Raw genomic sequence first — 1,064,116 nt, 5'->3', positions numbered from 1 at the left:
GAGGTCCTGGGACGCATCCCCAGGACCAAAAAGAGGAAAAAGCTATGTGTTTAAGGTACATTGGAAACAAAAATGTACTTTGTTTTCAGACTTGGATCACAGCCCCAAGATATCTCATTATGTAGATGAAAATATTCCAAAACATGAAAAAATTCAAAACAGTTCTGGTCCCAGGCATTTTAGTAAGGGATTTTCAGCATGTATATTGCTGTCTCTCAGTTTCCTTTTCTGTCAGTCTCTTGTGGAGATTCTCAGCAGAGACATTTGGACACTTGGCAGTATCTGGAGACATTGCTGATTATATAACCAGGACATAGGGCACTATGGGCATTTAGTATGTAGAGACCAGGGAGGCTGATAAACATCCCAAAATGTGCAGCAAAGAATTTTCCTGCCCAAGATGTCCATGCTGCTCAGATTGTGCAACCCTGGCTTAAGCTAGTCAGAGCCTTCCCTGAATATCTGGATGAAACCATTTACCAAAGAAGCGGGCAGGAGTACTACACAGTCAGCAGACAGAGACCTCCACAGGCTGTCTCCACAGGATGGCAGGTGATACCCTATGTGTGTACTTGGGGCACCATTATTGGTGGGGAGCCAGGGAGAGGACCTTTCTGGCAGTGGGGACCACCATCACCCTTTCTGCCATTCCTTACCCTTAGAAGTCACTGCAGATGGGTGCAGAGAAGGGAATTCTGGATTTTATGAGCTTACATGACACATAAAGTATTGTAGAGCAGGTGATGGTCACCTTTGGATCTGCAATTGGCAGGGAAATTAAGAACAGGATACTGGAGTTTGGATGTTGAATGCCCCCAAAGGTCCATGTGTCACAGCTGAGCTTCCAAGGTGGACACTGGGAGGTGGGGCCTCGTAGGAGGTGCTCAGATCACTGGGGTGTGCCTGTGAAGCTCAGGCTACAGCTTCTTCCCCTTCCTCTCTTCCTTTCTGGCCATAAAGTGAGCAATTTTGTCCACCACACACTCCCCACCACGGCCATTCAGCACCCCCACCAGAGACCTAAAAGTAATGACTCCATGTGGTCATAAACTAGAAACTCTAAAAGTGAGCCCTTTTTAAATAAGTTAATTATCTCAGGTATTTTGTTTCAGTGATGGAAAGCTGACTAACACAGAGGATTAATTAAAAAAAAAATGTTTCTACATTCTGAACATTTACCCTCCATCTAGACCCTGGGTGAAGAAGCAGGAAAAGTCTACCAGGTTATTAAATCAAGATGTGAAGGCTGAGGAATTGTCTGCAGTCTGTCAGAGGGGAGTAGAGGAATATCGGTTCAAAGACAAAAGCAACCCAAACTCAAGATGCACTGCAATGTCCTCACTAGGGACATTGACTTGATTCTCAGTCACTGACAGCAAGATTAACCTTGATTACACAGATAACCTTGTAAAGCACTTCAGGGACAGATGCTCTTAGCTCCCTACCAAGACTCTATAAATAGACTTTGTACAGGTCCCTATTTTGCCATCCACTGCAGGTGGAGGGGTTGAAGCAAGTCTTGGGGCTTAAGAGCAACATTGCAGGAGAGTCTAAGTGAGCAGGCTACAACCCCTCCAAACCCACCTGCCCTCAAGACCACATCCTCTTCCCCATCCTGCCGCTTGACTTTGGCGGTACCATGATCTTTTGTGTCCCATCTTAGAAAACATGAATGGGAAGACTTAGCAGCAATACTCGGAAGACTACAAGTGACAAAAATCATCTTGAACCACTGTAAGCCAAAAACTAAGGCCAGTTCTTTTTGCAGCAAGAATGGATGTTTGAATTTGAGAGTTCACACAGCATAATGAGGGCTCAGATCTCTCACACATGCTTGGCTTTCCCCATCTTGGTTTCTCAGGAAGGACCTCCAGAACAGATGGCAAAGTGACTCCAAGTAGCTGCAGATCTAAAGCTGGACATATTGCAAATTTTAAATCCAGAAGTAAAGAAAGCTTCTCTTGCCAATACTTCCAAGAGAAGTCCCAGAACTGAGCGTCACTAGCTGATTGACCTGACTTGAAGCAAATGCCTATCACAAAACCAAACATTATGGTCAAAGCAACAAGTACATTGATAGGTCAGGCCTAAACGGGAGAGAGGGAACAGGATCATTCACCATGATTCACCCCAGGATGTGAAAATGGTGCAACACATGCAAATCAATAAACATGATACCTCACACTTATAGACTGAAGGGTAAAAAAAAAATCATCATTGTAACAGTTGAAGAAAAAACATTTTATAAAATCCAACATCCCTCCATTATAAAAACTCTCAACAAATTACAGATAGAACCAAAGCAACATATAACCAACCCAGAGCCAGCATCATGCTGAATGGGGAAAATGTAAGAGCTTTCTCCTTAAGACCTGGAACAAAACAAGGATGCCAACTTTCACCACTTCCATTCAACATGGTACTGGACATCCTAGCCAGAGCAATTAAGTAAGGAGAAGAAAGAACGGCCTCCAAATGGGAAAGGAAGAAGTTAGAGAGTCCCCGTCTGCTGAGGACATAAGCTCATACACAGAAAACCCCAGAATCCACCAAAATTACTGTTGCAACCAAGAAACAAATCCAGTCATATTGGAGGACACTAAAGTGAGCATATAAAAATTGGTAGTATTTCTACACAATAATAGTGAACTAAAATAAAAATCAAGAAAACAATTCCATTATAATCACTACAAAAAAGAAAACTTAGGAATAAATTTAACCAGGAAGGAGAAAAATCTCAATACTAAAAACTAGAAAAACACTGATAAAAGAAATGAAAGCTAGGTACAGTGGCCCATGCCTCCAATCCCAACCACCCAGGGGGCTCAAGCAGGAGGATCACAAATTCAAGGTCAGCCCCTGCAACCTAGTGAGATCCTCTCTCAAAAATTTTTTTGAAAATGTAAAGGCAGTGTGCCTGGGTGAGTAGCTCAGTAGTAGAGGACTTGTCTAGCATGCATGAGACCTGGGTTCAATCCCCAGGAGGAAGGAAAGAAGGGAGGGAGGGAGGAAGGAAGGAAGGAAGGAAGGAAGGAAGGAAGGAAGGAAGGAAGGAAGGAAGGAAGGAAGGATCAATCTAAGATGACACAAATGGAAAGTGATTCCATGCTCATGAACTGGAAGAATTAACAGTCAAAATCCATTATCACTGGTAATGCAATCACTGATTATCACTGATTCAATGAAATCCCTATCAAAATACCAAGGACTTTCTTCATAGAAATAGGAAAAAACATTCTAAAATTCGTATGGAACCAAAAAAGACTAGCCAACTCCGTGTCAAGCAAAACTGAAAGCATCCAACTGACCACACCAAAAATACTACAAAGTTATAGTAATGAAATAGTAACAGCATAGTGCTGGTATTAAAACAGACCAAGAGACCAACAGAGCAGAAGGTGTCCAGAAATAAATCCATACATCTAGAGCTAACTGAATTTCAACAAAGGTGCCAAGACCACACCTTGAGAAAAGGCCAGTCTCTCCAAGGTATAGTTTTGGGAGAACTGGATACCCACATGTAGAAAAATGAAATGAGACTGAGGCAGGAGGATCACGAGTTCAAAGCCAGCCTCAGCAATGGTGAGGCACTAAGCAACTCGGTTAGACCCTGTCTCAAAATAAAATACAAAATAGTGGTCCAATGCCCCTGAATTCAATCCCCAGTAGCAAAAAAGAAAAATGAAATTAGATACTTATTTCATACCATATACAAAAGGCAACTCAAAAGGATTAAACACTTAATGTAAGGCCTGAAACTATTAAAACATAGGGGTAAATCTGGATGGCCTTGATCTGAGTGAGGATTTTGAGTAAGACAACAAAAGCAAACACAGAAAAGTGGGATTATGTCAAACTAGAGTGTTTCCTCACAGCCGAGGAAACAACCAACAGACTGAAGGGACAACCACAACGTGGGAAAGTACTTGAAAACCGTGTATCAGCTAAGGGGTTGATACTCAGAGCATGTAAGGAACTCAACAGCAAAACAAACAAAAACTCCAAAAAGTACAACTTTAAAATGGGCAAAACAACTTTAAAATGGACCTTCCTGAAAAGGAGACGTATAAATGGCCAATAGGCCCCTGAGGAAGGGGTCAACATCACTGGTCATCAGGGCAATGCAAATCAAGACCGAAATGGGCAGGTGCTTGCCCCAGGAAGAATGGCTAGACAGGAAGAAGACAGACAGAAGGTAATAAGTGTGGACAGGAAGTGTGGCAATGAGAAACCTTTCACCAGGGTGGGAACGTAGAGCAGCACAGCTGTCATGGAAAAGGCTGCGGAGGGTCCTCAAGAAACTACGAAGGGAAGAACCAAAGCATCACCAAGACAGCTCAGTAGAGGTGCCTGGCGTGCTTCCCTCCACCGTGAAGGACCAGAGCAAGTTCAGAACAGCAGCTGTCTTCCTGGCGCGCTTGAGGGCAGCATCAGAGTGCTCGGGAGGTGGCAGAGAATGGCAGAGAAGTAGCAGAGTGCTGAGATGCTCCGTGCCTGAACAAGGGCATGACCACGTCATCCCTTAAGACCAACCCCAGGCCAAGGACTTCAAAGGGAGGGGAGGAGGACACAGGAGAGCCTGGGAGTCTCTACTCACACCAAAGACCCCTGGGGCCCTCACAGACCCTGAGACCAGTTTAGGGAACTACCAATCTGCCAAACCACTGCATTGCCCTGGACGAAGGGCCCACCCCACAGGAGGCCATGCACGGGCTCTTGCTACACAGGTCTCATAGGTCCAGGCCATGAGCTTCCTGTGAAGCATCTGACTTCCAAGCAGCTCCACCCACGCAGCCCTGTGAACCAGCCCCAAGTACCACCTACACTTTCAAAGCCCCAGGAGGCACCTGGGTAGTCCACCCTCACAGCCCCGCCTGCAGGGGCTCCCAGAAAACTGACCAGCTCCACTCACCCTCCCACTACCACAAAAGCAGCTAGGTCATCCTGTCACCTGCCCTCAAACCCAGGAAATAGCCAGGACACCACCCCCATCCTTCCACTGCCCTACTAGGAGCTGGGTGACCCAGCCTATGGACCCTGGCCTCAGGAAGTGGCCAGGTAACCAGCCCTGAGTACTCAGCCCACCAACGTTCCCTGGATGCAGCCGGGTGGCCCCACCTACCCACCACTCTGGAACATAAGCCCATTCTGAGCAGCTCGGGCCACAGAGGCCCAGTAAAGCAGACAAATGGCCTTACCTCCCCCACCCATGACCCCAGGAAGTAGACAAGCAGCCTTTTCTGAGTGACTCAGCCTGCTGAGACCTTCAAGAAGCAACCCACGTGGCCCACCCACCCTCCTATGGCCACAAGAAGGAGTTGAGATGTCTGTTCTCAGAAATTCAACCCAATAGGACCCCGAGCTCTTTCCACCCCCTCTCAGCTGCAAAAAGTAGGTGGGCAGACAAGCCTGTGCAGGTCAGCCCTGGGACACCTGTGAAGTCACCTTTACAGCCCTTGTACGCTACCAAGTGCCCCATTTGCCACCAACTGGTGGGGCCCAGCCTTCGTGGCCTTGGAAACTGATAGCCACACCACACCACTACCAGCACATTATGCTACATTCACCTGGGCCCACCAGTGTGGCCCCAACCTCACAGGACCCACAAACACTGAGGGACACCTGAGCTCAGCATATCGTACTCAGAGCTGCCAGCAAACCTGCCCTGTGTGAGTGAGGGAGCTGTAGCTCACCTGGAGATCCAACCCTCAACCCCTGCAGCCTAGGCCACGGAGGCCCCTCTGGGCACCAACCACATTGGCTAGGTCCAAAGAAGCTGCCCAAAAAGTACACTGCAGAGCCCACCTGGAACCGAAGCAAATGTAACCCAGCCAAGCAACACACACGGTCAGCAGAAAGTCTTCTCCGACAAAAGCCATCCCCTAAAATTGGTAGAGGCAGCTGACCTACCAGATGCACAAATACCAACATAGAGACATAAGAAGAACAGGGAGGGCAAAGTACCAGGACACATTCAAACAAACACAAGAACTCCAAAAAAAAAAAAAACAAGCAACAATAAATGTTGGTGAGGATGTGGGGAAAAAGGTACATTGCTGGTAAGAATGCAAATTTGTGCAACCATTATGGAAAGCAGTATGGAAATTCCTAAAAAACTTGGAATGGAACCACCATTTGACCCAGCTATCCCACTCCTCAGTCTGTACTGACAGGACTTAAAATCAGTATTTTGCAGTGACGCAGCCACATCAATGTTTATAGCAGCTCAATTCACAATAGCGAAACTATAGAACCAATCTAGGGGCCCTTCAACAGATGAATGGATTTAAAAATGTGATACATATATATACATATATATGATGGAATATTCCTCAGCCTTAAAGAAGAATGAAATTATGGCATTTGCCAGTAAATGAATGGCGCTAAATGAAATAAGCCAGTCCCAAAAAACCAAAAGTCAAATGTTTTCTCTGATATGTGAATGCTAATTCACAATTGTAGCGGGGGCGGTGGGGGTTGGGGCGGTTGGCAGCTAGGGAAGAATAGTTACTTTAGGTAGAGGCGAGTGAAGGGAGAGGGGTTATGGGGGTAGGAAGGAGAGTAGAATGAATCAGACTTTATTACCCTATGTACGTATGTAACTGTACCACTGGTGGGATTCCACATCATGTAACCAAAGAATGAGAAATAACCAAAAGAATGAGAAATTATACTCCATTATATATGGTGTAACAAAGTGCATTATACTGTTATGTATAACTAATTAAAACAAATTAAAAAATTAATTGAAAAAAAAAAACAAAGAGTGGGAGTCAATGGATTGCCTGACCAGGAATTTTTAAATGAAAGTAGTTAAGGAAACTAAATGAGATACAAGAGAATATAGATGGTCCAATGAAATTAGGAAAACAATTCACAATATGAATTTCAGCAAAGAGAGATCATTAAAATAAACCTATCAGAAATCTTATAGCTGAAGACTTCAATAGGTGAAATAAAAAACACTATTAAGAGCCTCAACAGCAAAAGAATTTCTGAGCTTAAAGACAAGCCTTTTGAAATAAGAATTAAAATTCAATCAGAATTTTCTTAAAAAGAAAAGAGAGGAATAAGAAAGCCTTTGATACGTTATGGGACACTATTAAGAAAGAAGCATCCACATTATGGGAGGTTCCAGAAGAAAAGGGAAAAGGCACAGAAAACCTATTCATTAAAGTAATTCCTAAAAACTTTCCAAGTCTTGGGAGAGATAAGGACATTCGGGTCCAGGAAGCTAGAAAGAACCCCTGATAGATTTGACCAAACAAAATTCTCAGAGGCATTTTCTATGCACACCGTCAAAAGTTAAGAGTCAGAAAAAGAATTCCAAAATCAGCAAGAGAAAAAGAATTAAGTCACTTATAAGGGAATCTCATTAGACTGACGGCAGAATTCTCAGCAGAAACCCTTCTGGCCAAGAGAGAATGGGATGATGCAAAGTTCAGGAAGAAAAGCATTGTCAAAAAGACTACTAAACTTGGAGGAGCAATCCCTCAAAAATGAAGGAGAAATAGGACCTTCCAAGACAAGCAAAAACGGCATTCACCACCACTAGGCAGACCTTATATGAAGTGCCTCAGAGAGTTCTAGACTAGCTGCAAAAGGATGATAACTACATCATGGAAGCACATGGGAAGTACCAATCTCAAGCACGGGGCAGACACAGAATAAATTTAAACAAGGAAGAGAAAGGGCTTTAATGATGAAAGTATGAAACACTGATGACAGAAATTCAAGATGACACAAAAGATTGAAAGATGCTTCACGTTTTGGAAGAATTGTTAGAATGTCGATACTACCCAAAGTGACCTACAGATTCCATGCAACCCCTATCAAAATGCCAAGGATACTCTTCATAGAAATAGAAAAATGCTCCAGAAGTTGTCTGGAACCACAAAAGATGCCAAATAGCCAAGAAGGAGGTGTTACAATACGCAGCTTCAAAACATACTACAAAGCAATAGTAACCAAACAATGACAGGTAGGTACTGGCTAAAAAAACGGACACATAGACCAATGGAACAGAATAGAAGACCCACCAATAAATCTGTGTATCAAGGCCAACTAATTTTCAACGAAGGCAGCAAGAACATACACTGGAGAGAAGAAACTCTCTTCAACAAATGGTATTGGGAAAGCTGGATACCCACAGGCATAAGCAGAAGAGAAAAGCTAGACCCCGACTCTCAGCAATGACAAAACTCACCTCCAAATGAACCAATGACCTAAACGTAAGGTCTACATCTATTAAACTGTGAGAAGAATTATAGGGGAAGCACTTTAGGGCATTGGTCTGGGCAAAGGTTTTTTTTTTTTTTTTTTTTTTTTTTTTTTTATAAGCGCAACAGTACAGGTGAGAAAAGCAAAAACACATGAACGGGGTCATAGTAAACCAAAAGCTTCTGGTCAGCAAAGGAAACAATCAACAGAGTGAAGAGATCACCCACAGAAAGTGAGAAAACATCTACAACCTACACACATGAGAAGAGGTTTTTAACCAGAATAAGAGGAGAAAAAAAAAACAGCAAAACAAACACAACAACAAAATCTGATTTTAAAATGGGCAAAAACTCTGAATGGACACTTTTCAAAAGACATACAAATAACCAATAGGTATATAAAAAAGCTCATAACCAGGCGTGAGGGTGCACACCTGTAATCCCAGTAGCTTGGGAGGCTGAGGCAGGAGGATCCTGAGTTCGAAGCCAACCTTAGCAACTTAGTGAGGCCCTAAGCAACTCAGTGAGACCCTATCTCTAAATAAAAAATATAAAAAAGTCTGCGGATGTGGTTCAGTGGTTAAATGCTCAATCCCTAGTACCTAAATTAAATAAATAAATAATTAAAAAGCTCAATATCATTCATCATTAGGGGAATGCAAATAAAGACAGCAATAAAATATCACCTTACTCTGATAAGAATGTCTATTACCAAAAAGAAAAAAGATAACAAGCGCTGGAGAGGATGAGCTACAGGGAATCCTTGCGCACGGCTGGTGGGATGTGAATTAGCTCAGCTGTTGAGGACTGTGGTCTCCACACTGTATGGAGAGTCCTCGAAAAACTAAAAACAGAAGTGCTATACGATTCGGCAGTCCCAGCACTGGGCACATCCAAAGGAAATCAATCAGTGTGTTGGAAAGAAAACTGCACTTCCATGTTTACGGCAGCACTATTCACAACAACCAGAAATGGAAACAACTTCAAAGTCTGTCAGTGGAGGCATGATAAAGAAAACACAGCGATGTCCACAGCAAATCCTATTCAGCCATACAAAGAATGGCTTTCTGATGTTTGGGATAACGTCATAAGGACCCTAGACGGCATTGTGCTAGTAAAACACGACAGGCACAGAAAGAAAATACAGCATGATCTCACTTGTGTGGAATCCAAAATCTCTTAGAAATAATAGGCAAATGACCTCTTAGAAAGGAAAATAGTGGTCCTTGGAGGCTGGAGAGGGGAAGAAAAAAAAGAGGGCTGGGAAGGAGTGAATCAATGGGTCCAAAAGGATAGTTAGGAGAAGTAAGACCTAGTGCTCCATCGCAGGTGACTGAAGCCAACAGAGACGTATTGTGTATCTCAAGATTGCGAGTAGAGAGGACCTGGACCATTTGTATCACAAAGAACTGAGAAGTGTTTGAGGCAAAAGATGCTCATTTACCCTGATTTGATCATTGCACAATCTATGCGTGTATGAAATATCATCATCCCCTGTACACAGGCACAATTATGTGTCAGTTGCGATTACATTTTAAAACCAAAAATGTAGCCCAAAATAAATCATCAACAAAATTGGTGGTGGGGGTTTGGAGGGAGAGAGTGACAGTCAAGGGGAGAGAGAATCGCTGCTCAATGTGCCCCGAGTCCTGGGAAGACTGGAATCAGCTGAAGGGGCTACTCTCACCTTTCAGGGTGTCTCAGGGTGACCCTGCTCCAGTGACCTTGTTTTGAAATGATTTCATCTTCCTTCTCCCTGTGAGGGTGGCTGGAGGGAGTTGAAGCGTCGTGTGGAGAAGTGGAAGGGCGCCTGGCTCTAGGGCAGGAGGTGAGTGCACTCTAGAGAGCCGGACACTGAGGCCCCGGACGCTGGTCCTCCTGATCACATGGAGCACATGCTGTCTGAGGCCAGAGCAAAGCTGCCAGTCGGCTCTCTTCTCCCCCGGGAGCCAGGAGAGCTGGATCACACAGGAGAGATGGCAGAGGGACCACTTCAACCAGGAGGATCAAGACCCACGTCCACCTCCCTCCCACGAGGACCCTGGAGACTTTCCCACACAGTGCAGGACACAGGAGCTCCTGGGATGAAGGAAAGCTCATGAGCTCATTTGTGGGGAGACTGAAACCAGGCCCGGTATAAGTTTGGGGTGGTCAGAGCAGCTGCTGTCTCGGACAGACTGACTGCTGCGACCCTGACGTCCTGCAGGTTTGCCCCCGACCCTTGCAAAACCTCTGCAAGGTTGTAAGAGCGTGGCCCGGGCTCCCACAGCCAGCAGACTGTCCAGTTGGGATTCAGACCTGGTCTGAGTTTGGAAGAGCACTTGACTGCATCACCAGCCCACCTCTGCGTGCAAGAGTGATGAGATCTAGTCCAGTCTACGTTTCCCACAGGCTGGGAGGGCCTGCGAGGCCTCCCCTCTACACACAGGAGGAGGCTGTGAGTCCACGGGAGCCGAGTCCCACAGGCAGGTCCCAGCCCACCATCACGCAGGCACAGCAGCCCCCGGCCTCCCTCAGCGCACGCCCACGGGACTCACAGTCCACACGCAGCCTCCAGAAGTGACCTCAGTACCCTCTACCCGCCCCTGCAGGACAAAAGGCACATGGACCCCAGTGCTAGGGCTGCCACCAGCCTGCAGTCCTGGGGAAGACGTGGCCTCTGTGAAAAAGGGGCAGAATGGGTTGATAAAATCTACTTGCACCCAGAAGAGTCACCAGGCAAGAATCTACCACGAGGAACAAATTTAATCTAAAACTGGAAGCACCATGAAGACAAGGATTAATCCTAGGAGCGGATCTAAGCGGTTTTTGTTTCCGTGGATGCTGTAACAAAGGATCACGCACAGTCCTAAAATAACTGAAATGCATCACCGTGGGGGGGACCAGAAGTCTGAAATCAAGGTGCCGATGAGGTCAGTTCCTTGGGTTCCTTCAGGAGGCTGAGAGGAACTGCCAGGCCACTTCGCTCACTTCAGAGCTGAAGGCCTTAGCATTCCCTGGTATGTGGCCGCATCACCCCACCCTTGCCTGGGCCCACATGGCTTGCTTCTCAGCATGGCCCGGTGTCCTTTTCTGTCTCTTTTAAGTACATTCTCCTTGGATTTAGGGCCCCCCCTCATCCAATATGATTGATTTTTTTTTCATTATTGGGGGTGGAACCCAGGGCCTCACACATTCTAAACAAGCCTCTACCACTGAGCTACATCCCCAGCCCTCCTCCAGTAGGATTGATATCCATCTTGGAGACCAGGAACTGGTTCTTATTCCCCAGTGTCGAAGATTAAGCACCCAAGAAATGTGAAGGCAAGTGTAGAAAGCAAGTTTTATTTAACGAAGTGATAGAAACAGACTTCTCCAAAGAGAAGGGACTTTCACAGCCAAAAGCCCATGGGAGGGGTGTGACTTGCTTTTTTACAGACCCCAGAACAGCCCTTTTTAAATTATTGTCTTCTCTTTCTTCCCTGCATACTTGACCAAGAGCAGGGGTACAGAGAGGTTAATTGTCAGCCACCCAGAGTGCCCAGGAGCAAGGTCACAGAGGCGACCCTTAGCAAACGGTTGTTCTCTCTTTAATAACCAGTCGACAACCTCTCTACCCGTCACTCAACACCTACACTGCTGCCTGACCTTTGCCTCTGCCTGAGTTTGCTGAGGAATGTGACATATCCTGTCCACTCAGGCAGGCAGGGCTGCCGGAGAATTGCTTTCTGGCAAAGAGAGCACGTGGGGGAGGGGGGTCAGCACAGTGGGCCTATTTTACAGAATTATTCTCTCGACCTCATGTACCCACCATCCTCATCTATCTGTCCATAACACGATCTCGTTATGATCTTTACCTTAATTACACCTGCAAAGACCCCATTTCCAAATAAAATCATGTGGAAAAGTAGACTGTGCTTCCCCACAATATGAAGCATGTGCTTAAGACAATTTTCCAAAAAGCAAGCAGAAAAGCTCTCTGTCCTCCCCCTGTACGTCCCAAAGCAGGACAGCAGTTTGTAAAGGGTTCCCCTCACCCTGTCTGTCAGAAAGCACAGAAGTGCACTGCTGGAGACAGCTGGAGACCCTTGGCCCGGGGCAGCAGCAGCAGCAGGACCTATACAATAAACGTACTGATGAGCCTCTTCTACCTTCAGTTTCTGCTTATGTTACCTCCCCGCTCTCCCTGCCTCAGGGAGCCTAGAACTAACTGTCAATTCCCTAAAAGCTATCGAAGACCCTGTGCGAGGCAGAGTTCCCAGGCCCTGTTCTGAGAGGCCTGTCGCTGGGTTTCTCCCACATGCTGTGCACAGCTCGGCTGGGCTAGTGCTAGTAAGCCTGCTTTGTGTTTTCCTCCTGTTTTCCTGTCACTGTCAGTTAATTTCAGAGTCAAATATCAAAACTTGAAAGGGTGGAAAGTCTCCCCTGCCTTCTGAGATTCTGGGCAAACATACATTTTCAGAGACTCTATTCAAACTGCTACAAAATACAATGTCTTCATTTTCAGCCAAGGAAGCTCGGACCTTGAAAAGGAAACTGACCTGCCCACGGTCATGAACTATCAGACAGGAGCAGCAGGGGCACAGTGTGAGTTTCAGAGACCCGTGTGTCTGTGTCGGAACCTCATAGACTAAGGTAAATAGGCCCTCCCGCCTGAACCAAGTCCAGAGACCGCCTGCCTGAAATGATGTTCTCTCACTCCATCCCACATTGCTCCTTCCCAGGAAACAAGGGCCAGGCATGTGGCTTCACAGAAAAGTTATTAAACACACAGAGAAAAACCAAAAAAGGCATTCGTGTATCACTAACGCAGAGCTGGAGTTGGAGAACCTCTACTTTTCTCCCCTACAATTTCCTCCACTTAGAGTTTCCAAACCCTGCCAGGATATCAATCAGCAAAGCACCCGACCCGGCCCAGGGTTCATATGTGTGTCCTTATGATTTATTCATTTTTGTGGTGCTGGGGCTTGAATCCAGGGCCTCAAACACACTGGGCAATTGTTTTACCCCTGAGCTGCCTCTCCAGCCCTGAGCATGTATCTTAAAAGAGCGCCCGAGCTCCCGCCAGGTGTAGCCACTTATGTAAGGGGCGCTTGATCCCTTTGCTGTTTTGCCACGCTTTTCTGCCTGATTGAAATACCACGCAGTGAATACCAGCCCCACCACAGTCTCAGGGGGCTACATTTTATCCTTTGAGGGCACAGAGCACCTGGTTCCAGTCAAGAGCCGGGAGAGCCCATCTTCACGTGGCCTGGCACACAGGGCCCAACCATGGTACGTGAAACCTCGTGGCCACGGATCATTGGCCCCCCCAACCAAATTTAGCTACTGGGACCTGATCAGAAACTGCTGTCTTTCACTTTTCCTTGTGGAATTTATTCCCCCTACCAAAGCCTTCTGACCTTGTTTCCTCTCTGTCTCTGGCCTAAATTCCTGGAAAATGGAGTGTGAGTCCTGAGGACAGCTGGGGTGGGCCCCAAAACCTCAGGGAGAAGGAACCTGACTGCAGGGTACAAAAGGATTGAGGGAAGGCGCAAAGGCCACATTCACAGGAAACAACATTCCTACGACTTCACTGGGCGAAACCTACCCAAGAGGTAAAGCCACAGAGTCCAAAGCACATGGGTAGTTGCCAGGGGCTGGGGGGAGGGCCAGTGAGGAGCCATCCGCAACAGGTGCCCAGCCTCCTAGGAAGGTGATGGAATGCCCTGGAACTGCAGCACCTTGTGGATGCACAAATGACGCTCAGTGGTATGCTTTAAAATGGCTGATGTCATGTTTGTGAACTTTACCTCAATTGAGAAAGAAAAAGAAGAGCAAGGAGGAAGGAGGCCCTGCAGCTGCCCTGCAGCCCAACGTAGGCAGCGCTGGGCGGTTCCACCTTAGCCCCTCCCTTCCTGCCGGGGCTCCAGGCAGAACTTGCCTGGAGCTTTCTAGAGATTTCAGCTCCAGCCAGTGGCTAGCCACCTAGAGCTAAGAACATTCTGCTTCTCCAGTGCATAGCTCAATCCTGGTGTGTGTGTGTGTGTGTGTCTCTCTCTCTCTCTCTGTCTCATAGATCATGTTTTCAAAGAGGCAACAGAAAACAAACTAATATTTAATGAAACACAGTAAGAAAAATATCTTTTTTAATTTGGGATTCTCAGCCTACTTATTCAGAAGTGCTTAAAAGGAGCATCGCCTCCCTAAATGGATCTGAGATTCTGGTTGGGAGACCCCATCCTGCTGCAGAGCAAACACTCTTGGTTCTTTCTTCGCCCTATTGCACCCTTCGGTCCTGTCTCTTCTCCCTTTGAGGCCCACCCAGGCAGGCCCCAGGCATTTCCAGACTCCATTTTCCAGGAATTAAGCCAGAGAAAGAGAGGAAACAAGGTCAGAGGGCTGGAATTGGGGGCCATTAAATCAGCCTAGGAAAAATGAAAGCCAGTACTTTCCAATCAGGCCCTGGCAGCTGCACGTGGCTGGGAGGCCAATCCCCTCCTGCAGATTGCAGGTTCTGTAGACGACTCTGCTTGCCCTGTGTGTCTGGGAACACTGCACAGCACAGCACTGTCCAGCACTCACCTGCTACTCCTACACACGTCCCCACGGCGACACTAGGCCCCCGGAACTCCTCAAAGCGAGGCCGGGCTGCCCCAGTGATTTCTTCTCCTTTCATGCCCCGTTGTAGCACAGGAAGAGGTCCAGGTAGGTGCCCATGTCCTGTGTTCCACCTACAAAGTGGATGGAGGTCTTCGCTCTTGGATTCCAGGAACATATATGCAGTCTCTGAAATGGGATTCAAACCACATTCGACTTTCAAGCCCGGGTACTTCCTCCCACATAAACAACCTTACCTCGACAGAGTCAGTGGGCATAGGGCTTCTTTGGGGGATGATGCAGCTGGCCTGTCACAGGGGTGACAGCTGTACCACACCGTGAATGTCTTGGAAGTCACTGAATCACACACCTTACAGTTGTTACAATACGAAGTTGGTGTTAAGGTGAATCTTACCTCAAAAAAGTCTGCATGTGCTTGGGTTTGGTACCTAGGGCTGTTTTACCTGTGGTTGGAGAGCCAGAGGAGGAGCTGCTTGGAGTGTGGTCTCCTGGGCTTTGCCCTGGGAGGTGCAGTTCAGGAAGGTCTCTTGCCTAACTCCATCATCCCAGCCCTTTCCTTAGAATGTCCTGGTGAATCTGGTTCAGACCCTCCAGCTCCTGATACGTCTTAACTAACATACAGAACTTCTGAGGTCTGGGATTCTGTCGTTTTCCAAACCTAGAGCTGGAGACAGACTTCTAGTCCCAGTAGAAGGCACCCACCTACTATCTGGGAGAGCTGTCTGCCAGCTGTTTCCCTCTCCTTCAAGCCCCCCAGTGAAAGAAGACATCATTCTCTAAAACAGCCCTATGATGTGCCAGGACAGACGCTAAGAATGTCATTTAACCCTCACACGCTCTCAAACACACACACCTGTGAAAATGGGATCATCATTCCTAGAAGAGAACACAGTCCCTGTGGGTCAGGCACTGTGATTACCATCAGGTGGTACACGAAGGGTAGGGATTCAGCCCAGAGCTGCCCCCAAAGCCCCTGTCCTCAGCAGGACATCATTCTGCCTCCTTCCTATCAGCTCTGGTTTCTCAGGGATCTTGGTCAACACTTCTTTAGCTTCTCAGTCTTCCCACATCCACTGGTGTTGAGATCCTAGGGAGAAATGATGGAGAGCTTCCAGGTCTGGTAATAGCAGAATAGATGGTACTAGCACCCCCATGTATCCATTATATGATCTGGACAGAAACCAAAGGCAGGGAGAAGCAAGGGGATCCAAGCCTCAAAAGAAAGCCAACATGCTGGGCGAGAACCACATTAACCATCTCTGGCACGGTCCTGTTTATACTGTGTATGGGGGACAGACAGAGTGACTGGAAATCAAGGAGGAAAATCCTGCAAATAAGGGAACTACTGGAGGGGTGCGCTAAAACCTGCAAGCCAAGCTCTTCAAATCGTGGCTGCCTACTCAAGAGTTCATGCACAGGGTGTAGGGAATCCCACGAAAACCACTCTGGACCTGGGAAATCACATAAGGGAGTTTATTAAGCAAACAGAGTGTCTCCCTGCAGGGTAAGAGAGAAAATCAGAGGAGAAGAGAAAAGAAAGAGAAAGGGCGCGAGAGTGGAAAAGTGAGGAGGAGAAAGAAAGTGAGTAGGGGGAGAGAAAGTAAGAGAGAGGATGGCAGTGAAGCTATCTTTAAGAATCCCGCCAGGCTAACAGGGGACCAATAATGGAGAAGGATACTTGCAAGCTGACTGATGAACCAATAGCTAGCTAGGACGTTCATAGACTGACAGTAGTTGGGAGGCGGGCAAATGGCTGCACCGGAAAAGAGGGGGAGAGCAGCTTAGTACATTACACAGGGGAGCCTCTTGTCCTGTCAAGTTAGAGAAAGCTTCATAGACATGGGCCAAGCACAGGAGGAATCCACATCCTAGATCTGACTGCATTCTCAGAATAAGGTCAAAACTGAAAGATGCTTGCCCTAATAAGGGTTAAAACTAAACTTCCACTGGACGAAGGTGATCTGTCAGAGATTTACCCATCTGGCAGGACAAAATGATATTTTTCATAGAAAGATAATAGAACCTAGAGACTCTACTGTGTAGTACATAAAATAAACATAATTTTTAAGACTGATTTGGCATACAAAGGACATACAAAAGAACATATGACAACTGAAAGAATAAATAGTCAATAGAAGCAGACCCAAAGATGAATCAGATGTTGAAATTTGCAAACACAGACCATGAAATAACCGTAATAAATATGCTTTTTAAATTTTACAGGAAAAGATAAACATAACAGGAGAATACCTGATGAATTTCAAAAGACATAAGCAAACTCTAAAAAGTAAGCCAGATATAAACCCCAAAATTCAAAGATAGTGTGATTGAAATAAAAACCTCACCAAATAGGGTAATAATAAATTGATTACTTCGAAATACAAAATGAAAGTGATAACAGGTCAATGGAAATTATCCAAACTGAACCACAAATGTAAAAATATTTTAAAACATGCATAAGCATGCATGAGGCCTTGGGTTCACAAAGGAAGGAAGGAAGGAAGGAAGGAAGGAAGGAAGGAAGGAAGGAAGGAAGGAAGGAAGGAAGGGAGGGAGATGAATGAGTGGGTATATCCCCAAAAAGACACATACAAGAATATTCATTAGGAGCTTCATTCAAAACATGGAAACAACCCAAAAGTCAATCAACAGAATTGGATAATGAATCTGTAGGGCATTCATACAATGGAAAAAAGCAATACGAATAGACAATAGCAGCTTCAAACAGGAAGCTGCATACCATCCTAAATGATGTGTCAAATATGTTGTCTCAAATTTCTACGTAGAATACATACTTAGCTTCTTTAAAAATTGAAATAAATATCTCACAGAGCAATACCTCTATGTGAATCAGACTGACATTCAGTCTATTAAAAAAATGTTGATGCTGATTACAGCTCACTAAACTGATTTCACAGCCCACTAATAGGCCAGAAACCATTAGGTGAAAAGCACAATTCGAAACAGCAGGGAGTCACCTGAACACACTAGTGGTTTTGCTGTTGTAGTGGTGGTGGTTGTGGCTGTTGTTTGGTTGGTTTTGTTTTGGTTTTTGGGGTACTGGGGATTGAACTCAAGGGCACTTGACCACTGAGCTACATCCCCAATCCATCTTTTTTTGTTTTTGTTTTTTATCTTGAAATAGTATCTCAGTAAGTTGCTGAGGCTGGTCTTGACCTTGCAATCCTCCTGCCTCAGCTCCTGAGTCACTGGGATTACAGGCATGTGCCACTACACAAGGCTCAGACTAGTATTTTAGAAGAATTTCTCTAGGGCAAAAGATTCAAGGTATAAGACGAGAGCAGGGGGATAGGCTGGGGAAGGGTCCTAGAGGAGAGGACCTGAGTCAGATCTCCCAGGTTGTGTGATTTTGTGTGCTCTTTGGGCCTCTGAATTGACCTCTGGATCCCCACGTGGAGTTGAAAGTTGAAAGGGAAAGGAAGCAACTTTTTGAATTCCTGTTCTTTTCAGGTACTGGGAAAAGTCACTGTTTACATGTGCTATCTCATTCATTCCTGCAACCATTCTTTCAAATAGACAGGATGTCCTCCAGGCATTGAAGAAAGTGAGACTCAGAGAAGGAAGGGACACCACACTCAAAGTCCTGTGGCTGGTGAGTGACAAAGGCTTAGAATCCGGGTCTGCCAATGAAAGGTCCAAGCCCTTCTCAGTAAGAGGCCTGCATCCTGTACTGGTTCAAGATGCTGGCTAGAGAGGCAGGGCCTGGTTCATGCATGTCCTTGTGGGCTCTCTCAAATCCTCCGGGAGAGTGGAGAAATCTCAACTGCTGAGGTGGTACAGGGCTTTCACAAACACTGTTGATGTGTGGCAATGTACGACTTTTCCCCCACAACTTCAATCCTTTCCTAACTAGGCCAGGAGCCCTGAGTGCCACAGGCCTCCTGGCCCCAGGACGGACACTGGGCAACTTGGGCTGTGGCTCTGTTGCTCCATCTCTGGCCAGGGTCAGGGGCTGGTGAAGGAGTTACGAAGGATGGAGGGGAGGAGAGGCCTGGAAGGACCCTTATCTGGAGACCTGGCCCTGGCTGGCCCAACAGCACCCCCTGCATCTCCACCAAGTGCCATAAGGTGAGGAGGAGCAACTGAGCCGAGCTGAGCACCATGTCTCTCTAGGCAACCCCAGATAATTCCGGAAGAGAAGAGGACACTAGTTGGGAATCCTGAGGCCATTCTGGGCTCTCTGAAGGAGGAGGCTGAGAATGATGAGCATCCCAGCAGCCTCCAGCACTGCATCCACTGAGGATGACCTTACCTTCCAGTCTCTCCCCCCTTCTCTCTCTCTCTCTCTCTCTCTCTCTCTCTCTCTCTCTCTCTCTCTCTCTCACACACACACACACACACACACACACACACCAGTCAACCCCATCTCCACAACCCCTGAGCTGTGACCGAGCTCTTGCCTTCAGACAGTTTAAGAAGCAGCAGGCCCAGGTTCCAGGTGGCCCCCGAACTCCAGGAGACACTTGCCACGTTCTCAAGAAGCCCCCTCACTTCTCTTAAGGTACATCTGGGAGGGGGTGAAACACACACCACTCAAGGAAGTCCCTGCCCTGGATCTCTCCCCTTTCCACCCTCGGGTGGTCCCAGGCCAGGCTCCTGACCTCCATTTAGCATGTTCTGCTGGCCTGTCTGGCGCCTCCCTTGAGAAGCCGAGGGCTCTCAGCCAGGTGGTCCTGATGCGCGAGACCAGCAGAGCAGCAGCAGGTCCCCAGCTCCCAGCCTCCAGCCTGCCTCCTTTCTTCCTTCTTCTGCACAGCCAAGTAGAGTGGATGAATTCCACCCCATCACACACTCACACACACACACACACATTTACACATACACACACGCTCACACACTCACACACACGCTCACATGCGCACACTCTCACACACTTGTACACTCACACACACGCTCACTCACACACACATTCACACACACATTCACATTCTTGAAGCCAGAATTAAGGACAGGTAGTTAGTGTAGAAATAGGGGATCAGGTCAATTCGAGGAAATGAATCCATGAAGCCATCTGCCTCTGGAAGTTGGAGACTGCCCCTGGAAGAATGGAATGTCAAAGATCTCCGGAGTCCATTGATTACCAAATTTACCTGCCTTTATCAAGGACTGCAAGCATGGAGCTGCTAATTAATGCCCCCTGGGCCCTTGCCTGCCTGAATCACCTTGGCCCTCCCCCTGCCCATGGCTTCTCACTTAATGCAAAACCAGGCCTAGTCATGGAGGCAGGAAGGAGAGATAAGGGGGAGAGAACTGGAGAGCAGAAGAGACTTTAACCTATAAAAGATGTAGGGTGCACTCACTTCTTGGGACTTTAGAACATCAGCCATGGCCCCCTTCTTCCTCCCAGAAGTCTGTATTATTACCTTTAAATAAAACCTGCTTACTATGCTTGCCTTGGCTGCTTCTCTAGTGTTCAAACTTCAACGTTAGAGGGAGCAGAACTCGTCACCGGTAAATGGCGGTATCATTCTCACACACTCATACACACACACACGCTCATACACTCTCACACATACTCACACTCACATACACTCACACACAAGCTCACACACGTTCTCACCCCCACACACTCACATGCACACAATCACTCTCACACACACACACACTCACACACACTCTCATATACATTCTCACACACATATACACACGCTCACACTCACACTCTCACACACTCTCACATGCACGCGCTCACATACACACTCACACACATTCTCACGCTCACTCACACACACTCACACTCACACACACATGCACACACACATTCTCACACTCACACTCACACTCACACACCACCTCCATGTTGCCTCCACAACTGTCATCTGGACCCAGAATGCCCCGGTGGCCGCAGACCGGGTAGGGTGAGATGGGCGCGCCCCTGGGCTGGGCTGCTGCGGGCACTCGGTAGCGGGCTTTCCGCCTCCCTCATTCCGACCTCCCGGCCTCCTGACTTCAGACCCCCAGTACTTAGAGCAGGATCGCTCCCAGATCCGACCCCTCTGGGCCTGGCTTTCCCGGCGATGTCCTGGTCGCCAGTCTGGGTCGTGGGTCCTGGCATCGTGGGGGCCGCAACCAGGCCGAAGTGCCTGACTCCACCGACTGCCCACCCGCGCCGGCTGCCCGGCTCCGTGCACGGAGCCCTTCCCTCGCCTCGGGCCCCTCGGGCACAGCTCTGGAAGAGGAGCGCTCCCAGGAAAGCCGAGCCTGCAGTGTCAGCTCTACCGGGTTCTCCATCACCCCGACCGCCCGCCGTGGAAGGAGCCCTGGCCTTCCTCCCGCCCCCTCACTCCCCTCTGCAGGTCTGCCTGGCTGACCTCGTTCTCCTCCTCCCCTCCTGCGTCCTGGGGAAAGGCTGGACCCGCCCCACTCACCCCCGTTGCCTCCCTCCTCGGGCCTCCCAGCCTCAACCCCTCTTTCCTCCCTGCCCTCCTCTCCGCAGCCTCCCTGGATCTTCCTGGTCAACTAAGATGTGTTTTCAGATGCAAAATTAAACATGTAGATGTGAAGGGAAAGGAGGGAAGGGGAAGAGGGAAGGAGAAAAGAGGAGGAAGGAAGGGGAGAAAGGATGGGAGAGAGAAAGTCAGCTCTGTCCCCTCGAGAAGACAACTGACCGTGTTCTGTGACCTGACCTCAGGGCCAGTGTTGCCTGAATCTCCCTTCACAGCCACGCCTTTGGGGGAAAGGTCTATATTTGTCTCTACTCCTCGCCTCCCATTTATTTCTCAACTTGGAGCAATCTGGCTTCTCTCCCACCTTCCCTACGAAAACTGATCTACATCGGCAAGGAGCATCTACTGCAAAATCCAATAGACTAAAACAGCAAAAATAGAAACACGGGGCTTCTCGTGAGCGTGGGTCCTCAGGAGAGTCCCCACCGCACCTTCCCTGAGACTCTCCTTCCCCTGGCCACCGCAGCCTTGCCTATTGCTGGGACACACCCTCTGCTATGGTGGAACATGATTTGTGTCCACTGAGATCAAAGGTTTGGTCCCCAGGTGCTGCTGCTGGGAGGTGGCAGAATCTTTGGGAGGTGGGGCCCACAGGAGGCTTTGTGGTCTCTGTGAGGTATTTCTCATGCAAGCCATTTGTCAGTTCCTGTAAGAGACTTATTAGGAAAGAAGCAGCCTGGTCCTGTCCATTTTCCTTCTCTCCCCTCCTGTGTGAGACAGGATAACTCAGTCCTATGTGTACTCACATCATACAGTGTATGGTGTGCCATCATACACTGCTGTCAATACAGGACAAATTGACATCCCCTCCAAATAAGCCACCAAAACTGTGAGTTAAATAAACCTTTTCTCTTTATAAGCTAGCTGCCTCCAGTATTATGTTATAGTAACACAACACTGACTGATACACACTCAATCTCCCTCTTCTCATTCTTCCTCTATTAAACCTTAAATGCCAAGGCTATTTCCTGTCTCCTCCATTCCTTACTCTTTTCATTCTGCCAGAGATTAAAGAGTGATGGAATGTGGAAGAGAAGTTAAGAGGTTGGGAGAAGAATTTCCAGCATTTAGATTTAAAAAAAAAAGTCCTAGAAGGGTAATAAAATAAACATAGGTAACAAACTATTTGAAGAAACAATAACTAAAAATTTCCTCAAGATTAGAAAAAAATGAAAAACTTTAGATCAAAGGACTTTATAGAGTGATAAACAGGTAAGAATCCATTTTCACTCATGTTATCATTATATTTCAAACTATCAAAATCAGAAGGAAAATGCAAATGCTTCCAGTGAGAAAGAGCAGGTCACCTATTAAAATCAGACAATGGAGATTAGAAAAACATCTATTCAAAGTGTTTTGTATACATGATGGACATTTCTATAGCTTCCAACTCATTGCTATTACAAAGAGAAACAGTATTTTCATGTTATAAAGGAAAATAACATCAAACCCAGAATTTTAATCTATACTAAAAACTTTACTCTTATCACATGAAGATCTCGTTAAAAAATACTTTTGTGGGTAAAATTCTAGCCGAAAGAGAAATAATTTCAAAGGAATACAGAAAGCCATATGGGAAACAAAAATTAGTAAGTAGCACAGCAAAGTATACTGTTATCTAAAATAATCTGGGCAAGGAACTTCCTCTGGGTAGGATGTAGGAGGTTGGAACAGGTCCGCATCGACCCTGACGGCAACCATAAAGACCTATTACAAAAATTGCATTTAAAAGATGTCAGAGTTGCTGTGGAAGCATCAGGACTGGATGGAGGAAAAATCCCAGGCAGGAGGGAAGAGAGCACAGAACTCTCAGATTGGCAGCTGGTAGTTTCCCCTGGAGCATTCGGCACATCTGGGCATCGCCTAAGGATTACAACTTGACCTGGGCAGACAGGCACCAATAGGGAAAAGAGAAACCTGCAGGGCTTTCTGCTATTGCATAGTGCTGGAGTGAAACTCAGGAGATTGAGAAGTCTTAAGCATGCCGATTTTTCTCAGTAGACATTTGCCGAGAATGCAGGATGCCAAAGAGCTGAGCAGAGAGATTTTCAGAGTCAAAGTCTAATGCAGCTGTTAGGCCACAAAGCAATTTCTTTCTGGTTTGCAGAAATTTATTAAAATGAGTAGGATGTTGAATCTTCCAGTTTATGAACATCCATCCAGCTGTCTTTCAAAAATTAATCTTGATAAATGTAGAAGGACTGAAATCATAGAAAGAATGCTCTCCAACCACAGAAGAATTAAATTAGAAGCCAATAACATAGTGTGGGAATTCCTCAAATAGCTGGAAATTAAACAACATGCTTTAAAATAATCTAGGGATCAAAGAAATCACAAGAGAAATCAGACAACATTTTGTACTGAAAAAAAAAACCCTCAAGTGGGCTGGGGTTGTGGCTCAGTGGTAGAGTACTTGCCTGGCACGTGAGAGGCACTGGGTTCAATTCTCAGCACCGCATATAAATAAATGAATAAAATAAAAGGTCTATCAACATTTAAAAAAAAAAAACACAAAGACAAAAAAAAACCAAAAAGATGTTTGTGGAATGCAGTTAAAGTGGGAAGAGGGAAATGTATACCTTAAAATTACTGTATCAACAAGAAGAAAGGCCTAAAATAATAACCTAAGCTTCCACCTTAATAAACTAGAAAGAAACAAAAAATGCAATAGAAAAAGATATTTTTTAAAAAAATATCTCTGTAATAGAGGATGCCCAAATGCCTAATACACATACAAAATGAAACAAGCTTTGCTAGTCCTCGGGAAAATACAAACAAAAAACACACTATACAAACCCCCCTGAACCAGAAGGGGTGGACAGATACCACATGATCTCACCTATGCGGGAATCAACTCAAGCCAAATTCACAGAAGCAGAGGGTAGGATGGTGGTGGCCAGGGACTGGGAGAGGGGCAGGGAGTGATGTTGGTCCAAGGGCACAAAATTTCCATTACAGGTGAATAAGTTCTGGAGACCTAACAGTGTATATCCTGAATATATAAATTTTTATTTGTCTATTATATCTCAATAAGGCTGGGAAAAAAAAGAATGAGTGGACAGTAAAATATCCCAACCCACATAGTTTTAGAGTTGGTTATTCAGAGAAACCGCAGACTGCTGCACACACACAGGACTCTGAAGTCTCGCTACGTTAATAACTAGCAGATGCAGATACTGATACCCCACCTTCTGCTTGGGAAAGATCGCTCCATGGGAAGAAGAGACTGGGAGACGGGCCCTGGGTCACAGGAAGCTGTTACCCAGGAGAATGCACCACCAGACAGCCCTTGCTCACTGTGAATGTCCTCCCACAAGCTGCCCCAGCCTGCACCACCCGCTGTCACCCTCCCCAGAAGCCCAAGCCACCGTCCCTTTGTGAAGCTCCATCTGAAGTTCCGCTCTCTTGCCCCTCCTTGAGTCTCAGGTTCCCATGACGATTGGGCATGTAATAAATGTTCTTCTTCCTGCTGTCTCCTATTAGTTTATTTCATAGACTTGCATGATCAGAACTTCAGAGGGAAAGCAAATTTAAAATTCCCCTGCAAACAAAAGCAGCTAAATTGGAAAAAAAAAAAAAAAAAAAAGTCCTACATGGGTAAGAATGTGGAACAACCACAAGGCTCCCATATTGGAGAGGGGGTGTCCATGAGTATAATTACTTTGGAAACCGTTTATCAATACTAACTGAAGCTGAAAGTTGGAACTTGCAATTCTGTCCCTAGCATACTCAACAGTCGTATGCCGGCCTGAGCTCACCGGGAGCCATGCACTAGACGGTACTGAGGCAGAAAGGACACACTGAGTGATTTCTTGCATATAAAGCATAAAAGTTGGTGAGACGGATCTATTCTTTTAGCAGTTGGAAATGTAGCTTTCCGTGTTTTGAAATGTATCAAGCTGTACCATTAACATATATTCGCATTTACATAGGTATATTACACTTCAACTGAAAGTAATTTTTAACCTCTTTTATGTTTTTATTGGTGCATTATAGTTGTATGTGATGTTGGGGTTCATTTTGACATAATTACATGAGCTTGGAATGGAATTTGCTCCTCTTTCCCTTCCCTCCTCCCTCCCCCTGTCCCCTTTCCTCTACTCTACTGGTCTTCCTTCTGTTTAATTGTAGTTTTTTTAAATTACTGCTTCATAGGTATAAATAACGGTAAAAGGCACTGTGATATATTCATATATGTACACAGCATAATTTCAACAATTTCATTCCACAGTTCCTCTCCTTTCCTGTCCTCCCTCCCTCTCCGATCCCTTCCTTTGCTTCACTGATCACCCTTCTATTTCATAGGGTCCTCCACCCCATTTTTCTCCTGATTTTTGTCTGGTTTCCACATATGAGAGAGAGATCTACCCTTGACTTTCTGAATCTGGTTTATTTCACTTCACACGATGTTCTCCAATTCCGTTCATTTACCAGCAAATGTCATAATTTCATTCCTCCTTATGGCTGAGTAAAACTCCATTACATCACATTTTCTTTACCCGTTCGTTTGTTGATGGGCACCTGGGTTGGTTCCATAATCTGGTTATTGTGAATTTTGCTGCTATAAACATTTGGGTCCCTGTATCTCTATAGGATGCTGATTTTAGTTCTTTTGGATAAATATCAAGGAGTAGGATATCTGGGTCATCTGATGGTTCTAGTCCTAGTTTTTTGAGGAAACTCCATATTTCTTTCCATAGTGGTTGTACTAATTTGCAGGCCCACCAAAGATGTTTGAGTGTAACTCCTTCCTCATATCCTCACCAGCATTTATTATTATTTGTATTCTTTTTTTGACCCAATGCCTTTATTTTATTTATTTATTTATATGTGATGCTGAGAATCGAACCCAGTGCCTCACACATCCTAGGCAAGTGCTCTACCACTGAGCCACAACCCTAGCCCCTATTATTTGTATTCTTGATAATTGCCATTCTGACTGGTGTAAGATAAAAATTCAATGTAGTTTTGATTTTCATTTCCCTGATTGCTAGGAATGTTGAACATTTTTTCATGTATTTGTTGGCCATTTTTATTTATTCTTTCCAGAAGTGTCTGTTTAGTTCTTTTTCCCATTAATCAATTGGGATATTTGGTTTATTGGTGTCAAGTTTTTGAGTTCTTTATATATTCTGGATACTAATCCCCTGTCAGAGGATTAAAATGGGGCAAAGATCTCCCATTTGTAGGCTCTGTCTTCATGCTCTTGTTTCCTTTGCTGTGCAGAAGTTTTCTAATTAGATGTGGTCACACTTATTTTTTTTTTACTTTTAAATTTTATTTGTTGGTTTTATTTATTGGACTCTAGGAATCTTATTAAGGAAGTTGGTACCTATGCCAATATGTTGGAGTGTTGAACCTATGTTTTCTTCTAGCAGTAACAAAGATTCTGTTCTAATTTCTGGGTCTTTGATCCACTTTGCATTGACTTTTGTGTAGGGTGAAAACCAGACAACTAGTTTCATTCTTACATGCAGATATTCAATTTTCCCAGCACCATTTGTTAAAAACGTTTTTCTCCAACATGTTTTTTGGTGCCTTTGTTGAGTATCCAATAAGTACATCCATGTGATTTGTCTCCATGTCTTCTTTTCTATTCCACTGGTCTTTATTCCTATTTTGATGCCAATACCATGCTGTTTTTGTTACTATAGCTCCACAGTATAATTTGAGATCCAGTCTCATGATGCCTCCAGCATTGCTCTTCTTCTTCAGGATTGCTTTGGCTATTCTGGGTCTCTTTTTCTTCCAAGTGAATTTTAGGACTTTTTTTTAGTCCTGTGAAGAACGTCATTGGTATTTTCATGGGAATTACACTGAATCTGTATAATATTTTTGGTAGTATGGCTATTTGACAGTATTAATTCTGTTTGGCCAAGAACATCTTTCCATCTTCTAAGGTCTTCTTCAATTTTGTTATTAAGTGTGTTATAGTTTTCTTATAGCTCTTTTTTACCACCTTGGTTAGCTTTATCCCACATATTATTTTTAGGTTATTGTGAATGGAATAGTTTTCCTTATTTCTTTTGTCAGAAGATTTGTTATTGGAGTATAGGAGCAATTGATGTGTGTACACTTATCTTGTATCCTGTTGTTTTGCTGAATTTGTTTATCAGCTCTAGAAGTCTTCTGGTGGAGTTTTTTGTATCTTCTTTTTATATATATTTTCATTTTTTTTAAATATTTGTTCTAAATACAGGATCATGTCATCAGCAGACAGAGATAATTTGATGACTTCTTTTCCTACTTTTATTCCCCTTTAATTTCTTTTTCTTGCCTGATTGCTCTGGCTAGAGTTTCAAGAACTATGTTGAATAGGAATGGTAAGAATAGACATCCTTGTCTTATTCCTGATTTTAGAGGAAGTGCTTTCGTTTTTTTCTCCATTCAGTATGCTGTTGGCATTGAGTTTTTTATATATAAACTCTAAAATTTTGAGGTAAATTCCTTCTACCCCTAGTTTCTCCAGTATTTTTAACATGAATGCTGCTGGATTTTGTCAAATGCTTGCTCTGCATCTTTGGAGATGATTGTGTGATTCTTGTTCTTAGCTCTATCACATTTATTGGTTTGTGTGTTGAACCAGCCTTGCATTTCTGGAATGAAACCCACTTGTTCACAATGTACTATCTCCTTAATGTGTTTTTAAATGTGGTTTGCCAATACTATTAAGTATTTTAGTGTTCATCAGGGATATTGGTCTGAGTTTTCTTCGTGTGTCTTTGTCTGCTTGTGTTATCATGGTGATTCTGGCTTCATAGAATGAATTGACAGTGTTCACGCCCTTTCTATTACATGGAATAATTTGAGGAGGTTTGGCATTTGTTTTTTAAAGGTGTGATAGAACCTGGGTGAGACTCCATTGAGTCCTAGGATTTTCTTCATTAGAAGGATTTTAATTAATCCTTCAATTTCATTGCTTGATATTGGTCTCTTTAAGTTTTCTATATTCTCATGGTTCCTTTTGGGTAGTTCATATGTGTTTATAAATCTGTCAATATTGTTTGTATTGTCCAGCTTATGAAATATAAATTTTCAAAACAGTTTCTAATGATCCTCTGGATTCAGAAATATTTATGGTGATCCTTCCTTTTTCATCTCTAATTTTGTTGATTTAGCTCTCTCTCTCTCTCTCTCTTAGTTTAACTAGGGGTTTATAAATCTTGTTTATATTTTCAAAGAACCAACTCTTTGTTGCATTGATCCTTTTTATTATTTTTATTCTCAATTTCACTAATTTCTACTCTGATCTTAATTATTTTCTTCCTTCTACTGATTTTGGAATTAATTTGTTCTTCTTCTAGGGCCTTGAGTTATAACAGTAGATAACTTACTTGGGATCTTTCTATTTTTTTTTAATGTAGAAGCTCAATGCTATAAACTTTCCTCTTAGAACTACCTCCTTACTGTCCTAGAATTTTTTATATATCTCTGTGGGAAACCATATATACATAGCAGAATCAGACATGGTTGAGCCATGGGACACTGAGGCCTGACCCCCAGGAACTGGCAACCATTCAGGACTGTTCCGGATCACTGGGGAGTAGGTGGCCCTGTGAGGGAGTGGTTCACCATCAGGTTATATGATAGTTTTCCTGAGCAAATGGCTCCCCTAACTCCACCCCATCCTGTTCATCACAGAAGCAGCCCCTCCCCATCTTGGCCCCCTTTACCTGTGTGACTATAATAAAAAGAACTGGTGGGCTACTCCATGTTGTTAGAGGCCAGATCTGGTATGGTTCAATCCATCACACTCCCTCTCATTTGAAAAGAGTATTGCTCTTGTGTGTTTATCAATTAGATAAGTTTATGGATAATTAATTGATTTATAGCCAGCATCATCCTCTGGTAGATAACCCTTTTCTCATCCATGCTGGGTGTGGCTGAAACCCCAGCATATCTCTACTCTTATTTGTTTCTAAGAGTATTTTTTATTTACCCCCTAATTTCATCTATGATCCATTCCTCATTCAAAAGTGTATTATTTTATCTCCAGGTGTTAAAAATGGTTTCTATCTTTATATTGTTGTTGATTTATAATTTTATTCCATTATGATATGATAATAGGCAAGGAAATATCTCTATTTTTTTTATTTGCTAAGACTTTGTACCTGAAAATATGATCTATTTTAGGGAAAATTCCATGTGCTATTGAAAAGAAAGTGAATTAAGTTGTCAATGGGTAAAATATTCTATAGATGTCTGTTGAGTCCTTTTGATTAATAGTATTTTTTAGTTCTGAAGAGTCTTTACTTAGTTTATGTCTGGATAACCTATCTAATGCTGGAAGAGTTGTGTGGAACTCACCCACTAAAATTGTATTGTGGTCTATTTGATTCTTTATATTGAGAAGGTTTTGTTTTGTGTGTGTAAGTACAACAATATTTAGGGTATAAGTATTTACAATCATTATATCTTCCTGTTGGATAACTCCGTTAACCAGTAAGATGTTTTTTCTGTTTAATTTTGACTTGAACTCTACTTTATCTGATACAAGAGTAGGTACCCCTGCTAGCTTTTGGTTTCCATTTGCATGGTATATCTTTTTCTATACTTTCACTTCAGCCTGTGGGTATCTTTGCCTATAAATGTATGGTTGGCTCTTATTTTTTAACCCATTCTTCCAATCAATGTCCTTTGACTGAAGAATCTAGACCATTCACATTTAATGTTATTACCGAGAGATGATTTTTATTTCCTGCCATTTTTACTTATTTCTAATTCTTAATTCAGTCCTGATTCTCCACTGAGTATTCTTCTAGGTATATTCATTCCTATTCTGACTCTTGTTTTTATTTTTTGTTTCTTCTGCATGAAATAGTTCACTGAATTTTTTTTGTTGCAGGCTTAGTGGTTATGAATTCTTTTAGTTTCTGTCTATCATGGAAGGTTTTTATTTCACTTCAATCTTGAAAGATAATTTTTCTGGATATAGTAAACTTGATTGGCATCTGTTTTCTTTCAGGACTTGGTATAATTTATTACAATCCTACTAACATTTAAGATCTGTGCTAAGAAATCAGTTGAAATCCTTGCTGGCTCACCTTTAAATGTGACCTGCCATTTTTCTCTTGCAGCTTTTAAAATTCTATACTTACTGTACTTTAGGCATTTTAATTATAACATGTCTTGGAGAGAATTTTTTTGATCTTTCCTATTTGAGGTTCTAAATACCACTTTTATTTGAATTTTCATCTCTCTCCTAAGGTTTGGAAATTTTCCTGATATTATTTATTGAAAAGGTGTGCATTACTTTAGCTTATATTTTAGTACTCTGTCTGTGCTAAAGTTTCTTACATTTGGGCTCTTAATGTTATCCCAGACATCTTAAATATTCTGATCATGGTCTCTTAACATCTTTATTGTCAACTTTACTTTCAAGATTATATACTTCATCTTCAAAACCTGAGGATCTGTCATCAAAGTTATCTAATCTATTGTGAGGCTTTTAATTGAATTTTTAACTTGACTTATTGAGTCTTTCATTTCCAAGATTTCTGTATGTTCCTTTTCCAGAATCTCTCTTTATTGAAATGATCTTTCACTTCCTGTATTTTCTAGGTTTATTCTTTACATCTTCTTTTGGTTCATTGAACATTTTAACTTTCTAAATTCTTTCTCCAAAATTTCCTACATTGTTGTGTCAATGGGACCAGTTGTTGAGGTGTTTTGAGCTCTTTAGGATGTTTTGTTCCCTTGCTTTTTCATACTGTTTGTGTGTCTGATGATCTGCTGAGATGAATATCACTTCTACTTGTATGTAAGATGCTATTTAGTGATACTCTTTCTTTTAAGAGCCCCTGGCTGGGCAAATATCCAGGTATAGATACTTTCACTCAATATGTGTCCTCTACTTTCCCAGTATCAGCACCACTCAAGAGAAGACACTAAACACTATTAACTAAAAGCACTTCAGAGTGAAGTCATCATACGCTAATTAATCTTAGGAAAAACAAAAACTTATTGAAAATGTTCACAGTTCTTCTAATCCAAGTACAAAATTGAAGTAATGTTCTGACAAATGGAGATATATTCTTCCTTGAAACAGGACCCAGCTGAGAAGTCAAAGACCAGAACGTTGAAAATGATATAAAATCATGCAATAAATGACTCAGGAAGGATTTAAATCCAGTCAGATAAATCTAAGAATCTGAACCCTAAGTCTTAAATATAGAATCAGTGTGTGATGCTAATGCTCTCTGAAGAAGTCACATCTATATTAAAGACCCTGCAGACTGACCCTGGCTGAGCAGAACCTTGTGATTGTGGAGAGATGGAATGTTGCACATTGAGAGAGTCCAAATTATCTTGGACTGGCTTAGACCCCTTTAAAAAATAAGCTATTGCTGGATGTGGTAGAGCATGCCTGTAGACCAAGTAACTCAGGAGGCTGAGGCAAGCGGATTGCAATTTCAAAGCCACACTCAGAAACTTAGCAAGACCCTGTCTCAAAACAAAAAATAAAAAGGACTGGGAATGTAACTCAGAGGTAAAGTACTCCTGGGTTCAATCCCCAATACCAAAAATAAATAAATGGAAATAAAAATATTTGTTTATTTATTTTCACTCTGACATCTAATCTAATGTTCTTATGACTATAACGTAACTCTCTCAGAATGTAATATTCAGTTAGCAGAACTCTCGGTCTCCACCAACCTTTAGCTTGGAATGCTATAAGATCACAACATGCTTTGCTGAGATCCACTTACCTAATGCACCACCAAAGTATTCATTGGCTATATTGACTTATGTCTTTCTTTGTTCTTAGACTATAAAAGTTCACACAGCCTCTCTCACAGCAGAACACATCATTCAAGGTAACTTGAACACATTCATAGGCCATGGGCACTCATATTTCACTCAGAATACAGTATTTCTTAGTTTCTTTAAAACAGAGTTATTGTTTTATATTGACAAAGGTTACACTGCTCTATAGAATGATTCAAAAAAATTTCTCTCCAGAGAAACAGAATCAATAGTGTGTTTGTGTGTGTGTGTGTGTGTGTGTGTGTATGCGCGCGCGTGTGTGTAGAAAAACAGAGAAACTTTAAGGCATTGATTTATGCAATTGTGGGAGCTACCAAAAGTAAACTCTGAAGGCTAAGTCAACAAGCAGGAGACTCTGGAAAGAGTGGATGCTGCTGTTCAACTCCCAAGGTCTTCTGGAGGCAAAATTCCCTCTTCCCCTAGGGGCCAACCATCTTTTTTCTCCAAAAGCTTTCAACTGATTGGATAAAGCCCACCCACATTGTGGAAAGTAATTGGCTTTACTCAAGTCTACTTGTGATACTGTGATATTAAATATATATATTTATTTAGATAGATAAAGAGACAGACAGACCAAGGGTACATCTCAGTGATAGAGCACTTTCCTAGCATGTGTAAGTCCTGAGTTGTATCCCAAGTACTACAAAAAAATATGTGAGCGTGTGAGTTGTGTGTGTGTGTGTGTGTGTGTGTGTGTGTGTGTTGGTCTTCGTCCCTGACACAGAGCTCCTAAACCTCTGATAGGTGAAGAGTGTCTCTGTTATTCACAACAAGCCAATTTCAACCACACCAGATCTGACCTTAATGAAGCAACTTTTGGAAAGCCCCCAAGGATGGATGGGAAGGCTGGTTGCCAAAGTAACCAACAAATGGTCAGAGGCAGAAAGTTTCAGCTCCATCTGCAGAACTCCAGGGGGAGGAGAGGGCCTGGAGCTTGGGTGTAGCCACCAATGGCTAATGATTTGAGCAACCACACCTCTGTAAAACCCTAACTGGAAGGGTTCATAGGGCTCTGAGTTGGCACAGCCCAACCCAATGGGGACAAGCCACTGCACTGGGAACCCCTTGGGGCCTTGTCCCCTGCATACTTTATAATATGGCTGCTCCTCTGCATACTTTATAATAGACCAGTAAATGTAAGTATTGCCCTGTGTTCTATGAGCTGTTGCAGCAAATTGTGGAATCTAAGAAAGGGTTTGTGAGAATCCCAAATTGTAACCAAGTGAGATAAAAATGTGGGTAACCTCAGGACCCACGACTTGCAACTGACGTCCAAAAGGGGGGCAGTCTTGTGGGGTTGAGCCCTTTACCTGTGGGTCTGCACTAACTCACCTATGGGTCTGCACTAACTCACCTGTGGGTCTGCACTAACTCACCTGTGAGTCTGCACTAACCTGGATAATTAGGAGTATAATTGAACGGTAGGACACTTGTGTCTGAAGAGCTGGAGAACTGATCGGTGTTGGGGGGTGTACTGGGCATTGAACCCAGGGGCACTTTACAATTGAGTCATCCCCCAGTTCTTTTTTTATTTTTGGCTTTTGAGACTGGGTCTCACTAAGTTGCCCAGGCTGTCCTCAAACATGCCATCGTCCTGCCTCTGGCTCCTGAGTCACCGGGATTACAGGTGTGCCCCACTGTACCGGCATGAAGGTGCGTTTTTAAATCACAATTGTCAATTCAGTGTGGTGATGTTTAAGATCAGGTAAACCAATGGAACAGAACTGAAAGCTCAAAAATAGACCATGTACTCCTGGGAACTTGTTGTGTAATAACAAATGGAAATGAAAAGATTATCTTGGAGATGATATTGGAAAGATGATTTACCATGTAATAAAATGAGGTTAGATAGGGAGAGTCCCTCTACCATCCTATATGAAATGATGAATTACAGAAAAGTCAAAGACATAAATAGGAAAGGTAAAATTATTAGAGAATAATATCTGTGACCTGTGAGAAAGGGCCTGTTAAAACTCTAAAAACATACATCATACCCCATTTGATTAAAATATCACATTTTCATTACATCAGCATTAGAGATCATATAGGCAAAAGACACCAATGACATACTGGAAAATACTTGCAGTATTCAAAGTTGATAGGAGATCAACACCTGAGACCCTCAGAAAGTTCTTCAAAAACACCAAGAAGAGCACTGGAAACTCAGTTGTTATTTTTGTTTGTTTGTTTGTTTGTCACCAGGGATTGAATCCAGAGGTACTTGACCACTGAGCCACACCCCCAGTCTTTTTTCTTTTTCTTTTGAGACAGGTTTTTCCTAAGTGCTCACAACCTCCCTAAGTTGCTGAGACTGGCCTAGAACTTGCAATCCTCCTGCCTCAGCCTTCCGAGTCGTTGGGATTACAGGTGTGTGCCACCACACCAGACTGGAAACTCAGTTTTAAAAATGATCAAGTGATGTGTCAGAGCTATGCAATTTACAGAAGAGGAAACTTGAGTGACTAATGAGCAAAAACAGAAAATGTCTACACTTGTAAGAAATAATTAAATACCAACTCTCATTATCGATATCTCCATCTAATTATCAAAAGTCAAAAAATCCCAGTGTTGGCAAGGAGGTGAGGAAACACCAGCCACCCCTCTTACACTGCTGATAGGAAAGTCCGTCCAGCTAGGCTGGGAAGCAACAGGGCAGAATCTCAATTCTAAGACACATGTCTCCAGATGCCATAAGCTGAGGAGGTGACCTTGCAGACCACCCCACTTCCGTTCTTCTGGACATCTGCTGATGTTCAGTTGCTGTTTTTTAGGTTGAACTCATCAACCTGCCCTAAATGCCCACCCTGTGGCCCACTGTTCCTCCTCCTGAAGTCCCTGAGATGTACCTGGTATCATCACGTACCTTGTCACCTAAGGTGGTAACTTAGAAGTCAGCATGCACAGCCCCCCTTCCTCTCAGTCACTCCTAAGTTGCTTACTATTACGTTTGGATATAGGTGTCCCCCAAGAGCTCTGAGATAATGTTCAGAGGTGGGACCTAATCTGTGGATTAATTCCTTTGATGGATTAATCATCTGAATGGGCTACCTGGGTGCTAAGTAAGCAGGTGAGGCATGCCTGGGGAAGGTAGGTCACTAGGGACACGCCTTGAGGATTAGACCTTGTCTCCCTGGCTCCTTCTTCTTCCTCCTCTTCCTCTTCCTCTTCCTCTTCTTCTTCTTCTTCATCTTCTTCTTCTTCTCCTCTTCCCCCGACTAGGTTTTCTGGCTACCCTGAGGTAAGCAACTTTCCTCCTTCACCACACCTTTCTGCCATGATGCTCCACTTCACTGAGGCCTAAAGCAATGGAACCAGTCAACCATGGACTGAACCTCTGAAAGCATGGCATCAAAATAAATTTTCCGGACGGATCCAAGATGGTGAACTGGAGGGAGGCTGCATTCCATGTTGCTCAGTAACTTGGAATTCAAGCAGAGGAAATTCCATTTCTCTCTGCTGCTCATCAATTCCCTGCTGTTTACCCCATTCGTCCACTGCAATCACCCGCCATCTGCCAGCATATCGCCTACTTTTTGAACACAGATCATTCACTGATTGTCGCCTATCATCCACCATTTGCCCATTTGCCAGCCTCTTTCCTGCCTATCGCCTGCCTTTTGCCTACCCATCACCCACTGCCCAACATCCACCAGCTGACGGTCCTCCATTAGCCTACAGACCACCTGCTGACTGCCAGTGGATCACCTGCTGCTTGCTGTGCCTGGAAGTCCATTGTCACAGTACCTGCAGGATTGGTTACATGTGGCTGCTGCCATTTTGGGACAACAGCCAGGACCTGCTGTGCAGTCGCTGTCATTTTGGGGCATGGCCCCCTTGATCTGGGGACTCAGGCCAGGGCCTGGAGATACTTTGGGGTACCTGCAGGTCTGGTTGCACCTGAGGTCTTTCTGCCCAGTGTGGTAGTGGCTGCCACTGGTTGTCTCTTTGCAGGGTCACTCCTTTGTGTGAACGCATGCCTGGTGGTCTGTCTGCAAGTTGAAAGGGCACTGAGATCTTGAGACTGCAGCAAGACAGGGCCTTGAGAAGCTGAAGCTGAGGACCATCAGATTGCAGCTGGGTTTGTGTGGGCCAGTCTAGGTCTGGCAGGTCTGAGGAAAGCCAGAGACTAGGGGCAGTTACCCAGAGGAGAGCACAGGTTGAAGAAACTGGAGAAAACTGGTTTGTCTCCAGCTCAGTGGGTCCTGAGTTGTGCAGGGATGGAAGGGGCCAGCTACAATGGGTGAGAAAACTGGAAAAGGGTGTGAAGGCATCTTGCCATCGGCTTACCCACCCAACTGGTCCAGCACCCACTGGGCTGGAGCTAACATCAAACTTCAGACAACCCCACCTATCCGTGAAGAAGGGAAGCTGAGAATCTTTTTGAAAGCCAACGGAAGCAATCATTCAATTTTCCATTGAGACTTTCCCCTTTTTTCTTTCTTTTTTTGCCCTCTGTCTCACACCTCTACCATCTTTGAATCCAAATATTTCATGCATCAATTTATTGAGGAATGGGATGCCTGAATAGTGTATGACAGTTTTGTTGTGTATTCCTATATTTTTACTTTAAAAAACAATCTGTACATATTTTTTCTCTCACCTCCCTGTCTCCCTGGATTCTCTTTCTCACTTCTCTCATTCTAGCAGCCAACCTCTATTAATTCCTCCCTCACTCTTACTATAAATTTTTACCTCTACCTTCTCTCCCTCTCCCTCATAAACATCACATCTTACAATACTTCTGTTACCTCTTTGTCCATCATTTGAAATGGTAAACCCTTTTAGCAAACTTACTGTTTATATCATAGACAATAACTGATCACTTCATTTATGTCTTTGTGACAAAACTGTAGATGCCTTAATAGGAGCCATTTGGTTTTAAGGCTGCATATCATTTGCATTGGGTGCTGTTTATATTGGTCTCCCCCTTAAAGGTGAGGTGCTGGAAGCCTTCAGGGACACTAGGAGACTACAGGGTAGAATCTGTACTGTCTCAGCTCCATACCACTAGATGAGAAGACACATGAACAACATGAAAAAGCAAGGGAACAAAGTGCCTCAAACAAACCAAGATGTTCCAACAATAGAGTCCATAGACAACACAGGAGAAGAAATGTCAGAGAAGGGGTTTAGAAAGTACATAGGTAGATTGATCTTAAAATAAAGGAGAGAAAATGCAGGAAGTGAAAGATCACTTCAATAAAGAGGCAGAGATTATAAAAAGGAATCAAGCAGAAATGCTCAAAATGAAGAAAACAACAAGCCAAATTAAAAATTCAATGGAAAGTATCACCAACAGACTAGACCATGTGAGAGACAGAACCTCAGACAATGAAGACAAAATATATACTCTTGAAAATAAAGTTGACCTCACAGAAAGAATGGTTAGAAATGATGAGCAGAACTTCCAAGAATTATGGGACAACATGAAAGACCAAATTTAAGTTATTGGAATAGACGAAGGTGTGGAGCTACAAACCAAAGGGATGCACAATCTTTTCAATGACATATCAGAAAACTTCCCGAATCTCAAGAATGAAATGGAAAATCAAGTACAAGAGGCTTACAGGACCCCAAATGTACAAAATTACAGCAGACCCACATCAAGGCATGAAGTTTTGGGGGTCTTCTAAATATAGAATCATGTTGTCAGCAAGGGATAGTTTGAGTTCTTCTTTTCCTATTCACATCCCTTTAATTTTTTTTCTTCTGTACAATTGCTCTGGCTAGAGTTTTAAGGATAATGCTGAATACAATGGTGAAAGAGGGCACCCTTGTCTAGTTCCAGTTCTTGGAATGTTTTCAGTTTTTCTTAATTTAGAATAATGTTGGGCTGGGGAGATAGCTCAGCCGGTAGAGTGCTTGCCTTGCAAGCATAAGGCCCTGAGTTCAATCCCCAGTACCGCAAAAAAAAAAAAAAAAAAAGAATAACTTTGGCCTTGGGTTTAGCATAGATAGCTTGTACAATGTTGAGGTATGTTCCTAGTATCCCTAGTTTTTCTAGTGTTTTGAGCATGAAGTGTGCTGTATTTTGTCAAATGCTTTTTCTGTATCTATTGAGATAGTCATATGATTCTTATCTTTAAATGTATTGATGTGATGAATTACATTTTTTGATTTCCATATGTTCAACCAACCCTGCAGCCCTGTGACAAACCCCACTTAATAATGTGCAGTATCTTTTTAATTTGTTTTTATGTGCAATTTGCCAGAATTTTATTGAGAATTTTTGCATCTATGTTCATCAGGGCTAATGGTCTGAAGTTTTTTTTTTCCCTTGATGTGTCTGTCTGCTTTTGGTATTAGGGTGATACTAGCTTCATAGAATGAGTTTGGAAGGGTTCCCTCCTTTCATATTTGATGGAATAATTTGAGGAGTATTGGTGTTAGTTCTTCTTTGAAGATCTTGTTGAACTCGACTGAGAATCCGTCTAGTCCTGGGCTCTTCTTTGTTGGTAGGTTTTTGATGGCATCTTCTATTTCATTGCTTGAAATTAATCTCTTTAAATTGTGTATGTCCTCCTAATTCAGCTTGGGTAGGTCGTATGTCTCTACAAATTTTTCAATGTCTTCAAGATTTTCTATTTTATTAGAGTATAAGTTTTCAAAATAGTTTCCAACTATCATCTGTCTGTATTTCAGTAGTGTCTATCATGATAGAAACTGAAGAAGACCTTAGAAGAAGACCTTAGTAAGATCTCCCATGCTCTTGGATAGGCAGAATTAACATTGTGAAAATGGCCATACTACTAAAATTACTATGCAGATTTAATGCAATTTCTATTAAAACCCCAATGACATTCTTCATAGAAGTAGAAAAAACAGTCATGAAATTCATTTGGAAAAATAAGAGACCCAGAATAGCCAAAGCAATCCTTAACAAGAAAAGTGAAGCAAGAGGCATCACAATATCAGACCTTAAATTATACTACAGAGCTATAGTTAAAAAAAAAAAAAAAAAAAAAAAAAAAAAAAAAAAACAGCATGGTCTTGGCACCAAAACAGACACACAGACCAATGGTACAGAATAGAAGACACAGAGAAAAAACCACATAAATACAGTTATCTCTTTCTAGACAAAGGTGCCAAAACATTCACAGGAGAAAAGATATCTTATTCAACAAATAGTGCTGGGAAAACTGGAAATCCGTATGTAACAAAATGAAATTAAACCCCTATCTCTCACACTGCACAAAAATCAACTCAAAGTGGATCAAAGACTTGGGCACTAAAACAGAGACCCTGTGCTGAATAGAAGAAAAAGTAGGCCCAAGTCTTCATCAGGTGGGCTTAGGACCTGACTTCCATAACAAGACTCCTAAAGTGGAAGAAGTAAAATCAAGAATCAATAAATGGAATGGTAGCGAACTAAGAAACTTCTTCACAGCAAAGGAAACAATCAAGAATATAAGACAGAGCCTACAGAATGGGAGAAAATCCTTGCCACCTCCACCTCAGATACTAATCTCCAGGATATATAAAGAACTCAAAACCTTAATACCAAAAAAAATAAATAACCCAATCAATAAATGGGCAAAGGAACTGAATAGGCACTTCACAGAAGAAAATATACCATCAGTTAACGAATGCATGAAAAATCTTCAACATCTTTAGCAATTAGAGAAATGCAAGTTAAAACTACACTGATTCCATCTCACTCCAGTCAGAATGACAATTATCAAGAATACAAGTAACAATAAATGTTGGTGAGAATGTGGGTCTAAAGTACACTCATACATTACTGGTGGAAATGCAAATTGGTGCAAACACTCTGGAAAAGCAGTATGGAGATTCCTCAGAAAACCTGGAATGGAACTACCATTTGACCCAGTTATCCACTCCTCTGTTTATACCCAAAGGACTTAAAATCAACATACTACAGTGACACAGTCATATCAGTGTTTCTAGCAGCTCAGAACCCCAACTAGGTGTCCTTCGACAGATGAATGAACAAAGAAAATGTGGTATACATACACGATGGAATATTACTCAGTCTTAAAGAAGAATGAAATTATGGCATTTGCCAGTAAATGAATGGAATTGGAGAAGATCATGCTAAGTGAAATAAGTCAATCCCCCCAAAAAAGCCAATGACTGAATGTTTTCTTTGGTAGACAGATGCTAATTCACAATAACACACACACACACACACACACACACAAACACACACACACACATACATATATATATAAATATGTCAAAACACATTCTATTATTATATATAACGAAGAAAAACAAATAAAAATGTCCAGGGTTACATATTACATTTAGTTGCTATGTCTCTTTAGTCTCCCTTAATCAATTTTTCACTGTCTCTGTGCAGACCAGTTATTTTGTAGAATGTCTCTTGACCTGTTTATCTCATGTGTCCTTGTGGCAGGATTGAAGTCTTGCCTTTTGGGCAAGAGTGACCTGACATGCTTCCCCACAGGGAGACTTGCAATGTCATTTGACCAGTACTGATCACTTGGCTCAGGTGGTGTCTGCCAGATCCTTCCACTTAAGTTAGTATTAGTACTTTATTTTCACTGTAAACCACATAAACATATATTCATTCGCCAATCTTTCAATTCAGGGTCAAGGCCCACTCTTTGAGTACAGGTCTAACTGGGTCTCTAAGACATTTCCAAGGCATTTCCTGTGGTGCATTAAGGTTGTTTTGGTGTCCGTTTGTTGTTGTTGTTGTTGTTGTTTTTGGTGCTGGGGATTGAACCCAGGGTTGCTCTATCACTGAGCTACCTCCCCAATCTTTAGTTTTTATTTTGAGACAGGGTCTCACTAAGTTGCCCAAACTGGCCTTACACTTGCCATACTCCTGCCTCAGACTCCTGAGTCACTGGATTACAGGCATGTGCCACACGTCCAATGTTTAACAGTTTCAGTTTCCGCTTATTTAAAGAGAAACAAGAATTTAAAGTCACTTTCGAAATAATTATTTTAGAATTATTTTAGAATTTTTATTTTCTCAGTGTTCTACACAAGCAATTTGCTTTTTCTCAATTTTTTCCCTAAGTCTCCAACTTTGTTTTCATGGCAATAACTTGCTTTTCATACTCATATTCATTGGCAGATATGACATTTAACTGATTTAGGTACCAGATGCAACCGACTGCTGTTAGTGGACATAGAACTCAGTTGATAAGAACAAAGGTGTGGGAGCTCCCACTGGGCACGAGTGCTTGGGATGCTGTGGGCACTCGTCACTATATTTTTTCAGAGAGAATAGAAGGGGTCGGTTAATCTAGCAAAGCCTTTACACCGAGGTCACTCGACAGAGCTTTTGCTGTACATCAAATTTCCCAGAATTGAAGGAAATGAGTTTTCAGATTAAAAAAAAATCCCACCAAGACAGATGGCAAAGACTCATCTTTGTGAAATATCACTTTGTTAGGTAAAGAAAAAAATCCTGAAAGAACCCAAAGGGTGGGGGGGGGGGAAATCCACGTGCAAAGCAGAGAGAGTCATAATTGCATCCCATTTTTCAACTGGCTTCAAAATCCGATGGAAAATTCTTTTCAATCAAGATGTTTATACCAAGCCAAGCTACCAATCAAGTGTGAGGGAAGCTGAGCCACAAGCTCAGCCAGGCAGGCTCCTGACCAGTCTTGTTTATGCAGGCGTAAAGAACGCACAGGAAATACAAAAACACAGCGGGAAGACTCCAGACCCAAGAACACAGGGCAAACCCGGCTGTGGCAAAGCATCCGCTGTCCTGAGCGGGAAGGGAGACGCAGGGAAGAAAGAGAGGTCTCCAGGGGTGCCGGGGGATAAAAGATGGAATCGATTATCTGATGTCTTTGAACATTTAGAAATCTTTTTGATAGGCATTTGACAGATCTGTAGAAACACCAGGTATAAAGAGCAATATATCCCTCAAAAACTAAGTAAATGATAAAATTGGAGCACCTCATTAACTAGGAAAGAGCACCTCTATTTAAAAAGAGAGAGAAAAGTATCACAGTGCACTCTGGTCTGAACAAAGGACAATAGATAATTAAGATCATGCAATCTCTAGTCACCACTGAACAAAAACTGATGTGGATTAGCACGTAAGCTTTATGAGAGCTGAGACCTGACCCTATTCCTGCCCAATCCCAGGATCGCTTTTCTTTTAATTTGAGCCCAACGCTTCCCACAGCACAGGTGTGTTTCAGATCTCTAACATGAGAAGTCCGGGTCATAGGGAGAGCCAGCTGGTGGGAGCAGCCTGCCGTTCTCCTGCATCTCATCTGTATGGGAACCTGTCACTCCAGTAGACTGTCCCTGACATCAATCTCTCCCGTGGCAACCAGCCTGGTCACTTTGCACTCAGACTATAAATAAATATTTCTCCGCCCATTAAAGAGTAACACAGTTTGATCTCAATAGATGCAGAAAAAGCATTTGACAAAATACAGCACCCCTTCATGTTCAAAACGCTAGCAAAACTAGGGGTAGTGGGAACATACCTCCACATCATAAGCTATCTGTGCTAAACCCAAGGCCAACATAACTCTAAATGGAGAAAAATTGAAAGCATTCCCTCTAGAATCAATAAATTGGATGGAATCAAACTGAAAAGCTTCTTCTCAGCAAAGGAACAATCAAGAATGTGAAGAGTGAGCCTACAGAATGGGAGAAAATCTCTACTACCTGCATCTCAGGCAGAGCATTCATCTCCAGAATATATAAAAAACTCAAAAACTTAACACCAAAAACACAAATAAACCAATCAATAAATGGACTAAGGAACTGAACAGACACTTCACAGAAGCATAAATACAATTGATCAGTAAATATATGAAAAAAATGTTCAACATCTCTAGCAATTAGAGAAATGCAAATTAAAACTACATGGAGATTCCATCTCACTCCAGTCAGAATGCCAATTATCAAAAATACAAGTAACAATAAGTGTTAGCAAGGATGTAGAGGGAAAGGTACACTCAAACATTGCTGGTGGACATGCAAATTGGTGCAACCACTCTGGAGATTCCTCAGAAAACCTGGAACGGAGCCACCATTTGACCCAGCTATCCCATTCCTCAGTTTATACCCAAAGGACTTAAAATCAACATATCACAGTGATGCAGCCACATCAATGTTTCTAGCAGCTCAATGCACAATAGCTAAACTATAGAATCAACCTAGGTGCCCTTCAACAGATGAATGGATAAAGAAACTGTGGTGTATATATATGCAATGGAATATTACTCAGACTTAAAGAAGAATGAAATTATGGCATTTGCCAGTAAATGGATGGAACTGGAGAATATTATGCTAAGCGAAATAAGTCAATCCCAAAAAAAACCAAAAGCAAAATGTTTTCTCTGATATGTGAATACTAATTCACAATAAGGAGAAGGGGCCTAGGGAAGAAGAGAGTTAGTTAGATTAGGCACAGGAGAGTGAAGGGAGGGGAGGGGTTTGGGGTAGGAAGGAGAGTAGAGTAAAATAGACATTATCATCCTATGTACATATATGACCACACAACCGTGGATTCTACATCATGTACAGCCAGAAGAATGAGAAATTGAACTTCATCTATATACAATGTATCAAAGTGCATTCTACTGTCATGTACAACTAACTAGAACAAATAAAATATATATTTTTTAAAAAGTGGGCTGGGGAGATAGCTCAGTCAGTAGAGTGCTTGCCTTGCAAGCACAAGGCCCTGGGTTCGATCCCCAGCACAAAAAAAAAAAAAAAAAAAAAAAAGAATTACTTAAAAAGTAACTCAGGGGCTAGAGGGCAGCTCGTAGTTAAACAAACACATGCTTAGTGTGTGCAAGGCACTGGATTCAAGCCCCAGCCCCAAAAGTAAATAATAAAATGAGAAATGAGAGTTCTCAGGAACATTATGAAAGACAGTTTCCAATTATTCCTCTAGGAGAACTGCATGTAGCTCCTGGGTAAACCCCTCTTCATGCAGGTGGCAGGGGCCTCCCTATTTCTCTGGGAAGCCAGCCCCGGGTGCTTCCTGGAGCCAGGTGCTCGGGAGTCATGGGATCGAGCAGGGTTCTGTGGTGACCTAGGGCTTTGCTCTCTGCCGATTTCTATTCTAAGGCCTCCTGCTCTGTGACTCACTTTCTTCACGTGTAAAATGGGGATAAGAACATCTCCCTCATGGGGTTACTAAGATCCCAAGATTACAGCAAGCCGGTGCTCAGCCCGGTGTGGAGGAGGCTGTGAGCTGCATCCTCCTCCCTCTGCCGACGTGAAGCTAAGGGTTAGGAAAGCTGCCTGGTGGGTGCAGGCGGGTGGGAGGGCACCTGCCCCGCATGCCTGAGGTCCCAGGTCTGATCTCCAGCACCACATAAAAGAAAAAGAAAAGCAGTCACTCCTGAGGGTTGAAGTGTCCCCTCTGTTGGACAGCAGCTCTGGCCTCCCCTCTGGGCTCTTCTGTCCCACTCAACACTGAGCTCTGCCTTCCAAAGTGAGTGCGTAATTACTGCTTCCGCCCTTCTGGGTCCTACCTTCTTATCATTGAGAAACTTTCAAAGGCTAATATTATGCCAGCTTGGCCCTCCAGACACCTGTGAGACAACAAAGGCGTGGGCTAAATATTGTGTTGTAAAAGGAGAAGAAAGAGCACTGGCGTTCCTGAGTGCCAACTGCGAGCCAGGATGTGGGCTGGGTGCTTTTTAATTAAAGTTCTGCAGTGCAGGTCTCTGACTCCTTCTTGGCAGAGGAGGACAGCTGGGCTCAGAGAGGTGAAGTAAGTTGCCTACGGTCACAGAGTTAGGCAACGGCAGAGGTGGAAATTATGCCAACTCTCTCAGACCTCAAAGTCCTGGCTTCTTCTACACTCCTCTGCCTCCTCCAGAATATCAACTGCCCCCCAATTCATGTAGCCCTGTACTAGCAAGAATAATTTGTGTTTACTCAATGGTTCTTAGATGCTCGGAATGTCACGAAGTCTATTCCATGTGTTATCTCATTTAATTCTCACATTGACCCTCGGATGTAGATTCAGATGTATCCCCATTTAACAGACCACAGCTCAGAGAAGTTGTCACTTCTCAAAGTCCTGCTGCCATGAAGAGCCGTTGCTGGGATTCCAGCCCGGGACTGCCTGATTCCAAAGGACAGGCTCTGAACAAGCACCTGCTCCTCCCGGTCAAGCCCGCCTCCCAGACACAGCCAGAGCAGGACGGCGCTTCCCACGCCTGGGGTTCTGCAGGCTTTGCGGTGATTCTTTAACTAGGTCAATAACTGCTGAATGCTTGGTGAACATTCCAGAATCCAGCGAGACAAACACAGTCCCCTGGTGTCCATGTCCTCCAACAATAGGACCCCACAGGTGAGATCTGTCTCCACGGTCACATGTGCCCAAGCCTTGTCATCCCCATGCCAACAGCCATCCCGGCAGACGTGGCAGCAGTGACATGGCATCCCAATGAATTAAAATGTCTTCAAGCCTGAAATCGCCTTTTGGTTGTTGGTTTTTTTCCAGAGAAATTGGGCCCGAGGCCAGGCCTCTTCTGGGAGCCTCTCTCCCAAGAGGCTGCAACCTCCTTTCCTGTGAAGCAGGCTTCTCAGAAGGAGGGAACCACCCAGTGCTACCCAAGCTGGGAAAGGAGACCAACGGCTGGAGGTGGGCGTGGCAGGAGCCCAGGCCTTGGTGGGGCCCTTCTCTGCGGTTCCATTAGTGTTCCAGAGCATCCCCATAAGATCAGGCTCCAACTGGACTCGCGGAGAGCACTTTCCCACTTAGATTTCTGCAGCCTTGTCTTGCTCTCTCTGTTCCCTTTCTTTCTTGTTCCCTCAAAAAAAGTAAACAATTCAGTGGAACAACAATCCCCACCTCAGGCTCCACCTGTTGGGCAACTAACACAGACGGTGGGTACCAGGAGGGGCCTTGGGAATGAGCGGAATTTTATCAACCAATTTCTTCTAGAGAGACTGGTTCTATAACGATCTCCTACAGAAGACAGTCACCAACCGGGCGACCACTCCTGACAAGACGGCAGAAGCGCCATGGCAAGGGGAGGAACAGCCTCCAGTGGGCAGTGGCAGTGACGGCTGAGACTTCATCTCTGGTGAACAGGATCGGGGAGGCTGGAAGGGTGTGCGGGCACTCTCACAGTGTCACTGGAGTTGGAGAAGTGGGGAGACCCACGCAGACAGCAGAGCTGGGTGGCTCTTGGCCGGCGCCACTGATTCACTGAAGAGAGAAAAAGGCAGGCTCGTTGATCAACCTTCAGCCAAGGTGAGACAGTCGGCCTGCTCAGCAGCCTCTGGAGACCCTCACCTCCCACAGCTGAAGAGCCACGGGCTGAAGAAAGCAGAACTTACTGAGGAAGACAGTAGGGGTGGCAGAACTTCAAAGAACGTCAAATCTCTGCGAACACACATCTCTTTACACCAAACACAAGGCTCTGACCGGGATGAGGAACCCCTGTGTCTGGGGAAAAGTTATCTGGCGAGATAAATTTGAGAATCTTGAATCCCCAGACACTCCTGAACTCTGCAGGACTGCAGAAGTGTCCCTGTCCCACCATGAGAAACCCCCACTCCACCATCTAGCTGGATGCTACGCAGAGGCTTCAAGCAGGGTAGGCACCTCACAAAGCGACACTTGCCCACCCTAGAGGATGCCCCTGCGGAAATGAAAGGACTGCATGCCGGACGCGGCCAGCATGCACAAGCCCAGGCTGAGGAACGCTGTGGAGGCTTCTGGTGTGACAGATCACGAGGCATTTATAAACAGATAAGGCAGACTTTGTGGATGTGGAGGGACTCTCCCCAGAGTCCAGGATTTAACACCGTGGCAAGGGCCCAGGGGCAGTCCCAGTATGCTGGTGGAAAGCCTCTTGAAAGACTGGAAAAAGGACCAGAAATGAGTAATGCAGAAATGCCAGGGCTACCATGGCCAGCTGGAGGGAAGGACTGAAGGCTCAGAGCAGGGGCCATGCCAGCATAGACAACTGTGCAAGTTGGAAGCCCAGCAGCTGGCCACGTCCCTGGAGGGGTCCAGAGGGCCCTCCATTTACCAAGTAGACAAGAAATGGGTTGGGGAGGACAGGTCAATAGCACAAGAAGTTGGTGGCTGTTTTCCGTAGGGGATAGTTATAGAACCGGACTCTCTAGAAGAAATTGGATAATAAAATTCCAAACTAGCCAAGACCAGTATAAAAGCACTTAACCATAGCACTGAGGATGTAGCTCAGTAGTGGAGCGTTTGCCTTCTATGCACAGGTCCTGGGCTCAATGCCCCATCTAAAAACAAAAACAAACCATAGGAAACAAGATGGGCGAGGACTGGGGATGTAGCTCCCCGGTCAAGCACATACCTAGCACATGTGAGACCCTGGGTTCCGTCCCAGCACTTCAAGAAAGAAAGAAGGTACATTCAATTGCCATAAAGAACAGCAAGGTGGGGGCTGGGGAGATAGCTCAGTCGGTAGAGTGCTTGCCTTGTAAGCACAAAGCCCTGGGTTTGATCCCCAGCACCCCCCCCCCAAAAAAAAAAAAGAAAAAAAAAAAAAAAGAACAGCAAGGTTGGAATGTGGCCTGCGGCATCTAGGCCAATGGCTCACAGAACACAGTCAACTTAGCAGCAAATTAGAACTACAAGCAACAAGAACACCGCTTACTATACAGAATCAATCAAAAGAGATCAAGAACGGATGAGCAAAAGAACAAGGCCAGCTTTTCAAAGGAAAATCCAAGTCCTGGGGGTTCAGTTTCCAGATCTGAGTCCATTCTTAAAGCTACAGCTTATCAATTTAAGGAGAGACCGGGTCTCTATGAGGAAGAATTCTGCAAAGCCACCATAGGATTGTGATTTTCCCATCTTTTCCAAAGAACCAAGGCCAGTAACCTGGAGAGCCAACTGGAGGGGACTGGGAAATACAGGTGCACATGTAGGTGCAGGGTCCAAGCTGAGGCCAGACCAGACGGACACAGGTGCCACCAGGATCCTCTCACCATGGGACCAGAGGTCATGTGATAATTGAGGTCCTCTGGTCACCAATGTCCAACTGTGGCTCTCCCAGGCCTGGAGCTTCCTCCCGACAGGGGAGCCAGCAGAGGGGCAGCTGTCCTAGCCGGAGGAGGACAGAGGAGGAAGAGGATGGGCACCACTGATGCCTGGCGCAAGGACCGTGGTGTGTCCCTCTCACTCTTCTCTTCATGGTTCCCGGAACTGTGACCAACCAGGGGTCCTGGAGAAGCCCGCAGGGAGGACAGGTAGTGTGAGAAGCAAGCGGATGTGACCTGATGTGGCCTGCAGCAGAGTCTCCTGGTGCCCCACCCAGACACCTTTCCTGGGACTGAGTTCTTATTCTGCATCAGCTGACGCCTGGCCACTGCCCCCTCTCCTGAGGAATTGCTCTCAGCCACGAAAGCAGCCGCCCACACGTGCCACCTGCAGAGCACACAGTGGGGCTGGGGTGGGAGAGCCCAGACCCTCTCCTGGAGGAGAGACCAGCTCCGTGGTGGACCTCAGGCCCACTTCCCTGTGGGTCCAGAGGGAAGCTTGCACTTGTCTCCGGGCAAGACAGTGCTCTGCCTTAGCTTTCGCTCCCTGCTGTGCCCACTCATTTACCCCCAGAGCAGGATTTAGGAGCACAGGCAATAAGGTCAGGTACTCAGACGGGTTTCAGGCTCTCCACTTGATTTCTTAAAATGATTTTGTCTTTGTTGTTTGGTTTTGGTTTTGGTTTTTTAGATGGGTTCTCACTAACATTGCCCAGGCTGGTCTCAAACTCTTGGGCTCCGGTGGACCTCCTACCTCGCTCTCCCTGGTAGCTGGGACTACATACCCCTGTTCCCAGTTACGCTTTTTTTTTTTTAATCGGAGATTGAACCCAGGGGCTTATCCACTGAGCCACCTCCTCGGTCCTTTTTATATTTTATTTAGAGACAGGATCTCACTGAGGTGCTTAGGGCCTCGCTAAGTTGCTGAGACCGGTTTTGAACTCCCCATCCTCCTGCTTCGGTCTCCTGAGTCATTGGGATTATAGGCCTGCACCATGGTGCCCAGCCCCACCTACATCCTGAAGTTCGTAATACTTTTATCTTTGAATCTGTGTAGTGACGTCAGACGTAAGTGATGGTAAGACGGTAGAGATGCACAGAAGCCCGGCCTCAGCTCACAGGAGATGCCACCTCCTACCACCTCCCCACTTCCTCTGTCCCCTGACACCCCACATTCTGCCCAGCCTCTCCCTCCCTGCCCTGTTCAGTGACCGCTGCATCCTCCACCCCTGGCAGAGGCCTGTACAAGGGCAAGTACAAGGGCATTTGAGACTAGGCAGGTATGCTTAGCGCAGGACAGGATGGTGGCTGGCCTTTCCCTGGCAGGCAGCACAAGGACACATTTGGCAGGCACCATGGGACAGGCCTTTCCCCTACCCGCAATCTAGATGCCCAATCTGCAGGCACAGAGGATGCAATCACCTCAGGGCTGCTTTCCTCCATGGGCTGAAGCAGCTGGTCCGAGGGAAGGGGAGTCGCCTGCTCCATGTCCTCAGCCAGGACACTTGGCATGCTGGGTGTTCAGCATAACCTCGTGCCCAGGGGACCCTCCCTTCCAACCATCTGCTGCCTGGCTTGTGTTCATCTCTTTTGGCTAGCTTTAGTCACCCTTCTGGGGACAAGATACGAAAATACAAATTCTATCATTTTGGTGAATTCACTGTGAGTTAAATGCTTTAATATTCGCATTTAAAACTGGTGTGGCACAAGATCAAGATGAACAGTGAAATTCACACTAATAATTTAAAATTTAAATTTCCTTTTATTTAAAACTACATTAAATAGCAAATAAACACCATGGCAACTTGAGAGAGAGGTTGTGAAAGAAAGAAAAAGGTTTTATATCTTAGTACTTTAACAGTTCCTTTTTCCTCCTTTTTTCTTTTCTTTTTTTAAGAGTTCAGCTTTCTTTAAACACATTACCAAAGAGGTTTAGTCCAAAAACACCCCAGAACCCATGCCACCACCAAACTCTCCAGATGCTTCCTTCTTTGCCTCTACGGTCTCCCCAGCTGGGCAGCAGTGGGCCGGGGCAGGACCTCGTGCAGGAGCAGCAGCTGCTGGGGCGGGTCCACTGGGCTCCCCACCTGGACACGGGCCAGAACATTTTTTTTTTTTTTTTTTTTTTTTTTTTTTTTTTTTTTTTGCAAATAAGCCAAATTAGAAAGGGTCAGCATTCACACCAGCGCTCCAAGGAGGGATTGATCCTGTTCTCCATGATGGTCACCTTGTCGTCCAACGGGATGAGGGGCTTTCCTCTTTGCTTTAACAAAGAGCCTCTCGTTTTCCTTTTGCTCTGGACCCCACAAATTCTGTAGCTAGTCCTGTACCTTCATTCCCCTTCTTCTGAGAACACCGCCCCAATAAATCCCTCGAACATGAGGCCCCATCTCTGACTGCATTTAGGGATCCCTAACTGGGTCCAACTTAGCAAGGAAAGGAAACACTACAATTTCCAAAGAAAACGTCACTGAAGCAGCAAGGAATGGGCCACTGGGTCCTCCCATCCCGAGCGGATCCGCTCTTCTTACCTCCGGTCCCTCCTCCTCCCCGCTCACCCGGGCCCCTCCTGAAGTTGGTGGGCAGGAGTGAGTTCTCAGGCTTGCTCTTCCCTTCCCTGCTGTCCGTTCAGGGCCTGTGTGGGTGCTGAGCGCCTCGTACATCAGCCATTACTGAGCATGACCTGCATGTCAGGCAAGGGCCTCCCGGGCCTCCTTTTCTGTGGATTAAGGAAAGAGGTTTATTTCATCCGCGGCTCAGGAGACTGGGAAGACAAGAACATGGGGCCCACATCTTGGGAGGGCCTGGTGCTGCTCCACTTAATGGTGGGAAAGGGAAGGGCAAGGGAGAGCATGCGGGAGGGAGGAAGCACCAGGGGCTGCCTTGCTTTGTAAGGAGGGGTCTCAAGCTAACCAAACCCATCCCATGAGAAAAGCATTTATCCCTCCTAAAGAAGTAAGTGCCTCTTAAAGGCCACACATCCCATCACCACCACGTTGGCACTCAGATTTCAGCAGGAGATTTGGAGGGGACAAACAAGATGCAAGCCATTGATGCTTCACGTCTTATGGCCAAACCACAGGTCAACACTATGCACAAGTAAGAGGATCCCATGTCACAGACAGTACACAGCCTCACTGGGGGGAAGTCACTTGCTTGCAGTCACTCATCTAGCAAGTGACCGTTCAGGATCAGGCTCTATAGTCTTTGCTTTTAATCACTAGACCACTCGGCTTCTACTTACCCTATACAAGCACCAGAACTAGAGGGCTGAGCAAGACACCCTCCTCCCCAAGGCGTGTCCTGTTAGTGAGATGTGGGCTTATTGGCACGTAGCGCGGCCTCAATGAGTTTTTCAAATATCTCACATTCAACCCGAAACTTCCAAAATAGAAAGAGAGCTCGAAGTCAGTCCAGACCTGCCTCCTCCCCAGTGCTGTGACATTTCTGGCTGGGTGCGTCCAGCTTCCCCCAGACAGCTCTGGAGATGGGCTCTCTTTCCAAGACTGGGAATTCTCACCTCTTCTCTCCAGCAATTACTATTGGAAATCACCTCCTTAGCATCTGTTCCCCACCACCCCCTCTCTGGACTATTTTGCATCTGGGAGCTCACCTAGCCAGACAAGACAGGAGATCTCCTCCAGAGGGAGATCCCTTCCGCAGACCAACACCGCGAGACCCTGGGAGTTTCTGAAAGAGTGCAGCCTGAAACCCCCTCCCAGCCTGGCTGCCTGTTCCACTTTAGTTTTAAAGGTCAGGTCTGTGACTGTATTGTTTTGATTCCCAAACTGAAATCGAAGTGACTTAAGGACAAAAAAAAAAAAAAATGCCTGGGAACAGGTTAAATTGGACCAAGTAACTTTAAGCAAGATGGAATTACTCAGATGTTATGAGTGTGGGTCTCTCATTTCTTTGGTGTTGACTTGGTCTTGCTGGTGCCTCTTCAAAGTCAGTTCCTTCTAAAGGCATAAAGCAAAAGAAGACCATTTATATCCTCTGAACTTAGCATCCCTGGGGAAAAAAGAAGCCACTATAAACATCAAAATTGAGCCCTCTTGACCCACCTTTAGCTCACATCACAATCCCTGAATGAATCTCCATGATCAGAGAACAGGAAGATGCCGATGGTCAGGACTGGTTCCATGCTCACCATGGGAAAAGAGATTGTGAGCAGAAGGTTTCATATTAGTCCATTTTTCACTATTACCATAAAATACCTGAGGCAAGCTACTTCATAAAGAAAAGAAGTTCTTGGGCTGTGGATGTAGCTTAGTTGGTAGAGTGCTTACATTGCATGCATAAGGCCCTGGGTTCAATCCCCAGCACTACAAAAATAAAATAAAATAAATAAAAGTTTTTTTGGCCCTTGATTATGGAGGTGCCAGGGACTCAAGGGATGACAGGCTTCTAATTGGAGAGTTTAGAGGTGGTGCAGAACATCACACAGAAAGAGATAGACAATGTATGTCCATGTGTGTGCACCTGTGTGTACTGGTTTCAATCCCATTTCTTATAAAGTCCTCAGGATCCAACCACAGGACTCCACCCTAATGACCTTATGAAATTCTAATCACTTCCCAAATGCCCCATGCTAAACTACATAATCAGATTAGATTTCTACCCTCTTAACACCATTAACATATGACTCTGAGGATTAAACTCCTGCATGAGTTTGGGGGACAAATCACATTTAAAACATAACAGTTGGTTTCACAAAGAAAAAAAAAAAAAGTTACTTTTCCAAGAAGCGAGAATGGATATTGGGCCAGCAAAACCCACAGACGCCCTCCAACTCCCATAGCCAAGAGCACCAAGCCATGTCGTCTGCCAAGCCTAGAGATTCTGGGACTAATTCTTTTTGTTCTGCCCAGAGGAGGAGGTTTGGCGGGCTCCACTGGTAACTGGGAATGACTTGGAGTTAAATCCAAATTTTTCTTTTTTCACTCTTTCTGTACCTGACCCACTAACACTGACCTAGAATAACTCCTGTTAAAGCCAGAGGCAAAGAGAAAAGGAGACACAGGTGTGGACAGCAGCCCAAGAAGACAAAGACAGGGCGTGTTCTAGGAAAAGGGAACCCAGCGCGAGGCCTGGGGGAGCTCAGCCTGGGAGGAGTAGCAAGAAGCTAGCAAGTGACGCTGGGCCAGAGAGCCCACCCCACGGGGCTGGACGGGGAATGGCCCCGTGAAATCATGAGCACCACCAGCAACTGAATGCGTTCAAGACCCTCTGCCTGTAGTCCCAGCGACTCAGGAGGCTGAGGCAAGAGGACAGTTGGAGACCAGGAGTTCAAGGCCAGTGTGGACAACACAGCAAGACCCCATCTCAAACACTGAGCAATCGACTTTTTCTCAGTCTTAGATAAAGTGAAAATAGAAGTCTTTTTAAAGAAGTAAGATATTTTCACATTTCTGTAACACAATCCAAGGACAAATCATGTTCTCGCTATGCAAACTCAGCTTCTGTCCAGGGAGATTGCAACCCTCTTTGTGCCTCACACTGCTAAATTCTGGAGCAGCCTCTGGAAACTGGACTCCCGCCTCCCCCTCAGGTAATGGCTAGCACCGTGCAGTTAAGTGCTCTCAAAACCGACCTTTGGCCCACAGTCAGGCCTGAGCGGAAGGTGCTGGGGAAAGGCGTTCTGCGCTATCAGATCTGGTCAAGTCTGCTGGTTTTAAGCCAGGGTGGATCAGTCAACTTGGTCTGCAAAAATCACTGGAGGTAATTAAAGGGCAGGGCTGAACTTTGCCTCCAGGAGGGAAGGAGCTGTGCAGATTTTCCGGTCTGCAATGCCAGTATTAAAAAGTTGGCATTAGAATCTCCTCTCTTCATGGCATCTAGTTTGGGTGGTAAAAACCTAGTGGGAGTCAGATGAACTGGAAGTCAAATGGAGCGGTGGGTGTTGGATCTGCTGCTTTAGGCATAAATTCCAAGCAGGGTTCTGAAACCGGGGACAACCATGCCACCACCCCAGGGCCCACTTCACAATAGGTAGAGACTTTTTTTTTTTTTTTTTGGTCAAAACTTGGGGTGGGGGAGAGCAGTGCTGCTGCCTCAAGTGTGGGAGTCAGGGAAGCTGCTAAACATCCCCTGTGCATCAGAGGGCCCCTCCCAACACAGCAGCAATCCAGCCCTAAATGCCAGTCCTGACTTAAGAAAACAGGAAGAAGGAAAACTCAAACGTATAAGGCATTCCTCGTGCCACATGATCTACACACACACACACACACACACACACACACACGTATGCCACGTAACACTTCATTGTCACACCAACTCCATAAAGTGATGCCCATTGCCCAGATGAGAAAATGGAGTCCCTGACTGAGTGGGGACTTCAACAAGCTAGTGACGGAGAGGAGGATTTTGAATTTGGCTCTGGGTGACTCTCACTAGAGAGGGACCTTGGGGATCCTGTTGAACTCTACATGTCCACTGCCTAGCATTTGTCAGTACCTAACGGAAGCTCAAGAGACTTACTTGAATTAACAGTGATAAGCACATGAGTCAATGGCCCTGAAGCCCATGCTTGTTTCTTCCCAATGCTTCCAAAAATAACAAAGTTCCTCAAAACATCCTTCCAGGAGGAGGGAGAGAAACTTCCCCAGGTCCACTCGAGTTGAAATGGGAGTTTGTGTCAAGAATGCAGAGGTATGATAGGGACCAAACATATCTGGGACTTACAGCTATAGGACACCAGGAACCAGAGTGACCTGTGGTCTTTGTCATCTTTATATCTGAATTTTCTCTCCCAACATATGATTCCCTTTGTTGAGTCATCTTGCACCCAGTCCAGTATGACAGTCTCAGGTTTAATCCTGAAAGTCCCTGAGGTCTCCCAGTGTGGCTCCCCTTAGGGAATAGGTTAGTCTACCTCTCAATCCATGTTCTACTACTATAACAGCAACCAAGACAGGGTGATGTAGAGAGAACAGACTTGTTTAACTCACAGTTTTAGAGGCTTGAAGTTCAGGATGGAGTGACCACACTTTAAAAAGCATCAAGATGTGATGGGAACGAGGGCAAAGGGGGGTCTTATGGGAAAGGCAAAACCTGAGGAGTGGCCTTGCTTTATGAAAACTAGCTCTCAGCTCTCACATAACTCATCCAGTCCTGGGAGAATCAATCCGGTACCATGAGAAAGGCATTAATCCCTCTTAAGGACCTATCACCTCTTGAAAGCCCTGCCGTCTCTCAACAGTTACTCTGGGGACTGAATGTCAACATAAGTCTCAGAGGAAACAAATCACATTCAAAGCATCGCAATGGGTCAAGCTCCCAGATGTAAATCCCCTTGGACTAAAGAAGGAAGGAACATCTAAAAAGAGAGCTTTAGACCCCAAAACTTATGTGTATGGAAAAGAGGCTGAGGAAAGTGGCCAAACAGTTTCCATTTCAGGGAAAAGGAGAGTGAGATTCATGAAGTGGGACTGGGAGCACAGAGGACCAAGCTGCAGTCATTGAGTAGATGTGGGCCCCAATCGAAGCACCAGAAACTTGTGCTTGACTGGATTTCAGATTCGCAACAAACCAGAGGCTGCGATAGACCTCCTACTTTTTCCTTTCTAAATGGAAATGTTTACTGCAATTTTCTGAAGTCTAACCCCCCGTTATACATACATTGGATATGAAGATCAGATAACTCGCATTAGTCAGATTTTCATAATTGTAACAAAGTACCTGAGATAATTAATTTAAAAAGAGGAAAGGTTTGTTTTGGCTCCCCATTTTGGAGTTTTCAATCCATGGCTGGTTGACTCTGCTGCTCGGAGGTCTGTGGCGAAGTTCGGCAGCCGGGAAGCAAAGAGGAATTAGGAAGCACCTGGTCTCAATGTCCCCTTCAAGGACACACCCCCAACGACCTAACTTCCTCCCACTAGGCTACACATTTTTTTTGATGGTGCTGGGGATTGAACCCAGAACCTTGTGCATGCAAGGTGAGCACTCTACCAACTGAGCTATCTCCCCAGCCCTAGGCTACCCTTTTCAAAGGTCCCACCACCTCCCAAGAATGGTAAAGGCTGATGACCAAGCCTTGAATACATGAGCCTTTGAAGGACACTTAGCCAAACCATAGCACTTGTCTACTCAGTTCACAGGTCTTCAGATCAAAAGACTCACACTTAAGATCTGGAACAAGGAACACACTCACCATACCTCTTTCATAGCTGGAAGTGATGTAGGGGACAAGTTCCTGAACTGCAGACATGAACCTAATGGCATGAGATGTTTGGGAAAGTCTTCCATTGAGAATTTGCATTTTGTGCAAATAACCTCCAAATTCTCAGACATCCACACTGTTGAAAAGTAGAGTCTGTGCTTCTTTCCCTAAAGGACTGGCTCTGTAGCTGCTTTGTCAATAAAAATAGCAGAAGTGCAGCTTCCAGGGACAGGCCTTAAGAAATGGGCAGCCTCTCCATCTTCCTTTCGGGCATGCAGGCTTTGGGTACTCATCTGTCAATCTGCAGCGAAGTCCAGAACACAGGGAGCGCCAGTGTGTGAGCGCCATTAACAACCCACTGAGATCCCAGCCTGTAGTCACACCAGGTGCTGGACACCGGAGTGATTCTGCCCCAGCCAATACCCAACTGCATCCACAGGAGAGGCAGAGTCGGATGTGACTTGCAGGGCCCAAGGGCCACCAATGATAATCATGATTTTGGCTGTTTTGTTTCAGCCACTAAGCTTTGCAGTGATTTTGCTACAGTAATAGATAACCAGAGCAGATATTTTCAGAAGTTGCTTTACATTCTCTTAAATTGTTGGGATACATGACAGTAAATAAATATAATAGTTGCTACAATAGAAAAAATACGAAAATTTACTATCAAAATGACAGCAACTTGGGAATCAAAAAGAACTAGATTCTAATCCTGGTTGGAGTCCTGCAAGTTGAATGATATTAGGTAAGTTACTTAGCGCCTCTAATTCCTGGTTTCTTTCTCTTAGAGTTATTTAAGAACAACTATTGCAAAAAGCTATTGTGAGGGTTAAAATCAGAGAATGGTCATATAGTATATGCTCAATTAACAACTCATCATTGTTAGTGGATCCCTGATATTGGTCAACTAAGACCTCTATTAATAGGCTGGTAGAATGCCATCTTGCTTGTGCAACGGGTTCTGTGGCTGGATAACTTTGAGAACAGAAATTCCAGAAAGGGCTTAGCCATTTGCTTGGTTCCAGATAGAAATCACTCCCATTGCTGTTGGAAGTTGGCTCATTCTTTCTGCTTCAGCTTTAGCAGAGGTAAAGGAAACAGATACAAAGCAAACATGGAAAGGAGACAGACTTCTCCACCAGGGGAAAGGTCGGCATTGTGCTCAGGACTCAGCTCCTTAGAATGATTGAAAGATCTGGTTAGATTCTCAGCTAGTTAAATATTAATTTTAAATGAACTTGCACAGACAATGTTTGTGCTGAAGAACCTCCAAAGCAAGAGGTAATGAAGTCCCTGCCCTGAGGAGGTTGGTGATCTGGTTAACGAGGTCATTCAATCATTCCCACAATTTTTCCACCACCAGGATGTCTTCCCCTAGCTCGTCTCTCTGTCTCTGGTCCTACCTAAGCTGCTATCTTTATATAGCTAGACTTAACTCTCTAAAATATGGCTCTAAGCATGGTATCACCCTGCTTTGAAATCTTTGCTGGGTTGCTAATGCTCTTTGGACAAAGTCTGAACTATTTAAACAAGTTTAGAGTCTGGTTTAAAACCCTCCAATGGCTTTGAATTGCTTTGAAATGGAATCCAAACTCTGCCCTGTGTCTTACTACACCCGAAAACAGCTGGATCCTGCCAGTCTTCCTGACTTACCTTCCTTTGCATGTGCTAGTTCAGACACACTGGTCAGCTGCTTATTTTCACAACATGCCTTAGGGCCTTTGCACTTGCTCTTCCTTCTGCTTAAAGGGCTGACCCTTGAATGCTTTGCACACCTGTCTCCTTGACTGTGCAAATCAACCTTCTTAAGAACAGCCTTCCTTGATGGTCCAATCTGCTTCACACACATCAAAGAGTCCCTCTCCCTCTCTCTGACTTCACCCTCATCAACTTTCTTAGTATTTCAGCATTTATCATAAGCTAGCATTCACTTCTTTAACTGCAGGTCCCTGACAGCAGGAATCCTATCTGCCAAGGTTACTGCAGCATCCTAAGCTCTTAGAACACAGCCTAGCATATGGAAGGTGCTCAAAGTTTTTGTTGAGTTTAGGAATCCCCATTTTCCAGATTTGGGATCCGAGGCTCGGAGAGTTCAGAGGACTTGCTAAGCAATGTAACTAAGTCTGATTGATTTCAAAACCCCTGCTCTAGACTAGTTCTGCTCAAAGGAGTTTTTCAGTGTGCCATTTGTTACTGTACAGTCCCAGGCAGTGACATCTGAGGCCAAAATAGAAACCAAAGCAATGTTAGTTCATCAGAAAGTCTTGCCATAAACAAAATATCAGCTGGACTAAAACCAGAGAGGTGTGATGCTGAATATCCTACTTCACAGCCTGCCTGGGGCCAATACTGCTTGGGTACCCGCACCTGCCTGTGCACCTCACTCTGAAGAGCCCTGGAGTCTGACCACCTGACTGCACCTCTTCCTCCTCTTATTCCTGATGACTTCATGCAAATCACCAGGTTATTTCTGGCTCCTTCCTTTCTGCCATCCTTGGGCTTCTGCACAGGAAGCATCAGATGATTGGTATCATAGATGAAGAGAATATTGAGAAGGTGTTTGTTTAAAAAATATCCTGCTTTTCAAAGCCAGAAATAAAATCTTTTATTGGATTATCACCAGTTCGGGAATTTTCACAAGGCTCTCAGCTGCAGAAAGCTATTCTTGCTGGCTAGTTGGCTAAGCTTTTGATTTCCAAAGCTCTGCTCTTCAAAGTAGAACTGTGTGAGTCTTATTATACACCCTGGCCTCCAAGCCTGTGGCAGTGACAGGCTTAAAAATCCTGCAAGGCCTGTCCTCATGTGCTCTCAGTCCCTTGTTCTACCAGCCCAGAGCTCCCTAGCGGCCGCTGGCTCCGTCACCATGGGCTTTCTGCCATCTTTTCACTTCTGGCCTCACGGAACAACCCCCCACATGCACAGGCATGTGCCCACCCCCACAAAGCCATGCACACCCTAGTACACCATGCCAGCATCTTCAATGCAGCAGGTGGGAGGAGAGCTGCGCTCGTTCCTTCCTTAATTCATTCAGTCCGAGCTGTCTATGTGCCAGGAAGTGGATGGCGAGTTGAGGATACGAGTGAATAGAGCAGAGGCCCTGCCCTCTGGCAGCTCTCTGAGCTAAGGGAGGAAGTCAGACTGAACAATATCTAATGAACGCTCTGAACGGAAGGACTCCTGTTCCACGCAAGGTCAGGAGGCACGTAATCTGAGCTGCTCATGTGCGGTGGTGGGGGCAAAAGTGGTGTGCACACAAGACGGGCGTGCTCAGCGTGGTGTGGTCCGAGACTAGACATGACACTAAATGAAGACGAATGTCAGCGCGCGTGCTTGGTCTCTCTCCGAGTACTACCCTCTCTTCCCAGTGCCAGGTACTAAGGGAAGCACTATAGGCACAAGGAATCATTTCATTTTCACAACACTCAGTAGTAGTTGAGAACCATTTATAGCTCCATTTTTTAGATAAGAAAACTGAGACACAGAGAAGCAATACTACCACTCCAAAGTTGTCCAACCAACCAGGATTGGGGTCTAAGTCCCCCCAGTTCTTAACCACTCCACTCCAGTCCACACTAACCTGATCAAAGTCTTGATAAATACACAAGCAGGCACTGCGGGCCTAGGAAGACGAGCGACTGTAATTAGAGTCACCCCCATGAGGAAGAACACGATGGCCCCCAGACAAACTCCCTTCGGTACCAGCTTGTAAAGGACAGTGATTCACTCCTAAACTGCTTCCATTCTTGCTAATTAGTGGTTGCTAGAAGTTTCTACAAGGATGAGAGTTTCCAGGTTGTGCCTGAGGGACCAAAGCCTAAAGCCATCCAATTTAATTGTTTACCAGCCCCCATTGTGAATCTGACCCCATGCTAGGCTTGGGACATCAAGCATAAAAAGTATGATTCCAACCTTTAAAGAGCCCACCAGGTAGCAAAGGAGACAGGAAAGAAAATGGATGGCTACATTATTATGCAGTGAGTGGTAAGGTGGGATCACGTACAGGGGCAAAAATAGCATGGACGAGAGAAGCTTTGCTAGAAGAGGCAGATTTCTAGGTTGTGCTTTCAGTTCTGGTGTGTGTTTGGTTAGGTGTTCAACGCGGACTCAGAAAGAGCCCTCTACAGCACACGGGGTGTGGGCATTGTAAAGTCACCAAGTCTGCTGTGCGTGCCTTCTCTTATTGGGGCACACAGCGAAGGGGAAGTAGAAGCAAGAGAGGCAGCCAGAGATATCCGCAGACACCAAGCACAACTGCTCTGACATCCCAGGGACCTGGGATTTTAGGTTTAAGACAACGTGACCGGGAAAGACACGGTCCTCAGCCCCAGGAATGATCGCCTGGTTTGCTTTGGGGAAAACTCGAGCCTTGTATGGAGGGTGTATGCGATGATCCCGTCAAGAGGCAGGAAGGGCCGGGAGGAGCAGAAATGAGGAATCCGGAGGCTGGTGCTCAGGCGAGAGCAATGAGGTTGGACAGGAAAGAACAGAGAGGCGGGCGAAGCAAGAGGACTTGCGGCTGCTGGGTGTGCTGAGGGGGTAGGAGGAGTCAGGATGAGTGGGTGGTGGCTGGTCCCACCAGCTGAGACGGGACCTTTAGGAAGGCAAGAGCAGGTGGGAGGATGATAGGCTGGACCTGCCAAAGTGCCAGGAGAAGGGAGTCAGCAGGCAGAGGAAAGCTCCAGAGAGAGGCTCTTCCCTGCCTTCCAAGGAAATGTCCATAAGGACTCGATCCTGGACAGAAGTCTGTGTCACCCAAGACAGGGGCCTGGCCCTGCAAATCATTAACTGCTGGGGCCAGTTGGCTTCTACGACCGAACACCAGGAAAGGAGTGGCCCTGGAGGATCGACGAGGCCAAGCAGAACCCTGGACGTCCCTCTCACGTATTCCCCAGGCTTCTCTTCTTAGGCTGAAACTCAAGCCCACACCCTAAAACCTATGGCCATTGTTCCCCCACCTCAGCTAAGTCAACCGCAGCAGCCGCTCCGTCTCAACGTGACCACCACCGCTCTCCGCCGCCTCATTCTGCTCTCATATCATCACAGCATGCTCACGCTTCTAAACACTACTACACACCCGAAGCTTGTTTGCTGTCTGTGCCCCGCTGGAGTGAAGGCTCCGGGAGGGCAGGGGCTGTGTCCCTAATCCCTAGAACACTGGCTGGGGCACTGTGGGAACCATAAGCATTTGCGAGGTCAAGTACTCCATCTGTACCCCGTCCCTGTCTCTGCGGCTGCCACACTGATTCAAGCCCCTGTGGTTTCAGGTATGCTCCTGGTGTCCCCCCCACTTGGTGACTGACTGTACGTGGGCTGGGAAGGCGAGGGCGGAGTCTGAGGTGACTCGTCTTCCCATTCCCAAGTCAAGGCTCCTCTCCAGATGTTCTGCACAAAACAGCCAGAGAGTCACTCCCAGGCTCAAAGTCTTCAGAGGCCCTCAGGCCTCTGCACGTTCACCTCTCCAACTAAATCTCCTATGATTTCACCCCTTGCCCTTGACTCCACACACATAGTGGCTTCTATTCCTCAAACCAAACCTATCTTCACGTTTCCCCAGCAATCTGCATGGGTTCCAACTCAAACACCACCTCAGAGGTGGCTGATCATCTGATCTAAAGTGAAGTCTGCCCCTTGCCCACAGCCCCAAGCCCTCTTTAGCACATCAGCCTGATTCCCCCACGCAACATTTATCACAGCCTATTCTTGCTTATCGATTTGTTAACTTGATTACTGTTCCTGTTTTTCACCTCTCTGCTCCAGCACACACTCTAGAGCTGGAACATAGTTAAAGCTTAATTTTTGTTGAATAAAACTCCACTTTCATTACCATGATGGGGATGATGATGATGGGTGGTACTGATATTGATGATGTGTTCCCACAGGGGGACACTGATTTGAGTTTGTGACTCCAAAGACTGGAGTACATTCTTAAGGACAGGCTTCATTGGGTCTTGAAGGGTGTGTGTGTACGTGTGTGTGTAAGTGTGTATTTATCTCATACCACAAGTTCTCATAGTCATTAAGTACAATCCATCACCTGCCTCTGTGGATCAACAAAAGCAAAATGAAGACATGATGTTCAGGCTTCTTCTCACTTTGCAAGATGGGCTGAATTCATTATGGTTCATAGACAATAAATATTGAGACCAGAAAATGATCTCCTGGCCCCTTTAGAGGCTCTTTCCAGCCCCCCACTCCCTTTGCCAGGAATGGTTTTAAGAACATAGAAAAGAGAGAAAATGCATTTAATCTGACTGCTGGTGGGAGGTTTGGGGCTGAGAGTCACCAGGGGCTGAAGAAAGACTGGCCAGAGGAAGTTTTGCCAAAGAGCCTTACTGTCCAGTGTTTTCCTCACATGATGAAACTTAGGGAAAAACCCAGCTGAACACATCTCACATTGCTTTTGATAAAAGGAAACTCAAAGAGCAGACATGAACACAATCTCCATCATTTCATTTTGCATATGGGTGATTTGAAGGCCAGAGGAGAGAAATTCCATGACTGATCTAAGACTAGAATTCTCACTATTTGAAGTTCAGTGTTTTTGTGTCACAGAATAGACCAAATGATAATCCTGTATCTGAGTAAACAGTGAACAGGTTATTAACTCCAGTAACACTGCAGGTGTCACTTAGCTTAAACCTAAGTTTAAAGTTGTTTCTATGACCAAAAAAACTAGTGACAGCCTATGTCCAAAATTTACCCAAATTCCTATGGTTTTTTTGATTTCTAGCTCCCCTTCCTCTCAGACCACGGCCTTTGACTTCCAAGCTGATACCATTAAAAAGAGTTAGAAAACAACCAAAAGATGTATGTTGTAGAGAACTAGATATGCACGTGAGACTTCGAGAATGAATAGGTAAATCACTAGATGTTGGACTTTTTTTTTTTTTTTTTTTTCTTTTTTCTTTTGATTGTACTGGGGAATCAAACCCAGGGTTTAGGCATGCTAGGCAAGTACTCTACCACTGAGCTACATCTCCAGCCCTGTTTATTTTTTTATTTTGAGGAAGGGTCTCACTAAGTTGCCCAAGTTGGCCTTGAACTTGCAAACCTCCTGCTTCAGTGTCCTAAGTAGCTGATGTTACAGATGTGCGCCACAGCAACCAGCTGATAGAGAGTACTTTTTGAAGCCATGTCAGATCAGAAATCATTAAAATTATGGAATATGAGATCATTCTAGAATAGTGTTCTGTTTGGGCTGGAGTGACAATAGAAAATAAAAGAAGAAGAGAAGGTTAAGTCCACCATGGTTATGGTCTGGATGTGAAGTGTCCCCCAAAAGCTCACATGGAGACAATGCAAGAAGGTTCAGAGAAATGACTGGGTTGTGAGAACCTTACTTAACTCAATCAGTGAATTAATCCCCTGATGAGATTAATTGAGTGGTAACTGAAGGCTGGGAGGGTATGGCTGGAGGAGGTGGGTCATTGCGGGTGGCTTTGGGGTATTGTTTTGTTTTTTTTTTTTTTTTTAATATATTTGGGGCATATTTTCTATCTGGAAAGTGGAATCTCTCTGGTTTTTTTTTTTTTTTTTTTTTTGCAGTGCTGGGGATTGAACCCAGGGCCTTGTGCTTGCAAGGCAAGCACTCTACCAACTGAGCTATCTCCCCAGCCCTCTCTTTGCTTTCTGATCACCATGTGAGCTGCTTCTCTCTGCTACAATCCTGTGCCATGATGTTCTGCCTCACCTCGAGCCCAAGGAATGGAGCCAGCCTTCCATGAACTAAGACCTCTGAAACTGTGATCCCTCAAATAAACATTTCATCCTCTACAATCGTTCTGGGTGTGTCTTTTAATCCCAACAGCAAAAAGCTGACTAAAATGATCACTTAGGGTTCTCAGTTGCCAGGTCACATATCTGAGAGCTTTGAAAGATGTTTCCTTAAAAAAACAAATAAATAATGTTTGTCACATTCCACCATCTTATTTATTATTATTTGGTGGAATGTGACAAACATGTTACCCTATGTACACGTAAAATTACATGAATGCTGTGACTCTACATCGTGTACATCCAGAGAAACGAAAAGTTGGACCCCATTCATGTACAATGAATCAAAATATATTCTGCAATCATGTATAACTAAATAGAACAGACAATAAAAATATATATTCTAAACAACTAATGTGAGATCAAAATAATAAAAGATATGGAACCCCAGAACTAACAGAACTGGGGTCCAATCCCAAATGGGCAAAGGGTCTAGATTTTTAACCTTTCTTCTTAGTGCTATAATAATAATAGAAAGAATAAACAGAATAATCATTACTTATATGGTAACAGTGGTCCACTTCATGCTTTGAATATAACTCTTGCTGCCCTGCCACTGCAACTTATTTTTTAAAAGGACATGTTTCTTTCTCTTCATCTCTTCCTGCACCTCCTTAATCTCTCTCCACCTAATCTCAGGGGAAACAGGATTACCTTTCTAGGCAGAGTTATCTGTCCCTGAGTACACACCCACCACAGGAAGGAAGTAATCCAGACCAAATTAACAAGCGAATTACAACTCCAACAGAGAACACATGGAATGTAGCCTTTGAGTCACCTCTTTAAAAGCCCCCTGTTCCTGCTGATGGGCAGAATCACAGACTTTGGTCTGTCCCCTGTGTTTCTCCTTTGCTAGCAAAGCAATAAACCTTCATTTTCCTTTTTCTCAAAACTGTGTCCTCATCATTGGATTGGCATGGGGACAAGGACCGAGCTTTTGACAGTATGACAAGCAGGTGTTAAGCACTTTATCTGCATTCTTAATTCCCACCTCAATCCCACGAAATGTATGCATCATTATTCCCACTGAGAATCAAATGATAGGAATGTGATTTGAATTCAAGTGTGAGGGGTTTTTAGGTTTTTTTGTTTTGTTTTGTTTTTGTTTTGCAGTACTGCAGATTGAACTCAGGGCCTTGCACATGCTAGGCAACTGCTCTATTACCAAGCTACATCCCCAACCCTCAAGTTTTGAGTTCTTAACCATTATGTTTCAAAAGGTAGTTGTGAATATTAAATTTAAATTTAAAAAATAAAGCACCTTGCAAAGTGCCAGCATTTTATAGTTGATCCATAAATAGTACATCCCTTGCTTTATTACTCTGTCTTACTCTGTTTTGTGTAGTTATGACAAAATGCCTGAGGCTGGGTTATTAAGAAAAGAGGTTCATTTAGCCCTTAGTTCTGGAAACATAAGTTCTGGTTGTCACAGGGGTTCACTTGATGCTCTACCTATATCTCTTGTGGCTTTCAAACTTAGGTGGTCTTTTTCTTTTTCCCAACCTTTTCCCTGACTTCTCCCTGATCATTTCCTTAAACTTCTTTTTCTGATCTTCTTTTCCCTAACCTTCTCCTCCCTGATCTTTTCCCTGATCTTTTCTTTCCTGATCTCTCCTCCCTAATCTCATTGTCTCTGAATCACCTATTTAAAACCCACCTGTTTCCCACGATGGGCAGAATCAACTTCTTTGGGACAGGAGTCCCCTGTATTTCTCCTTTAGCAGCAAAGCAATAAACTGTCTTTTTCCTTTTTCTCAAAACCATGTCCTTGTTATTGGATTGGCATTGGGGACAAGGACCGAGCTTTCTGCAATAGGGTGAAGACCTCATGATGCTTCAGAACATGATGAATGGCACCACCCAGTAGAAGCTGTGGGGGAGTGGCAAGTGAGTGAGTGTGGAAGAGACCAGAACACCAAGGTAATCTTGGTAACCAATCCAGTCCTACCAGACCCAACACACTTCAATACCATCTCATCCAGTCCCTGGAGAAAAACATTAATCCACTCATGAGGGCATGACCCATAGCCTATCATCTCCCCAAAGCCCCACCTTCTAATGCCTCTGTGTTGAGAAATTAAGGCTCAGGGAGAGTTTTGGTTGGGACACACCACTTCCAAGCCATGATCCACAAGGAAGGGACAGTAAGGCTCTTTGACAAAAGGGTTTCTTTGCCCTGAAATGGGCACTCTTCTGCTGTCAACTCTCAAGCCATCTATTGTCAAAGTCGCTGAATTCCTGGCTTCTGAAAAACTAAAGTAGAAAGGAGGCTAGAAGATTCCCAATACTACCTCTTCCCTTTCCAAGTGGGTGGCTCAGACTCTAGGAGGCATAGGGCAAGGGTGTCCTGATTTTGCTGTAAGCACCTAATTTTTTCTCTGGGAGTCAGTTTCCCCTTTGCAACAAGGAGCTGGGCTGGAGACCCCGAGGGGAACATGAGACAATGGTAAAAAGCCTGTGTTCCGCAAGTGCTTTAACTTTCCATCTCCTGACCCATCTTCAAAATGGATAATAAAACGAATAATTATGATACTTGGTTCAAAAGGCTGCTGAAATGCACAGTAAATAATTTACAAAAAGTGCTCAGCAGAGTGTCTTAGCCATGGTAAGCATGCAATAAATGTCAGCATTCTTACTGCCATTATTCCAATTCCAAAATTCAAGATCTCCATTAAGCAAGAGGATTTCTTTGTGAATGACTTTAACTCACGAACGTACGCAAGTGCACGGAGCCCTGAATTTAGCGATTTTCAGGGTCCCAGAGCCAGCTTTCCTGCCTCAAGAGGAAACCTGCGACCAGCAGAACAGCCATCAGGCCGCGGCAAGTTCCCTTTCCGTACGGTGCTCACAGCAGCTGCCCAGCGAGGTCGGAGCCGGGGCTTCCCCGCCGGCCCATCTCGAGCCCCATTGGTGGCCGCCTCGCTGGCGTGACCAAAGCTCCGCCCCCTTCTGGCTGGGACCACTCTGAGGCGATCTCCGGAAGCGGCGGGGGCCGGGGGAGGAGGGGCCGCGATGCATCCTGGACCTTGTAGTCCGCCCGCGCCGCTGTGGCCGGGAAGCGGTGCCTCCCGACGCGGAGAACTACAACTCCCAGCAGCCCCGTGGACACTGGGGCGAGGGGGGCTCGCGTCACGTGGGCGCTCAGCCTGGGCGGGCTATTTCTCAGTGCAGCGGCGGCGGCTCGGGGGACCGGGGCCTTTTGTTCGGAGCGGCTGCGGGGGGGCCCCGGAGCGGCGAGGCCGGCGGCCTTCCCCAGCGCGCTCGGTCCCGGTCGCCCCTCGCAGGGGTGGGGGGCCGCCTCCTGGGCCGGGCGTCGCCCCAGGCGCCGCCGCCCCGCCCTAAGCCCGCCCCGCCCGGCCTGAGGGGAGGAACCGGCCGGGCCTCTCGGCGCGGCCCTGCCAGCTCCGGAGTCGCCGCCGCGCTTCCCCGTGCTCCGGACCCGAGGCTTCCCCTCGCCCCTCAGGCCGACGCCATGAAGATCAAGGATGCCAAGAAACCCTGTAAGAGGGACTCTGGGACCCGCCTGGTGGGGAGGGCGCCCCTGGGCCGCATCCGGAGCCTCTCGGCGGAGCGGCCTGCTCGCGAGCCCGGCGCTGCTCGCCCGCGCCCAGGCGGGAGCGCGGCGGAGGCACCTCTGCAGCCCCGGCTGGGAGGCGGCGGCCCCCAGCATCCCCTGTGCATGCTTGGCGAGCGCCTGCCGCCCAGCCTTCGCTGCCACTTCCTCCTCGAGGTCTGGGGGCGTGCAAGAGGGAATTTTCGATTCGGGTTTTGTCATACAAGACTAGAACTGCCGTCCCCTCTGGCAGCTTGAAGTCCGGTTGGAATGAGGTGGCCTTGGCTGTCAGCGAGGGGCAATTACCAACATTTTTTTTTTTAAACTCCCCTCTGGCTTCCGGGCTTCTTGTGTCCTTGAAATCCCGGTGGGTTCCTGTGAGTTGTTACTGTTGTTGCAGTTGGAGCTTTTAACCATTCGAGCCTGTAACCTGCCAGTGGGTAAATTGTCTTTGCTCCTTTTTATTTAGAATTTTAAAGAGTTCACTTTTTTTTTTTTAAAGAAAACACAGATAAGCAAAAAAGATTAAAAAACACCCATATTTCCACCACCTGGAGCAACCACTGTTAATGTTATGGTGAATGACCGTGGGGATATTTCTTTGATCGTGTATGCATGCACTTTTAAAAAAACAATTCTTACTGTGCTGTAAAAAAGCCGGTCAACTTTTAGTTGCTTTCTGTTATTTGTAGCCATTTTAAAGCCTTTTATTTCTGTAATGGCTATTTAATCGTTCAGCCATTACGATTCTCATATTTTCATTCTCCCAGAACAAGTAGGAATGTTGGAATTCATGCTCATACCTTTGAGTTATATTGTTATTTTGTAGTTTTTACAGTTTCATGTGATCCTGCCAAATGTTCTAAGAAATCTCCAGCTATAAAAAAGGGGCACTACTATCTTCCTTGCCTGCCTGGTCTCCAGGGTTCTTGTAAACCTCACAGGAGAAGCATCCTGCCAAAGCACCCTGAAAACTAATTGTTATTCAAATGAGAGATGATTTGGTTTTAATGTTAAGGATGCAGTTGAACTTACTTCAGTACTTTTTCAAGGCGCCCCCCCAGCCAACCTTGTGCTAATGAAGTTCAGAATCCCTTGCTGGCTCAAAGTTCAGTTATTTCTAAAGCACCCATAGGGCATAGTCTGAATATTTGAAACAACACAAATCTTTCTTATCTAATAGCTTTTGTGCTAATTATTTTTTTTTTTTCATGATGATTTCTGGTGATAGTCGAATTCTTGTGTATTCATTTAAGGGGTCTATGGTGATTTGAAGGCTTAAAGGACAATGTAGAAACACTGGTAGTTTACAGTTGCTGAATTAATTAATACATCTCCAACAGATCCAATAACACTTGGACATCTTCCCTCAACACACACTTTTTCTCTGCTTCTCTTAGAATTTCCACTTAGTGAAGAGTATGACATATTACAAGTGTTGGTCTTTGCCATTGTTATGATAGTGATTTGATTATTTAGTCAAACTAATCAGGTATGAATACTATCTCCTTCAGAGTTGTTTCAAAACAGATTATAGTGATTATCGTTAAGTATTTTAAATTTCAGGTTGAGAAATTATATCTATTTTTTAAACTAGGTCCATTATTACTACATGGTGGAACACTGAGATCATTAATGTTTAAAAATAGTGAAAAAAAACTAATCAGCAGTTTTTATGCGGATAAGAAGGTGCCTACTAAGTTCTTCATAGTAAAAAAATAAAAAGCATCTGATTTTTGGATGTGTGGGAAATACCTCAAACCTCCACTGTCCTGAAAATATTTATAACTGAAAAGGTGTTATTCTGATTTTTTAAACCACTTAGGTTAACTAAACATTTTTTTATTATTTTAAATGGTTTTTTTTTTTTTTTGTAATGATAAGATTTACTGACAGACAGTACATGGAAGACACTGTATTTCTTTGTATGCATTAACACCGTTTAACTCTTCCAGCTATACCAGAGAAACCTTGATATCATACTGGTTAAACAAATGACTTTGGTTACACACATTTTCTTATATTAATCACCTAAGTAATAGAAAACATTACTTTTAGAAATGTCACAAGGTTATAAACCAGATGCATATATTAACCAGACATTTTTTTAAGGGAATTGGTTTCATTTGAATTGTATAATGAGTATCATTTGAAATTATGCATTAATTCAGCCCCAGGGGAAGGAGAAAGTAAGTCCATTTGTGTTCTTTTGTACCTTGACTGATATGATTTCTTAAGGTATAGGTTTTTCAGTGTGTTTGACTTACCTGTATGCCTGGATTAACAAGATAATAGTAAAAGGTGATGAATATATTTCATTGTAGGTTTCAAGTTGGTGCTCTGCTAACCCAAGTGGTAAAGGCCTTGAAATTTTCGTTAAGCACCAAGAATTGTATAGCATATATGTGTAGTATGCTTCTGTATGATTTCACTTGTAAGTTTAGTTATTAAGAATTATTTCCAGTAGAATAAAGTCATTTGGCATTAATAGTTTCTGATATAGCTCCCTTAGAAATAAATAATCTACTAAAGAAGAAAAATTTACTTAAAGCTTTACTAAGGAATCTTAATACTGAAGGTATGTGAAGTTGCATGTTTTCTTAGTCTCAGAAAACGCCACAATTTTCATCAGGAGTGATTGTTAAGAGTGAAACATCTTTTAATCTTAAGAACTCAAAGCATATCTAGAATATACCAGTTATGTCCATTTTAGAATTTTGTTCCTTAAAACATCCTATTATGATTTGAATATTTTCAGTATTTAGTTTCTCTGTATGTCCAAATTATGTTTAATTCTGTTTTGATATAGGATCCCTTTGGGATGGAATCAGTAGTATTTATATAGCTTTTCAGTGTTTCTCCCCCACTTCCCTAGTCAGATATCAAACTTGACACATCTTGTTAGAAATTAACAGTCTGTCCTCTGGCTAGATATCTTTTTAGTCATTTGAAAAGGTAATTGGGCATGCAGGTTTTACCATTTGTGTACATGATCTGCCTGATAGGGAAGATGATAATTCTTGGTAGCACTCTGTCCTTGGGGTAGAGGGCTATTTTTGTTGTGTATAAGGATCTAAAGACAGCTCTCTGTTAAGACCAGTTGAGACAGAATAAAAAGCCAAATAAACAGATTATGGGTGACTCTAGGAAATTCTCATAGTATGGAGAAGGTACTATATATTTGCCATAATCACAATGCTTATTTGTATTTATGGAACGTGTTTTGTTTTGCTTCGTAGATACATTTTTTTTTTCACTTGTTTTATTCTGGAAAGAAGAAATGTTTAGGTTATATGCAGTAAGTAGGCTACTTATGCACTGATCACCTACTTCAAACTGTCCTTTCTGTCCATTAGTCTGAAGCAGCAAAGCTATATATGGACTTACTTGATTTCTTTGCAAAGTGGTATTTAATTCTATTAGGTGGGCCTATGGTTGTATTTAATGTCCTGTGTATACATCATTGTTGTTGCAAATAAGTGACCTTTGAGTTTCATTCCCCTCTTTTTTTTTTTTTTTATTTTTCTTCCAAGATAAAAGTGGCAAGCGTAAGGATTTTCATAATACATTAGAAAGGTGTAGTGATACACAAAACTGAGGCAGGAGGATCACAAGTTTAAGGTCAGCCTGGACTTTATGAGACCCTGTCTCAAAATAAAAAGGGCTGGGAATGTAGCTCTGTGGTAAAGCACCGCTTTAATCCCCTGTTCAATCCCCAGTACAAGGAACAAAACAACAAAAGTGGATCATGATTGAGAATTTGTCTTCTATGTTCTTGTTACTTCCCTCATGAGTCTATTTTTTTTTTTTCTTTTCTTTTCTTTTCTTTTTTTTTTTTTTTTTGTTGTGGATCAGTACCAGGGATTGAACTCAAGGGCACGCAACCACTGAGTTGCTTAACACCTTGCTGTTGCTGAAGCTGGCTTTGAACTTGTGGTCCTTCTGCCTCGACCTCCTGAGTCTCTGGGGTGACAGGCTTGCACCACAGTGCCCTGCGCCCTCATAAGACTTTTTTGAGTAGTGATTATTTCTCTGGCATAGGAAATGAATTCCAGAACTCTGCTGAGTTGAAAGGATCTCTATGCAAAAGGTGGCCCTTACCAACTTTTTTTTTTTTTTTTTAATTGAAGGGATGAGTTTTGTTTTCAGCCCCTACCTTCTTGATTTTAAGAAGGAAGTTATCATAAATCTGAACAACAGAGTTAATATGCTGTAGTAACATATAACTTTATTTAGGTCTTTCTACTTTTTTTGTGAGGTTTTCTTTTTTAAACGTTTTTTTCCCTCTGATACTGGAGGCCAAACCCAGGACGTGTGTATACTAGGCAAGTACTCTATCCCTGAACAACACTCTCAACCCCTTTTTCTAGATTTTGAGACTGGGTCATACCATTTAATGATAATTATACCTAATTATACCTAAGCAGTCGTTTTCTTTCTCTGAAAAATTAAGCAAATTAACACCTTCATGTAAGTTCAGACTTTAAAAAACAGGATTGCAGTCAGTAGGGGGGCGTGAGTAATCACATTTACAAATGAGACTTTTTGCTGCCTGCTCCAGAGAGTGTTTTTAATCACCTTCTCTACCACTTTCTAACACTACATGAACTAGAGTGGTCACCATGATGCTATGAAAATGACCATCTCCTGAACAGTTTTCAAGTAGCACTCTAGAGCCATCTTCTGTAAACACTTCACCAAATGCGTGATGGAATAGTTAGTATGTATTTTGAAACTAACTGCTGCTATACCTTACAATTCAGAAACCTAGCTGCCTTAGAAAAGTAGATTATTTCTTGTTCCCCAATATATGTGAATAAACTTGAAATATTTGCCTAGACAGTAAGTTTCCTTTGAACTTTAATTCATGGTTTTGTATAAGAATTAAAAGTTCTTCATGTAACTGTATCTGGGGGTTTGCTTTTAAGAATGGTAGTATTGGGATATTTATAAACCTGGGACCAAAGTCTTCTGACTGAGAAATAAAATGGCGTGAACTTTGAACTTGCTAAGTCTTTGTAGTTGATGCCCTCAGTAACATTTTTATGTGTATATGTTATATATTCAGAGTATATCTGACACCTGGCTTGACATGAAGCACAGAAAGTAAATCAGTAATTATTGCTTTTTAATGTATTTTGAATTTTAAATAACAGGTTTTTAGCTTATGCTAGCTCATCAGGTAGAAAATATCTTGTTTCAAAGTGTACTTTTTGTGGCAATAGTGATTTCCACCCCTCCCATGAAATTTTACAGAATCGAGTGTCAATCAGAATTCATTTTGGTTGATAGTGTCAGAAGGATTCTGTTGTTTTACCCAATGAATTTCTGGTTTATTGGATCAGAACTGCTCCTGTTGTTTTCTTTGAGTGTGTATTTCACAGCAAATTAGTGTAGATTTCCCCTTCTGTTAGTTTTACTGTTTCCCAGTACTGTTTATTGGAACAAAGGGTGGGCGGTAGGGTCAGGAAAGTGATCTGTAACTTTTTAAATGAATTTTTTTTTTCTACCTCTGAACTACATCTCCAGCTCTTTTAACATTTTTTTATATTGAGACAGTTGCCGGGGTGGGCCTCCAGCACACAATTCTCCTGTCTCAGCCTCCTAAATCATTGGGAGGCTAGTTGTGACCACTGCCATAGCACCCAACATACATGAATTTCTCAAAGCAGAAGTTCTAGATTTCATGAATAAACTGAAAACAAAACTTGGTCATACTACCTTTCTTTATACCTATGAATGTTTTACGGTGTGGTTTCTGTAAACGCCTGCTGTTTTTTTCCAGAGTGTGTTATTCATTTAAGATGGCCTCCATTGCTAGCAACTTTGCAAAATTGAGACAATTCAGTGGTTTCTTCTGTGTCTGTTGCTTATCTACACCAGTATATCCAGGTGACATAGAAGCATAATGCTTGTTTGGAATTTTGCTGCCCCATGCTTCCCAAATGACAAAGTCATTTTATTTTTAAAAGATTGATTGTTTTTAACATAGCTCTTAATTTTCAATTTGGATTTCAAACATAAAAACAATTAAGCTTTTTCTCCAGAAGGTAATGGGAATTATTCCTCACATTCAAAATCACTTACTAATTTTAATAAATGTGTGAATTCTAGAATACAGAAATGTGTAGAATCCTCTCATTGACTCGTGTTTCTAGTTTTTACATGTATCAAGTAAAATATATTTTAGAAACAAAATAGAATTTTAGAATTGTCCTTGACAACTTTCACATAAAAACTAATATATTTTGTTGTCGAGCATTTTATAATCCATGTATTTTAGTTATTAAAATTATTTTTGATCCTCTATCTTAGTGGTTAAGATACTAGAGAAAGCAGAAATAGACTTTTCTAGGGTGAAATTCTGTCACTTTTTAAGTTTGACTTTAAGCAAGATTGTAATCTGTCTCCTATAAAATGCACACAGTAGGACAGCTTTATAGTAGGGATGTTAAGGGTTGGATGAACCATACATATTTATAAATATTAGCATATTTATGACAGATAATGAGTACTCAGTAAAGTCAACTCTAGTTTTCTGGAAACAATCAATTGTTCTTTAAACACATTCTAAGAATTAAGTTTTGTATTTCTTAATAATGCAGTGTTGATATCTCCCCCACCCTACCCCTGCCCAGTCTGGGAACAATGCTAAAATATCCTTGTATCTGTTATAAGGACCATGACTGATAAATGTAAGAAAATCATATTGTAGAACTGAATGTCATAGCATGAAGGATGAAGTGACCAAAGCCAGTGATTCTCAAATGCCATGTAGATCCATCTATAGCATTTATGAAATATTACCTAGGAGATTTTGTTCTACTAGATGTAGGATAACTCAGCCTTGCTTTACAAGAAGGAACACTTTAAGTACCTCTTGTCTTTGCTATTCCCTGCCACTAAATAAGTTTTCTAATTTGCTGTTAGTACCATTTTCCTGCTGAGAATATCTGTAGTGCCCTGAATTGTCTTAAGATTCTGATTTAAGTCTTAAGTTCCTTTGCCTAACCTGCAATGCTGTTTGTGATTGATCTTTGTCTATTGAACTTTAGCGTTCTTGATTACCTAACCATAGTGATTTATTCATATTTGCCTTTGTATAGACTGGCTTTTTTTTTTTAAATTCCTTTCATTCAAACAGAGTCATAGAATTTAGCATTCCTTCTGTTGGCCTGTACTGTATATGTAATTTTATTTTGCCTGTCTTATTCTTGTGTGTTTGTGTTTATATTTCCCTGCTAGATTAAACTCCTGGAGGACGGGAAATTTTTCTTACTCTTTTTACTTTTTTGCTACCAGATGTAGAGGATCTACTTAATAATTATTTACTAAGGGAATTGAGGAAAGTAATATTCAGAAATGTTAATTAATGGCTTTCCAGAGTTACATAACCCAGTTAGTAAGCGAGACCAGTTCCAAACCTGAATGATACTGTCCTAATGTACTTGTCCCTGAGTAGACTTGCCTTCAGCATTATTAACCAGATGTACCAGGGAAACTTAATAACGCTCAATGAGCAAAGAAAAAGATTTCTTTTTAAGAAAGCATATTTCCCATGAGCTACCTGACGTGCTTATAGGCCAATTTGTTTTATACTAAAGTCTTTTAGAAACAAAAAGCTGCTTCAGCCCTAGGTGAGATGACCTATTTTTTGAAACAAAATTGGTTCAGCTTCTTCCTGTTTCTTGGAACATGTGGTAAGTATTTCATAAATCAAAAGAAATGCCTATCTGAACAGGAATTAAAAGGCCCTGGGCCATCTCTTAAGTGTTCTGTAAAAATAAGTCTTTAGAAAATATACAAATGAAACAGGGAAAAGTGAGTTTTTTGTGGTAGTGTCATTATTGACTGAATGCATGGTTCCGGATAAATGACTGTTACATAATTACTCTTTCCTAATTTGCATTTCTGGAATCAAGGTTTTTTGTTTTGTTTTGTGTTTTTAATTTCACAGCTTTCCCATGGTTTGGCATGGATATTGGGGGAACTCTAGTAAAGCTCTCGTATTTTGAACCTATTGATATCACAGCAGAGGAAGAGCAAGAGGAAGTTGAGAGCTTAAAAAGTATTCGGAAATATTTGACTTCTAATGTAGCATATGGATCCACTGGCATTCGGGATGTACACCTTGAACTTAAGGATTTAACACTTTTTGGCCGAAGAGGGAACTTGCACTTTATCAGATTTCCAACTCATGACCTGCCTACTTTTATCCAAATGGGAAGAGACAAAAACTTCTCAACATTACAAACGGTGCTGTGTGCTACAGGAGGTGGTGCTTACAAGTTTGAAAAAGATTTTCGCACAGTAGGTATCTTACTCAAGAATGTGATAGTCTAGACCATACAGATAAGTAAATTCTAAGTAAAAGTTCAATACACGATAGTACATTCTTTCTTAACCTGAAATGAATTTAATAATTTCAAAGAGGTATCCAAACTATAATATTAAGACATAAAATTAAAGTGTTTCTATATCAGTATGAGATTAGCTGATATGATCATACCAGAGGAAAAAATGAAGTGGTTAAGTATTTGCACCTACATAGAGATTCATCATGAACAATACCAGAGGTACAAATGCCAGATTCTTTATGGTGTGTTTTGTTGGAGAATCAACTCCATGAGTGGCATTGATTTTGGTGACATGACATTCCAACATGCTGAATGACACTAAAATTCCAAACAGTGGAACCTGATGAATAAGGTGGTTAAATTCCTGTGTGAAGAATTCTTTGGGTTTATGCACCTAGGTAGTTAAATGGATAAAATGCTTTGTGCTTAATTACATAGACCCAGGTAATTGTAAACAGATTTTTTCCTACTGCCACTACAAAAATGTCTGACAAAAAAGTTGAAGAGAGAGCAGTGATGGGATAATTCTTTGTTGTGCAGAACTGTTTTACCCATTGCAATGTCTGGTGTCCCAGGTCCTTGCCCACTAAATACAAGTTTGGTCCCTGCCTCTTCCCCGTCTTTGGAAAACTAAAATGTCCCTGGAGGTAATATTGCTCTCAACTGAGAGCCAATGGATAAGATAAAATCCCTGAGAAATTTTGACACTAAACTAACAAAAGCAAGTGAAAATATGGGAATAATGGTAGTGAAATTTTGTAGAGTATGCGAAAATTATGCAATGTAGTCAAGTCAGGTATTTTGAATGCTGTTTATTTTTTCACTCAAATGTTTATTAATTTTTTTTACAGATTGGAAACCTCCACCTGCACAAACTGGATGAACTTGACTGCCTTGTAAAGGGCTTGCTGTATATAGATTCTGTCAGTTTCAATGGACAAGCAGAGTGCTATTATTTTGCTAATGCCTCAGAACCTGAGCGATGCCAAAAGATGCCTTTTAACCTAGATGACCCCTATCCACTACTGGTGGTGAACATTGGTTCAGGAGTCAGTATCTTAGCAGTCCACTCCAAAGATAACTATAAACGAGTGACCGGGACAAGGTAGTAATGTTTTTAGTCTTAATAAAAAGCAGCATTCACATTGTTTTATTTCTGTGTGTGTGTGTGTGTGTGTGTGTTGAGTATCAAACTAGGTCCTTGCACATGCTAATAAGGAAGTTCTGTACCACTGAACTGTACTTTGATCAATTTTATATTGATACTTTTATATTTATATTGATACTAGTTTCACTGGGGAAATTTTGTGTATTTGTGTAATACCAAATATGATACATAAGTTAAAATGTTGCAGATAATATATTTTTATAAATCTCGTTTAAAATTAAAATTCTTAAATGTTTATAGTATTAGTCAGCATCAGTTGGCTTCAAATTTTCCACAATGGTGAATTTTTTTTTCCTGGAATGATTCCAACAATGTTTTTTCCAGAGTTTAACAGATTAACAGAAAAGCATTTGCTGGAAGTGACAATATTTTGATTTCAAAACTGTAGTATATATTTATATTTTGTTCTTTTATTTTCCAGAGCATTTTTCTTTTCCCTGTTTTTCAGTTTTTTGTGGATATATTTTAAGTCTAAACCCTGCCATATGCTGAACAGATCGGCATTTAAACTACAGCATTGAGTAACCTTGTAATTCTTATAGGATAAATTTAATGTGAGCTTCTTTTGGGATAAAATTAATATTCCCAAATATTCTTCAGAGGTTTCTTTAACATCTGAAATGTGAATGTAGGAGATTTAAATTTTTTTTCCTTAGGATTCTCTTATGTACTTTATTAACTTTTAAGTCAAGGTGGAAACTTCTGTTTATTCAATGAGAGAAGAAAGATTTGGGGGTACTTCAGGTTGGTTTGTGGAAAAAACACACATTTTAAAAGTGGTACTTGTGTTTAAATGATATAAATGTAATTAGTACTTTATTTTTTATGGTGGTTGAGATCCATCTCCATTATAATTCTGCCAAAGAATTACAAGTATTTCTTATTTTGGTTCACTGAAAAATAAATTCAGTCTTTAGGTAACTTCAGTAGGATTCAAGGGTAGAACTTGCTAGAAATTTAGGTGAAATTAGGGAGCAAAGATTTTGAGTTTAAAGAATAGACATGATTTCAGGCATACTGTATATACTCTTAAGTAGCCGTATATCTCAGAAATCTTCCTATATTGTGGTAGATTCTTATTTTATACATTTGTAGACTTATCTATAGGATAAATTCCCCAAAATAGGATTGCAAATGCTTTTTTGCAATATGCAGTGTATCCTGGTACTGTTTTTTACCCTTACCATCAGTAGATCAAAGTGCATTTTAATTGATTTCAGCCTTGTCAGGCAAGTAAAATATGCCTTCCACAAGATCATTTCTTGGAAACTATTTAAAACCAGCTTTTCTCTTTTAATTTATATAGTACTTTTTTTTAACATTCTTTTTCAGTGCACACACACAAATATATTTTAGCAACTACAAAGTATTGAATGCCAAGAGATTTTTCCCCATTTGGTTTGTTTTTTGATCTGACAGGTTTGGTTTTACTAATCAGTTTTTCTTGCTTTTATTCATTATGTTGATACTTCAGCACTTCAGTAAATGAATACTATACCCTTTCACTTAGGAGAAAGGAACAGTATGTAAATGCAACTTAGCAAATTTTCCTTATTCTCTTTAGCCTTGGAGGGGGTACCTTTCTGGGTTTATGCAGTTTACTGACTGGCTGTGAAAGTTTTGAAGAGGCTCTTGAAATGGCATCGAAAGGTGACAGCACCCAAGCTGACAAATTGGTCCGTGATATTTATGGAGGCGATTATGAAAGATTTGGTCTGCCAGGTTGGACTGTAGCATCTAGGTGAGTTTCATGTTTATGTTATTCAAGTTGCTTACTTAGCTTTTGGAAAACAGTACATTAGGGAGTTGTAAGGGTGTTTTATCCTGTTCAGGTTCCAAGTTTTGAACATGGATATAGTTTAAAAATTAAGTATATATTAAGAACTTTACCCTGAGTGTACCCAGTAAGAAATCACTTTTATTTATTCTGAAGAATCCTTCCAGTATTGCTCTGTGCAAATACAAATGCATGTCCTCATTGTCTACCTTATTCAGAAGGTCGTGCCATTGTGCGGCATGCTGCACATACTCTAATGTAGCCATCAGCCCTAGAAGTCTCCCTGAATGGTCATACTCTTACATTGTGTCCATGTGGGTTTATCTGTAAGATAGTGCCAAAAGTAGGATTGCAGATGCTGCTTTCTTTGCCCTCCAAAGAAGCAGTACTGTTTCACCCTTGCCCACAATAGATCAAAGTGCCTGTTTTCCCTGTAGATTCACCAGTAGTTTGTTGTCAAACTTCTGAATTTTTGCTAATCTAATGAGAGAATTGGCACCTTAGAATAATTTTAGTTTACATTTCTCTTACAGTAAGTGAAGTGTAGAATCTTATATGTTCTTTTCTGTGAGTGATTGTTCATGTTCTGTTTTTCTGTTGGATTGTTACACAGTTGAATTTATCAGTCTTTTCTTTTATGGCTTCTGGATATTGATTCATAGTAAGTAAGTCTTAACATTCCAAATATATAAAGGAATAAATCCTTGTTTTCTTCTGGTACCTTAGTGGTATTATTTTTATATTTTGATTTTTGAATTAATATAAATTAATTATTTATAATTTATCTTACAGTTTTACATGCAGTACAGATCCCATTTTAGTTTTTTTTTTTTTTTTTTTTTTTTAAGAAGGCCCTGACACTTAATAGTCCTTTATTTAATCTGCTAATGTCAGATGATTTCTTTATCATACACTGGCTTTTTTTCCCATTACTCTGTTGATAAACCAGCACTATACTCTTAGATTTATAGAAACATAAAAATGGCTTTAATATCCAGAATGGCTGGTCCATCATTCTCTTAAGTAAGAATAAGTAAGTTTATCTTTTTTGTTGTTGTTTGTTTTGTTTGGAATTTCATTACAGCTTACATATTGACTTTGGGAAAAATGACATCTTTATGATGATGTCTTACTATTGAAGAACTTGTCTATTTGCTTAAGGCTACATCTGTACCTTTCAGATATTTAAAAAGTCTTATTTATGTATATATGTTGTTTTTAAAATTTATTTCTAAATATTTTTTTGTTTTCTCATATTCTCATTTCCATTATACTTTTTAACTGGTTGTTGCTTATACACTCCAAGTTCTTTGTCAAGACATCCCATGCCCTTTGGTAGTAGGGCCTTTGCCTGACTCCTCAGTGGCTTCTGTTGGTTCCCACAAATACCCTTCACTTTGACCATTTGTTGTCACTTTTGTTTTCATAAATGTTTTCAGATCTCATTTCTGTGTGCCTTTAACTTTTAATTGCCTCTGCCTAGAATTTCCTTCTCCTTTTTTTCTGTTTCTTGTTCCTTTTACAATGGAAAATCTTCCCTCATGCCTTATCAATTTTTTCTTCTTACCACAATGATAGAGGGTCTGTTTTCCTTTGTGTTCCCAAGGTAGCCTATGGTTTGGTTTTGTGTATTTGTATTTTTCCTGCTATAGTTAGCGCTTCTAATGCTTTCTCCTCCTCTGTCTAGGCCTGCATTGTCCATATGATAACCTCTAACTTCATGTATATCAAACCTTGGAATGCGGTTAGTGAGTGCCACATGGTGAAATGACTATATTTTGAGTATATTGCTTAAATATCTCATCAAAATTAATTCCTGTTTATTTTTACCTTTTTAAATATGGCTAATAGAAAATATGAAGTTACATGTGGCTTATTTTATTTCTATTGGACATTGCTGCACTAGACTCAAAACTGCTTGAGGGACTTCCTTTTTGTCCCTAGCACAGTTCTTGGTATGTCAAATGTTTGTTGTGATTGAATGAAATAGAATTTGACATTAAAACTGAGATACCTTTGAAAACACTTTGACTTTTTAAAAGTAAGTCAAAATGTACTTTCCTGTTTTTTCTTGGCTTTCTAAAACAATAGCCTTTTAATTTCACTGTTATGCATTAAATTTAAATGTAGTGGATGGTTTGGTAATCTTTGTAACAACTAAGTGGTTTTTTTCTTTTTTTAGACTTAATTTTAACTTTAATTCTTTAAAAGATGCTACTTTAGTCCTTCTGTAGGTTGGGTGGTTTTTTGTGTTTTTGGATATTTTTACTGGGTGGGGGGCTGGTACTGGGAATTGAATTTAGGGTCTCACGCATGTTAGGCTTGTACTCTACCACTGAGCTACACCCCCAGCCTCCTTGTGTAGATTTTTGTTAGTTCATTTTTATCGTATCCCTATGTAGTTTTACTCATTTGGTCCTAGTGTTACAAATATATGGAGATTAAAGATACATATGCTAATGTATGAAATGTTGCTTGTTGCCAGTGAATTTAACCTTGGTTTTCATTTCTCTGCAGTTTTGGAAATATGATTTATAAAGAGAAGCGAGAATCTGTTAGTAAAGAAGATCTGGCAAGAGCTACTTTAGTTACTATCACCAATAATATTGGTTCTGTGGCACGAATGTGCGCTGTTAATGAGGTAAAAAAGAAGAAATTTTAAGTTTATGAAAAACATGCATTTGAGTTTTTTGTGCATCTGACAGATCTTCTTTTGTTTTCCTTAACCAAGACCTCTAGAATTGAGATCTATTAAATCCCATAACTAAATTAAATGTTATTTGCCCAATTGTTTTATTAACTTTAAAGAAAGTGACAGATAATTCAAATAGAAATAGAATGAGTAAATAAGTTACATTTTATATATACCCAAAAACCTTTTCAGAAATATACAGCCTAAATCTCCTGAGAATGAAAAAATATCTTAATAATCATAGGGCCTTTTGAGGTAGCTAATTGTTGATAGCCTTTTCCTACTGTTAATGTAGCATCTACCTAGTGAAGTCCTTGGACGTGTTCTTGCTGCCCTCGGCTTCTTTACAGTGCTGCCTTGTTGCATATGGATCAAGCAGCATTGTACAGGGCTATGAAGGCACCGAGACTTGTTCTTCACATGGGAGTGAGTGATGTGAAATGCTCACTCTGTGACAAGGATACGCTGAGGGTTGGCTACAAGGCTGGGGTGTTTTCATTAGGAGGAGAAAAAGTATAATACCATTTTCGTATAATATATATTTGCCCATTTAATTTTTATGGCTGTCAGATACTTCAAGTGGATTGAGAACTTTTCTTCTTAAAGGAACCTTTCGTTTGTTCATTCACCTGTTTATTAATTGAGTAAATACTTATAAAACACCATGTTCTAGGGCATTGTTCTAGGTACTCGGAATATGCTATGTTTGTGAAGAAAAAAAAGATCACTGACTTTGGAACTTAAATTCAGTGGTACATTTAGTAAATTGTTAAATATGTATTGAGTAATAAGTGGTATTTTTTTTAAAAAGAAAAAGAATAAAGAGAATTGAGAGTAGAGCAGAGAGTGACTGAGAACAAGTTGCTGAGTAATTGAGTGAAGGCTTTCTAGAAACTGTGATCCTTGCATGTTGAAGGTCCTTGTCTGCATGAATTACACACTAAAGTGTTTTGAGGGTAATGGGTCATCATGCCAACAACTTATTCTTAACTCTTTCATAAAAATAAAATCTTTTATGTAAAGTTTGCAAAGTGCAGAAGAAAAAATCTTTTCTAACCCTTGGGCAAAGATTTGAAGGAAGTAAGGGGGGCACTGGGGAGATAGCTCAGTCGGTAGAGTGCTTGCCTTGTAAGCACAAGGCCCTGGGTTCGATCCCCAGCACCAAAAAAAAAAAAAGAAGGAGGAAGTAAAGGGAACATGCATACTGATATTTGGGTAGAGAGGCTCTAGCAGAGAAAACAAGTATGTCAAATATCTGAATTATTTAAATCTAGACTCTTGACCAGATGCAGTGGTGCACACCTATGATCTCAGCAGCCCAGGAGACTGAGGCAAAAGGATCACAGTTTAAGACCAACCTTACCCACTTAACAAGACTCTGTCTTAAAATAAAAAGACCTGGGCATGTGGCTCAGAGGTAGAGCACCCCTGGATTAAATCCCAGTACCATCGGGGGAAAAAAATCCAGACTCTTAAATTTGCAAATTACAGTGTAGTGAGTTGATGTGTTGGGGAATACTTTGAGGGATAACAATAGTCTAGGACCTTTATTCTTAACCATGTAGGTCTAGATTTTCCACTGGCCAATTTACTTAACAGTAATTAAGGTCATTGTTTATTCTGTACAAACTCATGTGCAAAGATATGTACCAAAAATCAGTATATCATTGTGAGAGTAAAAACAGGTTTTCTGGACATTCCCACATAGGTTTCCTCATCTGACACTTTCTATTCATAGAGGCACCTAAGAAACTAAATTAATGACTGAGGAATCTTAGCAAGAGAAAAGGACTTGATGGCTCTGTCTGGGGACAGAGAATGGGTTGATGGCATGCATGCCATCGTTACTTTCCAACTCTACCTGGAGTCCAGGTTGCTTGTCATGGTTGCACATGCTTTGTAGCACACTGACCATGTTTAGAGTTTATCTTAAATACTTTAAAAAATACTTTTCCTTAGGGCTGGGGCATAACTCAACAAAGATCCTATGCTTGGCACATACCAGGGTCTGGGTTCAATACCTAGCACCAGTTTAAAAAAAAAAAAAAATAGCCACTTTGCCTTGGTTTGATTCCTTTCATCTCATTACTAAGAGGTCTCTTACTAATGAATTAATTAGTAGTTAATTAACTATAATGAATTATTTGTTGGCAATTTTTAGTAATAAGTCTCACCTGTAATCTTTTTTTTTTTTATTTTTATTTTTATTTGAGTAGACTTAGAACAGCTTTACAGCAAAACTGGGTGGAAAATAAAGTTCCCACACTTACTCTCTCACATCTCCCCCACTATCAGCATCCCCCAACAGAGTGGTGCATTTGTTTACAGTCCATGAATTTGCATTGACATATCATCACTTGAGTCCATTGTTTACATTAGGTGTTGTATGTTCTCTGGGTTTTGACAAATGTTAGCCCTGTCCAGCACTAACTAAATATTCAGGATTATAGAGATGTATGCAGGATATAGTAGGCACTAATCCGAGGTAGTTTAGAGTTTTTAAATAATGATTTTGTTAACACTTTGTGCTATAAAATCTGTTTAATATTCTTTTACAAGTCACTGTCTTTTTTTTTTTTTTTTTCTTTTCTTTTTTCTTTTAGAAAATAAACAGAGTTGTCTTTGTTGGGAACTTTTTACGTGTCAATACTCTATCAATGAAACTTCTGGCATATGCACTGGATTATTGGTCCAAAGGTCAACTGAAAGCATTGTTTCTAGAACATGAGGTATGACAAAAGTGTTTTGTGCAATATTTAATAGTCTGCTTTGAGATGTAAATTTGGTATGTTGCTTCTTACCTTGTTATTTATAATTATAAAACAAGAAGTTACTGAAATAGAAGACCAGTTCCTTTACTTCAGTTTCAGCTGAGGAATGGGAGTTACTATAACCTAGTAGGCACCCATTATGATTAGAATTTCATAGCTCTGACCTAGAGAGCAGTATGAGGTCTCTTGAGCTCCAGATACCCAGGCTGCTTGGAGAATTAGTGGGTGTTTTGTTTTGTTTTCTTAAATTGTTTATTTTTTTTCTTTATCTCCCATTAACCAATGTTGGCTATGAATAATACAAAAATAAACAGTTTCTGGGCTAGGAGATAGCTCAGTGGAGAGCACTTTCCTATCATTCTAGAGACCCTGGGTTTGATCCCCAGCACTGCAATATATATATAATTTTGCAATGAAAATTCTCTTTAGTCCTCTTACCACAGTCTCACTCCCACCTTCAAAAGTACTGTTAGCATTTGGAATTGATGGTTTAAGATTTTTTTTCTATATTATTACATCCAGTAGAAATCTAATCTGAGCAGTTAGCAGACCACATCATAGTTTGAGGTCAGTAAACTTGAATCTTTTTTGTAATAATATAAGACAAATGTTATATTATTACAAATTAACAGCACAGGTTCAAAATATTCTGTGCTGCTTATAAGCATCCATGTCTCATTGTCAGTGCTCTCAGTACAGATCAGAATGACAGCATATTCTCTAGTGCAGTTCCGTGTGTCATGTAGTGAGAATATCAGATCCACAGGAACTTTGTTCATTGAGTGGAGAGGGCACAGAATTGCGTTATGGTCTTAGAAACTTCAGGGTCTAAAAGCCACACTTTAATAATACTTAATTTCAAAAGTGTGTGTGTGTGTGTGTGTGTGTGTGTGTGTGTGTGTATTGAGAATGCAATCTAAGAAACTTTTACAGCTAACAGTATGGCAATTGGAGAATTTCCAAATGCATGTTATATAACAGATAGATGATATAAATATGTGTTTTTCATAAGTGGTCAGCATTATATGGTAATTTAAAAGCTGCACTGTGTGTTTAAACAGTTGTTTAAAAATCACACAGGGATACTTTGGAGCAGTTGGTGCACTTCTTGGGCTGCCAAACTTCAGCTGAAGCATCAGAGGTTACTCTGCTAATGAATGTCATCCTAGAGGAACTAAAACCAGAGGCGTTTTAACTGCATTGTTTGTCCTTGGAAACCAAAGGATAAAAGAATTTCACTATTCCTGTTAATTTTGAATGTCAGAATGGAAAACTCATGAATGCCATATTAAAAGAGAGAACTCTGTAACATGAAGTATTGTTGAAGTGTTTTCCCTTCTGTATATAGCCAGTGTTCAATCTTTAAATGCAGTATAGCCTCTGATTATTGAGCTTCCTCTCAGAAAGATTTTCTATTTATTTTATGTAGCCAGCATTGTAGTACTGTATGCTTAAGACACAAATCTTAAAAAGTCTCAGAAATATTTCACTTATGAAAAATAATTGATTTTAAATATTCATTTTGAGTCCATTTTATGTGTTATGATTACTAGTGAGCCGACAGTAATATACCCAGTATGAAAATTTATTGTAATGGCAGTCAGAGATGATGGTTTTATGTGATTTTAGAAATGTTAAGGCAATATTATTGTAGTTTTTCTAACACATCCTCCTCAAAAAAAGCATGTACTATGTGATCTTTGCCCAAAAGTATAATTTTCCTCAAATGCCATAATTTAAATGAAATATTATTATATGTTACCCTGAATTTTGGAATGAATCCTGAAAAATGCACGTTTGGCGACATTACACTTTCTGTATTTTTGATTTAATCAACACATTGAAATGTTTGTATTTTTAAATTGAAAGTTTACTTACTTATTTTTGAATCTGTCTGATGAAGTCCTTAGACTATTCAAATGGGATATGATTTGAGTAAATCAATAGTTCCATGCCCTTTTTACTACTAATTTATCATGCCCAAATTTAATATATTTCTTATTCAATATGAACCATGAAAGCTAAAGATTTTTATTCTATTATGAACAGCAACAGAATCATTTATTTTAAATGGGTGTTTTAAAACTGAGGGAGTCTGAGGCAGTATTACAGAATTATGAGAGAATCAGTGTTTTCCTACATTTGGTAATAAAAGCAATTATAGTTTAAAATTTTTAAATCATTTTGCCTGGAATTTATTCTCCATTTTGAATTCATATTTTAAATGTTATGAAAATTACCAGCTTTTACATTGACAGTAACTAACATTTTGGTGGCTCAGTAGTTAAATGAAGTTGTTCAGGTCTGTTGCTTCTTCCATTTTAGGAAGCAGAAAGACCTGGGGGATGATTCACATTGCCAGTAAACCTGGGTGTACTTAGAAGAGGTTAGATGATGTTAAATTTCAGAGGGTTACCTTGTGTTTTTACAGATCCCAGAGTTGCTCAGTAAAGATCAGTTTCAGTAGAATGTCAGAGATACTTCATGAGGATGTTTCTCCATGTCTTTTCACATTTTTTGGTCTAACACTTAAAATTCAGTTTACCTAAAGAAATGAACATATGAATAATAGTATAGTATTTATGGAACAGGCATGTAAGAGGTGTTGTTATGATTTTGATTTTTCAGAACTTTGAATTCAGGTTGCTCAGTAGCCGTTCTAAAAATGTTCTGACCACATTTCTTGCTTTAATGTTTCCATTGGTGTGACTGGCTATTTCAGCTGAAATGCCATTGGTTCTGTTTATTTTGAATGTTTCTAATTTGGGTGTTTGTACAGTAAGAATATCCGTGAATAACAGTAACTGCGTTTTATACCTGTGGCAAACTGTGCATTATATGCTGTAGGTTTAGGGCAGTCTTTAAGAAAAATTGGAATGGTCAAAGTGTTTTAAGTTAATTTGATCACTGTACTTTGGTTAGTATAAGACCATGATATTCTTTGAAACTAAAATTACCTGCTAAAAGGTATGTAAAGTGAACTACCATCTTACCCCTATTGATCATTAGCTTTTTCCATATGTAATACAGAATTACTGAATTGATAATGGGAAGTGCACAATTGTGATAATAGAATTATTTACTTTTTTCTTTTCTTTCTCTTTTGTTGGGGAGCGGGGACAGTACTCAGGATTGGACCTATGGGCTATGTACCACTGAGCCACATCCCCAGCCATTTTTATCTTTATTTTTGAGACAAGGTCTCACTAAGTTGCTGAAGCTGGCCCCAAACTTGTAATCCTCCTGCCTCAGCCTCCAGCCACTGGGATTATAGGCATACACCACCATGCCTGGCTTAAACCAGTAATAATACACTTTCTGGTAATTTTAAAAGGTCACAAGAAGCAAATGAAAACAATTTTAATTATGTGTGTTTATTTAACATAGTATATCCAGTATGTTATTTCAACATGTAATCAATTCAAAATATATTTGGGAGTTTTTCTTTTTTAATTTTTGTAGTGTTCAAAACCTGTGTATATTTTACACTTAAACAAAGCTCAGTCCAGACTGACTACATTCCAGATGCTTAGTAGCCACACATGGGTAGTGGCCACTTTAGTGGATAGTGCACTTCTAGAACTACCTCTTAAAACTGAACACTATCATATGTCCATGTATGTGGGCTTTTTATAGAATGTTTGAGAAGAGGAAAATTGGAAACCTTAGTTTTTACATAGAAAGGGATAAAAAAATAGCTTGTTTGGACTAGTTATTTTATACAGATAAGCTATTTATGACCATTCAAAAAATATCTTAGATTGGTATCCTGTCATCTCAGTGTAGTATGATTTTTCTAATGATAAAGCAAAATTGATTATTTAGTGACTTAATTTCTAAAATTCTAACTGAACATTGAGTGGCCGATTTTTTTTAACTAAACTTCATTTCATGGTTGACCTTGGTACATACAGAGATTAACTTTCAAGTTTAAATTTCATCTTTAAAATGTCTGGATCCAGGGGCTGGGGCTGTAGCTCAGGGGCAGAGTGCTTGCATCACATGTGTGAGGCACTGGGTTTGATCCTTAGCACCGCATAAAAATAAACATAAAGGCATGCTGTCCATCTACAACTACAAAAAAAAAAAAAATATTTTAAAAGAAAATTCTGGATCCAGGTACAGTTGCTTGTGCCTATAATCCCAGCTCCTCTGAAAACTGATGGAGAAGATCATGAGTTAAGTCAGCCTGGGCAATTCAGGCTATCTCCTATCTCCAAAAAATAAAAAATCCGATGACTTTTTCAAATGCAGAGCATGCTATCAGTTTGTTTTGGGGCTTGGTAAAGAATACCAGATCTAGGTCTAGAACTTCTCACCACTCCCACTCCCCCAGAAGAGATTTCCTTTTCTCTACAAACTCTTTAGTTAGAACTAATGACTTTCAGTTCTGTACCCAGACGTCTCCAAAGACAAAGTATTAGTAGACTTGCCTCAGGTAAGTTAAGTTGGCAGTTCTTTGCTTGGCTGCTTTAATTTAAATGTTTAGGAAAATGGGTCAATTCTTGGTTTGGGTAAAGTCAGTGCTATTGCCAATAATACACATGATCATTGAAAACCTGTCCAGACAGAGGTTCCAGTTATTTGCCAAATAGTCCCTGAAAAATCCTGAGTTATTTTTGTCTTTGGAAAAGTGTATATGTGATTGCCATATTTTAATTGCCGGTTCCTGAAAGACCAGTCCTGTAGCTGGAAGGCTGGCAGCTCAGTGGAAGGCTTTTCCTCTTTTTCCAGTAGTCCATTACTTGCCTTGATTTTAAGGTTGCATTCTTGGATGGAAAGCTCAGCAAGGCTGTAGTTTCTAAATGCCCTTTATAACCATTCTGCTTGTTAGAAACAAATGTTTTCATATTTGGTGTTTTTGTATCTTCATTCTGTTGAGCACTTTATGCTTTTAGTGTATTGCTTTTGAGAACTTAATGTAGAAATTCTTTCTTTAAGCCATTGTAAAAACTGATAAAAGGATAATGAAAATGTGTTTATACTTTTGCATTTAACTTACTGTCTTGTGGTGTATGTAAACAAAATATTAGAAATATATTGCCTTTTTGTAATAATACTTTTTTTTTTTTTGCGGTGCTGGGGATTTGAACCCAAGGCCTTGTGCTTGTGAGGCAAGCACTTTACCAACTGAGCTACATTCCCAGCCCATAATAATACTTTTTGACCTTATTTAAATAATATGATTGCCTGAAATGTCAATGGTGTCTTATTTCCAGTTAAGTTTGTTTATTCTAGTATGTTTTACTCTTACCACTGAAGGAATGAAGCCAACTTTTCTGTCATCAGATAATCTTAGTCTGTATTACTGCCAGTTTTCAATATTTAAGAGAATAATTGTATTAAATTCTCTACTGAGTCTAGCAATAATCAGTAAAGACAAAAAAAGTGAATAATTTTTTTCTTTTAAGTGTTTTAATAACCCATTCAAAATAGCGGTGGGGTGAAAAGTGAATCATCCTAACTTTTCTGCTAGAATGATTTCTACTTCTAAAAAGTTCAGGCATCTTCTTAAAGCAGTCCTGTTGTTTTGCATATTTGTCTTAAGTATTTAGTGGATATGGGATCATTATTTGTTATTGTTTTAGAAGTTGTGCCAGTCACTGGTCTGGCCTTTTTGAATTTGTCAGATGGGAAAATTGGGTTGCTGACAATGGAAAATGCCTCATTATCATCACGACCCTGAGAAGACAGTTGCTTCCTTCATAGCAGTATTGGGGATGGGGATAACTAAAACAATATTTTCAAATATTTGGTATCATGTTTTAGAGTTAATTTTTAGTGCTTACATAATATTTTTGTAATTGCTACCTAAATTTTATTGGTATGTGTTAACAGGTAATAGGTTTTGGATTCTCACCAAACCAGTGAAATGATATTCTCGTAATATGTAACTGCCTGTGGTGGCTAAGTAGATATACCTTAACGTATACGAAGGGTATTATATTAAAGTATGTGTATACACCTTAATCTGCAAAGGCATTATAATTTATTATATGAAAAGAAAGACATACCATTAATATTCATAGGTGGGGAGTGTAGCCCCATGGTAGAGCACTTGCCTAGCACGTGAGACCCTGGGTTCATTTCCCAGTACCAAACGGTGGGGAGGCTTCTGTGCAGTTAAACTCGGATGTTAAAATATTAGGTATAATTGGGAATTGTCTTAATGATCATTTTGAGCTTTTTGTAGTTGTTGTTTGGTTGATTTTGGTTTTCTTCAGTGGGAACACATGTGAATGAACATGAACCCTTCTGGATTCATTACTTTTATCCAGCACAATTCACAGCAAAAATTATAAAACAGGTTTTGATTGCCTGTAATTAGATTGAAAAGGATTACAGTCTTATCTCTAGCAAATATTGAAGACCTAAAATACTTTGTCCATAGAATTGTCTGAGAATGACCAGATAGACATGCACATGACATTCCTACTTTACTCTTTTAGAATAAAGGTGGTAGTGAGCTGATACTGGAGTTTCAGGTACTTCTGTTAGTTTTGAGTGATATGTTTGAGTAAAAATTGATTTTTTTTTTCCCCATAAGAAAATCTAAAATATCTTGATTTACTTCCTAGCTCCTTTTGTAGTCAAAGGTTATTTTTCTTTAGATCTCGCTGCAACTACCATTAATTTTAAAAGAAGTAATGAGGAATGTATTTTTCAACAAAAGTTAAAAAGTAAAATTTTTGAATTGCTTAAATATGTAAATAATTCAATTCTAGGATATTGCAGTAAAGTACAAGAAGTTCCAGTAGCTTTCAAAGGAAACATTTTATCTTTTACATGATTTGTAAAGTATATCCAAATAATGTAAAATAGTTTGAGATTATTTTGGCTTTACATCATGTTAGAATTTCATCTAGATAGCCTAGCAGCTCAGTAGTTACCACAGATAATAAACCATTTTGAAGTTTGCTACCTTTTTTCCTGAGCGGCCCCTTTTAGTTTACAACATTTAGAAGGAAAAGGTAACTTCATAGACCTAACACCAATATCCATGCTTTCTTGTCCCAAATACGGTTAACGGTATTAGGATATAAGTAATGTTAAGAGGGTTTTATCATTTTTATACATTGTGTGCATTTACTTTTGAACTACAGTGAATTCTGACATTTTTAACTGAAGCTGAATGAACGGCATTTGTCGTAATTCTGCCCAGTTAATTACCACATCGTAGCTAGAGGGTGTTTTGGGGACTAGGGATGTAGCTCAGTGGTAGAGCACTTGCCTAGCATGCACGAGGACCCAGATTCAATCCCTGGTACCAAAAAAATAAAATAGGGGATGCTTTTATACTCCAGTGTAGGAAACCTTTAATTTGGGGGTTAATTTTACTTACACATGCCATTTCAACTTCAGTTGCCTTATTCTGTCTCTTCCATTATTCTTGTCAGATCTAAGCTTTTTCATATCTAAATTCTTTTAACATTGAATCTGTGATGTAAAAAATGTATGATGTGCTACAAATTTTATGCATAATAAACTAAGTTATAATCTACTGTAACCTGTAAAACATTTGTTGTAAATTACGTAATTTATTTTTCCATTTATGTACAGTTTCTTATGTAAATTTTAAAAATAATTTGTTGTGGCTTGTTCTGTAAACATTCCCATATTCTTCATGCTTCTTCGCGTGAAATATTCAGTTTTGCTTATTTATATTAAACTAACTTAAGTGTATCTGCCCTCTTTTCTGTAGTTTTTTTCTAATTTTGTTAATATTCTAAGTAAATGTTAAAATTGTATCTTTTATGTCCTACTTCCAAATAAATTCTCTTCAGTTTTTACCATATGTATCTCTTTTATTACTTATCTTACTGTACGTACTTCCACATTTTCTCTGTGATTAAACGTAAGGTTGTGATTTTCACTAAAATTAACCATAGTAGAATGTAAACTGTGAGAGCAAGGACTTTGTAAAGACTTGTTCACCTCTGTATGTCCAACACCTGGTGCACAGAAGCATTCAATAAACACACACCTGTTGAACAAATTCATTATAGTATCTGTATCTTTCTGGTCTGCCCACATGAGATAGAAGCATTATCGTTTCCCACACCTTTCTCTGGCATTAGAAAGCACAGACCTTAGTCCCTTAGTGATTCATACTTTTGTGAAATTTTAAGACATTTCTTAAATGTAAAAAGCTTTTCTTTTTCTTGAAATGAGACCCTATTGTCCTACACCAAAAATGAACACCTACAGAGTGCTTCTTGGAGTTGTGGATGGGCTCTTGCAGAGGGGTGCCACAAGACCGTGGGAGTTTGGCATCAGAGTTTGGGAAAGGCATTTCCTTTAAGCCAAAACATTATTATTTTTAACAGTCACTGCCTGTCAACTGAGAGAGAAAAGACTTTGATTTTTCTTAATATGTGAAGTTGGGAAGTTCGTCCACTGTACTTTGAAACTGAAGGGTTTTCTCGACCCCGGGCATGCAGGAATGGTTGAGGACAAGAACATGACCCATGTGGCACGCGAAGCACGCGTCCTTTTTGTTAAAACCCAGTAAGAGGAATTGGGGAGCAAAAAAAAAGGTTTGGGGGTGGGTTTTAGGTTTTTTTGTGTTTGTTTTGGCCTTTTTCTGGCTGGGGATCAAACCCAGGTAAAGTGCTTAGCAAGGCAAGTGCTTTGCCACTAAGCTGCATTCCATCCCAGGAGATCTTGACTAAGGGAGACAATGGTGTGATGTGGAAATACTAGATCTGAGGTGTCTAACTCTTCGAGTATTGAAGTACTGCAAGTAGTTGAAGATAAGCTACTGAAGAGCAAAAGTGAGACTGCATGCCTAAGTGTGTTTCAAAACAAGCAAACTTCAAGTGGGAAGAAAAGTTTATATTGGATTCTATCACCACCATATACTTGGAAAGCGAGCTGTTGTGATTTACATTCCTCAACTGAGTTACTGTGTAAACAAATGCTAATGTTTCTGCATCTAAAATCTATTGATCACTTACTATGCTAGGAAATTTATAAGTTTTTTGTGAGCTCTTGCTATGTTTCTGGTTTGGGGAGGATTTAAGAGTTGTGATTTTCCTTAAACTTGAAAAATTTGACATCCCTGAGGCTTTCTGTTAAAAATATACTTTTCAATGTTTCCTTTCCAGAGGTCAAGGTCAACAGTACACCCTAAAAATGCAGGTGACTACATTCAGATAAATTACTCATTCCCACTCAGGGTTTTAAATATAATCTTTACAGTTTCTGGAAACTATAACAAAGATTAGTCAAAACTATGAAGACACATTCCTTAGGAAAAAAATATTGAATCCAGCTATCCCAGATCTCCAGAGAAATAACACATTTAAATGATACCATTGAGAACAGGCATGGTAGTGCACACCTGTAATCCCAGCAACTCACGAGCCTGAGGCAGGAGGATTGCAAGTTTGAGGCCAGCCTCAGCAACTTAGTAAGACCCTGTCTCAAAATGAGAAGGACTGCGGATATAGCTCAGTCGTAGCGTGCTTGCCTAGCATGCACAAGGCCCTGGGCTCTGTCCCCATTGCCTCAATAAGAAATTAATGTTAACCATTGAAAGAATTCAAGCATCTGGACTTGGAAAATGTGAGTACATGTTATATAGTTATTTTTTAGGTGTCATATTTTTAACAGTTTGAAATATTCTGATGCTTTGTGTTTCCAGCTTTCCTAAAACACCTTTTCAGGTATTCAAGACAACTGTTCAGCACTTTAAAAAATGATTTCTGTGAATTTGTAAAAGCTCTGTTTTTTTTCTTATTGGCTTGAATGTGTTGGTCAATAACCATAGAGCCTTGTGCCATGTGCGCACCTGTAATCCCAGCTGCTTGAGAGACAGGCAGAAGGATCATGAGTTCAAGGCCAGCCTCAGCAATATAGCAAGACTTGTTGCAGAAAAGAAAAATCAAAATTTAGGCATGGCTTTTATACAGTATTTTGATTGCACATTTTTAAAATTTGTTCCAATTAGTTATACATGACAGCAGAATGCATTTTGACACATTGTACACAAATGGAGCATAACTTCTCATTCCTTTGGCTGTACATGATGCTGAGTCACCAGTGGTGCAATCACGCATGCATTTACGGTAATAATGTCTGTCTCCTACCGTCCTTCCCATCCCACTGCCCATCACTCCCCTCTGCATAATCCAAAACTGATTGCACATTTTTTTAAGTTTAATAAATATCCATGTAACCACCACTCCAAAATAAAGGTCCCTTGACTTCTGTCCTACTCAGTTTTCTTTCATTTCCTTTCTTTGAAATGAGATCGTGTTGTCCTACATCAGAAATGAATATACACGAGGGTTTTGTTTTTGTTTGTAGTACTGGGGATCAAACCCAGGTCCTTGTACATACTAGGCAAGCACTCTACTACTGAGCTACATTCCCAGGCCTTTTTTGAGACAGGTTCTTGCTAAATTGCTGAGGCTGGCCTCTGCCTTCCAAATAGCCAGAATTACAGATGAGTGCCACAACACCCAGACTCTGCAGAATTCTGCCTCCAGCAACAAAAGAATGCACATTCTGGACACACGTGGAACAATTAGAAAAACTAATAGCGTGCGGGGTCATAAGATCTTAATAAGATCACATTCTCTGAGCACTTCACAGGTTACGTGACAATAACATTTAACTCTACATGTTCTTGAGAAGTGGTTGAAAGCAAATACCCTGGAGAATGGGCACAGACCTTCTGGCTTACTGTGCATACAGTCAGGCAGATTTCCTAATCTGCGCCCTACCACATGAGAAGGACCACTTCTTACCAGTGGTCACTAATGTGCAGCAGACAGTTCCAGCATTCTGCTTTTTCAAATACTTAGAATTGTCCCTGGCTCCCTGTGGTTGGACAGGTTCACATGGTTAGTGCTGGCCAGCTAGTGACTAGGAGTTGTGATTTCAAATGGTGTGGGGGACTTTTTGGCTGGAGCACTTAATACTTAAGTTTAAGGCCTTCCCCAGATCCCCCTCGCCCTTCTGGTAGGATAGCCAGCAGCATTCAAGATAGTGGCCGCCATCACTCTGGATCCCTAAGTGACTAAAATCAGCAAAGTCCCTTCCTCCTCGCTACCTGACCACGAAACGAAGACAACAGTGTGAGGAAGAAAACTTCGGTGAAGCCACTGATATCAGGGGTAGTAACACAGCACATGTTGGCCTTTCCCAATTCAGTTGGAACCAGAGATGGACGCCATCATATAACAGGCTATTAAAACATGGCATTGGACCAGGGACTGGCAGCAGGTGGCAACGAAACTTACAGGCTGGCAGGGTGACGACTGGTATAATGAGAGGGAACCATAAGGTAACCTGGAAGGTAGGTAACCTACCAAGAAATTGTGGCCTTTGGAGAAGGTGGAAGTGGTTGCTGGCGGCAGGCATTGGTACCTTTGTTTACATTCAACGCTGAACTCTGTTTCAGCCAGGTGAGGACAGAAGTGACGTGGAGAGGGGAGTTGCGGGGATGGTGAAAAGATGGTGGATTGGTGGGTTAAACTCCTCCTGGAGCTCAGTAATTATTGGATTTGGGGTTCCTAGAGGCAGAGAGGAGGAAGGAAGTGTGAGGCTGGAGAAGATTGAAATCACCTGAGATAATGTGGAGATAATGTTCTCTTCTTGTCCGAAATTTCTGTAGTCTTCCTGGTGGCAGACATAGAAGACTACCAAGCACTGTGGCTACTGCAAGCAGCCAAGAAACTTGCAAGATGTGCTCCGTTACTTGAGTCCCCCAGGCTGGAAGCAGAGACTCAGCTAGAGGCAGTGGCTCAGCAGGTAGTTCATGAACAGTAGACCTAGAGCCATAGGTGACCACCAGGAGCTGGAAATGGCAAGCGTGAGAGGTAAAACTGAAAGGGAAACTTTTGGAGAAAAGTATAAATGTTTTGGTTCAAGAGCTCAAAGTTCGGCTCAAGCCAACATAAGAATTGGGAACACCTAGGTAGAGGCTGGAGAGGGAGGACAACACTGCTGAGTCTGGCTCCTGGTTAAAGTCCCAAGTGTGACTTTTGTCAGGCCCAAACACAGGCGATTCGAAGGCTTTCCCCAACAGCCGTGGTGAGAACTGCCATCTCTCCAGCGGCCTTAGCTCTCAGCGGGTGCACTGCAGTGTCAGGGTGGGGGAACGGGCATTGCTGTTCGGGACTTGGGCCCTTGGGCAGTTGGTTTTTTCCTAAATGTCCTTCCTAGCCTGGTACCCTCATTCCTAGATCCGTTTATCTGAGGCCTTGAGCACAGGCCATCAAAAGTGGGAAAGCTTGAAGACGCTGTTCTCCGCTAACTCAGTACCTTCCCAAGCCTGTTCCCCTCTCCTCCCCCTCCCACCTCGGGGTCCAAGGAACTGCTGGAGCCTTTGGGGGGGCTTTTTCAGCACAGAGGACCCCAACTGCAGCCCTGATCCAATGGCCCCTCAATAAGTACACCATACCATCAGGGAAGGGGAGCTGGGGCCATTGTCACTCACTCTGGTTTGAGCATCTTATGCCACGAGAGTGATTAGAGATGTCCTCTTTGGTCTGGGGCCTGTTCGGTCGGCTACTGCAGCGCCTATCCGTCCGCTCAGTGCTCTTTCGCTGGGGAACGTGAACAGCATGCCACGCTCAGTCAGGCCTCCAAGGAGCAGGAGGATCGAGAGCCTTGCATTCCGGCACCAACTTCAGCTCCACTCTTACTGGACTCCTGGGAGCATCCTGTGTTGTCCCGCGGGCCCCACGCACTGCAAAAATGCCCAACTGTTATCTCCCAGTTACTCAAAATACTCTCCTAAATTTGTCTTTCCCAGTCAATAACAAAAATGATAGTGTTTCAAAAATGAGCTTCCGCTCTGCTGCGCATTCGAGTCCCTGGGGGACTCATAGAAATGCAGATGCGAGTCCTTCTGAGAGAGTCTGATTTCGATTTCACTGACTTAAAGAAGGGTATGATTTTGGTCCAGAAATCCCAGATCTCCTGCTTTCTGGCTCTATTACCTTGATTGAGTCACAGTTTCCCTGAGCCTCAGTTTCCTCATCTGCATATGGGGAGGTAGCACACCTCACAGGGGTGCTGTGAACCATCAGGGGCAAGAGGCACCTGATATGAGCACAGTTTCAATGGGGCTGTCATCAGAATGCGAGCCAGAGCTTCCTGCAGCCAATGGGCCTAGGAGGACTGGTTGGAGGAGTTAGACTTTCCTCTTTAATGAAGAAACGCTGAGATTCGGGTGGAGAGGCAAAGGACCAAGTGCCAAGCCTGCCAGGACATGCGTAGGTCAGGCACCAGGCACCAGGCTCCACGCCCTGACGTTCTGGGCACCCCTCCAGGCCTCCCTTCCAGGCAGGGCCTCAGGAGAGGAGACCATGCCCCCAGTCCACAGCCCAGGTCAGAAGGGTGGCTCCAAGACTGCTGTGGGATGGGCATGGGGACAGGTCCTGGGCGTGAGGACTGGTGTCTACAGACAGGTGTGAAGCCCCAGCCAGGGGCCATGGGCCAGAAGCCCTTTTTAATAGTCTCTTGCTTCTGACCACACAAACATGGTCCGCCCGTGTTCATTCAGCAGCAAGTCATAAACTGAATGTGAAGGTGTCCACAGTTTCTGGAATGTTTGCTCTTGTTATTCATTTTTAAATTATACTTTTTAAAAATGTTATTGTATTTGTATAGCTTTATTTTATGTATTTATTTTTATGTGGTGCTCAGGAAGGAACCCAGTGCCTTACACATGCTAGGCAAGTCCTCTACCAACTGAGCTACAACACCAACCCCCAAAATTATACTTCTAAAAGCAAATGAATGCTTAGTTTTATGCCTGGGAACTAGCAAGGCTTGATAAACATTCAAATGTCTTTGCTGCAGTTCAGATATGCTCCAAGGTACAGCAGTCAGGAGGGGAAACTGCTGATTTGCTGGAACTTGGTTTCTTCCCATTTAAAACAGTCTCTTTTCAAACAGGTCTTCCTCTCCGGCCTGATTCTTTTCTTCTCTTCATCCCAGGGGACATTTGAGCAAGGGGCAGCTGAAGGACATCATGGTGGTGGGGAGCACTGGGTTCGGCTGGCCTCTGTTGTCTCCCTGGCTGCTGCCAACTTCTTTCCTGTATGCTGCATCTTACCTGGCCTTTGAGCACCAGCCTCTGGCCTCGCTGCCTCCAACCCCACCACCTGTGCCACCGAGGTGACCGCAGCTGGACAATCACTGGTACCTGGATGGGGTTCTCCACTGTGGCTTCTGATGGACCTTCCTTCCGATTCTCTGAGACTTAGCAGCAAGCTCGGCCCGGCTCCCAGCGTGGACCAGCAGACTCAGAAACCACACCCGGTTTGGCCGCACTCCAAGGGAACCCTCAGCACTGTGAGGACCCCGATTCTGAGCCACCTTGTTCTCTTCTGTTGACAGTAAGAGGAAGACAGGAAGAGGGTGACCTGCAGGACGCTTACTCGGCACCCAGCCCCATGCTGGTATTTCCACGTCGCACAGGTCTCCTCGATTCAGTGAGGCAGACATTTCAGATGAAGGCTGTCATCCAGCCCTCATGTTATGAACTGAACTCTGTTCTCCAAAACTCACAAGTTGAAGCCCTCACCCTCAGTGTGACTCTGTGTGGCAACAGGGCCGTAAGGAGGCAATAACAGAAGAGGTCACCAGGGTAGGGCCTCATCCAATCGGGTCAGTGTCCTCTTAAGAGGAAGAGGAGGCACCAGAGTGCCCATTCCCCCACCTCTCTCTCTTACACACACACACACACACACACACACACACGCACACACACCAAAAGAAAAAAAAATAAAAAGCCATTACAGTGGCCCCTTCTAAGCCAGGAAAAGATCCCTCACTAGAAACCAAATTTATCACATGGTAACCTTGACCTTCTGACCTCTACAATTGTGAGAAAATACAAGTCTGTTATTTAAGCCACCCAGTCGGTGGTACTTTATTTCAAGAGCCTGAGCAAATACACCCAGAGGCCCCAGTATCAGGTTCAGGTGGTCACTGAAGCAATCCTGCTTCTGAACAGATTCGACACCCAGTGTCCCCACAAACTCTAGGATCCCCAGGGCTCGCTGCCCATAGAATTACAACCTCATCTCTTCCCCAGCTGCTGTGGTCTGGATCTGGAAGGTCCCCCAAAAGCTTGTGTGTTGAAGGCTTGGCCCTCGATGCCACGCTCTTCAGGAATGGCCTTTGGGAAGCCAAGCTCCTGAGGGCTCTGACCTCACAGTGGATGAGTCTCATCATGGCAGCATGGATGGCTGGAGAAACAAGAGAAAACAGCGCACAGCAGAACAGTGTCTTCAGACTACAGGCAGCAGGGCATGGGACGTGCCTAGGGTCTCTGTCTTGCCCTGGCTCCGCTCTCCGCTTTCCTCCCCTCTCCCTCTCTCCCCGTGGCTGCCATGGCTGCCAGCTTTCCTCTGCACGCCTTTCCATCATGGCGTTCTGTCCTACCTCAGGCCCAGAGCAATGGGATCAGTCGACCATGGGCTAAAATCCCTGAAATCTTGAGCCAAAAAACCTTTCCTCCTCTAAGTTGTTCTTGTCAGGTATTTCAGTCCCCATAAACTAAAAGTGGACTTGAACAAGACCACTTCCATCCTGAGTTCCCGTCCCCATTTCTGTATTTCTCTTTGAACTTACCTTGCCATTCTGCTGTCCCAGGAACCCTTTGCAATGCAATGCAGAGGGACTCCTGGGCTCAAACCATCCTCCTGCCTCAGACTCCCAAGTTGTTGGGACTGCAGGTATGTGCCACCACAACCAGCTTCAGAGGGATTCTGTCAGAGGTTGTTTTCATGCCATTTCTTCCTTGAGCAGCTTTAGAAACACTGAAAACTGTATATGTGGGGGAGGGCACCACAGCAGGAAAGAGGTCACATGTCCCTTCTTGCATGTCCCACCCTGGGGAACAAGCACCGTGTAAAGCTCCTTCTCAAGGCTGAGCTGGCTCTGAGGAAGGCTGAATCCTGCGCCTCAGGTATAGCAAAGGCCTTCCCTCGTGGGAGCCTGGCTCCTGTCACCTTCCCCTTGTGAGAAGGGGATTCCATCCCAGCCACTATTTAAGCAGACTGGGTCTGGAGAGAGGGCTTTTCAAAGCAATGCAACCAGTATAGACTTTAGTGAAAAAGGACATAGATTTTGGATTCAGTTGGACAGGGTTTTGATTTCTGGCTGTGAGTCTTGCTGGGACCTTAAGCAAGTCATCTCATCTTGAATTGTGTTTCTTGCATTTCTTCAATAGGACTAGTGGTCCTCACTTTGCAAGACTGTAACGAAAATTTCCACTGTTTATGGGAAAGCCTCACTTGAAGCTTTGTAAGCATCTACCCCATTTTCTCACTTCTCCAAGAGTCCATGTTGCCAGCAAATCTGACTGTAACTTTCTCCCTGAAGTTTGGTCTGAAGGGCAGGGGATGGAGAGGTAGCTGCTTTTTTAAATGTCTGGGTTATCCTCTTTTGTTGTTGTTGTTTCAAAAAGTATGCCCTGGGGAAAAAATATCTCCATAACCTTTGCCCCAGCACATCTTTGGGAAGGCAAACCCAGCCCCAAGTGTTACCCTGGTGAGCCATCCTACCTAGACTAAATGCAGATGGCCTTGGCTACTGGCCATGGGGACTCTGGGGTGAATGTGTGGGGAATGAGCCAGGCTTTGGGGCACAGTTGGCTCTCCTGGCTCCTTTGGGCTAGTTTTGAGAGCCAAAATTCAATCACAGAATCCTTATCATTTGGAGATGGATATTCTCTGGACATCATTTTCCTGACTGCTTTGCAGCCCCTTGACAATGTCACTTTGGATCTGTCCCACATCCTGCCTTCTGCCTTGTGTGGCTACTGTGGAACCTTAGAAAGGAGTTGCCCAGTGAGATAGGGAGGAGGGGACACAGTGAGGCCCAGTGCCCTGCTGTGTGCATGTCCTGGTGTGCACCATGTTGTGGAGGAAAGAACCTGCTGGTGTTGAGGAGAGAGCAGTGGACTTGAAGCCCCATGGGACAGCCCTCAAATTCTACCTCCTTCCTGGCTGTGCAGATCTGGGCAACTGGTTTACCTCCAGAAGCCTGTTGTTCTCTATGTACTATGGAAAAGGTAGCAAAATCGTCTCAGAGCCCTTGTCAAATATAACAGTGAATGAAAAAGGGCTCAGTTGAAGAATAGAATACTAAGAAGCAAGTGTGCCTGGGATTCTGGCTTTGAGTCAGGCAGAATGTGTCAATATCCAACATCCTTCCCCGGAGTCAGGCTTAGTAATGGGACTTGGCCAACAGGAAACGGAGCACCCCCATCATTTCCAAGGGGAACTTTAAAAGCTTATTAATTGCCAGGTTCCCTTTCCCCTGCCCCTGTGGTTGGAGGAAACGTGTGGAAATGGGGCCCTAGGGAGTCACAGGGTGATGAGAATAAGCGTGGTTCCCAAGTGGCTACTTAAGGGGCCCGAAACCCAGCTGTTTTAAGCCTCTGGGACTGGGAGATAGATTGCTACCTCAGCGAACTGTCTGGCCTCACTAATAGTGTACTGTGTACGTTTCTTTATCCTGTTTAATAGAAAAACAACAAAAACACACACACACAACATATACGTAAGAATGCCCCACGCAAGTCTTGGGGAGACCGTAGGCGAAGCTTGCTCCGGCTGCTACTTGCTGCTGCTCTTGGGAAGGGGCCGGTAGACCCCGACGACCACAGCATGGTCCCTCTCATAGGGCTCCAGGGTCAGCTGCTCTTGAGGCTTCAGGTTCTCCTGCTGCAACTTCCTCACCTCAGAAGCAAACACAGCCTCGGCGGACGCAGTGGAGTCTATGCAGTTGGCTTTGATGGAAATGAGAAAGTGGCCCCCGTTGCGCAGGAAGGTGTGGGCGTTCAGAGCCACGATGCGCGACTGGTCTGGCTGGGCCACGTCTGCGAAGATCACGTCCACCATGCCGATGAGCATGCGGTACTTGAGCGGATGCCGCGCGTCCTCCAGGACCGGGATGATGTTGGTTCGCTTCTTGGCCACATTGACCAGGTCGCGGCCAGCGCGGTGGGAGAACTCCACGGCGTAGACCAGGCCATCCGGGCCGATGATGTCGGAGACGTGGGACACGGTGGTCCCGGAGGCGGCGCCCAGGTACAGCACCTTGGACTTGGGCTTGATGTGGATCTGGTCCACCCCGCCCAGGATGGCCGCGGCCAGCTTGGAGCGGAAGGGGTTCCACGTGCGGTACTCCTGCTTCACGCCGTTCTCAGTCACCGTGACGCGCCTCTCGCCGTACACCGAGAGGCCGGGCACCATGTTCAGCGTGACCAGCGCGTCCTCCGCCCCGCGGTAGATGAACACGCCCTCGTGCCGGTGCGGCTCCACCGACACGGCGATGACGCCCTTCCTGCGGCGGCTCCTGCTCTTGGCCACGCCGCCGCGCCGCTGCCCGCTGCCGCCGCGGTCCCTGCTGTCCCCGCCGCCGCGCCCCCGACCCCGGCCGCCGAAGCCGCGCGTCCGCGCCCCGAAGCCGCCCTTCCCCCCCGAGCCGCCGCCGTCGCCTCCCTTCCCCGAGCCCCCGCCGCGGCCCCCGCCCCAGCCCCCGCCCCAGCCCCCGCGGCCACCAGACCCGCCCCCGCGAGAGCTGGACGCCGACTTCATGGCGCGCCCTGGGCGCCCGGTGGCTGGCGACGGTGGTCGCGGGTCGCCGGTAGCGCGGGCGGTTGTTGGGGTCTCCGGTGGCTCGAGGTGGTTGTCCTGGCGGGGGACAAAGGTGGGTGGCAGCGGTTTTCGGGGCGATCGGCAGCAGCGGGGACCGGTGGGCGGCGGTCCCGACCCGCTCTACCGCAGTCCCCGCAGCCCCGGAGCCGCCCTTTGACGCGGCGACTGGCGTGATTGCATCACACCCGTTGTGTCGACCCTGCAGCCCCGGAAGCCCCCCTTCTCCACCTGCGCGCAGACGCAGCCTACTCATGTGTAACCCTTCGCCTTCTCGCTTCCTCGTCCCCTGCTTTCCCAGGGACCCCCGGCACTTCCCCTGGCCGCCGGGTCGCAGGCATCTCTGCGACAGGGAGGGGGAGACCAGCATGAGCCTCCGTCCATGTTCTGCCACTTGCCTGCTGGTCTCTGAGGATCTTGTTTGAATTGGGACAAGTTTCTTGAACTCTCTGAGTCTTTGATCCCGTTTGTGAAACAGACCTCACCTCGCTGGTTGGTTCTGTAGCTCGCTGTCATTTAACCCCCACCAGGACACGTGCTCCGTGCTCTATGGGCGGTAGCTTTTTCGTTCGAGTTTTTAAGCATGTCTTCTGGTCAATCTTTTCATTGAGGTATAGCCTACAAACAGTAGAATGCACCAATTTTTTTGTTTTGTTTTGAATAAATGTATTGGTTTTAACGCTTCTGCCACGGGAGAGTGGCATGTCTCTCTTATACACCTTTGCATATTGGTACAGATACTCTGACAAGACATTTATACAAGGTACCTATGTTTTGTCCTAGTTATTCCACTTTGAAAGTTTTATCCTAATGAGATGATCCTTGCAAGAAATGAAGACAGAGCTACAGGGTGAAGATAGGGGTGGCTAGCGGTGGGGATGATGAGCCTCTGGAGATGGAGCAGGAGGTGAGAAGGAGGGGACTGATCCAAGACACACTTAGAAGAAAGAATTCAGAGGACTTCTGACACCTTTGTTGTGGGTGATCCAAAAGGAAAATTTTAAGTCAGAGAGTGCCAAGGCGTTATGACTTCTGTGCTGCAGTTAACAGCCTGCAAGCTGCAGGTCTTCTTGCTCTCTATTTCATTCTGCTCTGCTCTATCCACTGTGCCAAGTCCCAAAACAGGTCCTGGGAATACTGCTCAGTGTTTTCTAGTGACGATTCTTCAATGTCAATGGGGATATACGGGCTGGTACCCAAAATCCTGTAAGATGCTTCAGTAGAAGCTAAAATGTCATGATTATCACTGAACTTTAGTTTATGCTTCAAAAACTGGCTCTTTCAATACACACTTCTTCTTGCACATTAAGAAAACAAAAAGCATTAATCAGTACCAAGGACAGCAACAGGGCAGGGGCCATATTGGTCAGCACCAGGGACAGCGACTGCAGTTGGAACTTTTTGACAACTGGTGTGTGAGGTGGGGTAAGCAATATTAGTGGAACTGAGTGCCTGGTTCAGAGAGAAGTGTACCTGAAGACCAGGGCAGGTGTAGGGCAGGAGGTCCTGAATGCTTCAGGTGTGCACGCAGTCAAGCTTTTCTTCCATCCTGGTCCTCAACTCTTCCTGTCTCTCTCACGCCAGTGGACAGCGATACAGGGTCTACTTTTCCCCGAGGACTATATAGCCTCATTTAATGGTGGCCCAAGTCTACATATTGGAATGAGGGCCAGGTGGCAGAGGATGAAATGTATGGTTCCGGGGTGGATGACTCACATAAAATACTCTTTACAGGTTTCCACTCTCACTACAAATTGAGAAGTATCTTCCAAAATGATGAGCTATAATTGGTGTTTTGGTTTGGGTTCCTCCCAAACTTGATCCTGTTGATGGTTAATTTTAGATATCAACTCAACTGGGCCATATGGTGCCCAGATATTTGGTCAAATATTATTCTGGGTGCAATGAGGGTGGTTTGGGATGAGGTTAACATTTAATTGAATAAAGCAGATGGACTCTCTCTGCTTTCTGATCATCATGTGAGCTGCTTCCCTCTACTACACTCTTTCACCATGATGTTCTGCCTCACCTTGAGCCCCAAGCAATGGAGCCTGCTAACTGTGGATTGAGACCTCTGAAAGTGTGAGCCCCCAAATTAACTTTTCCTTCTCTAAAGTTGTTCTGGTCAGGTTCTTTGGTCACAGCAGTGATAAAGTTGACTAAATCAGAAACTGGTACCAAGAAGTGGGATCATTGCTGTGACTAATCTGACTATATGGTTCAGAAGCTTTTGGAGCATTTTGGAATTGGGAGGAATTTTGAGATGTGTAGCAGTGCAAGCTGGAAATGTGCTAGACTGTTATAAGTGGAGCTCAATGGTCAATCCTGGTGGGAGCTCAGAAGACCAGAATGCCAATAGGACCATGGACAATGAAGACAGGGCTCAAGAGGGTGCAGAAAAGGAGGGCTCTATTGGAATTTGGAGTAGAGGCCGTTGTATTAGGTTCTGACTGAGAAGTCATCTGCCCATGTCCTGAGACTTTCTGTGAAGCTGCATAGCATTCAGGCAGTGGCATGGATATTACTGGTGACTTAGCCAGATATATTCTAATAATCAGGTGCAGAAAGCAGAGCTGAAAGATTTTTTGTGGGGGCCTGAACCAGGGCTTGAACTCTGGGGCACTTGACCGCTGAGCCGAATCCCCAACCCAACTTTGTATTTTATTTAGAGACAGGGCTTCACTGAGTTGCTTAGCACCTTGCTTTTGCTGAGGCTGGCTTCGAACTTGGCATCCTCCTGCCTCAGCCTCCTGAGCCGCTGGGATTGGAGACATGTGCCACCACACCCTGCTGAGAGGAAAGATTTGAAAAACTTGGACTTGAAAGGTGGGAGTAAAACTGGGACTAAGGAAGTTGCGGTTGTTAAAGACATTACCACCACTAAAGAAACGTTAAAGACCTTGCTCAGAGGCCATGAGGAAGCTGACTTGAGGGCATCTCAGGAGCTGGCAAGACCACACCTATCTCAGGTTCAAGGGAGTAAAAGTAAAATTTCCCTTGAGAAGAGACCAGCGGGCAACCTTCTTACAAAAGGGGCCTAGGAAGTCTTTTCCACATGCTCAGCCTCCCAGGCACATGGAGGCTGCTGCAGCCAGGGTTGCTGGAGCCTTGGCTACTGCTTAAGATGGCGGCAGAGCATCACCCACGTGGTGCTGGTTCTGCAGGATGCTGGAGTTAGGGGGTCATGGAGGCTTCCATCAAGATTTGAAAGGAAGGCTTGGGAGGTCAAAGTATAGCAGGGTGAGTCCCTGCGGGCAGCCTATTACGAGGGGCCTGCTTTGTTTTGCCTCTGCTGTGTGGATCTTTACTATCTTACCTTGCTTTGTTGTATTTCACTATTTGGAACTTTACTATAGGGAATATGATATGAAAATTGCAGTGTGATGTGTGACTGTGCAAAACCCCGATGATGTAAACCTAAAAAAAGGTGTAACCAGTGAGAGACCCCCAAAATGGGGTGTCACCAATCAGAAATAGCTTAGAGCAACCACACCCAACCACCCCCAAGTGCATCAGTCTTATCAAACCTGGACAGACACAAGAAGAACTATAAGAAGACAGGCCGAGAGCAGGTAACAGGACAGGACGGCGGCGGAGAGCTGAGACCAGGTCGGACGTCAGAGAACATCAGAGGTCACCAGATATCACCAGAGAGCTGAGACCCCGGGTAAGCTGAGCCGAGGAGATACTGCCACCCTCCGCTTCCCCGTGCGGTGAATTCTCCCCGGTCCCTCAGGGTCGGATGGAATCCGAGGGAAGCAGGCCTTAAGACACGTCACGTGGTGAGCACTGGAATGGCGGGTGTGAGACTAGAGTTATGATAGGACTAGAGTTAGATCAAGTGAAGTGTGTGATTGTGTGCCGTGAATACACCAGCACTTGAGAAACTACCTAACTCTCACGTCGCAGACTTGACCGGCTCATGACAATGATACACTCAGTAACTGCAGGTACATTTGAATGGTACACTCTGTGATTAACTCATACCTTAAGACCAACCTTAAGTCTCTTTGTTGGCCTCTTAGAAGCCAGGAAAATCTGATGCCTGAGAGAGATTTCTATTTGGCCGGATTTTCTTTCCCCATAGCCAACAATAGCTGGATTCATCTCTACCTTCTGGGAAAGCTCCTCTGACCTCCAGAAGATTCTCTTCTGTGCTGTGGTTGGGGTGGACCTTCTGGTAGAGGGCAAGGGAACTTGGTACCAGGGTAGAAAGTCAGTTATGATGGTCCTTTTTAGCCTTGAGCAGACAGGATGAGAGCCTGCTGAATCATTCTGGGAATTTTCCTTGTAGGATATCTGAAAAGACTCCTGGTTCAAAGTTGGGTTAAAATTTTGCTATCGATCTGTTGTTGACAGGCATGTTGAACCCTCAAAAAGTTGCTCTAAGGTAGACTAGAAAAAAATCTGTAGCCTTGAAAGAGAATCAAACCTCAAACTTCAACAAATGGTAAAATGAGTCAACGTATTTAATTTCTTGCTATAGAAACTGATGCTTAGGAGAAAGATTTCAGTTGAAATAATTAATAATAAGTATTAGTTAATAATGATTAATATTAATTCATTATATCAGTCTGTTGGTATTAAAGCAACTGAAGAAATGTAGAGTGTTTGTAAATTTTATTGAGAAATGTCAAAATAATTGTTAAATTCAGTGATTACTGAGTGCCTCCAACTTTAGAATAGTTTGTTCATGAGGCTTTATCAGATTTCTTCAGAGAAATCACTGATATAATCTCTATTTCCATCTACCATGTATCTTTCCATGTGTGAGATTTATTTCAAGGCCTTGGTTCACATTGTTAGAGAATGGAAAGTTTGAAATGCTTTTAAAAAAATTTAGGCTCCCAGGTTGGAAAATCAGGAAAGACTTGAGTCTGTAGTCTTGAGGCAGATTTCTGCTACTTAGGGACACCTCCATGTTTGCCCTTATGGCCTTTAGAATGGTGAGATGAGGTTCACCCTAGTTGTTGGGAGTTGGCTCCATACTTACTATTAACTCTGTTGTGCACAGTAACCACATTTGCATTCACAGAAACAGATAGATTAGTGCCAGATTAAATAACTGAGCATTATAACATCAATTTAACACATGAACTATCACCATGAGCTATGTTTGTTTGAATTATAACACCAGATAGGATTTTAATATACAAATTTTCTTTGTTCTCCTGTGACTTCTAATAGAAAGTGGTTTTTAGTGTATGGCAGTATTTTTGATGACATCACTTCTCTTCTAGTTGCATCTTAAAAATGTGAGATGACTTTTTAAAAAATTGGAATCTAATAAAGTTAAGCATTTTTATTAAAAAAAATAGATTGCCTTCCATTGTGTGGGTGGGCTTCATTTAATCAGGCAAAGGCCTGAATAAAATAAAAGGCTGCTGTTCCTCAAGAAAAGAGAATTCTACCCAAGGGCCTTTGAACTTGTACATGAGTCTTCCCACCTGCAAACCTTTGACAGGACATTGGCTTTGTAGATGTTGCACTTGCCAGCCTCCATAATTGTGTGTGTGTAAACAAGACAGGGTATACAGGAAGGGTGCATTAAGGAGGAGATTACCACAGTGGACAGTTGGGGCTCAGCTGTTCTGGGTCCCCTCTCAGGAACTGTGTGGAAGGCACTCAGAACTGTTCTGCGGCATGCAGGAGGACTGGGGCATAATCCCACTCTCCCTTCCCCTAGCGTCAGGAGCCGTGTCCAGGGCACAGGCTCTGATGCTCCCAGGTGCTCCCGTGTGTGATTCAGTTCCCACAATGATGCAGCGGGTCCTTAGCTGCGTTGCAGGCACTTGGGATGAGAAGCTGCCATTATTCTGGGAACCGGAATTCCACTCCCAATCTGGAATGTGTTTGGAAGTGTTCCGTTGCAGGGGAACTGCGAGGTGGGCCCAGAGAATACAGGAAGAGGCCTCCCAGTGCCTGCTGGAACTTGGCAGCCTAACTACTCACATACAACTCAGGTTTCATGCCAGAGGAAATGCGTGTGAGCTCATGAAGCTTATTATGTCAAAAAAGCAATATTATGAACGTGTTACTACTACATGTATTAACACTGTACGGAACTGCCATGCATTGTCAGTGATCCATTAGGTGGAATCCATTCGGAGGGGTGGCTCGTGATTACAAGCTCTAAATCTAATGAGGGACATCTTCAAGAATTTAGAGTTTTTCTTTGAGAATAATTGCTGTGAAGTAGCAATTGCTGTGGGCCACCTTGCTGGACCCTTGGGTGACAGTTCTTCCAGGTATCTTCCCTGTACTCCTCCCGGGCATCCATCAGTTTTGTCCTGTTACTACTATCATTTGCAGCAATCAGCTGTAGGTCCCAGAACCACTCTCCCTCAAGGTATGCCAGCCCGAGTTGGTTTGCTCAGGCTTCTTCCCGCTGCCTCATTGCTGGTGACAATCTCCGAACTGACACAAACAAATTTTGCAGTCTTGCTTCTGCCCAGAGGCCTCCCTCCCCACGGTAGTGTTTGAGGACTCCCACGGAGACAGCTCCCGTCTCCTGACGTTAGTTCTGGGTGCACTGTGGTGGGGCTGTTTGTTACACTCTGTCTATTGGAATGCTACAGTCAGGAACATCCGTCAGTCAGCAAGAATTTCAATCCAGTTGGACGGGTTCCACCTATCTTGTGGATTCTTCTAGAATGATACCAGGCAGGGATTCACGTCAAGTGTTGACCTCAGAAGTGGTTTGAGGTATTCAAAAAATTCTTCCACCACAGTTTTCTTCTGGGGCCTGATAACAGGAAATGTGTCTCATTCACAAAGGTGTTTTTGCAGTAGATCCTAATGGGATAAGCTGGCATTATGATCCCTATATTTCCCCCTGATAGTCGATAAAAACAGTTATAGTTGGTGATACTTTAAAAATTTTTTTGCCTTGTTATTCCATATGCTATTCCTACAGTGATGGTCATAATTACATCCATGATGAGCCCTCAGCAATTAGCATGGGGTTCACAAATCCCACTCATACTTAAAAAGATGCATGAAGAACTTTGCTCTGTTTTTCTTGTATACTATTCCAGCAAATGTCCAGAAGAGACTGAGGTAAAACCCACTGGAAGGCTGTGTCACCCACCCCCAATCTCATTAGTACTTAGCACAGAGTTTTCCCCACCTGTGCCCTGTGAAGCCATGGTCCATGTTCAAAGGCGACCTGAGGGATCTGATCACTGCTCCTAGAGACAGGCCTAGCTGTGTTTGCTGGCTTATAGGCTGGGCGGTGGACGCAGCGACAGCCAATACCCAAACTCAGCAGTTCACCGCATCTGTGTGTGTTTCTTGCTTAATTTCAGGTCTACTGCAGCGCATGGGAGATTTGCTACACTCAGTCACTGAAGGACTCACCCTCCAACCTCTGAGTTCGCAGCACAAGAAGCAAGAGGGCTTCTGGGAGAAGCGTGCATAGGGAATCCGCCTCCCTTCTCTGTGTTCTCACCTGCACTTTGACAGTTCTGCTCATGACCCATTGGCCAGAACGAGATTCAAGCCCTGCCTAACCGAAAGGCAGCAGAGAAGTGGGGTGGGGTCTTGCTGAATGGCAGATATTTCTACTTCATAAAGCCAGGCTGAACCCCTGCAGCCAATAGAGGCATCCCGGGAGAAGTTCGCTGGGTGCTGTGGTGTGAATGTCATTGGTCCCCTGTTGAAGCTTAACCCCAAGGCGAGGTGGTGAAAGGGTGGAAGCTCAATCTGACTATGATGTTCAGAGGTGTGTCTTTTGAGAATTGATTAGGATTAGATAAAGCCATTAGGGTGGAGTCCCTCAATTGGGTCCTGGTGGCTTTATAAGAAAGAACAGAAGACATATACACAGCTGCTGGTAACTTGCCATGTGGCGCCTTGTGGCCTCAGGACTCTGTCAGTGAGGCCATCATCAGATGTGGACCTTCAACCTTGGACAGAACCATGAGCTAGAACAAACCTCTTTTCTTCATAATTTACCTAATCTGTAGCATTGTGATTAGTAACAGAAAACAGACTAGGAATTCGTAACAGAAAACAGACTAGAATAAAACAGACTAGGAAAACACACTTTTTATGTGTATATACCTATAAATACATATACTATATTTACCTATATTCATCAAGACAAAATATAGCACCTCCTTACTAACACATTCTAGGTTAAAACCTAGAATCATAATCAACCCCCAATCATATCTCATATAGTTTTTTAAATAAAGTACAAAAGAGAACAGAACTCTTTCCCCCTTTCTTGTCCCTGGGCTTTGGAGAACAACTAAAGCCCCTTCTTTGGGACCTCATTAGCATCTGGCCATTACCTCTGCTGGGGCCTCTGTTTCTGGGTGGCTCAGATCTCACTCCATTCCTCCTTGTGGAATTGTCATCTGGCACCTGGTAAATGCTCAAAAAGCTTTTATGAGCTACCTTTATGAGGGTCTTCTTTCTGGAGTGAACCTTAGAAATTATCTGTAATTCTTCATTTTGCAGCATGAGACATTGAGACGCAGAAGCTAGTTGACCCGTCCATGTAACGAATCCTATGAACAATCTACAAACAAAACATCCAGAATTCCCATGAAAATACAGTGAGTCTAACGGAGCTTCCCTTCAGTCCACTGTCCTTTACCTTTACCAGTACTGTCTGGACTTTGGTCACGAAACTCTTGGCTAGTATGGAAATGCAAAGAAAGCCAAAGAGCAAGACAAAGCCAACTTGATGTTACCTTACATGACCCTGAATTCTCCCATGAACCTCTGTGAAATTTCCATGACCCAAATGGATATCAATGAACAGTTAATAATTGCCCTTTTCTGCTGGCATTGACCACAAAGGGAAGTCAAGAAATAACAGGAAAAATTAACAAACAAAATTATATTGTTGATGCAAACCAGTGTTGAGGGATCCTTCTCTGATACATTTTAATCCCTAGATTAAATCTTTTTTAAGAATTTATGGTTAGATGAGAAAGAAGAGGAAAGAAGAGTCCCCTAGATGATGCTAAATGGTCCCTCGTTTACTCTGACATATTCAGAATAATTTTCTGTGACCCTATATGTATCATTAGTTCATACCCTGCTGCTTTCTATGAGTTTGATAGCCAGGAAGGAAACCCAAAATATAACCGTAAAACTTGTCACAACACGTTTGGACTTCAGTTGCACTAAGCAATCTCCACACAACCTGCTTGTGACCTGCTTCTTGCCCTTTGGAGTCCCTTGTCTCTCTAAGAATTTTTTGTTTTGTCAAATCCCAGTCTAACAGAAAGTTGCTTCTTCTTAGCTCCGTGGCTCTGTGCTCACGCACAGAACTCCGACTGCAGGGTAGCTCATTTTGGTGCCAGTCCTCTTTAGGAATTTCTAGGAAGATGGGAAAATCAAAGGCTTCCAGAAAGAAGTAATTAGAGCGAACATGACCCCTATCTTGTCCCTCCTAACCACTGATCATTCCAGTTGCTTCTGAAAATTCTCCCAGATATTGGATGATCAGAAGTGTTATTAATTAAAACAAAAATCTTAACTGTTAAAACGTAAGTCTATTTAAATGCAATCATTCAGACTTTACCCAGTACCTTAATTGAACTATATTAAATTCCCTTGGTCCCAATATAAAGTCGTTTTGGCTAAAAAAAAAAAAAAAAAGAAATGTGCAGTGTAATTCTACATCATGTTCAACCAGAAGAATGAGAAGTTATACTTCTAATATGTATAATGTGTCAAAATACATTCTACTATCATGTGTAACTAATATGAATAAATAAATAATTTTTTTAGATGTGCAAATTCCCCAATATGTGATTGCTTCTTAAACAGCGCCTGTCACATCTTCTTGATGTTCCTGGCTGGAGTGAGCCCCTTTCCCTGAAATATCTGCTTTGTCTTAAGTGACTCTGAGACTCAGTTCCTCAGGAACCCTCAACTCCCAGGTGCCTGCAGGTCTTGGTGTGCTACTCAGGACTGTGTCCCACAAAGAAAGAGCATAGGTCAATCCTCCCTGCCCACAAGGGACAGGTTATAGAACCAGTGACCTTGAAGCCATGGGGATAGGCAACACCCTGGTGTGGGTGCAAGGGCTGGCCTGAAATCTGAGTGAGAAGGAAAGGAAGGAACCTTCACAGTAGTAGAGGAGAGAGAGGAGAGGAAGAAGCTGGGGAAGGAAAGGCACCTTGAGGGAAGCAGATACTGGTCCCTGCTCCGGCTGCATGGATTCTCATTGTCCTCATTGGAACAATGATACATACAGATGCTCCTCAGCTTGCGATGGGGCTGTGTTCAGAAAAACCCATTATAGGCTGGAAATACTCTAAATTGATGCAAATTACACCTGACCGGCTGAACCCAGAGCTGGGCAAGGCAGCCTCCGGGGAGCGCGGGTTGCTCACCCTCCTGGTTGTGCAGATGCCTGGGAGCTGGGCACCATGGCAGAGTGTCTACTGTGAACTGCTGACCTGGGAGAAGGTCAAAATGCAAAATCTGAACTACGTTTTTCATTGCTCTTGCTCCGTTGTAAAATCAAAAACTTATAAGATGAACCAGTGTAAGTCGGAGACCATCTGCATTGGCAAGGTTGTTGGAAGGATTAGAACTCCAAGAGGTGCTCAAAAATGAGTGTTCTTATCAAGGTTAGCATGCCAGAGCAGGTGCAGGGGCTCAAGACGTTGACACAGTGCCCTTGCTGCTGGGGCTCGCCATGTGTTTCCTTAAGTATGCTCACAACCTCTTGAGAAGCAGGGGGTGGGACGAAGCTAGGAGGGACCATGCTTACCTCCTGCGTAGGCCATGCACTGGGTTCCAACCACTGCAAAACAAACAGGCAAGCAGGGAAAAATAAATAAACAAACAAGCTAGGCCTGGTGACGCACACCTGTAATCCCAGCAATTTGGTAGAGGATTAAAGTTTGAGGTCAGCCTGGGAAATTTAGCAAGACCAGTCTCAAAATAAAATAAAAAGGGCTGGGCATGTAGCTCAGTGGTCCAGCATTCCTAGACTCAACCCCCAGTACCACACCCACCCATACATGAACAGCCCCTCCCACCCCACACACACACAGGAGGTTTCCTGCTTCCCTGCGTAACCCCTTTGCCATTTTGGACTCCTCCTAGATTGGTGCCTGGGCCTTCTGATATGTACAGCCAGGCAGATGCACTGACAGGCAACTGGACTTCAAGGGGAAGGTAGAGACTTCCAAGGAGAAAGGGAAAGTCTCTTGGCAAAGGTAAGGACTTCACCTGGCAGGTCTTGCTGATTGAGCCCTTGATCCCAGAGTGCTTCACAAAAGAAATGCCCCAGGCCGCTTCTTTGCCAGGTGTTATGCATTGTTTCTCTGAGGCTGGTGTAAAATGTTCCTGGGGCAGGAAAAGTTCCTTCTCTGTTCTAGGTACTTAGCCGTGTGTTTCATTTCCTATAATCTTCACAGTAGTCCTGGGAAGTGGGTCTTCTGCTCTCGTTGAAAGATAGGGAAGCTAATAACTGGAAGAGAAGGAAGTGACTCTTCTAAGCCAAGTTATACAGCTCCTGAGTGGCAACTAAAATTTCTTGAGAGTCTGCTCATAGCCTTCTCAATTGTCATATTAATAACAGTAATAGTGAGACTACCATTTGCAGGGGTACTAGGGATTGAACCCAGGGTCACTTGACCAATGAGCCACATCCCCAGCCCTATTTTGCATTTTATTTAGAGACAGGGTCTCGCTGAATTGCTTAGTGCCTTGCTTTTACTGAGGCTGCCTTTGAACTCGCCATCCTCCTGCCTCAGCCTCCCTAGCTGCTGGGATTACAGGTGTGTATGACCGGGCCTGACTAAGACTACCATTTTTAACACTGTGCATAAATTTACCAAATATAAATGTATTATTTATATTGCCAGTTACCCTCCCTAACTAGATGCTAAGAAATTAGCATGTTCAAGGTCACAGAGTTAATGGAGGTGAAATTAGGATTAAATCCACATTCAGACTCAACCTGCACCCAGTGCTGCATAGTCCACCTATTGTCTGCTCAGGCTGCCGTAATGAAGTACCGCAGACTGGGTGGTTTCATCAGTAGAAGTGTTTTCTCATAGTTATGGAGGCTAGACGTCCAAGATCAAGGCTCCCGTAGAGTCGGTTTCTGGTCAGGCCTCTCTCCTTGGCTTGTAGACATGCCACCTTCTTGCTCTGTCCCCTCCTGGTGTTTCCTGTGTGTGTGGTTAATTCTGGGTGCCATCTTGACTGTGCTGGGCATGCCTAGGTGAACATGGCTTCTGACTGTGTCTGTGAGGTGCTTCCAGAGAAGCGTGGCAGAGTCACCTTCCAGAAGGTGGCCACCCAGAGAAGGTGGGTCTGAGCGGGGAAGACTCGGCTCACTATAGGTGGACGCCATCCGACTGGAGGAACACCACCCTGGACCGAGTCCTGAGGATAAGACAGAACCTATCTTTCTTGATTGAAAAAGCACAAATTAAGATGTAAGCTCAGAGCTGGGCGTGGGTGGCCCGCACCTGCATTCAGGAGGCTGAGGTGCAAGAACCACATGAGCCCAGGAATTAGAGACCAATCTGGGCAACGCAGCAAGACCCTGTCTCAAAAAAAGTAAGAACAAGCAAAGATGCATGTGGAAAGAGGCTGTGATGTACTAACCAGAAACTGTGTGAAACGTGATCCATTTCACCAGGTGCAGGGGCACATGCCTATAATTCCAGTGACTCAGGTGGTGGAGGTAGGAGGATCGAAAGTTCAAAGCCAGGCTCAGCAACTTGGTGAGGCCCCAAACAACTTATCAAGATCCTGTCTCCAAATAAAAAATAAAAAGGGCTGGGGATGTGGCTCAGTGGTTAAGCAACCCTGGATTCAATTCCCAGTGCCCAAAAAAGAAGAAAACAACATACTCTTTTTCCATTAAAAGCACATTTGTGTGCATATGTTTGCACACAGAAGGAACAGACTCTACAGCATTAATAAATAGGCATTCGATTATTAACTTTGTTTTCATGTTCATCCGTGGTTTTGAAGTTTTGTTGCAAGAAAAAAATACAACTATAAAATTAGATCTGAACCTAATTTTGATGACTACAACATGCATATTCATAGAAGTGAAGTGAATGTAAAACAAGGAAGACAAGAAAAAATTTATATTGCAGTGCCAGAAAAACAGGTTCCAAGACTGGGAGGTAGCTCAGTGGGAGTGTGCTCACTTAGCATTATGCAAGACACTGGATTTGAATCCCCCAAACAAAAGAAAAAGAAAAAAAGAGAAAAGAAGCAAGAAAAATATGTTCTGTTTTATCTCTAGGGTAGGGTTTTATCAACCCAGGGTAGTGGTGTTTCCCTTGGCTAGAGAGCGGGAGAGAGGAGAGAGAGAGCGGGAGAGAGGAGAGAGAGAGAGGGAGAGAGAGAGAGAGAGAGAGAGAGAGAGAGAGAGAGAGAGAGAGAAACACTTTTAAAAGTTGGGAGTTTCTTGAATAATTGACTTAAACTCTTTATTGAGTTTTCTTTGCCCCTGGTATCTGGCAAATTCTTCATACCAAAAAAAAAAAAAAAAAAAAGAAAAAAAACCCAAAAAACCAAGAGGAGTGTGCTGGTCTAGAGTCTCAGGGATCAGGGGTCAAATTAGCACAGAGCCCTCATCCACTTCCTTTCTTTTCTTTTTAATAGACTTTATTATGTTTTTTAAAGCAGTTTTAGATTTGCGGACAAGTTAAGCAACAAGTAACCAGTTCCCACATCTCCCTGCCTCTGCCCATCACCGCCCCACCAACATCCAGCCCAGCCTGGGACCTTGGTCACAAAGGATGAGCCGGCGCCCGCACCTGGCTGTTGTCCCCACTGAGTCCCCAGCTGAGCTGTGCCGGGACAGTGCCCTTCCGCTCAGCCTCCTAACCGCGGTGCTCACTGGGAAGGTGGGGACAATGTCGAAATACCTAATGGCAGGGAAGGGAAGGGGTATGGCTTCTCCAGGTCCGTCTTAGCCCAGGGGGTGGCAAAGCGGGGAGGTCTGAACAAAGCAGGGTCTCCCAGCAGGCAGCTGCCATCTGCTGGGGGCGCACAGGACCTCCTAACGTCTGCCTTGGTCAGACCCCAGCACTCCCATGGTGTGGTGGCCTCTCAGGCCACTGAAGTCCCTGGGGCCTGTCTAACTCCATGTCCAGTGGCGAATTCTCTCGGGCGGCGCCCAGCAGCATGCTTTCCCGGTGCGCCCAACCTCCCTCCCTTAGCAAAATGGAGGTGCCTCAGATTTTCTGATAATCGTGGAAAGGTTTGCTATGGCTAGCTTATGCTTCCTTATGTTTCTAATTTGTCTAATTTTAAAATTCTAATCTACTTATTAATATCTGGTTCTTGAAAGCATTTAAGGCAGTTTTAAAATATCTTTTATAAAGTCCTGAGTGTATCTGGGCATTGAGTTATAATGGAGGCCTGGTGCCGCGGGGCTTCCTGACCCTTTACTCTAGTTCACCTGCCTCCATCTCAGCTGGGTGCCGCTGGCCAGCTGAGGACAGTGTTATCCTTGGACTCTGTAGGAAGCCTGCCATGGGGGAGATGTCCATGGCATCCATGGGTTACCCCATATGGACAGAATCAGCTAAAGCTGCAAAATAAGGAAATCAATTGCCTTAGTGAATCCCTACTGAATTTCACGTTGAAATGGGTTCCCCATTGTGAAGTATTGAGACATGGGACCAGGTGAAGATTTGGGGAGGGAATTGGGACTAGAGGAGGCCAGAGGGTGGGGCCTCATGAGTGGGAGTCTGCCTTTATTAGAGCAGAGAGGCCCAACAGACCAAGCTTGCTCTGTCTCTCCCAGGGCTGCCTTGAGGCTCAGAATCCCCACCAGCCTGAGGCCTTGCACAGATCTTGAACTTTTCTGCTTCCAAAACCGTGAGCAAAGTAAACCTCTTTTCCTTATAAAGTGCCCAACCCTGGGTGTTTGGAGGGACTTGGGCTCCCTCAGCATTTTGCTAAGGAACAGGTTCCAGTTACAGAGAGCGTTGGTAGAAGCTCCTGGGTCTCCTGCCGAGGAATGGCTACCATCCTTGAATCTACTTCAGAAATAAGGAATCCTGGGGTCTTGGGCCTGTGCCCCAGGGACACAGTAGAGCTGGTGATGGAGCCCAGTCTCTTGGCCTGAGTTCTACTTCACTGAGGGACATTTCCTGCTGAGACCGTGAACTCTGATGGAGCCAACTGGGAAGTCTAGTGGGACTCTGAGTAAGGGCTTCTTGTCCACAGAACAGGAGGACTCACAAAACCAGGTGATGTTGGTTGCAAAATGTCCCTCAGGGATAGCAATCACGTCCTGATTCCTGCAACCTGTTACCTCGCAGGGGAGAAAGTTGTCTGAAGTGTGATTAGTGAAGAAGGCTGAGATGCCCGAGGTCTGCATTACCCAGGTGGGCCCCAGGGTGCCACCTGCCCTCTATAAGGGGGAGGCAGCGGTGCCCATGAATACCCAAGAGAAGGTGACGTGACCACGGAGCAACCAGAGAGGCAGAGAGTGGGAGACTGGAGCTGTGGAGATACTGAAGACTGGCAGCCACTAGCAGCAGAACCAGAAAGGGAGGGAGTGTGACGCTGACAGTAGCTTCCTGGTGGAAGTCTGGCCTCCAGAATGGTAAGAGAACACACTTCTCTTGTTTTAAGCCATGATGTTGGTGATAATTCGTTACAGCAGCAGGAAGAATGCACGGGGGAATGTGGGCACAGCCTTCATCGGAAACAAGAGTTTGCTCCTTAGGACAGAAACTGTGGGCTAGCCACATGGTAGCTTTTATAAGTGGGGTGTGTGCAGGAATCTTGGAGGCTGTACAGGCTCACTGGAGATAAGTCCGGAGGGACCTTCCGGGAGAACAGAAATGAAGCTACCAGCAAGGTATACTTTGTCCTCATTGGTGGAAGACCTGTTTGTAAATTGGCTACTCACTGAAATTTATTTGTAACCCCCAAATTAATAGTCCCGGTGTGTGTGGTCACTCACAGATGTGCACAGAGCAGCAGAAACTCGGGGTGCACGAGCGGGCCCTGCCCCCGGGCCCAGGAGGGTCCTGCCTTCCTCTTCCGGCTCCACGCAGGCAGTAGATCTTCGCAGCCCACTTGGTGTCTCCTCTTCCATTTGTTTCCTGTGGTGATTTTGCTGTTTAAATTGGCCCCTGAGATGAAGAGTTCCCAGGTGCCAGACCCCGGGCAGGGGAGGCGAGCTTCCTCAGGTGTGAGTTGTGCCGTTGGCTGAGTGAGATGTTAATGAATCAACAATCTATATTAATAAGGTGCCTTTAAGTCAAACAAGGTTATAGACTGGGCAGTTAATGAACCTGAGGCTTACAGGAGGGACCTGACCTTGCATCTCCTTCATGAATGGTTAAGTACTCACAATGAGCGTACAGAACCTAAGTACCATGAATAGCAAGGACTTCATCCCTATTCTAAATGTCTGTGTCTCTTTACCATCATCTCAGACAAAGCTGGCAAAGTTAAAAGGAGAAATAAGTAAGTCTAAAAAGTATGGTGGGAAACGAATAAGCTACTTCTAGCAAGTGACAGAAAGTCAGACAAAAAAGAATGAGTGTTGATAAATTTCTCATAAATTTCACCATTTTTAAGCGCACAGCTACCTGGTTTTTAATATATTCACAAGGTTATGCAGCCATTGCTGTTACCTAATTACAGACCACCTCATCACCTTCAAAAGAAGCCCTACGTTGGGCTGAGGTGGTGGCTCAGTAGAACGCTCACCTAGCACTTGTGAGGCACTGGGTTCGGTTCTTGGCAGCACATATAAATAAAGGTATTGTGTACAGCTACAACTAAAAACAAAACAAAAAGTGTCCGTACATCAAGCAGCCCCTCCCCACTCCATTCCTGGAAGCCACTCATTTACCAGCTCCCTGCTTACCAGCTATTTCTTTGAACTTCCCTATTTGGGACATTTCATGTAAGTGGAATCATGGTTTCTATCTGGCTTCTACTTAGTGCATTGTCTTCAAGGTTTCCTGATGTTGGTTGTAGTGTACATGAGTACTTCATTTGTTTTTTGGGGGGTTAATGTTTCATTGTGTGGTTTACTGCATTTTGTATATCCATTCTTCAGCTGAGGGAGAGTTGGGTGGTTTCTAATCTGGTCTCTGCCTATAACAGTGCTATGAACATTTGTGCCTAAGCTCTTGAGTGAACCTGTTTTCAGTTCTCTGGGATATGTGCTTATCCTACACTCAGAAACTTTCTGCCCTCTCTCCCAACTCCATATTGAAACTCAATCCCCAGGGTGATGATATTAAGAGGTGGAGCCTTTGGGGTATATTGGGTCTTAGGGGCTCTGCTCTCATGAATGGGATGAGTGCCTTTATAGAAGACCCCTCAGCTGAGCATGGTGGGTGCGTACCTGTAATTCCAGGCATTTGGGAAGTTGAGGCAGGAGAGTCACAAGTTCAAGGCCAGCCCAGGCAACTTAGAGTCTCAAAATAAAAAGGGCTGGGGAGGTAGCTCAATGGTAGAGTGCCCTGGGTTCAATCCCTAGCAGTCACACAAACAACAGGTATGTGTTACTGTGACTCGCTGGCTGATTTGATTCTGTTAGGTATCATCATCATTACCATATGCATAATAGCAAGTTGTCATATCCTTATGAAAAGGACATTTCCCAAGGTTTGAAAACCTTTAGAAAAGGGGTCTATGTTTTTAATTTTTAAAAGAGCACAAGTTTGAATTTTCAGTTAAATTGTATATTCTATTTAAGGGAAATATTTGGTACTGTTGCTTCTTCCTGATATATCCAGGATTACATTGTGTATTTAAAGACTATTGGAAAGTGAGAAACTAAAAGTTAACCAATTAATGGCACCAGGCATGGTGGTATATATTTGTAATCTCGGCTACTGTGTGTGACAGGTTGACATATTTGACTACATGGAAATGTTATAGGCCAGGCTATCTGGGCAATGAGTAAACGGACTCCATTTTACCTTGAGATGCCATGTTATAGAAAATGCTTCTCCCGTGGCAACGCCCCACCTCTGTACCCGTCAACAATTGCTTAGCATGACCTGTTGGCAATACAAGATGATGAAATGGCAATTCTTGTATAATGAAAAATTGTTCTTTTGATTCCTAGTTTCCTAAACAATGTACCATGTTAACAGTGATGTCAACAGTGATTGTTTAGATTCTTTAGTTTGCACCTAAGTAAGGTCATTTTGACCCACTTCCTCCTGTGCTAATGATTTCAGATCCTATGATGTTAGTTTGTAATTTTGAATCATAGCAACAGACACTTATGACTGATGTAATATTAGATTTATGGTATAAAAACCCCTGGAAAAAACAAAAATGAAAACAAAGAACCCCCACAACCCTATGTTCAGGGCTGTTCTCCCCATAGCCATTTTTGGGGCCTTGTGTGAGACAGCCGGCCAGCCAGCTTAATAAAGACTCTCAAATTTGGACTTCTCAGTGGTGATCCATCTGTTCTTAAGTTGCGCCCCATAACACTCTGGAGACTGAGAGGGTCACAAGTTCAAGGCCAGCCTTGACATCTTAGTGAGATCATGTCTCAAAATAAAAAGGACTGAGGATGTAACTTTATTGCATTCATGTTATCTGTAAACAGGGACAACTGACTTCCTTGTTTCCAATTTAGATTTCTTTCCTTTCTTTCTCTTGCCTGACTGCCCTGGCCAGGGTATTCAGTTCTGTGTTGAATAGGCTATCCTCGTCTTGTTCCAGATATTGTGGGACACCCATGCCACTTATCCCCATTCAGTCTGACATTAGCTGTGGTTTGTCAATGGGATATTTATTGTGTTGTTGATACACGTTCCTTCTATACCTAACTTTTTGAAAGTTTTTTTTTTTTTTAATCATGAAGGGATATTGAATTTTGTTAAAGTTCTTTCTGGCTCTATCAAAATGATTATACGCTTTTTGTCCCTCATTCTGTGGATGTGAAGTATCACATTGATTATTTTCTGAAGTTTGAACCATTCTTGCATCACTGGGATAAATCCCACTTGATCATGGTAAATGATCTTTTTGATTTGCTGTGGGATTTGGTTTGCCAGTAATTTGTTGGAAGATTCTTGCATCTATATTCACCAAGGTTATTGGCCTGTAGTTTTCATTTTTTGTTGTATCTTCATCTGGTTCTGGTAACAGAAATCCTGGTGTGGTAGAATGAGTTTAGAAGGAATTCAGATTGGTCATTGTTGTGGTCATTGGCAAGAATAAGTCATGTTAGTTCTTTAAAAGTTGGTTCAAACTTTGCAGTGCAGTCATTTGGTCCAGGGCTTCTCTTTGTTGGGAAACATTGTATTACTGATAAAATCTCATTGTGATATTGTTCCATTCAGATTTTGTTTTTTCAAGGTTCAGTATTGGTAGGTTATATGTCCAGAAATGTATCCCTTTCTTCCTGGTTTTCCACCTTGTTGGCATATAGTTGTTTACGATGGTCTCCAGTGATCCTTTGTGCCCTGTGGTGTTTGTTGTAATAGCTCCTTTTTCACATCTGAGTTTATCTCTCTCTCTCTCTCTTTTTTTTTTTTTTTCCCTTATGCTAGCTACAGATCTATTTTGCACTTTTCAGAAAGCTAAGTTTGGATCTTTTTTTGTTTTTTGTACTGGTTATTGAACACAGGGGTGCTTGACCACTGAGCCACATCCCCAGTCCTGTTTTATTATTTTGAGAGAGGATCTCATTAAGTTACTGAGGGTTTTGCTAAGATGCTGAGGCTGGCTTTGAACTTGTGATCTTTCTGTTTCAGTCTCCTGAGCTGCTGGAATTATAGGTATGCACCACCATGCCTGGTTTGTAGATTTTTTTTTTTTTTTTTGGTACTAGGGATTGAACCCAGGGCCGCTTAACCACTGAGCCACATCCACAGCCCTTTTTATTGAGACAGGGTTTCGCTGAGTTGTTTAGTGCCTCACTAAATCATTGAGGCTAGCTTTGAACACTCGATCCTTCTGCCTCGCCTCCTGAGCTGCTGGAATTACAAGTATATTCCCTGAGCCAGGATAAAATTTTGTATTTTTTTAATTCTGCATTTTATTTCTATCTGAACCTTTCCTTTCTCCAGTGCTAGAAATTGAACTTGGGGGCCTTGCCTATGTTAGGCAAGCATTCAGCCACTTTTCTCTTCACTGAGCCTCTGCTCTGATCTTCATTATTTCTCCCTTTACTGATTTGGTTTGTTTTTTCTGGTTCACTGAGGTACATTGCAGTATTGGGCAATTTATTTGAAATCTTATTTTAAATGTTAAATTTTAATTGACACACAGTTGTTCGTGTTTATGGAGGACAGTGTGATATTGCAATACATGCATACCCTAACTTGATCATTGCACATTATAATCAACATAGGCACCACCTCAATCCTTTATCATTTCTGTGTTGAGAACATTGAAAATACTCTCCACCAGCTATTTTGAAATACACATTTGTCGTCCATCATAGTTAATGTTAGAAACTATTCCTTCTACATGACTGCCACCATATCCCTGTTAACCGTCTTCTCTGTCCCTAATCCCTCAACTCTTCCTTATACTCACTATTTCCCTCCACACCTGTGAGATGGATGCCTTTGGCTTCCATATATGTGACACATGACACAATTGTCTTTGTGTTTGACTTATTTCACTTATGATGTCTTCCAGGCTGATCTATGTAGCCATAAATGCCAGGATTGCATTGTTTTATGGGTAATGTTCACATAGGTGTGCCTCCTCTTGGTTACCCATTCCTCCATTCATGGACATTTAGGCTGGTTCCACATCTTGGCAACTGTGAATAGACCTGCAAGAAAAATGGGGTGCAGATGTCTCTGTAATGTGCTGATTCCATTTTCACTGGGTATCTACCCAGGAGTGGACTTGCTGGATCCTGTGGTGGTTCCACCCTCAGTTTTTGAGAATGCTGTTTTGCGTAACATGTGTCCCAGTTGACATTTGCAGTAGTGATGTGTGGAGATTGTCTTTCCCCACACCCTTGCCAGAACTTGCTCTGTCGCTTTGGTGAAAGCCATCCTACCTGGGTGGCATGACATGTCATTATGGTTTTGACTTGCAAATCCCTGGTGATTGGTGGCATTGTGCTTTTTTTTTTTTTAACACTTTTTGTGCATCTGTGGGACTTCTTTGTAGACACATCTATTCGGATCATCTGCCCACTATTTAATAAAGTCAGGTTTTTTCCCACTGTTGCATTATCTGTGGTCCTGATATATTCTGGGTGCTCCTTATTGGACAAGTAGTTTATGAATATTTTTCCCGTTGTGCAGATTCTCTTTACTGTTTCCTTAGTTACTGCTTAACTTTGCTTTGCTGTAATTCCATTTGTCTATTTTTGCTTTTGTTTCTTCTGCTTTTGAGGTTACATCCAGAAAGTCTTTGCTTAGACCAATGTCCTGAAGCATTTCCTTTGCTTTCCTCTAGTTGTTCCATTGTTTTGAATCTTGCATTTAAGCCTTTAACCCCTTTTGAATTGATTTTTTTTTTTTTTCTCTGTGGTGAGAGATAGGGGACTGGATTCATTCTTCTGTATATGGATATTCAGTTTTCCAAGCACCTTTTATTCCTTCTTATTTTGTGATGCTGGGAATGGAACTTAGAGGTGCTGTCCCACTGAGTGACAGCCCCAGTCCTTTGTTTATGAATTTTTAAAATTTTCTGGTACATCATGCTTATATATCATGTTGGGATTCATTGTGATATATTCATACATGCACATGATGCAATCTGGTTGATTTCATTCCCCAGTAGCCCCTTTTCCTCCCTCCTCCCTCCCCCACCTCCATCCTCCTCTATGGGTCTCCATTCTATTTTCATGAACCCCTCCCTGTTTTTTCTTTAGCCTCCACACATGAGAGAGAACATAGAATAATTGACTTTTTAAAAATTTCACTCAACATGATGCTCTCCAGTTCTTTCCATTTTCCTGCAAACAACAATTTTGTTCTTTATGGTTGTTTAAGACTCCCTCTTGTACATATAATACATTTTCTTTATCCATTCACCTGTTAACACACACCCAGGCTGGTTTCATAACTTGGCTATTGTGAGTGGTGTCACTGTAAACATGGATATCATGAATTGCTATAGTACGCTGACTTTAATTCTTTTGAATTAATACCTAGGAGTGGGATAGCTGGGTCAAGGTGGTTCCAGTTCTTGTCTTTTGAAGGACTTCCATGCTGATATTCACAGTGGATGTATTAGTTTACAATACACAGTGTATAAGTGTTCTCTTCCCCACATCCTAGCCAGCATTTATTATTTGTATTTTTGATGGCTGCCATTCTGACGGGAGTAAGATAAAATCTAAGTGTAGTTTTGATTTGCATTTCCCCAATTACCAAAGATGTCAAATACTCTTTCTTGTAATTGTTGCCTATTTTTATTTTGTCTTTTAAGAAATACCTGTTCATTGGGTTGCAGTTGTGGCTCAGTGAGCATTTGCCTAGCATGTGTGAGACACTGGGTTCAACTCTTAGCACTGCATATAAATAAAAAAAAATCCATTGACAACTAAACAATATTTTAAAAAAAATGTTCACTTTTCCATTTATTGATTGGGTTATTTGGTCTTTTTTCCCCCAGTAATAAGTTTTTGGAGCTCTTTCCATATTCTGGATATTAGTCCTCTGTCAGAAGAGTAGCTGACAAAGATTTTTTCCCATACTCTAGGCTCTTTCTGTGTAGAAACTTTTTCTCTCTCTCTTTTTTTTGGACTTACTGGGAATGATCTCAGGGGTTCTGAACCACTGAGCCACATCCCTGGACCTTTTTCCTTTTTATTTTGAGACAGGGTCTCACTAAAGTGCTTAGGGCCTCACTAAATTGCTGAGACTGACTTTGAACTTGCAAACCTCCCGTCTCAGACTCCTGAATGGCTGGGATTATGGAGTGTGCCAACACATCCAACTATGCAGAAGCTTTTAAGTTTGATATCATTCTGTGTATTCTTGGTTTTATTTCCTGAGTTTTAGGAGTCTACTTGAGGAAATTGATGTCTGCACCTCTGTCTGAGTGTTGACTGTTTTCTTCTAGCAGTTGGGGAGCTTCTGGTCTAACTCCTAGACCTTTGTTCCACTTTCAGTTGACTTTTGTGCAAGGTGACAGATAGGGACTTAGTTTCATTCCCTTACGTATGGACCTAGCTCTTCTTGATTTTTTTTTTTTTAGATTTTGAGACAGGTCTTGCTAAGTTGCTGAGGCTGAACTTGAACTTGTGATGCCCCTGCCTTAGTCTCCCAAATCACTGGGATTATAGATGTGTACCACTGCGCCTGACCCTCCAGCACAATTTATTGCAGAGACCATCCATTCTGCATTGTGTGTTTGCACGTGAATACTTACATTAGATTCCAGGCTCTCTGCCTGTTCCATTGGTCTGTGCCTGTTCCTGTGGCACTACTATTATGCTGTTTTGGTTACTATAACTTTGTAGTATATTTGAAATTGGGTAGTGTGGTACCTCTAGCTTGGTTCTTTTTGCTCAGAATGTCATTGACGATAAAGGTTCTTTTGTGGGTCTATGGTTCTATATAACTTTTAGAATACTTAGCTATCAGTACTGGGGATTGAACTTGGGGCTTGGTGCCTGCTAGGCAAGCTCTCCACCACTGAGCTACATTCTCCGCTCTCTTATTTTGATACATTCTTAGGGCCTCATTCATTTTCCCAGGCTTGCCTTGACCTTGAGATCTTCCTGCCTCAGCCTCCTGAATAGCAGAGTTTTTAAATTTTTGTGAAGAATGCCATTGGTATTTTGATAGATTGCATTGAATCAGTAGCACTTTGGATAGTATGGACATTTTTGTAAATTTTAGTTTTCTTTGTCACATAAAAACTGTACATAAGTTACCAAGGGTTTTGATACATAGATTGTGAAACACTCAAATCAGGGTAAGCACATCCATGACCTCAAACATTGATCATTCCATTGTGGTGAAAACATTCAAAATCCTTTTGTTGTTATTTTTTAAAAATATATACAATACGTTATCATTATACATAGTAACCCTGGTATGCAATGGAACATCAGAGCTTATTTCTTCTTGCCAACTGCAACACAGTGCATTTTGACCAATCATTCCCCAGGTCTCCCTCTCTCCTGCCCTCTGCTGCCTCTGGTAACCATTATTCTATTCTCAATAGAGATCAACAGGTTCAGACTCCACACAGGAGTGACATCATGCAGTATCCGTCTTACTGTGCCTGGCTTATTTCACTTAACCCTGTCTTCAGTTCCATCTATGTTGTCACACAACAGGACTCATCCTTTGGGGCCAAACAGTATTCCATTTGTGTGTCCATGCCACACACTCATGGTCCATGCTTCAGGTGATGGACACTTGGGTTGCTTCCATATCTTGGCTCTTGGGAGCAGTGCTGCAGAAAGAATGGAAGGACAGATTTCTCTTCGACATATTGATTTTGTTCTGGGTGTTTGTGCCCATGCCTCCGTCAAGAGATAATAGGGGACTCTCCAGGAGACCATGGGTACAGGACGCAAGGAGCAGTGTGCAGGAATGGAGCTCTAGACATTTGGGCCGTTTCATGTAACTTGTGTCTTCAGAAATTTCTTGGGCCTGATCGTGCATAAGCCAGTTTCATTTCATGATGGAGTGCAGCTGTGAACATCCAAGTCGTGTGCACACCCCATTCATGATGGGCATCTTGGGTCACGGGGTAACTAAGTGGCCCTGGGTCAAGGTGTCCATGAAGGCCCAGTAGCAGTCCAAGAGCTGTCTCTCAGAAGAAGAGTGGTTGTCTTCTGATAACAGTGGAGCCTTGCTCCAAGATCCCAAGAGCTACCTCTTCAATTCACCAAGAGCCTGCCAAAGGCTCCAGACAGCATCACTATCTGCCACTGGTACCTCAAATATGACTGGGTCTGCTGGATCTAGTGTCCCAAATGGCAGAGCAACCTGCACAGTAGCCTAGACTTGCTGCAGAGTCTTCTATTCTGGACCTCACTCAGAAGCCACCTCCCCACCCCTTGGGGATTAAAACCAGCTCTATCATTGAGCTCCATTCCCCAGTCCCTTTTATTTTATTTTTAAATTTGTTTTGTAGTTGTAGATGGACAAGAATGCCTTTATTTTTACTTTTTTGTGGTGGTAAGGATTGAACCCAGTGCCTCACACATGCTAGGCAAGTGCTCTGCCACTGAGCCACAGCTCCAGCCCTTATTTTTTTAATTCTGCAATGGAGTCTTGATAAGTTGCTGCTGTTGGTCTCAAGTGTTCAATCCTCCACCTTAGCCTCCTGAGTCACTGGGATTACAAGCGTGTGCCAACTGTGCCTGACTAGTAGTAGCTTGTTGGGCCACTCAGTAAATGAGTTTGAGTAACACACCCAAGTGAGAAATGTGTTGCCTCCAAAATTCAAATAGGGATGGGCACAGTAGTACGTGCCTCTAATTCCAGCTACTCAGGAGGTTGGGGCAGGAGAATTGCAAGTTCAAAGTCTTGCCTGGGACGGTTAGCAAGTCTGTCTCAAAATAAAACCAAAAATGGGCTGGGGATGTAGCCCAGTGGTAAGTGTTCCTGTGTTTAATCCCCAGTACTGCAAATAATAGTAATAATGATAATAAGTAATAGGAATAGGAATTGTATTTCTTTTTTTAATGTAGAGGAGGTGATACAACAATTTCTCCATCTTAGAAGGGGTGTCTCGGGGGTTTTCAAGATGGTGGACTAGAGGGTGACTGCATTTCATGTCACTCCAGGACTTAGGATTCAAGAAGGGGAGGTATTGAGAGACTCAGGACCAACTCAGAGCTGCTGGGTGAGTCTCTCCCACTGGGCGAGGCTCCCCAGACAGGGCGGTAGTCCTGGAACGCAGGGAACTTTGTGGAGTAGAGTTGCCCAGTGAGACTCCCCAACTGGAGCAGTGAACCCAGACAACCAGGAACATTGCAGAGGAGGGCCGCCCAGCGAGAGGCTTTGGCACAGGGTGAGGCTCCCTGGCCCAGGGGGTAGGTCCGGACCCCAGGGAATGTCGCAGAGGAGGGAGGGTGGCCTAGCGAGAGACTCACTCTCAGGACGAGGCTCCCTGGCCCAGGGGGTAGGTCCAGACCCCTGGGAACATTGCAGAGGAGGGCTGCCCAGCACAGGCGGTAGTTCTGGACTGAAGGGAACTTCTCGGAGGAGAGCTGCCCAGCGAGACTTCCCCACCGGCTGAGTCTTCCCCGCTGGACAAGGTTTTCCCACCAGGGCAGTAGAACCAGAGACACAGGCCCAAACCGGCCATGACCCAGCTCACAGTCTAGTCCCCCTTTGGCTTACCATTGGTCAACAAGTGGAGAGGCCTCTGCCCACTAGCAGGGAATATACCCCACCTGAAGGCCACCAACCATAGAGGGGCAGCTTCCTTGTGGAGCACTGCATCATCAAGTTCCTCTAAGACTTCAGGCTACCAAAGGCTAGGAGGTGAGTTATTGGAAATCTACAGGGACACTATAAGTCAACAGAGGAAATCTGCAATCTCAAAGTTTCACTACTGGAGGGGTAGATACCTGAGCAATATGAGAAAACAAGGGAAGAAAATGTCCCAAACAAACCTAGATGCTATACCAATAAAATCCAATGACAGTATGGCAGAAGAAATGTCAGAAAGGGAGTTCAAAATGTACATAATTAAAATGATCAGAGAAGCAAATGACGAGATGAAAGAGCAAATGCAGACTTTGAATGATTGCACCAACCAACAGTTAAAAAGCAAATGTGGGAAGCAGAAGACATTTCAATAAAGAGTTAGAGATACTGGAAAAAAAAATCAAACAGAAATCCTTGAAATGAAGGAAACAATGAACCAAATTAAAAACTCCATAAAAAGCATAACCAATAGGATAGAACACCTGGATGACAGAACCTCAGACATTGAAGACAAAATATTTAATCTTGAAAACAAAGTTGACCAAACAGAGAAGATGGTAAGAAATCAAGAACAGAATCTACAAGAATTATGGGATATCATGAAAAGGCCAAATTTAAGAATTATTGGGATTGAGGAAGGAACAGAGAATTGAACCAAAGGAATGAACAATATATTCAATGAAATAATATCAGAAAATTTCCTAAATCTGAAGAATGAAATGGAAAAATCAAGTACAAGAGGCTTATAGGACTCCAAATGTACAAAATTACAACAGACCCACACCAAGGAACATTATAATGAAAACACCTAACATACAAAATAAAGACAGAATTTTAAAGGCCACGAGAGAAATGAATCAAATGAATCAAATCAAACCAATACAGATATCAGCAAATTTTTCAACCCAGACCCTAAAAGCTAGAAGGGCCTGGAACAACATTTTTCAAGCTCTTAAAGAAAACTAATGCCAACCAAGAATCTTATACCCAGCAAACCTTATCTTCAGATTTGATGATGAAATAAAATCTTTCTATGATAAACAAAAGCTAAAAGAATTTACCAAAAGAAAGCCTGCACTACAGAACGTTCTCAGCAAAATATTCCATGAGGAAGAGATGAAAAACGATGATGTAAATCAGCAAAGGGAGGAACTAGCCTAAAGGAATAGCCAAATAAAGGAGAAACCAAGTCGTGTCAAAAAACAAAAATGACCGGGAATACAAATCATATCTCAATAATAACCCTGAATGTTAATGGCCTGAACTCATCAATCAAAAGACATAGACTGGCATATTGGATTAAAAAGAAAGATCCAACAATATGCTGCCTGCAAGAGACTTGTCTCATAGAAAGAGATACCCACTGACTAAAGGTGAAAGGATGGGGAAAAACATACCATGCACATGGACACAGCAAAAAAGCCGGAGTATTCATCCTCATATCAGATAATGTGGGCTTCAAGTCAAAGTTAGTCAGAAAGGATAAAGAAGGACATTTCATACTGCTTAAGGGAAGCATAAATCAGCAAGACATAACAATCATAAATATCTATGCCCCAAACAGTGGCTCATCCATGTACATCAAACAAATTCTTCTCAATTCCAGGAATCAAATAGACCACAACACAATAATACTAGGTGACTTTAACACACCTCTCACCACTGGACAGCTCTTCCAAACAAAAATTGAACGAAGAAACCATAGATCTCAATAACACAGTCAATAATTTAGACTTAACGGACATATATAGAACATACCATCCAAGAAAGAGCAAATACACTTTCTTCTCAACAGCACATGGATCCTTCTCTAAAATAGACCATATATTGTGGTCTGTTAGCAAATACATATACATATGTTTGCTACTGTTAGCAAATACAAGAAGATATACTACTTTGTATTCTATCAGATCATAATGGATTGAAATTAGAAATAAATGACAGAATAAAAAACAAACTACTACTCCAACACGTGGAGATTAAATAATACATGAATGATGATAACAGAAGACATCAGGGAGGAAGCAAAAAAATTCTTAGAGGTAAATGAGAACAAAGATACATCATATCAAAATCTCTGGGATACTATGAAAGCAGTTCTTAGAGGGAAATTTATTTCATGGAGTGCATTCAATAAAAGAAGAAAAAAATCAACAAATAAATGACCTAACACTACAGCTCAAAGCCCTAGAAAAAGAACAGAGCAACACCCAAAGTAGAAGAAGACAGGAAATAGTTAAAATCAGAGCTGAAATCAATGAAATTGAAACAAAAGAAACAATCAAAAATTGACAAAATAAAAAGTTGGTTCTTTGAAAAAATAAACAATTGATAAACCCTTAGCCACACTAACAAAGAGAAGGAGAGAGAAAACTCAAATTACTAAAATTCGGAATGAACAAGGAAATATTGCAACAGACATGATGGAAATACAAAACATAATTAGAAGGTATTTTGAAAATCTATACTCCAACAAAATAGAAAATCTCAAAGACATTTTCTCAAAGACAGGTTTCTAGAGACATAATGAATTACCTAAACTGAACCAGAAGGATATATGCAATTTAAATAGATTTCAAGTAATGAAACAGAAGAAGTCATCAAAAGCCTACCAACAAAGAAAAGTCCAGGACCAGATGGGTTCTCAGCTGAGTTCTATAAAACCTTTAAAGAAGAGCTCATTCCAATACTCCTCAAAGTATTCCATGAAATAGAAGAGGAGGGAACCCTCCCAAACTCATTCTATGAAGCCAATATCACCCTGATACCTAAACCAGACAGACACATAGAGGAAAGAAAATTTCAGACCAATATCCTTAATGAACATCGATGTAAATATTCTCAACAAAATTTTAGCAAATCACATACAAAAATATATTAAAAAGACAGCACACCACGATCAAGCAGGTTTTATCCCAGGGATGCAAGGTTGGTTCAACATCCGGAAATCAATAAATGTAATTCACCATATCAACAGACTTAAAGTCAAGAATCACATGATTATTTTGATAGATGCAGAAAAAGCATTTGATAAAATACAGCAGCCCTTCATGCTCAAAACACTAGAAAAAAATAGGGATAGTGGGAACATTCCTTAACATTGTAAAAGCCATCTATGCTAATGGTCAATTTCATTCTAAATGGTAAAAAACTGTAAGTATTCCCCCTGAAAACTGGAACAAGGCAGGGATGCCCTCTTTCACCACTTCTATTCAACATTGTCCTTGAAACTCTAGCCAGAGCAATTGGACAGACCAAAGAAATTAAAGGAATACGAATAGGAAAAGAAGATCTCAAACTATCCCTATTTGCTGATGGCATGATTATATATTTAGAGGAACCGGGAAATTCCACCAGAAAACTTTAGAACTCATAAGTGAATTCAGTAAAGTAGCAGGTTATAAGATCAATGCTCATAAATCTAATGCATTTTTATACATAAGTGATGAATCTTCAGAAAGAGAAGGTAGGAAACCTACCCCATTCACGATAGTCTCGAAAAAAAAATAAAATACTTGGGAATCAACTTAACAAAAGAGGTGAAAGACCTCTACAATGAGAAGTACAGAACACTAAAGTAAGAAATTAAAGAAAACCTTAGAAGATGGAAAGATCTCCCATGTTCTTGGATAGGCAGAATTAATATTGTCAAAATGGTCATACTACCAAAAGTGTTATACAAGGGACTGGGGATGTAGCTCAGTTGGTAGAGTACCTGCCTCACAAGCACGGGACCCTGGGTTCAATCCCCAGCACCAAACAAACAAACAAAAAAACAAAACAAAAAACAAACATGCTACACAGATTCAATGAAATTCCAATTAAAATCCCAATGACATACTCACAGAAATAGAGCAAGCAATCATGAAATTCATCTGGAACACAATGGATCAAGGACCTTGAAATCACACCAGAAACCCTGCATCTTATAGAAGAAAAAGTAGGTCCAAATCTTCACCTTGTTGCCTTAGGATCAGACTTCCTTAACAGGACTCCCATAGCACAAGAAATAAAAGCAAGAATCAATAACTGGGATAGATTCAAACTAAAAAACTTTCTCTCAGCAAAGGAAACTATCAGCAATGTGAAGAGAGAGCCTACAGAGTGGGAGAATATCTTTGCCACTCATACTTCAGATAGAGCAACTAATTTCCAGAATATATAAAGAACTCAAAAAACTCTACACCAAGAATACAAATAACCCAATCAACAAATGGGCTAAGGATATGAACAGACACTTCACAGAAGAAGATCTACAAGCAATCAACAGATATATGAAAAAAAAGTTCACCATCTTTAGTAATAAGAGAAATGCAAATCAAAACTATACTAAGATTCCATCTCACCCCAATTAGAATGGTGATTATCAAGAATACAAGCAACAATAGGTGTTGGAGAAGATGTAGGGAAAAAGGTACAGTCATACATTGCTGGTGGGGCTGCAAATTAGTGCAGCCACTCTGGAAAGCAGTGTGGAGATTCCTTAGAAAACTTGGAATGGACCTACCATTTGACCCAGCTATCCCACTTCTCAGCCTATACCCAAAGGACTTAAAATCAGCATACTACAGTGATGCAGCCACATCAATGTTCGTAGCTGCTCAATTCACAATAGCCAGATTGTGGAACCAACCTAGAAACCTTTCAATTTATGAATGAATCAAGAAACTGTGGGGTGTGTGTGTGTGTGTGTGTGTGTGTATTTATGTATATACAATGGAATATTACTCAGCCATAAAGAATAATAAAATTATGGCATTTGCAGGCAAATGAATGAAGTTGGAAAATACCATGCTAAGTGAGATAAGCCAATCTCAAAAAACCAAAGGATGAATGATCTCGCTGATAAGCAGATGATGATACATTATCAGGGGTGGGAGGGAGGCAAGATTGGAGGAAGGAGGGACTGTATAGAGAGAAAAGAGGGGTGGGAAGGGTGGAGGGGAAGGAAAAAAATAACAATGAATCAAACACCATTACCCTATGTAAATGTATGATTACACAAATGGTATGCCTCTACTTCATGTACAAACAGAGAAACAAGTTGTACCCCATTTGTTTACAATTAAAAAAATAAATAAATTAAAAAAAATGGGAAGTGTTTAAAAAAAAAAAAAAAAAAAAAAAAGCGTGTCTTAGCATACCCCGCATCACTACCCAACTATACCACTAGAAGTTGACCAAGGCAGGGGTCCTTGAATTTGAGTTGGATTTACTTCCCGTCCTCTGACACACAAAGATCTTACCTGTAAGTTCGTAGTGGTTGACAGCTCTTTCACTCAGTCCAAGCAGCAAAATGACACCGACATTACGTAGTGGAACAGTGTGCGATTTTATGCAAGAGAAAGGTAATCCAGTTTCCTGTAGACCAAGTTATGGCAGAGTGGAGAGCTGATCCAGCCCTGAGGTAGGACCCCAAAGGGATGCTGTTGGCCTTGAGAGATGAAGGGAGCTGCTTCTGGGGAGCCTTAGTGCCACATGGAGAAAAGGACATTCAGCACACCAATTGCTGCATGGCAGGTACAGGAGGTGTGTTGATGTCAAGGAAACCTCTGGCTCGGCAGCTGCAATTGGAACCGCCACTTGGCTAGGCCGATGATAAATCCACTTCCATTCTCCAACATCCAGCCAGCTCCTGCACTAGCGGAGTGGAGATGGAGTGGTGCTCTCCACCCTGAACCTCTCCAGCTCCTGATGGTGGCACCAATCTCTGCCATCCGGAGATGCACTATTGTCCCCTGGTTCTGGGGATGGAACCAGGGCCTTGTGCATGCTACTCAAGCACTCTGCCACAGAGCCACATCCCCAGCCCTTTTTATTTTTCATGTTGACACTGGGTCTCACCAACTTGCTCAGACTGGCTTTGAACTTGTGATCCTCCTGAGTGGCTGGGGTTATAGGCATGCACTACAGTGCCCGGCTTTGATATTGCTTTTGATTTACTATTTTCCCATGAAGAGGCAGCTCTAATTGCTTTTATTTGGCCTTTCTCACTGTAATAGCCCTCAGTGTATGGTCCATAAGCCTCTCTAACCCGAGAGCCACGTGTGAAGACTTCCAATTCCATGATCAGAGTGCTGGACTTTGTTTTCTTTTTAGAAGCTTTTGCTTCGTGATAATCATGAGGCTTACTTAAAACATAATAGGTTAATTTAGGATGATAAAAGCTAAATTTTGATTGTAGTCACAAACTTTCCACTTTTCTCCTTTCCCACTTATGTTTAAATTTTTATTAAGGTATCATACTTTATATTATGTACTTATACATAATGGGATCTGTTGTTACATATTCATATGTGCACACAGCATACTTTAGTCAATTCCACCTTTATGCTTTTGATGTCATATTATATATCTTTTTATGATATGTTCCTTTGCAAATTATTGCAGCTTCAGTTGCTCCAAATAGTTTGCTTTCACATTTTATACTGGATGACTTACCCACTGTTGAGTCTCGGTGCTTTGGAATCGAGAATGTTCTTCTGCCTACACGTGTTGCTTCCGTGTTTTCATGTTACTAACTGGTGTCGTCTTCAGCTTGAGGGTTTCCTTTAATATTTTTTCATAATGCTGGTCCAGTGGTGATCAATTCTCCCAGTCTTTGACAGATTCTGTCACCCCTTTGTTGTTTAATGACAGGATTTCTGGGTATAAAAATGGTTGGTAGTCTTTTCCTTTCAGGATTTTGTAGTTACATTTTATATTATATTCCTTCCAGGAATATATCATCCCCTCATTTCCAGCCTGCAAAGCTTCTTCCAAGAAGTTGGGTGGTAATCTTCCAGGGGCTGGGGCTGTGGGCTCCCCTGTGTGTAATGATTCAATTTTTTTTCCCTTGCTGCTTTCAATACTCTCTACGTTTTGATAATGTGACTGTGACCTGTTCTGATGTGGCTCTCTTTGGATTTGTCTTCCCTGGTGTCCTCCGGCTGTCTAGATCTGGCTTTCCATCTCTAAGTTTTCTGCTGATGTTTCTTTGCATTGTTTTCTGCCCCTCTTTTTGGTTTGCTGATAACAGGAGGCTGTTCTCCATGGTGCACTGTCCGTTTCTTAAGCTGCGTTCACTCTTGTTCTTTTACTTTTTGCTTCTCAAATTAGATAATTCAGTGATCTGCCCTCAGGTTCACTGATTCTTCTGCTTAACCTGATCTGTGGCTGAACATCTTTATTGAATGTTTCATGTCAGTTACGATTTCTTCAGAAATGTGATTTCTTTGCTTTTCTATGCTTTAATCTTTATGTGGAAGTCCTCAACTTGTTTTAGCATTGCCGTCCTGACTTCTGTGAGCTGTGTGTGTGTGTGTGTGTGTGTGTGTGTGTGTGTGTGTGTGTGTGTCTTTCCTCCAGTACTGGGGCTTGAACCAGGGGTGCTCTACCGCTGAGGCCCATCCCCAACACTTTATTTTGAGACAGGGTCTCATTAAATTGCTCTGGCTGGCCTTACACTTGTATCCTCCTGCCTCAGCCTCCTGAGTAGTTAGGATTACAGGTTTGTACCCCCATACCTGGCTCCCTGTGAGCATCTTTACAACTATGATTTTTGGATCCCTTCTGAGGGAAATTACAAAACTCTGCTTCATTTGGGTCAGTTTCTGATGTTTATTTTGTTTGGAATGTATTTCCTTCTTCCCACATTTTCTTTCTTTGTCTTGGTTTCTGGGCATTAAACAAGAAGACTAACTCTCCACATGTAAGACTGGTCTCATGTGGAAGGTTTTTAGCAATTCATCCAGTTCTTCAGTTGGCTTTTTTTTGGGGGGGGTGGGATTTGTTTCCATCCTATTTTTCGTGTGTGCTGGGGAATGAACCAAGGTCCTCTGCATGCTAAGCAAGCATCCTGCCACTTACACACCCACAGCCATTCAAAGATCTTAAGATGCCTCTCAGTTCATTGTGTTTGTGCAGACTGCTATCCATTTTTAGTGACTCCTGGACCTTAGGATGTGCTACATTCTCTCAGTATCCCAAGATGAGTAGAATGGGAGCCAGACTCTTTAGATATAGCTGGGAAGCTTGGGGTGTTAGTTATGTGTTCTTGTTCCATCTTCATGGTGATGCTGAGTGTAGGCATTTATCTCCCACTCTCTTTTTTTTGGGGGGAGGGTACCAGGGGTTGAACTCAGGGCACTACACAACTGATCCACATCTCAGCCCTATTTTGTGTGTTATTTAGACAGTCTCACTGAATTGCTTAGTGCCTCCCTTTTGCTGAGGCTGGCTTTGAACTCGCGATTCTTCACCCGAGGCACTGGGATTGCAGGCGTGGGCCACCATGTCTGGTTTTCATCTCCTACTCTCCATGCCAGCTCAGGAAGAGGGTGTGCAGCAAACGCCTGAACTTGTTCAGGCCATACTTTCTGATCTTAGAGAGCTGCCGGAATCGGGCACATTGTGTATCTAAATGTGTGTGTGTGTGTGTGTGTGTGTGTGCGCGCGCGCGGTCTTAAGTCATTCAGGATTGCTAAGGCCCCTCCACATTCAGAGCTGGGCATTAAGGATACAGTCTCTTGGGGAGTGATATGGAAGTCTTGGTCCTTGGGGCCTGCCCAGAGTCCCCTTTCCCCATATTGTTTTAGTGGTGCATTATAACGACTAGACTCCTTCTAAAGGGAATGTGTAGGTCTAGATGTATCTCTAGGGTGAGTTGGGGGACCCCTCTTGTAACGGAAAGCTCTGGCTCTGTCTGCGAGGGCCATTGCCCTGTTAGTTCCTGAATGCAAGTTGGTAGAAACCAGACTTTCAAGTAGCCACTAGGGGTCCATGCTGTAGTCCTTTCTAGAAACGAAGTAAGAGCTGCATATTCCTGCCTTTTTTCTGCGCTGCAGAAAAAAGGAAAGTGTTTGGACATCCATTTAAAGCCACTTCTTTGTGTTCAAGGGAGGTTCCTGTGTGACAGGTTCTTTTGTTCCCAGGACTACTAGTTTTAGCAGGGCCATGTTCCACCAGGTAATTTTAAAAATTAGGGCTCTATCCTAAACCCCTTCTGAGGAGAAACAGGGAGCTACATTTTTTCAAGGCCCTGGAGGCATCTGTGCCACGTTCCCCCTGCATTCTGGAGATGCACTGCTAGAGCTGAGCCTCAGATTACTCTTCCCCTGGCGAGTTTTGTACAAGCCAGGGTACTCTGGGTAGGGGCAAATTTCTCCCAGATTGATGACTGACAGTTCTTTGTAAGTCAGGCTGCCAATTAACCAATGTAGGAGTGTTCTGTAAACGCCTTTGAGGGGACAATGGGGAGTCGTATTTTTTTAAAGGCCCTTCACTGCCCCTAGATGAATGAATTGCTTGCAATCCTCTATTAAGCAGTTGTTGATGTCTTTTGGTTTTGGTGGTGCTGGGGTTTAATCCAGGGCCTCACATATGCTAGGCACACACACTATCACTGAGTGACGACATTGTGGTTTCTCCCCTGATGGGATCTAGACAGTGTGTGCCTAATTCCCACATAGTTGGTGAGCTGAAAGTCGAATCATGAAGGCTGGCAGGTTAGGGTCCTAGATGTGACAGACCCTCCTCTCCACAGGGAGAAAGGGCTGAGGATTCCTTTACCAAGTTGATGGTGCAGTGCAAGGGGGGCTTGTGCCAGAGTGGCCTTGACTTTTTCTGCCCCTTGATGTGGATGTTTTCTCTGTTTCCTGGTGGGTAGCAGCCTCTCAATTTGTCTCCAGCTTTCTCTTCGAGGGAACTGGTCTACAGATAGATGTTTATCTGGTGCATGCTCGGGTGGGGATAGGCAATTCCTATTCTGCTGTGCTGAGGATCTCACTAGCTCTAAGAGTAAGTTTTTTTTTTTAATTATATTTATTTTTTAAATTAACACATTTTACTTGTATCCATCAATGGGGTTCAGTGTGACATTTCAATACATGCTTCCAGGATGTGCTGATCATTCAGGTTAAAAAGCATTTCCCTCTATCATTTTTTTTAATGCTTGGAGTCAACTTCTGTCTCGCAGATCTGCCTAAAATGTGTTATTGTGAATTAGTCACCCCTCCGTGCTAAAAACTCGTGTCTTCTGACTCTGTTTGGGTAGCCACTATCCAGCCTCCCTTTACGTACACCCTCTTCCCAACCTCTAGGAATCGCTACTCCACATTCAGCTCAACTTTTTCTTGGCCTCCACAGAGGAGAGAATATGTGGCACTTCCTTCTGTGTCTGGCTTACTGACCTTAACAATGTCCTCCAGTCCCATCCACTTTGCTGTGAATGGCAGGATCTGTTCTTCTCTTTGGCTGAATAGTACTTCATTGTGTATATGCACATCAATTCATTTGTCGATGGGTACCTAGGTTAATCCCATATCTTAAACTATTGTGACCAGCACTGTAATGACCACAGGAGTGCAGGTATCCCTTTGGTATTGACTTCATTTCCTTTGGATATGTTCCCCAGGAGAGGGATAGTGGGATCATGTGGTAGATCTATTTTCGTTTCTTAAGGAACCTCCACGTTCTTTGAAATGGCTCTACTAATTTACATCTCACAACGGGTGTAATGATTCTTTCCCCACATCCTTCAGCATTTGTTATAACTTCTTTGTAATTTTGATTTCCACTCCCTGAAGGCTAATGATACTGAGAATTTTTTCATACACTGGGCCATTTGTATCTCTTCTTTTGAGAAGCATCTATTCAGATGATCATTTACCCTTTTTAAAATTGGGTAACTCTTTTTAGTTCCTTATATACTCTAGATATTCTTTGTAGATGAATAGTTGGCAAATATTTTCTACATTATGTAGGTTCTCTTCACTTTGGTTGTCTCATTTGTTGTGCAAAAATTTCTTGACTGTAATCTTTGTGTCTATTTTTTGCTTTTGTTTCCTGTGCTTTGGGAATGCTCCCGTCCCCCAATCATTGCCTATACTGATGCTAGAGTTTCCCCTGTTTACTTCCTTTAGTTTAATAGTTTCAGGTCTCCCATTTAGTCTTTGATCCATTTTGACTTTTGTACAGGGTGAGGGAGGTCAGGTTTCAGTCTTTTGCATACTGATGTCCAGCTTCTCCAGCACCATTTATTGAAGAGGCGTCCTTTCTCCAATGTAGTTTTTGACACCTTTGCCAGGAATAAGTTGGGTGCTGATACGTGAAATTATTTCTGGGCCTCTCTTCTGTTCTACTTCTCTGTTTTTATGCCAGTACCTTGCTGTTCTGAATGTTCTGACTGTGCAGTATACTTGAAATCAGGTATTGTGATGCTTCCAGCTTTGTTCTTAAGATTGCTTTGGCTATTTTGGGTCTTCTGTATATCTTAGGGATTTTGGAATATGAATTTTTCTAAATTTGTGAAGAATGTCATTGGTAGAATCTATAAGCTGCTTTGAGTGAAATGTATATTCTCACTATATTCTTCTAATCCATGGACATGGGTGGTCCTTCCATTTTTGTCTGTCTTCAGTTTATTTCAGTGCTATTTTCATTGTAGAGTTTTCTACTCCCTTGGTTAAATTTCTTCCTTGGTATTTTGGTAGCTATTGTGAATAATTCTATTATTGTGTGTGTGTGTGTATTTGTGTTTGTGTTGCTGGAGATGGAATCCAAGGCCTAATATATGTAAGCACTGGGCTACATCCCCGCTCGCTTTCACGATTTCCTTCTCAGCAAGTTTATTTGTGTATAAAATGCTATTAATGCTTTGTACATGATTTTTGTATCCTGTACCTTAACTGAGTTTGTCAGTTCTAACAGCCTTATTAAAACCCTTTTCTATACATATACTCAAGTCTGCAGACACAGATAGTTTAGTTTAACTTCTTTCCTTTGTTTTTATTTCCTTGTCTTACCTCATAGCTCTGGCTGAAAAATTCAGCTCTACATTGAACAAGAGTGGCCAGAGTAGCCACCTTGGTCTTGTCCCTGATCTTAGAGAAAATGCTTTCAGCTTTTCTTCATCTAATTAAATGTTGGCTGTGGATTTGACACATATAGTCTTTGTTACATTGAGGTATAATCCTACTCCTAATTCATTAAATGCTTTGTCATGAAGAAATACTGGATTTTATTATTTTATCTGCTTCTATTGAGACATAATTTTTATCCCTTATTCTGTTGACGGGCTGTATTATATTGACTGACTTGGGTATATTGTATCCTAGGGTAAATCCAGCTTGATAATGGTGAATGATCTTTCTGATATGCTGTTGGACTTGATTTGTTAGTGTCTTTAAGTTTCTTATTGCTGTGACCAAACACCTGATAACAACTTAGAGGGGAAAAAGTTTATTGTGGCTCCTGGTTTGAGAGGTTCAGTCCATGGATGATTGACTCCATTGCTCTGGGCCCCAGGTGAGGTAGAACATCAAGATGGAAGGGTGTGGCACAGGAAAGCAGCTCGGACATGACAACCAGGAGGCAAGAGAGCCAGCGAGTTCTGCTCACCAGGGACAAAACATGAATCCTGAAGGCTTTAGTGGCTCATTATCTTTTCGTTGGTTCCTAATTAGGTTGTGGTTGCTGAAGACTGAAGTGGCCTTGGTTTCTTAAAATGAGTGACATTCGCTACACTGCCTCTTCCTCTCATAAACAATTTCTCTGTAGCATGATATTTAGTAGCATTTTGCCCACAGAACTGTCTTCAAAACTCTAGTCAGTCCCCTCACACCCTGCAGCTGTTCTGCCAACTAAGTTCACCTAACATTCTGTCCTTGACCATTTGAACAACATTCACAGGTTTTTCATTAAGTGTAGATTTTATCTCAAGAAACCACTTTCTTTGCAACTTCCCACCCATTAAAGTTGTCATGAGATTGCTGCAGTTCAGTCACATTTTAAGGCATCACGTCTAATTCTAGTTCTCTTGCTATTTCTGTTGCACGTCTCCAACCAAGTGCACTGTCAATAAGTAGTAAGATTTTGAAAGCAATATATTTTTCTGAGCAGTAGTCTCAACAGTGGCTAAAAATATTCAGCAAATCACACTAACATGTTGACTTCTGGACTCTGGGTTCCTATACTGCAAAGACAAGCTGATTTCGTCAAATTATTCAGGGTCTAGGATTTTTGTAGTAGTAAATGAGCATTGGGTTCAACTTGGTCACCAGCTATTTCTCCTAACGAGCTGGCCTGTCCTCTGAAGCCAGGCATTGACCCTCTCCAGCTATGACACTCCGTTTCTTCTAAATTAGGGCTCTTTCCTCTACATTGAGAATCTGTTCTTTAGTGTAGCCCTTCCATCAATTACCTCGGCTAGATCTTCTGCATAATTCGATACAGGGTCTAAGCAGCACGCTGCTTCCCACTATGCAGACAGACAGCTTTTTTCATTAAACCTCATGAAACCTCATCAAACTTTTCTTTTGCAGCTTCTCCACCTCCTTAGCCTTTATGGGATCGGTGGTTAGGGCCTTGCTCTGGATTAGGTTTTGGTTTAAGGGAACCTTGTGACTAGTTTGATCTTCTATCCAGACTGCAATTTTAGTAATTTGAGGGCTGGGGCAGGAAGATTGCAAGTTCAAGGCCAGCCTTAGCAACTTATTAAGATCCCCTCTCGAAATAATAAAGACTAGGGTTATGGCTCCATGGTAAAGCAGCTGCTTTATGACTGAACCTGGATTCAATCCTCAGTATCAAAAACCAAAAAGAAACACAATAATTTTGTAGTTGCAACTTGGCTGTTTGATGCAGAAGGCCTAGTTTTAGGTCTGCCTCAGCTTTCGATAGGCCTCTGTCACCAGCTTAATCATGTTCTGGGTTTCGATTCGAAGTGGGAGACATGTGACTTCCTTTTGATTGAACAGGGAGAGGCCATTGTAGGGTTACCTGGCCTAAACTCACTATTGTTTATTTCGGGAAACAGGGAGGCCCAAGGAGAGAGTGTGGAACGGCTGGTCAGGTGGTGGGGCAGTCGGAACACACCCAATATAAGTCGCTTAAATTTGTTATCTCATGGGCTTGGCTCATGGTGCCACCACCACTTACAACAGTAGCATCACAGATCATCAGAATGAAAATAAAGCCAGATGCAATGGCAAATGCCTGTAATCCCAGCAACTTTGGAGTCCGAATCAGGAGGATTCCAAGTTCAAGGCCAGTCCAGGCAACTTAGCAAGACCCTGCCTCAAAATGAAAAAGTATAAAGGGCTGGGATGTAGCACAATGGTAGAGTGCACTGGGTTCAATCCCCACTGCAAAAACAAAATGAGGAATGAGAATGTTTTAAATATGAGAACTAACAAAATGTGACAGACACATTAAGCACATGCTACTGAAAAATCTGTGTACCATACCCCCTTAATGCAGGGGCGCAACATTCAATTTTTTGTTTTGTTTTTAAAATAAATCCCCTATCTATGAAATGTAACAAAGCAAGTTATGCCTGTATTGTAACTTAGGAAAAAACAAGGTTTTCAGATAGGATTAATGAAAACATGGACTAACAAAATCATCTGTTTCTGCACACATCCTATTAACCAATAAAAAGAAATTCTTAGAGGTCAGAAGGTGAGGGTCACATAAGGGCCTTTCCAAATCGATGTGCTAGTGAACATTAAAAACAAGCTCTCTTTCCTAAGGAAAAGTTCCTGGTATTATCTAATGTTTACATTTCTGTAAATTGTGGTACAACGTTTTTAAAAGATAGTTTTGGTCTTGGGCACATCAGACCGACTTGCTTTTGAGCTTTCTAGTATGTGCATTGATGGTGACCGTTGCTTAATTTAACACTCCTGCTTCTTTCATCCTGTCCCCTTACTCCACAGGATCTTCTTTAAAGATGTTAAGGTTCAGGGATTCCAGGTTGAGGTGAAGTCTCTGCAGCTGGCAGGCTGAGAAACTGCTCAGCACCACCACGTCCATCAGGGCGAGCTGGCGTGGACGCGTCAGTCTGGCACACCCCCGTCTGCACACGGCAGCTCTTCCTGTAGCTTGCTAATATCCCCAAGGTTCTTCTGAGTTTGAAGCCCATGGAACAGTTCACATTCTTAAGCACCTGTCATTCTACTGTGCGTTTTCCCATGAATTCTCACTGTTGGTATGTGTCAGTTCCCATTAACTACTGACTAAAAGTCGCTGCTGAGGCCTCCCCCAACTCTCTCCCTTACTGCCACCAGCAATCTCCTCCTGTTTTGCTAAAACAACTCCAACTGCATGAATTGAGACAATGCGCTAAGCCCAGGGATGATCCCTGACTGCTCTAGGCAAATCATGGCAATCGTCTTAGCTTAGACATTAATGCTTTTCTAGTTTCTCTTGGAACTGAGTTAATCTAGGGCTTCAGGAAATTTCCAGTCTGTTTGCTTGCCCCCCTCCCTCTGAAACAAGGTCTGTTACACTGCAAATGTCATTTGCTAAAATAGAGCTTGAATTTGGGAGTCAGACATGCATGATTATGAATCTTCATTTTGTTCCAGAACAATCCCCAGGGCAAGTAATTTAGCTCTGTGAAGCCTCTGCTTTGTCACATCTTTCAACAAACAGGACCAGGAAAACAGAGGTATATGAAGGTCTTGGGGCACCCAGTAAGGTTTGATAAATGAGATTTGTATCTAATTAAAGTAAGTGAAAACACATCCCTGCCACTAAACTCCAGGACTACGGTACTTAAGTCTATATTAATCCATGGCCTCATTGGCATTTTGGTTTAATGCTAGGCAACAAAGTATGTTTGTGAATTTTTTTTTTTTTTTTTATAATGCTAGTTGTTAAAGAATCACATTTTACATATACAGTTGAGAATTTTTTTTCTTTTTTACTAGTTTTTGGATCCACATGATTTTTTTTTTTAAAAAAAAAAAAAAAAAAAAAAAGCAAACAGTGCTAATAGCCACTTTGGTAAAAACAGTGTTCAAAAAGTATTACATCCTTTGGACAGGTTTTATTCCCAAGATATCGAACCCCTTGGCCATGACGGCAGCTACTGCTTCACACAGCAGCATGCGCCACATGTTCACCTTCAAGACTTCTCCTGAGAAGAGAAAAAAAGACTGATAAACTTTTTATACAGAAGTGAATACCTCGACCTATAGCTGTGTAGGCTCTATCTACAACCACCTGCAACTTGACGATCCAAGAAGAAAAAAACTGTTTATATAAGGTTTGCAATGATTAGAAATGTAGCTTTTACATTCCTTTGTAAAATTCGGAGTTCTCTTCTAAGATTGATAATCTGAAATAACTATGAACCTAAATACTATATTAGTGAAATTTCTTCTACAAAAGTTTGTTCTCAGGCATGACCCTCACAAATGGCTACTTGCCTTGTAACACATACTTCACTAACTACAGTGTCAGAGCAGCTAAGGAAGGAAAGGATCATCAGTTGTTTTCCAAAGGCAGCTTCCTTGGCCTGGGAATGTAGTTCAGTGGTAGACAGCTTGCCTCGCAAGTGCAAGGCCCTGGGAGTGATTCCCAGGCCCCTCTACTGCATGCCCCACAAACAAGGCAAAAAAACCAAACCAAACCAAAAAATCCAGTTAAAGCTAGGCTCAAATGCACCTGCTAGGCACCTCAGACACTCTTGTTGAACAGTGCCCTATTCCAAGAGTTCTGCCAGCTGTTTTCCTTGAAGTTGTAAGGTTCCACCCCTGAGCCCGAGTGGAGAAACAGTTTCTGCTAGCGTTTGTTCTAATTTTGTCCATTTTATGTATGGTATGGATTACTATGCCATTCTTTGGGGAAAAGGGAGGATTTCTATGAATAAACAACTGGGAGTGTACTCCCACCCAACTCAAGTTCGTTCATGGCACCCATTCCCCAATGTGGACAGGGGACGAGACTCACCAGTCTGTCGATCTTTCTCCACACAGTAGCAGCTGTCGTAGAACTCTGTGAAAGTGGTTGCCAGCTCGTAAATATAGTCGCAGAGTGTGTGGAGAAATAAGTCATCTAAGATCTTCTGTAAAATCTCAGGGAAGCGTAAAATGCACCGGCCTAGTTTCCATTCCTTCTCGTGGTCCAAAATGATCTTGGTCTCCCGAGCAGCCTTTTGGAGCATCTCTTCATCAATGCTGGCCAGCCGGGCAATAGACCTGAAACATCAGAGAAGCACGACTGTTCCACTCTATCAGGCGCACACATCCTTCCCCGCAAGAAAACATGTAATAAGATGTGACTGAATAAATCAGAAATTATCAGCAATTAAAGAGATTCTTATAAAATAGACACTGCATTTTACTCTGGGGTACATTATTAGGCAAGGTTAATAACCTGGTTTGAAGTGTTTTATAATATTAAAAGGCAATATTCTTTTAGGGGGTCAGATGGTGCCTGTTTGGTATTTAAATCAAGAGTGCACAGGGGGCTGCCTGCCAGAGTAAATGGGGACAGTCTATGGGATTCAAGTATAACTTGCGATTCTAAAAGGAAACACATTTCCAAAGACACTTGTATATACAAAATACATTTTGGAGCAACTAAGAATACTTTCATTTGATTCGAAATAAAGTTACCTGATTCTAGTGAAGGCATACAGCAAGTAAGCAGCCGTGTTCCCTCTGTCATCAAGCATTTTGTCAAAGGAGAAGATGTAGTCATTCAACCGGTTATGGGAAAGGTCAGCATATTTGATACAGCCATAAGCGACAGATGTCTGAGCAGCTTTTAATTCCTCTGCAGTTAAGACCTTAGGAAAAACAAAACTTCACAGCTTACTAACCACTGCTTTTGCTCTGATAACCACAGGAAGAATAATGGGGTAGGGAGCATCTAAGGACACAATTATCAATTAAAAATGACACCGAGATAGAATAACCTGGGTTAACAAAAATAATGAAGTAAAATCATCAGCTGTGCATTATGAGGAATGTTTGTGAGAAACCTGATTTGTGAAGTATTTTCCATTCAGTAGAAATGAAACACAAAGCACAAATTTATATCTACTTCGTATCATAAATACTGTTACAGAAAACTATAGTAAAATAAAAACAAAATTAATAAAATTCAAGGGTGGAAGAAGTCATATTTTCAAAAATATTTTAGTCATATATTAAGTATTTCTGTTCTGGCTATGATAGATGAGGTTGTAGTAGACCAACCATTCACTGAAAGCAACTATGTAAAGTCTGGGTAAAATATTCTGTGAAGGATGTCAAGGTAAAAACAGGGTTGCTGGTGTCAATCCTAACAAGAAACAAAGTGTGGCTGGGAAGTCATGAAGGAAGGGTTCTCTCAAGATTGCTGGAGAGCAGCTAGCACAGAAGAATCTGCTGCAACTGCAACATCATATGAACAATTTCAAGAATGTCTGCCCAGCAACTGCTGGTCCAACCTTGGATTGGCACCAACTTTGTTATTAATCCTGTGGTTAGGAATTGCTAATTTCAAATATCTCGAGCAATCCTCATTTTTGCCTTGAAACACTTCCCTTTGCCTCAACCAGAAGTTAAAGAAAACCGTTTACTATGGCACATGTGTCCTGTCATTGCCATGCTCTTTCAGACCCAAAGAATATTTTTTTAAGAGTTTGTTACTTAGGCTGGCATGGCTAGGGTTAGGAAAGGCACCTAAAGTGAGACCACTTGTGGAGGGAACTGGGGACTCTGAGAACCTGGTGAGGTAAGGCACTGGGCCTTCACACTCCTCATTTCCATGGTTTTCCTCTTTCTTCAGATCAAAGCCACTGTGTGGTAGAGGATCCTTGCAGACTTTACTTAGGATCTGGTTTGATATGGAGAGTATCTAAGTAAAAGACCCTGCATCCATTTGTTGGACTATCAAAGACTATTTTATTTTCTGGAAAGTCCTTTCTAGCACAAGGGCACACTGTCCTGATGAGTACTCAAATTTCCACAGAATTTACATTCTGAGAGCACTTCTTATCTCCTTTGGCGAGTTCTTTTTAAGGTTTTGTACACCTAGTTTAACAATGATTTATAGTTTGTGAGCACCTTAATTTTGGTTTGGTTACACCTGTCTATACATGGTTTGTCTTTTACTCCATGTTTCTGAAAATCTTCTAAGCCAAAATTAACATTTTAAATGGTAAGCTCAGGATGGCTAATGAAAAGTTACTGGGTTAACTACCATCATCCACAGGATATTCTCTGGAACTCAACTGCTCTTGGAGAGGCAGGACCTGCCAGGAACAAGACCATTTCTGTACAACTCGGGAAACCTTGGTCACTCTCAAGCAAGGTCATCCACAAAGTAAAAAAAGAATCTTGTGCACAGTACACGTACCAAAGCAAAACACTGTCCAAACCCTTAACATTCCCAACGGAGGCTTTTAGAGGATTTTTCCCCTAAAGGTAAAAAACAAAATGGAACAACCAAGTTCAAAAGTATGCAAAAATTCCCCCTCTGGTACTCTAGTTGGCTAAGTTGTAGAATGGTTATTTTAAACTACAATTACGTGTTAACATTTAAAGGCTTTTTAAGTTGTCTGTCTTCTGTTGACCTGTTTATACTAAGAGACAGACAAAAAAAACGGAGCAAAGCCTGAGAGTTTTTCTTTTGACACTTTAGTCAAGACAAGAAATGAAACAACTTTCGAATTAACGGTTTTGCAATTCACAGCAACTCTGTGGTAACTTAAGACACACCTTCTGGAAATGAGAAAATTTAGATTTTCTCACTTAACAACAGCTAGGCTGATGAAACAGTTAACTGAGGATTCCTAATCTAAAAGGAAAGAGCTAGAGCAGTATGTATACAGAGTCCCTCAAATTATGCCTTTTAAACCAACCTATGCCTTGGTCAAAATCCTGAGCAATAATAAAAGATCTGTCCTGTATATAAATTGCTCCAATTTCCATGAGCCAGGAAAAGCTTGAGGGGGAAAGTAGAAAAAATCCTGCAAACAGTCTTTTAAAAACGTGTCTAAAAATGTTTCCTGACACTGTTGAGTAGGTCAAGCAAACTAGACTAGCAAACAAAATGAACATAATTGTTATTAAATTCAAGGTCACTTGGAGGTTTATTATTCCAGCCAGTAAACCTCTAACAATTAACCCTTAAACTCATTTCGGACTGGAAAAAGCAGGGCTGGGGAGTCAGTTCAGTGGCAGAGTGCGTGCCTAGCATGCAGGATGCCCGGGCTCCATTCCCAGCATGTGAGAGATTAAAACCAAACTTCCACGAAACTACTTTAACTTCCTGTGATTAACCACTAGTGCAGATGCAAAGTCTTTAAGCTTACCCATATAAATAGGTGACTTTAACTTGTCCCATTTTTGTCAAATAATAATTTGGATCCAAATGTCTTTTTATAAACTGGTGAACTCATATTACTCTATTTTTGTCTGTGACAAAGTCTAAAATGAACTATCTATATGTAAAATCCCCTAAGAAAACCTATTTGAATTGGCTAACAGATTAAACTACAGTAATTAACTCAAATGCCTTTTAGTTCACATGGTTTTAGTAAATCTTCAATAAATCTGATGGTAAAATAAAAACTGTTTTCAGAACTGACCATCCAGGTTTGCCTGTCCATAGGCAAGGTTACTTGCTAGACGGCTAAAGGTATTTTACCTAACATGCAGACAACAGGGCAATGCTGTGCCTGTTGCTTCCTGTGTATATGGAGTAAATACAGCCATTTAACTTCTAGAGTGTGTTTTTCTTGGAAAAACTTTAAAATACTTAAAAAAACAACTTTAAGTGACTATGCCTAATGTCTATCATAAATAATCTAGGTCTAATTGTTAAAAATACTTGGACATCACTTTAGTAAAGCTATGTTAAATACTTAGAAATAACTCAGTGTTTATCAGGTAAAATACTGAAACACCAATTGCTAAATATAAATTCAATAGAAAAGATACTGTATCTTATTCCACATTAATTTTTTTTGTTGTTGTCCAAAGAAAAGATACATGTTTGAAGTTATATCCTCAATTTTTGGTACATGGTAAACAATTTACAACCATTTCTTCCCTGCTCTTCACAAGATATCAGGGTTTAAATAACCTTAAGAGTTAAAAATTTTAAAGAATACAAAAGAAAAATATATGACCATACCAAACCAAAAAATTTTCTTTATAAGGGTATTTTTTTTTATAATTTGGAAGTGTGTATGTTTATTAAAGGATGGTTTCAAATTATAAATCTAAGGAAGGAAACCTAATCCACAAGTAGGAGAGAGGCAGAGGAAGTTAAAAATATAAGAATTGTATGTAGTAGAAAAAAAAATTTGTCCAAAGAAAAATAACTGGATTGCTCGACAATGGGAATAAAAAAATATAGTACAAAAACCAAAGGTTTAAGTAGATTGTAAAGGATCTGAAGGAGTCATGCAAAGTTTGTGAATGATAACTTTTAAAGAAAATCTGATCAAGTTGGTTATAATTAAAGTTCATAGATTTTTCTAAAAATTTAACACTAACACACTGATATGAAACCAGAATCTTACTGTTTAAAGAGACAAGGTTTTCTTGAAATATTTATCTGTACTTAGTAAATCTGTAGGAGATTTTGACCTTTTAATTCTGAAATGTTCTTTTAAAAATGTTCAAACATAGTCTGAACAAAAGTTTTTCCCAGTTTAGTTTTCATTTTTAGTTGGCTCCTGAAGTCTTTTATCCCCTTCCCCAGTTCTGACTGCTAAAATGTCTGTCTTAAAGGCCAAGGATAACTTGGTTCTGATGTATCACGTGTTTTCACCACGTCCAAGGTCACACACCCTGCCAGTCTTAGGGTGCACATCACATTAGAGAGGGATGTAAACACTAACACTGGACGCACCTTCTCCCACTGCCTACATTCAAGTCCCTTTTTATTAGGGTTGCTTCCAGATGACCTACACGGGCTTCTCATAAGGAGCAGCAATTACAATGCAGGAAGTTTTACTTCTCCCTTTCTGCAACTGGCCTAGGGCATAAAGACTTCCCATTTGGCTAACTTCTCATGTCCCAGAGATTTTTATTTGGGTTTGATTACTTAAGTCAGAAAACGGCCCTCAAAGAGCTAAGTGTTTAAATTTAAGTCTTTAAATTACTTATAACTTTGGCTAAGTGACCATTATTTCACAAGGGTCTGTGATCCTACTTTTAGTATCTTTTAAAAATTTTTTTATTTTCTGGGTTATTTTTAATTATACATGACAGTAGAATCCATTTTGATAAAATTTTACACTAGGATATATCTTATTCTAATTAGGACCTCATTCTTATGGGTGGGTACAATGGTGGGGTTCACTCGGGTATATTCATGTGTTCATAAAATTATCTTGGATTTATTGTTTTCCCTGTTCCTATCTCTCTCCCTTCTTTTTGTTCCCCTTTATCTAATCTACTGAACTTTTCTTATTCCACTTCCCCCCCTTTATTGTGGCTTATCTTCTACATATCGGTGAAAACACTCAACCTTTGGTTTTTGGGATTGGCTTATTTCACTTAGGATGATATTCTCTAGTTCCATTCATTTATCGGCAAATGTCATAATTTCATTCTTTATGGCTGAGTAATATTCCACTGTGTGTATGTATGTGTGTGTGTATATATATATATATATATATATATATATACACATACATTTTCTTTATCCATTCATCTGGTGATGGGCATGTAGGTTGGTTCCGTAGCTTAGCTACTGTGAATTGTACTGCTATAAACATTGATGTGGCTGTGTCACTGTAGTATGCTGATTTTAAGCCCTTTGGATAAATGCAGAAGAGTGGAATAACTGGGTCAAATGGGGTTCCAGTCTCGTTTCTTGAAGAGTGTCCACTTTCCAGAGTGGTTGCAATCCCACCAGCAGTGTATGAGCATTCCATTTTCCTCACATCCTCAAACATTTGTTGTTACTTGTATTCTCGAGAGTTGCCATTCTGACTGGAGTGAGATGGAATCTCAGTATAGCTTTTAATTTGCATTTCTCTAATTGCTAAAGATGTTGAACATGTTTTCATATCTTCACCACCCAACCAGAGCTATGCCCAGAGCACTGTTTGTAGACGGTCTCTAAAGCTGCACCTCAGTGGGATAAACTCTCATTTCTGACCTGCACTGCTGCTGACTGCTGCGTGAGCCCGAGCACACACTGAGGCCAGGCAGGTCCTCGTAGCCATGAGCCTCGGGTACGCCAGGCCTACTGCCATTCCTGAAGGCCAAAGGACGGTCTACTGTCTTTGCCACTACTACCCTTATTGTAGACAGCACAAATGTAGAGCAAGACTCCATTCAATGGGAGCAGGCCAGTAAACACAGGACCGTCTTGGAACTGAGTGCCAGCCTAGAGAAAACTAATGGCCTCCAAACCCAGGGCAAAGCCTCTGAAATAGGCCTGGTGCCTGGCATCCCTGAGATGCACAGCCCCAGTCCACCAGAGCACTATTCTGGTCAGCAACACCCACACCTGGTTGCAGCAGTCACAGGTCACAAGTCCACCTCATCGGTAGGCAGCCCACAGCAGCACTGGCCTTAGTCCTACACTGCTGCTATGCTGAGCTCAACAGGCCATGGGCTCAGGCTGTGACACGCTGTGGCACTGGTGGTCACAGATATGGTAAAGGACAATGGGGCCGCTCCCTCCACAATGATGTGGCCTGAGCTGGGCAGAATCCCTCAGTGCCTGACCACAGGTTGTTGACTGTGGACCAGGAGTCTCCAGAGTATCCTTCTTAGATATTTCCACGGACAACGCTCACTGAGAGACTGACTGTGTGGGGTTGGGACAACCTGGCTTAGATCACACTCCAGTGCTGAAATAATGACAACACAGCACAGTGGACTTGTGGCACAACTGGGCCTATGGTGCCACCTAGTGCTGATACAGCAGAATGGTTCTTTAAGCTCAATTTAAGCAGCCTGCTCAGAATTTCTGGGAAGATAGGCACTACAAAGTAAATAATGAAGACTGGAAGAACAACCTTGTTCTGTAAACCCCAGATGATGTCTCACACGGATGAGCATCAGGGACTTTCAGGGGACCACGGCCTCATCTAATGGACTAGATAAGGTACCAGAAATGGATCAGATAGCAACCATACTGGAGGGAACTCTTGAATGGAGAATTTAATACAGCTGTGTGTGGTGTTACATGTCTATAATCCCAGCTACTTGAAAGGCCGAGGCAGGAGCATCAGTTTGAAGCTAGCCTGGGCAACTAAGTGAAACCCTATCTCAAAATACAATACAAAAGGGGTAGGGATATGCCTCAGTGGTAGAGTGATGACAGAGGCTAAAAGAATATACCAAATCGACAAAATGAAGAGAGGGTTTTCTGAAAAGAAACTGCCACTCCTGACCAAGAAAAAAACAAGAAAAGGGAGACACTGTAACTTGATGCCACAGAAACACAAAGGATCGTTAGAGCCTGTTATAAACAAGTACATGCCAACTAACTCCTGAATACACCTTTCCAAAAATGAATCATGAAGAATAAAAAATCTGAGTAGAATGAGAAATGAGATGGAATCAGTAATTAACTCTACCACTAAAGGAAAACCCAGGAGCAGATGGCTGGCTGCACACCGAGTTCTAGCCAACACTTAAGGAACTCATACCAATTCTTCTTAAATCATTCCAGAAAACTAAGAGGGGCTTCTTCCAAACTTATTCTACATGACCAACATTACCCTGAAACCCAAACCAGATGAGAACACAACAAAAAAGGCTACAAGCCAGTGTTCCTGACAAACATACATACAAAATGAATTCAAAAAGCACAGTAAAAAATCGTCAACCATGAGCAGGTGAGATTTATCCCAGGGATGCAAGGATGATTCCACACATGCAAATCAACAAGTGATAAACCACATGAACTGAATGAAGGACAAAAACTACCTAGCACAAATCCAATAGCCTTCAGGATAAAATCCTTCAGGATAAAAATGCTGAACAAATTAGCTATTGAAGGAACATATCTTAAAGGCCACGTGTAATAAGCCAACAGCCAATATCATACCGAATTGGGGACAAGCTGAAAGCTTTCTCTAAGGTCTGAAATGAGGTAAGAATGCCATTTTTGCCACTGTTACTCAGCATAGTACTGGAAGTCCTGGCCAATCAAGCAAGTGAAAAAAATAAAGGGCATTCAAACTGACAAGAAGTCAGTCACTGTAAATGCCATGATCTGATATTTAGAAGGCCCCAAATATTTCACTAAAACACCACCAGAAATGATTTAATTCAGCACAGTTACAGGATACAAAAATCAGCAGTGTTGCTATATACTAAGTCAATTATTTAAAATAGAAAATAAAAAAGTGAATCCATTTGTAATAGCTACAAACATTAAAATGCCTAAGAATAAATTTAATCAAATAGGTATAAGATCTTTACAATGAAAACTATGAAATAGTGACAGAAGAAATTTAAGAGAACATAGAAAAATGGAAAGATATACATATATATTAGAAGAACCAATATTGTTAAAATGTTCCTATTACCCAAAGCAGCTTATCAATGACAATGATATTTTTTACAGAATTAGAAAAAAATGACACCAAAATTGTCTGGATCTACCAAAATTAAAAAAAATCCCAAAGTCATCCTGAATGAGCCAAAGCACTCTTGATCACAAAGAACAAAGCAGTAGGCATTACACTACATGATTTCAAAATATACTATAAAGAAGCAATAAACAAAACCAGATACCTGGCGTAAAACCATAGAGGACCAGAGCCTAGAACCAACTGATTCCCCCCCTCCTTGTGTTGAGGACTGAACATAGCCCCTGTGTCATGTTAGGCAAGTGCTCTGTCACAGAATGAGAACACCAAGCCCTTACAGCTAACTGATTCTTGGTGAAGGTGCTAAGAACATGCAGTGAAGAAAGGGCAGTCTTTTCAATAAATTGTAATAAAAAAATTGGTTATCTGCAGAAGACTGCAAATACATCCCTAACTCCCATCGGTTAAAAAAAAAAAAAGAACAAACAAAAAACAAAAAAACAAACTCAAAATGGATTAAAGACTAACCTGAAACTACTAGAAGAAAACACTGGAGAAATACATTATTGGAATGGGTAAAGACTTTGTGGACAGAACCCTAAAGCACAGGAAACAAAAGCAAAAATAAGCAACATCAAACTAAAAAGCTTCTGTACAGGAAAGGAATAATAGTAAAAACAATTTACAAAACAGCAAAATATATTTACAAAACATATCTGAAAGGGGGTTAATACCCAGAATAAAGAATTAAAACAACTTAACAGCAAAACCCCAAATATTCCAATTTAAAAACAGGCAAAAAGATCTGAATGAACATTTCTCAAAAGAAGACATATGAATGGCTAATGGGTATATGGAAAAAAAGTTAAACACCTCTAACCAGCACAGAAATATAAACCTAAGCCATTAGGTTATCAACTCACTCCAGTCAGAATGGCTATTATCAAAAAGACAAAAAGCAACCAATGACTGCTGGGCTGTGGAAAAAAGGGAAACCTAGTACACTAGTGGTAGGCAGGTAAATTAGTACAGCCAGTATGAAAGAACAGTATTGCCATGATGCAATAATCCCTCTACTGGGTGTGTACCCAAGAAAATAAATGAGTATGTGGAACAGATACCTGACTCTCATGCTCATTTCAACACTGTTTACAAAGCCAAACAACCTAAGTGTCCATCAGCTGACAAATGGGTAAGGAAAATGTACCTACACACAATGGAATACTACACATTAAAAAAGAATGAAATCCTGTCATTTGCAACAAAGTAGATGAAACTGGAGATCATTCTGTTCTGTGAAATAACCAAGGCATAGAAAGACAAGTACTGCATGTGCTCACATGGGATCTAAAAGAGTTCAGCTCGTAGAAGCTGAGAGTGGAATGGGGCTACCAGAGCTGGGAAGAGGAATGGTGGCTGGTTTATAGTAAGAGTAAGTCCAAGCTCTGGTGTGCTAGTGCAGAGTAGGGCAAGTAAATAACAATATACTGTATATGTCAAAAATTAGAAAAAGGATTTTGAATGTTTTTACCATAAAGAAATAAGTGTCTGAGGAGATAAATGTTTAACCTGATTTAAACATCAATTAATATACACACTGAAACATCACATGGTATCCCAGAGAGAATAATTTAGGCTTTTATGTAGCATTTAAAAAAGCAGCAGATACTACGTCACAATAAAAAAGGAGGAAAAAGCCATGACCTTTGGTAATAGCCAAGAACAATATTTTCACAATAAATGCTCAGCACAATTCATGAACCAAACATCATGCAATAAAATCTAAGCAATATAATCCTGCCCTAGGTAGACTGACTCCTTATAATTTTTCTGTTTACTCAATAATCCCAGCAACTCAGGAGGCTGAGGCAGGAGGATGGCAAGTTCAAGACCAGTCTTGGCAATTTAGCAAGATCCTATCTCAAAATAAAAAATTAAAAGGACTAGGGATGTAGATTACTGGTAAAGCACACCAGAGTTCAATCCCCAGTATCAAAGGGGGGGAGGGGGGAATCACAATATAATGCACAGTAAACATCATGCAAATAAGGTCTTGGATTACCTTATCTCTCTCTTTTTCTTTCAATTTGTCCATGGATCGTTTGAGTCCTTCTTCCAAAAGGTCTATGAGGCGCACTGTTTCCCCTGAACGTGTTTTAAACTTCTTCCTAAAAAATTTAAAAGTCCCAATTGAATGGATTTGAAACTGACCTTTAAACTTAGAAATATTCAAACTGAAAGCTTTAGGGGCCTGAACACAAACTGTAATATGTGCCTATTTGGAATCACAGGCTTGATGCTAAGGTAATGGTACCTCATTCCAGCTGGCAATCAGGGAGGGGTGCAAAACAAGGTGTTTGCAGCATGTCATCTCCAGCCCTCAGCTCAAAATACCCTGTGGTTTGGCCCTAATAGTGGTCTACTTTGGCTTTCTATCAGGAAAAGATTTAATTTATGCATTTTCCTGGAATACAACATTTTGCTTGGTAGTTCTGCCCTTTCAGAAAAATTAGTAAAATACATGTTTGCTTCTAGAATTGTTTGGTAGGTCAGAAAATCCTATACTGGAATCTTATTTGCATTTCTCTATATAGTAATTGCTCTTATTTAGTGGTTATCAAACCCAAAGGCATATATGAGACAATTTTATGACAAAAGAATTCCAGGGCCTCATTTAGATGTACTGAAATTAGAATCTCGCTGGATGGGGCAAAAGTACTGATAAGCAACGTTAAGGGTGGCTGAGAAAATTGGATTTTGTCTATTAAGCAGAAGTTTGCATAACATCAAGTATATTATTTTTTAGGTTCAAATATAAGATACAATAAAGCACATTTTTCTATGAACATTAAGCTTACCAAATGTGACAGTTCCCTTTTTAGAGCTTGACTTAGAAAGGCTCTATTTGCCTTAATCACAGAATTAAAATTTCTCTATTATCTTCATTTTGATAGTTTTCTTTATGCCATACCTTTCTCTCCCCACGCCCCCCCAGAACTGGTGATTGAACCCAGGGCCTCACGCATGCTAGGTAAGTGCTCTACCACTGAGCTACACCCCGAATCTGCCATGGCTCCTTTCTAAGTATTCAACAACTTTCAAATATCTTATGAAATGAAACTCATCAGCCTAGTCAAAATGTGGAGGAAAATTTCCTAATGTGTCTACTTTGCAACAATCGGTCCTTTCCATGATTCCCTCCCCTTCCGTCTTCCATTTGATTTTTCACAAGGAGGGATGCATATTTGAATACCAACAGTTCTTAAAAACAGAGATGACCAATATTCACTTTAGACTTAATAAGTCAGTAACCCCCACAGTGGGCCCTGGCATGTGTATTTTCACAGGCTCCACTAGAGATCATGTTCTGTGTATCTTTGTGTACATAATGCAAAATACCCAGCCAATGCTATGCACAGCAGGTGCTCAATAAAAAGGTGTCCAAGGAATAGCAAAGATAAAAGAAAAGGATAAATTATGTACTAAATATTAAAATATCACTGAAAGAACAGAATCAAGCATTTTCATGTACATACTTAAAATATGGTGAGCTTCCATTAGCTATAATCTAATTATTAAAAAAAGCTAGGATACTATAATTTTTTTTTAAATATAGTTTTTAGTTGTAGATGGACACAATACCTTTATTTTTATGTGGTGCTGAGGACTGGACCCAGTGACTCACATGTGTTAAGCAAACACTCTACCACTGAGCCACAACCCCAGTCCAAGGATATTATTATGATGCTGAACACAAACATTAAAAGAACTGATCTAGGATACCTCTGCTGTTACATGATAACTGAAACAAATGCTAAGACAAACACTGCTGGTAAATGTATGAACAAAAATAAGAGAATTTCTGAAGGAACACCACCTAAATATCTGTCAGGAAACAGTTCAGGAACTAAGATGCAATAAGAAATATTCAATTCCTTGGTTTAAGCACTCTCTTAGGACCATAAGGACCTAGAGTCTTGATTCTAGAAAAGCTCCACAGAAAGTCACAGAATTAATAAACGTCTCCAACAAATTCACTGCTATAAAATCCCTATCTAAAATAATATCTTGTGGACAAACCTAACTTGTCTTTTATATGTTCCCATCAGGGTTTTTGAGCATTGTCTAGACAAATCTCTTGAGTCACCTCATGTGGTTTTCAGAAGCATTACCATCTGTGATATGATATCTGGGTGTTATAAGATGCCAGTTTTTAAGAGAAGTGCTGATTAAATGGCAAGTGATCCTAAAATACTAGTGAAGGTTAAGATTTTAAAATGTGAAAAATTTTGCGCCTTTGAAATGATGACTACTGCATATAAATACCTAAATGTATTACCTTTTTATTTCATAAACATTGAGCCAAATGTTAAGAACTGAAAAATGGAAAATGTGATAAAACAGACATTAATATGTAGGCTTTGATAATATTTTTGAGTCATAAGAATGAAAGCAGTAAACCAAAGCTCAACTGAATCAAGCTTATAGCTTTTGACCAAGTATGCAACTGTTAGGCTAGTCATTTCATAAATGTCTTATTTTTTTTCCTGAAAAAGTACCACTATAGATTTTAGAGCTTAAATCTGTGGGAAAAGAAACTTCTAATCTTTTAAAGTCTCGAGTTTCCTTTTCATTGGACTTCGTGAGCATGTCTCTGGGAGACTACATCCTCTGGCAGTAAGGAGAAATCAGAGAACAGCTCAGCAGAGTTCACTGTAACAAGTGGACTGAAAAATGGAACCGCCTAATATGCTATAAAAAAATATCAACAACAACCAGGGCCTTTTCCAGAGAAATGTGGGGATCAGGTATGTTATTACCATCTTCGGTTTTCCAGACTTACTTGTCTTCCCCAAGTACCACACCAAATCCAGCATGGGACACTCTAGTTACTTTAGGGTCATACCAACCAATCATCTGAGCAGCAGCAAATACCGTCTGGAAGTGCACAGACTATAAAGAGCAGAAAAAGAGAGTTACTTGCCAGTTTTCTAATAGTTTTAAAAAAGGCTTAAGACCCTTAGGCTTAAGGGATGTTTGTAAAATACAAACCACTCAAGTTTTGTGCCAAGAGTTTTATACTAAAAGCTTTTCTTTTACTCTTCATTATGTGAGAAACAGTTAAGAGCAAGACTGTTACCATACTTTCCATGTTCAAAGTTCTAAAAGCAAATGAATTATAGGCAAGTTTGCACACAATAACTTCATTAAATTTTAGTTCTTACCACATCCTTACTGATAAGAACAACTGCTGAGGTTTAGAGAAGTCTCCTTTTCTATTTTCTAGAGAACACCTGGAAAAGTATTATTTTCCCCATGATAAACTGATGTTCCCAATCTTAGTATCTGGGGAAAATTTACAGCCGTCCAGTGCCACCAACCTCGCCATACTATCTACCTCCAAACAAACAATGTTAGAACACAGACAAATCTACAAACTTACTTGTCCACTGTCTACCACATAGATAACCATATCTGCCTTTTCCTCAAGTAGTCTTTGTTTAAGAGCAGCCAGGTCAGATGTATCATAGGTATAACCTCCATCTGATTTCACTATGGTTAATGGTATGGAACACCCTGGGACAAACACAATCTTCCTGCCATCATCCACTTGCACGAATCCTAGGGGGAAAAAAACACATAGTCTTCACTAATGCTAAAAGAACTCTGAAGGTACTGGAATGGTTGGTCATTCTAGGACGACCTAACTAGTCTATGAATATTCTAGAAAATATTTCTTAGCTGAAAAAACCACAATTTTTGTCTCATGCATGACCTACTAGAAGCCTTGGAAAATCACTAAGGTCAAGGTTGTCTGGGAGTACAAGGTGCTGTCACAGTATAGGTCAGATATAGCAGTTTTCTGGACTCATACTACACTTGGCTCCCAAGCTCTTTATAGAACGCTTGACTGGAACCCACCTGCTATGCAGGCCAAATGCATGAAAGTCTCTTTTGATTTAAAGCTAGAGCCATAACCATTCTCTGAGAGAAAGGTGCTATTCTTATAAAGACCTTTTATAGTGTGATCAAACACAGATGGTTTTAGCTTTTGGAATGAGAGGTAGAAAAAAATTATATTCAGGATGAAAAGGGCAAGATTCTTGGATGCAGAAAGAGGAAAGAACATGATAACATCACCTAGATTTGAGTGCTGCTGTGTCAAATATACAAGTATTAAATTTTCACAATAATTGTGCTGTAAATAACTATGCTTTCTTAAGAAACTAAGGCTGGGTAAAAGCAGTGGTTTAAAACATAAGATCTGAAGACAAATTGCCTAGGAAATTACTTCTTTGTGCCCATTTTCTCCTCAATAAAAATCATTAAGGCTAGTGGTAGAGCTCTTGCCTAGCATGTGCAAGGCCCTGGGTTCAATCCCCAGCAGTTGCAAAAACAAACCAAAACACACTGATTCTTGTAATTTTAGAAGTAATGATTCCAGGCTATGATTAATAATTACCATTTCCCCATCTAAGGAATCAGCTTTCCTTGGAGATGTGGTTGACTGCAGATCTAGGACAGGAAATCTATAAAATGAGCCTGGAATATTGCATGAGAGCAAGTAAACTATCAGACTACAAGGGTTGAGAAAAATCAAACATGAGGGGCTTACCATTAACTAAAAATTGGGCAAACTGAACATTACAAAAAATAAGGGTAACTGACTAAAATGTATCTTTTATATATTGTAAAAGCCCCATTTACAATAATACTAAGTCAAACAACTCATATTTAGAAAAAGCTATGAAATGAACCTCTTTTGACTATTGATTAAAAAATAAAATGACTGCCTTAAAAAGGCATACAAAGAGAATCCCATGTAACAAATGAAAAAGGTATCACTCCACACTAATATACTCCAATCTCTCATGAAGTAATGCATCAGTCATGAACATTCAAACAGGGAAAAATCTGATAGGAAACTTATTGATTAGGTTGATAACTGAATGCACTAAGTTAGTATCACAAAAACAGCAAACCAGAAATTATTTTCATTCATGCAAATAAATGAAAATTGGGAAACAAAAAACAAAGCAAATGCAAAACTGAATCTAATGAAGACTTTTGGGAAATATGGAAAGCTGGCCTTGGTGGTGCATGTCTATAACCTCCTATACTTGGAGGATAAAGCAGGAAGACTGCAAGCTGGAGACCAGACTGGGCATATTAGCAAGACCCTGTCTCAAAATAAAAATGGGCTGGGAATACTGCTCAATGGTAGATCATTTGCCTTAAAAATATATAAAGAAAACAGACACAGGAATTGCGCAACATTAAGATCATATGGAAAAATCTATAGGACATATAGCCCCAGTTTTTTCAACAGTAAAAGAAATAAAAATGGATGAGGGGGAATCTATGAATTTCTAGAATATAGAATACATATCAAACAAATGCAACGTGCAGACTCTAAATTATTTACCTTGGGAAATGCAAACTCTAATGCTGTTAAGAAATTAAACTACTCTAATGGTGTACAACTATACTTCCTAATTCCAGCTTCCCTGGAGGCTGGGGGGGTGGGGGACTTGGGATGGGAGGAATTATTCACTTTCTTGCTGTGATAATGGTACTTTTGTTTTAGCGCTAGAGGATGTAAGCAGTATGTATGGGAAGTCACAGAAACAATAAGGATGATCAGTATTCGTAATTGGTTGACAAGTGCTAGGTCTTGGGGATTAAAAAATTTTTTTCCACTTTTGCCTATGTTTGCAAATTTAAAATAAATTTTTAAAATGAGTGTAGTGCTGCTTCTCTGGGAAAACGTCAAATGGCGGATGATGCCGGTGCAGGAGTGCCCAGAGCCCCAGAATGGGTGGCTACTGTGGCTTTGGCAGAGGTCTCTGAGGCTGTGGTCGGGGTTGCGGCGCTCTCGGAGGCAAAGCCAAAGACAAGGAGTGGGTCCCGGTCACCAAGCTGGGCCTCCTGGTCAAGGACATGAAGATCAAGTCCTTGGAGGAGAGCTACCTCTTCTCTTTGCCTATCAAGGAGTCTGAGATCATCGACTTTCTCCTGGGGGCGTGACTCAAGGATGGGGTTTTGAAGAACACGCCTGTACAGAAGCAGACTCGTGCTGGCCAGTGGACCAGGTTCAAGGCATTTGTAGCTGTCGGGGACTCCGATGGTCACGTTGGACTGGGAGTAAAGTGCTCCAAGGAGGTAACCACTGCTATCCGAGGGGCCGTTATACTGGCCAAGCTCTCCATTGTTCCTGTGCAGAGAGGCTAGTGGGGGAACGAGACTGGCAAGCCCCACACTGTCCCTTCTGTGGTGACTCTGGACGTTGTGGTTCTGTGCTGGTGCAGCTCATCCCTGCCCCCAAAGGTACTGGCATTGTCTCAGCCCCTGTGCCCAAGAACCTGCTGCTGATGGCTGGTACTGATGACAGCTACACTTCTGCCAGGGGCTGCACTGCCCCCTTGGGCAATTTCACTAAGGCCCCCTTTGATGCCACCTCCAAGACATATAGCTACTTGACTCCCGATCTCTGGTCTCCCTATCAGGCATTCACTGACCATCTTTTTTTTTTTTTTTTTTTTGTGGTGCTGGGGTCACTGACCATCTTGAGAGAAGCCATACCAGAGTCTTTGTACAGAGGACCCAGGCTCCAGCTGTGGCTACAACATAGGGTTTTTATACAAAATAAAGTAAATGAAACCTGTTTAAAAAAAAAAAAAGTGCAGTGCCTACCTTTATCTTCAAATTCCTTTACAATATCATTCATCCTATCTTGATAGAAGGATTCCCCTCTCTCTATCAAGGAGATGTCCAATGCATCATAGATTTTATTAAATTCTAGGGTAAAAATGCCACAAAAGATTAATAAAAACAGGAACCATGCACCTTAGAGAAAGATAAAATCATTCAACACATATGTAAGAAAATAAAATGCATGACACACACTGGGGTAAGACAATTGTCAAAATGTTGGGACTGGGGATGCAGCTCACTGGCAAAACAAAACAAACATTCAGCAATGTGAGGCACAATCTGCAGCACCATCCTATAACTCCCCCCGAGGTCCTCCCACCAACAGATCATCGACATCGATTAACAATGATTGGGACTACATATAATTTTTTTCTGTGTACATTTACACACTCCCCTCCCCCCAACCAAATAAGAAACATATATCATTTCGGAAGTTCATTCTTTTTCTGTGGTACTGGGGACTGAACCAGGGACACTTTACCACTGAGCTATGTTCCCAATTCTTTTAATTTTAAAATTTGGTATGGTCTTGCCAAGTTGCTCAGGCTGGCCTTGAACTTGTGATTTCTCCAGCCTCAGCATCCACACCAGCTGTGATTAAAGGAATGGGCCACCACACCTGACCCTAAAGATTTATTCTTAAAAAAAATGTAAATGAGACCAAGGAAAATCTTTTTCCACTCAGCAAGCAAACATTCATGTAATTTTCTTATAATTCTTTTTAATCTGTTATCACTTACATGTCTGCTACCCATGTGTCACTGACACAGTATCACCTACTGTAGCACTGTTAAGCATTTTACTACCCAGTGACAATAAGCAGTCATTAGCCTTCTTTCCCAGAGACTATGGACTATTTTATCCATTTACTATTCCAGCAGTCTTTAAAATTACTGTCAAGTATGAAAACTTGAAATTGTCTTACAACTATAAATGAATGGAGACTGTAGAACTTCGTGTGACACTCCGTACCCACAGTCTACTATACCCCCTTGTATACTTCTCTACATTTTGGTCCTACACATTTCTGGATAAATTCAGAAATCTTACATAACTTTGATTGCTACTCTAAATATGATCCCTTTCACTATCTTTTTTTTTTTTTTTTTTGGTGGTTCTGGGATCAAAATAGGGCACTGTGCATGCTAAGCAAATGCTCTCCTACTGAATTACATCCCCAGTTCAGTTTTACAGTCTAATGTTCGCTGACTTTTAAAAAAGTTAAATTTTGCATCTGCCTGTCTTCTTAGTTGTTTCAGAAACATTTAAACAAACAAACAACTTGCCCATTCTCAAAAGTTTGAATCATCATTAAAGATCCACAGGGAAGCCAGGCATGATGGTAGTATACACCTGAATCCCAGCAACTTAGGAGGCTGACAAGAAGGATCTCAAGTTCATGGCCAGTTTCAGCAACTGAGACACTGTCTCAAAATAAAAAGGACTGGGGATGTAGTTCAGTGGTATAGTTCAATGCCTAGAACAGCAATAACAAAAGAGAAAAAGGAGCTACCCTGAAAAAAGACTAAAGGAAACTATGATGAAGGAATGAACCCCAGAAACTCACCTTCACGGGACACATCACATATAAGTTTCCAAGCTTTTATAATATCTGGGTTTTTACTCTGGAGAAGAACAACACATTGGTATGCTCGCTTCTTAAATTCCTCCTCGGTATCGAACCTCTTTTTAGATTCCTGTTTTTAAATAAAAACATGGTACGTAAGAATCCAATTCTATATTTCTAGATTAAAAAGTTTTTCTAAACACACACAAACACACTATGAGAAAGTGAAGATGTATAACATTGGAACAAATGTCCTACCTCAAGTCAATTACGTTATCATAGGGGCTGAGGCAAGAGCTCTGTGGTAAAGCACTGGCCTAGCAGGCACGAGGCCCTGTGTTGGGTGCTCGGCTCTGCCCAAAGGTAAAAGAATGTTGTTACAGATGAAAATGCCAAACAGCTATAGTCTTTTGAGGTTTTCTTGAAAACAGAAAACTATCACCAGTTGTTATTCTACTTTCCCAATTCACAAAAGACTATTTTACACCAATACTTTTGTGTTCAAGTTAGTAAAGGATAGTGAACAAGTAGGACTAAATTTTCTGTGCCTTAAACTCCATTTTGGTAATTTTTTTTTTTTTTAAAACTAAAAAGAATATTGCTTTCATTATTTCATTTTGGAAGCTAATACATGCTTACTGGAGGGGGGAAAAATCAATCCTAAACTGTGAGTGGTAACAATCTGGTGTATAATTTCAGATTTTTTTTTTTTTTTGCAAATATATACCCAATTTTTAAGAAAAGTTAGAAATTACTTATTTTTTTTAATACAGTTTATAAATTTTAACAATGGATTGCAAACATTTTCTTGGATTAATAGGTTTACTTCATTACATTAAAAAGATAGAATTCCAACAGATAATTATTATTTTAGCAGTTTCATATCAATAAACATTTTCCTTATTTTCAAATTTTCATTAAAAAACACCAAAAGAAATAAACCCCACAAACTCTTACTTTTCAACACAGCAATCTTACTTTTGGGATGTTTGTTGTTTTTCTTAAGTTAATAATACTAAAAAAGGAAAAACTCTAAACATACAACATTTTTTTACTGGATAACAGGTCCCACTATTAAATGGCAAATTCAATAGGGCAATACTGTAAACTTTGGTACACACACCAAACCAACAAAGTAATGTGTAGTTATGACAAAGTAATATGTAAAAATATGCAATGTTAAATAAGCACTAAACTATGATAAATGATAAAATAAATGTGTATGCATCAGTCAAAGAATCAAAGGAAGGTGACCACTGTGGGTGATTTAAAATTATGGATGTATAAATGTCTTCTAAAAGCTTTTTTATATATACTTACTATTTTTAAAATACTCAAAATGTCTTAAACACTTAAAATGTATTTTCTTAATAAGCCCCTGCATGGCTTGGTGGCTTCTGCCTATAATCCCATATATTTGGGAGGCTGAAGCAAGAGGATCCCAAGTTTGAGGCCAAATTCAACAACTCAGAGAAAACCTGTCTTAAAAAAGTTAGGTGGGTGGTTGGTTGGAGGCTGGGGACATAGCTTAGTGGTAGAGTGACCCTGGGTTCAATCCCCAGTACTGCAAAGAACAAATGAACGTATTCACTCGACAACAGATAATAGATACAATTTAAATTTTAACCTAACACCAACAACAAAAAAATATGTATAAAGGGGTGAGTAGCCTTTTTCCAAATGTGAGGGATCCTGCTGCATTATACAACTTTTACAAAACCAAGTGCAATGGCTAGCATGAGGGTGGATGTCTATGATCCTGGCTATTCAAGGGGTTGAGGTTGCAGGATTTCAAGTTTCCCGTCAGACTGGGCAACTGAACAAGACTCAAAATTAAAAAGAAAAAAATTATAAAAGGGATAGGGCTATAGCTCAGTAGTCTAGTGCCCCTGGGTTAAGTCCCCAGAACTACAAAAACAAAACAGAATAAACCCGAGTGCAATGGATCTAGGAATCAAAGAATTTAGTTTTTCAAGTAGGTAAACTCAGTGAAATAGCTTTCATTTTCATGTGGTATGATATTGTCATGGTGAGGCCAAAGTACATAAACAAGTTTACATGTTCAGTAATTCAAGTTCAAGAGTGTCACTTCTGTATGGGTGAAACCATGACTTCCAGTTTACCAACTTTATCTACCCCATTTAGCTCTACAGTAGTTTCAAATATTCTGAACTTCCCAAGGAAGATGGATAATTATGACAAGTGACAGACACAAATAATATGATAAATGGTATCAAACCTTATAAAAAGCCTGAAGATCCCCAATAGGAGGTGAGACTGTCAGATAATCTGGAAATTTATCCTGCAGGTGAGCAATGAGCATGCCAAACTGGGTCCCCCAATCTCCTACATGATTTAACCTAATGCCAATCAGAGAACATAAAATAATTTGCAAAATGACAAAGATGTTTAAATTAAATAAAAGGAAGCACATTCCATTAGAAATTACTAACATTTAAGAGGTAGTGTATGACATGTAGTAACTGTTGACTTGGTTACTTCCTCAAGTGGGCTGCAAACATCGTAAGAAGCAAAGCCTTTGTCGGTTACTTTTAACTCTGTAAACCTAGTAACAGAGGCTACAAACAGCAGGTCACTAAGATTTACTGAATAAATTCTTAACAGTGGACTGCAATCTGTTTAGAGTGTAATGAATTAGGACAATCACAGTTGAATCAATTTTAGTCATTCTCACAATTTTATGTAAACTTAACTTTCAATCAATTGATTTAGTGTAAGTTAGACCAATGATTCCTAAATAACAATGGAAAAAATTCTTCACTCTATCTAATTCCAAACCATCAGATTCACTCAAGTAGATGACAATGATATGATGCTCATTTATCACTGTTTCCCTTATTTGCTTCATGGTAACCAGAGTAATCTTTAATTAGACTCCCACTGTTTTCCAATGGCTTCCCACTAGACTTGAAATAAAACCCCAATTTTCTACCATGGCTCTAAAGGCCCAACAATGTTTCTTGCCTGTCCCTTCCATTACTGGGGAAAATAAAATCTTGGCATACAGGAGGTACTCAAGAAGAGAAATATCTGCAGAATGAGTGAAGGAGGTTTGTTCTTGGTTCAAGAGTAACAAAGTAAAAACAGTTCAAAGGAGATGTCCAGGACATATTAAAAAGCTTAACTGGCGATTGTAAAGAAAAATTAAGATTATGAACCACTGACTTAACCAAAGGATTGCTTTCTCAAGTAAGATGTTTCATTTTCTAGAAATTTCCAGAGTTGGGGATATAGCTCAGTGGTAGAACACTTGCCCAGCAAGTGTGTGGACTTGGATTCAATCCCCAACACTTGGCGGGGGGAGGGGGAGAAGAAAGCAATTTGAAAATACATGCACGAACACATACCTTAGCACATCATAGCCTGCAAATTCAAAGAGGCGGCACATACTCTCTCCTATGATAGTTGACCTGAGGTGGCCTACGTGCATTTCTTTAGCTATATTGGGAGAGGAAAAGTCAACTACAACCTGAGATAGACAAGAAAAAGAAAAAAGGAGCATAAACATTTTATTCTGTTAATATACTACCATTTAATAATAAACTCATACCTAAATATCAGTCTGGGTTATAATTAAACTATACTAGACTTCCTGATGGATCTACGTGTACATATGTAACTGAAAAAGAATCAAATTCATTTATACAAATTACTGTCTATTTTCGTAATGCCTGATTTGTATTAGGTAGCTACCTTAAGGGGCTGGGGTTGTAGCTCAGTGGTAGAGCACTTGCCTAGCACATGTGAGACACTGGGTTCAATCCTCAGCACCACATAAAAATAAGTAAATAAAAGAAAGGTGTTTTAAAAAAAAAAAAAAACTTATGAAATGGTCAGGCATCATAGTGCATGCCTGTAATCCCAGCAGCTTAGGAGGTTGAGACAAAGAATTTTGAGTTCAAAGGCAGCCTCAGCAACAACGAGGCACTAAGCAACTCAGTGAGACTCTGTTTCTAAATTAAATACAAACAGGGCTGGGGATGTAGCTCAGTGGTTCAAAGTCCCCAGGTTCAATCCCCAGTACCCCACCTCCCCCCAAAAAAAAAATCATGAAATGAAGTTTAAAAAACTCCTAAGACTGCTTAGAAATACTATTTCACAATTACATTCACCTCAAATATTAATGATTGTGTCAATAAAAAAGTGAAAGTCATTCCTAGTTACAGCACTCTTCACAAACTTCTAAGGAACTACTCTATCAACAGAAGACTTTATATATACCTTTTTTCTCTCTCCAATGGCAGGTAGTTGAACTCCATTCACCAGAAGATTGGTCAACTGTTCTGATACAAAATCCTTTCTTAGATGGACGTTAATAAAACCTAATGAACAATGGAAGAGAAAATTTCAGATAGTCTCCCATCTTGAATGACTGCTTACTCCCAAGGATTTTCTCAATTTCACTTATGTTGGCTTCAGAAAGTTCATCTGGCTTTGATAAAACACTTTGGGATTTCAACATTACCCAACATCCTCACTTAGGCCCTCTTATAATTTCCTGTCTCAGTATCTATTTCAAACCTTCACTGCTCTGAGAGCTTCCTACTTAATTCAGGGCCTTTTCAACTGGGGCAGATGATTTGTTCATCTCTTGACAGAAAAGAGGATCTTTTGCCACAGATCTTTTAGCCATTATCTCTCCCCTTATTGCTGATGGAAACCAAACCACAGGGAGTCAAAGTAACTTGCCCAAGATCAGGCAGCTAAATAGTGAAGTCTAGACGAAAAACTCAATATTCTAACTTGCAGTCAAGGTGCTCTCCCATCTTGTTCAGTGTAGAAGTGTTCTTTTGCTTGTTCTTTTTTTCTTCTTTTTTTGTGGTGGTGCTGGGTATTGAACTTAGGGCCTCACAAATGCTAAGTAAGTGCTCTATGGACCAAAGAGCTACATGCCCAGCCTCAGCATGTGAGTTTTAATAGTGTTTCTTATTTTCTTTCTTTTTTTAAATTTCAAAAAGAATTTATCATCAATACAACTATTAAGAAGGATCACATTTTATCATACCAGGACCAGCAATTTCAACTTTTTCAATACATTCATTGTTTGGCAGGTGTCTGGTGATGTTTTCAGCAATTTCTCTTGGATTAACTTTCTGTTCCTTGGTTTTGAGCATCTGTAACACAATATAAAAGTTACACAACAGATTTCAGCAAATTACTTGGAAATGCATGAGATGAAATATTTGCTTTTTGCAAGAAACTCATCAAAATGCAGAAAGTATCAATAGTGCCACGAGAATAGAAAACTGGCAAAACTACATGATCTACACTTCAAAATGAGTCATACACACATACCTGTACCTTTTTAAGAAAGAAAAAGTCTATAGTTATGAAGCCAGAGTCTAGCATATTTATATTTCTGATTGTCAAGTCATTAAAGTATGCAATATTCAGAACCGAGTAATAAACAGGACCCACAGAAAGAGGTCTGGACTTGTTATAGTGAACCCTTCATATTCAACAACAACAAAAAAAAGGAAAGCAAAAAGACATAACAAGCCTGGTGTAATCAACCAGAGACACATTAGATAATGTAGCTATTCAAAATGGGAAACTAGGTCAGGCTGGTGGCATAAGCTTACAATCCCAGTTCCTTGGGAGACTGAGGCAGGAGGATTCCCAAGTTCAAATCAGTTGGGGCAACTTAGACCTTGTCTCAAAATTTTGAAAGGGGTGGGGATGCAGTGCAGAGGTATAATACTACAAAACAAAACAAAACAGAAGGTGTTGGGTGGGGAGACAACTCCTCTTTTTAAAAACGAAACACGCAAGCCTAAGTCAAAGATGCACCACTGTGCCAAATATTTGATGGAATGCTAGTTAGTAATTGGCTTTTTTGTTTTGGATCAAACTCTGGGGCAATTTACCATTGAGTTACATTCCCAGTCCTTTTTATTTTGAGACAGGGCCTCACTAAGTTGTTGAAGGTCTTGCTATGATGCTGAGGCTGGCCTTGAACTTGCAATTCCTCCTGCCTCAGTCTGCCAAGTCACTGAGATTACAGGCATGCACTAGCATGCCAGGCACCAGTAACTGGCTAACTCTTAATTTCTCACTTTCCAACAGTCATTAAAACACTCAGCAATCCCAGACATACCAGGAAAAACCATAGCAAAACAGTACCAAACACTGCCCTTATATAATGAGAATTAAAAAACAAAACAAAACAAAACAAAAAAAACAATTTATTTTTAAATAAAGAACATTAGGAACATATAACTCTTTCCTCAAGTTTTGTTCCCGCCCCTGGTACCAGGGGTTGAACCCAGGGGTTGAACCCAGGGGTGCGTATCCACTGAGCCACATCCCCACACCCCAGTTCTTTTTATGTTAAATTTTGAGACAAGGTCGCATTAAGTTTTTGAGGTTTGCCTTGCACTTGTGATCCTCCTGCCTTAGCCTCTGTAGCTGCTGGGATTATAGGTGTGCTACCACACCTGGCTTAGTTTTTCAAACTGGGAAATGTCCTTTTCATTAAGGATACAACAACCTGCTATCATTTATGTAAATGGTAATGATGATGACCATACCTAAGAGAATCAAATCACCCAGAGTGAGTCATAACAACACATCACCTGAGAAATGCCCATGGCACTATTACACTGATAGTCCCCAAACTTGGGCTGCTGACTTGGTGTGACTATCAGAGGAGGATTTTCCAGGTCTGGATATGCAGCCTTAATGGCACAGCCAAAGACTTCTTGTAGGCGGCTGTTGATGTTAATCATATTTTTAGTTGGTCTGTTCCTCTCTGCCTGAAGACTCTGCAAAAAAGAATGGAAATGTGTTAACAAAGTACCATCGTAAAATAATGTCCCCAAATGTGTCAGAAACTTTCAAATGTCTTGAGAAAAATCAGAACAGAAAATTTACTCATGGTGTGATCGTCTCTTACCTCTGACAGGGAGTAGGACAAGCCCATCCCAGGGCATCTAAAGCATGCTTGGAAATGAGATCTTACTTTTCACATTTGTTTTATCAGAATAGAATCTGGGAAGGAGCTGGGGACTGGGGCACAGCTCAGTGGCAGAACAACTGCCTAGCAGGTGCAAGGCTTTGGTTTTATCTTTAGCATGACCCTCCCTCCCCTGAAAAAAGGAACTGGAGGAAGTAAAAAGGACTGAATCTTTTCCTCAGCATCTCCAAAGCTCTGAGTTAACAAGTATAAAACCAGTCCTGAATCACTTCATATCAAATACTGGAAGTGAAACGCATTGGACAAAAACTAAACAAAACAAGCACTCTCTCCATCAAAATGCTGACTTCTAAAAAGTAGGTCCAAATCTTCAACTTGTTGGCTTAGAATCAGACTTCCTTAACAGGACTCCCATAGCTCAAGAAATAAAAGCAAGAATCAATAACTGGGATAGATTCAAAGTAAATAGCTTTCTCTCAGCAAAGGAAACTATCAGTAATGCGAAGAGAGAGTCTACAGAGTGGGAGAATATCTTTGCCACTCATACTTCAGATAGAGCACTAATTTCCAGAATATATAAAGAACTCAAAAAACTCTACACCAAGAATACAAATAACCCAATCAACAAATGGGCTAAGGATATTAACAGACATGTCACAGAAGAAGATCTACAAGCAAGCAACAAACATATGAAAAAATGTTCACCATCTTTACTAATAAGAGAAATGCAAATCAAAACTACACTAAGATTCCATCTCACCCCAATTAGAATGGCGATTATCAAGAATACAAGCAACAATAGGTGTTGGCGTGGATGTGGGGAAAAAGGTACACTCATCCATTGCTGGTGGGGCTGCAAATTAGTGCAGCCACTCTGAAAAGCAGTGTGGAGATTCCTTAGAAAACTTGGAATGGACCCACCATTTGACCCAGCTATCCCCCTCCTCGGCCTATACCCAAAGGACTTAAAATCAGCATACTACAGTGATGCAGCCACATCAATGTTCACAGCTGCTCAATTCACAATAACCAGACTGTGAAACCAACCTAGATGTTCTTCAATTGATGAATGGATAAAGAAACTGTGGTATATATATATACAATGGAATATTACTCAGCTATAAGGAATAATAAAATTATGGCATTTTCAGGCAAATGGATGAAATTGGAGAATATCATGCTAAGTGAGATAAGCCAATCTCAAAAAATCCAAAAGACGAATGATCTCAGTGATAAGCGGATGATGACACATAATGGGGGGTGGGAGGGGGGCAAGAATGGAGGAAGGAGGGACTGTATAGAGGGAAGGGAGGGGTGGGGGGGAAGGAAAAATAACAGAATGAATCAAACACCATTGCCCTATGTAAATGTATGATTACACAAATGGTATGCTGTTACTCCATGTACAAACAGAAACAACATGTATCCCATTTGTTTACAATAAAAATTAAAAAAAAAATGCTGACTTCTTCAGGGCATGAAATAAATGGGAATATCAATATTCCAGAAAAACAGGTAGTTTTGTCTTACTATAAATAATACCGATGTTGGCTCTACCTCTATCTCCTATTCATTTAAGATAGTACACAATTACCTCTATTACTGCACTTACACTTTCATAAAATTATCCATCTCCACTGTTATACTGCTGGATGCAGATGTCTAATTCATGCCTCTAACCCTGGCACCTAGCATTGGACCTCACATATAGCAGGTTATCAAAAAAAAAATGCAAGCTGGCAGTGGTGGTACACATCTGTAAACCCAGCTCCTTGGGATGCTGAGGCAGGAGGATCACAAGTTTGAGGCCAGCCTGGGCAATTTAATGAGACCCTGTCTCAAAAAAAAAAAAAAAAAAAAAAAAAAAGAGCATGGTGATGGGGACGGCCCTCACAAACACAAACCTTGTGTTTGTCCAGCATGTTTGGGCCCTGTGTTCAATCACAGCACCCCCTGCCCGACACACATGAACGAACACATATGCTTTTAATGAAAACACTTATGTTAATCAAAATATCAACAGAGGTCAGGGCAAGACTGTAGTCCTGGCTACTCAGGAAGCAAAGGCAAGAGGATCACAAGTTCAAGTTCAAGGCCAGCCTACACAATTTGGCAAGATCTTTCTCAATCAAAATAAAAGGGTTGGGGATGTAGAACACTTGCCTAACGTAAGAGAAGTCGTGTATTCAATCCCCAGCATCACACATAGCATCTCTCTCTCTCTCTCTCTCTCTCACACACACACACACACACACAAGGTGTGAAAGTAATGGTAACAACAGTCAGATATAAACTTTTATATAAAAATCTGAGCTAAGTGCTGTATTTATGTTATTTAACTCCATCTACACAACAAAATTCGAGTTTACTATCATCATTACATGTGAACTAGAGATTAGGTAATTTGCCAAACATAAGAATAAATTGGGGGCTGGCGTTGTGGCTCAGTGTTAGAGTGCTTGCCTAGTATGTGTGAGGCCCTGGATTTGATCCTCAGCACCACATAAAAATAAAATAAAGGTACTGTGTTTACCTACAACTAAAAAAAATTAAAAAAAAATAAAAAATTTCAAAGCCAAGATTCAAACGGAGTATTGGAATAGAGTGTAAGTTCTACATATTCTCATCTCTATCTACCCTATGAAGAAATAATATTTTAAACTCACCAAAAACCTGATTTTAAAATTTTAGTTGATCAATAATTCCCCAACGTGAGAGTGCTTTAAAAGATGAAAGACATGCTTTTCACAATCTAAAGATTTCTAATAGCAAACACTAAAATTATTTAGATATGCTCTTAAGACCCAAAATCTACTATAATAAATTTAAATATTTTAAATGATAGGGGTATTGGTATATATGCATGTTCTAAATGTGTGTGCATATATATTAAACATACATACATAGCAACCACTCTGATTTATGCACCAAATTTATATCTGATTAAAATAAATGTAACACTTTGTTTCATATATGCGAGTTTTTTTCTCCCCCCAGATGGTAAGCTCCAAGAGGGTAACAGATATTACATATGCTAGGAGCATCTCTTATAACTTGAAATAAGCATTCTGAAAAACTTCATATTATGCAAAAAATTACATCCTAAAATAATAACTTTTAAGGAAATTAAGATTAGAAGATTACTCAAAATCTATGTGATTCTGTATCAGCAGTACTATCATAACAGCAATCTTAAAATCATCAGTGGGAAAGTACCTGTAATACTTAGTAAATACTACATTTAAGATTTTACCTTAAAAAGATACTGACAGCTCAATGGAAGTGGGCATGAGGAAAACTGAGGCTAGTGCCAAGATAATGACAGAACAAGGGTAAAGTGCTTCCCCACCATCCAGTAATGCTTCTAGTTACAGCATGTGCCCAAAATGAGTCAGGCAGGGTGAATGGTCATCACACAGAGTACTTTATTCCTGTGGCTTGCTCTTTTCAGTTGGTTGTGTACCTTGTTCAGCTGATGTGAACCAAAGCAGCTTCCTCATTGCATGGACAGCATTCTCCTATCTACACGTGAGAGCTAATTTGTTACAGAGATGAGCATTAGAATACACAGAACCGTCTTTAGTATATATTTCCCTTATTGTGTTAGCACATAGTTTTTAATTAAAAATATAAGAGAATTCACTATAAATAAATGAATGCAGAACAAACGATAAAACCAGAAAGATTTTTTTTTGTAGGAGGAGATTCCATGAAAAAGTAATATGTTATTTTAGAAGATTCAAAGACAAAGCTCTTTCAAGCACAGCAGATCACGAATAGGCAATAAAAGGTCACAGGAATGGGGTAGGCAGAGTACAAAGTGAGTAGACACGAGTCACCTTTGGAGGGAAAAGGTAAAGACCACGAAACTGGCCTGAAACTAATACCCACACATAGGAGAACAATTATGGGAATGAGATCATACTCTGGGATGTGTCATCAGGAAACTGGAAAAGCAGGCCAAAAACTTCAAGCTATTTTATTTTTGACCAAACTGATAACCACTGTTGGATTGTGAAGCCATTAAATAAACAGAGAACAAGATTCATTAAAAAAAAAAAAAAAAAAAAAAAAAAAAAAAAAAATCTGGAAATATTAAGTGGAAAAAAACCCCAAATGATGCTGAAAACATAATATAAAAATTAAACTATAAAATAACCCACTCAGGTAGAGAAGGTATGCGGGTGTATTTAAAAATATCTCCTTTATGACAGTGGCAGAGATTTCAAAACTGAAAATGTTTTCTAAAAAAAAAAAACACAGGCATAAGCTGTTGAAAGAAATATCTCAACCCTACTTACTCAAGTAAGTAAGGTTTAGCTACTTTAAGCTAGCTAAACGTTTGTAAGATGAAACATTCTGAGGGGTCCTAGAAGGATACGACAATACCGACTTCTTCATCATAAGCATCAACTACAAGTTCTAGCTTGTTTAATGCAGGAAAAGCACAGGGTTTCTCTCTTCCTTTGTCTAATTTCCACAGGGTACACTTACAGACTCTTCAGTTACAAAGATTTTAAAAAACACCCGGAGTACCCACCTTTCGAAGAATATTCAGTCGATACTTCAACTTTAAATTTTCTTCTCTCAATTGCTCCAAATTTGGAGAAGCTTCTAAATAGCCACAGTTTTTCAACCGGTCAATTTCAGCAGTTAGAGACTTAATCTCTTTTTCCTATAAAAGGAAAGGTAATTATTCAGTCCAGTGTGACAGATGGCTTCTACAATCTAGTAACTTTACTTCATTTCCCTTCTCCATAAGACAAGGCAGAGATGATGAGAATGGATTTTCTCTTTGACAAGTTGTGATTTTTCCTTCTCTGAAACTCTTGCATTTTATCCTTGATAAGATAAAACTAAGTGTGTGTCTTAGGGAACCAGGAATGATCAAGAATGGTATAAGAGGGGCATAATGGCCCACTCCTGTCATCCTAGCAATTCAGGACACTAAGGCAGGAAGAACACAAGTTCAAGGCCAGTCTGAGAAATTTAGCAAGACAAGAACCTGTCTCAAAATGAAAAATAAAAAGGGCTGTGGCTGCAGCTCAGTAGTAGAGCACTTGCCTAACATGCATGAGACCCTTGGTTCAATCCCCAGTACCTCAAAAGGAAAGAATGGAATAAGCTTTGTGCCTAGTTTCTTTCTTCAGCTCAACAAACGACCCTGTCAGAGTATTAGTTAAGTTTCCGCTGACTAACCTACCTCTATTTCTAAATTTTATGACTTGATACTCTAAAAACCAAACACCTGGACTGGGGGTGTGGCGCACTTTCCTAGTATCATGGGACCTTGGGTTTGATTTCAAGTACTGCAAAACACCTTCTGTCACATTCAATATAGCTCGAGAATCTATCTACCTTTTACCCTTTCCGGGGCTAAGCAATTTTCCCATTTCTGCCTCTCTATTTCCAGTGACTTAGGCCCTAGGCCAGGTTTTGTACATTAACTTCAAAAATGAATGCCATGAAAATCCAGAAAGAAAGCTTCTAACTTAACTGCAAAATCCAGGGGAGAGTTTTCACCTGAAATTTCAGAATATTTATCAAGTACTACAACCAAATTAAAAAAAAAAAAAAATTGCCATGAAGGAGCACACACTGTTCCAGGCGCTGGGCACCTCTAAGAAATCATCTTTATGAATCTCATCACAACCCAGTGAAGCAGTACTACGTCCCCCACAGCCATAAACACGTGGCTCAGAAGAGCAAGGAGCTTGTCCATGTATCTGACCCACCTGTACTTTGTGACTGCTGATCTAGCACAAAGCAGTTCCTGTAATAGGAGAGAGTACGAGAAACGGTTCTCCTACCACCTCTTCCCACCTGGACATAGAAGGAAATGAAGCAGGACCCACTTTCGCTTTCACAAGTTGGGGCCCTTTTTCCCCACGGACGCCGAAGGCAGAGAGCAACCCCCGCCCCATTATCCGACAATGAGCCAGGCGTGCAGCCCCTTAGGATTTCCCCTGCTCAGGGTCGCAGGACGCAGCTCGGCTGCTCTTTCTCGCCCACACCGCCGTCGCGCCGCGAGTCCTAAGGCAGCACAGATGTGTGCGGGGAGGAGGGGACCGTGGCTCCAGTCCACCGGAGAAGCCACCTCGGCGCGGCCCGGGAGGGCGGGGCCGGCCACATCTCTGACCAGCACGGTCACACGAGCCTTGCAATGGTCGATCTTTCCCTCTCCCACCCCTTCCCTCTCCCACCTAAGAGGAAACAGCCCCCGGGGGAAGTATGTGTCTCGGCATCGCAGGCCAGGGGCTCGGGACTTGGGCGCCCGCGTCTGGGACCCGAGATCCTGCCTCGCTGCCGCTGCACCCAGCGCCGCTCGGGCAGGAGCCGGGGCCAGGTCCCTCCGCTCCGAGCCTTTCCGCCGGTCCCAGGCGACACACCTGCTGCAGCAGCCGCGCGGAGCACTGAGCCACTAGAGCGTCCATCCTCCCGTCAGCGCCTTTCACGCCAAGTGGCCGGAAGCGGAAATAGCTAGCGATGTCCGGAAGCGGAAACCCCTCCCCGGGCCCCCAAGGGCTCGAGTAGTTCTAGGGCTACCGTCTCTGCTGCCCCCTGGCGGGATCCAGGCGACACTGCGAGCAGAAGGCGGGGGGAGGTCCGCCAGGAGCCGGACTGCAGGCCTGGAATGTAGAGCGGAGGGCAGAAGATTCCAGGGGAATCCCACCAGGGCTACTCTGTGCTTGGGCTGTCTCGGTTATAGGGACTTATGGAGAACCTCTGTCCCTCAAGAGCCTCAGTTTGCTCCTCCGTGAAATGGGCACAGAACTAATAACTCCATCCATTCATTCAACAAACATTTATTGTGCATGGTAATATGTCAGATGCTTTTCCTGGCTTTGGGGATATAGAGAAAACAGACCAGGACCTCGCTCCCATGAGGACTACAGTTTAGAGTGGAGAGAGAGTAAAGTAAGTGACAATCCCAGTTTTTTTTCTTCTTAAAAAATTTTAAAAATTTGTTCTAATTTGTTCTAGTTTTTTTTCTTCTTAAAAAATTTTAAAAATTTGTTCTAATTTGTTGTATATGACAGTAAAATGGATTTATACATTTTGATAGATCATACATAAATGGAGTTTTAATTGCCAGGAAAGTAATGTGATGGAGAGATTTGAGTCAGAGAAAGCCTCTCTGAGCAGGTGCTTTTGAGTTAAAATCTTTTAAATATATTTTAATATATTTCTCAGCTTTATTGAGATATAATTGACAACTAAAATTGTGTACATTAATGGTATGCGACCAGTTTTGAACCATGTGTGCACCGTGAAATGATTACCACAGTCAAGCTAACTAACATACCCATCACATCACATGGTTATCATTTTGTGTTGAGAACATTTGAGATCTACTCTCTTAGGATGTTTCCAGTATACCATACAGTATTATTTAGAGTTATCATGCTAGATCCTCAGGGGTGGAGGTAGGAGGATCACTTGAGAACAGGAATTTGATCCAGCCTGGGCAACCTAGTGAGATCTCATCTCAATCAATCAACTAAATCACCATGTTAAACATTAGATCTCCAGAATTTATTCATCCTGCTAAACTGCAAGTCCGTACCCTTTGCATCTCTGTTTTCCCCGCCTTAGTCCCTGATAACCACCATGCTACCTTCTGCTTCTGTGAGTTTGACTTTTGAGTCCACATAAAGTGAGGTCAATCAGCCTTTGTCCTTCTTGCCTGGCTTATTTCACTTTGCATAATGGCCTCTGGGTTTATCCCTATTGTTTCAAATTATAAGGTTTTGTTGTTGTTGTTTGGTAATGGGTATTGAGCCCAGGAGTGCTCTACCATTGAGTTACATCCCAAGTCCTTTTTACTTTTTTTTTTTTTTTTTTTAATTTTGAGATAGGGTCTTGCTACATTTCTGAGGCTGGCCTTGAACTTGCAATCCTCCTGCTTCAGCCTCCCCACCAAGTTAAGGAAGAGGCTTTAAATTTCGGTTCTATTCACAATGGGGAATGAGAGGGTTTGATGGGTAGGTGTTATAGGATAAGTTGTATTTCCTGCAAATTCCTGTGTTAAAATTCCAACCCCCAGGGACCTCAGAATGTTGACTCTATTTAAAGTTAGGGTCTTTAAAGAGGTAAGTAAGGTAAAATAAGTTCATGAGACTGGGTCCTAATCCAATATGGCTGTTGTCCTCGCAAGAGGTTGGAATACAGACACAGAATACACAGGCAAGACCACGGAAGTTGGGGGAAGATAGCCATCTCCAGGCCAAGGAGAGGGGACCAGGAAGAAACCGTTCTTGCCGACTGACATTTTAAAAAAAATTTTTAAATTTGTTCTAATTAGTTGAACATGACAGTAGAATGCATTTATACATTTTGATAGATCATACATAAATGGAGTATAATCTCATTTTTCTGATTATACATATTGTAGGATCATATCGATCATGCAGTCATACGTGTACATGAGGTAATAATGTCTGTTTCACTTCATTATCATTCCTTCCCCCATACCCCTTCCCCTCCCTTCATACCTAATATAAAGTAACTCTATTCTTCCCTAGCTCCCCCTCCCACTTACTGTGAATCAGCATCCTCATATTGGAGAAAACATTCGGTCTTTGGTTTTTTGGGTTTGGCTTATTTCACTTAGCATGATATTCTCTAACTCCATCCATTTACCAGCAAATGCCAGAATTTCATTCTTCTTTAAAGCTGAGTAATATTCCATTGTGTATATATATATCCCACATTTTCTTTATGTACTCATAGGTTGAAGGGCAGCCAGGTTGGTTCCATAGTTTGGCCTACTGACATTTTGACCTCAGACGTCCAGCCTCCAGGACTGTGAGAAAATACATGGGTATAGTTTAAGCCACCCTCTCTGTGCTACTTTGTTACAGCAGCTCAAACAAACTAGAAGAGACCTTGGAAGCGTCCGTCCGGGTGGGGGGAATGGATGCCTTCATTCTATATTTTGGAGGTCGAATTGACAACTTGCTGTGGGACTAACTGAGCATCCAAAGAGGAAGACATGGGGCGTGAGAAGCAGTCTGGGCCAGGGGGAGCGATGGCCTCCTTCAGCGGGGGAGAACTTGCCCTGGGAAAGCCTGCGTGGGTTGGTGGCGCGTGGGGGCCTGGCGGGGGTGGCGGGGAGGAAGCGTTTCTAGAGGTGACGTCCGGACGCCTGTGGGAGGGGGACGGCAGGCCAGGTGAGAGAGGCCTCGTGGCCCAGCAGAAGGACCGGGCTCCGGCGAGTGCATGGCCTCGGGCCTTCTGCGCCTGCGCTTGCAGGGCGGCGCCCTGGGTCCAGGTGCTGGCCGCGGCACCGCCGCCCCTGGAGTTCTGTAACAGGGTTAGAATGCACGCTGATCTCTCTCGAATCTGTCCTGTCAGTAGTAGAGATGGCCGAGGCCTGGGGACGGGCCGCCCAGAGGCTGGGCTCTGAACGAGGCGGAGGGGCTGCTGCCACAGGTGCCTTGGGGCCTCTTGCATTTCCTACTGGACCAGCAGTTCTTGAGAGCATGCAGGGAAAGGGAAGGACCGTCAGGGCTCCTAGCTAAGCGGGAGGGAGGCCTTGAAAAAGGTGCAGCCTGACCCTGGGGGATCCCACTGTGTTAGCAAGGCACACAAGTGCGGGTCCCTCTTGTGTAAGTGGGCAGGGGGATTACACAGAAGACACGACTAACCAAGGGCCGGTGGGTCTGGGGGGACAGAGTGGGTGGGGCGGGCAGGCGGGAATACGAAACACTGCCTCAGATGCGCCAAGCCAGCCTCCTGGGTGGGCCGCCAGGCCGAGGAGCAGGGAGACAATCGAACCCCGCATCTCAGCCCTGCCCCTTTTTCCTGGGTCACCAAGAGCTCATGCTATTTCCAGCACCCACAGCTCCTGGGCCTCGGTTTTCTTCATCCGTAAAATGGGGAGGTTGTGCTAGGTGGCCACCTGCAATCCTACTCCTGTATGAACTCAAGTCTTTTCCAGATGTTTCCATTATCACCATTCCCTCCCGCCATCATATTAAGTGCAATTTTCTTTAAATTGATTTACTTTAAAATTTTACTTCTCCTCCTCCTAAGTAGTAGTATCTATGAATTCACAGGTGTGCTAATTAGTGTATTTAAATAAATACATGGTTATAAATATAGAAACCTTTACCCACAACCTACCAGTGGCATCTTGCCCCACGTTGGGGAGACGCTGCATCAAGCCGTTGGTCATCACCGCAGCCAGCTGCGCCGGCCAGAGCAGCAGCGCTGGAGGGAGAACTTCCGTCTTCTCTCTTCACGGAGTAGTAATGGAGGATCTGCACCGTCAGGGACTGCTGGGGCCCTGGGGCTCCAAGAGTGAGAAGAATCCGCGGGGGGCTGCCTTGCCGCTCCAGCATCCCAGCCAGCAGATAAAACCAGTCAAATGTACAGCGGGGTGGGTAGCGAATGCTAGGGTGCCAACTGCGTCCTTGTTCTTTCTGATCAGCTTCGCCTTTCGGCGTCATAGGCAGGGTTGGCTGTGAACTTGCTACTGTACTTACCATACGCTCCTTACTGCAGTTATTCAGTCCCAAGTGCCCTGGGAGAAGCCTTCACATGTTGGAGGCCACGCATGAAGATTTGCTATTCCTACAAGTGTCTAGAACATAACTTCCCCACCACGCCCTAACAACCTAGCTCTGTTCAGTCCCTACAATGTGTTATCTCATCGAGTCTTCACACCACTTAATGAAGACAGATGTGACATCTTGCTCAAAATCCTGCAGCTAGAAATAGGGTCAGTCTGCATACAGAATTCAGGACTTCTGGGTTCCAAAGTCCCATCTTTTTCTGCCCTTCAAGCAGTGAAGACAGCAAGTAGCTGAGAGCACTTTATAATTTCTTTATAATAATGGAGCTCTGAGGATGCATTTTAAAAATGCATGCAAGTCAGGCGTGGTGGCACACGCCTGTAATCCCAGCTGCTTGGGAGGCTGAGGCAGCATGATCACAAGTTCAAGACCAGCCTCAGCAACTTAGTGAGATCCTGTCTCATAATGGACTTTTTAAAAGCCTGGGAATGTAGTTTGGTGGCAGAGCACTTGCCTAGCAGGTATGAGGCCTTGGGCTCATTCAACACCCACTACGGGCGGAAAAGAAAAGGACGCAGTAATTTATCCACAGATACACTCATACATGTGTGCGAGGATGTATGGGCAAAGGGAGACAAAGGACATTGTTAGAAAAAGCAAGTGCTTATCTACAACCTAAGTGCCCTCTGATTGATTTACAGATCATCTATTCAGCAGACTCTGTGGTTATTAAAAAGAATGAGGAGGCTTCCAGATGAGAAGTGTTTATTATAGTTTTGGGGTGAAAAAGTACACATCTGAAATTAGATGAGCATTGCCTCTCTGGAAGGACGTGGAAGAATCTGGCAGTGTAGCACGGCTTCAGAGGGTGAAGTTGACTTACCCCTATCCTGATGTGTCTTAAAAACATATACTGGGTTTAATCCTATTTCTGTCACTTACCAGCCGTGTGATGTTGGGCAGGTGATTTAACCCTTTGAGCCAGTTTCCTCGACTGTAAAACAGGCGTAATTGTAATAGCACCTACCTATTGTAAGTATAAATGAATTAAAATAAGTAAACTTGTTCTCAAAGTACAGTGCCTAGGTCAGTAGCGAGTGGAAGGATTTGCTACTATGGCTTTTGTGAATCCTTGGGATCTGCTATATAGTATGCATTAGCACTTAAAGTAATAAAACTAACCAGATCCCAGAGACTTGGGAGGTTGAGGCAGGAGGACAGCAAGTTCGAGGCCAGCCTCAGCAACTTAGCAAGATCCTGTCTCAAGATCAAAAAATAGAAAAGGGGCTGGGGGTGTGTCTTGGTGATTAAGCACCCCTGGCTTCAATCCCTAGTACCTAATAATAATAATAATAATAATAATAATAATAATAATAAAACTGTTACAAGAATTGATTTCGGGGCAATCTAACTTCCTTCAAAGGATCTAAACGTTGTGTAATTGTCCAGTCACCACTTAAGGTTTATGCCATAGGGTTACACATGTTTGGGGGCAGGTACGATGTGCAAAGCTGGATATGAAAGAGGCTGGCACCTGCCGAAACAGCCTTGGGTACTCCGGTTGCGCTTAGAACCTTCACTGCTTCCTGACTGCGAACGACAGAGGGCTAGAGAGCAAATCTGGGCAGACTCTTCATCTCATTCGTGGGATTCCTTCTGCCGTGTTTACCAAGGCCCCTCCGAAAGCACTGCACACAGGTGATGTGGTAAGAGCTTACATTCTGGAGACGGACGGACAAGGAAGGATGTTCCCATCCCTGCAGACAGTGCCCGGAGTATGCACACCAGCTTCACACCGGAGGCTGACGGTGACCTGGGTGCCTGGGTGGAGAGGGCTCCCCCTAGGGGTGAGGCCTGAGCTGCGCTGAGAGGTGGAGAAGGAACTGGAGCTGCAGAGCCTCCAGGTGGAAAGGAGGCAAAGGCAGGCCAGCATGGTTGCAGCCTGGTTGACAAGGGGACAGTGGGTTGGAATATTTTGGGGTGGGGGGATGGCGTCTTGCTGTGTTGCGCAGGCTGGTCTTGAACTCGTGGGCCCAAGCAATCGTTCAGCCTCATCCTCCTGAGTAGGTGGGACAACAGGCACCTAGAAGAATCCGGTAGCCTTCTTGGGAGGCAGGATGCAGAGACTGTCAGTGTGAATGTCATGAAAGATCCGGAGTCCAAAAGGTAACCCTCGGCAGCCAGAGCCAGTGAGGTCTGCAGAGCGTCCTTTGGCAGACTGGGGTCCTGGCGCCCTGCCTTCTCCCTGCTCATACAGAGGGCGCAGGACTCCATAGCTCTGTCCTTCAAGATCAAAAGTTCTAGTTCCTACGATGCAGGCTTCATGTGATGTGGTAATACCACCGTGGAGCAGAAGCTGCAGCTGGAAAAGACCGAGATTTTGCTGGAAGATAGGATTTGCATCCTGGCTCTGGCTCTGTAGTATCTGTGTAACCTTGAGCAGCTGATTTGACATTTCTGGACGGGTTTCCTGAAGGTTCCAGAGAAGCTTCATGCGTAATTCCAAGTGAATGTTTCTTTCTTTCTTCTTTAATTTCTTCCTATGCAAACAACCTAAAGTGTTGGTGATTTGTCAGTGAACCGTTTATAGGTTTCAACCCCACGGCTGGAAGGGGCCCTTCTGATTTCCACAGAGGTGGTCTGGTTCTTCCCACAAAGGCTCCATTTGCTGATACGACACCCAGACACACTTCTTGTGGCAGAAGTTGCTCCCCATAGCTTTTCCCACACAGCAGGAAGGCGTTTAGAGCTCTGCTTCGCTAATGTCATGGGGGTCTGAGGGGCTGACCCTGATCGGGAGGGCTCAACATGGAAGGTGTAACTGAGAAGCGATTTTATCTCATGACCTTGAATGTTTTGATCAGGTCCTCTTGACTCAGCTCACCAAAAGGACTACAAATAGTAAGGAGCTGCTATCAGTGGACTCAGGCTCTGTCCCCCAGGATGCCTCCACTTCCCCCCACCAGTGCCCCTGCTTCTGTCTGCAGGTTGGCTTCACTTTCTAATCCTGTTTGCCCCATGAGGCTGGAACCATGGCCAGATGTAGCCTAATGGGTCACAGAAACAGCATGAGACACAATCCTTGTGCTCCAGGACTTACTATAATTGAGTTAGGGATGATGTTGATATTCATAGGTGGAAACTATGATGTTCACCTTTAATGTGGGGTGGAATTCCACGGAAGGAGAGTGAACACATCCAAGACTAAAGTGTTTGGAGATATCAGAGGAAGCCCAGGTTGTGGTGAGAAACTGGATATGAGCTACCCAGGGAGACCTTGTTTCTTAGTTCATTTTCTGTTGCTCTAACAAAATACTGGAGGCTGGATACATGATAGAGAAAAGAGGTTTAATTAGCTTGTAGTCTTGGAGGTTCAAGAGCAGATGGCACCATGATGGTGGAAGCAGGTGTGGGAGCTTGTATGAGGGACAAGTGGTACGTGCAGAAGAGTGTTCAGAGAAGGTGCCAGGCTCCCCTGAGAGCAACCCATTCTCAGGAATGAATTCAGTCCATGAGATGAGCATTCATCCCCTCTGAGGCCATAGACCCCTGGCCTCGTTACCTTCGCAAGGCAAAATCATGTCTTAAAGGTTCCGCCATCTCATCACTGCACACTGGGAGCTGAGCACCTCCCAGAGGACATTCAAACCACATGCAAACCATATGGTTCCTGGCTTCTGAAAGCCCTTGAAGCCATATGGGTAAGAACATGATTCTATGCCAGTGGAAGTTCAGAATACATGAGAAGAAACAGCCAGGCAAGGAACCAGGGGGAGGAGGGGCAGAGCCTCAGCAGCAAGTGGAGGGGGCTGCTCACCCCCAGCACCCCCAGCAACCCCACTGTCCTGGAGAGCATTCCGGTGGGACGCACCCGCAGAATGCCAGCCTCCCCTTTCTGCCTGGGCTTCATTCACTTGATATCAGTGGGTCCCTCACACTGCACTGGAAGGTTGGGGGTGTAGCTCAGCGATACAGCATCTGCCCAGCATGTGCGAGGCCCTGAATTTAATCTCACCAAAAAACCCAACCAACCAACCAACAAAACCAAAAACGAAACCCTGCGTTCTATGTAGGACTCGCAGTGGGGGCCGGGGATGTACAGCGCTTGCCCAACATGTATGAGGCCTTGGGTTCAATCACATGCTCACAAGAAAACATGTAAAATGCTGGTGTTGGGCCCATGTCAAGGTGGGTGGCGGTGGGGCCAGGGTCTAGGGAGGGATCCAAGAGTCTTCATTTTGAGACAAGGTCTTGCAACGATGCCCACACTGGCTGCAAACTTCTGGTCTCAAGCCATCCTCCTGTCTCAGGCGCCTGAGGAGCTGCGAGTGTAGGCAGGTACCACAGTGCCTGCCAAAAGGCTGCTCCATTTCTTCTTTTACAGTGTTGGAAGTCGAACCTAGGGCCTTGCATAGGCTGGACAAGGGCGCTGTCACTGGGCTACAGTCCCAGCACTGAGTCTCCATTTTTACCCGGCTGCCCCCGAGCTTCTGATCTAGCTTGGTGCACCATACTTTGAGAGAAGCTGCACAGGGTAACATCAGCGAGAGGAAGGGGGACGAGAGTCTACAGTGGCTGCTGTTGGTTTGTACATGGCTGATTTCTGAGTCCCCGCGGTGGCCTCTGCAAAGCGGAGCCATGTGAGCATCAGGGCGCATGAGGGCATTGCCAGGTGGCTCACCCACAGCATGCTGGCTTGGCTTTCTGCAAAAGACGACTCTCGCGCTCCAGGACCATTGCACTTGGGTTGGGGGTGACGTGGATTCACACTCATAGGACGAAACTGCAAAGTCCCAGCTCATGATGGGGGTGGAATTCCATGGCAGAGAGAGCACAGAGAACATTCCTGGTCTCAACTGGGAATTTAGGTTCCCAAAGAGCTGAGCAGTCATTCTATTCTAACGAGCACATAAGCAGGGTGGGCAAAAGAAGATGAAGGTTTTTTTTTTTTTCCCCTAAGATGGGATGAGAGAGGAGGAAATGACTGGAAAGAGTCAAACATTAGGGAAACACCGACATGAGGGATGGCAGAGAAAAAGCAAGAGGGAGGACTCTTTTCAAAAGGCCACTTTATTGATGGAGACACAGCTGGGTGGCGTTCTCCACAGCCCTCCCTCACTCCCTCGGTGGCTTCACGGGGCATCTGAGGGCGGTGTGGCCCATCACCAGCCAGGGCTGGACACTCGGCCGGCTCTGTGCTGCCCACCGCAAGTCAGGTGACCACATAAAACACGTCACAGCTCATGAAGATTTGGGGATGTACCTCTCAACCCCCAAAATGGTTTCTTTGCATTTTTTTTAATATTATACAAAATATGTTAACTAGGAAAGGTTAGCTGTGCTGTGCCATCTGTAGGACGTCCTTTCAGGATTATCGTCCCTCAAACATGACTTCTTATTGCAGGAAAACCTCTAAAAGGTGTGACTGTACAAAAAAAAGAAAAAAAAATCTAGATTTTTAGGAAGAGCAGCAACTTAACACTGCTTTAGTTCATTTAAATTTTCTTTCCCAAAAATACATTCCTAAATATACAAACTATACAATCTTGTCATTTTTAATGCTGGTTTTTTTTTTTTGTATTTTTTTTTTTTTTAATAATAACAATAGAACCCAAACTAAAAAATTGGTTCATCTTCAAACCAACAAGAGCTAGAGGACTTGTGACTCAGTACCTTCATATAACACCACATAAATAACTTTAGCCACAGTCGACATTCACAGCGTGGTCAGAGGGACAAAGGGAATACTTTTCTGGCGATTAGACGTCATCTGCAGAGAGTGCTGGGATATTCATCCGGGGCCGGGTGAAAAACGCCATCTTCTCCCTGTAAAGAGGCCATCCCTTAGGGTGGGGGTTTCAGTCTCTCCTGACAGGTATCTGGTCCAGGATCATTCTTCCTTTTTGGTGCCCTGTGCATGTTAGCACACACTCTACCCGGGGGGCTACACCTGCATCCCTGGCAGGGCAATGCTGTGGGGCTGTCCAAGATATTGCAGGATGTTCAGCAACATCCCTGGCCTCTAGCCATTAGTTATCAGTAGCATCCCAGGGTCCCTGCTGGGAAAATCAAAAACGTGTAGACAATGGGCATGGTGATACACACCCATAGTTCCACCTACTCTGGAGGCTGAGGTGGGAGGACCATTTGAGACCAGAGTTTGAGACCAGTCTGCATAACATAGTGATATCTTGTCTCAAAAAAAGAAAGAAAAAAAAGACATTGCCAAATGTCCCCTGTAGGGAGAGGGGCTACAACATCATCCCTGGATGCCAAGCACAGGGAACTGAGGCAGGAGGCAAGTTCAAAGCCAGCCTCGGCAACTTAGCAAGGCCCTCAGCAAAACCCTGTCTCTAAATAAAATACAAAAAAGGGCTGGGGATGTGGCTCAGTGGTTAAATGCCCCTGGGTTCAATCCCTGGTTGAAAAAAAAAAAAAATCCTTGGTCAAAAGCCACTGCTTTAGGGGATGCTTCTGCATGACCGACCAACTGTAGTTCAAATCAGGGGCATCTCTGAGTTTGAAAGGGCACCTGGACCTGGGTACAGTGGCACACACCTGTGATCCCAGCTACTTGACAGGCTGAGGAGCACAAATCAGAGCCCAGCCTGGGTAACTCCGGGAGACCCTGTCTCAGCATGAAGTAAGGAAAAGGGCAGGGATGAGGTCAGAGGTAGACACCCGCCCAGCCCAGCGCGAGGCCCCAGGTCTAATCCCCAGTCCCCCAAAAGAAAGAACAGGTCTTAGGGCCACGTCCAGCATTTCTTTCAGATTCTTAATTTGTTAAAAAATTCAGAGACACCCTAACAGTTTATCAAATTGTAGACTATTTTAAATATTTGTATTCCACAAAGGCATCTCTTTAGCACATACAAATACATGTGCTTTGTCTGAGAAGGCATCAGCAGTCTAGGCCCAAGGTCCTTTGTGGGTGGGAGGCCCAAGCCAAAAGGCATTTGGAGACTTCCGAAATGCCTGAGTCCTGTATGGCCAGAAAGGGGATCCCAGCAGGCAGCAGGCAGCAGGCAGCAGGCAGGGAAGCCCTCAGGGTGGGCGGCTAGGCCCCCAGGCTGATTCATCAGGCAGCCAATCCTCCGCAATTACGGTGATGGAACCGCTGAGAGAGGAGGCCGAGCAGGTGGCTCATTCATTAAACAAAAGGATCTAACAAATTAGCTGGAGTTGTGTGGAGACGGATAAAGACAGGCGGGGAAGAGCCCAGGAGCCCACAGGCTGCCAGGGACGCTTGACAGGATGAACATCTGTCACAGCACGCACTGCAGCTCTGCTAGAGACCCGCGCAGGGTCCAGCGCGGTGAGGGGGCACTGGCGAGGGCCCCTGGCTTACCTGAACGACTGCACTTCTGGAGGCTCCTTACAGCTCTGGCCGCGCAGCCTTTGCACGTCCTTGGCGGCCGCCCTCATCATCTTGTCTGTCTGTAGCTCACCCTTGTGCTCTGCTCGGTCCATCTGTGGGGCAAAGCAAGGGAGGCCTGGAGATAGTGCAAGCCTCCTGGCCTCTAGAAATGTGTGTGGCCTCATCTAATCCTCAGGCCACCTAGAGGGTAAATTTTGTAATTACTTCTATTTACCAACCAGGAAACTGAGGCTTAGGCGTGTCAAGAAATTTCTTTGATGTCAAATAAGTGCAACAAGGTGGAAACCCAATTCCAAGTCATGCTATTGTGTTTAAGAGCTTTAGGTACTTGATGCTCCTTTTTCTGATATAAACCTATGTGAGTGTAGTTGAGAAGAAGCCACAGGGAGCAATACAACACCCATGTGCCATAGGCTTGGAAACACTGTACAAAGAATTTTGGTCAAGGAAGCCACTATTTAAATGGGTTGTTAGTAGAAGCAATGGATGTACTGTTTTTACTATTTGAAAGCACAAGTTTTCTTAGCTTGTGTTTTCTTAAGACAGGGTGTATATGTGCTTGTTTTCTCACCTCTTTTTGCCATGGCTACCAGGAAGCTCAAAGATAAACATAACAACTAACTACAATTAGGTTACATTGGGTTTGGATATTTTTATTTACTTCTCCTCCTTAAAGCTTTCTAACTTTCTATTTTCCCTTGGTGCTCTTATTATCACCCCATTTATAAATGCAGGGTATTACTAATAGAGAAGAAACAAACATTTCTGAATTGCCACTCACTTTGAAGCTCTTGGACTAATCCAGATCTAAGAAGTGCAGCATCATCTTACTCTCCTAAGATATCACTGCTTGTACTGAGAGCTAGGGTTTCAGCTGATGGCCCATGAGATGATCCAGGTAGACAGCCTCTGTGTGTTCTGAACTGTCTGGCTGTGTGCAGAGGAACTAGCAAAGCCTTTCCAGCCATGGTGGCAATCAGAGAGTAGTAAGTTATTATTTATTATAAGCAAGTCAATATGGCATCTGTGTATTGGTCCTATAATGTTTACTTCTTCATGCTAGTCTGGAACCTGCTGGCTCAGAAGTCTGGTGGTGCCCCACTCAAGTTTTAACCTAATTGTTTAAAATATGGCTCAAGTAAGCAAGCCCTTTTAGCCACTTAGAACTTTCCTGCTTTGCAAGTCCTGCGAAATGGAATGGAACACCTGCTAAACATGGATAAGGCAAATCCTGAGGCTCTGAGGACCCAAGAGGCTGCTGCACTTTGGAATTCTCTGACTCCAAGACCACTCAGCGTGTTGCTGAGGGACATCATCTAGATGTGTCAGCCCCCTTCCCACTGGGGGTTCTCTTGCACTGTCCCACTGGGTAGCAGTCCCCAGCACCTTTGGAAGTTCTCACGCTGGGAGGGACTTTCCCTGCCTGTGAGCCTGCCAAATGCACAGCCTAAATAAAACTCGCTAGGTGCTGCTGCCGCCCCTGAATTCCATGATCAGCTGGCGATCCCTTTCCCTCACTCAGCAGGTAAACATCCCCCACCCCAGCAGGTGTCCAGGGCAACCTGTCAGCACAGAGCCCTGGCAGATCAGCTCCTGTCTCCTTCGTGTGTGGCGGGGGTTGGCGGGGACTGCTCCCTGCGACTGCCTCCTGGGCAGCCATGGGTCAGTGTCCTAGCATTGCTCTGTTAAAGCGCATGCCCGGCTTCCCTTAGGTTCCCGATGTGCATGAGGAAGGATGGAAGGTGAGTCAAGTGTCCCTCCTGAGGGCTCACACAAACAAGTCAACCCCCAAAGGCCTTGTGGCCACCTCCATAGTGGGCAAAAGGATGCCAGGGTCCCTCTGCTGATGGGAAGGAGGGGCCCTTGGACATAGTAGGACCTTCGGTGGGCTCCTGGGACCCCTGGGAGGCCGCGGCTTCTCTTCCCGGCAGCCCCCAGGCGCTCACCCTCTTCTCCAGCATCCTCAGCAGCAGGCGGAAGCGCTCGTCCTCCCGCAACCACTGCGGCAGCTCCTTCTCCCCGTGGCTCTTGGCTTGCTCCAGCTGCTCCTTGAGCTCCCGCAGCACCGAAATCTCCTGAGTCAGCTGGCTGTGCCAGGTCCGCGTGGCCTGCAGGTCCAGCTCAAGGTCCAGCGAGGTGCGGATCAGACGCTCCGTGCGCAGGGATTTCACCGAGGAAGGCTGGGGGGTGGGGTGGGGGTGGCTCGTTACTGGCTGGCTCCACCCAGAGGGCCACACAACCCTCCCCCTGATCCCCAAATGTCCTCCCTCGCTTATCCGCAGGCACCCGCTCCTTTTAAATGCACCCGACAGGTGCTCCAGCTCTGCGCCTGCTGATTACTGAGCATCTGCTGTGTCTCAGGTACCACGTGTGGCGATTTACGGCGGGTTGGCCCATCTCATCTTTACAACCCGGCTTCCGACGGGCACTACAGATGAGACTCGCTGTGGTTAAGCCACAGAGCTGGAGTCAAGCTGAGCCTGCCCCCACTCCCTTGCAGGCCCCACCCACGCGCTGTACAGTGAGCCACTTCAAGCCTCAGCCTTTACACCCAGGCAGAGGGATGCTGGCCACCATCCTGTCCTGGAGTGGTTTCCTCAGTCAGACCTGATCCCCTGGGAGAGGAAGTGTGCCTAGGGCCATCTAGGGTTTCTGCCGGCCTGGTGTTCATTCCCAGGCCCTCCTCTTCCCTTGGGGCTCTCCTCTTCGGCCAGACCCGGTCTACCAGGTTTGTGGGCTCAACAGGGACAGGAATGTGACCTGACCTGGTCAACCAGAATCTCAGTGACGGGTACAGGGGTGAGTATGCTAAGTCCAGCCAATAATAATAATAATAATAATAATAATAATAATAATAATAAAAATCAATAATAATAATCACTTCTGGCACTTTGCTCAACTACTTGGAACAAAGGCAACTTCATTACACAGGTTGCTAAGGCAGCAAGACATACCTGGAACTGATATAAAATGGCCACCATAGGGGGTGATCCTGTTTAAGAATTAAGCTATCTGGTAGGAGCCGTGATAATGCAGGGAAATGAAGGCTGATGACATTGTTTGGACTGGGATTCACCCAAGCCCGCAGCTGGATTCTAGCATGGATTTCCCTCCCTCCTTCCCTCCCTCCCTTCCTCTCTCCCTCTCTCTCTTTCTTTACCTTTTTCCTTTTTTGTGTGACCCTGGGATGGAGCCCAGAGCCCTGCGTGTTCTAGGGAAGCCTCACCACTGACCCACTTCCCCAGTGCTATTGTGTGGATCCTCAATGTCCCCTAAAGTCCCATATGCTAAAGGCTTGGTCACCAGCCCATGCTGCTACTGGAAGATGACAACCTTTGAGAAGTGGGCCTGAGTAGCAGGACGCAAGCTTGCTGGAGGTGTCTAAGACTAGACACTGGGGACAGCAAAGCCCAGCAGTTGCTCTGAGAACTTGAGCCTTACACATCGCCTAGCACAGCTCCTTTGGCCCTTGAGGGGACACTGACACCCTGGCCCTTTCCCGTCTCTCTCTTGCTTCTGGGCTGCCACCAGGTGATCAGTCTCCTCTGCCACATGTTCCTCCATGATGTACTGTGCTGTCACAGGTCCAGAAGCAACAGGGCCAAGTGAGCAATGGTTCAAGCCTCTGAAAGTGTAACCCCCAAATAAACCTTTCCTACTTTCAAGTTAAGAATCCCAGCTATTTTGTCCCAGCAGTAGAAGAAACCCAACTAATATACCCAGCCTGAACTTTTTCATTAAATGAGGCAATAAATTCCCTCTTTCATTTTAAAGGTGTATTAGAGTTGGGTTCTTTTGTTATCTGTATGCAAAGGATCTTGATTAATATAGTCATCAACTCTCCTTCCATCAAAACCCATTAATGATTACTGAAGAATAACTGAAGGGCTATAAGAATTCTCAGATGGCTCCCAATACGCCCAACCTTTATACCCTATATAATTTCCTTCCCTTCAGCATGGATGGGATCTGTCAATGTGATGGGATATGTAACTGGGTGACTAATTAGTTGGTTTTGAGTCAATCAAAAGGAAGATTATCCTGGGTGGGCCTGACCTCATTAGGTGAGCCCTTAAAAATTGAACTAAGTTCTTTCTGGCTGGGTTACTCTGCTGGCCTGGAAGAAATGATGCATATTATAGAGAGGGTCACCTGGCAAAGACCTGAGAGTGATTTCTAGGAGCTGAGAGTGGCCTGGGGGCTGCAGCTAGTAGGGAAACAGGGAATGATTCTGGCAACAACTTAAAGAGCTTGAAAGCAGCTCTTTCCCTGGTTGAACCTCCAGATCAGGACGCAGTCAGTCAAAACCTACACCTCAGCCTGCTGGGACCCTGAGCAGAGGACTCAGGTAACCTGTGGTCCAACTCCTGACCCGCAGAAACAGGTCGTGAATTTGCATTATTTTAAGCTGCTAAGTTTGTGGTAATTTGTTCTGAAGCCATACAAAACAGACATGATGACCAGTAAAGGGTTTTGAGATACGGTATAAGAAACACGACTAGGAGGCCTATCCTCACCTTGCAAGGCTGACAAGCAGTTTTAGGAACATAAACTAGCTCCATGCAGACGTTCTAGAATGCTTCTCTGGTCTGTGCTTGTAAGTGAGCAGGGCCAAAGGAGCCCGGCTGAGTGATCTATGCGGCTCCAGTTCTCAGAGCAACTGTTGTGCTTTGCTGTCACCAATGTCTAGTCTTAGACACTTGCCTGGGTGGGCTGCCACAGAGGCACAGTTCAGGCAGCGAGGAGAAGCACGGACCCAGGAGCCTGGCCAGCCAGGACTCTGCTGTTTCATGGGCTCGGCTCCACCATCGAGGGTCCTGAGTGGGCCACCCCCTGGCTAAGGGCAAGGTCTGTAGGGCCTGCCTGGAGGGAGTGGTAGGAACACAGGAGGGGGGTCAAGCAGGAGTTGTGCAGCCGTGTTTCTGCAGGAATGGGTCTTGGGACACTGACTCCGGTATCCCCCGTGGAGCTGAAAATGCAGTTCCCAGTGGAATGATTTAGACTGATGGTGAGTGTGGGCTTGGAATCGTCATCAGCAGCAGGATCTGCGACAGCAGATGGAGCAGAGGACCCAGAATGGAAAGTTGGCCATTCCTGTCACCCGAGGCCACGTCCACACTGCCACCCGGCCCGCCATCCTTTCCCTGCGTGCCCTCTCCGCACTGTTTTCTCTCTCTGCCTCTGCAGCCTTGCTGGGGGCAGCGAGAAAGGTGGTACTAGGCCATGAAAAGACCCTATTTCAAGTGTGTGCAGTGCTGGGGATGGAGCCTAGGGCCTCGTGTGTGCTAGGCAAGCGCTGTCCAGAGTCACAGCCCAGCCCTGGACCCCTCCTGCCTCTGGCTGTCCACCACAGGCCTGTAGGAGGGCGAGGGCCTTCCCTGCCTCAGGTGGGCTTCGTTCACTGCTTTCCTCTCCTGCTCTCTCTCTATTCTTTCTCTGGTATTCGGGCTCCTGGGTTTCTTCTGCAAACGCACCCAAGGAGAAGCAAGCACCTCCTGCATCTCCTGCAGTCAAAGTCCTAAGAAGGGGTGACTCCTTTTCTGAAGGCCACCCCCCAATCTTTCAGCCCTGCTGCATTAGGAAAGACCAGACCTCTTTGGGGGGGACAGTCTGTGGCCTCTTCCCTGTACCCACCTGATTCCCAGAGGTGCTGAGCATGATTCCATCAGACCAGGTGACCGTGACATCTTGGGTTGGTTCCTACCGACATGGATTTCCACCCAGATGGCCAAGCGCACCCCGCACCCCCATCTCATCTATCTGTCCCAGTCATAAGGCTGCGGTCACCCTTTGGCTCTTTCTCAGTGCTACACAGGCCTTGTTGTTCCCAAAGTTCCATTTGCAAATGTCATCACTCTTGCGAAAGCAGTGCTCTGCAAGCCGTGGCCCAGGAGACAAGGCCACTCATCTGAGCACATGTGGGCAGGATGCAGGCCTTCGGGAAACGAGGGAGGAGGGGCACACACATAGCTTCCGGTGGCTCTTACCCGCTTCATCCTGACACTGCGCCGCTCCAGGGAGTTTCGAACAAAAGGTGGCTTTTTGGAGAGAGTGGAGCTGTCACTGTCACTCCGATTCAGCTGCCAGAGAAAAGCCAAAGGGAAGTCAAGCATGGTCAGAATGCATTCCGCCAGGAGCACTGGGCCCGGAGGGGGTTCGGTCCCCACTCTGCCCCTCCTCCCTCTCTTGGTGCAAGCACCCAGTTGCCTGTTCTGAGCTCGCTGGGGCCTCCCTCTTCTTTATGTGAACCCTCATTGAGCGCGTCTGTGCACGTGCAGGCTGCTCTCTCTGCACACTGGTCTCTGCAGCCCCCTGAGATGGGAGCACCGCCGCTTAATCAACAAGGCCAAGAATTGGTGAGCCGCTGAGCCACCCAGCAGGGCTTGACAATATCAGCGTCACCACAGGACATCCTGTCCCCTTCTTGACTTACTACGCAAAGGTCTGTTTGCATCAGTCTTCCCTGTCACCCACAGCCCATCTTAGTTGACTCAAATAGAGTCACCGTCAATGCTGATATCCGAAGGGCTGGGGTGAAGCTCAGTCAAGAGCTTGCCTAGCATGCATCAGGTCCTGGGTGGCACCCCAGCCCTGCAAAGCAAGAAAAACAACACCCCACAACACACACACACACACATGCACACACACAGCCAGCTCCAAGGCAGAACCTGGGGTCCTATCCTTGGAGTGGGTAGGCAGGGGTGGAAGGCTTGAGATGGTCAGAATTCTTCCCCTGCAAGATCCGTCAGTCACTTAGTCACCTATGTGTCCACACAGGGCCTTGGATTCTCATTCATGGTCAGAAATCAGATATCTGGTCAAAAAGGGAAGCTTTTCTACTGAGGGTGTCATCTCCCCTCCCCAAGGACCAGAGAGGATGTGGACAGGAGGGGAGAGCGCGGGGGGGGCTCCTTTCTCAAGCTGCTTCTGGAGTCGGCAGGGCTGACCCAGGCCAGGCTATTGCACCTGTCAGTCTGGCAGTCAGTTCTGGGCTGCAGGCCTCTCCAGAGAAGCTACTGGTATAGTCACATTTGTGGTTGGAAATCATTACTAATGATAAAGGCACTGATGATGAACACGGCAACTTCAAGGATGAAACAGGTATTGTGCCAGACAGTGCTTCAACCACAACCAGAAACAGGAGGACAGATACTAATACTGATGACAGCCACTTGGATGAGTACCTACTATGCGCCAGGTACTTTATCTATAGGTTCATGTAATCCTTAAACAATGCCAACAATGGTCCAGAAGGAGAAAGAGGCTTTTACAGGTCACAAACCATGAGCTCAAGGCCCAGTGCAAACTCCAGGGCCACGCTCCTGCTGGCCCCTGCTGCATGTGGGGCTCAGAAATAAAACCAACGTGCAGGGGTGGGGGGCACGATGGGGAGAGTCACATGGTTAGAATGACTGCATGTGGTACCAGAAGGGGGCGCTATTCCGCACTGTGCAAATTGAACACTGCATTTGTAGAATGTGTGTCACCTGAAATAGGTTTCAGGACAACTGACCCTTCAGTTGTAATTGTTGATGTTTCAAGGATCATGTCATAAAAGAGAGAGGAAAGCTACGTTAAATTCTTGAACTTTGCTTCCTGTTATTTCTAGATTTTTTTTTTTTTTCCTGGCATTGGGGATTGAACCCAGGGACACTCGACTATTGAGCTACATCCTCAGTCCTTTTCATTTTGAGAAAGGGCCTTGCTAAGTTGCTTAGGACCACACTAAGTTGCTGAGGCTGGCTTTGAACTTTCGATCCCCTTGCCTAGGCCTGAGTCCCTAGGATTACAGGCATGCACCACCATGCCCAGCTGTTCTCAGATATTTTAATGCACTTCATGTCATATGTGGCTGACAATATCACTACCTCGTCATTTCTTTCATTTAATGACTAGGGAAACTGAAATAGAGAGAGGAACAGTAATTTGAAGTCACAGGGAGCTTGTTCAGGGATGAGAATTTTGGAAGGACAGGATCCACTGGTCAAAGTGGGTCAAGCAGCAAATGGGAGAGCATTGCTGATAAACACCTGGGCGTGGAGGAGACCTGTAATCCACCATCCCTATCCTAGTGGACTTCGAATTAGGTGTGACCCCAAGCCAGGGAACCCAACCATGGGACATAAGACATGCTGAGGAGCCAAGAAGGAAGCCACCCAGCAGGCAACACTTATTGTGCAAAGGTGTGACGAGGGCCAGGAGAAGGGGCACTCACAATGGGAAGCTCCTTGGGTGGTGGCTCTGGATGACAGAAAGCCCGCAGGTGCTGGAGTCAGGCTCTGGGCTTTGCACCCACACCTGTGTGCCCTGGACCAAAGTGCTTTGACAGCCATTAAATGAGGCGGACCCAACAGGCCTGGCAGGGAGGTTTGTAAGATTAGATGACAAGAAAACATTCTCCCTTTTTTTGCAGGGGAGGGAGAGGTGTTGCTGATTAGCATTTGAAATCCCATTCTCAGGGTGGGTAAATCCCACCTCATGGTTCTTAGTGGGAAACAGTGCATCCCCCCAAGCCCACTCCCTGGGAAGCCCCAGGTCTTGCTTTCATGGCTTCCCTTACAGTAAGAAGCAGGACAGGACTGAGCTGCCAACTGGATGCACCCTGCCCTAAGTTTTGAATCACAACCTGGGTCACTGAACCTAATTCTCTGTTATTGTACCATTTGAATTTAAACAAGGTACTCTTGTTCTACACACTGTGGCATGCTGGTCACTGTCTCAGGGAGAGGCCATTGGTGAGCAGCAGTGGCAGCAGCAATAGCAGCAACCAGAGCTTCTGTGGCCAGTGGGGACCAGAAACTGGAGGAGGCTTCAGCACGGCTGTCCCCCCTCATCCGTGGGGCTCTGTTCCAAGACCCCCCCATGGCCTGAAAGCCATGGATAGTACTGAGCCCTACAAAGACAACATTTTTCTTATACCTACATACCTATGAGAAGAGTTAATTTATAAATTAAGCACAATAAGACACTGACAATAATTTACTGTAAAATTTAGCAAACTCAGAATGCAGTGGTTTTCCTTTTCTTATGAAGTAGAGAATGTTCAGCTTTTCATTCAAGGAAGCAGTTCACAACTTTCTTTGTCTGATCTCAACGGCCAGCACTACTGCCCTTGCACGTTAGGGCCATTATGAAGTCGAACAAGGGTTTCTTCAACATAAACACTGCAGCAGCGGCTGTTGAACTGTAACAGAGACGGGCTACCGAGAGACTCATGGGAGGGAGTAGTGTATACAGCATGGACATGCTGGAAAGGGCTGATTCTTGTCCCAACCGGAACGGAGTAGGGTGGCTTGAGATTTCATCATGCTGCTCTGAAGAGTATGCAAGTTAAAGCTTATAAATTATAACTTATAAGTGATCTCCAGAGCTTTGTATTTAAAGTTTCCAGATTGAGGCTGATTGTGAATAAGTGAAACCACAGAAAGCAAAACTGCAGATAAGGGAGGACTAATGCATCAAATTCCAGAGACTGCGGTGGGACCGGCTGGGCCACATGCTGCAGCACATGTGCTGTCCTCACCTGGTTGGCTTTGTGGCATACTTTTACCTGTGGTCGGGTCTGCCTTGTTCCTACCTGACTTCTCAGGCTGGTTCTACAACCTCACAATAAAAATGTGAGCTACCTAACTACCTTCGCTCCCAAATTTCCCTGCATATATTGCTCAGTCTGTTGCTTTGGGTAGGAGGTGATGTGCTGTCAGTCATGGACTAAGCATGGAGCAGGCTGTGGAGTGGAGGTAGATGGGGGTACCTCCCTCACACTCTGTTGGGAATTTGGCAATGCTCATTTTGTGCAAGCAAAACAGAGGGTGAGCTTGCTCCCTGTTGTTGCTTGGGAGACGTACCCCATGCCTACAGAGTTTGAGGAGAAAGGATAGGTGAACATGAAGGATGTTGTAGTTAGCGATTTCTTGGACCCTTCATAAAGATTCAGCTGCAAAGCAAAGAAGGAAAAATGCACGGCTTTGCTAAAAAAAGCCCTTCTCTTATGGCGTGTGGTCCCTGTTGACGGGGAATCTCTGAACTTGCAGGTTTGCATGCAAGGGCTCAGCAAAGTACCAGACAGCGAGAGAGGCATAAAAAATGGAACTAGAGGTTCTCGTCCTTCAAGGATGCCAATATGGGAAAAGGGACACTTAAACCCATCTAAACAAGAAACCAGAATTTGACAGTACAAATTTGGGGCAGGGAGTGAGAAATGGAAAGTCCAGTGGTCCATTTTCAGGATACAGTATTTTTTCTTATATGTAAAATTACTGAGGATATAAGAAAACCAGCCAAAAAGGAAATAGAACAAATGGTTACCAGCAGTTAACACCTGAGTGTGACACATTCACAGTCCCTGAACAGACACAGGGGAAGGGGAAGGGGCCTGCTTGATCAACAAAGGTCAACTTGGCATGTGCCGAAATGTACTTGGTCCAGAAAGGTCTTCCTGCCACCAGAGAACAAAGGGAGGTGGGGATAACTCAAGGTATGTTTCTTTAAATAACCCAGTAATAGACAGTACAACCTAGGTGACATTAGGGAAGACTGTGGGCCTCAGCACTCGGCCGAGGAGGAGCTGGGGAGGGCCCATGTACTCTGGGGCTAAAGTGCCAGGGGTTGTGCAGTTCCCCGCAGACACCTGATCTTACAGGACCCTTACCTTGCCTCTCAGTTCACTCCTGGGGTTTGGACAGGTGAGTGAGTTTCTCACAGAAAGTAAGGTTTTGGTTAGAAAAGATAAACACGTTGCAAAAGTTATTCCACTCTCTCTCTCCCATTCAATAAACGACAACTGCATTCTAATCCTGGTGAAAAAGATGGGTTCCAACAGCAATCTCTCCAGGTGTGACTTCTCTGACGGGTGGCATTCTTCTCTTTCCCACTTGGTTTCCACTGCACCTTTATAATGGTGGTATTTTTGCAAAAAGCTGAGGGTCTTATCTGATCTCAGCAAATGGTCCCTCGGGAGGGAGGGGCAGGGTGCGGAGGAGGAGGAAGTAAGTTGTTGGGAATTATAATAAGAATGTGGATCAAGTGCAGACTACTGAGCCTTGCCCATTCTTTATCTAAATGATCCTGTGAGGAGGGAGACCCCCTCCATTACCAATCACTAACAGCAAGTTTTTGTTATAGGAGCTCCTGATTTCTGGTGTGTGTTGTGTGGTATCCAACTAAACAACAGTTACATTTTGTAGCAATTCAAAACCAAAGTCCCCCGCATGCTTTTTCTAGCAAACGTCCCTTTCAGTATATTTATACGGAGAGCACCAAATAGACAGGAAGCAATCAGATAAATGCCACTCCAGTAGGAGATGACAAGAACGCTGTCCCACCTCCAGGCTAGACTGCTGTCCCTGGGCTGGATCCCTTTTGAATTTCAGATCTTGGCTGCAGGGTGCCTGGCTTGGCTTCTTGGATTCCTACTCCTGGCATTTAATAACTATTCCTCTCTCCAGTACCTTTTGTTTGAAAAATATTCATGTTTCGAAAACACACAGAAAGGGGAAAGAATATTTCATCACTGAATGTGAGCAAATACTATTGATATTTTGGTATGCATCTTCTAGTTTTTTCTCTATTCATACTATTTATTTTTTAGTTTTTTGGTAGTACTGGGGATGCATCCAGGAGTGCTCTACCACCATATCACATCCCTTGCTCCTTTTATTTTGAGACAGGGTCTTGCTAAGTTGTGGAGGCTGGCCTCCAACTTGCGATCCTCCTGCCTCAGTCTCCTATACTTTTAATTAAAAGTGAAATCATCTTCTACCTACTGCTTATCACCAGCTTGTTTCATGATGTCATTTTCCTGCACCATTCAATAATTCCATCAATCCATCAATTGAAAGACCAACCCTATGAAGTGGGTCTGTGAACTCCATTTGAAGAAACCGAGGCTTCTAGGAGCTCCCCAGCTGGCGGTTACCCGATCATGTGAGGACCCGGATTTGCATCCAGAGCTGGGTGAGGCTCTTAGCTACCTGAGTGGAGGAGGAAGGTGCCCGATGCTTGCTTACCCGGCACACGTACTGGCTCTGGGGCCCCGGGGAGAAGGTCTTGGAGCGGATGATGGTACTCCCCCGAAGAAATGGCCCTGGGGATGGGGTGCCCACACGCCGGTCCTTGGGCCGCACCACTGTGGGGGACGGGGCCACCGTGTCCGTGTTGGTCTCTTTGTCCACCTGAGGAAGAAGTCCCAGCCTTGAGAACACCGTTGTCAGCCACTCACCCACCTCTACTCAGCCACTCCCACCCCTGCCCCGTGGCCGTTGGCCCACAGCTGGGTCAATCAGCCCGTCCTGCCCGAGCCGTGCCCAGGCTGGGGCTGCAGATTCTCATTCTTCCACCTATGGCTGGTGGCCAGTGGGAGCCCCCAAACAAACTCACATGAATAGTGAGGGCACCTCGGGCCCCAGCATCCTGGGCCTAGCATCTCTACCATCCAGGTACCAACCACATTTGACGAAGACACCCCCTAGCTCTCACTGCCCTGGTCCAGAACCACTGACTTTTTTCTTGGAATTATGAAGGCCACCAGAAGTCTCCTTTTTAAAACAAAGCCATTGGGTTTTCTACACCCTGACATAGCAGTCCTAGGTCAAAGATAAGCAAACAGAAGCAATTAAGTACAGGAACTTCATTAGCCTAAAGAGTGCCTTGGGTCAGGCGCGGTGGTGCATGCCTGTGCACCAGAGGCTTGGGAGGCTGAGACAGGAGGATCTCGAGTTCAAAGCCAGCCTCAGCAACGGCGAGGTGCTGAGCAACTCAGTGAGATCCTGTCTCTAAATAAAATATAAAATAGGGCTGGAGATGTGGAGATGTGGTCGAGTGTCCTTGAGTTCAAGTTTGATCCCCAGTACACCACCCCCCCCAAGCCCCTGCCAAAAAAAGAGCACCTGGCTAAAAAAAGTACAAAGAGATGCCTCCTGGGTGTGGAGGAGCTGGAAGGAGGACTCAGGTTCTGCTCTAGTCCCCTGGTCAGGCCCCTGTGGAGCATGTCCCACCTGTAACTCCACCCTGGGGGTCCTGTTCAAAATCACTGGGTGCTTGGGCTGCGGGCTGGAGCTCTCTGTGGGAAGAGAATCCTGCTACAACACTCCAGTGCAGCCAGGAAGCAGGAGGCAAGGGAATGTGGCTGGACTCCCTCTTCCTGTTGCCCTTTGGACACACCCACATGAAGACATCCATTCTTTTGAAGCCTCCGAAACTATCTGCCAAGTTGGCATTACTGTGTCCCTCTCAAGATGAGGAAACAGGGAGGAAGTCACCGGGCTAAGACTACACAGCCAGGGAGCGACAGAGCCAGGATCCGCACTGAGATGTGACTTGCAAAGCTTGAGGGGTGTCCAAAGAAACAGGGAAGCCACAGAGGGCAGAAGAGAATAAAGGGGAGGTCAGCCCGGCCCGGTTTACTGTCACCAAAATGACCCGCAGATGGGGTCCTAAAGAATCTGCTCCCATTCTGGGAGGCTGAGACCTTGCCCCAACCTTTTCTGACAGCCGGGCTCAAGGGCTCTCTCTCCCAGACGGTTGTTCCTACCTTTAATGCCGGGTGCCCATCTGGGGAGGCTTTCTCAGAGAAGACATCCTCTTCTGCCTCCTCTTCCTCCCCCTCCTGATCCTCCTCCTCCTCAGCCACTGCCTCGTTCTCGAAGGTCTCCTCCTCGTACCTCCTGCAATGACGGGACGCTGCGGTCATGGCCCCAGAAGCCACTCCACTCACCTGCCATCAGGGCAGGGCTCCCCAGCCTTTTCATCACTGGGAACATTTGTTTTCAAAATCCCCAGTTTAGGGCTGGGGTGGAGCTCAGTCGTGAACGCCGGTTTCGCGACAGGTGGTCTGGGTGCAATGCCCGGCGCTGCAGCCAGGTGTAATTTATATGCAGAAAAATGTGTTTTCAGTGTACAGCTATCAAATTTTGATCAGTGTACTCACATGTGTAACCACCACCATGCTCAAGATCTAGAACATTCCATCGCCTTGAAAGTTTCCCTCGTAACCCTTTCACAATCTTCCCCACCCCTAGGCAACTTCTTGTCATTATAGATCAGATCGTTCTTGAGTTTTGTGTGAGCAGAATTTTTGCACGTCTCTGGCCTTTTCTGTCAATATGGTGTTTTGGAAGTTCACCAGTTCCTACAGGCATCAGTAGTTATTTTTGTCACTGCATAATATTCCCTTGGGTGGATATGTTGCACTTTGTTTAGTTTTTCATCAGCTGACCCACACTTGGATTCCTTCTATTTCTTAGCCATATGAATAAAGCTTTAAAGACCATTCACATATATGAATTATGGACAGATACAAGTTTCAATTTCTCTTGGATATTATATTAACTGGCTGGAGCTGCTGAAGTGAATTGCCACAGGCTGGGCGGCTTTGACAATAGAACTTTGTTTCTCGCGGTTCTGGAAGCTGGAGTCCAAGATCAAGGTGTCCACAGTTCTGGTTTGCAGATGGCCACCTTCTCGCTGTGTCCTCTCTGGGTCTTTCTTCTGTGCTCACACATCCCTGGTGTCTGTGTGTCCAAATTTCCTCTTATAAAGACACCAGCCAGACTGGATTAGGCCCTACCCTAACTTTAACAGCATCATGTTGCCAAAGGCTTCTTCAAAGGCCCTGTCTGCAAATACGGCCACATTCTGACATACTGGAGGTTAAGGTTTCAATGTGTAAATTTGGGGGACACGTACAGCCCAGGACAGATACATAATTAAGAGCAGAATGAAGTGGATCCTTTTACAAAACTGAAAGTAATCCTTCAAAGTAATTTTCTCATTTTATATTCCCACTAGCAATAGAATGAGCGTTCCAGTTCCTCATTAACACTTTGTATTTCCTTCCTTCCTCCTGGTGCTGGGGATCGAACCTAAGGTCTCTAGTGTAGTAGGCAAGAACTCTACCACTGAGCTACATGCCTTGCCCTTGCCGTCCTTGAATTTAGTCACTAAGCAAATACTTGTATCTTATTGTGGCTTTAACTTGCATTTTGTTGAGAAACTTTTCACGCATTTATTGACCACTTGTGTATTTCGCTTTGCCAAAACATCTTTAGAACTTTCAGTCCCTTAAAAAAGAGGGCTTTTCATCATTGGGTTTTACGAGATCACTATACATTCTGCATACGAATCCTTTGTCAAGTATGTGTAATGGAAATATTTTCTCTAGGCCGGTGGTTTGCCTTTTCATTTTTTAGATGAAAAGGTATCTTCCAAAGAGCAGAAGTTTCTAATTTGGATAAAGTCCAATTTATTCACTTTCCTTTTATAGTGCTTTTTAGGTCCAAAGAAATCTCTGTCTTCTCTGACACGGGGAAGAATTTCCTAGACTTTTCTTTTAGAAGTTTTACAGTCTGAGTTTTCATGTTTTCACTCTAGGACACACTCGTATTAATTTCTGAACGTGAGGTCAAAGAGGTATCCAGGTTAATTTCTTCTCCATGGGGCTTCCTGTTGAGCGCGACTGGCTGAGGAGACTCTGCTTTGGTGACATCCTCTGGAGCTATCCTCTGCCCTTGGACTCCTGGGTGGAAAAGATTTGCTGTAACAAATGGACTTCCAGTGTTACGCAGTCATTTATCTCGAGTCCCATCTTGACTTCTCAAAGACGTACAAGCCCGCCAGGCTTTGCTGCCACGCTGAGCCAGAGTTCCAGCTGGAAGCAGAGACTTGGTCCAAGAGCGGGCTGGCCCAGTGAGGCTGGGGTAAGCGTGACCTCTCCCTGAGGATTTTCCAACAGGGAGAAGGGATCCTGGATCTCCACTACCAACTCTGCAATCCGAACACCCCGGACCTCAGATGGGGATTCTGGCTATGGAGGAAGCTGTGCTCTCCTCCTCCTTGACCGCAGCAGCCTCTCCATCTTCTCAAGAGGGAGGACGCAAATCCGTGGGACGTACCTCTAGAAAGATTTCTCCAAGGGGCCCCGTTCAGCAGCCGAGGGTGGCGCTTTCAGTGCTACGACGCAGCCTTCATTCAACAGAGCTGGAAGAGATCAGTGCCATTTCACAGACTCAAAAAGTGGTGGGCAGAGGACCCTGGGTCTCGGGTGCCAACACGGGCGCTAAGTGGTGGCACTGAGTTCCCAGCTGGGTTTGTCCAACCCCATTCAGGGCTCAACCACAACGGCAGACTCTTCCATTTAACTGACTCTGATCAAAATATCCCAGGACGGGGGGAAAGCCCACTCAATCTCAACTGCAAAGAGAAAAATGATTAAAATAGACAACATCTTCTCACACAGTGCCATGGCAAAAAAATAATCTGATGATATCAAGTGCTGGTGAAGGTAAAGGAGAGAGCCAGACTGAGAGGACAGCATAAAGGACAGAAGGAAATTTACATTAGGAATGAGGGCTAGCGGTGTCTTTTAAAATAAAAAATATACATATTCTTCATATTCTTTTTTTTTTCCCCAGTACTGGGGACTGATCCCAAAGGTGCTTTACCACTGAGCTACATTCCCAGACCATTTTTCTTTTTTATTTTGAGATAGAGTCTCACTAAGTTACTGAGGCTGGCCTAGAACTTGTGGTCCTCCTGCCTCAGCCTCCAGAGACACTGAGATTACAAGTGTGTGCGACTGCACCCAGCAAAAGCGTACATAATGTCGGCAGGGCAGGGTGGTGCATGCCTGCAATCCCAGAGGCTCCAGAGGCGGAGGCAGGAGGGTCGCAAGTTCAAGGTCTGCCACAGCAACTTAGTGAGGGCCTAAGCAACTTGGTGAATCCCTGTCTCAAAGTAAAAAATAAAAAAAGGGCTGGGGATGTGGCTCAGTGGGTAAGCACCCCTGGGTTCAATTCCTTGTACCAAAAACAAACAAACAAAAATAGGGATATATAATGTTAAGTATAGTAGTTCAATTAAATCAAACATCTGAAAGGGAGCAGGTTCAGAGAACTCCCTCCCACTCACTGCTGTGGGAACAATCATTTGAGAACCACTTTACCACGGGGACTATTGAAATGTAAAACATGCACGCTCTGGGGCCCAGAAACGCCACTTCATATCTGCCCTACACAGGAACACGCAAGTTCCCGAGTGGGTAAACAGGATGCTTTCTCACTCTAGCATGGTTGTGATTACATTCTATGCTTTCTAAAAATCATAGTTTTGTTTTGCTTATGGCTTTTTAAAAAATTATGATCATATGCACTAAACAAACCCAAGCAAGGCCAGGTGTGGTGTGGCACCCGCCTGACATGCCAAGGACTTGGGAGGCTGAGGCAGGAGGATAGCAAGCTTGAGGCCAGCCTCAGTAACGCAGCAAAAATAAAAAGGGGTTATAGCTCCTTGGCAGAAGGCCCCTGGGTTCACTCCCAAGTCCTGTAAAACAAAACAAAACAAAAAAAAACAACAACAATAAAAGAAACCTAAACAAATAAAAAGAGGGACTGATAATGACGTGCTGGGCCTCCAGGCTGAACTGAAGAGTGTAAATTAGAAGGCAGAGCTGGCTTTTGGCAGAACTCCACCGGTGACTCCAGAGCTAGGCAGACACCCTGGGACCAGAAGAAGCCTCCAGCTTTGGGGGAGAAGGCTGCAGATGGCAGACCCGCTAGGCAGCTCGGGATCCCCCGGCCTCTTTGTAAGTAAGAGGCTGGGAAGTTTGAATGGCAGGGGGTGGGGAGACAGGGGGCCACAAAGGGAGAAGCACAGAAGGCGGTTGCTAGGAGACGGCTTGAAAAGTCTCAGCACAAGCTTGGAATTCAGGGGAAGCCACTGATCTCCTGCCAGGGTTTTGGGAGACAGGTCCTGGGCCTATTTCTGGCATCAGATCTTCCCCTGTGTGAACTACAGTGCAGGGTGACAGAGTCGTGCCAGAGAGAGGGAGAGGCAGAGAGGTTGAGAGCATGTGGAGGACCCTAAAATAAACAAAAGAGCCCACAAAAATTCCAGGAACCTTGCTGTACTCTTTCTCACAGGGAGAAACAGTGAAAGAGGACTAATAAAGAGGTCAGCGAGCTACAGCCTGTGGGACAAATCCAGCCTGCTGATTTTTTTTCTGGATAGTCCAAGATAGGAATGGTTTTTATGTTTTTAAATGGCCGAAAAAAATCAATAGGAGAGGGATAATTCATGGCAGGTGCAACTGATATGAAATGCAAATTTCAGGGTCCATAAATGACATGTCGGCAGAGCACAAACAGGGTTGCTGGTCTTCAGACTGTCCAAGGGCTCTCATGCGACGGAAGCGGTCTTGAGGCACTGCGGCAGGATCCATATGGCCCACAAAGCAGACAATATTTGCCATCTGGTCTTTTCCAGAAAAACATTTGGTGATCGCTGGAGTCAAAGATTCTAAGGGAAGGCTCCTTCTGAGACCAAAGATATGAAGTGGGGCTTGACAGGAAACTAATATGGGTCAACTTATAGCTTCCTCTGGGTCGGGGTCTGTGCATAATTTTATGGACTCTGCAAAATCCCCATGATATAATGGCTGTTTTTGAAATCTATGCTTCACAGATGAGGAAGCGGGGGCTTAGAGTGTTGGTCCTAACCAGGCGCGAGGTACACACCTGTAATTCTAATCACTCAGGAGGTTGAGGGAGGATCACAAGTGCAAGGCCAGCCTCAGCAACTTAGCAAGATCCTATCTCACAATAAAAAATAAAAAGGGGGCTGGGGAGATAGCTCAGTTGGTAGAGTGCTTGCCTTGCAAGCACAAGGTCCTGGGTTCAATCCCCAGCACCGCAAAAAAAAAAAAAAAAAAAAAAAGGGCTGGGGATGTAGCTCAGTGGGTTTAATTTCCAGTACCAAAGAAACAAACAAAACCAAAGACACATACAAACAAAAAAACAACAATAAAAAGAGAGTGGTGGTCCTCAGCCCAGGCTGCACCCGAGAATCACCCAGGGAGCCCAGACCACACCCCAGACCCAGCATGCCACAGGAAGTTGGCTGAGCTAACCTCTGAATCCTTATCTGTAGAATTCCAAGCACAAGAGCTGAAGACCAAACTCTGCTTCCTCCCAGGTACAAGACCCATAGGTGGTGGGCAATCCCTGTGGAAGCCAAGCTTCCTTTCCTGCTAGTACTTCTCTTTTCCCTAATAATAATTTCCATCCCCTACGGAGTGTCTACTATGCGCTGAGCTTTGTCTTCATGGTGGCTTCTCTTCCATCTTTTCCAGTAACCCCGGTCTTAGGTATTTTCCCCGTTTTCAGGTGAGTCTCAGTCAAGGTTAGAGCTGAGGGCAGAGATGGGGAGGAGGCCAGGTGTGGCTCCCAGGTGCTGGTGCTGCTCTGCTTCTTCATCTGGGTACTGGTTACACAGGTGGTTTGGTTTCTGAAGATTGGCTGAGCTCTATTCACGTACACCAACTTTCTGTATGTGTGTTAAGGTGAATGGATGATGAAAATGTGGCACATATACAGGAAGGAGGACCTCGGGGCCACAAATCTTGTCATCTGCGAAGCGTGGGCGGGCCTGGAGGGCATTATGTTTAGTGGAAAAAGGCAGGTGCACAATCTCGCTCAAGCGTCTCTTCTAAAAGAGCTGATTCTGCACAAGAAGAGAGTGCAGGGGGTGGGGGTGCGCTGGGGTTGTGGCTCAGCGCCGTGGTTACCAGAGCCTGGAGAGGGAGGCAGAGGAGAGGTGAGTCCCACTTAGGCCGGAGGAGCAGTTTAGGCCTGTGCCGTGCCTGTGGGAAGAGCTAGGAGAGAGGACTCCGAGTACGTCAGCACCAAGGAACTTGAGTGCGTGAGGGGATGGAGATTCTAATTAGCCGGACATCATCACCACACAAAGCGAGTCTGTATCAAAACAACACCGTGCCCGCCCATTTGTACAATTATTATGTGCCAATTTAAAAAATTATTAGAAAGTGCTAAGGTGACACCAAAAATGAAGAGGGCAGGATTCCAACCCTGGTCAAGGTCAAGTGTGTGATCAGACCTTTCTGTCTGTAAGAAGGAATCACAGAGCATCAGATCAGAGAGAGAATGCTGACCCCTCTTCACTTCCGGTTCCCACATTCTGTGTGTCAAGGAGACAAGTCCCCGTGGCAGAAGCACGTCTCTGGTGTTCCTGAGGCACTGGCTCCCGGTCCTTTTTAACGTGGAGTGAGAAGATGTCAGGCCCAGCAAGCGGTGCCTCCAGCAAGACTTCAACAGCATTGCTTCAATCTCATCATGCTGCATTTTCCACAGCTACCTTCAGAGGTGGACGTGGCTTCTGGCCTATCCCCAACCTGGCCCCTCTTTTTTCCTTAGTGACAGAAATTTGATTTTTGTACTTGTAACCAACAGTCCTAAGTTTCCAGTCTCCCTTACAGTTGGAGAGGACGAGTGGCCAAGACTGGACAAAAAGAAGCAACCAGAAGTTGTTTGACTCTCCTATCTGCTTCTAGTTAAAAGGTGCACCTGTGCAGCTTTTATATTTTTAAAATGAACTTGGGTTGAGCTAGTTAAGTCTACAGCCACACTGAAATCGCAGGCAGGGCTGGGGATACAGGGTAGTGGTAGAGCACTTACCTAGCATGTGCAAGGCCCTCCATCCAAGCCCCAGTTCCACAAAAAAATAAAAATAAATCATATGCAGCTTAATTTTTTTTGTGGGGCTGGAGATAAGCCAGGGCCTTGCACAGGCCAGGGAACTGCTCTACCCCTGAACTAAACCTTCATTTCCCAGAGGCACATTCTCTGGTCTTTCCTCGTTCCTGACTGACGTCTGCCCAACGGCAGGGAGTCCTGGGCAGTCAAGGAGCCTCGATGATGAAGCTCTCACAGTAAAGAGCAAAGCCTAGAGGAGGAGCCCGGGTTCCCAGGAACATGACGGCGCCGACAGAATTGGATTACTTTCTTATATTCTCTTCAAGTAAAAAACAAAGAAACTTCTTGTTTACATTATTTTTGCTCCCTGTTCCTAAATGCAATCCTTACGGAAGAATTTTCAATTGATGGCATATGATACAAATTTTTCATTTATAGCAATAAAAATTTTAGTTAAAAATCATTTACCTGCCTAGTATGTGTGAGGCACTGGTTTTGATCCTCAGCACCACATAAAACTAAGCAATAAAATAAAGGCATTCTGTTCATATACAACTATAGTTTTTTTTTTTTTTAACTTTAGCCGAAATAAATGTCAGTGTAAGACAATGAATAACATCAGGTGTGACCTTGCACAGTGATCCATGGAACACAAAATGCCAAATTGGGAAGGAATTATTTTTGAGGGTGGTAGTGGCCTTGGGTCTGAACCCAGAGCTATGCATGCTAGGTAAGTGCTCTACCATTGAGCCACATGCCTGGCCCTTCTCTTAAATTTCATTCTGAGACAGGGACTCACTAAGTTGCCCAGGCTGGCCTTGAACTTGTGATCCTCCTGCCTCAGCCTCTAGAGTAGCTGGGATTCCAGGTGAACACCACCACACCCAGAGAGACAGGGATATTAGGAACCCCTGTACCAGGTATGGTGTCTTGTCACCTGTAGAGATTCCATGAAGGGGAAATTCTCAGTGCTCCCATGAGAACCCATCTGTTGGTTGCCCTGGTGTTTGGGGAGCTCACCCCTCCCTGGACCTAGGTCCAAGCCAAGTCAGCCCTGAAGACACTCACCAGCTGTCTTCCAGTGCCTGTGAGCTGCTCCTTCCCTCCTGCCTCTTCTCTAGCTCCACCGCTGTCTGTTCCAGCAGGGCAGACACAGCGTCCTGCAAAGACCAAGGCCGCCGGGTCAGTGGATGGACCATGGATGCTGCCCGACCTGCCAGGAGTCTGGGCATCTGAGAACCCTGACCCTCCTGGTGAACCGAGGGTGGAAATCGAAGTCCAGGGTGGCCGGGTGTCTTGCCAATGTCACTTGCATATTGGAACTACAGTCCCTGGTTCCTTTCCCTCCAGAATAACCGCTGTGTGTGTGTGGACCTGCTCTGTAGAGTTTGGAAGATTAAGTGAGAGAATTATAGGTCTGGCGGTAAGGAGAACATAGAGGTGTCAGGGAGACCAACACGTGGACCACTGGTAACCCAACAACAGGGTGAGGACTAGAAGGGAAGTAAGGACCACAGGTTTGGGAACAGAAACAGCAGCAGGTATGAGAGACGGCATTCAGGGAGGGCTTCCTGGAGGAAGACCATCTCTACTGATGGGTGTCTGCAGTGAAGAAGGCTGTGTGACGTGAGAGAGTGATCTAACCTCTCTGAGACTCAGTCTCCCCTAAGGGTCACCACGAAGATTGATGGATACTATTTATATACAGTACCCAGAAGAGCACCTCATACGTAATTGGTACTCAGCAAATGGGAACTGAGAGCAAAGCAAAAAACTAGGAGGTGCAGTTTTCTAGGCACATGGTGAGTTTGTAACCACCCTTGGTAGCGTGGGTCAGAGTCTGGATAATTCCTGACATTATCTTTTAGGGAAGGAAAGAAAGAATAAAAATCAACTGAAGGCCTGATATAATGCAAGTAGACGGCTTCTGCACAGCAACCTACTTAGTCATATCGTGAGCACGGTAGGCAGGCAATGGGAGGACGTGGCTTGCCCAGGTCAAGTGCTAGAAAGGGGAGGAGCTTGTTTCAGGACCTCGGCCAGCTCCCCATCTCCTTGGAGTGAGGGCCGCCAGGGTGTGCCACCCAGCTTTGCTGCTCATTGATGTGTATTTGAATGTAATTTTGGTTAATCTTTCTGAGCCATGGGACACCCGGGCAGGACTCAGAGGAGCTGTGATGCCGCCCTGGCTAGGCACTAAAACAGAGACTTTTTTTTTTTTATAAAAAACCCAAAGAGGCAAATGTAAAATTTTTAAGCAACTCAAAATAATAGTGGAACAGTCACCCCCTCTCCCGCCCCACACCCAGCCCTCTTTACGTGGGTTTCTTGAAACCTTCCAAGGCTCACGTCAGATAGGAACGGCGGCTCAGAGAGCTGCGTGCCTGAGCCCCGTGGCCCAGCTGGGGACACGGGTCTTCTGACAGTCTCTCCCGTGACTCCCGCTGCCTCTTCTCTAGTTTCTGGGATGGACCTTGCGCAGCAGGGTCTCAGGAGGGGTTTACTTTCTACCTTCCATCCTTCCTTTTCCACTTTATTTTTTTTTCCTGGTGCTGGAAACAGAAGCCAGGGCTTAGCACATGCAAGGCAAGTGCTCCACCACTGAGCTACACACCTCAGTCCTCCATCTTTAAAAAGTCGTGAATCGAGGTGTTTATCATGCAAGTAATATTAGATAATGCAAATCCAGAAGGAGGGAGCAGACAGGTAGAGCGGAGCAAGCTCCCGGCTGGGAGCTCCTCGCCTCTTGGCGACGGCCCCGCCGTCCCCGTCCTCTTTCCCACTCCATTTCCAGCAATGCCAGTCTGCCCGTCTCTGGTCCGGGGAGAGGCTCCCCCGCCACCCTGCAGCTACCGCCCATGGAGAGGTCAGGGCGCCCGGGGTTGATCCAGCTCACCGTGCATTCAGGCCCTGGGCTGGGGCCCGCGGCTCCGGCTGGCTTGGGCCCACTGCTCTGTTGCTTCAAGTATTTGTAGCTCAAGAGGTTGTACCAGCGCGTCGACCTTTCCCCGGAGCGGCAGACCTCAGCCAGGCTGATCTGGGCGCCTCCCTGTTGGGGTGGAAGGAAGGAGAATATAAACGGGGAGTGACCAGCTGTCCTCAGAATTTGGCTCTTGGGAACAATATGGAGAACACCCCTCAACCAGGTGAGATGAAGGCTAAGAATGGACGAGGCATTATTTCCAGTAACTCATTATTCACTGGCAAGGCTCATTTGCCAAATCTTTTCTTTTTCTTTTCAGAAGGGGTCTCACAATGCTACCCAGACGGCCCTCAAATTCCTGGGTTCCAGCAATCCTCTTGCCTCGGCCTCCCTAGAAGCTGGGGCCACAGGCGTGCATCACCATCTCTACACCTTTTTTTTTTTTTTTTTTTTTTGGTGCTGAGGACTGAACCCAGCACCTTGGTAACACTCCACCACTGAGCCCGAGCCTTCATTCAACACATACTTTCCTGGGCATCGATCCTCTTTTCTTTTTATTGTGTTAAAAATAGGGTTTATTATCCTTATCATTTTAAGGGTATGATTCCTGGGTATTAAGCATATTCACATTATTGAGAAACAGAGCTTCAGAATTGTTCAATCTTGCAAATCTGAAACCCTACACTTTAGTGCAGTGTCCCCTTCTTTTCCCTTGCCCTCTGTAAACTCATGCTTCTATTTCTACGAGTTTTACTACTTTAGATGCTTCATGTAAGTGGAATCAAGTATGGCTTTTAGTGACTGGCTTATTTCACTTAACAATATTCTCAAGGTCCATCCACATTGTAGATTGTATCAGAAGCTCATTCATTTTCATGGCTGAGTAATAGTCCTTTGCAAGTACAAACTACAACGTCCACCCACTCAATCATCTGTGTTACCTCCAACCTTCTCTACTATTGTGAAAAGTGAAGTTGTGCACATGAGTGTGCACGCATCACTTTCAGACCCGTCTTTCATTCTTTTGGATGGATACACGGAAGTGAGGCTGCTGGGTCCCCCATAACTCTATTTTGAATATCCTGAGAAAGCTCCGTAGTGTTTCCCGCAGCAGCTGCACTGTGTTGAAATGGCACTAGCACTGCACAGCAGTTCCACTGTCGCCACGTGGACACCCCCACTGGGTATCTTCTGTGTGGTATTCTGGTAGGCACCATCCTGATGGGCGTGAGGTGCTCTCTCACTGTGGTGGTGACCTGCATTTCTCTGATGATATGCTAAACATCTGCTGTGCATATTGGCCATCCATATGGCATCCATGGAAAAATGTCTATGCAAGTTCTTTGCCAGTTTTTAAATTGGGTTATTTGATGTTTGGGGTTGGGTAGCTCTCCTATGTTAATCCTTCTGAGCATTAGGGTGTGTGGTCGTTTCTAAAGATAACGATGTCCCCAGACAGTCTCACCTTTTGGGAGCTCGCTGTCTCTAAGGAACAGGACACTGAACCAGTAATTACAGGTCAGGAAGAACCACCTATCACTTCTCCCCTACAAAACACGCAATCATCAAAGAAGTTGACAATACACGTTGTCAGGGAGGCTGTGGGAAAATGGGCACCCTCTCACTTAGCTGGTAGGAATGGAAAAGGGTTGAAACCCTATGAAAGGAATTTGGCAGTATCTAGCAAAAGTATGGATATGTTTTACCCTTTGACCCGACACTTCTCCCTGTAGGTGTCTGTGCTACAAATACCCCTGCACAGCAGGATAAATGGTAAATTGACCTGGGAAAGGAACCCTCATTGACTCCTTTTGTAATAGCAGAAGATTTTAAACAAGTTGAAAGTCCAGTAGAGGGGACTGTCTGAATAAAGTACAACCTAGCTATAAAATGGAAGATTAGGTGGTGGTTAAAAAATGGCGATCTCTTCGTACCAATGCAGAGATCTCCAGGATATACCCTGAAGGGGAAAAAGAGCATGGAGCACAACAGGACACAGGGTATACTATTTTTGGTACAAAAAAATAATGGAGAGAGGGATATAACATACATCTCTTTTATCTATGCATTTTCTTCTTCTTCTTCTTCTTCTTCCTCTTTTTTTTTTTTTTTGGTGCTGGGGACCAGCACCCAGGACCGTGTGCATGCTAGGCACGGCTCTACCACTGAGCTACAAGCCCCAGTCCTTTTTATTTTGAGGCGGGGTCTTGCTAAGTTGCCCAGGCTGGCCTTCTCTCAGTCTCTCGAGTCAAGGGGCATTTGAGGCGTGCACCACTGCACCTAGCTGCCTTTTACATGAACCTTCATTGTACCACGTTTGGGGCTCAGGGGAGTGAGCCATGCTCCCATGATCATACGTGAAACAAGAACTAACTGGAGGCAAAGAGGAAACCAGTCAAAATGGTCACCTGTGTAAGGTAGATGGTAGAATGGGGTTGGGGGGGGAGAGTGGGATTTCTTGCTAGTAAGCCTTTCCATACAGTTTTCCTTTGAATCATATAAATGCACTCTTGATGAAGAAATGAACTGCACCCAATGGACAAACCGATATAATGTCATACAGAAAGGCTTCACTTTAAGTGGCTTAATATTTCTCCTGTACCTCCTTGGTGGGAGGAACCACAGACTAACTTCCCTCATTCCTCAGGGGTTGATGGCTTCTGCCACTCCTCTTTTGAAAAGCCCAGGTTAGAGCTGGGTTTTAGCTCACCTACTTTCCCCTTCTCTTTACTCCACCAAAGGCTGGTAAAAATACCAACAGCCAGTTTGCAAAGAGGGCCTGTAGCCAGGCAATGACCGGGGATGGCATTTAGGATGAGGAAGGGGCTCTTCAGTTCACCTGTCTGCTTTCTTCCCTTCTGGGATGATATCTAATCCAAAAATCCAAAATCTGAAATGTTCCCAAACCCCAACACTTTTTGAGCACCAGTAGGACACCACAAGTGGAAAGTATTCTTTGTTTCACACACAAAGTTATTATGAATATTCTATAAAATTGCCTTCGGGTTATGTGTGTAAGGTGTACATGAAACATAAATGAATTCTGTCTTTAAACGTGCATCCCATCCTCAAGATACGCTTATGCAAATATTCCAAAGTCACATTCCCGCTCTCAAACAGCTTGGATAGGACGGAGCCAGGGGCAGCACAGACTGCGCTAAGTCTGGGTGCATAAAGGTAATTTCTGGGAGAACAGTGCCAAGCAGGGAGCGGAAGCCAACACCAGGCTGACACTTTGCTTACCCGGCACTTGCTTCGTCATCTGGAAAACAGAACGGGCTCCTGCCTGTAGGCTAGTGGGGGGTGGGGGTGACAGTCAGTTAGGTAACAAATGCTTAGAACATGTTAGGCACTAGAATAAAAGTAAATATACACAAATATATATATATGACTCATTTATTCATTCAACAAACATTCCCTGAGCCCTGCGTAGACTCTGCAACCAGAGAGTCATGTAGGTATGGTCCTTCCACAGGGGGCTCGTTGGACACCCGGACAAACACATGGGCTGTTATAGTGTGGACCAGACAGGCTGTGATTGAGGAGCAGGGGAGCACAGCTGTGAGGACTGATGCCTCCATCAGATCAGTGGTCATTCCAACAACATGTGCTGTTTGTTTGAGGGTGGTGCATAGGTGTGACCTCGTTTACCTCTGTAAACTGCATGCACACTTTTGCGGCAGTACTAGGGATTGGATCTAGGGCCTTGCACATGCCAGGCAAGTGCTCTACCACTGAGCTACATCCCCAGTCCTTCTCTAAAATTTTGAGACAGGGTCTCACTAAGTTGTCCAGGCTGTCCCTGAACTTGCGATCCCCCTGTCTCAGCTTCCCAAGGAGCTGGTATTACAGGCGTGCACCACTGCACAAGCAAAGGGATGAACTTTAAGGACATTTGTGTCTTTTCATTTACCCATTCATTCATTCGTTCATTCATTCATCTATTCAATATACACACATTTGCTGAGTAGCCTCCAAGGGCCAGGTGCCATTCTGGATATTGTGGATATAGCAGGATTTAAGGCAGATGAAAATCCCCGCCCTCATGTGCTGACTTTTGCCCCTAGGGGGATCAGATAAACAAATCAATATGTAAACTCCATCCTGTGTTTCACCAAATTATGATACCATCAATTATAAAGTACACCATTATTTTATGCACTGCAAAGAAAAAGAGTTGCCAATTAAATTATCACCTGCCACCAGAAATGACAAAAAAATGAAAATAGTGCATACCCCAAAATCTATGAAATAGAGCAAAATGTGAGGCAGTAATGCAAAAGAGAGAGAGCGAGCAAAATAACCCAGGGAAAGGGGATCGGAGGGGAGAGCGGAATGGAATTTTTCAGCGTGGCAAGAAGACCACTTTGAGAAGATGAAGTGAAACCCAGATGAGGAGGGAGGGAGCGAGTCTGGGCCAGGAGCTTCTAGAAGCAGACAGGGCCCAGCAAGTGCCGGGGCCGCAAGGAGGAGCACAGGCAGGCTGCAGGGAGAGTTGCAGGCATGGAATGGAGGGAGAAGAGACCGAATCCTGTGGAATCCTGGAGAGCCCGAGAACACTCAGGGGCTGGTCAGTGCAGACAGGTCTTGACAGAGGCCCGCGTGCGCTGGGTTACATTTAAAGAAAAAAGAAGGGAAAAAAGGACGAAAGTGGGGAGACCCGGGGGACTCTCGGGGGAGCCATGACAGTGGCGTAGGTTGGGAACGTGGTGAGAAGTGGTCGGACTCTAGGGATCTTTAGGAGGTGGGATTCACAGGTGGGGTGAGGCAAGAAGGGGCCGGATGACTCACTGTGTCTGACCTGAGCAGTGCACGAGGGGGTTGATGTCACCCAGGTGGTGACACTGGGGAGTGCTCTTGTGGCCACGCTGGCTTGAGACACTTCTGAGGCGTGCAAGAGAAGATGCGGACAGGTGTTGCAAACCTGAGGACTGAGATGAGCGGACACCCAGCCACACACTTGGCGTCGTGTCTGAAGACAGGAGGAGTTCACCGAGGAAGGGACCAGCACAGGGGACATGCGAGACTGAGCACCAGGGCCCTGTCAGGAACTGAGGGAGAGTCGGCAGAGAAGCCGAGAGAGAAGCCAGGGATGCGGGAAGAACACGGTGGAAGTGAGGCGTCAGGGAAGCCAGTCAAGGCAGGAGCGTGAGGAAGGTGGGGCCGGCAGCGTGCCCTGCCCAGCCAGCAGGCCGCAGGGAGGAGGACGGGGAAGTGGCTGCTGGGTGGAGAAACTGGGAGGTCACTGGTGACCCAAGGAGCAGAGCAATGAGGCCAGAAACCCACTGAGACTGGGTTCCAGAAGGAATGCCTTCTCTTTCACCCTCTGCCACAAGAAATGAGGTAGCACTTGGAAGTGGAAATGGGTTGGAAGGTTTTGCCTGTTGGTTGTGAGCAGAAGAGAAGAGCAGCTGCTGGTGTGTGGAGAGGCGGACTTCAGTAGAGGAGGGGAAGCTGGAGGCAGGAGAGAGCCGGAGAACGAGGGAGGTGACATCCTCAAGGGGACAGCCCCCGGCAGAAGCAGCCACGTGTGGGTGGGGCTGGGCACTACTCTCTGGCTCCTCTACTCTGCACGGGTGGGAATGTGGGTTGGGGGCCGCAGCCTCCAGCTGGGCAGCATCAGGGCGTGCGAGGTCAGCCACCTCAAAGGGCACTGCGCAGCCAGGTCCTGCGCACGTTCTGTTCAGCTGCACACGGTGGGGAGGTCGCTTTGGCAGAGCTGGGGTTTTGTCAAGTGCAGGAGGGCGAGGGGAGCCGTTGGGATGGTTCCCTGCTGCCTCCGCAGGACCTGAGCTGCCAGGCACAGGGCTCAGCAGCTGAACAGCAGGGAGCTAGGACCCCGTGATGCTGTGCTAGACCATCGGTGGAACTGCCTCCTGCCTTGCTGGGGAAGGCAGCCACATGTCCCCCCAAACCCAAGGCCTATCTGGGGACAGGAGAGCCCTTACAATAACCCCGAGAGGCAGGGAGCTGAATTCATATTCAAATCCATGTTGTGTCTCCATGTGCAGGATGACCTGGGCAGGTGACTTAGCCTTTCTGGGCCTTGATCCCATGTCTGCAAAATGGAGATCACAGGTTCCTCATTCCCAGGACTGTGTGGAGAACTGTACGAGACTCTGCACACGAAGTTCTTGGCTCAACAGTGGACACGTAGACAGTGGTGCTGCCTGGCCCGCTAAATGCTTAAAAGGGTCTGGGGATTCCTCAGGCCCAGCAGTGCAGGGGGACTCCGCGTGGGGGCAGGCAAGCCCTTTCTCCCTCCCCTCTCACTTCCTCTCCTCCTCCAGCCACCAAAACACGACAGCCTGACACTCCACGTCCGAGCTGCCTGCGGGAAAGGGGGTTTCCCATTGGCCACAGGCAGAGACAAGCCACGGTGAGATGAGCGCTTTGGCTGCTGCCATGGCAACCAGCGATGGCCAGACTTCAATTAGGAAGGAGGAATAAAAGGCATCCACTTAGGAGAAGAAAATAGGGCTGAGTCTCTTCTCATGTAGGAATGCCCAGGCTGAGGAAAGGCTTCCCTGCAGGAGCTGGGTCTGGAGAAGCCGTCTGTTCTTTCATTCCACATCCGCTATGCTTGCCAAACCCTTCAAGCCACCATCCCCACCTGTAGCCTCTGGGGAGCCCTGTGCTGGCAGAGACAACACAGCGGGACTGAGGTGTGTGGGCTTCAAAGGAGGACATTCAAATACGGCTCCTGCAGCTTTCCAGTTGTGTGACCTCAGGGCAGGTCTTTCGCTTCATTGCGCCTCAATTTCCCCACAGTGCCTATCTTATTAGATTGGAGTGAGGATCAATAGAGAGAATGCACGTCCAGGACTTAGCTGAATGCCTACCACACACACATCCTTCTATGCACGTCTGCAATTGCATTATTGTTAGCATGAGTATCACCATAAATGGCAGTGGCCCTGTTATGAACCCCAGCTGAGCAGGAAAGATGTGGGAAGTTAGTGGGTGCACACACACCATACAAGCTTGCTACACAAAGCGTGACCCAGGGCCTAGGAGCGTTGTCAACCCCAGGAGCATCTCAGGCCCCACTTCAGTTACCGTATCTGAATGTGTATTTTAAGCAGAGCACCAGGTAATTCATGCACATGTGCATCAAAATTGGAGAAGTATTGCTTTAGTGCTTCATTGAATCCTGGAGAAGAGCCTGCTAGGTAAACAGCACAAGCCAGATTTTACAGATAAAGAAACAGACCAAGACATGGAGATTCTTAGGTGACGGTGGGAAGTGCAGGCCTGATGAGCAGGCTGAGGACTGACATTCTCAGCATGGGGCTCCACAGTGCCACCACAGAAAGGGTGTCCCAGCAGAGGCAGATCCAGAGAGGGCTGGACAGCTAAGATGCTTCCTGCTCCAGGCCAAGGCCCGGGATTCATGCCAGATGACCGGCCTGGCCAGGAGGCAGTGAAGAGAGAAGCAAATAGTCTGTATGGTTCCTCTGCCCGGCCCCTCACTTGCTTCTGTCACTTGAACCACATGTTCCCAACATGTCCCTGCCAGTTGGTTTGTGTGTTAGCAGTCAGAGCTGGCTCCTCATCTAAGGAGTTCCCTCACTGATCTCCAGCACCCAGCATGGGGCGGGTGGGCACTTATTGGACTCTTGGTTAAGATCTGAGTGCTTCAGAAAGGGGACCAGCAATGGCCTCATTTAACGAGAACAGACCATGTAGCAGGCACTTAGGTGTGTTTTATGCATAGTGAGTCCTCATGTAACCCTTACAAAGGGCGTGAAGGAGGAATTATTTGCATTGTATTAGCAAGAAAAATGAAAATCAGAGATGCTTTAAGTAACTTGCCTTATGTCACCCAGCTATGCAGCAAGTGGTAAGATGGGATTTGAACTGATCTGTTTGACTATGTGTTTCCTGTCTGTGAGGCTGGGAAGGAAAGTTGAGGCCCAGGACTAGTGTTATTCAGGTCCTCTCAGGTCCAGAGGAGCTCCCCAGCTTCCCCACAGAAGCACCTCTGCCTGGAATCACCACAGCCTGCGTCTCCTTCCAGCCTTCTCAAAGCTCAGGGTGGACAGTCCCCAGAAGGACTGAAGGCCAGATGGACCTATGGACAGACAGGTAGACGCAGCCCTTACCAGGCACTCTTCCACGTGGGTCCTGTCGGTGGTGCAGACATCGACTCGTAAGGTCTTCTGGTGAAGGGCTTGGTAGGATGCGGACACCCAGAACACCTCATTGAACAAGAGGGAGTCCGAGGCGTCCAGGGGCCGGGTCCTGAACAGGCAGGTGGTGCTTTCGGAGCAAGGGAGGATAGCCACACGGATGTTCCTAGAGGGACACAGAACCACCAGGGAGCTCGGGTCAGCTAGGGACTGGGGCTGGTGTGCTGGGTTCACAGCTGCTAAAATCTGTAAAGAAACCTCAGTGGAGAGGGCGCGCGGCAAGCTGGAGGCGTTACGCAGGGATTTGTGAGGATGCAGAGAAGGGCCCTGAGGACAGTACATTTTTCCTCCTGCCCGGAATCCTCCAATCCTTAGGATCTCTGAGCATCTGGAACCTGGGGTCAGCCACTTGTGAAGGATGTGTGCGGAAGGATTAGCAAGGGCTGCCTATGAACACTGCGCAGGGGGACAGTCAAGTCCCCTCATACACAGAGGGTAAAGTGCCACGAGCCCTTCAGAGGAGAACTTGAGGATTAGCCAAACCACAGACGTGTGATCCTCGACCCAGACCCCCACCCTGTAGACACTGTCCCACAGACCCCCCTGCACAGGTACCAGCGAGGTGGGGAGAAGGTTATTCATCCTGCCACTGTTTGTACAGGCAAAGCCTGGACGTGACCCAAGGGTCTCATTTTGCCTTCCTTCTGCTCTGTCAGCTTTCCCACCCTCCATCCTTCTTTCCACACGTCCTACCCCTGATGGGGCTGGAAGTTGCTCCGACTGCGGTCCCCTGGGCCTTACAGTCTAGTTACAGGAGAAAACAGTTGTCAGGTGAGTGAAACAAACTAAACCAGGGCTGCAGGGGGAAGAACAAAGGGCGGCAGCACAGGCTTTGGCCATCCCGTCGGCCTCCAGCTAACACCCAGTCGCATCCTCGCCAACACACTGGCATGGACTCTTAGGAGCTGGAAGCTCCTTTCTGGGTGGAACACTTGAGCTCAGAGAAGATAAACTGGGCTGTGCCCCTTCTTCATGATGCTGAAGTCCGGAGGGCAGGGTCCATGAAGGACTGGCTCGCCACTCCATTCCTAGAGCTGGCATGTGGTAGGTACCCAGGATGCACTGGGAAAGGCATGGAAGCTGCCTACAATGCTTCCCTTGCAGCTGGCAGCTTGCCATGGTGTCTGTAAGGGCTTGAACAGGACTGACATTCAGCATTATGGTCACGTGCATTGATACCTGCAGGACAGAGAGGAGCGTCCTCAGGAATGACCAGAGAAGGTGAGGGGAGAACACAACACTGCCCAGCCACATACTCACACTTTCTGGTCTTGCAGCAAGGACAGAGCAGAAAGGTTACTCAGCTGGATGATTAATATTGCAAATTGTTTATTCTTCTCATCGTACCTGAAATGGAAAGGGCAAGAGCAACACCTATTAGGACCACATCTCTCTCCCTTTCTCTCTTAATAATCACAAGACATGGCTGTTGGCTGGCTGGGAATTGTGGGGAACCTGGCAACACACACCGAGAGCTACGGTGCCAGGTAAGGAAGCAGGTCCAGAGCTGTCAGTCATCTGAACTTCTCAAGAGTTTAGGTGAAGTTTTCTGATACTGAAATGCTAGCAATTAATTCCTATTTAAAAAATATGTAAGTCATTTCCATTAAGAGGAAACAACAATATATATATGGGCTATAGGCCCCCACCGTGTTCAACGATTCGGGTCCAAATTGTTGGGATCCCAATGGGTGTGGACAAATGCCACAGCGACAATGAAGAGACACTGTGGGTGGGCAGGAGGTCTCTGGCCTGGTTCTGGCTCTGCCACTGTCCAGTCCAGGTGCTGGGGTGAGCCACAGGTCTTTAGAAACCTGTGTTTCTCATCTGCAGATGGGGAGCGGGGAGGTGGGGAGGCAGCAAGTACGCTTTTACTTCAGAGCCTCTCATGGGGAACAGGTCCTGCTGATTCTGCCCTCCCCGCCAGACAGCCGTAAAGGTAAATGCTGGTAAAAGGTTGTGACTGGAGAAGGAGTCCCACGCCGACCCCTCCCTCTGCCCTCGTCTTCCCTGTCTCCCACTTACTTCAGGGCAATCTGAACTCTAGTGGCACCTGCTGCTTCTGATTCATCACTGTCAAATGCAGCCGTGGCTTCTGAAGCACCCAGTCTGAAAGGCAAGGGGAAGAGGGAGTCAGCTGCCCTGCAGGGGCGCTGGGACAGTGAATTTCTGGAAACAGAGTTCTCTCTGGGAGGCTGTCACTGGATCCTCCGGGAGGAAAATGGGGGTGTGCCCAGCATCCCTCCAGACCCCACCTCCACCCCATTTGCTCTGGGCACCTCTTTTTAAAGGGCTTCCCTTTTCCAGCACTTGGTCCCTAGCAGGCGCTTCGCGATAGCTGCCCCTGGACTGGCTCTTACAAATATTCCAAGCAGCTCCAGCCCCCCGAAAAGCCATGCTTGCGTGTTCCTGCTGTCTGCACCTTGGGCACAGCCCCAAGCAGGGCTGCCAGGGGCGTGGGAGCTGCACACATGACCTCCTGTGCACCTGGGGGTGGAAGGCCAGGTGCTCCCGCGGGCCCCGCCATGGACACCATGGAGGCTTTGGGTCTCCATGGACACAGAACCAGCATTCACGGACCCACCTCTGCACAGAAGCTTCGTACACACCACTGTCCCCGGCCACTGACTCGTCCGACACTGCGGCCGAGACACAGGCCACTTTCAGGCCGCACCCTTGGGTTGCATTCACAGCTGGAGGAGGAAAGGGGGGAAGGAAAGACAGCAGGGCAGGATCAGAAGCCAGAACAGGGGTTGACCTCACAGTTTTGACCCACCCTCTGTCCCACCAAACTCCAACCACCTCTGAGCCCTAAAGCAAGGCCCTGCTTTGCTTTGGGGCAAGGAAAGGATGGCAAATGATTTTGCATTTAACATCCCAGACTCTGGATTCAAACTGCCTGGGTTCAAACAGCTCTACCACCGACAGCTTTAGGGCCTGAGGCCACAGCTATCCCCTTTAACCCCAGATTCCTTGTCTGTGAAATGGGGATGGTGACATCTACTCTAGGGGGCTGCGGGAGGCAGCACAGGGGAAGACCTTAGTGCAGAGACTGATGCGGGCCAAGGGCTCCACCAAGTTCATTACCACCCTCCTATGGCCATTATTGCTTCTATCACTATGGCGATGTCCTCACTATGGCCATGTCCTCTAGATCCACCCTGATACACTTGGAACAGAATTTCAGCCCCGGATCCTCAGCAGGGTGAGGGAGGGATGAAGTCCCCGCTCTCCCAGTGGGCCTAGCCACGATGCTCCACGCTCTCCTCCTCTTGCTTCCCCTCAGCACAGTCCTCGAGTCTGACCCGGGGCTCACATCTGGGTGTGCTGCCATGACGAGCATTCGTTCCTGGCCCAAATACCGGGCACCTCTGGTAAGCAGGTCCATGGTGAATAAGACAGGCCCAAGGTGAATAAGACAGTTTCTGGCCTCTGTGGGGTGGGCAAGCCTAGATCCAGGCTTTGCAACTTTATAGACGACACTCTGAAGCACCAGGCACCAGGGACAGTCGGGAGAGAGGGGCTGACAGCATGGCATGCTGGAGAAAGGACCGGTGAGCCGGAGAACACGGGAGAATGCCGGCACTGGCGACGGGAAGCGGCTCTCCCAGCCTGCGCCCCCCGCCTGCTGGGCCCTGAGACCTCCCGCCTCCGCCCCACGCATCTCCGCCCTCCACTAACCCACTTAAGGAGATTAATTTGTCTGCTGACTGAGCAGCGGCACTAATCGCATAACCTGCTTAGCGTCTGAGCTCTGCCTGGCATCGCTCTCTGCGGGGGAGGCTTCCAGAGATGGCACGAAGGAAATGTGTCCACACCGTGTGCAGTCTCTGGCCCAGGAGCCCCAAGAATATGGTCTGGGAGGGGAGGGCAGCCATTCCCCAGGGCCTGGCAGGGGTCCGAGTGTCCCCATGTGGCTCAAACGCCCCATCAACCCATCAGAGCCGCTCTTCAGTCTGGTGAGAGGCACCACCTGTCCCCCCACCCCCAGGGAATAATTTGCCACCTGCTGTAGTAGGAGGCTTGTTTTTATTTTTGTTTGAGAGCACCCAGCAAGACTCCCTTCTTGATGAGGGAACCCCAGGGATCTCTCAGCTCCTTTTCTAAAGAAACACTGCCACTCAGAGTCCATGGTTAACAAGGAGACCTTATTTCCCTGCTGGCTCCTACTGGCTCTTGAAAGGGAATAGATAATTTTGTCAGCCCTGCCCCTTCCTGGAGCCATAAGGCTGACATGGGTCCAGCTTCTCCTGGTTGACCTCCTGAGGACCAGAAGATGAGCGCTTTGCAGACTGAGCTGGGCATATGCTACAGAGGGGTCCTGGGCAGGTGCCAATCCGCATTCTGCCACTGCCACTTGACTGCTGTGCAACTAATCTTAGACAAGTCTTTTAACCTCTCTGCGCCTTGCCTCTGCCATCTGTAAGACGAGGATAATATCACCCTACTTCAGAATCATGAGGTAACATGGGTGAGTATGCACAATAGTCCCTGACCCCTGTACCCCTGTGTCAATGCATCCTGGCTATTATTGTGCTCTGGGTGTGTGTGGAAGGGGGTGTCAGGAAAACTGAGGAACTCCAGGTGAGCTTACTGGGCACCTGCTTGGTAATGACTATCATGTCCTGAGCTGGATGAAACTGTGGGGCTGGCAAGCACCAGGAGTGTCACGCAAATAAACACTGAGCTGCCTCCCATCGTAAGTGGGAAGGGGCACGGCTAGAAAGCACTTGGGTTCTGGGATAGGTAAAACCTGGGTTCCAGGCCCTGCTTTCTTATTTGTTCCCTGGGTAACTGGGGACAAGCGATATTGCCTCTCTTAACATCAGTTTCCTCATCTGTGAAATGGGCAAAAGAGAAGCAATCTATTTCAACAGTGCATAGTACATCTCCAATAAATGCCAACTACGGTGCTTTGTTATGCAGTTGCTGCTAAAGATAAACTTTTCCTCCTAACGAACCTTAGCGTCATTCTCTAGCCCAAAGGTCCCCTATGGCTCAGGCATGGCTTCCCAGGCCCTCTTTGGACCTTGCTGCTCCAGCTGCAGTGATTGTGTTCTTGTTTTTTTCCAGGGCTGGCTCCTTTTCGTCATCTAAGCCTCTACTCACAGGTCACCTTCCTTTGCAACCCAGTATGAGCTGGCAGTACCACCCCAGCCTGAGGGCACTATCACATGCCCTGCTTGATTGACTTCTTAGTACTTTCATCTGGGTGCATGTTCTTGCCTGTGTCTCCACGGAACCTCAGCTTTCTGAGAACAGGGACCTTGTGTGTCTTACACACTGACCCTAGGGACTCGCCCAGCGTTGGACATGGCCTATCTGCTGAATGCATGGAAGAATGGATCTGGGTACATCCATTAGTGCAGGATCTGGCCTTCAGTTTTAGTAGGTACTAAATATCTGTTGAATGAGTAAGTTCACTAAGAAAAACCCTCAGTGCAGGACCTAGTGTGATGGAGCTGATAAATATCTACTGAGTGTCTAAATCATTTACCACACGAAGCCCTGGTACTTAGAAAGCTGTCAGGAAGTGCTGGCCACGATTACCACAGGGGACCCTGAGCGGGAAGCATCCCTCCTACTCCTGGTTCCGCCCTGTGCACATGGAGCTCCCCACCTTGGCCCAGAGGCTTGCCGTCCGCTCCTGGTTCTTCCAGCCGGTATCTTTCCCGGGTGCTGCTCCCGAGGCTCAGCTCACAGAGAGTGGCACTTAGCTCTGGGTCTTCAAACTCCAGGGGGCTCAGAAAGGCATCTCCAGTCAGTAGGGGGTCGGCAATGAGAGGGGAGCAGGGCGGGGACGGGGAGGAGAGCGAGGAGCGTGGGGACAGCGAGGTCATTGACTTCGGGGTGCCAGACAGGGAGCGCAGGGCCTGCAGGCGGCCACCTCCCTCCGCCTTCTGGGTCTTGGCCACCTCGTCCTCGTGGATAGTGGTGATGCAACCTGAGGGCCGGAAGCCCGTGGCGCCTTCCAGGAGCAGAAGCTCCACCTTGCTCTGCAGCTCGGAGTCTAGCTGCTCGAAGGGGTCATAGTAGAGGTCGGTGAAGCTGGCCGAGGTGGAGGAGTCCAGGCTGCAGGCGGCCAGCGAGCCCCGGCTGGACGTGAGGGACCCAGGGCTGCTGCCCGAGGACAGGGACTGCATGCTGCTTGAGAGGCTGGGGATGAGGAGGAAAGGGACAATGACTACTCAGAATATTAATGAGGCAGGCCGCTGGGGACCATCCGTAAACTTTGGAGGGCAGCAGGGCTCTTGGAGCGTGTGATCTCACCGGCCCACCTGGCAGCCACCTTGCACACCCACTTCACCACTGAGAAAACAGACACCCAAGAAGGCCACATAACCAGAGGGGCAGAGCTGTGCTCTGAATCCACCTCTTCCTTCTACCCTGTTCTCATTCCTCCACCGACTACATCACATTTTCAAGATGCCGGAGTTTTTTGTTGTTGTTGTTTATTTGTTTGTTTTTGGTTTTTTCCGCACTGGGGAGAGAACCCAGGCACATTTTACCGCAGCCCTTTCTACTTATACTGAGACAGGGTCTCGCTAAATTGCTGAGACTGGCCTCGAACTCAAGATCCTCCTGCCTCCATCTTCCCAGGCACTGAGATTACAGGCATGCGATGCCACGCCTGGCCATGATACGGTACTGTATGTGAATCCAGTTGGAAATATTTCTCAATACTTTTCTTAAAACCCGCTCACTTTTTTATACTTTGAAGTATTTATTTTAAAAGGGAACTTGACATTCCTAAGTGCTATTTGAAAAGCAGTAGCACTTGCTATACAAAGAAGGCAAGAAACGACATCTAATGAAAACAAAATGCTGGTATCAGTTCCAGGATGCACTCTTGCTGGCCAGAGCCCAGCTGGAAGCCCCTTGCTCCAGGGAGGGAGGCGTCAGAGGCCTCTTCAGACATGAGAGCGTTGACTGAGGCCTTCTCAATGGGAGCAGCTCAGAGAGGTGAAAGACCCCGTCCTGGCCACACGGGACCAAGCCCAAGTCTGCCACACCGACCTCCCTTTCTGAGCTTCTGAACATCTACACTTGAGCCAGAGAAGATGAGTCAAGGGCAGAGCTCAGCGGCGCCATCTGCACCTGACCAGGGAGCCAGTCACCCAGTGCCACCACTCACCTCTTCAGCTGCGAGTGCAGGGCTGCTACCTGCCTGGTGGCCTCCTCCAGTTCTCTGACCAGCTGGTTCCTCTTGCTGTTTAACTTTAACCTGAAGGGAGAGAAAGCATGATGGGAATGCGCCAAAGGGATTGGCTCCTCATGTACCCCCAGCTCCCAGAAATGAAGCACCAGCATGTGCTCTTAGGAATGTATGCTCAGTCCAAAGATGCATCTTCAAGAACTTTCTGGAAGCAGTTTCCCATGGTGTTTGGGGGAAGTAACCTCTACCTATATTATAATCTGGCCGCAATTGCTATATTACTTACCTACTCCGTCAGGCACTGTGCTAGGAACCTTGAGACGCTGTCTTAACTTAGTCACACAATGATACTTGCATAGTAAGAATGATTTTTACCACCTAACATATGAGGACATGGAGACTCATGGAATTAAATAATTTACATAGAACTACAGAATTAGTGGCAGAGTTACAATTCCACCCTCACTTTCTTTTCTTCCTTCCCTCAATTATTATTTTCTCCTTTCCTTCCTTCCTTCCTCTTTCCCTCCCTCCTCCCCCCTTCTCCAACTAACATTACCAAGTGCCTACATCACACTAGATGCTGATCTTGCCACTGGGAAGATGGAGAACAGATAGAAAGAAATACTTAAACACCTAATTAATGCCATGTGTGACAAGGTCCATAATGGAAAAGTACAAAACAGTAGAACAGGATGTAAGAGGAGACACCCAAATTAGGCTTTAAGCAAGTGACATGGTGGCTCTGACTACTGGTGCTCACCCTTGTCTGTGTCCCCATCAGTGCCCAGGCTCATAGCTGGGCCATTTCCCAGCCTCCCTTGCAGCTGGGTGGGTGGGGCACACGATGGAGTTCCACCCTGTGGGATGTGAGGTGAAGTCACCTGTGTCAGGCTGAAGTGGTTGAGGAAGGTGAGTATGTCTCCTTGTCACTGACTCCTGTGGCCTCAGAGGGGAGGTAGTCTGTTCTGAATGACCACATGAATGGCTGCTGTTACTGGGGATGCCCACCAATGAGATATTATTACATGAGCAAAAAATATGTTTCTATTATGTTAATCCCCAGGGATTTGGGGGCCATTTCTCACAGCAGGTGGAGACCCTAGCAGAAAAACCTCAGTCAATAATGATAGACAGACAGGAGCTGGTTGGGGAAAGGTACTTCCCCGCTCCAGATAAGGTGGAAAAACTTCATTTGCTATGCCGAAAGATCTGGATGCTAAAACTGCCGTGGGTGGAGGTGTTCCACTCTTGGTCCCTCATCCTCTCCTGCCATCCTGCTGGAGAGGGAACTACTGGCCTGCTGTTCCCTGGTCTGGGAAGCACACCAACAACACAGTTCACCCAGCCTGGCGCCTGGGAGAAGGGCGTCATTTCCACAGAAAAGCAAGCCACACCATCTCTCCACCATGTGCTCAGGCCTCCAACACGTGCTCTGCAGCAGAGGCCAGAGATTCCTCCAGACCCAACAGAAAAGTAGAGAGAGGTGGGTGGGACTTGTAAATGGGCAAGCAGACCTTTGAAATGACAAAAAAGCCAACCAGAGCAGTGGGTGGAGCAAGCTTGGCATGGTCCCTGGCCAACTCAACCCCTGGTACTGTTCTTCCAGAGTCCTGCTGGGGGCTGGCAGAGGTGGGTAGCAGATGGGCAGATGGAGGCCACACCAGCTGAAATTCGGAATGCTCAATGGTGTGGAGAAGGCTAGGGAATCTCTTGTCTCACCATATGATCAAAGTCCAGAAAGGGTGTGAGGTCTGGGGTTCAGAAGTGGGGCTCACAAGCCACAGAGGCACGTTCCAGGAGCACATGCAGGTTCCCCCGGGAGCCTGGACAGGGTGCTGAGGGAACTAGGAGTTGGCCTGTTTGACTTCCTGAGCAGGTGGGGGCAGCCACTGGCAGTGCCCAGGCCTCCCTCCAGCAGCCATGGGTTTAACAGGCCAGATGGCATGTGTGTGAGGCCCGGCACGTGCTGGAAGACAAGAACGCACCCAGTGTGGAAGCAGGCAGAAGACCAGAAGGTGGGGCTGGAACCCCACGTGCTGCAGCTCAGTCCCTGGGGTGTTGGTTAAAATCGCAAGAACCCAGGCCACATCTCAGGTCTGGAGAAGTGGTCCCTGGGGCAGGGCCAGGGAGCCCCCACTCTAAAGAGCAACTTGCATGACCCTCCGCCAGTTCTGATTGGCGGGGAGGGGGAATGCGAGGAAGGAGGGGAGGAGGGGCGGGCACCAGAGAGTGAGAAAGCCTGGGGTTTGGGTGGATTTTGGGAGACAAAAGGCACCTGGGTATGTTCACTCCTGTGCTCAGAGGCTCCTTGAATGGGAAAGGCCATTGTATGAAGCTGAGGTTCCTATTAAATCCACTGGGGGAGGGTGTGACAGGGGAGAGAGAAACACACTAAAAGGTAGATCACTCACACACACACACACACACGCACACACACGCAGAAGAGAAACAGGACAGGAGAGGCTGAGGACACACCAGATGAACAAGGAGCTGGAAGCAAACAGCCCCAGATACATCAGCATTCCTGTGGGACCCTTCTCAGACTGCTCTCGGGCACATCTGACGCCCTGCCCTTGTGCTCGCTGGCTTCCCTACCATCGCATTTCCCGGGAGGATCCTGCCCTCCAGGACTGCCGTGTTGCCTGCTGAGCAGATGGAGAGGAGTGGAGACTGAGGCCTCCCTGGACTGGCGTGTGAACCCCCTACTCCAGAGCAGCCATGGGACTGTGGGCAGATGGGGGTGAAGGCACAATCTGGGCCTCTGAGGGAGCCGCAGCCTAAAGCTGGCATGGGCTCCGCAACCAGCAACCCGCTTCTAAACCCAGTTCTGCTGCTCGGTGATGTCGGGCGAACCTCTGATTCCTTGTCTGTAAAAGGGGGATTACTCTCAGGGTGGCAGGGAGCTTTGACATAGAGCACAGGGGCTGGCCACCATGGCTCTTTTTACATACAGTCTATCTTAGGGGTTTTAAAGAGAAACTCTAGTTCTAATTTCAGGAAATGGAAATTTCAGTATCAGGGAAGAGCCTCAGTTAACAATCTGGTCCAGCCACTTGCCTTCACACTATATTGGGAATTATCCCACTTTTTCATGAGGCACCTGAAGCCCATACTGGTCAATAACTTGCTCAAGGTCAACAGGTGGGAATGTATCTTTCCCTCTGTTTTTGGTTCTGAGGATTGAACCCAGGGTCACTTAGCCACTGAGCCACATCCCCAGCCCTTTTTATTTTTTATTTTGAGACAGGGTCTCACTAAGTTGCTGAAGCTGACCTCGAACTTGCAATCCTCCTGCCTCAGCCTCCTAAACCACTGGGATTACAGGTGCACCACTACACCCAGGTGGGAAGGCATCTCTTTACTCCACAAGAAGCAAGACGGCTGTGAGTATTCTCTCTAGCTGCTATGGTGAGAATGGTGCACAGCCATAGGGTCTGGGAACAAATAAGGGACACAGGGTGCTGGCCTAGAGGCCAGGCTACACCACTAAAGGTCTGCACAGGTCACCTATTTATTTATATTTTCAAATACCACTAAAGGCACAGAGACACAGCTCCGTCACCGAAGTGCATGGTTCCAGGAAAATCTGGACAGAGTCTTGATGCTAAAGGAAAATTCTGGTAGCTGCTTCCAAGGGCTGCATCACACCGATTATTTGAGCTCTGTCTTTCTCCTGTTTTTCAGTTACCCAGTGACAGTTGAGGGCTAATCAGCCATTCTTATCAGGAGTGGACACACTTTGGACATCTCTTTGGGTAGTTCTGATAATGTTCTTGGTGGAAGAGATCGCCACCAGTGACCGCTCAGGGATCCTTCGGAGCCACGGGGGCATGCAGGGGCTGAGCAACTCTATCCAGCGGGCACTGCTTGAGCTACTGGAGATTACTCAATTGCCAGGATGCTGCTGCACGCTGCATCCTTGGAGGGCCCCTCACCTGATGACACAGACAGAGCCAAGGTAGACACCTAGGGCTCCCACGCTGCTTCTGTGGGGGCACAAGCTGGGCTTCTTCCTCTGACAATCACTGGGAAAAGGGATTCACGTGCTCATCTCCCCAAACACACACACACACACACACACACACACACAGTGTAGGGAATCACTGGTTTAGAAGAAAACACAGAGGAACGATCTTAAGACACAGGTACAGGCAATGACATTGTGGATAAGACCCTGTGAGCACAGGCAGAAGAAGTAGAATTGTACAAATGGGATGCGATCAAAACAAGAAGCTTCTGCACGGCAAAGAAAACGACATGGTGAAGACACTCTGCAAACCACCCAACCCACAAGGGACTGGTACCCAGAACATAGGCGAGTCGCTTTGGCTTTTAGTTTCCAAAGTCTGTGAGTGGAAACCCCTCGGAGGAGAGAGAACCCAGCTCTCAAGACTCCTCAAGACGGGAAGAGCTTGCAAAACTGTTGCTACGAACACAGGACGTGATACTATCAGACCAAAATGGAGAAGAGTGCCAGAGCCAGAACGGAAAGTAGATACCACTCGTCTGCGGAGGTGCAGGTGTCGGAAAAGGTGAAACTCAACATTCATAAGGAGGAATCTATGACAAAGGTTGACAGAGAAACTTTGCAGAAGTCAGGTCCTGGATAAGCAAGCGAAGAACTCTCAGATGGAAGGGCGGTAAAGAACGGGCTTCAGAATGAAGGGGGACAGACCTTGGTCGCACCCCTGACATTCGATTATCATTTGGAACTTGAAGGGGTTAGTGCTACATCCACATCTGAGGCAGTATCAGAGACCACAGATGAGTCACATGACATTCAAAGCCCAAAAACGGGGGCTGGGGTTGTGGCTCAGTGGCAGAATGCTTGTCTAGCACTGTGAGACACTGGGTTCAATTCTTAGCACCACATAAAAAAAATAAATAAAGATATCATGTGCATCTACAACTAAATCACAAACAAACAAACAAAACCCAAAACGTGATGATGACAGCCTCAAACCTTCAATTTAAGGTTTAAAGCATTGCTTCGTATTTGTCTTAGGTTATACAGTGTATATTAAATAAAAACCTTGTCATATGGTATATTTTATAATAATTGTGAGATAAACCATACTAGTTTAGTATTCTGACTAGTCTCATCTTATAAAATACCTATTATTATATTTCACTTGTCTAAATGATAATTGCAATTCTGAGTTTTTAAAGAAAGGCTCTTCTTGAAGTCAATTATATTGCTCCAAATTAATCTGAGGATTTATTTTAAACGTTGACTAACATACTGCAAGAAAAAGTCTGCCAAGAAGCTGGATGTGGTGGAGCACGCCTGTAATTCCAGCAGCTCGGGAGGCTGAGGTGGGAGGATCATGAGTTCAAAGCCAGCCTTAGCAACTTAGTGAGGCCCTAACCAACTTGGAGAAACCCTGTCTTAAAATAGAAAATAAAAAGGGCTGAGGCTGTGCTTCAGTGGTTAAGTGGCCCTAGAAAACTAGTTTGTTCATGTGCTTACAATGGGCAGCCCAAACCTGCCAGTGGGTCTTTCCCTGGCACTGGTGCTGGGGATATGGAGAGTCCACAAGCAGCATGGAGGCAGAATCACACTTCACATCAGCTGGGCACTGGGAGCAGCGTGGGTCCCATTCTTACCTCATTCCTTCTGTGTGACGATCGATGTGTCAAGTGCAGTTGTGCTTAGGTACAGAACACGTGAGGAGAAGCAGGCGAGGGAGGACAGCAGGTTAGGTGGGAAGAGCTGGGGCATTTGTTTGGGATCTGCTACGTTTTCCATGCCTGCAGGGCACGCAGGGGGAGGTGCTGGAAGAGAGCTGGGCATATAACTCCCAATCTAAAGTGAAACGTGAGTTGGAGAATTGTAACTAACACCTGCTGCTGTGCTTGTGAGCATTCTGAAGGTCCACAAAATATAGCTGCTCTTTTTTTTATATTTTAATTTATTTTTATTTAAACAAATGGGATACATGTTGTTTCTGTTTGTACATGGAGTAACAGCATACCATTTGTGTAATCATACATTTACACAGGGTAATGATGTTTGATTCATTCTGTTATTTTTTCCTCCCCCCCCACCCCTCCCACCCCTCTTTTCCCTCTATACAGTCCCTCCTTCCTCCATTCTTGCCCACCTCCCACCCCCCCATTATGTGTCATCATCCGCTTATCAGTGAGATCATAGGTCCTTTGGATTTTTGAGATTGGCTTATCTCACTTAGCATGATATTCTCCAATTTCATCCATTTGCCTGAAAATGCCATAATTTTATTATTCCTTATAGCTGAGTAATATTCCATTGTGTATATATATATATATATATATATATATATAAATATATATATATATATACCACAGTTTCTTTATCCATTCATCAATTGAAGGACATCTAGGTTGGTTCCACAGTCTGGCTATTGTGAATTGAGCAGCTATGAACATTGATGTGGCTGTATCTCTGAAGTATGCTGATTTTAAGTCCTTTGGGTAGAGGCCAAGGAGTGGGATAGCTGGGTCAAATGGTGGTTCCATTCCAAGTTTTCTAGGGAGTCTCCACACTGCTTTCCAGAGTGGCTGCACTAATTTGCAGCCCCACCAGCAATGGATGAGTATACCTTTTTCCCACATCCTCGCCAACACCTATTGTTGCTTGTATTCTTGATAATCGCCATTCTAATTGGGGTGAGATGGACTCTTAGTGTAGTTTTGATTTGCATTTCTCTTATTAGTAAAGATGGTGAACATTTTTTCATATGTTTGTTGATTGCTTGTAGATCTTCTTCTGTGAAGTGTCTGTTCAAATCCTTAGTCCATTTGTTGATTGGGTTATTTGTATTCTGCGTGTAGAGTTTTTTGAGTTCTTTATATATTCTGGAAATTAGTGCTCTATCTGAAGTATGAGTGGCAAAGATATTCTCCCACTCTGTAGGCTCTCTCTTTGCATTGCTGATAATTTCCTTTGCTGAGAGAAAGCTATTTACTTTGAATCTATCTCAGTTATTGATTCTTGCTTTTATTTCTTGTGCTATGGGAGTCCTATTAAGGAAGTCTGATCCTAAGCCAAAGTTGAAGATTTGGACCTACTTTTTCTTCTATGAGATGCAGGGTCTCTGGTCTGATTTCAAGGTCCTTGATCCATTGTGAGTTGATTTTTGTGCAGGGTGAGAGATAGGGGTTTAGTTTCATTCTCTTGCATATGGATTTCCAGTTTTCCCAGCACCATTTGTTGAAGAGGCTATCTTTTCTCCATTGCATATTTTTGGCATCTTTGTTTAGTATGAGAAAATCCTATTTATTTGGATTTGTGTCCGTGTCCTCTATTCTGTACCATTGATCTTCCTGTCTATTTTGGTGCCAATACCATGCCATTATTGTTACTATTGCTTTGTAGTATAGTTGAAGTTCTGGTATTGCAATAACCCCTGTTTCATTCTTCCTGCTAAGGATTGCTTTAGCTATTCTGGGTTTCTTATTCTTCCAGATGAATTTCATGATTGCGTGCTCTATTTCTGTAAGGTACATCATTGGGATTTTAGTTGGAATTGCATTGAATCTGTATAGCACTTTTGGTAGTATGGCCATTTTGACAATATTAATTCTGCCTATCCAAGAACATGGGAGATCTTTCCATCTTCTAAGGTCTTCCTCAATTTCTTTCTTCAATGTTTTGAAGTTTTCATTGTAGAGATCTTTTACCTCTTTGGTTAGATTGGTTCCCAAGTATTTTATTTTTTTTTGAGGTTATTGCAAATGGAGTTGTTTTCCTCATTTCCCTTTCAGCTGTTTCGTCGCTTGCGTATAAAAATGCTTTAGATTTATGCATGTTGATTTTATAGCCTTCTATTTTGCTGAATTCATTGATGAGGTCTAGAAGTTTTCTGGAGGAGTTTTTTGGATCCTCTAAATATAGAATCATGTCATCAGCAAATAGTGACAGCTTAAGTTCCTCTTTTCCTATTTGTATCCCTTTAATTTCTTTAGTCTGCCTAATTGCTCTGGCTAGAGTTTCGAGGACAATGTTGAAAAGAAGTGGTGAAAGAGGATATCCCTGTCTTGTTCCCATTTTTAAAGGGAATGGTTTCGGTTGTTCTTCATTAAGAATGATGTTGGCCATGGGCTTAGCATAAATAGCCTTTACAATGTTGAGGTATGTTCCTACTATCCCTATTTTTTCTAGTGTTTTGAGCATGAAGGGTGTTGTATTTTGTTGAACGCTTTTTGTGTGTCAATTGAAATAACCATATGATTCTTATCCTTAAGTCTATTGACTGATGGATTACGTTTATTGATTTACAGATATTAAACCATCCTTGCATTCCAGGGATGAACCCCACTTGATCGTGGTGCACGATTTTCTTAATATGTTTTTGGATATGGTTTGCCAATTTTTGGTAAGGATCTTTGTATCTATATTCATCAAGGATATTGGTCTAAAATTTTCTTTCCTTGATGTGTCTTTTCCTGGTTTGGGTATGAGGGTGATATTAGCTTCATAGAATGAGTTTGGTAGGGTACCCTCCTTTTCTATTTCCTGGAATACTTTGAGAAGTATTGGAATGAGTTCTTCTTTGAAGGTCTTGTGGACCTTGGCTGAGAATCTGTCTGGTCCTGGGCTTTTCTTGGATGGTAGGTTTTTAATGGCTTCTTCTATTTCATTGCTTGATATTGATCTGTTTAAATCGTGTATGTCCTCCTGGTTCAGTTTGGGAGGAGCATATGTCTCTAGAAATTTGTCAATGTCTTTGGTAGTTTCTATTTTGTTGGAATATAGATTTTCAGAGTAGCTTCTCATTATGTTCTGTATCTCAGTGGTGTCTGTAGTGATATTTCCTTTTTCATCACGAATTTTAGTAATTTGAGTTTTCTCTCTCCTTCTTTCTCTTTGTTAGTGTGGCTAAGGGTTTGTCTATTTTGTTTACTTTCTCAAAGAACCAACTTTTTGTTTTGTCAATCTTTTGAATTGTTTCTTTTGTTTTGATTTCATTGATTTCAGCTCTGATTTTAATTATTTCCTGTTTTCTACTATTTTTGCTGTTATTCTGGAATGTGCTCCATGCAATAAACTTTTCTCTTAGTACCACTTTCATAGTGTCCCAGAGATTTTGATACGCTGTATCGTCGTTCTCATTGACCTCTAAGAATTTTTTTTTATCTCCTCCCTGATGTTTTTTGTTATCATGTTTCATTCAGTAGCATATTATTTAGTCTCCAGGTGTTGGAGTAATTTCTGTTTTTTATTTTGTCATTGATTTCTACTCTCAGTCCATTATGATCTGATAGAACACAAGGCAGTATCTCAATTTTTTTGCATTTCCTAAGGGCTGCTTTGTGGCATAACCTATGGTCTATTTTCGAGAAGGTTCCATGTGCTGCGGAGAAGAAAGTGAATCCGCTTGTTGATGGATGGAATATTCTATGTATGTCTATTAAGTATAGGTTATTGATTGTGTTATTGAGTTCTATGGTTTCTTTGGTTGGTTTTTGTTTGGAAGATCTATCTAATGGTGACAGTGGTGCATTAAAGTCACCCAGAATTATTGTGTTGTGGTCTATGTGATTCCTGAAATTGAGAAGGATTTGTTTGATATACAGGGATGCACCATTGTTTGGGGCATAAATATTTACTATTGTTATGTCCTCCTGATTTATGGTTCCCTTAAGCAGTATAAAATGTCCTTCTTTATTCCTTCTGACTAACTTTGGCTTGAAGTCCACTTTATCTGATATAAGGATGGAAACCCCCGCTTTTTTACTGAGTCCATTTGCATGGTAGGTTTTTTCCCATCCTTTCACCTATAGGCTGTGGATGTCTTTTTCTGTGAGATGAGTCTCTTGCAGGCAGCATATTGTTGGGTCTTTCTTTTTAATCCATTCTGCCAGTCTATGTCTTTTGATTGATGAGTTTAGTCCATTAACGTTCAGGGTTATTATTGAGATATGATTTGTATTCCCAGTCAGTTGGCTTATTTTTGGTTTCTAAGTTGGCTTGGTTTCTCCTTTGAGTGGTTTTTCTCTAAGGTAGTTCCTCCCTTTGCTGACCTACATTGTTGTTTTTCATTTCCTCCTCATGGAATATTTTGTTGAGAACATTCTGTAGCGCAGGCTTTCTATTTGTAAATTCTTTTAAATTTTGTTTTTCATGGAAGGATTTTATTTCATCTTCAAATCTGAAGGTTAGTTTTGTGGGGTATAGGATTCTTGGTTGGCAACCATGTTCTTTCAGAGCTTGAAATATGTTGTTCCAGGCCCCTCTAGCTTTTAGAGTCTGGGTTGAGAAGTCGGCTGCTATCCGTATTGGTCTCTCCCTATATGTAATCTGATGATTTTCTCTCCCGGCCTTCGAAATCCTATCTTTATTTTGAAAGTTAGGCATTTTCATTGTAATGTGCCTTGGTGTGGATCTGTTGTGATTTTGTGCATCTGGTGTTCTGTAAACCTCTTGTATTTGATTTTCCATTTCATTCTTCAGGTTTGGGAAATTTTCTGATATTATTTCATTGAATAGGTTGTTCATTCCTTTGGTTTGTATCTCTGTGCCTTCCTCAATCCCAATAATTCTTAAATTTGGTCTTTTCATGATGTCCCATAGTTCTTGGAGATTCTTTTTATGATTTCTTACCATCTTCTCTGTTTGGGCAACTTTATTTTCAAGATTAAATATTTTGTCTTCATTATCTGAGGTTCTGTCTTCCAAGTGGTCTAGTCTTTTGGTGATGCTTTCCATTGAGTTTTTATTTGGTTTATTGTTTCCTTCATTTCAAGGATTTCCATTTGGTTTTTTTTTTGAGAATCTCTATCTCTTTGTTGAAATGATCTTTTGCTTCCTGCAGTTGCTCTGTCAGCTTATTGGTATTATCATTCATTGCCTGCATTTGCTCTCTTATCTCATCCTTTGCTTCGCAAATCATCTTAATCATGTATAATCTGAAGTCCTTTTCTGACATTTCTTCTAACATACTGTCATTGGATTCTATTAATATACAATCTAGATTTGTTTGGATCATTTTCTTCCCTTGGCTTTTCATGTTGCTCACGTATCTTCCCCTCTAGCAGTGCAGATCTGGGTTATTGCAGATTTCCCCCTATAGGCTTATAGTGGTCCTATAGGTTTCCAAAACCTTTTCTTTAAGGGGAGATCAATATTAGCAGTGCCCAATTCAGACAGTATGCAATCTTATACCAAATAGCCCCTATGAGGACAATAACAAAATTGTCATAATAGACAGAATGAGTTCAAATATTATCTTTAGTAAAACAAACAGATTTGCAATAAGGTCTGCAGTTTCTAATGGAGGACAAAGAGGATGCAAAGGGATGTAGAATGTGACTGTTAATGGGATAAGAAAAGAATATACAGAAGTTCTAGATAATAGAAAGGGTGATAAGGTATTCAAAAGAAATTGGATGTTAGCATGCAAAAGAGGGAGAAAGAGACTCTGAGGGAACAGGTAAACAAAAGGAAAAGAGAGCAAGAAAAGTAAAGAAATAAAAACTTAAAATTTTTCAATAAGGAGAAAAAAGAAAATCTACAGTATAACAGTCATATAGTAATGAAACCTCCCAGCGTTCAGTAGCCTGATGCATGAGAGGTAGCTGATATTGAGCTTCAAGTCTCCAGCAGGCGTCTTAGGATGGGTTTTGCCCCACCTAAAGATCGGAGTTCTGGCTTCCAGGATTATCCAAGATGGCCGCTCTGGCTTCCAAATGTGTTGGCAAATGGGGAGCTGCAGCTCAGGGTGTGGACGTGGTCATTTGGAGGTCCTGCAGGAGGGGTGCGGTTGGTCAGGCAGGGGTCCTGGAGGTCAGGTGTGTTTGGTGTGGTTGTGGAATCCTGGAGGCCGGGTGCAATCAGTCGGTCTGGGGTCCTGGTGATAGGGCGCAGTCAGTTGGTCTGGGGGTCCTGACGGCAGGGAGTAGTCAGTCCATGTGAGGGCCCCAGAGGCAGGGAGTGATGGGTTGGGCTGAGGGATCCTGGAGACGGGGCTCAGTCAGTCTGGCCAGGGGTCCTACAGGGCCTGGCTGTTGTCTCAAAATGGCGGCAGCCACGTGTAATCAAACCTGCAGGTACTGTGACAGTGAACTTTCAGGCAATAGCAGGCAGCTGGCGCTCCACTGGTGGGTGGCGATCAGTTTGCTGACTGTTGTCGGACGATTGGGAGGTGAACCTCATGCGTTGGGTGATGGATAGGTGTAAGGCAGGTGATGGACAGGCGAGAGGCAGGCAAATGGCAGATGATAGGCCTCTTTTTTTTTTTTTTTTTTAATTTATGATTTACCAGGACATTAAACAAGTCTCAATTGTGGAACGTAATTTAAGAAAAAGGAGTTGGTTTCTAGCCCAAGTAAATATTAATGGCTTACCTAATTGAGCTTTATCATAAACTTTTTATTGGCCTATAAACAAGTATAAAAAGAATTAAAAAAATATTTATCACTGTCAAAAAAAGTTAATAAAAATAAATAAAAGTTTTTAAAAAATAAACTTCTTACATTACTACTTTGTTTTATGTAGATAAGCCAGTAACATTACTTTAAAATCATTGATAGACCTATCCATATTTAAGATGTAATATTTCAAAATACAGAGGAAAAAATGTATGAAATGGAAGCTGGGAAAGTAAGGAAAGGCAGAAATTGTGTGTGTGTGTGTGTGTGTGTATAAATACAGAACACACACACATATATGGTTATATTATATGGACTCATTCTTTGCTAAAAGGATAAGCTTACATACAGAAAAGTAAACATGGATAGAGAATATGAAAAGCAATAGAAACAAAACAAAACCAACAAAAACCCAAACAACAAATAATAAAACAATGTGATAAAAAAAAGGGTCAAATGACCTAAACAGAAATTTCTCCAACCATACACAAATGGCCAACAAGTCCAAAAACCACTCGACATCTCTAATCAGGCAAATGCAAATCAAAACTACAATGAGATATTATCTTACCCCAGATAGAATGGTTATAATGAAAAAGACAAAAAGTATCCAACGCTGATGAGGTTGCAGAGAAACGAACTGCCATTGACAAGAATGCCCATCGGAAGGAGCATTAGGGAAGACAGTACGGAGGTGCCGCCAGGATGCGACCCAGCCAAAGGATATCACACTTGCACTCCCATGTTTAATGCAGCACTACTCACAAGAGCAAGAGTAATCAACCAACTGTCTACCCGATGAGCGGATAAAGAAAATGACACACACACAGACACACACACACACACACACACACAATGAAATTATTCAGCCATAGAAAAGAACGAAATCCTGTCATTTGTGGCAAGATGGACAGATCCAGAGGACACGGTAAGCGAAATAAGCCAGACACAGGAAGCAAGCATTGCAGGTTCTCACTCATCGGTAGAGGCCCAAAAGGTGACCTTGTGCAAGCCAGGAGAGAAATGACAGGCACGGGAAGAGCGTCAGTGGTGGACAGAGGGAGGTCAGGCAATGGGTCCCCAGGTTACATAGGAAGAATAAGTTCCAGCATCACACACCACACTAGGGCACCTACTGTCTGCAACAGTTTGCTACATATTTCAAAATAATAAGAGTTTGAAGTTTCCCAGTGCAGAAAAGATAAATGTTTGGGGAGATGGAAATGCCAATTTTCCTGACTGGATCATTATACAATATATCCATATACTGAATTACCATACTGTACCCCATAAATATGTATGAATATTAAATGTATTCTACTATCATGTACAACTAATTAGAACAAATAAAATTAAAAAAATAAATTTTAAATTTTTTTAAAAAAGGAAAAGAAAAATCACAAGCTTTGACTCTGAGCTTGTAAGGGCAGGAAGCTTACTCAGTAAAGTCTGCTACCAAAAAGTGAAAAGAACTAGAATAGATTTGAAGGTCAACAGGCAAGGGCCACACCTTAATTTCTGAATCCTCCAAACTGCCCTGCACATAGATCATGTGTAACTAAATGTATTTTTAACAAAGTGAATAAGCCCCTGGTTGAGCGGCAGGTGAGTGGATGAGCGGGAAGCCAGGGGTGCAGGGCCTCCTGTGAACAGAGTCACACTCTGCAGTGTGGGACCAGTGGGGACACTAGTGGAAATACATAAAGACAAAGTCTGGTATGGGGTTTAAAGAGAGAACACAGTGGTTTTCAGGTTACATCAAGCCCACAGATGAGGCTGATTCCCACTATTTTTCAGAACTTTGGATTAGTTGCCAATATTTAAATATTAAAAATTCAAATAATTTTGTTTTTTTTTGAAATCGGGTGTAGCTCAGTAGTGGAGCACTTGCCTAGCATGTGTAAAGCCCTGGGTTCCACCCCAGGCACCACAAAAAGTGTACGTGTGCATACACACACACATATATAAAACACAGGCACTCAGGCGGCCGAGGGCCCACACTCACCTGCTGGAGCAGAGACGGCACATGCTATAGACAGCAGGCTCTGCACTACGGTCTGACGTGGTCTGCACCAGGTAGGCCCCAGGCACTTCTATAACCTGCTTGGGTCCCTATAAACTTAACAGTTTACAACCCCGTACACACCAATGGGCTTCAAACTGCAAACACTTAGGATGAGGTGAAATCAATTTAGTGGGTCATAAACAGCATGAAGCAGGAAAAGAAATACATAAATACATTCAAAAGAAATACATAAATACATTCATCCCGTGGTATTCTGGGAGACGCGCACACACACACACGGATACTAAAGTCCACGGATGCTTACCTTTCTTATGCGTATGGTATAGTATTTGCAATCTCTGGTATACTATTTTTGGGGGACTGGGTACTGTGGATTGAACTCAGGGGCACTCAATTACTGAGTCACATCCCCAGTTCTATTTTATATTTTATTTGGAGACAGGGTCTCACTGAGTTGCTTAGGGCCTCACCGATGCCAAGGCTGGCTTTGAACTTCCAATCTCCAACCCCAGTCTCCCAAGCTACTGGGATTAAAGGATGCACCATTGAGCCCGGCTTTCCTGTCTACTTTAAATCATCTACAGATTATTATAATACCTAATGCAATGCAAATGCCATCTCAAATAGTTGCACTGTGAATTTGTATTTTTTGTTATATTATTTAAATAAATATTTTTTCTCCACTCTTTCAATCTTCAGTTTCAATCCGTGGATCTAGACTCCCTGGGTACTGAGGGCTGATTGTCCAACAGGAGAGAAGACACTGGAGGACAGAGAAAGCATGTGCTCTACTGTGTCATACTGTGTGTATTTTAGGTCATGATACAGAATGTGAATCATTGTCACAAAGATGGAAAACAAGTGCCCTCCATGACACAGAGTGAAGGGGCTCACTTTGATCAGAAGATCCGATTCCTGTACCCAAGGAGAAAATTTTTGGCACTGTGACTCCCGTGCAGAGCTCCAGGTGACAGGTGCACGGGACGGCATACCCCTCCCCCGATAAGCTACCGTGGAGGCTGCAGGACATCTGAACTGGCGCAGCTCACGGCAGAGCTCGGGTGCCCCAGGGCGTGCCCCTCACACGGGCTGGCACATTCCCCTTACCAGAGCCCACGGGACACACCTGGTTCCTACATCCTGGCCCAGACCCACCTCTCTGTCAGTGCCTTGCTCTGTGTGTCCCGGGCTGCCTGCAGGTCCTTCTCCAGACGCTTCCGAGCCATCTCCAACTGTTCCACCTCCCCCTGGCTCCACTTCCGGGGGCTGATGAAGCGCATCTCCTTCAGAAGCTCCTCCTTCTCATTGATGAGGATCAGCCGGTCCCTCTCTGAGTCTAGCACCCCTGGCCAGGCCTCACTGTCGAGCTTGGCCAGCTGGATCTTCAGGTTGGCGATCCTGGGGGTGGAGAAGATGAGACCCACTGGTATGAACAATGGCATTGTGGGGACAGGGAAGGAGACTGTGTTTCTTTGGATATAAGGGACCAGGAGCCAGGAGGCCCTCAGAGAAATCCTCGACAGTGACTGTCTTCCTTTTGATCAGTTTCTAGAAAACATATTTTTATCTAACAAACACATTTGGGTGCCTATCACGTTCCAACAATGAAGTTGTTGTCCCTGGAGTAGAGACATGAGCTAGGCAATGCCGTAAGCCTGCTACATGAGAGACTTGGTTCCAATACCAGGCAATAACCTCTTTCCGTGAGCTGTGTGACCTTGGGTCAATTGCTCACCTCTCTGAAGGGAGTAATAAAAGCGCCTTCCTCACTGGGTTGTGATTGAAGATTTTACAACAACCCTTAAACCCTCAAAGCACGGTATTTGGCACATAGTAAGCCCTCAGTAAATGTTTCTTTTGCTACTGTTGTTATTACCGGGTTGGACCACTTATTAATTACGTAACGCTAGGTAAACTCCCCAAGACCTGAAGATAAGAGAAACAATCACTCATCCTTCAGATTGGGAGGAAGAGCAGTAACGTACGCAGAGTGTCTGACATGGTATGCGCTCTGTCAAGGGCAGCTGTGGATCACTGGGCTCATAATGACTAACCGTGCATTCTCAGTCGAGAGAGAGGAGGTGGTGCTATTGAAAAGCCTTGGATTTGGGTTCTGATGGCTTGAGTTGGAATCCTGGCTCTGGCCTTTGTGATGGAAGGGGAGCCTAGGGGTGCAGCTCAGTGGCAGAGCACGTGCTTTGAATGTGCAAAGCCCTGGGTTCAATTCTCAGCACCACCACCAACAAAAAAATCATTTTAGTGTCATTTTTGGTGCCTGGTATACTGCAGGCACTTAATAAATGCTAAGGGAAGAAATCCGTAGACTTGCATCTTATCTCTAAGACTCAGGATCCTCATTTCTAAGGTAGGGATAATGACAGTACCAAAGAGGTGGGTTAGGAAAAGGGAACTATATGAGCTCTTCAGATATTGCCGACTAAACTGAGATTCCCAGGGAAATGAAGAGTAGTGCTAGAACTATCTAGAAGTAATTATGCCATGATTCTTTAGACCTGATCCATTGGAAGGGTTTCTGGGCCTCACAACTAGGCCTCATGTCTTGGCCTCACCCCATCCTGTCAGAGCACACACGGAAGCAATTGTTAAGCTCACTGGACATGTGCCCGATGGCTAACCTGAGATTGCAAATCGCAAACATAGCCAATACTTGTTGAGAGCCAAGATCTATATGGGCCTGCAGCTCAGTCTTATCTGTGGTCAGTGTGGTTGGACTCTCATTTTATCAAAACATTGCTGGAGACAAGACCCCTTGTGATGAGCAGCAAAAACTCTGTACAGAAAAACACATCTAGGTTTGCTTCTTCCCCAGTCAAGTGTCCCAGCAGGAATTTTTATGGTGAGCCATGCAGTTTCACATTGATGTATACAGCAACCCATTAAGGTTCGTTTTGGGGCCACTTCATAGCTGCTATCTCCAGCGCTCTGAGCAGCTCTGAGAATGGAATCGAAAGGTCTGGCAGCTAGGCCACTAGGAGTGATGGATGCTTTCCTGGGTGTACTGTCCAGGGTGCTATCCCTATGCCATCGCTGCTTAAGTTAGGGTAACATCCTCTGGAAAATCTGACGAAAACTGTCAGTCTCTCAACTTCCAAACACACATGGCAAAACCTGACATGCGACGATCAGACATTCCAGGCACTATAGCTATGTCCCTTCCCTCCAAATCCAGCAGCCCCTGCTTTTCTACTCCTCTTCTGTCCTTTACACAAAATCTAGCTTTGGGTAGAGGAGGAGGCAAGAAGCTGGGTCAAGTCAGATGAACCAGGAAGCTCTGTGGTAAGTTTCATGGCTCGACCCAGAGGGAACAACACTTCAGGGCTTTAGTGTCTCCAGGACTGGTCACATAGGACAGGTATTACTGCAAGCTGGAATAGATCCCAGGTCCAGAGTGGTCCCCTTCAGAGCGGACAAGGGACTGTCCATACACAAGTTCTGCTGAACCCCTAGGGGAAGCTGAAACAGTGAGGCATCTGTGTCCCTCCACCTGCCCGTTATCCCTCTCTTCCTTCTTTTGCTGACACCACCCCATGGTGCATCCATGGAAAACCTCACCTCCCATACTTTTAAGTCGCTTGGTTCCCCCAAAGCTGACCTCAGTCTCCTTCCAGCATGAGCATGTGACCCATGCACGGACCTTCAGAGAATTGTAATCCTCCCGCCACCACCATCCCTACCAGCCCTGCATCGATGATTGGTTCATCCAAAACCACCAATGAGTCTCAGACCCAGAACTTGCTATTTTGTGATTCTGGGGATGGAACCCGGGGCCCTGCACACGCGAGCCAAGCACTGCCACTGAGCTACATCCCAGCCTCTGAGACTCGTTAAAACTTCTGGGAAAGACAGGTCCCCTTTCTACTGGGTTGTTAACCTGCTTGTACATAGGCTTAGGATTGCTGGGGGGTCATCTTGCCACCTCGAGAGAAAAACTTACTTGATATGAAGGAGCAGGGTGGAGAAAAAAGAGATGGAATCTATGCAACATTAATTGAGCGCCTGGATCAAAGTCTGAACCTCTATTTCCCCAGGATTTTGGAGTTAGATAAACCAATAAATTCCCTTTTTGCTTCTTCCTCTGGTTTCTATCAGATTTCTGTCATTGCTGCTGAGAATTTGGTGCTAACAGAGGGTGGGCAGAGCAGCAGGACTGGGCATTGCCACACTCTACTTAGCCTGGCTGAGAGAGTTCATGGATTAGGCAACTTAGTCTAGGGATGTATGTATGTAAATGTGCTCCAGGATACTCAGTGGGTTCTTTCCTAGTAAGGCTGGTTCAGTGTAGAGGAAGATCATGAACTTGAAATCAGAATGTCTAGAGTTCCAATTCCGACTCTACAGCCTGGAAAAGCCATGAAACATCTTGGTACACTCTCTCCTTTCTAATACAGAAATAATAAAATAAAATCTACGGCATGAGGTTGCTTTTAAAATTAAATAAGATGATAGATGCACAAACGTTTCAGTACTGCTGAGTGCAGTGGCACATGCCTATCATCCCAGTGACTTGGGAAACTGAGGCAGGAGAACCAAGTTCAAGGCCAGTCTCTGCAACTTAATGAAGCTCTGTCTCAAAAGCAAAAAATGGAAATGGCTTGGGGACATGGCTCAGTGGTAGAAGGTCCCTGGGTTCAATCTCCAGAACCATAATAAATAATAAACAAACAAATAGTACAACAAGCTATCTGTTTATGCCTATTAACAGGTGCTCTAAAAATGCCAGGTTTGATTATTACTTTAATTTTATTTCTGGAAGTGGAACTATGAAGTCACGGAGCATCTTAATTCCTGGAGTTTACGCATTTGAGGAGCACAGTTGGCGCGTGTACAGTCAGGCAGGAGATATTGAAAAGCGTGGTGTCTACAGCCTTCTTAGCCTATTGCCAAAATGACCAAACAAACCTGTTGATCCTCCAAACCAAACTGCTTCCAGAATCATCAGAAAACTCTGATTACAGAAACCAACTCAGGAAGGAGAAAGATAAGTCGGCAAGGAGGTTAAGCCGATTTGGGTTCAAAGCATGGTTCCACACTCTGCAGGGCAGTGTCCTGGGCAAGACATTTCCTCTCTAAATTCCAGAGGATTAACATAGAAGGACTATACTACCTACCTTTGTAATCTTTATGAGGGTCAAACAGGGTGTGAGTGTAAAAAGCTGGGCTCGGAGCAGACTCCCACCATATGACTGCAGGAACCGCCACAGCCCCAGAGCCGGCCTTGACTTACCTTCTCTTAGCCTCTTCATATCGAAGACGCAGTCTGACCTTCTCTGCCAATTGATTGTTGCCGCTGGTGCCGAACTAGAGGGCGAGAGCAGAGTCAGGAATCACACAGCTGTTGTGGCTGCTGCTGAGCTGTTTCAAAAGGCCACCAAGGACTTGAGAGCTTGTGTGAGCAGAGCTAAGAACTGCCCCTGATTATTGGGCTGGCTTGTGGATGGTAGGGAAGCTAGTGAAGCAAAAACACTTCTTTTCTTTCAGGTCGTGGGAACACCCTTGAACTGACATCCATCACTTGAAGAAAAGAAGCCGATGGTTCAGAATATCACCTTGCAGCCCCAAATGGCTCAGAGCCAATGGAGGTGGGGAGGATAGTAGGTGAGAAAAACGGGGGACAGGTCACACATAAGAAAGCCATCCTGGGGAGGGGGTCAACTGAAAACTCAGGCTGCAGTCAGGACTCAACCCTAGGTGAGCATAGAGAACGTCCTAGGATTTAGGAGGCACAGAGTGCCTTCAGAGATACCTGGCTTACACGTGGCTTGTAGCTGGACAGGTGGGAGATGTGGGGAACGAGGGAACAGCTCTATGCCCTGTGCTAGTCTGTCAAGAGCCACAAGAAGCGACAAGGTTCCCCAGACAACACAGCTACAGCTTCTCTTCCCAAGCCGGAGGATGCCTCTGATATCTGATGGGAATAACCATTGGCACGGAGGCTGGGAGGCAGACTGGCTGTGTCGTCTGCTCTAGGAAAACTATCCAAAAGTCACAGCTCACCGTGGCTCGGTGCTGCTCATGACCCACCTCTGGACAGCACTTTTGCCACCCACAGCCAGGCTGGCGCTTTGGCACCAGGAGCCACGCAGCTGTGTGAAAGCTGCACACAGAGCTTTAGGACTAACAGGAGGGAAATATCCTCTGCCTTCCAGCTGATGAGAGAAGCAGAATGGAGCTGCACACAGTGTGACAGAAACCAGAGGGAGACACTTTGTCCTTTCCAAGTGTTTTCCAGGCAGGTCTAGAGGCACGAGCACTCGGCCAGGGAACGCCAGAGTGGAGGGGCCTGGTGCTGGCTCTCCCCTGCTCCACCCTCCACAGCTCTGGGGCCAGGAGCTATGAGAAAGGCACTCCGCAGGGTGCAGTGAGCAGCCAGTCCCCAAAAGTGAGCAGAAGGTGGCTGCCTGGAAGCCCCCTGTGGGAGCTGCGGACTCACGCTTCCTGAGATGTCCGTCTGGGAGCTCACGTCCAGGTACTGCTTCGGCAGCGGGAAACCTGAGCTCTCCAGAGAGCTGCTGCTGGACCACAGGTCGGAGTGAGACCCTCTGTCAGTGCAAAAGCCGTCCTTGAGCATGGTGAGGCTCTGCGACCAGAGGGGGACAGCGCGTAGGTTAGTGGTGCTCCTTCCAGGTCCGCGGAGCACTGTGGGCTTTCCTCTGCATCTTCCCTAATTTAGGAATCTGTGCTCCCCCTCCTGATGCCATGCAGAGGGTTCCTAGTGAGTGGGTACTTGCAGTGCCAGGCACTGTGCTGGCTCCTTTATATGGAGACACCAGAGTGCACGTGAGCCCTGCCCAGAGTGAGGTCCCTTGCTCTGCGTCTCCCTAGCTGTGCCATCTAAGCTGGATGATTAACTTCTCTGGACCCCAACTTCCTTTGCTATGAGATGGGAATGACTCTAGGTCCTACTTCACAGGGCTGTCGCACTGATTAAATTGATGATAGTGTGAAGTCTGCTACAGCCAACACTGAGCAACTGTCAGTTGTACTAACACCTCACTGAATCCTGACAACAGCTCTTTGAGGAATGACCTGTGATCATCCCCATTATATCAAGAAGCTGGCAATGGTCAGAGCCAGGATTTAGACCTGACTTTGCCATGCTGTGCTCTTAACTGCTAATCACAACAGGAGTGCTCTTTGCTGTTCAGGAGCACTGTGTCTGAATGTGTTCACTGGGCTGCTGTCCTGGGCAGGAGCTGTGGAAATAGTCTGTCTTGGAGAATAAAGCTTCTTTACTTAGCAACTTGCAGCAGCTCTGAGTCTTGGACTCCTAATCTGCAGATGGGAACCATGACAGAGATCTCAGAGCTCAGGGTGTTTCCCATGTGCAGACATGGTACGCCCAGGGGTTAAGTAAACAGGCTTGAGTCAGGTGTTCAGGGGTTTGAATCCTGGCTCTATCAGTTATACTGAGTCATACAGTCCTTATCTTTAGAATCGAGATAAAGCAGAGTTGATATAAGAGATAAGTCCTATGCAATGCATCAATGCATGCAAAGTCTTGGCATAGCTGCTTGGCATGGTGAAGAATAGCTCTTCACATTTGTTCAGTTCCCAGCACAGAATGAGAATACACATACACAAAATGATTACAGAGATACTATATCCTGATTTTCAGGTTAAGGATGCTGAAACCATTTCCTTCCATTTGGTTCTTGGAAAGATAAGCCCAGTGGCCAGAGCTGGCAAGGACATGGCCTTTGGGTGTGCCAGACGGCTTCCATCCCAGCTTTGCCACTGACGCTGCTATGAGGCCTCAGGTCAGTCATCCAGTGCACTGAAGCCTCCAATCTCTCCTCTGTAAAATGGAACCAGACCCCATGAAGACTAGTGAAGGTCAAGTCATCCTTGTCTGAAATGCCTGGGACCAAAAGTGTTTCAGACTTGGATCTTTAAGATTTTGGAATGTCTGCATATACATAATGAGCTATCTCAGGAAGGGACTCAAGTCTAAACAGGAAATTGGTCTGTTGCACACATGGCTCGGTGCACAGCCAGGAGGTAACCTTGGAGGAGAGCTTTGATGACCTGTGTTTTGACTGTGTTCCACCACAGGAGGTCAGGTGTGGAGTTTCCCACTAGGGGCATCATGTTGGTGCTCAAGAGATTAGAGGGCATTCTGGAGTCTGGACCTTTGGCAAGGGGTAACGGGAAGCCACGGTCTGCAGGGAATGTGGGTAGAGTGCACTGAGCACCGGCATACAGAGGCGCGAGGACTAGCCATGTGACCAGATAGGCACGAACCTTAAGGAGATCTTGCTTTTCCTTTTCCCCACAGGTGATGGCCTTCTTGATGGCTTTGGTTTCTCTCAAGACAGCCTGAGCTTCATCCAGTTTGTAGCTGCCCTGAGCATCAGACATTTTCTTATCGATTCTAGGAGACAGGTGATGGGAAAGGTCACACCCAGGAGGGACAGGGTTTCCCCAGGGGATGTGCAGGCCAGTACTTCAGTTCCCCAAGCAGTCTCCTCCCTGTCCAGCATACCCTTCCTCTTCAGGTTCCACCTGCGAGGTGTGGCACAGAAGGTCCCTGCTAAATCACAAATGTCCCACAGCAGGTGGCTGCAGAAGTAATGCTGCTTTGGAAACCAAGGGTCCCAAGCATCGGGTCTCACAGGGAGTCTCTAATTCCCTCCCTGATCCTCCAGGCCGGGAAGCTGGAGCCCCCACGTACAAGGCACTGAGCAGTGACATGCACTCCTTCTGTCTTTGATGGCCAGTTGATGCAGGATCGTCCCTGTCTTGACTGCTGGGTTTGGAACAGAGCTGGGCATGTTTGAATAGTTTCAGCATCTGGCACAGGATAGGTTCAATCTGGCATCTCAATCACTACATACTCGATGAACTTGACCACCAAACCCGCCCTCCTTCATTGCCTCCCTGCGCTTCCACGTACATGTCTCCACATGTTGTCTAAAGTCTCCTGGGGGCGAGAACCAAAATCACCCCTGTTCAAGAAGCACCATCCTTGATAAGCATGTGTTGAATGAAAGGATCAAAACTGCCAGTCCCACTGCTGCCTGTTAGTGGAATGACCTTGGACATGGCTCCCAACCACACAACACGGGGCCTCTGTGTCCTTCTTTGAAAACGCCTAGATCACATCATCTGCCTGGACCACACCCGTGGAGTTGTTAAGGGTGTCAAGTGGGATGAAGGAGGGAAAACCTCGTGGTGAGCTAGGAAGTGCTGTACAAACAAAAGGGGTTAAAACACCTGGAGCCCAAGAGCTCACAGCCTTATCCAGGACCTGCATGCAAGCTGGTTTTGATGGGGGCAAGGGGTGTTTAAGGGAAGAGAGGGAAAGAAAAAATAAATAAATAAAGCTGAAGCCAAGCTGTCGTGTGTGCGTGTGTTTTGCGGTACTGAGATGGATCGCCGGGCTTGGCACGGGCCAGGCAGGTGCTCTACCACCACACTGCAGTCGGAAGGACCTGACACAGTTTCCTGAAGGTCGGACCAAACCACAGATGGTTGGTGGTGGTGGTTGGGGGAGTCCTGGGCTCCTGGACGGAGAAGGCTGGGGGCTGGAGAAGGAGCTGAGAGCAGAGGTGGTTTCAACTGCTTCACACTCTCATCAAAGGCTGGGCCTGCAGTTTCAGCGGAGGGTGGAGAAGAGGAAGTTTCACAGTCTGAGGGACACCACAAACCCATTATTTCAGGATGAGAAAACCTCCCAGGTACTCCTCTCTGCTTTCCTGCTAGAGGCCAAATTGTCCTGGACTAAAAATAGCCTGAGAGTGGGGAATCACTGCTCCCAGCGAGCAGGTTGGTTTTTACCCCAGTCCCATGGCCTCATCGTCTGGGCCCGGGGGTGGAGGAGGAGAGCGGGAGGCAGGGAACGTGGTCTCTGCACAGCCTCCCCTGCGGTTACTTCAGCCTCCGTGAAGAGAATACAAAGCCTGGTTTATGTCTCCCCACTAAAAATAGCCTGTCGATTCCTTTCGAGGACTTGGGCCTGGGCAGTCCTGCCAGGTCCACTAAAATCCATCTTGGATTCAGTCTAAAAAATTCGTGTAGGAAAGATTTCCACAGCACAGTCCTGCTGAAGATGCACTGTGGAAAAGTCCCCAGAACAAGGGGGATGGGATGGGAGGTGGTCCTGCTCAGACTGGCCAGGGAGGCGGGAGGTGGGTGCCAGGACAGCTATTTGCTGAAGCATGTCCAAGCGCTGGGGTCCGGAGGGGCTGTGCCCAGCTGTCCTCTGCCAACAGGGTAAGAACGACTCGGACTCCCAGCAGGACCGGACAGAAGTGGTTTGCCTGCTGAGTTGCAAAGAGCCTCTACCTGATTTCTTCAAGGGCCTTAGCAACCAGACTCTGGAATTTGGCTCCTGAAAGTAGCTCTGAGAGGGAACACTCTTGGGATGGGGCTGGGGTGGGAGGGGGTGGGGGAGAACAAAGGGTCACCATTATGTACTCAGTGAATGAATCTTTTTTTTTCCCCATAAAGGGAAAGAAAAGTTGTGTGTGTGTGTTTGGGGTGGGGGGTGCGCATGGGTTTGAGGATTTCCAAAGTGCAGCTGTCCTTCCTCTCAGCCCTCTGGGATTCACACCCCAGCAGCCACAGAGGAGCTGGGCACCGGCTCTGAGGCAGTGGACTACTCCCAGCCTGTCCAGACAACTCTTACCTGGGCACAGGCGGCTTCTGTGACATGTAGGAAGACCCTGCTCCACCCCCTCCCACAGCAAACCACCGAATCCCAACTCCTTCCTATTGGCAGGGGCTCACGGGAGCAAGGGAGCCCAACTCCCAAGCTTGTGTTCAGATTTTTCCTTTTCAATCTCCTCTAAGAGGTTTCCTTCAATCCTCGTCAACTTTCTCCACCATTCTTTTTGAAGATGGTGTCACCAACTAGGAGTCAAACAAATGGCTTCTTGGCAGATGTTACTGCTGAACAAATCTTAGCTGGTACCATCGCCATCATGGCAGCAAACACAACCTCGCTTAGGAAATGAAAGAGCTGTGTCCTATTGGGCTGCGCTTCAGCCTCTAAAAAAGAAAATGACTCTGGTCAAAGTGGCCGGGTGGAAACTCCTTAAGACACTCCTGAGGGACGAGTTCCGCCTTCCCCCACTGCTGAGAAGTGGGCACAATCCAGTGCAGTAGTCCCCACTAGACCCCGAAAGATTCCAAGGGAGACGGAAGGGGGCCTTCCATTTCTGGGCATGGGAAGGCGGCTCTCGGGGATAATGCCAGCAAGGGGGGCGTTGAGACACGAGCTTTAAAACACAACAGCCCCCCTCAGCGTCACCAGACACACGAACAAAGAGTGATGATTGAAGGGTTGTAGAAAATAATACAGCTCCCCAAGAAGAACGGAGGGACAGTGTGGTCAAACATTAAGCCTCTTCCAGTGCACCCTTTCCCAATAACAATGGGCCCTAAACCATGACCTTCCCCCCAAAACAATGGACCCTAAACCATGACCTTCCCCCATGGCTAATTAGTCCTAAACAGAAGCACAGCAAATACCAATGGGCAAGATTTGAGTACTCATCTCTGGGATCTGGACTCTTATCTCTCCAGACAGCAATGAGTTTCAACCTTTTTTACAACTACTCTCCTAAATTAAAGTTTTAACCTGTTCAACTAGTCCCTGACAGTCAAAACTGCACGTATGCAGCTCCCAATGATTACATCATTGTACCCTATAAAACCGAAACCCCCTCTGTAACTGAGGGTCATTTTCCCATCCGGAAAGTGGACCTGAATGGCACCCAAGTCCGTGAAGGAATAAAGGCTTCTCTGAGTTCCCCGAGGTCTGGCGCTTACAATGATAATCCAATAGCCCTGGACCAGGGGTGTGGCTCAGAGGCAGAGTGGATGCTTAGCATTTCCCCAGCACAAAATGGAAAAAAAAAAAAAAAAAAAATCCAGTAGTCCTGGGTTCTGCTCCCAGCTCTGATGCTTGCTAGCTGGGTGGCCCTGGGCATATTTCCAACCCTGTCAGTACCTATAAAATGGAGCAGTACAAAAAATGCTCTTAATAGGTAAAAAGAATAAGGCCAGATGCCAGAGTGAAAGGGCCAGCAGACGGTCCAGCTCAGGGCAGGGGCAGAGTCTCCCTGATTCTCTTTCCAAGTCCAAGAGGACTAGCCTGAGGTGGCACCTAGCACCCTCCCACCAAAATCTTCCTAAGTGCCAGGTTCTCTAATGCACTGCGTAGGGATTTTCCAATTCAATCTCTATAACCTTGAATCTTTCTGATAGACATAAAAGAGCAGAAGGGTTAGGTCGCTTTTCCCTAGGACTTGAACCCAGGCCATCTGTTTCCTGAGGCTGCATTCCCAGCCTCTGCCAGGATGCACAAGAAAGAAGAGCTGAGGAGCGTGGGCAGCCTGAGCTGCAATGGAGTCTTATCTGGGCCAGATATCAGACGCAGGGCAGCGGGAGGGGCAGGAGGAAGCTTGCCTCTGGGCTCTCAGTGTCAACTTAGCAAACAACAAGAATTTTCAATGCTGCTTCAGGCGACAAAGTGGTAAAACAGGTTTTCCGGAGGCTGGGAGAATATTGGGAGGTGCTCCAGCCAGAAGCTCTTGAGGACTGGAGAAGCGGGAGGGGCGGGCACGCTCTGTCAGATGATGTGGGAAGGAGTGGCCCTTAAACTATGTGCCCAGAAGCTGCTCGGCTGGAAAGTGGAGGACAGAGGCGACCGCTCATTAGGCCAAAAATAGCAATTTCCGAAGCTCATGCTATTGCTCCAAATCTTCCCTGGTGCTATTGATGATTACCAAGAAGCATAAACCAGAGGCTTTGGACTTAGTGGGTTTAGAGTCTGGTTTGAGAGGTACGATTGGCAGATGTATGCATATAGATGAATATATACATAAATGACACACATGTAAACTGAAAGCTCAAATGCGTAATAATTTGTAAAACAAAAACATACCCAATGTATCTTACAAGGTATATTTTAAAGTCACACTTTTTACTGCATGTGTTGGACTAGATTTGAGGCGGCCTTCCAGGTGGTAGGGGCTTGGGGAGTGGGAGGATGTGGATGTGAACTAACCAAACCCTCCCCTGGGGGCCACAGTTTACTGAGCTAATAGGACTTGCAGATGACATCCAAAGGCTGGTGGGGGTGGTGGCAAAAGAATCTTGAGTATGGATTTGAGACTCAGGAGATGAGGAAAAGGTACAGTCTGGGAGAGACCAAAACCAAGGGACTACAGGAAGAGCGGCCCAAATACCTGTGGCCTTCCTGGGACTCTGAGTGAGATGTCTCTTAGAGGGTAGAGATGTGGTGTTGTGCCAAGTGCCTCAGTGAGGACGATCTCAGTGAGGTGACCTTTGTAGTGAGTCCACCTGATATGCTGATGGGGTTAACAATAGCAAACTGGCATTTATTGAGCACTTGCTATGTGACTCAGTTTCCTCATGTATAGGGGGTTAACTGAAAGAAAATTCCTCATAGAGTTGCTTCAAGGATCGAAGGAGTACATACATGCGGGAACACTGAGGCGTCTCTGGCACAGAGTAATTGCTTGACAAAGCTTAGCTGGTATAATCACCATGATGACGGTTAACATACTGCTCTTAAAAACCAAACAGCTCCATCTTACTTTGCTGCATGGCAGCTTCTAAAAGCAAATACGAAATCTGATCAAGTGACCCTGGAAACTCTGTGAGTCTCCTAGGAAGGATCGTGCACATGGCAATGTGCAACTTCTCTAGTAATTTGTCTATTGCTGGAGGATGTCCATTCCTTTGGTGGGGCACTAGGTGACATCATGACTCCCTTTATGAGGGCCATGGAAGTAAAGGGGTTGTGTGATGGTGTGCATGTGAGACTCTAGTGATCAGCCAGAGGAGCTGAGGCGTGTGCACAGGAATACTCAGCAACACTGGCCTCTGAACCTGTAAGACCCAGCTGAAGGGAACAGGCTTCCGAGGCTTCAGGAGTTCAGAGGATGATGAGAACCCCGTGATCTGAGTGGATTCTCCTTTCCTACCTGGGGCCCACATTTCCAGTCAATGCCATTGGAGAAGAACTTGAACAGAATAGTCAAGGAGCTCATTTTGAAGGTGAGAAAGGGATCTAAAGGAGAGAGACAGCTGGGGTAGGGGCCGCCCATGCTCTGCACGGCTGGTTGGACTTACTTCTTCAGAGTCTGAAAGCCACGCTCTTTAAACTGTAGCTCGTGCTGCAGGTGAACCATCTCTCTCTTCAGCTTGTTGACCTGGATGACAGAAGACCACACAAGGGCTGGATCAGAGGCTGACAGGGAGCTGCAGGTCTAGGAGGGGAACCCACAGCGCCCCGCTGCTCCTGGGCCATGACTTGGGCCACATCCCTTGGGCCACACGGGTTACAACACCCTCCCTCAGCCACGTGGGTCTTGTCTCTGCAGCTGCCCATTCAGTCAAGCATCCCAGGCAGTTTTCCTTAGGTCCTGCCCAGCCAGTCTTTGCTCCAGAGATAAGAAGTAGACAGGAGCTGGCCACCTGGCCTGGGAGAGAGCAGGGTCTCCCCAGTTGCTAGCAGTGAGATCTCTCTCAAGTCCCAGTGCCATTCTGAGCCTCCCTTTCTTGCTCTGATGCACGGGGATGGCACTTCCTGGGGTCATGCTTGACAATGGAGGTGAGAGACAACAGAGTGACATCAGAGGCAAGACATGCCCTAGAGGCAGGCCCAGCCAATAGGAGGGCTGACCTGCTGCATAGGAATTAAACTTTCAAAACAAGTTGCTAATAATCAAATATTGAGATATTTCATATAATAACCCTGGATACACAGTATCTTTCCGGAATTACCTGCAGGTCTGGCAACACTGAGATTGCATGCCAGCATGGGTGTGAAAGACTAGAGCTGAAACCCCAGTACCCGCTAAGAGAGGCCACACCTCTCTAGACTGACAGTCCCCCAACTTCCTACTGCCCTACCCCGCGAGGCCACCTCTTCCACTTATGTTTTCTGGTAGACATCAGAGCTTGTGGAAGGTACTTTGACTATAACTAAACTCGTGTTCAAACTACTGACTGAAGAGCAAGACATTTAACCACTGTGACTTAGTTTCCAAATCAGTAAAATGGGAATAAGGACATTCATCCCTGAGGTAGTCATCAATAAGACAAGACAGAACATGCAATAGCCAGGAAGAGAGTGCAGTGTAATAAGAACTCTGGTGTAAGACCTGAGTCCCTTGTGACCCAGGGCCAGTCTCTCAGCTCCCATCAGCCTCTGTTGTTCATCTTTAAGATGCACATGGGGTTGCTGCAAGGACCTGTGATACTGCTGACAGAGCGGCCTGCAGGTGGCCTGGCGTATGGCGACTGCTGTGAAGGGGCAGCTGTGCTGACCATCGACTGTACTACCACTCCTGCTTCTGCTGTTATTAGCTGGGGCCTGGCTGGTCGGCACTGCTGCCCTGGCCTGGGTGAAGCATCTACTCTGGTCTGGGGCCCAAGGCTTCAGGGACCTGCAGCACCGGTGGAGAGGCCCTACCCGGGATTTTGCAGTGGCAATCTCTGCTTTCAGGATCTCAGGGTCATACTTAGAGCTGGATGATGAGCCGGAGACCACTGTAATGGAAAACGAAGAGAAAAGAATTTCAGAAAAAGAAACACATTTTAGCAAAGTGGGCTTTTTGCCCTTCTAAACAAACTCAGAAAGGAAGCACTAAAAGCAAAAAACCTAAACCTTCAACAAAAGGGGATTTCTTCCATATGGTACCTGCGTATTTATTTGTTAAATAAATATACAACTCATGCAATTTAAAATGTTGGTGTAGGGCTGGGGATCAGCGATTGTAAAGCACTTGCCTAGCATGCACAAGGCTCTGGGTTTGATCCCCAGTACCTCAAAAAAAGAAAAGGAAATATGCAAAAAACTGGATAAGAGGAAATGTCTGAAACATTGTTACATGAAAATTAATTTACAAAGAAATATAAATAATTTAAACCTGGAAAACATATATAGTTTACAAATATACACACATATATCTTTAGAAAGAGCAGAAAAAATAGAGCACACTGATTTCTAGAGAGTTGGATGATAAACGATATTAATTTTCACCTTCCTATTTTTCTATCTTTCCTACATTTTCTAATATGAACATCTATTGTTTTAATCAGAAAAATTACTAGGAATGATTCTTCTACCTTTCTAATATTAATGTACATATGAAAAGGAAAATAAATTATCTATATCCTACCACCCTACTATAATTATGCTTTTCTCAACTTGCCTTCTGCTGTTTATCTACGGTTCTATCATGTTGTAATTTTATTCCATTTTTAAAATACTATTTAACTTTAAAAAGGATTTTATGGCTTATAATGAACACAACAGAGTAACAAGACACTTAAAGTCAGAAAATGAGACAAAAGGTAAGAATAAGGTAAGGAAGTAGATTGTCAGTAAGTATGAGGTTAGAGTTTGCTTCCTAACCAGAGGCACCATAAACCTGGCTCTGAGCTTCCTGAATGGTGACGGGGAGAGGGAAACATGGCCAGGTATGAGGCTCATGGTGTCCTTAACCTACCCACAGCTCTGCTGTTCAGAACAGGATGGCTTTTCTGGGTAGGGAGGCTGGAGATGCAGGTTTCTCTCCGGTGAGCCCTTAATCACATTGGATGATCAATGCCACTATCTCCCCTTTCCACTTAGCAGCATCTGAACAATGCCTATTCACTTGCAGTGAGATCAACTGCTGAGACCTGGATTTTTCTGAGGACAGAGAAGCTTATTTGGAGATGGCTGACAATTTTCAGCATCTGGAAGCAAAAGGGACAGTCATGAGGGGTTTCTGCTCTTTGGATTTCATTAATATCAGAAAAATGAGATTACACTCCATTTATGTGTGATCTATCAAAACATATAAATGCATTCTACTGTCAAGTACAATAAATTAGAACAAATTAAAACATTTAAAAAAAAAAAGTCTAGTGGGCTTTGGATTATGCATGTGAAAAGTAAAAATGTAACATTGGGAAGTTTGGAAAAGGAGAAACCGTTCTTCATAATAACAAAAGATGCCTCATACCCACCCCCCAAAAAAGATGCACCCCTGGGCAGCCTTTCCTTTCTTGAACTCGAGGAAGGCCATGATGATGGTGGAAACTGGGGTTTGCCAGAAGAAACAGGAGGGGTGGGGAAGGTCTTGCAGCCCTTGTCTTGAGTGTGGCATAGGGACTCTAGGTACCTAGGTGTTTCGTTTATGATGGAAGTTTTTACTTTGGGCCTTCTAATTCTTCTCACTGGACTTGGGAGATTCAGAGAAAGACCTGGGTGGATACAGAGCTAGAGGCACTTCCCTAAGCATATTCCCCAAATAGGCACTTTTCAAGAACAGTCTGAGGTGGTTCAGGCTACATGTTACCCGCTGATTGACAGTAAGATGTGGTAAAAAGACAAGCCAAGTGTCCAGGGGAAGTAAGAGGGGGGATTGGTGCAGGAAGGTCAGGGGCAGGGCCTGTTCTATGAACGCTGTCTTGCCAGCCCCTGTCATTGGGTAGTAAGTACTAACAGAGGCGATCTACACTGGGGGAAATGGTAAGGAGACTGTGACAGCAGCCTGGAAGAATCCATTCAGAATGACAAGACCCGATCCAGACAGGCAGAGGCTGGCCGTGGGAACCAGTGGCTCTGAGGCTGACGTGTGGAATGAGTTAGCCTCCTCTGGCCGGGCTCAGACAACCTAGGAGGAAGGGAAGCCCAAAAAGAACAGATGCCCACCAACTGGCTTGCCAGCGGATTCAATTCTTATGTTGCAGAGTATTACAGGGAAGTGCACGATTTGTACTCAAAGCAGCTGAAATGGAATATATTTGAAGTACACTTTTTGTGGAAATAAAAAATACATTCATAAAAGTGCACAAACTGTATGTGTACAGCTTGAAGAAATTTTACAAGAGAAACCCACTCACGTGATCAGCCTCCCTTCGCTGCCCTCCAGGAAAAGAAGTTCATATTCAAATAAGACCCTAAAGACGGCCTTGTCCCATTTTTAAAACAGCTTTTAATATTTAGTTTTTATTATTTATATATGAACACAGTTTAATAACATAATATAGTCCGAGGTTTGCTATAAAAAAGAGCATTTAACAACCCTATTCCTCAAGGATGTGGGGAAAAAGGTACACTCATATATTGCTGGTGGGGCTGCAAATTAGTGCAGCCACTCTGGAAAGCAGTGTGGAGATTCCTTAGAAAACTGGGAATGGAACCACCATTTGACCCAGCTATCCCACTCCTTGGCCTATACCCAAAGGACTTAAAATCAGCATACTTCAGAGATACAGCCACATCAATGTTTATAGCTGCTCAGTTCACAATAGCCAGACTGTGGAACCAACCTAGGTGTCCTTCAATTGATGAATGGATAAAGAAACTGTGGTATATATATACAATGGAATATTACTCAGCCATAACGAATGATAAAATTATGACATTTGTAGGCAAATGGATGAAATTGGAGACTATCATGCTAAGTGAGATAAGCCAATCTCAAAAAACCAAAGGACGAATGATCTTGCTGATAAGCGGATGATGACACATAATGGGGGGTGGGAGGGGGGCAAGAATGGAGGAAGGAAGGACTGTATAGAGGGAAAAGAGGGGTGGGAGGGTGGGGGGGGAGGAAAAAATAACAATGAATCAAACATCATTACCCTATGTAAATGTATGGTTACGCAAATGGTATGCTGTCACTCCATGTACAAACAGAAACAACATGTATCCCATTTGTTTACAATAAAAAAAAACAAAAACAAAACCCTATTCCTCTAACTCATACCCACGAAGGGAACCATTTTCAATGTATTCAGACACTTTCTTTCTTTTCTCTCTTTTCCCCCAGTGCTGGGAACTGAACCTAGGGCCTCGTGCATGCTGGATGAGTTGTCCTACCGCTGAGCTTCCTCCTCAGCCCTTGGCCAATCCCTTGGGTATCTACCTCTATGTCTAATAAGATGCATAAATTGCTCCTTCTTGATCTTTCCAGTTTTAGGCATTATTTATTCACTTCTCCCCCTGGGGGTGGGGATTCTCTCTGCCCCTTCCCCAGCCCCTACAACGCACTCATGCCCCTCTCCTACCTTCCCATCCTCTTCAATGACGCAGCGTATCTGGGGGAGAAACCATCTTCAGCATTTGCATCACTGTCACTCAGCAGACAGCTGCTTGGGACACAGCCACTTTTCCTTTCCGGCACATCTTTTTAATTGCCCCCGAGTTAATAACTGTCATTTTCATGTTTGCTTTGTTCCTACAAACTGACCACTAATTCAACCCCTCATCCTGCCAGTTATCTAAACTCCCGCTCGAGACGTGGAACAGCCGCACCCCACCAGCTTCTGCTCCTGCCCGGGTGCCCACTGGCCGCTCAGCAGCACCTGAGACCCCTCCCGTTACTCTGGGCGTCTTCCTGGCTCCCCCATCTTCCCTGCATCCCAGGTCTCCCTCTTCTGGTTGACTCCTTATTTTGGAAGACTACCCCTTCTACTAGCTTCCTGAGAAAGGAAACATGAAGGGAATACATTTTTTTGAACTCTTGCCTGTCTCAAAATACCTTGATTCTATCCCACACTTAGTTGTACTGGATACAGAATTCTAGGTCAAAACTGATTTTCCTCACAAATGTAAAGGCCCGAGCCTTGCCTTTGTAGGTCCCAGCATCAGGGGTGAGAAGTCAGGAGCTATTCTGAGGCCTGGTCATTACTTCAGGACCTGCTTTTTCTCTCTGGGAGCCCTCAGGGCCTTGCCAAATTCCCAGGGTTTGACGTTTCCTAATGATGTGTCCAGGTGTGTGCCGACTTTCATCCACTGTGCTGGGCACTCAGTGAAGCCCTTCAGTCTAAAAATCCTCCCCTTCAGTTCTGAGAAAATGTTCTCAGTTATTTCATGGATGCTTCTTCCTCTGATTCCTCTTGTTATGTCTGTTATGTTTTTCTCTTTACTTCCTGGATCTATATTTTCCTCTCATTTCCAATCTCACTGTATTTTTGTTCTACTTCTTACAAGGTTTCCTCAGTTTTATTATCCAGTCTTCATATGGTGTTTTCACTTTTGGGATCATATTTTAATTTCCAAAGCCTGGTACTGGTCTCCGCAGGTTCACTGGTGTAGAATGTAGCACCCTGTTCTTGTTTCAAGGCTGTGAGCTTCTCCTGAGGTTTTCTTCTCATGTGCACCCCTGCTTCCTCTAAGGTCACCCCTTTGCCATGTGGCCAGTCTCCATTTTCCCTGTTACAGAACATTTGGAGTCCCCGTGTTTGCAGAGGCTTAGGAAAGAGGGCTTGCGAGGCTGTCTGGAGGGACCCTTGGTCACTATGAGTTGCCTGGTATGTGATCTGGTTGGTTGTTTTCCTTCAGGAATCCTCTACGTCAGAATCTTTCCGTCTTTTTTCTTCACATCTCTTTTCTGGTCATAATTCCCTTCTTCTAGAAGACCAGAGCCTGCCACCATTAGAAACATCGAGGGCAATATGAGGGCTGAGGTCTCTGAACCCCGCATGCCCACGTTCATGTGTTTTCAGGGTGGCGCACTGTGACTTTGAACTTGCCTGGTGTTGTAGTCAGCTGTTACACTGCTGTGACTAAACCATCTGACCAGCATAATTATAGAGGAGGAAAAGTTTATTTGAGGGCTCATGGTTTCAGAGGTCTTAGTCCATAGAAGGCCAGCTCCATTCCTCAGGGCTTAAGGGGAGGCACAACATCATGGTGGGAGAGTGTGGCAGAGGTAAGCAGCTCACGTCATCAGGAAGCAGAGAGAGAAAGTCCACTCGCCAGATACAAAATATGTAGCCCAAAGCCACACCTCAACCCCACCACCTCCAGCCACACCTACCACTTCAGTCACCACCCAGTTAATTCTATCAGCAGATTAAGTCACTGATTGGGTTAAGACTCTTACAACCCAATCATTTCTCCTCTGAACCTTCTTGCACCGTCTCACACGTGAACTTCTGGGGGACAGCTCACATCCAAACCATAACACCTGGTATCCTCCAGTCCAGACTCTGTTCTGCCCTCTCCAAAAAATAAACCTGTAGTCTTTTGCCAGGTAGTTCCCTGCATACCCTTTTGGGCAGGTATCTGATGGCCTATCTCAGAAACAACTTTCATCCAATCTTCGCAGAGACCCTCCTCAGCTCGCGCCCCTCCAGGGACAGCCGCTGCCAAGGTGCAAGGCTTTGCCCGCGGTCTGTGTAGGCTGTCACAGCCAGTCTTCCTCACTGTGGGACCATTTTCTCTTCTCTCAGTCTCCCCAGCAGGTTGGCATCTGTCCATCTGCTTTGCAGCTTCCAAATCTTATTGCTGCTCTCCTGCAATTCTCTCTGTCCTTACGACATCCTTTCAATGTCTGACCTGATATTTTCTTAGTTCAGGAGTGAGTGGTTCAGGTGGGTCATCCAACTGACATTTTTTTTTTTAAAGTGTCACATTTATTTATTTATTTTATTGTAAACAAATGGGATACATGTTGTTTCTCTGTCTGTACATGGCGTAAAGGCATACCATTTGTGTAATCATAAATTTACATAGGGTAATGTTGTTTGATTCATTGTTATTTTTTCCCTTCCCCCCACCCTTCCCACCCCTCTTTTCCCTCTATACAGTCCTTCCTTCCTCCATTCTTGCCCCCCTCCCTAACCCTAACTCTAACCCTAACACTAACCCCTCCCACCCCCCATTATGTGTCATCATCCACTTATTAGCGATATCATTCGTCCTTTGGTTTTTTGAGATTGGCTTATCTCACTTAGCATGATAGTCTCCAATTTCATCCATTTGCCTGCAAATGTCATAATTTTATCATTCTTTATGGCTGAGTAATATTCCATTGTATATATATATACCACAGTTTCTTTATCCATTCATCAATTGAAGGACATCTAGGTTGGTTCCACAATCTGGCTATTGTGAACTGAGCAGCTATGAACATTGATGTGGCTGTATCTCTGTAGTATGCTGATTTTAAGTCCTTTGGGTATAGGCCAAGGAGTGGGATAGCTGGGTCAAATGTTGGTTCCATTCCAAGTTTTCTAAGGAGTCTCCACACTGCTTTCCAGAGTGGCTGCACTAATTTGCAGCCCCACCAGCAATGTATGAGTGTACCTTTCTCCCCACATCCTCGCCAACACCTGTTGTTGCTTGTATTCTTGATAATCGCCATTCTAATTGGGGTGAGATGGAATCTTAGGGTGGTTTTGATTTGCATTTCTCTTAGTACTAGAGATGTTTTCCATATGTTTGTCCAACTGACATTTTTAAGTCAAAGCCTTAAATTTATTTTTCACATCAGAAACAAAAGCCTAGAGGTGGGGAGGAGCATGGTGAGGTCCCAAAGAACCCCATTTTCCTGAGCCCTTGTCTTTTTAAGGCTGGGAGGAACCGAGTGTAGGCCCAAAACTTTAGGGCTACACTGGTGGGGCTGGACCAATTACAGAGAATCAAGGTTTCTCTTACACCTGGTATATAGGCTAGCTCTACCACTTTTTACCAATGTGACCTTGAGGAGGCCACTTGCCCTTTCTGGGCCTCAGTTTCCTTGCATGTAGAATGGGACTAACACTCTTGCAGGATTGTATGTTTGAGTGGCGAGGGAGAGGACTAGCCTGTTGCTCTCTAAGGTATGATGCACATTAAATGTCAGTTCCCCCTTCCTTCCCCAGAGAGCTAGACAGTTCACCAGAGTTCAAACAAAGTCTCCATGCAAGGGCGGGGCCCCATGCCGCTAGAGCCAGGTGGTAAAATCCTCACAAGCCCCAGCAGGTCATGGGAGTCAGAGGAGAGGCAGGTGACCTCACCAGTCCGTCACCCCAAGAACTTGACTTGGAAGACAAACCTGACTTGCAAAACCTGAAAGGAGTCATGATGAGCTTCAGTTACACCTCATTTAACTGGGATGCTTGGGCTGGAGGACTCCCCAGTACTTGTCTGGTGTAAGTCTCAGTTCCAGTTGCCTGAAATGACCTCACCTCAGTCCTGGCACATAAATGCAAGATCCTCAGCACTGAAGGTGGTGGTGGCTTTGAAGGCTGGGGCAGCTCTTGGGGGTGGGTGTCTGGAAGTCACACACAGGCAGAACTACTTCATCACTAATTCCTACCATTGGCCAGGTATAGACAGGCTGAAGCCCCTTATCTGAAGTGCATGGGACACAAGTGTTCTAGATGTTGGATTTTAGAACACTGAATTAACTTAATGGGACATCTTGAGGATGGGATCCAGGTCAAAAGAGAAAATTCATTTATGTTTCACATACACTTTATACACACAGCCTGAAAGTCATTTAATTCAATATTTTTAATAAGTGTGTGCATTAAAATCACTTATGGCATCATGTTGGTACTCAAAAAGTTTCAGATTTTGGAGCATTAGGATTTTGGATTATTGGATTAAGGATACTCAGCCTGTATTCTTACTGGTGCCAGGAATCTGTTAGTATTCTTTGTCACGGACAATACCAATGAATTAATTATAACAATGGTACTTAATATTATTATTTACTGAGAGCTTAAGAATGTGACACACACTATTCCAAGTATTTTATTAACTAATTTAAACCCCATAACATCTCTATGAAGGTGATGCTATTATGAGATCAATTTTATACATGAAGAAAACTGAGGCACAGAAGTAGCATCATTAATGGGAGGTTGCAGGGCTAGTAATTTGCATATCCTCAGTTGGAACCCAGGCATCTGCCTCCAACGTCTACACTCTCAAAATATTGTGTAATGTGCTTCCTGTTAATATTTTTTGAGCCATTAATAATTTCTAAGGAAATTGTTCTGTGTTTTCACTAGGTCAGAGCTTTTCAACTGGGGCTACCTTTTCCTCCCAGGGCACATCTGGAGATGTCTGGAAACAATTTTGTTTGTCACAAGTTGGGGGTGAGGGGTGCTACTGGCATCCAGTGGGTACTGATCAGGGATGCTGCCAAACATCCTACACCATGCAGGGCAGCCTCTGCAGGATTCACCAAGCCCTGAATGTCAACCGTGCTGCAGTCGGGAAACCTTGAAACAGACCTGCCAGCGGAAGGTACTATGAACATTTCAACAGCTAAATGTAAGGAATCTGAGACTGCAGGAGGTGACAGATGCTTCCTAAGAGGACATGGTCAGTAATTCTGGAGCAGACTCTGGGGCCCAGGCCTTCTGAGGCAAAGTCCAATGGCCATCACCTCCTGCCAAAGCATTTGTCATGGGAATGCTTCATTTTTGCAGTATCTGACTCTTCCCCAACCTCAGTTTTAATTTTAGAAACTTTGTATCTACATAAAACTTAACACAATAACAGAATGACTATTGATGCATCCTTGCCCTAGACTCACCCACTTTCAACATATTTCTCCATTTGTCCTACAGATCCCTCCTCCCACCCCATTCTTCTCTCAGTAGGGTGCCTGGTTTATAGCCCAAAACAAATGACCATCAGACACAAGGACAAGAGGCAAACCCCTACCACACAAAAAGCCATCAACGTGTCATTAACATCACTGATCTGCTCAATTGGCTTACGTTTTCCCCTTTTTCCTCTTTCCTTTTTCTCCCAGAGCCCCGACCTTTCTTGGAATAAGTTGCAGACAGGATGCACATGCATCTCTCAAAAACACATTCTCCACATGCCCATAAAGCTATTATCACACCTAAGAAACTTCTGTGGTCGTCTGAGAATGTCTTTTATGGCCATTTCTCCCCCAGTGCCTGGTCTGATTTAGGCGCCAACATTTCATCTGGTTGGTAGGTTGCTTTAGGCTTTTCAAGATCTGGGTCAACGCCCTTTCAGACTATTGCACACCGTGCATTTGTCTGGCTGCATTCCTGATGCACATGAAATATTTTTGTGAAGGAGTCTTGGTGACGTTTTCACTACATCATATCAGAGGGCACATGATGTCAACTGACTTCGTCATTGTTGGTGCTAATCTCACCACCTATGTTAAATGGCAGCTGCAAATCTCCAATGGAAAAGTGCATTTCACCCTCTGAAGTTAGGAAGTGACTTGTGGGGTAATACTTTGGGCCCATGTAAACATCCTGCCCAACAGGAAGGTTTGTTTTATGTACGTTAGCCACCTTTCCAACAGTAGTGGAACAGAGAGAAAGAAAGAGAGAGAGAGAATATGAATCTCTTTACCTCTTTAAACTCAAGTTTCACTAGGGACAACGAAATCTCCTTTCCAGGGTGGTGGTAATGATAACTAGGCACTGAATTGTGCCCCCAAGTTCATGTGTGAAAGCCCAGATATTTGGAGGTGAGGCTCAGGACGATAATTCGGTTTTGATGAGGTCATGAGGTAAGGTTGCCATAATAGGATAGTGACCTTACAAGAAGAAACAGAGAGTGAGCTGTCATCGTCTCTGTCTGCCACGTGTAGGCACAGTGAGGAGGCTGCTGTCCGCAAGCTCGCAGAGCTGGCACCAGCCCTGACCACACTAGCCCCTTGGTAGCAGACTCCAGGCTCCAGAGCCACGAGGAAACGAATGTTTGCAGTGTATGGCCCTGGTTCATGGTATTTTGTTACGGCAACTTGAGCTAAGACAGATTCAGGGTTAAAACCCTCATGGCAGTCTCGAGAAAACTACCTGACCCAGAAATGGCTAGTGAATACAACACAGTTCTTCTCTGTAGTCTCTGACATTCTAGAAGTTTTCCGAGTTGCCAAGGAAAAGGGGCAGGGCTGGGGCAGAGAGTAACAGGGCACACTCTGCCCTACCCTGCCAGAGAATGAACTTTCCAGAGCGAGGGCTTCACACCGGAGGAGTGTCCAGGGGCCCAACAAAGCCAGGGCCACCCTGACACTAGGGATTCAGGCTGGACCTCAAGGCCACACTGAAAGTGTTGGGGAGATGACAAAATGGTGATGGAACTTATTGCTGTCACTTACCACTAAGACCCTGGGAACGGCATCGATCCTAACCCTAGTTTCCTTATCTGCTAATTAATGCTTGAATTGTATAGAACTGTCATGAAGATGGACTTTAACAGCATATTCAGACTGTAGCAGAGTGCTGGTATATAACGAGCACTCAGTAAGCACAGAAAGATTTGCTTATTAAAGAACAGTGGTAAAGGGCCGTGGTTGTGGCTCAGTGGTAGAGCACTTGCCTAGTACATGTGAGGCAACAGGTTCGATCCTCAGCACCACATAAAAATAAAATAAAGGTATTGTGCTCATCTAAAAAAGAAAAATAGTGGTAGAAGACAAAAAGGTCTTTGTGCAACTTGACAGCTACTGATCCGCACCTCCCAGCACTGGGAAAGAAGGACAAGGGGACACCGGCCTGCCTGCTCCCCTCTTGTGGATACCGGGGTGAATAGGGAAGGTGCAGCCCTGCCCTGCCCTTGTGAAGTCTCCGTACAGTGGGAGCAGATGTGTTGGCAACCTGCGATGAGAAAGATCAACAGAGCCATGGCGAGGCTGTGGTAGGGAAGGGCCTTTCTTTTTGTGAGTACTGGGGTTGAACCCATGCCTTTGATTCATACAAGCACTCTACCAATAAATTGCATCCCCAGCCCTTTTTGTTTTATTTTGAGACAAGGTTTTTCTTGGTTGCCCAGTCTGGCTTTGAACTTGCAATCTTCCTTCCTCAGCCTCCTGAGCAGCTGGGATTACAGGCTCGTGCCATTGAGGCTGCCCGTTGGGAAGGGAGTTTTTGACAGAGTTGTCAGAGCAAGCCTCTCGGAGGCAAGGACCTGAAGGGTGAGGCTTCAAGGACAAGGAGTTGCCTTGCAAATCCATCAAGAGAAAAGCCTTCTAGGAAGGGAAACTGCAATGCAAAGGCCCTGATGTGGGAAAGTACAGGACAGAACAGGCTGCAGAAGGGGGACACAGAACGGGGTGGGAGCGATTCCGTGTATCTGCACCAAGTGAATGAATAGGTGGGGTAAGGCTTGAGTTCCACTGGGACCCGATCACCGAGAGCTCCGTGGACCATGGAAGACTGATGGGAAGCCGATGGAGGTTGTTTTCCATTGCAATAAAATAGACATAACATAAGCTTCCCACTTTAAGGATTGTTCAATGTACCGCTGATGGCATTAAGTACATTCCCATTGTCGTGAAGATACTACCATCCACCATGACTATCTCAAGAACTTAGTCATCTTCGCAAACCAAAACTATGTACCCACTGAGCAAACCTCTCCACTCCCAGCCACTTCAGTACCTCTCCCAGCCACTTCAGGGTTTACACAAGGAGATACAGAATCCAAGTGGCATTCTAAGATGGTTATGAGGAAATCGAATGCAAACGGCCAATGAATCACAGCGAGCACAGGTTAGGAGCAGAAGGAGCAGTGGAGAGGAGTGATGAGGAGTGAAGATGGAGAAAAATGGGCAGACTTCAGAAGAACTGGGAAGCAACACTGGCAGCACTCAGCATGACCATTCTGGGCAGGTGCTGGTGGAGCAGGGGTGGTGGGAGGTACTCACAGCTGACCTGGGAGCCCAGCTTGTGCTCCCAGACGGCATGCAGCTGCTGATACTCCTGCTGCGCGAGCTCCAGGCGCTGCTGCTTCACCTGGTAGATCTCCTTCTGTGCACTCAGAGCCTCCTGGGCCACCACCAGGTAATCCTTCAGCATGTGCTCCTGCTCCCGCCGCCATTGCACCCGGGGATCCTCAATCTGAGTGGTTTCTGAAACAAAACCCAGAGATCCTAAGTCAGCATCCTAGAAATAAATGTTGGGTTAGTAGCCTATGGAATCTCCATGGTCAGAAAATAAAAGCAAAATACATAGAAACTCACAATAAATGTAAATGGGTTAAAATCTCTAAATGACAGAGCCTCGTTTGGATTAGTCACACAAACAGAAAACAAACGAGGACCAGTTTCCATACTGAATGCCAATCTCTGTCTGAGAAGAAGGACCAAGTTTGAGTTCTAAGCAAGACGGAGGCTTAGGGGTATTACAGATGGTCAAGATCATCTGTTTCAGTGAAGAGTAAAGAAAATGAAAATAACTATATTGGAGAATATGGAGAAATAGATACCCTATAGCCTGCTAGAAATAAAAATTAGAACAGTCTTACTAGAGAGCTTCTTGACCATGCAAATTAGGAGTCTTAAAATGTTGATGAACTTGACCAATCATTCCTTCTATAATAATTTAATATAAAAATTATTTTTAAAATCCAGGCAAAGATGCATTTATACAAAACCATAATAATAAGTATCAGGTACATTCTCCATGTTTAGTTTCTACAAAGTATTGTTCTAAGAACTTCATACGTATTTACTTCTTCAGTCCTTACAATAACCCTTTAAAGTAGGTTCTGTTCCTATCTCATTACACAAAAGAGAAAAATGAGGCACAGAGAGGCTAATTAACTTGCTCAAGGTTATACAGGAAATAACTGCTTGGATAAAGATGCTCTATTTACATTGTATACTATAATGCAGCCACTAATAATAATGTCTTTGAAAGGAAATTAACAAAATGCCAAGGTGCTTATAATATAAAAGTAGATGAAAATACAGTTTGCAAGCTGAACAAATAATTTTGTAATTATTAAAATGAACAAATGTATACATTCTCAAAATTATTAGAAGGAAACAGCAAAATCTCAACAATCGATTGGGAAGTAGGTTATTTTTCTTTTGACTTTTTTTACTTTTTAAAATAGGTGATAACAAACATGTACAATGATAATCCAAAACATTAAAAAGATAAATATTCTTCTTTAAATGCAGCTTAACTGGGCACAAAGGCTCACATCTGCACTCAGGAGGCTGAGGAAGGAGGATGACAAGTTTGAGGCCAGCCTCAGCAACCTAGTGAGACACTGTCTCAAAATACAATTTAAAAAATGGCTAGAGATGTAGGTTAGTGGTAGAGTGCTTGCCTGGCCTGCACCAGGCCCTGGGTTCTATGTCCAGCTCTGCAGAACAAAACAAACAAAGAAAACCCAGTTGCCCAGCAGACAGGGAAGGGGGTGAAGCAAAATCAAAGAATCCTCAGTTACCTCCTGGCTGTCAGATGGGATTGTGCTGATTGACAAGCCGAGACTGTACATTCATGGCACCTGGGGATCAAGCCTGTAGGTAGGGTTTTGCTTAGGCCAGAGTGTTACTAGTTTTTAATTTTGATATGATTATGAATAAGTAAAGATAGGGAGATACACTCATTAAAATCCTAATTTGAAACTTTCCTGGGTCATTCAGAAAACCACTGACCCCAGCCCTCTGTTCACCTAGACTAGGTCTGCGGTATTCATTTATGTCATGTGCCCTTGGGGACACATGAGCCTCGGAATCCAGGCCCTCCAGCTCTTGTTCCTCCTGATGGTGTGCTAGCATCTTAAGGAAGGGGGCGGGTCAAAGAAGCAGAGGGCCAGACTCTCACTCCTCCTTCCCAGGGCGGGCGGGTGGCACACCCTCTCGGGAAGCTACTTCCGCATCTGTTAAGGACAGTAACGGGCTCTCATCACTGATCCCCAAACGTGAAGCACTGTGCCCAGGTAGAGCAAGCGACTGCTGGTGAAAGGAGAAGCCAAACTACTACTTCAGGCCAGCCTTCCAGTTGTCTGTCACTGGCTACTCTGCAAGCTCTTCCTCCTCCCTTCCGAGAAAAAACAGGTGTGAAGACGGAGGACAGGGAGGTAGAGCTGTTTCTCATGAGGACAACTTTAAATCCCTTCAACCAAGCAAGAGGGAGGAGCAAGCCAGAGAGGAGGAGGGGGATGAGGGGGGGAGGAGGAGGAGGGGGAGGGGGAGGAGGGGGAGGAAGAGGAGGAGGAGAAGGAAAAAGAAGGAAAAAGAGAGGAGGAGGAAGGGGAGGGGGAGGAGGAAGAGGAGACGGAGGAGGAGGAGGGGGAGGAGGAGGAAAAAGAAGGAAGAAAAGGAGGAGGAATAAGGAGGAGGAGGAGGGAAAAGAAGAAGTAAAAGAAAGAAGATGAAAATGGAAGAAAGAAGAAGAAAAAGCAGAGGAGGAGAGGGAGGAGAAGCAAGGAGAGGGGGGGTGTACAAGGCTAGGCTGCGGATGGCTGGGGTGGGGGCTCCACCTCTTCCCGGCAGGGCAGAGGACTTGTGGCTTTCCTGCAGGGACTAACCAACTGGTACAGGCCACAAAAAAGAAGCTCGGTCTGTCTTGGCCAGGCTAAAGATGTCTTCAAACGTTTGTAAACTGCGTTTCCCAGTGCGGGGGAGGGGACCCAGGGCCTCGTGCACACTGGTAAGTGCTCTACCACGGAGCTACACCCAGCTCTGAGAATCAAATCTTTAAAGTTACAAGCTTCAGAGCCAGGGGTTTCCTCAGTGGTAGAGTGCTGGCCTACTCTGTGCAGGGTCCTAGACTCAATGTGCAAAAAGAAATATGTGCATAATTTTCATTGAAAAAATGATAAAAAAATATGAAAAAGAAAAATCCTCTAATTTCTACCATTATGAAGTTACAAAACAAGAAATGGGATTTTCCTCTGCTCCAAACTACTCCTTAGAGGTAACTGTGCTTAGGCGTCACACTAACAGATGTTAGTGTAGATGTTAATGTTTGTGTAACCCCCTTGTTACACAAAATCCTTGTTTATGACAAGGAAAGTTATTCGTGCACAAATGAGTAAATAATATAAAGTTCTATTTGCTGCAACGTGGACCACGTCATGCATGATGATCTGCCTCTTGCTCTCATCTCTAAGTGATATATCATGTCATCTTTCCTTGTAGGTGTAGAATCTTTTAAAGGGCTGCATTCCACAGTATGGTATGAGGGTTTATCAAACCAGACCTCTGTTGGGAAACATCTGAATTCTTTTCAGTTCTTTTACAATTAATTGTGTAGCGATGAGTCTTAAAAACATACTTTTATAAATCCATGCTAATTCTGTAGGGCAGATTTCTTAAAAGAGGATACTGTGCATTTATTAAATTGGAACAGATACTACCAAATCACCTTTTAAAAGGTTCTGCTAATTTCTATGCTCAAAAATCTGCCTTTCTCCCCAATTTCCAGAAAATCACTTGAGCCTCCTGCAGTGATTTTAGGTCTTTGTTGCCCAGTATAATCAGCTAACAAGTTTCCAAAAACAAAATCAGGCCCATACCCTGCACCAGAACTCTTCAATCAGAAGAGGGCACAGAGAGCTTCCGGTTGGCTAGGGAGTAGAGCACTTGCCAAGCACGGCGCACGAGGCCCTGGGTTCCATCCCCAGCATCAAAGAACGAGCTTCTTTGCCCAGGGAATTCTTACATGCTGAAGCCAGGCCCCACCCCTGGACCCACACACGCCAACCTCTGGTGCGGGAACAAGGCAAGGTGGTTTACAAAGCTCCCCAAATAATTCTGCTGTGGCCAAAGGTGAGAACCAGTGTTCTCGAGGTGACAACACCCAGGGGCCCTGCAGTCACTGAGGCTGGCAGGTGGAAGTGGAGCTCCAGGCAGGCTACCTGCTAGATGTGGGTTGGAACCCTGGGCCCTGGACAAGTGCCCTCCATTACAGCTGGATGGATCTGCCTTGTGATGCTGCGGATAGAGTCTGGGAGTCCATGTTTCTTTTGGCCTCAGACCTCAGTTCTGCTCCTTGGAATACAAAGGTACTTGGGGCCCTTCACTGACAGCCTAGCCAAGTGAGCTGGCTATGGCCACTGGTTATGGCCCATCCTCTCCTTTGTAGTACTTGGGTACACTTGGGTGCACTAACAGACACATGCAACACACACTCACATGGGAACAGCGGTCTTCAGCCTGGCTATAAAGTGGAATTACCCTGAGAGTTCCATAAAAGTGGTGTGCAGTGGGGAGCAGAAATCAATTTGGTGTTTAAATGAACTCCACTGAGGCCTGGTTTCCACACCACGAAGTGGTGGAAGGTGTGCAGTTTGACAGACACATACATCCTAACCGCCACGTCAATCACTGGAGAGCTCCTCTAGCTCAAGACTCCGCTGTGCGCTCGCCCAGTCAATCCCTCCACACCCCCTGCCTTCCAGTCTCAAAACTCCACAATGGACAGACTGGTTCGGCAGATGTTCTCGGGGTCTTGCTTTGGGCCAGCACAAGGATTTCGAGACTCACTCCAGTCAGTGCTTCCGTTGTCCATTTCTTGTTATTGCTGAGCACTATGCTTTTGTATGAATAAAACACAATTCACTCTTTAATAAGCCTTGGGTTGTTTCCTGCTTTGAAGGGTCATGGTAATGGAATGAGCATGCATGTGTGAGTCTTTGTAAGAGCCTGTGTTTTCACTTCTCTTGGATAAAAACACCCAGGGGAGGATTTGCTGGTTTATGGGGTTAATATATGTTGAGAATTTTACACGAAACTACCAAACTGTGTTCAAAACCGCTGGACCCTCCGTGTTCTCACTTGCAGCCCATTAGAGTTCCAGATCCTCCACGTGCTTGCTAAAGACTGCAATCATCAATTTTTTTTTTTTTAAATTCATTCAATGCCATGAGCGTGCAGTGGCACCTCATGGTAGCTTCCATTGCTGTTTCCCCAACACCCACAATGCAAAGCACATTTTTATGTGTTTACTGGTCTATGTGCATTTCCTCATTAGGAAGTTCCCAGTTAAATATTTAGCCCATTTTTTGGTTTTCTACTGGTTCACTGGGCTTAGTATGGAGTTATAGGAGTTCTGTATTAAAGTCAGATACATGTAATGTAAATATTTCCTCCTCATCTTGGCTTCCCTTTTTAGTTTCTTAATGGTATCTCTTGAAAAACAGAGGTTTTAAGCTGATGAAACTCAATTTACTAATTGTTCTTTTATGGTTGGTGCTTCCTGTCACTTGCCCTCACCAAACAAAAACAAAAACACTTTGCCTACCATAAAATCTTGCACACTCTCTCCTATGCTTTCTTCTAGATGTTTTAGCAATTCTGTAGTCCATTTTGAGTTTATTTTCCTAGACATGGTATGAGGCAGGGAGAGAAGTGGAGGTGTTCTCTGTTGGGATTTTTTTTTTCCATATTGATATTGATATCAGATGTATCAGCAAGAGCTGGAAAGACCATCCTTTAGATGGTCTTTAAAAAGCCGCCTAAGTGATCTAAAGAGTCAAGTCAAATGCTGTTAGTGTGAGCTGGTCACTCTGTAGGGGGTCCCTCCCCCAGCCTAGCCCTTCCGCTGCCACTGTTCTTCCTCAAGTCTGCCTCACCAAAAGAGGTGACTTTATACCTGGAGAGACTTTCGGAGATCACCTTGGCCAACGATTCTTCATTTGCTTTTACTTAAGTTATACACGGACAACTTAACAGTTCAGCATACTGAAAACGTTTCTTTCTAAACTGTCATGTCCCCATACCTTTCTCCCTCATAGCTCTCTGCTCAGGAGAGAGCCACTCCCAATGGGAGCCGAGCTGATGGGGTGCACTCGTGACTGAGAAGCACCCCGGCCCCGCCCTCACACCACAGCTGTGCAGCGGCTCCTGGCCCGCAGTCCCTGCAGCATGGAGGGCGTGCCACACTCCTGAGCTGCACCCCACGCCGCCTCCTGCCCACGCCACACACCTGCCTTCCACACACCCCGCAAACACCCACAAGGCAGCAGCACTCTATTTTCCAAAAGCTGCAACAATGACAGCCAAAGCAACTTCCTGAAAAACAGCAGAACATCTGGAAAGCGTTCAGTACTGGTACCATAAGGCTGAACCTATGGTCAACTTATCAAAAGAAGGCAAACAGCCCCGTTCTGAGGAAGGCAGCGGGAAAGCAGCACCCCGATGGCGTGCAGCACAGCTGACCCGTGCAAGCTTTTGGGAATATTCATCAACTGAGGGAGATATCCCAAAGTTCCCAAAGTGTCATAACCTTTGACTTAAAATCCTATTTGGTCATCCCTTGGTTTCCACAGGGCATTGGTTCCAGGACCCCCAGGGATACCAAAATATGTGTGGCTCAAGTCCTTTATATAAAATGGGGTGAGGTGGTGTGGTGGGGCATGCCTGTAACCCCAGTGACTCGGGAGCCTGAGGCAGGGGGATCGCAAGTTCAAAGCCAGCCTCAGCAACTTAGCAAGATCCTTAGCAACTCAGTGAGATCTTGGCTATAAATAAAAGATTTTTAAAAATTTGCTAGGATTGTACCTCAGTGGTAAACTGCCTCCCCAACCAAAAATTGAATTAAAATAAACTGGGGGAGTATTTGTAGGCGATCTATGCACATCACTTCTAGATTACAATACCTAGCAAATGTAAGGGAGGGTCACGTAAAGAACGGTCACACTATTGTTTAGGGAACAGTGACAAGGAAACAAGAAAGCGTATGTTTAGTACAGTGGCAACGTGTCTTCAAATATTTTCAATCCAAGGTTGATTGAGCCCACAAATGCAGAACCTGTGGACACAGAGGGCTGACTGTACTCAGAAACACCATTAGAAAATTATAGAGAGAAAAACAAGTATAAAGATACCCTATTCCCAGCAACTAAAAGGGGGCAAAGCCCAATCCAAAAAGGACATTGTAGCACTTTAGTTTTATGTGTTAAAAATGTGCAGAGATAGCTGACATAAACACAAAGATCCTACTACCTACATAAAATATTTGGGGGTATTGAAAATGGCAGATCTGGAGACGATGTGATAGCCCTCAAATACTCATGACATGGTATGATAAGAAAACAGCCGGACATGTCACCTGGTCACGGGCTGAGACCGTGCTGGGGACAGGAAGGCTGACGCGTGAGGTGGGGAGATTGGCTCCGCTTTGGAAAGGGATGGCTGCACTTCCTGCTTCCGATTCCTCCACTCTGGTTTCTTTCTAACTCACTCCATTCAGGCTTTTGCCCCAGACCTTGTTTAAAGCCAAGGTCACTGGCATCACCCAGTGGCTGGAGCTACTGGCCGCATCTTGCTCCCCTTTGTACCTGACCTACCAGGAGCCTGGCACATGGATGGCCCTCTCCCGGGTTTGCTTCCTTCACGTGGGTCCTCTTGGGTCTCCGGCTGCCCCTGCTCATTGCCATTTCTGGGGTTCCTTTCCTTCCTCCCCTCCGGGGGCCCCAGGGCTCACTCTAGGTCCCCTCCTCTGCCTTCCTTCCTTTGGTGATCTCATCCAGGTTCGTATCTTCGAAATACTATCTACGTGCCAAGAACTTCTGAATACATGTCTTCAGCCCAGATCTCTTTTCCAAACTCCAGATTCCTACCCAAACTCGCCAGCACCATCAGCAGCATCAGTCAGATGTGTAATGGGTATCTAAGGCCCAACATGTCCAAAAAACCCTGTCCTTCCCCCTGAGACACACTCCTCCTGGGCCTTCCTCCACCCCAAGGGTGGCAGGGCCCTCCTTTCCTTTTGCTTTCCCACCCTGCATGTGACCTGGCAGGAGATCCTGTGGACTCTACCTGAAGTACCCCCAGCACCTGGCCACTTTCCATCACATCTGTGTCTGCAGCCCCAGCCCGGGGCCCTGCACTGTCACAGTGGTCTCTTACAGACCTTCCTGCTTCAGCCCTCGCCTTGGTGAGCTCCGTTCCCAGTACAGCGCCGCATCAGGCTGGCCCTTTTAGAATCTAAGTCACCCCACATCACTCATCTGCTTAAAGCTTGGCACTGGCTCCTGTAAATGCCTCAGGCCTGAGGCAGACCACCACCTGCCCTACATCCTGTGACCCTCCGCCCATGTCCTGGTCCCTGTTTTCATTTACTGTGTGGACACTTCCCTGCTCACTGACCCTTGAAGGCACTAAATGTGATCACACCTTGTGGCTTTTGCTCTGTCCTCTCTTCTCTGAATGGCCACCTTACCTCTTTCAAGTCCTAGCTCAGACCTCCTGGTCTCAACAAGCTCTTCAATCCTAAAGACCAGATTTCTTACTGTCACTGGCCACCATCACCACTGTCCCTGCCTCGCCACCCCACCCACGCCCAAGTGCACCTTGACCCCATACTCTTTCCCCATAGTGGAGAATATTTTTTAACATACTACGTCATCTGTTCATTCAGTTTATTTTCTCTGTTGCCAAAAATGAAATCTCTGTAAGAAAAAAGATCTTTGCCCCTTTACACTCCCATCTATTCCCAGCTCCCAGAAAAGTAGTCAATAAATATTTGCTAAATGAAAGAAAGTTAGATGGTAAATTTATGAGTAAACTGTTGTTTGGTTATGCTGACCTACAACTCTTTTAAAAAATTTATTTGGTACTGGGGATTGAACCAAGGGTGCTTACACTGTGCCATATCCCTGGGCCCTTTTTGTATTGTATTTAGAGACAGAGTCTCACTGAGTTGCTTAGGGCCTTGCTTTTGCTGAGGCTGGCTTTGAACTTGTGATCCTCCTGCCTTAGCCTCCCCAGTCACTGGGATTACAGGTGTGTGCCACTGTGCCCGGCTGATCTATAACTCTTAAGAGAGGGTTTTCAGTCCATGAACAGCACATACACAAAAGACTGGTCAGAGTCTGTGGCTCCAGATGCTCGGGCCTCAAAGGTCATATCACACTAAATTCCTATCAATGGACCCAGTCGCAGAAGTGGTCTCCTCCACTCAGGGACCTCACCTTCACACCAAAAGAGAATCAATAGCCTGGCAGCTGGTAAAACTACCAGACAGAATGATTGCTGCTGTGGTCCCTTTAATCACCCCTCCCTGCACACACCCCTCTTCTGCCTTCAGCCCCTCTAGGTACATTCCGACATGACCCACTACTCCTTGCTTCCTTCCATCTCTCTAGCAACTCCCAGAAGCACCTTGAAGTCCCACTCCTGCCATGAGATTTTAATGAGGGGGATGCTCTCAGCAATTAGAAGCAGGAAAGGGCTGATTAGGGCTCCCGTACAGCAGCGTTTAACCCGGCATCCCATGCAGCCCGCCAAGCGTTAACCTCATTCCCCACACACACTCAATTAGGCATATTTACTTCTCATTATCCAGGACGCAATCGTGAGTGCTAATAAAGACCTTCGCTACCCCCAACAATGCAATTAATGCTATTAGCTGTCTCTCAGAAACTCTGGTACACGTCGGTGCCCACCCCAGTCTGCTCATTCATCCATCTCAGGCATTCAGGCACAATGCCCTTTTCTATTTAGCAGAAGTCAAGGGCACACCTACTATGTGTCTTACCAGGCAAAGGGTTGGGGCTCAGGAAATGAATGGGACAGTCACGGTTCTAGGAGAACTTGCAATGACAGGTAAATGAAACTCAGGATTAAGACCCCACTCTCCAGCCCCAGTGCAAGTCCCAGCTCAGCCACCGCTTGGCTCTGTCTTGAGCAGTTGATTACCACCTCTAGGTCCTATTTATAAGATGAGGACAGTCATCCTAACATCCCCTGGGGTAGCTGGGGGTATTCAAGGAGATAACAACGCCACCGTACAGAGCACACCCCACCCATTTCATTCCAGGCTCCTCTTGCCTGAAAGGATAAAGGGAATCCTATAGTTCAGATGGTCAAGAGCAAAACAGGAAAATCCTTTCCCTCTGAACACATGGGCAAATGGGCCAGCAAACTGTAGAGGACAGGAATGGACTTGGTTTTAGAGCATGCCTGGGGGATGCAGCCCAGACACAGGTGGGCTCTCCCGGCTGGGGAATGTTCCCCAGGTTCAGACGAGCTTTCCCCTTTATCCAGCGATTTCTCCGTCGTCATCCCAGCAACAGAGATTTGAGGAATCTGCACTGGAACCAGATCAGGGCACCGGGATCACAGACACGAAGTGAGGGCGGGCTGCCTGGCACAGTGGGCCAGACACACAGGAAGACCCACCTACTATGGTCGTACGTGTGTACGAGCTGTCAGAGGGCTCTGGCTTCTCTAAAACTGTCTGGCAATGATGTTGACACATCTACTTTTTTAAAGGGGGACAAGATGCACATAAATCTATATATGTGACAAAAGAATACATGCATATATACACACATACAATCACATAGGATTAGGAAATACCTGAAATGATACCCAAGAAACTGTTAGCAGTGCTGCCTCTATAAAATCGAGGAAGTGGACTGTAGAAGTCTTACACTCGATGCAAAATTCTTCTAAATTGTTGTTTTACAGGCGCATACATTATCTATCTATAGCCACATTGACATCTCTATCCACGTCTTCATAACAAAACACAATCTGGCGTGGAGAATCTCCGCTGGTGGCTCTTCTAGACTTGGAGCGGGTGGGCATGGGGAGGGAGCCGGATGTGCAGGGGCTGGGGCAGGCAGGACCGCCGGGAACTTACTGGTGTTGTGGTCTATGAAGTAATCTCCAACCTGGGGGTCATACGCCTCTTCCCATCCTAGTGGCAGCTCATCACTAATGCAGTCGGCAAAGGTGAGCGGTTTGGTGTACCTGGCAAGGGAGAGGAGAAACAGACTCCGTCAGCCTACAGTCCCCCAAGCTCCTGTACCACGCTGCTCCCGGGGCTGGCCCAATAGATCCAGAAGTTCTGCGAAGGTGGCCGTATTCTGCAGCAGCATCAGACAAGGTCACCCTAGGAAGGTGGTGATCTTGGGCCCTGGTTTTGCCACTAACTTGGCAGGGGCCTGAGTAAGTCACCTTCCTGCTCTGGGCCTCTGTTTGCACATCTCTAACTGAGGGTTTGCAGGACAGGGCTCTAAGGCCAAGTCTTGGCTTTCTGGTTTGAACTCAGGCCATCTCTGGCCTTCCCACCTGCAACTTGCTGGCCACCCGTCTCCAGTTTTACCCTGGCTCTCTCCTGTGTTTGTCGTGCCCACCTGCCCTGCGGAAAGCTGGCTTACCACAGTATCTAGAACAGCAGATGTTCCATCCCTGTGAGTTCTGCCAGGGGAAAGTATTTATTTGCTGATTGTGATGGTTCCCAACTGTCTGCACCCACTGCTGTTCCTCCCTAGACAATCCCAGCCACACTTATCTTTTGGCAATCACCACACTCTAAGGCCCATCTCATGGGGAGTGGATTGGTGGCGATCTTAGTGGTTACATCAAACAGGCAAATCACCCAACTAAACCAACAAAGGCTTGTCAAGCCTGAAAAACGATCACAGAGCATTTGTGGAGTACTTTAGCCAGAACATGGGGAGCCAGGAACCCAGACACACGGGACTCAGCACAAGTGGCCACTCCAGATAGCCACTGTGGCTCTTTTCCATTGTTGCCTCTGCCTAAGACACTTATTCCCCAACTCCTGTCTGCTTCCTTCCCTCTCTTCTGGAGGCCCAGAGGGTTCTGCTTTGTACCCTTTCTATGGATTGACAAACTGAGGTACAGTGGTGCAGAATCAGAATGAATTTAAGGAAACTGAAAAGATACACATTAAAGTATTATCTGAAATATCATCTGGGTTATAAGGATTTCAACGTAATTGAAATATTTTTCTCTTCTCTTTTTTTTAAAAACTAAATCCCCTGTAACGTTCGTACATTGATTATAATTACGATTTTTAACAATAACTAAGTCTAGGACTAAAAAGCATGTTATGCATATTATGACTCCTGTCTCATAGGTGCTTTTGCCTGATTTTTCAAACCAGAGAATGATGTCATGTACTTACTAAAGGCCAGGCCTTCTGAAGCTCCACTGCTAGATTCTAAGAGCTAAACTCTGCTAATAAACATTAATGAGATGGACTGAGCCTCAGAACAATCTGAAATGCAAAGCCAGCTACGCTAGGGGTACAGAGGATGAAACTGAAACAGAGAGACATCTGAAGCAGGTGGGCACACAGATAACCTTTGGATTTCTATGTCTCGGTGCAAAGATCCTCACTGAGCTTAGAGTACCCATGGCTCTTCAATGAGAAGCAATTAGATGTTTCAAAGTCATCCACACACATTATCTGCTGAGCTCCTGCCATGCAGAATGGCAGTGAGGGTGGGGGACAGGGTGGGAACACCAAAAATAAATCACTTTTCCAGAAAACCATTAACTCCCATGGACTGTTCCAGATTTGCATGTTGAGAAGTCAGAGCTCGGACACGTGTGAGCTACACGCATCAGCTAATGTGACGGAAGTGGATGCCCAGGGCCGGCGTGCTTTTTCATGCTAGCAGACATGGTACCCACTGGGAATAAAGGAAGTGAGGCAAGAGGACCCAACGTTAGGAGAGGGTGAGAGGAGCGAGGCTTTGGGTTTGATATTCAAGTTCCCTGGGATGCAGTCATGGCGGAAGGCAGAGAACTGATACCCGGCCTCTACCGGCTCCTCTCTGGGGAAGGGAAAAGCTGCTTTGGGAAGGACTGTGCAGCTGAACAAGAAATCTGGACAGCAAGATTCTCTCTGGAACAAATGCCAAGAGGGACATGAATTATTCAGTGTGCAGACGTGCCATTCAGAGAGTCGGATGGAGGGAAGTGCTTCAGTTGCATGGGGATTTCAACGCACACACATACGCTCGCTCCCCTGCCAGCGAGTGAGTTGTGGACGACAGTTCCTCCTGGTGAACTCTGGGTGCCCCTGGGCCTGCAGCACTTTCCCTGCGCAGGTGCCAAGAACGTGCACTGGGAAGAGCTGTCCGCTTTGAGATGTGGCCAGGGTGTGGGGGCCTGCTGGGAACTCCCAGCCAGGTCAGGTCTGCTTGGTCCCTGCCTCCAGCCTCCACGTCCTGGGCTGCCTTAAACCCTAGTCATGACATCAAACGACCCAGAGGCTGGAGGGGCAAGAGGAAGAGGATGGGAGGGAAGGGCACCAGGCAAGGGCCGGCGCTGCCTCTTCTGAATGACAAGCTCTGAAGGGCTACAAACATGCCCGCGAGTTTCACAACTGGCCCTCCTGGAACAACAGCCTGGACGCGTTGCCCTGGAGACAGGGGGGTTCTTGCAGGTGCATGCTCAAGGGGCACACGGTGGCCAGTGGGAGAGCAGAAAGCAGCTCAGGGGCTGGGGGCTTCTGGGGGGGAGCTGCTTGCTGTCTGCCAACAGGTTGAGGGGCAAAGCTCCAGGGACGCCTGGCCACAGTGGGCACCTAGCGTGGTCTTCTCAGGAGGCAGCGGTGGGGAGTGGAAAGGCTTCTGCCAAGCCGTCATGGGTGGCAATTCTTCGGGTCCGAGGACAGCTAACCTGTCTTGCATGTTCCTACTGCTCCTGAGCAAGTCCAAGTTTCCCAGTCACCTCCTATTGCCACCAGCAGGACGCTGGTCCCCAACTCGCTCTTGCCCTCCGACTCCAAGCCAAAAACTGGCCAGACTCTGGCCGAGCCTCTCCCAGCCCGGGCACAGTGGGCAGGCTGGTTCTTCCTGCCCTGGGCTGCTTCACACATTTCCCACAGCTTCAGTTTCACAAGACCCAATGACGCCCTTCACCTGCGGCAACAGCCAGGCACCAGGGCTAAGCCAACCCTGCCCTCCTGTGTCTGAAGGCCGGGGCCAGCAGGAAGCAGCTGCCCACGTTTGAAGGTTCCCGGCCTTCCCTCGGGTTCCAGCTCCTATATCCATTCATCTAACAAACCATCTCACCAGCACGTGAGGAGGACAAAGCTCACGGTGTAGCTTCAATGATCCAACTACAGAAGCCGACGGGCCAGACGGGCCCTGCCTGTGGTCTAAGGGGAAGACACAGCCCCACCAGGCGCAACTCGGCGCCATCACTGCAGAGGGTCACAAGGTCAGAAAGAACAGGTGTGGAGATCAAGTGCAGAGGGGGAGCAGGTGGTCCTGGGAAGCCTCTCTGAGGGGGGCCTTTCAAGGGAGATGGGGGGGAGCTGCCAGTCAAGGGAAGATCAGAGACAGGCATCAGGAAGAGTGAGTACAAAGGCCCTGAGGCAGGACGATGTGGGTGAGTCTGAGGAGCAAAGAAGAAAGTCAGTGTGGCTGGAGTGAAGTCGGCCGAGGGGCAGGGGGTGACGGGGAGGTCCCGAGGCCTGGGTTTGGGGGCTCTGGAGCCCTTGCAAGGACTTCAGATCTCACACCCCTGAGCGTCACCCATGTGCTGAGCCACAGAAGGTAACCCAACGGAGCTCCCTCCCCGCCCTCTGCTCGCCTCCTTTCTCTCTCTTCCCAGTTAAGGGGACCTGATCGCAGACGCAGCAGCACAGGACCGTGCAAGGCACCAGGAGACGTGTGAAGGAGGCTGGTGTCTGCCCTTCCCAGCAGAGGAGGCTTACGCTTCCCCAGGCAGGGAGCGATCCCCAGGACCTTCCGTGACAGTGCCGGTGGCCGTGATGTTCCCCAAGGCTGTGAACCCGGGGACTCAAGGGAGGCGGGCATTCTCAATGGGAGGCTCCTCTAGAGGTGGAAGGCCGAGGGGCGGGAGAGGGGACAGACCAGCAACAGAGTGTGGTCGGAGGGCAGCGGGAGGAAGGGGTCCAGGCAGGGGGGAGGACCGCAGTGGTCCGCTCGCGGCTCAGGGCAGGCAGCGCGGCCGTCACCCACAATGGCTCGGGAATGGGAGGCAGGGGTGCCTCCTTCTCTGTGAAATGGATGAGAAGTCCCGGCTCGGAAGGGTGTGGGGGGGATTAAAGGAGGTAACGCAGATCGAGTGCTGAGCACAGGGCCTCAGAAACGTGGCCTGTGAACCGATCGGCTGAGAGACATCTGCACACCAAGAACGGCGTCACACTTCAGCTCACGCCTGCGGGCGCCACCCGCCTCCTTCCTCACCCCCAGAGACACACGGCGGAGGTGACAAGGCACAGGCTCTGGAGCCGCCACCCGGGTGCAGGCGCCGTCTTCACCAGCCCCTCCCTGGGCACCATCTTCAGCTCCCTCTGATTTGGCCTCCTCGTGTCCAAGGTGAGGATGCTCCGAGGGTCCTCCTTGCTAAGCGGGGCTGGGCCGAGCGCGCGGCACACGGGTTCACAGCCCTGCTTCCTGGACGGGGAAGCTGAGGGGAGTGAGGGGTCCAGGCCCGCATGGCCCACAGACCTGGCCGGTGCCCAGCGCCCCGCTTCCCGGAGGAGCCGGGACTGTCCTGGAGAGCTGTGTTCGGAGAGAAACCAGACCAGCGCGGACAGGCGGCGGTTCTGGGTTTGTCTGGAGCTTGCTCCCTGAAGGAGAAGGCGTGCGCTGGGAACCCCCAGGTCCGCCTCTCCAAGGCCAGCGTCCTCCCTGCCAACACCTGTCTCCGCACTCCGACCCTTGACCTGCGGGCTTCCCAGCCTCCCCATTTCGGCTGGGCTGGTTCATCCAGAGGCTCTCCTGGCTGGGCACTCCACTTCTGGAATTCTTTAATGGGGAAAGGAGGAGGGGGCAGAGCTGGAGGGAAGATTCCAGACTGTCCTGCCTCTTCCCCACCTTCGGGCTGGGCCCCCACAAGCCAGTGCTGGCCGGCCTCTGCCAAGTCTCCCCTTGGCTCCCCGCCAGGGTGCCCCAGGATCACACGCCTGCTCTCTCCCTTGGCCTCCATCTCCCTATCTCCTGGACTGGGCTCACCCCACCTCCTGCAGCCCAGGGAGAAGTGGGCAACAGCGCTGCTGTTCCTGCCTATGTGCTGCCAGCCGCCATCTAAGGTCACAGCTCTGACCACCAGACTGTGGATCCGGCAGGTGTGGCGCTCAGTCGACTCCTGCAGGCCAGATTCCGCCTGCAGACAGGACAGGGGTCTTCTCCAGGGCTGCATGTTAAGCGAGGGGTTCGCATGCCTTTGGGGACAGATACTGCACTCGGTCCCCCTGCACTCTCTAGAGTCCCTCCTGGGTCTTGCCTTACCAAGAGGTGGCAGAGTAGCCAGGAAGAGCTTGAGGCTCTGGAGCCAGACTCTCTGGGTTTGAATCCACGTGCTGCCATTCTCTAGCCGTGTGACCTTGGGCAAGGTACTCAACTCTCTATGGTTCATTTTACACATTTGTGAAACAGGGAAAATAACACAAGAGTGAGTAGTCACCGTGCACCAGCAACTGTTCTAAGCATTGTATGAACATTTACTCATTTCCATCAGGTATCACTATAATGCGCCACCATTAAAAAAAAAGAGGGGTGAGAGGGGGGCAAGAATGGAGGAAGGAGGGACTGTATAGAGGGAAAAGAGGGGTGGGGGGTGGGGGGAGGGAAAAAATAACGGAATGAATCAAACATCATTACTCTATGTAAATGTATGAATATGCAAATGGTGTGCTGTTACTCCATGTACAAACAGAAACAACATGTATCCCATTTGTTTACAATAAAAATAAATTAAAAAATAAATAAATTTTTAAAAAATGGGAAAAATTTTAAAATAAAGTTTACTTATTTCACCTTCATAACAACCCCTCGGGATAGGACCCCTTCAGACCTTCAGCGTTCTCTGTGGGTTAAATGAGATAATATAAGAAACAGCATTTGAGTACACAGCGAGTGGCCGATGACCGCCAGTGAGTCATCACTTACACTGAGGTCAAGTGAGGCCCCTCAAGTAGCAGTACGAAGGGGACCTGACAATTATCGTCCTGCTTGACCAATGAGAAAACTAAGGTGCAGAGGGAACAGACCCGGCCAGGGCCACCCAAGGGCCCAGCTGCAGAGCTGACTAAGCCTTGGGGATCAAGCCCAGGGCTGCATCACACTCATGCCACCAGGAGATCAAGCCAGCCCGGCGCTGGGGTCAGCTCCCTGGGAAACGTGACAGGTGTCGGCACAGCCTCCAGGAAGAGCTGCTGCACCTGTTCCTGGCCCCTGGTGGGAACCAGGCTGAAACCAGGAAGCTCCCACCTGTGGAGAGAAGAGGCTGCGCTTCATGGTGACCACACTTTCTTGTGGGGCAGCCTGAGTGCCCGACACCCTGGCAGAGCAGAGGCCCTGGGATGCCTGGTACCCCCCACCCAGCTCCAGCCAGCTTCGTTCTCTTCTCAGATTGGCTGGTAGGTTTCAGAAGCTCTGTGCCCTAAAGAAAGGGCCAGTTCCACCGCCCTGCGTCATCTCAGCCCACTCCTTTCCTGCTCTGATCCTCAGTTTCCCCAGAGGTAGCAATCAGGAAAACCCGCCTTCCCGGGTCCCTGCAGGGACTCGATGAACCAGCCGCACAGAGCCTGGCACACAACCCCAGTCCTTTCCCCTTCTCTGTTTTGGACTCAACCAAAGCTTTATTCCTTCCGGTCCCGTGAGCCCCAGGTACCGGCTTCCCAGAGTCTCCTCAGCAACAAGAACAGGGCTGCTGCTCAGCCTTCCGTGAAATGTGGCCATTCTAGAACCTTCTGCTCCTCGAGTTCTGCCACTCCCACAGCCAGGTAGGTAGCCTACGAGTCTGTCCTTCTAGAAACGGAGTTGTCTGTGCAGCCATGGCTGGGATCCTGCCCGACCGCGGGCGGCTCGGACGGCGCTGGAAGCGGGTGCGAGCTGGGGGTGCGTCCCGAGGGAGCTGGAAGCTGACCCCTCCGAGGCCCTCTTCGCAGGCACCGGCCGTTTTAAGTCTAACAACTGGCCTGCCTTCCCAAAGGCAGAGGGCCTTGTGAGGCCAGCACAGAGTGACGATCGTTGGAACACTTTTGCTCGATGCCAATTAGGAACGAGGCTCTGGACCACAGGAAAATGAATCGCCTCCTTTATCTTCACGACGCTTCTGTGAGGCCAGCACCTCCACCCGCCTTTGGCCCACAGGGAAGCGATCTTAATAGTCAAAGCAGTAAGAATAAAATCCGAATTTCACCGAGAATTTATCAAGTGCTGGGCGCCGTCCCAGCTCCCGGACACGCTCAGCACATGTCCGTGTGCACTTGGAGACGTGTCTGAACTGGGGTGTGTGTGACGGAGGCTGATGACAGCTGTCAGCGGGCCGCGTCCCGAGGGAGCTGTCGGGACCGTGTGTGCATTGACATCTGAGGCACCAGCATTGCCACCGGTGGAATGGACGTCGCTGGCTTGGGATGAACCCCAGAGGTCTGAGTGGAGCGCTGTTAATCCCTAGGAACCAGGTGGTTACCAAGCGGGTGGAGGAGGCAGTGAACAGACCCGTTGAGCAGCATTCCCAAGGCAGGAGTCCAAAGTAGGCTAGCTCTGCATAGGTGCCTGGTGGCCTCAGAGCCCAGTGGCAAGAGCTCCGAGTCCTTTGTGAGTCCTCCTAACAAGGAGCATCACCAACGCTCTTAAGGGCACAAAGCACAGACACTAATAACTCAGTTAAAAAGTGATTCCAAAGAATTGGATTCTGACTGGGGAGATGGTTTAGGAACACAGCTGCTATATTTTGCTTACATATTCCTTTGTGTTCCTGCACACATAAAACAGACACATGAATTAAAAAAAAAATCCAAGTTTGAAATTTTTGTTTCAACAAGTATGAAATCAAGTTAAAAAGTGCATCACAGTTTACAGATTTTTCCCCTTTCTTAGGACACTAAAACAATGGTGCACCTTAAAATCAACGTTAGGCTTATTTGTTAACGACTCTAAGCTGGAAACGACCCAATGGTCAGGGACATGTGGTACAGCCATAAAATGGAATGCTACTCAACACTGTAAAAGCACAACCTGTGGATACAGACGAACCTCAGAAACACTTTAACAGATAAGAGCAGCAAGGAGAAAGAGAGACGATGCTGTTTGACTCCTTTTACACAAAATTCTGAAAGATGCAAACTAATTAACCTAGGACAAAAAACAGAACAGTGTGGTAGAATTGTAAATTAGCACAACCACTAAGGAAAACAGCATGGAGGTTCCTCAAAAGATCAGGCATGGAACCACATAGGACCCAGTATACCACTCCTCAGTATTTATTCTAAAAAATCAGAGTTAGCATGTTAAGTGATACATGCATACCCATGTTTATAGCAGCACAATTTACGGTAGCCAAACTATGGAACCAGCCTGGGTGTTCAGCCTGGATGAATAGATAAAGAAAATGTGTTATATATACAAAATGGTGTTTTACTCAGCCATAAAGAATGAAATTATGTCATTTGCAGGAAAATGAATGAAACCTGAGAACGTTATGTTAAATGAAATAAGACAAACTTGGAAAATCAAGAGCTGTATTTTTTCTCTTGTATGTGGAAGCTAGAGAGGAAAAAGGAAAAGGCGGAGGGAGATATCATGAAAATCAAAAGGAGATCAGCAGAGCAGAGGAAAGGACCAGAGGGAGGGAGGAGGAGAGGGAAAGGGGAAATGCTGAGGAGTGATATCAGCCAAATTTCATCGTTAAACTGTGCACACGTATGCATATGTCACAACAAATCCCATCATTACCTACAACCACAATGCACCATTAAAAAAATATGGACAAAAATTTTAAATTTTTTTAAAAAAAGAAAACACTATCTGGGCTTCTCAACCTTCAGAAATGTGAGAAATAAAATTTCTATTGTTTATAAATTTAAAAAGCAAGCAAATAGAGCCAGGTGTGATGGTACATGCCTATAATCCCAGTGGCTCTGGAGGCTGAGGCAGGAGGATCGCAAGTTCAAAGCCAGCCTCAGCCAAAGCGAGGCCCTAAGCCACCCAGTGAGAACCTGTCTCTAAATAAAATACAAAATAGGGCTGAGATGTGGCTCATTGGTTGAATATCCCTGAGTTCAATCCCTGCTACCAAAAAGAAAAGCACGCAAATAGAACAGTGGTTGCCTGGAAGCGGGTAGAGGGAGAGCACTCCTAAGGAGCACAAAGTTTGGGATGACGGGAATGTTCTGGTATTGACTATGATGATGAGTCCATAGATGTATATAAGTATGCAAAACTCACCAAATTGCACCCTTTAAATACATAACATTTAGTGGCCTTCATTAATTTCTCAATAAAGTCATAAGAAAAGAAAAACTCCATACTCTATATGCAATATTTTAACTAACTTAAAACAATCTTAGAAGTATTATTATTAGTTGCATTTCACAGATGGGGAGGCTGAGGCACAGAGAGGTTGACTGAGCTATTCAAGGCCACCTAGATAGTTCAGAGGTAAATCCAGCTGACTTTCTCAACTCTGCCATCGAGTGACTGTGGCCAAGTCCCTTCCCTTTCCTGGGCTGCCTTGTGCCCAGCATGAGAAGACAACACAGTGATTGCTAAGGGGCCTTTCAGGACTGAGCTTCCATGACTGTATCCCACAGACCTGCCCAAAGACGCAGAGCCAGGAGGGGTGGACCCTCTTGGGCAATTCCACCAGCTCCCCTGGCCTGGCTCCTTCACTGTTGAGCACGCCCCCGACGTCTCCTTATTGTAGGGAGCAGCTCCTTTCTCTGGGACCACTGGGCTGTGCATCACACACTAGAGGCATCCTGCCCGAGTCCAGAAGAGAGGTGACGCTGGTCCCTCCAGGTCACCCACTCAGTTAGACAGGCTCTCCTGACAACTGCCCGAGGTGCCGCAGCTCACGTGTGCTGGAAAGCACAAACCGCCCGGGTGAGCATCTGCGTCTGCAGACTCCATCACAGCGCCAAGACGGCTGCGGCCCGGAAGTTGGCCTTACCTGTCCGCCTGACTGCTCTTCCTTGAGCTCACCTTTGTAACCGATTACAAAAGAGCTCCGTACAAGAGTTCAAAAGAAAATGGACCTCGAGGGTCTTTCCCCCGTCATTTTTTTTGAAAGAAGAAAATGAACAGAAGGCTGTCTGGCCCTGAAGGGAAGCCCTGCCCGCGAGTCAGCAGCAAACGCCCAAGTGCGCTGGGCTGAAGCCGCTGCGTCCAACTCAGCGCACAGCACGAGCGATTCAAACAGCTATTTTGGGAAGCCCTGGAAAAAGGCAGATACAACGTGAATTATTCATTCATACTGCACGGGCCCTCTGGCCACTGTCCTCGCTGGTGCTCTTGCGCTTGTTCATTCAGTCGCTCAGGCACAGAAAGGGAGCCCAATACCCTGGCCTGCACGTGCGTGCACACCCCAGGAAGCCAGGGTGCCCCTCCAGATGGTGAGCCACACAGAGGAAACCCGCACACAGGTTGGCAGATTGTTCAGCTCCAGTGCCAGGGGAAGGTGTGAACCTCCAACTGGCCCACGAAGAGTGGGTGAGAGAGCCAGAGACACACAGGGCGGTCACAAGGGACTGCGCGCAGTGCAACAGAGGGTGTGCGGCGTGCCTAGTATTCCTCACGATTCCTGGTTGCTCTGGGATGGATCTGGCAGCTAGGCAGACAGCGGGAAGGCTCTGGAGCCTGAGCTGATTCCAATGTGCTCCCTGGGGTACCTTGAGGAGGAAGGAAAGCCCCCCCAGAGCTCCACAAGAGCCTGCCTAGTGTCCAAATGTCGAAGGGTGTGCCCAACGGGCTTGGGGGAGGTACGTCACCTGGGCTCCGAAGCCGTCAGTCTCCTCACTGCCTGAGGAGGGAGCAGCTCTGAGACAGCACATCTTATATCCTCCGGGTGACCTTGGTCAAGTCCTTTGCCTTCTGTGGGCCTTAGACTCCCCGTGAGTGAAACGGGGTTGGAAAGCGTCTCAGCCGACACGTCCAGGCCTGGCATTCACGGTGCCTTTCGTCATAACAATGTTGTATCTGAGAGGTGACCTGCACGCTTTTCTACAAGGATCTGGGTCAAAAACCTTCAGAGACCAACACAGGTGTTGCTCGGACCTCACACGTATGGTTCTAGTGAGCTCTTGTGGGGTTCCTACCACTATCCCAGGGCACAGATGGATCAATGGAGCCTTACAGAAGTGGCACGGAGTTACTCAGGGTCACCTGGCTGTTAAGAGGTGGACTGCAGATTTCAGTTAACTCTTAACTACCACTGGGACAACGCATGGTGATCCTGTCTTTGCATAGCTATGTGAGGGACTGTTAGAACACCAGGGAACTTCAAACTGTCCCATCAAGGAACGAAGGGGCAATTTTTGCCACTGGCTACCAACTGGTTACTAGGAATGTTTATAAGGAATACCGTGGGTGAGGAGGTGTCTGGCTGTGGAAGAAGAAAAGAAAAGAATCATGTAGTAGAAAAACTGAAGAAGGTGCCCATCCTTGGGGCCCAATCCTGAAGTAGAAGTCACTGCTGAGAAACCACAGAACAAGGGCAGCGGGTGTAGCTCTGTGGAGGCTCAGCATGCCCTGCCTGCCGGAGACCCTGGGTTCCGTCCCCAGCATAGCAGACAAACAGGAAAACCAGAAGACAGAGTTAAAAATAAATTTAAAAATGAACAGCACAGTACAGGTCAGAGAGCATCCGTCCCTGAAAGGAGTGGGTACTCAAGAACTTCCCCACAGTCTTGAGGACAACTCACCAGCCGCCACTGTGCTCCACCTGCCCAGGGGGAAGACTTACACAGGCGTGTTCAACACCGCGCTACCTATCACAGGAAGAAAAGCGCGCCCGGCTTCCACACCTGTAGGGAATGTGCGGTTGGTGAACTACGGTCACGACTGCTGGATGAACCGTTTGGGATGAAGCATCCTGAACGACAGCGGAGACGCTTGCATCTCATAATTTTTAAAAAAATGCAAAAGCAGAAGGCAAAACTGTGCATGCAGCATAATCATACCTGCCTGCAAGACAAAGGGGAAATGCCCGTAAGAAAAGAGGCCGAAATACCGGTCGCGTCCGCCTGTCAGAGGCGGGATAAGGTTCGAGGTTTGCATTTTGGTTTTGCTGCTTTTATAACCAGAAATAAGAAAAAATAAGGCTGTGTCTCCTCGGTCGTATATGATTTAATGGCCAGCACAGCAGACCCCCATTATTATTTCTCCATGTGACAGTGACCATGCTGGCACTCAGGGCCCTTCCTAAGTGACAGACCTCCTGGCTTCCTGGTTTGTGCCAGAAGTGGACATGAGCCCCACCCGAGCCTGGCCCCTGCTCAGTCCCCTCCCTCATGAACTGTCAGTGGGCCTCTGACCTTCTCCGCTGTAACTGGAGAGGGGCGGTGACAGCCCAGTCTCCTCCCTGGGAGCGGAGAGCCCACTGGGGAGCTGGCGGGGGCTCTGTCTCTCCTCCCGTTCCATTTTCATTAGCGTAAGCATCACCGAGCAGAAACAGACGCCTCCTGGCACATGTGTTCTGCAGCCTTTGGAGAGCTCCCACCGAAGTCCTGGGCGGGAGGTGATGCCCCGGGAAGGGAGGATCCCTGTGACTCTCCAGGCTTCAGTTACCAGGGGAGCCGAGGCTGACTTACAACCTGCCCCGCACAGCAGGGTGGGGCGGGGGACTCTCGCAGCCCAGCCGGCCTGGACGACCCTTGCCGGACACTGGACAGCCATACACAGGAGCCCGGAGCTCTGGGCAGTGGGCAAGGACTTGACACCCCAGGGGCCGCGAGACCAAGGCAGACTCTGCCTCAGGGGCCTCACACACACGCTCCTCAGCAGAGAATAGGCTCCAGAAGGGCCTGCGCCTTCTCTCCAGAATGAGGCCCGCCAGCCAACGCCCACGGGTCTGAGCCCCAGGGGAAGCACACGCCTGGGCCCAGCACCAGACAGGAATCCAGGTCCTTCCCCTGCTGCCCACTGCACATGCCGACTCGGATGGGAGCTGAGCCCCTGCTTTCCCAGGCCACGGGCTTGACCGTCACTGGGTGGATTGCCCAGTGCCCCCTGCTGGCCCCACTGGTCCTCATCACAGACCCCAAGGCCCTGTGACACCTCTCTCTCCCCAGCTCTTTTTCTCTTCCCCCTTCATCGCCTCTCCCCTAACTTGAAGCACCCTTTCTCCACATCTCTGGCACTGACCTTCCTGGTTCTGGAAGGAACCCCCTTCTTCCTGTCCACTGTCCTTCCCTCCCCCGTAGTAAAGGAAGGATACTGTATAAACCCCATCTTGCCGCTCTTGCTTCAACCCCTTCAAAATCTTCCCACCAAACCCAGATGAGGCACGAGTTCCCACTGGGCCTGTGCAGGCCTCCCTCCTGAGCCCCCCGTCTTCAGCCTCGCTTCCCTCAGTTCTCAGAGGTGCAGCAACTCATTCCCACCCCACCGCCTGTCTCACATGGGTCCCCTGCCCTGGATGCTGTCGCCGCCCTGTCCGCGCATCCGCCCACCTTCTGCATGGCTGGTTCGAGTCCTTCAGCACAGACTGGACATGCCATTTTTAGGAGGCCTTCCTGGGCAACCCTGGCTGAGTGGGCTCCCTCCTGCTGCTCTGGCGTCTGTCTGTCTTGTTTGGTGACATGTTAACTGTCTTTTCCACTCAAATGGAGCCACACTGATACATTTCACCCTAGTCTCCCTGTGACCCAGCACGAGGCCTGGCCTGGAGCTGATGCTCCCCAGTATCTGCTGAATGAATGAAAGAGCAGAGGACTGGGGTCATCCCTGCCTCTGCAAGGGGAAAAGTCTTAGGGAGCTTTTTGGTCTTCTTTCCTTTTCCTTCCAGAAGTACAGTTCCTGAGCCTAACAGTTAGCCATTGGCAGACTCCCACAAAGACTTCCAGGGACCCAGGGCACACAGCTCCACTCCAGGGCCTGCTACTATCCCACAGCAAACCAGAAATCACCAAAGAATGAGCCTGCGTACCTTCCCTGGAAGACTGCCCTGGCAGGATGGAAGGGGTCCGCAGAGCAGGAATGCTGAGGGAGCAGACCACGTGTGCATCTGTCTTTTTCTGCAGGCTGTTAAAAGTCAGAACTCTAAAATTGAGTACGTGGGTCTTGTCAACTTCAGGAATAATTATTTATTTTTGCACTCGGACCGTGTAGTGATAGGCATATCACAGGTTCCCCCAAAATGCAGAAGGCAGGAACCATAGACTTAGTTGTTTTTTTTTTTTCCCTAAAGTAAGTGAAAATATATTTGAGAAATTTACTAATAGTATAGATGTTGCTTGTTCTTAGAGAAATCGAAAGTCAGTGAGAAGGGATTCAACAGTGAAGGCCACTTATGTTTGCTCTAGTGCATCACTATTGAATAATAACCGATGAAAAAGCATGGCTATTTGGAGGAGCCTAAGCCAACTGCAGAGTCTCTTCTGCAGTCTAGTCTATGTTCAGCACCAATACTGCATACGAGCTCCAAAGCAGCGGGAAATCAACACACGAGCATATTTCCTCGTTCATGGTCATACACATGGAGGGGTAAAAACAATGAAGATGTCGTTCTAAATGAAACTTTCATGAAAGATGCTGCAGGAGTCCAAGAAAGACAAGATCCTCCCATGCTGGGCTGGGCTGGTCCAGGAGGCTCCACCAAGGAGGCAGGGAAGCAGCCTGGGTCCTGAAGGGCAGTGATTGTTCAACCAAGTCAACAACCCCATACGTCTTCCGCCTTTGCAACCGTGTGCAGTGCGGTGGAGGGAACCGAACAGAGACTTCCACAGCTGTCGTGACGGGCCTGCTATGTCGTGGTGGACACACAGCTATGGAGGAACAGCTCTCAGGCCCCAGGTCCAAGTGCAGGGACAGGACAGCAGGCTCCCTGGCTTTAGCAGTGGAGGGGCCGCAACACTGACTTTGGGGGCTGGAGGCCCGGGGGGGCGGGGGGCGGGGGCTGGCTCTGCAGTGGGAGGCCTTGCCAGGCCACAGCAGGCTGCCAGGAGCAGGGCTGTGGCATGTTGGCACATTTGTAGCATTTAGTCTCTTTACTTAAGGACTTCACAGGCAAAGGGCAAGAACTGCCTCAGGGTCTGGAAGGACAGCATGAGACTGGAAGAAAAGTCGGGAAAGAAGAGCCAGGCTGGTCATGGGAGGAGGGGGAAGGTCAGTCAGACCTCTCCTCAGGGAAGGCAGAAGAGGGAGGTGGGCAAACCTGGCCAGGCGAGTCTGGGAAGGCCGCGGTGAGAAGCAGTGAGCCCGGGGGACCCAGGCCCTTGGACGGGTTTCAGAGCCAGAGGGAAGGTTCCGGGCAGAGGAAAGGAGATGGGCTTCTGAACACCAAGATCTGGGTTCAAGTAACTTCACCTCAATAATAATAACAGTGACAATAAACGTTCTCGTTCACAGAGCATCACGACATGCCAGGCACCAGACCAGGTTACACCGCTAACCCAGTGAATCCTCAAAGCCACCCTGTCGGAGACACTGCTTTGTTATGCTGATTATTCTCTGCATTGGAGATGGAAACTGAGGCACGGAGAGCTACTGTGTAGGGCCTCCCGCTGGAACGTGGGCAAGTGGGGCCAATCCAGGCAGATCAGTTTGGGCTCGGGGCTCTGGCCCCATGCACCATGCCGTTAGTAAGGCAGGGAACAACAGCAACAGCACCTGTAGGGTTACAGGGGTGCCCCCTTATCTGTGGGGAAAACGGGCTGCTCCACGCTACCAGCAGTACAGAACTCTATAAAGGGATGTGGTTTCCTATACCTACAGGATAAAGCTCATTGTACAAGTCAGGACCAGTAAGAGATTAACAGTCCTAACTGATAACAAAATAGAACGATTAAAACAATACACTGGGATTAAAGTTATGTGAATGTGGTCTTTCTCTCTAAAGAATCAAGAATCGAGACAAATACCAATATTTTGACCCGCATTGACCTCAGGCCACTGAAACCTTGGATAACTGGACAATCGGGGAGGGGAGTACAGGAGGCTCCAGAGCTGAGCACAGAGAGTGATATGTCAATAACCCCGACGCACAGCTGAGGCCGCCCAGCAAAGGAAGCGTCCGCCAAGGACCTACCACGTGGTGCCTGCCTGTAAAGGTTATTTGATCACCTGAAGTGGGTGGCCCATTACTCAGATTATGAAACTGAAGCTCAGGGGGTGACCCGCTTCAAGTCACGTGGCTGGGAAGACGAGTGGCCTCCGTAAGCGTGTGCGGAGCACTATTTTAAAAAAAATTGTGCTTGTTCATGTCTGTTGGGCTCTTCTGTCTCCAGCCACCCTCTGGGGTCGGGACTTGGATTAGCTCCCCAGACAGGAAACAGGGTCCTACCGCTGGGAAAGAGCAGCGCTAAGACCTGGACCCGGATTGGCAGACTCCAGAGCCCGGCTCCCTCTACCCCTTCTGCCACGGCAGTGCCACTGCACAGCAATCGTGGAGCGTCCCAGGCTGTCCCAGGGTTGGCGGCAAGTCACCTGTGTGTACTAGACCTGAGTACACACAGGACACCCCACTGAGCCGGTGGCACTTGGCCTAGAAGGCGTTTACCTGCCTCCAAGCCCCTGCCAGCTACCTGCCTTTCCCGATTCCCCTCTGCCTGGCACTCCCAACCCCACTCCTCTGGGGCTCAAGATCCCCCCAGCTGTCATAGCCCCTCCCTGAAGCCCTCACAGGCCCCAGAGGAGACCCCTGCTGCCTCCCGCAGCTCCTCACCCACCCGTGGCGCTTCCCTTTGAGTCCCGCTCTGAGCTCTCCTCCTGGGGGGGAAGGCACCCCAGCAAGGGCTACCTCAGAGCCTCCTGTGAGTCCTGCTGGGGTTTCACGTCACGTGTGGACATGGCATCCTTGGGTGGCACCCGGGGCGACTTAGGGGGCAGACATACCTGTTTTGCAGTGGACTGGGAGCTGAGGATGGCAGGAGAGTGAGCGGATGACACTTGGTTTTTGCCACCAAGCACCAGTTTCTGCAAGGTTCCAGGGAAAGTGACTTCTCAGGGTCCTCAGTCCGCGTGCTTTGATGGGGAGTGACTTTACACCAGCCCTTGGGATGGGCACGTGAGATCAGCCTGATAAATCCCACACCAGGCCCCTGACTGGTAGGGTAGGCAACTGACTCCATACGGGCTACAGAGAACCAAGCTCAGGACCACCGCTGAACCATGTGTTTCCCCTCTGCCTAGGACACAGAAACCTCTTTCTAGGAGCCCTCCATGTGCAAGCTGAGCCAAAACACAGCAGGTGGACTCTGCAGATGGAGAAAAACTAAGTCCTGATGAAATCTCAGAACCCTGGGCCTCACAGCGACTTCCAGGCTTCGCCAGCATGTAAACCAATATGTCCTTCTAGCACTCAACGTCTAACTGTGCCGAGGGCCTTACCGTGAACCCAGGAGGACTGACCTGGGGCTGGGAGGGACAGCAAGTGCGTCAGGCACCGAGGTGGAGGGAGCTCTCGATTGGAGGGCTCAGGAAGTGGGCCCACCACCCTTTGTCCTGGACGAAATGTTGGGTACTACCTGGAGGAAACAAAGGGCTACACAGGAAGCTGCTGTCGGTCACAGCAAGGCCTAGACCAAGCTTCTGAAAGCGGGAAGACCCCAGCCCAGGGGACCAGAGGCAGCCCCTCTCCGCCTCTGCAAGCAGAAACAAAAAGGAGATAAGCCAGTCTAACAAAGCAGAAAGAAAACAGCACTCTTGAGGACCTACTACGTGCTGAATGGCAGACGTGGAAGAAGATCCAGCTTGTGTGGCCACTCATGGGCTGTGTGACCTTGGGCAAGGCCTGTGACAGGTGATCAGTAAATCCTAGAAGGCTGGTAAAGCCTGCCTGCAGGGTTGAGCTGAAGGTGAGGGCGAGGTTGCTTGGCCAGAGCTAGGCCCCGCAGGGGGGAACGGAAGGCAGAACGCTTCTATGGGGAAGAAAAGGGAATTTTCTTTCCATGTTTAGAACATTGAAAACAAATGAAAAACCGCCGGATGTGGTGGCACACATCAGTAACCCCAGTGGCTCAGGAGGCTGAGGCAGGAGGATCAAAAGTTTAAAGCCAGCCTTAGCAACTTAATGAGGCTTCAAGCAACTTAGTGAGACCCCATCTCAAAAAATAAAAAAAGGGCTGGGGATGTGGCTCAGTGGTTCAGCACCCCTGGGTCCAATCCATAGTATCAAAAAAGCCAAAACAACAACAACAACAACAACAACAACAACAAAACTGAAAAAACCCTCCCTACAGCTCTCAGGTACAAGATGTTGTATACAGAAGGCAATTTCAGCAGGATTGCTCAGGAACAGGTATGTGGCAGGAAGGGAACACTGAGAAGGGGTGCCAGAAACCCAAGTGCCCAAGAAGACCCACCCCTCTGCAGCTGAATGACTCCGAGTCCCTAGGACATCATCCTGGGAACTCAGGACTGAAAGGACTTTTAGAGAACACTCTCTAGTCATCTCAGTGTGGAGATGGGGAAACTGAGGCCAGAGAAAGGAAGGGGCTGGGCCACAATAACTGAGTAGCAGAGCAGACAGGAGGGACCAATTCACCTACGTGGCACCAGTGCTAGGGTCTGGGGCCTGTCAGTCAATCTTGCTGTGTCAGCATCTTCCTTTGCAAACCAGGGGGGGTGACAGCTTCCACCTCACAGGGCCGGGGGGGGGGGTTGTCAGGACATGTATGTGTGCCACGGGGCAAGGGCAGGTCTCAAATACTGAAGACAGAAAGTTGCTGGGCATTTTGGCTCGGGAAGCTGCAGATCACTCATCAGCATTACCACCGCTGGGAGAGGAACCTCTTTTCTCCCATAATCCCGGAGCAAGGAACCGGGTTTGCAATTTGGAGGCTGGGCACTCCTAGCCCCATCCCAAGCAAATTCCTGGGAGGCCACATTCAGGAAGGGCTTTCCTAGGTTGATGGTTTCTCTCTTTGTGTCTCTCCAGTGGACCCTGACCAGACAACCACTCTTGGGTCCGCCCATCCCCAACTCTCCGGATGGAACCTTTGTCCTTCCTCCTTGGAGAAGCCCTTGTTTGTGATGGCCCTCGCCCCCAGCAGGCAAGATGTGTGGCTTTCCGCGGGCCCGTCAAGTGGGATAAAGGCAGGCCTGTGCTCACAGCCAAGCTCCCGCCCCACCCCGGAACCTCTTGAGAGGTGTGCTTCAGTGAAAGGGACAATGATGTGTGGCCCTTCCCTCTGCCAGCAGCTCTTCCCATCCGGCTGTGGGTTAAAGGAGGCTGGGCAACCGCCCAGGCGGAATCGGCCTGCAAACATCCTGGGGATGTGCCCCTTGTTGGCAGGAGGACAGGCAGGGCAAGGTCAATGGCCTGGGTTTCCCTGAGCTTCTCCCTACCTGAGCTCGGGCGCCTGTGCGCACATACACAGCAGTCATGTCCCCTGAGCGAGCAGGTACTGGCTCTGCCACTTGCCAGCTACCTGCCCTGAGCACCTCACTGTACCTCGGTGCCACATCCCCCACCTGTCAGATGGGGCTGGGGAGGAGTATCGGAGTTCGTCTTCTGGTGTTTGCACAGGGCTCGGATACAGAGGGTGCTCAGTGCTCGGTTATTCTGAGACGGGCTGAACGCTTAGGTGGCATGACATCTCTTACCTTCCAGACTGAGTTATGTCCCAGCTGAAGAAGTCCTTCTCCCCCGCCTCTCTTCCCAACTCACAAGCTCTCCCTGGAGACAGTGACCTCCACAAGGCAGGGTCAGGACTGTTGGGGTCACTGTATTGTCCCTACTGGGCGGTGGACAAAATAATTCCCAGCACATAATGAAGACCATGAAGACAAAGGGATTTATTTTTTTTGAAAGGGAATTACTTTACTTGATGATGACACCATGAAAATAAAGTCATCAGATGTCACCCCGGCTGGTCAATGACACAGATCCTGACGCGGACTCCCCCTCACCCGGCTCAGGACTATGCCGTGACACAGGGCGAAGGAGGTAGGAGTGGGGTGCCCACTCAGGCCGTGAGCTGGCAGAGTGGCAGGACCAGGGTTTGGTTCTACTGGCGTGGGTGACCCCCCACAGGTCCTCACCAAGTGAGCAAGGACTTCATGCCACACCAGCTTGTCACCGACAGGCCAAGGGGCTGCGGGCCTGCTGCGGGACGTGGGAGCAGTGCTGGACCCCTCTCCGGGGGGCAGGTTGACCACTCGGGGAGGAGAATGGGAAACCCGGACCCGCTCCCAGCATGGCGGGCTGAAGCAGCAGCACCCCAGTTAGTAGCCAGTTACTTGGGGAACTCACAGCGACGGGGGGCTGGAGGACCCGTCAGGAAAGGGAGCCCAGGTTTCGCACAAGTCCAGAGTCACTCTGATTTCCTGTGACAAGAGAAACAACGGCGGCAGAGCGTCTGCTCTGCTCAGCTCGTCATGTCCTGCCTGGCACCCCGAGATTCACGGGAGATCCTCAGAATCTCTGCCCAGTGCCCCAACACCCAGGAGAGGCGGAGGAGAGGCTGAGGGAGGCGCGGGGCCTGGCACCAGCCTAAGTGCCTCCCGAGGAACCAAACGCGCGTCGTCACATTAGAAGATCAGGCATGTCGGGCCATCGCTACTAACCAGCCACCGGTTTACGGGACAGTCTCACTCAGAGAGCACACCAAACGCAGGTGGCCTCCAGCCTTTACTCTTTAACTAATGCCAACTAGTCGCACAGGTTTCCCAACAATGGCTTACTGGAATTCTGCTGCTGCCTGCCAAACAGGAGGTGTTCAGGCAGAGCAAGGGCCCTGCTTGGGGTTCCTCTCTGAATAGGCCTACTAAGTGCAAGGCGTCTCATTACGTGTCTTTGTACCTGCAGAAGACACATTCCTAGAGGATTCCTAGCATAACCCCAGACCTGCTAACGGGGTCTCAAGCACCTGCCCAGCCCAGGCTTCTCTTCTTTCCTTTCACATCAGACACAAGGCCACTAACCCCAGCAGCAGCGAGCTGGGGGGCAGGAGAGTGGGGCTGTGGCACCCCAAGCCCTCTGGTAGGTGCCTCCGGGGCTGGTCCTTCCTCCCTCCGCCACAAAGTCCTGGCGAGCCGGCCACACTCATCTATCCGGTTCCTGCTGCAGACCTTGGGTTTGGAGGCTCAGCATTACCGAAGTTACAAAATGCAGCGCTATAGAAAAACTGGGCCACTAACGAGTCAAAAAAAAGAAATTCTGGTGAAAAGCATGAACAGTAGTTGGAAATAGTGATGAGCGTTTGCTCAGGATATTGCCATATTCCAGGAAGGAAGCTCGGTTCTTCACCTCCTCATGACAACTCCAGGAGTGAACAAATATATTAGCCCCTTATTTTAATAAATCTAATAACATTAATTAATAAAATAATGAATTATCCCCTTATTTTAATCCCACTCATTTTAAAAAGTGGGGAAAATTGAGACATCAGTGATTGAACTCTCATGTCAAGGGTCACACAGATTATGTAAATAGAAGCTCAGATTCAAAGTGGGGCTCTTAATTGTGGAAACTCAATAACTGGATACCGAGTACCTTGACCCTCATGCTCCCAAGATGAGTTAGCAAAGCAAGTCATCCAAACACGAAAATCCGACCCGTGAACTGAGCACCGATGGGGTAAGTAGCGCTCAGACATCCTGCCTGTGTGACGAGCCCACCAGCCCACCCACAGCCCCGGCCAACGCCCTCATGGGTCGCTGGAGGTCTTGCATCTGACGACACCATGCAAGTACCACGTCCACTCACTGAACGGGAAACAGGTAGCACGGAGAAGGGGCAGAATTCCCTGGAGCTGGTGAAAGCAACCTGGAAACGGACCACTTGAATCGCAGCCAAGGAATGGTAGAGGCGCTCCGTTAACAACTGAGTAACAGAACTTCTACCAAGTGAAGAAGAGGCAACCTGATAAACCCTCCCTAATGTTTTGAAATAATAAGCTTTCCAATGAGTTTGCTGGAAAAGTCAAATGAGAAGAGAAATCTGTCCCTTTGTGCTCTTGTGTCAAAATAATTATGCAATAGATAAATATAGATTTTATTCATACTAAGACTTGTGGCGTTAGTGGCAACTGCCACTCCAATTTTTTGAAATGTGGTCCTGGGCGTTTCAGTCAACGAAGCGTTGCATGTATGAAGTACCGTGAGATCCTAACAGTTGAAAATTCCTATTGCTTAGTGACTCTGCAGCCACCATGACCCCTTGGCATGATTCATTCCTTCGTGTCTGTCATGATGTTCACGCAAACAAACCTACTGCACTGCCATCTGTGTACAAGTATAGAACTTGGGTCCTGGTGGTACATGCCCATCATTCCAGCTGCTTGGGAGGCTGAGGCAGGAGGATCACAAGTTGGAGGCCAGCCTCAATGACTTAGCGCTATACATAATTGCATGTATCCTCCTTTTCTTTCATTTTGGTACTAGAATTGAACCCAGGGGCCCTTTACTACTGAACCACATCCCCAGTCCTTTTTAATTTTTTATTCTGAGATGGGGTCTCACTAAGTTGCTGAGGCTGGCCTCAAATTTGTGATTCTCTTCTCTCAATTTTCCCAAGCTGCTGGGATAAAAGGCACGTGCACCTGAATACATTACATGTTTATCGTTGGAGTGGCCTCTTTCTATTATTAAACATCAACAACAAAATGTTTAAAATAGACTGCCACGTCACACTGGCAGTAGTCTCGTACGTCTAGTTCACAGTGTGTCTTGATTTCATGAAGAGCCACGTGGTGGGAGCGACCTGGACCTCATCTAGGTTGGTGTCAGTGCACGCTATGATGTCACCGCGAAGTCCAAATCAGCTGGGCGTGGCTTGTGTGTGCACGTATCCCGGCCACGGAAGGGGCTGAGGCAGGAGAGACACCACTGCAAGGCCAGCTCAGCAACTCAGTCAGGCCTTGTCTTTTAATAGAAAATAAATAAAAAGGTCTGGGGGTGCAGCTCAGTGGTAGAGACCCCCTGGGTTCAATCCCCGGTGTTGCAAAAACAAACAGAAAAAGAAATCAACAAGGATTATTTTTCATAAAGCACCCTTGGCTAAATGACACATAGATGTATAATAAAAAGACCTATCTTGTCATGTATTTTAGTTTTTTTTCTCAAAACAACGGCCTCATCAAATCTTTCCCCATCGTGGACGATGGCTGTTTCAGAGTACTTTCATCACCTATCGTCACCGCCTCCCTTCTAAAGGAAGCCCCCCCACTGCTGCACATGCCTCCCGCCTCCTGCTATGGAGGGCACGCTGCCGGGCCAGCACTCCACACCTGGGAGACGCGGGCGCTTCCCCTGGGTGGACTTCCCATTGACCGTCGGCAGATGAGGGCAGGGCGATGGTCCCCGCGTACGTCTCACCTGGGTCACAGAGCTCCCACACACCCGGCGTCTTACCCTGACAGGAGGATAAAAGCCACGCTCCCGTTGTACAGATGAGAAGACTGAGACTGAGAAGCAAAGGCCAGGCCGGGGCCTCCCGCTCCGTGCTGGAAGGGTTAAGACCAGGTGGTTCTTCTGTCCCTGTAGACTCCCCTCTTCCTTCTCCCTTCTCCCATTCTCTCTCTCTGTTCTACTTGACAAACATTGATGGAGCACAATGTGACATTACAACACATTTACACGAAGCCCCATGACCAGATCGAGGTAACTGTCACATCTATCGCCTCAGACTTTTACCCTTTCTTTGCTGGAACTCAGATGTCAGCTGCCTGCTCTTCCCCACAGGACACCCCCCTCTCTCAAGCTGGGGAAGACCACTCAGAGTTTTGCAGGTTAGTAGACATTTTTTTCAAGCCAATGAGTTTTTCCGTTTCTTTAATTGTTCTTTTTCTTTTTAGTTTAGAAGCTATCTGCAAAGCTGCCTTAAATATCCAAAAGTATCTCTTTGCTGTCACAGAAAAGGTTCATGATTGCTTTGGTTATTCTGGGTCTCTTATTCTTCCAGATGAATTTACACCAAAAGTACAAAGAACCCAATCAATAAATGGGCTAAGGAATTGGGCAGACACTTCACAGAAGAAGATATATAGGAGATTAACAAATATATGAAAAAATGGTCAACATCTCTAGTAATTGGAGAAATCAAGTTAAAACCACCCTAAGATTTCCAATTAGAATGGCTATTATCAAGAACACAAGCAATAATAGGTGTTGGTGTGGATGTGGAGAAAAAGGCACACTCATACATTGCTGGTGGATTGGAAATTGGTGCAGTCACTCTGGAAAGCAGTGTGAAGATTCCTCAGAAAACTTGGAATGGACCCACCATTTGATCCAGTTATCCCACTCCTCAGTTTATACCCAAGGGACTTCAAATCAGCATACTACAGTAACATAGCCACATCAATGTTTATAGCAGCTCAATTCACAATAGCTAGATTGTGGAACCAACCTAGAAGTTCTTCTATAGATGAATGGATAAAGAAACTGTGGTATATACACACAGTGGAATATTATTCAGCCATAAAGAAGAATAAAATCATGGCATTTGCAGGTAAATGGATGGAACTGGAGAATATCATGCTAAGTGAAATAAGTTAATCCCAACAAACCAAAGACCGAATGTTTTCTCTGTTAAGTGGATGATGATACATAACAAGGGTGTGGGGGGTGAGAGAAGAATGGAGGAACTTTAGATAACATAGAGGGAAATGAGAGGGAGGTGGGTAAGGAAAATGGTGGAATGAGACAGACATCATGACCCTATCTACATGTATGATTACACGAAAGGTGTGATTCTACATCGTGCACCACCATAGAAACGGAAAGGTGTGCCCCATTTGTGTACAATGACTCAAAATGCAGTCTATAAAAATAAAAATTAAAAGAAATAAAGAAAAGGTTCAAGATCCCTAAATGAAAGAGTGACAGTCAACACCACTGCCTATCGGGTCGGTTCTGGTGAAAAACACGTGAGAAGAGCTCTAGTTGGAACGCTCAGAACTCACGGGCCTCACGGGCCACGGTGCGGGCACACCACGCCAAAGCCCCACCCAGTGTAGACAGAGCAGTGTCCCCGACGCTGAACCCAGCAACACAGCACCTGGTTTATTAAGAAATGCCATCAGTGAAAGACGGCGTGCGGGAGCCTCCGAGATGCCCGAACCCCTGAGGTCCAGGGAGGAAGGGCCTGGAAGCAACAGTTCCACACAGGAACCCCAAGGCGGCATCTCCATGGCAACGAGACACGTGTGCTGGGGACAAGCGGTCGGGGTGGAGGTGGGGCTGTTCCAGAGCCAGGCCCCGAACTCTGTGACCCTGGGCAAGCCATCCGCCTCCTTGAGGCCGTGTCCTCATCTGTGAAAGGCGGTCAAGGCCTCCACCGGCTGTGAGGAGTCTGTGGGGAGGAGGCAGGGTCCACAGGAAACCCTCAGGACACGGAGGCTTCAGGAGCAGGGTCAAGTGCAGGGTGGGGAGGGCACTCAACAAACCCGAGGTCCCTCCCCAGAAGGCGTCTCTATGCCCAGGCACAGGGGACCTGTGATCTAAAAGCCATGACTGCAGGTTTGTGTCCGTGGGCAGGGAAGCGGGGACGCTGGAGGGTAGGCCCCGTCTGTGTGAGGAAGTGCACGCGGACCCCGGGTCCCCAGGGCGCGGCAGGGGTCCTAGGTGAGCTCCAAGCTTCCGGGGCCCAGTGTTCCTCGGGGTCTGAACAGAAAGGAATCCCTAACACTGGAATGGGAAGTCCCCTCTGCTGCCTGCCTGGTGCCCAGACTGCTGTGTGGCAGGGGACACCTGGACAGTGGCTCTGGTCCAGAGGGTGGGAGTGCGGGTGAGCACCCTCCCCCTCAGCACCCTCCCCCTCAGCACCCTCCCCCTAAGCCCCCTGCTGCCCTCAGCACCCTCCCCCTCAGCACCCTCCCCCTCAGCACCCTCCCCCTCGGCACCCTCCCCCTCAGCACCCTGACGCCCTCAGCACCCTCCCCATCAGCACCCTCCCCCTCGGCACCCTCCCCCTCAGCACCCTCCCCCTCAGCCCCCTGCTGCCCTCAGCACCCTCCCCCTCAGTACCCTCCCCCTCAGCACCCTCCCCCTCGGCACCCTCCCCCTCAGAACCCTCCCCCTCAGCACCCTGCGCCTCTCCAGTTAGGAACCTCGAGCTGCTGCACAGGTTTCCCAGCAGACCTTCAGGTCTCCCTTCCTTCGCCCTCCGGGGACTTCTCTCTTCTTCCATGAGCACTTCCTCCTGCAGGGGGCCCTTTCTCGTCACCTCGTCCCTTCCCGCTCACCCTCCTGGCCTGCCCAGCGGGGCCCAAGCACCTCAGCGTCGGCCTTTGTCAGCCACACAGCCCTGCAGCCTCTGCACCCCCAGGACTCCCTCTGCCTGAACCCGTCAGCGGGCCTCCAGCTGCGTAGCCAATGTCACTGCTCACAGCCTCCACAATGCTGCACTGCCCAGCTAGAGGCCCCGGGAGGCAGGGCCCGACCTCCCTCTGTGACTCACCCACAGCACCAGTCACCTGCCCGCGGCTCCGCTCACCTGCCACCTCCCGCCTGTCAGCTCGGCCAGCCTGCAGGATCTGTGGGCTCCCCTTCCTCGGCTGGGGCAAGCTTCCCCTGCACCTGAAAGATGTGCGGCCAGGCCCCCATGGCTAGGACTCCTCCAGGGGACCAGGTGCCCATTTGAGTGTCTGCGAAGCACTCGGAACCAGCAGCCCAGACACAGGAAGCTGCTTCCTTCCCGACACTGTCGGGGTCTGATGCAGTAGTGCCCTGGGCACTGACGCTGGCGTGGGGCTGGGCGCGGCCTGGCACTAGGTGAACAGTGATGGTAATCCGCTAGTGACGTGCTGCAGGCCCCCCAGGGGACCAAGGCGGGCCCAGAAGCAGGCAGCGAGCGATAACGGGGCTCTCTTCTGCTGCCTTGGTCCTTTCCACGGCTGGCTTGAGAGGAGGCCAGGGCAGCAGCTGGCCACCCAACACCTGCAGGCGTGCACATGGCAGCCGAGACCTCTCTTCCTCCCCAATCCATCTTCATCAGCAATGGCAGCCGCACCCCTTTGAAGAGGAACGGCTCTTCCCCCGCATTTGAAAGGCCAGTTACTGAAGGGAAGATGAAACATTGGCCGCCCCAGGTCAGATCTGAGGCACACCAGCCCTTTGATGTCTAGGATGACAGGAGGGAATCAAAAGCTGGGCCTTTCAGATGGAGGCGTCAGGAGAATCTGACAGCAAGACGTGGCCCTGCCTGGGCCTGAGCGGGGCAGGTTTTCCTGAGTCAGTCCTGGCCTAGGACCCGTTATCCACAGAGCCCCGTCTGCTGTGGGCGCTGAAGTGAACGCTGACCACCTGGCCTCAGGGTGCGTGGGCGCTGCACGAGCCTGCCGATTGCCTTCCCTCCATCTCCACCTCCTGCAGACCTCAGAGCAAGACCCCTTCTCCAGGGAAGGCTGTCCCCGTCCTCCTGGGTGACGATGGGTGCCAGGGCCCACCTGCCAGGACCCCGGCCTCTCTGATGACTCCACGTGGTCTTCCCGTCAGTCACCCTCCCCAGGGCAGGGCCTGTCTGCGTTGCTCCTCTGGTTTCGGTGGCCCCCGGCACAGTTGCTCCTGGGGACGAAGTACTCAGGAAAGGTCCTGAGGAAGAGCAGAGCCTCTGGAGCCAGGCTGCCTGAGTCCTAAGTACAACCGTCACGCCCTAGCTGTGTGAGCCAGGCCAGCAGCTGGATCGTTCTGTGCCGCCATGTCTTTCGTTGCAGAAAGAGGCACCTACCAGACACTTGACGGAAATAAAAATGCGCGGACCCACAGGTGCTGCCATGGGAATGTGCGTCACAGTGCTGAATCACAAGAGCCCAAACACGAGTAAAAGGAACCCAGATACTCACAAGCTGATGGACGGGAAACAGCGTGGCAGAGCCGCACGCGGGCGAGTTACCCCCAGTCAAGAACGGAGCTCTGACAAACCTGGAAACCGTCGCGCCAAGTGAAAGAAGCTGCACACAAGAAGACACCTACGTGGTGACTGCGTTTACGTGAAGTGCCCAGAACTGGAGAAGCTACAGCAACAGCAGGGGGATCCTGGGCTGCCTAGGGCTGGGGAGAAGGGAGACTGGGGAGAAGGGAGACTGGGGAGGCCGGATAAGGGAGGCCGGGGTTTTTTGGGGGGTAAACATAGTCTAAAAGTGACGGTGCAGAGGCTGCGCAGTTCCATGAATATGCCAAAATCCCCTTAACTGTAATTTTTAAGTGGGTGAATTGCATGACACGTGAGTTTTGTTTAGAACAAAAAGGATAGGGGCAGGGTGTGGCTCCCGGCAGAGCGCTTGCGTGCATGCCTCAGGCCCAGGGCGTGCCCCAGTCTCCCAAAAGAAAGAGTAAGTCCTTACGTGTTGCCATAAGGAGGGTTAAATGCACCGTCATTTGTAAAATGCTTCTTCCCTGAACAACCACGTGGCCACTAGCACTCACTATGCCCAACGGTACCGAGCTGAGCCTCACAGCCCAGTGAGGTGGGGACCTATGTTTCCCACTTTGCAGATGAGGAAACTGAGGCATCCAGAGGTGAAGCGACTGGCCTAAGGCTGTGTGGCTGGTAATGGCAGAAGCAGACGGAGGTCCTAGTGCCCTGAACCTTCATGGATCGACAGAACATGGCCCTCAAACCCAGAGGCCCCTGACTCGATGATGGAACGGCCAGTCGGAGAAACAAGACGATATCCCCGAGTCATATGGGAGCTCCAAGGGCCTGACTGCCCAAGGTCTGGTCTCCTTCAGGGGCAGTGCCCTTGCTCCCCAAGCTCCAGGCCCCCCTCTCGCCCCTTCGGGAGAATCTGGTTTCTAGAGGCACTCAGCTGGAAAAAGCTTCCTGTCACGTAGCTCCCTGTGATCTCATGCCTGTCAAGGGGTCAGCACTCTCCTTGGTTCCTGCATGGCCAGGACCGGCTTCTCAGCACCTCCCAGCTGTTTGAATACAGGAAAAAATCCTTGTAGTTTTCTTTTAAAATCTTTGAAAAATGTAAATGAAAAAAATTTTAAAAGCCCTGAATTAGAAGGTGGACTGTAGGTGAGAGGCAGGGCGGGTGGTGGGAGGGAGCGGGATACAGAGCACAGACAGGCACGGCTGTGGTCTGGACGCAAGGTGTCCCAGCTCATGGCATGACAATGCAAGAAGCTTAGAGGAGAAAGGACTGGGCTGGGAGGGTTTTAACACAATCAGTGAATCAGTCCCCCTGATGGGACTGAGTGGTGACTGAAGGCAGGCAGGGTGTGGCTGGAGGAGGTGGGTCACTGGGGCCCTGGCTTTGGGGTATATATTTGTGTCTGGCAAGTGGAGACCTCTCTCTGCTTCCTGATCATCGCGTGCGCTGTTTCCCTCCAGCACATTCTTCTGCCATGATGTTCTGCCTCACCTCGAACCCCGAGGAATGGAGCCTGCTGACTGTGGACTGAGACCTCTGAAACCGTGAGTCCCCCAAAAACTTTTCCTCCTCCACGATTGTTCTTGTTGGGTCCTTTAGTCACAGCAGCAGAAAAAGCTGACCCAAACTGGCATGCATGGAAACGTTAGAGTCAAGCCTGTTTATCTGTGCAACGAATATGTTAATAATAACGAGGAGAAGAAGCAAGTAAAGATTCTGCCGCTTGCTGGGTAAAGGCTTTGCAGTGGCTTCGAACAAACTCCACATACTTGCCCAGGCCTGAAGACCCGGGCCGGCTCCCATCTCCAAAGTTCCTGCCCTTTGCTCCAAGGCTCACTCTAACTCCAGCACGGCCCACCTTCTGTCCTGGTGTGTTGTGACCCACGCGGGCACTGCCCTCCTCCTTCCCCTGCATGGTGAGCTCCTGGCTTCAGGCCCAGTCTAACCTCACTTTCTGAACTGAACCCACTGAGGCTAGGCCCCTGGTTTATTCCCCACAGTGGTATCGGCATTTCCTTCATGGAATTTTAAACAATTAGCAATGATGTGCTTCTTTGCTTTGCTGTGGGGTTTCCTCCCCTCACCCTCTTCAGCACTCACTTGGCTGTAAGAGCCACACAGAGAGGGACCAAGTCTGCCCTATCCATCACCAGGTCTGCACAGAGGCTGTGTAACATCTATCCCAGGGCTTCTCAGCTTTGGTGTTCACCATGAGGCCTTGGTGACATTTGGGGCTGCATCACTCTTTGTTGAGGGGGGCTGTCCTATGCCTTGAAGGATGTTTAGCACCATCCCTGGCCTGTAACCATTAGGGGTGCCCTCCCAGTTGTGATAACCAAAAATGTCTCCAGATGTTATCAAATGTGCCCAGGGGCGGAAGGCAAGAGAGGAAGTGTTTTCTCCAGTTCAAATCCACTGGGTGGAATATTACTCAGCCATAAAGAAGCATGAAATTATGGCATTTGCCAGTAAATGGATGAAACTGGAGACTATCATGCTAAGTGAAATAAGTCGATCCCAAAAAACCAAAGGCCAAATGTTCTCTCTGATACGCAGATGCTAACACACAATAAGGTGCACAGGGGGAGGGAAGAACAGATGTTCATTGGATTAGACAAAGGGAATGAAGGGGGACAGGGATAGGACAGAGAGTAGAATGAGTCAGACATCACTTTCCTATGTATGTGCATGTATGAATACACTACCCGTGAACTCCACGTCATGTAATCCCCCAAGAATGGCAAGTTGTACTCCATGTATGTGTGATATGTCAAAATACGTTCTACTGTCACGTATAACCAAAAAGAACAAATAAAATAAAATAAAAATAAAATCTACTGGGACTGGGCGTCTGACTCAGTGGTAGAGCACGTGCCTAACATGGGCCAGGCCCTGGGTTCCAGCCCCTGCCCTGAAGAAAGCAATAACAACAGAACAACCCTGACAAAGGTTTAAAATATCTAGTAAGCCAAAAGTTATGGGGAAAGGATTCATTCAGAAGCACCTTGCAGTCTGAGGGCGAGGTTACATGAACCCTAAGGGCGGTTCCCACCACACATGGTGTGGAGGAAAGAGGCCACCAGCCCTGAACACCCACCACTTTACCTGCAGCAGTTGGTGTAGATGCTGATGGTGCGGCTCAAGGCCACCCTCCTGTTCCTTAGGATGCCACTCTCATCCTTAGGTGTGACCCAGGGGTGCTTGGCTCGGCACCCACTTCTAACTGTGGCCATGGTACATGAGAAATAATGGGTGCTTTTCAATCAAGGTCAGCAAGACTGAAGCGTGAGTGTCCTTTACGATGCTTGGAACCAAGGGTGTTTTGGATTTCAGATTGAGAATATCTCCTGGGGATAGGACTCGAGTCTACAGACGAGACTCACTTAGAGTTCACGTGCATCCAACACACATAGCCCGGAGGCCATTTTCTACAATAGTTTCAGGGCCTCTGTGCCTGGACGGTGGCGCCTGATGTGACTCAGGTGTGGAATTTTCCACTTTGGGCGTCATGTCAGCACTCAAAAAGTGTTGGTTTCTGGAGCATTTTGAAGCTGGGATGCTCAACCTGCAATGGCTAATATTGGCTGAGCACATATATAATAATCCAGTTTGAAACCCGAATCTAAGGAAGGCATTGGAACCTTCTGCACATGCAGGAGAAACCAGGGCAGGGCAGGCGAGGCCCCCGGCCCACAGTCACAAGTTGGAAACAAAACATGGGGACTTGAACCAGCTTGGTTTGACTCTGGCTGTCCCCACACTGACTGAGAGACGCCCTGGTGAGACAGAACACTAACCAGTAAGTGCCAGGCCTTTCTTCTTTCTTCTCCGTAGTTAGGTCAGCACCTAAACATAAAGGGCATTCTGCAGCATACCCCCGAGTGCTTCTGGATGGGGGTCCTGGGCAGGCTGGAGATCACTGGGTATCGTTTTTGAAAATGAGGCCCAAAATCACTGAAAAAAGATGATGATTACACCAGACAGGTCTTTGGAAATCACCTGCCACTGAGGTTCTCAAAGGGGGCTCTGTGGGAAGTGCATACCCAGGTGATGGCCTGGGAGGAGATGAGAGAGAGAGAGAGAAAGGGAGGAAGAGAGAGAGGGGGGGGGGTAGGTGTGTGTGTTGGGGGTAGGCCTGGAGATGGGTCCACTGCCAACAAACCTCTGAGAATATCTGAGAGTCCGATGTCCTCATTCCATGGATGAGGAAGAAGACCAGGGAGGAAAAGTGATCTGTTCTGTGCAGCAGACTCCCATGTTCCCATGGAGGAAGGAAAGCAAGGGCCAGTGGGTGGATGGGGCTGGGTTTGCATCCCTCGACTGCTCCTCAGTGAGCTTCTCCAAGCTTCAGGGCAGTAATCTGAGAAATGAGAGTAATCCTATCTTCCTTATCAAGTTTTATACACAATGAAACGAGCTGATGAATGCGAAGCCCTAGGAAGACTGGAGAGGATCAGGGCTGTGTGGAGGGGGCGCAGTGGCCAGATCGAGGCCTGGGAGCTGCGAAATGGATCTGGGTTCAAATTCCAGCACCTCTACCCCCTGCAGTGTGACCGTGCAATTCTTTGAGCCCTCTTCCCGCATCTGGTTTACTGACTGGCATGACAACCCTTGCACACAGCACGCTGAGGTCCAGACCCTCCAAGGCTAACAAGCGCTCAGCACCCTGCCGGGAACACACTGCGTGGACAAGAGCACTCACCACTGCCAAACCAGTTTTTCACTTCCCTGACACCTGACACACTTCTCTGGGGGTATTCCTGCACGTGCCCCAGGAACCCAGACTTCTGGCTTCATAGGCTCAGCAACCATGGAAGATGCACCTGCCCCAGCAAGAAGCAGGTCTGAGTGTGGAACAGAGGGTGGTTTAGGAGCTCCTGGCTCACAGTTCCCTCAAAAGAATGTGTTGCATGATTGTGCCTTTTATCTTGATTTTTTTTTTTTTTTAAGAGAGGGAAAGAAAGGCAAGAACTTCAAGGTCTGGTTCACTTCCCTGCAGGCTCCTCCTAGGCTGCAGTGAAATTTCAAGAATGCAGCCTCTGGGCCTAGTTTACATTCCCACCCTCTTGGTATCCAGGATACCAGAGGGACCTGCAGCATTCCATCCCACCAATCAGCCTGGGGCTGCTCTCAGGAGCACTGCATCCTGGGCTGCTCCCTGCTGGGGCAGGGCCTGCGCTGGTTCTCAGGGGAACCATCACTGCTGGGTGGAGGGGCCCCTCATTCATCCACCCAGCATGTATGTTGCGAGCTCACTGGAGCCAGACAGAGCGCCCACCCTTGGGAGCCTGCAGTGCAACAGAAGAGACACAGAAAGAACTGTGCTGAGCCGCAGCACCCAGGGGTGTGCACGTGGCTGCATTGGGAGCAGGGGAGAGGGCTGGGATGGGGCGTCTGACCTGCTTGAGGTTGGGGAAGGCTTCTCAGGAAAGCGATGATTGAACTCAAACTCAGGGCCCAAGGAGGAGTATGTATAAATGGATGAAAAGAGGAGGAAAGAAAATTCCAGAAAGAGACCAGCATTTGCAAGGCTCTGTATTGCACTGGGTTGCCGATGCCTTTTAAGCCTTGTGGCTAGAAAGTAGTGAGAGGGGTGGGGACTGGGGCTGGGAGATGAGACTGGGCAGGGGGACAGGATGGGGCTGGGGCGACACCATCAGCCTCGGACCCCACGAGTGTCCTATGGGCCAGGTTAGGAAGGGCGCTAAGAGCCATGGTGGAACATTAAGTGCCTCAGGTAAGGGAGGGTCAGATCAGACTGGATTTCTGTAAGAATCTTATAATAAGACCAGCAAGGGGACTGGAGAGGGAACAGTAGCCATGTTCCCCACAGAGGGCTCTCGCACCCGGGATGCATTCTCAGGCACAGAAGCGATGGATACAGAGACGGTCTAGAGTTGTAATGACACACGTTTCTGAGGCACCGCTCGTGCCAGCCAGACACCCATCGGGCTGCAGAAGGAGAGGAGGTGTGTGGATGCTTGGTTGATACGCACATGGGGGGTGGGGGGGTGCTCAAAAGACAAAGCAAGAGAGAAGAGGAGGGAGGAGGCGAGAGGATCAATAACGGGTTGGTTCTCCGAAACCCCACGCGCCTCAAAGTTCTTGGTCCTCTGAACCTGAAGATGCTAGCTTGCTTTCACTGGTCGGATGGAGAACCAAACCCAGTCTCCCAGCACCTGGCTCCCATCCAGAGACGCTGAGACCTGGAAGCCTGGGTGGGACTGGAGACGTGGTGCTGTGACCCCCATGTTACCTTATTATACAAACAAGCAACAAATAGCTTTCCCGTCTCGCCCACTGACGCACGCCCCTAAAGGGGAAAGTTGTGATTCCCTGCGTCCCTTCAGAAATACGTCCATGCACGTAGCAGCACAACTGTGTATGATCCTCGCACACAGATACACGCACATGTATGTTCTACTTCATTACAAGAGAGCACTGCTTAACGACAGGACTGTACTGTACACAACTGAGAAAGAAAAGCATTGCTAGTAAGCCAGGACCTAATGTCTGCTCTACCCAAAAGTCATCTATTGATAGGTATTGAAAAAGCTTCTTTAGACTTACTTGACATGGATTTTCTTTTATGCTCTTTTCCAAATATGAAAAGCAATATATAAGCAAATTAAATTGGCTAAGGTATTGGTGAGACTGAACCCTTTCTCAGCTGAGCCACAGTGGCAAAGCATTTGCGTAAGACGCACAAGGTTCGGGTTCCATCCCCAGCACAGCAAACACCTGTGTGGTTCTCACGGTACCATTCTTCATGCCAAGTCTTCCCTCCAGCTCTGGCTTCCTAAACTGCACAGCCCCATCGCCTCCAAATCCAACTGGTCCCTCCAACAGTCCCAGAAAATCTCTCTGTGCTCTTCTCTTTGTCCTGTGACCCACATCCTTCCTGGTATCCCCAATGCCTTCCAGATGAACAGAGGAGAGAGTAAGGCCAGAGGGGCCTCCGTGAATCAGGACCCCCTCCCACCATCCCGTCCCCTCTACCATATTCCATACACCTATGCTGGGTGCCATGGGGTGGGGGTAACAACAGGGACCTCCTGAGTCACCACCAAGTCTGCAATTCTGAAGGTATCTGTTGTTGGCTCCATTTTACTGATGAGAAGCCTGAGTCTTGGAGAAGGTTACTGACAATCCACCAGCAGCCTCCCTCCCACCCAAAGCCCCACTTTCTCAAGGACACCTTCAGACCTTCCTGAAAGTCAGGATTCTCTTTCCTAGAGAGCAGGGGCCCCGCTCCAATCCCAAAGACGCTGTTGTTCAGTGTGGTGAGGGAGGTGGAAATTTTTCTCGAAGTCGTCTCTTTTAAAATTTACATTATGAAGTCACAGTTTTTAAACACTACCGTGTGGCATCATTTCACTTCCCCTTCGTTCAGCGTCCATGGCTTTTAACAACTGTTTTGTTCTGTTCCTCTGGTTTTCAGGCCCTGACCTCCCCACCAAAGGAGGAAGCAAAGCAAGTCCCCAAACTCTCCAAGAGACCCGGGAATTTGCAGAAAAGTTTCTAATTCCAGGTTCATACTGTGGCTCCTTAGTTATAAATGCTTCCCTCCTCCCAACCCTCTGCCCCAAACACCCAAAACAGCAGATTAAGTTTTAACTTTTTCTGGCAGGACACCTGCTCCTGCAATTCCTCCTCCCCGCCCCCACCTCCTAGGATTTACAACAGGCAAGTAAATATTGACGCTGGTTAAGATTTACCAAAAGCAAGTGTGGCCTGGAATGTTACCTGAAGTCCTGCCTCAGAAGAAGAGGGAGCCTTCTGGAAATACGTAAAATAAGGAAATAAGTTCACGTGGGAGTGGGACCTCAAAGCTGTCTAAGTGATGTCCAACCCGGGCTCAGCAGAACCCAGGCTGTGAGGACAGCATATGTGAAATCCCAAATATAACTCAAAACTGTGGGTCTCTGCTCCAGGTAAACAGGGTCATCAGTCACAATGCAGTCAAGTGACCTCCAAGAAGGTCTTGGATAGATCTTTCTTCCCTGTTGAGATCTTATGAAGAGGAAAGAAGAGTCCCCCGCAGTGGGGAAGTCAAAGTCCCATGGCCACCTCCTTGCACCAGGCCAAGGGGAGCTTCTCAATGAGATGTGAGTGTTTCACTGGAGCCGGTAAATGCAGATGGGTAAAGCTGACAGCATGGCAGACAGGGTCACCAGGCACTGAGGTCATGGGAGTGCTCTGGAGGAAAGGAAGGTGAACATATTCCCTACACCCACCCAAGACTGCTGGTGCACATGGGTGGAGATGCTGTATTAAGAAAGGAGGATGAATGCAGTTGTTTGGCATTGGCATCCAATTGACCCCTTAGTGACAGCGCTTCTATCAGCAAATACTTCCTTGCAAGACTAGCCACATCTTGACCATGTGGGGCAAGCGAAGAAAGAGTTGGTGAAGCAAAGACTGGTTCGTAACCAACTTGTTCCCAGTCTCCCACTGACTGCTTTGCTGGTTGTGCCACCCAGAGTGGCAGGTGCTAGTGTCTACACCTGGAGGATGAGGTCACTGGAGCTAGCCAACCTGGCAGAGGTAGCAATGCTGCCAAAGCCCATGCTCTGTCCACTGCATCACCTGGCTTCCAGATGAAAGGTGCATGTTAAGAACAGGCTGCATGATAGGTGACAAGATGCACTCGCCCTGGAAAGGCCACCTCTGTGGGTGTTTCTGTTCCCACTGTCTCCAGAAGCAGCACTGTGAGTGGGATGCCCATCAGGGGAAGGAGTCCACCTCCACCCACTCGCTCTGACTCCCTGACTGATCCAGCTGAGTTCTCAGAATTGACCAATATGAATGCAATATATTTTGGTAAGGGTTTTTCCTCCTTCCTGGGTTCCTACAAAGCAGGAAGCATGTTCCTTCTGTCATGATCTTATAGTAATTATATATCCTTCCAGAGTTGGAGGTGGTCAACCTAATGCTGCACCAGACCACTTTACACTCAGGTTTTCACTAAGCAACATCCACCCGCACTGACTGTTTGTAGTTCTCCAACCAAGTCTGGCCCCAGCAAGCCCTTACCTTTACTTACAGAGAGAACGCAGATCCAGAATCCCTAGGCATTTATCCTTTCTGCCTCCAGTGTCCTACTATCTCATAAACTGTAGTCTCACTCAGAGGAACAGCTTGGTTCTGCTTTTGAATTTGACTGAAGAACCATAATTACAAATCCTTTTCTCTAAACTTCTGAAGTCCCATTTCCCAACTTGTCAATTGGGGATGATTTACTTTGCTAGGTTTCAATGAAGAGCTAAAGAGATCCTAGATGGTAAAGCTCCTTTAATAACAAACATTCCTGCTCTTACTGTGCTGAGCCCTTGAACACATTAGGTCAGTATCAAACACATGTCACAAGCAAACACAAAAGTACTGGGCACGGGGTAAACAAATGAACCAATCACTGCGTGAAAGTTATGACTTGAAGAAGAAGGGAAGGGGTCCTGAGTCATACCAGGAAGCTTCAGGGTTTTCTGAAAATCACGAGAAATCAGAAAATCATGAGAAATTTCTGAGAAGGGAGCAATTTGCTCCGGACAGCCCCATGGAAGAAACCTCTGAAAGAAGTTGCCAAGGAGAGATTACTGACCTTGGAGTCTGCTCACCTGTCGGCTGATTGTTGCAATAGTCAAAGCAAGAAAACACCTTACTCTAGTCAGTGGCTCTGGCCAGGATAGGAAAAAGGGCCAAAAGACCTCAACCACCAAAAGTTATTGGCAGCAGTGACTCTTCAAAACTGCAATGTGCAAGAATAATTCCCAGGTAATTAATTATCTTTTTTTCTACAAATGTGAAATAAGACTGTCATGCCAATGTCCTGATCTCCTAATTCCTATCCCCACATTCACCTTGTCACCTTAAAACAAAAGAATACCATTGTTACACATTCACATTATGGAGGCATTATTCACACTAGCCAAAAGGTGGAAGCAGCCCAAGTGTCCATCAATGGACAAATGGAAAAACAAAATGTGATATAAATACACGTAAAATATTCAGCCTTAAAAGAGAGGGAAATTCCATAACAGGCTACAACATAGATGGACTCAGAGGACCTTGTTAAGTGAAATCAGTCAGTCACAAAAGGACAATTGCTGTGTAATTCTACTTACATGAGGTCCCTAGAGCTGTCAAACTCCTAGAGCCAAAAAGTTGAACTGGGGGGATGGAGAAAAGGGGAGTAGTTGTACTCAGTAGATAGAGTTTGAGTTTTGCAACATGAAAAGAGGGGATAATAGTTGCATATTGAAAATGTACTTAATACCACTGAACACTTAACAATGGTTAAAACAGCGAGTTTTGTATTATGTGTATTTTTCACAATTTTTCAAAAAGAAAAGGATAAGGGAGGAAGGGAGGAAGGGAGACATGGAGAGGAGGGGAGAAGAGGGAAGAAAAGGAAGAAATGGAGGAAGGAAGCAAGCAAACAAGCATTGCTTACAAGGATCATTGTGCAAACAGGACTGCCTGAAAACAATGAATTCTCTGCCACCCAGGTATACCCTACCTGGAAGCTACCTCCTTCTCTCTTCTGGGTAACTTTTCATTATTACTGAAAAATCCCCCTTGCTCATTCCCATGTTTCATCTGCTCATGACTCAGCTTCTTTAGCTGAATGGCAGGAACCCACCTGAGGATGGACACTGCCACCTTCCCCAGTGTCCTAGGCCACCTGGAGTTTCTGCTGACCAACACTGACCCTATCCATCATTCCAGGACCCCAGCTTCCTCCAACATGAGCAAACATGGCCCCAAGTCCTGGCTGGCTTTCCACATGAGCTTGGAAGTTTCCAGAAAACTCTTCCTGGAAAGAGCTAGGGGTGGAGTACCTTCTGGTTACTTTTAGTAAGGGCTCGGGGGGTCCCAGGGTCTGCCATCTCAGGCACAAGGAGGATAGATGGTCCCAATGCTGGGCATGGAATGAAGCCCTGGAGTTCAGCTTGTCCACCCACTTCTGTGCTTGTCAGTGACTCACAGAAGACTGGGACTGGAATGAGGAAGTGGATTCACCAATCAATCCCCCTACAAAGAGTTGGAAAGCTTGCTCTACCAGCTCCCGTCGTTGACTCATGTATTTAAACTCAGCTTTAGGTGTCTGCACATTAAGATTGTCATGTCTTTTTGATGAATCAGTCTATCCTTTAGCTCTTAAATTTAGAGTACCTTTCACTTATATTTGGAGTGAATCTCTTGTAGGCAGTCTACCCATTTGAATCTTGCTCTTTTTTTTATCCAATCTGACAATATTTAACTTTTAATTGAAGCAGTTAGTCTATCGTTTTAATGAATTATTGATATGGATTTAAGTCTACCAACTGGCCATTTATTTTCTATTTGTTTCATCTGTTCCTTGAGGCTTTTTTGTTATTTTTTAAAAAGTTCATCGACAATACACCATTACCTTTGATTTAAACAGTCAACTGTCCTTTAAAGAAATGAATCATTTTTGAAAGTCTTTTGTATTTCTGGTGCTCTTAATTAATCCCAGTTTCTATCTGGTGTTACTTTCTCCCAGTCTGAAGAATTTCTCTTAACATTTCCTGATATACAAATGTGCAGGTGATAATTTCTCTCCATTTTTATTTTATCTGCAAATATCTGACTTTGGACTTCATTTCTGAAGGATTAGTTTTGTTGAACATAGAATTTTAAATCTCCTCCCTTTCAGCATCTTCATCATTCAATTACTTTTTGGCTTGCATTGTTTCTGATAAGAAGTCATCAGTATTTCTTATATTCTCCGGTATGTAATCCTCTTGTTCTCCTGTATATTATTCTCTGGCTGACTTTAAGATTTTCATCTTTTGTTCCCAGCAATGTGACTATGTGTCTACATGTGGTTTTCCACATGATTATCCTGCTTGGGGGTTACTAAGCCTTTTAGATCTGTGGGTTGGTATTTTCATCAACTTTGGAATTTTTCAGCCATCATATCTTCAAATATATTTTCTTCCCTAATCTCTCTTTTGCTTTCCCTTTTGAAACTCCAAATACACATTTTTTGGTATAACTTAATAATGTCCCACAGAACCAGGGGTGGTGGTGCACACCTGTAATCCCAGTGACTTGGGCGGCTGAGGCACGAGGATCACAAGTTCAAGGTTGCCACTGCAACTTAGTGAGATCCTAAGAAATTTATTGAGACCCTGTCTCAAAATTAAAAAAAAAAAAGACTAGTGATATGGCACCCTTAAGTTCAATACCCAGTACAACCTCAATAATAATATCCCACAGATCACTGAGGTTCTGGCCATGTTTTTACAGCTTTTTTTTCTTTCTGTGCTTCAATTTAATACTCTATTGTCCTGACTTCATGTCCCCTGATGTTTTCTCCCACAGCACCTGACCAACCGGTATGTAAAATTCATCTAGCAAATTTTTCACTTCAGATATTGCAGTTTTCATCTGGAATTTTCATTTAGTTCCATTTTTCTTGATCTTTTCTTTAGATTCTTACACATATCAACAGTAGTTGTTTCAAAGTCACCTTTGGTTGGGTGCAACCTCTCTGCAATCTTTGGGTCTGTCTTTCTTCATTAGCCTAGTACCTCATCTGTTGTATTCTGGACACCGTGAATGCAAAGTTGTTGAGAATCTGAATTTTGTGCTCTCTCTCCAAAGAATGTGAAGTTTTGTTCTGATGGACAGTTAACTGGTTAACGAACGAACTTAATTCTCTTGAGGTTTTCAAACTTTATTAGATCATGAGGGGAGTTTAGGGATGAAAATTACATCTAAGAATAATAGAGCAGAATGGCATATGGAACCTGGGTCCCTGGTGACAAGTGAAAGCAGGGACACGAACAGATTATATGTGCACTCAAGTTCTCAGCAGCATTATTCACGATAACCAAAGGTAAAGCACCCAAGCACCCACTGACAAAAGAATGGGTAAACAAAATGTGGTGTGTAGATACAATGAAACACTATTTAGTCTTAAAAACGAAGGAAATTCTGACACGAGCTATAACACATATAAACTTTGAGGACATTATGCTAAATGAAGTAGCCAGCCACAAAGAGACCAAAGCTTTAAGATTCCATTTACATAATTTCCCTAGGAGTCAAATCATAGTCCAGAAAGTAGAATGGTGGCTGCCAAGGGTTAGGGGGTAGGAAGATATAGGAGGTGTTGTTTAATGGGTGCAGAGTTTCAGAGTTGTTTTTGCAGTGCTGGGGTTTGAACCCAGAACCTCACACATGCTAGGCATGAGCCCTACCACAGAGCTACGTCCCCAATCCCCCTGCTGGAGTTTTGCAAGATGAAAAGAGTTTTGAAGATGGACAGTGGCAATGTTATCACAGCAGTGTGAAAATGCACTTATAACTACCAAACTGTACAATTAAAAATGGTTAATATGGGCAGACATTGGTAATGCACTCCTGTGATTCCAGCAGCTCAGGAGGCTGAAACAAGAGGATCACAAGTTCAAGGCCAGCCTCAGCAACTTAGCAAGGCCCTAAAGCAATCTGGTGAGACCCCGACTCAAAAAAAAAAAAAAAAAGATACCAAAAGGACTAGGATGTGGTTTGGTGGTAAATTGTTCCTGGGTTAAATCTCCAGAACCAAAAAAAAAAGTTATGTCTACTTTACCACGACTAATATTTTTTTTTTAAAAAAAAGCAAATTAAAATAAAAAGCATCTATGTAATATCAGAAAGTTGGTTATTCTTTATTATTGTAATTATAGTGGGAATTCATCTACATACAACCTAATAAAAATACTGGGAGCTGATTATATTTCTGAACTTCTGAAACTGAGAGGACATCTGTAAACAGATTAAGTGCCCTGGCCTTTCCTTGGTCCTCAGGCCAAGTAAAGTGCTGATCAGTGAGTGTAAACGACTGATTTCTAACCAGAAAGTTAAAAAAAAAAAAAATCATCCTTTGTCAAAGAGCAGGAACAAAGGGCCAATCAACTCAGGGGTTGGCCCATAAAAGCTGGATTGCACAGCGTACCAAACCCTTTGATCCTCCCAGCATGCATTCCTGACTGCAAACGTGTGGTGTTCTCAGGGAGTGAAGATATTCATGATGTCACCAGGTGATCGCACTGCGCTGGTATCACATCACCCAGGCTGGAAGGTCCCTCACAAAGGCAGGCAGTGTCTCTGAATGCAAACGGGGACATCTGGAGGACCTCTTGCAGAAGTCATTAGCAATTACATCCAAACTGGCACCGGACACTTGACTCTCCTTTCCGTGCATCCCGCCTCTTTCTCCGGTGAGCTAAGACTCCGGGGACACTGGAGGGCAGAACTCTTTCTCTGAGAAAAGGCCTCCGGGCTCACATTTCCAAGAGCTAGAGTCTAAGAGGACAGGAGACAAACGGAATCGGGAGAGAGGCTTTGCAGGGGAGCCGGAGTTCAGGACCTGGGAAGTGACAGGGTCTCCTCATTCCTGCCTGCTCAGTGCGCTCCTGGCTGTGCTGCCCACCACTGGACACAGCAAGGTCTGTGGGATCCAGGAAGGAGGCAGGAACTTCCTCTGGCATCTGAATTCCAGCCACTGTGTCCTGGAGAGTGCGAGAGCTTAGCTAATTCTCAACTTGGGACACACGGAGGACCAATCTGACGACGGTGGGGCACACCACGAAGTTTAGTGATACTACTCCACATGCCCCAACCACCTTGAGGAGACGATGCTCGTGGGCAGGCCCTTGGGCTGTGGAGTCAGACAGTCCTGGGCTGAAACCCCAACCTTCTTGTCAACTTACTGTGTGACCTTAGTAAGTTCTAGAACCTTACTGGGCCTCAGCTGGAAGGTGAGGACAAGCAAAAAAGTAAACATATGTAAAATCCCTCCCTAAGTGACAGCCAGCCATCACTACTCCAGATGAGGGTTCCCATAGCATCTAACAAGATTTGTGTGTGTGTGTGTGTATGTATGTGTGTGTGTTGCTGGCGACTGACTCCAGGGCTCCACGCGTGCTAGGCAAGCATGCTACCACCGAGTTACACACCCAGACCTAATCAAGATTTTTGAACTTGATCATCACTTTATTATTTTTTAAATATAAAATCTTGACCAAAGGATAACGTTGTACCGTCTTCCTCCTGGAGGCAAATCAAGTGTAATTTGGGAAGAAGAGCCGAGAAAGGGAGTGGATTCAGAAATAATGCCCTCGTGAAAAAAAACCCGAAAGGAACTCGGCAATTGCCTAAAACCTCACAGAACCCGACTCCCTTGTGGAATCCAGCTTCTGATTCAGCCCACATATAGCTCAAGTCGAAGAGTCCCCTTTCTCCAACTCCAGCACGGAAGCATTTGCCTGGGCCTGCGACCACTGTGCTGCTGCCTATAAGTCAGCCAATCCTTTCTTTTTTGCACTGAGGATTGAAACTGGGGCCCTTTACCACTAAGCGACATCTCCAGCCCTTTTTTTTTTTTTTTCCAATTTTTCACTTGGAGACAGGGCCTCGCTAAGTTGCTCAGGATACCCTCGAATTCACTATCCTCCTGCCTCAGCCTCCTGAGTGGCGCTGGGATGACAGGTGTGCACCACTGCTCTCAGCCCTTTCCCCCTTTCCGAGGGCCCAGGGAGGGTTCTGAGCCTATTGCAGACTGAGTAGGCAGTCTGGGCTGAGTTTCCCTGCCCCCAGCCAGTCCCCAAAAGTCTTCCTGCACACGATCACAGGTACACACAGATAGGCAGGTGGGCAAGCTCAGAGGCAGTCTGGACTGGAAAGGCAGGTTTCTGGTGCCCAGGCAGTTAAGAATGAGGAAATGCATTTCGTTTTCAGAATGAGGAGACAGGCAGCACTCTTCCGGATCGCAGGCACCTGGTCTCTGTCCGCCAACACGATTAAGACAGCCTGTCCAGGGCTTCTGGTATCTTTGTTTGATTTCTGTTGGGTCAACAGTTACCGGTTTGGCAAATAGCAGTTGCGAGCCTCACACAGAGAATCATGGTAGCAGATTCTGTGACACGCTGGGGAAAAGGACTCTTGGGAGTTTCATGGTCCAATGGCTCTATTCTTTCACTCCTCCTGCCTGAAAAGCAGGGAGAGAGGCCTGAGTATTCTAGCTGCCCTGGGTTTGCGGTCAGGCCTGGGGCTGCAAAAGCGTCCTTTAGGGTTTTTTTTTTTTTCTACAGCAGGCGGAATCTCAAGCTATGGAATCTTTCTGAGACACAGAGTGGGAGCTGGGCTTCCCCAGGAACACCTCAGCTCCTGGGTCGAATGCTCGCTCCAGCTGCATTAGCCTGAAGATGTCAGACTAAGCAGCAGGAGTCAGAAGGTGGCAGCCTGCTCATGAGAAGCATCCATTTCTCCCTCCCACTGGGCAGCCCTGCCATTCCCTGTCGGTTCCTTTCACTTGTATTTATTCATTTAATGCCCACTCAGGAGGCTGAGACAGGAGGATCAGGATCGTAAGTTTGAGGCCAGCCTTGGCAACTTATTGAGAGAAGAAAAAAGAGAAGCTTTTTGCAGCTTTGATGAAATACTGGTTTATTTCCCTGGAATGTCCCCAAAGGGACTTTGAACAGCTCCCTAATGACTCGTTCTTCAGTTATTTTACACAGACATATGCATAAACATCCAACAAACTGGACACGGAACCAGGGAGGCTGCCAGCAGCCTTGCTCACACCGACAGGCTGCCAGAGCGGTCCAGGAGGACGGGAACCAGGAGGATGGTGGCTGGGCAAGGGTGCGTTATCTCAGGAATGTGTGGGGGCAAGGTCCACTCTGATGCTGACAAGTTCACAGGTGAACTGAGCTGGCCAGGGCTGTGTCCCAATCCCCAGCGGAAAAGCCCTTGGAGTCAGGCCACAACTCCTTGCCACCTTCATGCGGGAAAGGCAAGGGCTCCACAGACTCCACATCTGCAGCTGGCTACCTACCCTTCTGGTCCCCAGTCCCCCACCAGAATCCACCAGTGGCCCTGGCTCACCAGCCCCAGCCTTGGCCTACCTGAGATATGTGTCAGCTGGTTGCTTGCAGCCAGATTTCTGCCTGTCCTGGAGCTAATCCAGGCGACCTAGCACTGGTCTCACTGGCTCAAGTCCCTTTGGGGAGCGTACTGGGGACCTCAGGGCTGGCTTGTCTTGCTCTTGCCCCCGATCTCTCAAGACAGGAGCTTTACCAGTGGCCTCCTCTTTACCTTAAGAGCCAACAAGCACGACCCTTCCATGGGCTCCCACCTATGACTGGCCCTTGTTCCCCAGATGCCATGTGCTGCAGCCTGGGTCTACTCTGACCTTTGGCAGCCGACCCTGCTTGTCACCGTGCCACGGCCCTATGACCTCGCATTTTCTCAGCAGGTGTGAACCCCTATCTACTGAGCTCCATCGCCCCACCCGGCTCCAGTCCCGTATCCCATGTGGGCTCTGGGAATGAGTTAAGAAGCTCCTTTCCCTAGATAGCATTTACAACTGGCCATAAAAATGCACTGCTTACTGATACCACAAATATGTGGCGTGCCCTAGGTCAGAGGGAGGCAGGGGGCACAGGCTGCCACGGAACAGAAGAAAATAAATGACCACACAACCCACTATGTTGAACGTCAGTGGGTTCAAGGGCAACAAAGACCCGGATCCCGGACCTGTGCAGACAGAATGCAGACTCTGCGTTACACACTGTATGTATATATGCAAATGTCACACTGTGCCCTATAATTAATTGACAATTAATGTGTCAATTAACTTTTTAAAATTTTTAATGCAGATACTTATTTGGTGGTCTAAGGTGGAGCCTGAGATTTCTCACTTCCAATGAGCTCCTGGCAGTGATGATAAGCTGGTCTGGGGGTGCACACTCAGAGTGGCATGAGGGCAGGGGTCCTAGGACATGAGTTTGCCTCAGGGGCATGAGGGCAAAAGCAGGGCTCAGAAGTGAACTTGGGCTCAGATACAGTAACCACCAAGCCCTGCAATCAGCACTAGTGTTCAGAACAATTTACTCTGCAGGTTCTGAGAAAGAACATCCACACCCTCTCCTGAGTGAGCAGCTGCCATGGTTGGTACCCCTGACTCCTGACCCTTGACCCCTGACACCAGGTGAGTGCAGCTCAAGGCCAGATCTGTGACCTTTTAAAATCAGCATTCCATCACATGCTATATGACAGAAAGAGGTGTCAAGGGGTACAGCCCAGGCTGGGAGAATGTCCAAGCGCAGGGTATGCACAGCGGCTGTGGTTGCTGAGCCGAAGGCCTTGAGAGGGATGGGGCTTTGCAGTCCGTCTGGGTCTCCCACAAACTAACGCTGTGGTAGTGGAATAACGTAACATTTCTGAGCACTTAAGACAAGTCTTGCTCCCCGTGAAGTTCTTCAAGGGAGGTGAGCCATCTTAATTCCCACCATAACCCTTCCAAGTAGATTAAGAGTACAAGCTCGGGAGTCAGAGTCTGGCCTTGAATCCTGGCTTTGTCACTTTCTAGCTCTGTGGCCTCCAGCAAATTACTTAGCCTCTCGGTGCCCCACTTCCTGATCTCCAAATGGGGATGTACTAGTACCTCTCTTAGAAGGTCCGTGTGAGGGTGAGTAGAGCTGATAACTAGAAAACTTAGTGCTTGACATACAAGAAAATGTGGCCCTTAGTACTGTTAACCTTATTGGTGTAGAGCAAGGAACTGAGACTCAAAGAGATTAAGCCTTTCGCCCAAACATCACGTGTTAGTAAGAGGCAGAACTGATTCATAAATGAGGGTTTTGAGAACACATAGAAACAGTGACATGGTAGGCAGACACAAGCGGGTAGAGAGAGAAAAGAGGGAGAAGCTGCAGCTCTCACCGGCCCAGGGCAAGTTCCGTTCCCTTCCTGAGATTCCCGAGAATCCTCCAACCTCACAGCAGCCCATCTTTTCTGGAATTGTCCTGCATGGGCCTCTGTTGTTCTGGACCGGAACAGACCTTACTTAAAGCAGATTCCTTCCAGGGAGAGGGAGGGCGGATGAGGATGGACAGTGGGGTGTCAAAGGGCCACATGCAGGGCATGCTTGGGAACTGCCACTCACCCAGGTGACTAAGAGCTGGGCACCAATGATGAGAACCCAATAACCATAGCAATCGCTGGCACCCCCAAGGATGTTGGGCATGCTGCAAAATAGTTTGCCTTGTTTATTCAATTTAATCTCCATAAAAACGGCATGAAGGATGTCCTTGAATCTTAGGCAATACATGCTGAAGCATTAAAAATACAAGTCATAAAAAGACACGTCTCTGACTTACCCTTAAATAAAATGGTTTTATATACATTACAGAATGAACAACCTAATCCGAAAATCCAAAATCTGAAATGCCCCCAAAATTTGAAACTTTCTGTGCATCAACATGACACAAGTGAAAAGCTCCACACCATGAAACTGTTTCATGCACAAAGTTACTGAACATATTGTGTCAGATAACTTTCAGCATCTTACCTATAAGGTATACACCAGACAAGTCTGTGTTCTGACTAGGGTCCATCCCCAGGATATCTTATTATGTAAATGTAAATGTTCCCCATGTGTTAGTCAGCTTTCTGTTGCTATGACAAAATACCTGAGACAAACAACTTAAGAGGTTTCAGTCCATGGTTGGTTGGTTCCATTGTTTCAGAGCCTGTTTTGAGCAGAACATCATGGCAGGAGTACGTGGTGGAGCAAAGCGCTCACCTGAGAGCAGCCAGGAAGCAGAGAGAGAGAGAAAGGGCAGATGCCAATATCCCCCAAGGACCCCCAAGGACCCAAGTATATATATATACCAAGTATAGGTCCTTGGGGGACCTATACTTCCTTCCATGACGTTCCACCTCACAAAGCCTCCAACACCTCCTACTAGAGCCACAGGTTATAAACTAAGTCTTCCACACAGGTGCCTTTGGGGGACATTCGAGATATAGAGAAAAAATTGGGTCAAACAATCCAAAATCTAAACACTTCTGGTCCTAAGCATTTCTGAAAAAGTTACTCCACCTGTATATTACTCTGAGAATATGAGAGACCTTAGGTGGAAGGTAAAGTGTGTAGGGAATTCCTTGTATTAGTTTTGCAACTTTTCCTGAATGTTTAAAATCATATCCAAACAAAAGATACCAAAATATGAATGGGAAAGGTTTTTTGTTTTTATTTTTGGGGCAGAGGGTGTTGCTGGGGATCAAACCCAGGGCCTCGAGCATGCTAAGGCAGGTGAACTACTCTGAACTACATCTCCAGCCCAGAAAGATCTTTACAAAGCACTCCTAAAATCGTACAAGGTAAACTGGGTGTGGTGGCGCATGACTGTAATCCCAGGGGCTTGGGAGGCTGAGGCAGGAGGATCACAAGTTCAAAACCAGACTCAGCAAAAGTGAGGTGGTAAAGCAACTCAGTGAGACCCTGACTCTAATAAAAATACAAAATAGGGCTGGGGATGTGGCTCAGAGGTGAGTGCCCCTGAGTTCAATCCCCAGTACAAAAAACAAAAACAAAAAAAGTCACAATCATTGAGGTCAACACTACTATTATTCCCATCTTGTGGGTGAAAAAAGTGAGATAGAGCCTTAAAAAATGAGACTGGGAACAGTTTCAAAAAGGCTTTGTCAAGAGAAGCATGCCCCTCAGCATCCCAGGGGAGTCACTAACGGGGGCTAAGGAGCGGGGGGTGGGGGGGTAGGATTATAGAAGCTGATCTGGAATCAGGAGGCCAGCAGAGGAGTGAGGTCTCCCCTTTGGTCTCATTTGCACCTATACCTCTGCACAAGTACCTACAAAATGAGGCTCAGCTGGGAAAAGACAGCATTGTAGGTGAAAACCCAGCAGGTGTGGGGGAAGGAAGAATCAGGATAGATGTTTCTGGAAATAAGGGATGCCTGTGGGGAGGGGAGTGGGTGGACAGGAACCAGGTGGGAGGAAAACCTGCATTCCACTGAAGCACCATTCGGACCTTCAGAATCTGAACATGCTGTAATCGGTACAGAGAGACCTTCTCATGGTGTGGTAGGGAAGGCAAGAGGCCAAGCCGTGCGCTCAGACCAGGACTAGATCCTCCTTTCTAGACTGGCTACTGTCTGCAATGCTGGCCGAGCCCCAGATTCGACATCTAGCAGTCCCTGGAAAAGGACACTGAGGTTTCACGGCACAGCAGGTGGTTGAGGGCTTGGGGGACACAGGACACCGCTAGGGAAGCACAACACGGACGGACGCTACAGGCGGTCAAAGAAGTCACCTCTGGGCAGCCCCTGATGACACCTCCCGACTCTGCTCCAGGATGGGGGGGTGGTCCTGCACACAGATGGGGTGCGCAGACCACAGGTGCAGCGCCTTCTACGTTCTTCAAAGCAGGAGCACCTGGGTGGTCCCACAGACTGAAGACTTACTCCTGGAGAGAGAACAACTGAGTAGGTTCTAGAAAGGGCCACAGAAGCCTGAAGAAAGGCAGAGAGTTGCTGGTGGGAGGCCAAGAAGGAAGCAAGGAGTGAAGGAGGCTGAAGGATCCCAGTTCTCGCTGGGTCTCTAGAACGAGGTGCAATTTGGGACAAATCTGCTCCCTTGATTAGAGGTTCTCAAACTTAAGATTCCATCAAAATCACTAGGGGTTCTTTTCCAGAATGCGAAGTCTGGATTCCACCTCCTGGGATTCTGATGAGGCTGACTGGGTGGGGCGGGGAATCTGCATTGGAGCCACTTACTCTCTTCAGAGGTTCAGATGAACATGATCAACAGGTCGTGCTGCCTCCCGGAAAAAACAGAACATTTTGGCCAGAAGTGGATCTTATTTAAAGTTAAAAGCAAACTCAGCTTTCCCAACTACAAACTTAATAACTTTATATCTCCATCTTCCCTATTACTTACAAGGCCCATTATTGCCTAACAACCATCTTCTTCATTTTGCTAATCTGGAGTTATTTTGTGTATGTTCTGATTGTTTATCTGTAAGTGCCAGGTGGGACAATGTCCATCTTTGCTCCCTGCTCTATCCCCTCTCTTGCACAGGTCCCTCGAGGAAGCCAACACACAGAGGTAGTGGAATGCAGCAGAAAGGGAAGGTCATCCACGCATGGCTGGTCACTTCCTGCTTAGCCAACTTCAGTCTGAGATGACCCACTTGACTTCTAGTGAACTCAAGACAAACATCCTCAAGGATGTTCCAATGGGCGAACAAGAATGCTGCAGACCAAGCTCACAGGCTGTTCAGGCACCAACGACGGTTTAGCTCTTCCTAACCTTCCACACCAAAGTAAGGAGCCAGCTCCATGGGGCAGAACCTGGTCTCTAAAAGGGCAAAGCAAAGACGGTGAGTTCCGCCATGAACAGGGACATCTGGTCAGGGAATCCTGGAGGGATGCTGACAAACCTAATGAACTCAAAGGACGAGTTCACACACCCTGCTTAGTCAGAGAAGGACATCTCCTAAAATAGCAGTAGAGCAAGCAGAAAGCTTCGCTTCCCAGACAGACCCTGAGCAAAGCAAGAAGTTGCCCCTGTAGGAATCTCAGTAGCCAGGAGCAGGGGTGCACACCTCTCATCCTAGCTATGGGGGACATCAAAGCGGAGGAACACAAGTTCAAGGCCAGTGTGGGCAACTTAGGCAGACTCTATTTCAAACTTTAAAAAAAAAAATTGTTTTAAAGGAAAAGAGAAAAGAAAGAGGAATTACTAGCACTAATGTAATTGCTCTCCTTGACAGCCCAACTCGACCTGAGCTGCAATATAGTAAAGAACATGGTTTTAGCGGCAGCCAGTTGGGTTCTCATGCCAGTGCTGCTGTTTATTAGCCATGCAACACTGGGCAAGTTTTCAACTCCCTAAGCCTCAGTTTCCCCATCAGCAGAATGGCCTCGTAGTGTTGCCACTAGAATTAAACTAGATGATGCCTTCGAAGCACACAGCCCAGAATCTGGCACCGTGCAAAACCTTAACAAATGTTCACCAGTGTTAGTTCTTATCCACAGGCTATGACCCACATGGTAAGAGCATCCGCACCCACGTCTGGGAGAATCCAGGATGTAGGTTAAGTGAATGAAATCCAGACCCGGTTCAGCAGCTGAAGGGAGCCCCACCCCCAGGCCTGCGACTCTGACGGGCTTCGACCAATTTATTTAAGAGCATTACTGCTGCCATGGGAGTTGAAAAGTCTCACAGTCAGGCAAAAAGGAGCCCAAATCTCTGGAATATTTAATGTATCAGAAAAGAAATACCAAATAGGTACTGAAGAGGGAAAACTGCCAAAGAGCAAAGTACCTGACATTCCCAAGTAGCTATTTCTCCTCCTCCTGCAACTATTTTTTTAAATACTTCCTGAATCATTTCAATTTTTCCAAGCAGAATGGTAAAAATGACAAGTTTTGAAGTGTTATCTGGTTCTCATGGGGGTGCCCTTGACAAGGTACTTACACACAACCTCATTCAGACTCTATATGCATTTAGGAAAAGCAGATATATTTACAATGATTCCCCACTGTAGCTGCACGTCAAAAATCAATTGAGGACTTTCTAAATATCCCATGTCATGCCATACCCCAGAGCCATGAAAACAGTGTCTCCCAAGGTGGGCCACGGGTATTTTCAAATTCCCCTCCAGGGATCTCATGATTCCGATATGTAGCAGAAGTTGGGAACCACTCCCTTGTCCTTATTTTTCCTGCAATCCCAATGACATCCCTTCATTCTCTGTTGGGGAAAGGAGATTAAATGTCCTTATCCTCTGGTTATAGACTCAAAAGGGCAGGTGATTTGCTGCTAAGGAGGATCCAAAACACAATCCAAAACTCCTGGCCAGGAAGCCCAAGTCTGCTGGTTCCCGTGCTGCCAGCCATTCAGCTACACATTAACCAAGAGTGGGGAAGACGCAGGAAATCACACCATTCTAGAAGCGCAAAGAAGGTGCCCAGGAGCCCGGGCAAGGGAGGAGGAGCAGGCCTTTCTACAATTTGTCTGGGAGCTGAGTCATGACACAAACAATGGAGATGTCAAGTGACGGTGGGGCCTGGAGGAGGGGGTGTGGAGGTTTAGCTCAGACAGCGAGGGTTTGAGCATGACAGTAAAATGCTCACATGTCAATGAAGACCACTGCAACTGGCTCTGTACACCTGTGCTCAGAAAGGTCCACATTCTGGCCAGTTTCTGCCATTCAACCACTAACCACGTCTGGTCACCTGCACTGCCAATGGCTCACAGACTTGAGTGGGCAGCAGATCACCCGGAGGGCTTGTCCAACTACAGATTGCCAGGCTACACCCCCAGAGCTTCTGATCCCGCAGGTCTGATGTAGGTGAAGTTGATACACTGTTCTGGGACCAGATTTGAAGGACCAGGGCATAAACCTCAGGTCTGGGTGGGGGACAGCAACCAGTAAAAGAACTAAAGGAAAACCCAGGGTCCTCCTCTGGCTGCCAGCAAATATTTGTTTTATGTCAGCCAAGAAAATAAACCGCCTGAAGCTGGTTTTGAAATTCCTTGGGCTGTAAGATGCCTTTAATATTCCTGTCTGGCAAGAGTCATTGTTCACTGGAGAAGGGTCTATCTTCTTAAGTGTGATCAGTGTTTCTGGGGAACATTTTTCTCAGTGGGAAAAACAAGAAGAAGTGGTTTATGTCCAAAAAAATCTGGTCCTCAAAATAAATGAATTGAGTAGTAACTATATCACTATACAGAAAGCTACAGTAAGCTCTGCGGGTGGGGCTGCAAGCGCTACGTACGGTTAGACCCGCCTGGTGTATGGGAGAGGACCATAATGAAGGACCTCGAAGGTGATCTTTATCAACCCTAATTTATTCTCATTTTGCCAATGAAGAAATGGAAGCTCAGGAGGTGATTTGGCCAAAGTCAAAGCGAGTGACAAAGGTATGTAAAATTGAGGAAGTGGCTGGACTGGGGATGGAGTTCAGTACTAGAGCACTTACCTCACATGGGGGAGGCCCTGGGTTCAATCCCCAGTGCTGCTAAAAAAATAAAAAGCCTTTAATCAAGTAGAGGGGACCGTGGAACTGTTGTGAGAATCCATGTAAAAAGGAACTTGCCTCTTTCCCTCCATCCCTCCCTCCCTGCACCACCTAGAACAGAAGTAAGGAAAGTTCCCTGGTGGGGTGAAGAAGCCCAGAGACTCTTCCTCGGCCACACAGCTCAGCTCCAGGTCCAGCTGGGTGAACTGATTCAGTGTGAGAAACAGGGAGGGCAGTTTGGTCTGATCTTCTATGGCCATGAATATGTAAGTTCTATGCATTCTAATTAAAGACAAGTCCCTTCTGACTTCCAGAATCCCCCAGACTGCCTGCATCCCTGGGCTTTATTCCAGCACGGACAAGGAAACTCTTAACAGCATTTGCTTCCATTCAGTTTCAGTTAGCAAAATCAGAACAATGTCCACCCGCACAGTCAAGGTGGTGCAGGTAAGCAGTGCTGAGACCCTTCCCTTCAGCCCTCTCAGCCCCGGAAGCTCTAAGCCACAGCCCCTGCCTTCCGCATCCTCTCTGCAGACATGCAGTACCCACTCCTGGGTTACTGCAGTGATTCTGGGAGTCAACGTGTCCGTGGTTCACAAAGCATAGAACACAGGTCAGCAGTGTCCGTGGGGGCCTGTTGGAAAGGTACCTTCTCCCACCAGACCCACGCGTCAAACTGGGGTGTGCGACAAGCCTTCCGGGGGCTTCAGATGCCCCTTCGAGGCTCTGAAATGCATGTGCCACAAGGGATGTGCTGGTTTAATCACTGCAGTCTCTTGGGCTGGAGCGAGGACTCCCCTGTTGCTGGCAAGCCATTTGACAACCAGCTGTCAACAGTTGAATGCATCCCGATGAGCAGGAGAGGCGGGAAACCGAGGCTCAGAGAGCTTGGCAGTTCCAGCCGTGCTTGCACAGCTCCACCACCAGCCCTGTCTCTCAGCGAGTCCCAGTAAATCCCGAGCCTTGGAAACCGACCGCCTTATCTCACAGCTGCAGTCCAGGACTTGAAGCAGCTCATTGCCCCAGGCTCTTGGTAACACCCCACTGAGGGCAAAGGTCTCCCAGCCCCAAACCTAGGTTCACACCATCACCGTCAACAGGTGTCATACACACTTGCATTTTCCTAAGATGGCCAAAGAATTCTAGAGAATACCAAGTCCCTAGTCATAATGGGATTTATCTGCTTAACTATTGGCCAGTCTTCCTCACCTGTGTGTACCCCACTGCAGAGGGACTTTGCTCTGATCCTTGGCACGGGTGAGGGAGGCTGAGCACAGTAGGCGCTCCATAAATACCTGTGGAGTGAATGGCCAACACCTGGCTGGGTGGGACTGATAAATGCCAATGCCCTTAGGCACCTCCACCATGCTAAAGCGAGCAGGTTCTCCAACAGCGCAAGGGGGGACATGGAGTTGCAAGGACGTGCTATCAAAGCAATCGCGAGTGAATTCCAGGGACCTCCACTCCTGTGTCACACCCCCAGCTCTGCCATGGCACTTCAATCCATGGCCCCCGCTGCTCACGTGGCCTCAGTGCCAGCTTACTGGCAAGAGCGGCTTCACTCCCGAAATTCCAAAGAAGGGCTCGGCTCTGATAAGACCCGGGGGTGGGGGAGTTTACTGATTTATTTATATAATGAGTTCTGCCCAGGTGGTTTGCAAGCACTAATGTCAACGTGGCCCATCGAGAAGAGACTTAATGCTGAAATGGGGTGTTAGTCCCTCTACCAAGGCATGGGGGCAGTAAGTTAGCCTGACTATGGCTCCTGTTGGAGAGCATGATGTGCACTAAGCATGCGGGGACTTCCCGCAGCTGGTATCAGCCATCCTGATCACACCCTGGGGGTAGGCACGCCCTGCTCTTATTCCTGCTCCGCACTGAGTAGGAACTAGTTTAAGGCCACTTACTACTTGTGAGAGAGCCAGCCTTGACCAGTGCCTCTGGTCTTTATAAAGGTCTTATCCACTGCAGGGGCAGTGGTGTGTCACACCAAGCACCGCCTGCAACCAGGCAAACGTTTTTCTCCATGAGCGAATAAGGCAGATACGCTCAGGTCTTCCCTTTATTCCTCTGTGGCTAATACGCCCCTCTTCTTTTGCTTCCTTTTCTCCTCTCTTGACCCACGCAAAGAGACTGGAGGATGGAAAGAGGAAGGCTTGGAAATCAGGCAGACCTTCGATTCTGATTCCAACTCTGCCCCTTTCTACCGGTGCACGACCTTGAGCTCGTTCCCTGACATCTTTCAGTCTCAGTTTCCCCATTTGCAAAATGGCAGAAAAACAGGATGTGCAAAAGTGCCTGGCATGTGACAAAGGCTGGCTAAAGGTCACTAGAGTTACTTATTATTATTGATCGCCATTGTCACCTGGTGCCAGTTGTTCCCATTGTTAGTGATGTAAAGACCAACAGTGCACTCGCCAAAAGTTCTTGGAATGCACAATGAACTGCTCATGGGAGCCATGACTATCAAGAAAGGCCAGGGCGGATGCAGGATCGCAAGGCTGTCCCAGGGTCATCTCATCCTAGCAGCCACCTGATGCTGGCATCTTGATATTTCATCTGTCCATGCCAGTGTCCAGTTGGTAGATCCCAGGGGTGGCCCCAGTGGCCAACAAAACAAGCAACAGCCACCACGGGGCAGAAAGGAAACCAGTGTGTTGGGGGCGAGGGGACCCCCACCAAAACAGGCTCCAACAGCAGCAGGCAGCCGCGGGGGAAAGTCGGCAGCTGCTGCTGGCCTGGTGTCCTTGCTGCCAGAGTGATGAATGGAGCAAGCCAAGAGAAAAAGCCAACAAAGGTGTCCCTAATCTTGATGCAGTTCCATGTATTTTTTTTTCCTCGCTGACCATTGAGGGAGAACTTAAGCCTCAGTCCCTTTTCTTTGGCAGACATTTGAAACTGAAAGATCCCATTTCTTCCCAGTGCGAGATGTCAGGGGTAGAGAGGCGACCGGGGGGCAGGGTACATGTGATTCCCAGCTCTTGCTCCCCCTCCACTCTCTCTACTCCACCCCCTCATCCCCGTCCAGCATTTTTATAGAACATTCCCCCTGGGCGCCACAGTGGATGCCCGTCCCGTGCTCCCCCACACCCTGCACCCCATTATTATGGCAAGAGGTTTTCTGCTTAGGAGCTGGAGACTAAACGACTTGCTGGCAAAGGTTTAATAACAAAATGCTGCTGTGTCCAGTTTCAGTTTCCTCCCCCTTTATCTCCCTCTGAAACGGGGATTCCACAGCTTGGCTCAGCCCAGCTGCAGCCCCAGCAAGCACAGCCTCTGGCTGCTCCAGGTGTGTGGGGCCAGGTGGCCTTCTGTGCTGGGAGAGGCCCGGGTCGAGTTTGTCACATGGACTCAACCCAGGTCCAACCCTCAGCCCTGTCCGAGCCCAAGTGCTTCCCTCAGCGAATAGCAAGCAGCCGGGGACAGAAATGCCACTGCAGCCACTTCTCCATCGATGTAGATGTCACTCATCCAGGGCCCTCACCTCGCTGGGGACTGTGGATCCTTGCTACCTAGAGCCTCACGTGACCAGAGAGAGCTCCTTACACTCAGCATAAACAGCCACCTGCCACTAGGTTGGCGCCTACTGAAAACGCTACCAAACCTGACCATTGGGATGGTTCTGCCAGCGACACGCTGGCCACCTCCAGCTGCCACTTGTTCCAGCCTTGGCTCTTCTTATGTGCACCTGAGCTTGGTGTGCCAGCCTTCCTGGTAACTAAGGCAACCTGATTCTCTTCCCTTCAAAAGGGCAGTGTTTTTCTCACGGCTACCTGGGACCCCAGGGGATGAGTAAATCAGGTCAGTTTGGCTAAGTCCTCTCCCTGGAAGGGGGAGGGACGGGGACAGAGGGGAGCTGTCTTGGCTACTCTGTCCTGGCCATTGGGAGCATTGGCCCAAGTGACTTGGAAACAACTTTGACCTGCTGCTCACACCGTGCCCTTCAAAGAGTCTCTGCCTCCATCTTTGTTCGCTCATCTCCAGAGATGCAGTCAGCTGGCTGCTTCCAGAAGCTAGAGTTTATGCCAAACAGTCTCCCGAGCACCATGAAGATCTCAACGGCTTCTCCAGCAGACTCCTTAGTAACATCTGCCCCGCGGTCACAGCAGCTTCGCCCCTTCTGAAGGAGCGGTAATCCTCCAGCCCAACTTGTCAAAGGCTGGGACCTCAACGTGAGTGACAGACCAGGAAGCCTACAGGAGTGCAGGCTCAGGAGTCCAGCAACTGGGTCGCCATCATTCCTTGACCTTCCTGAGTCTCAGATACTCCTACTTACATCATGTGGTTGTGGAAAGGATTCCATGAGATTATAAGAGAATGCTTAGCCAGCCGGCAGCACAAGGTGAGGATTCAATAGATAGTAGCATTTATTATCATTTTTCTCACTTGTGGGTTCCCAAATCTCTTCTTTCTTTCTGTTGCCTATATTATTACCTCATAACCTTATTTCTTTCTTAAAAATTGAACTTATGTTCCCATGCATGGTAGATGCTCACAGAATATGTAGTCTTGAACTCAAGTCTTGAAAAAAGTAGAAGGACCCTGTAAAATGTGCACATAGGTATTATCATTACTAGTCTATGATGGTAGTGGACCATCCAGCAGAAGCAAGGGCCGCAGAGGCTTCGAGTAAATCCCCTGGCAGGCTGGTTATACCTCACCGAAGAAAGCACGTCAGAATACAGATTGGTAGAAAGTGACATCAGTTTGACAATGACCCTAAATCCATTTTAACTGGTTGTAAAAATAATAATTCACTTGTGATCACTAGTACTTAGACTGCTCAACAGACAGCAAACTCCTATGACACCACACACAATGGCCTTGACATTGTGGATGAAAACTCATTAATCCACACGCCGAAAAAGGATTATAAGGAATAATTCAGTCACAATATGAAACATACCTGAATTCTTACCACAGCGGAAGAGAACCTGGATCTGATTTTTAGGGCAAAGTTTACATACAAGAAAGAGGAAGAGAGACCTTTACTAGACTCAAGGTTGGCATTATTTACTGTGTGACCTTGGGCAAGTCACTTATCTCTGAGTCTCAGTTTCATCTGTGAAATGAAAGGCCTGGGTTATATAACCAGAAAGGTCCATTCCAGCTGCAGAGTGGGGTGGAGGCTCAGCCTCCCATTGAGTCAGGTGCTTTGCAGGTACTTTTGCTAGTCAAACAACTGGCATTCTGGAGTGCCTCCTGAATACCAAGCTCAGAGCTGGCTGCCCTGCCTATGTTAGTTTATTAATACTTGGAGTTAAGCCTCACAGATTTATGTGCTTTTCCTCATTTGATGAAAGATAAAACCAAGTTTCAGAGAGAACATGTAACTTATCAAGATCACTCAGGGAGCAGGTGGCAGATGCCAGTCCCTTTTTCCATTATCCACACTTGCCCCCTGGTTGACCATGACCGCTATAGGCGTATGAAATCATGCCCATCCCAGTTCCATTTCCCAAGGCCAAATTCCTGAGGCGGTAGAGCACAGGACTTCAGTCAGCAACTCATTCTGCTGGGAACTGAATGGTGCCGGGTTAGGAATGTGGGTTCTGGAGTCAGCCTGCTGGCCATTCACACCGAAGTGCCACCAAGTGCTGAGTGCTTGGGCCAGGGTGGTGTTCAGTGGCAGGTGTGAGGCCCTGGTATTAAAAAAAAAAAAAAAATTTGAGTAGCTTCAGCAAATCTAGCCTACCTAGATAATCCAAGTAGATAATTGTCCTAGTCCCAGGGTTCTTAGAAGGATTTAAAGAAATAACCCACGTAAAGCTCTCATCAGACCACCTGACTACAGTAAGTGCTCAATCATTGTCTCTTCTCCACCTAAACAGGAGGACACAGAGAGGGTGACAAGCAGTCTCATAACTCAGGGCAGGAGTCATGAACCTGGGGTCCAATGAGGCCCAGATTATGTGTGAAAAACTTTTGTTGGGAGGCTAGGGCAGGAAGATCACAAATTCAAGGGCAGCCAGGGCAACTTAGTAAGACCCTGTCTCAAAATGAAAAATAAAAAGTGCTGCAGGTGCCCAGCTCTCCTACTCCTCGATTTATACCCAAAGGATTTAAAATCGGCATACTACAGCGACACAGTCACATCACTGTCTATAGCAGCTCAATTCACAATAGCGAAACTATGGAACCAACCTAGACGCCCTTCACCTGATGAATGGATAAAGAAAATGTGGTGCACATCCCCAATGGAATATTTCACAGCCTTACTGAAGAATGAAATTATGGCATTTGCAGGTAAATGGACGGAACTGGTGAGTATCATCCTATGTGAAATAAGCCAATTCCAAAAAACCAAAGGCCAAATGTTTTCTCTGATAAGCGGATGCTGATCCATAGTGGGGGGATGGGTAGGAAAGAATGAAGGAACTTTGGATTTTATAAAGAGAGTGAGGGGAGGGGTGGGGTGGGTGGGGAGGGGAAGGATGGTAGATTGTGAGACAGACATTATTACCCTATATACATGTATGAAAAGAATTTTAAAAAAATTTTTTTATCACTCTCAAAAACTAAGTTAATGAAATAAAGTTTAAAAAAATGAAAAAATGAAAAAGGGCTGCAGATGTAGCTCAGTGATAGAGCACCCCTGTGTTTGATCCCCAGTACTGAAAAACAAACAAAAACTTTGCACTTCGGGAAAAATCCTGCTTCTGTGCCAGGCTCATAAGGGTCCAAGGCCCCAACTTTCTATAATAGAAACTATTTCTGAAATAAGGATGAGCAAAAGGTGGTCCTTGAATCAGGAGAGGAGCTGTCCTCTCCGTCTGGCCTCCAGATCCAGAAGCTGCCTGGAGTTCTCAGGTGCTTCCTTCCAGAAGCTGTGAACACACAGCAGGCAATGTGCAGGAATCAGGCTTCAGGAAACTTCTCTGGTAGGGCCAGTCCCAATGATCTATTCTTCCTCAGAGAACAATCGGTGTGTTTGTTTTTGCAGACCATGAAGTTAAACACATGCAGACCGCTGGCCCTGTGTTGGCAGCTTCCAAAAGCACCCAAGTCTGCTGCGAAAGGATCCCCCCTCTAGGGGCTGTGCAGGCACCTGGCTCTCTGTCACCTCCCCGCATGGGCCTGGACTGGGGCAGAGCCTGTGAGGCTGGAGCCTTTTGCCCAGTGGGCAGGGCTCAAGCTGCCCACTGAACCCTCTCCGGTTGTTGGGACAACCATCCTCAGGAATTTCGGTCTCCCAATCCTCCCTGGGTGAGAAGGGGAGCAGTTGGCAAGGCTGGCCGCTTGGCTGCTCTTCCAACCCCCTGGTGAAAGGGGAAGCTGAAAACTGGATTCCCTACCCCCAGCAGCTCTGTGCGGACAGCACACAAAACAGCTCAGCCCAGAGAGAGGAATGTGCCAAGACATTCTTTAGGGTTGGTAACCGGAGATGCTATTTTGTCTTTGGTGGCTAAGAAATCACTTTTTCAACTGAAGGACCATTTGACTTACTTCTTTTAAATTCAGGGGAATGGGCGGGCATCTCCATGATTCAGGTAAGGAAAACACCAAGGCAAACATACGCATGCATGCACGCACAGACACACACACATTCTTAAGGAGTGGGGTTTTCAATGGGATCTGTTGTTGTTGTTGTTGTTCAAAGCATTAACCAGCTGCAAAGATGCACCTACCCTGGGAGAATTTACCTGCCCGCCCCAGCAGCCCAGAGAAGTTCAGCTCTTTCTAGTTTTGTTAAATTGCCTCCTTCTCTTCTGCATCTCCCTTTTTCCGCCATAAAATTGGTGAGTAAGGAAAGGCAGAAGGGTCTGCAGTCATATCTGAGAGCTGGCAGGCCCTTGCAGACCATCTAATCAACCTCCTCTCTCACCCATGGAGCACTTGAACTTTAGTGATCTCAAGTTAGTCGCCAGAGTCAGAGAGGCAAGACTAAAAGGTAGAAATCCCTAACCAGGCACACAGAAGGGAAAGTCCAGGGAACCACAAGCAGATATCCTTGGCTCAGCTGTAACCCCACACCTTCAGAGCTGGCCCACAACAGTGACCTCTAGAGCTGACCCCAAAGCTCAGGTGCCCCACACCAGGCCATTTGGGTAGGATGACCAACAGGCCCCAAAATAAAAACCTTAAAAATCAATGAGTAGAGCTGGCAATTTAGCTTAGTGGCAGAGTGCTTGCCCAAGACCTCATGTTCAATCCCACTACTACCATCAAAGCAAAATCTAAGCTACCTAGTTAGGTTCAGTTGCACACGCCTATAATCCCAGCAACTCAGGAGGCTGAGGTGGAAGGATCACAAGTTTGAGGCCAGTCTCAGCAACTTAGAGAGGTCCCAAGCAACTTAGCAAGACCCTGTCTCAAAATTTAAAAAAAAAAAAAAATTTAAAAAGGCCTGGGGATGTAGCTCAGTCATAGAATGTCCCTGGGTCAACGCCCAGTACCAAAAACAACAATAACAATAAAAATCTACTTACAAGGTGAAGGTGAGCAGCATCTGTCCGCTCTTGCCTCCTCTCCATCACTTGCCAAGCTTACTAAAATCAAAGGCTGTGCGGGCCTGGCACTGGGGCCTCAGGCAGGCCTTAGTGTCCAGCTAAATAAAATGAATGACACTGCCCATCCCCCAGGGATTGCTGGATTTTCTAAAGTCCTCTCTATTTATGGCAATAGTTTCCCACTGGTGAAAGTGGTACAAAAATTTTAAGAGTGAGCTGATCCAAAGTCAAGTATTAGAGTAAGCAATAGCTCAAGTGGATATACCAGAAAGTCATGAAGGTGGTTGGTCCATGTGACACTGAAATGTGGGAACTCTTCTAGCCAAGTCAGTCCTTCAGAGAAAGCTCCAAGTTGCCCTTTCCAAGGGTAAAGAATTACTGCTGTTTGCAAAACCTCGCAAGACTGCAATATTCCCTCAGACACACGTTATCACTGCCAGCCTGGCAGAACTCAAACTCCAACATGACATCCAACTGCCAGCAGGCACTGGGTGCATCAACTGCAGAGACCTAAACTGCGGGAGGAAAGGTGAGCTTGAATTTGTCTGTTCTGAGAAGACAACTAGGGAAAAAGAGGCTGCTAAGTTCACCCACATCTGGGGCAACTCACTTGACGTGGTTGGGGGGAAAGCATGTCAGGAAGACAAGTTTGGAGATAGAATGTTAGAGCTGCTCAAGAACTTGGTGTATACAGGTGGGAAGATCAAAATGTTTGAATAAATCACGCCTCTGGGCTTCGAATTTTCTCTTACGTTTTAAAAATGGGAGTTGGGCTCTGATCCCTCAGGTCCCTTTTAACTTTTAAGAATCCCCACTGTTCAGCTCCTTCCCTTCCAAGCAAACCACTCATCTGACACATAGGGAAACCAAGGCTCACAGGGCAAAGAACTTTGCCTAAGAGACACTGTCCAGCATTAAAATGTTCTCTTTCAGATTTGGCATGGTGCGGAGCAGAGTGGGCACCCAGGAAATGCTGGAAGAACGAACGGACAGACGTGCTCAATGGAATCGACTGGGAATTTCAACTCTCATTTTCTTTCTGCTTCTTCTTCTTTTAAACCCACATCTTGCTACATACCCCATCGTGGGACTTCTGAGATATGACCCACCAGATCCCGCATAATGAAGCTTCCAAAAACATCACCTTCATTGCTTCAGGGGACCTGACCCCCAAGGTCACAGATCAGGTGAAAAATCCACATTCCTGAGACGCTTTGACCACAAACCGTGTCAGCAAAGGAAAACAAAGTGGTCTGGGGGTGGAGAGGTGGCCTCCCCCATCCCCAGGACATACATGGAGAGGGTGTGTGTGCAAAGTAATTCCAAGTAGTCCAAACCGGGAGAAAGTCTAGGGCGTTAAGGCTCCACCTGCCTCAGCACAATCCCGTGCTCCAGCCGGTGAGGCGCTCGCCAAGGTCAGGACGCGCTGGTGCATGGTTGAGAAGCCTCGGGCCCCAGAGAGGAGAAAGGGAGGAGAAAGCGGCGATGGGCAGGGCTTCGCGGGAGGCCTCTCACCTCCATCTGCATCCTAACAGCTTCCAAGTTGCTGTGAGATTCCTGGAGAACCAGTCTCCCTCGGCTGCCCTCCCCCGCTCCCTCCTTCCCGTCCCACCCCGGCCTCCCCAGACTTGCTCCAGCGCTGCTCTCAGGAGCCAAGGAGGCACCTGTCAAAATGCACACTCCAGGCTGCCTTCCCCTCGCCCAGCGCCCTTCCTACAGTCTTCTCCACCGAGCCCAGGGTCCCTGTCAACCCTCCAAGCCGGATCCCATCCCCCCAGGCCAGGAGAGCTCCGCGGAAAGACCCGGCTTCACCCACTAGGTCACGGCCCCCGCCCCCGCCAACCTCCCCCCCTAAGGGGGCGGGGGCGGGGCTCGAGCTTAAGGTCAAAACTCTGGGCAGGTGCCGGCCGGGGCCTAGGTGCAACCGCTGGGGACGGCGGTGGGGCGGACGGGCCGGCTCCCTGGCCGCCCCCTCCTCTCGGCACCCCACTGGGGCAGCAGTGGCGCTCCAGAGGGGCGGGGGTGGCAGGCAAACTGAAGAAAGCGCGAGGGCCACGCGGAGCTCCCCGGCCCCCTGCCCAGCCCGAGTCGGCGGCCCCAAGGGCAGCTGGGGACCCAAGCGGGGTCCCGGGGGCTGCGGGGTCCTACCTGTCCCGCGGGTCGATCCAGCTGGTGGTGCGGTTCGTGTGGTCTATGTAGTAGACCTTGCCGTCGAAGTCGCGGGCCTCCTCCCAGCCCTCCGGCAGGGGCAACTCCGGCCGGGGCATCTTCCCGAGCGCGGCCCGAGCTCCCCCATGCAGCTCGCGGCCGCCGCGGGCTCAGCGGCTCCGGCCGGCCGTCCCTAGTCCAGGCGGCCGCCGAGGCACCATGATCGGGGGGTGGCGCCCGCGGACTGGGGACCCTAACGGGGGCCGGCCGGGGTGGCGCCGCTGTCCATGCGGCCCTGCGGCCCCGGCGCCGCCCGCTCCTCCCGCCGCCCGCCTCTCACGCTGCCATGTGCGCCCGCAGCAGCGCGGTGCGGGCCGGGTGCGCCCAGCCGCCCAGGCGGAGCGGAGCGGGCCGAGCGCGGCTGCCGCCTGCCCTCCACCGCCTCCGGCGCCCTGCTCGCCGCCCGCCGCCTCCCCAGCCGGGCGCCGTTCCTCCTCTCCGCTCGGCCGTTGCGAACTCGCCCGCTTTGCGACTCTGCCTCCGCCAGGTGCGGCTCGGGCGGTGCAGGTAACTGCGCTGCCCCGGAAACGGGAGGCGGAGCGCCGGGCGCCTGGGTTCCCGGGTCTCCTCCCCGCGCTCAGCGCCACGAGGGCGGGTCCTAGGGCCCGAGACGCGCCCCCTCGTGGGACAGTCCGAACCGCCGACCACCCCTGCGCTGCCCCTGCCAAGGGGATGGGAGACTGCCGGTTACCTGGGATCCAGAGCCAGACCGGAGCCCAGGAGGTCAGGACGAGACCCTCTCTGCCTCGGCTTCCCAGCGCTACTGGCTCTCCCACCCCGAGTGTCCAGGGCTCTGGCACAGGTGGCCCCAACACGCCAGCTTTTCTGGTATGTGCAATCAGGAGTCAGGCAAGAAGTGGTTAAGTGGGAAGATTCTTTTAAATCGGGGAACATAAGTTTTCCAGGCTCTCTTGTCCCTTCCCCCAGCACATGCACCATCTGTCTCCCTCTTCTTCAATTCTCCCCACGTTGTTTCAGCTACCCCACCCCACCCCTTAATTTGCAAATGTAGCTGGCTCTCCTTAGGGTCCCTAAAATTAGTACAATGGATCTGCTTCCTTGGGGGGACTTCCAGAAGTTGTCAGGGGAAGCACTTTGTAAAAGTAATAGTCATGATATTGTTAGTTAAATTGAGTACTTACCTGTGACGGTAAGAAAGGTGGCAGGAAGGGGAAAGGGAGGAGCAAAATTCCATATCGAAAACATTTTAAGGGAAGAAATTAAAACAATCTGCCAGGCACTGTAGTGTGTACCTTGTGGTCCCAGCTACTGAGGAGGCTGAGGCAGGAGGATCACTTGAGCTTGGGAGTTCCAGGCCAATCCAGTCAAAAAAGCAAAACATAAATAAAACAGACAATGTTTCTTGAGAATTTGAAAATACTGGATTAAACACCAAAATAGAGGGTCACAGGATTCAGTTAGGATCAGCTGAATTTGCACTTGTACATGGCTTAGATGGTGTTTTCCGAGGATGAGAGCAACCATTTTTGCAGTGGACGTGTGACAGGAAGCTGGACCAGAGAAATGAAGCACAGTACAGTGTATCCTCTTGTCTGAGTCTTGTGGTCTCCCAGAAGTGTCACTCCCTGAGCCTGTATGGGCCAGAATGTGCTGAGCAAGAGAGAGACTCCCCTGTTCATGGTGTCATCTCCACTTGATAGAGAAGACCCCCGGTGGTGAACTCTTCAGCTTCTGCAAAGTTAATTATTTCCCTGAGGCCAGGGCTGAGGGGCTCAGTGTTTGGCTCTTCTGTCCCTCCTTCCACAAATCCTAGGCACCAAAGTGCAGGAACCAACCTTCTGGCCTCAGGAAGTTTCCATACACCCAAAAGTAGGAGTTCCCCATTCCTTCATGGGGAACTCCCTCAACCCTCTCCATTTTCTTGGCTTGGGTCAACCTCTGACTATGTAAAAAGCTCCCAGTTTTAGTTTTTCCTATGGTGCTGAGAATCCAGTCTAGGCTTTGCACATGCCAGGCAAGTGACCTTCCAGTGAGCTACACCCCCAGAAAAAACCTTTAATTATTGATTAGAGCAACAGCCCAAAAATGAAGCTGACCCTATGCCAGGTGTTTCTCACACTTGATCTCCTTTACTCTTCACAACGACCCTCTGGAATAGGGAAATTTATATATTATGGCCATTTTTTGGATGAGGAAATAGAGGCTTCAGAATGGTCTGGGGCACCCAGCTAATGAGACACACTAGGTCTGTCTGATTCTAGGGCCATTGCTTTCAACAACTAACCTATGTTTTCCTTCTTTTAAAAATTCCCCTGTCGCTCCAGGACCTCTCTGTGGTTTAGATATGGAATATTAATGTTTGTTTCGTAATTTTTTGACTGAGAAGCAAGACCTCTGGAATTAAGCTACTTGGATCCCAAATGCACACTACTCTCCAGTTATGTGAACTTGGACATCTTGCTGAATGGAAGTGTTAGTTTGGGGCCCAAAAAAAAAAAAAAATCACACAATAATATGAACTCCTTAGGGGATGGTTGTAAAAGGTGAAAGCACTTTGGTAGCCATGACCTCAGGAGCCATGAGCTCAGCAGCCTCATGGGGGTCATTTGGAGCACCCTGTCTGACAGCAAGCCACCTCTGTGAAAGTGGACCATTTCTGCTCAAAATAAGCCCATGTCCTTCCCTGAGAATTATGGGTGGCTGCTCGTGACGGTTCTCCTCATTGTTGACTTCTTGTGTGTGTCCTATTTTCAACCAAGTCTTGTACCTGGATGTGTTCATTGTGAAACACCTTGCAGATTTTCAAATCTAACTTTCTTTTTAACTCAGATGCCCACGGCCTGGCATTTTCTAAATGTTCGCTCCTTTGGACCTTTACACCTGACCTGGAAAGCAGGAGAAAGACCAGGGTAGGAACTAACTCAAGGCCTTGTCCCTCCCACCCCTGACAAAAGAATCCCAGGTTATCTCCCAGAAGCTCAAGCAGGGTGAGGTCACAAAACAGATGGCCACCTACCCCATGCCGGGCAGGTGAATCATCACCCCCCCTGCATTCTGTGAGGCCCAGGGCAAACGTGCTGGGGTTTAAAGGTAGAACCGGCTTGGCCACGTGATAGACCACAGTGGAGTTTATTCTACAGGTGACTGAACTGCAGGAATCCGAACAGAAGACAAGAGGCCCTGGCCTCTCCCGACCTTCCTCCTGGGGCTGTGTCTGGCTGCCTGTGTGCTGAGTTCAAGGAGACAGGCCATCATGGTTGAAGCCAAGCAGAAGTGACGACTGGCCAAACCTTTCTGCATTTGCTTTCAGAGCCAGGTGGCCCACGGGAGACAACAAGCCTGGGACAGGTTGCTTGTTTTTTAAAAACAATGCCCATTTAAATCAGTTATTCCCCTGCAAAAGCCATGAAGAAAGGCAACTTTTCAACACATGCCTTAAGAGACAGGGTGACATATTTCATGGAGATGGTGAGGAGGAGAAATTAAATGCAAAGAAAGAAGGGCGTGGAAATGTCAGCACAGCTTCCTGTTGGCACCTGCAATCTTCAGGGCAACAGAGGCTTGGAGAACTTCTGCTGAGATCTGTCTTTCTACTCAGTGACTACCTCCCTACCTCATGCTGGCCCTCCCACACGTCCTGGGGAATGCGCACAGTTATGTTCTATGGCTGAGCCAATAATGTCCCCTTCCTTTAGTCACGCATTACTTGAGGTTCATGGTGGACTGTTTTCTGCAATGATGGGAAAACATGTCCTAAGCCAGAGAAAATTAGGGTGGAAGAAATCCTTGGCAACATGAGAGCCGAGGCAGACAAAATGGTTTCTTATTTACCTCTGGCTTCTCAGTGCTTCATACAGCACTGCACAGGAAATAAGTTGAAGTCTAACACAGCCTATTCATTTTACAGATAGGGAAAGGAGTCTCTGCGAGTAATGATTTATTGTCCTTGGTCTTATTGATCCCATTTTATAGAGGAGCAAACTGAGGCACCGAGCGGTAAAGTGGCTTTCCTATAGCCACTTAGTAAAGAATGGAGCCCAGACACCAGTGCTGCTGCCACGGGATTTCCCTTCTGAATTCCAGCAAGGTGACACTAATGTACCTATGGAGGAGACTTCAGGGCTACTGTCTGGTTGGAGCAGGTGTAGGGGTAGCCAGGAGGCCAGTCTTGAACTCATGCCCTAACCCTTCCTTTGGGTTGTGGACCCATCTGGAGAGGTTGGAGGAGGCTTTGGAGGCTGGGCAGGGCAGCCAAAGTAGATCATGGCTGAGCTTGCCGTGAGCCAGGCAGAGAGGAGGTAAGACAGACATACCTGGTCCTCCTCCACCTGCCCGATGCGGTCACAGACCCACGTGGGGTAAAGAGTAGGAGACCCAACAGGCCAAGCAGTCTGCGGAAGGAGGGCGTTTTCCTCCCCATCCCCCCTTACTGCTTTACTCATTAACTGGATTCTCCTGGGCCAGCGGCGATCCTGGGGCTGCAGGACAGGTTGAGTCCGTTCTGTTTCCAGAGCCCTCATCCAAGAGTCCTCTGGGGCCTGGGAGCTGTTGTGTCTTTCACCGAGCAGGAAATGAATTATGCACTGAAGGAGGAGGAGATGAAATCTCAGTTTCAAGGGCGGGGGCGTGAGCGAGGGAGGGCGCTCTTGCTCAGCAGCCGCTCTCCTCCTCTCCTACCCCGCGCAGGAGCCCGGGTGGAAACGGGTGGGCGGCGGCAAGCGCACTACCCAGCAGGCTGGCTGAAAGAAGCCGCTCCTGGGTATTTATAGCACTGGCATCGCCATGGTACCCAGGCGCTTAAATTAAACGCCAGCCCAACTGTTTAGAGAAGCTGGGAAAGAAGAGCTGTTCACCCGTCCACTGCGCACGGTCTGACACCTCGTTCTCAGAACTCCAGCACTTTATAAAGAGAAGCAAACCACCCAGCAAGAAGGGCGTGGGGTTGAGGTTTAATTCCAGATAACCTGCCTGGACAAGGTGACTGGGTGGAGTAGTAGAAAGCACCAATCTGATACTTGACTCTGCATTTCGGTGGATGTGTGACTTTGGGCATGAGACAGTCTCTCCCAGCCTCAGTTTCCTTGTCTGTGAAAATGAGAGCAACAATACCCACTGTTGGCTTGTGACAACTCAGTGAGATTATGTCAGTCAGTCTTTTGTTGCTGTGACCAAATACCTCACATGAACCACTTAAAGAATGAAAGATTTATTTCAGGTTGCGAAGGGCAGCTGGCTACTTTGGGACTGAGGTGAAGCAAAACATCATGGTGGAAAGCCATATAGTTCACAGCAGCTGGGAAGCAGAGATAGCAAGCCAGAGAGTGGGACTGGGGAGGACAAATGCCTCTCAGGGAACACCCCAGTGACCTACTTCCTCCAACGTGGCTCTGCCCCCCCCCATGTCATCAAATTGTTAATCCATCATTGTGTTAATCCAGCCAGTCAGGCAGAGTCCCATGGCCCAGTCATTCCCAAGGACCACACCTCTGAACACTGCTGTCCAAGATTTTTCTTTCAAATAGTGGGAGGGATGGAGAAAAATATGCCTAGTCCCTCTTCCTGGAAGCAGAAGGTCATTGCTTACTGTGAACCAACAAAGCTCAAGATGTCTAAGCTGGAATTCACACTTTTCAGTTGTTAGTTTTGTTTCAAGTACTGAGGATCAAACCAAGGCCTTGCACATGCTAGGCAAGGGCTCTATCACTGAGCTATATTTTACTTTATTTTGCGGCAGGGTTTCACTGAGTTTCCCAGGCTATCCTTGAACTTGCGATCTTCCTGCCTCAGTCTCTCTAGTAGCTGGGATTCAAGGTGTGTTCGACTACACCTGCCTGGCTTTCTTTTTGACCAAAGACCTTCTTTGGGTCCTTTTTTCTGATTCTTGACCATTTTAATGATATCTTAACTGATCTCATCTCTTGTATCCTCACCTACCTTTATGCCTGCAGCACACACCTCCTGATCCTTCTAAAGCGGGTGTGTCCACAGGTGCATTCTTCAGTGTGAAGCATAAAATGGTCTGAGACCAAAGACATCTGGGAAATCTTGACTTTAAGAAAGGAAATAGATTTCTTTCCTGTGAGACTTCCCAGAGGTCTCAGGGTATGTGCATCCATGGTGAAGAGGCCAGAAAACAATATACAGAATACATAATTGGTCAAATGTATTTGACTAGACTATCTTTTTTTTTTTCTCTAGAACACAATGTTCTGTGATAGGACCTGGCCCAAACGTTTCAGATAGGGAATCAGATATCATCGTTGGCTCTGTGAACTACAGAGCTTTTCTCTTTTTTCTTTTAATTTTTGGTGGTGCTGGAACTCGGAGCCTCCCACATGCTAAGCAGGGCTCCACCACTGAGCTGCACCCCAGCCCGTGTAGAGTGTGTGGCGACTACTAGGCCCTCCTGCCGTTGTGGGGTGAGACTGCGGTGGACGATATGCAAACAGTGGGTGTGGTCATGTGCCAATCAGTAAAACTATTTACAAACACAGGCCCATGGCCCTCGGGTCCTCCTGTGTTCACACCTGTTCAAAACGTGATTTTAATGACAGGGACTGGGTGCGTCCTGGATTCCTTTCTTTTCTTTTCTTTATTTCCTGTATCTAGTCTATCTATAAGATCTTGGATCCTATCATTGAACAAGTCTGACGTCTGCTCCCTCCTCTCTATAGCCCCCTCCACGACTCAGCCCCAGGACACCATGGCCTACAGGCCTCCCTGCAGAGAGCTTCCTCGGCCTCCCTGCCTTCATTCCACATGCACGGTCCTTGTGAAACAGACACCCGTCTCAGTGGCTCTCCGCTGGACTTCCGATGAAGTCCAAGCACCTCGCCCCGTGTCCCAGGGTCCAGGGTAGCCTTTCAGTCAGGGTTCCCTGCCGCCTCCTGCATGCACACTGGGCCCGCCTCCCTCTGGTCCTTCACCAGGCTGCCATGTTGAGCAGACTCCTCTGCCCTTGGGGGGCAGTTCTCCCTCAGATTCCAGCTTAGATGCCCCTCTTCCTTCACTGGTCAAGGTGGGCTTTGTGCCCTGCACCTCCTTTGTCCCTCAGCAAACTGCCTTATTTTAATTTTCTCCGTTTCTCTCTTTTTTTCTTTCTCAATTAGACAGTAAGAACTGTGAGAACAGTTCTTTGTATATTTTTTCTTTCTTTTTTTCCACATCCTCAATCCCTGAATCAGGCCCAGGGCAGATCAGCCTGGAGGATGTGGCTGTATTTAAAGGACACAAGCTGTACCCTGAACAGGGCCCTTGATACCACCTTTTGACCAATTTTTCTTCTTGTAGGGAGCAGATGGCATTTGTCTGTTAGAATAATTAGGCACCCGTAGGCCCCTCTAAGAAACAATTTGCCCATCTGTAGTGAGGAATGAGAGTCACACAGCAACTGAAGGTCCTTTGTGATAGGATTTTTTCTTTTAGTTTGAAGGTTTTGTTCTCCAAAGTCTTTGAGAGCTCCGTATCTTTCCTTATCAAGCTCTGCATCAATCAAACATTGGGAAAAAGTCAAACGCAATGTATGATCCATGAGGGATTCTGGGTTGCTTTAAAAAAAAGAAAAAAAAAAAAAAAAAAAAAGCTACAAAGGATGTTCTTGGGACCCCTGGAGGAAAGTGAAGACGCCGCATGCTTCAGACAATATTTCTGTTTCGGCGCTAAATACTTTGGGGCCTGTGGTAGCAAGGTACTTGTGTGGAGAAGGAGCATAGTTCTTGAAGGCCATCAGCTGAAGAATTTAGGGGTAAAGTGTCATGATGTCTGCAACTTACTTTCAGATGGTTCAGTAACCACTTGAGCATTTCAGAGGGAGGGAGGGAGAGTGATTCTGGCAAAAGTGTCAGTTGGTAGGTAATAGTAAGTAATCGTTACTGTATTTGATACATTAACTCCCATCTGACTTACCACAGTATCTAGCATGGACTATCCCTTAGTGAATATTGGCTGCACTACAATTACTGGTCACCTAAAGACATGCCCTGAATTGCTTAAGATGATCTATTAATTTCCTTATCAGGAATTTCTGATATTAGGCTTGGAGCAGCTTTGTAACCAACGAGCCCAGCACACAGCCGTCTCTCTCCTGGTGAGCCATATGGCCTAAGTTCCAAATATATTTCATAGAGCTTAGTGTTTTTATAGTAAATGTCTTTATAAAGGAAATAAAGATAGGGGAGAAATTTGGCATATTCCAAGTAAGGTGAAAGAAATCTCAGTTTGGACACAAATTGGTCACAATTTCTGGCCTGATTCAGACAAAGAAGGATGAAGTCACTGGGCTCACTGTCCTGCTGTCTCCCTGGACAGTCCCCTCATGTCCCTGCAACAGCTCCGCAGCAGGTGGCTGGCGTCTGCTCCATCATCTGGCTCAGCGACCAAATTGGCCAGAAGGCTGCAGACGTGCACCTTCATGGCAATAGGGGGTCCTGGGCAGGCGCAGTCCTTCCGTGGGCCTCAGTCCCTTGTCTTATGTTTCCATTTCGTCCCCATCAAAGACTGAAGACAAGATTGGCCCAGCACAGGAAGCCCCACATTTGGCAGCTCTTAAAGCAGCAGACAGACCTTCCAAGGTTAGCCTGCCCTCTGCCATGGGCCACGGACCAGAGGATGGGACCTGTTGGAGCAGGCATTCGCTGGTTCGACCACTTCTGTAACCAGGGGCTTCCAGGGGAGCAGCACTGGGGCCATAATAGTAATGACCATGGCTGCTGATGGAGCTCTCGGCCCATGACAGGCACCGAGCTGGCACTTACCACATACAGCACTCATTCCAGTCTCAACTCGCAAGGCACCCAGGACTCCAGACACAGGCCTCTCTGGCCTAAAACCCCAGGATGTGGAATAGGAGTGTAAGGCCACCGTGCCCCACCCCTGGGGATGTAGAAGACTCTACTGGTGCATGAAATCTTGCATCCGAGTGTTTGGTGCAGCTCCAGGTTAATCTAAGTGTGATCCGCATTACTGCCATCCTGCGGGGACAGGGGCCCCTCTGCAGGATCTCACGCTCAGCTCCAGGACCTCGGAAGAGAAACTCATTCCCAATTAGCAAGTTAATAGATGCTGTGTTGCCTCATGGAGGGGCACATTTCACTAGTGTGCTCTCAGCAGGTGTCTAGCCCAGGAATCACGGCATGGGGGCGGTTAGGGAGGAGGGAGGTGAATCCCACCTCCACTTGGCACCACGGGCATGGACACCGTCAGCTGCCTTGAGTTTGTTCAGCGAAGTCCTCCCACCATAGGGCAGCCAGGGAACTCCCTTCCTCCGGGTGGTGGGGAAGCTGCCATCTGTGCGTCCTCCCGTTAAGAGGGATCTGGGCTCAGATCACAAATGGAGCTTCTGAGCCAGAAACATGGCAAATGGGATGACTCCATTTGCTGGAGCCAAAGCCCACCGGTTCCTCCATGCTGGGTCCCTGGTTTCCCCTCTAGAACCCGTGATGGGGTTGGGCGGGACCAGCAGGGGCCTGAGGTGGGGAGAGGCTGTAAGGGAGTCCGACACCCAGCACAATGAGCGTAGTGCCTGCCTCCCGGTGAGTCCCCGAGGAGTGAATGAAGGTACTTGATGGGCCCTGGACCATCCTGCCGAGGTGAGCCACACAGGCCAGAGACTCAGATTTGGCTGTGACCTGGAGCTGACACCAGCAGCTGACACGGATACTTGATGGTCACTCTTTTCAATGAGGTCACCTGGGCTGAGTGGCCCCAATCCCCACTCAAAAACCAGGAACTGAAGTGTGAGTCGTGTGCTTGGGACAGCATGTGCCTTGTGCCCACAGACAGAGAGGAGCTGGGTTCTGCAGACTCAGATCTCTGTGGAGACCACAGAGCGGGTGGACGCTGCCGCAGAGGACCTATGTGTGGCTAACTCCAACACACAGGTGTCATTCTTTTGTCACCCTTCCCTTGCTGTGCCCTTCAACAGGGATGCCAGCCCAGAACACTAGCTCACACTCACATGCTCACCAGACCTCACTCCTTCTCCAGCCCCACACTGTCATCGGTGGTCTGAAGTCCCCACCCCCCTAGCCAAACACATGGTGTTGCATCTGCTCCGTGGAAGCATCTGTGCTGGTCCTCACAGGTCCCCAGCATGCCACATCTATATCCACGACCCCACTGTAGTGACCCGCATGCTGGTGTCTGGGGAGGTTTGAGGGTGGTACCGTCGCCAGCCTACACTGCTTTCCCTCTTAACAGCTGAGGAGTTGGGGTGGGAGTGACCTCTGCGCTGACTGTGTGCAGGCTGCTGTGCCAACGCGGTCCTGGCCTCAGCCAGCCCCCTGGGGGCTCTGGAGTGGGGGGACTCTTCAGAGACACCGCTCCCTGCAGTGAGCAGCAGGTCTTTGTACCCCTGTTTTTATCAGACGCTGGATGTGGATGGTCATTCCTGGGGAGGGGGTGACTTTGCAGGGAGTTCCCTTCTGCGGGAGAATTGACACCTTGAACCTTAAGTAGGGGGTCAGTATCTGCTCTAAGGGACAGACCACATTGTGATCCGGCTGAGCTGGGCAAACCCAATCTCAGAATCTGGAAGAATGTAGAAAATGTCCTCCCGCTGTTTCTAATACAGTCTTTGTGGTTTCGTTGTTTTTAGGGGTGCCAGGCCTAAGTTTCCCATCCTTGGATGTCAAAATGCCGGTACACGTGAGGTCAATGGAGAAGGCTCTCACCCAGGGTCATCTGTTCTCTCTCTGAATGGCTCCAGAGAATTTTAGTCTCTTGTAGTCCCCTACCTGCTGCTGGGCTCATGGAGAGATGCCCATTTCCATGGTGTAAATGCTCTCGCCATGGTGGATTCCAAACTACCAGCATACCGCCACCGAACACAGGGTTGGGAAGGGACACGTAATGGGTCCTGTGCGCAGCCTCCAGTACGGCCCTGAGCTCGGGCAGGCTGAACCCCAGCAGAGCGCTCCCGGCCCCCATGGGCTGAGCGCTGGGTGCAGCGGGTGGCGCCATGCAGGTCACTGCTACACAAGGGCTGGCCCAGCGTCTCTCAGGTCCTGCATGTTGAACAGCTTCAGCTTGGTCTGTCCCACTTCCCCAGGGCTTATATCCACAGGAAGTGCTCTAAGAGCACTTCCCTTCCTTCCTCCCTCCCTCTTTCCCTTCCTCTCTTCCTCTCTCTCTCCAGTACTGGAAATCACTTGGGCATCACACATGCTAGGCAAGTGTTCTACCACCCCAGTGGCTGAATCTCATTTTTTCCCTTATACTGGAGATTTAACCCAGAAGTGCCTAACCACTGAGCTTCTTCTCCAGCCCTTTTAATTTTTTAGTTTGAGACAGGGTCTTGCTAAGTTGCTTAGGGCTTTGCTAGATTGCTTAGGCAGGTCTTGAACTTTCTGCCCTCCTGCCTCAGCTCCTGAGCCACTAGGATTACAGGCGGGCACCAGTGTGCCCAGCTGAATCTCTTTTCTTGGTGTGTAGGCCGACCGTTCTCTGCCAGATTCCTATGGGCTTAGAGTGGGCGGTGGGGTTACCACCTTGGGAAACGGGCTTTCCCCAGCAAGGAATCGTCCCTGGCAGTAGGATAGCCAGGCCTTTGGAAGAGCCACTCTCAATCCTGCAGAAATCTTTGAGATGGCACTACAAGATGTGTTCTGGCTGGGTGCAGTGGCACACGCCTTAACTCCAGCGACTTGGAAGGCTGAGGCAGGATAAAAAGTACAAAGGCCTGGGGGCGTGGTTAGTGATAGAGCACCCCTGATTCAATCCCCACAAAAAGAAAAAAACACCTCAGCTCTTAGGTTCTCAGGTTACTATTTGGGAGTTACTATTTGGGAGTGTGCCTTCCAAGGAGGTGCCTGACCCCTGGAAAGTCTTCAGTTCTCATAACTACCCAAAAAGAGGACAGAGGCTCCCCAACCTGCTGCTCAGAAAACTGGGTCATCAGGAGGTTTAAGGTCACCCAAGGCTGTGGCGAGGGTGTAGTAGGGCAGGGTTCAAGCCCAAACCACTGCTTCCAAAGTTTCCATTGGAAATCATTTGCCATATGTCCCCTGGGGAGCTGAGGTCAACTCGGATCCCTTCTTGGAAGTCCAGGGAGCAAGGGTGCCGGTGGTGCTCGTGCGGCGCTCTTCCACAGGGTGCACCCCAGGATATGCCCTCTTCATTTCCGACCGCTTGGTGCGGAGGGATGCGGGTGTGAATAGTAAGAAGACTCGGAAGCGCTTGAAGAGGTGTTTGTCGCAACTGGCGACACGTCCTTGCCCCGCTCGGTCCAACATTGCCACTACTGACACACCGCCCCCCATGTAGTCTCTGCTCCTCTGGCTGTGACGCCTGCACACACCTGCTGGAGGCCTGCACTAAGCCTTACCCTGACGGCAAGGTGTGCAGAAGCCCCGGCAGGAGCGCCTCCGCGCGGTGACTGCACCTGGGCGCGTGTACAGACCCGGTGCAGACCAGTGCTGCTGGGCGTGAGCCGCGGGCTCCCCACAGCAGTGCGCGATGCAGACCCTGCGTCCTACCCTGCCCCCCAGGACAGGCGCAGTACCTTCCCAGCGCACTCAGCAGGTGAGGCCTGCTCCTGGCCTCTCCGCTCTCCCTGTGCCCCTGTGGCTTCATGTGCTGGGAGAACAGGAGGCACCCAACCATAGGGACTTGAGCAGAGAACAAAAGAAGGAAAGCGGCCTGGCAGATGCCCCTGCCTCTCCAAGAAGCGTCCTGAAGGCTGCCCAGCTGGGGCTGGCGGACCTCCACTCCTCGACATGTCCTCCCTGGAAATGCTGGACAGTTCTGACCACATCCCCACCACCTGCCCCCAGAACCTTACTCGGGCACCCTCAGCTCCTATCACCATACTCTGTTTCGTGGGATTGCGAGATCCCTGGCACAGGGCGAGGACAGGAAGGAGGAGATAAAGCATGTCCCTGCCATCTTGGGCTCTGGCATCCCTCCCCAGTCTCAGGGAACCGTGCTTAGAGGTCGCCAGGTTCCTCTCCACTGGCCAAGGTCTCATTTCCTTTGCTGGAAGCCCTTCCCTGGAGCGACTCGGGTCTGGGGGATGGGGAAGGAATGGGGGAGGAGCATTCAGGACCAAGAATCCAACTACTGAAGAAGCTCCTGAGTGTTGCAGCCAGAACAAGAGGAGAATCTGGGCTGATCCAGAATTCTTAGCTTGGGGCTGTTGCTTAGATGAACATGCGGAGTACTGATGTCTTCGTCTGTGTCACCAGAGGACAGCAGCTTCTTCCTTCTGAAAGTTGGTGTTTGGGGACAATGGAGGGCAAAGCGGGTAGAGACAGAATGCAGCAGAGGTGGCCCTCTAGCTGAGACGTCTGGCAATGTCTGAGAGGTTGTCATGACTAGGGGTGGGGGGGAGCCGGTAGCACTGGCATCTAGCAGGTAGAAGGGATGCTGTCAAATCCTACAATGCACAGGACAGTCCCTCCCCACACCCCAGCAGACATCCGCTCCCAAGTGTCAGTACAGCCAAGATTGAGAAACGCTGCCCTAGAACCAGGACTAGACAGTGGGTAGAACCACCTTTGCTGGTGAGCTTGGTCCACAGTGACAGGAACACCCGTGCCCCACGTGTGGGAGGCAGGGGACAGGGATCCAGAGTGAAGGAGCAGAGCAGAGGTCCTTCCCCGGGCACAGGTTCTCTAGGCTGAAAGGCAGGCCTTGGTGTCCTCGGGGTGGGGGGCTCAGAACCTTGTGGGAAGCCCCTAGAGTTCAGGTTCAGATCCTCCCAATCTCCATGAAGCAGGAGCCAAGGGCCCCTCCCCTGCCCTGTCCCCGCCCTCGGTGTTGTCCTGTTGGCTGGAGTTCTCCTCTGGGCTGAGTTCTATTCATTCCTGAATCCCACACCTGGCTTTGTCTCCTGAGCACCTCCGATGCGTCAGGCATGATTGGTGGACAGAGTGACCAATGCATGATTTCACCGGACACCTTATCAGCAGCTCACAGGCTGCTGTCTAGACAGCTGTCTTCCCTGGGGACACCACCCATTGCTCACTGTTTATGGTCCTGGGAGGGCTGGTGGGGTTTGGGTCAATTCAAGGTCTTCTTTGCATTAGAGGGAGGGTTTCTCTGTGGTTCCCATGGGTGCTGTGAGGATGTAGGTTTGTGACTGCTGGCAACCACCTTCTCTGGGAATAAGACCACATCCCAAGGGAAGCAGAACAGAGAGGCAGAGCAGAGATGGCACCCTGTGAACGTCCTTGGAACCTGGAATCCAACATGTCTGATATTAGTCACGCCGCTGGACTTCTGGTTTCTGCTCTGAGCAGGGTTCTCACTCATCCTTGCAAGTCTCCTGGTTAATACAGTGACGCTGTTGGGGGCAGGAGCCAGTCTGCAGTCACCTTCTCCTGTCCCTCCACTCCAGCCTTCGGCAAAATAGATGTTTGATGAACACTCACGTGGCTGACTTCCAGCCATGGGGGCAGATTCCTTCTGGCCAATGGCTCCTGCCTCAGAATGAAATCTGTGTGTGTGTGGTTGAGATAAGACTCAGATAAGGACTTGCTGAGGGAGTGGCCTGGGAGTGGAGGTAGTGGACTGAGAGCATGAGAAGAATTTCCAGCCACCTGGGAGGGACCTAGGTGGGGTTCCATTTGCTGTGCAACCTCATGAAGGCTCTGTTTTCCCATCTGTTCCCAACTGTCTCTTGAAAGTGCTTGGGACGTTTAAGAAAGATTGATATGAGTAAAAGTTTCTATGAATGCACAAATATAAAGAGATGGCTTTTGCTATCCCTGGAATTGGGCCTGGCGGGAGAAGGGACCTGTGCCACTCTAGGGTGGACACTGAGGGGCAGAGCTGTGCTTCGTTCTTACTGAAGGCTGAGAAGCATCAGTGTAGCCATCAATAGCCATGTCCTGCTCTGGTGACAGACTGAGCACTAGTACAGCAGCGCTGCAGGATGATTTGTCACACCATTTTACAGGAGAGGAAACTGAGGCCACAGAGGTTAGTAAGGAGCCTGGTTTAGCTAGAGAGGGAAGTGGTTGAGATTTAAAGTGAAGTTTCTTTTTCCACTTCCAAAGCCCATCACCCCCAAACGTTCCATTATTTTTGGTAGTAATTGCTTACCAATTAATATGCACATACTAAATGCTAAGCATTTGCCTTGCATTTCAAATATCTTATTTTCATTAATCTTTTAAAATAATTCTATACCCTAGGTATTTTTTAGCTTTATGTTACAAATGGGGAAAGGGAGGGTCGGGAGGTGAAGGGAGGGTGGAGCTCTACCCAGGCAGATAGTGGAGGAGCTGCGCTCAAAATCGGGTCTGGTTGCTTCCAGGGCTGATCTTTGGGATCTTGCTTCCTGAAGTCAATTCCAGGGTCCCCTGGAGCAAGGACTCTGGGCTGCGCTGTCTTTGCAGCCTCCTGCAGCCCGCTGGGGCCCAGGCTGGCTCCTGGAAGATTGCATGGAAAAGGCTGCCACCTGGTGGCCAAATAGGGAGCCAACACTTACGGTCCAACGACGCCGGCTTGGGAAGGGGGCTTTGGTGGGCAGGTGAAATCCCTGTGGGAAGAGAGCCTCTGGGGCAGCCCTGGTGTTGGAGGGCTGCCTGTCCACAGCCAGAGTGCTGGTGCAGGGCTGCCCAGCCACCTCAGGATGGACGGTGGGACTTGGGGATGGGTGTAGTGGATCAGAACTCACCTGCCCTCCAGGAGTTGTCCCTTCACCTGGGTGTGGTCCTCCTTCCCTCAGGAGAAGGGAAGTCAGTGCCGACCTGGAGTGAGGCCTCTGGAAGGTGTTGAACGGGATCCTGCCCTTGGTAGTCTACCCACATAGACATGGTCTCCAACTCCAAGGAAACCGCAGAAGCCTCCTCGCTTCCTGTATGGAGTCCTGCCCGACTAGCTCGCTTCTCCCTCTGTCGTTCTCTGGCTTCAGGCACTTACCTGGATGTGGCAGAATCTCCCAGGCCCTAGTTCTTTCTGTCCCTCCTCTCCCTCCCCTTTGTTAACCAAAAAAAAAAAAAAAAAAAAATCCCCAAATGGTGTCTCTCCCCGTTTTCAAGAACCCCATGAATGGTCCTCATAAACTTGAAGGAGGAGGCCCAGCTTCTGAGCCTGCCTCCTTCTCCCCAACAGGCCTCGTCTCAGGCCCTGCCCTCCTGCTCATCTCTAGTCCAGGGTGCTTTTCAGTTCCAGCTGCGCCTGAAAACCACCTGGGGAGCTTTGCCACTGACCTGGGAACAGTCCGCCCTCCCAGAGAGCCTCACATGCTGGGCCTGGGACCTCTGCTGAGAAAGCTCCCAGGAGCCTCACTACTCTCCCTTCCTCCCTCTCTCTCTTTTCTGTTTTTTTTCTTTTAGTTTTTCCTTTTTGAGGTGCTGCGGAGGGAACCCAGGACCCCACTCATGCTAGGCATGTGCTTCATCTCTGACCTCTGGCCCCCGCCTTGGCCAGGGGATTCTCCTGTGTAGGCCTGGAGCAGGCCTCTGCAGTCTACTTCCAGAATCATTCTGGATCCGTTAGCACCTGCTCTAGTTAAGAATGGAGGAACTTTGGATTAGGTAGAAGGAAATGAGAGGGGGGAGGGGGCAGGGATATGAAAGATGGTGGAATGAGACAGACGTCTCATCCTATGTACATGTGTGATTACATGAATGGTGTGAATCTACATCATGCACCACCATAGAAACAAAAAGTTGTACCCCATTTGTGTCCAATGAATCAAAATGCAGTCTGTAAAAATAAAAAATTTATGCGGCTCTCAGAGTAAACAACTGTATCCATTAGGAAGACCTCCTGAAAACAGGGATCTGTAGAAAAGGAAGGTAAAGTCCACCGCAGGGAAATGTGGATTCTCTCCTGTACAAAACACCAGCAAGAAACCCACCTGCTAACTTAGCGAAACAGTTGGCAGGCACTTGCCTGTCTGGAAGGCCAGGAAGAAATAGCTGGAAGAGAAGACACTACCAGGTTTCTTTTGAGTATGGCTCCACAGAGACTTAGCTGGATCTGATCGTGATCATCCAAATGGACAGCAGATTATTGTGATTTTACCCTTTTCACCTTTTTAAAGAGATCAGCAATTGGATGGGAATGCACACAGGATAATAACCAACTAAATTGCCATAAGCCAGGTCCAGGGCTTTATCTCATTTAAGTCTAGGACTACTATTGTGCCTACTTAGCAGGTGAGGAAAGAGGACAAGCTGGTCCTCTGTCAAGGGCACACCCCATCCTGCTGACTCAGAAATCGCCCAGTGCTTGGATATCAAAGTCTGGGTATCATTTTCCCAGGCTGTGGCCCAGTCCCTTGGCTATAGATGGAGCACTGGCTCTGGGGTCATTACAATTGGAAACAATTGCTTCTGACGTTTTCCTCCCTTCTGCATCAGCTGGCTTCCATTGATTGACTTGCAAGTTCGTCTCACACCTTGAACCAGGAGATTTAGAACCATGTTTTATTTATCTTTAGAGTCCCAGTTTCTGACACTGCCCGGGACAACATTGTGCTTGATGACTGGCTGCATGGATGTCACCTGCTCAGACAGCCAGTCTTCATGTCACTGAGACCCTCAACCCCCTAGATGACACTCTTTCTGAAAAGCCTTGCAGCTGTGACCAAGGGTCAGAGGCTGACAGTACTGGTTCAAGTTTCCCCTCCTGGGCTGGGGGAGAACTTGCTCTTGAGGTGGTGCCAGGTGCGAGGCATTTGAGGAAGGGCCTCCTCCAGCCGGCCAAGCCTTGGAGGGAAAATCTCTCTGTGCCCAGTGGGAATGGCTCAGTTCCCATCCACAGGATATCTGGGAACAGTTTTTAAAGTAATAAAACATAATAGTAAGTACTTCCTGTGTGTCAGTGATGCAGTCGGTATCCTGTCTGCTGAACCACGGTGGACATTGGCTCATCAAAAATAAGTTTTCCAGCTAGGGCAGGGGTGCACCCCTGTAATCCCAGCACCGTGGGAGGCTGAGGCAGGAGGATCACGAGTTCAAAGCCAGCCTCAGCAGAAGTGAGGTGCTGAGCAACTCAGTGAGACCTTTCTCTAAATAAAATACAAAATAGGGCTGGGGGTGTGGCTCAGTGGTCAAGTGCCCCTGAGTTCAATCCCCTGTATCTCCCCCCCAAATAAATAAATACATAAATAAATAAATAAAATTTCCTCGTGTTAACCTACATTGGGTTTATCTATTGGAGCTGCTGAAAATATTTACCATAAAGAACAGGCATAATCTTTCCTGGTTCCTATGGGTTTTGGGATTTTTTTTTGATTCTTTTGTGGTGCTTGGGATTGAACCCAGGGTCTTATGCATATTAGGCAAGCACTTACCACTGAGCAACATAGTCAACCCTATTCCTACACTCAGGGAGTGAGTCAGGATGGGTTCCCCGGCAGAGTTCAGGGTCTTAATGAGCCCCTAAGCTGTACTGTCTTTCCAGAATTCTCCATCGGTTTGTCCTGGTCATTAGAGCGCCAGCCTGAGGTAAGGCAGCAAACGATTTTTCATGGAAAGCTGTTTCCTTCTTCCATATTCTCTGCTTGTCTGATGTGTGGTGAGGGGCGGTGCTGGCCTGGCACACTCATGGATGATGATGGTGGACTCCGAGGAGGAGAAGTTCCGGTTCCTGTGCCGTTGTGGTTCCCTGTGGTGTTCCTGCATCTCGTCAGACTGGATGGAGCCGAGAAGCCCTGGCTGCGTGTTCACCTCAGCTCCTGGCCTGGGATCAGGTCTCTGGGACCCCAGCTGCAGTGGTGGCAGAGCCCCTTGACGCTCCTGCCACACCAGGACAGGAGCTGTTCTGTGGGCACCTCCCCCAGTGGTTCCGACACCAGGCAGTCCCACCAGGGAGCCTCCTGCTGCCCTCGTCCAGGGAGCCGGCCCAGCTGGGCGCGCGGCCAAGACAGGCTGTGCGCACCTGCTTCTCAGAGGGAGGCGCTCTGGGCCACTTTGGTCTCTAACCAGAGCTTGCTCTGCTGGTAACACCAGGAGTGTCACGAGGCCTGGCAGCAAGCTGGCTGGCCCTGCCTCTCCTTTCTCCACCTTTGGAGATATCCCCACCTGGCTGATGACAGGAAGGGAGAGGAGGCAGGCCTTAGGAGGGTCTCGGGGACAGACCAGTCACCAGGCCGCCTGGAGAAGCAGTGACTCAGCGGGCTTCCATCTGACTGACTCCACCTCTTACCCTCTGGTGACAATGAGCCTCAGGTTCTCACCTGCCCAGCACACGATAGCGAAGCTCCTCCTTGCCATCCCTCTGTCCCACTCAGCTCCACCTCTCTTCTGAGGTTGAAGTCAACTTTATCTCAGGTGGAAGGCCACCTCTGCCTCCTCCTTCATCTCACCCAGATGACCACATCAGCTGCTTCGACGTGTTCTCCACTCTGCGTCCAGGGCGCTTGCGTATGAAGTGAAGACTAACGCATTCCTGTTGCCTTAATGATAAAGCCAACCCAGTCTGTCAGGTGTCTTCTGATCCCCACCAGTCCCTTTATTGTTTCTCCGTGGCCTGCCCCTGCCCCCACCACAGACCCTTTGCATATCCTGCCTGGGCTCTGGAATGTGTTCTCCTTGCTTCACCTAGATAACTCCTGTAAACTGTCAGACCTCAGCAACTTCTGCGACACCCTCAGCTGAGGTCGCATCCCCCCGTGGTGTGCTCCCTTTGCTTTATAAATCTGTCCTTGGCACTGCCTTTTCACTTTTGGTGTCATTCTCTGCCTGCCGTTGACCCATTCCTCTGCCCAGAAGCTTCATGAGGTCGAGACCCCTGTTTGTGTCTACTCACCTTCCAAACCCACAGAACTTATCCAGCACCTGGCGCGTGGTGAGTTCTCAGCAAGGTGCTGTTGAGTGAATGGAAGGTCAGGACTCAAGGGAAACATGGCAGCAGACCCAGCAGCACTGTGACTGGCAACCAGTAAGGTCCAGTTTTTATGGACTGTGGACGATCATATCCCAACTGCAGAAGCAGTGCAAAGCAAAAATTCATCTACCCCAAAGGGCTCTTCTTACTTGGGTGTCTGCAAGTATGCAAGTTTTGGGGACACACACACACACACACACACACACACACACGCGTGCATCTCCCGAGGTGCTGAGTGCCTTCCCACTCGTGTCTCAATTTCCTGCTGGCATCTTCCAGAACTAGAAAGCAGTGGCAGGGAGGGGTCTGAGCGTCTGTGGAGGACTGGGGTGTCCACCATGCAGGGACCTGAGGGTCCTCCCTGCACACCAGCACCAACCCCAAACTTTCCTCCCCTCCCAAGTGGACCGCAGAAGCAGGCAGGGACAACTCCAGGATGATTATCAGCGCTGTTTGGGGAACATCAAGACACTCTAAGAAAAGATCTTCCAAGTTGGGCACGGTGGCGCCCCCCGCTGTCATTCCAGCGACTCTGCAGGCTGAGGCAGGAGGATCACAAGTTCAAAGCCAGCCTTGGCAATTTAGTGAGGCCCTAGCAAACTAGCAAGATCCCGTCTCAAAATAGAAAAAATAGAAAAGGCTGGGGATGTGGCTCAGTGGTTAAGCACTCCTGGGTTCAATCTCTGGTACCCAAACAAACAAAAAACCAAAAATAACATTTCCAAATGTTCAAATCGGCTCAGGCTAAGCATCCCCAATCTGAAAATTCAAAATCCAAACTGCTCCAGAATCCACTTTTTGAGCACTGACATGAAGTCAACCACAGTGGAAAATTCTAGACCATGAAACTATTTCATGCCTAAAATTACTAAAAATATTGTATAACATTAACCATTAAGTGCTGTGTAGGAGGTATACATAAAAAACACAAGTGAATGTCAAGCTTGGAATTGGGTCCCATCCTGCTAGGTGCATGCTCCCCTGGGGAGACCTAGGCAGAGGGATGGCAAGTTCTGGGCCAGCTTCAGCAATTTAGCAAGACCCTGTCTCAAAACGAAAATCAAAAGGGTCAGCAATGTAACTCAGTGGTAGAGTGTGCGGGCAGTGCCCTGGGTTCAATCCTTAGCACTGCCGAAAAAGAATTAAAAAAAGAGATTTGAGTCTCATCCTCAAGACACCTCATTATGTATATGCAAATATTCCAAAATCAGAAAAAATTCTGAAGTCCCAAACACTTTCGGTCCCAAGCTTCTTGGATAAGGGCTGCTAAGTCCCCTCTTGGTGTCTCAGCAGGATCCCTGCCCTTTGACCATCTCAAAGCACTTCCACAGAAGACCAGTGTCCACAGGAGTTTTAGAGACTTTATTTATGTATAAACAATTTAAACACTTTGCCATAAATTATCTTTGCCTGTCCCTAGTCTTTGCTTAGCAGCAAATTAAAATTAATATAAAAACTCGATGAACAATTCATACATGTATATTACAAAAAAGTTCCTGTACCAAAGTTCTTATTAGACTTTTTTTTTGTTTTTTTGTTTTTTTTTTAAGTTTTTAACATTTTTTTTTGTTTTATTTTTATTTTATTTTTTTTTTTTAAATTTTCTCTCCTCGTGGTGACTGTCATGTGATTGTCTCAGTTTCTGGACCAAACAAACACACTAATAATTTTAAATCTGAAACAGTGATTGCGCCTTGCGGCGTATGTATGTACAGGGTGATCGAGTGGTACCTGTTAGCAAGAGTCACAATGCCGCACCTCTACCGTAACTTGATACCCACGAACTACGGAATCTAAACAGACTACACCCTGTAACTGCGTATTACTGTCCACAATGGAATCTCCAAAGACAAAAGAGTATGAGATTTATCTGTAGTGAGTATAGCCACCGTTTTGAATTAAATTTTACACTTCTGCGCTCAAATAAATTAGCTCAGGCCAGACTAAGTGGAGACCCGAGAGGTAAGTGCCCAACGGCATTATTTCGCTTTGACTTTTGATAGGAATTTTTTTTTTCTTGTGTTTTTCTTTTTCTTTAAAAAGTATTCCAGTGCTCACTCCTCCGCTTCGCTGCCCCCCCTCCCCAGGCGCTACACACAAATCACCCCCGAAGTCGAGTTTGAAATGCACCTGTATTTGCTTAAAGGAAAACGTCGGAAGCGTTCGTCCAACGAGCAGTCTGAATCGTCCCCAGCTGGTCTGACGATGCCGGCCCTGTCAATGTCACCGAGTCGCTCACGTGCGAATGAGTGAGGTAATAGGATATGAGGCCTTCCGTCTTCATTGCTTTGTTTTCCGGTCGGTGTGTTTGTTTTGCTGTCTGTTGGTTGCTGTTTGCTTTTTTTTTTTTTTTTTTTTTGTTTTGTTCTTTTTTTTTTTTTTTTGTTCCTTTTGGATATTTCGTGTCTCTTTTCTGCGGTAGGCCCAGAACAAGTGGGCCATATTTTAGGGGAACTTGGAACAATTGTGTGTCTGTTCATTCATTCGTTCATCCGTTAGTTGTGATTTCCTCAGAATGTGCAGCTGGGCTTTTGTGTGCTTCAGGATGAGGGACATCGCGCTTGGACGGTAGTAGCATTTGAACTCAAAAAATGTGAGCTTTCTTGCCACTTGGTCTCCTAAAGCAGCCCAGCCTCAGTGCCCCTGTTAGGTCTTCATCTCCTTAGGAGAGGAGAGCACAGTTACTCCTGCTCAGCCATCCAGACAAGGAATGGCAGCGGGTGACTTTGTTACCTCTTTCCCATCTCGTTCTGTCTGAGGAACTGGATATTGCTGCTGCTGTCCGCCAGCTCGGGGTACTGCTCCACCGGAAGCACGTAGTAGCCCTCGTAGCCCTGCACGCGCCCCGAGCTCAGCAGCTGCTGCTTCTCGCCCTCAGTCCACAGGCGGCTGCCCTCTCTGCCGTCCCTGGCTTTCTGCTGCTCCTTGGCCCAGGCGGTGCCCAGGGCCCTCTGTCTCGCCTGGTCCAGGACTCGGGCCTTCTCTTCATCCAGGGTGTCGGGGGTGAGGCCGTAGCGGATGCTGAGCAGCAGCGTGGAGTACTGGAATTCGATGTTGGTGAACCTTCGAGTCCTGCCATTGACCAGCAGCGTGGGCTGCGACACGGTCACGTTCACCCCGCTCTCCAGCACCTTGCGGCCGATGGTGGTGCCCAGCGTGACCAGGTCGCTGTCGGCCGAGCCGATCTTCACAAAGTAGTGGGTGTCCTTGCCCTCGATGCTGTAGTGCATCTTGTCCAGGTAGTAGGCGTTGTTCAGCACGGACGCCACCTTGCGGCTGTCCTCGCTGGCGATGCTGGACACGCCGGTGGTCACCCGCCCTTCCTTGATGGCGAACATGATGCCTTTGCCAATGATGGGCGTGGTGGTGGCAAACCAGTGGCCTGCTTTCTCCCGGATGCTGGCGTGGAGCTTTTTAGAAATGACCTGCCCCTCTAGTGCCATGAAGGCCTGATTATGTCTCTCCGCTGTCTGCTGGACACCTGTAATGAGCTGCGGGCACAAGAACACAGAGGGAGCTGAGAAGGAAGGCGCTGGCAGCTCCTTAGGGAAGAGCCAGAGGGAGAAGTGCTCGGGACACCCTGAGAGACCTCGTGTGTCTGTTGTGATACCAGCTAATCCAGTCGCCCTTTTGGAACTTGGGCAGGCTGTGCTCTGACGGGGTGGCCTGTCCATCACCTACCTGTCCACTGACTGGTCTGTCATCTCACCTGAGTCTGCACTTACTGTGGTTCATCAGTGTCACAGCAGAGTTCCCTGCACTCTGCAGGGCCACCCCTTGCACATGGTAGACCCAGGAATGTCCTGACCTGAGGGTGGGGGTGCATGGGAACAGCCGTGAACCCCACTGATGTGATCTGGATGTCTCTGAGGCCAGTGCCCTGGAGACTCATTACTTTTGTAGGATTAAGACCTTGTTACTCAGAGGGTGGCCAGCAGCAGAGGGACCACGGAGAACCACCTTCTTAGCCAAGTGAACCTCAGGCCTGGTCCCAGACCTGCTGAGCCAGCGGCTCACGTTAATGGGACACTCTGGGTGATTTGTGTGCATGTTCGTGTTTGAGAAGCACGAGGCTGAGAGATGGCAGCTTGGAGGGCCAGCAGGAGGATCCCAGCTGTGTGGGAGATGTTTTGGATCTTAGCCCTGCGTCTGCGGAGGAAGGAAATCACTCCTGCCTCCTTGGCCTCGAGTTCTCCACTCGAATGGCAACTTGTCGCAATTGGCGGTTGGGGGACAGGCGGGGATAATGGAAGAGGCTGAGCTTGGGAGGTAACGGCACTTAGATAAATGAGAGAAATGATGGCTTTTCATGCACTGAGTGGTCCCCCAGGGGCAGGACTAAGAGAATGCCGTTCCCAATTACCCAGCAGCTCCTCCTCGCCTCTCCATAGTTATACAATCTGGACAATTATTCCGAGCAGCTGAGACCTTTCAGACTCCCATCGGGCTGAGCACCAGTTCTGTGGCAGGGGTTTGCCCAGCGCCCATGCCCTCTCCTCCCATCTGATTGTAGCAGAGGTCTCAGCTGCACCCAAATTGAAAGTGACCAGCCTTTGGTCATCACAGAAAGACCCAAGCACGAACGATGTTCTGAAAATTCAATCTGTGTACATTTGGGCCATAAAGTGCCGGGGTTTTATGTGGGGCATAAAAATGTTCTTTAATGGGACAGAAACTGCAAACCACAGTTTTATTACTTCCCATAAAAGCTGAAAGGGTTATGATCTTCTAGGCCGTGCAGATGGTGGGTTGCTGCTAGATTTCTCTGTGCTGTTGTTAATCAAGGAGTGACTCAAGGGTATATGCTGCACAGATAATGATCCCACAATTAAGGTAATAATGGAGGTTGGGAAGAAACGTGTGCTGCATAGACAGTCAACAGCACTGACTTCACTTCTGGGAAGCCCCAGTGTCACCGGCACCTTTTATACCCAGCTCCAATGTTTCCCTCTCCTGACCTGCCCTCCACTGCCCTGTGGTTCTGTTGCAGAGGGAATGACGACAGTCATTCGGATTCTTGGCAGGAATCTCCACTTACCTGGCCACTCTCACTTGCTTGACTCTCTGACAATTCATAGGGAGGAGGCACGAAGTACATTTTGGCTCTTGGGAAACCAGGAATTATGTTGCTAAGCTGAAATCCAAACATCACAAGCCAGCTTTTCACATCTATGGTGGAAACAAAAATAAAGATTTCTGAAATCATGATGAATGGAGAGCTGCAGTGGATCCTAGATAGAGAAAAGAAAATCACACGGATGGTTGGGTGTGGGGTCCAACAGAGGAGGGAGGCAAGAGCTGGTGAGGTCTCCTGGGTTTGCCGGGTTCCAGGAAATAGATGTCCTGCCTGCCTTGGTCAATGGATACATCACCACCATGTTGTGATTAAGAAGGTCAGTGCTGCAGGGAAACAGACCTAGCTTCGATTACCTTGATGTGTGACCCTGGGCAACTTCCAGTCCCCTTCTCAGCCTCAGGTCACTCAGATATGAGCTGATATAATAATTGCACCAACCTCTTTGGGTTGTCGTGAGGATCAAAGGAGAAAATCCACGCAAAGGACTTATCACCATGCCTGGGACATGCACCACCCAATTAATTTGTCCTCTTTGATATGGCAGGTATTTAAAGGGGCATCTATTACAGGCCGGCAATGTATTAGAAGCTGAGACACAATGACCAGCCAGAGGGATCTGGCTTCTTACCACTGTGTAGGACATGCGGACCGGGGCTGCTGCATCAAGGCTGGCCCACCATGGAATGGGGTTCTGAGGGCTGGACAGGGATGGGATGCAATTTTCTGGTCCCTGAGACCCATTCCTCTTGGTCTCCAACTCTTCAAGGAGAGGTCAAGAGCAAGCTCTGCATGCTCAGCTAAGATGCCCTACCAGGGGTCAAGATGAAGTCTTTGTGTGGGAATTACACCACATGAGTTCTCTGCTGAATGTCCAGTATCCCCACCTTCTCCCGGGTCTCCGGGCCTCCTTCCACAGTGATCAACAGGGAGTCCTGACCATCCATCCCTCCAAACACTTCCATCTTCACGGACACCATTGGCCTGGAGTCCAAAGGACCAACCTGGTGAAGCTCTTTTATAGCAACACCCTGAGATCGTGCTTCACACTCTCTGCCATCTCTCTCTCCTGAGCCTGAGAGCTGAGTGGAGCTCCAGAAATACATCCCTCTGGAATATCCAGAAATATATAGGCCCTCCGGAGTTCATTGGTGCCCTCAAGAGAGCCCCACACGTCTTTGACCTTTTCTCTAGAGGTTTCTTTCCATTTTTGTTACAACTGAGTCTCCGCGAGAGCACTGCTCCCCATTCCTGTTCTCCGAGTGCTGGATCTGGAGGTACCATCCTTGATGCGGTCATTGCAGGCCTCTTGCCTGAATTTCTCAAGGCTTTTAGCTTCTGCCTCACTCTCATTCTCTCTACCTCTGATCCTGAATTAATTCTAGTGATTTCCTTACGCAGGTTAGTTGGTCCTTCCGACATCTTGGCCTCTTAGTCCCTTGACCTCCTCTCATGCTCTGGACTTTCCCATCACCAATATCTGACTCCTCTCGTGTCACTTTTGTGGCCCTCAGCAGGGCCTTGACTCTGTCCAACCTACTCTTTCCTATGACCTGACACCTGCCGTTTCTTGGTCTCCGTCTCCCAGGTCCTCCCAGCCATCCTAAGCAACTTTCCCCATCCCTCCACTTCCTGGCCCTTCTCGTCTAGCCTGCTGCACACATTTGCTGGCCAGTCTCTGGACCCATCCCTGGGTAGGTTCCCAGATCCTTTGTCCCTTTCTCACTTCATCAGGCGGGATCACAGTGCCGGTCAAATCCAGGTCTCTGTCCAGGTCTGCACCTGTGCAGCTGACAGCGGCTGCTGAAGGAATCATCGCATGCCGACAGGTGCCACTCGGAGCTCCTGATGGCGGACCTCCAGCTTGCCTTCCTGGCAACCCCATGGCATTCCCTGGCTCCTCCCCGTGCCCCCCTCCTGGAAGGTTTCAAGCCTCCTCACCTCTCCTAAGGCCTCCAACACCCGCTTTCCCCCACTGCCTCCAGCAGCCGACCTTGGTTTCTGTCGTCCAGAGGAGGCGCTCCCTCAACTCCCATCACACTCGCTGATGGCCGTGCAGCCGCCGCACCTGGTCCCTCGTCCTAGCGCTCCAGAGGGACAGTTGCAAGCACCCCTCCGCTGGGCACTGGACGCTGACTCAAGGGCACCACCCCAGCCCCCGCTCTCTCGCCCCATGCCATGGGTCACTTCCCTTCCAGGTGGGTTAGCCCCGTGGGCACGAAGACCTGCTGCTCAATGTCCCGCCTTCATCATTTGCCCGTCTTGTCCGCGTCTCCTTTTGCTGTCACCTGTTTAGTATTTATCGTTCTCCCTTCTCACTGCTTCCCCTCCTCCTCTGAGCCAGGCTCCTGTCTCCTCCATGGCACCGTCAAGGTCACGGCTGCCCTCCAGGTTGCTGAGCTCTGTGTTCTTCAGGTTCTTTTTTAATTTTAACTTTCTGGAAAAACTTTCTCTTGCTTTTCCTTCTTCTACCTTAGTAGCTGACACCTGTCCCTCTTGGTTCCCGCCCATCTCTTCGCGTTGGCAGTCGCAGACTCACTCTGGATTTCTTCCCGCCTGTCTACGCACACACACCTACTCCTAATCCAGCCTTGGGGCTCCAGGGCTATCTACATGCCGATCTGGACTCCGCAATTTACATCCCAGCCAGGACGGGTCCGTGAACTCGGAACTTGCGCACATAATAATGATATTTCAAGTTTGACCTGTCCAGAACTGACGCCCGATCTCCCCTCCCGCAACCAGCGCCACCAGGGTCTTTTCCATCCCAGTGATGACAGCTCTTCCCCCCCCCCCCACTGCCAGGCATTTTTTTTTCATATTTTTTAATTGGTGCATTAGAGTCCAGCTACCATTCTTGACTCCTTTTTTTCTCATTCTCCACACCAAATTCACAAGTAAATTCTTTCCTTACAAAAAATAAATAAATTAATTAATTAAATAAAATAAAAAAATAAAAAGAGCAGGGCTCACACCTATAATCCCAGTAGCTCAGGAGGCTGAGGCGGGAGGATTGCAAGTTCAAAACCAGCCTCAGCAACTTACCCTGTCTCAAAATTTAAAAAATAAAAAGGGCTGGGGGCATGGCTCAGGGGTTAAGCACCCCTGGGTTCAATCCCTGGTACAAAAAAAAAAAAAATGGGGGTAAAATTTCAATATTCATGGTCACCTGTCAAGATGATGAGTCTTATTTTTGCCGCATTCAGATATCAACTGTACTATTATCTACTTACCTATTGATTTAAAGACAGATATATTTGCCTGTTCTACTTAGGGAAGTCCCATTTTAAAAAGAAACTCTATATTACTCTCATAAATGGAAAAACAGACCCACTTATTGCAAACAGAACGTAACTGTAAAATTGGAACAAAGGAAAGAAAGTCGTGCGTTCGGTTACAGTTCCATTTTGTCAGCTGTATTAAGGGAGCCCCAGACCTGCTTGCTGCTGAACGGGGAGATCACAAAGTGTCACCGAGGTGCTGAGTACGTACCAGTGCCAGGCAGAGGCTGCTGGGTCCCTGACTGAACTGGAAGGACTCGGAGAGCGTGGAGGAGGGACCAACCGTCCCCTCCCGTTTCAGAGTTATTCAGTACCACCTCTGGGTCCACTCGTGATCCCCCGTCTTCACCGGGGACATGTGGGATGTGTGGGGCCTTTTCAGAAGGCCTCCCATGGTCAAGGATTCCTCCAGGAAGCCCTCTCCCTAGGTCAGGATCCCCTTAGTGAGGACAGAGATGGTAAGAGTGCTCTGCCTTTGTCATCAGGAATTTTAGTGACCATTCCCATGAGAAGTGATAGCTATGCCACCTCCTCCTCCTCCTTTCTCTTCCTCCTCCTCCTTCTTTTCCCTCCTCCTCCTTCTTTCTCCTCCTCCCCTTTTCTTCTACTGCTTCTGTGTCTAAACCCACTTGGAAAGTCCATTTCAGCTGCCTATCATATCTTCCCTTTCTTAGAAGACCCTCCTGAACCACACAAGCAATCTAACTCCTCCTGGGGCAGCTGGTGTGACAAGTGACAACCTCCCCAAGCAGCCTGTCGAGAGGCCGTGCTCAGGTGGGAGCTGCCCACCTCCGCTGCTGTTCCTCACAGCCTGGGACCATGTCTTGCTCCAAACAGGTCAGAGCAGCTTCCTCAGGTGTCCAGTGGATGTGAGAGAGGGGAGAGCGTGACCTCAGCTCCCAGGTGCTGGCCTCTGCAAGTCCAGAGGCCTGCCGGGGAGGCAGGGAGGGGACGACCGAGGCTCATCATGGGCACCTTTTTTTTTTTTTGGCAGTGCTAGGGATCGAACCCAGGGCCATGTGTTTATAAGGCAAGCACTTTACCAACTGAGCTATCTCCCAGCCCCATCATGGGCACCTGCTAGGAGGTTCACTAACTCAAATCCTGCCTGGAGTCCATGCTTTGCTAAAGCGATGCCAGTCAGAGCGGGGTCTGAATCCACTTTGAGGAGCACGTGGAGACTCCTCCCCACGCTCCCCAGAACATTATGTGCAGGTGGGGTCTTCAAGCCGACCTGCACCATCTTCAAGTCCAGAGCTGCTTATAAATGGTGATAATTTTTTAGCTTTCATCTGGGCTGGGCTGATTCCATTCTTGTTCTCCACTCCAGGAGGTGAATGCAATATCACCATTTTTCAGATGAAGAAATGAAGGCTCAGAAAGGTCAAGACACGTGTTTAAGTTCACACAGCAAGTGACTGGCAAGGTTAGATTCGGTGTCTGGAGATTTGCTGACATTAGCGGAATAGGGCAGAACTCGGGGCTGGGACTAGGTCCCACCGTGTCCAAGGCTGAGGAGTTTCCAGGGTCGCTAAAATCAGAAAAATCCAGGATGCTGGGAGGGAGCCTGTCTCCCAATCTTTCTTTTATACCTTTTCCTCTGATATCTTTCATCCCAGATGTATCAACTGTCATGTCAAAAATAACTGAAAAATAACTGTTAAGTGGAGGGAAAGGAGTTCTTTCCTGCCCTCCTCTGTTGGTTCCCATGACCCCCCTCATGTTCCAGAGCCGGGGCAGGGGGACACAGGAGTCTCACTGTGTGGCCCAGGCTGGGCTTGAACTCACGGTCCTCCTGCCTCAGCCTCCCCGGGCTGGCCAGGCTCTGGACTCCGCTGCTGTTGTTTGCACTGGCATTCTTGGGTGAACGCAGAACCTCCTCCTGCCTCGGGGCTGCATTCAGAGAGCTCTGTTTCCAAACAGCATCGATTCTTCTGGGTACTGGAGAGAGCAGGTTCTGTTCTTCGCCTTCCTTCTGACTACGTCTTAATTACCTCTTCCGCTTAGATTGTGAGCAGCAAGTTCAGCCACCCTGCTAGTCTCCTAAGTGGCAAATTAAGACTAATTTAGCCAGAATTTACGGATGAGCCAGCATTCCCACAGCAGAGAATGATCTGGTGTTCTTTGCTCCGATCCGCTCTCCAAGGGTCATTTCGTCATGAACAGGTGGTGGCAGGTGTGACTGAACCGGTCCGCTTCCCTTCTCCACCGGGCTACCTTCTCTCAGCTGCGATTATAGACAGCCACCCCTTTGCACGTGGTTTCTCTGACACCATCCTTTATTTTAGATTCTTCCTAATGGTTTCTGGATTCAATTTGGTTGGACTTAGTTCAAATTGATTTGATTCCCACTTATTGAGTCTCCACCAAGGGCTGGAACGAGGCAAGCCATCTTGCTATTCAGAGAGCCCTGCTAATTTTATTTTCCTTTTTCCAGGGAAGCAGTAAAGTAGCTGAGGTGGTCTGTGAAGTTGACTGTGTCCTGTGAATGGTTTCCTCTGGGCCTTGGCAGCATGGTGTCTGCTCAGCCCTCTCCAGGTTCCTTTATTTGCGGCTGGCTGGCTGGTTCCTTGGGTGTCCAGCCCCAAATAAGGCTCTGAGAGCACATGCTGTGGGGAAGGAGTCTCTCCTTTGGCTCAGGCAGGCCTGCCTGCCTCCCCATCCATCTGATTTCCCTCCTCTGGAACACTCTTCCTCCCCCTGCCCCAATTTATAAAGGTCTCTGCACAAATGCCACTTGCTCAGGGAGGCCTTTTGTGAGCACCCCAAATAAATGAGGTGCTTTGCACCTCTCCTGTGCCACCCCTTACTCCATTAATCTCCACAGCACTTATTATTATTACGTGATACTCCGCATGTTTCCTGAGAGGCACTGTGAGATGGCAGTGAGTTGGGGGACAAAGTCCTGGGGAAGAAGGGAGCCCTGCTGGAACATCACGGCAGGCTCTCCTGATGAGGTGCAGGCAGAGGAGGGCCAGAGGAGCCAGCCTGGCCATAAGCTGCTGGGGTCTAAAAGTTCCAGCAGCTTCTGTCGTATGGAGGTGCGGAGTTCAACTTGGAGAGGCTGAACCTGTCAGCAAAGCACCATGTGGCTGGAGTTGATCCTTGAGTCGCTGACTTTCTTCTGCAGCAGGAGACACCAAAGGCAGCCCAGGGCTCCAGGTAGCTGCTGCTTCCTTTCCAGGGACTTGGGTTACCTGATGTTGATGCGTGGCCCATGTTCAAGAGCTGGGAGTTTCCTGGAATGTGGGTCTGGTCTTGGCATTGGCAGGTTAGATGGTCCTCACCGGCTTCTGAAAGGTCAGCCCTTTGAGGCCTGGACTCTTGGGATCCATCTGTACACTCTGATGTCTTTGCTTATTTCCCTGGGGATGGGGGTTTTGTGTGGCTCCCACCCCAGCTCTCCACGTGTGCTGAGTGGATGGATGGATGGATGATGTGTGGGTGCTCCGGGAACCTCATCTCACCAATGTCTCACTTATCCTGGGTCATCTGCCCTCCTATCCTGACTTGCTCAAAGTCTTCCTTCCCCACTGAACCAGTCCTTCATTGGGTTCAGTTTGAATGGGCCCTTGTATATTGTATTGAATCTTCCAAATCTGAATTGATTTACACAAGTTGCACGTACATGTATGTACACACACACACACACACACACACACACTCTTTTTCTCTTTCACACAGTCTTTGAGAGAAACTGTTTTGTTCACATGATATTTCCAGGATTTTCGGGGGGCCCACTCTACAAATGCTTTTTTGAACAAGTAACTGAGCAGCCGCCTAGACAGTGGCACAGTCCCGACTCTGCCTTTGTTATTGCTGATTGTCTCTGTATTTCACCAGGTCAGCCCCTGAAGTCAAGGGCTGGTTCCCAGGCATCTCAGTGCCTGCGCTAAGGCATAGCTTTGCTTTGCTAGTGACAACAATGTTAATGACGTAGGCAGATGGCATTTCAGCAACATCCCCTAAGTGCCAGTATTAGGGTCACCTACCTAAGTTCATCTGCTTCTCAGTATCACCCTATGGGATGGTTTTGTCGGCGTCCTTACCCAGAGAAGGGAACTAGTTTGGAGAGAATGGACAGCCAGCCCAAGGTCTCTGGGCTCATAAATGGAAGACAGAGAATTGGAGCCAGGCCTTTCCTGGCACCAGACTCCACTCTTCCCTCCCTTGGTAAGCTGGTTTCCTCTGACGGGGGTGGGAAGGGCTCTTATCAATGTCACTTCAACGGAGCACATTTGAGTGCCTTGGCTGGGAACCCTTCCAATGGACCTGGCGACCGCCCTGTGCCACTGTCCCTCCACTGTTCTAGACACCATCCAGGCTTGACAGCTCTGGGGTTCTCCCACCACCAAGCTCCCAACAGTCCACCAGGACAACCACCCCCCAGGGAGCCGCTGCCTGACCTGGTGGCAGGTCCTCACCTGTCACATAGTTCTTCAGGTCCAGCTCGTTGCTGAGGGGGTTGTTGCTCTTGAACATGTAGAGGTTGAAGGGCGCCGGCTCCTTGCCCACGTCTTTCCACATGGTGTAGTCCGGGGAGGTCCAGCGCCCCGCCAGCACATCATAATCCCGCTGAGTGAAGTGGACCAGCTTGGTCAGGGGGTCGTAGAGGCCCCCGTGGAAGCCGATGACCATCTGGAAGTCTGGGTTGGAGTCATGGTAAATCTCGCCGTAGGCCGTGTACTGCAGCTGCTTGATCATGAGGCCGTTGATGCTGAACACGGCCAGGGGCGTCCCCGTGTTGTCCGAGGCCACGTAGTACTCCTCCCCGCTGCTGCTCTCCATGGCGAAGAGGTGGCCCTGCAGGTCGTAGTAGAGCGAGGTGATCTCCGAATTGGAGTGGTTGTAGACGTGCGTGATGCGCGTCGGGTTGTGCAGGTCGGAGTAGAAGTACTGCAGGTGGTGGCCCAGGTTGGTCTTGTAGGACGCGCGCCGCCCCACGCCGTCGTAGCGGTACTGCACGCTCCAGCCGCTGGCCTTGTTGTAGGCGCGGGTCAGGAGGCCCTTGGAGTTGTACTCGAAGATGTCCGAGCCGCGCTGGCACAGGTAGCCGTCGTCGTCGATTTTGTACTGCACGTCGCCCAGTCTGGTGATCCGGTCGCGCAGGTCGTAGCGCAGCGGCATGAGGCGCACGCTGTTGCCGGGGTTGAGCAGGTGGAGGTTCCCGTTGAGGTCGTAGCTGTAGCGCCAGGTGGGCCGGTCATTGACGGCCACGCTCTGCAGCTGCCCGTCGCCGTCGTAGTCGTAGGTGTACTTGGTGGTGTTGGCGTAGGGCCCCAGCTTCAGCTCCCGCTTGATGACCCGGCCCATGCTGTCGTACTGCACGGTCATCCAGTACATGAGCGAGCGGAACATCTCGTACTGCACTTCCTTGATGCGCCCGTGCGTATCGAAGTGCTTGCTCAGGGTCATCACGGCCGTGGTGATGATCTGGTTGATGTCGTAGTAGATGACCCCGAACTTGCCGAAGTGCTCCACCTTGCCCGAAATCTCGTCGTAGCGGTACAGGTCCACCGGGAGCGGCGTCTCACTTATGACCGGCTTGATGCTGGCGATGCGGAAGCTGTTGTCGTGGTACGTGTAGTCGAACCTGGCGTTGATCATGCCTTCCTCCGAGAACCGGTAGATCTGCTTGTCCACCAGGGGGCCGATCTTGCGGTACCTGATGGTGCAAGAGAAGCCCCCGCTTTGGAGGTTGACCATCTTCAGAACGCCGGTGGTCTCGTCGTACCCGAAGGTGACGGCGGTACTGTCGTAGACAATCTCCGACAACTTGGACAGTTTCCCATACCTGTAGAACACCTGGCGCCCCGTGCCCAGAAAGGACGTCTTCAGGATCCGGCCGTCATCGCTGTAGTCGAAGATGACCGAAGCGTTGCTCTCCGGGGGGTTGTAAATGTTGCGGATGTAGCCGATGGAGGTGTGGGTGGACATGCTGTGCCGGGCCACGCTGGGCATGGTGACCGCGTGGAGACGATCGGAGGAGTCATACTCAAAGATATACTGCCGCTGGCTCTGGAGCAGGAGGACCATGGACTGGAGGAAGAAAAGGGGAAGGGGACAGGTGAGTTGGCTCTTCAGGACCAAGCCTGGCGGATGAGAGAATTGATTCCATCTCCCCAAATGTCAATCAAAAGCCACAAAAGATGGGAAGTTTAGAGACTGCATAGATTCATTCCATGGGGTGTACCCGTTCTGATGGGTCATGGGGGCAATTTGGTTACAAACCTGCATTTGTAACAAGTTCCCAGAGGATGCCAGTGCTGCTTGGGCATCCTGGGTATCAAGGGCTCCAAGGACTGAAGTGGGAGGCACAGAGTATGTCCCCAGGTTCAGTAACAAAGAGTCTGGAGATTGTTCGGGACTGTGTCACTGGCCCAGCTGGAGAGAGCTGGGACACGTGTGGTACATTTTTGCCACTCCTGATTACATCTAGGAGAAAGCACATCCTCTGTTTAAAAGCCACTGCAGAGAAGAAATAACCCAGAATCGCTGATTCTACGGGAAAGGAATGGCCGTAGCTAGAGGCAATCAGGAGATTACCCGCTAACTCTCCCATACTTTATAGTCTAAGAGAATAGGGTTAGCCTTGGACCACGGGGACTCCAGCCCCTTTCTTGCAGAGGGGTAATAGGTCTTTCTGAAAGTGGCTGATGTAATGAGGTGGTGGTGAGAAAAGAAGGAATGGACCAGTGCTGAGGGGAGTCTGAGTGAGCGGCCTGGGCTGAGCAAGCCCCTGACTTATCACTAGATGGCCAGGGTAGGGTAGCCTTCAAACGAGATGGCATCTGTGCCAAAGGGACCTCTTTTTATTCTTCCTTTTTTTTTTTTCCTTCAGTACTGTGGATTGAACCTCTGGTGCATGCTAGGCAAATGTGCTACTCCCCAACCCTTTTTATTTTATTTTGAGCCAGGGTGTTGCTCAATTTCTGAGGCTGGCCTCAAACTTGTGATCCTCCAGCCTCAGCCTCCTGAGGCTACCTTATGCTACCATGCCTGACTTTCAAAGGGAATTTCCTTTTACTGCTGTTCTGCCCTGACCTTTCCCAGCAAGGAGCCCCGAATTTGGCATTTTTAGACATGGAATTATGTGGTGAGAATTCACTGGCTGTTCCAGTAGAGGGTGGTACTCTGCGGTTTTGAGTTTTAAGCCAAATTCCCTACCCTGATGGTTTAATTCAGGGTGAGGTCAAAAGGAATCTCTGCATTTCCAATTCATAAGTAATGATTAGCTGCCAGAGGGATGATTCCGTTCACTTCAACATCGTTTTTTTTTTTTTTTTTTTTTTTTTGCGGGGGGGGGGGGATAAAATCAGACAATCCACCCTTTTGCTATTTCGGAGTGCCTAGCGCTTCCTTTTTCTTTTAATGGTAACAGCGCTGAGCCATGAATAACATTTTCCTTCAGAATTCGTCTCCCTCCCAGTGAAGGGGGCAGCATGAGGGGGGACCCTCGGAAGGTCAAAGGAAAGATGTCAAAACGTCTGGGGGCAGACAGCGTGGGGGCCAGCCTGGGAAGGGCGGGGAGCCACGGCGAGCCCCGGGGCCGGGCGGCGCGCTGGCCTACCTTGTCCAGGTAGGAGTAGCTCCACACTTTGCCGTCCGCGAACATGCGGGACACGATGCGGCCTTGCTTGTCGATGTCGGTCCTCTCGCTCATGGCCCCGCGCTGCAGGCCAGCCAGGCGCCCGTTGAAGAAGTAGGAGACATTGACCGCCGCCAGCCCGCTGCTGGGCAGCCAGAGGAAGGGACGGCCCACCTGGTCGTAAATGATCCTCAGGGTGAACTTGCGGTGGTCGTCGTAGATCTTTTCTGTCCGAATGTTCCGGTCATAGTCGATGGACAGGAGGTTCCTTCCATGGACCTGGGAAGACACAATAGGCCTGGTTTGAAAGGCGCCACCCGGGCAGGCCAGGCCTCGGCGGCCGTGGCTGCGGGTGGGATCAGGGCTGGGCGGGCAGTGGAGGAGGAACCGGCCTGGCTCAGGGCGCTGACCTCCAGCCTCCTTGAGCATCACGCACGCACAGGAAGGGGCGACCTCTGCGGGGTGCGCGGGAATACAGAGGAGGGGGCGCAGGGCCGAGGCAGCTGGTCTGGGCGTGGCTGCGTCTACACAGGGGGGCTGGACCGCGCCCCGCAGGAGGGGACCCCTCGGGTGCAAAGCGAGAGGGAGATCGGCAGGCACCAGCCACGCCTGATGCCTGGACCCAGGGTTCCGCGGCCCTGCCTGCCTACCCACCCCGGGGCGAGATGGTTTCCCTCCCCGCACACCACCACCCTCTCTTGGCACACCACCGCTGGGAAGCTGGTGACCTTTAAGATTCCGGATGTGAAGGTACCTCCTCGAATGGGGAAGAGGGCTTAGAAAGCCGTATTTTACATAGATCTGGGGATCCAAAGGCTCCTCCCCACGGAAACGCCTTTGTTTTAAATACCGAGTGGAAAATCTTGCCACTGTCAAGGCTGCTGAAGCTCAGCGGGGACCTGGGCAGGATGGGAATTCCAACAAAGGGAAGAACGGATTGACGCAGGTTTGAAAGGAACGGACACCTCCAGGCGTCATTTAATATTTATTTAGGAGTTGATCTGATCAGAGGAGAAGGGCTGTCCCAGAGGCAGAGCTGGGAGTCTAAACGAGTGAGGGGCAAAGGAGAGGGACTCTGGAGACGTTGCGACCCTGTGTGGATGGCTGCAGGGAAAGGAGAGGACGCGACTCTGCCCAGACTCTTAGGACATAACTGACTGCAAACCCAGACATCCCTGGGGTGGCTGCGGAGAGAGAAGATGTAAACAGGCAGCAGGAAGGAGCGAGATGTCTGCTTCCTCTCACCTTACCCTAACAATTCAGCTGCACTCACTGGTAACGTGATGCTGGTAATAATAAAGATCACAACTTCAGCATAAGTCGAGGACTGAGATAGTTAGGCATTGTTCCAGGGACTGTGCCTCCATTTGCTTGAATCCATGCCCCCAAAGACCACTTGACACATGAGGAAACAGAGAGGTTACATAACTTGCTCAAGGTTGCAGAGCGTTGAGGGGAAGGTTGCTCTAGGACTTAGGCCTTCAGAGTTCAACTGCTTAACTAGCTTTCCTGCTTCCTGAACTGCACTTCTCTGAGCGCCCTGAAATGTGTTAAGGGATGTCTTCATCATAAAGCATCCCCACCGCCCCTGAGGGCTCCACACTGCAGCTTGTGGGGAGATAGGAATAGATCTAACGCCTCAGACATCTGTGTTCTGGGGAGTGCTTTGTACCTAGGTACAGAACTCTATTTTCAGTTTCCTTTGAAGACTGGGTGTCTCACAAGATGTAAGTGGTCGTCATTGGTGGGTCTTTTGGGAAATATCATTAAATGAAGCTGAGAGGTAGGTGACCTCTGCTCTTCCCCCTTCTTCCTATTCCTGGGTGGAATGCAGATGTCATGGCTGGTGCCCCAGCATTCACCTTGTGAACAGGTGATTTTGAGGATGGTGATTCATGCAGAGAAAGAATCTCGGTCCCTGTTGACCTTAGTGTCCTCGTGGGTCATCCACACAGCCACAAATCCCTTACCTCGAGGCTTTTAGGTCATAAGAAACCATAAGCCTAAATCTCATTTAAGCCCCTGTTATTTCCAATCTCTGTTATTGACACTAGTCCTTAATGCTTTGCTGGGTGCTGTGCTAGATACCTTAACGTTTCTCATTCTGTTTCTCCTAGTTATGTGGCGACTGCTATTACATCGGAGCTTAGAGGGCTGGGCAAGCAGATCTGAACTCAGGATGACCTGAGGCAGGGTTCCCAGATTTGGGAACTGGGTCATCCTGAATCTTGAGGAGTCAATCAAAGAGACAAGGACAGGATATGCGAGACGATATTTAGTGAAGAGAATGCACCAAAGCATGGCGATGGCATAAAGGTGACAAGTCCTTGGAATTATTCTTTTTTTTTTTTTTTTTTTTTGCGGTACCTGGGATCGAACTCAGGGCCTTGCACTTGCGTGGCAAGCACTCTACCAGCTGAGCTATCTCCTCAGCCCGAGTCCTTGGAATTATAAGGAAACTCGGCCAACCGCCGCACAAGCTGGTCATCCCAGAGGCTCAGGAGGCTGAGGCAGGAGGATCAGAAGTTTGAGGCCAGCCTGAGAAATTTAGCAAGGCGATGCCTCAAAATAAAAAAATAAAGGGCTGGGATGTACCTCTGTGGTGGAACCTCCTGGGCTCAATCCCTGGTACCAAGGTGAAGGGGAGGAAATTCATGGATTTAAGTGGAAGATTTTTGTTGACAAACTGCAGCAGTCGGAAAGAATAGTGAAAGAGTGAGAGGATAAGGAGATTTATTTTCAACAGATCCGAAAGTTAATGCTGTCAGAATTATTGGGGAATCTTGCTCTCAAATTAGAGTTGCCATCTTCAGAGCAAATCACAAGCTGGGTTGCTTCCTTGGGCCAACTGAAACGGATCCAAGATACATGTACATACATTTTTTTGTAGTGCTGGGGATTGAACCCAGGGCCTTAGCTGCTTGCAAGGCATGCACTCTACCAACTGAGCTATAGCTCCAGCCCTGGGGCCAAGATTCTTAAGCCCATGTGTTTTAGGATTTTGGCTCAGGACCTTGCCAACACCTGTGGCAGAATGAATTCTGTGTCAACCAGGAGGGAAGGTTCTCTGCTCCCGGAGGAGACGCTGGCCACCGCACCTACTATTTCTCACCCCCCTTCCACCCTTCCCTCTCCCTCTTTTCCCTTACTTTTTCCTTCCTTGCTTGTCCTTGCACACATCCCAGGGGCCCCAAGCATTTATTATGCGTGGAACGCTGCCTGCCTGCGGATCCAGCTGGGAGCCGCTCTGAGGGATGAGGGTGAGCAGCAGCAGCAGACGGGCATCCGGGCACTCCCACCGTGCCCTTGCTGCCAGCACGCCTGAACGATCCTCACAACCCTCCACCACAAACACCCGCATGGCCCCACTGCGCACGGGTGGCAGAGAGGTTCGTAGAAACAGTGAGCGGTGGAGCTGAGACCCTAGCCCAGAGCTAGCCGTCCTCACCCGCAAGCGGCAGCACCTGTGGAGCGGGGTGTTGGACCGGGTCCCCCTGGGGCTCTCTAAGCTCGCCCGCCCCGCCCACTCAGGTCCTGAATAGCTCTGGGAGGAGGGGCTTGTGGGGCTTTAATAGCTCCCTGGGTAGTTCTGATGCATGCTCCTGGTTAAAATACACTCCTGCCACAAGAGCTAGATTGTGGAGCCAACCTAGATGCCCTTGGATAGATGAATGGATAAAGAATCTATGGCATATACACACAATGGAATATTACTGAGCCATAAAGAAGAATAAAATCATGGCATTGCTGGTAAATGGATGGAGTTGGAGAATATCATGCTAAGTGAAATAAGCCAAACCCAAAAAAACCAAAGACCGAATGTTTTCTCTGATAAGTGGATGATGATACATTGTGGGGGAGAAGGGCTAAGGGAAGAATGGAGGAAGGATGGATTGTGTAGAGGGAATGGAGGGGTGGGGAGAGGGCAGAGCGGAAGGAAAGATAATGGAATGAGACAAACATCATTACCGTAGGTACATGTACACAAACGGTGTGACTCTACATTGTGTACGACCAGAGAAATGAAAAGTTGGACCCCATTTGTGTACAATGAATAAAAAATAAATAAAGTAATAATTTTGCCAAAAAAATACACTCGGTGCATCTTAGGATGCCATCTTCAGTTACCTGGGAGAACCATAGGAAAATCACCGGAGTAACCCCAACAAGATCATAGGGGTGTATGCGCTAGATGTTCTCTAATACGCCATCAAGAGAAAGACCATCGCGTGGGTCACATATACAAAATCAGGACTATCGTCATAACAACACAGTGATGCAGGAGGGCCAGGATGACGGAGGCGTGAACTCCGAGCACACACACAAGACAGCCGCCACCTTCTGACTGCTTGCTTTCCTGCGGTTGCCGGAGCTGATCGGGACTCTGACCCGGGCCGCGGTGCACCGAACCAGAGACAGAACCTCGGGCGCCCTTTGCTGTTGGTGGTTTAGGGTGGATCTTCACCCCCAGTTCACCTTGTTCCTAGGAACTGGGCTTCGGGACGCCCTGGTTGGAGTTCACTTTTGAAATGCGCAATTTCTGCGGGAAGGCCCGATCCTTCTAAGGACTGAACTGGAGCTCTCCAGCCGAGCGGGCCTTGAGGCCGGGGGTGTCACCTGCCAGAACTGCGGCTGCATCTGTCAGGCAGAGGGGCGGGGCCGCGGGCTGGGCGCTTCCTGGGTGCCGGCGCCCCAGGTTAGAGCGCAGGAGCGCTAATTTGGCCACACTGTTCTCTTATTCCGAATTAAATTACCCATCTAGCAATATTTAAATTAACCTTGAGGCTTCCCGGAGAACATAAAAGTTATTTTGAATTATTTTCACTGCCAGGATCAGCACAATTCCCTGCTCAGCCGGCTCGGTAGGAATTCAGCGATAGAGAAACCAATTTTTAAATTAATACAATTTTGTGTTTGTAAGGAAGCCATTATTTTTAATTATCGGGCATTTTCCTCAGCCTGGCTTCCCCAGTTAATAAAACTCAGCTATTTAGCATGGTTTTTATTTTTGCAGGGGGCAGACTTTGGGAAGTAGTTTTCCCTGTGGAATTTCCCCGCAGAATGTTTTGATCTCACCAAGCGCACGCCTGTCACAAGGCGGCTCATAAAAAACCTACAGAAAAGGAAATGCTGTCGTCAAAATGGCCCTGCTGGGCCTATAACGGGTGACTCTAACTTAGCTCTAGGGGTAACGCCAGGGGCTGGTGATATGAGAAACGCGAAGGAGGAAATTACACTGGGCTGGATCCCCTCCAGGAAATGGGATTGTAGCGCAGCAGGAGAGATCTCAGTGGGACATACAGAAGAACCTTTTGCCCATGTGCTTTGAGCATGGGAAACCCAAAAAGATTAGCGAGGGAGGCCGTGAGATTCTCCCACGTTTCCAAGCAGAAGCCACCGCCTCCAAGATTTAGTTATTCACTCACCCGGAGGAAAAGCCATGACATCTTCATTTCCTTTGCTGGGTCAGTCCTCTGGGATTGCAAAGCAGCTCTCCCCAGCTCCCAAACAATAAGGCTCAACACTACCTTGGAACCAGCGCTGGTGCAGACAAAACAACTTGCTATAAATTTAATATTAGCTTAAATAATGCATCATTAGAAGGGTAAGCCTCTGCAAACACATTAAATAATGTATTCCTCGAGCAAACATTATTTTTGGATGGCTTGCTGTCTTGGATGGTGGGAAGGTGGAAGGATCTGGATCTGAGTCGCAGTTTTGACTCTGATCAGCTTTGTCGTTCCAAAGCCACTCCTTCGCCCTGGATGCCTCGGTTTCCTCATCTGTAACAGCCTGAGAGCCCCTGGTGGCTAGGGGCTGTGTGTTATTTTTCCTAGGGTGCCCACGGTTTTGGGGAAGTGCTCCATGAACGTTCATGCAAAGTTCTAACATGGAAAACAGAACAGAGCAGGATCATCTGTGATCACCAAGGATCTGAAAAGCTTTATTCCAAAGAGCAGTTAGAATCCTGAGGGAGCCGGGGACCGGAACTAACAGAGGTGGGAGGGCGGACCTGTCATGACACAGCTTAAAGATCTTGCTCATTCTCTCAGTATCTATGAAGCACCTACCACATGCTAATTCCTGCGACGGGCCCAGAGTGAGGCAGTCATGGCCCCGCCCCCTTGGAACTTTAAGGCTGATGAGACAGGTGCACAAAAACTACGGCCATCAGTTGGGGGATAAGTGTAAACCTACGGAGGGGCTGCCGGAATGGAGGAGAGTGAGGACAGCAGCCCAGAGGAAGTGCTGTGTCCATGGGAGCCTGCAGCCTGCAGAACCTCCCAAGGGTGAGTTTCAGGTGAATGCTTGTGTTCATTCACCATTGGGTAAACCTTCAGAGGAACCTGGAGTGTCTAAGATTCTTACCAGGACCAAGAGAGCCTGTCTCCTCGATTTCCCCCTCAGCTAGTCTCCTCCAGCCACATTCAAATACAATCAGGATCCAGGCAAAAAGTCTCCTTGGCCTCAGGGCCTTTGCACATGCCATGTCCTAGCAACCAAGGCTTTTCTCATCCTTTCCCCTTTCCCTTCTCCCAGATGTCAGCTTAAATGTCATTTTCCTGGAGTGACCAGAACCTAAAACACATACTACCTATTTTCCCCACCCTCTACTTTTCTACAGAGCAGTCATCACAATTTGCGTTACTTGAATGCATCATCATTATCCGTTTCCCCTTGCTAAGACATAAACTCCATGAGGGCGTTTTTTTTTTTTTTTTTTTTTTTTTTTAATTCATTTTTCCACCATACCATCCAAAACAGCAAGTTGTCCAAAGTGATGCTTGCTTCATGCGTTTGCAGAGGCGGGCCCTCCTAATCGTGCTTTATTTAAGCTCAGAGTAAACCGACGGCAAGTCGTTCCCACACACTCTCCTCATGGCCTCGTGGTCTGTATGGCTCATCAACAGGCGCTCAGTGCGAGCGTAGTGCTGAGAACATAGTAGGTGTTTGAAAAATAAAATATTAGTCAAGTGAAACGAACGCAGGTGAGAGGAAGGATAAAGCCCGGCTGTCCTGGGTGACAGCCCGGCCTGAGGGGCCCCAGGCACAGCTGGGTCTGTGAGCTGTGTTCGCAGTTCACACGTCTGCCCCACCTTGCTCCTGTGTCGCCGAGATGGGCCACGTAAGTAAAAGTAGCATCTGCCAAGGTGTAATTGCAATGTCGTGTTAATTATACGGAAACCAACTCCCGATTCTTCTGGGAAGACTAATGACGCCGACAGCAGCATGGCGACGGAAGATCTTCGAGGAAGCAATTTCTCTTCTGTTCTGCGACCGACACGTGTAGCTGTTTCTGGCTTCTGCAATCTCCAAGCAGATCATGACTGGGAGGAAATGTGCCTTCCTTTCCAGAGCGAATCAGACACAGGATCTTCAGGAAAGACTGGAAGGTTAAACTCTTAATAGAAGGGGACATTTTTTGTTCCCTCTTCCCAAAACCTAGGGGAAAGCCTTGCTTCTGAGTGGAGCTGCCGGGCGGTAACCGAGCCTCAGGCCCGGAGTTTGCGCAGCCCAGGAGGATTTAGGATGGAGACTGCATCTGCCATGTGTGCTTCTAATCTTAGCCCCTTTTCCTCCCTCTCCCGGTACAGCACCCGCTTTCCTGAGCCCCCTGTCTGGGCGAGTTACTGAGATGTCTATTTCGAGAGAAAGTGGTGGGCACGTGACCGCACCTGGCCAATCACAGGCTCCCACCCTCCCCGTCAGCGATTGGCCCAGAGATGCGCGCTCCGAGTGCAGGGCCAATTGCATTCTTCTATGGGATTTTTCCTTTCTTTCTCTGTTTGTAAACAGAAATTCTGTTGGAGACCAGGGGAAGGGTGGTCTAGGTCCATCCGGTCGTCATCTTACACCAGCCCAGGCTGCAGGGAGGAGCAGTGGACACCGTCTCCTGCTAAGGGCCGTCTCTGAGTGGAGGAAGGTGGCAAGCAGGAGCCTCCTGGTGTGGGGGTTGGGCATGTTTCTGTCATGATGGCTCCACTGGGGGTTTTGTGCTTGGCTCAACTCCAGGGATCTGCAGAGCCTTGGACCCTCATGCCCCTCTGCTGGCCACACCTCCAGGAGCTCACCAGTCCTTGGAAAGGTCAGGCCATTGTTCAGCACATGGTACCCCAGGTTGCCAAGTCACCCTACGGAGTCCCCCCACTTCCCTGCTGCCCGTGGGGCGCAATCCCCGCCAACCCTGCCGCTGCATGATGCTGGCTTATGGTTGTGTTTAAAGCTCCTTCCGTCTCCTCCCATTCCAGAGGTAAGGTTGTGGCACCAGAGCCTCACACTTCTGTGTTGGGTTTGGCTCTCGGCCTCCCTCCCTCAGCCAGCCAGCCTGGCCACCCGGCTGCCAGGGTCTCCAGGAACACAGGGACAGGCCCCCAAAGGTCAGCATGACCCGGCAACCCTGCTTGTGGCTGAGTCTCTCGAGTCCTCCCTCCTCTTCTTTGGCTTAGAGCGGCAGCTTCCTTGTGTCTCTTTCCCTGTCACCTCCTCCAGGTCTCCCCTCCTGAGGAAGCTGGGAGCCCGTTCTCATGCTGCACAGCTTTCTGCTCACTGAGCCCAAGTACAGCTCCCTGTGGTTCTCAGGATAGACGCCAGCCTGGCACGATGCCCTTCCCTTTCTGTCTCCAGCCACCGTGAGCTTTCCATACACCTCACGGTAGCACGTCCACCTTCTCTCCCACTACTACTTGCTACTGCAAGTTTCTGGTCCCTTTTCCTTTTCACAGTTGCTGCTCTGTCACATCACCTCTTCCCTCTATCTGTGCCTGGCCAGTTCCTGCTGCTCTTCAGAACCGATTCCAGCTCTTCTGGTCCCTTGTCAGCCCCGAGACCCGAGTGGGGTGACAGAGACTATGCAGTGGGTTCACCAATCTTCTTTCACCTTCTCCCACTCAGGCTCTTGGAAAAGACATTACCCAAGTGTCCTGGTAGTTAAGTGGAGATCGCTCAACTCTTCTCGCCAGGGTGGGCAGAGTGACATATGCCATGGCCAGGCCTGCTCATGAGGTCCCCTGAAGGCACATAAGCTGTCTTCCCCCTCTACAACTACTTTGGAGGTCTAGGGCTTACAGTGGCAGGGTCACAAGACTGAGCAAGTCCCGGTGAAGAACAGTGGCTTGACTCATTGGACTGTGAGGTGTCAAGCTCCTGATTCTGCCGGGTCCATTTGTTACCTGGCATAACCTGGCCTCTCCTGGCTGATATAACCTGCACCGCTTTCCTGGTGGTATTGACTACATCACACCACACACCAGAACTGTAAGCGCTTGGTGGCAAGGACTCAACTTTCCTTATCTCTCTAGTCTATTCATTCCATGGTGCTGGACACCAGTTGGCACTTAGCGAGCATCTTTTGAATGAATGAAAAATGTCATGTCTCCATTTGACGGTGGAGTAGGAGTGAAAAGAAATGTTAAGACTGGAGCTGGGGAGAGAAGAGCCCATGCTGGCCTTGACCCAGGCAGCCTGCTTGCCTTACGGGGCTGGCCGTTCCCTGCAAGCGCCTGTCAAGAGCTCACGAAGCAGCGGAGGGAGAGGCCACGCCCAAACTCCCGGAATCCACAGCACACGCGACGCTTCCCCGACACTGTCTTCCAACTGCTCCCCTGCAATTTCCAGGAGTTTCTTTTATTTCATTCACTAAACAGTTTATGAACTGAATTAAAATAAATGAGATGCAAATAAATTCCAGGCTTTCTCCCTCATTTTCAAATTACATTTTCAGTCCACTCAACCTGTTATAATCTCATAGTGATTTTCATTTAAGAGAGCTAAATGGATATGTGATTATTGTTACAGGAACTAACACCAGACAATTAAATGTTGAGGTGTTGATAGATAAAGCTGTGTTTTGATTTGCATAAACACGATGCCAGCGAATCTAACCCTGGCAGAAATTCAGTTATAAGGCTTGCGTGTCTAACTTCTGCTAATTACCACAAGTACCATTATTAAGATTTTTTAATATTTAGAGTTGGGATTATCGCCATTTTATTTTAGGGCCACATTTATCTTTATTTTGAAAACTTAGTCAGAATGCATAACTGATTTATCAGAGAAAAGGCACGATTACTACTTATAATCAACTTCTACAGTGCAGCATATCAAAAATCAATTACACAGCCCTGAAATCCAGTCATTAAGGATTTAGCTACTAATCGCATTCCATTTTTGTCTTTATGAAGATACTGCGGCTTGCAACTTTGCAGATACCAGCAGAGGAAGAAAAACATGGGAGGCTGCTGATAACCTAATGTGGAGAATTAAACTCTAGTCAGACAAAGGAGGAATATTAATTCAGAGTGGACCGACTCTGTAGGCAGGTCACCTAGGCTGGCTTGGATTTCAATCCAGTAACACACAAAAGTTACACCCAAGTCTGCCCACGCTGAGTCTTCCAGGCAAAGGGATTTCAAAGCATTTGCTAAACTCCAGCTTGTTCTATGGTTCACCGTCTGTCTAGGGCTCGCTTTGCTCTGTGATTATTTTAGTTGTTTTTAGTTTGCTTATTATCTGCCCTCCTGTTCCATCTCCTCCCACCCCTGGATGAGAGCTGTAGTGGGTGGGGGCTTTGCTTTGTGTATCATGTATCTTAAGTGCACAGCACAGCGCCTGGATCATAGTAGGTGCTCAATAAATGTGTTGCATTTGCTGAAGACTGAGGCTGCAGGGTTCTTTCCTCAACCCTGGGCAAAGGTTTAGCCTAATGGTAGGCATATTTTCTTTTGAGTGACAGATGACTGACCAGAGCAGCATCTGCTAGTGCTGAGATGATCTGACTGCTGGTGAACCTGAGCAGGAAGCTGTGGGAAACAGTGGCTGAGAGTCCTGGCAAGTGAACCAGATAGAAGGACAGAACTGGGGCCCAGTCCAGGTCTGACCATTTCCTACCCATCGAACCCTCAGTGATTATCTTCCCTGAACCTGTGTGTTCATCTGGAAAATGGAGGCAACCTTAACTACCTCATGGAGTGGTTGAAAAGATTAAAATCAGATGACTTAGTGCCTACATCATAAAAGTCCTCAATAAATGCTACACATTAGTTGTTAAAGCTGCAACTTGGGACAAGTTGCCTGGTGTGGGGATGTTAGGGTCGGTGGCAACTTCCCGCTCTGGCCCTGTTGTGACTTCCTCTGGGAACATCATCCCTGAGCCCCTCAGGCAGGGTGACATCTCATCCCTTGGGATCCCATCGGACTCTTGGGTGACTTTGTCATTTCAGTAGCCTGTGGTCACCTTGGATCTGCATATTCTACCACTGGCCACTCCTTCAAGAACATACTTTCAAACTTGTTCTCTGAGTATTTAGTAAATGCCCAGCACACGGTAGACATTCTTTCTTTGCTGATCTGACCAGATAGTAGAAATTTGGGGAGGGGATGTCAAATATGAAAGGAAGGCCAAAGATCTCTCCAGCTAGAGCACAGTGTGGGTTCCCAGCAGGGAATGGCTGCCCCCTTCCACCCTGGGACATGGAGAGCTTTTCCCCAGGGAGGAGGCCTAAGGGCGGGGGCTTCTACCTTCTGAGGGGAGACCTTGCCTTTCCCAGGGAAGCAAGGGGAAACGCAGGCTTGGAAACTGGGCAGCCCTCAGCTCTGGGAGGAAGTTCTCATTGGTGGAACCACTTACCCGGAGCTTCCTGCCGAAGATGGTGACTTTGCCTTTAATCTGTTCCTTCCGTAGGCGCCACTCGATGGAGTTGAGGCCGTTTTCCATGGGCAGGGAGATGTTGCAGCGCCCGATGGTGGGGGTGACGGTGCCCGCCAGGACGTGGGGCTCGCTGTGGAAGCTGACGCCCATGCCGTTGGCATACATCACCCTCAGGGTGCCGTTGTTGCAGAGCTGGTAGCTGTTCCGCACTTGATCTGGAGAAACACAGGCGGAGATGGGCATGGGGAAACACATTATCCACCCTAATAGTCAGGGGACTGTGGACCCTATTTTTATAGGTTTCCATGGCACTTTCTGGCTGTCAGTCTACAGCTGCCTTCGGTGAGCACACACACAATGCGAAGGTGAGCCGCAGAGATAGAACTGATCGGCGCCAAGAGAAACATTATTAATGTGTGGCACTCCAGAAATAATTATGCCGTGATATTTTTCTTTTACTCGCTGAAGACTATTAATAGTACATTTAAACATTTAAAGATGTCTATTGCCTACACAATTTGTGTCAATCAAATTCCTGAACTTTAACATATATATTTGAGCTTATATAAGAAAAAATAGAGGAAAGGAAAATTACTGATTCCCTACGCTTTTTCTGCCTCCCATCTCACCCTGGGGTGATGGTGTGAGCCACAGGTCAGATCCACTGCCGCACACCCAGGCTCGTCAAGGAAACCAAGAGAAAAAGCCACCTTTCCTCTTGAGCTACTGCTGCTGACCTGCCACGATGCCACCTCCATCTGGGCTCGAGGGCTCGCAGAGCAGAGGCAGATGGAGCCGGTGGGCGCCGAGCCTGCGGGCTTATCTTTTCCAATGGGATCTACACTAGTCAATCAGATCCTGACCTTTTCCTTTATCGAAAAGTTACAGGAAGGAAACGTGAGTCGGAGACTCTTCTTACTGCGGGGCCGCTTCCCAACTGTCTGTGCAAAGGAGCCGGCCGGGGCTGGCCTCCGAATGGCCAGCTTTTGGGGCAGTGAGCAAGGACGCACCTGTCTCTCAGCAACTCGAGCCATCATACAGAGGGACAGAATCTACATCATTAATCATTTGGCAGAGCAGAAGCAGAGTCATTGAAACAGGCTCTGTCGCGGGATAATAGTCCAGAAATGTCACCATTTATCTACCAAGAGGACACTTTTATCCTCTGACAACTGGCTGGCCCGCTGACATTATATCTTAATTAAAGGAAAAATTAATCTGCACAATTCCTTTTCTTGCCAACCCCTCTGCTTGTCCTGGACCGTGCGGCATGTCGAACAGCAACAATAACCACCGGGTGGTCAGGGACCTTTGAGATCCTAGTCCCGGGGAGAGATTGCTACAGAGCCCTGACCCCAGGGCAACCAACTCAACAAAGATGATGTACTAAAGAGAGAATCGGAACGGAATAACAAAACACAAGACTCAGTCATAGGCCCCAGAGAATAAGCAGCCCCTGTGAAGGTAACAACACCTGTTGGGTTGGTGGGGAGCAGAGGTGACTGAGGGGTAAGAAGTGAGAAGGGGCCGGGCAAGGTGGTGCACAACTGTTATCCCAGAGACTTGGGAGGCTGAGGCAGGAGGATTGCAAGCTTAAGGCCAGCCTCAGCCACTTAGTGAGACTTTGAGCAACTTAGTGAGAATGTCTCAAAATAAAAAGGGCTGGAGATGTGGCTCTGGGTTCACTCCCAAGTATCAAAAGAAAAAAAGAATAAAGGACGTTACCAACATCTGGACATTTGGTTGGGCGTGGATGACGTTCCTCTGTATCTGACTCAGTCATTTCTTTTTTTTTTTTAAACAAGACCCATCTCTGATAGAGTTGGTTTGCTGAGGACGTTCGCATAAGACAGAAGCCGAGGGGCGCCCCAGCTGTGTGGAAGTCCCCTGGCCAGGCCACGCCCCCATGAGGGTCTGGTGGGCGGGGGGCAGCGGGGTGGGCGGGGCGTACCCTGTACTACGGTGTAGGAGGCCTCCACCGAGGACAGGTTGGTGATCACGGTGACGTCGTCGTCGCGGTTGGAGTTCTCGATGTCGATGGTGATGGATTTCTCCATTTCCCGGTGCAGACTGGTCACCACCCCGGTGGGGCGCGTCACGTTGGTCAGACGGCCTTCGTGGTCATAGCTAGAGGAGAAGAGCACTGGTCGGAAGCGCAGTCCGGGGAGCCCGAGGTCCTCCCAGGCTTCAGAACCATAACGGGTTAGCTCGTGGGGCCCGAGGAGGCGGGGAGTGGGGTGGCCGGGGCCTCCCGCTGAGCCTCCTGGTCATAACGCGAACCTCGACCTGCCTGAGAAATGGTGCGTGCCTTTCCCAGCCAGGGACGAAACTGGCCCCAGCTGGGAGAAGCTCGGCCTGGTCTCAGGCAGGACCAAGTTGACTATGCCCTCGCATATTAGCGAGAACGGTTCCTTGTAAGTGTCCCTGGCTCTTTAATTTATGTGTTCCACAAAGCCACCAAATTAATCTTTCCAAAATATCAGTTTCATCATGTCACTGTCTGCTGAGCAAGCCACACTCTTCCCACTGGTTGCTCAATCAAATCCAAATCTGGCATTTGAGACCCTCCAAGCCCCACAAGGTGCAAGCCTGTCCTGCTTGTCACCGCCTAGACCGCTTAAAAGGCAGCCTGGGCCTCAGGTCACCTCGGTGTCTCGGTTCAGGCGGAGCAAGCTGGCTGCCTGCAGCCTGTTCCCTGGAAACCAACCACGGCTCAGCTCCGCGGGTGGCCTTCTTAGTTTCCCCGAGTCGGGCTGGCCTTGCTGTGCCCTGCGGCCACCTCTAGTGTGCAGGGGCCACGCCCTGCGCCTCACACTGCCCGAAATGGGGCCCTGTCTCCCTTATGTGGGTCATTTTTACTCTTTTTTGAGATGTGGAATTTCTTGTTGTCACCTCCTTGCTTCTGCAAGGAGCAGAGCATGTCCCAGAACTGGACACCCAGTGCTCCCTGAGAGCTGGCCCTCACACGCCCCAGGCAGGGAACCGGACTCTTTTCGAGGTCTGCATGTGAGGCCCTGGGGCTCTGGCACCTGAGCCCTGCTCTCGTCCAGCTGGGAGGGAGTGGGGTTCGTGAAGGCCTTTGCTCGGAGGGCGAAAGAGAAGGGCCAGCAGCTGGATGTCTGGTGGGCCTCCCTCTGGTTCGGGCACTTGAATTGGGTGCGCAGGACACTGGAGGGTGCTTGGGAACTGTCCCTGGAAAGCAGGCATCTGAGAGATTTTGCAACTTCTTGGGAGAACTGGCAAGTCACACTCTGAGGCTGTTGGGAGCTGAGAGCAGGACACACTGAGCTGGATGGCCAGCTGGGTAAGGGTGGTGAAGGTGACAGTAGGGACACTGAGCGGGAAGCCCAGGGAGCTTGGGAGCCCAGCTCCTCAACTCTCCCCCGGTCACTTGCCCAGGGCACTAGTGGGCGGATCAGATGACACCTGCTCTGGAAAGCCCCAGTGCCTAACCAGGGATGGGGACTCAGGCCTTCAAAGGGAAGGGGCTTGCTGAAACTCACTCTCAGACGGGGGCACAGAGACGCCATTTATGGCTGGGGAGGTAGCTCAGCACTTGAATAGCATGGGCAAGCCCTGGGTCCAACCCTCCAGCATCCACCCCTTGCCCAAAACAGAGATGCTATTTACAGTAGTGACATTTTAGAACAAGCTAAATGTCTAAATGTTCATTATTTGAAGATCTGAAGATTCCTTACACAACTATGATCTGTTCATATAACATAAACCTAGGAAGTTCGCAACACTGGTGACTTGGATTTCTATTTATTGGCATGGACAAATGTGTATATATATATATTTCTTTTCCTTTTTATTAGTGCATTATAATTGCATATAATATAATAGTGGAATTGTTGTCATGTATTTGTACATGCACATCATATCACTGTAATGTGGCCAGTGACAAACGTCTGTATTGCTGAGTAGAAAGGGTGGAATACAAAGGGTCCTCCCTCGATAACCTAGGAGTATCTATCGTAGAAGAAATGCTTTGAAAATATGGCTATCTAAACATTAACGATGATTTTTTGTGTGGGCTTTGGGCTAATCTTTGCTTTCTTCACGTGTTCCTAGATTTTAGGAAATATTTGTAACCCATATGACTGACTTTAATGCTTCTTAAGTAGAAAAAATTTGGACCAAAAAAAGCAAAACAATTCCAAGTGTCTGGGTTTTAGGGGTGCTGCACCGCAGAACTCATCAGTAATGGAGGGAAGAGGGGTGTCGCCTCCGGCCACCAGGTAGGGCAGTGAGGAGCTCCTCCTCCAGGACCCAGGCAGGGCTTTCGTCCCACCCCTGGAGTTCTGGGCCACACACTGTGTACAGCCGGACGCGCTTCCGTAGAGGGAGCAGGACAGCCAGGGTTTCGACTCTGGGGAAGCACAGAACTGGGCAGGGACCTGGATCTCGGGGGAGACAGGGCACGTTTCCTTTACGTTTCAAGAGGTCCCGGTGGCCGGCAGCTCTGCTCACTGGCTCCACGGAGCTTCTCAGATTCAGGTCTCTGAGCAAAGCACTCTGCACCCGGGAGCAAGGAGCTCTGGGTTGGAGCAGCAGGATCTCAGTGGTCAGCAGAGGGAGCCCCTGGGCCTTGGCCAGGGTGGGCTGGGTGCTGCCTTGGACTCATCTTGTCAAAAGATGTTCACGAAGCACCTACTGTGTGCCATGCATTGTAGAAACACTAGGGAAATGACTGGGGACCGAGTAGACAGTCAGTGCACTTGTGCTTGGAGGAGAGGGCAAAGTAAAGCAAGGCCGAGCCTCCCCGTGTGGGGACTGAGCTGGCCTGGCGGGTTTCCAGAGGGCAGCTGGCGGCCCCTCCATTCCTGCTGGCTCTCCAAAAGCCACGCCCCAGCCCAGAGAGGAGCAGGAGCAACGTGACTGTCAAAGGGGTACAGTGTAGCTCTGCGAGCCGCCCGGTCGGCCCGTTCTGTAAAATAGCTCCATGGCAGGCGAGCTCCACCCCTTCCCCTGACCCCACATCGGCTCCTTCCCGGCTTGCTCCACGGGAGAAGGGCTGGACCGACCGACAGGAGAGCTGGTCCCGACCTCTCTTCTGCAGGGCCTGTCCTTCAGGGAGAGGGGTTCTCTGCCCCTCTGGGCCCTCAGTTTGCTAAGGCAGAGTCTGCTCCTGCAGAGAAGCCAGGACCAGCAGCAGCCAGGGCCAGGGAGGGATGAGGAGACCTAGTGTGCAGACCACCTTCTTAGTTCTGCTTTCCCAGAGTAGGCTTCCATTTGTCTGGCTCCTGTACCCACTATGGAGGTGGCTCTTTGGAACCTGAGGGGTGGGATGGAGATGGAGGAGTACTTAATGATCCCCCCTGAGTTCCAGCAGCGCCTACCTGTTGAACTTCCATATGTACCATGTGTATTAGCCCGGTGAATTATCATGGCACCTGTGTGTAGTTGGCATTACTGTGCCCATTTGGCAGAGGTGGACACTGAGGCTCAGAGAGGTTGAATCACTTGGCCAAGGCCAATCAGAGAACATTTGGCAGAACTGGCACCTATACACTTGTCTTCCTAGTGCCAAGGTCCAGGGGATTTAGAAGACCCTGAAAGCGTGTATTCTCTCAGGACGTCCCTTGACCCCGCTACTTCTATAGGGACCTAATGACTTACATCCGGAGAAATCTTACTTCCAAGGCTGGAGTTCCCTGGAACTCTCTGGGACTGGCTGATCATAAAATGAGGTCAGAATGATTCATTAGTGTTATTTCCCCATACTCCTCGCCTGCTCGGAGTCATTAATGGGATGGCCTCAGTGGGAACATCTTTCCCCAAATCCTGGGACAATTTTCATCTGGCGTTGGAAGGTGGAACTCCAAATTCTATCCCGAGTCTTGCTGCAGAACAGCAATGGGTCATGGAAAGATCTACTGACCTCTCCTGTGGCCGTGGGACTCAGTTTCCTCATCTTTAAAATGGGGAGAATCAAACCTATCCATCGAGGGACACTGTGACAGTTGAGGAGATAAACAGCTTCCCTGCCTGTCAAGTTCTAGGCAGAGAGAATGTACAGCTCCACTTGCCACCTATGGGAAGATTTGCACCCTGCTTCATGGAACAGGGTGGGAAGAGAGGAATCTACCTATGGAAGTTCTCATGCTCCATGAGGAAGTGGAGTTGGTGTATGATTTTTAAGTTGCCAATTTTCTGGCCATATATAAAAAGTGCTAAACAAAGGGACTAGTTACCTTTTTTAGAAGGCCTAAGAGAACCTTACACATCTGAACTTCCACAATGCAGAATTTTGGATCATTAGATTTACCCACATTATGAGAGAAAAAAAAAAAAAAAAACCCACCCCAGCTTATCAAATTAAGAGAGGAAAAAATTATTCATGAACAAACATTTAAAAAAGATTTATGACTGGACGTGGTGGTGCATGCCTGTAATCCCAGCAGCTTTGGAGGCTGAAGTAGGAGGATCACAAGTTGGAGGCCAGCCTCAGTAACTTGGTGAGGTCCTAAGTAACTTGTCTCAAAAAAAAAAAAAAAAAAAAAAGAGCTGAGGATGTGGTTCAGTGTTGAAGTGCTTCTGGGTTCAATTCCCAGTACAAAAAAATTATAAATTATGAATCATGCCTGTTTTCACTGAACTAGAGACCCTTATTGTAAAATACCCTCCCTCTTTGAGTCCACTTGTGTGGACTCACCAAAACCACAGACAAGGCTTTAACTACAGTCTCTGAGTCAGGCCTAGTTCAGGTTGGCCTCCCTGAGAGGGGCATGTCTTTCTCATCCAGGAACCCCAACTCAGCATTTCTAAATGCAACGGGTCTCTCTTCGAAACTGTCACAAAGGAAGACACAAATCCAGGCGGTGTGTGGCTTCAACCTACTTGAGGTGATTGCTAAAGGTGGCATGTCAAGAGAGGAGACACTGGCTGGGGAAGTGTGATCAAGTCCCAGTGCCTTGAAGAACATGAGGAGGCTTCAAAGAAGCCTGAGAAAGGTAGCTGTGCCCCAGCAACAGCTTGACCCAGGGAAAGCAATACTGCAATGCAGAAAATGTCCAGCAGGTGGCAACAGCTCCCTTTTACATTTTCCCAAGCCCTTTGGCACACAAACAGGAAGTGAACATTCCTAGATTTGGGGGTGATTGACAATGAAGTCTTCAGTTCTTTCTCTTGTCCCTTTTCTCTCTGTGACACCCCCTCCTTAACTTACTAAATTCTCAGCTAGCAGCAACATCCGGACAGAGAGCCCGCAAGGACTCTGAATATACAAGGGTTAACCTGCTCCTTTTCCAAGGACAGCAGATACTTGGAAATTCCACTCCAGCCACGGTTGGTGACTGGGGAGTCTTAGCAGCTTCCGCCAGCGTCCCATCAGTTAATACCTGTGGGAGCTTGAGGGAGCGCTGCTGCAGGAGCTAGGGAAAACAGCTTTTTGGCCAAACAAACGGCAGGACTATTAAGCATGAGATAATTGCGAGGGGAAAGCTCTTGCATCTTTTGATATACCTAGCATTTTATCTGTATTGATCTGCTCCTGCTAAAGAGGAAATTCAGAGTTTATCTACCTGTCTGCGCAATCAAGTGTGTTGCTGGACCTATTGGCAAATTACAGGAGCCCCACTGGGATCTTGCCTTATAGGTTCTAATTTCCGCACCCACAGCAAACATGAATAATCAGCAAAGCTAATCAGCACTTTATCTCCCAGGGGCTGCGCGTGTCCAATATCCTGAAATTTGAACGGCAGGCAGACAACAGGAATTCCCATCGCTAGGAGGTAGGATGTTCAACATCAGAGACCCAAGAGAGCAAATCATTTAGGAGCCAGGGAGAGGGACATGAATGTCTTGAGGCCATAAGAAATCATTAACGTTAGGAAGACAGTGTGACTAAGCAATTTTAAAGGCAACAGGAGCAGCCGATCCTGATGGCAGCCAGGGCAGGGGACGTGCTCTTTACAAACCCACTTACTCATAGAAAGTCGTCCATCCTGTCTCGTCACTCTTGGTGGCCAGGAGTCCAGTGTTCCCATCGTAGGTCATGAGGCCAAGCTCCAGGTTTTGCGTGGACACGACTTTGAGGCCTCCGTTGGTGCCCACAGTGAGGGTGATGATCTGATTGTCCGGCATGAGCAGGTGGCGGGGCAAGCCACTGCTGTCCCGACGGATCTTCAGGGAATTTCCATTATTGTCAATCAACTCGGTGACGTCGTTGTCGGCGCTGTATGTGAAGTTGTACAAGTACTCCCCGGTCACCAGGCTCACGGTGGACTGGTGGATCCCATCCGCGTTGAAGACATACAGCTCCTGTTCTCCAGGGGACGCGGCCTCGTACTGGTTGAAGGCATTAAGCACGGGTTTGTTTTTGCTGACCGCCCTGATCCGGATGTTGCCCAGGTCTGCGATGTAGATGGTGCCATCCGGAGCCACAGCTAAGGATGATGGGGAATTCAAGATGGCATCAGTCGCGTAGGCATCGTCTCCTGAGTAGCAGTTGCAATTGACATCGTTTTTGCAGTCGCAGTCTGAGGCCGCCCCGGCCAAGAGGCAGATCTCCCCGTTGGTCGTTACCTGGCGCAGACGGTTGATTTTCTTCTCGTCCGTCTCGGTGATGTAGAGGACCCCTGTGTGAGAGATGGCGATGGCGCTGGCGGACTCCAGAGCAGAGTGGATGGCGAGTTTGCTGAGTGAGTAGTCGATGCCCGGGACCTGGCAGTGCATGGGCCGCCCCGCGATGATGCTGACTTGGTGGTTCTCCGTGATGCGGAGGATGACGTTGTTCTCTAGAACATACAGGGAATTGTCCATGGGGTTGACCGCAAGGTCGGTTGGCCACTCCAGGCGAACCTGTGGAGGACATGGTACCGTGTTCAAGTACAGCCTCTGAGTCAGCCAGGATTTGAGTGTGGCCACTTACAGTGGCTTTATGCAGATTTGAACTTTTTACTAACACACCGTCCTGGGGTGCTCTTCACCGAATTAGCCACCCATTGCCCCTGCTGATTGCGTATGACTGTGCTGTAAACACAGTCCTCCCATCCCACCGACTCTACCTATGAGGCTTCACAGCCCCAGACGATTAACCAGGGTCCACGCTATAACACACGGTTACACAGGTAGTTCACTGCACAAGGGGCCAGTGCAGTCCTGAATATACACTGCTTGCTAAGCCAGGAGCCTGAGGAGGATGTGTTTATTTGGAGGAGGCGTGTGGCTTGAAAGGCGGCCCTGACCCAAGCACAGGCCGGCTAGCAAACTACAACTTAGAGTGTTTGCCTGGAGGGGGAAGAAAATGAACTAAATCAAACACATTCCTTCTCTGTGGAATTTGAAATAAAAATCTCAGCAGCAAGTTGTCAGTTTGTTGTGGAATTTGAACTGAAATTTATGAGGTTGACCGAGGGTTGCAAAGACTCTTACAGGAAGGGTGAACATATATTCCAGGTTGTTTGAGAGCAAATGCCGGGCATTTGAGGGAGCCTCTGTTCTCTGCCTCTGTAAGAGCCCTGACTGAGGGTACAATTTGGGGACCACTGGGGAAGCCTCTGCTCCAGTCACTACGGCACAGAGAGAAGGTTTACATGGCGAGAATGCGGTCACTTCCAATGAACAGGAAGTTCTGATTGACAGGTAAGAGCACACTGTACAGTGTGGTGTACAGACCTGCAATAATGACGGAGGAGACAGGTGATTACCCAGCAACGCCGCCCACCCTGCGATTTGCCGTGGCTGGAGCGTGTCACCAGTTCGGCTCTTCCGAGCAGAATTTCCCTGTCTCTGGCTGGCTCTCTCCAGTTCTTACCTGTCCCACTGCATCTAGTTCACCTCCGGCCTTCTGCCAACACACCTGTACCAGTGTCTGCTGCCTGCCCACTCCTCTTCCAACTACACAGAAACCAGGTGAGACCTTCAGGAAGAACTAGGAACTGCTCAGTGATGAGAAGAAAGAGAGAGAGAGTCCCACCTGGGCGACGTCCATGCTGGAGTCGCAGCTCAGCGGCCGGACAGCCGTGAGGTCGTTGGAGCCCAGCAGGGTGGAGATGATTCCATTCTGGTCGACCTTTCGGATCATGGTGGCATCAACGAAGTACATGAGCCCATTCTTGTCCACTGCGATACCTGCATAAGACAAGTGGTGGTGGGAATGTGTCTCTCAAGGAGGGGAGGACGGCTTGTGGGGTGCGGTGGGGGATGCCTTGCTGGGCACTCTGCTGGGCTCAGGACCTTACTGGGAAAGACCAGCTCACTCTGAGAAGTGTTCCCAATCTTTTAAAGGCATGACCCTTTCTCACACGCACTGGGCTGAGATGTGCGTGGTACCCCCACCGTCCCCCCAGGGGCTCTGGCTGTAGCCCTGCCCATTTCCCTCTGGCTGAAGACAACACCTTGGGCTGCAGAGGAACCAGGCCTGCAGATAGATGAAGGAGGAAACCATCCTGCATCTTGTTCTCTTTAGAAAAGAAATTATTTCCAAAAGCTCATTGCTCTAAAAATTATTGATAGCAAATTACTCGAATACCCTTCACAACCGGTTGCAACGTTGAGGCTGAGAAACAATGATTCTTACTGTCACAAACTCCCCCTTCTAAATGTATCCTCCAGGAAGAATTCCCAATTAAGCCGTGACTCCAATCAGCACTCCAGTGCCCCAGGGGACACCCAACCCCAGCATTCCCCTGTCGCAGCGGGGCTGCTAAGGCACAGACGGCGGCTTCTGTTTCTCCTACAATTTCATTTCGGTGCCCCGTACAAGGCCTGGTTTTCTTACACCCTGCTGCAGGCTGCTCTCACAGTGACAACGCCAACGTGAGTCAGACCCGCCGACGATTGCTCCTTAACCTAAAGCACCGTGAGTCCTTTACAAAACAGAGCCCCATCCATCCAAGGACTGCCCCATCCTGAAACCCTGGAAATTACACCCAGTCTTAACTGCTGCCATTTTGTTGGGTATTTACAGCCGGGCAGGCACTGTACTTTAGACTTCATATACACAAGGTCTGGGAGTGGCTGGAGGTCCCCACGGGGCTTTGTTCTCCCTCCAGTCCCTAGAGGTGGCACTCTGGCCCATTGAGCTGGCGTTTCCTTCTGGTGCTCTCTGACTAGTCGCACTCAGAAATTCTGAGGTGCAGGCCACCCGACTTTCCTTTTGCCATATATGTGGGTGATAAAGTTTATTTCAAACAAATAACTCGAATTCGCCCACCCGCGCCCCAAAGCCAACGATCAGGGCTGAGAGCTTCTGGGGGAAGCCGTGCTGAGGCTGCTGGGAGTCGCTCGGCTCCAGCAGGAGGAGCGCCAGGCTGGCCGCAGGCTCTGTCTGGGCCGCGCGTTCCTCTTCTGCGGCCTTTACCTCTGGGGCTCATCAGGGTCGCGTCCACAGCCTTCCCGCCATCGCCACAGCGGGCTTCATCGAAGGGCAGACATTGTTCTCCAGTCCCCGCCACGACTTCTGAATTCCCAGCCAGGTCTTTGGATCCGCTCAGAGACTTGACCCGGTAGATTCTGCGACTGTTGGTGTCAGAGACGTAGAGCGAGCCGGACACGGGGTCCACGGCCAAGTAGTACTTGTGTGCTGGGTTGTTGCTTTGGAAGAAGCACAAAGAAAAATGAGGAAGGGGCTATGCAGCTGGCCCCCTGGATCAAAGAGATGACAAAAATCCTAGCCACGTTCTCACCTCCTCTAGCATCTTTCCACTTTAGTGAACTGGAAAGAATCTGACCTCTTAACTGAGTGTCCCGGCATTAGCACAGCTCTGAGCTCCTTCTAATTAGGCTTAACCCCTCACGCTGCTGTGGAATTCATGGATTGTCTAGAAGCCTGCTGCTGATAGGAAAGACCCCACTCCAGCCCTGTTTTTGTTAGCAGGTAGTTATTCAGTGCAACTGCCTGTGTGTCAGCCTCTCTTAGGTCCCCATGGGCTTAGCATCTTCTCAAGTGAGATTGAGGAACAATACCACCTAACAAGGCTTTCCTTTTAATCTATGCTTTCTCAATGCCTCCAAAGTACTCGATCATGAATAGCCAGGCAACCTAGAGTTTTCCTAACTTTGTTATGGGAAGCTCCCCGGAGCCATCTCCAATCTGAGGATCTCAGATCTCTTCACTGTTCCTTAGAGTAGACGCAAATCGAGTTGGCATTTAGTGTGAAGAAACCTGAGTATCTTGCAGTCACATCCAGAATCTGAGGGAGGAGATGCAGTTTTCCAATCGTGGGTAACCCTGAGGTGACAGGTGTGAACCCAGAACAGCCAGGGCACTAAGTGGCACTTGAAGATGAATAACTTTGTGTGCGGGAAGTGTATTAGGAAAGTGTAAGTTTCGGAGACCGGGACAATTTCTCTACCAAGCACCTAGCTAACCAGTACAGAGCAACGCTTGTAGTACTGGCTCACGGGTAAGACAGGAAATTCAGCACCCAACCGGGACCCACCGGGTGACCTTAGGCAAGTCTTTTGGCTGCACGGGGTGCTAGCCTCCTTACTTGGGAAATGAAGAATCAAACTGAATCATTGCTGACTCACAACCCACCAGTTCTTCCCTTTGCAGTGCTGTCACTCGGGGAGGCTGGGACCAGGGTGAGAACTCATGCTCGCTCTGCACCGGCTATCCCAACTCTGGGAGGCCAGCAGGGATTGCTCCTCTGCCCCAAGGCGGGGGTGGGGGAAGCTTTCAGTGCCACTTGCCTATCAAGAGCCTGGGCCTGCTCTTCCTGATATTAATTATATTTGGTGTCCTAGTGCAGAGGGGCTGGGAGAGGTGAAGGGAAGGTGAGGGTGATAAGAGCCTTGGATCCATTTGTCCTGTAGACATTAACTGGGAAATTACCAATTAAAACACTACCATTTGGGTTCTTCCCCAATTTAAGGAAAAAAAAAAAAAAAAAAAAAAAAAAAAAACCTAGGGAACTATTTTTAGGAACAATTTGTGAGTGGAGACCATCTTTAATTCCAGCTTCTCCTCAGGTTGCTATTAAGACACATAATTGAACTAGAAGTCAAGGTCTTTCTAAAATTCCAGCTTAGATAATAGTTTGAAAGAGTAGGCTAGGTGGGTTCCTCTCCTCTCTCCTCTCTCCTCTCCTCTCGTCTCCTCTCCTCTCCTCTCCTCTCTCCTTCCCTCCTTCTTCCTCCTCCTCCTCCTCCCTCCTTTTTTTTTTTTTTTTTTTTTTTTTGGCTAAGTCATTAGAGACTATCCACATATGCAAAACAAATTAGGGCAGAAAGGGAGAACTTGGTGCGGAGTTTTAATTAGATGCTGCACTCTTAAGAACACGCAGTAGCCGGCACATCAACAGAAAGACGCAGCAGCCACATCTGTGCCTATCACGAGCAAGACAATTGATTCTGACTTTCTAGGGAGCCAGATTCGAGGTGGCTTTTCCAGATCTCCAGCCTAAGAGCAGGCAGCTGGGGTGTGGGGTGACGGCCTGCGAGGGGAGGGAGACGGTGGTTCCACTGGACTCACACTCCTTCCCACCACGGTTCTGCCCCACGAGCTCAGGTCAGATGGGCAGCCCTGCTTCCGCCTCATCTGTGGCTGGACGTCAGCACGGTGGGCAAGGGAGAGTCCTTCCAAGGGCATTTCTGCTCTCATTTTGGGTTCAAATGGGGTGCCTATAACCAGCCAATTTGGGGGGCTAGAGAATAAGAAGGCAGAGGACTCCCACTAGCCATGGCCTCGCCCCTGACTGTGATGACCTCAAACGACTCAACTCGCTTCTTTTCCTAATTTTCTCCCAACATCATAAAGATGCCCCTTTACATTTTGTGACGCAAAGTGAAAAGAACAGTCGTACTGTTCTTGTTTGGTCTCTTCTTCCAAATGAAAATAGATTCATTTTTCTTCAACATCACTCATGCTACATCCATTTCGGTGCAGTGCTTGCATACATGCACATATGTGTGTGTTGTGTACTTTGTATGTGAACTGTACCCGTATGGCTTTCAATGGTGACCTTGGATTGATGGAATGATAGAGGTCATTTAGATAAAAAGTACTTGGTCTACACTCTTCATACCACTCAAAATGATTTAACTCCATGAAAATTCTCAATGCATAGGACTGTTGGATTCTTTCTGACCAGCAGATTGGCAATTAACTTGTGTGTGTGTGTGTGTGTTTTAAATGACCATAAATCCAGGGGAAAAAAAAAATCATTAATGAGTTGAAAATGAGTTTTTGACCCGTTTCCAGTTCATTAAAGCTTTTGTGAACCCAGTCCAGCATTTACAAAAGCCAGAAGTTTGCCTCAACTGTTTAGCCCAATTACGGCCCGCACTGAGTAGTCGGGATAAAAGTTCACCAAGGGTTCATTATCTTGCACTTACATCTCCTGGAAATTCTAATTACTGTCAGCTTATTTGGTTGCTTTTTGACTGCATTTCATAATTGCTAAAGCTTATCATATCCACAACACACAATTAGCACATAAAAAAAGTTACTATATTTGGTACATAAAAATATACAACGTTACACAAGAAGCACGAAACAAACAAAAAAAAAAGCGAACACAAGGAAGCAAACGAACCATATCAAATTATATGGGAAAGAGTTCTTCGTCTTACCTATGTTTAAACTCTTTATTTCTTTATAGAAAGAAAACAGAAGGAAAAAAGAACAAACAGTTAGCTGAAGAATTGATGATAAAGCAAACATGACATTTTTTTTTGTTTCTTGCATTAAGACTTCCCCCACCCCAAGGCAGTCTTTCCTTTTTCCCCTCTGACAGCTGCTACCTCAATTACTTGGGAAGGACCCCCAAATTTGGACTCCTCCAGGCCACTGGGAAATCAGGACAAGCATGCCTGGATTCTCTGACAGGCAATGTGGCTGTCATGTGACACAGGCGGCAACAGGTGAAACAGGACTTCTGGCTAATGAAGGGATGGCAGGTAGGTTACAGCTTGGGTGACACCGATTGTTGGCAGTAATGGTTCCTGTAAGTGTGCTGGTGCAAGGATTCCAACCCAAGTTCAAGGTCAGCTGCAAAGAGCCCTGTGATTCATTTGCAATGTCTGTCCTGGGTGTGGAGGGAGTGTGTCACATCTGTACCACCCATTTGTCATTGGTGTCTTACAGGGTCTGTGGCACCTAAGGAGTCCCTGTCCACACCAGACAGCCGCTCGCTGGGCAAAGGCTCTGCTGAACGTGAAAGCCAGAACCATTTCCTGTCTCTGCTCTGTGCCTCCTCCCTCCCCCACCCCATTTGCATATGTGGGACCCCCCCAACGGGCATTCTTTCTCACAGTAACACCCAAGACTGCCACTACGGGTCAGAATGAAATTCATAGGCGACAACATCCTCTTGTGATCGGAGCCAAAGACTCCATTTAGCATTCATTTTTGAAGAACCTGGAAAAGTTTGGTTGCTTTTTCTTCAAAGGACAAAAACTACATTTCAAGTTCAACAGGAAACTAGCTGAAAACTAATACCAGGGAGAGGAGGAGAGAGAGTCGGGAAAGCTGCTCCCCATTCCTGAGGCTCCCAGGTCAAGGGGATGAACCCCTGACCCTTCAGTCCTTTCCAGCTGAGGGAAGAGGTTTCAGGGGAGCACACAAGAGTTCAGTGCCCTGATTCCTGTTTGGGTGCAGCCCGGCCTCTGCCGGGGGCCATCATTAGTGGTGGGTTTGCACAGGGATTACATTTTTATATTTTATTCTAACGTGTTAGTTTTTGCTAAAAAAAAAAAAAAGTTAATTAAATGATGCTGATAACTCCTGAGCTCTGACTGACATAGTGCAATTTAAGATTCATTCTGCAAAGCCTGGTGTGTCAGGGTGCAGCCGGGAATTCTCGCGTCTATTTTATATTGCTTAATGAAAGTGAAATGTTATCTGCCACCAGTGGTAGACATATTTGGCTCTTAATTATTGAAATATCAATTCCACTTTTTTTAAGTCAAGATTTTGTGAAAAGACTGGATGGGATTTGGGTTTGCAGACCTGACCTACTTCTTTCCGGAGAACATCTGCTTTAAGTTGATTAATATAGTATCTATGTTGGGGGAAGGAGAGAGGAAGGGGCATGGGATCGAGTCACTGGAGAGCAGAGAGTCCGAATGATCACATGGATATGAGCTTTGGATGAAGGTTGAGGTCACTTCTACTCTGGTCCAGGGTCATTAACAGGTTGGGTGCTTAGTAGGCAACAAACCAAAATCGCAGCATCATTGAGTCAGCCCATGCAGACGAGGAGAGATGCCCTACTTACAGGGACAGGCCTTGACTCTGTGAGCACGGCCTCCATAGCACAACCTTTAGGTGTACCCTCCAAGGAAAAAGTGGCGTCTCTGATATAAGAATTGAGATGGATTATGTCTGCTCACAGCAGAGTCCCAGTGACCCCTCTGCGAAGCCTGTGGAGCCTCTCCTGGCCATCTCAGCCTGTCTCACAGAGCTGTCATCACACTGTCCTATGATTTATGTTTGTGTGCTTGTCTTCCTCACTTCTCTGTGAACAGGATGGGACTTACTCATCTCTGTGTTGAAGGTACTTAGCAGAGAGTCCAGGAGAGACTGGGGGCTTCCTGAGCACAGGAAGCATGGACTGCAGCTGCTTTAGCCTTAAGTGCAGGCAAACCCTGCCTGGGTTAGCTCGAGCCCTCCTGTTCTGCTCAGGACAGAGACACAATTGCAATTTGCTGAGACTCATGTTGCTTATCATTCCAACTTCAACTTTTTTTTTTTTCCCTGTTTTTTGATGGTAGTGTACTAACTCAAGTAGTTTGAGTTGGAGTAGATTTGGTTTAGCTTGAGAAGGATGCACTTCAGCACCTAGTTAAATTGTTAGTTAAGTTATTGCTAGTTGTTCTGGTCTAAAAATGGCTTTTGGGGATGCTCTGACCTACTGTTGCATTCCTACAGCCTCATTCTGAGGAATGTGGTACCTAGTGTAGGATTCCAGTCCCAGAGGACACCAATGACATATTGGTCAGTGAGCATCAATTCAGAGTATTTAGATTATTCATGGCACAAGAAAATTTGAAATGTCCAGGCATGCTACAAAGATAAGAGTTTTCCCTGAAGTTTATAACTTTCTCATCTTACACATTACCAACAATCAATGGCCAACATGAAAGAAAGTTTCCTACTTCATTGATAATCTGGAGCAAGTTTTGATTAGCCACACTGGGGGAAAGACTAGAATATCTTTTTATCCTTTCTGCAGATAGTGAAAGTAAAAAGTAACTCTCATATCATATTAAAAAACAATCAAGGAGTATGGAGCTAAAAAGCGTAGGAAAACAAGTTTCACGAACATGTAACAGGCTAAAGCAAAAATACTAGGTTGTTTGCTGAATTTCGTGATGTGTGTGCTGATTGCTGCCTCTTAAAAAACTTGTCATTTGTTTCATTTTCTCATCCCAAATAACATTGTTTCTTTCATTTTTAAAAAAGTTTCTGGGGCTGGGGAGATAGCTCAGTAGGTAGAGTGCTTGCCTTGTAAGCACAAGGCCCTGGGTTCGATCCCTAGCACCCCCCAAAAATTTTTTTTCTATTCATAATTTTGCTTTTTTTTTTTCTTTCTTAGAAGGAGACCCCAAAACTACATTGGCTTCAGGCACCAAGAAATCTGGGTTGTCAATGATAAAAAGTCTTTGAAAATGGTGCCAAGTACTATCCAAAATTTTATGGAGTCCTGGTGGCTGTAATTATTCTGCTCTGGGTGTTTTGTTATCTTTTCCTTCCTGACCCCCGTCTTCACAGCCTGACTGCAGGGCAAGTTGGCATCTCTAACTGCAGCTGCGAGTCCTTCTAGCATTTGGCTTCCCATCTGGGGAGGCCCGCTCTGGTGGACTCCAGGTGCAGCCTGTCTTTGGACTCCTGTGTCTTCGCCTTCTTTCCTGGACTCCCGCTTTCCCACGTTTCCGTCCCCTCCAGCACTGACACATCTGGCTGGGATAACTCCCTCTCTAGATCTTCCCTAATGCAAGAAGCCCTGGACCCATCCTAAGAGCACCGTAAGAATGGCAGCAGGGAGAAGGCGGTTCACCCAGAAAAAAAAAAAAAAAGCCTATTGAATGTTATAATAAAAATTTATGTTTGAAAAATAAAAAGAATAATTTAAAAATTCCAAACATGAAAGAATAAGTGCAATCGATTCTTAGGCTTGTTAAAAGGGGCCACATCGGAAGAAGGTAGAGAGCCAGTGTCCCACCTCTTACCATTTACTGCCTTGGATTGGGGTCCAGGTCCTAAGATGTTCTCCAACTGGGGAGACAGGAAGGATTTTTCTACCAGAGGAATTCACCCTAAGATGTGAGAGCCTAGAAAAGGTACTCTTCCTTCTCCTAGTCCTGGGGTTCCCAAGGACCACTTAGAGAGGGAGATGATTCTAAGAAGGGAAGGACTGCTAAGGAGGGATCTTGGAGTTTTGGGGGAGCGGGTGTTGAAAATGTGCTAAATCAAAGAATGTAGGCAGTAATCACTTCACCAAGAGGAGGCTCTTTCTAGCACCAGAAGTTACTGAGTGTGTGGAATTCAGTCTTGGCATGTTTTGTGCAGGTAAAGGAATGGGGGAGGGGACAGGAGAGCGAGAGAGCCTGAATCCCAATTCTGAGGCGCAGCTCTGGGGTGGGTAAGGGGATGGGGTGGGCACTGATTCCCCAAATTGAATCATTCAGCTGCCAACTCACAATGGAGAGAAGACACAAGCAAGACAGGTCTCTTCCTCCCCCACCCCTTGGCTGGTTGCTGTTTTGAAGAGAGGGGATTGACAGCCCTTTGTTTTCAGGTATGTAGTGGGAAGAAAAGAAGAATCCAACCCATGTTCTTATAAAAGCTTAACTTCTAATCGGCTCTGGGTTCCTGGCTGATGAGAGCAAGAACAAGTCTAAAGGCAGTTAAGGAAGAAGAAAAAACCCAACCACAGAGCAGCAGAGGGAAAGCGGGAGCCACGTTCCTTCCAGCTGTCCTTCATGTCACCATGTGGGTGTGGTGTGGTTTGTTCTTGTTGGGCCATTAGATTGTCCCATTAGTACTGTGGCCTCTACAGTATGAGAGACATGGACTCAAAGACCAATTCTGACAAGAGGGAAGAGACTGGTTCTTTAACTCATGCTTCCTATCTTGAGCACCTCGGGTAGGCTGGGCATGGCATTCAGGGACAAAGGTGACCAAGGTATCTGTTCTACAGAAGTGCATACCAGGTCCTAAGATTTAGACACAACTGCAGTGCCTGGCACAGTCGAGGCTCCCAGGAAGACTCAGCAGAAGTACTGACCTTGGTGGTAGCCAGGACACTGAGATCTCTTCCACAGGAGCCTCGAGGATACCGACGTCCAAGTGTGACCTGCGGCGACTTCTTCTAAATCTTGCATGAGACAGCAGAGGCAGCTACAGGAGGTGCCATCAGCCTCTATGTGACTCAGGCCAAAATCCTGGCACCCTTGAGTCTTTTCTCTTTCTTCATTCCTTACACCGGCCCCACAGCAAATCTTACCAGATTTACTTGGAAAATATTTCCCCGCGGGAGCATGTCCACATCTCTTCTGCTATCGTCCTAGTCCCAAGCCCTGGACCATCACCGCTGCCTCCCTGTGGGTTCCCTGGCTCCACTTCTGCCTGCCTGTTGTCCATCCTCCATGTAACAGTGCAGCCAACTTTTAAAAAGGCCAGTCCCATCCTCTCAACTCCACCCCTCTCCCTGCTTCACCCACCAAGAAAGCACTTGTCTGTGTTCAGAAGTCTCGAGGCATCAGCGCCATGCCCACCTCCCTGATCTCCTCTCAGGATGCTCCCCTGACCTCACCATCACCCAGACACGCTGGACTTCTGTCACCATCCCTTCAATAAGCCAGTTATTGGCTGGCATGGGGGCTTCTGGAATCCCTTCCCCCAGATCTCCCCATGGCTGACCTTGTATTTGGGGATCAGCTCCAATGCCAGTTGGTATGAGAGTTTCCTCTGGCTACTATATCCCATGCAGGCCCCTGATTCCCCTGACCCCACTAGGCCCTAGATCTTACACTAATAAGTTTCCTTTAAAGTATGTAGTGATACTTGAAATTATTTTTTTATTTGTCTGCATTGATTTGTTTTGGGACCCTTATTAGGCTCCAAATGTAACAGCTGGGACTTTACTCTCCCTCTGTGTTTTCCCCTGTTCTCAAGTCTTGGTGTACACAGACTTAGTTCTCCCTGTCTTTTATAGCTCCTCCTGTGGGTTGAGGGTCTGGAATCAGCTATCTTGGGAAAAGCATATCTATGAACTTTTCTTTTGCAGGGGTGAGGTGGGGTGTCAGTATTTTCCCAGCAGAGTGGAGTCTACTTCAGGCTCAGTAGCAAGCAATGACCAGGAGCAATCTACCCAGGCAAGAAGTTACCTAGCAAGACCTGATGAAATTGTGCTACTTCTTATCCTCGTGAATGTGCAAAGATCTGGAAAATTTAGAGAGAACTGGTGCACTAAGGCACTTGATAGAAAGTTGTAACTAGTGAATGAACATTAGTGGTTCTCAAGCTTCAGTGTGCATCAGAATCTTCTACCGAACTTCACAAAAATAAAAGACACCTTGGACCTTTACCTTGTGTCCTTTGGGGATGGAAAGCCATTACCCTTGTTGGTAAATCAGTTGTTGACAATAGCGATCAAATCTGTGTATGGTGTGTCTTACATACACGAAGCATTTCCCCGAATCCTTAGTTCATTCTAGGCTTAGGTTTTGAAGCACGTGGACTATACATTCTCTGGAGAACCCAAGTGTGTTTGTTCATTTACCGTAACTCCAAGATGCTGGTCACATTTCGAGAGGGAAAGATGCGCCGGATGTAATTGAAGTCACCAACGTAGAGGCTCCCATCGATTCCCACAGCCAGGGCCACTGGGGCCAGCAGCTTGTTGCCCTCTGCAAGGCCATTGCAGCTGGGACAGGAAATGCTCCGGCGGCGGCCATTGCCCATGATGCTGGTGATGATGGCGGGCTGCTGCGTCAGGAACTGGTTTTCCCCAGTGCCTTTGTGTAGGATTCCTGGGGAGGGGAGGTGAAGGGAAGTGGTCACCACAGCTCTCTGGGGAGGACACTTGTATTGGCCTACTAAGGGTGAGGGGGAGTGATGGAGAAGAGAAAAATGAGGAAACCTCTCTTTTGGTAGCTCTCCCGTTTCTTTATGGGAATGAGAGAGCTTCTATGGCAGGGGCATCCCCAAATGCTATGGTGCAAGGTAAGATAACATTTGTAGGGACAAATAAAGTCCAAGGGAGGACAAGGCTGATGAGCTGGGAAAACCATCCCAATGTTACTGACATTTAAAAGGAGAAATTTTGGTGGGGAAACTTATGAAAAATGGTAGCGGGAAGGGGAAGGGCTCCCCCTGCAATGTCAAGGTTGGAGAGAAGGTTCCAGAAAAGACAAAAGGCTATAGGTGGGACAGGAGATGTGCTCACATACCACTCTTTACGTTGAGGATGTGGTGCTTGTCCAGCGACCAGCCACCGAGGTTGGAAGGGTCCAGCTCAAAGCCCTGGAGGAGGGCTGTCCTCTTCTCCCAGAGGATTAGACTGGGGCAGGTCTCATACTCGAAGCCCACAGACACTGCAGGACAAAGGGTGGGCAGAGTGGGAGAAAAGAGAGTTGACCTGATTACTCCAGAGCTCCCCAGCAAGAAAGAGGAACACAGGTCCATGAGGTAAAAACTCTGCCCCCAAAACTCACTCAGGGGCAGGCCGATTGCTTTTTTCTTTGTGATTCCATTAAATTCAGATTTCAAGTTGAACTCGACCTTGAAACTTTACACAATTGTACTCTGTAGGGAGGGAAAGACCTCTGCAAAGAACAACTGGCTTTCAAAAATGACCCCAGTGACGTGGATGGAAGAGAGGAATCATTAAAAACCTGGAGCTGAATGACTCTCCTTCGGAGACGGATGGGAGACTGTCTCTCGGCCTGAAGTCTGGGGAATGTATGTGTCACATCTATTGTTATTTATTTTCGCCCCCTAGGACAAAGACCTTTGGAAGGATAGTGTTTCATCAATAAGGAGATTCTGGGGGCAACAGCTTGTGTGAGTTGAGGCTCTTTGTTCAGCAATTCCTCTGTACCTGCGGGTTCTGCATTCATGGATTCAACCAACCATGGATCAAGAACAATTTTTAAAAATTGTGTATGTACTGAACATGTACAGAATTTTTTCTTGTCATTATTCCCTAAACAATACAGTATAATAATTATTTGCCTGACATATACATCATATTAGGTACTGTAAGTACTCTGGCTGTGATTTAGCATAGCCGGGGAAGATGTGCAAAGGTTCTATACAAATACTGTGCTATTTTATTAAAGGGACTTGAGCATCCTCAGGGTTTACTCTCCCTGGGGTGCTGTGGAATGGGAATTGGTGGACTCTGAGGGATGACTGTGTGTTCACTCAATATTCCAGAAAGTACCACCAATAAGGGGTCCAGTCTGTCAGGCATATGAAAGTTCACTGGGGAACAGGATTCAAAAACTTGTTCACAAAACACTTGATTTGCTACACAGACAAATGGGAGAGGGAGGAGAAATGGACGTTCATCTTAGTTTGGTTCCAGCCTTATGCCTTGAGGCTCCATTTTCCCCATGAGTCCAGCAAGCTAAGGAGAGACCCAGTTTCTTAGAGATGTGGTGAGGATAGATGAGGAGAAGTGCTGAGACCCCTTGCATTTCTAATTGGAACACTGCTCTTGAAATATAAGGCATTGTTATTATTGCCGTTCCTAGTACATTAGACTCTTAACTATGTGTATCACCTTTGGGGATTCTCTGCGGCTTTTTAAAAATCCTGAGATGCAGAAGTGTCGATAAGAATTGAGGGTACACTGCATTTTATTTAAGAAGCAAATCCCCCCCCACCCCCTCCATATTTCCTAGTTTGTCCTCTGAAAATGACAAGAGACAGGGACCAACACAAAAGCAAAGAGGGCTGCTGGTGGCAGCTTGTGGCCCTGGTGCATTATTCCTCTCTGGAGAGAACAGGGCTCCCTGCAGAGACGGCTGGAGCTGGAGCCAGGGCTGAGCAAGAGAGAACAGGCCATTTAACCCAATGGGACAGCAATGAGGGAGTCAAACTCCACTAGGGTCACGTCAAGAGATTCTGGAGTCAGTGTGCAGAGGCTCCCAGTGACCAAAGGGTGGGACCTGCTGACCATGAGTTAGGATGAGGATGCCATCAAATAGAAACAGTAGGACTATTTCAGTCCACGAGATCATGAAGTTATTTAAAATATGTTAATCTGCCCCCCTTGGAGGAGGAACCGACTGATTATATGGAAAATTAGTAAATAAAGGGAAAGACACTTTTGTCCTTTCTTTCCTATTGGAACTGTACCTCAAATAATCACGTAGTTAATGAGGAAGCATCTCTGTATCAAAACATTTCCAATAATAGACGAAAAAGTAATTACAGAATTAAAATATCATTTTACAATCACTAATAACCTCAAAGACTTAAACCAGGAGCATGTGTCGTTTCTGAAATCAGGAAAGACACACAGCCCAACGCTCCTGATGGAAGAACACAGTGCCACCTGTCAAACTGTCCTGCCAAAAAGGAAATCAAACCCAAACCAGGAAAACCTCAAGATCCAACTGTCAATCTACAGGAGATTACAGGGGACAGAGGAACTGGTTAAACGGCTACCATCATACAATCAGGAGACAAAAACACACTTCAGGAAACAGATTTTGGGAAATTCTACAGGTGAACATCCTAGGTTCTTCAATAAATAGAGGTTAAGAAAAGAGAGATGCCAAGTAAGATTTAAAATTTTTAAACAATTTGAGAGAAACCAGCCAATTACAAAAGGTAGATCCTTTTGGATTTGATTCAAATAAATGAAATATTAATGTTTTATGATATTTAGGAGACAACTGAAATATTGGATAATAACAGGCTATTAGATGATATTAAGAAATTGTGATTTGTGGTGATAGCATGGTTATGTTTTCCTGAGAGGCATTCTAAAGTATTCCAGATGACAGAATGTCATCTTCAGAAACATATGAGAGGCAGGCAGGAGGCTGAGGGCATGGAAGTAGCTGGATCACATGGGGTGTATTGTCATGTTCAGTCTCCTTGCTGATATTGGCTAAAGCCAGATATGATACTTCTCTGATTAGCTGGTGGTATACTTTGGTTGTTGTTGTTGTTTTTTTTTTTTTTTTTTGGTACCAGGGATTGAATTTAGGGGCACTTGACCATTAAGCCACATCCCCAGCCCTATTTTGTATTTTATTTAGAGAGGGGTCTCACTGAGTTACTTAGCCCTTAGCTTTTACTGTGGCTGGCTTTGAACTCATGATCCTCCTGCCTCAACCTCCTGAGCTGTTGGGATTACACAGGCATGCGCCACCATACCTGGCTATTGGTGGTATCCTTAATATTAATTGCATTAGATTCTTCCATAACTTCTGCTGCCTTCATTAAGTCACCAACTCCATTCATTGGTGAAGCCAACTGCTGGGGCCACATCCTGAGCACGTGTAACCTGCTGGCCCCAGGAGCTGAGATGACTCTTGCCCTCCCTCCTCTGCCCTGTGGGGATCTCAGCAATGTCCACTTGGGTTATTGAGACATCACCTAAGACAAAGGACTTAGCACACTGCCCTCTGCACCAAGGGAATGGTGGATAACACTGGCTGCCGAAGAATTACAGGGAACTTCCTGAGTGTGCTGGTTTCTGGTGTTGGTTCTTGACTCCCAGTTCTAAAAGAAAGCAGGAGTCTGGGTTTGATCCATTCTCAGATGACTTTCCTCAAGTGGGATGCTTTCAGGTAGAATTCCACAGTGCATGTCTCTGGTAACCACAGGACCCTTCTCTCAGGGTGAGCTTTCCTGGTCGCAGGGGTGTGGGGGCGGGGCACAGCATGTGATTTAACCCTGGGACACAGCACTGTGCTTTCAGCTCTGCAGTCCTAAGGCCTCATCCCAGGTGCATCCTGTGCCACTTGCAAATGCTCTCTCTGGAGCGTGCCCTAGTCCTTGCCTGCTTCTGTGCCTTCACTTCCAATACCCCTGGGGTCCACTACACACCAACCTCACTGGTCTTCTCTGTACTCTAACACATCCCACTCTTCCGTCCGCCTGCAATGCTCTCTTTCTGGTTTTGATAAGGCTCCTTGTCATTCAAGCCTGCACTTCGATGTCACCTTGCTGAGAAGCCTTCCCCGAATGCCCATCCAGGGAGGTGTTCCGCCCCACCCCCAGCGTGTGCCATTTCTGTCTTCTTATTAGCACTTACCATGACTTGGTACTGCCTCGCCCATCTGAGTTTCATACCTCAGTCCCCCACTAGAGCACAGACCCTGTGGAAGAGGAATCTTGTCTGTCTTACTGACCTTTGTGTATTTATCTACTAGAACAGTGCTTGGCATATACTAGGACCTCAATTAATAGTGACGGAATGAACACATGTCTAAATCCACGAACTAGTAAGTGGTGGAAATGAAAACTTACCCACAGCATCTGAGAGTCCATACACCCTTTGCCCATAAGCATCTGTCTTATCCCAGATGAAGGTGTAGGCCAGGTTGGGAGATGCTTGGAAGGACTTCTGGAAGAGATGTCCCTCTACAGCAACCATCAGGTGAACCCTGATGAGGTTTAAGGGCACTGTGGACTGGGTCATGGTGATCTTCAGCAGCGACTTGTACCCTGCGGTTCTCGAGCTCAGATAACGAAGCTTCACATTGGAGCCAGGAAGCTCGATTTCTTCATGAAGAACCTGGAGGGGAGGCAGATGGTCTCTGGACTCTATCAAACACACCTCTGCAGGTAAACAGTCTGCAACCTTGCGCTGCCTCGGGAAGCTCCACACCTGAAGTGGGTGTGTGAACTGCTTTCCCCGGCAGAGAAAGAAGAAAAGAAAATCAACCGAAACTTCATCCTGCACTGTGGAGCGAAGGGACTGAGGTTATGATTTTTGGATTAATAATTATTCTTGGTCACTGTTGCGTTTCTTTTGAAAAAAAAACCACACTGTTGGCAAAAGATGTAAATAAGAACAGCAGGCTTTATTGCTGGCTGCATGCGAGGAGGCCACGAGAGGCCGTAATTATATGAACCTGAGACTTCCAGTGACAATAGGTGTAAAGCAACAGGGAGGCCATGATGTGCCCTCTGTCCTAACACTGATGTAGATCATTAAAGTGCCTCTTATCATGTATCTCTGTGACCAACAGGAATAAAAGCAATTTGCAGGTGGGCTGCACATATGTATATTATTTTTATTTTATTAAACCTCCAGTGACTGCCAAAGACTTGAACGGCTATCTGCAAACACCCAGAACGTTCAGGAAGGAGTCAAACCTCTGTTTGCAGCGCTATATATTTTATTGTGCTCCTATTTTTTGGTCCCTTTCCTCCAGTATTAGTTTCTGGCTCCTCAGGAAGACATGATGGGAGGAAGGCCGCCGGTTGGCTTTGGTTTGGGAAGTGCCCAGCGTCCCACCCTGCGCGCAGCTCCTACCTGGGTCTCAGGCACGATGGGATTCTGCCCAGGGGCAGCGCTGAAGAAGGTGGACAGAGGGGAGGAGATGATGATTGGATCGGGCCGGACAAAGCCGCTGAGGTCACAGCTGGGGATGGAGTTCTCCTCGGTCTTCATCACCAGCGTGTCCATGGCGTAAAAGCTGTTCCACGGCAGCCACACGGTGCGCTCCTGGCTCATGAAGGGGGCTCGCTCAAAGTGCAAGGTCAGGGCGGCGCCCCCGTTGGCGATCAGGTCAAATCTGCAGAGGGGTAAATGGGTTCGCTGAGGGGCTGGACTCACCTTCCCACACCTTCCCGGTGCCCTTCCCCGAAGGCCGTGGAAGGAGCAAAGTGCAGAGAAGAATCAGGGTTTTGGAGGCAGGTGCACTAGGAATCCAAGACTCTCACTTACTAGTTGTATGGCTGTGGGTAAGTTAATAACCCTTGCTGAGCCCAAGTCTCCTCATCTGTATAATGAGAATAATGATACTGACACACACGGTGTCTGAAAGAATGAAATATGATATGTTCAGAGCAGGGGTGAGCAAACTATGTCCCCTGGGGTAAGCCTGGCCCACCACCTGTTTTGGCAAATAAAGTTTTATTGGTACACAGCTGTGTTCATTTGCTTATGTAAGCTCTATGGTTGCTTTCCTGCCACAGTGACAGTGCTGAGTTGTGGCAGCAGAAGCCACATGGCCAGCAAAGCCTAAACTATTTACTCCCTGGTCCTTTTCAGAATGTTTGTTGACCTCTGGTGTAAAGCACTTAGCACAGCGTGAGGCTGAGAGAAGGGTTTAATAGACAGTGTGGTTACAATGGCCTGGTGCTAGGACACAGGCGGGGGCTCACAGCGCCATGCTTGGAGCCAAACTCTGTTCTGCTTCTGTCTCTGGCAATGGTTCTTCAACTGTGTTCCTGCTTGTTCCTCATGAGCTGGGTGGAGGTGATCCACCAGGAGAGTAAAGATACAAAAGCCCTGCTTTTCCTATTCTACAGAAAGGTAGGAGGTTAACAGAGAGTATCCCCGCCTCCAGTTTTCAGTGGTACTCTTCTGGAATCCCAGCTTTTTTGGGGAAGCAGCTTTTCTGTCCTGCTTCCATCAGGATCCCTAGTGCCTGGATCAGAGTGAAAGTGTTTGGATAGCTGGCTTCGCCCAACTCTGGTAACACGATTGCTGTTTCCTAACAGATGTAAAATGAATGAACAAGGACCACATAGATATGAAGGTCAATATCAGAGCACACTTAGAATGACAGTTTACACATGAATCTGTTTATGTGTTTACTTCCTGGGTATGCAAGCTGCTGGGGAAGGTTTTGCATAGGCTGTACAAGAGAGCCAAATGCCTCGAAGCAACATGGTTTCTAACTGGCATCAAAGAATCAGTTTAAGAGTTTGTGACTGATTCTGTACTTGATAACAGATTGTGGGATTCCTTGGAGCATTCCCCAACATGACCTGGGACTGCTTGGCTTTTCAACCTGTGCAAACTGAAGAGTCACTGATCCAGGAGTTTGAATAGATGATCTGGGAGGTAGATTTGGACCCTAATTAGTCCAGGAGCATCTGAGAGGGACAGAGGAGTAGAAGGGACAATAGCCGACCCAGGACTCTGAAGTGTCTTGTGTTGTTTCATAGGACTTTACAGAAACCGACTCAAGGATGTTCTTCACAAGCACTGACTTCCAAGAATGAACAAGGCCCAACAGATCCTTGCGTGGCCCAAGTTAACCATTCCAGTGCTTTTGAGTAATTACATTTGGCTATAGGGAAACCTATGAGTGAGTTACCAGACAGGTAGTGACTGCAGCTGATCTCCCACTTATGCTGGTATAACTTATGAGTTTTGAACTTTACAAGGCTGTGAAAGTGGTATGCAGTCAGTAGACGTACTTCACATCTGATCTCTTCCTGGGCTACCAGTGTGCAGTTCAACAGTGCCTTGTGATGCAGGGCAGAGGCAGTGAGCCGGGGCTCCTAGTCAGCCACTCCATCACCAGGGCAAACCACCCCGGGCCTGCTGTGCACTGTGTTGCTAAGCAGGGATGTTTGGTAGGTCAGGTATAGTTCATGTATTTTCGACTTATGATATTTCAATTTATGATGAGCTTGGAATGTAACACACTGTAAGTTGAAGAGCATTGGTACTGAGGATTCGATATGAATCCTTAGACCCTTTCTTTGGGTTTCAGCGTTGGAACAATAAGGTGGGGTTACTGTGGGCTGGTGGTTTTTAAAAATGCCTGCAAGGCTACCTTAGGACAGTAGGGAATAACTAGACTCCTCGCAGTTCTTACCTCCATGCTATGGCCAGGATTTTCCAGAGTTTGGTTTTATAGAAAAAGGGTTACATTAGACTTATGGTGACGGAACCTGGCTTCCTTTGCAACAGCTAGGACAGCTGTGTGTGTACGCGTTTCCAGTCCAGAGTCAGTGTCTCCCCTTCCTACAGACTTCCATCTTCTATGTGTTTAACTTTCAACTTGATGCCCGGTAGATTCAGGCATAGGCAGCGCTTTCCTCTCGGAAGGGGCTGCACGGGTGCATGTTTCCAATCAGAAGTTAACTGGGGAACGCTGCCTCCTTCACACAGCAGGGAGACTGCTAAATGTACCTAATTAGACTTCTCTGATTACAGCCCACCCCCTCAAAACTGTAGCGAAAACAACACAGCTCCTAGAGCCACAGCTGAAAGCAGAAGGGGATCACTACAGGACACTGAGTCGTGTGGATTCTTGTCACCCTGCACTGCCTTTGATTTAAAATCGGAGTTAGTTTCTAAGAAACCACCTTCCCTCCTTTCTAGAATCTGCCCCCACCCCTAGCACACACAGAACAGCATTTGTTTTCTGGTTTGGATACCACACCAAAAAACACAAAGCGTCTCGAGGAATCCTCCCTTAGGTCTCTGGTCGGGTGGGCGATCCAGCCCACAAAGGGGCCACGTGACTTGGAGTCACGTGACTCTTTGCCTCCCCGCTCAGTCCTGAGCAGGCCCCAGCCCCACAGTGCTACTTACGTGCCATCCTGGCGGGTGATGGTGTAGCCATACTTTGGGTACTTAACAAAAGACACATTCACACCGACCAGGGGAGTCCCATCCGTAGTCACTACTTGACCTCGGATAAGAGATACCAAGCTGAAAGAGACAGAAACATAGATCTCTGAGCCACACGCAGGAGAAATACAAGCAAGGGGTGGCTGAGTTCCTCGTCCTCCTTGGTACTGTCCCCTCAGGTGCACCTGGTCCCCAGGCAAGGAGAAGACCTTCAACATCAACTTGTAGCTCCACACAACCGTGCCTGGCAGAGGGACAGGCAGAGGGGAAGTTCAATGCTTTGCTTTGCCTAAGAACAAAAATACTGATATTTGAGATAAAATCCCTCGGCCGCCTCGCCTGTCCCTGGGCTGGGCAATGGGTCTCCTGTGTGCTTCTCTCTAGCCTTGGCCGTGCTCTATTGCTTCCTGCAGTCTGGCTTCTGCTTGGCCCGAGCTCCAGGCTGCCCCCAGCCCTCACGTGCATGCCTTCGCCTGGCACACGGAGCATTATGCTCGGGTGAGAGCTTCCCCATCTGGCTGCTCACTTCCTAATTTGGCACTGTGCTCCTCCTCCCGGCTGGGAGTCGGGGGTGCGGGGCAGCACACACAGGTTTTTTTTAATGATGTACACGTACGTCGTTGTTGCTGCCCTCCAAGAGCAAAATTTCTCACCATCCATAAAAGCCCGAGGAAAAGAGAACATTGGAGATATATTTCTTTCTGGTGGAAATAGCTTGGGTTCTGAATTGCATGTAGCTACATATTTTTCTCCTGTCAAGTTCCTACTGTCCTGGGGGGGTGGGTGGTTGAAATCTGATCCACCTTTTTTTTTTTTTCCTTCTGGTGTTTGTTAGGGAAAACTCCTTTCTGTCCAGACCACAGTAACTAGAATTTTCCCAAGAATACCAATTTCCAAAAAACTACCTCTGGGAAACCCTATAAAGCCACAGAGATGCTACAATACAGCTTGAGTATTCCTTATCCGAAATACTTGGACCCAGAGGTGTTCAGGCTTTGGATTTTTTCAGATTTTGGAATATTTGCATATACATAATGAGATATCTTGGGGATGGGACTCAAGTCTCAATACAAAATTCATTTATGCTTCATATATATCTTATACACATAGCCCAAAGATGATTTGATAACAATATTTTTAATAATTTTGTGCATGAAATAAATTTTCATGGTATGGAATTTTCCACTTGGGGGTGCCATGCTGGTGCTTAAATATTTGGGATTTTGCTGCATTTCAAATTTTGAACTTTGGGGTTAAGAATGCTCACCCTGTATTCTACTGTCACCTGAATTCTCTAGGCTTCATGGAGAAAGGAGACAATGAGAAGCACCACATCTTGGCCTTGAAGACACAGGGCAATTTGGCGAAAGCAGAGAGGCTCTCAGGCTCCCAGGTTGCTGGACACACTCCCAATTTCTGAAGTAGGTAATCAGGCTGACCCATTCTTTGCCAGAAGCTTGTCAAGATTTTTGGAATGCATTTACTTTTGCGATCCCAAGTGTCCTGCAAACTGGAGGGAGGCTGTCTCCAAGCATCTCTCTTTCTATTAGTAATACCCCCCACTGTTCAACTCCAACCCTTTGACGATCTCAGGGGTGTTTAGACTGTTCCACTGACAGCTCTAATTGTCTGCTACTGGCTGCCTAACAAATGAATCTCATTTTTAGCTAGTTCCAACCACAATGCTAGAGCCTTTTGAAAGTAGAAAACTAATTTATGAAAATAATCCTTTTGTTCAATTCCATTTTCTTATCTTAGCTCAGACTAAGATTTCTTTAGGGCCTTACCAGACACTATTTTAAAATCGATGATGTGTGTTGATGACCACAAGGTACACAGTGCTTGTGATGAGAAAACAAAATCCCGAGCACATTCCACAGTGGGTTTCTTCCCCCATTCTATTTTTTTTCTTTTTTTTAACAACTGCTATTTCTTTTAAATCAGGCCTATAGCAAGACTTTGCAGTGCACCATAGGAATAAAAGGGTTGGGCTGCCCGAGATTTCTACCCATCTATTTTTCTAATTCCTCATTGTTGCTGGCTTTCTATCGTTTCTAGGCAGCCAATTTGCAGAAAAGATTCAGCTAAGACATGCTATCAGTTCATTTCTATTTATGATTATTGATGTGTAACAATTATCACATTATCTAGATAGTGAGATCCGCTCTATAAATTATAGTGGTGGAGTCAAGGCATTTCAGTTATTTTTGTATGCCATTATCTAGGGAACGCCTTTGAGAAGTCTTGAATTAAGTTCCTTTTTACTCCTAGCTTTGTCCTTCATTATTTCTCAGGCGATGATGTACTGAAATTCACATGCTTACTGAACTTTGGCCTGTGTCTTGGAGTGTAATTCGGTACTGCATGATCCACGTGGACCAGCTAGGGAGTGGACCACCAGAGTCCAGAAATTTCTCCATGGCAACTTTATTTGGCTCAGATCTCTGGGCTGGTATAATTCCCCCCAAATTCTGGGGTCCCTGCCGCCCCTACATATTGGCTCTCGCTTGAGGTGCCTTCTGGAAATGGTCACTGTTGCTGGGGAAGAGGAGAGGAAATTAGAAGGTAGTGCTAAAGGAAGGGGATGAAAAGGAAATGCTGGGATTTAGGGTGGAAATAATGACGTGTAAACTAGGGAGCAGACTGCCCACCAACTCCACCGAAATGCCGTGGCCTTGTGCGAGACCCAGCCACGAGTCTTCGGCAAGACGAGTTACGTTCATAATGAAAAGGAAACATACGAGAAACCCTCCAGAGGCAGAAGTTATGAACCAGGGGAAACACTTCCTTTTGATTTTTTTTGGTCACAGAGTCGTGTTTTGTTTCTTTACTTATTTACTGAGAGGTTCTTCTACTAAACCAGCAACATGCCGTGTGTAGAATATAATGCTATTCTAATTGGACTAATCTAGAAAATAAGGTTTATGAGCCCAATGTGTGACCCAGTTAGGAAGTGTCAGGACGGAAACAGAAGAGGGTTGAGATTATGATTTCTTTTGTATTATTATTTATTTTTCTACGTTATGTTTGGTAAAACCAGAACAGAGAAGCTAACTAAAGTTGTTGGCCTAAGGTGACCTCTTTAAGCATTCTAGTCAAAACAGCTGCCAAGAACTGGGACAGCCCAACTTTCCAGAAGGTTCTAGGAGGCAGCAGAATGGGCTGCACCAACAACTACCCCTTCCCTCACCACCCGGGTTAGGCTCTCTCAAGGAGAGGTGGGGACAGTCACGGCCCATGAGTCCAAAATAGGAGTGCCAAGAGAATCACAGATTAAGCTCCTGTGAAAAGTAAAGTCTGGTATTTCCTTTCCTGCTGGGCTGGATAAGCAGCAAGCTCAGGAGCCTTCCTGAGGATGGAGGCTGCGAGAGGAGAAGGGGCAAGGGGAAGAGGAGGCCAGCACGTTTCGGAGGAATATCCTCTGGGGTTCTGTTCCATAGGAGGGCACAGAGACTGGACACTGTATTGCAAAATAGCCCAAAGAGAGGGTTCTGAATGTTCCTATTATAAAGAAATGACAAATGTTTAAGGTGATGGATATTCTAATTTGCCACATTTGATCATTTCATAATGTATGAATGAATCAAAATGCTATATTATGCCCCATGAATGTGTACCAAATATGTATTATTAATATGTCAGCCAAAAAAATTCAAAGTTTAGAAAAGAAATGGAGAGAGAGAGAGAGAGAGAGAGAGAGAGAGAGAGAGAGAGAGAGAGAGAAACGGTGCCTGTTGGATCTGTCAGAAGGACAAGTGGGTAAGGGGGCCAGAACCATTGTGCTCAAGTTCTTAGATGCTGGAGGTTTTGTGGAAGAGGACCCCAGCAGTTTTGTTCCCTTCATGAAGGGGCACAGAGATGGAGTGGAGTACCACCAAGAAGACCTTGTCCCCATGTCTTATACCACCAAACGGGGATCTGGGCCCATGGAGATGGAGATCGGTCATGCCCAGCCAGGCCCCTGCTGTCCCTTCTCTCTACCCTCAGAATCACAAGGGGCACCCGGAAGGGAGGAGGGGTGGGTGGTTGGGAGGGGCTCAAGGTGGAGTCTTGCCTTTGCTCTCTGAAGGGAGGGGCCAAGTAGGTTACAAAATAAACCTAGAATTTGACCCTAGAATATTCATGAATCTCAAATGAGCAACCGAGAGCAAAAACAGACTGCAGGGAAGGGATGGCACAGTGCTGTGCACATGGTGGGCAGTGAGGGGGTGCCAGGCGCGGAGCTGCTGTGAGCATTCGAGGTCATTGCACAACATCTCTGGCTCATCTTCGGGGCTCTATAAGTTCTCCCCAATGGCACCACCTTAACTCCAAGATGCCAGAATGATAGGTTATGTTATCAACTTAATAATAGCTGTCAAAAACACTCTACTGAAGGAACTGTTTAAGCAGTGCTCAAACAAAAGTCACTCTCAGAGGCATTATAAAGGGATATTTAAAAGAATGACAAAAGTGTCATAAAATCAGAGATCATAACAATGATCTCAAAACCGGGGAATCAACAGGTATCTCCAGCAGGGCTGGCGTGAGGGTGGCCGAGTCCTACAGACTGAGCAGGACTCTGCTCCGGAGCCTGACCTGCAGGGAGGGAAGGACAGCTGCCCCCACTGGGCCCTTTTCAGGCCAACTGGGTCCATGGCAAAGGAGGAACTGGTGACCTCAGTGGCCTGCAGGGACACAGGGTGCCTACCTGCTGTTGAAGGGGTTGTCTCCAGGAATGATGTGGGTGCTGTCCTTGCCTGCTAAGAGCTTGATGCGGTCGTAGAAGGATTTCACAGCTGGCCAGTCCGTCTGGCCCTGCTGAATGATGTCCAGGGGGTCCCTGGAGCCCCGGCAGAGGGGGCTGCTCTGACAGGCCGTCTGCAGGCAGCAGTCGGGATCCAGACAGTCCACCAGGCCATCTGGAGGGGCAGAGGCAGAGCCAGGGTCAGTGGATTTCGTGGCACTAAGCCGCTTGGAGAGGCTAACCCTCGTCACCATCGCACTGTCCCCAGGGCCTTTAACTGGCAGGTTTCACACAGCAAGCCTAGTACCAGTCCAACCTACGTGCATAGAGAATAAAAGGCTGAAAGGACGTGATTGAAAACGTTGACAAATGCTTATCCCCAGGTAGTAGGTAAGCGGGTTTCTGTTGTTCCCTTTATTACTCGTCTCTGGAATGTCCTCCTTCTTCCACTATGCACAAGTGTTACTGGAGTGGTGGGAAACAAAAGTAAAAACTTTGCTTTTAAATCACATTGCACAAATAGCGACCTCTGGCCAGTTTTCAGGGGCCTGTGCTAATGAGAGCACAAGCAGTTGACATGCGTGGGACTCCTAAGTCTCACTTCCACGGAGAGAAGTATTCCATTCCTGCTCCCCTAAGCCAGCGAGGGAACTGTTGAGCAACTTGAAAAGCAGGTTCCGTGTGGGAGGTTTTCCAGATCATGTGGAGAAACGGCCTTGACCTGGGGACCTGAAAGTTAAGCCACCGATCCACCTGTTGCTTCCGGTTCTGCCTTCTTACCTCTGCAGGACTTCCAGCATTCTGATCTACCTGCCTAGAGTCCTGCCCCTTTCGTTCCCTTTCGTAGATGATCCCCACTTACCCGTCTATAATTCATAAACATGCATTTGCATGCCATTCCCTTGCTGGAAATAAAACAGTGAGCCAGGAATCATGGCGCTCGTCCTTAAAACGCTGACAGGATGGTGGAAGGAGCAGACAGGACAGGCTCATTGCTTGAGACCTGGTTTGGGTGTGGCCTCCTCATCCAGGAAGCCTTCCCGATGATTCCCATGGCCAGGTTAGTGTCATGGACGGCATGTTTGTGCCCCCAGATCCATATGTTGAGATTCTAAACCCAATCTAATGATACTAGGAAGTAGGGCCTTGGGAGGGAAATGGAAGGGGGGCCTGAGAGGGACTCGTGACCTTTAAACGAGACCTCTGAGAGTTCTCTGGCCCGCTTTCCACCCTGTGAGGGCCCAGGGAGGAAATGGTCATCTACAAACCAGGAAGATGGCTCTCACCAGACACCGAATCCACCAGCCTCTTGATCTTACGCTGCTCACCTTCTAGGACTGTGAGGAATAGGTGTTTGTTGTTTAAACCACAACAAACAAGCCTGTATGGAGGTTTTGTTACGGCAGCCCAAATTGATGGACACAGCTACTCCTGCTGTGTGCATCCCCGTACCAGAGAACGGCTCTGTGTTAAAATCCTGTGGGGAAAATCGAGGGCCCACACCAGACTCTCCAGAGACATCACCAGGCCATTTTAATCACGATCCTCAGGTGATTCTAATGCACAATAAAATCTAGAAATGGTTGTTGTTAACACTAACTTCCTTGTACTGGAATTAATTATCTCTTTATGCGTCCCTCCCTATCTGGAAATGAGCTCTGTGAGAAGAACAGTATCTTATTAATTTCTACATTCACGCCTTGCTTAGTGCCAAACACTAATGTTTGTTGAATGAATAAATGTTTCCCATTCCTCACGTCTGTTAGAGTTGAGGACTGGAAGGTTCAGGGCACGTTCCTCTCCTTGGAATTTCCTGTTAGAATGGATCTGTTGGCCAATCCTTATTCACTCTGCTGGGAATTGGTTGAGAATAACTTGCTTACAACTCCTGGATTTGATAGCAGACATTTTTCGGAGCCTAATCAGCATCATAGACGCAGGTTCTCAAACCCTCGGCTGTGCTGTGAGCAATACTTGTTCTAGAATGCTGAAATCAGAGGCCTGGTTGTGTGCTTTAAATTTACTACAATGTAATTTTTTGGCATTATGTTTTTTGTTTGGTTCCACTAATGAAATTGAAATATGTAATTTCACCGAAGTTCCACTATAATTTAGCAATTAATGTACAATTATTTAATGCATTACTTCCTTCTTAGCAAACAAACAAATTAGGAGTTTGCATGTTTTGCTTGGCTTTAAATGACTAAAACTAGCCTCTCATTTTCCACACGGGCAAATGCTGCTGTATGCCTTGTAACACATTAAGATTTACAAAATTTTCTAGAAATTCAGGCCTAGGAGAGTGAGCAAGCATGTGTACTTTCAATTTAGGAACTCTCCAAATCAAGGCTCCAAACATCTCAGCCAGATGTGCTGACTGAATCAGCTACTCCCCAGATCCGTGAAGACGCAGACCCCCAGAAAGACCCAGAAAGAGTACCACAGAATGAACTGTACCCAGTTGCAGGACTGAAGTCCCAGATCAGACCCACATCCTGTTGTCCAATCTGGTCTCAAGGACCATTGGCAAAATAAGAAAAAAGGAAAAAAAAAAAAAAAAAAAAAAGAAAGGAAAACTATAATGGAAAGAATTCTGCCTCGACCGTCACCTTCGACACACTGCTTTCTCTAGACAGAAATAGTCCATCACCGAATGCCTGCTTCAGCTTTTAAAAATAACCCACTGAGCTGCGTTGGCACTGCTTCATTCTGCAGCCGCAGAAACTTCCCAGGTGAGAAGAAACCCACAGTAGTTAGCATTATAGATTTCTTTTAAGGTCTTGAGCCTCTTCCCATTAGCTCTTCCATCCATCTCAGTGGCCTGTCCCTCCCCCTCCCGTCCATACACTACCCACTCCCTAGTACCAGCCTGAGGGCCTGTTTGGACTCAAGACCTTGAGAGAGTTTTCCCACCAAGTTCTGTGCACTCTCCTCCCCACCTACTCCTGTCTGTCACTCTTCCTGGGCTGGCAACTGCCTCCACCCGCAAAACCTCAATTTCCCCGCTGTTCTGTTGATTTTGGGTTTTTTATTCGAGAGCCTGTCTGTCTGGCAGGAGATGGCCTAAGCAGATCAGCAACTGCAGATGACAAACACTAAAAATGAAGAAAAAAGGTATCGATGATTTCCTGCTACATATTTACATGTACCTGCTCCAGAGACGGCACATCTGGGAATCTCTCAGTAAGTGCCAGCATACCTTCTGCCTACGATGACCTCATCATGCTGCGTGATTATGGGCGGCTGAGGCCCAACGCTTTCAGACGACACTGTGAACTTTAAATTGGCACTCCAATCTCCCAGTGGCCTGTCAGTCATGAGAATCGCATCTCCATGCCAGCAAGCCCCTTGGATGGAGTCTGACATTGCAATCTTCAGTAAATTACCCTGTCACTGACAATCTTGCAGTTATCTCGCAAACAATCAAGCAGCAATCAAACTGTTCTGAATCACCAGTTCAGGACCTAAGAGGCCTCCATTCAACAGCGGCGGGAAGCGGCCCGGCCCTTCTATGACATTGGGCGATTTCTTTATTTATTTTTCTCCCTACTTACTTGTTTGTCTGGTTGCCCTTCTCGTGGTGAGGGTGGTGGGAGAGGTTTGCAGGGGCCGAGGGGCCTGAGTCTGACTCAGCGGATATGGGGAAGCAACTTGGGGCTGCCCTGAGGGGCCGTAGTGATGGCATGAAACGTGGTCAAGGAGAAGTGTCTAGGTGCCTTCTGGCAAAGCCCATGCTAAGTCACGGCTCTAGCTGAAGTCTACACGCACGCATCGTAAGCTAATTGTAATGGCAATTTCAGGGAAGGGTGATGTGGGAGAAACTTTCTGGGGAAAAACTTTCTGGAAATAATACTGAGGCATTGTTTTTAATCCTACTGAAAAAGAAAATCAGAGAATCTCCTCTAACAGTCTGGCAATGCGAAGCGGAAATCAGGTTAGTTATTGCTGAATTGAATCCTTTGGATTATAAGTCCCAGGGTCAAAAGTCATAAATTCTACACAGAAGATATGTGCAGAGGTAAGAACTTGGTTTCTAGAACCAGATGGATGTAAGGTTGAAGTTCACCTTCCCTAGTCCCTAGCTGTGTGAGCTAGGGAAGTTAAACAACCTTGCTGAGTTCCAGTTTCTTGCCTTTAAAAAACTGAGCCAGCAGCTGGGCGTGGTGCCGCACACCTGTAATCCTGGCGGCTTGGGAGCCTGAGGCAGGAGGATTGCAAGTTCAAAGCCAGCCTTAGCAATTCAGTGAGGCTCTAAGCAAATTAATAAGATCCTGTCTCAAAATAAAAAGTAAAAAAGGGCTGGAGATGTGGTTCAATTGTTAAGTGATTCCTGGTACCAAAAACAAAAACAAAAACAAAAACAAAAAACACACCAACAAACAAAAAACAAAACAAAAAACTCACAAAAAACATAAACCAAAAAACAAAAAAAAGACTTAGTTATCACAGTGCATGTGTCATATAGGGTTACATGATAGGGAATAAATGATTACACACACACACACACACACACACACATACATACACATCTGTCTGGCAAATAGTATGTGTTTAATAAACCATAGGAACCTGCTGAAGATTTTTAACTCTCCTAGTTTATAAAATCTGTACATTTTTAAAATAGATAAAGTTAATATCCCCTTATAATTAGAGTCAGTCACTAGTAAGGGCTCTGGGCTGGTTGAATCTTGGCAAGCATGCTATGCTATGTTTCCAAATAGTGACAGGTTAGTAGCAATTAATAGTGATAACAGATGCAATAGATAGAGGAGCATTTTCATATGTTCTTGATTTAAACCTTCTTGGCAATTTTGCAAAACAGAATAATGTCACTCATCAATTTCAGACTCCGGTTTCTGGTTTGAATCTCAGAGTGGCTACTACCTAGCTGCTTCCTGGAGCAATTAACTGCTCCATGCCTCAGTTTCCCTAGGGTATAAATGATGATGGTGGTGATGTTAGAGAATTAGTTGATTCTTGGTTGCCTGTATCTGAGGTTTCCCTATTTGTGAATTCAACTAACCTTGGAGTCCTCTGACATTCTGTGTTGAACACATACAGATGATTTTCCTTGCAATTATTCCTTAAAAGATACATTGTAACAACTATTTACACAGTATGCTTATATCGTATTAGGTATTGTTAAGTCTCTGCAGATGATTTACAACCAACAGGAGGAAGTGTGTAGCTTTAAGTGCAAACACTACACCATCCGACATTTAGGCTTGGGCATCCAAGGGTCCTGGGATCAATCCCCTGGCTGATACGATGCATGATATCTAGAGCAGAGCCTGGTACAGAGCGCTCTGCATCTGCACTATCACATCCTACAGAGGGTGAGATGGGCATGGAGAGGATCAGCAAGGTACCCAAGTGACTGAGAAGTGGCTTGGATGGAAAGGGAAGGAGGGGAGTCTGAAGACAGCAGTGGGCCCACTCAGTAGGGGCAATGTGGGTGTCTGTGAGATTAGGTCACTTCTGCAGGCCCCTGTTCTCCTCCAGTTGGGAAATCATTTCGCTGGTCGACATGAGCATCTGTAAATGAATCGACGTGAGAAACTAGATAGCTGGAGATTTGTTTCTGGCAACCAGGTGGCTGAGGACCACACTATTCACTGGTGAGATTCAAGCCTCTCAGCTGTTCACACGGCCTAGGTGGCTCTTAGCTGTGCTGGCTGGAGGTTTGTGCCAGTCATTTCCAGCCCCTGTCTTGTTTGCTCTGCTAGAGTTTGAAGGAGTTCCTAGGTCGTGGAGAGACTGACGCCCAAGGCCTTGGTTGAGCCGAGGCCAGCACTCAGGGCGGTGGCCCCTGCCCACCGGGGCTGTAAAGCAGCTGCGGTCAGCATCTCGAGATTTCCAAGTTGGCTGAAACACGCACTTCTTTTTGCCTGCAGGAGACTGCCCAAGTCCTTGTGTCAACCCTCTTACAGCGAGGGTCCCATGTTCCTCTTTGACCTTTGTCAGCCGGGTAGTTTATGGAGAATCGGTTGGAAGCACTTTGTTCAGTTTTGGGAGTCCTTTGCTCCCTGCGGTTTGGTGTGCAGGTGACCCCCTTTCCCACCTGCATGAACTTTGTGGCTCTTTTAAGTATTAAAGTATTCAGAGAAACACCTAAATTGGCTTTTCTCAACTCCATTTTGTGACAGGGTGGCTCGAATTGGTACCAACAATCTACTGCGGGTGTCACGGATGGCTCTGGGGGTACCTAAAGGCAGCCCCAGGCTGAGGAGCAGTCAAAAGCTCAGATTTTAGAAATTAGCCCCACTTTGCCCAGACCGGGGTTTGAAGGGAAGCACCCCCCAAAATCAAATCTATCTGCCTACTCATCAGGTCAGGAGGCCATAAAGTGGATTGGCTAAAAACATGGGCTTTGAAGGGGAAAAGATGGCGTGGGCTGGGGGTGAATCTCGTGAAAATAGAAGGGAGACCAGTAGAGAAAGAAGATCAGGGGGAGGGAGGCGGCAAGGGAAAGAAGGAGTGGAGAACAAAACCGACCAAATTATGTTATATGCATGTATGAATGTGTCACAGTGAATCCCAGTATTACACATAACTGTAATGCACCCATAAAACTAAAAATAAATTGTTAAAAAACATGGGTTTTGAAGATTACCCTATGATTCTTTTATAAGATATTCAAGAACAGGCCAAGTCAAACAATTATGATGGAAAGTTAGAAATTGTAGCTGCCTTCATAAGGAGGTATTGCCTGGGAAAGGGCCCATGGGAACTTTCTTGAGGCTGGGCATGTTCTTGACACTCATCTTGGTCACCTGGCTACGCAGGTGAATTTACAAAGTGGGGGTGACGATGGTGCATCTCACAGGGATATGGGGGGGATTAACAGAGATGATCCACAGATGGTCCTTAGAAGAGTAGAGCACCTGATCATGACTAAATGCCTCTGAGTAATTTCTTCTCTTTCTCCTCCTCTTCTTCCTCTTCTTCTTCTCTTCCTCTTCTTCTTCTTCTTTTCTCCTCCTTCTCCTTTTTCTTTTTGAGTCTTGGCTTCCCTTAGGTTGGTTTACCTATATGGAGATAGGTACTTGCCAAGTTCTAACTTCCCCAAGAAAAATACGAGCAATGCAAGTGGCGAGTCCCGTAAATCTTAGGTCCATTGTTTTGAGATCAGATAATGAAGGGCAGTGGAAAGTTAGTGAAGCAATGGGAAGAAGGGATGTGGCAACCAGTTGGGGCAAGAAGGAAGAAACTTGGTGCTGTTTGCCCTTCGTGATGAAAAGGAGGAGGATGGTGCCTGTTGGGAACTGGTGCTGGCTAGGGTCGAGACTCCTGTTCGTGCTGAGTTACAGACATAAAGGGGTCCTTGAGTAAAAAGGAAGATGGCAATCAACTACAGGACTAATGTGCTTTGAGAGTTACTCTGTTTTAGGGTAAGCTTTGGTAAGGCCATGCTTAAGGTGTGTGGGACCTTGGGAAAATACATTTTTGCAGGTTCCTGCCTATATAGACAATTTGAGTTACCCTAAATCAGAATATGGCACCATCTGGCAAATCTAGCATCACAAGATAGAGCAAAGAAACACCCCTCCAGGTAATGGAAGCAATCTGCTCATGGGGCTCTCCTCCAGAGCTGGGGTTGGCCATTGGATCCTAGGATATGCTGTAGTGCAAATGCCAAAAGCACTCAGGCAACTGGTTGACCCCAAATGCATGGGGTGAGCATAAGAGATGGCAGACAGTTGTAAGGTGCCCTGAAAGTGAGAGATGGGGAGTCGGGCTCATGTGGATCCTAGCACCTGGACTGGGTGCTCCTTGCAGTTAGCATCGCCGACCTTGGCCAGTCCCTGCCATCAGAGGAACACTTAGAAATCTTAAGGAAGTCACTCTAAATCTCAGGGCCAGAACGAATATGGACTTTAGACTTAGAATGTTTTGGTTTTAAGATCTGGTCTGTGATTCATCATCGTTGTAACCACTGGGCAAGTGCGTGGCTCAGTTTTCCCATCTATAGAATGGACTTTAGAGCACCTGTTATAGAGAGGCCCAGAGGTAAGATGGCGCATGTGAAAGAGATGGAGACAGCACAGCACTGAAGAAGGAGGATCTCAATTAGCGAAGGCAATTTTAATGATAGCTCCTGTCCTGCCCCAGAGAAGGGCCTGGCTTCGTTTGCATTTTACCCAGGCCCTGCTGACAAGTTGGAAGTGAGGGATAATTGAAAGTATTCTGGCTTGATGTAACTAAGAAGTGAAAGGAACGGCCCGGCTGACTTGATTTAACCTGGCAATATGAGATTAGTTCTTCATTGCCTCTGTTAGAGCTCTCGCGTTGCCAGGCCTTGAATGCAATAGCTGGCTGACAGGGTGCTCATTTGGAAGGTTTCACCTGCCATTAATACCCTGGCTGCCTGATGGACCTTGTTCCTCGGGCGTTCCCGTCTCCCCCACGGAGCAATGGCCATGCTTAAATATTGCAGAGGGAGAATTGTATTTGTGCTCCCGGAAGGCCTGTTGGAAGTTGTCTTCTTACTTCTTGCCAATTCTTTTTGTCAGACTTTGAGTTCCAGGGCCAGAGAGCCTTACCCAAAGCACCTTCAGCTTTTCTTATGACTGAGCAAAGGAAGATCAGTCATGTTTGACCAGAAACCTGGCAGAGGGAGGCTCCGCTGCCCGATGCGTTACTGTTTTCCCTTTCTTCAGGAGGGAAGCAGGAAAGAGAGCCAAGGCTGCGTGGGAAACCAAGGCCTGCGACGGCAGGTGGGCCCTGAGCCCGAGGACCTCTCTTTACTTGGACTCTAGCTGTCCTTCAAGTCACTGGGAGGTTTTTTTTTTTTTTTTTTTTTTTCCCAATGCTTCTTCACCAGAAACTAAACAAATGGACCCAAATCCAAACAAACAGAAATATCATTAAATAAAAACTGTCTACACCAATGCTTCTCAAATTCCAATCAGCAATCAGAATTACTCAGGGATCTTGTTAAAACGTAGACTCTCATAACAGGAACTCAGGGTCGGGTGTGGGAGTCTGTGATGCTGACAAGCTCCCTGGCCTGCTTTAAGCACCAAATTCCCAGGAGGCAGACTCCAGAGCAGCACTGCTAAGTCCCAGATGCCTGCCCTGGAGTAATATGACACAGGGTTCCTGCTGTCACCCCAGATCTACTGACTTCTTGAGTGTGGAGGCTGGGAATCTGCAGTTTTAAGGTCTCCAGATGATTCTTTTCTGCATTAAAGCTCAGGAACTCCTGCTGTGAATTATTGAAAATACCCCTCAGACAGGAACAGGAGTACCACTCACTCAGAGGGCCTAGACAGATTTTCCAATCTGTGTCTCTGGCAGGTTCCCTGAAACACAGAGATGGAGGTGGGAGGGGAGGATCAGTGTTCAAGTACATTCTGGGAGATATCAGTTAAGCAAAGTAAAACTTTTTTTTTTTCCCAGCAGGATTTCTTTTTGATATGCAAATATGCATAATAATTCTTTTTTTTTTTTTTTTTGTGGTGCTGGGGATTGAACACAGGGACTCTACCCACTGAGCTACATCCCCAACCCGCATTACAATTCTTTAATACTGCAGTGGAGTATGTACCATTTCCTGACCACGAGCCCCTTTTGTCTGATCATCTCTGCAATCATACGCAGTGCCACACACTTTGAGAAGAGGTTCAGGAGAGCAGAGAGTTCTAGGTTGAAATGCTCTGTCCTTGGAAGGACCCATAAAACCTCCATCTGTTCCATAGTCGCTAGCGGCAGCCCCATCCTTGATTGACTTCTCGTAAAGATGCAGACCATTGGGGACCATGTCCAACAAACCACGTCACCACTACTAGCACATCAGCTCAGAGCTCCTGTCCTCTGTCTTCTAGTGCCAAACAAAGCCAATGCCTTTCAGCATGTGGACCCTCTGCTAGGCGACAACATCCTGGGGTCAGTAGGATGAGGAAGCATTCTTGGAAAGCATATCTAATGAGACTGATGGTTGACACTCACACAGAGCTTCCGAGGTGCTGGGCACCATGCTAAGTTCTTTACCTGCATTCCCTTGCAAATTGCCGCCAGGATCCCAGGTGTTATTAGCACTGTCATTTATACACGGGGAGTGAGACATTGGAGAGAGTGAAGTAATTCACCAAGAAAACATGGTTTCTGAGTGGTGGGCTTCGGCTGTGAACCCAGGTGGCTGCACTCTATAGTCTAGTCCTGTCTGAAGCTATGAAGCTGCAGTCATATGAGGCTGTACTCCAGGTAAACACTCCCAGTGACCAATACTCAGGGGCCACTGTGCCCTCTTCCACGACAGACTCAGTGCTGTTCCATGTCCTTTCACCTAAGGCAGGACCCAGTCAAGCAGAAGACTAACCAACCACCTGAACACACGTCAGAGGTGATTTGAGTTTTGGAACACTGAATGCAGAATGCTTTAGCTCACCTTTGGCCCCGGGGTTCACCTCCCACAGTTTGCATTTCAGACTCGGGTGGGCCACAGTGGGGTGGCTCTCCAGGGCTGCTTAAGCTGCCCTGGGCTTTCTGGCTCTGTGCTGGGCACCTCCTGGCCAGCCATTGTCCAGGTATGCTCATGAGACCCTGGGAGATGGTTTCTCTGAGCTCCATTTTGCAGATGTAGGAATGAGGCTCAGAGAGAGAGGATCTTGCCCAAGGTCACAAAGTTAGGGAGGAGTGATTCCCACCTCCTGGCTGTCTCCCTCAGGCCTTCTGACTTCTGCTCTTGATTCTTCACAGGAGGCTGTGAGGAGCCACCGCTGTACCAAGGCAGCCACTGGATGGCGCAGGACTGGGGGTAGGAATGCTGAGGCTCGGAAAATACCTTCCATTTCTAGCCGTTCTCTGGCTCCTTCTCGCTCTTTCTCTCTCCTTCCTCCTCGCTCGTTCTCTTCCTCTGCTGACTCTCCTCAACGCAGCAACAGCCTCCGGGAATGATCTCATTGGATCACGAATTTCCCGCCGTGGACAGCCCTGACAGGCCTCCCTGGCACGGCCTCACCCTCGTTAGCCTGTGGCCATGTTCTCCACGCCTGAGGGATTTCCGTCCTGGCTGCTGCTGTCTCCCCACTTTGCCATCACAGAAACCAGTGGCAGCGGAGAGCAGAGCCCGTGATCTCAGCTTCCCGAGTGCTTCTCCATTGCCCCAGATGCTCCTGGCCTCTCACTGCCCAGTCTTCTCCCTCTGGCTCTGCTCCTCATCAACCTCCATTTCAAAGAGTCCACTGACAGGTCAGACAGAGCTGCGCTGACGGCCAGCGGAGCCCAGGCCCGGCAGGGGGTGGCAGCCTGGTGGGGTGCCAGACAGTGACCTGCTGGGTCCCTCAGAAAGAAAAGGGGCTGTCACCATCCACGCCTCGGAGCAACAAGCCGGAACAGTTACTTTCTGCCTGAGGGGGGACCTTGTCCCTGAGGTAGGAGGCTGGCACCAGAGCTGAGAGAATCACTAGCAGGGCATGGCGCTCTCCTCCTCTGGCATAAAGAACTGCCCTGATTGCCAGCTGGGAGGAGGGACCAGATTCAGCTTTCAGACAAACTTTCTGCTCTGTTTGGGAGACAGGAGTTACTAAACTGTGTCCTTCTAAAGGCGGCCATTGCTGTTCTCCAGGTACTGGGCTTGGTACTCCCTGGAGATAACTTATTTTATTCTCATATCTTCTCTGTGGGGAAGGTACCCAGAGCCAACATTGTACTGCCAATTATGATCACAGGATCTGGAGGCTGGTGACCAGGGTCCAACATATTGGTGCAACATATTGGCTGTGTGGCCTCAGGCTAGTTACTTTACCTCCCTGAGTCTTAGTTTCTTCATCTGTAGAGTGGAAATAATAATCATACTAGCTTATAGGGTATTGTGCAAGATTAAGTAAACTGCAATCAGAAGCTTTTGGAGCATGGCAATCATTTGTGTATTCCCATGTCACAGATGGAGAAACTTGGTCCTAGAGAGTTAAGTTACTAAAGTAAGGTCAGGCAGCCGCCGGGAAGTGGAAAGGCTGGGATTCACACGTGGCCCAGGCTCAAGATTGCCGCTCTGTCCCACTATCCATGCCTTTCACGCCAGCCGTGGTTTGGGAGGTCAGGGTGAACAGATCCTTGGCAGGCTTTGCCTTTCCTCTGGTTTCAAAGGGGGACTCAGGGTGCACATACCTCCTGCCTCAACCATGCAAAGTCACTGTGCAGAGTGGGACAACATTGAAAAGAGAGAAGACTGGCTTCTCTGTGTGCTCAGGTCTTACTGAAAAAAAAAAATGTGTATTACATTTGTATTTTCTTTGCACAGTAAAATGGTATCAGTGGTATTTAGTGACTCAAGAGTCATTGAATGCATTATTTAAAATCCCAAAATGAAATTTATTCATCCTTAAACGATCTACTGAATAAAAAGGTGTCTGCCTCCTACCCCAAATGCCTCTCACCAAAGTGTACACTCAGCCAGTGCATGCAGCCACTCGTTGACCAAGACAGCTAAGGACCTGTGATCATGGACGTAGATGCTGGAGGGGAAACAGGCAATAAATACTCGAATACGTTATAGACATTGAGAGAGGGACAGAGTTTTGAAGACATCAAAGGGGGTGAGGCAAGATGGTTGGAGGAGGAGACTGCCTGTGTAGACAGAGGAGTCAGGGAGAACTTCTAGGAAGAGGTGATGTTTGTGTGGAAACCCACATGGGCTGAGGACATAACCATGCTTTAAGGGGGAGAGCCTTCTGGGTAGCTGGGACAGCAAGCACAAGGCCCAGGGTGGGACTGTCATGTGAGCTGTAGGAGCAAGAAGGCTGGTGTGGGGCAGAATGAGGGACAGGAAGGGAGGGACCAGCACCCAAGCAGTGATCTGCTGTGCAGAGCCATAGAAGCTGTACAGCATCCTGGACCATCCCCAGGGGAGACAAGGCATCCTGGGAAGGTTTGGGGGTGTGATACCCTCTGGAACAGAGCAGAAGCTGGAGGACCAATCGCTCGGCCTGTTGAAGGTCTGGGAGGAGGTGGTGGAGATGGTGGAGATGGTGGAGATGGTGGAGATGGTGGAGATGGTGGAGGTGGTGGAGATGGTGGAGATGGTGGAGATGGTGGAGATGGTGGAGATGGTGGAGGTGGTGGAGATACTAAAACTTCATTTCTTTGATGTTTAAGAACAGGGAACACAAAAACCAGGCAAGGAATCCCTTGGAAATGTGTGTGGCGGCATGCGCAGACAAAGATGGCAAGTTGAAGAAAAATTGGAACGGTGTGAGTGGGGAGATGATGGCTCAGTGTTGCTCATCAGAGGGCCAAGGCTTTGGGTGATGGGCTGCAGCTGGGCTGGAATTTTCACTGTGGATCTGGCCCTGACGAGCCGTGGGTTTTATGAGAACACGGCAGAAATAACAGCAGTGGAGGCTTGACCACGACGGCACCTTCCCCTTCCTGCACCTGTCGTCCAGATTCCCTTCCTCCTTCCTGACTCCAGACGCAGCAGCTTTGGGCCTCCAGCCAACATGGTCCCTAACTACTCTCAGAAGAAGGGCCTGGGAGAATGGGCGGGGCGCTGAGGGCAGGAACGGGCTCCACCCTTGGCTCTGTACGCTGGGCGAGCTGACCTGCAGCCTCTTGGTTTCTTGCTGGTTAACTAAAATCCTCTGAACCTTGGCAACTCATTCAGAGACTTCTGAAAACCCGTGCAAGCAATCAGAGCATGTCAGTGAGCCGCTGCTCAGTGATCTCTGAGGGGAGCTGTCCTTCGTCCCGAGCCAGTGGGGTGGGATGGGAGGAAATGGATTACCAATGGGGCAAAAGAGGGGTTCTGATCTTGAAATGTAGACACCACTGGATAGGAGGAGCTTCAGATTGGGGGGCAGTATGGTTTTAGAGTCTCTGATGCTACATCATACTGGGAGATACGACACTTAAGCTGTCATTTAAATAACGTGGCATGAGGGTGCTTTCTCAGAGTTCTCTAGTCACACCTCACAAGAGGCCTATGAGGTCGCTGTCCTTGTGCACAGAGCTTCTACCCAGGTCTGCCTAACTCCAAAGCTCATGGACCCCAACAGAAAAGGGCAAAGCGCCTCCTGCTGGCCAGGCAAGTACTGTCCTCAAGGGGCGAAAAGGAAGATGCCCCAGAACGCACAGAGGGCACAGGGATGGTTCTCTCCCAGCCCGCTCGTTCCACATCTGTCCTTTATTATGACATTCTTGAATCACCACCATCCTCCATCAACAGCCCTCAAGGACATGGACTTCAGTGAGCCCAAGGATGTCCCCAAGGGCCATGTGCCAGTCAAAACGCCATCACCTTAGGATGCAGAATTGCTTGGCCTGACTCCCCAGGAGGTGGCCCAGGGATGCCACCCGGAGAGGAATCGCTCTCCGGCAGCACTTGAGCTCCTGTCAAAATGATGTGTTGGTGACTCTCCGCGTCGGCAGCATCTAAGCTCTAGTTAAAGACCCACATCCTTGGGCCCCAAACCAGACCCACTGAATTCAATCTCAGGCAGCAGCAAGTGAGGGTGCATGAAGCCTTCCCTGTGACTGACGCTTGCTGACACAGAAGGACCGCCATCGTGTTTTGCATGCATTAACCCACTGACACCCAACAACCCCTTTCGGATAGGAACCAGCCTTGGTCCTACTTAACGGAGGCTAAGCTGAGGCTCAGTGAGCTGCAGTGGCTTGGCCAAGCTCCCACTGGAAGTGAAGAAGCTGGGAGGTGACTCACAGCTCTCTGACCCCAGTACCTCTACTCTGCACCATCCAACCAGGCTGCTCTTGCCTCCGAGTGTGAAAAAAGGCACACAGTGCATGGAGGAAACATGAACAAAGGCCGCGGTGTGAGAGTGTGTGTGCTCCGGGACCCGGCAGGCAGGTGCGTCCGCCTTCTGTCTGGTTGTGAATTTGGAGACCAACGTGCAGTAAGCAGGAAGGCAAAAGCGAATGCTCGGTGCCCCGCCTGGCACTCGAGACCTGCTCAGTCTGCTCCTGCCCTGTGCCCACGCCTCCCTCCTCCACTCTTCACACTCCGTTGCAACGGCACCAGCCCCTCCAGGGTCCCCACTAGGCACTGCGGTCTCTTGCTGCACGCCTCCGCGTTTGCTGTTCCCTTCGCCCCATTGCTTCCCCTCCTTCCTGGCTGAATTCCTCCACGTCTCTGAAAGTGCAACCTCACTTTCTTTAGAGCCTCTGATGCCATTCTCCAGGTGGCCATTGCCCCTTGGCTTTACTTCTGCCATAGACTCTTAGACTCCCGGTACCAGGGATTGAACCCAGAAGTGCTTAGCCATGGAGCCGCATCCCTAGTCCTTTTTAATATTTTATCTTGAGACAGGGTCTCGGTAAGTTGCTTAGGGCCTTGATAAATTGGTAAGACTGGCCTTGGACTTGTGATCCTCCTGCCTCAGCCTCCTGAACCGCTGGGATTACAGGCGTGCATCACTGTGGCTGTCAGAGACTTGATCTACTGGTTCAATAGCTGCTCCCCGCCCCCAGACTGTGGAGTCTCTGCAGGTAGAATCCGAGTCTCATTCATTCCTATGCCCTGACAAGGAATAGGGGTTCAATTACTTGTGTTGAATGCATAAATGAATTTTGGGGCATCCTATCCAGGAGTGCAGCTGGCTTGGGGGAAGGTGTTTGCTTCATTTCGATGAATGCTACCCTCTACAATAAGTAGCATTCATTCCTACGAGTGCCAATGACCAGTGGACTGAGCAGGCTACCTTGGTGAGGTGGGAGAGGGGCTGAGGGGTAAGCTGGAGGGCACTTGCTCTCAGGGAGGCCAGGTATCTTCACTCATCCTGGCTTAGCTCTTGGGTCTAGATAGATCTTGGCTCAAACCAGTAATGAAAGATTTCCATCCTTCTGAGGGTCACTGGGTCCTTTTGGTGGCAGCATAGCACAGAGAAAGCATCCTACCCTTTGAACCCCCCAGTCCCAGGTCTACCCTGTCTGTTGTTTGGCCTTGAAGAACTTACTTTGCCTCTCTGGGATTTGGACTGCCAAGGACTTCATATTTGGCCTTTGTTGCATCCAGATATCACAAAAGAAATGGTTCCATGATTCCCATAAATGAAAGGGGTAGTGTCCCTGAGTGTGTGTGGGCACAGAATTTTAGGAAGCTGGGGTGTATGAGGGGGCAACTAACGATTAATTAAGGGCAGAAAAGGGAGAGAAATACCTCCGGAGGCTTGGGTTTCGCTGTGAGTGGGGAGAAGGGGAGGCATGGAGCACAGAGGGTTGGGGGACCTTGTGGTTTCCTTCGGATTCACATTTGGCCACATAGCTCTGGCCCCTCTCCAATCCCCCAGAGCTCTTGGCTGAGAAGATGGAAAACCAAAGAAAAGAGCACAGGCCTCGGGCAGCTGCTCTTGCTGTGCTGCCGAGAAAGCCTCGCTATTTAAAGTCCAGCTGCTCCGCGTCCCCCGCTCGGCCCCTGGCATTCCAGCGCAGAAGCACTTGGTGGTGGAAACCGCATTCCAGATCCGAGCCGGGAGGAGGCTGCCGCTCAGGGTCTTTGTCGGCTTGCTGAAGAATTCGTGTTTCTGAGGGGCGGAGGTGGCTTTAGTACTCAGGGTCTGCTCCGCCCTGCCCCTAGTGTGCCTCTCAGGTGCTGGGAGGGGCAGGGAAGGGCTCTGGAGCTGGGTTCCAAGCCTGGCTTGGCCAGGCTCTGGCTTGGGACGTGGAGAAGCTGCTCCATCCCGTGGCTCTTGGTGCGCATACAGGAAGGATAAGGAGAGGGTCTCAGGGCTCTTGCGAGTATTGCCATGGTTTATTGGGGCAATGAGGGTAGAATCTTAGCAAAGTCCTAACCTCCCCTATAAGTGCCCAGTGCCTCCTCAGGCCTTGGACATCATGTCCCTTGGCATCAGATCAATCTGGGGATGATCTGGATTCCTCAGGTAGATTCCCGGGAGATGTTAACATCTGCACCAGATTTCTCAACCTTGACATCACTGACATCTGGGGCCTGATGAACCTCTACAATGGGTAGTATTCCTACGCATGGGGACACTTAGCCATAACCCTGGCCTCAACCCCCCAATCCCAGCAGCATCTCCCCTCTGTAGTGCCTCATGGAATTCTTCCAGACACACCAGATGTTTCTTGGAGAGTCCAGTTGCCCTGGGTAGAGAACCAACGATCTGGACCTGGACTGTGGGAGCCACAGAGCTAATAATAATGGCACCAGGACCTTAAGCTGTTAGTCAAATGCTGGTGGCAGAAAGCAGGCGGTACTTGCTACGATCCAGGCAGAGACTCTGGCCGAGGCAGGAAGACAGGAAGCCAGGAAGCCAACATAATGCTATAAATGCTACCTCTTGGCCACCAGTGAAATCTGTGTTTTAATCCTTTAATTCCCTAAAATAAATCTGGGGTGATTTAAATGATTAACATTTTTTTTCAGATTATCATTTTCATCACAATTTTATGATGAATATTGGATCTGTCATCTAATCAGGGAAAAACATAATCCCTTAAGAGACACTTAATAACCATTTAATGTACTAAAGACTTGATTAGAAAAGACTGAAGGTGTTGTGTTAAGTAAACTCAGGAACTTTAAATACTGTTTTTTCTGAACAATTCAAGTCAACTAAACTTACTGGGAGAAGGTTGTCAATGGGGAAGTTTTATCTTGGAGGTGATTTTTTTTTTTTTTTCTGCTGAGGGCTCTGTGCAACAACACAAATTCTGTACTTGTTTGAATCTTCTTCAGAAATACTGTCCAGATGTTGCTAGTAATTTAGAAGAATTAAGACAATGGTCTTAGAGGAGAAAAGCTGTATTTTCTATTTTTTTTTTCTATTGTTTGATAGAAAGGCCTATTTGAGTCTTGCTTTCTAGAGCATCCATAACCTTGTATGTAAAATGGAACTAGCTCTCCCTAGATTCAGCTTCCACATGCATGGATTTAATCATCCACAGGTCAAAAATATTCAGAAAAATTTTTTGCCCATATTGAACCTTACCAAATTTTTTCTTGTTATTATTCCCTAGACAATACAGTATAGCAAATGTTTACAAAACATTTCCACTATGTTAGGTATTATCAGTAATCTGGAGATTACGTCAACTACATGGGAATATATGGGTGGATTCTATGCAATACTTTGCCATTTGATTTGAAAGACAGTGTCCTGGAGTTTGGTATTCACAGCCAGTCCCCCGTGGCTACAGAGGGACAGTTGTGACATGATGAAACAGACTCAGAGGATTCATAGTCCAGTATGAAGACTCACACCTGTTAGATTTAGGAGTGTGGCATTTATGTTAGGTGAACATTAAAGGGCAAGAGAACAGAGGGGGACTGTTGAGTGTCCACCCAGCCCTCCCTGGGGAGGAGGCATTTGAGCTGAAAGGGGTTGATGAGAAGGAGCGCACCATGCACTGTGCCTGGGTTGAACATTTCTGGTTTTGGACCAGACAAGGCCCTGGGGAGGATGAGCATGGAACAGTGGGGCCCAGAAGACTGGCCAGCAGAGATGAAGTCCCACTTCTAGGGAAGATGGTAGAGGACTGGCCAGACAGAAGGCAGGGGACACAGAGGTGGTCTCTAGACCAAGGTGAAACCAACATTTTGAATTTGATTTTAACTACACAAGAAGGCTTTGAAGGCTTGAAGGATCTGATTTACAATGTAAAGCTTTCCCTCTGGCTGCTGGGGGGAGCAGCAAGAGCATGGGTGGGGCAATGGCAGATGGATTAGGAGCCTCTTTCCATTATCCAGGACTTGACATGTATCATCTTTTAAAAATCTTACTGATTATAATTTTTATATGCAATGGAGAATGGGTTTTATCTTTCTTAAAAAAACTCCAGCAGAACAAAACTATAACCCAAAATTTGGTTTTCTAAACTGATGATTCTCTAGTCTAATATGCACATGTTGTCAAAGATCTTGTTTTAATGGAAAGCTCCAGAATAATCTCAGACCCTTGCTGCCATGTGCGCCTCTAGAATCTCAGCTGAGGCTAGTTCTGCTTCCTCTCAAAGAAGAGAGACCCAGCGCCCAGCCAACTGGCAGTGGCCTGAAGGCCAAGTTCTCCTCCTAAGCATTAGATACACTGCTTTCCTCTCTGGGAGTAAACCACGGCCTCTGTTTATGGTTCCAGCTACATTTGCTACAAGGTCTTTGGACTGCAAGGGGAATCCTCATCCAACCCAATTAATAGAGCAAGACTGCCTATTTTAAACTGCCTCCCACCCGACCAATCCATCAACATGATTTGCACATATTAATCAAGGCATTTGCAATGGGTTCACCAAACTTCATCCCTCACCAGAGGAAGAAACTGGACTCTTTGGACTTGAGAACCATAACTCTTCCAGAGTCCTTCAGGCCCCTAGCTTGGCTCTACTAAATGCAAAGACAAGGTGAGTTATTAATTAACAAGTGAGATAGATGCCTAAATAGCATCTCTGAATCATGTCAAACCAATTTGGATGGTGAAGGGATGGGGAGGGAGGGGTGGAGGCAGTGGGCGAGGGGTGGGTTCATCTGTTCCAAGTGCTCTGGACAAACTCCAGCGTTATTTCTCCTCATTTAGACCTGGCTAGAGAGCGTTGGCTGGCGTGCCCAGAGCTCGGGCCAGCGTCCACAACTCTCAACCCAAGGCAGCCTCCTTTGCAGGCAAACAAGGAAGCAAACCTCGCAGAGGGAGGGGGTGGGAAACACCACTCGGAAGGGAAGACAGAGTGGAGTTTTTAAATTCAGGAAGAGAAATGAAGATGCTGTAGGTGGCTGAAGAGCCCCCCACCAGGGCTTACTGAGATCTGTGGCTTTGAGGGCTCCCCTGGGGACAGATGGCAAACCTGGGACTTGACAGTGGCATGGGCTCTCTCCCATGTCCTGGGAGTGTCCCATTCCATGCTAGTCCTTTCTCTTTGCTCCTACTGAACTTGGGTGCTCCATCTCTGTCACCCCTTATACACTGGTTTGTGAAAACATAACAATGTGTTTATATATCCTATGCTCTCATAGAGGAAGCTGTGGACACGTGTCATGTTTGATTTTGTATTTCCAAGGCCAGTTTCTAGTGTCTAACACCAAGTACCCTCATGAATATTTGCTAAGCCATGAACCAACAAGCTACTGGATGGATTGGATGGGTGGATCCCTAAAGACAGACAGTTAAAGGCCTTTTTACAATTTTGAAATAAACATTGGTTACCTCTCCCACCAGCAAAGGAGAGCACTTTTAAAGCATACCTATATATTCACTCAGCCATGAAAATGCACTCATGTTTTTTTTATTTATTTGTTTTTTCTTGAAATAACCCCCCCCCCCCTCCTCACTTCACCCCTCATGTTCTGGGAATTCAAGGGGCAAAGGTTTGGAGTACAGACAGTAGGACATGAGCTGGGTTGGCCAGAGGAAATAAGTTTTTACTGAAAGAGGTTTTCTTCAGAATGTGCTATTTGGAGCACTTGTGTCAGATCCTCTGGGGTGCTTGGAGAAAATGCAGATTCCTAGATCCCAGACCCGGCTTAGTCTCTGGAAAAGCAGGGGCCTAGAAATCTAACTTAAGCTCCCCATGGGGTTGCACATTACCCATATTTGATAAGCACACGGTTAGAACCTTTGTGGTTATGTGTACTGGATAAATTATTAGTTGGACTCTTTCTACACAGATTCAGTCTCCATTCTAGAAAATAACGATGTGAGTACTGATAACACTCATGCTCGCAGCAGCAACTTCTGAACGTGCTGTAGGGACCAGGCTTCTTGTAAGATACACGAGGAGCATCTGCTCACTTCAACAGCACATCGGCCAGTGGAGTTGGCCCGATGTTGCCTATTTTATAGACAAGGAAACCGAGACCTTGAGAAGGCAGCAGACTTGAAGAGCTAGACACACAGGCTGATTGTCGCCCAGGCTCTGTCACCTGTCCAGAGATCAGGAAGTGGAGGAGAAGGAGGGAGATGTCTCTCAGTGTTGTGTTCAGACAGAACCAAGGGGAGGTGAAGATATCTGAGAGGAAGTGACGTGAAGTGACACGGACAAGGGCAGCCTACATAGGCTTCCCCTGCCCTGCCACCTCTGGGCTGATGGGATGACCTTGGCTCAGCCCCGCCCACAGACGGGTGGGAGAGGCTGGGGCTCCTGTCTCTGGGTTCTGGGTGATAAAGGGGCACAAGGAAGGGCCAGACGGTCTAGCGATGCCTCCTCACCTTGTAGCTCCCACTTTTAGAGGAAATCTACACCCCCTCTCCTACCCCTGGCTGTGATGAACCAAATCTCGCACCTCTGCCTTGGTGGTGATAATTAAATATTATCTGCCTGTCACTTGGTGCACATGTTGTGTGTATCCTCAGACTTTAATGAGCCGGTATTTGTCTTCTGTAAGCAAAACTATTTCTTCGAGTCTCTTCTTTTTCAAATTGGGGTGAGCGGTTCAAGTGAAGCTCTCTCACTATTCAAAAGGCAGTCCCCGGCTGGCACGTCTGTCTGAACTGTTGCCACTGCCTACACAGGGACCACGGCAGGCTCTGCTGGTCCCGAAGGGACCAGCCATTGCTTTCTGAGGCTACGTGAGCAGGCACACGGCTGGGGAGTTGGGAACTCGGAAAGTGAGGTGAGAAGACAGGGACTGGCCTAGATTGCTTTGTGGGGGATTCTAAGGCAGAGCCATTGGGGTGGCCTTTCTCCTCCAAATATCACAGACAGCAGAGGGAAACATTGGAGGGAAACATTTCTCAATTTTTCCAAAGAAGGCACTTTCTAGATGCCAAGGAGAGAAATTAATTCATTACATATAAAGGATTTCTCAGGACTTTGGTTCTCAAAGAAAACTGGCATCTGCGTCACCTAGAGATTTACCAGTAATTCAATTCTTGCACCCTGGATTCAGCAGTTTGGGCTGGGTGGGGCTCAGCCGTCTGCATTTCAGCAAGTCCTTGGGGTGATTCTGCTGCAAACTAAACTTCAGAACTGAACTTCAGTGGCACAAAAAGACCAGGGCTTCAATTTCTCGGGCAGTGTTGAACCCAGATTGTAACAGGCTGTTAAAGGTTTCAAATGCCTCTATCTATATTTGTATCTATATCTATCATGGTTTTTTTTTTTTTTTTTTAAATCACTTTAAATTGAGATTTACTTTTTTTTAAAGCTAGAATGTTTCTAGGTCGAAAAGTGATTTGCCTTTTCCAGTCCACTTTGGAAGAGTGCGCGATTATTTTCCTCATTCATGGGATTTATAACAAACGTGTTCCCTGCAGCTGCTCCCAGGCCTGCATTCATGTTCTGCCTGGATGCCTCTCTGACCCGATGCCAGGTTTCCAAACCCACATGGTCTCTGCTGAGACTCCCAAACCAGGGCAGAATGGGGGCAGCACTCCCACCCCACCAAACAAACAAAAAACCCATGTAATTAGTGCAGGACTGGATCTGGGGTTGATGAGAAGCAACTTTAATATTTATCTATAAACAGCAAAGTGCTTAGCACACCTCCTAGGAAAGTAATTAACCATGGAAAGTATACTCTGCACCGAGGAATCTCCTCCAAAAAAAGAACTCAGTTAATTGTGAATTGCTTACGCCAGGTGAGAGGGAACCGAGTCTGCCTCTCTCACCTGACATAAGCAACTCTGAAGTAACCGGGAGTTTCTTTTTATAAACACCGTGCAGAGCCTTTTTTTTCTTGGTGGTTAATTACTTCCTTGGGAGGTTTGCTTTAATAGTTCCCACAACAAGGCCATTATTGTCTTTAGCATAATCACTGCCTCATTGGCTTCTGTCCTCTGCCTTTCGGAAGCTTGGGTTCTGCCTGCCAGGAGGGACCCGGAACTGTGCCTGTTGGGGAGCCCTTCAGTCAGGGGACCTGGTACCTTTGTAGCCCCACCACTGCAGGCATGTGGCTTTGGCCTGGTGGGGGTGGGGATGTGGTAGGGCTGGAGGAGGAAGAAGGATGGCCCAGGGAGACCGAGTCCCCAGAACCGGCTTCTGGCCCCTCCATGCTGCGTCTCAGCAATTTGCTACTCTATGCACTGCTGACGCCTGAGCAGGAAAGCAGCCAGGAAGGAGAAGCTGATCTGTCAGCAGCGGCCGCGCTCAGCAGAATCATCAGGGAGCGGGAACGAAACAGCAAACCTCACCAGCAAAAGTCACTGGATTCTGACTCTGGAGAAAAATGCCTTATGTGGTTGTGCCTCACCTTGTTAAAAAATGAATTAGAGCGCTCGCTATTTTGGCTCCGTTTCAGGAAAGAGAAAATGAATGGATGTGAGCTCTGCAGGCTGCGTGAGGCCCGCAGACCTTTCCGAGTGTGTACCCCTAGCAGTACGTCTGTTTGTTTACAAATTACAGGTGTGTACAAAGGCAGTGACAGAGTGTGGAAATGGCAACACGTCCATCAAGAGGGTGAAGGAAAATAAAAAAAAAAATAAAAATAGAATGTCTAATACTGTCATCTGTCACCCCAGTGGAGTGTACCCCACTGTGGACACCTGAATCTGAGTCATTGGTGCTCTGGAGGCAGGAGTGACTTCAATAGGACTTCGGCACTCCTGGAGCTCAGTAACTGACACATAGTGGGACATAAACATTTTTGCTAAATCAAATAATTGGACTCATGGCTCCACTTATACTTGAAACTCCTGGTCCAGTGATTTCTGGCCAGTGAGTCATTTTGGCTTGTGCAGATCACACACCTGTACTAATATTTGGGGGACACTGCATGGCATTCTTAGGGGAGCAGGGGCCTGTGGGCTAACTCGACCCTTTAGCCCGAGAATCTTAGTGCCCCGTCAGGAGTTAACACAGTGAGAGCACAGAGGTTTATAAAGGGGGGGTGCATGGCGAACTTCTCCCAAGGCCCAGGGAGCCCAGTCAACTGACCTGGAGGATGAAGTAGCTACGGACAGAACATAAGACAAACGGGCACAGCTGTTGTCCAGTACATAAGAAGTTGCAGGTTAGAGGGTGCACAGCTTCCTTTATGCAGGATAAATTAGTTTTAGAGATCTGCTATACAGCAGAGTGTCTATAGCTAACAATATCATATTGCATACTTAAAATTCACTGAGAGGTTTTATCATAAGATAAAACCACAAAACCCAAATACTTCCAAATAATAATAATAACAATAATAATAATAAAGAGGGTGGGGTGAACTTTGGGAGGGAATGAATATGTTTATGGTCTTGATGGTGGTGATGGATTCATGAGTGTGTCCTTAGTCCCAAACTCATAGGATGCATGCATACATAAAATATGTATAGCTTTTTATATGTCAATCATACTTTAGTAAAGTGGGTTAGAAAAAACTTTATGGATACTGAAATTTAAATTCCACACAATTTTTCCATGTCATAAAAATTACTCTTTAGATTATTTTCCCCCGCTTATTATTTAGCTCAGGAACCTATTTGGCCCGTGACTGTAGTTTGTAGAGCACAGATCTGAGTAAGCGCGGTGGATCCGGGGCTGAGTCTGGGTTCCAGGTTTACTACTGGTAGTTGTATTAACTGCTCTCAAGGTTCTGGTTGCCTCACATCTAAGGTGACAGCTCAAGGGATGTAAGGATGCATCTTAGTGCAGGGTGAGGTACCAACTGCTGTCACCGTTGTTCCTCACAGTAACTACCAGCTGGGAAAGACCTGGCAGGACTGGTCACTCCAAGGGCAGAGCCAGCACCAGCTACCTTTCTGCATGCAGTGTTGGGTGGTACTTGAGGTTCCAAAGCCAGCATCCAACACCAGTGCCCACAGCCCACATCTCCAGGAGTCCCTGCTGCCCCCAAGGATGTCCATTCTCTACATACCATAATCTACATACCATAAAATTCACCTGTTTTCAGTATAGGATGCAATGAGTCCTGCATGTGCTTCAAAGGAAATGTGGCAACATTTGACAATAGTATAGGGGAGGTCTTTCAGGAGAAAACGACTCATGACGAAAGCATATACAACACTCTGCTCTTGAGGGGCTGGGAATTAGAAGACGCTTGCTCACCTCCCTCATTATCCTTGTTATCAGCACAGGAGGTTTCCATGGCAACGTTGCATCCGGGCCCTCTCCAGCCGGTCTGGCAGACACACTGCCAGCTGTTCTGACCCAGTGTGCATCTCCCGTTACCGTTGCACAAATCAGGGCAGCCATCTGGTTGGAAAAATGGAGAGAATGAGAAGGAGGGACGTGAGGCCGCGCCGGGGAGGCAGGGGAGCCATGCAAAGGGGGAGCAAGCCCGCAGGGCAGCCACTGGGCCAGCCTCACAGTGGGGCCCGAACCTGCCGTCCAGAGATCAGGGCAGCAGGCCACGCATGCAGTTGCAAGACGGACGAGGGTGGAAGATGCAGGGGATCCCCAGTGATAACTGACCTGGGTGCAGGGGTCAGAGCAATCTTTCCAAAGTGGGGAGTTCAATGCACATCCCAGACAACTACGCCGGGCGGAGCTGACAAGCAGACTCGCCAGGTTGCGGGCTCCGGCCACTAGTTCAGGATTGACACTACCTCAGAAAGGAGCCTGCCTTTCTTTTCTTTTTTCCCTTTCTCCCTCGCTCTCTCTCTCCCCTCCTCTTATTTTCCTTTATCTTTTTTTTAGGAGTACCCTCTCTACTCCTAAACTCGCTACCGGACCCAGGATGCAGGCAAAATGCCCTCTACCTTTCAGAATTTTAAAGATGGATTTACATATGACTTTAATGAGCTCCCCCCTCCAAGAACTGGATGGCTCTGCTCGGCTATTTTCCTATTCTTGTAAAATTTCGTTTTCAGGGGCATTTAAAAATTGTTGGTTGCTTATCACTCAACCTATTTGTGGCAGATTTTAAAATATTGCAGGATTTGGAGGCTGGAGGAGGAGTTGGTACTGGCTGCCCTGGACCGCGACTTGGAGGACTCTGTATAAGGAAGAACGGGCCAGCACGGGCAATGCCTGCTTCATGGCTTTTCCCCCCACTTCCTTCTGTGTGTGCAATTGGCAACCGACCTCATTCGCTGATTGCTCTCGCACCTGAGATATTGCAGCTACTATTCTCCTGAGCTGAGCCTGGACAAAGGGAGGCTGGGTACAGAAAGAACAAGGGAGGCCCTCAAGAGAGCAGGGAGATGTCCCGAAACTCCAGTTGCCCTTCGTAAGTCGGAGAGAGACACAGAATGGTGAGATGCATCCACACTCATGAAACCTACGTGCAGAGTTCCTGGATACGTTTCATTTTTCTTCCTCCTAACAGCTTTATTGAGGCATACTCTACATACCATAAAATTCCCTGTTTCAAGTACACAATGCAATGACTTCTGGTAAATTTACAGAGTTTTGCCACCTAGGTATGTTTTCCTACTTTGTTTAAATGATACCCCGACGACCATTAATTTAATTGTCCGCAGAAAGTAACTTCCTTGAATATCTATCTTGAATCTCATCTCTACCTCTGCCACCATCTCTATTTCCTTCTTTTTCTATATCTATTTTTAGACCACACAACATTCAGCCCGAATGGGCCACGGCTGGGGAATGAAGAACTTGGGAAGAACAGAGGCAACTGAGTCGAAACCTTATGAGTCCAAGGCACCTCTGTCCCCTCCGTGGTCTCCAGTCCTCTGAAGACCCTCGCCTGGCACCCTGCTCTCTTCTCCTAAGGATCCCCTCATGAGGTTGCTGGTAGACCTCATGTGTGCACGTGGCAGGGCTGAGCATTAAAGGACTCCTAGGGAGAAAGATCTAGAGGGTCTGCCAGCGAGCCTCATATCTTTAAGAAGAGTCTGACTTCGCAAAGCTTGTGGTGGCCCATCCTCTCCAGAATGCCATCTGGATTCAGATCCCAGAGAAGCAACGGAGGAGTCCTATGGGGACAGTCTCTGTCGGAAGCTGAGCTGCCTGCAGGGAACCTTCTGTATTCTCTTGCTGCCCTTCTTGGCATGACCCAGCATGCAAACCAAGTGCACATGTCTGGTGGCTGTGCACACCTCGGGCAGAGCTGGCTCGGTTTCCACACCTATCCTTACAAAGCCTCGAGTCAGGTTTCCAGACCTTTCCTTACCAACAGGTGACTGTCACCCTGCCTGTGGAGCGACAGACATGCCCCCTGGATACACTGTCACAGTGCTCTGAGTCTTCTCCCCTCTCAGAGGAGTGCCACAAACATTTCTGCAGGAGCAAAATGGAACTCAGGAGGAAACACCGGAGGGACATTTCCCAGGTTCTCAGGGCAGAGAGATCCTCTCCAACCTCGAGCCCCCTCCAGCTTTGCAATTTCCACCAGTGGAGTGTTGGGGAAGGGATCAAAGAGAAGGGACTAAATGACAGGCCAGTGACATCGGCTCAGCATGCTCTCTATTATATGTGCTTTGTTATTTAGCTACTTTGAGGTCTCATGACTGACTAAAATCATGCCCAGAGTCTCCACAGCAGCCTCATTGTGTAGGAAACCCACGTCCACTACATAAAATTTAAATTTGCAGAACGCGCCAGCATGTCAGTCAGAAATACCGCACTCAAAATATGTACGCTCCTAGAGCGAATGGGGTCTTTCTTCCCTTCTCTTTCTCTCCTGTTCCCCCACCCCCAGACCAACTGACGGGAGATAAACAGACCACAGAAGCGGGTTTTCTGCACATCATGTGAAGAAGACGCAAACACCAACGGCGGGGGTGCCGGCGAATCTCTGAGAAGTTTCAGGGCAGCTGGGAATTAATGGACAGGACTTTGCTTTTAGCTCGAAGAGGAAGAAAGCAGCCTTGGTAGGTGCGTGGCGTTGCTAGGCAACCCCAAGCTACCCCAGCGCAAGTTCATTCTGCAGGTGGCCTTCTGAGGAGGTGATTCTTTGTGTTTGTAAAGTGCAAAGCCAGCTTCTGCTTAAGGAAAAACAAAACGTAGGAAGTAATTAGTCTGGAGGGCAGACAGGCCTCAGGTGGCGGCTTTCTCTGGAGAGGACGCTCTAACTGAAGTTGGATTGGGCTTACGGGTTCATCCTTGGGCATCCACCAAGTCTCCTGGATGAAGTCTTCCGGATTTTGGGCTAACTCTGCTGACTTCTTGAGTGCCTACCTGTAAGACCCCTGGCTGAGAGACCTGCAAGCTGCACCTGTTGGGTTCCTTGCTGATGCAGTAAGGGAGACCTGGCTGCCGGCAGGCTGCAGGCTCTCTCCTGACCCTAGACCAGTGGTTCCCAACAGAGGCAATTTGTGTGCACGGCCCCAACCCCATCCCAGGACATTTGGCAATGTCTGGAGAGATTTTTGATCGTCATCATTTGGGGAAGAGGACATTTGACATCTAGTGGGTATAAACCAGGGACGCTGCCAGCATCCCACAAGGCACAGGACAGCCCCTATGACGAAGAATGATACGGCCCCAAATGTCAGTAGTACTGAAGTCCAGGCACTCTGCCCCAGGCACAGGCTTCAGCCATCTGGTGTTTGCTGCTGGATGCCAAGGCCTGGTCTCGGGGACAGAGAGGGTGCTTGACTGAATGGACACCAAATGGTACTGTGTCATTTCAGCCTGGTCCCTTTCTAGACACTCTTCTAAGAATCAGGAGAAGATAGTGGGAACCTTGTCTCCAAGATCAAAAGTCCTCTTCCCAGGGAGAACCTTCAAGGGCACAATAGAATCTTGGACTGGGTTTGTGGTCTTCCAACCTATAGAGCTGATGCAAATTTAGAAATTTGAAATAAGAAAACCTTTGCAAAACACCAAACACACCCATGGAGTCTGATGATTCCTGACTCAATTCCAACCCTCTGAGCCCTGGACCTGGATTACAGCTAGCATCTCAGCATTCCCATCTCTTCACTGCTTATAAGCATCTCAAACTCGACAAAATTCCACTTCTTTCCCTCTCCTCTCCACAAACTCTGATCCCTTCCTCAATGAATGGCACCTCCAGGGACCCATTTCTCCAAACTGAAACCTCAGTGTGGTTCATAATTACCTCCTCCTTCCCATAGCTTCTCTCATTTTCAAATTTAATCCTAACCACGTCTTGCTGATCTTCCTCTGCTATAGAGAAGTCTGCTATAGATGGATATGGTCTGAATGATTCACTGTTGGAAGCTGGTGCTCAATGTGGTGGTGGGAGATGGCATGGAACCTAGTGGGAATTCCTTAGAGCATTGGAGTGCATGTCCTTGGAAGGGACTGTGGGACCCCAATATCTATCTGGTTTCCTGGTTTGAGATGCAGTCTCTTCCTCTTGCATGAGCTCCCAAGATGGCATCCACCATAAAGTGATACAGCCAAGGGGGGCCTCACCAGAGCCTACATAATGCCATTTGGACTTTCAGTATCTAAAACAGTGAGCTAAATAAACCTCTTTTCTTTATAAAGTTAACCTGCCTCAGGTATTTCATTGTAGTAATGCAAAACAGACTAACACAAAGTCCTACCTGTCCTTCCTCCTAAATATCTTGGAATCTGCCCTACACTCCCACCCCTACTGCCACTATTTTAACCCATGCCATCCTAACCTTGCTCTGGACTCCTGTCAAGGCCTCCTCATTGGCCTCCTACTTCTAGTCTTGCACTATCATTCATTTCTCTCCATTCTGGACACTGCTGAAAGCACTTCTATAGTTTTCCATTGGTCCCTGGGTCAAGTCTGAGTCCTTCACAAGCTCACAGACCTAACGCCTCAGCCTATCCCAACACATCTTGGGTTTTCCCTCTCCTTTTCCCTTCCGCCATCTCCCTAACTTTAACCATCCTTCAGGTCCCCACTCAGAGGTCCCTCTCGTGTATGCCTTCCCAAGGCTCCAGGACCTAGTGGTCATCGCCCCTTTACCCTGTTCCTTCTACTACACTGTCCCCCCATACTGTTCTGCGCTGCCCAGCACGTCCTTGATGCTGGCTAGGCCACAGGGCAGCCCTTGTCACCTGCTGGAAAATTGTCATAAGAACTGTGCACATGCTGGGCGTGACACATTCCTGTAATCCCAGTGACTTGGGAGGCTGAGGCAGGAGGATCGTGAGTTCAAAGCCAGCCTTAGCAAAAGTGAGGCACTAAGCAACTCAGTGAGACCCTGTCTCTAAATAAAATTCAAAACAGGACTGGGTTGGGGATGTGGCTCAGTGGTCATGTGCCCCTGAGTTCAATCCCTGGTACCCCATCCTCCCCTTCCAAAAAAAAAAAAAGAAAGAAAAAAGAAACTGTGCAAAAAAAATTTAAAGGGCACCCTTAGAATTGTGCAGTATACAACTGAACAGCTGCCCTGGGCACTCCTGCTATGGTGTAAACCACCCAGGTGAGGGACATGTCTAGTTTATTTACTCCTGTATTGCCAGTACTCCATACGTAGTTGGAGGGAATGAACGAATGGATGACATCTGACTCCAATCAGCATCTTCAAAGAATATGGAATGATTTCCAAGACTTCCCTACACCCAAGTACTAACCACTTTAAAAGAAGAAGAGAAAAGGTGGGGGGTGTTTCTCGTCGACAGTTACCAGGTAGGCAGCCTTTTTGCCTTAACAAAAATTAGGCCTGAGCAAAATAATGTCTATAGCACAGTAAAAAGGGGAGCATAAATGCACTTGAAGAAAGCTATAATTACCATAAAAAGCTTTTCTAAAAAAGCATCAAGACGTGTTCTGCCATGTGTGGCAATTTAGAGGTGGAAATAAGTGGCTAATATTGCACAAGGGGTGTGGAGAGAGAAATGGGATTTTAACGCTCAACTCTGAGCACACCTGAGAAAAGCACGGAGCCAGCAGCTGCCCAGGTGGCAATGCAGGGGAGAGCACAAAGCAGGTCGCGCAAGTGCAGGGACAGCAAAAGGTCCAAGAGACCCTTAGGAGAGCCATTCCAGTCGGGGACGAACCCTTGGGTGAAACCCCAACCTGAATTGGAGCCAGAGAGTTCTGGGATCGAAACCTAGATCTGCCTTTTGCTGTCTGTGTGACCTTGGGCTGGTTGATGTACCTCTCTGAGTCTCAGCCTGTTGGTAAAAGCATATATTTAACCAACTAATCTTATACACTCTGTCTCCCAATAGAATACAGCTTCCAAGCAGGTTGAAATCGTCATCTCCTTTGTTCATTAAGATATCCTCAAGGTCTAGAAGGATGGTTGGCCTGCAACAGACACTCAATAAATGTTTGTTGATCGAATAACCTAGTGGTGATGCAGACAGCTCTATTTTATACAGAGGCCAGTGGTGTTCAGGGAAATGACGAGGATGAAAGTTTTAGTAGAAGTTGGTGTACTGTAAGCGTTCACTTGAGTACATATCACTGGTAGAGATGATAGAGTCGTGGTTACTACAAATATTATAATCAGGGGCAGCTCTTTCTGCAGGGAATAGCCTGAGGTGCTAATCACTTCTCTTTGCCTTATTCCCAGACCAGGAAGAAAACAAGAACCTATCCTATTTCAAGTTTAAAAACTGAGGGAGGGAGTTCTTGGAAGTTCTGTCTGTGACTGTGTCATGTCCTAGGAAATCCTCCTTCCCGTTGTGACCACCAGACCCAAATCTGGAAATGCCACCTTTCTCCAGTTGAGTGAGAAGATGATCTGCTGCAGCTCACGGCCACTGTGAGCATAGGCGCCTTGAAGGGAGAAGAAATGATGCCTTTTCTACTGGGAAGAACTGTACTTCTGCATAGTAACTTAATTAGGGACGCGGCTCCTGCCTCCTCTGCAGCTGTTTCAAATATCACTGTTCCCCTGGGGCTGTGCATTGCTGGGATTCAGCAGGACACTCCCTGGAAATGTTCGATACTGCAGCCTGCCGTTCTACTCTAGAGCTCTCTCTAGGTGGAGACAGCCAAAGTGTTGGGGATCAGGGATCACCAGGGTTCTGGTAGCCACTGATACTAAACACCAGGGGGCCGTGCTCAGAAATTAATCTGATGTTTCGAGACACTCGAGGAGAGACCTTCAACTAATTTTAGAAGATTAGCTGCTGAAAAAGCATTCTGGTCTCTAGAAAAGGGCAGAGCTGTTCCCCTTGCTCACCCACGTGTGCAAGAGGGAGCAGTTCAGGGTCTCTCTGTTTCTAGGCACAAGTTGGTGTGCACCTGCAGCTGTGAACGTGCACTTGAACGGCTCTCTCTGCTTTACTAGGGATGGTGGAAAGTCTCCCTGTTTCAGCAGCATTTGTATGTCTTCGAGGGTCTGCAGGAGGAGGTGCTGGGAGGACCAGAGTTCTTCACCTGGTCTACAGCAGAGAAGAAACTGGCTTTTGCTCCTAAGAGGAAATGTCCCTCTGCTCCCTCCACCCCGCCACAGCAGCAGGAACGGCAGAGCCTCCGGAAGGTGACATAAATTTGGCTCCAGCTGTCGATGCCACAGTTTCCTGGATGCACCTGGATTCTCACTGATCAGCATCACTTCTGTCTGCCTGGGAAGAGCCAGGATGTGGGCTCAGCCTTGGCCACAGAGCAAATGATGAACTTGAAATAAAAAAGTTAACACCCTTTCCCCTTTGAAGAGAAGGGGGAAAGGGAGATGCACCTGATCTTTTTGATTATTTTTGCATTTCTGACTGTTGCTAATACAGTGTGACTTCTTTCAAGAAGAGGATTGTGGGAGGAGGAGATTGGAGGCAGCAGGAACTTGGAAGAACCCTTCTTGGGAATTTAAGTGGAGTCGGTATCATCAACCAGCCATGGTCCTGCACAAGCCTGTGCTTTCCTTGGGTGACTGCTCTTTTCTTCTTTATTCTGTTTCACCTAATGGAAGGAGGAAGTGGTGGGCGGGTTCCTGGAGTTGGCCCCCTTGGGGCTGCAGAACACACCGCCTTGTTCCACGCCTGTGCTCAGGGTGCTTCACCCCCTGCTTCAGGTTAAAGCAGTGCTTCTCCGGGTCTGGTCCTGGGACCAGCAGCATCAGGACCACCTGGGAACTTGTTAAAACTGCACTTCTGTGGGGCTCCATCCCGACCTCCAGAACCAGCACCTGGGGGCTGGCCGGCCACCTGCATTTCAACAAGCCCTCCAGGGCCCCCGTGTGCCTGTGACTGTGCAGGAACCTCTGCTTTAGGATTAAGTCTTAAATCTCTGGGGCCCCGCTGCTTTCTCCCGTCTCTTCTCACGTCACTTCCGGCTCTGCTCTCGGGGCTTCAGCTCCCCGCTTTGTTCCAGCACACAGACAGCCTGGATCTCTCTCCGGGGCTTTTGCAGATCCCTCTTCCTCACCTGGGCTTCCTGCACCCACTTGGGCTAAAGCCTCTCATCTGGGGCTCAACTGGCTCAGGCACCCTGTCCTCCATCCTGTGCCTTCCAAGCTCCTTCTCCTCCTCCTGGACCTGCACCCAATCTAATTCCAATGGCTCCCTTGTTCAGAGCCTCAGGTCTCAATGTAGCTGCACACACCATGGCCTGGGAGCTTGACGAATCCCCAGGGTGGGCACGAGGCATCCCACCTCAATTAAGGCAGTCTGAAGATGAGACTCAGCCATTTGTGTTTGTCTTCCTCTTTTCCTTTGGCGCTGGGAATTGAGTCCAGGTCTTGCTCATGCTGAGCACAAGCAATGCCTCTCAGCTGCACCCCAGGCCGTCTTCTCCCTCTCTCTCTTTCAGCTCCCCAGGTGATTCCTACACGCAGCACAGGCTGAGCACCCACCGTCCTGGGATCCTGGAAACCTCTAGAGTGGGAGGCTCTGTTGTTGACGGCCGTGTTCCCAACGCTCACCCCTGTGTTCAGCATTAAAGATATCCGTGGGAGGAATGCAGAAAACCCCCAGCAGTGCGTTTCTTTGCTGCTTTGCTGTGCCCTTGATTCAGCAGCCAGGTAAAAGGAAATTCTTCCCCTCAGGTCACACCCCAAGTCCCTGGAAGGATGATAATTGCCCAGCAGGAGAAGCAGCTGCTGGCAGCACCAGGTCCAGAACCAAGCTAATGACAGGGCCTGTGTCCCCGTGCCAGCATGGGTCCCTGCCTGGCCCCTGTAAGGAGCAGAGAGCCCCGACCGAAAGAGACAGGCCAGCACACCCAGCCAGGCAGTGGAGAGGGCCCGTTGGTAGATTAAGAGGGGACAAGAGCCACACAGAAGCAGGGATGACAGAAGAAAGCCCAATGGTTTAATTTGGTTCTTGGAGGACAATCAAGTTGTTGTACCTTGTATTGTTTATTCCCACAGCTGTCCAGCAAATAATGAATGTGGTGCCTACCGGTATGGAAATAGGGACAAGGCGCGACTTTGATTTCTTATTTGTTATTTTTAACCATCCAATTTCTACACCCACTGAGCATCCTTATAGCCACAGGAGGGTCATAAAAATACAAATAACACCTGGGAGGCCTGTGGGCACGGGCTTGTTACTTCTGCAGGCTGATGGTTCTCTTTTAACTAGTGTAAAATCAGGCCAACAATAAATGGCCATTTTTTTTTTTTTTTTTGTTCCCTGCACAGTTTCGGGAATTGTAAAGAAATCACTAAATGTTTGTTTCTTATAGATGTTGAAAGGGCTAGGAAAGAATCTGCCCCAGGATTGAAATTCTGAATTCTAGGCAGCTTTTTATGTCATAACAACGGTAATAGAAATCCTCGTAGGCGTTCCACAGCCTGGTGCATTAGGTCACGAGTGGTCACAGTCACCCTGTGGTGCAGGTGCTATTGTTAGTCCCATTTTTCAGTGAGGACATTGAGGCACAGAGAAGTTAAGTCACTTGGCCAGGGAAGCAGAGTGGTGGAGCCAGGGCTTGACAATAGGAGAATGGGCTCCCTAGTCCTGTTCTCAGCTAGGGTGACCAGCCACCCCAGCTCACCCAGGACTGTCCAGGCTCCTGTACTGAAATCTTGGATCCCAGGGGATCCCTGAATTCCAGGCAGCCTAGGATATTTGGTCCTGATTGAGGATGGAAGTGTGGCCTGGCCTCTTTTGATTAGCTGCCATGGAAGTGGAGAAGCGATAAATGCCCCCAAGGGCAAGGGAAAGGACGGAATTTTTGTACTTAGCCACGTGTTCAGTACTTAGTATGGGCTCCCCAGTAGCTGCTAGAGCCTACAGGGCTAAAGCATCAGTCAGTTGTGGCAGCTGACAGACATTCATGCCTCCTTTCCAGAAAGGGCTCTTCCCAGGTTCCCCCCCTCAGAGACCAAAATCCTTGGATGCTCAAACCCCTATGTAGAATGGTCTGGCATTTGCACAGAACCTATGCAACCCTCCTGTACACTTTAAATCACCTCCAGATTACTTAAAATTCCCACTACGATGCATATCCTTTGTAAATAGGTGTTCAACTTTACTGCTGAGGGAAAAAGGACAAGAAAAAAGCCTGTGCATGTTCAGCATAGGTGCATTGCTTTCCAATCTGCGGTTGGTTGAACCAGCAGGTGGAGACTCCAGGGTGGGAAGGCTTGCCCAGACTTAGAGGGTGAAGATGGGGGTCTCAGGTGCGTGGGTTTAAATTTCAGCTCGACCTCTTGGCTGCACACTCTTGGGCAAAAATCACACACTCTTTCATTTCTTAGTTTCTTCACCTGTAAAATCAGAGCCATTAAAGTACCTCTCCCAGAGAGTGTTTAAATGAGAGAAAAGGTAGTGTGTGGCACATAGTAAATGTTCCATGACAGACGGCTACTACTGTTGATATTGGAAGTAGCCTGATCTTCGTGGTTTAGGGCTTTGCGCTGCACCTGCATTGGCCACGAGGAGGGACTGTGTGCTATCATTTAATATAGCTCCAGAGCCAGGAGTGGTGGTGCAAACCTGTAATCCCAGCTACTTGGGAGGCCGAGGCTGGAGGACCACAAGTTCAAGGCCAGCCTGGACCACATAGTGAGAAAGAGCCTCAAGAAAAAAAAAAAAAAAAAAAAAAAGGGAGGGGGAGGGACTGGTATATTCAGTATGGCCAAGACCCCAAGAGGTGCCACCCAGAGACTTACATGGAAATAAAAAAAATGAGGTAATTTCCTGAAGATTCCATGAGTGACATGTGCTCTTAATGGACAGGACAGGTTCTCTGCAGGACTCCCCTGGAAACGCAAGAGGTGTGCAAAAAATATCAAACTCCATGGGTGTGGAGATCTCACCCAGGCTCAGAAAAGCATGTTCACAGAAGTGGGTGATCTGTTTGGGGTGAGGACAGGGAGCTGGGGGGCAAGAGTCAGGGTCTATTTGGAAGAGAGCATGTCCTTGTCCCCTGAGAAGAGGGACACCGGAGCAGCTGCCAGGTAGGAGCACCCACCAGGAGCTCAGCAGTTGACATCTGTGCTATTGCACCGAGACCAGAACCCTAGGGAGTATGTATTAATATCATCTGTGACTGAAAATGTTGAAGCTCCGTAAAGTTAACCTGCTTAGGGTCATGGTCACTGCAAGTGGAAGATGGAGGTTTGAACCCAGGCTTTCCTGAGCCTGGGTGCTTGGCTCCCATCCAGCCTGGTGGCATTCTGCAGGAGAAAGCTGCCTCAGAATGTCTTAGAGTCAGGGCTTGGTTCCCAGGGGTTCTGCAACCTCAGATTCAATCAACCTTGGAGTGAACATAATTGGAGTGTCTACACTGGATGCGTGTGGACTTTTACGCTGAAATCACGCCCTAAGCAATACAGTCTCCTATGGCTTTACCTTGTATTGAGTACCATGAGGCACCTAGAGAGGATTTAAGCTCCTTGGGAGGGTGTGCACAGGTTGCATGCAAATACCATGCTCAGTGAGGCTCTTGAGCATCCTCAGACTCTGCTACCCACAGGCCCTGAAGCCCACCCCTGTGGACACTGAGGGATGACCGGCCTGTCCCCCAAGCCACCTTCTGACTTTCAACTTCACTACCATATAGATTTCCCTTTAGGGAAAGAATGCTCCGCAATGGCCAGGGTTCTTCACGGTGGATGAATACATTGCTCCTGGGTGTTGAGGTGTGAGTTCAGTAGTGTGAGGGGGTCAGCACAGAGTTCCCTCACTGTTGGCACCAACAGAGTGGAGCTTCTGAAGCTGAGGACCAGATTATGCACCATGACAATCCTGCAAGGCAGCAGCCTCAGCATGGCATGGTGGTCCCCAGTTGAGAATGGGCCTTGGTCTTCCTGCTCTGTCCCTAGTCCTCAATGAGTCTAGAGTGTGGGAATCAAGGGCTGAAAGGACTTCTAAGGTAGCAACAGCACCCCACATTAAGCATTTGCTGAGTGGTTACGATGTGATTTCTATGGTAGACCTGTGAGTTCATATTCTCATTCCTTAATATTTCTTGAGCATCTATTATGTACCAAGTACTTTATAGACACCTGACAGAGAGTGATAAATGAAAGAGACAAAGTTTTGTTCTTAAAGACCTTACATGCCATTTTGGGGGGAGGGAGATGGAAACCAGAGTCTCCTGTGTGCTAGGCAAATGCTGAGCCACTGAGCTGCACCCCAGCCCCAAAGATCTTACATTCTATTGACAGGAGACCACAGTCAACAAAAAAATTAATCACATATGTCAGATGGTGGTAACTATTATGGGAAAGACCAGGGTGGGTGGAGATGGCTGTTTTGTACAGCGTCTGGGAAGCCCTTGCTGACAAGGTGACGTGAAGGAGAAGAGGAAGCATGTCATGCCAAGGACTGGGAGGCAGCAGCCCAGACAGAAGAAGGCATGACAGTGCCGGAGTGTTGGAAGGACAGCCAGGTGGCCAGTGTGGCTGGAGCAGAGCAGCCAGGGGTAAAGGCTCCTCAGCCACTGTAGGGATATTGGCTTCATTCTGAATGAAAACAAGTCACCAGGGACTTTGGGCAGAAGTGGGGCGGGTCCCTTTGTGCTGGTTGGAGAACAGATTGGGGACAGGCAAGGACAGAACTTGGAAGCTGGCCAGGATATCCTGGTAAGCCAAGGTAATGGCTGGGGAAGGGCACCAGCTGTGGCCCTGTGGCAGGGCTGATTCTAGAGGTGTTTAGGTTATTCCCACCCATGTCTCTGGAAGGGCAGGTTTTCGAGATATAAAAGCAGAGGATAAAACACACTACCCATAACACAGCACCCCAGAACAAGCATGGCGCTCCACTCGGCTGGCTGCGGCTGGGCCTGAGAAGGGGCGCCGCCCCCGCCTCGCCTTCCAAAGGGCTTTCCATGTGAAAGAGGACACCTGGGGCGAAGGCAAGGGCGGCCAGGACGCTCCTGCTGCCTGAGGATGCGCAGGAAGGGCTGGAGGAGAGGCGAGGACCACAAGCCCCAGAGGCTGCGTCTGCAGGTGAGGGCTGGCACTCTCACGTGGCAGTGCCCCAGCAAACAGGTGCCCTGGCTTTTCGCGTGGTGACTGGCTGGCAGGGTGTCCTTGGACAACCCCGGGAACTCTCCCTGATCTTTGAGCTCCTCTGTGCTCTGTCTCTTCCAGGTCACCTTGACCCATCCAAACTGTGTCACTCAGGCACTTAAAAAGCCCTATCTGTCTACCTACCTACACGTATAATATATAGATTTATGTTTATTTAGGAATCTGTCAAGCCTTCAATAAATGGACCGATCCCCGCAAGTCATCATTCTTGGCCACAAAACACTGTCAAGTGACTTCACACAGTAGTGCGTGTCTGACCTTGTCCTATGGCCCCTTTTACCTTGTAGATAAGCAATAAAAACATTCCCATCTCTCCTCTGCTTCTTGGTCCTTTACTTTCTCCAATTGGCCCAGCACCTTGCCACGCCCACCCTTAGTCGCAAATGCAGGTGTAATTTACCTTCCCATCCAGGTGGCCCAGGTGAGTCTGCCTGACCATGAACTTATATCTTATTCTGTGAAACTCTATTTGCACATAGTGATCTAGTCTTTTTCTCCATCAGTGTTTAGCTGATTAAGGATTTGGTGGGGAGGCCACTGGTCACTATGGGGTCTTTATAAATTCTGCAATCGTTTTGAACAGGAAGTGCATTTCCTTGTGGCACAGTATAAGGAATAAGGAGGCTTTTGTTTCCTGGAAGAGTACAGAACTCTTGTCAGGATTCCAACAATCTGGTCCATGCTATTGTTAGGTGCTATTCTTCAGTTTTGCATAATGAGCGTGCCCTTAAAACAGCAAGCTTCCTCTTCGAAATCCTCTCATTTACTGAGAAACAACATCTCCTCTTTTCAAATACATTTTCAACATGCAAAACAGCAGTCTGTTTCTGCTAAGTCACATTCTAGCTAAATGGATAATTGAACGGTGAGTGGGAGCTGCTACTCAGATGCTAACCTGCAGAGCTGCCACATAGACACACTCCCAAATTGCAGCGGAGCAATCCCCAGGAGGCAGAAAGCATGACTGATTTTTCCAATAAAGCTACAAAAATCGATAATCCTTGTAGATGCAGTGCTCGCATCTCTAACCATCTCAGGGTTTCATCTTCCTCTGCTATCCCTCCCCAACGAGCCCCTGTCTTTGCCTTGGCCCATGTTTCCAATTCCTTACCGCCAGGATTTAGCCTGAGTTCTATTCCAGTTCTGCTGAACGTACCTTTTAGAGAGGCCCCGCAATGCGTCTTGATTTAGAGATGCTTGGACTTTATGTGGCTCTGGGAAATGTTGCTTAGCTTTTCCGGAGCTCCAATAAGTTCTGATGTATGGCTGTGCATGCCTGCATGATTAATGGCACATGCAAGGACCTGGAGCTTTTGGAGGTCACCCTGTGTGTACTGAATTATACAGCACAGATCCAAAAATACCCTTGGATGAGAATCCTGGCTGCACACAAATGCAGTGACATTGCCCGAGACTTGGTGCTTCTAAGGAAAGTCACTTCTCCAAAGCGGGCGATTTCAAGATAAAATGGGACATCATTTTGACTTCTTGGCTGTTTCTCTGCATAGCACCACAGTACCAGCATGAGGAAGGAGGCCGGGAAAGCTGCATGCCTGCAATGCTCCTTTCTGACAGGACTTCCAAGTTCAGGGTAGCCAGGCCATGGTGTGAAGCGAATTAAACACCCATGCAAAATCTGCTACCGTGTGCAATGCTGCGATTGAGAATTTAAATGCACCAAAGTCAAGAGATTCGAAATGATGGTTCCCACAGCAACTATAACTCAGTTCTCTGGTGAATATAAAATTAACTTTATTGCAAAACATGCTGTTCAATTTACGCCTTAATCTAGTCATGGCAGAGTTACAGTTGCTGTGAGAACGCTAACTCTGAATTGTTTTGAATAATTAATTTAATGAAAAGTTGGTGGAAATGTGAACTCTGAGAGAAAGTCAACTTAAATTTAGGAAAGTCGGCCAATTATGCATATGTGGAGGGGTGGCCAGTCACATTTGGAATCTGAGATTGCTTGGTGCTCTTTGGCCCCGGGGGGCACTATGCAAGCTAATGGGGTGGGGGTTAACTCTTGCAGGTGATAACTTTACCAACAGGTAAGGGCGGCTCCCTAGTGCCCATATACCTGATTGCATTGCTGGGCCCCAACGAAACCCTCTTACTGCACCTATGTAGGGACAGAGCAAGTTGATCACAGTAGCCCAGTGATGAAGCCTGGTCTCGGGCAAGTCAATCTGGATCTTGAGAACTCACCTGCCCCTTAATGCCTTTCTCGCAGTGCTTAAATTCCTGGAGCCAGCTTTCTCACCTGTAAAGCGAGGATGCTAACAGTATCCACCTCACAACACTGACATGAGGATTAGACAAGAGAAGGCGTGTTGGGAACCTAGCACCACAGGGTTGGCAAGTTTTGTGCTAAGTACTCAATACAACTGTTAGCTGATAAGCTCTGAAAAGGGAATTTGGAAAGTCAATAAATTAACAACATGGACAAAATTAACTATTTGGCCTGTCTGGTTATTCCAGTCCAAAGTGATTTGGTATAGAACTGAGCCAGCAGGCAGGGTGATGATCAAGATGGAAAGACGAGCTGGCAGAACAGTTCTTCCCGACGATGCTAAGGTGCTTCTGTTGAGGTTCTAGAAAGGGAGCACTCTATCCCTGACCACCTAATTCCTGATCTCCTTCCCAGGAAGCTTTTGAGATCTTACCCCTAATTTCTCTCTCAATCATGAAATTTTCATGCTACCAATATACTGTCTAGCTGCATACATATTACACGTGTGTTTTACATATAAAAGAGCAAGCTCCTCCTTTGCTCCCTGCAACCATTTTTCACTCCTTTTGGGGTGATGGCACCCTCTGTGAGTGCATGTCCTAAGTCAGAGGCCAAAAATATCCTGGCTCCAGCCTGAATGCCCCCGAACTCAGGAGAGCCCTTCAGTGACCCAGTGAGTCCCTTTTCCAACCCAGCTCTTCCTCTCTAACAAGTAGGCATTCTGGCAGCTAGGAAACACAGTATTTATGAAGGTTACTCAAAGGAGCTTCTTCCTTTCCCCTCCCCAACTATTCTCCTCGGGAACAATGTGGTTTTTCTTTTTCCCTGTCTTAAATGACTGGGTTGGTGGGGGGCGGGAGGGAAGGGGACAGACTCGGGGAACCTCAAGCCAGCTAGCACACACATCCTGAGGCGCCTGCTGTCCTCCAGACTCCAAGGCAGGGGATAATTTAGGTTCTTTGTGAAGAGTGTCTCTGGCTGCTAAGGTTGGACAAACCAAAGGAACTGGCTCTGCTAGAGACCACCTTTCTTGGGAGGTACTGTCAAGGTTTTGATCGAAAGGGGCAAAGCCACAGCCTGCAAGGAAAAACAAATTAAAAGGCAAACCCCCAGCATCGTGCGATTTTAGCTTCTGAAGTGACTCCCAGCTCGGCTTTAACTACCTTCTTTATGCATCGGCCTCATGCTGTTTTCAGGGGCTCTGCCTTCTTCCCCTCAAAGTCTTGGCTGCTGGCTTTCTACCTCACTGTGATCAGTATCAGTAACATTTTAATGTCTCCTAAAAGACAAGATTTTATAACACTGCGGTCGTCTGCTTTTACTGCTCAGAAAATATTTTAAAGTTGTATTACTCAGGGTAACCCAATCTTGTTGGTGATAGAAGCAGAAATTTAAATGTCAAGGTAAATTCATCCCTGATGCACAGAGATCAGCTGGATGCAGCTGGAAGGGACCGTGGGTCCAACTGGGGGCTTAGCTCATCTGGAATCTCATCCCAGTTTCTCCGGAAACCTAAGCAGGGCTGAAAGTGGAAATCCAGCTCTCTAATAATGATACCTCTGCCTGCCTGAGTTCCACCATTTGGCTTCTGGAAGCGAGTTTAGCCTGGTGGGCTCCACCTGGTGTTCTGTCTCCGACTGTCCCTTCAGCAACCTGTGCAGCTGACTCTCTGGGCTACCAGATGTGGCAGCACTGGGGATGGGTAGCTTCCCTGACTTTTTTTGAATTTCTAGAATGCATGCGTCCTGAGGCTACAGCAGAGAGGTTCCCATCCTTTAAGTTCCCAGAAGCTATTTTTATGTGCATATGTAAATTTGATACTTCGAGAGAGGCTTGATGCATGAGGGGACAGAGGGTCCCCAGCTGACTTTTGAAAGCCCGAACAGCTTCCACTTCACACAGCCCAGTGAAAAGCACAAGTTGAGTTCTCCCAAGGCAGCTGAAAGACCATTTCAGGTATAGAAGCAAAGGTGCGGCTGTTTTCATCTACATACCTTTTAAATGTTCAATATTGATTTTGATCTGCTGGGGAGAGGTTTAACATTATGCTTGATTCTGAAAGTTCAATGTGTTCCTAGTTCCAACTAGATCAAGGAGGAATTTCCCATTCTTTTCTGTGGGATCCTTAACATTTTCATCCCTGGAAAAGGTGGTTTCCTCTGACTCTAAAGAGGAGTGCCCTGATTGGCCGGATCTGCTGGGAAGCCTTTGTGGTTCCAACTGGTCTAGTTATCTCCCCGACACAATGCATTTGAAACGGCCAGGTGTTCCCTGGTTTTGCCCCTGCCTCTGAAGGATGCTTAAGGTATGGCTGCATGCAGAGAATGTGAATGATCATAGAATATCATGCTGGGAACGCTTCCCAGGATTTAGTGGCCTGATCTGAGACAATTTAGAAAGAAGAGCCAGGCGATCTAGAAAATGCAGGCTATTTGTGTGCTGTCCTGGGAAGAACATCAACAGGTTGACATTGCAGAACTGGGGGCTTCTCTCTGGGTCATGCCTCAGAAGCCCAAGGGATTCCTCTGAGGAGAGCAGTACACAGAGTGTGCAGGCCTGTGAAGCAGAGGCCAGGGCAGGGCAGGGGCTGTGTAGTAAGCTCTTGCACCCTGTCATGGAGGGAAAGCGATAACCTGGATGCGCCCACATACTGTTGTCAGTCTGACTTTCCTGGGTGTCTTTCCAAGGCAACTCATAGAAGATCCTCATCCTGGCCTCCACTGTACTCCTCCAGCCCTCATCCCTATTTACATGGCCACTCCTGTTAATCCACTGAGACTGGAGAGGGGGCATGGACACGGGTTCTGCGAGGGAAAGCCTTCTCAGGTGTCCTTCCAGCGGCCTAAGGAAGAGGAAGGGACATGCGGCCCCAACCAGCACAGATGATTAGCAGTGCTGCAAAAGACAGGTATCCAGAGCCCTGTAGATACCCATGTGGAGGTTCTGAACATTTGCCAAGGTAGCGTTTCAGAGCATGGCGTTAGACCAGTGAGCGATGCAGAGGCATGTCGTAATGATGCAGATGTACCATGCTGGGCCTGCCCAGAGGTCAGGTGGACACACACACATGCAGGCACACACAGACGTGTACACACTCACACGCACGACAGGAATTAGTCACTGGCTCAGTTCACTGGGGGCTTAGCTGTCAATTGGAGCAGATGGAAGAAAGAAGCCGAAAAGGGCGGCTGAGGAGGTGGTAATGAGAAACGTGCTTCTCCAATGCCATATTTGCCCATTGCATAGACCATGGAATTAAAGCCACGAGTTGACCTAGCTGACTGTGTGCAAAACACTTCCTGCGGCTGCTCATGGTGTGTGGGGGCAATTGCTACCTGCCTGCCCCACAGGCTGGCTGTGAGGTTCACTGAGGCAACACAAAATCTTTTGAGCTCCTTGGAGAAAATTCACCATGTAAGTGCGAAGTTATCACCATTTTACCACGGCAGAGAGACTCCCCCCAGCTTACACCAGTCACCAAGGAGAGTTGGGGCATCAAACAAAAGAAACCAAAGCTGTCCCAGTCTCAACCAGGCAAATGCTGTTTCTGAATTCCAAAGTCCTCCTGCCCTGCAGTCGAGTGTAAATGGCCACAGATGGGTGGCTTCAATCTTATCTGAATGGCCTCCACAGCATTTTAATAAATGTTGAATTCACCCCAACATTTGAAATTTGGGAGAGTAGGCAAAACAATCCTGATTTCTGGCCCCTATTGAAAAATTGCACATTTTGGAAAAACGAGGCTTGCATCTCTACATGGCAACGATCAGATGGAGCTGGGTCATGTCTGCCCTCCATACACTCCTTCCGGGTCACTCCTACTTCTGGTTACCTAACCCCTAAGTCTCATGCATTCACCTACCGGGTGCTTGCCTCTCTCATACAGGGATATTTGAATTCACAATTCTTTCTCCAGGTTCTGCCCTCCCTTCCCTTCTCTAAGTCAACAAAGATCCTGAATTATAGTGCCCTCATTCTCTAAATCTAGGCCAACTCCCCTCACAGAGGAAAGGCAGGCCCAACCACCTCCCGCCAAGGGGAAACCAGGAGAGAATGGCCCTCTTCCCCCTCCCCCTCCCTTGTCAGTAATTCCACCTTAAAAGCTCAGAGTTTTCTCACTTAGAGATGTCCAAGCAGTAATCCAGCTAAATTAGATTATAAGCATCTGAAGGTTTTCATAATAAATAAAAATATAGATATAGCTAAGATGAGATTTAATTAATGAGTGTTATTTAACAGAACAAGTTGTGCCATATATGGAGGATTAAAAGATAAAAAAGGATTGGAGGGAAAAATCAAATTTTAATGAGTTGCCGTCCTCACTCGATTTACTGAATTTCCTCCCTTGTAGAAAACAGCCACAGGTAGGGGGGTGTCATTTGTGTGTATCCACACAGTTTGATACCTGACAACTTTTCTCTTATGCAATTACATTGTGTTACAGATGGATTTTTATTTTATTTTGTGTTTTGCTACAGATGAATTTACTCTTTGAAGTTTAAAGCTTCTGTCCTTACACTGGTCTCTATGGGAAGCTCTGAGCAGGGGTGAATGTTGAAGAATAAATAAAAAATGACTGCCAGAAACATCAGCAAGGGTGTCTTACACTAGAAAAGAGTCGACTCTCATGTGGACAAGGAGACCCGTGAGGTCCCCTGAAAACCTTTCTTCCTTTTCTTGCCGCCCCAGCTGTTCTCAGAGAGGAAGCTTCCTGGCCTACCTAGTTTGGTACTGGCATACATTAGGCACTCAATAAATGTTTCATGAATGATTGAATGTAGCTGCCATTGCTCAGCTGGAACTGGACACAGGAGGCGTGGACCTTACACATGGCATGAGCTATTCACGGATGGCCTTCTTGTTGATGTCTGGGTTACCCATGTTCCTGCAACCATGGTGGGATCTAAGCAGACCACTCTGCTATCTTCCTGGCTTCCCCTCTGTTTTTTTTTTTTTTCTTTTGGGTGCTGGGGATTGAACCCAGGGCCTGTGCTTACAAGGTGAGCACTCTACCAGCCGAGCTATCTCCCCAGCCCCTCCCCTCCCTTCTTGAAGGAATGGAGGTGAGGGTCTCAGTGAGCCCCTCTTGGAGCAGCGTAGTAAGAGGGGCACTACAGATACCTCATCCTCTGCTGGCCTTTTTCTAGAATTCTGGGCTCCTAACCAAGTGTGGTTGCACGCTCTCACTACTGGGTTCTTAACTGTTTGCTCTGGAAGACTTGTTTGGGAAAGGAGGTGAAGGGAGAAGGGGTGGTGTTGATACTTATGGGGTATCAAGCACAGTGTTAAATGCTTCATAGAAGTGGAGCCTTCACGACAACAGGAGATGGGGGTGACGATCCCAAACCCACAGATGGGGGAATGGAAGCTTATTCAAGATACATAACTTGTCAAAGGTCACTCAACTTGCAAGTGACGGGGACTGAATTTGGAGCTGAACCTGTTCCATGGCATGTATTCTGCATCAATCCTTTGGCTACAGGTTTCCCACACTATCACAAGCTCTGAATGCACAAAGAAGGACGACGGTGAGGCAGTGACAGAGTGTTAACAGCATGGAGGGAAGACGCTGCATTCTGTGAACTCATTCTGGATTGGTGCACCGTTTGCAGTGGGTTTTGAAGTGTGCTGTATCTTCCAGACTCTAATTCTGGGAAGACCGTGTTCTGTGCCCAGCTTCTCTATGACATGATAACATTTCCTTTATCAGACCCCTAGAGAGCAGGTCTGTAAGTGAATGGATACAGATCTTTCCTGGCCCCATTTAATGGAAATAAAAAGTTAAATCAGCTCATATTCAAAGTATGGTGGAAAGTTGATAGCAGCATGCTTAAGGGACCCAGCTCGACTTGCCTGCCTTGCGTGCACTAAATAGGAAAAAGCAAGGTTGTTGCACTACTACTGATACCTTCAATCTCTTTTCCCTATTCACAGGAATTGCAATCATCAGTGACATTTGGGCTTCCTGTGCTCATACACATCTACAGTAACAAATCAGGCTTGCTGCCCTGTGGCCGGATGTTCTCTGCACAGCACAAGCCACTGCCTTAAGTTTCATGTCGTTAAAGAGAGTGGTTTTGGAAGCAAGAGCATGACGGTCATTAATAGCTTGCTAACTTATTGGTATAAAAATCCAAACATCTCCCCTGTACTTGCAAGGTAGTTATTTTATAATCTTTCAGGTTCCCACCCCCTGGCATTATTTCTAGACACCTATCCAGGGCTGTCTGGCCATCCCTTTTGAAGTTAAAGCGTAATTTAAAAAATAAAGACATGCAATTCACACTTTGCAGGAGCCCTCGCCCTGCATGCAGTTAGGACAGTTGACCCCTTTGAGCAGCTTCTAACCTACGTCACCACTACTTTGACCAGGGATTGCTGCAGCTCAGCTTGGAATCTGTGGCCCGGGATTCTCCGTTCTTTCCATCCCTCCTGGACAGCAGTCACGTGGAGGCTGCTGTCTCTACAAGGTCGGGTAACCCTTTTCTTTGCTAGGCACAATGTAATTTTTGGGATGTCTACTTTGAGCTGCACAGGTCTCATCACTGATGGGAGGGAAATGCCACCAAGGGCTTGGCCAGAAACTGCTTGGATCTGGGGATGATGGCAGCAGTTCCTGTTCCTTTCTAACATTTTTGTGCTTTTTATGGAGAGAGGGTTCAGGGACTGCTGGTGTGCAGGGGAGTTGGTTGAAAATGGGAGCAGCCCCCTCACTGAAATAAGGAGAAAGTGGATTTTCTTAGACTGTTGCTTGTAGAAACAGTGGGGTCCTGACTGAATCTACAGTGGGACGTGGACAGTGGCAGAGTTTGAAGAACTTGAAAGCATCCTCCCACTGCCTCGGGTGCAGGGAGCCAGTCTGAGGGTGGGGACTGGCGAGGAAACCGAAAGACTCCAGGGTGTCTCCTCTGCAGTCCAGCTCAGGGCTGAAACCCCCACGTGGGGGAGGAGCTGCAGGCAGCAGCGAAGGGCCGCTTCCCCAGAGACGCATGGGACCAGCTTCTCCAGTGGGGAGCGTGGTGTCCTCTTCAGCTGTGTGCACATAGTGAGACTTCAGGAGAGAGGGTGCTGAGGGGGTTCGATGGCACTGGTGACCACACCCTGGGTGTGAAACCTGGAGGGGGTCCTTGGAAGTGGATTTGTGGGCTGTAGATTTCAGGGACTGCACTTGAAGAATCTGAATTGGCTAAATGTGAGCATGTGAGACGCTGTGGAAACTTCTCGAAACCCTTGGGGTGAAAGTGGAGAGCGAGCTTTGGGATGAGCCATGAAATTGGGGTGGTGAACAATTCCTGGTTTATGAGACGGACTTGGAGGGGTTGGAGCAATCTGGGTTCCATCGGTTTGGGAACAGATCTCAGGAAGGGCTAGAATGTGACCCTATCCTAGCTTAAAAACTTCCCACATTACATACCAGCCTCATTTTGAGGATAAAATCCCAGCTAAAGTGGAAAAGCATATAACCTATGAATTGAATTTCTGGCTTGACCCTTGTTGGCCAAGGGAACCACATCAACAGTGATCTCAGAACACAGAGAAAGTGCTGACCTCACGGATCACACATGCTGTCCTTTGTGGAGAGTCCTTGGTGGACAGCCATGGAAAAGACTGGATTCAATTCTTAAGGATCTTAATAATAATTTAAAAAGCCCATTGGATGGCAACTTTAATTACTTTGCAGATACTTTACCCTGTCACTGAGAACCAGACAGACCTCTCCCTTCCTGATTACAATGAAAATATGTTTTTAAAAACAAACACTTTACTAGGGATATTTTTTTAATTAGAGGAAAGATTAACCAAATACATTTTCTCTTGTAATTTAATCCATTCTAATTATCTTGAGACTGTTTATGATGAAATACTTAAAAAAATCTGCTAGCTGCTATTTCATGTGGTTTCTTTATTACTCACAAATAGGAAAGCTTGAGATGGCCAATGACAGTATTGCCTTCTGCAGTCTGACTATAAAGATGCACAGAAGGGCATGATAAAAAGAAGTCAAGTCATGAACCCCAATTCTGACGGGCAGTTTTTCAAGATGGTGACACTCTACTTTCCAAAAACAAGGCAATCTTTTAAAAAAGATTCATGAAATAGCATGCTATCAAAGAAGAGGGTGGGGGAAGACAGAACCCTGTTAGACAAGCAACTTGGGAGGAAATGCAAAATCTGTTCTTTCATGAACATCTGGGATATCCTGTGTGGTTCCCAACAACCCAGGAGATGAGCCAGGAATTGCAGAGAATCCCCAGATGTTACACATGGGTCATGCTCCAAGGAGTTGAGCAATTGCAGCAGGGGAGAAATGAGGGTAATTGTGAAGTTTATGGGGCTGAATGGGGACAGGGAATCAATGAGAGTTCTTGATTTTCCAGAAGGCACACATGTTACTCGATGTAGTCAAAGCTGGGTGTTTCTATGACGTACAGAGCTGGTGCAAGTAAATCTTGAAACCCAGATTCATGAGGAATGGGAAAGAATAAGAAAAAGAGAGGGCATGCATTCTAAAAGGCACTGATTTGGGCAGCATCGCAGCTTGAGAAATACTGAATTCTGTCTTAAAGGAGAGGACAGTGTCTCCTAGCTCCTCAAGGGCATCTGTGACCTCCAGTTTGAGAAGTATAGATTTAAGAGAACCAAAGTTTTATTCTATGCAGTCATAGTAGGATTTCCAAATAACACTTCCAAGAGGTGCTTGTTATAAAAATAAAACCCAGAATTGAAACCAAATTCTCATAGGCTCTTGCAGATTATGTCTAAGAGGTTGTGTTTTAGAACCTTTGGTCAAAATAAGCAAATCCTAATTTCACAACAAGTTTCTATTAGCATAAATATTTGATCCCATGTAAAACTGGGTTATTTGGTAAAAATAAGCAGCTTTAATTTCAGATGAGAAAGACTGTTTTCTGGTTCTAAGATTCAGACGCCAGCAGGTGGGTGAGCAAGCCTTTGTGTGGAAACTGGATAGGGGTGTGATTATTTGTGACATGCTACTAACTACTTGATGCGTTGGAGGCAGGTTTGGTAGCGGTAGGAGGGAGAAAAGGTTTTAAAGCAATTTTTAAAAAATTTTTTGGTAACAGGGATTGAACCCAGGAGCGCTTTACCACTGAGCCACATTCCCAGTCCTTTTTTATATTTTACTTAGAGATAGGGTCTCACTGAGTAGCTTAAGTTGCTGAGGTTGGTTTTGAACTTAAGGATCCTCCTGCCTCAGCCTCCCGAGCCATTGGGATTATAGGCGTGTGCCATGGTGCCCAGCGGGAGAAAAGTTTTAATGAGAATATTATTTTAAGAATTCTCTTTTGCTCTTTAATTGTTTTGGTTTGTTTTCCCCCCTGTGGAAATCTTGTTTATTTACTAATATGTACCTATTTAAAGTGAGCAGATTTATGTTTTTTTTTCTTTTATATGGGTGACTTTATTTATTTATTTTTATTTTTACAGACTGCCTTTTGATTCATTGTACACAAATGGGGTACAACTTTTCGTTTCTATGGTTGTGCACGATGCAGATTCACACTATGCGTGTAATCATACATGTACATAGGGTAATGATGTCTGTCTCATTCCACCATCTTTCAAACCCCCATTTTGTTTGTTTTTTTACATCAGTACCCCAAAACAATCGTGATGAGGGGGACATCGGCTTGAATTTACTCAACTCTGATGTCATGCTTGGCATAGTACTAGGTATCCCCATCTTACAGAAAAATAAACCAAGGCACATAATGGTTAGAAGAGGTGCCAAGACTTGAGCTCAGTCAGCGTGATAAGAAAGCTCGTGTCCTTAAGCACTCTGTGATGCCTGCACTTGTCCCAACCCAAGTGAAGTGGATGTACATGAACTGCTTTAATGTCACCTTTCTCCATTAAAAAGCATATTATGAATGAATGAAGTAGAGGGCTGATCACTCAACCTACACCAGGAAGGGTTTCAATGGACCAAAGAGTCCCCAGAGATACTGGATATGCGTTAGAATTAATGTGAAATGATAAGTGAATAAACTAGTAACAAAAAACACCATTCAAGGACTGGAGATGTGGCTCAGTGGTAGAGCACTTGCCTAGCATGCATGCGACCCAGGCACTGCAAAACAGAAAAAGAAAAAGAAAGAAATAAGTACCCTTGACTGCACTCAATAATCTGACGATGCCTCATCAGCCAGGGTAACACTCTGTTGTATCGGTCCCTTTAACGCAGTCTTTAGTGTATACTGACGGAGTCTATGCTGAAAACTCGTTGTGCGGAAGAGATAAAGTCTTGACCGCCTTAGAGTGGCCCACGCATGTGATTCTGCATCCAAAGTAATAAAACCCTGGAAATGGACAGGTCCTCAGAGACCGCCTCATTCAAGTGTATTCTAAATTCAGTCAATCATATAGTGCAGTTGTGATATTTGCAATATCTGCAGTGTTATTTACTTAATATTTTTCTTTAAATTTACTCAGGCCTAATAATGCTACCTACTTCCACCACATCCCTAAGCGATAACACCTATATAATCATGAGTTTGATGTGCTAGTTATACATTTTTTTCCTAATACTTACTTTGAAGAACACTCTATAACTATTCAATAAAGTCTCTTTGTATACCAACGAAAAGCATCTTACGCTCATGTCTCGTGCCCTAGCAAGTCATTATGTGGTCCAACCCCCTCGTTCACCAGGCGGAGGAAGCGAGGTCAGAGAGGCGTGGTGATTCGCTGCTGGGCACAGAGAGGACACTGGTGTCCTCATCTGCTGGTCAGTCTATTTCCCAAGACTCTATAAGGAGTCAGAAGCTGAGTGATGGAAAAGCTGTCCATTACAAATATCTACTGGAGCCCACCCATGGCAGCCCTCTGTCTGGGGAGTGATGCTGCATCTCTGCAAAGTCTCCAGGGCCAAGCACCCACTGCACACGAGGGCACCTCGTTCCATCTATTTCAACAGATCTGATTCTTATGTGCTTTCCTTTCTTTTGAGTCTGGGACTCTTCCTTAGAGCTAATTCCCACCCATGGGTCTATGTTCTAAGAGTTGCAAACCACTTTTCGCTCCTGGGAAGTCTTATATTTTATACCAAGGTACACAGTGAATCTTTGGGTCAACGAGGGACCGCATCTGTGATGGTGGCCCTGGATGATTATAAAGGAGTTTAAAAATCCCTGTCATCTGGCAGCACTGTAGCCGTAACCTGTAGCGCTACGCATGAGTCACGTGTTTGTGCTGATGCTGGTGTAACAAACCTCGTGTGCTGCCAGCCGTACAAAACAGGGCAGCTTCCATGATGGACGGGGCACAGAGCCAGGTTATGATAATAAACAAGCGCATGGATGTGCTTACTACACTACACTTTTTATTATTGGTTTAGAGAGCACTCCAGCCCACAGAAACAACGTTTGCTGTAAAACAGTTAACTGTGTCTGCCCGGCAGCAGTCTCACACAGCTTGTGTTTCTTGCCTCTTCTGATGTCACCAGAGGCCATGTGGAGTGACTGACCCAGACAGCGTAGGTTGGTATGTACACTATGAGGTTCATCTAAAACGTGTTTCTCAGGATGTTCCTCCATCATTAAGTGAAGCATAACTGTACTTTCAGGAGGTGGCCCTGTCCCTGAGGGCTACAAGTTTATTTGTGACCAGTTCCTCTGAGACTTTAAGGGGATAGTACAGAGGATGATCTCAGTTGTTGTCTCCCGACTCATCTAAAATGTTGAGAATGCTTCTGTCCTTAATTTTTTGATGGGAAAGCATTTCATGAACCAAATTACTAAATCATATATGAAGCAATTCTCAAATTGCTTCTATTTAAACTACAGAATGGGGCTGGGGATATGGCTCAGTTGGTAGAGTGCTTGGCCTTGCATGCACAAGGCCCTGGGTTCCATCCCCAGCACCACAAAAACAAAACAAAAAAACTACAGAATGGTCAATTCCTAGAGTTAGGATGAGGTTTGTGTCTATTTTCCAACTGATACTAAAACATTCCTCTTCAACATCCAGAACAGGAAAGCCAACACTTCCTCTGACGAGAATCTCATTACCTACAAAGTCGTTTTTTCCTATCCTCTTGTTTTATTTTTTCTCAGTGATGATATGAAAATGTATTCCAGTAACTTCTACCATTCAGTCTTTGTTCTGGGTTCGGATAGGAACCCTTGAACAGACTATCTGATCCAGACTGAAAGAGAATTTCTGACACATGGGATTCCTGACCTGCACCGGGAAGACTCATATTTTGGCCAACTGTGGGGGGAAAGAAACAAAAATCATGGTGTGAAAAGTTTGTCTGGAGTCTTTAACAGCGAAGGGCCATCACTTCAGGTTTTTACTTTAAAAAAAAAAATAAAAAAAAGAAGGCGGCGGCCCTGGAGGAACAGGTTAATTAACCAATCAGAGGATGAGCTGCTTCTCCAGACATGGCTCCACAGAGGCTAATTTCATCTCAACTTGATCTCATTGTAGAGTCACGAAATCTCAAATGTTCAAGGACAATAGCTACAAGAAAAAACATTTCCATAACTTGGAATGAAACTGGAATGAGATGCAGAGGCAGCTGTCCTCAGACTGGAGTTGGTTAATTTTAACAGCCGTTTCCTTCCCAACCTGTTCCCTATTGTTCTGAAGTGTTCTCCCTCTTGGACTGTGACCCTGTCTACTTCTGATGACAATTACTTAATCAGCGCATCAGATTGCCGCACGGATGGTTTTACCTTGGGTAAAGATTCATTTTCCTTATTAACATCACAAGAACCTATTTCTTTCCCCAACCAATTAAAGAGGAAAAATAGAAGGCCCCGGTGCAATAGAGGGAAAAGAAAACTGTTCCGACTTGTGGCACCTGCTCAGGTCACTCAGCCCCACGTGGCCCTAGGAATCAGGTTGTCACGATTCTGAAACGTGATTGGAGGTCAGGACCATGCAGGCAAAATACACAAGTTGGAATAACAGCGACAGACGCTGCCCACTACGCACATACCAAACGGTTCACCCAGGTTCGGAAGAAGCCAGCGCGGATGGATGTGGCCTGTGGGTGTGTCAGTGTGCATTACAGACAACAGATGTCCCGACAGCCTGTGTTCAGCAGATAATCACAACAGAGCACCACAGCATTTAACTTCACTTCTCTATTCCCTGCTAATACGATGGTTGGCTTCTCTTCATATTTCGCCTGACCATTCTGCTGGCAAAACACATTAGCATCTGCTTCGTCTATTTATAATATAAGAGATGCCTGTCTGAGCCCACTGAAGTTCATGGTGATTCTGACCTAATGAGAATTCTATAGTTCCTTCATGCTCTGGTGCTATAGCCACTGGATGACTTTCTTATGTTAAATCCTCAACATTAATAAAGGGTAATGGCCGGTCATAGGCAGGTAGCAGGTAATAGGAACAACCCACATTAAGATCATGTTTAAAGAATAAACGTCTTCTGACCACATTTTGGTTTATTAATAGGAGTAAACTGTACCTTATCCAAATAACATATTCCAAAGATAATACATGAATTGTGGTCAATTTGGATTCAAAGTCTGTGCTTACCCATGCAATTCTATAGATTTTAGCCATACCTTTATTAAACTTGTTTGAAAGAGATAACATAAGAATTATTGCTTGGTAGAAGCAAGTGAGCTGCTAAGATAGCTCTGACAGTTAACACTGAAATATTATATCTTCTATGAAAGTCTGTGGCAATATGTACTCAATTTCCAAAGATAAATAATTTGGTTGCAAATTTCAGCAATGCATTTGGCCAGACGTGGCTAGATCCTGGTACTTCTACTTGACAGAATTTTAGAAGTCTGTGCTTTTTACTCCTCCTTTTCTTCCCTACCTGTCCTCTTGCTTCGTTCGCTATAAGAAGTGCAATCCACCAATGCTGGCCTGAATTGTCCAGTTGACTATTTGCAATGACTTCAAGAAAATCTCGCTGTGACCTTTGGAAAACAGGCCCCAGACAACCTAAGTACCCTACACCAACCACCCCTCATTCTGCCTCCCCCCAAACTTCCAGATGCGTTATTTACTGACTATGTGCCATTTCATTCTTATTTATATTCTATTTTCAAAACAGAGCATTCGAGGCTTTGCTTGGAAAGGACCAGAGTCTCCCTTTCCTCTCTGACTGTCTCCCCGAGGAGGAGGCTGATTCTGAGCTTGTAAATCGTGGCATTTACTCTAAATGAAATGACAGGAGTGTCTGTTCCAACTAAGAGACTAAACTCCCCGAAACAGCTCTGGGGCCAGAGGTTGAAAAGCATAAGAAGCAATTATGCGCCTACAAACATCTCTCTCGCTTCCCAACAGCAAATCTCCTGGCCAAGGGATATTTGGCTTTTCTTTTTGCAAAAACTTCAGCGAACAAAAGCAGGAAGAGGTGGCACATGACTGACAGAGCCACGGAGCCCTAATTTCTCACAAGAAAGGCTTTGGGGATCAAGATCTTTACAACTTACACTGCACAAATCTAAAGCCACAGGACTTCTGAATTTGGAACCACGGACTTCTCCGCACCAGCACCCTCTTCATTTTGAGAGCGTCACGTGACATAAATTTGCACATTCTCAATGTCCCTCAGGAACTCCTGTGTGTCAGCTCACAGAGATGTGAAACTTGAGCCTAACACTTCAAGTCATAGAAACACCTTTTTCTAATACTTCTCTCCCCAAGGGCGGGCTCCACCGAAGCACCTGCTTTCTCTTGCTGGCCACATCCTCGCCCTTCTCCACTGACACCAAAGCTGTCACCTGCCCATCTCATTTCCAAAGGCCCTGGAGACATTTCCACTCATCTACTGTCTTCACACCACCACACTCTGTGGCCTCTGGACCTTCTCTCTTCCTCTCCGCCCTGACAGCCTTCAAGCCTCCCTTCCAGCCTGCCTCCCTTTTCTCCTTTCTGTCCATCTGCACTTGAGCTGTTCTCGTTCAGGGCTCAACCTCTCTTTTTCTCTAAAGGGCCAGACGACAACCGGCTTGGTGGGCCATGGGATCAGTGCCAAACGGAAGCACGAGGCTGATCAGATGCCGCCGGCAAGTGGGCCTGGCGGTCCTCTACCCGCACTTTGTTTATGGACACTGACATTTGAATTTCACAGAACCATCACAGCATGAAATATTTTTCTTGGATTTTTCAAACCCTAACATACGTAAAAACAATCCTTATCTTCGGAGCGACAGGAGGACAGGCGGTAGGCCCGGCCGGCTTCCCGGCAGCGGTTGGCTCACCCCTGCCCTAATATCTGTACTCCCTTCTTGTGAACCATTCACAGGGTAAGGACAGGTTGTAGGTAGGGGAGAGCCATCAGGCATCGCTGTGGGGCCCTAACCCTGTTGTCCCTCTACCTCCCAGATGTGGGGACAGGGGAGCCAAGGGATGGGATGTTGGATAATATGAAGGGAGAGAAAATAGGATTCGCTACCTCAAGAGCTTTGGGCTGAGAGAGGATGGAGGCCAGGGGGGTATGGGGGTGAGGAAAGGTCTTCATTTAAATCACTGCACATGCAAAAGCACATCAAGAGGAACGCCCCCGAGGAGTGCCAGCTATTGTCAGAGCTCTCTTGGTCTTGGGCTGTGCATCCCTCCCTGAAAGTCCTGTGAATTGTCCCTCTGCGGGGGACTGAAGATGAGAGCGGTTGCAGGGGAGGCAGGACCTGGAGCGTCATTGAGAGATTGCAAAAACAATTCACTGCCAACAGACTGTCCCAGCAGGGTCCCAGTGCTACGGTTGTAGGCCTGATTGGCACGCTGCCCCCTTGGACGTCCAATTAGGTGGGAACTGGAGGAAATCAAATGCAGAGTCGTTCACTTTATCTCTGCTTCACCACCCGAATGAACAGCATGGGAAACTGAGTCTGATCTCATCGGTCAGCGCTGGGCAAACGCCTCACCCTGTGTCTCACTGGGGTGACCCAGCTCTGCCTGGAGTTTCTGGGCCAGGACAGAGGGGAGGGTGCAAACGTGACAGTTGGAATCAAAAGTAACTTCAAGGGGCTAATGGTGGTTAGACTGAAAACTTCCCTGAGTTTCCACACAGGTAAGTGGATTAGCCGGCTTGGCGTGAAATGGATCGTAGGACTGACCTAATTAAACAACAAAAGGCAAAAATGGGGGTAAAATGATGTTCAAGTTCACAGCTTTGTCATCCTAACTGTCTGAGAGACGTGGAGAGCCAAAAAGCAGAGGCTTCCAACTCCTAATCAAAGGGCTACTTAGCCACGTTCAACCCAGTAGTGTCCTCCTGAGACCAAAATCACAGCAAAACACCAAACCAAACCCAAAACGAAGGAACTTCAAAACTGCTACTTCTTGCCAAAGAAAGTGACCTTTAAAAAAATATTCTTGGTCAAGAAACTTACATAAAAGGGTCTGGATGAAGAGTGAAATGGGACCAGGGGAGGAGACGTTTGCTGGTGGGGTGCTGATGGGAGGTCAGGAGCCCCACCACGAGCCCTGCGTGGCAAAATGCTCACATCCCTGATTGTAGCGCTTGGCTACCAGGGGAGCTGGGAGTCCTCCAGCATCCAGCCCGTCAAAAATAAGTGTGTTCACATTGTTGCCAGCAAGCAATGATCCGGGGATCCAGCCAGCTGGGGGAGCATTCGGAGAGGGAAGACTTGCAGACCACAGTGCTTCTGGGCGCTCGGGTCTCCAGGCACTGACAATTTCCCATGCATGTGCATTCCTCCCTCCCCGAGGGTTTTCTGATCTGGTCTGGTCCCTTTTCTCCCAACCTGGGATCTTTGAAAGAAGGGAAAGCCTTTTCCAAGGCGGGACCTTGCTTTCCCTTTCTCTGTCCCCGTGGAGGTTTGGAGAGGCAGCAGGAATGTTGGAGAGCACTTGTGTCCCTGAGGGAACAGCCAGTTGCAATGCACGACCGTCACTATAGATCTACGATTTATGAAAATAAAGCAATATGTGCCTGTTTCGGTGCCTGCCGTTTGCCTACCAATGGTGCAGTGTTCACCATTCCAGCCCTCTCGGCATTCACATTTGCCATCTTTACAGGTCCCGTGCTCAATGCAGCGGGGGTGGCACACGCGCTGGTCGCAAGCTGCGCCTGTCCAGCCCTCTTCACAGCGGCAGGCTCCCCCGATGCAGACGCCGTGAGTGCCACAGTCTACTGAGCACACTTCTGGAAGAAAAACAATGATTACAGCTCAACACAGCAGCTGGCGAAAACCTTCAGGGAAGCCAGACCATGTGCATGGCCCGGGCCCCCGGAGCAGGCCCCGAGGCCCGGCAGCTATGACATCTCGGGAGGCTTGTCTGTCCGCTGGCTGGGGATCAATCGTTGTTAGGATGTCTGTCTAGAGTAGTGGTTCTCAAAGTGTGGTCCCTGGACCGGCAGCATCCCCGTCACCTGGGAATCCTTCAGAAATGCAAACTCTTGTGCCCTGGCTGGACCAGGTGAATCAGGAACTCTGGGAGTGGGGCCCACAAGTCCATCTTAACGAGTCCTCAGGGAGGGTTTGCTACTCACTGGTGTGTGACAGCACTCTTCTACGACAGAGACCGACCCTAGAGGAGGCAGGGGGCTCAACTTGGCAAAGCTAACCGTGGGGCACACGCCTGAGAAGGGGTTTGGTGGATCCTGACTCCCTAGCCAGCTGGGCCTCTTCTTCCCTTGCACTGCCCAGGTCCCTGCGGCCTGTCAGGGACTCCGCTGCTCCATCCCCAGGTTGACTGCAGACCCCTGCCTTCCCCAGACGTCACCTGGCGGCAACGCTGACCGCCGTCACCATGCTGCACTTACACAGCCTCTTTCTCAAAGGAGCTCAAAGTCTTTTGTGGTTGGGGAGGAGACAGACAGACAGATATGCACTCTCTGGTGTTCCAGACCTCTCACGCGAGGACAAGCACGTGCCAGACATTCATCGTCACAACAGTCTACTGAGGGGGGCGTGGCTTGTCATGCCAGGGGAGGGGGGACAGACCAGGGGCGGTCGGTGACTCACACAAAGTCACACAGCGTGTCTGTGGCAGAACTGGGCCTTGCGTCTAGGGCTCTCTCCTCCCCCATCCTCTGCAGAGGGCTGTGCCAGGGCTACCAGCATCAAAGAAGCAGCCAGAGTCGAGGGGTCTGAGAACACATCCCAAAATAGCCCATTTTGAACTGACTCTCTCTTTTTTTTTTCCTTTTTGGAATGAAATATTCATTTCTTGCCCATTGTGGAGAAAGCCTCACAGATCTTCCTCTCCTGATTGCCATGGCAATCTGACAGCTGTGTCCCTACCCAGAGGAAGCGGGCGGTGTGAGCATCGCTAGGCTGGATGGGCGCTCGTCTGTGTGAGCCCCACCTTCCTCAGGAAGGTCGGGACCCATGTGAACTGCTGAACCGTCCCATTTCTCAGGTCACTTGGGAGGTAAGACTGGTATTCTTAATTTTAGGAAAATAAAGCGTACAGCACAACTTCATTATTGTCGGGTCACTGGAGTATTATGAGCCGTCTAACGTGTTCACACAGCACCCCGGGGAGCCTCTCCTCTGTTTTATAGGACGTTCTATGTGGTTGGTCTGGGGGCTGACTTGTTCTGTTCTGCTTTCTGGAACCTTTAGGGAGTGCACACAAGCCGATAATGCACATGGAAGCTTCCCTCCTGGCCCTCATCCACTCACGGTGGGAACCCACAGGCCCCAGAACCAGCCTGGTGTTTTTCCTCATTGTTTCTCAAAGACCACAGACTCTGCAGCTAAGGAGAGGAGTGAGACTGGCCCTGTGAGACTGGCCGAAGTCCCTCCATCCCCAGCTAGCGTGAAGAGAAGGCCATCCATCTGGGGACAGGATGGCACCCTGGGCATGAGTGTTGGGAGACGGTGGAGAAAACCTCTAGGCTTACCGACGGAGCAGTCGGGACCCATCCAGTTGGGATCACAGCTGCAGAGGCCCGAGTCGGGGAGGTACGTGCCGTGGCCACTGCACTGGTCTGGGCACTGGACCCTCGCCAGCTCACAGTTGAGACCGCCCCAGCCAGGGCTGCAAAGGCATTCTCCATTCACACAGACCCCGTGGCTGGAGCAGGTGGGATCCAGGCAATCCACTGAGAAGGACAAAAACACAAAGGACAAGTACGGGTCAGTCATGGGGATGGGCCATGGAGCACGGGCCTCTTCCTCAAGGACCGATGGCCCACTGATTTCATTTGGCAGCAAATGGAGCCGTCCAGGTAACGCCCACACGGCCTCTTGAAGGACACTCATGAAAATAAAAGGCTTTTAAAATGTCAAAACACCAAATTTCCAACCTGGAGAGGATGCAAGAGAACAAAGGGGATTTCTCAAACAGAATTAGGGGGGACCGAGACATAAATTCCAAACAGGTTCCGAGGTGTGTCATCCGACCTGTAGAACCTTGTCCTCGCAAGCCTTTGTACTTGACTGTGCTGTACTGGAAACGTGCACGCTCGTGCTGTCTCTGCACATTTGACCAAATCCTGCACCGCTCCTAAATGGGGAAAGGGGAGGCTTCCTCTAACCTCACTAACCCTTGGCTTCCAAAGGGAACAAAAGACTCAAAAGAAAACCCAAACCCATGAAACTCATAAATGAGTCACTTTGCAACGTAGGCTTCACTTAGGCTAAGTCGAGAGTTAGTCTGATTCTCGGAGCAGGCACACGCTGAAGGATTGGGCAATGCTGGGCCAGAGAGATGGAGCAGGTGTGGAATTGATCCCAGACAGGGTGGCCCTCCTACCAGGAGTCATGGGGGGACTGGAAGGAGAGGGTCTTGGTGGTGGCACTGGCCCTCCACTAGAGAGTAGGACAAGGGAAGCGTTGGATTCTGGTCACTGCCAGTTTCCTTGTCTATTTGGCCCTCTTAACAATTAGGGTGGCTGGACATCCAGAAGGTAACTTGAAGGGGACTGCCCAAGAACTCCGGCCACTTCTTGAGAACAGGGCTTGGCGGGAGCACGTGATCCAAGCTGCGGGCCTCCACCCAGCCTGCAGGCTTTGTACAGGCAGGCTAGCTTCCTCGGGGCTTCCTCGGACATGATGTCACCATGGTTGGCAGAGCCAAGCTGTGTCGAGGGCTCAGACGCTGCTTTGCGGATGAGAGACACAAGGAAGTCCCATCACCGTTCTTGACTAACAGCTTTGAAATCAGGCCTGTTGGCCTAGATCAGAGCAATGCATCCGCCATCACCCGGGTGGCTCAGCCAGCCGGAGACCACTTCGAGTTCTTTTCTTGGGGTATTTTGGAGCACGCTGACATTGTAATTCCATCCCTTGCACGTGTGTGTGCCACCTTGTGGTTCAAATACTTGGAGAAGATTTTGTTTTTCCTCCTTGCCTAATGCCGAGACTGAAATATGCAAGACATTTGGTCTCTAAATTATTCACCATTACATGGGGATGACGACCCCGTGGGATCCAGCTTCTTGTCGGGTTGACGGTGACATGGCTCATGGTGGTCATCTTTTTTTTTTTTTTTCCTCATTTAGCACAAAATTGTGGTGTGTTTTAATATTGAGAATACATTGACTCTAAATATGACATTATTTAAATTCTCCGTGCCACAAACTAAAATAAATAGTCCTGGGGGATGTCAGACTTGAGGAATTTGGATTTATTAAAAATCACAACATTTCATGAAGCTTCCAATGAGCGTCCTTCTCTTGAGGCAAAAACAGCAATTTTCAGTATTAAGAGATGTTTCTCAGGATCCCATTTGGATATTTTCAGGGAGATAGTATTAGTGGATATCAGTTCCAAACTGGGCCATGGGAAATGACATTTCTTCCCAGAAAGGTGAATTTCAGGGATTTATTGTTAGTTGGAGATGCTTATGATGATGTTACTTAATCTTGTTAACAATCATTTTGGAGTTGAATTCACTGTCTTGGGAAATATAGCTCCTGACAATATAAATCCTTCGGAGGTGTTCAGCTATGCTCTACTGGGGGTGGTGGAACGTGCCGGATATATCAGCGAGCCGAGAGGTGGATACACAGAAGACTTCACGTGGGAGCTGGGCACCACCTGCAGGGGCTCGTGCCTGGTGCAGCTCAGGGACACAGCACATGCTCAACACACGACTGTTGCAGTTTTCTGTGAGCACTCCTCATTAGTGGGACCAACTTCCAGTGTGAGGGATGTGTTAGAAAGAGAAACGGTGCCTTTTCTTGCTTTTAGAAATAATTTGTATTTTGGGATCTGCAAAACATGAGCTAATTCATTCAGCTCCAGTGATGTTCATATTTTTCTAATAAAGGAAATCCCCAAATTCCAGTTTTTTTTTTTTTACTTTGTTCCTATTTCTGATAAAGCAAAAGCAAAATAGACACAAAAATATCGTGTGTGTTCTTGCCTCAAAAATTGCTCTTAACCTATAATTAGCCATTTAAAATGTTTGGTGAGATGCCAACAGCTAGGAAATTTCAAAAAATATATCATAAACCTTTTCTTAAAAGGATAAAATAATAAAAAGAAATATAGGAGAGAGGGAGAGGGAGAGAGAGAGAGAGAGAGATAGAGAGAGAGAGATAGAGGAGACAGAGAGAGAGAGAGGAGAGAGAGAGAGAAAGGGGGAGAGAAGCATTTTTCTTCCAGATAAATTAGCTCTCTCTTTTCTATCCTGAATTATGGTATGAAGAAAGCAGGAGAATCCACTGAGATTTATTAGCCCAGTACTAGAATGTCATCAAAAGAACCATTTATAGTATCTAGAAATATGAGCTAACCCTTTCTCTGGTCAGCGATACCAGTAAATATGCCCTTAGTGCTGTATAATTACAGTAGCTGATGGAATAACTAAATTCAAACTTGAAGAGGAGCAGTTTCACTATGAATTTTAAATTTAGTTCCAATTTCATAAGATGGTCTTGTGGCCACATCCTCAGAGTCTTTAGCAGGCAGAAGGGACTAGGGCATTTCACGAAGCCTTATAAATAGAGACAGTGCTACACTTAAAAGCAGGGTAGTGGCCTTCACCAGCTAAGTACCCTGTGTCTCGAGACGCTGGCCCCCTGGCAACTGAAATCATTAGAACTCATTTAGTCTTGGGTTCTCTGTAGGTTTGGCAAAAAAGGGTTATGAATGCAATTTCTATCCCTAAGGATGAAAAAGGAGGTCAAGGAGTTTTACAAACTATAACCCCCCCAAGAACCATGAATTACATTTATGAAGTTAAATGTCATTGAAAAATGACTCAACCATGCAACTGACGTGGGAACATGGCTGACTTCAACGCACGTGTCAGTTCCTGTCTCATCACCTGCCCACTACCCCAGACATCACGGAACACGTCCTTTTACTTTCTTGTGCAAATGTGTTAATAGCACAACAGTGTTTATGCAGCCGGAGCGAGGATGGCAACTATTGATCTCGCTGCCTGGGCCATTTCAGGTACATTGTTTGAACGTTATGACGATGATGAATATCAGGAATAAAAAGCTAAATGGAAGAAAAAGTGCTGATCCAGACTTTCTGATTTCATTTCCTATTTTGAAAACAGCATATGAATCATCTCGGCTCATTCTTTCTGGGTAGCAGAAATCAATAGGGGAGATTTCACAGTTTCATAAGGTTCCACGTGGCTTGCTTGTTTTGTTGGGGCTTAATTCGCACTGAACATTTAAATAAGGCTGGCTGGAGAGTGAGGAAGTTGAAGGGCCACTTGAAATTCCACTCATACAGATGTGTGCAATCTTTCCTGGAGAGAAAAACCCTAAGCCGGCTGTGTTATTGCTCCAACGCTCTCCTACCAATGATGTATGCAGAAGGTCGCCGTGACCTTTCTCGTCACAGCGTTGGCCTGTCCCATGTTTTCAGAGACTGCAGTTTCGCCTCCCGCAATCCATTTATCTTTAAGAACTTTCACCTTTCAAGCGGGGTTATTAAATCAGTATTTTCTCCACCCAGACTCCCGATTTGGTTTTATGATACAACTACAGGGAGGTTACCTTTCGTAACAGAGGAGGAACTAAATAGAGAAATTGAGTGAGGGAAGTCTTGGGAGTCAGGCTTCTATGCCCCAGTAAGGACCTTGCTGTTAATCTGTGGAGAAATGGAAGCTCTCTGCGGCCTCAGTTCTCCTAACTGTGCAATGGGGGCTTTCACAAGGTGAGCGTGTCTAAGGATAAGGCATGTCCCTACTCTGTGGTGAGGCTGTCATGATAGTGGTCATCCTATAGCACGCAGGTGATCCACGCACTAATGGAGTGGAAGAATGGACCCACTCGTCTCAAGAACCCCACAGAATCCTGCAACCCTGTGTTACTGGCTCATCCTCAAGAAGCTCAAAGAATGGGGGCTTATGGCAACCAACAGGATTTTTCTCTGGGGACGTCCTGGGTGGTCATCTCAAGCCACCTCATGCAGAGGAGGAGTGGGCTCTGCTTTGTCCCTTGGTTTGCTGGGTGAGTGGACACTGTGTTCGCATTGGGAACATGGTGACAAAGGGCTATCTGAGTGCACAGGGTCACTTCGTGGGGGGATGGACATGGTGGGAAGGATCTCAGCTGGGAGACAACTGACCCCATTCAAGGGCTGGGGTAGGACAAGGGGAGGAGGGAACCTAAGTTCTCACCTTCCTACCAACTGTGGTTGATTCTGTATTTGAGAGAAGCAATGGATGGGCAACTGGAGGCCACATTCTATGAGGCAAATGCAGAGGAGGGTGCAGGCAGCTGAGCTTCCTGCCTCATTGGTGCCAGAACTTGGTCCCATCACCTTGGCACCCAATAACTCTCCCAAAAGAACCAATCAGGGTCATTAGGACTGGTTAGAACTGATTTCCCAATTCTAACCTGTCCCCGTGCTCCCTCCCGTTTCCCCCTCTCCTGCTCTCCAAGCCTGATTCTGGACTATGTTTTGTTGATCAGCTTCAGTTTATGACATCCTGATTCCTCCCAGGAGCGCTGGAGGCCCTTAAATTTGTGCTGTCGTGAGCTCTTCAGAGTTCATCAACTCCCAGCCTTCTTGCCGCACATCCTCTCTCCTCCAACGCTGTGTGATTGTTGGTAACCGGAGGAATTTGCCCCATGTGGTGTCTCCAAATGACGGGGATACCCACAGTCTTTCAGACCTGCCTGGTCTCTACAGACGTTAATTTTTGTTGAAATATTTCCCCAGAAGGATATGGGTCTTAGATGACCAAGAACAGTAAAATCAAGCAGAGAGACAATGACAAATCCCAAAATTGGCTTTGAGGAAGGTGGGGGACTCGGGGATTCTGTTTCTTCTCTGGATAGCTTTCATAATTCCCAATTCAGAGGACTTCAAAACAAAATGGAAGAGGGAAGCAGATAGGAGGAGGCAAAGGAAGAAAAAGTGGGAAAGAGGAAGGAAGAGGAGGAGGAGGAGGAAGAGGAGGACAGGAAACAAGACCAAGAGCAATTTAAGAGAAACAGGAGGAAAGGGAAGGAGCTGCTGCCTGCAAAGGAGGTGAAACAAGACCTTCTTTCCAGAACCATCTCTGAAAGCCTTTTCTGTTCTACAGCTAAACAAGTTGCTCAAAGTTTTTAAGTTTTCTGTGCAAAACGCTGAGGCTTCTTTTGCAAAACGGGGGCCTGGGCTCCCGGCTGAGGCCAGGCTGCGTGGCCCCCGCTGCCCTGCGGCCCACTCACCTTCCTCGCAATGCTCCCCTTTGTAGCCTGCGGAGCACACGCAGTTGCCCTCGATGCAGGAGCCGTGGCCCCCACAGGTGGGGTCGATGCACTGGCTCATGGGCACGTCACACTCGGCGCCTTTCCAGCCGCTGTAGCACTGGCATGTTCCTTTAGAATACTGTCCGTTCCCACTGCACAGGACAGGGCAGGCGGCTGCAGAGACCAAAGACAGGACACCAGGTCAGAGGGGGCACCGTCTGCAGGGCGGGTCAATCTGAGGAGACAGAGCCTGCCTGGCACCGTGTCTTTGCTTACAACCTTGGGGGCTGGGGATGGTGGCCAAGGAAGTGCAGGGCCACCTTGGAGTAAAGAGCAATGACGACGCTATTGACTACATTAAGGAGACGCTGCCTGTGAGAACCTTAGTCATCAGAGTCGCCGTCTGAGTGGAGGCTGCTTTCAGGATCCCCAATTGCAGTGGACGCTCAGCCTGGTGAAGTCACATGCCCCTCGACACGGAGCTCAAGGATCCCAAAGGGAAACCAGGTTGACCTGAGTCCAAAGCCACACGGACTTCCCCGCTGTTGTGACTGTTATCGCTGTTGGCCTGGGGATCAGAATCCATTCTGCTAATTATTTCACCTTCAGAACTGTCAACTCCTGACAAGCTGATGCGATGGGACACATTTGAGCCAATGGACCACCGTCTGCCTCAGTTCCTTACCGAGACCATGAAGAAACCAGTGTGCCCTTCAGTGGGTAACAGGTGCACTGAGGCGTGCAGATAAATGCACCTGGCCTATTCTAAAGGGGCGGGGCGGGGCAGGAAGACAGAAATGTCAAGATGTTCCCCATTGGCCTCTGTCCGTGGGAAGAAGGTCGAAATGGGTGGGGCCTATCTGGGATGAGATGACTGACACTTTTCAGCAGTTCGTTCTCAATCGTAGCAACCCCCTGCCCCTTCAGAATTGATCAGGACGTCAGGGGTCTCCCTAGGCCCTGGACTTCCGGCTTCAGCATCAGTAAAGAACCTACATTTCCACACTGCATTCCGATTTGGGGCTGACCTGGGAACACCACTCTGACACCAGCACCAGACTCACAGAGACCTTCGGGAAGGACACTTCAGGACTCCTGTGATTTTGAGCACAGGTTCTAGAATTCTATGGTTGTATACACACACGCCCAACCAGGCCAGGAGGACACGGCAGGTCCAGCCATATCACATGCCCCATGGCCTCATTCATCCCTTTTGTTTTGTTTTATGGTCATTAACTTTCTTCCTTGAGTCTAATGTCCCTAGATCTAATATGCTGCCCAAGGACAGCAGGCAGGTTATCCCTGTTGTCTTTCTACTGGTTGTGTGTTCATCAGTGTTGGCTTGATTGGGTAAATGTTTCTCTATGTTCTTGGTGTGCAAGGGATGCCCTGGGATTTAGCAGCAAGCACTACATAATCATTTATGAAAGATAGCGCTTTACAGATTCTGGAGAGGACTTCGGTTGTCTTTTCCTGGGAAGGTGCATGTTTTACCTTAACTGCAAGCTGACCTGGAAGTCAAAACATTTCAACAGTTGGTGTATGATGGAGGGGATGTTTCCCTCCAAAATGCTTTATAATGGGACAAACTCTGGGGGCACTATTTCCAGTAGAATTCTCACCCTTATGAACCTACCACAGGAGAAGAATGAGTTTATAAATGGGAGCATCGGAGGAACTTGCTGCATTCCCCTGGACCATGACTGTGAGGAGCATGCTTTCTACATTCAGGATGCTGAAGCAGAGGGTTCTGCAGTTACTAGAGACATGAACCATTTTGAAAGAATAGAGAAAGGAACTTTGAATCCAAGGTGTCCAAGATTCAAATTGGGCACTGTGCAAAATATGAACTAGTAGGAATTTGAAGACAAAGTCAGTATTGTTCCATGTCAGTTCCTCATGAGAATCATGCTAAGCAGTAAGTCCGGGAGGCCAGTATGTGCACACAAACTCTTATTCTCCATTCCTGTACTGCTGCAGACATCACTAATCGATCATGGCATCTTGCCCTCTTGAGCCTACACAGAGCTTCAAAACCCTCAGTGCTGTGCTCAGACTGGAACTTGCAAGCAGTCAGAATTGGCATGCGAGAGAAAATCTGCTTGTCATTTTTGATTTAAGTAATGCTGAAGGTACCTCCCAGTGGGAAGACTAGAATCTGCATCATTTTGTGCCCCCCTCCATTATCCCACACTGAAATAAGACAGCAGTCAGAAGTGTGGCCACCAGTGTGATTGGATGAGCTTCCAAGGGCCGTCTGTGACCCGTGGGTTATGTGCTGCAGGAGCTGCCAAGGGTGCAGAGAAAGTCACTTCTCATCACCACCACCATCTCCTACTGTACCCTTCTTCTCCCAGTAGGTGGAGGAGGGTAGACAGCAGGAGCAAATCATTATCTATGTTAGTTGATAAAATGGGATCATTTACTTTATTCAGAGTGAAACTCTTTTTTGGCATCAGCACCAAGTGGTGAGGAAAAGAATAGAATGGTCTAGAAGGTAAGAATGGGTTTTATTCAAAATCAGGTACCTGGGAAACCAGATTTAAAGTGTGACCTACTTAAATTACTCAGGGAAAGAAAAGTGGAAAATAGTCAGGTCAGAGAGTTCTCCACATTTCCAAATGCAGCCTGTTTTCAATATGTTTGCGGCCTGCTTGCTGGGAGTGCGGTCAGAGATGCACAGCACCGTGACGCTTGCTGGAGAGCAGGGCACCGGGCTGACCATACCGCAAAAGCAGAAGGCTGGCTCAGTAGAGGACCTGAGCTCCAGCAATCTTTTTGCCATGAGGTGGAGTGCAGGCGAATTCCAGGTGAGCGCCCTCCAGTGGTCGCTGGGCTGCCTGCATGGAAGCACCTTCTCTCTGGGTAACAGACTCATTCTCAGACATAACTCAACCCAGAGCATGCCAATACCTAAGGCTGGGACTCTGCCACATGGGAGAGACTGCATGTGAAGGGGGAGCCTCCTGTTTTAGTGACCCGTCATAGATACTTTACAATCATGCAATCTACATTATCTTTTATGATGGGTTTTCAAAAGACAATCCAACTCCATACCCTGGCAAGAAGTAAAAGCAAGCAGAAGCGGGAAGAGCAAGGGTGTCGGTACTACAGAGACATGGGTTCCACGCCCAGCCTTGGCCTGCAAGATGACTGGACTCCTTGCCTACTCAATTTCCCCTTTAAATTTTTTCTCTCTCGAGTTGATGGGACGATTAAGTGAGATAATACGTGTAATGACTCAAAGCGGAAGCTGGCACCTGTGAGACAATTAGCCCATGCTCCCTTGTGAAATTTCAAACCAGATCCCCTGACTTGAGGGGTTAATATAATAAAAAATGTGAGCTGTCTCAAGCACATGTGTGCACGCACACCACACACCACACACACACACACACAACCACCACTGCCAGAGAAGCACCAGATAATATTAACAGAAAGAGTTCATCAGTTTCTCCCTAGTCCTCGCTGGTGATGGGTGGGCACTGGTTCTGATTGGCCAGGAACCACAGGCGGAGTGTTCTATGCTGCTTTCTCCCTCTCTCTCTCTCTCTGATTCCTAAGGCTTACGAAAGCAGAACATTGTGCATTCAAGCTTCTATTTGAAATTAATTAAAATGTTTGTACAAATTGACGATTCCTGTTTTACTAAATCTAGTAAATGGAGGCTTTAAGACTCCCGCAGAAGAAAAATAAATTACCGCTGCCACTAACGACTGACAAGTTAACAGGCTGATGACAAAAAAATGACACAATTTAGATTCACCTAAATGGTGTGAAGCTCATTTTAATGATCAAGCGAGAGCTGCCCCCTCCCCGAGTTCCCTGTGAGGGAGGAGACAATCCTCAGCCTTGTTTACTCGCAGGCAGTAAGGGGATGCACTCCTCATAGCTGCTGTTTTCAGAAAAACAAATCCTTCCTACGTGGAGCTCTGGGTCGGGAGAACACCTGGAGGAAACGCAGAGGCTGCTGGGGAGGCCCCGTTATGAAAGCAGAGGCGAAAGCTGCAGCTTGATGAATCGCTCTGGGCTGGGCTGGTGGTGAAGGGGGAATCTTTGAGAAGTTATTTGAAAACAGACTCCGAACCCCTGTAGAAAAGAGACGTGAGAACGCACTACTTGAACCCACTATTCCAGGTAAACTGTCAAAATGGTAGCAACACCTGGTTGCCTGCATCCCAGGGAGTCACTCAACCCCACAGGGTGTCAGCTGGGCGCGGTGACAGGGAACAGGAATGGGAGAAAGAAGATGTCTCGGCCCCCTGAGGCAATCCAGGATGTGACTTTGGGGCAAGGGAGGCCAGACAAACAGAACTCAGGGTTCCAGCATCGAAACTGGGGACCCATTTCCTTTCAGTGTCGTGAACTTAACTTCAGTACTGAGAAAAATAGCGTGAGGAAAGGCGGGTTCCACTTCTGGCCGGATCCCTGCAGTTGACCACTCATTTGGTAGATATTGAAATTTGTCCTACTGTACCTTGAACTTAGAAAAAAATTCCACGCAGAGATCTAAAGAGAAAAATACCTATATAAAAGGATTAGGAAAATACCGAAGACTAATGTCATTTTCTTCAGTGAAAGATGTGAGAGACATTCCAGAAACCATGAAGAAGAGTGATGAGATCTGATTACATAAAATTTAAATCTTCTATTTGACAAGGGATACTCTAAAACAAAATTAAGTCACAAACAACACGGGGAAGACATATTTTTAACGTGTTTTACAAAATAAAGTTTGCTATAAAATACAGAGGGAGCTCTTTTATAAATCAATAAAAAGGAACAAAGGAATGGAAACCCGGGCAAAGGACATCAGAAGTGACTCAGATTGCCAATAGAAGTATGACCAGACATGCAGATTCATTAACGACTAAGTAAGGGCTGATAAAAATAATGAGATGTAATTCTTGGCTTATCCTATTGGGGAAAAAAAAAATTAAAAGGCTGCTCACCTCCAGAGCTGCCGTGGCTGAAGGGAAATGGGCTCTGTCAAGGACATGGGTAGGAGCAGAGACCCGCAGTGAATTTCAGGGAGATAATTTGTCACTTTATGGAGAACTGCTGGGTTCACCCTGCCCGACCGGGAAGACTGTGGAACTCGGTGCCTGCCTCAGTTTCCCTACCTACTAAATGGGCAGAACAGGGAAGGACAGTTCAGGTAGCGGGAAAAAGTGGAGAAGTTGGAAGGCAGATTTAAGGAATGTTTGTGAAAGTACAATACAAAGATCCCTTGTCCTTCTGACCCACGATGCCACCTCTGACCACACCCCAACCCTACTCCAGCCCAGAACACTCAGACCTCCGCAAGATCCAGCAGGACCCTTGTGAAGAGAGGCATCCAGAAGATCCCTTCTGATTGACAGGGCCAGAGTCCTCGGTTCAGAGGGCCCAAGTTCAGGTGCATCAACCTCCTCCTACCTGTTCTGTCAAATGGCACATTAATAAGCAAGGAAGTGATTCAGGGAAGAATTTCCAGAAGGACAAAAAACTCATCAGGTGTGTCAAATCTCTGACATTCAGGAGCCATGTGGGGAAAGCAGCACACGCTGACTTAAGCACGAAAGTATGGATGCTTTAATTAATCCGGGGTGAATTTAATTGCTTTAGTTAAGTGGAAATCGGGTTAAAAATGATGCAGAGCATGCTGGGGTGTGTTAAAAACATGACATATGAGTTGGATGAATCGATAAATTAAAAGTGCACAGATGTTTTAATTAAACCCAGGGAAGTTAACGAAGATCACAAGAGACTTTTAAGCCTATGATTAATTCAATTCATTTAAAATACCTGTAGAGATATGGAGACGCCTCCATTTTGGAGTTATAAAAGTTCACAGTCGATAAGTACTTAAGCTGTTCTTAAAAAAGTCTAAGGGTGTGTGTGTGTGTGTGTGTGTGTGTGTGTGTGTGAGAGAGAGAGAGACAACAGCAGCAATTACATAATGAATATTTAAATCCTTTGGAGTACACAGTAAGCTTTTCTGCAGTGCAAGTCTAGACCGAAGTAACTTTACCCTTTTGTTGTGGTTTGAGCACAAGGCGAATTTACAAATTAACAATGTCCCAGGGTCCACAGTGTGAAAGTGTCCTGCAGGCTCCTTGGGTTTGTCTTATTTACTGCCATCTCCTTAATAGGTAGGAGAGCGCCAGGCGTTGAACAAGCTTCTGAGTTAGCCTGTTTTCTTGCTTTTTTTCCGCCCCCTTTGTTTTTGCTAGTTGTTATGACACTAGACACTTTAAGGCTCAATTACTTCCTCTTTAAAGTGGAATAAGAATTCTGGAGTTCCTACTCTGGAGGTTTCTAAGGGGAGGAAATGAAATAATGCATGTTAAGAACTCTGTGCAGTGCAGGGTGCCTAGGAAGAAATCGATAGATATGATTTTATTATCATTATTTTCATTAGGATAACATTGTTCCAACTAGTTACACTGGCAAGAGACAAAGCAGGGCATAAAATACCTCTTTCCTTTCCTGCCATCCCAGTTAGCATCCTTTCTAAAGTCTGGTTTATTTCCTAATATGGAAAACCTTCCCAACCATTGAATTTCCCCAAGTCTGTGTGTATCACATCTACGCATGCCCCAGGGTCAGGCAGTCTGTCTTCTCGGGCTGTTCTGTAACTCATCTAGTAGTTTTGTAAACGCTCTTTAGTCTCGGAAGCAGTTCCCCTTGGAGGAGAGCTGACTGATTCAGCCCCTGAACTGGCTTCCGTCTGGAACGCAGCAAGCGTCAGAACCCTGAGTGGGCGCGTTTGGGAGACAGCTGCCAGGTAACCCCACTGCAGCTTCCAGTCCTCCACATGCCTTCCGACAAGCCAGGGACAGCCGGCAGATGTGATGTCCCCCTTGGATCACAGTTCTGTTGGGCTGTCTGAGTGGAGATCAAGGGCAGGGCTATCTAGACTCCAACTTGAAAGAGCCGGGAGACCTCTGGGGTTCCTGTTAGAATGCAGACTCGGATCCACAGGTCCTGGGAACTGAGAGTCTGGAAATTGAACAAGTCAGAAACTCTGCGTGGGGCTCAGCCGTCTGGGGGTCCGGTGAGGGGAGCGTGGCTGTCACTCATCCAGGGGTTAAGGCACAGTTGTAACACTGGGCAAGGGCCTCCGCTTCTCTAAGGTTCAGTGTCCTCAGCTGCGAAATTAGGAGGGTAACTTGTGTCATGAAGATGAAATGAGGTAATTCATGTAAGTGCCCCGGCAAGCGCCTGGCTTGCGGTTCTTCTTCGGTATGCAGTAGTGACTCTCCTTACGCTACCTCACAGGAGGTGGCTGCCCGATGTGGCCATTCAGTCTACTTTCTGCAGAACACGCACTAGGTGGACCTGCTTCAAGTCCCTCCTCCTGGGTCCTAGCTGTCAAGGAATCCCTGCATGTTTCTGCAGGCCAGGGTGGGCTCTAGAACATTCCTGGGGCAGCAGCTGTGCCCCTGGCCTGTCTGCTTGAATGGGGAGCGTGGGGTGAATGGGGGAGACAGGAGGCAGGTGTGAGAGATGGCCCTGAAGGGGTCGGGATGCCTCCCAGGCAGGACAGAGAGGACCCGAGCACCTTTCACGGAGAGAGTGAGGTCACCCGTGACCGTGGCCAGGGGCTTCCTTGTGGAGGAAGCTCTGAGGGAGGTGTTCTGGAGAGGAGGGCAGGACCTGCGTCCATCGGGGAGGGGACTGGGGCTAGTCACTCCTTTCCTGTGTGCAGAAGGAAGTATCAGGGGAGTCAGGAAAGCAGAGCTGAGGCTGAGCCTCCCAAGAGGGTGAGGCCACCTGAGCTGTGGGCAGTGCTCACTGTTGGGGTCTTCGAGAGTGGTCAGTGCCCTCAGCCCAGGGGGTCTTCCTGACAAGTCATCAGGGCCACCAGCCTCAGGGTCAGACAGATATGACCTCAAAATCTGACCCTGCTATGTCACCTTACATTCCCAAAGTCTTCCTTTCTCCTACTTTCAAATAGGCATAAAGAATGATCCCGAGACTCGCTGTGGGTGCCAACTGGTGACATCTGCTGAGTGTTTCACACATGCCCCCTGATCCCACGCACTTTCCATGGATTCATTTTAACCTTCACAGCAAGGCAATGGGTACCATTGTGAATGTCCTCATTGGACTAAAGAGAAAACGAAGGCTCAGAGAGGTTAAGTAATTTCCTAAAATGTGCACAGTTTACTAGAGGAGCATGGATTCAAATTTAGAAATTCAAACTCCACAGCGCTGCTTTTCCATCGCCAGTTATTCTGCAGTAACACATACCTCCTGTGGCATAATCGGCATTTCTCTGCTGTAAACACTTCTCTTCTTTTTTTTTTCCTCCTTCCCCCTCCCTCTCCCGCATCATCCTTTCCTGTCTGTACCTTGAGAGCTGCTCTTTATTTTTCCCTGCATGGTGAATCTGACTCATTGGAATCCTGTTCTCCAGCACTTGCTTGGGTTCTTGCAACATCTTTTTGGCGATGTTTTATCTTTGTTAGCCTTGTCTCCTAAATTTAAGTCACTAGACATTTAGCAGGTACATGCTACGTCCTGGGTACCCCACCAGGTGCAGCAGGGAAGTGCAGATGACAGACAAGCCTGTGATCTTCAGGAGAGGCTGACGTAACCACCCAGCTAGGACACGGCTCCGCAGGAAGGGGCCACGGCTGCCAAGATGTTCCCGAGCCCTGAGTGACTGCAGGGCTGTTTCTGGGGTGGCAGGCGGTGCCCTGTGAGCCTGACCTTCATGGACAAGCTGCAGCTTGATAGGAGAACATCCCAGCCAAGGAAACAGCACGAGCAAAGGGGAAGAAACAGTCCCTCCTCGTCATGAGAGACGATGCTGGGCCCTGGTGGGAGGGACGGTGCAGGAGTAGTGTGCATCTCCGAGGGAGGGCTGTGACTTCTTTCTAAGGAATGTATTCTTTATTCTCAGAAGGTGGAGCCGAGCCTCCTGCCTGCATTACAGCCCCCAGGGAGTTTGTCAGAAAGGCACGTAAAGGAGCCACACCCCAGTCCTACAATCCAGAGTGTGCCGGCATGGCGGAGGGAACTGTAAATGTGCCTATATGACGACCTCCCCAGACCCATGTCTTTAAACCACTGAGGGCGGCAATGGGGAGCCACGCAGGCATGGGAGGGAGGCAGCCGTGTGCTCACAGAGCTGGGAATGGAGGAGCAATGCCATCAGCGGAGGCTGGTGGCCACATGCATGGGCAGTGGAGGGGAGGCTGGAGAGGAAAAGTGGAGCGGAGAACCCCGGAAGGAGCCCTGGGGTGGGAGTTGGCGATGGAGGGCGGGGGGGATGTGCGCAATGCACAGAGTGGCTGGAGAGACGGTGGAGCGCTGAGGCCTGAGGTCAGGCGGACTCTGTTTTAAACTGGCTCTGCCACTCTTATTTAGTAGCCCTCCTTTCCTCTCTTCAAAAATGTTTTAGGGGTTCAAACCCAGAAAGCTGGTGCACAGCCTCAGAGTGCCCTCCTTGTGCCCCTGTGTCTTCTGAGGCCAGCCTCCTGACTGGTCTAGTGTTATGAGCCCAGGGCACTGGGTTCAAATTCCACTAACACCACTTTCTAGGTGAGTGATTTTGAGCAAGTTACTTAACCTTTCTGTGCCTTTAACTTTCCTCATCTATAAAGAGGATGATCATCTATGAAACAGGGCCACTGGTGAGAAAATGAGATGATTATGTAGATGCTCAGTGCAGTGGTTGGCATACAGTAAGCATTCGATAAATGTCAGTGATGATTTGATGATGGTGATGGTGATGGTGCTGATGGTGATCATGGTGATAGTAGGGATGGTGATGGTGGTGGGGATGGTGGTGGTGGTGGTAGTGGTGATGGTCATGGTGGTCATGGTGATGATGGTGATGATAGTGGTAATAGTGATGGCGGTGGTGGTGATGGTGGTGGTGATGGTGGTGGTGATGGCGGTGGTGGCGGTGGTGGTGATGGTGGTGGTGGTGGTGGTGGTGGTGTGGTGGTGGTGGTGGTGATGTTGGTGGTGATGGTGGTGATGGTGGTGATGGTGGTGGTGGTGGTGGTGGTGGTGGTGATGGTGGTGTTGGTGGTGGTGATGGTGGTGATGGTGGTGGTGATGGTGGTGATGGGATGTTGGTCATGATGATGGTAGTGCTGGTGGTGTGGTGGTGGTGGTGGAGGTGGTGGTGGTGATGGTGGTGATGGTGGTGGTGATGGTGGTGATGGGATGTTGGTTATGATGATGGTAGTGCTGGTGGTGTGGTGGTGGTGGTGGTGATGGTGGTGATGGTGGTGATGGTGGTGATGGTGGTGGTGATGGTGGTGATGGTGGTGGTGATGGGATGTTGGTCATGATGATGGTAGTGCTGGTGGTGTGGTGGTGGTGGTGATGGTGGTGGTAATGGTGAAGATTCTGATGGTGATGGTAGAGGTGTGAAGGTGGTGGTGAAGGTGTTGGTGATGGTGGTGGTGGTGTTGGTGATGGTGGTGGTGGTGATGGTGATGCTGGTGGTGTGGTGGTGGTGGTGATGGTGGTGGTGGTGGTGATGGTGGTGATGGGATGGTGATGACAGGATTTTAGTGCTATAACATGACCCTAAGGCACTGGGCTGAGTGTATATCTACTAGTCAACAGGAGAAAAATGGCGAGATCCCTGCTCCCCTTTTCAAAGGCTCCAGAGAGGCTGGCCAGGACCTGAAACCAGCCCCTGAAGAGAAGACGTTACGATCCTGCGGTTGTGGCATTCCTGGGCTCTGTGACAGCTGTTTGGCAGCAGGAGCTGTCATTTCCAATCACTATGAACTTCACATTACCTAACAGCTAAGGCTCTGGTGTGTGAAGTTCCTACTGGAGGTCGGGGCTTCCAGCTCAGCCCAAATAAGCCATCTGAGGAACAGTGTCAAAACAGGGAACCTAGAGGCTATGGCTCTCCTCTGAAACGCAAGGGAGCTCGAGTCAACAAAATGTGTTCAGATAAAAGTAAGGCAAAGGAAAAGGAGCAATAATTAAGAAACCTCTAGCCCCCAGCAGATAGCGTTAAAGTAATGAGAAATGATGCTGAAGAAATAGTAATAACAAAAAACTGTACAGCAAACATAACTTGAATAATAAGCACCGTTGTTGTTGGATAGAAGAGGCACCTGGTGGAAAATGGTACAAACTACCAGGAAAAAAATGTCACTTTTCCTTCAGCTCCGGATCTGAACAGATTGCTTGTTATGTTGCACAATTAATGAAATTCACACTGAAAGGCACTGCTCAGTGGAGTCCCTTACTGGAGTCTTTCTCCCAGGGTTTTCTCTACAATTACCTGGCGATTTTCCTAAATCCACACTATACTGTGAATTTTTCAGGACATTAGAAACTTCATATTTTCCTGACAGGGTGTGAACCTCTGGCCCAGGCAACAGGTGCAGCAGGGTGGTGAGGCTGGGCCTGCCACTGTTCCCCTTGACGGTGACCTAGGATCACCCACAACGCTCGCCTGTGTGTTCCACCCTGGACCCCCATGGAGGCACTTGCCCGGGGTCCTGGTTCTCTTTCTGCTTCTCCTGCTTAGTGGAGCCCACTCCTGGGAGTTCACATGACCTCTGGGTGCTGTAGCCTGCCGTGCAACTATCTCAGGAACAGCCAGGACAGTAGATCCTCTAAGTTCATCTGCCTCTTCTGGGGTGACTTCCAAGCCTGTGCTGGAGGGACCCTGAAGGGTCCTTGAGGACATTCCCATTTACAACACTTGCCCTTCACTGCTTCCTAAACTCCTTTTCATCCTCCTGGGTAAAGCCTCCAGGGCTCCAAGTCTGCGCCGCAGCATCGTGGGCTCACACGGCAATGGCCCACTTGCTTTCCAAGTCCGTCCATCAGACTGGAGACCCAGGAAAGGCAGCGCCCCCAGCTCTCCTGCTCGTCTCTCTCTTTCTGGTTCTTACTGCAGCGCTTCTCCCATAGTGAGCATAGACTAAACATTTATTAAATGCACAAATCAGTTCTATCCCCTCGACCGACTTGGAACAATGAGGTAGAACCAGTATATGCTCTTTCCAGGTGAGGTCAGTCCCGTTTTGACCTCGGTGCCTCTCAGGACCTCTCGGCCCAGTGGTGGCTGCAGAATGAGCACTCTGCAAATGCAGGTTGACGGCTCCCTCTGCTCGCTGCAAGGATGTCTTCGGCTGCCTGATGCAGACTGGCAGGTGTATAAGAAGATGGGGGCACCCGGGCGCAGCGTGGGGTCAGGAGAGTGAGTCTGAATTTCCGTCACTCGGACACATACCCGGTGGCTTGCAGGTGATGGGAGTCTCGCTTGCTAACATGGCGAATTCCCCCCTGGCAGGAGGGCCTGAGTGCCTGCAGGAGCGAGCAGAACTCAAGGCGCCCTGATACGGCTGTCAGAGAAGGAACAGGGGCGACTGCGAATTTGCAAAGAGGGAGGACCCTGTGCCAGGACCTCTTCAGGGTTTCTAAGCCAGAAAGGAGGGAAATGGTGCCAGGCCTGAGCCGGGGGGTGGCACACTCTGCTGTGAGGTGCAGGAGGTGGGGGCAGCTGCTTTCCTCCCTGCACCAGGCCGCCCCGCCCAACCCCTCCCGTCACTCCCTGTTAACACTCAGAGGTTCTTGGCCTCAAAATGGCTGTGAGTGGCAACTTGTCATAGCCACTGACAGATTGTGCAGGATCAGTGGGCTCCAGACTTTCAGCCTCTGTGGCTTACGTGGAAAGTAGAAAAAAGGCCACAAGCAACTGTGCTTCATGCTTTTTCTTATTTAAATTGGAGGTGCCTCTTTGATCTGGTACACTGGGGAGGGCTCAAAGCCCAGGATCTCACGAAAATGCATGACCTCGGTCCAATCATGAAAAAAATACCAGACACGCCCGGCATGAGAGATGAACTACCAAACACCTGAGCAAAGTTCTTCGAAAGGTGAAAGCTGGGCCGGGGTGTGGCTCAGAGGCAGAGGCCATGTGAACCTGCACAAGGCTTGCGGGTCAGTCCCCAGCCACACACACGCACACGGGCAGAGACGCGCACCCATGTGCGCGTGTGCACGCACGTTGAGCCCTGGAAAACAAGCCAAGGAGTGTGAAGAATTGGTACAGGTTGGACAGACAGAAGGGACTGAGGGAGACACGGCCCAGGATGGGATACTAGGCCAGGAAATAAAGTCTGGGAAAAAGTCCCTAAATTAGTTAATAGCAATGCATGGGTGTTAATTTTCTGGTGTTAAGAATCAGACTATGGAAATTTAAAATGCTGACATTAGGGGAATCTGGGTGAACACTCTGTGGGAACTGTATGTCCTTTTTCGGCAACCTGTATCCAAATATATGAGGATTTTAATATAAAAAGGTTGAAAAATGGGAGGGTAGGGGATTGGTAAACGCAGGATTCACTTCATATTGTTAGGAGGATGAATGAGAGTTTGCATGAAGAATTTGCCTGGTACTTACTTAGTACAAGAACGATTTCTTGCTATTTTAAAATGATTGGAAGTACAGGTTTTATGTTGCAGGAGTCAATCAGGTACAGATCTTTAGATTTACCTGCTTGAAGCTAGGGCAGGTAAAGTCACGTGACTTATGTCATTGCTTGCCGTGACCTCAGGTGTGGTTAGGGAATCCTGTTATTTTTATGAGCTGATATTTATGTGATGAAGTGTCCAGGGCTTGAGTCTCTCTAGCAGCCTGGTTGGCCAATGTGCATTCAAGTCCACTTTCAGGATTGTGAATGTGGCACCCATGTGTTAGGAGTGGACATGGCTGGGGTGCTCTGTCATTTCCTATTTATGATACTTGATCCTAGTTTTCTCTTACAATTTTTGCTTCTGATACTGTTACTTTTAAAATAAAGCTACCCATGTAAACATAATGAGTCAATTTAAAGAAATAAGTTAATAGCAAATGGCCCATGAACTTGACAACAGTAATAAATGAAATGTATGTGAAAGATTGACGTTTGGGAAAGAAGGGCTTAGAAAAGAAGAACACTCATGTTCTCTACAAAGAAGCTGCTTAAACTCTGGTTATTTCAAACATATCTATGGAGAAAGGGTTTTAGGGTAGAGAGGTAGAATCTGGCTCCTCACACTTTGAACCAACTTTCCCCGGGATGCATGGGGAAATAGGAGAAGGTGGTTTTATTCTTTAAGCGCTTCAATTTTGTCTACCGTATGCATCAACAGTTAAATTAAAATATACAACAAGTTCACAGCCCCATCTCAGAACAGCGACTGAGTACTGAGGAGTAACTAATCTCAAGAGCCACTCAATATTTGTTTCACAAGGATCAATTATATAGCATGGCTAATGCACACTCGGAGCGTGCGCCCAGCCACAGGGCAGGTGGTGAATGCGAAACACACACCGAGAGCCCTTTTAAGCAGCTAAATGCATGCTCCATTACAGATCCATAATGCAGGATGGACGCTCGTCTGCAAATGGATTTAGAGCGAAGAGTTCTTAAATGGCCGGGGTACTTAGCTCTGAAAGGCCAGTAACTGGATGTGCAGTCAGAGCACACATGGTTTTTAGGATTAATAATACATCGATGTGTGTCAGTGTTAATATACATTTACAGCTCGCAGGCCGTGCAGCTGAGTGTTCAGCCCATTTGCAGCCACATATGAAAGGACTGTTCTGTCCTTCCTCTCGTTAATGCCTTCACTCCCAGGAAAATTAGATTACGCAAGAAGAGCCATTCAAACGGTACTGAGGTTTGCCTTCCCTGGAAGCCTTGGCTGGGAAACTCAAGGGACGTGGCCGTGCAGTGTCGTGCCCTGCTCCCTCAGGCCCCTCGGAACCTGCGCAAGGCACTTAGGAACTTTGCTAACATGTCCCCAAGTCTCTGGCATGTGCCTGCTGTGCCTAAACCCAGCCAAGAGAACCGATCAGCAGCTCCTTGCTCTTATCCTTCTGTATCTGATGAGTTGACCAAATCTTTCTCTGTACCAGGGGGTATAGGAGTTGTCTCTGAGAGGTGCCATTTAGGAATGAGTCTCATGCACGTGCCACCAGAGTCAGAAGAATGAAAAAACTCCATTTGCTGAACAGTTAGCTTTCATCAGGATGGGAATTTCAAATCTGGGCAATGTGAAGAATTTTGAAATATTTTCCCAGCAAGTACAGTAAAGGTGGGAGAAAGCAGTGGTCTTAGTCAGGAGGGTCTTTTAATGAGGCACAGATTACAAATGATGAAAATATTTACATATATAAAGAAAAATATAAACAAATAACACCTTGACACCTGCGAGGTACCTCACCTAGACCTCTGTGTAGATCTTATTCTTTCCTTATGATGAACTCCTGAATTAACACCTCTCTTTCCCAGATGCAGAAACCAAAGTTCAGAAATACTCAATGTCTTGCTCAAGGTCACAGAGATACACAACGGCAGAGCTGGGGTGGGGACCCAGGAGTGTCTGACTCCTTAGCAAGGGCTTTTAAACTGCCCATCACTTTTTCAGGCTGTTTTTCTGAATAGTGGTGGGAGGGAAATCAGTGTAGTGGTGGGATGGTGTTTAAAAAAAAATTAAATAGAATAAAATAGAAAAGGAACATAAAGGTATCACTTGAACATTTTGTTTCCATTTCTTATTTGTATTTATCTGGACACACAGGTGTGTGTGTGTGTGTGTGTGTGTGTGTGTGCATGGACCACATCAAAGAGCAAGGCGCGCCACTATGCTTGTCTCTGACTGAGCCACTTCAAGGTCGCACTGAAGGTCTCTTGCAAGTTAGGTGTGCAGCCCCTCAATTCCCTGCTTTTGAGAGAATCATTTTCTTTCTTATATTATCTTTCCCTCAAGAATCCCAAGGCCCCAGCCTTTCTTTGCAAAGCAGTCTAGATAAATTAATAATACAATTTAAAACCGATTCCACCAAGATAAATAGCGCTTCCTAGATTAAGAGTGTAGCTGGCCAGAATGAATGAAATTTACTAACCCTGAGATACTTAATCTTCCATTACATAGAAGTTAATGATTATAAGAAAGGAGTGATGGTAATTCACTTCTGCTTTTACAGGAAATCCGACCATCTCATTTTTAGCAAATCTTTCTTCTCAGCACACCTCAGTGCCATGGATAACTGCCTGACTCCTAGAGGTACTTTGGCCAAGGGTCATATATCAAGGGCTACCCTGCCCAGGGGTGAGACCTTCGAGCAGGCATGGACTTTCACAACATCCCAGTGGAACTTGCTGGCAAGGCTACCTGGGTGCCCCTTCTCTCATCTGAGAAGCCTACCTACAGGTTATTTCCCAACCACTTGGGGAAGCGGTGGCACATACCTTTAGCGCAGTCTGCTCCTAGAAATCCTGGGAAGCAGTGACACAGGCCAGACACACATTCGCCATTCCCATGGCAGTTTCTTGGACAGTCCTGCACTGAATCTGAAAAAGAGAGAGACTGAGCGATCAGTTTTCTCCTACCTGCCGGTACAGTGCTTTCAAAGGCAGTCACCTGCCATTTTTAAAGACCAGCAATGGGAACCCAGAGAGAACGGGGCATGGTGGGACCAGGACACTTGTCCAGTGCAGGGAAGTGATCGCCATGCCCAATCTCTTTCATCAGGGCAGGACTGCGGGGCTGGTATTGCTGTAACTCTTGGTTTTTTCAGAAGAGGCCACGAAGAAATCTTCCTATCAACGTGAGATGTGGTCTGAAGTGTGGTGAATCAGTTTTTAGCTTCTGGAATAGAGGGTGATTCTTCAAGATGAGAGTGGTTATTACTAATGTCAGGTTCCCAGAGTGAAAATATAACCTACTCTAGGAAGTATCATAAAAAAAAAATCGAAATACAGTCATTAGTGGCATGTGCTGTTCTGGTCAATAATGGAGTGCAGTCCAGGTGGCCCACACCACATCGCGTGGGTGTGTAGTGGGATCCACCCCTGAACGTGTGTAAGTGACAGCTGGACAATGAACAAATCACCTGATGACCCACTTCTCAGAACCTATCCCCATCGTTAAACGAGGCATGGCTGTACCTACGACCGATATGTTAGGTATGATTTGGGGCCTACGTGATAGGCATTGGGTTATACACAAGTCCTTTAATGCTTGGCTTTTGTGGGTTTTATTTTATATGAAGTTCAATCAGTTCACATTTTCTCTAACCTGCATAAGCATCTTATTTCATGATTTACTTTTCTATGTGTATTCTCAAGTTACACCTTGCCAAGGGATCATCTTAGAATTTTTTCATGTTGATTTGGGTCTGTGTAGACATAGACATATCCTTTTAAGATTATGATTATGATCTTCATTTTTGCCTTCAATTAAAACAAAACACATTTTGACTTTTAGATCCCAAATTACTAAGATGATAAAAGAAAAACACAAGCCCCTAGGTCCTAAGTGTGACATTGCACACCTAGGAGAGTTGGGGTCACTGGTGTGGCAACAGGGTGTGGAGGACCACAGAGTCTCCTTGTTCCTAATGGAGTCATGGAGAGTGGTCAGGATGTGTTTCCTTCCAGCCTGATTTCCCATTTATTCCCATTCTGGACTGAGAAATCAAACCATGCTACTCGGCCTTCTTTCTACCATGTTTCTCTTTTCAGCTCCGACCTTCCAGAACCCAGCTGTAGCTTGCTTCTAGCATTCTGAGAACTCAGTGAGTGCATGTGAGTTTTTCAGAATCAAGCAGAAGACCAAAAGCTCCATCAAGCCAGTTTCCTTGAAGTCTAACAGTGAATGTTCTGGGCTGAACCTCTTTAAAGGTGGACCAGGAAGCACCCGAGGGGCCACCTATGTGGCTTATATGTTTCATGGACTCTTCATTCATTCAAAGAGCACTGGGTGATTTGGTGGATCTAAAATCTGCAATTTCACGTGGTGTTGGGGGACAGCTGCCCCTGGGATGCTCCCATTTCCGAAGGTCTTGGGAGCAGGGAGTCGACTGCTGGGATATTCTGAAGTATCTTTTCAAGGCTGTCTGTGTAGGGCTCAGCCTTGGGGGAGAGGTAGTGCCTCTCTCTCCAGAGTAAAGGGCAGGTTTATTTACTCTCCAGCATAATAGAGATAATGACTTCCCTGGAACATGGTTAGGGACTCAGGATGTGTAAGCTCAGGGCTTCTCCTTGCAAGTTGACCCACTGTGTACTCAGGATCACTTGGCCCCTTTGGTTCCTCTCTGGGAACCAGGACTTGAGGAAGTGGCAGGCATGCTGATACTCTGGACATGCACTGTTTTGAGTAGTGAAGTCCCTTGTCTGTCACCTAGGAGTCTGTCTGTTTGTCTATCTATTAATTGATGATATCCTGAAAACAGTGACAGGCTATGTGTTAGCTTATTCTTAAAGTAAGATCTCAGATTTGTAGCTCTTGACCTGGGGTTCCACCTAGTAACTAAATGCATGAGAACTGGCGATGTCACGGTGAGTGAGATATAGTCACTGCTCTCACAGACCTTTCTAGTGTCACAGAGAATACAAGCTAAAAAAAAAAAAAATCATTAAATAAAACAAGTAAAAATGGTAAGAAATGCTTTGAAGAGAACAGGATATTGGAATGGCGGTAACAGGAGGAAGCCACTTATGGAGGATGGTCAGGAAGGGCCTCTCTATTCTGTGCAGGGGAACGAAAACAGGCAGTGAAGAACTGGGAGAAAAGTGTTCCAGGCAGGAAGAAGAGCTTATGCAAAGGTCCTGAGGTGGCAAAGAAGGGACCTGAATTCAATGTGGCTGGCGGCAGCAAATGAACAGTAGAGGCATAAGGGGGGTTGGGAGAGGTCTGGGCAGGACACAGACTATACAGGGCGCTGCAGGCCATGTGGACAAGTTGGCTTTTATTCTGGGAGCATGGGGAGCAGATGAAAATGTAAAACAGGACACCATCCAGCTTGCGTGCTTAGAAGTCACTGCTGCAGGAGGTGCTTCTCACTGAGCTGCAGGTCTGCTGTGGTCTGGTGGAGGTGGACCTTCCGAGGCCAGTGCTCCTGCATCTCCTAATTTACATCTGCAGCAACAGAGCACAGAAGGTGGAGGACACCCCTTGCCACCACAGTCCCTGGTGGAGGACCCCGGGCTTGCCATGCTCACCCCTGCTCTGGAAGGCCTTCCTTGTGGGTGTGCACTTACATCTCAGCTTGGAGGTCACTCGGTTCCTGGGTGACTACCTGACTCACTTTTCTCAGGTTTAGTCTAGGTTTTGTACCACTTGTTCCTGTAACTGCCTTTGGACACATCGAGAGATCCCCAGGGAAGAGACTAGCTTTGAATTGCTGAGGTACCCTTAATGGTATACAGTAGGTGCTGAGGTCCTCTTATGCCTGGTATACAGTGGGTGCTGAGGTCCTATTATGCCCAGTATACAGTGGGTGCTGAGGTCCTCTTATGCCCAGTATACAGTAGGTGCTGAGGTTCTCTTAAGCCTGGTATACAGTGGGTACTGAGGTCCTCTTATGCTTGCTATACAGTGGGTGCTGAGGTTCTCTTGTGCCTGGTATACAGTAGTTGCTGAGGTCCTCTTATGCCTGGTATACAGTAGGTGTTGAGGTCCTCATGCCTGGTATACAGTAGGTGCTCAGGTCCTCTTATGCCTGGTATACAGTGGGTGCTGAGGTAGTACTGAGGTCCTCTCCTGCCTGGTATACAGTGGGTGCTGAGGTCCTCTTGTGCCTGGTATACAGTGGGTGCTGAGGTCCTCTCCTGCCTGGTATACAGCACGTACTTGTGTGTGCAAAAGCGGGGGACAAACCCACACAAGCAAGCGGCGCCCAGGAGTGTATCTACCAGCTAAATCTCCTGAGCTTTTATACTTGGGCACTTGTGTGGATTTTGCAGGAATGAAACAGTCGTGTGGTTCTCCTAAGCGTAAAGGAGCCCATCCTGCCCGGGCCCCTTTGCCCCCTCTGGGCTGTCACTGGGATATTATCTGTTTCCTTGGTGCCAACTAGGTTCAAGTTGTCATGAGGAGGAACTGGCAGGAGGCGAGGGCAGGCCCAGGAAGTTGGCGCTCGGAGCTGAGGCCAGGCTGGGCCTCCAGAATGCCACTGTCATCCCCCGAGAGGACGCTCATCTCTGAAGGTAAACGGCTTCTCTGCAGAGCACCTCAAAGCCTCCCCAGTCAGAGGTGTATTTAGTGTGATCACCATTGACACCCGTCGCACACTTTCCCTTCTGTTTCCCATGCGGGGTTTCCGCCATGCTGGCTCTTGATGGAGAACGCACTGATGATAGGTATGCGGGGAAGGACCTCGAACCAAGTAAAACACTGTTCTTTCTCCGCATTTCAGGCCAATTGCTATCATTGCTCTATCAAGATACCTGCCCAACTATTAGGCCGATTACCTTTGACTCTCCTGTGATCCAGCCAGGAGAGAGAGATCCTCCGGGGGAGAACTGCTCTTCCCAGCTCTGCCAGGTGCAGGAGGGGCATGGCCTGGGGCAGGGGCTCCCTGCAGTACCCAGTCTGTCTACACAGTTGAAGGGACAGGAGGGCAGAGCCATCTCTCGATGACCTGGGCCCTGACACTTGCCACTGGGGGAAAGGGACGTGTTTAGCTAGAATTTGAGGCCAACCAGGGGCGGAGGGCACAGTTCTGGGAAGTCTAAATGGGGACTTCGCCTCTGACTGGCTGTGTGTGACCTCAGGCGAGTCCCAGGGCTCCCCTGTTCTGTCTTGCCTGCTGGGAAGGGATGGGAACAGCCTCGGTGCCCGCTGCACATGGCTCTCTAGGGCCTGACTGAGCTGACAGGCACCCGATGCAGAGTGCAGGGGTGGCAGCATCCGTGCTCCAGTCACCGTCCCATGAGGGACCTCAGCTTCACTGGGTCTCTGAAAACCCAGGGGCGCCAGCTGCAGCGCGACCCCTGTGCGCTGCCATGAATGCGTCAAGGCTCCCGAGTTTAAACACAAGGTGATGAAGGAATTCATGTCTTGTCATGTTCTTAAACTAAAGACTAAAAAATCTTAGCATCTCAAACTAGATCTCAATTTGTTGCTAGTTTCTCTTTCCCAGTCGCTACAGCAGGACGCTTCTCCCTCACCTCAACCTGGAGCTGCTGCTCCAGCCACTTCCTCGATACTGAGTTATGACATGACTTTAGAGCAGGGCCAGACTTCTCCTGTAAAGGGACAGATAGGAACTATTTAGACTTCGTGGTCCATATGGTCTCTGTTGCAACTACTCAACTCTGTAGGAAAGCTGCCACTGACAATATGTAAACAGAGGAATGTGGCTGTGTTCCAATAAAACTTTATTTATAAAAACAGGCATTGGGCCAGATGGGGCCCCTGGGCTATAATGTGCCAACTCCTACTCCAGAGCATTTGGCTAGCCTTGGTAGGTCTGATCTGTCCCTAGCAGAGGGAGTAAGGATCCACTTCCACCCTGTGGTCAATACTAAAATTCTCTGTGATGTTATATAATTCTGAAGTGGCTGCCTGAATTTCAGATTGGATCACACAGATCTTTCAAGAATCATAAAACCTCTTGGAAAAATCCATGGGGCTGACAGAGAAGTTCTTATAATGCAGTATAAAAACAGCTGTATAACATACAGTCTTAAAAATCAAAGGCAGTTCACTTGCCAGGTGAGTACACCTGTATTCCCAGCTACTCAGGAGGCTGAGGGAGGAGGATCACAAGTTTGAGGTCAGCCTTAGCAACTTGGCAAGACCCTGTCTTGAAATTAAAAAATACAAAGAATTGGGGGTGTAGCTCAGTGGTAGAGCACCCCTGGGTTCAATCCCCAGTGCTGCAAAAATAACAGACCACCCCAAATCCAAGCCCTCATTCACTGACCACCAACTCCACGACAGTCCCTGGCTTTCTTCTCGATGCTCAGCGTACCACCCACCGGGTGGGGTCGCTACCTTTCCACAGGGGAAAACGCCCAGGCTCGGGGAGCTAAGCCACTTGCCAGTTAGACTGGGATTTAGTGCTGGAGCCGTCAGGTCTTCCCTTGCGACATCCCTCTCTCTAGGCCTCTCTAAGAACCTCCAGACCTGCAGTTAAAAGCCACCGTGCTGTAGACAGGCAGTGGACAAGGCCCAGCGGCCCTCCATCACCACAGCCTGGGGCCTCAAGGGGCTGAGTTAGCTTTGCAAGCCTTAGTTTATTCCTCTGTGAAATGGGCCTCACAATTTGCCCTGATTCACAGAAGTTTTGTCCAGGATCAATTATCCTGATCAGGAAGAAGATTAAAACCCAATGACGAAATAACTGTAAACAAAAATATCTGCAACTTCTCTGATTGTTAAAATTCTGAGTGTTTGTTATAGAAAACTTTCTGAATTCTTAAGCTAAAGACCCTTTTAGGACTTATATGCACATAGAAGAGGAAATTTAGTATAAAACCTTGTCTTTTCTCTTGATAGCTAATAAAAAGCAGGGCTAAAAACACACCAAACATGACAAGAGCTTAATTAAAGCTAGGATTTTTCTACTGCTGGCATTTTAAGAACTTCTCTGCTGGCCCTATGGATTTTTCCAAGGGGCTCCATGATTCTTGAAAGATCTGTGTAATTAAGATTTGCCTACTAGGGAATAAAGATATGATTTAAAAAAAAAAAAAAGTCTATATTTTTTCCCTGATTTATTTTTAAGTTTTTAAAACTCTTTTTATTTGGGGGCATTCTCAGTTTCTGAGAGAAGTTCTGAGCTGATGTGAACGGTGACTATTTGCTGTGTCTACTCTGAGCTTAGACACATGCGTGCTTTGTTTCATGGAATCCTGATGGCAGCCCGTGGGGCGGTGCCAGGGCGAGTTCTGATTTTTCTGAAGGGAAGCGGAGGCTGACTCACTGCAGCGACTTGCGTAGGTTGTGTGGTCAGGACTTGAGCAAGGGCGTCTGACCCAAGCCATTACCCCAGCCCCGGGGACCCCTGCTGCCTCTGCACGGCTAATCAGAGCTGGGTGAGGGGCGCCACGTCACGGATGGCATATGAACACCACGGACCGTGAACCCAGGGCAGCTTCTGGTGCAGCCCACGTTGTGGGGACGCTGGGAAGACCCGTCCTCGGCAGAGAAGCCATCCTTGCCTTCCCGCGCTGCCTCCCGGAGACCCCGCACCTACCTAAGACCACCGTGTTGAAGGAGACCATCTCCTTGTCTTTGCCGTCATTGTAGAAGGCCAGGTGCCACAGGCCCACGTCCAGGTACTGCACAAACACAGCCTCGTTTTGGACCAGGGTCTGAATGCTGCGCCGCTCTCTGGGTGACTCCACCACGCTCCACTTCTCCTTCCCGTCCAGTCGCTCCATGAAGTCGTACTGGGGAGCAGAGAGAGCCCTGGGTGAACGAGGTGCGGCCCTGTTCCACAGCCTGCCTCTCCGCGCCCACCCATTACGCGGCTGAGAGACGCTTTCTAGTAAGTTTCATGATGAGCTCATACAGAAAAGCAAGTCACAAAATGTGTAGCTGTAATAACAGCCCCTGTTTATTAAGCTTAGGGTGACTGTCCCTTGTTTTATGACCAAGGCTACAATCTCTGGCCTGCAGCTCTGAAATGCGTACAACTTCAATTCAACATTTTCTTTTTCTTTTTTTTTTTTACCTTTGGGTGGGTATGTGTGAGTGTGTGTGTGTGTGTGTGTGTGTGTGTGTGTCTGTGAGATATGGGTTGTCGCTCCAGACCCCACTGGGGTGCTATATAACCCATAGTTTATGCCAGCTATAACTTTTCTATAGTTCTCCAAATTCTGAATTCCAAGTGCCTCTGTTCCCCAGGAGTTTCAGATAAGGAATTCGTGTTAGCAGGTATCATTTGGTGATCTTCTACTGGGGGAAGACAGAACAGATGGGTGACCGAGAATGAGGACCCTGGAGCCAGATTGCCTGGGAGACATTCTGGCTGTGACACTCACTTTGCCTGTCTGTGCCTCAGTTTCCCCACTTACAAAACCGTGAAAATGATACTATCTACGTTACAGGGTGTTGTGAGACGTCAGAGAATACTTAGAACAGTGTGCCACATGACACACACAAAATATAAGTTAGTCATCATCAATTTCACCATAATCATTTTTTTCGATTCTTAAAATATCCCCCATCTTGGTTCTATTTATATCCATGTGTATGTGGATCTAAATTTTTGTGTACAGCTGGGGATTGAATCCAGGGCTTTGCACATGCCAAGCAAGTGCTCTACCAATGAGTGAGTCTGTATCCATATTTTATAAATAAGAAAACTGAAGCTCAGAGAAGTCAAGCAACTTGTTCAAAGCCACACAGTTTCTAAGTGTGAGAGCAAAGACTTGGACATAGATCTGTTCAGCTGCAATTTCCATGTCCTCACCGTGCCTAGCTATACCACAGATGAAATGTTGAATTGTTTCAGTGGAAAACAGGTTCAGAGCTAGATGTGATCAATGAGAGACAGAGTGGTCGTCTAAGGTTACTAGGGATGGGAGGATGGGAAGAACAAATATTACCTGAGAGTCCTGCTCTAAACAGCAGGTGGAATCTCATAGGGCAAGTGGGAGCCATGGAAGACTCCCAAGCAGTCCCTGATATGATGTTCTGGGGGGTTGGTTTTGCAGATGGGTGTGAGGTGTTCTGTAGGGGAGAAGGAGAGCGAGTGCAGGTAGCAATGCACTCATCACTGCGTGGCAAAGCCACTGGTACTGTGACTTCCAGAGCAGGTTCAAAGGGGAGTGTTTAGCAGATAAAAACCAGCACTGTGAGCCTGCACACGTTCTGGCTTTGCCCCCATGGAAAGGGTTTCGCAGGTTGCAGACATCAGCTGTAACCCCCTCACCAACCTCACAGAACCCCGCTGCTGGAGCCTCCTGGTGGGAAGGGGCCTCATCAGAATTGCCAGCTTTTCCACCTGAAATGTGATCTTCGAAAACAAAAGACTCTCTCATCTCAAGCACAAAGGTTTTGCCATCAGACAGACCCGGGTTTGAATTCTGTATCTGCCACAGGCTATTGTTTGACGTGCATCTATTTTTACTCTCTCTCTGGTTTTCCTACTGGGGATGAGAGCACCTGACTCTCGGGGCCGTGAGAAGCCTGACATGCGATCATGCTTTGAGCAGGGCCTGGGACATCATAGCATTTTAAAAGTACCTAGTGACTAGGAGTCACCTGCTTGCAAATCAGAATGATCACAGAAGGGCAGAGCGTGCTTCCATTTTTACACTTGCAGATGGCCCATGCACAGGAAGAGGACATTCGCTCCATATTTCAGGAAATAATGTTTGTGTTCAGCCTCCCTCTACCCCCTGTTCCACTGGTCACCGCTGTCCTTATGGGCTGAAATAAATGATTGGAAAGGAGATGACAAACCGATGCTGCTTTCCAAGACCTTTGTAACCAAAGCATTTGTTCCTTAGCAACCTCGTAAATGTCCAACTACAAAGACCCGTGTCTACAAATTGCTGTCAGCCAGAGGAATGACTGTAACTTCCTTGGTGCCGAGGTGAGAAGAATAGACTTCATTTGGGGTCCAAGTGATCACCCCCATGAGGAAGAGTTGGAGAAGGTGATTACTTGTACGGGCCCATTGCTCATTACTAATTTGGGCATTCGTCATCTTTTGCCCATCTGCCCGACCAGCCAAGGGACACCGCGTTGGCTTGGGACTAGTGGCGGGGCTTGCTGTCCAACCAATCAAAATGCTCTGGAAAAGGACATTTTTTCAGAGGAGAGGGAGGACATCCATTGCGGCTGCCCTCAAAGTCCTCTTGCAGAAGCTTGGAGGGTAGCTTCCATTTAAGCAGGAACCTGCCAGCCACAGCTCTCAAATAAGGTCCTGGACGGGAGAGCAGGACACGATCAGTCTCTGACAGGTCTCAATCCTGTGTCCCTTTATTGCACCTTATTTTTCTCAAGCTCTTGTCACCCCCTCAATGATCTGATTGTCTTCATATCGACTGTCGGGCCACCGTGAAGAGTGTAAGCGGCGGGTGCGGATGCATGGCCTGCTGGAGTGACTAAGAGCAAGGACTTCAGAGCCGGCCCACCCGGGTGACAGTCTGAGCTCTGCCACCTACTTCCTGGGATGCTGAGCGTCATGCCATTTAGATTCACTGCGACTCCACTGCCTGGGCTTTGAAATGGGGGTAGTGACAGTACCCACCCACCAACGTTGCCGCGACGATGGAGTGAGTCTCCCCTACAAAGTGGCAAATGCTTTGCACACGGTACACACGCCTTGTGAGCATCCACCCCTGGGTCAAGTTCACCTGCAGCAAAATCTGATCAATAAACGTTTGTTAAATATCAAATGAGCGAAATAACAAATTTGTAAATGAAGTTCACGGAAAGGGATGGACATCGCAATGAGGGCATCCTCTCCAGTGACCATCACTTCCACTCCTTTCTCCTGAAGAGCCGCCTTGATGGGAGAGGGAGGGGTAGAGTCACAGTCACGGAACCTGGAGTGCCGTGCCACCCTGGGATCCGTGACGTCCCCCTGTGGTTCTGAAGGAGAAGGTAGATGACACGTGCCTTCTCTGTCCCTTCTTGTCTCCTTTCCCTCCCTCCTTTGGCACACAGCTTGGTGACCTCTGTGGTGGAGGCTGCGGGTTGCTGCCCACCGCAGGTCTGTCTCCTCCCCAGCCCATCTAGGTGGGGGATGTGCCGGTTCTGGACAATGGCGCACAGTGTGGCTTAACCTTCGCTCCTGGACCCTGCCCTCCAACGTCCTGAGCGATCTCTCTCAGGCTCTTCCTCTGTTCCCTTCTACCCTGGAAGGTGCCAGGGAACCAGCAAAGCCCAAGATGGCAGAAGCACTAGACAGGAACGGCCTGGAGACTAGAATGAGCTCTGGAGGAGAGTCTGGAATGGCATTCCGAGCAGCCAGTACACGCTTACCACAGGGAGCCACACATGAGTGACGGTGTGTGGCTCCAGGTGGCGTTCATGGGTTTCTCCAGGCTCTCTCCCTTCCTAGCTCACTCCCACGATCAGAGCAGATCCCTGCCCATCATCCATTCCTTATCAGGCAGGAGGGGAGGGTCACCAGGGAAAGCTGGCAGTGGCCTCTGTTGGTGAAGTTCCACCTCCGACGCACACAGGGTGTCTCATTATCCTAGTTCACCCAGGAGCATCACGGTTGGTACAGTTCGATGCTCCTTTTAGTCCCAAAGCTGCCCTTGAGTGGAATATGTGGCCTTGCCATCTGTGGCCACCACACACCATCCAGCCTCACCCCCTGTGTCTGTGAGTCAGGGAGGGGCTGGGGCCTAGAACCCAAGGTGTGTCAACCCCGCCAGCCAGGGAGGTGCCTTCCAGGGCGGGCAGAGCAGGGGCCAGGGAGGAGCTGGAGGGCAGGGAGCCAGGGGGTTCGGGGCAGCCTGTGCACTCGAGGACTGCAGTCCCAGGCTGCCGTCTGGCAGCTTGCTTGGCAGATTGGCTGACACCAGAAGGAGGCCATTTTCCAAGAGCCCAGGCCCTGGACAGAGTTCCCTTTCCATGGCTCATCGCTGGGAATCAATAACTCAGGCTGAGGACCAGGGACATCTGATTCCTCTGTTCCAGGACCCCATGATGATCAATCCAGGACATAGGGATGCTCAGGGGGACCACGCTGTGCTCGGTGACTGAAAGGGTTGTGCCAAGGCACGTTCTATCTAATAGGTCTGCAGATACCCTGGAAGGGGATCAGAAGGCAAGTGATCAAATCCTAGTAGAGGGCGTATCTGTGCCTGGGCTGCCTGCAGGGGGACATTTGTCTCTTAAAGCAGCTTGCATCTCTTGCAGCCACTCAGGGTGGGATTGCACAATAACCCCAAATACACACTGCTCCTCTCTCTGAAAACTCTCTCTTTCTCTGGCCTTTGAAAAATAACCCATGTTGGCATGCAATGTGAGGGCTGCGCCTTCGAGTCATTAGTCATACCCAAAAGTGGCACGCAAATGCAACTTTTACAAGAGCAAGGAAATAAACCACAGCAAATATTTGACTGATCCAATTATAAATCTCTCAACTTCTTGGCAGAGACCAAGGAGGAATGGTAATTAAGATAACTTAGTGGGTTTCCAGAAGAGCTGGAGGAGAGAAGAGGGGTCTGGACCATTGAGCCGGGCCTGTCGCTTTCCCAGGAGGGAAGGTGTCCACACACAGAGAGCAGGCAGCCCAGAGAGGCTTCTGGAAGCCACACCGATGCCTACCTGCCAAAGAGGGCAAGGTTAAAGACAGACTCATTGCCCTTCAGGAAGACGTTATTACTGGGTCCAGGACCCTGGGAGACGGGGAAAATAACTTTATTGCTATTTGGAACGTCTGCTGGCTGAGGGTTGACGAGGACTGGGAAAAGCAATAAATGGTGACATTTCCCACCGACCGCATGCCCCTTCCCTCACTCCTCGCTGGCAGTAGCCCTGGCCTCCCGAGGTCTGGTGTTGAATCCGACTCAGATGGCAGGGCATCCTCGGCGGTCGGTGGGGTTGGGGGTGAGCAGCACGTGTGAGCCGGACTGCTTGAAGCCGCTCTGTCACGGGGTCTCCGGTTGCATCCAGAGACGGCGGGAGTGACTTAGCCGCGGTGGGTCACTCACGGGGCCTGTTCATCTCTCTCTGCCTCCAGCCAGGCCTGTGGCAAAGTGTGCCCAGCTGCTTCCTCATTAAAGCTCGGCACAACTTCTTTGCTCTCTTTGAAAGGGGCTGAGCGCCAGGGGAAGGGCGAGGGGAGACAGGCGCTCCCGTGGAGGCTGCTTCCCGAGCAGGCCCTCCCCGACTTTCTGAGGACTGTGCAGTTGTGACTGAGTCACTTAACTAGAGGCGACTGGTTCGGCAGCGGGCACTGCTGGGGACGCTGTGACAAGGAGTCCCTGGGCATCCGGACAGAAAACAGCACCTGCATTTCCAGACTGTCCTAACTGACTGCCAGACCCCCCAGGTAAGAGCAAGCACAGGAAAGACAGAGCAGCCAAACGGGGTTCCTTACAAGCAGGAGTGGGGTCGAATTCTCCACCAGGGTGAAACTCTCCATTCTTTCAATGCAGGTCCTCTCACACCCGCGGAAAAAGTCATTGTTGAAAATAAGAAGAGCTGATTTTTGTTGGCTGGGTGTGTTCTGTTCTAGGTGTAATGGAAAATGCCCACGAGCATTATCTCATGTCATCTCCTGAAAGCCCGAGTCTCATCCCTGTGTCTCAGCAGGGAACAGTGACAGCCAGGGAAGGGAAGGGTGCCCCCAGAGCCACTGAGCAAGGCTGCCAGCCACGCGAGGACTTGAGGTTGGATTTGCAGGCGTGGGAGCCACCATGGGAGACCACTCCAGGATGTCCACGGAGCTGGCTGCAGCTGCCAGCCTCTCTGGTGGCTGGCCTGGTTTGAGTCCCTTCAAGATGGCACTGAGTGGCCAAGAGGGAGGAAGGCAGAGCGCAGCAGTGCTGGGCCAGGCTTGGCGGAAGCAGGCTGGCAACCTGAAGGTGGGGGGAGGTCTCGCTGGAGCAGACACAGAGGAGGCCTGGGAGGGTCTGGTGGTTGTGCTGGGTGGTGGCCTTCTCTGTCTGAAAGCTGCTCTGACAGCCGGCCCCCGCCCAGCTCCCTTAGCTCCTCCTTCCTGTGTTCCCCCATACTGCTCTGCTCCTGGTTCTTGGAGCTGCCAGCTCACCCAGCCTCAGGGCCTTTGCACCAGCCATTCCCTTGGCCTGGCCTGTCTTTCTCCTGGTCTTACAGCTGTCTTCCTCTCATCCTGCCTCGCCCTAAACTTTATGCCTGTATTGCCTCTGAGTTTCCATCCTCAGAAAAAACCTAATCACTCTGAAAAAGCTCACTATTTACTAATTTATGGCCCATTTACCTCCTGTTGGGTATGCACTCCTGGAAAGAGACACCAGTCTGTTTTACTCAACAGAGTATCCCCAGTGCCCTGAACTGTGCCTGTAACACAGGGTGCCCTCTGAAGATCTCACTGGCTGAGTGGAAAAGACTTAGACCCAACCAATCAGGCATTTGCCATCGAGTCTATGTCAACATGGTGACTCTTGGTACTTCAACTTCTTGGAGGACAAAGCCTTTCTGAGAAATGGTTTGGGGGCTGGGCGTGCTGTTCAGTGGTAGAGCGCTTGCCTGAGGAAACTGAGGCACAGAGTGGTATGGCTTACAGAAAAGTTAATCAGCGGGGGAGCCGAGATGCACACCCAGGCAGCCAGCTTCCGAGGCGGCACCCTTAGCCAGAGTAGCCCAGGGCTGTCAGCGTGCCTGGTAAGCAGGGCCAGGCAGGGTGCCGCTGGCCTCTCTGGCCTGCATGAGCATGTGCTTGGGAGAGCATGTTTGTGAGTACAGATTCACAGGTGATTTCTAAATTGGGGTTCAGAGAAAAGACAGGCCTGAAGTACAGTCCTGATTCTTGCCCTTGTTCATGTCATGGGTATAAAACTAGTCATTCTACAATGGTTATTATCAATAATACAAGCAATAATAAGTGCTGGCATGGATGTGGGGCAAAAGGCACACTCGTACATTGCTGGTGGAGTCGCAAATGGGTGCAGCCACTCTGGAAAGCAGTGTGGAGATTCCTTAAAAAACTTAGAATGGACCTACCATTTGACCCAGTTATCCCACTCCTTGGCCTATACCCAAAGGACTTAAAATCAGCATACTACAGTGATGCAGCCACATCAATGTTCATTGCTGCTCAATTCACCATAGCCAGATTGTAGAACCAAGCTAGCTGCCCTTCAACTGATGAATGGATAAAGAAACTGTAGTATATATACACAATGAAATATTACTCAGCCATAAAGAAGAATAAAATATGGCTTTTGCTGGTAAATGGATAGAGTTGGGAGAATATCATGCTAAGTGAAATAAGCCAAGCCTAAAAACCAAAGGCCAAATGTTTTCTCTGATAAGTGGGTGATGATACATAAATGGGGGTTTAGTGAAGGGGGTAAGAGAAGAATGGAGGAACTTTGGATGGTGTAAAAGAAAATGGGGTGGGAGGAGGTGGAGCAAGGAAAGACAGTAGACTGAGTCAGACAGTATTTCCCTATGTATATGTATGATTTCGTGAATGGTGTGAATCTACATTGTATACAACCATAGAAATGAAAAGTTGTACCCCATTTGTGTACAATAAATCAAAATGCAGTCTATAAAAATAAAAATTTAATAAAAAAATTCATTCAACAAACCTCAAACACCACTTAGTGCTGGCACAGAGGATATAGCAGTGAATGACTCAGACAAAGCTCCTGTCCTCCTGGAGCCCATGATACCAAGGTAGAAGAAAACATCAGGGTCACAAATAAGGAATACAGCAAATCAACTGGGCACAGTAGTGCACGCCTGTAATCCCAGGCTCTTGGGAGGCTGAAGCAGGAGGATCATGAGTTCAAAGCCAGCCTCAGCAAAAGTGAGGTGCTAAGCAACTCGGTGAGACCCCGTCTCTAAATAGAATACAAAATGGGGCTGGGATGTGCTCGGTGGTCGAGTGGCCCTGATTTCAATCCCCAGTACCAAAAAAAAAAAAAAAAAAAAAAAAAAAAGAAATACAGCAAATCAGATCAGATTACTCAAAAGTCCATCAGCAGGATGGAGGACAGAGAAGTTAGTACAGAGTCTCTCCTTGTTTGTTCTTTGATTTTCTGTGGGTTCAGCCACCATAGTCAGCTGTGGGCTGAAACATTAATATTTCTCTTGATTCGTTCAAGAGCGTGAGACCACATTCATATCACTGTTATTACAGCATATTTTTATAATTATACTAGTTTATTAGTAGTTAGTGCTATTCACCTCTTATGGTCCCTCATTTACAAATTAAGCTGTGTCATAGGTATGTGGTTCCAGCACAAGGCTTGGCAACTAGGTGCTTAATAAATACTAATTGAATGGATGAAGAATTGGCAATTATTTAAAATTATCTCTAATTTCCCCTCGTTGGTGCAATGTAGGAATTAAGATTAAATAATGAGCTTTGGGGATTGGTAAGCCATACATGTAGAATATCACATTGTAGGAAGCAAATCTTTATTTTGGGGACTGTGGAATATTGGATGGCATTTAAATGCATTTATAAAAAAGTCAAAAACCTGCTTGATCATAGGTGTGTGTGTATACCTAGGACTCGGTTCTCTCCACGGTTTCAGGCATTTACTGGGAGTCTTGGAACATTTGTCCCCCGGGACCAGGGTACCAGGGTACCAGGGACCTGGGTTATATACACCTCACTGGAGATGTGCTCAGGAGGAATAGGAATGAACTGTGGGGACACAGCCCTGTGGGGGAATTTCACCCACATCTGCGGAGCGAAAGCAGCTGGACAGAAGAGCACAGGGCTCCCGGGACAGATATTCCAGGGGAGTCGGATCTGGTCTCCAGGGACAGATCGCAGCTGCGCAGAGGCACCTGGTCTGGGAGCCGCAAGGCTCGGCCCGAGCTGGGGCGGGGCCCTCAGGGGCGTGGCGAAGTTCTGCATCTGGACAGAGGTGCTGCTGCTGCTCAGGAGGCTGCGCTTCTCTCATTTTAGGGATGAAAATGTTCACTGAAAAAAATGTGTCTTAAAATGATGCCTAAATAAAGTAGATTTCAGAAAAATAAAGCACGACGAGGACATCAGGTGTGACAGTGTAGCCTGTTTTTGATTCCTACGAAAGGGCTCACTGAAGGCATGTGTTTGGGCAGAGGCCCGGCGGAGGGAGGAAGGAGCCAGGGGAGCACTACGCAGGGCGCTTCAGGAAGCGCCGACTCCACTGCAGAGGGCGCTGTGCTCAGCTTGGATGCTAAACCACTCCAAAGGCCCGTGTGTTCCAGGCTCTGCCCCCAGCGTGGCACCACAGGGAGGTGATGGAACCCTTAAGAGGGAGGCTAGTGGGCGGCCTTCAGTCTTTGGGGTGTGCCCCCAAAGGGGATAGTGGAACTGCCTTGATAGTGGGGCTTTTTCTCTTTGTAAATTGATTTATCTCAGGTATATCCTTAGAGTAATGGAAGCTGACAAACACGCAGAGGTGGGAGGAGCTTGGTGTGACCCAGGGAGAGCAAGCAGGCCCATGCGGTTGGGCATAGAGGGAACAGGTTGCTGGTTTCCAGACCACAGAGGGCCCAGCAGGACAGGGTAACTGATGACCCATCAGATATTAAATGAGCATCTATTATGGACAAGCACGTGGTGGGCGCTGGGGAAGTCCATCTAGAGCTTGCTCTCTAGAGCAACTTCAGACCTCCTAGCAGTGTGATGGGAGGCCAGAGAAGGACTTTCAGAGGCGGAATGTGCCCACGGATGGTTATAAAAGATGAAACTCGAGTTCTTTTTGTAATAATAAATAAGCTTATGAACTGGAGTGTTTACGGGGCTGAACCCCTGAGGACTCTCTGGGGTTGGCAGGGGCTTTAAAAATTTGTTGGCTGAAGATAAGCAGATTATAGGTGCTGCCAAGATGTTTCTTCCCTATGGATCAAGCCTAAAATTGTGGTTTTTAAGTTCTAAAAGAGCATATTTTGTCTTTAGTTTTTTTCTTCTTCTAAAACCAATCTGTTTTGACTATCTGGGATGGGGAGGGGTGAGGCAGTCAGAATAACAAATGAATAGAGAAGGATGAGTGTATCTGGAGAAGGATGGTCGCCACGCCACTACTCACATGCTGCATATCCCCGGGCCCTGTTTCAATATGGGATTCCTAACAGAAACAGTCATCAGGCAGGGCCAGGGTAAGGCAGGTAGGAGGCCTTCCAGGAATCCCTGCAGGGGCACCTGTGGAGTCCAATAGCCATACAAAGGCCGGGCCAGCTCTGCCTCATTTGCTATTTCAGTGCCTTGATTCAAGGCGCATTCTAGGTGCTCGATAAATGCTGGTGGAATACAACATTTTGGCCTGCTTCTGGCAGAATGAGGGGTCTCTCTGAAGAGGGGCTCTCCTTTGAGAAATGCTAACCCTCTCACATGAAATTTCTGAGAACAAGAAGAAACCATCGAAAACCACAGGTCCTGACGTCTTTACAAGACTTTCCCGGAAGCACATGAGAGTACACAATCCCCGTTCAGAGGGGAACTCTGAACTTTATGGTGTCTGGACACTTTTTTCTCTTATTGAATATGTTTCTAGCCAGGGTTGTGGACCCAGCTGTAAATCTGCTCCAACTCAACACACAGGCACCGCCATGAAACCTGCAGAGGGGCTGTCCCACTTGGTCACACCTGGCCTGCAACAGCCTGTTCCAAAGGGAAAAGCTGGGTCCCTGCTGGAGAGCCACGGACAAGGAGCAGCTCTTTCTAAAAAGACGATCGCCCTGTGGAGCTCCTACACAGGACCTTCATTTGCCTTCTGCTTAGAGAAAACCCTTTCTTTCTTCCCTTCTCCCGCACCCTCCAAGATTGGGCTTGGTAGTCTCTTCTCTAGGAAGTGGCCCCCAAACCCTCACAGGTTGGAAGTGGTGGCCTACTTTATCCGTCCAAACCTGTTGGAGCAGTAAGAGCTGACATTTGCTGAATAAGCTAGGCATAGCGCAAATGACATATGGCGTCCGCTCCGACACACAGAGATGGCAGGATGCACACGGTCAGCCTCTCGCCCATCCCCAGAGCGCTGTGTGTGGGCTGGACATGGCTGCGTGTAGTGCACCCCAGGAGAGGCACCCCAAACACTGCCATGGAGAGGGTCCAGGACTCCCTGAGTTGAGCAGGAAGACCCTGAGCTTTGCCATCTGCGCTGGAGCCTGAAGGCCTAGCCCAGCGTGCACGTCAGCACCGCCTCCAGCACAGGCCTGGCCCTTCTCCTGCACAGCCTCCGTTGCTAGGCGACCTGCCAGGAAGGTAGACCAGTTAGACTGGTCAACTGATCTCCGTGGGGCACTTACTGTTTGCTAGGCATCGTCTCAGTGATTCTCACAAGCCCCTGACGAGGAACAGTCCTCATCTTACGGATGGTGAAGCCATCTGGAGGGACTCACCCAGAAACACTTCCGGCGCCACACAGCAGCGGTGAGATTCAGACCAGATCAGGATGATGACCACGGAGTGTCCGTTCTTACCCCTGCCCACTGCTGCATCTCGGGACCCTCCCTGCCGGAGGCTGCCCTCATCTCTTAGCTTGTCAAGTCCCCTTCTTAAAGGACAGCCACACCCTTATCAGTGTCCACAGAACACACCTTGAACGGGTATTTATGGAGCACACAGAGGGATTGATTTTAGATTTCGTCTTCCACAAGGTCACGCCCTCATCCTGCTGCCTTTTGATCCATTGCAAGAGCAGGGTAGAAGGTCTTGCTCCGAAGACCAAGCGAGACATAGCGGTGACCCCTGAGAGCCTTGGGGTCAAGGTGAGTGAAGCTGATGGGCCTCTCCTGGCTGTCCCAGGATGCACGATGGCTGCGCGCCACGAGGCCAGAAGAACGGAGGCCTTGCCTCCCAGCACCTTGCTGGTGCGATTTCTTATTTACTGCACTTTCCCATCTAATTGTCTTTAGCCAATGGTTTATCACAAATGTCACATTTGGCTCCCTGCCTTCCCGAAATCAATAGGAGGGTCTCAAGTGGGCTGGTTGTGAAAATGTATCAAATACATCACCAAGGAGAGGGAGCATGTCCAGGTGCAAAATGACCTCCTGGGCACTGAAGAGGGACAGAAGCACAGGCTCGGGTGAGCCTCTCTGGGACCATGGCGTGACCCTGGGCAAGCCTGAGGTCTGCTCCCTCATCTCCAGGCGGATGTAATAAAGGCCCCTGCTCTGGATCCCAGCAAACCCTCTCTCTGTGGTAGCTCTGTGCGGTTATTATTATTGCTAAGGGCTTGGCATGCGTAGATCCTTTGAACTAGTAGTCTCACTTGTCAGAATGCATCACTAGGAAATTATTATTATTATTATTATTATTATTATTATTATTATTATTTGTAGTGGGGATTGAACTCAGGGCCACTCAACCACTGAGCCACATCCCCAGCCCAATTTTGTATTTTATTTAGAGACAGGTCTCACTGAATTGCTTCCTGCCTCGCTTTTGCTGAGGCTGACTTTGAACTAGTGATCCTCCTGCCTCAGCCTCCCAAGCCTCTGGGATTATAGGTGTGCACCAACACACCTGGCTCATCATGAGGAAATTATTAAAAAGTACATGCACCTGCACCTTCAAAGGTTCTTACTGTAGAATAATTGATAATGTTGAAAAAGGAAGATGGGCTAATTTTTAAAATCTAGACTCTTTTTGAAGTATTTAAAATGAGTTTATGAAAGAATATCCAGGGTTGCAAAGACCTCCTCCCCCCTTAAGCAAGATCCGGGATGAAAACAACACACATGGTCAGATCCTGTATTTGTAAGAACGATTAAACTGGAAAATACACTAAACTGTTAATCTTCTCTATTTTTCCGAGCAACACCAAATATTACTGCAGAGTGACAAAAACACAAATCAAAACTCTCTTCTAAAAAAAACAATTGAGATTTGGTTTGTTTGGGGGCTTGGGTGATGGATATTCTGAGAAATATGGTAATGGACTCCACCATTTCTACCAGCAAGCATAAGTCTGAGTGCTTTATAAAGATTTTCTCATTTGCATCTGGCAACCTTGCCATGAGCACTTCATATCATCCCCATTCTACAGAGGAGGTAATGGAAGCACAGAGCTGTTGAGTGATTTACCCAAGGCCACACAGCTTTGAGTGCTACAGGTTGCACGGCAAGGTGGTTGGGAGTGGATCACTTCCTTATGCTCACGCTGTTCGGTGGCTAGAACAGCTCCATCAACCTCTCACAGAAGCCATACTTAACCATCGTGTTAAAAATATGCATTTAAGTATCTGACAAAATTATAATTAAGCCTCACACTGATTTGATTGATATCTTGGATCTAGTTATCTGGGGATATTTGGAATGAATACGAGGCTACTTAAACTAAAAGCACTTAATGAATGGGAAACTGTTTGATGAGGACTTTATCTTGCAAAAGGAAACTCTGGTAATAAAAAGTTTATTTTATCTCATATTCAGGAAGATTTGGGTTATATTTGCAACTGTGCTCCAGTTGTTAGAATGAATATCGAGTTTTCATACATTCACAAAAATGTGACGCCTAACACTTCATTCTACCTCAGCTCCATCGATCACCAAATACAGTCCGTTCGCAGAGATGTCAAAACAAGAGTCTCATGTGCATCTTAGAATCAACAGGATACATGGGAAAATACGGGAGCGCCTCAGTCTGACCAGCCCAACACAACTGGAGGGACATTCTGTAAGCACAGTGACATCTTCATTCCAATCCCAGCACCTCTTAAAATGTTTTCATGATCACCTTCTTCAAAGTGCTGATCTTGGCACCTTCTCTGTTCCTTTCTCTGCCTTGCGATTCACTGGGCACCCTTAGCCCAAATGTACCAAGACTTCCCTCGACCATTCTGGAAGACTTTTGGCTCCACTTTCATTGGCTTCTATCAATTCCTGGTTTGGGCAGGAGTTGTGATCTTACGGTGTGGTTTATGTTAATGCCGATGCTGCTGGACATCCTGTGTGGTAAGAAGGGGTGTCTGATTGTAGTGTCCAAGGGAGCTTTGTGACCCGAAACTGTCTCAGTGCTGCTGCTGTGTGAAGTGGGGGTGCTACAACAGGACCAACCTCATAGGGTTGACACGAGGGTAACTAAGGCAACACATGTGAAGCAGTTGGTCCTGGGGTCCTGGTACTGTTCTATGTGGGCAGAGATGCTGGTGTTAAATGGGTGGAGCTGTGAGCATTTTCATAAGTGACCAGATGAATGGCGAATGTTTTCCTATCATAATTTTTCTTCCTTGCAAAGCATCCTCACTGAGAAAGGCTTCCATGGACCTTTTGGAAGTTCTTCATTTTGTGAAGATCTTGGAACAAAACTTTTCCCCACATCTTTGAACACAGATGTGAACTTCCATAACTGTCACTTATTATGAAGGCTAAAGATCTGTGCTGGGCTCTTTTTTGAATCCAGCCTGATGTGTGCCTGCTCAGATGAAGCCATGCAAGTGAGGCCCTCTTGGATCTTGTTCCAGCAAACTCCAGGCTGAGCAGAGGCCCATGCTTAGGTCAGGAGGTAAAACCAGGAGTTGAATTCCCAATGAAGGTGAAATGGTCCCATAAAGGAGATTATCATTATTATTTTTATTTTAAAAGAAAGTTTCAAAATTTGGGTACAACTCTTCTACTTTTATATCTAAGGCAAGGAATCTGAGCAGTTGCTAGATATTTTAAGTGACTTAACCTTGAAACAATTATTTTCTCTCACTTCTCTTTCAAGCTGTGGATCAATTTAATTGAAGACTCTCCACAGCCCGTAAAAGAAACGATTAAAGAAAATACTGTTGCTATTCACAACTACCTAAATATATTCATTATGATTTTTTTTCTCAAAACTGTACAAAGAAAACAAGGTACATAAATCAATTAAATCTTGAGAATGGCTGAGATTACAGTCATTATCTATATCCATCCAAGGCTTGTTGTACTCAAGATGGTTCAACCGTGGCATAGATTTGCTTTTGGTAAAGAGAGAGATTGTAAAAATGAAGAGGAGTAGAATATGGGAACACACGCCCATATTTCAACAACTCCAATGAACAAATGTTAAAATCTTGTATTTTCTTCCTGTGTGTGTTGGAGGCTGGGACAGGGAGACTTGCTTACCTTCAATATTTTATTATAGAGTAGAGTAAATACTCTAACAACCTAACTCCCAGCCGTATTCTCCTCTCTTGCTCTTAGAGAGGCCCACCCCCATGAGTTAAAAGTCTCTTTCTGGAGCTACATCCACATCCACACTCAGTCTTCCATATCTAGGGGTTCTATACCCATGAATTAAGCCAACTGCAGATTGAAAATATTTGGGAAAAGATTGCATCTAAATTGAACATGCATTTTTTTCTTTGTCACTAGTTCCTAAACAACACAGTATAATAATGTATGCAGTATTTACACTGAAATGTATTATATGTCATCTCCAGATGGCTTAAAGCCTCGGGAAGGAAGTATGTAGGTTCTAGGCAAATATTGTGCCATTTTATGTAGGAGACTTGAGCATCCTCAGATTTTGATTCTGGAACCAATCCTTCATTAATATTGAGAAATTACTCAGTGTGTGTGTATATGTACATATATACATGTGTATGTATGTGTGTATATACATATACATATATACATATATACGTATATATATATATATACATATACATATATATATACACACATGCATACAAACCTAAAATAAACCTGCATATACAGAGATTAACATAATAATAAATGTGGACTTTATGTAAACTATATTTATGTTAGTAAAATCATCACGTTTTTCTGCTTTATATTTGGGGTTCTACATAAGATTTCGCTTGACCTTGAAGGTCTTTTGCTCATAATATTATAAATGCCTGACCTATGGCACCTCCAAAACTGTATTCAGGCTAATGAGGAGATATGGTGCAGTCCCCTGACTCATCCTCTCTTCTCTTTCTTTCTCTTTTTTGGATGTGGTTTTGCTAAGTTGCCCAGGTTGGCCTTGAACTTGTGATTCTCTCTCAATCCACTACCCCATAGCTGGGATTACAGGACCCATGATCATGCTTGACTCTTTCTCTTCCCTGTTCTGAGTACCACGAACCCAAGCATTGCTCCTCTTAAAAAGCACTCAGTGCCCTCCCTGTGCATGCCCCTCAACACCAGGTCTCCCATCAATTTCCAGTCTCCCAGGTAGTTTCTCTGAGCTGCCAGAAGGTTGCCCTCTGATTTGGATGGCTATTGGGATGCCATCAGATACTCATAAGGGGGTCCACTGAGAAAGTTCTTTCCAAAAGCACTTTCAGTCTGACAGAGAAGAATCTGACTGGTTTTGCAAGATCTTTTCTCTATACTTCAAAGTCTTTTGGAAAGCAAAGTTAAAAAATATATATTTCTTTAAAAGTATGCCTTCCTTCAAAATGAAATTGAGCATCATCTTAGGGACATCTACAAATTGCCTCATGATGTGCTGTGTGAGTGGACAGCAGGCCCTTGACCTTGGCTTCATGGGAACAGGAGGCCCAGGAGAGCTGACCTACCTAGTAACCCGGCCCTTGGAGGGTGGAGAGACAACTGCAAGCTGACAGTCAGGACAGGAACCCCATTGGTCCCACCTCTGCTTGAAGCCTTGTACAGACTTACTTAGCAGGGCAAGAAAGAAGGGGACAAGGAAGGGAAGAGCTTGTTTTCAAATAATGCTGTGCAATGGAAAGGGATAAACTGGAGCTGGCTAAAGCTAACACCACAAATCACCATCTGTAAATGTGCTCTTAAGAAATGTCATTAGGGGAATCTGCTGATGAGGACAAACGGGAATGCTCTGGGCTCATTCCGTCCCAGTTCACACATGCCTCATCTGCCATATTTGCATATCTTTGGTATGATCACGGGGCAACCTGTGGTTTCTTAAACACTTCCCTTCCATTGGTGGATGCGTTTCATGTGTGGGTGGTTTTGCTTCCGATCCTGTAGAAATAGCGCCACGTAAATTAGGGGTTGACAGTGTCTATCCTCCCGCCACACGGTCCCTGGTCCCTCTATTTATTCGAGCTGTCAGAGCTCTGAGCCCACCCTACGTCTCCAAGTTGCTGCTGGAAGTCACTGGGCTCGTGGCTCCATCAGTCTGAGTGATGAAATAGGCATTTTTAATATTTGCTAAATAGGATTGTGGAGAAGGTGAAGTCCCAGCAGGACTCCCAAGCAGGAACTGCATCTTGTTGTCTCAGGTTAATCATGTACCTAATTTGCCGATTATTGACTTGTTCTCGCAAAGGGTTTTACTTGGCTTGACATATCAACAGCAATCAGTGAAGAACTGTCAAGCAAACTTGCTCACTGCCTTAACCACCCAAGATTCTGACTTGCAGCAATAGCCTCTGAGATTTCCTTTGATGCCTAGCACTGTAGCCAGGTCAGATTATTATTTTTTTTTTCACAGTCTGATCTGTTTCCTTTCTAGAACCAGGGTTCAGCAAATCTGACAGTTTGTAGGATTTCAAATATTTGGTAAGATGCGCTAGGCTTCTGTTGTACACACATCGTCCCCATAAAAATTCAAGTTGGTAGGCTCAGAATGGCTTAAGACTGACTTAAAACCCACAATGCAATGCAGAGTGTCAAAATGCTGCATTTAAAACACAATATAATATCTATCTTTCAAACTGAGAAGGCTTCAAAATTGGTAATACCTATTTTATGCAAGGGTTCAAGTAAATGAAATGGGCACTAAACAATGCTGCCGGTGGGTAGGAGTGTAAATGGTGTAAACTTTCAGGACAATTTAGCAATATAGAGTAAAACCCATAAGGGTTTATTTTTTAGGACAAGGATTGAGGATGCAAAGACCAGTCACTAAGACAGGTATCACAGCATTTTATGTGTAAGTCATTAGGGTTTTTCATTGATATTTCGGTGCTCTTCCTTCCAGGGACATCTTTAGATTGTACTTCCTGCTCCATTGAAGTTAGGAGGTGACTTGATTTAGTTAATATGAGAAAGACTTAAAGTTTATATGTCACTTCCAAACAGAACTCTTCAGGAATCGGTGCACAGAGGAGCTGGTGATATTCTGGATAGTGAAGGCTCTGTTGGTCTGTGTCCTCGAATGAGGTCCACCTTGAGCAAAGTCCTAGCGTACTGAAGATGAACGGGAACCACTCAGAGCTAGTGACATCTGAGGCTAGTGACATCCCAGAATGAGGCTGCTCTGTGCACTGTAGGGGGCTTAGCAGTATCTCTGGCTCCACCCGGGATGCTGAACAATCTCTTCCCAGTTGTGACCACCCAGAATATTTTCAGGCACCGCCAAATGACCTGGGGATAGGAATGGGTGTGGGCCCAAATCACCCCGGTAGAGAACCCTGGATACAGAGTAAACAAGAAATTGCCCTAGTTATTTGAAGCCACCGAGATTCTCAGACTGTGTTTTAATGCAATGGATTTTTTTAAATAGTAAAAACAATATATTAACATTTAGCCAAAAGGCATTTTTACTTTCTTCCTTGGTTGCTAAAATTTTTCTGCAATGCAGATGTAGTTTGTTCTTTTAGTAAGAAGAAAATAACTAGAAAATTAATTTATTTTAAAAGTCTATATAATTGCCTATCTACATACAGTGCTTGGTAGGGTTGTATATACTTTCTTTAGATGCTGGGGATTGAACCCAGGGCCTCACGCATGCCAGGCAAGTGCTCTATCACTGAGCTAGACCTCCAGCATCCAATTTTTTTTTTTTTTTTTGGGTGCGGGGGATCGAACCCAAGGCCTTGTGCTTGCAAGGCAAGCACTCTACCGACTGAGCTATCTCCCCAGCCCCTCCAGCATCCAATTTTTAAATGCATAATGAATCTCTCATATCTTTCTTTCATGAGTTGGTTTCTATAGTGCTTTCCCATTCTATCTTTGTTGTTGTTATGCAATCACAACAACATCATGAGGCTTAGGTCACAGGTAGAGAAGGAGACTAAGGCCATGGCAGGTTAAGAAGCACACCCAAGTCACCTGGCTACTGAGAGGCAGGGTAACGTTCAGCAGTGCTCTCTCCAGCTCCAGGACTTCCTCTCTTGTCATGTTGCCTGTGTATCTTTTGTAAAAAGCCAGTTTTAAAAACTCAACTGGGACTCACTCGGATTCTTGGGAAATTTAAGCAGGTAAAAAAAGGATTCTCCTCTGTATTTAATATCCTTGGACAAGGATACTAAACCTTGTAGGTATTTGGTCAGAGCACAAGACTCTGTAAAATTTAAACATAACCATTTCATACAACACAGCCAGTGGAATCCCCCCTCCCCATCTCCTCTTCTTTCTCCAGCTCACATGAGTCACCTTGGCTAGACTGCCAATCCCCGCAGAACTTATGTTCCTTGATAGGATATGCCAATAGAAATGAGAAATTCTATAATAGTTTGAGACATGAGTTAGTCACCTATCTCTGTGAAGAGCTAAGCACCGTCTCCTCCAGGAAATGTAGCTCATCAAATGGACATGAATGCAAGTAATGGCAGGGAATGAATTCGGGGAGGTGTAGGGACGTGTTTTCTTCTTTCCTTTCTTTTCTTAAGCAGCGCCCCTATATTGCACCTGTCTTGTGCATTTCTGGGCATCTGCACTGTACCTCACTTCGGTGACCCCCAGTACACCCTGAATTCCTAAATTGGCAGTGGGACTGAAACCCCAGCAGGCATCCGTCTATGCCTGTTCATTTCCCTTCCCTTGAGATGTGCGATGGAGCTGTCCCTGGAGCTATTTTGAGAGGATGATCACTAGAACAATCACTAGCTTGGCAGGAGACGGACAGTGTGGTATAGCCACAGAAGAAGGAAAGACATCGGCATTGAGAACTGGACTCCTGAATGTCAAAACAGCGGGGAAACTGGGTGGACTGTGCTTCTGCCCGCTGTCCACTTATCACTCAGCTGCAGAGTCTCCGACTTGTCTTGCTGTAATTATTGGTTTTTTCATGACTCTAGTTGCCAAAAGCATGCAAAGGAAGGGGGGAGAACAGTGCTTTGAAACAATAGGGGGAGGAAATGTGTCCCCAGCGCAGTTCCTTGCAGCCAACGGGCTGAGAGGAAAGTTCTGCTCAGCTGTGCCCAGAGGCATGTTCATGCTCACCTGGATACTGCCAATAAGCACACCTCGCCACTGCAAACCCTCCATGAGGCTACAGTAGGATCAGTGGAGCCTGAAGGTCAAGGAAACCACCTAGCAGTCTGCAGAACTTCCCAGAGCAGCACCCTGCTGCCTGGCCAGAAGCTACAACGATGCCTTTGGGACTCCTTTCTGCTGAATTCCTGTCTTTTTCCGGATGAGAATCTTTGGAGAGCAGATGTGATTTCTGTCTTAGGAGCTCTGCTTGGTCAGGGGCTGTGTTAACTCATCTCTTGGATAATCAGCGCCTAGACCAATAAATATCTTTCTGGATGGATGGATGGAGGACTCATTGATTACCATTTTACATATTGGTCCCTATAGCCTGGGCTGTGTATGGTAATAAAAACGTACACAGGCCTCTCTGCTCAAAAACGAAAGAGTCCTTTGAGTCCTCATATTGATCATTTCAGGCTATAAAGATGGGATTGCAAATAAGTTTCATCTTGAGAGTCAACACTGGTCGATTGGTAGTGGCTGCCTTGAGAGTTATGTCGGAGGTATTTGTGCACTGGGTCCAGTGAGGAAAAGTGCTGTCATCGATTAGCAATGTCTGCCACAAGCTAAAGACAAGGAAAGGGCGGCCTGACAGCCTCACATTTGCCATGGTTTTAAAGTTTTAAATTCTTCCAATTGAATTTTCTAGATGAGTACCTTTCCAATACATTCCAAAGTCAGCTTCAACTGGATATATAGGTGCTCCCCCTCTACCGGTGTTTTTTCCTAATGTGCTTTATGGTTTTGCTGGATTTGAGGGGAAAGGAGACAGGGAAAAGCATGTGGCTTTTCTCGGGACACGTAATTCTTCTTGGAAAAGAAAATCCAGCTAGACGGGTGTTCATGGACCCCAAATGGCATGTGTATTAAAGTTTCTACCAGGAAAAATTAAATGAGACGTAAGAGGAAAAACAATGTAACCCATAATATATGATTCAGTACTGGGAATAATCTCAGCTTCATAGTGCCAAGGACTTCCCAAGAAATTTATCAGGGGTCCAAAGGGAAGCCACTGGGGCATCTTGGTTTGTTACATAACTTCCCTTACACAGAACGTTGCCTAGTGATGTTTCAATGAATGAACCCAATAAACAAGGTATCCAGAATTAACCTGCAGGGTTAGCAAAGCTGGCTTCACCAGGCAGGGATGTTACCTTTTAAAAAAATACATGATTTCTGTAACAGAAGTGTCACTATTTTATAATTCAAAAGTTCTAGAACATTCACGGTTATGCCACCATGCCAGCTACTTAATGCCAGAGCATTTCCATCATCCCAAGCAAGAAATTCCATCCTTATTAACAGTCAGTCCAACTCCCTGGTGACCACAAATCCACCAATCCTTCTGCTTTATGGACTTGCCTATTCTGGACAGTTCATATTAGCAGAATCATACAACATTTGACCTTTTTTAATCTTCTCTTTCACACTAAGCATAGTGTTTTCAAAGTTCATACATGTTGCAGCATGCAATAATGTTTCATTCCTTTCTAGATATGAACACTATTCCATTATATGTCACATTTTTTTCTATCCATTCATCACTTGGACTTTAGAGTTGGTTATACTTTTTGGCTATTCTGAATAAAGCTGCAATAAACATTGGCATATATTTTACAGAAAATAATGTTTTGCCAGGCATGGAGGTTCATGTCTGTAATCCCAGCAGCTCAGGGGGCTGGGGAGAAGGATTGCAAGTTCAAAACCAGTCTCAGCAACTTGTAAGGCCATAAGCAACTTAGCGACACCCCGTCTCAAAATAAAAAATAAAAAAAGGGCTGGGGATGTGGTTCAGTTGTAAAGCACCCCTAAGTTCAAGTCTTCACATACATACATACATACATACACACATACATAAATAAAGCAAATAATAATGTTTTTAATTCTCTTTGGGGGCATAATAGATGTGGTACTGCTAGGTCATTTGGTCATCCCATGTTTAACTTTTGAAGCACTATCAACCTCTTTTGAGGATCTGGCATACCATTTCATTGCTATTGATAGTGTACAAGGGTTCCGGCTTCTCTGCACCCTTACCATGCTTGTTACTGTCTTTAACGACTGGCATCCCGGTAGGTATAAAGTGGCATGCATTTTTTAAACAGGTAGATACACCAAGCCTGGCCATACCTGGGCATGTGATGGTGGGAGTCCCCTTCTTATATAAACACCAAAGAGAGCGTCCTTGCCCAGGGAGATGTTGAACTTTAAGAACTGGGGCTGACTGATGTGAATCTGTGACCTCCAGAACACCCCTGGCGGGACTTCCTGAGTCACCCGCCGACCGACTTCTGCTTCGCCGCTGTCTATGCTGCTGTTTTTCAATGACCAGGGCACTAGAACACAGGAAGAGACACTGAGTCAGTGACATCTGTAAACATTAATCAGCCCTACATTTCTGTTTAATTATATGCTAGAATTATTTGTTTCAACATCAAGTTTAAACTCATGTCAAATTTCTCTTTGGGTCAGAGCTAAAACATTTAGGTTTTAAATAACAAGCTAAAACTCATATCCCAGGGCATCTAAAATCTTGGCACAAGGTTTTCTAAAAATTCTGTGATTACTCTTTACTAATCAAATATAATAAGAGCTGGAACCAAATAAATATGTGTGAAGCTTCCAACCACCCAAATATGACCAGGATGTAAAAAATATCAACAGGGATAGGGGAGGTGACCTTAATTTGACTGCAAATAAATAAAACAATTCAGCAGAAAATGAAGAGCTGATGGGAAGCTGACCCAGTACTGGGTTGATTCTTTTTGTGAGTTACAGGGAAGGATCTGAGAGCCACAGAGAAGCCACACCTCTCCTTGGGGCATCTCCACATCTCTGCTACATTATTTGAAATTGCTTATATCAGTTGCCCACACTCAGCATCCTTCAGATCTTTAATAATAGAAGTTTGAGAAATAATCTATTTTGAAAGAGGATTTCTTCATAACTGTGAACTAGCTGTGCCTCCTACACTTCTGAGGGTGATTTCCTTTGCCACGATGAAATTATGGAAAACTTAGAGTTGCTAGTAGTTGCTCAAGAAAAGCAAGAGTTAATTTATATCTGAGAGCTTCATTTTCCTTATCTCCAATGGGAAAAACCTAGTTGGAATTCCATAGTGTAAAGGTCATATGCAAGGCCTTCAAATGGATTTTGAGCTTGGTAGGGCATATAAAATACATATCTCATCACTACCTATCTTCTTCAGAACATCTAAGCCAAGTGAAGACAAACACAGACAGAATGGGAGTCATTCTGTGTTGAGGGTCTTTCTCCTCTGGGGCACTGGCCACAGTGGTGGCCCTACAGCTTGGATACTTTCTTCAGACTGAATATGGAGGAAGTTCCCCTCTATAATGTTCAGAATCCTGGAAATATTTATTCACAGCTGGTTACCACACATGGCAAAGGATGGTCAGGAGAAATGATAAAATTGACGAAGACTAGTATGTAGGCGAACCAATTTGTCTACCTCTATAGAGCTTACTCTGCTGCTAACTAGTTGCTGCATTAAGTCAAGATTCACGTGACATTGGCCTCCCACCATAATATGGAAAGGTGACATTTTTGGATCTCTGAAGCGCTTTCATATCTACATTATAAATAAAAATTCCCCAGAGTGACCTAAACATATAAATATTTTTTCTCTCTCTTTATTTTTCCTTTAACATGTGAAGGGACATTTTTATCCTGTCCAAATAAAAAGCAATCAGGAATCTAAGATAAAGTAAGGAGAATCACTGGTTTGGATTCTAAGAGATCCTTTTGACCTCCTCTAAAGTTAGGAACTGAGTGTGGAAACCTCATCACATAACATCTTTAAGAAACATCAGACGTCCTGAGTGGTTCGTATCTTTAGATGGGGCCTAGAGAGTTTGTCACATACCTTGAACATTTTAAGGCTGGCTAGTGTTTCTAATGGGCACTGATACAGACCTGCTGTGAGAGGAGTCTGGGTCAGTTTTTAGAGCAGAGACCATATGGGTGCAAATCTTGACTTTGAGGCTTGCTCTCTGTCTCAGGTCCTCGGGTGTCCAGTTGGGGGCGTTGTTACTATTTTTTGTACGGTTATTATGAGGGATTACTGAGTTAATCTATGCAAAACTCATAGAATAATTTGTGGCACAAAATAAGTATCATTATTATCTGTAAAGCTCTAAGCCTGAAGAGAATGTTGTTAATTTAGGAGTTTTGCTGAAATAAAGGCAGGTCCAGGGGGAAACATTTATTTTCAGAAGTTGATCAGAAGCTCTGGTTACCATAAGTTAGAAATTAATCTGCTTTTGATGGACACTACCCCTCCCTAAATTAAGATTTTGGGGGAAGGAATATAATACAAAAGGAACCAGTAAGGAAGAGAGATATGAGAAAAAGTTCCTGAAAAAGAATACTCTAAGGGTCTTTAGTAGAGATTAAAAGCAACCCCAGAAACGTGTACGGCAACAAGTTGAAGTAGTGCACTAAAAGTAAAAAAGAACTTTAAAGACATCCTATCTTGAACCTTAATGAGATGTGCCTGCCTTCATGTCTGCAGGCTTTCAGGGTTTTCTGGGTTGATGGCAGCACATGACAAAGAGGAAATCAGCACCCAGGAGACCTCTGAGCTACGGTGGAAACCTACATGAATTTTGATCACGTCAAGTCAAAGGCGGACGCTGGAGATAACACAAGGAGGCTGGCCTCCAGAGAGCCTTTGCTCTGGAGGAATTCAGATATGCAGGCCCCGGGTCTAATTCTTATACTAGTGGGGACCCTCCCTCTTTTATTAGACCCCAGCTTCAGGATACTGAGCTCAGAAAGTTGATTTCCACTAATAGTGAGTACAGGCCACCTTCCCAGTGGCCTCTTAAGGCCCCTTAAGGTTTCAGATGCTCCCCTTTTTTATATACCATCCACCGAAGAGGTGGTGCCCCTAGGGTGCAAAGTACAGGTTTTGGAGTCACAGAACTGGGCTCAAATCTGAGCTCTGGTCCCTCCATGCTGTGTGACGTCTAGCAATTTGCTTAACTTGTCTGAGTCTCCAATCCTTTTTGTGTGAAATGAGAGCCATAGTAATACTACCTCACAGGGCGAGGTAACATGTGGACCCATAAAGAAGAGCTGAGTACAGGGCCTAGCACATAGTAACAGCAAGATAAATGCTGTCTAGTTATGTGGAATGAAATGAAGGAAAAACTACACAGGAAAGCATCTGGTTTTCTTTGCAAAATAAAGAATTTCTGTAAAAGGGAAGAAAACTATGTGTGTACCTGTGATATAGAGGTATGTATGTGCATGTGTGTGTGTGTGTGTGTGTGCGCGCGTGTAAATGTATGTCCAATGAAAGAACTGAATTCTTTTGGAATAAAGGTTTAACCACAAGATCAAGCTTAAAATGGGGAGTTGGGACTTAGCCCAGGTCAAGTTCACTTTCTTTCTTCTTTTTTTTTTTGTACAGGGATTGAACTCAGGGGCCCTCAACCACTGAGCCACGTCCCCAGCCCTATTTCCCTATTTTGTATTTTATTTAGAGACGGGGTCTCACTGAGTTGCTTAGCGCCTTGCCATTGCTGAGGCTGGCTTTGAACTCTCCATCCTCCTGCCTCAGCCTCCCGAGCCTCTGTGATTATAGGCGCCTGGCTCCAATGCACTCTCACAATGAAGCTGTCCTTTCTCTTAAACGCCAGTCCTACTCCTGTGCAGACCAGACGGTCCAGCTCTGTAGCAATTTCACCTCCTTCTGCCTCTACCTGTGACCTGGCTGCTGGCTTCTAGAGTTGCTTTAGGTGTTTCCTCCAGTTCTCCCCCTGGACACTGCTCCCTGGGGTCAGGCAGAGCTGTGGAGTCGCCTCCCGGGCCCTGGACTGAGCGCCTGGCCATCCGTGTGTGCCCCGAGCAGCAGCCAGCTCCACCTGCCCATCTGCTGGGTGATTTTAACCACACGATGACCACAAAAAGGAGCTTTGAAAAACTGCATAAAAATGGAACTTTAAAACGAAACAGATTTACCTCTGGAAAGCTCTATGTGGCATTTATTATTTGAAGAAATTTCCTATGGAATCTTTTGTGTAAAATAAATACTTTGGGGAGGTGCGATGCAGTTGAAAATGTCCTTCAGGTGAAGACCCTAAAATCAGGGATTTTTCCTCCGACACTTAGTGACACTGAGCCTTTGGTGGAAGGAATAGATGGAAATAGACTATCGTGCTGATGGACTTCCATTCTCATTACCAAGCAGCTGTGGTTGGAGGAGGCCTAGCTCCCAAGGGCTCCACAGCGTTACCTACAAAAGATGTTTGGACTCAAAAAAGTCTTAAGTGGCCCACAGAGTGGACCCAGAGGGCTGTCTCTCAGTACATCCTAACAAGACTACCAAGAGGGTTAACAGAAAGCCATTATGGCTGGTTGGTTTACAGGTGACTTTACTTCTAATAAACTTGAGGCATTTAACATATTCTATCCATACTGTTAAATAGCCAGTGACTGCTTTCACACTGAGTTCTCCAGGTGTGCAACTGAATTAGGTTTTTGCAAAGAGGGTTTTCATTCTGCTCATATGTAAATAGATGTATATACTGTGTCTATGTGTGTGTGTGTATCATATATCTAGTACATATAATTATATATGTATGCATATTTAGTTCTCCTTTTGAATTGTGGACTTACAAAAAAAAAATCAAAAGCATTACAAAGAATTCCTATAATCTTTAATCCAGATACCACAAATGTTGTACATGTTTTCTTTATCATTCTCCCTAAAATATATATATAATATTATACCCACTAATACATAATATATAATGTATTATGTGTGTATATATATATATATATATATATATATATATAGATACATAGATACATATTTGCATACACAGTTGGCTCTCTGAATCTGTGGGTTCTATATCCACAGATTCAATAAACTACAGCTCAATATTCAGAAAAAAATTGAGCATGTACTAAATGTGCAGACTTTTTTCTTCTCAATATACCCTAAATAATACTATTTTCATAAGCTTTGCATTGTAGTTAAGATCATGAGATGATTTAATATATATATGGGAGGATGTGTTAGGTTATATGCAAACAAGCTATCATGTTATATAAGGACCTGCAGATTTTGGCCTCTGGGGTTTTGGAAACCAGTTCCCACAGATACAGAGATATGATGATGTATGAATGTATATATAGATTTTTTTTTTCTGAAAATCTGAACATAATTATAAACAGATCTTCCTTTACCTCCAAACACTTTTTTTTTTCTTAAAAACAAGGACGATCTTTTCTCGGAAACGTAGTAGAGACATCAAAGGCAGGGAGTCAACACAGCGATCATGTATTATTTAGTGCACACAGCTCATCATCATTTCCCAGTGATCACACTAGTCCTTATAGTGAATGGGGGAAAAAGGCCCAGCCGTGCCCACTGTCCTAGCACCAGCACCATGGTAAGTCCCTAACAGGACATCAATGTGAGACAGGCAGCAAGGAGACAAGGGACTGAAGCTCTGTCTTCAGCTGCAGGGCAGATCCCAAGGGGGCTTGGAGAGTTGGCTTGGCTCAGCTCTGGTAAGCTCTAGCAGGTGATTTTGGGTCCATCACCACCCCTCTGGGGGCCTGTGCTCATCTGTGTAGTGGGCCACTTCTGAGGACTAAGCCATGTGGCATGTGGAGACTTGGAGGTGCTTCTCCACATTTCTCTTTTGTCTGGAAGTGCTCCCTTAAGCCATCCATAGCCCATGTCCTGGATTTGAAGGGCAACGTTTGTGATGGTCTAATTCCATACACAGGCTACCTGATGTAGGCATCATTAATAAAAGATGGCCAAGGGTGGAGTGGGCCTTAAGGAAACAGGAAGTCATTTGCCAGAGCTGCTGGAATCAATGTACAAAGAGGCCAGTCTGCCTGTGGACTGGGAGGGGCAGAGCACAGGTCACATGCATTAAGATGCAATGGTCGAAGCAGGTACAGGCACAAGTTCATTCCTCCAGTGGCTGGTGTTGATGGGCTCCAGCCACTGCTGCCATGGGCAGCTCTGCACACCTGCCTAAGTAAAGAACACTCAGATTTTATTTACTTAACAATGAATAATGAACATCTAAGCATGCCGGGTGGGTCACTCCTTCATATTTTCATGCAATCAACATTTATCAAGCATCGAGTGAAGTATGAGATAATCTGATGGTCCACATTGAGTTGGGGTGATTGTCATATTCCCATTCTCTCTTATCCCGGAAGCCTGCGGAGCAGGTTCCCCTGGACTGGATTTGGGTTGAATTGGGGGGCATCAGGAGAAGAGGCATTAAGGAGCACCCTGAAGTCACTCTGTGGAAGTCTGGCCAGTGTCCTTGGGTTCCTGACAATGAACAGAAAGCAGGAGGGAGTCCAGACCACATCTCCCAGAGCTGGAACTTCCTACAGCAGACTTTTCTGTCTCTCCATGAGCTTCACAATGAAAAGTGGAGATGATGATCATTTTGCTCTCAGAAGCAGATGTCTGAGACAGGATGGGTCTGACTAGCTCATCTCCAGCTTAAAGATGAGATGCCTGTTTTTTTTTTCTTTTGAGGCAACACTCAATGATCAATTTTACAGGATCATTCAACTCTATAACTCTATGGATGACTGCGCATGTAAATGTGAAACCATGGCCTATGTCTGAAACATGTTCCTAAAATTTCAACCAGTTAAATAAGACTGATGTTGAGCAAGACGACCGCCTTCCATGGCTACATTAGGAGCTAATCATTTCAGAAAATGTTACCATAATTCATTTATGGAAACAGCGAAACTATTCCCCAAACAAGTGATAAAGTGAATGGACTCATAGTCATACAGGGAAATGAGGCCTCATATTAATACTTCCTAACTTAACCCAACTCCAGAGGCACCTCTGCATAAATCTGCCTTGCCGATTATTCTGCCTCACATATTTTTATCTATTGCAAATAAAGTTGAATTCAGAATATTGCTTCAGTCATTACACCTCGTTTCCATTTATTTGGGAATCAGGACAACCATCTGAATCTGCCGTTTAACCAACAAGTAACTGAATAGATTCTCCTTAGGACCTTAGAGTCACTGTCCCGAGAGTTCAGCTCATCCTAGCTGCTCAGCCTGTAAGCCTTCAGCTGCTCTGAAGGGCTGTTCTCCAAGAAGTGGCTTCCACCCTGGGCCTCGTGCCCCTGAGATTGTGCTCAAAGCACTACAGAGCAGCAGTGATTTTTACAAAATCCTTCAGCTCTAGGACTGAATATGGCCTTGACGGTCTTTTAAAACCTCAATTTTTTCACCTTAGATAAAAGTGGTCGACTCTTTGCCACCTAGAGAGTTCACGAATATTTATGCCTCTGACCATTCCAGTGAACTCATTTCTGCATTGATATGTCATTGAGTTTATTAGTATTACTGATCGTAGCTGAAATGTAATGAGAAGCCATGTGATCTCCCAAGGTCCCTTTTGCTTTCTCTGATTTTTTTTCAGATGAGAAAACCAATGATGGAAGTTAAATGACTTGCTTAAGGTCACACCACTCTTCAGTAGTGGAACTGGGGTCAAGAGCTTCATCTGGGAGACCTTGAGCCCCATGAATTAAGCACAAGGTGATCTGCATTTCAGACCATGTGCTGCGTGTGAGGGATATGGAGAAGCAGTGTGAATCCAGAGAGCAGATCTCTGGGTGTGCAAGTCAGCCATGAAAAGAAGGGTGGACAGTGAGATCAGGAAGCAAGTGCAGCAGGCAGGGAAATGGGTCTCATTCTTCACACCCATGTCAAGCCACAGTGACACCAGCAAACAGAAACTAGGAAACCTGAATGGGGCTGTGGGTGGCAGTCTGAAGCACAAATCCACAGTGTGATAGACTTGGGTGGTACCCATCTGTAGCAAGGGTAGAACAACATGGTCTCCACCGTGAGAGACGTTTGATAACGTGCACAGGCTGCTGCTGTACCTGCCAGTAGACGTGCAGTAATGTGATGTTTGACTCAGACATAATGACCCCTTGCCCTTCTGGGAACTTCACTGACTTTGGAAAAGCCCCACGCAGGGAAGAGATCATTTTGCAACCCTGGGCTGTGTGAATCGAGAGACTGACTGACGGGAGCCAGAGGAAGAATTACCAACCTCCCCGCTAATCTGGCTCCTAGTACCACGCATTAAGCCAACTAGTAAAAATCATTATGAAGTTTTTGCTGAAAGGGCAAGTGTAGAAAAACATGTTTCTAAACAGAATAACAGTCTTTGCCATTTTTTCCAACTTGCATACCATCTGGAAATTCTGATTTTTTTTTTTCAAAGGGTAGGAAAGAAATGTGCTTCAGGCACAAATAAATGTTTACAGCTGAGTTATAAACCGAGAATGGTAGGGCTTAAAACAGACAGGCTGGCAGTGATGAAGCTCAAGCTGCAGTGAGACAATGCTGCAGGGAGCCGGTCAACCTGTTCTACACACTTGGGCCCTTTTGAACAGGAAGTCCTGCTTCCCACTGAACTCATCAAGCAAACGTTTGGGGAGAAATCCTCATGGGGAGCTCATATCAATTCTCCCAAGGTAAAGGAAAGAAGATGAAGGGGCATTAGTGTCGGTCTTGATCCTGGGAAAGCATGTGACACTTGGAAAGCATGACATCTCATAGGAAGTGGCAGCCCATGGAGACTTGTTAAGTGAACCAATGGAAAGAAGCCATAATGACGTCAACAACAACAAGAAAGATCCATTGCTTGCTTATTAAGCACGTTGGACAAGGTTATCTTGTTTATGCAGGATGGCAATTCTGTGAGGGAGTACCATTCCACAGGTGAGCAGCTGCAGGCGGAGAGACGATGAGGACCTGCATAAAGTCACACAGTATCCTAGAGAAGCAGCTGATGTTTGCATCCAGCCAGACCAGCGATAGCCTCTTACAATCTAGAGGGTCTTTTAATGCAAAGTTACTGAGAATATATTATAACCAGTGCTTGGTTGAGAAGGAAAAATTGATGTATTGGGAGTTTGAGCTCCTCCCTCTGGTCTCCCATAATTTGTGCATTTATTGGAAAAGTTGAAGTGGATTTGGAAAAGGCATGGGACAAGTCATTGAACCTTTCTTTTTTTAAAATTTTTTGTAAAGGGTCAGGTAGTAAATATTGCAGGCCTTGTGGGCTGGAATAGCCTCTGATGCACTGACTTAGCTCCATCACTGCAGAGCAAGAGCACAGGCACAACATGTAAGCAGATGTGCATGGACTGCTGCGCTCAAAAAGAACTTGAGCTACCTTCACAGGCAGCTGGGCAGATGTGGTCCTTGAGCTGTGGTTGGCCGACCCCTGATATCAAAGACACTTGGAATTTAAAAAGAGTCATAGGTTCTGAAGATGACCCATGGGATTCTACTTGGGAATTTATTCTTTCTTAAAATCAGTGACAAATTGGGTACCTAGGCTGTGCCTCTTTGACGCTCTGGTATACCTTGTTGCTAGGACCACCCCATCAAACGGGGTTGCCTTATATCATCTGAGCAGGTCAGAACACTGTATTGAATCTTCATTCTCCAGGCTTATCTAATCCCAGATCTATAGAAAAAGCACTCCATGTCCTCTTAATGAAGATATATGAGTTCATTCCTTTGAACACAGAAACACACACGAGATGGTGAGTGGTTTTGGCAATCCGTGGGCCGCTTCTTCTGGATGCGAAGCCCAACTACCATCCACGTTAAGGTTTAATTGAAAGAGAGCGGAGAAAAAAAATAAGCCACAGACAGCAACAAATGGAAAAGGAAAAGGAAGACAAAGCCCAAGGAACATCTTCTCCCAACTAATTAATCAAGTGCTTTGTTTCTGCTAACATATCCATGTGTGGAGGCTGCCCTGTCTATTAGACTGCTTTCCAAACCTGAGCAATGTAAATACTTCTCAAGACCAGCCAGCGAAATCTCCATCGATGTGCCATCTTACATGGGACTCACACGCCCGTGTTTTGCTTACATTTTAATTTGCTTCTGCTGGATACTTACCCAGTAATTGCTTAATAAGATTAACCTTCCTGGCAATGTGTGGTGAATCTTGATTAAAACATCGGAGTGAAGGATTATTGTATACCACAAAAAAATGGAGGGGGTGTTATTTAATTAACTTATTGCCAATATGTCTTGATTGTCTCTTTGAAACACTAGAAAAGTAGTCGATTGGAATCGATTCAGGTTATCTAAATGTATGGAATTGGGGAGTGGGGAGGAGGGAGGTCATTGGGTTGAGAAATTCTAAAGTCACATTCCCTAAGAGTGAGGAGAGCATGCGGACACTAATCTTTCCAGTCATTTTATAAGACAATCTATAAAATCAGAAGAGATCTGACATCCTCAGTCATTGGAAGTCTACTGTTTTGGTATTGGGAAAGAAAGTGCCTCGATTTATATTTCATCTAAGCAATTTAAATTTTTCACACTTTTTTTTCTAAGTATCTTATTGACCAAATCCAGTGAACAATGATTTAGCAAACATTTTGTCTGTCTCATAACTCATTTGGAAAACATCTGAACTAGTGATGTTATACGACTTGCACAATGTTTTTAAAAGCATGTAGCATGGAGGGGAAATTTCCAGTCTTTCCGAAGACACAATGGAAAGTGTTTCCTCATTGGTTAATTTAGAGATGCAAATTTGTGGACCCTGTTCTCTGAGGTGAGTTTTCTTCTATTTTCTGACCATGTTGGTGGGGGATGCTACAGGGGAGAGGAGCTTAGAAATGGAGCTTAATCCCCGATGAAGGGGTGGCTCTTTTAATTGATGGGGGTCTGTGCAGATCAGTGATTCTCATTTGTGAGGGACACTATTTAAAAACCATTTGTACACAACTTCCGAACATAGACACACCAAATGCATTCCTGGGCCTGATGAGAGAAGATGTACATTTACTTTCAAATGTGTATTCTGCATTTTTCTGAAAGGACCGGGTGCTGACTTGTGGATTAAGGAACATTAATGGATAAAACGTGGCAGAGATTCCTTAAGCAATTTCTAAGAGCAATACCCTTGACACTCTAGACAGAGGAGATTCTTTATCATGGGGGGTCGTCCTGTGTGGAGTCAGGTTTTACAGTATCCCTGGCTTCTATCCACTTAGATCTACCTCCTCCAATTGTGACAATTGAAAAACTCTTCAGACAATGCCAAATGTCTCCTGAGGGGCGAAAATATCCAGGCCCAGAGCCAGTGCTGTAAAGGAAACTGAAGAAAGAGACGGTGTCAAGTGCAGGAGGTGAATGGATTTCCAATCTATGGCCAATGAATTTGAATCTCGGCTTTTTGGTCAGTTAAAGCAGAACATGATCGGTTAAGGCAAAGTAGACTTTTCATTCTGAGGTCGAGTTTTACTTAGTCGATAATGGAAAGCATATCGTTTCATCTGCAGAGAAAACTTTCTCATGCTTACTTAAAGGTAATTTAGTGGTATGATTGTGACAGATGAGTACAAGGTTCTTAGAGATAGATGAAAAGAAAAGTCCGAGTCGAAGCTTCAGAAGAGCTCTGGGGAGAATAACTTACAGAATGGCCTCTTAGAATGGCTAATGAACATTTCTGAGGGTAGAGAACTTCTAGAATCTTCTCTGTGGGAAACAAGTGATCTACGGAAGATGCCAGTGTCCTGCCCAAAGGTGCACAGGGCACATATCTGAGTTCAAATTTGCACCTGTCTACCTGTTTGCTTTGGGGTAAGTTTCAAGAACATTCCGAACCTCAGCTTCTCAGACATGATTTCCTTCCCTTTAGAGCGGATGAAACCTGGCACACAATGCTAAGCCTGGCATGCAACAGGTGCCTAGTAAATGTTATTACCTTCTCTTTTGAAATATCCCTGTGGTTATTTTAAGAAATGGGGAGAGGGTTGAACTGGTTATATATTCTAAGCGGCAAGTTCTGTGTTTGGAGCAACTTTTCAATACGAGCGCCCCTGTTTGCAATTTCCATCCTGAATTAAGCAAACCCCAGTTCCGCCAGCCCTGTTGGCTGTGCCATTGGCTGTTCTTGTCTTTTAATTGCTCCCTATCCCCCCTCCCGGCAGTTCTGTTTTCTTTCCTCTTTCTTAGCACCTTGTTAGCACCTATTTTTTTTTTTTTTCTTAACTCTGCAAGAATACAGTTGCCTGATTGCTTCAATAAACATTTCTATTGTCCCCTTCACTGTTCTGGGAAGAGAGGCTTTGTTGCCAAGTTGTCAAAACTCCTTTCTATTCTCCCCCAAAGAAGAACAGCTCTGAGCCTGTCTCTTTCATGCCAAGCCAGGCTCCCCGGGGAGGCTGTGCCTCTCCTCTGGGCGAGGGATCTAGTCTAGTGGCACGTGTGGCCTGCTGGTCCCTGCCTTCTGATTAGGCGGGACTTCCTCCTGCTGCTGCTGCTGCTCCAGCTGCTGCTGCTGCTGTTGCTCCTGCCCAGGCCTTGGGCTGCTTTCAAGTAGCTCTAGACCGTGCCAGTCGCTGTAGATAGCATAGGTATGCACATTGCTTGGAGCAGGCACCGTGCCAGCTCCCAGCGACTCCAGCCAAACACAGCTAACAGACAGGAACAGCAAACAGCTTTTAACGGGGGCACCTATGAAAGGCAGCGATTTTTTTCTTCCCCTTTCTTTTCCTTTTTGCATACCTTCCAAGATTTGGATTAAAAACCTGAACCAGCTGGTGAGGGCTCTGAATTTTCCTGTGACCTCGAGGGCAAGCAGCAGCTGGAACCTCACCTTTGCCTCCAGATGGCAATGTTGCCCCATCATCGTTTCCTGGTAAGCCGGTCCTTATCCCATTGTTAAAGGTGTGTCCATCTGCCGGCTGGAGTTGCCAATTGAGTCCGAGCAGATGCATTGCTGCAGGAGAGACAAAGTAATGAAAATATGAATAGATAATTCAGCAATGCAAATGTCAAGGGGGAGGGCCAGGTGCCTTTTTCCAACTGATTGCCTTTTAAGGAAACTGCAGTTCAAAAATGGCTTGCCCTAGGCCACAGGGATTAGCTAAATACAGAAAGCATGTCAATCTCAGTGGCTAGGTCTCCTTCTCCTTGTTGCTGCTCACAGCCTCAGTGGGGAGGATCCGTCCTGGTGGAGAAAGCAAGGCCCAGATCTCCCAAATGGTGAAGGTGGAAATGCCCCTTCAGATCCTGGTGACGGGGACACTCCATCACATCCCTCTTTGCCGGTACTCTGGAGGCAAGTGCTTTAGACTGGTAGTCCGGGGACTTGGACAAGGATAGTTTCCCCCAAACTACTCAAGATTCAACTCAGCTTCAAACTGAGGCTACGCAAAAGGCCCCCACCTGCTGGCCCCACTTCCCGCTCTCACATTCTCACACCGCCAGCACCCCCAAGGTGTATTGGCTCCTTTGAAAGCCTGCTCCCTGTTTCCGATCTTAGAACTATATTTTCTTCCCCCCGACTCTTCATGGTAAGTGAATCCCTTTCAGCACATTGTGGAAAAAGCTTATGGGGGCGATGATGACAGAATGGAGTCCTTCCCCGAAAACAGTGCTACGCTCTCTCCCCTGGAGCATGGAATAAGACAGTGTTCTGGAGCGCTGCCTGTTCTTCGCCCGGGAATCAGGCGTCTTTGCAGAAGTCTTCCTTCCGTGTGCAACACACGCCTCCAAAGAAACTGGGGCCTTCCTTGTTACTGCGCCCCTGAGCCCCACAGTGGGTTTAGCTCAGTCACCCCTCCACGCCTGACGGTTCTTGGCGAGGTGTTTTCACTGAGCGGAATGAAAGGCAAACCCCATGCACCTGGATTCTTTCAAAGCTCTTCTCTAAGAAATGCTTCATTTGTGAATAAATAAGAAGTTCCTTCCCTGTGTACTTCCCATCTAAACAACAGCCGCGCCTGTCTGGTGTTTCAATGGACACAGGTTGACGTTCCCGGCTCTGCGGGAGAGAAAGGGCTGTTGACAGGGGAAGCTTCCGAGTTGGATGCCGGGAAGGGAGAAACAGTTAACCGCAGGAAACACAATTAACAATGCTTAGGAAATTGTTCACATAGCAATTAATTCTGCATGCCTACCACCACTTAAAGTCAGGCTGCATCGTATTAAGGTTAAAAACCTATCTTCAAACAATACAGCTCAGAGAGATGGCTGCAGATCAGGGCGAGGCGTCTGTGAGTGTGTGCGTGCTTTTCTCTCACGCACCTTCCCATCTCAGAACCACATTTTCTTCCTCTGCGTTACTCTGAAGTGTTCGGCCTGCTGTTGCAACTTTTTGAGATGATAAATACTAATAAGAATAAGTGACATTTACTGTACACTTTCTGTCAAGGTAACACCTAATTTTCTCCTGCAGTTTATCCATTCTATGTAGGTCACTTACTTGAAGAGACCAGATTCTATTGCCTCAAATAATGACATATTTTCACCACACAGAGGTCAGGAAATGAGAACTAATCGTGGCAGCTTCGAGATAACGATAGCTTCTGATTTGTAATTACCAGGTGACGGGAGCCAAGGAATTAGCTATTTTCAAATGATTTAAAAAAAAAAATAATGATGCCGGTGGTTTCTTAGGGACTTCCTCACCATCCACTGCTGCACTGAAGCTGTGACCCTTTGGAGGAGGGTCCCTGTGGGTCAAGGTACCTGCGGACAGGTGACAGGTACCGGCTGCAGTTGGGGCCCCGCCCTAACCAAGCTTTGACTTTCACATCTGTAGGAGGGGGCAGTGGCGCCTCCTGCAGGTGAAGATGCCAACCTCCCCAGCACCCCATCCATGGGGACCTGTTATCAAAACTGCTGTTCCCCAGGCAGTGCTCAGTCCTGTCACCAGGGACAGAGCACAATGCAGTGGTGCATTCTGGGAGGACAGCAGACCATACCCAGTCCTATAGGACACAAAGGGGACCTCCCGACACTGTGACCTCTGTGACTTCAAGGCTGCCTCCCCCGCTGTCTTAGTTTGGTTTGTTTTGGGTTCCAGAGTCTCTCTTTACTTTTTTAAAAAATGTATTCTGAAAACAAGAAAACTAAGATGGGGTGCAAAGGGTTAGGGTCAGAGTATAGGAGTGACTTCATAGACAACTCCCAGAAGCGAAAAGAAAAATCAGGGAGTGAGATGGAGATGGGGAAGAGGGGAAAAGCCAAATCTGCTGAGCGGAAGACCCGTCCTCCCAGCAGAAGCAACGAGACAAAAATGAAACTCAAGTTCAGGCATATTTCCTGTTGTTGGATTGAACGTTAAGTAAATAAGTGAGAATTATATCGGGGGTACAACCACCTTCTCGTTGTTTGGGGGTGCTGAAATAGGCTTTTGTCGCACTGATTTTTTTTTTTCCCCTTGATCAGCCATTCCTTGTCTCTCACTTGAGTAAGAAAATGAGACTGTCTTTCTGGCCTGTGGGAACGGACTCAAGGGTCCTTAGGATAAAGACCCAGGGGAGCTGTGAAGTAAATGAGTTTTCTGACTAATGAGAATTCTGCTTCTTATTCTGCTACCGATTTGTTCTATGGGTTGGACTGAGAAATCAACCTTTCAATCAATCTCTCCCTTTACCTTTTGCAAAGGTTTCTGTCACAGGTGGAACAAAGGTCCCTCAAGGCCCAGAGAGAGATGATGCAGCTGTATGCCCTGGAAGATCCGACAGTGCATTACCCGTAAGGCCCTGCATCACTTTACCAGGATAGATAACGGCTCATGGGGGAAAATGTGGAAGACTGACTTGCAGAATAAGATATGCTCATAAATAAAAATACACAATACAAGGGGCGGGGGGGAGATGAAATGGCGCTGGCAGCAATATAGACTAGTTTCCAAAAGAAGGCTGTTGTGGTTATCAGCATATCAAATACCTGCTGTCATTTGTGGAAGCCCTTTCATGAGCAGGCATGGTAGTAGCTGTTTTTATTTATTTATTTATTTTTTGGTACCAGGGATCGAACCCAGGGTGGTTAACCACTGAACTACATCCCCAGCCCTTTTTATTTTTTTATTTTGAGACAGGGTCTTCCTAAGTTGATCAGGGCCTTGCTAAGTTGCTGAGGCTGGTTTTGAACTTGCAACCCTCCTGCCTCAGCCTCCCAAAGCAGCTGGGATTACAGGCATGTGTCCCTGTGCCTGGCCAAGGCATGGCAGTAGCCATTCTGCAGACATATTCTGCTGGTTGATGCTACCGTCACCCCCATTTGCAAATGACTGACTGAAATTTGATCACAGAGAGATTTCATAAGCAGAGTGGAATCATAATGGTTTGGAGTTTCTTTGCTTCATCTCTCATACTGATGTTGTTACAAAGCATACAGGCAAATGGTGTCTCAGCAAAGTTTGTCTGTCTCAAAACTCAAGACTTTCTCAGTAGGATTGATCAATGGCCGTCCACCATAGGTAGTGCCTCTTCCTCAGGAAGGTTCTACTTGATGGCCTGGTTGAATTTGGGTGTGGCCATGCAACCTGCAGCAGCATACACTTTATTCCATAATCATCCTGGGTCTTGAGTAAAGGTGATGTGGTCACAGCCATGGTGGGTCAGTATGGTGGTACGCACCTATAATCCCAGTGGCTTGGGAGGCTGAGGCAGGAGGATCTCGAGTTCAAAGCCAGCCTCAGCAAAAGCAAGGTGCTAAGCCCTTAGTGAGACCCTGTCTCTAAATAAAATACAAAATAGGGCTGGGGATGTTGCTCAGTGGTCAAGTGCCCCTAAGTTCAATCCCTTATAACCCCCTCCTCCCCGCAAAAAAAGAATAAGTGAAGAAAGAAACTGTAACAGTTGGGAGCCACCTAGAGTCCAGGGTTTTTCCTTACAGCAGCAAGTCTGAGTCAACCCTGACTTAAAAAGAAAATGGGAGATGGCATTTTTTTATAGAGCAGGTTTTTGTCTATTCTTTAGATTTTATTGGGTCAGTCAGGATCCTTTCTGTACTCAAACAGGAAGGGTTAATGCCTGTTCAGGGCCACTATTGTTGTTTCCAGGAACAATAAAATGTCGCTCATTGAACATTATGCTGTAGTTCCTCCAGGTCTGATCTGCTCTCAGAGACAGACTCGGGAAGCTGAGCATCCCTGGAGCAGCACAGTTTTCACTACTTCATCTTGAGATTTTGTGTAAATGCTGGATTCATCAATTTTCATTTTACTGGGACAAGAAATCTTGGATGTAGTAGGGTGGTCCCTCTCCCTTTGCACCTCAAATGGTCCAGCAGCTCATTCCAAAAGGTCTGATTCAGGCCATGTTAGGGTCAGAGTTGAAATGAGTTTGGGAGGCCCTCTCCCTGATGTCACTCCCCTCCAACTGACAGTGAAAATGTACAATTCATCATGATTTGATAGGTTCCCCCAGAGAGACCCTTGGAGAGAAAAATGGGGCTCCATGGGTCAGCAAGGACGGGGCCGGAAGGACTCCAAGGAGGAGCTTGAGGAATCCAGGTGGCAACTGGGAAACCAGCCACTGAAAACACAGCAGGCAGCCAAGTTCTGGAAGTATCCCTCTGGCTAATTGGAAAAAACTTTCATAGAGTGTTGAAAGGAACCAAGGCTATATGGAAGGACCACACACGGATTCTGGGTTTCAGTAAGAACAATAAATAGACCTACCTGGAGTTAGTTTGATGATTTCTTATTGAAGTTGCTATGTTTTGGTGCCAGATGGTCTCTGAAGAAATACTCAGAGGGAGCCAAAGCAAGAGACAGGGAGGTTGCGGGCAACTGGAATTCTCTAGCAACCATAGGACAGGGAGATTTAGGCCTGGAGAAGTGGTAGCTGTGAAGGAGGTTGTCTGAAATAGTAATTAGGGTTTGTGTGGGCCCTGCTGGGTGCCATTCAGGACCTTCCTTGTTCATTGGCTGGCAGAGGATCAACCTGACAAGAAAGTCAATCAATATGTCAGCAATACTTCCCAGAGAGCTGCTCAGCCCCTGCTTGTCAAAGAGGGCAAACATGGAAGCCACAGATGCTCTCTGTTTGCTGAGCAGGCCCCCAGGAGCAAGGGGTATCTTTAAAGATCAGGCTTGTCGATATATAACCTGAGGAAGAGATTGGATTTTCCCTTTGAAAATGGAAGACTGCAGGCCAAGCAGAGCTCAGGGAGGTCCAGGAGGGAACCAAGCCTGCTGAGTCGGGTGGCTCAGGGTGCAGTCAGATGCACAAGGGGCCTTTGAGGGAAGGCGAAGTTCATTCACGAACCAGGAGGATGATGGGAAGGGTCAGGCCTGGGCCTCCCTACCTCTGCACCAACCAATTAAGTCCACAATGCCAGGACTCCTGTGGGCAACACGGCTGATTCCAAACCACCCCTGCTGAGAGGACAGCGTTGCAGTGGGATTACCAGGGCTACCAGGCACACCGCTAACCCTGAACTTGGGCGGGCAGCCTGGAAGGGCACCTTGGCAATCGGCGGTGAAAATGAACACATGCAAATGAGTCTCTTCCATGACCATGAAAATTCACTTTTATTTGACAACATACGAGCGATTGGGCTAATTACCTTAACGTGGCATTTATTTGTTACTTATCATTCAGTAAATATTTATTAATACCCACTGTGCATCAGGCATGTCCATCATGAATAAAGTCGTTAACAAAACTAAATTCTTGCTTTCATGGAACTTCTGCTCTAGCGAGAGACAGAAACTAAACAGAATTGAAAAGCAGAGCAGGGTCAGGCAGCACCGAGGGGTAGGGATGGGAAACTGGAAGTTTTTAATGTTTTCCAGTTTCCAGCTGGCCACGGATGGTGTCTGAGCAAAGACCTCCAGGAAGGGAGACAGGAGCTGATGTGGACATGGGGGGAAGAGAATCTGAACTGGTGTGGAGAAGCAGGAAAGGGGAGCGGAAGGCATGGGAGAAGATGCATCTGGGGAAACCGTTTTAATCAGCTTTGGCATCACTGTGACCAAGAAATTTGACAGAGCAATTCAGAGGAGGAAAAGTTCATTTGGGGTTCATAGTTTCAGAGGGTTGGCCCACTCCATAGCTCTGGGCCCAAGGTGAAGCAGAGCATCATGGCAGAAGGGCGTGGCACAGAAAAGCAGCCAGAACATGGCAATGGCAAGCAGAGAGCGCTGCTCACCAGGGAGGAAATAGAAACCTCAAAGTCATGCCCCCAATGACCTCCTTCTCCAGCTACACCCTACCAGCCTGTAGTCACCATGCAATTAATCCACTCAAGTGGATTAATCCACTCATGAGGTTATACCTCTCATAATCTATTCATTTCACCCCTGAAAATCCTTGCGTTATCTCACACATGAGCTACTGGAGACCACCACATATCCAAATCATGACCAGGACTTCACCTTTTCTTTGGATGAGATGGGAGATGTTAGAAGAATATTTTTTGAAGAAGATGAAAGCTCATTTTATTCCATTCTCATAGGAAATGCTAATATGATCTACATCTTATAGATAAGGAAATTGGAGCTTAAAGAGGTTAAATGACTTGCCCCCAAGTCACAGAGTCAGCAAATGGGAAACCTGGGACTCAGACCCTGACGCGAGCTGTGAGCACTCCAAGCCCCGTATTGTCCTGCAGTGACTCCATTCCACATCTTTTCTGGAGGACCTCTGTCCTCCGGGTTTTCCAAGTGAATCACTACTTAGTCAAGACTGAGCATGGCTGGAAATTCTTACCAAATGATGCTGCTTGTGAATAGACACCTCCTTTTGTAAGTGGTCATTAGTCCACCATGAAGATGCCCTCGGGCAGGAATCAGGATGCTATTTAACTTAAACAACAACAACAAACCCCTGCCACTGTCAATATGAAATAGATCTATTTGGAACCTTCAGGGGAGGGTCAGGCTGGCTAGCCACCAAGTTTGGTGCCTTCATTCCCATCCAGTTTGCTTCTTGTCCTTTGGGGGTGCAGGAGAGGACAGCGATTCTCTTTCCTTTTTGAGGAAAGGGGGAAGCCTCTTAGTGCCTCAATGGCATTCTTTTTAAGAACGCTGTCAGCGCCAAAATTACCTTCTGCCTAAGAAAAGAGATGCAGCTAGACCACGAGGGATAACATTCCCCAAAATGCCTTAAGTCTTAAAAAAGGAGTTAAAAAATTAAATCTCAAAGGAGTTTAAAAAAAAAAAAAAAAAAAAAAAAACCTTTCTAACTGCCTTGGTGAAATGATTGCCTTATTTTCCCCAGATAGTGTCGCGATACACTGAATGGAATAAATTTTCAAAGCACCACATGGAAGTGACGCCCACAAATCCCTCTCCTCCTAATGGGATTTGTGCACCTATCTCCCAAGAACGCTCTGAAAACTTGCTCATCTCCATCTAACTTCCAGCTTGCAGCTTCCAAGGTGGTTGCAAAGCTCATGCCCCAGGAATTGCAAGGAGAGGAAGGATGAGAGGTAGATGTGATCCCCGAATCCTGACAGGACCTCTTGAAATACAAGGGGGCTTTGCAGAAACACCATGTGTGCAAATCTCTCAGGCACTCCCGTCCTCCCACCTAAAAGGTCCTCAGCAGGGATTTTGTCTGTTGCTTCCTGATTCTAGAACTTCACCAAAGTCGGGAGGCTTTCTGCCCCTCCTGCGTGTCTGCCAGGTGGACAAGGTGATTGTTCCAAGAGGCAGTTCTGCGACCAGCCAGCAGTATCTTTTTGAGGCAAGGGGAATCCACACAGAAGGACCAGTGTGTTAATCTATTCTGGGGACAGACGCAGGATGGTGCGGCCAGTGGGAAGTGGGGTGAGATTAACCGATTCCTGTGTTTGGAAGAGGCCAACGAGGCTCCTTGCAGCTTATGGCTGTGCAGGGCCCTGGGGCCCTTGGGTCCCGTCTGCAGGTGCACTGCAGGTGGCCACTGTTGATACTGTGGGCGTGTGCTATCTGGTGTGCTGCAGTGACCTCTAACGACAGTCTCCTGCTCTTGGCTTCACCAGGCAGATCAATACGCAAGACAGACACCCACGTTCCAGCCCTCTCGTCTCCCTGCGCAGAGAGCCCGGTGGCCTGCGGATGCCACTCAGGCAGGCCACTGTTCGCCGCGCTGCTCACCCTCATGCAGATAAACACCCGCCTGGAGCGGACAGCCACACAGGGTATCATTTCCCACCTCAGACCACCCTGCTCCTGCTGCTATTTTTCCCAGGAAAGAAAGAAAATAAAAGCCTTTCTTTCTCTAAGAAAGGGCCCATGTGATCAAAATACCTTTAGAGAATGATAATATCGGGAGGTTTTATTCACCGAATAAATCAGTGCCTGGGATTTTAAGAGCTTTTGTGATAACAAAACACATCCCCACAATCACACATAGACACCTAGACGCATCTTTCTCCTGCCCCGAGCTTGTCATTCAGTGTTGACAACCCAAACAATGTTTGTCTTCCTTTAGAGAATGGCCACCAGCAACCCTGTTAAAGAGGGGGTAGATCCACAAGAACACCAACAACAAAGGAAAGGCGACCTGGGCGGCACGTGGCCCCCGGCCACCAGAATGCTAGGAAGCAGACATTATGAATGTTTTAGAGGGTGAGATGTCATATTGATCGGGAGATGTGCAGCGTGCACTGGGACAAAGAGGAGGAACTCTCCCGTGAAAAGCAGCCTTCTGCGAGAGGAAGCGGCTCGGGTCTGGCCTTGCTCTTGGGCAAGGTCTTCCCTCAGCTGCAGCAAGCCGAGGGAGGCCGGCTCATTTCCCTTCCTGAGTCGCACGCGGCACCCAAGCAGCAGCTCCTGATCTGAATCCCCTGATCTGAACTCCAGGGTCCCCCATTAGGCAGATGGAAGCTGGACAAAAAGATGGAGATGGAGAGGGGCTTAGGAATCAGGCAAAGGAGCAACCATCTCCCTGTCCTCCTTGGCCCTGGGACACAGCAGATTCATTCTTGGGAGGGCTCAAGTTTCTTCTCTGCTGCTCATAAGCAGGTGACCCTGTGCAAACCTCACTGGCCCTGAGCTATGCTAAAAGCTAACATTTTTGTCAAGCACTGTTTAAGTGCTTCACACACGTGTCTTCACATACTCCTTACTGTGAACTAGGTAGGTACTGTAGCTTCCCACTATACAGAGGTGGGGACAGAGGCGTAGGGATGTTGGCAGGGTTGGTAGGGTAGCTGCTTTTGGAACCATGCAACTGCTGTTAACTGCGTTTTCTTGCCCTTAGCCATGGGGATGGGTTTTGGAGAACACAGCATTAGGCGATTGGGCCACTGTGAGACCACAGAGTGCACTCACACACACCAGGACAGCTATGCTCTGCCGTGGGACAGAATTTGTGGGGCACTGTCCTGTAGGCAGTCTGCTCTATGCAGCGCAAGACTGTATCTCCCCGGAGTGAAGGAAGCTCCCCCACCGGCTGGCAAGTAGAGGGTGTCATGCAGCAGGGACCCGGGGGTTCCTGTGCCCAGGGGCCACTTGGGAAACCGTCTCACCTCCTGCTGGGTTCTTTGGTCGTCACCACGTAGGCATGCTCTTATTGAGCCTGAGCATGCGCTGAGTGTTGTGCTAAGTAGTCATTGCCAATTTTTATGAGCCGTGATTCCTGCTTTCACATTTTGCAGATGAAGAACCAGAGGCTCAGAGAACGGAAGTACCGAGCAGCTGGTAGGAGGTAGAGGGCATTGACACTGGGCGGTGCAACTTGAGGCCTGCTCTCAAGTGCCACACTACCCCTTCCACAGCAGGACTGCAGCCCACAAGCCCACGCACAGGAAGAGGGGCGTGTTCACCAGCGTGGCCTCCCATTGGTCCAGCCCTCTTTCAGAGGTGCCTCTGTGCGCTGCTTTTCTGCACTGCAGGAAGGGAGGCAGAATCAGTCAGGATGGACCTCAAGGGCCACCTGGTCCCAGACTGGCTGTAGGGACAGATGGTGAGCCTGGGCCTCGCCAAGGTGAAATGACTTGCCCAAGGTCAGAAAGCTCCCTGGCTGGCTGAGCCAGGATCTGGGCCTTGGCAGAAAATTCTGAAACCTTACAATGTGATGCTTTATTAAAGAGGCAATGAGGGGCCTTCCAAGATCCCCCTTTCCTCACCCACCAAAGATCTCTATTATCCCTACCTGCCGGTGAGGGCATGCACAAAATAACCTGTTAATAAAATCAGCCTTTCTGGTCCTCACTTCCCTAGATCAATATCGGTGACAAGTGGCATCTACTGCAGAACTCAAACCAGGATCTAAATCCGTGTTCCTGTTTCCACCCCATCTGACCACACCGTGGCCGGTAGCCTGCTTGCCCCGCCGTGTGGACGTGGTACTCTTCCAGGAGTGAGTGACGTGTTGGAGAAATGAGGATGTTGAACAGATTCTGTATGTAATTTTCATTTCAGATTGGTCATTTGTTCAGCAAAGCCCAAATCAGGCACACGGGGAGGCTGCCAGTGTCCCTTTCAATTTTTAATTTTTGACATGGTTAGTGCAAGTTCCTTTTTTATTTTTTTTTCCCACTCAGAAATAAAAAAAAAAAAAAAATCCTGGATTAGCAAATTGGGCTTGATCTTTCTCTTAAATGGCTTTTCGTTAAGTGGATGTCACATGGCTAACCTGAAACATTTAAAACCTGATTCTGATGGAAAGGAACATGGAATTAGTTCTATCTCCCAGGGCCTGATTAGGTGGTAGGCAAGGAAGTCAGGCGGCACGGCCGTCTTCCCGGTCTGCGATACTCTGAGTCTCAACACAGTCAACTTCCTGCCAGGAGAAAGTGAATCTGGGAAAAAAGAAAGGATAATTTCTTTTTGGAAAGCAAGCTACCTGTACCTATTTAAAAAAAAAAAAAAAGAACTACGTTTTCATCTGCAATTAGATAAATGACACAATTAGACTTATTTTGAGTTGGTGACAATTTAGTTAATAGAGCTAATTTCAAGGGTTTTATGTGACACTCAAGTCCCACACGTTCTTTCGTGTTAAAGGTACACACTGCTCTCAACAGGCAGCGGGAGGCAGACAGCTGTGACACCTTGGGCTTACACAGAGCATCGCAGTGACAGCGGGAAGACATTGGACAGGCTCCTTCACCTCCCTCCTCCTCACGGCTTGGGTCCCAGCCTGCATCCTAGCTCTATGGAGAAGCCCAAGCCAGGCAGGACCTACACCCCCAGGAGGCGCTGGTCTCTCTTCCGATGCCAGTGACACCGTTTCTATATGATTTCTGCTCTCCAAACTCAGGCAGGAGAGCAACCCCTGAAGTCTATGTTAATGGTACAAAGAGGGTGGAAACATCATCCATTTATGGTGTTTAGAGATGGGTACTCTGAAAAGCGATTAGATTCAATGAGGTCATTAAGGTGGAGCCCCCTTGATGGAATTTTGGTGACTTTATAAAGAGAGGGAGAAAGAGCACACAGAGAAGCACACACACATTCCAGCCCAGGGGCCCTCTCCAGAGCTATGCCATGCTGTTTAGACCTCCAAATTGTAAGACAAAATCAACCTCTTTTCTTTATAAAGCATCCTGCCTCCAGTGTCTTATTATAGTAAGGAGAAGCTGACTAACAGAACCAGCCTGGGATCCCCTGGACCTGCACATTCAGAATTAAAGAAAGATGAGCCCTGTGTAAAATTTACCGACTTGTTTTCATTGCTTAGTGCTTTTAGAGTAAAAGTTCAAAATGTGGCCCCTACTTGATTTCATTCAACTTTACAGGACATTCTAGAGGTAGGTATTGTATTATTCCTGTTTTACAGACAAAGAGAGCTTATTGCAGTCATACAACATACCCAAGGTCTAGGGTTGCTAGATTTTTTTTTTTTTTCTTTTAATTTGCTAAATCTGACTGCTCTACCAAGGTCACATAGTTGGGACTAAATCTCAGAGACATCTTTGTTCTTCTGCAGCCCCAGGAACAGCTCTCTAATTAGTACCCTCCACATCTCTGATCTTTGCTTTCTGTCAGGAACAACCATCCCAGGTAACTGAAGTTAGGCCTCTCCTCGGAAATGTCCATGCTTTCTGGTTTTTTCTACCCGGATTGTCATTTGCATTCTGCTTCTGGGCTAGAACTGCCCAACAGAAGTATCACACAAGTCACATTGGAATTTAAAAATTTTCCAGTAACATGTTAAACAAGTACAAGCAAATGTAATAAAATACCTTAATCCTAGATCTCTGTTATCAACTCCACATGAATATACCTGTCACAAGTAAGGTGACCTTTTTTTAAAATTTTTTCACCAAGTTCTGAAAATTTGGTTTGTATTTCATATAGACACTGTATCATGGTTCTGATGTTAAATGGTCAACAATAAAAGTCTTGTTCCATCAAAATGATAAAGGCATTGGTAAAGAAAACAATTTATACTTCGTTTAAAAATTTACATGAATTCAGCTCTTTGGCGGGACTGAACAGGCATGAGTCAAGTGACCGGCAGTCACGCATGCCCACTGGACAAAGCAGATCCGACCCCGTGGGTTGACTGGGTTCTGCTGGCTTCTTTCCTCTCATGCTCCTGGAATGTTCCACATGTGTGCCTCTCACAGCGTTCACCGCTTTACAGGATGGCTACTTAGCTACCCATTATCTTCTGCTCCCCCATTTTGAGCCTTGAGCACCTTGGAAGGTGAGAGCTATACTTTAGCCCCTTTCTAATTGATCTCCACATCTGCATAAGGTTTAGGATACTACAGTGTTTAAGAAATGTTGGCTGAAAGTAGGAATGACCTGAAAATTTGTGTTTTAAAAATTCACTCTTTTCATCCTACAGTGTTCCGAGTTGGGAATCCCAATGGTAACAGTAATAAGCCATATCCTGAGTTCGAACTCTGCCAGGTTCTCAGTTTCCACCTGATTTTAAGGTAGTTATCACTTGATTATTAAAAGAAAATCAACTCTGAGCCCAGTCATCAATCTTCATGGATTTTACTGAATCTGATCTCCATTAATACCATTATTTCTTGACTACATTTAAAAATCAAAGCCAGGAGCCCCAGTGCATGCCAGTTAGCCCAGCTACTCAGAATGCTGAGGCAGGAGGATCACAAGTTTGAAGCTAGTCTGGGCAACTTAGCAAGACCATCTCAAAAAATATAAAGGACTGGGAAGGTAGTCCTGTGGTAGGGCACTTACGCAGCGAGCATGTAGTCCTGGGTTCAGTCCACAACACGTAAATAAATAGGTAAATACAGAAATAAAAAAAAATCAATCCCCTTTTGAAAAACATGAATCAATATACTCTCATTCCAAAATAATACTTAGGAAATACAAAGCTTGCTTATTAGTTATAAGGTTTTGTGATACATTAGAAAAAAATATAACCACTGAAAGAAAGAAGTTTGCCCAGTTGGTCCACAATGTACCCATGTTTCAAAACATCATGCTTCACACTCCCTGTGACTGAGGATTCTTTGCTTCTGCAGGGCCACTGGACAAAGACTGCTTCCGGGTCAGTCCTTCTGCTGTGGGACTTCCTGTGTGAAGCCAGGCAACAGCAGGAGAGTCCCAAATCCTCTTCCTCTGTCCCACCAGCCTTTCTTCAGCCCCAGAGGGTCTCCACTGCCCAGCCCACCCTAGATGTCTTCCCAGCACCTGCTTAACACAATAAATCTGGGCACCTGGTATGCCCTGGACCCTGCCAACCCTTCATGTAATCTTCCACGGCAAGAAGAGCCATGCCAGCACAGTGCTTGCTGTGGGCCAGGCACTGTTCAACACATTTTAAATACATAGATGTGAAATTGCCAATTTTATTGGTAGATCAAATATGATAGAACAGCAGTCACTTATATGGTTCAACTTCATACATTAATTACTTCATTTCATAACTCTAGAAGCAGATACTTTTATTAGACCCATTTTATAACCAAAGACACTAGGGGAGGGAGAGAAAAGTACTTTGCCCATGTCATTCTGCCAGCAATGGTAGAGTTTGGCTTTGAACTTGGGGACTCTGGTTCAGCTGTGTTAACTGCAATGTTTTCTGACTCATTTAATGGAAGTGCCTAAAGCGAGGTTCTGAATTTCCAGTACAGCTTGGGTACGCCACACTTCTATGGAACAACAGAATATGGTAGTCAGAGCAGCTCTGGACTCTGGCAGAGTTGGCTTCAGATCCATGACCTAGTCCTGCCCTCAGTAGCTGTGAGACTGTGGGAGAGTTTTCTTTTCCTTCTCTATCCCTTCTTTCCATGCTCCCTCCCTCCCTCTCTTTCCTTTCCTTCTTCTCTTAGACCCTCAGTTTCCTCATTCATAAAATAGGAATATGAAAGCCCATTACTGAGCATGCAAAACACTTAGCTCAGGGAATTAGGAGCACAGAAGTAAGAGCACAATGCACAGCAGCTAGCCTGTGGACTGATAAGCAACACTGTCAGTAGAAAAATACCTTTCACATTCCAAATAGCCAGGCCACACGCAGAGAGCCTGTTCTTCAACTGGCAATGGTCTGACTTTTGAATTAAAATCGTAGCCGCCTATCTAGGAAAACACTTGAGGATGGTCTCCTGCAGACTCACTTTACAGAAGGGTTGGAGGGACCTGGAAGGGTGATTCTGTCCACCCACCTGCACTGAAAAGCTCAGCTCCCTGAGCTCAATCGCTTCCACCTTATTGCACTAACCCTGGAAGCTGTCCTTTTGCAGTATGCTCAAGGGGACCCTAAGGTCTGCTGACTCGGCTCACATAGTTCACATGAAATCGGCAGGGGTGGAGGGGCAACAGGAAGCAGTGGTTGTGAGGTACAGTCGGGGCGGGACAGGGAGGGGAGTAGAAGATTCTAAATGTTCTCCATCACTTTCTCAAAAGCTAGAGAAGTGTGTTTTCTATGCAAATAAAGCTTCAAGACAACCCTCAACTTCCATCTTTCCACCCAGATTTCCATCTTTAATCCCTTCCTATGTAGACATTTTGGAAATGCTGATGTATAAAAAATACACTAAAGAGCAATATTTTCTATCTTTTACCTGATGTCTGCAAATTCAGGGTGCTTCCACCAGTAGTCTCCATACCGCAGCAGGCAGAAGTTGGTGCAGCCTGGTGGAGCGCGGTTGGTTACCCAGCACTTCCTAGCTCCTGCTCCGGGCCTGGGGTCACCATGATGACCAAGACTCTGCTCCTGCCCTCAAAAGTTCAGTCTAGACCTGTGGCTTCAGGCTGTGGTTGCCAGAGGAGCAGAATCAGCTTTACCCAGAACTTGTTAGAAATGCAAATTATTGGGCCCTACTCCAGGTCTCCAAATCAGAAACTCAGAGGTGGAGCCAGCTGTGTGTATTAGTGCAGCCTGCCGGTGATTCTGATGAATGCTCAAGTTTGAGACGCACAGGTCTTACGTGAGGCCGGGTCGATGACAATTAATGAAAGAGCAAGAGGGTGAAGAAGCAGCTCCTGGGGCCTATTTCCATGAAGGCAGAGGAGACGGGAGAACCAGACCCCCCTCCAGGTGTAGGCACTGGATCTCTGCCCACTCAGGCAGCAGGTCAGGGGCTGCTGGAAGATGCAATGTGGAAAGGAGATGTTCCGGCCAGGGTGAAAGATGGAAAAATGAGTTGCCAGAAGCAGGTTGAGCCAATGCTGAGGTGCACCGGGACAGGTCCTCTCAGCCCGCCTCCTCTCCCGCCAGGACCCGCTCTGTGGTCACTCTGCTTGCCTGAAGTGACCAGTGAGCAGAGACCCACTGCCCACCTCCCAACTCTGAAGTGTCCCCTGTCCGAATGTCCCCTGTCCTCGCCCCCATCCAACTCCCTCAGAACTCTGCTTCCCAAAAGACCAGCACCTGAATGTCACTTAAAAAATACCTGTTGGAACTTGATATTTAAATTCCTCCACAGCCTTCCCCGCAATGATGGCGCGTTTTCCACCATCAACAAATGTGCAATTATAGGGACAATGAATGATTAAAGCCAAACATATAAACTCCAAGAGTAGAACTTTGAGGCAGTGTTCCAGGGAGAGGGAGAGAGATTTTCAGGCAGAAGTTATTTTCAGCAGAGGCTCTGAAATGGCATTTGGCGAAGGCTCACTCCTCATTCTTAGGTGAACCCTGGCTGTGGAGGTGCTGACTTGGGGCAGGCATGACTTGGGGGACTTCGGCTCTGTTGGGAGCAGTGATTGCACCCCTTCCCCACCCCAATCAGGTACAGAGCTGCCCAAAGCAGATGACCAGCCAGGGTTCCCCAGTGATATACTGGGTAAACACCTGCCTGGAAGCATTCCCAGGGAAATTCCTTTGTCCTGTGGTCCAGGATGCTCAATGCCATAGTTTGAGCTGAGCAGCTATGCATTAGCTTAGGAGTTTTAGGCCTCAGCCTGACATAACTTGTGTGGCAAATGGCATCTTTTTTTCTTTGAAGGCTCATGGAAGTGAAGGAGTAGCTAGTCGATCAAGCTCTGCCTTTTGGCTCTGCCAATGGGTTTTGCGGTGGGTTGAATGAATGTCCCCATCCAAACGCATATGTTATATATAATATTATCTCACAAGATGATAGTGTTAGGAGGTAGGGTCTTTGGGAAGTGACTAAGTGATGAGTCACCTCATAAATGGCATCAATGTCCCTTAGAGGAGAACCCAAATTGCTAGCTGGCACCAACTATGAATGAGAAAGAGAGCCCTTTCCAGGCCTTGAAGTTAATAGTGCCTTGATTTTGAACTTCCCAATCTTCAGAACTATGAGAATTAAATTTCTGTTATTTAAAGCTACTCAGCCTCTGGTATTTTGCTATAGCAACCTGAGAACCAGAGACAGGATTTATGCACAAGGGGAGGACCTGTGCACAGGGAGTGCTATGCTCATGTACCTACCCACTCGGGCTGCCAGACGAGAAGGTGGCTTCACTTTTATACATGCAAGGTAAGGGCTTTAATTGGCTCAGCGGGGGTCACATTTCCGTTTTGGGGGACCCAATCATGGCCGGAAAGGTAAGATGATACATTGACTCTGTTGAGGTTCAACATCCAGCTTGACAAGGGTGCTGAGTGGCCTCTAGCAAAGTCACCAGACTTAGCAAATAAAAATTCAGGATGCCGATTACATTTGCATTTTCCATGCAATCCCTGGGACATACTTACAGTAAATGCATTTACACTGTTTACCTAAATCCAAATATAGTGGGGCCTCCTGCATTTAATCTGCCACCCTGTCACCAGGGACTTAGTGTGAGCCAGTCAGGCTCCCTGATTTTGGGTCTACCACACCTGTTTAAGAGCTAGAGGAGGTACAGAGGTCCTTGTGAAGGGAAGCCCCGTCCACACTCAGTGTACCCCTGAGCCCCTTCTGGTGTTGCACTGGGATGGCTCTCTGCCCAGATGAGAATCCAGATCGAGCATCTACACTTCCCCCAAAGTGTCAAAACCGCCTGGCTGTCTGGTGTGTAAAGCATATGGACTCCTCTTTTTATCAACCACATTGATTCCTGGGTGGAACCTGAGGATTTATCAGAAAACTCAGCTAGGATCAAATTGTGATTCCTCTCTTGCCAAAGCTCCTCAGAGACATCTGATATCGAGGAAGGCGGCATGTGGCATGAGGCTGGGCGCTGGCGCCTCTCCCTATTAGGCGCACTGTAACCCCTCTCTCAGCTCCGTTCCTCTCTGGTAAGGGCAGAGAATTTGGAACCCAAGGATCTCAGCGAGCTCCATTTGTGAAGCTGCTGATTCCTCGGGATATTTACTAAACTTGCTCTACAGACAAGGCACAAAACATTTTTTCCTCATCCTTCTGGAAGGAAGTTTATTACACAAAGTAATAGGTGGTTGTCTTCTTACTACCACATAAATCTGCTAGAGTACCTCTGTGCTGAACTTCTTAGACAGCAAGAACAAACAGTAGTTACTGGAACATTCCACACAGAGGGAAAACAATCAAACTAGAAGCAAAAGCAGCACAGTAAACAAAACTTACATAGAGATTTATTCTGTTAGATTATTTAAACCAGGTACAGCGGCCCAGCGCTGAAGTTCTACTGTATTTCCCAAGGCAGGGAAAAGCAAAGGGTTCTACTTCATTTCTCTTTCCACAGCGCCTTTTCATTTGGTCACGAGGACTGACTTTCTCAGCACCAGAGATGAAAGGAATTCTGAGCACACACGTGGCCCAAAATGTGCCACCCTAAAGCTGTGGAGTAAAGGATCACGCTCCAATTTAGGATACACAAAAGCCAATCCAGGGCAATGCCAGTTCTGGGCAAGGTTTTGAGCTGAACGTTCTTTTTTCCTTTGTGCTAATTTCCTGGCAGAAGCCACCGTGTCTGAGACACAAGTGAACCACCTGATAGTTTTAGGGAAACAAAAAGTCAGCCTACAGTCCTCTGGGCAGCATTTGGGACTTCAGGTTCTGGGAGAACCCCAGCTGCTCAGCACAGTCTCCTTCCCGAAGTGACCAAGACCTCAGGTTGGCCAGGCATGTCTTTACCCTGCAGTCCCGAGCTTCCTCCCTGTCAGGAGCCAACTCTCATTGGTGAGGGTGACTGTGTTTTCTCAAAGCTTCCTGGGAGAGGGGCTTCTAGGCCACTTTGTGTGTGCATGTGTCCAACGTTCTGGAAAGTGCACATGGCTACCACCAGGTCCACGTGGAGGGAAGGTCGTCTTAATAAAATGTTTTAGCTAATTTTAGCTTACTCTGGTTGAGATGGTCCCATTCCTCCTTATTCGATATCCTTATTTTACGTGGAAACTGGAAGGCTGAGAGACCTCAGCGTGTGGTGGAGCGCTGAGTTCTTGGGTTCTCTCCGTGTATGCCCCTGCAGGGTCTAGCAGGGCGGTCACTGTGTCTGGTTGGTTTGCTACTATACAACCAGAACCTACCCTAGTCGATGTGCTCTTGATTTAGCACTTTTCCTTTTGTCAAATATTGTACTACTGGATGTTCAAGAACCATCTCCTTTAATCTTCACAAACCTGGCATGAGGTAGGCATTATCACAAAGTCCACTTAACAGAGGGCACTGGGTACAGGGAGGTTAAGTAACACACCTATGCTTGTGTAGCTTGTAAAGAGAAGTTCTGGGATGTGATCCTGGGCAATCTGGATTCTGGAACCTGTTGTCTTTCCTTGGGTCAGGAAATATTTGGTTGATAAGTTAATAAATAAGTGGATGGCTTAAGACTGAAGTGTTTTTTTGATGACCAATCTATGGTTTCCACCCTTTATTATCAGGATTGGAATTTACCTAACCATCTCTAAGAGGATTGTCCATTCCAGGACTCTCTGCTTCTGTCACCTCCCACGCCCTCTGCGTCTCACTGCTCCTTCACCTTGGAGAGGGCACACACCTTCTGAAATGCTCGTAAAACTAATCCCTTGTTATGGGATTGCTAATTGCTGGTCTCTGTGTCAGTGGAAAATGTTTAGGTGGCTCCCGCTTCTGCCTGCCATTTGCCTTAGGAGAAGTGTCCTCCCTGCTCAAGGGAAGGGTGTGTCAGGCCCCTGCAGGTATGCCCAAGCTTTTTCACCCCTGGGTGACAAGAGGAGGCTGACTTCAGGTCACACCTGGAGAAGCACCAAGAATTCAAGAGCTCCACACTCCTATCATCCCTGGAGAGAAGCACAGGAACTCTAAATTAGAAGATGCATTTTTCTCAGTTTGCAAACCCACTCCCAACCCAGGTGAGCCCCATCATAGCCCTGGGGAGTGGTAGGACACCCCGGAGTCCAAAAGGGAGTGCGTCCCAACAGGGAGGTTCAGTTCCAATCTCAGGACTCACTGGGAGATTGGACTTTGATTGCTGGCCACTGTGACTCATTGTGGCAGTTATTTTAGTCTAAATAACCTCCGGGTGGTCTCTGCATGTTCAAAATATTGCCTTATCTTTTAACATGTCACTTATTGAACAACAGCAAAAACAAAACAATAACAAAAATGACAACCAAATCCCTCCAGCAGTAGTCCTTCTGCTAAACCCAGGCAACACCTCCGGCTGTAACCTCATATCAGAAAGGCAGCAGACCTGATCTGTAAAGTCATGGCTGCTCTTTGGAACTCAGGCCCAGGTGCCAGACAAGAGAACACGGGAGAAAGCCCTACCAGTACAAATCCCACTCTGCTCCAGTCAAGCCACATAAACCTGATCCGTGAAGCTTCCTCATGCCCCTGGATTCCAATTTTCAATTCCTCTTGGAGATATCTAGTGTTGCCACCTTCACATCATCCGTTAACGTTCATTGTCAATGGAGAACAATTACCCAGCACTAAAACACACGAAGGGAGAGAGAAAAAAATTCTACTTTCCAAACCAATTTTCAAGAATTGCTACTAAAGACAAGTGTCAAACACTTCTCCACTTTAATCATTTTCAAAACTTTTAATGAATCTTTTCTTTTAAACAAATAATGCCATTAGCATGGATGGTATGCAAATGAAATGCAGGGCCTGTATTTGTTTGGCTTCCTCAAAATTGTTTCCGAAACCTGATCACATCAAATATTTTTTCAGTTTATGCAAAACAGAAGCTCTCAATACATTTTTTTTTGAAGACTGTGTAGTTTTCCATTTGCATGTTAGTCCCAAGTGGTAAATTTACACTTTGAATGTAGGATTAACAAATTTCCATGTCTCTACTGCACTTTGAAACTTAAAAATATAAAGAAGTTACTTTCGTATGCCAAGGGCCTTAAGAATCTGCAATCCAATGACCTTAAAGCTACCTGGATGCTGGAGCTGAGCACGGAGATGGTACCTGGGAAAACTGTGTTCCCATAGTAACACCATCTTTGCAGTTATCTGCTTCATACAGTGTTCTTTCAAAACCTGATCTCGGGTCATCTTGGAGAATTCAGGGACAAGAGTACATTTTCTGCAGCTAAGAAATCATCAGGTCCTGGGACTCACAAATCTGCATCTACCGCCCTTCCCAACTGCTCTTTCCCAGTTTGGCGCGCGGGCCCTGGCTCTGCCACTCTCTTCCTGTCAGTGAACAATGTTGCGGCTTGAGAGAGCTATGCATGATCACACTCACTGTAGCATCGACTAGTTTTTTCTTAATTGTCCTGAGATCCTAGAAAGGAAACAAGCGTCTGTGCTGACAGAGGAGCTCAGCGTGAACTCTCATTTTTCACATGGAGCTAATTAAAAACTGAAATTAGTTAAATATGGAAATGACACTTGCAAGCACTTTAGTAGAATTCTGGCAAAATCCCTCTGGAGTGCTGTGACATTACCTGCTGCTTCGAAACTCCCCAACTGAATTTCACAGTTAAAAGGCTGAGCAAAGGGAAAGTTATTATTGAGATTTCGGATTCAGAACGCGTCTGTAAAACTCCAAATTAAATTTCATGGCTGGCCCTTCAGAGGCTGGTTGTAGAGAAGGCAGGCCAATGGAGTGGGCTGCTCACAATGTCCCTGCACGCGGGAGCTCCAATTACCCCTCTTTAGGTATGGTGCTGTGGGTGGCATAGGCGTGACAATCAAAAGGCTAGCGGATGTACGTCTCCTGGAATCTGACTCGAAGTCGTTTGCTCACATGCAAATGCCAACAAAGGAAGGAGACTGGACTCATGTGTGGGGCTTGATGGGCCTGATTATGAAAATCAAGATTGCTTAGGGGTGGCAAGACACATACCTTAACATGAGGAGTTTACCTCTGTAAGTCTACCCCTATCCATCCATCCATCCATCCATCCATCCATCCTCCCTCCTCTCTATGTAGCTCTATGTATTGTATTTGTGCATCTATCACAATGTGTGTGTCTGTCTAGATATGTGGATGTATGTGTGCGTACACACACACATGCACACACACGTATCTCCCTCCATAAACGCATGTATCTTGTAGGCATTTCACAGTTTTATGCCTAATTGGATTACCCCATCTCCAAGCAGGGAGATCAAAACAGCTTGAGCCTTCAGGGAGGGTGAGCATGGACTTCCCTAAAAATCCCTGGGAGGACAGGCTTTCCGAAGGGCCCTGATGAAGAGGAACCCCCGGGGCAGGTGGTAGGAAAGCCTCCTCCAGGATTCTGGGTCCCCTGTGACAGGCCAAAGCTGCAGCGTTTGCCGGAGGGCGAATTATGATGTTTGTCTGCATCTGCATACAATTTAATTAAACCCGCCTCCATGTCTGATGGCTCTGGATCTGTGGCAGAGTGCTTGGGAAGTCCAGCCACTCTCCTAACAACTGGAGTGTTGTGATTTTATTGTTTTTCCAACACCCCATCCATTTGTCCTTGAGGCATTCCCTCCCCCTGGACCCTGGCCACGACTGAGGCAGGCAGGCGTCCCCGCCCGGGCAGGCCAGCGAGAGGAGCCACTTGGTGCCAAAGCAGCCCTGCTCCGGAGTCGGCTGGCAGGGAGCCGCCGGCGGCCGGGCTGCCAGAGAGTTTTCTGGCAGCTCCCTGCTCGTCTTCCCTCCTCGCCTGGAAATCATCGGCTTACCCAGCTGGATGGGTGGAACGCTGCAGCTGTACCATCAGGCTGGCTTATTTTTATTGAATTTTGAATATCCAATTTCAAAGCAATTCAAATGAATTTGCCCAAGGCCTCGGATCAGCGTGGCTGCCGACACTCTCTGCAGTAGGGTTTCGAAGTTCATATTTCTAAACAAAGGCAAGATTACAGAAGCTTCGCTTGTCAGAACCAGTGCCTCTAAAGAACCTTCTCTACCAACTCTATTAGGCCACATGCGGACAGCAGCAAAAGCCAAGTGCTAATCCAAGTCCCTCACTACCCGAGCGCTGGTGGCCAAGCAAACTTCTTCCACTGATTAAAGAAAGGCAGAGGAGCGGGGTGTGGGAGTATTTAATAAGCTGGCACATGCAGCACTGATTGCAGAGTGCCTGCTGGACGGACAAGCTGCGCCCCAAAGTGACACTGAACGTGCAGAGCGGGCAGGGGTGAGAGGCAGGGCTGCCCTCCACGCCCCTAACTTCAGAGGGAGAAAGCAACTATTCAGGAAATCAGGGACAATGCTGAGCTTGTGGCAGCAATTCTTCTCTGTCCCTTCCCAGCAGGATGAGAATAAAAACAAAGAAACCTGATGCGTGCTTTGGTGTAACTGGACAGATGACATGAACGCACCACCTTCTGGAGGTTTCTGCAAGGTCCAAAACCCTGTCTTCCCTCATTCCCACTCTGCTGCTGTTCTCACCAGGAGACACTCATGCCTAGAAGGCATTTATTTTAAATGCACAAAGCCAAACTTAACCCAAGTGGTAGAAGGCTGAAGAGCCATGCAGAGGAACGGAACTCCAGAGCAAAGCACTGCGCGGCTTCTCATGGCCCTGGGTGACTGGACAGTGAAAATCTGACCTGCTCTCATTTCTTTCAGTAGGACTTGGGAGACATGTAGGGGTTGACACTCATTGAGAACTATTCTTAAGAAGCCTCGGGACCAAACCAACTCAATAACTATTGATGTTCACAATCTGTCAACTTCTCCCCCTCACCCTCCGGGGGTTAAAAAAATATCAGCAGAGAGCAATTGGGATGTGAGACTCAGAGTGACCCAGGACAGCAAGCTGCCCTGGAGCAGGGCTGCTTTCTGAGCTTCCTCAGTGTCATATCCCTGACCCTTAGCACGGCGCCACCCATCACCGGTACGTAATGAATATTTGTGGAATGAATGAATGAAGAATTAAACAAAGTTTGCTTTTGTTTTATGTCACCAGGAGTAGAATACAGGTTTTAGAGTCAGAAAGATTCTCACAATGACCACTTAATTGTTACATAATGTTGCGTGCATAATATCCAGACCTCAGTTTTCCTATCTGTAAAATGTGGTTGATACAGGATGACTTTAAAGATTAAATGACAGAATGAACCGAAAGACCCACTACCATTTAGGAGGGGGTGGATTGCACCCCTTTTCTTTCTGTTATTCAGTGGAATAAATCACAAGTCTTTGTTCTGATCATTTATGTGGCCTCTGCATGATTCTATGGGGTCTGCCTTTGAGAAAAAAGAAAGATTTCAAACACACAGGGGAGTCTTTGCGCCTGAAAAATTCTGTCCGCCTTCATGAATGATCATCCCCCTTGGGGAAGTCAGGGTTGGGGTTCTCTTGTGACCCTCAAGTGTACACCCTAATGGAGGGAGCTATGGTTTTCCTTTAGGGACTCATTCTACAGATTCAGATACAGAAACCAAAATATAGAATAAATGGCATCAGGATAAAGCAAAAATCCCAAAGACGGGAGCAAAGGAATGCAGTGAGTTTCGAGAACCTAACAGCTTGCAGAGCCTGGGGGAGCTGGGTCGATGGTTCCAGAAACCAGAGGTAAGAACAGCTACCCACGGGCCACTGCATTTCAGCATGCAGCCCAATTGGTTTTAAATCATTTGCTCCTTTTAGCAAACAGTGCTGCTGGTTAGTTATCCAGTAGATGTTTTTAATTACAAGCTGAAAAAGTCATGCTGTAGCCCTGAAACCAGTGCCCTCATGCCTAAGAAGCGCTTTTTAATATTTATACATCTAAAGAGGGTTTGCCCTTCCAGACATAGAAAATCATTAGGAAGCCTTCTCAGGAGGATATAACTTTGGTCAAGGTCATGCACAAATCTAAACTTCAAACTTAAGCCAAGGCTTGCCACCAGTAGGTGCCACTTTTGTTACACAAACCATTTCCAGCCCGCTCCTGACTTTTCTTTCTAGGTTATCAATTTTTAAATAGAGGAAAGGAACAAAAATTTGCTTGTGAGACAATTCTGAGCATATGAAAGTTGAAGAAACTTCTTTCTTTTTCGCCTCGTTACTTGGCACATTCTATTTAATAGAGCTTTTTTGATTTTACTTTTTTTCCTTCCAGCATAGCAGATGAATGGGCAAACCGAGGAAACTGCACTCAAAGAACTGTCTTGCACTGGGTCTAACTTTGGTTTGGCATGTCACCTATGTAACAGCAGCAGGGGGAGGAAACGCTCTGTCAAAGCTGTGAGCGTGGAGGGAAACAGCCTGGACCGTGTCCAAAAATGCACAGCCTCGTAGCAACTTTGGAGGTTCAGAGACGCCAACATTTCTGCTTGGGAAGCAGGCGGGTGGGAACACCATCCTACCCAACCACGGACCCCTGCAGGATGCCCCAGGGGGAAGGGGCAACCGTCTCCAGCATCTGCCCCTTCACCTGCCAAAAGCCAAGGGTCTGTCAGTGGGCAAGACAATTGTCAAGATGATGAAGCCAAATAATGATGACATCAAAAACCACAGGAAGCAGGGAGAACCAGGAAGGGTCACATGCACTGTCCCTGAAATATTCCTCTTAGCAACTGGATGGGCCAATTAAAAACAAAAAAGCACCAAGATGACCTCAGCAGGAGGGAAAGGAGAGCGGGACTCTCACCCTGCCTCTTCCTAGAGCTTCCCCTGGGGTCCTGGCACCAGGGCTCATGCCTGCGCCTTGGTGAAATGCACTCTGGAGAACCTTCCATCTTACTACACCTGGAGAAAGCAGAGATGCCTGGCTGTCACCTTGCAGCTCAGGGCTCTTCCTTTTATGGCAAAACAGTGAGTGTGTACCTAGGTGGGGAAGTTCTAAATTACCTTGACTTGCCAGTCTATCTACGTCCAAGCCATTTCCCCCAAACCTCATGCTGATGGCTGCCCTAGCGATCTCGTCCCTGAGCACCTGAGCTCCTTCCTGAAGCTCCAGATGGGTCCCATGCTACAGAGAACCCAGTGCGAAATTGCCAGGTGAGTGGCAACCCATCTCCCTTCTGAGGTCCTGTTCAGGCCATTTGTACCTTGACTGTTACTCACTCTTAGGCATTTAAATCATGGGGCGGGGGCTTCCTAACAAGTGAGAAGTGGGTGCTTTCTAGGCCTTTTCTATCCTCTACTACCTACTGTCCTTAAAACATCATTCCATGACAATGAGAATAGGAATGTTCACAGCTCCTCTCTCCTGCCCGCCTGGCCGTCATCTTTGGGTTCAAATTCTCTTCTTTCGGGGCTTCCAGGGAGCCCCTCTGCTCTTGCTGCCCCTAGTCCTGGACGGGACTCGTCCGCTGCCCCAGGCCCTCCCCTGGGGTCCTCAGCTGGGTTCTCGCTGCTTGAGTCAAATCCAATCACACGTGGGTTGTGACGGGCTCTTCATCAATGCCTCAGACGCCTTGATACTTGTTCTCCAGGGCTAATGATGGCAGCCCCTATGGCACCAGGCCTTCCTGGGCCTTAATCACTGCACTAGGTGTTCTTCTGTCCCCAAGGTTCCTTCTCCCTCCCCGCCCTCCTGAACTCCTGTGTGCCTTTCCTTCAAACTCCACCTCCTCTCTGAAGTTCTCCATGAGGCCTTCAGGTGACGGGCTCCTCCTCATCTCCACATTCACCTTCTTCCTGGCACTGCGGTGACACCTCGGTCTTGTGTCATAAGGGATTGTGTGTCATCCATTTTCTGTTTGGGTGACATGGGGAACTCCTTGAGGAGAGGCACCTCCATCACTAATTTCTGCAACACCAGGGTCTCCACACTTGGACAGAAGGAGAACTCAGAGGATGGTGTTGAATGGTGGGCTGAGGACAACCCCCCCCCCCCACAGGAGCTGCCCTAGAGTCACGTCAAAACTAAAATACAGATACCGGGAATCCCTCACCTACAAATTGCTCACACTGGCTCTCTTGCAGAACACACTGGGTCCCTGCTCCTCCTTCCTGTCTGATTCCTTTCTGGTAAGAATAAAATTGACCTCAGTCTCTCCCAACTCAGGGGTTCCACAAATCCAGATCTGCAGTTATTCTGGTGACTAGGGACCAAAATTATCAAGAGAAAAGGAAAAGGGACCTAAAAAGAGCGGGTGATCCATCCACCCCTCTCTTCAGCTCTGTTTCTCTGGAAATACGTATTTCCTTATGAGAGAAGAAAAGAAAAGGGGGAAAAATACTTACGAGACCATGTTAAAGCAAATGCTTAGAAAATATTTTTGAAACATTTGGAAGTAATTTCTATTCACCAATTATCTCCATTCACAAAATGAAAAGGCAAATTATGTGAGCTGGATAAATTCAGAGAGGAGAAATCAGGCTTAATGCTGGGAGGAGAAAAGGAATAGGGAGGAAGGAAAAGAGAGAGACTCATAATTCTTGCATTTCTACAGTAAGTAGAATTTAAAAAGCATTCAATGTGTCGACCCCACAATCAATTCTAAGATGCTAGTGGGCAGTTAATGTCTCCATGTGGCAGAAGAAAAAATTTAAGCTTAATGCAAGACAGACCTTCTTCTCCTGAAAGTAGAAGAACTGGAAACAGAGAGAGGAGAGAGGAGAGAGGAGAGAAGAGAGAGGAGAGAGTGAGAGAGAGAGAGAGAGAGAATGAGAGAAAGGAGAGAGGAGGGAGGATGGAGGATGGAGGAGAGAGGAGAGAGGGGAGAGAAGAAAGGTGGAGGAGGGAGGAGGGAGGAGGGAGGAGGGAGACAAGATTGAGAAGGAACAGAAGAAAGCTGCTGTGTCAATAAGAAAGTGACAGGAGACCCTGAAGATCAACCCAACATCAACAAGTGGCAGAAATGGCATGGAGAACTCTGAGTTTACCCTCTGCTTTGTACTCCCGTCATTGGAAGCCTGTCTCCCAGAACCACAGCAGGAAAATCTGAGCAACTCTGAGCCAGGGGAGCCCTGAATCCTCTCGAAGGTGACCCCACAATGATCTGAGAACAAGAAAGCCTCCTAAGGCAACACTTCTTCCCTGGCAATACCTCTTTCTCCACTCAATCCAAATTCAATAGCCAGGGCAAAAAGCAGTTTGCTAGCCACAAGCTGGGGAAGACTTATCAGACACAGCTAAGGGGGAGAAGCTCAGAGTACAAACAATGCCATAAAAAAAGCACAGAGAACATTTTGTCCAACTGAGGCTGCTTCTCAGCGGCCCCCCACCAGGAGCCCCTGCAAACAAGTCAGTCAATCTAAAAATAACAGCCACTGTCTTATTACCTACTAAGGCCCTTTATATATAATTATCTCTTTGTTAATGTTAATGATATTTCGGCAAGGATGGGCATTATCATCTTCTTAGAATGATAAAATCTGAAGTTCAGGGAGGTTTAAATGATAACTAGATTCATATGCAGGTATTCCGAGATCTCGTTCCTACATTCTTTCCATCCCAGTCTCTGCTTTTAAAGTTAATCATCGTCTACTTTCTTTTCTCTAGTGAAAGGAGGAGAGGCCCTGCTAGGTGGCTCAGGAAAAAGGTACTGAAGAAATCCTGAGGGGCAGGGGAATATGCTGCTGTGTGATCAAAGCCCAGGAGAAGTCTCTTCCTGGTTGGCTCAATCTGGTGACCCTATGACACCTACGCTAGCCTTTTCTTAAAAACAAACAAACGAACAAACAAACCAGTTATTGAGCATAAGCATAAAACATCTCTGATCTCTGCAGCAACTCTCAGTGGTGGTGCATTTGTTGTTACTCTTCTAACGGTGACAGAACTATCGCAGGTGAAGTCGCTAGCTCAGGTTACACAGCTCTCAGTGGACTAGTGTGGAGTCCAGCCCCGTTCTGTTGGGTTCCAGAGGTTCTGCTGTCCACTCCTGAGCAAACTGTCTTCTTCACCACCCCTCACATCACCCCCACCCCAAAGACCCTTGGGGATCCTGACCTCATTGCCCATTCAAGGTCAAAGCCAAGAGGTAATGAACATGGATTGTCAGTTCCACGGAATCTACTTTGCATGGCTGTTGGAAGTAGGCAGGCCTGACTTTAAAGCCACTCTTAACCTTCATTAATTTGCTGTGCTATTTTAAGTAAGTCATTTGATTTGTACCTTAGTTTCTTCATCTGTTAACTGGGAATAAAAGGAAGATCATGCATGTTCCTCGATATGGTGCTGGAATTCACTACAGAGCTGTTACCCATAGGAAGATAAAGATATGAGTTTAGCAAGTCAGATAAAACAGGGAGTGACAGAACGTCAGAGCTGAAGAACTTTGAGGATCACCCACGGAGGCTAGAGAGCATTGTGGTGAAGCAGGTGGGTGTTTTGCTCAGGCAGCACCTGCCTATGTAACCCTGGGCAGATTACTTCCTGTGGTAAGGCTGAGTTTCCCCATCTATCGAATGGAGGAGATAAAAAAGAGTAGTGCCCCACAAGGTGGCTAAGAAAATTAAATGTAACAAGCAGGCAAACCTAGTGACCTGCACAGAGTGAGTGCTGTGTAGGTGCTATGGCTCTTATGATGGGGAAATCAAGGCCCTGGGGACAAAAATGTTTGTCACATTCAGTCCAAGCTAACAGGAGTGGAATGCAGTCCCCTTGGCTTCCAGTTCATGTTGCTTCTCCCCAGTTGTGCAACCTTAGGGAGGTTCCTGAAACTTCCTAAGGTTCAGTTTTCCCATCTGTCTAATGGAAACAACTCTTACCTGTACCTATAAGGATGTAGCAAGAATTAAGTGCATGATTCAAGAAAAGCCTTCCACCTGCAGTCTCTTTAGTGCTCAGGAAATGGTAGGTACTTCAATGATCCCTTCCCCTTCAATCTGAGAGTCAGTTTCATCCTTGGGAAAGAGGCTGAGAAAGATGGGAGCGTGCTTTTCCTCACAGCTGTTTGCCCTCCACAGAAAAGCAGCCATTGAGAAGCAGGAAAACCCCAAACCAGGGAATCGCCCAGAAGTCCCCCAAAGCACTCTCATTTCTCAAACTGAACAGGCTTCTCTTGAAGGCACAGTGCCTGGAATATGAAGTGCCTTGGTTTTCTATGTGGAATTCTTTTCCTTTCTGATTCTAGAAGCTTCTGTCAGCTCAAATAAGAAGCATTTTATTATAGTTCTCTGCTGCAGTGCTGAACGATACTGTGGAGAGAGCACAGGAGCTGGAGCCTGCCTACCCGTGTCCCAGTCCTGGATCCATCAATGTCTTAGCTGTGTGTCTCAGACAAGTTCTCCAACCTTCCTGAGCCTATTTCTGCAGTAATGCCTGTTATCTGTCACACAGAACCTCGAGGTATCATATCAACTAAAAGTATCACTTGCTTTTCACTATCATCTCCTGTATTATCTGCTGCTGGTCAGGAGGAAATCAGAGATGCAGTTACTGCCTACAAAGAGCCAGATTCCCTCCAAGGCTGCAGTTCTTTCCTTAAGGGGAGGCAGCTTCCTTTTCCATCGTGATCATGCTGCAAAGAAGGATGATGTTAGAGCTCTTGACAACGGTGAGAGGTTACTGAGGACGTTTATGACAAGAGGGATCAGGCACAGAGCTGATTAGCCAAGGTCAAGCCCAAGTAGCAGGTGATGCTGCACCCACCCACCCAGACCAGTGGCAGAGTCCGCTGGCTGCTGAGGCCACAGGATGGCATGGATACAGCCTTCAGTCTCAGGAGCTGCCTGGACTGTAAACAGTGCTGCTTAGTCCTGCTCCCAAGAATCCCTCCTTCCTCCCTGGGGGGTTGGAGCAAAACCATTTACTCAGAAGACCCTGTGCTAGTGGGGTGGGTAGGAACCATTGTATCCCGCCTTTCTTTTGACTCATTTGCCTTCAGTTTAGGAATCCTTCCATTTCGTTGTTCCATTAAGGGTGATTTCATCTTTTAAGTGAACTTCAATGAATGATGAAATAAAATAGTTTGCACAGATGGCCCCGCATTTGAATAAGGGGAAACTATTATGCCTAGTCAGAATGAAGTGTTTTATTTGTGTTTCTAAGGCAGCAAAGAAAGCCTTTGTGGAAAAAAAATTTTTTTAAACATGAAGGAAATCAACTTGTCTACCCTTATTTGGCATTTATGAGCGGGAAACTTATTATGCACAGATAAAGATAACTGTGGCAAAGATAATCAAGAGACAGATAAATGTGAGGACTCAGGCTCGAACACAGGAGGTTGATATCTGGCTCAGTAACTTGGCAATTATTTAGTTTTGAGGTGAAATCACTTGATGTTTTTGTGCCTCAGTTTCCTCTTCTATAGGATAGAAAATGATAATAGCACTTATGTGATGGTGGTGGTAAGGATTAGATGAGAGAATCTGCTCCAACTGTTTAGTATGTAGCAAATGGTCAAAAATATAAACCATCCTCATTACTATTGAGATATTTTGAAGGATTCACAAAGACCCCATTATGAGTTGAATTGTATCCCCCACAATGATGCTGAAGTCCTAGCCCCCCGTAGCTAAGAATGTGACATTCTTTGAAAATAGGGTCTGTGCAGATGAGCAAGCTAAGGTGAGTGGGGTGGGCTCCAGTTCAGTATGACAGGTGTCCTTAGGGAAAATTTGGACACGGAAGGATATGGATGAAGAAGGACACCAGCTAAAGATTGGAATTATGCTGCCATGAGTCAAGGAATTACCAGAATCCAGGAGAGAAACCTCAAAGAGATTTCTTTCTTTACTACCTTCTATTAACTGGGTTGGGGGAAAAAGTTTTCTTAGACTCTCTTGAAGTAACGGGTAGCCATGTGACCCAGTTCCGATTAAAATTTAAGTAAAACTTTGAGGGGATGTTTGTGTGTATGGGAGGGGGGAGGGCTGGCTTAGACTGATAAAAGGAGCAGAGAACTTAAATCTTTCCCTTCCTCTTCCCTACCATCTTAAAGGTAGCTATGATGCAGATCTGGAGCTGCATAAGCTGTCCTGTGACATGATGTAGCAAATTTAAGGAAAGAAAACCAAAGTGTTCAGAATGGTCCCTGTCCTTGAGGGCATCACTGAGTGGTATTATGGTTTGGATCCGGAAAGTCCCCCAAAGCTGCTGTGTTGTAAGCATGATCCTCAATGCAGCAAGTTTCAAAGGTGGCACTTTAGACAATGATTGGATTATGAGGACTCTCACTTCATCAGAATGACCTCTTGGATTAATTAATCTGATGGATTAATCCACTGATAGCTGGATGGACTACTGAGAGGTAGGGTCTTAATTGGAGCAAGCAGGTCACTGGGGGCAGACCCTGGAAGGGTTCATCTTCTCCCCAGTTCCTCTCTCTTTATGTCCCCTTCCTGGCCATGAACTCAGCAGCTTTCTCCCACCATGCCCTTCCACCCCCACCACGCCCTTCTACCATGATGTTCTGCCTCACCTCAGACTGAGAGAAATGGAGCTGGCTGACCACAGACTGAGACCTCTGAAACTTGAGCCCAAACAAACTTTTCCTCCTCTAAGTTGTTCTTGGACATTTTGGTCACAGTGACAAAAAACTGATTAACACAAGTGGTATACACATTACTGGTTCTTACTGCCAATGTTGCATATCTAGCCAGTTATGTGTAGAAAAGAGTGTCTGAATATATGACGCTATTAGGGTTTTATGGTTGTTTAATTATGGTAGACTCTAGCTGACATGCTGCCTTGATTGACCATCCTGACCAGGACACAGAAGTCATCTCCAGGTTCTCAGTTTTGAAATGTATTTTGATTTATTTCCCAATTCCTTTGTCTACCTCCTATCTTCCCATGAGCCCTGGCATGGATTGATTTTGTAAAAGCAAGCTGGCTGAGGAGTATGTCATCTTTCAGCTCTCAGGACATGACCAAAGTGGAGCTGACCAGTTTTTGTATGATCAGAGGGGCTCTTATTTTCTCCTTCCTTAGAAGCATTGCCAGTAAGCGCGATTTTAAGGATTTCTGGGGGAGATGGAAACACACAGAACTAGGTCACTCAAGCACATATTCGTAAGTTGATGGTATACGCATAGTGGTGAGAACACAGACTCTGGAGCTAAACAGACCTGTGCCTGGAAGCCCAGACACCCACACTGACTGCAGTACCCTAAGGCAAACTGCTCAACCTCTTTGAATCTCTCTCCCTGATCATAATTAGGAACGAGCCATTGGGAAGATGCAGTCAGATACTGAATGTGAAATTTCTGAACATAGTAGGTCCTTAATAAATGCCTGACTTGATTATCCTTCTCACAGAAAGAACCATGAACAGTGATGCTTTGGAAAAGCTCAGCCTTCAGGGATGCTTCTCATTCCACCTTCTGGTTGAGCCTTCTTATCACAGCACAGAGTTGACCAACTCAGTCAATTAATTTCTTGGAACTTTAAGGACACTGTTGTCTTCTACGAAGGGATCTAAGGACAAGGAGCATGAAATAAAGCACCAAGAGGAATAAGCAACACAGACAAAGATGTCCCACATGGGGCATAGACAGATCTGAGAAACCCCCTCCCTTTTCTTAGTTCTGATGGCAAAGGAAAAAAAAATATATACATATATATATATATTATCTATATCTGATCATAAGTCACTTAGATTAAGATTTCTCAGCCTTGGCACTACTGACATTTTGGGTTAGAGGATTCTTCATCTGAGGGGTTGCCCTGTACATGGTAGGAGCTTAGCAGAACCCCTAGCATCTACCCAGTAGATGCCAGGAGCACCCCCTGCTGTGACAACCAGAACTGTCTGAATATTGCCAAATATTCCCCAGGTGGTATGGGGGTGCACTGAGCTAGAGCAAGGACAATGGCACCCTGCTGTATCAAAGAATCTTGCTGGCATAAATCTCAAGGCGGGTGATCTGCTGGGGTCTCCCATGCACTGTAATCCAGCATCATAGGCAAAACCACCAGAGGGGGAAAAAAGATAATTTCGTATGTCTTTGGGCCTTGACCACCTTATTGATGAACCAAGGCTAAGGTGACTGGCTATTATTCCATCTGAACTGCAGAATGAGAACTGATAACATTTGGACTATAGATCTGTGCCAAGATCCCTTCAATTCAAGTCAGCCTTAGTGGGCAAAATATTTGATATTCTGTAAGAAGACCTAGTGGGTTCTCATCCACCCTTTTCACACAAAGTGGTATTACAGCTAACAGAATCCCTGCAAGGACAGTCAAGAAAAGGAAGAAGGGCCTGAGCAGAAGCCTCTTTCCCTGCTGTTTAATAACACTCCAAACTGAGCAGATGGGGCGTGTGTTCGTGTAACGTGGACAGCGTTTGCAAGTCCTCTGCTCACCTTACACACAGAGACGGTTGCGGAATGGGAACGGCAGCAACATACTTTCATTCTTCATGACTGCCAATCCTTTCCAGAGTGCTTCTCCATGCACGCCCATCCTCAGCCTCCATCAGTGTCTCCTGACGATGATGCAGTCTCAGAGAGTCCCTACCCATTTACGCTTCCTTTAGGATCTGCTGGGAGTCTGGATCTGAGGTGGTAAAGCGCTATTCTAAAAGACTGTTGTGTATACTATGAAGCTCTGAAGAGGGCGCTACTTGCTGAAGAGGCTGCTCTGCATGAACATATTCCTACACGTTATTTCATTATGCACTTGAGAAGTGACAAGTTGGTTGGGGAGAACAGTGTAAGCTGTTCTCTTACAATTTCACCCATGGTTAAGAGCCTGTTCACTCTGTTCCAAACTCCACTCTAAACTTCTCCTGGATGTCTTACATCTCTCATGCAATCTTTGAATTCCCAAGAGCAGGTTCCCTTTATGTTTTAAAGAGGCTGTCAGAGCGTTGTCAGTAGTAGGACTGCGAGTAGACAACCACACCATCGTTAGGCTGGGACTATCCGAACCTGGCTGATACGCTGACCACATTTAAATGCCACCTGAAATAACTCTCCACTTTCACAACTGAGCTATGGGCTTGTTGGGAATGCCTGCCATAATTAACTCACACGCAAGACATGACATCTGCTCCAGTGTCTTCCCTCGTGGGGGTCTCAGAAGGCTACAGGAGGACTCTGTGGCCTGCAGGTGTGGGTTTATTAAAACATCAGGGTTTTGTCTCATGTGGGTGAAGCAGAAGAAATGGAGGAGCTCGGATATGGTTACTGATTTAGGATTTCCTCAAAACGACACCATGGGATAGAGTCAAAAGCTGGACAGAAATGGGATGGCTGGTTTCTCGACCAAGCCTAGCTTCCTGCTCTCCTGTAGCAGAAAGGAGACTGCAAGAATTGTGAAGAGGATGAAGATAAAAGAAAGCAGAGACATAATTGTTGACCATATTTAGGCTGATCCACGAAATGACTCCAGATAGCACAAACCAAGGTGCGCGGGGCCTAAACCGCCTTGGTTGGTCTAGAGGTGAATTCTCAGGTTCCTCGGGAGGTGTGCTGTGTTATACTTTACTTTGGGCATGTAGCATCCAAGAAGGTTTTTCATGCACTTCAGTCAAATGCTAAAGCACAGAAAATAAATGGAGGCTTCAGTGCAGTGCAGAGGGAGGGTGGGGGGAGAAGGGCAAAGGCTCATTCCCTGGTGTCTAACCCTCTCTGCCCCGATCCATAAACCCATAACCAACTTCATCCATCTCACCCTTCAGCCTGGGTACAGTGAGTCAGCCTCATTTACAGAAACACGGGCAGATGCATTAGAGTTTAAACCTGCTCATACAGTGAATATGTAGCAGATTTATCATAATTCCAAACCTGCCTCTAACCAGCTGATCAAAAGGCAAGTTTCTCCTTTTGAGATTTTCATTTGTAAGCTTCACTGCCCCAGATCAAACAGGGCAATGGTACAGCCTCCTCCGACCACGCCACATTTGTAAAGGCAAGAGCCTTCCAGTCCTGCAGAAGATTTTCAGGTTATATATAAATGGTACGCTGGGCTTTGGCTGTAGCCTGATGCCTCTGCTTGGTTCGCACCATTTCCACAACAGATAAGCACTATGTTATGGAGGACTTTCGTTAGCCTATAAGTTTAATTTTAAACTCAGTTCTGCTCTTCATACAAATTTCAAAGTGAATGCCTTCCGAAGGGGTCTTGATGGGTTTTATTGGATCAAAGGGCCCTCTCATAATAAAGAAACCGCACGGAGATTTACTGAGTACATTAAAAAAGAATGGCTTCTAGCCAGCCCTGGTAGAATTACACAGCAAGAAAAACTGCCTCGGCCAATCATGCCTTTTGGAAAGAGAGTGGTGATTCAGAGATGGTGTGTTAATTTTTGATATTTCAGTCTCCCATTCTGACAATATAGAAACCTTAAGCAGGTGCCGGAGACCTCCGTCTTCTGCACCTCCTTAGTCAACACATACGCGCCGTACCCCAACTCTGTCTTTTCCTCTTTGGAAGAAATTCCTCGCTGGGCCTCCTGCAGCTCTGTTTCCATGGCTCACTCTCGTCTGGGCCCTCACTATCACACAGCCACTGATTACTGCCAGTCTCTCTGTCCCCTGTCCCCTTTCCCAATCTATCCTAAATCCTCAATCAATTAGTAAATAAATATTTATGGAGCATGTACCAGGTAATTGACATGACATCATGTCATAATTTTATCATATTACACTCCCGCTTATGAACTTAAAGCACCTCCCTATTGGCAAATTAATCAAATTAAGCCTCCTGCCAGGTTTCAGGGCCATCTATCATCCGATCGTCTGTCTCCCCTCCGGCTTCCACTGCTGTCAGCAGGCTCCCTTCTCCCCGGTCACACTCCCATCACCTCTTCCTAACTCCGGCCTCTCACCTTCCTGGATGCTGGTTTGGCTGTCTGAACAGCTTCCAGGCCCATCCCTAGTTCAGTTTCCATCCCCCTCCCCAGGACTCAGCCTGGGAAGAGACTTCCTCTGCCGCATTAGCCTCAACTACTCTGCGTTCTCCTTTCTCTGAACTCCAGGGGCCGACTCCCCACGTTGCAACTAGCATCTGTGTGTTTTCCCTTCTAAAGGATTGCATAAGTTGCATAACTAGCACAAATAACTTAAAAAATCAACATCTACTTTAAACTTTACATAGGATGACTATGAAAAAGGTACCACTATCTTTAAAATTGTTATTGGCATTTCCTTATTGTTGAGTCAAACAAAACTCAGGAATTTTCGTGGACTTTCCCAAGAGCACTCAATCAGTGAGCCTGGGACCTGACCCTAGCTTTCTGAACCAAATCCAGGGCTTCCTCAATGGCAGATGCCAATGCCCAAGTGGCCCTTACATGAAGGACCTGTGAAGATCACAGGGCCAGTTTCCTGATCCAGGTGAGCGAAGGTCCTTTGAGGGAAAGTTTTAATGAGTCATTATCTGAGGCAAGAAGACAATTCTGTGCTGACAATCTGAAGATAATAATCAACTCTCTTGTCGCAGGCGCCCTTCTGTCCCTGAGTCTCCCAACCGTTCTCAAACCCTGACCGGAACTCATCTTTGAAGACCCCACAGTCCGCCTGGTCACCAGGAAGCAGGGAAACACATCATGGCAGGCCAGAGCAGAAGGGAAGCCTGGAGCGTACGATCTGGGTTTTGAGTCCCTGAACTGGGAAAAGCTCAGACAGGCAGCTGAGGCTTGCTTGAAATTAAAAAAGAAAATAAAATTTGGTACGATCTCCAAAAAGATGTCTACTTGCCTGTGCTGATAAGCCTATGTGGGTAAAAATCTAACAGCGACAGCACCATCCAGAACCATCCTGGGCTCCCCCTCCCCCGATGGCTCACAGATTCCAGCAGGTGCCCAGGTGGACCAACTCAAATCGTAGCTCATTAGCACAAAGGACTAGAAGTTTAGGGAAAGTGTGTGGTCAACAATGGTAATCTGGACTTCGGCAGGAGAGAGCGACCTTTCTCCCTTCCCTGCATCAAATGGCTGTTTGGGGCAGCGCGTCACCGTGTTACCATTACTGGTTAATACGACCGCAGACGGAAGATGCAGCTGTGGCCCTGGGAACAGGCTCCACAGTCAGGCTGAACATAATCCCTCATGTAATGAAAAACCTATTTCTATTTCTGAGGCCTCACTACTCTTCATACTGAAGAGCCTTGCGCCTGTCACACGTTTATTGAAGCTTATTACTCATCTAGGCAGCGGGGCCCAGTTAGTATTTGGAATTATATTTTAAATCGCAATTTTTCTATTATTTATTTTAGGATTCTAAGGCTCCGGTGGAAGCATGTCAGTGTTATTCTTGATGCGCATTCAAAGGCATTAAAGCCTCAAATCAAAATTCTTTTCTACGTGGAGAATCTTTATGCACATGTAGAAACCCTTCCGTCAAGACACCAGGGCAACCCCCGGAGCCGGAACCTGAGGCTCCTGTGTGATCACGTGACTCAGGGTAGAGCTTTCGAGTCTCCCCTTCAGCATTACAGTAATCTTTCCTGGGTCACCGACTTTAGTTCCCCGTCTCATATCATGCTCCTTTCTTTGGCTTTTGAAGATAAATGGATAGAGTCTCTCAGGATGCCAGGGACAGGGCCGTGAACAGATGGGCTAAAACTGTAGCCTTATCATCCAGTGAAAAAATAAGAACCAGTTTAATCTAAGTCAAAGGATTTTCTGAACTGACCATGAAGCCTGAGCTTCCATTTATTCATGAGGCCAGTGGTGAGCGTGTGGTTCTTTCTTGTTCTATAGAAGCCAGTGGAAGTTATCATTCTGTCTAGGTATTCCCAGAAACACACACACACACACACACACACACACACACACACACACGTATATAATACGTAGATACAAAATATTATATATAATCCATGCCACAGTTACTCAACGGGGACCTTTCCAGGAGTTTCCTCTCTCACGCTTGCTTTTCTTTTTCTGGTTGCACTAGCTTATTTTTCCCTCTGCACAATGTTCTCGGCCTTTTGGGTCTGCAACCAATGTGGCTATGGCACAAATGAAAAAAATCAGCCAAAATTTGACAGCGCTCTTGCCACCATATAAAGAATCCTTTCCATGTTTCTGCAGTTCACACCTAGTTACTCTTCCTAATGAGAGTCTCTCTCTATGTTTCCACCGGAAGGGGTTCCACACCAGATCTTAGAACAGAATGCCTGTTGTGTGTCCATCCTGGTAAGCCATCTTTGAAGGGCATGACAATGTCAAGAGCCAATTCGTTCCACTTTGGGTATCTTCTCATTTAGCTGGGTTTTTGGTTCTGTTGCTTTGTTTTGGATTGTGGGAGCCAGGGCAAGGTAAAATTTGGGGGTAGGGGTGACACCATAATACAGCGATAAAGAATTATGCAGCAGGAGCAAACTTAGCAAGGGCACCCAGACATGCAGTGATAAAAAGAGCTTAGGCTTGGCTTTTGGATGATCTCTGTATTATTAGTATTTCTTCATGTATTGACAGTATTCTCCCTGGGTGGGGTACGCGGTTTGCTTAATAAACCCCTTAGTCATACAAACACAACAGGCAATTCTTTTTTCTTTCTTCGAGATAGATTTAGTCACAGATCTTTCTGTTCGTTCCACTCTTCTATTTGCCTGACATTAAAGCAAGCCATCAGTATTTCATTACAATACGGCTATCACTTTAGGTCAGTTGACCTTTCTAAAAGGCTTAATTCCTGTCAGTTTGGAAGAGAAGAATAAAATGCTATGCAATCAGCATTCACATCCTCATGAAATAGAGACATTTTCTCCCAGACAGGGCAAGCCATGAGACCTTAAGAAGCACCCTCACCCCAATGACCTTCCAAAGAGAGCACTAACGCTGGAGGTAGTGCGGGGTGGGGTGGGGGAGACAAGAGTCCAGAAAGAGCTGCAGATCAACAGAGCAGTAAATATTTTAAAAAAGCACAAAAGGAAATTAACTGCATTGTCACTTCATATTATGTATGTGACTTTAAAAAATTAAACTCGATACAGGAGGATAAATCTGGACTTCCCCCAAGGATATATAAAGGTGCAATGTATAGAGTGGAGGGGAGGAGGGAACAGAAACAGTGACTTTCACATTCCTGCGGATGCAGACAAACATCGTGATTGAGTAAACCTTTGGAAGCAGGTGGAAGCTGGTATCAATTGTAAGACCAGACCACCCTGAATGTGTCTGACCTCATCTGCAAGTCAAACCAAGTCCACCAGTCAAATTATTTCGTTAAGATGTGAACAAATAGCCAGGCTTGGTGGGGTGGTGGTGCGAGCCTGTAATCCCAGTGATTTGGGGGATTGAGATGGGAGGATTGCAAGTTCAAGACCAGCCTTAGCAACTTAGTGAGTGAGGTCCTAAGCAACTCAGTGAGACCCTGTCTCAAAATAAAAAAAAAATAAAAAAGGTCTGGGAATGTAGCTCAGTGGTAAAGTGTTCTTGGGTTCAATCTCCAGCACTCACTCCCCCCGCAAGAAAAGTGAAAAAATTAAGGGGGAAATAAGAGGAAAGTTGGGTAATGATTGTTGAAGAATAGTTAGGAGAATCAGTTCCAGTGTTCTACAGCACAGCAGTGACTATAGTTTACAATGATTTATGATATGCTTTGTAAAGAACTAAAAGAGGGGAGTTCCAAGATAACCAGCATAACGAAATGACAAACTTAAGGAAGTAGAAATGCTCATTGCCTTGATTTGATCAAGACATACTGACATATGTCATACATACATACATACATATATGCATACATACATACGTGTATATTGAATTATCACAGTGCATCCCATAAATATGACTAATTATTAGGTACCTATTTAATTTTTTTAAAATAGAGAAATTAAAAAATGTTTTTGAGCAGAACATTCAGGGCAGGGTCTGTGGAGTAACCATGTGAGTGTGCACGCACCATTTCCATGTCTCCTCACAGGGGAGCTCACTCCTTCCCTTTATTCCACCTGTCCACCCCTCCGTCCCCACCAGCACCAGTCATGACCTGGGTAAGGAGTGAGCTGCTACAGGTTTGGACATATCCGCATCTGATCGAGACCAGAACTCACCCTCTGTGGATTGGGAGACTTTCCTAAAGGCTGAAAGTTCCTAAATCCACTGAATTTAATTAGGAGCTAAAATTGTAGGGTAACTTCAGATATCTTTTCCGGACCCTCCATTATGCCATGAAGACAAGCAAAAATAAAACAAAATACAAAAAACAAGCGGGCAGAGGATCTGCCATCAAATAATCCTCTTCCCTCATGTAGATTTTTGAACAGGATTGAAAAGAAGATACATATACTTGCTTTCTGGCCTCAGGGATCATTCCACTGACAACACATTTGAGATCTGAAACCTCCAACTTTCGATGGTCCCCTGGGAATCAACCACTACATTCATTCTTTCCACCTCTTACGTCATTTTTGGCAACGATTCTAGCTGAATTACACAGATATCAATTAGACACCATAGAAGATAAACCACCCCGAGTGCAGAAGGATTTTGTAGGATGAGTTATTTTTAGCGGCCCCCCTTCATAACATGTTGGAAATACAGATTGATGTTCAGCATTAGACACATTACTCTCATCTATTAGGCAAGAGCCTGCTGTGTCTATAAACACAATTTCTTTTATTGTGGTAGCTTTCCAGTTTATTTGGATAGATGCTGAGCTGTCCACTGTCATTTATCTAAGTAGTTCATGAGTGAATCAAAAAAGTTTAATGATATAAGATGAGGTGATGAGACACTGCCTTCAAGCCATTCTCAATAATTGCCTTTCATCTTATTATCTTGGTTGGACTTAGGGGTTCCAGAAATTGTGTGGAAGATTATAAGTAATTTGGTAGGCTGGGTGTCAGCACCCTCCCCATTCTTTGGTCTTGTAACTGGTCTGTACTTTGTCCTGCTTGCTGGACGGCATTGCACAGTTTGTATTGCTAGGATGTTTCTAATTTTTCTATTCCCAGAGTCTGAATCTTTTCCTTAGGTCTTACTTTCATTCTGTTATTTTTGGTACTAGTTCCTCTTTCTTTGGCCCTTGACTCTTCACTACTGTGGTCCCACGATGGGTAAGCTAATAACAGGGCAGCTTAAAAATTTTTTTTTCTTATAAGATTTACAGTTTTTATAGTAGATTTGGAAGGAGATAATGTTTTCATTTGACAAAAACATATGGGATAGAAATAGACACAAATGCCCTCGATTTCTTATTGCCTAATGGTTAGACCACTCTACCTTTCTAGGAGAGGAACTAAAAAGAGGACTGACAATTGATTCATACCAATGAGATGATAGAAAGCTTTTCAGTACAAGAACCTCTATTTCCTGATGGTCCTGGGGAAAATAAAACTCAGATGCCTTTTATAACCATTTTGTGCATGATTAGCACTGTGACTTCAATCATTTATGCAAAATATAACTTATCCCAGGAATTTTAAAGTTTCCCATTAACTATACTATTTTATGGGGTTGCTCTTTAGACTCTAGATCCAGGAAAAATGTTCAAGTAAAAATGTCCTAGATTCTGAGGTTGGTCAGCAGATTTTAGCACATCACATAACTGGCCAATCACATGGCAAAATACATCTTGCCCAATGGAAAAACATAAGCTTCATACACATAAGGCTATACATATAATTTTAATACAGTTTAAATTAATTAACATAAAATTAATAATACATAAAATTAACAAAGTTATAAGAATTCTTTTTTCTAAAGAAAAGAGAGTAACAGAATTCTCTTGAGATTTAGGAAGTCTGCATATCTTGTTATTAAAAGAAAATTTAAACACATATACTCTAAATTTAGCTAATGCCCCAGAAGTCTGTGTTGATCAAATTTGGGGCATAAGACAGACTTAAAACCAGTTTTGAAAATGCCTCTTATTTAAAGGCACCCTGAACTTCCTTGAGAGATGTCATTGTGTTTATTAAGGCCTGAAGAACAGGAGGCATTGAACATACTGCTACTTCCTTCTTCCTGTGGAATATAGGTGAGTCTTGTCTAAACTTCATTAATGTGACTTTGAAAGTGCTTGTGGTGTAATATAAGTAAGCAAACGGAGAGGATTGCATCATAACTGCAAAGGAAAAAGCAAGGTAATACGCCCTCTTCTCTAAAGAGCCCAGTCCCTGGGGAGAGCCGAACGTGTTTGCACAGTTTCCCACGAATGACCTAACTCAACTGAAAACCTATCCCAAGGGAAGGGCCTTCCCTCACAGCTTCAAAGAAAATCATGATGAAAGAAGTACAGAGATTGGAGGCAAAGCTTACTCCTCCCTTCTCATCTACAGCTTATTTTTTTAAAATAATGTGTCAGAAAGATGATCTATATTAAGTATCTCATAAATGTTTTTCTGGTTTCCAGAAGGGAGGACAATCGTTTTCAGCAAAGTTCTTTTCCTACCAGCATGTAATGTAGTGCTGTTATTTTCTCTGATACATTCCGATATTTACTTATTTATTTAAGGCCAGAAGGTGGATAATGTAAAAAACGATATGAATAGAACCTGCAATGGATAATCCTCCTTTTATAGTAATATTATATGTGTTAACAGAGTTGATGGACTGTTCTAATGCAGAGGACTTTATTACAAGATATCAATCTAATAAATGATTTCTTTGATAAGACGAGGGCTAGGGAAATCTTTTGGATGTCTGTTCTTGATAATCAAAATATGAATTTTCCATAGAGGAATTTTCACAGGAGAATGTGAAGAAGTCTGGCTTAAGGTGACCTTAAGAGAAACGCGTATGTTTTAGAAGTTTCCTTTGGGTCGAGTTTCTGTCATAGAAAGTTATACAGTGAAGCAGGGCATTACAGAGCACAAAAGATTCTGCGTGGCTTGTGTACATGGACCTAATTCACCATATAATAGTTCTTTTCTCTCTTTGGTGCTTTGTAGTGAATGCTTTCATTTCTCAGCACATCCTCATTTACAGAGAAACAGCCAACAGACTTTCAGATTTATGCCATTATTTTCTTCTTCACCTTGAACTCCAACTGAATTCCACTACACTTTTGAATTGCGAGTGCCAAATGGTGGCCGCCTGCCAGATGCAAACACTTCCTAGCTCCACCGAGAAAGTTCTCTCCATTTCAGGGAATCACAGATTCCTGCTAGCGGGCTCGAATGTGGTACTTGCACACCCCTCCCCGCAACTGTTCCATCGCCTAAGTGCTTTCTAACTTGGAAATGCAATTTGGGAACAGCAGCAATTACAACATCAGGGAATCAGAAACTTCCCTTTACATGGGGGAATAAGTGGAACTTAGAATCAGGGATTTGGGGTACTTGGAAAATATCTTCCGTAGAGGATCCAAGCCAGACCCAATCCTAATCAGCATGCATTAATTCAACAAATGTCTCCATTGCTTGTGACATGCTAGGGGATACAATGGTCCCAGAGTCTGGTTTATTCTTCTCATTGGACACAGTCTAGAAGTGTGATAGCTAACACAGTACTCACAATAGCTTTATTTAGCTGAGCTTCTACTGTGTGCCAGGTCTCATCATGTCCCAGTGATTCTAAGACTCATATTTTTTTTTTCATATTTTCACATCTGAATCTGAAATCAGAATTCACCTTACAACTGATGTGTCTTATGAGGGTTATGTGAGCATGAACCTACCTATTCACATGGTTATTTGAATCCTGGTGATCTGTCCCTCTCTCCCTCTCTTTTCAAACATACACAATAAAATTATAAATGCTAGGATATTACATCATAGTTTTAATTTATAGTTTTTCCCCTTAGGGATGCATATAATAATGGCACTTTTCATAAATGACTATACACTATATTTGAAGAAAAGTTGTACGTATCTATCATTTCAACGAACACTTTGAACCATCTTTACAAATTAGAAATTTTCCACATATTTTTGGATGAGAAACTAAGGTGCAGAGAGATTAAGTAATCACATGGGTTTTATGTGGAATATGGGTCAGAATTTGAACTAGGCCTCTCTGACACCCACATATCTGCTTGTCTGCTAACCAAGGCAGGGTGAGAACCCCTGAAATTGGGTTACAAATAAAATGTGGAATGAAGTCAACTTTATTGACAGCACATTAGAAACAGCACCCAGAATCTAAAACCAAGAAATAAACACAAAGAAATGAAAGAGCGAAAAGACTGAGGCCATGGGAAATGGGAAAACTGCCAGCGGAAGCTGAAGGGTCTCAGGCCTGGTGACCAACGTAAGGGGCCCCGTTTAAAAAAAAAGGTAGGTGCTGGTGTAGCTCAGTGGTTGAGTGTCTGCCCAGCATTGGTGAGGCCCTGGGTTCCATCCCCAGCACTGCTGAAACAAAACCAAAATCCAAACAGGTGTATGGAGAAGCTGACAAGGTCATGACCCCATCCTAGCATGACTTCCTGCCTGCTGACTGTAAAGAAATAATTATGCAGAGAACTCTAGGACCTGACCTCCAACAGTGCTTTGGAGGATAGTAGGAGGGGACTCCTCATGTGTTACTCCACACGTACTAGTGGAGGCACAAAGTCCTGGGCCTGTAGAAGGTGGCCACTTTGTTTCCTTATGGTCCTAGAGGCCTGTCAAGATGCCCTACAAAGTCAGGACCTGCAGCTGCTTCTCTGTTCTTCCCAGCATTTTCCCAGGAAGTAGGCAGGCCCTGCTTTGGCTGACTCCCTTGACCTCAGGCTGGGGTCTCCAGAAGGGCGACACAGGCAGCTCATCATAGCTATTGCCCATGCAGAAGCATTTCCAGTTCTACAATTATGCGAATGTGTGCTTATAAGAGGACACATCCTTTTCTGAAGCAGAATTCATCTTTGCTCAGTGTTAAACCTGCGGTACGAATGTTGCCATGTGGCTACTGGGTGATGGAGACCTAGCTAATGAACGAATTTATTGACTCTCCATAAACTGACAGACCCTCTAAAATCAGGTGTACAATGAGACAGCAGCCACACTGTCGAGTCTCATGGGCGTGGAAGCTCTGGCAGGAGGCATCACCAGGTTAAGAGTATATTAGCATATCTATCAGATAAAACATCTCCTACTCACTTCTGAACACATAATATAACTGGGTCTCCTGACTAACGTGTGGGTAGTTCATCTGCGGCCAGAGAGTTAGGTGGAAAAGTTATTTGCTGGACTGTTTTGAAGACTCATTAGTATTCTGCTCTTTAGATAACGGCAGGTAAATACACAACTTTTCATGCTGGAGGGGAAGTTTACCATCTCCCCGGAGAGTTCAAGGGCAGAGAGTTTGAATGAGGCCAGTGTTCCCCCCAGACTGTGCCCTCACTGAGGCTGCCAGGCAGGTATGTCACTCGCACTTTCTGTCACTTGCTTTACGTTTTCCCCAAACCTGCTCTGTTCTGTGAGATGAGAATACACAAAATAGCAGCTGAGAACGCAGGATTCATCAGCATGAGTCTCAACATATCAATTTTCAAGCACAGCAACTTTAAACACATGGTAGTCTCTTCGTTTCCATAGAAAATAATCTCTCATTGTTTTCAAAAGAAACTGAAAGCACCCCAAATTACCACACTCTTAACTTCCTGACATGTTGACGGCCGTGTGCTACACAGATCAAAGTCAGGGTGGCAGAAGACAGAGCGCTGAGCAGCTTACTTAAAACATAGTATTTCAGATTTGGCAGGAATTACTGTACTGAAGAAAGACAAGGTGACTTTCTTAGACATATATATGTATTTTAGTTTGGCAGAGATCTGAAGAGCTAAAAACTAATTTGCGATGACATAAATGCTCTTATCCTTCTCTCTGCCCCCTTCCCTTCCCTACCACATGGAGACCCTTAGAGAGAAGCTCAGGACAGGTTACCCATTGTTTCTGACTCAGGGGTGACAGTCTGAGCTCTGGTCAGTGAGCTGCTTCTCACCTTAGAAGTTCTAGGAGGAGTTGGACTTACTCAGACCTCGGAAGCATCTTTCTTCCCTGAGGTGGGGTAGCCCTGTTAAAACTTCCATGCCTTTTAAGGAAATGAGATCTGGTTCAATGCTAACCTGAGAAGACGAGGCAACAATGTCATTCAGTGGCCTTGGAGTATCACAACCTGTTGGAAAACCTCAATGAAGGTAGTATGAGGTGTGGAAGAGGTTGCAAAAGCAGGTAATGAATTTGCAGAGGAACCCAGGGTAGCCAAGTTTGAGGACCATTCACTATGTGGCAAAATGGCTACACCATGGTTTCATGCTATCTAGTTACAGCTATGCTATCAGGAGGGAACAGTTCATCCTGCAGAAAGACTTTAACTAGAGAGAAATGTGGCTTGCTTTTCTTACTTTTTGGTTTGGGCCATAAAGTCAGATGCAATTATTTATTACAAAAGAGGATGTCAGTATTAGAAAACACCAACCGCTTGCTTCAGTTTTAGAGGACATATGGTTGGACTCTTAGCAGAAAGCAATGTTTTCAGGAAGGTGCAAAGACCCTAAAAAGGCGTTCTAAGGAAATGAGCAGTGATAGAATCACAGGGGTTGACAGCTATGGCCTTATGAACCAAATCCAGTTTGCCACCTGTTTTATATGGCACATGACCTAAGGGATCTGAAAAAGATCAAGGGAAGCATATTTTATGGTAGATGAAAATTACATAAAATTCATATTCCAGTGTCCATAATTAAAGTCCTAACTGTCTGTTTACATATTCCTATGGCTGCATTTGAGTCACCATGGCAGAGTGGGGTGGACATGACAGATTGCCTGTCCCACTGAGTACAGAGATTCTACTATCTGGCTTTTAATAGAAAAAGTTTGCTGAGCCCTATAACAAGATTTTGGGGAAGGCAGACAGGTTGGAGATGGAGAAGGAGGTAGGATTTCTCTCTACTGTGGTAGTAGCTGATTGGGAAGAATAGGAAGCAACAATTCTTGTGTCAATGAGGACAGGACCAGATAAATCAACACTCCAAAAGGACCCACTGAGGTTTCATACGATATTTGAGAAACCAGCCAGCTGCGATCTTCAGGAAATAATGAAGGAATTGTAAGCTGGGTATCAGGAGACCAGAGAGACTGAGTTTAGAGATCTGGGGATCTTCTCTTGGTTCCGCAACTAACTAACCACCTGGCTAGATGCTCCGGGTCTCCACATCAATGCTAAGGCAAAGGATGGTCATATACCAACTTTATTTTCTACTTAGAGTGTATATTGGTGACTGGGTTTTTGGTTCAAATGGAAGAATTATATAAAAGTGATTTAAATGGAAACACTTCGAATTGAAAGTAGGGAGAAGGTCCTATCTACAGATACAAACAGTACACTCAACATAAAGCAGGGGAGAAAATCTACCTGGTTATATAATCCAGAAATGTAGGGTTATGACCTGTGGCGCTGCAGGTGACGACAGAGCTTGAACTGCCAGGGAAGAAAGACAGCTTCCCGAGAGAACGCGCTCTTGCGTTCCCTTCAAATTCCCCTGAACCCCTGTGCTCTGGGAGTTGCTGGGACCAGGGGCTGTGACATGCATGTGGTCCCCAGGGGGTTCACACAGCTTTTCAGAGTATTTTATTCTGGGGTGTTTTATACACTGGAAGAATCTGGCAGAGAGAGGACCTAATGGAAGAGCGTATGGTTGAAGTCCTCTCACCCCAGTTGCACGAGCAGGACTAGGGAATCTTTCCCAAGTGGGTGAGGCCCGTGTCTTCTGATTTGCACAGAGGCTGCCATTCTGCTTTGACACCCACCCTCCAGCCCGACCACAGAGAACTTGTCATGGGGCTGAGCTATTCCAAATTGCTCGCTTCTGAAAAGCCTTCTCTCTACGGGTTTGAACATGCAAGGAAGATAATTTGATGTATTTGTCACAGTGCCTGGCAGAGCTGAACCCACTGCCTGTCCATAAATGTCCTGAGGCGGATGCTTCAATTTCAGGACCTGTCATGTTCTCGTGGAACATGGAGTCATGTGTGAACCAGAATGGACTCGGGTCTTCAAAGCTCCGGTCTCGTGAACAGAGGAGTCTTGGTTTTCACGTTGCCCTTCTGTCCTTCCCCAGTATCTTGTTTTCTTAGGTAGACACAGTGACTAGTGCTCCCAACAGCACTTTCCTCTGTGTTTGCAATGCACTGTTTATGCCCCTGCAGCTTTGTAATTAATAATATACTGCTTTTCATCTTCAAAGTGATTTATACACATTAATTAATCCTCACCACACTTCAGAGTTTCTGCACGCAAATAATCATCATGCCCCTGTGCTGCAAGAAACCTAGACTTAGGAGCAAATGACTTCACCAGGCTAAGGAGAAAGGCATTGCAGGGACCCAGATCAGCACTGAAGATCCTGACCCCTCACCTGGCTTGCAGGCAGGCCTGTGCTCACCTCTGGAGAGGAGCTGAGACAGTCCTGCACCCCCACATTCACTGTGGGGTAAACTGGCCCATGACATCATTCGTTTTGAGTCATAAACTATTTTTCAATACTCCAGGGTCAAAGCATAATCTTACCTAAAGCACACATAACAGGAAGTGATGGATTATAAACTAATAAACCATCTAAGATGCTCAGGTCCAGCTTCCAGTAGCCTCCAGACTGAGGATAAGTATGTTTTTTAATCCATCATTTACCAGTTATACACCTGATTAAAACATTAAACTTGCACTATACAGTTTCCCATTCATATGACTGCCTTTACAGAAAGCTATTATATTTTAACTATCAAGCTCAATAAATCAGGCCGAAGCCATCTACTCCCTCCCCCAAGGGGAGCTGGAGAGATACTGGGGATGCTATTGGCAGCAGCAGACAGGGCCTCAGTTTCTATATTGGGGCTCCCCCTGAGGCCCACTGGCCCAGCAGAACATTAAGCCTGAGAAGTGAGCACATGGCCCTTTTTGAATTGTCTGACATAAAACCAGATCATGGAAAGACCCCGAAGGCACGCTGAATTTGCTCCCTCCAAGGCCCTGAACAGCTACCTGGGGAATCACACAAAACTGCCTCTAACAACGCAAACGATTCTAATCAAGTGATTGAGGGGGCTGCAGACGTCCTTCCCCCTCAGGTCAACCCATGACCCCACACTTGGTCAAGAGCTAAGTGAGAAGCAGACGTGACTCGAAGTCAGGGGTTCTGGGGTGGCAGAGCTCAGTCCCCACATAGAACCGAGGTTCAGAGACTGCGGCTTTCACCAAGACCAGGCAAGTACAGCCCCTTGGGTTGGACTGTCTTCTCTCTCTTTTGGAGGACATTCCTGAGAAACTTAACCATAAGGGATTTAAATGCTTATTTTTTCCATATTAAGACAAGCACAGCTGTATTATAAAAGAGAGCGAAAAATGTACATCAGTTTTTGGCTTCTGCAGGTCTCCATTAGGCCAAGCCCCAGATTTCTGAGGATGCACAGTTACATTCCTTTGCCATCAGGCGAACTTAGGTGGAATGGACTGGAAAGTTCTGCACCAGTTTCTTTCTCTGGCAGGCAGCAGGCTGGGCTGCTGGGGATGAAGGAAGTGCATGATTCCCAGCTCCCTGCTGAGCGAGAGGCAAGGCCTGCACAGTCATGCTGCCTCCAGCCCTGTCTCCTAAGTGGGAGGAGTCTGAGCATGCATGTTGAGAACCGTTTTGGAGTCAGCCTCTTTGAGCTGGTGTTTTATAGGTTTGCTTTGCACCCTGGCACAGCCAAACCGGGGAGCTCGTAGCTCATAGCTGCCCTGAAACCAAGCCAGAACCATTGAGTGTTTCAAATAAACTCGAGCAAACGTCACCATGGCCCCTGCCTGGGCCAGGAGATGTGCCGTTGGCAAGCGCAGCTGACAGAGCAGCAGCACTGGGGCTCTTTGTCAGGGCCAGGAGCTGCCAGCAGGCTCTGTGTCCAGCCCGGGATGCTCATATGCACGTGGCACTCTGCCCCTCGGTTCTCAGCATCTGCTGCTTTCTGTGGTTGCATGGATACACCCCACGGATGCAAACCAATATCCCTGGCACGGGAAGAAGAGTGCCCCAGCAACTGCATGATCTGCCACCCTAACTCACACACTGAGTCACCAGGAATGTGGCTGCCATGAGACGTGCATGGCGAGAGGAGAGTTGAAGCTAAGGGGACAGGGATGTGGGCAAGGTCAACTGAGTGACTTGATTCTGTACAGAGACCTGGGTGCGTGTCTGGCCTCTCCATCTTATTTCTGTTCCACAGCTCTGAAAATAAGCGAGCTAGTTTGCCTTTCACTTGGATCGAGCTGTTCTCAGGCTGGGCATACCAACCCCTATTCTCCTCCTGTCCAGTTTTTGGGTAAAGTCAATCAACACACGTGTGCATGCATGTCAGAGCACAGACCAGGGATAAAATTCAGTGACAGAGAAGGCTAGGAGGCTACTTTGGGAGTGAGGAATGCGTTTGCAGGACAACTCTCATTTCATCGCCAAGAAAGGAAACAGCGAGGGTACTTAATGTCCCTTCTGATAAATGCCATTTGAATCATGAAGGAGAAACTCATCAGATCTAAGTGGAGCCCAGGAGGGAAGAATCACCCCCATCTGTCACTCATCCCTGCGCCTGTTAGAAGCCAACAAGTGAACTGGACAGACCACAGAGGTCCCCTGGAGGCACAAGTCCGCAGCCTCTCCCCCACCTTCTCACCACCAGGAAAGGCGAACGAGGCTGCCTCGACTTACCTATGAAATACGCCAGCAAAATGGCCAGGAGGAGGGCAGCGGCAATGGCAGACAGGGCGGCGCATTTCCAGCTGCAGTACTTGGAGGGCTTCTTGAGCTTGAAGGCCTTCCTGGAGAAGGTATTCCTGGGCAGCAGGCGGGGCGGGGGTGTGTAAACGGTTCCTGAGGTCAGGGGGTATCCTGGAGAGGAGCTGCTAAACAGGGGGGTGCTTCCCGAGGAGGTCTTAAAGAGGAAGTGCCTGCCAGGAAAAGGGAGAGAGTCAGCGAGGCCGACGGCTGGCGCAGGAGTTCTCCTCGCCCTGATTCACGGGATCCTAGCCCTGCGCTCACCAGCTACCCCGCCTGACCGGCCAACCTCACCCTGGGCAGTGAGTGACGTGGGTGGTCTGCAGACCTGCCTGATTCCACATTTCCAGACAGGCATCGAGATTACGGTGTCCACATCAACCTTGCAAAGCAATCAAAGCAAATCCGAAAAGTGAATAATTGTCTCTCACTTAGAAATGATGATGATGACGACAATGCTGAGTGCTATCACATCCTAGATGCCGACTATTGGAAGGTACTTGAAATACACTGTCACCAGGGTTTGCAAACTAAATACTATCCAGCAAGAGTCCTGACTTTCCGTAAAATCCGTGCTGTTAAATATCACCCTAAACTTTCTCTTTCCACTCTTGCTCTTCTGTCTTTCAATCTTGCTCAGCTGCAGTTCTATGATTTCAAAATGTTCATGTAGGTATTGCCTTTTCCTCTCTATTTTCAGCAGATGCAGTTCTGTTTATTGACCATGTACATCATGTCATTTGCCATGTTAAATGTCTCACTTGCAACCACGCCACCCTCCAACCTGACGAGGGGGTACTGTTACCACCCCAGCATTCCAGATGAGAAATGGAAGCCCGGGGAGAGCAAACTCAGGCTCTGCTCTGCCTGGATCATTTTCCGATTTTTCTAGGAAAGTTCTATATATATCTATGGCACCACAGTGCCCTTGCACATGGGGCTTGCCAGGTTTTCCCAGTGGGATTCTGAGGCAAAATCACTCTTCTTACAAACGTTTTGTATCTTGGCTGGCTTAAGCCTGGAAAGTATTTTAATCTTTACAGAGATTAAGCAAGCCTGGTCTGATTGAGAATCATGTCAGAAAATGAGAACCTGATTAGTGAATTGTTTAATGTAGCCAATGCTAAAATAAACAACCAATATTTAGACTTTATTTGTACTATAAGCGTATGCAAGGATCAAAATAGATCCCAGAAGCTTGGAGTCCTTGTCCAATCGCTCTCTCAATGCCACCCATTAAAAACGTCTTGTTAGAAGCAGAGGCAGAGACATGGTGTTCAAGACGGTCCCTAGCCGTGCTGTTCATGCATAAGTGAGTTCACTTCTGTGATCCACCACTGCTCGGGGATCCCCCTACTCCTCGCCTGCAGAGCCGGGGGACCAAGAGCAGAAGAACTCAGGTGATACACAGGTCACGTAGGAAGAATTGCTCACCAAGATTTCTCATGGCAAGTGCTCCGTCCAGCACTTATGATTAATTCTTCAGAGCGACGTAAGAAGTCTGAATTGTGAGTTGTAATTTAAAGCTGGACAAATGTCGAACCCACACCTCAAGAGCTTCCAAATCACCAAATAACAGCCCACTGCCTGATAATGCAGCCGGAAGACGGGCACAGCAGAAAGCTCAGGGTCTGGACAAACTCTGGGAATGGGTATAGAATCCCATCAAATTCATTTCTTGGACCATTCTTTAGGAGTGGATCATAAACATAAGAAATGAAATGAAAACAAAGGAATTGAAAGGTCTCACCGGGAATCATGTCTAAGAGTTTAAAAATACAGAGAAACCAACTCTCACCCCTCCAGGGTCCCACCCATATCTACGGCTTCAGTCCTCACTGATACATCTGAAGTCTCCGGTCTCCATTTCTGACTTGACCTTCTCCTGGACCTCCAGACCCACATTCAGGTTGTGCATAGCATGGTCCACGTTCCAAGTCACAATCAAACTCAGATCAGTCTCCTCCTCCTCCTGGCTCCTGGCACTTCCAGTGACATAGGAAACACCTCCCTTCTCCCATCCAACAGGTAAAAGAATCCTATCAACCTCTCCCACCAATCCTCCCCTTTAACTTCCTGCTTTTCTTTTTCCCAAACCACAAATGCCACTGTGCTCTGGCTTACAAGTCCCTGCTCACCAGCCAGAGCCTGAAAGAGGACACCCAAATTTCAATATGGGACTAGATGTCCACAGTCATGACCGACTTTCCACCATCGTCTCTAACCTCAGGCTCCCAACTCCAACCACACCAGAAGACGCACCCTCGCAAGCCTGTCCGTGCTGCTGCATCTCTGTAAATGCTATGGAAAACTCTTCCCAGTGGCTTTTACTGTCCCTGCCCACTGAAGCCACCCCAGCCAGCTCCAACTCACCGTCCAGCTACCTGCCTGGGAAACCCGTTCCAACATCCCTCCACTGCCTTGAGCACTGAGTTTATTCATATGCTGGGGGAGGTAACCGTAAGTGTGCCTTTTTAAAATGTTCTCCCTCAGCTAGAATGTCAACTTCTGGGCACCGATACTGGTAGATGCTACTTTTGATATCTTCAGAGTCTAAACATTAGTGCCTGGACAGCAGTCTTATTTGTGGACAGAATAAATAAAACAAAAATAGGAATGTTTCAGCAAGATGAGAGAAATGAAATGAAGATGTTCAAGCCAACTTGAGAGCTGTTTCTAACACACTCGTTTATGAGAAAAGTGGAAAGACGTGATTGCTCTATCTTACATGAGATTGCTTTATGAGATCCTAAAATCATTCCCTTGATAATTCAGCCTATTTCCCAAACTTCCTTCTAAAAAGGACGTCATATCATATTACATATCATCAGCCTCTCTCCCCGTCATTCCCCCAAAGGCTTCCAATACCATTAGAATGAAATCAAAAGTGTTTCTCATGGTCTTCAACACTCCATGTGATCTGCCCCCAGGTTGCCTTCCCAATGAATCTTTTAACATTCTTAGCCTCCCTTGTTCCATCTGTCACACTATCCTTTTGCTAGTCTTCATCATCTCAGGTCATCCTGCCTCAGGGCCTTAGCACATGCTGTTCCCTCTGCCCAGAAATATCTGCACAGCTGGGGCTGGGTTGTGGCTCAGTGGCAGAGTGTTTGCCTAGCATGTTGAGGCACTGGGTTTGAGTCTTAGCACCACAAATAAGTGAATGAATAAAATAAAGATCTATCAACATCTAAAATTCTTTTTTAATTTTTAAATTTTATTTGTTCTAATTAGTTGTCCATGACAGTAGAATGCATTTATACATTTTGATAGATCATACACAAATAGAGTGTAATCTCTCATTTTTCTGATTATACACACTGTAGGATCACATCGGTCATGCAGTCATATATGTCCATGAGGTAATAATGTCTGTTTCACTCTGTCATTCCTTCCCCCATACCCCTTCCCCTCCCTTCACTCCCCTCTACCTAATATAAAGTAACTCTATTCTTCCCTATTTCCTGTCCCTTATTGTGAGTTAGCCTCTGCATATGAGAGTAAACATTCAGCCTTTGGTTTTTTGGGGACTGGAGTTTATCACTTAGCATGATATTCTTCAGTTCCATCCATTTACCAGCAAATGCCAGAATTTCATTCTTCTTTAAAGCCAAGTAATATTCCACTGTACATATATACCACATTTTATTTATCCACTCATCTATTGAAGGGCATGTAGGTTGGTTTCATAGTTTAGCTATTGTGAATTGAGCTGCTATAAATATTGATGTGGCAGTGTCACTGTAGTATAAACTTTTGGGTATAAACCGAGGAGTGGGATAGCTGGGTCAAATGGTGGCTCCATTCCAAGTTTTCTGAGGACTCTCCATACTGCTTTCCATAGCCTGTTGCTCTATGCCACTCAACTCAGCTCCACTATTACTTTCCCAGAGAGATCTTCCCTAGCCCCTTTTATTCACTGTTACTCTTTTAACCAACATAACTGCCTTTGTTTATCTTTGTTAAATGATATATATGTATATGTATATATATGTATATTATTTACTGCTTATCTCCATTATTAGAGCTGAATTTCTATAAAGTTTTAAATAATGAGGTGTTTTGTCTGATTTGTTCAATGCTGAAATCTCACATCCACAACAAACATGCAGTAGGCACTTGATGAATCTCTGATGAAATGGACTTACAACCTTTTCCATGGTTAACATATACTACCAGGATAGTACTGTGAGCATTTCAAAATGTTAAAATCAAGGTTCCTCCAGATCGTGCGCCCCAAATGCCTGCTCTAGCAACCCTTGAGTGCTCCGTTATAAAAGGACAAATTCGGCTGGTTGTGGGGGCGCACACCTGTAATCCCAGCTGCTCGGGAGGCTGAGGTAGGAGAATCCCAAGTAACAGATGAGGCTGGGCAACTATGAGAACCTGTCTCAAAATACAATAAAAAAGGGCTGGAAATATAGCTTAGTTACAGAGCACCACCTGCCCAGCACGGGGCGATTCTGAGATCAATTCCCAGCACAAAACAACAACAAAACAAATTCCTGGATATGGGAATGGAGTCTACTAGTGTATGGTCAATAAGGTCTCTAGGTAATTCTATTGCCCAATAGAGTTCAAGAAACTCTTTTTTTTTTTTTTTTTTTTTTTTGCTAAATTGTTAGTAGGTATCTTTAAAAATTTTTTTTCTTATTTTTTAGTTGTATTTGGACACAATACCTTTATTTATTTTTCTCTGGTGCTGAGGATGGAACCCGGTGCCTCACATATGAACCACAACCCCAGCCCCAGTAGGTATCTTTTTTTAAACCTAAGTTTTGAACTCAGATGTCTTGAGTGAAGTATTACAAAGTCTCCAACTTACTTTCAAATAATTCGGCAAACAGATCTGTATCTGTCTATAGAGTCCATAAGGCAAATGTGATACAGTGACAGCAATTGCTGCAACTAGGTGGCTATTCTTTCATTGCGTTGTTCTTCCAACTTCTCTGAAAGAGTTGGAAAAAAAATGCGAGCTTTGATTCATCCAAGGATTGCAGTCACACACTGAAGGAAAAGTACAAAATGGAATAAAATAAAGGCCCGCAGGCAGTGGTCTGACCAAATGGTCACAGGGAGGACGCAGAAGGCGTAGGAGATTTCTCCTGATTTTTCCATGAACTGGCTGTGAAGACAGCTTTCCCCGAGGGGCTGCTCAATGTGTTCCCAGGAATCATTTGTACTAACCCCAACTCAACAACCCAGCAGTGGGTCATGGAAGTAGCTCGGCTCAGGACTCCGGCGTCAGCAAAAATGTGTAGTTTCCAAATGCACTTGACATTTTTCAAGCACAACTCGATTGCTCTCAGAATTGGCCACTTGTGCCTCAGAAAGGAAAGGCAAATGAGGGGCCCCGAAGTGCTGTCCTTGGAGTTTGCTAACACTTCAAGAGATCCAGAAAAACCAGCGCTTGATTTTTTACAGAAAATAAAAGAGGAGCTTGAGGGCCTCTTACCCTCCTTAGCCACACGGGGATTGGGGTGTAAATCCAGCACCAGATCCTCAGCTGGGCACGGTGAGGGGCTCAGAATTGCTGAGGCTGAGAGAGGATCGAGCTGGACTCTGGATCCTGGGACATGGTGAGTTCCTCACATCATCATCCCACCTAAAGGATCAATCTCTGTGGTCAATGTCATGGACTTTACCCTTTAATACAAACTGAGAGAGCCTTCCCGACGTGCTCTCTGGTGCTTCACACAGGATAGCCCAGGGGTGCGGCGGAGGCAGAATCTTGGTAAACCAGGCTTCTGCTCCAAATTGGCTTAGAAAATTAAGTGTGTACGTTAAACAGCCATGGAGGATTTTAAAAGGCAGCCTAACAAATGAAAAACTCAGGCAGAGCATCCAGGCAAGAAGGGCCCCACCAATTTCAAGTGCTGTGAATTTTTATTTAATTCTCATGATACAGAAGGAGCTTGAGTAATCTACAGTGGAGCTAGGCAAAGCCGGGGCTGTCCATCTGAGCACCCAACAAGGGATTTCTTGTCCTTCCTTTCTTCCTTTCCTTTGTCAATTTCAAGTAAGCTCAGTCATTAACCTCAAACTCCACCAAAGCGAAAAAAACAAATGCATAAACTCCTTTAACATCAAGTTCCATTTTCCAGCTTGCAACCAACCAGTGGGATCCTAAGAAGAGGTTTCCCTATTTCCTGTGGGTTTGGCTTTATTCCCAGGGGGAAATCCCAGCAGGGCAGCAAAACAGAAATGTACTACACAAATAACGGAGCTGCCTCCACTCCAAAGGTCAAGGCTCTTCCTCCCTGTGTTCCCGCTCCTTTCTCTTCCCTCTCTGTCCCACTGTCTCCTCACTTGGACATTCAGCTAACCGGGATAACTATGACTGACAGCAGATGTGTCGCTCTGCTCCGCTCTCCAAGTCTGGAGCAGCAAGTGCTTCTGGGAGCCCAGCAAAATTCTTCCATGGTTTGGACACTACGCCAGGCACCCAAGAGCAGCTCTGGCTCCATCAGGTATCCCGGGTGTAGACTGTTGTTTGACTGAGAAAATGGACCTCCCTGGCAAATCATCTCACAGGTGTTCACAGATGTGGATGCAAATATTGATACGCTCCCCATTAAGCCCTAAGATATTTCTCATATCATATGGGCAGTGGCTGAAATTTGATAAAAAGCCAGAGAAAGGCTAAAGGCAGAAGCACGGCGGGAGTGGGGGTGGGGTGCCCAGCCAGGGAGCTCAGGTCTGCTCCAGAAACCGAGAGTCCACTGCACGCGCTGGTCCAGACCATGCCCTTTGAAGCATCAGGTTTATTGTCTCTAAAGGAGTAAGTTTTAAAAAGAGGCAGTCCATAAAGGGTACTGTAGCATGTAAAGTTACTGTAATTAGGTTCTCAGGAGTTATAATAAAACATCTAGCTGGAAAGAGGTTAAGTAACCACTATACCTTCTCCTCCATTATTATACTCTCCAATTGAGAAGAAATGGGTGGCCAAGGGAAAATTTCATGGGGAGGTGATAGAGATAGAAATAGACAGAGATAGATAGATAGAGAGAGACAGACAGAGACAGAGACAGACAGACAGAGGTGGGGCATGGGGAAAAAGAGAAGAGTGAAAAAATACACAGGGAAGAGATGGAAAAAGACGGTATTGGATGCTGTTCAGCCCAACCAAACCAGAAGAGCAAAACTAGGTAATCTTTTAAGTGTTCTTTCTTTTCCTTTCGCAAATGTAAAGTGCACATATTATTTTTTTTTCTCTTCCTCTACCCAGAATGCTTGCTTGCTTTTTTTTTTGTTTTTTGTAAACAAATGGGATACATGTTGTTTCTCCATTTGTACATGGAGTCAAGGCATACCATTTGCATAATCATGAATTTACATAGGGTAATGTTGTTTGATTCATTCTGTTATTTTTTTCCTCCCCCCACCCCTCCCACCATAAAGTGCACATATTATTAAAAAATCAAATATCTACATTAAAAAAGAAGGAAGCAGCTGGGCATGGGTATGGTGGCTCATGCTTGTAATCCCAGCCAAATGGGAGGCTGAGGCAGGAGGATGGCAAATTTGAGGCCAGCCGGGGCAAGTCAGTGAGATTGTCTCAAAATAAAAAAATAAAAAAGGGATCGGTGATGAACCTCAGTGGTAAAGCAACCCCAGATTCAATCCCGAGTACTTTAAAAAGAAAGTATAGTTTATACTTTTGAGAAATAAACTGATAAGCATTTGATGTTTACAATCAGAATCTTTAATACCCAGAAGCATTCCTTTATTATCACTAATTTAATTGTTTTAAAAATAAATAGGATCATGCCAAGGAGACAGGTATAAGCTTGCTATTTGAATTCAAGACAACCAAGGGTTGAACTGCAGCTCCCAGACTTATCACTGTGTGACCTTGGCAAGTCACTTCATCTCTCCAGGAGACAGTGAAAGTAGCTCCTTCATGAGCTTGTTGAGGCCCTGGATGAGCTTATCCCTGTGAAACGCTAGCATTGGGACTGACGTTCCGGGAACAGTCGATGAACGTCTATTAATTGTTGGAGGACAGGAACCTTGTGCATCTTCTCTTTGCTAAGTCTCTGTGACCTAGCATGGCGCCTCAGTTCATTTAAAATATTTGTTGAACGAACGCGATCTCATTAACACAATGGCGTCGCGCTGCAGACACCTCTGCTCCCCAGTCCCTCCAAATCACCTTGTTAGGAAGAGAGGGGTCTGGGCTAGCTCTCAAGTGCTCCTTCTTCCGCTTGGGAATTGCTACTTGGGTTGAGGAGTGAACTGCTGCATTTAAAATAAAACTTTTAAAAAGATTGTTTTATATTGCTAATTTCTAAGTTTAAAAAACAAGAAACCAATACCCCAATTAGTATAATTAAAGGTCCGTTTCGTATCACAGTTCCCTAAGCTCAGACTCAGAAGGATTTTGATTCAATGAACAACAGGTTTTCGAGGTTCCTCATCCCTGAACCCTCAGCTCATTGGGGACTGTCGCTGCATTTGCATTTGCATTTGCAATGAACAACAGGAAAATCCTCTATTTTGCCCTCTTCAAAATTTGCAGCCGTACCAAAAATACTCACAGCTGGAATAATTAGCAACTCAATTTATTGCCTTCCGTTTTCTAAATAGATGCTTCGAATTCTTGGTATTTAAATAGTGTCACACTGTGATATAACGTAGCATTTTTCACGGTAAAACTTTTTTTTTTCCCCTTCCCCTCCATGACATGATACACAGTTCCGTGCGACAGGCAAGGTCTCTGGAGGTCGCTAAAGAAGCTGGGTTGTTCTGTGAGTAAATCCATTTCAGAGTCTTTGGGAGGAGATGAGAAGCCTTTCATTTTTTCCCCTGGAGTTGTTAACTGGTTGACTTCTTTCCAAGTTAATTGGTAGGAGTTGAGATACAGGTAGTAGGAGAAAACACAAGGACTTGTGACTTTGGCTTCAAATTTGACCTTGACTTCACCAGACGCTCTGCTGTGGGAGTGCCGATGGTCATTCCAAATGGAGTTCCGTGAGCTCACTGGCAGCCAGAGGGAGATGGAGAAGGATGCCCACGTCAGACAGAATCCACGCGCAGAGTGATCTCTCCCGCTGCGTTCACTGCCTGCGCTGGCTGCTCAGGGGGCCACAACTTCCCCACCGGGAGAGTCCCCAGGGAACGCGTGCGGCTTCATTGCATTCTCTTCCTGCTGAGTACGGGCCTCAGAGTTGCCTTGCGGGTTTGCTGGGCTCTCCTGTCAAACGACAAACCCAGGCCTCCCTCCTCTCCACTGTGCCCAGTAGGTGCTCACGAAGTCTGCAGAAGGAAATCCGGAGTGAAGGTGGAGTGGCAGCACGTGGAGCCAGCACACACCTGGTTCCTATCTCCATTTCCCCAGGAGAGGCACCGAGCTGGGAGAGCCAGTTAATGTCACTGAACCTCAACTGCTTCCTCTGGAAAGTGGGGATAAAACCAGTGCCTACAACACAGGGGTGTTGGCAGGGCTGAGAGAGAACAGAGCCAACCCCAGGAGGAGTTTAATCCGGGAATGCATATGGCGCTGCCTGTGTCTCCACAATGGTATGTGAGCTATGAAGCCAGAAGATGAAGTTGGAGTCCACCCATCACTACTGAGCACCAGCAGGTACCACCCAGCACCAGATGCTTTGGGTACAATGATGAATAAGCCCTTAACCTCACAGGACATTTCTAATCAGAGAAGCAGAACAAATAAAGATCAAGTCCAGGAGAGCCAACAAATACCTGAGATGATTACAAACATGGGAAGGGCCATAAAGGAAACCTAGGGTGAAGGTGGAGAAGAAGTGGGATGACATTCATGGAGGCCTGAGGATGAGAAGCAGCTCACCATGCCAGGAGTGGTATAGAGCATCTCAGACAGAGGGAGCAGTATGTGCAAAGGCCCTGAGGTGGGAAAGACCTAATTCTCGAGGATGGAAAAGGACAGTGTGACTGGAACACAGCATTCCAGGGGCAGTGGCAGGAAGAGGAGGACATGACAAGGGACACTTCGTTCATGGCTTGGAGGGCAGGCTATCTGGATTTTAGGCCAGCACTAAGGGTCTTACCAGTGTCCTCTCTGAGTTAGGAAGCACAGCTGGGAGGAGTCCATGTGAGAAGGCCTGGGGTGGAAGACACTCCTGGGGATGGAGTCCGGCCTCTGTGGTATAAATGCTTGGTCGACGGCTCTACCTCAAGGGTTTTAGCCTTTTCTCAGAATATTCTCTTCACCCCTTGATGTTGTGCCTGTTATTCTGTCTACAGTTGCATATGTAGGCATCTCAAGTTTGGCCTGACCAAAACACGAGTCCTGATTTTCACTGCAGACTCTTCCCTTCAGGTTAGAGAAGCCATTGTTTATCCATGTGGGCAAGCACTTGCCCCAGGAAGCAGGCTCTGTGGGAAGAAACCCCCATGTAGGAGGCGTACCAAGTGCTCCCAAGAACACCACCTTGGGGTCAAGGAAGCAGGCTGGCTGGAGAGAAGCGGTTCTGTGTCGCTGCTGCCAAGGGGCCTTGGTCAACCTCATGGAAGCCTCAGAACCTGGCCGGTTCTGTGGAGTTGTTCGATGCCGGCTGAAGGCCTGGACCTCCGCCTGCCCACACAGACCCGTCTTTGGATTTGGACTGTTCCCAGCGGGGTTCCTTGGGAGAGGTGGCTCTCTTCAGCCCAAAGCCAGTCTCACAGAGGGACTTGGCTGGGATCTGTTGGCTGCCAACAGGCTCACGAATTGAGGATGGACGCTGCAGCCCTGGGTGGCACTCCGCCATCTTCCTTCGTACCGGATCCACCACTAGTTGATTTCCTGTCTGTCTGCCGTAGACGTCCATTCTTTTCTGATCATTAAGCCTCTGCATCACCTGGCCCCAGGCTGCTGCCCTCGGCCACCTCTAAACAGGTCTGTCTCCACTTCTGCCCTTGACATTTGTTCTCTACACTGGAGCCGGCCACTGCCCACGAGCATAAATCGAATTCCCAGTTCCTCTCTGCTTAGAAGCCATCTAGCTCTCACCGTGGCCTACGCGGCATCTCACGGTGGCCTTGTCATTCTTTCCAGCTCTATGTGCTCTGCCCCCGAGGCTTCTGCCACACTTCATGCTGTTCCTCAAGGAGGTCCAGCTCCTCCTCCCCTCAGGGTGGCCACACAGTGCCTCCCTCATTCTGGAAATCTCTTTCCTCAGGTGTCTCAGTGTGGATCCTCTTTCTCAGGTCTTCCGAGTCTCCCCTCAAAGTTCAACTTCTCAGATGGGCTTCCCTGACTGGCTCTTCCCCTCCCACCATCTGCTCACCTACGTTGCCCGACGCTTACATCCTGCGAACAGTCCACATACCATGGTGGCTGAAGATAGGATCGGAGGCATTCTGGGTGGCTGGGACAACTGGTTCAACATGAATTCCTTTCAGCAGCAATCTCATCCATTCTTTCTTGCTGTCATTGCTTTCCCCAGGGGTATGCACAGTCCACAGTCCACAGTCCACTGTCTTCCCCAGTCCCTGAAAATTTCCCAGCGTGGTGGCATTCTGTCCATGTTCAATAAATGAATAAAAGGCCAAGAGCCCACCCCAATCTCAAAAAGATCTTGACAGATGATTTTAGACGGCCTGTAGGAGGTGATGAATTTTGAATGTTTCCTTATCTGCACTCAGATGCAATAGTTCTATTTATTTACCCTGTAAAGTCCCCTTCCAGGAGTCCCCTGTCACTGGGGTTCTCAATATTTTGGTAAACAAGACCATGTTCTTATTATTCTTGCACGTGTTTCATTTAAACCCTGTGAGAAACCTTCCTCTCTCAAGTCTGAGGAGCCTTCTGGCATGTTTTGTGAGAACCTCTCATTTTCTGATCTTTTTTAAAACTGAAATTCTCAACGTCTCTGTCATTCTCGAGAGATGTCAGAAACAAGCACAGTTTTTCCACTGTGGACACCCACCGGCTTTGGAAAATAGTGGGATAATGCGTTTTTAAAATTAGTTTCTAAGATTCTCCTTAGTGATGCTGTGCATTTAGCAGCTCTGTTTTCGGAGCAACCCAATGGGCGTATGTATTCAGGCATGCGTTCATGCTAATCTCTGGGCCGGCTCCTCGTTTGTAACTGGGAGCTCAGAGATAATCTTCCTCTAAGTCTGGAAGAATTTTTGGTAAATGTACTTGCTCCTTATCTTCACTTCTCTGCCCACCTATGGAGAAGTTTATCTTTGTAGGTTTGGTATTTCTGCAAACATGAAGATTTCATGGTGCATTTTCTCATCCAAATCATTTTCAAAAGAAGAGGATTGGGTGGTTTTCATCTCTGAGAAGTCCTAGGCTTACTCTCCTCCATCCAGAGAAGGATCCATTTATCTTTCTCTTGTTTTCTTCACCTCTGTAACAAAGGAGTCCTACCTGATATACCCTCCTTTATATTCACCTCTTTAACTGTGACCAAATAGTATATTTCTTTATATTTGGTGCTTTAAGGACTTTACAGAATTTGGAAGAATGGAATCTACAATGATGTCTTTGTTATGATCATCTTTGTTATGGTTTGGATATAGAATGTTCCCACAAAAGCTCACATTTTGAAAGTGTGGTCCCCAATGCAGCAAGGTTCAGAGGTGGGCTTTTAGGAAATGACTGGAGACAGAAGGAAGTAGCCTCAGCAGTGGATTAATCCACTTGATGAATTAATAATTTAAATGGACTACTGGGTGGTAACTGTAGGCAGGTGGGGTGTGATGGAGAAGTAGGTCACTGGGGATGTGGCCTTGGGGACTTTACATGTCCTTGGTCCCTTCCTGTCTTGGTCCCTCTTTCTCTCTGCTTCTCAGTTACCAAGAGCTGAGCAGCTCTCTCCACCTCATCAGCCATGATGTTTCTGCCTTGGAGTCTGCTGCCCAAGTACTGAGACCTCAGAAACTGTGAGCTCCGAATAATCTTTTCCTCCTCTAAGTTGTTCTTGTCAGGCAATCTGGTCACAGCGAAAGAGGCAAATCCCACAATGTTGACGATCTTCTAGATGTTAACAGTACACATGTGGACCCAGGTAATAGCACGGCATAGGTACTGGTGTTTCGTATCATGACCTCAAAGATAATCATTGTGTTCTGACTTCAAAGTTCGCTGTTCCAAGGCATGTTTTGGGAACAGACATTTTTTTCCCTAGCCCCTTTCTTGGAAAAGATTAGAGTAACACATAGATTGTTCAGCCCAACTAACTGGCCGTTGCTACCTTTCTTATGGATCCTCTAGTTGTTTTCTTTTATTTAATTAACTTTTATTAAAAATTAAAATTGAGATACAATTCATGCATTGCAGAGTTAACCATATGAAAGAGGACAATGCAGTGGCCTTTAGTGCATTCACAATGTTGTGTGATGGCCCCTTCTATTTAGTTCCAAAACACTTTTATCATCCCCCCAAAAGCCCCCAAATAACTCCCTTACCCATTAAGCAGTAAGTCCTCCTTCCCTTCCTTCCACCTACAGTTCCTTGCACCACTGACCTGGCTTCTGTCGCTATGGATATGTCTCAATTTGCCTATTCTGGATATTTCCTGTAAAGGACCTCATACGGCATGTGGCCTTCCACAGTTGACTTCTTCTCCTTAAACCAGCCTTTTTAGGTGCCTCGCCACTGTGGCATGTATAGGTTCCTGCTTCCTTTTTATGGCTGAGCACCATTCCATTGCACAGGGATCTGAATGTCCCACTGTCCGACCTTAGGTTGCTTCCACCTTTGGCGACTGTGAACAATGTGGCCCAGGACTCTTGTGTGGTCGCCCACCTTGCTGGATCTTTCGGGCTTGCTGGATCATGTGGTCCCTCTACTTTTAAAATTCATCCATACTCAGATGAAGTCATTCATCCGGGTCAGTGGTGTTTGGGCCTGGTAAATCAGTACTGTTTATAACACCATGACCAGAATGCGTGCTAATAGTACACTTTTTTTTTTTAATATAAAAATGTCACAGATAGGTGGCTTTGCTAGAATATAAACCCTCCTAGGCCCTCACTGAAACCTCTGAGTTTCTGAGGCACCTCTAGCTGTCTTCTAAATGTGAAAATGACCATTGACATTGAACTTCTCAGCAAGGTCAGATTCTGGTTAGCACCAAACGTTTGCCAGCCTCTGCATCCTACTCATGTCCTGAGCTTGTTTCTGAAAACTTAATGAATCACAAAACCAAGAAGCATCACCAAAGAGCCAGGGAGCAACAGTAATCAATAAAAAAAAAGGGTGAAATCATTTCATACCTTACAAAATGTCTAAACACACCCACGTCAGCCAACGCTCACTTTAGGGGAGAGGTTTCAGTGAGGGCCTAGGAGGGTTTATATTCTAGCAAAGCCACCTATCTGTGACATTTTTATATTAAAAAAAAAAAAGTGTTGTACTATTAGCACGCATTCTGGTCATGGTGTTATAAACAGTACTGATTTACCAGGCCCAAACACCACTGACCCGGATGAATGACTCCATCTGGGTATGGATGAATTTTAAAAGTTTAGACTGAGAGGAAAATTATGCTTTACTTCAGGAAATAACATCATGAAGTCCTTTCTAATCAGGGTTTAAAGAAATGCTGGGCTTCCTACTTTGTCATGAGATCAGAGAGCCTCTGAAATACGGTATCTCATGGTGCACTCTTTAGGTCCTTGAGTACCCTTATGTATTACTAGCTTTAAATGAATACAGGGTCCATGATGCTTAGGAAAGACTGGAGTACATGAAATTAAGGAGATTCCTGAAGATCTCCACAAGTCTTTAATATTTAAATATTCTAGATCTCCTCTGGCACCAAGGGGCACACCTGTAATACCAGCAATTTGGGAAGCTGAGGCAGGAGGATCACAAGTTCAAGGCCAGCCTGAGCAACTTGGCAAGAACCTACCTCAAAATAAACAATAAAAAGGGCAGGGGGATATAACCCCTGGGTTCAACCCCAACATCTAAACAAATTAATAGAGACAATGAATATACTAGTACTTACAGAATTTAACATTCTACTCACTAGACCACGTAACTTCTAAAACTACTCCTCTTTCCAGTCCTAAAACTGGAATTCTGTGTTTTTCTTCATTTGAAAAATGAATTCTAATTCATTTCACTCTGTTTCTAAAAAAGCACACTAAGTCCCAGAAATAAAAAGAAACTTTTTAACCAGACTAATCTAAAAACCCAATAATGGTTATTTTCTCGGTTTTCATAGGTGCTTAAGACCCATTTTCTGGGTGGAAGGAGGGAGGAAGAGGAGGAAGGGTAGAGGGGAGGGGAAGGGAAGAAGGAAAGGAAGGGAGAAAGAGAAAGAAGAGAGGTGGTAATATCTATGCTATAAAAATCAAATGGGCTGGATCAACTATTTTATAAGCCTTCTTCAGGGCCTAGAAAAAGAAATAAAATTGATTTATCTGAAATCTTGCCGTAACTACTACTATGGTTCAAATGTTTGTCCCTTCTCAAACTGACACTGAAATTTAATTGCCATTGTCACAGTATTAAAAGGTGAGACCTTTGAAAGGTGATTAAGCTTGTGAAAGGTTTAATCCAGTAATGGCGGGAGTGGGTTTGTTATCTTAGGAGTGGGTTCCTTATAAAAGGATGAGTTAGGGCCCCTTTGTCTCTCTCCTCTCTCTCGCCTTTGACAACTACTGGTCTCTCAATCCTGGTTGTCTCAGCCTCCATGACTGTGAGCCAATAAATTTTTATTCATTGTAAGCTACCTAGATTCAGGTATTATGTTACAGTATCAAAAAGAGATGAACCCAGGTACCAGCAATTTTTAAGTCAGCAAAGCAATCCTAGATGCAGAGGCTGGCAGAGGTGAAAGAAAACAAAAGAAAACTGCTACTCATTTTTGTGAATTACAGATCGCCTTCTTTTAAACCAATAACGTGTAGAGATTTCTAACATTCCAGTTGTGGCGACGTTGCTTTCTTCTTTTTAACTCTCACATTAAAAAAATGGTTATCTTTAATAGGATTTATTTTCCCATTAGATTTACATCAGACCCTTTGAGGTATGAGCAAATAGAAGAAGACCCATCAGTGTATTTACCCACATTTCTTTATATGTGTAATATTCATAGGTATAATATTTTCTTCTTATTTAGCACTCCTTATGAAATGATATAAGAGCTCTTCAGGGATATTAATTAAGCTTTATAGCAACCCCTGTGACACATTTGCCTGCCTACATATATCTGTGAGACATTCAGAAATTAATGCTTTGCAGAAGTGTACCATTTAAGTGTGTTTGTAGGCCAGCCACATACCCACTGACAATGCAGAGAACAGATCCATACATTTCAGTTGTCAAAAAAAAAGATGCCGTTAAATAAGGCAACCATCATTTAGCATCAGCACGTCGGTATGGCCATGGCACTTAATATACTCTCAGGCAGATCCTACAGCATCCCAGGGAAGAAGGCTCTCAAAGCCTGGCTTCTTTGAAAGGTTCCTGGTTTCTTCAACACTGGCTTTCCTAGGCCCCTGGGCGAGCCTTCTTCAAAATGCAAGTGTCAAGGAAAACTGTCATGCATATTTGCTTTAAGTACCCGAGAAGCTTGTCACTGCCATCTTGGAAGTCTTGATGAAGATGGAGTTGGACATGCCGAGGTGAGGTGCACTGGAAACTGCCTGACGGGGAGCTGACATGAGAGACTCCAAGGCAGGTACCCGCCTTCGGGAACTTTCTTTGCAAGGGGCAGAATTCAACAAAACCTAAAGGCAAGTCGGCGGGGAGGCTGCTTTGTAGACATCTGGGAGGCTTGGGCATAAGTTGGGGTCCTTTCTCACCTTTATGTTTTGATTGAACAGAAGCTAAGTGATTATGTAAAAGAGGAATGACTGCATTTTTCTGGAGGAAAGTGAGGAAGAGGCACAAAAGAAAGACAAGAATCAGGTCAGGAGGAGGAAGGTCAGGGCCAGGGTCATACAGGAATAGCACCTGCGGATTTCAGAAGGCTGGACAGGGTGGCCATTCACCAGTACGCTGTGGACTACACGTGGGGTTCAGAGCCTGGCTGCCCAGCCACGTGACAAACACTGGGTGTTAAAGCTTAGCTTCCTCACACACAGATGGTAATCAGGAGTGGATGCGTTTCTAAGGGTATCACATGGATGAAATAAGGGCTCGGCACGTCCGTGACGTTGACTAGACACTTGGTAGATGTTGGCTGCTACTATTGTGGAGACAATTATCAATGGATCTCACACGCTGCCTGCTTTAAACATCTGTCTCTTGCTTTTTAGTTCTTCTTTCCTCCATCTCTTTCTTCTGCTTTCCTTAGCTAGACCCAGGATCCACTGGTTCCCTGCTGGGTACTCTTACTTCTTCCCTTTCTAATACGTCAACCAAGGTCTTTCACAGCAAGCCTGACCATAGCATATCTTCACAAAAATACCATCATAGGCTCCTTATCCCACACAGAGCAAACCTAGGGAGCATGCCCCAGTCTAGAAAGTGGTTGCTACATGGGCCATGAGATTCCCCAGTCCATCTCCTGATATGGAGTCGTGATGCAGAATGCTTGCACATTCCTGCTTTTCTGGCCTGTTCTTCCTTTCTGGTCTCTGCCTTGAATTCCTTCTTGGTGGGATAGCACTTATGACCAGATACCATTCCCAGCCAGGGTTTCCTGACTAGGTAGGTGAGTGTCCCACTGCCCCATGCACCCAGCATCCCCTGAGCCTGTGTCTATCTACAGCATCCAAATTAATATGGATGATCTGCTGCACTATCTTCCTCCTGGCCAACTGTGTCCTAGGGGACAAGGGCAGGTCTTTTGCTCAGCACTCAGTGGACTTCTAAAACGTTGGGTGAATTAGACTGAAGTCCTAGGAACACAGCTGGTAACGGGATTACCAATGGGCGGTAGGAAATACAAAAATTCTTATTTAGCATAAAATCAGAGTTTCAGATAACGTAACTATATAAGTTTGGCCCGAGGGCGTCTTATTGACAGAGGCCTCACATACTCATTTCACAAAAGAGGCTGTCTTTCTGCTGGATTGTCAAGTCCTTGATCACGATGCTGTCTGTAATGGTGAGAACAATCACACTGCTGTACCAGGCGTGTCTCATGAGGGTTCAGAACTTGGCTAAGTCGTCCTAGACATTCTTAGAATAGCCCCGCTAGGTAGATAGAGGCAAGGCGGATGGGAGAAGAGGCAAATTGAAAACTGCCAAATTGCAAATGAGAAGACAAAAGGCAGCCAGGGTCAGACGTCTGGAATCACCTAGGACACACTGCAGCACAAATAAGGCATCAAGAGGAAGGGTCCAGAGCCCGAGGCCAGGCCCGGAGCCAGTGACCCAGACCCGCCCACATCCGCCTGGCAGGTAGGATTGTGGAGGGGTGTAGCTCGGAGGGAGCACACTTGCCTAATATCCAGGAGGCCTGGGTGCCCTTTGGTGCCCTTCCCAGCATCAAAAAACAGGAAAGCAAAATGAAAATAAAGAAGAGGGTCAACATTTCTAGGGTATTCAAGTATTATTTGGTACATTTTTCCTTAAAAAAATCATTATCTCCATTTTATGTCTAAAATCCAACACCATAAAGTTGGGAGCTCTTATTTTAAACTGATCAAAGAAGGATAATTCAATAAAGAAGGAGAAGTTCAGGGAGATTGGAACATTTGAATTGAGATGGATGCGATTTGGCACTATCTATCCAACTTCAAAATATACTTTAGACATACCCTTTGATTGGGCAATTTCATTTCCAGGAATTTAACTTTTGAATATAATCATGTAAGTATGCAAAGAAAAATATATACACAAGACTCTGCCTTACAGTTTTGTTTGTAATAGCAAATATCTGAAAGTAATCTAAATGTCCATTGAGAAGACACTGGATAAATTATGACATTATGAAATATTACATAGAATTTAAAAAATCTGAATGAGGTTGGTCTATTTGAAATCACTTGAAAAGATTTGCACAACATCTAATTAAGTTAAAAAGGAAGTGGCCAAATGGTATGTAGACAATTCCATTTACATTAAACTTAAAAAAAAATAGATGCTCAGACATTTATAAACATATCTGGAAGCTTAAAATAATAAATCTTCAATTAGTATTGCCTTGAAAATAGAAATTGAGAAGCAGGGACCATTTCCATTTTCCATATGTCTCATCATGGAATATCTTTAACAAAGACAATATAGACATTTTGTAAATACGACGACAAAGACAGACCAAATCTCCTCCCATTGTGCTCTTTTTGCCTTAAGTTCTTGACCTTTCCTTTTCAAAAGAAAGTGGAGACAAAGATTCTGTGCAGGGTGGAGATAAAGATTCTGTGGGGACCAAACTCTACACTCAGGAAACAGGGAGGGGTGCTGGGGAGGCTTGAATCAGAGGCCTCCTTGCAGCTCACTGGACCTTCAGAGGGGAGGCCCTGGCAACTCATGGAACTTTCTGATCCTCACTTTCCTCATCTGGACTATACTAGGTGATCTTGAAATGGGTTCCAGTTCGAAATTCTGCCTCTGTGCAGCAAATGATGCCCCTTCTCTTAAATTATCAGGGTTCAGTTTTAGCTGTCAGAATCATGTTGACCCTGATTTCATCTCCTGGTCTATCTTATGATGTAGTGAACAGTGGTCAGAACCCAGGGTCAGCCTCCCAAAAAGGCAGCATGTGTTTGTTTCCATACCCTACTTGCCACCAGTCACTCTGTCCCTGTTTCTCTGCCACCAGCTCCATATCATCCTCATCTGCAACTCCATTTCTATCCTCATCCTCATCCCTGCCTCCCCATCCCAGTCTCCATCCCCATCTGATCTCTGTCCCCTTTCCCATCCTCATTTCCATCTCTCCCTCTCTGTCTGAAATAGTCCTTTGGTTTTAGCTCTGTGAAGAATACCACACTTCTCCCTTTCTCCTGAACTGAATGGTATTATGAACTTGAAGACTCTCATTACAGCCAGGACATGGAGGGCTCCCTGTCTTAGCATTGCTTTCGTATTTTCAAAGACAAGACAAACAATGGTGAAAACCCAGAAGTCCAAGTGTAGGTGACCCATACTATCTTTCCTATCCTGTTTGCCCGTGTGCCTTGATGCCACCACACTCACCACTGGATGAAACTCTAGATGGGTTTGTAAGTGTACTGTCTTTTCCTCCTACTACACTGAGTCTTATTACTTTGGGTAATGATATTTGTACTTCACAGAAGTATAAATAGCTTTTGGTACTGGTATTAACATTGGGACATGTTGCATTTAGGAATGAACATTTTTCTCTCTTTAAACATTGAACTATCTTGATGTGCTTATGCTATGATCCATGGAGGAGCTGACTGAGTCCTGCAGAACATCTCACCTAAGATTTTCACAAGGAGGATAAAATACATTGCTGAGAATGTAATGAGCTTGATTCATGGAGGTAAATGTTTCCATTCAGGGTCTTATCAAAACAGCAAAACTAAAAATTCTTCAAAGTAATTCAACTTTACAAAGGTAAAACTGTTTTCTCCAGCCATTTCCAGGAGATGGGAAATGCAGTGAGATGTTTTGAGTTAACTTTCTCATCATGAGCCCTCGTAAAGAGCACTGGTTAGTAAGACAATAAATGAGCATGTTTTAATTAGAAAATGTGGAATCCAAGCACTTTTGTAGGAAAGAGGATGATAGCTTAAAAGAGACATCGGGAGACTAATAAAAGTTAAAATGCATTAAGTGGCCACAGTGAACTCAAAGGTAAAGTTGTGGGATGTTTGAGAAGTGAACCAGAGAGTGAGATGAGTCAGAAGGGGGTGGGAGGAGTTAGTCAGTGGAACTTATTCCTTCTAGTTCATGTTGAAATCAGCTGTAAACCCCCTTCTGCGCCCAGGCGAGTGAGAAAACTCAATGCCATGAAATTCTTCCACCTCCCACCCTGACCAGGACCATGTCTGCCCAGAAAAGAAAGAAAATCACCATCATCAGACAATAAGAGCAGGCCAATGGGCTGTGGCAAAACTGGCATAGAATCTGACCTGGCTGGCCTGTGTTCTGCCTGCCAAGCCTCCTTTCTAAACTCTCCTAATAACAAGGTGAGGGTAATGGGCCAGGCCTCTGCCTCATCACACAGATCCCCGGGGGAAACAGGATCCAGGTCTAGCCAATCAATGTGATCTGTTCTGCAAGCCTCAGGATTGGTTGGTTGTGGTCATGTGACCCTGGATGGCTTCCATGGGCCATCCAGGGTTATTGAAAGATCAGGAAGAGGAGCTTCACTTCCTTCTTGGTTTCTGAAGTACCCGAGAAGATAGCCTGTAGGGTCCACGAGATATCACAAATGAGGCCTGAGTAAGAACTGTGTTGGAAAATAGAAAAGCCAGGATGAGGGGGCGATTCCTAATGCCTGACTCTAAGTACTTGAATCCAAGTTGGTCAGGATCTTCTCTTTCTCAGCCTTCCATCTTCCGAAGCTTGTTTCCCTGAGACATCAAAGGGATAACAAATCCCCCAGGGCTTCCATTCAGATAACATGATGTAAAGTACCTAATACTATGCTAGACACGGAGTAGGCACTTCAGAGATGATGCCGTCCAAAAACCCAAACCAAAAAGTTTTGAGTGGTTTCTGGGAAAAGGAAAGATTTTCAACAGGGCCACAACTTTTCCTTCTCGTGTGGATTGTGAGGTGTAGCAGCTGGAAGGGATGATCTTCTCATCCTCTGCCTTCAGCAGACCACTGCAGGACAGACCAAGGAAGAGAAGCCCTCAGCTGAAAATGAGATCACCCAGAAAATTCACAGACAGTGTGGTCTTGTCCTCAGAGGACTTGTAAATTTATAGTTTCATTTTACTGAATTAGCGAGGATGGGGACAGGGCAGAGCCGATTTCCCTAGGGTCCCACCAAATGTTGAAATGGGCCAAATAGTTCCCTCTGCCCTTCCTCACATGTTCCCAAGTGCAGTAGAGAGGAACCAGTTGATAAGAAATTTAAGAAGTCACTAAGATTGAGCTTTCCATTTTAAGTTCTTATCTGAGCATGTAGCAATGCAAGAATCACATCATTTCCTACCTTTCCTTCCATGCAGGATTTCAAATATGATTGTTCAAATAATTTAATGAATAAGATTTTAAATGTCATGTCATTGGTGTAGAAAATCTTCATGGGGGGGGCGGGAATCACTGTTGAGAAATGGACTCATAGATACCAGCACCTAGTTGAAGTTTTAACAAATTAAAATACGATTTCAATACAATTCAGCAAGTAGGGGGGGAAAGTTCATTCTCATTTGAAATATAAGGCATGCACAGTTAAGTTACTGATGACAGACACTGCAGTATTTACTGACCACTAACTAGGTACCCTGAGCAAGAAATGTTTCCATGAGAAATTTTTTAAAATACACAATTTCAAGGGTGAGTCTCTGTGTTCACGGTTGCCATGACCTCTAAAAAATGAATATTTGAAAACAAGATTCAAAGAACAGGCACAAATTGTTTGGCGGGCTTTGGGGGAAAGAAAGCTATCTGAGAAAAGTTTCTTAAACATTCCCATATGATCTACCTCTGGCTGGGCGTAATGGCTGAGTGCCTTGTGACAGATTGAATTCTGGGGACACAAGATCCCAACTCACAATGGCAAGCGAGGCCAAGACTAATAAATCAAAGGAAGCTTCAGAAAAGTTACAGGTCCTACTTTGCCTGCCTGGGAGAACTACAGACACCTTATCTGGCTTCTGCGAAAAGAAAAGGATCATGGGAAGCTAGAATTAGAAAAAGACTTGGGCTTCAAGTCTCTCCCTGTCTGCGCCAGATAAAATATCCCCTGGGAAGACGTCAGGAAATGCCCCCAGGGAATGACAGTTGATATTAGCTGAATGGGTGAAAGAGCACAGACAGAGATGGAAATATTGGGCTTTTTCAAACTGTGATTGTCACCTGAGTCTTCCACATTTACAGACTTGGGGCAGAGCCTTGCTCTTCCAAGGCATGACCACCAGGTGGCCTCAGTCCATAATTGGGTCCCCGTGGTCCCGGCTGCGGGGATGGATGCTTCTTTCTACCTGGAGGCTTAGCTGTGGTGACTTGCAAATAAGAAGTTTAAGTCTCCAATGATTTAATCGACTTAGCGGGTTTTTAATTTTACAGAGGGAGCTGAATTTAAAAAGGAAGGCTGCTCTTTGGACATCCCTATCTTCGAGGGTGCTTCTAGGTTTGCAAACGATGCCAAGAAAAGGCTGCAGTGGTCTTGAGTAAGATGTAATGCTTGTTTCCTTCTTAATGCACCTTGTAATTTGCACACGTGCCACGACACTTTATTTATTTTCTTATTAATGGGTTCGAGTGTGTTTAACACCACAAGCCATAAATTGCAGAGCGGTGGATTAGACTGGGCTCTCTTTATTTTCCTGCCAATTGTCAGAAAGGGCTTTGGGGGATGAGGTGCCCCTCCTAGCTGGCTTTTTCTCTACCACCCCCACCCCTTGGCTCCATCCAACAACCAACCCCCTTGTTCCCATCTGCCAAAGGGGAAAATAAAAAAGACCCAGGCTGGTTTCTCATTGGCGAGCTTGCCTATTGAGCAGCTCTGTTATTGAGATTAATAAGCTGCCAGTTTCCAAGGAAGACTAAGAAAACTGCAAAATTAAAGTGCACTGCATCGTGAAATGCTGTTGGTGGCCAGGCGGGATCAGGGTGTCAAAAAGGCAAGGTAAAGTCATAAAATAAGGCTGAGCTTGAAAGGCTAACCTAAAGGTCTCATTAATTTCCATGTTGCCTCTGATGAGAATCTAGAGGGGGCATAATGTTTTGCAATATGGAGAAATCAAGCTGCCTATTGATTTGAAAAGTGCTTCGATGCATTTGGTTCACCCAGAATGAATTCTAGCTTTAAACCTTACTTGAAAACATTATGGGGGAAAATAAAACCGACTCCAACAGGTTACCTTGGTTTAATATTCTCAAGATCAAGCTTGTCAGTGATTCTGTCAGAAAATTAATCCTTAGGTAGAAAAATCAATCAGAGAACAAGTTTGGAATAGTCTTTGGACTCAGCATGGTGAGGATGTTCCAACAATCGCTTTGCTTCTCTGTGAGAACCTTATTTACTAAAGGTCTCGAATCTTGATTCCAAAAAATGCACTACCAACGCAGCATCCAGATCAGGCCAAGATGAGGCATGCTGAACACTAGAAAAGTGTTTTTTGATCCCCAGATTAGATTTCCTGAATGCCACTCATCAAGCCCAGCATGCTCAACTCTGTACCAGAGTCCTTGCCTTGGTTTCCAGCTACGGGGAGAACGACCTATCAGGATGACCAGGTGGTCAGCCATGGTCAGCCAGGGCCAGCCAGGGCACTAAGGTGGTTAGGCTTATTCCTATCAATCTAGCAAAGTTCTGTTTAGAAGAAAAAAATAAAATTATAGATCATGAACTTAAAACAGAGCTGCACTTCTAGTCTTCTCAGTATTGGTTTGTGCCCACCTCTTAAAAGGCAGAGCATTAAACCTCTGCCTGTAAACCTACTGACCCACGTCCCATGCGGTCCCTACCATGGACCCTGGGCTGCCTCCAGCCCTCGGAGCTAAAGCCAGGAGTCCCTGCTTCTGATTTGGACAATGACTGCGTCTAGATCTAGTAACAGGCTGGACTCACCCCATATATCGTTCCTTGACTTAAGTCACTTAGAATGCAACAACTTCGCCAATCCTGTGGCCAAGACAAATTAACTTCTTAAGTGCCATCAGAATAGGAATAGCTTTCCTCCCCCACTGCAAGTCCCAAACGCATTATCAAAAATTGCTAAACACGTGGGATTTGGAGTCAGGTAGAACTGAGCTCCAGTCCGGCTCTGCTACTTACTAATGGGCGATGCATAACTTATCCACCCTGAGGCTTCACTTCCCTTTATTTGAAATAGAGATAGTGGCATGCACCTAGCGGAAAGGTTTAAGGGATTAAATAGGATCATATATGTAAACAGGATCATATATATAAAGCTGAGGGCCAAGTCAAAGGCACTCGATTAAGAAAAGCTGTAATTCCTCTACCTATACAGTCATGTAGAATAAATTGAGCATGATTTTTGCAGAAAAAAAATATAAAGAGAAAAATCAACTGCTAGTTGGTTATAGTAGCTTGTGCCTGTAATCCCAGCCATTTAGGAGACTGAGGCAGGAGGATCTCAAGTTCGAAACTAGCCTGGGCAACTTAGTGAGACTCTTAAAATAAGGTAAAAATAAAATGAAAAAGGATTTGGGGCTAGATGCAGTGGTGCATACCTGTAATCCCAGTGGCTCGGGAGGCTGAGGCAGGAGGATGGTGAATTCAAAGCCAGCCTCAGCAACAGTGAGGTGCTAAGCAACTCAGTGAGACTGTTTCTAAGTAAAATACAAAATAGGGCTGGCGATGTGGCTCAGTGGTTGGGTGCCCCTGAGTTCAATCCCTGGTACTCTACCTGCCCCAAACAAAAGGGCTTGGGATGTAGCTCGGTGGTAGAACACTTGCCTAGATCGTGAGAGGCCCTGGGTTCCATCCCCAGTACTAACAAAACAAAACAAAAAAACAATTCCTGACATCTTCAGATACAATAAATACATTCTTATTCGTAAATGGATGATTTTCTGTTACATATATATTTAGAATCTAAAGGCCTGACCAATAGTGACTACACTTAATTCTCTTCACCTTGTAGATTTAGCATGTCCCAAACGGAACTAGTGTTTTACGCCACAGAACCTGTTTGTAATTAAGCAAATGGCATCACTGTTCACCCAGACTCTGAAGTCAAGAGGCTGACCGGAGCCCTGGCTCTCAGTGCCACAAGGCAGGTATGACTGTGTGAGTCCACCCTGAAGCGGCCTCACATCCCGGGTTAAAGTACCACGGCCCCTGGCAAGGCAGCCCAGTCCTCTGAGGATTGCAAGGTTTTCTGACTGGACCTTCAGTCCCCCTCACTCCCAAACTATCTTATTGTTTTACTCTCTCACTTAAAAAGCTCTTGGGTGAATGTTCCATCTTTAACACAGCCTGAGGCCTTGGAACCCCCAGCCCTTCCTACCTTTCCTGAAGCCTTAGTATTTATTCCCCAGGCAGGACACGGTATCTGCTACCCACAACTCTCCACGCCTGATCGCCACTGCTCGTCTTGAGCGTAAATGTCCGTCTCTCGTGGGTGTGGCTTCTCTAGTCCTCTCTGGGCACTTAGCATGGAAGGGACATTTCTATCATCATTTGCTCTTGTACCTCCCACCTAGCATCTGGGTGAGGGCAGCGACTTTGTTCTCCTTCTTTTTTGAATTCTCAGTGACTAGCACATGGTAGGGGTTCTCATAGATATTTCTAGAATGAATAATGGATGGCCGTCTTAAAAAACAACTTGCAAACTTGTGTATAGTTGGAGGACCTGGGTGAATAGAGTCAGGCCTTCCAGTACTTCAAAACTCAGAGGGAAATTTTGTCCTGCTTAGGGATTCTCTTTGGAGACCTGCCGCCCAAATACAATCAGAGAGAAGCTTGCTTCAGCAAAAGGCACACGGGGAGGAAAGTGAGCTGTCTCTCTGCGACTGTTCTGTGGCAGACAAGACGAGCTGACTTCAAACACTCCCAAGGAGGCAATGACCAGGGATACCAACCAAGAATTGCAGTTATGCTCTGTGCCAGGAGCTTCTCTAAAAAGATGGGGCAGAAGGCAGTGAATCGCCAACAAGACAACTCTCTGCCTTATGTTTGCTTTTTCTTGGATTATTTTTAAAAAATTTTTTATTTTTACAGACTGCATTTTGATTCATTGTACACAAATGGGGTACATCTTTTCATTTCTATGGTTGTGCATGACAGATTCATAACATTCGTGTGATCACACATGTACATAGGTTAATGATGTCTGTTTCATTCCGCCATTTTTCAAATCCCCTCCCTCTCATTTCCCTCTACATAATCTATAGTTCCTCCATTCTTCTCTCACCCTCACCCCCCACCCCCATTATATATCATCATGCACTTATCAGGGAAAACATTCAGCCTTTGGTTTTTTGGGACTGACTTATTTTACTTTGCATGATATTCTCCAATTCCATCCATTTACCTGCAAATGCCATACTATTCTTCTTCTTTATGACTGATTAATATTCCATTGTGTATATATACCACAGTTTCTTTATCCATTTATCTATTGAAGGGCATCTAGGTTGGTTCCACAATCTAGCTATGGTGAATTGAGCTGCTATAAACATTGATGTGGCTGTGTTACTGTAGTATGCTAATTTTAAGTCCTTTGGGTATAAAACAAGGAGTGGGATAACTGGGTCAAAAGATGTGTCCATTCCAAGTTTTCTGAGGATTCTCCATACTGCTTTCCAGGGTTATATTAGGGTTAATATGTAAATGGAGTGTTTCTGGTAGTGGAAATTTATACACGCTGTTCTTTTTTAAGATTAACATTGATCTAGAGCTATCCTCACATGTTCTTTTGTCTTGTATTAAATCCTAAATAACTTTCCTACTTTCATCTATGAACACACGATCACTGTAACTCCACATCATGTACAACCACAAGGACGGGAAGTTGTGCTCCAGGTATGCGTGGTATGTCCAAATAAACTCTACTGTCATGTTTATCTAAAAAGAACACATATATGAAAAAGAAAAAAATCAGTTCTATTTTCTAGCTCTGTCTCCTTCATCAGAACCCCTGATTCTACTTGTCATAGAAAAAAAAAAGGAAAAAGCATGATTCAGAGAGGGTCTAGCGAGCCCCATAAGACTGATGAGGAAGCCATAGAGCAGCACAGGGAGGCGAGGGCCCACCACCCACAGCCTCGGGAAACTCCGGCAGGGGGCCTCCAGCTTCTGGGCCTGGCAGAAGGCCTGCTTGTTACCTCAGGACTCCTTCCCCGCACCCAGAGGTCTGCACTAACCAGAGAGGCACAGTGAAGATGTTTGTGAATATCCACTGGGTTTTCTAAATCAGTGAGCACACACCATCAGCCTTCAGAACCTCTTTCCTTTAATGACTCTCTCTCTCCAGGAAGTGATTAACCCCTTCTTATTTGACATAGGATAGGAATGTGAATCCTAATATGGCATTGCACCCCTACCAAGAAGGATTCCCATACTTATACTCTCTCACAGGTAAGAAAATGACATCATTAAACCAACGGTGTTTCAGCATTTAAGTGAGTAAATTTGTTCAGTTCTCAGTTGCCAGGATACATGAACAAAGCTGGGAATGGGAAGAAATAATATGCTAAATACTGTGCTTTTCTACTAGGTGAACTTCTACTGATCCTTCAAAACCCAGCCCAAGCGGCCCTTCACCTGTGAAACTTCTCATGACATTTATGGAAGAGTTAATTCCTTCTTTCAACCACTGTAACTTTTACACTCTTTTATTGTGTATGCTGCAGTATCTTTTTGTTTATTTAACAATCTCCTCCTTTACAGTATGTGAGAGTCATAGCGGATGATGCATGTTGTACTATCACCTCCTCTGCATCTAACACTGTTCTTGTCCCACTGAAGTGACTCAAAAATATTTGCTATTAAGAAAGGAAATTAGTAATATTTAAAAGAGAATCATCAATTCCAGCAACTCTATAGACTACTGCCCAAGCCCTCGGATCTCATGTCCCCTTTCACATCCAAATCCTTTGTACTCAGTTCCATGAGCAGTTTCACAGATTTGCCAAATTTTGCACACTGCCTGATTTCTGATCCTGGTCCCATCAGAAGACCTGACATTCTCTCATTCTTGTCAAAGGACATGCAGATGCTGTTCTCATTTGTTTTTACCTTTCTGGTAGACTTCATGGATTCAGCACTCTTATTTACCTGCTAAATTTTGTCTTTGAGTTGCCTCTTCTGAAGGCATCATTCAGGAGTCCTAAGCCTTCAAGAAATGCCCATATCTAAAAGATGTGCAGAAGGACTCTAGAGATCTGGAAAGTAAATTCTGCAAGAGCTAACTTCAGGAAAGCAGGAAAAGGACCTGCTGGTTTTGTGGGACCGTCTACCAGATGTTTGTCAAGAGGACATTTTATTACGAATGATTATTCAAAGCAAACCACCCGGGGTGCCACACAATTACATCAGGAGCTGGGAGATGTCTTTGGGTTGATGTTTAAATGTCGCATGCGATTGTATCACAGAGGGGAGACCCTGCAAAGAGCAGACACTCTGCTGGATCTGGCCCTGTAAATGTCCCGATTAGGGCTGCAATGTAGGTTTGCGATCGTTCTCCCATCAACATCTCATCACCTTGCTTCCTGGGTAGGGAATGCGATGGGTCCATGCAAGGTGACTTCTAATTTATTGCCTCCCTGAAGCCATACGATTCGTGCAGGTGACTTCGTCGCTCTACATCTGGGTTCTGTACCTTTCAAACAGCAATATAGCAGTCCCCTCCGACCTTGCTGGATTGCTTTTGGGATTGAAAGAGATAATACTTGCAGGCATGAATGTCCAGCTTAGCCCTATCAAAACTGCTAATGGGGTTGGTGGGCCTCTTCTCCTTCATCTAATCTGCCAGGTAGCCCTTCTTCCCAGAAACTGTTTTCCAAATAATCATTTATAAACATAAAAATAGGTTGACTTGAGCCCAACGCACTCTAGGGAAGTTCATGGGGAGGAGGAAAGTGAGAGAATCTCATGCAGCCTGCAGGACTACCATGACCCAGAACATTCCCAGTCCAGGCGGGTTGACCAGTTGCTTCTGGTCAGCCGTCTCAGTGCATTACAACAGTGCAGATTTTAAATTCAAGACGGTATATACTACATACAAACAGTTTTTATTGACTTGACATCTTTTAAGCTTCTAAGATGAAGAGTGTGGGCATGTTTAAAAATAACCTATAATTGTCAGAAAATAAGATTAACTCAAGTTTGGTGTGATTATACTGACAAGGATATACCATACATTAATGTTCAAGATCTTATTTACAAAAACCAAAAACGTCAGAGACAAGAAACGGCCCTGAATGCTACAGCTTATGAAACTGCTTCCAGTTGTGTGCAGAAAATCCACTGGCCATTACCAGAAAGATTACAGATTATTTCTGTCTTTTTCTCAACACCTAAGTTATTAAAGTTTACAAACTGCGAACTTTGTGAAGGGCCAACATGAATTTGCCCTTTTCTCTGTGAGTCTCCATGGTCCTTCCAGACAAGAAAACAATAGCAACCGGAGCCCAGAAACCCTGACGGAGTCGTGGGCGGAGCCACAAGGCTGTTTCAATGCCTGGCCAATCCGCTCGCAGCCCTCGCTGTCAATCATATCCCAGCCCACCTTGCTATGACCCAAGGGTCTTCCCGCGGGTCATTAAGGCACACGTGGCTTTGGAAGACCAGAGTGAAGGTGGAAAGATGGGAGAAGGAAAGGCAAAACAGAACAAAGCCAGACCTGGAGATCATTTTCAAACTCTTCCCGGCTGACATCAATGCTGCCCTTTTTTTCTTGTTTGTTTTTATACATTATTGTTTGGCCCACAGGCATCAAGCTGTTAGTGTGTACAGGAGGGATTAAAGTGAGACTGCATGTTGGATGAAATATAAATTAAAATTATACTTCTGTCAGTCTGGAATCAGAGATTGTTTCTCAAGGTCTCCCCAAACACTTAATTTCAAATGAGTCTTCATTTATTACTTCAAGAAAGGCCAAATGCATAATTTATCAGCAGCTTTCAGTCAATATACCCTTATAAGCATGTTTCCCATGAGCCTTTGAGTAAAAATATGTTATGCTAATTCTATTAGTTGGGTACACAAGAGCTGTCTAAGAGAGTAAACAAGCATTAAAAGGAGACACGTGTGAACAAAGAAATACCTATCAACCCACCGCCCAGGGTCGAATTACCAAGGGAATAGGAGGGGCCCAGCCTGTCTGCTATTCATGTCAGGGTCTGCCTTCCACTAGAAGGCTGAGATCCCCCAGTGGCCGTGTATAGGTGGCTCAGGGTCAAGGCGAGGGTCACTGGCAGAGCTCCAAGTAGGGATGGGACTCACCGGGTCTCCAGGGGGACGTTGCTGTTCAGCACCCAGCTGTCCTGAAGTTGCACTGACTCCGGAGTGGTGGCCAGGTCATTGGGCGCCGGCGCCGGGGCGTGGATCTGACTCCTCCGGTTGGTCAACGAGTTCCTGTTGAGGGAGTTGGCGGAGGAGTGGTGGTGGGACAGCGTGTGGTTGTGAGGGGGCGGGAGAGGGGGCCTCAGCGTGGACTGGCTGTGGTGGTTTGGAGGGCCTGAAAAAGAGGAAGGAGAGAGCTGTCAGCACCTGTCCATCCCAGCCTCAGGCACTCTGCAAACCCACAGAGGGGCGTCTGCAACCCAAATCCCTATGCTGACCGCCTTGGAGTTCCACAAACCAGAGGCACAGGTGAGACTGCAGAAAGCCCAGGGTTAGTTACAAATGCGTGACATAGTTTCATTTGCATTGATCCATATGCATCCAATGAAGGACGAGGTGAGCAAAATCAAGTTGATGAGGGATGACCCGTGGAATTATTTGGAACATATCATTACTGCGAGAAGAGGAACGCAAGACTCAAGGTTGAGGATTGCTGTGACAAGTTTCCACCCCATTTCCTGGTAAATCTGTACACTGCACACACCCTTGAAAAAGTAGAAGTTGACCTGAAGGAAGGAGGAAGTAGAATAATGGTTACCAGAGACCAGGGAGGAAGCAGGAGATGGGGAGGGATTGGTCATGGGCACATATGTACAGTTAGTTAGGAGAGAGAAGTTCTGGTATTCTGCTGCATAGTGGGGTAATGATGGTCAATAATCATGTGTATGTCAAAATACTAAAAGAGAGGATTTTGGCCAGAGGCCCTGGTACACGCCTATAAGCCTATATAACTATAACTATAAAACTTATATAACTTACATAACTATATAACTATATAACTTATATAACTATAAGCCTATATAACTATAACTCAAGAGGCTGAGGCAGGAGGATTTCAAGTTTGAGGTCAGCTGCAGCAATTTAGAGAGATCCTGTATCAAAATGAAATGTTAAAAGGAATTGGAGATGTAGCTACATAGTAAAGCACCCTAGGTTCAATGTCCTGTACCGAAGGAAAAAAAAAAAGATCTTGAATGTTTTGCCACAAAGATAAAATATCTGAGGTGACAGATGTGTTAATTACCCTGATTTTTTCATGACACAAAGCATACAAGTATGGAAGCGTCACATTGTAACCCATAAATATGTACAATTCTTGTGTGTCAACTAAGCATAAAATTAAAAATGAATCTTTCTAAAGGAAATAAGAACATGGTATGGCAGGTGGTGGGGTCAGACAGGACAGTGAAGTGGCAGACACCCCAATGCCCGTGTGGCCACGTGCAAACGTGTAAGGCATCAAGGCAGATTCGATTCCTCCTTTTGCTAGAAAAACTGAAGATCTGACTTGTGGGTGAAATTTTAAGATTTGACAATTAATTCAAAATAAATTGATAAATAAGCAAGTAAATATGCACAGAAATGCAATGTTTGTATGTACAAGTGTTTCTGGAGAGTCAACCAAACACCTCCGGGAGTCTACTCTGATCAGTGAGTTGATAACTTCTCTCCTCTGAGAGATGAGCCCCAAGGACTGAGTCTCCCGAGAAGGCCAGGGGAGATGTTTTCAAACCGTGATCCTCACTTCAGGTTGCATCCTGTTTTTAATAATGAAATCCTCTATCTTCGCAAGAAAAATGAGCACACGAGAACTCCACATCTGGAAATATCCCCGTGTACCTATCAACCCCAGAGGACAGCTTCACGTGAGGTTTATGCAGCAACTGGTCCCCGATTTCCACGATGAAATCTTTTAAGCAGAATGAAATCGAAAGTGGTCCACTCTGAGAAGTAAGCCTATAATTTCGCTTTAATGGATGCTGAAACATGACTTTTAATTTGTGTCCTTTGAGAAAGTTTATTTTTTCTGAAGCCTCCAGGCAGGGCTGGCAGCTCACCAGGTGACTGCTGAGCCTTGTCATTTTGGCCCCTGCCAACTTTTAAAATCCTCAGCCCCTGCTGTCCTGGCTTGAAGAAGTTGGCTCAAGTCATTTAAACAAGCAATTTGACACAAATTTCAACTACTTGTCTCCTTATGTGGCCGGGCTCCATCTCCAAAAGGTGTAATCTACATTCTGGGGTTCCTGCGAAGCCTGCCGAAGCATCCCGAGGGAAAGACAACGTGTCAAAAAGACGGAGGTGTGGAGACCACCACAACCAACAGAGACAGGCAGAGAAATACGGTGGAAACCACTTTCTTGAAGTTTGCCTCTCTGGGACGAAGTCACCGAATAACATCAGTAAAAAGACAACCGAAGCTGAAACCCGGTGGGAAATGCCACAGTGCCGTTGTATAGATTTTAAATCGTGCCCTCCAAATGAACCTATAATTCATGTTTTACATTATGCATCGGTGACACTTTAAATACATCTTTGGGGGAGTTTCATAGCTGTAGCACGCTATTATATTTTCTGGCATTGTTGTCTGTCGAATAATATATTATTACATGGTTATTTAGCATTTGTCTGTCTCATGTTGGTGGAAGGAGGCAGGGAAGGGGGTGAATGATGTAATAATGATCCCTCAGAGATGCACTCTGAGCCCCTCGCATGTGGTTAATGAATTCTCTTGCCTTTCTTTCTCCTTCTCTCAACTCCCATCCAAGTGGTGTCACTACTCCCCATTAGTCAGGTAATTATGGGACTTGCTGCGGGAAGATGGGGTGAGTCAATGCAGAAGTGGGAATGCACCTCCTCTGCCGAGACCTGGCTTTCCTTCACCCCAGCCCCAGCCTCCAGACCACACACTCTCCCCAGTACAAAGAGGCCGTGGGAGGGACTTAATTCACTACGTGCGTTGGCAGACCCTTCTGCTTCCTGGGTATTCACCCTGAGCTAAGTTTCCTGGCTGGCTCCCACTTATGTGGCCGTTCTCTGTCCGTCTGCCTCGTGTGTGGGCAGAATTCCCCTGGCTGTGGGACCCGGGGTAGCGCCCCGGGGAGTGGATGCTCTGATTTGGGTACTACGTGATCTGTTTCAAATAGAAAGCATGGTAAATTTCCCAGTTTGCTGGGAAGGAGGTCAAGTTCTCTTTTCGTTCTTCTAAAGAAAAGGTTTAGAACTTCCAGGAAGACATGGAGAAAGAAGAGGAAAGGCAGATGACAGAATACTCAATTTTCCACTCACTCTCTCCTCCTAGGAAACAACATTCTATTTCACTGCAAATAAATGTAGTTATTGATAACAACTAAACCCCCAAATTATTCAGCATCCTCAGGAAGATGTTTACCATATTATCATCACTCATATCCACAGTGATGTTGATTTTATTTGCTCACCTGTCTATTCAACAGTCATAGTTTGAAGTAGGTGGAGGAGGAAGGAGGAAAAGAAGCACAGCAGAGTAGTGAGTGCCACCCTGGGGATGTGATGTGATGTGGGAATGTCCAGGAGGGGCATTTGGCTGGAGGTTAGCACAGAACCTCTCAGGAGCCAGGCTCAAAGATCAGGTCTGCCACTTTCTGGCTGCATGAACCTGAGCATGCTACCTCACTGGGGTAGTCTCACTTATCCTACTGCCGAAGGGTGACAGGTAGCATAAACTATCTGCTAAGGTTGCCGTGAAAGTTAGAGTGAAAGGGTGAATGTCAAGTGCTTAATATACTACCCAGTGGTGGGCAAGCTCCCCAAACCATGTGCATAGCACCCACGTTTGGTTCTTTCAGGAATAAAGGGATGGATAAGACATAATGGCATTTTTCAAGGAGCTCAGATTTGTAGCAAAAGTAAATCTAGACTTGACTTATCCAGGTCACAAGTAATAGATCAGTAGCCCTCAATCTGAATATGATCAAAAATTAAAAGTCATTATTCTGTGGAACATTCCAAATTTCTGACTTCTGGGACAAAAATCAAAATCAAAACGCTGAGTCTGTATTCCCGCATAACAGCAGCCGGGTAGAGGTGGATGCCCTTGGTCTCTTGTGCAGTGTGCCATCAACCTCGTCATCCCTGTTACTGTCCCTGCTGGTCATGCCCGTTGTGTCCTCTCCTCCTTGTGCTTCTGTGCTGTTGGCTCCCAGCTCGACCTTGGGTACCTGGTATTCAGTGTGGGTATGTGTCTCCAGGATGACACGACCTCTGCTATGACCATTTGTCCCACGTACATTTTGCCTTCATCAGCTTTCATTACAGTTATCTGCCATACTTACTGGCTGGGAAGTTTTTCCCATTTCAAAAATACACACAATGACTGACAAGATGCCTCACAACTTCCCAAGAAACCAAAATATATGAAAAGCCCCTCTCCAAAATTTTGGATGTCTTCCATCCATGGTGAAACCAACACGGAACTCACCTTGATGAAGGAGCCCTCACATCCATGCTAAGTTCCGTATTTGTTGGGTTTAATTAATGTGTGTATTATTTATGGCTCTCCTATTACATAAATATAAAATCACATAATAATGCCATTTAATCACAAACAACTGCATAACATTAATGCTCACACAGTACCAACCTAATAAGAATGCTATCAGTCTGCAAAGGCAATTGTCCTTAGAAACCTTGGTGCCGACCTATCATATGGCACCTATTTGAGCGGAGAACCTGGAAGTTATTTTTAGTTGCTGGGCGGCTTTTAGTCCTAGCAAGAGAGAACTATTGCATTGGTTCTTTACTTAAAACTAAAGAAGGAAGAAGTCTAGAAAAGATGAGTGGCTTTATGGGGCAGGTGCTTCCAGGAATTTGAACATGAAGTGTTTGGATGAACACCACCACTGTCCTGCCACAGCATGGTTCCCACAGCTGTGTCGCACACTTTTTGTGCTGGTTGACTTTGACGAGAAAGTCAACCATGTGTCTTGCCCTGCTTAAATGCTTACCGGTTGACAGTGGAGTCTGAAGAAAAATAGAGCATGGCTTTGTGGAGTGATGATACCCATTCCAACAAAGATGGCGGCCTGCATCCACTCTGGCATTGACTATGGCAAGCTGCTCAAGTACAAGTGGGAACAACCAACACCCACGTTTTAAGAAAACATCAAGAAAGAATTTGGGGTGGGGAGCTACGGAAGTAAATTGTTAATAATTGGCTATTGTTGTTGTACTCTGCCTAAATAAACAGCTAGGGCAGGCCTTTCGTCTGGGTCTGCTGTTGCCAAGGGTGAGGGTATGGAGGGGGAGGAGGGACACACTGAGACAGCCTTGTCTTGCTTGATAGTCTGCACCAATTTTTCCTGGTGATTAAAAACAATGATAAAGTGTATGAAGGAAAAAAAAAAGTAGGGATCTGCCTCACTGCTAATAAATCACTCATGGCCGGGGGCGGCGTGCCCAGGTTGGTCTGTAAGCATTGATAAATTAACCACAAACTCTCTGCCTTCTTCTCTGGACCCACCTCTCTGGGGCAAGTTCCTTCTTGACGGTCGTCTGAAGATGCTAGAAGTGGGTTGGTGTTGGCAGAGACCTTGGAGCCTCCGTTGATGAAAACTGGCATGGGGCACTCTCCTGAAATTTGACCTTGTGTGGGAGCCAAAGGGAACTGGGGGTGAGGACTTTCCAGAAAAACAGCCTCTGGTTAGAACCAAGGCGGGCGGGTGTACTGCAGAGAGCCAGGCTGGTGGGTGCTGGGACTCTCTGCTCCACCACTTCCCCTGATGTGTGGCCCTTGCAAAGCTGCAAACCTTGTGTTGGAGTCTTTACCTGTGGGACAGATGGAGACTTTTGACTCACGGGCATAGTTGTTGGGAGAACCAGATGAGAATCTACAGACAAGAAGCTGAGCACAATTTATGGGACGTAGTAAGCTATTAATACATGGTATCATGATATAGGATTATTTGGCATAATTAAAGAAGCCGATAATAGTATCGGTGGCCAGGGCGAGCATGGTGCTGAGGTTTGGAATGGTGAGCATCTCCTGGCATGCCGTGGGTCCCGCTTGCCCTGGCTCTTGGAGGAAGATGTCAGATGGACCAATGGAGGGAAAATCACCCACTGCAGACCCTTCTAACTTCAGACTCAGCCTGAAGAAGGCCAGAGGGACTAAGAGATATAGCCTGGGGCTCTGATACAGGCAGTCCCCAAAGTGTATCTCTGAGGGGGGTGTCACAAAATAAAACTTGGGACTCAGAACTGTTCCATTTTCATAAATAAAACAATCGCTGTTAATGAAAACCCAATATAATACTATGGTTGCTATGAGTGAAATCCTCCCTGCTAAGTCCTGAGCATAAGTGATTTTAGTATATTCCCACTCACTGTTATTAGATCGACCACTTGTCATCCCTATTCCCCAGATCCAGCAAGTAAGGTTCAGAGAAGTTAAGTAACATACATGCCAAAGGTTGCACAGCTTAGTAAGTGGTAGACCTACTCTCTGATTCCAGGATCTCTTCTTCTTCTAACCACATGCAAAGAAACGTGGGGAAAGAGTACACTCAACAGGGAAGAAATAGGCCCCTGGCCTTGGGTGATGGGTACCTAGCATGCACAGAGGAAAACTGGCTTGACTCATTTCTTTGTACACACGTTGAATGGCAGAACAGAATCTGAGAGAATCTGGAGGGCTCGCCCACCTCAAAGCTCTGCTCTGCCTCCTGATGCTGCTGGAATTGGGAGAAATAGGCCAGAACAGCCAAACTGCAGTGCCATCTCTTTTTTATGCCTTCCCAAAGGCCCTCCCCCACGCTGTGTCCCCGGCTCCCAGAACCAGTGGCATGAGGGACGAGTTGCAATTAGGTCTGTCAGAGGCTGAGCCAAGGGCACACTCCGCCCTGGCTTGTCCTGCCCTCTTCTGACCGGAGGTATTTCACCAGCCCCCTGGGGACAGAGGGATGGGGAAGTGGTCCAAGTCCAGTCTCTTTCAGTGTTTGGAAAGAGATTTCCTTATTTGTCTCTAAATACTGGGCACTTCCAAAATGCAGCTCGCTCCCTCCTTCCCTGCCTTAATGGCTACAGAATGATTTGTCCCCACAGAAGGGACTTTTATTTTCTGCTCCTGGCGCACGTGTGCATTGCTGGCTTCACAGGGCAGGTGAACTGCCTACAGTATTTCACTGATCCCTCGGTATAGCTGGCCCCTGCTACAGCTCGCTGCAGCCTTTCCCAGTAAAGGGGAAGCGGGAGAAGGGATGAAGGTCTGAGCCAGATTTTATCCGCTCTCTCATTTCCTAGAGCTTGCTCCAGCTGGGGCCGGGGCCCCTCAGCAGAGGGACCACTGTCCTGCCCCAGGAGCTTCCCTGGTGGAAAGGGCCTGCTCAGCCTCAGCAGAAGGCCCGGCAGGGAAGGGCGGTGCTCGCGAAGGAATGATTTATCGCTCTCTTGCTTACACAAAATATATGACCTCAGAGGAAAAAACACCCAAGTGCCTCACGCTGACACACAGATCAGCATCGCCTGGCAGGAGCACGGGAATTACTGTCATAAGGAGCAATCACGTGCGGGCTCGGAAGCTCAAGTTCTGTCAGCTCTACCTGTACTCGAGAAGACTTGGCTGGAGGGACATCTTGGACCCTCTGGGAACGACAGCCCCATTTCATAAGCACCAGTTGTATGCTGAGTAGTCTGCCTATCTCGTCTTATTTAAAACTTACAATGACCTTCAGAGTAGATTTTGTTCTCCCTCTTCAAGGTGAGGCAGTTGGAGTGGGGGGAGGTCAAGGGATGGAAGTCTGGCCCCTCCAATCCCGCGTGGCACTGTGGTGTCCTGCTGTCTCTGCTGGGTGCCATCTTTGCACACGGGGTACATCTCTTTTTGTTTAAATTATTTTTGGGCTCTTCTGTGCTCTCCACTGCCTTGCCAGCTCCTCCACACAGGGGCTGTCTGTCCTGTTTTTACATCCCTAGCACAAAGTCACGGGGCCTGGTAGGTATAGAGAGTGTGCTGAATGGATGAATGGACGGCCCATGTCCCTGGGGGCAGGTTATATTTGGAGAGTCTCATGGAGAGGGATCAGAGCAGATTCCCACCTCTGTCCTTTGAATGTTTCTGTCTCTTGTTGGAATTACAAGGGGACATGCTTAATTCTCCTAATTTTTACTGCCCTGAAAAGGTTCTTTAACAGGGAGACAGTTGGATACAGAGAGAAAGTGGCTTTGAACCCCTCTGTCTTCAATTTTTTTTTTTTTTTTTTGGTTTTTTGTTCTTGGCTGTGCTAACCATTTCTTTTTTGTTTCAAATGGCTTTATTGAGATATAAAAAAATTCATCTTTTTAAAGCAGTATTTGTTTCTTTACCGTAGTTCTTTAATATTTAACATATTAACTCTATTTAGTATATTTAATATATCTTAGCTGTGTACCCCAACCACTGTCTAACTTCCAGACACTTCCATCACCCCCAAAGGACACGCCACCCCTGAGCTTCCCCGCCCGCAGGCTCGGGCAGATGCTGTCTACTTCTTCTTCCTATGGATTTGCCTATGAGGGACGTTTCGTGGAAGTGCTGATCCTTCTGCTTTTTAAAGACCGCGACGTCTGTCTGTTGCATGGCCTCCTGCAGCCAACCACGGTCAGATCTCAGGTGGGGCATACTTTTTACAACTTCAGATTCCCTCTCCCTGAAGAAACGAACTCATCTTTCTCTGAGGCAGGTCTGGCTTGTTGGTATTTTTTGGGGAGAGACACTGGAAAGCCATCAGGGCCCTTGAGGGATGGAGGAGGAGCCTGCTTCCTCCTGGTTCAGGGGAGGGGGACTTATGCTCAGCCCAAGCCCAGAGGGGTGCAGGCAGGGACGCGGTGGTGAGGGGCACAGAAAAATGCTGCATTTGGCACTGAGTCAGCAGCTGTCCAGGGTTTAAGCACTTAATGGTGAATGATTGCCCTATTTAGGACCATCCTGCCTACATGGGGCAAGTTCCCACGCAGATGGAGGACTTTCATCTCGGGTGCCCATCATTTGACCGTGCACCATGCTTAGTCTTTGCTTTCCTTAATCATGGGAAAGCATGACTTAAGGTCAACGTCAACTCCACTGGACACTTTCTAAGTCACACAAGACCACTTAAAATACTGGAGAGGAGCCCTTCTAAAGAGGAGATTTTTATTGCAAAGTTCCATCTGAGCAGTGCCTCTGTGAGCATTTCCATAAATCTACATTACCCTAGGTATTTGGGCTTCCTCTGGGAGAGACGAGCCTATCAGTAGAAAGTAATGGTTTTGGGTTTTTCAATTGCCCTAAGGAACTTGACAATACTATTAAGACCCATGAGCTCCCTGTCGAAAAGTTTAGAAGTGAAATTATTAATATGCCCAGACGTTATGTTGATTGTTGCGTTGTAGCAGAAAATACTCTTTCTGTTATTTGAGCGGCATTATCACTTTCCCAAGCAGAGAATTGCATCAAAAATTTAAACTGCTCTCATCCCGGCACAACACAGAATCTTTCAAGGTCTTATTGTAAAATAGGCTGGGCATAATTGGGATATTTCCCTACCTATGAAAGATAATAGGTTTTTCAAAGACCCAACTGTCGTGGGGTGGAGGGAGAAAAGCCACCCCAGTAGAATTCTCATCCATCAGGATGCCATTCTTCAGCTCTTCACCGAGGTTTTCCTTGGGGTGTATTTCATTTCTTTCTTCTTTCTTTGAGATATCCATGATTCTTTTCCTGGAACCCAGGAAAGGGACCCAAACAAAGATCAAATATGGTTTTGATTTCTGATGGAGCCTCTGACAAGCAGCATGGTGGGGACAGACTCTGATCTGCACCATTCATTAATAGCAAGAATGACTGAGGCATCCCCGTTAAATGGCAAGGACGGGATAAAGGTTCCTTGAGCATTTTCACTTCAAAGCTCAGCAGAATTATTTACTATCTAGGTGACCTTTTCCCCAAATCTCTCCTGGTACATGCCTTATAGGGCAAGGGAACAAAAGTTTCTCCATACTATATAAACAGAAGTCAGCTGAATGTCAGGCCTTGGGCTGCGTCTCCTTCATGTCAAGTGACAGCTGAAGTAATGGGAGGTGTAGGGCATATTGCTAGGGACACTGTCAGAACACTTCTTTGTCTTCAGAATACACACACACGTGAGCAAGTAATTACCCAAGAAAAACAAATATCTGAGTGCTTCCTGAAGCAGCATCCATCGCCCAGGATTATGTGGCTCAAGCACTGTGAGAGAAGGCGCCCTTTGGATTTTGTTCATAATTGTTTATTGGTTTCTCTCAAAGTTGTCTTGGGGTCGTTTTTATCTTCAAATTAAAGTGGATCAGACCTCTCCCAGGGCTCCTGGTCCTTCTCATTAGGGAGCGCGGAGCATGAGCCCAGGCACCCAGCAGCAGAGCTGGGAATGACAAGAGGAAACTCCTTGTCCCGACCCGAAGAGCCCCGGATGCAAGCGACCTCGAGAACTAAACTGGACCCCGGAATGGAAGGCTAGCCTTTTGTGAAGCGGAGGGGTTTCCGGCAGGAAGAGGAGTCGGTGTCGTTCAGAGCCCTGGATCCTGCGGTGCTGAGGTGGAAAAGTGGGTTTCTTCCTGGTCACAGTTCATGATGCCATTTCCGAGGTTTCCCTGGTCCTCAAGTACCCATCGCCCCAGTTTCCCCCAGGGGACTTTTGGACTTAGCCAGGGATTTTGAGGGGCTCTTTCTCTGTAGGCCTCTGTTTCCTCCTCCATAAAAGGATGGTGAATCACACTTCTGACTTGGTAGAGAGCTAAATGAGACAGTACATCTAAGCACTCAGAAAACGCATTACTGAGAGGGAACACTCAGGAAATGTCACTATTTACTTATTTACTTTTGCCCAAATATGCGAATTCTTTCTTGAGGGGGACACAGCACCTGTGATTCCAAGCTGATTATTTTGCTGACTTAAAAAACTTTCTGAGACCAGATGTTTTTAAGGTAAACAGCACCATTTAGATTAAGGGGTCCCCTTTCCACTAATGAGTTGCAGTAGTTCTGGGTTTTATAGAATATTAAGATAATCAGTGTGCTTATTTTTCACACTTGCAGCTTAAACACATTGGAATAAAACCCTGGGATGGAGGACAATTTAAAGTGCCTTATAGTAGCTATTTTCCTTTGATCTATTCTTTTATTGCCTGTGCATATCAGCACAGGAAAGACATAGGTTTTCTTCAGTGCCGCTGGTCCCACCAAGCACGGCCCCATTTCGCATGAAAAGCCCCTGGTAAAATTAGGGCTTTTGAGTTTCCCTGCCCTCTTGATGAGCCTGGAAGGTTGCCTTATCACTGCAATCGCTGTGGAGTGGCTTGCGACATCCTGAGTCGTTCATCACATTTAGATGGTTTAAGTCATGAATTAGCAATGTTTTCTCAGCGCTTCTTGGGTTGCTGAAACATGCTAGTATTTATCACCTCACATGGGATCATTCTTAATCCCATAATGTAGAGAGGGAGTCATCTCTCACGTGCAATAATCAGATTTGCTGGAGAAAATAATTTCCATTTTTAACACTGCCTATCTGACAGTTTAATAGTGTGGTCTGGGAAGGTTTCCTGATAAGATGACATTTGATCAGAGACCTGAAGGATAAAGGGAGGGTGCCATTCCACTGTGTGGAAGAACAATGATTCAGGCACAGGCAGTAGCAAAAGCCAAGGCTTTTTAAATGGAGCATGTGTGTAGGGACTGCTCAGAATATCAGCCTGGGTCTGCCTCTTCCACTCAGCAAGAAGATAGGTTTTCAAAGAAAACACCAAAGTAAATAAGTAAGGCCCTGGATCCTCCCTGGCTTCTGCCTGATTTGGGAACTCTCTAAGCAGGATTCAGCCCCACGTCCTTTGCACTTGCTAGAGCCTTATCCTGGGGACACAGATAACCTAGTAGATCACTCCTTGGATGTCTAAGGTCTCAAATGTCATCTTGGAATTCAACTTCAGCAGTGGTATCCTCCTTATTTTGCTTTCTTTCTTAGCTATATGTTGGGATCCAGTATTTTTAAAACTTAGGTTTCTGTAGAAGACAGTAAGTGTCATGAAGACAAAGACAGTATTGTCACATCCGTGGTGCTGGAACATTTGTAGGCAACGTAAATTGTTGCTGGGTTAATTGGCTAGGTAAGTAATTGTACCTTGACAAGTAGGGTAAGGATAAAGGAGTTGAAAGGATGTCCAAATCCAACAGAAATGACCATGTTCCTAAGAGGCTGTGGCATAGCGTGCTTTGGGGTAAACCTCAGAGGACTGAACTTGATCAAAATTCAAGAAAGAAATTTTTGTGGGTGTCCTGGTCAACACAAGACTCTTATCTTACTCAAAACTATAGCAAATTTTTCTCTTCCTGCAGCAACCCAAACATGACAACGAACGCTTCGCAAGCAGAAATCCCCACGGAACTAAGGAGAGCAGAGGCCTCTGCAACTCCCCAAGTGGGAATGACACATTTCACTTCCAAACTCTGACTAACAGGATCTCCTGTGGCCCTTTCTGCCACCTGAAAAATGTTCTCTTGCCATCCCAAATCCATTGCATTAAAAAATCTTTGCTGAAGGTCTCTGACTCACCTGGGCAGGGTGAATCCTGATTCATCTGTGTGGTTGGTGCTACAAAAAGCAATTGAACTGGTAAAGAAGAAAGGACCGTGTTGCAAAGAGACTGCAAATCAAAAACAAGATCTGTGGACGTCTGCCTCCTTCGGGAAGCCTTTTAAGATGGATCAGATGAAACCCAATGGCTTCCTTGAATCTCCTGGCTGCCTGGTGGGTGTGAGATCATCCACGCTGCTCTGTGCTGGGTCGAACGCGGGAGCCAGTAGCGGCACGTCACAGTGAATGACTCCAGTTGGTCCTATTAGCCGTCACAGGTCATCTTCGTAAGCCGCTGGGCATCTCTCATGGCATATGATTGGAGAGTTTTCATCCTATGGATGTCTCTTTGCACAGAGCCCAGGGAAGTCACACATGTGGCCACTTGGTAAAGTCTTTTGCATTCTCTGGGAGAAATCTGAAGAGGTGACACTTCTCTCGAAAGATTCCTTTGGCCTTCTCTTTAATGACATTCCTTGGATAAAAGCAGCGGCACGTCACCTAAGCTTTGGCAAGTCATTTAAAATCATTTATTTCTCATGCAGTCCTTCATCCATGTCTGCAATTGCTTACATGTTCACTGGGCAACTGATTAGTGAGTACTGACCCTGGATCCAAGGGCTTTTAGTGGTACCAAGTCCCTGGTCTGTAGGAAGGTAATGCAAGAGCCATGTCCTATACTGATCTTTCATGTAAGCCTCAGATTCCATCTTAATTCTTTTATTTCTCTTTGTCCTTATTGACTATCAAAACATCTCACTTTTCCATGCACATTTTTAGTTACACCTCGGTTCACATACAAAGATTTTGTATGGGTCATTATGACATATTGCTCTGAAAGTTTTCACACATGCATATCATTAAATCATACACAAACTCCCTGCCCACCAGGAACCCCAGGTTATCTTCCAAGACAAAGCCACAATTCCGGGTCTACCCAAGTACGTGTCCCAGTGTGCTGGGTTTCCTGCTAGACTACCATCTAAAGGATGTTCTGTGCACACAGAGAAATTCACAAGAATGTTAATTATTACCTGTGGAGAGAAACTATAACATTTTGATTCATTTGTGTTTTCAACTGAACGTGGTATTTATCAACCGTCTTTTGTGTTTAATTCTAGATAATAGAGCAAGGCGAACTGGAGTCCTCAATTATGCACACGGAATACACGAGCGACCCGGCTTTCTCTGCAAGGTTCAGACTCAGAATCTCCGCTGTGGATTCTGAATTGCTGAGGGGGGTCTATGCGGGAGAGCAGCGGGATTCATGTGACTTTCGGGGTACTCTTTGCACACATAAAAATGAACAAGGCATCTGCTTTCAAGACGCAAATACAGAAGTGGAAGTTATGAAGGGGTTTTGCCACCTGGTCCAGTCCCCATCTCTCCATACAGCCTCTGGTACCTGAGCACTATCATGTCGATTCCACGGACAATGCACATACCCATCATTCAGATGTTTTTATAATTATAACACACCCAGCCTGACCCAAAGAAGAAACCATAAATAGAATCGAGAAAAGCAGGCAAACACACCTTATGCTTCTTTTTAAAGAAGAGTTAACTGGCAGAAAATACAAGGACTGTTTCATTAGGGAATGAAAAAATAAATGACTTATGAAATTAACCAGAAGCAGCACTTGACAAAAGAGAGTATCATGCCAGAAACACACATTTTACTTTTTGACAGACAGGAAAGCCAATCAAAATACCATGATGAGAATTCTCATACATTGCTGGTGGGAATGCAAAATGATAATGGCCACTCTTGGAAAGAGTTTTCTATGATGTTGCACTTACCACACCACTTCATAATTACAACCTTAGGCATTTACCCTCGAGAAATGGAAACCTACCTTCACCCAAAACCTGCACATGAAAATTTATAGATTGTTCTGTTCACGATCACTAAAAAGTAAAAGCAACCAGATGCCCTCTCACAAGTGCAAGAGTGAACAGAGTCATCCTTCATAAGACAGAAGACGAAGCAGGAACAAAAGGAGCCAATATTATTATTATTATTATTCTCACTACTGTGGGTGGAACCCGGGGTACTCTACCACCCAGCTACATTGCTGGCTCTTTTTAAATTTTAAGACAGGGGCTTGCCAAGTTGTGCAGACTGACTTTGAACTTGTGATCTTACCCCCTCAGCCTCCCAAGCACTGGGATTACAGTCTTGCCCCGCTGTGCCTGGCTCCACCAGAATTATTAACAATGCAGAGGACACTCAAAAATTGGTGAGACAATAACTTTCACCACAAAACAAAGGCTGCCTCTGTGAGTGATGGATATGTTAATGTATTCATATAGCAAAAGATCACGGTGCATGCCATAAATACATATAATTTTATTTGTCAATTTAAAGGATTACTGAATTTTTAAAAAGGAATGGACTACTGATACACACAACCACTTGGGTACACTCAAAGGCACCAGGTCAAATGAGAGAAGTCAGTTTCCAAAGATTGCATACTGAATAATTCCATTTATATGAAAAAATTTTTTTGATACCTTGCATTGAACCCACGAGTGCTCTGCCACTGAGCTGCACCCCAGCCCTATTTATTTATTTATTTATTTATTTCAGATAGGGTCTTTCTAAGTTGCCCAGGCAGGTCTTGAATTTGTAATCCTCCTGCCTCAACTTCCCAAATAGCTGGAATTACAGGTTTGTACTGTGGTACCAGGTTTATATGACATTCTTAAAAAGATAAAACTATAGTCACAGATCAGTGACTGCAAGAGGTTGGGATTAAGGAAGTGTGTGACTTCACAAGAGTAACACAGAGGCAGTTTTGAGTTGATAAAGCTGTTCTGGGTTCCTACAAGCTGGCATGGTTGCAGAAATCTACACGTGTTCAAATTCATAGAACTGCACAGAGTAAAACCCATCTCACTGTGTGTTAATTTAAAAAATTTAATAAAGCAATAAAAGTTAAACACCAGAATGAATGCAGCAGGACAGAGTACTTTGGGTCTTCCTTCAAGGAGCCAGGTCCAGCAGAGACACCCAGGCTGTTCTTTGGGGTGAACCCACCCCAAAACTCAAAAACCTAACATATTGCCACCTCCTTTAAAAAAACACACTTAAAATAAAAACTATATAGAAATGAAAGAATCAACATCTGTGTAAAAGTTCTATTGGCATATTGCGAATCATTTTTGTTTTTGAAGTCATTTGAATATTGTTTGCTAAAGCTCTTGGGTCTATTGCAAGCTGTTGAAGGAACCAAATCATGTGGAAGGGAGAAAGAACGGCTTGACTCTGCAAAGTTGTCTGTCTCCACCGATGCTCAGCACAGTCCATAACCTTGCTGAAACATTAACGGGCCTCCATTATTCATCACAATAAGATTATTAGTTGATGGGAAACAAATTACAGACCTCTGCAACCTGCTCTACTTCCTGGCTGCGGACGAGGCAATTTTTCAGGAAGGGAAATTGCTACCCAGGAGGAGAATCTTCTGTCTTAGGCAATGTTCAACAGAAGAAAGGGTTGATTCTGGGAATTAAAATTAAAAAAAAGGACAAAATGATAAAAGAAGGCAAAAGTGTTTAAAAATTTAGAAAAAACGCAAAATGGGCTGGAGAGATAGCTCAGTTGGTAGTATGCTTGCCTTGCAAGCACAAGGCCCTGGGTTCAATCCCCGGTACCGCAAAAAAAGGAAAGAAAAAAGAGAAAAAACACATGCTCACAGTTCAGCAACGTAGCTGGTGGCATACAGAATGTGACTTGAGAGAAATGGAGAAAATCATGGCCATTTTGCTGGACATGATGGCATGACTCCGCATGTCACCATGGATGTAGTGGGAAATGCCTTTAGGAACTTATAGAATGCCGCATGGAGGGCTGGCCTTTTACACAGACATCTAGAATGGCCTGGACTGTTCCAGTCTCTGTGTCTCCAATGCCAAAAATCAGCAAATGTTTTCTCATCTTTTAACTCTCAGATCCTCCTGGAATACTTCCTTGACCACCATCTTCCCCTGAAGGTGCAACTGACTTCTCTCCTTGGGAACCTCCTGGAACTTCCTAGAATCATACACAGGTGCTATCCACTGCCCCATCTCACCCCCATCACGTCTACCCTTTACAGTCCTTGTTCTCCTGCATGAGGGACTGAGCCCCCAGTCCAAAGTCTGTTACATGACTGGTAGGGAGTGGCAAAAACTGCCTGTTGGATCATAGTTTCCAATAGCAACGGCTTAACCTGGGGAAACAGGTGTGGTGTAATTAGCATAGCTGTCTGCACAGCTCCAGCACCTGTGACCCACGTCGGACCTGTCCGTCAGAGCCCGGGGACCTCCTACGTGATGGGGCTGGGGACTAGGAAAAGAGAGGGATGTATAGAAAAGTGACACTGCCTGAGCTCGGAACAGGAACTTTGGCTTATGAGAGCTTGTCCCCAAGAGGGGACAAGGGCAGAGTGTGGAAGTGTGAGAATTCTAACAGGCGACCACAGGCTGACAAATGCACATCACAGAAAACTCCGCCACCAACACTCTTCTCTCCCTGTTCCTGCGCTTGGAGGGTAGTCATGCCTGACTTCCCCTTGCCTTTCTGGGACGCACCCTTTCCCTGGTCCGATCCTGGTCCCTAAGGTGTTTCCTTGTTCTGACCTTTCCCACTCTAAGGTGACACAACTGAAGTGCCATCTTCCGTTTTGCTTCCCACCTTTTTCTTGACCTTTCAGGAGCACAGTCAATAAAAAATATCACTCTGCCTACCTGGACGATTCGAGGGCAGTGCTGCCCGCGCCGCCGTCCTGCCGAATATTAGGCTACGCCTCCTGGGTGGCAGTGGTCCCTGCTGCCTGCGATGCACACAGCACAAATACCAGGCCCTGCAAAGCCACTGCTTCACAGGCTGGAGCTGTTTCCCAGTCCGGGGAGAACCGAGTCCTGAGTCCTGAGCAAGGAGAGTGTGGTGGGAGGGCGGAAGCCGGGCGGGCGCGGCAAGCCTGGAGTCAGACAGGCAGCTGCTATCCTGGCGGTCCTCCCGGGAACCACGCTGCCAGTCTGGTTGATACCCAGAGGCGCTCCACGGGTCTCATTGCTCCAGCCAAACTCCCTCGTCCCAGTTTCCTCCTCCGAAGCAGCCCTTTCTCTGTGTTACATCAGTGGCCTCCTTGTCATTGGAACTTGTTTTCCAGGGGGAACAACCCTTTTCAAGTCCTTGCTTTTAAAGGTGACGACAATGTAGCACGTCTACACTCCCAACAGGTTACTTGTTGGTCACCAAGTGAAGTATGATTTGAAGTCAAAACAATTCTAGAGAAAATTTCAGGAGAGAAAATTGGAATCTTTCCCCTTCTAGGGGTAAAGAGAAAGCGGGCAGGTTATCTGAGTTTCTCCCATAGTTTAAGAATAAAGCAATTAATGTCGTAGGGTGCTGGGGATTCCAAACATTTGGAGGTTAATAGTAAGATTGGATGTAATATGATGTGAGCAGATTTTATTCTTCTGGAAAACAACTTTTCTCAGTCTAACCAAATAAAGAGGTCTCAGCAAACAATGTATTCTGGGGGAGTTAGTCTCAGTCTAACCTGGTTTCTAGATTTAGTTCGATAATTCTGGATCAAGTGAAGCTTTCTAGAAGGTGCTATCTCCAATGTCTCTGGGATATTTACATATTTTATAGTCTCTCAGCACTTTGTATCACATTTGTTTTCACTCATTAACAATACTGATGATAATAATTTTAAAAATAGCTAACTTTTTTTTTAAGAGACTGCATTTTGATTCATTGTACACAAACGGGGTACATCTTTTCCTTTCTATGGTTGTGCACGATGTAGATTCATACCATTCGTGTAATCATACATGTACATAAGGTAATGATGTCTGTCTCATTCCACCCTTTTTCACACCCTTTTAAAGTACATCCTACCTGCTAAATTCTGTTAAGAACTTTATGTAAACTGGGCATGGTGGCAGACACCTGTGTTCCCATCTACTCCAGAGGCTGAGGCAAGAGGATTGTAAGTTCAAGTCCAGCCCAGGCAACTCTGTCTCAAAATAAAAAAAATAAGAAGGTCTGGGATGTATAGCTCAGTGATAGAGCACTTGCCTAACAGGCACAATACCCTGGGATCACCGTACTGCAACAAATAAAGTAAAATAATAAAAACAAATAAGATAGAGAACTTTAATTCATCATCACACTGACCCTAGTAGGAAGGAGAGGTATCCGTTGTACAGATGGAGAAACTGAGGTTAAAAGAAGTAATTTGTGCAGTCACATAACTGGGAAGCCAGAGCCTGACCAGGCCATGTAATGCACCAGCTTTTGCTCTTGGATGGTCCTGGGTCACAGGCATGTTCATCATTTATGATACGTTAATCATAAATGAGCTTCTCCAAATGAGTGACTTTTCCACATAGCTGAAGTTCACTGCCTGCAAGCACTGGATATTTTTATTTTAAGTATGCTGTGTGGATATATTAATTTGAAATTGGAAGCTAAATTTGGCTGCATTTTTAAAGAGGGCATAATGAGCATAATTTAACATTTAATTGATGACTGAAAACTTATTAAGAGCAAACATAATTGTACTATTTAGACATATAGCTATGTATTGCCTTTTGATTTATTACACCTCCTTCCTTGAAGTCAGGTTGTCAATCTTGGGCTGCCCCTGGATCATCGATCCTGAGTCATTGCATACCACTCTCCTGTGCATCTCTGAAGTTCTTAAAAAAAATATTAAGCATTGTCAGAAATTGCATATGAAGAGGGGGAAATAAGCCCTGGATGAAGGCTGAGTGAAACACAGAGAAAAGGCTTTCTAAGAGCTATTTGGAGAACTTAAGAGGGATATTGAAAATTAATCTCTTAATTTGGGGTTATAGTCCAGAAAACCAGAGTTGTCCAGGGCCTGTCTACAACATTTGCTGAATAACATGTCAATAACTCTTCCGTGTAGGTAACCTTGTCTCCCAGCTGGAATAAAAACCTAGAAAGAGGCTATCACTTTCTAATTGGGAAACAGATCCCTGCCAGTGGTTAGGCCATACTCCCCTTCCGAGGAGTTTCAGATTTTGTTCTTTTCAATCCAATGCGGAGACTGCTATGAATGATGGGTAAAACAAAGGGTCCTTGGTTTGACCTTGGCATTGGCGAACTGTGGTCCATGGACCATATTCAGCTCCTGGACTAAGAATGTTTACAGAGTTTTAGAGGGTTATAAAAAGGAAGAACATGGGCTACTGATCACTTGTGGCTGACAGAATGAAGTCTGGAATATTTACTATCTGTTCCTTTACAGTAAAGAATTTTCTGACTCTTGCCCTAGTGGATGGTGGAAGGCTTCCTGGAGGAAGAGGTATATGAGTCATCTCATTATAAATTCATCAGGGTCTAGCTCAGTTTCACACATGTGTACTATATGTATATTCATTTTTTTAAATGAATGAATGAGGAAGCAAACAGGCATAATTGGTAGGTTAGTAAGTGTTGATCACAGACTAGGGTTCTTGCTCATTCCACTGCACCGATACCCTGAATAAATACAGGCATTCTCTGAGTCAGACACATTTCACTTTGGCTCATTGGCGGAACAACTGGGTGGTGGGCGGGGGGGGGGGGGGGGGGGGGGGGGGGAGGATGGAGGGAATCCCTTCCTAACACAAGGGAACAGCCAAATTTCCCATCTCAGGTTTCACACGAGAAGCACTCACAATCAATCCTTACAGGATGGAGACACGCAAATACAGAATTACAGCAAGAGGCGGCAGCTCTGCGTCCAACACGTGGCCCCTCCCACAAGTCAACTGGCTTCCCCGCCCCCACCCGCAGTCAGCCCGCACTGCACAACTGTCCACCTGAGTAACTCAACATGGACACGGTGAGATCAGCACACACGTTTCTTCTCTGGTGTTTTATGTCTCACTGACTATTTGGACTTTATTGAAACAGAAATGTCACACTGCTATCTTTAGAACACTCAGAGTTTGAGCTAAGCACACTGAAGCTGATGCCATACACATAAAAGTGAGGAGATGCAGATTTCATCTCTGCGATAGCAAGAGTGGCCCTAGTTTCAAAGCAGCTATTAATCTGTGATAAGGAGAATGGCAGAAAGGCTCAAGATCTTCCTTCCTACCACTGTCCAAACCAAAGTTAAATAATCCAGTGATTTCTGAAGCAATTAGTGGTATGTATTATTTCCCAACACTCTGTGAACGGAATCATGTTGAAAACCAGGGCTCTTGACACGTATCTCTATAAAATCAATTACTATTAAAGACAAGAAGCTCATTCTCTATCCCGGGAACATATGAGACACCACCTGCCTGCTCCAGGAGATGGCTCATGTTTTTTTTCCTTTTTTCTTTCTTTCTTTTTTTTAAATGGGCTTATGGGATTGTGTGTGTGGGGGGGTCTCCCTTCTGGTATTATCTGCACATTTCTGCAATAAGAAATTTCAAACATATTCCAATACTTCTATGGCCTTTCTGTGGCCCAATCTTCAAGCATTCTGAGTCCACACCAAGAGGAAACTGTCATCTTTTATTAGGAATTAGGCTTTCCAAACCTGATATGATCTTAATTATTAGAAGTGCATTCTCACCAAGTTCCATCTGTGACATCATAATAAAGTACAGTAGCTCCTTTTCAGATGAGAAAAAAAGCTGATTCAGGGAGATACTGTATATATCTGTTTGCATAGCAGGAAACAGGCCTGAATTTATTTTCCTAGAGATGTTTCATGGATAACATTTTCATTTTCATCAAAGGCAAGCAATTTAAAGTTCCTCTTGCTGTTGACAGTCCTCAGAGCAGGGCACCTGGGAGGATTACAAATGGCGACAGAGGCTGTGTTACTGGATTTCCACAGCATAGAGCATAAGGCACGGTCAGAATCGTGTTGCATGGGTTTGGAATCTTCTGCTTTTTGCAGGGATCAAAGGCAAATGAGTCCTTCCAGATAAAGGGGACAATAACAAAGTTTCCAGCCTTACCTAACTGAATAACGTGCACAAGTTTTTTAGGAGATGTCTGAGATTGGGCATTTTCTATCAGAGCAAAAACAGTAGCTTTCTGGGTCATTTTAAATGTCGTTTAATGAATTTCCAGTTTGGTCCAATTACTGGCACCATGAAAAGAAATCATGCTTTCTTTCAAAAACAACCCAAATATATCTCTTTTTTTCCCTCTAGGAATGATCTGTTCATTGTCAGAAATTGGCTAAGCATGGAAAAGAATTTTTAAAAAGCTCAGTTAATTCAAATAAAACCATAAGTCAATTGTTGACAGACACTAAAAATCGGTAGTTTTGGAGGGAACCTGGAAACCATGCCAAAAACATTTAAAAAATTCCATTTATTTTGATTTTCCATTCATTCTTCATATATGGTCACTAACTTATTTGTTCCTACAATAAATTGAAATGTTTGCATCTAAATATCCACAAGTACCTCTGATAAAAGTTAATTGTGAAGAAGTCTGTATTTGTGGGGCTATGTCTCAGGCCATGTCAAGTCTGCCATTTAAACCTCTGAAAAAGCCCCTTCTATCTGAGATAAGCCAAACCCAATTGATCTTTTTATGTCTCTGGTTTTCTCTGGAAGAAAGTAAAAATTGCCATTTCCCTAGAGCACAGTAAAGAGATCTGAGCATGCCTCTTCTTTAAGCAATAACCATTAATATGGGTTCCGCTGTAGCAGACATCTGTAATGCTCTGGGCTGTATTTTCTGGCGAGATAACAGTGTCGTCTTGAGGACAGAGCATGAAGAAGACAGAAGGCAGAGAGACACAGCTGGACCGTTCACTTGTGTTTCTATCTGAGGGACAACAGTCTTATCTCTCATGAAAACCTAGCCCTGAGCCATCAAGAAAAGTTTCATAAATCTTCCCCTACCCATTTTGTCACCCTCCATTCTTGCTTGTGGCCCCTGGCTGACCTTGGCTAAACTCCCCTCTTCCACACAAGAATTCAAGAGGATCTGAAGTAAGGCCATTGAAGAACAGCCCTTAGACTCTTTCAGGTCTAGACAACAACTTCTCTGACAACCCATTCTATGGTCAATCTTTCTCGAAAATGAGCCATAAATAATGCTTGATAAATTCAGTAGACATCTATGGAACATCTCTTCTGTGTCTGGGCCTGAGTCTGTTGTAAGACTACAGCAGCATCTAAGATGTAGTTCTCTACCCTTGAGGAGTGGGAGGTAGGAGAGACAGGAAACATCAACTGGGCTGCGTAAGTGAGAGAGAGGGGAGTGTGAAGGGTGTTCTGGAAGGATCTTCTCAGGAGGATAACATTTTGAAAACTCATATCTTTTTCATGGATTCGGAATTCTCAAGACTAGTAATTTCACTGGCAAGGAAAGCTCTGACAACCTCCAAGAGGCATTTCTCAAATGCTGCTGAGAAACATCTAAGAACGACCCTGCTCTTCTTCACGCATTGTTCCAAAAAAGATTTTGGTGTCTCCTGTGCCGGGGGACGACACCAGCATACTGCCTCACCTTCAGTAATCACCAAATAATTAAATGTGTTGCGCTTCCCACTGGATGAAGTGTGGGGAGCATGAAGGCTCTAGCTGTCTGCTTCAAAATCTCTTTCCCACAGCTCCATCATGGTACCTGGGATTATGTCAGGAATGCCCGTTAGGGACCCAGAGGAAATGAATATCTTCAAATTTGCTAAAGCTTCATGCTATGCAATTAATTTAATTATCATCCAGTTTTCCATCAAAACTCAGAATCCTGAGGGGCTGGGAAGTGGAACTGGTAGGTTGTGATGTTGGAGGGAGAGGGAGATGGTAAGCACAGGCATCTGTGGGTTCCTAGAGAGGGTCACGGAATGCCAGCAGGAGAGATGAGCCATGACGAAAGTTACTTTCCATCCTTGAGACTCTTACTATACCCTCCCCCACCCCAGCTGATGAGCAGGAGGGGGACAGTGACTTGTGATGAATTGATTTTCCTTTCTGTTAAATGGGATAAACCATATTGGCCCACCTTCTAGATATCTTGAACATATTGGGGAAAGGTTGGTGATAGCTGTTTCAGAAAAAAGAAAACAATGTGTCTATCCTCTGGTCTACTTTTGTAAGCATTGGCATTGTAATTCAGAATGCCAGGCATTTGGGTAAGGCTGAGTGCAGCAGGCTAGCTGTATTTCAGCATGATGTGGGCAGGCATCCAGGAGACAGGCCAATGATGCAGACCCAAGCAGCTAGTTCAGCAGCCCCCAGAAAGCAGAGGCAGGAACTTTGATTTTGTCTTCACTGAGACTAACTTCACTTTGGCTAATGAATCCCTTCACTTTTATTTCTGTTTAAGCCAGAGTAGCCTTCCTAGGGATTTAAATAAAGAAATAAAAACACCCCCCAAAGTAGGTTCCAATGTTGTTTGCTTTCTTCCATTGCAAACCGTTTGCTCAAGGAGGCTCCCTGTCCTCTGCCTTACCTGCAGCACACAGGAGGAGGCCTTCTGTATGGATTGGCATAAAAATAAGGATTGATTTATGCACTTAGGGCCACTGAGGGAGTGACATAAACCCAGCTGGTGTCCCTGCATCCAGGAGATTACATTAGCACCACTGCATTACCTGGGAGATGTGCAAAATCACATGTGGTTGACATCTCCCCCACTCAGCAACCAAGATGCTCACAGGCACTACTCATTCCACAGTGCCTGAGAAATAATGCAGTGTTCCAGGAAGGGGCCCCTCACATTGCAACATGAATTGGGAGTTATAAAACCCTGGAGACTGGCAGAGAGATTTCCAACCTTAGAACAAGGAACTCAGCCCGAGAGAAGGGGCAGATGTTTAATCATAAGCCACAAGACATCTGTGGAAGAATCAAAACAAAAATCAAAGCACATTTAAAAACACTTAGAAATCCTCTCCTCTCTCTCCCACAAAACAAGTTTGTATGTGTTGCAAGGAGACACAAACTTAAACATGCAAGGAGACACAATTCAGACCTTCAGCTCTTAATACCAAATTTTGTATTGCTTTTAATTAAGCTTGTTGAGAAAACTGTAGGTTCACATGCAACTGTGAGAAATATTGCAGAGACATGCCAAACACCTGATCCGGTTCCCCCAATGGCACCAGCTTATCAGAGTATCTATGATAGGACAATGAAGATACCAACATTGGCACGGCCAGGGACCAGAACATTCTCACCAACAAGAAAGGCTTTCACATTGTTCTTTTCTAGTCACGTTACCCAGCTCCCATCTTCCTATTTGAAAAATGAGGCGAAATTTACTGATGCAAACCTTAAGCATGTAATTTGGAAGCTTTGATAAATATAAACCCCCGTGGAGCTATTATTCCAACAAGCTCCCTGGTGCTTCTTTCCAGGCAATCCCCACCTCCCTACAGGCCACACCTCTGATGTATCATCATGAAACAGTTCTGCCTGTTTTGAACTTTTGTAAGTGAAATGAAAAGCAAGGACCAATTTGGGTTCAACTTCCTTGGTTCACCATGGAATCTATGAGGTTGGTCCACGTTGGTGAGTTCTCAGTAGCTCATTCCTTTATAGAATTGGATAGTATTAGAATTTATTCATCTATTCATTTGTGGGTAGACATTTAGTTTGTTTCCAGTTGGAAGTTATTGGAAATCAAAGCTGCCATTAATATTTAGACATAAACCTACACTTGAACACATATCTCTATGTGTCTTTTGAGTCAGTACTAAGGAAGGGAATTTCTGGGGATATGTTGAACTGCACAAGAAAATGCCAAGCCGTTTTCTGATTTGGAAAACTGTTTTGGCACCTTCTTATCCAGTAAAAAAAACCACTCCCATCACTACGGTACATGAGGCGCTTTGTATTCCTGCCAGTATTCGTTGTTCAGTCTTTTTATTCCAGTTGTTCTGGTGGTTGTGAAATGGTCCCTAAGCATTTGATTCCTTTCCTCTTACAGGCACGGTAGAGAGGAGGTTTGCAAGTACAGTTTTTAGTCCAATGCGGATTGCACTTGGAGTCAGATCTCTGTTGCAGCCTGGGTTTTGCATCTAGCTGGTGACACCTGGCAGGATCTGCAGTCTCCAGCTCTCAGAGTGTTTCTAATGCAGGTGGTTCTCTGAATTTACTGTGATAAATGGTGCTGGGGAATAAACTGCATATGTTTTTGATATATCCATTTTGGTGAGTCCCTTTGCTTCTGATGAATACTTTTTTCATGCTTTAGTCACCTTGAGTTGAAAGAAGTATTAACCTGTGTCATGAACTCTAAATATGGGACCATTTTTAAGCTATTGCCAGAAGAGAGAAAAATTGGCTGGCAGGTCAGACCAAGCCAGTTGGCCATTCTTGCCTACTCTGCATGCTCCTGTCGAGAAAAACAACGTTTGGCCCATCAATGGACATTCTATCGCCTTGTCTGAGTGGCTCCTGGCAAGCACCCATGGATAGAAATGGATCAGAGCTGGTCCCCAGGACACTGGCACGGGAATCAGCAAGAGTGCCTCGCCTGTCATCTGTGTTCAGCTAACTGAGCCTGAAAGCCAAAAACTGCACCTGATTCTGCACACCTGTAAGGAGTAAGTATGAAGACAAATATGTGGCTAATGTTTTGAGGTGGGGAGATATTCCAGCCAGATTCCTGAGCTAAAGTGAAGCATCTTTTCCTCCAAAAGGTACAGGGAGGAGATAAGAACAGAAATAAGGGGACTCAGGACTTTGACACCCTGGTCAGCACTCATAATTTCTCACACGAGAATGCATGGGCATGTCCGCACCACAGGCATGATTGTAAAGGTTAAGGTCAACTTTCACGTTTGTTCTTTGTTTCTGGCTTCTTTCCGCCTTACAGTCACACCTTGTCTCTCTATGCAGATAATCAGATATCCTGAGAAAGTCTGATAGAAAGATGGTAGCCATGAAAAAGAGCTATGGGTGAGGTCGTACAGTAGCACTAAAAATACTGAGCTTCTGGCCCTAGCTGACACTCACTGTCCCCATCTGTGCCATGGGAGGGAGTTAAGTGGCAAAATATTCAACATACCCAGGACTTCCACTTCATCATCTGTAAGCTGGAAGTTGGAACACTTCTTTTACAGTGCTGTTATGAGACAGAAACAAGCTAATACATGTGGAAGTCTTTTACCTCTCTGCCCAGCACTGTACTGGGACCCCAATGTGGACAGAATCTGACGACATACCCCTAGGGACAGAATTCTGTTTTGAAGTCACCTGAACTGCTTCTGAGATTATATAGATAATTTAAATTATGTATGCCTCAATTAATCTTATTTCTATTCAGATGCAAACAAGGCTGTTGGTAAGGGGGGGAGCTGGTGGATCAGGGGTGTCCATGACCGTGAACTAAAGCCTGAGCACATTCCACACCTTGTCACATGGCTTTGAGCACAGTATGAGAGGCAGGGACCCGGGGAGGGATATGCATCAGAAATGTCTTAAACCTAACAATAGGCTTTCAAGTTCAGGTTTCGGACCTGTAAGTCATTCTACTGTCTCCTTGTCCTTTCTTTGTTCCAGGGACATGGCAGGAATACAAATCAGGATCTAAAAGGGGCATTAAACGAGTAAGAAAAATGCTGATGACCTCAGAGAATGGGAGCTTTTGCTGAGGAAGGCTGAGCTGGTGCTTTGCAGAGGACGGTGCAGGGGGCGGGCTGCTGGCGGACCGGGCGCAGTTTGCCAGGTGATTCAGGAGGGAAGCCTGTCCTGGCAGAGGAGAGAGAGTGAGTGATGGGAAGCCAAGCTGGTCTGCAGTCGTGCGTAGGCACAGCAAGAAGGAAATGAGATCGGAGTGGTGGGCAGGGAGATGTGTGAGGGCTGCCCATGGCTTGTCACCTCCTGGGGGAAGGGACACAGGCTGTTTGCCCCTGGGTTTTAGCATCTGGCACAGAGTTGGGCAAAGAGAGAACATGGATGGGCTGGGTTTCAGTGATGAGTGGCAGTTGGGGATGGATGAGAGAAAGGAGAGGCTGTAGCTGGAGAGGCCCATTTGGAGGACCCAGAGGTTGTTGGTGAATCCAAGCTAGGATGGCAGAGTGGACTTTAGGAACCAGGGACACAGTCAAGAGATACTAAAGAAGAGGCATGAGGAAATCAGAGGTCAGCTGGCCCCAGGCCATGAGAAAACAAGAACAAAGATGACTGCCATTTTCAGCGGGATCAGACGGAGGCATATTGGAGAAGAACCTAAAAGACCTTTTGCTACTCTCCCTTTTCTTCTTCCCTCTGAAGACAGTTCCCACTTCATGACTTATTTCTTTTTTGATATTTCAAGATTTCCTTCTTACATGGCTGTCCCTGTCCACAAGACTCATGGGACTGTACAGAAGCAATCAGACAGATGTGAGCATCCATCCCGGATCTGCTACTTACACGCTCTGATGGTCAAGGAGAGTCCTTTAATCCTCTTGGTCTTCAGTTCTCCGTTTGTAAAGTAAGAATAATGCTATTTTGGCTATAGGTTGTCTTCGTGAAGGTCACACAAAGTCAAGTAACCACAGTGCAATAAGTTGATCACAGTAAGTGCTCAATAAACATTAACCGCCATTTCCATTGTCTTGATAGTTTTATTATTCAGAATGTCTTCTCGCTCATTTAGGAAACTCTCTGATATACATCAGGAACTTTTTCCTGTCAGGCTTGCGATATATGAAAGTACAATATGCTCTCTACCCACTGGGGTCTTGTGAAGTAAGAGTTTGATTCAGGAGCCTGCATTTCTCAATAGCGCCCAGGGACTTCAACATGCTGGTCCATGGACCATACTTTAAGGAATTAGGATATAGACTTTCTAGAAAATTATGGAGATGAAAAGATAAATATGTAGATCGCAACAAATTTTGATCTAGTGCTTCTCCTTCATATTGGTCCGGAAATTCTTTTAGAGTCAACAGGTTCATTCCAAGTTTCTCCTTCTATGCACTAAGCTCCTCTGAGTGGAGCCAACCGAGTATTAGCTTGTCTTGCGAGACTCTAAAATATTGGGAACCAAAGAGGGCATTAAAAAAATAAACTCTATTTATTCTGTACATAGCGAGTGAAATCCTTGCACATCCAAATGTAATAAATATATTTTTCAATGTCTGTTCCATAATTTATCACCGTTTCTCTCTCTGCTCACTGTGGCTTATCATCAGGACAACACCAATCGGATAAGACGAAGATGCTGCCAGTAATTTTTAATATTATGGTGAAATCATATATTTTCCTAGATGGCTGACTTGATATAAGGCTGAAGACTCAGTCCATAAATCTTGAAGTGCTTGAGACTTGTAGTAATTTCACATTTAATCTATAGCTATCGATACATTATCAGGACCTGAGAAATGATTAAGAAGAACTTGGAAGATAAGCATGGGTGATAGTGGATGATAATCTGATTTCAAATATATTTATAGACTGAAGACCTGGGAATGGACAAAATATGGCAAGCGTGGGATGATTTTTACTGGTGGTACTTGCAACTGAACTTTTAACTCATATCCTGGACTTCCCTGGGATATTTTCTTATTCTTTCATAGGGTCGTGTTGTGAATGACACTAAATACCAGGAATACTGTCCTTTTCATCTGGAAATCTTATGGTTCAAGTTTTGAATTCAAGTTTCAAGATCTCTCTCAGTTATTCATCTCCTTAAAAAAGTGTTGGATCTGCCAAGGGCCTGGAATATCTGCATCCTCAAGGTACTGGGCCTTGTACTGGGCTTCTGCTGAGTACTTGGCCCAGACCAGAAAATTTTTGAATGATTGAATTTTGGTGTTTAAATCTCATTCCTAGAAGCCACCAGGAGGGTCACTTCTGAAACAGCATTATTTGGTGCAGGTGCTTCTTGGACGCCCTCTGCCTCGCCCTTCAGATGGGCCCAATCAGGTATAATCGCCAAGCACGCTGGAACACAGACGCCCTGACCTGTCTTCTCTCGGTCAATGTCACTGATGCCACCCTGCTTGTTGGGGAAAGGTTCTCACCTCTCCCACTCCACTCCATGAGCAATGAGCTACTGAGATCAGCATACGCAGCCAGCAGAGGGCCACTGTTTGCCTTGTCTCATCCAAAAAAAGAAGAATGTCTTTATTAACTCCACTTCACGTCACCATGCTCTCGTGGGAATTTAGGAAACAGGTAGACTGGACTTAGAAATGGTTGCCACCCCATCTCCCTCTAAGAGTCTCTGTCAGATCCATCGCCAGTACACGTGGATGTGCATGCAACATTTTCGGTTTACGTCTCCGTCCTTCCCCACTGGCTCTTCTCTGTGCCTTCTGTAAGGGGATTTCAGGAAGTGAGACCTAGAGAAGCTTCCTTCCAAACAAGTGCATCCCCCTTAAGTTTCAGATGAACGCTGCTCTCAAAACGCATTTTTCTTTCAGGGTAAGGGATCACCTCTCTGCCTCCCTCTCAGGAACCCAGGGAAATCTGAGCTCTTCCCCTTCACTTAGAATAAAAGCCCAGGAATAATGTGTCCTTAAACTATAATTTGCTTGCATCCGGCAGCTTCCTATCCACCAGCACAACAGTCCTCTATGTAAATCAGATTTATTTATTCATAGGCACTAGCATTCCATTACTTTCATCAAAACCAGTCAAGCTGCATTCAGCGGTTTCTGCATTCTTATAAACTAACTGGAAAAGCAATTAACATTCGCCAGCACTTCAGACAGTGGGGAGAGGGTGAGGGACCCCACCACGCTCTCGATAACACCACCTCTGAAGGCGGACGGCGGTGCAGAATGACTGCTTCTCTGTGTCGAGGGAGATAAGAGAAGTGACACAGATTAAAACAAATTGTTGATCCATACCAGGGAGAAGCTAGGGAAACAATAGAAGTAAAAGCATAAATGTCAATTTGGGATGATAAAGGATACAATCTAAATGTAATATGAGAGGCCCCCAGACAAAAGCAAGAAATAGAGATTGCACATTAGTGAAGTATCAAAGTACTGAAGCATTTTAACGCGCGCGCACGCCGCGTCATATGCTCCCAGCACATGAAAATACAAGCAACACATTGTTGATTGCTCAGCAAACCCAATTATGAATTAACCTGCCATTGCAGAAATTCTCCAAAATTATGCTCATTTCAAGCTTCTCGGAGGAACGTTTTGTTCCCGTGGTAACTCTGCTTCTCATATCGACTGCATTCTCCTGCTTCTCTTTCTTCTGAGTGCCAAAAGCTCCCCAAAAGGAAAAAAAAAAAACCCAAACACCCCAAACCCGAGCTGCTCTGGTTGTCAGCCTAACAAGAAGTTCCGGCCAAATGCTCACTGGTTCCTCTGATAGAAAGATTAAGAATGAGGTCAGTCTGCAAGGTCACCATCGCAGCTTCCAAAACACTGTCTCCCTGGCAATGTGCGTGATAAGCCAAGATCTGAGAATTCATTCCTAATTACTCTAGTGTCAATTCTAGTCCTGCCTTTATGGTGACAAAAATCAAACTGCGGGCTCAGCTGTGGCTCTGTCTAATATAATAGCTGCCACTTGCTAATGCGGCAGGCAGAGCTTACGGGGAGGTATGCAGGTGGCCACATGTCCCACCGTCCTCCCAGACTAGGGCAGCCTCTGGTTCCTGTTGGGCTTCAAGTGTCAGGGTGGTTATTAATTACCAGAATGGTCAGCGTGAGGCAGCAGGTCCTGGGGAGCCAGTCACATCCGAAGATGCCTTGTGCTGGCTCAACGCGCATCTCAGGGCTTCTTTTTTAAACCTGCAGTAACTGCTTGCATTCACTCAACATGTTAGGCGTTTATGAAAAAAGAAGTGTAAATACACCCTTCTTTATCTCATAGATGCAATGCTCAAAGTGCACACAGAAAGCGGTGTTAGGAAAGACGGGCATGGTTTTACTGGTGTTTAAACCGCACGGAGCACTCTGTGCTGAGCACTGAACTAGACTCTGTGCATCGGTCAACAGTGGTATCATTATTCCTGGCCTCTAAAGCGAATAATAATTATCATGCCAATAATAGTAGGGACGCTAATAGAATAATAGCAGGGTGGTTACGAAAAGATTCTTCACTCTACGAAATCATTTGCCAAAGGTTCTCTTATGGAGACTTTTCCTCAACATATTGAAATATTATCGATCCTTAAAGTCCACTCAATTTAGTCGATGCATGCTGATCTCCATTAAAGGTCAGGTGACATGCTAGGCATGGGAAACAGACACAAGCAGGATGCTTGACAGTGGTGGTGACTGTCACTCCAAGTGACTGTGAACGTCTGGGGTGAGAACTGCGTCACTTACCGAGAGACACGTTTCCCGTGTTTTTTATCATTGATCCTCACTGCAGAATCCCCACTCTATGGGTAAGGAACCTAAGACTCAGAGAGGTGAGGCAGGCCTTTTAAGGTCACAAACAAGCAGGTAGCTGCCTTCTGCTCCTCCCCAGTGTGCTATTCCCTGTCCTCCCTGTTCCCTTATTGGAGGTGGAAATAGATTCCTTAGGCCGTTATTAAAAAGTCTCCAGCCTAGGGAACCTCACATTCCCAATTCACAAATGAAATCAATGCTTTGCATCTACTGGTTTGGAGCACTCAGACCCTACAATGCCCTCATCAGCAGGCAAAGGGTTCGCCTCAAACTACCCCCTCCCCTCCCCTGGTAGCCTAGGGAGTTCTCCTGCAGGCCACCTGGTCTGCGAGCAAGTCTCTTCCTTCACCTCAGTTTCCATATTATAATTCAGAGTTGAGGAAAGGGGACTTGGGGGAGGGAAAATGCACTTTGGTGAGAATCCCTCCTTTTCCAGGAACTGTCAGGTGTACCTGTGGCACCTGGTGGCCTCTCAGAAGCATAGGTAGCTGGGGCCTTTGAGGAAAGCTCTTGCTCCCTCCTGTCTCTTCCTGACCCGTGAGAGGGTTACACATCCTCAAGCACAGCCCCCAGTGAGAAACCCAATGCCATTCCTCTTTGAAGCACCAACACCCCAAACAGGGGAGGCAGGCGGGAGATGCTGGCATCCGAGCTACTGTGGCTGCGGTGGATGGCACTCTGGGGCTGGTGGGTTTGCTCGCCCTGAGAGGCACGGAGCTGCCGAGTCAAGGGCAGTGGGCGACTGAGAATAAGTGAGGCCTCCCACAGGTTTTCTTTTCTTCTTTCTTTTTCCTCTTTGGTTGTGGGCCTCCCTCCCTCTCAGGAAGAGCTGAGCTCTGCTCACAGGCATCTCGGCCTTTCAAGGTGAACTCTCCTCCTGGAGATGTGCTCCTCAGCAAAGGCTGGGGGACAGGGGAGGGAGGGGGCCAGATCAAAGCTGCCTTTGAAGTGAGTATAATTTTTGGAATGTTGCTAAGAGTGTAACACACAGTTCAGCAGGAAATTGGCTCTGGAAACAGCTTTGTAGTTGCTCCCCGGGACTGATGATTTCCCTGACCTGGTGGCAAAGGTGCGGAGCCGAACAGTGGGGGAGATGGAGATTGCTGACTCTTACCGATCTGATTTAAATTTTTCACCGACCAAGTCCTTTGGCTCTGACTTGCTGAACAAAAATGTAGTTCCATGTCCAAAACAAGCCTCCAGAGAAGCTGGGGGGTCTCTCGATGGATTTTGAGCTGGTTCCAAGACTGGACAGAAAGGACAACGAGGATACTTTGCTTTCCTGTGACAGATCTAATAAAGGAAGCCATGTAGAAACATAAAGGGTGACCATTTGTTGTTTATTGCGTGTCAGAGCCTCTGCTAAGTGACATGGTGCAGTATCAGGTGGGAATACATGGAGAGTGTTTAGCACAGCACTTAACACAGAGCAAGTACTCAATTTATGTCATCGGCTTCTCTAATCCTCATCACGGACATATCAATTAGGTACTTAAAAAATCTTTACTTTAAGGAAACTGAGGCCCGAGGAGACCAAGCACCTAACTTAGGGTCAGACAAAATGGCAGCACAGTACTGAGCGACTTCTATCAGAATCTGAACCCACTTTCTTATGCATACACCATGTGGCTCACTTCCAGGACAAGGACAGTTCATAGCAAAGTCCACATTGCAACAATCAATGTCCTCTAGATTATGGAAATGGAATCTGTTCATGGATTCAGATCCTGAGTACCTTCTCCTATGGAAAAAGAAGCAGAACAGATCGTCTTCCTTGTTAGTACAGAGCTTTTCTCTCTTAGGGATGCTAGGAAGCCTGAAGATATTTTGCTCTTTGGTTTATGCCTTTAATTTCTGTTGTTGATTTGGTTGTAAGGGGGAGGGATGGAGAGTGGGGATTAGGTAGCTAATTAGTGAATCGATACTAGGAAACAAAAGGTTTTGCTGGGAAATTGAGGCCTAGTCACCGGCTTCAGCTCTCAGCAGCGTGCGAGGCCAACGGCAGCTGAAGGGAGCCGGTGGCTAGTGGGGGTGGAGGAGGAAAGCATCCAATATGGAGCGAACTTCGCCGAACAGGAGGGGAAAAGACACTTCCAAGAACAGATCCAGACACCTTAAGCGAAAGCTCAGTTGGGATGAAGTTTGACCATATGTTGTCGGGGATTTAATTTCTTCCCTTTTCTCCCGTCTCTCCAGCTCCCTTCCCTGTTGCTGTGGACTAAAACCCCTTCTGACAACACTGTGTCTAGCTGGGCTTCCTGTGTCAATTGGGCCTCCCGTGTCACTTGGGCCTCCCTCTCCTTTTGCATTAATGGACATTGTGGAACTAACACCTTGAGGCTGGGATCAACTAAAGTCTCTCCATGTTCCTCACTCGATGACATTAACTTCTTCTACCAGGAAGAAAAGAGGGTCACTTGAAGGGAGGAGAGGCAGGGATAACAGTGACCCCTAAAGATATCCACACCCTAGCCCCAGAACCTGTGACTATGTTGTTACCTGATGCTATGGATTGAACTGGTGTTCCCCTAAAATATAGTTTGATACCTTCGCCTCTGGTACCTCAGAAGGTGCCCTTATTTGGAATCGGGCCATTGCAGATGGAAGTAGTTAAGATCAGACTGGAGCTGGGTGGGTTTCTAATTCAATATGGCTGGTGTCCTTAATAAGAAGGCAGCCACACGAGGACCCAGAGTGACACAAGGAGAAGGGCCCGTGACCACCAAGGCAGAGTCTGGCGCGCAATGCAGCTTTAAGCCAAGGAATGATGGAGATTGCTGGCCAACCTCAGAGCTAGAAAGAGGAAGGAAAGATCCCCCTGAGGGTTCCCAAGAGAACGTGGCTCTGCAGACACCTTGGTTTTGGACTTGTAGCCTCCAGAACTGTGATACCATCCATTTCGGTTGGTTTAAGCCACCCATTTTGTGGTACTTGGCTATTGTAGACTTTGGGGATCAATCAGATGCCAAGGGGGAAGGCAGGCGGCAGCTGGAATTAAGGTTGAGAATCAGCTGACTCTGAGGTGAGATTTTCCCGGGTTTTTTGGGTGAAACTGGTACAATCATAAGAATCTCCATAGGGAACAGAGAAGCAGAAGCAGAAGAGGGAACAGCACGAGAAAGTCAGCCTGACACTACCGGTTGTCAAGATAGAAAGGCAGCTATGCCCCAAGGAGCCCAGCAACCTCTAGAAAATGGAAAGAGAAAAGAAGAATGAACCCCGCCGACACCTTGATTTCAGCCATATCACACTTCTGACTCCAGAACCTTCGGATAATACACATGCGTTGTCTTAAGTCACCACATTGTGGTCATTTGCAACAGAAATGATAGACAACTACTACAGGGAGGTCATGCTGAACGTGCACATGAACCTGAGGGGCAGGGGTCTTCCCGGCCCAGTGCAACACAGGAGAAAGAGGGAAAACACCCTCCTGGGTGAGCTCCACTCTCCTTCCCCTCTTACCTTTCTGGTCCTTCCGTGTCAGGTACACGGATGACTGCTCCTTCTCCACACAACAACGAGAGTAGTGACAATAACAAGTGCTGTAACATTTATTGACTGCTCACCAGACACAAGCAGGCCTCTTAGCACTTAACATGCATGATCTCCTGTAACTCTTGCAACTGCCTAGGCATTTGGCTCTGCTACTATCTCCATCATACTGCTGAGGAAGCAGAGGCAAAAGAAATCAGAGAACTTGACCTAGGCTACGTAACTGGTCAATGATGGAGACTTGCACGCAAGGATGCATCAGTCAGGTGGCAAACAGGGAAGTTCTTGGCATGAATGGGACACCTGGACATGAGATGGTCAGAATACCTGGAGAAGAGGAGGCAACCTGGCTCCACTTTGGGCCCATGAAAACCTCAGGGGAAGAACTGCAGGTTATGAGCTTCTGTCTATCTCAGCTCAGGACTTCCATTGTTTGAATTTCTACACTGCAAAGCAACAGCAGATCAATGCTGCAGCTATTCAAAATCTTGAAGAGAATCTCAATTCCAAGTTGGCAGTAAAGGAGTTGAGAAATGGGAACATGTTGCATTTCCCCCCTATTTCAAGTGTGGTGCCAATATCCTGTCGAGAAAAGGATAAAAAGAGCGTCTGCATAAATAAATATGCTTGGTAACACCTCTTAAGCTTATTCTCCTGGCCTGATATGAAAATATGATGGCTGACAGTAGGTAAAGCTAGTTTCTTCTACTCCATATCGAAGTTTGTAAGAGCCACTGATCTTTGGCTTGGATTCAAGAAAAAACCCAGGCCAAGAAGACTCAGCTCACTAGAGTGCGGTCAATGATTCCAGGTTGTGCTATGAGAAGAGTTAAAGCAGGCTGCCAGCCAGCCAGAGAGCTCTGGAGGTGCCCCCACCGTTCCCAACACCATGGTGGTGCTACTCCACCTTGCTGAGGTTGCTGCATAGTTTTTCTGGAATGCAAGGATGCTAGGAAGTAAATACCTCCAGGCTTTCTAAGAGATATCCCCTAATCCATCATGTCACACCTGCCTGAACCTTCCTAGCTGCTTAGCTGGTCCTGTTCCACCTGGGAATGCCTTCTCCTTTCCCCGCCTTTGCCCAAGGTGTATCAGTGGCTGGAACAAAGAACAATGATGAAGGGAATGTGCACCAAGTAAATCACTTCCACTCTGCACTTGCTCCTCAGGGAAGGAAAGTTACCTTGGATTTCTATACTCAAAATCAAGCGTCCTAAAATTACTTCACGCGTTTGTCCTTCCCCTTGCTTCATTCCCTAATACCAACTTATTTGTTCATCTCATTCATTCTAAGGATACTTCTGATATCATTCCACAAACGTTTTTTTTTTGCATGTCCATGAAATACTAATATCTCACAGCACAGTGATGGTAGATGTGCATCCTGCCCTTTGGAAGCTCACTGCCTGTAAAAGGAACGCACAAAACAGTATTTCACTCACCCACTCTTTCTCCCCACTCCCTCCATGTGACAGATTCAGTCAGTGTACTTCATAAGTGCTCTCTGTGTCCTAGCACTATGCCACTATGCTAGTTGCTGGGGATCGATGATGAGACTAGAGAGGTAAAATCCCTGTTCCCAAGGGATTTCATTTAAGAGAAATCTACATGTCCACCAATGAATGCATAAAGAAAACGCAGTATATGTACACACACACACACACACACACACACACACACACTCTCACACACATGCACACATACAAAATGGAATGTTGTTATATAAATTAAGCGAGGGACAGAAAGACCTCTACTCCATGATTCCACTCTAAAACAGTCCAACTCACAGAGAGTAGAATGGGGGTTACTACAGCTGGCCTGTGGGTAACAGGGGGATGGTGGTCAAAGAATGTGAAATTTTAATTCAGAGGAAAAAGTTTAACAACTCGGTAGCCAAACAGGTGACTTTAATTAGCAACAGAGTTTTGTTTACTTGAAGATTGTTGAGAGTAGATTTTTAAGTATTCTCACCACATTAAAAAATAAGCGTGTGAGTTCCTCATGTGTATGTTACATTGACTTAGCCATTCCACATTGTACACATAGAGCAACACATCATGGTCTAACTACAGACATGATTTTTACTTGTCAATTAAAAAAATAAGTAAAAGAGGAAGCCGGGAGTGTAGCTCAGTGGTAGAGTATGTGCTTAGCATACTCGAGACCCGGGGCTCAATCCCTACCATGAAAATAAGTAAATTAAGAAATAGCTTATTTAACAAAAGAGAGAGTAGCTTAAAATGGATGGTTCATGGGCAGAAAGCCATCATCCCCAGACTGCTATTTCTGTAGTCTGATGGTGACCCCAGAGGGCAAAGGGCATTGCCTGGCATACAGCAAGCATCAGTAAGTAGTCACCACGTGAATAACTGTTGGAACTGGCTTCTTCCCTCACTCAGCCTTGATGCTCCTGCCCCAGCGCCTCCAGACCTGCACAGGCGTGGTCCCTGGACGCTCTCAGGGTAGACGCCCAACAGACTTTGCTGACTGCCTTTGTTCCTCACCTCACGTCCCCCTCCACAACACACATTGTCCTTTTTGGGAAATGACTTACTCTACAGTAACAATTAAAACCATGACCAGTTGTATTCACCTCAAGCACAAAATGATGATCGTGCCTCACCACAAAAGGGGTATAAGATCAGGTTTAATTCTGGAGAATGTTACAGTCTGAAAAAAATTCAGATCTTCTAATAAGAAATTTACATTTTGAGCTCTTAATAACAGGTTTCTGATGCATAAACATGTTTTATTCCTAGGGTTTGTTTAACCAAAAAATATGTATTCATAAATTGCATAGTCTCCGATTTCACTGAGCTCCAAGGAGAATCTGAGAGTAACGATGGGTTCTTCCTCTCACGAATTTAACTGTGTTGCCATGAATTTATTTACTTTAATGTAACTTAGGATAAGCTTATTCTTCTATAGAAGTAACTCCTTTAAGATGAGGAATATTTCATTCTGTGGAAAGACACAATTTGGGATCAGTGTTCAAGACAAAGGTGCTAAGCATTTGAAACCCTCTGCCCCAGGAAGTGTGATTTAACAATAGTGAAATTGTGTTATAGTGATTGGGGTTTTCCTGTGGGGGACAATGAATGTAACTGAAACTGTAAGTTACTGGATTTCAGCGATGGCTCTTTTTGTGAAAGAACAATTTAGATCTTTGAAATACAAAGAAATACAATTTTTTTTCCTCCTGAAGAGAACCTAGTTCGCATAACTTTATTCTTTTTCTTTGTAATGGTAGGAAAGAGAATATTTAATACATACTTTGAAGAGGCGATGAAAATAGGTTTTGGCATTTTGGTTACCTCAGGGAATCACATCTGTAATTGTGTGTGATTAGTGCCCTGGATGGCAAGAGCATTTCATCTTGCATGCCAATTCTGATTGATTAGTAGTGGCTGTGTGAAGGACTATAGAGAAATATTGGCAGGCCACACATGTGTTCACAGCAGGAAAGAGGGTGGTGATCGATTAGTGATGTCTGCCCTGGGTGCAAGAATAAGTAAGAGCACATGTGCGTAGTATCTACAAAAATGAAAATAATTTCAAAACTAGGAGGTAAAATCTTCATTGTGTTGGTATGGCAAATAGATAAAGTAAGTTATATATCCAAATGGACCAGATTTTTACAAAAGTCGAAAAACCCAATTTTGTGGAAGTTCTATAAGATAAACCACAGGTCAATGGAGTCCTTCAAAGTAAAAACATAAAGTCTTACATTTTGTACAAACGTGTTTGTACCGGAAAAAAAGTCTTAGAATTTCAAAGCCAGGTGCTAACTTTAGAAGGCTTAATTTTTTTCCTACCCCCATGTCTTTAATAGTTCATTCTTTGGTCTATCCATGACATATGAGATAGTCTCAATTTATTATTTTTTCTCTTCAAAATAAAACCACTCCTTCAAATTCTGTTTCTAATTTGCATATTAAAGTCTAGACATTTGAGTGACAATGTAACACTAATCTTTGGGTTCAAATTTTAACTATTTGTCATTTTTTTAACTTAAGATTAGAGGTCTAATCTTTGCAAATGCAGATTTGATTACTGATTGTTAAGTAGTGGTTAGCCCTTTAAGCTTTAAGAGAACTTTTAACCTAAAGTATACTGACAAATAAGAATTAGTGACCAGGCAGTGCTGAGTAGTAATAACGAAGATTTCTTTAAGCGTAATTTCACAGTGACTTTGAAACAATACTTTTGATAATCCTTCATTCCCTAAAGAAGAGAGATTAAAGGTGAGCGATTACATTATGCAGGAGAATGAGGGAAATGTAGTTAATATTTTGAACATAAGACAGTGACCAAACATTCTGTTCAATTCCCTTTCAAAGCTCTGACTGTGCACTCTGACACAGGATAAAGTAAAAAAAGAAAGAAAGAATCCCTTCTGTGTGGCATCCACTATTTAACACTTATGAGTCTCTAGTCTGTTTCCTCATCTTCCTTTAGAAAAGGGAACTCCCTCTCTTTTGGAAGAGAATAAAACTGGTTCAATTTTTTTTTGTAAAGAGAGAGAGAAAAAGAGGGAGAGAGAAAATGAAAATGTAAAACTCAGCAGAAATGTCATACCAAGGAATCATAATAAGCATTAAACATTATTTAAGTCATGCATAGCCACTAAAATATATGACCCCTTTCCATAAATTGAAAGACCCTGCATTCAGCAGATTTTGGGCCTCAAGTGCTGAACTAGGGAAGCTCCCAGACCCGAAGATTAACCCTGATCCGTGGTAGCTTCCTCTCTGAGCAAGCACTGTGCTCTTGGGGCAGCTGCTAGGGCTGAGTTTCCTGTTCTCTCCTGCCAGGGAGTGTACATTTGTTGAGAGCCTGAATGAGAGGGAGGGAGAGCCGATGAGAGGGAGGGAGGAAGAAGAAAAGAACTGGGAGAGAGATGGAAGGAAGGCAAGACAAGATGAATCTTGCCCTTCTAGCATTTGCAGGTCTGCTGAGGTCCTGCCAAGAGCTTCTAGACAGCACTTCCAGGCTCATCTGCTGTGAACAGAATCCATGCTTCTTACAAGAGGAGGCCTAGAACAGAGTCATTCTGAGAACCCAGGGTTGGCGGAAATGTTAAGCTGCCATCAGAAGAAATACTCCTGTCAAAACTTAACATGGAGGTAGACACACTGAATTACAAGGACAAGTGACTTGTCCTTCAGGTCAAGTAGGCTTTCTGTAAGACATGGGGTCTTTAGGAACCAGAGAGCTTCAGGCCCTCCTAAGAGCTTTGATACCATTGGCTCTCTCTGACTTCATTAATTCAGGGTGACATTATTTTAAAATTTGTATGGCCATTAATGCAAAGTTGGTTATACTTTTGTCTCTGTGGTGGGGCTGTAGAAGAGAAGATGGAAGAAAATCTCTAAATTCTTAGTTCTTTAAATATGCCACAAAATTTTACAAAATTATATATTTTCATTTTTAGGATGGTCTAAACAACATCACTAAAGATTCAAGGGCTATCTTAACAGAAGGATTTTTTTTCCTACTATCACTTACACTTCTTTTTATTATCAAGTTGATGCCGCTAGGGACAATTTGGAAAATGGGGATGCTCAACTTTAGATGCAGTCTTTTGTAAACTAGGGTGCATACATTCTTAAAATTGAGATGGAAGGATGTGGAGCATGCCATTTCAGATTTCTGCTCTTAGATCCACATGCTTCTTTTATTTTAGGTTTTATCTGCTGCTCCATCTAGGATGGAGAACTTTTCTTAATTGGATTCTCTGTCAAGTGCCCCAAATATCTGCTCTCAATCTCCCTCCTTTTTTCGGCTTTCCTTTCTCTTTCTTAATCAAAGGAATGCAAAGTAGCCAATCAGCCAAAAGAGAAACAAGAAGCAACAGGGACCTGTGCTCCTCGCACACCCCTCCGGGCACAACTTTACACAGAAACGTCGCAAAGGGGACCCCAGGGAGATGCGTACCACCGTGCTGGGAACGCTCTTGGCCTGCATCAGATAGTCCACACCGAGTTAAGATCCCGACTTCCAAGCCTCATTACAGACAAGCTGAGGCCAGAGTGGGTAGGAGGTACAGATGATTGCTTCAAAATGCTGACCTTGAGTCATTTTGTCAAAGGAGAAATTGAGGGGTTTGGTCGTGTCCACTGAGTTCAGACTTGGTGGGTAGCAGGCGCCTTTCTCAGAAAATCAGGGGCAGCACTTGGACAAACAGGTGCACAGGCTAATTGTGGGCTCCCCGGCGGGGCTAGCTAGGCACTGGAGAGTGGCTTGCACCTCAGGAGCTCTTGGAAATGTGCACTGATTTGATTGTTTAGCGCCACCCACAAGAGGCTCTTAATTGCATTCCTAGAGAATTGGGCTTTCTATGGAAATTACTTAAAACACAGCTTAAGTGTTAAATCTGAACTGTGTAATGTGCAATTGAGGGGTTTTATTTTATTTTATTATTTTTTTAAATAACCTCACTCCTGGCTGCCTCCTTGGAAGCTCTGACAGGTTCAGTGGGAAATCTTGGGGCTGGCGCACATTATAAGTTATCTCCTGCAGGGTTGGCAGGTGTGAGCTATGTCAAATAAATTTATTACAGTCTGTGCTAATAATGAAAATTATAGAAAAGCTAGATGAAAGTGCTCTACAGCCAGCTAATTTGAAGCTACCTTACTAGACAATAACAAGCTCCTAACAGTTTTTCCTTTTTTTAAAAAACACTAATTATGCTTAATGTTCCCTGTCGCATTAGCTTTCATGGTAATTATATTTCAAAACTTTTGCAATTAGGGTGCAGTTAATATTGTGGAATATTGCAATTATTTTTCATTGTGACACCTCTATTGAGAGCTGGTGGCATAATGATCACATTGTTCAACTAAATCAGAACTGTAGAAATATGGCAAATGAACCAATTACACATTATTATTTCTAATTACAGATAATGTCATTTTCTCCGCTTTTGTCCAAAAGAATTTCTCAAACACAGATATCCCAAATTCTCCTATTTGTAAAGACTCCCTCGTTTTCTCATCCACACACACACACACAGGGATATTCTTATTTTAGTGCATTGAGTGCTAAATTTAAAAAGGCCTCACACGGGGTTTTCTTGAATTTTCTTTCTCCACCCTCTGCCCCCTCCTGGGGAGTTTCAAAGCCACATGCGCTCATTGAAAAAATCTCAGGCCTGGCCCGGCCCCTGACAGCATGCCTCCACCGCTAGCTGTATGAATTGAGGTTCTGGAATCGTCACTCACTTGCGATGGCTCATTTCGCTTCATTCAACAGGTCTAACTTCTGATCCCAATGAAGATTCATTAGAGGTAACTCGGTCTATCTCAAATGCCCTCTAAATAGCACCTTTCCCCCACTTTCCACCACAAAATGATGGGGTTGGACGTTGAACTTCCACTGCCTATGTGCTTCTCACTGTCTGGAAATGAAACAGACACAGACACGGAGGTTTCTAGAAGCCTGCTGCATTTGGAGTTGGGGATTTATTTATTTATTTTCTTTACCTATAATTTTCTCAAACTCGACCACCCTAATAATAATAATTGTGACCATAGGAATATTTCTGGACTCAATATCCATGATTATAGGTAATATCAAATATAGCCCAATTTTATCCTATAACCACGTCCTGAGAAATACATGCCAGGCGTTAATGTCTACTTTTATAGGCAACCTAAGCTTAAAGAATTGCCTCAAATGTTCTATCTGGCTTGTGGTATTAAGCTGAAAGAGTTGCTTCTGACTCCTGACACCTTGCAGCCAGAGTCCCCATCTGTCCTGTATAGCCTGGGACTAAGGGGTTTGTAGGATAAGGCGTAAAAATGCTGGCACCAGGACCATCCAGCAAACTGAGACAGCTGGTTGTACGACCTGCAGTTTAAGTTAGTTTGTCCATGAACTGGGAAATATGAAAAATGTCTTTGATTTGAGTGCTCTTAAGATATTGAGTTTTCCCAATGTAAGACAGAGATACAGTGGGAAAATGGGATGAAGAAATAGGGGTCACAAAGCTGGCCTTGGTCCCTTGTTCTTGCTGTTTTCCCAGTCAGCCTGTGGTCTCTGTGTGGCGCAGGGTTGGATGCTGGTCCTCCTGACAGCTGTAGCATCTTGCTCTATATCTAGCCTGTGGTAGATGCTCAAATACATTTGTGAAATAATATTACTAACATTAATAGCTTGCATTTGTAGAACCCTTATCCAATTACTTTGCTAAGTAACCTAACCGTGTTTTCTCAATTAGCACACAAACCAATTTCCTGACAGGAAGCAGAGTTGGGCGACATTGATCCCTTCTGTACCAGTGAGGAATCCAAGATGGAGGAAGTCTAGGAGCCCTGCTCCTCCTGGTCCAGGTGGGATGTGGGGGAGGGTGGAGGGATGCAGGTCTGATGCTTTTATGGCCTACCCTCCTAACCACATGGTGGCACTCTAAAAGGACAGACCCCTGTAGCTGACCCAAGTCCTTGGTGGTTCTGGCTCTCTGAGAATTCTGACTAAATATCTAATTTAGGGCAAATAGGTTTTCTATTTCCCTGACTGGGAAGACACAGTTTTTCTCTGTTTGTCCATATTCAAGGGACAGAAGACAAGCTTCCTAGAAAGATAGTGATACCTGGAATTTCCCTTCTGAAGGTCGAAGGTCTGCATTCCATTCTTCCTGATGCTGCTGGTCTGACCTTCACCTACTACAGGGTCTTATCCCTTGCCCCTGGTTAGTCACATCCTAGCCACACACAGTGTCTTCTATAGTTTCTCAACATAATCAAGAACTTCTCAGCCTTGGAGTCTTTTCCTTGCTGTTCTCTTTGACGGAAAAGGAAAAGGGCTCTTCCACTCCCCAACACTCCCAGGCACCCTTAGCTTGTTACACGGTAACTGAAATTTTCATGTTTCAGCCTAAATCTCATCTCCTGGAAAGTCTCCTTCCACTCCTTCTACATTGCATCTCCGTGTTACTATTATTTTTTTTTAATCTCAGCACACTGCATCTTTCTACCTTAGCAATTATTACCAGCAATCGTCATATTTCAGTCATCCAACATGCTAACTTCCCTTTAGAATAGAAGCTTCCTGAGATCAGAGGCCACTTCTTTCTTGGGCACTGTTAGGCCTGCAGTGCTGGGAAAAGTTTTGGCTTGGGGTAGGTGTGCAAAGATTATTAGTCAAATAAAAATGTGTGTATCCGTCAAAGAGTAAACTGACCTTTTTAAAGATTTTTGGCATAAAGCCATCCTTACTGTATTTATTTTATATATTTTCTAGTCTCCTTTTAAATTTCCTTGAATATTGACAAATTATAATTGAATGTACTTATGGAGCATAAAGTGGTGCTAGGCAATACGGAGACAATGAGGAATGATTGAATCAGGCCAATTAATACATCCATCATCTCGAGTACTTATCATTTATGGCAGATTTACTGAGAGTGACACAGAACATGGATGGGGGCTGCTCTGTGTGAACTGCTTTTCCCTTAGGCTGCCAAAGCTACGTCTCCCAGGAGTACAGAGTAATATGTAAAAACGCCAGATATGTTTTCCTGTTCGGAACAAACATAGCCAACCTAAGTGCCCCGTTCCTTTTTTGTAAAGTGGGGAATACAAAAGCAAACTGTCACACACGATCACTTCTCAGGCAGAGCCAAAGCTCTGCAGTATGAAAACAGGTTCCCCTTCATAAGACACAGAGCTCCAAAACATTCAAGTGACATCAAGTGACATCGGGGCTCATTCTCCATGAGTCAGCTGCCATAACGCTTTACTCTACAACTCCTTCTGTTTCTCCAAAGTGTTTTAAACCACCTTATCAGTTTCCCTCAGTGAGGAGGTAACTCTGTGGGTGGGATTGATCTTCTGAGGCTGGACTGCCCCAGGAAGCCACCGACATGACCAGTGTCACAGAGGAAGAAGTGGGGGGAGGCTGGAATGGCCTGGAACCTGAGATCCTGAGAGGGGCAGAGTAACTAAAGTGACCAGGAAGCCCAGGGAACGGAAGATGGAAGTGAGTTTTCTGCTCCAGGTGACTTCTTGGGACAGAGGGTCTGTGCCTAACCACCCCCATCCCCACCTCTGACATGCACAGAGACCTGAATCTGCTCCTAAAAGATCTTGGCAAAGTTCCTCCTTGGCCAAGCTCAAGACAGCCTGATGAAAGAAGGAGATTCTTCAAACAGACCTGCATGGAAGGTCTGAAGGATAGCAGAGATCCCCGCTCCTCAGGACGTGGGGAAATAGGCTGTCCCAAGTGCTGGTGGTCCCAGGCTGCTGGCACATTCTGGGGGCCATGTTTTATGTAAAGTTAGAACAACACTGACTGCCCATGACCTTATAGTTCCACTGCCACGACTTCCTGCTAAGGAAATGATTACAGATGTGCAAAGTAATTTTTATGTAAGGATGATCTTTCCAGTGACTTTTTAATAACAAAGAATATGAAACAGCAAAAGTGCCTGGCAAAAGGGAGTAGTTTTAAATAAATTCTGATATAGCGACATAATGGGCTAACACCAGGTTGGTTCTCTTTATTGCTTTCAGTAGATAGATTAAGAAACCGAGGCCCAGAGGAATTAAGTAACTACCTGAGATCACGCTGCTAAGGGTTTGAGTCTCAACTACAACTCAGGCAGTCTTACTCCAGAGCCCAGACTTGTCACCATAGTGTCCCAGTGTGCTGACCCAGGGAGTTGCGTGTTGCCACGTGAAAGGAGTCACGGGGGGGCGGGGGTGGCTTCACATGGCAGCTGAAAATTGCGTAAAAGTGTAATTATATATAATTATGTATATACCATATTGTGTAAATAGATGTAATAAATATAAAATATTTTTCTTTCTCTCCTTATATCCACAAATACTTAGTAAATGTCTATTGTATAGTTGTGGACAATTCTAGGTGTTAGCAATTCATTGGTGAACCATAAAGAAAAAATTCCTGCTGCCATAGATTTTGTATGTTAGTGTTTCTTAGAGAGAGAGAGAGAGAGAGAGAAAGAGAGAGAGACAGAGCAGGGAGAGAGAGAGAAGGAGGGAGGGAAGGAAAGGAAAACTAAGTATCTAAAGGTTAACAGTGATCATCTCTGGGCAAGCGATTTGGGGTGGTTTTCATTATCTGGAATCTCGTCTGTGTGGTATGATTGTTCTCTCATGTTCATAGTACATAGAATAATGTCTAATTCATTAATGAAAATGAAAATCAGAGAATCAAAAAATATATACATGTCAAAAAAGACATCTAAGTCATTTTTACCTTCCTGTCTCCACTGCAGGGCTTCCCGAGAGTATGGCCCATCCTGCCAATCTCCAACAGAGAGTCCCCAGGGCTGCCACTGCTGTCCAGCCTTCTCGCCCCCCCTGCCCCTCCCACGGCTCCAGTCTCCCTGCTCCCTGCCATCAAGACAGGACAGGCGAGGCTTGACTGAAGGCTTGACCTATTTTAGACAATCTTCCTCTGCCACAGTCATAACCAGGTAGTTATTAAACCAACCCTGTGATTAACACGAAAATTAACAGTTGGAAAAACAGGGCCAATCCTCCAATCCTTCCACTTCAAAAACTAATCTGCCTCGGCCTCATCTATCCAGGCTCATCTGTGATGTTTTCTCACAGCCAGATTTCCCTTCCAAACACGGGAAATGATGTTTGACTATCCTTGCGCTCATAAATCATTACCCCAATTCCCAAATTTTACTCTGGATCATCAGAGCAGCCCAGATTTGAAAACAAATATAAATAGAGAAATTCACATGCCAGGCTTGGAAAAATGTCTTCTCTTGCCTGCTGGGAATATCATTTAACCTCTCAGCACCGCCACTTCTACTTCCTGAGACTCTGATCATAACATCTCCCCCACATAGGTGGGGGCAGTTTCCAGTATGGAAAGTATATGGATGGGTTTTCAAATTTTCAAGGGGAGCCCCAGAGCTGCTTCACAGCATCTAGGGCTTCCCCACCTACCACAGTGGGATGCTAGCTTTGGAGGGATGTTTCCAGACAGAGGTACCTCCCCACCCCCACCCCAACTTCTTGTCTTAGTGGGTTAAGAGCACAGATGAAATGATAGTATAGGAAATGGTCTAATCATTTCAGGTGTGAAATGAACTTCTCCTGGCATCTTCTAGAATGTTCTCTGAGCTGCCACGCTAGCTAAGCTCAGGGAGGTGAGCCAAGGGTAGAATCAAAGCCTTAACTGAGAACGTCTTTGCGTGAGTAGATTTAAACAAGACCTTTCAAATTAATTTAACATACTCTCTTTTATTTAATTCTCTTTGTTCAAATGTCAACTTTTTGTCAGAATCAGGTGTAGTACTTTCTCTCTCTCCTGATAGGCACCTGTTCATTTGCCCAGCAAGTGTCTCCCAGCACAGGGACTCTGCTCTCTGGAGTGGATCATTTCTGGAACCATGTGGGAAATGTTTTCAGATGCTTTTGGCTCTTGCTGGATTTTCCACCCACTAAGGGCTGCTTGTTTCTGTGGGGAACTTGAATGTCTCTCAGGAGCTAGACTGCCTGAGTGTGCTCCAGGCTTTGACATGATTCTCTCTGTAACCTTGTGCAAGATAATTAATGCCTCTGTGCCTCTATTTCCTCACCTGCAAACTGGGTACACCTAACACTTTTAGGTTGTTTTTGAGCTGAGACTGGTGCCTGATAAATGCATCATAAACCTGAGTGGTAATTTCTGTTATTGTTCTGAGTTTGCAAGTCTCCTTCTCCAAAACACCTTTGCTTGCTCTCCTGTCCCCAGCATTGGAGACTGCTGGCCCTGATGTGGTATTTCCTGTGCCTCTCCCCCCACCCATTTCCTCCCTTAGTTTTGATGTTGTGGCACGTCTGGGGTGACTCTTCTGACACTTGCTCCTTCAGCTTTCTCCTGTTTTTCTCCAGAACACGTAGGCCATCCTGGAGGTTCTGTCCTTAGACCTCTCTTCCATCAGCCAATCCCCTGCTCCCAGCAGGGATGCTCTCTCCCCTGCCTGCAGATGGACTGTCCTGGTTTATCTCGGCATCTCTCATTGTTTCTTCTTCCTTCCTTTTTAACTTCCACTCTTTTCTCCCTCCTGTCTGTCCTTCCCGAAGTTCAGATCCAAACTTTCAGCTGCCTGCTGGGCATCACCATCTGGCCATCCGTAACCTTTCAGAGTCAAATTTATTTTCTTTCTACCTCCCAGCAAAAATCTCCTTCTGTCCAAAAATCCCAACCTTGCTTTTCCTGAGAAGACAGGGTCCCCCCATTCTCCTTGCCATGCTCAAAGACCCAGTGCCATCTCTGATCCTTTATTCGCTTTTCCTTTCACGTCACCCAGTATACAGGTTCTCTAGTTTCTTTTCTGCCAAAATCTGGGCATCTCCTGGCCCCAGTGACTCAGCCTTAGGTAACAGTCTCCTCCCTTTTGGTCTTGCAATAATCAGTTAACTCTTTGCACATCCCCAGTTTCTCTTAAGGCTGATCATGCCCTTGCTTCCATATGAACTTTCTCTTAGCATGTAGGAAGCTTCTAAACACCCTGGAACTCAGGCTGTCCTCTGCCCCTAGGAGACTGGAGTCTCTGGGTTGGCACCCAGGCATCTGCATTGTTTCAGTCTCTCCAGGTGTTCTGATGCGTAGCCCAGATTGCCAATCACAGCTTAAAGGAATAACTAGGCAAATCCAAACTCCTGGATCCATGAGCCTCACACTGTAGCATATGGAAGAAGCTCCCTGAGGGCTTGTGAGAGCACTGATCACTAGGCCCCACCCTCAGAGTTTCTGATTCGCCAGGTCTGGAGAAAGAAGGGAAGAGGAGGGGCTAGGAATCTGCATTCTCAAAAGGTTTTCAAGAGCTGCTGCTGCTGCTGCTGGTTTTTGGGGACCACACTTTGAGAACCACAGCACTTACTCTCTTTGCTGGGGTCATCTGAAATTGAGTTCATGAGAGGAAGCACACTTCAGTAGGGCCAGGTCAAGTAAAAGGTTCTAAGTAATGCTAGAGAAGGGCTCTTGGAAGATGACCCAGATGCACAGGGGTGGGAGCATCTGGTCTTCTGTGTGGGCAGCCCAGTCTCTCCAATCACTTTCCCACCAGGAAAGGGCCAGACTTAATAATCTGACTCCACTTCCAATGATTAAGGTGGAATGAAGACAAAACAACAAAAAGACTCAAATTCCTCAGGAATTTCTCAGATCCATAAATTTAGTTCGCTCTCTCTGCTTCTCTCTTTGCATACCATCCTACCTATATCTATACCCCTAAGCTGTCAATCTGTGCATCTATCTCTCTACGTATCCATATATCTTGCTTATAAAATAAGGATGCTTGGGCCAGCTGGAGGCAGCTCTCACAAAGGCAGCAAAGAACATAGGTGCCAAGAAGGCTGTTTCTGGAATATCCCATTACTGGGAAGAATGTGGTTTCTCCTCTTTCATTTCATTTAGGTTTCAGAGGTAATTGTGACCTGGCAGGCAGATAAATCTGTATTCAACATCTCCTGACAGGGATCATTGTAAATAGCATTCCTACCCGAATTCTTGAGAGTTTATAGCAAGAAAGGAAGATGATGAATATAATGTGGAATGGGGTTTATAAATCTTTCTAAGACCTGATTTTTTTCTACTTTTGTGAGCATCTGTATTACAACCAGCCCTTTAGCTAATATTGTTTTTGTGCCGAAAAGCAAAGTTTACCAGGGCTGTCCTGACTCTGAGCACTTTATAATTATAGGAGAAGGACAAGTTACAGAATTCTGAGCAGGAGAAAGAAGGGGAAAAAAAAAAAAAAAAAAAAAAAAAACCCAGGACCAAGAACTGCATCAGCTCAGCTAATGACACAAATGAGACTTATGAGCCAAATGAAAGAGTAGAAATGGTACGAGTCCTCATTGCTTGCTAAATTGGGGGAAAAATCCTACAACGCTAAACTAAACCAGCTCATCAGTCAGTTCTTACTCATATTCTAAAAGTGTGGATTAATCAGGAGTGAGAGAAGGATGGAAGGACGGAGCAGCCTCCGTCTCCCATTCTTTGAAGCATGATGGAGTGATGAGTCTAACATTAGAAGCCTTCAGCCATCATAGGCTAACCGAGGGAAGCTCATTTGGGGTGGTTATCAAGATTCATGCAGCGATTATTTAGAGTCCTGCACACACACTCTCTTTAATCAGGCTGGGGAGATGCGTGCGCTTGCTACTTTCTGGACGTTTAGCAGGGAGAATAAAGCAGGCATGATTCTAAGGGAAATTCCTCCCGAATGGCTCTGGGAGTTTCCACACCCCAGCTTCTGTCCCCACACTGTTTGAGGGAAATGAGGGACTATCTATAAAAATCCATAAAGGCATCAAGAGGCAGATAATGGGGACAGTTTTGCCTCCTGTCTTTGACTCCTTACCAGAATGATCACAAATGAAGTCTCTGCGATTCTCCTAGCTGCAGATTCTTTCCCTCTGCTGTTCCAGGATTTTCGTTCTGTGTCCGGATGCCTTTGAATAAGGGCACATTCCCATCTTAGCATTGGATTTCGGATTGTAAATGTTTTATTTCTCTTCCAAGAGGACAGACTCAGAGCTGTAGTCTTCTCTTTATTGCCACCATCATCTAGCACAGTCTCAAAAATATTTACTGAAGGAGCCATGCCTGAACGAACAGCTTGGGTTAGGACCTCATGCTTCAACCACGAATGCCCTTAAAGAATCCTCTGACTTCCATTTATAAGCATGGTAGGCAAGTGAGACCGTTCATAGCCAGATGCCAGCCTCACATTTAGCTAGTCTTCTCTCCTCATCTGTACTTGTCTGCTTCTGCTTACTAGAATGAAATACTTGAGGATGGGTGACTTTATCAGGAAAAGGGGTTTATTCAATTCACAATTCTGGAGGTTCAAGGGCATGGCATTGGCACCGACTCTGCTCTGATGAGGGCCTGGTGGCAGATGGCATCACAATGCCTGGAGAGGGTGTGAGAGGACGAGATCTCATGGTGACACATAGCTGGAGCAGGACTGGGGTCCTATGAGAACTACACTGACCCCTTCCAAGAGTATGACTTCAGTGACCGATGGCCTCCCACCAGGCCTCACCTCTTAAAGGTCCCACCAACACTGCTGCACTGAGGGCCAAGTCTCAGCATGTGAATCTTTGAAATCACTTGAAACCATACCATGATCTGGATCTGGACACATCTGCACGCTAGCCTTTCCTGCAGCATCTCAAGTACCCCGCCTCCTGCCCTGAGGCACCACGATCCTTCATCTCTCCATGCCTCTGTACTTGCCCTTGGTGTTTCCTGAAACCACCCCGAACCCAGCTGATGCCTGGTGAAGCAGGGTACCAGTCAGATGCCAGCGCACGGGAAGGCTCTCCCTACCCATGTGAGGAGGGCCTCCTTGTACCATTCTGGCACTGTCCCACTCATCAGAGTACTGGACCTGCTCTGTACAATGGACTCCATTTTTTTCTCCTCAAAACTTGTCTCTGTATAAAATGCCAATAACAAGACGGGTCTCCCTAAGGTCAAGTACCTGACTGGAGTTGTCTCTGATTCCCTGTATATTGTATATTTACAACAGATGCTCAATAATTACCTGTGGAATGGAAAAAATTATAGTGAAAGCTATCCAAAAGAGTCTTCAGCTTCTTAAACCTCTACTAACATTACTACAATAAATATTAGGTCATGATATTTGAGCTTCAACCTTGTGGTTCATTCTTACAATGTGAACCCAGAGCCAGCAGTAGCAGTTCTTAACCGGGAACCTGTTGGGAATGCACAATTATGGATTCTAACCCAGATTTGCTGAATAAAAATATCTAATATAGGGCCTATAAGTCAGTATTTTAAAAGTTCTCTAGGTGTGTGGTGAAATTAGAAGCAGTGTTTAGGGAAGTAGCATGTGGCAGTGAGAAGTTCAAGGTCTGTGGGATCCAGCAGCAAGGTTCCTGTCCTAGTTGCTATGCTTGATTTGATCTGTGTGGATTCGGTCAGCTTAGGAAATGGTGAGACCCGTTTCCTTCACTGATGAAAGGCAGAGGGACCAGAGCAGGGGACAGACTTAAAACGCCTTGCATAGAGCTTATGATACAGTAAACCATCAGTTCCTAATGTAGTGTTCCCCACAAGCTATGCCATTCAAGATCAGTACCAAAACTATTAAGAGGAAGGAGATGGAGAGGAGTCAGGGAGAGTAAGGAGAGGAGAGGGAGAAAGGAGAGAAATGCTGCCTGGTCATTGACTTTAAGAAATAAGTTTTCTATTTTGGAGCATCTCCACTCATAAGTATATTAAAGACTCTAAGATGTTTTATCACCTTTCCCCACCTTTTAAAATTTTTATTTAATTTAGTCTTTTCCATTTTCCTCTCTCCTTTCCCCTTTCTCTGATCCGTTCCTCCCTTTCTTCCTTCTTTCTTTATTTCTTTATATCCACACCCACCCACCCATCCATCCTTATATGCTCTCTTTGATCCTTTCTTCCGTCTTGGTCCTCCTCCTCCCTTCCATCCTGTCTTTTCTTTTCAACCATTCTCTCTTTTTTCCTTTGGTTCTCCCTCCCTCCCTCTTTCCTTCTTTGCTTACATTTATGTACCCATCTAGCCATCCATCCACCACCCATCCATCCACTCATCCATTCATCCAACTATCCATCCATTCATCTATTCACCCATTCACCCACCCATCCACTCATCACCCATCCATCCACCACCTATCCATCCATTGATCTATTCACCCATCCACCCACCCATCCATCCACCCACCCATCCATCCACCAATCCAACTATCTATCCATCCATCCATCCACCCAACTATCCATCCATTCATCCATTCACCCATCCACCCACCACTCATCCATCCACCCACCCACTCATCCATCCATCACCATCCACCACCCATCCATCCACCCATCCATCCATCCACCCATCCATCCACCACCCATCCATCCACTCATCCATCCATCCAACTATCCATCCATTCATCCATTCACCCATCCACCCACCCATCCACCACCCATCCATCCACTCATCCATCCCTCCAACTATCCATCCATTCATCCATTCACCCATCCACCCACCCATCCATCCACCACTCATCCATCCACCCACCCACCCATCCATCCATCAACCCATCCATTCTCTTTCTTTCTTGGGTCCTGTCAGTCCTCCCTCCCCCATGCTCTCCTTTCCTCCCTGTCTCCCTTCCCCCTTTCAAGGGTGAGTAGAGAGGAGGAGACAACCTCTTAGCTTTTGGGTATTGAGGACAAAGCAACAAAAGGAAATTTTCACATTAGATTTGAGTTTAAGATCGTTTGCTTTCTAATTGGAGTGTAGGAAGAAGAAAAACCTCAAGAATTTTCTTTGAGTTACAGTGACTACTTGGAAAATATAGATAATGATTTGTCAAACAAAAGATATCCATTAAGTACATACTAAGTGTCAAGCACTCTTTTAGTTGGAGACACAAAAAGTGGGGAGGGAAGCAGATATGGATGGGGAAGCTGCCTGAGAAGGTGACACTGAACTGAGTGAATGACCAGGTCCACCATGGGGGACAGGGTAGAGACTGGGCAGGTGGAGCAGGAGGCAGCCACAGGAAGGGCTCACATGTCTAAAGAATGCAAAGGAGTCTAGTGTTGCTGAAGAGTCAGCAGAAGAAAGGAGAACAGAAAGAGTTGAAGTTTGGAGTGTCAGGCTAACAAATCATATCATGTTTAGCCACAATAAAGGCTTAGCTTTTATTTTAAGTGCAATAAATATATTTCATTATATTTTAGTAAACATAGTGGTTTGGCCTGATTTTTGAGTTAGGTGAACTTTGCCCTGTATTTTGTATCTTCATTGGTGATCTGCAGATACTCTCAAGATCAAAAAAACTAAGTACTCTTCCTCTACCTATCTATCCATCTATCCATCCATCTGTTCATCCATTCATCCATCCATTCATCTATTCATCCATTCATTGATCCATCGATCTCTATCCATCCATCATCTGTGTTTTTTGATGCTCCAGGCATAGTGCTTAATAGGGAACAAAGAAAAATAAGACAAAGCTTCTGCTCTCTAGGGACCAACCACCTCATAAAGCACTTGCAGTGGGAAAGGAACTTGGCAGAAGGACACAGGACTATGCTGGTTATGCTGAACCACCCTGCAATGTTCCTCAGGGAGTCGGTATGCACAATGGGATGGATGGAAACAAACACCACAATACTTTGATTACTGACTACATAAAATGCATGATTTTATCACATTCAACAGCATGCTAAGCATAATTGTCTGGTTTCTGAATTTGTATAGAGTAGAGTACAGGAAGGAAGATAAAAAGAATTCAAAGCTGACACCCCAAATTCAGTTCCTCTATTGCCGTAAGATCTAATCTTGCTCAAGGGTTCATCCCATACTCGAATGATCGAATGATCGTCCTACTACATAGTTTCAAAAGCCTGTGGAAATTATTCCCTTCTTTATTTCATTAACCAACATTTCCTCCTCTAACTCTATCTTGAAATGCCTCTTATAAAAAACCTTTTCTTTCCCAATGTTTCCTGTGGCAAAGAAAAAGAAGAATAATACTAGCAACAAAGCATATGCTAAGGTAATTTAAGAGTTGTGATAAGCCAAAAGGAAAGATAAACAGCCTCCAGAAACTCACAAAGTTAAAGAGGTTGTTCCCTTTTAAAGAAGTCTAATTGGACACAGCAGGGGTCTTGATCCACGGGCCTGCTTGTTTTATGAGTGGAATTTTCTGCTACAATGTAGGAAGTTAAAGTGTGAGTTCAACTTCTCCAAAATCCATCTTCCTGCATCTATCATTCAACCTGGAGCTGCTGTGACCCATTTCGCTGGGAGTGGGGCCATGGAAATACATGGATAAAACCTGGATGTGAAGAATGTGAAGAGTTTCTGTGATCTGCCAACTCTCTGGCCTGAGCAGCTACTGAGATACCATTCCATCTTCAGTTTCCCTTGTTTATTATGTCAGGGGGTGGGGGATCTGAGCAGCCCTGTCCTGTTTACAGCAGGTGCTGATGAAGGGTGACAAAACCATAAAAGAAGAAGAAACCCCCAGCAAAGAGGTGATGTTGCACCTCTGCAGAGTCTCCAGCCAGATCTCAGAGTTCACCTCCTTTAAGGAGGAAATCTGCTTGAGGATTCTGAGTTCTATGGGGAGGAGCACTGATTCCAGAGCCCACGTAGGGTGTCATTACTACTAATAAACAATGATGATAACTTGCATGTCTGCCTCTCACTGTGCAATGGAGAGGCATTTTTTTCCCACACATTATCTTGAAGTATAATTATCCCTGTGTTTTAAATGGTGAAAGTGAAACACAGAAGTTAATTAAACAACTTGCCCAGGGTAATGCTAGTCCAAATAGAAAAGGGAATAAGGCCCAGGCTTTGGAGCTCTTAGGAGCAGCCGTTTGCAGAACTGTGCTGGAGAAACAAGGGCAGGCACATCCGACTTTTCCTGAGGCATGATGAGGATGGACATATTCCTCAAGACCTTTCGCTAAGCTTGACCTCTGAAACTTATCAGGATTTGAAAATGGAAACACCCCATCTCCAAGTAGCTGTGTGATAGGTTCTGAATGGCACACGCTACACCACGTCATGTGAGTTCTCTATACCATCTCTGCTGTGATTCTACACCTTGCCAACAAAAAGTACTCACTCTTGGTCAGACACCCTCCAAGGAGGGTAAATCACTCCTCTGTCCAAAGCTTGGATATAGTAGGATAGGGAAATATTTCCTGGAACACCAGCCCTGATTTGATTCAGATTGATCAAAACATGCAATTCTAGGTCTGGCATGAGCTGGGCATAAATCTTCCAAAAATTTATAAAGAAGTCTCTTTAGTTTATAAGAATGTATGGGCCATATTTTCTCCATTCTGGAAAATATATTTTTATATTTCATTGTCCCATAATCAAGAGCTTTAAGAGTACCTTTTGTGTTTAATGTAATATTTCTTTTTGTTTCCATCTTTGAAAGGTTCTAATTAAGTTCACAGGGTAATCGAGTCTATCACTGCCATCATACAATCAAAAGTATATCATATTTGTAGATTTCTATGACATACTCCCGTCACAAAGGGATTGTGGCATCTGATAACAAAATAATACAAGGAAATACAAATAGAACTTACTCAGCATAGAAAACTTGACTTTGTAAAAGTTGGAATCTTTTCCAAGGTAGGCTAGAATCCAATCAGGTCCTAAAAGTTTTTTTTTTTTTTTCAAAAAGGAATCTCACACTGATCTTGTACTTCGTTCGGTGAAGAAATGGGCAAGTTAGGGCCAGCAGAGCCCCAGAACTCATCGGAGTCAGAGAGAATGCCAGAAGGAGCCAGACGTGATTCAGGTCTAAGGATGGACCTTGAGACCCAGCAACACCAAGTGCCCAGGACACACTGGGCCTTCTGTGGGTATCCAATCAAAGTATGTGCACGGTCCAGTTTTTGAGCACCAATTTCACAGCCAGCAGCAAGGTGCCCTTTCATGTTGTATTTTCTCATATCAGAAACAACAAGAGCAAAATCTCAAGTTTGAATTCTGCTCCTCAGCGTATTAGCACCAACTTCACTGATCAGCACAAAACCAGCAGCTTTAGGGTAGCTGCACCTAAAACTTACCTAAACTTTCATGACTTGAGTTTATATGAACTTGCAGGAAGCCCAGCTAGGAGAACACAGAAATCCGAAGAACCAGAGAATTTTCCCATTACCCATTGTGATCTTACTTGGTAAATCAACTCATGAATGAAAATAGAGATTAGACATTAGTTAAAATATTGCTGGAAAAGCTACTGGTCCTCTAAGGAGACACCAAGAAAATCATGATGAAGCTTAAAACAAATTTTGGGTACAGTGTAAGTCCAAGGAGTCTGAGTTCTATTAATTCAGTGTGTTGGAACAAATCAAGAGTCTGAAACATGCTTATTTATCAATTGATTGATCCATCTATCAATCTACCTTCATGTAACACAGAATGAGTCAATGAATCGTGAAAATGCAGATGAGTAAAGTCTACGCAGCACTGTGTACATGGAAGAATATTATAAAAGGAGCCCTTCATAGTGGAAAGTTAAGACCATCTGACCAGATAGAGCATGTTGAGAAGTCACTTGAATTTTCTGACCTTCAAATGACTTATCTGGCAAGTGGGGATAATAACACCCTTTAAATCCTTCTTACCACATAGTCATGGTGCATTTAAAGGGATGTAAGTAGATAATGCGCAAGATAATGATTTCTCAGTGTGGAAATGGCACAGCAACATGGAGATGATAATTAGTGACGATAGTGGGGGCATCTTCATCATTATCATAATCATCATCCAGGCCAACAAGCTGGAGGACTGGAGTCGCAGGTTCAAATGCGATGGCGGCCAGGCAAATCACCTAAGTGGAAAAATCACGCCCAACTAAAATGGGCAGCCTCCACTTGACTTTCACTATTTGTGGTTATGATACAATAATGCAGGCAGGAATAGCTGGGTGTGTGGTTTTTTTGAGAAAAAGAATTAGGAATGTTTACATAAAATCTCTTACTTTTACAAAGTTGCCACCTTAAAAAAAAAAAAAAAAAAATTACCAGAAGGACAAATCAAATGGGCTGGCAAGCTTGAATGTCCAAAGTCAGATGTTTACAACTGAAGAGGAAGAAGGTGAGAATGTTCATTAATACAAAGAATGCTACATAAGAGAAGATGGTTATTACTTAATATCATTATTGTCACCATCATCACTAATCCAGAAAGGGGTACCCACTTTAGTTTCCTATCTTTGGGAGGAAAAAAGTTGTTTCTGAGTTTTTAAAGGAAGGTGAAGCTGGGTGTGGTGGTGGACACCTGCAGTTCCAGCTGCTGGGAGGCCAAGGCAGGAGGATCGCTTGAACACCAGTTTGAGACTAGCCTGGGCAGCATAATGAGACTCCATATCTGAGGAAGAAAAAAAATAAACAAGAGAAAAAATGCAAATATAGAAACGTGATCACGCAGTGACTCCAAGTAGAGTAAATGTCTTGTGCTTTGTTCTCACTCTTTGCTCAGAATCTTGACATTTTGAAGTTGAAAGAGATCTTCCCAAACATCTGGCCTAAATCCTCACAATGCAACAGAGGAAACAAAGAGGGCCCAAGAGGACAAGGGACTGACTGCCCTAGTGACAGACAAGTTCTGGCAAGAATGAGGCTCCAGTGATTCTCTAGCTCTCCCCCATCTCCGGGGCTCTTTCTTGCTTTACCATGATTTTCTTTCTTCGTCTCTCAGATCCTTTTTATCTTCTGAACCCTTTCAGCAATTTGAGATCAATAAAGAGAGGCAGAAAAGGCCACGTCTGCACAGTGCAATAGGACTTTTTTCCCTCCCTGTGAATTATTTTCACACCAAATCTTGTCTCTTATATTCTAACCAGTTTTCCGGCCTCCTGAGAAGGTGTCCGGGTTAGCGAAAGAAATAAACAAAACAAACCAAACCAAATCAACAACAACAAAAGCCCCACCCCCAGCATCCAAGTATCTTAACTAGGTGGTGTCCCATTCCATCTCTCTCCATTCTTTAAAGTAAATTGCTTGAGGAGCTGGAAGATCATAAGAAGAAACCACCGAGAAATAGGGGGAGTCACTAGTAAAGTTCACTGCTTATTCATGGCAACAAAGTCGCTGATGGAAATGTATCAAAGGCAACAGTTACTGCAGAAAGAGCAACATGTAAAGCACACCCTAAGCAGGGGGAGTGGGAGGGGGTGGGGAAGGGTGAGGCACCCCAGGGAGACGGAAAAGGTCATTGAGATGAAAATAACCTTGGGAGCTGGGAATGAGGGGAAGAAAACAGCATCCAATCAGACGGAACAGACTGAAACGCAGCTCCAGCCAAGTGTGAATGCCACCAAATGCATTGTGGAACTATTTGGGGAGCTGGCACCAAGGAAAGGCATCCTGTCCCCCACCCCTCCGTCCACCGTTGGACACGGATGAGATTTAAAAGCAGGGACTGGAGAGACTGTAACCTACCCAAACACATCTTTGTAACCCCTAAGTGAGCGGGAAGGGTGGGGGAAGGGGAGAGGAGGTGAATTGGGGGGTCTTGCTCTCCAGGAGCACAACTGTTCTGCTGAAGTGCTAAATAGAAGCAGCACCATCAGCTCAGGGGCTGTTTGTTTGTTTTGTTTTGTTTCCATGAAGTGATACAAAGTCTGCCTTTGAAGTGGAAGAAGGGGGGACCCCCCCCAATGATCACTGCTTTTACTCTGAGCTCCCATGGTTGAGTGTTTGCTGGTAGAATTGGTTTAACTCCAAGATGCTGCCTTAGAAACAATGATTGTTTTCCAGAAAATACAGCTCTAGCAGAAAACATGCATTTAAGTGATAACCGCCTAAATGCTTCCGTATCTAGAATGTGTTTGCCCCCTCATCTTTGGCTTTACAAGCATCAGGAAGGAGTGAAGACAATAAAGAACAGAAATCATGGAACAAAAGATGTGATGGAAAATGACAACAGAGGGGGCAGCTGCTGGCCCTGGGGAACCAGAGGGAAGGCTGGGGCTAAAATTTGAAAGCATCACACAAAATACTTTATTCTGCTTTTGACCAGTCAATTCAGATTTTAGAGTTTAAATATTATCTACACTGGTTTCCTTTGCTAGCTTCTGGTTTTCTTTGCCATCTGGTTTGGACTCTTCTACTACTGAGAAATCCTCCCTCATTCTTTCTTTCTATTACTACAGAATGAGGGAAGCGGGCTGTGAGCCAGGAGCCGGGCACACTATTTTCTTGGACCATGTTTTTGGACATGGAAAGTCCTCTCCGCACACCTCCCCTTCACCTTTTGACAACACACTACCACTTGCTTGCTCTTTTATTAATTGTGCATCTGCTATGTGCCAAGCTCAGTGCCAACTAAGTGCAGAGAATGAAATGGACCATAGGGAGATATGGTTCTTGTCTTCAGAGAGCTTAAATTTTAAAGGTGACTGCAGCCATTGGCATGGGGGGTTCAGGAGCTGAGAAGTCAATGGGGAGCTACATCTCCTAGCTCTATCCTGCTGAGTATTCGGCTGGATGTTGTTGTGGATTGAACTGTGTCCACAAAAGACAAGTTGACTTCCTCACCCCTGATACCTCTAAATATAACTTTATTTGGATTTAGTGACCTTGTGGGAAGAATGTGTGCTGGATTAGAGTGAGCCCTAAGTCAAAGACAGGTATTTTTGTAAGAGAAGAGATTTGGAGACCCACCAACATGCTCTGGGAGAGGAAGACCATGAGATGAGGAAGGCAGGGACTGAAGTTAGGCTGCCCCAGCAAGGAAGGCCAAGGCTTGGGAGCAGCCACCCCAAACTGGCAGAGACAAGGAAGGATTCTCCCCCAGGGCCTTTGGAGGGAGTATGGTCTGGCCCATACTTTGGTTTCAGACTTGTGGCCTCCAGAACTGTGAGAAAGTAACTCTCCATTGTTTGAGGCTGCAGTTTGTTGCACCTCATTAGGAAAACCCTAGGATGCACCAGAGATACTGTGCATTCCTAGGCTGGTTTCCCCACAAAACAAAAACAAAACAAACAAACAACAACAACAACAAAACAAACTTCCCAATGGAAGCAACTATCTCAAAGGCACCATCAGTTCACAAGAGAATGGTTCCTTTGGATCCACATCTCTTCCACCCCTTCCTAGGTACATGGCAGATTACACAAGCACACATCATGACTTACCATGCTTTGTACTACCTCTTCTGCTCTTAATAAAAGTGATCAAGTTCACACCCCCAATCAGAGATGACCTCAAATCTAACACGGCTATGACCCAAGTTGGAGGAGCTCAGCAGGGTGCACCCACTTTTCATGGCCCCAGTTTGCTCCTGTCTTCTTAAAGCTAGATCTACAAGGATCCTCATCAACAAGCTCATCTCAACCTGCATCAGTTGCTAAGTGATTCAAAAAGACCAAAGAAATGACCCTTGTCTTTAAGTGGCGACAATTTAATGTTGACACAAGTGACTTATATGCATGAAACACCAAGAGAATATTACAAATCAGGATGTAATGAGGTGCTAAATTGAATAAGGCAGACTATAAGAGTGTCTGCAATTCTGCAAAGGGAAGCTCCGACTGGGCTCGGTTGGCTGGGAGAGCTCAGGGGGAAAATGGGACTGGCGCTCAGACGGATCCGGGATGAATAATGAGGACAAAAACCTGTCATGGCGTCTCCTCTGTGCTCACCTGTCCTAAGCCTGGGATTTGGGCTGGGTTGGGATAAAGAGCTAAAGCCCTAGCCACTCCCCAAGGCTCCCTAATCAACAGCAATGGTAGGAACAAACATACAGATTCAGGAAAACTCCTCCAGCATGTGACCATTCAGGTTCACGATGCCTGTTGTCCTTCAAACACACGACCCCTAATCAATACAAACTTGCTGAGTGAAAATGTATTTGGGAGTATTAAACAATTGTCATCTGGGTCCTAATATTGGTTAAGCATTTTTCACACCCGGTTTCTTGTACTTTCTTTTAAAATGTTTTCTTTTCATTAAAAAAAAAAAAAAGTGTACAGTTGAAAGAATCAAATAGTCCTATGATGTTCCGTTCAGAAATAGCAGTCTTTTTCTATCACCACCAATTTCTTCCTTCCCAGCAGCAACCACATTTACCTTTTTTAGCTGATTATTTTGGTATTTATCTCCAGTTCTATAAATAGCATGCATTGCTGCTATTTCTTGTGCATTCAATTTTGGGCATTATCTAGTAACTTCTCACTCCAGAAGGTGCAGAGATGAGTCTTTCCTGCTACCTGCCCTGTACACACACACACACACACACACACACACACACACACACACATACACACACGCGCACACACACTTTCCTTCCCTATTCTCTTGACATAATGCTGAAATCCTCATTCTATGTAGTCAGTACTATGCCTTATAAATGCTACTCAGACTTGAGTCAAGTAGTAAATGATGACTACTTTTTACTTCTTGAACACAGATGTTTTTGCAGAATTGTCTTCCAAAAAGTACTTAAATTTCTACATGTTTATTTCTCTGGGGACTTTTCTCTATAGGTCAAGTTCTTGCACTGCTTATTAACAATGCAACCATCAACAAGTTTTTGAACCTCTCTAAAGCACATTTTTCCCATCTGTACAATGGGGATCCTAATAATACCACTCACAGCATAATGATGTCACTATCCTTCAGCAAAACACCTTGGATAAGAAGCAGTTTTGGCCAAATTCAGTGTGTTCACATTTCGACGAGGGAGAAGGTACACAATGAGAGTCATGGGGTGTTTCAGTACAGAGTGTAAAAAAGGGCTTTTATCAGGTGATTTTTTCAAAGAAACATCCTCTCGCATCTGGGACTGTCAGAGAGTGGAGATGACTCCCTGACCTAATATCTCAATACACTTAGAAGAGACTAAGAAAAGTATGCTGGTAAAAAACAAAAAAATCAAAAAAACAAAAAAAACAAAATTGTCACTCATGTCAGCCTGGGGGTGGGGGCTGCTTTATATTTTTGTGGTTTGGAAATGGTTCAAGTGCATCCCCTAAGGGCTCATGTGTTGGGAGCTGGGGGCCCTAGTGGGGGGGTCCCAGGAGGCTCCTCCCCCTTGCGCTGCTTCCTATTCCAAGTTCTGCCACCGTGGTGTCATCCACCATGAGGTGGTGCAGCCCAGGGGTCCTGCCAGTAGCCTTGCCACGCTCTTTAGATCTCAGCCTCAAAAACTATGACCAAAATAAGCCTCTTCTCTACACAAGTGGCCAACCTTAAGCATTATAAGAACAACAAATGGACTAATATGAACGGTGACCTTGCTTTTGCACAAGGCACAATCATGAAGTGTTCTTGTTCTCAGCCGATCTCACCTCGTCACAGTCAGAGTGGCCTTGTGGAAGGCTCTGTCGGATGGTGTGTGTTCCCCAGGAGAACACCATGATCTAGCTCTGAGTGGCACCCTAGCTCCTCCCAACGTGAGAACCTCGCTGTCAGCATCAGACTATTTCCCAGAATCAAGGGCAGCTTTTGTCTTTCTCATGGTGAGGATGAAATGAGTTACCATTTGTAAAAATAGCTAGAAAGACGGGCTTCTGTAGACCAAGCCCTTGAAGGGATTTGCTGATGACACTCAAAGCATAGACAATGAAAGAAAACAAATGGAGAAGTTGGCCTACACCTAAGTTAGATACTCTGTGTGCCCACGTTCACTATCAACAGAATAAACAGGACAGGATGCTTACAAATCACCTCTCTGATGAGCAAGTGACACCTGGAATATGAAAAGAACTCCTCTAACTCAATAGGAACAACAAAAAACAAACAAGCAGATCAAAAATTGGACCAATGTCTTAAGCAGATCTCTCCTCAGAAGATAGTCAGTGGCTGAAAATGTGAAATGGCGGCAGTCAACATAGGAAATGGTGGGGCAATCCCTCAAAAAGTTAAATGAGAATTACTGTATGATACAGCGATTCCACTACTGGGTAATGTAATGTATAAAGCTGCTCTCCCGCCCACCAGGTACAGCCATTTTGCCCGCCTCCCAACCACTTGTCAATCTGGTTCGCCCGCCTCTCCCGTTCAGGAATTTCCAGCCTCCCCACCACCTTTGGATCTGCTCCTCCCGCCTCTTACGTTAGAGGAATTTCCGGCTTACGCTGTTGCCATCTTCCTGTCTCCCATGTTACGTCCTAACATGCTATTGGTTCATCAGTCAGCCTGCAAGAATTCTCCTCCGTGATTGGTTCCTTCCAGCCCGTGAGATTCCAATATCTGGGAGAAGCCATACGCCATCTTTCTCTTTTTTTTCCCTTCTTTTCACCCCAGCAGACATGAACCGTCTGCATAAATAAAGTCTCTTGCCTGAGATCTTGTGTCTGCCGAGCGTTTTTTCTGGGAGCTATTGGGGAGCCACAATTGAGCCAGCGACCCCTAACAGGTATATGTCCAAAAAACCCCAATAGAGACAGTCAAACAGATACTTGTAGAGCAATGCTCACAGCAGCATTATTTTATAAGGACAGGGAAAGGGTACAACCCGAGTGTCCACTGATGGACGAGTGGTTTCACCAGGTGTTGTATGTCCATACCACAGAATATAACCTGCCTTCCAAGGAAGGGGATGCTGGACCGTGTTACAACAAAGACAGAACTGGGAGACAGTACACTGCGTGAAATAAGCCAGTCACAAAAGACAGACACTGCACATCTCCACTTGTATGAGGTGCCCAGAATGGCCAGATTCACAGGGACAAAGGACATGAAGGTGGCCAGGAGTGAGGGGAAAGGAGTTCAGCAGGAGCTCCTAGTTCATGCATACCGAGTTCCTGTTGGGAAGATAAAATCGTTCTGGAAGTGGGTGGTGGAGAGGATCACACAACAATGTGAACGTACTGAGCACCCTAGAACCCATAAAAATGGGGAAATGGCGAATTTCATGTGAGGTATATTTCACCATAATTTAAAAGTGTTTGTGAAATTAAAAGATATCACACAGTATATACATGCAAATTACCACACTATGCTCCATAAACATGTACAATTATTAAAAAATTTATCAGAAAAAAATATAAAAAATTAATTATAAAAACTTTAAGACCATAAGGTAGTAAATAATCTCCAGCCCTACCTTAGCTCCAGTTGTCTAAACATCTTTATAAGATATTTAGATGCATCAGAATGTCTTCAAATTTATAAGAGCTTTAAGACTTACAGACATAAATAACTATTTTATGGATAAAAATATGAGATACAGAATAAGTAAATTGTTAAAGATTACAGTGTTGCAAAGTACCTGAGCCATGATTTTGATTCAAGTAATACAGACTTTAGAGTCCACACTTTTAAGAATGTGCTTATTCTCAATTATTCTTTTAGGTGTAAATCCAAGAGATTTTCTTTGGATGAAGGTTACAATTTGTGATGAAACTTCCCACTGGTAAAATAATATATCCTGTGACTTAACAGAGAATTGAGTCACCTCAAACAAGACTGGACCATGTTTTAAAATGTCCCCTGAATTGTATGCAATAAGCTAGTTAGAATATAGGTGGAATTTTTAAGTGAATTCAGGAGAAGCAGAAGTTCTGGGTAAGAACTTTTTAGGGCAGGAAACTGTTAAGATGTCATGTGTAGCTCCCAGTCCCTGTTCACCTAGGACATCTTTTTGTATGTACCAAGAAGCCAGGGACAGAGATGGAGAGGCGGAATGTACACAATGCCTATCGACCCTGGGATTTTTGTCAATATCAAGATTATTTGCTGAGGGGGAGCATTTCTCTGCTGTCTGTCACTTTCAGGCTGCACATCTCCAAAGGAATTACCTGTCCATCTTGACTGTGTGCTCATTGGCACAGTGGCACCAGAGTGATCGCCACCCTAGCCAGCTGGGCCGGAAACTGCCGGATCTACACACTACACACATATGTAGGTGTATGTGCACATGTGCGTGTGCATTGCAAGAAGGCACAGGTGAAAGAAAAGGCCTGATCTACTTGCTCCATTGCTGGGTAGGTTAGCAGTGTCCAAAAAGTGTCAAGGAGCATCCCAGTTCTTGAGGTGGGAGGCCTTGTGCAGGAGTGGGGTGAGGGGTACTGGGAGCCCAGATCTGTGTTGGAGGAACTCTGCTTGCTCCCTTGCTGGGGTTGCCATCGACAACCTCAAACCAAAGTCACAGGACCCCAAACCACTCTTGTCATTGTTTAGAGGTGAGTGGCAAGGATCTGCCTCATGAGTCTGTGTAGGACTCTGTTTTTGTTTTTGTTTGTTTTTTGTACTGGGGATTGAACTCAGGGGCACTCAACTACTGAGCCACATCCCCAGCCCTATTTTGTACTTTATTTAGAGACAGGGTCTCACTGAGTTGCTTAGTGCCTTGCTTTTGCTGAGGTTGGCTTTGAACTCACGATCCTCCTGCCTCATCCTTCCAAGCTGCTGGGATGACAGGCGTGTGCCATCGCGCCCTGCTAGAGTTGTGTTTTAACAGAGTTAAAACACACACCGTTCAACTCTGAGGCAGCCTGGATGCAAGAAACTTATAACCACAGAACACCAGAGCAAGGAAGGACCTTTCAGGCCAATGACAAACCTTAATGGGTAGGGAAACTGAGGCCAAGGAGGACTGAATGACTTGTTGAAACATGCTGTCAATCAGGGAGGGAGGATAGCACACTCATGGTCCCCAGATGCCACACTAGAATTTTCTCATCACATTAATGCTTCCCAAACTTGCCAAATGATAAGACTCACCTGAACGGAGGAGTGAAAACAGGATTCTTTAGGCCCTTCCAGAATTTACTGAATCAGAATCTCTGGGGGAAGAGTCTAGAGATATGTGTGCTTACCAAAAAAAGGGAGGTGTAAAGGGTATTTTGTGATGTCTATTTAATTTTTTCAGCATTCAAAAATTATACTCCATGGCCTTTAATTTAATGCTTTGTCTCACCTTAAGCTCAATAAGCTACAAGCATATTTGGAGGTTAACATTAACAGAGGAGGGGAGAAAAATCTCTGCAATTAGGATGCCTTCTGCAATTAGGGATTGAAGCCTGGGTCCTTGGTTTTCCAGTTTTGTGACCTTCGCTAGTTGCTTAATCGCTTGGTGCCCCAGTTTTCTCATCTGTAAAATGGGTATGATGATGACAGTGGCTGCAATAAGTTACAATAGGATTAATTAAAAGCAAATAAGGACAAGTATATATGTGCTTAGCATAATTACCTTCCATGGAGGGAGAAGGTCCCCGAGCTGAAAACCAAGTCCTGAGTGGCCCCGTGTTGGGGCAACAGTGAGGGGTAACTTTGTGGTCTCTGAAGATTGGAATCAGCACTCTGGACTGCGCCCACACTGATCAGTGGGCTAGGAGTCCCTCCGGTGGAGAGGCAGCCTGGGCCAAACTGGCCAAACTGTTGCTTGGGCAGCAGGAAGAAGTTACAGGTACCTCTGACCCAGCCAACCAAGGGGCCTGGAGGAGAACCTGGAACCCAGAGGCTTGTGTGTTCAAGTCGTGGGAGCAAATGACATTGGAATGTGTTTTCCTGTCTCTAACATGAAGACTGGAAACTGTGCTCCCCCCAGACAAGTCCAGCCCACCAGGTCAGCCTCCATGACCTGAGCTGCTGCTTGTCTTCCCGTGGTTCTTGGTATTGGCTCTGCCATTACTTGTCATGACATGTATTGAAAATGTAACAAAACCTTGTCATTTAAAGATGAACTACTGAGTACCTGTTTTTCTGGGTGAAAAACAGGTGTGTCCAGTATATCTAGTAAAGTCCACATATTCCCCTCAGTTGGGACATTTAATCTGTCCTCTTTCCCTGGAATTCTCCATTTTTCCACATCATACGTGATGAAAATCGGTAAATTGATAAAAGGAAGGTGATTACCAAAGATGTGCATTCATTCATTCATTTGTTCATGAAATGCTTTCAGAGAATCTACTATAAATCTGCCACCAGGGTACTGCAGTGGGGGGTCCCTAAAAAAGGAGAGAAGCTGAGCAGACAAAGAATAGTGCATAAAGAGCAGGCTAAGAAGTTGAAGTGAGGAACGTGAGGAGGGGTGGGCCAAACAACCCCACCGTGTACGAAGGCTTCTGGGATGGAAAAGTGAGAAGGAAATCATTAATATGCATAACATTTACTACAAACGTTTTGGGAAATCTCAAATTAAATTAAATTACAATAGGCATATCTACTTAGAAAACCAAGACAATTTATAACATGTAGAGAATTTTTTTCTCAAATCTAAGAAAAACACGGTTAAAATTTTCATTAACTTCGGAAAACATCCTCCATGGGCTGTCTCCTTTCTCATCCCAAGTCCAGCCAGGGGACAGTGGAAGGGGCCCTGTGAAGCAGGCCATCCAGGGGAAGTCCCTTCACCTTCTTGCAGGTCCCTCACTCCTAACCACTACAGGGTTGTCAAGATAAATATGTAATGGAGGCCATCAGCTCTTGAGTTTCTGGACAGTGACTATAGTCTCAGTCTTCTAACTCCCCTAAAATGTAGTCTGAACAATGATATTTACCACGTATTACCTCTAGGACATGCAGTTCCCAGGGCCCTTCGGTGAATTAAGGTTTATCTATGGATCAAGTCAAATTTTGTCTTTGGGCTGTAATCTTCGAGCATTCGCAAAACTGTTTTTTTAATCATTAATTTTTGAATTTCTTCTAATGCATTTATACATTTTGATAGATCATACCTAAATGGAGGGTCATCTCTCATTTTTCTGATTATACATATTGTAGGACCACAACAGTCATGCAGTCATATATGTACATGAGGTCATAATGTCTGCTTCACTCCACGAACTGTTTTGGAACTGAAAGCGCGCTCTGCCTTAAAGAATACCTCGGGGGAGGTTATAAGCAATTCTGACCGGAAGTTGCGGGTGCATTGCTGAGGAGGCAGTCATCCCGAACATACACGTGACCTCCTTAGTGAAAAATTTCTTTCTGGCATCACTGTGAAATTTCCCAAAATTTCCTTGAAGCAGTTGATCTGTTTTCATCTTTGAGTATTATGTGTCGTGTTTGTTGTCTATATCCTTTTTTCCTTTGGTTGCTAGGGAGCTTAGAATCAAGTTTTCTATCTTAAATAATGGGATAGGAACTTATGTGGATGAGTGTGTATGTATTCTTTTCCACCAAGATTTTTCCTTTATCCTTCTTGTGTCATCTGATTATAGTTTTAGAGTTTTGTTTAAAAACACAATTGTTTTAAGCTGTCACAAATTATGCAGAGAGTTGCAAGAAAATGAATGAATGAATGACTCAAACTCTTTGGTTTTCTGACGCCAGATGAATAAGACAACCTTCATTTAGGCAACCGAATTCCTGGACGACCCTAGGCAGCCTGAAACATTCTGATTTTCTTGTACTATTTTTATTTCAAATTTACCAAGGCATTGCCTTTTTTAAAAAGGATAGGAGCAGCTTTAACATGCTCAGTGACAAAGAAGACTCTGACTGGGACATCTCCTTTGCCACGGAGTATCTACAGGAAGGGACTCAGCAGAGGCATTCTGCTTACGTCTCTTATGTATAGTTGATGTCGCTAGTGAATTTAGACTTTATAGAAAAGGAAAACTCACCCTTCTATGGAGGAAAGGGAGGCTAATGCTTTCAGATTATAATGTGGCTGCTGGTATGTTTTATGCCTGCATGCTGATAGCAGAGTACAAACTCTATTCTGGTTTGAAAGGCAGTCTCATTCTCCCATCTGCAGGAACCTCCATTACACTGCTGCTGGGATCCAGATTTTTTCCCAGATGACTTATTTCATAGGATTTGAAATTATGCTTCTGTATACAAGAAACGTCTTCAGAGCTAGCGGGCTCTGGCAGAAGGTCAGAATGCAGGAGATGCAGATGGGCCTCCTGCCAGAGCTCAGCTACCTGGGAGCAAGTGCTTAAGGGGGAGGAAAAGACCATTGTTTGCAAGCACCTCGATACCTGTTCCTGGGTATCTGCTTGATGGGTGTATATTGAGGGTTAGCGCAATTTGGCTGGAAGGTGGTGAGGTTTTAGCACTGTCCACTAAAGAAGGCGCTACTGTCATAGAAAATGATGGTCAAGCCATAAAGGTGCAACTTTGTTGTTGCTTTCATGTTGGACAAAAGCTTTTAAGTTACTGTATTTTAGGTCCAGTTTGTCTCTAGAACAGCATCTCCTTGGGCAGGAAACACGTGCAGTGACTCTCTTAATAACGGGCTTCACCAATGTCAAATAACAACAATAAGAGGAGAGCAGGAAATAGATTTTACTGTCATGTATGAGCAGAATGTGCTAGAAGGTGTTTTATTTCACCTAGGGAAAAGACAAAGACCAACTGCTACCTGATCTTCAGAACACAAGGTCATTGCCAAGGAATCAACTTAAAAATATTCTGTGTAATTAACCAGCTAAATGTAACACACCCAAACACATAGGTGCTTTGTTGATGCTTTGACATCTCTTGAAAAATTCAGCCCCTTTCATCAAACTCAATTCAAAACACTCAGGCACCGCTCTGCACTCTGCATCTTCTATGTCAAACTCTATTTTCAATCCTTTATGTCAAATTTAAATTCATGGCAACTGCATTCCAATCTTGATAGAATCCCCAATTTGCCCTGGACCCCAAATCCATTCCACAAGCACACACATACACACACACACACATATATATACACATGTGCGTACACACACACACACACACACACACACACACTCCAATTCGATTTGCTCCCATTTTAGCTAAGCCAGAGTCAAGAATTTTGAATGACTGTTGGGCCGGAGCTTTAATGCACTCTCGTGTAAGTTCTCCCTGAAAACAATGGTATTGTCTAATTGGGTCTTTGCCCCTGGGTTGAAGAAATCATATCAGCAAGGTCTTGTTTGGGATGAAAACGGACCCTCACATTTTTCTGTGATATTTTCTCCTCTTACTGAAGCTAAAACCACTATCGTCTTAAGTGAACTGAACAAATTGGTGTAAGTCATGAAAGATGGATAAGTTTGACTCCGCACACACAGATCTGTTGTGTCCACCAAAATGAGGTCTTGATTAGGCATAAAGCCAACAAAAATACCCAATCAACAACTGACAATCTCCTGCACTGTCCAAAAGAAAAGAAATCACTCACTGTGTTATCACTAAGAAAACATTCTAGATGGCCCAGAGATACGAACTGACCTCCCTTATGGAAATCATCTTCGCTTGGGTATCCATATATGCATAAAAGGATGTAGTTTTTAAAAGCTCATTTTCTCCTTAATAATTGTCTGTTTTTAAAAAGCTATCAGCAGGTGCACCTCATTTCAAAAGCCTCTTGTCCTTCATAATACAATATTCATCACGATTACATAGTATGAAATAAAAAGCAGCAAAACATAAGCGAGGGTAGTTCAATTAAATGCAACATAATCTCTGCTGCAAAAAAAAAAAAGGACTCTGTAGCTAAAATCAGGTTCCAATGAAAGAAAAAAGGGAATATATTTCCACATATTTTTAATTATATAGAATTTCCTCAAACATGATTTTTCATAATATATTCCATTAAGTTAACATCATATTTGAAGAAAGAGCATTTTCCGATTTCATTTTAAGCCTGATTTTGAGCAATTACAGTGTCATTGTTCCGCGGTAGAAAGGTTGAATTCATTTACTGTGTGGTTATGCTAGTTATGATTGATGTCTCTTCTCCAAATGATAAACCAATCACCCCAATGATGTAATGTCATTTTAAGAGTGCCATAATCACATTTCTCTCAAACTAGAAGCTCTGATGAGTTCTAATAAAGATTTATGGTAGATTAAAGGCCTTCATAATATCAACAATGGATTGCTCATTTGATGAGAGATTTGATTAGGTAATTTTTTTTTGAAAAAGAATATGAGTTTACTAAATATATCAGGCCTGGCTTTGAAGAAGGGCATGGGCCATCCTAAGTAGCAGTCCATCATTCCATCCACATAGTGAATCATCTTAAATGTACTTAGGAGGTCCTTCCTAATTGGAGGGGTTGAAGCCAGCGGTGGCGTAGACTCATGTACAGAGTCCAACACAGTCTCATGGAAGACCACTGTTGGCATGGAAAGCTCTCTGTTCCTTAGGATGGGCTATGGTAGTGAACGTCATGAGAGGTTAATTTAGAAGACAACTCCAAGACAAGCTCACTTCTGCCACCGTGTCTCCTTGGGCTATAGAAGAGCCAATTCTAGATACTGCCCACTCCTTCATTCTCAGGCTTATATGAACATTTCACCAAAAGGAGAAACAGATAAGGTCTGGTTGTGACTGGTCCCAGGACAGTTCCCCCTCAGATTTTGTGACTGTGAGTTGAAACGGGAGTCACAAAATCCTCAAAGTGGGCAGACCTTGTATCCAGTCTTTCTGTCCTGTGAATGTGAAAACCCAAATGAGAACTATGGATTTCGAGCCAGGGTTTACCATAGTACCACACAATCAGCTTGTTAAATTCAAGTGAAGTGGCCCCAGCGGAGGGTCACAGGAGAGGTCACACCCCAAACACTGTGGACTTGGCGAGACATTCAGTATTCATGTCAAGGGAACGTATCGTAATCGCAAAATCATCTCAAACAAGCAAGGAGGACGAAGTCAGAAGTCAGCTATCAAAAAACAAGGGATCTGAGATGCACACAAACTGGGTGTGTGAGGGCGTCCAGGGTCATGCAGCTATGATCAGAATCACAGTAATACAAAATTCAGTATTCCAGCGTCTCTCTGCACTTCACCTTTGAGACGCGCATGCTCTCACGTGGAGCCACGGGCAAATTCCCGCCAGGGGAGGAGGGCTGAAGCCTTTTAGGATAAGGAATGCCTCTTTGGTAACTGCAACCTTCAACGGATGCACCCCGGGACGGTCATGCCACAAAATGACAAATGCATTTCACCTTGATGATCCCCACCCCACCTTCTCCTCAGCCCTTGTTTCATCGTCATTTTGCTGGAGGATCAAGAATGTCACGCACGAAACAGCACACATCCAGACACCACACAGTTTCCTTACCACTGCCGGAGGCTTGCTGGGGCCCTGAGCATGCTCTGAGCAGGTATGAATTGGGGGAGAACTCCTCATCGGGGTTGGTGTCCATGATCTGATGGGAGGTGTTGCTGTCTAGCAATGGCATCTGGCAGCTAACTGGTGGAGGATTATGGGAGCTAGGCAGCTGAGCAGATGGGAGAAGGCTAGACGAGGATGTAGGTGGGATGGGACGACCTGGGAGAGAGGACAGAGGGGTCAAAGGTCAGCAATGAGTGTCATGAGAGCATCCCAAGAAAGTCACATTGAAACCAGCTCACAATACAAAAATTTTTTTTAAGTGAAATGCTCCAGATGTATTTTATTAAAGAGTGTTTTGATGTTTCTCCAACAGTCCATATTCATACCACAGGTAGTTGTATATTGCAGAAAAAGGCAATAACCCATCTACTCTTCACTGTCCCCATTTCTTCACAGTGGCTGGAATGACATTTCATAGACATAAGTCACATGGCATTGTTCCCTGACCTAGCACCCTCCGGTGGCTTCCATGGACTATAGAACAAATCTGAAGTCTTTGATGACCTACCCATTTTGCCTATTCTGGCTCATAGATGTTTCTTCCACCTTGCCTCAAATAGGGGCTCATTGCTCTTCACCTAACCCCATATGCTCCAGCCAATGGGGCCATCTTTATTTTTGTTGCTTGAATGTGCCAAGCCATCCCACCTTCAGCGTCTTTATGCTCTCTGTCCTGTCTACGTAGAACAAACCGCTGCCCCACCACCTGGCTAATATTCACAAGCCTGTGTCTACACTTCATTCAACCTTCCACACGGGTCTTCTTGAGAGTTGCGAACCTGCCTGCTCTAATCTCTTAGCCTGTTTGAATTTCTTGGTAGCTCTTATTACTACCTGCAGTAATTTCCATGTCATTCAGCCCTGCCGCCCCCAACATCTTCCCAATGATGATCACCTGCTGAATGTCTGAATACAAAAATGAAGTAGGATGAAACCAAATCCACGAGTTTGGGGTAGAAGTGGAGGAGAGGTGGAAAGGGAGCCATATTACTTTCCTAACAGCTGACCAGGGCCCCTACTCTGCACCATGAGTGCTTTTTGGACACTGTGAGGGAGTGCCTATGAAGAGAAGCTCAGCCACCCCACACCATGTGGAGCAGCAGCCAGGTCTGGCAGGAAGTGGGCAGCAACTTAGAGTTGCCCTTGGGTTGAGAAGTTCTCCTCCCACATGGAAGCTACGGCAGGCAACCTCTCTCCTCATGACAGGGAGCTCCTGGCAGCTGAACTGCTGAGCGAGGATAATCAGCATGCGGACGTTCACCTACTTCACCCTTACATCTTGGGGTCTTTGCAATTGCTTGCCTGCTGATTTGTTCATTTGGGAAGCTCAGGAAAATGAGCCAAGAACAGCAGCCCATGAGATACGCCCTAAGGCTGGCAATGTGCAGGAAAGGGCAGGATGTTGGGAAAGTGAACTGGAACATCAGGTTAGTGTCTCAACCCAGGCAGAAGTGCCTGAGCCTGAAGAGTATTTCCTGCTTTTGGAGGGACAACGTATGTAGAGGCACATCCAACCCTCAGTGTTGGTTATTGCTTTCATAACTGTATTTCCTGATTTATTATTGAGTGCATCAAAGGTTAGTGGCACATGATTTTGATTCAAAAAAATATATGTGCACTGTGCTAGATGCTGAGGACTTGAAAATAAGTGAGGCATCAATCTTGCCCTCAAAGAGCTCACAGTCCTGTGGGGGGACAGATGGGCAAATATGTCATTTCAGCACCAGATGATAAAGAATAGGATGGTGGCAAGTTATGATATGGTGCTGTGGGGACAGAGAAAAAGGACATGTGCTCTAGTCTCACAGGTGGGGGTGGAGGGGAGAGTACAAAGACTTCCTAAAAACAGTGATGCTGGCCAAATCCCTGAAGAAGAATAAGGGGACTTCTGGTGACAACACAGAATGACAATGGTATAGAGACATGGAACCATGAGCCTGCTCCCCTTTCTGAGGTGGAAGGTAAGCTTCCCTTAAAGTTCCAATGTGAGCCATCCCTGCCCAGCAACACAACAAAGTGAAGATGAATCACCCCTGAAGTAGATCAATGGAGAAATGGAGTTTGATTTGAAAAATTCGATTCATTCATAGCTGTCTGAGAGCAATATAAAGCATGACACTCTTGCCAGTGGCTCTGGCAAAAGTGGACCAAACACACTGGAGTTTCATCAGAATTATCTGGAGCTGAATCAGAGTCCGTGCTAAGATTTAATCAACACCTTCTCCCATAGATCTTGTAACAACAACGACCATCATTATTATTTCAACTGAACGTGTATTGTGCAATAACTATGCACCACTCAATATGCTAGTTTCTTTACATTTACTATCTCACTTAATCCTCAAAATAAACCCATGAAGTTAGAATTATTATATATTCCATAGAATGAGACAATAGCATATTCCCATTTTGTAGATGAGGAAACTGAGGCACAAAGAGATTAAATTAAATAGCTAGTTGAGTGACAGGGGTCAGGAGTCAAACTTGGGCTTGTTTTTTTTCCAAAATTCACCCACCATTACTCCACATGGTGCTTGTCTAAATAGCATGGTAACAGAAAAGGAAGAAAGTGACATAAAAGGAGAGAGACTTCTGAGAGATCAGGTTTTCAGTTTCCCACCTCTCAATCCCAAGGCATTCTTGAGATTGTAAGTAAGAAACATTTCTTTGAATAACCATTTATAGCTCTGATCATCTGACAGGGTTCAAGGTTTTTCTAGCAATTTCGTTATGAAGTTCAAAGTGGCTCCTTCATCAGCGTCCTTCCTGGCTTCTGCATGTGCTGGGGCCCTGGCCAGGTGCTGTGAAGTCAACATCGACGTCCACTTAGCAGCGAGGCTCTGGTGGGAGCAGATTTTGAGTCACAATCAATAGGCTTTAAAGTCTGTGCTATTGAGGCATATCTGAAACTGCATGTCGAAGAACAAGGATGGCTGGAAGCCAATTTTTAAATTCCTTTGAGGGACTGAGGTGGAACTGAAGTTCAAGTGCAATTTTCCAGGAGCTTGATATGATAGTTGCTGTGAAATCATTCTTTACATGAACTTTTTGAAATTTTGCTCAGCATGAATTCATTTCATATAGTACAAGACAGAAACGCTTTTTAATTTATACAAATACAGACAAACGAAGAACTGTCACGACACAATGAGAGCGGGGGTTACTTCTGTGGATTGAGAACACGTAGCCTGAACTGTCAGAGTCCTATTATTTCCCTGCCCCCTTTAATTCCGGGCGTTGGTGGCTCCTTCAATGCTGCTTGCTGGGATTTACCATGATGGGAAATTCTCAGTCCCTAGATCTTCCCCCAATCCAGGGGGATGCTGTTCTCTATGTGCTATTCTATTTGGTAATTTTGTGCAGATAGACTACACCTCCCCGTCTCTCAACTACTCCAACTGACAGAGACCATGTGTGTAGACACAACAGGTTCCAAAGTACAAGGGAGAAAGCCGGAACTTACACAAGCACACTTTATGGACCACAACTTCTTACAGAAAGACAGTGTGGGATGGGCAGGTAACCAGGCCACATGTACGAACCTACCTGGTCCCCTCTTTATGTACTGCCAGAACCCCCCAATCACCAAGCAATTTTGGAAGTTCCATTTTAAATCAGTAGAGTCCCCAGCAAATATACAGAAAACTAACAACAGGAAACATGCAAAGGCAGCAAAATGTCATTCATTAAATCATATGGTCTTGCGCACACATGTAAATCAAAGTCTAACTAATTATCTGTGTGTCTGGATTTCCCATGACCTGAAACATGGGGATTTTAGTTCAAATTTTGCTAACTGGTCTGTTTCCCAATGAATGAGATTTTGTGCTAGTTTTAACTCATAAAAATTTTCTGATTAAAGGACTTAGGAGCAGACAGGTACTCCATGCTAATTCTGATAGATTGTTAGGAATGCTGTGTTGAGAAGGATTCTGCAGATGCCCTGGATTCATTGGGCACAGTAATAGCCTCAGTTAGAAAACTCATAGTTGGGAGAGGTAGCCAACACACAGAGCTTATCTGCGGTTTACCCTCTGGGTTCCCACTCTTAATCCATTTCTGTTATTCCTGGAAACTTCATCATTAACCACCTATGGTGGAAGCGATGTTGCTCTATCCCCTGTTCTTTCCATTAGGTGCCATTAACTCCTTACCTGGATTTGAATTCAGAGCTCATTCAACAGGACTAAAGGGCTACAATCTCTTCTCCCTCCCCCAAAACAGGAAAAACCAACAGTAAAATTGCTGCTTTGGACAACTACTTTTTTAATTTTTTTAAAAAATTTTTACAGACTACATTTTGATTCATTGTACACATTACCCAACTACTTTTAATAAATTCATTAATTTATGTCAGAGAGCTTGTTGGAGATCAACTCCCCAAATTCACTCCAAACAACTGGTTCTTTCTCATTGAAAGGATCAATGGTAAGCAGATACTAAAGTATTCTGCATAGGCAATACAAAATTGATTTATGTAGTGATGGGGTGTCAGGATATTTGGCAGAGTGGAGAGAAATGCTCAGGAGACAGTAAAACAAAACAAAATAGAACAAAACTGAGAACCAGAAATACTGCATCCAAAGACTAAGTCAGCCCCACCATATTACCAGTTAATGAACAGAGTGTGATCTTGTCTTCCACTAAGAACTGAACTCATACTTCACAAATTTAATAGTCACAATTTTTTTTTAAACTAAGTGTGTACTATTTTTCTCCCCATTTAAAGGTGAAGAAGAGGGAACTTTGATGACTAATTTCCCCACACTGCCCTGGTAGCAAGCAGCAGAGTTGGGGTCGAAACCCATGGGATATGATTCTAAAGCCCAAGTCCTGGATGGCTCAGTCTCTACTTCCCACATTAGACAGGAGGGTTGCTAACAAACGAACCAGAGGTGAATTCCAAACTCATTGGTCCTTTTGTGGAATGCGCCACAGAGCCCCTCCCAGAGGGGGTAATTAACCAGAGGCAGAAACAAGGTTCCCCACAGGGATAGCAGGGTGAACACTTACACAGAACAGGTGATTTGTAAGAGACAAGGACATTCTTGAGTCAAAAACTGAAATCTTCTGTGACACCTTATGCTTAAGAACTTAATAAAAAAAGACAGCTTTGTGTTAAGGTTGAGTCTTGTACAAGGACTGAATTAAGAGAGGTGAACATACGGCTGGAGGCCTAAACATGCTAACAATAAGTCCCAATTCTGCCCTTAATTCAGATGTTTGGCTGAAGTGTCCATTTCCCCCCAAACGTTTGACTTTTGTGAAACCTCTGTTTTTTGCCTATATTTAATCCGTGCATTATAGTCGTACATAATGGAGGAATTTGTTACTCTTCCCACATGCGCACAACATAACAACACAATTTGGCCAATATCATTTCCCAGCATTTCCCTTTTTCTCCCCTCCTCCTTCCCTGGGTCCTTCCCTCTAGTCTACTGAACGCTCTGATTTTCATGATACCCCTGTTCCCTGCCAACTTTCATTTCCTCTAGCGTCCACGTATGAGAGAAAACATGTGACCCTTGACCTTCCGAGTTGGGCTTACATCACTTACTCTAAAGGGCTGAGCATGCAGCCCAGGGGTAGAACACTTACCTGTCCTGTGGAAGACCCTGGGTTCAATCCCAACTGCCATGAAAAAACTCTGTGAAATAAATTGTATGTACAATCCCATTTTGAAGGAGTTCTGAAGAGTGAGAAACGTTTACAGTACTTTTATGTAAATAGAAATACTCCCGACCCTGGAGAAAAGGCCCTTCTTTTGGTTGCATTCAGTGGGATTTTTGTTTGTTCCATTTTGGTTTCGGATGTGGCTTTACTGGCCCTCAAGTTTCATAAACATACTATTCAGGAAAGTGTGTCAGACTGTTTAATTCTGCACTTGGAACATGGGAGGGCTATGTGACAGGGTTCTCCATGGAGGTATAGCAGGCTCTGTTGGGGCAGAGGCTCGGAGCCCATGGCCACCACTGCAGAGGCGCGAGGCACGAGGCACCTTTCATAGCAACTAGCCAGACGCCCTGCCTCCTGCAGGCCTGTTCTCCATCACTGGGAAGGTGGATTAAGCCATAGCACAGTTTTTTCCTTGTTAAACACAGTCCTGGTTATTTTATCTATGGACATCCACAATGCTCACAACGCTGTCAGTTGTTCCACGAGTACTGGAGACTCTGGGAGGTTAGCAGCACACCCCAGGGGGAGGATTTCTATCGCCACAAACTACAAAGGGCTCTTCCTAGACCTGAAGTGCCAGCAACTTTGCTCTCCACTCATCTGTCAGTTGGTTCCATCATGCCAACCAACCTGTTCTCGTTCCCTACTCTGCCCTGAATCAAATCCCAGGCTCCAGTGGATGTCATCACCCAATTATCTTTTGCAGATATTTATTTCTACCTTTGTGCTTGCCTTATTTCTGTCTTTGTATTGTATAATCCATTCCTGGGTTCTGGATCTATCCAGTTTTGTCTGTTCTCCAAAGCTCTTTAGAGTCAGGAAAAGTGAGCTTTGTCTTGTGTTCTTACCTGTGACTTCCAGCAACTCCGTTCACCTCTCTGATGATATGTGAAGAGTCGAGATATTACCCACAAAGCCCATAGAACTGGCTTGACATAAACTAGGTGCAAAGGACTAAATGGAGCTAAAGATACTTGAAGTTTATTGGTTCCACTTGGTTCACAAGCACCTACTGTGGGTGCATTGTGCTAGAGTTTTTATTCTCACCTGGGACATGGTGAAGCTGCACCAGCCGTAGCCATCTTGCTAGTTAAGGGGAGGACCTGCCCGAGAATGGAGTCAGCAAGGAGCGGAGCAGAAGTGAGAGATGAAGGGAGATGCTCCTGATGGCCTGGAGCTTCCCTGTCCCTGATCGTTTCAATATATGAACTAATTTATTCTCCATCCTACTCTCTTTTGATCTTATGGAAAGCCTGCTTGGATTGTTACCTTTCACTTAGAACCAGTATAATCCTGCCCAAAATGGATCACCCATTCCAAAGGGAAAAATGACTTGTCCACACAGTTATTTAGTAAAAGTAAGTTCCAGTTCTGCCTCTGCCTCCAGAATAAGATCTGCATGTTCTTAAAGCTGACTCCCTTCCAGCTAAATAAGAAGAAATCAAACACGGGAGCCCAGAGAAACCACTTATGGTGGGAAGCATCTGATCTATTTATAAAAAATATTGTGGGCTTTAGAGAGTGGAAAGAGATGCGACAGGCACAGTCTACCTACTGACCACCAAGCATGTACCATGGCAGCTTTTAGAGCCCAGCATTGGAGAGAAGCTTCAAGCTCCCTCAAACTATCAGTGAGGCTTTATATATAACTATCCTGATTCAGAGGTATTCAATTTCTTGCCTACCTGTTAAAATGTTTTTAAAAAGAACAAAGATAGTAGTTTCACTCAAACTGTAGACTGTAGGAGGAAAAATGATCCCCCAATTAATATAGCATCTTAAAATGAAAACATAGATATGTGCATCTAATTATATATTTTGTTTCTTATGTTTACATTATATTTAAAAAAAGTTTTTAGTTGTTGATGAAACTTTATTTTGCTTATTTATTTGCATGCAGTGCTGAGAATTGAACCCAGTGCCTCACACATGCTAGGCAAGCGTTCTACCACTGAGCTACAACCCCAGGCCCTATATTATATGGTTTTATAGATCTTTCCTCCTAATAGCAGGCTGCCAACCTTTATTGCTAATCTTAGGCTAGATCAGGCATTCTCAGATGGGGCACTTTTACTACCAGGGGAAACTTGGGACAATGTGGGGGTGGGGAGGATGGAGTCACCACTACCTAGCAGGTAGAGGCCAGGGACTCTTTAACCACTCTACAATTCATGGTACAGTCTCCCACAACAGAGGACAGTCACATGTCTATACTGCTGGGTTGGAGACACTCTGAGTGAGCAAACGTGATGGCTTGGACAGGAATCCTTGGAAGTGGTCATTTTTTTTTTAATGCTATTTTTTTTTCAGACTGCAACATCTCTTTATTTCTATGGTTGTGCATGATCTAGATTTTTAACTTTGTTTTCTCCCCCCAGTTGGTAAGAATTGGGTAGATAGACTTGAAAGATTTAGCTTAGTCATCTCTGTCCCATTACCCATGAAAGTGTCAAGAAAATAAACTTACATTACTACCGGGAAATTGAAGTTACAGGTATACTTTGCCCAAAGGAATCCACACCATTACTGAGTGAAGATGCTGTGCAGCTCCCTCCAGAGGTGGGAAAGGCCCCCCACCTTTTTTGGGGGGGTACCAGGGATTGAACTCAGGGGCATTCAGTCACTGAGCCACATCCCCGGCCCTTATTTTGTATTTTATCTAGAGACAGGGTCTCACTGAGTTGCTTAGTGCCTCACTGTTGCTGAGGCTGGCTTTGAACTCAAGATCCTCTTGCCTCAGCCTCCCAAGCCACTGGGATTCCAGGCGTGCGCCACTGCACTGGGCTGGGAGAGCCCCTTCTGAACTGAGCTGGCTTTACAGAGGCAGGAGATTCAGGGAGAATGTTCCCACGGTTTCAGGTGGTAGGCCCCCACCTGAGGAGTGTTTGTTATGACCCCTTATGTCTTCTCAATCAGGCAATGTCCACCTACCTGGGTTGTCCCTTTCCACATCACCCCATGCAAAGTTTTTATTTTCACAGCAGAATACCTAATTGCCCTCTTCACTCACACTTCAGTGAACTCACTAAAGCCCAGTTAAGCATTTTCATGAAAACAAATCGTTTTCAGATGGCCCTGGCGAAACTATCCTGCTTGCGCACCAGCTATTATACATAATTTATTGGAAGGGTGGCATGCGGTTGGACTTGCCCCAGTTAAAGGGCTTCATGCAGGAACTCGAGCATGAACCGACTTCACAGTTTGGGGCTCTGTGTGTTTGGGTGTCATTACTTTATCTCACCAACAGCTTGCATGTTTATATATCACATCTTCCTGGCAGCCTTGCACTTTGGAAGGTGTCAGATATAGATCAGACTATAGATGGAGAGTAGGGTTTATTTTTGAAATAATATGGCTTCTATAATTTCCTAATGCCAGTTCTTGCACATTCATGAGGTGAGAGGCAGTGAATCCACACAGGCACTTCTGAGGACTCAAAGCCTTACCTGAAATGACACAATTGTTTACCAACAGCAATGACTCACTCCTCAAATGCCTTCTGCCCAGTAATTCTGGAGCTTGCCACGTGCACCTTACTTAGAGACATCTCCCAGCACCCCTAGGAGGAGACAGCGTTGCCATTTTGGTGGATCAGTGCTGTTCAGCAGAACCTTCCATATGATGAGCACACTCTGTGTTTGTGATAATGAGTCATGTGGCTACCAAGCACTTGAAATATGATTAGTGCCAATGAGGAACTAGACTTTGACTTTTATGGAATTTTAACTACTTAAATTTAAATAACACGTGGGGTTAGAGGCTACCATATTGGATAGGCGTCTAGGCACTGTTTTACTCTGGATCTTAAGTGTCCCCCAAAGACCAATATGTTAAAAGGCTTGGTCCCAGCTTGGTGCTCTTGAGAGGTTAGAGAACCTTTAGGAGGTGGGAGTTATTGGGAGGTCTTTAGGTCATTGGGGGTGTGACCTTGAAGGTGATTGTAAGACTCTAGTCTCTGACTGTTTCTCTCCTTTGCTTCCTGGTCATGAAATGAAGTGGTTTTGCTCTGCCACATACTTCTGCCATGGTCTCACCATGGGCTCAAGTCAATGGGATCAACCACTGATGGACTAAAACCTCCCCAACTGTGAGCCAAAATAAACCTTTTTCTTCTTTATAAATGGATTAGCTCAATTATTTGTACAGTAACACAAGCTATCTAACATGCTACGGTTCTAGCTTTGTAGTTACCGGGTCTCTTCCCTCCTGAGTCCCACTCCCATACAAAAGCCAATGTATCTCTGATTGCACAAATGTGCTCATGTCATACTCCTCCTCTCAACTGTCCCAAGACTCCTTACTGCCTACATAACACAGTTCTAATTCCTGCATGGTAATTACCTCCTGCCAGACTCCCTTGTTACCTACACTCTAACCACATCAAAGCGGCTGTATATGGAATACATATCTTTCCCTCCCTATGTTTCTCCCTGCTCTCAACGTCCTCCTGAAAACCTCCTTCGGACCCTGTAACCACCTTTATTACATCTTTTCTGATCACTCCACCTGCTTCTATTACTGTTCGTGGACATGTTACCTTGGAGATTTTGTCTAAATGTCTGGCTCATTCATGAGTGACCTTGGGTGGAGATTGTGGATTATATATCTTTGTATCCTAGCACCCAGTACAGAGCCTGTACAAAATAAACACCACTGTGATTGGATGATGGTAACAATTTGGTCCACAGACATATACTGGATGTATATCAATGCTCTTGACATTGACCTCACTGTTGGGTGCTGTGGCTGTGTTCAATTTCAGGTATCTCTTAGTGGGTAAGTATCTGATTTTAAATGTGTGTTGCTTTTATAATATCAAGCAGCTTAGACTATGAAGTCACTACTCATCTGGTGCTCAAATGAAGGCAGGACAGTCTGTAACAAGTTTGCAGGAAACACTATCGTATTTATTGAGAGAGAATATGTCACTTTCCGAGGCTACACTCTTCCAGGGTATTTTCAAAGTGGTGGTTGAGACCACATTTTTGTTCTTGGCTCATCTTCAGTCTTTAGAACTGAACTCCAGTATTAGATGTGATCCACGGTAATTATGAAAGCTCTCCACCCTGGGGAACTACAGGGAACAGTGACCCAGCTCCACCAGAGGAAAGTCACAAAGCACGTGGGCAACGTGACTGCTGACTAAGCCGAGCTGCGCCTGTCCCACAACATGCAGGGGACACACAGGGCTGTTTCCCTGACTCCTAGAACTGACTTCACACCGTTGTTGTCCAAAGGGGTTAGTTTTGGGGAAAACTTCTGGAGAAAGATTTAAAAAGACCTCTATGTACATGCTGAAACTTAATTTTCAAAGTCTCCTTTAGAACACGAGTCTCCCACCATGCAAGGGGTCTGTCTTACACATTTTCATGTTCAGTTCTTGTGGTTTCTGGTCTATCAAAAGAATGGTATTCCCAGTTTCTAAGATGAATGGTGCTCTAATGATATGCAAGGCATTGTTTTCCAAACCCTTTACATAATTTTTTATATTTAATCTCAAAAAATTTTTGAGGCAGATAACATTATCCCAACTGAACCACAGGGGTGTAAGTTGGGTGGGAGGAAGATTTTGAACTCAGGCATTCTGTCTCCAGAGCTTGTACCACACAGGAAAGGACAATGGAATTTAATCAATCTTTGTAAAGACAAAGAAGCCATTGCTGGCATGACAATGATTGACAGTGAGACTAACTTAAAGTTCAAATCTTGGTTCTCCCTCTAATTTGCTGGGTGACTCTGGTCAAGAGACTTCACTTTCCTATGTTCAAAGGTTTGATAAACAAAATGTGTAGAAACGTACTCTACTAGTTATTGCAAATATTAACTAATACATTTATATAAACTTTCTGAAGTAAATGGTAAGAATTATTATCGTGTATTAAAAGGGTAAGAGATGGTGCCCTTCTCTCCTTTCAGGACCTTTTGAAGGTTAAAGGATGGCACCTAGGAAAGTATACTGCAAATGTCAATTGTCTTACAGATGGAAATAGCTCTCATTCCTATTCAAAGGCACTGTCAGCAGAAAGCAAACAGTTGTCAACTGTAAGTCTGTGTTTTTTTCAGGTACTTCAGGGACAGCAAAGATAAAACATGAGTTCAGGGCAGCAGACACACCAACTATTTCATCTCTTCTGCCCACACTCCTATAGCCATTCCTCACTGAATGATCCTCAGTAAGACGCTAAAGATTAGATGCTTCAGAATCTACACACCAGTAGCCAATAAAAAGGCAGAAAATCCACCCCTTGAAAATATAGAAAGACTCTGAAAAGTCTCAGCCACAACAGAGCACATGGCGCAGTGAACAGGACTAACATCATTTGCTGAATGTTTACGACATATTCAGCACTACGCTTAGCACACTTCGCAACTGGGAATTTAGGTAAGCCTTCTATCAGTATGACCTGCAACTCACTCTTATTATCTTCATTTTACACGTGAGTAAACTGAGGTTTGTAGAGATCAAAGGGCTGGACAAAGGTCACACAGTAAGTACTGAGCTAAGCCAACATGCTAATTCAGATTGCTCTGATGAAGCATTGGATAGCCACACAGATCACAATGCTGGAGGTGAAGAGAGATGAGTACCAGATTCTATCTGGGGTAAGGCAGGGCGACTCATTAGACAGGACAGAGTGTGAAAGTGGCTGGACAATGTGTTGTGACCTGTCTTCTGCAGCTTTAAATTTCCACAGTCTCTGAATATTACTCTACGTACATGACAAGTGAGGAGATCAATAATAGGGCTGAGCTAACATGGGAGGCTGTGTCCCAGTAGAAATTTACAACCTGATTTGGACCTTCCCCACTTTTCTAAGTCCAGCTGAATTTTTTCATGAAGGTCAGAAGGAAACATCAAATTTCTTCCCCCAATCCCTGCAGAGCCAGGTGTTTTCAGGGTACCCTTACATGAAGCCTCACTCTGAAACCTTCCCAGGGAAAAGCATGCATCAACCTGGACAGCCGAAGACAGAAGAAACAACCTCAGGGACAAGAGGACACTGTAAGGGAGAAGGGGGAGAATGACCACCACAACCAGGAGCATGTGCATCAGTCATGTGGTTACTCAGCCCTAGCCTGGGTGTCACGTGATGGATTTGTATACGAAATGGCACATTGCTAGGTTGTGGTGGAAAGGATGCGCTCAAAGAGACCTTTTGGAGACCTTCCATGACACCCGTATGGTCCAGCAGTCTGCTGGATGATGAAGATGCTTCAGTTCACAAGAAGCTGTTGTTTGGGGTGTGTGTACAGATGGGAACACACATACACACACACATGCACAGACACACACCCTAAATTGACCAAAGTCAGCAAAATTAATATGCACCCACAGGGCACTGTTGGCCAATTCTCTATTTTCATAAATAATACCTTCCTCGCCTTTTACAAGCCTGTTTGAAGACCCGCAGTGCATCCTGGCTACAATTCAAAGCCCATCTAATGAAAGTACCTCCACTGTCAGCAATGTTAATGTCACTTTAAAGAGTGTGAAATGTTGCTAAATGTGTCAGGAAACAATTAGATAACATAAGAGGCATGTTTTCTCAGTGCACAGAGAAATATATTATGCAGGCAGGAGATAAACGCAAAGTTTTCTGAGCTCCAGCAGATTCAGCACTCTCCCTCTCTCTCTCTTTTTAATCCAACAGAGAAATTGTTTGGCAAGAGTAAGCCCTGTTTCAAATACTTGGAGAAGGGAGAAAGGCCTGCTTTGCCTCTGACTGCTGTCGCTTGAGCCCTGTGCTATCAGGCTCAGCGAGATGCAAACAGTCTTCCACTCAAATTAAATGTGTGCCCTCCTAATTAGCATTATAAATATAGGTTTCTCTGAGCCAGAGTTGATAAAATTACAGTGCTGGGCTGGAAGGGAACCGGCAGCTCTCCCATGCCGAAACAATGGCCAGGGCATTTGCATGGTTAGAACAATGCCCCGGGAGCCTGCCCCTATCTTCAGAGGTCAGCCTGGGAAAAGAAGGTAAATGCCAAGCGGGCTGACATTAGGACAGGCATCCGGGCCCAGATGCAATCTGTTCTTTGAATGTGACGATACAAAGCTTGGCTCCTAAGCTCAGGGGAGACTGGCTCTCAATGCAAAGCTTCTTTGTAGAGTTTTTGTCATATCTGCCACCTGTGGGGTTCCAAATGGGGCTTGAAACCACAGGCAAGGGCTGGCTAAATCAGATGTCCCTCTGCTCTGGCACCTAGCATCGCTCTCCATGGTTCTGAAACATCCGTGTACACCAGGGAGCTTTGTCCTCTGCAGCCTGCCTCCCCGCCCCGGTCTTGGGATGCATCTGCCTAACATCTGGGGGAATTGTGAATCAGGTGAGGGAATGGATGGAGAAGAGAGAGAAAGGAGGGAGGGAGAAATACAGACACGGGCTGAGACTCTGCTACAGGCACAGCCATGGAGTGATTGTCAGGGGGTGAAAAAGGGAAAGGATTTGTTTTGACACTGTTTTCAACTAATCATAGCTGCCAAGCAAGAAGCAACCACCAAACAGGGTTGAGGCGAGCGAGGAATTTGCGTGTCAGCTGACACAATGATGTGCCACTGCAATCATGAGCAAACAGGTTTGCGTGGGCAACTGGCAAACCCTGCCGTGGCAGAGGCGACGTGACTGAAGTGTCAGAACTGGTTAATGCGTGCAAAAACATTCAGGCTTCTCCTTCTCTCCTAGAAACATGCCACACTGTCCAGATGCAGAGCAAAAGACGGTGGTGACTAGTAGCTCACACTTGTTTCACGATCCACGTTGTTGTGCTATGTTGGTTAAGTCTTAGAAGTTGGCTAGGGTTGATCTGCTGCCCCTACCCTTTGCTGTGCTTCTCTTTAGAATAGTTTTCTAGTTAGTAACCACTCTCTTCCTGAGATGAATGAGAGTCACACAATGATTTATACAAAGTCAATGAAAACTGGGGACAAAATGTCAGCCAATACCAGCTCTAGAAGGAAACTTGGCCGTTTAGAATGTTAACTAACCAAAAACTTTGCTTTGCTGTTGAGAAAACTCTGATTCAGGAAGAAAACATGGCTTTCCTAGTCCACCCAGCAAGTTAGTGACCTGAGTCTAGGACTACCTGCTGCTAAATAATACTCCTCTCCAATATTCAAATTGGGGGAAAAGCAGAAAACCCAAAGTTCAAAATAGGATGAAGAAAGTCTGACCTCATGACAGACCATATTAGTGAATTATAAGTATACAATTATAATATAGAATGTGTACAACAGGTAGCTCCTGCCAAAATCCCATATACATTAAAGTTAGACTCTTATTTTTCAAACTGTGTTTTGAAGTACTAGGCTTTCTCAAAATGCAAATGTGTGTCCCAGGCAAGAAGGATTTCATGATCAAACACATGGAATTTGAACTGGCATCAGGTCAGAGGAGAATCATGATGTACCCCATGCTGATCTGAGCACCTCTGGAATGGTCAGCCCATTCCATTCTAAACTGATAACTTTAGGGTCCAGTTGAGACACTAAGTTGCCCAGGGGAGGACAGGGCACTAGAGTTATGGTTAAAGGTCCCACAGCTCTTGACCTTGGAGAAGAGTGAAGTCATAATGATTCTCAAATAATGGAGCAATGGCTTAAGGAAGGAGAAGTGGACTTTCAAAAATCAGTTCAGATATCAGGACTAGGGACAATGAGAGTTAAAGAGTTAAAGAGAGCATGTGAGTTCTTCTCTATGTGAGTTCTCCCCGGCGTTAGGCTCCACAGGCATGTGCTGGTGTTCTCACTAGAGGGTTGTCTACTCTTTCAGTCCTTCTCACCACATAGATTTATGGAGTAACTACTCATGTTGGCTCTCTTCAAAGCTAGGGCATTGCCCCAGGTGGTTGTTAAATGTGTACCATTGTTGTTTATAATTTTTCACTCTCCAAAGCACCTAACAAAGTGTGCACAGAAAGTGATTAAGACATGTTTGTTGACAAAATGGAAAAACATGCGAAAAGCTTTCTAAAAATAGTTGCCGAATGACATCAGAATGAACATTTTTGTAAGGGAACAAGTTCCCCATCAAAGAGCAGTCCTGTCAGTAAGGCCATAGACAGTGACTTGACATTCAGTGAGAAAGAGGACTCCAGGCCCTTTAAATTTAGTTCCAGCTCGAAGTCCCCCAAATCTGTGAGTATTCTTGTTATTGTCTCAAAGTGTCAAGGAGACAGAGGACCATGTAGAAGATGTCTCAAAAGGAAGCAACATGCCTATGTTTTCTCCCTGACCCTCTGCAAGTCAGAGACACATCTGTCTTCCTATTTTCTGGGTACCTGAGAAATGTTAGTTTCCAGCTGAAAATTGAGACCCATATAGCTCATGCATCTGTACAGGACTTAACTTTATTTAAAGGAAACATGTCAGTGTGTTGAAGCTTAAGCTCAAATTAATTATAACAAGTGCAGTATTTGGCCAACCTTAGCTTCATGATTCAACATTCCCGCTTGATCGGTTTCCAGTGCTAAATGAGAGTCTATAACCATTCCCAACATAATAACACTTTTTCTTTTATGACTGCTTTCATCTGTGGATCTCAAAGCACAGTGCAAACATTAATTAGTGTTGGCCTGGGAGGTAAGGATGCATCTCTCTGGCTCGTTTGACAAAGTGGGAGGGAGAGGGACAGACAAGTCAATGTCCAGGCAGAGACTGGTATGATGGCCTTCCTAGTCCCACAGTTTTCTTTCATGATCCCACTGAACTACTTACATTGTTTAAGAGTTGGCATACGCACATCTAAGCTATAATAGTTTCTATCTAGTATAAGAGTGATTGCATCATGTGAAAGATAAAGGATGAGGAGGGACTTTCCATCAGAATAAGTAATTGTGTAGAAGATTAAAGGACTAGTAGGGAATTTCCAAAAGAGATCCTAGACCAGCCATAGAAAGAGATTCTTGAACATTTTTCTCCTTTCCATCCCTCCTTCCTTCCATCTTTTTCAATATATATGCATTTAGTGTCTAATACATGTCAGACTCTATTTTATGGACTAGGGCTATGAAATAAAAAGTAAAATCCTTACTTTCTTGGAGATTATATCCTGGAGGGGAGGGAGGACAATCAATGAATAAATAATAGCAAAAGCCAACATAGTACATATTTGTGGACATACATTTGTATGTGTTTATGGGCCTTAAGAAATAGCAGAGAAAGGTAAGGGGAATAGGGAAGAGATGGGTTCTACTTCATACCAGGCATTCAGGGAAGAGACCTCCCAGTTAAGACAGCATCTGAGCTGGGACCTGGTGGAAGTTGGGGAGGGAGCCATATTGATGTCCAGGGAAGCACATTTTAGACATAGGAATAGCCAGGATTCTGAGGGTTTATTTCAAGTAAAGCAAGCAGTCAACAAGCCCAGGATAGAATGGGAGCTGGGGAAGGCGAGGCCTCCTAAGTCACTATGAGGTCTCTGGCTTTTGCTCTGGGTGTTAAGAAAAGCTGCTAGAGGTTCTGCAGGAGGAGTTGGATGATCTCACATGTGGTTTAGCCAGATCATTTTGGTGGCTGTGCTGAAAAGAGATCTGAGGGAAGAGAGGGCAGAAGTATGGAGGCTCACTGGGAGGTGACTGTAATAATCCAGGTCAGAGATCACTGGGGCTTAGACTAGGGAGATGGTGGTGACAGAAGAGACAAAGATCAGAATCGGATACAGTTTGAACGTGAAGTCAATGTTCTGCTGATGAACTAATGTGGGTGTGAGAGGAAGAAGCCAAAAAGGGTTCATTCATCAGTCTGGTCAGAAGGCATCACCTTGAACCATCTTTCCACATCGCTGCTCCATGCTACTTTAACACCTAGAGTAACACAAAAGGCAAAGCTGGACTGGAAAGTCCTCTAAATATTTGAAAACAATGCTAATTGTTGCCTAGAAAACCCTTCACAAACAGAGTCAAATCATGATTTTATACACAACTTTGCCAATGTCCTCCAGGAAGAAAGAGGTATATAAAGGACTTTTAGTTGTTTTGGAACAGAATCAACAAGGTAGGCAGCTCTTTCATGGAACTTAAGGAAATTTAATAAAACCTAAGCTGAGAGAGTCAAACTTTCATCTTTGTCCAAGCAAGACGATGCTGAACACGCCTCAGAGTTAACAGCTCGCAACATATTCAGGGATAGGAATAGTCCAGAAAATAAGCCATTTCCCCCTGCAAACTCATATTCACATGTGGTACAGAGTAGTAAATTAATTTTGGTCCTGTTCTCTGATTTCTCCTTTAACTTGACCTGATTTTCTTGCAAGCCCCAGGCACAGTTAATTTGTAGGGAGGGGTATGTGTATATATTAGAGAACATGCCTTTGTGAGCATGTGTGAGGAGATGGGATCTTTACTGAAATATTAATACAGTGCCTTTTTATTATTATTTATAGGAGAACTATGTCTTCAGGGCTTTGAGAATAAAAAGAAATGGAAGATAGGTGATGTGAAATTATTTTTTAGTGTTCATACCCTTTGGTTGATATATAAATAATACAAATGAAATGGTAAACAGCATTAAGGGTACAATTATTAAATAAGTAGAAATGTAGATTCACAATAGTACAATTTTCCAAGTTGTTATCATGAGAGCATAGCAGCTATTTATGTAAAGCTCAATGTGTTGTTGTTTTTTAAATTTGGACTTATTTGAATTTTGCTGTTGTTATTTTCTCACAAAACTGAAAGAGGTATTTCTGTCTGTAAAGTGGAAAATCTAAAGATGGGAGAGGTAAGGGCTACAAATAAACAACTAGAGTCTGAATAGAAAAAGTGAAAAGAAAATAGTATATGGAACAAAAAAGTTGTTTAATTGCTTCTGAGTGACCCACCATTCTAGAGACGCATGCAAGACTAATGGGGTAGAAACTGTTTAAACCTTTCCAGGAAAATATGCCAAGTCCTGCGAAGGAAAGCAAACATTTGCCTTAAAACTGCAACAAAGGAGACATCACCACAAAACCACGTGGCAGCTGTCTCCTCAGAAGTATGAGTAAAATCTCTTCTTAAACTGAGCCTCCATTAAAATGGATGTCTCATCCCTCTGAGCTCCTGTGGGGTTCTGGAACCTTATTTATTTAAATTGGCTGGTTGTCCCCTGAGAATTCTACCAATGGAGTGATGCGAAAACTCATTAGTGCCATTTTATTTTTAAATTCCACGGCACAGCCTCAAACAGAGCATGATCACTTTCTTAAGATACTAAAACCGTTTCCCACCGTGGAGCATCGTTTGCTACGGGATGTGCACCAATAAATCATAATCCCTGCCACTCAAACACAGCCTTTCCTCTGACTTTCCTATATCACTTGGTGGGTAACAATTCTAGCTCATAATGATACCACCATCCAAAGTTTGACCTTCAACAGGACACTTTTATTCTGTCTTAAAAAATCTAATTCTACAATTTTAAAAATTCTATGAGTGCACAAAACTTCCAATTCCATGCTAAAGAGAAATACAAAAGAGCCAATCATGCAGATTTGCTTGGTATTAGGACACATACTCTGCTTATGTAGTAAAGGCAAGAAAGAAAGGGGGGGGGGGGAAAACCCAACATCAATTACTATCAAGCCCAGATCTGAAGAAATCCACGCATGGGCTAACAATTGGGTGCTGTCAAATGTTAAAACCACTAAATTCTTGTCTTGTTAAATCATCTGATGGCCCTTTCTTCTTTAGTTAAATAGGGATAAATAATAAAAAACAATTTACAACTAAAAGATGCTAGTGTTTTGCAGCTGCTGAATGTCTTTTGGGGAGATTAGATTCTATAATGAGGAGATATAACCATCATTTTTATAAAAGCTGCGGCTGTCTTGGGAAAAGCACCACTGAATCTGGCTAGAAAAAGCCCTTCCTTCATGAACCTATTACAGTCACGCGTCGATGCCTGGCATATGCTTAATGACATCTTCATAGCTAAAAACAATAATTTGTTACTGTAAATCTTGACATAATATATTAAGTACAATTGTGCTTTTATTAGTTCTACTTTTGACCTGAGCAGCTTAAACTTGCAAAATCCTACAAAAGATGAAAAGCAAGTCAATGACTTATCATCTTAACAAATATGTGTATGTATTTTCCAATCGCTTAATTGGAAGCCTTTCTCAATTAATTTAAATATCATTTCAAGCATCCCCTGCTGTTGACTCTCCATTAAGTTTATCAAAGATATGGTAATGGGGGATAAGAAGTTTGGTAGTCTGTGTGTAGGATGGATATAGACGGTGCACAGTTAACGTGACTGTCCTCCCAATTTTTTATTTAAAAGACAGGGTGCATTAAGGCAAGATGAGTTGATATAACTCTAACACTCAGGCATTTCTAGCAGACAGTCACTCCTTGGCTCCTCACACAGGAGGAATGAAGAGGGAGGAATAGGCCATTGCTGTTTCCTCTGTCCCTCGCCCTCCCAGTCATAGCTGGGGAATCCCAGGCTGCCCCCTGCAAATCTTGGTCAATTTGCTGCTGCTGTTGCTTGTCCCACAAAGACAGAAGTGACTTCAACCACAGCCTAAGTCACAGAAGCTTTTCATTCTTTATAGGCAAAAGTCTACTCTCCAGCACCCTGTTTTTAAAAAATTGGTAGGACAGTCAAGTTATCTGGGCACCGTCGACATCCATCCTACACACAGGCTACTCTCCAGCTCTGGTATTGTTATAACCAACGCTCAAATTGAAAACCTTTCAGGAAAACAATGTCTGTCTTAAAACAAGAAGATCAATAACATTGAGAAGGTAAATAAATAAAGTTTCCTCACCTTCCTAAGTTGCTTGGCACTACGAAAACCCTGGTGATTGGATTAGGATAAATTTGTATATATATATATCTATTATATATAAATGAATATACATACATATATGTATTAATGAATATATATATACATATAATATCAAATTTTATATTTAATATATCTCATATATAACCATATTTAGTACATATATTAGTTATATGTATTTAAAATATGACCCTGTTTAATATATATTCAATGCAATATATCTTTATTTTATATATTTAAATTTTATAGACACTTATTCCTCATATTTAAATGTATATAATTCATTCCTTACACATTTTTAACAATGTAACAACTATGTACATGCAACAATCTAGCTTTTCTTGTCCAAAGTAAAAGACTGCATCCCAGGACTCAGAATGTTGAGCCAGGGGAGAATCGAAGACAAAACTGGCTCTCCCTGTGGCCTTGGCCACCCGCCTCAGCAGATTATGGCCCTGGTCACCCGCCACCAGCCAAGCTTCCGCTTACTCCAGAAACATGGTTTCCAAGTGGGAAGAGGAAATCTCCAGGAAGGCTGGGACGGCTCCTCCTAAGTGGTTTCCAGGCTCTGCTGTTTGCTTCTGGGTTTCCCAGAGAAATGTGTCTCCTGGCACTGGGGCAGCAACGAGTGCTTCACGCACCTAAGAGTGCTGGGACTAGGTGGGGACAGTGGCGCCTTTGTGAATGAACATGAGAAAATTCAGTTGTAATTATCGAGCGTTCAGTGCCAAACCTCATCCACGACACACGCATCCCCGAATCCAGCGCTACAGAGCTACTCTTAACTCCTTGCCAGCCAACTGGGGGAACATCCCAGCCTGAGGTGAGCCCTTCCCTGGGGGCTGGCTGAGGCTCCAGCTCCCTAGCACCCCAGTGCTTCGGATGGGGTTTCTCTTAAAGTTACATGAAACTGGTAGCTGTGCAGCCCCCATCCTCCAGGCTGCCCCCAGGAAGCTATTTACCAGGCTCTCCTGGTTTCTGCTTCTTGCCTGGCTTCCTCTCAGAAGCTGGGCTTTGGTTTATGCACTCTCCATTGCACCACAAGCCCACCATACCTTCTTACTCTCCCCTGGCTATTTCATTCATTCATATTGCTTAACTAATCATGATGGACATTTGAGTTTTCAATCAAGGGTAAAGATTTATGATGACTCCATTATTCATTAACTATTTAATACTTCAAAACAATTCTCATGGGCCACTCAGCTCTCCTGACCTAGTCAGTCATTCACAGTAGCCCAGTGATGTCCATTCCTCTGTTTGTCTCTAATGACACACCAGAGGACTGTTACTGGGCATGCTCAGTATGTGTAGTGAGAACACAGATAAGGACAGAACACAGTCATCTCTGCATATCTGTAGAGGACATAAAGATAGAAAAAGAAGTTTATATTCTTGAAAAGAGAATGAAGATTCAGTAATACCCAAATCACTCAAAATAAAGTCTAAAGGGTAAGGGTAAAGTTCTCCACTTCTGTTAAAAGAAAAAAAATCTATTACATACCAGATAGATGTATATGATTTCACAGAAGCACAAATGGAAAAAGGTTTTGGGGTTTTGACATCAGCATAAGTTCCGTTTGAAACACTAAGTATGTCTGATCCAAATGAACCAGAAATAGAAATCAAGGTTCTGATCATGAAGAGATGTAGCTCTTTATTGTTCTACCACCTTATGGTAGTAAGAACACAGAGGCAGCGACATTTCAAGACAGACATCTGTACTGAGGGTGTTTAGGAGAAAGTAAACAGTATGGTGGAGGGGTGCTCATTCTGAGAAGGGTGGAATCCTGTGGGAAACTGTTTGTCCTAACTGGGACCTGGGCAGGCTGGGTCTGGTGTGCACATGAACAGATTCAGTCCTGTCCACACCGTCTCCAGCCTGTGGGAAGAGGAGGTTGGCATTTGTCCTGTTTATTTGCAAGCAGGGACCAAGGAATAGAAGAGAGAGAAAACAGAGTTTGGGTGAATAGAAGGGTAGATTTTCTAGTGATTTGACTTGTATTCAAACAAAGGGACTTTCTTCTGAAGGAGTGAGCTGACGGTGGCTGGAGGCATTCAAGCAGATGTTAGATGACCTTCAGAGGGAAGGCTACAGAAAAAAATCCAGATGGGGATAGAAGTAGGATCAAATGACTTCTGTAGTCCAAAGCAGAAGTAAGATTCTCTGATACTCTGCTTTCATTATCCTTAAGATAATACATAATTGGGAATCCTGTGGATTTTAATTTGCAGAATTTGTTCTGGAGGAGATAGGAGGGGAGAAACCAAGTTTATTTACGTGAAGTGAAAGATGTCCAAAAGGGAATGTGACCCACATATATGTCCTGGGCTATTCATTAGGTGATCAAAGAGACCCAAAACATTTTAGCATTTCAGTTTCAGTGTTATTTGTAGTGTTCTCCTCTGTAGCCTCACCTCTTCTCGATCTTTTAAAAGATTCTTGGCATCCCAGAAGCCATGACTGAACATTCTGGAAAAGACCTCCAGCACTTTTAGGTCAGCTAGGGATGGGCAGGTTTCTGGCAGTCTAGGTGCTACTGACAGGTCAGAGCTTTCCTTGCTTTCTCTTTTCTGATTCAGGATAATTCCTCAATCAAATGATTTGCCAGCCAGTCCCCGGGGATGCATGCCGGTGGGAGAATGTGGCATAGGCATGCTGGATCTGACACTTCTACTATGTGGCTGGTGTGTGTGCTAACATTTCAGATCCATTCCACCAGCATTTGCAGAGGGTAGACTCTGTGGCAAGGGCTGCAGGACAGAAGAAAGGCACCGTCCAACCAGACACAGCCTCTGACCTGGAAGAATTCACACTTCGGTGAAAGAGATCGATGTACAAATGGGCAGCTCTAGTCTTCACGTGATAACTGCTTCCAGAAGGATCTACATTACACACAGGAGAACAGAGCAGGGTGTGGTTGTCTCCACCTGGGGAAGGAGAGGTCCAGGGTAACTGGAGAGAGAACCTAACAATGTTTTAGACCCTGTTAGGTCGACAGGGATGAGGATAAGATTGGAAGGGCCTGAGTGACATCAGTGGATGAGAAAGTGAGGGAGTGACCATCAGAATAAAGTCACGGCTAACTGTCCAGAGCACCTGCTCTGCCTCCATCTAACAAGCTGAATTTGTGGTGCCTCTGTTTCTACTGTGAAGTGAGGGAAAGGACATCCCAGGTCTAGGTGGGATCTCCCCATCCAAAATGCTTGGGACAAGAAGTATTTCATGTTTGGGATTTTTTTTTTTTTTTTGTATTTTGCAATATTTGTATATATATAATGAGATACCTTGACAATGAGAACCAAGTCATTTAGGTTTCATACATATAGCCTGAGATCATTTTTGTACAAAATAATAAATTGGTTGAAATAATTTTGTGCATGAAACAAAGTTTGTAGACATTCAACCACCAGACTTACAGCATCACAGCAGGACCCAAAAATTCAAATTCTTGGAGCATTTCTGCTTACAGCTTGCAGAACACTATCTGTACGACATTGAATGCCTCCAGAAGGTTGTATATTCTCTGGTTCATCTTGAGGATCCACCACTTTCTATCTTTTTCCATGTGCCAGGCTCCTCCACGGGACCCACCTAATACTGGCCAGACTACATATCAAAGGGCTCTGCAGAATCTAATATGAAAATCATGAATATTTCTGAATCTGAATCTTTTTCTCAGAGAGTGGGAAAGTGATACATTGTTCTGAGCTGCCAAATTAATGAGGTGATTAAGAACAGGTCTTGGAAGTTAGAGTTATTTTTCATACAGCCCATTTAAATGAAAATAAATATCATTCCTGTCCAATCAAGAATGGACTAATGGTCTGAAAAATTCAGAGAGAGAAGAGAAAGTAATGATGATGGTAGGATTTGTACTTGAATAAAATAAAAACAAACTTCTGCAGAAATACTTTAAATTATACAATTAATTTTTTTAAATGTATTTTTGTGTAATTTGAAAAAGAAAAATGATCTACTGAGAACCGACTTCTGGATGGATCTCTTTGACAATTGTCTTACAATTGGGTCCAGAATACAGTTCGTACAAAAAGATCTGGAAGGAGGGTTTCAGGAGGGATTAGCTATTCACCAATTTGGCACCATGGAGGAGAAAGGAGGAGGAACAGAATGCTAAAAAGTGAGTAGAAGACAACTACAAAAGAAATACCATAGGGGTGGAGATGAGAGAAGTCTGAAGGAACTTCCTGGCAGTCACCAAACCCAAATAAGGTGAAATTTTCAGATCTGAAAGCCATAAACTCAAACCTGAGGCCAGATAAAGCCAAGTAGATAGAGTCTACCAGAAGAAAACTGTGGAACATGGATGGAAGGAGAGCTTATGCACATGAGTTTGTTGAAATCTATTGTTAAATCAGAAAGGTCTGCCAAGTGATTTGTTCTATTTCAGCCAAAACACCAGCTTAAAGCAGGTGCACCGCTTCCACTTCCTCCCCCAACTCCAAAGTCATTTTATAAATGCACCCTGGTGATTCAGACCAAAAAATTACCAAACCCAGTAACAGAACAAGACTGCAGAGGAATCTGAACTTTGTTTACACAATTAGGAGACACTCACGTGCACATTCCATAAATGACAAGGTTCCCGCAGCAAATTAACAAGAACAATTTTCCCATCTCGGGAGCTGTCAAGATGGGCCCTGTTGGCCAATTTATCTTACTCTAGCACATCTCTGGTGCTTGTCAATCAATATGTGAAACATTTGGTGCTGATTGCCATTTTTCTCTCCACTTCCTTTTGCCTCTTGTACCAGGCAATTTACTGCAAGTCAATCAAGGTCGAAGCCGACCTTGTTTAAATAAAACACTGTTGAGCTCTTTTCACACCAACAATTTCAAAGACAGAATGAGCTGTATCTTTTACATTTACATTTATACTACATTTTTTTTCCACTGGATCTCTTAAAATGCCATCCTTGAATTCTAAGTTATAACCAAAGCCACCTAGAGACTGAGGAAACCAAGCTGAGCAACGTAAGGAAAAGTATGCTTTCAATGCACACCTATAAAAGATTCTCTCAGCCAACAAAGGCATCTTACTGATGAAAGAATGGTCCTAATAATTTTGTCTACCATTATTCAGTCCAAATTCAAGGCCACATGAAACAAGTATATCCCAAATCATACAAACTGGACAATATACGGGTAGCCATTTTAAGTGTTTGCCTTGGAGATCGGGTTCTCTAGTTGAAAGAGAGTTTTAGGGTATTTTGGTGAGAGTTCCTAACTGCTACCACTCAACCATAAATCTTTCTCATCATCATCCTGATACTGAAGAAAACAGCAGAGGATAGGACGGCGCTGAGCCCACTGAAGTTCTAAAAAAATAAAAAACAAAGAAAAAAAGAAATATGCTCATGGGCTTAGTTTGCAAATCTTCTCTTTTTTGCGAACCGACCATAATCTCCATCTTCCTGAATAAGTCAGGGTCTGTCTGTTTAGCAAAATATTATCTTGCATCCCCCAAATGTTATGAATACATAGTGAAATGAGCCCTGGCTAAATATGACTGTGGAAGAAAGAAAGAAATACAGTTGGATGAATATAGACTTTCCTAAAAAGAGTAATATACAGTTTAATTGTGAAAGTACTGTCACTCACAAAATGATTAATTAGAAATGGATGCGTTTTAAGGGATTGCTCTGTATATACAAGAAACAATTTGGTGCCTTGTGATTTTCCCTATTTCAACCTTAAACTAACAAACAAAAAGTCCTCAAATACTGAGAGCAAAAGTGGTTCCTATTCTTTTATGCCAGATGCAATTTCACAGGGCTTAAGTGCATCTGAGGTTAGCCCATGGTCTTGTTCTGTTTCATCCCTTGTCAAAAGCCACCACCACTGAAGTATTCACTTTGCTGTCAGACAGTTATTTATTATTGAACATCAGGCACTGAAGATGGGTGGTGGGCAAACGGAAGAAGTCTGTTTCACGATGCTCAGATTTGGGTTAAGGTAGCAGGCGTAATGAAATAATCTCAAATACATTGTTATAAACTGAGATAATTGCTATACAGCAGGTGTTTAATGGTGGTATAAGTAGGTGGTGGTGGGATTAGGAATGCTCCCTGAGGATGTGAAGCTTGAGCTGAGTTTTCACTTGATAAGAGTTAACTGGTTAGCCTAAGCTGCTTTAAGTGTGCTCCATCAGCACACACTGGGGTGAAGATAGAAGTTGAAAGCAAATGTTTAGAAAATGTATAGCAACTGGTCATTGCCCAAAAGATGCACTTGATCAGCAGAGGGAGATGTCAACCTCACAAGAGAAATCCCAGGAACTATGAACTATCCCTGGGTCTCATGTAGAAGAGTCACAGATTAACAGTCCGTGAAGAATTGGGGGGTTGGGAATAAAAAGTTCTCTCAACACAGACAGTGTGAGCACTTCTGCTCCAAGGACAAACAAGAGCATCCCACTGTCTGACGATCATTAAGCCAAATGATTTGGCTTCATTTGCCTCACAAGATAGAAGGCCATGGACTCTTGCATCTTGGTCTGAGAAGGCAGTGAGATGTATGGGTAGTGAGGGTCACAGTGGATAACGCCACTGTGTTGAGATGTTCTAGGACGATAAGGTGTAGTCCAAGAAGAACTCTCCCTTCCCTTGGCTGTAACATGTATAGGAAAAATTCACTGCAGAGAAGTCTTCTACAATACTACCCTTGTGTTCCATGTTTTGCTCTCCCCACCGGTCACATGGGAGTGTCCCCTCTGTGGAACTTGAGTTTACACTTATGAAATGCAGCTAAACAGAAAGTCCATCAATAAAATGGGGGGGAAGTGTCATGCACAAAAAAGGTAAAGAAAGGCAAAGGCCTTTGTAGGCAAAGTTCTAGGGAACTGCTTCTGATGGAAGCTGACTAAAGAGATATGGTAAGCAGGTGCAGTGCGTGATCCTGAACTGGACGCTGGACCGGAGAAGGAGAGTTGGAAGTGCAATTCATGAAATTTGAGTGTGGGGTTAGAAAACACTTTAATGCTAAATTTTTTGGTTTTGGTAGTTTTACTGTAGTTTCAGGAAGAAGATGACCTTGTTCCTAGGAAGTACGTACTGAAGCATTCAGGGGCTTCTTACACTTTATGGGTTCACAAAAAAACCAACATGCACATGTCTGGGGGGAGGGGGAGGATGACAAAGAGACTCCTGCATACAATTGGGGAAGCTGGGTAAAGACTATGGAGGGATCCTTTCCACCGTTTCTGTAATTTTGAAATTGCATTGAGAGAAATTAAAAAAACAAACAAAAAAAACAAAAAAAACAGAACTCTGAATTTTAATTAAAAAGCTCGCTGTCCTTCAAGTGAATGGATAGCCTGACCTGGTGGCACAGGCTTGCTCTAAGAAACTGGGAGCTTTCTGTAAAGAGACGTGACATGATAAGATCTCTCTCAGCATTCAGTCCCTGGCACGATCACCCCTCAAATGGAGGGTGGGGACTGTGTGGCAGTTCTCTGGGTAGCAGTGATTTTCAGCCCAGCTTGACAGACTCTGATGGACCAGACACTCCTTCCCTGACGTGATCCTTGCTGCCATGCTGAGTATCTTATCTCAAGGTGGTCCTTAATGGTGCATGGTATAGTTTATTGATGTTTCTTTTATTCTAACGGGTTTCTTCCTCATGACTGTATCTGTTGTTACTCTTCATCTCCTTCCAAACGCTATTCTCTGGGGGGACTAGGCACTGCTTGGAGGCTTAATGAGGCTTCTATATTGTCTGCTGATTTATCAGGTTCTCTGTTAACATGGAGGGTGGGGACGTAAGAGAGGAGAACAGGTGAGGACCTCTAGGTTGAACTCAGCACCCAGGGTGCATATCAAGTTCATTTCTATGTTTGTAGAATTACTAAAGAGTAGCATTCAGTCATAATGGAATCTGTACCGGAGAAATGCACATGTCTTTTAAAAATCTCTCCATCATTTCTGCCTCATAATAATTTTGAAAAGTCTCATCATTACAAGCCCTGGGTCACATTACATAGTAGAATCTCAAGCCATTTGTTAGTTTGGCATTACAGTCAGTGTCCAAACTCTGCTATTTTGACTTTGAACTCTCTGTCAAACTAATATTTTCCTACTCTGCAATCATATTCTCAGGTTCACGTGCTTATCTACTGGAATTTTAGCACTTCCTTCTGGGCAAAGTATTTGTTAGATTTATTTGCCTTAAATAAAAACACCTTCTAAATTAGGTAGGTAATTCAATTATTTCTTCAACCTTAGACAATTTTCATATTATGGAAAGAAAGAAAAAAAGAAAAAAAAAAAACCTTCACGTATTTTTTTTTTTTTATTTTTGAGACAGAAATGACTTTAAACACTGCATGTGCTCATTGCTGATGAGGCAATTTTCAATGGAAATTAGGCCATTGATACATGGGGTACTTGCCCTTTATGTTTTAGTCTCAATTCTTTACCCACACCCATCCCCTGTAGTCTTTCATTTCTAAAATAAAAGTCAGTTTTAAAAAAAAATCCATATTTCAGGGTCTATCTAAGCTCTTCATTTTCCTTTCCTAAAAGCTATGATGCCTTGGTTTTCGATGCTAACAAATGTTATATGACAGGTTCACCGATTTACTGTTCTGCACCGTTTTTAATTATGGATGTATGAAGGAAAATTTCACTGAGAAAAACAATAAATCACCAGTGAAATTATTTGTTAGTTGAATGAGCTGAATAAACAGTTGGCTTCGGGGCAAAGATTCATCTGGCATCTTTTAAGTCATCCCATATTTTTTCTTTCTATTTTCACAGAAAGCAGGAATGAGCCCGAAGGAGCAAACTGGAATATAGATGTTACCCAGAAGTGGAGGAAACAGATAGACACCCGACCCGCAGATGTCCTGAATGATAAGCAATATTTTGTCAAGTTTCAGTAGTAATAAAAATGACAACCTTTATAAACGCATATTGAGTGTGCCTTGTATACCTAGGCCGTTTCATTGGATTCTAACAATCCCATTTCCTTACACCCATTTAATTCAAATCAACACCCTTGAGCTATAAAGTGGCAAACCCAGAGTAGAAAACAGTTTCTGAGTCCAGATCTTGAGTTCTCAGCCATCAAGAGTCTATAAATTACCTCAAAGGAAACCACATTTTCTCGCAAAAGTCCTCATGTATTATTTAAGTTAAAAAAGGAAAGAAAATGAATGTACATTAATGACAGAAACCCTGATCACAATCTTACTTTAAATCGACATCCCCCTTCTCCTGTTTTAGGTGCAGAGGAAGCAGATTTCCCAGGACCTCTTTTCTCAGAAAACTGAATTTAAACTGAGTATGTAAAAGATGCAAAGAGCTGGCTAAGATGGAATCACAGAAAAAATGTGCTATCATTGGAGTTTCTTGGGGGAAGTGAGGGAAATAAGAGTAATAAGTTGTTACTTTCAATTTGGAAGCATGAAGTGAGTCAGCAGTGACAACTATTGCTATTTTTATAATAAATGTCTCCCTCAGAGTCACGAGCAGACATTACCCCACTGGAAGCTTCATGTAGGAATTAGTTGAGTATTCTTCCTTGATGTCCCCATTCAACATGTCTGAAAAGTTTTGAAGAAACATGGCTACCCAGAACACATTCATATAACTAGTCCTGACAGTTTTCAAGCTAGGGTAAATATCTCAGCCATGGACTCCCTCCCACGTGGGCCAGCAGCAGATACCATAAACATCTCAGGTGAACAACTGTTTTAAAGGTATTTACATGAACCCTGCAGCTCCCAACTTTGGAAACAGATTTGGACCAGGTCATGTTGGAATTGCTGACCATTCTGTGGATCCTGTTGTCAGATTCCTCATTGATACATTGATTAGACATTGCTTTATGCTGGATGCTACAAACCTGTACAAAGAGAATCGCTTGTGATTTAGTAGTTCTGCCTAGGGGCTCAGGTCTGTACTTCTTATGGTCATTTCCTAAACATTTCCAATGTGGGAACTGAGATGGGGATCCAGGGACCCTAGGAAACAGAAAACAGTCACAGAGGCCCTTGAGACGGTGTGTTTACTGTTCCATATGTTGCACAGAGAGATGAGCTATCCCTCCCACCTACTGCAAATTTGTAAGAGTGTGAAAGTGGCAGAAAAAACAAAAAGACAAAACAAAAAGCCTTCTTTCAATAGCACAGGAAGTGGTTGTGTGGTCTGAGTCTACTGTTGTGTGGCTTTGAGGCAGAGCAATCTCCGGAGAATTGAAAAAGCATAAAGATTTTAAAATCTTGACTGTGTCAATAAGAAAAGAATGAAAAGAAAGAGAAAAGTGGGTGGGGTGGGGTGAGTTTCTCATTCACAAGTGTGCACCCATATACGCAGTCATCAAGGAAAGGAGATTGGTCTTCACTGTGGATCAAAAAAATGCAATTTGTAAAAGCAAATGGATGTATTCTTTTCTAAACTTTGCAACTAGATTAGCATTCGAATAAATGTTAATATCTAAAGCTGGGAAAGATATGGGAAATTCAACCTTCTCCTATTCTTATGGGAGACTGTATGGAAAGGCAATTTCTTGGAGGGTAATCCAGCAGTATGTCCACACTTGTGAATCACCTTCTAGGACATTTTCTTGAGGCAATTATCACAGATGTACACAAAATATGAAAGGGAAGTTACTCACTCTTTGTAATCTTAAAAACTGGGAAACTAAATATCCAACAGAAGAGGAATACCAATGGTGAATCCACATATTAAATCATATGTAGTCTTTAAAAATAATACTTCAGAAGAATGTTGTCATGTGACAAAACATGTTATAAAACACTACTTACACACACACACACACACACACACACACACACACACACATATATATATTATATATACTTATGCATCAATTTAATACCCATTAGTGGAATTATAGGGAAATTTCATTTTTGGATTTTTTTCCTTAAGTTTTTTCTGATTTTACCCATATCAGAAAGTCCACAAAGTGCTGTATAGTTTAAGTACATATGTGTGTATATGTGTGCGTGTATGTTTAATATGTAAATCTATTAAAATATATGTCTCTTCATTCATCATCCTACCTCTGTCTGCCCTCACCTAGCTATATATACCATTTGTCCTATAGGAAGTGTCCTATAGGAGGACAGTGGCAGATGTTCTGCTCTTCTTCCAGAAGGTTCACACCCATGAAATTCTTTGTTCACATTGTTAAACTGTGACACTCTTCTCTCTTTTTGGTGAGGTAGCCTCAGAGTAAAGTGGACAAACTGTATGATGCAGACATCTAAAAATACATCATGTCCCAGCTGGGTGGGTCCTTAAAAAGATGTCCCATTGGTGACAGTGCCACCTTAATTTGACAGTCTGCAAAGTCCTAGTAGTGTCCTCCAGAGGTCTTAGATGCTTCCAGTGTGAATCCTGGGGGTGTGGCCTGGTCTCAAACCCTTAGGTGAATGGGACTGTTTGTTAACTCCAGTAGACAATTATGAAGAGCAATTAAAAATTTAAATTATGTTAATAGGCCAGAGAAAAATGACTGTTTGCAGAAATCAGTGGCAATTACCAGACATAATGGTTCCCAATTAGGCTGGAGGGGATTTTCAGTCATTCATAATTCACTATCTTAAATGTATCATAAAAAAGTAATTGTCACTTGTTAATAAAACTTACTTAAAAACAACGCAGCTATCTTGTTTAGAAAGTAACTCTTCTCTGCCCTTCACCAGTTTTTAAAAATGTATATTCTTAATTTAAAAATGTAGTGCAGCCTGGTTCAAAACAAAATCAAACAAGGTGGATGCAATGTGAAATAAAGAATAGAGGCCTTTCTAGACCCCCACTTGTGCTTCCCAGGGGTAACCACTGTCAGATCAATTCAGTGATTGTTCCTCCCAACCTCCTCCTTCGTCCCATTAAAAAGGGGAGGAGGGTTGGTGAAAGTGTCCTAGGAATACGTTGTATTGATATTTTTAGTCAATTAAAGGTGAAAACATAAAACATTATCTCTCTGCTTCTGTGATTTTTATTTATCTCCTCAGGTTTTTGATTTTTTAAAAAATGTGTATATTCAAATGCAGCTTGCAAACCCCTAGGAATACCTAGGAATACAGTCAGCATCCACACAAGTTCTTACAATTCTCTTCTCAGGCAATGCAGTTTGCAGGGTAAATTGCCGTGCATGTGTGATATGATTCAAGGGCTCTGTCCACTTGGTTCCAAGCTTTATTTCTGGTGCTTCAGGGAGAAGCAAAAAGGACAAGAAGAAGCAAAGAGGAAGGAGGAGAAGGTGAAGGGCAGAGAAAGACTCTTAAATAAGTTGAAGATTAAAACAGTGGCTTTAACATTTGCTGAGTACCCAACTGATAATCCCTCCTTTGTCCCCTCTGATGGATCATACTAAGAGAATGACAACGACATTCTCAATTTTCTTGTCTAAAATCTCTGCTGCAACCTCCAGACCCTGTTGGCCCCTCTACATCCAACTGAAAGACTGAAGCAGAGAGGAATGGATTCTTCCTGTCTCCACACAGTGACAGCCACTCAGGTAAGTCACAGTTCAGCAGCATTTCCAGAAATTTCTCAGAGAAGGAACTCTCGGCTGTTTTGGGTCAGAAACTTTAGAGAGATGACCTTATTTAATTTCCCCATTTCCTTATGAAGAGGGCATTTTTATAGTCCCACGGTACAGCTAAGGAAACCCCATGCTCGGGGGGGGCCAACGCCGGGCTCAGAATATAGGAAGTGGCAGTGCTGAGGTTTGCATCGGGCCATTTCTCGATCCAAAGTCTGTAAATCACCCTTCGACAAAGTGTCTTTTGGTTGAAATTGTACAGACACTCATAACTGTGAGACGTCAGAGTTCATGACAATTCAATCCGCGACTTTCCTGGAAATAATGCTACCCACAACTCTGGCCAGTGAACAGTCTTTGGTACATGTCAGCACATGAAACCAGCTACACATAGACAAATGAGCCCAGTTTTGAGCATTTTAAAAAAATACTTGCAGCAGCAAAAACCATCTGAGCTCAATTTGAATTAGTCACTAGGAAAGAAAGAGATGTCTACAGTGAGAGTTTCTATCCTTCATTGTTGCGTCTCCAAAGGCCTCAGTGGGTGCAAAGAAACCCTAATAAAGACCACATAAGAGATTCATTTTGTGATAACATCTATATATGACTGGCTTCTTCCTGCCATTCATATCTCAAAGATTAGCTCCTCAGAAACATCCCTCCCAGCCTCTCTGTGGTAGAAGATATAAAATACCCATGATTTTTTCACATCTCCTTATTTTGTGTTTGTCAAATGTTACTCAGTCTGTGACCTTTTTGGTTGGTTTAACTCTCCATGCTTGTCTTGCCTACTGCAATGTCAGCTCTCTGACATGCTTACCATTGTGCCCCCATGTCTAACCTAGTGCCTGGCATACAGGAATCTCTGTTGAATGAATGATTAAGTGTTTGTAAAATCAACCATCTGTTTTCAGTAACAGGTTAAGTATGGACTTCTAGGCAAGGGACTTTGATTTGCAAGAGTCTGTAGTAAAGGAGAGCAATTAGGTCCTGTTATAGTTTGGATTTGTAATGACCCCCAAAAGCTTGGCCCCAGCAGGTGGTGTTACTTTAGGAAGTGAGGCCTAGTTGGAGGAAGTAGGTTGCCAGGGGTAAGTTCTTGAAAATTATGCCTTGACCACGGCCCCTTAGTTGTCTCTCTCTCTCTGCTTCTTGGTCACCATGGTGTGATCAGCTCTGCTCCACCACGAGTTCCCTGGTGATGTTCTTCCTCATTCTTTTAGTCACCTGTTTTTGCTGCTGTGACTGAAGGATCTGAGCAGAACAATTGTAGAGGAAGAAAAGTTTATTTGAGGGCTCACAGTTTCAGAGATCTCAATCTATAGACAGCTGGATCCATTCCTCAAGGCTCCAGGTGAAACAAGAAAAACATGGTGGAAGAGGGTGGCACAGGGAAGCAGCTCACATGGTGATCAGGAAGCAGAGAGTTCACTCACCAGATACAAATATATACCCAAACCACATCCCGATTCCCCCCTCCTCCAGCCACACCCTGTCACTTTAGTTACCACTCATTTAATCCCTATCAGGGGATTAAATCACTGATTGGATTAAGACTCTCACAACCCAATCATTTCTCCTCTGAACCTTCTTGCACTGTCTCACACGTGAGCTTTTGGGGGACACCTCACATTCAAACCATAACGCTCACCAAAACCAGAGCCATGAGGCCAAGTGACCATAAACTGAAGCCTCTGAAATTGTGAGCCAAAATATATCTTTCAGCCCTTATGTGGATTTATCTCAGAACTTTTGTCAAAGCAGGAGGAAGCTGACTAACACAGGTCCTAAGCAGGATAGAACCTGGAATTGGTTGGTGGCTGTCATGGAGACAGAAAGGCTGAGATAAATGAGAAGGATTTGGAAAGGAAGGAGAAACAGGAAACCTTTACTCTGCTCATTATTGAGGCTACCTGAAGGATGTCACATTTCAAAGTGGAAAAAAGAAAGTGTTACATTCCTTTGCTCAGGGGTAGAGGGGCTAGCCCACGGGGATAGTGCCTTTTCAAGGCAGCCAAGCTGCGCTACCTGGAGTGGAATATTTTTTATTCTGTTTCAACTCTAGGCCACTGATTGGACAAAGCCTGTGACAAGATTGGTGTCAACCAATGAACCCGAGGAGACAGGCTTACTTTCTCCCCTAGAATTAGGTGAAGGATGGGGTCTGATTGAGGATGTTTTCACGATCAAGGACACAATTCAGGCTCTCCTAAGTCCTGTGTGACCATTTGATTCTGTCATTTGTCTCGAATTTACTTCCTTGCACAAATGATATGCCCTTGACTTACAATGTGATAGTTAATAATTCTGTTGCTATTTTAAAATTTTCAAATGATGTTTGTGGACTGATTTTTAACAAAATACAATGCTTATTTTTATTATAAAAATTAACACTTACTTAATATAATTTCAAGTAATAGAGACACATGCAAAGTCAAAAGGAAATAAATCCTGTCTCCCATTCCTGACCCACTTGGGAATCCAGTCCTCCTTTCCTGGGGGACTGGATGTGACCACTGCGGATAGACTGGTGTGTAGGACCAATGATGTGCTGATCGAGGCACCAGGAAAGCCTGATTTGTAGAACTGGTTGATTTCTGTGGAGTAAATACTCTTAGCATCTTGAAGTCTATGTTAAGAATATGATGAAATTTGGAAGCTATACTGCACAATTGGTCCTTCCAAGACAGTAAATCTGGCTTCAGCACCATTGCATATATCCTTCCAAATTATATTTCTCCCCATCCTCTTCCTTTCTTCTTTACCTTCTTTTGTGTCGTTTCCTCACAGCTACCTGTCCACCCACACTTGCCCACGTTGCACATGTACGGACACAGATATACATGAATGAAGACCCTACCTGAACACTGTGTGTTCTGTTTTGTAGCTTTCTTTCTTTTTTTTTTTTTTTCCACATCGGCTATTGCAACTTTGTATTTGAATATTTCTTAATGCTCCTTATAACTGGAAACACCCTGAGCGAGCACAGGAGCGGAGCAGAGCAGCTTTTGCGTGGCCTGCCTGAGTTGCCAGCCTGTGAGCATGCGTGAGGTTTGCTCTCGTCTATCTACTGTAGGAAAAAGGAGTAATTCATCACTGGGCAGCAGGTTCTACTCGGATGGTTTATTGTCCTGACCTCATTAAAAGCATGTAATCCACGCAGTGCCGTAAATCTATGCCTCTAAATACTTTCCTCTTTAATTTTTTAATACTGCACACATGAAGGGAAAGGTTAAAGCCAATTAAAAGAGATACAAATACCATTATTACTGCCCTGACAAACAGTTAGTTATTGGATTTGGTCGTTTCAGTTTAGAAAGCCATTATTTTTGTTCCTGAATGAATTAGTAATCAAGCTGTTTATTGACTTGTCTCATCTCAGAGATGCTAAATATTTTTTTTTTTGGTCCATTCTCTCTCTCAATTGGCACCATTCCTGCACACATAAAAATTACAGACAACTTAAGGTCTAAGTGCAGACAATAACCGCACAGCTGCATGTGGAAATCCACATATGGACAGCACAATCATTTCCACTGGTCCAGGAAGGAGAAGCCACTCACTCATTCTTATGCAGTGAGTAGTTTGTTGTTATTGTTGTTTTCCCCCCATTAAGGCTATTATATGATACTGACAGATGCTTAAAAGCATTTAGGGCTGAAAGAAGTGTTGGGAAAATTGCCGTGAAAGGATTGACAAATGATGATCTTTCTGTCCACAAGGTTCTTATTTTCTGTGTAAAATGGACCAAAAGAATAAAGGGAAAGAGAAAGAACCATTAATGTAGGAACTTGGTATTGTTTTCTGACATGAGTTTTTATTTTCCATTGCATTTGACCGGAAACGTGACTGTGTTTATGAACAGGCTGTAGGTTGTTCAAAACCAGCATTTAACTGTTTGGCACTGATTTGGCTTCTTTGGGTACCTCCTTCTCTCCCAACTCGCTCTTCACTCTAGGGGTATAAGGTGGGTCCTATAAGGTCTGAGAGGACTTGAGGATGTGTATGAGTGGACCTGCCAGTGGCTTTTTGTTTATTCGATAGTCCACCCATAGGTTCAGTGTTTTGTGAGACATGATAAACCGGGAGGAACAGCTCTGACCCTAGTGCTGGTTTCAGACCCACAGACCCACAAATTCACATCCATAAGAATTAATACAAGTCATTAGTTCATATAAGGGGCATACCATTTTTCTCAGTACAGCCATTCCCCAGCTTCTACAGGGGATAGGTTCTGGAACATTCTATGGACAAAGTGATGCTCAAGTCCCTTATATAAAATGACACAGTATTTTGCACATAACCCACGCATATCCTCCAAAGTACTTTAGGTATCTCTAGCTGACTTATAAACGCCTAATACTGTACATGCTCTATGGATGTTCCACTCTTTGTTTAGGAAATAATGACAAGAAAAGAAGGTCTGTATAGGTTCAGTACAGACAAGATTTTTAAAAGATATTTGATTGAATCCATGGATGCAGAACTTATAGACATGGAAGACCAAATGTAATCTTCCATTCCTACCCAGCAGAGGTCAGAGTCAGGTGCTTCAAAGAAGGAAAAGAAGCCTGCAGAGCAATGTGGAGTTACGCTCTCCATGGATAGAACAGAAGTAGTATGTTCAAAAGGAAACTCACAGCATACAGCAGGTGGAAGACAGGGTGCCGTGAGGTATTTCAACATTTAGTGGGGGAAAGTTGAGAGCAAGACAAAGTATTTTCTGTGTTCTCTTCCTATGGGAAGCTGGAAGAGTGAGTCTCAAAGTGTGGTCCCTGGGAGAGCAACACCATCATCTCCAGAGCACTGTCTTCCCAGGGCAGATTGTGGGACCCACCCTGTTCACACAGAGTCAGAAACAGGGCTTGGGCCCCATCAATCTGGATTTACTAAGACCTCTGGGGAATTCTGAAGTCACTGAAGCCTGAGAGCCCCTGTTCTATGAAAAGTAGACTTCCCATGCTTGTCTAGGTCTGTCCTGTGGCCACACATAAGCTTTCGAGCCTAGTCAACCTTGCTCTCTTAGGTCTGCCTGCTGTATGTACTGGCTACTTTATGACATGCCACAATCTCTTACACTGATCCATTACATGTCCTGCCCTCTATAGACTGTAACCTCTGTGAGGTGAGAGACGTCTCCAATTCACTTCTCTATTCTAAGTGCCCGGCCAGGGGATTAGAGCAAAGCAGGTACCTAGGAAATTAATAACAAGATAAAGTGATTACTTAAAGCCCATTGGATCAAAAAGAAACATTTAGAGGTATTTAACTCCATTGAAGTTAATAGTTCTAACTTAATAAATAAAACCCATAGAAGTGAAAATGACTTCTGCTTCCTTTAAAAAAGAAAGAAAAAGAAAGGTCCAAGGAGCATTCTCAAGCAACTTCTAATGAGTTCAGAGTTTATTCTCTTAAGGAATGAAAGAAATAATGGAACACACCTCATGTTAATAGCCTCTCATAAAATGTGTTGACAAATGTGTTGGTTCTGAATCTTCCTCAGAGGGTTTCACATTCAGACAGGACCCATCTGCCCAGTAGATGACAGACATGCTTACGTTGGAAGTATTCTGAATAGGGCTGAAGAGAACTATGAGGCCTGCTCTCGGCTCAGCACAACTACCTTCTCCAGGTTCCCCTCCCCTAACGTGTAGGAATACAGGGAAATTCTTGGAAAGAGGAGATATCCTGAGAAAAACCAACTGCTTCCCCAGGAGCTAAGCGACCTGGAGCATGAAGTCATTCGTCCATTGCAGCTTTCCTGACACTGAAGGTATCCTTTTAGTCTGCTTTCCACCATGAGATTCATCATGGCGCCCAATGCAATGGAAGGTGTAGAGGCTTTCTCTGCCTGCCTTCCTCTGGTTCCTGCACCAGACCGCCTGTTCTCCTTTAGTCACTAACACTTTATGGTTTCTTTCACTTTTCTGAGACTTGGTTTTCTCATTTGCAAAAGAGGAAGAATTATACCGAAAATAAAGTAAAAAAGGCATAAAACTTAGCTAGGGCTCTAACACATAGCAAGAGTTCAATAAATATTAGCTGTAATATTACTATGTGCTGTGCACTACCAGGACTTCTTAAACTGGAATTCATGGACCTCTAGGGATATATGAAATAAACAAAAGAGTGTCCATAAGCTCCCTGACATGAGAATCATTTTGTTTTGGTACATACTCTTGTTCTCTAGGCATGATGCCCCAAATCTTAATCAGATTCTCCATGTGGCCCATGGCTCCTATATGGTAAAGAATCATGGTGCTGGGGATTTGGGGACCCCGGCTGTGCTCTTGACAAGCTGGCAAATCAGGACAATGAGCAGTTTCTCCAAGACTGGTGTCTCACTGTAAGTATGATGTGCCTCTCTGGGGCCACTGTTTTTAATTCCACACCATGTGTGTTTGCTTATTGTCTTCTTCTACCTCATAACAGGAAATAGCACTTCAAGTGCACTCCACCATGAGGAGAGGCAGACAGTTAATTTTCACCTCGAACACCCCCAAGATTTAGGAAAATAAGAGAACTTCAGTCTCCTGCTCCTGACCTGCCAAGCACAACGTCCCCGCCGAAGCAGCCAGAATGGGTCTGGAAGTACTCCTGTTCCAGTGGGCTTGGGGGACGCGACTTGCAAACAGGCAGATGGGCAGAAACAACCTAGATGCTGCCACCGCTCGGTCCCTACCAGCTCATGCCTGGAGCAAGAGGCTTCCCGCTCAGGTTCTCTGACTCCTTATTGTCCAAACAGGAAGTATCCTCAACCGTCAGTCCCCAACCCTGATGCAAAAAGGCTCTGATTTAATATGGAAATGGTCATACTAGTCATTTTTATATCCATTAGCTAAGAAAATATTTGATCACAAAAGAGGGTTACCCTTCCTAATAAAATTATATTTTATTCATCAGATAATTTGAACAAAATATATATGATATTTTTCATCTATCTATAGATTAAAAATATAATTCATTCTGGCTACAGACAGCAAATGGAGAACATATGAGTTCAAGGACCCATTAAACAAATATTTACTCAGTATTTATTAAGTGTCAGTTACATTAATAGGGCTGGGGACACAAAGTGACAAAGCAAATCCGTTGCTGTCTTCACGGGCATGCTGGTAGCATGCCAGAGGGAAATGGTAACTAAAAATACACATACACATGATCATTTTAAGTCCTGCTCAGAGGAGCTATATCTTGAAAAAAATGAGGGTGGGGACACTGATTTTAGTTAAAGAGGTCAGGGACAGTCTCTAAGTCAAAGTCTGATGGATGGCAGTAGCTGACCCTGCAAAGAGGCAGCAGAACTTTGCAGTAAGGAGAACTTCAGGTTGGTAGGACCAAGGTCAAGCCCTTTCAACCCTCTGACTCATTTTCCTTATTGTAACATGAGGTAGTTTCCGTGTAGGCCACACGGATACAAAGGTAGGGGTTAAGGTCCTGAGGTGGGAAAGAGGTCGGTAGGCTTAAGAAATGGCAGGTAGGGCATGGCTCGTGGGTGGAGCTTGAGGGGAATGTGGTGGACTGTGCAGTTAGTGAAGGGGTGGCCATCCAAGCCATCTCCCAGGCAGAGCAGGGGAGGAGGTGGTCCCCATGTTCAATGGGAAGCAAGTGAAGTATTTTTCAATGTCTTCAGTGGACCCCAAAGTTCACTGCCCACAGGTTGGAATAGCATCACTGATTTTTTTTTTTTTTTGTATAGTTCTTTCATTCAATGATTCTATGAAGTAACTCCTCAAAGGGTGCAGTTTCCTTAGGTAAGAAGTTTTAAATAAAGAACCCCTGTTTCATTCATGCTCGTTAAACCGTTTTCCCCCCCACCTAGATCCCTGCAATAATAAATATAATTATATCCATCTTTAATGACTTTGGTTCCTTGAGCTGCAGGTGCTGGAATACTGTATTTATTAACATATTTTAAGCCCTTTAAAAAGACTGCATTAATTCCTATGATAATTTAGTACCCATAATACATTCTCTGTTCTGAATAGATGTTAATCACCACAGAATGACTGATTTGCCCGTGTATGAGCTAAGCCATGCTCTAACTAGTAGCTAGTAACTTTTTAATTCAATATTGTTAGTGAAACTGTTGATTAAAATCGAGTTGCAATAACAGTTGCTCGCCCCCCCACCAGCCCCTCCCTCTAAGGGCTCAAACCAAGATCCTAATAATGGGATCCTGTTCCACTGAAGATCAGAGTGTTCGTGTTTCTAGAAAACGCTGCTTGCAAGAAAGTTCTGGTAATGCCAGTTGTCCTCCACCACCTCAGGTTCGTTAGCCATCTGGGTCGAATAGTGGCAGGAGGCAAGGTCATTGCAGGAAACAAACTCAACCAGAAGCCTGCTCAGTGCAAGACCAGGGACTTGCCTGGGCTCTACCCTCAAGATGCAGGATGGATATGGAGTCATCTTACCCACCTACCTAGTGGGTAAGATGTGATCTGGCCTGTTCCAGAATCCCAGCACTCTATCAATTTAAGCTTAAACTATTTTGAAGATGGGGGGTGGGTATCTTATAAAATTGGGAACAAAATGAATGCTGATTATAGAGAGAGGAAACAACAATTTCACCATTTGGGTTCTGAGATAAGCACCTTTACATGCATCATCTCATTTAACTACGTAACAGGCCTATCAGGAGGGCCATGGTTATCCCTCATTTACCCAAAGCTCAGAGAATGTAAGCTGCTTGCTCAGAGTCACATAGCTAGGAGGTGGCAGAGTTCCAGAGCCTGTGCTCTTAATTTTTGGCCACACTGCCTCCACAATCAATCTCTCAATCAATCAATCAATCAATCAATTGTCAACATGGGAAGGATATTGAAAGGCATCATGAAATATGTAATAAAGCCCTGTGTGTCAAAAATTACTATTATTTAAAACAAAAATATAACAATTTTTCCCTTTCTTGCTGGCTTGAAGGTTAGTGATGAGAAACGGTTTTATTCCCACCTATAGGAAAATGAATCTTCATACTGTAGTCTTCCTCCTGCAGAGCCTTGGAACCAGACAGTCCAAGTGTACTCACAAGGCAGCTTTGGGACAGAGGCAGAGTGCACTCCACGGGATACACTTGGATTTCTGGCCCGTTGATGGAGATACAAGGAGGCGGAGCCCCAGGTGAACAGAACTGACCAGGGATTGTTAAGGAGGGGTCCAAATGCTCTCCGATACCTGGCAAGGGAAACCCTTCCTCTTCCCCAAGCCTTCAGTGAAGGCTCCTGGCTCCTGGTCTGGGCTGGTGGGTGACTGTGCATCTGCTGGGTGGTCTGTCCGTGTGATTTCTGTGAGAGCAAAGGGACTGAGTTCCACGACCAGATCAGCATGGGTTGGAAGAGAAGGGACAAAGCACTGAGCAGTACTCGTGAGCGTGGAGACATACTTGAAGCCTGGCTGATGAGCGGCACCGGGCTGAGCTGACACCTTGGCCACAGGTGGTACTGTTTTTTTTAATTACCTTTAACGTTATTCATAGACTTTAGGAGTGTTACTGTTCACTCTTCAGAAAGATAAAATAGGCCACTGAGAGCTCATTCCCTTCAACACATGCAAAATCCCAGCCCTCTTACTCACGCCAGCAAGGCAGCCAGGACCCAGCCCCAGCGTCCCCAGCTGGCCTGATCCTTCCCTCCCAAGGGAGCCTGACCTGACAACTCCCCAGTGCAGAGCCTGTGGGATAAGGGAGGGATCCTCTGGCCACTCTCTCCTGGGAGGCTGCTGACAGTCTGCCCTGCCTGGTGCCAGCCGAGGCTCTAACGGTGGCCAATGAGTCAAGGTGCAAGAGGTCAAGATTAAAGGCTATGGCTCCTGCATCGTGTCTTCCCATAAGATGTGCATGGAACCTGTGAGAACCTTCTCACTGAAGTGCCACAGCTTTGTAATCACCACATGACAAAAAGCTTAACTGCTGGTGAGAAAAGTAAAAAAACAAAACAAAAACAAATGCATCAGGACACCACCCTCCATATGCCACACGGGTTACAAGAAAGGACACTCACTACTTTTGACACGCTCAATCTCTGATTCCACTTCCAGAAGTGTTGGCTGTGCGAAGCAATCGAATGCACCCACCCTCACATGCACAGATAATCAGACTGAAACAGGAACATTTGAATCTGCTCCCCTCCCAACCAGATTTCCTAGCAGGGATGCTAGAAAATTTGCATGCGAACACACGGTGTTGTCTTTTCAAAGCTCTCCTCTAAAATCTTTTCTGATTTGAAATAAGTCGGGGACAGGATGAAGTCCCCTCGTCGGCATCCTATAGTTGTGGAGGTTGCAGACCTACAGCCCATAGGCTCCAGCTGGGATGTTCACAAACCATTAGTGGGAGCCGGCCCGTTTAAACAGTGCACATGTTCAATTAGTCGTGGAAACAGTAGCGCCTGGGAGCGTTCACCAAAACCCCACTGCCCCGCTTTAGCTCTGCCCAGCCTGGCTCTGCCCACTGCTGATGACCGCCAGCTGCTTTAGGTTTCTGAGATGGTGGTCGATGAGCAAGGACCTGGACTCTGTGGTAGGGAAAACCACTCACCCCAGACTCTGCTCACCTTCCTAGCACAATCCTTGGCCTGGCGGGTGCCCAGCCTCACTGATCTGCTTAGTGTCCGCCATGTTCTGGGCTTGGACAGTCCTGCTGCACGTCTCCCAGTGGAAACTTCCACACACACATCTCCACCAATGACCTCTGTGAAACCTGTCATGACTTATCCGAGGACAACCTGCCTGCCCTCAGGGTAACTGCAGCCATGGCATCTGCTTTTACGGCCCTCGTGGCACTGGAGACCACACTTTGTTGCATTGTCAGGGTAGGAGTGACTTCAGGGCAGGGGCCATGTCTCCCATCCTTTCCCTTCCAGATCTCTTCAGAAGGCAAGGCACATAGTACGTTGGAAAGAGCTTTTGGAAGTGAAGAGGACTTCTCATCAGCCTCTGCCACCTGCAGGGATTTATTTATACTGAGGATGGGGGGGCCACCAGGGGTCACAAGGGCAGCAGGCAGCACAGAAGTCAGCTGGGTCAGCACACGGGGTGAGTTCTGCTGGGTCCTTGGCTGAGTGTGTCCAAGGTGAGCTGGATAGCACCACGCTGGATCTCAGTGCTGGCACCCAGAGGCAGAGACAATGCGTCTGCCTGTAGCCCAAAGAGCAGCAGGCATGGATCCTGCATGCTGCGGAGTGGGGAAGCCACTATGACAGACAGTGCTCCCTAGGAGCCCAGGCCACACTTATGCATCCCTTGTGCATAATGCAACTTACAGACGAATTAAAAAATTATTCGTCTGAAGAACGCATCTTCAGCTTAACAGAATGACGTTAAAACAAATTTTTTAAGGGTTAAAAAAGCGACTTGCTCTTCGGGTCAGTAACTGTCATAATGATTTTTCTCTTGCCATATGCTCCTCTGAATTGAATGAATATGACATCTCTCTCTGAAGCATCTGGTCTCAGCCACTTCAAGGTGCAGAGGGAAGCTGCATGCTTGGGCTGAGAGTATAAGAACACGGGGAGGTATCACATTTCTGTCACCACAAAACAAAGTACCACACTGTGTTATGTACAACATTCCAGAAACGGCACAGGAGACAGTTCAAATGAATGGAGGCGGAATGTGTGGGGGGCTGTTTGTGTGCCTATATACCATGTGCATGTGCGAGCAGATATGTGTATGTAAATACATCTATGCACACATGCATGCATGGTTTCCAAACTGATAATTACTTGTATGGCTCAAACATACATTTTCATTTTCTACCCAAAGGAGCTAAACATTTTGAGCATTCAGATGAAAACAGAACCCCACCAACCTTCAAAACATGGACAGAGAGGTACAGCATCTCTCTCAGCACCTTGAAATACCAAAAAGGCAAATTTTCCATCACAACCGAAGGCAAAGAGGCACCGCCAACCTCCAACCATGTTTTCTAGACTAAGAACAGACTCTGGTAAGCCCTGCAGTCCCCAGGGTTGCCTCTCTCACGTTGGAAATAAGCTTCATCAAACTCATGCATTCATTCATTATTTTCCCAAAGATCTCCCCCACCTTTTGCAAGAGTTCATTGTAACGTCCAAGTGGGTTTAGTGAAAAGTTTACCACCTAACAAATGGTTCCAATATTCTTTCTTTTCTCATCCAGAAGAGCCTTGTTCTTATTTTGTCAGAAGCAAAAAAGCAGAAATGCAATTGCATTTGAGCTGATGCTAAATGTTAATAGATTTGCCTAAATGCCTGCTAATAGCCCCCTAAAATTAGCTAGACTAGTAGTGCATGCCTAATGTGGTGGTGGTTTTCTTGTTTTACTGGCTTTTCTACTTCTCCTTCTTTTATCAGAGGGGGGAAAAGATTCCTCGAAAAAAGTACAGATCTTTAAGCTGTGAGACATTTCCATTGTCACATGTGAATTCTGGAGAAAGAACATAAATTCTGAAACTATCCCACAGTTCTGACATTCTGTCATGAAGGTGACAAATCCTAGTGCTCTAATGTTTCATTAAATTAAACATGAAATGTTTAATGTTTTGTTAAATTAAACATGAAGCTGTGACTTTGGACCCGAGAAGCACAGCCTTCTATCAATTCCTTGCATTCCTTCAGGTCACTTTTTAGGTTATATAAATGGAGTTTTGTTTATTACGAGTATTGTATTGTTAAAAGGTGCTTTCTTCCAATGCAATTAGAAATAAAAACTTACAAGCAACATGGTTTTGGGATGCTTAAAACGTTTCTTAACTCAGTCCTTCAGAGAAGAGCTTGCAGGTAGCCCCTTGGCTATTTTCTATTTTTCTCCCCACTTCAAGTATTCACAACTGCCACTGAGAGGTTTCTGAAGAGCAGAATTGTTCCTTTTTTTAAATCGAATCTCAAGCCCATTTCGCAGATGGGCATGCTGTTACTCAAAGAGCAGAAACCTTGCTGTTCAAACAGAGCCTCAGACTAAAGACGAAAACTCACCTGCTCCAACTAAAATCCCTCCAACTAAAATAAGTCCTTTTATAGGGAGACAGAAGCTGGAGTAAAGACAAAACAAGAGGAAAGCACAAGTCTGATCTGGACAAGCTTTGGCACCTGCAGAGAGGGGTGTGTGGGCTCTCGGGATGATAGAACAGAAGTTATGGCGGAACCATTTAAAAGCAGCCGACAGAGGATGAGATGGAACCCAGATACAACAAGGCTTCTTCCCCACCAACTCAATGACATCGTCCATGTGCTCTGCAGTAACACATTCACGGGCTCCTACCACAAAGACATTTCCAAGCACCATCTTACAGCATATAATTTTGATGGTATTTTTTTAACTGGAGAGAAAAATAAAAAAACGACAACTACGTAGCAAACTAAAAGGAAATAAACATGCCTGTCCCAGTGCCAGAAACTTTTCACGTGAAAAGTTTGATCTCTGGTTTCCAGGTGAAGTTCCATAATTGGGAAACCAGCCACAGCCGACAGAGAACCATCCCAACAGGGGCGAGTCACTCCCATCCCTCCTGTCCAACCCAAGCTGACCTCTGTGTCTCCCTGTGTTGACACAAGGCCTTCTCTCACTGGCCAGAAACTGTCACAACCTGAATTTGGTAACAGATCCTTGCCTGGCGAGGACCCTTTTCCCAACAATTTCCCGAACTGGTAGGAATATAATCGACACTTACCATTCTGAAGCTTCATGTCTGTGAGGCAAACTAAATAAATTAAACGGATCCTGCTTTAATCTTCTTTTCTAGACCCCAAATGCCTTAATCAAAAGGAAAACAAAACAAAACAAAACAGATGTTCCCTGAGGTCCTTTTTTAAACCACCAGAGCATAAGCAAAAGAATGGCTGTCTCTTTTTACAAAATGCCCAGAACTTGTGCCTTAACATCATCAGCCACCGAGAAGGACCCCCAACATCCTTTCTATTCCATCCTCGCTCTCCCCACCGGAGCCTTTGCATCTATCATCTGTGGCCAGGACTAGGTTTATCTTACACCTTAAATCAAAATTGGGAAGGCGCTTCAATTGGATACCTGGCTTGGCACACCTCCTGTACGGATCCCACGTACGCACATTTATTTCCTTCCTGCAAATGAACTGTGGCGTTTGTGGTCCCTCTTAGCCTCCCCAGCGCACACTTTACCTTGAAATGAGCTCAGGCTACAGGACTTCATTTGGGGTTAGCTGTCCCGCAAAGCTCATTTGGCTCTTCCCATAAAGGCAAGAGGCTCCAAAAGGCTGGCAAGGCGCTTTTAACTATATTTGAGGGGCCAGTTGTACCTTGTTCTCAACAGCTGCACACTTACCGGGCTTTCGGGACCTTGACAGAGCTGTCCTATTCCTTCAGGGAGTAGGAACCCCAAATGCAATCAACCAATCCTTAGCTGGAGCCATCTAAGCTACACCAGATTTTCACTCTCCAAAAACCAAGGGAGGCTGCTCCTCCAGAGTTACTCCTGCATGGCCTCTTTAGACGGCTTGCCAAGGTCCTGGCTGCAGTTTCAAAAGTACTACTCAATAAAAGGATTTTAAAGGCTGTGCCGGGAGCCGGGAGCTTCAGATCCCAGTTTGGCTTTTTCTCCATCAGCATTCCTAAGCAAGCCTGCACAAAGCGAGGTACGCTACATTATTTATGTCAGCTCTAGGCTCTGGAAAACACACACTGGCATCCTGATTACTAAGAATCCTCATGGATACAATTAAACTGTTCCCACATATATTCTCCCCCACCTTCCCCGATTCAACCTCTTTCAGAGAAAACAAAAGCACTTTGAGGCATGTCCCAACTCATCTGTGAGGAGCCAAGAGGGCAGGGGAATATGGCCACCATGCGGAATGAGCCCAGGGACAAGGACCCTTTCCCTGGAGGGAGCAGAGGACACAGGGAAGAAAGTGCAGATGACAGTTGGGGAAATGCCTTATAAGTGCCCTCCCGGGTTAGGGCCACTGGCATGGAAGCAGCAAAGTTAAGGCACTCCAGCAAACATTTTGATGAATTCATGGAAGATTGATTTAGAATGGGCCGTTAAGGGAAGCAAGGAATATTTGGCAACACCACTAACCTTCCGAGCTGGATGAAGAGCAATCGCACTCACCCCACAAATGCTCCTCCGTGCCCCATAGAAGTCACAGCACTAGACAGAAGACCAGAGATTTAGCAAGTAGAGCAATGATTCTGTCCCCAAGTCTCCTCTTCAGTAAAATGAACAATTCTCCAGGTTTCGCCCACCATTTCCCTCTTATTCTAGCTCAGCCATACATAATGAGCTGGGTAGATTAGCCACAGGCAGAGTGAACTCTGCCCTGGCACAGGGAAGGCAGGCCGGTGACAGGAACTTCCTCCTTTGCAGGCGTCGTGAGAAGGCAAGGAACTCTGCCCGGTGTCTAGCCGGAGAGCCCCTGCTTGGCAGGCAAAGGTGACTTCACTTTGCGAAAGCCCCAGGCATCGCTTAGTGAAACAGACTTTGGCAGGACCTCACAGTTAAGTCAGTTCACCTGAGCCAGGAGTCAGCTCAGGAAGAGTCGGCTGTCTCATCTGAGAGTGTAAGGAGGCGCGAGCAACTTGCCTTCTCCAAAGGCGTCCCTTGATCGTGCACTCCTGAATTTTGCCAGGTTTTTTTTTTTTTTTTTTTTTAAGTGACTGTCACTTCCAATGACTTAGTCCACCCCAACTCACAAAGCTTGGGTGGAAAGTTGCTGGCTAAAATGGAAGTAATGGATGGAGGACACAGTGTAGGTCAGTGGACCCGAGCCCAGAGCGGGTAGGCCCACTCTCTCAGGAATGCATTAGCAGAACATTGGGGAACGTGCTCAGTGCAGGGAGAGGCAAGACTCCCCTCGGTCATCAGCAGACCCAAGACGGCATGGCCGAGGAAAGCACACACATGACACCCCACCACATGCTACAACACCACCCAGGCACCAAAGAGCAGAGGAGTGGAAAAATGAAGGATGCAGATTCCTCCGAGGGATGCTGTTAAGTAGGCATATTGACTCCCCACAATACGCTCTGATGGGAGGTCCCGTCTACTGACCCTTAATGGGGCCCTGGCCACAGGTGGGTACAACTGTGCGCTCAGTATGAAACAGTTCTTCTTACCTTCTCCAGTAAAAATTCCAACTTGTGTCGTAAATTTTCTCCAAAATGACTTAGAAGCAATCTGAGCGACCAGAAGAGATGCTCTTCCTTGGCAGGAAGATTCCTCACAAACATTATCTATTCCTTTACTAGCTCAGCCATAATTAATGTAGAGGTTGACCTCAGGCGGGAATTCATGGCCAGGGTCCTCTGTGGACACTGCCACGCCCTCAACTGCTGCAGTATGGGAAGGTTATGGTCTTCCTGTCTTGGGCTCACCCTGGCCTTGGACAAGCTCTCCATCCTCCTTGAGCCTCAGTTTCCTCGCGTGGAAGTTATAGGCCATGAGATAGTATGAGTTGGAGCACTCTGTGAGAAATAAAGTATTTAGCTCTATGCTGGAACCTGTGAACACTCTTGGCTGTTATGAAATTTCAAAATGTTATCAATTAAGTGGCAAAAGATTCACACTGTTGAGGTTCACACATACCTGAGCCCCGTCTCTAACTGCTCCTCCACTATCCGATCATTACTGACGATCTGCGGGCCAAGCACATACGGCCATCCTTGGCCTTCAGTCGACTTGTTCAGACGGATAGGGATGGCAATAAACACGGAAGAGAGCACAGAAACTGAGAGTTAAGAGGAGACTCATCCACAATTATGTCTTTTAAAAGGGGATTCCAAAGTTTGCAAAATCGCTGGAATACCTTTCTACTTATTGAAGTGTAAACTAAAATCATTTTGGGGTTTTGAGATTTGGAATTTTGAGATTCCAAACAGGGGTGCTGTCCTGGAGATGGGGTGGGGGGAATGTGACCAGAAACCCCATCCTCTAGAATCTTTCTCCTTGTTTATGCATCTGCCTCCTTCAAACTACAAAGAGCCAGGGGCTGAGAACCTCCTATCTAATGCAAAACTGGCATTTCATGGAGAAGGACCAGGGTGGCTGCACAGATGAAGTGACTCATTCAATTTTATGCCACCCGGTGCAGCTGACCTGAAACCTATAGGACTGACTTCCTTTTGAAAGCTCCTTCTGTAAGGCTAAAGGTAAAGCCAATGGACTCCCAGTCAGATTTTCATCTCACTGTCCAAAAAATCAGTTTTGTCTCAGTTCAATGTCTCTACTTGAATCCTGTGCTTACACACCAGTACTAATTTTTTGCCAAACATATCTTTTTTCAAAAGTGGTCACTTTAAATTTTGTTTTTTAAGGTTCTCCATAAACGGAGTTCTATAGTTTATACTAGACCTTTTATGGATGTATGTATGTATGAATGTGTATTTATTTATTTATGTAGTGCAAGGGATTGAACCCAGGGCCTGCTGCATGCTAGGGAAGTGCTCTACTTTTGTGCCACATACCCGGACACACATTTAAGGATTTTCATGGTTGTTTCTAAATCTTTTGAAAATGCAAAGCAACACCTCAAACTCTTCAATTTTATAAGGGTTGCATTTTCATTGGATGACAATATACATATAAACTATTAATATTTTTGGAGAGTAGAGGTGGTTTTTTTCACCTATGTCTTTTCTAATACCATACTTAATAGATACTCGCCATCTTTTCTGAACAAACCAACACAAGAGGGCTTGAAACAAGCAGTTGTTTGAAGTACTAACCACACTTCTTTCTTATATAAACAAAGTCTATGGAAACATAAATCTTCAAATGAAGCAGATTCTACAACATTTCCCCTGCTAGGAAATAGCTGCAAGTTAGCTGCCTATGAGTAGTTGAACTGCACGAACATTATTAAGATCCTTTTCGCACTTAAAGCAACTCCATCTTTTGCTTCTTGTTGAGCCACTTGAACAAAAATACGGTCTGTTGCATCATTCACTGAAGCTATTTCTCCAGTTGAAACATGAATTACGAGTCCTTCAGAAACGCATCAGCCAAATCAAGTTGTAACACGGTCCTGCTTTATTTACTGCACAGATCACAGCTAATCACTTTCTAATACCAGCCATGATTTGGCTTCATTAAGCTCACAATTCCCTTATTTCCCCCTTATTTAGTGATGTACCACCATGAGGGACACGCTGAGTCAGCACTAAGTGGAATACTCCTTCTCTTGTCAGGTGCACTTCCGCTGAGGACAGTTCTGCCTCTGTGGGGACATTTGCACAGCACAGGGTGTGTGGTGAGAATGCCAGTCCTAAGGGACAGAGCTTTCTTTGTTTCTGTAAATGCTGTGGTGGTCTTGGGCTTTTCTGGTGTTTCCAGGTGGGAATACAAACTCAACCCCCTAATGATGACTCTCCTTACCTCTGTACTGCTGAGGCCTGGGTGTGTCTCACTGGCACAGACTTGAGAGACTCATTGCTTCCAACACAGTCCTGCAAGGAACTTCCCTGGGGCACCTACTTCCTGTTTCCACAGGGGCAGGGCAATTGTTTAAGGCTACCTTTAAATTGGTGGCTTAAAAACTTAAGGTGGCAGAAAAGATTCAGAAACTGTGTTGACCTCATAGGAATAACTTTCTTAAATGAAACCAAAGAATAAGTAGTCATCTTATTCCCTTAAGTGGGAGTTAAACTGTTTAGGAAGAGGACTCACAGCACTTTCCTTGCCCATACAAGCCAACTCGAAAATGTGGCTGATTCTGTAAGGTTCTAAGTTGTGACTGGACAAGAAGGCAGCAGGGTTTCTGGTAAAGGGCTAAGAAAGCGCAGGGATAGGGAAGGATGCAGCTCCCCGTTCCCCACAGCTACCCCCACTGCTCCAGAGGAAGATGTCTTTTACAACCCTTCCTGGGATCTTTTATGATAATATGGCTCCACCATCCTTTCTCAGGCTGAGTCATCAGTGAAGCTAAGGCTAAGTGTAGCTTTAGTGGCTTTTCTCCAACTCTCTCTCTCCTTTCTCTCCTCCCTCTCTCTCTCTCTCCCTGAGTTATCCTACATCAAAGTTAAAAAAAAAAAAAAAAGGTTCTAATAGGACTTAACTAGTCCGTTAGTCCAAACCTCTCAGTATAGATGAGAAAAGAAGACATCAGGAATAAGAAGGATTTTCCCAATGCCATCTAGGGGCTCACAGTGGAGCTGGTTAAGAGGGAATCCTGGTGTATCAATTCCTCTGCGTGGAGTCATTATTTCATTTATTCTTTTCATTTTCCCCACACCCACCATCCCCTCTGCTTTCCCATCCTTTGTCCATATTTTCTTATTCTGAGATTTCTGGTTGCCAGGAAGAAAGCTTACATCTGGGCACCGTTCTAAGGAAGGCTCTGTAGGTCTAGAGTCCTGCAGTGAACAGAGCAAGAGGCACAGGACAGGCATTTCCCAAAGGTGATCACAGTTGGCGCAGAGGCTCTGACTCTGAGTCGTGTGTCCTCATCAGACACAGCTGTATCTGAATTTCCTAGCTGTACTGTGAGTCTCCAACTTTAGGTTTCTCATAACTGCAAGGAGGAGAACAGTTCCCTGGTTCCCCTAGCTTTTTTTTTTTTTTTTTTTTTTTTTTTTGCGGTGCTGGGGATCAAACCCAGGGCCTTGTGCTTGCAAGGCAAGCACTCTACCAACTGAGCTATCTCCCCAGCCCTCCCCTAGCTTTTTGAAAGTTAGAATTAATATGTCACTCATGGAATATGCTGAAGAGTCTGTAGCTAGGAGCGGCTATGATCTTTTATCATGGGCTCAGATAGCAGAGGACAGTGACACATTCCTCCCTTGCACTTGAGATTCCAGGGCAGAGTCTCACTGGGGGAATCCCACTGAAGGGCTTGCCTCCTGAGTGGCCAGCAGTACCTGGTACCACATCATGACATGGTGAATGGGATGGACACAGCATCTTGGATTGAGGCACCAGAAGGATGTATAGTTTTCTGCTTAAAATGACAAGGGAAATGGGGCTCCAGATAAAGGAGACTTGTGCGGAGGGTGCAGAGGGAATCCACTGCAGTTGATGTCTCCGTAGGCAAGCAGATTCACACGCATGGCCGCGGCCCAGGGAAGGGCTGGCGGGCTCTGACTCCTCTGCGAACGAGTGGGAAACTGCTCGCCGCTGGATCGGCAGCTCCCAAACATGAGTCACTTCCTGCACTGCCTGCAGCTCTGCCCTCTCCAGTTGTTCCCTGCCCTGCCACAGCGGCAGTACCATCCAGTCTTCCATTCTTGACGCTGTTCATCAAATTGCCTTAGTGGTTCCCACTTCCATGTCACCCACCCACAAATATTCATAAAATCAAGGCTCGGATGAGTTTGCTACATACAACTACATATATATGCATTTCTATGTGTGTGCACAAACTTTTTTCTAATATGTAGTGCAATAAATATTAAAATTAAAAAATTCAAACACACGCCTTCCAAGGATGTCGTGTATACTTGGACCCCATGCACTGGCACCCACATGGCACTCACAACTGTGTTTAGAAATACTGTCCTGGGCCAAATTTCACTCATTTATTTCCTTCCTTCCTCCCTCCCTTCCTTCCTTCCTTCCTTTCTTTCCTTTCTTTCTTTTTTTCTTTTTTTGTTATTGTTGCTTTTTGGACCAGAGTATTTACTTGGAGCCTTCTCCACTTCATAAGTCATTGCCCCTGACTTACATGTAACCAGGAAAAAGATGCTCTAAAGATGAAGTTTTCATTATGTCCCAGAGCCCAGCTGGAAAAGTGAGAGAGGAGCCCACATGCTACTCTTCATCCTGGAAACTATTGCCTGAAGCTGTTAAAATGCTATTTATTCTCTGACAGGCCACTTGGGTTTGGCACTGGATAAACCCAAAATGTTTGTCAAGATTCCCTTGGGGACAAAGGAAAAATCATCTATCTAGATCAATGTGTATTAACTGCATTAGCAATTAGTCCCCAGAGACGGACACAGACCTTTTTAAAAAGATTTCACTGCACAGTTTTTAAAGAGTTTTCAATGAATTAGCCTTGGGGACCACAGGTTTGGGGCTTTCTTCATGTCCTAAGCATCAGAAAAGAACAGTGGAAAATGAGAAGCTGGCATGAGCCCTGCTGCCTGCCTTGTAGCCGAACATCCATCCAAGTCCTCGCTCCCGTCCCCATCAATATTTCATGTTCTCAGAGTCATAAGAAAACACATCTGTTGCCTTCCTGCATCGTAATGTGTGGGATAGTGGAAGGATTATTGCAGCACAGGTTTGAGAATTTAAAAATTCATCACCTTCTCAATATAGAAAACTGATATGTGGTTAGAACTTATGAAGCCTCCACAGGCCTGAAATGACCACAGGGGCCAGAGCCCTGTTCCTGAGAAACCTGTGATGTACTGGAAGTCCAGTGCAATGAGAAGAAGGGAGGGGGCTGGATCTGCGACTGCTCAGGCTGCAGACGCAGCCAGTGGGGGAAGGTCTCAATGCTCTGGCGTGCTGTGAACAGAGGTCGCTGTGTGCCACGGCACCCAGGGGGAAGGGAGGAAACGCCACCATGGCTGCAAGCTCAGAGGCGAGACCCAAGTTTCCAACAGGCCTGTATGGCCTCCTCCTCCCACATAGCATTGCTGTTTCTGCCACAACGTGGTGCCTCCTATGCTCAGCTCAGTCCTCTGTGCCTGGATGTGTGCAGCAGCCCTGCTGAGCTTCCCAGCAAGTGACCCTCAGAGCCTAGGGCAGACCTGTAATAGTCCTCTTCCTCTAAAGTTCTTCCATGTCATTCATCTGGGATAGTTGAACTCCCTTCTCTCACTGCTGAACACACTTCAGACAGAGATTTGCAAATTGGCAACATCACCCCCATTTCCCCTACCTGGGATGTCCACAGCTCTCCTCAGAATGCAGGGTCCCAGTCCCTGTGGATGAAGAAATGGGACCTGCTGACCCCAGCAAGGGTGACCAGGAAAGTCTGATGCTTTCCACCTCTGGATGCAAAGCTCTGTATTTTTGGTCACCACCTACAGAAGCATGGAAGGGTTTCACCTGCAGCAACATGGTAATGGGGAAATGAGCACAACTTCCTGTTTTGACAGATTATCTCATAACTATATCCCCTGTAGCCTGTCTTGTCTGCAGTGCGAGCCTCAGTGGAATGAGTCCCAAGGACATGGTTACCAATCTATGTGGCATCCTGGACATCCACTGTGGTTCACAAGTGCATTATTGCTTCTCCTCTGTCCTCGCCTTTCACCACCTTTCTCATTTGACTGTCCCCTGGTCCTGTCACTGGGCCATTAGAGACAAACATCACTCAGAAGGACAGTTTTCCTTGACCTATAAGCACATGGCACAGATTCCCTCAGCACAAGCCTGGAGGAACAGGCAGGAGTTAACATCTGCTGCGGCTGACTTTCCACGGAGCATCTTTTCTACACACAAAGATAGACTTTAGTGGGATACACTAACTGTCGCCTAAAGAATGTGACTCTTTCTAAGAAATCCTGGAGCATTAGATTTGATACAGAACCATTAAGTTCCCATGAGCCACGTTCACCAGTAAGTAAAGTAAAAATCTTTTCATCTTCTATTTTAACTCAACAAATAGAATGTCAGGATGTCTGGTTCCTGAGTTCTAGATGGGCACCCTGTGTGGGCAGTGCCTACCCTTGGGTTATTTTCACGGGAGATCTACAGGGAAAACTTGCAGCTATCACATCAGCAGGGAGAGAAGCAATTCTCTAGGATGATTCCTCTAAATGGAAATGTGAATGTCACCCAGCTTAAATTTCTCCCCTGGCTCCCTCACTGCTGAACAATGTCCTCATCCCATTCCATTATCCTTAGCCCCTTCTTACCCCCTGCCTTTTGCTTTCTGATGCATTTCTGGAATGTTCTTGTCTTTCTGCAACACTGTGAGTCTTTATTTTGAGGTTCGGTCTACTGAGAAAGGCTTTCTTCTACTCCTCTGTGTCTTACACATAGGATATAATTCTAACACATCCTCCAAGGCCTCTTCAGATACCTTCTTCTAGAGAACACTCTGTGCCCTCTACCTTCCACAGCTGAGGACACGTCCTTGCCTTTGTGCTCCATGCGTAACAGTCTAGATTTTATGTTCAATGAGGTGCTCCCTATAAAGCACACGGGCCAGTGGCCTGCACACTGCATGTGCTCAATCATTTTTAACAGCTGTTATTACCCCATCATTTCATTTGCCACCTATAGTTAGAGTATTTGCTCACCTGCCCTAAGCCCTTATTAAACCCAAGCCTCCTTCATGAATTCTTTGAACCACTAATGGTTTGCCCAACATCCGGCACCTAGTAGGTCTCAGGTAGACTCAGCGTTTTGAATCTCTGAGAATTCCCCGTGGTGCTGAGTTCCTCATGATGGAAACCCACCGTGCAAACAACGCAAAGTCTCGGACTTTGCTTTTACTCTGTTTGGTTGCCACTGTCTGGTCACATTACACCCCAGGCTGGGACCCCAAAGCCACACGTCTCGCAAGCCAAAGGCGCAGATGCAAGAAAAGCGCGTGTTTTCTCCTCTCCATTACTCTAATCCAACTATGTGTTCCAGCCTTTCCTTAATCTGATTTGAGAAGGGCCTTAATAGCAGGGTAAAAGCGGAGCATGAAGCCAGTTCCTCAAGGAGCTGCTCACTTTAATGGCAATTTCTTTGTCGTCCATTGCGACAAGTGCGACCCCTGACTGGGATGGATTGTTGCATCTGGATACAAGCAGGAGGCTCTCCCTGAGGCTGCGCACATTTCTTAGGGCACAAGTCAGCCCTTGGTGATTTAATTAGAGTTTTTTTCTCTCTCCACCTCTCTTGACCTTCTGCTTGATTATGGAGTGAAGTACTCCTGGAGAGCAATAATCCTGTAGGCTCGACATCAACCTTCACAGCTAGGAAAATGACAAAGCTGTCAAAATTTCCGCCTTAGGACTTGCAGACGGGGTCAGTCTGGGGATGTCACTGCAGAGAAACTGAAGGACCAGAATCCGTTAAGAGAAAAGAACAGAGAGATAAAAAAAATTAAAGAACCCAAATGATGACAATTGGAAACTTTAGGTTTGGGGTTAGCTGGAAACTTCTGCCTTTTCGAGTGCACCATTAACTCAGTGATGTAGTAATTTCTGTGGGAGCTGCCAGCCCCTTGGAATGCTATTAGTGTCAGAGTCAGGGAAAATGAGGAAGTCTTTTTTTCTCCCAGAGTATGCAAACAGAAGCTTCGAAACATGTTTGCATTTGGATTGGATGATCCAAACCAACAAAGTTCAACCTTTTCACCAGGAGCTGTGAGCTGGTTGACAAGACCTACTTTTTATCAGGCAGGTTCAAAGTCTACACACTGCAGAGGCTTCCTTAATAAGAGGGACTAATAAGATTATTTCCTTAAAGATCTAACCTTGGCACCCATCCTCCTACCAGAAGGTAGAGCAGATTCATTCTCTAAATTGCTTACCTTCAAAAGGGACTATTGACTGGAGCAGAGTCCCGCCCGGCATGGTATACCAGAATGCTATTAGTGGGGATTTTCATTTGGATTTGATGTGCCTATTATTTTTAGTCTCTTTCTCTCTCTTCTTTCTGGAATCTAATTTTTTCATCACCAAAAAATTAATTCCCCAAACTGAACACCAAGATTTTATTTCAGTGGCATGAATCAGAAGCACCCATCGTTCTCCTAAGCCTAAAACCTAGTACCAAACTTCTCGTCTCTTCCCAGGGACACATTTTGCCAACTATTTTTTTTTTAAAAATCAGCCAACATAGGCACATTTCCGGCCAAGCAGGATTTAAAGTAAGGAGAGAAAAATGGGGCATCTCTGTATTAAGTATATATAGAATCGAGAAAGTCTCTATTCAGAATTTTTTTTCCCCAAGCTTGTGTTTTATTTGACCCATTTGAGATCACAACACTAAATCTTCAGTTGAGTGGGGAGGTTTGGGAGAAGAAAGAGCATAGGATCATCAAATTGAATCCGTCTACCTTCCTACCTCTGCTTTCCTGCAGCATGGCTTGTGTGATCTGCTGAAATAACGGGAGCCGTTTTCACTCACCATCCATGGGTGGATTGACCTGCAGTCATTTACAAGAAAGGTGCTTAAGCACAGTGACCATTTAAACAGGTCATTGTATTTTTCAAAGGTCTAACAGTGACCAGTGCACAGTGCTTAATTATGTTAAAGAGGCATAGAAAATAATTTCCTCTGAGTAAAACTGGAGTTGGCTCTCTTACCAGGCGAGCCAAGATGGATGCTAAACGTGGATATTGGCTCTTTCCAGCCAGCAATAAGGGAAGCAGTGTCTAACTTTGTGTCCTAGTATCTAGCATCCTGGAGGACACCAAACTGACCACATTCCACCAACTCCATTATGTACATTTCTTTGCTTTTTTTTTTTTTTTTAGCATTTCTGAAATAGAAATTCCTCTTGCAATTGATGGGGTTAGCTCATTTTAGGATGGATGAAATATTGTCATAAATATTTAACAAATCTTCCTTAAATAAATAACTGAATAGTCCAGCTCCTCACAAGGCTCCCAATTCTAAGGGAACAAATGTATTTAGTGACAGAGAAAACTTCAAACTGTCACATCACTGGCTATCATCTTTTCAATCCTGTACAGACATGTTAAAAACAGAAGACTCAAAGTAACAAAGGCAGAAAAAAGAAAAGGGGTTTTATTTCTCTTCCAATGCAGGGAGCAGCTTTGGCCACACCAGGTGCTTCTACCTATTTAGGAAAGTCCGTTTTAGGCCTTGCCAGTCATTTTGCAGATGAGGAAACTGAACTCTGAAGTGGTGGATTCATTTCCTCAAGGCTCAAGTGATGTGAATGTAATGTAATGATTACGGTTCGAATCTGTTTCTCTGGCTGAGGTTGTTCCTTGTGTCATTCTTCTGCCTAGTGACTGGGCGGTGTCTATCTAGGTAAATTAGGCTATCCTAGAAGCTAGCATTCAGACCAGCAGTTGTTCCAACATCCTTTGACATTAGTTTACAAATTGTTGAACCCTGAAATCTGAGGATCTTTAAAAAATATGGATGCCTTTGTCCCGTCCCTAGATGGTCAGACTTCATTGATGGGGAGTTGAACCCAGACATTAGGATTTTAAAAGCTCCTCAGGTGAATCTGGTGAACTGCAGTTTGGAATTCTGTGCTCTGAGGAAACGAGGCTCACATCTCGTTCCCAGTGGAAGTGTGCAGAAGGGATCCCACACAGAGCCTCTCCAACCACTTGCTATTATTCTGCCTCTTCCCTAAGTCATACATGTCTTGTTCTAAGAGGATCGGTCTCTTTTTCAAAAACTTGCGTTTATTAAGTTACCTTTATTTCATTTTCTCCCAGACTGGCTTATGATATCATATCCAATGAGAAGAAAATGTGGTGTTTCGTTCACTGTGTATTCCATTCTTGAGCTGATATGGTCTTTCCTCTTCATCCTCGCTACTGAAAACAGCTTGATTGATGTTCACTTCTCTAACTTCTCTTGGCCAATCCATGCCCTTTGCTTTTGGTTTCTCTGATGGGCAATGTGAACGGCCCCATCTTCAATCCTGGCTGGTTAGCAGGCTTCTTCTCCATACCAGTGTGCCTAGTCCAGGGACGGGTGCAGGGATTTTACCAGGACATTGGAGAAGTGAATAGTGAAAGGTTAACCTTTCCCAAACAGAGGTCTGGTCTTTGCCCTTGGCTCCTGGAAAGTGATCCGAAAGCCTTTAGAATAACACTGTGCCTGAACACAGGGTCTTTGTTTACCTGGGTCCTGGGAACACACTGAACTATCTAACCACATGATTTATGAGGTGGGCTTTGGGTCATGTCATAACAACTTGACCTCTACAGGGACTAGAGAATAAAGGTCAGCCATATGGGTGGTCATCCATGTCTGTCTGACTGAGCTTCAAATAAAAACTCAGTCCTTTAGGGCTGGGCCAGGGTCCTGGGCTGGCAAACCTCTGGATGATGCCACAGAATGTTGTTAATTAGGGAAGGGTAGCATGATCCGTAAAGGCACAGGGAGAGGATGACGGCAGGCCCTGCTCTTGGAACTTCCCTGGACTCTCTCCCTTGACTGATTTAATTTGTATCTTTTTGCTGTGGGAAGCCATAACTGTGAAGACAAGAGCTTTCTGCAAGTTCTGAGTCATCCTGGTGAATTATGGAGACGGACAGTGATCTTGGGGACCACCAGAAGGGCAACTGGTATCAGAAGGAAGTCTGGTCTTGAGGACCCCTGGACTTTGCAGAAATCAGAAGTAAGGGTGATCTGGTGGATTTCCCTGACTTTGAAGGCAAAGGATCTGCTGTCCCTTGGACTTGATCTTCAGAGGATGTAAGCTGACATTGATAGTGGTTGTTTTCATCACCACATAGTGAGAGACGGCAGGAAGAAAAGGGGCCTTATATGTTCAGGCCCCTGAAAGCTAACATGGCTGAAGCTACCCCTGGACTTCCTTTTCACTTCCATGAGTGAACCTGATACATAAAAAAGTTGAGCATAATGACTGATATATAGTCAGGGGCTTGATGCTTATCTTACTAATTATTATTATTATTGGCATTTTGATTTTTAATATCTTCCTATTACAAATTTCATTTTAACCTGAGGCTTAAAACCTGCCCTTGATGTTCCAGGTGTGCAGACTCCATTCTCCCCTCACAGTCTCCCTCCATCCCCTGGTACACCCCACCACCTGCACCTCTTACCTCTGGAGTTTCAGCTACATTTGAGAGAACACTTTGGATTGTCTGTGATAAAATATGCATATTTCCTGAAACCCAAAGTATTCTCACTGAATGTAATAAGTGGAAAGTTATTTTACAGGAAATGAAAATCTAAGATTAATATTCTCCGATGCCATCTCGTCCCCTCAGGACAATTATTCACTGTACTACAGAAAAATAAACTTGCAAAATATGGGAATTGGTTTTCTCTTTGGATTTCTAGGATAAGTGAACTCCTGAAATCTACAAAATCAGTTCCTGTATGCTACGCCCACCACCTCACCTCATTAAATAGACACCAGGTCTTTTACAACACAAGACTTTAAAGGGGTTCATGACAGTGTGCACAAAGGAGAGAAAACGAAAGGGAAAAGATAAAAGAAAGATTTCAAATGAATCGATCATTGAATAGTTGTTGATCACTACTGGTTAGTCGTGTAGGAGGTAAGTTACATCCTTTGATAACCTCTCAGAACTGACAATGTTCGTTCGCTCTCTCCTTCCAGCAACAAACTTCTACTGAACTTGTCTCTGTGTCAGGTACTCTGAGAGATGATAGGAAACCAACTGCCCTTATGATCTTACAGTTTGAAGAGCAGCAAATCCTGAATTTGGTTCATTCCAAGAGTCACAGAAAGTTTTATAAAAACACAGGAATCTGAGCCTTTACCTAGGACTATAGCATCCGACAATTCTCAGGGGTGCAGAAACCTCTTCTTAAGTGTCTCCCACAACTATCACACTTAACCAAGGCTGAGACCCATGGGGACCAAGGATAAAACACATCCATGAAGATGATCTAATCTGAGATGGTGTTATTCTGTGGTAAGTGGCGACTGAGTGCTGAACCAGGGCGTCATCCGAGGGAGGGATCCTTTCAAACAATGGCCCTCTCACACCCACCCAGCTGCTTTGCCACCAGGACCTGTTCCAAGTTGGCTCGAGTAGCAGATCATGCCGCCTCCCCATGGATTGCCAGGGTCCCCGGTGCCATTCATTCCCAGGTGGAGAATCAACAAAGGTGAGTCAGCTGTGGCTTGTCCACACCCTCCTCACCCTCTCCCTGGCCCTCAAATACGAGCATGGTTTAGAAGACAATGTCTCAAAACTTCCAAAGCCATAAACACTCTTGGCTTCAATTGTTTTTTGTTCCCACCATTTTGGGGAGGCTCTAAAGTGGGAGGCTGGCTCACCTTTCTTCCCTAGGGTCATGTATACTAGTAATAGTAGCAGTACTCTATCAATGAGGCCGATTGCTGTTTCATGATGTATTTGTCTTGGGATGGGATAAAATATGATCTGGAAATGGGACCTCGGCAGGGCTCAGATCTTGGTTGGATCCCTGGCATTGACGTCTACTGTGGAGTGACTTGGAATCATTTCTCTGAGCCGAACCTCAGTTTACTGAACTGTATAAAGGGAGAGACCCATGGAAGAGTGGAAATGTGACGATACATTTACAGAGAATAAAACAAAATACATGGTCAATAAGCAGCAAAGATTATTACCACTACTGTTCCAGCTTCCTGGCAACTAAAGACTTAGTAACTACATACAGGGCTGGGGTTGTGGCTCAGTGGTAGAGCGCATGCCTAGCATGTGAGAGGCACCGGGTTCCATCCTCGGCACCACATATAAATAATAAATAAATAAAATAAAGTTAAAAAAATAACCACATACACTTGAGATGCATATAACCCATTACATTATCTGCTTCTACATGTCTCAGTGTGGAACGGCACAGTACAGGAAACTGGGGCAGCTTTTACCAACCAGCTCCACAATTATTGAATAGCATCTTTTTTTCCATTTCCTTATTCCTTTTCACATGATAGCAATTTGATTTTCAAAGAAGCTAGAAAAAGATTTAAATAATTTTTAGAATAACAGATTACAAAACATGCTTTCTTGTGTTCAAATAAAAGAATATTCCCTATCAGCTAATTTCAGAGGGGTTTTGTATGTGAATTAAGAAGAAAGTGGGCAAGCAAGAGAGGATTTCTGATAGAAGCATTTTGAAACTGGATTTGGGATATGAATGCACAACTATACACACTTATCAAAGCATCATTAAACTGTATGCTTACAAGAGTGAATTTCTTTTATGTAAATAGACCTCTATGATTAGACCTGTCAGGAAAAACTAGAAGTCAGGAGTGGGGGGAGGAAGGAAGACGAGAAGAAAGGAAAGAAGAGATTGCAAGGTCCAATCTCCAAACCCCAAGTCTTGATGCATCTGGTCTAAAGAGTACTTCTCCAAATCCTAACATGCCATATTTATTTCCTGGGGATGGAGAATATGGAGTTCCCAAGGAGCCCCACAGGTCTGGGGCTTTCTGACTCATGGTTTGACATCACACAGAAATCAGAGTTGTCCTAAGAAATAATAAAAGCTGAGAATAGGGAACCAGCTGCTGGTTTGTCTCTGCCTCCACTGGAGATTGCCCTCTCCCTGGTCTCTTCTGTTGGGTACCCTTCTGTTGGGTATCTCTCAGATCTCCCATTTATCAAAATCTACTCTCCAATCTGTGTGTGCTCAGAGGAGCAGAGAAAGCAGGTGAGGCGGTCAGAGCTGAGTACAGTTAGAATGTCAGTCTTCCTGGGAGGACCCTTAAGCGGAGGGAGAGTACGTGCCTGGCCACAGGGAGTGGGGCAGCGGGTAATCTCCAACCCTCTGTATCTTCCCACGTAAGATGACCACCTGAGAGAACTCTGGCACAGGAAGGCAGATTTAGTGCTCACTGTGTAAGAGGTAAAGAATCTGATAAACTCAGAGACATGATTGGCCAATTATTTATTTGCCACATTTCCGTGCCTGAGGCTCTTCCTATTGCCTACTACATCAGGCATTGAGCTTTTTCTGCACTCAAGTCTCTGCTGGTATCTATTCGCAGTTGGCAACTGTTCCAGCAAGTGCTCATTTGACTTTCTTTGAGCATATAGGGTTAACATGCCATCATTTCTAGCACTCACGCAAGTTAGTATTTGGCATCCCAGGAAATAACTGCTAGTCTCATAGTGAAAGAATGAGGGCTGACAGGTGGAACCTCGTCAGACATCATTAGTTGCACTCTGATGCACCTACACTTACTCAAGCCAACACAAGTGCTTTATCACTCTGATGGGACTCGGGGAGAATCCATTTAAATCATCAGAAGTTGCAATAGAGAAGCCTATCAGCAGCTTCCAAAACTGTGTAGATTGCCTAGTGCCTAACTGGTCCAATTGCCTGGAGCTGTAAGGAACGTCTTGGGTGCTGCTCAACAAAGCAATCTGATATGACTTTGAAGCAGAAAGACCCACTTTTTGGTCTAAAGCTTAAACCATTTCTATCTCAGAGGAGCACACATTTTAAGGAATTAGAGGGATTCAATGAATGTGGCCTGAGTGAATTCTTTTACATCTGAGGCCTTAGTTAGGTTATTCCACATCATCCTCTCATTTAATGCTCCTAGCATCCAAAAGGAAAGGCACTCTTACGACTGAGAAGAGACGGGTCAATAAATGTATTAGAAGTTTCGAGTGTGCACACATGATTAGCTCTGACCCACCCTCTGAAGACCCGGGGTCTTAACAATCATGGGACCCACACGTATTGCAATGGTTTGAATGTCCATGTGACCCCGAAAGTTCATGTTGAAACTTAATCCTCAGTGCCACCGTCTAAGGCTTTAGGATGGCTCTACCCTAGTGAATGTATTAATGACCTTATAAAAGAGGACTGTTCACCCCTCTCGCTCTTCTGTCTTTCTGCCAGGTGAGGACACTGAGATAGCACCATCTATGGGGGTCACACCTTCTTCAGACACTAAACCTGCCACTCATTTCATTTGGAATTTCTCAGCCTCCACCACTGTGTGAAAATATACTTCTGTTCTCACAAATTACCCAGTCTGGGGTATTTTGTTATAGCAGCACAGATGGACAAAAACAAGGTGATTTTTGCCTTTCCAACTTAAGCGCTCTCACCCAGGCAGGCCCTCCCTATTAATCTGACCCACCTAGGACAGGTCACCATACCCAAGCAACATACCCCAACATGAGCCTGTTTATGATCATTCCTAGGAGACATCTCCAGTCCCCACTAGTACTTGGTTGTAAACTGCCTTTCTTTACTTCTGCTTCCTTGGATCTCTCTTTCTTGGGACTCCTTGTGTGTCTGATCCTACACGGGACCTTACTTTTCTGCCAGGTCTTTGTGTTAGTTTCTGCTCTCCCTCCTCCATCCTTCCATGATTCATTTGCCCATGGTCTATCTGTTTAGAAGGTGGCATTCCACAGTGTTAGTTCCACTAAGGAATAAAACAGGTATTATTTATCTCTGTATTTTTAAGACCTATCACTCTGCCAGGTACATTCTGGACACTAACTTCTTGATTAAGAAGTGAATAAATGCTGCCTGTCATAACTTGTCACCAAGAAATAAAATACTCAAAATGGCAATAATGATAAGGAATTATTCCTTCAGCAGCCAGAACCATTTCTCTATAGAATTCAAAACTGTCAAAATATCCTCAGTCCCCACAACACTGGGACACTTTGACCTCTGGGACAGAGAACATTTTCCTTCAAATATAGGACTTTCAAAGTATAGGGGAAAAAAATTCACCCAGCTGATTGCACACCTTTATTGGAAAAATAATAATAACTTGGAATTAGAGCACTGTTTTTCAAGACAGTGGCTCTAACATACGAAAGCGAGGTTTGAGAGAAAGGAAGATGAAAAAACTCTTTAGAAATCAGTCTCTTCATCCACTGGAGTTCCTGGGTGTCCCTTCACATTGTCTTCTAAAATTAATTTGATTCCTCAAGGAATGAATTCACTTAGGGATCAAGACAGAATCTAGGATGAACGAAAGGGCCCTCAGATAAAGAGCGACTGGGGACGTAAAGAAGGTAGGTGTGTCATTTCCCAGTCAGCACGGCCTCATGGAAAACACCCATGTAGACAGCAGCTCTTGGCAAAGCCCTAGGGGCTGCCAGCGCTCCTCAGCTGATGGCCAACGGGACCGAAACCCAGTGGAAATCAAGCAGCAGATTATGTGTGCGGCAAGACTTGCGAACTAACGCGCAGCCTAATGAGCACATTATAACTGCAGGCTCTGCTTGTTAACTGTTGAAAATATTTTCACAAGGCTTCGGGTATGGCAGGATAATGCCAGTTATGAAACGCCAAAGCTGAAAGGAAACTCTGTGTAAGCCCGGCTCAAGCAAGTCACCTGGATAATATCAGTGATCAGAAATGACTCAGATCATGTCTGGACTTGGGTGTTCCATGAAAACCCCATTGGTTTTCTCAGAGACCAGGTTATAAACAGTATCATCAGACTCAGTGAAGAGAAGAGCTGTCAAGCTATTACCAGGGGCCTCACTAGTTCTCTGATCAGCTGAATAGAGTCACTCAAGAGTTGCCCTACCAGCAACTAGCAGTGCTCCTTGGTGACATCAATGACATTTGGTAACAGCAAGTTTCTAAGGGATGTCTTTGGGCACAGAAACATGTGCACACTTCATGCAGATAAAAAGGACCTCAGTGGATGGTTCCATCAAATACATTATCTGTAAATGCAAATACAATATTATTCTCCTAATGTTCCAGGTAAGTTTCAAGGGAAGCCGAAGGACAAGTCACTCAGTTGCTTGGTGAGCATGGGCCCAGGTGAGTTGGAAAGTTGTTTGAGACACTTATTTTAAAAACAATAATACCATTCTGTATCCTATGCTGGCATGGGCTTTTGGCATTGGGTTTTATACTTATGAGGGGTGTTCACATATGATTCTTCTTTTTGAACTATATACAACACTGGGTTTAACAAAATCCCACTAGTGAGATGCTCAATTGGGAGTGCTAGCTTATGACCTGAGATGGTTATTAAAAGGCATATCCTGGGCCCACTGAAACACAGTCTCTGGGGGTGGGACCCAAGTGTCTGAATTCTGGTAAAGAAAAACAAAAGCAAAATCTCCCATGAGTCTTACACTCACAAACCACTGGTACCTCAGATGATATCGGGCTGGGAATGCATGTGCCCACCACAAAGTAGCCCCTTTAGATCCTGTCTCCAGAGGCCTGGAATTGTTATCCCCACTCATCCCTCTGTGGCCAGGGTCTGCCACAGTGGACAAGAGGGTCTGTAGACACACAGGTCAGAAGGAGATTTGCATAAACAGCAAGTTTCAGCTCGGCTTAGAGTGGGGCCTAAGGCAAGGCCTCTTGGTGAAAGCTCTTTCCAAAAGCTGTTCGTTCCTTGCACTTCTCCCTGTCTTCATTTTTATCACATATTATTACTTACTTAATTTTTTTTTCTTTGCAACAGATTCACTCCCCTGCCCCAACACTGAAAGGCATTTATTTAAAAAGAAAATCACACATCACCACAAAAAATGCAAAAGCATCATCGGCCAAAGACAGAAAGCAAAGGTAAAAATGGAGGCAGGGAAAAGACAGAGACGCTGCACCAAGCCTCCTCTCCTCACTCTGATCTGGAACCAGCCCACCACCACCCTCTCCAGCTGGAGGAAGGCTTCCCACTCTCACCCTGCTGGGAGGACACGGTCAGGCCTCGGAAGGCCTGGGGCCTGGGGCCTGGGGCAGGGGGCGTGGCCACGGAGGCCCAGGGAGCCCCCTTGGACTCCACCCCTCTGCCCAGGCCCCCCAGGTGCTGCCTACTCCTAACAGGGCCAAAGCTGCCTCATTAGGTTCCTGGATGGCCCTGCAGAGGGAGGGACAATGGGGAAGGAGAATGTTCTTTTATTCCAGGTTTGAAGCGCGTCAAGGGTAGGGTTCAGCATACTAAGTCCTTTTCTGACTGTAAAGATAAAAAGATAAAATAGCTCCCTCAACCACAGTGGAGTTTAGTGTGTCTTTGACAAGCAGCATAATTAAGATCTAGCATAAACACAGAGCCTCCGAGGACAGTAAAAGCTGACTAAATGGGAATTTGTTCTGTTTGGCTTTTCTTTCCTTTATTTAGTTTTTCTGGGGAAGTTTCACTTTGAAGCAGGGCCGGCCTTAGGCAAAAGTGCAGAGTCTGCGATCTAAAGGAATACTACACCCCGCCCCGTCTCTGTCCCTTGGGCGCTCCAGCCCCACGCCAGCCAGTGCCACCCACGAGGGGCTTTCCTGGCCTGTGGGCCCCCACTCTGGCCCTGGCAGCCACTGTGCCTGGCCGTGCTCACCTCTCCACTGCGGGCAGCTCCTTCCCCTCGCAGTCCAAAACACTTGCTCCCTGCGGCGGGCTGATGTGAGTGGGGCAGGTGGCTGCCAGTGGTTTCTCTGTTTAACAACAGTCTGTCCCAAGCAGAGACCCACTTTGAATCCTCACACCACAGCCTTGGCTTGGGTGCTGCTGAGACTGACATGGGTCGGGTCGGAAGCTAGTTGTGGAGGTGCTGGCTCCTGGGGTGAGCTGCCTGGGTTTGAATCTCAGCCGTCTTATATTTCAGCTGAACGAACTTGAATACACTGACCCTTCTAAGCATCAATTCTCCCATCAGTGAAATGGACTGTCAGGATGAGTACATGAAATGAATCATGGAAAGCACTTTGCACAATCCCTGGGATTTAATAGTCACTCACTAAACAAGCTTACAGGTTGAGTAGCCTTTATCTGGAAGTGCTTCAAATTTTTTTTTCCCTCAGATTTTGGGACATTTACATATACATCATTAGTTATCTTAGGGGTGGCACTTAAACACAAAATTCATTTGCTTCCTATACACTTTGTACACATACCCTGCAGGTAATTTTGTATATTTTGAAAATTTTGAAACGGTCTCAGTGTGTGATTTTCCATTTGTGGTATCACTTTGGCACTCAAAGTATTTCAGATATTTGAACATTTAGGATCTTGGATTTTCGGATTATTAAGGTTCAACTTGTATTGTTTTATATATAATTTAAACCATCCATTGCTACAGAACCACCCATCTGTTAAAATGACCCAGTTCAAGCACATACAACTCCAATGGAGTCAAAAGTTTGTTGCATGGGATCCGTGTTTCCCCTTTAATCTGAACCCCCCCACACACCCACACACAGCTGTCAGTTAGCAAGAATTTTCCCTTTCTTCCCTTTTCTGACACGGTTCTCATTTTTGACACGTAGCATCACTCTTTATTTCCTAGACAGTGGCCAAAAGGTAATGATCTCAAAGTCAATGCAAGAATTAATTATAACACATGGAGCCGGTTCAACCTTCAGATGTGAGCTGACAGGTAAGTAGCGCCACTTGAAAGGAACATACTTGGTGTCCTCAGAGATGCTTCCATGTTAAAGGGTTTCTATTTACACAGGATGGAAACATGACGACCCACAATCATGCTGCTATCAGCCCCCTTACCCCAAATGCCTGCAGGTGCTATTACACGAAAAATGAGCATCTATCTTCCAGTTTCAGATTAGTCCGTAATGGGTAATTTCATGCAGACATTATTTCTAAACAAGAAATTCCCTAAATGCTAATTGCTTCTAAAAGCTGTTCAGTTAAAGGGGATAAATATTTCCGCTCATTAAAGGGGACGCCATCTTCCCGAACTAAAGCAAAGAAGCTGTAAGTGGGATACCATAATAGAAAGGAGGTCCAGACTCCAGGGATCATTTGACACCTCTCACAGGCTTGGGATGAATTTGGCTCAAAACTCAGCAGACTTGACAAGCACCAGTGCATATTTCTGCATGTCAATAATTGCCAAGTCCTCAACAGAGCGAAAAGGTCAGACAACTGTCAGTGTTACGTTAAGATTAATAACAAGTAGATTTTCCACTTTCTTATTACCACTAACAACTTCTCTGCATGGTATTCAACAGGGGATTGTGAGAAACTGGAGAGTGATTCCTGTTTGGCCCCAGTAGGATTAGAGTTTATGACTTGTGTTGGCAAATGTCACCTTGACAGTATGAATGAGGAAAAAAACATCCTTGGGGCGGCCATGCCTGAGGACCTTGAAAGACAGAGAGGAGAACCCCAGATAAGCCCCAGAAACACTTGAACATGGACAGCCCATATTAATAACCTCAATATTTGAGATGCTATTTCCAAGTTTCAGAGAATGGATGGAAAAGGGTATGGTTTCCCTCTGGCCTTGGACTAGTCCCTCCTAGAGGGGAGACAATGGTTGATCGAATAGTTCTGTGCACACAGAACTATTGAATGAACTGGGATAGATACTTTGAAAGAAAGAAAATGCCATTTAGGGGTATAAATAGGGAGAATAACCTAGACAGGAAGACTGTAGAAGGTTTCATAAGCTTATTGTAACTGAGCTAAGAGCCACAGGATGAGGATATGAAGATAGGAAAAACAAGAAAGAGTATACTGTATATGCAAAGATGCTGAAGAAGAGGAGGCCATAGTGATTCCAAGAAACGAAGTGGGCTCGTGACCTTGGAACCAGGGAAGGGAGAGAGGATGTGGCATGAGGGAAAGTTGGAGGGTCAGACAAGAGTTTGATTCCGTTGCCCCTTGTAAGATTTGATCTTTATCAGAAGAGCAGTGGTCCTAAGAGTTTACAAAGAGGAAAAACACAGGACAAGATTCTAGAGGAGCTGTAGAGACTACATGGGGACCAAGAGTGGATGTGACCAGAGGCTACCATGGCTTCACCTGACACAATACCAGAAGATGGTATCGGCTGAGACCAAACCCACCCCTGTAAAGGCACCCAGTTTCTCTCTGTTTCCAGTTTCCAGAGGCCGCTGTCTCTTTTCCAGAGCCTTCTCTAGCATCCATAGTCTTTCCTAGTCTGTTCTCCTCAGTTTCCACAGAAGCCATTCTCTCTGCTCTTAAAGATAATAAATAAAAAGGAATTAACAAAACACATTCTCATTCACTCATAGCTCTCCATTATTTGGCACCTTAGTTCTTTTTATTTCTAAAGACATGATTTTTTTCTACATATTGCCTCTGCTTCTTCTCAACCTTCTGGAAACCTGGCTCTTGCTCCAACACTCTGGCCACACATTTCTCCTGAGAGTCACCAGTGGACCCCCATTTACCCCCGTAGGGCTTCTGACAACCTTGATGCACCCTGTTGTGTTTTATGGGTTCATTCACACTCATCTCTCTGCTCTTTGGAAATCTCTCCTCCCTTTGCTTTTTGGGGACTTAAGTCCTTTTGGCTTCTCCACCTGGTCATTCTCAGGTGCCTTCAAGACTCTTCTCCCTCCTTTGAAACTATGTACTTGGAATTCCTGACAGAGTTTTGGATGGCTGTTTTCTGGGTCACTCCCTCACAGAATCTAACACAACGATATGAATTTCTCAATTTCTTTTCTAAAATCTACTCAAATTATCTGGAGCCTCAAATTATCTGGATGATTTGGCTGATTTTATGTTCTATCATTATGGTGTTCCCAGCATGTTAGGGGGAAGAACAAGCAGAAAATGTTGCCTTCCCCCAGAGTTGCCTGCAGAAGGACTTTCCAACTTGTTCCATCAATCTCTCTTGCGCACTTCTCTTACACACCCGCTCTTCCCACATGCTTCTTCCAGATCAACCTTTCTAAAAGGATACTGCTGTGAGATTACTACTTTGCTTAAAAGCAAACAAAAAACTACCTTCTCCTAGGGTGAGATTTTTCCAGTCTGGTGTCCAAGTTCATCTCCAAGGCAGCCGGACCCTTCCTCTCTATCTTGGCTGTAGTTTTCAATCACCTGCCCCAACTTCCAGTCAGCTTAATGAATTGCTTTGCTCAGTATTCCCCATCCCTGATTTTCTTTTGAAAAATAAAATTTCATTTTGGAATAATTTTAAATATAGAGAAAAACTGTAAAGATAATCCAGTGAGTTCTCATATGACCTGCCCCCAACTCCCCCAAGGCTAGCCTCTTCCTTGACTGTGGAAGGAACATCTGTAATAAAATGTGAAATTAACCCTGGCACACTACTAGGAACTAGGCTTTGTGTCAGGATACCATCCAGCACACTCTGCATTCAGCACGCTTGCTTTTTAAGTTGCCGTCATAGTGAACGGGCCTAAATGTCCCTTCCTCACCCATTGTTTTCCCAAGCACCTCGTGCCTTGAAGCTTTTCCTTTTCCATGGAGTTCCTGGCTTCATGCCATGGATCAAACTCCTACTCATCTTTCACGTGAAACCTTCCCCTGGGACAGTTGCCTACTTATTTCCCTTTCCTTAAAACTCTTCCAGAACTTACATTTTATTCCACTAGTTTGACCCTTGTTGTCTACACAGGTATCAGCCAGGGTAATTGGATCACAGAAGGAATTAAGAGTACTTACTGACCCATCTCCATCTTGGACAGGAGCAAAGGCGTGTTGTAAGGGAATCCTCCCTGACATAAATTTCCCTCAACCTCCCCTAGTGGGGGAATTACTGCCAGACTGACCCTCCTGACAGCCAATTCTTTTTCCCTAAGCTGCTAGGACTAAAACCAACGTATTTCCCTTTAAAGTTCACCAGCAGAAGCAACAGTTTTGAAATAAACATGGGTAATTTATCATGCCCAAAGAAAATGTTTGTTTTTCCTCAAACAAGTGTTTTATTTGGCAAACACATGCCACTTGTAGCATTTGTGCAAAGCATGTTTGTGGAAACAGCTTTAGATTTTATCTGACTTCTGAGTGGACCGGTGGGTGACATATCTACTGTAATATATTCTTCAATTAAATAGGTGGATAGAAATAGAATTTAAATATTCAGGAATAATAATTGTTGGGGAGAGGAGCCCTAAGCGATATTCCTCACTGTCTATCATTTTTCTATTCTTACTTCTCAAATTTGGGGCTTATTAACATTTTTCTAATATTTCTCTCCAAGCAAGCATAAAAGGTGCATCCAGAAGTGAAACTGAAGAGTGATATAAAGTTATGTTATGCTGCAGTATTGTAATATTTTCTACAGTAGTTGGTCATCTTTGCTCACTTCTGGAAGTTTCTTAAGAATACATTATTTACATGTAGTTTTACTGAAAAGAAAGGAAGAAAAAAAGAATGACTTAAAGAGGTAGAAGTTGATAAGAATAAAGAGTATTTATTAAGCACTTATAATCTATTATATATACTTACATAATTATTATAGTAATTTCTCCCTAAATCTCAAAAATTCTCTTTACCTATTTCATGAAGCTATTATTATGATCCCCCATTTTACAGAAGAAAAAAACAGAGACTCAGAGATGTTAAGTAGCTTGCCCAAGATCATGTGATAGGATGTAGTGGAGTTGAGATTTGAACTCAGTTTTCTTCTGATTCCAAACTCACCTTGCCCTATGCCACCTGGGGAGAAAACGAAAGAATATTCGGGACTAGGGGTGCAGCTCAGTGGTTGAGTGCTTGCCTGGCATGGACGATGCCCCAGGTTTATTTTCCAGCACTGAATACATGCAAAATGCATATTGAATTTCAGGCTATGATTGAATTCTACTTACAAAGGGCAAAGCTTGATAGGGCCTTTAATAAAAAGGAGAGGTTCTTTTACCCCAGTCTTCTTCTAAACATGTATTTCCCAATGTTCTTAGACAACTACTAGGAAGAATGGTTGGGTGAAAAAAAAAAAAAAGATTCTCTTGTCCTTGATGCTTTCTGTGCTGTGGAGTGGGCAGAAGGAAGAAGGAGACAGATTGGGATGCTCAATCAGGGCCAGAATCCTCAGAAGAGAAAGCTCCTGCAGAAACCTCAAAAATGGTACTGGACTTAACAACAGGACTCTTCTCCTAACACTGCACGTGTTGACATCGATGTTCTCATGTAAATGCCTGTGAACAACAGACTTGCACCTCATGGGGGTGCAGATGACTTACCTTAAAGATAAAAAGGCAACTGAGACCCCATGCAGATTTATATGACCTCTGGTAAACGTTCCCAGGGAGCCATTATGTTCTACGGTGTGAAGCACTAGCTCATGAGGAGGTCCCTAAACTTAAGGATGTGTACAGCTGCTCTTTGTGGTTTCCGAGGAGCTATTATAGCCAGCGAGGTGGACAGAACACGTTGTCTTCATGTCTCAAGCAACCCTCCAGAGCCACACTTGAACAGTCCCATCTCTCGATGCACGCTTCTGTTCAGGATGTGTTTCCAACACCTTCGGCACCTGAGCTAAGAACAGTATGGGGAAACGGGTCCTGGGCAGAGGCTTTGCCTTCCAGCTTCATCTGGCCCTTACCACAAAGGAAATCTGTGAATTGAGAAAAACCCACAATGAAGGGGCAGGGCTGCTAGATTTGCTTAAGACAACGTCTGCAAGTTCACACAGCTGGAAGGTTAGGCAGATGGGATGGATGTGTGACCCGCAGCTCCCTTGACCTGCTTTTCATTTGTCCCCCTTTGATGGAGGTGTGGGGGTAAGAAATAGTCCCCTCTCATCTCTACCATGAAAAACACAGTATTTCAAGCTTGATGAAAAGTGGCAAGTGACATTCATCCTCCCTGCTGGAGGTGACAATATGGAGAGTTGGAGAATATGTGCCACATGACTCTGGGGTAGAAGAGGATGTGGCTCAGAGGTCAGGCTGTCTTGATGTTTCCAGAGCAACATCATTTCTAATCATGGCCCACTGAGTTCAAACTTCCATAAGTACCACGTAGGTCACAGGAAACCTACAAGATGGGTCTGCTCCCTTAAATAGAAAGTAAGGGTCGAAATCAAAACTAAAATTCTCTTCTTGATTCTTCATTGTAGAATTTGGGACTTGCTGTTGCAGTTTGGAGTTCTGAGTTTCTTTTCCCCTGTGTGGTATGCAATCATACCATCCATTTGGTCAATACATATGTACTATGTACTGAGTACTGGGTACTAAGTTTTATATACTGAGAATTTTCTATATGTAAATTCATGCACTTCACTCTACATTTTGTAGAATATTCACATATTTTCATATGTAAGATAGACATGTACTACATTATACAAAATACACGTTTTATAAAAGTGTACACATGTGCACACATAATAAAATATAGTCTCTGGTTTTAGGAGTTTGTAACGCACTAAAGGGAAATAAACACATGCAAAAAAACTGAATTACGATGGTTACAACAGCACTAGAGACCTCTTATTAAAGATATGGGCTTTGTGAGATACAGTCTAAAGGTATTACAGAGGCGCTGTGCTCACAGCGTGGGTTTACAATCCAAGGCAAACACATCCTCGAGGACACTTATTGATAGGGTACCGACACGGAGAAATAGCAACCTTCAGCAGAGATGAGAACAGCCAAGGGATCTGGAATCCTATTCCAGGGGTTGGGGTGAAAAATGAAAGGGAAAGTCTATTTTTCACTGGATTACACATAAGAGACAATCTGTGTGGTCACTGAGTGCTGCCCTTGGGTCCCCTGTGGGAAGCAGGAGATGCCAGGGCCATTCTTCCAGGGTGCTTGCTTGAGGGCACTATTACTGCCTGGGGACTCAGGGAGGGGTCTTTGCATGGATCTGATCAGGAGAAGTTCAGAGAAAGAAGCACTGCTGACTGCCTGGGAAACTGAGTGTCCCCTCTTTTCACGACTGTCACCCCTGTGTTGAAAAATATCCTGCGAGTCCCAGATTCTGCAGGATGGTGTGAGGAGACAGGCAGCTCTGGGTGGGGGCTGATGGGAACCGCCCCTCTTTCCTCTGTTCTGAAGGGTCTAGGCACTTGAGCTTTGCCTGTGGCTAGGTTTGCTTTTGGGCGATCTGAAAGCCCATTATTCCTCTCTCTATTTTGGTTCCTCTGTGTTAAAAAATGATGTTCTGGCAGCCGGAGAAGGCAGGCGTGTGCATTTTCTAAGTAGGAATCATGCAGAGTCGAACATCGCTTTACCCAAATAAAACTTTTGCTTTCAGAGTTTCTGTGGGCATGTTCCTTTTTTTAGCTTAAAAATTTTCTGGTCTGTATTAACAGTTTCTTTCACCAGCTTAGTCTCTCCCATTTTTGCCAGCTGTGGACCCGGCCAGCGTGATTTCTTTTGAGCCCTGCTTTAAACAGTCTTAGAAACAGGCTGTATTCTGCCATCAATCCAAGCAGAGAAATCGCACTGACGTGAATGGAGGCTCTGTGTGGGAATCGAAGCCAGGGCATGGCTCTGTCATGTCATTTTTTTTTTTTAAGTCTGCCTTTTATTTGTCTGTTAATAACAAAAAAAATACACTCAAAGAGCTGAGAAGAAGTTAAACCAAGAAGCCAGGCAATAAGAAACTCGAATTCCTTGATGTTGTTTCTTTATATGTAAACTATACTGGGATCAAGTTCTCCTTTAAAATTTTGAAGTATAAATATATGGGCAATTACAATTAAAAAAAATAATGCTAGGTAACACTTATTATGTGCATATTATATCTCAGGTTTTGTGCTTTTTTTTTTTTTTTTTTTTTTTTTTTAATAATAACCTTCTGCAGTAGGAACTATTCTTAAAGTTCCATTTTACTTGGTTGGTAGTAGCTGAGCCAGGATTTGAACCAAGGCATCCTGACTATAGGCAACGTATTCTTAAATACTTCTCCAAACTGCCTGTGAGGAAGAGGTACCAGAGGATATTGCTACATGTTAAAATACACAAAGATGATATATAATGCGATGGGAGGGTGGGGGTGAGAGAAAAATGGAGGAACTTTAGATTACGTAGAGGGAAATGGGGAGGGTGTAAGGAAAATGGTGGAACGAGACAGACATCATGACCCTCTGTACGTGTCTGATTACACGAATGGTGTGACTCTACATCGTGCACAACCGTAGAAACAAAAAGATGTATCCCATTTGTGTACGATGAATCAAAATGCAATCTGTAAAAATAAAAAAGTAATTTAAAAAAAAGTACCTAAGTTGGTTTTTCAAAATCAGCTGGCAGGAATCTAAATGACATCCAAAAAGAAGCAAAGACAACTGAAGCGGGGTGCAGTGATAATGATAACAATAGGACTTGCCAAATATTTAAGCAGCTTGGAGGAGAACAGGCCTGTGGTCCAGAGGCAGCCTTCCTGCCTGGGCTGGCTTCAGCTCCTCTCCCACAAACCAAGAACCAGGTAGACTTGGTTTTATGGACTGAAGGGAAAACTGCCCCTGACCTTCAGCTGGTTCTGGTCTCTGGCACTGGGTAGGAAACTTTTCTCCAGTTAGAGCAACGCTACTTTTATGTCGATAACACACCAATTGGACAGAGATCAGGAAAAGGAAAATACAGATTTCAAATTATTGCAATATTGGGTGGAGGTATTAATTCTGAGACCTATCCTTGTTGTCAGTTTGTTTCATTATTTCTTTACTCAATTAGTCACCAAGCTGGGCATAGGATGCAGTGTTGAAAGAGACAGAAAGAGCCCCTTAAGAATCATGGGTCACAATACTTTGTGACAGGATCTAGGGTAGTAGAGCTATGGCCCATTTGGTCAACTGGGTCCACAAAGGTTTTCCACCCCCACCTTCCATTATGAACAGTTGTTGCCAAGACTCCATTTTCCAGCTTCCCCAGCTAGGTACTATGCTAAGACCTTTTATGTACACATGGCTTCAGTTTACCCTCATGAACAAAGAGAATTGAAAAGAAATGGTCCCAAGCTCACTGGAAGCTACTCAATGGTGGCCAGGATCTGAACCTATCATCTGACATCATAACGAAGACCTGTGATCACATACATGTCTCTTCTCAAATATAATAGTAAATAAGAACAGTCCCACACAGTTCTGCTCAAGCAAAAAACCCATGGACCACCCATCTACTGCCAATTGCCATGGTAATGAAAAGAGAATACAACACTCAATTAATATTAAAGCTATCATTTTAAAAGGCATATTAGGAGAAAAAGGAGACAACATGATGTATTGGGAAGAGCTTTCATTTGATTGTAAAGGTCCTCATGGTGACTGTAACTCCTGGACAGTGAGTGGCCATGTGGCGCCTCACCTGTCACTTGGCACTAACCACCCCTTGGTTTGTGTTCAGGGTCATCTCACTCACACTTCCAGCCACATAGATACAGAGGGCTGACTCCACTGACTCCATGCCCAGGGGCACAGGTGGGCACCTATTTTCAACATGGACAAATAAGGCACAATATTCCTCTGACCAAGGACATCAGGGAGAGTTGCGCTAGGCAGGCTGGGCCAAACAGAGGCAAGGCGACTCCATGTCAGGAAGGTTCGTCGAAAGCATTGGGAAAGGAATACCTTGTCTGTACTAAGATTGCTCAAAGAGAATGACTGGAGCTGTCTGGTGGGAGAAGGCTCTAAGAGAAGAAAAAGCATGGTAGATATCCATCTTGCTTCCAAATGGACTCAAATATTAGAACAACCTTGAGCAGAAGGAAGTCAAAGATAGAAAGCTATGGATTCAGTGGGCATGGACTCTTCAATCATCTTAGTCAATATCTTTCCTTCTTTTTTTTTGTAATGGTTAAGTTGGAATCTGTCATTTGCAATTGAATGAGCAATGAAATCACTTAATTACTTGCTAAGTGGTTTTCAAAAAAAAGTTAAGCACCAATGCCTTTTAAAAAATTAGTATGCAAAACTGAAAAATGTTAAGACTGACAAAAGAAGTGCTCTGCTTGAGACAGGGCTTGGCCTAGTGATTTACCTCTTTATCCTCCCAGTCCCGTCTCCTTACATGGAATCTGAAGGCTTCTTGGAACACTTTTTAGAACCTTGAACTGCAGATGCTCCTGCTCATCCCTTGGGGATGACTGATTGTGTGTGCTTGTCAGACTGTGGTATGGATAAAATAAACCGACATGCGTTGTTATATTTTAGCAGAGCTTGGTATTTAGTAAGTGCTTAATGACTATTAGTAAGCACTCAGTAAGGTATATTAAGGAAAAGAGTGGAGAACAATAACATTTCATTTTTTAGTCTCTGGACACCATGGATCCTTAATATGTGCCTTCTGATATGTTCAGGGGGCTGTGAGACATGGCCATACAAACTCCAGCAGCCTGAGCCCCATATGCCAAGCTCCTGGGCAGAGGAGAAAGGCCCTGGACGGAGTAGGAAGAGGAAGCATGATTATTATCCATTGTTCTTGCCTACTTTGTTTCCTCCCTTCTTTCCAATAGTGTCTCATTCTTTCTTCCACAGTGAGTGGCTCAGTGGGGAGACTCCGCCTCCATGCCAATCAGTCTCTTCCTTTCTCCTGACCACAGGGATTGGCCCAGGAAAGGGCTCCATGCTCTACCACCCCCTGGATGGGTTGTTAGCAGGTGGTCCTCAAGCCTAGGCCCACTGTTATACCCTGTCATTACAAGGAGCACTGTTCCAAGAATGAGGGCAACAGACAAAACACAGCCAAGAGATGGAGATACGAGTGTGCTTTGCTGGGACCATGTGAGCGCCAGATCCAGCCACTGCATTAGCTAGATTTTCCCTGTTCTCTTTTCTGTGAGGCAACTGATCCCCTTCAATGTTTGCCAAAGCTGGTTGGCACTAAGGCGCTGTCGTTGGTGAGAGAAAGGATCCTGTCTAACACTGTGAGCAGTAGCGTTCCACACAGACTTGGAGTCAGAGGTATTCAGTTGGTTTATCAGAGCTGCAAGTTGAACTTGAAACCTGGCATGTGGAGATGGCACTGGGGTGGGGGGGCTGGGGTGGAAAGTGGTGAAAAATTCTGGGTGTGACACATAGTTTAGGGGTTTTCCCTCTCATGTTCTGAGTTTCCTCTTCTGCAAATGAGAGATGGGATTAATTCAGGGTCCACAAATGGAATGCTGTGGGACCACACTGACCCAGAAATGGGTTGATGAATTTGGAAATCTCTCCCCCAATCTATAGTTCACTTTATAAGAGGAAGTGAGCAGGCAGGTGTTACAGTGAGGTAAGAGTGGAGGTAATTTAGCATTTACTGTCCTATGTCCTCTCCTGAGTACTTATGAACACTTGAGTTGGCAATCCCTTAATCAATGCTGTCTCGGGGGAGCTCCCGAACCACAATGCAACGTGTCCACGACCTCTGACCTGCCTATTTCCAATGCCTGTATTTGTATGTATGGCAGTTTATTACGGTCAGGCAGACCTGAAGAGGGTGGAACCATGGCTTAGTGCACCTGCCTATTTAAACTGCTCTCTGAACTCTATAAAGTTACCATCCTGGGGGGTTTTCTATCGATGAGGGGACTGTGCATACATTCAAGACATGGAAGATATTGAAGCATCCCACAGGGCCTGTATCTCAGCGATCAATCCCTCTGACTTCTCTACTATTTCCCCTTTTCCTGCAGGGCTGGAAATCAATTGTGTGTTAGCTACTCTCTAAGTCTGAATCCAGGGAGCCTTGGAATTGAAACGCATATTGTTTCATTAGCTGCATCAGTAAGGAAGAGGTGGGGGGAAGGGGAGAAAGCAACTCCCCTAAAACAATTTCACCAAATGAAGTGCATGTTAACGGCTAGTTGATTCATCCTCCCATGGCACTGAGGAAAAAGAGGTGAAATAAAGAAAATTCAGTGAATGCATTAAATCAAATCATGTGTTATCTAGTTGGGAGGGTGGCAGGGTAGGAGACCAGGAGGGGAAAACTATGTACAGGAAATCTCTCCACATACATGCCTTGGCAGACTGAGCAGCAGGGGAAAAAAAGAAATTCTGTCTATTTTAAGAATTAAATATGTGAAAATTTTTCCTGTAACTTCAGATTGGCTCAAAATACCACACAGGGCTGCATTAATGAAGATTAAGTATATTTAGGGAGAATAATTCAAAAGACTTTATCAATTTGGCACTATTTCCTTCAAAATGAAAAAAAAAACCCTTAATTTAACAGGATATAGATGAATTCCCAGATTTATTGAAATAGTTTGGAGTTGAATAAATTGAGTAGGAGTCACAAATCATTCGTTGCTAGTATTTTAGATTTTCTACCTTGAATTGAAACCCAAATAACACAAATTCTCAATTTTGTGTGATGCTCTAAAGAGATACCGGTACACATTTTGATATTTCTTTCCAATGGATGACATCCCTTTTAACCTTCTTTTCACCCCTTTTTGGAACAAAAGAATTACAATGAGAAATGCAAATGCACGAAAGCTCATATTCATAGGCTGGCTGAGAGGAAAACATGGCTTTATATATCTTTGGCACCTCAAAGTCACATACACTGCATACACTGGAAAAGGTTAAAAGCGGGTGAGCAGAGACCGGGAGTAGTGTAAACTTCTAGGAGGCAGGAACCCTGCTCTCCTTCGGCTAAGGCTGTGGTGTGTGATCCCGTTCCAGGTTTACATTATTTCAGTGTGTAACTTTGCCAAAGATGGAAGGGCAGGTGATTTCCATAACAACACCATTCAAATGATCAAACCACAAAGAGAGCAGAAGAGGAGAGGGAGCAGAGGAAGCTGCAAACTTTGATGGTACCCTGCTGAGCCAGGCTCTGAAAAACCAGTCACACGCATTATTCTATTTACTACCTTACAAAAAAAGAAAAAAAAAAAAAAAAAAAAAAAAAAGAACCAAAACCTTCAGGTTGTTACTATTTTTTTCCTACAGCAGAGGAAACTGAGGTTTTTTAAAGATTAAGCAGTTTGTCCAAAGTTTAGAACCTCCACAGTGATGGTGTCAGAATTTGAATTAGACAAAGACCCTAATGCCCAGGATCACAAGTACTGCTGCAAATGACAATACTGCTGGGTCCCTGTCCACTGTTCTTGATTGAATTAATCCCCACTGTAGTTGCAAAAACCCCCCATGAGTTTATCCATACAGGACCAGTTGGCTTTGCCTCCTGGTTAACTCAGTTACTTCCAGAATCCCTCAACCTCCCTCTTAGGCACAAACATTGACATACTCATTATACGTTGACTTAGTTTTGGGGGCATTCCAAACCCTAAAACTTGATAAGGGCCTTGCTAAATCTGTGTGACTCCTTACCAGGACCTGGTAGCTTCTGGGTAGACCAGGAACCCGTTAGATATGGGTTGCCAGTCCTGCAACATAAGAAACAGCACTACGACTTGGAATCAAGGCTGCAGCAGGTCCCCCAAGGCTGGAAGCATCTCCGTAGGGTCAAGACAAAGCAAGAGGCTGGGCTAATGAGCGGAGGGGCTGCCTTTGCACCCGTGAGGCTGAAGAGTGGCTGCCTGCTCTTTCTGTGTCTTAAGTGCACGCTGCCATGGCATCTAACTGCATTAACGAGTTTCCTGGGGATTGGCACCGGGGCTGTGGAGGGCTTGTTAAACCGGGGTTCAGAAGCCTTCTCTCTGAAATGTACTCCGCTTCCCAGCGGTGAAATCTGCTGCCGGTGCTGCTGGGGTCTGCCTTGCAGCGTCCTCTGGTCGTCCACATACATGGCCCCTCCTGCCCTGCCCTGCCCTCAGTCTGGCTCTCACGATATCCCAGAATAACTTGTGGCCCCTTCTCCTTTGACTTGCCGGCTGGGCTGACCCTGGTGTGCCCCAATGAACACAACCATCCTGGGGGGATGGAGGAAAAAGCAAAAACCAGAAGAGAGGAAAAAGTCCTGTGTTCAGTGGGAGCCGATCAATGTTTCATCTTCCATGTTGAGAACAGAAACGTAGTTTTTGCTCAGATGCAAAAACGCTTTCACTGGTTTGGGAAATGTAGCATGTGCACCTTGGTTTTTAAGCAGCAAGTTGGCCCAATGATTGGAAAACACGCAAGCCAAGCGGAGACGCACGTCTGATGATTAGAAATCCAGCGAATGAGAACCAGGGCTTCCGCACTGGGGACTCCAGCAGTCCTGCCTAAGCCTTGTCGCGGAGCTGGGCCAGCAGCCCACTGTGCACGGAATCTGACAGCTGTTTGATTGACTCACCTACATTTGCTTTTTAATCCAAAGCAGCCTTCCCATAATCATTTCTTTTCTGCGAGCAGTATTTTAAGCTGAGGTGGGGAAAATGAAAAGCTACTAATTCCTTGGTGAAAAGATCAAAAAAGTACCCAACAGGCAGCTAAGGGGACTTTTTGTCTCTTTAATTGCTCTCTTCTCAGTTCGTCTGTTCCCTTGTACTTTTTTTGTTTTTACATCTTTTGCTCCAAGTGCCAAAATCCTACCTTCTCTTGCATGTAAAATAAAGCAGATGGAAGGATCGGGTGACACGGAGCTGAACTTGGACAAGATCTTGGTGGCCACAGAGGTACCTCGAGAGCATCCTCACTCCCTGCCTTCCCTAGGCTGCTTGTGGGGCGTCCTTATTGGAGAAGAGAGAATCAGCTTGCTTGGGCCATTGGCCAAATCCTGTTTTAAAGGCCAAGTCTGATGAGCTGTATTACTAACAGTAATTTAGAAGTCTGCTGTTAATTCAAAGAAAGCTTAGAACCAATATAGAAAACTAATCTTTTCAATGATTTCCATAAATTCTAAGATCTTTAAGGCCTATAGCTAGAATTTAATGCAATCACTAAATCACTTAAATGTATTCTTTGTATTCCTAGTGAACTAGGTCACAGTACCTCTGTTAACCTTGCTCGTGACTGTAGAATCAGACACTAAGGAAGCAATAAGAATGGAAAAGAATGAACAGGGTGTCAGAAATTTATTTTTGGCTTACCTGCTTCATGTATTATTTTGGCTTTGATACCATAGTATCTGTATTAGCAGCTACATAATATCTGTTTGGGGATTAACTTAGTCATCTCATTTAAATAAGTGTATTTGACAAATCTGCATCTCCACTTGGTAACACAAAGTTTTGTACACAAAAAATAATTTTACAGTATTATTTATGTGGTAAATGAAGGTAATAGTGAAAGCAAATAATATAAAATATCAAAAAAAATTAAGTACAGGGAGACAAAGTTTCTGCAAGTTCTTACCAAAATGCTATGGCCAGTCGGTTGTAGGAGGTGCAGTCACTTCTCATCATTCTTGGTAGTTATGTTATATAAAGTGGCCGGCACAAGCCCTGAACTAGGGAGCACTGAGCCACAGCTCCTACGGGATACACGTGGTTAGGTTCCTTGAGTCTGGTCACAACATTTCATTGGTTGATCAATATATACCTTTGCTATATACTTTTGCTTTATGAGTGTTTCTGTTTAAAGACACCTTATTTAATATGTATCGATTGCTGATTCACTAACACTGGACTCGGGGCCCACGGCACTGTAACTCACGGCTGAACGCAGCTTGGCCAGCCCAGGCGTTCTCTCGCTGTGGTACACCAGGTCTGTGTGCTTAGGCTCACCAGACAACACATAAGCAATACACTCGGGGGCCTTTCTAAACAGCACAACCACCTGCTGGAAGCACAAAAGTGTGGAAAATGTGGCAGAACATAGACCAAGGAAGGACACTTACACAGCTCCAGGTTAATATACCAAGGCAGGTGCTGCCCTGTTTGGTCTCCATCGAGAATGTGTGCATTGGGCAAGTCAAATTTTTCCTGTGCTATGCCTGTCCACACATGACCACAGAATCACTTCGGGTTTTGATTTTGATGTTACAAGTAAATTTGATGGAGTTGGCAAATTTGCCAACATGGAATCCATGAACAATGAGAGTTGATGGCAAAACAAAGACCTGCTAGGATCAGCCCCAGGATTGCTCCCTGACCTGGGCAAAGGAGCTGAAAGAGAAAGTGGCAAACGATGTTCTCGCTGTGTGTTTCTGTGTTGCTGAAGGCCACCTGTGTGAGTCACCTGGACTCACCTGGAGTATCACCAGCAGTGTTTGTCCCAGGCTTAGGGACAAACCTCCTATTCTCTATAAATTTAGAATATTTGACATTTACAGTGAAGCTAATGGAACTTGACCCTGGACTTTATGCCTCCGTGGCATGTTAGAGACAGCATTCCTTCCTCCCTCCTCGCCTCTTCCACTGCCCCAGCTCCAGTTGCTAGTGAATGTCTATAAAGTACTGTGCTGGGAAAAGAATGGAATTGTGAGCAGCATCTGGACCCAATGGCTGTAACACCCAGGTTTATCAAGTATTTCAGAACATCTTTCTCTCTGAGCCATATTGTTCTGGGATGTTGTCAGACCCCACACAAAGAGGAGGGCCTTTGACTAATACATCTCCCCAAATTCAGTTTTCAAATAGTTTTTTCCTGGTTGATGTGTTGATGTTATTCTAAGTGGATGGGTGCCCACAACTACAAAGAAAGAACAGGTCCTAACAAAGTCACTGTGTGTAGGAAAAGAGGAAATAATATATCCTCATTTTTTTAAAAAACAAACCACAGCAAAAGTTCCTACCCACTGTATTAAAGTGCTGGACACCATGAAAGTGCATTTTGGGATCTCACAATATGTGATCTAGTCCATGGAGGATCATCCACTCACACCCCACCAAAACCTTGAATTAATTCCACAGAAGTTCTTGGTTGGCAGAACACCAATTACTTCTTCTACCGTCGTCCCTGTTGTTGGATTGTTTCTTGGTTGGAAGCTGCTGAAGACCTTCTGTCAATGGAGGCTTTTGCAATTAACAGAGGACTTTGAAGACGCTGCATAAAAATGGCTCCAACTAGCAGGCAGAAGTCCCTACTGCTGCCAGTCAGCTAGGTGTCTAAAGGGTTGTCAGCTGTACGCTTTTCTTTTCACTTTACATTGAGGAAGAGAACTTTCTTCCTTCTACCTCATTACCACGATGATGCTCTGCACCACAAAAAAGGAGTCTAAAGAAACCCTCGGCTCTGGGTGACAGCCTGACGTGTGCAGAGGCTGCTTACACCACTAGCCAAGGGCTAGGCTGAGAGGAAGTAGGATCAGTGGGTGATAGCTGGCAAGGCAAGATCTTCCCATGCTGGAAGAATCCCGACAAATACGCTGGCTTCCAGGTTGTTCCCTACACTAAAGCTTGTGCAGCCCACACGTATATATTGCAGCACAGACGACTTTTAAAGAAAGGCACCAAGAGCCTCTTTTAGGTTTTTACCCAGATTAAGTATCCCACTTTGGAGTTTTCATTTTAATTCCTATTGTAGCGATGACTGTGCTATTCTGCTAATGCTGATAAATTCTGCTGTTGACTATATACTCCTGCGCTTGTTTCCTGGGAAGAAACCCACAGTGTTTTCTTTGTGAGACTGTGGAAAATAGTTCTTATAAGGATTAAGGAACTATATGAAACTTAATTTTCTATTCTCTCCCACCACCACTCTTGCTGAGACCTTATTTCCTCACAACCAGATTACTGTAACAGGTACCTATTTACACTCCAGTTACGGCTTCACCTACAACCCCACACACACCACTCTCAGATAGTCTCCTGTAAGCCAGCTATGTGTATGTTTGTCCTGCTCAACAGCCCATAATGGCTTCCTGTTGTCCAACACACTAGAGCTACAATACCTTTGCTGATCTTGACAATGAGCTTCATTCATACCAGCCCTTACCCTACTCACACAAACTTTTTTTTTTAAACACTACTCCATATAAACAGCTCTTTCTGGTTTCAGTAAAATCCATGCAGATAAGATTTGAATTTAAATCTTCCTCCCAACTTTTCAGATCCTCTTTCTGGCACACCAAACCTCTTTCTACTGCAGACTACTTTGATGGATCCCTTGCAGAAGACTCTAGTACAATTTTTCTATAAAACACTTAGTATGTATTTCACACTGCAGCCCGTGTGGTCTCTGCTGCAACTCCTTGTTGCAAATGTGACCAGCAGATAAATGAATGGCATGGTCGTGTATCAACAAAACTTTATTTATAAAAAATAAGCACTGGGTCCAGGCTGGCTGATGGCCATAGTTTGTCGGCCCCGATCCTACAGCATCAAACACATAGATACACACTCCCTTAGTCCTTGACTTCTTTACGTTTTTTTTTTTTTGTTTTTTTGTTTTTTGGTTTTTTTTCCCTGTGAATGATACACAGAACTAAGCTTTGGCTCCAAATTTAGAAGTTAAGCCTCTTGAAGACTTCAGAAAAATAACAGTGAAGAAGATGAGCTAATGTACAAGCACTTAACAGGTCAGATGCTCTTCTGAGCTCTCTCTGTGCTTCCTTTGATTTTCACAACAACCCTGGCTGTCAGTTTTTATGCTACTAACGCTATTTTGTAGTCACCTGAACTGGGGTACTATACAGGGATCCCAGTGAACTTTCCCAAAGTCGCATATGTAAAGAGCAGTCATATTGAGATTCAAAGCGAAGAAGTCCAAGTGCCAAAAGACCACTAAGGAATTTGTCATGTCACTTCTCAAACACAGTTCTGATAGCACAGTGCTTGGCACACTGCGCTTTTAATACTAAAAATTAGTTAAATGAATAATTTGTTTATAAAAGTATACTTACTCATTGTAAAGAAGTTTACCATTTAAACTTTACCATGAAATGTTTAAACAGTAAACTCTTCACAATGAGTTTATTATTGAAAACAAATCCATTGTAATATAAGATAAGTAGTATTACCATTCTGGTCTATTTTTCAGTCATTCTTTTCTTTCTCTCTGCTAATATACATACCAAATTTCCCTTAACCAACTTTTATTTGATTGACTTGTCAGATTAGCTTGCACTGGTTGAAAGCACATGAACATATCCAAGTTATGCAGCTCAGAGGCTACTATTTAATAATCTTCCCCTTTCCACCTCTGGAAATTATGTTTCTTCTCAAACCTATTTATACCAGTTGTACTTTAATCTAATTTCACAATTCAGTTAAATATAGCATGAACCAATAAAATGATATAAAAACAAAGCACTTTCTTAAGTTCAGTGCTTTGAAAAAAATTCAATGAGTGCAAATTGCTATGAACAATACTGTCAAATTAGGTATGGATTCAACCAGAAAAATTGATGGGAAACATGTAAACATCTAGAAGGATTCAGGATTCAGGCTTCTTTGTAAGCCTTTTAACTTCTTGCTTTATTTTAAAGAACAGAAACAAAATGTGGCCTAATGTGAGAGCATTAGGCAAGAAAAAAAAAAACAGTCCCCATATTAAAAAAAAGTTTAGCCTTGCCCCTTAAGACCACTGCAGTTTAAGATTACTGAAGGAAAAAAAAACAAAAAAAAAACAACAAAAAAACTTTTTTACATTTATGTTAAAAGAGACTATTTGGATACATACGGTTTGATTTTGTGACTCCCTGCTTAACTTTTTCAGTTAATCTGTCAATCACTCCATTTAGTTAAGATAAGAATACTTCTCTTCTGTGTATATGTATGTATTTTCTTTCTTTCCAGAGAATGAAAGTCATATCACATATGCAGTTTTATAAGCTGTGTTCACTTAGCAATGTAATTAGGAAATCGTATGTCATAAGCATTTTTTACAAAATATTATTTCTCCAAAATGTTTTAATTTGTAAATGTCATACTGAACCAATCCTCTGTGTTGCACATGAAGAATTCCCCATTTTATGCTCTTGTAAATATTCATAATAGTATTTATTTATTCAATAAATAGTTACTGAGTACCTCCTTAGCTGTCAGTCACCGTGATGCAATTAATACCCATTTAAACCTAACTCTGTGCTCTGTTTCTTTGGATAAATTTCTAGAAATAAACTGTTGAGTCTAAGGTAGCAGAATTTCAAACAACATACTGTCACACTGTATTGTGGCTCTGCCTGCTTCTCTCCTAGTCCCTGAGACTAGGGACTGCATTTGTTTATCTTTTATCCCTGAGCACAGAACATAGGACGTGCCCAGAGTAGGTACTCAAAAAATGTTTACTGAATCTTGAATAATGAATAGTCCTTGACTGAAGTACTTATTTACTAGAATTACCAATTTTTTTTTTCTCCCTTCAACACTCTCAGTAAAGTCAATTAAAAATCACAACTGGCGTTTTTAAGAGAGGTGGGCCGTTGCTTGTGTCAGGAACCTTGGGAGCACCCCAGAGAAACCTAGTTCTGTGCTACCAGCAGTTTGAGGATTTACCAATCTGCACAAAATCCCTGGAGACTTTTCCAACTTTGGTTGGAAATATTCAGGAAAGAGATTCTGTCCACCAGAGGCCCACGCAGCCTGGTTCCCTTTTGTTTACTTGTGAGGTGTTCTTGTGAGATCTCATGCCCAAAGACCCCTCTGCACAGCCCTGAATCACTCACTCTGTGTGGTCATTCTTCAATACATACAATGCCATCTATCACAGATGCAGACGTTTTAAAGATATATCTTAAAAATAATTCTGGAGACTCTGCAGACCCTTTTGCATCTGATGATTGGAGATGACCTTTAGTTATCATGAACTTAAAATTGCCAGAGTCCCCTTAAGAAACCATGGAGGTGGGTGAAAGCCGTGTACACATGAATTAAACGAGTGTCCATCCATTAGCTATTTTGTACCTTTTCTAGAGTTGACTGTAAGACTCCCCTTAATGTAGCTGTTGCAATGATAAAGCTGAGATGACTAAGAGAGCTCAGTTAGCCTGGTTGGGTATCTCCATGTATAGGACTCAAGTAGAATACAGACAAGTTTAGGTGACCAGACCCTGGTACAAATAAGCAACATAAGCAATCACCAAGGTGGCTAACTATGACCCTGAGCACTGACAGACAGCTGTGTACGTAGCATGCTCCATCTAAAGAAGCTGCCCTCGGGATAACTCGTCCACTTGGGACTCTCCTCCCTCCCTTCCCTCCGCCCTTCCTTCCTTCCATCCATTATTGAGATGGCAATTGTTTCTGATTGGCAACTGGAGCAGCCCTTTCTTGCAGCTATGTAAGGACCCAGCTTTTGCTGTTGGCATGTGGGTCACCTGCTTCTTCTAGGCATGCCCTTATATTAGTTAATTTGTTAGCTTGCTTGAATCACAGTCGAGAACCCTTCAGCTTTGGTGTGCAGCAATAAATTCAACTGACAGCTGAAATTTGGAACGCTCACTTAATATTGATTCTGAATGTAATAACAAGCGACATGACCTTTTGGATGGTGTAAAATATGGCCGCCACAACATCTGTGCCACATTTCTTGCTGTTTAGTAATATGCTGTAACAGCATGGAGCTGGCATTAAAGCTAAGCTTTATTATCAAGCAGATCACTCCATCTCTCTGGCTTCATTTAAAAAAAAAAAATGCTTTCAGCTTCTGGAGCTGATATCGTGTCTAATACACGTTGCTGTTTTTGAGACCTAATTTACCCTGCAGTAAGATACAGAAAGATATCTGATGACCAAACAGGAAGGGAGGGAAGAACAGCAAGGGCAAGAAAGGCCACCAGACACTCCAAATTTCAAGGGACCAGAAATGGACACAATTTTTTCCATGACAGTAGCAGGGACATCAGGAAGTCTCAATTAGAAGATATCTATGAAGTTGAAGTCATTAACGATTCCTACAAGATATTAAAATATCTTTCTTTCTCTCACCCCCCAGCTCCACCCCAACCCCCATAACAAAAAAAAAAGATGATTACCAGGGTGCTTGCCCTGGTGCCCCAGCCCCACTCTAATTTAGCATTGCCCCAGGAAATTCTAAACTAATTTTGCTAGGATGGATACAGGGATGTTTGCATCTGATTTACTCTTCACTGTTTTTCTTTGAAGTCTTGGTATCTTTAAAACATTCTCCAAGTAGGCAGAACATCAATTTGTGCACTTTAAAAAATCCAATTTAAGCAGGTTAAAAATTGTCAAAATAGTCTAACCATATTTCTCCAACAGAATTTCCAACCATGGAGCACACAAAAAATGCTAACTTGAAAGCATTCTATCATTTCAATAAATTCCATGGCTGAGATTGGCTCTCGACCAGTGAATAGTGAGAATTTAAATCTCTTTATCACAAGAGACAGATCTTGACTCTGAAACAATATAGCATCCTTTTTCACTGCTGTGATATTTTGACTCCGGTTGAGCCATTTCTGGAGGGTACAACCACAGAGTTTTAAATCCTATTTCTCTGGAGGGAAGAAAAGAATTAAATCATAGTTAGGAAGTTTTCTCCCCTGTAAAATAGATTCCAAAATAAAAGACCTGTTAGTAGTTTCACAGAGGTTAAATATACAGAAAATGGAGAATAATTTTATTTGTTCTTCTGGGTGTACTGGACTGATTCTATGTCACATGTGAACTTGGCCATGTTGTTGCTTAAACTTGGCATAGTGGTGATCTACATGAAGCAGACTCTTAGTAGGACACTTTTTGTATTAGGAACTACAGAAAAGTGGGTCTGATGCTTGGTAAGTGTATTATTCAAAGAAAATACCAAGCCTGGTAGGTAATTGAAAAACGTCAGACTTCAAAGTCCTAACACAAAATGAGAGGCCTGGCCTATACCCTTTCCCCAGAGAAACCTGGGAGGACACCTGCCGGGATAACTTCCAAAACCAACAGAGAGCCATCCTGCCTTAGAAAAAGTTAATCAAGCCATAAGTGAGATGTCCTGACAGTGAGACATTGGTCAGGGAAAAAAGCTTACATGACTGATACGCTTGGGGTAGATTTCCAAGACTGACCAGCAGCTATTACCCGTAATCTCTGCCACTTGTCTCCATTAGATTTCAGCAATTATTAGGATATTTTTTTGATGTATGATTAGCTCAAGGGGTATTCATCTTAGGAAAGTTCAGAAATATTGGAGGGCACTCCTCGATTCCAGGGAGCCCACGTTTATTTATGAAGACCAAGCTCATTATTCCTGCAGAATAACGTGGGTAAAATATGATTGGATTCCTTAATTGACAGAAGCCTATGCCAGATGGCTGAAATGCCACTTTCATTTCAGGAAGAAAGGAAGCCTTCCCAGAAAGGAGGAAGCCTAGAGTTGCAGGGTAAGATCATCCTTAATTATCAGTCTCAGTGAATGTATGGGCGCCATCACATTTATATAATTAGAGAGCAAATTTCAAACTAAGGTGTTCAAATACGTAGTCCACCATTAATAGGGAAGTACAAATGGCACTGGGTTGGAGGGTCTAGGAAGGGGACCTAGACCCAGTTAATCAAAACCATTTCAGCATTAAGATGAGGTTTTGGCTCTGCGTTGAGAATGAATCAATCCTCAAACTTGGCAAGCAATAATTAATTCCAGCAGTGTATCACTCATCTGTGTAGTGGCCCTCAAATAGAGATCTTATAAAGTTCTCCCTGGTGAAATCAGCGAAGCCATCAGACACAACCATATGCTCAAAGCTCAGAGAGGATTGGTCACAAGACAGTGGTCTATAAATTGAGATGTTAACTGCCCAACACCACATAGGTTGAAAATCACAGGCTTGATTTAACTACTACCAGGCAAACCAGCAAACCAGAAAGCAAAACCAACCAACCAAACAAAACCCCATGCGCCTTCTAACATTTAATTCTACTCCTTTTCTTTTTGCCCTGGTGCTTGACTTGTTCTCCAAGACACCAGGGTAGCTTGGTGGATGGCACCCCTGGAAGCCAACAGCAAGGATAAAATGATGGAAGAACACAGAGCACCCAGGTAAACAGGCATGAATTGGATTACTCCAACGTCCTCCGCCGAGGTAGGATTCAAACTAATCTGATTATATGAATATTATGAGTCACTAAGTATCTTTCTACAGCAATTACCAAGCTTTCACAGATAAAAGAGGGCATTTTCTTTAGTGTTGGGCTAATCTATCAAGTGATTAGCTTCAAAGCAAAAGTTGAGAGACAGGTGACTGAAGTGGGCTTACCAAATTGTGATGTTTCCCTTCCTCTTCCCTTTTCTACTATTTGTATTGAAACTCAGCATTATTTTTCTTCCTTCAATACATTGCAACTGTTTCTGAATAGAGTACTATTTTTGCTCTCTTTAAAGTCAGTATTGGGCGCTTTACAACAGAGCACCTGTTAGGAAAGGTGTGCTTTCTTTTCTCAGCCACGCACTGCCTAGTGGGATGAGTAGCACTCAAATTTTAATTTGCAAACCTCCATCTGAGGCTTTGTGATCTAGGAGTTGTGGGCAAAGAGAACCGTAGCTGTGGACTAATTTGCCTGTGTACCTATTTAATATGCTAGAATTTGGCTTGATTTCTTTTTGATGCAAAGCAAACTGAAGGCGCATTCACATAACAGACTCTACAGCAAGACCACATGGAAGTGGCCACGTATGTTGGTAATGCGTCTTAGCAAGGGAGCGTATCATGGTGCTTACAAGCTCACTTTCTGGTTCAAATTCCACATCTGCCTCTTCTAGGTGAAGAATGTTGCCATTTCACCACTTCAAGCTTGTGTTGACTGAAACATTGGGAAGACATTACAATTGTGCCTACAGTTGTGGTAGGGTTGGTAGAAGATGTCAAGACACAGCTCCCAACATGGCTTAGGTGGTTCTGATCACTTCCCCAGCTCCACCTGGGACCTAATTTTCCTGGTTCCTGCCACCCTGATCTCTCAGCTCCTCACCTGGCCACACTCCCACCTGCTTCCCTTCCCTGAAACACTCATTCCTGTCGCTAAACCTTCAGTGTTCTTCCCAACTGACTCCCATGACAATATCCCACCCCCAATCCCTAGTGTGGATGATGGATGAGGCTAGGGCTGTGTCCACCTCTGGTCGTCATTCTTTCTCCAGCCACGGGTGGAAGTTTCAACATACAGTTAGAACTCAACAAGTGTTGGTTGTTATCACTGCGCGATGTTTTAGGTCCTTGGAGCAGAGATCAGGAAATTCATCTCTAGCCTGTGGGATCACCAGGCAGTGGGAAGCAGGAAAAGGCATGGCTTTGAATTTTCCTTGTAGACATGATTGCAATTAAATTGTGACTCTAATGAGCAACACTCTGTGTTTGCTTAAAAAAACAATCCAGCAAAATCCAGCTGAAGACCTGTACTGAGCTATAATCACCCCCCCAGGCATCTTGGGTTCACTGGCTATTGTCTTCAAAACCACCCCTCAACGGGCACCCTCCTTGTATTCATAGGCAATAGCCCAAGTATTAGTATTCAAGTTTGATCACCTCTCTGCAAATCCAGTGGCTAAATACATATTTTAATTGAGCCCAAGAGTGTTGACTTGCAGACACAGTATAGAAAAAAATATCACTAGAAAAATGGCAAGTGGAAGCAGCCTTTTACCTTTGAATGGAATATGACACAAAACATCAATAACAATTTTCTATTGGGGAAACGCCTGCAGCAGGAATAACCTGTTTAGGTTTTTAAGAGGTAAGTTGACAAAAAAAAAAAAAAAATATCAGTGCTTCTTATTCTTTAGAAAACAAAACTACCATAGCAAGTCAAGTAAGGTAACTTTAGATGAAATATAATGCAAGTGGTTTTCTGGGATGTTAAGTTATGGAAATTATCATTAGTCAATGAAAACATGCTAATGTCCAAAATGATGTTAAGGAAGGTCATGGTGATTAAAATGGGCAACATAAGTTCAGTAAGAAGCAGAATGAGCAGAGCGAGTGAGGGTGTGCCTTTGGAATAACATCAACCTGGCTATGGACCAAGATGTCTAATCTCTGCTAGGTTAGACAAGGGCAAAATATTGTCCAGCCCAAAATATTGTCCAGCCCTTATCCTGGGTACAAAGCATTCCCTCCACTGCAAAGCCCTCTCCACAGAAATTGCACTGCTGTATGTGTATCATATATTTGCAAAAATAATGAACTCTGTATGCATATTTCTGTCTTTTTGTGTAATGTCCTTGTGTATTTTCATATATGATGTTTTTCTTATAGAAATATTATTTGCAGTTCAGTGATAATAAGACCTAATGTGTGTTGAGTAGTTACTCTAAGATGACTCTTGGCAACAGCTTCACATTTACTATCTCATCGAATCAGCACAACAGTCTTGTGACATAGCTTTGACTATTGTCTCCATTTGATAGGACACTGAGGACTAGGGAGGCACAGTAAGTCATCTGTGGTTACACAGCTAGTGGCTTTGCTGGATGCAAACTGTAATAGTTGAACTAAGGCGCTCTGGATCTCTCTTCTTTACCACTTCTGAACTACAGCGCTCCTGATGGATGAGACCATTGTGAAAATATCCCAAATAAATAAAAGAAGACTTTTGGAGACTTTGGAGGCTCTGCAGGAAGCCCAAATGTAGCCCTTTCATGGATCATTAAGTCTTACATGGAGTGTTTGCTCATAACAAATATTTTCATAATAATCTACCGTTATTTTTAAATTCCAAGACCTTAATGTGGGATGTCACTAAAATTTGGCTGATTTTCAACATTTAAAAATAAACCTTCCCAAAGTAATGAACCTTCCAAGTGGGCTTTCCCATTGCTTGTTCCTGTACCACGTAATTATCACATAAAGAACTATCTACTTATGCGGAAGCAAGAAAGAAAACAAAACGAATGGAAAACACAAACACAGGCATGTTTGTTGTTTCATATTGAGGGTTATTTAGCTTGGATAATAAATCATTACAATGAATGTCAACACCGCACAGGGAGAGGGAGCAGTTACTTGCATATGCTAATGGAAGACGTGCATTACTAATGAGGAAGAGAATGAGCAGCGCTAGCCACATGCTAGTTATCACTGCGAATCACAAGACAAGCGCGTTCACACTGAGCATATGACTGCTGTATGACAGTGTGGCAAATATTCACATGTCAGCAGCAGTAGCTCCCAAACTCCATCCAAGACTACTCAAGAGTTTAAAAATAAAGCTCTCCTTGTCATGTACCAAGACGTCAAGCTCAAGCACATCTGCCAGTGAGAGGGATTTTGCCAGTCTTTATCCCCTACAAGAGGGGTCTCCTGGTTTCAAGTGCATCAGGGTTCAAACTACAAAGAGGGGCAGTGTTATCCACAAACAAGTCCTCTAACTTTTTCCTCTAAAACGTGTCTCAGATCCTCTGCTCTCTACCGGACGAGAGCAATGGCGGGTCTCTTTTGCTTCCTGTTCTTTGCCTCCTTTCTGTCTGACATAAAATAGAGCGGTTCGAAATTTCACCATTGTGTTGAAACATAACAACGTAAAATCTACCTTTCTAATGGCGTCTGCGCGTACAGTTCAGCAGCTTTAGGTTCGCTCCTGCCCCTGTGTGACATTCCCACCCTCCATCTCCAGAACTTTTACATCTGGCTGAACAAGAACCCCGTACCACTAAACACTAACTTCCCTTGCATCTTCCCTCCAGTACCTGGCAACCACCATCCCATTTTCTGTCTCAATGAATTTGCCTGCTGTGGGCACCTCAGATGAAGAGAATCACATCATATTTCACTTAGCCTAAGACTATCAAGGTTCATCCATGTGGTAGCCAGGGTCAGAATTTCCTGCCTTTTCAGACAGAACAACGTTCTCCTGTACAGTTAAGCCACTTTTGATTATCCCGGCAACCACCGACAGTCATTTAGCATTTGTGAAGAAATCTGCTACAAACCTAGGTGTACAAACCTAGGTGTCTAAGTCCCTGCTTCCCAATTATCGTGGACATATAACCAGAGGTGGAATTGGTTATACAGTAATGCTGTGTAATTGTTTGAGGAATTGCCATACTGTTTTCTGCGGGAACAGCCCCACTATACAATTCCACCAGCGAGGCACAAAGGTTTCAATTTCTCCATCTTGCCAACCTTTATTCTTTCTCATTTTTTTTCTAAGTTGTCTTAATGGGCATGAAAATCTACTGTTGAGAGGACCACCGCTCTCTCAGGGCTTCTGACTGCACTTAGAATAAAACAATCAACTCTTCAGCACAGCTCCGTGGCCCTGTGTGATCTGTTCTCCTTGGAAGCTATTTAATTCCGTCTCATCCCACTCCATCCCCTGGTTTTCCTCTAGACATGCTCACCTCCATTTAATTCTTGAAGCATGTCAAACCCTTCCCCATTTGAGGTTCTTTGTACATATTAATCTCTTTGCTGAGAAAACTCTTTCTCTCATTCTTTTCAAGCCTGGCTTGTCCTCTGATCTCGGCTGAAATACCACCTCGTCACCAGCTGATCTTGGGGCTCCCTCACTGTAATTCCAAATCTCTCGTCTTTTCCTACTCTTTGCCCACTTGGCACTCATGTAAATGTACAATGAAAAGTCGTCTCACTGTTTATTTATTTTACTAGTCCTTTCCGCATCTAGGTAGGAATTTTCTGAGCAAGGAGCCCAGATCCTGCTCTTCATGATTGCAACTGTATTTGCTTCATCCCCAGAGTCAAGTCAAGTGCCTGGCACACAGTAGGTCCTTGATGGGTAGCTTTTAAATTTATGAGTGGTTTGTGGAAAAATGCAGACCTACAAACAGCATAGGCACAGGCAGTACTACGATGACAATCACCTCTCTCAGTTCTGGGAAAAGATCGGAAAGAAAGGGCCCGTGCAGATATTCATCAACCCTGGCAACAGGCACTGTGCATCTTTGGCCTGAAAAAAAACCACACATCTCAATAACAATGGGATCAATTTTGACATTAACACGAATATTACCAAAGCCCAAGAGATACATTTAAATTCACCGAGCTCTGCGGCAGATAATATAAAAGCTCTAACTTGCTCTCTAGAAACAAGAAACTTTCATTTATGGCTTCTCAGCTCTTGCTAATCCTGCCCATTAGGCCAAAATATTGCATTTTACACAGGATGCAAGATCATACAAGAGACTGATGTAATACTTAGGCACAAAACCAGCTGGCAGATTTAACACTGAAATCCCCTTTATTCAGAAGGCACAAATCAAGCCCATGATGCCTTTTTTGACAGATTCCTGCATGTTCCTCATTATGGATAGATGAGAGAAGACAACGCCACATTCTGGGGCACAACTCTCACCCCCTGCATTTGCATACCCAGTCATTTGTAAACGGAAAGAAACACATCCCCGCATTTGCCCAGAGGTAAATGTTTACTCAGAAAGGTGACTTGTGACATTGACAATCATGTCAGTTTTCCATCTGCATATTTTAAGGTAATGCGCCCTTCCTTTAAGTGCTTTTGGTTCAGCTTCTTGGTTTCCTTCTTTCAATGAGCACAGCGACACCCAGACCTCTGGGTCTCCATTTGAATAACTTTCCCGGAGAAGTGGAAAATGCACGAAGGCTTTGCACCAGCCCAAGGACAGGGGCTCAGGCTGCCAGAAACTGAGTAGTCTTTTCATCTTCCCTACCCCACTGGCTGAGGGCCGGGAGGCTCGCCCCACTGTGGAGGAATCCTTCTCTGCTCTGTGGCCTGCCCCTGGAGGTCTCTCTGGAACACTTGCTCAGGTAGCTGAGCGGTTCATCAGCATAGCAATTTGCCCACTCAGCTCCATCCATCAGAGCAGAGAAGAGTGGCTGGCGGAGGGAGACTCGCAGGAGAGCTCCCCGTGGGCAGGTAGGGAAGGCACATTCATCCAGAGATCATAAATATGCATCCTGGCCCTGATCTTCTCTGCATGAGGGTGATAGACCCGAGGCAGCCAAGAGTCAATCCTCATCGGCTGCCGTCTCCAAGTTCTCCTGTTCGGCCTAAGAACGTGCTCAATTTAGATCTAAGCAGGCCTCTGAATTTGCCTGGCGAGACTCAACAGACTTTCTGCAACCCAAAGGCAAGAGTGGGAGTCATCTCTGGCTTCCGGGATCACAAAGCCTACAAATACCATTCAAGAGAGCCTCTGTCTTGAGAAGCCAGTATTTGCCAGGTGGGATACGACAATGAGTAAGACAGGATCTTGCTCCTTGGAGAGCTGACAATCTAGTCAATTTAAATTAAATTGCTAAGTTCATTTAAATAGGATATAGAAGCACTATGATGGAAAAACAGATGGTACCATGAGAGCCGAGAAAGGGAACCTTACTTAACCGTGGGTGGCATGGGGAAGTTGGGGGGGGGTCACTAGAAATTTCTCAGGAGGAGTAAAATCTGGACTGAGACACAGAGAACAGAGAGCAGTCTGGAGCTTCAAAATCAGGGAATAAGTTGTGGAAGAAGGTCTCGGCCATCTCTCAAATTTGCCCCCAAGAGTAGCTTTGCTTTCTTTTCACCACAGCTGGAACATTGAGAATGTTCCAGCATCTTCCTGACTGCCAGATCCTATCTCGAGACTCCTATGCCAAGAAGCCAAAATAAAAAGATGCAACATAGACCATTAGCAGTCGTGGCTCGGAAATTCTGACTCGTATTGATTGAGACACCTTCCCACGAAGAAAGCTGGGATTAGCAATATGTTGCTTGTCAGTTCTTCACCAGTTTCTTTGCTAGGCAGGGATGAGAGGGCTAAAGTTACAGCAGAAAAGAAAAAGAAAAAAGAAAAATCCAGAAAGAAAAGGCGGGGAGGAAAAAAAAAGAACTAATGCTCACTGTAAATTAGTGCTTGTCAAGCTCAACAAGTTGGAGAGCTGGAGAAGGCTTAATTAAAGTAAACAGGCAATTTAAAGCAAGGGAGGGTTCAGCCTACAGAGGAGAAAAATTCTAGGTATCAAAACAAATTCATGAAAAGTTAGAAGCGCTGCCATTCATCATTTACTCAAGGTATGGGTGGTAATGAAGTTGACAGACTCCTCCGAAATTGGGCGTGGGCAAGATGGGTTAACAGATGCTGGGCAGCGGAAGGCAAGGCACTAGCTCAAAGCAACTTTTCTCTCCTCTTCCATTTCTATTTCCCACCCCACCAGAAACATTATAATAAAAATAACACAATCTCCATTCAGCATGCAGTGCCTCAGTATCTCAGCTGGTTGCTGTGCTTGGGGACATTTGACATTTGCTGATTGCTTGGGAGCTCGAAGCTGCAATTTCAAATTCTCAGCATAAAGAATCTAATGCAAAGAACAAAATGACTTGGACTTGTGAACTGGGAAATGCTCACTGGTAAAAAGTTGTGCTTTCTGTGCTCCACACAGGTAAGACTCTGCTCAACAGGAGGGAACATGAATCGACGTACCCCAAGAAGGGCTTTTACAAAGATCTTTCAAAGCATTCACTTGCTAGGACTACGCCTTTCTCTAAGCAGTGGGCTGCCTTCAAGGCAAGGGCTGAACTCTCCCCTGTGACTCTGAGTGCTGATGCTGGATCGTGTGTGCAGGAGGGTCACAGTCCTGGATTCTGGAATTGCTCAGCAGGGAGAAGGAAGGCCAAAGAGAAAGTGTGAGTGTGGGATTTAAAAGCTGAGTCATCAATGATAAAGGAACAGAAATAATGGGAGGGGAGTAAAAGCAAAAAGCCCTCTGACTCTTCAGCTGGACTTTGGGAAGGCATTTCTTAGACGGTAGCTGTTCTTTAGCACGAGACAGCTGCTTTTGGAGGGCCAGACGTAGAGGACTTGGAGCAGTACTTCTGATAACAACTGGAGGAGGGATTCTGATTGCCTTGCAACCTCTGTGTAAACTTAATGAAGCATCTTTAGTTGGATGTTTTTAAAACTGGGTCAAAGAAAGGGGGAACCATCCTGAATGCTTATGCTCCTTTCTAACAGATTGCAGAGCTGTGGTAGGAAATGTGTAAAAGCCTTTGCCTGAGCAAAGGGTGAACCAGCACAGCAAGAGCCTTTCCCATGAGCACAGATCAATATCAGGAGAATATCTAAAATTGGCTTTTCATCCCTCTCCTCGCCATTGCCCACTGACAGCCGGAACGCAGCACACCGGAGCACCCACTTGGGTCACTCGGGGCCTCAAATAGGCAAAGTCAATGCACAGGGATGAGGGAAAGGTTTGCAGCCTGCTGCCTGGGAACATGTTTGGCTGTCACTAATAGTGTGTGCTCTTTTTGATCTTTAATGCAATTTCTTCTGCCTGATAAAGAAGCTCTGATACTTATATAGATGAAAAACAGATGATTAGACATAGCTAAGTCTCTTCTCCCACACTGTGGAGGGAGATAAAGGTGCCCGAAGCTAGGCCAAAGGGATCCCATTGCTCCTAGAGAGCCAGGCGCGTTCTTCGTTTGCTTGTAGAAGCCTCAGCACTGTGCCCACATGTGTGTGCACGTGTGTGTTTATGTGTGAGACACTCTAATTAGTCACTTTGATTCCCCTCCAAAAAGCCATCTGAGAATAAAGAACAACATGTCTCTCAGGCTGGCCCATATCAGGTGCTCCTTCTGCCTCTGCCTAATTCTTTCCAAGAGAGGAGCCTGTTCCTAAGGCACGCGTGGTTCATCAGTGGAAGAAAGCACATGGATGATTCAGTTGATGAGATTTTTCCAGTTGGTACCATTGCTGGATGCGGTCGTCTGGCACCATCTCTGCATTCCTGCCTCTGACCTAGCAGATATATGATCATCGCTGGATGTGTCAGTGGGAGGGAAGGGGAGTGGCAAGGTCAGGAGAGCTTGACAACTGCTCAGAAATATGAAGGGAGAAGCCCCCCATTCCCGTGAAGGACGCTGGGATAAAGTCGGATTCTTCCCACCAGGCAGATGGTTCTCAATCTCTGGTCTGCAGAGCCATTTATGGTGCTGGGTTAGTGCTACCGGCTGATTTCAATTTTCTGTTTTCAACTTGTTAATAATATAAAATTAAAACATTGACCAGTTTTTAAAAAATCATGTTTGCAATGTAACTAACACTTTCACAGAATATGATTTTTTTTAAGGAAGAATGTACTTACTAGTAGTCCGTATTTCTCAAAGTGGAGAAACACAGCAGTGGGCTTCTCTGTGGAGTTTCTTAGAGTGGTCTCTTTGAGATACTTATTTATTTACTCATCCTTAAAAATGTTGGTGGAGAGTTTACCAGAGACCAGGCACCATTCCGGGTTCACGGGGTCTATCAGTAAACAATACAGCGTGTGTTTCCACCTGGTAGAGTTTACATGTCAGTGGGTGGAGGCAAACAAACAGGAACATAATAAATAATTATCTAGCAAGTTAAGTTAGAATCTTGTAAGTGTTATGAAAACACAAAGGTAAAAGCAACAAACAAACAAAAAAACCAGCACAAGGGTGATTGAGAGTGAGAGGATTGTTGGGAGAGAGGGTGATCTCTTAACAGCGTGGTTATGACGAAGGGCTTTTAAAGCAACAGACTCTGAAAGGGTCAAGCAGCAAGCGTGAAAGGCAGATGCATTCACTCATGATCTTGGTCACCGGCAGTGCTACACACTTGGGCCACAGAGGCTTCAGTGGGTCACTTGTTGGGGAGTGTGCGGACAGAGCAACAGAAAGTCAGCTTCTGGGTAAAACTCCCTCCCTAGGGTTGACGGACACTCACCTATATCCCAGGAACCATGTCAATGGCTACCTAACTCAAGCCGGCTGTCAGCTTTGGAGTTAATTACCTTCTGGGCCAATCATCAAAATGCTAATAAATGCAAAAGAGAAAACAAGGAGAAAGGAAACAAGTTGGGAGAAGCCTTGACTGTTCGAAGTTCAATGTTAGGGCCAAAGTCTAGCTCACAGACTAACCATACAGCACCACGAATTTCCTCCTCTCTTCCCATGTCCTCCAACAGCGTATTAAATTCCTTCCTTGTCTGACATAAAGTAATAACAGAGAGTTGTCACTGTCCTGAACAACAAAAGATGGGATGACTTAATTTCTCTTTCTTTCAGAGGCATGTTGCAGTCTCCTGTTTAACGTGAGGAGAGAAGACTCCGGACCTTGCCACAATTTACTGCACCCTTGGGGGAAGAAGGGAAAAGATATTGAGGATAAAATGCACAGGGAGAGATTTAATCAGTACAGGACTGGGCAATGTGTTCTACCTGAATATGTCAGTTCAGGTCTCACTCCTCTGTAAATACTCGCAGCTGCTCTCCAGGGACAGCATGGCTGCAGGAAGCTCAGATAACACCATGGTCAAGTAAAGTCAATTTCACCTTTCTGAATAGTCATCAAATATGCAAAAGAAAGAATAAATATAAACCTGGTTTTTTTTTTGTTTGTTTTTTTGTGTTTTTTTTTCTTGAGAACTCAACACTTCATTTCACAATAAAACCCTGTCTCCAGGTGGGAACCTGTCAGCACCTTTTTAAACAGCCCTCACACCATTACCCTAGGAACATCAGCTCATGGCTTTCTCGCTCAATAGATTTGTGGGGCAGCAGATTCCACGGCCTCCTCCCAGGTCAGTGGGCCAGGAACTGGACACCCACCCTGCTGGAAGGGAGCTGATTCACATCCCTTCCAGGCAGATCAGAGTTTCCAGGCACATCCAGGCTTGTCCATCACAGGGCTGTCTACATTCCTGTCCCATCTGTCCTCACATCCCTGTGACTCACACCCCCAATTCACCCGCACCTCCCTACCTCTCCAGCACCGTTCAGGGTTCCTGAGAAATGATGTCTTTATCCTTCTGAAATTTATGACTGTGTGCAAGGCTCAGGAAAATCTGCAAATTTTTCCACCTACAGAATCACAGTTCTAATAAATGTTTCCATGTACAGAATGTGAGTTCTAACAAATAGCAAATGCTAATAAAAGCTAACATCTATTGAGCACTTCACATGCGGAAGGCACTCAGGAGCACTTAATATCACATACTTACATGTTCTTCGAGTGAACTGATATCATTTAATCTTCACAACGGCTTCATTGTTATGAAGGAGGAGACAGAAAGCTCAAACGACTTCCTAGTTAAGTAACAGTAACTAGCAGAACTGGGATTTGAACCCAAGTCTTTGGGGTTATGCTTTTAACTGCTGCGTGCTCTTGCTATTTTCTTTGATAAATGTTATGTATTTATAAAATAATTTTGCATTTATGTCAAGTGTTAATCTCTCCAAGGTGAATGCAGCATAGTAGAAGAGTAATAGGTAACAGGAAGCAGAGAACTCTCAGGCTTTTTCTCTAACTGCTATTTGTCAATCAATGTTCCACCATGAGATTGGATGTCACCCAAACTGGGTGAAGTGAAGAGAGTTTAATAAGGGAACACTTTAAAGGGCTGTGGTCAAGGCTTAGGGTTACTAGAATGGAGGATGCAATATTGCAGGGTTAACAAAAGTGAGCTGTGGTTGCCAGTGCAACCTTAAAGGGGCAAGGAGTGATGAGAAGAATCCCCCAAGAAAATCCATATGAAGAGGGCTACCTGAGAATGTCTGTTAGTTAGGCACAGGAAAACAGCTGGCTCTGACCCCAGCAACGAAGAGGAAACGAATGCGTGCCCCTGATTCCCTTCTTCCCCTGCCCCATTTCTTCCTGTCCGCTGATCTCTTTACAGTGAGTAAAGCCACTTGAGTGCTGGAGGACAAACGGACCCAGGGATGCAGCCTGTGGCCAGCTTTCAGAGCAGAGCACAGTGTCTTGAAGGTTTGAGGGGAATGTGAAGGACAAACAGAAACTCTGCCGCACAGTCACTATCATGGTAAACTGGGGCAAATCCCAACCTCACTGGGACTCAATTTCTTCATCATTATAATGAGACAATTAGACCACATGCAATTTACACTGCCTTCCAGCTCTGACATTTTAAAGTTTTATGAATCCACCCTCCATCTATTTCCCAAGAGGTCTTCAGAATAACTTCAAAAAATAAAATATGAAAGAGAGTCCCACAATGCAAACTTCAGTGGCCCTCGGCATCTGTCCCTCACTACAGAACCCACGAGCTCGGGAGTGCAGATATGGCCAAGGTGCGAGGGCATTTGTCCCTTCCAGAGAGTGACCAGGACACTGTCAGACAGTCCAAAGAAAGCCCCTGAGAATGTGAAAATGGCCCCCCAAAGAAATTAATGTAATGCAAAATCCTTTGCTCTCTTTTTGATGCAAAAGCAAGGACACAGGAGAAAGTGCATGTAGCCCCGCGTGTTTGGACAATTCAAGTCTCATCCCTGTGTCTTCCCAAAGGCACAGTGACCAGTTGCTGCTGGTCACGGAATGCTGCTGTTTGGTAAAGTGGCCTTGGTTTGGGGTGGAGACAGCTGGAATGGGAGGAGGAGGAGGGAAGTGTGCCTCCCAGAGTCCTCTGGGGCTTATCAAGCAGGCTTTATGATGTGTTCCCAGGTGCTCTGATGAGCTGTCCCAAATTCTCAAGGTTTCTTGCTGGTGGACTCCTGAGAGAACACTAAGCCTGTCTGAACAGACAGAAGACACAGGCTCTCCATGAGGGCATCTGTCCTCAATAGCTCCTGGAGACACATTTGTTTATGCCCGAAGGCTGAGATAACTGAAGTGTGGTGATTTAAAGGACTGTTGGGATTTTCTGAAGGTGTGTTGGGACTTCTCCCCCGGGCTCCTCCTTTCCTTTCTATTTAAATAAGTATAAACAAAATCACACCATTATAGAATCATCCCTTTGATTTCTTGAGACTTGTGAGGGGTAATGCTAACCCCTTATCAGATTTATTTATGATTCTATCCTTAAATGAGAAGAAACCCATAGCATCCTAAACCTAGGGAGCAAAGTATATGTTCATGTGTACCTTGGGGGAAACAGGGCAGTAGAAGAGGGGATGGAGCACATCAATCCAAATTTGTTTTATGTCATAACTACTTCGAGTGTGGCAAGAAAGAAAAAAAAAAAAGTAGATAAAAAAGAAGGGAGATGGTGAAAAAAGAAAATAGTCCCCCCCTCATCCAGGATTTCATTTTTTATGATTTTAATTACCTATGATCAACCATCGTCTGAAGATATGAAATGGAAAATTCCAGAAATATGCAGGTCATAATTCTTAAATTATGTGTCATTCTGACCGAAAGACAAAATCTTGCAATGTCCTACATTATCCTTCCTGCAATGTAACTCACCCCCTTGTTCAGAGTATCCCCACTGAATATGCTACCTGCTCCACACTCACTTAGGAGCCCTTCGGGTTCTCAGATTAAACATATCCCAGTGCTTGTGTTCACGTAGCCCTTATTTAACTTAATAATGGCCCCCAAATGCAAGAGTTGTGATGCTGGCAACTCACTATGGCATATTGTAACTGTTTCATTTGACCTTTAGTTATTATTGTTAATCTCTTACTTTGCTTGATTCATAAGTTAAATTTTATCATAGGTCTGTACACAAGAGGATAAAACACAGTACGCACGATGTTTGGCATCATCTACAGTTTCAGGCATCCCCTGGAGGTTTTTGAACATATAGCTCTGCTGTAGCCAAGGGATCTACTCTATATATGTAATGGATTGAACTATCACTTGTCTACTTTGTGGACAGGATGCGTCCCCTGCCTTTAGCTTCCTATTTAAAAAATGGAGCTAATAACAACAATGGTATGTACCCCAGAAGACTGATGTAACAATCCAATGAGATCAATTAGGTAATATAAGTAAAAATATCCTGTAATGCATAAACTGCCATAAAATGCATGGGGTTATTATTTCTCCACTTAAATTGACATGACAGCAGCATGCCATTTGAAGGCAAATGGTCTACCTGCAGATTTAACACTCCCAGCCACCTGCAGCAGAGGACACCAGGAGTGTCTTAAATATCTGGCTCAGCATACTAAATATCAGATACAAAGAGCAAGAATAATCCATGTTTTGGAGAAAATCCAGTTAAGAGAATGGATCACTTCCCTGCTCTTCTTTTTTGCCTATTTTTTAAATATCTTAACTCAGAGCTACAATAAAGGGTCAAGCCAATCACACATTTCCATTAGCGCAGGGTACTACCACAAACAGGTCTCTGAGGGATGACAAAAAAATGTGACAGATGTAGGCAGGGTAACTTGAAATCAAGTACTTTGGTAATAGACACAGGATGCTTGACTTAACAGATGTTTACAGTTAATAAACCTCATTTTATATCTATTTTCACAGAATATTTTTCTGCTAATATACCTGGCAGCCCTCATGAAGGAAGCAGACAGAAATGCAGATCGGCAACCTGCTAGGAATTAGAAATGACACTGGGGGAGAGGAATTCACAACTACTGTAAGAGAACTCGGTGCAAAATTAAACAGTCCCACTGCCAAGTCCCCATTCTCTCCCTAGACACCCGCTGAAGGGTTCAAGTAAATACTCCAACTACTCTGCCTCTGAGGAAGGGTCCTTGCAAACCCACTTTGCACGCACACCCATCAGCCCCACCCAGGGACTCCATCACCACCTTCCCATGGAGACAACTCACAAGACTGAGGTGACACAAGGATGAGTCTCCATAAGGGGCAGTCTGACCTGCGTTCAATTGTGCCAGTCATGCTAACAATCAGGAAAGGGTGGCATACTGCTGCCATGAGCTGGGAAGGGGAACCCTTCTTTTGTGTCCCCCACTAACTACAAAAAATCACCACTAGCCTCAGCCCCACACAGCTGAGACCTTCTCCAGCTGGGAAGGAAAACCATAATAGGCAAGGTCCGCCCTGCCCCTCCTCCCTTTCTGCTCCCTTCCCTGTAGACAGACTCAGCATGAGATTCCTGAGGAATTAGCTGCCGGAGGACGCCTCCCCTTCCCCCGCTGGCAGCCAAATGCCAGCCGCAAGTCCTGCCCATGTAATGTGTCTGACATTTCTGCATCTCTCTGGGCTAACATTGTTTGACACAGACTCTCTGAAATACGTCTTTAAAAACGTGTGTGCATGTGCGTGTGTGCAGGGTTACTCTTGTTTCATGGTATCATTGTGTATGTTTAATTTTTTTTTTAATTTCTTTTTAGTTGCTGACACATCTCTGCTTTGGCATTTCCACTTAGGCAGAAGTAATTGGTTTCAGAAGACTGAAAGCCCTTATTCGAAACCATGTGCACATTCCTGTTGATGGATGCCATAAAATGTTCAAATATCATCTTCCCTCAAGTAAAACAAGCGTTAAAATCCAGAAGGACGAGAGGTGATTGACAGCAGGGCATGCTCACGTTTCAACGACCTGTTGTCAAATTACTTTAAAGCACCTGTCTATGAAAGAGGGTCAGTTCTCCTTCCTGGTCATCTACCTGGAGATAATAGATCTTATCAAGTCAGAGACTCCTCTTCCTGTACCAGGAAGCACTTTCCATGTCTCCTCGTGCTTCTTGATGTGCAAGGGGCTGATTCATCCTAGATTACTCTCAAGCATCGGCATGAGGTCCAGTCTCTGAAGGGGAAGAGGAGAAACCGCTCTCCATCCTGTCTGGAGGGAGAGTCTGGTGTACCTAGAAATGATTTTGTTGTCAAGTCTCCCATCTTTCTCGTGGTGGGTTTGGATACCTTCATGATGCTTTGAAAAGGGGGGGTCCCAATGTCACTGCTAAGGTAGATGACATCAAAGGGACAAAGGAAATATTATCAAGAAATAATGAACCTCACCTCCTGATGGGGTGGGGGAGGCAACAGGATGATCGGGCATGGCACAGCAGAATGGCTGCTGGGTGCCGACTCAATACCAAGGACTGGAGGGGCACCAGCAGGAAGGCACCTCTGCGTGTGCTGTGTCAGATCTCACAGAATGCGCCCACCATTGGTGAGCTCTTCATTGGTGACAATACCTGGGAATCCAGCACCCTCAGTGACATCCACCTTGAGGCAATTTAGCAGCATGGTTAAGCCTGTGGACTCTGTGATTGAACTGCATGGGTTCAAATCCCAGCTTGGTCACTTGATAATTTTGTGCTCCCAGGCAATTGACTTAACCCTCCTGGGCCTCAGTTTCTCCACCTACCACATGGAATGATCATAGAAGCTACCGCAAAGGGTTGTTGTGAGGATTAGGCTAATGTAAGACCACTTGAATAAAAAGGAATCCTTAATATCCAGCCTCTCTCTGATTGCTCCCCACACAAGGGAAACTAGGTCCTATTCTATTCTTGTCTAGGCACTGTTGTCAAAAATTTCTTCTCTACATGGAGACCAAATTAAGCTACCTGAAATTTCCATCGACTTACCCCAAGTCTATTAGGAAACTCAGAACCAGGGGGCCTCTCATCTCTCCTCTTCGGACAGTTCTTCACAACATGTCAGACAGTGTAATGTATGCCAAAGTCATCTCACGATCAAACCCTACCAGGGTTTAGCAACTTTTCCTTACAAGGCAGTTTTTCCTCATCTTTATCAAGCCTCTTTATATGAGGTGTGAGCATCCTTAAGCTGCACAGTTTCTAATGGAACAGAATTTCTGGGTGTGGTCTAAGAATGGAACTATAAAAGACTATTTCTGTTTGTCCAGAGATGCCAATTTTGCAATCACAGAAACCCCTGGACACAGTCAAAATTCATCTTTGAATAGCCACCCTTTCCCTCAGCCCAAAATGTGTTTCTGAGGTGCTTTAGAGGACTAAATGAGTTATTTCTTCTCTCTGTTTTTCCTGACATGAATCCAGGGGACACAGGCACAAACTCTGTGTAAAAACTCATGAAATTAAATACTTGTAATACTAAAGATTGATCCTGCTGAAAAAACCAGATTGTTGCTCTCCAGACTGAAATCTATATCTGGAACTAAGCTGGCAAAACACCTGGGTGCTCAGTCATCCTAACCACCTTATTTTGCCAAAACAACTAACTCAGCTTCAGTGACTTGTCCAAGCTCACTTACATGAGGAGCAGAGAACTGAGCCAGTATGAAATCCTGGGCAAAACACTCCCCATGCCTCCTGACATAACCAAGTGAACACTTCCTGGCTCATAATCTCATTAGAGTGCAACATACTTCTTTTCAAAAGAGATTCACCAGTACCACATGGGAGGGTTTCCATCACAGCAAATCAGTGTACCTGACTGGCTGCTTCCTTGAAATGCAGCTGTGTGTGTGTGGTCAGTGAGGAACCGGCGAGTCCAAGGCTCACACTGGTATTCCAAGAAGGAGCTGCATAGATAATGATCGAGGACTGTGCATTTCAAAAAGCTAGAAGATTGTGAATATTTTTGTCGTAATGACAAACATATTTTAATTATTATTTTATTTTTACAGACTGCATTTGACTCATTGTACACAAATGGGGTACATCTTTTCGTTTCTATGGTTGTGCATGACGTAGATTCATACCATTTGTGCAATCATACTTATACATACTTATACATACATACATACATAGGGTAATTCCACCATTTTTCATACTTCCTCCCTCTCATTTCCCTCTACATAATCTAAAGTTCCTCCATTCTTCTCTCACCCCCTAATGCTCCCCCATTATATATCATCATCCACTTATCAGGGAAAACATTTGGCCTTTGTTTTTTCAGGGGATTGTCTTATTTCACTTAGCATGATATTCTCCAATTCCTTGAGGAGAGAGCGATGTTTAATCTGATGTAAACACTACGTAATGTGCGTATGTATTGAAACATCTGCTAATATCCATAATTTTAATGTTTTCATGTTTCACCTAAAAACATGAATTTAATTTAAATAAGAGAAGGAGCTCCAAGAGCTCCCCAATGGAGAACTCTGCATAAGTCTTTCAGAAAGCAATTAGCTCCAGATTTCTCAGGATGCAGTATCCTCCCCATTCTTGTATAGTTGTGCGCGCACATATGTGTGTGGTCTACACAGCAAGGGTGTCCTGTGGACAGGGGACTGGTCTCTCAACCCTCATGGTTGTGCTGACTGATAGATGACTGGGGAACAGGGCATGGGGTCATTCAGTACTCCACCCTAAAAGAAAATTTAAAAAACAAATAACCAAGCTGCTTTCTCCTTGTCTGACAAAGATAACGTGAACCTAAATAGAAGATGTGTTTGTATGTGCAGCTTAAAAGAAAATGTAAGAAAGCTACTTTTAAAGTCATTTCTTCTTCTGGAAGCAGTTGTGTATAAAACTAAAACCACAGCAGACCCAACAACACACAAGCCTCAGCCGCTTAGCTCATGAGATCCTGTTTAGCAGGCTCTCCTCTGCTAAAGTGACCCTCACTGCTCTTCCTGTGGCTGGCTTTATTCTCCGGGCACCATCAGATGTCCCAGGGCAGCAACTCTGCCTCCGCTCCTCCTCTCCCTCACTACCTGAGGATGACTTATCCTGCTGTCCTGTGCCATCCCTGCCCACTTGCAGGGTGACAGTCTCCATCATCTCTCTACCTCACTGTTGCTTTTCTTTTTAATCCTTCAGTCACACAGCAGAACAATGTTCTTTGACAAACGCATGTGGTCATTAAACGCCTTCTTAAAAATCATTCATTTGCTTTCTGCTTTTCCAAGGAGGGATTCCTGAGATGTGTGCCCCGTACGGTGACCTGTGAAGTGCTATAAGATCTGGACCCTGCTGACACATACAAATATTCCTGCCCCTCTCCCTGCCTTTCCTGGGGTCCCATCTTCTCCCCCCCCCCCGCCCCGCTCCTCTTAGGTACCTCCTCCCCTGCCTCTTGCCCCTCCTGGGCTCCTTCCTATTAATTAGCATTTCTTTGGGAAGACTTTCCTGATAGGGGTTTCAAGTCAGGTCCTCCAGATGTTATTTGCTCCGGTCTTATTGTCTACATTCCTCAGGATCTTCGCAGAGCACATTTCCCGAGTCACTGGTAGGATGTGAGATAACCATACAAACTGAACATTAAGTCCTAAGTTTTCAGAAAACTTCTAAACAGCCATGCCACCCAAGGAGGCATTGTGTTCCCCTCCTGCAAATAAAATATCTGTCCAGACACATTTCTGGAGGTGGGAGAGAAAGCTATCCTAAGGCTGAATCAGCCAACCACATCACTCTTAGTATTAAAAAAAAAAAAAGCCCCAGACTGGAATGTGTCCTTTAATGGCAGACTGGTTTCTTTGGTTAATGAGTTTAATATTCAAAAGGGCTCCCAGAAGACTAGCAAGAGGATCAAAGTGTAGGTGAATTGCTGCTGTGTGCTTTGGAAGTCCCAGTGGCCAGCCCTGATTAACTGCCTCTATGGTACACCGGTCACCTGGGCAGGAAATGTAGGGTACCCACAAGTGCACCCCACTTTAACCCATCTCACAACTTTAGAAGACACTGGATCCAAAAGGAGGACTTGCAGGAAGGCAGGAGAATCACCAGAGTGTTGAGTGACAAGGAGAAAGGACAGGACCCTAACATGGGGTGCCAGGGAGCTTCCGAGGCCCCTCCATGAGCACTCAGTGGGGTGGCAAATTGAACACCCAGAGTAAAAGGCTACACCACCTGGAGTAGGGGTTACAGGCGGGGGACGGTGGAGACGCCGTGTCTGCTGAACACCTGCCTGCCTCTGCTGTGGGCTTCATGCCTGGCTCATCCTTCATCCTACTGGACATTTGTCTCATTCTTTCCTTTGTTAAAGCCCCCCCCCCCCCCCCAGAAGGCCTCTAACAGGCCCTACAGGGTGAACAATCCTGCAGTTCACCTCTTCTGCCTTCCTCTTCGTGACAGTCTAACACACTGGTCAAAGCGCAGGGAGATTGCTATCACATTTTTCAGATTGGGAAATACAGCTAGAAATCAAGCCAGTTCCAGATCCCAACCGCCCCTCCCCCACCTCTCTCCCCTTAATAGGAAGGGGTCTTCCTACCCATGCAAGACACATGGTTTAAGAGATGTGGAGCAAAGGTACTCAACTCCAAGATACAGATTTCAAATGCCAGTGCGTCGTCAGGTACCAAGGTCACTGTGCCTCCCATGACCCCCCATGCTGGCCTCAGGTGCAGGGTGCAGGCCTCATTATGGAATCCCCTAAAATATTCAGCCTATTGCAAATAGCTCTCTTTTCCTTCACCTTTTATTCCCTTATGTTCACCTTATTACAGATATTTGCATATCATCTCTTTTTTAACCTAGTAAAGTATAAGTCTTTTAAAGGAAAGAACCATGCTTTATCTAGAAATTAGTATAGTCTTTGTTCTTAACATAATTATTTTTCACTTTTGCCTGTTTCTCCACCATTATGATAAAAGTGGTAATTATTCCAACAGATTTGTGATGAAACCAGTATTATTATATTTGATTTCTTTTCAAAAAATGTAGATATATACATGAAAATATTGTTTCTCTTTTAACAACAACAAAAACACCTAGTAGATTTTACAGAGCATATTTTGTACATCAAGACCTTGACTGTGTCAGAGAAATTTAGTGGAATTAGAAAAGTTTTTCAATCCATACTATAAAATAGTGTAATCATCTCGGGATAGAGAAAACATTGTTTTTCTTACCAGTGAAGAGAATTACAGAAAAAAAAAATCTGATATTGACTTATGGAAAAATTTCTGTTTATGACTCTAGGCAATTAAGAAAAATGGGCACCTAATTCTGCAGTAGGAATTGGGGGGTGGAGAGAGGACTAGCACATCTTCAAAAAAAAAAAAAAAAACAAATTTGACACAATATGGAGATTATGAAAGGTAAAAGACTTTAACTCTGGAAATTTCTCAGGGAGAAAGATCACATAACTAAAGGTTTCTGACAACTCCACAGTAACAAGGATTAACCCAAGAAGCTTCATAAGGAGCTTGCAAGGTATTGACAGAATACCCAGAGAAGGAGCTGCAATAATATCCAGTTTGTCACTTATGGGAATGAAATACAGAGATAAGAGCAGAAAGATACACCGATGTAGTCAAAGGAATTTTAGAACTAAGATTACCTGTTGTTTCTAATTCACGAAATGATTAGGGGGAAAAAAGTCAGGATAATGTTGATCTTGAAGACCAAATCTACAAGGAACAAAAAAGCCAATTCAGTCCTTAGTCCCTTCAAATGAAAGGGAGAGTACTTTTTTTTTTTTTTTCCTGTTCAAAGGAATGACATCTCTACATCTCCATGATCAAGTGACTCAGAGAAGTCTCAATCAATGTTCCTGAAATCTGGTGAAAGTAGTTACATTTCAGTTCCCTATAAGCATGAGGTATTACAGTCCAGAGGCGTATCTTTAAGAAAGTTATAGGGGAACATAAATAGATTCTTAGAATAGAAATGGCTCTTTCGGCATAGGTTAATGGAAGATGTGTTATCACTAACTTGGGCAGGGAAAACGGAGAACTGATATATTAGGTTACCCAACCCTGATAGGAAAATTGCCAATCTTATGAAAGATTTGCACAATATTTTCAAAAGACACCAGAGGAAGGGCTTTTTGTTGATAAATGTGTCTATTTCTCCCCATCTCTCCAGCCGGGCCCCTAATCTCCGTCGCCAGGATATATCTCTCGTCTCCTGTGAATTCCTCCTTCACCATGGCCACCTCGGTTTATTCCATAGCAGCGCACATGTCTCTGAAGTGCTGAGCTTATGCCTTTGTTTTTATTTTTGTTTGGCTGTACTGCTTTTCGTGGTTTTGTTTCAGTCCAAGGCTGAGCATCATTCATCGCCGTCTGCCCCTAGCAGACGTGTAAACAGAAACTTTCACTTGACATCCTGTGTTTCTTCATAGCAATTCTCATAATTTCAGTGAATCATCTCCTTGAAAATTCATCTTCTGCACTAAAGCGTCAGTTTCAGGAGGGCCAGGAACTCTCTTTAGCCCACTGCTAACACCTTGCCCTGGACCTAGAGCTAGGTATTTAATGTATATGGATGAGCTCTATGGAAGAAAATATATATATAAACCTCCAAGGTTTGTATTTATGGGGAAATTCCTGACGATCAAATTATCACATGAGAAACATGAAAAAGCAAACAAAGAACTGCCTTAAATAATGTTAACATTTCTGTGATTCCATAGGATGTCTTCCGAGTAGCTTTCTAATTGTGTGGAGTCCAGTTCTGCTTGCAACTCAGGTCTGCTGTGCACACATCACTGGAGAAGAGAAGAGGCATGTGCTGGGGATCAAGAGTAGTCTGGGTACCAGCAAGGGTTTTTAAACCATCAAAGCTCTCATGACATGCATAAGTGGTTCCATGTAGTCTCCACCAGGTGTGGGAGTCCAGTGTCCCCACCATACTGCCCTCAAGAGCCATGGCTGTTTATCATTCATCCCTTGTGTCCTCTCAGTGTCCCTGGGTCTAAGCACAAAAGCAGATGACTGATACATTTACACTGATCTGCGTATCAATATTAAAACTGGGTTGGAAGCAGGTACTGCTTTAATTTAAAAGAGAAAGTCTCTACATGAAATACAGAGGCAAATTCACGAACCTCCAATTGATTTAAAGTGGTCACACTGGGGACTTCAGATATGGCTGGAGGGTGGATAGTCATGCTTCCATGGAGGCTTTCTATAAATGCCTGCATTGCTGTTAGGGATGTAGCCTGGTCCAGTATGAGGAGCAAAGTCCTGAATTTTGGCCCTAGAAACATTTCTTCAAATGGGTTGCTTCTTTTTAAGAAGTCTTGGATTCCTCATTAAAATTCCTACCTCACCAGTTGTTGTGAATGCACTGAAAGTTATTAGCATAGTTTGGGGCACTGGAACATCTAATAAGTGGCAGTTAAGAGGTTTATTGGAAAACATGTCCATGCAAAGAAATTCATGTGAATGTTCACAACCGCATAAGAGCCCCGAATGGGAAACAATCCAAATGTTCTTTAGCTACTGAATGGATGAAGAAAATGTGGTATACCTGCATCAACGAAGTACTCGTTGGCAGTAAAAAGGACTGGGCAATCTTACACCAGCGGGCACCAAGGTTCATTCCATATCTTGGCTGTTGCGATCACTGCTGCAGTAAACATGGTGGTGCACATGTCTCTGAAATGCTGGATGTATTTGGTTTTATTTTTGGGGGGACTGGGACTGCTGGACTCTCTGGTAGTTTTAGTTCCAGCTTTTGAGGAATCTCCATACTTTTTCTCATATTAGGCACAAGGGTGTAAATGAAGAGGAGAAATAACTTCTAATGTTCTAAAGCAGAGTACAGAAATTATGGTTGACACCAATTAATTACATGCCTCCAAATAACTAGTAGAGAGGATTTTGATTGCTACCGCCACAGAGAAATGACGATGCCTGAGGTGAGAGACCTGCCAATTACCCTGATCTGATCATTACACATTGTATATGTGTATTGAAATTTCATGCTGCACCTGATAAATATGTACAATTTTATGTGTCAATTAAAATATATTAATAAAATGTAGAGGATGCTGATGAAGGCACAACTCTACAAATTTGCTGAAAATCACATAATTGTGTACTTAAATGCATGAGTTTTATGGTATTTGGATTATAACCTGCAAAGCTGCTTTTTTCAAAAAGGTCTACTAGAATGCTGAGGGAACACTCTGGATGCAAGAAATCCCTCTGTACTTGACATTGGGGGAAACAGGAGAAGACCTGAGACAGAGCCATCCATGCAGTGGGTAGCTGGGCACTGGCTTTTCTGGGTGCAGAGGGGGCAGAACTAGCACGTAGTCAGGCCCTTGGGAAGGTACCCTGCTGCCTCTACAGAGCTGACTTCATACCAGCTTTACAGGGGACAACTTGTACAACCAACGCCCGGGGAACTCTCCTCCCTCAGGGCCAAAAAGCTGCCACCTGAACAATGTTAAAAGAGAAACTTTGGTCTGACAACCTCCCTCTCCAGATTCATCTTGCCAAAATTATTAACTGACAACCCAGCAGCTGGTTCGAGAAGAATGCGTGTGACCAGCTCTGATGAGAATTTATACGGGGGCTCATTGGTCATTTCTTCTCTAGCAAGTTTGTTCAAAGAGAGAGAGGAGATGTTGACACTTGGTGCTCAGTGTCACATGGAGACAAAAAGGGACCTGGGAGATCATCTGTCAGCCACAAACACACAAGTTCCAATAAAAGGGAAATAATTGACATATTAAAATCTATAGGTCCTAGGAGGATACTAAACCCATCGCCCTTTTTAAAGAGAGAGAGAGAGAAAGCATAGTGCCCACAATACATCAATTAAAACCTGCTATCTCCCTGAAGCTGTCAGCTGCAGAGCGGCTGCCAGAAGTCCCCCTTCTCTGAGGGCGTCTTGAAAATGAGCACCTGGGGCAGCCAGAGCTATTAATAGGTGGAAGGAAAGATATAAAATGTCACAATGCACCTTTCCAAATAAAAACGTGTCCAGACTCCTCTAGGAGGGAAGCAAGGGAGGAAAATGGCCTAAAGTACTTAAAAAATTATTGCATTTTCCCTTTTCTGAACTGCTACTATATATTACAAGCGAGAGCTTGTCACTTCCAAGGTGTCTGGCTCCTCTCACTGCTGTTCTGCAGAGTCCCATAACTCACGCATGGCTAGGAGGGTCTTCCTGCTTCATTCATTTCACAACAGGGTCCAGAGGGACACTGTTCCTGTTCCAACAAGGACAGTGTGTAGGGAGAAGGTGTTGGCTGTCACCTAGGTAGAGCAGGGAGGAAGGATGGGGATCCCCTGACACTTTTTCTCTGACTGCTTGATGCTAGTCACACAGGGAGAAGGAACTGGGGACTCTAAATTCATGAGAGAGCTTAGCAGGTGTAATCAGAAAGCATGCTTCTGGATAGATTTCAGAATACTCATCACGAATTTGTTTTTAGCATGCTGATTTCCTAATAAGCCTGGATAAACAGATTGTACTTTTGGAGAAAATAAGGTTCAGTTCTTGCTGATTTGTAGAATTTAACCTTGGAATTTAAAAACTGAGTGAGCATGGGCAAGTCATTTAACTGCCATAGACACCAGTCCCTCCAAAAATAAGAGAATCCTATATAAGGATTATTCAAGTGGACTTCTAGTTTTAAAATTCCTGAATTGTATCAATGAGGTAAGAATTTTGCCCCGGAACTGACTCAAGAATGCTCTCAATGAGGGGTAAGGTCAGTCCTCACTGTGTCAGTAGAGGTGGATTAAAAGATCTGTGTTTTCTTTTTTTCCTTCTTCTTTCTGATAGCAAGTCTCTCTATTTCCCTCTATCCAAACATTCAAGCTTAGGGTTGCTCTAATTTAACTTTATTGCTCTTTTGTCTTGTCAATAAGAACATAATAGTGTCTTTAAAGAAAATGACAGCTTTTTCTTTCTCTTTGAGGTTCATTTCAGATAGTTTTCTTTCTTCCTAATGAGGCTGATCCATGTTTGCTGTTGGATATTGTGTTCTTTTAATGGGAAGGTATTCAAACACAGGGAAGAAAAAGAAAAGGCAGCTTTCTTTCACTTATTTATTTTTCTGCTAGCCCTTTTATCAGTTCACATAGTTGCCTTAAACATCATTTAGGAATCACCAGTCTCTGCAAAGTGGCACATTTTGAGGACGAGGCCTCTTTTCTGTCCAACAACGAGTTTCTGCTGGTCATTCCATGTGCCCACTTGGCCCTCCCCCCACAGGCCCTCAGTCCCCATGTTTTCCTCTGCAAACAGTAGGAGCTGAACAACTTCAAAGCTTTTTGATCAGGTTTCACGCAGGGAAACATTATGCATTAACTGGCATATTGGAACTACTGCCGAGGCACCATCAGTCGACAATTATTGGACTTTTAAACTCTTGCCTCAGCTCTTGCCTGGGTAGAGTACTCCTAGGTAGGTCTTGTGTGAAAGACAAAAAGTAACCACGTGTGTGTGTTTAGTTGCTTTCCTTCTGTGAAAAGATGAACTCAAGGTTCTGAACTGCTCAAGATGGTGGCTCAGAATGGGGATCTCATATTCTCACCATCCTGATGGCAGGTACAGACAAACCAAGTCAAGTTGGCAACTGTGATTTCCCTTAGCCCATGGACTCCTTCCCTCTCCTTATAGGGTTTCCCTTTTCTACTTCACTCAACAAAATCTCTCCCTTGATTTCACTTGATTGAGAACTTTAATTGAGCCCTGTCAGTAGCTGCTAACATGTGAGCCACATGGACCTGTGGATATATGGACATTTACATAGCCAGCAAGAGTGACAGAGTACAGGGCAAAAAACCTTGAAAGGCAGGAAAAGCATTTTTAGAACTAATTTTGTGACTTTAAGCCTGTGAACTTCAGTTTTTTTCTTTTTGATTCTATGGGCTAAATAGTGTGCCAGGGTTCATTCAAATCTAAGTTCTATGATAGGTACTGCAGGAATAAACCTGAAGATGGGGGGGGTGGTGGGAGTGAGCAACTGGCTTGCCCGGAAAAGAGGGAATTATTGGAGACACATGGAAGTAAGGTAGAGTGGAAGTAAGACTGTAAAGAGCTTCAAAAACTCAACCCAAGGAAGCTCTGAGTCCAAAGGGAGTTAGTTTAGGTTCCCAAGGAGGAAGGACAGTAACCCCCCTTTATCTACAGTTTTGCTTTCCAAAGTTTGAGATGTCCAGGATCAACTAGGGCCTGAAAATACTAAAAGATAATTCCAGAAAAAAACAATTCATAAGCTTTCCATGGCATGCCGTTCTGAGCTGTGCCGTGAACTCTCAGGGCACACTGCTCCTTCCTTCCCGGGACACGGGCCATCCCTTCATTCAGAGCATCTACACCGTGTGCACCACCCACTCGTCAGTCACGTGACTGACACCATCTCCATGATCACGGTGACCCTCACAGTGTGCGTCACATACTTGTGCTCACTGTGCTATGTCCTTCGCCTCCCCGCACTCGTCACTCAGGTCACCTCGCATGGTCACAAGGGGGTGAGCAAAGTACCGCCAGGCCTTCTGAGTGGCAGAGGAAGGGGAAAGAGACAGGCCCACGACAACATGACTGCTGTTAAAGTACATTATTAAAATGATTCTAATTTATTATTGTCATTAATCCCATATGATATAGAATTTATCAATTAAACTTTTACAGGTATGTATATAGGTAAAAAAAAAAAAAAACAGTCTATATAGAGTTTGTACTATCCTTATTTTGGGGCCTCCATTGGGGTCTTTGAACATTTTCACTGAAGGTCAGGGGGAACCACTATAGAATAATTAACTGCTTCTTAGGATATTTAGTGTGACAATCATCTGTAAGCTACAGGTAGGAGACAGTCTTTGGAGAAAAGCAGATGGATGTGATAAGGACTGGGACTCTGGGAGGGGCTGGCCCCTCAGCCTGATGCTCACTCATTGTTCTTCCAGCTCAGGCAGAAAAGGTGGTCCCAATCTCCAGGCTTAGTACAGTTTACAGAAATAATGACAGCTACTGAGAGGGGTGCTTGCATGCTTAATTTTATAGATAGTGACATAACTGCTTTTTGACAGATTAAGGGTAAGATACCAAAGACAATGATGAGTAGGGAGTTCTGTCTTTTTTCTGCTTGGTAAAGAAGATGGGCCAAATAACTGAATAGGTGGACCAAGTTGCTGAGCCAGGAACAAGGACAATATTCCAATCCCTTCCGTCTGAGGTAATAGCAGCAGCATCTGGAAGTGGGGGGGACAGGCTGTGAGCAGATGGCGTCATCCCTGGGCATGTAAATTGGAGAGTCATTTGAGTAATGGTGAGAGCTGCAGCCTTTGCATGAAGTCCAAGCTCCTTGGTGGCAATGCTGCTACTTCTCAGTGGTCACCCCTACCAAAAATCCAAAAGAATCTCACGATTAATAGGACGATTTCTCCACTGCTTCCTTTTGGAGACGGTGGCTGTGTGTGCCTCTCTGGGTGCCTGGGTAGAGGTGGTACCAGCATTTCAATTTCAGGGGAGGCTTCGAACATCTGAGCTCGTGCTGAGCTCCTCTGTCCAGGACAGAATTCAGCCACAGGAACAGGGTGGGCAAGGAGCAGGAAACGGCAAGTGCCAAGACTCTGGGACAGGTGTCAGGGCTGAGGGAAGATGGGCGTGGCTGGAGCCCATTAGCAGACAGGAGTGTGGGAGCTGGTGAGGTCAAATAGGGACATAGGGATCACAGAGAGGCAAGTGACAGACAGGTTAGGGATACGTTTTCTCAGAAAGAGAAAAATCAAGATTGTCCTGATGCTCAATCTTGCAGAATAAAACACAGAGAGCCAACTTCTGGTTGAACTATATCAGGTCCCTTTCATGGGTTCCTACGGCCCGTAACTGAGGCTAAAGGGTTGTTCTTATCTTGGCAGTATCCCAATTGTGTTTGCACAGGTAAGATAGGGATCAAGTAGGAGATGGAATGGGAAAGAACTAAGGCAGAGGCATGGCATTGTTTCTCAAAGATTGGCTGAGCAGAGGCATAAAGCCACTGGGAATAGCAACGGGAAACGCTAGCAGAAGGAGAATTGAAGTTATATAGAAAGGGAGATTGAAGGGAAGTAGAGTCAACACAATGTCAATTGACTGCACAATCCAGGAGCAGACAGGAGAAGCATTCTATCAGTTGTGGATGTGCAAGGTTTCCCAAGTTCCATTCGGTGTATTTCAAAAGCGGCTGTCTTATGCTGAAATGCAAATGGCCCTGGATTTCTGAGCTCACAATTATTTGGGCAAGTCTCCGCATTTGTGTTTCCATAACCCGATGTGACTGGGTAAATGGAGAGAAAGCAGGAACTGGAAAGGCGAGGATATACAGATTTGGAAAGTCATTGTCGATTCAGAGAGGTGATTTCTTGGGCAAAGGGGTGTTAAATGAAAATGGGAAGAACATATGCAAATCCAAACAAAGACAGCGACAAGCCTGCTCCTGGAGTGGGGCGAGCAGGCTGGCAGGCTTCTAGACCAGCGTGACCCCCTAACGAAACATTTCAGAGACCCGGCATCTGCTAATTATCCTAAGGATTTTATTTTGGTAGCATCTGTAGCAAGTTCTTACACAGAGAAACAACTATTTCCAGGAGCAAAAAGGGGGCCCCGAGTGATTAGTTATTACACACTGTTGCAGGAGGAAGCAAGGGACGGGAGAGAAGGCCACATGCTTCTGCAGTGCCCTGTCACTACTCTAGGTAATGTTCAGTTCAGCACTGGGAACAGGAAGGGAGGGGAAGCGTTAATAAAGCAGGGTGGAGGGTGGGGCTTTCTGAGGTTTTACCACTCATGTTTTTTGAGCTTAGGGACAGGATGGTGGGGGAACTGGCAGATTTGTGGAAACCTGGTTTTCATTACTTCCTGGACCACTGTGTTCCAGTGTTTGTCCATTTGTTGTTGTTATAACAAAACACCCGAGGCATGTAACTTTTTAAGGAAAAGAGGTTTGTTTAGCTCACAGTTTTAAAGGCTGTCAGTCCAAGGTTGGGTGGTCCTATGATCTGGTTTCTGGTGAGGGCTGAGTGGTGTCATGGTGTGAGTGTGTGATCCCATGGCCCAACAGGAAGCCAGAGAGACTTGGAGCCAAGCATAGGCTTTTCTAACAACTTGCTCTCCTAAGAACTCACCCTAGGAGGTCAGCATCCCTTTGGAGGACACCTCCCTGCCCAATGACCTAAGGACCTCCCTCTAGACCCCGCCTCTTAAAGGTGCCATCACCTCCCACATCACCACACCAGGGACCATGACTCTTAGGGGATAAATGTAGACCCTCTCCAAACCAGAGAACCCTCTAAAGTCAGCCATCACCAAGACAAAAGGAGGTGGAAGAAAGGAGGCAAAGTGTTGCTGTCAGTAGGAAGTTGGGGCTTGGAAGCATTGCTGGCTTTTCTCCTACTTAGGGAGCTGCTTCCTGCTTCTTAGGGCAGACTCGTTTCCCCAGGACTCTGACTTATGCATAACTGGAATCCCACAAAGGAAAGGACAAGATAAACTTTGGGTCCTGCTTTCTCCCCATGAACCTTGGAAGACAGAGAATTACTGAAGGTTATCACTCTTAGTCAAACAGAAAAACCAAAAGGAATTATTTCCATTCTGGTCTACTTCTCACAGAATCATGGGGTGACTCAATGATGCCAACTCCTTCATTTTGTAGATTAAAGAACTGAGAAGATGGAAAGATCTCCCATGTTCTTGGATAGGCAGAATTAATATTGTGAAAAGTGCTATACAGATTCAATGCAATTCCAATTAAAATCCCAATGATGTACCTTACAGAAATAGAGCAAGCAATCATGAAATTCATCTGGAAGAATAAGAAACCCAGAATAGCTAAAGCAATCCTTAGCAGGAAGAATGAAACAGGGGGTATCGCAATACCAGAACTTCAACTATACTACGAAGCAATAGTAACAAAAACGGCATGGCATTGGCACCAATATAGACAGGTAGATCAATGGTACAGAATAGAGGACACGGACACAAACCCAAATAAATACAATTTTCTCATACTAGACAAAGGGGCCAAAAATATGCAATGGAGAAAAGATAGCCTCTTCAACAAATGGTGCTTGGAAAACTGGAAATCCATGTGCAACAGAATGAAACTAAACCCCTATCTCTCACCCTGCACAAAAATCAACTCACAATGGATCAAGGACCTTGAAATCAGACCAGAGACCCTGCATCTTATAGAAGAAAAAGTAGGTCCAAATCTTCAACTTGTTGGCTTAGGATCAGATTTCCTTAACAGGACTCCCATAGCACAAGAAATAAAATCAAGAATTAATAACTGGGACAGATTCAAACTAAATAGCTTTCTCTCAGCAAAGGAAACTATCAGCAATGTGAAGAGAGAACCTACAGAGTGGGAGAAAATCTTTGCCACTCATCCTTCAGATAGAGCACTAATTTCCAGAATATATAAAGAACTCAAAAAACTCTACATGAAGAATATAAATAACCCAGCCAACAAATGGGCTAAGGATATGAAGACGCTTCACAGAAGAAGATCTACAAGCAATCAACAAACATATGAAAAAATGTTCACCATCTTTAGTAATAAGAGAAATGCAAATCAAAACTACACTAAGATTCCATCTCACCCCAATTAGAATGGCGAGTATCAAGAATACAAGCAACAGCAGGTGTTGGCGAGGATGTGGGGAAAAAGGTACACTCATACATTGCTAGTGGGGCTGCAAATTAGTGCAGCCACTCTGGAAAGCAGTGTGGAGATTCCTTAGAAAACTTGGAATGAACCCACCATTTGACCCAGCTATCCCACTCCTTGGCCTATACCCAAAGGACTTACAATCAGCATATTACAGAGATACAGCCACATCAATGTTCATAGCTGCTCAGTTCACAATAGCCAGATTGTGGATCCAACCTAGATGTCCTTCAATTGATGAATTGATAAAGAAACTGTGGTGTATATATACAATGGAATATTACTCAGCCATAAAGAATGATAAAATTATGGCATTTGTAGGCAAATGGATGAAATTGGAGAATATCATGCTAAGTGAGATAAGCCAATCTCAAAAATCCCAAAGGACGAATGATCTCACTGATAAGCGGATGATGACACATAATGGGGGGTGGGAGGGACGCAAGAATGGAGGAAGGAGGGACTGTATAGAGGGAAAAGAGGGGTGGGAGGGGTGGGGAGGAAGGAAAAAATAACAGAATGATTCAAACATCATTACCCTGTGTAAATGTACGATTACACAAATGTTATGCTGTTACTCCATGTACAAACAGAAACAACATGTATCCCATTTGTTTACAATAAAAATAAATTAAAAAAAAAAAAAAACTGAGGCCAGATATAGAAAGACCAGCCCCAAATGACAAAGCTGATCTGTGACTAGCTATAGCTACACCACCATTCCTGGCTGGCTGGCTGCAAAGCCACCTTGTCCTTCCCTTTCCATGGGAGGGGGAACAATATTATCACAAAGGATAATCTTAACTCACTCCAAAGTGATACTTATGGGTAGTGTTCCCAAATTTCTCTCCTGTAATATGAACCTGTTTTCTGTGAGACACTGATGGTTTCTAGCATTCCTCCTATTATGGACTTGCAGATCTCCCACCCTCAAATTCACATGCTGAAGCTCTACCTTCTAGTACCTCAGATTGGATTTGGAAACAGAGCACTAAAGGAAGCAATCGAGCTAAAACTGGGCCTTTAGGGTGTGCCTCATCCAATCTGACTGGTGTCCTTACACAAAGAGGAAGTCTGGACACGGAGGTCATCAGGAGGCAAAGGAAAGACTGAGCGGACACAGCAAGGAGGGGGTCGTTCACGAGCCACGGAGCAACCCTGCCCATACCTTGATCTTGGACTTCCAGCTTCCAGAGCAGTCTTTAATAATTCTTTATTGAGTTCTCACTTCCTGCCAAAGTCATTCAGGACATTGTGGCTGCAATGGTGAAGCCAGTGCCTTTGTAGGAATTACAGTCTTTCAAGAGGCAAAGATATCCCACAATTATTAGATATTCCTAATAATCACTTAATTAGATTTACAAGAAGTCTTCTCGAGGCAAATCGCTTCGCTGGAGCAGTCACTCTTCTGGGAGGTGAGAGGTAAGAAGAGCAGGGAAAGCACGCCTAGCAGTGTGAACCCCAGCCCCACCCACTGCCCACCACATGAGCCGTCAGAATCTCACACTGCCAGAAACTTCCGCCGTGCCACTGCATTGCCAGATACAAGCAGTCACAGGCAGCAAGCAGCCTGTCTCCTGAGTGACGAATCCACCACCACCCCGGCTCTGGCTGCAGGGCCAGCAGCCCCGTGGGTGCTCAGTGAATGGTAACACCAGGAACAAAACAGTGTGTGTGACAGAGCAAGGAAAAGGAGGCAGAGTGGAGCTGGGAGTTTAGCAGAGAAGCCCTGATTAGCGGCCTTAGCCAACGGGGCCAAAGGTGGCTTCCCTTTGACCTCAGAAAGACATAAGTCAGCTTCGTGCTTTCTGGAAAAGACCCCTGCTGCATAAGAGGCAGCCCTGTCTGTTCTTAAGACGTCTCATTTTGTGTGATTTTTTTCCCTTGTTTCCTAAAGGGACTCAAAGCATCCTGATAGACCAGGGGACACTGGTTGGGTCTTTACTGACGCCTGCTAGCGGTACACCTGCAGGGACATCAGGAGCCCTGACTGTGGAGCTCTTCATTATGCAGAGCCTTGATGTGTCATCTGGCTGCCTCCTGCTCCTGAGTCTGGACTCCCCAGCATGTCTGTAGACCCCCAGAGGGCTGCCTACCCCACAGGAGTGGCCCCTCAGCAGGAGCACATTAAATCCTTGTTGAGTTGAAATGAAGGAGAAGATTGCCTACAACTGCGGCTTCCCAGCTGGGCTCTCTCTTCCTGGGAAGTACCAGCATGGACCTTCGGAAGCAGCAGCCAAACAGTTAAGCCTCTGCCAGAAGACAGATTTTGGACTCCCCGGCTGGGGCAGCGGCTCTATTCGAGCAGGCTCTGCTCAGTAGCCGCGGGCGCTCTGTGACAGGCATGTTCTGATCAGAGGGAAGATGCTTCCCACCTCCCAGGGAAACTTGTTGATGAGCAGCCCGCCTCTGTACAAGCCACAGAACCTTTGCAGGGGCTCCAAGGATGAGCCGGGCACAGAGACAATGATCACTTTAGGCTCGTCCATTTAAAACACTTTGACGTCCTGGCTCTTGAAACTGGCTAAGTACCCAGAGGTTAACTAATGAACTTAAAAATAGGACATGATGGAGAGAGACAGGAGTTGTCTTTCTGGAAGGCAGAAAGATCTGAATCCCAATCCCAGGTGTGACATGGACGTCTTCTATGGCCTTGGGCAAATCTCATAAACTCTGCTTCATTTTCTCCCCCATTCAGTAGGGAGACTGGTGCTCATCTGCAGACAGGTGTAAGGGAGGCTTAACGAGGCTGGATTGCTGGGGCTGCAGAGGGAAGCCTTCTCCATCAGAACTGAGCAACAGGGAGCTTCGGCCTCTTGTTAGGGTGCTTGGGGCCTCAAAGTCTTCAGATTGCAGCTGGACCCCTCACGTCCCTGCGGGGGCGCCTCTACCTGGAAGTGTCCTTTCCAGGGATTTCTTGCTATCCCAAGCATGTCTTTAGCACCTCTGGGTTCTGACCTGAGACCTATTACTACAGCAGTCCCAGGTCCTGGCTGCTAACATAACACACGTATTCGAGCAGAGATTTTAAGATTTCACAATGGCTTTACATCATTTTCTCAGACCAGATGGCAATTTTTCACTGACACTTTAAATAACACAACGCAAAGAAGTGAGTGATACAGGATTTGTAAACTGGTTCGTCACAGAAGTAATTTTGAGAATGTTGCATTTGTGGTCCCTATAAAAATCACTGACTGTAGTCAGTGAATCACTGCTGAGCTGAGAAGAACAGTTCTCAGACCTTTCTTGGTCAATAGTTCTTACCTCTAATATTCTTTTGAAAGAAATGAACTATTTTGGGTTATGAAAGATTTTGTATGCAAAATTGCATGCTCTTAGTATCAAGTGATCAATTTTCCATATTCACACAGAGCTAAGTTTCTGATATTCTGACCAAAGAAGCTTAGCGTTTTAGTTAATGTGCATCAAGCAGAGCACGACTACTTGCTTTTGGAAGTACCGAAATTACCTTGTATATCCCTGTGTAGATGTGTTCATTGGGAATTTTGAGATGTTAACATGGGAATCAGTGAGAAAGATTTATTATTACACATTATATCAAATCGGGCCACAAAGTATAACTGCCATGGGATTTCAAAGCAACTATTGCCTATCATGATTTTCTTCTTTATATATAAATATTTTTTGTTTTCTAGGACTCCAGAAAGAGCCAGAGATACAATGGATGCACTTGGCTTATTTGTCTACACCACTCCAACATCCAAACTTGGATATCTGGGGATGCTGTTTGACTGGCACTTTCCGTTTTCATCAAGACAGCCCAATGCCACTTATACTGAGAGAGTGAGTCAGTTTCTCACCAGTTCTGAAGGGTAAAAATTGGGTGTGTACCACATGGAGAAAGAGAGGTGAAGGGAGGGAGGGGCAGGAAACGTGAACAGAAAGGGCTTTTGCAGTCCCTCTACTGTGAAGGATCTTCCCTGTCCTGCAAAAGAGCCAGTAGGTCAAGCTCAGTGTTTAGCCGCCCTGGTATTCTTACAGGTGCAGAGCAGAGCATGCTAGCCAGCCTATTTGAATATTTCAGACCACAGGACTGAAAGTGGCAGAGTCACGCCAAGAAATGCCAACAGAACACAATAGCAAACAGTAGGAGTCACGTTTGAGCAGTGTCTGCTCCAAGAACAATGAAACAGCAGGCTTTAGGCCACCGGGCAGTTATTAATTCCACTGATTCCACACATGACCCTTTGGCTTGCTTTTCAAATTGTAACTACCGATTCCTGAAAATTATTTCTGGAAGTGGATGAAAATTTCTCATACTGTTTTTTTAAAAGGAACCTTGGAACAAGACAAGGGACCTCTCGTAATGAGTCTCCATGTTAGTTTTACCAAATCTCAAAGATGGGATGAAAGACTAGGTAAGAAGGAGAAGAAGAAGAAGCAGGACCAGAATTCTGAAGGGCCCTGGATACTATGACCTACCTGTTCCACAATTATTTCCATATGCATTTTTATTTGGTGTGATAATTTGTTCCCCTCAAATGCTTCCTAAATTACAGAAAATCCCCAAAGCCCATAGCACACGGTGGAAATAAGTCCTCCCCAGCACCAAGCCTGAGACAGCAAAGGCGGCTTGAAGTCAACACACCTGGTATCACATGCGCACTCCACCCTTCCCATTATGAGATGGCGCCTTGGGTATGTCTCTCTGTCTCTCTCTCTGTCTCTGTCGCGCTCTCAACCTTAGTTCCCTTGAACATAACGTGGAGAGAAAGGTGTTCCCTGCAGCGTCTGGGAAGCTAGCGTGTAGACAGTGACTGGCACAGGCACAGCCACACACGGGGGCGCTTCTATTAAGATGCATGGGGTTTCCTGTTGATCCGCTGGGCAGCAGAGTCTGAAAGACTGACTGTGGAAACTTGGATAGTTTTCTGGTCTTAAGCCGAGAACCACAGGTCCTTCTGTTTAAGAGAAATAAATGTGCTTGCATCAGAAACCAGATATGGAAATGTGGAACTCAGATCACCAGCTTATTTAAAACAGGGTTTCAAAGGTCAGGGGCTTCCTGGCTCGATTTGTGTGATCTTGGGAAGGCTTCCTCACTCCTTTGGATGGTAGTTGTCTTGTGTATGAAATGGTCGCTTTGGAGTATGGGTGGTAGGACACTGATCTTGACTCCCATGGGCTCCTGGGTGCCAACCGTTAGTGTCTTCCTAATGCCACTTTGAGAGTCACATTGGGAACTTGGTGTGGGCCATGGCGAGAGCATTTGCACTATGGCCATAAATCAGCCCCGAGTCACACTCCCAGGGGAGGCTGTTAACCATTTACTAGCACAGCTCTGACCAGACCGCCGTTCAGAAGGAAGCCCACTTAATGCTGCCTAGGGGAGGCCTGCAGTGTTATGGTAGAACCAGGAGGTTAAAAAATATGGCTGACTGAGTGGCTTTTCCAGCTGGTACCTCCTGATGTCAAGTCAATGGGCTGGCATAATGAAGGAGACGTATTAAATTGCCATACTGGACAGTCTAGAAATAGGATAAGTTTTGGGGATGGTATACTTCAAAGGCTCAGCAGTATCTCATCTGCTTCTGAGAGACCTGAAACCCTGCCCTTTCCTGAGGGTCTACTTTAACATTAGTCTGGCTTCTCTCCCACCCCTGAAGCTTCCGGCAGCAGTCCTCGCAGCTCTAGGCCACACTGAATCACACTCTGGCCCTTTCTGAAAGTTCCAATTAATAGTCCTGAGTGACTTTCCAGTGGGCCCAGCTTAGGCCACATGACCATGTGATTTGAAGGACAGAATCAGTCATTCGCCTTAGCCTAAATCTTGGGATTCTTACTCTCCTGGATCCTTAATCACAATCAGGGTACTTTGGGTAAGGAGGTGAGGAGATACAGATGTTGGGAGGTCAGGGGCACTGGGTAACCCACAAACATCCACTATCACCTGGGAACAGCTCTTCTATTTCACCCGAGAGAGACCATCCTAGCAATCCAATTGAGGGGATGCCGAGGTGAGAGAACATGAAAGAAGCTATTTTGCCCTTTTCAATCCAGAGAAATATTTCCTGATGGGCAAAAAAAAATTCAGTGTCCAAACATTCTGACTAATGGAGAGCTTTCTGTAACCACCAAGCTCTGGACGGGTCCCTCCCTGCTTAATGAAAAGTGAAAACAAGGCGTTATTCATGTGTCCAGTTACCTGCAACCTTACACATCCAAAACGAACAAGGAAACATCTTCAAGGCTCCACATTTCAGTATCACTTGTCATATTTGGCACATCTACAGCCTGTTTGTAAATCGGAAAGATTGGTTCAGAGCTTCCCCATTCAGTGAGGGAATAACATTTTCTTGGAATCTCGAACCATGTCATCTATCTCTGTCAGAAAGTCGTCCGTGCACAATAAAGTGAAGTGTCACTACATGTCACTAATGAGAAATTTTCTTGTCCTCCCAACACTTCTAGCCAGGGTACAATAAGGAAGTGGCAGAAGTGGCTCGGACCAACAACTCTAAAAGCTCAAGGAAATTCAAAACAGCAAACTGTCAATCATAGTCAGAAAAAAAAAAATTGTTCTTATCTTTTAGGTTTTCTTGAAAACAATAATGTATCTAGTTCTTTTTTCTGTCCATAATTGATCTTAAATCTTATCACATTGACTAAACAGGGCCCTAAGTGTAAAATTTACACTTTCCAAACCCTTGGATGCACTTAAGTTTTACATAATGGACATTACATTCACGAGGGACACATTTCTCCCTGGACAGCTTAAAAAAAATCTAAAAGAAATCTAATTAAAATGAGCACAAACACAGTAATGGCCTAGTGATTTTTATAGAGCCTGCTTCTGGCACTGTTCCTAGGTGTTGGTAATGACCATTTGAAAGAAAACTGAATACAAAAATACCTCACCTATTTGGAATTCAACTTTCTCACAATCATGTGGACTCAGATCTCAGTATGAAAGCATGAAACAAGTTTTAAAAGCAACTTCTTGGTCGTCAAAATAGATATCCTAAAATCAGAGTGACAAAAAGAAGTGCTGGCTCTTTATTCCCCAGGGGAATAAAGTTCTCATTCATATGTTGCTTAATCTTGATTTGTCCAGAGTATTACTGTATGTACTATCTGGGTTTCCAACACCTGAATGGATTAGAAGAAGGCAGTTGGAAAAAATAGGAAATGCTATCACTAGAAAAGCTATAACAGAAGGGAAAAGGGACAATCATTTATGCATTTAACAAATATTTAATGAACACCTACTATTTGCTAGGCAATGTGACAGGGTAACAGTATGGGAACAAAAAATGAGAAAGAAATGCTATTAAAAAAAGATATAAAAACCCATCAAATGCAGTAGTCTGGGACCATTTAGGAGGCGAGCAAATAGTCTTAAATATCTCAAGAAAGCTCTGAGAAACATACTTTAGCAACTACCCAGAGTCCATGAAAAGGATTCAATTACACTGAATGCATTCTAGAAAGGCAGAGGCAAAATGCTATATTTTCAACTGAGAAAGTCGACTCAGTAAACAAGGGATTTTGTTATGAAGAGAACTGAGGTACCAACAGGATCAGTTCCTCCTTGAAGGCCTGGGATCTACCCAATTCTGACCTGGCTCAACCATTAGAAAGCTCACAGTAAAGATCAAAGAATCAGAAAAAAACTGGATAGATAATTATGCACTTGAGAAAAGGTATTCTCAGAGCACAGACTAGAAGATCTCACTCAGCAGGTGTCACGAATTTCAGCTGTGTCGCAAGCACAAAGCTCGCTCTGCAGCAGAGGCAAACATCTTCCATCTCACTCAAAACTATTGATACAACTAAATATTGAACTCTTGTCCCTTAAAACTGAAAAAAGAAAAATAAATCCTGTCTGGAGGGTAAATCCTATTTTAGTCACCTGGGATGAGGTTTTCCTCTGGTGTTTTAGCATCAAAAGTGAAAGATTATTTGCATCTTCCACAGATAAAATAGTGACTAGCATGTTACCCATGGTTTTCTGCTTCTGTCAAAAGAATCCTTGCATCCATATAGGAGTCAGAGTAAGGCTAGGTGGCTGCCCAGCCTGTACTGCAGCAGAGCGTCAAGTGTCTTTGAACACAGTAGACAATTTCACCAGGAAGACCGTGTGGGTGAAGCTGTTAGGGATCTAGGAATAATGGCACCCTATTCTTCTTCAGTTCATGTTGCATAAATGTGGTGAAAGAGGGGAGACCTGGAACAGTCAGTTTGGTACATTCCTCTGGGGAAAAGATGAGCTCAGTCTGTTAAGACAACAGAGTGTCTATCACTCCTTCTCAGTTCCAGCTATAGAAATTCACCTTTTGTTCACAAAAATTGGATTAATAAATCAATAATAAAATATTTGTAGTAGGAGTCACAAAAAGTCTGTGGAACACACTTGAAGCATCTCCGATGTGAATAAAGAAAACTGAAATAGATTAGCCCTTTGAAGGTCTCACTCCAGGATGATGGGGGAGGGGGGAGGGGGGCAGGGGGTGGAAAACTGTGTCATTTCACCTAATGAAGGAGTGCTTTGTCATTTACCGAGATGGAGATGCTCTGAAATGCGGGACTCCCTTCTGGTTTATCAACTCAGTGACTTGCAAACAACATGCAGAAAGAAATGAGCCCAGAGAGCCGGTGCGATGCTCCTGTCTCTCTGTCTTCGCAGCTTCAGCCAGAGCCATCCCAACATCCACGGTTGACCTCAATTCTGCAAATTGCATAAGTGACCAAAATTCCCTTCCCTACAACTATTTGGAAACCACAAGATATTTTCATAAATAGATTTCTGTAGTGTGCTCTGATGAGAACATTCACGCCGCAAGAACAAACCAGCAGTTGCAGTGGAAGCCATTGCAGTGGAAGCCATTGCAGGGGATGGATTTCAAAGTGGCTTCGTGGTGAGTGATATTTCTAATGGCAGGGAAGCTAAAAAATTAACACCCATAACAAAAATATTTGACACATTCCAAGTGGAAGGCAATGATGTGTACTACCAAAAGCAGAAAGAGAAATAACTTTTAATCTCAAAAATCCCTAAGACAAAAGGGAACTATCTCAAAAAGGAAGGAATTAAAGATCCCCAGCTATTTCAGCAAGTGCCCACAGTCTGGTAGGGGAGATGTCCTGTGCCCACTAACTGCCAGCTCGAAAATGACCTTCACAAAGGAGAACTATCCCGAGGATAATTTCCTACATAGTGCCAGATTGAAATTTTTATTACCAAACAAACCTAGTTTTGACAAACCAAAGAAGAAAATCCAACATGTTCAAAAAACCATGCAGAATGAAATGCTCATAAACCTTCCCTCAGGCCTCAGACAGTCATTGCTACTTCACCAGGACCATTTTCCAAACTACATGAGAAAATTGATTGTTTAAACAATATTATTTAACAATCTCCCATTAATTGACACTTCCCAGTTGCTGAGTTCACCCAATTACATTAGCCTTTAAACAGCCCGCACACTTTCATAATTTTTAATAAAAATGGCCATTTTGCAAGGTTTAACTTGCTAAATCAGGGTATTAATTTCAATAAAGCAATTAGCACATTTACATAATTTGATATTGTTATTTTAATAGAACACAAGAGCTTTAAAAAGCAGTCGCTAACACAGGAAGGAGAAGAGTGGCCTATTCACATGCTAAAGCGAAACTTTAGCTCCCTGAGAAAAACTTCTTAATAATAGCGCTTTTTTATATTTTAGAAATAAGTGGAATTAGAGAGTTAAGGGTGTGGAGGTTGGCATTTAATACTCTTCAGCATTAACATCTGGACAAAGAACCAGTGTAGGGGCAGAAGGGAGAGAGAGGGGGATGGCTTTGAGGAATTCTGCCACTCGGTGGGAAATAGGACCTTGGTTTTAGGAGCAGTTGGTCCACTGTTGAGTTCTAGTAAGCATTCTCAGTTGGAGCACAAGGAAAAGGGAAGAAGAGGAAATAACATAAAACTGGGTTATCACTGGAAACATGCCGCCTTATTCAGAAGTTACTTGACATGGCGAGCATCTGTCTTCCTCTGCAGATCTGGGGATTGAACCCAGGGCCTCACACATGCCAAGCCAGTGCTCTCCCACCGAGCCACACCCCAAGACCAAGCATTCGCTCTTTGAGGAGCATGTCCACATTTGAACTTAACAGGCATCTCCTGATAACCGCCTGGCGGTGCCAGCTGGACAGCCTGACCTTGGCTGCAGGTATTTAGTGTGACTGGATCTCGTCTTCAGTGCCAAAGACTGGGCACTTCCAGGAGCCCTTGTGGTTCTCACCTGCATTGACTCCAGGGGCGGATGTGAAGCTCAGGCTTATTGGGATGGTGGTGGAGGCCAATGACAGACTTCCAGCCTCCGGAGGCTGCAGATGACACACAGAAGGATGGACATGTCCCTCAGCCACTCCATTTAAAATCAGGGAAACATGCCACGCTCATGCGCAGGCAGGTCTGGAAGCCTTGGCAACATAAAGCGAGGGAAGGGAGGTGGTCTGATTTCATCTTCTTTGGCTACCTTGCCATAAACGGGACAGAAGATGGAGTAGGGTGGAAGAAAAGAATTTCAAGAACAGGAAGAGCATGTGCAAAGGGCCTCCGCCATTGCATTAAGCCCTGACCAGCCTTCTTTTGAAGGCATCCAGGCTTAAAGCTGGTACCTGCCCCATTTCCTGGGGCTGCGAGCCTCTATGTCAAACCCAGATGAGCTAAGAGACACACTCAGGATCTTGCAGCAAGTTTCCAATGAGAAAGAAGGACCATAAAAATAACTGCAGCATGAGTATCAAAAAGGCAAGGCAAGGGAAGGCAGGTCTCTTTGGTAGCACACTACAAAGAAAAGAGTTTGTACTGGAGTTGGAATGACTTAGGTTTGAATTCCTGTCAGCTCTGTGGCCTTAAATAAACATCTAAAAGTCTTTCCGGGGCCCGGTGGCATCTGCATCACAGTGCTTCAGTGCCTCTCCCCCAGAGTTGTGGAGATTTACAGAGAAAACCCACATCAAGTACCCAGCACCGTTCTTAGTACCAAGTATGTGCCCACAAACTTAGATGGATCTAAATTTAAACCTTGGCCAGCGGGGCCAAGAAGTAGACCATTGCAGTTGTGAAAGAGCACACGTCCGCATTATCAGAGATCTGAGCTTCTCTGCACGAGCTGAGAAATTGCAGATGTATGAAGTAGTGCGTGATTTAGGTGGGACTCAGAAGATGCCTCCGGGAGTCCACACGAGATATGCAAAACCCAATGTCAAGAAATTAATGGATTCATTACTGATTTGGCAAGCTATACTTTGGGTAGAGTTGGAGGATTCATGTTGGTAACCATTTAAAATTTAAAACACACAACTTTTGCATTTGCACTGCTGGGATTTCTTCAATAAAACATATTTATTAACCTATCATGAAGACTTATTCTTTCAATTAATTACCAACAATAGAAATTCAAAGCAATCAATTCTCCAGGAAACATTGAAAGCAAGGGGAGTTCAGGACTGTCACAAACACCCACGGTCATTACCAAGCTCGGGAGTGAAAGGCACAGCTGGGCATAGGTTTCCAGAATTCGACGAAGAAAGAAAGAGAAGGGAAGGGAAGAAAGGAAGCTTCTTTGCTTTCATTCACTCAAACTGGTGTGATCAAACTAGATTTTTTGATAAGAAGTCACAAAACAAGACTGCAAATAGAAAAGAGTCTTAACTACGTTTTCAGAGGCATTTTGTTTGAAGCTACCTTTTAAATTCAAGACTGACTTCCTGGGTGCTTCCTTGGGCCACGCGGTGTGCCCACTCTGGGGGTTTAAGAGGAACCTCAGTCCTGATGGCTGCCAATCCACCTGGGTGGCTAGATGGGTACTAATGACAGTTGGGTGTCATACTTCCAAAATATCATTAGCAGCTGAAGTGATGCGTTATTTTCATCAGGAAATTGACATGCATGCAGCACCTAGTACTGACAAGCGTGTGGGAAGATTCCAGAAGGTGGCTGGGCACGTTGGAGGGGAGGTGATTGACATGGCAATGGGGGGGGGTCACAGACAACTTAGGCAGGGGCTTCACACATGAGGAGTCTCAGTCTGCAAAGGAGGAGGGGACACAGTGAGGCAGAGGGAGGGAACCTCCCACAAAAGGGACAGGAAGCAGCAAAGCTTCCTGAGGAGGGGAAGAGGCCTGATCTGTGGGAAATGGCAGAACCCGAACATGGAAAAATAAAGAAGGGGTTGAAGGTCAGAGTCCCTGGGCACTGCACAGGGGCCCCTGCAAGGTATGCAAGTAGGAATCAAGGGTCCACATGTATTTAAGAGGACTGGAAGGGCGAGGGGCAGAAACACCAGTGTGTGGTTGGATCGACAGACAGGTGTTTGCCAGGATGCTCATTAGAGGCAATTAGTCTGCAAAAATCCATGGAATTTGGTGACTAACTAAGCAAGCATTTAGTATGATACAAAGCACAGAGTGAGGGCCATTTAGTATTTGGGGGGAGAACAAATGTCAGACTGATAAAAACAGGAATACTTTTTAAAGGTTTCCAAAGAAACTTGCAAATTCCCTTTATGACTTTTCTTAAAAAATATTTTTGTCTCCTTAATGATAACCCCCAAAACAAAACATCTCATTTAAAATAGGGGGCTTCATGGCGATTCCTCAGAAAACTTGGAATGGACCCACCATTTGACCCAGTTATCCCACCCCTTGGTTTATACCCAAAGGACTTACAATCAGCATACCACAGTGACACAGCCATATCAATGTTTATAGCAGCTCAATTCACAATAGCTAAACTATGGAACCAACCTAGATGCCCTTCAACAGATGAATGGATAAAGAAAATGTGATACATATACACAATGGAATATTACTCAGCCATAAAGAAGAATAAAATCATGGCATTTGCAGGTAAATGGATGGCATTGGAGAACATCATACTAGCCAAGTCCAAAAAACCAAAGGCCAAATGTTCTTTCTGATAAGTGGATGATGATACATAATGGCAGAGGGTTGGTGGGGGGTAAGAGAAGAATGGAGGAACTTTGGATGGTGTAGAGGGAAATGGGGCAGGAGGAGTTGGGGGAAGGAAAGATGTGGAATGAGACAGACATCATTACCCTATGTACGTGTATGATTACGTGAATGGTGTGAATGTACATTGTGCACAACCATAGAAACGAAAAGTTGTACCCCATTTGTGTACAATGAATCAAAATGCAATCTGTAAAAATAAAAAAAAAGAAAATAAAATGAAATAAATATTTGATAGAATTTACCAGTAAAACCACCTCGATCTGAACTTTCCACTGTGAATTTTAATTAACTAATTCAATTTATTTATCTATTATAGGTCTAATCAGATTTTCTATTTCTTCCTGAATTGGATTTGATAAATTGTTTCTAAGAATGTATATTTTTCCTTAAGATGTCCAATTTGTTGCCATAAGTTGTTCATAACATTTCCTTACAAACCTTTTAATTTCTGTTGGGTTAACAAAAAACAAGCAAACAAAAAAAACCCCCAAAAATAAATAAAATAGGGTGCTTCATTCTATACCATATCACAGGAACTATGTTTGCAATAATCCAGTGGAACATACTTAACCACAGTTTGGATGAAAAGTTATTGAATCAATTTTCTGTGCCTTTAATTAAAACTGTGATTGGTGATAAACGTAAATTAGCATGAACATAACAAAACCATGGGAATATAAATTTGCTCCTATCCTTTATTTTGCTGGAGAATATTAATATAGTCTAACTGCAAAACTGAAGTTTGAAAGAGAAATTTTAATTTAATGGACAATTATGAGACGCCAGAATCAGTGGTTAGAAAACGCCCCTGAGAACCTTCCTGTGTGGGTCAGCCTGGGCTCTGTCTCTGGGCTCGGCTCGCAGAGTACTGCTCTTACTACTACAGCCAAGAGTCTCCAAAGTTTCCTGACCCGCAAGGCTACGGTCCGTCCCAGGGGCCCTAAGCTCTCTGTTATCCTTGTGTGGAACGTGGGTCCCTAGGATCTCTGCATGTTTGGGTCCTTTGCAGCATGTGAATCTCAGCATAAAGAACTGTTCCGCCTCATGATACTTTCCTTCCTCTGAATCTACCTGGTCCTCTCTATTCTATCTCCCTGACCTTACTGCTTTGATAACAATTCATTGTTCACTGAAAATATCTTACTGGATTAGTTTTCTCCTTCCTGCTTTTCTATCTGGAAACCCTTCCCCCAACAGACTGAAAGCTAGGCATCTTGTCTGAACAGAGCTCTTTCTGAGCTCCTACATGATGCCTGGGCCATAACAGGTGCTCATTAAAATAGTCACTAGATGATTAAACGGTAATGAGTTGCAGAACCCAAAGAGTACTGTCAACAGGGTTGTTAAGGAGTCACAGACAGAGATGCTTGCTTTTGTTCATTCATTCAACTGCTATTTACTGAGTACCTAATATGTACTTGTTCTAGTTCCTGAAAGTTTAGTAGTAAGTTGAAAAGACAAAATCAAAAAGTAGGTTTAAAAAAAAAAAAACAAAAAACAAAAAACTTCTTCAATGCATGAGGAGATTCAGAAAGGTTAAGAAACTTGCCCATAGTCACAGAGTAAGTAAATGGATAAACTAGTATTTTTCCCTTGAAACCTCTTTTCCGAGACGTTGACCTCTTTTCCCAAGTGTGCTTCTAGAGAGGAAGATGGGGCTCACGGAAGCCTAATAGGTGTGCTACATAAAAGTCTGTTGCTTGTACTCATCTTCACTGGTATTACACTGATATAAGACGCAATCGGCTGTATAAAGAAGAATGCAGAAAAGTCCAGGCAGCAGTGCCTGGTTTCCAGCCACCCCAGGTACAGTGCAGGGTACTCGGGAAGCTTGCAGCTGCCAAGACAGACTGGCATCTGCACAGAGCGGGAGGAGCTGCTGATCGCGCACATTCGTGCTCAGCGCATGTGAGCGCCGTGCTTCCGGCCTGCCTGGACACCCCTTGTACATCACCTCCACGCTCCTGCCTAGTGAGGTGTGTGTGTGCTTTTGGTAAATGAGGACGTGTTTTCCTTAGGACCTACTCATTCATCAAATATTTACTGAGCCCCGACTATGTGGCATATTACACTAAGTGCTGGGGACAGGGCGATGAGGCAGTTAGTCATGGTCCTTGCTCCTAGGAGCTAACTTCTAGCAAGAGAGACAGAAAAGCATCAGAAATACATGGTGAGTGCTCTGAAGGAGACAGAGGGTGATGAGCTACAGAACCAGCAGAGGCCTGTGGTCGGGTCTGGAGAGCCTCCACACACAGGGAGGCTTGCTTTTGCCTATTCCCTTCAACAGCTCCTCTCGGAGCACCTACTAAGTGTTTGCTCTGGGACCTGAAAGCACAGCACTCAGGGGAACAGACCAACCTGATGGGGTTTATGTTCTCCCGGAGGAGACGCGGTACCCAACCTCAGAACCGCCCAGTGCTAGGAAGGTGCACTGAATCCAGAAGAGGGAGCGGAGGCCGGCTCAGTGGGCAGCTTTCCACAGCCCCTAGGGAGGAGCCCTACCTGAGAAAGGCCTGCAGAAATAAGCAGAGCCGCGAGGGACAGAGGGCAGGCAGCGCCTTAGCAGGCCTATCAAGAAGGTCCAGGAACAAGCGGTGCTTGGTTTTGCTCCTTCATTCATTCAGCAGATATTTATTGGACACCTACTAAGTGCTTGTTCTCAAACTGAAAGAGCAGCAGGAATGAAGGAAGCCAGCGAGGGATTTTGTATGGACCTAGGACAGCAAAGATGGAGGTTTGGAAGTGGGAGAAAGTCCAACATATTTGAGGGACACAGAAAGCCCCAGGAATGCTCCCAAGGGAGGTGCATAGAGAGGAGGTCAGAGAAGTAACCAGCCCTGGCTGAAGGTGTCTGTCAAGACTGGACGACACCCCCAGGGGAGGGCAAGCCACTGGAGGTGGGTGGACTTGACAGACTGCGGCAGGCGCCCTCTGCTGGCGATCCTGAGAACACACTTATGAAAGAAGGAGGAGCCAGTCAAAGAGGGAGCCTCCGGTGCAAAGACCTGGGGAGTTGGGCTGCACTGGAAACAGAAAGAAGCCCTGCATGACCACAGGAGAGAGAGAGAGCGGCAGGGAAGGAAGACTGGCCAAATCAGGCGTGGGGTCTGGATTTTATTTTGCATCTAAAGAAAGCAAGCTTGCAAGGATATTTTTACAAAGCCAGCCAGTGGCCCTGAGCAAAGGAATGTCTGATAATGCTTCTCATTGCTGAGCGGGTCTTAGCCAGCAGTGGGATACAACCGTGTAGTTTTAAGCAGTGACTAAAAAGAATGCCTTAATTTTTAAATAGCATGCCGATAGAGTTCCAATTACTGAACGTACAACCTCATGTGTATTTAATGACAGATGCAGTGATCACCGCGTTCAAGTCCTTCAGGGATAAAGACATCTAGCACCATCAGCCCAGCTCCAAGGAGGGCTGTTGTAAGCGGCTGCCTCTGCGCACGCCCTACCAATATCCCACCTCATTTCTCCATCATGCCCCCGTCAGAAAAGATGTTTTCTGAAATTTAGGAGATCTACGGCCTAAGGAGAAACATATGTAAGACTTTCATGAAAATATTGAGCATTTTCAACTCTTCTGAACACACTGCTTTTACTCCTTTTTAATGCACCAGGGTCCACGAATTCTTTGCCAAAAGAAGAACAACAAAAGCAAAAACCTCTCTCTCTGGAAATGAGCAACACCTCATTCTGAACACACATCATCCTTAACATGGGAGCCTCTTCGTTCCACCGACTCCAGCTGCAGTTTATCTCTGATGGGCAAATGGATGGGGTTCAAGTGATTCCTTTCACCAAATATTAACAGCTAATCATGCGGTGAGCTGTGGCCACATGCTCGCTGCCACCAGTAATTGTCTGCTTGGAGGAGTCAGTGTCTGAAGGAAGCCAGAGTGACACAGCTGAGCTTCTCCCATGGAGGCCTGGAGGTTGTGTGGGACTCAGTACCTGGAAGTCAAGATGGTTGCTCCACCAGCCTCTGCCACTCAACACTGGTCCTGGGACAGAGACAGAGCCTTCTCAGCATCTTTGGGAATTTTACTTCTATAACACGAGTGGAGAAAAAAATTGACTTGAGGATTTCATGTCTAGGGAATTTTTTAAAAATCATTTATTTATTTTTGGTACCAGGGGTTGAACCCAGGGGCACAACCCTGAGGCACATCCCCAGAACTTTTAAATTTTTATTATCATTATTTTTTTTAAATTCTGAGACAGAGTCTCACTAAGTTACTTCAGGCCTAAGTTGTTGAGGCTGACTTTGAATTGTGATCCTCCTGCCTCAGCCTCCCAGGCCACTGGGATCACAGGTTTGTGCTACCATACCTGGCTAGGGTGTTTCAATTTTAAAACTGAAAAAGTAAGAGCAATTATTTTTTTAAAGATAAAACACTATACAATATATTTTTCTGACTTGGGAGATTCACTTGCAATTTTTCTTGGGTCATATTAGAAAAGGAGGGAATAAGTCATGGTAGGCAGAATAATAAACTCCCAAAGATGCCCATGTCCCTGAAATCTGTGAATATATCACTTTACAAGGCAGCAGGGGGGTTGCCATGTGATTCCAGGTGAAGACCTGGAGATGAGGGGCAGGTCTAGATTTTTCAAATGGGCTCCAACTAACCATGCGGCTTCCAGGTGGAGAAACCTCCCTGCCTGTGTTCAGAGGGAAGGATGACTATCCAAGTGGTGCCACCTGCTGACTTTGAAGAAGGAAGGGCCATGATCCCCAGAATTCCAGCAGCCATCGGAAGCTGGAAAAAGGAAATGATCTCCCCTGGAGACCCCAGAAAGATCCAGCTCATGCAGACACCCTGATTTTAGTCTTGATAAATTCCAGACTTCTCTCCCACAGAATTGCTAGCTGAGGAATGTGTGTTGTTTTAAGTAATTGTTTGTGGCAGTCTGTGGTGACAGCAATAGTAAAATTAATACCCAAGGGTTTTAGTGACATTTTTTGTTTTTTGTTTTTTGCGGTACTGGGGATTGAACCCAGGGCCTTGTACTTGTGAGACAAGCACTCTACCAACTGAGCTATAGCCCCAGCCCTCAGTAGCTTTTGATACAAAATCAAACCCCTCAAAAACTTCTCATGTTCTTTTCTAGTGATGTCGTATGTTTTAAAAAACGTGCTAAATAATACAGCTGACTGTTTTAGCTGACTTCTCTCCATAAGGAAATAGGAATTAGGTATACCATGAAGTTAATGAATGATTGAAAGACAAAAGTTCCTAGGGCTGTTAAGTCCCTTAATATTTAGTAAGTAGGATCAAAAGAGATGGGCTATGTTTTCTCTTAGAAAATTAAGTAATTGGGCAACTAGAATGAAGGGATTTATTATGCTAACTGTGCATGCCTATTTCCTAATAAATTGCTACTTGCAATAGATTACTGCAGGTTTTATCCCAGCAGAATATGCACCCACCATATTGCATAAAGCTCACTGCAGATTCTCGTCTGAGTTATGCAGAGTATATTCAGGTAACTAAGGGAACTTAATGCTGCAGTATAACCTGCAAACAGTAATAAATCATTGCCTTCCTTCCTCTGGGCTTCTACTTTCACCCAAAAGCCCCACCATCAGCCCAACACCTCTACGTAAATTATGGCCTCCTATGGAGCCAGGGAGTACACATTATTTTCCCTCTCTCTTGAATACATCTTCTAAGAAGGAGATGCACTGAAATAAATAAATGCAATATTTCAGAGGGAAAAATGCAAGTGAACAGAATCCTTTTACAAACACGGCAACCAGATGTGAGCATCTGCTAAAACTGCTCACTTATAAATGGGGGTGGGGAGAATCACTTAAGTATCAACAATAAATTCAGTTCAACAAACGTGCCAAGCGCCTTAGAGGGAAAAGGCTGCAATTCACATCCTGGAATATGGATGAGACATTAGGCGTTCGTCACTCTTCTTGCTGGAGACAGTACGAAGGACCGAGGAACTAGAATATTCCTTAGTTTCACCACTGCCCCAAATGCCCAGATGATGAGTTCTCTGTCAGCCTGACATTTTCTGTGCTTTCACATGTTAAAAAAACATACAGATGGTTTGGTTTTATGTTTCATTGATTTTGCTGGTTTTAACAATTGAAGTTTAACTAAGTCTAGTATTTTTGCCAAAGTAATTCATAGTATCCCATCCAAAAGTAATTCACATAAAATACCAGATCCATGGGTCCCATTTTATGTTTTGTGGAACATTTATAACATATGAAGTTATTTTGTAAAAAACTGGTTTTGGAAATGCTTTCCTTTTCAATTAAATACTCAGAAACATTCCATCATATAGATGCTTACTTAAGTTAGTTGGACACAGAGCTTCCCGAATTTAATGGGACTTAGAATTTCCCTTCCTCAAGATTTTTCCCCCATAGAAAATACAATCTTTCAGTATCTGTGGTGGATTCCAAACTCCATGACTCAAGTCCCTTACATTACATTAGCATATCATCTATGCACATACTTCCAGATCCTTAGAATCTTTTCTAAATTACTTATAATGCCTAACAAAATGTCAAGGCTATATTCAGTTATTGTGCAGTTATTGTGTCAAGATAAAAGTCTGTCCATGTTCAGTATGGATACAGTACTGAAAAGAAAGTATTTTCAACCTCAGTTGATTGAATACGTGGATGTGGAATGCGCAGATGTGTAGCCTTGAACCCACAGGCTGACTGTGTACTGTCACCTGCAGCACAAAAATGACGTTTTCTCAAACGGGGTGCTTCTGACATCTTGGGGGCAGCAATTCTTTGCTTTGGCTGGGATGGGGGAGGGAGAAGAAGGAGCCCACCCCATGCACTTCAGGAGGATTAGCAGGATCCCTGCTACCTCCTCAGCAGATGCCAGCCACACCCTACCACTTGCACACAACAGGAAATGCCTCCACAGAGCTGAAGTTCTTTGCAGGGCAAAACTGCCACTGATGGAGAGCCACTTTTCTGCTCAGTCCTGGGAAGACAGTTTTTTTGTGTAATTTATTGCAAAAATTCTGGGTATTTTGATTTCACATCCTCCTGGCCATGAGCCGAGACATGAGCCACAGCTTAGACTATTTACTGTCTGTCACTCCGCATTCATTCTCAGCTCATCAAACATTCATTTCACCTTTCACCTCCTCAGAAGCACATCTTTCCCTCCAGACACTCAACTCCAGCTGTTCAAGGTATCCCTCTGGTTTCCAGGATCCTTCAAACTCCGGCTCCGGGACTTTTTCTCATATTCTTGTGTTGTCCTAAACTCTCAATTCTTGTCCCCACGGAGCTGTCTTCCCCATCTTGTCCTTTGTGGTATGTCATTGGAACCAGGGGTACTGACCCAAGGAAAGAACTTGGTTCAGTGGGGACTTCACAAGCATGTAGGCCAATCCGTTTCAGTGTTTCCACCAGGAATGTACCTTGAAAGGTGGTGCATGTTTGGCTACCAATGGGACCTCCACGCTGACAATATCTTTCTTCTCTTCTGTTTTAATTACATTATTAATCTGTCCTCACTGTTGGGGGGCAGGTGTTGAATTCTTTCCATCTTTCTTTTTTTCTGTATAACAGCAGAATAATGCCTCTCATTTAAAGAGGCATTATGTACTTGTGGATGGAGTTCAACATCAGGTTAAGTTATACTTCTTTGAACTTTTGAGCACGTGTGTCTCAGCAGAGTGGTCTATGCTTCACACATCCTGTATCTGATTCATACACCAAACATGCTGAAAAACAGGCCTGAGTTTTTGGTGCAGAATGGTGCAGATAAAGAAACTGAGTCTCAGAAAGGCGAATGATGGATAGGCACAGGTGACAAAACTGGTATGTCTTTAAGGAAAGAAGAGAAAAATTACACTATTGACCTAAACTAGATCTTAACCCAGTATTTACTATACTCGGAAGTTGACTTAACATTAATTTATATGACATGTCATCTGTTCTATGTCCACCACCGTACAACAAATTAGGTAATTCAGATATTAAGCATCATGCAACTAATCCTTGGACCACATGGTGAATGACCCCTTTTACTTCCAGAGGGTTAAGTGGGCTCTGTGCTCTGGGGTCCTACTGGTTGCTCACCCGGACCTCCCGCATCCCCGCAGATCCTTCATGGGGATCTCATGTGCACGGTCTATGGCAAGGCAAAGAGGACTGGGTGACATCCTTGTTTTAGAGATGCAGACAGAACCACAGAGAAGCTGTGACTTGCCTGTCACCAGCCCTTCAGTGGAGGCTTAGAATAGGACACAATTTATCCAACACTAAGCCCAACAATGTTTTTGTCACCCTACCTATCTTCACGTGGGGTCCTTGGCAGGCTGGTTCTGCAACAACAAAGGAAAATCAGTGTATTACTAGGACACGAGGAAACATAAGCCACAGCAGTCTAGATCATGCCTGCAAACCTGCCTCAGCCAGGAGAGAGAGGGGAGCCACGTCAGGACAGAGGAAGTCAGCATGCGCCTCTGATTCAGGAAATAACCCTGCTCATACCTCTAACAGCTAATTCGTATAAGAATGCTATATATTCAGGCTTTTAGAACAGCATAGACCTTAAACAATAACTTATAAAAAAATAAAAACATCTTTGGAAACTAGCAGTGCTAAAATCTCAGAAGAGGACAAGTCAGGGTATTTGACAAATACAGAAAAACTAACTTCTAATTCCAACTTAAAGTACATTATGTGGTTTAGACACAATTATGCTTTGTCCAAACATTCCTCTTGGGGTGGTATCTACAAGTATGTAGACACAATTTCTGCCCCACAGAACCTGAAGTCCTTCATTATTTTAATCCCCATTTGCAGATTGAAAAACGAGACTCTGAGAGGTTAACCAAGAGCATGCAGTCAGTCAATCATGAGGCTTCGATTGTAAGCAAGAGTTCATTCTGAAGATCATGCTCATTTTCTTTGCTGTAAGTCTTCCAGAAATAGAAAAATACTGCTTCCTCAAAAAGGGGAGGAAAATCTTTATACTTTAAACACTAAGAAAACCTCAAAAGACATGGATGGTGTAAAAACTACGGCATTCTAGAAAAATTAGGAAGCATTCAAGGCGGCAATGAATTCAGAGTATGAAGTATGTGCTGATAAAATCATTCAAACACAACTCGGGTTATTTCGGGAGAGCTGAGAATATGTTCCAACTATTTCTACGCCATCTCACTTTGAGAATTTAAAGTGGGGAGGGGTGTCATTTTATAGTAGAGAATGATGTTCTCAGAATAGGACTTGAAGTTCAAAGTAAAGAAATCAGGTTACTTGCTAGAAAAAGTACAAAAGCCAAGTAAATATGACTTGATATACATTATAGTCGCTTGAAAATAAAGGTAACGAAAAGGAGTCGCAATTAATTTTTTTCTCTCAATTTCTGTATCATAGACAGTCATGGCTTGCCTCCGAAAGTAGAATTTATGCAATTTCCAAGTTCTACTGCTGAGCATCCACTTGGAATCCTAAGACTTATAGAAAGTAAAGCCCTATATTTTATTTTTGGCAGTTTCACTGGCAGCTGTTCAACTCATCTTATTTATTAAAAACATAAATAAAATACCATGGATTTTTAAAAAGGAGGAAGCCATTTTCCAGGCTTCTGGTCCTGGGCTCATTGCGCATTCCATGGGTCTCCCTACCCAAAGGCCACAATCTGGAAGTTATGTAAATATTAACGATAAAAGCCGATGAGTGAAACTGCTGCTAATTCCAACTGACATTAACCCATTGCTGATGAAAACGTGGATCTTGGTATCGACTATCAGATGAAAGGCGCGGGAGGGATGTGCATCTCACAGACATGACAGGACAAGGAGGCCCCGATGGCACAGGAGGAGATGAAAGCCAGAGTCGGCAGAGAGGCAGATTACTGGAGAGGCGCGCATGCTAAAGAGACACCTCGGGAGCTTCCAGAAACGGCTCTCCAGCCACCGGCCCCCAAGTGACTTGTAGTCTAGTCTTCATGGCAGCAGCCGCGGTCTCCACCACAAAGGGCCTCTCGGCTCCTGGGCAGACCTGGGTGACTGGGGCCATGTTCCTGCATGGCCTGGCGGGGCCTCAGGCCTCTGGCACCCGCTGTCAGCTGCGTGTGGGTTTGTGCGAAGACGGAAAGGACTGACTGCACCTTCGCTCCCAGCACCACCTCTCCCAGTTTTGGTAACAAGTAGCCTGGCTAATTGCTGGACTTTCATTGTCCCACTTGGAAAGGGTCCCATCTGAAACATGTTAAGTTGCTTTAAAAAAAAAAATAGAGGGAATTCAAGCTTTAAAAATATTCCCCAGTGGGCATGGTGATGCATGCCTATAATCCCAGTGACTCAGGAGGCTGAGGCAGGAGGATTGCAAGTTTGAGACCAGCCTCAGCAACTTAGCGCTAACAAGCCCTAGGCAACTGAGTAAGACCCTGTCTCAAATAAAATATAAGAAGGACTGGGGATGTGGGTTGGTGGTTAAGCACCCCTGGGTTCAATCCCTGGTACCATAAATTAAAAAAAATATAAATTAAAAATAAATAAATTTCCAATAATGGAAACATTCTAAAATAACTCAATCCTCAAATTACGGTGTTCTCTCAAGTGTCACAAACATGACATTCGCCGTACAGAAATGAAAACCCAAAGATGGACGTTTTAAACCCACCACTGATTATTACATATTTTTTTCTCCTTTGAATTTCCTCCTCTGTTGTTTTGACTCCAAAGAAAACCCAACCACTTTGTTTACTCCAGGTACACGAATTCTACATGGAAAGGTATTTGAAACTTATGGAGAAATTAAATTGGTTTAATCTTATTGTCCCTAGGAAATACTTTCTCAATAAAAATCCATCAACCTTGGTAGAATTCTGTTGAAAATCTGTGTTCGCAACTATAAAGTCAAGGCGTCCTATGGGTCCAAACAACTGAAAATGATATTTCAATTCCATTCCATTGATTGACGCACTTCACTGGCTGATGAAATGGGTTGTCATGGCCTCTTCAGCTCCTCCTCTATCTGAGCTCCTACAAGTACTATCACCAGCTGCAGACTTCTAGAAAAATCCCCAAAGAAACAGGCAATCACTATGTTTTATGCATATTTTCTTCTTTGCTTACACCTGTCACCCAGCAAAATCCTCTTCACTAACTGCTCCTTCTGTTATGACAAAGTCTACAGTGTGTCTCCTTTGGCCGGTGGTGCCAAGCCATGTTTCCCCCAGGTACTGTCCTCTGTCCTTCCCAATCTGTTGTTCATCTATTCTGTACTCCGGATATGCTGAGACATTCATTTTCCCATCTCTACTTTGTGAGCCTAGGACAGACATCTTGAGGTCAGGGACCTCCTGGCGACATGGGAACTGAATGCAGAAACCAGTACAAAGCATTTAACCTGCAGTCCATGCGCGCAGAGACAGACCTTTCCGTTTAGATAACTGAAGAACAGGGCTTCAAAGTCTGGACCACACTCCTCAGTCTGTCAGGCCTTCTTGAGCTAACAAATGGAAGCTGTTTCCTTACCTGTGATGTGTTTCTGGGCCAAAGCAATCACTGGACAAATGTGCTATACAGACAGCCCCAGGGGCATGCACTTTGGGGGTGGAGTCTAGGTTGCCATGGCAGGTAAGAGAAAATACCCCAAGAAGTTCATAAGATTTGAGCTGGTAGAAGTCTTCTTACAAAATCCCCTTTTTACCTATTGTCTGAGTTTGTTCAGGAAAGCCAGTTTCTATGATTGTCCTGTAGCACTTAAGGATGAGGACAAATTCTAAGAAGTGCATGTTGGGAGAATGTATAGTGCGCCTAGGTGGGAATTTTATGGGACTACAAAAACAAACCGAACCTGGGCATGGTGGCACACTCCTGTAATCCCAGTAGCTTGGGAGGCTGAGGCAGGAGGTTCATGAGTTCAAAGCCAGTCTCAGCAACATAGCGAGGCCCTAAGCAACTTAGGGAGACCCTGTCTCATCTGCAAGGCTGTGGGTTCCATCTTCAGCATCAGAACAAACAAACAAAAAACCAAAACAGTAATGTTAGGGAACAAGCTTCATTTATATGTCCATTGTCAACTGCCGTGTCAAGGTGTGGTGCTGGGCTGGGCTTGTCTACTGCTCAGGGGCCTCTAAGACAGTGGTTTGGTTGTCTGTCCTCTGACAAGTCAGAGAATCCTGAGCTCAGAGCCTGAGAGGCCCAAAACAAGGAGGCAGGATTCAGTGAACGTGCTAATTCAAATGGGACGGACTGATCTTCCTCCTGCTCTTGCCCCCAGCCTTTCTGCAGACCAGCAATGTCCTTCCTCAATGTTCTAAACAAAGCAGAAGACAGAGCAGAGCGAGGACCGTGGTGGGAGGCAGAGATACTCCTCCGTGCATGCCACTTCTTGCCCCGGCAGAGGAGGCGACCTTACAAATCTCTTTCCTCAGTCTAATCCAAAGAAAACTGCGGGGCTGGTGAAACGCCAGAACATGAAAATCAAGATGCCTCCGCTGCTTCACGAGGCGGAAGAGAGAAGAAGTGTCAGAAAACACAAGGAAATCCCTGCATGCGATCACGCCCCTGGTCAGAGAGACGGCGGCTTTGCGTAGCGTCTATCCGTGTCCCTCACTTATTACAGCACAGACAGCCCGAGTCAGAAGGCAAGGCCAAGGTGACCCTCCCTGCTTTAGGGTTAAGCCTCAGTGATTTGATATTTCCTCTACTCAGGCAGCTTATGAAAACTTCCATATCTTGTGCACAGGACTGTTCATTGATCTTGTAGAAAGATAAATCCAGGCCTTGTCAGTGGAGAGATCATTTTCATAACAGTAATGAACTGTATAACCACCGGGAGCCTCCATGTTGGGGATGTTGCGGGGAAAAGAGAAAAGAGAATGTGGGAGCAAATGAAAACATTTAGGTAAAAAGAGAAAAGGGGCATCAGGTCTGTGTGTGCAGGAGTGCAGGCATCCATGCAGGCAAGCCCAAGCAGGCATGCAAACATGCATCTGTGCATGCGTTCAGGCATGCACATGTGTGTGCATATGGCCATGTGCACACACATAAATGGGTGTGCATGCACAGTCTTAAGTATGTGCATGCGGACACGTATATACATGTTTATTTGCACATGCACCTGTGTGGGTGTGCAGAGTGTATGTGTGTACTTTTGTGTTGCTCTACAAGATCAGTATGTACCCATCCCGAACTAGTAAAATGATTCACAGGAAGACAGTACAAGCCAAATTAAATAGGAAGCTGAAACTAGAGGGCTCTCAGCCAGCTTTGGCACAGAAGCCCCAGGGAGTACTACGGGACAGGAGTTACAAAAGCAGTTTCCTGACTTCTGGGCTGTGGACTTGGCACCCCACTCCAGTGTTATATTTTAAAGAGGGGAAAAAATAGAATCTCTATAGGGGGTAGTAACCATGGCAGGGGCTCAGGGAATTTAGCGCACACTAATAATCATAGTCTGGGAGCTGACACATGTATCGAAAAATACAAACACTGCTGTGTTCTTTCTAAAATGCCATTAAAATACACACATGTATGTACACATGTGCACACATATGTATACATGTGTATGCACACACTATGCACCTATTTGGCGGGTAAATACTTTTGTGCAGTCTCTTAGGCTTCATGCATAGACTCAGATGCCTCCAGCAAAAAGAACTTCCAACCAAGTCTAGAATGATCTTAGCATTTAGTAAGAGAAACATGCTCATGCTAACACATATGGGTGTTTGCTGAAAGAAATACTGTCATTTTAGAGCACGGAAATTGCTTTCCTCACTGAACTCCTACTGAGGTAGAACACTGAACAATGTCTTCTAACGTGCACGTGTCTAGATTCATGCTTTGTTCCGTGTTCAGAGGAGCCTCCCTAGCGATGGGTTTTTGTTTCCTTCTGGGGTTTCCATCTCCACTGAAGCTCATCTTCTATTTCTGAATAAAGCCACAAAACCACTTCCCGAACTCAGAAAAATGGGCGCCAGGGGTCTCAGAAACATCTTCCCTATGGACTGAAAAATAAAGAACTTTCACCAGGAGAGGCTGCAGCAAGAACGGGAGCTTTCCAAAGTGACCGGGTTACACAGCTACACTACACACTAGATCAAGAGAAACACAGTTCTAGAAGGAAAAATTACTAGATTGTTTTGATTATAGGATCCAGCTTGATTTCCTCACATTTTCATTCACATTTGTGCAATCAGGATTAAATCTACCTTTGTACATTTTCCCAAAATCCTCCCATTAATAAAAAATCTCTTAAAATTGATGATGTCTTACGACTTCTTCATGGTATAGTAAAAGACCTAGATTTCTGAGATATTAATGACTTTTGCTTTTCTTTACTTGTTAAACTTTTTTTTTTAATCCAATAATGCACTGGCTAAGGTTTAGAAATGGAAACAGGGCATCATTTGAGGGCTAATTAAGATCTAGCTGATAGGAACTTAACCTTTCTCATCCTGCCCCAAGGTAAGTATGAGGAAATCTTAGTCCTTCTCATAGTTTATTTTAGGACAATGTACGCTCTGCTAACAATGACAACACTATGTTTTTTGGCTATGATAAGATTAAAAATTTAAGTGAATTTTCACCATGAATAAATCTTAAGTTATGAATTGAAAAATAATCTGCATACCACTGATAGACCCAGTCTCAGTTTGTGGCAAGAAAAGAAACACATCTTCGGAAAAAAATGAATGAAGAGGGAGAATGGTTCAGGAGGGAGGAGGACAGACACGGGGAGGCCGAGTCGGGAGCTCTCAGCTTGCGTGACCTGAGTTACCTGCGGAGGGAGGTGGCTAAGAGGTTGGAAAAAGCATGACACAAGAGGAAAAGGCTGATCAGAGAAGAAAGCAAAGCCAAGGTTGAGTGAAACCTCCAGGGTCTATCTTATTTTTACCGATAGCTTCGAACAGCTGCCTGAAATTTGGCACAGAGTAAAGAGATGGTTTGATACAAGGAGTGTAACTGGCAGTGTGGATATGGGGAAAGTTCAGGGGACAAACGGACTAAGTAACTGGAAAGCGGACATCTAGAAATAACAGTTTGAGCACACAGGCCAAAGGAGGTGGAGGGAGGGACTGGCCACTCATTGTAGAAGGGCCAACATTCTAGATGAGGAGTGGCATTGCCAAATGGCTGGTTTCCCAGGTGATATCCTTTAGCTGGAAAGAATGTCACAGATCCCCTTTTTGAATATGGAAGACCTAGTTCTCCTGCATTCACCATCACGGGCTCCTGGGCTCCGTGCATGACAGCCACTCTGGGCACTTTCTCCTCGCTTATCCCCTCTGAAGCTGCTGATTTCCCACCCTAAGTTTACCTCCTAAATATTTCTAACCAATATTTCTTCCTCTTCATCACTGTAACTATTGGGCTGGTGGTTAACTACTAAAATTTGTTGCCAGGCTTAGATCTGAATGCTGCTGCTGCCATTTACTAACTCTGAGATCCCAGCCCCACTTTCCTCATGTGCAATATCAGCACCTGACATCCTAGACCTTCTCTGGGGACTGGATAAGATGGTACAGAAGAAAATGTTCATACCTACTTGTGGCATTCATGAATAATTGGTAGGTGTATTGCTTTATTTCCACTTTGGTTTAGATCTCCATTGTCTTTTCTCCAAAGTTCTGCAGTAGGTACTCAGTGACCCTCCTGCCTCCCAGAGTTTTACTCTCCATAAGTTTACAAGAGTGATTTACATAAAAAATATGACCGCATTCCTTTGCTGGAAACCTCTAGATGGTTTCCCCATGCTCGTGGGTTAACGCCTGGATTTATTCACCAGGCTAACGAAGCACTTGACAATATGCCCTTCCCTCCTCCCCTACTGCTTTCCTTATTTCCAAATTTATGTCACAGCAGGTCTGAGGTGAATCTTTCCAGAAGACACTGAGGTATTTCTCACGGTCACACTCTCATCCACATCATTCTTCTGCCCCGAACGTCCTGCCTACCGGTCCTTCACCTGGCTACTTCCTATTCCACCTTTCACAGTCCACTCAGACCTTTGCTCTTCTGGGACGACTTCCTACCACTCTCCTTTGCTAGGCTACTAAAGGTCTCCTGGGGCTCCTGTCCCCACCAGGCACAAGAGTGTAATTTCGCCATTTATGTATCTCTCCTTTCCATTAGATTGAGGAAAAGGTCTCTTTCAGTACCTGGTGTATCACATGGCAAGTAGTATGTGTTCACTGAACATCCACGTGCACGCTCACATGCAGGCGTGCCTGGGAGCACAGTCACATCCGTGCAGAATAGGCTAATGAAACAGCTGGTCTCACAGAGGGATCACCACAGGTGAACTTTAGGTTCAAGGGAAGTTAAATGATAATCAGTTTCCCTCACTTAACCTCTTTTTATTCACCCTTATTTTTACGTTCCACCACCATTTACTTTCACTACTACCAACCTTTTGGGGAATATGACTGATTTTGAATTATTTCACTTAACTGTGGTGCAGGGGACTTTGCTGTTGTCATCTTTACTCTGGAACTTTACTTTTTTGGAGAATTTAGTAGCCAAGATATAGACCCTTGTTCAAGTTGCACCCAAAGAACCAACACACACACACACACACACACACACACTCTCTCTCTCTCTCTTATGCTTGCTCTTGCTTCTCTCTGAACTACTCCTAAGGTCAGAGCCAACTCCTTAGTTGAGGGGATGTGAAGCTTGGGGGTATCAATAGCCATGCTCTGCCATGGGGATCGAGAAAAGGGACTCTGCCAAGAGAAGAGCTGGAGGAAGACGTGCAGAGGAAGCTACCCTGAGGCACAGAGACGAAGAGCCAGTCCTAAATGTCAGTTTTCCATTTGCTCCAGCCGTCCCGTTGCAAGAACAAGCACCGATTAGATTAGCCTTGTGGACAGCGGCCGTCTCTTCTCCTGGCTTTTACTCGAGTTTTACTGTTCTAAGTGGTGTGGACATTGGAGTTAAGTATATATTTATACTCTACAATAAATACCCAGCTGTCAGGGAAGAGGCAACACGTTTAGCATCCAAAATGGCTTGGATGCACTGAAGGGATTACACGAAATGAAATTCAAATAAGATAGATACAAAAAATTACACTTAGGAAAGGAAAAATAAATTCTATAAAAACTAAATAGGAAAGTGCTGGGGAGAAAATTAGAGGAGAAAATCAAATAACCTGGGGATAAGAGAAGACCACGAGTGAACTCAAGTCAGAGAGACAGGACTATAAAGCAGGGAACCGACCCAGTCAAGGGGACAGGACAGTGATCCGGGCTGGAGAGGAGAAACGGCCCTTTTGCTCGCCCCAGAGATTTCCTCCAGAACTCTGGTAGAGCTGGGGCTGCACTTGGACTAGCGGCTGACTCTACTGGGTTGAGGTGCGAGCCTGATGTATGAAGGGGGCATCCATTTAGTGAAAGAGATTTCTTGGCAGCCTTAAAAATACAGGATTGGTATAGAAAGGGAAACCATGGCTTCACTTTCTTACATTTACAATCTATTCTTCTCCTGTGCTGTACATTTTATTCAAAACTTTGACAGGTATACTTGTAGTCGATGAAGGCCACCACTCCTGCTGTGGCCATACTCAGTGAAAGAGGACTTCTTGCCCACTGTAGGAAGATGCGTGTTAGTGGGCAAGAGGGTCCTGGACCGGGAGGAGGCCTCTGATCAGGACATCTGGGGATGTGGCGCCTTCTCCACCTGCCCTCTCTCTCCTAGGTCCTGGACCCAAGCCTTCTCTGTTCCTGCCTCCAGTGCATGGAGAAAGGCAGTGGAGAATCTCAGGGGAAGGATTTGTTTTCCACGTTTGGAAGTGTGAAGTCATTTGTACACATGCAATACCAGGCACTAGAAATGGGGTTGTGGCCACACCGATGGGTATGAGAGACTGAAACCGTAGCCAGCTGCAGTATCTGCCCAGGAGAAAAGGGAGATGATTTGGTGAATGAGTGGAGGGACAGTATGTGCCATCTATCTTGTGTTGTTTCACCTTGCATGGCTCCGGATTAAAAATATATACACTGTTTTAATGACATGGTACATGCATATACAATACGCACATGAGGTTGTCTGTCTCTTTCTCTACTTTCCCATGGCAGGAAGAAATTTTTAGGTGTGTAACAATTTTTAATGAGCCCAGACATCATGATACCATATTCTCCTCAAATCAGCATCTTAAGCAGTCACTACCAATCAGTAGGAACTAAAATTTGAGGAAAGGTCTAGTTGTCCACCCAACTCCAGGCTATATCTCAGCATCAATGACTTGAAATATATCAAGAGAGCAAGGACATCCTTGTCACACACTGAGCAAACGGTTGGCTGAAAACTGAGCACCAACCCATTTCTTTTCACTCTGGTAAATGGTAGCTTATATTCTGATCTATGACCTGGCTCTGGAAAACCTTTTCCTGGATGGTGGAGAGTCACCACTAATCACAGCCACTTAAAGACCCTCTTAATGTGGTGGCAGTTGGGAGTCCACTAAAGGGACAGAAGCTCTCTGAAGTGCATATGTGTCTTCAACCTGTCCAGGCATGACAGCAGAGCCTCACGGAATACAGCAGTCAGGCTGCCCAGGACCCAAGGCAGAGATCAGTGTTGGGTTCTAGAATTTCCAGAGGCTATTGTGTACTAACATGCATGCTGTTATTACTGGTGTATTTTAAAAACTCTTTATTGAAGTATGAGTGATGTGCAAAAAGCTGAACATATTTAATGTATACAGCTTGATGTGATTAGAGACACATACACGCCTACGAAGCCACCATACAGTCAACCCCACAAATGCATTGGCCGTGACTTCTTGGATGTGGTACCAAAAGTACAAGCAATAAAAGCAAAAATAGATGAGCCAGATTATAGCAACTGAAAAACTACTGTGTAGCAAAGACAATAATCAACAAAATGAAAGGGCAAGCTATGACTGGGAGAAAATATTGATAAATCACACTTAATGATCAAAGGTTAATATACAAGGAGCACCTGAAACTCAACAGCAAAAATCCTTAAGGACCCATTTACAAGATGAGCAAAGCACTGAATAGACATCTCTCCAAAGTCAAAAGTACATACATGGAAAGGTGTTCAAGATCACTAATCATCAAGGGAATGTAAGTGAAAACCACAGTGTGTCAGCCCCTCATGCCCGGTACAATGGCTGCTTTCACACGCACACTAACTATACAGAAGTTCTTGGGAGGATACAGAGGGAAGGAAATTTTCATACATGTTAGGAGGGTATGTAATTGGCACTGACATTATGGAAAGGAGTATAGAGTTCCCTCAAAAAATTAGAACGACCGTATGATGTTGTAATCCTCTGGGAATATATCCAAAGAAATCAAAATCAGGATTTTAAACAGATGTGTTCATTGCAGCATAATTGACAGTAACCAAGACATGGAGGCAACCCAAGTATCCATTATAGATGGATGTTACAGAAAATGAGATCCACACACACAATGAAATATTATTCAGCTATGAAAAAGAAGAAATCATGACATGTGTGACAATAGGATGATCCTAGAGGATGCTATGCTAGAAATAGGGGTGGAAATATTACCTGATGCTACTTATGTTCTATATCTGAGGTAATCCAACCTAGAAACAATACAATTTAGGGAGATGGAGAAATGGGAAAAATACTGGCCCAAGGTACAAAGTTTCAATTATAAAACTTGGTGCATTTTTAATGACGCCTGTCTGCATTTGGAATATAAGTCATTATTAAGTGTAGAGCAGAAGAAGCATTTGGAGATCTCCCTGATGAGGATGGATCAACTGTGATCGAGGGTTAGGGTCACCCATACATCCCCTCCCCACTACAGCCAGTATATCAAAGAGATTTCCTGTTCATATCCTTTAAGCTTATCCAGAAAAGACTTGCAGAGGTTGACAACCGGAATGGAGGATGTCAATAATAGAACCAAAGGTAATCATAAGAAAAGAACATACGCTGAAGTTCTATCCAGACTATCCAAAGAAATAAAATGGGCACACACAGATTTACACTCATTATTTTAGATTTTTGAGAATGACCTTGTACAAGATGTCAAGGTCTTAATAATCATTGTGTTTCATCAAAATATCTGTTCACCCACTAGCTAGTTTTCTATTCATAGTAAATGGGCTCCTAGTTTGGGTTCAGCAGAGTTCCACTCCTGTGCAAGAGGAAGGTAACACCTGTATTTGCTAAGAGGTAAGATGGGGTTAAAATTTTCCCTTTCAGTATTTTCCACTGGGGAAAAAAGTTCAAGTCTTCTATCACTCTTCTCATTCCAATGCACAAAAAGCCAGGGAGAGCCAGAGCACAGCAAGGGGTAGGCCTTCCTCAGGTGTTTCTGCAAACTCAAAGCAACACATGGTTTCTTGACAGTGACTTTTACCAACTTCAAACCATTCAAACTCCGCCGTCAATAACACAAGCCACAGAACTGACTCAAAATAATCAATGCTCCCGTCTCTCCCTTCCTCACATTCCGCCCGTCCCAACACACGCTGTCTTCCTGCACCCAAGGTGCCACTCTCTGGCAGCCTACAGAAAAGCTCAGAAGACATCGGGCTCCTTTCAACATCAAGAATCATAACCTGGAGATAATTCACAAAAATGTAAAGTACTTGAATCAAAAGAGCTGGTTCTTTAAACTTCAACAATACGGAGGCAAGAAGCAAAACCAGTTAACCCACACAAGGTCGCGGCCATTCAAGGTCGCTCCATGCAGTCCTTATTCAAAGCCTTCTTTGTCCTTGATTTTTCTGGCCTGCGCTGCCCTCTTCCTTCTTGTCTCTGCTGTTCTGCACTCAGTCACGTACCACGTAATGTTGGCATCTAACTCTTCTGGATGTTTATTCTCCCTAATTGTGCTGATGTGTGAGCGCTACAGCATGATCTTATCAGAGGCATCGAGTTTCCCCCACGGGATGACTCCACCCCAAGTACTAATTTTGTACTACAGGCTTCGTTTTAAATGAGTCAGTAGGGACGGCTCCTGTTGGATGGTATGCTTAGGCTTTAGCTCTCTGAAAAGCAGAATTGTTCAAGTTAAGACGAAAGTGTAGTCTGAGATTCCATCCAGAGAGATCATCTTTAGTGACAGGTAAACTCTTCGGTCTCAACAGGGGTCCAGGGGGCAGAAGCAACCCCACTCTGGAGGCCAGTGGAGAAGGTAGGTGCTCCTCCCTGCAGCTGTTCCCAGCACCAGGAGATGCTCCACTGAGGGACTAGGAGTCTCCACTGAGGTAGTACAACACAGGCCTGCTCATGGCCGGTTTCACTACCCATCCTCTCAAGGGCCATGTTCAGCAGGGCCTAAAAATAATTTTGTACCATTGAGGAGTTCTTTGTTTCAGCCAGCTATCTTGCTGCTGTGACAAGAACAATGTTAAAGGAGGAAAGTTTATTTGGGGTCTCACTGTTTCAGAGGTCTACTCCATTCCTCAGAGCTAGAGGTGAGGCAGAGCCTCATGGCGGAAGGGTGTGGTGGATGGAAGCAGCTCAGAACATCACACCAGGAAGTAGAGAGAGACTCCCCTCACCACGGACAAAATATGTACCCAAAGCCACACCTCCACTGACCCGCTCCTCCAGCACATCCTATCTGCCTACAATTACCACCAGTTAATCCCTATCAGGGATCAATGCACTAATTAGGTTAAGGCTCTCATAACTCAATCATTTCTCCTCTAAATGTTCTTGCATTTTCTCACACATGAGCTTTTGGGGACACCTCACATCCAAACCATAACACTCTTATGTGGTTTATTCCTTCTTCTTCTCTCTTCCTCCCTCTCTTCTTTAGATTTACAGAAAAGTCTGGAAAGTGGAAGCAAATGATCATCCTGACAAAAACCAAAACAACTTCTGAGGGGCAGAAACAAATCTTTGCCTCATCTCATTTTCTCATATTAACCGGGGAGAAAACTTGGCTACGTCGCACTGGAAGACCTAAGCTGTTGACATTTTAACCCATAATAACACATCATTTACCCTGGCAACTTCCTGAGGTCTAATACTAATTGCATATATTACTTATTGGGTTTTATGGCTCGTTTCTGAAAAGAAAACCAAAAGAGCAACACCCACTATCTTTTTCTGAAAGATATAAAGCCATCTATGCTGACTCTACTGAACAAGTAGGAATCATACTCAGTTCACCTGTTGCTTAAATCAGGATCTCAAGTGGCCTTTCAAATGCTATATACTGGTTACTGTTGGGTCATTCCGCATACATCACGCATGGCTTTGGATTGGAAGTTCAAGGACAAACTGAAGCAGAGGCAATTGTGGAATGTGGAATGTGGAATGACCTTGAGATGGAAAGACTAAAAGTTCTGCGTGTCTGCTTTTGTGAAAGAGAGAAATCGAGAACAAGACAGAAACAAGAGGAAGAGGAAGAGACAATGAAGACAAGGAAGCCTGTGGAGCATTTTTTTGTAGTTGTTGTTGATTTTTTTTGGTACGGGGATTTAACCCAGGGCACTTCACCACTAAGCCACACCCCCAGCCTCTCCTTTTCATTTTTTGTTTTGAGACAGGGTCTCACTAAGTCACTTAGGGCCTTGCTAAGTTGATAAGTCTGGCCTCGAACTTGCAAAACTCCTGCCTCTGCCTCCAGAGCCTCTGGGATTATGTGCATGCATCACCACACTGTGTGTGTGCAAAGACTGTTGAAAACACTAAAAGCAAAAGTTCTTAAAAAAAAAAAAAAAACAAGTATTATTTAAAGGATTCACACTGTAGAAAAACTAGCCCTTTCTTCATTAAAACAAAGTCAAATTTATGAATGATACGCCTCTACCGACAGAAGCTAAATGCAAAGCAAAACGTCGATGTACTAAAAAATATATTGCAAGGCAGAGACAGACTGAGATAATGAAGAGACAACAGGGAAGGAGAGGAAGCAGAAGGTTCCAGAAGAGCACATGCTTCTGAAACCCAAGCCATCCTGCCCTGCATTAGCTTGTGTCTGGGATGCGATCCACACACAGAAGTTCAGATGTTTTCCCATTTATATAACCGAAGGAATGGGCGGACAGAGCAGAGGCTTAAATCAGCATGCCTTCAGTTACTGCCTGTGAGTGAAACCTTTGTTATTTCAGGGCGCTTCCCCTCCTGCGTGAAAAGGCATCTGAGCTCCTTTCCCAGAACTCTACAAAGTCAGAGAACATACCTTAGTTTTCTGTAACTGTCGCAATCTTCAAAATGGTGTGAAAATTCTTGGAATGGAATAAGCTTAATGGGGTCATTAAAGCAGGATATCTTTCTATTTGCCAAAACATACTTTCTCAAGAAGGGGCCGATAGGAAGTGACATTTAAAGAAACATATTTACTTTTAGCACTGTTCAAGTTTTTTTTTTTGTTTGTTTGTTTTTTTTTTTTATAGCATCCACATCAACAATGGTAAAAACAGGTCACCTGAAAAATTACCTCCTAGCATTACGAGAACGGTGTGTCTGTGCAGCCACGCTGGCAGAGCCCTCCCCAGTGCAGAGAAGAACCGATAGGACAACAATAGCTGTAATTCAGAGTCCCACTAAAAGTCAAGAACCTTGCCAAACACTTGATGTGTGTATCATTTAGTGAACCTTCAGGACACTCTATGATCCTGGTATCATTCCTATTTTCCAAAGCAGGGTACAGATCCCGAGCTCAGGTTACTTGCCTGAGGACTCACGTGCGGTGGTGGGGAGCAAAGGGCTTGGCATGTCAGGACTCTGTGCTGTTTCTCCTTCTCTCATCGGAGCATTAGAAGGTACACAGGGTGAGAATGGGTGCTAATTTCATGCAGAGTAATTTAAAACCAATATTCAAAAAACGGCAGGAATGCCAATATTCTGTGGTCCTCTCTTTCAAACCAAGTTCAGGGCCTTGGTAACTGCAAACAGCTTTAACCCAGAAACAAGGGGCCTCGATTAACCATGACTTTGCAATTCATGCAAAAGCCACAGGTCTTGCGAGGGTGGGGCGGAGGATGTAACGATCAGGAAAAAACAAACACAATAACTAGAAAACAAAAATTGCATTTCGCATAGACCTGCCACGTTTCTTGTGTACATTCATCTAGCAGCTGTTGTTTAGAAAGCTCTCCTGGTCACACTGATAAAACGTTGCATCGTATTAACATAAATATTTTTACCTGAGTAATTCCTGCTGTTCCTTTGAAACCAAAATTAATTTACATAAGTTTCCCCCAAACTTGCTAATTTTTGTTGTTTTTGTTCTTGTTGTTTTAAGGTAGAAACAACTGTGTGTACTGGGGCTGAACCAGGAATTCTTTCTGAAGAGCGATTTTATTTTTCCAGCACATGCTAGACCAAGAGGAAGGATAATGGTACTGAATATAGATCAATGCACATTCAAATGGAATCTGTTCATTTTGCTTTTTAAAACATATGCCCTCAAGATGGACTGAATTGTGATATCCACAGTCAACTGCTGACAACCAGATCATTAATGGCTGGCTTTGAGCTTCCTGTGAAGACTCATTTACTATAAGCGGGCAAGGTTGGTGGTGCACCTTAATCAGCTTGCATCTTTGCCCTGAGAGGATAATGTCAGGGTTTGTGGCTTGGATATGAGGTATCCCCCAGGAGCTCCTGTGCAGGAATATCCAGAGGTGAAATGATTGGCTTAGGAGAGCTGTGACCTATAGTCCCTCCCAGTTTGGTGGACTGACTGGGTGGTGGGCAGGAAGGACATGGCTGGAGGAGGTGAGTTGCTGGGGACTGCTCTGGAAGGGTGGACCTTCCCTGCAGCCCTTCCCTGCTTCTCTGTCTGCTTCTAGACCCTGCCATGAGCTGGACAGCTCCTCCCCACCCCTCCCACCTGGCTGGGTCCTTTGGTCATGATGTTCCGCCTCACCTGAGGTCTAGAACAATGGAGTCAGCCTAACGTGGACTGAACATCTATGAGCCCCAAATAAACTTTTCGTCCTCGAAGTTGTTCTTGTCAGGTATATTGGTCATAGTGACGCAAAGCTAACAGACAGGGCGTTTGTATGACACAAACAGTGAGGAGCAAGAGCTTGGCAGTACCTTCTGGATCATTTCTCAGCTCAAGACTTCCTAGCTACATTCAGTTTGACTGACCACAAAATCTTATCGTCAACAAATGAGATACAAGTACCCATTTTGTACTGAGGGCTATCGCATGTTCCTGCCCCCAAACCCATCACGGTTGTTATAATTAGTATGAGTGATGCCCTGTGGGTTGTGCAGTGCACAACCTGAACACAAAGCCCCTGCCCAAGTTTGTTGGGACCTGTGTTAATGAAATACTTGACTTAGTCCCTAGCATGTAGTAAGTCCCCCCAAACCCTAACTCTTTATTATTTTTGTCTTAATGTATATCATACATAGCCTCTTCTCTTCACATTCCAATTATTTAGACTCTTAGGAAAGTACTTTACTCTGTGTTCCATCTGATTTTTCTATCAAGGGAGAAATGGGATTTTGCAAATTTTTTTAGTAAAGTGCTCCTTAGCTATCTTATTAGAGAAACTGTCTTTAAAATTGTCATTGTTTTCATGATATACCATGTCTGTGAAGAGATCTGAAAAACTCAGGATGTCCTCACAGGTGCTATGTAAAAATTTTTCCTAAATCCCAATATTTTACGGCATTTCCAGAAGCGTGTTCAGAGCTGTCCTGACCAAGTCAAATTCCACTTCTCTCCCTTGCTCGCTGTGTTGACTTTCCCAAGTTAGTTCATCTTTGAAGCCTCAGGTTTTCTCTTTTATATATTTGAGATAATAATAATTTATACCAGATAGCCTTGTTGGGGGCCGGTGGGGAAGACACCGAATAGAAAAATGTTCGGCAAAACCTGGCTCAGTTGATACTAAACAAATCATGGCTCCATCATTAGGAGCTGCTAGCCTTCTCGCAGCCGCTGGCGGAGGGGTGTTAGATTGCAGAGCTGCTTAAGCTGCAAGCCATGCACAGGAATGTTGCCCCATGAACTCAGCGGGGTTCAGAATTCTTAGAAAGATAATCAGTAGAGCATTGTTCTAGTTCCATCTTTGCTAGTATGCAGACCTGCTCAGCATACGTATTTTGCACACCCCGGCTGCAGTCTCTGCAAAGTAAGGCGATGAGATGCCGGCCTGTGTAAGAACCTCAAGTGCACGATTCTCTGATGTAGAATAAGGTAAAATAAGCAGAATGTTTGCTTGGATTTCCCTTTTATTTTTAATTTGCTCCTTTGTTTCAGGTGTTCAACGTGTGACCCTCCCTGTTTGATATTCAGAGCACACTTGGCAGATGAGTCAAAAGACAACAGTTCCTCTCTGCTCTGCTGGGGGTAAGTCACAGCACCCTCGCCGGAGGTCTGAAATAGTGGATGTACTGACTCTGTAGCAAGCACTGTGGTACCGAGTAGCAGATCTCATAAGAGACAGCTGCTAAGAGACTAATGGGCAAGTAGCATACTGTGCGTAAAGGGGCTGATTCGTGTCCCAGGTGGAAGGCAGCAGGAGGGCAGATTGCATCATGTCACTGGGAATGGGGCACAATTCAAAACTTGCAAATTGTTTATTTTTAGATTTTTCCATTTAATGTTTGCACACTGAGGTTGACTGTGGGTAAACAAATCTCAGAAAGTGAAACTGCAGATAAGGGGGGAGGGCTGTTGTCTTGGAATTGGGCTTAGAGGAGACCTCAGAATTCTATTTACCACCGTATTCCACTGCTGAGCCACTAGGATCCCTCCCTCCAAGCTTTCGTTTTAAGGACTTGACACATTCTCCATCTCTGCTCTGAAACATTTTCCCAAGTACTTAGGATTTCCTCTGTTACTGTCATGGGTATTTCTTCTTGTTAATCACAACAAAAAAATGTGGCTGTCTTAAGTTCCATCTTCTTTGGACTTTTGTAAACAGCTACCAATAGAAATGATTTTTAGTTAAAAAAATAAACTTTAAAAAGTACTTTATTCATTCCTTTAAAAATACTTCTGGAGCAACTGGGTATGATGGTACATACCCATAATCCCAGCAGCTTTGGAGGCTGAGGCAGGAGGATTGCAAGTTTGAGGCCAGCCTGGGCAACTTAGGGAGACCCTGTCTCAAAATGAAAACAATAAAAAGGGGCTGGGGATGTAACTGGGTAGTAGAGTGCACTGGGTTTCAATCCCCAGTATGCGGTGGCAGGGAGCAGGGAGAAAGAAAGGGGAAAAAAATCCTGGAAGCATCTCTCTGTCCTTCCTACCATGTATTGCCAAGCAGAGGGGCAGTCGGGTAAACAGGCTGCAGTCGCAGTCCAGCGGGTTGAGGACACAGCCGCAGAGAGGACCGGGGAGAGGAGAGACAAGCCACCTACCTTGGGAATTAAGGGATTCTTTCTAGTAGGTCATGGAGGAGAACATTCTAGCACAGGAAACAGTGAAGCCAAAGCCACTGATGGAGAGACGGACACCATAGCCCGGGGGAGGAACGTCCAGTCACTCAGAACAGCAAAGCATAGCCCTTGGTGGCCAGGGCATGTGGGCAGTGAGAGCCCCGAGTGAACCCGAGAATAAGAGAAGGCGAACCAGAGCCCTGATCACACAGAAGCAGCTCAACGCCTGGACCTGAGAGGTAATTCCAAGCCACCAGGCCTGGAAGTTCCAGGAAGGGCATCTTCAGAGGACGGCCTTTTATGTGGCCTCCATTCGTGCACAGAGGCAGCCTCCTCACGTCAGTCAGACCTGGACATCAGATCAGCTCACACAAGCAGAAAAGGGAAGTGAAAACCTCTCTCTAGGGCCTTTACAGATGGGTTTAATGTCTTGTCAACGATAAAGGCAAGTACTAGAACCCATGTCTGAACCCTAAGCATAAGAGAAATGTGACCACTGAGTGGGATAATTTGTTGGGCCAGGACATTGTGTGCATTGGAGATTTACCTTTCTGCGTTAAGCTACCCAGGCACAGCAGCCAGAAATAGCAATATAGAATGAGGTGAAAATGATTATTACAATAATGACTTAAATTTGATACTTTGTATTGAAAAAAATATATATTGGTTACTGCAATGTGGTAGGAACCATAGTAAGTTCTGGAAGTGAAGGAGAGAACACATTACCATGGCCCCAAGGAGCTCACAGTCTAGTGAAGAGACACTAAGCCCGTGAGCATGCCGTGCGTACGTGAGCGCATGTGAGCGCTACTGGAGACTTGGAGAGAGGCAGTGTGCAAGCAAAGCCCCAAGCAGAGGAACCAGAGGGCTTCCCTGTGGAAGTAGAATTCACACTGAGCTCTAACAGCTGACAAGGAGCAAAAAGGGGACAGCGTTCCAGGAAGAGCAGAGGTTTCCAGGCAGAAAGTGATTCCGCCCTGCAGGGAGCATTTAGCAATGTCTGGGGTATTTTCAGCTGTCACAACTGGGGTAGCGGTGCTATTGCAGCTAAGAGAAGAGACCAGGGCTGCTGCTGAATGCCCTGGGATGCACAGATAGACCTGCTGCTGGGGCAGAGTTACGTGCCACAAATGTCAATAGGGTCAACTGACAGACCCTGAGGTGGAGGGAACCACGGCCCCACCGTGGGGCCCCAAGAGAGTACACACCAGGCGAGTGCGAGAACCTGAAGGGAGTCAGGGTACTGGCTGGACGCAGCAGCAGGAGCTGAGGCCCCAGAATGGCAAGGTCTGTTGACTGTCCACCCTAGAGCATTTTGACAGTTGTTTTTCCCAGAACAGTGATGAGCTTCCTAAGATTTTTCAGCAGGGAGTCACAACTGATTTAGTTTTTATTATGATTTTATTTATGCTGGTTGAGAACAGAAAAGGAGGAGGTAGGAAGTAAGGGGAGGACCCAGAGAGGTGCCAACACAGAGCCGGGAGACCACTGAGGAGGATGCTTCAGCGGTCTCCATGAGATAACAGGGTGGAGAGTTCACTGGTCTAGCCTTTCCCAGGGAGATGTGTTCCAAGGCCGTGGGTCGATGTTTGGAACCACAGGCAGTACTACCTATATTGTGATTTTTCCTATATGTACATGCACAACTAGAACATAGTTTAATTTACAAACTAGGTACGGTAACAGTTTCATAATAACTACTAATAAAATAATTATAACATATGCTTTCTCCTTCTCACTTAAAGGAAGCACTTTATGGCTTCTCTTTGTCATATCCCAATTGCCGCATTATGATGCTTGTACTTTGGGTCCTTTAATAAATACAGTAAAATTTACTTGAACACAATCACTATAATACTGCTATTATTGATGCTAAATCTGATATTTGGGACACTTACTAAGAGATTAACAGGTGGGTAGCCTATACAGAGTGGATACACTGGACAAAAGGAAGAGTCATGTTCCAGGCAAGATGGAGCTGGATAGTAAGATTTCATCATGCCACTCAGAATAGCATGTGATTTAAAAATCGCATTTTGTTTATTTCTGGATTTTCCCATTTAATATTTTTGGACCACAACTGACCATGAGAAATTGAAACTCTGGAAAGCAAAAACCTGGATAAGGTTGATTACTACAAGCAAGGCATTTGTACTAAAGGAAACATCTGTGATCCAAGAGCAATTGCTCATTGAGCTCAGGAAGATAGAGTCTTCCTTTTGCAAAGATAGTAAAACCATTTCACTACTTGTGTTTCCATTTTTGTTGATCTAGCATTTACTAAGTACTTTCACACACACAAAAGGGAGGATGACCATTTTGGATAATGATGTATCTGTCAGTTCCTGATCCTATGTCAGGTGTCAGGATGAAAGGTGTGGTAGGAAGCTGGAGGAGAACTGCCAACGATGAAGAGAGGGGAAGAAACCACCACTGCTCTGTGTACTTGAAGTATCTCAAGTTTTAACCTTTCTGTTTTAATTAATATCAAGAGTTTTGATATTGTGAGCTATTATTTTTCAGGACCACAGGTAAACTTCCCAAGAAGCAAGCAGATAACCACATTCAGACAGCAATTTCCCAACTATCAATTCTCCAATATCCATTCCAAGATTTCTGGCATACCCATGTATCACTATTCTACTTCAATTATTTTTTCTATAAATCAACTCATGTTTTGTTTAAACCACTGTTCTAAAGGGAAAATGCATTCAGCAACACATAGAAGGTAATTCTTAAAATCTAAAGAGTTCAACACAATGTAATTAAATTTTAGCTAAATATTCTTGTTTGATACAGAGATGAACCTGAAGTTTCCCACTTGGTTAAAAAGTAAAATTCTCTCTGGTTTCAGAGAGGCCTTGAATTTGAGCACCAAGCCAGCAAGTGGCCAAAAGGCTGTTGTTGTAGGAATAGGAGGTTAAATAAGGTTTTTGCATCTTTAAATGGCTGAAATAAGATCCCAAGAAGAAAATTTCACAACATGTAAAAATTACATGAAATCCGAACTTCAGCGTCTATAAAAAAGGTGGGGGGAGGGAGTTAATCACACCCATCATTTAGCAATTTTTTCCATCTGCTTTGGTGCTAACATGGCCAAATTGAGTAGTAGCCACCAAGACCTCATAGCCTGCAAAGCCCAAAATATTTAATATCTGTCCCTGTGTAGAACATGTTTATGTATTCCAAAGTTATCTAATGTCACCTCAGATGCTGTACCTAAAATCATCTTGTGCACCATCTATGGTATATGTAGCTTTCATACTTTGGAAAATTCTGCTCTGTCAATGAACAAAGTTAAAGATGGGTGTTGGGGATCTCATGAAAGAGCAATAAATATTTAGGGGCATCCTCTGCCCTTTGGAAAGGACAATATCAGAAGCAAACGTAGACAAAGATGGCACAGTGACATCTAGGACACCTCCAAATGTCCCTTACGTGTAGCCCAACTGAAATGCTAACAGAAGTAAGTCTGGTGGCTGTTTCTGTTTGTACCCACTGAAGTGTAAAAGAATGGGCTATTTACGTCCTTGTGGTGATCATTTTTTTTTCCCCTGCACGTCAACATCATAATCCCTTCTGATGAACAATGTGATTACACGGTCCAGTTTCGGTAAGCGTCTATAGTTAGTTTCACTTAATGCACTTACCACAACTAATGAGAACTATTCATGCACACCCAGAGATTAAGAGCTGGGACCCAATTCTCAAAAGTCTGAGAAAGGAAAGAAATGATTAGCAGGCTCGGTCTCCACCAACAAGACTTCATCCACTAAGCTCATTTAAAAGACAACATAGTAAGGAAGCAAAGCAAAGGGATGACAGAGTGAATAGGCTCATCATGAAGGCATCTCCCATGAAAACAAGACTGTGTTAATTGTTATGTAAAAGCAGTCAGGAGCATAATTTGCAACTAATTTGTCAAAGGCAGGCACAGAAAATACAGCTGAATCACCTCCAGTTCTGGGGAAAGGGATGCTCTTCTACCTTCAGTGGTGGTTCGGGACTCTGTGCATGAGAATCGGCTGGGGAGTGCTTATCTTATTACTGTTTTAATTGTACATCTTTATGGTGTGTGGTGTGATCATTCCAAACACGTATGCAATGTGTAATGATCAAACCAGTGTAGTTAGCATTTCAACAATGTGTTTAAAAATTTTGATATATACTATTTGCACTTATTTATGGGGTCCAAAAGAGAATGATACCCTGTCATTTGTAGCAAAATGGATTCAACAGGAAGATATCATGTGAAGTGAAATAAATAAGACACAGAAAAATAATGCTTATTCTCCCGTATATGTGGAAGCTAAAACAAAGTCAATTTGAAAGCAGAATAGTTATATTTCCAGAATCTGAGAAGAGAGGGGACAGAAAGGGAACTGGATAATTTGGAGCTTTTAAAAGTCTGAATCCCATGCCATGCCTGCCTGAGGCCAGTTCAACTGGGATCAGAATTTGTAAGGATTCCGGATGATCTCACAATGCATCCTCAGTGAAGGGCCAGCCTCTTCTACTATCTACCACAGCAGGTGACAGTTACAAGATGCTCCATTGGCTCATCTGGGACTAGAAATTGAGTTGGACCAGTGCCAAGGAGGTGGAGTTCACGGGGAACCCTAGAAAGAACGCAGTTTTGGAGACTGATGATTTTTGTACATTGCTGGCTAATACCAAATTCTCAACTAGACATCTTGAATTACTTTCTTCTAAAAATCTTAAATTAGTGGAATTGGAACAAAAAAGTACATTCAATCAATTGATCTGCTTAACTTTCATGATTTAAATGATTTTTAATTTTTCACAGGATTGATTGTGCTGGGTTCCTGGAGCCCCATTCTTCAGGGAAGTTTTTGGGGAACATTCAGATCTGGAAAGGAATACTCCTGTTAGTAACTAGCACTCATATGTGGTAATGCAGCTCACTTCAACACCATGGTCCTGCCAGGTGTATGCCAACCTTGGCAGTAAGGTCTATCTGTATACCGCCTTTATTTCTAGATATGGAATTATCTGAGCTATATTTCTTCCAACCATCCACCCTGGGTCTTACCCACATGTGCTAATCCTTGCATTAAACTTCTTGGGGCTTTGCCTAGAAATTTCTTAAAAGGTAGGTGACAGTAAGAGGAAGGAACACCAATTGTTGGCATATGACAGTTACAGAGTCTTCCAGTAACAGCTCTTCCACTATCTATTGAAACCATTCCTTAGGAAATTAATTTTGAGTAGTCTAAATCAAGCCCAAATTGAATTAAGTCCAACTTTTTTTCTGGAAACCCAGTCCAATTTTCAGGAAACTTATGTAACTCTATATAAAAACTCATTCATTTAAATCCTATTCACACAGTAAGTGTCAAATGAAATTTGGAGAGTGGATTTTTTTTTTTTAAGAAGATTTTTAAGTTCCATTATTCTCAATTTCTCCATGCCCAACCAAATACCTTTACTTGATCGCTGTCTTCACCAAAAAGGACAGGATTTCTTAGACCTTGGGGACTTGGTAGGGCAATGTTTTGGCAGTGACATGGCCTGTCAGTCTTCTTGGAAGCTATGTATTTGCATTTATTGAGCACCATGTACATAAGATGGCAGCCACACTGTACTGGTAACTCATCTGAAGCCCAGTTGTTCCATAATATCATCCCTAATTACAGATGAAACATCACGGGCTCGCGAAGGCTCTGTGAAATGCCCCGCCACACTTTAATCAGTGGCCATTCTGTGATCCAGACCCAGGGCTGTCTGACTCCAGAGCTGGGGCTCTCAATTTCTACTTCCCACTGCCAACTTGAACCGCACAAGCCAACCAGGCAGCCCTTTGGGGGACCAATAGAAGAACTCGCAATGGCCTCTTTCCCAGCCCAAGCACATAAGCAACACTAGCGTCCATCTGCCATGATTCTACAGTGTACTGGTGCCATTTGAGGAGAAAGCCCAAAGGCCATTTGGGCAACCTCTCGGCAGCTCACCACTTTATTTGTTAATCTAATCAATCCGTCTTTTTTTCTTGGGGAACAACCACCTGACAGACAGCTGGCTCCCCTACCTCACTGCACCAGGGTATGAATAAATACAGTTGTTCCTGCCAGAAGCACATACACAAGCTGGATAAGCCTTTGAGCTACATAAATATATTTAAAACCAAGGATATACATTTAATTAATGGCCTGCAACCTAGAGAATGTAGTTTTGGAGATGCTGACAACGAAGTTCTGTCTTCAGTAATATTCCCCATGGGAACACTTAGTAAATATCAGTTCAGGTGCTGGCTGTGTCCAGATCACCTGAGATGTTAATTAAAAATACAGATTCCTAAGCTTCACCCAAGACAAACTGAATCAGACTATCCAGGGGTGATGATCCAGAAACTGTGTTGCCAACAAAACCCCAGGTAATAGTGGTGCACAGCCAGAATTAGGAACTAATTTAGTAAGTCAGAGTGAATAGGGGCAATTGCTTTGTGCCAATTCATTTGATTTGCAATATTTATTTATCCACAGCAATTTACCAAGCACCGTTCTAGACCCTGAGAACAAGCTGTGAGCAGGATACATACAGCCCGTCATATGGAGTTTACAATCTAGTGAGCAGAGACCACCAATAAGCAAGTAGACAGATGCCTACATGACTTCAGATAGTGACAATTCAGGGTGGCAAAGGGAGCCGGAGGGTGGTGAGGGCTACCAAGCCATGATTCAGGGAGACAGATGGTCTGTAGCAAAGCAGAGGGTCAAGAGAGGTACCCTTTACTCCAAGTGGTGCTGAAGAATATAGCTGAGACTAACCATGCCCTCAGCTTTAGACTCTAGGCATTGCGTGCCACAGCAAGGGGGACGCCTGTCTCCAGGAAAGCTGGTTAGCATGAGGGCTCGGGCACTCCCAGTCCCTCTTCAACCCCCATCTTTGAGACTCACCTTCCCATCGATTGCCCCAAGATACACCTGGAGAATTCTCAGCTTGCCACCACCAGGAGCCACAGCATCTTCCCCGAGGTTGAGAAGAGCTGTAGTCAAGTTCTTTGGAACTAAATACCAAAAGGTAAAATGTAGTAGAAGATCCTTTTCTTTTTATGGTGGTTGCTGGGGGACTGTGGTGGGCGGGGAGGCTGCTCAACAGGATGGAAGGAGTGGGACATAACCCTCATATCTGGCGTTACCTTCATTTGCTCACTATTCAGTGTAATCTGATCTTAAGGGAGTCAAATGCCCACTTGTGGCTTTCCTGCAGCTTTGCCACACCTCTCTGCCTCTATCTCCTTCCCTGGAATCCTCCCAGAAGAACAGAAAGGAATTCTCATTTGTCCTTTGCCTCTTTGTTTCTACCTGTAAGCAAAGATGCAGAGTCGGTATTTCCACTGTCAGCGGAGCAATGGTCCTTAGAGAAACCTAGCATTTGGAAGGCTGAGGAGACAGGACTCCAAAGGCAGTAGCGGTGGGGGAGAACAGAAAGCACATGCCCGAGAGGTAGAATGGATATCCCAAATCATTTTCTCCACTGTGTGTCTGGTGTAGGACACTGTGCCCCTTGAAATGGCATTAGGTGACAAAGTGTCCAACCATATTTGTCTACAAAATATTCTCATTAGAGGCAATTTGTCTCCAATCGACCATCAGAGTTTCCGGTTGGATTAAGTAGAAAGTCTGTGGCTAGTCTGCCTTTAACCTTGTGTTCCCTTCTCTTCCCGTAGATTGAGTGTATGTGTGAGTGTGTGTGTGTGTGTGTGTGTGTGTGTATGTGTGTGTGGTATCTCAGTATCTTTAGGGCACTGATTCCAGGATTACTTGACAATGCCAAAATCCTTGGATACTTGTGTTTCTTACATAGAGTGACATGTATTTGCATATAACCTACGCATGCCCTCCCCTATATTTAAATCATCTCTAGATGATATATAATACCTAACACAATGTAAATTCTTCATCAGTAGTTGTTACACTGCACTATAATAATATCAAGGGAAGGAGTATGCACATCTTCAATATGCAGACACAATTTTTTTCAAATATTTTTTAATCAGAGGTTGACCAAATCCTCAGATGTGGGACCCATGGACACAGAGTCATCTAATGTCTATAAAGATTTACTGGGTACTTTATATTAGTACTCCCTTCTAAACATTTACAGAATGTTTGCACTTTAGATGTGTTTAATTTAAAAAGGACAATTGCTTTAAATAAGACATCAAGCAAATAAACTCTAGGTGGCATTATAGATGTGCCGAGAAATCATGGTGCTAGGAAATGGAAAATGGCTGAAGTTTGGCAACACTGTTGAATCCAACCTCTTCCTTACAAATAAAAATAATCTAAGGCCAGAGAACTGAAATCACTAAATCGAAGGCATAACAACCAGTTAGTAGCAAAAATTGTGACAACGTGCTACTTTCTCTGTTCAGCAAACTTTAAAGGACATGAGGAAAGATATCTGAGGAACTATGACAAGTCCTTGTCAAGTAGGAAAAGTAGCTGATCAATCTGGGAAACCCCCCTCACGACTTTATTCCATCTTTAAAGAGGAGAAAGAGAGAAACCTGTGTAAACCTCCTGATTCATCTTTTCTAGTTTTGGGCCAATGAACTGTCCTCACCCCACCCTGGACTTCATTTTCCACTTCTGTAAAAATTCAGAAAGAAACAAATCCACTAACACAAATAAAGCCATATCCCATCTACCTCCTCAGGTCTCAAGGATTAAGGAAAGTAGCTGTGCAATGGTCTGGCTTGTGGGGAGGGGTCCTGTCATGCAGAGCTCATTTGATTTTCCTTCTATCCCTCAAAATACATTTTGAATGACTGAAAAACATGCCCCTTTCTAAATCCTACCTCTTCAATTCCTACGTGATTTTCCTGTTCAAATGCGAGGTAAAGTTCAGCCTCATGGCCCTGGGGAGTTTTAGGAGATGAGAGGTAAGAACTGTGCCAAGCACGCTTCTCCCTTCCTTTGCTAACAGAGACTAATAAAAACAGGCCCAACCACCCTGACTCTGCTGGTCCTCTACTGTTCATGGCGGCTGCTACTGGACACCAAGAAGACACCGTGGGAGGAGAGGCTGTTAAATCATACAGCTGAGCATCGCTTCATGATGGAATGGGGCCTCTGACATATGTCATTGTGTGAGTCCATCATTGTATGACCGTCATAGAGCACAAGCCTAGGAGATACAGGACACTTGCTCCATGCGGCCTCTTGATGTGATCAAGAGATGCATAAAGAGCGTGTGAATAAGGTTGCTGCCCACATGGCTCGCTGCTCTATATGTAGAAGGAGTGCACTCCGATCTACCAGGTAGAAGCAAATACAAAGCAGAAACATCGTCACTTCTGTCCTCATCGAGTCTCCTATACTATGTCTGGTTGTGCATGTTGCGGCGTTTGCATGAGAGCAGGTTTGTTTACACCAGGGCCACCACGAATGTGTGGGTAGTGCACTGTACTAGGACTGTGCGACACCACTAGGAAAAGGAATGTTACAATCTAATACGACACCATCACGTGTGCGGTCCTTTATGTTGTTATACAGCACAGGGTTGAATTTTCTTCAAAGACACTTGGCTATGAATAAACGCAAGGGTCATCTCCTCTGCTGCTATGTGCGTATTTATGGGGATGTGACAGTGCACCCTTCAGGTCTCTTGCTGTGGGAAGAGAGTTGAGAGAAGGTCACACCCGCTGGCCCCTTTGAACTCACCAGTGTGTCTGTGCTGAGCTGAGCCTTCCACATGACCTTCTCTAAGCCAATCACTGAGCACGTGGGAAAACTAATTCAGCTCTTTTCTGTGGGGTGCGGGAAAGTTCTGATGGGCATCTGGGCTTTAGGAATCCTGATGTCCCAGCTGATGTTCTTTTAGACTGTCTCCTTCCCACTGTCCTTTCTCCTGTGTCTGGCTGGTTTGTGTTACTGGCTGACGGCTCTCCTCATGTCCTGCTCCTCCACTTCAGCCATCGTGGGTGGTTCCTCCTAATAAATCTCTTGCCTGTCTCATTCTGTCTTGGTATCTGTTTTTTGCAGAGGACCTCAAATAACACAACATTGTTCCCAAAGTTCACCTTCTGCCAAACTGATAATTCTCCACAAGGTTTAAAATGAGTCACCAGCCAGGACTCTGATGTGCTCCATTGGTTATATTGGAAGGGGAAAAAAATGATCTGTCAGCATTTTGTGTAAACTTATGACCACATTTAATCACCCAGAGTGTACCTTCACTGACTACCAGATGTGTCATTAACCATTTCTGAAAAAAGTGAAATAAAATCACCCAGCATGAGAATGCTGTGGAATAAGTCAATACTAACAGATGGTGTTTATTTTCTCACTGCTTGTGTTAAAAAATTACCACCTAGTCCCATCAAATCCATTTCTTTAAGGTGGAAGCTTTATGTAAAAACTGCTACAGAAAATGCAATATTTTATCAGCTGTCATTGAGTTCCTTAAAATATGAGCACTTGTTTTCATGGTTTTCAGTTTTCTAGGACATGGTGCAATACACAAGAGATGGGTTTGTATAAATCTGACACGATGGAGTATTTTGCCAGCAGCTCTGTCTTGCAACATGCAATCTGTTTTGTTTTTCAAACAAAGTTGGTACATGAGTTAGTTGGAGCAGTAGTGTTTCCATGACGAAGACAGAAATCCCTCAACCGAGAGCCTCCGCAACGTGGCTCCGCCTGCATGCCCAACAACAGGGGATCATCCAAATACATCACTGCAGGCCCTTTTAGTTGGAATCATACAGACAGTCATGAAAAATGATGTCATGGGAGAAAGGTTCACAATACAGCAAGTGAAAAAACAAGAAAACAGTGAATTATGATGTCACCTCTGTTCCAACACTCACACAGTAACAGTCAGGCCAACAGACTGGGAGGAAGAAGAGACGCTGAACCAGACTGAGAACAAAGGAGGGCTTTGCTACTCACACTTACTACCTTTATACCCTTACTCAAGTCATGTGACCCATCTCTGCCTCAGTTTCTCCACAAATCAGGGATGATAAACATAGGATTCACAGAGGCCTAAATGGATAGTTCCTTTCAAAGTGTCTGGCACAAAGTACCATGTAAATATTATCATTGTTTTAAGTTTTATTATATATTATTGTAGACAACGTCTTGGAAGCATTTTTTTTTTTTTCCTCACAAAACTCGGAGTGAGTCTTGCTAAATAAAAAGATTGCGGGCAATTTTCAAGTTTTTCTTTCCCTCTCAGCTTTTTTGTTTAGTCTAATGTTTCTTCACACATATAAAAAATGTATTCTTGAGAAAGAAGAAGGGAAGGAAAAGAGAGGGAAATAGAATGAAGGAAAAATCTCACTTGCTCTTAACATCACACAACCTTGCTACTATACATGGTGTGCAATTGGCTGGATAACATGGCTTGATTTTTTTTTTTTTTTTTTAAGTTTTAAGCTCAAAGTACCTTGAGCATCTAGAAATTTGGAAAAAAAAATCACCTTACACATGTGTGAACCCTCAGTCTCAATGCTGACATAGTTAGTGAATGAAATTGCTTATGAATCGTGATGAGGATGGAACAAAGCAAAAATACTGTCAACACTGAAAAATAGTTATTCCCTGATAAATACACTGGAGAATATGTATGGCTTTTTCCCAGGGCCTTCTTTCTCTTCAGAAAATTGTGGCCCCCACACCCATTTGCATATGCATAATTTTACAAAATACACTGACAATAATATGGAATAAATATATTGATCATCTGTGTACATACACTGTAAATAAACAAATAAGTCAAATGTGACCCAGGTCATAGACTTAGAGAAGTCAAACAAATTGTTTCTTGGCATCCAAGTCTGAGTCAATTTTATGAGGTTATCAGAGAATACATCACAAAAAACCAAGAGCAAAACACCAACTGATTAAGTAGAAGCAGCAATATCACTTTGCTCCATGTCCTAGCCTTTTTAAAAGGACACATACGTGGTGGTATGCTGAGATTTTTGACAATAGATTTTTCAACAGGTGGGAGTCGGGTGATGGGGCTAGGAGCAGCCAGGGCTGTGCTGGTTTCTCTTTGTCCTGGATTTCAACATGTAAATGGCAAATGAAGAAGGGGGCTCTAAGCAGAAAGAACCCCCTTAATTTTTGAGGTGCCATACTCCTTAATATCTAAGTTATCAGTTTTTCTGATGCCCCCAGGCATTCCAGCAAAGCTAAAGTGCTATACTTCTTCTATTTTTTTTTTTTTTTAGTCACAAATATTTGGGTTGACCATGAAGAAAATTCCAGAACGTTTCTCTGAACATCATCTCATCCTACAAGACTGACCCTTGTGATATTGAGTGAGGTTACCATAGAAACTCATCAGGCCCCACTTATGCTGAGACCTACCTGCCTTTTTACTTTGTAAACATGTTTCCATTTTTAAAGCCCTTGCTGAATCAAAGGGAATGCTGAGCAGACACTACCTGGAGAAAATGGGTCCTCCAAGCAAACACACAGCAACCTTTGGGCTGTCGAATACTTGCCTGGGAGGGAATGAATCTTAGCAAATGTGCTACAGTTCCTTCAAACACTTCAATCATAAAGACATGCATCCTTAACCACCTGAGAGAGCTACATCTCCGTCTCTAATCTAAAACATCAGGGATAGGAAAAATCATAGACTGTCCATAAAAGAATCTCCCTGGCCTTTAAGGACAAATCTGCATGCTTAAGCATTTACAAGGAGATGACCCACCTTTCTCACATGCATGGACTCAGTGCATCCTTGCAAAAATGTCCTTCACTGCAGGATGAACAATGGATCTTGGCAAATGGTAGAAAGTGATCAATGAATCCCAAGTCTTGCTGTGTGTCAGGCACTATTCTAATGCTTTAATGCATTATGTTATTTAATTATTACATCAATCTTATGAACAATACACCTTTAATATTTCCATTTTACAGAAGAGGAAATTGATGCTGAAAGTTGGAAAGAGATTTGCTCAAGGTATCTCCACTAACAGGTGTCATGTGAGATGTGAACTCGGGTTATCTAGATTCAAGCACATAACCATCTGCTATACAAGCCAGTGACCACAGTGACACTACGGAAAAACCGAGTGGACACGCTCACCTGGTCCTTCTGTTGCATCCCCTCTATGCCCTCAGACCATTTTTGGAACGACAAATGTGCCCTCCAGTTAGCAACAAAGACACAGCTTATCTTTTTAATTACCTGCCATCATAGACTTATTATATTATTATACTAATTATATTGTGCAGTATTGTAGGTATGTTATACCTATTGCTATAGTCTGAAAGTACCTGTCACTCCAAAATTCAAATGTTGGAACCTTTCTCCCTAGGAGATATATGAAAAAGTGTGACTGTGGCAGATGATTAGGCCATGGGACTCCATCCTCATGCAAGGGGTAAGTCCCCTTATAAAAAGTCTTGAGTAGGCTCTAGGGCTCTTTTTGCCCTTCTGGTTCTTTGTCATGTGTGGACACAGTGTTTGTCCCCTCCAGAGGGTACAGTAGCAGAAAGAACCAGCCCACAGTAGACATAAAGCTGGTCAGCACTTTGAACTTGGACGCCCCAGCCTCCAGGACTCTGAGAAGTCAATTTCCATTCTTCATCAATGATTGAGTGTGTGGTGTTTTGTTTTAGCAGCAAAGCATACTAAGACCTCTGCCATGATCTGTGTAGACTACATGTTTCTTTTGATGATGTTTAGAATAAACCACTGTGAAGATCTTGACCTCAAAAGGTGATTCTGCTTTCACAATCCTTTTACAAGCTCTGGTAAGAGGTAGAAGATTGGAAGAGTAAGGAGGGATGAAAATTCCCTAAAACTGAATTAATGACACAGAGATAAGTCAGCCATACCAACCACTGAGACAATGAAAATACATTTCTTCCCAATGGCATTTGAAAGATCACCAAAGGGATTCCCTCAGAGGAAGCACAAGTAATTAGGAAAGTGGAGAAAGAGGGAGGGTAGAGTGAAAATAAGAGGATATTGCTCGATTTATTGATTAATTGATTCAAGATGGCATGTGGGAACCCAGAGTTCCATGTGTTTGGGGTATAAAAACAGGAAGTCAGAGTTTACTCTGGCATGACAGGTTGGCAGATAGCAGATACAGGCAATGTAGAAATAAAAGAAAAGAGCTTACTTGTGATTTTCACAGATGGGTTTATTTCTCCCTTCAACTACATTTGAGTCACTTTTCAAAAATATCATATATATTCAATGGTATACACAATCCACAATTCTCTTCTCAAGTTTATTTCTGAAACTGCCACATTTGACAGGAAGGAGAAGGAAGGTTTACCCCCTACGTGGGAGCCAATAAGACAACTTTCAGTAGCAATCGAGGGCTGGTATTCTAGATTCCATAAGAACTTAAATTTGGACTCCAATTTGGCCTTTACAACAGGCCATTTATCCTAGGGCTAATGACTAAAATGACTTTGACTCTGCAGGTTATGGTTTGCCTCATCTACAGTATAGTGACATTAACTGGGATCTATATTAATAGAACTTCTATGGATTAACAGACACGATGCGTGTAGAGGTGGTGTACTATAGTAGGTGCTCAGTAAAGATGGCTATCCTCAGCTGGGTACAGTTGTGCACACCTGTAATTCCAGCAGTCCAGAAGGCCGAGAAAGGAGGATGGAGAGTTGAAAACCAGCTTCAGCAACTTAGCAACGGCCTAAGCAACTTAGCAAGACCCTGTCTCAAAATGGAAAATAAAAAGTGCCTTAGAAAATTTACAATGGTTACTATTATTCTTAGTTGGAAAAGAACTTCTTATAAGGAAAAACAATCATTTAATGTTTTTAAATAGGGGATCTTGATTCTTACCATAGAACACCGCAGTCGCATTCTTCCTTTGTTTCCCATCTAGCAAATGCAGAACCATGGAGAAGAGTTTGGGCTTGAGGAATCCTCCCTTAGGCATTACCCAAGCTCCGTCTGAGGGCACAAGACCTCCTCATTTGTTGTGTGACTCATTCTCTCGGCATGCTTATTCATTTACCCCATGGATAACTGTCAGTGTGCGCCCCCGGTCTTGTTGAGGTAGATGCACAGTAGTGCTCAGGCATATGGAATGGACTGGGTTTCCAGAACACAAAAGCCTCCTGCTCTCTCGCAATACAAGACAAAGGCTACCCCTGTGCTCACCCACATGAGAACCCAGAGCCAGGCAGCGTCATTTGGAATGAGCATCAACCAACTGGGACAGGTGGCCAAGGCTGAGACCATCTGTCTCCTGCAGAAGCATCCAGCGGGTGTTAAAGACCTCATCAGAGATGCCTGGGTGTGCACTTTATGTTTTTCCTCATCAAAATAAATCTGAGTGCTAGTCAGGATCCTTTTACTGAATTATGAGTGGAGAAGAGGAGCTGGCACTGGTGATCCCCTTGCCAGCTGTGGAAGTAGACCCTCTGCTTTGTCCCACTGCTGCATCCATATGGAGTGTGCCATTTGTCCTTTTCTGAAGCTTGGGGAGCCACAGGCAAGCACAATTACCAGCCAGCCACCTAAGAAGCATTCTTTTAGCCAAGTACTACATGCATTTTTAATTGAAAAATACTTCCAATTACATTAGAATGATCATAAATAAGACTACAACGTGTTAAAGAGTGAAGCTGGCAGGCCATTCATAGATTGATTGTTATTAAAATTAGCATTATTATGATTCCATCAATTATTTCTACACTTTGGAACATTTTGTTTTCTTCCAATCCTCTTTACATGCTTTTGTGAGTTTCATTATAACGTCAGGTGCTTCTTTCATAGGAGCATAAATTTCATGTCTGACAAATATGGTTTTCCCTATCTCAGGAAACCACGCTATTTGGGGCATGGAGAAAGTGACAACGTTATTTCTAATGCCGCCTATGTTTATTCTCTCACATAAGCCCAATTATCAGCAGCTTTGGGGATTCTATTACATTCAATCAGATATTTATGCTATAATAACAACAATAGCAGCATACTCTAGTTTTTAATGATAAGCATAATGGACATAATTCTATTTCATATAAACAGTATTATTCTCCTAAGAGTTTAGGGATACAGGCACAACCATGAAGTGGGATGACATCCCAGGAGCCATCTTTCTTCTGAGCAACTAGGAACAATAATGCAAACATGGAAGTCTGAATCACGTCTCTTCCCTTGACTTTCCTATTTCTGATGTACAGTGAGTACGGGAGACATGCTCTTGCCTATCAGAAATCTACTGGACGAGACAGACAATGAATACTCAATAATACAAATGAAATACACAATTAAATCATATTGCAGTAACTGCTACTAAAGAAATAAGAGTAGTTGTTTCTATTATTATTCATTATAGAGGAGACTGAGGTAATAGACACCCACACATTTTAATGGCTGTAGGACCTTGACATGTGTAGTCATGCATTGCATAAGGAGGTTCTGGGCAACAATGGACTCCACAGATAAGGAGGGTCCCACAAGATTATAATGGAACTGAAAAAGTCCAGACACTTACAGTAGCCACCATCACATCATAGTTCAATGCTGTTGTCACATTCGTGACGATGTTGGTGTAGCTACTAGTCACATAAAGGTGCAGCACATAAAATCACACACAGTACATAATACTTCATGATAATAAATGATTATGCTGCCACTATATGTATTGACTATACTGTACTTCTTATTTTGGAGTGCATGCTTCCTATTTACAAAAACAAAAGTTTACTGTAAAACTATGCCTCATATATTTAATGTTTATCACATCTTGGTGGCATCAAGAGGTCACATGGAGTGATTGACCTAGACCCTCCTGGTTTGTCTATGTGCACACTGTGATACTCACACAATGACAAAATTGCCCAATGCACATTTCTCTGAACTTACCTTCATCATTAGGCACATCATTGTACATTTTAAAAAATATTGCGCCTTTACGCCATGTACAGAGAAACAACACGTATCCCATTTATTTACAATAAAAAATAAAATAAATAAATAAAAATATTGCAAGATAGGTAATTGGAAAGTTTTCACTAGGGAAAAGAAGATGTTGTGATTTTATTTCCTTTTTATTATTTGCACCCCTACTAATAAATCAACACAGTAAAACATGAACAAAATTATTCTCTGTAAAGTACGTTATGATTACATTTTATCAAGCATCTAGTATCATAAGTGTGACAGCTAGATGCACAGTCCCCAGCATGCCTAACCGTAATGCACCCCTCTCAGCCACCAAGCATGGGAGCCGGTATCCCACTGCAGAGAGAGGGCTCCCAATGACAGAGAACTGCACAGACATGGACGGATTGACGGATGACTTTGTGTGAGCGTTTTGCATTGATCAGTCGAGATCTGTGTATGTAAATAGGAATGGTTGACAAAGAATCACTGTACATAAGGAATACCAGAGTTACTGGAGAAAGAGGAGCATCTGTCGCAGAAGAGTTTGCTTGCATCCAACAAGAACCATTTTTCAAAGTTGAAGATAATTGTGAACCGCAGAGCAATGCGAGAGACTATTACACCCACAAAGCAGGGTTCTGCATAAAGTATTCTGTGTGTGGGCACCTTCTTTCTCAACCCATGCAACCTTAAGAGAAGGACTGAAGAGTTGAATGGACCTAACTAAAGAAGGAGTGAGCTATTAGGAAGTAAAGTCTGTAGAACCACCCAGATACGTGGCAGATAGAATAGAATGAAAATGTTTCTCTTCATCCTAGCCAGTTTTGATGAGGATAAAGAAAACTGGGGACTCCAAAAGTCCTGGTGGAAGAATAAATTGACACTTTTGGAGGACAATTCAGCTATATAGATGCATATATGCCTACATTATGTATACATGTACACTAGACATATATGTCCATAATTATGAATACTGTATATAAGCACATGAATAGTTAGAATATGAATCTATATATGCATATACTTTATGCATATATATTTCATGTATCTTTTGTTTCATTAAGCTTACTTGGAGGTATGTTATAGAAATTAAACATATCTACAGAGATATACATTTCTGCATTGTTTATGATACCAGATAAAATAAATAAAATAATGCCCATGAATAGGTGAATGTTAAAATGACTGTACTTCTCCCTAGAACAGATTAGCTATTAAATGAGGCAGGACACATGTTCTAAATGTTAAAATGTTTGTGATATGCTACTTAATAAAAGTGAATTATATAACTGTATGTCATGCATAATCACCTATTAAAAAGGAGAAAAGAAAAAGACGGGGGCATGCATGCATATTTGTGTATTGATGCTAGAAAAGTTCCTACATAAGTGAAATCATACCCCTGAACATGTGGCTTGGACTGTGGTTTAGGGGAGTTGTCAAAGATTTATAAATGTATATGATTATAGAGTAACAGCTCCTGTTTTTGAAGTCTGGCTTCATTATTGTTTTCAAATAGAAGCATAATAAATTTGAGAAACCATTATGTAGCTAGCCACTCAAATCAACTCTGTCTTACAAGTTCAGTGAAACTGCTTTCTAAAGGTAGTATTATACTAATAAAAACATCATTCGAAGAGAGTTGATGATAAAGAATCCAACAAGTCCTTTGGGTATAGGCCTTACATGTATGATCACACAAACGGTGTGACTCTACTTTGTGTAGAACCAGAGAAACAAAAGTTGTACCCCATTTGTGTACAATGAATCTAAATTTAAAAAATTAAAATTAAAATAAATTAAAAAAAGAATCTAACAAGGTTATGTCTTAATATGCAACAAGACCCTAAAATGTGTTAAACTGTGAAAGAGGCTCTAGATCTACAAAAAGGCCTGCACAAAACCCCTCACAATTAAACAGAATATAGCAAAATAAACCCAACAAATCAGAATGATAATGGCATGTGGAAAACAGGCCTTCCCTCAATGTCCTGCAGTTTCTACTTCTAAGTTGGCTTCATCAAGTGCCCCCTTCCCAAGTTTTCAGCTACCTATGGTCCAGCAGGATCTGAAAACATTACACAGAAAATTCCAGAAATAAAGAGTTCATAAGTTTGAAATTGTGCACCATTTCCAGTAGTGTGGTGAAATCTGACCCTCTGTCCAGGGTACCTGTGCTGCATCCGCTGCCCACCTGCTACTACTCAGCAGCTGCCTTGGTTATCAAATCAACTGTCCCAGCATTGCAATGCCAGACTCTCAAATAAGTAGTATTCTCTGCATATTCTTTTAATAGTTGCAGTTTATTATTTGTTATTGTGGCTAATCTCTTACTGTACCTAAAAATAATTTAAACTCTCATCATTGGTATACACAGGAAAATAGAGTACATGGCGTTCGATATCAAGCACGGTTTCAGGCAACCCTGGGGTCTTCAGAACGCAGCCCCCAAGAAGGGGCTGCATTCCTCTGCACCCCTGTACTCCCGCCTCCCATCTCATCCAGCGTACAGCACCTGCATCTTCTTACCTAGACCCCGCCTGGCCTGTTTCCTGCACCTTGGGCTATTGACCTCTCTAAACCACGTCTCTCTTCAGGTCACTTCTGCATACTTCTCTACCTTTAAAAGTTATAAAGTTATGGCATCCCATATATTTTTTTTCTGAAATCCCCCATTTGTGCTTATTTTCTCTGTAAGGTGATGAGCATTATAAAGACAGGTCCTTTTTTGTTTCATTTTGTTTTAATCGCTATCCCTCGTGACTAGTACTATCTCCAGCATAAAGTGGGCTCAACTCAGCATCAGTCAGGAGACTGGAGAAGGAAAACCCTTGGGAGCCCCAAGAAGGCTCCTAGCTTGGAAGACACACTCTTCAAAAGCCATGAGAGGGAAAGGAAAGACAATGCAGAGACAAACTGGTGGCACCAAGTCCTGAGGTCACACAATGTACAGTTCCTGAAACAAGATGTACCCCATTTGTTTACAAAAAAAAATTAGGAAAAAAAAAAAAGCCCAGCTCGGTCAATGGAAACCGTGGTCACCATGATGAGGCACAGGTTGCTAATGCCAATCACTGTAGGAAAAGCTCCTGGCCCAGCCCCAGAGACACTGAAAAAGTTGTCCAGCTTTCCTTTTCTACAGGGAGAGGTAAACTCTTCACTTTCAATTTTTCAGCAATATCATCCAACACGTTCTGCAGAATAATGAGCCAGAATAAAAATCTATAAATTTATAATGTATCAATTTCTAATAGCAGTACTGGAAAACAGCCTAAGAAATTAGTTTCTTAGGCTTTCTTCTTAAATTATCCTCCCTAAAATAAAAATTAGCATATAGCATCAACAGGAAAAAAAAGGGCTTAGAGTTGAATTATTAATATAATGCACTGAAATTAATCATGACCACATATCCCCTTTCCTTTAAACAAGTCTAATTACTCCTAATTTAAACTGAATAAAAATAATGCACATATTTTCAAAAGCAGTACATCTACAGTAGTGCTGACAACATAAGAATTCACGAGAAAATGCTTTTAACAGTCAGAGCTTTGAAATCTAATGAATTACCTATTTTATTTTTATCACTTGAATTTCACCATACAGAGGTGAAAAAACGAAAATCTTACAGTGATCCAGTTTAGCATAATATTAATATGACTTTTTCCTGGGTAGAGATCTTAAAGACTGTATAAATAGATGATAACAGGGTAAATCACATTTTAAAGTTAGAGAGAAGTCAGAGAGTCCTGTAGCAGCTGATATGAAATTATAGTACTTCATCAAAACCCAGCCGGCCATGGCTACCTCATAACTCATGCTTAGAGCTCATAATGTGATTAGGTTTTCAAGAGGGTACATTTGTGTTTTTGGTTTCCTTTTAATCACTTTATGTTCAGCTTGGCTTCCAACCGACTGCTGATTGACTCCAGTCATCATGGCAAGAATAAAGAGATCGTCAACTTTGCCGAAGAAAAGTTATTAAATTTTAGTTTTCCTAAAGGGAAACATTCTCTGCAAGAGTAATTGAAAAAAATAAAATCTTTATTGACATTCTTTGAGGGAAAATACAATATTCAACATTTAGGCTGGAGCTAGATAGGTAAGGGAAATACAGATTTGAAGCAATTATACAAAGTCAGCCAAGAAAATTGGCTATGAGAGAGGGCATCTTGTCTGCCGCTATTCTGGCCTGATTGGCAGCAAGGGGTTCTCCATTCTTTCACTCACTCCACGAGCATTTCCGGAATACCTAAACATGTGATTCATCTTTGCCCTCAAATGAAATGCAGGCTATTGAAAGACTGGGGCTGAAACCAAAGATTAATAAACAAGTTACTGGACTTCCAGGTATTGCATGTCAAAAGAGAGACAGAGTGCGGCGAGAACACAGAAGAAAAGAAGGAAAATTTGTGTGTAGAATCTGCTTATCACATTTACCAGTCTCCAGGCACTGTACCACTGTCGTTAAAGTAAAATAGACCCTGCATTGAACATACGGGAATCAAATTATATGGTTTATTTTGAGAGGCAGGAGGATAAGGTGATACCAATAAGGAATTCATCTCTTTAAAAATATATACTGATCAGTGGTTGGAAACAGTACTCGTGTTGATTATATAGACTCTAGAAACACAAAACAAAAATGACAAAAATGGAAGAAATAGAAAAATCATCTATCATGTCACTGAAGAGAGTCATAATGTTATTGCTGATATTTCTAACATTGTGCATAAAAACCTATTTTTGTACATAATAACGACAGTACTAGGTAGACTACTTTGTGACCTGCCATTTTAAATTTTGTAATATGCCACAAGTATTATTCCATATTTAAACAAATTTTTCTACATCATGATTTTAGCAGCTATACTTTATTGATTCAATACTTCTATTTGACTAATTTTGATAAACAGTTTAATTACTTCCAATTCTTCTATACTATAAACAATGTAGTACCTTAAATCTACTAAATTTCAGGGAGAGATGAATAATTTGAATTATAGTTCATTCAAACTTACCTCACAATCTCTAATGTCATCAATAAATAGGTTTATAGTATTTCCTTACACATTGTTACATTTTAAATTCTATTTTGGAACGTATGGTCCTCCTTCCCCCCCAAAAATAAAAACCTTTGAGGTTTCCTACAGAACTTTATATTGAAAAGCAAAATTTTAGGAATAGTGATCATTCAAGAGTTGGAAAATGATGAAGAAAACAAGCACGAAGTTAGTATGACAGATACATGCCATAAATATCTACAGTTTCTGGGGAGGGGAGGAAAACTTTAGCTTTGATTTTCATACTGACAAAAGAAACAAACAAACAAAAATGCTATCAACCACAGGTAATAATGCCTAGAAAAGGAAGAAAAAAACTGCTCTTTCAACCATCCATTTAAGTAGTAAATCATGTTTTCTCACAGCTCTTTATAAAGAAAATCTTTATATGTGGTATAACAAGTGATGCCATTAATAACATAGTCCAAGGAAAGGCAAGTATTTGTTTTATGGAATTGTTTGGTAATATTTTGCTCATCAGTAAGAATAATGAAATAAACTACGTTTAGGGAAAGGCCCAGGTTACATTATTCCCTTGGGGTATCTGTGAAATAAGAGTTTAGAGTTCTTTGACTACAGAGGAGCTTTGGTGACATTCTTTTGTCCTCTACATGTTGAAAGGCAGCGGATGAGTCTGAACGAAGCACGGAGGGAAAGGCCACTGACCACCTAGTGCCCTGATTGTACAACATGCATACATTTAGTTGAGAGAATTACCTGCAGACATCAGCTGATTCTAGAGGGTCATTTTCAGGTGTTCTGTTCTCACCTAGTTTAATTAGTCTGACTTTTTCTTGATGACAAAAGTATTAGATTCACACACACACACATACACACACACACACACACATACACACACAAAAGGCCTAGCAAAATCCCAACTTTTTCAAGTGCTTTTTAGAGTATGAAAATGATGTTTAATTCCTAGAAGCATTGTTCCAGCAAAGGATATAGGAGACTATTAAAAGCATATTACTTATGGGCTATGGATGCAGAATAAAGCACAAGTAGCAATTGCTTTGCATAAAAACTGTCACCCCAAAGCTCTCTTTTTAGCTTCTGAAACAGAATCACTTGCCCTTTTTTTTCCAGAAAGCCCTCTTTGACAGCTAACTCTCTACTGTGCTCCTGGGCAGACACAGATATACACGACAGTTTCATGCTTGCCATATTGCTTTGTACACCCTCTCAAGTTCAAGTTCACTTACTGATCTGTCACAATACTCTTGAGTACCAGACATTAGAGATAAGTCTAAAAAGAAGAGGTATACTGAAGTTTTCCCCTTCATCTACACTGCATATTCCTAAAAAAGCCAGGAATTGTGTCTAGTACTATGGGTTTTTGAAGGCTGATTTATGGTACAATTTTTAGCACTGGGCAAAGGAGAATTAAGTAAAGAAAAGGATTGGTAAGCAATAGAAAAAGGTTTAATTTCAAAGGAAAAAACTGGATTAAAAAGGAATAGGTTGCAAGAATTGAAGATAGAAGAGGTGGGAAAATATTTAACTAATCAAACATTAATAGAACAGGTTTTCCTCTCAAATGGTGATAATCTATAATATTCATATTCTGGAAAAGCTGACCAAGTGTTGAATGCTTATGCTGGGTAAACACAGAATGAAGTGTTGCAGGGATGCAGGCTCACACTGTATTTTTTTTTTTTTTAAATCTGGCTCTGTGAATGGACTTGAGACTTCCCCTTGCCTATTCCAAGTTGTTGTCAAGAATGATAAGGTCAGTAAATTCTTGTAAGGTTTTTGGAAATCAGACTGGTCTCTGATATTTCTTTATTACCCAGGTGACTTACAGAGGTTACAGTCACTGGGATGATGGGGAAGGTAAAGGGAAGGACAGTTTTCTATGAATGTATTATTTGGATATAAGGATAGTTTCCTTGTACTATTTGAAAATGTGACTTTCTGACTCAACATTGTTGTTTCTTGTTGTTTCTTGAATGTTGAATGTGTGCTCAATCTCATTTATTCCCATTGAACGAGGTACTACTATTTTCGCATTATACAGAGGCAAATATGCAGTTCCCAAAGGGAAAAAAAAATGACCAATTCTAAATAACAGACAGGATGGTACATGCTACCCATCCCTACCCTTGTCCACCCTACCTTCTAAGTGCTTGCTAGACTGCCGCTCATAAAAAGTCATTAAACCATGTGGTCAACAAAATGGCCTAAGATTCTGTAAACATGAGCTGTCTTCAAATGACCCCAGGGATGCCTTGATTGCAGAAGGGCAGTCCTGGGGACACTTGAACACAGCAAGCAGTCAACACTCAGACCTGGCCCTCTAAGGTGCAGATCACTCATGTGGTGCAAAAATGCACTGTGAGTGTAAATAATTTTAGAGAGATGGAGACAGCTCATGCAACAATAGGATCGCTGTTGTACGAACATGGATTTCTTTCTTTCTTCTTACGAGACTCAAATGGCAATTTACTGTCAAACGCTACATCCTTGAGTTTATTTAAATATCAGCAAGTATGCAAAAAGTCTTTGTATATTACACCAAACAGCAGGAAACAAGATACCTTATCTTTCCAATTTAAAAGAGGCACAGGCCATTAATAAACCATGCCAATCTCGTTAGACTATAACATTTTTTTTTAAATCTCATTATGTCATGTTGGCATTGGGCTTACTTGATATTTTCCGAGAGCTTACATATTGCCGGGTGATGTGTTTCTTTTCTCCCCACCATTCATTGGATGGCACTGCAGTTTGACAGAATGGGTGTCCTAAGTTGAAGATTTACTTTTGTGCATTTGTTTTGGGAGATAGTGAATTACAGAATGCAAATGTAGGATGCAAATTCGGAGCTGTCTGGGGGCTAGATGGTACATGGAGCCCAACAACATAAAGATTGTGGCGTTTTGATAGGAAGACATTTATAAAAGCTTCACCACTGACAGTGTGACCAGCCAGTGCATAAAATACCATCTAAATTCTGAGTTGAAAAGATTGTATTTCTGCAAACTGATACTCCTCTGATACAAGTCCAGATATGGCTACACAGACACCTGCGTTCATCACTGTTAGCACCGCTTTCTGAGTATCACTACATGTTTTGCACTTTAATCTCATTGACCACGTGTATAAAGGGGGTTCTGTTATTGCCCTCCCTTTATAGGAGAGGAAACAGACATAAAGAAATGATATGATGTTCCCAAGGTCAAGTTATAAGCTAAATCCCAAGTTACAAGTGAAATTTTTGTCCCAAATTCTCAACATCTTGCAAAAACTAATTATTATCTTCCCCTCCTACAGTTGTGACTTTCAAATAAATGTTTTGAACGGTCAGTTTTGCATATCTTTCTCCCCGGGAAAGGATTTGAATATGTCACAGGCATGAATTGTGGGTGTCTATTTGACTTGCATATGAACTCACACAGGGATAAACATTTTGGGGCACCACACCAAAGGTGAAGACCTCAAGAATAAATGTTCTAAGATGCCCAGGTAGAACCAAGGTGAGGCCATGACTAAATAATCAGTTTTTGACCCCAGGTGACCTGACCTGCATAATCCTGGAAATTCATTTGTCTCCCTCGAAAGGGCAGCTGAGTTGACTAAGCTGTACACCAGAAGGTCAGCTGGTTTCAGCGTGGTGACTGGAGGCACAGATATTCAATGTCAATACTCACGCACAGCTACACAGCCTGGAGTTTATTCCTCTTTTAAAGAGAGTGTAATAGAGAAATTCTAGTCAGCAATAAGGTAGCTTTTTCAGGAGCCTAATGACATCATTATAGAGCACTCTAACTTTGCTCTGTGGATACAATGTCATTAGTGCCCCTGGGGTTTGGCCCATGCTATCTCAGTTATTCTCCATAGCCTCTCTCCAGGTTGTTTCCTCTCCCACATGTCGGAAAAATGAGAGCTTTTATCGACACAAAAGGGTGTGCGGTAGCCCCAAGAGCACACAACATTATTTTATTCATTAGTTGTCAAGTGCCTGCAGGGTTCAAAGAGACAGGTCAGTAGAAGGGTGTATATAATATGAATTGTTCTACACTCCAAAAAATAAGGTATTTGCTGGAAGGTGTCTCTAGGGCTCAATTTTAACAGAAGCTGCAGATTCAATTGGGGTCTTTCAACTTTACCCCTTTTCTGAGACCACCAACTTCAGAGTCAGTATTTGAACTCCTATTTGGATTTTCTTTTCTTTCTTTTTTTTTTTTTCCCAGTGGTTGGATATTATTTTGTAATGCTCCCTCAAGCCTCCTGTATGCCAAACCCTGAACCCTGCCTGCTCATGGCATTTTTGCCAGCCGTCTCAAGTACTTGACACAGTGCACGTGGCAGGTGGTCAATGCTTCTTAGTCCAAGGAACATATGCTTGAAAGAGGCAGATGAAGTTTCAGAGGGCTTCCTCAATAGGCAGCCATGAAGATCAGTGTCCTTTTTAATTGGCAGTGAGGACATTTGTTCTGACCTGAGGGTCAAAGAAAAGTGCTAATGGAAATCACCTTTTATTCCAAGATTAGAATGACCTATTATTTCTGATTATTAAAATGGTATACATGCATTGCAAAAATTGAAACAATATCCCCAAAACAAAATGCAGATATTGCCCATCACCTAAAATACAAATGGTTCTAAATAAGAAAATATAATTTAAATTCCTTTATGGATTCATCTTCACTGGGATATGTACAGAAGTGGCCCTATAATAAATGACATCTACATGCTGGTCATACTGCTGTAAGACAAAACAGGCACCAGTCTTGGTTCTCTTTGGACACTTTCTTGACACCATATCACATCTCTTAGAATTCTGTGTATGTGTCAGGAGTGTGCACAAATGTGTGTATGTGTTGGGAATCTGGCCTGGTTCCTTTCACCAGGTGATGAGTTAGGCAAATTAGCAATCCCCTGTTTTGCCTTGCCTGACAGAGAAGGTAGAAATAACTTTTGTCTTACTTTTCCATAACCTTTCTTAGCAAAGACTTTTCGTCCGAATAATTTGCCATGCCATTATTCTTATTCTTCTATCGTCAGGTTGATGGCGTGTCTAAAGTCCTTTTCTGGAAAAACTGTGCACACACCTGCACTCACATGTGTGAAGGTCGACTTTCATTTAGGAAGCTAATGCCTTAGCACCGGGCTGGCTTTTCCAGGCCCCATAGACCTGTGGGCAGGAACTCATGGAGGATATGGTGAAGCTGTCGCCTAGGAGGTCGGATTCCAAGCTTCTACCAAGAGCCCGACTGAGAGAAAGGATGTGATGGAGAGCTGGTCTGTGAGGCACCTGATCTGTTCAGTCCCCAATTATTTGAGGCTGCATCACCATGGCCGTAGATCTCACTCTACATCAAGTACAATAAATCTATGCTGAATTAGGCTGCAATCAGTTTGCCCTGAACTTGTTAAATAGAGTTAAATGTATATACACACATACGGATTAGACATCGAATAATACTGTACACATTGATAACCATCAGGGCAAAGGCTGAATTCAAAAGTGGGAAATAAATCCCACATTTATTGTCATATTTGGATAGGTATAGTCCAGTGAATGACTCCCTTTGATTAATGTGGTGGCTGGAGAATTCGTGAACCTATATGCTCGTGAAGCATCTCGGTCCCCAGTGTCTGCTTCCCTGGGAGTAAATTTCTGAGTGAATGACTTGGAAGCAGCAAAGGAGTGCAGGAATGAGCAGAAAAGGAAAAGTGGCAAGAAGGACAAGAAAAGAGAACCCCTAGGGACTTCTCTGGAAGGCGGCAGAGTTGCGCCAGGGGCTGTTGAGAATAGAGCGTGTATCCTAGAGGCAACCGAAACACGAAAACCTGAAAGACGAGATCTCCCAAGGAAGAGATGGAATGAGGAAGATGGAAAAGGAGGTGTGTCTCCCTATGAGTGTACTCGTCACAGAAGGTCCTGCAGGACATCAGTACAGACTGTATGTAGTGCCTGAGGAACTTGCCCCGGTTATAAGGTCTATAGAACCTTGAGTGGTCAAGTCTCTAAATGTGTTTTCCTGAGTGTACAGGTCTGATAAAATGCAGAGAGAATTGAAAGGAGGGAGAAAGAGGAAGAGAGAATATAAACATGACTCTCTGACCAAAGGAATGAGAGTAATACAATGAAACAAAGAGGAAGGACAGCTGTGGACACACCTTCCTCCACATTGGACCGCAGTGCCCTTTATAATGTGTGTATGTTTAGTAAAGGCACATGGCTCCCTTTGTCCTTATCTCCGGCCACCTTGGGAGTTTTGATCCTCACAATTACAAAGAGGATGGGAAAGGATCACAAAGTGCTCCCTCTTGGAGGTGCGACCATCCATCTTTTTGATGTGAAACATCTAAAAGCAAATTCTCAAAAAAAAAAAAAATAATAATAATTTTCCACTGAGCATTTATTCAGGGCTCTGTTTCTCTGGTGATTCTTAACAAAGGTTTTGTTGCTGGTGCCCAGAGGAAAGACTAATTTAAATGTAGAAAGAGACACTTAAAAAATAATGTCATCTGTTGGCAAAATCTCCGAGGGCATTACCTTCCTTTCACACAGGCAAGGAGCTCAACCTGATTGCATTTAGGGTTATCTTTAGCAGCTACACTCAGAATCAAAACATTCTCATGAGGACTATTGTTCTAACTAATCTACTTATTAAGCTTTTATTCAGTTTTAATAGTCTTTTATTTTACCCAAAAAAAAAAAAAAAAAAAACTCAAAGGGGACAGGGATGGATTTTGCAATTATTAGCAAGGAAAGAGCAGCCTATGACCTACAACCACGGGTTTGTCTAAGAACGTTCCTCTTTTCAAAGTGATCCTTCAAACCATTATGCTTAATTACGGGCACTCCCTCCTCCAGCTGCCACCTGCTTTCTATTCCCAACAAAGTACAACCAGCATGAAGCCCACTCTCCTCCGATCTGGAGTTGGAAGAGCAAAGGCTCGGCAGGTGAGATGTGAGACTGAGATTTAAAGGAACGAGATGGAGCAGCAGAGGGTGGCAAATCAGAAAAAAAAAAAAAAAAAAAAATCACACCATCCAGTATTTGTGAGTAGGATGTTCAAAGCTCTGTTGAAATCAATTCTTTGTGCCACTGAATACAAATTTGTGACTTTCTTTTCTTTATGCTGCCTCCACCTTACCCGTCTTCGGGAAATAGAACATCAGTCTGACGAGTTTCCCTCCTCTACGCTGCTTTTTTTGGGCAAGAGCTATTCATGTATTTCTTTTGACTGAAAGCTATACTCATTTGAACAATTAAATAACATTTTTCTACTGTTTTCTTCTTATTATGGACTTCCCACTCAATCTCAGCCACATAATTTGAAAGCAGAGAACTCTCTTTGCTGCATCGGAACAAATGATCCGCCATGCATCTAAATACAAACAAATCACAAACTGCTAGAGAAATCTATAAAGCAACACACCACAGTATTTGCAAAAACACTGGGAACCATGGTTCCACCCAAATCATGCTGGGCTCCCTGGAAATACCCCTACTATTTTCACTTGAAAAATTTACCCGGGATCTTCCAAAGGGAGGCAGCAGTCTACAGTTCTGCTAAATATAAGTTCAGTTAAAACTCAGGACTGTAGAAAGCTAATTCATCTCTCCACTCATACTTTATACTTCAAACCTTCACTGCCAAAGCCACTGTTCCCCACATTCTTCTCACTTAAGGGCTCTCGGAGGGATTTTAAGAGTCATCAAAAGCATGAAGGAGAATTAAACCTCCCTCTACAATGGAAATTTTTTCGATTCTAAGGAGCCAGGGAATACTCCAGGGACGGACACCTGCATTCCAGAGCATGAAGGAGGCTAGAAGCAGTTTTAATGCAAATGGGGAGTGACCCAAGGAGCAACAGCATTTAACACTGGAAAAATATCGCTAAAAAGTATCGGACATCATAAGCATTAGCTAATGAAATCCTCATAGGAGATAAGGAGCATAGAAGAGACAACAAACTTAGCGTCACAGAGTGAGTCTTTGCTAAGCAGGGGTTTCATCCTTCAGGCAAGAACTGGGTTCCTGCTATTTCATAAAGGGTCTTGGTGGAACCAAGGAGGGTTTGCTTCATCCTTAAATAAACAAAGCAGCCCCAGGAAGGAGAGCAGAGCTTTCCCAGAGGGAGTGACTCCAGACATTGAGAAAGATTTTCAAAGGTGAGAAAACCCAATCATATTTCCTGTGTTGGGGACTTCGTTATGAGAATCATGGCATCAAAGACCAATGAAGGGTTCTCTCCTGAGATGGAAGATCGATACCTTATTTGATTTGCAGACAAGAAATAAACTTCAAAATGGAGAGCTCTTTCCTGTTTGCTTTGGCTAGACTCCTCTTCTAGTTTAGAAGGCTGCTGGCTGTATCTCAAGTCACGAGAGCAACTGAGACAGAGAGGTTTCATTTGATTTTGCTGTGCCTCATGATCTAGCCCATTCTACAGAAGGGGGTACATTGGTCACACTCCTGTTAGACTCAGGCAACAGGGAGGCCCAGAGCAAGATGTCCTCCCACCAGTGGGATGAATGACGAAAGAACAAGGGTGCATATAAAAAAGGGACTGTCCCCTCTCCCCTGCCCATGCAGAAACTGCTGTTTGCCTACTCAATAGCCAGTAGTTGTTTCTCCAACTTCCCTGCTTCCTCTCCTAACCAAACCCCATCTTAGTTCATGCTAACAGGTGCTCAGAGAAGAGGGGGACCCTCCCTCACCCACAGGATGACTTAAGTTTTGTGTGATTATCTGTTGATGCCACCTACTTGCTTGACTGACGACTGTGTAATGAAACAAGAGGGAACACAGACTGGGTGATCCTGAGAAAGATTTACTCCCTGGAGAAAGAAGAGGCATTCAAAGCAGGCCCTCTGCCATGCTCACCTCTCCTGGTTTGCACAGGGTCATGGGAGATTAACATGCTTGAAGATGAAGGTGCCTGATGGGACTCCAGGGGCAAGTATGGCGGGCACCAAGGCATGGCTGAACTGTGGATTAACCAGAAGCCATCTACCTCCAGACCTGGATATCTGATTTTTTTTTTTTTTGGTGCCAGGGATCGAACCCAGGGCCTTGTGCTTGTAAGACAAGCACTCTACCAACTGAGCTATCTCCCCAGCCCTGGATATCTGATTTTTAAGCCAATAGTAGTTCAGTACTGGATTATCTATGCCACTCTGGGTGACTATAGCACACATCTCTCCCCTGCCACATCTTCCCTATTGAAATACTGTTTGAATTTACTGAAGACCAATGCATTCTTGAAAATTCATCATATTTAAGTGCCTTCATATTTAAATGCTCTGGGAGCTGTAACATTGAGAGTAACTCCTGCAGTTTGCCTGGGATGTTGGGATTTAGTGCTAACGCGAGTCATGGCCACTGGGCGTGGTGGTTCACAGCTGTAATCCCAGTGACTCAGAGGCTGAGGCAGGAGGATTGTGAGTTCAAAGCCAGCCTCAGCAAGTTAGCGAGGTGCTAAGCACCTCAGTGAGACCCTGGTTCTAAGTAAAATACAAAAAAGGGCTGGGGTGTGGCTCAGTGGTCGAGTGCCCCTGAGTTCAATCCCTGGTTAACAAAAAAAAAAAAAATTCTAAAACGTGCCACAACCCAGAAACCCCTCAGTCTCAAACAAACTGAGGTAGCAAATCCAACATATAGAATTTACTCAACCCCTAAAAAATTATGCAGATAATTTTCCCCCTCAAATATCTGGGCACATCAAGAGTAAGTAGGATTTTGATTAACTTTAAAATAATATCTTCAATAGTCCACTCACCTTCTAGATATAAATGGTGACCTCAAAAAGATTAGTAAAAAGAAACCTAATATAAGCTTGCATTAGGATAAATACTATGAAAAGCTCATAATATATATAATTTCTATTTCTGTATGGCATGAACTCCTAGTACTATGTGTGAACTATCTCACTCAACTCTGAAATAATTCTAAAATATTAAAATTTAATATTAGTAAGGGATAGTTCAATTTATTCCATCTGTCTTAATATTTTAATTTGAGTTATATTAAATTTAATATTAAAACTTATTTCCATTTTACAGATGAGGCAACTGAGGCTTAGAGAGTTTGTATAACCTAAAGTCACTCATATGCCAAGCCTTTGAAGGACAAGTCTGGATTTCTTTTTCCTCACAGATCCAAGTAGATTCGTCTGGGGTTGAAAGTGTCACAAAACACAGTCAACAAAGGTGAACTGAGTTGGAACATGCTAAGTGCTCATTTTCATTTCTTAGCGGTTTCACTTTGGTTCCTTGCAACCTACAGATTTAAGCACAAGTCCGTGGAAAAATGATAAATGTGTACCTGGGAAGGTCTCTGCAGGCAGAGGTTCCAGAAGGTGCAAGTTACCCTCAAGGATCTGCCCCTTCATGGAGTCCCTGCACCCAGTAGGAGGAACATCCAATTAAAGGCAAATGCCAGGCCCTCATCTTGCTGATGGAAAGCACCTGTTTTACATGAATTCTCCTGACTGGTCCAGCAGAAAACCCACACAGGGCATTTCAAGTGGTGGAAGCAGAGGTTACTGAGGTGGAAGTTATCAGCTCGACCCCGTCCCATGTTATCTGCTTGCAGAGAGGAATGAGAATGATGCTGGCGATTTTTGATCTGATTGTATTTAGAAGATAATGTCAATGAAAATTGAGTGTTGTTATTTGTGCAAAGTAAATGTCGGGGCAGACTGAGACATTTAAGAAAGGAGGGAGAGGCCACTTTCCAGGAGAAAGCATTCCGTTTTATTAACATGAGAGCTATTGCATGCAACATTATTTCTGTTCTGTTTTTTGGCAAAATATAAGATAATTGAGGGAACCCAATGACCAGATATCACAGTCAATTTATAGAAGGGTAAAATCCAGAATGGAACCGCAAGTGACCTTATTTACTTGGTGAGTTTATCTCTCTCTTATTCAGAATGCAGGACACTACAATAGCCCACCCAAAGATATTTCGATGGTTATTTTCTGAAAGATTGGTGGTTTATTTGGTATAGCTCAGTCCTCGCCGCAACTCCCCTTTCTGTTGTGGGGGAGGTTTGTAACCATGAACCAGCAATTCACCTCCCAACAATAATACCAATATTGGCAATGGCAATACTAGGAAGAGTTTCATTTGGTTACTATAGGCCAAGACTTGTGCCAAGCCATGTTATACACCTTATGTCATTCGTTTTTATAGAAATCTGAGGATAACTCTGAACTCACTGTCCTTGTCCAGGAGAGGAAAAAGAGGTTCTGAATAGTCGAAGAATTTGCTCAAGGTCAAGAGCTAGGACACGGGGATAAAGCCTCGGTTTGAACACAGTGTTTGACTTGAGAGTCCGATCTCTACATCACTCCACGGGGCTCCCTCCGCTGGCAGTCCACTTACACAACAAGATTTATGAGACTTAAAATCGTATTTTAAAAAGACTTCAGGGTTATTTAGCCCGTGTCCTGACTAGTATAAGATCAATTCCATATAAAGCAGTGCCTTAAGGTTGTACAAACCAAAAATATAATGAGGATTCAAGAAAGCTTTGAGAAATTCTTGGATGACAGATCTCTCCCAGTCAGGGATGCCCCCTCTGAGGACAATATTACGAAGGGCAACGATCATCATGTCAAACTCGTGTCCCTTGGTGCTACTATAAAAGACGAAATACTGAATAGTGTGCACTATAAGTCTTATCCCATATGACTTTTTTATGTTCTTATGATTCTTAAAATATATCTAAGTAACCTATTTCTATAATTCATCGAACTTAACCATGAGGAATAACTGCATCTTGCTGTTACTTGTCTAAGTGGCGGTAAAGGTGAAGCCATTCTTATTAGAAGAAGGCGATGCTATTTTTGTAGCTTGTTTTGTTGGAGAAAAAAAAAAAAACAACCGGACTGTGAGAAGACCAGGCTCCTGCTTTTGTTCCTGCCTCTGAGGTGCGGGGTGACCCAGAGGAAGTCAAACCAGGAGCCCGACTTTCCTCATTAACAAAGTGAATGACTCAAAGCCAGGGCACTTCCCTCAGGGAAAGGCCACAGTAAAAAACATCTGTAGTCAGCAAAGAGATAGACAAGAGAATTTGTTTATCTAATGCTGAATTCTAGAAGGGGAAAAAAAATCTCTCTTTTGAAATATTCATAACCATAGGCGTGCCCTCAGGCAAAGGGGATTCGAATTTACATTACCAGCATATTCCAGGAGATCTTGAGACAAGAAATCAAAGTGGTCCTGCATTGGATGTGCTTTATAGAACCTGGAAGAAACCAATGCAAATTTATGTACCAGGATGGAGTAATGCACCCTCAACGTAGGCCTCACAGAATATCCACAGGTAAAATCCAGAGAGCAACGGCTCACGCTCCACAATTACGAAGCCAACAAAGGAACAGGTGTGCATGAGCCAATACGCAGAAAATGACAGGAAAACATTTGATGGTGGAATCACAAGATTCAGATGGTTATGTAACTATATTTAAATATTTTTCTTAAAAATAAAGGAAAAAAATGAGCATGGAGCAAGATATTCTTCAAAGAAAGACTAGTCAAATTATAAAAAGAACTTCCAGAAATGACATATTCTAAATAAAAATTCAAGGAGGAAAAAATAAAATCAGTGAAATAAAAAGCCCAATGTATATATATTCAGCAGCAGACTAGAAGTAGAGGATATAAATAAGTTATCCATAATGCTGGAGGGAGAGACAAAGAGATTAAACAAGAAAGAAGAGAAACAGAAGAACATAAATGAACATATCCTGCATAAGTCTAACTAACATTTCAGAAAAACATTACAGAATATGGGACAATAATATGGCTTAGAAGTATTCAAAAGTGAGGAAAAACCTGAATCTTCAGATTAAGAAAACACAATAACTTCTAAATATGACAATAAATAAAGAAATATATCATCTAATCCCAATGAGGAAAGCTGCATCACCACAGACAATGAGAAGAGCTTAACATCAATCAGAAATTTAAAACTCAGACTGCCTAAAAGGAAAAAGATTTTACTCTCAGCAGATTCTCCAGCAATAACAATTTAAGCCAGAAAAGAGTGAAATCCTTTCAATGTGAGGAGGGAAAAGTTGTCAACTTATAATTGTATGTATAAATGGCTAAACTACCATTCAGTGATGAATAATAAATATTTTTTCAGCTTAAGACAAAAATGAGAGTATATCACCAACAAACCCTAACTAAAGAAATAGTGGTCCATGCTCAGAGAGTCTATCTAACCAGTCTGGGGAGGAGCTTGGTCTTTTAGCTATCTACCTATCTATCTACCTACCTATCTACTGATCAATATCTGTATGTATCATGTCTCTAGTATATCTATTTAGGGATATATATCTATACACATAGAGGCAGGTGTAGGTGTGTGTAGGGGTGTGTGTGTGTGTGTGTGTGTGTGTGTGTGTGTGTGCATGCATGCGCGCACTTTAAGAAGTCATCTTGGAGATTGCAGTGGATAACCAGAGAGAAAAATCACTCCTACACATTAATATAAATCAGATCATCTGGGGGAACTTATTGGACTTCAGAACCAGGTTCTGTAGTTTCAGTAAGTACCCAGATGATGCTGGTCCAGGACTCTCACTTTGATGACCAGTTTCTGGAGGAACAGTTAAAGGCAGACCAAAACGTATCTCAAGGAAAAGACTTGAGACCCATGTGGCAATGATGAACCAAGAATTTGTTAGATGTGGCTATCTCTAAATGAAAATTAATTGTAAAAAATAATCATAAAGTTTAAATCTTTGTGTGGGAAACCAGTAAAACGGGAGGGGATATGAACAAAGCATTCAGTATTCCAAGGTGTTCATGTTCTTCAGGTGGAAAATGGAGATAGCTATCAAAACAAATTCCTCCCACTAGATTTAAGAGTTTTACAACTGTGTTGAGTGGATATTCAGTAGATCCCACAGATTCCTCTAGATCAAGGGACCATAAAAACTTTCAAGCAAACTGGGATACTTCTGAGATTAAAGTGGTGCTCTTCATTGCTCTGGACAAGAGACAAACCAGGATCCATCCCAGGCAAGCCAGGGCAGATGGTTAACTTCCTTCCAGACCCAAGAGGTATGGCCACAAGATCAGCTCTCCAAGCCTCTTCCCTCAACTCCCTCTGCCCTATCCAGTGAGAAAATCCTGTTTTTGTTCACTTTATAGCTCACGGTTGCATGTAATGGCTCACTTGAGGAACTAAGTATAGTGGGCATCCATTGATTTTGCTTGACCAGCATCAGTTCTTTGGTAGCTACACCTCAGTTTCCCCTTGGGAAAACCACACTTCCCTGGCCTCTATTCTTTGTGTCTGTCTGGCTTACTCCAAGGATGGAAACGTTTTCCAAGCCTGGCGTGTTAGTAAGCTATTCCGCTGCTGTGACTAAATGACCAACCAGCACAACTGTAGAGGAGCAAAAGTTTATTTGAGGGCTCAGGGTTTCAGAGGTCTTAGTCCATAGATGGCCAGCTTCATTCCTCAGGGCTCGAGGTAAGGCAGAACATCATGGCAGAAAAGCATAGCAGAGGGAAGCAGCTTGCATCATGAGGAAGGGGCGGGGAGAGTCTCTCCACTTTCCAGATACAAAATGTATACCCCATAGCTATGCCCCAACTCCAATCTCCTCCAGCCACACCCACCACCTCAGTTACCACTCAGTCCCTATCAGGGGATTAAATCACTGGTTGGATTAAGTGAGACTCTTATAACCCAATCATTTCTCCTCTGATCCTTCCTTGCATCATCTCACGTGTGAGCTTTTGGGGGACACCTCATATCCAAGCCATAACACCCGGCCCATCAGGCTAGTCTGTTCCACTGATTACCATGACTGGGCATAACATAGGTGCGGGAGTCAGAACAGCCCAAGGAGAGAGAATCCTGAGAAGAGTGAAGAAGGAAGCCACGCTTTCTGTTGGAACTTCTAATTGTGAGGATAATGAAATCTGCAGTTGCTGGGAACCAGGGGTGGAGGGCCTGTGATCCCTGCTAAATCAGAGGGAGGGAGACATACACAAGGTCCCCAGGAGATGGTCTGCAGCACTGAATTCAGTCAAGCCTGAAGCAAAATCATGCCCTTGCTCTCTTAGGTGAAGGGATACAATATCTCTGAGGCCATTTTGTTTCTATTTACTTATTCATTATTATTGTTGTTCTTTCTGACTTGTGCCATTTTGAACTGGGTTTCTCCACCAGCAAATGAAAGGAATAATTAATAAGATGTATAGTTTGTGAAAACCACTTGACAAAATTAACTTGGCAGTGCCTTTCAGCTCCAGTGACATCACTCAAGTGGCACCAGGTATGCAATAATGAGAATCAGAATTACTTTTTTCCAAGGGCTGTTATTCAAATGTAGGGCTTGAAGTGGTTATGAACTTTCTAAATGCTTATTCCTTCTCCTAAAAATAGATTTTCTAACCCAACTCACCTTACAATTGGAAAAACGGGCCAGGTTAGTGCAATTCTAAATTCACACTCCAAGATAGGAAGCTTATAAAATGTTGTTTATGATCTGATTTTCAAAGCATTTGAAGGGACTGGTGTAGATAATAGAAATTCAGCTAAGGCATAGAGGCTAGAATTAATGTTTTCGAATTTATTTGCTTCTGATTCTAAAACTCATAACTGTAAGCTATTTAAATGCATCATTGTTAGTATTCCAGGGAGAGTTGCAACAATAAATAAGGTACATGCTCAGTTCAAGGTGCCCTAATGACATCTAAGGAAAAATATCTATTATTTTGCATTTCTTCTGAACGCTTGACTTAAGATTCTAAAAGAGCCTATATTCAATGTACTACAATACTCCAATTCCTAAATATAATTTGTTATTCATATTACCAACTAAGTTTTAATGCATTTTGAAAATAAAATGAAAATACACCTTAAACAGAGGTGTCCCAAGTACACAAGGGTTCCTGGCACAAAGACGGTCCTCAGGTACTTGTCGAGTAACTGATAAATGAACAAATAGGACACACACACACACACACGATCTATGAGAGGATATAAAAATCTATAATAAATGTAGGAGAACATGCTTACTGCTAGTTACTAATTGTTACTTAGATCAACATATATTACCAGAAATACAAGTTTTAATGCCATATGGACGTTAAGAAGGAGAAGGAAAAGCAGGAGGAGGAGATGGAGACTGAATAAAAAAGTTTGAGAAACAAAGCTACAAATTTTTCTCACCAGATATCTCAGAATTTTTAATATGTCAGTATGCCTTGTATTATCCAAGAAGGAAGATCAATGAAACAGGATTTTAGATAGAATTTTCCTAATGTGACAACCAAATTTAATTTCTGTGTAACACACATCACATTGAAAGTGTTCTACGAAACTCACTTTGAGAAAAGCTCTCACCGCCCATCTCCTTTGAGAAAGACTTGATTAATGCCTTTTCCTTGGAGGAAGACACCATCAGGCATCAAGAAGTCGCAAATTTCTCTATGAGTTCGGATACATCATATAATTTTTTGTTACCATTGAATTAAGTTTGATCCTATTTCAGGTGCATTTATAGAAATGATAATGTATACGATGCTGGTTTAAATAAGTTCTGAGCATTTGATATGCAACTTAATAACTTGGGAGGAAGAGGTGACATTTTGTCAATCTTTTGAAATTGGTTCTGGCAAACACAACACATTGTTGAGAGCAGATGTGTTTCCTGCTTAGGGAGAGGAATCCAACATACAGCTAGTAGGATGTACGACTGAACGCTAAAAAGGATTCTTCCTTGCATTCCAGCAAAATTGAGAGCTTAGAGGAGCCGAAAGAATTACCCTGTATGTATAACTGATCTGCATAAATTCATCAAAGGTTCACGCTGTGAATGCACAGATTATTTGAAAGAGGAACCGTATCAAGTAATGCTTTAAAAGAATGCCTAAAATAAAAAGAATAGCATTTCAAAACCCAAACGCAGTTCTACATTTCTTATGTGTCAATAAAATGTGGATAAATGGATAAAAAGGAGTATTGAGTATTTCATTTTCTCCTTGTATTCAACCATATTTTGGGTTATTCCTTATTGATTTATGATTTTATTAAAGCTCCAGGGATATGTTTCGCTTCATATTTCTAGTTGAGGATTGAACGTGTGTGTGATTTTTTGCAAAGACCATGTGGAATGCTTCCTTGCAAAGCTTCACCCTCCTTTAAAGCAATACTTATGATAGGAGTTCAATACAACAACAAATAAGCATCATTTGTTTTCCTCTTTATCTTATCTTTGTTCCACAAGAATTTAAATGCAAATGTGAAATAGAATGAACAGCAACAAATGCATCAACTGCTCCCACAATATAATCATTGCAATCTATAAAGCATAACAGGCTCTCTTGTGCTGTCTGCTTACTGTCACAGTATTTTGTGGTTGGAAATACATTCTGTGGGTGTTATTTTGCAACCCGATCTGAATAGGAACACTCTGAGGAATCATCCCAGTGTTTATGTGAAAAGAGTGTAATGTTTGCCTGTGCATGTATGGAACAGCTTTATTCTTTATTTAACTTATTTTCACAAAACAATTAAGGAGAATGTATTTTTAGCATCAATAATTAAAACCAGGGAACTCAAAGGGAGGGTTGATGTGCTCAGCTTTATCCAAGCAGAGCATTCTCCCCTTGCTACTGGCAACATGCTACTCCTTAAGGACTAATGCATTCCAATTTGAGGCCCAGTCCTTCTGACCTGGCCCGTGCTTTGCAATGAATGCAGAACACCCCAAATATGAATACTTCCACCCTAGGAAACCACCCTAGGTGCTATGCTAGATCAACTGATTGTATTTTTTTGTACCTTAAAAAGGGTCCAAGGGGAATGGACTAGGTTTATAACCAGTAGTTCCCCACTTTTACCTTGCTATATTTTGAAGTTCTCCAAAAACTCATGTTGAAACCCACTTGCTGCTGTGATAACATTGAGAGGTGGAGCCCTTAAGAGGTAATGTAGTCCTGAGGGCAAAGACCATAGAATGGGATTAAGGCCTCTATCTTTGTCATTGGCTCTTTTTTCCTTCCTCCTCCTACCAGATTGAAGCAAGAAGACCTCCATCAGACACCAGTGTCAACATCTTGATCTTGGACTTCCCAGCCTCTGTAACTATGAAATAAAAATTTCTGTTCCTTATAAATTACCCAGTCTCAAGTATTTTATTACAGCATCAGTAATGGACTAAGACAAACATGCATAAAGTCTTTTAGTAGAACAAATGGGTAAACAAAACTCTCAGATGACAAGCCCAGAGATTTAGGTTCAACATTTGTGGAGAAGGGTACAGGTATCTGGATCTATATCCCAGATGAAAGAGATGCACAAGGTTCTATGTTCTCCTAGATCAGGGATTGGATAATGAAGGCCTATGGGCCAAATCTAGCTAACTACCTATTTTTCTGAAGACAGTTGCTTAGAACATAGCAATGTATTTTTGCATATTGTATATGGATACTTGCACCCTATGATGAGAAAGTTTAGTAGCTGTGAGACAGACAGTATGGTCTATGAAGATTAACATATTTACTATCTGGGACTTTTTGGAAAAAGTTTTCCCAACTTTGTCCCAAACATTACTGTATTAAGTTTTGTGCTTCAGAATGAAATTAATGTACCAAAATATTATGGTGTTATAAAAGTATGTCATCTTCAATACCTCTGTCCACAAGTAAAAATCCTCTGTGGCTTCCCATAACACTTAATTTTTTACTGTGGTCTACTAGGCTTTTACTTGACATGATGCCTATGCATCCTTCATAGACTTCATTCTCCTCTCTCCCTCCCATGCTCATATGGACTGTGTCCCAGGAATTATGGCCTTCTTCCTTGCCCTCAGACATGATATAACTGATCACACCTCAGAGTCTTTGCACAGGATGCCATTTTCAAACAGAACATGTACTCTCATTTTTTTTTTTTTTAGTTCAATGTATATATTAATCTGTTTTGTGTTACTATAACAAAATGCATGAGTCAGAATAACTTTATAAAGCAAAGGTGTAGTTACTTTGCAGTTTTGGAGACTGAAAATCCAAGGAGAATGGATCAGGTTCTGGTGACCCCTCAGCTGCATCACTTAATGGCATATGGCACGGTTGGGGTCACATGCAGGAGTGAGAGTTTGTAACTTTAAACAGGAAGCCAGAGGGACTGGGATCTTACAGTACCTTCTGAGGGCACACCTTCAATGACCTGCAAATCACCCAGTAGGCCCCAAATTTTGAAGGTTCCAAGTACCCAACACCTGAACCTTGGGGGACAAACCTTCCATCCTTAGCAGTGTATACCTAAGGAACATTTGCTATGTGCTCAGGATCCAGGCTAAGTGCTTGGCCTACACTGCAGAGTAAGAGAGATCTGGCTCTTTATCTTAAGCTTAAGGTTTAATAGAACAGAAAAGCAACAAATGAAAAAATACACAAAATCATAATGAACCATCATGAAATGTGCTACAGTGTGAAACAACAGATCCTCTAATAGAAAAATACAGTGATAATCTGGTATGGAAAGCTGAGCCTCTTAGCAAGTGGCATTTATACCAAGATCTGAACATGAAATGACTATTCAGGAGCTTCTATTTTATTTTTATTCAGTGTTCTACAATGGGAATCAATTAAAGAATTTTGAGAAGATGAATAACCTGTCCCAACATCTGGTTGTAGAGAAGCTACTCTTCCATGAGACTTCAGCATTTTGTGCTTCCCATATGCCAAGTCAACCTCCAGTGACACGCACGATACAGCGTCTCCTTCCTAGCCTCGCGAAGAACGCAGTGTGCTTCATGTGACAAATGGCTGAAGAGATTGAAGACAAGCATTCTTTTCCAAATGATGAAATGCTCAATTCTTCCAAAGAGTTAATACTTATCCTCGGAGAACAACCGCTTTGAAGTCTATTTTATGTTTCAGAAAAAAACAGTATTTTAGATAAATCAACATATCTTAGGTCTGACTGCAGAAACGGTGGGGTGAGCCCCTGCTTCTAGCTGTGTGAACCCTGTGGTTTCTCTTCACCATTTTTGCCCATCCATCTTTCCTGTCCTTCCCAAGAAGAAAAGGCACTGAGGTCTATTGCACAAATTCTAGAATTTTTGTATCTGACCAGAGTGTCAAGAGATGGGATTTGTTTAAAGAAATTTAAAGTTGCAATAACTTGGGGTTTGGGTATTCCCGATAGCAGGCTTTTTGGCCTTCTCTCTCGACAGAACATGTGAAGTCTAATGTAAAACAAAACCAGGCCTCTTGTTAAAAATTACTAACAACTCCAAGAGAAAGCAGAGGTATGATCAAGTGGGGGACCCTTTTGAGCACAGGTTACTGCACAGGTCACAGGTGCATGAAGTTGGCAGAGTAGGCCTGGGGCTGCTGTGACAGCTGGATTCTAGGCATCAGGACTAATCTCTTGCCTTTTGCTTTGGTTTTGTTAGCTTCTTACTGAAGGATGGATAGGGCATTAAACTTTCCTTGCTTTAAGAGTAAGACCAGGCGTATAATTGAAGAAAACTCTAAAAGACTGGCAGCATGTATTATTCTAGGCTATGTAGTCTTAATAAACCCAGGCTGAAGAATCTTCTCTCCAGGTAGCTCACTGGAGTTCCACATTGGTGACTGGGTCATGCTCAAGTTCAAAACAAAGCATTTCTAGCATGAGTTCATCTCCATCACAGCCACAGTCTCTCAGTGATCCTGCTGGGGGAAAGGGGCCAATTTAGGGCAGGATTTGGGGTTTTAAACCCATCTTCATTTTCTGTACCTGCCCTGGCAAAGCTGTTTCAACACAACCCAGAGTTAGATTAGTCCAATTTGTTGAAAGATGGCATCACGTGCTTTGATTCATCCAATAGTTGAATCAAAATACAGTAAGACCAAAGACCAAACTATTTTTTCCCCTCCAAATTCACTTACACATCCATGGACCGTTTGGAAAGCTTCGTTCTTTCAGAATTTGAGCAAAAGTGCTATAATTGCTACAGCAAATCATCATGATGAAGTGACTTTGCTCATGTTCCACATGAACTGGCAATTAGCCCAGAATATGTGTAAAGTAGCACAGGGAAGGCTTTCAGATTCCAACTGCACCAAAGTCATGGACATCTGCTGTTTGTGTATGGTGGTGGTTGGGCTTTTAATCAAGGTGCCTTGCTTTCTCTTTGTTGAGGGATGGGCCTGTGATCACAACCAGGAGATGAACCCACTGTCCTCAGAATCAGTCTTGAATAGACAATGCACAGATGAAATTGAGTGGAATCATGTAAGGAAAAATTACTGGTGTAAGATTCGTCCTATTTGTGCCTTGAAGACACAATACATAAATTTCTGTGACCCAGTTCTCTGGAGCAGTCTTGCTTTTAGCTTGTTCTAATGCTATTTAAAAAAAATCTGTTCATTTGTTTGATTCTGATATTCCATTTTAGAACATTTTGTTTCTTCAGAGTGAGTTTCCTTTGCTTACAACCAAGGCACCAACACTAATGCAAAGTAGCTAATGTTGGCCCATAATTTCAAATACCAAACAAAATTTCTTATAACATGAAGTTAGGATGTTTAAAGCTTATTGTGCTTATCTTGTCAGCTTCATTGCTTCAACTGTTTCTATAATTTATTTATTTAACACTTTTATTAATAATAGGTGCCAGCTTGGAAACAACTTTACCACTGAGAATTCTTGTGCAAAAGTAGCACATCTGTGCCGACAAGATGGCTCACTAGCTTGACCTAGATAATGAGTTGTATAATTCCAGCTCCACAACAGACACTGAACTATGAAAATATAAGTGAATGAGTGAAAATTGAATCCACCACCTCCTATTCCACGTGCTTTCTGGACATATTGCTTAGAAGGGTTATTACTTTGTCTCCTTGCTGAGAAATGTGATTTAGAGCCTTTTAGAAGCAAGTCATTAACAAATCCTCCCCCAAACCATTGCATATTGATGATAACTTCAAAATGAAGGATAAGATATATAAAAAAGGGTGGATGAGGTAGGTCAGATTATAATGCTAAAGAAAACATGAGTGTGAGTAATTTCTCCCTTGGGCAAAATGTGGAATTCTCTTGAATTTGCCAAGAACTTATGCAGCTTCTGGGGTTCAAACTCGGATGAGATGAGGGGAGTGAGTGTGATACATGGGGAGTGAAACTTAAGGAGGCACTGGGTCCCCAGACTGCAAGGGCAGAGTGGCCCCTGGAAGGCAAAGGTGCCTACCTGGTGGACGTGCGCACCTCAAGTGTGTAACCGAGGTCTTGGACCAAGGTTGCTGGGCCAATCAGGAGCTTTAAAGAAGAACACTCAAAAGTTAGTACGGAGGGGCGGAGGAGATAGCTGAGTAGGTAGAGTGCTTGCCTTGTAAGTACAAGGCCCTGGGTTCGATCCCCATCACCCAAAAAAAAAAAAAAAAAAAAAAAAAAGTTAGTACGGAACAAGCACAGCTCACAATGAACTCTAAGTAAGGCTGCAGAGCAGATGTCCCATAGCCAAGATACAAAATGGATTGTGGAAGAAACTACAGTGACTTAGAAGTATCAAGAAATGTTTAGTGACAGTACAGGTTGAATATCCCTAATACAAAAATCCAGAATCTGAAATACTCCAAAATCCTACACGTTTTGAGCACCACCAACATGACATTACAAATGGAAAATTCCACACTTGATATCATGTGACAGGTCATTGTCAGAATACAGGTACACTAAGAACATGTATAAAATTATCTGCAGGGGAAGTATATAAGGTATACCTGAAATGTAAATGAATTTCATGTTTAGAATTAGGTCCCATTGCCAAGATATCTCTATGATGGATATCCTGTATGCCAATATTTATGCACATGCAAATTCTCCAAATCTGAAAAAATCTGGAACACTTTTAATCCCAAGCATCCCACATAAGGGATGCTCAACTTGCAGAAGTGTTTGAAATCAGTTGCCTATATTTGTTTTCTTATTTAGAAAATGTAACTCATACTGACTTAGGCAAAAAGGAAAATTATTAACCTATGTAATTAAAAATTCCAAAAGTGTGGTGTGACTTGACCAGGGGAAGCGGCAACTCAAGAGTTAGTTTCTTTTTCTCTGTCTCCTTCTACGTTGACTTCATTCTCCAACAGATGAGAAGGCAGTGGCAAGTCTAGACCTTCCACCCTCTCAGGTTCAAGTTTTAAATGAACAAAGATTTCCCCCAGCCCAGTGCTTTCTTTAAAAGCATTCAGATTAGCTGTTTGCCTAGCTTAAGTCACCTGCAACCCCAGAAACAATCTCAGGAACCAGGGAAAAGGAGTCTGCTGATTGGCTTAACCTTCAGTCACATCATCCACTCCTGGAACAAGGTCTATCTGCTCACTTAAACTAGCTTGGTTAAGAGATCAAAGAGATGGATCCAGGGAAAATAGACAATGAGGCAGCAAAAGCTAAAGATTCAATAAATGTGTCTTTAAATATGGGTTGGCTCTCTACTATGAGAGACCAGGCTATTTGGAGGACAGGGAAACATTAGTAAAGAAAAACTGATAGAAATACTAGGCAGTATTCAGAATTATGAAATTGTTCAACAGAAATCAAGGGAGAGACATATTCAAATGTTACTTAAATACAACGAGTTACTCAGTGGCTACTCTGCTTTTCCACGTATTCTCTTTTATTCCTGTAATACCACTTAATACATCTGTGTGTTTGGCCTCTTGTGTATTTGTAGTACTCAATGCCATATCCTTAGGAGTTTGCTTATTGTTGGCTCCTAATATTTGCTGAAAGCATGAAGGGATGAAAGAAGGGTAACGTGTGGAAAGCGAGAAACTGGCCAGGGGAAGTAGTCTGGGTCAAATCGTATGTGACTTTGAAAGTCAAGATAAAGGGATTAGACTTTATTAGATAGTTAATAAATGTCTGGGGGCACAGACATCAAACGATCAGAGATGGACTCCAGAAAATTATATAATCTGGAGTGAAAGAGAGAGCAGGATGAGGGAGCTGATGTCCAATGGGAGATGGCTTCGCTATTTCAGGTCTAGGGGACCTGATGTGGCTGATGACCGTGGGAAGAGAGGGAAGACACACATAAGACGAAGACCAATAGAAAAGACGGGTTCGGGCAGAGAGGGGTCAACAGGCAGGCAGTGGTGTGTGTGGCCACCTGGAGCCACAGGAGTGCCCTGAACACAGGACAGCCGCCATGACTGCTCTAGGTTTGGGGACGGATGTGATAATTTCAACTTGGACATGCTGATCAGGAATTCATAGAGAACTGAATTCTAACAGCTCCACCAGCTGTTAGAAAGGCAAGAACAGAAAGGCCCGAACACAATGGGGGCTAAATGTTTTTTCTGCTCAAGGTAGAGGAGGAGGAAAAAGGAGGCTGAAGAAGAGGATAAGACTGACAAGGAGAAAGAGAACGGAAGGCAGAGGTCCAAAGGGAAGAGCTACAGGTCAACATGATTCCATTCTAAACACAATCCTGGGTAAGCACTGAGAGTTTCTAAATGAAGGCCTGATGGGAGTTACATTTTAGAAAGATGGTTTTGGATGTTACAGAGAGAGTGGGTCTATGGGTAAGCAATGGCCAGTCCCAAGGCGGATCCCAGTCTGAGTCTGCACCATCAGCCCAGAGTTTAACCAGGCTTCTCCTTCTAGTCTGAGACAAAATGAAACCCTGCCATTAACAACTGAGAGAAGGAGAAGGGGACAGCAAAGGGATTAGTAAAACAGCAGCTTAGTCCATGCTACAGCGACAGAAACTGAGACAGAGATGATTAGGTCGCTGTGGAAATGTGGCAGGGACAAGTCCAGATGCAACATCTGCACCTGTGCTCTTCTCACTGTGCTCGACTCGCTCTTGGTGGGTCCAGGCTGATTGTTCAAGAAGTTGGACTGACCAGGCCTGCTTTGGGGAACGCAGAGTGGTAGACGAAGACGTGGAGGTGAAGTGTGTTCAGAATGGAAAGAACTTCGTCAGCCTACACTGGACTAACGAGCTCAGAAGGTTTGTTCAAGGTCACAGGGGCACTGAGAGTGAGAGGTGACACAGAACATGTCTCCTGAGTCCCAGGGCAGAGGGATTTTCCCCATTCTACCACATGGCCTCTGTCCTTGCTGATGTCTAAAGAGTTGGTAAGAGTTACATGTGGTAGCTATGGATGGGGACTTTCATTGTGGAGATCACCGTCCATAGCTACAGGAGCCCACAGAGCAGCTGAATGATACACTGAGCAGCAAACCAGGAACAGATACTCTTTCCTGAGGTTGAACATCTTCTATTGATCATCTATCCAGCTTTACACCCCATTGTTACAGATTTTACCTAGTCCTGACCCCTGTGTGAATGGCAAATGCAATTGAGGATTCTGAGACCCAATGGCAATTGGTGAGAAGTGGGTCTTATTTGAAGGTGGGGGGGACTGGCCATCATTTTCTTTTGAGCCCATGTTTAGTAGGGTTATAGAAGGTGATTTTTATTTTTTTTTATAAAATGAAGGTGCCCTGAGCCAGATGTGGTAATGCATGCTTGTAATCCCAGTGGCTCAGGAGGCTGAGGCAAGAGGATGGAGAGTTCAAAGCCACAGTCTCAGCGACTTAGTGAGGTGCTAAGCAACTCAGTGAGACCCTCTCTCTAAATAAAATACAAAAAAGGGCTAGGGATATGGTTCAGTGGTTCAGTGACCCCGAGTTCAATCCCCAGCACAAAATACAAAACAAAACAAAAAACGAAAACAAAAACAAAAAACCAACGGTGCCCTTCTTTCAATGCCCATCCTCCTAACATGCTGTTTGTGCCCACTGAATAACAATACCACAAGCTGCATGTAAAAATCATGACACCCAGATTTAGTTTTTACTTCTAATGGCTAGCTTTATCTCTAGCATTTTGTACAGAAATAAAAAAAAAAAAAAAAAAAAAAAAAACAGAAAAACAATCTAAATAGCTTTGTTTATACTGGCGTGCCTCCATGAATCAGTGATTGAACCAAAGAATCCATTTCTCTACCTGTGAAACTATCTTGGCACATCCCAGAGAATCCCAATGACAGACTCACATGGCCCCTGTTCCATTCAATTCTACTTATATATTCATAGTACACAGGTGAGATTTCTAACCTTCAGGGTCTCCTCTGCTTTTCAGGTATCAATTCAATGTTATTTTTCCTCCATGCAACATTTGGTTTTACTTTCTGAAGTTGTGGCTGCTCTTAGTTTCCTAAATACCCTTCATGTTGCAGAAGAAATGGCTTCATTTCACTGGAGCAACTATTGCAAATAAAATCAACTATACTGTAATGAGTCTTAAAGCCTTAGTGAGCACTCTCCTAACAACCTTTCAAAGGTAGATCAGCATTAAAGATCTATTACCAGAATCTCATAAAAGTTAAATATATTTCCTAGGAACCTTAGCTGAATTAGGGGCAAAGCCAGAAAAAGAATTATTACCTCTACTTTAGCCTTTAGGCCATGTTATAAGAACAGACACCCCATCAAACAACTTCATAAATGTGAAGAACCTAATTAGAAAATTAATTCCCAATTATGCATATAGAATGAAGTCTGCTAAATGAGGAAGGGACCACAGCAGGGGAATCACAGCCACGTGGAAATTCTTTAAGTTAGGACACCTGCTCCTTCCAGAAGGGTACAGATTCCTAGACTGAGGGACACAATTTATTTTATGGAAAAAAGCCCTCTGGCATCATTTTTCTGGCCCTGGGCACTTACACTTTTACATACAGAAGGTCAGCCATTTGAGGGATAGCCTGTTCCCCCAATAAGGGGGTGGAAACAGAGAAAACAAAACTAAATGACAAAACCCCACAATCTTATCAACAATTCTTTTCAGTAGGTAATTCCAGAGTCTCCATGTGCATGTTTTATCTATATGGTTCAAATTCCATTTGAAAAACTAGAAAACGTACATGCATAAGAATGCATATTTTATCTCTGAAAGACTGAACGCTACTCTGTTGCCTGAGATAGTCTGATATGAATCTACTACTTATAGAAGAACAGGGATTCATATACAAGAGGATCAAATATATTACATTTGCTTAGATGCTTAATACACCGTTAGCACCCTTAAGGTACAGTGACAGCCCGAGTAACTAATAGGCTCCACTCCTCTAGAACACATCCGTATCGCTCCCGCCCATGTTTTCCAAGGAACAGTTACATTATACCACCTCTTTAAATGGGTTTCACATGCAATTAAAATGAAAATACCATAATGGGCCATGACATCGGAACAAAACACATTCTCAGAAGATTTCCTCCGGTGTTTTTTACAGAGCACTGAAAATTATCTCTTTGTCAGTCCTGTGGCATGGTCACAATGCAAAGGGCCTCAGACTAGGGAAACGTGTTCATTAGGAGAATTGCATTACTAGGCAAGGTGCCAGGCTGTGTTGCCTTGTTTGGAAGAGAAAAGAGAGCCCAGTTCTCCAGCACCACCTGCCCATCAAACCTGTGAGCATTTTTCAGCCTTTCGGGTCAACTTGGAGGATGTTGACCTCTATCAACAAAGGAAAGGGCAGGACATCTGGCTCTTAACCCATTAGTTTCATATTCTGTCTTACAAGTCAAGGGGGGTTGCAAGAGCTATTCACAGTAAAGTTCAGCAGGAAGTGCTAAGAGAGATGGGAGTTTCATATTAAGATCTCAGGAGGGAATTATCAAGTTGCATGTTCTTTGTGGTGTCAAGGAAGCTTTAGCAATCAGATCCTAAGAGTCATCCTTAAAGTTTTACTAGCAACAAAACCACAGGACTCTGAAAACAGAACCAGTCTGCCAAATCCAGATGGTACCATGACAGAACAAGACCATGCAAAATGGTGCCACTGGACTGGAAGGGGGTGACGCAGCCTGAGCCCTTCTCCTTTGACTGAGATGTTCTAGAAAGTTGCCCTGAAGTTCCTCAGATCAAAGTACAGGCCTTCAAACTGTTTGAGAACAGAGCTTCAAACTGTTTCCCTCGCACCAGTCCCAACTAGTAATTAACTGATTCCCAACATCAAAAGGTGAGGCATCCCAGGAGGAGTCTGGGAAGATCAAAGCCTGTGGTGAGGGGTCCCCAAGCTCCTCTTCCACCCTCCGCCCACTTTCCCAGACAGACATCCATCCGGCTGCAGGGAGTGCAGAGTCACATTGCTTCTCACTAGAGACCAGCATCAAACGGACTTCCAAATCACTCACCAGAGTTTCCAGGCTGTTGGCAGAGCACAAGGAAGCTACAGGTACGTGACCATATGGCCAGGATTTTTTTTTTTTTTTTCAGATGACCAAGGTTTCTAATCATCTATCCCATTGTCCCTACTCACAGGGATGGATTCCAAAACAGGGTCATCATGATGAATTGAGCAGTGCTTGACGTATATGATAAGCAAATGACAATCTCTTATTTTGTATGTCAACAAGGAGAATTCCTAATTATCATTTCTTTTCAAAATTGCTTTTGTGTATATGTACATGTGTGTGTACTTTTGTAATATAAAAGAAATCAACATTGTGACTTGACTTCAAAGAACAAATTACTTCAGGGTATTTGTGGAAGACAGGTGCTGGGCATAAGCCTGCAGAGCTGGTCAGCGTCTGAGAAGAATGGGCCACTTCCTGTAAAGCATTGTGAAGGCATTTTCACATGACACTCTGAATGCACTGGGTTGGGCCAGGTCTCAGCTTCTAGTCCTACCAGAATTTGCCTCCCCTGCTTCTCCACAAAGGTGCGTGCACATAGGGATGCACCTAAGCAGACCCTGAAGGCCGCCTTTCAGACAGAGAATCTGCAGCCAAAGCTTTCACAGATTTTGTGCCCCCAGGCACTCTCTGAAACAGAACTTAAAGGTGATTGCAGTCAAAATGAATCCAATGATGGAACATAGCGGATAAATGAGAAGGGAAGTCAGGACAGGGCCCAGATTTCTAAGTTGAGAAGGATTCTGCCAACATGAAAGCTCAAAACATCTAAAACTCAACCTACAAGCACTTCCTGCAGGTGAGGTCACGGTGTAGGGCAGCTGTGCGCCACTCCTTTCCCTGTTCTTGGGAACGTCTGCCCTCGTGAAGTAATCCAGCAAATGCTGAGTGGACTCAGCACCTCCCCTTTGCATGGTCCTCCTTTTCCTATGGCTCTGTTCTGTCAGTGGAGCAGATGTCTTCTTCTAACTCACCCTGGATCTATCAACTCCACCAGCTTCCCATCTGTCTGGTGATTCCCAGGGCTACTAAATTAATTCCAGCCCCTGACTCTCCTGTCCATTACTGCACTGCCTTAGGACTGGGTTCCTTATTCTAACCACCTAAGACAGCATTATCAAAGTCATTTCTCCAAATCACATCTTTGATATCATCATATCCCGGGTCCCTGGAACTCAGGAGACTCCAAACTATTTACATGGAATAAATAAAGTAGAGTAATTGTCCTACATCTCAAAACCTCTTCAGGTACTAAAGGACTTTTTGGTGATTGGTTATTGCATTCTTGCCTTGTAGCAGCAAAAAATCTTTATCATCCTCTGGATTTTGACCCAAACTTTGAAAAAAGATGGAAGAAACAACTGAGTGGGTTGAATGATAGCCACATCCCTTTTATGAGCCATCTGGCTTGCCATAGTTTTTTCATTCCCAATTACATGCCAGGCACTGGGGTAAAAAGTCTGCCATGTTTTAACTTTGCAGTTACAGTTTTTTTTTTTTTTTTTTTTTTTTTTTTTCTCATCATAGCATGAGGGACATGTGGGCATTGTCTCTTTGCTTCTAGGACACTATCACCATCCAGCATGGTTCATTCTACCATATTACCTGCTTAGCTCTAGTAGACCTTGAGTGAGTCTTTGAGCATTTGTATATCAGAAGCAGAGTAGAGTAATCCCTAAGGAGAACTTGGCCTCTTCTCAAAATGTTAGCACCAATTATCTCATTTCCTAAGGTTCATCTTGGTTTCTTCGGAACTATGTCTTGTATTTTTACATTTCTTCTTCCTTTTGGTATTTTAATGTCAATAACCATACCTTCACAGAATTTAATAACATCTTCCAGAAATAAGCCAGCTTTTTGATAATGACCCACTACACTGACACCATCAGAAAATAAAACTCAAGTATAATAACATAAACCTTTGGTAGAAAAGAACACCTCTGAGGTGAAACCCATTACTTAGACTGAATACAGGAAAGGACTTTTTGTTGTGAGATATATATATATATTTTGTTGTTGTTTTTCTTTATACATATAGCTCCTTCAGGAATAACCTTTATGAAAAGATAAAGATATCAAAGTTTAACTACATGACCTTTCTTTCTCCAAACTAACATGGAAAACATACTGTGAAACTTTACTGAATACCTACTAAAGGGCTTGTGAAAGCATTCTTTAAAAAGCCCTCTTGTCAATTTTTTAAAATCCTTCATGTTTACTAAGAAATAAGAGAAGGAAAAAAGTCTGTTTTCTAAATTACACATCCCTGGCAAAAGGAAATGGACACAAGTGTTGTTTGTGAAGCTCATCAAAGCAGCCCCAGAGATGGAGGGGTTTTCTGCTTGACGTCCTACTCCACAGCCCTCCTCCATTAGCTCCTGGTCCCCAGTCCCACGCTTCCTCCTGGTCTGAACCTGGATTTCCCCCATTGATAGCGCCTCTTCCCATCCCAAGCAAATGATTTGTACTGGTTCCCCTTTCACCCTGGCCAGGAGGCAGTTGTAAGAAATGAGGGAAATGAGGATTTGAATGCTCAAGAAAGAGACCTTGGAGGTCACCTGACTTGTTAATGTCATTGAGTCCCAGGCTAGAGGGTGGGAGGCAGGGCGGGGTGGGGGACTCATCTGTCTCTTGCCTGCCATTTTGAGAGACAGCTTAGCATAATGGTTAAGAAGATGATTAGACGGAGCTGGAGAGCTGGAGTTACATCCTGGCTCTGACACTTACTAGGTGAGTGATTTGGGACCTCTTTGACCCTCAGTTTTTTCATCTGCTAAGTGGGACAATGACAGGAGCTCTGTTGCAAGGCATTTATCTTATTGGAGCCACACAACGTCTGCAGCCCAGTGTCTGACAGGTAATGGCAGCTGCTATTTACAGACAACATAATATTTCCATGACTATTGTTTTGTCACACAGATCCAGCTGCTGACTCTTTCACCCTCCTGAGTTGCCCGAGTCTTGAAATCCATGCTACACTTCAGCCACGCCAAAAAAATAAGGAAGACAGCACAGGCCTGATTTAGAAGAGAAATTAGAAAAAGGGGAAAAGTCAAATGTTTGGGTAGAAAAACATGAACTGAAACCTCAGGTTGTAAGTGCATTTATGCTGCTCCAGGAATTTCATGTGAAACACTCTTTACCAAGCTGCTTTAATTTGTTTGGTTAATAAACTTTATATGACCCATTTTTATGTAGCATGTGTACTAGAAGCTTTTTTATATAATTTCTGAGTCCACAGTGGCATGCTTTCCCCGAACATTTATGACATACCACAACTCAACTTCCAAAGAAACCCATTATGAGATTAAATGGATCCAGGTGGATAATTTGAGAGTGTAACTATATTGTATGCTGCAAAGACAATATGTAAATATTGCAGCAGTCTCTCTGACATGATATTAGAATATGAAAAGAAAATAAAATCAACAAAACTATGAGATACTGAATTAATTTACTTTCAAATATTAAAAGTAATGAATCTTCTACTTATTTTCAGATTCCTATGACTCATCTTAATACCATGATAATTTTTACCTCTTTTACATTACTTAACACATATTTGTATCTAAGCACTCTCCAAATGAATGTCTGGCACTCTTTTTTCTCTAACATGATATTGCTTTTATATTTTCACAATTCCGGATTTGAATAGTCTACTGTAAAATTATTCCTTAAAAGATGAAATAGGGAAGCCAACACTTGACACAATGTTTTCTTTGCCAGATGAACAAATGAGAAAGAAAGTAGCATCAGTCAAGTTATCATGCGACACACAGAGAACAAAACTCTATTCTGATTCTGAATCTCTTACTCTTCACTTGAAATGTTTCCCTTCAGTTTTTAAGATATATAAATGAATACAGCATTTTAAAAAATGTTTAACAGAAGCTGTTGGAATATTATTCCACAGTGAAAAGGAATAAAACTGTTAACCCAAGCTACATTGTGTTTGAACCCCAAAATCGATCACAGTAAGTGAAAGAAGCCAGACAGAAGATACTGCATGCTGTATTATTGCCCTGGTAGAAAATGTCCGGAAAGGCAAATTTACAGAGACAGAAAATATATTAGTCATTGCCGAGGGTTGTGTGTGGGAATGAGGATCAACTCTAAATTGGTGTGAAGAATCCTACTTGCAGGCAAAAATAGCCTAAAACTGATTATGGTTATGCTAGATTACTTAGTAAAGTTACTAAAAAATCATTGAATTGTACCCTTAAGAGGGTCAATATTATGATATATAAAGTAGACCTCAATAAAGCTCAGAAAGAGAAATCCTGAAAGCCCTAATTAATACATAGATGATTTTAAAATAATTGCAGGGCAGGCTGTTTGAAAGAGCAGCTTGCTGCTGTGGAGTCATAAGAAGTCACATCCCACACTGCCGTGGCTCATGGGAACCCACAGGGCTTACCCTCTCCCCGGAGCACCTTGGCACGGCAGCATCACCTGCCAAGCCTGCCATTCCCCGGCGAGTGGAGGCAGCTTCCACACTCCGCTCTGGAGAAGCCCTCGACTCTCCCACCTCTTTCCCACCTCCTGGATCCATGCCCCACATGCTGTGGGCCTGACCCTCATAAACTTAGTGCGTAAACTCCAATGGTGTCAGGGAGATTAGTCCTTGATCCCTTCTTTGAGCTCACTGGGGTTCGTCATGCCCTGTATTTCTTCCAGGGAACAATGCCATAGGTCTAATCCCCTTCCCGTTCTATTGTACTTTTCATGTGGACTTAAATCTGCTGAATTACAGCTGTGCTAGGATAGGTGTACGGTGCTTCATAGGAATGGTCCAAACAGTGATTTCTACCATAGATATTATGGTTAATGTAGGTAAAAGTACACACCAAATTCAACTTAGTGTGCATGTCTCTAAGTATACACGTACACACTTATGTGCACTCAGTCCCAGTGGAAGGCACAAGTGGCTCTTGTGCCTCTGATTCATCTTTGAGATAGCTACCTACATCTTCTGTCAACTTGCCATGGTTGTCTTGGCAGGAAAAAGTTCCTTTGACAAATCCCAGCTATGCTCGCATTTAGATTGTTATGTTTTCAGATCATATTCCTCTACTCCTATTCAGTCTCATTTCCTCAATAGCTGAAATTTGGGAAATATGGATGTATAGCCAAATGGAAAAAAAAAAAAAAGAATGGAGTTTGAAAGAGACCTTTTTGATGCTTTTTACCTAAGGAAGGAAGAAAGGGAGGAGCCCAGGGTAAGTGTGGTTTCCAGGCCTGGAGGTGTGTTCGTAGGTCCTTTAAACTCATGATTTTATGTCACCCTAGGAAAAAGTCTAAGCAGGGGCTACCATTCCCTTTCCACTGGAGGAAGCTAAACAACAGAGGATGTCAACCAACCAGCCCAGGTTCATGGAGGTACAAGTGAAGGAGACAGGTTCGACTCTCACACCTGTGCATTTCACTAGTAAGACTGATTTTGATGCTTGGTAATGTTTACTATCCTGGTGAGATTTAGTAGACCTACTTAGAGCAGCATGTCCTGCTCACTTGCCAATTCTGAAAGAGTTAAGAGATGAAACACCAATCACTCTGGGAGAAAAGGTGAGTAACCATCTTTATGAAAACAAATTTGAGGATAGGGATATGGGTTCAATCCCCAGCACTGGCAGAAAGAAAGAAAAGAAGCAAGGTAGGAAGGAAGAACTGAATTTATTTCATTGTGCTTCTTCTTTCTGAACTTTCCTGAGAAATTCTGCGCTTCTGGGAAGTGCCTAATTGGGAGGGGAGTCCTTACAATCCTAGTGATCTCCTCCCTCCATCAGCCACAACACAGAGGTGAGGTGATAAATGACTGGTCTCCCATCTCAGTGTGGACTGCCAGTCTTCATGGTTTATGGGGTTCTCTGAGCCTTCCCTCATGGAAACAAGTGATGCAATTTTGACTTTTTAAATTTTGATGCAATATTGACATTTAGGTTTTTCAATGAACTTCTATGAACATAGGCACTATCACAGCATGGCCTCAAAATTATGACAGCAATCATCTTGTTTACCTCCCTAAATCACTTAAGGCAGAGGTTCTTAGACTTGAATGTGCATCATGATTCCCTGGAGGGCGTCATAAAGCATAGATTGTTTGGCTCACTCCCAGGGTTTCCACTTCAGTAGGTCTCAGGTCAGCCAGGGATTTTGTATTTCTGACAAATTTTCAGATCATAGTGATATGCTGATTTGGGGACTATTCTTTGAGTGCAACTATCTTAAAAGAAAGAAAGATATATGAAAGATATATATGAAAGATATATATACACACATACACATAGATATATACACAAACACATAATAGTGTATATATAATATATAATGGTACTAGTTCTCTTGCTTTCTATTTATAAGAATGTCTTTGTAATCTCTATGTAATTTTAATCTTGGAACACATTTAAAAGTAGACATACTGATAATTTAATTCTACTTTATACTGTGTTACTAAATGGTATTTGGGTCTTCATTACTATTTCAAAATATGTATTTTCAGTTTACCTATGAAATTCATACTTTTTTTGGTTAATTGGTTATTACAACCACTTGCCTAATGGGGCATGGCTAGCATATTACTATTATCCAAATTATCCATAATACTTGAGATAACCAAAGTGTATGGAGGTTAAGTGACTTGTCCACATAGCTCAACAGGAATGAAACAGCAAATTTTGATTCACAATCTTTATATTTTACCAATATTAATACCATGTGTGTAAATGTACCTCAGTAGCCAGGATAGACAGCTGAGAAGGAAAGTGAGTCATGCATTGGCAGTGCTGTGGTCCAGTTGTTAGGATGCTTGGGGCTTCACTTCCTAGGTCTGCTCTAACAGGCTGTGTCCTTCTGGTGCTAGGGCATGGATACAAATTGACTTCAGTCTACACAGCTAGAAAATGAGAGGTAGACCAGATAGCCAAGTTTGCTCATTCATCTACTATTCATTGAAGAAGCAGCTGTTAAGACTTTACCAGGTGCTTGGCACTGTTTTAGGCCCTGAAGATAGAGATTTTGCATGAGATACATCACATGACATCCTTACACACCTGGAAGCTTAGATTCTAGGTGTGAGAGAGGAGAGCGAATAAACCAATGAGCTCATTTAAAAGTGATGAGATTTTTAAAAATAAATGAAATTGGGTGAAATGATAGAGAATGATGGGATCCATTGCTGCTGTGCTTAAAAGTCAAGGCTGTTTCTGGGGATGTGGTACCTGAGTGGACCCTTGGATGACCCTTAACATAAAGTGCTGGGAAGAGAAGATTGAGGAGCAAAATGCAAAGACAGACGTGAAACTTCTTGGCCTTTTTGAGAAGCGGGAAGTAGGTCTGTGTTGTGGAACCAACTGCTTAAGGACTCACTAATAGGTAAGGTTGGAATGGCAGGAAAGCCCGACCCTTCGGGGTGCTGAAGGCCATGAGAAGAATGTGCAGTCCTCTGAGCAGGGAACACCTCATCCTCCTTCAGGCTAAGGTGTCTCCTTAGTTCCATCGACAGTGAATCAATGTATAAAAATAATCATGAATAGCCCCCCCGCCCGAAAAAAATTTTTAAAATGCGAACCTTTAAATAAATGTTTCCCTCTAGTTTATTTAGCATATAAATGAGAAAATAGAAATTAATACAACAGCCAAAATTGTGTCTTTGCCATTGATACTTTAAGGATATTACTAAGTATTATAAACATGGGCAACTCAAATAATAATTAAGGGGAAAAATCATATGGAAATTGCTAACAAACTCATTAGAGTGTGCTTAATTATTGCAGTGGAGGGTTAGCAAGAGGATTGGAGCTTACTGAATAAATCTGTTTGCACATGGATTGATATGCTTGTATCATAATTACTCACAGCTGTTGGACTTTCTAAGTTTATTAGGAACTTAATTCCAAAACTTTCATGCTGAAAAGATTTTCTAAGACAGCAGTGCTAGCCCTGTGTCAGTAATGCAAGCAAGGAGAATTTCTGTAGCAATTCTTTTCGGCTATTACTTACAGAGTAACTACGGATCTCCTCATTATACATAATGAAGTGGATCTGCTCGTTTTTGATTTTCACACACTTTGCAGAAAGTGCAAAAGCTCCTGATTGAAACTGCTTGAGCCCTGTGATGAGAAGTTGCGAGTAATATGTATTCCAATTACAAAACGATCTCAGAAAACAGGCTCCATGCCTGACGTATTCATTCGAAAGCAGTTCTTGGCTAAATTGATCTTTAAATAATCTATCTATATGCTTGTTAATTTAATAGATCAACTGATATCAGGAGAAGACAGGAGCACTTCATCCTTCACACTCTGTCTCAGAGCTGATAACTAATCCTGCTTGGTGATTCATTTATTATACTTTATAAATTAGAAGAAATGTACAGGGTCCCTGAAATACAGCTCGAGCTATGCCCAGTAGTTTATTCTTGCTCACCATCAATCTGAAAATTAATACTGTGCTTGGGCTAGTAATTTTGATCTCAGTCTCATTTTTGGTCTTTGGAACTGATGGCTGCTGTTCTGACTCAGGGGGCTGTTGACATAAGCGAAGCCATTATTTGTGCCTAAGTGATGTCTTCTGTTTCAGATCATCTCCTTTTCAGATCATCTTTTGATAAGTCCTAAGGCCATCTAATAAGAGGACAAGTTAATAAAGATGAGAATAACTTGAGAATTAAACTGATATGATAGTCAGTGAAGTTTCCAGTGGACATGCCCACCAACTTGCAGATGTGCATACATACGCATGAACACACACATACATGTCCAGTCTATGTACATGGAATCAGTATTGTATAGACTAAACTTTTCATTCTTTTTGCCATATACCCTATATTCCAAGCTACCAAATTTCCCACTTTTTCTCAAACTTTCTTTGGACTCTTAGCTATCGTACATCCATTTCTTCCTCCTCCTTGGAATCCCCTGCCTTATTTTAATAAAAATTCCACTCAACCTTCAAGGACCAAATCAACATCTCGTTCCAGAAAAAAAAGCTTGCCTCACTCCACCTCAGGCAAAATCAATATGCAAAGAAATTTTATTTTTAATACCGGTGTATATTTCCTGTCAATTAAAATGCTAATAGCAACAAAACAATCATAGTGATAGCAAACATTTATATTGTTCTAAATAACGTGACAAGCACTGTTCTAAATTCTTTGCATATTACCAACTCATTTAATCTTTACAATAGTCCTATGACATAAGTGTCTTTAGTTCCAAATTTTACACTCAAGTGACAAAGGCAATGAGAGATCAAACAGTTTGTTCTGGGTTACTCAGATGTTAACAGAGTTGAGCCAGATTTTGGACCTAGACAAGATAGCTTCTGAGTTCAGCCTCTTAGCTCTTCTACTGGGCCACAGTGCTAATCTTGCAGGGTAGTTGAAAGCATGACAAAAAATATAAAATGCCTACCATACTGCCTCAAACACAGTTCATAAAGTGATCATTTTATTATTATATGCCATAAAATTGTTACAAAAGAAATTGCAAGTAATGATTGATACTGTGATATTTTTATTGTTCTTTTGAGATGTCAAATGACAATCCATTATTTTAGGTTGATGCTCTGTGAATCAGCAAAAGGAACTCTTAGCCTTGGTGCACAATTCACATATGTGATTGTGGTACAGCCTGAGCATTCAAAAAATGTGAAGTAAATGAATGAATGAAAGAACATACTAATCCAAGAAGCCTCTGGATGGGCTTCTCCCCCTCGTCCATGGCTCCCTGAGGAACAGTACTAAATCCTTCCAAACTCAGACAAATATTAAGCCACTGAAGCATGGATTAAATCAACTTTTCCCCTTCCATTTCAATGAGTTATTATTTAAAACAAAACTCGCAAAGCAATATTTTAAAAAGTCTACATCCTGAAGTAAAACATGGAAATTATCTGATTAATGCAGCTAGCCACTCACCAATTTATATTCTTGAACTCAAGAGAATCATTTAGCTAATTGTATAGGTGATTATTATGCTTTTCACAGAAGTGTGTATCATGCATTTAGAATTTTTAAATTGCATCTCCAAAAGAATCCTCTTAAATCTAATTATGGTATACTTAGAATTTTCTATAATCAGCTAAAAGATTTATTTATTTCTTTAAAGACAAAAAGCTTTAAGTATGTGGAAATCCTCTTGTGAGAAGGTGAATTAAACATTTTAAAAAATAATTAAGTAGACTTTTCTTAAGTAGACTGAAACATTAAAATAACTGGTCAATAAAAAAAAATTAAAGAAAAACTTTCTCATATATTTCTTTTTAAATGTTTTTTATTAGTGCATTATAGTTATACATAATAGTGGGATTCATTCTGGTGTAATCATACAAGTATGTAATATGATCCACTTCAGTCCCCAGAGCTTCCTCTTCACTTCCCCTCCTCCCTCCTGAGCTCCCTTTCCTCTCCCTACTGGTCTATCTCTCGCCAAGTATGTACAGCTAAGTGTAGGTAACCACAAATAATAACAACAATAATAGTAACCTTAGACAATTAGAATAATTTTGAAGTAAAGTGTTGATATGGTTACTGAGCTTGGGAATGACTGAAATTCTTAATATGGTCATGATGATTGGTTTAACTTCATAAATGCTGCTTGTTTGAGTTTGGACTATTGAGAATACAGATGATCTCAGAGAACACCCTCAGAAAAAAGAAAGAAGGAAAGGTGGGAGGGAGAGAGGAAGGAAGAAAGAAAGAAGAGAGTGGAGGAGGAAACAGGAAATGAAAGTAACTGTGGTGGTTTCTTCCTCTCTGTGGCCTTTGATATGTTCTAGTCAGCTTTCCGTTACTGTGTCATCATACCCAAGATAAACTTATAAGTAGGAGAAGTTTCTTATGGTTCACATCTTCAGAGGTTTCAGTCCGTGCTCACTGCCCTATTGCTCCTGGGCCTGTCCCAGCATATCATGGTGGCAGCATATGGTTGAGGAAACTATCAGCGTAACCAGGAGGCAGAGCAAAAGTGGAAGGGGTCAGGATCCCAATATCCACTTGAAGGCCATGTCCCTAATGGCCTAACTTCCTTCCAGATAAACCCTTTTCTCAAAGTTTTTACCACCTCCCAATAGCTCCAGGCTGGGGACCAAACCATCAACACACAAGTCTTCAGGAGATAGTCAAGATCCAAATTACAGGAAAGCAGAAATAGAAGGCAGGAAATTCAGTTTTCAGAACTGTATGAGTGTCCTGAAATTGATACTGAGATGTGTTCATCTTGGTTTAAAAAAGACACAACGCATGTAAACTTACTTAGAGATGACAAACTGCTGCATTACATGTGCAATTACTGTACAGGTACACCACATTTTACAAGGACTTGATAAAACAAGTGAACACAAAGTCCAACAGTTCCTTCCTGCATCATGTTTGAGAAACACTGCTCTACATCACGGGACATGGATATCAAAAGGTATAGAGTTTCCCAGGGGGACTTCAGCAAGTCGATATTTCACAACATGCTGATCAAAAACTTAACCACAGACCCCCTCCATGGAAATGAATGCCCAAATATTTCAGTTAAGATCTTAAAACTCTCTCTTCATGATCTTCTCTATGTTACAGCCAAAAGACAGTTTTTGAGAACAAAAGAATGCTTTAGGGAAGCTTTTAATCTACTGAAGGTTTGTTTAACAGTTCCTCCCTGGCTGAGTAAGTTGGGGAACGTAGGAGATTCAGGTGGGATTGCTTAAACTTAAGTACCTGGTAAAGGAACTTTATTTACAGAGCCATCAATTTTCCTTATGAAGCTGGTACTGCCAGAGAGAACTTCAAACTATGAATCACAAGACGTGAGCCCTGGCGCCAGTGGTGATTTCTGCATCTAAGTTGTTAGGTGACCTTGATCAAGTCATTCAACTTCTCTGTCTCCCTTAAAAGGAAGTCAGGTAAATTCCTCAGACATTTATGGAGGCTCTTCCATGTGTTTGGACTGATGAAGAATTACTCGTGTTCATAATTAACCCAAATTTTTTTAGTAGAAACTAAGACTCCCAAAGGGAATTCATAACTTTCGAGACATTTTCTCTAATTTTGTGGAACTCTAACATTTAATTTGCAAAGTCTAGGCCAAGTATCTGCAAAATTTCTTGCTTCTAAGAGTAATCTGGTTGTGCTTCCTAGAACCAGACTCTACTGCAAGCACAGGTCACTGCAAACTGCTAAGGGCTTTAAAAAGAGGAACAAAAACTTGCTGGAGCACCAGCTTCATTTGCTGAGTCCTGGAATCCCATGTCCCCACCTTGTAGTTTTATCATTCAGTACATCTGAGACATTTGTTTCCAAGTCCAAGTTTTCCTGCAACCCCCTTAAAGAGGGTGAACAAGCAGTTACTACGCCCTGGTATTCATAACACAGAAACAAATCAGTGGATCAGGAAACGCCCAACCATTCCTGATAACAGAAAGAAATTTCTCTCTTGGGATTGAATCAATGAACCAAAGCAAAATTGCTGTTGGTAATAAAAAATACTGCCCTTCAGGAAGAGACTGAACAATGATCTGCTACAGTTTTTAAAGATACATTTTCAGACGTAGTTTTCCACTGATTTATCAAATCTCTTTTTTGTAGAATTCCATTTGAGGTGATTAATATTTGTGTAAAAATGAAGGAAAATAAAGAGGAAAAAAAAGAGGAAGAAAACATGGGAGAGAGGGAGGTCTGGAAGGAAGAGATGGGCAATCTGAATGGTCTATATCTCTAGGAGCCAGGAGAAACCATTCAGTGGTCCGGTTGCCTGGCATCACCGATCCAAACCCACTTTAAAAAGTTCCCTCGAACTAACACTGTGAGAAGCTGCATGTGAAACTCTGCCTGATGATACGAAGTAAATTTGCTTGGATTGAATGCAGCTTTTGCCATGTTTTCAAGAATATTTTAACTGATTTGCTCCAATGATCCCTGCATGTCCTCTAAGAACTTTCCAAGTCCTACTCAAGAGCTAATTCAAGTCTCAAGTTTTGTTACTCTTTTTTTGGAAGTGTATACCAACTATCCCTGCCTTAATTATTTTTCTTTCTTGAGACTGTTTTAACTTGTGTTGACAAGTCTGTCCTGCTATCCTGAAAGGAGGGTGAACTCTCTGCAGAGAAGAGCCATGGCTGATAAATTTACATACCTGAGTGACTTAGAGAGCCTACCAAGCTCCATATTATCACTTTTTCTATGGCTGTATTTGCTAAATGCTCTCGTACCCCAAATATTTATCTCTAAATTCTAGCCTGCATGTTCTAGATATCGCCATATGTCACCATGCCTTAAAATCATAATGAGAACTAAGATTTATTCCCTTCTTGATTTGCTCTTCCATGAAAATTCTTTATCTACACAACCTAGAAACCTTGCAAGTATCCTCAGTCTTTCTCCCTCTATTAGCTCCTTACTTGAAACATACAAATTCTGACAACTTTATTTCAGAAAGTGATATGGGAAAAGGAGAGAAATGCCACTTCAGAGCAGTACAACATTTTCAAGTCATATGCACGTCTGGTTGTTTTTTGATTTTAATTTTTGTCATGTGACTAAGAGTAGGACATTTCCTTTCAAGGATTTTTTTTTTTTTTTGGTACCAGGGATTGAACCTAGTGGCATTTAAACACTGAGCCACATCCCAGCCCTTTCTATTATTTTATTTAGAGACAGGTTCTCTTTGAATTGCTTAGGACCTCCCTAAGTTTCTGAGGCTGGATTTGAAACTGTGATCCTCCTGCTTCAGCCTCCCAAGCAGCTGGGATTATGGGTGTGTACCACTGTGCCCAGTTCATGGGAGTTTTTTTTTTAAATGTTGAAAAAAAATAGCCAGATGGAGCTTATTTGGTGACAGATACTTTGCTGGATCCTTTATATATATGCCAGTCGCCTATACTGGTGTGGTCCAAAGTTTCAATGACATAAAGAAAAGGGACCACTTTGAAACTGAGTGGTAAAAACTTGAATCACTTCAGAATTCATCATTGATTTATTTCACTCCACTAGGTAGATTTACATATGGCTCCAGTGACTGCCTCACAAATATTCATTAAAGAGCCAATTCACTATGTAGGACTGAGTACCTGTATTGATTCTCTACTCTGGTGTCATTTTGGCATTTTCTTTTACATGCATATGTATTCACATATTTCAGAATAGGCCAATTTATTCACTGGGAATGTGGGGACAATTTTCTCCAAGAACTTTTCTTTTGAGAGGAGTTAGTTGGCATATTTGGATGCAGGGTGCTTCTGCTCACAGATGCCGTGAGGACCAGTGGGACCGGGACCAGGAACGCTCACTGGGCAGAGACTTTCCAATTCAGGCCCTCCTCTGCAGGGAGCCTCTGAGACCTCTCTATGGGCCCTCCTTGGGGACTGAGAGACTGCAGGTGCTATTTAAACCCTCTCTCTCGTTGTAGCACTGAGGTGGCAGAACTAGCCCATTTATGGTCATGTCCTCTGGACACTGAACACACTGCCAGGATCAACAAGTATTTGTTGAGTATGTTCTATCGGAGTGGCATCATGATGGGTGGGAACAATGGTGAGTGACAATGACCCAATTCGCAACCTCATTTTGTTGACAATGAAGAGAGAGGGGCAGGCACTAATCGGTCAGGTACCTAATTATAATCCACAATCTGGTTTTGAAAGAAAAACTCAGAGTTTATGACAGTGTGTGACAGGGGTTAAGACCAGAGTGGACATTTCCCAACAGATGGAATTTGGAGCAAATTTTGAAGGAGGAATAGACATTAATAGGCAATGGGTAGCAGGGTGTTGTATAGGCACAGCAGCCTGAGGACAGGTGGGGTGGGTCTAAACTGAGAACCAGCAATGCTGATGGTACAGGAAAGAAGATGGTCCTGGCCAGGAGCTCAGAGACTCCAGTGGGTCTGGTGAACTGTGAGAGGCCAGATCTTCTAGATAATGTGAAACAATGTGGTTTCTGTTCCAAAGACAAGGGGAAGCCCCCCCGAGTGAGCTGAGAAGGTAAGATACAGGTACAATGGCCCAACTGCTACTTTAAAATGACAGAGCTAGTTTCAAGATGGAGAAATAACTGGCAGGGTTGAGCAGATGCAAGGAGAATAGCTGGTGTTCTCACAAACCTCCAGGCGAGAGCTGAGGATGACTGGATGAGGTGGCAGCTGTGAACACAGAGTAAGGTAGATGAAAAGAGATTCAGAAGGTTAGGTCACCAGAATTCCATGATGGGCTGTAGTAAGAATGATGGAGAAGAAATAAAAGATGTGCTGGAAACCACATTGCTCTTGGAATAATAACAATAATAACAATAATAGTAATAATAATAATAGTCTCCTTGTATGTAGTTTTACTTCTTTCTTCTCAAGATTGGAGTTTTTTTAAAAAAATGTGAATATTTATGCTAATTGTAATTCAGTTGGCATCCATTACTTCTGAGTCTCAATTCCGCAATTACATGGGACAGAGAAGCATGGTAGAAATACGTAGCTTGGGAGTCGGGCAGACTGAAGGCCAGATCCTAATAGCCTTGGGCAGTCATTTCATCTTGATTAGACTTGTCTCATCTGCAAAATGGGCAATGTACACTTCACAAGTGAGTTGTGAGGGCGTCATAAATGGCACAAACTGTTCGGAATATGGTAACTGCTCCATGGCAGCTCATTTCTATGCCTCCAAAGTCATCAGGCAGTGAGGGAACTCCCAAAATCTCCATGGTGGAGCCTATCAGACCTTACACAAGCTGGCCCTGCCTCACCAGCCCGCACCCCTTACTCCTGACTCCCTGCTCTTCAGCCACGTCAACCTTCTTTCTATCTCTGGACAAAGTCAACAAGGTTGTCTCAGCACCTTGGTAGTACTATTCTCTCTCTGGAACATACCAGATCTTTCCCCAGCTGGTGTTTTCTAATTGTTCAAGTCTCAGCTCAGATGTCATACCCCCGAGTCCTTTCCTGTCCCCCTGTGAAATACCCCTTCTCCTGTCAATCTCTATTCTATCACTTCTTCATTTTATGTTCTATATCCAAATTGGTAGCTGAAGTTATTATGTTAATTCGCTTGTCAGCTTCCTATCTTCCCCAACTAGAGTTCAAGTGACAAAAGGGCAGGGATCATCTCTCTCTGAAATCCTGGACAGCCCCAAGAGCGGCAGAGAGTCCACAGAGGACCCTGGATGGATAACTGCTGAATCAGGAATGAATATACGACAATGCATGTCCTACAATAGCAGAGCTCTCTCTGTCGGTGATCCAAAACCCTGCTGGCTACACGAGGACACTGGGGAGCACTTTCTTAGGTAAACCAAAAATAAATCAATCTTCTTCATAATTTTGCCTCAGGTGACAATTTCCCACTCTGGGCTTTCCCAGCAGAAGAAAAGCTACTCACAGATACAACTCCAAGTACCTGTGCTGTGTTGATTTCCCTCCTGAGCAGCGACACTCTCAGAGGCTGCATCCCCAGCATACGGGTCTGGTTTGGCTTTAAGTATTTTTATAAAGAGTGACTGTTTTAAGTAAATGTATTGGGAAGTGTGGAGGCTCAGTTGTCGATCTCTTGGAGACCAGTGGTTGTGACATGGCCACCTGTTACCTGGACCCTGGAAACCCCCACCACTTGGATTTACACAGCATTTCTCCTTTCCTCCTCCTTCTCTTCTTCTCTCTTTGGTTTTCTCAAACTAGACTGAAGAACAACAGGACACAATGAGCGATGCCTTCCGGGGTGATCCTAGCACACCCTGGGTGGTGTCGTAAGGCACAAGAAATGCACTCATTTCCCCCAAACCTGGAGAGGTCTGTGGCCTTGCCACAGTGGACTATCCACAGGACAGCACGGAAGCCAGGAGTGTTTGCTGGACGGGAAGATGAGTGTGGGATGTTATTATCACCCCATCAGTAAGCCTGGAGAGCGTTCAGCATTTGAAAAACACCATCCGGGTTTACGTTCTGGTGTGAAGTCAGTTCATGTACTCATTCGGGCCTAGATTTATTTAAACTATTTTTTGGTCTAGAGAGACTGTGATATGAACATAATCAATTGGAAGTTATGTACCAGGAAGGCATTGTGCTTAAGCTTTAAGAGCACACGTTTTATACGCATAAAATTAAATGCTTAACATTTTTAAAGCCTTTAGAATATGCCAGGTACTTTAACGTGGAATAGTTCTTTTTTTAATCTTCAGAAGACCCCTCGGTGGTAAATACTATTATGACTTCATTTTACAGGTGAGGAAACAGACTGTAGAAATTAGGAAATTCACCCAAGGTCACACATCTGGAACATGGCAAACCAGGATTTATGTTAGATTCTCTCTCTCTCTCTCTCTCTCTTCCTTAGAGTAGAAAATTTTTCTTGGTACTAAGGATTGAACCCAAAGGAACTTTAGCACTGAGCCACATCCCCAACCCTTTTTAAAAATTTTTTGAGACAGATCTCACTAAGTGGCTTAAGACCTTGCTAAGTTGCTGAGGCTGGCCTAGAACTCATGATTCTCCTGCCTCAACCTCCTGGTTCACTGGGATTAGGGGTGTGTACCATCACGCCCAGTTAGAAGTCAGAATTTTAATGTTCAACTATTTTGCCTGGCTCACCATCGTGTTCAACCGCTTACGTGCTTTGAGACCTTGGATCTCTAAGCCAAACTTTTCTATTTTGAAAAATGACAATGATTATAGGATTTACTTCATAGACTGTTTTAGGGTTACTATAACAGGGTACTTGACTTATGGTACTTGCTTAATAAATTGTGATAAATATCTACTGTTGTTACTTTCTGCAAAGCTCTATTTCACATTCTACTGTTGAAGATTCAAAGGCACAAACCTGTTTTTGGTGACTATCAGTATATTTGGAAGGCAATACAAGCAATATACAAAGACTAATGCAGAGCAGAAGACCAAGCTGTCAGGTGAACATGAGCCCAGGCCCGCTTGCTCTGAAGTCGGATGCTCTGTGTGCCTATTGCTCCCAATGCTGCAAGAAGCCAGAGTCACAGGGTTCCGATGGCATCCACTGGTGCCTACAGTGCAACTTCAAGAGAATGCTGTCATAGCAGGAGAAATCCCAGATTGTGAGCAAAGAAGGAGCACAGAAGGTGTATGATACACAAGGCAAGAGAATGGGGTCTAATGGTGGAAATGCAGGGCAAACAGGACCAGAATGGGCCTTGAATATTAAGCTGTGTGGCCTTTGGGTCACGCCTATAAATAACTGCAACGACTGAAGGTTTTTTAATAGGGCAGAGAGAAAATGGAAAGTGCTTTTGGAAATAATTTATATCACAGGAACATGAAAGATGGAGAAGTCACTTAGGAGCTTTCTGGAGAAAACAGAACATAAAAAGAGGACCACAGACTTGAGCCCAACAATAGGAATAATAATGATGAGACAAATGCATGTGAGCTGCTGAACTCCAGCTTCCAGGGAGCGAATACCACCTCTTGAGGCCAATGCTATTCAACTTCTTCCAGTGCCTGGGCCCAGAAATGTGTCATGTGAAGAGTGATCCCTAGCACGTTGCTATCCACCTGCACAAATACACTGTGTCCTTATAATCATCCTTATTTTGTACAGTACCCATAGAAGCTTTCTTTTTTTTTAAGGTATATTTTTAGCTGTCAATGGATCCTTTATTTTATTTATTTATATGTGGTGCTGTGTATCGAACCCAGGGCCTCACCCATGCCAGGCAAGTGCTCTACCACTGAACCACAACTCCTGCCCCAGAAGCTTTCTTTTTATTGGTTTATTCAAAATAAAGTGGCTCTATCTAGCTCTAAGTAGGAAACTTTAAGGAAATAAGGGGTGCAGCTGGATCAAGGATGAGCATCTTTGTTGGGGAATCTTCGTAAAGACTTCCTGGGACATATCAAATGCACATCCTAGGTATCTTGGGAAAATGGCTATCAGAATGATCATCTTTTTCCTTGTTGTACTATCAACAGGTGAGCTCCAGTCTCTGGTTGCTACATTGATAATGAGACCCCACATTCTCACTTTTCAAAGGAAACTTATAGACTGAATTATCAGAGCCCAGATGAAATCCAGTTAATAGCTGAAATTGCTGTTTTCTTTAGTGTGTTGCCTTATCTCTTTTTAACAAGCCTTACTTACCAGGGTAATTGCACTGAATTCAATCCATTATCTATGGATTAATTCATTAGGGTGGTTTAAACTTTGGGAAAATGGATGGGTTTGAACAGTCCTCCCCTCAATTCCACAAATTGACACTGTAAAACAAGTCTGTGCCATTTTTATGGAGGCTCCAATTCATGAAATAAAAATCAATGAAGACATTTCCTTCCCAAGCCCTCATGTCATTGTTATGCTCTCTCGGTTGCATGGAAAGCCTTTGGGTAAAAGAAGGACAACTCTAATCAGGGAGAGAGTCATTGTCTTCGGGAGACCGTGAACGAGGCATTTCTGGGTCAGTACCCTCACCGCTGGCTGTGGCAGCCCCTCATGTGGCTGCCTTCGGGGATGGGGACGCAGCTCCACAACCAGACAGTCCTTGTCAGTCAGGGGGCTGGTGTCAGGGAAGCGCCTAGAAACCCAGAAGTGAAGGCGGGAGGCCCCTTCTGAGAGGAAAGTGAGAGCTGGATGATTCCCCTCGGGCTGACGTCACCTTCTTCGAGGGATTTTACTTGGACAGCTTTGGTTATGTATAGCCCAGGGTCTTACACACGGATCCAGCTGGCTCTATCAAGATCACTCGGGCTTTAAAAGAGTAACAATTCCCATGGCCCCATTCCCTAGAATTTGTAATTTTGTATATCTGGGCTAGTGGCCAGAAATCTTTATATTAAAAAAAAATAAATAAAGCTTCAGGTGAGTTATAAGCAAAGTGCAAAAAGACTTGGTCATGTTTCCGTTTTCTATTTAAAAACAGCCACTTAAGCGAATGAGTAGGGAAGCTTGGAACTGCTTTATAAACAACACCATCAGTGACTGTAGTTTATTAAATACAGCAAGCAGTCTAAGAGGCGGTGATGGAGACAAGAGCACTAAAATGACATAACACTGTCCAGCCAGAGGCCCTTCTATGTACCTGAAGGGCTTTGCCTGCCATAGTGACCTTCTAATCCCGTTCCAAGCATGATTTTCAAAAAACCTGACAATTGTCTTCGACTTATAAAGTATATAGAAATATTTTTGATAAAAATTAAAAATTTCAGAAATATGATGTCATAGTTTTAAAACTTTCCTTCTGTAAACACTCTCCTCCTTTCCTGTGACTGAACTCAATGACTCACTTCTGGGGAGCAGAATGTGAGAGAAGTATCAGATGGTCCTGTATGGTGGGCTACAGCAGACTTCTTCTTTCTCCCCCACCATGGGGAGCAAGCTGTCATGTCACAATCCATGGAGGAACCCCAACAGGGAAGCACTCAGCACCAACTTGACAGTCATTTTAAATAAGCCACCCAGGAAACAGAGCCTCCGGTCCTGGTGTCTCAGTCTGTTTTATGCTTCTGTAAGAGAATACCACATAGACTAGGTAATTTATAAAGAAAAATAATTTTTTTTTTTGGTAACTCCTGGAGGTTGGGAATTACAAGATCCAGGGACCCACATGGGGTGAAGGCCTTCATTTTGAACCATCCATGGTGGAAGGCAGAAGGGTAAGAGAGTGTGTGTGTGAGAGAGAGAGGGGGAGCCAGAGGGGACTGAGTTCTCTTTTGTAACAGCCTGCTCTGGTGATAACTAACCCACTCTCTGATAACAGGATGAGTTCATCAGGAACACAGAGCCTTCGTGGCCTCATTACCTCTTAGAGGTCTCACTCCTCAACACTGCTGCTCAGGGGATTAAGTTTTCAACACATAAACTATAGGGAGGGGGGCAATTTCAAGTCACAGCTGTCAGTACAACCTTCAGGTGACTGCAGTCATGGCCAACACCTTGTGAGAGGTGTTGAGCCAGAACTGCCCAATGAATCCACCTCCAAATCCCTGATCCATTAAAAAACAATGTGAGCATTGTGAAATGTTTACTATTGTTTCAAACCATGAAGTTTTAAGGCAATTTGTTACCCAGCAGTGATAACCGATATACATAAGAAGACTTTCCTTATCTTACAGCTGTTTTTTCCTCTACCTTTCTTTGTTCCTTATCTGAGGTACACAGACATAAAAATTATCACACAAACATCAGTAAATATTTCATAACTCATGTTTTTGTAAGTATCATCTTCAACAAAACAAAGAGAAGCTCAATGAGTAGTGTTTAAATAATAGGATTTTGGATGGCTTTGTTGAGGTGGCATATGCTAATAAAACAGCTAATGTCATCATGGACTAAAATAAATCTGAATAGAAGGATAGGTCACAACCAGGTGTTGTGTTCTACAAAGCCATATGGGCATGAGAAAGCAAACCTATTGGAACTACGGGCAGATGCAGTGAGCAGAGTAGGAAGTCACCTCAGTCTCCCTTTTGCAAGTTCATCCCACAAGCAAGTTCAGAACTGCACAGGCCAAGAGAGGCACAGAGCTGAGGAAGATGAATGCCTTTAGTCTGAGCCTGCACCCACTGCAAAAAGGTGACGTGAGGGTCTCTCAGGTATTGCAGCAGCCATGATTCATGGGAGAGATATGCTAAACAAGGCCTCAAAGCATGGAGCATGAGAGAGGAGCAAATAACTCCAAAGTAGATGGTGAAAGAAACTGTGTGCCTGCAGAAGAGGAGCAGCCTATCTTCAAGAATCAGGACGCATGTGAAGGCAAGAAGCACCTGCCCTTGCAGTTCTCTTTACTCTGTTATGCACGTGCAGATCAATCCTCAGCTAAGTGCTCGGTAAGCAGATTATGGAATTTATTTTGTCATCCCCAGCAAGAATTCTGGCAATGAAGTCCCAGGTTAAATGAACACCATCGGCTCCTGTTCAAGCAAAGCTCCTGAATCCTAAAGTCTTTACAAAGAGAATCAAGATATCTAAGGCTCAGAACACTCTTTTCTACTGGATGAGTTATTTGTTATATTAGGATTTCTGTCTTTGGGAGGTAAGAAGTGGTACGTAGGTTTCAGGGCATATAGTGGCCAGTAAAATTTGAAAATCACCCAACTTTTCAATAATTATTGAAAGGAGATAGATTCTATTGAACTGTCATGAGGGAGGGGGAATAAACTCAAAGAAAACAAATTAAACAGCTTCTGCACTAGCATCCCTACCCAATAAATAAGACACACTTGCACACACCTCCATTCAACACACAAACACATCACTAAGACACCCAACCAAAGCACACATGGCCGACGCCAATACCATCAATATATACTAATAAAACCAATTCACATCCACACAAACACACACCCCAAAACTCAACATTTGGATGAGGGGAAAAAAAAAAAGATGGAGCATAAAATGTTTGATACTAGGGCCAGGCACAATAGAGCACACCTGTAATCCCAGCAGCTCAGGTGATCGAGGCAGGAGGATCTTATGTTTAAAGCCAGTCTCAACAACTTAGCGAGGCCCTAAGCAACTCAGTGAGACCTTGTCTTTAATAAAATACAAAGAAGGAAAAAAAAAAAAAAAAAAAAAAAAAAACGGGCTGGGGATGTGGCTCAGTGGTTAAGTTCTCCTGGGTTCAATTCCTAGTACCAGAAGAAAAAGTTTGCTGCAAGAGTTGTTCTTGCTCAGATTCCTTTAGAAGACAATGGGTAGAACAGCCAGGAGTGAGACAGGTGTGGATCCTGGGGAACTTGTTCATTTAAAAGCATTCGAATTCGGTAATTAAAAAAAAAAAAATCACTATGCTAGTTAAATAAAATCTGTTGGCCAACATATAGCCTCTAGACTGCTGGGCTGCAATAATGTCAACTTGGTAAATATAAGGCTAAGAAAGGTAAAAGTGCCCTGGTTTAACTGACTGGAGGCGATAAATCTGAAAGAAAGTAAAAAAAAATAATAATAAAAAAATAACTCTCGTGTTCTTTGAAATGATAAAGAATAATCAGACAAGTTGGGAAAAAGGGATTCAGTCATCCCTGATAATTTTCTTTAGAAATCATGTCATTGAATAAAGCAGGACAAAGAAAGGAATAATTTGTAGAACTCAGAATAAGAACACAAAACCAGTTGAGTCTCCCTTTTCAGAGGAGGAGGAAGAAAACTTTTTCTTTTTTTTTTTCAATATGTTATAAGATCCGTATTCAAAGCAGTGGGTTCTGTAACAAATAGCCCTGTTTTTGTGGCTAGCGACCCTACAGTAAATCTCACCCTTCTACCTTCTTAGGTAGACTTGGTCATCTTGTTCTAGGGAGACAAGATTTTAAGAGAATTATTCTTTTAAATGCCTGTTCTGTTTTCCCTGATGTAAATAGAAACCATTATATATTTAATATTAAAAAAGAAAGCAAGAAACAGGTAGCAGCAATAGGAAATTGATGATCACATATGATTCAGTTTTGACAAGACAGGGAAAGGGAAGTACTGTAAAGCAATAAAATATTGTAAAGATGAGACAGAGAAATTCCCACCCTCCTGGCCTCTGATGAGCTGGTTAGAGTGGAATACACACACCATAAAGTCTCCCTGAGAGCATTTCTCTCCTTTGGCTGAGGGTGTGTCCTGTCTTAATCCTTGGAAACACTACTGGAAGCCATGGCCACATCTACAGTGTTAAGCGATTTTCAAACACATAGTGGACTTGGAGCAGGAGTACTGGATCCTGTGCTAAAATTTGAGGAAGCTCCTTTTCCTCTGATTACTCCCAAAGCTAAATAGGGGAGCAGAAGAACTCAAATTTTTCCTGTGTTTGGATGGAATTTGGTCACAGGTAGAAATTTACTGAATCTCAACTCATTATTTTATCCAACTCTTCTTTGTTTTAAAAAATTATAAGGGTTTTTAAAACATGACATTTGGTACTGCTGATTTTTTTTTTGGGTTTTTTGATTTTTTTGTTCTTTTTTTTTTTTTTTTGGTACAATTTTCATTTTTCAGTGCCTGGATTCCAGAGGTTTCTAGTATGCCTATTTATTTATTTGTTTATTTATTTATTTATTTATTTATTTATTTATTTATTTATTTATTTATTTTTGGGTGCTGGGGATCGAACCCAGGGCCTTGTGCTTGCAAGGCAAGCACTCTACCGACTGAGCTATCTCCCCAGCCCCACCTATTTATTTTTTGATAATAAAATCATACAAATGGAATAAAAAGAATATAATTAATTTCCCAATTTCACTCATTTTGCTTGAATTAATACACATAAATTGTAATTATGTTACAAGTGGACACACTCACATAATCTTATTAAGATCCAGTAAACACATGCTGCTATCAGTAGCAGCTCTCATGAATATACACATAGATTAGCCTGAACATTTATCTTTTAATATTTTTAGAATACAGTCAGAACTTCTTGAAAGAAGTGAAAATGAGGCCAATTCTCAAATTTCCTGTGCCTAAGAATTACTCAAGGAATTCTGTTGAAAATGCAGATTAACAGCTCCAATCTCAGACATTCTGAATATCAGCCTGACATAAGGCCTTGGGATCTTCATTTTTAAATAAGCGCCCCTAGGGACTTAGATGCAAGTGAGCCATGGCCATGCCCTGGAAACAGCTCAGATCATCAAGCACGCTTGCTAATCACACAGCTGCCTTAGGTCCCTGCTCGGGATACCCAAAGAAATGAGGCAAGTCTTCACCTGTGAGCTCAATCCTGTGCTAAAATGACCTGGCTCCATTCCACACCTAACCAGAGAAGGGAAACTAGAAAACTCCCATTCCCTTAGGGACATTCAGGCAGTACAGCAAGGACTCTGTTAATGCCCTTGCCATGCATGACAAAGAAGGTCACATCACCTGATCCTGCCACTGTCCCCATTCCATTGGTCCCCTCCTCCTAAGGTCTTTGAATGCAATATGCTTTCTCCAGACCTCAACATGGCTTCTTTTCAGTCATTTCAGTTTCTGCTCAAATGTCACCACTCCTGCGGAGCTTTCTCCGACAACCCAATCTGAAGCAACAACAGCAGACAGTTCCAAAGACATCATCCTGTTTTATTTTCTTCACAGCAAATACCATTATCTGAAATGATCTTATTCATTCATTTATGCAATGATTGCTGGTCCTCCCAATAAAATCCATTGAGACCTTGTCTTTCTTCTTCACGTTGTAGACTTTACTCCCAGTACAATATCTAGCACACATAATTACTTATTAAATATTTGTTGATTGGATGAAAGGATAAATGAATGTCCAAAGTCTTTTGCATCCTGTCTCTCTTCTTACTTTTTAATGTTGATATTGGGATCAGCAAGAAAATGGATGTATAGGGGACTTGAAAATCTAAAGCTGTCATAAATGCAAAACATTCTTACACCTTTATCATCTTTAATTATTCAGAGCTGGCTGTGAATGGAGACATTATCTTCCATATGGGAGAAGCCAGGGAATTCTTTTCTGTTATTTAGGGGTCAATGAGGGTGGGGAATGGAAAAACAAAAAATAACCTGTGAAGTTAGACCAGAGCTCTAAATTTTTTCCAAATCAAAGATGAAAAATTACATTTCTTCTCTCAAGATTGCTTCTGTTAAGAAAGTAAGGCTATATATATGTGTATATTTGTATATGAATGTATATAAAATAAAAGGAGATATATATGTTTAAAAAGAAAGGACATCTTAAGGAGGGAGATCAATAGTGTAACAGTGTAAAAGAAGGGGCTCAGGGAGGGAGGAGGACAGAAGGATAAAGGGGTGAGGTGAGATACTGGGGAGTAAAGCTGGTCAAATCGTGTTATATGCATGTACCAGTGTGCTACAATGAAACTCACCACTGTGTGCAATTAATATGCACCAACAGAAAAGAATGGAAGGAGGAGAGAAGGACTGGAAGTGTAGAGTGATAGCTTTCTCATTTACAAATATCAACTTTTCAAATGAGGCAAAGCTACATGCATAACACATTCTCAAAGGACAGGACTTTTTAATAGTATACGTTGAGTTTAGTTCTCAACAAAAAAATAAATCAATAAATAGAAGCCCACAACCAACCTTCGGACCAAACATGATTTACCTTAGATACTTAGATCCACAAGGGCATTATTAAAAAGGAAGATGCACACCCTCAACGTTGTCACATGTTGAACAACCAACAGACTGGGGGTGGGCCCTGGCCCTAGAGTCACGCACTGATTTTTAAAGTGTTTTTCAGTCAACTATGATGGAATGGGAATGAAAACCACTGCAGACTTGAACTGAAAAGGCATGGCGGAGGCTTGCTCCTCGGGAATGAATGGCCCTGCGTCCTCTCTCCCGCACTCCCACAGCTGTGCCCTGTCCTCCTGGCGTACACCGATTACCATGATTACAGAGACACTTCCCTAATTGCATGCGCCATTGTCAGATCCGAGGGCAGCTCAGAATTAGCTGCAGATGCTCAGGCTGCCCTGCATAACCAGCCACCCAGCCGACTGCTGACCTCAGAGAAGGTTAACAGGCATTTATTGACTCTTCACATTTAGCACAACCCTACTCTTAAAACACATACATATATTCATTATTAATCATACTTTGCTTCTAATTCTCCCAAAGAGATTTCCTCCGCGTCTACAGGCACAAACTCCAGATCAGTATGGACCGCACTGGGGCTGGGGCGGGAGTAGTTTGAATTTCTGTCCATCACCAGAAAGCTGTCAGTCTCACTCGTTTTTGAAAAGTAAGAGTGATAGGGAAAAATCTGGAAGGGCCAGTGGAAAGAGCAGCAAAGGCAGAGTGAGCAGGGTTGCTTAAGTTCAAGGCCAACAAGAGCAATGGAACAAAACCATAAGGGCAATTTGCCTGACTCCAGTCTATCGAAAACACTGCATTCATTAAGTGCATCTTTTATTATTAGTATGCCAGTGCTTCACTTGGTCTAAACATTTTGCATATAAAATTTATTTTACTCCTCAAGGCAACCATGAGTATTAGTATCTGTTTTAGTCCGCTTTCTCACTGCTGTGACCGAAAAACCTGACAAGAACAATTAGAGAAGGAAAAGTTAACTTTGTGGCTCAGGGTTTCAGGGTTTCAGAGGTCTCAGTCCATAGACAGCCAGGTCCATTCCTCGGGGTATGAAGTAAGGCAGAACGTCAGGGTGGAAGGGTGTGGCAGAGGAAAGCAGATCGGGACATAGCCACCAAGAAGCGGGGGAAGAGACAGAGAGAGAGAGAGACAGAGAGACAGAGAGAGAGAGAGAGAGAGACACACACACCACACACAGACACACACACACACACACACACACACACAGAGACAGAGACAGAGACTCCCCTTCACCACAGACAAAATATACATCCCCAAAGGCACACACATGGAAACCTACCTCCTCCAGTCACACCCTACCTGGGGACAACCCAGATAATCCATATAAGGGGATAACACACTGATTAGGCCAAAGTTCTCAGAACCCAATCAGTGCACCTCTAAACTTTCACATAATGTTTAAACCATAACAGTATCTTATGTCTCTATTTTTATAGATGAACGTAAGGTCAGTGCTCATGTTAAATAAGAACTGAGCCTATTTAAAATCATAAAGCTGGTAACTAGTAGCAAGAGGATCCACCTATTCTAGTCGTACTCCAGAGACCACTCCTTTAAGTCCCCCTGCAATCTTATGATGGCCCTGTAGATTCAGCTTCACAGATAAAACAAGGCCCACAGAATTCCACCCCTTGTCTCTAGTCAGAATGCCAGTTTCAGTCTGGAACATGGTTCACTTCGTAATTAGTGAAGAGAGATCATTAATGTGGCCCCAAAATGCAAAAAGGCAGTGGTATAAAGCTGCTTCTTGCATTGAGTCATACAAAAGTCCTTTCACGCTGTTATTGGCGATATCATATCAACCAGTATAGTGTTAGGGGAAAAAAAAAGGAGCAACCTGCTAACTAAGTTCACAATTAAAAAAAGCAAAGAAAAACAAGTGAAGTTCGATTTCTGGAGGCGCCTGAATACTAGCCCCAATACTAGCTCCCATTTCTATGAGACTCCCTCATGGTACCAGAGGAACAAGAGCCCTAGACATGGAACATACTCTCTCCAGTTGACACCTGTGCCACCCACCCCAGTTATCTTTTCAAAAGGGAGGGCTCAGTACTCAAAGACCTGTCTGCTTCACTCATCCACTTAAACTGCCAACCTGGAGACAGGTGAACTCTTAGGCTGCTAATGAAGAACCTCTTTTTAGGGCCAAAGGACACCTTCATAAAGATAAAGGACTATTAAAATGACCACCAGTGACAGATGAGAGGCAGAGATGGAAAGCCTATACCTGAACATAAAAACAGAGTTTGCTCAACAAGAAGTGTGGACACTGGTGGACAAGTAGGTAGGTGAACTCCCGGCCCCCTCTTCCCAAAGCTAGGTGGTTGGACAACTACCCTGCTTTGTTCTACGTACGTTCAGACTTGATGAACTGTGAAGTAGAATAAGTGTTTGCATTATTCACAGGCAGTGTACGATGCTCACCCAGGATACACATCAGGATCATTTCACAAGTTTAACAAAACGCTCACCCTAGACAAAATAAATAAGTGCATCTGGGAACGGATCCAAGAAGAGGTCTCTAGATGATTCTAATGCATCTCCAGCATTGATAGCCACTCACTGGTTAGGAGGATGAGGGCACACACATGACGGGGGTTACATGTAGGGGACAATTAGGAGCATGTTATCCAAAGTCAGGCTTCCGGGACTCAAGCACCAGCTCTGTCACTCAAAAGCCACCATGGATGACCCTGGACAAGCGATTTTACTAAACTCTAAGCTAGTAATGGAAGAAAATTAAAGCAAAGGATGCATGTAAAGAGCTTAGAATGCTAATTGCTCAATAAATGATAACCATTATTATCACCATCACATTTTGCTGACAGCACTGATTCCCATTTGTGGGACAGGTAATTAGGGAGAAATTTTGTCACAGGCCTCCTAAACAAAGTATCATTTCAAGACCTCCAGTCCCAAGCATGCAACACACTGAGGCAGTGATAGTTAAGAAGCAATCCCGGGATCTGGGTTCATCACACAGTACTCCAAAGAACAGATGGCTAGGCAGGCACCAGGTCCTGTCTTGCTAAGGTGCAAAACACACATGTGAACTAAATTAATTAATGGCTTCATTCAGAATAGTTAGAGAGTTCACTGTGCAGCAAGCATCCTCCATGACTTATCTTCCAACTCAACAAAGAGCAAACAGACCATTCAGATATGGATTCCATGCTAAGGTTAGAGCTGAATGGCTAGGAGACCCGTGTAACATGCACACAGGTAGAAGACGAGGATCATGAGTCTCAAAATGCTGGGGATATCTAAGTGTCAGTTATGAGAATGAAAATTAATAAAAAGCAAGTAGAGAATCCATATTTGCTGGTAGCAGTTTGATAGTTAATGGGCTAAAACTATACACTAACTTTTTAATCTTTTTAAAAATTTTTGAAATAATTTAAGACCCAGTCGAAGTTGCAAATGTAATACAAAGTTCTCAAGGAGCCTTCACTCAGCTTTCTCCAAGATTATTTTTCAGAGCTACAGTGCAATATTGAAGCCAGAAAACTGGCACTGGTATAAATACTATTAAGCAAACCACAGACCTTATTTAAATTTCACCAGTTTTTACATGCAGGTTTGTGGGTGTGCATGGGTGTGTGTGCAGTATCATGAAATTTTTATCCCATGACAGCATAGTAATTCTAAAATACAAAGAAAAGATGTTAAAAAAATAGCATCTCAACATGACAGTTTGCAGAGGGAAGAAACAATAAGTTAAAATGGGACCACCTCCTGAAAAAAACATGAGAGCCTAACACAGCAGCCCTTCTCCGACTGAAGTTCAGAGCAAACTTCATGGAATGTTTATAACACATTATATCACAAAGCTTAAAACTGAGAGTCACATTTTTACAGGCACAAGGGTCAGAGGTAGATAAGCAAAGATGCAAACCAGATCATCATCATGGAAGGTTTCCCATGGAACAAATGCTCAGGCTAAGTCAGAAGCACAGGAAACCTACATTCTCAAACGTTTCAGGGTGTGGAAGTAAATTAAAAACACAAATGTGTCTGGGAAAATTCTCGACTCATAAAAGCATGCATTTTTATGTCACAGTGAAACACAAGAAGAAGAGAACAATCACAGTTTGTTTTCTCATTTTTTTTTTTTTATCATAGCATCAAGAAATGCAGCTCTCCCTCCCTTGTTGCTTCCCTTATTTCTTTGGAAATAATTTCACAAAAATTCAAGATCTGATTTCCTTAATACCCTTGCAGCCCTTTAAATGAATGCATACATGCTCATAATTACAAGTAAGGCATTTGCTATTTTGCATCAGTGGAATTTAAGAAATTAAAAACCAAAAGGGGGTTTTCAGGAACACAGCAGAATTGCCTTTTTAATAATAGATTTGGCTCCTCTAATCCATTCTTAATCTAATTAAGACAATGAAAAGCATTGGGCTCCCATCTCAGAAAATGGCAAGGATGCTATAAACAGAGTGCAATAAAGTGATCAGTTCACACCCCATCAAATTTACTCACAGTCTGAATAACTGTTCTGATTTCCTGTGTTACAGTTTTACAATTTAACAAACATTTTCATTGGATTTCTACCACTTCATCTTCTGATTAGGCACAGGCTACAGGACTTCTTACTTCTGGAAAGCGTGTTGTATCTGGTGAAGCAACACCCAGTGTGTGATTATGGAACCCTACAAATTGAGGCTAACATCTCCAATAAGCAAAGATAATAATTAAGTGGTAAACCTTTGGCATTCAAAATAGCAACGGTGTTATTAATACCCAAATGGGCACCAAAACAAACAGCATTGATGGAATTTAATTAAATGATTTTATGATTGTGTATTCTTTGCAAGCTCAGATGATTACACCGGTTATCCTTCGATGAGCACTTAAATCTGGAAGCTAAGATTCTATCTAATAGCCTTTTGCTCAAACATTTCTTAGGGGAAAAAAAGGTGGGATTGTTTTCTCTATTGAAAATAGAATTGGGGGAATAGAGAAAAAGTGAACTGGTTTTAGCTTCTGTTCCACCATGAGCATAAGAAATGTGAAAGGGTTGAAGGTTTGGATTAATGGGGGAGTGTTTTTGCCATTCCTTTTTTGTTCTTAAGTGATGAGTAACTCTGGGAGAAAGCGGAAAATTTGTTGTCTCAATTATAATCAAAATATTCTATTTATCCAATGATACTTAAGGTTGAAAAACAAATTGCCACGTCTCTCGCCTAAATCCTGCTGCGCTTCCTGCAACGCCCCACCTGAATCTTTCATGTAGAATGACAACAGGAATATGTATTATATTCTGAGATTGTAACACAGTGACATACTATCATTTGCTGTGTATTTTTGCAGAAGCAAAAAAACACAATGAAGAACTAAAACTAGAGAACCAATGAATCAAGAAGTCTCGATCTTAAGATCAAGGATCTACAACTTGCTAATTACTTGGTCAGAAGCAAAACAAAACAAAAACTACCAATCAACAGCAAAAATAACACCTCGGTTCCAGAAGCTATAATTTCCCAATCAGTGAGATTTGATAAGGACAACACTTACCACCCACTAATCCTTAAGGAAGAATCATGGTGATGAACAAATATTGCTAAACATCTAGGGGAAAAAAAAAACGACTATGCATAGTAAGAGGGCAATCTAGAATAGAAATACTGGTATAATAAAAATTCATATTACTTGACAAAATGTATGCTTTCTTCTGAAACAAGATAAAATTGTTTGGAATGTTTATGAGTATTGTCAGACGTTCCATGCCGTTCTCATACGTTACAATTCTACCCTGAGATTCCTCATTTGCATAAACATAACCAATACCCAGGCTGCTGAATCCCCACAGTGAGATAAAGGCAGCATTTGCTTCCAATCGGTGCCAACAAGGACGACGGTGGGCACAGCAAAGAGATGACCTCCATTCACAGTTCATGAGAGTTTTGGGGGAGAATGAAAGGCTAAAGGGGAATGTGGGATAGATTGACTTGGAAAAACTCACCACCATGATGTGATTGGCATGAGCCCTGAAGTGACCTGCCTCCATTTCCCCAGGAGTCCCCATTGCTCCTGGTTTATGCACATTAGTCATAGCCCTTAGGGTAGGCCATGTGTCCTTGCTGATTTTGATGTTTCTCTCTTCCTTCTACAACTAGGAAACCAGCAGACAGAAAATCTGCTTATTTCCTTCAGTCTTTTGCCTATGAATCCACTTTCCAATTACAAAAGTTAAATATTTCCTCTCTTGTGTTGGTCTATAGACCACATGACTTCACTCTTATCTTTACAAGTGAAAATGGCAGGGTAATATAATGAAATGAACAAGGTACAGAAGCCCAGGGACCTGGATTCTCCTCCTATATTGCCAACACCTCATTGTGTGACCTTGAGACTTATAGGGTGACCTTGGATTTCTCTGTGGGTGAAGGTATGCCCACACACAAAATATAGGAAAAGAATTAGAGCCTAAGAAACAAAGAAACTCACTGTGGGTAGAAATTGCCTGCAGGGAGGTACTGTTTACCCCAAAACTGTTCATTTTTTGAATTAGTTAATGCCCTTCAAAAAAATACAAAATTTTTTATAGTCAAATACTACGTTTACCAAAGATCAATTTGCTCTGATCATTTTAGAACTCTGACTTATTGGTTGATTTTCAAATATGCTCTATGCTAGAGTGAAGATAAAGAAGAAGACAGACAATAAAAATTAAGAATTATCTCAATATAGAGCCATTCGAGGGTTTTAAAACTAGTTATCTCTAGTAATTCTCTCCTGCATTTTAAAAGAACACTTGACAGGTGATTTACTTATTGATATTTTCTTAAAAGCTGTGTTGAAAACGAGGTACTAACACTCACATATGCACAGGAAGCCTGACTTGCCAGTCTGAAAGGAGGAAAAGAAGCAAGGGAGAGGATAAACGTGTTGTCAAACTCAACTGCCCCGGCCAGGCAGGGCACAGTCCTGGCTCTGTGTACCAAGGGCTTAGCTTCCTGTAGCTCATTCTCCCCAGAGGGTAAAGATGGGTTGTCTTCTGTGGCATGGCCATGACTACTGGTTGAGGTTGGGGAACTTCAAGTTCAAGCTACCTGACTCCCTGCCTCTGTCCTGTGTCGAATACTCTAGACAAAGCAAACCGCACTGGGACCCTCCATTTCTTTTTGTGCAAATGTGCAGTAGGCTGAATGGGTTATGCATCTCAGGGTGGTTAGAGAACCAAATATCCATATATACAGCACCCAGCACGGCCCTGCTAAACAAAAACAGCCACCATGCACTGAATGCAGATTCTCCTCATAGAAACCCTGTGAGATAAGTAATATTATTATCCTGACTTTATAAATTAGAAAATTAAGACAGCTGGATGTTAAGTGATCTGCCTAGGGTTACAGAATAGGTGGTGGAGCCAGCATTGACCTAGAACCTGGGTTTTAAACTTTCTGTTCTTTATTTCATGCTCTTCACACAAACTTAATAGTTGGTGGTTGCTATTCACTTTAATAATGCTAATAATTTTAATAATGACATTATTTTTATAACCAGACCCGACTTTTCCACGCTTGTCTCCACCTGCTAAAAATTTGCTAACAGGAAAATTTTTATTCATAACCCTTTTGCCTTAGCTGTGGTCCAAAAATGGCAATTATGCACCTAGAACAAATGTTGCTATTTTTGTTACTGGAAACTCTCCAATGGACACTTCCATTTCTGAGCAAGCCTCCCTCTTGAAGATTTTCCAAATGCCACCATTTGGAAAACCTTAGAGTTGAATGCTGCCACACTTGTCATCTGATGGTCTCATGTCATCTAGGAGGTCAAAGAGAAGTCACATATTAAAGTTCCCCTCAAAACATTCGGCACGTCAGAGATGTGCTACATAAATGTAGCATGCTTGTAGTCATTGTATGATAACAGTTTGTCAAATACAATTCACTGAGTCCTATTGAAATTAATGAAGGGTGTAAAAATGACAGCTATCTGACATATTTCAAATCTCAATTTGACATTTACAACCTTTTAAAGTTATTTTTAAATGTAGCAGTGTTTAAAATGTATCGAATAACATCACATGCCACTAAGCCACTGTTGGATGATTGGGTGTGTAGCCATGGAAATTAACACAGGGCCACTTTTCCTAGCCTTTAAAACAATCATGCAATGTGGACAGATGTAATGAAAAAAAAATAAGGCAATGTGTCTTATGAAAATTAAATAAATGCCACCTTCTACTTATCTTTTTTTAGGGGAAGGAGGGGAGGATGCAAGTTCATTTCCATGGAAATGAGTGTCCTGATAGAAATTCTGCCACAGGTAGAATGTGCTTGTGTAGGTGAGGGAGGGGGCAGTAGAAGCAGAAAGCAATGGACAGTGAATGTCATCTCTGTTTAGGAAGAAACTGCTGCTGTGAGCTCTAGAGTTTGGGGTGTGTATGCAAAAGCAGCTAGTGGACTCAGATGCTAAGAACTTGGGGTCCAGTCTAGGCACCAGTCATAATTTGCTTAATTTGAACTTGACACTGTGACTTTGGCTTGTGTTTGTGGAGTCAAGTAAACACTAGGAGAAACTCATACCGGTAGAAATATGATGGATCAATAGCGTAAATGGATATGAAATTGCTTCAGAGCATTTGGGGAACATGATACAAACCATACATTGTCATTGTTTTCTATGGTCTAAATGTTTGTACTTCCCAAAGTTCATATGCTGAAGCTAACCTCTAACATGATGGCGGTAGGAGGTGGGATAAATTCTTGAGGAAGGATCCTTCCTCAAAGGAATTAGTGTCCTTATGAAAGAAACCCCAGGAAGCCACCCTGCCTCTTCTACCACATGGGAGCATAGCAAAAGAGTGCTGTCTACCAAGCTGGAAGCAGGTCCTCCCCAGACACCAAATCTGCCCATAGCTTGGACTCCCCTGTCTCCAGAACTTTCAGAAAGGCATTTCCATTGTTTAAAAGCCACCCAGTTTATGGTAATCAGTTATAACAGTCCAAATGGACTAAGTCATCTTTCAGTGCCATAGTTAAATATCCTTTAACTACCTGGGTATCTGGACTTCAGTGACAAACTCTCCCTTCCTCCCAGAATGAACATCCTAACACATCATTGATCCAACAGGCATAGGCAAGCAGAGAGCACAGGTGCTCAGAGAGATGCATACCTCTTCTATGGCAGGACTCTGCACTTCTTCCAGCAGGACCAAACTCTAGGGAGGTACCTGGGTGTTCAGACCAAGTAGCCATGTGCACCCCATAGTTCTGTTTCAACCATGATGGATCCTTCCTGAATCTGTTTCACAGATAAAAGCATGAAAGGAAATCTCCTACTAAAGAAAAAAAATAGAGATACTGCTAATGTTAAATGCTACTCTGATCTGAAGAGAGGGAGTTGGAAGATGTTGCACAGCACTGAGAACAAGAGGAGGGAAATGAGAAGAACCCAGGAATGCCAAGTCCAGCAGAACAGTGGGAATGCCATTGTGCAGGCCAGTGCTTGGGCAGGTCTACCCTTATGCCATGCACAGCCAAAGCAGGTGACCACTCTGCTTATGAAACAATCCATTTTAAATCAGCATATTAATCTATATTAAGTCCAGATTCCCTTGGTTTTCTTAGGGCTGGGTACACAATGATAAGTATGATCAATTAACATACTTTGGAGTCATTGTCTGCTTTTGAATCATTGAGGGTTTAACCCCTTGAGGATTGCTGGCTTGGGGATCTGAGAGAGTGGCAATCAAGAGCCAATCACAGACCAGGTCTTTTCTATGCTAAACCACCAATGATGGTAATTAACATATGAATGGAAATGGACCAGCATGAGCATCCAGAAACATTGCTCCAAGTCTTTCTGATAAAACAAGGAAGGAATCAAACATTTAAAGTACTTCATTCAACTTAGCCTGGCTCAATCTTACCACTCCAGCTGATTACATCACTTAGAAGATCAAATGTGGTAGGAAACACATGTTTTATGTCTGTCCTGCTACCTAGCACACAGCTACCAAAACCCTTGGAATCTCCAGAGTGATAAGAGTGTCTCATATGCTACTGACATGGCTGGTAGTGAATCTGGATGGCTTTGGGATAGGGGTTATTTCCCAGAAAGATCAAGACAGGACTGTAGGTTTGGCTGGCTAAGTCCCACCCCAAACTCTGTGGAGGGTAGTGGGGCCTAAGGTTGAGTTGATCATTGATCATGAATGGCCAGTGATATAACTGATCATGTCTACATGAGGAAATCTCCATCAAAACCCAGAAAGGATTTGAGTAACGTCTGGGTTACGGAGCACATGGTGGGGTTGGGGTTCTAAGCTCCTGGCCCCTTCCTTCCTGTACCCTGTCCTCTGCAGCTCTACCATCTGGTATTCATCTGCATATGCCTTGCAATATCCTGTACAATCAATGGGTTAAAAATTAGTAAAGAGTTTTCTCAAGATCCGTTAGACACTCTAGAAGATTAATTAATCCCAAGAACGGGGTCCTAAGAGCCTGGATTTATACCTGATTGGTCTGGGACACAGGTGATAGCCTGGGGCTTGCAAGGGGCATCTTCAGTGGGGAAAGTATGGTGTGCATGGATCTAACAAGGTTTTGCAGATAGACAGCGCCACAACCAAATTACAGAGAACCCAGTTGGCATCAACTAGAGAAGGGACTGCTTGCTCATGGGGAAAAGTTCCCATACATTTTGGTGACCAGAGGTGAAGTCTTCTGACTTGCTTGTATGAACCTAGGACAAGCTGCCTTTCTGATTGCTTTGTAAAGCAATAGGGGTCTCTCACTGGGCCACAGAGAATTGACTACAGCACAATGAGCAGTTTCACATTCTAACACAACAATCCCCTGTTTCCAGTGCCAGAAGGTCACAGTCTCAAACCCCTGTTCACTCTAGTGGACTCCACTTTATAAAGTAAGTTTCTAACCCAGAGTTCTTTCATTTCCTTCACTTTCCTTTGCCCTGATTTCTACATAATTTTTTTTTTTTTTTTTTTTTTTTTTTTGCATCCCTAGGCAAAGATAAAAAGGTAGAAATCAAATTCATGCTGACCAGTGAAGGGGGACTTGGGGAGCAAAGAATAGTCTGGAAATGCAGTTCTGAAGCAGTGGTGTGTGGCCAACCTAGGAACTGTTTAAACAAGGTGCATATTTTTTATTGGACATCCAAATATTATTGAGGTATGGACCAGAAATGTGACTTTACTTGTGTCATCCTGGGCAATTACCTTTATGATTGTCAGTGTTGTCATCTCTAAAATGGGGGTAGCAAGGAGAGACTGGGCTGCCTTGAAGGGTTCTTCTGGCTGCACTATGCAACACAACGTAAGAGCAACACCCGGGCTGTAGTGTAGATCACGGCCCCTTACAGCGTAGGTCAGGATGACAGAAGGAACCAAGCTGGTCCTCTGCCTTCTTCAAACCATGTCTTAAAATTTCAAGGTAAGGATGGTATGTTTACTAATAGATGGTGAAGAATTGCCCCACTCATTTAATCTACATTTATAAGGTACAGATTTCCTCCACCAAGAAACATGCTATTGCCTGTTTAAGCAAGAAGAAATGACAGCAGCCACTGAGCAGCAGTCACCAGCACAGTTAGAATGTGTTTCCCTTCCAAGAGAGGACATTCTGGCGTCCATCTGATGAACTCTCCATACCTCTCTCCACCGGAGCACAAAGGGATTTTCAAGAAACACTGGACATCCATCCAAAAAAATTTATGTTTTGTTTTTTTTGAAATCTGTAGGCTCCTGCGAGACACAAAGCAACAAGCTCTAGTCCATTAGCATGACAGGTAGCGCTCTTACTAACAACTGCTTTTTACTTCCTCTGACAAATGTGCTTGGTGCCATGGCTGACGTTTGTGTGGTAATCAGGAGTGATGGAGAGGGGACGTCGGCGCTGCCGAAAGTGCCCCCCGATTTAATGTGAACGATTTGTCAAACGTGCTGTGATAGCAATGCTGTCAGACCCGGGCAGGGAAGCACTCTGTCATCTTTGCGCCAACCAAGGTCACTTTGGCAAAGAGAGGAAGGCTCTCGCCAATGAAATGCTCCTGTTTGTTGGCGATGTGCATGGCCTACTTTCACAACTTGTTTCTCCTTCTATGAACAGATAACCATCTGAGGGTTTGTGAGACACGCCCCTGGAAAGAAGCCTCTGCAAGAGACAGTCCCCTGGGTGAGCCAGTTGGCACCACGGAGTGCCAAAACCCAGGATGGCAAACTTGAGCGCCAGGGCCCCATGCGAACCAAATTCTGCGTGGCTTTGTGCCTGCCTGAGGACAGCTATTGCATTTTAGGCATCTCAAATAAAATGTTGATCATGTTAGGCTGAGCACTAGACTGTGTGGTATGACTTTTAGTTTCCAGACACGACTCTCTGGGCATCAAATATCTCCTAAGTGTCAAAAGAACCAAATGGTTGATGTGATCTGCACACAGTGTGCTCAATATGCTGTTCAGAATTTTTTAAAAAGAGGAAAAAAGTGGATATGACAAAGGGAATTTTTTTTTGCTGTTAGTAAAATGAACCTCCTATGTAGATGAGGTGGACTTAGATATCATTGCTGCAGATTCTCCGCATGTTCTTTCAGGCCTCAGTCAGCACGCTGGGCATGTCTCCTAGAAGAGGCAGGAACTGAATTGGGGCATGGACTGACATGGTGAATTTTGTATTCTTATCATCTAGTGCAGTCTCAGCTCAGTATATATGGATAGCAGAAATAAATACAATCCTTAGAACTAAAGGTGGGGAAATCTGCAGAGAGGAAAGAAGGAGCCATGCCAGAGATGGACAACTGGTTGCCAGGACAGCGATGCATTGGGTTTGTGGACAAACAATGTTTGTAAAAAAAACACAGCAATTAAGACCATGGAAAAGATGGCGCACGAGACCCAAAGGAATGATCACTGGCTGAGCGTGCACAGGCCAAACAGGGCACGTGGGCAAAATTCAGATGGCAAATATGTTTTTGTTCAGACCTGCCCATGTGAGTCTACGAAGTGCTTATTGTTCTGTTTCAGTTTTTCCTTTTAATTGGTTATCAATGTGTAAATATCAGGAGCTTTTGGACAAAGACTTGGATTTTGGAATCTCTGGGAGAAACGTGGGATGATGTGGCAAAGCCAGGCTGCACGCAAACAGCTGTCCCTTCTGGGCATTCTATCTCTGGTTTTCCCAATCCTCAGGGTCTACTGCCAGCTGCCATTTGTCACCGTGTTTGTACAATTACTTTTCTAATAGTAGAGACATTTCTCTCTACCACGTCTCAATCAAAAGGGGCTCAGAGCACTGAATGAAGGACCGAGTGTGTTTTCTCAGGGCAGATACTTTGTCTCTCACTGAGGTGATCTGCCTGGTCCTTCAGGTATGGAATTGCTGGCACCTGCACACCACACCTCCTATGAGGTGACCATCCTGACAGATTCAGGGCAGAAGCAGTTCCCATCCAGGGATTCCAGAAAACCTCGTTCTGAATGGTCTTTAATGCAAAGTTTAAAAAACTGATTTCATCTGAAGCTGCCCATCAAACAAAAATGGGAGGAGAATAAAATGGTATTTTTACAGTACTTTAGAGATGACCAGCACTTTTGATATTTGAAATCTCAGGTCATCTCTGGCATAGCTAGTAACACTATGCCCATGTTGCAGGTTAGAAAACTGAAGCTTTTCAGTTTTTATCACTAGTAGGATGAAAGATTTGGTAAACATATTAAATCTAAATCTCAAGGGCAAGGCCAGAGCACTAGTATTTTATTAAAGGTCCCAAAGTAACTGACTGACACACAGCTAGGGTGGAGAACCCCTCTTTTGGTGTTATCCATGGACGCTATACCCCCATTGTGGTAGCATTGAGAGGTAGGGACTTTGGGATGTGGTTCAGTGCAGGTAAGGCCACAAGGGTGGGGTTCTCATGATGGAATTAGTGCCCTCATAGAGACCAAGAGAACTCTCTTTCTCGCTGTCTCTCTCATTCCCTACCCCATCTCCCTCCCTTTTTCCTTCTCCTTGTCATTAGATTATATAGTAAAAAGGGGGCTCTGTAAGCTACAAAGAGGGCCTGCCTTTGTCAAGATTCAACTTGATTGGCATTCTGATTTTGAACCTCCTGGCTCCAGAACTGTGGAAAACAAATATCTATCTAAACCACCCATTCTAGGGTATTTTGTTACAGCAGCCTGAGCTGGCTAATGCACTTGGAGTACAATTTCCCCCCTGCCACCCCTCCTGGATTAAAGCAGCCCAAACACAGATGTCTTGGTACAAGGACCAGGGCAGCTGAAAGGACACAGGTGGAGGTGATATAAAGAAATCATTCAGATTAGGCTTCCGAGGAGTGGGCTTCTAGTCAGAGCACAATATGGGAAGTTATATCCATGTATATATAATATGTCAAAATATATTCTACTGTCATGTATAACTAAAATGAACAAATAAAAAAATTAAAAAGAAATAGTAAATGGCATACTAAAAGTGACACACTTAAAAAAAAATATATATATATATATATGCTTTGATTGTGCTGTGAGGAATCTCCAATTAGATAGAATGAGTGGTTTTCCAAGAAGGTAAATACACAAGAATTCTGTGAGGACCTTTTTAACACTACAGATTTCCTTGGACCCAGTGTCTAAGATGATACGCAAATAAGCATACTTTAAAAATGTTCCTCCCATGGTCCTGATGTACATTTCCAGTTAAGAACTGCTTTAGGAGAAGATGAAAACCCTGTAGCATTCATGATCTATGAGAAATAGTAAGGAAAAATGGCCAATCGGTAGCCCTGGGACCTGGCTGGATGCAGTTGCAGGAAGGGGGTGGTGGCTGTACCAAATGCATGCACACATGCAGTTCCAAATTGAGGTCCCCTTTAGAGAGCTGCCCTGGAGTTGATGGCGAAGGTGACCGCCATGCGACAACTATTCTACTCAATGAAGAGAAGGGCTTGCTCCATACACACTGCTTAAGTACTCATGCAAGTGGCCTAATTATGCTCAGCGGCAGTTACTCCAGGGGAACACTTCTCAGCAGGGACATAAGGCGATATTTAAAGGCAGCACGTTGGGATGAATAGTTATGCACTGGCCCTTTTTGGATAATGACACTCATTTCATCCAGTGCCTGTGGGAGTCGCAATGTGTTCAACATTGAATATTTATTCCTCATTCATACCCCTGTATCAAGCACATAAACAAAAGCTGATTCATAGTACATTCTTAATATGTAATGATCAATGAGTGTAAAAACAAATTTTAAAATTGACTACTGCTATTTCCTTGCTTTAATTTATAAAATGGTCTTTCTGAAGTAAAAATGAAGACAAAAGCATGGTGTTCTCCTACCTAAAGTCCTTTAATGAGTCCCCATGGCCTGCAGTGCAAAGTGGAAAGTACTCCATATACGTCAAGACCATATGCATGATCTGGCCTGGACAACAACTGAGATTTCATCTCTCATTGTACTGACAAGGGATGACCTTGTCATTAATTACAGTTCGAGGAACACACCTTATCTCACGCCTCCAAGTCTTTGATAAAAACACTTCCCTCTGCCTGGAACATCACCTTTCTATTTGCTTCCACAGTATCTTTCTGGTTTCAGCTCCATGAAATCTTTCTTAATCTGCCCAAGTGGAATTAATCATTCCTTCTCCCTTTGCATTGCTGACAGATTTCATTCATGGTGTCTTTTGCATGTTTTATCACCTAATAGCAGTGCATCTCCCCCCCCCCCCCAATAATGTACAAACCACAAGAAGCTTGGTCCTAGGTCTGCTCGCAGCCCCGGCATCTGCCAGAGACCTGGGTCATTGCACATGCCCACCAATGACAGTCTGAATGAGCACACTGATGTGTCACTCCCATTCCGAGGCCCCAGGTATCAGGAATATACTCTAGAGGACTTATTCTTTCTCAGGCAGAGAAAATAGTAGGGGATTTTAAAATGAGAAGTCTTACAGCAACCTTAATCCTGCATAAGAAGCGATTTATAAGCAAGGAGAACTACTAGTTACTTGGATCACAACGAAGGTATCCCAGAAGATTAACAGTTACTAAATCACTTAAAGCAAAGCCTCATGATGACGTATAAACCAACATTGATTCTTCATTATCAATTTATAATAGAAGGAGAAAACAGGAAAAATATCCTGCTGTCCTCTTTTGTCAATGAAATGACAATTCACCAATTACTAACCATTCAATTTGAATCTCAATGCTAAAAGTGAAGGCATAAGCTAGTTTACTGCTATAGCTTCAATTGCAAAGCATGGACTCGTTTCCTAACTTCACCTTCCATCATTCTTGATAAATATTTTGTGAGCAGCTACTATGTGCCAGACACTATTTTAGTAGGAACCAGGATTGAAATATCTTGCTATCATGTTTCATATTTTTCCTTTTGTATCATCTACTTTAAAAAATTCTTTACAAGTTAGGCATTTTAAGAAAATCATAAATAAGGATAGTATTATTTTATTTGACCCTAATTAGAAGTCTCAGCTATGTGTGCTCTGCTATAGTAATGTGGGACTTTATGCCCCTCCCTGAAACAGTTCAACACACAGACTCACGTTGGATCACACTCCAGATCAATTAAATGAAGTGAGGTGGGAAATAAAGCACTTCAGGAAATGTCTTCCTGATCTTCACACTGATTCGAATGTCTCTGTTCCTTCTGTGGCTCACTGGCAAGTGCTCAGTCCTCAGCAAGCCTTGGGGACCCAGGCACTTCCTGTGTCCCTCACATCACCACGATTAGGAGGAGACAAAGGCATAGGTTCAGCTTCTTGCATCCTGTTCATCACACTGGTTCTGTGATCTCAAGGAAGACTCTGCAACATCCTGCAAGGAGCCCTGAACCCAGACATTATTTTTAACTCCCAGAAGTGGTTTGGTACATGTGAAAGACTTGCTTTCAGAAGGGATGGCACTAAACAATTTGAACACCTCTGGACAGAGTTTCACCAATAAAACCTGAAACACTATTATCACCCTCCCATACCTAATGGAGTCCGAGAAACCCTGTGGTCAATTAACTGATGACTGACCATAACAAGGGAAAACTGACTTTCCAGGTGACTGAACACCTGGTTCTGAGTCTATGACCTCCTCCACACCATCTGACCATGGCAGCCAACTGACTCTGTGTTCTTCTGAGAGATCTGAAAATCCATGAGTCACACCCATCTCATCATCTTTGTCCCTAATGTCTCCTAGGGAGTCATATCATTGCCATAACTAGGACGGACTCCCTCTATCACCCAGGGGTCAGCTTGAGCATCCCTGCCTTTTGCAGGACTTCCATGACACTCCTCTTTAAGAGAGGCTGTCTGGTGACCATTTGCTATCACTGAACTCTGTATTTATTTATTCATAGCCTTTGTTTCTATGAGGTTTTCTATTGTCCCTTGTATGTGCATTTATTTCATCTCCTTCCATTCCCTGTTGCCTGACAAAACAAAATATAGGTTCCCATTATTGATGTTTCCTTACCTGTCTTGTTCCCCCACCCTCCTCCTCCTCCTCCTCCTCCTCCTCTCTCTCTCTCTCTCTCTCTCTAAATATATATATATATATTTATATATAAATATAGTTTATATATATATATAAACTAGAGAACCCAGTGTCTATTTTGCATTCAGTTCATATCAATGGGCAGAATGCAGGGATTTCTCTGGGTTTAAATTAATTCACCAGAAGGACTTGAACAAGTCATCTAAAACAGTCTCAACAACGGACTCTCCTCCGCCCACCCCCATCCTTAAGCTTACTTGACCCAAACCATGACCCAGAACACTCAATCTTCAACAGAAATTGATAGAGAAATATTTCTTCTTTGCTCTGCCCTCATCAATAAAAAAATACAGATGGTGAGACAATATGAAGGCGTGAACCCCGAGTGGAGAGGTGACAAGCACACGTCATCGTTCTGTCTTACAGATGGCCAGCAGTGGGTTTCATAGGAGGCACTGAGTTAAAAGGTCCTGGATATCAATTGGAAAAAAGAAGGAGCAGAAAATTGTTTGGCTCATTTTTTCCTTTTTGGGAGAGAAATAGAATGAGAAGCAAACAAGAAGTGGCTGAGGAACGGAGGATCTAAAAACGCTCCATTATTTTCAAAACTGTCAAATTGCAGGGAAAGGGAATGCAGGCATTAACATGCTAAAGAAAAGAAATCTGGCAGCAACTTCAATGATCTTAGCAGTACTCCTGGCCAGAGCGTTCCCAGGATTCCTCCAACAAAGGCCACCTTCCCCCTGCGGATCGACCCAACAGCTCCCCTTCCTTCTCCCCTGCCTCATTTTCCCTCCATCCTTCCCCACCCCTGTTTCTCTCCTCTCTTTCCCAATTCCTATTATCAAGCAACACATAAACACCAGGAAATGAGAAATTGGTTGCTGTGGAGTGATACCGAATACAACTCTGGGGAGAAGATTTATGGTAATGAATCATATTAATCAACTAAATTAATATATCATTTCAGTGATTCATAGAGTAACAATAACAAATAAGAAATTGGACTTAAAAAATATCCCAACCAAGTTCAGGAATCCAGACACAAATTAAAGATTAATTTGTAATCTACTCACACACGAAAATCAAGGACATTGTTTCATCATTTCTTATCAAATATGCAAAAACAGTCACTCCTGCATGATTCTCCTGCTCTCTGACAGTGCACCTTGTAGCTCATGGAGCATATAAAGCAAACTCATATTCACCTTTTCCTGTTTTCATGCTAGTATGGCAGCAAGTGTTTTTGAGTGTAAAAGGAGATTCGAGAAGGACGATGAATTTCAGACCACCCCTGTCCAGCATGGTTGGTGCTAACCTTGTGCAACTGTCTAAATTCAGTGTGAATCAATTAAAATGATGGGAAATTAAAAATTCAATCACTCAGTCATGCTAATCACATTTTAAGTTCTCAGAGCAAAACCAAACTACTACCTACCACCTTGGAGATTGTGGATGTGAAATATTTCCATCATTGTGGAAGTTCTACCAGATGCTCTTAAGTAGCAAATGTTTATTAAAACAGGTAGAGACGAGATATCAGTACCATGTGAATTACCTAGCCATTTCACATTTTTCTATTAATGACATCTACTGGCACGGTTATTCAATAGTGTCTTTTTTTTTTTTTTTTTTAACCAAAGTGAACTGGAAACTTCCCAAAGGCGGGGCTCTTGGCTTGGTTACTACTGGACCTTCAGAGCCTTGGCAAGGATCTCACACAAAGCTGACGTGTGAAAACTGTTTGTCCAGGGACTCAAGGATGGAAAGAATGTCAAATGGCAACACCAGTCAAAACAAAAGGGTCTCTCCAAAAGCTTACTGAGGGAGGAACATTGTTTTATTACCTGTAAAGACAAGTGTCTATTTTCCTTACTGTTTCCTCTCCCCACAAAGAACCCAGAAATCGGTTCCACCCATAACATATGTGGATCTTTTTGCCTAGATGAGCGAATTAACCCTAACTCTATCAGTTGAGGAAACTGTGAAATTAATTGTGTTGACATCTACTTGGGCAGAAAACAGTTAACCCAGCATGACAGGGTGAAGATAGTGACTGAGAACTCAGAGGCCCTCCAGAAAGAGCTGTTTTCATCTCATTATGTCTCCTTGATAATTACGACCGACTCATCAGCCTGGGTTGAGCTCCGCGGATAATCACTTGCCTGCATATTTTTCGAAGGAGGAAGCATAATAAGGTAAAATCTGCAGACTAATTTATGACATTTGTGGATCTATTTTCAGGAAAAGAAAAACTACCACGCAGTAGGGGTTGTGAACGTTCTTTTGAGCAGTGTAGCTGTTTTGGAAAAACTGTGCTTAAAATTAAGAGAAAAACTTCTCCCTTAGGTTCAAGAAGAGCAAACACATCCCACTTAATATTTATTCTATTTAGAAAAAAGTTTCTAACTTGCTGCCCAAATCGATCTCCTTTAATTTCAGGAGCATATTGTTAAAACAAAGCAAAATTCCTGAATCTTGTTAAATGTGTAGATTAAAACACTAAATATAGAAACACACCATTAGAAAACACGAGGAAAAAGCTACCAAGATGGTCCCAACAATAACATATTTGTGCAATAAAATACCCACAGAGGACTTTCCCTCTGTGTTCCAGGTATGTTGAAAATCAAAATGGAATGGAAAAGCTCTTTCTGCTATTCTCCATCACCTCACTGAGCTTTTATCCTCAGCAAGTCAGATATCTGCTATAGTAGGGTTATTTTGCTAATTGGAAAACAGTGCCACACACCTGTTATCCCAGCACCTCAGGAGGCTGAGGCAGGAAGATCGCAAGTTCAAAACCAGCCTCAGCAACTTAGGGAGGCCCTAAGTAACTTAGTGAGACTCTGTCTCAAAATAAAAAATAAAAAGGGCTGCGGATGTCACTCAGTTGGTCAAGGGCCCTTGGGTTCAATCCCTGGTTCCAAAAATTAAAAAAAAAAAAAAAATGAACAATTCAAAGAAAATCGTCAAATCTCTGTGCTAAACACAACACAAAAATCAATCAAATAAACAAGTAATAGTAATAATAATAAAAACTCCAACAAGAATCATCTGGCTATATTCTAATTTGGGTCATAGCATCTAAAAATGTCACTGAATAAGACGATAAACAACATAATAACTACTCTTATCCAGAAGGGTTTAAAACAAGAAACCAGGTTTCTAAGTGTTGCCATGAGGGTCACCAAACTGTTCTTGCTGCCAATATTTTCCCTATGGAGTCAAACTGATCTGTAGAAAAGTCTTAACTTTCCGGTTGGGGATAATGTTCAAACATAATCAGATTTGAATTCCATGGAAAGAACTGAACTTGAGAGTTATTTGTTTTAATTTTAATTATGAAACATTAGGTTGTAGGTGGTTTGGCAAAAAATCAATTAAAATGCCTATCTGCAAATTGGGAATCCACATTTATTTGTAAACTTCCTAATTAAAAAGCCTTGTTCCATCCTTTTTTTTTTTTTTTTTTTCCTGTGCCCTTGAAGATGTGTTGCCCTGGTAAGATGACAGGTGCTCACACATCAAAAAATTCCCTTACACTGTTGATCACTTTCTGTTATAAATACTATAGACGAAATTACACAACAAGATACCAAGAGGGCCTTCTGTTGCCCCTAGCCAGGGTTTCCCTCTGAGATTTTTGCCCTCTACTGTTTGCTCCTGTGTTCATTTATTTTAGTGTTTGTTCACTTTGTAGCTCAACAGAATGCCTAAAAAAAAAAAAAAGAAAAAGAAAAAGAAAAATTTCAACTGTCTTCTCAAGCGAAACAAAACCTTTTAATCTTTGCCGCTTTTCTTGGAAAGCGCAATTGCTTGAATGAAGTTCAAAAGAACTCTTAATGTAAAGACTTTTGTGGTGGGGGAGGGCGTGATTAACCTGCAGTATGAATTATGCTTGTCTAACTTAATCTCCAGTTTAAGAGAATCACTTCTTTCGCTTTACTTTGATAACTGCCAACATTTATATATATTACACACTGCCTTCCACGTTCAAATACTCTGACAATCATACCTTCAGCTGAGTTAAAATGGTATCGACTCCAGGAAGAGAAGAGCTGTTTCTAGGAAGGCTGGGATTAAATGTACTTTAAGAACCACAGGAGGGCTCCCTGAATTGCCATAAATATCCTGCACAGAACTTTCAGGAAGCATTTCTAACATGGGGTTATCCACCTAATAAAGCTCAAGTCATATCCCCACCCCAGACACCATTTGCTATCCATATTTACCCACGCTAGCAAAATGTAGAAAGAGTATTCTTTCCAGCCTTTTTTAATTACCAAAATTCAAGTTGCTTTTAAAATATCATAGCCCCCCTTGAGATTTCAGGAGAGCTGGGGATCACCATGGCAATAAGGAAATGGTGCCAACATCATCTTGGCACGAACTTGCTACACATCTCAGGAGACTTTCGCACGGGAGAATCGAACTTGTACAAGAAGCAGGCGCTCTCCCTTCAATCCTTTATTTTGGGAATAAAATGACAAATTTCATGTTACAGAAGGTAAATAAGAAAATGTTGGAACCATATGCCTTCCTCTAATATACACAATTAAAATGCAATATCAATCTGCTCTCCTGGTATGTAAAGTAAAAATGGAAAGCTAACAGACAGTGGCCCACATATGATGTCCATGTGCCAGTTTTGCTTCACTCCTTCATGCTTCACTGATCTCTCATGAACCAATCGCTCCGAATCCCAGGGGCGGGGTTAATGCATCTAAGCTCATGGAATGTGCACATAATCTTGCCGTATCCCGTTATTCATGGGTTCCTTCATTCATCCTTTGAGTCAATGTTTCCTGTCTACGCGAAGTATGCTAGGCAGGGAGGATCAGAGGTGGATATCACAGGATGGGATAAGTGCAGCAAGAGCAGTGTAATATGTGTGTGATCATGACAAATCATCCTAAGTGTGGTGAAGGAATACAGGCTGAGCATCCCTGGTCCAAAAACCCAGAATCTGAAATGCTCCAACATCTGTACCTTTCAGAGTACCAATACAATACCACAAGTTGACAATTCCTCACTGACCTCAAATACAGACAAAATGCAAGTGCTGTAAAAAAAATATTGGATAAAATTAGATATACAATTTCTATTTTTGTCCATTCTCTTTTAAGTGAACCATTCCCTGTATGCAGGGAACATTTGAAATGTGCACTGGAGGCCCCAGCAACACGTGCTCCAGTCTCAATACTTCAGCTGGAAGAAACCCTCCTACTTTCAAGTGGGTAGGGGCTGAAGAACGTAAAGCCAAGCTCAGGAGCAACTCCTTTTGAAGCTGTGGGTAGATAGATAAGCAGGGTTCTGCATTCTGGTGCATTTTCTGTCCACTGAAGATGAACTGACTGCTGGAGCAAATCTTGGATCCCTTCCTCCAAATCTAACACAGAAATCCTGATGGAAAAAGAGAGGTTTATGGATGTCTCTGATTTTTTTTTTTTTTTTTTTTTTTGTCATTAACATAGAAAATTCACTGGAGAACAATAAAGTGGTTCAATGAAATGCATAGAAATGGGCTCAAGAAATTTGTGGAACTGAGCCCCCCCCCCCATATGGAGTCCTCTTTTAGAACAGGAAGTTCTCTGTAGAACAGGAAGTTCTCCAGAGACAGCAACCCAGTAGAACAGGAAGAAGAGGAGTTGCCAGAATCATAACCAAGCCTCCTACTCCCTCGCTGTGGGACACCATAGAAATTGTTCAGGCTTTGGGAAACTGTTTCTTAATCTAGAAAAAAGGAACAATATTTACTTTTCTGAGTTGTCAAGGTTCACTTCAGATGGTGACGGGAAGCTCTGAGACACACTTAGGTCTAAAGCCCTGCTACTCTCCTTCCATCATCCCCAATAGGTGAGTCACCTGACAGAACACTTGCCATGGTATAGAAGAGAACTGAGAGACACAAGCAAAGGAGAAATAAGAGAAGAAAGTTCAAATCAAAAGGGGGGACTTTAAATAAGGGCGGGGAGGCTTTGTCTCTATTAACAATATCCTTAGGTCGATGTGAACATTTACACACTGAAATTACATCTAAACCAAACAGTCATTTCGACTCGCCAATGATTGCCATGCTTAGTGACTGCAATGAAGTCCTCCTTCCTTTGTTTTATGGACAGGAAAGTGAAGGGAGACATGGTGGATAAAGCTTTACTCAGGCTGTTCTTGCCGAGGATTTAAACAAGGATCTATTTGTACATTACAAACATTAAGTGCAAACACTCTTACCAACCCTAGATCTGAAGTTCAATGTCAAAACCAGCCGCTAGTTTATATGTCATGTTTCGATTTAAGAGGCTTCCCTCTTCAGACACAAATAAGTCTGAAATTGCTAAAGGAATACTAAGCAACTAAAGAATCCAAACGGTTCTCTGTTTATTCTCTTTAATGAGAACAGCAATGCAAGAAATACTTCACAAATGCTTGAGGGCTAGTAATTTTTTTTTTTTGAGACAGTAATGGTTTGAAAATTAACCTTTTGTCTCAGAATGGGTCTGTTTACTGTGAATCTTGGTGATATTACATTTCATGTCAAAAATCTTGATCATGGGACAAAAAACCATCAGTTTCATCTTCTCCACAGTTTACTGAGTAAATCATTTCCCTTCTCAGTGCCTCTGTTTCCCCATATGTCAAAAGTCGACGCTGGGCTAGATATTTCTCGGCACCTTAGAGTTCCTGTGATTTTTAAGTGACCAACAAAAGTAAAATGTAATTTTATTTCTCACAGTCATTTGGTTCAGTTTTACAGTTTCTCTTTTGATTCCCTCATCTTCTGGCGGTCTTTCTTTTCTTTTGTTTTTTTAAAAAGTGAAAGGCTATCTTGAGAGATAGTAGCTGACCGTGTAAAAGAAGACTGATCTGATAATAAGGTGAGATGATTATCTTAAATCCTTGAAATTGATGTTTCTCCAAACGAAGTACTCCAAAAAGCTCCTCAATTTTGCACTGATCAGCCCTGGCAGTTTCCAATGAGTAATTTTAGCTTCAGGACCATGCTAAGGTTTGGAACTGTTCTATTTTCATTTGAGCTGGGGTCAGAACAAACATAATGCATTTCAACCTGCCAAGGACAATCCACCTTTCTTTTCCTAATCTGTAAGTAAAATTGCAGGAGTTTTGGGTATCAAAAATATTGAGACACAAGTGAACTGATCAGATTCTCATCTCAGTCTGCTAGGAGGATATATAAGGAAAGACAGTCACTGCTTCAGGTGAGTTCTTTCTACCTGAAAAGACACAGGAGTGCACAGTGCACTTTCTCTCTCTCCACTCTTTGAATGACTAACCTTATAAAAATAAATACTGAAGCATGCCACAAAAGTCACAACTACTTCAAGAGCATCCATTTCTGATTCTAGACTTTAAATAATTCTCTTTGTAATGCACAAAAACATTCTAATTTGTCTGAGACATGTAGAAAGTATGCAGGTGTACAAAAAGACAGCTGGATGCAAGCCTTATTTCTAAAGTGAACATCTTGATCACACCTGGTTTCTAAGACCTGCAAGGTAGACTTGCTTTCTGACCATCCAGGTTCTTAGTACCATAGTCCGTTTCTATACTCCCATGTGGGTTAAATGAAGTTTTATATGTTTATCAATGATGTATTTTAAAGAGTAGAATATCTTGTGCTTTCTCAGGTTTACATCACATGTATTGCATTTAGGCTCAGAGTCTGAGGTTATCTACCAGTGAAAAATACAACTTCTATCCTGGCTGGCTAAAGACAGAAGGAAACAGAAAGCTGGCACCTGGTATTATATGATATGATCTTAATATGGTTTAATTTTAACCATGGATGCATCAAGCCAGATTTCTAACCCACTAACAGATTTAAGGAATTTAAGTTCTTCTTAAATACTGTGTATTTTAAATGCTTTCAATTTTATACAATGTTCCTTTCCATCAAGCAGAGAACATGTAACTTAAAGGACGAAGCTCAAGTCTAGATATGAATGAAAAAAGCCACATTTCAGAAAGACAGGCACCGTGCATCTCTAACATGCATGTAGTTGTCACTTAATGGCATCTGCAAAGACTTGCTCATTCAGGAATGCTTGCGGAATGAAATGCAAAGCTCTACAAGGTGGCCTCTCCCTGACACCTAGAAGAAATGACTTAACCAGGAGCACTCTTACCAATTTCATCAGTATTTCTATTAATGGAATATACAGATCCAAAGAATATAATGCATATATTGTCATCTAAAGGCAAATCAAGAATTTAAAGAGAAAATAAGTATTGACAGCTTTAAATTACTCTCAATTCCCTACTTCTCCCAGATTAAGTAGAAGCCTGGAGCAATGAGCATGGCCTTCATTGAGGCTCATGGCTGAATGTAATTTGGCAAAGGACAAATAAAGTCTTATTTGACAGAACCCAAGAGAAAGGCTGAATTTATGTCCACAAGAAAAAGCTCATGTTAGAGTGCCTGGCTAGAAAAGAAGGTCTAGAAAAAGACACAGAACATGGAAAGTTTCTCTGAGGCTATGACCTTTTTAAAAAAAAAAAAAAACACTAGCATTCTTGACATGAATGGATAGAGAGGGTCTAATCAAATATTTTAAATTTTTTTTTAATTTTGCATTTCAGGGAATAGTCCTTATTGTAAATATTTGACCTCCTTATCAAATATTCTTGAGTGATTTAATTAAGATGTAAAGTCATTTCTTTAGTAACAGCTCCAAAGTAAAGAGTTTCAATTGCCAACAGTGGAAATTAATTCTACCAGGGTTTGGGTGGTGCCTCTTCTTATCTGTTTTTGCATCCTCAGAGACTAAGGCAGGGCCAGGTAAAGAATAAGCACTTGATACATATTTATTTGGGAATCATTGCTAAGTGAATTAAACAGATCACATATTTCACAAGATGAAATATTATGAAATTACTGAAATACTGTTCTTAAAGCTCAGAAAAAGATGATAACAACATCAAGTTTGAAAGTATGTTACTGAATAAGCCTAAATCTCATTGTGTTAACCATTTTATAGAATAAACCTAGAAAAATATTTGAAAATATATTTTCTCCATAACATTGGATATTATAATTATAATGGAAAAACAAAAGTTAATTTTTCTAGTTTCTAGAGAACATGCATTTTATTGAAGTCAAGGTGGGGTTATCTTTAAAACTGCAATAAGAGCTAAAACTAAGGATAAATATTCCCACTTCAAGTTCATGGTACATATCCAAAACTTTCAAATTTAAATCTTTAGGAGTGACCAGATTTGGTAAAGAAAAATCCATGAGATTGGCAGAATGATACCACGTCTCCGAGGCACCATTTGCTTCAGAGTAAAACAACTTCACAATCAATGTAAAATTTTATGGGTAACCAATACAGATTGGATTGATGGTTCTAAATATGCTGAGGTGACAAAATGCCAGGAAGGATCTGGGCCGCCTCATACTCTTAAGTTACATCCTATAAATAACCCCGCTCCGAAGACCCGCAAATGGAGAATTACAGGAGTCTAGACTTAAAGTAATAAAGAGGTTTACCAACATTTCCACATCGTTCTTGCTGAGCTGGGGCTTGCCTTCCAGGAGGATAAAAGGATGCTCCAGGAACGATTGCAGGATGTTTACCCATTGATGAATCAGATGTCAGCGCGACCCAAAGGCACTTACAACTTTGGGATGCTTTTAAAATCACATTCCATAAAAGGGTAACAAAGAAGAAACCTAACTCAGCAAGCACTTGGGGCTGAGGAATTGGACTTTGATGCAATTTTGATTCAGTTCCATCAGGCTGTGACATCCTTCTGGGCGACACCTGGATAAAGTCCTCACATAGCAAGGAGGAGCGCATGCCCCATTCTGCAAGGGCATAGACGACCACAGGGAATCACCACTTCTACCCGAGCTCTGTCTGACTTGCTTTCAGCTCCCTGGCCGTAGTTCCCTGCTCCTCTCCTTTATGTATCTGCATGCCTACCCTCTCAATGGTGAACACATAAGCATATGTGAATTGCAAAGCATTATGAAATTGTTACCTCTTATTGCACCACTTTAAGCTTTATCAGAGCAGCGATCATGGCCTATTCATTTCTCATACACATGATTATGGAGAATAATGCCAACTCTCATTTTGTAAATGGTGATTCTGTGTAGGAATAGGGTTAAGGGCTTTCGATGCATGATTTCTGCTCCTCATGATGTTCTGCAAGATACTGTCCCCATTTTACAGACAAAAACTGATTGCCAAGCAGCTTAACTTACTCACAAAATTCATGAAGGTATGCACACTGCTTGTACAATATTGCCTATGCAACTAGAATTACTCCTAACCATTGAATAAAATGGTCAGTGAGTGAAATGCTTTGAAGACTGCCATTTAAAATTCAAGTACAATTATCTTTCTTTCTACATCTAAAAGAAGCAAGACTTCCTGGAAATTAAAATTGATTGGAATGGTTCCTGGCCATTTTGAATACTCTATAAGCCCCCAAGTTGAGTAACAGCTATTATATTATCCCACAACAGAACACAACCATCACACCAAATAATCTTCCTCCTGCCTCCCAAAAATATAGCAAATATTTATGTTGCTGATTCAATCTGGGGCATGATGGGTTCAGATAAATCAAGTTTTTATTGTAAAACTTGTCAAAGCTTTTAATATGACAGGAGCTGTTATGAAGTGCCAAGAGAAGGCTCTTATAAGAATTCTCTCTCAAATGTGTTCCCTCAAGAAGGAAAGAAAGGAGATGTGGAAGAAATTTTTGGACCATTCTATGAAAATTCAGAGGACACTTAATGAAATTTGGTGAGGAAGGGCTGATGAAGACAAACCAAAGAGAAATGGGTCAAACGAACCCAAATATTTGAAGGAAAAGTGTTTTTGGTGAAAAATATCAAAACCTCACTCAACCTCAAAGAAAGACACCCTGCGAGACATGGAACCATTTGCTTTCTTTTCTACATATGCACATGGATGCAACTGGAAGAACAAAAGGAAAATTTAAGCTAGGTATTCCGAAGAGAAGAAAAATAAAGAGGGGAACTTTCTCTCTCACACTGAACTTAATATAAACTTATTGTATGCAATCAGGGCAATAATGACGCAAAAAAGTATTCAAGCAAATCATACAGAGCATAAAGTCCTGAAAAAGAAACCTATTTAATAAAATATTTAATACACGATATAGTTTAAAATCTATTGGTAAATTAACTATTTGAGGAAAATAGAGTCTCAACACACACATTTTTAAGTGCATTAAAATGTTAATGTCATTATAATATTATATTTGAAATTACTAGGACATATAATACATATTTCTTAGAATTTTCATAGAATTTTTTTTAAAGCTGTGAACCAATTCAAGGTATCTAAAACATAAGAGGAAGACTTATGCTAGCCAAGAACTCTACTGCTAAGCTGTGCTGCAGTCCAAGTGTTTAGCTTTTTGTAGTGGCAACTCAAAATGATTTTATTTCCATTTGCATATTATTTCCAAATTATTGTTTTTAGGAACACATAAGTAGACTTTTAAAATTGTAAAATTATTGAATGCTATTTTTAGTGTTGTATTTTTAAGGCACACAATTTGGTAGAAAAAAATAAAAGATTTTGAACATTAATCAAAGAGGAAATCCCTACAGTATAATAGATGCAAGAAACAGTAATTCCAGTTTTTAAAATATTTATTTAAGTCGATAAACACAACAATAACAATGAAAACAGACATAGGATCCTTATTTGGTTTATCTGAATTTTCCAAATTTTCTGCAAGGACTATTTCATGTGTATACACACACACATAAATATTTTCTTTTTTTTTTTTAGATAAAGTGTTAGTTCCTATTGATGCTATATACTTATTGGAAAATGTGTCTCTAAAAAAAGCATCAGAAGGAATATAAGATATGGTCTTCACCTTTCCTGCGTGTTCCACACAATTCACATTTTAGAATTATGATGCTAGTTAAAAAATACCTAGTCTTATAAAGAGTTAAATTTCATTACTGGTTCGATGATATTCAACAAGTGGTAAATAGTTGGTTTGTTCTGCATTAAGGATACATTACTCAACAAATGACAGACATCTCTGTGTCTTCATGACCAGGGTAAAAACAATATATCATTCTCTCTAGGAGAGAAACATCAGTGTCATTTTATGATTGTTTCTTAGAGATCTGGAGAAGTTTCAAGAACAAAGGGGCCAGATGAATTAAATGAGACCCAAGGATTAATGTCGAGAAGAGACCCACACTTCACCTGCTGAATATCCAGGATCCCCTTCCTATTCTGTCCTTAAAAAAGCAATGCGTAATTCAACATAGGTTCTGCTGTCTCCTCCGTGCCTGCTGTTAATTATCTGGAAATGGTCTATTCATTTTAGACTGTGTTTTTTTTTTTTTCATTGCTCTTACCAAAAGAGCTGAGAAGAATAATGGGGAGGAGGAAAAGTTTATTTGGGGCTCCCAGTTTCAGAGGCTACAGACCACAGTTGACCCACTCCATAACTGTGGGGCCAACGTGAGACAACATCATGGTAGAAGAGCATAGCAGAGGAAAGCAGCTCAAGACATGGTAAACAGGAACCAGATTCCTGCTCACCGGAAAAGTATAAACCAAAGACACACCCGTGACCATCTTCTTCAGCCTCATACTACCTGCCAACAGGATCCACCCAGATAATCTATATCAGTGGATTAATCCACTGATTAGGTAACACTCTTACAATCTAATCCTTTTACTTCTGAACTTTCTTGCATTGTCTCACACATGAACTTTTGGGGGTTATCCCATATCCAAACCATAGTATACATATGTACTGTTTTTAAAAGATTGAGTATTACACCAAAGCCTACTTACAGTGGATTTTATTTTTTTGTTTTGTGCGTGCTTCCTAAGCAATGGTGAGAACACAAATGGATTAAAAAAGTCCATAACCAAGGATCAAAAGGAAATAGCATCCCTTAACAATGCTTATCCTTATCAATTCATTTGAATGAAAACTAATTGTATCTGTAGTTATATAATTGTCTTCTAAAATGAATTTCACTCAACATACCCAATTGATAAAAAATAAAAACACTCTCGCGATCTATCTAGAAATATTGTAAGTGATATCTCAAATTAAGGAAAAACTTGAAGTATGGATTCCAATGCCAATACACAAGCTATTCTATCTGTAAGCACCACCACCAGGCTTGATCAGTGAGCCTGAACCAGGTGGGCAATCAAGATGTTGAGATCACCAACACTCCCAAGCCTACGGATGCCGGTGTCTACTCCATCACCCAGAAGACGTTTCTATATTGCAATTATGTTGCACATTCATTTCACTTATGATGAAACACAGGCAAACTTAATTCTCAGAGAAGGTGAACAATAAGCCTGGGAATATCACTCACTTTCAACATATTGAAATGGTCTGATCACCTCCTGCCAGTCCCAGCCTTTTTTAGAGCACAGTTGCTTCTTTGGATCTCAGCATGTGATTCTCATTAATGGCAGCAGAGGGGGGTGCTGGAGCCCTAGGTCACCAGGCTGAGGCATTAAAACAGACCTTTGCAAACCACCAGGCTCACGGACTGAAGGGAGGAAAAGTGGGAATTTCCAGGTCCCAGTAATGCTTTCTGACATATGAAAAGGGAAAATAGTTACACCTTTCACTGCATCACTGTGGGAAACTAATTTGTTTTGACATACTGAGAAGTAATCTGATGTTCGTATTTATTCTGAAAAGGCTGTATTAGCTAAAAACAAATTTCATGAATAAAACCATAGATACATAATCAGATGTGTACATCAACTGAGCATGTCTGAGATGTAGGGAATTAACTCATAAACTTCTCTTTAAAGAAATCGAATCCCCATCACTATGAAATCTTTCCAATTTCTCTCAAGTATGATTAGCACCCAGGACACAACTGTCCCCAGGAGCGCATGGAAACATTACAGCCAGCACACACGTATGCACTGGTCTGACCCTCTGATCCCGTGCTTCCTCCACAAGCCTCATACATGATGGTGACTGAAAAGCTATTTCAGTGCTATTCTTGGTACCATGGCCGTCACTGAACACCTTCCTGAGTCGCAGCCTGTGGTACAACAAGCTGATGTGTGGCCTTCTTTATTTATCGTTGGTTTATGAAAAGCTACTATCTAAAATTCTCCTCAAGCCTAAGAAGTACCAACATATTCCCCCAAACTCGTCTGGTTAGGTGAAGCATAGAGTGATATACGGGTCTTCAAAGACACAGAAAGAAGGGGAAAAAGCCCTAAAGAAACCACAGTGAGTGATAAGGGACCTGGTGTTACAAGTATTAAAAGAGATGAATCGCATTAACCCCTGCCCTTCCCCATTATATTCACTGCCCAGTGGAAACAACAACAGAATTACTAAAATCCCACACTCTCTAATGGGATGGTAATAGGATTCAGAGGCCATTAGGGTAAAGGCAATCCATATTTTACACTGTAATAAGCTCAGACTGAAGTTGCTGCACCCCCCTAGAGCTCAACAATTACCAATTTAATATTACAAATCCACAAGCGCTTTCAAAATTGTAAAATACACCTGAGCTAGAAGTCAAAGTTCAATTTAAAAAAAAAAAACTGTCCATATTTTGTGAAGTGAAATCATTTAACTAAATTAAGTGATTTTTTTTCTTTACTCTGATATTGATTATTACTCATTCCAGAAAGTGTTAGAAATGAAGGATACGGTGATTTATTATAAGGTAGTTATAATTTACTTCTAATGGTATGTTTTTATTCATGCCAAATACATTTCATTTTTTTTAAAGAGTTACTTATTTTCCCCCTAAAAACACTTTCTTACTGAAGAAGAAATATAAAGAAGTATCCTTGGTGTTAAGAATTTCCATATAAGATGGAGGAACAGATTTAACAGGACATTCTTCAGTGAAGGAAAGGGACCAGAGAAGCAGAAATGAATGTTCTGAGATGATGATCCTAGAATCAAAGACTGAATGAAGGGGTGCATAGGAAAGATTAAAACAAACTATCATTGTGCATTCCAATAATTTAACATACGTATTGTCTGGGGAACAGCAAACTGACAAGCCTTTTATGTTTACAATATACCCTAAAATAATTATTTAGTTGGATTAATGTTTATATTATACTGTTGTCTAAATAACTTCGAGTGTGACTGTGAGGTTGTTTATATAAAAAAAGCAGACAATGCATTTTTAGGAAAATGTTTTGATTGGTGAGTTCTTAAATTTTTGCCAGAGATGAAGGAGATGATTTGTTTATTGTTAATCTGCATGTTCCTCTTTTCATGTGCTCTAATGCAATATTTAAAAAATAGACTCCTTGTTGATAGACAGTGTTTCCCACCCACAGAACAAGTGGTAGCTCCCTGCCCCCATGTGCTACGTTGGGGACGCTTCAGGGCTTCCCAAGTCTTATCATTCCAGTGCTGTTCTCATCAAATACATGGGCATTATCCCACTCTACACTCTTTATAAAATACTCCTTTAGACAACATCAGAAGCAAACAACAGAGCACAAGTCTCCATAATAAAGGAAGAAGGCAAATGAAAATAGCAATAATAAGATAAAGATTACTATCTTTATCTGCATACTTTTCTCACCACATTCTTCATGCCTCTCACAAAACTCATCACACTCTTGCACATTTAAAAATGGTAATACCTGGAATTAATTTGATTCTACATCATAAAAGATTAAAAATGCCCAGGCCTTAATTCGAAGTTCTTTCAACTTGAATTTTTTTTTGCATTTTTTATTGGTGCATTATAGTTGGACCTACTGATGGGATTTGTTGTTACATATTCGTTCATGCACACAATATAACAATATAATTTGGCCAATATCACTCCTGAGTACCTCTTAACTGTATTTCTGCATGCTATGAGTCTAACTTTCTACTTAAGAGCATGACTTTACTAAAATGGCCAAATCCAAAGCAAAAATAAATACAAACGGGAGAGGAATGGGTGCTAAGAAACTAACCACATGCAGCAGACCAAACTGAAAACACATTTCTGTGCATTTAGTCTGTATCATCCTTTCTACATCATCAGTGCCTCACAAATTCCTCATTCTGAGTAACCACTTAATCCATACTCATGCTTGCATGCTCAGAGTCCCTGGTCTCTTTAAGCAATCCTAATATCCAATTTTCAATATCTTGACAAGGATCTCTAATGCAGAGCGAGGCAGTCACCAACTTTAGGGTCCCTCCCCACAAGAATTCTATCTTCCATCACAAGTTACAGGATCAGAGGGCAAGGAGAAAACATCTAAAAAGTACACACACCCCCAAGTGGAACGATGGGTCTGTTTTGGAACTTGGGGATTTGGATCTATTTCAGGATGTACATGAAGCGCTGTACCTCTTTAATTAATTTGTCAATGCATTGTGATTACTTATGTATTTCAACATGGACTCAAGTGTTATGGAATAAACAATGCTGCTATCATTAAGCCAGGGCTCAGTGAAGCAGCAGTGCACAAGCCAGACGCACGGGGACCCTGTCCTCAGCTGCCCAGCTTATGTGGACAGTGGACAATCAAAACACATACATAGTGAATGTACTGCTGCAGGATCACAGAGTGGGAGCGCCTCATTTAGATTTAGGAAAACTTCTAGGAGGAAGGGACTGAGACCGAAAAGAGTAACAGGAGTTAACCTGGAGGAAGCTGGAGGGTTTGAGGAGACCAGAGAGATGGACATCGGTAAGGGCTGGATTATGAATGCTCTAAGGACTAAAAGACGTTGGTAGGGATGGGACAGAGAGTGCAGAAGGAGGACAGATGCAGAGGCCCAGAGACAGGGGATATAATGTAAGGGAGGCATCCGGTTACAATATAAACTTCTTAAGAACAGGAAATAAATGGTATCTCCTTCATTTAATAATTGGTGACCAAGTAAGTAGATTACACATTGTAAGTGCTCCATCAATATTTATCGAATATCTTCTAGGGATCTCGAGGTGATGACTGAAGCCACTGTGACCTAAAGTTCTTTTCAATACTCCACAGGGTCACTGTAAAAATGCTTGATAGTTCTTGTTTCACTTAGGGCAGTACAGGGTTGGTGTGTGCATGTAAGTTGTAATGTCTCTTCCCGGTTCCATGACTTCCTGTCACCTCCCACTTCCGCATTTCTGACTATTGCCTTGTAGGTATTATGTTTGCAGCCCTTGATATAGGATTGATCTTGGAGGAGGCTGAGCTAAGAACACAATGCACAACAGCATAAATAAATAAGTAAATATGGGAATAGCTTATTGATAGGTAGTTCCAAGTCTGAGTGATATTAATGCACGAAAGACATATTATGTTCTAAGCCAAGGCATATAACCTCGACTTAAAAGAGAATCATTCATTCTTAGATTCACATGAAATCTGAATCCCTATGGCACTGTTTTCTCTTGCATTGGGATGGCACGTGAGAGGCACTGACAACTGCACTGTCAAATACTGTATGGCTCCTTACCGTCCATTTCTACACCTTTTGTGTATGAATTTTCCAGAGAAAAACTTGATAAGCATACTCAATAGCGCAGCAATGTGCTGGGCTGTCAACAATTTTAGCTTTATATATAAAATAAATCACAATTTTCTCATACATTTTGCAACATCAGGGATGTTTAGTTCACAAGAACAAATAAAACTGCAACACATAAATCATCAAATCATTCATTTCAAAAAGTCAAGGGGACTCAATTGGCAGCTAAAATAGAAACAGTGCTTTGGATGTAATAGTCAAGTGTTTTAAAACAATTTACCTTTTCGTTCTGGTAACATTTAAAAAAATCTTTAAAGATGGTTCTGGAGAATCATAGTCTGTTACAATAAACCATAATAAAGTAATTACAGCTTGGGCTTCTATCAAGGTTCTTGCCATGTAAATGTTCATTTATCTAAAATTTGCTTAAAACAAATAGATTAGATTCATTTCAGGAACAAGAATGACATGACTTTTCTGTTAACACTGATTAATGATTTCAGTTTCTAATGTCATTAGTCGACCATCATCATTTCACCATTTGAAAAATGGTCTCCAGAATCTGTGGGTCTCATCTAGACATGAATGTCTGCCCATTTCTTATATTCTACTGACCTCTAGAGACTACACGTGTGTGTGTATAAATCACATGCAATATGTGACAATGAACACATAATACCTCATAAATACCATACAGATTGAGAATAAAAGGATCTCAATTACATGAGCCCATTTCATTTTGGAAAAATATGCGTGATAACATGCATTCAAACAAAACCCACTGAGAGCACGTGTAATGCTAAGCACGTTGACAAGACCTTGCCTTGTGCTTCTCAGTTGGGTGAGTGATGTACAGGACTCAGAGAACAGTGAATATCAGCCAAAACGATCCTATCTTTGGTTTGTGACCTGCATCCGCTGCGGGTGGTAAGAGAGAATTCAGACTCTGGCTTGGCTTTTTCATAAAGCCAGATTTATTTTTAGTTGGAAGCAGATCATTTTATATGAGGATCTTCTCCCTGCAAATCCTAAGTGTCTGTATTTCTTTTTGACTCTCTTCCTGACCAGGCCAAGCACATAAGTGTACAAGTATCTTGTGAGGCTTAAATGGCTTTGCAGTCCTTGCCTTTTCTCTCTTGCAATCTTTCTAATTATTCATTTGTGTTTGAAAATTCAACATTAAACTAGCTTCTAATTCCTTAAGAGTTATGCCTTGGGCTGGGGGGTTGTGGCTCAGCAATTGTACATGCCCAGCATGTACAGAGCCCCTGATTCAATCTATGCCTTGTTCACCTTGGTCCTTCTAGCATCTAGTGCATGGTACATCAAATTGTGTAAAATTAATAATGTCAATTAAAAAAAAAAAAGCACAGTATCTTACCAGGAATATAGTCCTACTGTATCTTACCAGGGATCTACCCATTCGTTTTCTTTCTCTCTTAATACATATATAGATACAAGCACATACATTTATTTCTTACATGTAGAATGTGTGTATACATATCTACATATGCATATGCATAACTGTACACACAAATATGAATGCATGTTCTCCATATAACGCTTCTGACTAAATTTGCCAATGATTTTTCTAACCATGCTTCTACGTTGTAAGCTTTATATATTATATTACTGTCTAATTTTTCATTTAAAACATGGCTTGGAAACTATAAGCCATTATATTACATAATCAGCTACAGCTGGACATTTAAAAACTTCAAATAACTTTCTTTCTAATGGACTCATTTTAATGTAGCAATAAAAGAGCATTTTTTAAAGTATCATGAAGACAATACCACTCTGTGCCCTTTAGCCTATAGTGTCAGTTATATTATATAGCATATATTTTATCACTTACATTACATTATACATTTAGAAATAGACACATCTTGTGAATTTTAATTTGGTACCTCGAAATACTACCAGTTGTTAACATTCGCATTTCTCTAATAGGGATGATGCAAGAGAAGAGCAAGCTCTTAGATTAGACGGCGTTACAAAGCATATATGTAGCCTTAAGATTTTGAAAATGTCCATGCCACATGTACGTGAGTAGGAAAGAAAATCAAATTCCAATTCTATCTAGTGGATACAGAGGTCGCCAGCCTTGGAAGACTTTCAGTGGGTCAAATCCTAAAAATAAATAATTTATCAAGGATTTCCTGGCATGCAGCCAGGGATAAAAATGGGATCAGACAAGTGTTGGTGAAAAACTAACTAACTGGACTCTGAGCACCAACAAACCACTTTCGTATTTAACGCCAGAGGAATATGCTAATCAGAAACCTAATCTACCCCCCAAGGTACCCTTGCTTGATCCACATGTCCTTTCAAAAGACCTGTTAGGTACAATTTCCAACTAGTAATTAAACATGGTAGTTGGTCTGGTGAGAGAGGAAGGGAACAATGAAGCCAGAGCTCTGGTTACTTTCGTGTTTGTTCCTTAAACAGCTTGGTAAGATATCAACACATCAACAGCTATGGGAAGTCATTGTCGGTAACTCGAAAGATATCTCCCTGCCCCCAAATTGGAATTTAGCGGGTCGATTTTAGCAAATAGTTTGAAAACCTAGACTTTTTACATAATTAGACCTCCTCAATGATAATTCACAGGTTTGGATTTTTCCTGCTCAAATATGCCCTTCCATATCATTAGTGGAGGAGCCAATGATTAGAGAAATGATTCACATCAGGTAGTGTGAGTGAAGGCAGGGAGGTAGAGAAGAAATCTCAATAATCCCTATGCTAGAAATTCAAACCCTGGATAAGCAGGACTCCACTCTATATGCAATTAGGATTCTGTCCAGTTAAGAGAAATTTGTAATCCATTCAGCTTCAAGCCTATGGAGCTACATTTTTCAAAAACTTGTATTTCAGCCCCCGATGGCTTAAAAAGTTCTCCTTACCAGATTGTCTCCAATTACAGAAATCCTCCCCAAGTACAAGGCTGCAGAAGTATATTAAACCTGCAGGATACTGTGTAGCTGGCTGTCTTACACAGCCTACAGCACACACAATCTCAATGAATGATGTAATACTACTGAAGCGACTCACCACAATCTGATAATCTATTTGTTCAGGTCACAAGAGTTGTCCTACTTGGGTGGGGAGTTGTCTTTGAACAGAAGGTTCAGAATAGTAAGGAAAGGATGGTATGGACACACTCATACTAACTTTAAGAGAACCCCCCACCTGCCCTTACACACACACACACACACAGAAACATGAAGGATTTCATGTGGATTTCAGTAGATCTCTGGGCTGTCCAGCAATGACAGAAGAACTATGATAAATGCAGATCTGTGAGAAGGAAAAGATATAGCCACAATTGTCCAACCAGAGTCAAGAGTGAAAGGCAGCTCAGGTGCAAAGCTCAGTTTTGGTACTGCATCCCAATGCAGTTGGAGCCTAGCATATAAGAGCTAATGGTAATGCTTTTAAAGGTTAAAGGACGCACCTCCAGTGGATGTAAGGATGTGTATGTTATGGATTTGTCAGTGCTGATTTTTCCAGGGTTTTCAGAACCCTCAGTGAACACAGAGAAGCACAACAGTCAAATAAGGCAGGCTGAAGGAAACAGGGGGGAAAAATCCACCTACATTCAAGGTACAAGACAATAATTTCTAAGCCTTTGGGATCTATTTTTTCCTTGCATTGTAATGCAGTCAAGTGTGTGAGTGATGTCTTTTGTGTTTGATAATGTCAAGTGTGAATGTCATGGGCAGACCCCCATCTCTGATGGTATTAAAATGGTGGGAAGATGAAAAGCTTGGAAAAGTAAATGGAACAAATTAAATTAAAGTGGTTGGAGGACAAGGAAAGTCATTCAACTATACTTCAGTTCCGAGGTGACGGTGGTGACCCTGTGCTCCTAAACACACTGGTAAAACCCGCATTTTTGAGAAAAACTGTGGCGCTCCACTGCTTTAATTGCCCTAATAATTATTTTTGCTCCTTTACATCATGCTGACTCTTGAATGCAAGGCAACATCGTATATGTTTACATACAAACTTCCATTACAGTCTGAGTCGTCTCCACAGTAGAGCTTGTCAGTCAGAGTTCAAGGTGAGCTAGTCAAGGTTTATACACAGTAACTGACAGCACTGGAAATTCAGGGAGGCAATTAATTCCAATAAATAAAGTCTATTCCTTTTCAGAGAAATGAAAACTCTAAAGATCATAAAAATCCATCTTAATCAATGTCAGAACAGAGATAATCTAACACTAATTGATAATGCCCAAATAGCCCAGATACAACACCAGACTTTTGAAGGTACGCAACTCATCTTCAACAAACGGGGAAGGTTTTCCTCAAGAAACATGAAAACAAATGCACACTCACAAAATCCCTCTCTAATGAGGCCATGACATCTACAGTACAAACAAGAAATTGCAATAATTTTATAATGGGAAAGGTGTTTCTCTAGCCACTGTCCTTCCCCTTTGCAATCTCTCTCAACTTCACTACCTACATCTAGGCTAATGCCATAGTTGATGCACTGGCCTCCAGCTCCAAGACTAAGTGTTCTCACTGTTTTCTCAACAACATTCCTAAAAGGTAACACCACCTCCTAAGAGTTTCAGTAGGCTGCAATGTAATGGGAGGAACGATGCCCCCTAGACAGGTATTTCCGAATCTCCCGAGGAAATTCACTAGTATAGTAGTGACGCCCTAGCCCGCTCTTCCCCATTTCCATTTGGGTCTCAACTCATCTGCAGGTTGCCCGAGCGCCTCTCCATGGGCTATCAAACACTCTGGCTTGCCATTCCTGGCTCTCCATTGTTCCAGCATCAATCTTGTTTTGGGTATTGCCTTTCACGTGTCCCTCTCACAGGCCTGATCAGGCTGATCAGGATCCTTTCATGTTTTCATCTTCCCCTGCTAATTCAAAGGATCCCCTCACCTGCAGAAACCTTTTCTCCCCTGCTTTGCTGAGGGAGGGAGAAAGGACCCTGCAGATTTATCGCATGAGGCGGCTCTCTAGGCATCCTTGCCTTCAGAAGGCTGTCAGTGAGACAGGAGAGACCTTCCTTGTTAGTGGTACCGTTGGCACATTTAGCCCATGGTGGGCCTACTCTGTGCTCAAAAGTTCCAGTTTAAAAAGGAGAACCAGAAGCCAATAGCAAATAATACAGGATTAGAATATAAATTCTCGCAAATTGTAAAGCTTTACTTTTTAAAGAAACACACACACAAACCAACAAATCGCTCTGTCAAACACACACACAAAAATCCTTTTTGAATCGAAGTAAAATAATAATAATAATAACCTGAAACTTCTTTACCCCGGTGGACTTAACAGTACTAATCACAAAATAGAAGTAGCTGACAATCATGCCTTCTAAACAGAAGGTTTTTCCTCTCAGAAAAAGAAAGATAGAAAAGAATAAAGAAAAGAAAGGTGTTAAATCAAACTATCCCATGGAGCATTTCACACCTCAGGAACAAAAACTGACAAAGAAGTGCTTCAGTGCAAAAGAAAAATCTCTGGGGCACAGAGCTAGGTCTGTCTAAGGTAAGAAAAACCAAAAGCTCTCCAACCTAGGTCGAACCCCTGAACTCTAAGTGAGAGCACACAACAATCCCCTTGCATTGGAAAAAATATATACACTTTCTTTTACAATTGAAATCAGTTAATTGATCATTTCCAAAAATAAATATTCCCATAGATAGAGGTCATTGGTTGCCTGAAATTGCATCAGTCTGTGTCTGGGTACTAGAATCCTGGCCTCCTCGGGGACGTCTTTGTCATTTTATCAGAGTGATTACCAGCGGAGTAGTTCCAGCGTGGGTCTCCCTCAGCTTCTAGCACTTCTATTTGCTTTCTGCATTCCTATTTTCTCCATCAAGCCTTGTGGCTTTTGCTTTGGAAATCTGGTACTTAATATCCAATGTTAATTACATTTCCTATTCTGAGGAAAATCCTATTGGGCTAATTTTTCAAAATCATATAATGAAAGAACTTCAGTGAAAAAGCATGTAGGTTTTCGATTGTTTTTTTACGGGTAGATCTATTAAGCACTTAATATTCAGTGGGAAAACAGTCTCAGAGCAATGAAATTCTATTACTTTAGAGGTTGCATGCTTTTAATTTCTTAATATTTCATTACATGTTGGCAACTGGTGCATATTTTTATAATGCGTTTGATCATTACTCTTCTCAGGGTATTCTATTTCAGTTCTTCCTCTGACATCATATTTGCATGTTAAAGGGTTTCAGCATTCAGGGATGAAATGTTCTGAATAGTAATGTGCAGTTAACTTGATTTTTTAAAAACGGAAAACAGCAAACAGACATTATATATAGGAACTAAGGAGAACAATCTCATAATTTAAAAATCTAACTCAAGTTTTAATAGCTTTCTATAGAACATCATAAAAGGTAATGATTCAATATAATTCATTAATTAGCAAATTATACAAAATGCTATCAGCAGAGTTTGGGGAGAAGGATCTGTTCCTTGCCTTTTGTAAGTCTACTGCATTTCTTCTTTTTTTTTTTTTTTTTTTTTTTTCCTGTAAAAAAATGATCTTTTCTTTGCTCTCCAGCAACATCTACTGGAAAAGTCAGAAAAATGCTATTTATATGAATCAGGTAGTTTGAGTGAGGCTAGCTTTGATTATCATCTACCTACAAAGTATTGCTGAACTACCATCCAGTGTCCAATGCAATGATTTCTGCTTACTTTAGTTCTATTTCATTCTCTAGGAGAAGGATGGTGGCTCAGTGATGCAAATTGCCACGCTGCAACTTCAAATTTATCGCTGCCTTACCTTGAGGAAGTAATTTTCAAAAATAAAAGTCAAAAGCATATGTGAGAAAGAACATATTTCTCCTGGCCTGTCTTCTCAACACTTACTACTCAAGAAATAATCATCATTATCAAAACAGAATAACAGCCCTTGATGGTTAGGTACAGCTGGAGTCAGAGAAAAAACTCATGCAAGAAAACCAGGTAGAAAAAGGCCGAATTTGAGAAAAAAATCTACTTCAAGATTCTGCAAAGTTTCTTAAGTTTAAAAAAAAAAAAAAAAAACCACTACATGCGAGGTGATTTTTAAAATTTACTGCACTACCACGAAAACGCCCACATCAAACATTCCATAGCAGTTTCCTTCCCCCCTTGTTCACATCTTTCTCTGCTTTTTAAACCACGAAGAAAAATTAAGTTTCCCCGCACCTGTATTGGAGTATTCCCTGGAACTTCTTCCAGAGATTATCTCTGGACGATGAGGTATGCTGGACCTGGAGTCCGCTTGGTCCCCACCCCTCAATATCCAGCAGTTCTGATTCCCTCATAAAACTGGATTCATGGGTTGTGCCCACAGATGCCATCAGATGGTCTGGCAAACACCAGATGTGCCGGAGCAAAGTAGCTAGGAGTGAGTCCGGTTTGGAAATTCAACTAAAAAAAAATCTGATTGCCAAACAAATATATAAAATATCCTCTAATGTCTGATTGCTGAACTCAACAATTCCAGAGTAGAGCTGTTCTTTCTAGGATCAAATCATGGGGAGGTACCGGTCACCTTTCTGTATCTCATTCCCGAGAAGCATTCTTCTAACAGAATTCTGTACTTTTGATATTAAAGACTTTCCCCCACCCCTCAGCATATCATTTAAAAATGAAATGAAGCATGACAGGTAACATCTTAGATAAAATCCTAGTTATCCTTAAATACAAAAGTTAGCCAGTTAGAGTTCTATTTTGTCATTCTCAAATATCAATTCATTCACGCCAGCAATAAATTTTAGCAGCAGACGCAAGGAACACAAAATCCACAAAGACTGAGGTTCAAAACAAATTGCCAAAACTTTAAAACAACAGCAACAACAAAAATCCAGGGCTGGGAGATTCGAGTGTATTACATTTTGTATTTGTTCAATGTTAAAATAGATGTGAGTTCATCCCAATGCTCTTTAAAGGAGAAATGCCATCAAATATAATCCACAACTCCCATTCACAGGGCACAAAACGGACATCTTCCTCAAAGCTACCCACAGTGGAGGGCCACATGCATTCTTGATTTAGGGTCCTAACACAAAGTTCCGACTTCAGCCTGATAATTAGCCCTCTCCATTATTAAGCCCTTTCAAATCCACAAAGATTTATCCAACAGCACCTCCAGAGTTAACTCCCTTTCAAACTGTCATAATTCAGTTATCCCAATTATTTACTGGATCTATTTCTAAAACATGCCCTAACCTGATGTTTAAACTTCATATTTCATTTGGGACAACACTTAATCTCCATTTATGAAACATCCACCTGACCCAGGTTAAGGAGATATAAAAGCGCCTCACCCACAAGAGCCAAGCCAAACAGACCCGAGAGCTCGACTTAAATAAACTCTACCCTTGCTTAAACCTCCGGTGAAAAATTATTATAACACATCAGAAGTTCAGTTAGAAGAAAAATTTCAAATGCCAGCTGTCTCCCAGGGTTTAAGTCCCGGAGTTCAAAAGCAGTATCAATTGAATTATTTTTTTTTTTCTTCCGTTAGCTGTTTAGAATTTAACCTAATGCAAACTGCTATTCTGATCAAAATCATCTTTCTCATCTCTCCCCTTAAATAAAAGGGAGGAGAAATCATTCAGTATAAACGCATTTACTATACAAATCTATTTTCAATTGAATTTGCTGCATGCTCTAATTCATCAAAATTAATACAGGTACTTTCTATGTTAAACAAAAGGAAGCCGACTGAAAAATCGGCTTCTGCTGCGGATGCCTTTCTCAATTACAAAACGGTAAAAACAGAGATTTAACTAAGCCACTCGGTCAAACCCTCCGATCGGCGCTCTTACCTGCCTCAGCTGAAGGCTTCCTTCCCTTGTTAGCAGCGGGCAGCATCTCTAGCTGGCTCCAATCCTCACCACCGGTCTCAAATTACACCGCTAAGTCCACCCCCTCGCCTCTTTCCCCCCTTTTCTTTTCTGCTTTTTTTTTTTTTTTTTCCTCCCTTTCCTTTTTTCCTTTTTTTTCTTCCACCCCCCTAGCAAGAAAATGCTTATTGAGAGTGATTAGTTTTTGTTGTCCCTTTTAAGTCCCTCCTGCGGGAAGGAACAGGGGAGCAATGTGACGCCACCTTTTAATCTTTTGTAAGAGTGAAAAGGCAGAAAAGGAACGCTCGATCAAACTGAGCTGCACACATGACTTAAACTCGCAGGAGACGCTGCCGCTGCCCTGACGAAAGCACCGCCAGGCTTGAGTGTAAGAACAGAGAGGAGAGGAGAGTCGATGGAATGTGACAACGTATGTGCATCAAAGGCAGAGCAGAGAGAACAATGAGCGGGGGAAAGACAGCGAGGAGAGGTGGAGAGAGGGAGCGAGGGAGAGGGAGAGATGGAGAGGGAGCGACAGAACACGGAGGAAAGACAGAGCGGGTTTCAGGCAAAGGATCCTCAGAATAAAGCCACAGTGCAGTGTCTGGCGGCTTCTGTTTTTATCTCAGCGAGCTTGATACACTGCCTCTCTCATTTAGAAACACATTCGTGTATCTTCCAGGTTTGAAAACTGAGATAATCGCAGTGTGTCTCTGGTTTTGTCTGATTGGCATTTAACTGTGCGGTGTACCTGTGATTTTTTTTTTTTTTTAGGATGCATTTATGTGCAATTTATTTCGCATATTTATTTATGTAGGCAAAAATGAAAGCTGCTAATTTCTACGGCAATTTGCAATGTAGTTTTACTGGCAGATGGAACTCTACTTATCATAACTGCTGACAAACTGCCACGGGTAAACAAAAGAAGAAACAAATGCTTCGTCTTGATAATTGTCTTAAAAAAAAAAAAAAAAAAAAAAAAAGCCCACACCAAAATATTAGCACTTGGAAAAGCGATGCTTCCTGGTTCAAGTTTAAAAGGTGTTTCTCTCTATTAGTTTTAGTAATAATGGCCAAATAAAAGGGAAGGCATGATGTTTGAAGGAAAGGTGGTGGGAAAGAGGTAATTAGGAAAGTGCACACCTAAATTCTTGCTGGGTTCCCTCCAACTGTGGCAACCGACTTGCTTTCTGGAGTCCTGGAACAGAGTTTTCAAGTCACCATTGCCACTGACTTTTACTGCATCTTCCTGCCTTCCTGTAGCATTTTAAAGTAGGTTCCATTTTTAAAACAAAGTCGAAAAGAAATGATTTCCCAATTCAAATCGTTTCAAATGCCGTCTCGCCAGCTTTGTTCCATTTCTGCCGCTCTCCTGCCACATGGGGGCCGGGATTACACAGTTAAATTCCCTAAGTGACCTCTTTTATAAGGATGTAAATTGCTGATTCCAAGGTCAAGTATTTGGTATAAGTTAAGTTACTGGTGACAAATGACTGTTGCTTTCCATGTTAACCTGAGCTAAACCAGTAGTGAGCCAGCAGGAAGAGGAGACAATCGACCTTTTAAATGACTAATTTTTTTTTTTTTCAAAATTTTGTAACTCTAAAATGCGAAGGGAAATTCCATGTGCCCTACTTATCATGATTATTATTTTGGAAAAACTAGAGAAAAAAAACACTCCAAATACTAGATCATTTTATTTCAACTATGTTATATGCACAGACAATATGTGCACAGACCCTCAGATCTTGTATTTTGGCATTCTGGGTTAAGCCATCAGATAGGGAATGAGTGTGGTCCACCCTCTCCCTACCCTGGTTGCAGCATTGTATCCCAAGAGAAATTGCTTAATCCTGTTAAACTCCAAATGCCACACTTTCCATGGTTTGTCAATAGGAGGATATGTTTTCTGCTTGGACCCAAAGGAAGAAGTCTCCCTGCCCTGATGTGCTCTGGATGAAACTTGACTTATCATGAAGGCCACACACAGGACGGAGTACACTCCAGGGTTGAACAGAAGGTAGCTGGACAGGGAACAGAGAATACTCAGGTGCAGGAAGGGAAGGTGCAAGATCTAAAGGGCTGGGAGACACGGTGCCTTATAAATTCGGAACTCTCTACAAACGTTTCACGGAGTATATTGGAAATAGCCTCCTTTAAGACATTATTGAAACAGGCTCTATAGTTAAAATTAACTTTATACAAGGGAATAAGTGGCCTGAAGAATTTTCTGCCAATAAAAATAAAGACCCAGTTACAAGGAAGCAACAACCATTTCAGTACTATAAAAGCAGAGGAGGGGGCCTGGGGCTTATCGAACTGGATCAGCGAAACATCCTCAATGAGAGATAAAAAAGAAATCAAGACGAGACAAAAAGAAAGATATTTTTAAAGCTATAAATGGCTATCAGTGTGGTTGCTTATTTTTATCACTTCCTCAGAGAGGAGGAGATACCTTGAATGGACATCATTTGGAGTTTGACACCTATGATTTATTGTCAAGACATCTTGAGCAAGGGGGGACTATTATTCTGGGGTGCCAACAGTGGCCCAAAGCATGTCAATATTGCTTACAGGAATGTGACTTTGCACCCTTTCTTTCTCTGCAGGAGAGCTTTTATATTCATGTGCTTCTGCTGTGGAATATAGCACAGTAGCTACATTCCTGGCCTCTGGAACCAGGCAACTTGGGACTGAATCCCAGTTCTACCACCTGCTTGCAGGGTGACCTTGACCGAGTTCTTTTACCTCTTTGTGGCTGTCTCCTCATCTTAGAATGGTGTCATTCTGTCTGTCTCACAGCTGTCACAAAGAATAGCTGAAGCCTGTGCTGCCGAGGGCTTTACTCCCGCACATAGCAAGTGCTTTGTACGCCTTAACGTCTACCGTCAGGAAATCCACTCCGCCCCTTTATAAAAATTTGTTTTTTCAGCGGGTAACAAACAACATTTCAGCGCCTCGAATCGGGTGACCCACAGAGACTTCTGTCTCCTCTGACCTGCCTCACAGGCTCCAGTGATTCCAGCTGCCCTCTGATTTTGCTTTGCTTGGACAACATGCCGAAAACTCAGTGAGCTCTACAACCAAATGCGTGAACCCGCCCCGCCCCAAGCTTTCTCTCCAAACGCCCTCCCAGATGTAAGCGCGAACATCTTGGTGTCACTGGGCCTCGTGCATCACTTGGACCTCGTTTCTCTCCTTTCTTTTGAATCATTCAGTTATCAATAACTATCAAGTATCACTCTCACGACTCTTAAAGATCTTGCTATTTCATTTCCAGACCCCCAAACCTTAGGATCTCTGCTCGATGGCAGCATCCGTTGAGAAGGCCCTTCTCTCTGCTTTTATGTTTCTGTGCTGAGCATGAAGGGTAAGGGTGTCACCACTCTTGAGGACGCTCCTAAGGGTGCTGCCAGTGACTACACCAAATTGTACCACCACCCGCTTCCCCTCTCAAGAGAGCCCTGGGACTCCAGGGAAGGAGAAGGGGTTATTCTATGTGTGACCTTGAGTCCCGTCTAATGTACAAAGCAGCTAACTTTGGCAAGTGGGTGCTATTAGTGCCTTGTTAGTTGCCACACCTCCCCTGTGTCATGACACAGCTTATTGAAAACAACCGTTTTAAGACCGTTTTCTTTTCTTCTCCAATTCATCCTTTGCGAGTCAGAATAGCCTTCTTAAAATGCCACTCTGAATGACATCCATTCCCAATAGTTATTGATTGGTCAATTGAAAGTCTGTTTGATTTCATTATCTTATGTATGGGCTTAAAAATCACCAAAGGTTCACAATTCCTTGGAGAATCAAGTGCAGATATTTTGCCTGGCATGGAGTCGCCCCTGTGGTTTGACACCGACCCATCTATCTAGCTGTCTGCTCTATCGCTACAAAGAGACGAGGGCTGGCTGCACCCCCACCTGATCCCTGGACCTCCTCCCTGGAGCTGCGTGCGCATTCCCTGTCCTCATTAGAACACCTCTTCCCCTTCATCGCAACAGATTTGACTTCAATCTCTATATCTAAGACCAGAACAAGTTACAGGTCCTCCAGAAAGATGTCCTTGACCTTCCTGCTTTACAGCAGTGAAATTGCTTTAATCACAGTAGCTATCCAAGTGCCCCAGGAAAGGTGACGTACATCATCATTAGGAGCTTGGCTTTGGAGTTAGCCCAAGGTCCAAATCCTGACCTGAAATTGACTTCCTAATTGTGGAACATTGGTCAGATTCTTTTCCTCCCTAAACCCTACTCTCCTCATCTGTAAATATTGTGAGGGTTTCATTAGCTGATAAATGCAAAGCCATTAGCACAAATTTTAGTTTATAGGTAGCACCTATACAATAAAGAGTAGTTAGCAATAATACAAGTGCTTCTTCATGAAACAGACTCGTCACTCCCTCTAATTTTTAACTACCTAGACAAACCACCAAATGACTGTTACTAGCATGATCGACAGAAAACAAAATGAACTTACAGAGGTCATACAAGCAGCAGATGGCAAAGCCCCAGTATAAGCCTTGGTCTTCCTACCTTGGAGGGCTTTTTCTTTATCAATACCAATCATGTAGACCTAAGCCTTTGCCGCATTAGATTGTTGTTATTATTTGGATTTTCAATAATAAACTAAATGAGAACAATATTCATGTTTTAAACATCTCTGCATCTTTATACCTTCCATAAATCTTTAAGCAAAGCAGCTTGCTTACTCGGTAAATGTTTGTTGACTGCTTGCTCATCTGCACTAGTAAGGATTAAAGTTTTTAACCACATTTAAATTCAGTGACATTGTTTTTTGAGGAAATGGTTTCATCATTTCTATGAACACCATCATAATTATACAAAATAATATAAAAGACAAACATTACATATGAATGAGCCATGTAGAAAGAAACAGATAGAGTTCTTGGCCAGAAAAAAATGTAGGAAAGTGATACTCATTGATCTGGTTCCTCATATTTGGATTTATATTCTACTTAAATTAGAGCCCTTCAGGCCACCCATTCCAAGCATGGGAAGAGGGAGGTTATTAGCTAAAAATCATCTTTTCAAGATTATACAGAGAAACAGAAAGAACAAATACCCACAGCATCTAGTCACCCTTAATTCTTTCTCCTCAGTAAATGCAATAATTATGATCTCATTTATTCTTTCTCTGGTTAAGACTATATAATACTAAAAAAAAAAAATCCTGGAGAAACATAAAAAAAAATTCTGTTCACCAATATGTTTTCCTGCATATGTGGTGATGAACAATATTGAATTTTTAACAAGTTGAATAAGTGCTTTTAACACACACACACACACACACACGTCATGGACTCTATCCATTGGTCCACAAGCTAAAAGCAATAAATGAAGAGACATGTCCTGCATTTCCAAGGGAAAATGAATAGTATTGGGCACTTATATTCTACCGGTCTTGCCACATTTGCATAGTCTTCATGAAGTGGGGAGGTTTTTGCATATTTAGGTCTCTGCTGGGTTTCCTGCACTAGATCAATGCAACCTATGGTGGGTACTCAACAGATACACATTCGCCAAGTGAATGAAACCTACCACCATTGTGCCCAGTCCATCTCGTTCCTATAATTCACTCTGCTACCTCCCTGGGTTCTCCTTTCACATGGAATTTGCTCTGTGAATGTCTGCTGCCTTTTGCTCAATATAATGTTGCCTCATCCTCATTGAATCCTTTCTAAAAGTATATTAGCTCATGATAAATTTTCTTTTCTAAAATTTCAAAGCACTCACTGCCTGGGACGTTTCATTACATATCATTTTCCAATTAGTCTTGTTCTTTGGACATCTCGTACTGTTGGTGAACTGCTGTGCTATTAGTATTGCTAGGTTGCTTTTACTCGGTTCGTATCTTATATAGATCTTAGTTGACATGGATCTTAAGTTCCCTGAAGGTTACAAGAACTGTCTTCGTTTTTGCCTAATACATCTTACTTAGTACTTACTCTTGTACTTAGTGTGTTTGTAAAACCGTGTTGATTTGGCATTTGTAATGAACATGCTATACTGATAGGTATACAATTTTATGGTTCAGAAACTGTGGGAAAGAGCTTACAATACAGTCCTCTGTTAGAATGCAGTTGAAAGTGGCCAAAGTGTATAACATGATTTCTGAAGCTTGTTCACCCTTGAAGTAGTATGAAGGTTTGTTAATGTACTTACTTCAGCGTGTGTGTGTGTGTATGTGTGTGTGTGTGAATTTTATTACTTGGGCACATGCTTTGCATCAGCCAGTGTTTAAGTTCATGTCAAATATAGCTCATCTTGTCAGACTGAGACTCTACTGGTAGCAAGAATTACAAGTGCCTTCTGGAAGAACCTAGCTTTCCCCTGATCATTTAAACACTCATTGGAAGTTAACTGGCATTGACCCATCTTGGGGGGTGATTCTTGATTCCAGAGGGTCTCCTTCTGTAAGGTCGTTTCAGGACCAATTATATGCTCATGTTTTCTGGGAGGTCTTGTTTTCCTCAGGGTGAATATGGCTGGAAAAACCTCATCCTAAGAAGCCCTTCTCCTTGGACCAAAGGAGCTCTGTGAGCAGATTCTCCGCCCTGGCAGTGCTTCCATGTGGATTCACCAGAGGCTCACGTACTGGAATCTTCTATAAATTACTGCTTCCCAAAATGAAAGAAACAAACATTCTCCAAAATACGAAAAGAAAGAACATAACCTTCAAAGTTCCAAAAATGTCCTTAATGTTCTTATTTATGAAGATAATTTATGTCCATTTTCATGTCCATTTCCAAAACTGCAATGAGTATATAATATGATTAAAGGTTTGTGATATAAATAGTTTTCTGAGACTAGTTTATTGAATATTGTAATTATATCAGGTCTTATTTAGCCAATTAAAACAAATTATTTTGCCTATAAAATTGCTACATTAATTACCATGTTCTCTGGCATTTTGGTTTTTGTCTGCTGAACAGAAGTTGCTCTTGTCTGTTTTCCGTTCCTGTTTTGCATAGTGATTTGAACATCCTCTTAAGTGAAAATCAAAGTAGCAGCCACCTAATCATAAAGTAAAAATAGAAAGCAAATCAAGAGAGAACCTCAAATCCCTGCTTCCCATGGTGGACAGAATAGAGTTGGCCTCAATGAAACCATAAGTCAGAATTTACGTTCCTGTCCATTGAGCTGAATACGGGCTTTGGTGGACTATTTGGTTCTTGTTACTGATGTTTTTCAATACGAAACATTTGAAAGCATCCAACCAGAAGTTGCACAATGATCACAGCCTTGAATGTATTCATCAGAAAAACGCACTCACTGCTACAGGTTTTATTTTTACAGTAACTAGTGTGCTGTGCAGCTTGCCAGCTTCTTCAATACTCTTACCCATGACAATCACAAAAGCAATTCACAACCTGACTTATCAGATAGTTCTGTTTTACAATAATCTGGTTGCTATTTGTAAAATCCAGGATAAAACAGTGCAATTTCTGATGTTGAATATCTGAAAAGCTCTGGAAGCTGCTAGGGAGAGATATGCACTAAAATATGTAACACGGTGGAATTACAACAAACAGACATTCTGGAGGGTGCACACTCTGGTGAGTACGTGACATTTCCTGGTGCTACTTTAGAGATTTCCAAATAAATTCTGCATTTTAACAGCCCCCTTCTACTCGATTTTTCTCAGCTTCAAATGTACCTCTTTCATTAAAATAAATAAATAAATAAAATGTAGAGCTTTCACAAAAAAGAACGATCAATTGAAAATTATCACCACTGAATAACTGTTTCCAGAACAAAATGAAGGCAAGGATCTCAATTAAATAGTGTATTTCACAAGCTGGCTCCTAAATCTCTAGCTGCACCGTAAAAGCAGTAGCATCTTTCTGATGAGATTTTAACTAACACAAAAAATGGTGATTTGAACAGCAACAAATCCCCTATAAAAAGGGGCTTACACGACAACAAAAAATAAACCACTTTTCTAGTAATTATATGTGCAGATGTCAAAGAATAGTGGCATACGCACTCCCTTAAGGAGTACAGGCGCTGGTAAACTCTTTGGGTGTCTGCATGGCCGTGCATTAACATGTAAAAGAAATGGGAATAATGTACCACTGAGAGGCAGTATAGTGTAATAGAAAAAGTCGCATTTCAATCCCAGACTTGCCACCATTTATATGGGGACATCTATACATGACACTGGTCAAATCCCAACTGCTATCTGTCTCAACTTCTCCATCTACTCAATGGGCCTAATCTCACCCAGTCTATGATAATAAGATTAAGAACAGCATTAGCATACTTACAAAGGCAGGGCTCCTCTATCTATCCTTTCTTTGAGAAGGTAGATCTCACCAAAGCTAAATCCACTCCAAGGAAAGAAAAAGTTGTGTTCTTGAAGCTAAAAACTCTTCTGGAGGCTGCTGAGGCACCAATTAATAAAGTGATGTAATAAACCACTCAATAATCCTGCATTGGCTCAAAGAATTAATGCTATTCACCTCTGCTGCTGTGAGTGTAATACCATGTACTCTGAAGATGCTCAATAAATATTAACTGATGATGATATTGACAGGGTACCATGTACAGTCACAGCACTAAGTGAATTACTAAGTTTACAATGGTTCAGAAAACTCATTGAATAATTATGGGCAATAAAAGAAACCTATCCCTGACCTCATTTACTTTATTATGATATCATCTCATGCATAATAAGAACATCACCAATTGCTGGGAGCTTAATAGCCTTGTCCTCATGACTTGGGAGAATAAAACTAAGGTCATCCTTCAAAATAAATTCTGAACCTGGGTACTCCTTAAAACTTCTGCTGTTATCACTCTGGTACCATCCATCACTGTTTCCCTTCTGGATTGTTACAGAGCCTCCCAGTTCCTCTCCAACATTTCCACTTTCAGCACCTGTGGCTGGTAGTTATGCTATGGACTCCCAATGCAGCCTACCTACCCGTTTCCATCCCCTTCTACAATCCTCTCCCACACTGACGGTGTGGCCTCCTAAATTTCTTTGAGCAATGGACATAAGCAACTGTGGTACCAGCAAAGTCAAATTAAGCTCTTGAGCACTGGAGCTTTCCCCGTGTGAATGGGGCCACCACCACAAAAGATGAAACCCAACGTGGAGAGAGAAGCTCAGCCCCTGGGAATCCAGCCACCACCGGATCCAGCAACTGGATGGAACTGCATAAATGAGTGCAAGCAACCCAGTCAAAGAATGGACCAGAGAACATACCAAATTTGAGAAATAATAAAGTGCTCTTATTTCAATCCACCAAGTTACAATGTAGTTTATTATCTAGCAACAGATAACTGATAAAACCTCCTAGTGATCTCGATTTGGGAGTCAAACTTTTGGTAAGGTAAACCGGATAGTCTCACTTGTTTGCTTAAAACCATCTGAGAGTTCCTCATCTCAGGGGAATAAAGTCTTTCTCATGTTCTGAAGACTTGACTTGTTCTGCCTTTCCCTCTGTGTATTGGACCTCAGCTCTTACGAGTCTCTCCCTCACTTTTAGCTACACAAGCCTCTGCCTAGAACCTATTTGTGAACATTGGTTACTCTCATACCCCAGTTGGGTGTTTCCTTTAATTTTTTTTTTTTTTTAGTGACTCCTATCCCAACCACCTAATTAAAAACTGTATCGCTTACTTAAATTTCCTATTCCCCGTCTTTCTCCATTGTTTTTTAATTTTTTTTATTTTTACAGACTGCATTTTGATTCATTGTACACAAATGGGGTACTTTATTTCATTTCTGTGGTTATACACGATGTAGATTCATACCATTAGAGTAATCATACATGTACATAGGGTAATGATATCTGTCTCATTCCACCATTTTTCATACCCCCACTCATTTCCGTCTACAAAATCTGAAGTTCCTCTATTACTTTCTCCATTGTTTCTGACATATCTCAATCACTGTGTAGTTTCCTGGTTTGGGTCCATGTCTGATTTGATTTATCAGAACACCAGCTCCAAGGGGCGTGGTTTGTTGTCGGATGTCCACACCTAGAACCATGGTAAAACACAGAACAGACCTAATAAGAGCTAAATTGCAAAACGAACCCCTCTGGGCTGAGGTTCCCAGAGCTGCAGATTGGGTTCATCTTTTAATGATGCTGCTGAAAGCAAGCCAAGTCTGCAAGGGTACTCAGCTGGCGCTACTCACAGAGCTGTGTGAGACATCACCTGACAGAACACGGCAGTAGCCTTGTGATCAAAGAGAAGATCAAGAAGATTTTTTGGTCAGTATTTTCTCAGGGGGTCTTTTTAGCAGGTGGTGAGATCTGCCATCCAAAGCAAACAAAGGGGACTCCACACCAGAAGAGCCACCTTGGAGAGGCTCAGGAGGAACCCCAGGAAGGAAAGGAGACCCTCCATGTCTGCTCCAACCGAAAAAGCAAGTGATCCCAAGAGAAAGGTGCCCCTGAAGGGCAAATCTGATCTTTTTGGGTTGGCAAAGGTTGTGATGTGTTCGTACCTTTTTCAGGAAAAGCCTAAAAAGGAAAAAAAAAAAAAAAAATCTGAGGCTTTGTCTCTTCATGCTGATATCAGGGTTGAGAATGCATGGCAAGCCAACATTGTTACAGTCCCTAGGCACATGCCCAAGGGCACGATTCGTTGGCATTTACGCTCCACCGACATGTATATTACAAGGCTTGCCACCCCTTCCTTAAAAAGCAAGCACCTGATTTGACTGATCACAAAGTTGGCGAAGCACCAGTCACAGGCTTCTATTTGAATCCTTCACTTTGTAAGCTCTTCACGGGAGAGAAAGTCCATCTTACAAAGGCTCAGCCAGGCTGGCAGTGCTGTCCCCAGCTTGCAGCGCAGGTGTGCGGCCAATAATTTACCTTAGTTAGTGCAGAACAGACGTGACCCAGGATGACTTAACTTCACCTCACTGACTCAATCTTTGTGCAAATCTCTTCTGAAACTATCCATTTTCCTCCCAACCTACACCTCATTTTCCCTTTTGCTCTGCAATTATTTATTATCTGGAACCGTAATTGTATTGTTTATAGCAGCCACGCAAACTCTATTGTTAGGAGGGGAAAAAAATGCCTCTTAGCCCATCTAGATTCTTCTGTGTGGGAAATAAAGGATGTTGGTCTCTTAGAGCTCTTAATATACAGCTCTCTCTGTTCAATTTTCCTAAAAATGAAAATTGCCAAGAAGCAAAGTGTGCGGGAGATGTATGGTTGGATGCTATTGCAGGCTTGCCTTCCTGCTGATGGATGGCACCCCCTGAGTGACTGGGAGCCCTTGCTAACACCACCATGGTTCACGCTTCCAGAGATGTGGCAAGTGCCAGCCTTCCCCTAGAAAATCCTCCCCCTCAACATCTCTGTAACTGCCTCAGGTAGTCATTCGTGGCCTTTCCCAAATCACAACACAGCTATTATTCCAGCTCAGTAGATGAGGAGGCCGTAAGGTGGCACTGGGCCTTGGTCTCATTTTTTTTTTTTTTATGGTTCTAATGTATATATTTCAGCATTTGATCCCATTTGACATAAAATATTTACTTCATGATTTGCAGTGGGGGAAATGTCATTTAAAAAAAATCCTTCAGCTTAATTACAAAAGATGTAAATGTGGTCTCACTTATGGAAAAAAGAAGTTACTCTTAACAATGAGGTGTAAATTGGTGTCTGCTTAATCTGTTCACAGGAGGAATCAAGTCCAACACTCGCCTCCTCGCCCTTATTTTTGCAGTAGTACCTGGAAATTAATGTGTCCTTGGGAGTTCTTGCAGCATTTCTAATTTCTTAAGAAAAAAAAAGAGAGAGAGGCATTTTGTGCTTGATCCTGCTACCAGCTGTAAGGACAACTACTTTGCATCTGTTGAGCTGTGGATGGGGCTGCAGGCGTGCCCTCACTCACAGGCAGCAAAGGCTCACCCTTCTCTGGGCCCTCCTCTTCCCCCTCCATCGCTGGCCTCTTGCACATCCTGAAATGGAGTGAAATTAATAGAGGAACCAGCGTGTTATTTATACAATGACCTTGGGCTCCTGGGGGAATTGAAGGCGCTATTCTTTCACTTATGATGTTTTACATTTCAAAGAGTCCAGCTAGCTTTGATATTAAAGAATGAAATGTGCAATGTAATTGTTATTGTTTTATGACCTTTAATAGGTTAATCAGGCTGCATCAGGTTTTCCACTGGGTGGTTCTGTTCCAAAGGAAATGATTTGCCTCATAGTAGATGGATGCTGACAAAGGGCTCAACGTTAGTATTTGAGAGGATGAACATACTGAGGTCCCCAAATCCTCAAGAGACATGGTCACTTGGCATACCTCAGTCCCTCTGTGGCTACTAGCGGGTTTGCTATTAGTGCTACTGACACTGGGGTCGGATCATACTTTGCTGTGTGTGAGAGTGTGTGGGGGGGTGTTGAGTATATTCTGGGACATTTGGCAATATCCCAGGTCTCTACCCGTTAGATGCCAGTAACATTCTTTCCCACTTCATGACAATCACAGGTCTCCAGACAATGCCAAGTGTCCACTGGAGAGAAAAATCTACCCCAATTCAGAAATGTGTGGTTTATCAAAAAAGTTGAGTATGGTGAGGTAAGATGGGAATTCTTCAGGGGATTGTGATATGCTTAGAACCTACCGGCTTAAGTGTTAAGGTAATAGTAGCTAACATTTATTGGGAACTCGCTGTGAACCAATTAGCAGTAAGCTAGCTGTTTTGTATGTTTGATCTCATTTGATCCTTATAACAAACCTAGGCAATAATAATCACAAATTGCAATTTACAATAAGGAAACCGAGGTTGAGAGAAGTTAACTAACTGGCTCAAGATCTCCCAGCTGGAAAACAGAAACTCTAAAATGCCTAAATACAGGAGTCCACTCTTTCCTTTCTGCTTTATCTATTTCTTATACCAAAATCTGAGTTTCTACATAAAATTTGGGAGGCGATTAAGTACTACTATGTCCAGGAAATGCACCTACAGCCTAACTAGGTCTAAAAAAATAAGACAATGTTTGCCCTCAAGTAATATATGCAAAATATAAAGCCTAATCTGGAAATAAATAGCATAAGGGAAGCTTTAGCAAGAGCCACTAAAGAGGTCAGACCCAAAATGCTTCGGATCATCACTTCTCAGACTTTAATGTGCATAAGAATCATCAGGGTCTTATTAGGATGCACGTTCTGAATCCCCAGGCGCCCGCTGCAGTCTGGGATTCTGTCTTTCTAGCCGGCTCCTGGGTGATGCTGCTGCTGGTCTAAGAGCCACGCAGAAAGCAGGTGCCGGGAGACGTGGCCTCGTGCACTGGAGAAGTGAGGTTCCACTGTGAGTATCCGCCAAGCCAAGAAAGCAGGGACACAAGTGGAAGGCGTGGGAGGAGGGGGCGGGGATCGCCTTGGCCGCGAGAGCCAAGTTCGTCTCTCAGCCCCTTGCTGGGAACATGCACGGAGTGCCCACTCATGCCGCTGCCCACACATACAACAGAACATCTGCTATTTTAAAGGACAACTATTAATTCAAAGCACAAAAACACCTACCTACCAAACATAACTGGTTTCTGAAAACACATTTTTATGACCAATTTTGTACTTTTGGAAGAGAATGCTTCTCTCTCTCTTCAACGTACTATGCTAAGGACTATATAAAAAATATTTTCATATCCCACCCTCTACAGACATTATGACTCCCACCCTCTACAGACATTATGACTCCAACGATAGTTGAGCTGAAACTGGCCAAGAGTCAATATAACGAGAAAGAAAAAAAAATGTGGGAGGCCAAAAACAAGATGATTTTTAGTCCAGCGAAAGCCATAATTAAAATGACGATTATGAGAATTGTCAACTGCATTGCCATTAATTTAGCTGTGCTCAGAAAGACAGAAATCAAGTCCTGAAATAAACATGCACAAAGGAATGGTTTAGGAACTGATCTCCACTAATGGTTTGTGGCCTCTTCACCCGGACCATGGTGACCGCTGAGGATCACAAATTGTTTTGTGACATCAGGGTTTGACCGTAGGTCATAATGAAGGGGGTGCATTTTGAATCACTTGGTTCTCTGAACACTTTTGGCTAACTTTCCATACACATTGCAGGGGGACACAACAGAGGGAGGATTCGCTGGGAGACAGGGAGCACAGTGCACACAAAGGTTGCAGGCTGAGGAGTGGAACCCACCAATTATCACTAGCATTTTGTGCTCAGAAATAAAGTGGGAGGTCTCAAATGGGAAGGATCGTGTGTACCTCAGCTCCTGGGGATCGCTGCCATTCGATGTGCATTGTGCTAATGGAGTACGATGGTGAGCTTAGGATCATTCAGGAAGACCTGCTCTGCGACCCGCCCTAGGCACAGATGAGCACTAGGTCACGCTTGACCTCCAGTGTTATCTGGAGTGGCATGTTTCCCATTCATGAGTGATGGTGTCACACCTCTATTGTACTGATATTTACTCAACATTTTTCTTTTAGATAATCTCAGCATTCACACTTTTAACTTGACTTCATCTTAAGCAACAATATTTGTGAAATGACATTTTTTAAATACTTCTCAGGGATGACCAATACAATTGCTAAAATACTTAAATATGCCTAGATGATTCGTGGCAGATACAGTCTGTCCCAGCTTTGAGAGCATCTCCCACTACCCAAGCCACTCTGGCTCAGCCCGGGGACTCCCCTGCCGTCCACCCAGCAAGTGTGAAGGGGTGAGGTGTACCCTCTTTCTAGACCTGCCACATGACTCTGAACAGCATCTGCTCCAACTTCCCGAAAACATTCCTTAACTGTTTGACTTTCACAAAGCACTCAAGGTTTCTGTTTCAGGGGTTTTCAAAAGGGGTCTTACATGCAATTATCTTAAAAAGCTAAAAAAGTCTTCCATTCCAAAAGCCTGGTATAGAGTAGCTACCAGCACTGAACCTGCAGGTTGAGGAGTTATACTTTAAGCTTCCAACTCTTTCTCTGGAAAACAACAGAATGTCATTCCTACTTGGGGGACGGAATGAGGACAACAGCACTATTGACATTTGTGGGCCACTGTCCTGGGCACTGTATGACATTTAGCAGCATCCTCACCCTCTATCCACTAGATGCCAGTAGCACCCCCCAAGTCGTGACAACCAAGAATGTCTCCAGTCACTGCCTAACTCTCTGGTGGGCAGAGTCACCCCCTGTTGGGTGTTACAGGACTGAGTGAAATAGGCCATGTAATGTGCTCAGCCTAGCACCTGGCACCAGTCAGGAGCTCAGTGTGCTCATCACACTTATTAAGCATTTAATATATACTTGACATTCGTCTAAGTACTTTAAACCTGTTGCCTCACCAAACCCTCACATGCCCCTGTGAGTTAAGACCTGATATCATCCCCATTTTACAGATGAGGGAGGAAGTGCCAGAGAGGACAAGTAGCTAGCCAGCCTTCTAGTACAGGTCACCTTGTGGCCAGTGCAGGCCTTAGGCTTGCGCTTCCCTGCTTAGTAAAGGAGGCAGCATAAGCACTGTGGAGACCATCAAGAGGAGGAGGAAGAGCAGGAGGGTGAGGAGGAGGATAAGAAGGGAGAGGAGGAGGTCATATTGCACAGTCTGCTAAGACTGTCATCTTAAAAACCGTTTTCCAAATAGAGACTGACAAAGACATGAGGTACCTGACAGGATGTTCAAACCTGGATGGTCATCCCTAAGCACATTTCACAGGCCAGTCCTTTATACGCACACACATGCTTTTCTCTAAATAATTATAATCAATTTTCCTAACACTGGGATAGATCAACAAAAACCACAGAAAAGTTAACAAGTCAAAGAAAGAAACGTGAAGCCGAGTGAGGTGGCACACGCCTCTGCTCCCTGCAACTCAGGAGAATGCTTCCGCCTGGGAGCTCAGAGTGGCTGGGGCAACGGAACAAGAGCCTGTCTCCATCTCATAAAAAAAGAAAATGATGAAGGAAGATGAGGAGGAAGAGGAGAAGTATGTATCCTGTTTGAATGCCTAGTTGGTATGATAAGGCGTTCAGAAAATTCAAGAACTGGGAAAAGATGATCCGGGGCTATTCCTTAACCATGCAAAGTAATTTTGGAGAATCAGATATTGTGGTCAATATCCTCTCCTAAAGCAGAGTTGGTCACCCAGGCGGGGCACCTGCTGCCCTCCCCAGAGGTAACTGGGCCTTGTACATTCCCTCAGCGATCCTCCTTTCCCACCCTTCTAGACAGGAAGCATGCGTGGGATTGTGTGGGATGCCCGCACGCAGCTATCCATTGGAACTCCAGAAAGCTCATACCTGCTCCAGAGCTGTTGACTTACAGGGCTGCTAGAGAACTGGTTCTCCTGACTGTCTTTCCACTTATCATCAGCGAAAGGAAGGACTCTGTGACATTAAATGCACTCAGAAACAAAGCAAACGTTTATATGAGTACATGTAAATTGTTCTCTCTGACAAAATTCATACACGAAAAGCTAAGACAACACAACCAGAATAAACAAATGTAAAAACAGGATTTTTATATGGAATATACACATGTATACACACACATACACACACGCATTTATAATGGAATGCAATATCTATGAGATATAATGTATACATGAAACTGAAAAACAAACTAAGAATAACAATTCAGGAAGATAGCAGTAATTCCTTACTCTGAAGTTTTAGGATGCAGGCTAACACTGACTTATTAAGTTTGTCATTGTTGAACACAGAAAAATGAGAGCTTTTCTACATTTGACTGAAAATCTTTGCATTTCTACCAGTCTGAAATAGAAACTTGCAATTAAATCAATTAAGCAATGAAAATCAAATATTCCATTAAAATCTAATTTTCCTCATATCTGATTGGTTGTAACTCAACTGAGCTGGAAACAGATGAGAGAGGCGAAATGACTCTAAGTCTGAGACATGGAGACAGGAGAAAGGAAAATGTTAAACATGTTCATAGAAAATTTAATCAGGGCATTTTATTTTCCTTCTGCTTGTGTAAGTTTAACCATTAGGGGTTCCCCAAACATCGGCTTTCAGAAGGCATGCTGCAGACTGCAGAGAGAAGAGCAAGATTCCTTCTCCTCGTCTTCCTCTGGCAGTCGGCGCCCATGAAGTTTCTTTCTCCCCGTTCAGAATTTGAAAAGGCTAGTCCAGGCGCCAGCTCAGATGGGGACGTGTCTTTGTGCACTCCAGCACGCCCGAAATTTAGTTGCTGGACTGACAGTCAGATTGGAATCAGCTCTGTTTGCTGATTCAAGGAGTTCCTGAGTCCAAGGTGTCAAGGAGGGATTTATCCTCCTGAGTAGGAAAATGGACGAGTTGTCCCCAGGAGTGGGAGAAAGAGCATGCTGAGTGACTTAAATATTCTCCCCTGTGTTCTTACAGGGGACACCAGCTAGCTACTTTCACGCCAGCAACAGCCCCATGGATGCAAGGCTGGATTTCCAATACGAAAAATGACTCCATGTGCAACTCAGGCAGTGGAGCAGTAAAGAGAAGACAATAACTTACAAGAAAGATGCTTTCCCAAGGTCTCACCGGCATCAGGATGCTCAGCGGAGCCCAAATTAAACACAATATAAGACTGGATGTGAGTGTTTGAAATATGTAAGTGGGCAAAAAGAAAAGATGAAAATAACTCTTCAAGGACCACAGCGTGTTTCAAGTTTTAAACATAAAGGTGCAGTTGGCCAGTATTCCTCGGATGGCTTTTTAAAATTCAATTGTCAAAACTATTTTTAAGGCCGAACTGTTGAGATCTTCCGGAGAGCTGCTCATGTATTTAACTGTCCTCGCCAGCCCCAAATTAGGTGACTCTGTGAAAGCAGAGAGAGCCAAGCAAGATTTTCCAAGTGCCCCCAGAAGCAAGTGTGCATGCTCACGTGTGGAGGTACTTTGCTGTGTGTGTGTACCAAGTGGGTGTGCTGGGGAAGACGGGGCCGTGGCTAACTCAACTGGTACCATTACTTTCCAGAAAGATGAGTAATGGGAAATGTTTCAAATCCTAAAAATTAAAAAAAAAAAAAAAAAAATTTATAAAAATTTTCTTTGCTTTGCCACTCACACTCCCCCCATGCATCTGTCTTCTCTGAACAGTTGGAACAGGTTGGGAGAGGAGGAGGATAAAGATGAAAGCTTCTTTGAAGGTAAACAACTGCTCTCAGTTTCCCATCCCTGCCACCGTTTTACTCCTAGGGGTGAGGAAGGAACACGGGCTTTGGAGCCAGGCTGCTTGGATCTATATTCTGGCTCCTCTCTTCACCAGCTTAGAGATCTTGGAAAATTGACTTAACCTCTCTGTGCCTCTACTTCCTCATCTGTAAAATGCAAGATAAAGAAAAAAAAAAAAAAAAGGACCTAGTCCTTGTGTTGCCATGACAATTAAACATAAAGCTCACCAAGAATGGTTACTACTCTAAGTGCCTTTTCTCCACAGCTACGTATCCACGGCACTGAACGTACCTGTCAATGCTACATCCACCCGTGTAACAGTACCACAACCCACCGCCACCTCTGCTACGGGATTCGTAGAAATGATGAAAACTGTATAGTGAGGTCATGGAATCTAAGCATCTGATCAGAACAACTGTCACAAAACTAATGAAAATAATCATCACTCCCTCTAGAAACACATATGCTCAAGTTTTTCCTCAGAGATTGGCTGTGTTATCATCTTTAATATTTAGAGGATACTCCATCCAGCTACTGTATCAAGGAACACCAACCTTCCTGGCTTCTATTTAACCATTTTTAAGGTAGGTCCAGAGCAATGTCACTCCTGCTTTAGACTCAAGATAAATAACAATTTATTGTCCAAAGAATTGGAAGGCAGTGCCACACAGATGAGAGGGACATCGGAGACTGCTCTCGTGGTAATTTTGGACAAAACTAAATTATTCCAAGGGAAACTCCCATGTCCCACTAAGTGACCCCAGGAGCTGCTTCCCATGAGAACCAAGCCCTGTTGGGAGACCTCCTCCCTGCCTGCCACCCTGTTGTCAGATGTGAAGGGGATGCTGCCACACTGACGGAGCCCCCCGCCTCGCCCTCCGCCTCCCCCTCTCAGGGAGACACTGGACTCTGTCCAGCCTGCCCTGCCCACCTGGACTCCTCCAGGACTTTCCATCACAATACTGCTTTAGAAAAGTCTGTGTGAAGAGGGGCACTCTGGTATTTAAACTCCATCCATCACTGTCAGCCCCTCTTTCCCCTCCACCCCAACAGCTTGGTCCATTTACCTAAAAGCTGAATGGCCTAAATGGGTGGATTTTGTGCTGGTCTCATTAGAAAGGGAAATTAGCCAGGCGCTGCTCAGCTGTGCAGAAGGCCTGCCGAGTCTGAAAGCCCCTCCAGCCCCCGCCCCCCATCTTCCCTGCGTCACACATGACGTCCGTGGTCCCCTTCACGTTTCAAAGGTTCACTCCACCACACCAGTTCGTAATGAATGCCCCTCGGTTGCCGTCTCCCCGTTTCCTCACCCAGCCCAGCCCAGCCATGAGCTTGGACCTGCGAGGGTCGATGACTTCAAGTGCCATCCACTTCTTCCCCACCTCCTTGTACATCCAGAGTCTGCTGCTGGCAAATCAGGGCTGTTCACCGACGGTCTCCAGGTGGTGGGTTCCTGCAGGCCTCTCCAGCCAGTGTGCCCTCGCCCCACAAACCCTGCTCCTGCCACACATGCCTGCTCTCCGCTCTCTGCCACCTCAGGCTCCCTGCCACCTCAGTGCCCACGCCTGTGTGCCTCTGGAATGGCCCAGCCTATTCTTCAGACTTACAACTCTTCATCCTTTGCTTTTCAGTTCATGACTCGCTTCCTCAGAGAAACCCCCTCAGATCCCATTAAGCTTGCTCTCTAGAACCTTGTTTCTATCTTTCCAAGCATTGTCCTCAGTTTCTAATTTTATTGTTATTGGTTGCTTATATGACGAACGTCTTCTCTCTTGACTAGACTGTAGCACTGTCCCGTGGAGCAAGATCTGTGTCTCCTTCATTCTTTCTTGCCGAACCACTGCACACCAGCACCTACCATGGTGCCTGGCAACCGGTAGGTGTTGCTGTGTCCTTGCCAAATGAACGAATATCAAGCCACCACGAGGGCTGAGCTGTAATCAATGTTTCAGAATGTAATTCCCCTATTTATCTATATTTATCTATCACATTTGGTCTCCCTAGAGACAGCAAGAGAAGAAATTTCAATCTTACATACAACAAATATTTATGGCACAACTAGTATGAACCCGGCTTTACAAACAAACTCATCAACCTGCTGGGCTGCAGTCACCAACTTCACCAAAGCTAACGGGTGTCACGAGCCTATATGCTAATAGGCTTCTGCACAAGGCTTGCGTGTCCCTTTATTTTGTGAGGTGAAAGAGGGACAACAAGTCATCTTGGTACTTAATCTTAGCAGCATTCAGGTTTTGAACATGAGCAGAGTTTCAGAAATCAGAGGCTAAGATAAGAGGCTCCAGAGAATCGAGACAAAAGTTATGGCCCAAGAGTTATGCCTGGAGCCCCAGCTACTCAGGAGGTTGAATAAGAGTATGACCTGAGCCCAGTACTTCCAGGTCAGCCTGGGCAACACAGTGAGAACCATCTTGAAACAAGCAAGCAAGGAAAACATCATGGGGGAAAAGTGTCATGCTCAAAATTAAGACAAAATAGAAAGATGAACAATGAGAACTGAAATTTCCTGAAGGAGTCGCAAAGACTTCTGTGTCCTCTTGGCTCTGTCTGATGCACACCTAAGTGTATTCATGCTGTTTGGACTTTGGGACTTGATCTGGCTTTGACGGCTCGCAGAGATATTCCAGGCTATTTGGTACAAGTGGACCAGGGATCCTGCCACCTGCCCTAGTACGTTCACTTGACAGCTTTGCACTGATGATAGCCTAGAGATAGTTTCTAGGGCACTTGAGGATTTCGATTAATAAGTCATCAACTTAAGTGATTTATTGCAGGTATTATGCCTTGTCTCCCCAGAAAACCCCTGATATAGCCATTCAGCGAATGAACAATCAGAAAGCAGTCTCCACAAAGCAGCTGCCTTCTGAGCCTTGCCTGACAAAGCTCTGGCACATTCTCCGTTTCCTCATCAAGGTATTGCAGGGCAAATCTGGCTTGGGAACACTCATTTTTAGGATTGCTCCCAGAGGCTGCCTTTAGGATTCCTGAGAAAATCACTGTGGGAACCTGCAAGTTATATAGAAATGAATATTGTGCCCCTTAAAAATGGTACAAAATGGAGCAGATTTGTTCAACCATTCAATCTACCCCAAATTGATGGCAGGAACTTAGAGAAAATAAACTATAAGGAAAGACAACTGCACTATCTCAAAACTTACATTTCATTTATTTATCTATTATAGGTGTATGTATGTACAGATGTATGTATCTATATATCTCCATATAGAGTTTTGTTAATTGTTAGGGGAGATAGACATAGAGAGAGGACAGGATAAAGAGAAGGGTGGGGATAGCGAGATAAACTCGTTCTTTGCTTTTCACTTTGCTTACAGGTTTCACACTGCATGTGTGTTTACCTGGTTTCATTTCATGGGATGTGAGCCTGCTGAGCAGCAAGCAACCTTCTGTTTTGTATTCACCCTTCATTCTTGGGGCCTGATAAAGGGCCTGGTATGCAGTAAACATTTTGCTGAATTAATAAGCACTTCACCACATAGAAATAGCCCCGTGTTACTATCTGAGATGGCATGCACAGCGTTTCCACACTACTTCACGGACGCACGTGAGATTTTCATATGTAACTTTGTGTTTAATCTTTGTTCTCCGCAGAGACAGTGACTTTAAACTCTTCTCCCCCAACAATAGGATGACCCCGCAGGACAAGGAGGTTATGCATTGTGTAGAAATTACTCCCACCTGCGGGGATGCACTGACTCCGCCTGGCGTTCTCACCGTGTTAGAGAGTCAGCCCCTCTCAAGCCACAGATCAGTTTGCTGCTATTAACAAATGTTTGGACACAAAGAGCGTTGTGCAAACATTACGCATCATGGTCCCCCTCCTTCTCTCACTGAAACTGTTAGAGCCAAAACTGACCACCACTGAACCAGAATAGAAAGCCATTTCCAACTCCTTGGTGGAACAAGAATATTAATACCAATATTTTGATCCTAAAAGGCAAGAGTTGTAAGAGAGCCTGGCAGTAATGTAAATCAAAGCTCAGGGAGCCCAGCACCATAATAAAACCTATGCTGGGCACAATATGCTTCAGGAGAACAGCAAGCCAGCAGTCTGTACATTTGCCTGTAGCTCGTAGCTAGGTATATTCACTGCACCATATGCTGGCTTCTTTAAGTAACCCATTACACAGAAATTAAATATCTTGTGACAGATTGTTTTGACAGTGGGAAAAAAAAAGAAAGCGGGAGAGAGTGGGAGAGATTTAATTTTTTAAAAAATGCATTTGACTGAAGGCAAAACGTTAGGTAGATGTTAATTTAACAGATGTCTGGTTTTGCATCATCAGCCTGAAACGGGCAATTTCTGGCAAGATTTCCCACCACATCGCAACACAAAATCCTCTCAATTCCACATGGATCTGCCTTTCACAACCTTCCAAGTGAGCCGTTTTCATTCAGAGGAAAATGCCTGAAATTACTCGGGAAGATGCGAACACCTGGCAATAGTTTTGAAGGAGTCGGCGAGTGCACCAAGGTAACATGGAACGCATGGCCGCTTGGGGCAACTCTTCAGCGGAGAGAGAAAGCAGAAGGAAATGCATTCACACTGGAAAACAGCTCACACATCACAAAGTTACTGCCCACGAAGAAACACGCCCAGCGTGTTCACCGGTAGAGTTCTTTTTGGTGGAGGTAGATCACACGAGTCCATCAAATATAAATGGGAATTATTGAGATATTGGTGAACTTAAACAAAGGAGGACTCACAGGCAGCTTCTTTTTGGAAAGCCACGCCCCTCCATATTAGGCTTGGACATAAATCTATAGTTGAATGGTGTAAATATCTGATTTATATAAACCTGCATAGAAGCTGACTTAGCAGTTCACTGACTGTCAGAGTGTTAGTTTTGATATTCAGTAGATACTTAAACTTAATTAATTTGGATTTTGTGATCCTATGTTAATTTTGGAGCCAATTCACTCCATTTGTAGGACATAGGTATTTGCATGAGGCTTGTATAGGTGAAGCATACCAGGTATGGTGCATAGAGTGACAAGCTGGGGAAATGTCATTCTACATAAAAGGAGGCTTCTAATATTCCAGGTTGGTGTCACCTTCAGTTTCTTCTTTATGCTGCTGTCTGTCCTCTGGTAATCTGTAATGCCACTCTGCTGTGATTGGCTGAGATGAAATACCATCCCAGCACAGTCCCAAGTACAGTTACTATTGTGACAGATGCTTCCAGAAAGAAAAAAGAGGAGGCAGGGAAGGAGGGAGGAAGAAAGGGAGAATTCTACTACAAAGGATTAAAAACCTATTCTTGTAGTTCAAAGGCTGCTCTACAATTCCACAGGATTATTAATTAGCACTGCTTATTTTAGTAGCAAAGAACATTTTACAACTAATATAGTAAAACATTTCACTCTCAATAAACAGAGTTCCATTACACCCTCCTACCCATTGCATCCAGATTTTCAACTACCACAAAATACATTAGACAACATACATTAGCTCTGTGTGTGTGTGTCTGTGTGTGTGTGTGTAACCATTTGCTTCAGCATTTTTATTTTTAGGTATTTAAAGTAAATGGTCTATGTCTTGTTTTCTGACAGAAAATGGCAAGAGGCCATCTTTAAGGGCTGAGAGAGATTAATGATATTATGGCAACCTTTGGAGAATGAAACAAAATTGGTCTAGTCTCTGAACAACTCAATACAAGGAAGTGTGTGTGTGTGTGTGTGTGTGTGTGTGTGTGTGTCTGCCCCTGTGACATGTAATAAACACCAAGTCACAGAACATGGTCTCCAGCTGATTCCATTTTACTTTACAAACATCACAACCATGGGGAATGAGGAAAATTAGCCCTGTGAATTCAAAGATGCAAAAATGCATATTAAGGAAAAAAAATCCAAAAGGAAGCAGACAGTTGACACCAACACATAGTTCTTCTCATGAGAGCAATACTAAGTCAAGGGCAGGATGTGAAATTGAAGAAATTGGTTGGGGAAAAATTTTTTTAAACCACTCTAGGACTCCAAAAAGAATAAGGAAAAAAACCTGTCAACACAAAAGATTTTTTTCTCACTCTCTGAAATTCTAATCCAGTAATCATGTCTGCCTTCTAAAGCACCTTTCATCTGACTATCTCAAAGTCCTTTATGGTATTAAACACTCACTGAATCCCTGAGGTGGGTAAAATTATTCTAGTCATTTTACAAATGTATCTATTCTCTCAACCCTCTCATCCCAGGCAGCGATAAGTCTGGGAATAAAAATCAAGAATCGATGAATGACCAGAGTCCTTATTCCTTTAACCTGTTTTATAATTACTTAGGGGAACATTCCTTGATTTGCTATGGGAAAGTGCCATGATGAATTGAAAGTAAGTTTTTGATTCGGTGCAAATGATCTTAATATATGCCAACAGGGTCCTTCTCCTTTCCTTGTCTCCAACTTTCCCTTTGTCCCTTCAGTTGGAAGGATTGAGGAATATGCTGGCAATGTGATAAAAGAGAAAAATAGACGTAATTAAAAGTGCAAGAGAAAACGAGCTTAACGGATGGTTCCACATCTTCAGGTCTTAGAGAATATTATGAGAGATTCGAGTTTGTCAGCCAGGGGACCCTGATCTAGACATGGGGCTGGCCAGGCCTCCCGTGGCACAACGGTGAAGGGGTTAAATGACCCAAACACTAGAGTCCCTGGCAGCTCTACTATTTAGAGGCCGGTTCCACCTTTATAGCTAAAATAGTCTCTGCATTTTGACATGAGTCTTCATTATGGGGAGGGGACAAAAAGGAAAACAAAACTAACATAAACATTGCAAAATATTCCTAAAAACTAAAGTGTGTACTTGGGAAGCGTTCATGATGCCAGAACCATTCTTTTTCCTTCGTATGTCATGGCTCCTAATGGATCCTGAAGGACAAACACCCTTACTTAGATTCCACTTCCAGGAAGATGCTGGTCTACCAAGAAAGTGGACTTCAAGTTTAGACTGACGAGAGGGCCCTGCACTATGAACTGCCTCATTTTGAATGTCCCAACTGAAGGTAGGAGACCGCCTCTTTGAAGGTAAGATAAGTGGAGTCCCTGTACCCAGATTAGCCAGGAGAGGAGGCCCACAGGAGGACAGAGCTGTCAATTAAGGGGGAGGGGCAGAGACGTGGCCTTAGCCCTCTGCAGTTGAATCAGAGGGTGATGCCATCTTTCAGGGCTAAAGGAAGGAAGGGACCAGGGAATATCTGATGCTTAGTTGTCATTATTTCTGCCATGAACAGTGCCCCTCCCTTTTTAACAGAGTTCCTTCCAGCACTTCTCCATAGGACTCCTAAATCAAGAGATTATCAAATGTAGGCACCCATTCACAATCAATCCTCCCTGCTCCTTCCTAATTTAGGCTTACATCTCAGAGTATTTACCTTCGGTGCGACCTTCTGTCACTTCAATGTTCAGTTCAGCAGTTAGCAAAGACTTGGGCATTAGTCATCAGAGGGGAGGTCTGTGCTGACAGCGGCACAGGCTCCTCTCTCCAATAACCATTTCCTTTCAGGTCAGAGAGTGAGGCCTCGGCAGTATCAAGTTCACTTTCTAGGGTTCTTAGGTACAGGATGCCTCTGATGGGCATTAATTCCAGTAGACAATGACTCATTTGAAAGACAAATATTTAAAGAGTCAGGCATGAGCTCCTGATAGTTAACAGCAATGAAAAAGGAAGATGTCCCATAGGAAGACCTATATACAATGTGATACAAATCCCATAATCCCTGTGTTCTCCGTGGGGTGGTCTACACAAGTGGAAGAAGTGTGAAAGAGGAAAACGGGAGTGAAATCTGTTTCATCACACCCTAGCCTATGTTTGTTTGTGTTTGTGATCTAACCTACCTCCTTGTGCATGCTAGGGAAGCACTCTACTACAGAGCTATACCCCCAGCTCCAATTTCTAGCCTCTGAATTTGGATAAGTTATTTAATTTCTCTAGGTCTCATGTTCCCCATCTGCTAATGGTGATAATATTTCCTAACTCATGGGAGTGTTCTGAACATTGAATAAGCTGTTCCCTATGTAATAAGCACCCATTAACCTTCTTCTAATAATGCTATTATTTGCAAATTATTATTACCATACTTTGAGATGCATCCTGTATGACAGTCCCAAGTTTGTTCCTTACTGATATTATAGCTCTCATTGGGATATGTGATCTGTCAAGTGTACACACACGGTCATAATTTACTCATGGAGGGTGCAAAAGGGAGCCTTCCTTGTCCAGCAGCCTGTGCAGCAGATATAATTAAGATTATTATGCTCAAACTAGGAAGATAAAATGCAGTCTTAATGCAGAGTATTTAAATAGGGCCTTGTAGAGGTTCACAAAGTTTGGATGCACCAATAAAAGCAGAAAACCATTAATATTATGTGAAAGTGCAAATCAAATTTCAGTGCAAATGGTTTTTGTTAATGCTCTTTTATTATATTTGATGTATAATGCACCACTGGAACGTCATACATTTTTGAAGATGTAAAAATTAACCTTGACTGTTTTCTTCATCTGGGAACCATAACAATTAAATCTTTTTGAAAATATGTTTATCCAGCAAGACGATGCTACTCAGTGTTTGACTTTCATTATGTGTAGGTGCTTGAGTGATATTGTTTTAGGAAAGAAGATCTTTGATCTGTCCTTATGAGACTATATTTTTTAATAAAAGGCCATTTTAAAAGACCATGAAAAAAACCTCCAAATTTCTCAAATGAAATTATAGATAAAAATTGACAAATATTTAGCATTGAACTACAGAGGTTGCAGTTGATAAGGTCATATATCATGTCATGTTAAGTTTTAGGGCAATCGAAGAAGTAGGTATTATGCTTGTTTAGTGGGAACATTTACCAAAATTGGATAAAGTAACTAACCATGCCACCAAGTCTCAGTTCCAATCGAGGAGTCTCAGATTCCCAAACCTAGATCTTCTGCAACACAACAACACACATAGCAAACTCATTGACATCAATTAGCAAAAATTAGAATATATTTTCAATGATTTGATATGGAACACTGAACAATAACTATCATTTGGATGCAACTATATAAAAAAACAAACCTTTATACAACATTTTTTCACAAGAAACCCAGAGATATTTGAATAAATGTTAATTCCATCTCCCAACTACAAACATATTCCTTCGTAGCACATTTTATTGCATGAAATTCTGTCTTCTGCTGTATATTTATTTTTAGTGTAAGCTTTTATGGCTGTCTGTGGAGTATCAGCTCCATGAGGTCAGGGATGCCTTTTATTACTTCCAGTCTCCCACTGCCTGCTTTTCAGTAGCCCACAATACACATTTTCTGAGTGAAAGCATGAATGAGAAATGAACTGATAAACAAATAAATGTATGAGTCCAGCTATATGCAAATGACACATAGGTCTAAATGTTCTAGCAGGCAAAGTCTTATGACACAAGAGATAAAATAGAACCAAAGTGCGCCAGGCAAGAAGAGCAGATGATTAGAATCATTCTTTAAAACAATTGAAACTGTATATATCCCACTGTAGCTCTGGATGTTTCCAAGTCATAATATGATATTTTCAACATGCACCTGGTATTCTGCTAATGGCACCATGGATTTCCAGGCTGTGTAAGAGGATACTCTAAAATGCACAACTTGGGAAGTGGCTGTTTTCTGTGGCTTTTCTATCATAGTGTACACGAGTATCACTTTTCTATAAGCGCCATGTCTAGAAGATCATGGAACCATCAAACATTCACGAATCTTTTCACACTAGAGGATCTAATATACACAACCATGTGGTGAATTCAGAGATAAGTTAAACTCTTGGGACCCACTCCTCCTCCCAATGTGGAGGTACACCTTCATTTTAAATATTATAAAATAGAGTCTGCCACACGCTTGAAACCTAGGTAGATGCTATAGAGTGAATTATGTATCTCAAAAAGTCCTACCGCCCAATACCTCAGAAAGTAACCTTATTTGGAAACAGTGTCAATGCAAACAATTAGTTCAATTACGATAAGATCCTAGTGGATGAGGGTGAGCTCTTAATGCAGTTTGACTGATATCCTCCTAAGATGATGCAAAAACACAAGAGAATGTCACACAGAGACACAGCAGAACACCTCATGACAAAAACAGATGGGGGCAGTGCAACTGTAGACTGAAAACACCAAGAGATGACAATAGAACACCAGGAGCTAGGGACAAAGGCAGCCTGGGCCCAGTGACACTGTGACCTTGCATTTTCCAGCCTCTAGGGCTTATGAGAATATAGATTTCTGTTAATTAAAATTAAGTCAGCCAGTTTTGTTCCTTTGTTACAATTGCCTATGAAACTAACACAATGGTCATTGTACTTTTCATAGAAGAGAAAAAAAATCCTTGAGGAATATATTGGGAAATCTTGGTCAGAATGGGCAGTTCATCTAGGACATGATCAGTCCGGGTAGGATTATGGCACTGAGGTGGTTTGTCGACATGACCCAAACAGTTATTTCTAACCCTGTACCCATATGTCTTTGCAGTATGACTTTGCCATTTTTTTCCTCACTGGAAGGAGTCTATTTTCTTTCCCCTTGAATTTGGGCTGCCCTTGTGATCTACTTTGGCCCACTGAATGTGTCAGAAATGACACTAGGCAGCTTCTGGGCCAAGGCCTGGAGACGCCTTTCAACCTGTCTTTACTCCACTTTAATGTGATACCACCATGCAAGTGCTGTCAAGCTCATTTGTAGGACGAGGAGACCACCTGGAGACAGGGACATCCTCCCAGAGGAGACCACCTGGAGACAGGGACATCCTCCCAGCCGGTGTTCTTAAGAAGAGTGAGCATTGGTATTTGCCTGGAGGCTGGTTAAATCAGCTCTTAGAGCTTTTGATTCAATGGCACTGGGATGGTAGGGGAGAACCCACATTTTAACAAATTCCCTGGTGATGCTGCTCGTGCTGGTTCGGTGACCACACCTTGAGAACTCTGCTCGGACCAAACAGCCTCCACTGAAGCTTGAAAACGACTACCCTCCTGATGGATGTTTGGTGAGCCCAGCAGAAAAAGTAATCTACTGACTCACAAGTTCTGAGACTGGCATTATTTATTTCACATTGAGAAATAACTATGACCCAAATTATTCTGACCATGTTGTATGACAGACTCCTAACTCATCAGCAGTTTAACTGAAATTCCATTGCCAAAACCTTTGTGTCAGACTGGGCCATGTAGCTTAGCGGCAGAGCATTTGCCTTGCATGGGGCCCTGGGTTCCGTCCTCAGCACTGCAAAAGCAAATAACTCCCCTGCAAAAAGAAAAGAATCCTTTGTGGCTGATGGAATGGTAGGCCAAGGTGAGAAAATAGAAGACTTCGAGAGATGTCTGCATGCACATAGAAACGGGTTAAGACAATGTAGAACATGTAGAACAAACAGCTGCTTGTTTTCAGTATTGACAATGACTCAGAGTTATTTATCTAAATTTTAAAGTGCTTAAGAGTGATTTGGAAAGCACACCCACGTTTGGATTCGTGGATTGGACTCCTCAAAGATTCACATAGAGGTAGACAAGAACATGACCCAATAATCTGCATTTATTTTTTTTTAACTGACACCCTCATTCCTAGTGGTTCTTATTCAGATGATGCACAGATTCAAATATACCAAAAAGACCCAGCGGTAAGCTCTAGGGGGCCAGGACATATTTATAAATCTCCAGGGAGTTCTCATGTCAAGAGTCTCAAACAATATGTTTTAATACTATGCACCTGGTGGGGTCTTCAATAGGAAAGCACCTTGTGATCAGTTTGCTATGTTAGCAGTTAAAATCACTTTCCTTCTTTCTTCTCTACTGGACTTCTTAAAAATGGTGGGGAAAACCTTCTGCTGAGAAAACTCCAGGAATTCTGACCTTCTTCATGTATTGGCACTGCCCACCCCCATCTGCTCCAGGTCCGTCTCCACCCCTGGCTTCCCTGAATACAGCTTGCCCACTGCCCAGGTTAGCTGCAGGCTGCGTGGGCACGCGAGTAACACAGCAGCCAGTGATGAACAGAGTCATCCCAGGACACTGCTCTTCCTCCTGTCCCCAAGCTATAAGCATTGCCTAAAGCAACTGCTCCTAAATTTCAGGGTGTGCAATTATACACTTTTACCCATGACGGTGCTTCTGCCCCTCTTGGCTGATGTCTCGAGCATGCAGAATCAATATAATTTCAAAATATTTTCCTAATGCACATTGTTTCAGAGAAAACGTATTCATGTTTGCAGCCATAAGAGAAATTAAACAGAGGACATTCCATCTTCAGTTTAAACTTCACTTTAAATCCCTTTTATAGTTTGTAGTCTTGCTTTCCAAGAACAGAGAAGGCAATTTGAATTATGACCAAATTTCAATGCAGATATATTGATCCTAGAAGCCAAACGTACTATTTATTTACATCAAAGAAGTTTCGTAGGGGGGTTGGTTAAAAAATTCCTGCTGCTTTGAAACAGATTTTTCAGCTTGGAGAATAATTTTTCAATTTTTCAATTTACTACAAATCCCTTTCCTGAAAAATCTCTCTCCCCAAAAAATTAAAAAAAAAACAAAACCAAAAAACAGAAAACAAATTTTACTTATAAAAGACAGGCTCCCTGTGGCATTTAATGAGTAACCCATCATTAACTCGGCAGGATATAGTCAATAAATTTAATATGTGTGTACTTAAATGATAGACCTGACAGCAATGAATTGTAAATAGGAATTTGGTATAAACAGAGTTTTACAAGAAAAAAAATAAGAGCAACGTAATTGGAACTTGCATTAACAATAAATTTTTCCTGGCTTTGTACTTCTTTCTGGTTTTATTAGAAGAAGGAATCGATGCTTTAGGGCATTTGGGGACAAAGTGGCATAATATTAAAAGTAGAAAATCTCTAGCAAAATCATTTTGCTTCAGCATTTATGTTCTTGTCCATCTTATGCACAAAGTGGGTGAAAAATCCCACTGCTTCCAGTTTTCCACTCACCCTTCCATTTAGGAGCTTTCCCAAAGAGGGTCAGAAATAGAATTAATGAGGGAATTTAATTGACTTCTAGGAAAGGATGGGGACTGTAACTTTGTTCATCTGAGTGAGGTCTCAAGTGAGGTACTTTCTGTTAGTAATCCTGCTTAATTCTTAAATGCCTCAGTTTCCATATCTCTCTGAAGACATTCATAATTCCTATATTATAAATGGAGGCTTAGGAGGTAAAGGGGAAATACTGGGGAATGAGGTTACTCAAATCATGTTACGTGCATCTATGAATGTCACAATGAGTTCCACTATTATGTGTAATTATAACCGTGCCAATAAAAACCATTAAAAGATTTAAAAAAATAAATAAATGGAGGATCAGGAATTTTAAATCACCTAACCAAGCTCACCAGGGTAACAAATCTTGGAGCCCATGGCTCTCTGCTTGACTCCCAAAGTTGCTCAACGATGTCAAGATACTTGCTGTAATTTAGAGGTGGGTGAATTTTTTTTCCTGACAGTTCATAGAGTAATTATCACAGCCACTGCAGGTCATGTGGTCTTCGTTGCCACTACTCAGCTCTGTTGTGGGGTCATGATAGCAACCATACACAGTACATCAAAGACTGAGCATGGTTACCTGCCAAGAAAATGTTTTTTGATGAACGTTGAAATCTGAATTTTATTTAGTTTTCTTGTGTCACAAAATATTAGCCTTCATTCATTTTTCTCCTACTGTTTAAAAAAGGTAAATAATTCTTAATCTGCAGCCATACAGTAATACACACTTGGGTGTAAAGTAACACACCAATTTAGCCTGGAAGCTGTGGTTTTGAGTCTCTGTTAAAATTTCCTAAGTACCTGGAGATGAGAGGATGGATTTTGGGATTCCCTAAGTACCTGGATTGTGGGAGGGTCTCCCACAGTTCCTAAAATAAAGCAGGTCCTCACCTAACATTTGGTGATCGGACTGAAGAGGTGGCTTTCTGCAGCTCCATTTTTATTTTTTCAACTGTTTGTTTCTTACTCTCTTTCTTCTTGTGCCTAACTTTACTCTGTTGCTGTAATTTAAAAATTTTCAAAGAAAAATAAAAGTTGTATCACTTAAAGTTACTGTACCTTAACAAATGCACCTAAAGTGGCACTGTTTTTGCATGCATGAAAGCTCAAAGCCTCAACAACTCCCATGAGCGATTAATCTTCTAACACTAATTAGATATTTGCTAATTAGCGTCTGATGTGTGAAATGAAAAAACATTTTGAAGCTGAAATGAATAGGGTCTAGAAAGATAGGGCTATATTCCAGTTCCCCCTTTTCCATATTATTATCATATTTCATAAATATTAATAAGATCACATGATACCAGCCGCTCTATAAAATTCTCTCTCTGAATGAAGGCTTTTGTTCGATATAATAGGGATGTGTCAATATTTTGCATATGGAAGAAAGCACTCAATGAAGGAAAACATCTTTTCCTCAATGTTAAAGAGATGTCATATTTCATAAATCACTTTTATGCTTGATCAATCAGTCCTTTTCAACTTAGGCTTCTTCTGACCATGAAAGAGGGTAGAAAACCTTTCTCTAAATCATCACTTTTCTTCCTCTTACACCTTAATATTACCTTGGTTTAAAAGAAAACTTAACAGAACGGAAAATACTTGAGACCTGTGCTTCTGTGCAGTTGAAGAGCAGAAATCATTATAGAATGGTCAATTTCAATAAGAAATTAGACTAGGTAAAGAGAGACTTCTGCACTTTATTAATTGCATGCATGAGAACAATCCTAAAAAGAACTCCATATGCCATCTTAATAAAAAAAAAGCATAAAGAATACGATAGAGATTTCAGGACTTCCGACTCACACACAGACTATAATAATCGAGTCATAAATATTAAGTCATACTGTATTCTTAAAATGTAACATTTTGATTTGGAATATTTCTCAAATGAAAGCCCACATTAAACATACTTGGTTCAGAACGAAAAGACCTGTAATAATAAACTATTTCAGTTGGTGTGAGTTTTTTTTTTTTTTTTTTTTTTTAAAAAACTGCTCACCTGTGAATGCTGGTCATATCACAAATTATATCTAATTACAGCACTGATACAGTAATTTGAAATGATAGCTAAGCACAAGTTGACAAAGGTGACATTGAAACATAATGACGACGAGATTACCATCTTCTTAGGCTGACATTTTGTGATTATAATAATGCTGATCGGGATTATTAAAACCATCACGAAGGGAACGCTCTAAGAACCAGAACAAAACACAGCGAGCAGAGTGCTGGACAATCATTTTTTTCTCCTGCTCTTTCAGCGTGCTTCCTCTTTCCGGTATAACATTAGGCACGTGCCCTTGTGCCAAAGACCTGTGGAAACTGCAGTTGATAGACAGCCTGTTCTATCTACATACAGAAGTTTCTGCTTTTCAGAGCTGGAATGAGAGGATAAGGTCATCGACGCCAATTTATCCATTTACACTGGGGATTGTGTTCCGATTGGCTTTGAGGTTGATAGTCAGCTCCCAAGTGCAAAACTCCAATACGCTATCTGTACTGATAGTTACCAGGACCTTCAGCTTAAAACTCAGGAGATCCCAACACTCTCAACTGTTGCAAACACCAAGCAAATGGGAATAGTCTGGCAGATATTACCCTTTCACTTATCGTTAAATGAGAATAAAACCAGACAGCTTTTAATTACCAACAACAGAGAAATGAGTCAAGGGGAATCATACCCAATCAAGACATCACCAGTCACTCCAGCACGCTGACTGGCTGAACTTGGGAAATGAGCGATGTTCCGAGCTTGGCTCCGCTGAGCCTATTTAAAAGGTATGGAGTTCAAAGCATCTGATGAGACTTGTAATTCCAGTTGAATTCTGAACCTCATTTCAGAAATAGAGGATAAATGTGTCTCAATTATTTGAAATCACCTTCTCAACTAGACATGTGTTTTCGAATTTGGTTTTCATTTACCTGTGGGATTCAGGGTCTTAACAGTACCATTGCAGATTCATAGATATTCACCTGGAAGCAATTTGTAAAAAATTTCTGCCACCAAGGAGGCTAGGTCCAATTTTCTCATTTTTGCCAATGAGGCAAGACACAGACTGGCAGGTTTAGACTCTAAATACTGCCTCCTAATTGGAAGTTTCCCATTAGCCTAGAGTGTCCCACATTCTGAAACACCGAAAAGTTTCTTCTGCCCTTAGATTGTAAGCTGTTGTTTGATAGCTCAGCCAAATACCATGGCTTTGTAATCATCTTTCTGCATGAAGTGCACTGAAGAGGCAGGCTTCCATGTGAATTGTCTGATGTCCACATGGCTCCCATCCCTTAGAAAAGGCTCTATTTCAGTGAAACCTTTATGCTCTACATTCCCAGCTAATGACACCCACCTGGGTTGTAATGGCACCTTTCCACCAGGAGCATCTATGGATTTAATCTTTGCAACACACATGGGAAGATGGAAGAGGACAAAGGTCACGGCGCTAGTGAAGTCACCCTCACCCGCAGTCAGCATGAGACCTGGAAAGCCGTGGCCTTTTCTGAACGTCTTGTTTTGTTTTGTGACAGAAAATTGTTATCATCCTGAGAGAACAATGCCTTCCCGATGGACTAGGCTCGCGTGCCTCCACTTTTACTCAGCCGAAGCTCAGAACCTTCCTTTGCTCCTTTCATATCGAATGCTGACTATTGATACAATAATTGGAGATGACAGCAAGGCACATGTTGACAAAGGTGACATTGAAACAAACCGCAATGTGATTATCATCACTAGGTAACTAGCACTGTAATAAATACATGTTGAACAGTATGTCATTCATTTATCATGATATTGCTCTCTGCATTTTGCAAATAAAATTCAGCTGAAAACCCCCCAAATCTTCTTGATCCATTCTCTCTAAAGTATTTATTGAGCATGTATAGCAGGCTGAATGTTGTGTTGGGATTGAGCATCTAATCTTGAGCCAGACAACTTGGAGGCTAAGCTCTCACAAACACTCAGCCCGAGGGCTTAGGGCATGTAAGCCATGAGTTCTTTCTGTTGCCTGACTCCATGCTACAGTCACAGGTACCCTCAGTTTCCAAATTCACGTGCCACTATCTACTTTGAGTTCTTTATTATTAAGAGACATCAGCAAGTTATAGTCAATGAACCTAGTCTGTTTTATATTGTTCACAAGCTAAGAATGATTTTTCCGTTTTCAAAAGGGTGTTAAAAAAATAAAAGAGGTGACAGAGTGGGGCATGGTGATGCATGTCTGTAATCCTAGTGACTCAGGAGGCTGAGACAAGAGGCTCTCAAATTTGAGGCCAGCCTAGAGCAAATTAGTGAGTCTGTAAGCAACTTAGGGAGACCCTGTCTCAAAAAATAAAAGGACAAGGACTGTGTCTCAGTGGTTAAGCACTTGTGGGTTCAACCACTGGTACCCAATAAACAACCAAACAAAATAACAAATATTAAGGTCCAAAAGGACTTAAATATTTTATTTTCTACTTGATCCTTTATAGAAAAAGTTTGTCAACCACTGTTTTTTTATAAAGGAAAATAAAATCCACCTTCAAGACCTTTGGAGTGACTTCTAAAATGCCAAATACGAAGTATGCCCTGCTGACTTTAGAGATTCATGGTAATAGTCATCACTTACTTGTAACAAGGTGCCAGTCACTGTGCTAAGGTTTATGTGTTTTGACCTACCATCCTGTTAACCCCACTGAGCCTGAGGGGGCTTTGTTATCATACCACTTTATAGATGAAGGGGTGCATGACTAAGATGGTCCAGATCAGAAATATGGTCCAAGTACTAGCTGAGATTCAGACTCTATGGTGTCCAATTCCAGACTATACTATCCATGAACCTGTGCTAATAAGGCAAAGATGCCCACTTTTATTGAACCACGCAGACCACTTGGGAGTGGACTATAACCTAGATTCAGGTCCCTCCCTCCCAGACTTGAGCTAGACTTGTCCCTTTGGACAAGTGCCCTGTACAATCTTGCCAACTGAACTTATAAACAACTCTGACTTCTTCCCTCTCATTTGTGAGCTTGAATTCTTATTCTATTTATGCTGCTCTAAAAAGTACCTGAGACTTGGGAATCTATACATAACAGAAATTTGTTTCTTTGTTCTGGAGATTAGAAAGTTCAACATCAAGGCCAGGGGCCTGGTGAGGATGCTGTTCTGTGCTTCCAGAGGCGGGGTCTTGTTGTTGCTGCATTCCTCAGATGGTGGAAGGTGGACAGGGAAAGGAAGGGCCAAGATAGTTCCTGCCAATTTCTTCATAAAACACTAATCATGAGGATCATGAGGTTGATCCTAGTGACTTTATAACTTCCCCAAAGTCCCATCTCTTTTTAATAGGGAATAAGCTTCAATGTGCATTTGGAGAGGACAACTTGAAGCCACAGCCTGTCTTAACCTCAGGTGTGTAATTTCCCCTTAGCATTGTTTTCTTACCTATAATTTTGGCTTTTCTTTAGTCAGGGTGTGGGTGATCTTAAAGACCCATTTCTATGGCCAACTCTGCTAGACTTCTTGCTTCTCAGCACCTGATTCCCCCAACCCCTTACCTTTGTGCCATACACTGAAGGGCAGAAGAGAGACACTGTACTAACTTTACCATCCTACCTGAGTTACAGAGTGACTGGAGTGTCCAATGAGTAGATCTCCCCCACCCCAAATGATCAGTATCTCAAGCTGTGGGTCTCATGAACTCACTGGAACCTTCTAAAGATTCATATGGAGAGGTAGAACCAGAAAGGCAGACTGGACAGGTATCAGCTTGGAGTTTTACAAGTTCTACACCTTTGCTTGATGGCAAAGTAGACAACTATTTTCATCTCTGAGAAGTGATGATTCCATTTAAACTACACGTGCTGCCTTAGCAGCCTGCTGCTAATTGCCAAAGATAGAAGAAAGAAGGGGCGTACTAAGGAAAGAATTTAACCTTAAGACATGGAAAATGCTAGGTGCAAAGGACACTTGTTCAGCTCACAGTGTCCTTCAGAAGGTGGAGATGACACTAGGAGTAAGAACTGGTGTGAAAGGGCAGTGTGCAAACAGAGACGATGGGAGGGAGTGGACATCTCCTCGGCTCTCACCTGTTATTCCTAGACTATCTGCCATCCTCTTTCTTTGAGCTATCTTCTCTTCTATCTTGCATGCCAAATTAATCATCCAAAAAATTATTTCATCATGTCACTCCACTGCTCAAATACCCTTCAAATAGTCCTCATTCAAAGTTAATAAAGTCCAATTGCTTTCCTGAAGCATTCAACATAGGGCTGCCAGATAAAATACAGGATACCTAGTCAAATTTGAATTTCAGATAAACAATCAATAATTTTGTTTGGGATATATTTATGCTAAAAATACTTGCTGTTTATCTGAAATTCAAATGTAACTGTATCCTGTATTTTTATTTGCTAAATCTGCAAATTCAAAGGCATCTCTAATAGGGCTCCCATTTCCCTTTGGAGCTATATCTTCTTGCATCCCATTAAAGAGGTTTGCGTGTTCTTTGAAATGCACAGGGAACATTCTGCAAGCTTGGCTCACACCCGGAATGCTTTTTAATTTTTCTTTCTCTTTCCAACTAAGCACTAGCCCACAGACCTCTATGAATATGCGTAGCCTCTAAGAACACATTGCTAAAAGATGTCTATCTGATCCTCATTTAACTGTTGGTAAATAATCAGTACTGTCTTTATCAATGTTTGGACACCAATGGAAGGGTGGTATCTCCAATGAGCTAACTGTGTCCTCACCTGCCCACTAGGTCATGCTACATGTGTCCTTGTGGACACTCCCATTGACCTTCCTCTGCACAGCCTGTACCTCAAACCTATTGCTCCTTCCAGCCTCTGAGAGTCTCAAAGCTTGTGTAAGACCAGAAGTCTGTGAAGGGACAGAAGTGGGGTTTGAGAACCAGTTTGTTTGACTCTAATACCGTTCTATGGATTTTTTATTTTGTCTGCACGTGTATCACATTCAGATCTTCCTTCCCATTTCTTATCCTCCCCCCATGTAAAGCTTCTAATCTACTGTATGAGAACCACCTCCACCTGGTCAGGATCTCTCCATGCAATGTCTCTCCCAAGCTCCTGCCATATTTCTTACACATAAACCTGGCCAAGAAATCTTCCTAAAATCACACTGAACATGGCACCTCCAAGTCCAGGAACTATCAATGCTGACCAAGGGCATCGACTGGGTTTTCAAGTTGTTTAGCTCCTGATCCCAATTCACTATTTTGCTTTAACTACTAGTAAATCCTTTAATGGATATTTGTCCACCCAAGCCATGTTTTTAAATATTTCCATTTTTCTTTTTCCTTATCTTTCCCCTGGAATCCTCTACCTTCTCATCTTTAAGAGTCAAGAACCTTCAAGATTCAATTTATATCCTAAGATGTTACAGAAGCTTCCTTTAATTCTTCTCATCAGAAATCAGGGAACTTAAGGTTTAGAAGGAAGACTTCAAAGTCTAGCTCATATCATGTTCTAGCCTGGACATTAGTTTGCTGGGTTCATGGTTTATCTTTCTACTGGATCCATACTTTGTGAAAGCTAAGAATAGATTTCCAGGTCTTACTTTTATTATATCATCCGGACTAGATCGCCTACCAGCCCTCAGGAAGGTATACCGCATCCTAGTGAGACAAAGAAACAATTTTTATGGGTTTTAGATCCTCGTCCAGTTACATGACTATTTCAATATCTGTCTAGCTCCCTCTCTATGAATAGGGAAAATATGAGCTCCTACCTCATGGTGTGATTGAATGATACCACAGACCACTCAGGGCAGCTTCATAGCTGTGTTTGAAGAAAATTCAAAGTAAAGACATGCATGCTCAATACGTGACTGACATTAAGAGACACTCTTCTCCCCCTACATTTAGGAAATGTGATCTGATTCAAAGCTTAAGTGAGGTGTGAGGGCCCCGTGTGTTGAATAACAAGGCTTGCTACAGTTCAAGTAGAGAGTGAGATGTGTCTGAATCCTAAGGCCTGTCACAGGAGAACTGACTGGACATGATTGAGGATAAGAAAGCAAAACTAATCGAACGATTTTGAACCTTAGTTTATTTACTAATAACAAACTGTCCAGACCCAGAAAGATAAATTCTCTATAATCTTCACTCCTACATGGCTTCTAAAAAGCTAGACTCACACAAGCAAGCTGAGAGCAGAAAGGTCAATGCCAAGGGCCGGTGAGGGGGTGTAGGATAGAAATGGGGAGATGTTGCTGAAAGTGGACAAAGTTTCAATTTGATGAACAACTTCTGAAAATCTATTGTACAGCATCGCCATAGTTAACAATGAAGAGTGTTAAGAGGAGGAACCTTCAGCGTGCCCAACATGCACACAAACACAGTACGGGAGGTGCTGTTATCATCTATCTTTATCATTTCATGATATTTTATGTCTATATACATACACACATATATATAACTCAAAACATCATACTGTACACTGTGAATATATACACATTTTATTTGTCAATTAAACCTTAATAAAGCTAGGGAAATATAATGAAATTCACAGTAATAAAACAAACTGATAGTATATTCATTAGAGAAAAGAAATGGTAGACTGTGGATTATAAAAACAATGTAAAGGAAGTCTTGCCTAGAACTTTGGAATCACTAGTGGATATACAGTGTGTGTGTATGTGTTTTCAGCACCAGGGACCCAGCCTAGGGACTGCAGGTAGCGTACCACTGAGCCACATCCCTGCACACAAACTGTCCTTGCACGAATGGATGTATTCTCATACATATAGTAACAGCCAGAGCTCTAGGAGGTAGAAAAGGGAAACACAGAAACCACTCAGAAACACAGGAAGCCACTGTTTCAGACACTTCAAATGTTTAACAAGATTTGTAAACAGAATATTAGATGTCCTGTGATACCCCGATGTCATTTGTTGGAAGGCAGTAAGTGAAACCTCTTTAGGCGCCCAGGCTACTCGCAGTCATGGACTTCTCTATTGCTGTTTTCCCTGCTCCAGCCCAGTCGGGCCTTGTACCCTCTCCAGCCTCCTCCACTCAGACGGAGGAGTTAATGCAGTTAGATTGCTCCCGGGCTTCTAGCGGGACTACTTCAAATGACATTACTTCCATTTGCAATGTGCATCACCAGCAGCGCTCACATTTGAGGGAAACAGTAAACAGACATCTAAGTCTGCCGGAAGAGGAGCCATGCTTCCCCCCTGAAAGGAAGGCAGCGACAGGGCTATAAATTTGTCAATTTCTTAACCAGCGCTGCTGCAGTGCACTTGGCTCCACCTGAACAGGACTGGAGCTGGGCAGTGGACTGCAAGGTGCTCACGGGATCTGGGAGGAATGTCCTTCACAGATTAGGAGCCCATTGGGACAATGTGGGACTGAGGTCATGAAATGGAACACCTTGAATCTGGTCTTCTACGGATAACTACCATTTTATGAGAAAATCCATTTTGGGCCCAACAGAAGGACTTAAGAAAGCATCCACCACAGAGGTCTTTTCATTTTGATGGAAGGAAAGTATCAACCTTGGGGCTCCACACACTCAGAACTGGCAGAGGGTGCCTGATGCTTGCACAAATACTCTCACAAGTACAGATATTCACATGCAATCTCTTGGGCAACCCTTGCCAGTTTTATTCCTTATTCTTTTATTTTCTTAAAATTTTATTTTTTGAAAAACAGTGCTTCTCAGTTATCTATGTGAACAAGTGATGTTTTAAAAGAAAATTCTGATCCGTCACTGACATAAAATACATGAATTACTAAGGTAATGAAAATCCGGCTAGTGTCAAATTGCTTTAAAAAGTTTCCAAACCTCCTCAGTGTCTCTGTGCATCTCATTGTGGATTGGCAGCACTTTGTTCTGCAGATCAAATTTGAGCAGCCCTGCCTTGGGATCAATTCCAGGTTCCTTAATATAAAGAGCTTTGCTCAGTCAGGGGTGGCGGCACACACCTGTAATCCTGCTACCCACGAGGCTGAGGCAGGAGGACTGTAGTTCAAGGCCAGCCTGCACAAATTAGTGAGATCCTGTCTCAAAATAAATGAATAAATAAATGGGGCTGGAGATGTAACTCAATTGAGGAGCACTTGCCTAACGTGTGTGAGCTTCTGAGTTAACTCCTAATACAAAAACAAATACGACGAATCAAAACAAAACAAATCAAATCAAAGGACTTTGTTTACAAAAAATCAAGGAACGGAGATTCTCAGTGCTAGATCACGTATATGTCAAAGTTGTTACAATATTGCCGATGAATTCATTTAATTTTGAAAGAGTAATCTCCTTTTCTTCTCTATTCTACTCTTCAGGTTCAAGTACATTTGTTTGATGACTTCAGAGGACCCACAAATGCTGGTTCCTGTAAATACTGAAACTTTTGTCACTTGTGTTCAGCTCAAGAGGCATTTTGTATTTTTAAAAGAGTTAAGAAACTATATTACAGAATATTGGAATATTTAACCTAAGTGTATTTCTGCTCATGGCTTCGTAGCTAATCCAGTTAGTCACTCAGTGAATTGTGCACAGGATTCTACCTGCAAGTGCAGCTTTTCAAGATGGGGGGCTCACCCTGCCTGCCTCTGCATTTATCCCATGTCTTCAGACACACTGGCTGTCAGATACATCCTGGGCATTCCACAGGAGACAGGAACATGCTCCTAAGTACTGTAAGTGAACACATCAAGCTGCGCTGTAGCAGAGATGACACTAAACCCAGAGATATGGGATGGGTTCTGGTTATGGCGACAGTACTTAAAATCACAAGATTCTACAACGTTTAAGGACTTAGCAACTCCTCAACACTTTCATGTATGAAAGCCAAAACAGTCTGTGTGCAGCAAGATTGGGAACCTAGCTCATCAGATGAGGAGGCTGTGACTGAGCAGAAACCTCTTGCTGATCCATTTCCTTCAACCTAAGATTCCTAATCATAAAATTGAAAAAAAAAACTTCATTCTCTCGATTGCCAAGACCTGTACTATGTAATGCAATATGAAGAAAAGAGGTCTTCTAATGAAAGAGAGAGGACAAACTTTCTTAGGATCATCTACCATTATTAGATACAGACTTAGACTGTTTGGAAAATCTTTCTTCTCTTTTGTTTACTCTTTCCACTTCCACCCCTTCCACAAGACTAACTTGAACTGAAATGAAAGAAACACCACATAAGGATATATAAAATAGAATTTTAAAAAACCTTAAGAGAATTCTTAGGGACAAGGACCATCAGCAGAAGGTGTTCTTGACAAACACACCGCAAGGAGAGATGAGGGTGTTCATTCCAATGAGTTCAACAGAAATTTTAAGACATAAGTAACATCAGTCATTGTTGACCACCTAAACATCAGAAGTTTTGGGCTCAGTACTTTACAGAACATAGCAGATTCAAAGAAAAAAAAAATCTGGAAATGTTGAAGTGATTTTTCCATGTATATAGCTAGCCAGATATGCAGGGACTTGAATACCAGCTCACTTAGTATTTTCCAGATACCAAGGTAAGATTTTTACATATAAGCCTTTATGCAGTCCTGCGGCGGACTTCTAAAGTAGAGTTATTATGCTACAAGTTTAAAGAAGAAATTACCCTGATTCAGATCAAGAAGTTTAGTCTAATCAACATGACAACCAGGGACAGGCCGGGGTTTCCAAAAGTAGCACCTGGGCTTTATCATTGATAAGGCACTGGTTCCCCAGTTCCCTTTCTCCTGGTCGCAAGGGGCAGAATATTCAGCCAAATACCTCACCCCTCTTGCCTCTGAAATCTTGCAGCCCTTTCTGACTTCCAAACAAGCTGGGGAAGGAAGTGACCTTTCTTATCTGAGATGAATGCATGCCCCATTATTGCACATGACTGTCACCCTGCATCATTCAGGATTGCTTCCTAACTCTCGGCCCTCCAAACTGTCAGCCTTTCACCGGACACTTTAATTACTGAAATTTATCTTTTTTAAAAAAAGGCAATATGAAATTTGTCAGAAGGATGACTTTATACAGCGATCAAAGCAAAATGCTAAATACCTTTTAAGGGTTTATTAAAAAGCATTTAATGGACTTGAACTCAAACTTTTTTTTTTTTAATTCCCCTTTTGTCTCCCTACAGAAAGGATGGAATGCTTCTGGATGCTTCAGAAAAGCTACTAAGTGTTCTTGCCGCAGCCAGTCCTCTCAACAGGGTGGAAGATGAATCCTTGACTTCCTTGGCACATTGAAGGTTATTTCCACCTGTTTCTCTTTCTCTCCACAGAGCAAGGACCCCCTAGGCCTATGGCATTTGGTTAAGCCTTCATTTAATGAGTATTTGTTGGGTGCCTACTCTGTGCTATGAAGTAAAAGGATTCATGGTCTCCACCCTCACAGAATTCTGAATTTACAATTTGTAACACACATGTAATTTATTTAATGAAGAAATAGCTTTAAAAGAAGTCAGCATGAAATAGTATGGGATTGTAGGCAAATAAGCAATTATTTCTATTTTGGGGTCAGGGAATGCTCTAGGAGAAAAGGGGTCAGTGTTTCCCTATTTTGACATATTGATATCAGTTTACCCAGTGGGACAGGAGAACAGAAAAGGAAAAGGGTAACAAAGGGAAGGAGACAGAATCTAAACAATGCAAAGCAGCGGGCGCAGTCAGAGACTGGACGCCATGCAATTACATGAATGTCATGGTATGGATCTTCAATGTCACCAAAGCCCATGTCTTGAGGCCTTGGCCACCATCCTGTGACACCCCTGGGAGGTGATGGAAGCATTAGGAGAAGAGGCTCAGTGGAAGGAGGTAAGGTCATGGGGGGTATTCCCTGGAACAGCTTTGCTCTCCCCTGCCATGAAGCTGTGTCTCTCCATAGGCAAAAAATGATGGGGCCAAACAACAATGGAAACCCCAAGTTAAAACTGGCTTTTCATCCTTTTAAGTAGTTTATCTCAGGCATTTTGTCATGGCACTGAAAAACTGATTAACAACGAAAAGGGAAAAAAATTATGGCATGGAATTCCCACTTCGCAAGTATTTGAAATTATGTACATGTAATTCATAAGAATCAGAATTTGTGTTTCCTCTGGAAGTCGGGGGTTGTTTTTTGTCAAATCTTAAGGTATCGCAAACATGACTCTTCATGCTGGCCTGTACATGAGGACCCACGTAATTTTTCAGATATAGCTTTATTGCACCGAAGACTCAAACTCAAAATTGCTTGTGTGTGTGTGTTTAGGAATGCAAAATTTCCATTTTAATTTTTATACATAAGTATATGGGGGTGTGGATGAGAAGGAAGAGTCATGGGGAGAGATCAAAGATCTATGATCTCACGTTTCTACTTGAAAAATCTGTAAGCTAAATTTTTATTCTAGACTTAAAGGAGTTGAAAACATAGGCGAAGGGCAAAGGCATTATTGTATGGTAAAGGGCACAAATCAGCTAATTAGCCACCGAATAGAAAGAAGAAAATTTAACTTCCTAGGGACAGAGATCCAGTGAAGTTTTTTTTTTTTTTTTTTTTTTTTAAGTATATTGGTATTTATAAAACAACCTTTTGTAAAGAGCTATAAAAACAATAAATGTTGATGATAAAGTAATCACAAAGTGCAAAACAAGCCAAAAAGAAGAAAAACAAACTGTGCTTCCACGGTGATCAACAGTTGTCACTGTCATTTTCTGGTTATATAAGTAGTAATACAGGCTTGTTATGAAACATTAAAAAAAACAGAGCCACATATTCTTCCTACCCCACTGTTAGCAATCTGTTGCAGAATATTTCATTCTTTTTTGGTTGTGTTTGTATTGGTGTGCACTCTCTTTCCTAAATAGATAGGATGATTTTCACATTGGCAGCTGATGGTATGCATTCACACCTTGACTACTTCTTCAGAGGTGACACTCTTGTCCCAGTTCCAAAGTCACCCGCTTACCTACTTGGTCATTTTTAATATTTGGATTCCTGCAAAAGAGGTCTCCTTTGTGGTTCATGAAAGCAATACAGACTGCTATGCAAATGCTAGAAACTACTCAGGTCTTCTTATATTTAAAGATATGAATACATTTCTTCCTTCCTCAGGCAGGACTGTCTTTGCCAAGTGGGTTGGCCAATGACAAGTGGGCCAGTGTCTGAATATGCATCAAGGCACATTCACTCCTGGATTGTATTCCCTGATAATGAGAGATAATAGAGATACCTTGAAGTTTATAATAGTGATAATAAACTAGTAATAAAATGATGCAAATTATATTCTACGAGTGTCAACCATGTCACATGATAAGTGAAAATAATCTCTAGGAATTTAAGTAGACTTTACCGTTTGATTCTCCATTTGTTTTCCCCTCATACATCTCAAAGAGGACTATAATCTGCTAGATATGTCAAATCTAAGGTGATTTCTACAGTAGAGTTGCTGAACTGAGAATATAAAAGGATCTCAGTTTAAAAACAAAAAAAGGATTACCTGGTGTGAAATCACCATGAATATGCAAAGAAATGGAAGAAAAGGTTAGAATTGGTCCTCTGGGTCCCAGGTCAGTGGGACATTAGTGATATACAGGGCCTCTTGTAGAAAGAGGAGTCAATCACATGGGAATTTCCATATTATTGGCATCTCACTTTCCTTAATCTTTTGTTAAGGAATGACTAGCGCACTCTTGTATACTTTTTGATAGCAAATCTCAGTAGAGCTAAGCCATATGTTCCTAGTTGGTTCTCAGAATAGAGTGCTTTGGTTGGTACTTTGAGGCTCAAGGCCTATAAATAACTCCAGTAGGAAACACCATTATATAAAGAGAATCTGACCTAAAAAAAAAAGACTGACATTTGGATATTGGTCAAAATATTACTCCTTGACATTGAAATATATCTTCACAGTGTCACAATATTGTGACACATGATAGTGTCACATCACACTAGCTCCAAACACAGTACTCATCTAAGGAATCCACTTACACAGATTTGTGCATTCATGGAAACCCTTTCAGATATTCTCAAGGGTGGTGAGCAGCTTGAAGAGAGGGCAGTGTGTAATTTACGCACTTGATTTGGAAACTGGCCAACACAGTTTGGGGAGATCAACACAGAAACTGCTCATCAAGCTGATTAACAAACACAAACAAGGGCTGATTCTTGTTAACAGTTGCAGGTTGGGAAACACCAAAATATTGTGTTTCCAGAAGATAGTTGCAAGACTAGCTTGGGCACCACTTTAGATGTCTTGTTCTTGCTTATGCTGCTAGCTTCTTCCAGGTGGTGTGAGGGCTTAACATAATAGAGAAGGGTGGCATTTTTTTATCCCATTATTTGTGAGAGCATTTCAATTCTAATTCTATAGTAGGAGAGTGGATCCCAACCTCAGCTGCAGATTTGATGTCAAACACAGCAAAAGACTTGATGCCAAACACAAGCAAAAACTTTTTTTTTTTTTTTTTTTTTTTTAACAAAAACACCAAAGGCCTGGTTTCCCACCAACAGCAATTTTGATTTAAGTGGTGATAGGGGCAGTGTGATATGGGTAGGTATTGGTATTTCTTAAATCTTTCCAGAGGATTCCAATGTGCAGTCAGTTTCATAGGCCATCTTGCTACCCCAAGGGTGATATTGATACAGTCAGCACCATACTCTCCTGGAGGCTTTCAAACTGCAGAATTAGGCTCCATGCAGACCTAATGAATCAGAACCTCCATTTTTAATGGAATTCTCAGGCAAATCATACATACATTATATTTTAAGAAATCCTTCCATAAAGGAAAAATAAAAATATAAAGGAAAATAAAAATATAAAGGAAAAATAAAAACCAAGACATGTATCAATGTTTGGTAATAACAACAATGATGCTGACAAAAATAATGGTGATAGCTAATAATTAGGTATTTACTATGTGGCAGGCAATCTTCTAAACATCTCATGTGCATTCATCTCTTTGCATCTCAGAACACATAGGGAAGTAGGTATTTGATTATCTATCTTCCAGATGAGAAAACTGATGTTCAGGAACTTGTACAAATCTCACAGCTGTAGGTGGTAGGTAGATTAAGCACCGCAGGAACTTTCACTCTTTGTATTAAAGAAACACAGTTTACCAGCCAACAAGGAATGAGATAGAAGGACCTGACATTAAAACATGCTGGCTTCATGTAAAGGTGCTGATCCCAGAGAAATGGTGGTCTGAAAGGAGTGCGAATGGCTTGGCTTCCTCACCTATAAGGAATTAAAATCAAGACAACCACCATGAATACCCAGCAATCGTGAGATGTTAGGGAACGTAGGGCATGATTATCTCCAAGTTACTCAAGCATGAGGACACATTTAGGACTTTGAATTTGCATCTGGACTGCATGGAATGAAAACCCAGCTGATCTCAGTGAAGAGCACAAAGTCACAGGTAACAACATCTGCAAGGACATTTTGGACAATTGTTTTCTTTTCTTCTTAAGAGAGATGACAGTTCCATTTGGGGAGTTATTTTCTCAAAGCAGCAAGGTCTCCCCTGGTCAACCTAAAATAAATATTATTCTATTAAGTACTAAAGAAATATTTGTTGAGTTAATGGATATGGATACAAAGCACTCTCTCAAAGGTAATTTTACTCTGCTTTTCTGAGACTGCATACTGGCAGCACCTACGGTACATGTGGTCCATAGATAAACTGTATTTGTCACATGTAGATTTTTTTACCCAGTGAGCCAACATCTAATGTTGGGATGTAACACACAAAGACATTAAGTTCAACTTTCTATCTTTTCCTTTAAAAATCAGAAAATCTGGCAACATGGTGCTAAGGCTAGGTTCCCATGTGCAGTAATCAGTCAATACCACCTGGGTGCTGTCCACAGGAAAGATGGCATCTGCTCTCCAGGCACCTGCCTCCCTCCTGGAGTGAGCTAAGTAGTGGCCCCAGAAACCTGTGTCTGTATTCCAATCCCTGGAATCTGCAACCATTGCAGCCAGGGTGAAGAGTACCTTCTGACCAATGATGAGAGTAGGTAAGATCTTGAGAGAAGGACTGATTCTAGACCCCTTGGTGGGCTCTGGATGCCATCACATGTGTCCTTATGAGAGAGAGGCAGAGGGACACTGAGACAGACACAAAAGAGGAGAAGGTAAGAAAAGCTGGAGCAGAGGGGGCTGTGGCCACTACCCAAGGCATGCCATAGCTCTTGGAATCTAGAGGAGGTGAGGGGCAGATCCTCCCCTGAGGTCCCAGAGGAAGTGAGTTCCTGTGGACACCTTGATTTTGGACTTCTGTTCTACAGAACTGTAAGGAAATAAAAATTGTGTTGCTTTAGACCACCTAGTTTGTGGCAATTCATTACAGTGGCCTTAGGAAACTGATAACTCACACTGGTGCCTTCGCAGAGTTGTCCCTCAGTGCTTAACAGGTCAGACGGGGATTGGTAGGGTAAAGTGACCCAAACAGGACAGAGTAGAGTAGTAACCACTTTCATTTCCCAGGGCACAGTTCTCTCCAAATCCAGGCATTTTCCATTAGAATGAGAATGGATCTAATTGTGATTCACTCTTTTTTTTCTTTTTTTTTATATTTCTGCTAGGACACTGCTATCTTAGTATAAAAAGCAAGGATTTTGGATAGATTTATATTTGTATATTCCAACTTTATAAAATGGCATAAAGAATATGTCTCCCATGAGGAATGAAATAAACAAACAAGCAAAAGATCCTTAAAAGTGGAATACCTCATAACCCTCTTTTTATATATAGGAAAACTAGACTCAGTGAAAGCAAGTGAAGGACCCAGGATCCCAGGATCATTCAGATAATGAGGGCAGAGGTCGGAAACAGACCCTCTTGCTCTGGTTTCCTTTTCATTTCACATACCCCACACCCTTCCAAAATCAGTGGTCTTTACTCTTACAGCTTTGCTAATTGAAATAAGGTGGACTTTGAGATCCATTTAATAGAATGTCATTTTTGTTTAGAAGAAGGGTAGACATGCCCTAAATCTATCACAGGAAATACTTGAAGTCCATCTCTAAATATGATGTTTTCTAAGCAAACTAGCTTTTCCATAACATTTAAATCACTTCATGTTTAACTACAAAAAGATCTTGTCATGATCTAAGTAGTGTTTAATGTACTGAAGAGTAGGAAAATTAAGAAAAATTGGATAGGAACAACTCAACTAGTAAATTTATAAAGGGAAGAGAATTGAAAGAGAACATATTTTAACCCATTCATTAGAAATATTTGAAAGACCTTAAGAATACCTTAAAATTATAATTGGGTGACATAAAATGAGAATTAATACAGCAACCTCAGCACTCAAAGGAGACCATAAATTAGTATTGTACACCAATGTTCTTTTAAGGAGGGAGGAAGAGGGGAAGAGGGGAAGAGGGGGAGGGGCAGGCCGGGGGGAGAACCTTTAATTAAAATTCATTTCTAAAGGTAATTTCCTTTGCAGTGACCACAGACACTTCAGTAAGGAAGATCTGACTAGGACAGTATTGCAGTAGCTAACTTTTCTTCTAAGTCTCAGATGTCAAGCCATATTTGGACTTCATTCTGCATAAATTGTTCACTCCTACACAACAGCAATATTTTCCTTAAGGCAGATACCAGAACACTCTCAAAAACTCATGGAGTCAGTATTGCCGAAACTAATTTATGTAATAATAAGGACTTCTGCAACCAGAGGGCATATTAAAATGCCACATCAATATTTAGCTATGCCACAAAGACAATGAGTGCAGTGATAAGCTTGATTCACAACTGTCCAATAGTGACCTGTACAGCAGGGAGGTCCTGCAGACTTCCTGTCTACATTCAGCAGTCTCACTACATCTAGCTGTAGTCATGTCACACTTTCAATGTCAATGGACATGTCCTCATTCAAAATTTGAGTCTCATTTACATCTTTCTCTTCTCATGTGCACAGAGGCTAGAAATAAAATTCATCCTATGTAGGAAAAAAATTCAAATATTGTAGCAATCATGTACTTCTTTGGTTCAAGTAATGGATCTGTGGCTCAATCCATTTCATCAGAGATACTGAAAGTTATTTTTTGACTGCCTTTGTCTCTGGCTATGAATAGTTTTGATGTTGTTAATTTATTTCTGTCTATCATAACATGAGACTGTCTTCCATACCCCCCGCAGTAACAACCACAACCTTTGTCTTTGCAGAATAGTCGGCTCCATGTGGCCATATTATTGACTATAGGATCCGTCTATTACTTCCATCTCCCCAACTGTTGGAGAATCATCTAGGAGTGAGCCCCGATGTTTAGGTGGTCTGCAGGACACACACACACACACACACACACACACACACAGAAAACCAAACTGAACCATATGTCAGGATCTGCAGTTGGTACTAGATGAACCCAAATTGACCAAATGGGAACAGAGTCATAAGGCAACAGGAATAGTAAGCAATGCCATTTTGTTGAGAAGTGAGCAGAACCAAGCCACACACAGCACAGACGGAATGCTAACATGATAAACTATAGACTCTATTGTGCAGAGAACTTGGGAACCTCCTTGTATTTGGAACAATCTATCTCTAGAGGACTCTACCCGTATCCGTGAAAGCCCTCGCTTCATGTTCCCTAAACAGGATGGACCAAATTCCCATGGGTTTCTATGGGTTATTCTGTTCAGACAAATCTTTGCCTCCCCACGCCTTATGGAAGGAACATGAATGAGCCTGTTTGGGGCAAGCAAGAGAGAGATTAGCTACACACCTAACCATTCATCTGAAGATGTTACCTTATTTGCCGGGTTTGGAGATGTACTATCTGAGATGTCTCTGCTTCCTGCAGAGTTCCTGCTGTTCCACAACTGCTTTTGTGGATGTTATATGAGCATCTATAGTGCGAGCATCTTTATTTGCATCGCTCAATGGGACCTAGTCTAGCACAGAGGCATACCGGCTATGGAGAACACCAAAATGCTTCAAAGCTCACATGCACACTTTCCCAACTGCTCCTTGCTGGGTATTTTAAGGCATTGGTTGATTAAATATCTGGTATCATTAACTCTAATTTTAACTTCAATTAAATGTTTAGGCTCCATTTAGTTGACGCTCACAAAATGGTGAATCAAGGTTCTAATATCCAACATTTTGTAACATGATTCTTCCATTTTAGAATGTTTTCTATGTTGTTTCATTCATCTTAGAGTACTAATTTATTACATCTTAAATGATTTATCTCATAAACATCATATTAAAGTTAAAACTAACATTAACTGGAAATTTAATCTGATATCATACTTCCTGAGTGTCTATAAATCCAAACAGACTGTGTGTACGATATGTATATTTTAAAAACAGTCACCTTTTGATTCTAAAATTAAGGCAAAAAAATGATAATGATCTAGTGCCTCTGACATTCCTGCTGAGTAAAGAGATCAATAGTAGAAATGGGAGCAAAATGCAGAATCGAGGACTTCACTTGATACGTCAGTCCACAGGTATTTAAGGAACTGTGATATACCCAAAGGTGGACTAAACTCTGTGGGGATATAACATAAAGGCAGGATATTGATTGCTTCTGTTTTGGAAGAAGTTCTGGCCTGAATGGGAAGACAATATTTGTACATGAGAAGTCATGAGACAATCACATGGGATGAAGTAAAATGAAATACTTAGTTGATTTTCATACACAGGCTGTTGATTATGTCAGCTTAGGGAGAAAATATGAAGTCAAATCCCCCACCAAAAGAGGAAATGATGATAACTAGGGAGAGCGTGATCCACTCCACACGCTGCAGGCAGAAACATTGCTGCATGAAACTTACAAGAAATGCCCTCACAGCAGGTCCTCCGCCTTCTCTTCTCCAAGGCTGAATCTAATCCCAGGCAGCCCAAGTTCCGCTTACCCAAAGGCCCCCAAGGCAAGAGGAGCTTCCTGCCTTTCTCTCTATGGTCCCGGCCGCACGCCAGCTGATTCTTGCACCCTGTGTGAGCAGTTGAACCCAGGTCAATCAGTTCAATTTATCCTGCATCACTTGAAGTATTTAAAATAGACACATTTATACTGAGGACCATTTACAAATCATATTTCTAAATGCCCAAATTTAAAGGAAAAACATGCAGCACCCATTACCAATATATAAATAATATATTGTCTTTAAAGTCATAAAGATCAGCCTAGAATTGAGCTTGTCCTTTCGCCATCATTATGTGACCCCCACACCGATTACTCACTTTAGTTTTTAGGTTGGTAATAAAATTATTAGGGGATTAAGTGACAGTCTATGTGGCAAGTACCTGGCACACACATGAAGCATTGTGGAGAGTCTGAGCACCTCATGATGGTCAGATGTCAACCACCACTGACCTTTCCATTAAAGTACCAGTCAAACCTGTGCACGTGATCTGGACATTTCGGATTGAGCTACAAGAAATTTCTGACATTTGACTGTTCTTATAAACATAATGATCTTATATGATTCAACCTAACATTACTCCACTCATTTATTTTCAATCAATGACCTGTTTCTGTAATGTAATAATCAAATTAAAGAGCTAGTGATCTCCGGAACCCTGAGAAAGAAACATTAGACAGGCAAGTTTTGATTCAGGGAGTAGGTACAAGTTCAAGTTTTGTCCACTGGATTTCCCGGCACCTACAATGGTCATTTGACAGAAAACAGACATCATTAGAGAGGGTCTGGATTTGAACAAGGGATAGAAATAGAGGAGACATTAACTTGGAAATGAAATTCTTTCGCAGAGGGCAGGTCTGAGTCTCTGTAGACCCTTCCTGCTTTCCAAACTACATGAACACGGTTGTCCTTGGAGAGCACCAGAGAAATAAGTTCACTACTAGGTTAGATTGCAGGATCCATTCCCCAAGCACAGATCTGGTAGAGGAACCAAGCCAGGCAAGAAACTATAGGTTTGTTTACTGTATATGCTTTTAAATGTTCCCAGATAAAAGCTCTCATTTGTCAATGACCCAGTGGGGAGTAAATGAAAATGCTTATTCAGACCCCTCAGTTGAGAGAGCTCCCTTAATCCGCTCACTGATGAGATAACGGTAGGATTACGATAATCAACTTGCAGTATGGTCTCTATTAGTGCTTAAAACTATAGCAGTTCATAAGCACGAGGAGACATTTCTTCATTTACATAATATAGTGACAGACTTTTACCCTTCCGAGACCATCCATTATCTCCTTATTCCTCCCTTGAAGTATTTCAAATAGACACGATTATACTGAGGACCATTTAGGGAACGTGTTTCTAAATGCCCAAACTTTAAAGGAAAACAACAACACCACATATGTGCAGTGCCCAGCGCTAACTTAAGTCACTGAATTATAAACTATCTGGATATTAACAGTGACATTAAGCTTCTCAACTTCCTCTTAGAGCAAGAATTACAATGAAGTGTCTGGAATGAGTATGTAAATAGGGAAAGTAATAATGCATAGACTCTTCTTAAAATACTTTGGGTATCACGATTAGCTTACGCAGTGACATTTTAAAGTTATTTCCCTATACATCCTTTCCTAGTTAGCCAACGTCATGGCCACTGACAAAGGGAGAAGGTACTTTCTGATCCACATTTTTTAAAAAGTTGGTTAAAATTCACATTATGAAATTGCAAAAGTTTAGATAATTCATTCAAACTTGGCTTTTTTCCATGCACTTTTCTAAAGAAAATTTAAAGTATCAAAAATACATATCTTGTGCTCATTATTAAATGCTAAATACCACAGTGTTTTGAGCTGCCTCGTGGCCATTGTAAAGAAAACAGGTGTTCTGATAGATTATAAAGTGTGAGTCAGATGATGTGTGGGACAGAATTTTAATGAGGCTGCAAGCACAGGACTCCGACTGGCCTCTTGAATATGATGCTAAAACCCTGAAAGTAGTCTTAAAGACAAAATAGCAGGAATGCAACTTAGGAAGCATTCATTAATAATCAACAAGTAAATGGGATGTGGAAAATCATTATATGGAGAAGCCTTTGCATTTCCATGCAATTTAGTACAGCATTAGCCTAAGAAGAAGGTGGGTATAATTTGAAAGGATGTCCAAGTCTTTGTATATATGCAAATATAGGAAGAAGGCATCTTAATCGCCACATTAAATTCCAAGTCAAGGCCAAAAGCAAAAGCCACAATTTTAGGTGCAGTGATTCCTTGAGAGATGGGAAAAGACTCCTGAGACTGGAGTCAAAGACAAATCATCAGTGTCTTTAATTAGATTTCTATTTAGAGATCTTCTGTAAAAACCTAACTTTTTTATCTTTTGTTTTTCATTAAAATGCCTTGAGAAGATGATGAAAGTGAAAATTCGCTCAGAATTTCAGGTATGTGATAAAATTTCAAAAGAAAGTTGTGGGCTCCAAATCCGGAAGCTCCTAAAGAATCAGGAGGTAATAACTGTCCATTACATTCATGATATTTTCTATTCACAACTATGAATTTGGGATTTAGTCCCTTTTACAGAAATCTGATTCCATCTGATTGTATTAAATTTTCCCCTTTGTATTTCCTTCTATTTTTAGAGAAGGTAATGCACAGTTATATCAATAATATAAATCCCCCAAATTAGCATTTTGCTGCTTTGGGCACTCATTCAATCATTATCAATGGAAATTGCTGAACAAAATATCTGTTGTCAGCCTAATATTTTAGTTGCTTTATGGCAAAGTTAGCTAATGTGTTCAACAAATAGCAACAACTCTCACATAGTTAAAAGTTCCTTTGACTGAATAAATGCAATTCACAACAAAACTAGAAATGACCTAATTTTCATTTGCCCTGAGTATTTGTAGAATAAACCAAATATTTTCCTATGATTTACTTTCCTTTATTTATTTGTCGACTACAGGCTTTTTGAGGGCAAGGTTCTTTTAAGCCTTTTACCTGCCTGTACCCAGGATAGGACAGTGCCTGACTGCAGAGCTATTGGACAATATTCCCTTAAGATTTATCTGCACGAATGAAAGAGCTGACGGTCTACACATATATGCTTTTGAAGAAATGATAAAACTTTTGAAAAGGTAATCTACAAAATGCATTCTAAATTATAGGTCTTGGTTTAAAATTCCTAACATCTATGAGTGAGACAATACGAAACTCTTTGTGATAAAAATAACACTACTTACCTATTATTTGTATTACAAACATACTTTGTATATTCTTTGCTTGCAACCTACATCTTATAGCCAATAGAAACACTGTAACTCTCCCAATTCTGCTTATATGCTCATAGTCTGATGGCATCACTGTGTTTAATTTTCATGCCTAAACCCACTTTGCCAATGACATTATCTGCCAGATTAAAAAGGAACTATGTATCATGTAGACAGGAGTCAAAATTACAAGTCTCTCAGGAATTACCTTCAAGAACTTAACTTGCTCAGAAAGTTTTTCTTACCATTCCATACAAGTCATTTACATTTCTACCAAGGCACACACTGTCCCATTTGGCTTGCTATCTGGATAAATTCTACCTGTCAGTATCTCAGGTCCTGTGCATCCTCTAAGAGTGTTGTAAAAAATTTCAAATCGAACTCCTGGTCTTCTGGCATGATTAGCACTTATTTTCTGATCGCTCATCAAATCTTATTTAATGACTATTGCCATAATTTATTTTTATGGGAATATGTGTATTTCTTTCCAAGGTCCAACCCCCAAAGATACCACTGAGTGTTCCTCTGTACTGAACCTGGTTTCTGGGCACAGTCCTATAAGCATCATGGCCCCTTCCTGAAGTTTACATGGAAGAAAAGACCTTGGGAAGCACTGACCTATTTACTGTCTTACTCCAGCAAGTAAGGGAATGTCATTACTAGCTGGTCACATCCCTGTCTTCTCTACAAGATTGCTGGCTCCTTCAGAGTAGGGGAGGGAGGATTTGTATCTCTGGTAGTTTGAATAACATTTTTTACACATGAATGGATGCTCATGGGTAACTTTTAATACACATAAAAGGAGACACTGAGATTCAGTATGTTCAAATGTCCTAGGCCAGATCATGGGACCACTGAGTTGGAACAGGGCAAACTCTGGACTTCACAGTTTCTAGTAAAATACTCTTAGCTCTTCAGCACTGCAGACTAAATACCTGGTAACATGGGCCTTTAGAGAAACAGCCAACAGGACAGAAGGCCAAAGAGGAGGTACTTCACCGATGCCCTATCATTCCTCCTTCCCAGAGAACTATGGCATTGATTGACCACGGGGAGACCCAGGAGAGCAGGGGCTTAGTCAGCGGGACCACCACTGCCCGCCAACTCTATAGTAGCTAACAATAGGCCGGCCGTGGAGGAAGAACTGCTTTTCCTCCCATAGAAGTGGCTCCTGGATGTCTAGGGTGAGGTATTTTGAGAAACAAGAGAGCTTCTGCTGAATGGCTATGGGGGAATCACAGAACATCACCGCCCACCCCAGGCTAAGAATAAGTGCACTTCATTAGAGCACATTAAAAAACGTGTGTCCAGCTCATCGCGAGGAGCATGCCTGCCCCAAGGCCGCCACACCAGCGGGGTCCGCACATGGCGCGGGTGCAGAAGGCCAAGTTCAACAGGCCAAAACAGGCATTAGGAACCTATGTAATGAGGCTGCCCAGAGGAGCTGCACATTTAAATGTTTCCACCAAACAGACTCATAAGGCATTTATATGTCTACTATAAAGCTGAGCACTTTGACTTCTGAGCAGCCAGCTCCACTGTCATTGCCCCTGTCTCAGCCTGTGCTTGCTGTTTACCTTTCTTTCACTGAATTTTACTCCATTATTAAAATGATGTTCTGTTTTATTGCCTCTGAGCATCTCCAAGTAAAGCATATTTTAGGATCCAAATAAGTACAGGTATACGTTAAAGAGACCTTTTCAAAAACGTTCCCAGAGTCCAGGAGTCGCGTAAGTGACAGGTTACTCACGAAGATAAAAGAGATCTCAAAGTAAACCATTATTCCTTGCTTTCTACCCAATTAAATTAAAGACAACAAATGGCCAAAACCTCAAAAGAATGAGAGTTACAGATTTTATCTCATGCTTATGAAAAATGAGACTTTAGGGAAAGCTTTGTGTTTCAACTCTTCCCCAATAAAATCATATCTTCCAACCAGTTACAACTAGTCCCATTTTCTTGGAAAATCCAATTCCCTATCACTTCTTTATTCCTGTACTAATCAATTACAATTTAAGGACCCTGACAACTGGAAAAGCCTGTGATGGGTCTTATCATCTTTGCTTCAATGGAAGACCCAGTACTGCAACTTAGCCATTTAAAAATTACAAAGGGGGGAAAAACACAGGGAAACTACTTCATAAAAATAGACAATGCAGAGGCTCAGAGACAGGAAGAATTAAATTGCCTGTGCTGGAGTTCCATAGGTAATTCTGACATTTATGTCACTTGAGGGCAATGGCTAAGCCATATTTTAAAAATAATTTTGTAACAAATCTCAGCTCTCTTTGAAACCTTAGAGGTGTAGTTAAGAGACTAAATACACTGCCAAGGAAACATCAGCAAAAAAGAAATAAACGGACAAAAGACACTATTCTCTTCTGCTTATACAGAGGAACTGATAGCACCCTGGCTGTAAGTTCATTACAGATAGGAGTCCTATGCATTCCTGGAAGTGTAGGGATTAGCATCTTTCAATGCAAAATAAAAATTATGTTCATTACACACTGTCATGCCCCTTAACACCTGGTTTCAGGGAATTCATTCCAAATAAACTATTTTAAAACAATGCTGATGAAAGTCATTATTTACATAAGAACCAGAGTCCCTGTAAGAGTGGAATCTATATTGTCAAATTTTGTATTGATCAGTGCATGTTATTCAGTTTATAGCAAAGATGTCTTACTGCATGTGTTCAATCATCTAAACATACAACCTATATGCTATTCTCAAATTCTGTTCATGAATCTGCATGTCACATCCTTCTGTTATCTGGATAACCTATGCATCTGTGAATTTACTTACAGCCAAATTCAACTGATATTCAACTACTGTCAAATCTAGGGCTTCCCTATCTGGTTTGAGGTTGCTCATATTCTCAAACTGTACTGAAAACAATCACATAACTTACATGCTCAGTATTTCAGCTTTTCTTTATAATCTGAACAAGTGACCAAAAGTGACAATGACTTACTTTACAAGATCGTCTCCCAGAATTGCTTAAACTGAGACATTCCACTTCGATCCCACTCGGCAAGAAGGAAGTTGGAAATAAAGACGTTCTTTGGTATTCAGTAATCCTGAATGTGGAATCTCACCTTAGCTGAACCAATTAAATTTGCGGTTGGATATATAGCAAGGGTTCCAAAGCTGCTTTTCCGTGCCTACGACAGACATCGTTAATTCGTCACTAGTTAGTCCATTAGTCCAGGCTGGTCTTAGAGTGCTCAGGTGGGCGACACGCAGCAGACAGTCATCACCCACAGAGGGATGTCCACACTCACAATTGTCCACTTGCCTTATTCACAGGGGAGGAGCTGAGATTCAACAAGAAGAGGTGCACTCCTCTCTGCAACTAACCATGTTACAGATAGTCCCATCGTATTTACATCAAGTTCTCTTCTGACAAAAATGCAGATTCCTCATCTGCTGTGGGATTGGCAGCAAAGCAGTGTTAAGCTTGATAAGTGGTGGTAGGGTTAGGAGAAGGCAGGTTCTCCCCAGGGAACCAGAAACAGGAAAGTGCCAGCGTTCAAACGTTCCTTGCATCTCTACCTCAGGATTCCCAGAATCCCTATTCCTCAAGGACCAAGTCACATATTACTTTGCTAAGATTTTTCTTACCCTACTGACTTCTCCAAAATCAAAGGCAATCTCTTTCCCTGTCTTTTATCTTGTCTTCTTAGAGGACAATCAACATTGTCTTTGTCCATGTTTTATCTCTTCTCTACTAGACTGTGGATTAGTTTGGAATAGAGGGCCATTCTTATCTTTGAATTTATGCTAATCCCTTATCAAAGTGCCTTATCCACTGAAGGTATGTAATGAATGTCCTATGAATGACTTAGAACTAAATGGAGAGGGTGGAGTAAGGGGGGTTGATAGGTTCAAATAAGCTCTCGGTTCCTCACCCAAACATTTCTGGCCTTTTATGAACACACAGAACAACTTATCTGGAATCCATCCCATCATAAAATGGGAAATGACACAACTCTGATGAAATATTTGTATTTGGGGACATAGTGGGAAAGAAAATTATACTTGCTATATGTAACAATACATGGAAAGTGCTGCCATTGAGAGCTAAGCAACGTAGATCTAATCACAGGTCAACTCCTCCAGGTCAGAGCAAACCAAACCTGAAGTGGCCACGCCTTCCCCTATCTTGCCATTTCAAAAACAAAAACTGACATTTTTCAATCCCAACACTTTGGGAAAATAACTACTGAGGAATATTTATGATCTGAAGTAAAATATTGATGGTCTCCATCCCTTTACCTTTCCACCCCAGGTGTTCTTCCAGGAGTGATGGTGTTGAGCTCTATACACAAGTGATAGCTACCCCGCTTCCCTGAAACTTACAAATCCACTAGATGCAGCCCAAGTTTCCAGAAGCATAGTCATGGACATGCCTTTATTTCAAGGATATTCATATCAGTGGAAACAAGGCAAAGTGATTCCGTGGAGTTAGCAACCATGGTATTGCCTTAGAAGATGTAGAGAAAGTCACCATGAACTTGAAAACTTAGGAGGGTGAGTTCCATACATTGACATAGCCACATTTCAAACTGAGCAAATAGTGCACTTTAAAAATAAATATCAATTAATTAAATTGAGCAAATGTTTATAAAAAGCCTATTTTTGGCAAGTGGTCCCTCTGCGAGACTCTAGAAGCAAACCTCTGTGAAGCACTGCCTTACTTTCAAAAATTTAATGAGTAATGAACTGAAAATGGAAAGACAGCCAGATGTGATGAGAGCTAAACATTATTCATAGTCATTCTCATTTGTATTTTAGGTTTCCCTGTGATCCATTGATCCACCGTTCTATTTATCCCTACTTTATGGAATTGGGAGACAAACCACTGGGATCCAAATCCTGACTCTGCCACTTCACAGCTTTTTTAAAAGACATTTTCGTTTGTAGATGGACATAATGCTTTTCTTTATTTATGTGGTGCTGAGGTTCGAACCCAGTTCCTCACATGTGCTAGGCAATTGCTCTACCTCTCAGCTACAACTCTGGCCCCGATTCTTAGCTTTTAAACTGCATTTGATTACTGAACATCCCCAGACCTAGAATAGCAAAATATATAAAGAGAATACCTTCATTTAACAGCATTATGGTGAAATTATATATCATCATGCCTGTTAAATTCTTAGCATGTTTCCTGGCACAGGATAAGTGTGTAATAAATGTCCACTCATTACTATTATCACTAATAATAACAACTTCTGTTGGAAAAGTCAAGTAGCTTTAATTACCGGTTAAATTCCAAGTTATTAGATTCTTGAGTACATAATTGTTACAAATAAAAATATCACAATTGCAATAAGAAATATAATCCCAAGAATCAACCCAAACTAAACATGTTAATTAAGTGTCAATTAAAGTTACCTACCTTAAAACTTGTTCTTAAAATAAATCTGCAGAGTAAAGGCAACTTTTCAAGTTAATCTAATAACTTTGGCATTTTGAATGTCCTCAATTATTTCAAGTGAAATAAAACTATCTCTAAATCAATCTCCCATGTGAGGAATCTGATTCAAGAATGACTCAAGGGGAAATACAGCATTGCTTCTCACTACAATTAGAAATTTTAATATATTTAATTTAAGGACAATTAGTCTACAGTCAATGGATCTTACACAATCTGACAGTTATGGATAATCCCGAGGTGGCAAAAATATAGACAAGAAGAATGACCTTTATTTGTCACACCAAGAAATGGCACTCCCTAAAATATGAAATGATATGTCAGATACTAAGAAAAAAATGAGTTTGAGGTCCTAATGCATACATAATCTTGAGGGAGAGAGTGATGAGCTTACATTGCGTTCAGTACAATGGACAAAGCAAAAGCATCTGTTGTGACTTTGTGTTATTAATTTGCAACAAATAGTTCCTAACATTGATGCATCTTGTCGTATAGTGATAGGTTACAGAAAGTGGAAGCTATCCTCTCAGTGATATATTTGGGACAGTAACATAGAAAAGATAGTCGACATGTTCTTTTTGTCCTGTCCTTATTCTTTTGGTTCTTTCTTTTCTTTCAAAGACTGAGTATGTGCAGCCATTAGGATCTGGTTTATAATTTAATTGAGCTGAGGTTTACACTCATAACTAAACAATAAAGTTAAAGTAATGAGTTTCAATCACAGGACTATAGCACATAGTTTAATTTACATAGATAATTAAAATCACCACCCCTACTGTCCTTTCTTTGTACTTGGAGCTGTATTAGCTAGATAGCTGGATATTACCAGTACCCCTTTTCCATTAAAGGGAGATGGAGGATAGAAGGCAGGAGTGGGGGACGTCTTAATGTAATTCACCAACCCCCTTTCCAAGTTGAAAATGCTTAAAGTAAAATATGTTTGGGCCAAATTGGTTTTAACTTTCAAGTGAAAATTATTCTGATAATTAAAGGAAGTTTTTAAACACACTGCTTGGGAGCTTCATTTGAAAGCATTACATTGCCTTTACTTTTCTGCATATTCTGTGGGGTTTCCTTGGTAAACCTGCCTTGTATATCTTTATCTGCTGAGTCACAGGGATCTTTCTGTGGGCAGTAATTTCTCATTCCACTAATCATTTGCAAACTATTATTTAACTGTCACAGTCCCATGGTGGAATGACAAGTTCTAATTTTATAGCCAAAAGAAAAATAAAATCTACAGAGAAAGAACATCTATGGATTTCATTTAAAACACAAAACAAAAATTTAGATTCCATAATCCTGCCTACGGAAATTGTTACCTATCAACAAATCTCTTTACTAACTCATCCACAGAAACCTGACGTTTGTTTCAGTTTTTCCTTTAGCTTTCCTTGAGTTCCACAACAAAAGTTCCAGTTTATCAGCCTGATACTGTTTGACAGGGTTGAAGGGGAAGCCATTATTACTCTGGACACTAATGCCACTATTTGCATGATGTCACCTGTTCCGGGCCAGGAATGTGATGCCTACATTCATCTGAATTGAAGGTATGCGGTGTTGACAGGTATTTCCAAGACTACTGCCACAGTCTATGTCCTAATTTTCATAGAAACTGGGAATTTTATATAAAAGATAAATATTCCACCATGTCTTCAGTATCTTTACTAGATTACATTGCACTTTTAATATTTTATTAAATACACTTTTGATATTCACCAAGTGCTAGCAAAGAATGAGAAATTATAATTTAATGAGGAATAACAGGGTTGATCCTATATCCCACTTCAATGACAAGCTTACTCTGAAAAATTACTAAAATAACTTCTGAGCGATACAGTTTAAGAATAAATTTGAATTAAAAATAATTTTTTCTTTTGATTTCTTGAGAGGTAGATATCGTTCTGTTTATCTGAAATTAAGGTGCATTTAGCAAGATTATAACTAGTTTGTTATGATAAAAGTTGATAGATGTGTTCTTACACTTCAGAATCACATATAGAATCTATTGCAAATTCAAAAAAATGCTTCTGGAAACTTGTTTTGCTTTAATCATATGTATTAATAATTAACTGACATTTTACATTAGGAAAGTTGTTTAAGTTTGATGGATAATTATGCAAGTGAAGATAGAATGTTCACAAATAAATTAATTTGTATTTAATTTCAATGTGTTGAAAAAATAGGTTCAAGATGATGGATAATTTTCAAACCAGAAACTCACATCCAGAAATAACTTTACATATGGTAGAGCAAATATTTCTTCATGCCATTTATGAATGATCCTCAAAACAATCACTCATGTTCTATAATGAGAAATTAGGAATTCAACGAAGTGAAGCTGTTAAACTGATAGTTTGAAAGAGCTACCCTTTTTATTCCACACTCTTTTACCTTAATAATAGGATTGGGCACCAGGAAATGGAGTAGAAGTTCAGCAACCCTAAGTGTCATTACAGCAAATGAATTTTATGCCAGCAACCCTTACTCCATTGCTGAGTCTTATTTACTAAAAATAGCTTTACATGTAACTTCAGACATCAGCATATTTCTAACAGTAAAATTCCAAATTATTTTCCTTTTCTGAAAAGTATTGACATGTGGTTTCTGTTTCTCCCCTGCCCCATCCTGGGACTAAAAACCCAGTTTAACCAAGTTAAACTGTAATTTAACCAAGTTAGCTGTCCTTTCCAAGTTATGCATATTGCTGACTTCTTGGAAGACTCATAAACATGATTGCAAATAAGCAGAAACATTAAGCACAATTGAATAAAATTACCTGCACATTTATCACCCATCTGACCATATAAAAAAGTCAATTCAGTTATTGTACAGATTCTGAAGCCTGTTGCCAGAACATCCATATGAAATACCACAAGCTAATGTAAAAACCTGTGATTCAGCAAGTGCTACCAGAAGTGAACATTATTAAAGAACATTATTAGAGTGATGGCAAGTCACTGCCATGCTGTTCTTTCTGTGTGGAATTCTCTTCTTGTCACTTGCCCACTGGACAGTTCGTACTGTATAAAACTCCAGCTTAAATATCATTTCCTTATAACAGATCTAATTTGTTCAAAGCTATCATGACTGTGATCCTTTTAATATTTTCTCATCACTCTGTTTTCCTTCATAGAATCTGCCGTACTAGTGATCATGATCTTATGCGAGTTTGAAATTCATGTCTGCCTCTCCTAACTCCACCAAGGCAGAGCCTGTTTCTATTTTGTGTGTTGCTATATTCTCTTAGTAAATGAGCATTTTTCTGAAGGAAGGAATGGATGGATGCCAGCCACACCACTCTCTTCTCCTGCATACTTTTAAAAGTAGACAAACTCCATACAAAGGCACTTTTTTCCAACAAGTTTATCTGCTTTTTCCAATTCTCTTCCTGTTTCCATTAGCTTTTGAATGATAACAACAGTTTGGCTGCCAAAACAACTCTTTTCTTCATACCCACATAAACCCCTTGTTTTACTAGGGTCCCTGTGCTTTCAGTACTTAAACTCTAAAGAACTAAGTGACGGTTAAAGCATCACATATTCTTCTGCTCTTGTGTGAAGCCTCCCAAAATAATATAAATGGAAGAATAATCATGGATATTATAAACATGTTTTGCATTTGACTAATTTGCACATGTTCAAGATTTGATGTAACTAATAATTCATCAGTCTTTTCCACATGCAAACCAAGAAAATGATAACATCAGTTTGAATATCAAACATAATGATACTGAGGCAGCTTTCAATCATCACTAAGAAAATGATAGCATCAGTTTGAATATCAAACACAATGATACTGAGGCAGCATTCAATCACTCATGTTAATGGAACAGATACGATCCCTCCCCCCCAATAGGCACAAAGTCTCACTTTACCCCTATTTTGTTTGCCCCCTTTAACCCATTATAAGATCTGATAAGAGATAGATAGATAAATGCCAATTCTTTTTTTGCCCCTGCCGAGCTTTTTGCATTGTGTTAACACAAAGTGTTAACCCAAAGTACTAGAGGAAAAGAGGAAGACCAGGAGCAGAAAGAGCAGGAAGAGAATGGTAGCCCAATGAATAATATGCTAATAAGTCTCCAAATAGCCCATGGAGAAAAATATTTTGGAAAATATTCTATATTACCTAGCAGACTTGCAAATAACAAGAAAAGTAATGCCATTAATTCTGGATCAAAACTAAACAACAAAAGACAGGTTGACTTTCAATATCCTTGAGGGACATACCAAAGTTTAGGGAGGTGAACAGAATTTCATGTACACCATCCCTACCTTCAGAGTCATAGAGCTACTCCTGGTCTTCCACCTCCAAGTGGTTAAAGTAATATTTCTTCCAGTGAGATGCATGTAATTTTTCATTATATGGTTTCAAATCAAACTCTAGTCTTAGAAAACAGAAACAGAAAATCAACATCATGAAGTATTATAGATTTTGCATGTCTAAACAGCTGTGATGAATTAGTCACAGTTACAATGAACTGTAGGAAAATCTACAGGCAATATATTGCTTTTGCAAGTTTTATATTAAAGTAAAAGAAAACCCTCAAGTAATATTATATAATAAATTATTGTAACAGTGGTTGGCAGTAGGAGTAATTTAAATAAGATTAATTTAACAACCTTTAAATATCAATAAGTAATAAATATCTTCATGCATGGGGGTCCACATTTCGCTTTATTTAGAAATAATGAATAATGCTGGTTGCCTAATATAACCCTAATAACAGAATAGGAATCCTCTGCACTTTAATAATTTTCATTAAGAGAAATCAAGTAGCTCTTCCATTTGAAAGAAACTGCATCTGTTCCATGTTAGCAGACAAAGATGAGTTCTGTGGAGAAGTTCCCAGGTTGGGGCAAAATGAACCCAAACCCAGAACCCAACCACGTGCTTGATTTCACTGCCTCTGCCTTGGCAATGATCTGTTGAAAAGCTGAACGAGAAGTTATTCCCAAACCTCAGAGGCACCTGAATTTTGATGGTGAGAGTCTGTTGCCTCAGATTATGTATCATAGAGTCTGTTTCCAACACACACACACACACACCACATGCGCGCGCGCGCGCACACACACGCAGGAGGTGCTATTTTGACATCTACTCTCCCTTTAACTTTCAAGTTGCCATCATCTTCCTCTTTCTTCTCCTCCTCCTCCTCCTCCAGCACGCCCTCACCACTCTCCATCTTCCCTAAAGGCCCAGTTTCCACAAACACCCTGTCTAAAGGAGGCATTAGATTTGTTAAGTGGGGAAAAGAAGGTTACAAAACTGCAAAAACCACATACTCAATGTTTTTCCATTCTGAGTCTTCAACTTAAAAAGATGTGTAGTAACTATAAAGACCCACATTGTGGGCTATCAAGATATTTTAAAACTTTAATTACTATATTTCCAAGCATCCCAAATAAAATACATTACTTAGATTAGTAAAAAGTGGTAATATAGAAAATCCCAAATGCTATTTCTAAGCATAAATCAGTGATGGTTCCCAACTGGAAGTGTTTATGAAATTAATAGTCTTGAATATCTTTCATAAAAATGTCTTGCATATAGTCAAATAAAGGATGTGGGTTCAGGAAATGAAGAAGATGGTAGTGGAACTGGTTGGTGGATCACTGGTCTGCATTCATCAGACAGCTGGACATTGATGAGAAGAGGAACAAAGAGACACAGATAGGAGCAAAACAGCACAGCTGAAATAAAAGGAGGGTAAATTGGTTTGGGAACTAAGTCCATGGGAGCTAGATTTGAGTTTGAGCCTCAAACAGACCCTTCAAACACAGGGAGGGAAGTCTGCTTGGACAGATTTCCTGAAATTAAAGAAGGTGATGTTTATCCTGCAAAGCAATAAAATCAACAAAATAAATTATAATTCCTATGGAGATATTTGGAGACTGAGGTTATATTGATTACTTTAAAAACCCCTTCTTATTTCTTAGGGGAATTATGTGCTGATATCATGGCCATTGCTTAAACCAGCAGTCCTCAAAAATTAATATGCACAGAATCTTCTGGAAGGTTGTTAAAAACACAGATTTCTGTTCACCAGCAAACATTCCAATGCACATGGCCTTAGGATTGAATTGACATGGGAATGTGCCTTTACGGCATGAATCACCACCTGAAACAGATTCTGTGATCCAAAGACCACATTTGGTAAAATGATGTGTACTGATAGGAATCCAGTGAGTTTTGACCAAGACAAACCATTTAGCTGGCAGGCCTTTCTCCCAGATCTTCTTAGACATCTTGAAAAGAAGAAAAATAACTTAACCATGCAAAATGCAGTGTCCTATTATAACTAAATACTCCATTATAGACAGTGAAACATAAAAATAAGTTGGAAAGAGCTCAAGGAAGATTTGAAAATAACTAAGCTTTTCTGTATTGTTTATGCAATGAATATTAAAAGTTGTAGTTGAGTGAAATAGCAGTTAAAGAAAATGAAGCAAATAAATAGATTGGAAAAACTGTAATCTGAAAGTGGCATTTTATTTGTGTCTTGAGCATACAATACATTTCTCTTTCATTAAATTGTTGCACGCTGTTTTCTTGCATCTATTCATCCTATTAGTTCCTGATTCATAATTTGACTGTTTATAGTCCTGACTCTTAAACAAAAAAGAAATAGGTCACTCAAGTTCGTTCACCACAGGCTGCAGATACACTCAGCTCAAATAAATCAGTGGAACCCTTCATATGGCCACAGTGCATCACAGTATTGTTATCACAAACCTGACCCTGTCTCAGGTAAATATATGCATTCTGGTCATATTACAAGTGAAAAGTGGTCAGAGTTCATGTCAAAATAAAATATTCCTAGCACATCTTAGCCATGCCAAAAATATCTAGAGCAAGCAACATGAGCCAATACGTCTCCTGTTTTTCATTTCTGCTTCCAAATTCCTTACTATCTTTGTCATATGTCAAGTTTGAAAAACCAGTTCCTTTCTAGAGGGTGTGGCAATTAACAAATAGTAGCAGAAGTCAAACATTTCCTTACGTATTTCTACTTGAGCTTCTTATTTTTTTTTTATTTTTCCTGATTCTTCTATTATGATCACGAATGGACTGTTTCAATAAATATTTATTTTCTAATCCTTCATCCCCCCCAAAAATAAGGTGGAGGGTGTGGTGAAGTCCAACTCCTCACAGTATCCCCAAATCTTCCTAAGGGAGAAGGGAGCAGCTGAGTTAAGTTTTCACAGGGTTCCAATCTGGTTCAAGGCAAGCACGAAGTCCCCAGCATTATTCCTGTCAAGTAGGAAGCCTGATAACTGGCAAAGGGTTGGAGGAAGAGGTGCAAGAAAGATCCGGGGAGTAGGGATGGTATGTGAGTCCATTTTTCATTGCTATAACCAATGTACCTGAAAAGAACAACTTAGAGGAGGAAAGGTTTACTTTGGATCTCTGTTTCAGAGGTGCAGGCCATGGTTGGCCAACTTCATAGCTCTGGATCCAAGATAAGGTAGAACATCATGGTGGATGGTTAGAAAAACAGCTGAGGACATGACAGCCAGGAAGCAGAGAAGGAGGTCTGCTCACCAGGGTCAAAACATAAACCACAAAGACACAGCCCTAGTGACCTACTTTCTCCAGTCATAACCTGTCTGCATAGAGTCACCTCCCAATTGATCCAAATCAGTGGATTAATCCACTGATCAGGTCACAGTGCTCATAATCTGATCATTTCATCTCAGGACATTCTTGCATTGTCTCCTGAGTTTTGGGGGTACATCTCATTTCTAAACCATAATAGATAGGGAAGGACAAGTCAGTATAGATACCTTGACAAATTATAATGTATAGAACTTAAGCTATGAGTCGCTAATAAGATATGGATTCAGGCAACTCTGAAATACACTTATACAAAGCCCCAAATCAACTTCACCCACTGCCAGAGCATTGAAGCGCAACTCAAAATGTGTGTCTGGCTAAGAGTCCGCTATTGGTGATCACCTGATGGGGGTTATATGGTGCTGGTTGTCAGAGCAAAGACACGTGGAGGGGTAGGGTGTGGCTTCTGTCTGTAAGGAGCTAACCCTCTGAAGAAGGGAGGGTATTTGTACTGACCAGAGGTAACCACATGGGAAGGGCCAGCTGGCAGTAATGAAATGAGCCTGATGGGAGCACATGTCACTTGGCTCAAATCGAAAGGGATAATGTTTCAGTTTGGAAATAAAATGTCCCCCAAAGGTCCCAGTGATGAACGCTTAGTCCTCTGCCTAGGTGCTACTGAGAGCTGGTGGAGCCTTTAGGAGGTGGGGCCTAGGGAGCCCATTTTAGGTTTTAGGTCACTGGGGCCACCCTTGAGGGCGACTGGAACTCTGGTCTCTTCCTCCTCCTCATTCTTGCCTCCTGGCTGCCATGAGGTGAGCAGCTTGCTCTGCCACACTCTCCACACCATGATGTGCTGTCTTGACACTGATCCAAAAGCAACAGGGTCAACAAACAGCAAATGGAAGCCTCTAGACTGTGAGTCAAAATAAACCTGTTTTTAAGATGATTATCTCAGGCGTTGTGTTACAGTAGCAGAAAGTTAACAGAGATAACAGATGTTCGTACAGAAAGACAAAGAAGTTTGGGTAGAAGGAGAAACTTGACCCACAGCCACCTGTGAATGGAAGCAAGCAGCATCTTCAAGAGAGAAATTACTTATGTGACTAGTTGTTGAATCCTGCAGGGGACTACAATGGCCCTGGAATAAAGAAAGACATATTGGGGCTGTTCTGGAAGGTCCGCACTTGGAAAACACTCTAGAAAAATACATAATTAATTCTTCAGTAACAGAAGCTATTGAAGGTTTTAAAGCTGAAGTAAAAAATGAGCAGTTGTGAATCACGGAGAAAGTCTGAGGAGGCTCCTAGTATATTTGGGAACTCCCAGCATTTTTGCCTCTGCTAAACAGTCAGCTGTCTTCCCTTTGAAACTACCTCTTGAAAGTTCCTTTAAGGAACTGCCTCTCTCCCCCTGGACACCATGATTGGTTCTGGTATCAAATACCCATTGCACCTCACCACATCCCTGGAGGAGTTCGCTTCCTTCTCAAATTTTCCAGTCATCTTCTAGATACAGCTAGAAAGCAGGCATAAACAGAAGCCTGTTCCATCAGACACTGCCTGCCAGGAATTTGGACTTCAGCCCAGTGTTAGTGACAGAAATAAGGTAAGTGCTCATTTACCTGCAAATTCCTAACCAGGTGACTCTTCAATATCTCACCATTTTCTATATTTTCTGCTTCCCAACCATCTAGGTCACCTTGGTTTCTTCTCATTTCCTTTTATTTAAAAATATTTTTGAGACCTACATGGAGAATTTATTGATACCAAGCTCTACAGCAGATTATATTTTTACATTAGATGGCACTGACTGAGAGCATGAAAATTATGACTTAGGAATGATAAAACATAATTGAAGGAAATATACTCATATCTTGGGCTTAATATTTGTTGTACAAAAACCTCAAAAGCAAAGAAGACACTTGTCAACTAGATGTGGGATGGACCTGCTTTGGACCAAAGCATTTCCACTCTGCCAACTCAGCTCTCAGACTTTAGAAAGAGCCAGACCACATCCACCAAACACACACACACAACTCCAGGTACTCTCGAACCTGCACACACATCTCAAAGAACACACACAATCATATCCCCACCCCATCTCCTATAGCCTTGGCAGAGCACAGTTACTTATATGTTGCTCAGAACACACAGCATGCACTTCACAGAACACACATCCAAGGACATGCAAATATATATATGTATTTTTCTCTTTCTCTCTCTCACACACACATACACACCCCTGGGTGGAGCAAGTACCTGCAAATGAAGTGTGTCCCCCTTAGGGTGCATCTCAAATCTATTTCCCTGTCACAATACCCATCTGTTAATTTAAGGTAATGGTATGCTCTCGGGATATCGGGATAAGTAGTCCTGGACTCGTCCTTTAATTTTGACTTTTTTTTTTTTTTAACATGGAACTTGCAAACATGCCCCAAAGTACAGAGAATGGTAAGTGTACTCATCCAGCCATAAAGCTCTCCAACTCCTGGCCATTCTTGAGTTGTTCCTTTTATAGTCCTATCTACCCTCACTGTGTACTGGAGAATTTTAAAGCAAATTCTAGAAAAAGTGCCATTTGATCCATAAATATTTCAGTATGCATCTCTAAAACAGAAGGTCTTTTTTGGGAAACAGTCCCCATGCCCATTTCGAGCACTTGTTCTCCAGCCTGCCTAACAATTCTCCTGCCAAATTCCCTCCTCTCGAGTTTTCCAGAGTCGTCTATGCTGTTTGCAACCAAGGACTGATCCCTGATATGGCGTGCGCTAGAAGCTGTCATATGGTGGTGGGTCAGGGAAAGATGCTTTCTAAGAAAATGCCAAGGATACAGAGAGAAGTCAGGGCGGTAGGAAACGTTCCTGTGGGACACGGCAGGGGTCCAGAAGCGCTGCAACAAAACCAAGACAGAGGAGAAAAGGGGAGAAGCTGAAAGTGCAGGAGAAAGGACAGAGAACCCAAATCTCTGCATTCTGGCAGCTATGGTGCATTTTGGTTGGCTTTGGAATTTTTTAAAAAAGAGGCTAAAGCCTTAGTATGATCCTTGTAAATGAAATTCTTAAACTTGGTTTGAAACAAAAAGCAAATCATTGCACATTTTTAAAGATAAGATAACTCTGCAATACAGAGAATATTTTCATTGTCTTAGTGACGATGCTCCTACAGGAGTCAGTCTCTCCTGAAACCCAAACAAGGGGGCTGGTGAAACATGGGACAATTTGAAATAGTACTTCAAAATGAACATTAAAAAGGATAGTTTTTCTTAGTTCACGTTTGGCCATCATTCTCCACCCCCATCCCCCACCCCATCATTTTTGAGAGAACTCAAAGGCTCTTGTAGTTCTGTCTGGGAAGGACTTTCTCTGAGTTCAGAGAGTTCAGAGAGAAACACCTTTGCCTGTTCCCTGTATCTCTGAAGCAGCTCCACTCAGGATGCAGGAATGTAATGTGTCCTCACAGCAGGCTGAGGAGAGTCGGTCAAGGACCATGCCCCACGCACAGGACTGAGCTCTCTTTGGTTGAGAAAGGTAATTTCCAAAACACACCTCATCGCAACACCACATCCCCTGAGGGTTCACCACAAGGTAACACATCCTGAGAATCCAAGCATAGTACTGGCACAGGGCAGCAGGTGAGCACCACCCCCAAAGTGAGAAGTCATTCAGCAGATCTCACATCAGCCTGCAAATCGAGATGAAGTCTCGAGAAAGAGATCATTAAGCCAGATTCTTTCGAAGAGTTCCCGGCGCCTCTGCATCCTGTGAACAGAGCTAGATAGCAAAAAAGAAGAGCAGATGGTTCAGACGCAAGTGGAATCCTAGAAATGGAGAGGTCCTGCTTCAATGTTAACAGCATAGGGCTCATTAGGACAACAGACTCGCCTACCCATCCCAGAAGAGGAGGTATTTGTAATGTATAATTGGTCCAATGTGAAAGGCCAGCTCACCTTCTTTGGTCAGTCCCCACAAAGAGTTTCTTCACATAATTCTGAGGCTATTAGGATCCAATGATGTAAAAAAAATATTTTTGATTAGAGGTATACCAGATGGACAGGCATCAGAAGAGGGCGAGGTATCACCATATCACATGGTATTTCTATGATAGTAAATAGATTGTTCAATCTTTGGTCCTGCATGTTCATCCTCAGAAGAGACAACTGCCACTCGGGAACACTTAATTACCAAGTCGCCGTGTCCCAAACCACTCACCCTGTGGGTACCCAATAAATATTAATTATGGATGATGATAAAGAGCAGCTCTTCAGGGGTGAGACAAGTTTGCCGTTTTAGCATTGCAGTACCGACCCTTATATAACACCGCAGGTAGAAGACAGGCAAAATGATTTTTCTAATTGAAACTATAGGGGGTCTTTAGGTAACAGAATGTAATTACCCAACCTGGAATTTGGCCAGAGCTATGGGGCCTAAGCCTCATGTTTTCAAAGAGGAGGTCATGATGGTGCAAAAGCACATCTTCCATCCAGGTTGCCATGGACAAACCTGACCACGGTGAATGCTGAGGTGCTAGAGGTCACAATCGCCCTGTTCCTGTCACGCATTACTGACATACCTAAGTGAGGACCTATTTTGTTGGAGAATACCGATTTAGAATAATTCATGAAAAAGAGTCTGGGAAACGAAAGATTGTTGTAAGTCAGGCATTTTTCCTGTTCTGCTGCTTCACTGTGAAGAGTTGCTCAATATTGGGAAGTGTCAATAGTTCACGTGGCACCAGGAGAGAAGGACCCCAGGGACAGGTGCGTTCTTCCTCTCCTAAGTGTCCTGTTGGTACTGCTTTGCCACTCATGCATCCTGTTCGCCTGGGGAAGTTTAAGCCCCTTTGATCTGATCACCTTTTGGAGTCCCTCTGATCTTGTAACATTGTGGCACTGTCCTCCATTTAACCAGAGGAAAGTGTTATGACATGAGAAAGTAGTCTCATTTCTGATCCTTTTCTTCTTCAGATATAAGTGACCACCTAGAATGATTAAAATGCCCAGCGATTCTAATTATGCAAATAGTCTTGATAGAGTCTTTCAAATTTAAATTTTACGCTGTCCTTGTTTTTAAATCTGCAACTGATGTGCTTATGTGCTTATTTTATTTTGTAAGTCTCTCTAGGAGTACTGATTTAAATTGCTCCATTTTTGAAGACTATGAGGGGAAAAAAATCAAATCTACAGATGGCTAGCATCTGTGGCTCTACTGTGTTAACATGTACGATAATACACAGGCCCTAATTGAATACAAGAATGTAACTCAATCGAAGGTCTGTGCTAACATCATCAACCATGACAGAGCAGCCCAAGCAATTAATAAATAGTAACAGAATCTCTCCACTGAATCCTATCAGAAAGGGGTCTGCAACTGAGCTTTCTGCATCATATTTTTCTTGAATTACACCTGCTAGCAAAAGAAAAGGAGATTCTCTTCTAAAATCACCTCACAGCCATTAATTTTTAATAGGTATCACTAAAGAGAGCAACAAAAAGAAGACACATAACAGATAAAGGGGAAGGGACTCACAACTGGCGGCTGCGGCGCAGAGTGTTTTGGCCTCTGTGACATTAGGTTTCTTTTTTACCCAAATCCATCCAAACCTGCAGATCCTCTCAGTGTCATTTTAAAAATCGAAGTAAACATCAGAGTTGAAAGAAGTAATACGAAGAGACAAGGCAATCTTCAAAAGCTACCAGCCATTTCTTCCTGCTCCTGATAAACATATCCTTGAACAGTTCAGAGAACTCAATGAGGAAGGAGAATTTTGAGAATATTTCGAGCAATGGGCTGAAATGAATCACATCAGGATCTCAGTGCTACCTTGGAAGTACCATTTTCTGCCCTAACTTCATTTCTAAAAGGAATTGTCCTAGTTTGGTTTTAAAACCTATTCCAATTGATTTAGAGTGCAAGATCTTCTGTATTTGTGGCTGCATTTCTTTTTTTCCTCTTTTTTTTTTTTTTTTTGGTACTAGGAATTCTCTTTATTCTGAGTTTTTATGTAGCAGAAGAAAGTATAAGGGAACCTATTTAATATTTCACAAAATCTTAAAATCACCATAAAATTAAAGTTAGCTTTGAAGTCACGAAAATGAATTTCTAACCAATGACTTACAATTTCTGAGCTGAAAATTTTCTTATATTGGTGACATCGTATTAGAATAATTTTTTCAATCGAAATATTTGTTGACTGCAATTGTAAAAGAACTAACTGAGCAAAGGTTTTGGTGTTTTTTTTTTTTTTTTTCTTTTTATATTGCAAACCATGAACACTAAGTGAATCTAAACAAGACAGAATTTTTATCACAGGGATACTGTGCTTCTCGAAGGATCCACATCAGAGATGGATAGTACGGATCTCAGACAGGATGGAAATTACATAAGCCGACATATATGAACAGTGGATCTTCTTCTTTAACACGGTTGACTCTCCACCCCATTATACACACTTCCAGAAGAAGGTCTGACTGAATCTGCGAAACCAACTGGGGTCACGTATATTATGCTTGCTCTAATCACATGTGGCCGTGTGGGAGGTGGGGACATGAAACTCAGCTCCCTACACTTGTTCAACCCCTTTGCTCCTAAACTGGGGACCACAAAGAAGGGGTTACTGTTATAGGCTGAGAACACATCCCCAAGGAATTTGCAGGCACAACTCATATTTTGCTATTGCCAACTCTGTCTCCAATTTGTGTTAATGCTGGCTTTCGATTCTCTTGATGATGCAAAAGTTTAATTTTATTAAAGAAATTTGTTTGTATTATTTTGGAACATAAAAAGAAAGCAGCATGATTTCTTACCAGTTTATTTCAGTTTGCATTAGCTTATGAAACTGATGGCAGCATCTGAAAATTCTGACCTTCAGGCCTTTTCAACAAATGTGTGTGGTATTCATTTGAAATTATTACAATCAAAACTTTATATTAAAAAGTTCCACCATTAGAAAGATTGTATATCATCTAAATAAATTCATTTGCCTTTGTGGATTGAAAATGTCATCCAACTATGGTTCATAAATTTTAGAGGCTGTATATTAAAATTATTCATAATAGTCTAAATGAAATCTTAAAAATATGAATTATTACATTTAGTTGAATATATTAGGTTTTTCTTATCCTACTGTTTTTATCTTGGGTCATCTGTGCAGCCCAACTTTAAGTCTTGTTCATAACAGACTAAGGTAGACAGCAAAATGGCATAATTGGATTTTCAGAATCTTCTATTTTTCTAACAAAGAATAGAGAAAACACATTTATTTCTTTAAACTTTCATTTCACTGGAAATCACAGTCTTCTTCATGTACTGGCTTCAAATATGTCTGGTTCATACCTGTTTTTGTTTATAACTCTCTTTATTTTCCCCACTAATCCCTTTGATTTGGACTGGAAACACAGGGAAAGAATGTGGTGAAGGAACCGGTGAGTGAGTGAATGAGAAAGCAGTCATGCATGCTACCTCGTGGTAGAGAAGGGCTTTCCCAACTGCCCTAGGCATACTTTTCAAGCATTTGATCATATGTTCCAAGCATTTGTTCAAAAGATGTTTTAGCAACTCCCTATTATCTAATGAACAAAGATCCATGTCCTAAGCCAGGAAATTTAAAATTTTTCAAAACTGTAGATGAGTTACCTTTTGTAGTTTTTTTCTGTCTCCAATTAACTGCTCTGCCTTCAACAGAAAGAGTGTTTTCCTGCCTTTTGGTTCCACTGTTGCTCTTTCCCAGCAAGTCCTGACTACTGCCTGCTCCCCACCTCATTTTCCATGTGTGAAGGCTCTTTTGAGTTTCCAGGGCTAATCAAGGTGACTCACACCCACCTGAAGAACTAGTTGAGTGAGTCTACTAATGGGTGAACCATTACATTCTACCTATCCTTCAAGAGTAAACTCAGGTATCATTTCCCCACAAGAGTTGCCCTAATAATTCCATCTAAGTATATCATCTTTCCTCCCTCTGAACTCTCATTCACCACTCAAGTATTGGATCATGCCACCTCCTTGGTCAGGTGGGCCCTATCATTCAATCACTGAGCAGGTCCCAGGTCACTCTCTATGCCGACTTCCCCATTTATATAGTTTATTTGTTTAATTTTGAAGACTCCTCTTCCACTACAACATCACTCCAACTCTATGATGAACGAGTTCCTACAGAAACATGTGCCATATTATTTACTCTCGTTTTCTAGATATGTGTGCTCAATATTTTCTCACCAAATAAATTCCTAAAAGCTATGATATCTAGTAATTCATCTTTGATCCTACATGTCTCAGTACTTTCATCCCTTCGATATTAATAGTAATGACAGCAAACATTTCTTGAGCGCTTACCAGATGCCAGTAACTCTGCTAAAGTTATTTCAGTCTATATTTTATTTGACAGTCATAAGAATACAACGGGGGGAAATCTGACCACTTTCATTTCCCTGTAAGTAAATGAAGGCTTCAGAAAAGTCATTTGTCCAATAGCATGCTAAGCTAAACGTCAATATCAGGGTTGAAGATAGGCATGAAAAATTCCCTATTATAGCACATGCTCTTAATAAATATGAACCTATGGTATTTTCAGTTGCACAATAAAAACATTTTCCAAAGATGATTTAATGAATATGAACCCAACAGGGACAAACATATCTACATTGCATTTATAAAAAAGAATCAGAGAATCATATAAGAGGAAAGGCTCCTATCAGTCACTTCCAAACCCATTCTCCTTTCTTATTCTTCAGTTTCATGTCTTCTGACTTCCTGGTTAAGATCTTGCCCAGCCTCTGTTGGAAATTCCTAGGAAAAAGTTGCTGATATTTTCAGCTGTAGGTTGTTGACCAGTTCTAAATAATGAGAGTCACATCATTTTGTAATGAATCAAAACTGACCTTCCAGAATATTCCATCATATTTATTTCTAATCTCTGTGACCATACAGGATAAGTGAATCTTCCTTCTCAAAATGACCAGCACCATGTCCTCAGTGAGTCTGCTTTTTCCATAGGTTAATAATCCATTTTTTTGGCAGTGTGTTTTATAATATATATATATATTTTGCACCCAAGATTACATAAAGCATTATGCAAAGAATTAAAAACAGCCAAATAAATTTCACAAAATTATAAAAGCCTAAGTATAAAATGAAAAACTTATTTTCTCACAACCTCCTTAATAATGTTATAAATTATTTAACAAATGCAGGAGTTCATTGATTCTTGCTTTGTGTAAGGCTGTACTCAACCTAATACATGCATATCTTATTGCCAGATGCCATGATGTAGGTGCAATTATTAGTGATTTTAGTAATTTCATTTTATAAATCATGATATTGAGTCCCAAATAGACGTATGCATGCCTCAAAGACACTCAAGTTGTTGGCAGGAATGTTAATAATAACAATATTTTAATAACAATAACTCAATAGCCTGTGCTCTTAACCACTACCCTATACTGCATCTTAGATGTAAAATTAACTATATAAAGATAGACATTTATTAAATATTTAATGCAATTTAAATTTCAAGAATTGGC

At 44.6% G+C, this 1,064,116-nt stretch overlaps 6 protein-coding genes and 1 pseudogene across 15 annotated transcripts; 3 read left to right on the top strand and 4 right to left on the bottom strand.

The window, feature by feature from the left end:
• Positions 1-67,090: 67,090 nt before the first annotated feature.
• On the top strand, positions 67,091-92,250 carry Pank3 (pantothenate kinase 3). The gene is made up of 7 exons (XM_047555728.1): positions 67,091-67,432; positions 75,443-75,795; positions 76,694-76,947; positions 78,575-78,751; positions 81,305-81,428; positions 84,083-84,208; positions 85,331-92,250. The coding sequence occupies exons 1-7, from the start codon at positions 67,405-67,407 to the stop codon at positions 85,379-85,381; spliced, it is 1,113 nt and encodes a 370-aa protein (XP_047411684.1). The 5' UTR covers positions 67,091-67,404; the 3' UTR covers positions 85,382-92,250.
• Positions 92,251-101,674: 9,424 nt separating this feature from the next.
• On the bottom strand, positions 101,675-102,822 carry Fbll1 (fibrillarin like 1). The gene has a single exon (XM_047556770.1). It carries the CDS (start codon positions 102,820-102,822, stop codon positions 101,839-101,841), a length of 984 nt encoding a protein of 327 aa, XP_047412726.1. The 3' UTR covers positions 101,675-101,838.
• Positions 102,823-144,945: 42,123 nt separating this feature from the next.
• On the bottom strand, positions 144,946-178,139 carry Rars1 (arginyl-tRNA synthetase 1). 2 transcript variants are annotated; one of them, XM_047556473.1, is made up of 15 exons: positions 178,079-178,139; positions 176,230-176,364; positions 171,349-171,537; positions 169,779-169,887; positions 168,995-169,095; positions 168,121-168,242; positions 166,992-167,112; positions 164,753-164,882; positions 163,165-163,269; positions 159,914-160,092; positions 159,314-159,423; positions 156,533-156,638; positions 146,588-146,760; positions 145,920-146,167; positions 144,946-145,104 (listed from the first exon to the last, which is right to left on the bottom strand). In XM_047556473.1, the coding sequence occupies exons 1-15, from the start codon at positions 178,121-178,123 to the stop codon at positions 144,995-144,997; spliced, it is 1,983 nt and encodes a 660-aa protein (XP_047412429.1). In that variant the 5' UTR covers positions 178,124-178,139; the 3' UTR covers positions 144,946-144,994. The 2 variants fall into 2 exon arrangements, with proteins under 2 accessions (XP_047412429.1, XP_047412430.1); XM_047556474.1 differs by lacking the exon at positions 178,079-178,139 and adding an exon at positions 177,425-177,550.
• On the top strand, positions 162,245-163,102 carry LOC124987302 (40S ribosomal protein S2-like; annotated as a pseudogene).
• Positions 178,140-187,774: 9,635 nt separating the features above from the next.
• On the bottom strand, positions 187,775-344,709 carry Wwc1 (WW and C2 domain containing 1). The gene is made up of 23 exons (XM_047555790.1): positions 344,136-344,709; positions 280,822-280,931; positions 270,138-270,341; positions 258,191-258,267; positions 256,846-256,925; positions 250,984-251,113; positions 249,173-249,319; positions 247,967-248,040; positions 243,877-244,119; positions 228,321-228,410; positions 226,806-227,341; positions 223,770-223,878; positions 223,211-223,294; positions 222,446-222,532; positions 221,099-221,291; positions 212,967-213,119; positions 211,139-211,230; positions 203,119-203,251; positions 201,596-201,760; positions 195,575-195,667; positions 191,534-191,767; positions 189,558-189,679; positions 187,775-188,035 (listed from the first exon to the last, which is right to left on the bottom strand). Exons 1-23 carry the CDS (start codon positions 344,252-344,254, stop codon positions 187,969-187,971), a joined length of 3,342 nt encoding a protein of 1,113 aa, XP_047411746.1. The 5' UTR covers positions 344,255-344,709; the 3' UTR covers positions 187,775-187,968.
• Positions 344,155-347,489, top strand: LOC124986942 (atherin-like). Its single transcript, XM_047555791.1, has 2 exons — positions 344,155-345,023; positions 346,481-347,489. The coding sequence occupies exons 1-2, from the start codon at positions 344,355-344,357 to the stop codon at positions 346,496-346,498; spliced, it is 687 nt and encodes a 228-aa protein (XP_047411747.1). The 5' UTR covers positions 344,155-344,354; the 3' UTR covers positions 346,499-347,489.
• A 17,952-nt stretch (positions 347,490-365,441) lies between these two features.
• Positions 365,442-986,473, bottom strand: Tenm2 (teneurin transmembrane protein 2). 9 transcript variants are annotated; one of them, XM_047555823.1, is made up of 28 exons: positions 986,356-986,436; positions 703,503-703,712; positions 630,795-631,029; positions 599,842-600,080; positions 548,734-548,856; positions 536,175-536,380; positions 513,567-513,762; positions 506,830-506,931; positions 490,589-490,783; positions 484,862-485,062; positions 482,942-483,154; positions 450,614-450,760; positions 425,684-425,894; positions 420,955-421,074; positions 417,931-418,192; positions 416,919-417,186; positions 412,877-413,020; positions 412,207-412,456; positions 406,052-406,072; positions 402,837-403,069; positions 401,451-401,605; positions 399,459-400,333; positions 393,480-393,655; positions 391,508-391,743; positions 379,864-380,160; positions 376,718-378,332; positions 368,977-369,107; positions 365,442-367,429 (listed from the first exon to the last, which is right to left on the bottom strand). In XM_047555823.1, the coding sequence occupies exons 1-28, from the start codon at positions 986,399-986,401 to the stop codon at positions 366,668-366,670; spliced, it is 7,869 nt and encodes a 2,622-aa protein (XP_047411779.1). In that variant the 5' UTR covers positions 986,402-986,436; the 3' UTR covers positions 365,442-366,667. The 9 variants fall into 9 exon arrangements, with proteins under 9 accessions (XP_047411779.1, XP_047411781.1, XP_047411786.1 ...); XM_047555825.1 differs by having other exon boundaries at positions 482,969-483,154; XM_047555830.1 differs by lacking the exon at positions 986,356-986,436 and adding an exon at positions 754,866-754,950.
• Positions 986,474-1,064,116: the final 77,643 nt, after the last annotated feature.

This window comes from Sciurus carolinensis, chromosome 6, assembly GCF_902686445.1.
Source record: "Sciurus carolinensis chromosome 6, mSciCar1.2, whole genome shotgun sequence".
Taxonomy (NCBI): Eukaryota; Metazoa; Chordata; class Mammalia; order Rodentia; family Sciuridae; genus Sciurus; species Sciurus carolinensis.
The sequence above is the reverse complement of the archived record's forward strand: the minus strand, read 5'-3'. Positions and strand labels throughout refer to the sequence as shown.

What these genes read in the sequence shown, in the direction of transcription:
- Fbll1 (XM_047556770.1), bottom strand. Translation starts at nt 102,822, where the DNA reads ATGAAGTCGGCGTCCAGCTCTCGCGGGGGCGGGTCTGGTGGCCGCGGG.
- Wwc1 (XM_047555790.1), bottom strand. Translation starts at nt 344,254, where the DNA reads ATGCCCCGGCCGGAGTTGCCCCTGCCGGAGGGCTGGGAGGAGGCCCGC. An exon ending in TTGCCACTGCAAAATCCCGG is followed by an intron (nt 256,926 to 258,190) that starts GTAGGGCCTCTC and finishes TCTGTCATCCAG; the next exon opens with GTCAACAAGCTGAAGAGAGA. An exon ending in TACGAAGCTTCTGTGCAGAG is followed by an intron (nt 223,295 to 223,769) that starts GTGGGTCCGTGA and finishes CTTGCCTTTCAG; the next exon opens with ACTGGGTGCTTCAGAAGCCA.
- Pank3 (XM_047555728.1), top strand. Translation starts at nt 67,405, where the DNA reads ATGAAGATCAAGGATGCCAAGAAACCCT. An exon ending in GGTTGGACTGTAGCATCTAG is followed by an intron (nt 78,752 to 81,304) that starts GTGAGTTTCATG and finishes ATTTCTCTGCAG; the next exon opens with TTTTGGAAATATGATTTATA. An exon ending in CATTGTTTCTAGAACATGAG is followed by an intron (nt 84,209 to 85,330) that starts GTATGACAAAAG and finishes AAAATCACACAG; the next exon opens with GGATACTTTGGAGCAGTTGG.
- Rars1 (XM_047556473.1), bottom strand. Translation starts at nt 178,123, where the DNA reads ATGGACGCTCTAGTGGCTCAGTGCTCCGCGCGGCTGCTGCAGCAG. An exon ending in AGTTGAAATTGCTGGTCCTG is followed by an intron (nt 169,096 to 169,778) that starts GTATGATAAAAT and finishes ATTGTTCATTAG; the next exon opens with GTTTTATTAACGTCCATCTA. An exon ending in CCATTGGAGAGAGAAAAAAG is followed by an intron (nt 168,243 to 168,994) that starts GTATATATAAAG and finishes TGTCTATCTCAG; the next exon opens with GTTGTAGTTGACTTTTCCTC.
- Tenm2 (XM_047555823.1), bottom strand. Translation starts at nt 986,401, where the DNA reads ATGCTGCCCGCTGCTAACAAGGGAAGGAAGCCTTCAGCTGAGGCAG. An exon ending in GGGTCCCGACTGCTCCGTCG is followed by an intron (nt 483,155 to 484,861) that starts GTAAGCCTAGAG and finishes TTTTTCTTCCAG; the next exon opens with AAGTGTGCTCAGTAGACTGT. An exon ending in CCTGAAGAACTATGTGACAG is followed by an intron (nt 369,108 to 376,717) that starts GTGAGGACCTGC and finishes TTTCCACCATAG; the next exon opens with ATGTGAAAAGCTGGCTTGTG.
- LOC124986942 (XM_047555791.1), top strand. Translation starts at nt 344,355, where the DNA reads ATGATCGGGGGGTGGCGCCCGCGGACTGGGGACCCTAACGGGGGCCGG.